This window comes from Solenopsis invicta, chromosome 16, assembly GCF_016802725.1.
Source record: "Solenopsis invicta isolate M01_SB chromosome 16, UNIL_Sinv_3.0, whole genome shotgun sequence".
Lineage (NCBI taxonomy): Eukaryota > Metazoa > Arthropoda > Insecta > Hymenoptera > Formicidae > Solenopsis > Solenopsis invicta.
The window spans coordinates 16,667,939-17,602,121 of NC_052679.1; the positions used below are offsets into that span (position 1 = coordinate 16,667,939).

Genomic DNA, 934,183 nt, shown 5'->3' on the forward strand with positions numbered 1-934,183 from the left:
GACCGACCGTTACCGTACTGCGTGTTACCGCGTGGCACTGCGTAGCAGCGGCGGCGCTGCGGCGCAGGCGCGGCTCGCGCCGCCGCCGGCCGCCGCTGCTAGCTAACTACGCAGTGCCGCGCAGTAACACGCAGTACGGTAACGGTCGGTCAGTCCGATAGGTCAGGTAGGACGACGCGATGTCGCTACGCGTCGCGGCGCGTTTCAACTCGCATCTTCGTCGTCCCGTACGAGTTTTTGACACGAGCGAGTGTTTCGAAAGTGTACGTACCATGGAGTGTCGGGCGTTCGTATCCAACATCCGTCGTGTCGGATATACGATGCGTGGTGCAAAGTCGTGTCGCGTTTAATCGTGCTTCTTCGCATCTTTTCCGTTGCCTCGTATCCCGAGTTTCGGACTCGTCGAGAATCATCGCGAGGAGGATCATGGATCCTCCGTGATCTTCAGACTGTAACGGTTGCAGTCTGAAGATGTCGGGATGTCGCGTCGCGCATTCCATCGCGTTTTCTCCGTTGCTCCGTATCCCGTATCTCGAGTTTTCGACGGGCGTGAGTACGCGGGAATGTTGAAAGCGAAGTATCGCGCGTTTGTACCAAGTGTGAATCAAGAAGAGGATTGTCATGAGGATGAGGATCTTGGATCAGAGGAATGTTCGAGAGCTTGCGGCCGAGACGGAACTAGACGGAGTCACCAACGGCGAATGGTGAGTCAATTTATACTTGTATTTGCATCTACAATTCGGTATTTGCGCCTCATCCCCATTGCATTCGTGTAAGTTCGTCTAGAAGACGAGTCAGTCACGCGAAAGCTGTTAGAGCACAAACGAAGTTTGTTGTACTAACTACTAGCGACCACTAGCGGCGACGATGGGTCTACGATCGTTACCGAGCGACAGTAAAGTTACCCGACCGGCTCAGACGATGCGATATCTTTTCTACGTAAAGAGAGGGAGATGCTAGAGCGACCTAGACGGTGCGGCGCCTGTACATACACTAGGAGTAGGAAGTAGGAATGGTAGGAAGGTGACTGTCCGAGCTGCCGAGCCAGCGTGACGCAGGTTAGCTATTTAAATGACCTAGCGCGCGCGGTCAACAACCCGTCGATTAATACCGGGCGCCAGCGTGCGCCGTACACGTAGTGTCGGGTGACGCGGTCGACGATCTTCACGCTGTTAGTAAGACTTGCTTGCTTCGCGTAGTATTACAAACTCTTCTATCATTCGTTATATCTATTTACGTGTGATTATTGATGATTGGAAATTAAATTTTATTAAATTTTATAATCTTTTCTCAATCGTTGCTCTGAGGCAACAATCTTCAGATTCAGATGTCAAACTAATCGATATTTAAACATTTTTATTTCTCTTAAAACGGGAGAAATAAATTTTTATTTAATAGGAAAATTATGAAAAAAATTAAGTATCATCTCTACATTATTAGGAAAATAGATTAATACATTCTTTATCGAAATAGTTTATAATTCAGCGATATAAAATATCTTTGAAAAGGACATTCGATACATCAAATTATATCTACTTCAGGTTCTCTGCTGATAACCATAGACAGGTAGAAACACAGAAGAATTATTACCATTAAAAAATATAATGTTAAAAAACAATCATAGTAAACTATAAAGTGATACTGAAACTGAACAAATTACTTAAAATCGTATACGGTAATTGTGTACGATAATACAAAATTTGCTAAATTAGTACGTTTAATAAATTCTTACAATTTTCGTAATTTTTCAAATATTCTGCAATTTTTATTCTTTATTTATAATTTTGATTTTCATCAAACATTTGATATAATGTGAATAATTAAGTAGTAAATTGGAGTATTATTGCACGTGTAATATTAATTTTGGATGCCTTTGTGCAATCTGGCAACAGTAAAATATTTAAAATGTATTAAGGTATTCATTTGTAATTGTTTTGTAATGTAATTATTTTGTTTGTATTTTTAGCAACAAATTTTTCACTTTTTTGGGATGGGAAAATTTTAGAGATGCAAGTTAACATTTTATTAAATTAATTTTCATTTTAATTATATTTTATTAAAGTAATTAGTAACAAATATATAAGTGCAGCAGGATCGGCAAAATTAAATACATAAAAATAATACAAAAGTATACAAATGTGCACGCATCACTCGCAGCACGCTCGAGTGCAAAATATGTTATATGTAAGTATACAATATAAACATAAAAAGATTAATGAGAAAAAATGATAAATATTGCATTATATGAAGCGTACGTATATTTGCTAGCAAACTGTTCATTTCTTCGGTGTAAAATGTATGAGCACTTCTTCGTTTGGTCGCAAAATCAGAGAGCCACCGTATTTTATATCGTCGAGCGTTTTTACGCTTTTTACCCTCCACTTTCTGAGGATGGCAGTTAACACGATTTTCTCTTCGAGTAGAGCAAATCTTTGGCCTATACAGTTTCTCGGTCCAGCACTGAACGGAACGTAGGCATACGGATTCCTACCCTTCGAATTTTCCGGAAGAAAACGATCCGGATCGAACTTCATGGGTTCTGGCCAAACCTCTGGGTTCCGATGTGTCGAAATAATTGGCAATACGATAGTGATATCTTTCGGAATAATATATTTATCTAAAATATTATAAAAGGAATTAATTATGAATTTGCCTATATAAAAAATTGACTATCAATCGATATAAATGTTTCTATTATGTGGAAATTAAAACTTTTATATGAGATTATATAATATTAAGTTACATTGTTTGTGCAAGACAAAAAAGAACCTCGAACCAGATTATTCAATTATTGTAGATTTTTTATCACTTAAAACGACGAACATGCAAACGAAATTGCAGTATTACGACACATTTTTTTTTTTAATCAGACTTAAAGTTAACAAAAATTAAATTTTCGGGTACATTGAAACTAAAATAGCTATACAAAAAATGTGACGTGATACAATACTTTCGTTTATGAATTTCTTTTTAACGATCAAAAACATATAAAAATCATCTATTGTAGTCACAGCTTTATAAAAAATTTATTTTAGTTATAGATTTAAAAAAAGATGAAATAGGCTTGTGAAATCTAAATAATTACCTGCGCATAACAACTCATTGATTATAAATATATATTCAACATTGTCAAATATAAAAAGTTTAAATTTATCGAACAGTATTATCAATTTTTAGCATAAGTTTAATTATTAATCATCTAGTAAATTATCTATCTTTATAACAAAAATGCATTTATTTAGTTAATTATAAATAAAAAGAATATAAATTTCTTAAATACTAAACATTAAAAATACTTTCAAAAATATTTCTCACGTTATTACACTAAAGTTTACAATTTAATACAATTTATAAAGTTTCTTTACGATTATTTTTTTAAATCAAATCAAGTTATGTCTTACCTAATTTTACATCTTCTGTAAATATCCTCGTGATCAAAGGTACACTCGGAAATATTCGGAGCGTTTCTTTTATGATTCTGTCGAGATACTTTAATTGCGTAATTTCTTTTACACTGGCTGGTGTCTCCGAACTTCCGAAAATCTCTTCGAGCTCATCGTGAACTTTTTCCTGATGTTCGAGATTATTACCCAAAAGAAAGAGTGCCCAAGTTATCGCAACTGCAGTTGTATCGTGCCCCTATTATCATTTTTATATTATTTTACACTTACGTATATAAATACATTATTCCATTAAATATTAATAGAGAAAATTTTAAGTTGAGAAGAATAATTTTAATTTTAATTTTTGACATCTCACCTCAAACATAAACGTGTCTACTTGAGCTCTTAACTCATCATCGGTCAAAGGAGCATCGTCTTTCGCATTCTGATCTAATAATAGATCTAGGAACGCTTTTCTCTTCCGTTTACCTAACACAACAAATTTTATTAAATAAGGAAAAAAAGAAACAAAATGTGTAAAATATATGTTACATAATTGCAATGATACCTATATTAAATTCATTGTCCTCATTTTCAAGTTCTGTAAAGTCGTTTTGTGATTGCCGTTCAGCCTTTCGTGTACTTATCACCTGGAATTTATCGTGTTTGTAAATTCTTAAATAAATTATTTAAACGAAGTAGTGTGAGAAATTAAGTGAAACTCTGATACTGTTTTAAGTCTTATCTTTTTTCTACCTGTTTCGTAAATCTATGCAATACATGTAGTACTGATTTAAACTGCTTTCCTGAAGGCACTAAATTGTACGACCAGTCAACCCAATACCATGGTCGAAATAGTCGACGCATTACTAACTTGGATGCTCTGAAAGTATCAAAGTACGATTAGTATTTAATCTACTAATTTGTGTATGTAATTAATATATAATCAATATAATATATAAGTATATAAATGATAATTAAGATTTTTAATTAGCTCTTAACACAATTGAGTAATAAAATATTGTTGTTTCATTAGCAATAATTGTATAAAAACTTAAAAAAACTGACTGATGTACTGTTGACGTATATTTGGTTTCGACTTCTTGAGCGCGTACATCTACACCCATTGCCGTTTCTGCAAGATAATATTTGATATTGATAACAGTTACTAATTAGTTTGTTATATTGTTGATATTAGTTGCCAAAATGTTAAACGAAATAGTGCTAATTTAATAATATTCGAGTAGGATAATCAAAAATAATTTTAATTTTTTAAATATTTAGTAAATAATACTAAAAAATTGATAATATTAGCTCCTTATCCAAATTTCTACCAAAGATTGTACCAATTTAATTAATATTATTTCAACCTTATATCAATATTTGATAATTATTAATAAACTCTTTTTTAGCGCAAAATTAAAATAAATACTAAATTCTATAGTAAATATAATATTATAACAAGATCTATTAATAAAAAACTTGCTAAATAAATTTGTCCGTGAAAATACGAAGTTATTATTAAAATACAATAGTCTATTCTCGATATGCTATTGTGATTTGAGAACATAATAAGAGTCTTTATTATTATATTAAAATAATTTCTAAATTTAACAAAATTAATAAATTATTAGTGAATTAGTGAATTTAGATGAAAATATTTACAATGTTTATATTTTTCTCATTTTGCATAAAATAACTAGTAAAATTAGTAAAAGTAGCAATACTTAAAATATATTGTTTTCTAAAATAAATGTTTTCTTTCTCATAAAAAATGCTGCAATTATATAATATATATCATAAATTACAAGATATGATATATTACCGCAAATAATATCAAGAGCAGCATTGACAATAAATGGGAAAATGTCAAAGGCTTTCCCTGAATCTTTCTCTATTTTTTTTTCCAGACATTTTGTTAGGATCTCTGCTTTTTCAGATATGACTACAGCAAATTGGTCTAATATACTGAAATGAAACGTTGGCCCGATGAGTTTTCTATCATGAAACCATTGTGGACCTAAAACAACATTAAACTGTGATATATTTAGATTGTAAGTATATGACAAAGACAAAGAAAGCTACAAAGTTGTGTGTGTGAAGCTGACATATCATGTGGTAGAAACTCACTAAACATTGATAGTACTGCGTTTATTTTCAATAGTTCTACAGTTCCTGATAGATAAAACAAATAGTTCTGGCCTCTAAAGCGAAAAAAATGCATAGGACAAAGTGAGACGCCAGGTTCACGCAGCTCAGTTGTCCTGCGTCAATTTTCAAACCCAATTCTTGTAGGATTTTAAAAGATCTATAGTTCTAGATGAGTTTTAGAAAAAGTTCTAACGTTTAACATAGTTTATTTAATTTTAAAAAAATTACGATAAAATATTTATTTTATAATATTACATAATAGAGTTCCGTGTACAAAAAAATATTTTTACTCCAGTTCTGAACGTATCTAAACGCTTTCCAAAGAGTTCCGGTCGATTCAATTATTTCTTAATTAGAAAAAAATTGTTATTTTCCGCGAAAGTCGTATATTCGCGCATATGGGCCAGGCGATGGTGTATATTCGAGAGATCCGTGTACCAAAAAATAATTTTCTAATAGATTTTAACGTATTAAAACAACTTCCAAAGATTTCCGGTCGATTCCGATATTAGTTAATCAGCAAAAAATTAATAACTTCCGAAAAAGTCGATTTTTCGCATATATAGGTGAGATGCTGATCTTTTTCGAAGAGTTCTAAGTACGAAAAAATATTTTTCCTATAATTCTCAACATATTAAAGCGTCTTCCGAAGAGTTGCGGTCGATTCCGATTTTTGTTAATCAACAAAAAATTAATAACTTCCGAAAAAGTCGATTTTCGCATATATAGGTGAGATGCTGATCTTTTTCGAAGAGTTCTAAGTACGAAAAAATGTTTTTTCTACAGTTCTCAACATATTAAAGCGTCTTCCGAAGAGTTGCGGTCGATTCCTATATTAGTTAATCAGCAAAAAATTAATAACTTCTGAAAAAATCAATTTTCCGCATATGTAAGTGAGATGTTGGTTTTTTTCAAAGAGTCCTGTGTACGAAAAAATATTTTTCCTATAGTTCTTAACATATTAAAGCACCTTCCGAAGAGTTGCGATTTATTCAATTATTTATTAATTAGAAAAAAATTATTATTTTCCTCGAAAGACGTATATTTGCGTATATGGGTGAGACGTTGATTGGTTGTTTAGAGTTCTGTGCATAAAAGAATATTTTTTCTGTAGGTCTGAACTTTTTTAACAATTTCTAATTGAGATCGGCGTCATTATTAATTATTTTTTAAATAATTTTTATTTTTTGATATAGTTGCATTTATTTTTATATGTATACTGGCAAATGTATTGTTATATGAACACCGGCTTTTCTCATTCTCAGCGTAACCCGAAACCAATGACGTGGACGTGACAAGATTATGGTTCCTTTTTTTGCTTTTTTTGTGGTTTTTGTTTTTTTTTTAATTTTTTTGTTATATTTTTAGAATTTTTAAAATATACGAATATACGACTATCACGGAAAATAATTATTTTTTTTGTAATTAATAAATAATTGAATCAATTGGAACTTTTTGGAAGGCTCTTAATTACTTTCAAAACTACAGGAAAAGTATTTTTTCGTACGCAGAATTGTCGAATATAGACCAGCGTCTCATCCATATATAATTAAATACGTGTTTTGCGGAAGTTAATAGTTTATTATTAACTAATTAATAATGGAATTGCCCGGAACATTTCAGAAATCGCTTTAATACGTTAAGAACTATTAGAAAAATATTTTTTGTTATACAGAACTCTCGAATATACACCAGCGTCTCACCCATATGCACGAATATACGATTTTCGTGGAAGATAACAATTTTTTTTTACTTAATAAATAATTGAATCGACCGAAACTCTTTGGAAGGCGTTTAGATACGCTCAGAACTGGAGAAAATATATTTTTTTGTACACGGAACTCTTTTACGTAATATTATAAAATAAAATATTTTATAATAATTTTTTTTTAAATAAATTATGTCAAACGCTAGAACTCTTTCTATAACTCATCTAGAACTGTAGATCTTTTAAAATCCTACAAGAATTGTGTCTGTAATATGACGCAAGACAAACTGAGACGCTGCGTGAACCTGGGGTCTCATTTTGTTTTATGCGTTTTTGTCGCTTTAAGCGGCCAGAACTATTTGTTTTATCTATCAGGAACTGTAGAACTATTAAATATAAATCCAGAACTGTCAATGTTTAGTGAGTTTCCACCAAATGATATGCCAGCTTCACATACACTACAAAGTTGATTAAAAGAATACATGGTTTTGTTTTTTTATTTTTTATGCTATATTCTATTTGGTTGTATATTGTTAATGGATTAGCAAGAAAAATTGAACAGAGTTTCAAGAAAAACAATTTTCCATCACTCAAACGACATGAATAATCAGTATAAATATACGCTCACTAAAATATTTAGACAAACCACGAGGACTAATATTAATCACGTCCTGTGTTATGTTATAAGATGAATACTCATATATCTGTCTTAGACGTAAAATAAGTAAATATTTTTTTTTACCGTTTATTTAAACATTTTTACAAGTGATTACAGTTATTAAAGCATAGTAAATAAGCTACATTTAGTATTTGTAATAAAATTTTAAATTGTGAGACATATGGACAATAGACAAGTGGATATTATTTTATTACGCGTTTACCTGTAGATGTTAGAAGTCCGTTCTCTAACCATGGTGTTAGCATATTATATGGCATCCCTTTTGTAATATTTACGGTGCTGGGAAAAACTTTCTGTAAAAGTTTAAAAGAGTTATATTAATAACCACACAAACTTAATAAGATAATCATTTCGTTAAGAAAAAATATAACATATTTTTTACTGACTTAATGTATTTTATGCTATTGCAAAAATTATCAGTTATGAACACAAAAAGGATTTATTATGTTGTGAATACTAATATTAATATTTATCAAAAATCTATTTACAAAAAATTTTTTAACTATTTCGCTATAACAACAACAAATTTTTTATTCAATTTCTAAGCAATGATTTTATTATGTATCTAAGCAATGATTTTCCGTATTGTTAAACTTGATAAAAATATTGTTTTAGAAAAAATTTTTTAATTTCTTCAAATTCCCACAAAACTGCCAGCATTTCTTTTTTTTTGTACCAATATAATAATCGATAAAAAACATATATAAAACTATATACGATAATAGCTGCATTCTGAAATTCACTGCCAGTACTGAAAAGCTACAATATACGTAACGTAAATTACAGTAAATTTTCAGTACTTGCAGTGAATTTTGGAACACAGTCATAGTATACAGAATGTTTTTTTAATTAGTTTTTTTATTAATTTTAATCTTTTTCTTTTATTTATTTTGTTCTTTTGTTTTTTTATTTTATAATAGATATAACCTGTTTTTCTAAACACATAATTAGAAAACGACAAAGTAAAACAACACGGTAAAATTGGAGATTAAAAAAAATGCGACAAATATAATTAGTTACTTCTCCGTCATATTTACAGTTGTCTAGTAATTCTAAGTGAGAAAATAGAACTACTTATTTTTGATCCATAAAATTAGGTTTTGAGGTCGGGCAGCATCATTGAACTGCGCATTAGATAAAACATTTTGCAAACACGAGATTATCTCGCGGTCACGTAGATAATGCCTAATGACACTTGATTTATGCCCTGACGCTCGTGATATAGTCTTTACAATCTTAAATTAAGTTGATGCAGTAATTAAACATCAGATTTTAATAAGTAGGTGCAAAAGAAGAGCAGCTTCTGATGATCTTAACTTTGACATAAATTAGTAATTAAGGAAATAATCCTGGATGACACAAAGGATTTTAAGTTAGAGCTGTTCAGAATTTGTACTTTGAGCTTGAAATGTGTAGGTGCCTATTCCTCACTTCATTGCTGTTTTGTCATAGCGCGCGACTACATTATAAGATGCTATTGACCTAATATTATTCATAATACATTTAACTATAAAAAATATTATCCATGAATTATATATATGTCACAAATCAAGAAAAAGGTCTAATGCGAGTCAAATGCTGTTAAATTTAGAATAATCAAGGCCCCCTTATATAGTGTGTTCATATGTGCTGTTTCTATCCGTCACTTACTTCCGTTTGGATGGTAATTCGTGAAAATATCTTGGTTTTCTAAGATGTAACGAACAAACGTTAATATGCCTTCAATACAAAGAATTAGCATTTAGCAGCGTTTTTTTTTCATTCACCATATAAAGCGAGGTAAGGGTTCACAAAAGCACGCGAGACATGGATTAAAAAAACGTTGTCACAAATATAATTAAATTAACGATAACACCATTATTTCAGATTTTTCTCAAATTAGAGCGTTGTAACAGCTAGTATTATTTGTCAATATCACGATCATCAAAGCTGTAATGTTCTCAGGCGTTAGCTGATAAGCGGTACAGGTGGTGGAATCGAACGAAGATGGAAACGTTTACAAATAATAGGTCGAGAATTAAAATCTTTCAAGGATACGAGTATAGGCATGAAAGCTATCTAATAAACACGGAATTTTTTATACGCTCTAACAACAGCGCTTGACTCGCATTATCCCTTTTTCTTAATTTGTTAAATCTCATGAGTCCTCTAAATTTTCTTCTCTTCTTATATATATATATATATATATATATATTATATATATATATATATATATATATATATATATATATATATATGTAGGGCCTGTAATTAGCACGGCCCTGTCGCGTTCTGTAAAGACTGTAATTTCTAGTCACCGCAGCGCTGGTAGCGAGAGGTCCGCGTGGCAATAACGGCGAGCTTGCGAGCGCGAGATAGATCAAGATCAACCGTGATCCGTGCAGGTGTTTCTCGCAATGTGTACGTGCGGTTAGAGTCTCGTTCTGGCGAGTCGTTAGCCGTGAAACTGTCTCTTAATAAATAGCTCTTATTTTCTCGGCCAGTTAAATAGCGTGAGTGTTCGATCGTTAGCCCTCGATACTATCGAAAATTATCCTACATATATATATATATTAAAGATATAAATGTATATTTATGTAATTGGTATTATATTGATGCATAATTTTATTATGTAACAAAAAGGAATATATAATTAATATTGTTATTTTTATCATGTTAATTTCCCGCATTACCTGTGAGGTATTATTGCAGATGCGTCTTTTTTAAAATAGTTTTCCTGGGAAGCCTATTCCACTTAACAATCGCACTTTTTTTTAAATGTGAAGTATACGTACAAAATTGTACTTTTATATATACATACAGGGTGATTCTTAATGGTTGTATCCATTTTTTATCACAGGAGCATTTGAAATTTCTAATATAATAATATGTTAGAAACACATATTCGTCCGTAAATCATGCTCCTATGGTAAAAAGTGGGTACAACCATTAAGAATCACCTTGTATATATTATTACGACCGGAAAAATCGGCATCACACTCACACACGCGTATGAACATAACAATATTAATACATAATTCATGAACGCAAGTGACGATTTAATAGATGAACATTTATCATTGAAATCACATTGATGCATTTATTCGTAAATATTTTTTTAACGAGGAGTGAACATTACTTGAAAACTTTTGCAAGTCATTGTAAGAATATTATTTTCACATTTGAAGGATTTGCATTTATTCGTAAATATTTTTTTTAACGAGGAATGAACATTACTTGAAAACTTTTGCAAGTCATTGTAAGAATATTATTTTCGCATTTGAAGGATTTGTTTTAGCTGCTTTTACACAGAAATAAGCCACGGAGAACATAAAAATTATGAATTTTTTAATATAATTCTCTAATTATCTAATCAAATCATGTTAATTTTTATTAGTAATAAGGTATAATATTTACTTTACGAAAAGCAAGGAAATGATGCTTTAAGAGATATCGGTATTAATGACTTTTCTCTAATTATTGCAGAAAAAAATAAAGAATGCTATTTTTTTGTTAGCAAATTGATTTTAATGTTTTACCTCTAAATATTCTGGTTTAAACAAATAAATGAAAGGCGTAGGTCCAATCCATTGTACGAATAATCCTTCTTTGCGGTTCTTCATCATGGACGTCAAAAACCATTGCATACGCTCTGGCAAATATATTTATTAATTTTTATATCATTTTAATTATTATATAAATTTAAATAGCAAAATTTTTATTTTATACGAATATACGAATGACGCATGTACAAAAGAACAATGATATAATCTTATGTATACAGTTCTTTACCATGTTCCGATTTCTTTATCATCTCAAATATGTTGCCAAAAAGAGAATATCCGCTGATCTGGGGCATGTTTTTAAGTTTTTGTTTAATATTATATTGAATATATACTATTGACAGAATTGCAGTAATCACAATAATGCAAAGAGTCAATATTGCCAAGGAAATGAAATCCATTCTTGTAATCTGTGAACAGTTGAAAAATAATTTAAGTTATCAAATAAATAAATAAATAATTATTTGATGAAGTAGGGTTACATTAATATCATACCAAAAAAACTGCGCAGTCATTGTTTGCACCGTTATTGATCTCTAATACTGATTTAAAATATTTCTCGAAAATAGTTTTGATTACAATAAAATTGATGGCGAATATGTTAATATATATTCTATGTCAATAAAAAAACTTGTGAATAGTTAAACAGCTGTCAATAAATATAATGAAAAATTTTTATCGATTATCTCAACATGTTTATTGATAAATTTATGAATCAAATGATTTAATAGAAACGTAAAATATTTTTTTAAATGTTAAATAACTGTTTTTAAATCATATTACACAATAGAGATTTCGACTAATATGTGAAAATATAATGCAAACAATACCTAATCGGTCACAGCTATAGCTTAGTTTTGATATATATATATATATATATATATATATATATATATATATATATATATATATATATATATATATATATATATTTATTATGTGATTTTATACACTTTTTTAAATTTACAAAACTGTGCGCTGAATAAAGTTTCTTAAAACAGTTTTCAAACACAGTTCTAAGTTGACCAAAAAAAAATATAATAATATTATGTTATTAAATTGAAAGTCAGTTTAATAATAAATGATGCTAATAAGCATTTAATGTGGCAATATATCAATAAGGTCATTTTTTTCTTAAAATATTGTAAAAAAATTATTGCAAAAACTGTTTCTAACATGTTAAAGACTAATTATATTGTATAATATTGTCGTGTATATTCTGGAATGTGATAAAAATCAATAAAATTAATTTTAACCATATAATTATTTTTAAAAATGTTAAAAACATTGTATATTAAAAAGTATTTTTTACAAAGTAAACATTTTTCAAATGTTAAATAATGTTTTTATAAATTTTAAAATAAACATAAATGAAAAGAAAACTTAATCCATATTATTTTAACGCTTTTAAAATTGTACTCGAATGTTTCTCAAACTAAAAAAAAATATTTTAAAATATATTTTTTAGTGATTAGTGTTGTCATATGCATTGCAAAATATGTATGATGCAATAAGTGAAAAAAGATGTCAATTTTAGTTCCACATGTAACTTATCAGCTTTCATGCTTGTTTAGTAAAATCTTCACAAATGCAATATCAGTAAATTTCCCCTTTTTTATATTTTAACCTTTGGATCTCAAGAATTATTAGATTAGATATAAAAATGGAGATGTATGCGTGGACGATGGAACAAAGTACTCGAAAATTACCACTCAAATGAGTCGCCAGAATTGTTAATGTTCGCGTATCTACAATAATTGAATTCTCTTTTCTATTCTGACACGAATTATAAATTGTTTAAAGATGATTTGCAAGCCCACTGATTATCATTGTCTTGTTTAATTTGGCAATTAACGTTTTAATAATATTTAAAAAGTATGAAATTGCAATACTTACTCTCTGTTACGCGTCAAAGGAGTCAATCAAATATTTCTCTATGATACTCTGATATTTTATTAGCATTTTCGACACACGATTAAATTGCACCTTTGATTCTTATTATGATTTATTACTTGTATTGAAAGTTTACTTTGTTTAATAAGATTAATTACAATATGGGAGACACAAAAATATTACCGATAATTCTTGTAAAGAAAAAATATTTTTAAAATGTTATATTAAAAGAAAATATTATAAAAATTTAAAGGAAGATTATAGAATTTACTACCGCCTCTCTTGGACTTAATTACAGAGTAGAATTGCAAGAATCACGATATTTATATTTTCTATATGTCTTCTTCACTTAATCTCACAATCATAAATAACGCAACGTTTAGGTAACTGGTATCGAACACTTACTTTTGTTTGAGTTATTCACTGTCACATTGGAAATGATGCGTTGCTGAACGAGTGCATGCTTTTATTAGCAAACGAAGATACGAGTAACTGTTTGTTGTATTAGGAAATACTATAATACGCATGCGTCGGATACTAGATGTGATGACAACTCTTTTTATCTTAAACATGTCAAGGTATATCTGCATCACGTCATTAGATGTAATCATGAAGTAACAGTAAAATAGATAAAAAAAAGTACAATAGATACAATAAAAGTCAAAGTAATAATAAAAAAAATAAAAAAAGTAAAAGTAATAGCAAAATAAAAGTAACGGTAAAATAGATACGCGTTAAATTGCGTATTACTTTTATATTTATTGTTAAATGTTTTTTAAGCTGACCTTTGTCGTTTGATTGTGTTAATTTCTTCACGAATTTTAATTGCATATGTTGTAAACTATTACACGTTGAAAAGAGTCAGGTGAGCCCGAAACGTAGATGGTGGAATGTAAATATTTAGCCATAATTATATATCTCAATTTAACTATGATTGCTCTTTATTGACCATTTTAATATTCTGACACTACATATAAACTATAAATTGTGATAAATAAATTGTGAGGTAATATGTTACTTATAGGTTTCAGGATTATTATTTTTAAGAGAAAACTAAGAAAGCTCTACGTAGTAAATAATTTACATATCATTTCCCGCCTCTGGTTTTATATAAATAATATTGCACCGCGAGAGAAATAAACCTTAAACAATAATAATAATAATAATAATAATAATAATAATAATAATAATGACACATAAAATCATAATACACTGATAAATATCGATATGTTTATTTGATTTTTGTGATTTTTTTTTAATAGATATATTACAATACATAATAACAATCTTTGTTGTAATATACAAGAATAACATATTAGAAAACAAACAATTGTAACAGTAGAATTAGAAAGTGTGTGAAAATACATACAATTGAGACACTAGCAAGTTGCTGCTACACGAAAAATAATTACGTTGGATCATTTAAAAATGTATACTGGGCGTTTAAGATAGTTATTAGACTGTCAACATTTTTTTCAGTATCATCCTGCTTGAACATTTTATATAATTATTTTGATAGTCAAACATAAAATTATTTTCTGATCTGTATCTAGTTAAACTTTTAGATATTATAATACAATTGTTTTTTCCGTGTATACTTATGCCTCTGCTAGTAACAAAAATTAAGTGCAATAAGATTGACAAAATTAAATACATAAAAACAAGAGCATACAAATGAGCTTCACACGCACATTATACATACTCGGGTGCTTATATATACGCACAACTAAAATCGTATATAAATAGCACACAGACAAACATATACTCTTTCGAGCAAAACTGTCACATAAAAGCAATGTAAATAATAAAGTAAAATAATAATGACATTAAAACAAGATGAAATGCATATGTATGCAAAAATATATGCGTTATGCGAGTATACAATATAGAATACAATATATGAAAGTATACAAAGTATACAATATATGAAAAGATTAATGAGAAAAAATGATAAATATTGCATTATATGAAGCGTACGTATATTTGCTAGCAAACTGTTCATTTCTTCGGTGTAAAATGTATGAGCACTTCTTCGCTTGGTCGCAAAATCAGAGAGCCACCGTATTTTATATTGTCGAGCGTTTTTACGCTTTTTACCCTCCATTTTCTGAGGATGGCAGTCAACACGATTTTCTCTTCGAGTTGAGCGAATCTTTGGCCTATACAATTTCTCGGTCCAGCGCTGAACGGAACGTAGGCATACGGATTCCTACCCTTCGAATTTTCCGGAAGAAAACGATCCGGATCGAACTTCATGGGTTCTGGCCAAACCTCTGGGTTCCGATGTGTCAATATAAGTGACAACATGACTTCAGTATCTTTCGGAAAAGTATACTTATCTAAAATAGAAGAAATTAATTATAAATTTGCCTATATAAAAATTAATCATCTTTGTCGATATAAAATAAATGTTTTTATGATCTGGAAATTAAACTTTATAGATTATAATATTAAAATACACTGTTTGCGCGAAACAAAAAATGAACTACGAACCAGGTTATTCAATTATTACAATGCATTAAAAAAAAATTAGGTTTAAAGCTGCCCAAAATAAAATTTTTGGATATACTGAAACTAAAATAGCTAAAAAATGTGACGTGTTAGAACAATTTTGTTGTCGGATTTATTTTGAACGATCAAAAAGATATAAAAATTATCTATTATATTAACCCAGATAACATTTTTTGCTGGCAAGTTTTGCGCGCGATGTGCATGCGAACTTTGTAACAGATTTGCATGCGTTTTGTTCGTAGAATGTGTTACATCGTGTATATTGCTTACAAGTGGCTAGCTCATCTATTGTCCAATACACCAGCATATCACATGCAAATGGATACCATTTTGCATGTGATTTGCTGATGTATTGGATAATTATATTTGCTCATAAGTTGCTTGCACCCAGATAACATCTTTTGCGCGCAAAGTTTGCGCGTCTTATGCATGTAAACTGTGTACGCGATTTGCGTGACTTTTACCAGCAAGTTGAAATTCTGTAATTTCAGATTGAAATGGGTTTAACAAGTGAGTGCTAACGCCACCGCTAGGCGGCCACGCCGCAGGAGATTTTCTCGTGAGTTGAGTGCGGCCACAGGCGTTATATCTAGGCGCCACCGCCGCTAACTCGTCAGCTCATATACTTTAGTGACACTTTGAGGAGCTGCTTTTTGTAACCTCGAGACGAACATTCGCTCTCATTCTTTTCAAACATAGCGTATGTGTGAAAACGCTGTTCCACATAAAATTTTATATTTTTACAAGTAAATAACAATTTGTATTGTTATTTAATCTTGTACATAAATTAAATGTTTAATTCAAATTTAATCTTTTTTTAAATCTTTTTTAACAAAAAGAATACAAGAAATATTTTTTTTGTAAACTAAACATTTATTACGTTTACATTAATGTATTCTGTTTTAATAAATCTATCTGGGTTTGGATCTTATTTTTCAATCGGTCTTAATACCATATTTTCGGTGCGGAAATTCCGATCAATTCAAATTAACTTTTTTTAAATTGGTTTTAATAGCACATTTTCGGCAGGGTATAGCTTATTGAGATCGCGCGCAAAATGTGCTAGCGTTTTGCGTGCATATCGCTTATTGAGATCGCGCGCAAAGTGTGCTAGCGTTTTGCGTGCATATCGCTTATTGAAATTGCGCACAAAGTGTGCTAGTGTTTTGCTAGCGCTATGACGACGCAGTTGGATAAGGTTTTGCTTGCGTTGTAGGAATCCCTTTTGCGCGTGATTTGCTGAACGTTTACCCGCAAAATGTTTTCTGGGAACAGCTTTATGCAAAATTTAATTTAGTTATAGATTAAAAGGAAGAGAGACGAATGGCTTTATGCGATATAAATAATCAGCTGCATATAACGATTCGTCAATCATAAACATATAGTCAAAATTGTCAAATATTAAAAGGTTAAAGTTATCGAAGAGTATGATCAATCTTTAGCTTAAGTTTAATTATTAATCTGATAAATTATTTATTTTTAAAGAAATTGCATTTATTTAGCTTTTGATAAATAATGTACGAACATAATTCTTTAAATAGTTAACCTAAAAAATTATCTTCAAAAATATTTCTCACATGTTTACATTAAAGTTCACAATTTAATATATGTTTACACAGTTTTTTAAATAATATTTTCTTAATTCAAATCAAGTTATGTCTTACCTAATTTTACATCTTCCGTTAATTTCCTCAAGATTATAGGTACACTAGGAAATAGTCGGAGCGTCTCTTTTATGACTCTGTCGAGATACTTTAGTTGCGTGATTTCCTTTACACTGGCTGGTGTCTCCGAATTTCCAAAAATCTCCTCGAGTTCTTCGTGAACTTTTTCCTGATGCTCGAGATTATTGCCCAAAAGAAAGAGTGTCCAGGTTATCGCAACTGCAGTTGTGTCGTGTCCCTATCATTATTTTTATATTATTTTACACGTACTTGTATAAATACATTGTTTCATTAAATATTAATAAGAGAAAATTTTATGTTGAGAAGAATTGAAGAATTTTAATTTTAATTTTGGACATCTCACCTCAAACATAAACGTGTCAACTTGAGCTCTCAATTCATCATCGGTCAAGGGAGCGTCGTCTTTCTCATTCTGATCTAACAATAGATCTAGGAACGCTTTTCTTTTCCGTTTACCTAACACAACAAATTTTATTAAAAATGGAAAAGAAGAAACAAAATATGTAAAATGTATGTTATATAATTGCAATGATACCTATATTAAATTCATTGTCCTCATTTTCAATTTTTATAAAGCCGTTTTGTGATTTCCGTTCAGCTTTTCGTTTACGTATCACCTGAAATTTATCGTGTTTATAGATTCTTAAGTAAATTATTTAAACGAAGTAATGTAAGAAATTAAGTGAGACTCTGATACTGTTTTAAGCCTCTTTCTTTTATCTACCTGTTTCGTAAATCCGTGCAATATATGTACTGCTGATTTAAACTGCTTTCCTGAAGACACTGAATAGTATAACCAGTCAATCCAATACCATGGTCGAAGAAGTCGTTGCATTACTAACTTGGATGCTCTGAAAGTATCAAAGTACGATTAGTATTTAATCTACTAATTTGTGTATGTAATTAATATATAATCAATATAATATATAAGTATATAAATGATAATTAAGATTTTAAATTAGCTTTTAACACAATTGAGTGATAAAATATTGTTGTTTTATTAGCAATAATTGTATAAAAACTTTGAAAACTAACTGATGTACTGTTGATGTGTATTCGGTTTCGACTTCTTGAGCGCGTATATCCACACCCATTGCCGTTTCTGCAAGATAACATTTGTTATTGGTAACAATAATCAGTTTGTTATATTGCTTATAATGCTACGCTGAAAAGAGGAGTTGATATTAGTTGCCAAAATGTTAAATACAATAGTGCTGATTTAATATTTGATTAATATAATCAATAATAGTTTTAATTTTCTAAATATTTAGTAAATATTACGAAAGGTTGGTAATATTATTATATTTAGTAATATTTATTAAATATTTAAAATAAAAAATTATTTTACGTTGTATTAACTTAATACTTTATTAACATTATTTCAATCTTATATCAATATTTGATAATTGTTAATAAATTCTTTTCTCAGTGCAAAATTAAAATAAATACTAATTTCTATAGTAAATACAATATTATAACAAGATCTATTAATAAAAATCTTGCTAAATAAAGTTGTTTGTGAAAATACGAATTTATTATTAAATCACAATAGTCTATTTTCGATATTGCTTATAATTTGATAACATAATAAAAATCTTTGTTATTATATTAAAATAATTTACAAATTTGATAAAATTAATAAATTATTAGTAAATTAGTGAATTTAGATGAAAATGTTTATAATGTTTACATCTTTCTTATTTTGCATAAAACAACTAGTAAAATTAGTTGCAACACTTAAAATATACAGTGTTAATAAATGTTTTTTTCTTTTATAAACAATACTAAAGTTATATAATATATATCGTAAATTGAAAAACATGATACATTACCACAGATAATATCAAGAGCAGCATTGACAATGAATGGGAAAATGTCAAAAGCTTTTCCTGAATCTTTCTCTATTTTTTTTTCCAGACATTTTGTTAGGATCTCTGCTTTTTCAGATTGGACCACAGCAAATTGGTCTAATATGCTGAAATGGAACGTTGGCCCAATGAGTTTTCTATCATGAAACCATTGTTTACCTAAAACAACATTAAAATGTAATTTATTTAGGTTGTAAATATATGACAAAGATAAAAAGAGTTACAAAATTGGTTAAAAAAATACATGGTTTTGTTATCTTTTATTTTTGAAGAGATATTCTGTTTTCTTGTTTATCTGTAATGGATATTAGCACGTAAATTGAACAATAAAGTTTAAAAAAAAAACACAATTTTCTAGCACGCATATATGAATAATCAGTATGAATATACGCTTACTAGAATGTTAAGATAAACCACGAGAACTAACAAATTCATTTCTACTTTTGTGTTACGTTATAATACAAATATACATATTTCTGTATTGAATGGAAAATAAGTAAACACTTTTTTTTTACAGATTATCTAAACATACCCATAAATAATTACACTTATTAAAGCGTAGTAAATAAGCTACATTTAGTATTTTTAATAAATTTCTAAATGCATAAGAAATACGTATAATAGACAAGTGGATATGATTTTTATATGCGTTTACCTGTAGATGTTAGAAGTCCGTTTCCTAACCATGGTGCTAGCATTCTATAAGGCAATCCCTTTGTGATATTTACGGTGCTAGGAAAAATATGCTGTAAATATTTGAAAAAGATATAATAATATCCATACAAACTCAATAAGATAATCATTCCGATAAGATATTCCGATAAAAAAATTATTATGTAACGTGTTTTTTACTGACATAATATATTTTATGATATTTCAAGATAAGTCAGTTATGAACTGACTTATCTTTAAATATCATAAAAAAGATTTATTATGTTGTGATTACTAATATTAATTATCAAAAATAGTTTCACTGAATTTTTAAACTATTTCGCTATAACAATAAATAAATTTCTTTTTATTTATGTTTTCCGTAGTAGACAGTTAAACTTTCTAAAAATATTGCGTTTTAAAAGAAATTTTTTTACCTTAAACAGTAAACCTTCCACTTTTTATCCTTTTTTTAGCATTAAAACAAATATATTTTTAATATACCAAATAATTAGTTACGCAATAATAAAATTTGATTAGTACGCTTTACATACATAGTTAGCAATAAAAATGTCTTAAATTGAAGATCAATTTCTAGCTGCAATTTTCCTTCTCCTTCTAATTTTTATTATTAAATTTAAATCTCATATAAGAATAAATTGAACGTTTAAGTACACTTTGAATGCTTAAGAATGCTTTACATTATTAATCTAAAAAAATATTATTTTATCGCGAAAATCACGAAAATCACTGCGTATAATTAATGGAAAGTCGTCGATATAGACATATCACCTTTTTTTGTATTTTTTAAAAAAAGATTAAAAATAATATACATAAATACTTTGAGAATGAATAAAAATTAGAAAGAGTTTCATATTACATAATATAGTTTTCTTGTAATATTATTTCAAGTTTTGAGATAATTATGTTTTTTGCAAGAAAAACAAAAATAAGCGTCTGAAAGTGAGCTTCAAAACCGACATGTAGGTAGACTGACGTAGTAGTAATTTCCTTTTTCTTTTTCTTTTATATGAATTATCTGTACAAGTTAATGAATAAAAAGAATTAAGAAGATTTTAATGTAAAACGATTTGTTTGTCGATTTTATATTTAAAATCATATTATAAAAAATAAGATATAGACGACAAATATGAATAAAATAATTTTAAGACATTACAAACGTGTTGAATGGTCTAACACCAATAATATTCTCACTATTGTTTAAATTACGTAATTTGAAAAAGTAATTGTAAGAATATTTTCGCGTTTGAAGAATTTGTTTTAGCTGCTTTTATATATAAACAAGCCATGGTAGTGATACATAGAAATGATGAATTTTGTTATATAATTCTTTAATTATCGAATCAGATCATGTTTCCATCAGTATTAATAAAGTGTAATATTTACTTTACGAAAAGTAAGAAGATGTTGCTTTAGGAGATGTGTCGGTATTGACGACTTTTCTCTAATTATTGCAGAAAAAATGAAAAACGATATTTTTGTTAACAAATTGATTTGTTTTACCTCTAAATGTTCTGGTTTAAACACACTAATAAAAGGCTTAGCTCCAACCCATTGTACAAATGCTCCTTCTTTGCAGTTCTTCAACATGAACTTTGTAAACCATTTCATACGCTCTGCCAATTATATTTAAATTAATTTTTATATTATTTTAATTATATAAATTTAAATAGAAAACTTTTTATTTTAAGCCGCATACGAATATACGAATGACACATGTACAAAAGAATAATGATAAAATCTTATAATATATACAGTTCTTTACCATAGTCCGACAGATTCATTAACTTAAATGTCGTGCCAAAAATTGGATGTCCCTCGACCTGGGGCACGTCTTTAAATTTCTGTCGAATAGTATACTGATTATATATTGTCGACAGAATTTCAAAAATTACAATAATGCAAAGAGTCAATATTGCCAAAGAAATGAAATCCATTCTTGTAATCTGTAAACAGTTAAAAATTAATTTAAGTTATTAAATAAATAAATAAATATATTATTATTTGGTGAAGTGGGACTACATTAATATTATAAATATTAAGAAAACTGCAGAGTCAATGTTTGCGCCGTTACTGATCTTTGATACTGATTTCGTTTCCTAAGTCTATGAATTTAACACAGTGCCATCGCGAAGATCGCGAACTTTTACAGTTTTGTATATCAAACGAGTTATATAATGGTGTAATATTTATTATTACAAATAGATTTATTTACTCAAAAAATGGTTCTACTTTATTGTTGTTAGCTATTTGGCTCTCGCTTGTTATGTCTAGTATTTAACAAACTAAAAGTCAAACGCCGATCCGTGGAAACCGGCGCGGCGTAAACAAAAAGTCTAGTGCCTAGTTTTTATGGAGCGGCGTGGCACTTAACGTGTTAAAATATTTTTCGAAGCCACTTTCGATTACAATAAAATTGATGGCGAATATGTTAAGTGTATATTCTATGTCAATAGAAGAAGCTTATCAATAGTTGAGCAGTTGCCAATACATATAACAGAAAATTTTTATCGATTATTTCAACATAATGTTTATTGATAGATTTACGAATCAAATGATTTAATAGAAACTTTAATGTTTGTAAAAAGAATAAATTTTTTTTTTAATATTATGTAAATGTTTTTAAAACATATTTGTTAGAAAATTTTGACCCTTTTTTTATATCTTGATCTTTGTTTACTGTAAGAATTATTAGATTATATTTAAAAATAAAGATACATGGAACAGCGTACTCGAAAGTTGTCACTCAAATGAGCCGCCAGAATAGTTACTGTTTGCATATCTAGAATTCTCTTTTCTATTCTTATACGAATTATAAATTGTCTAAAGTTGATTTAAGCACACTAATTATTATTGTCTTGTTTAATGTGGCAATTAACGTTTTAATAATATTTAGAAAATATGAAATTTCGGTACTTACCTCTGTTACGCGCCAAAAGAGTCAATCAAATATTTCTATGATACTCTGATAATTTATTAACACCTCCGACACTCGATTAAAATTATTGCACCTTTGATTACTTATTGTAATTTATGTTTTATTAATTGCATTTAAAGTTTACTTTGTTTAATAATATTAAATGCAGTATGAGAGACACAAGCGTTACCGATAATTCCTCTAAAGAAAAGATTATATCTCTTAAAAATTATATTAAAAGATAATATTATAAAAGTTCAAGGTAAGATTATAGAATTTACTGTCACCTCTCTGACTCAATTGTGAAATGGAATTGCAAGAATCGCGGTATTTATATTTTCCATATTTCTTCTTTATTTCTCTCTCGGTTCCCTCAATCCCGCAATCATAAATAACGTAACGCTTGGATAATGAAACACTTAATTTTATTTGTATTATTCAGTGTCTCTCCCATTTGTAAAATGCTACGCTGCGAACGAGCGTGCTTTTATAACTGGCGAATATGATGCAGACAACTGTTTGCATTAGAAAATGCTATAATGCGCATGCTTAAGATACTATGTAGGTGTGATTCATAATGACTTTTTTTGTCTCAGACATACAAAGGTTGATAATTACATCACGTTATTGGGTGTAATATTAAATGTGTATATAATCTCTGCGATTATCGTCATCTCAACCACCTTTATCATACAAGTAATTATGAATTTCCTGTAGGACCAGTTCCGGCAGTATTACGTAAACACTCTTATCTTTCGTCTCTTGCTTTATTCTCGTCAAAAGCACAATTTTGTTTGCAGTAATTAGATTGCAATCATTAATTTCCTGGTGATATATGGTTATTTGATAGTAAATTAATTTAGAAATCTCTCTGATCAAATCATCGTTTTGTTGAAATTAATGTACACCGAAAAAAATGCAGTTAATTTGACTAAATTTTCCAACTAGAATTTTTTCAGTTCAACTATTTATGTATTTGACTTAGATATATAAAGTACTTGAATTTTAGTTTAAGTATTCCTACGTTTAACTTAATTTAGAGATAAGAAATGCGCTTAGTGTTATGACTGCACATGACATATATGCATATGACTTTTATTTAATAAATCGCAATGTATTGCGACTATCATAACGCGTTCTGATAAATATGAAAATTGTATTTTTTTCCGATAATAAAGGAATATGCAAATCATCTCAAGCAGCAAACAGAAAATCGGGACTAACATGTGGCGAACGAAACACTTGTCTTATGTAAAAAATTTGAAGGGGTGTATAAATTTCTCTATTTATATAAATTTCTCTGTTATATATTTTAATTCATTCACTATTGATGATGATTACACGCCATTATACATATTCCTGTTAAATTCATATTAGTATATAATATTAAATACCACTCTTTAAATCGAAATCAGTGTATTGAATGACAATAAATAACCTGATTGTTTGATTAATTACACTTATAACTACATTAATCAGAGCCGGTTGTCTCCGGATAAACTATGTGATACATTATCTAATGGATAAATGTCTGTGTCTGTGATAAAAATATTTATTATACGTTTGTTTACAGACATATAGACATTTATCCATTAGATGAGTTGAATGATATATAAACTTTTTCAATGATAGTACAATAATTCTAATCAGTGAAAGTAACTCTTAATCGGACTCCACTTTTTAATCGGAATCGCTGAAGAAAAGTGAATAGTCATTGATTATCATAGTTATACGTATAACATTGCAATTCAATAAGATTTTACTGATTCAGATTTAGAGAGCATTAATTATTATTTTATTATATTTTATATGTCGTAGAAGAAATACTTTTTGATTACTGAGGGGTGTATTTTTTCTTTTGCCCCGGGCGCCAAAATGTCTAGTTTCGGCAAGGAAATATGGAAGAGCAGATATGAAGAAATTTCACAATTTATCTGATTAATTATATCGAAAGAACAAAATTTTATCACGTAACATCATTTATAATTGTATCTTGGAGTAAGAGATGATTTTTTTATTGATTATTCACACGTTCAATCATAATTGTAATTTCATAGAGTGACGTCGGGTACATTGTTGGAATATTACCTTCGATAATATAAGTTGACCGTGAGGATTAATCGCGCACATTAAAATTTTTTTAAAGCTCAAATGAATTTGAAGTTGTGAGAAACTCTCCTCTCGAGTGTGAGTCGCACACTTCTCGTGAGTAAAAATAAATATTCAACGCGATTTAGAGGATAAAACGAGTCTCCGAATGAAATAATTTGATCTTTATTGAAGAACGTACAGTGTTTTTATTACATTATAACGGATGTCTGTGTGGACGTGACTAAACGATTCATCCGTAACTCAATTATTATCGTACCAACGTGGCTCGATGATATTGCATTTCACAGGCGGCAGAGAAATTGGCATAGTCGGCGGTAGAGATGTGGGTAAGAATTCACCAGGCCACAGATGAAGAGAGTCCACGAACAACAGTCCGACTAGAACGCCACGCAACAGGGGTGCAAGAACGTTCGAGAGGCGACTCCTGCTGGCTTTTTGCGGCCAGACGAACACGAGACGAGAATCGCCTATAAAAAGCGCGTTTTCGATTTTGTTTCATTCGTTCACGATCCATGAGAAAAATATCTGTCTACTCCATTGGTTATTTACATCATTATCAGCATGCAAAACGGCTAACATGACGGCTCAATATGAGATGTATCTTGTCATTTCAAACGCGTCATGCATTCACACTTTTACTGATTTGCAATTCAATTTTTTCGAAGTAAAAATCTTACACAGAAAGTACAGTAAAAGTATCTAAAAATTCAATTAGGTGAAGATCTGAAAATAATTTTGTTAAACCATTAAAATAATTACGTAGAATGCACGATGAACAAAGCTGCAAAAATTATCAGATTCGGACGGACGAACTGAGAGTCTTATATAATTTATTTTCATGTGTGGTCTAACAAATTTATTTTTAGATTTAGCTATCGAGATAGCAAAACGTGATAACTCAATCTGAAGCAAATCATCGCGCAGATTAAATTGCTTGTTAATCGTTATTACGTTACCTTTTATTTAATGCGACGAAAATGTTTTAGTCAATTTAGTATCAATATGCTGAGTTTTATTATCGAGCAAATGTAGAAAAATTAGTAAAGTCAATCTGCGTTATTATATTGCCGTAAGTTGTGTTTAGAACTTGCCATTACTGTATTTTGAAAATTGTTTATAGCAATCTGCGAGCAACATGACAGCAACATGTGAGCAACAATTCCCATTTATAACTTGTAATAAATATAATGCTGATAAGTTGTTGGGAACTTGCCGGTATTATATTTTAAAAACTATTGCTGGCAAGAACGTAAGAGGATACCCCCTTCTGTTGCTTTGCTGACAACTAATAAAAAATATTTGTGACAAGTTGTCGACAACTTGCAATTATTTGGCTATCTGGGTAGCTAACTTTTTAGATATTTTTCAACAAAACCGTTTTGTTTTGTCTGTGTAACGGTTGCGTTGAATGACATTTGACCTGTATTACGGCGAATGACCGACGAGGTGACGTGACGTGGACAGACGCCAACGGGCGCGCTGAAGATCCCATCGCCGAAGCGAGTCCTCCTCTTTCGATAGCTGAAGACGCGGCCTCGACCCTGTAGCGCGCGACACGCGAACTTTTCCTCCCAGTTCGTGTATACGGACCCGGTGAAGGTGCTGCAGGTGCTCTCCTGAAGGGAAGCGCTCGTTACGGTTACCAACGAGAAGTCGTCGTCGTCGTCTCGCCGCGTTGTCAGCTCCTCCAGTTTGCTATGCGAACGTTAATCTTTTAAAAAAATTTTCCCGCCGTTTACGCTTTCAGAGAAAACAAGTCACGCAGAATGTCCCATGTAATCATTCAGGAGTAATGGGCATTTTAGTGTGTCTCGCCAAAACGTAGTACATACGTTTAAGGTAAAGCGATGCAATCTTGTTTACACGAAATGTTACGTAAATTATGTTATTATTAAGTTGTGCGTCCGGCTGTTATCAATTATCACGACAATTCTTAAATATTTGATATAATCTCGCACTCTTAAAAAAACCGTATAGCAACATTTTAGCCGGATGTGTAATACAAATTTCAGATACCCCGACGGACTTTATCCTCGACTTTCGCACAATAACCGAACGTTCGATAAACATGTATCATTCTACATATCGCTCGAAAAAACTGTCATAATGCTTAAAAACGCGAGAGGCGGGGTTTGTAAGTGAAAACGCCAGAGGGAATTTGCCGAGAGTACGGACGCGTGTCAAAATTTTCTTTTGTTTCTCACGCATCCGATCTCGATGCATAAAGGTCGATCCACATTTAATTCGCGGCTATTAAAATACATGAAATTTCGACAGCATTTTCTATCGTTTACCGCACTGATGTTGTCGGCAAAAGCTATGCGCACAATCTCATCTCCCTCCGAAACTCCCACAAGTCCCACATCAACGCCGTTCTTCGGCGGAAGCAAAGCTCTATTTCCATTCTTTCGCAATCCAAAATTCATAAGTTTCAAGTAGAAAACACTCCGTGAATCGCAGACGTTCGTGCGATCAAATTCACTCTCGCATCTCTCGATCGTGAGCAGAATGTCGGCCAAGGCCGGTGAGTAACCTTGTTCGTTGATTCATCGTGAATCGGTTACGAAAGATGAATAGAAAGCGTCCCATATATGCGACGCACAAAAATTCACCTCATTTCGATTGAATTAGTTCAAAATATTCTGGCCAAGATAAAAATCATTTCCCTTTTACGAAAGCGCTTGACTCGCCGTTGGCGAACGTCGCGTCCGAGATCGAGGAGCGTCGATGCGACCTGATCGGCCGGCACCGGGAGCTCAGGAACAAAGTCTCTACGATGGAACGCTCCATCCCGATTCTGATGGCATACAACATGTGGACGGCAGAGCGAGACTGTCGCGACGGGCCGTACGACAAAGTACGAGAGATCGTGAATAGGTTTTCGTCGCAACCAGACCCCGCCGACAAACTCCTCGCCGAATTGAAGAGTACGGTCGACGGCCTGCACCAGGAAACGGCACAGTTGCATGTACGGCACGATTGAAATTCGACGATAAGAGTTCGGGTAAATCTTGCCAGTTTGCTTTTTTTAACACGAAAGATTAGCTAAATTTCGCAAAATCGTAAATATTGTAATTGAAAGTTATAAATCTTTATGAGAAATGTAATACGATTTCGGCAACTATTTTTTTAATATATATTATAGTTCACGTATTTAAAACTTGTATTTAAGATAAAAATATGTAAAAGTACAATTTCATCAATCCTACGTTTTCATCGTGTGCTCCTTGAAAAATCGAAAATTAAAGGCACGCGAGGGTTACAGATTAATAATTCGTGCGGCAGGAACTCTCATTGTCAATCAACTTTGCATTGACGCAGGACAGGATCATAGACGCGGATGTAAAGCTGGAGGAGACTGGTATGGAGTTAGAGTCCTTGGAGCAGGCTAACAAGGAGATGGAGGAGAAATTAATAGGATTGCGTAATGACATACAGAGATACAGTACACCTAGCTTACACTCCATCCATTCCGAAGACCTCGTATGTCTGAAAAAGATCCGTCAGCTCGCTGAGGAAGAATTGAAGCTGAAAAATTACAATAGAGAATTGGAATGCAAAGAAATCATGTACAGACGGCAAATGAGCAAGCTACTGTCCTGTAAGAAATTTCAGCGTAACAGCGGAAAAATGACGGAACGCGGGCAGGAATCGAGGAGAATTGGTAAAAAGTTGTTCGATCCAGCAGATTACACACTTAATAAATATTCGACGAAAAAAAAATATAATCTTGAAGATAAGAATCGAGTAAGTGGAAAAACGGGAGCTTAGATAACACACTCGTCTGTTTCTTATCCTGTATCTCGTAATTTAGCAGGCTTGCTGCTCATGTGCGACGTCGATAACGTTAACTCCTTGCGAGATGGCATCAAAAAACCCTTGTGCAAAATTGCATCCACCGCTTCCGTGCTGCGTCCCATTGGAACGTCCCGCATCACGTGCAATCGCGAATAAATCGCGCGATTGTATCTGTTGCAAATCTTGCCGACGGGTTTCTTCCGCCGTATTCAAATCCAAGTCTCCGTGTTCGAGGAAACCACCTTGCGAGTCTCTATTCAGCGTCGCTTCGAAAACAGGCATATTTTCGCAAACCGACCCATATTTTTTCAAATCTTATCATGAATATTCTTATCTCAAACAGCATATTCAGAATCAAAAAGTCAGATATTTTGAAAATATTTTTAAACCACATTATGCTGAAAGACATCATTAAGATAGTTATCTTGTGTCGCGATTTTAAACTTGCGCGCTGTTTGAAATTTAACGAGAACTTATGGAATTGTAAATGCTGTATTGTATTAAAATTAATATGCAAACGAATAATTATATAAATTTCCAGGTGTATCGCGATCACCTAAACAATTAACGCAATTTTCGGTACCGTGTGATCCCAATAAAACGTGCGACGAGTGCACGACTCCTGGCGCATGCAAGCAAATTAATAACTGCAGGTACGATTGCGAAGATAAAATGTAAACGCAAATTATTGTTCACGCAGTTCACGTGATTGCAGTGTTAGATCGGACGAGACTTATCAAACATCTTCAGGAACGGAAACAGATAACAGCAACAGTGACGACGAAGAATTTTGCGAGTGCTGTTCTTGTGGTTGCGAAGTCGATGATAACTTCTAGTGGCATACTTGACATTGAAATACTTATCATTTCGATAAAATTGATTGGTTTTATTGTCCTCTCAGATAGCATTTAAATTTCTTTATTTCAACGTATGTACAGTGTTTCGATACAATTAAATTTTATACGAGCAGATTGATATTTGAAAAACACAGTAATGAGAATATTCTTATTTCTAATGTTCAAAAAAATATTATTATAAAGAAATGTTATAATTTGAAGTATTATAAGTAGGGGATAATATTATTTATGTATCCTCAAATTAATAGTTATTTAAAAATATGTTTTAATACAAAAAAAGTTAATTAGAAGACACGTAGATACATTATACACTGTTAAAAATGTGAAAATTTAATGTATTTTCAAGTTGCACAAGTACACTAAATTTAATGTACATATTACTGAAAAATACGTGCATGAAATTTAGTGCACTTTTGATAACATTAAATTTTTTTTACGTACCCGCTTGACATTTGCTTCCGTTGCATTACATTAAATTTTGCTGCGTATTTTTAACAGTGTAGATGTGTTTGCTCACTTAATTACTTAGAATGGAATATTGAACGGATAATAGGGACTAGCTTTTGCCCTGAAAAATAACAAAAAAAGAAATATTAATGTACAACTTAATACAATTATAAAAATAATATAAAAATTGTCTTAATAAATGACAATGATAACTAGTTAATTCTTACCAAGATGCTGGACACAATCTTCCATTGCAATTAAAGCTGTCAATATAAGCAACGTCTTCTGGTGAAAGTTTAAAGTCAAATATCTCCATGTTCTGAGCAATTCGTGACTTGGTAGCCGATTTGGGAATTACTATATGGCCGCAATCTACCTGCAAACAATTATTAAAATTTTGATTTAATGCATTATCAATATCAAGCCATTAATTGGCATAAATGTTGTGAATCTTCAATTATAACTTGAGAATTTTTTATTACATTTAACACATCTAATTTATCAGAAAAAACACACTTGAGATATCAATATTTCAATAACGTACTTGATAACGAATCAGTATTTGTGCAGAAGTCTTGTTGTACTTTTGTCCAAGTTTAATTAATTTCTTATCGTCCAACAATTTTGGATCGTCTGGCTTAGCCCATGGCCTCTGTGGTGATCCGAGTGGACTGTACGCTGTAATAAGAATGTCTCTTTCCTTGCAAAATTTCGACAATTTTTTTTGAGTTAAGTATGGATGGCATTCAATCTAAAAATAACATAAAAATGATAGATGTCAGTGAGAAAGGTAACTCGATTCCTTTACATTTCTTCACATTTCTTATTATATAAATATTTTTTTACGTAAAATGTATAAATGAAAAACTGTTAATGAATATAAAGAAAAGGATTTTTTATGTTTCATTAAATTTCTGATTTTCTAAATTGAAGTCTTATTTTTAAATAATTTGTAAATTAACATAACATTAACGCAATTATATGGAACTAAAAAGTAATTATCAGCAAATCTCTTTCAACTATTAACATTTACCTGATTTGTAACAGGTTTAATTATTGCATTCTCAAGTAATCTGGTAATCTGTTCAGAATTGAAGTTACTGACGCCGATACTTTTTGTCAGGCCTTTGGATAATACACGCTCCATAGCTTTCCAAGTATCGACGTAATCTACGTCACTCAATACAACAGTATTATCAGAATGTGTAGGGTGAAGATCTTCACCCTCTTTGTATGCAAACGGCCAGTGCATTAAATAGAGATCTACGTAATCGAGAGCAAGATCAGCTAGCGTTTGTTTGATGATTGGCTCAACCAGATCAGGCTTGTGAAAGGTATTCCACAACTTGCTGGTGATAAATAAATCTTCTCTTTTCACAACGCCCTCCGCTATTTTCTCCTGAATAGCGGCACCGATTTGCTTCTCATTACCGTAAAGGTGAGCACAATCGAAATGTCTATAGCCGATATCAATAGCATCTTTTATCGTTTGTGTAATTTCTCCTTCTTCAGGCTATAAAATTACATCGAATTAAATTTAAATGAACAACTCAATACAATTATTATTTCGTGATTAATACTGATAATATATCTTGATTAATACTGATACTTTGTGTATTAAGGAAGCTAGAACTATAAAAATAAACAAATAAAAAGAAAACGAGTAAAGAAACAAAATAATTGTATAATAAATAAAATGTAAAACAAAATACAAGTCGTATGTGTAAGATTCTTTATTAAATTATTTTTGTTTGTCAATGTAAATATATATAGTTTTTCTAGTTTTTCTAATTTTATTTTAAATTTCATCTTCCTTGAATATGTAAACACATGATATACGATGCCATATATGATGTAGATACATTTGCAAAGCATGGAATTAATTACACATTTTTAACTATTGCACCGCACGTGATCGTGCATTAACCAGTTCTAAAAACTAATGCTGGAAAATTATAGCCTTTGCGATAGCATTATTGTTTAGCGAGCTCAAAATACTTTAACATAGGAATACCTCACTAATTTAAAAGATAAGCGATAGTTTGATGAAATTTAATTACATCTTATATTATTTCGTTGGACAAAAATAATTTAATTTAATAAATTTTGTTGATGAAAGCGCTGCATTTAAATAAAAAACAAATTATCGTTTACGTGGCGACTGCACAAAATACCTAGCAAAAACACAAATAAGTATGACTACTGTGTTAAAATTTAAAATACATACGTCAATGCAATGATTTTCATATCTGTATTATATGGCACTTGTTTCATAATTTGAGGCATAGCATTTGTATGTACATTTGTAGAAGGAAGTGGATGGTGAAATATCATTCTTTTTTGAAATAACTCAATAAATATTAATGCGACGCAGTTCTTATCAATACTAATTTGTTAGTCATAGAGTTTTACCAATTACCCTATAGATAGAAGTTCATCGAGGTACATAGAACGAAATAATTTACTGAAGAAGAAAAAAAATATGTTTGTAAGATAGCAGGGAGGGAGGTCGTGGAATACCAACAACTAATGTTGTAAAAAGCACTTTCTACAAAAAAACTCATGTAAAAACATCATATTAATGATTCTTCGTAGATCTTACATACTAATATATGATATAACTTTATGTGCCGAATTCATACACATATTAAGGCATACATTAAATTCAGTTACATTACTTGAAACATTCAAGATCTTCACAAGTCAGACTAAAGTTAAAAAATTAATATCTAACATACTTCTCGAAATTATACATAGAAAATATATACCTGTAAAAATCGTTGCAAAACTGAAATTTAGTTTTTATAAAAAATATTTCCAAAATATGACTTGGTGACAAAAATATACCATAATCAAAGATGTCTGGATCAAACGATAGGTTGAAGAAATGTGACAGAAGAAACTTGCCTTCCATGTGCCCAAGCCGAGGATTGGCACTTCGTTGCCATTGTAAAACTTTATTTTTCGTGCGTGCATCTTTTCGACGTCAATAATTACACAAAAAACGCAATACGAAATGTTGTCACAAAGAAATCACTGATACGACTAACAATATTTCGCCTCCTCTTCTTCTTTTTGTAATCTACCGCTTGGGTACAGGGGAACCAAAGATGTCAAACTTTCCGTTCTTCGAGGAAGACCGAGGAGGTTCTAGTTATCAGCGAACGTCATTAACTTTTTCCACTAAAACTGTACTACTTTATACGAGCAAGTTGTTGCGCCGTACCGAGGTCAGTCGTCACAAAACTAAGAGTGGGGATTTATTTTCTCGATAACTACATTTGGTTTTTTTACTCAAAATGGAAAAAAAATATCGACAGAAATTCAAACGATATGATAGATGACAATGTTTGTAGACTATGATGATCTAGCGAATACATTGTGTAGATAGACTCAAAGATCTTCAATAATCCGATACACTAAAATATCACTATAAAAGTTTTACACGAATTTATCATAGCATACCTATAATTAATATCGAAACGTTTATCGATTAATAACAATGAGCGTTAATGGCATTTTGTACTGTATAAAAATTCTTTTATTTTAACACACGTATACAAATTTTGATATAATTGAATTTTATATGTAAAAATTGATATTTGAATGAACATTTATAAAAATTATTAGTATATACTTCTCATTTATAAAATATAATAAAATAAAGAAATATTATAAAAACGATATATATTATTATTTATAAATGCACACAAATTTGTGTTATTCTAGATTGCTGATTCTAATGCATGGAAAACAATGTTAAGATATGTTATCAGTTTCAGCCATTTTTCCATAATCAACATTCATGATTTTAGTCATGAATATGATTACGCATTAGTGCTGTTGTCATTGTTTTCTTGAATTACTTTTACAAGCGTTTTTTAAAAATAGCTAAAATTGATTAACAAACTCGATTACTAAAACTTATTGACCACTGTTAGCGATCTAATGTAATATTGAAATCTATGTGTATGCACAAATTAATCAGTAATTAAAAAATATATTTCAATGCAAAAAGTTTAGTAAATGACGAACGTAGATATATCGTAATCTTACTCTTTCATTTTGATTAGAATGGAATATTAAACGGGTAATAGGGACTGGAACGCCCACTGAAAATGAAAAAAGAAATATTAATATAAAACAATTAATATAAAACTCTTCTTAAAACAATTATTATATTGCTATTTGTTATATAATTCGTATTCAGAATGTGCTTATAAAAATGTTAGCGCGCCATTAATTAAGTCTGTTGTCTGTGCCAAAAATCTAGGTTCAAATTTATTTAAAACATTTTCTTTTTTCATTGAATACTGCGGAAGGCAATGGCAAATTACCTTTTCTAAAATAATCATTATGGAGCATGCATAAGCGTGTATATAAGTGATGATCATGATTCTCAATCATACTAAGATCTTCAAATATACTGAAGGATCATTACATCTCTAATAAAAGATTAAGGACTGAGATGTACAACTTTATAAACGCGTTCGAAATACGGACCTATATCTTCTTTATAATTTGTATGAAATATCACTTTTACAAATGACAGCAACGAATTAGTAATAAACCTTACCCTTCTACTGGACAAATTCTTCCGTTGCAATCAAAGGTGTCAATATAAGCAATGTCTTCAGGTGAAAGTTTAAAGTCAAATACCTCCATGTTCTGAGCGATTCGTGACTTGGTAACTGACTTGGGGATCACTATATGGCCACGATCTATCTGCAAATAGTTATTAAATTTTCGATTTAATGTATTATAAATACATCAAATTATTAGTTGGCATAAATGTTATAAATTTTTAAATTATATTTAATTTAAAATTAAATTATGTTTAATACATTTAATTTACCAAAAAAAGCACGCTTGAGATATCAATATTTTAATAACATACTTGATAACGAATCAGTATTTGTGCAGGAGTCTTCTTGTACTTCTGTCCAAGTTCAATTAATTTCTTGTCATCCAATAATTTTGGATCGTCTGGCTTGGCCCACGGCCTGTCTGGTGATCCAAGTGGACTGTACGCTGTAATAAGGATGTCCTTTTCCTTACAGAAATCTGACAGTTTTTTTTGTGTCAAGTATGGATGACATTCAACCTGAAATAATATAGAAATGATATAATGTCAATAAGAGTAATTCTTTGAATGAGTGTATATGCGTGCGTGAATGTGTGTGTGTGTGTGTGTGTGTGTGTGTGTGTGTGTGTGTGTGTGTGTGTGTGTGTGTGTGTGTGTGTGTGTGTGTGTGTGTGTGTGTGTGTGTGTGTGTGTGTGTGCGTGTGTCTGTGTGCCCAAATAGTACAATTTGTATAAAATGAATAAAAATGTGTAGATAAACACAAAATAAAAAAGATTTCTTAGAAAGAACACACACACACATACACACAATGATATTTTATCAAATACTTCTTTTTTCAAAGTAATTTCTAAATTAACACATCATAATTATAAATTAATATAATATAGCATAATCAAATTAATTTCCACGTAGTGATTGAGACATAAAATTTACGCGTTTGCTTTCTCTGCTAAAGATCCAGGTTCAAATCCACTTAGATATCAGATTTTTAATTAATCATTACCTCTCAAAAGGCAATGACAAATCACAGAGAGCGCTTTTGCCGACATAGATCACCATGTAGTATGCATGAACATGCATAAAATAAAAATTACAATCTTCAGTCATGAAAGATCGATTTGGAAGAGCAAATTAGAGTAAACTAAAAATTAATTATGAGAAAGTTTTTTTCAATTATTACTTTTCTTGATTTACCTGATTTGTAACAGGTTTAACCGTTGCATTTTTGAGTAACCTGGTAATCTGCTCGGAATTAAAATTACTGACACCAATATTTTTCGTCAGACCTTTGGCCAATACATTTTCCATTGCTTTCCAAGTATCAAGATAATCTACGTCGCTGAGTGCCGTGCTACCGTCGGGATTTGTAGGGAAAAGCTCTGTGCCCTCTTTGTATCCAAATGGCCAGTGAATTAAATAAAGATCTACGTAATCAAGGCCAAGATCAGCTAGCGTTTGTTTTAGGGCTGGCTCAACTAGATCAGGCTTGTGAAAAGTATTCCACAGCTTGCTAGTGACGAACAGATCTTCTCTCTTCACAACGCCCTCCGCTATTTTGTCCTTAATGGCGACGCCGACTTCCTTCTCATTACCATACACATGAGCACCATCGATGTGTCTGTAGCCAATGTCAATGGCATCTTTTACAGCTTGCGTAACTTCTCCTGGTTTAGACTGAAATCAAAATCGAATTAAAATTAAATCTCTAATTATTTTAAAGGCGATTCTTTTTCTTAAGAAAGATCTACAATGATCTTTTGCAGGAATATTTAATATTCAATACTTAATATTATCTTTGCATATTACATTTTAGAGAACAAATAGATAAGACTCTAATTATATCAAATTATAAAAATATTTATACAGCTATTTTACAACCAACCGTTAATAATCGTAGAATAACATCTCAATGACCGTTTTAAAGTTTACTTATAAACATTAATAGTTTTCATATTATAAAAGACTAAATAAAGAATAAATAAATATATACAAAAATTAACCATGTCTATATACAACTCTATTGGGAGGAAATGGTAATTGAAACTGTAAAATAAGTTATTATTATTAATTATTTTCTCCTATTAGACAATTTAATCAGTTTTATTTTAAACTAATATTTCACATATATTTCGCTTCTCACGCACGCTTCATATATACCTATCGCAATATTATACAATTATCCCGATGGCCAAGCCTGCAAAAACAGATTTCGCCCAGAACATGCTATCAACTTTTAGAGGTAGAACAATGGCAACAATTTACATACAATGTATATATTATCTGATACTGTCGACAAACTGCTGTTAAAAATAAGACGAAGTCTGCTGAACAGGCTATGTCAGCAGACTGGCAGAAATCGAGCAGACTGCAGCTCGTACTTGTTTTCTGCTATTAGTCTATCGTTTGCTTGCACAGATCAGCACGGATTCTGTTCAATTTTGGCCGTCAATCTGCTGACATAACATGTTAAAAACTGAGCACTTACGAAAAACGATAAAAGATTGACCATTTAGATAATTTTCTAGTAAAAATATACAAATGTTTCACGAAATTGTGAAAACTTTTTTATAATCTTGTACTCCTTAGGGTATAAGCTTGCAAAATATTTATCTGGAAATTATTTCTCAGGTTTCATAAATAATTTTATAATTAAAATTTATAAATATTACTTCAATTATTTTAAATATGGATGGATACATATGTAACGGCGGTTAGTGTTTAAATTAGAATCTGCTTCGTAATCAGTCTTTGTGTCGTTGATTACATAACATATTTGCACTTAAATTGATAATGAAAATATGCAGTAGGAGTGATAATGTAAAGTGATACACAAGCGTCACTCAGGAATTGCAAATTTTTCCGCTGAAAGGAGAACTTTGAAAAAGAAAACTTGATGTATTTTAAGACAAAATTATAAAATTAAGAAATAATAAAAAATGAGCAAAGAAACGAAATATTGGAATAAAAAATTCTGTATCAAAGATTATTAATTAAATCTTTTTGCTCCTGCTTTTTTGAATGTATGAGAATTTTTGACATATCACTTGGGTTAAAATATGAAGACTTCAATGAGAAGATATAAGAATACTATTATTTGGATATTATTTGTCAAAAATAGCACAGCAATTATATATTTCAAAAAACAATATATTCTCCATGTAACTAGAGCGATTTAAAGATTTAATACATTTTTTATAAAAAAAATTATATACTTCAGAAAACAATATATAATCTTTGTAATTGGAGCAATTTAAACATTTCATACAGTTTTTGAAAAAAATACAAGTCATTTAGATTAAATTAGATTATATAATTTTGCGATGTCATTACTTTTTTTAAGATTTGTATATATCACTTTGTTTTGTACTGATAATACATACAGTATCTGCATACATATTACTGTTTAAAGTACATGTTTCTTTCATATTTATGCGTAATTAAGAACTGGCCTTCAGCCAATCAGTTCTAATGCTACAGGAAAATTCTAGAAATATTCAGGATAAAAATCTTGTTTTACAACCTAAAAGTAGTTCCAATTAAAATTATACTTTCAAATTAGAATATAACGACAGTAGCGTTAATATGACGTATCTGTTTCATGCATATGATGTCTTACCATGTTACTGTAATTTATGTGACTAATTCCGTAATCTAATCTAAATCATATCATAAACCCCTAAATCAAATTGTGTAAACTGATAAAATAATTTCTCAGTATGAGTTTATGTACATACATCAGAGATTGACATGCAATATGCAATATATATCGAAGTTTCGAATAAACTTGTTGACTCGATCATAAGAATTTTGATGACCTTTTACAGAAAATCTTATCTCAGAATTGGCTTTAATGTCAGAATCTTCCATTTCGTAAAAATCTTGACATAAATTAAACGGGTCTTGTTACACTGTCGCATATATCTCGATAAAAATCTAACGTTATCTTGTTTGGCAGAAATCAACAATGATTTAATTAAATAAATGTGCCGATTCATCAGAGCTTCAGATAAAAAGTAAATTCTCGTTTCAGTGATGGAAGTATATATAAAATAATATCTGTACACACACGCGTATCCGTTCTTCCCAAAATATAACCCGACGATGAAATTACATGCGTATGTATTTGCATACCGGTATCAAAGATGTCTAGTCTCAAACGACTTATTAAGGTAAATGCGGAAGAAGAAACTTGCCTTCCACGTTCCCAGGCCGAAGATTGGCACTTCGTTGCCGTTGTAAAATTTTACTTTCGGAGAGCTCAGGACCATTCTGATCATGTGTCACCGGCGTGGACGATTACAGAAAAATATTGGAGTCTACGCTGCCACGTGGAATCACCCAGTCTAACCAACGGTGCAATGTAGTGCAATACTAGTGGCTTCGCATCAGCCAGTTCCTTTTATAAACGTCCCCACCTAAGAGAACCGGATTCTCAACGGAAAAATCGATTTGGCGCTCCGACTACAGACTTGCGCATCTGTGTTGACGATTTGATCGCTACGTATCGCTCCAAAATTCATAACAATCTACCAAAGCAATATTCAGTTTGCTGAATATTAAATTGTCTGCATGTTCGAATTGTTTGAATTTTTAGCACGGTTATTAATTTTTAGTACAATTTTGATTTTGTTGTTGGAACAATTGTCATTTTTATTGCTTTTCAACATAATTAATATATGTATCAGAGTTTCATGGTGCTGCAAGTGCAGTTTAATTGTCGTTATTTTAACTGTGATAAATTATTTGATGGATGTATGTCTGCATACAGCATTACAAAATGAAGACATAGACATGGGTATAGGCAAAGACACTTATCCGTTAAATAATTTAACATATCATTTATCCAGAGATAGAGTAGCCGGCCTTAAATTTTTATTAAAAAAGAAACAACTACTTCAGAAAATTTGACCTTCGTGTAACTACGCGCCAATCGTGATTTGTGCATAATAACGATCTCGCTGATGCGCAATACTCACACAACATGTCGTCAGTAGCCTGCGACAATACTGATACAAAATAACTGCGTGGTAGTGGCTGAATTCGCCTATCCGGCACCATGGAAAGTTCCAGCGACCGTTTAGAATATTTGGAGCAATGAATCGGGCCCTTGACGGCTCCTTGGAGGACGGAAGAACAAGGTTTCATTCACGGTAATATAGCATTTAATAAAACCATTGAACGAATCAGTTGATGACACAGTGGACATACGGTGAAACTTCCAAAATTAAATTATTTTTTGTTTTCAATTACTGCGATAGCTATTTTTATATTTTCAATATATATATTTTAAGCATGATTACTTAAAAATACGTAGCATAGAACCTGTAGTTTTTGGATAATTTTCCTGAAAAAATCTTGCTGGAAGAAAATGGTAAATGCTTAATTTGATCAAATTTTTTACTCTCAGAGTTTATAATACAAGTTTATAAAATATTTAATTTGAATATAATAATAAAGTAATAGAATGACAAAAGATTTTCATTAAAGAAAACATACATATGATAACATGTGAAAAAATTATATAAATAAAATTATTTTTAATAAAATTATTATTATCTTCGTAATTTAAATAATGATTAAATATCGATTCTGTCTAGTAGAAGATCGTAATTGCAGAAACAAAAATAAAGTTATTCTGAACCCTTTTTTTCTACTTGTTGAAAATAACTGAACTATTTGCAATTATTCATTGTCTTTCTCTTGATACCAACCGATACTACTTTATGTCGATAATTAATAGCAAACATATTTTAAAGATAAATCAATAAAAATTTGACGCAGAGGATAAGACATCTTGCATAAAACAGTTAACAAAACGCTACATAAATCTTGTTAAATTTGAAGAATTTTCGAGTACAGCGATACGAATAATAACCGATGTTCATCCGTAAAAACGGCGTAAGTAATTTTATAAATACGATGCTCGATATAAGTAACCGAAACAAAAGATTTCAAGACTTTGGGATTTTCCACTAACTTTTAAAACTTCAAACTCAATTTAAATTACAATTGTTGCAGTGCGTGAGATTTTCGAGTATATGGATTAAAACGTGCTTTACACGATTTCAAATCTTATATTGCGTGTCGTACGGAGCGGACGAAAAATTCGTTCGTGTAAGTGGTCTTAACCCAGACCTTGAAATTTTTCGCGACGGTCCAATAGCTGTAATTGGCTAGACCAAGGGTCGAGCGAGTTTCAACCATCGTCGTGAGAACGCACTTTTAAAGGGGATACTAACACAATTATCCATACGAGTTATTTCCTGCTGTCTTCTACGTTCAATAAACTTATGATGTTACCTGTTTGTAAATTTAAAAAAAAAAAAACGTCGTACTGAGCCATACGGTGTGTAAATAATATATTTCTTAATCATTATTTTATTTTATACGGCTTATCAGAAAACGAAGAAATAACTATTAGAATTAGTACTGTAAAGATAGAAAACTATTAGAAAGTACTATAAAGTTTATATTTCAGGTAGAAAGCAGTTTTTTTTTACAAATAACAAAAATCTATTAAAATATTGTATATGTGTACAGATTTGTTGAACGCTTTTTCTTTTATTTTTCATAGATGTAAAATTATCTTTTCTCTTTCTTCCTCTCCCCGTTGTATTAACATGTACTTAAAACGGAATGTTGAAGGGATAGTATTTGAAATGCTTGATACTGCAACATAAAAACAAAAAAATTATTAGAAGAAAATACTTCTGCATTAAATACAGAAAAACTTTCTGTATTTAAAATAAAAGTGTATGTTTGAAATTAAGCGAAGGCGTGAAGAGAAATTCTAGTGCAATCTAATACACTGCAGTAATAAAAAAATACAAACTCGACGAAGCCTGCTACTCTGGCTCCAGTGCCGAGTTTACGGATAGAGCTCATCTCATCGGATGTTAAGGTGAAATCAAAAATTTCCATGTTTTCCTTAATTCGACTTTTAGTTACAGACTTGGGTATCGGCGCAGTTCCAGTCTGATACTGTAAAAATGAAATGCGATTATACATTTTTCTTAATCACACAAAGGAAATGGTTCGGTCTCGTTACGTACCACGTATCGAAGTGCTATTTGCGCCGGCGTCTTCTTGTATTTTTTTGCAATTTGCAATATTAAGGGATTGTCTAATTGATTGTCGATGCCGGACAAATTTCCAGGTTGTCCCAAAGGACAATAAGCAGTTACCGTAATGTGATGCTTCTTGCAAAAATCTACTAATTTCTCCTGGTTTACATTTATATTAACTTCAACCTATAACAAAATTTCATATTGAAATTGGGCCTTTAAAAATCTTTTTAAAATATTCAAAAATCTTTTAGAAATAAATATGCAAGAGGTAGAAAGCTGATTTATCGCGGAAACATGTTACTTAAATTATTTGAAAATATAATGCTGATAAGAAATGATGAGCGATGGCTGTGAAATAATTTAGAATAATGTTGCATACCTGATTATTGACTGGCGCGATTGTAGCCGATTTAAGTAAACGAGTAATTTGCTCGGAATTGAAGTTACTGATTCCGATGCTGCGTGTTAAACCTTGGCGTACGCATTCTTCCATTCCTCTCCAAGTTTCCACGTAATCAACATCCGATTCGAGAAAATTTCCGGCAGCATCTAGAGGCAGCAAATCATCCCCCTCCTAGAAAACAACCCCCCGAGATCAATATCATAATTTAAAAAATCATTGAACGATATTCATAGTTGTCCTCTCGTGAATAAGAATTCATTTTTTCTTAATCATATTCACTGAAAAAAAAACAGCTATAAATACTATTCATAACTGCACGCTTCACTTTGCATAAATTAAAAGCACTCGAACATTTTTTTTTCCTTAACTCCTTTTACAACAAATTTTTATCTTTATCATTAAATACATATGTATATGTGGAAACGCATTGTCGTGCAACTTTTCGCACAAGTTATTTGTACAGTCAAAATTACAAAGTTACACTTTTCTAATTACTTCTTCGCGTCTATGTCAATAATGTCCTTACCTTGAAAGCGAATGGCCAGTGAACTAAATAGAGATCAATATAATCTAAACCCAAATTGGCCAGTGACTTTTTACAGGCCGGGACAACGAGCTCTTCTTTGTGGGAAGTATTCCATAGCTACGAACAAACGAATAACACAATTAAATTTACGAAACAAAATATTATATTTAATTTAAATTCTTTACATTTATTGAATTTCTCGTAAAGAATGAATTATTCCGCGTTTAACAGCACTATTTGAAATGAATATTTATATCACATTGATTTTACCTTTGTAGTAATAAATAGGTCTTCCCTAGTGACTTTGCCATCTTTGATTAATTCGCGAACGGCTTCCCCGATCTCTTTCTCGTTATCATAAAATAATGCTGTGTCGATATGACGATATCCAAGCTCTATTGCGTCCTTAACGGCCCTCTTCACATTCCCCATCTGGGACTGCATTTTACCAAAAATGAAAAAGAAGAATGTATAAATTACACTCGATGCAGTGAGTTTGACAAACAAAAATAAAATCCCCGGTAAAAATATGGAATGCAATTTGTTGTTGCGTTATGAAATAAATAGGATTGATGTAAATTATCGTAAATTATTGCAATGCAGAATTGATAGCTCGATTTCCATTTTGATCGCGGATGGAGCGGCACGTTTGAGATTCAAACGGAACCGCGGGTAAGCAGCGCAATCCATGATGATGATGTAACTCGCACGCACACTTCTATCGCTCATTACGAAACACACGTACCTTGTAAGTTCCGAGGCCCAACATCGGCATTTTAAAGCCATTCGAGAATGTAATTGTCGGAATGCTATCCATTGTTATCTCGCAAACACAGATACAGGTGTAATTACAGCAGGTAGTACGTGACGGACAGACGGAAGGTCGTCGCAGAAAGTGATCAGCTGCAACAGAAACTGCCTTGATTATCACAGAACACTCCGAATTATTCGTTTATACGCGAATCGATAGACACTGAATGCTGCGTGTTGCGGCGCGAGAATTATAGTCTAAAAATAAAAATACTGAGTGAACTCTCTGACTGATTGGCTTCTATCTCGGAACACTCGTCGCCAGAAGATAGCGTTGTCGAGGCCAATAAATAGCGACTGAATTTACACGTACAATGTAGGAACACCAAGATATTGCGTGTCATGCCAAGTATATAAATATTATGAGTGAGCGAGCGAGTGAGTGAGTGAATGAGAGAGAGAAGGAGAAAGTTGTACAATGTATTCGTGAGAAAATCAATAGAATATGTATGAGTATGTCTTAAGCTATAGTTACATGTATTTCGCACAGTTGGGAAACTGTTTGACTTCTGAGAAGCTGGAAAATATTATATACCACAGTTCTTAAATTAATGTAGTTTTCACTTAAATTATAATTTGGTATAAAAAATTTTAAATCCATGCTGATATGTGAAAAAAATTATTATAATCGCTTGTAAATAAGAATATCGAAATGTCGATTTAAAAGATTGCAGGAAGCTATATTATCTGTTGAAATTATCTGATGCTGTATGAATTTAAATCGCAGTACTCTGTACATTATATTTACTTTTCGTCAATAGAAAAGGAAAATTACGGAAAATTAGTATATAAAGACAATTTTAAAAAATGTATCTCTGCAATAAATTTCAGAATTTTTTTCTAAAATTGGAGTTATTAGAGTTATTAAAAATATATTTCGAGCTGTTTAGAAATCATGTGTGACACATCGTTATATAGAAATTCTACTTACCAGCACGTTATTAGCATTCACTCTCAACTGTCTCCACACATTACACGTACGTGGCAATAACTGTTTCTGATGAACTGTTCACGTACTATTTATTCAATAAGCATTGCACAATTGGGTCTACAGTTTTTATCTATTTCTCATATTTTTATCGATTGTAAAAAGGAGAGTCACGCTTGTCAGAGTCAAATCCGATAACTACATTACTTGCTATTTTCTACATATCTAATAATTTGCTGACATATATATATATATTTAAAGATTAGATAATAATACTGAAGAAATACTTTGTAATATTATCTAATATACCGCAATGATATATACTTGCTACTGAAATGTACAAGATATAACATTATCTTTATACTTATTTCGTAATCAATGATAACAAAAGTCATTACGGTGTATCATGAAATGTATTAGTTTATAAACAGTGTTAGAAATATTAAAATGCAAAAATTAATGTGCACTCCTCTAATTCGTTAAGCCAACATTTAATCATTAACTTTCTTTTTAAGTATATATTTCTCTCTCTCTCTCTCTCTCTCTCTCTCTCTCTCTCTCTCGTGCGTATTCTGATATTACTTACGAAGGATAGAAATATTTCACATCCAAGTAGACGATAGAAAACTGTCGTCGTTGTTCATGTATCACGTAATACTGTCCAGTCATTTTCAACCATTTTCTACGCGTATGTACTCAAGTAGGAAGTGAAAAGTAGTGGGAAAAGAGGAGAAACAACTTATAGAATCTCAGTTATTCGAGGATAAATAATGGACGAGATTAAACAAATTTTGTACGACTGCAATGTGAGATTTAATTTATAATGCAATAAAAAATTCATTTTATAATTATGTGTGTCATCATATACATATGTATATTGCTGATATCACAATCGTGTATTCGACCGGATTACACCAAGAATGACGTTTACATTAGACGTTCATCATCAAAACTCTAAGTGGAAAGGATAATCCTTATGTGCTTTATATCTGAAAAACAGATAATTTTTTAATCATTCGAAATCTGTTAATGAGATTTAAAAAAAAAAGCAATAATAACGTACTCTTCAAAATGCACCATACGCATACCGCAATCGAGTTTGTCGATTGCAGCAATTTCCTCCGGAGTTAACTTGAAATCAAAGATGTTAATGTTTTCTTCGATACGCTTCTTCGAACTGGATTTTGGGATTGGTATGGTACCAATATCAACCTGTAAACGAGAAATTATTAGTCAATTATTCGTCTAGATTGTCTCAAAATCACCCGAAATCCTTTCAATGGCAGATTTTCTTTGACCAATTAAAAGTTAATTTTTCTTTCAAAAAGAAATATTAGGAAAAATAATAAAAAAGGTATAAAATTATTTATTAGAACTTTTTAATTTTTTGCATAATGCATTTTTTAATTACACTTCTATTTAAGATTTCCTAAAGTAAACTTCATCTGAAATTAATTGAAGAACGCTATTTTGTTATTTAATTCTCCAAAATTTAATTCACGAAAATGTCTTCTTTTTCAATAGTTTATAAGTAAAAAATGATTGATAATCGAGAAAATTTTCTGAGAAAAGATTGTTTCTAATTGTAAGTCGGCCAAGGATTATGTCATTAAAGAGACGTCTGACCGTTGCGTGCAGCTATTAATGAATAATGTCTCTTACCAAATATCTCAAAATAACTTGACCAGGAGTTTTGTCGTACTTGGCTCCGATATTTACAATTTCCGACGCATCGAGGACAACTTTCGGATCGCCGGGTTTAGCCCAAGTTCGTAGAGGCGAACCGAATGGGCTGTAAGCTGTAATAGCTATGTCACGGCTCGCACAAAAGTCTCTCAATTTTCTCTGATTCAGATACGGATGGCACTCCACCTGATTCATTACCGGCTTTATTTGGGCGATCGACAGCACGCGATCGATCTGTTCGGAATTGAAATTGCTGAGGCCAATACTCTTCGTCAAACCCAATCTCACGCATTCCTCCATGCCGCGCCACGTATCCAGGAAATCCTCATGACCGAACATCGGGTCGCCGTTCTTGTCCATTGGTATTATTCCTTCGGCATTTTCCTAAAACAATCATGTTGATGTGAGCATATAGGAAACGGTGACGCTCGCGATTTTAATTTTCATCGTCGTGCAACCGTAACATGCTTTTGCAATGCACAGCGACATTTATTACTTTCTTCTTTTTTTTCGCGTCGTATCAATAACGACGGTAATATCGAATTTATCTAATACCTACGATTATGTAACAATTTCTAAAAATAATTAGAAGCCTAGACAACATGTATATATGTTTAAAAGACATGTTTATATGTTTTTAGATACGCGTCCTGGCTTCTAATGATTTTCGAAAGATTTCGAAAGTAAATGCAGTCGCTAGATAAGAATCGAAACTATCATATTATTTAAATGTGAATAAGTGTGAAGAAAATATCTTTTAGATATACTTTGTAGTACTATCTAGCATTCCAATATTAAATTTACCGCAAAAGATAGGGGCCAATGTATCAGATACAAATCCACGTAGTCAAGCCCAAAGTTCTCCAAGGATCTTCGGCAAGCCGGCACCACGGCGTCTCGTTTATGGAATGTGTTCCACAACTGAATACAATTGATTTAATTCATTAATACATTGGAATTCGGACGAGGAAACAATGCGAATATACCTTGGTAGTAATGAAGAGATCTTCTCTTTTCACGATCCCTTTCGCGATCTTCTCGCGTAAGACTTTGCCGATTTCCCTTTCATTCTGATATAAATAAGCGCAATCGAAATGCCGATATCCAGCATCAACAGCATCGTACACAGCCCGTTCAACGATCTTTGGATCGTCCTAAGACAACATTAAATTCAAATTTCAGGCGATACTGTGTTCAAGGATTTTTTCAAGCAAACCCAATAAGTATAAAATCATTATATTATTACAATTTTTAATAACATGTAACAAGTATGTTGTATTTAACGTTGTATACAGTAACAATATAAATCAACTTTAATCTTTTAACTTGGAGATAATGTTTTTAAAAACTTCGAAGAACATTTTTCGAAGAAAGTTATGTATCAATTTTTTTTAAATGTTTATACAGTATTATTTTAAAACGATTAAAAGTACTCATGAAATTAACTTTTTAAATGTTGCTTTCTTGTTTACTGAGAAGTATGTTATAAGATAATGAAAAAAATATTCATAAAAGATTAAGAAATCATAAATTCTAATTCACTGATTCCGGTCAATAAAAGCACTCTCCTCTTAATGAGAATTACTGAAAGATAAAATATAGCTGGATAATCAGTTATAAATATAGCATTGCAAATTAGTAAACTTCTTGAATAATAACGTTTAATTATAAAAAATGATAAAATAGTTTGAGTTACAAGAGTTAATCCATCGCAAGTTATTTATGTATATAATTAAAAGTTGTTTATGCATATATGGATTCATTAATACCTTGAACTTTGCTTATCATTGACATTACGAGAAAGATATCCCCTTTCCGATCGTTTACTTTCAAATGATATCGTTGATCAATTCGAACGAATAAGTTAAATTTCTTCGAAAAAGTATAATCCATTATAAAATTTTATTGTAACTTACGCCTGCCTGCCAGGTACCAAGTCCGAGTACGGGAATTTTCATGCCGTTATTCAAAATCATAGTCTGCGCTGCCATATTTTGTCAAATGTGTATTAAACGTTTATCTTTCGTGTAGTAGTACTGATGATATTTAAATCGAAATCAGTAATGCACTAACTTTCAGTGATAATACACTGATTCCGGTCAATAAAAGCACTTCCCTCTTAATGAGAATTACTGAAAGACAAAGTATAGTTACTGGATAATCAGTTATAAATATAGCACTGCAAATTAGTAAGAGTATACACTAAGTCAGATTTAGAGGCAAATGAATGGTACGATGGTAAGAAACAACTGTCTACTAACAACAGATTCATTTCTGCAGCAAGGATAGTCATTTTACATTTTATCACGCGTTGCATAATCATTCAGCTTATACATCACACATCACGTATTATCAGAAGTTCTAATCGGTTATGTTCTCATACGGACATAAAAACGATTTAAGAGGTCCAATCTCTCTCCCTCTCCCACCCATGAAATTTTAAAAATCATTTACTCAACACAGAAGATTGTCTCAATGGACCTTATGTCGATTTACAGAGACATTACTGTAAGTCTTGAAGGTACACTATTAAAATTTCAACTTTGAATGAATTGACATTAAATAAAAAAATATATGTATTTTTTTAAATATTATGTTCTGGTTAATAAATAAAAATATGTACATTTTATGTAATCCTATTTTTAGATGTTTTTGATGCTAAGATTTCATGTTATAATGATGTTATTACAATGGATGTAAAATAATATGAAAATATACACAATGACAGTATTTGTAAAAAAAATATTTTATTATAAGACACATTACTTGCAACCATATGAAAGTTTTCTTATAAACTTATAACAATATGCAGTAACGTACAAATATACAGGATATGACTCGCATATTTCTGTCAAATGTTATTTTTTTCCCTGATTGTCAAAATATAAATAATTTTATAAAGGCTGTTCGTTATGATTTTTCTATCTTCGATCTGCTAATTCAGGATAACTGTTCAAGGTATCAAAAAACATCAGATATACGTATCATGGGGTACAGTTTGCGTTCATTCTATCTATCTGTTGTTCCACCACAGTAGATTTCTTCTTACTGTTTTTATTTTGATTTCTAACTTTTTTCGAATCTTCCGCCTTATTTTCGAGATCAACCCTAGTTCTCGAACGAACGCCGGGTCCCCAATTTACAGTAGGGTTCTGTTGGAAGCGGGACAAATGTTTCTTCCGGGAAATCGGATTGGCGAGAGGATGCATAGCGAATGAGATATCCGTCGTGGACGATGCGTTAAGTAGCCGCGCGGCTGGGCTATTTTCAGCCAGCTTCTCTCGTTTTACAGGATGCTCCTTCTCCCAGGCGCGGACGATATCCCATATAACGTCGTTCGGCGCGTCCGTCTTGAAGGAGATCTTACTCGCGTGCGAGTATGATACCTTGTAACCCGCGTTTAGTAATGCTGATCTAAACGTCAACATCGGTGGAACATGACATTTAACTATAGACATCAAGCGATCTAGAGTATAATACAAAGGAATGTCCAGTTCCTCGTGTATCACGGTCAGCACGCCCTCCATTCTTTTTAATGTACCCAACTCCATGCTGTCCAAGTTAGACAACAATCGTGACACAAATCCATGATCGTGCAAAGGGCCTAGCCATATTGGACCACCCATGTGCTGCCGGTGTTGGCAATGCTTGCACAGTTGATCTATCGCTGGTGCACTCGGTAACTTGTAATTATTGGAAGCCTTTCTCGTCACCAACGGTTGAAAATTCATACTTTCGCATCCGTTACATTGATAGAGCATTCCTATCTTATTGGAGTTCTCCTTACACTTGTCGTAGCTCGTGAAGACTTTGACAAATACTCTTATATAAAAGTCGACGCTTACGGATAGCAATGGTACTATGTACCGTCCGTAACGTCCTGCGTAGGACGCGATACATTGCAATAATATCCTCAATGCAATTTCATGACAAGATTTCGACTTAATGGATATCGCTCCGTATTTGTAGTAGCAAGTTTCCGGAACGTTGCCGGCCAGAACAGCCATATCGGTGGCGGTAACCAGAAGTATGCCGCCATCGGATACGCATTGCACCGCGCCGTCCAGATACATCGAGGGACAACCATATGGATCCAAGTCAACTGCGTCGAAACGATTCCGCCTGCGCTGATACATCAGCAACGTCGCGTCCTCGTGATGAGGAGTCACCAAATTCTCGACTCCGTTATGTAAAACGTTCTGCCTGATGCTGTCCACCGCCTTCGCGGAGATGTCGTTTGCGACAATCTGCCGGACATACTCCACTTCCTTGGCATATCTTATACTACGCAAACCGGTTGCTGATAAAGCTTCCAGTATAGTGATTCCCTTCTGGCCTTCCGCAGCAGGCAACGCATTGACTTTATCATCTTTCCCCAACTTGTTTTTCCTTAGCACTTCTTCACTGAACCTGTCTTTCGAAAATATTGTTAGCACCGCTATACTGAGGTCCCTATTGAATTCTTGGACTGGATTATAAAACACCCTTTCATTTGTGATCAATATCTGTGCCTTTCCCTCGCTCACAGTAGGTACCTCAAGTTTTGGCTTCTTTGTACATTGTTCGCTATCCATACTTGCACATGGAACACTAAAATACATGTACATGATATATAACAAATGTATAATAAGATATACTACGAATATTAAAACGTGTATATAAAGAGATAAATACAGAGCAAGTCTTAAGTATGTTTTAATATTTAAAGAGTGTGTTCCTGAATAAAGGATGAAAACAATAAATCCTATGAACATTAGACCAAAAAGGTTTCATTATTAAAATAATGCACACAATTAAATTTGAAAATAGAACTAAATATTAAATCAGATTGTTTATTTATAGGGTTTATTTAAAGACTATTGTTTATGAAATAGAGAACCTATGGAAACATTGTCATTTACATGAAGTCATTATTCAATACTACAGTATTTTTGTTAATTATTTCGACAATAAAGCATTTTGAGCCTAATGCTCAAAAAAACATTTGCTCTTCCTTTATCCAGAAACATGAAATTTTTAAATATACTTCTGACATCCTGTATGATTTACATAAAGATGTAATAATATAAAGTTATAACTTAATTTATATACCGTTATTTTCATAAAGTCATATTAAAACTTATAGCACTTGAAAATAGCCGATGCTGTATTTGCACGTTCTTTTTGCCTCAATCATACAAACATCTATTTCAATCTATTTGTAACGATGAAATTATGTCTTTTCAATGACGAGATAACCTAACCTATATTCATAAAGCTTAAAACACCGGTGCTTCCTCGACAGATAGAGGAAGCTGTAAGTCGGACACGTGGCAAACATTATCAAATGTCGATAAAATCGTCATGCCAATTAGATTGTTTTCATGTGCATTGATCCATCAAAAATGAATTTACATATGGTATTGTCACAACAAAAGAAGATGGATTTAAAAAAAAAGTACAAGCAAATAAAAAAAAGCAATGCTTCAACATTTATTTACGTGATATTCGTACACAAACAATCACTTAATCTTATTTGAATTCTTATATCTACATTTCAAAACAGTACTGTTTGTCTGCCGCTATTTAGCTAAACTAAAATAAATATATCATAATATATCCTGGAGTCTATTGTGAAACCATGCCAGTTGGGCAAATGCGCGAGTTTTTGTCTGTCTCCTTGAGCTACAAGTTTACCGATGTTGTACGACGAAGATAAATGGTATCTTCTCGAGTTATAAAAAAAATCTGACGCAAAGACGCATGTTCAGAGTCAACTGTCCGCTCGCACAAGATTCTCTAATCGTTTTGAACGCTGCCCAAATGTCCAGAGTAGATTAACTAATCTAATCAGAAACCTCTCGTATAGTTGCACAATAATTTCCCTGATGTCTTAAAATCAAAGAATATGTTCGCACGCACACACCATTCTCAAGAATTCAGCAGCGGCAAACCGATTATCATTGAATAAAACGCAATATATAAAAAAAAAGTTTTTCCCCTCTCTTTAACGTACAAACGTATTTGCTGGAGTATAAATCCAAACGATATATTAAACGGCTGTATCTCTATAAAACTGAAAACAAAAAATCAACTTCAACTTTTCCTTTTCGCGAAAATTAGATAGGATCTTATGATCAAGCGTACGCTGAATATTTTTAAATTATGTCGAGTTTTAATTCGTAAGTTTTAAAAAATTTTATAGAGCTTCAAGCTCTTCTAATATTGAACGAGTTACGGGGATTTAACATATTTCGATGCAACAGGATTCATCTAAATTGTGAGTATATGAGATATATCTATTTAATATAAGATAAAAATTGTTATTAGACATATTCTTTGAAATTTTTTATTATCGAATCTTAATTAAAATTTTAGATAATTTAGATGATATTTTAAAGACACCTTTTTAAACTTTATTATTATTTTTATTATTACTCATTCTTTTAAATATTATTGAAGCTAATTGCTATTTTAGTCAAAACTATTCCATACAATTATTACCATAACCTAAGAGAATTTAAGTAAAGATCAAAGAATATGAATATTAACTTTTGACAAATTCTGACGTTTATTTAAACTAGGAATGTTAAGAATGCTTGATTGATCTTCATCAGAAAACAACATTTTCTACAACAATAAATATTTTCCATTACCAAGAAAAATATTTGATATTTTTCTTGATAATACGCTAAAAACTGCAGTTATAATTCTGCCTCGTTTATATCATGAGGCGATTTTATATGACAAATTTAAACGTATGTATTTGTGATTCTGGAGGTTTAAAGATTATTTCTAATGATATCTACATTGGAAATAAATTCACTGACTGGCAGACTGTCACTTCTGTAGAAAATACTAAGTTTTTATACATCAGCAAATACTTCTATATTATCGAGAAAAATATCAACATTTCTTAATTTTACCAGAGTTCAGATTAGTTTGATCATCATGAAAAACAAATACTCGCACTTTTCACGCCACGTCTTTTTCCTGCGTTGGTTTCTTGCTAAGAGAGGCGGTCTCCTCGTCGTCTTCCGCTTTACGCTTTTTCCTTACTAGATGCGAGATATCACTAGCAGGTTTGGACATACTACTACCACTTCCAGAAGCCTCATTCGCCTCACCATCACTAGTGCACCCGTTCAATCTCTCCTCCTTAATTTCTTTAAGTACATTGGCTTCTTTCTTCAGGTCCTTGATGTCTGTGATTTTTTCCTGAATTTCCGGAAGAAGTTCCTGCAACTCCTTGATCTCGCCTTCAACAGTGTAGAAGGGATCATCGGATTGGGGTGGATTATCTTGCAAAGTCTTCAGATGCTCAATCTTCGCTTCTAGCAGTGCGGACGCCTGATTGAATTGTTCAATGCTGATATCAAAGTTGTTTGCCATCGCGTGCGCCAATCCAAGCTGATAATGGATCTCGGCGATTGCACGATGGTCACGTGGAGTCAACTTCTCCAGCAGGTTCAAGCAAGCCTTGAAGTCGATTAATGCGCTCTCGTGGTTGCTACCCTCCATCGCGACTTCGCCCAGAAGGCGATAGGCCTCAGCCAAGAATTTCCAACCTGGAGGTCCGCGTTTCACTAGCACCAGTTTTGCCAGTTCCAAAACTTCCCAAGCGATCTAAAAATGTAAATTAAATGTCGGAATATTTATTATTGAGTCAATATTTAAATATTTAAACATCAGGTCAAATTAAATTAACAAAAATAACAATGTAACAAACAAAAATAATTAATATAACTTAATTCGATGAGATCTTCTAAATCATAATCAGCCAAAATAAATTACCTGTAAATTGTTGATTTCGTCCTCATCATTTTCCTTCTCAACGTCCTCTTCATCTGCTTCCCCATCTTCGTCTATCTCTTTCCTATTCATGCCACTACCAGAAGCTTCACCGTTGTGTAGATCAAAATCTCGACTACATCCAGGAATTTCTTCTCTTGGCTTATTCTTCTCTTGAATTTTAGTATCGACCGTTTTATCGGATTCTTCTGTTTTTTCTGTTTTATCAGAGTCTTCTGCTTTTTCTGTTTTATCAGATTCTTCTGCTTTTTCTGTTTTATGAGATTCTTCCGCCTTTTCCGTTTTATCGGAGTTTTCTGCCTTTTCCGTTTTATCGGAGTCTTCTGCCTTTTCCGTTTTATCGGAGTCTTCTGCCTTTTCCGTTTTATCGGAGTCTTCCGTTTTTTCATCCTTTTCAGTCTTCGTATCCTTCAAATCCTTCGAATCTTCATCCTCTTTCACCGTTGTCTTTTGCTTATCATCTTCCTTGTCCTTTGATGTGCAAGAGCTACTTTCCGCGACATGATTGCTTTCTGTTACCCCCTCCTCATTTTCTTCTTCTTCCTCCTCTTCACCTTGCTCGTCCTGACTGACTTCCTCGGATCCAGGTACTCCACCTCCCAACACTCCTGCCTCTTCGCGTGCCAGACCTAAAAGGGCTCGTCCATAAAGTAGATAGAGTTCACCCATCTCATCGCCGGTTTCTCCATGCTCCTGAGCGAGAAGTTCGCAGGCACGAGCTAGGACGGTTACTGCAAGCTGGTAATCGCGTACCAGGAGGTGGCGTTTGCCCTGAGAGATTGCCGTCGCGCCATCCTTGATCGGCACTTCCTCCGATACATCGGCCATCTAAAGAACAAAGGTAGAAAAATTCTTACATAGTATCAGTTACATATATTTTGAGAATAAGAACGACAAAATCTCAACGATGTAAGTGGGCTGTATCAAAAGGTAAGATCAAGCAGCGATCATAGAAAACTTGGAAAAGTAAATAAGCAAAAAATTTCTATTATATTATATCTCTTTCTGTAAATCATCTTTCAACACCGTCACAAGACAGTGATTTTTACAAGTTTCTATATTGATGTAATCGCAGTTTCGAAAGAATAATGGACGTATATGTACAGTATTGTACAGTCTACATCAGACTTTATATAAATATTTTTGGACCAAATATATCAAGAAAATATTTTAATATAAAGCTAACAAGAAATATTATTTCGGAAAAAAAATAATATTAATTAAGGCAAATTAAAAATCATAATTTTGTCTACAAATATAATTACTATCAAACGACGACTATTAAAGAAATCTTAATCTCCAATGTTTAATGCGACGCGAGCTTTATCGGAACAATTCAATTGTTTCGGAAGATGCAGAAGGAATGTGTGGGTGACAAGACGGACATCCGCAGCATCCGCGGGTGGGGAAGGAGAGAACCGGGTGGTCGTCCGCGTGGGTCGATTCATCGTGGCATTTCGACGCGGAAGGGTGGAGGGCGTCTGCATCGCGAGGATGCCGGGGAGAGAAAGCGAGAAAGAGATTCCAAGGGCGAACATCGGCCAGTAACGAGTCGAGGGACGCGGGCGTCGCGTTGCAGGCGTCGCCCTGGGCGCCGCCGCCGCCGTCCAAGAGCAGATGGAGTCGACCCGCGTGCCCCGGGGCCCCGCTTCGCGCCTCGTCTTCCTCTTCGTCACCCTCGTGCTGACCGTCGCAGGTAAAGAGACGTGAAGACCGGCGCCGCGTCCCAGAAGAGACTGACGTTCGTCTCAAACCGTGAAAAGTGTAAAGATCAACGCAGTCTCTTCATCGACATACATTTTGAGAAAGCTGGTGCGGAAGACATATCTCACCAGAAAGTTGAGAACAAAATTATACGGTCCCAAACTGTTTGGTTTTGACGCTGTTCCGAAGAAACTTTCCAATCCTCCCGCCTTCTTCTTTTCGAAGAGAAAACTTTATTATGAACCGGGACTTAACAGAAAAATGAGCAATTCAAATAACTGTGTCTTTCTTTGTCATTTCTCAGCAACGGGGCTCCTGTGCGCCGCGATAATGTCCGACCACTGGGAAGAGATCTACTGGGACAAGAAAGATCTCATTCACGTGAACGTCAACCTCACGTGGTATCTGAATGATCAGGTGGCGAGGCTAGAGTCTTCCGTTAATCATCGAAATAAACATCGTGTCGCCAAAAGTTCGTCCTTCCTAGTTTCCATGCACGGCGGGATTTGGATTATGTGTGTTTCATTGTCAGGTACGTACAATTTTTACAACGTTAAACCTAGAACACATATCTTTTGTACACGCTTTGAGATTTAAATAGATACATTACTCACGATTGAGAATGCAGAATGTCCCACGATTATTACAACTTATAAAATTCATTACAAATATTTTCAGTTCTGAAAATTTTAATTGTCATAATTATTCTAAATGCTGTTATTATTAAAAATATCAACAATAATGAGCAGACGATTGATAAATAGGAACGCAAATCAAAAGATTTTTTTTTTTTTTTTTTTTTTTTTTTTTACGAAGACAGATAAAAATTATTTATTCGTACGCATCAGACCGTGCTGTTCTCTCTAATATCCAAATCTTATAGGGATGTGGATACGATCAACGTTTCGTGTTTTTTCGCTTGTGCCAATAGAAACATTATCGTTCTTATAAATTGGCATACAAACGCGATTTGAATTTAATAGAATGGTGTTGCTCCAATCCACGAAAAAAGCAAGGATCACGGTCACGCGATCATACGAATACTCTCCGTGCTTAAATTGTACGATTCGACGGTTCGATATCTTCGGCCAGAGTCAAGGTGGCATCTAAATATAGTCAATGTGTGCGTGCAATATAGACGAAGTAATATCTCCTGACAAAATTTCAGCAAACATATATTACATTTCTACGAAACACGATAAACATCGTTTTTCATCAAGTTTTTTTCAAAGATATCATTAAACTTTTTTTTAGATATTATCGTTTGCTTTAAAACGCAACGATTTCTCGAAGTTTTATATGATAAAACTAATTTCAAATAGATAATAAAATTTGTGAATAAACCACGACAGTAGAGCTAAAAAAAAACACTTAATATTTAGAGACATATTTAATAGAATAATGTATCTAATCTAACGTTCAAATGTTTATGATATCTAGCACAGTAAGTGATGCGCTTTTCAGTTAATCGAACTCTTCAAGGGTGCAACCTTGAAGAGTACTTGAATTCGTAATTGTTTCATTTAGTTATTTTTGCCGGAATTACGTTCATAGAGTTTAAACACGCTAAGCAGTGCCTAGCACTGCCAGCACCACCTTCGCGCGTGACATTTAAATCACGAGTGTTAAATTTTCCTACAGATATATCAACCAAAATGAGATACATATATCAGAAGTGTGATAATCCACGTGGCCTTTGTTATTCGGCAATTTCTCTAAAACGAAGCACAAGCGTTGTTCCCTTCCATTGTAACTATTTTCTGTTTTCTCAATTGAAATATATTTAAAAATGAAATTTGCTGTGAACACCTTATAATTTTATCTATTTAAATATAATCTATCGAATTAAGAGAAAATCTATGTATCTATTCCATTAAAAGAAATGCAACGGTTAAATTAGTGGCAAATGCTTTTTCTAGAGGAAGAGATACAGCTGTTAAGTCAGGTGGGTTTCCCACAAAAAAGATGCGTCAATTACTTGAGGCCGAGTGAGGCACACGAGGAGACGCGCGGAGCTTGGCAAAATCGTAAGTAAATATTGCAATAAATAATATTTAATTGATGTACGCAGCATTACCTTTAGTCTCTAACAAACCATTTTATTCTTCGATAGAATAAATCACTATACTTCCTACGAATATTTATAAAGAATCTCGTTGGTTAATCGTTCCAACATTCTGTTCCAGGAATGCAAAATCTGAGTATCTCGTGCTCCCTAGTGTGCCTAATCATTTTAGGATGCGCTGCACTAATAGGATTTTTCGGGTTGTGTAGGCATCAATTATCGGCCGTGCTCGTGACAGGAGTGATGTACCTCCTTGCAGGTAAAATTATTTATTATTTTATCTTTTAAATCAAATTTAAATATCAAATAGAGAAGAGTATGACCTTTACAATGAGATAAACACGACTTCTCTATCTCTTTCTGTTTTCCCATAAAAAATTCACAAAATCAACTCTTGTTTTGATCTGTCAGGGTGGACAAAACACGAGAAAAGTAATTATTCAATTTACTTTTTTTTCTTCTAGTAAATAACGGTTATCTTTAACAAAGAATATCATCTTGATAAGTGTCTTGAAACTTTAGAAGAACTCATATAAAAAAAAGAATTTACTTTTTCGAAGAATATATGAAATTGTATCAAAGAATAAACAAATGGAATTTTTAACTTTGTATTCTTGATTGAAAAATTCAATTACTAGGATTCAGAATATATTTTGAATAAATTTAATGTTTATAATAAACCTATGATAGATTCGCAAACTTGAACACATGAACTTATGAAACATTTCAAATAAATAATATATAAATAATACAAATAAATAAATAATACTTTTTTTTGTGTGTATACAGAAGTTTATTTTAAACAAATATTACTTGTTTTAAGTTAATGACAAATGTATTAAGACCATTCAATTTAAGACTATCAAGAAAATCTAAAGATAACCGTTACTTAAAAGAAGTAAACATACCAGGAATTGAATCACTTTTCTTAGTACAAGAATGATATGTCTTCTGCATGTGTATATGCCCCCTTATAAACGGACAGTCATATGATCTTATTCCATTCAATTCCAGCAACATTCGCGCTGTTCACGCTCACGATCATCTACTTCAAGAGAGTCCAGGATCGCGGGACCAAATCAATAACGGATGGGCTTGAGGACGGCGTGATCGGTATGCCCGTTCCCCACAGTGTTCTCAAGGCCAGGAGAGTCACCACCGCGTGGAGCATGGATCTGGGATGGGGCGGGGTCACCCTCTGTGCCCTCGCATCGGTAACCTGGCTCGTCCTTAGTAAAATCATGCGCTTCAGTCCGATCGCTGCCATGATAGCGTAGCAATGGGACGCCTTCGAGGTCTAAGGTCGTTTCTGAGAGTCACGACGTTTCAATTGTTCTGCGCTCCTTTCGGGTAACGTCGAAACACTTTCCTGATCGATCAAATTGGCGCAAGAGATTTGTTTCACAATCAAGTTGTGCTGTAATCCCCTATATATTTTTAAACGTATTTCGAAACCGCGCGGTTTCTTTTCTAACTTTACTTAGACAATACGACAAACTGTTTGCACCAACTTAATAAATCTCGAGTGTTTATCTCCTGCTAGAATATCACTAGATTCCAAGAGTATGAATCTCCGAGATTTAGGATATTCTATGCCTACAGGAACTGAAACGGATCCTTGAAAAGGAGTGTAAACTGTAACAGTTACAGGTGATTATTGAGGAAGTAGAGTCCAGAAATGACCATCTCGAAGGCGATCTCGAAGGTACCTATTTTATAATTTATCTCGTTTGTATAAATATTCTAAATGAGGGAACGTGAGTTTGTCAAAAAGACAAAAAGCTTTCGATTGAAGCTTAAAACTGATCAATTGATCGTAGAATTGCTTGATGCCAGTTTGACAATTTACATTTTTCTGTATTCATTTTATTTACAGCAACTAAACAAGCTCGCTACCGAGAAACATAAAACGAACATGTCCATAATAACGAGAACAAGAGCGAAAAAGTGTAATAATTCTCTGATACGTAGATGCCTATAACATAATCCAAACGCCTTATGAGTAGAACAATAAGCATGTTTGTAAAATAAAAATGTTAGTGGTACAGGAACGAGGCATATACAAGAGAGCATAACAAACTTTCCATATATATATATATATATATATATATATATATATATATATATATATATAATATAAATTTTGTAATATTCTTCTTGAGAATTATGCGATTGTTAGTTTATACAATTTACTTGTACAATTTTGATGCTCTAAAAAATCAATCTGCATCACGCCTTAAATATCTCGATCTATATGCGGCATAAACTTTTCTTTAGCCGAAGAGAAGCTTGCTTTTGCTACAACTTGTTCTAGCGATTAGGGGATGTATTTATGCACAGTGAATATTCTGCATGAGAGGATCACGAAATGCCTTTCGTCCAATAAAAGCTATAAGAATCTTCCAGCCTGTTCTTTTCAACTGAACAATTCGCATTTGAAATGAGGCAATCAATAGCTTGGAAAGAGGAAGAATGAATGACCAGTGTAGACTAGGTACAGCTAAGAAAAAGAAAAAGAAAAAAAAACAAGTCTTTTGTCACTCGATGTGCCTTTGTGAGAGGCGTAGCATTTTTCTAACGACGCATTCTCCATTATTCATATTTTTTTAAGTGATTTTTGCTGTTTGTTGCTTATTGAAATTGATCGCAATAAAAATACTGCAAGAAATTCTTGGTTAAAAATCATTTGTATTCCATATTCATTGTTTGCAAGATTTAAGATTGTATTCTTTCTATTGTGGTATTTAAATATAATTTTGCAAAAATTCAAACTTCGTTATTATATTAGAAAACTAATCAAATGTTTTATATGCCTATTTTTATACTTTTATTAACAATTAATTTGACTATCAAAATTAATAAACTTATATAAAATTAAATGTTTATTTTTAATTAAAATAATAGATATTATAGATATATTACATATAATAATAAATAAGAATAAATGTAAAAAATGAAAAATATAAATATTTCAATGTTTAAAAATCTCTAAAAAGGTATCTATCCCAGGTATATATTCCAGGTAGCAAGCTGGCGTTATTTAATGCCCTTTGGCATCAAAAAGTCAAAGACGTTATGCTGATGTTAAAGTGACAACAAATAATGTCAGCTTGCTATCTGGAACGTTAGTCCTTTACATTTCAATCTTATACAGAAATTATTTTAGCAGAGTGAAAAATTTTATATCTTCAAAGTACCACCTCTCCTCCCCTTCTCCACCGTTATAAAAGAAACTCTCGCAACTATAATGAATTGAGTCAGATAAATAACTGAACACAATTATGCAAGAAACGTCCATATGAAATTCGTTTCGATAAAAATGCAAAATATACTTAATGATTTAAAAATGTGGGTAAATTGTTTTTTTATTAATTTTAGGCTTGGATCTTTTTTAATGTATACTAGAAGTAGAAAAATGTACAGACTATCCACTAATTACAGTAATTCAAAAATTATAATTTTGTCGGTTAGACGTTTTTTGCGAACTATGGCCAATTGTTTGAATGTGCCGGAAGCACGAACAATTCCGCGCGCTTCTTCTGTCGATACGGCAGGTCTCCTAAATTTAACCTCAAAAAGCGTCCCTCTCAACGGCTCACTTCACCATCGAAAAGACGATATTCATCATCATCTTTCCTGTGGATGAAAGCCTCGTTTTTCTATACGAATACCAAAGAATACGCGTTCATCGAGCCCACATCTCCTACTCTTTCTCAGAATCCTTCTTTTTTTTTATCATGAGCTACTTCCACGCAGAGAGAAACAAGGCATCCTCGATTTGCTTCTATTTATCAGTATCGTTATCTAAAACGTACTACAAAGACATAAATTACATTATTGCAAGCGAAAATCACACATCCTCTCCCCTCACCCTCTTTAATAAGCCATCAAGTTTGCGAACCTCGTGGAGAAACCGTTTAAATTATCGAAGAAAAAAAAAAGAGAACAATTTGGACGCCAGCGGATTCGGTCGATGCCGACAAGGCGCATTTTTTTTTAGCAAGACGTTAACCACATTGTGTGCGCGCACGTACCTCAATCGATTTTCCAAAATGATACTGCTACCTCCGCAAATTGACGTTCTCGAGCTCACGGTCTTTGAGGCGCACGCAAAGCACGGACGGGACTACACAGATGATTTCGGTTTCGTTATACACGCGTGAACTGCGTAACCGGTACGCGGGCAAACTTTACGAGGATTCGGTGTACGGTCATCGACCACGAAAGGCACGCAGAGATGACTGACTTGAAACAGAAGGATTGAACGTGGAATTTATCAATTTATCGTTATAGCTGTAGCGCTACTATCGCGATTAAAAAAAGGGATCTTCCAAATTGGACAGTGCGTTCAGAAATATCAGAGATATCATTGGCCGCATTCAGCGGACTCGACAGTTAAGACGACTGCTGTTATTGGTGTTGTCTTTTAGGGCTACTTTCACCAACGCCGATTAACTTAATCGCTGATTAGTCTATCGGAATTGACCAATCGTATTTGTCGTTAAGTAAAAACGACAAATGCGATTGGTCAATTCCGATAGACTAATCAGCGATTAAATTTAATCGGCGTTGGTGCAAGTGGCCCTTAGATCATCCAATCAGACTTTTAGACAATTTGTATTCGAGATCACTTCCTGATTGGTGATCCAACGCGTATCTGCGCACATGCGCGTTACCGTCTAACCTTCGTGTCACATGTGTTCTCGTTCTACATGGTCCTTTTTACCCGTGACCGGACGACTCGTACAACCGCGGTCCGGTTAGGATCTTCGTCTCATGCGTGTAAAATAATAGGAAGAACGCGAAATGGTAAGAAACTCGATCTCTCGCGTGCAAGCGCACGTCGTGACTTTTCCTCTTGCTGATTTCGCGCGATCGACCCGCTTAATTTCGTCGCGATGGCTCGCGTTCGTCCGCGCCGTGCCCCGCCGATTGCCAATCGCACCTCTGGCACACCATCTGCAACATCCTCCTTACAAATGTATTCGGACGATTCGACTTATTCATCATTTCCCGGTGACAGGTGAAACCAAATTTACTGCGATATCACGATAACAGCTGTGAGAATGCAAAGATCCCAAGTTTGTCAGCACGTGTCTGCGGTAGCGTGTGCACGTGTCGAACCAACACGTTTCCGGTATTGTCCGCCATTGCGATGGATTTCTCGAGAGCACGAGCACGCGGTATTAGTGACTCGTTGAACAATGACCCGATAAATAAAAGTCGGATTTTTATAGATAAACGTAATTCTGGCGAAGAGGAAGTCCGATGTTGCGAACAAATACGATCTTTTTTCTTCTAATCTCGGCAGCTGGCAACGTTCTGTGGCGTATGCTATACTACATGTAGCAACTGAAAATTGCTAAAAATCTTGTTTTTAGATATTTAATTTTGTAAATAATATCCAGTTATCAAGTGACAAGAAGTGATATGAGTCACGTTTGTAGCAAATTATAATTATCCATTTCATTGCAACACGAGTTGTTTTTTTTTCAGTCGTTATCAACGGCGCGACCGCTTATTACGGTGTACACCGAGAAGAGTGAGCCTTCGGGTGACACGATTTCCCTGCCGTCTGTCTTCAAGGCACCGATTCGTCCCGACATCGTGAATGTCGTCCATCAGCTGATTTCTACGAACATCAGACAGCCGTACTGCGTTTCTAAAGAGGCTGGTAAGTACTGATGCCCTCATTCTATGAATTCCATAACTATTAGCAAGTATATTTGAATAGCACAATAAATGAACACATAAAGATTGAATGTCTTTTTGTTTCTGACAGGTCATCAGACCTCTGCGGAATCATGGGGTACTGGACGTGCTGTGGCTCGTATACCTCGTGTACGTGGCGGCGGTACTCACCGTTCTGGCCAGGGTGCCTTCGGTAATATGTGCCGAGGTGGACGCATGTTTGCGCCTACTAAGCCATGGCGACGTTGGCATCATCGCGTCAACGTCAATCAGAAACGTTACGCTCTCGTTTCGGCTATTGCTGCTTCTGGTGTTCCTGCACTCGTGCAGTCTAAAGGTATGTGTTTTTTGTGTGCAGGTAACATTTTTCATGAAAAGAAATTTTATACAAAAATTTTTTACAAGAAAAACATTTAATTTTACATTGTATTTTATCAATAATTCAAAAAAATAAAAAAATTTATAGTTTTGTATATGTTTGTTTGATTTTATGATATATTTGTTTTAAAAGTAATTTAGATATTAACTAGCAAATAGATTATAATTGTATTTTTTTACTTGTGCATAGGACACTTGATCCAGGAAGTCCCGGAATTTCCGCTGGTCGTTTCCGATAAGATTCAAGAATACACGAAAACTAAACAGGCCGTCATCTTTTTGAGACGTATCAAGGCTTGGAATGATATCCAAAAGGTTTTAATTCTATCTTAATTTAATCTAAATATTACTCTTAAAGATTTGTGTTATATTTATATGCACCGATAAATGTCCGTATCTTTGCTAAGCAAAATTTAGCTGAGATGCTACCTAATAGGTGCTAGAGAGATATGGTATTCTGGCGTTCTTTACTAGTTTATACTTACTAGCAAGGGGTATGAATCACCAAACAATTTCCTTCACATTTTTATAAGCAATTTTTACTTGAATGGACTATGTTAAACATATTAGAATTTTTTATATAAAAGATGCAATTAGTTAATCATGCTAGTGCTCATGATTAAAATTATAGATCTTTAAAATTTTGAATTATCTTAAATTATATTTTATTTATTTTTTATTAGGTGTATAAGTCTCAACGTTTTCGTGCCGGCAAAGGTAAAATGCGTAATCGCCGACGCATTCAACGACGTGGGCCTTTGATCGTATATGGCCATGATCAGGTAAGCAGTTTTTTTTATACTATATTGTTTACTAATTTGTTCTATAAACATATGAGTTATATTCAAATTAAAATTGCTTTTATTCACACTCGCAGAGTGAAGCTTGCAGAGATTACAAAAGATTTTTATATGAATCACAATGATTTCTAGGGTATCCGTAAAGCATTCCGCAACATCCCTGGCGTCTCTCTTATGAACATCAACAAGATGAACCTGCTGAAATTGGCACCTGGTGGCCACGTCGGACGCTTCGTAATCTGGACAAAATCCGCTTTCGAGCAATTGGATGCTCTTTATGGAACCTGGCGTAAAGAATCACAGCTTAAAAAAGGATATAACTTGCCGTTCCCTAAAATGGCCAATACGGATCTGTCCCGACTTCTGAAGTCCGAGGAAATTCGTAAAGTCTTGAGAGCTCCTAGGTAATTATAAGCGAAGAAATGATCTTGTATATATCCCGATAAAACTTGTAGCCATCTTTTATTTAATGATAGCACACTGAAGCATTTCTTCTATCTCATTATTTTTATGATAATACATTTTATTCAATACAATTACAGGAAGAAGGTGGTGCGTAGAGTGAAGAAACTGAATCCATTGGCTAACACTCGAGCTATGCTGCGTCTCAACCCGTATGCTGCAGTTCTGAAACGTGCTGCCATCCTGACTGCGCAAAAGAGCCAGCGTGAGAAGAATCTTCTTCTCGCCAAGAAAGAAGGCGTAAGTATAAATTTTATCCTTTAATTTATTATACCCATCTTAGAATTATGCAATAGCATTGAAGCAAACTTTTAAGATACACACACGTAAAATATATAATAAATCTTTATAAGAATATCTTAAATAATAAGGTATTCTTATTATAAGATTTTGAGTTAAATATATATTATCGAAAAAATTAATTACAAGTATATTTTTTATTATAAAAAATGATGTAAATGGATTGATCAATATCATAAGAAAAATGTATTTGATTATGAAGTTAAAATATAATTTACTAAAATCCGAGATATATTATACATTTTCATATTTACTTATATTGCTTTTAATAAATTATTAATATACTAATATAAAAGTTTTCTATATACTTTCTTACAATTAGAGTAAATCCGATATATATCATTTATAAGGACCAATGAAAAATTACTTTATTACCTATTATTTGATGAGTATATGAAAGATCAATTCTTCTATTACTTCTCATAAAAACTAACAAAAACTTCTATTGCTATAAAAAAAATTAGAAATATAAAATACTTATTTTCTTATATTTGAAAAAGAATTTAAAAAATTTTTGAATTTTTGCCATATATAAAAGTATCAGAAGTGGTGAGATTTATGGCTACACTCATGAATGGAAGAATCAAATTTGACAAAGAATACAAAAGCTAAGCACATGCATTTTCATGTATTCCATCTTTTACTATCTCTTTACACTTATATAATATATCATAAAATAATAAAAAAAACTTTTTACACTTTATACAAAGAGAGTAATCATTTTATATAAATTGTAATTTATAAATACATTGCTGCACCTCTCCATAATATTGACATATTGGTTGCATTTGTTGAACGCAACGGTCATCTCAACTCATGGTTTTGTTAATATTAAAAATAAAATTACAGCACAATACTAATATAACATAAAGTCATATAACAGAGTGATTGTCTACTCTTTTTTTTTGCAGTGTAAATACCAAGGTTATCCTATAAGAAAAAAAGCTATATAATTTTATTTGCAACGACATATTTAAACACTATTGTAATTTATCTTCAGAAGAGGAATTATAAAATATAATGACCTTTTGCATTTGATATTATAACTTATCGATCATATATTGCAGGTGAACTTATCAAAAAGATCGGCAACATCCAAGACCGTTGCACTTTTAGAAAGGAGAAAAAAGCAACTTGCTGAATACAAGAAGACGGTGAAAAAGACTCCGAAACCTAAAGCTGAGAAAAAAGTATCTACTACGAAAGATACTACGAAAACTAAGAAGCCTGCTCCTGCTAAGCAGTCAGCTAAAAAGTGAACATCATACAAATATCAACTTATAAACTTGTAATTTTTATTTCTGTCTTGAAATAAAAGGCAGAAAATTACAATTGATTGTTGTATATGTGTTTTTAAAAATCTTAATTTTTTTATACTTTGTTAATTCTATGAAAAATCTGTTTATCTGCATGCTATACTTAACCCTTAAACGCACTTCCAGCGTCAACCATAAACACAGCATGTAAATCTAGGACCGGTACTCAGGAGACTCCTTTGAAAGAAATCTACTATTGGTTCCAATCAATACTTTTGAACAAATTTTTTTAAATGAAAGTTCAGAGTCTCAGAAATAATAGTATAAATGGTATTATAAATACCGAAAAATAATCTATTGTGAAGTTATTAAGAAAAAAATCATTACGTGAAAATAAAGATTTGTATATTCATTTTAAAGTTAAAGAGTGGTACTTTTAAGAAAAAAATTATAGTATTGTCATTTCTTTTAAAAAATGAAATTATGTAAAAAGGAGAATATAACTGAAGAACTTTTGTGCTGTTTGAATTCTAGTTGAGCTCTAAAGCTGATCAATGTTGTAATCGATAGTGGACACTTAACTCTCTCTCTCTCTCTCCCTCCCCCCCCCCTTCGCCTCTAATGCGAATGTTTCATCCCATTGTTCACACAGCAAACTTAAAAATATCGGTCTGCCAGACCCAATAATGTGTTTAAGGGTTAATCTATGCATATTGCATGTTACCAATGATATAAGACGCGTTCAATACCTGCTTCTATAACATTTAAAATAATGTTGAATATTTAATCAACATTAAAACTCAACTGAAATTTTATTTGATATCATTTTCCTTTATATTTATGTAGAATTTTTTATACTACAGGCTGTAACTTGCTCAAGATTTCCAGCGATAATTTGACTCGCGTATCGGCGAAAACATTTTTTTAAAGGTCATTTATTTCTATTGTAAAATTATCGCGGTATCCGTTGTAATTTTACTGACTTTTTTTTTTTTTTTTAAGTTTACATTCAGTGCTTTCCAGCTACGACACAAATCGACACTGTGTAACACAGTGTCCATTAGTGTAAGAGAGAAAATTTTAGTTGTTTCACTCACACTAATGGACACTGTGTTGCACAGTGTCGACTTGTGTCGTAGCTGGAAAGCACCCATTGTGATCAATTAAATCTCGTGCCTTCTCAGGCTTATGAAAGGCGTAAAGATCGACCGAGTCACTCACGCGCAGTTGGGCGCGATTTGTCAGATCACGTGACGCCGGAGCGCTGGATACATTCCCACCACGATTCCAACGATTCACTTTTTTAATCCTCAGCTTCAACGGTTTGATTATGGCAATGATCAGATATTATTAAAGACGGTCGGTCATGGGTAAATTTTCGTGACTGCCAAGTGGACTAAAGTGGACCTGGTGATAATTGAAGAGCGGTGACTATCGATTATACATAAAAATTTGCAATTGTTAACACATTTGAATAATACATTATTAAGGTTTTTTTATTATACGATTGCTTCATAAATTATGTATATATATTTACAATGCTGTAATATACATATATTGCTGCAATTTTTTTTTTTTTTTTTTAGTTATCATCTCTATAGATAATTAATTGAATTTCTATCATCTCTATAGATAATTAAATTTGGATGATAACATTGCAGTTTTTAATAAAAATCGAGTACATTAAAACGAGTTCTAAATACATAAATTTAATCTAAGAAACATCAGGATAATAATAAATTATAAAATTAGTATTATATTATCAATTTTTTACTTCAATCATTTAACGGTCACTCCCGTAAGACTAGCCGGTATAGTATCTCGCCGGTGCCAACAAACTCGGTGATGGGAGATGGAAAGATCTTTCTCGCGCACGCGCATTCGAGCAATGCTACATAGGCTGTGTTCCGATATTAACTGCCAGTACTGAAAATGTATAGTATATGTGACGTGAACTATAAATTTTCAGTACTGCCAGTAAAAACGGAACACAGCCAAAGCCTCATCGACGCATAGTTTTGGTACTATAAGGGCCCTTATATTGGTTAAAGAAAGAAATGTTAAGGAAATTGTAAGGGAAAAGTTTCTATTAAATTTTTCTATTTAAATAGAATGCTGCTTAGAAAAAATAATGTGTATAAATACAATACATAATATAAATATATTGCAATAATTTTTTTTACGGAGGAGAACAAACTCTTCGCAAGGTCTCTTTAAAAGTGATAATCTTCCGATTCTCTCTCAAAAAGGGATAAGACGCCCTTAAGCCCATACTTTAGGCTTCAAGATGTGCAAGATTCAATGGGAGAAAACTCATAAACATCGTAGTGAGCGGTCTTGCGCGCAGAAACATCTCATGGTTGCACCAAAATCCGTCACTGAAACTTGCTAACTACGTCATATCACGCATGCGCACAAAAATCCCCTTTATGGGGAATATCTTTCCATCTCCCATCACTGAACAAACTCAAGGGGAGTCAAAAAAGTTTTTAACTACGCATCTCTAGATCTACCAGAGTGCGCCACTATCATGGGAAACGCCCATCGACATACAGAGGCTGCGTTCCGAAATTCACTGCCAGTACTGAAAATCTATAGTATACGTAACATGAACTATAGATTTTCAGTACTTGCAGTGTATATCGGAACGCAGACCAGAGGCTGCGTTCCGAAATTCACTGCCAGTACTGAAAATCTATAGTATACGTAACATGAACTATAGATTTTCAGTACTTGCAGTGTATATCGGAACGCAGCCAGAATGGACTGCTGATGACCGTGGTGGGGGTAGAAAGACACATAGAGTGAGAGGCAGACAATACGAAGAACGTTCGTTCTCTGTCTACTAAGTTTGATTGGTGTTGTGGCCCCAGCAACCAATCAGACTTAGTAGACAGAGAACGACGTTCTTCGTATTGTCTGCCTCTCACTCTATGTGTCTTTTTACCCCCACCACGGTCATCAGCAGTCCATTCTGGGCTGCGTTCAGATTCCCCACCAAGGTGCACCCAGACATCATTCTATCCTTGTTTAACATTTGGTAAACAACAAAGATAAAACGACATCACGGTGCACCCGGGTGAGGAATCTGAACGCAGCCCTGTATGTCGATGGAAACGCCTGACCGAAACATTTTAAGAACGTTTTAGAATTGAAAAATCTATGCCCTTACCGCCAGACGCCAATTTTGCTGTTTCATGTTTACCGAGTTTTGACAAACTTCCGTTTCCGTTTGTTGCGTTAGCTGTGTTTGGACCGTTTGGACACGTGGCGTCATACATTCGTATCATTCGCATCCTTTTCTGTTCAGAAGAATAAAAAGAAACTGCGTACATTGAGTAAGATTATTGATAAGATTATTAAAATAATTACTTTTTAAAATCAGAGATACCGCGAATATCTTAAAAAAAAATCCACGCATTTTCTACTTACATTTCCGTTTACAGATTAAGCACTCTTAAATTTCGAAATTTGGCATGTTAACTATTTAAAATTTAGGTAAGCAATAAGTCTACGTCGCGATATTCGTGTTTTCCTTCTGATATACTGCGCCTTAAAATATTTTACAAGTATGTATTTTCCATTCTATTCACAATATTTTCACAGTATTCAGGATGATGAGAGTTCTTGTAAAAGAAATTATTTAATTCATTAAAACAAAGTGTATTTGCATAAAACAAAAAATATTATTGATTCTATTTATTTCATTACAAAATCATAATGCTATATGGATATATGTTATTGTTTGTAGCAATAATAATGGATTCCATTCAAGAGCTATCAGCATTGGAAGAGGAAGCTAGACAGCTAGAGAAAAAGCTAGAGAAAGATAGATTAATATTGATAAAAAAGAAATGGCACATCGAACAAGAGAAGGAAAAGCAGCACAATGAACGAAAGTTAAAAATGATTGAAGAATATGAAAAACAGCGAGCTAAAAAACGAAGAATTGAAAACAAAAGGGAATACAGAAACAGTAGTCCACAAAGTATGCGATACAGAAGCAGTGATTCACGACAAAGTATGCGATACAGAAGGAGTAATTCACGAGAAAGTATGCGATACAGAAGAAGTAATTCACGAGAAAGTATGCGATACAGAAGGAGTAATTCACAAGAACGTACGCGATACAAAAGGAATAATTCACAAGAAAGTACACAACACAGAAGCAGTAGTTTACAACAAATTATGCAATACGGAAGCAGTAGTTCACAAAGTAATTTTTCAAGAAATCAGTATATATCAAGAGAAAAAGTATATATAGATCCAAATGATAGAATTTTTTCTAAAAGTTCAAGTAAAGTATTTTAATATTGTTACAATACTTATAATTCTAAAATTTAGAATAAAAAGTTTGTTCATATAATATTATTATTAATGGGAGATGTGACAATGGTTCCCATATGTCATTTAAATCGGAGTTTCTTTGTGACTTCCACTAAAGATTACGAATTTAAACATCTATGTATGTGGAATGTATAGGCTGAAATTTGCGACATATTATGAGTTTGCTCTTGCATGAAGCCATACAACATCCTGATATCATATGTTGATATAATTAAATTAAATATTTTCAACATAATGAAGAGTTGCAATTTCAACATTATGAAGAATTGCAATTTCAACATTATGAAGAATTGCAATTTCGTCGTAATGAAGACGTATGTATTACAATAATCTATACAATGAAATAATAAAAAAAAATGTTTGATTATAGACGAAGATTTTTGCCCAATATTCAAAGGAAATAAAATAAGTCCAACTCGAGAGACACGAACAATCACATTTTCGCAAGATAAATTGGGTACTTATATATTTAGTTTAAAAAATAAGTAATAATTTTTGTGCATTAATTATTTCGTATTATTAATTATAATATTGATTTTGTACGTATCTTTAAAACAATATTTATCATTTTATTTTATTTCTGCAATATAAAATAAAATCATATATCTAATATTTATCTTAATTTGCTGCTTACAATGAAAGGCAAATTAAATGCAACAACTGAGAAAATATTAAAAGAATTCTTACGGGCTATCTCAATTTCAGAGAAGCAGTTGTCAAATAAGAAGACTACTTATGGAGGAGATACTTCTACTTATGGAGGAGATACTTCTACTTATGGAGGAGATATTTCTACTTATGGAGGAGATACTTCTACTTATGGAAGAGATCCCATATACACATATAGAAGAGTTGATAAAAATTATTGGTGCGTATGGAATGAAACACACACATAAATGTGTGAAAGTCTTTACAGAAAAATTTTTTCCATAAGGGAACAATACTCAATATTTACATATTTTACAAATAATAAAAAAAACTGCAGTTTTTCAATAGTATATCAGTAATTTTTTTTGTGTTTTTGTGGTTTTTTCCGTAAAGGTTTCCATGCATTTATCTGGACAGAGAAAAACCTGAAAAGCGACATGATAGCTTTTTTCGGAAATGCTCAAAATTTCTGATGCACTAAGAAGGACCTTGTTTATTTCGGCTGGAATGTGAAAAGTCACTTTTGCGATCGGCTGTTAAAAACTGTTTTGTAAAATATATGACTTTATTTCACATTCCGACCGAAATAGATGAGGTCCTTAGTGTGCAGAGAGTTTTGAGCGTTCTCGAAAAAAGGCCATGTCGTCTCAGGTTCCTCTCTGGTCTGGATCTCGGTGGCATTTTTCTCCATTCCGGGCGCCGCGAGAAGCAGGGTCACGGTAATATGCCGTTTGTAACGCTACATCGCTATCGACATAGTTGACCTTGCTTCTCGCGGCGCGCAGCGCACGAAATGAGGGAAAAACGCCACCGAGATCCGGACTGTCTTTCAACAATCTTTGTTTAGTTAATTAACCGGTTAATCCATTGGAATTGACCAATCGCATTTATTATTTCACATAACAGGCAATACGATTGATCAATTCCAATGGACTACCTGGTTGGTTTTAACAAAGATTGGTGAAAGAAGTTTTATAGCCGGTATTCATAATCGATTCTTATTTCAAGATTGTCTTAAATAATATTTTAAGATGCTACTACGGTTTTCTGATTGGTTAATGACATCTTAAGATGATACTTGAAACGATCTTAAATATAAGAATCGAGTATGAATACCGGCTTATATTGAGTATTGCTACAGGGTGTCTCAGAATTAGCAAAGGTTTTTTTATGAGGGAATTCTTCGGGATATTCTAAGTCGAAAATTCTAATACGAAAATGTCGAGGTTGTAATACTTTTCAAATTGTAAATTATTAAAGTTATCCAATTGTAGCGTCTAGAATTCGCGTGTTCAGGCATGGCACATAGCACAGTAGTGAGGATGCCCTTGAACATTGGCTGACTTTCTACATATTAACTTAATTTTTCATATAATAATGAGACACTTTTAAACTTTATCTTGTTTATCAATGATTATTTAATTTAAGTTATTCATAAAGATTAATGTCAACCTAATGTTATGAAATGTAGCATTATCAAGCTATACATAAATTGAACTGTCAAAACTGAAATGAAGTCAACATACATTTGACAGTTTATTACGATGCTAAGTGCCATCCTTAAGCGTGCGAATTCTAGGTGCTACAATTGGACGACTAATAATTTATAATTGGAAAAGTATTATGTCCGCAACATTTTCGACTTAAAATATTTCAAAGAATTCTGAAATACCCTGTTATACATACATATATTGAATATTGTTTATACATACTTATGCGTGTACCTTATATAAATAAGATATTTTATGGCTGGTATCATAGTCGATTCTTATTTCAGGATCGTCTTAAATAATATTTTAAGCTAATACGGCTTTCTGATATTGGTTAATGACATCTTAAGATGACATTTAGGATGATCTTAAATATAAGAATAAACTATGAATACCATCTATATTGAGTATTGCTTTTATACATATACGTATACCCTGCTTAAAAAGTCGAATAAGAAATGATAGAAACATAGAAATTTGATATAAACCTATAAGTTAGATAAAATTATATAAGATTTTGATTAAATTTTTATATGTTTCTGTTATTTCTTATCCGGTTTTTTACTTTTTAAGCAGGGTTGAGTATTACTTATACGCATTTCCCAAGCAGAACAGGGAGTTATCACGATGTCAAAATAATGTCAAAGTCATTGCAAAATAATCATAAAAAGTTACTTTTTGATCAATCACAATTCACTTTGATGTCATTTTGACATTTATTGTGACTCGTTGTTCTGCTTGGGTTATGCGTGTACCTTATATCTTATATAAATAAGATTAAAAAAATGGGTATAAAAAATCTATATAAAAAAAATTATGAAAAAATATTTCAAATAAGAGTCTATTGCTTAGAAGGCGAATATATATATGGCATTAATTTATATTAATTTATATTAACATGATCTTTTATATTTTTATAGCATTTTTTAGAATATTGCAATCAATGTTTTTTTGAAATCAAATTAAATATGATTTTTGAAAAATACTTTTTTAAATTTCTCTCTAAAAAGGAAAAGAATAATTTTACACATGAAAATGTTAACGCAAAATATCAAAAAATTAAGGAGATGCTGGAGTGACGACCGAACTCACTCGACGTCGGTATTACAGATTTTTCTTCAACGGAAAATCAAGCGGTACGCGGTCGCGCGTGGGGCGTAGGATAAGAGAAATAGACCAGGCGAGCAGCCTAGCCTTTTTTGACAAGCGCACTCGTGAATACGTAGTGTTGCGCTTAGATAACTTAAAATTTATCTAAAAATAAGATAAATTACGTGTAAATGTATCTTAAATAAGATAAATTACGTATCTTAGATAAGATAAATTATGTGTAAATGTATCTTAGATAGGACAAAGATGATTTAATTTTAATTTATCTAGGTAAAAGATAAAAATTATATAGTTTTATCTAAAAAAACAATTTAGGATAGGAAATATGGTCATATTTTTATTTCTAAATTAATATTTTTAAAAACAAAAGTTCTTTAAATTATATTGACAAATTATACTATGAAATCATTGGTGTGGAATTATAGGGGAGAGTGGGGTAAATCGGACCTAGCTGCAGTTTTTGCTTTCTATAAGACGCAAATAAAATCCGATTGTAAAACTGAAGGTGCCAATAGAAAGATAATTTAATTTCCTTCATTTTTGCTTTAGACCATTTTGACGTATCTCTCATCTGTGTTGAATTATAACGGAAAATGTAAAAACGTTTTTTCCGATCCGATTTGGAACTACTGGTTTCAAATCGGACCACCCCCTGGTCCAAATCGGACACTTCCATTTTTATCAGCTTTTAAATAAAATTTCAAAAGATTATAATGTATTTTTGTTAGTATTGAATAAAAACGAACAATTTGACAGTACAAAATAAAAATTTTATTAAAAAAAGAACAAATTAGTAACAGTTTATATAGTTAAACTTTTCTTGGTCATATTATGATATTGTTATTATATAATTAAAGTTGAAATCAATAAAATTCAATTATTCTGAGTCTGATGACTCATAATATTTTACTAATTTAACATTTCTAGGACCAGATTTGGTCGGCTGATTACCAGTGCTACGATCAGGTTGCAAACGACGTAAAAGTCCGATTTAGACAAAAGTCTTCAAACTTTGGAACAATTTTTACAATAAACCGCAAAAGAGATCACAAAATAATTTATATTTTTTAATTCTACACTTTTTAATTATCTTAAATCAATTATTTTTCAAATTTTTAACACCTTTTAAATAATGATTTACAAGAATTTTCTTTTTTAAAAAAATTTTCACACGATGGCTGAAAATACATATTCGCGTCTATTCTGTGAATGATAGACAGAGAACAGAGAACTACCAAACTGCTGTCACATGTTCGGTGTCTTATAAGGACTTTACATTATAAATGATAAGCAAATCGGCTTAACCATATTCATTTAAATTAAAAAGGTCCGATTTGGAACACGGTCCGATTTACCCCACTCTCCCCTACTAAATTAATTATACTAACAAAATTAATTATATTAATAAAAAATATTTCTTTGTAAATCTGAGGGTGAGCGATGCTCGCTCTTCCTATCTGAAAAAATGCATTACATTGATACTCGAATTCTCGAAGTTGATTGTTGTCGCTTTTCTGATGTGCTGATTGGTTCTCATTCAGCGCTTACTTCGTGAATGGTTGTCATCACGGAGATCGCGTATTTTGATTTTTTTTTTTTTTTTTTTTTTTTCCTGGTTGGAGAGCTGGTGCCTTCAGCCAAATTTTTCGGCTATATGGCAGTCACTTTTTCTATGAAATTTTTCTCTTGGCCTATATAATTTTTTCAATCTTAATAAATTTATAAATACAGTCCAATGTTTTCCATCTTCCTTTTTTGACTATGTGTATTGAAGGGTTGACAGTATAATATTAAATTTGTAATTTATATAAAATTATATAATATCAAAAATTCTGTAGCGCGTGTTTGTTTTGTCTAATATATGTAAAAAAATCTAAAACCTCTGTGTTGCTCTGTGTACAGCAAATGTTGTCACGAGTCGATTGCAGAAACTAATAAACTATAATTTCATATATTTTTTTTCGTTTTTTTTTTATATAAAATTGTTGCCTCCATCCTCCGTTATTGTCTATACTTTAATTCTGGAGAAGGATTTTTTAATTTGTTTCTTCAGTAAAAAGATCTGTATCTGTGAAAATATTCGCATGTAGGAATCGGTCCAGCATCCCCTTAATAGATTATGAAATGTATAATATATTAGATTATACTAACCTATCTTCTTTAACAATATTTGTGTACGTTTGATATTATTTACGTGCTTTGTTTCCTTTTTTTTTTCTTCGAAACGTTAATTATGTAAACATATTTCCTTGATAGCTCTATGACTTTAATATTTTTTAATATCTCCTACGAAGATTTGTGAAAGCTGATCAACGGTCTTTAAGGGCGACTAGATGGTTCAAAATCGAAAATGAAACTTGTATAGATTCTTGGAATTACTTGATTATTTTTGCTTCTTTTTTTTAGAAATTGATTTGATTTTTGTGTAACGACTCTATATAAGGAGCATTTTTCTCAGGTAGACATTTCATTCATTAATGTTTTATGTGTTTAATTTTTATTTACTAAATTTTGTAGCATTTATACAGTTTATCCAATATATCAAAAAATGTTCTCATAAATGAATAAATAAGTGAATAATTTTGCATAGACCAAATATAGCATCAAATTTTTTGAAAAACTGTTATCAGATTGAAGAATTTACTTTTAACTTTTGAAAATTACGAGAAAATAAAACTTTCAACATTGACAAGAGAAAAAAATTTATAATTAAATTTAAATATGAATATACATATATTTCTTGCACACATTTATGTGTGCATCTTATGTAAATAAGAAACTGAAAAAAATAACGTAAATATATTAATTTTAAAAAAAGTAAAGAGTATTGTAGCTTTCTTCTGTGTATATTATCTGTAATGTTTTAAATTTATTTTGTTATTCAAGTTTTTTACAATCTTTTAAATGTTATTTAAAATGTAAAAATACACTGTTTAAAACAATTAGAACATTTTTTTTAAATGTATATATGCTGTAGTAGATTTAATTATTACATTTGGTTAATATGAATTGCAACTATTACATATTAGAAATTATATTTTAAATAAATAATTTAAAGACATGTATAAAGAAAAATCCTTAGTGAATAGATTAGACTATGTATTAATATTTTGATATAATAATATACATTTTTTTACTAAACTTATAATATCTTCATTACAACATTTACAGTGCGAAGATGTTCATGATTCAAGTAGAAAGTCATTTGGTGAAAAATTTATAGGAAATCAGGTAAACTTTGTGTAACAGGTAAGAAAATATGTATTATAAATTTATTAATAATTTTATATATTTTCAGTTTAATAAAAATATTATGTATATGTATATTGAATATCATGTGTGGTTACTGTTAAACGAAAGAATCTTCTATTTTATTTTATTAAATACTTATTAAACATAAATTTATCTATTGTTAATATCTAAAAATTTTGAAAATTACAGAACTTTTTTATAAATTTGACATTTAAAATTATGATTAATGAAATACTTATTTGAATCTGAATAATTTATCTATCCTATATTTGTATTATGGATAAATGGATTAAAGTTGTTTGTTTTAATTTACATTTTTGAATGTAATTTTTAAGAAATTACACGTACATGAACAAAACAATGAAATATTTATTCATGGATAAATATTTCATTGTTCTGTTTATGTGTAACTTTAAAAATCACATTTAAAAATGTAAATTATATGGATATAAAGTTGTATTATATGGATATAAAATTGTATATGTGCATCCACTGGCAAAATGTTACACGACGTTCGTAATCAGCTTCCAAAAGTTCTCGAGTTAAAATCAAATAATATGGATGAAGTTTTTGTTCTTTCAGAATCTGCTGTATTGAAGACCATACAACTCCAGACGTGTTTGCTAATTCGCGTTGACTGACACGTGGATTTACTTCAACTCCCGCGAGAATATTAACACTATTATCATAATTAACCACTGGTTTTACTTTTTGTTTTTCAATTGTATTTAATTGATTATGTATACGTAAACGATTTTCTAAAAGATGAGATGCCATATGCGATTTTTGAATACCATAATGTTCTAAAAATAATTGCGCTGCACGTTGATAATTTTTTTTGCAATCTTTCAGAATTAACGTATTAACTTCCACGTCAAAACGAGCCATAATTATCGAACGTGATAGTATGAAAACCAGCTCGAAACTAAATAAATACTATGTATTTAGTTAGTTTTGAGCTGGTTTTCATGCTATCAAGCCGATAATCATGGCTCGTTTTAACATGGAAGTTAATATCTTGTTTTATATATAATTATTTAAATATTTAAGAAATAAATAAGCAAAAATGTGTTAATTTTTTTAATTATTGAATTTAAATCTGGTAGTATTTGAAAATTTTATAGTTTTATATTTTTAAAAATTTATTTGCGTATTTGTACTAAATAATTGTTAAATCTAATTTTGTAAATCTTGTTTTAATTACAAATATATTATAACAATCTTAGTTAAATTATTTAGATATTTTTTTAAATATTTAAACAATTGCAGTTAGATTTTAAGTAAGTTATTAATAATATATTAACAGTTATTCTAGTTCATACAAGTCAATCGTGCATCGAGATGATCGAAGAGACAATGATGACAATAGATACAGTCACGACAGGTTAATCACAATTTTATTATTAAATAAGAAAATTAATAGGAATTAATAAATTGCATAATAATATGTTTCCAAAATTTTATAATAAATATTTATATTAAATCTTACTCTTTTTTTTCTTAAACTTCTCTTAATTTTTAGGAAAAACTGAGAAAAATTTGTTATAAAAAGTTTAATCTTAACAGTTTTAATAAATCTTGATTTTATATGATATATTTGTGTTTTATACGTAAATAATACAAGAGATTTTTATTATGTTTCAGAAGACGAGGTAAGTTAGCAAAAAAAGAGATAAAGATAGAAGACAGCATAAAGGATAAAAACAGCATAAAGGAAGATAAAGATACAAACGAAAGCAGAGGTACAAATTCATTGCATGAAAGTAGCTGCAGTACATCTGTTCAAAATCATTCAAGATCTCATCACAGGTAAAAATAAAACTCAATTATTGAGCTTAAAAGAAAAATTATTAAAGAAATGAGAATATATATATATATATGAAAAACTGAAAAAATTTAGAACTCGAAAAATAGTTCAAATAAATATATATTCTGAAATGTTTAGAGTTAAGCAAATGATTGTAGAACCGTTCATGGAACCTGTACATTGTATACAATGGAATAAAAATTTTTTTGGGATTTATAATCAAGATATAATTTAAATATAATAAGTAAAATATAACAGGAATATAAAAAGGTATCTTCTTTATATTTAAGAAGTAGAAGTCATTTGACGACCAGTGAAGTTGGAGGAAGAATCGACGACGGCAAAAAAAAATTTTCATCTGGAAGAAATTATAATCCACCACGCGAAGAGTATCGCGCATCTTCAAGATCATCCATGAAGTATTCGATTTCTAATCCTGTAATCTTCTACAATCCCAGCATGGTAAGTAAGTCAATTTTGATATTCAGAAAAGAAAATTGATTAAATTTTGTTGTAGTCACACAATGTTGAAAAGAATACAAAATGTAAAGGATTGGACAGTAAATGACATAATATCAAGTAATTTATCAATTATTTAAAGTAATAGTAATGAGAGCGAATGGGACTAGTCTATATACGTTTCTTAGATGATAAAGAATGCTCTGCAATTTCTGCTACAAATTACGTGTATACGGAATATGGATTCACGACCTGTCACGAGTCCATTGCTCTTACCCGACATCTCAAATATTTAAATAAATAAATAAATTTTTTATAATAAATTATAGTAATTATAATAAATTTTAATAGGAATTAAAATATCTAAAAACGATCAAAAAGGTCTGTGAAAGTTAACGCGGTTTTCAGTACATAATAACTGTGTGTCCTTCATTGATAATGACATCAACTGTGTTTACTTCATCAAGGTTTGGAACTTAAGGAACTTATTGAAGAAAGCTCAAATTTGAACTGAAATTGTTATAACATCTTGTGTTTTTTTTTTTTTTTTTTTTTTTTTGTATAAAAGTTTTGAATTAGTTAATACCTTAATGGCCTTTTTAATGATCGTTTTTTAAATAACTACTACTATTTCTACAAACTGATGTTTGTTTCAGGATTTACTCAGACCGATGCATGTACCGATGCCGATGCCGATGCCGATGCCGATGCCGATGCAGATGCAGATGCCGATGCAGATGCCAATGCCGGAGCCCGGAAGACAGGCACCCATACTTATGCCCATCTATCCAAGATTTTTATCTGCGCCATTTGCACCGCTGAATATGTATCGATGTAGACAACCTTCTCCTAGTAAGCTTGTATTATATAATTAACATATGTTCAAATTAATACAAATCAAATAAAATTTTACAGGATTTAACAATGTCAGAGGAACTAGGACCAGTACTAATCAAAACTATAAGAAGAATACATTTTAATTTTAATAACACTCTTAATATGGATGAATATTATACAATTGTTTATCGTTTATCACAACAATTATATGTTTTATCTAAATTTTTGTAATTTCTACAATATATAGCGTACATCCGGAATTTTATTAATAAGTTTCTATATCTATTCTTCAGGAGGAATAGAGTTAATATTTAATAATTAATATTTAATAATACGAGATATTACTTAATCTTGTTTAATTTAGAATTGTGTTATGACTGAAAATTAATTTGGCGCGCAGTTCATTGAACTTGAGAAAAGTATATAAAATCACACAGACAATACAAGCATGAAGACCTAGCTACGACTGTAGAAGGCATTCTTGTTCAATTTGTATTGATACAGCAACGGTCAAAATATCTCTATTACTTTTAAGTTTTCATATGTTTAAATAATTGGAAACAATTTTTACTTACAATAATAATATAGACGTAATTAAGAACTTTATAATGATTGACTAAAAATACTCATTTTTATATGTATATGTAGCACAATTGTAATAAAGTACAAATGAAAAAAAGATTTTATGAACTCGCCTTATATTTTTTTATTCAAGGTCTCTTATCTATTCATGAAATTGAAGATTGGAATCAAATTTGAAACTTAATGGTAAATTTGCTTTCGATCATAAACATCCCATTATAAATGTATAATAATATAATTTTCAAGATTTTATATTGTCTCTGAATCCTTATAGTTGAAATTCTACGAAATTATGATTTTATAATTCATGAAATTTAAATTAATGTCACTGTCACCGATATATTAATTCTCTTGATATTTTAATCGATCGTTAAGTGTTCAAATTTTTATAATTCGTGAATTTGACGTTTTGCAGTTTGAAGTATCGATGGTCGGTAAATTTTTCTACGTCGATGGCGATGTCGACAATTGTCAACGTCAAAACACTCCAGTGTTTTAAAGCAAGTGAGGTAAACATTAAGCAATAATTAGCATCTGCATGCTCAATAGAGACACGATCCAACGGAAACGGAGTTTTGCTTACATGCTCAAAATACACGTGACAGTCACACGTTAAATCGCAAAAACAAGATGAGAGCTATATTAATATTCGACCATCTAAATGATGTGTTGTTTGTAAAATGCAATAAAAAATTTGCCAGCCACATTCTAAAGTTGGCGAGGCTGCAGGGACTGCTTAGTGACGATAAGGTAATTTTTTTGTTTCAAATTCTTCATTAGATGATGAAATTTTAGATGCTTTCAACCTGTCCTTCCAGGTTATGCGATGTTCACTGGATTTTTATTTCTGTTATAGATGTTATATAAATGTTTGATAACAATAACATAATAATTAATCTTAAAATTCACACTCTCTTAAAGTTGTATAGTTATTCTCATGAATATTTGAAGAAGTAAGAATGGAAAGATTATTTAAAAATCACATTAATATAACATTAAACTTTTTGTTCAATAAAGTAATGTTAATTTACAGAGTCATAATAAGCACTTTTTGTAGGATGCCACGGACTTGGAAAATTCTGTACCAAGTCCCAATATCATAATGCAGTTGTTTTCACCCATAGTTACCTCGCAACATGTGATGGCTTCACAGTTCAGAAACTCCTATACTTCCATGAAGTTCCAAGATGGAACTAATATGGTGTTTGATGAGTACATTGGCTATACTTTTATGTATATTGCTGCAAAAGAGGTAGAGCTTATGAGACGTACACTGGGAGTTTGCGTATCCATTGTACGACATGTTTGTGGTCCAGACATTGCAATGTTAGTATGCAACTAATAGATTAGTTGATATAATACAATAGATTAAATAATGAAGCAAATGTAAAAAAATGTTTATAATTATGTAGAACATATTTAGTACAATAGATTATAATGATAATTTTCTTATATTTCTTTAAGAAGACTATGAATTTAACAGATAATTTTTATTATCTTTTATTATCTCTTTAATAAAAACTCTACAGTATTTAATTTGCACTATGCATTGTAGACAGTGATTGTTAATAAAATAATTACGATTAGAGCTGGATAATCATTTTGTTCTAATTTTCTTTGTAGATTGAAGACTAACTGGCAGAAGATGTGTCTAGTGTCTTCGCTACTAGATGCGTGGTCTAATCTAAGAAACAGTGAACAGAGCATGTTGACAGAGGCAGTGGAGCAATTGTCCGTGAACGCGGAAGTGGCATCTTCGGTTCTTAAAGTGCTGCATGATGCCTGTGACAAACTGAAGAATTCACAGCCTGAATTCAGCAACCTGCACTTGCTGCTCCTAGTGGGCTCCAAGTTTCTGTCACTGTACTCCAGCAAGAATGCTCATGATTTATGCGCTTCGGACATTCTGTTGATGATCCTGCTGTGCTGGGTGGTGAATAAAAAGCGAAAACACGATCAATCAGAAAGCAGTGATGATTGCTATGATAGTGACATCTTGTTACCAGAGAACAATGCTTCGAGAAGTGATGAAACAAAATTGAACTTTGGAGCTAAGCTGGCCACTCCTACTTCAGAAGATATTACGGATCTCTTTAGTAGGTTTATGCAGTATAGTCGTTTTTGAGAGTGGAATATGTCTTTGATATAACTGAAAATTTTTACTGAGCCAAGGATAAATTTGTAATCAAAATAGATTATAAATAATCATTCTACTTTCGTTGTAGGAGGTTCCAGGGAATCTTCTGTAAACGAAGGTCTCTCATCCTTAAGCGATGATGACCTCTACAGCCAATCACTCCTTCTTGGCTGCCAGCATAACTACACGGCTAATGCAGTTCACATCTTTGAGTTATCAGATTCCATTAATTTGATAACAATCGTTGAAGCTACGAATCTTTCCATTTCCTCAGGATTATGCGATAGTTTTCATTATTTAAATCTAATAAATCTGCAGTTTCAACGGGATATCGATGAATTAAAAGCACCCTTCGAGAATCTCGATATGGCAATTAAAAAGGTGTTGGAGGGAATTAAAAAGAATCGTTTTAATGTCGGAAACGATGTGGATATGTGTCAAAAAAGGTTGCAAACAAAATGGGACTTTGTCCGAAAAAAGTACAGCGATCTTTTGCGTTTGAGAGAGACCGAAGTGGTCCTGCAGATTGAAGCCAATACTTCTGGCTTCATAGAAACTCTGAAAGAATTATTGCGTTTGACCTGTTTTGACAGAAACTTTCTGAAACAAGGAGTTGATGTTCTAACAACAGTTGGCAAACTAGTCAGGCAAAAGTTAAATGATTTCAGTGATTTTCTGAAAGTCAAAGCCCTAAAAAACTTCACGCTAGGATCATATCCTTTTCTAAAGAACTTGAAGAAATATGATTTTGTGCTTCTTTTCCTATTTGAATAATTTTTAAAATGTTTTGTAAAGTTTGTATTCTTTAAATCTATTATTTTCAAGATTGTTATAAAAATTCTTTGTTTATAGAATTTATCTAAATTCTTTTTAATTAGCACATTACACATGCAACTTTTTTATTTAATATGCCTCCTTAATGTTATTTGTTTTTCCACAAGAACTTCCCTAACTATCAACAAGTATCTTGAGGAGTTTCCAGGTCTAGTGCACTTCATCTACATCGATAGAAGTACTCACAGACTTGTGGCGCCCACACTGGACTTCACGAGTACAGAAACGCTCGCTCTCACGATGAAAAAAGTGAGTCTACCAAGACAATTATTAATCATCTTAAAATTATTTTATTATTAAATTCAATCATTGAATTTAATCATACAGCATATAACTCATGCACTGGTTCGTGATAATTAGATATGTAATTAGAATAAATTTATATAAAAATATTTCTTTGTTTTTATATATAGATTTGGAACATGGTCAAGCAAAGCAGAATGCATTTACAAGAAGGTCATCTATCAGTTATGTGGAAGGATACAACATTCAACTATTCCTACTTTTTGTGGTTTGAGGACAATTCGGTATATGCAGTTTTATTTATATTTAAAAACATAAACATACGAGTATATTAAAAGATTTTATCTATTTTTCCATGACTATTTTACATTTTAATAGAAAACTAAATTTTCCATTACAAGATACTTTACTTTATGTCAAAGCAACATATAAAATGTATAAGGAATAGGTATATGTATACACAGATATACAATAGATTATAATCATCTATTTTCATATTTGTAGGGATGTTCACCACCAAAATGCAAAGTCTATCTTAATTACGTCATGAAAAATTTCCCAGTACCGGGCATTCTTTGTGGAGACTATTACAGGTTATACTTTAAATTACAATTTTTAAATATTTTTCGTTTATATTTTCCTATTATTAAAAATATAAAAATAATTTTATTATCAAAAGGATAGTGTATTAATAAACATATAAAATATAGAACAAAGTTTATATGTCACAAAATCTTTTTTTTTTTTTAGAAAATTGACCGAAACATGCTTCCCAAAACTCTCACCAAATAAAGTACGAATCTATGAATTATACTGCGTACACTTGGGGCTGACTACGTCGACCTGCGTTTTGGAACATTCCCGCAGACTGGCAGCTACCATCTGGGAGGTCACCGGGGTGCCGAACAATCTTGCTGATATATTCTAAAGTTACATTCTCTCAAAAATTTACAATTTTAATTTGATTCTCTAAATTTCTTAATGTCATTGTTGGACTTCTATATACATCCTCAATTTTAAATTTTCTAAGAGTATCTTTTAAGATATTCGAATTTCTGTGATATTTAGAGATACCTAAACTCTCTTACACGTTTCCACAATTTTTGGATTTCTTCACTTTTTGATATTTTTTTTCTCTTTGGCTGTAAATTATAAACTTTTTTTAAATTCCCAAAAAATGAAATAGAAATCCATAATTGTAATTGTAACATTTTCATATTAATATAAAATGTCATATCGATAATAGATTAACAACGTAAACTTTTATTTATTTAAAATTTTATATTTGTTTTTATCACAACGCTAGATACATCCTGTTTGCAGTTTAAAAATGAATTAGGATATTATTAATTATATAATTATTATCAATTGTTTATTTATACAACACAAAATGAAATAACAATCATTTTGCGCTCTTTATTTACAAAATATCTTTAATAATTAGTGCATATTAACTACAAGCTTACAGATTTTGTAATACAACATGTTCAACTCTTCATACAAATATTTAATGGCACAATAAACATTATAAAACGAATGACAAACATGAAATAAGAAATAAAATGTAGGTAATTGATATTCTTCCAAATCTTTAATTAAGTTTTCTTGAATTTTTTCGCAAAATTTAAGGCACCTATAAAGAGAATAATTGAAAATCGCATCTAATCGCCGAGTAAACGTATTCTCTCAAGAAATTCAAGCGCATCTTCTATTTAGATTTCTCTTAAGCCTTTTAAAGTTAGTAACTTTCGTCTTCTTTCTCAATGTTTAGATTTTCTTTATTTTCCTTCTTGCACTTTTCATAATACTAGAATCTCTCTTTTTCCCTTGTTCTTTCAGATTCTTTCAAACATTCGAATTTTTAAATGTCTAAAGTTTGACAAAGTCTGAAAGCGTGATTTTTCCAGGATTGGTTTCTTCACTCAAATATCCAATGACGCCATTGCTTTGTTGCATTTCTCCAGATTTGTCTTTTTTGTTACCTGGCTGATAGACCTGGGATAAAATTAAGTACTATTGAAATAAACAATTTTACTCTATTTACATCAATAAAATTTTATTTGTTATCCATTTATTTGAAACTTGAAAAAAAATTTTTTGTTTACGTCGAAGAAACAATTAATTTTCTCATGGAAATTGTTTTCTTTAAAACTTCTAATTCTTTCAATCTAATTAAATAAAAAAAATTATGAATTTTTCTCTTTGTTTTTAAACTATTTTCATTTTTCAAGGATAAAATGATACTTTTTAACGTTATTCTTGTCTTTTCTTCCTATTAATTTTCTTTGCCCCTAGCCCCTCACCTGACAACGGGGGAGCTAAGGGGTACGGCAGCAGAACTGTCGGCATCGGAGAAATCCTGTTCTGGAGTGACGCTTCTCTCCCGGGAGGAATGCACCTGAGATGTGCCTAAGTTACGACGTACTTTCTTCATTCCCGGTGTGAATTCGTGGTTACCTCGGCCGCTACCTCTGCCTCTACCTACGCTTGTCTCGCTACCTTCTTGACAAATTGATTCAGTAACGATTTCCGGAATGGGACGCCTGCTATTGGTAAACGAGAGATCTTGCGTATTTTGCTGCTGATTGCTATCTTCCTGCGGAAGATTGCCACGTCCTGAGCGACGAGATTTTTCCTGGTTGACGCTTTTAGCGATACAAACGGCGGTATTGCGGCACGATGGTCGGCTGTTAGAGGTAAGTGACTGGGCCTAGGATAATATTTTGTGTTAAGCTTAACATCTGTTTTAGAGTCTACTTGCAATATTGAAACATTAATTTACTTAAGAGATTTACTGAAATAGCTAACAATGAAATATTAAAATATTGTGGAGAAAATTGCGCCTGCATTAAATTTTCGATATAAAAGAAATTAATTTAATATTGATTAAAGAGTCCGTAGACCAAAAGAATGTGCGATTGATCTAGGATCTAATCCAAATTTAATTCAAATTTTTAAGATGACATACGCAGGACGAGTGATCCCTTTGGAGACGCATGTCATCGCTGATTTTCATTTCGTCTTTCGTTGAAGAATCGATTTTCTCTGATAAGCAATTCTCCCTGTTTGCTTTAGAGGTCCTCTCGTAGCTCTCACCGTTCACCTTCGTTTTCCTTGTTAATCGCTGCGCTGCGATCTTGTCTTTCAGTTCACGCACTTGCCTCTCCAATTCGGTCACTTCCAGATCGGACTCGCACACTTTCGGGATCAGTGACATCAGGTGTCGTTCGGCGGCCTTCTGGATCATCATAGCAGAATCTAATCCACTTAGCCTTGTCATGTCCAACCTAAAGAATACATATCTAATTACTAATATGATTACATTATTTTACAATATTGAAATATTAGATTTAGAAATTTTAGTTTTACACACACAATATTTTTATAAAAATATTAATATATAAAATATCTTTAGAATTAAACATTTTTAGATAATATATTTATTTCCATACATTACGTTTGCAAATAAAAATTGTAAAAATTAATTTTTTGTTTATTCTAAGAAACGCACAAAAATACAATATAATTATTTAATAGTTGTTCATAAATGCAATACTCACTTCAATGATTCTATCAGTTCAGTGAAGCCATCAGGTGCGTGTGCAGATTTTCTAACAGGTGTTGGCTTATAATCTGAACCATCATGTCGAGATGCATCATCGCCCAAATTGTTTATTCTCAAAGGAATCGGCTCAAACAATCTAAAAGTATAAGTCAAGGTATAATGTAAAGAAATTTTCATGCTCATTTATTTCTTTTCGCGATATATACAAATATTTGCGCGCTCATTTATTTCATTAAATATTATTTGTTAATAGTGTTAAATAGTTATGTATTTGTATAAAAAGCATTAAGCTAATTTTATATTAATATTAAAAATAAAAGTTAAAATTAAAGTTAATTTATAAATAAAAAACGTTTAATTTTAGGTCAGATTATTGGTATAAAATATTTACCCTCGCTTATGCCTTAGAAATACGTGTCGGAACTTGTGGGTGCCGCGTGTCTCGGAAGTAGAGGCGTTCAGGAGGCAGGCAAGGAAAAAATCTTCCCTGCAGTTGTTTCCGCCAGAGAAATGCGAGGCAAATTGCTTATGCAATAACTTGTCCCTCATTGTTGGGATCAAGCTACTGCTATTTCTGCGAAAGCGGAACCAGCCAATCACCTGTTTACTTTTATCACGCACAAAATCTTTCAATTTCTCTTTATTAATCCGGCCAGTGGAATCATGTAGAAGATCAATCAAAGGACATGTCACGATGGTCTCCACGTCTAAAAGTGTTTATAGCATTTTTAACAATACAATCAATTACAACAATACAATCAATTACAAAAATAACAATAGAAGTAATAACAACAATAATAGTGATAGTAATAATAGCAAAAGTCCTAATCAAGGTGTGGAAGTTGATAAAGTTTTATCAGTTATCTTATTCCGGATGTTGGTTTATATTTTTAGATTAGTCTTCCTGACAGTGCAGATAATAGAAGATATAACGTTTGAATTTCATTGAAGTTATGACACATAATTTCAAGTATTGAAAAAAATTCAATATATTGGTATATGGTCTGAACTCAACATATCTTAATATAAAGTTTCTTTGAAGACTCATTATGAAATAATATTATCCATCAATTATAAATATTATTTTAATTTACATATATTCTCCATTTATGCAATAATGCCTATTGAACTAATATTCCTCTTCTTATGTTAAATTACCTTTTTTAAATAAAAATATATATATGGATCTTCTATTTTAATTGTAATAAACTTGTTTTAGCAAAGTTAAAGATTTTTATAATTTCAAAGTATGATTTTTTTATACTTGTAATTAATTTGCTGAAATGAATCATTAATTGATGTAACAACATGATAATTATATTACAGTGCATATTTAAGTCTACAGACCATGCATTAAAGATTAGAATTCAGCCAATCACAAAGAGGACACAAAGTGGACTGAGAGATTAAAATTATCTGATTGCTGGAGTCTTTCAATTCTCAATCTTCAAAGCATCTGATACAAATTTCATTCACTGATAGATTTCTTAACTCTAAAATATATCATCTTTAAATATTTCATTGTTCATTCTGTAAAACAATGCAATTTAAAATTTTATTAAATCTAACATACAAAAATATAGCAGAATGCTTTTTCACTGATTCTTGAAAGAGAAATAGTATCTTTAAACAATTAGTAATTCACTCTTTTTATCTGCACTTTCTGTAATTTAAAATAAAGTCGTGTCCCCGTTCAAAGTGTACTTTCTGCACCCGATCGCTCTTTTTCTCTTTCGTTGTTTACACGAAGGATGCAGATTATTGAAGTGACTATACTCACTAATATGAATCTTGACGGTCTCCACTTGATTGTCAGAGTCAGTGTAGGTCTTGACGATGAATTCGAGTGCTTCTCCGAGAAGAAAGCCCATCTGTGAAAATTATAAAACGTTATTTCTCGCCGTTGGCAAGCCGTAGAGGTTATACAACAATAGAAATGAATCTGCCTTTCTCGGACGGAATTCTCGCGCGACGACGGAAAGTCGTGAAAATTTATAGACAAATAGATACGCTATTCGCTTTACCTGTTCGCCGACACTGCGCACATTTTCGTAGAACAGCAGCGAAAGCGCCGCGCCCGAAATAGTGACGAGCAAGTCGCCGTCCGCCATGTTGACGACGATCGCCCGCTCTCTCTGAGTTCTCTGACGTGCTCTGAGGTTAGCTATGTATACGCCAGCTGCAGAATGCAATCGGGAAACGCTGCGTTCAGAAAACCTGAAAATATATGCCTATGTAAATTCAAAATAAATATAATTTATATTACTTTACGTAATGTATTTATTTAAATATAAATCTAATTAAATCATTGTGTTATAATTTTTCAGATAAAAAAAAATTGTCAGAAGTGGGATTCGAACCCACGCCCACATAAGTGGACTGCGACCTGAACGCAGCGCCTTAGACCGCTCGGCCATCCTGACTTCAGTTCGGAGTGGTGATCAGGGCTCAGTCAGACTGAGAGTCGAACAGATTGCGCAGTCAAATTATTACAAATAAAAGCAAGTTTTTGTTATTTGGCAGATTTAACGAATGAGACAAGTTTCACCTGAGATTTCAAATGACAAAAGATTCCTAAAAGTTAAAAAGTAGCCTCAAGAAAATTTGATTAATTATTAATTTTGATTTAAACACAATTGAAAGTACGCAAAAATTGATAAAGCTTCTAAGCAAACTTGAACACAATTGGAGAAGCGAAAGCGATGCCTCGAATAAAATCGTACTTATTTTTTTTTTAAATGTATTACTTTTAAAAAAAGTATCTGCAGACCAATAATCTTTTTTGTTAAAATAAAGTTGCAACATTCTCAATGAGATTAGCTTTTCAGAATTGTTTTTATTAATTCATATAAGTGTAATGATGAAACATTTAAAAAAGTTGTTAATATAAACAATAAATAATATTGTTATTTTTTCAAGTAAAAAAAACATCTCATAAACATTTTTGTGATCTTGGATTACAAAACAGATCAAAGATTTTCTATATAAATATTACATAAAAATGTTTATAAAATACGTTTATAATGTATAAAATAATACTATAATTAATCTTTTTACTCATAAATACTGTAAAAAATACGTAGTCTAATTTTAATAACATTTTGAATAAGATTTTATGATTTTTATACTTTAGGTATTAAAATATTTATAAAATTTTTATATATAACATAAAAGAATAGATAGTAATAAATACTTATAAATATTTATTATAAATATTGTGTGCTGTCTGGGATAATAACTGATTATGAATTTTAAAAAAATATTTAAAAACGATTATGTACAAGGTCTAATTTTTTTATGGATTGACATAATTAAATGTATATTAATATATGTTAATATTCGTTTTTCATATATGTCGTTGTATGTTTAGTATACTAAATATAATCTACTGAGAATATTATAATTTCAAGGAATTGTTAAAAAAGTATTTATAGACCTTATTAGAGATATTATTAAAAGTAATTCTGATTTTTTTTTAAGTATCAGCAATGATTGCTAAGTATCAATGAATTTTATTGATACATGTCTGTGAAACATTTAATTTTGCAAATTTGACTTATAATTGGAACCATCAGTTTTTCACTTGTGAGAAATTCCATTCTTCCTAAAGTCAAAATATGCATAAGAATGTGTATTTTTAACACTGTAGCATTCAACTTGAAATTCAAAGCAGCTCGTTTAGATCAATCGCAAGTTTTTTTTAGTATGAGCAGTTCTCGAAACTTCACGAAACCCATATCAGAATTAATTCGGAATATTCATGAATATTAAAGATAAGCTTCCATTCTCTCCATTCACTCTAACCTTCGATCCACGGATGATCTCTCGAATTGTTGCATCCTTGAACTAAGATCTTTGTTCCTGTTGCGGCTGTTGCACACTTGAGTTTTGGAATGTATGAATCATGACGCGCGATCTTCGAACCGGTAATAGAGATATCGGCATCATAATGATGCGAACCACGTCATAATAGTCCGGATCGGATTTATTTTTCATCTCAATATTTATTAATCTCCTATTAATATTCATTTTGCAATATCGTTCTCGCGTTTCAAAGTGGTCGTGAGGAGATCGGAACAAATCCTATTAGAGAGTAGGGTAGGTGCACAGAAAAAAATTAGTATCAAATCAACAATTCATTGTTTCATACATAAGCAAGAATATAAAGTCTTCTTGAAAGAATTTGTTAATTTTAAACAGACATAATTTGCTTACATGAAGAAACAAAATTTCTTTCAAGAAAATTTTTAATTCTTGCTTCTATTATGAAACAATGAATTGTTTTCATACTAATTTTTTCTGTGTGCGAATCTGCCATGTGAGATACATAGTCTACACATTCGCTCGCCCAAAATACTCCGCGTAAATCGCGCACGTAGTCAAGGCGTACCTACAGAACCACGCACGCAAATGAGGAGCACACATACATTCGAAGATTGGCTATATTTGCATCGACGCAAATGATGTAAGCCCACAGTGATCTCGAGAGTGTCGTGATTGCTTGTCGCTAATCACGACCTCCATCGACATTTATCGTATCTCGTTCTCTCGCGCTCTTCCCGTTTCTTCTTCATCTTTTTTTCCCGCGGACAATGACCGAACAAGTCTGGGACTATGTCGGGGAAAAATGGGAGCACATTGACCAATCGGTGAGTCGATGATCCCTCCCCCTCCTTTCACGGCACCCTTGACCCTCGTTGCGTAAGTACCACAAGATTTTGTGTAAAACTACTCATTTATTCTTAACAATGTTCCGCGAAGCAGTACCGAATAATGTTCTATACAGCGAAAAGCAGGTAAACCTATCATGATTTATCACCCAACATGATTTACAATGTGGAATACCCGACGTCTCATAATGCAAAACGAGATCTATCTTTCAAGCAGCTTGCGATAAACAACATTGCGACTTCCGTTGTGCTCCGAAAAATTGATTGCCGGAAAGGAGATCATCGAAATTGATTTATCTGATATTCGACCCGTGAAAATAAGATCGAACTCAGTGATACTACTTTCATTTGAACTATCGATAAAATTTAATCCTCGCGTTTTCAAGTATTTTACATAACATTTTTATTTTTATTACTCGCAATATATAGACTGTCAGACAGCGGCTCGTCATTGTGCGAGTAACAATGAAAATGCGTAGGATGGAAAAGAATCAAGTTGTGCAATGAATGAACAGATCAAATCCTTCCTTAAAATCCATCCGCAAATTGTCTTACAGCTTTATTTGTACATAACAAAAAAAACTTAGAGCGCTAATACCTAAGCTAACGCTTCCTATTTTTAAACATATTTTATTGTACCATAAAGATATACGACCAGTTTATACGACCAAGTTTATTGGACTGTTAAAAGATATGTTTTATTGGATAGTTTGTCTACAATATGTGGCGTAATGCATGTAGAAAAATCCATATATTTCCTCTTGCAGACCGAGAAACAGTTTGTTCTATCTCTAATTTTTCTGCTGCAAGGCCGTTCTTTCCGTAAACAACAGAGACTCTCTTGATAATCTTTTCCTATCTTTAATATCTCGAATATTATTGTATATGATAAGAGAAAAATGTATCTAAATTTATTCTTAAAATAATAATGCGAAATCTCGCAAGATGTTTGAATTTCGTGCCAGGAAGTTTAATGACAAGGCACAACGTCCGCTCACGCGTAGAATAATCCTGTAGGAAGCAAAATGGCGGGATATTTGAATTTTCCTTCTGAATATGTTTCAAGGTCAGATACTTGGAGATGTTAAATTGCTTTTAATAATTAAAAACTAGAGACTGCTAGTATCTAACATCAAATTCATCATAATTCGTTCTACTTGTCCAAGGGCGATCAATTCCAGCAGCAAATGTTGCAGATACCGGCGACTTTCTGAGAAAGCCAATTCTGCAGAACTTTCGCTACTAGGAACGCAACGTAATCCCCATCTCATCTTACTTTCCTCTGAAGTTCATTTCTCTATTATACGAATGCGATATTGCATTTTGTTTTCTTTTCGCGCGATCAGAAACGTTAAAAGTCTTGACGGTACAGGTGATTTTGTCTATCATTGATTTCCAATCTTCATGCGCATTTCGAAAGATGAACACCTTCAGATGGCGCCAATAACGCATCGGATAAAATTTCGCGAAGTGTTTGTTCAGGGTCAGATGTACTCCTGATATTATTCTCGGACAGTTAATAATTGGCCAGCAGTTGTTCGCAAGAACCAGTCGCGGAATTGCCGTTTTACTAGGAAAGTGTAAGAGAGAGAGATAGAGATCAAGGTCAAAATCAGGGTCACGTTCAAGGTCAAGGTCGAGAGTAACGTCAAGGTGAGCTGACGAAATGAAGACAAAGAACAAGTCGTTATTCAGCAGGCTATGTAAGTGTTACAACAAGAAGGAAATGTCAGATGTGCGGATATATGAGAACAGAGATCCGGGACCGTCTTTTCGTGATCCAGAGGGGTGCCTAAATCCAACAGACGAGGTAATTTGCACGTTTCTTTTGCACAGGCTCACACACGAGGAAAATGCATCGTCATTCGTACGTTATTATCTCAGCGATTCTTAGATAATTTTAATTTCCCTCGCACAAGTAATTTTTATTACATTCATATTACATTATAATGTAAGTAGTGTTGATTTATAAAAGGAAAATTAACTTGAAGTATTTTCTTAAGAAAAGATTTGCTCAACTCTATCTTCTTGTTAGCTCATACACATTTTGTTTTTAAAGGTATTTTAATCAAGTATTGAAAATTCTGGATGTATTTTTAAAAAATCTCAATGAAAAATGCGATAAAGTAAAGAATAGAGAAATGTAAATTATTCACCTCTTCTCTTTTCGTCTTGACTATCGATTTCCACGAGAATAGCACGTTTATTTTGAAAATAACCGTACGTTCTTCGCGCATGTCATACGATGTCCGGATGTCATCACATACATATGATGTTTCATTTCTAACCTTCCTTAAGAATTAGTTATATTTTTAAAGAAAGTATTCGTTGTTCGTAAATATGGAACAAGGATATGTACCCGGAGCAAATTTGGTAATTTCCATATTATTACTAATCAACAATAATAATCATATCAGGTTGGGAAGGACACGTTCATACATTTTGACTAAATACATGAATTAAAAATATGTTGCATAAAATAATTGAAATAAAAGAAAAAAAAGTTACGATATTGAAGACACGTAATTGAAATTATAATAAAAAAATAATTAAAAATTCCGTAATTGCAAATAATTAGAAATTTTTTATCTGAGATACATTTGCTTACGTAAGAAATTGTATCAACCAGCTAGCACAATCTTGGCACAATGATTCCAGCCAGTTACGATACTCATTCGAAGACCTTGTTGCAAGATCAATGAAGCAGAAATGTGCACCCCGGAAGTGTCTAAACAGGCAATCTTTTTATATTATTCTAAATTAATTAAGTCGAATAATACAGAATCAGAAGGTATAAAATTATACAATATAGAGAAAAATTAAAAAAGAGAACATAAGGCGTAACAGAAAATATAAAAAAAATAATAAATATTGAAGATGATCTTTCTATGATCTAAAATACATTTTTCTATTTTTTTCTACATGTTTGCAATTTCCCGTAGTAAGTTAGATTTATACTATTCACAAAATTAATTCTGTATTTTTATACAATGTGACAAAGACAGCACAATTCTTCTTAATATCTTGTTCACTTGGGAAAAATCACATTAATATGAAAAAATATTAGAAAGATATTAGAATACTTTCTTATTTTGATAATTTAATATAAAAAAAAACATTAAATTATATCAATGCATATTTTATTTCTTCAAAAATTGTCTGAATTATTGCTTGATATGAGTATCAATATAAAATCCAGAAATGAGATAAGGACAAATTTAAAAGTGATGCATTCATACTTGAAATCGGTCTCACATATTATATTATACTGTGTATAAAAAATATTTTGAACACAACAAGGCAGTGTTGATTTAAAACTCTAATTAAAATATCTAAATTCATATTTTTCAAGAAATACAATGTACGACAGTGACTCATTAAGAAAAAATTTGTGCTGATAGCATGAAAAAAGAACTCTGTGCGAGTAAGCTATTCATTTCTTCCTGTTTTTGTCACCGGGCGCATTTCAATAAATGAATACTATTGACATTAGTTCAATACAAAACATATTTTTACGTTTACATAATATTTAATACAACGCGTAATTTTCAATAAAAAAAAATGCTACTGATGAGTAATCAATACGTTGTAAATAATAATAGCGCGTGTGACGTACTCGCGTGACGTCACGCGACGTTGAATGTTAATAACGCATTACGAATGTTATCTCATTTCGTTCCTCAAAGAGGTTCTTAAAGCGTGAAAGAGTTCTCAGTTTATCGTATTGCGATACTACTGCACAATTTTTTCTCTTCGCCTTGGAGAAAAATTCTGTTTTCAGAATGTTTTCAAAAATTTTATATTCTTAAATATCTACCTTTTTTTTTACTTTGCTGTTTTTTCATAAATTATAGCGCTCAACTCTCCTTTTTCCTCAATTTTTTTTAAATTGTCTGTTTTATTATTAAGGATAAACCTTTTTCAAGAAATAATTCGAACGTCGAATTCGTTTCGTAATTAACATTGTAAATTAGCAGTCGTATGTATATTTTTCAATTTTGTTTTAACTTAATTGATCGGAATTTTTTTTCCAAGATTTTTCACGTGGCATGTGTACGTTTTGCTAAGTGCCTGTACTTTTTTTTCTCAATCATGAATGTAAAAATATAAAATTAAAAAAAAAAAAAAGAAATCATTACGCATTCATATGGCAATCAAGACACTTCAGTTCGACGCTGTTATTAGCTGCATCGACCGCTGCTCGCCATATATTACGTATTATATTACTGTGCACAGCGCACATAAAAGTAATTATTGTAACAACAATCGTGCATTGCTATTACGTAACACCGCGACGATCCAGTTTCACGCGACGTTCGAAGAGTTCGCTGAATTCTTCTCTATCTGTGCCTCCACTTTACTTCGATCATACACAATTATAAAACAGTAATCTTGTATTATGCACAGCCCGTTCAACTACAAGGCTACATAACTCGTGACGCTGTTATCTAAAGTATTGGGTCGTTGCATATAAAGCGTTGGATTTCAAAAGTTTTGCGCTACACTCTCACAAATGTTTCGCGATAACCAGGTATTGCGTCTTATGATAATTCTCTCACAAAATAAATATTTTTTTTTTTTTTTAATGATAATTTTACGATTCTGCGAAAATTTTGCGAGTTATAATAAATTTGTGGAGGCATAAAAAATATTACAAATTTATACTCAACATTTCTCCTTATGACTTTAGAGTGAGTTATGACGTCAGAAAAACACACGATAAGAAAATGTGTTTTCTTATTTTTAAAAGAAACTGCCGGAAAGCTCTTAAAATTGTTATGATCTTCAGAGCCAACAGACTAGAGAAGTCTGAAACTCGATCTCTCAAAGACGCGGAATCGCGCACGTGAGTTCGAAGTGCGTACGTGGACGTTCGAACGTACGCACTTTTCTCTACAGTCGAGTTCTCTATAGAGAGAAGGAAAAAGGAAAGGAGAGAGAAAGAGAGACATGCTTAAAATATATGCCAGGTCTACTGAATATCCTTTCAAAACGGTTCCTGCTATGGATAGCAGACGGTATAGCGAACGACAACCGCAATTTCTCTTCGCTCAATTTAGAGACGATGTTTCTACGACAAAATTATCGAGGCTGCGATTACCATTTATTACTTCTCTTACGTTACAGAAACGAATGCATTATGTCGCGCAGTCAAAGAACGTATCGTTACGATAACCTTATAACGAAATATCGGAGGCCTAAGACAATCTTATCTGAACATACGGACTTTGATCGTCGTCAGTGATTAAATGCGGAAAAAAATAAGGCATTTTTATGCGCGAAGCTCGTCGCGCACACGAACAACACATTTCGGCTTATCGAGACGCAAAAATCCGTTGAGATACGCAAATCCGCCGGATGAACGATATAATCGGAACTGTTATTCGGTTTAATGCGCAAAGCCGATAAGACCGATTATCAATTATAGGTCTCTGACAAGGTTATCAACATCAGACATGCTTTAAATTTATTAAAAAATCCGGTCTCGCTGTCTCGCTCAATATTTATATTTTCGCCGCAACGTTGCGGCGATTTGAAAAATATTTACTTTCTATCAGAATACTAATGATTCATTGGTTTTCTCACGAGCATAACGTAAATATACACAACGTATTACGTAAGGCGGAATATTATTCCTGTTAGAAAGGAAATCGTCATCAAATGGAAAAAAATGTCGGGAGAAACTCAGAAAAGATAAGAAAATAACTGTTAGAATTAAATGATTTACCAAATAATAATACAATTGAAAAATTTCCTTTTCGTTTACAAAACAGAAATTAAAAATTCTAGGCTAAGAATCAATAACAAAAAAAAACTACTTTTATACATATACGAGTATAAAAGTACATCCAGAGGAAAGTTATGTTATAAATTAATAAAATCATTTCTTTAATTTACAATTAGTTTTTTAATTATAATAATATAATTATAATAAAAGGAATAATCAAAAAATTTATTCAAATCAAAAAAACTTTTTTCTGGATGTGATTGAATTGTGATTATAAAAATAATTAATTGATTATAATATTCCTTCCTACAAATATCCGCATATTTATTTATATGCAAAGGGAAATATCTTATATTAATTGTATTTATTTTCTGTTTAATGTATGCGTCTCTAATCAGATAAGCGCAAGAAAATATTGAAACTAAATTGTCCTAATAATTGGCAAGTAATCAGATGCTATCTTGTCAATCTAACATCCGTTTATTGACAACTCAGAGAGACGCGAAGTTTAACAAGAATCAATGTATCAGTATGAAGCAATATCTCTATTACAGAATCATAGATAACGTAACACTACCTTTAAATTGCAGCACATTGCAGATTTCTAACAACTGAATCACACGATGATTGTTAATGATCGCTAGAATTCAGAAACTTTTGTATTAAAAGTTACAAAATGCAATTAAGTATTACGTAATTTCATCGTTTATTATCTAATTTATATTCACGTGGCATATAATAATTATAAAAATCAGATCATAAAAATTGTTACATTAGTAACGTACTGAAAAGGAGAAAGAAATAAATTCTACAAAAGAAAGTATAGAAATTCGAGCTCAGATGAACGAAACAATTCATATGGTAGGAGCATATTTTCGTCTCTTTAAGAAGGGACTGACGTCACCACCGAGGGATCGAACGGGCGAGCCCCCGGGGTCGACCAATCGCGACCCGACTTTCGCTCCCACATGTTCCAGCCCACTGGAACGTTGCATCACCCTTTAAAAAGTTCCATCTGGAACGATGGATTTCATCATTATAATCACGCAATCAATAAGTTTTTCTACCATTATTTAATTAATTACGATCAATATACAAGCTCTGCCATCTGATGCTACTAAATAGAAATATTGTTTCGTAAATATTGTTTCATTCATAAGAATTATGTGAATTACTACGAAAAGAAATGATGGCTGTACAATTATTGTGTAAATCGCTATAACAACAAATTTTACAGAGATTTAAATAGACAAAAATATTAAATTTCAATAAAAAGAAACTTCGATTTGAACTAGATATTACTACCATTAAATTTAATCATAATATCCCATTGCATTACTATTAAAGTCAACAATTAAAATTAGTAATATAATTTTATACAGTTATTAGTAATATAATTTTCAACATAATTAAAATTATTTTATTTACCGCGGAGCGGAAATAATCTTGAAAGCTAAAAATGATGCAAAATAATATACTTTATCACATATTTAAAGACCAGCGAAAATATACAGATGATGAGCGTCGGTTCGTCAATCAATTTAGATAAATGATAACTATGGGAAATACCCCATAGTTTCAGAAAATGTTTTATCCATTTGCCCTTGAGGACGAGCCTCCACCTTAACAGCGAATAACATGTAAGGGGAAAGTCACCCCTCTTTCTCTGCTATTGCCACCCCACACCTTCTACCACCACTAACCGATTGGCCACAGTGCCGGCTCATTATATCATAAACTGGACGGCTTTCATTTTGTGATAATCAACCAAAAATTTTCATGCATCTATATTGAAATATAAATAAAAATAATTTTTTAAATTAATTTATAATCAAATATTTTGATTTTAAACTTGTTTACAATAACATTTCAAGTTTATTATTTTGAAAAGAGAAAATATTTAATGCAATACTATCATTAAGTTTTTATTATTCAATTTTTTCTTAAATAAAATGTTTAAATTCAATGTTGTACGCGTTAAAAGGAGAATTATTAAATCAACCCAAATCTTCTCGCTTTTTAAAGTTTAAAGTAACTTGAAAAGAAACGTTATCTCGCAATTTTAATTCCGACAGAATGTTCATATATAAACAGCTTTCTCTAAAAATTATAATTCTTCACAAATATTTGTACACAAAAAATTCCGATGACAATCAACACATAAATCTTTAACATATATAAAATGTTTGAAAACACTTAGTTGCCTCAATAATCACATTAATCGTACAACTGTCATTTATGTTTATATTATTCATGCAATCTCCTATAAAGTGTGCTCAAAAGCGATGTAAAATAAAACACAATATCTCTGAATATAACCAAAATCGAAACGAACAAGAAAATACAATCCAAATCAAAAAGTAATTAAACAAGAGCTTACACACTTTGTGAATGTTGTATAAAATGAAATTTTTAGAAATCCAATTTTTCACATATAATAATCCAATCTAATATTAGAACATTTCATTAAATTTCTTTGTAGAAAAAAAATTTTTTGCCCTAACTGGTGAAATCGCGGGTGAATCGAGGAAACGAGTGCATCACTGATACCATTACCTCCTCCATGGCCTCCTTTTGCCCCACTATGAACGCAGTTCCATTCCCTCTATCAGAATCGCGCTTGTGGGGAATGGACGAGAACAGGCGCCGTCGTTCTAGCCAGTCGCGATACAAAGTTCAAGGAGCCAGCTTGCAACTCGTATATTTATCAGAAATCGAAAATTCGCACTTCCTAGTCGAGCTAAGCTAGTCATTCGACGACACCGACGGCGAGATCGAACACGTAGAGAAAAAAAATCGACACGCGTTCGATTTACGATTTTTCCTCCTGTCGCTGGTCGTTCAAGTCAGCAACCACGAAGCTGCTCGAGGGCTGCACTACCGAGTGCGAGGTTGGGAGGGCCATGAAGACGTCCACGTTATCATGCAGTGACTTGATCAAGCAGGAGGTGAGCGAGTGGTCGAAAAGTGAATAATTAGAAGGAGCTTAAAGGGCAAAATGTGTATCCATGTTGCCAAATGTGTATATCTGTTGTGTGACATTGTGTACACTTGGATTAGAAGATACTTTAGGAAAGCTCGATAAATGAGGAGTAAGACCTACCAATAAAACCTCGGTAAATCAGGAGTAAGACCGGTTAAGAAAAATTCTTTTAAAAAACTTGAACGCAGTATATATATAGTTTCATCGTATAAACAATCAGTGTAATATTTATTTACTTGTTAGTGTTCGTATACAAACTAGATTAGATTAAAAGTAAATTTTTATCAGATTAGATTAAAATTGAATTGCATTTCTTTGAAATGCAACTTCCTGCACTTGGAATGTATCGAGAGAAGATTAGAAATATCGAGGACAGACTTGATAGATTGACTGTAAAATTGGAGCCAAGGTTAGAAAGCAAGGTCGAAGAGAACATTAAAAGGTGGAAACGAGAGGAAAAAAAGAAGCGATATTTATGATTATAAGAATACCAAAGTATTTCTTTGATCTATATTTAAAAATAGACAACGAGGCAAGAAATCGAAATCAAAAGAGTGGGTCACTGACCCGGAGGATGCAAAAAATTCAAACTCACTCATCTTGAGGGAAAGAAATTTTTTAAATATAAAACACGAGATTAGCGAGATCAACAGCGTAATAATTTACGATTTTGTCATGTAAAAAATTATCAAATTTTTTTTTAAATTATAATTAAAAGCGTGGTAGCAAAGTGCAAATATTAGAAGTATTTAAACATTAAGTAGAAGGAATATTCAAAGCATCACCGAATAAAAATTTATTTCAAATGAATGTAAGAAACTTATGATTACTGATAAATCAATTTTAAAAAATTTTAATTACGTATTTTATGAAGTGTATTCAGCAAAGAAGCGATATTAAAAACAAGATAAGTGAATATCTATTGATTTCATTTGAAAAAAAGTAAAAACAAAAAGTAATACACAGAAAAGAAAAGCTTGAGAGCAAAAAACAGTTGTAAAAAATTCAAATAATAAACAAATAGTTTTGATATCATAAACGACTGAAGAGGGTATATTTAATTAAGGTAACTAAAAATTGAGCAATATTAATTAAACTGCGTGATGTTAAAAGAATATTAAAAGAACTTCAAAATTTTCCATTTTTTTTTTTTTTAATTTGTATTGGAATAATTATTGTATTGCTGACTCATTGTATTTTATAATTTTCTATAAAAGCAGAAATAAATGTGAAAATAATAAGATAATAATAATAAAACAATAAAAGTTTCAAGAGAACAAAAATTCATAAACTGACAATTAACTTATGTGCGCGAAGGGATGCTGCGTGATAGAATTGGTCTCGCGTAAGAAACGCACGTCAATTAAATGTCAACGATGACGATGTCAACAGTATAATAATGGAATCATTTAATTATATTCGCTGATTATCTCAGAACTTATTCTGTAATGTGTCTGCGAATAATAAGGAAAATATTCAGATAATTTAATGACTGCTGCAATAAAATATAAAATAGACAGAGTTCTATTAATTGAAAGACCGAAGAAGATGATGATATTACACGGAAATTAGTTGCCAAATGATCCAATTAAACTAGACAGTATAATTTAATTGGAATGTGCTGGGTAAAAGAAAAAATTAACTGATATATTGTTTCTTTCTATATCAGGAACTATCGCTGTTTGTTTGGAAAGGAAAAGTGACAAGTAAAAAAAAAATTACATAACGCATGCATTATGAAGTGGAAAATAATTGGCAGAATCAGGCTAAAGGATAAGAATGGAATGCAGTTAAGGGTTAATGTACGTGTATTAGTGGTGTCCGACGAGCTCATAGTCACAAGACAACCCACAATGCGCGGTTCACAATATCGCTTTTCTGCGTTTTTTGCAAACAACTTTGAAAGTAGTTGAATCATGCAATTAGCTACGTAAACGAGACTAAACGTAAAAATGAGAATATAAATAACTATTATCGAGAGAAACTCTGACCGTTGAGCGCAGGTGCATCGGACACCATTGAGACGCGTGATTGCACTTTATTCTCTAATTATAAGATGTCTTCAATACTTAATTTGATACAATGTAATTAAATTTTATAATAAATTTTGCTTTTTATAATAACTTTTATAAATAATAATAGAATAATATATGATTATATTTAATATATGTTTCTTATTAATTTATAAATATATATGTATATAAATATATTTATAAATTAATAAAATATAAAAGAGTTAATTTATAAATTAATTTATGAGTCCTATTTGGCATGTTATCTAATTTGAATTCCTATTTTCCGCGATTAATTACAAATTTGTTAATTTAATAATTATTTAATTGTTTAATAATATAAATTAATGAAATATATGTCAAATATATTTATATATTATCTCTATTTATTATTATAAAATTTACAAATATATATTTATACGTATTTCTATAATTTATCATAAATTATCAAATACCTTATTAATTTTACAATTGCAATCACAAATTTCACCTCTGTTCAAAATCTATAATACACTGTACATCGTATAAGTTGTAAATAAAGTAGTTAATGATTAAAAAAAAAGCTATAAACCCAAGGTTCCGACACGTTCTGCCACGTGCATTAACCCACGTACTTTTGCGTGCAATATACGCGCTATTATATATATTCTACTATGCTATCCATTCATTCTATTGGTTGGCGGGCGGGTGTGTCAGTGACGTCACAAATCGATGTTTCATTACGCTCTCGGTGGGAGAAAGAACGTAACAAATTGGCGGGAAATATGATACCTTTCAATCGTTTCAAGTGTCCCTCTTCCATTCAATTAAGTATATTTTCTATTTTTACTGGATATTAGTTATATTACTGAATTACAAAGTAGTATGCAAAGAGAACTCGTATTATCTAGATGTTACTTTTCATTTCTATCTTTCTCTTTTTTTTATGTTTAAAACCTATGTTTAATGCATCTTTCACATTTGCTATATATCTTGTTTCTATTTATGTTAATTGCTAATTATACTGAAACTTTCCATGCCTCAGGCTTCCTCATTTTCCTTTCAATCGTTCTTCGAGCGTTAAAATGTAGAATTTTTAAGAAACTATCAGTAGTTTATAAAAAAAATTATCGAAAAAATTCAACATATGAAAATTTTTTCTATCTATATGGACTGAAAATTCGTCATTTCCCTTATAAAAGGTTAAGGCGCAGTTTAGTGTAATTGATGAGAAGAAAAATTTGTGGAATTGCTGTTAGAATTTAAACTAAAAGCAATTCGAGTGGATCTGGAAATTGAACTTGTCGCCAGCACTTAACGTCAGAACACCAATAAGGAAAAAATCGCTTCTTGCGTTCAAAGTTATTGTTGCGTTGGTGTTATATGCGCATCAGTAAGAACAAGAACGTTATGCAATGCACTGGCGTTCGGTGGTCGCGTTGCGCGATGCGCGTAGTGCCTAAGGACGATTCAAGGTCACCCAATAACACCGCCGCACGGATCGATAAACGAGTCTCATCGTTTCTCGCTTTTCTATCCTCAGATAAGAGATGCCTGCAAGGATCTGGTCCTATCCGATGACCAGCTGCGGCAGGTCATGCTGACGCTCACCAACGAGATTAAGAAGGGCCTGGCAAAGGAGACTCACGACGATGCGATCGTCAAGTGCTTCACTACATACGTGCAAGATCTACCAAACGGCACCGGTAAATAATAAAGCACAGCAACGGCCGTAAATCATATTTCAATCCAATATTCATGAAATTACGTACAAAGTCCAAAGTAAAATATGTAAAATTCATATACAAAAGATAACGCATACTTCATACTGCCCGAGAGCTTCTTCATGTAAGAATCGAATGTAGACATTCATCAAGCGTACACGTAATTGTATTTTGATAAAAAAAATTTATTTACACACTGTTAGAAAAGCTTTTGTAACGGAAGGTTGTCAAATAACTGAAAAATAATGACTAATATGACTGAAATTAAATTACAGTAGTCTTAAATGTAATAAAAACGTGTAAATTTAATTTAATAAACATAGTATTACAAAAATTAATTCACGCGTTAATAAAATGTAAGAGGTTTGTGAAACAGACATACACAGTTTATAATAAATAGTTAAAATTATATATAAGTTATTAATAATTATTTTAATTATTATTAATTAAAATGTCATTTATATTCGTAAATGAAAAGTATATTAAATTTGGATACATTTAATTTTTAAATTACTACAAATTTAAATTCTATTAGCATGTGTATTAATAATCGTTTCAGAGAATTTAAATTTTATTCTCCAGTGTACGTTAGAAATTAATGAAATTTAAGAACATTTCTAACAGTGTAATAATTTTTTAAAAATCTTTATATTTGTTGAAATCGCGGTACAAAAAAATTATTCCAGAGACACATACTTATTTCTATAAAATCGAAAAAATTATATTCCGAAGAAAAAAAAGATAAAGTATAAAAAGATAGAATTCATCAAACAATGAATTAATTTAAGATTTATTTAGACTTATTGAGATACTTAATACGAAAATTAAAGAAGCTATCGGTCGGTGCTATATTAAATACCTATAAAAAAAAATTAAATCAAAATTGTTCAGGTTTTGATAGGAAATGCAATTCATTCGAGATATGAGAAAACTTGTAACGATTCGATGGTAGTTGTACGAAATTAATAAGATCTGTTAATCTTTCTTTTTAGAGAAAGGCAACTTCCTGGCGCTGGATTTGGGTGGTACGAACTTTAGAGTATTGCTAATCACCCTGAACGGTCAGAATTTCGACATGAAAAGCAAGATCTATGCGATACCTCAAAGTTTAATGCTTGGAACCGGTACCCAGCTGTTCGATCACATCGCTCAGTGTTTGGCGTTGTTCGTAAAAGACCTGAACTTACAGAACGAGGTACTACCATTAGGCTTCACGTTCAGCTTCCCCCTGACCCAATTCGGATTGACAGAGGGCCACCTAGTGAGGTGGACCAAGGGCTTCGATTGTAGCGGCGTGATCGGACAGGATGTCGTTGCCCTTCTCGAAGATGCAATTAGTAGAAGAAAAGTAAGTGCTAGATTACATGAGTAAATACGATAGATATTATAATAAGAAGATATGTATACTCTGAGAAAAAGTTTACTGAGAAAAAGAATTTTTCAAATGCACTTACAGCCGTTTGCAAATGCATGATTTACTAAGATTAAGAAAAACTTTCTTGTTTTAGTAAATTTTCCTTATTTTTAGTAAACCATGCGTTTATATATGACTGTGAACGCATTTTTTTAAATTATCGTGAATTTTTTTTCTCAGTGTAAAAAGAATATTGAATTTTTCAATTTAATCCTTTGTTATTCTAGCAGTTATTATAAGATACTTGAAAATCTTAATATTTATGTTAAAGATTAAAAAAAAATTGATACAAATATAATCATTCTATATTTTCCATAGGACGTTAAAATTGATGTGTGCGCAATCCTAAATGACACTACCGGCACTTTAATGTCATGTGCTTGGAAGAATCAAAACTGTCGAATCGGTTTAATTGTCGGTATGTATTTATCTTAAGAAGTATTATATATAATAAATTATTATTGTAACTATATATGCTGCAGGCCAAAAGTTTGGAAATGTTTGTGATTTTTTTATATCTGACAAACAGTTAAATATTTCAGTATAAAATATTGTAAAAAAGTTTTTGAACACACATTTTAAAGAACAAAAGTAGAGCTTTATATAATTACATGTTTTAATTATATCTCTATACATTTTGTTTTTGGATTACATAAAATTTATCCTGCAGTGTAAATATCAATTAATTTAGATGAATAAATTGTATTCGAACGCAAAAACAAGTTTGCCAAATTACGAAATAAAGTAATAACATTTCTAAATTAAATTCTCAGCAGATATCATAAATTTTACCATTAACTCATTTCTCAAATAAATTAAATATATAAATTAACTTATCTCTTTGTAAATATGAAATACATAAAGTTCTCTTGCAATTACAGGTACTGGATCCAATGCCTGCTATGTTGAAAAGACGAAGAACGTAGAATGTGCAATTCCAGGCAACTATCACCAGCACAAGCCCTATATGCTCATCAACACGGAATGGGGAGCATTTGGCGAAAATGGCGCGCTAGATTTTGTGATGACTGAATTCGATCGTGCCATAGATGAAAATTCTATCAACCCTACCAAGCAGCTGTTTGAGAAGATGATCTCGGGAATGTATATGGGTGAACTGACGAGGCTGGTTCTCGAGAAATTAGTGAACGCTGGCCTTCTCTTCGGCGGCAAATGCCCTCCCGATCTCAAAAAACGCGGCAAATTCTTCACGAAATATGTATCCGAGATTGAGAAGTAAGTATTAACTGATTTTTAATCATATACAGACATTTCTCCAAATTCGTTATGAAAACTATATGTTGGGTTACATGATAAAGTCATAGTCTTTAATCGTTTTCGATTTATCTGGCAAAATTTAATCGCATAGAAATATCACTAATTGATGATTAATGATTATAAAACACATAGATATATAATGGATGTGGACACATACATATTTATCGATTAGATAATTTGCCATGTAAAGTTTATCCAAACGTGGAATAATCAGTCTTCACTTTTTAAATAATCACATAGGGCGAGTAACTTTGATCGACGTTTTATAATTATCTAATGGATCAATACATATGTCTACACATAGACATAGATATTTATTAATTACACATTAGATAATTTATTATCTAGTTTATCAGGAGATGAAACAACCGGCTCTAAGCCATGAAAAAAGAGGAGTGAATTGAAAATATCGTATCTCTGTGTTTCAGCGATCCAAAAGGAAGGTACACAAATTGCCGGGAAGTATTGGCCGAGTTGGGGATACAGAATGTTAGGGATGTAAGCGATCAGGATTGTGAGAATGTAAGATATGTGTGCTCAGTGATATCGAGAAGAGCAGCGCATCTCTCGAGCGCAGGAATAGCGACGTTGCTGAATAAAATGGGGGAGAACAATGTCACAGTGGGCATCGACGGATCGGTATATCGATTCCACCCGCATTTTCACGATCTCATGACGGAGAAGATCAATCAATTGCAGAACTACAAGGTGAAAAATGAAGAACTATGATTACAAGCAATGCTGTATATGGAAAGAAAGGTTTTGCTGAAGCATCCAAAAATTTAGCTGAACAATCTTATTAGGTTATCAAAATAATTATGTTGGATTTTCAAACTAATTGCTGAGAACGTCAAAATTTTTTTGCAACATTGCTCATCATGCTTGAACATCCGTCATAATTACTTAGAATAAAATTATCTTCAGATCCATTATTTTCATATCCAACCAAATGTCTAGATACTTCCGCAAAATCGCTCTTTTCGTGTATAAACATTCGTTCCAAATATGAAACAAAATAAAATTATAACAAGAGATTTTTGTATAAAAGCTAAGGAGCATATAATAAACGGAAATTGCGTTTGTTCAAAAGAACAAACTCTTTCAGATGAGATAACTAATGAAACAACGCTATATGACAAAATAATGTTTATATACTAATTTAATTAAATTCTTTGCAGTTTGACTTGATGCTCTCGGAAGACGGTAGCGGTCGTGGAGCCGCTCTGGTCGCGGCGGTGGCGTCGCAGAGGCGGTGAAGACGCGGTTGTTGGTAGCGAGCTAGCTGCAATTCAATTATATATGTATAAAATCGAATGGTATGAGAGATCGGAGCGAATGACGAACGAGTGAGAGCGAACGAGTGGGAAAGAAATTGGGGAACTTTTTTCTTGCGTTTCTTTCAGCCGCACTTTTTACACTCTGTCTTCTTCCTTCATTTAAAATCATTTTAGATCATTCTTCTAAGGCTTCTATGAAGCCTGAATAGGTTTCCGATTAGGAAAAGGGCCCATAGCTAGATTGAAGTGTTCGAGAACTAGAATACGTTTATGCGGGTCTGCTTTTGATAAAAAAAAATTTTTTTAAAGTAACACGCATTGCTACGCGTGTTACCTGCTTTGTTTTGAGTGTGAAAAGATGCAAGAAAGCGTTTAAAAGAAATGAACGGAATCTGAAAATTGCGCGATGAATACTTCTTGTACATAGAGCACAAACAATAACTTAGCGGATTACAAAGACGGTGACTACTTAGTTAATGTTCTTGCGAGAGAAAAATCAGAGAAAATCAAGAATATAAATATACTTCCTGCGGCGGTCTAGTACAACGATCGCTAATTAGCGTGATTCGCATATCCACTCGTTAGCGTAATCTTGCAATTCTGCAAGACAAAATTAGCGAAAAGCGTTAAATATATTTGAATAAAACAAAACAAAAAAAAATAAATAAAACTGCCGGATGTATTAAACCGGTGAGAAAAAATGTCGAGTGGCCGTGTCAATTGTTGATTGTTAATAAAAATGTTGTGATGAGTGTAAACAAATTAAATCAACGATAAATAGATCATAGCGATTGTCAGATGAATTTGACAAATTCGAGAATAAACACAGTTTTCCATCAATATTCGTATGTTTTAGTTGACCCTTTTTATGTATTTCATTATACGTATGTTCTCAAATTACCGAATTTCTTTTTTTGCTTCAAATTTTTCATCGATTTAAAAGTGATTTTTTCGCGAGGAAAATACATATTAAGCTGCTTTTATCAATTGAAGACATAATACTTCATAGAAAATTCAATTTCCAGGAAAAAAAAGAATATTGTAGAGCATATTTCTCAATTAATTTCAAACATATTAAAATAAAATTTTGTCTTGAAGCTTAGCTACAAAAATACAAAAAATAAATAAATAAATAAAAAATTCAATATTATTAAAAATTTCCAGTTTTTAAGAATTATTAAAAAAATAGATTTATTTTCGATCCCATATTAACTGTTTTTAATAAATTACACCTTGTATATAATTATATTATTATGTTATTAGATTGCATGCGAGATAAGACATTCGAGGAATTTTGCCACAATTGATTGTTGAGCGCGTCTCCTTATCGCGATAAGGCCTAATGAGATAAAATGATAAGGTTCGCGAGTGACATTGGTTTTTTAGTGCACTTGTTTTCAACGACACCATGTACATATCGGGAAATATTTAAATCTAAAAATTACATAATTCTTACATATTTCGTGAGTTTTTTTCGTCGTCATGCTGCGACGACTGAGATTCAAATCGGTGAGTACTCATATATACCGGAAAATAATTAAAATCATGATGTATATATGATGTGATACGAGTTGAAATGCGAACGAATAAATCTCTTATTTAATATTTTCAATTTTCAATTTTTCTCTTTCTTAGTTTTAATCAGAATAAAACTGTACTAACCATCAATTTTAGACAATATTACTATAAGCAAAAAAAAAAGAAGAAATTATTCTACTATCCACATAATTATATATAACTTTTTAGAGAGGTTATTTAAAAAATATTTTTTTTTCTTAAAAAAAAATATTGAAATGTTGATAGAAAGTAAAATGTAAAATGTGAAACAACAATATTTTGAGAAAACATTTCTGTGATACGTCACTGGAAATTATAATATTGACGGAACCGGAAAAACGGAAGAGAAAAGGAAAATGAATAATAACAAAAGTGAATGAGCGAGTACAGATAAATATCACTCTCGAAAGTGATAACTTTTTTTACCTTTAGAATGTTACTAATACTGTTATGTATACATGTTGATGTTGAGAATAAATAATCGTACAAATAATGAGATATTTCTGTTTACTACCGTTGAATTACTGAGTATAAAAAGTTGCAGTCGGAAAACAATTGTACAATCGAGAAGATACTTTTTATTGAACTAGAAGAAGACTTTAATCTCACTGAATAAGAAAAAAAATGTACTATTGAGGATGTATCGAACATACAGTCCCTGCAAAATAAAATTTAGAGATGTGTTTAATATTAACACTTCAAATAAACTATATACATATGAAAGTTGTGTGAATGATTATATTTTTATTCAATAACATATTTTTATAACTTATTTATTATATTTGTTATTAAAAATTAAATTATTTTTTTATAACACTGAAAAATCTCAATTTTTTTGTATAAAAGTATTCAAGATGATTTATTTAAAGTTTTATTGTGATTGTCTGTTCAGTTATTTTGTAAATAAATTTTGTTTATTTTATTTGATCTCTGCATCACAATAAAACTATATAAATTATCTTGAATATTTAAAGTACGTAAATAAAAAAATTCAGATTTTTTTTCCTTATTTCTTATTTCATTATTAATTCATTATATTTTCAGCAGAGCACATCAGTCTACCTCATTGAAATAATTTTTTATCCACATAAATCGCCGCCAAATTTTTTTCTACTACTCTCAAATGCAATATAAAACAATCTGTAACTTTTTCATAATTTTCCTAATGTTTTGAGAAATGTTCCATACATCCTAAGCCGTCGTTCAATCTATATACCGTCCGTCGTCGTCGTCACGAATTTTCCGCGTGTTCTGGTTACGACGCCGGGTGTACCTCTCGCACAGGCGCGCACGTGAGCCCCCGGTGTCGCCACCTGGTGCACCTTTGATCGTCCAGCGCCTCGTCGTGGGGGAATACGTCAAAGTCGTGGAAAGCCGTCGTCGGGAAAAATCCGTTCTGCCACACGATGAGGCGCGACTGGACGGCACTACGCGGGAACGTCTCGCGAGTCGGCGGATGAGATCGAAGGATTGATTGTGCGCGAGTGTGGAACCCCGCGAACGAATTAACATGATCAGCGGCATTCAGATCGCCCTGAAGAATGCCATTGACGTGGTGAGTGATAATCAGTCGGTGGCGACGACGACGGCGACAATAGCGTCTGCTGCGAATCGCGCAGCTGCGCCCCGTCCTTGCCTTGCACTCCGATAACGAATATTAATTTCCTCTTCGCGACAACGAGCCTACGACGGAGTGCGGTGTCTGACGAATCTCCATCGTGTCGAATACTGCAGTCTCTTCGAAAAACTCATCGAATATAATATAAGTGATGGAAAAGAGTATTTACAAAAGGGCCATTTGTTTCATAATGTTTTTCTATAGCTCGAATAGCATTATCAAGATAGCATATGCGGATTGACAGTTAAGCCTGCAGGCAATATTTAATTAAATTCGAAAACTTGCACAGCAAGTGAATCTTTATCTGTTTTTAAACAGCATTTATTTATTTATTTCCGTATTGTTTTCACAGTTGGAGATGCTCGAAAAATTCTCCAGTTCAGAGAATCGGTGACACCTTTTCCAACGCCATTAGTGATCCGTAAAATCGTTCTCATAATAATAAAAATAAATAATAAACATACGAAAAAAATATCAGAAAATAAGAGAATAAATGTGAAATAAAGCTTACAAAATTCTTTGTTTCCTATTTGAACGGAACAAGGGTACTCGCCAATTGTCGGGCTGGGTCGCGTAAATTGACAAATCGAGAAATTATTACTGATAACTCTTATCGCAGGCATAATTTAAGTTTAAAATGCTTTTTTTTACGTAAGACTAAACTACTGAAGCTATCGACTTCAACTTTTGCAAAATATAGTCGCGTGAACTACGGAAATGATATAACAAAACATTGTGTTATCTAACTCAAGTAATATTTTTCAAAAAAATGTATGAAATTTTTCAATTTCGTCAGTTATAAAGAGAGCACATATATTTCCTCGAAATATAACTTACAAAATTACTTTAATGAAATATAAAATTTAATCATAAATTAAATATGTAAAATACAACTGTGAATTAGGATTACTGTGATATGTATATATTAATTATTTTTCATACTCATTCAGGTTTTTTTATAAGATTGATTTTTGTTTTTTAAAATCGTGTTATTTTTATAATTTGCAATATTTTTTCATTTAACCTAGTTTATGCAATAACGAGTTATGTATTTTACATGTATGCAAAAGTTAAAGTCAACAGCTTCAGTAGTTCTGAGAAATTGTGTAAGTTGACATAAAAAATGTCTATTTTAAAATTTATGTAACTAAAAATCTAATAAGCATACCAAAAGTAATACATATTTACTAAATAAGTACAAGCAGTTGTGCAAAAGCATAGAAAAACATTATAACAATTTTCTTTAAAAATAATTACCAAAAGTAGGTCATTTTTCGCACTTTAAATTAGATTTTATATATAATTTACCTTTTGTGACTTTACATTACACTAAGAAAACAAATTGTTAACTTGACTAAATTTTTCAACTTGATTATATTTCTTCAGTTCAAATATTTATATATTTAAGTTAAATATGTGTAAATATTTAAACTGAAGTTCAAGTATTTTATATATTTAAGTCAAATAATTGAAGTGAAGATATATAATCAAGTGAAAAATTAAGTCAACAACTTGAAAAATTAAGTCAACAACTTTTTTTCTCACTGTACGAATCTTAACATCAATTCATAGGATTTTGCCTCGACTTTCTCTTTAATTCATCTTGAAAATCTCATCAAATTGTACAGAAAAAATTAATATCGAGTCAACAATCATTTTCTTATACATATGCAAGAACATAAAATTTTCAAAGAATTTAATAATCTTAAACAAATAATAATTTGCTTATATAAAGAAATTTTTTTCATATAAGCAAGTTATGTCTGCTTAAGATTCAAATTCTTTCAAGATTTTATATTCTTACATATATACGAGACAATGATTGTTAATTGATACTAAAAATTTTTTTTCTGTTTACTTTTGAGAATAAATTATACTTTTCGCTATCTGGTTTGAAAACATCTGTCCCTATATTTGCAGATAGCCCCACCAGCGACACCATTGCAAGATTTCACCTATCATTGGAAACAATTGATGAACTTCTATGTGAGTCACCTGACTGATTGCAAGGTGCCTGTACAAAACACCAGCATACCCCGGCATCTAGATGTATTACTGGATATCTTGTTGCAAGAGGAGAAAGAGGAGAATGAGCCAGGACCATGCCTGGAATATCTATTACAGCATAAACTCTTGGATCTTCTGGCGACCTTGGCTAGCGCAGAGACGCCACCTGGCATGCGAACAGTTTGCCTTGCTTTTCTGAGAAAATTTTTGGGCAGATCAAAATATCCCTTACTGCACCATGCATCTATCTATGCTCCAATACAACGGCTAGTGGCACTCTGCAATGGTAATCCACCATCACCAATTGAGGCTGAAGAGGTATTATTAGCAGAATTAATTTACTGCGATTTATTGTGAAAAGAAATTTAAAGAATTTACTCCAAACTCTTCAACAAAATAGAAATTTATAATTTCAAAGAATCAATTATTTGAAGAAACCATTGTTTCGAATAATTAATAATTTTACATATATCATAAAGGAATCATCAATTGCGAATTATATTTGAATTTTAAATAAATTTTTAATTGTTTTGTTTCAACTAAATCAAGCTGAAAAAATAGAAATAAAGAAATTTTATTTTTCTTTGCTTGATAACTTAAAAAATATTTCCTTACGACCATTCTCTCTCTTTTTCTATTTCCTATTTGCTATTTGCTATTTGTCAGTATAGACCGGTGTTTTTTTTCTTTCGCCGCGCTCAACATTAATTTACAACTGCCTTGAAAAATGTATACATCTGCTTACATAACCTGAGCAGCAAGTGGCTCACTGAATCCGCGGCATCTCGTTTCAGCCTCGTTAGCGCTGTCTCCTCTGTCTGTCGTGGAAAAATTATCCTCGTCGCTCCGTAGAATCGAGAGAAAGATGCGGTAAAGCGAACGCACACGACACGCACTTTCCAGGATATTCAGAAACATTCGCGGCACTCCTCAAGATTTTCATGTGTGTACATTCGATGAACATGAAACGACAGGTTTCGAAAACTCGGGTCCTCAGCAAACTTCACTCTATTTTCAATCGCGTTCAACTTCACGTCACTGACCTGTGGCGAAACTAACCCAGCGATACGTCGAAGCGTTCGCGATGTGTGACTCGTCAAATATACGACTTGTTTCGATATCCCGATAATGCCCAGCGACAGAAAGTGACCCCGGAACCGATCTCGGGTCGGATTATCTTCCGATTTCTTTTCCTCTGCACACAGAAAATCGCGAACCTCGCAACGACACCACCCACGTCCACCGGCGCGAAACGATGTACTTCGAATGTACCTTCGGCTAGTCTCGAGTCTCCTCGGTCGCGCTCGGTTTCGCGCCACCGATCGTCGCGCATCGCGATTTCAAGATGCCTGGACACCTTTGTGTCCTTACGTCCGTCTCTACCAAGTGAATTAATTTCATCTTGGGCTAAATGACCTTTTATCTTTTTCTCATTCGAAGTATCAGCAAAAAAAGAGCAAGTTAAAGTACCGAGATGAAAGTTAACATTGATAGAAATGAATATCAATCACCTTCCAGAGGACGCGATTCGCTGATACTTCCTGATTCACGGTTTCACGATTACTCTCCACAAACCATCGAGTCATTAGACGCACTGATGCGCAACGAAATATATCCTGATGACCGAATACATTTAGTATTTTCGCTTGATTTCCTTCTCTCTGTTTCGCGCCATGCGTAACGCCACTGACTGTGTGTGGCACTCCGAGATGTCTCGACATACTCACGTAACTTCTGTTATTCGCACTCCTCGACGTTCTACGAACTAAATGTCTTGGTAATCGAACGACGATTATATCCTTGGCAATTATATCCTTCTGAGGGAAAATCGCGAATTACATGAGGAACGTGCGTGCTGCGAATGTCAACCGGCGCTCCGAATAAACTCTCGATCTTTTTCGGTTCGCTTCGGTCGTGTTCGGTATCACGCCACCGAGTCGTATTTAAGCGCGATTTCAAAATTTATACTTACTTATGCAGAAGAAATTTTCGCTGTTGCAGCAAAACCGTGAAAGTGCTGCTGCTGTATATCTTACATAATCATGCCCAAGCTTTATTGTCGCAATCAATTGTTTGCAGGATTGGGTAGTAACTAAAAAGTTAAAAAGTTAAAAGTTAAATAATAAAGTTTAAGAGTTAATAATTTTTAATTTTGTTAATTTTGAATAAGTTAATTTTTAACTTTAACTAGTTATTTTTGGAACACAAACTTTAATTTATAAACTTTTTTCTGGGTTAAAAATGTATTTATGTAAAAGAAAAAGTAAATTTCTAAATAAAAAAAAACAATATTTCTTTGTTATTTCGTATATAAACTTGACTTACAAATAAAATAGTAAAAATTTTTTTGATGAACCATATTATGAGTAATTGTTTTTAATCTAACTTTAAAAACTATGAATTGCAAAATATTGTATTAATATTCACTGAAGGACTATCTTTTCTGTTTGTAGGTGCAGTTCCTGTTAACAATCTGTTTTCTGGTATGCAAATACCCTCATGTTACTAACATTATCAATGATGCGCCAGTTGTACAGGCAGTCAACAATCCTGCCAAGAAAGATAATGAGAGGACAGAGATACAGAGGGTGACGTATGTCCCAATTAGAAAAAGGAATAATTCCAATCCCCTGTTCGAGCCTTTAGATACCCAAGCAATCACATTGATCAACCCGAATCTCTTTCACAAGGAATGCCGAAGATTGCCACGTTCGAATCATGCTTTCAAGACCGCGTCAGATCCTGGACATTTGTCCAGAAGATCGAACGAGTCAGTATCCTCGAGGGAAGAGAGCATATCGTCGAGTCCCCTGGCCCAAAAATCCATTTGCGATTCGCCCTCGATGGATACAAAAAGCAGCGAACAGTGGGAAGAAAAAAGTGGGAGCGACCCTTCAGGGAGTAAAATCGATGAACATTTACAAAACTTACGAGACTTGCGATTGGATACCGATTGTAATGTTTACGATGACGCGAGTTACGTGGCAAATGATAGTCAGAGTTTAAAATCGCCGAAGAAATCGGAGAAGTCAAAGTGTCTCTTACTGGACTCCTTGATGAGCTATTTAAATAGCGCGGTAAAGAAACGTATTCTTTTTGCTACCAATTAACTAATTTATTGGAATATATACATACCAATAGTCAATCGCGCTTTCCTCATTTCCAGGACAATACTGTGAGAATACGAGCATGCGAGGGAATAATGGTTCTAGCGTCCCTGGATGATCCTTCGTTCGCGCAAACGGTGACCAGGAGTAAGCTTCCATCGATAGTCTCGACTCGTCTGGAGAATCTGTTCAATACCATTCCAGCGCACGTGGACCACTTGGATATCTACAACGTGGACGTCACGTGGGGCCTGGACTCACCGTTGTGGACCCAGGAAAAGAAGTTTCCCGGTTGCCGGCAAGTGGCGGCGTTCTTCATGTGGTACGACTACTGTGATCAATTGATTAGAGAGGCCCAGATGGAACTTGCCGAAATGTTGGCGAGGACCATTCGAGTGATGTTCTTCGAGAGGATAGTGACGCCTGCTCTGGCCGATCATCACGTCGTTCTTATTACGGCTCTTGTCGCCAAGTGCTTAAAGGAGACGACCTCTTCCATATTGTGCACAGGTATACATGCACAATAATCCTAAAACCATTTCACAAACAAAATAATAAAATGTACCTCTCTCTTTTTCTTTCTCGCTTTTTTTCTAGAGAAACTAAATAAAAGATTCAATATATCAGAGAGCAGTTTATAACATAATTCTTAGCTCAAGTTTTTTTGTTTATTTTAAGTTTCTAATTTATCGAAGTTTTCGAAAATGTATATTATTGATTCATCTTATATCTAAAATTTTAACGATTTTTCAGAGGTGAGTTACTGGCTGGTCGGGCAAGACAGAGATCCGGAAATGCTAAATGTATGGACATCTCCGGTACTGCATAGATTAATAGAGAACTGCTTCACGGACAGTAACGATCTTACTGTAGAAACATTGAAATTATTTGACGAAGCAATAGATAAAAGAAACGAGCATGTACTACACTGTCTCTTACTGATTTATCTGTCAACGCGAGCGTATTATGATAACACAGCTGCCGATAGTGCTATCGCTTCCTGGAGTGATGAGGAAGACGAAAGAGAGAAGGAGAAGAAAGGATCTCTGGACCTTTCCTATGAACAAAATCACAGCCGTACTTTAGCACCAAGCAATATTCATCGAGTTATTAATTGGTAAGGTGTGAAGAACATTTATAATAAACAGAACTTTTTTTAATAAATAAGGATGTGTTAGGCTCCAAGTATTGCTCCAAATGCTCTTTTTTTATCTGCAAAAAATTAAATGAACAAAGAGTAGGAAAATTACACAAATATTACAATGAAGTAATCTTCATTTCAGTTTCCTGTCGTTGATACCACGTTACTTGCAAACGGACCCGGACGTAAATAACTATGAAAAATATATGCCAGCTTGGGGACATCAATACACCTCGGTATTGGCCGACTGCGCTCTGATGGCGTGGCCGTTGGAAGCGGTGATGGTAGACGATTCCGCGAGTTCCGACTCGCGGCCGGAAGCCGATCATTGCTCGGGTCGATTCTATATGGGACCATTCCTGAGCATGCTCTTTGATAAAATCAGCAACATGCCGAAACAGACGTACGAGGTCAACTTAGAGATCACAGGGTTGATCTCCAGATTGGCGCTACTCCCGCACCCGTACCTGCACGAGTTTCTATTGAATCCTCTGCTACCTCTGATACCTGGCACGAAGAGTTTATTCTCGTGCTTACAGAAGGTTGTCAAACAGCTTGTTAGCGAAATACCAAAGACACCAGAGAATAAGATAATGCTGGCGGAGACGAGACAGAGATTGCTGAGTAATTGTTCTCAAGAAGAGTGAGTGGAATCCCATTTCATTGATGTTTTTATTTTGTTTTATTCTCCTATGTAATTAGTCAGGTTAAAATTCTGTTGAAGTTAACTATTAAAATTAAAGTATGTTTTTATCTAATTCACGCCCATCTCAGATAGTACAAAATATTTATAAATACTCTGATACATTTTTAAAACACATAATAAAGTTTTTATAAAAACTTTTTAATAAAGATTTGGAATAATACAAAAAACTATAATTTATTAATAAAAATAAATATACAAATTTTATTACAAAATATAAAATATATTTTAGAAATGTATTAAAAAATATATTTTTTTATATATATAAAAATAATCTTTTTAATACTTACATTTTCTGGTCATGTGTACAAAATATTTATGCATATATATTTAAAATACTTTAATTTTTTTTTACAAATATTGTGAAAATATTTTGTAAATCTTTTGTGTTTGGAATCAAACTTAATATCCAGGAAAGTTATTTTTTTAATAATATGTAATTATATATAATTATGTCTTTTCTATATATTTTATATATATATATATAAATTATGTATTAATTGTTTATTTATATTTTCATATTTGGTGTTTTAGGGAGAAGGAAAACATTCTATATGAAAGCGCTATAGTAACAGAGGAATTTTGCAAGGATCTCGCAGCCATAGCATATGTTAAGTATCATCATTCTGTTTAACAAATTTCTACATATATGAGATATCTGTTAAACAGAATGGCAGTACTTTAGTGTAATTTATATAAATATTAATATCAAAATCATGTAACTATCTATACTTTAAGTAGCAAATACCTTTTGTGATGACTTTGTAAGATACATAAATCTATAATTAAGTATGACGCAAAATATGTTCAATTAAACTATTATTATCAAGAATTACATTTTGACTATTTTATTTAAATCCTCTGACGGATAGTTTTAAAGTATCCCATTATTTGAAGAGAAATATGTTAAGAAATACAAAAACTGAACACAAAAAGGCACTGTCTTCTCGCATGGAATTTTCAAATGAAAAAAGAAAAATAATTACTCTTTATTGTGCGTTTCTCTTTTTTTTTTGTTCTACAAAAGTTGTGTCCCAAAATTTACTGCCAGCATTAAAAATATGTAGTGAATGAAACATAAATTATAGATTTTTAGGGAATTTGTAACATAACCATACCACAAGTATGAACATAACCTATTTTACTCCAAACATAGAAAGTGCAGATAAAACAAACAGATCTCAGGACTGCTTGTTTTATTGATGTTTTCAGCTCTCTTATCGTCCTCTTCGTATTTTTCTTTTAGTACTTGAATATATTTTGTTTGAAGTACACAAAGTGCAAGATAGTACAGATAAAAACATCTAACATATAACGGCAATACATTCTTGGCAGTTGCACTTTTCATCCTTTCTCTTTTTCTCTCTAATGCTTAATTATATAATTATCTTATTTTGAGCGCAGAAAGTGCAATGTAATGTAGCAACGAAGAATAGCGTACAGAACAGTATAGAACCTCATGACCTCATATGATAGCACGTGTCACCGTGCCACTTGCTGCCGATCAGCATATATCGGCGTCGCAGTACTCAATGGAAACCTGGACTGGTTTCTGCATCAGATCTGTCATCAACGATATCGTTTTCCACCTTACTGGTGATACTCATAAAAATTCTTCGCTAATCAAATTGAATAGCGAAAACCTGCTGGCAAATGGAGAGTTATATTTCCTGTGCAATTTCAAAGCATGGAGAAATTTTCTGGTCTGTTCCACGAGTTGTACAAGTATTCTGCAACATTTTGCACACACACATGGTGCGATGAAAGGCGACACAGACGCGGATGTGGCTGAAGAGGTGAATAATATTGATTAGGATCATCACACAATCACCAATAAATGGTTAAGAATGTTTGAGGAAAATAGGACTTGAAAATAATAAATTGCTAATTAATTGATATTTTTGAGATATTTTTTCTAATTTTCATATAGATTTGATAAAACTATCATTTTTTTTATAGAAAATTATTTTTATTTGTTCTGACTGATGTGGTAACCCTAGCTGATTCTAACAATTCTAGCATAATAGATTTATGTTACTTTCATACATTTTCTGTATTTAAAATGCAATACATATGTCACTATGTATAAAACATTGAATTAAAAAAAAAATCTGTCTTTTATAGAATGCTCTGACAAACATTCATGCTTACAAAATTTCTATATTTTGGCAGATTTTTGAACAATTAATAACAAAGAGTAGCAGCTGGCCAATAAGGATACAAAGATGTATGTTGCAAAAAGAAAGAGTCTGTTTGTTCCTAAATCAAGGAGATATTATTGCAAACAGTATAAGGATGGCCATTGAATGTGGGGCGACATTTGGAAAGGCTGAATCGACTGGTAAAGCATTTATATTAAAGTACCAGCCTGATGGACAATCGGATCTTACTACTCAAAGATTGCGTCTAATGAAGAACATTGCTGCAAAGGCATTGTATCTACATGGACATACATTATCAGCTGGTGAAAATTGTACCAGCAAATATATGTTCACCAGCAAATCAGAGGGATTGGTTGATGAAGGATACAAGAAGTATGTCTGTGGGGTTGTGAAAAACTCCCAATCAAATTCAAAAGAAACATGTTTAACATGGGAGCTATATGTTAAATACAAAATGGATCAATTAGCCGAATTGAGTGAGCATAAATTTATTGAAGGCGAGAAGAACAATGTAAAAGATTTTTTCTTGCGCAACTTAGCCAATGCCATTGTTATTTTCGAATTAATGGCTGTGAAACCAAGTCGATCAGTTATTATTAGGACTAATGATTTTGAAACTGACAGAAGCATTACAAATACCAGAGGTACATTTTATTATCAGTAAATTATTAATCGTTATTAAACTGTACTAATCTTTTTACACATAATTCTATTATTTACTTTAAATTATTTTAACTTGTTTGATTATAAATGATTTTGCTATATATAATTATTCCAAAAATCTTAACGTCAGCTTTATTTAATAAATACACACGACACATAGAACAAATAAGAAATTTGTATTAAGTAAAAAAATGTAACTATTGTAGGTGCATCATTTGCATTGTACAACACTGCCAGGATAGCAACAATTTTAACAAAACACAATGAAAAGGTATTGCGTGGGGATTATCCTAAATTGCCAGATATAAAAAATGTAGATTTCTCGCAGTTACAAGAAGAAGTAAGCGTAGTTTTTTTTTAAATTTTTACTCTATATTTTCTCATTTTTGTATGTTTTATACTTCAAAGAAGAAGCATATTTTTAGTGGTTTAATTCGACATATTCATACATTTATAAAAAATTTTAGTAGCCAAATTTATCAATTGATCAAAGCTTGTCATTTTATTAAAGAAATTAATTTTACTATAGGAAGAATGGGAACTCATATATAATTTTATCTTCGGATATCCGGAAATGATAAATAATTGCCTGAAGTATGAACCAAGTTTTCATATTCATCCTCAAGTTGTATGTCTGTTTTTATCACGATTATGCCAAAAATTTAGTGTCTACTACCGAAAAATCAGAATTTTAACAGTAAGAGAAAACTTTATACTTATACTTTATGTATGTTTATGTCAAATTGTGTCAATATAAAATTTTATAATTTTAGGAAGGAGGTGATCACTTGATTCCTAAGATGGTCGCAAGATTGTACATGTTGCGTGCACTGCAAGTTGTGATTGAGAATGCATTGGATATTTTGGGCATCAAGCCAGTGTCGCGAATGTAAACTGATTTCACAAAAAAGAATTTGAATTTATATTTATCTTAATAAAAAGAAATAAAGTTGTTACGTTTCTATGTTTAAAACTATCTTTTTGTCTTTACATCTGAAAATATTTTCTCAAATCACAGTAATATTTTCATATTTATCTCTTACATTATTTTCTCGAATAATTTCGTAGTTACTTCAAATATTTTTTGCCTGAAACGACGATTGAATATACTTATAAAGATTTTGCAATTTCTAAAATATTTTTAGTTAAGCTCTCACTTCATGAAACCTTTTTCAGAGTTTACGAGTCTTGAATCATCAATATCACTGAAAAAAATGCAGGCAAAATAAATAAAATTTTAAATTCATTTAAGAAATCCTACAAATTTTTTTAGTTTTTGTTTCTATTATACGATAAAAGTAATTGAAAAATTTGACTTAAAGTATGTTCATGCATATATCGGATCAGACACGTATTTTCTGAAGTTATTTTCATAAAAGCTTAAATTGTATCATGTACAATGTAAGACATTAATGAATCTTTTCAATTTCTTTTCGGATTATATAGAATCTCGATAATGTTTTAATCTGTTATAATTTCCACGTATTCGTATTCCTTTGTATTTCAATGCTCAATTTTAGCGCGTTGAAAAAACGAAGTCGGGCACGTTCGGTTCTACTCGGCTCTCGGCTCAGCTCGGCCCGCTGGAAGACGACGAGACGACGACGGCGACAGCGGCGACGCTGGGCGGCCAGCGCCAGCTGTTTGTTTTGTTTTCGGGCATGAGATTCACGTGACAGCCGGCGGGTGTTGGTGGCGGCACGCGACTGCCGCGGCGTCGGTTGTTACGACGACGGCGATTGGACAGACGCGGCGGCAAGCGCATCGCGGCGGCCAATCGGTGCGCCCGTAAGCGCGCGCATCGCCGCCACAAGTCAGAGCGCTGCTGCCGCCGAGGTGAGCGTTTGACATCGATAAATGCGTGCGAGTGCTCGCGAAGCGCGGAGGTGTCAAGCTGTCGCTCGCCCGCTCGTTCGGTCGTTCGTACGTCCGTTCATACGTTTGTCGTCGTTCCGCGTAACGTCCGCGAATCCGTGCCGTCGCAGTCAAGCCATTCGAACCATCGTCGCGTCGCACGGTCGCCTGTTTCTCTCGTCGCCGTGGCCGCTCGCTCGTTCTCCATTCGCGTTCGGTATTGTTCGTTGTCCGATCAGCCCGCTCCCACCCCGCCGTCGCCACCGTGCCCCTCCGCCCCTGTGGAAACCTGTGTATGTGTGAGAAAGAGAGAGAGAGAAAGAGAGCAAGCAAGTAAGCAAGCTAGCAAGCTTAGGTAGTGCTGAACGTCCACACAACGTAGTGAAAACAAGCACCGTTGTCAATCTTTTTCCCTTCCTCCTCCTGGTCTACCTCCTCTTCTCTCACCTATCTACCTCGCGCACTCCTTTATCACCGCGACCCGTGCCAAATGTCATCGGGCGGATGTTAGGCATATATATATACACGGGCGTGTGCGTGCGTATGCATACGTAAATATACACACAGGGGTGTGAATGTATGCATATATACGTATGTCGTACATTTCGTGCGTGTCCTGTGAAGAGAGAGAGAGAGAGAGAGAAACGTACGCGTACGAGCGAGGCGCCCCGTAACGCGCTTCGGGACGAGGGGACGACGGGATTCTCAGCTGGCGCATTCTAGTGGACGGTTCGGGTAGAAAGTGCTGTTGCGCGGCGAAGCCTGGCCCCTTTGTTTGTGAGTTATCAGCTGGCGCGCGTCGCCTCGCCACAGGCCTCGTAACGATAGCGGCCACGGTCCGCGCGGCGAACAATAGCTGCTGCGGGCCCCACGACGAGCCCAAATCGAGAGTCCGGCGCCCCCTCCCCCTCTCCCCTTCCCTTTTTCTCCTCGTCCTCTTCCTCCTCCTCCATCTCCACCTCCTCCTCCTCATCCTCCCGTTCCCCGTCCGTTCGTGACTCGCGCGAGAAAACAGTCTTGCTCGGAATCGCCTGGTACCCGAGGCAATCCCGCTTCCCCTTCTTTCTCCCCCTTTTGTCCCCCCACTGCGTGCACTCGTCCCGTTCGGTCGTGATGACAGATGGCTTTTCGGTTAACTTCAAGTGTCGATCTTTATTCGGACACGGGAGATCTCGCTTCTCCGATCGCAGTCGCGAGAGGTTTGCCCGACAGGATCCGTGGATGCGGGGTATCCTTCAACCCGGACGTTACTCGTGATTCCGCTCCGATTCAGAGTTTGTCAGGAAGCGCGCGCGCCGTGAAAAGAAAAAAAAATTGTCGCGGCGAGGACGGCACGAGTTTCTCGGCGTGGTGCACACGGAGTACACCATTACACCGGATATTGTAAATACTTTTGTTTTAACGTTTGCTTGATCGACTGGTGCGCACGTCGAGTTCGCCGGATCTCGGACAAGTCCATAATGATTTGAGAGAAAGAAAGAAAAGATTTCGGCCCTAATATCTTGTCATTGGGAATTGGAGTAAACGGGAAAGACATCTGTTTGTATGTTGCGTGCTGCGCTCATATCGTGCGAAAGGTTGCTTACTAGATGAACTTAACCTCTAATTCTTGTGTGGCAATTGCTTTGTATTAACATTTAACACACCTTTGTTTTCCTTCCACATCGTGAGTTCCAAGTATATGAAAATTATTAATTATTTAAAGAGATAAAAATTATTAATTATTGTTTTACATGTATTTTAATATTTTCAGAAATGATGGTAGGGTATAAAAAAAATTATATATAAATGTCATAATTAATTGTAGTCGACAAGATATTTTAAGGATTGATTCTCGTCACTTTTTCCAAGTATATCAATTAAGTATTTGAAGTAATTGAAATTATTAATTATTGTCTCACATATACTTTAACATTTTCAGAAAGGATGGTTATGTATTTAAAAAAACATTGGATATAAATGGTATAATTAGTCGACAAAATATTTCAAAGCAAAGAAATGTGCAGGACATAAATGTCTCTCAAGGTGTATATTAAGTGTCTTATCATTAATCACGCATCTTCATGTATCATATTAACCAATTCTGTTTCCCATTTGCTCTTTTTTTATTTTAAGGTCTGCTTCATTTAATTGCATTTTTGTGTGCTTCTCTTGTTCTGCTCTCAATAGGTCATGCGCACCTATTTCATTTTTAATGTAGATACTGCCAAGCTGGAATTAGCTGAGTTTTTTGTGAATAAATTTTTTTTTATGTATGTGTGTTTTGTATTTAGTTATTAACTCAATTTTCTGAATTAATATACCTATCTTTAATCCTTGTATCGGCTAAACTTTCTATTTTTATTTTTTAGTAATTGTATGGCTCATTTGCTACAACAGCACAACTAAAAAAAATGTCTTTTTTTTTTAAAGAAATCTGATGGAAATTCAATATACTGAGTGAACTAATATTTATTCTTTACGATATATTATACTAAAATCACATTTAAAAATTTACAAAATTATGATTTAAAACATTCAAAGCTACAAAACTTTGTTTTTTTTAAATTTTTTATGTTATTGTAGCAAATGAGCGATATATCTTTAGAATTTGTAGACGCACGTTTTCAAACGATCCCTTTCTTCTTCCATGTAAACTTAAAGATAATTATTTAATTTGCGATTGTGTAAACAAACATTTCTCTAATATGTCAATAGATTTTATTTAATGACTTTCAAGGATACATATATATTAACATTTAAAGTTTTTGTTTTATTTTTAATAACACAAAGTTCAATTTTTTTTTTAGTTTTTCAATTTTTCAAAGTTAAAATGAGGCGAGTTTTTTTAATTTATCGGTTTTCCTAAATTCATCAATCGCATTATGCACGAATGCAACTTCACTCCGTAAAAGCCGCATTTGTGCATAATACGATTGATCGGTCGAAAGAATTAAAAAAAACTCGCCTGTATTAAAAAACCACGCGTCTCTTTTGTAATTGTCACGTGTGTGACGTATGTGTGCACGCATAGAGGAATAAATAACTTGGTGTTCTCGTTCTTCTTACATAAAATTACACGCAAGCCCTTTCCGCCGATCCCCGTCGGAAGCGTAGGTACGCGACAAAGGATTAAATTCCTACCTCTCGTCTCCTAACTCATAAGTAAATCTCATTTTGTGGCGCATAATAAATATCGCTTTATCGCTCTTTTCTATATTTATCCATCTCTCTCTCTCTCTCTCTCTCTCTCTCGCGTGCGCGCGCGCTGTGTTTCCGTTTTACTCGCTGTTTATTTTTCTCGCGTTACGCGACCGCGCGTAGGCGTATTCTCTCTTTCACTCCGTCGTCTCTCGCTCTTTCACTCGTGCGTTGTTTTCCTCCCTCTCCCCACCCTTTCTCTACGATGTGTGTGTGACGTGTATGTGTGCGCGAGCGCGTACCCGCGCGCGCGTGCGTGTGCGTCGCTCGCGCGATCGGCTTCTCTCGGCGGCGTTTCGAAGCGCAGTTACCTCACGCGGCACTTTCGTATCGGTGGTGTATCGCGACGGTTGTGTATTATTGCCGTTTATTTGTGTCCGGAATCGTACACACGGGAGTCACGAGGCGCGAGTAGTGTTTCGCGAATATTCGGCAGACGCGACGGTGGTGATAATCGTCTTCCCTTTGTGATTCACAGTGGTAATCGCGGAGTAAATGTGGTGAAACGCAGTGAGAGAAGGGAGTAGTAGCGGGAGAGCAAAAGGAGAAGAGCACGGTCGCGGCAACAGGAGGAGGAGCAAATTAACGACGACCGGACAATCGCGATCGAAGTGATAGAGACGTGTATCGTGAAAAAGGAGAAGAAAAAAAAAACAAAACACGGGCTCCGACGTTTAAAAGGACGCTGGACACTAAAACGGAGCATTCGCAGTCAAGTTCGCGCGTTTGGTCGCTGGAGAAGACCGATCGACGGTGATCGATAGGGAGATACAACGCGAGTCGCACACGGTAGGAGGGGGACATTTCGGGAGAGACAGAGGCCGAGGAGCCCGCGTTAAAAGCTGGATCTACTTCGTGGCTTCGTCACGAATTCGCGCGTTAACCCATCGAGAGAAACGGCGCTCGACGAGGGAGCAGAGAGGAGAGGATCAGCAGACTCCGGGACAGTCATTGATTTCAGTCGTTGATTCGCGACGCTGGGTCGCGCGAAGGAGAGGAGATCGTTCGAGGATCAAACAACGGGAGGCCGCAGTGTAGAAAGAAAATTTTCCGCGTAATATCCGTCTCCTCGGCCTCGGTTGCCGCCGCCGCCGCCGCCGCCGCCGTCGCCGCCGCCGCCGCCGCCGCCGTCGTCGTCGTCGTCGTCGTCGTCGCTGTGTCGCCGTCCGCGGATTGGCCGCGCGCACCGCTCGCACACGCTCCTCTCCGTTCGCCGCGGCGGCGTGCGTCGGTGTCGTCATCGTTGTTACTTGCGCGCGCGCACACACGCGTTCGTGCGCGCAGTTACACGCGCGGCCGAAGGTAGCCGACGTGCGGCGGAGTCGCCCGAGGCGGCGCGGCGCGGCGCGGCGGCTGAAGGCATCACACGATTACGTATCTCGCCGGCTCCCGCTCCCCCTCTCCCCTCCCGCCGCCCGCCCGCCCGCGTTTTTCCGTCTCTCTGCGCGCCGCTCGTCGTATGCGCACGTGCACGCGCGCGTCCTGCGTGTGAGGCTGTGTGGTGGTGCACCCTGCGCGTGTGTGCGTGTTGTCCCCGGCACGTGTGTTGTGTTGGCGCGGCAGCGTGCGGCAGAAGAAGGGGGAACGAGCACGAACGGAAGCAGCCAGGATTACTCCAAACCAAGGAAATATGAGCATTGCTGCCCTATTACAAGCCGCTGAGTACATTGAACGAAGGGAAAGAGGTGAGTGGTTGTTTCTCCTTCTCTCGCTCTGTCCCTTTTCTTTTTCTCAATCACAATTTTACTTCTCAACGTCGCGGAACAAACGCGCGAACGTACGTACAAAGAATTCCCGGGAAAATTTCCCATGTCACTACCGAATTACATTACTACGAGCAAAATTGTTGATTTCTTTTGAATCATTGAGTATAGAAAAATTTGGAATAGTTCGATGTTGTTCATACCTGTATTGAAAGATTGCAAAATTTGTTCATTGTGAGATTGCTGCAAAATGTTGCTTTTTATTGTGAGACGTAATAATTTCTGGCGTATTTTTTTAAGTAAAAATCCAGTTAATTTACATGCATCGATGATAAACACGTTTGTTTCAAATTTTTATTCGCGCGACAGTCGGATCGCGCCGGACATCAGCTGCTTGTCTGAACGCTTCGACAGCTTGTGAGAATTCGATTTTCCCTGCGATCATAGATAATGGAGGTCCCCGCGCGTAACGGACGCATGGCGTTCTTTCCAATAGTGCGCAGTAGTTCCGCCGATCGAAGCTTGAATGCGATGAATGTCCGATCGCCCCGCGATATCTTTGTTTTCGTTGGATCGTGTACACCGCCGCGTCGCGATGATGATGATGATGATGATGATCATCATCTCATTTTATCACTTGTGATGCCGCTGCGTCACACCAGAGCGACGTCCTCCGCGTCCTCGCCGCGTGCATGCGGTAACGCACGTCGTTCGCTCGCGCGAGCGGTTCGTGCGTACGTGCGTGCGTGCAAGCGCGCCAGCGCGGCGTCCGTGCGTGCGTGCGTGCGTGCGTGCGTGCGTGCGTGCGTGCGTGCGTGCGTGCGTGCGTGCGTGCGTGCGTGCGTGCGTGCGTGCGTGCGTGCGTGCGTGCGTGCGTGCATGTATGCATGCTCTATTCGTTCGTGCGTCGTACCACGTTGGGAGCTTTCCGACGGAGAGTCATGGTGCACACGTGGGATCGTGAAGGGCCCCTCTGCACAACAGGGACGCGAGAGAACGCTCGCCGCGCGCGCGGCAAGAGGCGACGCTTGGCGGCCGATCAACTCACCGCTTTCCCGTAGAAGAGCGGAAGATCGATTTGGCCGTAGCGTCGTCGTCGCCTCTTGTCCTACGCGCGGCAAAGCGTCTTCGCGCTTTGTGCGCGTAGGAAACGAAAGCGCGTCGTCGCGTGAAATCGCGTAACGGATCGTACATACTTCGGCGGCTGTCTAAATATTCACGCATGACCGTCACTTATTCGACAACAAACGGCAACGCGGAGCCGGCCGGACGTGACACTTCGCTGTCGGCTGCATCTGTATTTGTACGATGAATAAAAATAATGTATACATGATAATGATAATTAAAAAATTAATTTTGCTGCTCTATTCGCGCGGGGTCCAGGACATTCCTTAGAATTCGTCTTATAATTTTGCATTTATCTCTGTCTAAAGATTGTATAAACTGAGAAAAAAAAGTCAACCCTTAAACACATTATTGAAATTCTCCTAAAATTTCGATCGTTTACTGTGTGAAAACCGAATGAGAAAGAAGATTTGGGCTAGGTGGAGAAAAGTTTGAAGTCTCCTCTATCGACCGCTATGATTCAACTTCATTGTTTAACTAAAATAAAATGGCACGGAAGTAAAGTTTTTTTTAGAAAGGTCTCTCAGACCCACTTGTGTGTTTAAGGGTTAACTTGACTAAAATTTTCAACTCGATTAAATTTCTTCGAGTATTTATGTATTTAAGTTTTACGTATTTAAGTTGTGTACTTGGTTCAATATATAAATGCTTAAATTAAAGTTCAAGTATTTTATGTAGTCGAGTTAAATATATAAATACTTGAACGGAGGAAATTTAATCAAGTTAAAAAATTTAGTCAATTTAACAATTTTTTTTCTCAGTGTAGAATAGTATCAATCTTTATTTAATTGTGACCATAGTTATGCAAGAAACGTCCAACAAAATTATAATTTTTGAATTATTGAAATCAGTAAAAATCCAAACCTAATATGCTACATTTTTAAATCACATAAAATATTATTCACATTGTTCTTGAAACAGACTTCGTGTGGATTGAACGATTGTTGCATAACTGGCCAATTGTAAATAAAAAAATAATGAAAATTAATGTATATATGAATATATAATTTTGAATATGAATGTACAATTTGTTCGATAATTAAGCGCTATCGCGTTAAATTAAATATACTACGTGCTTATCTCAGAAACTTACGTTCCGTTATTTTTTTGTGATTTTTTTTTAAGTAAAGTAAAACGAAAAGAAAATCGAAAAGTACGTGTAATAACTTCGATACCGCGTGTGTCGATAGAAATACAGAAACAGTTTGTTCTGCATTTTGTAACGATTATGTGATTATGTTAGCGAAATTTTCACGCTACACTTTCTACGTATGCAATCGCATATGTAGAATCTTAAGTAGGTATTCGTAGTCAGGACTGAGCGAAAAGTATTTCAAATACAAAATGTTACAAATCTTAGTATTTGAAATACAAAAGACAACTTATATTTCGTATTTTAAATCGAAATTGCCAGTATTTTGTATTAGAAAAAATACTTTTCGCCCATCCCTGTTCACAGATTCTTATATTTCAGATCGTCTCAAGTACTGTTTTAAGATGTTATCAACCAATCACGGGGCTGTATTTAGCATCTTAAGATGTTACTCAAGGACGATCTTGAAATAAGATTCGATTATGAATACCGTTTTTAATCAAAATATTTACGTATCATTATCAAGATATTTACCGAGAAATTTTCGCGGACCGATGAAAGTAAATTTGAGAAAATACATATCGATCTGAGATTTGTCTTAATTTAACCGCGACCTCCTTATGGAAATTTATTCTAAAAGTCTCCATCTATTTTTATCTGATTTGGAGTGTCTGTCAGTCTTAATTTAATCCCGGGCTCTATTTATACAAATTTATTCCGATGCGCCTATTTCGATTCGTCCCGAAGCATTCGGTTATCTCGATTTAATTTGACGTCTATTTTTAGAAACATAACCTGTTGTGTTTACGTTTCTACAATGTTGAGTAATGATAAAAATTGAATTGGGCTAATTTAATGGCACGTACTTTACTCGCGGTTTGTTTGCTCAAAGAATCACAAAACATTTTTACGTGACACATTTTTACTTCGATCAAAACGTGACATTTTCCTAAAACAGTAATAAAATGTAGAAAGACTTGAGAAAATAAAACGTGACCTACCGTCAATGCGGTGTCTGTCATCGCTTTGATCTCTAACGAACCTAACAAGCCTCGAAAACTCCTTATTTTCTTGCGAGCCACGTCGCGAGCTTCTTTCGCATATCTTACTTTTAAAGACGCAAAAATATCGTCAAAGATAGGGTCGTATGTTACGAGTGTTATTTGCAATTAAAAATGACCGATGCGTAATTAGAGGAAACGCCTTACGATTTGGAGACGAGTGATTTCGGGCCCGTATTTGTTAACGCTTATTTTCAGCGTCGAACGCGTACAAAATTTAGGCCATCGGTTTTAGAAAGCTTTATATAATAAAATCGTATTACGTGTAAATACATAATTATGCTCTACTTATTGATTTATCGCTCTCTGATTACAGAAGCTGAACATGGCTATGCTTCAACGATGCCAATACCCGATGATATGCGGACGATTACAAAGAGGCCAAAGACGAAGAAGTCCCAAGGCAGCAGGTTCGTGTTTGCTCAATTACTTTTTTTTACCAACGGCGTACAGAAATTTAGATAAAATTCTAATAGTTAAAATCTTTTTGTTCTTAAATTCCGAACAGTTTCATGTTGATGGTCTGCTTGCAATAAACTCTGTCGTATGTCTAAAATCAGTAATTTTACAGGAGGAACACAACCGTTTTGAAATCACATTATATTATGTTACACTTATTGCAATCACTGCTGGAGCGAGTCACAATTGTCTATAATATTAATATGTCTAAGGGGTCCGGGACTGAATACGATGATATTAAAAATTCGATTTGAGAAATTTTAGACTTACGACGTTTTGCAAGTAGATCATCGATATGTGACTTTAAAGTCTCGGAGAAATGTTACACGAATTTTTCAATTTTTTTTTTACTTCTGCTGTAATTCGAAAAATTGCAAATATTTCCCAAAAATTTCAATAGAAGCGTCATGTTACTTTGATGCGATTTGATCATAAAGAGACAATTCTATAAAAATGTTTCGTGAAACTGGAACTTTCCGGAATTCAGCGGATGCAATAATATAAAATATTTTCAATCGGCAGATTAATTACGCGTGATTTAGAATCGAATGCGATTATTATTGATATACGTAAGTTTCAATTGCAATTCTGAATTATTTGTAGCTGAAATATTTGCAATATTTTTTATGCGATAAATCTCTATTTTTTTTTCGATTTTACGTTTATATTGTTTGGAAAGACAGATACTATTGTAGTTCGATTTCCGTTTTTTTTCCCCGTACATTTCGTTCTTACAAAATGTAACGTTTTTATTTTTTGTTTACTTCCAGAACGACTCATAATGAATTGGAGAAAAATAGGTGAGTGTTTTATCTAATAAATAGTTTTGTTAGATTTAAATTTGATTAGTTAACATTAAGTTAGTAAAATTATAAATTAATAATTGTATATTTTATAAAATCGGAAAAGTTATATTTTTAAAAACAAATTAGTATTTTATTAATTCGATTATTAGAAACATATTAATCATGCAATTTCTGTTTTGGACGCTAAATATTCGTCAGAAATAAACAATGTCGAAGACAAAGGCTCGTATGATTTACGTATGTGTGAATTCGTTTTCATACACTACATTTCACAAATAAATTTACAAATTAAAATTATGAAAATAATTTGCTACGCGTAAATAACATTAAAATCGGATTTTATTGGATATATAAATTGGAGTAAGATTAAAATCTGTCGCAAATAAACTGGAATGAATACATAAAACATGTAGCGTGATATTGTAACCTTTTGAAATTCTTTTAAAAATAAAATAAATATACCAGCGGCGACCAACACATTTTGCGTGGGTAGGAGAGACGTGGGCGGAGAGATAATTACACTGGACACTTAGCAGTATAACGTTTATAATTCGAAGAATCAAAAGTACAAAAAGAAATTATACTTCGAAAGTACGCGTTATGCAACGTAAATACGAGATGTAACAGAGAAACAGTGGGGTTTTTACATTGGCCATTTCTGTGTCACGCCAGCCCTTGTGTAACTTTCTCTCCCCCTCCGATTCCTCTCCCCATCGTGACCACTATTCGCACATAGGCTGCTTGGGTGTAAAAAAAAATCGATAGTCCGCCTGCGACCATCTCGCTTTCTCTCTTATTCTCTAGAGCACCCCTGCTACCTTCTCTTTCTCTCTTTATGCACCGCTGACTAGCGAATTTCAACCCCTCTTTCCCCAAATGCTTATAGTAGCCAATGTTTTCCTAAAAGTTTTCGGAATCTTTTTGTGAGTAATGTAGAATGAATGAGAGAGTTTAGAAAATATCATATTACAACACGTGATTAAAATATCTTATATAAAGTATATAGAATATAAAAATAGTATTTTTCTCTTCTCTGATATATCGTATAAAATGCTTTTTTTGCCAATCGATCCTTGGATCAATTTTAACTTGATTGTGTATTGCTCATTAAATTTTGTATCTTTTGTATCTTCAGTTCTCTTAAGATAATATGACTTTTTAAATTTGAAATTTATACTACGAACTGTTCGGAAATAACGTCATATTCTTCGTTAAAAGGATAACATACGAATTTTCCAATTTTCTACATTGTCACGAATTTACCGTTGCGTGAAAGAACATGGAGAGAAATTACATTATTTTGTGAAAGAATCGCGTTACTTCACGCGATGTAAAATACTTGATTATCAAGGGACATTTTTTTCAGCAAAATTCTTTATAAATTCAATACTTACAACGTACTAGCTTGTGGGAATGTCCGGGCAAAGCTCATATTATTTCAACTAATATTCTTTTTTACGATCAAAATAGTTTAGAATTACAGTTTATTTTCGTGTTGTTTCCCTTGGCGATTTGAAGATAAAATTAAATTTCGTCGGCCGGCGTTGTTTACGCGTCCGTATCAATGGCGGTTGATGCAAACGCTGCGTAAGTATGCAGCGCGTGTGACAAGCATACTTACGCAGCATACAAAACGCGGAAGCCAATGGCATACTGTCCTAAATTTGGCGCGCGTCGCGCGGTGGAAATAAATCCATGGCGGCCCAAATCGTACTGCGCATTAAAGAAACGTCGCAGTTAAGATTATATTACGATCGATGATCGACGAACTATCAGTCACGATTCGCGATCCAGTTTCTCGTAATGTTTCGCTTTTTTTTTTTTTTTATTTCTGTTAATACACAACGGCAAAACATCTTGAAAAGTGTTTTTTTTTTTTTTTTTTTTTTATAGGTGAAACAAACTTAAATAAGAGTTTGAACTTCATTCGAAATTTAAGATAAGACGCTTTTTCCGTCTGTTTACCGCAATTATCTTCTGTTTATCGTTACATATGATACGAGTAGGTCATTGACCGATTTCGTGAACAAAAATAGGAAAAATGGAATATAAAAAAAAATCACATGTTTCATACTATTTAGATACGTGACGTCTGAAAAATAGACGTATATTGAAAATTAATATAAATTTTGAATTAATATTAATATTAAATAAATTAACATTATTTGAAATTAATATAAAAAGTGAAAATTCGAAAGAGTTAAAGTAACTTTGGCGTGAAATTAATTTCAAAGATTGGCATTTTATTATAACAGTGTTTGTTATCTGTCAGTGTTATCGATCCGTTTGGCAAACAAAAGTAATGAGCGATCGCTCGGTTGTACGCATCGATACGAGTTATACGGAACAGCGGGCTTTTCCCGTACGTGTAGGGAGAGGACATAGGGTCAGCCAAAAAACGAAAACTCGACAAATGGCTGCGCCAACATGAGCGAAAATGGCGCCGTTCGCGGCGCCTGAGGACGGATCCCTGGCCCATTTGAAATGCATTGAATTTTTAAGTGCCATCCTTTGTGCCGCCGCGAGATAGCCAACTTCCGATTTGGCTCCCCGCGAGTCTTCCTACGGTTTTTGTTAATTTTCACCTGAACCTTTCTCGACTAGTTAGCTTAACCCCTTTATGATCTCTGTATAGATTACGAGGATGCGGAAGGAGGGACTGTATATATTTCCTTGTTTTTTAATTAATGAATTTATTAATAATAATACAAATTTATAAATATGTATTTATTTAATCGCGCGCGTATATTAATAACATATATAAATGAAAAGTCGATAAAATTTTATAAATTGATAAAATTATAGTTATAGACAAATTATTGACTATTAGTATAATTATCAGTGAATTATTTAAAACTATATAATTGATATAATTAAAATTAAAAGATAATACATTAAGATTATTGATTTCAAATGGTTTTTCATTTTTAAAAAATTTACGCGCTTTTTCATAATATCGATTAAAAATTAATATCTTAATTTAAAAACGGATAAAAACAGCTACTTACGTAAATTGTGAACATTTAAAGATATGTATAAAGCACTTAAATAAATTTGCATTATTTTTCATGCGAAGCTCGAGGAAGGGGAGAAGAGATGAGAAAGGATGTTAAATAAAGACCTCGATGCACAAATAGGCGGGTCGATTGTTTAAAGAAATTCTATCGTATCGGATGCTGCTCAGTTGCAAGTTGTTGCAGGGCAAAGGTTCAAGTCGATAAACGTTCGCGTTATTTATGTGCGTTGGGTTTAAAGTGCTAAAAAATTCAACACAGTTAACATGTGCAAGTTTATTGATTATCTCCGAAGCCGGTAGTGTCAAGCGAATAGCCAACGTCTCATCTTTCGAGGGACAAGGAGGGGGGGGGGGTGGTAGAGATTTCGTTAGGGACCGAGCATACGCTTTCGAGAATAAAAGGGGGATGGAAGCAGAATAATTTAATCAAAATTGATACGCAGATGCGGGATATATCCTTCGCGAGATGCACGGAGCAGGATGCGGGTTGACTTCGGGGTCAAGGACGACTCGGCGGAGCGTGCACCCTGTGCACCTCCTTTCATTCTCTAGCGTTAGGGAGACCGGGAGAGATGCTCGACGTTGTTTAGAGCATCGACCGACCTTGGTTACAAGCGTCGAATCGTTGCATATGGAACGTCAGATTCCGATAGTTTCGCGATACGCTCTCGTAAAATAAACGTCACCAAGTGTCGTATACAAATCACCTTAAAGCGACGTGATTCTTTCGCGTAAAATGTACCTCAGTTTCTATGAGATTTTTACGACTTTCTAAATTTATAACAAACCTATACAAAATTTGTATAAATGCACTCTGCAATTTCGACAAATTGACGTGTAAAAATAAATATTGACGTACTAGTGTACGGTTCCTTCATCCGGATTATAAAATTGAATTTATTTCTTGATTTTACTTCTCACATTGAAAATTTTTGTCTCTGACTGTGTGTTTTATCGTATACATTGTTTCCTTGGAACTTTGATTTATCATAAACTCCTACGCAAATAAGTTTGACTCGACCTCGGTGTAGCCGAGGTAGTAAGGAAAATTGAGAGTGTAGAAGTGTTTCACGTGCTATTCATGTAAGAACGACGCGAGAGCATTAGGGCCCACGGACCCTTCGCTTGTCTCGACGTCTCTCCGCAGTTCACCATTGCCACTTCGAAGCTCGTTCACCTTGAGCCCTGAACAGTGATTCTCATTCCTGCTTACTCATTCCTGTTCATATTTTACTTGTGTACGATATAATAACATTACAATTACACGTGTAAATATTCGGCTGGTGCTGTATATTGACGGTGGACAGTCGCGCGAATTAAAAATTTGACAATCTTGATTAGCGATGCGAGATGCTCTCAAGTTCAATCGACGTTTCGATGTAGTGTTTTTGCGCATTAAACAGTAACGCATATTGGAAAGAATAATCGTTTACTACGTGTTGTTTATCGAAACGTTTCTTTCAAGCGTTTGTCGTATCTAGATTTTTAGATCGATATTGAGAAATCAGGTTGTTTATCTTCGTTTCTCTCTCTCTCTCTCTCTCTCTCTCTCTCTCTCTCTTCTTCTTCTGTTTTGATAGATTAAAGTTTAAAGTTTCATACGTCTATACAAAGTACATGAATCCAATAAGACATTTTTTTATTTCTGTTACAATATTTAGATATAAAGAATATTAGGAATAAGATGTGTTATATAATGAAAACTATTTTAATGCGATTTAAAAATGTCGATTTTCTTTTTTTTTTTTTGAGATTTCTCTGAACAGTTAAAGCCGTTGATTATCTCGCTGAAAATCAAATTCGCTCGGTTCTTACGTCCGTACGACTTAATGTTGGTATCGTGTCTGGACTAGCTGTAAGTAGATACGCGAGGCGAGAACTGGCGTGTAGTGCACGTATTTTAATTACCCATTTTTTATTTCACTCCAACTACTTCGACAACTTCCTGCTGTACTCGGAAGAGATCGCTTCCTGTCACGACCGGAGAGTTCTCGCATCGCGTTGAATTTTCGTCATGTGCACCTTGCCGTCTTGTACGCTTTCCCTCGGCGCGACTTCAAATTTATAGAGAAATGTACGAGTTTTTCAATATTTTGCCTTTCCACAAATTTACCGTAACTGAAACGTTTTGTCAAAATTGAAAGCGTATAATTTTTTTTTTTTTAACGGAAATATTACTTCGACATGATATTTGATATTTTATTGTATACAAAAGATATTTATGAAGCATGATATGAAACTGAAATTTTCGAAATATATTGTTTCATATACGGTACATCTGTAACTCTTGTTTGCAGAAGTTTATGCAAGTTTAATGGGGGAGTCAGATTTGCCAGATTTTTGCTTCTGAAAAAGGTCGATCCCCGTGAAAGCAAGACAATTATGACAGCAATTATACTACTCAGGTGCATACCTGTTGGACGTAATTCAAATTGAATTGAGGGAAAGTCTGCGAGGGACCGCGAAAATCGACGGGAGTACATTTCCACGCTGATTGGTTTCCCGTAATTTTCGAGGAACCCGGAGTTACATTGTGACGGTTTGGAGGGTGATTGGAGGTCGGTTTAGTGGTCGAGCAGAGGGAAGGGGAGGAATGTGAGGGTTACAAGAAAGAAAGGCATTGGTAAAATGGCTAGATTACAATATAACGTTAATTATACCTTAAGAACTGGATGAGGTGTCCCGAATCGATTCGTTTTTCATGTACGAATTCTTGTAATTTTACCAATTTAAAATACTTTTTGATATAAACCCAAGATGTAATCTTTTTTTTTTAAGATTTTTTGCTTTTTAAATTACAATTTTAACACATTAATTTAACAAAAATCAACAATTTCTAATGATTAGCAACTATAAAAAAGTTTTTATGAATTAGATGTCAAGATAAAAAAATAGACGAAAAAATGATATTATTTAATTCCGTGTGGACTTTAACAAAAATCGATTTAAAGCTTGTTTATAAAAAAAATTCAAGGTTAAAAATTGCATAGTAGTCATGTATGATAACCAACTAATTTTCTAGCACCGGTTCTTTAAACTGGTTACAAATGGAGAATCGTGAAAAATTACAATTGCAAGTTGGGCAGCGTACTCTGTGCATTTTGCACTTAATATCCATGCTAATTTTACATATAAATTACTTGAAGTATTGTACGCTCAAAATATCAGCAACACTTTAGCAACACCTCACGCCGCCCCATGTTCACCCCAGCTTTAGCAAAGTTTCCGTTGAATATTTATAATGATCCTGTAATTCTGCTTGCTCGTTGTTTACCGAGTTATATCTTACTTTAATTTTCCGTTTTATCTTCCTGGACACAGTGAGCAAACTGTAAGATACAAACAATGTATCTTTTATTATTTCAATCGAACTTGGGGTAAACAGAAGCGACAAATAAGATATCGTTTCAAGCAGTCATCACGATGTTCTGGTGCAATTATCGTATAATTCAGCGCTTATCATCGATCAGACGCAGCCAAGATCCGATAAGCGAATCGCGCCTCTGATTTCAAGGTGGAGGTCGTCCGAGCCGTGCGCGATTCCGGAATAGTTCCTCGTACTGATTCCCTGCACGAGAACCAATTCGATCGACCTCGCTTCCATTTCCATCCGGAAGTGAGGACACGATGAAGGGAAATCGAACATTCGCTTGCCGTGCATACCGGGTGTCCCGCCCCGAGGAGGCACGACCCACGAATTTTTCCAATATACATGAGTCATTCTGAACGAGGAAAAAAACGATAAAAATTATATTTGTTATGAATCTGTTATCCAGATGCGTCGAAAAGGAGAGATAAGGCGATGCACGGTCGTGCAACGAAAGAACGGTCTTTTTCTTTTATGCATTTGACGTTTCTTTTTCGTTGCTCTGTTTTGCTTTTAGCGCGTTGACTTTCTCACTCACTCACTCATTCACTCAGTTTCTCAGATTGAGAGAGATGCCATATGATACGAAATACTTTTTTTTTATGCCCAGTCAATCCGATACTTAAATAATCGTATTTCAGACGAGACGATCGGATCATATAACTCGTTTTGCGCACTTTTTATTGCGGATGAATAGCTTTCAAGAGGTGCGAGAGTCGAGTCAGCGAAAGCTTGCGCAATACCTGACCTATTGTGCTCGTTAGGGACATTCGGGATCAGCTATTGGGAGATCCCTTTTCCCCTTATCCTCCATCTTCTCCTTATCATCCCGCTCCCTCTTCACCGCAATGCGAACAACGTTGTCCTCGGGGATATACCCCTATCGCTGAAAGGGATTGGACCTTCAGGAAGGAAACCCAGCTTCTACCGTGTTGAAGGACCTCCACCTAATTCTATGGGGCAGGAGTCTCAGGATTTAGAGCGGAGGTGCACTTTAGGGATTCCTCCTTCCTTCCTCCCCTGCTGTCCTGCTCTCTTCCTTTAACGATCAAGTCCTGCGAAGCCAGCAGGAACGTTGAGATCACGACTTGTCCGTGGATTCGCTTTAGAAAGGGGTTCTTATGGAAGAAATACAGGGGGGAAATTGGAAGGAAACACGTTACGGTGTGAATCGCATCCTTAAGAAACAGTCTCTTGTAAATAATTTTAGTAGCTTCTCTAAGAAATTCTAGTAATGTGCACTGATTGCAATAATTAGGAAATTATTTGTTAGCATATATTTAAGCTAACCCAAGTATATATTTAATTTATATTTTATCTTTTTTTCTATAATTATAAATTTAGAATTAATTTGATTTATAAATTTTTATAAACTTATATTTTAGTGAAGATATTGTATAAATCTTTCTGTTTTTCAGTGAAGATATTGTATAAATCTTTCTGTTTTTTTCCTAAAATATCTAAAATTAACTGGATACAGATTTGAAAATAATTTTGTTAGACCATCACTATAATTGTATATTCAAACTGATCGTTAGAATGTCAAAAACTTTGTGCAGCATTGCGCATTATGTTCTTCACAATTATTTTAATTTCAATAAAATTATTTAATAGTCTTGTATTTAATTAAATTTTTAGATACTTTAGTAAAACCATTCTTTTCGCGTAGATTAAACGATAACATTTTAAAATTTAATGCAGCAGTTTTTTTTTTAATTTTTATTTCTAAAAATTTAAAAAAAACTATGAAGTTTCCGATATGAATTTAGTTCATTTATTTAAAGACGTTTCCAATTCCAAAAATAAATTTGAGACGTTACAAATGCTGTTACGTTATGAAAAGGTCAACGTCCGCGGATCTTCTATTTGTTTTCGTCCTTGTTCCGGTGTGGATTCTCGGCATTTGGGATGGCAATTCTTTTTCTTCTTTTTTTCTCCTCGGCGCGCGGCGATTGTGTAGGTCGTGTCTAGCAAAGATCGCTTCTAATAGATTGTGCCAACTGGTATCCGAGCGGAGTGTCGGCCTCTACCACTTCTTTTTTCCTTTTCTTCTTTCTTTCCTTTCCGCGAGATCGTGCCGCACGTCGTAACCTTTCGTGATGCCCTCCCTCCCTTTTTTTTCTCTCCTCTGTCCCCAGATTTCACGACGTCCGTCAAACCTTCGCTCGGAATTTTCCGGTGTTTAAACAATGCGAACTTCAAGATCGAATCTGGTAACGGTGGAACAATTCTTTATTTAATTTGTGGCTCAAGTTTGTCCGATTGCGCGCTGATAATTCACATTTTTTTTTTTTATCATAAAATATTGATTTGACCTATTAATTTGAAATTCAAATTTGAAGGAAACCGCAAAGATATACAAATCAAAGTGTAGTCGAATGGTTCCTCGTGAAAGGATAAATAAATATCACAAAATTTGACTACTAGAATTAATTACAACAGTGTTCAATGTACAATATAGGATAAGATTTTGAATATAAATGGTATACTTTACACGTACAAAATTTGTTTATTTGGATCCAAATTATTTTTCTCTGAAACTTTGCGATCAATAAGAATATTCTTCTTTTTTTTACTCATTTTTTTTTCGATCGATAAAAATATTCTGTATTTTTTACTCTTTTTTTCGTCGTCGGTAATCTGATTTATACGACACGTAATCTGCGCATATTTGAAAGGGGTTTTTTTTTTGGAGACGATCGTACAATTCCAATTTCTATTCCGTCGGACGTAACTCAACGTGATGTGTATATCGTGCCATTGCAATTGCGTCGCGAGTGCATCGAACCCGCGCAGGTGAAAGTGAACCAAAGCGGTGTTCTCGCACATTCGTGTTTGTTAGACGGTTGGGACCCCCTCGATTTGTGAAATCGTCAGCAACCCAAAGGTTAAGCCGCGTGTCGATTCGACATTATTCGCTTTCTGTATCTTATAATTCGCCTTGCGATGGTCTGACTTCGAACTAATGCTAAAATTATTTTTGGAATCGAAGGGAAATTTTCGAAAGGTAACGGCGCGCGTTCTGTCTACGTCTGTGCGTAGGAATTTTAAGAAACTGAGATAACAGAACGTCATAGAGCGACGCTATAAATAGCTCTTTTTTTCCTTATAATTACGTCATTTCTAGGCACGCGAAGATGCTTTCGCGTGGCGAAGAAAAATCCCTTAAAAATTGTACAACGGAAGAATGAAAGAAGGGTGAAACGGTCGAAATGTTCGTCGTAGTGATTTTTCAACTGCAACGAATGCTACATTCGACCTGCTTCGACCTATAGACTACAGGCTACACGCGATTATCGGAGCCTGGCTAACGGTCGGACGTGCTCTAGCGAGTAACTGTATCGTTCCAGAAAAGAGCACAGTACGTGCTCGGTGAGAGGTTAACTTAGGTTACGGGTGTTTATCCAGAAGCGCGTACGCGCAAAAGCGGGAGAAAAAAAAATGCAAGGTGTGACAAATTCGTTGTCGCCGAGCAATTTCGCAGCAACGATGCACTCGGCTTCTAATGCCTCCATTAGCTTTCGTACCATACCGTTCTTTCCGTCTGCTTTCGGACATCGGTACTCGTATGCTTAGAAACAAATTTACACTGAAGAGAAAAAATGTCGTCCAATAAAAAACTTGATACAAAAGAATTAATAACCTACTTGCAGTCAAGTTAAAAATTTCTTAATTGAAATATTTATGTAAATAAAATGAAATAATTTTTATTCGAGTAATTTTTTTCTTGCAATTCTGTAGAAAATATTTACTGTATAGACTATTTTTATATTCAAGATAGTCAGATTTTTTTTTAATCTAAGAAAACAATTAAGTTTATTTATTTATTGGTAAAAATCATCATTTAAATGTAAAAAAATGTAAAAATGTAAAATTATATATTCAAGATAATATGTCTATTTACTTAAATATTTTTACTTAAACAGAACAAATGCTTGCATCGAAATGTACGGTTTTAAGAAAACGTATATTTTTTTTATTTAAAAAAATTTTTTCTCTCAGTTTAAGAAGCGCTAAGAGAGAAATCGAGAAAGCGATATGAAGCCCTCTCTTTGTGTCTATAATAACAGATAATATTCTCGACGTTCTAATCGGTCTAATCGCGGCGTACAGTATCGTAATCGTAACTCGTGGTCGTGCACTTTTGTCCCTCTTACCTGACCTGACTCAAGCCGGCAGAAAATTGTCCATAGATATGAGTCATACTTTTTATTGAGCTTTTCATTACGATTTTATCACTGCGGTTTATATGTTCTATTGTTAAACTTTTATAAAATATTTCTTGTTAAGCTGACGCAAATTGTTTAACGTTCCTTTTTTTTTTTAAATCAGTTTTGTTTTAAATATTTACTTTACTTTCGAATAGTTCCGTCTTCAAAAACAGAAATTGCTTCCTACTTTGGAAAATTCGCGCGTGTAAAACCTGAAGGTGATATTTTCGACGGATAGGAATTATTTTAAAGCAGCGTTGACTTCCTTCTCCACTCCTGGACTAATCTAATGCGAAGACATTCCGGGATTTACGTGTATTTCTGTCACCACTTATTCTGCGCCGTATTAAGGAGAGAAAGATCTTGGATCGAGGGTACGGGAATACGAGAATGGTTACATCGGCGGGGTGGGAGACGGGAAAAGCTTTACGCTCGAGTCATGCGTTGAATAAGTCATGAAGGATCCCGGTGATAACCGCGCGATTTTATCATCGGCGAGAAATCGTGTGACTGCGCAACGAATGTGAATAAAGCGGATGAGCGTTGTCGTTCGTTTCAAAATTCGGATACTTCTCGTTACACAAACACACACGCTTCTCTCATAGAATGGCGCACATTGCGAACCGCCAAGTTAATTCTTGCTTTTCAAAAAAGTGTCATATTATTTTTTTTTTTAAACTGCGCGCTTGTGCTCGCCTTTACGGCGTTTGAAATTTTAAAGAAATGTATTACGAAGGTCAAAGGGTTGAACTATATTTGGAATATGTCGCCGAGAGAAAGATGGCCGTGAAGTTTTCCGGTTTGCCGTCCCTTCGACGGAACCTAAACGGGACTTTAAAGCACGATGAAAGTTTTATTGAGATAGCGCGAGGGCGAAGGGAGAAGAGGAGAACTTCCTGAGCGAGACTCTCCAAAATTTTATGATCAACGAAGGTTTAACCTCGCTCTCGAAAAAAGGGAAACGACTCGTCAGCCAATGCTCGGTTTTTTTTTTTCTCAATTCGAAGCTTTCCGGAGGCGGAAAACTTAAAAAGCAGGAATATGAATATGTAATGCATGAGAAATTAAATTGAAATTTTTACAGCACGGAAAAGTACCGTTAGGGTCAGCAGAATAATTCTGGCGGAAAATTAATTCTGCTTACATTCCGAGTAACTTTTACATAGAGATGAAGAAGATATAAAACAAAGTAGCGAAGCAAACAAATGTAGGGAAGAAGAAGAAGAAGAAGGGGACGAGAAAGAAAACATGAGGGAGAGAAGAGGTACGCGAGGAGAAATAGCTAGCGTAATCACGTGCGGGTTCGAAAGGTCAAGATCAAGTTGCCGGGGGGAGATGTGATCTGGAACCGCGGATACAGAGAGAAAGGGGATGCTACGAGCGTGGGAGGGAGCAGAAGAATATCGCTCTTCTGTGCCATCGACTTTAAAAATAAGATGGCAATCGGCCAGCGCTTCTGTTTGAGTATAAGTGATTTTTTTTTAATTCTCTTTTTTTTATCCTTGTTCCGTAGGCGTAATGCTGCCTAGTGCGGAATTAGCTCAATGTAGCAGAACTAGAGAGTGTTCTACACAATCACGCGTGAATTTTTAGTATCGGATTTTTTTTTGCAAATGCACAGCAAACGGATAAAGCACGTTTCCCAATACCGAGGAGAGGACACGCATTTACCTCTAAATCCCTCGGGCACACGATCGAGCTGGTCTCAGGATTTGCTACTCCGAATTGGGGAGAAGTCCTAATGATAGCACGTGCGGACTCGCCTTTGTCGTTCACTAAGGATTTCGACATAACTCGAAACAGCTTAATTAAGCGAAACAGCATTACACAGCTGTCTGTATGCATCTACACGTGCCGATGAATACTCGCGTGAGCGCGTATTCAACTGTACCGGGTGTTCCATACAATTTATAATAAGATATAATTTTTCACACCGAAATTGTGTACGCTAATTCGTTTTTCTCACTTTCTAATGTCATCTTGGTATGAAACTTATACATGCATTATGAAATATTTTTGTAACATATATAGTAATGTTCCGATTAATGAAATGGTAAAATCTCAATTTTCTTCACATAAAAAAAAAATTATTTTAAAAAATGGCAAATGTTTTGTGAAAGTTGAAATATTTTTGTAAAAAGATCATGTCGCTTTATGATATGTACACAGAAAAATCAAATATTAGAGTATCAAGTTAAAACTAACAATTAAATTATATTCTATTTAACTATCATATGTTTCATATACATATTAACAAAAAATGATATTCTTGCTTATTATATGAAACCACGATAATCTTATACTATTATATAATTGAATCTTCTTTAAAGAATTTGATAACTTCAAATTTCAGCATAATGTATTTTTATTTCAATATTTTATAATAGCCGTCTAAAGAGCACAATACGATTGTTTTGATAATAACAGTTACAAAATTTTGCTTTTTCTAGTTTGAAAATGTTGTTATTTTCTGTCTGATATTTTTTCCTCTCAACTCCTGAAAATTATTATTGAATAATAAAAATATTTTTTTATAAATATACAAAATTCCTTCGTGTAAACAAAGTTATCTGTTTAACATTTCGAAAATAAAGAAACAGATATATTTGCGTACACGAAGAAATTTGGTACAGTTTTATCGAAAAATTTATCCTCTAAAAATACTTTTAAAATACTTTATTATCCATATAATTTTTGTCTGTGTAACATTCTGATTATCAGACGACTCTATAAGAGTGTGTTGAAACCGAGATTATATTTTATATAATAATAATCTATTTTATTGAGCACGTTTTTCATGCAGCATTAAAATGAACAGAAATTATCATTTTGTTACAAACATTCCTATTTATCTTGCGTTAAGTTTAGTACGTTTGGAATTATTATAGTCCCGCGCGATTGACTGAGGGTCAAAGATGAGAGATGGGAAAAGGCCTCTTTCGCGAAAAGGAGCTTGTGGAGATCTGAAGCAGAGCTCAACTTTAAATGGAATCCCGTTTTGGGAGCTGCATACAGTTTAATTAAGCCAGACCCATTTCGCTTGTGTCTACAAACGGTATTTTGCAGTAATGCCTCTACTCTCCTCTCTCTCTTTCTTTCCCTCCCCCTCCCTCACCCATATCTCTCGCTCTATGTCCGATCTCTCCATAGAGCGAACGCCAGTTGAAGGAAGTCCAAGTTCGCCTAAGTCTCGACTCTCGAGTGTCCGTCCTAATGAATTGCTAAACTATCCCGAATCCGCCCCCCCTCCTCCCTCCTCTCAAACGAAAGCTCGATCTCCCTGAATGGCCGCCCCTTTCTTCGGGCTTAATGCCCGATTAATCAAGGATACTGATTTTACCAAAAAAGAAAGTTTAAATTGAGAAAATTCCGTCGATTAATAGTTATTGAATAAATAACCGTTCGGAATTAACCGATTGATGTAAAGTCTATCGGAAATTGGAGTTAATGGAGAAATTGGAAATTTGGCTTTAATTCGTCCCTACAGTAACGGGTAATGAATAATGGAGCACAATTAATTGTATTTTACAATTTGCTTGTACAGCGTTGCTTGCGCGTTGGGAAACGTTTTTGGATACTTTTTAATTTTATTTTGCGAACAATAAATTCGCGTTTGCTTTATTTAAAAAAAAAATAATTAATTTTGATTGTTTCAGTATATCCAAAATTATTGAGTATTTTCGATATCTTTTTGCAGTATCTTAGATCGGTTAAAAAGCTTTTCATTTTTGATCTTCTGTTTGGAATCGATACATTTTTTAAATACAAAACTAGTGGCAAGTTATTATCTTCAGTTTAAGCCGCTATATTAATTATGTACCATGTAGGATCAATAAATGTGCCATTATAGATGAGAAGATTAAATTAGAGAATTAAAAATTAATTAGCATGTAATTATACGACAAATAAAAACAAATTGATTGTTAATACGATGAAGCCGCTTGGGTTAATAAAGATTAGTAAATTATACAAGAGTCCTAGAGTAATAGATACGTTCACACGATTCAATGTCGCAATAAATGGTATTGTGTAGATACAATGTAATTTAAATCAACACGGTAGCATAATTATACAGAAATTCTAGCATTGATAATTAATTGTGCAATAGAGCAAGGTGGAGATAAAAATAGAATGGAAAAGAGAAAGAGAGAGGAGGGGGAGAGAAGAGAGAGAGAGAGAGAGAGAGAGAGAGAGAGAGAGAGAGAGAGAGAGAGAGAGAGAGAGAGAGAGAGAGAGAGAGAGAGAGAGAGAAAGAGAACGAGGATAAAGAGTGATAGAAGACGAGAGACGAATATGCAATAAGGGGGTGGTGATGCAGCAGATGCAATGTAGTGGGATGGACGGATAGACAGAGGAAAGGCCACGGGGGAGGTGGGGAGAGAAAGATATCGGAGCGGGAGGAGAAGTAAAGTTACGAGGCTGTTTACAGGCGGCTGTTAAAGCGATCTAACTCATGGCCGGCCATTGCTCCCGCCAGGCTTGGCTACGCAACGTCGTTCGCGCTTTATACAAGTCGCATCAAGCGCAGCCGGTTCCATTTCGCCGCTAGATAGGGCGCAATTGTTTAAATTTCGCCGTATACCGAAATCCTCGTTAATTTATTAAAAGAGGAGAATATCAGATGTCTTGTAATCGCGTGGAATGGAAAATGAGAGACAAACGGAGGGACGAATCGCTGTGCGTTCTCCGGCCTCCCTTTTCGCTCGACGACTCCGCGAGCGAATTATCGACTAATATTCGACTGTTGCCGCTCGTTGCGTCCCAAAGCATTCTCCCTTTGAGGGCAATCTCCCGCGTACGTACCCCCGATCCGCGGGGACTGCCGATGTAACCGCGTCTTTGCCGAACTACCCCAATGACTCTGACGCGCGGGAATTCCGCGCGAAGTATTTATTCATCAGGGTAACCCTCACCGGTAAAGGAATTTCATAATGCCGCTGTCACACGCTGCCATTGATTGAAGGATCGTTCCTCTCCGCTTCTCTCCTCGGTTTCTCTGTCGCGACAAAAATGTTGCTGCCGATCCGGAACGATATAGGAACCGCGCATTGTTCTTGGAGAATCATTTTGCGGGCTAAAATATTCTTTTGTATTTTAATTTCTTAGATTCTCCCAATGAAAGTGCAAGATCGAGAACTACTCATTTGTTTTAGAATTCAAATGTGTTTAATTTTAAATTTTTATTTTAATTACAAGAATAAGCTTCATTGTCATTGATCTGAAAATATTTTAACCGAATTTTAATGATAATTGATCTTAATATTTTCATCGAAGGCAAATTGACTAAAAAACGATGATGATGATGATGAAAGTATAATTGACGTTACAGATATACTCCGTACAGTTTGTACATACGTCGAGTATATACCTAGACGGAACATAGACATAAGGGCATGTAGACAGAAACGCGTCTATTTACGGCTGAAACACGTCCACTCCGCAGCTCGCGGGACATAATACCGTTTGATGACGTCATTAAGCCAGAGCGGGCTTATTGTTTCTCGTAAAATGTACGTGCAAACGCGTCATCCTGTTTCTGGAAGGGTTCAGTTAAGCTCTGTTCACATAAATCACGAGAAGAAAATCTTTTCCCGACGAGATATCCCAGATGTGGCGACAAAAAAAAAATTGACTCAACTATCCGTTTTCGGAAGTGACAAATTTTCCCCTTCGTCATTTTCTAAATTTTCCTTTATCTTCTTCCCCTGTTTTGACACGTCAGTCTCGTGTGAAATCCACTTTAATTCAAAATTTCTACGATCTCGTTCTTCCATTATCTCCGTTCTCTTTATTATCCAGGATAGTGACTATAAAGTGGCCGTAAACTTATAATTAAATGCCACTAATGACACGTGTTCGGCACATGCAGTATGCACGCATCATCACGACTATGCGTGTCGCCGAAAATAGACATTTCTTCAGGCCACTTTTACGTGATAATTAAAATATCGTTTTAAGGGAATTATTTTTATATAATGTAATGATTGGCTGATAGGATAATGTACGATAGTACAGTTCAATCTTAGCGTCAATAAGAGTAATCTTTTAATACGCAAAAAGCAATAAGAGATGTTACAATTGGTCACGATAGCGCTCCCTTTTTTTTTTGTTGCAGGAGAGCTCACCTTAGAACTTGTCTCGAAAAGCTGAAGCTGCTAGTGCCACTTGGGCCTGAAACCTCGAGGCACACCACGTTGGGCCTTCTGACCAAGGCCAAGCGTTTTATCAAGGTGAGTAGATTAATCAAATAAAAAACCGAAGGCGAATAATTAGGAGAACAACATTAGAAAACATTCTGGTATCTATAATGTATCTCTGATATCAAAGTATTGTATGTGAAAAATGTGTTTCAAAAGAAAATATTAAGATATGCGCACATATTTATAATTTTGCTAACGTTACTTTACATTATATAAAGTATATGAACATTAACTTGAATAAACTAAAATAATATAAGTGCAATTCACTATTGCAAATTAAATCTTAACAAAAAAGAGAAATTAAATAAAATTTCTTTATATCTTTTTTAAAACTTTTTTAAAACCTTGATCTTTATCTTTACTTTATCTTTATTCTACCTTTTTCAAGGTACACTACATTCTCTCTCTTTAATTATATAAATTATAGGTTATTATTTAAGATTGGCCGCGTTAAATTTTTAACAATTTTTTTTAGATAACTACTTAACAATATAGACAATTCAAGAATATATGTGCAATACTTTATGAGACTAAGAAAACTCTTAACACTACTTTGTATATATTCAAACAATGAATGATTTTCTTTCATAGCAGCACAGTTCTCTTTGTTATTAAAATTGTAAGCTATAAAGCACTTTGGTAGTCAAATTGCAAATTATATTTTAATAAATATTTAATAGATAATTTTACATGGATAACACAAAGATACAATAGATCAAAGGGGTACCACTTTCATATGATAAATATAATTATTATAAGAGACGAGAGAAAATTCTCAAAGAAGACGGATTATTCCTTTGCCTTTTTCGGCAGCTAGTAATCATCTATTCTGAGATTTAAAGCTTGTCGTACAAGAGCTTGTCATCTGTGAATACATATTACTCTGAAGAAGTAAAGAGAGAAAGAGAGGTAGAACTTGGAATTTGTGATATAAGCAGGAAGCGCATTAGAAACATTGTTTCCCGGTTGGAATAGGCTCAGAAGGGACAAATGGGCGGAGGAAAGGGCTGCACGGTGTAGAGAAAGGCAGAGCAAGGTGTTGCAGCAAACGGAGTGGCGATGCACAATAGATGCGTAGTTAGTAAATTACAGACTGCCAGGGACAATGGCGTGCGTACTGAGCAAGCGTGCGCGTGTATGCGTGTCTGAGTTTTCCACGCAGTCTACTGGGTGACGCGAATAGAAGCGCAGCGATTCGAACAGGTGACGAAGTCGCGTGCTCTTTGTTACCGTCAACAAATTGTCCTGGTGAAAAGTACTTAAAATATTCAACCATTCTCGCGCTTTATGTCTCGGATATGCATTCTCGTGGTGTACTTAAACTCGGAGCATAACTTCCTCACCATTTGTTTTGTCACTTTTCTCGAGACATATAATCTTCTCTTTGAAATTTTTTCTTGGTATATAAAAGAAAAAAAAATATGACGCGAAAGTATTTTTATAATAGATACAAATTTTTTTCAAGTCTTAAAATTCTTTCAGGTTGAAAAGTATCTTGACAGCAAATGAACGCGAGAATTATTTTAAATTAAAATATTTTTCGCTAATTATGCGATAAATCCAACAAGAATAAAGGTTAAAGAGATATGAGAAAGAAATAATCTAAAGATTATCTAAAAGTATCGAAAAAAAAAATGATGAGAATCGTTTCGTAATAAATATGTAATCAAGACGTATTGTTTTATTAATGTAATTTCTTCATTAAGATCCAAACGCTTGTTCTCGGGGCACCCTATAGAATGGCAAGCAGCAGTGCGTATCCACCGTTCATTCGTGTATACATAGTCCGCGTGGGAGACTCAACGTGTACATCAATCTGACCTGCGGGCACCTGTGTATATTATGTGCCTGCGTTAGGTAGGAGAAAAATGTTCGTCCGTCCGCCATTTGACGAGGAAAGCTGCTACGCGTAGTTTAAGAGGGCATCTGCAAGCGCAATAAAGATCATATACCGGGAAATAGTGAGGCGCCACTGTAAAAGAATGATTTTAATGCGATATACGTTTTGATTATCATTTATATATTTACTTTACATCAGTCGTCTCTACAAATCTGAATGAAACCTTTTCTCTCTCTCTTTCTTGATATTCAACAATTTATTATTTTACACGCAACTTTTTAATTGATTCGGCAACGACAATAGGGTTGATTAATTACGACGGCGGAGTCAGGAAATTCCATAAAGCGAAAGGTGAAGTATGAAAGAGTAAAGAGAGCGGGTTGAAAAGAGGATAGATGGTAGTTAAGAGAAGGTGGCGGAGAGACCGAGAGACATGAAAGTGTCGTTTCTATAGTGGTGGTTTACACCCCCTCGAGAAAGTAAGATGTGGAGGAAGGAATGAGACAGAGGTGGAGGGTCGAAACGATTCGTATTTTGCGAGGTTGGCGGCGTGTAAGTCTTCATTTGTCCGCCTTTGAACTTCTTCCTTTCTGTTTCGCCTGGCCTTCGTGATTCTTTTCACACTTCGGTAGACCTTTCCGTCGCTAATTATTCTACGCTTTTTTTTTCTCGCCCTATCCCCTTACATTTGCCTATGTACGTGATAATAAAAAGCTATGAAGAACAGGCCGACTTGAAACTTTTTTTTATTTATGATCAAAAGTACAAGTTGTCCTGGCAGTTTTTAAATTTTTACTGGATATAACTGTTTACTTATTTAAGCTCAAGTGTAAAAAATATTTAAAATAAGTATTTTCAACTTTTGTAGAAAAATTGTTGGAAGTAATATTGAATCGAGAGAACTCGCTTGGCTTACATTATTGTAAAGTAATATGTTATCTTAGACATTTTTCTTACTGTAACATTTTTCACGACTTTGACATTGGTTTTTTTTTATGTCGCTACAGTACCTTTTTTATCTATATGTTTTATCACTATGTATACAAAAACCGTTTTACGTTAAAGAATTTTATGTCGAGATTGAAAATGTTGTCCATCAACATTAATACGCGACGCAAAACGTCGCAATTTTTATGCCGATTATATTGCGAGCCAGCATCGACCGGCAATGTAAATGGTAAGAGTGAACCGAGTCTCACTTCTGAAGTCGGTCGATTGGCTTTACGGCGAGGTACGCTTCGCCTGACGCTTTTCTTAGCCCCGTTTTATCTCCGTTGTAAATTCATATCGAGTAAAATGGAAAGCACGAAACCAGGAAATTTTCTACGAGCGCGATGTCAGCCACGCTGACATAAACACGCACACGCAAACATATCGCCTGTCGCGTGGGTCCCTAATCCGTGATCAGGTGATTTCGTCGCCAAGCTACTTCTACCCCAGTGTGCCATCCACCCTATACCTAAAGTTGATTTTCAGCTATCTTACCGCCCCAAATTTTTCACTACGGCAACGCACATAACCGTCGTCAAAGCTGCCAATCTCTGCTTTTATATTAACTTTTTTTTTTAACTACCAATCCAAAAAATTTCAAAGTAACATACTCAAAAATCTTAATTTAAACTCAAGATTCAAAAAGGCAAAAATTGGTATTTTTTAATTTTTTAAATAAAATTGAAAAATAAGAAATTAAAAAAATATATATACTGATTTAGAATTGAAAATATTCAGAATTTTCCATTTTAAACTTACGCAATAAAAAAAATTCGTGCAGCCACTAAATCGACGCATATCAAATACTACGCAGTAGAGAACGCATTTAGTTGCATTCGATTATTTCCTGTTCGGTGATTTGCACCGGAATTGGTCGGCCTCTTCTTGGTAAGCGCTCGCTGTTGCGTTACGAAATAGCATGCCGAATACAATACAAAGGAAACCGATTATCGGCCGACGTCGATGTTGGCAGCTCTCAGAACAAAGTGTAACGGAGAGATATTTGATGATATGTAGTTAATCAAATAGTTAAATATATATATTTTTTAACGAATGCATTTTCCGACTTTTCATCATTAAAACGATAAATTATTAACGAATATAAATAACAACACATTCATTGTTTATTTATGATACTAAAAATATACATTATCAATTTTGTTTATTGTTTTAAATATTATATGTATTATTATACTATTGCATGCTACATTTTATCAATATATATTATTATAAAATAAATAATAAATTTTTTTACACACAAGAAATACATTTTTCAACATTCCAACATCAAAACGATAAATCATTAATGATTCCAAATAACAGCACTTTCGTCATTGTTTATTTACGATACTAAAAATATATATATATTAATTTCGTTTGTTTGCAATTAATATTATATTCATTATACCGTTATATGCTACACTATATTATCATTACGCTGTACACTATAATCGTGTGTGATGTCATATCGTTTGGGTTATAGAGCCTGGAGGACCGCGAGCGTAAGCACGCCATACACAAGGAGCAGCTGTCGCGCGAGCATAGGTTCCTGAGACGGCGACTCGAGCAGCTGACGAACCAGACCGGCCTGCACGGCCTTCATGCGCTTCATGGCCTCCACGGGCTCAGCACGAGCGCGCCAACCGGCTCCGTCGCCGCCGCCGCTTCCGCGGCGATGTTGTCCAAGCGGCGCAGTATTTCCGAGTGCTCCCTGGGCACGGCGTCCACCAGCTCGACCGGAAGTTCCAGCAACTCGGACAGGTCTGCAGGTAGCCCATCCATCTCGGAGTCCGGTGAGTATCGCAATGAGATTACCTGTTATGTTGTCATTAAGCTTAAAAGGGTGCGTTCCTTCCGAGATGGAACGTCTTTACATTTCCTCGCAGTCTTCTTCTTTACCTTGCTCTCGTAACAGTTAGAAGTGTCTCTCACAGCGTGCGAGTGCAAAAATCTACCGATTCCATGTTTTACTAATGAATTTTAACCTTTCGTAAATCACGTGAGGTTTTCTGAATCCCAGGTGCAATTAAAAGCGCAAAATTTTTTTCAAAAAAAAAAGCAGTGGTAGTGTTGTGTTCCTGACAATAATAAAAAGAGAAAAAAATACTATTGCACTTCTGAATCTGGAGGGTTTTTATTTCAGCATCTCGTGGATCCCACGTGACTGAACTTTTGACTTTTATCCACGTGTCTTGTTAAAAGGTTAACAAAAAAATTTTCTACTGTTTGAACTCGGAACAATGAGATCTTATGCTAACAGAACGTTATAATAGAGTCGATAAACGACCACGTATATTCTGCTGTATAAATAAAACATGTTTATAATAAAATTATTAGCCACTTTTATATGTTAATTTTCATCATTAATATTCTTTTTCATGTAAACGTGAAAATGTACTTTGTATGCAATTTAATAATCGTGATCTTTGAGATTAAATCGGACGTAGCAATTAATCATAATAATTTATAACATAATTCTCTCATTTTTCCGTGTAAAATTTTCGTGTAGTTCACCATGTTTTTAATACATAATTTTCAACGTACAAAGAGAGAAACAGAGGGGATTTTTACCAGTAACGCTATCTTCTTTTTTAACTAGCTTGATTCCGTCGATTAAATCTTAATCGTCACGAGTCGGAATTAAGATGGAAAGCAGCGAGCGCGATAAAAGTCACGCGGGTTACTTTACCTACGTCGTAAAGTCGAACGGGTGAATGTATTTAATTTCCCGAAGCGTTGTTATTTAAACATGGCGTACAGCAAAATGTACACAACAAACACATACACAAGGATACAAGAGTCGTATATCGATAATTGTGTCACACAATAGTGTGATATAATTATCTATATTGATTTTTCGAAATCCTGCAACTTTTTAATTTATTTCAGAAGATAAAAAGAAATTGTACAAAGCTCTCGCATACGTTCTTTCGTTTTTTAGCATAATTTTTAAAATGTTTTTGTTTTTATTTCCGGTATAAAATCAAACAGGTAAGAAGATAACACGGCATATCTCAACTTAATGTAATTTTTTAAATTATCTGACAACTTGAGATTATATCGTATTTCTAGATAAAGTTTTCAAAATTTAGATTTTGTCTACATTGGGGGTACACCACTACGATGTGCATCGCAAAAATGCATTCGCCACCGCATGAAATATTGCGGCTTGCGGGGGTGGATGAGTTTTCCAAAGGAGTTTCTGGAGTAAAAAAGAGGTCGAGCTAGCGGAAGGCGAAGGAAATCGGAAAACGTCGGGGGTGTGCGCGCGGGGGTTGGACGTTGAAATTGATGATCCCGCGGGAATATCTCTGGCGAAGCACTTATCATAAGTCACGTGTGCCACGCCGGCGATTTTTCGAAAGCCACCCCGAATTTGCCGCGCTTTCTGCCGCGAAACAGCGAAATTTATCGTAACGATTTTTTATTTCCACCTAATTATTTTAAATATTAAATACATGACTGTTAATCTCGTAAAAAAAAAATACGTTTTATTTTGCTTTTCTTTTAGTTGTGCCTTATATTAATATTCTCGATGTATTATAGTATCGTGCATTTAGACGTCTACCGCTATGATTGCGAAGTAATCATGTCTCCATTATGAGATATGCTCGCTCTGGTGAATCCGGCTTTACATTTATGGACTCAAATAGAATGTGTATTTTGCGTTGCAGCAATCTGGATAAGGTACTCTCCTCCACATAAACACAAACACACGTATACACATACTCGCGGAATTATTTCAGGACGATTTCCTCCGTGCACCTTAATGTCGTGAGATTGTTGCGCTTAGCTAAATTACCAAACGTGATAAGATCCCTCTTTAAGATTTGCTGTCCCAGCCATTAGTAACGGATCCTCGTCGTCTGCACGATGTGCTAAACATTGCAGTTACGTATTAGTCACACAAGACATATTGAAGCTTAAAATTTGTTCTCCCTCGAAATTTGCATTTACGATGATGGATTATTTAAGAATTTTCCGTAATTCTTTAAATGTGGATTAAAAAAGTGTTAAGAATAGAAAAAGGTTGATAGATCGAGGCAGAGTCAAAAGTTTCGCTTAAAGATACAGAATCTAGAGAAAAGAAACAAGAGAGAAGATTCGTATTACAAAATTCAACGTGAAACAGAAACGAGAAGTATCTCCAAACAAAGAGCGAGAAATGGGAAAGGGGAGAATGACTCTTTGACAAGTTAAACATACCTGACGTTCCCGTAGAGATAATCATTTCTAACATGGCCGATGTAGTGCAGACTCTTCAGCTCGAAGTGATCCTTCAGACGAACCCTTTCGTTCTTGTCCTATAATTTCTCTCGAACAAAATGAACACATATATAAGATGCAATATAACGTAATTGCAAATATAAGTTATATATTAACTAATATTTATGTTGCTAATTAATCAAAGCTTCTTTTAACAATTAAAAAAAAAAATATTTTAAGAATAATAGTAATATTTTAAATACTAACAATTTTTACATTGTCCGATGCTTTGAAAAACTGCAAGAAAAGTAGTACGATATCTAGAAATATTTATGGTTATCTGTTTAATTTATTTGGGGAAGAAAAAAAAGAATTGTCAGAAGTGGGATTCGAACCCACGCCCACAGAAGTGGACTGCGACCTGAACGCAGCGCCTTAGACCGCTCGGCCATCCTGACGATGCGTAGCAAGTCTGTACTAAGGTTGAGACATAATAGAATATTGAAAGAAAAGTTTGTTTTTGGTATCTAACAAGTGTGATAATAAATGGAAAATTTTTATCCAAGACTTTAAGCAAGAAAGTTGCGGTGAACTCGTACGAGAGAAAAGTCGTACGAGACTTTGGTCAGTTTGGGAAATATATTGGGGGAAATAACGAAGGAAAGATATTCCAGTTGAACGAATCACTTATTTATTTGTTGAATGATTTTTGCACCCACTCGAATTCTCGTTCGACATATGTAGAAGAAGGTGGTAAAATTATAAAACATTGTCGATTATTTGCGCATATACGTACTCACGACGGTCGTCGGTAGATCGTCGGTAAATCGCACAAGCGCAGAAATATTGACCGCAAAATTTTCTCTTTGGGGTCCGAAATCTTTCCCGTGCAGCTTCGTGCCGCGCGCGGCGATTGCATATCTCTCACGCACGTCGCATGGTAGAAGAAATACTGACCGGTGACCATACCACGCGCCGCGCGACGCGCGTTACGAACTTGTTGTCGCAGCTGGGTTGGGACGCGCGATCGAGACTTAATCGGGACCGACGTCGCGTATAAATAGACTCGGATAATCCGTCCGCCGAGCGAAGCCGGAAGTTGGCGATTTAGGACCGAGATGTACAGTTCGTAGCGGTTTACCTGTCCCGCTTTATCTTTTACAACAAGACGTCATCTCGGTTGCCATATAAATGCGATTCCCCTAACAACACGTGATATCATACGGATATACGTACGATATCACGTACGAATATTCGTAGAATATTTGTATCTAGAATATTCTAGAATATTCATACGGTATCTTGTGCTGTTAAGATCGAAACTGATAGATGCAAATTCGAATCGATTTGATTTGTAATTGATATTTGCGGCGTCCGATATTGGGTTCCGCGCGAGATGTCCGCGTCTTCGCTTGAAACTTTCGTTCGAGCGAGCTAAGAGTTAATTATTGCGCTCGTGACGGATATTATTGTTATCTGCCACCTTCCTCTCTCTGTCCCCGCCCTTCTTTTTTTCCACTTGTTTCCTGATAAAGGCGCGGACACGCAACAGGGCTGCACCGTACTGTTTGTTGTTACCGTGTGATAATGAGGAATGATTAACTAGCAGGAAAATGTGACGCACGACTTATTTTTACTCGCTGCATTCAAAATATTGAAATCCATCCCCGCGGCGGCGGCGATGGCGGGGGGAGGGGGGAGAGATGGGTCGTGTTCAAAACGCATTAAACGTCTCGCGTGTTTTTTATGCGCTGCATTTGGACGTGGGTGGCCTCCACGAGAGGTGACGAATTCAGGGATGCCAAGGGTGCGCACGTCGTTGGTTTTAATGAACTCTTTCTCTCGCCACTCGTGCTTGCCACCCTTAAAACCGCCGCTTTAATCAGTGCCTCTCAAATCGCGCCACTCCCGTGCTCACCGCCCACGCTTCCAGCAATCAATATCCGTGGTCAATAAAAAATGAATTTGTAATATGTTGTATTTCATATCTTCTTATTTCATATTTCAAATACTAAATTTTGTATCAAATTTTAAATCTTAACATACATTTCATGTTTCCATTCTATATCCTGTATTTTAAAAATTTATTTGATTTATTTTATATTACAATTCCAGACAAGTTTGTCATTCCGTATGTGGACTGCACTCCTGTTTTGAGCGCCACTGTCACCTGGACAGGTTAGCGATGTCGAGGACGCAAAGGTGGGGGGGGGGGGGGCGAGAAAGGGAGAGGCGGGTGGTGACGAGGGCAGATCTGGTTCGCTTAGTGTGACGAGAATAGAGGCATGTTATTGATTATGGAAAAATACCCCCGGCTCACAGAGCGCCGCGGATGGGGCGAAGGGGAGGGAGGATAGCTAGCAAGTGTGGTCGACACCCCCTCGTCTTCTTCAAGCCGTGCCTTCCAGCGGGTGTCATGGCTACTGTACACCCCGCAGTCTCTCTATCGTGTTCTTCGTTTGCCCACCTTCTCCCTCTCCCCCTCCCCCTTCCCCTTCCTTCGTTCCGTTGTTGCCCATCATCTCTTCGTCTGACGGTATGACGTCATAATAACGGCGCGTCCTTGCTGGCACTCGTCTCTCGCGAGTATTGGCCAGACAGTGCGTGCGGTTGATGCGTCGGTGCGTCTTCTTACGTCATGAGAGAGGGAGCGCTTTCGATATACGGCGCTATTTAAAATGCTCCACGCGGGATGTCTCGTTGTTCGCACGAGCTTTCAGCGTGCCACTGAAGATTGTCACATTACTAAGTCTATGACCAACAGATCAATAAAGTTTAGCTTAGAATGGCCGGTAGCCTATGGCAGGCTTTTTATCTAATCAATCATTTATTTTCTTTGAACCCCCTCGCGGATTCTTCAAATACTTCTTTGGGTAAATTCTTAGGGAATCGACTTCGAAACGGTCTTGGCGAGTCGCTCGGAAACGAAACGAAACGAAACTTCGGCAGATTTATGAAGGGATAGCAAATACGGTGGAAACGCTCAGAATTTAACCGGAAAGGCGAAGAGGGAAGGTGGGATTTCTCTCGTGGAAGACGATCTTCTCGCTGCCATTAATTAATCTCGCGTGATAAATGTTAAGCTGGCTGCCATCTTGGAAGATGCTAGACGCGCCGCCAGCCAGCTGCGCGCCATAATAGTGGTAGACGCCGATGCATAAATTTCCACTAATTTTTCGTAACAGTCTCGCCTATTGTATATTAATCAGTATAAGTCCAAAAAAATTAACCTCTCGGAGCTAAAATCGATTTTCGATTTTGCCGGCACAAGTGATTACTTATTCATTTTTGTTCGTTGCACTCGATGCGTAAACGCGTCGAGGATTATTTTGTGTCATCGACCTCTCTTCCAGATTATAATAGCGCGGTATCCGCTCTTTCTGTTGCAGATGAAGTGGACGTGATTGGTTATACGAGCAATCAATCGGACACCGACGATCATAGTAGCGTACAGAGTAGTAGCGACAGCGGTGTTGCGATGTCCACCTCCAGACTGACTCTTTCCGAGATGATGGACAATCTTTAGGTGCGTATACAGATTAATTAGTTTACAGCGAATTCTATCGCTTACACTATCCTGCATTGGTGCACACACCTCTAAAAACCGTACCAATATGGAATAGCGCAGGTAACCGAGTTCGCTCTTTAAAACAAAAATGTAGAGGAATCCTATTTTAAGAAAGATAATGTCAATTTAGATAAACAAGTCACGAATGTTGGAATTAAAATAGATTTTGCTTACAAACTTGATTGTTGAATTACATCAAAATAGAAAGTAGTAGTTGATCACTGTGATGAATAAAACACCGTATGCTAAGTACGGGAAATCCGTTACGAGTGTAGGAGGTAAATCACCAAAGGGATAAAAAGCGGAAGATAGGAGTGGATGACAAGAGTGGAGGAGGAGGACAAGGGTGGTGGATGTTGGGCAAATAAATTCTCACATTGCTTCCTCTGCGCTATTTGCAGACAAAGAGGCGGTGCGATGGCGGCGAAAGGAGAAGCGGTTGAAGAAGGAAAAGAGAGAAGGATAAGGGAGGGGAGATAGAGGAAAGGAAGAAGATCCATCGGGGCGTACGAAAATTGACGGCGCGCGAGATGTCGACTCATACACACATTACATATATACACATAAAGTGCACATTTAAATTCATACTCAATGCAACTTCGTCCTTCCAAAATGGCCTGACCGGCAAAGCAACGTTGAAGAAGAAGAAGGAGTCCTTTAGATGTCACTCGACTTTGCGAAGATCTTCGAAGAACAGAATAGATTTCACAAAAATTAGAATTGATGGATACGAGAGGAATTTGAACAAGATTGCCATAGCTTGAAGAACATCAATAGCGAAGAAAAAAAAATTGAAGAAACGAAGTTATCTTTGACATCTTGACTCTTTCGGTTCTAGCCTACGATAAAAGAAAAGGAAGTCTTCAATACTTTTGTTGAATATTGCAGAGAGGAGACAATTGAACCGAAGAAAAAGTACCGATTAAAGAATCCGTAAGAAGATAGAAAATAAAAGATGAATTAAAAACAGAAAGAACGGTTCACCATAAGTTTATCCCATAAAAACGCAGAAATGAGAAACAGCTTAAAGAAACAGATTAAAAAGAAAGGATGTAAAGTATAGATTTTATCACCAATTCTAAAAAAAACAACATTTGAAATATTGATTGCTGGAGAAATCAATAAGAAAACATTCTACCATTTTTCAAAAGCTGCATACACACTTAAAAAGATTTGAAGCATTTTTTTGAAAATTGTAGTAATATCTGACGTATATGATGCATCCAAAGAAAGATAAACAAAAAGAGATGAGAGAAATGGAATAAAAGAAAAAAGTTAACCTGGATTAAAAGGCACATTAGGAATAAAACAGGAGAATTTAAAAAAAGAAATAACTAAAAAATAGGAAATTTTGATGAAGAAGAAATCCAGGCACTTTTTCGAAGACTGATCTCGATGAAAAAAAGGAATGGAAATGGAAAAATAAGAAAAATGTGAGCAGAAAGCAGAGAAAAGAAGGTAACAAGAAGGTAACAGCTGGAAGAATGTGAAAAATGAAGATTATTGTAAATTATCGAGCATTGACGAAATCATAGCAGCATTGTATATATTTTTAAGAACGCGAACAGATTTATTAAGACAGCGTAGATATGCAAGAGGGAGGAAGAAAGAGTGTGTGTGTGCGCGTGCGTGTATGTGTATGTTTGTGTGTGTGTGTTTGTGTGTGTGTGTGTGTGTGTGTGTGTGTGTGTGTGTGTGTGTGTGTGTGTGTGTGTGTGTGTGTGTGTGTGTGTGTGTGTTATGTACGTGTGTGTGTGCGTGTATGAGCGCGTGTGCGTGTATGTGTAAGATAGAGAGAAAGCAAAAAAAGCTAAATAAAAAGTGAAAGCTATGGTTAAGCAAAAGCTATGATTAAATTCTTCGTTTCGTTGCAGTCTTAATCCTAAATTTTTGAAAAAAAAGAGAAGGCTTTGATTGACCATTTCGAGACTCAACCATTAAAATGCACGCCTATTTGGTTTAGCTTTGCATTAATTGATAAAACTAAAAATTTATTCTTAGAAATTTATTTTAATTAAGTAATTTTTAATAGGCTAATAATTTTCTATTTTTTAATTAATTTCATAATTTTTGAAATAAAATTCTATTTCAGTTTTTACTAAAAGGATTGAACAGAGCATAAAACAGAAGTTAAAAGTGAAAATATATTTTTATAATAGCAGTTACATTCAGTTTATAATATTTTAATGTAATTTTAAAATAATTTTATGAAGTAAATTTATAATTAATTTCTCTAAGACAAATTTATAGTTTTATCAAAATTTAACCAAGAAAAGTTTATCTTATAAAGAGTTATTACCAAATTAGTCAACAAATTCGGAAGTATTTATCCGGAGCAATCTACTTAGTTTAAAATGACGAAATTATTAAAGTAATTTGTAATATATATACATATATATATATCAAATAAATTATAATAAAAATATTTCACAAATTTATTCATAAAATTGTTTATTTAATTCAAAACTTAAAGATTATATGCAATATTCGGAATTAACTGTAATACGTTAAGATTATAAAATATGAAATTATTTTTGTAGTATAAAATTATGTAAAAAAATTAGAATTACTTAAAATGATTATGCAAATTATTTCAATAACATACAAAATCATTTCCGATACTAAATCGCGGATTACTTCCATCAAATGTTATTTAAATAATCATACAAACAGTAAACAAACAAATTAAGCTTGTTAAATAAACCAAGTAAACAAACCCTGCGCCGTCGTCATATTTGCAAAAAGATATAAATCTTCATAAAGTTCGACACCGCGTAATGTAGAAGAATATGAGAAGGGACAATGTTTAGAGAATGAAGGAGATGGACAAAGATAGACAAACGGCTAATTTCTTGATGAATAATGAATTGCGATTAATTAATAGATAACGCAAACTCACACAGACACAAAAGAACAGATAAACACATCATATGTACACATATATAGTTAAGTAATTATTATTCTGTAATTAAGCGAGCAAACAAAGTATAAAAAACAAAGTATAAAAAGCAAAAAAAGTAAATTGATAATTATAATACGGCGTAAGTGATGTTTCATTATAAATATATATAAATATATATATATATATATACACATAAATATAGAGTGTCCCTTATTTATAAATATAGATATAGAAATAGATAAGGAATCTTGTGCGATTTCTGCTCTCCAAAAAATTTGTTCATAACGGATTTTCTTAATCAATTTACTATGAAGAGAAAAATAAAAAGGAAAATAAAGATGTTATGACCAAAAGGAGACAATTTAAGGAAAAATTACAAAATAAATAAAATAATAAAAGTTGAAAAATTATGACGAGGTAATGAAGGCAAAGAAGAAATTTCAAAATCTAAGAGATTAAAAAAAATTTATTGTAAAGGAAATTATAGGCTGCCGAATGTGCAATAGAATAACTAAAGAAAAAAAATTAAAGAAATATGGGACACTCTAATACATACACACACATTCGAAGAGTACAAATTCCACAAATCCCTCATTGGGTATTCTCGGGGCTGTTATCATCTTTTTATGTGACGCGTTTTTGTTTCACGATCTTGGACTATTTCTAGATCATTTGTGAATGATCTACGAAGCGAACAATCTAAAGTATAGGTTGAAACCGATACAATTTCGCCAAGTTCGCAATTTGACACTAAAATAATTTTATTTTGATGTGAAACAGTATTATGACATTTTTCTCAATTTTAACAAGATAATATCAATGTTTGAGAATGTTATACTATTTCAATCTAAATATAATGTATAATAGATACAAAATATTATGAGACATGAGTTTAACGAAATTATAGCGGTTTCAATTTCTGAAATGGTATCGAAAATCGGAGATGTTATCGACTTAAAGGACAAAAATGAAAAAGTCCTTTTGTAAAATTGGCATTGGACGATAGTTTAAAGAATAGACTGATTACCAAATATAACGAATGATCTCTCTGAAGACCGACGTTAATTGTAAGTTGAAAGTGAATGTTTTTGATGTGCATATTGTGAAAAATAATTCGTTACAGAATACGTGCCGTCGGTTAACCCTTTAACTTTTACTTGTATATGGGATACGCAAAATCGGAAGGTCGGAAAGTCTGTCGTTGAAAAGCAGGAGATAGATCAGCTTAGGCGAAGTGTTTCTTTTATCACATTACTTATTAATGAAAGATTTCTTTATAAAGCTAAAAATAGTAAACTTAATTATTTCAACTATTTTTAGACTAGGCGATAATTGATATTGATAAAATGTATCAAAATTGCTACAATTCGTAAAATAAGTTAAAATTTTGCAAACAGTAAACATTTACATTTATCAAATGTAACATAATTGTGATCTGTTTGAGATATCGATTTTGTGATTTTGTAAAAAAATCTATAATACGAAATTAGATTGATATTAGATTTTTGTATATACAAAAAGCGTATATATTCTTTATATTTTATTTTTATTATTTTCTTCTTTAATTCATTTTTTGATTATTTTTTATACATTTCTATACGTTTCTTTTTCGTTTTATATTTAGTTTAACATTTATTATACTATAAACATTTATTCACTTTATATTATTGACACAGTATTATACTAGTAATATTAATTTAACGTGGTAAAATCGATCGACAGAATAAAGATTCTAGTGATATTTATTAAAGTATTATATAATGAAATCTTCAACGAGGCAGTGTTGAAAGTTTAAAACCTATTTTTTAATCTGAAATTTAAAAAAATGAAATTATTTGGACAAAATTTAAAAATTTTATTATACTTAAATTTAAAAAAATTTTAAATATAATGATTATTTCTTCATTTATTATCTTTCTTTATTCTACACAGTATTATATATGTATAATGATGTTGGTTCAACTCGGTATCAATACATATGACATTAATTATTTCATAACGATTTAGAAAACTTTCATTGCCTTATACAAGGCAGTGAAATTTAAAATGTCAGAAAATTTAGAATGGAAAAACCACCGTATTATATATGTATAATATCTTAAAATGTAATAATATAAACTAATTAAAGAGAATTGAGCACACGTATTCTAAAGTTATAAAGATTCCACTATTTTAGAATCAAAGGTTTAAAATCGATTTCATCGGATATTATGGAATTCAGGGATCTATAAAAGGATAAACAATCTCAGATATAATAAAGATATAAGCTACGGAAGTTTTTTATTATATTATTAATATTAGATTCTTGACATCTTAAATTCATTAATTATAATTTTAATTTCTGATTTTTAATTTGTAAATTTTTGAAATTTTGATGAAATTGAACATAAATATTAAGCATTAAATCGAATATTAAAACTTCATTAAGTATTAACAACTAAAATTGATTTAATCGAATATTATGGAAACACTTAAAATATTTCCAAAGATTCCAAACAAGATAATGCGTAGATGTTTGATTTTCAAGCTGAATATAAGTTAAAGGGTTAACTGGGGATAATAGTTGGATTATAGACGAAGGACATAAGAGAGAAATACACAAATACACCTTGACAAAAAAAAAAGAAAATGAAACAGCAGCCAACGAAAGAAAGATAGATGTCAGGTAATAAAATTGTGAGGATCAAGATTTACAAGGTCAAATCCTGCCGTAAAAGCGACCAAGCCGAGTGAAATATTTTCAGCGAGGCACACCGCGATTTTTAATAATGAATCGAATATTGATTGTTGTATCAACAATCGCATATAGCTATATTGCAATCATATTGGTTGTTGCATAAATCTATCGCGGTGAATACATCACAATTACAAATGGCAGGCTTTGATCGTGTATGATCCTGGGGCTATCTTTCGGTAAGTTTACAATTTTAATTTCTATTTTCTTCAGAGTGCAAACACATATTTTTATGTCAAAATTCTTTATGCAGTATCTACTTTTATAAGATTTGAAAAAATTTTTTTTTTAATTCAATTTTTTATTATTAGGTTTAACTTCTGAATAATGAAAATTTGTATGTAGTAATATTAATCAACATAAGATAATTAATTATCTTTATTAATTATTTGTATATGTTACTTTGCTAAAAAATAAATAGCGTTGGCTGTCGTTTATCTTATCACTGATTATCAATTAAATACACGAAAATAACTCAAAATAGAACTGACACCGTTGATCTTCGTACGCCAGAACAACATTAAGTCTTTGAATAAAATGGTAAAAACGCGCGCAGGACAAACGAGGGAACCACTAAGAACCAATAAAATCTAACAACTACAAAGAACTACAAGAAAACAAAAAAAAAATTGAAAAGAAATAATAAACAAGTAAGCACAAAAGTAAGCGAGACCTCTGCGTAGAGATCTAAATGAGCAAACTTTATCAATTAATTATAACTACGGAATTTTTTAAAGAATCTTCCATTTCTGAAATGCACAATATATGAATCGCTTTTTTTTAACCTTTTTAATGGCCAATGGAATAAAAATTTTATTGAAATTAAAAGGATTTTACAATAATTTTTTTTTAATTTTTTGAACCTTAAATTATTAATTTCTTAAAATTTCTTAAATTAATTTTATTATTACACTATTAACATTGAGTAATTTATTCATCAATTAGTGAAATCTTTTGTTTTATGAATTTAATAAGTTTTCAATATCTATAATTGCTTTTTAAATATATTTTATAATTTTCAAACATAACTTAGCCTGTTTAGATGATTCTGGTATTAATCCAGAATTTATACCATAATAAAAACAATCATAACTTTATACTGAAACTTTTACATTAATGATGGCCTTTTGGGTTAAAAGAATCAAATTGTATTTATTATAAATTATATGATTTTGTGAGAAAACTCTTAAATGAGAAGAAAATATAAGTATTGTCCACCGAAAATAGAAGTACATACATTTATGAGTAACTTTTTCACGATATGAAATTGTAAAAGAAATATAATCGTAAATTGAATCGCGTTAAATTACATAACATTCTTTGAATTTGGCAACAGATTGTCTGATATTATATGAAGTAACTGAAAATAACAAAAGAATCTGTTTCCTAGAATGATAACAATTGTAATCGTAACAATTCGTGACTATTTATTTTAGGACGATTGATTAATAAGCTAATCTAAAAATAAAAAATGTTATAGAAATAAATAGACTCAACGTTTTTAATTTTTAAAAAACACAGAATCATCTTAGGATCATATATATAGATATATGAAGTTGATGCAAAAAGGGGAATTAGATTAGAGTCATCATACTTATCAAAAGATAAAAATAAAATTACGCAGGTTATAATAATTTTTTATAAATAGAAGCTATCATCATGATTAGTTTCGACACAGTTTCCATAAAAAGTTTTTATCGCTGTTAAAAAAAAAAAGAATCGGTACTGCTAAACAAAACGTAAGAGGAAAATGTTTCTTTGCATCAACTGAATAAATGTTAACGTCAGTTTCGAAAAATAAATTTTTTGCAAGGTTTTAAAATTAACAACAAAAGTTTCTAAAGCAGAGTCGAGTTTCTTTTTGTTGCTTCGTTTCTTCACAGTACCGCCTTTTTATACTAGATGTTTTGACACAATTGCATAGTTTAGCTTCACGTAATTCAAGATAATTATTTTCGTTATACTTATTTTCACGTCTATTATCATTTCTGAAGATAAACTGTTCTAGTTATTTCTTTCCGCGCATAGGATGGATACTCTGTATATATATTTTATTAAAAATTACAAGGAAGATACATATTAGTCTAATAATAATACTTCTTCAAATTATCAACGCAAGCGGGTGTACCATAAATTATAATCCTGATTAAAAATAAGCGAAAATAGATATGGTAATAGAATATTGAAACATTTTGAAACCAACTCGTAACCAGAAAAATTAAGAACTTGATTTTGATATACTAAATTCACCTTTTCTTAAATCGTATATTTATTATTAAAACAAAAAATATTCCCCTATTGTGATTATTTGCTGATCTACAATCTCATTTATTTAAACTTACTTTTCAATCATATTTAAATCATATATTTAATTAGACACATACATGAAGTCTTCTATATTATGAGTATGAAGGAAAGGTGCGTAAAAGAGAAAAAAGGAAAAGAGAGAACGTAGAAAGAAAAAAGAGAAGGAAGGATGAAAAAAGAGAAAGAAGGAAAAAGGGAAGAAAGAGAGAAAGAAAGAAAAGTGAATAAATTACTTAGGAAAGGGAAATATATATAGAGGTATATATATTCGTTACGAGAAAGGTTCACTTTTCTTTCTTCCATCTGTCTTTCTCTTCCGTTGAAAAAATTCACCAATACTAAAAGTGAAAGGAAAAAAAGAGGAAAGCGGAAGAGTGACAGGCGTAAGAGAGAAAGGAGGAAAAGAAAATGTGGAAAAACGGAAAGAAGGAAAGAGAGAGGAAAAAATTGGATGAGCGCATGAACGGTCGAAGAAAGATCACTAGGCAATAAAACTTGACACGGTATTGAAGTTGACAAAACGAACGACGAAAATGCGTTAATTTAAGTCATTAGGTTAAAACCGTATTTATATGATGAAAAAATTACGTATATTATTATTGATACAATATGTTCGAATATTAAATTTATATTAACCCTCAGCTAACACACTATCTTGATAGAGATATACGCAATTGAAAATGATCGGGTGACGTACACCCGTGTGTGGCAAAATATCGAATCCAATATAGTGTGTCAGTTGAGGGTTAATCACTAAAAACTTTGCATTAATTGATGACTAGGTTAAAATTTAATTGTATAATTCGATGGTTGCGCTGGTTTACTCAAGAAATTAAATTCGTGAAAATCACGAATACAAACAATAAAATACAAACAATATAAGTGACAGATAAAGAAGTAATTCGACTGACAATAACAACGTTTATTTATATTCATTAATATTAAAATGTATCATCAAAGCTTATTATTATTAGTAAAAATTAAAAATTGTAATGGAAATAGTAATTGACAGATAAAGAAATAATTCGACCGGTTTAATCGACAATAACAATGTTTAATTATATTAATTAATATTAAAATCTATTATCAAAACTGCAGTAAACATTATTTTATAATATCGAAATTGTCTATTAATCAATATTAATTAATACCGGTACTATTTTGCAATATTATTAACTAATGATGTTGCATGTGTACGTATGTGATTAATAGTTAATTAATAATCGACTCCGATGTTGTAATATATTGTTAAATTCGGATTTAATATTAATTAATATTATAGCCGATTACTGATCATTAATCAATACAATACTAATTATTATCAATATCAGTCAATAGTGGAACATTCGTATTGTATGTTACCTGCTATTTCTGATGATTGTTGAATCTTTCTGGGGAAATTTTATTTTTTTCTTTTAGTAATGACGTTAATATCGAGGAGGTCTTCGGGCGCAGGATAAAATTTATAAAGGAGTCCCTTAAGTAACGCTTGCTTGAGATTGAAGAAAACAGAGAAGAGAGACCGAGAATAAAAATACAAATAGTAATGAAAAAACAAAAAATGGGTGTTATTTTTAGATGTCTGTTAGATTATCAGAAATCAGAAAACCTAAAGGATTAAAAAAAAAGATGCTTAAGCAGAAAAAGGAATAAAAAAAGGAGACACTACTATTAATACTACTATTATTACTACTACTACTATAACTATTACTACTATCGCTGCTATTACTACAACTACTACTATACTACTACTACAGTACTCGTAATAAGGATTTAAAGGACGTAGATAAAACTTAGTTGATGCAATTTTTAGCGGGAAGTGAATTAGATTTAAATTTAATTTTCGATTAATCGAGTAAGATTTTATTAATTTAATTTTAACTCGACAGTTTAATTAGGATTTAATCCCGATTAACGCGGTCTCGAGTTGAATATGGATTTAATTCCGATAACGTACGAATTAAATTCGAATTTAATCTCGATTAATGAGATCTCGTATTAAATTCCAATTTTGCTTCGAGATTGTGGGAATTTCATTTGAATTTAATTTTGATTAGAAGATCCTTTTGGAGTGTCACTTGGGGACACCTTTTTCATCGTTCGACGTTTTGTCGCTTTACTCGTTTAAATGATTAAAGAAAGACGGAGGGTACACACTGAAGAAGAGAGTGTGACGGCAGATCTTTTTTTATAAGTCCTGTAGGCCGAGATCGGCCAGTCGTATCTCGAAGATCGTCCTCCTCTAAAAGGTGTTCCCCCGTTTTTGGACACCCTTCAAAGAAAGAGCTATCAACAGTAGAAACTCCGCAAAGTTTCATCATTTATTAGCACCTTTAAAGTTGAGTATCCGAAAAGCTCATTTTCAGTCACTTATAACGATAGGCTATTGGTGTCTCAACTTTTTCGAGCGATGGTCATATAATACTTATATAATTGAGTGTTTATACATGTAATACCCTGTACATCTGAAAGCGATGTACTCGTAAAAGATGGACTAAAAAATTATGTATAAGTTAGAGAGAATTAAAGAGAGCTATCGGTGTATCAACATTTTTGGGCGCAATAGTTGTGCTCTGTATGTTGAAGCGATGTCTTTATAAAAAAAAACAAAAAAAAAATGGTAACGAATACAAAGTAAGTTAGAAGTTACTTAAAGAGAGTAAGGCGTGAAGACAGTGAAAATAGGGAAAGGAAAAGTGTGAAAGGAAGAGGACGAGAGAGTGGGATGAGGAACGCGAAGGCATTTTGCGTGGCGAGACTCCTTCAGACGAAAAGTGCGGTCCTTTTCTCGGTCGTTGTTGAGCCACGTGAGTCTTACGCGTGAAGATGAGGGTCCTCACTCAATCTCTCATTCTCTCTATATACAATATTATAATATACAATACGAGATGACGGGAGGATGATCTTCGAGCAAATAGGCGCGATAAAGAAGTAAGACGTAGGAGGAGAGGGAGTAATAGAGTAAGAAGGCGTTGATAATAAAGGAGGGTGATAAACGAAAAGAAGAGCAGATAATAATGATGGCGAAATGTGTCCTCGCTAGAGCGAGAGACTCGATGTTGCAAAGTCTCGTCAATTTTTGCGTAGCAACTTCTCGGAATTCAAAGGTTTTCAGACTTTGATGAAGAATCCAAGGATCTCCAGCGAGGCAGAAGATATTTAAAGAACGAAGATACGAGAGCTTTATCATCTTCGTGTAGAGACTAATGATTACTTCCTCGCAAAGTTTACTATTTCATCCAGGATCCAGGATTCTCTTTTTAATCAAGGATTAAGAAATCCATTCTTTACGATCGTATGAAAAATTGAGAATCTTGGACCTAAAGATTTCATGACTCGGTAATTGAGAAACTTAACGTTCCAGGTAATTCGAAAGAAACCTCCAGAGGCTTCGATTTCGATTCCTCTTTGGAACCTTCAAGAACTCAAAAACCGCGACTATAGAATAGGATGATAGAAGTGTTGTCAGAGATTTAAAGAAACTCGGAGATCCATGGGTAGCTTATAAGGAAATTCTTAAAGCTTCAAGGCTTCTCAAGAATCCAAAAGTATTGGATTTCGAGTAGAAAGAGTGTCGCGGTACTCCAAGGAGTAGTTCAAAAGAATCATGATTATAGGATAGCCATGGATTTAGAGTATAAAAAAGACGGAGATATCTCAGGACTTGGAGATCCAGGACCTTCATAGTTATACGCAAAAATCGGCGGGCATATTGTTAATATACACGATCCAAAACAGAGAAGTAAATAAATCGACGACGAAATCACTTTAATAAACAAGCTAGCAACCAAGCAAAAGTTAAAAAACAAAAATAAAAAATAAAAAGAGGAGACGAATTGTAATAAGTAGGAAGTGAAGTAACTGAAGTAACTGTGGTTTGGGCTAACTATATACTCGTCGGTTATTTTCCTTAGCTCGGATTAATGACAGTTTAACAGTGTCATGTCGTCCAGTGATACTTGTCGAGTGCTTGTCTAAAAATCTAAAGTTTGCATCTCAAAGTGTGTCCACCAGTTGTTCGAAGTAAGGTGAAGTGGGATAATTGTGCAATCGATGCCGAATTAAAAAAGTATTTTTTTATTTTTTATGACAGGAAGATCGATGATTAGTAGTCGATCGAAGAATTTTCTAATTTTTTCGAATCATAAAAAAAATGGTCTCACAATTGCGTTTGATAATAATAGAAAAATAAAATTGTTTTTATCGAGAAAATGAAATAAAAATGGCTGGATAGAAGATCATTGCAAAATGATGATATTGAAGGTAACAATTCCGTACTTAAATGTATAATATTCCGTAATGAAGGTCAATGGAGCATTTTGAACAACTCGTACAGATACCTGTATCATTTTATAATAGTTTACTTTAATCACACAAATTCAAGTAACTTAATTGATCTTAATCTTATTATAAGTATAAGAAAGCAAAATTCTGAATATTCGAGAGAGATGCACATGGCCCATTTCACCTTACATAAATTGCGAACAATCGAAGTCGATTGGAAGAGTGAATGAAAGAATGAAAGTGGGAGAGGCGTAAAGAGATACTAAGAGAGAGATTTGAAAGAAACAGAGATGAATATAACGTTATAAAGTACTATTTAAACGAATGTGAGTGTGTGAATGTACGGTAATGAGATATATCTAAGACCTGCGACAGAGAAAAAAAAGAGAGAGAGAAAGAAAGACATTTTGAATTTTACGAAAAAAAAAACGGCTGAAGGGAAGCGAAGTAAAATCATCAAGTGCAACACAATGGTCGCAATAAGTTAAAGATGAGACGAATATTGAGAGCGATGCAAAATGTTTGCATTCTCACTAGTTTAAGATCACAAAAATTTAAAAGACAAAAGAAAAAAAAATGAAATCTTTGAAAAGAGAGGAAAGAGAACAAGAGATGTTCTCTTATAGACTTAGACGAATGCTTGAACATCTTGCATCGCGATTAAAATTGATTATGCGAGTTTTGCGCGATGATTCCGAAATGAGAAGAGTCCGGTTGGTGATTTGTGAAAGCTGATGGTTTGAATTAGAAAAGCATTTCTGTCAATTCGTCGATACTGTCGCGATATTCGATGATCGATAGTAATTATGCTTAGGGATGGATGTATGGGAAGGATTAGATTGAATCTTGCGCGATTTATTACGGTTAAAATACTGATTGGTTGATTGTCGTTGAGCGAAGTGAGACGACTGTTGAAGAAGAAGAAAAGGAAGGGCAACCATCACTTATATATTATTGTACATATTTACCTGTAATTGCTATTCGTATCGCAGAGGTTTCTGTTCTCTCAAGATCATTTTCTCGATGATTCAGCGGAAAAAAATGACAAAAAAATGTGAGAATAAAGTTAAATTTGTGTATTATTGAATCAACCCCTCTTATCATCACTGTAGGATAAGAAAAAGATTCGGATGTCACATACAAAAAAGATCGAAAAAGGTTAATTGTTAATCGTATGAAATACAAGCGGAAAAAGTTCAAGTTTTATGAAACTTTTATAGGAATATCAGTTTAGAATGTATTAACCATTTTTTTTTTTTTTTTTTTTTTTTTTACAAAATTACACTATTTCGATCGGAAATATTCGAGTGATGTGATTTCTGTGTAGAAGCATATTTCAGTTGTTACGATTAAGTTTCAATAATTTTTTAAAAAATTATGAGATTGATATTGCATTACATTACGTTATTGAAGGTTCCTTTATTTCGTTCCAGTGCAATCATTAATCATATATTACGGGAATCAGTATAGAGAATGGGATATGCACTTGGCAAAGTAAAAAGTAAATAAAAAATGAAATACGGATAGATTCATACATCAAATAATTATGAAATCACAATATAATATTAAAGGTAGTGAACTAAAAAGTTAAACGAATGCGAAAGCTTTTTTGCAAGACGTGCAGGCGAGTTTTTAAATTATTTTAATCGTGCAACTTTGTGGATCCGTAAAAACTGCAATCGCGCATAACATGATTGATCAATCGATACATTAAAAAATAAAAAGACTTGTTTTTACACATTAAAAAAAAATGTGAATTATTTAAAACAAAACCATATCACCTGTCTCGAAACATCAGTAGATGACGAAGGAATTGATGAAGTTCACAATGCTAATCATTCAAGACAGGAATGACTTTAAATACCAGGTAAGATTAATATCAATTCTTTAACGTGTTGATCATTCGTAGAAGCAAGTAAATTAAAAGAGAAGTCGACAATGTTCCATTGTGAAATAAATTCATTTAACCTGTAAACTGCAATGTTTATAAAAACCAAATGACATTTTAAAATGTCAATAAATAATTTTGTGTTAAAATGCAATTTATACCTACTTTTGATCTTATTTTGTATTGTTATATATATCTTTTAAAGAGAATTTAGAGATGAAATTACAATTCTGGATCGTTTTTTCTAATATTAATCTGAAAAATTAATGTAAATATATTATTTAGGGTACTAGAAAAGCATATTACATTCCAAATTAATATTTAATTTTAATATATCTCAAATATATATCAATTACGTCAGCTGTAGCGTTAAATTCGGGGTAATAGTCATATTGCGCATTATCCAGATACGTTTCATTTGACAAAGAAGCTCTCGTGGTGGGGGTAGGAGGTATTGACGCCAATTGGATCATCTCCCGATCGAGTACCGGAAAACAAATTAGATATCTGCGTTCCGAAAGTAGTCGAAATGAAACGTTACGACTTTTTCCACCCGTAAGTAAACGCATTTCGGTATCCAATAGAGCAACGTTTTCTAGGATCTCTAGCGGCTTACATTTTTGTCCCTAGGAATCGAGTCCTCCTATTGGACATTAAATGCCGTGCGCGGTGTGAATTCCGCATAATGCAACGCGCTAGCTGATTCACGCCAGGTGGCGCGACCGAGGGAAGTTTCCATTGGTCGGTGATGCTCGAGATAACATGGCGGCGATCGGCGCGCGATTCGTTCCTAAACGCGGTCAGTAGGTTACGCAACCTCGCGACACGCGCGTCGTCGTCGTCGTCGTTGTCGTTATCGTTATTCAGCGGCAGCACCTCGGGTCGATTTGACGGTGACGGAGGTGCGGTCGGCCGTGGATGCGGCGACGAGTGGCGAGCGCGCAAAATGGCGCCTACGCGTGTAATTTTGATGTCATGCGGCAGCTATAACCCACCGACAAATATGCACCTGCGGATGTTTGGTACGTACATAATCGATTTGTCGCCACCCCTTCGCCCAAGTAGTGCCGATCTTGCGGAGCGGCACATATTGCTGCGTCACGTATCGTTGTCACGCATGATGTCACATCGCTGCCATGCGTGCAACTTGTTTATCACGTTTGCACGATAGGGGATCCGTTTCTGCTCAACTGCACCTTGTATATTTTCTCTCATTTCCTCACTCCTCTGTGCTTCAATGCTTCATAGTATGTCGTCCAATCGTTAACATATAATCAATATGATGTATCTAAGTCAATGAATTTTTTATAACTCTCCTGAACATGTATAATTTAGTAAATCTTGAATAGTGATCAGCAATTATTAATTTTGGATGAATAATTCTGCAGAAATTGCTCGAGACCATTTGCATCGATTGGGAACCCATGTCGTCGTCGGCGGAGTGATTTCTCCGGTTCACGACATGTACGACAAAAAGGAACTGGCCAGTGCTACTCACAGATGTGCCATGCTGCGACTGGCGTTGCAGAACAGCGACTGGATCAAGCTGAGTACATGGGAAACCAGACAGAATTGTTGGACCAAGACCCGCATGAGTTTGCAGCACCATCAAAATCTGCTCAACTCCATGCTGTCTGATTCCAATGACATCAAGCATCATCTGCAGATAGAAGATACTGAATGGATTCCTGAGAATGTGAAAAACAGTGTGGACAATACACCGATACAGATTAAACTACTATGTGGCGCTGACCTTCTGGAGAGCTTTGGCGTTCGTGGACTTTGGCTGGAGGACGATGTGAGTTACATATGCAAAACGCATTACAAACTTAAGATTTTTAAAATAGGAATGTTTTTTAATAGAATATATATTTTTATGAGACGTTATCCTCTAGTCAGACTTTGAATGATTTTTGCTTTTTTTTTTATTCAACTTTTGAAATGAGATCTTGTGTTTTATAATTAGAAACTATGATGATAATATATGATTACAAAATGAAAAAATGGCAAAATAAAAGATAATTGATTTTATATGTCACAGATTGATGCAATTGTTGGCGAGCATGGACTTGTAGTCATCACCAGGGAAGGTTCCAATCCTAATAGGTTCATTTATGATTCGGATATCCTCTCCAGGCACATGGTGAGTAATAAAATTCTACTGAATTTCTTTATCTTATTGAATTATATTTATTTAAGTTAAGCAATATGTGCTTATTAAATGTTCTCTTACTGCATTGAAAAATCATTTTTGTTAAATACTTATGCACGAGGCAACTTATGCACGTTTGCAGTGCAAGCATGTGGGCTTTATATTGTGTTTGCATTTCACATTCAAAGATATAAAAACATGAAAATATTAAATAATTTATATTTTAAATTTTAATCCAATATAAATTGATTGATTTAATTAATTTTTATCGGATTTAATTTTAATTTTACTAGTGAATTTAATTTTACTAGACAATTGATGATTCTTTAAGCCGTCGAAAAAACACTAATTGTTTATCATTAATGGTGTAGCTACAATTTTTGGACGCAATTACAAAATTTGGTTTTCCTTTTCTCTCATTTCCAGAATAATATCTGTATTGTGACTGAATGGATCCCGAACGAAGTTAGCTCGACGAGAATCAGAAGGGCTCTGAAGCGCGGCGAGAGCGTTCGATACTTGCTGCAGGACTCCGTCATCGATTACATCTACAAGCACGAGATCTACGACGCGAGAATGCCAGACACGACAATGTGAGTTTCGAATATTCTGACGCATTCTTTATGACGATAATCGTGAGCTTTTTGTGTCGTTTAGTCTGCTAGCTCATTAATCCTCTGTTGCTTAAATTTGTGAATTTAAAAGGCGTTTAATTTGTAAATAATATAAATCAAAAATCTGCACTATACTGAGTAAGGTACAAAGTTTCGAGATGAAATGCTTAATTGACATGCAAGATAAAAAAAAAAATAAAAAACAATATACAATTTTGAAGCTATGTTGAGCAGCAGAGGATTGACCAAGGCAACTAAGGCTGCGTTGGGAAATATTATCCGAGTGTCCCCATGTATTATTTTATTCTTGTTTAATATTTGATAAAGAATAAGGATAAAATGATAAATGGGGACATTTGAAACATGTTTCCGAACGCAGCTTAAGATGTGTCTGGAATCATGTAGATTTAAGTTTAAAATTTGTAAATTCCATGCGAGAAATTGCGGCAATCGTTACTGAATCAGACAAATAGAAAATCGAGAAGTCAAGTAACGTGCAATCAGTCGTGTATATTTTTTAGTTGCTTTACTTATTTCGCTGTTGTATGTTACTTCTCTTCTTGCGTCGCTTTCCGATTACCTCATGTTTAAGAATTTTGCTTTTTTTATGCACTATACATAATCATGTATATCAAATATATTATGAGAACGACGCAAGAGAGAACTGATAAGCAATAAGGAGTTGAGAATAAGCAATACAGAAATTCAATCATGCGCATAATGAGAAACGATAGAATCATCTTGCAAATTGTTCATAATAAAATTTATCGTTGCTTGATTGCCCGAGTAACACAGTGCGAGTACTCGCCCGCGATTGCTACTATATTGGATTATATGTGCAAAAAAAAATTGTTTTAAATTTTTATATATTATAAATGTACAAAAAAAACATATATATATATATATATATATATATATATATAATAAATATTTTATATATTGTGAATTAATTATTAAACAAGTCTGAGAGGGAAAACTAAACTAATTCAATAGAGATCGTAAAAAAGATCTTGTTTTTGTACCATAATTCAATATAGTTGCAATCAGATAATATTTTGAATGGAAGAAATTTAAAAAATTGATTTTAACGTTTTTGTGATATTTTAATGAAAAATAGACTTTTTGTAGATATCGTATCAATTTTATAGAATTTATACAGGAGATAATATACTTTATTTTTATAATAATAACTTATTTATTATGAATGATTTCGTTGAATATAATGAAAAACTGGAATTGCAGACGCGAAATGAGAGAAAATACAAATTTAATGAGATATATAATAAAATAATTAAGTTTGTAAGAATATGGAAAAAAAATATATAAAATCATGATAAAACAATATTCCAAAGTACATATAATTTTCAGTGAATACCGAATCGAACTGTTGAAAAACTTATTTCCAATCTATCAATTGATTATTGATGTAAACGCATGTTTTTATTTGATATTCCTGATTAATTATTGATCGTACATCTATAAAAACATTTTTACCTTCTTATATAGTATTATATATACATATAAATATATACATATATTTCGTGAATATTGTATGTAGAAAAATGGGATACTTAAAAAAAAATGCATTGCGATCATTGCTACGTGTAATATTTCGACGGAATTTTTACAATGTATGATATTCTTTACTCTAGTCTTCCTGACTGTCTTCCGTTGATAATATTTATATAGACGTATATCAAAATATCTTCCTTCAATTTTTATGAGCTCTAGACATATACAAAATCAATATAAAAAAAGATACATATTTTTTATAGGCATTTAATCGTACATTGTAATGTACGATTGAGTACTTAAAAAAATACAAGTTTTTTTTATATCTTTGTTTAAACTGCATACGCATCTTCAAAATTTTAATGTCCGGAAAATACCCAAGTCATTATATGTCTTTGTCAATTAAAGGAATTACGTTCTATTTATTGTACTGTTTTTATTCACTATTTAATTATTTTAAATGTACAATATTTTATAAAGAATTATCTTCTGTAAATTATAATTAATTTAAGAACATATAAATGTGCATTTGATAAGATATATCACCTTTTTATTTGAATTGATGTGTAATAAATGTTACAGACTATTTTAACTATTGTATTTTATTTATTGTTTTCTTAACACTTTTTTTAAGTATTGTTAAATAATACTTAACATATACACAGGATTATTCTTTGTATATTTTAAGCATTAGAAAAATAGATTTAATTCTCAGCAAATACAAAAAATTTCTAATAGCATTAAAAAAATAAAACTTATATATAAATTGTTAATATAAATTGTTAATATTATAAAGATATTAATAAAGTATTTAAAAAAAAAAAGAAATTTGAAGTTTGCTGAGAGTTTACAAAATATCACAATTAGATTTAAGATTTACTTGCACTTCAAATAATTTTATTCACTGACATGGACAATGATAATACAATTATTGTGATTGTAATTATCTAAGTACTATTTAATTTGATATCTCATTATTAACAATAAATACGAGAGTTAATAAAATTGCTCGATTAATTTCAGAGTAAGTTTTCAATAATAATAAATAATATCGTCAGTGAATTGAATTTTGGTGACACCTTTGTCATTATTATTCTCTTTTGTAGTCGCGTGGGATCATTGCAGTCATTTATTCCGATGTATCTTTATCGTATAAAGGATGCTGAGTAAAATTGCAAATATATAAGTGAAACTAGAGTCGAAATTAAATTGAAACTCACATATATAATAATTAGCGTCGTTTAAACCCTTGCATATAGAACTGGATGCTAAAAAGGTTCTCTCAGTTAAATACCACCGAATTTTTCAGTCGCATATATACATATATATTTTATTTCCGCGGAAATTGAAAACCAGATATTTTCTATGCAGTCACCTAATAATTTTTAATTGCGAATGGAACGAGCCCACGCGACTAAATCATGTTGACGAGAATGTGAGACGTAATGAGCGAAAGTGATATTCTATAAAAGAATCGTCATGTGTTTTTCACGCTGCCGCTGCCGATTGGACACAGAAGTAAGTTGGAATTGCCGTCGCCGAATGCGAACAATTACCTGCACATAGATCCCCGATACCTAACCGCATTGTTAACGCCATCGCCCAGCGATGTAACCATGGGCTCGCCGAGCCCGTCTATCGATATGCCGGACGCGGTGGTGCTACGCAAAAACCTACAGAATGCTACGGGCGGTGGTGGCGGGCTCGACGAGATTCGCGAGCATTTCGTTAGCGCGATCAGCAACAACGCCGACAACGGCAACGTCAAGCACGTATCTAGAGCCGCGTATCCCGGTCAAGCGAAACAGATCATCGCCAGTGCGACCGGCGTCGCGCGAATTGTAGACGAGGTAGGTGCGCTTGACGAGTCCAAGTCCCAGCCTGGCCCCTCGTCGGAAGAGGGCCGTAGATCGATAGATAGTACAGCTAGTGTTGGACAGAGAGAGGTCTCGGATTTTAGATCCAAGACGGAAATCATTGATGTGGACTTAGGTTCAAACGATGGTCACGAGATAATAGTAAAAATTTCTTCGAGTTCTAGCGAATTGGCGTCAAATGAGGATCGTAGGTTGATAGACGGTATTGCGAGGGATAAAGACGAATCAAATCTGAGATCTAAGGCGGAAATTGTTGATGTAGATTTGGGTTCTGGTGAGCTCATCTCAAAAGAATGTTCCAAGTCAATAATAAAAAGTGCAGCAAAGGATAAAGATACTTTCGATTTGAGATCTAAGATGGAAATTGCTGATGTAGGTTTAGATTCGACTGACGGTCGCGAATTAATGATGAATGTTCAACCTAGCGAGTCGAGTTCGACCGGCGAACTTCGATTAGGAGAATGTTGCTGGCCGAAAAGAGAAGACGATGCTCGCGATAGAAAAGTCATTTCTGAGAAGAAAAGAATCGATATAGAGTTAGGTTTAGATGATAAAAACGCGCTGAAAGAAACACGTAGGTCTATGGTAGAAACGATCGATGACGAAGCAAGTTTGGATCGGTCTAGCAAAATTGGATCGGAGAAAAGTCCTAGACCGGTGGTAAAAAGCGTCGTAGACGGAAAAGTTGATGTTAGCAACAAAGAAATAGTCGACGTAGAGGTAGAGTTTCCTGATGTTGTTAAGGTTCAGCCTGTTCATTCCAGTCATGGTATACCGCCGTTAAAGGAGGATCGTAGGTTAATGATAGAGAAACTTACGAATGAACTTAAAATTAAGCTTGACGAGGAAAAGAGTAAATCTAAAGAAAACTTACAGATAGATAAGACAGGTAAAAATGATACGAAGCCAACTAAAATTAGCGCAAAAGACTGTATGTACGTCGAACTCGACGACAATGTAGAAATTGACTCCCAAAAAGAGATAGACGATTTCGAATCGGATAGAGCTAAATATCTAGAAGCCAAGACGACTTCATCGTTGAATGTTTCAATGACGTCACTGGACGGCCGCTACGAGTGCGCTCTTTCCGATTTTAGCGTAGACAAAGAAGATTATCGCTTTAGCCAATATGGTTCCGAGGAGGATGAAGAAGAAAAGAAGAAACCTGTATATACTGCCAGACTGAATTTGACGAAATACGCTGACGGTCAAATAGAAGACGTGACAAATAACCTAGCTGACTCTGCAAATGATTATGAAAGTAGCGTCAGAAAGAGCGATATTCAATCGTATGGTCATGTATTGAGCGGTGCGATGATTCCTAAGAGCCAGAAAGAAGAATTTTTCACTGAAGAGATCGATAATCGCACAAAGTCTTCCGAAGAAACAGATCAGTTGAAATATGTGGAAGAATCATTTTCAGTGGCAGACGATAAGGATTGTCTTGAAGGCGGGGAACGTACGGAAGAAATATTCATAACGTCGCGAGAGGTTGACAAGAACAGGGCGGAGAAAAGATCAGAATTAGATACTCATCCCTCAGAAAAACGGATAACGCCTTGCGAGTCTAGTCTCGAGATAGACGGCAAGTATCGAAAATCGATTGTAAACTCTCGCAAGAGTCCGAGGAAGATCAGAGAAGGTCAAGTCCGCGACGTTGAGTTCAAGGAGCAGTATCGATTACCTGACGATCCGCAGGCGCTTCAATCTGAAGCGTTTCAAAGTTCCTCTATGAAGATGAAGAATTCTGAAAAGGTCAAGCAAGAACGGACTTACATAGAAATAGTTGATATCGAGGAGGAAGGTCAAAGTGCTAAGGACCGAGAGGTTTCTCGTGCAGAGAAAAATTCTTCGAGATCGTCCTCCGTGAAAAAGAAGAGTTCCAGAAAACTCGAGGTGCAAACAGACGAAAGTGAGCGCGAAATGAGGGATCCTGATAGATCCTTCCATAGTGATCAAGAGACGTCTCGATCCAGAAAGTCGTCTCACAAATCTTCAAAAGTATCTACAAGAGCAAAAAGCCCCAAAAAGAAAGGTCAAGTCTTTTATAGAAGCGAAGATACGAAAGATTACGCTCGATCTGTCAACGATCGAGTGATTTCTCAATTGGAGGCAGTCTTTCTAGATTCTCCGAAAAAATCTTCAATGAAAAGAGATTCCGAGAGCGAATTGAAGAAGCAAAGTCGATATGCTGAGGAGGCGTCGCGAACTGAAGAACTCTCTCAGCGTTCTTCGAGAACGTCTTCCATGAAGAGTCCGAAGAAGACTCATCAAACTCAGAAGGCTGTGAAAATGAAAGATAATCAAGGACAAGAAGCAATAAAAACGGCAAAAAACACTGATAATAAAACAAAGTGCGACTTCAAAGAGATTAAGGACGTATATACGAGGAAAGTGCGACGTTATAACGTGCCTCTTCAGGGCAGCTTGGACTCGATGATCGTGTCCGATGAAAAATCTGCGCAGCAACCCAAGAAAGACGACACGTTCTCGAAGAAATCAAAGAGCTATGAATCGATCAAGCGCATCCAGGAGGTGTTTTTGGGAGTTCCGCCGACGAAGGCGAACAGTAGCGGCTCGCAACTCGACATTCCGGATGAATTCTGCTCGATCTGCTGTTACATGAATGAAATCACCTTCCGAACGGAGGAGGAAGTGAGCAGCCCGAATCAAGAGACATTTTACACTCTTAGATCGACCTGCAGCTCAATAGCCGACGACGATTCCATCGAGTGCGACATTTGTCTTCAGGAGTCCGCCAACGAGCTTGAAGGCAAGATTCAGGAGATTCCCTGCGAGATCTGTACAATTTGTGGCGAGGTGGACGGCAGTTTTGATCACGATTCTACAATACCGGCGGATAGGTATACTTACAAAATGATCGAGCCGCACCGAGATGACGACGACAGCTTTGAAATTGAAAACTGCGGTTTTCAGAGCGGTACGGAATCGGCTGATGATCGAAGCAGGGTCTCTGATAAAGAGAAAGAGAAAGTCAAGGATTCTGAAAAATCCAAGTTACAGTCCCTGTTCCATCACGGTTCTTCGAGAAACAGGGATCAGCCACGGGAATTGTATTTTATACCCAAAGACGAGATTGCGATTTTAACGAGCGGATCCAAAAAGGTAAATCGCAAAGGCTCCTTATTTAGAAAAAAGGAGGACAGCGGAAGTGGACGAGAAAAGAGACGATACTCTTCAGTGGATAGTCTCCAACTAGCAAAGATAGCCTCGAAGGCGGGCGATAAGATGCGCAAGGTTGCGAAGAATGCTGCAACGCTGATTGGATCTACTGATAATCTGCGAATATCGAGAGATTCGAGAAGGTCGAAATCCCTGTCGAGATCGGCCGATGATGCCGGACCGAAGAAGTCGGACCGTCTGAATAAGTCCACCGACAATCTCAACTCTCAGACGCAAAGTTTGGGAAAGGAAAATGAAGCTGGAGGCTCAACCCAGCAACTAAACATCCGAGATAAAGAGGAAGTGAAGATGATTCTCACGCAGCACGGAATTAAGATCATCAGCGAGAAGGAGACTGCCTTATAATCGGAATTGGCCGGGTATTTATAAGTGATTCGATTATGCAAAAGAAGAAAAATGGGATATTGAAGTATTTTATGCAGTTGAAATTATATGAAAGGAGAATACGATGTGCGACTCAAAAGAGACGTCTCGCGCCGATTATGTATATGTGACAGCAATAGAAAGAGGAAATTTTTTTCTGGATATTATGTAAACCAAGTAAATAACCGAGAAAAACGTGCGAAATTTTTCTGTAGTGGCTTAGAAGATATATACAGAGCGCCCACGCGCGCATGCGCTCAGCATAGAAATATATTAAATTTAGAAATATATTAAATGAAGGATTTAATTGTTGCGAAAGCTTCATCGGTTTTTAGACAAGTATTTTCGCGCACGTATAATTGCTTTGATAAAAGCCGATAAATCTTTTATAACCAGATAGTACATAGTTATATTTAAACATGTTGTACAGGCTATTACTTAGTGAGAAATGACTTATCGAATTGATGTCAAAACGATAACTGTTTGATAATTTTGACGTTGAATCAATGTCGAATCGACATCGATTCCGTTATCATTTCTCACTGGGTACAGTTAATAGAATTCATAAAATTATCAAGACTTTTTTCATGAATTCTGTTAATTAGTTAAGTTTAAACGTACAATTATGAAGGATCCTGTATAATTGATTAAATATAACTCTTGGAATATATGCGTTTGCGTGATACATTACACAAAACTGCGAAACAAACATTGATATTGATTGATTGATATATTGTTAATTAACGATTAACAAGAAAGATTTAACAATTAATATAGGAATATATATATATTTAATAATTAATTTAACGGAAAGATAAATGTCAGATTAAAATACTATAAAAATTATAGGCAAAGCGTAATTTTGCTATTAAGTCGGCATCTCGGCTTTACATAAACACTTACGCCGTTACAGTATTACATAATTATTGTGATAGAGTTGTGTTATTATTATTAAATACGACTTTAAACCGATAGCTCGGTATCGATAGGAAGGACCAACGGAAGAAATTGTTATTCTCGATGAACGATCGGGAAATTGTTGGATGATTTACGCAAGAGTTGCATATGGTATACAACAAGACAATCCTAGTATTATCACAGTCAATATTGCACAGAACAATTATAGCTGTAAGTGACAAAGCGATACATCGATTTAAGGATAGCGCTTCACTCTGAATTTATACAGAGCGTCCCGAAAAATGTGAGGAAATTTATCATTTTTTGGATACATTGCTTCTCTCAGGTAAACTCCCCCAGATGTTCTTCCCGGATGTTCTTCCAGGTGTTCTTCTAGATGTAGGAATGTAATCACAAATCCAAGTTCCATGCTGTATTTAATGAGCGTGATACTATTAATTATAGTTTAATAATTTAATGGACATGTTTTAAATGGTTAATGATAATAACTGAAAGTTACGAAGATATTTCAGCGTCGACAGCGTTTTTGCCAAGAAACGAATTTCAAACTCAACCAAATATTTCTTAAATCGATTTTCACGTTTCTTCGGGACATCTTATATGCAAAAAAGTGACGAGAGACGTGCCAAAGAAGATTGCGAAAGAATTTGTATTACGCTATAATTATTAATAAGCTCCTGTGCATTTTTTTATAACTTTTTACTCGTGTCTGTATGTCTATTTATTTGTGCATGCAAATGCTAAGTACCATTACGAAACCGTAACGAAGAAATATTTCGCGTGTGTTTGGGAGCATATTTTAGCATACTTTTTTAATTGCGTATAGGTCGTCGTTATTACAGCGCTATTGGCTCCCTTCTTCCGTGGCTCGCTTGATGTTAGACTCTTTCATGTTAGACGATGTTTCGTAACTTTGTTTTTTAGACCCAACTATGTTAACATCAAGCATTTGGAATGCTAACGTTTATCCAATTTGTACTCGGTGATTTTGTCAAAACAAAACAAAACAAAAAAAAACCCTTTAAGCTTTGTTTCCCTTTACTGCATGTGATGTTGCGCATCTTTATTGCTTGAGAAATACGTTCAACGAGTCCAACGATAAGTAATCTCCGGTTTAATTAGCACACCAAGAATGCCTTTAAATATTAAAGTGGAATCACCGACAAGGAGTACCTCTAATCCTTTCGGACCCTGATTTCGATTCCCGTAACAACACCTTTGAAGAAAGATTTCCAAGTAAAGGCTAAAGTGAAGTCTACAATGAATCTCTTTGATTCTTTGGACCTATCAAATCCCTTTTTGGGTCCGATCTCATTTCGATTAGCGTATCAGGTATTCTTAGGGAACCGAGTTGATAAAAGCGAAACTATAAGTTCTTCCGATTTTTTTTTTTTTTTTTTTAGATTTTTATCTTTATTACCGCTAGAAATATTAAGATTATAATCAAACTGTCGCCAATAAAAAGTTCTAACAAAGCGCACGATTGTGTTAAAATTAGCAGTGTCTGTTGGCAACGATTAGAAAGGATAAACTTTCTTCTATTACTTTGATTCGTAAACTTTTCATCATTCTTTTTTTTTCGTAGTTTCCGATTTTATGACTTCTCCCTGTCCGCTATATTTCTGCGTTGTGTTAGCCCTTTTGCTCGTGACTTAAGAATGCATGCTATATACGAGTAACTTTAATTCTCTTCGTTTTTCCCACACATTTACTACATCCAAGTTTAGAATGATCGTCTGTGCGTGTTGTTGTAACAATCAGATGTACATCTGTCTTTTTGGGTTGTGTGCATATAAAGTGTTTCATAAATTTTCGTTTAATGTTCTCAGTTCCGAAACGCTTTAATTTTCTCATGTTTTGTCATTTTCCAAGTTGTGCGCGATTATTAAAATGAGAATTGGAAAATACGTACAGAATTAAAAAATAATTTTGTATAATATTAGCCCATAATTTAAAAGTCAAATATCGTTGCATTTGTGTGCGTTAATATCATATAAAATATCATATAAAATTTTATCTTGAATTTTTTACCTAATTTCTTGAGATATAAATTACGAATATCGTTTATGAATATTAATGTCTTAAATTTGAAGCTCGAGACCCAAGACGACATGATGGCAGCCGGTAGGCATTTTTTCAGTTCTGATCTGAGCATGTGACATGTTATTTTCCAGGATTCGACAAAACCTGCATGCCTACTATAAGACAGATAGTTGACTATCTCGTTGCTACTCATCCAATCCGAGCCTGTGGTCCCCGGCTTCTTCTTTCTGCTATAAACCCTAATCAAGCTACTAATGATTTTAATCAGGACGCTAGCATGGCCGCTAGCAACAGCAACAACAACAACAACAACGACGAGAGCGCTGAAAGTTACGAGAATACGCGGAATCCATATCACGATCATTCTTATATCTAATTCCGCTATTAAACTATTTTTATAACTATGTGAACATCAGCTTTCCAAAATAGAAGAGATTTAAAGTATTGAGCTTATTAAAGTATTACTCCACTACTAATAAATTATTATTCTATTATATAGACTGGCTATATATATTTTTTTATAGATTTCTGGAAGCAAGCTATTAGAGAAGCTATTAATAAATTTAATAGTAATTAATATATCGCTATTAGACTAATCATCTCTTCCTAGATTTCCAAACGCAAACTTTTCAAAATAAAAATGGTCAAAATTTCAAAGAGATTTAAAAGTAAAAAATAAAGAAAGAAAAGAAATTAAAGATAGAAAATGTAAAAGGGATTACAGATTTAAACAAAAGAAAGAATTATTAATAATCAATTATAAATAATAAATAACTGAAGATTAATCGTCATGCGTTGCCGCAATTATGTATTATAATTAAAAATATGACATAACTATAATAGCTGTAAAATTAATAATAACAGAATTGTGTATTATGACTGTGTAGCTCAATTATGATGACAAATTTGTGATGTAAGCATTTAATCATAATTATTATATTTATATCGATAATAGTTGTCAAAATTATGCATCACGATTATGTTATCATATAAAATTATATAATGATATAATTACAATAAGTAATGTATTATTAAGGATGTAAACCAGGTATAGTGAAATGTATGGCATGCTGTATATGTTTGTATATAGGAAACACTGTGTATATTTCTACATGTAAAATTAATATGTTGTCAACGAAGAAACATATTTAACGAACTGCATGTGTTTTTTATTTAGTTCCTTTTTCCTATATTCAACTTCATTTTCCTTGTCTTTTGCCCAGATCTTTTGAATTAATTACTATAATATCGTCTTTCGTCAATTTTAGAATAAAATATATAATTAAAAATATATAAAAATTGATCATTTTATTTTTTATAAAAACAATTTTTCATTGACGATATCATTATTAATACAATTAAGTACTATAACAAAACTAATATATTATTTATTTATCATTATTTATTGGAAACATTTCGAAACTATACTAATCACACAGAAATAATTAATTAGTTATATATTATTTTTGTACTGTACGTATAATAAAATAAAAACAATTATTAATTTAAGCTAGAATAAAAAAATTGAATTTACAATTACCACTAATTAAATAAAAGAAATTATAGCTATTCCATCTTTCGAAACAATTAATTTCTCACAAAGAGTTATTTAAATAAATATAAAATAATTTTATATCTTCTTATATATTAGTAGACATAAGTTAAAATATATACATATACTATATTTTAATTCATTGAAATACTCTGCATATTTGTCTAATTGAACTCACAACTAGTAGACTATACGAAACTGTTTCTGTTTTCATTCAAAAGAATTTTCTTTTCTAAATATAATAACATCATGAAGTTTTCTGTCTTAAACTTAATATAATTACAAGAAAAAAAAATGATATCCATCCTAAATTTATAAAGAAACCAATTAAAATTTGCCACTCAAATATAGAAGAACCTTTGTAAATGAGTCCTCTCATGGATATGGAGGGCAAGGTAGTTGGCACTACGTAACAAAACCAGCGAAGTAATTTTGGCATTCCCTCTAACGGCCACATACTTCCTATGATTTTATATAAATTATGTGTATTAATAAAAACTTGGTTAACGTGACGCAATTCTTCACTAGATACTTTTAATATTAATTTTTATTAACGTTTGCCAAAACTTTTTATATTGCTATTAACAATATAATATATTGCTACGTGATAAAACATTTAAATTCAAAAATAATCAATACCATTTAACCACACTAAATTGAAGTAAAAAAGTATTTTTCACGAAACAGATGGAATTATGACTTACCACTAAGTATTACTAGCAGAAAAAAGCTTCCGGCCGAAGCGTAATATGCCATAGTGTGATTTTTGCACGTAACGGAGATGACAAAACCTAGAAACGTATTAAAATGAATAATTAATGTAAGCAGTTTATAAATTGCTGCTGTACGTTTCTCTTAATACATCGTGTAAAACATCTACTCACCGAACATCAATCCACACAAGCCATTGAGAAATAGAAAGAAGTATATGACGAATATCGATCCTTTATAATCCACACTCCATACAACAAAGCACATGAGCATTATGATGATGCAGTGAATAACTATGATGACGCTCTGAATAAGAATGTGAGATAGTAGGATTTCTTCTGTCTTGACTCCTATTACACGTTTACATTTGTATTATTACGATGAAAAATAAAGAGATGAAAAAATAATTGTAAAATTGATTTTAGATTAGAGACTAAATTTACCTTGGACCACGCTTCGATCCCAGACACCTTCCAACCGATCTGTGATTATCAAGCTGGTAGAGACTGTAACGGCCAAAAAGAAGGCGAATCTGCAAAGGTATAAGTAGTTTAAGAAGAGCAATTGACTTTATTTTTTATCTTAGCTTGATTTTTGCTTACGACGTTATGCATCCTGGTAACATGAAATCTGTATAATCGAGATTATTCGTACCATAAATGGGATCTTCAAACTGAAAATAATTGGAATTTTATTTGTTTATTTTACGCAATAGACAGAGTTTTACGTAATATATAAAGAGACCTTAATTATAATAAAATAATTATAATAAAATTGTTATAATAAAATATACTCGAATGGGCGAATAGACGAATTTTGCCATATAGTTGCAATCTCTCATAATATCTTCATAAATATCCATAAAACGATCGAATAGCTTTTTCTGAATAAAAAGCCCAATTTCTCTATCTGTAACAAGAAATTTTAATTTAAAATATATAATTTAAATATACTTTTACACACACACACACATACACACACACATGCGCGCGCGCGACTTTTAAATTCGTCGTGGGATATATGCTTTGCATTTATAAATAACGTACCACCCATATCGAGGAAAACTTGAATCTGACTGGCGTAAAGATCGGAATCCTCCGTCAAAGAAGCATATTCTAATCGCCTTTGCAGACCTTTGGAAAAGTTTTGACTAAAATACATTATACCGCAGAGTTTTCCATTCTGTACATCACGCTTTGCCTCGAAAAAGTCTTCATAATATTCCTGAAAGCAAAGTATTAATAAGAATCTTTATGATTTGATTATTAATGTCATTCTTTCTTAACTCCGGAATTCTACTCTGGGTGAATTTTCGCTCTGGTGCTACAAGGTTCAATACAGTTTTTACTAAAATTTTATACATGCGGACTATGTTAATCTTTAAGGTATAACCTTAATCGCGATTGAATCGTCAAAATTGTGTAGAAATCTACAGCTGAGATTGCCAAAGTGACAGATGCTTTCGTCACTCCAAACATTGCCAAAATTGTTGCCGAAATCGCAGTTGCCAGCTTCTTTGTTCATAATTCCAATTTTGATGCCTTTCGGATCGTTACCAATGGCCACAAGGAACATACCGGATTGAACTATCGGGAAGAACACTGCGAAAACTAAGCCTCTGAAAGAATATAATATTTATGAAATGTGCAACGATTAATAAATATGTGATTTTTTTGAAATGTAATATTTCGTATATACCTATACAGCACATGTAACGTTTTTCCATCCGAGGGATGTTGCATAAAAATGTATTATGATGGATAAAATGTATTACGTGGGTATGGTTCAGTGAGGTGCAAAAAGTGGAAAAAATGGCAAAACTTGAAATTGAACCAATTGAAATTTTATTTTGTGAAAGTGTCTCTCCTGTAGAGAAATTAATGACTGATAAATACTTACGTGTAATAACGCAAAAATTGAATACCGTTCTTTGCTAGTAGAGCTTTAAATATTTTCAGTCGCGAAACTTGACGTCTCGAAATTGTTTTGCACTCCGAGATTTCCTTAACAATTTGATTTATTTGTGTTATAAAACAATATAAATTTATATAATTTTTAGAAACAATCGGGAGTCGTCCATAAAGGTCGTTCGAAGATTTAACGAGAAGATATTTGCAAAATCTGATAATTTGTAATCAGGCGGGACGGGGAAGTCCCGAAGATTGTGACGTCCATTGATAAAATAATTTTATATTTTACAAAAATGATTTATTATTTCTGAGTACGTAGAATTGTACTAGGGCTCAAGGGAGGTCTAAAAATGGCAAAAATTCGCGGACGGTTTCTCTTTATGGACGGCTCCTGAGGACACGATATATTATTTTTACATATACTTTTGTTTCCCTGTATTTATCTTGATATAAAACGTCGCTATTAGTATCCCCTTTGGATCCTCGAGACCTTTTATTCAAAGTGATGGCATTATCCTGTACATCGCACAGATTCAAGAAAACCTCATCTAAGGATGAGGATTGAAATTGTTCCAGCAATTCATGTGGTGCCGATTCCGCCAGTAATTTACCACGTCTCATTAAACCGATCTGTGAAACATTGAATGTAAACAATTTTAATTTACCACGACCGAATTTTTTATCACAGGATAAAATGTTTTTTTTTAACTTTCCGCATGTTTTCTAGAAATTTCTTTATATGAATATTTTTAGGATTAATTTAAACATATTAATGTAACGGAGACTTACTTTATCAGCATTTTTAGGTTCTTCGATATAATGCGTTGTAATCAGCACAGTGACACCTTCCTCCTGCGTAATTTTTGTCAGGTAAGCCCAAATACTGCGAAGAAAAAGTACATTTGAACATTTTTTACTCTTCCTCTTCTCTGTTTATTGCATCTAAAAAGAAAACAAAATCTACTTACTTTTCCCTTAAAATTGGATCCAATCCCACAGTAGGTTCATCCAAAATTAGAAGCTCGGGGCTGTGGATCAACGCGGCGGCAAAGGAAAGCCTTCTTTGTTGACCTCCACTCATGTTCCTCACCAGGCGATCCAACGGGGGTAATTGAAGAAACTCCGAAAAGAAAACCTGTTTTGCCTCTTAAAAATAATATGAAGAAGTTGTGGCGAGTTGGAACTTTAATTGAAATATTTCGCGAACGAATAATTTGAAACATAAATGGGAACCGTTTGAAAGACGTTTCCTCAATAATATTTTGTAAAATTGAAACTACTACTCGGCGTACGCCACGTGTAACGACTACCAATACTCTTTCCCTATCCATCTAATCTGTACCCTACCGATCTCTTTATCATCGAGTCCGTTGATCCTGCCGAAGTAATAAAAGGCATCTCTCACGGTAAATTCTCCTACCAAGGAGATATCTTGCGGCATGTAACCCACTCGAGGCCCAGGAATTCCGGATCCTTTGCTACCCGGAGTACCCCCCAAGACCCACACCTCTCCGCTGTCGAAATACCGAATCCCAACGACGCAGCACAACAGGGTAGTCTTGCCGCATCCGCTGGCTCCCAACAATCCATATCTACATAAAGAAAAGACTCCTCTTACATATCTCATTTTATTTTAGATGACGTTCGAACAGATGGGGAAGCATAAAATCGTGAACATTCTTTAATTTCGCAATAAACGGTTCATATAATTGTCCTTCAGGAATTCGTTTTGAAATTTCTTGACAAGTGCCTTGGCGTTGAATAAAATTCTTGAGGTAGTGGATGAAGTCTTATCAACGGACGTGCCAGTGTAAATATTGTTAAAATAGGATAAAAACAATATTTTAATTTCAGAAAAGAGAATAATTAGAAGAGAATGTAATGATAGTTAGAAGAGAAAATTAATGGAACTTTACTGAGCCTTATTATATTGAAATAAATGCAGATATAGCTTAGGAAAAGTACGACGAGCAATTATATTGCATTTGTAGAAGTCATGTAAGTCATGAATCATTCGGAATTATTATTAAAATACGATGATTAAAATGAGGATAAGAGTTCCACTGCTGTTGAAGTTTCATTCAGTTCAAAAAACGTGTCCATCAATAATAATTCTAGCATTAATATTACATTCTTCTCTAAACCAAAAATACTTCGAGATGAAGATCTTATAAAAAATAAAATTTCCTTGAAATCGAAAAGAATCACAAGTATTTTACAACCAGCATATGAAAAACACATCGTGAAAAAGTGTTCGACCAATTAAAAAACGTTTTGCCAAGAGAGAATATTACAAACGTACTTTGCAAAAGACTGATCATCCGAAAAGTATCGAAACGTTACATCGCATCGCTTCGAAAAACGTAACAGACATACGGAAGATTCCGTACCGAAGAATACTTCAAGTTCTCGTTTCTTCAAATAAAGATAAAGAAGCAAACCAAACAAACAGGAAATAATGAGAGGATGGAGATAAAATCAACAAGTGCTGTAATGAAACGAAAACCACAGTCGTGCACGACATACACATTGCATGTGCGCGCACATACACAAGCCTGAAAAAAAATGCAGACGCATCAGCCACTCTAACACTGCATACAAGAAAGACGCCTTACAGTTATAAAAATCAAGATCGACACGGATCAAAGCTCACGAAAGCGTCCGTTCTTTTTTTGGAGACACGAAGTCGCAACATGTTTGTCCATCCACGACGATCTTATGAACTTACAATAAGTCGTATCAATAAGAGTTTATAGAGGATGGCAGCGAGAAGCATGACCATGCGCGCGAGTATCGATGACCGATTTTTCTTTCCTTCAGCGACAGCATCAACATTTGAATGGTCAATAAGCACTCAAGGAGTGGCCGAATTATCGTGTGTTAATTAGAATTGATTCAAGAAGAGTGATTAAGAACCTCTAAGCGTTATTAAAATATCGCATATTAAAGTAATTAAATTGATTCAAACGCAAAATTTTCAGTGTATGCATTAACGTTACTAGGGTGACCAACTCTTCATCGGAAAATTTCAGAATACCGAAGTTAAAAAATTGAGATACAATTTAAAAATTCGGAACTATTTCACGATACATTGAATTAGAATTTCTTATAATATTAATATGTATATTATACATGTCCGTTCTTGATTATTTTTATATACTTACAATTCTGTTTAGATGTATCTAAATATATTAATATTAAAAGTATGTTAAATAAATTGGATAGGTGAACAATATTTATTTGTTAGTAAAATTCATTAAAATTATTAAAAAAACATACAATTAATGGTGCACATTTTTAAGCTTAGATTTATATTTTTAATGTAATTAAGTAATTCAACGAAATAGAATTAAGAGTACGTAAAATATTAAAAAAATTAAAATACATATTTAATAAAATAAAATAAACATCAACTAAACATAAAAGTAAATATTTAAAAATTACATATCTTTTAACTTTAAATTATATATTTCTTTTTGCGATTTTACACATCTTTATTCTTTAATACATAATCGTGAAAAAATCGGGAAGATCGACGCCCCGTCTAGAGTTTTTTCGGGACTCCTTTGTAAAGACCTAAAATCGGGAAGGTCCCGCAAAATTCGGGACGGTTGGTCACCCTAAGCGTTACCCACATTGAACTCAAGATAAGTGCCTTAGCGATGAATAAGATTCTAAAGGCAATGAATAAAGTCTTATCGACGGACATGCCATTGAAAATATTGTGAATAGGATAAAAAACGATATTTTAATTTCAGACAAGAGGATGATTAGAAGAGAATACGACGAGAACTTCGAAATTGTTCTTTTACAAAATATTGACAAGCGAAATATTTTACGAAATATTTGTCAGAAAATTATACGATTAATAAATACACGACGGTGTATGTAAATTACTTACATGGAGCCCCTTGAAACGGTCATATTCAGACCGTTGAACACCAATTTCTCTTTTCCATAACGCTTTACAGCATTCCTTACGATCACCGCCTCTTCCTGCACCATTTTGCAAAATGGTGATGAGTGTACGATCAGCTACCGAACTAAAATAGGACGAGAACTTGCAAGCTAAAGATTCACTGATACTCCATCAATTTTTAATAGCGAGACATTTTACAGAATATTTTATTTTATCTTTGTGACAGCAATTTTCATAATTGGTAATTAATAAAAAATAATTTATTGCAATTAATATATTAATTTCTAAGATGCACATCAGAGCTTGTCGTTAAAAGCGCGGCGTCCTTAGTATGATACAAATTTAAGGGAAGAAAAGGAGAAGTCTTGGCAATTTAAGGAGACAGAAAGAAAAAAATTCGTAAAGTTTAAACAGCACATTTGCGGCTATTGTAATAAAAATGTAAAAAAAAAGAAATAATAATAACTGCGTTTTATTTTTTGAAGAATTTGTACTCTTACGTTTTCTATAGTTTTTATGTTTTTGCTTTCTTAGAAATATATTATTCTCTATACTTTAAGCTTTAAGTCACGCGACAATAAGACGCTAAGAAATCTCTCACTCTCAGGAGATAAAGCTAAAAAAATGCCTCAACATTATTTACAATATTTACAACATTTTACAAATTTAAATGTCATTACTTGAATTATAAATTCAAATATTCCCTTCTTTTGCTCATTGTCATGTGTTAGATTATATATAAGTTATGTAATCAAATTAATTTGCTTGAAAATGAATCTCATCCTAATATTATAATTTATGGTCTTGATAACCAATTTTCTGTATTAGCGATCGCGGCATACGTCATGCTGTCAGGACAATACAGAATCTAAAATCTGATTTTATTTTATCTTTAAAACGTCGTGCGGCTCTATTTTACATAGTTTGAATTTTAATATAATTTTAGAAATAGAAAAATGAAAATTAGATTATTATACATGAATAACACCAATGTTACTGGCAATTAATATAAAACTTATTGTAATTAATATATTTATTTCTAAGATGTACATTAGAGTTTGCCACTAATAGTGTCACATCCGCGAGCTTATAATTTTTCTTTTGCGCAGTTAGGTATTTAACCAGAATCCTCACGGCTTCACAAATTTTTTAAAATTTATAACTCGGAAACAAAGTCGCATATTGATAAACGCTGTGACACGTATATCTTTTTTTTTCTCAAGAATTATCAAAAAGTTGGAATCGAAAAGCAAGGGTATCATTTCTGATGTTCTCCTTGTGAGTTATTTAAAAAAAAAAGATAATTGTATATCACCACTTTTTACCATCTTTTATATAAATTATTGAATAAAGAATTTTAAAATTTATTTAATAGATTAATCGTATTCATTAATTAAAGAATATTTATACGTTTTTTAATTTGATTTTATTAATTTATGTATAAATCTAAAAAGTATTATGAGTAATAATTTCATTATATTTTAACTTACCAATTTAACTTTGTTAGGAAGCACTTTTCATGTTCCGTTCGCTACATTTTTAAATTGATATGAAATGAAAAGACACATATTGTTTCTTTTTATATTATCCTTATTATTTAATTTTATATTGTTTAGAAAGTCATGCAATACATACCGCTAATCAAATTAAAACATCTTCTTCTTTGGAAAATTTGACAATTATGATTTTTGCAATTTATTGATGAAATATTTTTCTCAGTTTTTTAACCGACTCAACTAATTACGAGAATATAATGAAAGAATAAAACAATATCTTGTTTTACTATATTATATTGAAATATTTTAAATTCTACTGTCGATATCGCACTTTTTATAATTTATGGAAAATGACGAAACTTATGTGTATATTAGATGTTACGTGCCACAAATCTAAAAACTTTGAAATATAATACACATATTTTATAAACTTTATCAAGAATTATTAAAAGATATATTTAATATTCTCCAGGACTACGCGATGATCACTGAGTGTCACTAGCACGATTTTACATGTAACGGCTTTAAATGTACCTTATTATCTTCTCCCCACTTATTTAGTCTCTAGATTGTATCTAAGGTAATTATTTCCTATATGACATCATCCAAGTCAAGAAACATAATATTTTTTTTTGCATATAGTTTATTTAAATAAAATACAAAAATGCAAATTTTAAAAGAGTTTTATTTTTATTTTTTTATATTCAGTTTCTTTTCTAAGAAGAAACATATTCAACGAACTATATATATTTGTTATTTAATTTCATTTTCCTACATTTATCTTCATTTTCCTTGATTTTTGTCTAGATCTTTTGAATTAATTGTTACAATATTTTCTTTTGTTATTTTTAAACAAAAATGTATAATTTTAAATATAAAAATTTTATTTTTTATACAATACTATCTTTTATTGACGATATCATTATTAATACAATTAAGTACTTTAGTGAAAAAATATATATAGCTATTTTTTTTATCTAAATTATTTATAATTATTCTTCGAAAACATTTAATAATGCTATATTAATCACACAAGTGTAATTAATTAGTTTTGTGTTATTTTTGTACTGTATGCATAACAGAATTAAAAAAATTGTGTGATAATTTAAACTAGAATAAAAAAATTTAATTTACAAGAAAGAATTAAATTAAAGGAATTATAACTATTTTATGCTTTGAAGCAATTAATTCTTCGCAGAGAGTAATTTAAATAGATAAAATAACTATATATATTTTTTATATTACACATAAGTTAAAATATATAATAATACTTTAGTTGAAGCACAATGTATATCTGTCTAACTGAACTCGTTAGATTACGGAAAACTGTTTCTGCATTTATTCAAAAGAATTTGCTCTTTAAATAATATTACGAGTTTTTCCGCCTTACAATTAAACACACAATCACAAGGAAGTAAAACAATATCCATCCTAAAGTTACAAAGAAGCCAATTAAAACTTGCCACTCAAATATAGAAGAACCTTTGTAAATGAGTTCTCTCATGGATACAGAGGCCAAGGTAGTTGGCATAGCGTAGCTAATCCAACGAAATAATTTTGGCATTCCTTCCACCGGCCATAGAGTTCCTATGATTTTATATAAATTATGAACATTATATAAATTATATTATATTGGTGCAAATGAAATGGCCGTTTTCAGTTTTTTGAATTTCTCACTTCTATAGATCACTTTTCTTCCATATAGAGGATAATATTTGTATATTGTGTCAAAAGTACATGGTTTACATGTGATTTAGTGTACGTAATCTTATTTATATATTATATTATTAGTCATAGAAATTTGTATTAACGTCATGATGAAAAATAAAAAAATTTGTATAATTTACTTGTACGAGTTTAAACTTGATAATATTGCAGTCGAGGCAACACGTAACATTAAACTGCATTTAGTAAAGGTACTGTAAGTAAAAGAACGACGAGGCGTCAGTTTGAAAAATTTTGTCCTGGGGATGTAAACCTCGATAATTTACCTCGTCGGTATCCATCCTCCATCATTAATAACGTCATTAATTTCTTTATGTAAAGCATTGATGCACTTGTACGACACAGGGCAAAAGTCCATTGAAGTAGATGGACACTATTTTCATTAGTAAAGCAAGTTTTAAATTTGTCTAAAATTTAAATTTAAAAAAGGCCATTTTATCTGCACCGACCTAATATAAATTATATATTTATGTATATTATGTATTTATATAAATTATGTACATTAATAAAAACTTGGTAAAAACTTGACACAAATTCTTTGCTAGATACTTTTAAAATTAATTTTAACTAACATTTGCCAAAACTTTTATGTTGCCATTAATAATATAATATATCGCTAGGTAATAAAAATATTTAAATGTAGAAATAACTAATATCATTGAGCAATATTAAATTAAAACAGAAAAGTAAATTTTGCGAAAAAAATTGAATAATGACACACCGTTAAGTGTTAATGTAGGGACAAAGCTTCCAGTCGCAACGTAATGCGCCAAAGTGTGATTGTTGCACACAAAGGAGATAACAAAACCTATAAACGCATTAAAATGAATAATCAATGTAATCTCCAGCAATCTATAAATTGCTACTGTGCGTTTGCCTTGATACATCGTGCAGAGTATACCTACTTACCAAACATCAATCCGCACAAGCCATTGAGAAATAGAAAGAAGCATATGACGAATATCGATCCTTTATAATCCACACCCCATACAACAAAGAATATGAGCATCATCATAGTGATTTGAATAACTACGATGACAAGCTGAATAAGAATATGAGATAGTACGATTTCTTCCGTCCTGACCCCTATTGCATGTTTACGTTTGCATTATTACGATGATAAATAGATAGATGAAAAAATAGCCGTAAAACTGATCTTAGATTAGAGTCTTACCTTGAACCATGCTTCGATTCCAGACACCTTCCAACCGATCTGTGATTATCAAACTGTATGAGTTCGGGACAGCCAAAAAGAAAGAGAGTCTATAAAAGTAAAAGTAATTTAAGATGAGTAATTGATTTTATTTATTATCTTGATTTTTATTTTGCTTACGTTAATATGAATGATGGTATTACGTAATCTAGATAAGTGAGGTCATTCGTACCAAAAATGGGATTTTCAAACTGAAAGTGATTGAAATTTTATTATTTTATTTTAATTCTACACAATAGACAGAGGTATATTAATCATAGTAAATAATTATAAAAAGAGTATACTCTAATGTGTGGATGGGCCAATTTTATCAAATATTTACAATCTTTCATAATATCCTCAAAAATCTCTATGAAACGCTTGTATAGATTTTTCTGCACGAAAAGCCCAATTTGCATATCTGTAACAAAAGTTATTTCGAATTAAAAAATATAATTTAAATAGACTTTTTTTACGTACACACATACAACTTTTAAATTCGGTATGGAATGCATATATGCTGTGCTTATGTAAATAACGCACCACCCATATCGAGGAAAACTTGAATCTGACTGGCGTAAAGATCGGAATCATCCGCAAAATTAGTATCTTCCAATCGAGTTTGCAAACCTTGCGAAAAGTTTTGACTAAAATACATTATACCGCAGAGTTTCCCATCCTGTACATCACTTTTTGCCTCAGAAAAATCCTCATAATATTCCTGAAAGTGAAGTTCTATGAGAATTTTTAAGATTTGATTATTACTGTCATCCTCTCTTAACCCTGGAGTTCTGTGGGTGAACTTTTACCCAGGCGCTAAAAAGTTTAATACAATTTTTATTAAAAGTTTGATGCCTTAAAATAACGTTTAATAAGATTTTAGTATAAACTTTTGATAACGGTGTATCTTCGATTTCGATGAAACTTTGTGAAAAGCTTTATTTAGGATTAAAGTAAAAGCCCTTAAAAAGATTTTTAATGATTCCTATGATAAAACTATTTTTTAACGTAAAATGATAAAAAAGTTGATAAGGTTTCCTTTAATACAGTTAGCCTTATTAGCTATTATTATTTAAAATGATTTTAAATTGACCGTAATGCTGATCTTGTCTTTAGAAAATCTCAAAGTCATTAACCTTTTTAATCGTTTGTTGTTTATTAAAAAATTATTAACAAAATAATTTTCATAAAAGAAACTTAATAATAGGAACAATTTTATTCAACAAAATCTATGTAAAACAGTAAAATTATACTTGCGTGAAAATTATTTCGCGTGAAAAATCGGAAACCCATGTGGACCAGTACAAATACAGACCTCTACAAGGTATTTATGACAACTATTTTGTTAATAACTTTTTAATAAACAAATGATGGAAAACGTCAATAATCTTGTTCATTTAGAAGGTCAACATTAGAGTCAATTTGAAGTCATTTGACGCTAACTGTATGACAGAAAATTTTTACACACATTTTTATCATTTCATATTAAAAATTTTATAATACAACTCGACAAAATTCCTTTAAGAACTTTTATTTCAACCGTACACAAAACTTTTCACCAAGTTTTATTGAAACCGAAAGTTAACCGTCTTTCAAAGTCCGTCCAAATTTTGTTTATATTAAAATAGTGTTTAGTGTATTAACATCTTATAACCTATAAAATAAACAAAAAGTATAAAAAATTTAATTCTGAGTAAATTTTTACTCAATTGTAAGAAAAATATAAATAACACACTCTAGTGCTACATTAAAACAAAACATCTCGGTTTATTTAGGAATAAATTCATGGGAGCAACATTAAGAAGACAAAACTATTTTTAATTATATATATATATATGTATATGCCGATTACATTAATCTTGAAGTAACCTGTTTTGCAATGGAGTCGCCAAAATTGTGTAGAAATCTACAGCTGAGGTTGCGAAAGTGGCAAGTGCTTTCGTCATTCCAAACATTGCCAAAATTGCTGCCGAAATCGCAGTTGCCAGCTTCTTCGTTTATAATCCCAATCTTGATGCCTTTTGGATCACCACCAACTGTCGCAAGGAACAAGCTGGCTTGAACTATCGGGAAGATAGTTGCAAAACATAAGCCTCTGAAAGAATACATTACTTATTATTATTATGAAATGTATAAAGCAATTAATAATGAACGTCAAATTTTTGATATATAATATTTTGCATGTATGTTTCAATTGGGGTACAATTGGGATGAGGTACAAAAAGTGGAAAAAATGGCTAAATTCGAAATTGAAACAATTAAAATTTAATTTTGACGAAGTGTCTCTCTTATAGAGAAATTAATGATTGATAAATACTTACGTGTAATAACGCAAAAATTGGATACCGTTCTTTACGAGTAAAGCTTTAAACCTTTTCAATCGCGGAACTTGATGTCCCGAAATAGCTTTGTACTCCGAGATTACCTTAACAATTTGATTTATTTATGTATTAAAAGATAATATAAAACATAATTTTTTTTAAAACAATTACTAATCGTTCATAAAGGATGTTCGAAGATTGAGAGAGAAAGATGTTCGCAAAATGTGACCAGGGAAAGTGAGGGAGTCTTAAAGATTGTGACGTTTATTGATAAATTGAATTTACATTTATATTCTACACAAATGATTTATTATTTTTGTATTAACCGAGTACGCAGAATGGCTTACCGACGATGATGTATGTGACAATCACGTCATTAATACTTCAAATAAAAAAAATATGCATAATTGATTCTTTGTTAACTTAACAACTTAATTTCTTAAACCGAAGAGACATAAAAAAATATTTGATTAATTTTTAAAAATATGGCAAAGTTCTTAGCTATAATATGTATCCAAAAGAACAATTTTAATTATATGTTTTTATTTCATTATATAAAAATATCTCAGTTATATTACAATTAAAAATTGTACAGCATAAAAACCTTTTGGCAAAACCATCAAAAGTGTATTTTCAAATAAAGTGTTCTATTAATTACTCTTTTCAGATTAAACGTTATTTTTATCTAGAATATCCGTAACTTTTAAGTGCCATACAAGAATAAATAAGTACGTCTTGCAGTTTTTTATTTTTGTATTTAATAACTTATATAAATTAATTTTTTATTGACATAAGAGACCGGTGTCATCTACTAAAGGGGACAATAAAATTACTTTTGACCTGGTGAGTATTATAGAGGGAGAGTGAGAGGGCGTCTAAAAAGGATCAAATTCTACGGACCCTCTTTATGGACGGCTTCTAAGGACAAGATATATTATTTCCATTTATACTTTTGTATGCCTGTGTTTATCTTCATGCAAGACGTCGCTGCTGGTATTCTCGTTAGATTCCCAAGATCTTTCATTTAATGTGACTGCATTATCCTGTGCTTCGCATAATTTCAAGAAAGCTTCTTCTAAGAACAAACATTGAAAATGCTCCAGCAATTTATCTGATGTCGATTCTGCTAACAATTTACCATGTCTCATTAAACCGATCTGCGGAACATTGAAGACACACAATTTTTAAATTCTTTACGATTCAATTTACGTTATTTAATAAAAAGTTTTTAATTTTCAGGGCGTTTTTTAACACTCTTTATATGTATATTTGTAAGACTAATTTAAATAAGGTAATGAAACATAGACTTACTTTATTAGCATCTTTAGTCTCTTCGATATAATGCGTCGTCATCAATACGGTGACACCTTCTTCCTGCGTTATTTTCATCAGGTAAATCCAAATACTGCAAAAGAAAGGCACGTTTAAACGTTTTTCTATTACTCTCTATTTCCCTCTTTCTACTTATTGCGTCTAAAAAGAAAATCTACTTACTTTTCCCTTAAAATTGGATCCAATCCCACAGTAGGTTCATCCAAAATTAGAAGCTCGGGCCTGTGAATCAATGTGACAGCAAAGGAAACTCTTCTTTGCTGACCTCCACTCATGTTCTTCACCAAGTGATCCAACGGAGGTAATTGGAGAAAATCCGAAAAGAAGGTTTCTTTTTCATCTTAAAAATAACACGAAAAAATTATAGAGAGTTGAAATTTTAACTGAAATATTTCGCGAACGAATAATTCGAAACACAAACGGGAACTGTTTGAAAGATGTTTTCCCAAAAGTATTTTGTAAAATTGAAACTCTTTTCGGATACACAACACATACAACGACTACCAGTACTCCTTCCTTATCCATCCATCCTATGTACCCTACCGATCTCTTCATCATTGAGTCCATTGATCCTGCCAAAGTAGTAGAAGGCATCTCTCACGGTAAACTCTCCTGCCAAGGAGATATCTTGCGGCATGTAACCCACTCGAGGTCCAGGAATTCCGGAACCTTTGCTATCCGGAGTACCCCCCAAGACCCACACCTCTCCGCTGTCGAAATTCTGAATCCCAACGATACAGGATAACAAGGTAGTTTTGCCGCATCCGCTGGCTCCCAACAATCCGTATCTGGGTAAAGGGTAGATTTCGCTTAAGTACTTTTTATTTTTGAAGAAGATAAACAAATAGAAAAATATAGAAAGAATAGAGATAAAATCAAACAGTGCCTTGGTGATGTATGAGATTCTAGAGGCAGTGGATGATGTCTTACTAACGGATATATTAGTAGAAATATTGTGAATGGGATAAAACAATAATTTAATTTTAGTCAAGAGGATAATTAAAAGAGAATATGACAAGAACTTCAAAATTTATTTTTTAGAAAATATCAACAACATGTCATCGTCACACACATTACTAAAGTCATTAATGGTTATAAAACTTAAATTTTAATTAACCATATCAAACTTTTAGCCTACTCGTGCAATAAATATTTTGTTTGTTTTGTTGCAGAAAAGGTTAAGTTGGAAAGTGGAGCAATGGACGAAGTGAAGCACGTGCATCGAATGACATTCAAAAAGAATGTTAGGCAAAAAAAAACCTGAAAGAAATTAAATAAACTCAGATAGGAGTTATCAACCTCATTCAGAGGTTCACTGAGAGGATTGATTGGAGAAAGAGCTCAGAAAAGAAGTTACCAGTACATTTGGGGACGAATATATAAGGCTGGCGAAAATTTAATTAGTTATAAAAAATTTTTTTAAATTATAAGGTCCTTAGGTGTTTAAAGACGACCAGAATTATTCTGAAATAGTCTGAAAGCAATGGAATTTTAGTAGTGTAGCAATGAGAGTGCTAGTTGTTGGAAAGAAGGATCCCGAGTTTAAACACTGGTTTCTTAATTTTTCCATCACTTACACGTGTAAATTTTTATCGTATTTAAAGAATAATAAAAATAATAAAAATCGTGCGAGTAATAAATATTAATCAACGCTTTATCGTATTGTTTTCTCTCTTCGAGATTGTCTTTTCAATAATTTCCCCCGGAAGTCAGATTTGTTCGTTTACAACATTACTATTTGTATTAATAAAAAGACGATTAAACAAAAACGATTAACCTGTTGTATTGATATACATATACACTTACACATGTATATGTAAGTAAGTACATTATATATGAAATTACTTACATGGAACCTTTTGAAATGGTCATGTTCAGACCGTTGAGCACCAATTGTTCTTTCCCATATCGCTTTATAGCATTCCTTACGATCACCGCTTTTTCCTGCACCATTTTGCGAAATGGTGATGAGTGTTCAAGCAGTTACCGAACTGTAAATAGAACAAGAACTTGTAAGCTAAAGATTCACTGACATTCCATAAATTTTTATTAACGAGAAATTTTTTACAATATTTTATTTTATCTTTGTGACAGTAATTTTTACGAGTTTTGGTTTTCTTTTTTTTATTATTCTATCATTGCATTTTTTTACAAATATTTTATTGTAAGAAATATTTATTAAAATTTTTAAAAACAATATAGTTTCAAAGATTCTAATTAGTAATTTAAACTTGCATGCTAATTATTATAAAATTTAAACTTGTTATTCTTATTATGAATGATATAAACATAATCTGATAATTTATAAATACAAACAATGTGTTCAAAATACATGTAATGGTTTCTTAAATTTTTTTAGATATGCGTATTATCTGAAAAATCCCTCATTATATTTATAAAAAATAATGAAATAACATTAAAATTTCCGTGAATGTTTATATGATTTGATTGATGTTCAAAGATTTATGTTAGACTTGGTACTGAGGCGCGACCACGCCTGTTGACTCAGCAAATTTAATTGTAAGTTTATTAATAAGTTGTTATATAAGCAACACAGTTTATATAATCTACATCTAATATGCAAAATAGGAATACATTGACTTAACTCATCTAATTGCTTGGCAGAAATTACATGTGAAGATTTTTTGTTTGTTAGATAAAGATTTACTTGGAATTTTGATCCAATTAACTTAAATTAAAATAATGCTTTAATTTGAAGCATGATAAGTTTCGAGTATTATTAGAGTTTTATTTTGTTTCCTGCAATTAAATTTTAAATCTGATGTAATCTATAAGTGTAATTTTTTTTACAAAATGCAAAAAAACTTGTAAAAAATATTGGAAAAAAGATATGCTATATTTGTGCGTGGAGATTGCATATTTCTCGATAAAAGCAACATCAATAGAAGAAGGTAGAACAAAACAAGGTAATTAATGTTTGGTGATGAATAAAAACTAGGTTTTTATAATCAAATTATCTTTATTTCTTAAATATTCTTTAGATATCAATTTTTTTATATAACTATCATTATATAAGATCTTCAGAGAATTATAAACTTTACTTAAAAGAAAAAAAAAAATAAATAGAAAAAGCAACTCTCCCCAACAGTCTCACGGGTGGAGTAGAACGGGGTATCTCCGTAAACAAAATCGGTATAATTTTAATGTCACAAATAAAAAAATAAGATAAAATTGTAATAAAATTGCAAAAAATAATAAATTTTGTTTTTATTCGATAACGCAACTGCTTATTACTCTGGCTCATGGATAACATTCAATGACTCCGAGAGGCCACATTTAACGCGTATGCTTAATTGCGATTCCTCGAACCACACAATACTCCGTTTTATCTCACCACTCTATCTTGATCCATCGTTCCCTAGGATTATTTTCACTATAAAATATACGTATATACGCGAAATTTTATATTTTATAATTTAAATTATAGAGGAAAAATGGGCGGTGTGAGATACGTGTGAAATATTCTTATATCTCGTATAATTCACGTTGAATTCTAAGAGCAACTGTTAAAATTACTTCTTTAGACATTGTAGAATAAATACTGATCATTAACAATAATTATGTTTTTTACAAAGCAGAATTTCTGTTTTAACAACGATTTTTATAATAATTTTTTAACTTTAGTTTAGCTAAACGGCTTGCATGTGACTTTCAAATAATACAATTGAATTTAATGTTTGCTGTAATGTGCGTGTGAATTTGGCATATATTAGTTATATAATGAAGTGAGAAAAGTTATAAGATGGTCATGCGTAATCAATGGAAGCTCTTGCAATTTTACAACCTCATGGTGGATATTGCTTACAAGTAGCAAAGAAATTATTTTTGAATTCAAAAAAATTATTTTAAAATGTATTTTTTTAAAATAAAATATATTTCACAAAATGTTCATAAAACCTTGTTTTTTGTACTAATTAATGAGTAAAATCAGCAAACAGTATTGATTTATAATTTTGTGTAATTAAAAAAGTTTTTTATAATATTAATTGTTAGTATTTTTACAATCTTCTATGAATGTATCCTTTTTCCTTCTCCAAATTGTAAATTACGTTTGCTCTATAAACATGATGAATTTATACCTATAAGATTATTGACAGAAATCTGTGACTTACAAACTAGTGATGATCAAAATTACGTTGAGTTAATATTTATTAAATTATTTAAAAAAAAATTAAATTGTATATTCCACCATTTTTTCCCATCCTTTATATAAATTATTGAATACAGGATCTTGAAATTTATTTAATAAATAAAGCATATTGTACGTTCATCAACTAAAGAATGTTTACGTTTTTTAATTTGATTTTATTAATTTATGTATAAATCTAGATTAAAAAGAATTATGTGAATAGTTTAATTATGTTGCAACTTAACGATTTAATTTTGTTTGAAAGCATTTTTTACGTTTTGTTTGCTGCATTTTTTAATTGATATGAAGTGAAATACATTGTTCCAATTTATATCATCCTTATTTGTTTATCATTTAATTTTACATTATTTCGAAACTTATACAATACATACCGCTAATCAAAATTGTAAGTAAAACAATTTCTTTTTTGAAAAAAACGACAATTATAATTTATGTAATTTATTTACGAAATATTTTTCTCAGTTTTTCAACCAATTTAATTAATTACAAAAATATATAATAAAAGACTGAAACAATATCTTGTTTTAATATATTATATGGAGATATTTTAAATCCTCTTGTCGATCTTGCACTTTTTATAATTTATGGAACATAATGAAACTAATGTGTATATCAGATAATACGTGTTAGAAATCCTAAAACTTTAATTACATATATTTCATGAACTTTGTCGACAATTATTAAAAGTTACATCAAATGTTCTTTTGGTCATGTGTTAAGTTGTGTTTAAGTTAGATAATTAAATTAATTTCCTTGAAAAAAAATGGATCTCATCTTAAATGATATTATAACTAATGGCTTTTCATTCTCCACTATCATTAGTTTACTTACTGCCCAAGTTTTATTGCTTGAGTTTTATTGTTTGCCATAGTTTTTATATTGATCCACGTACGTGCGCACATAATAAATAGATATAACATTAAAAAAATATTAAATAAATTGAATTTTATAAATTGAAAAATAGCTAATAAATAGTGAAAAATAGTTGAAAAAAAATACAAAAATTTTTTTTTAATAATCATTCTTTTATACTAGCATATCGAGATAATTTTCAGGTAAATTAGTAAAAGACAGAGATAGATACAAAAAGGTAGAAAATTTTCTACTACGTTTGTTTCCACGTTGATATGTAAAACAGTACACGTGGCTGAAAAGCCACATGTACGGCAAATAAACGTATCTGTAACAGCAATTGTGGCATACGTTATGTTACCAACGCAGAATCTAAAATTAGATCAGATTTTATTTCATCTTTAAAACGTTTTGTTGCTTTATTTTATATTGTGTGAGTTTTAACATAATTTTAGAAATAGAAAAATGGAAATTACATTATAATATATGAATAATATCAATAAAATAACTGTCAATTAGTATAAAACTTATTAAAATTAATATATTAATTTTAAGATGTACATTAGAATTTGTCACTAATAGTGTTACATCAGCGAGCTTATAATTCTCTCGCGCGGTTATTTAATCATAAATTTCACAAATTTAAAAAAAATTTTTAACTCGAAAACAAAGTCGCATATTGATAAACGCCGTGACACGTATATCTTTTTTTTTATTCAAAAATAATCAAAAGAATTAGCTTCGAAAAACATGAGTATCACTTCAGATGTTTCCTTTGTAAGTTATTTTATTTTAAAAAAAGGCAATGGTATTTCTTTACCTACTGCCATTCTTTATATAAATTATTGACTAATAATAATAATGTAACTGAGGGGGCGGTCTTCATAGCTGAAGATCCGCCTGTAGCACGCAGACTACAGTCCATGGTGCCTCAAATTATTGACTAAAGAATCTTAAATTTATTTAATAAATTGATTATATTGTACGTTTGTTAATTAAAGAATATTTATATGTTCTTTAGGTTGATTTTATTAAATTATATATAAGTCTAGATTAAAAATATTATGTGTAATAATTTAATTATGTTTTAACTTACCGATTTAATTATGTTAGAAAGCACTCTTCAAGTTTTATTCGTTGCACTTTAAATTGATATGAAATGAAAAGACATATATTGTTTCTTTTTATATTATTCTTATTTATTTATCATTTAATTTTACATTGTTTAGAAATTTATGCAACACATACCACTAATAAAAGTAAAACGTCTACTTCTTTGGAAAATTTGATAATCATGATTTGTTCAATTTATTAATGAAATATTTTTCTCAGTTTTTCAACCGACTCAATTAATTACAAGAATATAATAAAAGAATAAAACAATATCTTGTTTTACTATATTATATTGAGATATTTTAAATTCTACTGTCGATATCGCACTTTTTATAATTTACGAAACATGATAAAACTTATGTTTATAGCAGTTATTATGTGTCACAAATTCAAAAACATTGAATTATTACAAACATATTTTATGAATTTTATTATGAGAATTTATGAGACATATTAACATATTTATGAGAATTATTAAGAGGTACGTCTAACATTCTTCAAGACCACGCGATGATCACTGGCATAGTTTTATCTGTAGCTGCTTTAAATGTACTGTTATTATTTCCCCACTCATTAATCTCTGGATTGTAGCTAAGGTAATTATTTCCTACATGGCATTATCCAAGTCAAGAAATATATTTTTCCGCATATAGGTTATATAAATAAAATACAAAAATGCAAGTTTTGAAAGAGTGTTATTTTTATTTCTTTATATACAGTTTCTTCTCAATAAAAAAATGTATTTAACAAATTGCATATCTTAGTTATTTAGTTCCATTTCTCTACATTTACCTTCATTTTCCTTGATATTTGTTAAGATCTATTGAATTAATTGTTACAATATTTCCTTTCGTTAATTTTAAACAAAAATGTATAATTTTATATATATAAAAAAATAAATTTTATTTTTTATACAATACAATCTTTTATGAACGATATCATTATTAATACAATTAAGTACTTTAATAAAACTAAATACACCAGGCAACAAAATTATCGCAACACGCATTTATACTAAAATTTTGCAGAACTTCAAATTATCATAAATTTTTAAAAATAATCGTACTTGAAAATTTTTTTTATTTTCAAGCTTAAAGACTCTACTTTAAGGTACATTTGGCCAATTTTGAATTTCTGCTTTTCTCTTTCCGCCGTTTCTTTAAAAGTAAAAACGTATTTTGTTTCCAAACATTTGCATAGTTTGACGCACTCCACGGGGTAGAATAAATTTTTTTTGCAAATGTCACGATAGCCATCGTAAATTTTGGAATATTTTTTGCAAATAAAAAAAATCAACTGTACGATTTTTTTTTCAAGGATTTAGAATATATCAATTATTGCATGATTCGGAGAAACGCTATGAAATGTAGTGATTTACATTGATTCCCATAAAAACTGTGAACACCAAAACTCTATATAAGCGTAAACTTATTCTTTACTGTATCACTCAAGAAGCAAACGATAAAGTCGAAACAATGCTTTGTTTGAACAAAATATAATGTGCGCAAATCGTTTCTCTTTTGGAAGAATTGAATCAAAATTATGTTGCAAGGAAAATTAGATGTTCATCGATCCTCTTTTTATCTCTCAAGTTTGGGCTTGTTATCAAGAAACAGGCGAAATGCGTCGAATTTCGTATAACATCAGCTGGAGAAGATCGCTTCATCATCAATGAGACAAATCGAAATCCGGGTAATGCTGACGGTAACTGACAAAAATGCATACATAACTTTGATACATCTTAAATCCTCGAAAAGAAATCGGACAAACTTGATTTTTTTTTCTTTGCAGGGAAGACTCTAAATCTTACGATGGCTATCGTGACACTTGCGAACAAAATTTATTCTACCCCGTAGAGTGCGTCAAACTATGCAAATGTTTAAAAACAAAACACGTCTTTACTTTAAAGAAACGGCGGAAGGAGGAAAGCAGAAATTCAAAATTGGCCAAATGCACTTTAAAGTAGAGACTTTAAGCTTTAAAATAAAAAATTTTCCAAGTATGATAATTTTTTACAAAGTTATGATAATTTGAAGTTGTGCGAAATTTTGGTATAAATGAGTGTTGCGACAGTTTTGTTGCTTAGTGTATATACCTATTCTTTGTTATCTAAATTACTTATAATTATTCTTCGAAAACGTTTAACACTGCTATACTAATCATACAAGTGTAATTAATTAGTTTTGTATTATTCTTGTACTGAATGCATAATAGAACTAAAACAATTGTGTGATAATTTAAGCTAGAACAAAAAAATTTGATTTACAAAAAGATTAAGGAATTATTGCTATTCCATCCTTTAAAGCAATTAATTTTTCACAGAGAGTAATTTAAACCGATAAATTAATTATATATCTTTTTTTTATGTAGCACATAAGCTAAAATATATAATAATACATTTTAGTTAGTTGAAACACCCTGTATATTTGTTTAAATGAACTCGTTAGATTATGCAAAACTGTTTTTGCATTCATTCAAAAGAATTTGCACTTTCTAAATAATATTACGAGGTTTTCCGTTTTACACATAATACAATCACAAGGAAGAAAAATGTCCATCCTAAAGTTATAAAGAAACCAATCAAAACTTGCCACTCAAATATAGAAGAACCTTTGTAAATGAGTGCTCTCATGGATATGGAGGGCAAGGTACTTGGTATAGCGTAGCTAAACCAGCGAAGTAATTTTGGCATTCCTTCTATCGGCCATACAGTTCCTATGATTTTATATAAATTATGAGCATCATATAAATTATATAAATTGTATATTTATGTATATTATGTATTTATATAATCTATGTACATTAATAAAAACTTAGTGAAAACTTGACACAAATCATTCGCTAGATATTTTTACTATTAGTTTTCACTAATATTTGCCAAAACTTTTATGTTGCTATTAACACTATAATATATTGCTACGTGATAAAAAAATTTAAATTTGGAAATAATCATTTAATAATTAATTTCACAATACTATGAACAATAGTATTGAACAATACTAAATTAAAATAAAATGTTATTTTGGCGAAAAAAATAAAATAATGACATACCGTTAAGAACTAATGTAGGAAAAAAGCTTCCAGTCGAAATGTAATTTGCCAAAGTGTGATTGTTGCACACAACGGAGATGGCGAAACCTAGGAATACATTAAAATGTGTAATCAATGTAATCTCCAGCAGATTATAAATTGCTACTTTCGCGTTTTTCTTGATACATCGTGTAGAGTATACCTCACCGAACATCAATCCGCACAAGCCATTGAGAAATAGAAAGAAGCATATGACGAATATCGATCCTTTATAATCCATACCCCATACAACAAAGCTTATGAGCATCAGCACAGTGGTTTGGATAACTACGATGACAAGCTGACTAAGAATGTGAGATAGTATAATTTCTTCCATCCTGACACCTATTGCATGTTTACATTTGCATTATTACGATAAAAAATAGATAGATGAAAAAATAACCGTAAGACCAATTTTAGATTAGAATATAAATTACCTTGAACCAAGCTTCGATCCCAGACACCTTCCAATCGATCTGTGATTATCAAGTTGGAAGAAACTGAGACGGCCATAAAGAAGGCGATTCTATAAAAGTAAATGTAGTTTAGGGAGAGCAATTGATATAACTTATTATCTTGATTTGATTTTTGCTTACAGTAACATGAATGATGGCAATATGCAATCTCGATAAGTAAGATTATTCGTACCATAAATGGGATCTTCAAACTGAAAGCAATTGAAATCTTATTTTTTAATCTTAATTCTACACGATAGACAGAGATATATTAATCATAATAAAATAATTATAATAAAATATACTCTAATGGGTGGATCGGTCAATTTTGTCAAATATTTGCAGTCTTGCATAATACCCTTGGAAGTCTCTATGAAACTATCGTATAGCTTTTTCTGCACAACAAGCCCAATTTGCATATCTGTATAAAAAATATTTTAAATTTAAAAATATAATTTAAATAAACTTTTTCTACGTACACGCATACAAGAATTAAATTCGGTATAAAATATATATACTGCATATATCAATAACACACCACCCATATCGAGAAAAACTTGAATTTGACTGGCGTAAAGGTCAGAATCATCCGTATAGATCGCATGTTCCAATCGAGTTTGAAAACCTTCAGAAAAATTTTGACTAAAATACATTATACCGCAGAGTTTTCCATTCTGTACATCACGCTTTGCCTCGAAAAAGTCTTCATAATATTCCTGAAAGCAAAGTATTAATAAGAATCTTTATGATTTGATTATTACTGTCATCCCTTCTTAACCCTGGAGTTCTATTGTGGATCTAACTTTCACCCAGACGTTAAAAAGTTTAGTACAGTTTTTAATCAAAGTTTGATGTTTTAAAATAAGATTTAATAAGATATTAGTATAAACTTTCGATAACGATGTACCTCCGATTTCGATGAAAAGACTTTATGAAAAGAAATTTAGGATTAAAATAAAAGCCTTTGAAAAAATTTTTGACGAACCTTATGATAAAGTCATTTTTTAACATGAAATAATAAAAATGTGGATAACGTTTCTTTTAATACAGCCAGCTTCAAATGACCTCAAATTAACTCTAATGTTAATCGAACGTATAACACACTCTAGTGCTATATTAAAACGAAACTTTTTAGTTATATATGTATATGCCGATTACATTAATCTTGAAGTAACCTGTTTTGCAATGGAGTCGCCAAAATTGTGTAGAAATCTACAGCTGAGGTTGCGAAAGTGGCAGGTGCTTTCGTCATTCCAAACATTGCCAAAATTGTTGCCGAAATTGCAGTTGCCAGCTTCTTCGTTTATAATCCCAATCTTGATGCCTTTTGGATCACCTCCTATTGATACAAAAAACGCGCTGATTGCAATTATCGGTAAGATCACCGCGTAACATAAGCCTCTGAAAGAACATATTATTTATTATTATTATGAAATGTACAGCGATTAATAATGAACGTAACATTTTTGAAATATATTTTGCATATATGTGTCAATTGAAGTATAAAGTGAAAAAAATGAGAAAATTTAAAATTGAAACAATTAAAATTTAATTTTGTGAAAGTTTTTCTCCTATAAAGAAATTAATGATTAATAAATACTTACATGTAATAACGCAAAAATTGGATACCGTTCTTTACGAGTAAAGCTTTAAACCTTTTCAATCGCGAAACTTGATGTCCCGAAATCGCCTTGCACTCCGAGATTTCCTTAATAATTTTATTTATTTGTATTATAAGTTTATATAAAACATAATTTTTTAAAAAATAATCACTAGTCGTCCATGAAGGATTCAAAGATTGAGAGGAAAAAATGTCCGCAAAATGTGACAATTTGTGACCAGGGAGAGTGAGGGAGTCGTGAAGATTATGACGTCCATTGATTAATTGAATTTACGTTTGTATTCTCAAATGATTTATTATTTCTGTATTAACTGAGTACGTAGAATGGCTTACTGACGATGTTGTATGTGACACTCAAGTCATCAATACTTTGAATGAAGAAAATATGCATAATTGATTTCTTGTTAACTTAACAATCCTTTAAACGGAAGAAACATAAAAAAATATTTGATTAATTTTTAAAAATATGGCAAAGTTCTTAGCTAAAATATGTATCCAAAAGAACAATTTTAATTATACGTTCTTATTTTATTATATAAAAATATCTTAGTTAAAATTTAAAATTGTGCAGTATAAAAACGTTTGGCAAAGACATCAAAAATGTATTTTCAAATAAAGTGTTGTATTAATTACTCTTTTCACATTAAACATTATTTTTATTTAGAATATTCGTAATTTCTCGTGCCATACAAGAATAAATAAGAATGTCTTATAATTTTTTTCTCTTTGCTTTTAATAACATATTTAATTTAATTTTTTGATCAAAAAAAGAGACTGATAACATCTACAAAGGGGGGTGGTTTGGACAATGTAACTAGTTTTGACCAGGTGAGTATAATAGAGGAGGGGAAGGGGCGGCTAAAAACGGCCAAATTCTACGGACGCTCTTCATGAACGGCTTCTAAGGACAATATATTATTTATACTTTTGTACGCCTGTATTTATCTTCATGCAAAACGTCGCTGCTAGTATCTTCGTTAGATTCCCGAGAGCTTTCATTCAAAATGACTGCATTATCCTGTGTTTCGCACAATTTCAAGAAAGCTTCTTCTAAGAACGAACATTGAAACTGCTCCAGCAATTTATCTTTTGTCGATTCCGCCAACAATTTACCACATCTCATTAAACTGATCTGCGGAATATTGAAGATACACCATTTTAATTCTTTTCAACCCAATTTACGTTATTTAATAAAAAGTTTATAATTTTCAGGACGTTTTCTAACAGTCTTTTTATATGTATATTTTTAAAACTAACTTAAATAAATTAATGAAATCAAGACTTACTTTATTAGCATCTTTAGTCTCTTCGATATAATGCGTCGTCATCAATACAGTCACACCTTCCTCTTGCGTTATTTTCTTCAGGTAAGTCCAAATTCTGCAAAGAAAAAGCACATTCAAACGTCTTTTTATTACTCTCTATCTCTCTCTCTTATTGCGTCTAAGAAGAAATCAAAATCTACTTACTGTTCCCTTAAAATTGGATCCAATCCCACAGTAGGTTCATCCAAAATTAGAAGCTCGGGCCTGTGAATCAATGTGACAGCAAAGGAAACTCTTCTTTGCTGACCTCCACTCATGTTCTTCACCAGGTGATCCGACGGGGGTAATTGGAAAAAATCCGAAAAGAAGGTTTCTTTTGCATCTTAAAAATAAAACAAAAAAATTATAGAAAGTTGAAATTTTAACTGAAATATTTCGCGAACGAATAATTCGAAACACAAACGAGAACTGTTTGAAAGATGTTTTCTCAAAAGTATTTTGTAAAATTGAAACTCTTCTCGGATACACGCCACATGCAACAAGTACCAATACTCCTTCCCTATCCATCCATCCTATGTACCCTACCGATCTCTTCATCATCGAGTCCGTTGATCCTGCCGAAATAATAGAAGGCATCTCTCACGGTAAACTCTCCTGCCAAGGAGGTATCTTGCGGCATGTAACCTACTCGAGGTCCAGGAATTCCGGAACCTTTGCTACCCGGAGTACCTCCCAAGACCCATAACTCTCCGCTGTCGAAATTCCGAATCCCGACGATGCAGGATAACAAGGTGGTTTTGCCGCATCCGCTGGCTCCCAACAGTCCGTATCTGGATAAAGGGTAGATTTCGCTTAAGTACTTCATATTTTTGAAGAAGATAAGTATTGAGTATTAAGTATTGAGAGAATGGAGATAAAATTAAACCGTGCCTTGGTGATGTATGAGATTTTAGAGGCAGTGGATAATGTCGTACCAACGAATATGTTAGTAGAAATATTGTGAATAGAACGAAACAATCTGATTTCAAACAAGAGGATAATTAAAAGAGAATATGATGAGAACTTTGAAATTTATCTTTAGAAAATAACGACAACATATTATTGTCATACACTACTAAAGACATTAATGGTTATAAAACTTAAATTTTAATTAGCCGCATTAAATTTTCAACCTACAAATCCAATAAATATTTTGTTTTTTTTTGTTGCAGAAAAAGGAAAGCTCAAGATAGAAAGTAGAGCAATGGACCAAGTAAAGCACGTGCATTGGATAACATTTAAAAAGAATGTTAGGCAAAGAAAGTCTGAAGGAGCATGATTGAACTCACAATCAGATAGGAACTATTAATCACATTCAGAGGTTTATCGAGTGGGTTGATTGGAGAAAGAGCTTAGAAAAGAAGTCACAAACATATTCAGAAATGAATATATAGGCAGACTGGCAAACATTTAAGAAGTTATTAAAAATTTTTAAGGAATTATAAGGCCCTTAGATGTTTAAAGGCGATCAGAATTACTCTAAAAGCAATAAAATGTCACTAGCAATTATAGTGATAGCTGTTGGAACGATGGATCCTGAGTTCAAACTCCGGCTTCTTACTTTTTACACTTGTAAGTTTTTATCGTATTTAAAAAATAATAAAATAATAAAATTTGTGCGAGTAATAAATATTAATCAACGTTTTATCGTATTGCTTTCTTTCTTCGAGATTGTGTTTTCAATGATTTCCCCCGGAAGTCAGATTCATTCATTTACAACATTACTATTCGTATTAATAAAAAGACGATTAAACAAAAACGATTAATTTGTTGTATTGATATACATATATACTTACACATGTATGTGTAAGTAATTATATTATATATAAAATTACTTACATGTAACCTTTTGAAATGGTCATATTTAGACCGTTGAGCACCAATTGCTCTTTCCCATAACGCTTTGTGGCATTCCTTATGATCACCGCCTTTTGCTGTACCATTTTGCGAAATGGTGATGAGTGTTCAATCAACTACCAAACTGTAAATAAAACACGAACTTGTAAACTAAAGATTCACTGACATTTCATAAATTTTTATTAACGAGAAATTTTTTACAATATTTTAATTTATCTTTGTTACAGTAATTTTTACGAGTTTTGTTTTTGATTTTTTATTATTCTATCATTGCATTTTCTTACAAATACTTTATTGTAAGAAACATTTACTAAAATTTTTAAACAATTTTTAGACAATACAATTTCAAGGATTCCTGCAATTAGTGATTCAAAATTGTATGCTTATTATTATTAGAGGAAGGTGGGGTAAGACAGGGTAGTTAAGCTTTGAGTATTATTAAAAACTAGGTTTTCATAATTAACGAGTCATCTTTATTTTTATAATAGTTTTTGGACATTTGTCTTTCAATATATTGATCATTAAAATAAAATTTTTATGTATTATAAATTTTATTTCATAAATAAAAACCAAAAAGAGATATTTCTCCCCATCTTGCCAGATGGGGTAAGATGGGTATTCCCGCGCGTAAGGTAGAATATTTATGCGTTTTGAGATCAATTTTTTTCTCATACGTTTAATATAATTTTATTTTATACTTTTTTGCTCTCTTCTTTTCTTTTTTCGCCTCCGTTTATTTCCTTGCTGTTATATCTTCTTGCAGTTATAAGAAAATCGTAAAGAAGTATGAATTATGGTCTATCTCAATAACGCAGCTGTCTATTTCGCTGACTCGTATGTAACTTTTAATGATCAAAGAACCGCATTAAATACGAATGCTTGATTGTGATTTCGGAATTAAAATCGCGCGATACAGGCGATACCCTATCTTACCTCCTTACCCTTTCTTGCCCCATTTTCCTCTAAATTTAAACTTGTTATTCTTATCTTCTGATGAATAATGAAAATTTAATTTAATGATTTATAATAAATCCAAACAATATGTTTAAAACACATGTGATGGCTTTTTAGATTTTTAAGACATGCGTATCATGTGAAGAATCCATTATTATATTTGTGATAAATAAAGAAATAACATTAACGTTTCCGTAAATGTTCATATGATCTGATTGATTTTCAAAGAACTGCGCTGAACTTTGTATCAAGGCGCGATCGCATTTCTTGATTAAACAAATTTAAATATAAGTTTATATATAGGTTATTATATAAGCAACGCAATGCATATAATCTATATCTAATATGCAAAATAGGAATACATTGTCTTAACTTATCTACCTAATTGCTTAGCACATTATTGCACGCGTAAAGATTTTTTGTTTGTTATGCAAAGATGTATGTGGAATTATAATTCAATTAACATAAATTGAAATAATGATTTATCTTCAAACGTGATAAATTTCGAGTATTATTAGATTTTTTATTTTGTTTTCTGCAATTAAATTTTTAATTTGATGTGATCTGCAAGTATAATTTTTTTCAAAAAATGCAAAGAAACGTAAAAAATATTGAAAAAAAGTCTGCTGTATTTTTGCGTGAAGATTCCATATTTCTTACTAAAACCAACATCAATAAAGGAAAGTAGAGCAAAACAAAGTAATTAATAAATAATAAAATGAGGTAAATAAGAGTTCGACACGGCTAATGTTGCACAAAAACAAATATATTTATTAACCTTAACATTTTCTACATTTGATTCGATTTGTAAGTTTCAACTTTACTTTAAAGTCATCTTCATAAAATTAACAATAATAACGCCTTTTACATTCCGATCGTTTGGCCATCATCGTCCAAACGTGCAGATGAATCACTACCGGTTCGTAGTTCCGAAATGAAATCCTCTCCACTGCTTGTATTGTCGAAGGAGATAGTTTTAATTTTTTTACAATACAATGTTCACCGTGAAATGAACTGATATATTGAGCAATTGTCTAGTGACACCCCAAGTAGCCGACAATGACCAGTGATGCAATGGACAACATCAGTTTTAAATTACTTGGATAAATTAATAATTCGCCTCGCTGTCTTGTGATGTTTCCACATCACCGATATTTAAGTCACCGAGCGTTCAACGTCAGATCGGTTCGGTTACAAATACAGACAAGCAACTCAAAACAATGAGTCAGAAATAAACATAAGTAATTCCACCGCAAAAAATAAATACATGTAGAGCTAGGTAGTTGAATAAGTTATAAATATAAATAAATTAAAATAAAAATAAGTTACATAAGCTGTCGGCTGTTAAAAACTGAATACATAAATAATTAAATAAATGAATAATTAAATAACAAACGCATTACAAATTCTCGTTTTGAATGCACAATCTCATTAGCAAAGAGGAATACGCATGATGTAAGAATTCAGTGCGATTTCAATCCGATTGCAAATTCAGGCCATTCTCTTGCATCTGAATGTACATCATTTGCGACGCTAACCGCCTGCTCAGGAAACGTTTCGAATCAAGAACCCGGATATTCTCCCAATCGAACTCATGATTAAATTTTATTCGGTGTTCAGTAATTATCGAGTGGTTCTTATTGTTTCAATTAATGTTATTGCGATGCGTTTGTTTGATGCGTTATTCTTGTTTTTTTAGTTTTCTGCCAGTTTGGCCTACGTATGAGGCATCGCATTCTTTGCATGCAATTTTATATACCACGTTTTTCTTAAAGTTTATTGAAAGAGCGTCCTTCTGTTTTTTAATAATTCTGTTCAATTTGTTGAGACTAAAAAAAGTCGGTTTTACATTTAAATTCTTCGTGATGGATACGAATTTCTCAGAGATGTTGGGAATGTATAGTAATATAAACCAAGGAATTTTTTCCTCGGCCGTGTCGTCAGTATCAGAATTGTTCACTGTTTGTAATATCACTTATTTTTGTGTTTTAAATGTAGTTGGAATATGTTTATCTGTTTATCACAAAATGACTCACAAATGTAAGTAGGTACGTGCCGCGAGATCTGTCTTCAAAGATGATAAATCCGTTTGGGAATGATTGACAACTCTAAAGGCGTCATTTAGTCCAAATTTTAAAATTCTAAAAATAAATTGATTATTGGAATATTCCCACTTATGTTTAGATCGAAAATGAAAGAAATTGAGCTTTAATTATGTATATTGAATTTTATCGTCTGACTTACAATTACTTATTTATCCAACACTTACCGACTGACTCACAATTATTTATTTATTTAATTATTTATGTATTTAATTTTTAACGGTCGACAACTTATGTAATTTAGTTTTGTTTTAATATATTTATATTTATAACTTATTCAACTGTCCAACTCTACATGTATTTATTTCTTGCGGTGGAATTACTTATGTTTATTTCTGACTTATACTTATTGTTTTGAGTTGCTTGTCTGTATTTGTAATAGGACCGATCTGACGCTGAACGCTCAATGACTTAAATATCGGCGAAGTAGAAACATCACAAGACAGTGAGGCGGATTATTAATTTATCCAAGTAATTTAAAACTGATGTTATTGCATCACTGGTCATCGTCGGCTACTTGGGGTGAGTCACTAGACAATTGCTCAATATATCAATTTATTTCACGGTGAATATCGTATTGTAGGAAGATCAAACCATCTCCTTCGGCAATACAAGCAGTGGAGAGGGTTTCATTTCGGAATTACGAATCGGTAGTGATTCACCTGCACATTTGGACGACGCTAGCCAAACAATTGGAATGTAAAAGGCGTTATTATTGTTAATTTTATTGCTGAAGATGGCTAAAGTAGAGTTGAAACGTCAGAATTGAATCGAATGTAGAAAACGTTACGGTTAATAAATATATTTGTTTTTAAGCAACACTAATCGCGCCAGACTCTCATTTGCCTTTATTTATTATTTGTTAAATCTTGAGAGTCGTTTACTAAACTGTTTTAAGGTAATTAATGTTTGATGATGAATGAAAGCTAGTTTATAATCAAATTATCTTTACTTTTTAAATATTCTATAGATATCAATCTTTCCATATAACTATCATTAAATAAGATTTTTAGAGAAATATAAACTTTACTTAAAAAAGAAAAAAAGAAAAAAGGCAACTCTCCCCAACAGCCTCAAGGGTGGCGTAAGACAAGGTATCTCCGTAAGCAGAATTGGATACACTTAAAACGTATACTATAATCCTAATGTCACAAATGGAAAAATGAGATAAAATCGTAGGAAAATTGCAAAAAAAAATATAAATTTTGGTCTAACTCGATAATGCAACTGCTCATTCCGCTGGTTCATGGATAACATTCAATAACCGAAAGGCCACATTTAACGTGTATCGTGTATGCTTAATTGCGATTTCTCGAACCACACTACGTTTTATCTCACGGCTTTATCTTGCTCCATCAATCCCTAATATTATTTTTGTTCACTATGAAATATACATATATACGCGAAATTTTACACTTTATAATTTAATAAATTATAGAGGAAAGGTGGGCGGTGTGAGATACGTGTGAGATATTCTTACATCTCGTATAATTTGCGTTGAATTCTAAGAGTAACTGTTAAAATTACTTCTTTAGACATTGTAGAATAGATATTGGTTATTAATGTTAATTGTATTTTTTACAAAAGCAGAATTGGTCTTGCGTAATCAATGGAAGCTCTTGCAATTTTGCAACCTCATGATGGATGTTGCTTACAAGCAGCAAAGAAATTATTTGAAAACTTATTTTTTTTAAATAAAATATATTTCACAAAATGTTTATAAAACCTTGTTTTTGCACTTATTAGTGAGTAGAACTAGAAAAGCATTAATGATTTATGATTTTATATAATTAAAAATGTTTTTTATAATATTATAATTATTAGTATTCTTACAATCTTTTACAAACACATCCTTTTTTCTTCTTCAAATTGTAAATTACGTTTGCTCTATAAACTTAATAAATTTCTACCTATAGGATGATTGATAGAAATCTATGTCTAATAAACTAGTGATGATCAAAATTATGTCGCGTTAATATTCATTGAATTATTTACAAAAAAAAATAAAATGGCATATTCCACCACTTTTTCCCATCCTTTATATAAATTATTGAATAAAAGATCTTAAAATTTATTTAATAGATTAAGTATATTGTACGTTCATTAACTAAAAAGAAATTTATACGTTTTTTAATTTAATTTTATTAATTTATGTACAAATCTAAACTAAAAAGAAATATATGAATAGTTTAATTATGTTGCAACTTATCAATTTAAATTTGTTTGAAAGTACCATTCACGTTTTGTTTGCTGCATTTTTTACTTGATATGAAATGAAAAAGAAAACACATTGTTCCAATTTATATCTTATTGGTTTATCATTTAATTTTACATTATCTAGAAACTTATACAATACATACCGCTAATCAAAATCGTAAATGAAACAATTTCTTCTTTAAAAAAATCGCCAATTATAATTTATGTAATTTATTTACGAGATATTTTTCTCAGTTATTCCACCAATTTAATTAATCACGAAGATATATAATAAAAGACAATATCTTATTTTAATATATTACATTGAGACATTTTAAATTCTTTTGTCAATCGCGCACTTTTTATAATTTATGGAACATGACAAAACTAATGTGTATATCAGATATTACGTGTCATAAATACACATATTTCATGAACTTTATTGACAATTATTAAAAAATACATCAAACATTTTCCACGACTACACGTTGGCTACTAGCCTTGTTTTATGTATAGCAGCTTTAAATATTGTTTCCTTCTTCCCACTTCTTTAGATTCTGAATAGACTTATTTAAGATAATTAACTCCTATATTTGTAATTTAAATGAAGAAACAGTATGCCTTTCCGCATTATAAATTTTTTAAGCAAGATACAAAAATGCACTTTGACTGCTATTAGAATTATCAAACTTTTCAGTCGTTTTGCTTTAATTTTTTTATATTCAGTTATATAGATTATACAGGTGTTGCATTAAAAAAAAAAAAAAAAATATCTAAATATCTAAGAAAATCAAGCATTAAGAAAAACGTTCCAAATAAAAGTTATATAATCAAGAAATAATAATATAATATAGAATATTAAAATTTAACCTTTAAACACACCGATCCCGCTAGATACGTAAACACATTTTCGGGTTTGAGACTTTTTCAAATTTGAGAAATTATAATTTTGATTCCAATCAACATTTCTCAACAATTTTTTTTTACATGAAAGTACAGAATCTCAGAAATGTGACTGCATAATCGGCGAAAAATGATTTATTGTTAAGTTATAAAAGAAAAACCAAGCAAAAATTAGAAATTGTTAAAAAATCCACTTTTCCTTTAAAAAATCATATCTTCGTAACAAAAAGCTTTTAAATCCTTTCAAATATGGCGTTGTAAAGCTAAGGAATTATGCTTTCAACAAAAAACAAAAAAAAAATTATAGTGTTGTCATTTCTTTTAAAAAGTATAATTACATAACAAGAAGAATATAAGGTATTTTTGGGTGTCTAAAACTCCACTTTAAAAAAAAAATCATATCTTTGCAACCAAAAACTTTTAAAGACTTTGCAATACGACGTTTTAAAGCTAAAGAGTCATACTTAAAAAAAATGATGTCATTGCCATTTCTATTAAAAAATATATTTACGTAACAAAACAAATGTGAAGTATTTTTGATAAATTCAAGGCGTCTAAAATTAAAAATTGATATGTTTTATAATATATTCTGAACCTTACGCAAGTCCTCTTTTTCACGCTACTATAGTATTTTAACTGTAGACAGAGTAACATATGCAAACGTACCGCTTTGAACGTGTTTTGTCCACTTTTTTTACATAAAATTACTTAAAAAAGTTTCATTCATTCATTATATGGGTCGCATTGACCATAACAAAAATTTTGCTGCCGTGCCGAATTCTAAATGACCAAAAAAACTTGATCAACCATATTAATCGAAAGAGAAGATTTCAAACGTTTTTTACGCCCTGGTCCGAACTTTTTATCTCATTTCATCTTCACGTAGCAAGCGTTCAAAACTTCATATGGGGTCTCTCAGACCTACTTATGTATTTGAGGATTAAATAAAAAAATAACACAACCCTAATAAAGATTTAAACGCATCTGAAAGAGCACAATTTACAATAATTAATAGTCTTTATTTTTCAATTATCCATAATTTTTAATAAACAAATCTGTATGTTAACTATAAGACAGATAGTTGTTGATTCTTTTGGTGCTACTAGTCCAATCCGAACATGTGGTCCTCAGCTTTTTTCTGCTATAAACCCTAATCAATCTAATAATAATTTTAATCAGGACACTAGCAGGACCGCTAACAACAGTAGCAACAGCAACAACAAGAACGCTGAAAGTTACGAAAATACGCGGAATCCATAGCACAGTTATTCTTACATCTAATTCCGTTACTAAATCAAAAAGGTTTATAGCAGAAAGAAGCTGGGGACCACATGCTCGGATTGGACGAGTAGCACAAAGAAAGTCAACAACTATCTGTTTTATGTTGACATGCAGATTTTTAAATAGAAAAGATTTAACATTTACGGAAGTATTAATCGACTAATAAATTGATTTTCTGTTATTTTCTTTTATATAGACAAGTTATATATTTTTTATAGACTTTTGGATGCAAACTATTAGTGAAGATATTACAAAATTTAATAGTAATTAATATATAATATATTAGACTAATCATCTTTTTCCAGATTTCTAAACGTAAATTTTTCAAAATGAAAATGGTCAAAACAAAGAAATTTAAAAAATAAAAAGAAATACGATTAAAGTTTGAAAATATAAAATGGATTACAGATTTAATTTAAAAAAAAGATTAATAGTCATTTATAAATAATAACAAATTAAAGATTGAGATGGTCACTCATTGTCGTAATTGTGTATCATTAAATATATATAATTAAAAATATGGCATAAATTGTATAATAACTGTAAAATTAATAACATAATTATGTGTTATGCCTGTATAGCTGAATTATGATAACAAATTTGTGATTTAAACATTTAATTATAGTCATTATATTTCAATACGTATTACATATAATACATACGGCATATATTTAAGTATTAACAGTATAATACAAAATATCAAAATTTAAATAAAAATATGACACAATACTAATAAGGGTCTAAAACGCGATTGGAAGAGCACAATTTACAATAATTAATAAGTTTTTATTTTTTATGTATCCATAATTTTCAGTGAATAAATCTGCATACCAACCATAAGACAGATGTAGATCTCGATGCTCGAGATCTACTCGTCCAATTCGAGCCTGTGATTTTCAGCTTCTTCTTTATGCTTTAAACCCTAATCAGTCTAATAATTTTAATCAGGACACTAATAGGATCGCTAACAACAACGGTAGTAACAGCAACAATAAGAACCTTGAAAGTTACAAAAATACGTGGATCTATAGCACGATCTTACATCTGATTCCGTTATTCAACCATTTTTGTAACTGTGAACATAAACTTTTCAAATAGAAAAGAATTAACACTTATTGAAGTTAATTGACTAATAAATTGATTTTCTGATATTTCCTTTCGTATAGATTGGCTATTTTTTTATAGATTTTTAGTTGTAAGCTATTAGTGAAGTTACTAATAAATTTAACAGTAATTATGTATCGCTGTTAGACTAATTACTTTTTTCTAGATTTCCAAACGCAAACTTTTCAAAATAAAAATGGTAAAAATTTTAAAGAAATTTAAAAATAAAACAAAAGAAATGAGATTGAAGATGGAAAATATAAGAGAAATAACAGATTTAAATAAAAGAAAGAATTATTAGTAATAAATTATAAATAATAACTAATTGAAAATTTAGATGGTCATGCATTGCCACAATTATGTATCATTAAATATATAATTAAAAATATAACATAAATATAATAGCTGTACAATTAGTAACAGAATTGTGTATTATGACATTTATGACTGTATAATCAGTTATGATAACTAAGTGATATAAACATTTAATTATAATTATTACATTATAATACGTGTTACATACATACGACGTGCCAAACATTACAACATATGGCATGACGTAACATGTATTTGTAAATAAGCAACACTGTATTTATAAGTGTAAAATTAATATGTTGTCAACGAAGAAAAATATTTTGATGAACTGCATATTTTTTTCATTTAGTTGTCTTTTCCTATATTTGTCTTTATTTTCCTTGTATTTTTTTTCATGATCTTTTGAATTAGTTGTTACAATATAATATTGCTTCCTTCAATTTTAAACAAAAACGTATAACTTATAAATATATAAAAATCGACGATTTTAATTTTTATATAATTAAACATTTTATTGACAATATTATTACTAATACAATTAAGTACTTTAGTAAAACTAAATATATACCGATTCTTTTTTATCTAAATTAGTTATCATTATTTTTCGAAAACAATTAATACTGCTACATTAATCACACAAAAGTAATTAATTAGTTATGTTTTATTCTTGTACTGTATATATAAAATAAAAAAATTATCAATTTAAACCAGAATAAAAAAGATTAATTTACAATAACAATTAATTAAATAAAAGGAATTATAGCTATTTTATCCTTCAAAGAAATTAATTTCTTACAGAGAGTAATTTAAATAGATAAAATAATTATATATATTTTGTATATTACACATAAGTTAAAATATTAATAATTCATTTTAGTTAGTTGAAACACCCTGCATATTTGTCTAACTCAAACTTATTAGATTATGCAAAACTGTTTCTGCATTCATTCAAAAGAATTTGCTTTTCTAAATAACATCACGAAGTTTTCCGTCTTAAACATAGTACAGTCACAAGAAAGTAAAACGATATCCATCCTAAACTTACAAAGAAACCAATCAAAACTTGCCACTCAAATACAGAAGAACCTTTGTAAATGAGTCCTCTCATGGATATGGAGGGCAAGGTAGTTGGCATAGCGTAGCTAAACCAGCGAAGAAATTTTGGCATTCCCTCCACCGGCCACAAAGTTCCTATGATTTTATATATATTATGTCTTAATAAAAACTTAATTAACATAACACAATTTATCGCTGAATGTTGTTAACGTTAATATTCACTAACATTCACCAAATTTTTTATGACAATTATTAAACTATTACAATATATAGCTAAGTGATAAAAAAATTTTAATTCAGAAATAATTTATAGAAAATAATAATAGATACTATTTATAAACATTAACTTGAAGTAAAAAGTAATTTTTGCAAAACAAATACAAAATAATAACTTACCGTTCAACATTATTAACGGGAAAAAGCTTCCAGCCGAAGTGTAGTGCGCCATAGTATGATTTTTGGCCAAAACAGAAATAACAAAACCTAAAAATGCATTAAAATGTATTATTAATATAATCTCCAGCAATTTCTAAATTATTGCTGCGCACTTCTCTTGACACATTGTGCAGAGTACTCACCGAACATCAATCCGATAAAGCCGCCGAGAAATTGGAGTAAGGATGCGACTAATATCGATCCTTTACAATCGAAACCCCATACAACAAAGCATACAAACATTATTATGATGGTATGGATAATTATGATGACGCTCTGAATAAGAATGTGAGATAGTAGAATTTCTTCTGATCTGACTCCTGTTACATATTTACATTCGCATTATTATAATAAAAATAGACATAAAAAGTAATTGCAAAACTAATTTTGTGGTTAGAGACTAAATTACCTTGGACCACGCTTCGATCCCAGACACCTTCCAACCGATCTGTGATTATCAAACTGGTAGAGATTGTTACAGCCATAAAGAAGGCGAGTCTAAAGAAGTAAAAGTACTTTAGAAACAGCAACTGATATTATTTATTATTTTTGCTTAAATTTTGCTTACGATAACATGTATGATGGTAACACGTAATCCACATAATTGGGATCATTTGTACCATAAATGGGATCTTCAAACTGAAAGTGATTGCAATTTTATTTTTGTATTTTAATTCTACACAATAGACAAAGATTGTATTAATTATAATAGATAGAGATGTATTAATTATAATAAAATAATTATAATAAATTATACTTTAATAGGCGGATGAGCCAATTTTATCAAATATTTGCAGTCTTGCATAATACCCTCGGAAATCTCTATGAAACTATCGTATAGCTTTTTCTGCACGAAAAACCCAATTTGCATATCTGTACAAAAAATATTTTAAATTTAAAAATATAATTTAAATAAACTTTTTCTACGTACATACATATAACTTTTAAATTTGGTATAGAATACAATATGCTCTGCTTATACAAACAACGTACCACCCATATCGAGGAAAACTTGAATCTGACTGGCGTAAAGATCAGAATCATCTGCGAAAGTAGCCTCTTCCAATCGAATTTGCAAACCTTGCGAAAAGTTTTGACTAAAATATATTATACCGCAGAGTTTTCCATCTTCTACATCACGTTTCGCCTCAGAAAAGTCATCATAATATTTCTGAAAGCAAAGTACTAATAAGAATTTTTGTGCTTTGATTTTTACTATCATCCTCTGTTAACTCTGGAATTTTATAATGGATGTATTTTTACTCTGGTGCTAAAAAGTTTAAAAAGTACAAAAAACTTAATTTTGTGAACGAATTTTCACCCAGCGTAATGTAAAAATAATATGAATAGTACACTCTAGCGTTAACTTATATTAAAACAAGACTTCTCGAATTATTAGCAATAAATCCGCCAAAGAAATGTTAAGAAAACAAAAGCCTTTTTTTATTTTATACTTTCTACTATGTTAATCTTTAAGTAACCTTTTTCGCTATCGAATCGTCAAAATTATGTAGAAATCTGCAGCTGAGGTTGCCAAAGTGGCAGCTGCTTCCGTCGTTCCAAACATTGCCAATATTGCTGCCGAAATCACAATTCCCAGCTTCATTGTTAATAATCCCAATCTTGATGTCTTTTGGATCACCACCAACTGCCACAAGGAACACGCTAACTTGAACAATCGGGAAGAAAACTGCGAAAATTAAGCCTCTGAAAGAATATGTTATTTATTTTTACTATGAAATGTGCAACAATTAATGTGAATTTTTTTGAAACATAATGTTTTTTATTATATATAAGTATGATTTAATGAGATATGTGCAAAAAATGAAAAGAATAGCAAAATTTAAAATTCAAACAATTAAGATTTTATTTTGACAAAGTGTCTCTCCTATAGGAAAATTAATGACTAATAAATACTTACGTGTAATAACGCAAAAATTGGACTCCGTTCTTTGCGACTAGAGCTTTAAACCTTTTGAATCGCGAAACTTGACGTCCCGTTTTGTACTTCGAGATTTCCTTAACAATTTGATTTATTTATATTATAAAATAATACCAATTTACTTGGTTTTTAAAAACAGCATATAGCATAATAAGAACAGCATATGTAGTATTTACCTTTGTTTGTATAAATTTATCTTGATACAAGACATCGCTGGTTTCCTCTTGGGAATCCCTTTCATTCACAGAATTCGCATTATCCTGTGCATCGCACAGTTTCAAAAAAGCCTCTTCTAAGGACGAACATTGAAATTGCTCCAGCAATTCATGCGGTGCCGATTCTGTCAGCAATTTACCACGTCTCATCAAACCGATCTGCGGAACAATAAAGTTATACAATTTTAATTTACCACTACCGAATTTTTGTCACTAGAATACAACGTTTGTTTTTTCTAATTTGAATAAATTCATGAAAGCGAGACTTACTTTGTTAGCATCTTTAGTCTCATCGATGTAATGCGTCGTGATTAACACTGTGACACCTTCCTCCTGCGTAATTTTCATCAGGTAATCCCAAATACTGCGTAGAAAGAGTACATTTAAACATTTTCCTGTTATTCTCTTTCTCTTCTGCTTATCACGTCTAAAAAGGAAACAAAATCTTCTTACCTCTCTCTTAAAATTGGATCCAATCCCACAGTAGGTTCATCCAAAATTAGAAGCTCGGGCCTATGTATCAACGCTGTGGCAAAGGAAACCCTTCTTTGTTGTCCTCCACTCATGTTCTTCACCAAACGATTCGACGGGGGTAATTGGAGAAACTCCGAGAAGAAGGTCCGTTTTGTCTCTTAAAAATAACATAAAGAAGTTTTGGCTAATTAAACCTTCATGAAATATTTCACGAACAAATATTTCGAAACACTAGCGGAAATCGTTTAAAAGACGTTTCTTCAATAATATTTTGTAAAATTGACGCTACTCGACGTACATACACGCTACGTGCAATGGCTACCAATACTCTTTTTTTATCTATCTATTTTGTACCCTACCGATCTCCTCATCATCGAGTCCGTTGATTCTGCCGAAGTAGTAGAAGGCGTCTCTCACGGTGAACTCTCCTACCAAAGAGATATCTTGCGGCATGTAACCCACTCGAGGCCCAGGAATCCCAGAACCTTTGCTTCCCGGAGTTCCTCCCAAGACCCATAACTCTCCGGTGTCGAAATACCGAACCCCGACGATGCAGGATAACAAGGTGGTCTTGCCGCACCCGCTGGCCCCCAACAGTCCGTATCTGGGAAAAAGGAAAGATTTCGCTTATGTACTTTATCATTATATTTAACGACGTTCGATCGAATGGAGGACATATAAAATCGTGAACATTTCCTTTAATCTCGCAATAAACAGCTCTATAATTGTTCTCTAGTATAGATTCTCTTTTGAAATTCCGACTTATCTGCTAATCTATCTAGCCACATTTATACTTCATCGAAGAACAATGCGTTTATGATTTCGTCCGAGATATTGTAATTAGCCTTAGAACGGGTGGCAAACTCGATCTGTTAATAAAGTGTTGGTCACAATCTCATAGCTTTGATCATTAAATTCGTGCCGATATAACGATCACTCGTTGGCAAAATCAATTAGCACTTGTCTACTAACCATACACAGTGGTGCGTAGGTCAAAACCTGAATTTTTTAAATTTTGTACTAAGAAGACATCCAAATATATTTACGATACTTAAATGTTCATTTAATGCAACTACGTAGTACAAAAATCTAGAATGTTGAGAGAAGTTAGAAAATATTTTTATATCCATACAGTCTGGTTGTAATGTATTCTAAATATCTATATCACCACTCATAAGTGTTTGTTCACTCTGAGTTTTGTACATATCTCATTTCTATGCCTAATTCTGTTCAAATTCTTTTGTTTCTTCTTTATATATATATATAGAACGTTTTCAGACATCAGGGATAATTAAGCTCGAAACATCTAGAAAATTATAAAGAACGATTGAAGTTCACTCTTCTTAAAAATTCCCAAATACTTTTGATCGATAATGTGTTTGTTTTAAATTTCGAATGCATTTAAGACAAATAAATTATTCCAGTCTTCGGAATAATTAAAAAAACTGCAAAAACCTTTTTGGGCACCACTGTGCAATTCTGGCGAGATCGTAATAAAAAGTGTGAAAGAGGATATCGTCATTCGGCAACCCGATAAAATCATCAAGCTAACTCACGACTCGCTTCAGTCTCGCCGCGACATGATGATTATTAGTATCATCGTGATCTTGTTACTCACAGGAGGAGTATTCTCCTCCCTGCCAGTCCAAGGATCGATATCGATGATACATGACGATACGATATCGATTGATTTGCGTGCGAGCGAATCAAACGTTGATCTTGGTGTGTTTATCGAGGGATTACGTGCAATAAAGAAACCACGGATTCATTTAATAATTGATCTGGGAAAAGAAGTTATCGAGATTGATGGCGAAACTAATCTTGAACAGGATTATTCCAGTGAGTTAATTTATTTCTAATGTCTAGGTGCAGTAGTCATTAGTTATCCTCTTAATAAGAAATTCTTCAGTTCTTCAATTCGTCAATTCTCCTCATAAGTTTTTTCTTAACAACATTAACAAGAACGTAATTATTAATTGATGTATTAATCATTTTTGAGATAAAAGAAATCAAAAAGACGTTTTCGATTTTTTAATTTTTATTTTTAGCAATTTTTATTTAAAGCGTAGTATCATAAAAATTATAATGTAAAAAGATAAAAATTTATATTTTTGTTAAAAAATAATTGACTTTTAATCTTTAAAAATTTGTCATTAGAAAAATTTTCAATGGTTTTCAATGGTTTTCAATGGTTTTCAATGGTTATGTAATGTCGTTATATGTGATATAAATATAAAATTTATAAATTTATAGAAATTTATAACATGTTACATTTATGTATTAAAAAAAGAGATTATTAATTCATGATATTAGATTTTAATTACAATTTGAATTTTTATATTTTTAAATTCTTGTAATAAATAATTAATAACGTAAATTTTTAATATCACGTAAGAAATTAATAATAATTAATACAAAAATGATAAACCTACAATTAATAAATTACATACCTAAAACAAAAGTTTGTATTATTTCGTATACTTAATACAATTAACAAATTTAATCTTTTTCAGAGGTAAATTTTGATAAAGTAATTTCGAAGCTAACATGACAAATAAACCTCTAAACACAAGAAAATCTTTACCAAAGGAAACATTTTCCAAAAACCTTGTGTATAATTGTTTCAAGCTTCATAAAGGATATCACAAAGGAGATCACAAAATGCTTCATAAACAAATTAATATATTTATTAATGCAAATTTAACTTTTCATGACGTAACGAACTATTAAGCGAAGAATTGAATTACTATGTTAACTAATTTTTTAACCTTTTAAATAATTAATTTTTACATTTTTTGCACAGGTTGGAAGTTACGTGCAAGACATCTTGAGACGCATAACATCGTTGATGCAAGAACATAATGATCATGAGATTCTTATTCAGAATACAATAAAACATAAAATTCTGCATGCCATTATGCCTCAAGAAAATCAAGATACAACTGATCTTGATAAAGACTATTTTGTATCCTCTTGGATTCTTTCTAATTCCGAGTTTGTATTGGAAATTGAGAAATTAATTTTGAGAAATGAGCTATCTCTTGAGTACATCAAGTCGGTTCAAAATGTTTTATTATGGTTAATCAAATTATTTGATACAAAATGGCACCAACTGCACGTTGATCTCGATTACATTTCGAGATGGAGACTTCTGAATTTACAAAAACAAATAGAATTTCTGTTAAAAAGTTTAATTGTAAATAATCAACAACATGAGAAACCAAATGACTATAAATATATTCTAGAAGATGGGAGCGACGATATTTCAAGCATTGAAAATGTTAAGGTTGAAGAAGTAATTTTAACTGAGAAGGAAAAAGGTAAAGTTTCACTTATTCCAAAATTTAATATATCCATCGACGATAATTTTAGCATTAATAATGCATTCTTCTCTAAACTAGAAACACTTCAAAACGAAGATCTTATAAAAAATGAGACTTCCTCAAAATCGAAAAAAATCACAAGTAGTTTTCACGACAAACACAAGAAACATCATGGAAAAGTGTTTGATCAAACGAAAAACGTTTTGCCAAGCGAGAATATTACAAACACTTTGCAAAAAACCGATCAACCGAAAAGTATCGAAACGGGTGCTACATCGCACGGATCTTCGAAAAACGTAATGGATATCCGAAAGACTCCTTTCCAAAGAATACTTCAAGTTCTTGATCTTTCGAATAAAGACAACGAACAGAAACATAAAGGGAAACAAAGGGAAAATAATGAGAGGATGGAGATAAAATCAAACAGTGCCTCGGCGATGGATGAGATTCTAGAGGCAGTGGATGACGTCTTACCCAGGGATATGTCAGTAGAAATATTGTGAAGAGGATAAAAAGATAACTTTTTAATTTTAGACAAGAGGATAATTAGAAGAGAATGCGTCATAAACTTCGAAATTTATCTTTTAGGAAATATCGACAACGTATAAATGTTTTCCACACTACTGAAGCCACCAATGGTTATAAAACTATTAAATTTTAGTCATTGAGTTGTCAGCTTACTCATGCATTTCAATAAGAATTTTGTTTCGGCATGGAAATAATGAATACAAGAGTCAAGTACGTTTATTAACTTTCTAGTGCGCCTTCAGATTTATGCGTATGTGTGTGCGCATACGTGTCTAACGTTGCACAACGCTAAATACATGCCTTACACATTTTTATTTTCTTACCGAAACCCTAATCCTACTAAATCGAACGAGTATTTGATCACGAGTGGGACACGATAAGCGTTATAACTATAATAGGAATACAATCAATTTTTTTAGAAATCAATAGACTAGATGCAAATCCTAAATAGAATTGTAATAATTCTTATAGTTCCCGAAAGATTTTCTTATCTGAATATTCGTTAGAAAGTTATGCGATTATCCTGTCGTGTATTTTGCAAGCGGCGGCAATTTAAGCAATCGGTGAATGTACGCGGAAAAGTGCGTGACGACAGTTTCAAGCAATTTCCAACATATCGAAAGATGAAGAAATTAGTATCAGGTTGGCGCAAAAGATATACTGTGTATAAGTTTTTATCGTGTTTGAAGAATAATATTAAAAATTGCGCGGTTAATCGTAAATATTAATCAATGGTGGCTTTATTACATTGCCTTCTCTCTTTGAGATTGCCTTCTCAATGACTTCTCTCGGAAAATGTCACATTTGTTCGTTTATAATTTTACTATTCAAGAAATACGATTAAACAAAGACAATTAAGCTTTTCTACTAATATGATACATATGTATGTAAATAATGTCATCATATATATGAAAATTACTTACATGGAGCCTCTTGAAACGGTCATATTTAGACCGTTGAGCACCAATTGCCCTTTCCCATAACGCTTTGTGGCATTCCTTACGATCACCGCCTCTTGCTGCACCATTTTGCGAAATGGTGATGAGTGTTCGATCAACGACCGAACTGTAAATATAAAACAAGAACTTGTAAGATAAGAATTCACTGAAAATTCCACCTTTTTTTTTTAATAGCGAGAAAGTTTTTGGAATATTTTATTTTATCTTTATATTTATCATTGGTAATTAGTGTAAATTAATTGCAATAAAATAATCTATTGCAATTAATATATTAATTTCTAAGATGTCCCCATCAGAGTTTGTCACTAATAGCGTTATATCCGCGAGTTTATAATTCTTCCTTCGCGCAGCTTTTTAACCGGCAACTGTACGAATCTCTTTTTTTCTGTCTGCCTTCTTAAATTCCAATATCTTTTCCTTTTTTCCCTTAAGATTGTATCATTTTAATGACATCTGCGTTTTTTCTTCAAAGGATTTTTACTCTTGCATTTTCTTACAAATATATTGTCTTCTCTATTTTAAATTACCATAATTAGGTGCTAAGAAATTTCATTCCCAGGCGATAAAGCATTAACACTATTCACAGTATTCACAGAATCTTTCAAATTCAAATATCATTACTTGAGTTATAGACTTAAGTATTCTCTTGCTTTGCTCATGATCATGTGTTAATTTATATATGTTATGTAATTAAATAATTTTCTTTCAAAACGGATCTCATCCTAAACAACATTATTGCATATGCTTATTTTCTAACTATATCCCGATGAGAATAGGTACGTGGATTCCACGTTCTATCTACGTGTATTATGTAAAATTCATCGATAGGACTTCATCGACTTGATATCCACATAAATTTTATGTGGACATTTCCACGTAGATTTTAATACATTTCATCCACGTAGAATTACTGATGAAATTTGACGGAGATTAAGATAGGTGACAGCAATGTGGATTTCACGAGAATAAATTTACATCGACTTATCCTGTACAATTCACGCAGAATTATTAGTTGAATTTAAAGTAGATAAAAATAGGAGATAGCAACATAGAATTCACGTGAGTAATTTTTGCATTTTAATTTTGAAGTTCAAGATTTTTTTCTTGTACACAGTACTGTTGAAAAACATAAATATTATCTATAGATGAAAGAGATCTACAAATAAAGAATCGATCTACATCCCAATAAGCAGACAATATTTTTTAAAAGTTTTTAAAATGTTTTCTCTATAAAAATTTTTTTATATTTAATTTAATTAGTGTATTATATTGACATATATTTTCTAGTTGCATTCTTATTTCTTATTTAATCAAATAACAGAAAAGTTATTCCAGATACTATTCCGTATTTATAAAAATCAGTAAAAAAATTATAATTATATATATATATATATATATATATATATATATATATACTTATATACTTATATTTATATAAATAATATAGTTTAATTATACATGGTTTATTTTTTTGATAATATGTATTCATCTAATCTATCAGTTATATACATATATTAGCACAAAGTGTTCACGGGGGATTCCCTTCGTAGCAATCTTGGAAGACAAGCATCCTCTATCACGGTTACAACTTGGATAGAGGTGGCCGCTCGGGAATTTTCGAGAGAAAATTTTTGTTGCGAAAAATATTTTTTTAAATGTTACAAAAATATTGTTTTGCTCATTGGAATTATGTGATGTAATGATACAATATTTATACGAATATTTTGAAGAAATTCATAAAAGAGTTCGAAACATTGATTAGATTTTGCCGTGGATTCTAATACCGTTCTTGGGTGGACCATCCACTTGATTGATTACGTAGATTCCATTTACTATTAGATGATTTATGTGAAAAGAACATGGATTCTACCTGTTGTCATCGGATAGACTTTAGACATTGCGCTAAGCAATTAATTTTTATTTTTTTTCCCTGCAATCGTACATCTACAGTATGTAACATTGCAATATCTATTGAGGAATACTATTGGGTGCATTTTATTTTACAGTTAATGCGCACAGTTTATCTTGTTTGTTGTTCAGCGAATGTTAAATAAGGATGCATCGTGTGAATTACGCGTCAAACGGAACTCACCTATGACATTTCGAATTTGTAAAGGACACTCAACAAACGACGGCTCACGGTGACATAAAAAAAATGTATTCTTACATCGATCCATGAGTGCGCATATAACAAATAGATTTAATAATTACAAGGCATAAAGTAAATTGATTTTTATAAAAAATACAAATAGCAAAATAATTTTTTTAATAAACAATTTTTTGTTAATATCGAAATAACTGTGTCACGTAAGTGAGTAAAAAAATATATACCTAAAGAACATTTTTACTTTTTTTAGCTTTATTAGATAATTCTTCATTTCCGCGTTGGCATGTAAAGCAGTACACGTGGCTAAAAAGCCATATAAAAAAAAATATATATAACTTATCTCCGATTATAAGGTTGGTTTGCATCGCATGGTTCAACATGCAACTTCTATTTATTCCATTCGAACGCGCTCCAAAACGTTTACCGCGTTAGAATGAGTAAGAGTATTTTGAAGCATGCAACACGAACAAAGACAAGTCTTATTATCGGATTAGATTTGATATGATGTTTAAGACATCTTGTGGCTCAATTAAAAATTTTGTATTACATGAGTATTAATATACTCTTGATAATTTTAAAAGTAGAAAAATGCAAATTAGATTATTATACATGAACAACATGAATGAAATAATTGGTAATTACTATAAATGATTGCAATTAATATATTAATTTCTAAGATGCGCATATTAGAATTTGTCACTAACAGAGTCATATTCGTAAGGTTATCATTTTTCTCTTGCGCGATTATTTAACCAAAAACCTTATAAATTTTTTTCTTTTTCTCTCCTTAAATTCCTTTTTTAATTTCCTTGAAATTTTATTATTCTAATAATATATTTTTTATTTTATTTTTACTACTTGGCTTTGTCTAGATTTTGATTTATTAAATTTTATTTTTGGAGGAATTTCACTCTTGATTTTTTATCGTTTTTATTTTTGCATTTTTTAGAAATATTTTATTGTAAAAAATATTTATTAAAAGTAATTAAATAATTCTTAAAAGCCATATAATTCCAAAAATGTTTCTTATAAGTAGTACAAAATCTCAGACTAATTATTATTAAAGTTAAACTCGCAATTATCATGATGTAATCATTAAATAATGTAATCATGAATAACAAAGACCTGACCATTTAAAAATCAATACAATGGCTAAAACACACCTGTAAAATAGATTTTTAGATTTTTTAGGTATACATGTTATTTGGAAAATCTATCACTACATTTATAAAAAATGAAAAAATAACGTCTTTGTTAATGTGTATACAATATGATGCTCAAGGAAGTAAACAAATTTATAATGTTAAATTATTTTTTATTTTATAAGTTATTATATAAGTAACACATTTAATGTAATCTAATATTAGAAATAGAAACACATTAATTTCACTTATATAATTGCTTGAAAAAATTAAAAGAAAAAATATGTAAAGGGTTTTGTTTGTTACATTAAGATTCATGATTTGAAATTACAATCTAATTACAATAAATTTAAATATTGATTTAATTTCAAACACGATAAGTTTCCAACATTATTCATTTCAACTTTTTATTTTTGCTTACTGCAATAAAATTTAAAAACTGATGTAATTTACAAGCATACATTTTTCTCAGAAAATACAAAAAATCACGTAAAATATATATTACGCAAAGAAAGACGTTTTGCTGCACAGAAAAAAAATTAATATTAAATCAACAAATTTTGTTTCATATATAAATCAGAATATAAAATCTTCTTGGAAGAATTTATAATCTTAAGCAGACGTAAGTTGCTTATATGAAAAAAATTTGTCTCTTCATGTAAGCAAATTATGTCTGTTTAAGGCTATAAATTCTTCCAAGAAGATTTTATATTCTTGCTTATGAAACAACGATTGTTGATTTGATACTAAATTTTTTTCTGTGTGCGCGCACTTTGCGCTTGAACTTAGCGCCTAGGAGTGACCGCGCGCCTCTTGATATTGAAGAAAAGTTTGTTATATTTTTGTGTAGAAATTACTATATTTTTCAATAAATCACATCAATAGTATTTTGTCTTCAATAAATTTTATATATACGCGCGCGTGGTTTTACATTTTATAATTTAAATTATAGAGAAAAGATGGAGGTTGTGAGATACATGTGAGAATGATGAGATAGCATGATATCTCGTATAATTCGCATTGAATTTTAAAAACAATTATTAAAATTACTTCTCAATAATTTATTTAGATATTGTAGAATTATTACTGGTCATTAGTGTTCACTGCGTTTTTATAAAAGTTGATTTTCAATTTTGTAGATACTAGCGATTTTTATAACTGTATATTCTCTACGTAATTTTGAGAAGTAATAATACTAGATATTAATTTTTAAACTTTAGTTTGGAGGCATTGAATGTGACTATTAAATAACACAATTGAATTTAATGTATGCATGTATTCTACATATAATAGTGTTACATATTGAGAAAAGTCACATAGTCATGAGCCATTTGTATTATGAGCATAAAACTGTTTTTGCGTTTGTATAATCTTATTGTAAACGCTGCATAATGTTTACTAAAAGTTATTTATGAAGTTATTTTTTATTCAAAGAAATTATTTTTAAAAAGATATTTCTTTTTGAAATAAAATATACAATACAAATAATTCTAATATAACTGGGAATTGTAATATCAAATTGAAATAATGAATACGGCATTACTGGTCGAAGGCACAGTTCTTAGGATTCAATAATTTTTTTTTTATTTGAATTTTATGAACATTTACAAGATTTTGTCTAAACTGCGAAGGTTATATCACAAAATTAAATTGCCAATTAATTTAATTATTTATTTAATACTTGTACACTTTCTACTTCCACCTAATTCCGAAAAATTGTAAAAAAATTATTGCAAAGAATATTATCTCAAGTAGCAATTTAATTTTTTGATATGATATTTTAAATTCTTCTTTATAGCTGTGTTTTATGTCCAACAAAATTGCGGCGCGCAGGGAATCTTATAAAATTCACCTAGAAAAACAATTATTGAGCACTAAGAACTGCTTTTAACCGATAATACCGTATTCACTATTTCAATTTCTTATTGAAATAAAATATATTTTATAAAATATTCATAAAGCTTTGTTTTGGCACTTATTAGCGTATAAGATTTACAAAGGATTATTAATTTATATAATTTTTCACAATTAAAAATGTTTTTCGTGATATTAATTGTTAGTATTCCACGATCTCTTGCAAATGTATCCTTTTTTCCTTCTTTAGTAAATTCTAAATTAGGTTCGTTCTATAAACTTGATGAATTTCTAACTATGAGATAATAGATAGAACTCTATGACTCACGAACTAATGTTGATGAGAATTATTGAACGCATTAATATTTACTGAGTTTCTTTAAAGAAACGAAATGGTATTTCACCACCTCCTTCCATCCTCTATATAAATTATTGAATAAAGGATCTTAAAATTTATTTAACAGATTAAGCATATTGTACGTGCATTGATTAAAGAATATTTATCCGTGGTTTAATTTGATTTTGTTAATTTATGTATAAATCTAAATTAAAAAGTATTATGTGTAATAGTTTTATGTTTTAACTTACCGATTTAACTTTGTTAGAAAGCACTTTTCACGTTTTGTTCGCTGCGTTTTTAAATTGATATGAAATAAAGAAGTATTGTTCCTTTTTATGTAATCTTTATTTGTTTATCATTTAACTTTACATTTGTCTAGAAACTTATCAGTACATACCGCTAATCAGAGTCGCAAGTAAAACATCTTCTTCTTTGAAAAATTCGAACAATTAAAATTTGTTCAATTTATTAATGAAATATTTTTCTCAGTTTTTCAACTAACTTAATTAATCACGAGAATTTAATAAAATAATAAAACAATATCCCGTTTTACTATATTATATTGAAATATTTTTAATTCTCCCGACGATCTTGTATTTTTTATAATTTATGACGAAACGTATGTGTATATCAGATATTATGTGTTAAATATTTAAAAACTTTATATTATTATACATATGTATTTTATGAACTTTAATGAAAATTAAAAAGAAAGAATTTGATAGACGTCTAACATTCTCCGAGACTACGCGATGACTGGCACGGTTTTACCTGTAGCGGCTGTAAATGTATCATTATCTTCTCCCCACTCATTTAGACACTGGGTTCTAAGGTTATTAACTCCTATATTTTGTAATCCAAACCAAGAAACATTATGCCTTTCTGCATCTAATTCATTCAAATGAGATACAAATACGCGAATACTGATTTTTTTTTAACTACTATCAGAATTAATTTTTTCAACGGTTCTGCTTTTATTTCTTTTATAGTCAGTTATGCGAATTATACAGGTGTCTCATTTTAAAAAATACACCTAAATAATTATGAAAACCAAGCGTTAGAAAAGATGTTCCAAACAAAATTATATAATCAAAAATGGTTGCCAAAAGCTTTATTTTGCGGATTTCAGGGATATCACTTTACGATTTTTTATTTATGTCTCGCTATTAATTTTTATATTTTTGCAGTTTATCAACGTTTTAAACTTTTATTGTTTTATTTTTTTTTTTAAGTAATATAGTCTAAAAGGCTAAGACAAATAGTTCAAACTATTTTCAAAAAAATTATGTTAAAAAGTCATATAAATATTATTATTGTTTTTAAAAATGGAATTATATGATTTTTTTTACAATTGATTTACCTCATTATTCTGTGCATAAATTATTAAAGAGAGAAGAGAGATTCACTTTCGCCAAGTTAAAAAAAATTGATCTTACTCTTTTTTATTAATTCTTATTTCCATATGTGTGTAAAATATACTTATAAAAGGATTTTTTAAATGTGCAATATAAATCGAGTTACAAGATCAAATACAAAATTTTTGTTATATGTAATTAATGTGAAACTGAAACTTTAAACTCGTTTTTTTTAAAACTGTAATTTTTTATTTGATAAAAATTATAATTAAAAAACTAACAGATAACCTAATCTCTCGGTTTTTTTTTTAATGCATTATTATTATACAAAGTCTTAAAACTTCTTAATGACGTCTCCAACGTCAATCAGACGTTACTGAAACGTTATTTGAAGTCATTTTATTTGAATTTTATATAGTTACAAAGAATTCAAGTATTATATTTCGAGACAAAGTAACATAATTTGCTTTTATAAAATTTATACATCATCTTTTAACGAAATGTTAATGCAGTTTAAAAATCAAAACAGACTCTTTCTCATACTTTTAATTACGGCTATTTTATTTCCCCGATGACATAAGAGAAATTATTGATGTGAAACCGGTATTGATGTGAGAAGTAGTGGGGATTCTAGTATGTAGATCGTCGACCGTTAGAAGATTCTTACAAAGATTGCATCCGTTCACTATGCCTCGTATAATACCAGAGATTATTCTGAGTCAATGCTCTTGCAGTGTAAAAGGAAACTGCTATGTTTTAGTACACTGTTTCCTTACTACTACATGAGATAAAATTTAATTATGACAGCAATAAATATAATTATAATATTGTAATATCTAATAAAAATTTTAATAAAATGGCAAATAAAAATTTTTTAATAAATCTTCAGTGAAAAACAATAACATTTCATTTCACATATAATAAAATTCATTTGAACAAAACTGCAACATTTGCAGTTCCTGAATAATTTGCGTAAAATTAATTCTTCTTTTGTGCAATAATGTTGATACAGCAAATGTTTGCAACATTTTCGTTTCGTCATAAAAGAAATCTTATATTTTTGCAAATCAGAAGTAGTTTAGTTGAAAGACACTCGAGAGGTATTACAATATTATAATTAACATAAAATAAAGGGAACCGACAATCCAAAATAATTGTGATAATTTATTTTAATTATAACAATAATATTACTTATATATAAAAGAGGGCAGTTTTGAAAGATGAGTTAATCACTAAGACATAAAACATTCTTGTTGGTATATTTTGTATCTTTCTACACTTACTTTTTCGATTTTTACCCATTTTTGTAGGTCACAGGTTTATCAGAATGTTGATTTTGATGAATGTAGAGTGACACTGACATTCAAAAATGTTTGATTAGAAGATGTATTAATATAAACGTCATCTTCGCCTCACAAATGCAAATTTGTTTCACCATTTATAGAGATTTTATGATTTTCCAACTTAATGAAACATTTTGAAAATTTAAACACTTTCACATTACAAAATTATTCTCACTGCCGTTCGTTGCTTTCGATTTAATAAGCGAGCGTGTTGATTATTATTTTTCTTTTGACGACTTTCTCGTCGTTCTTTCCTCTCGTTATTATTTATCTATGGCTGCACATTTCACTGTATGAAATACGATACGTATTACATTACTTTCTTACTCGCATTTCTGTTAACTTCACTACAATCGTTAATGTGACTAAAGCTTTAAATATATCGATCTGATATATTTAAAGTAGCATAAGCAAATTACAATTGAAAGTAAGAAGAGAAACCTTTAATACAAAATTATATATTTATATATTGCAATTTGTTTTTAGTTGATTAATCATACAGCATTTTTGACTATAGCATCATTTAATGACTAAAAATCCTTTGACTAAAGGACGTCGTATGAATATATTATGTTTTATACAACTTCTAATATTTAAAGAAATTTCAATAAATTTTAATTTTAGGAAAAAGATCACAGACCAAAAATTTAGTTGTAAAAATAATTTTATCAAATTTTTATTTTCATATTTTACTCTTACAAAATTTAAAATAATTTTGATAATTAACGAACAGCACACATTTTTAAAACAGTTTTGTCAACAAATTTCACAAAATTAAAAGTAATTTTGTTAATAATGTCGCATTTTTTAATAATTTTGTATTTTTTAATTGAGCATAACAAAAGAAACACTACATAAAATATACTTCGTAATACAACGAACTTGGCCAAGCGTTCCGTTCACATCACAGACCCGGCAAAGACTGCATTTGACCTCAATTCTGTAAAGTATACTACATTTACTTGAAGTAGTGACAGTGGGTAAAGGTGGGGATCTATAGATCGGTCACAGATCCCTCAAGTGTCTAATCGTAAATAGTTCCTTCGCAAATTACGATTTTATGATATTGAGATTACGTACAAAAAAAGTTATTTTTATATAAACAATTTTTAAATAATGTACAAAAAGACACAATGCGTAACTGAATTTTGAACTAAAAACTACTAACTGATATAAGAAATTAATGTTTCTCAAATATACTTTTTATATATCAAATAACCTGAAGATCGAGGTAAGTTCATTATAGCATTGTTAAATTAAAAAATAATATAGTTAAATTATATTATTAATACATTTTTATTAATTTTCATATAATTTATCAAGAACTGAAATAAATTTATTTATATTAAATTAATGTTTAGCTACAATATAAATTTTTAAAACCGTTTAATTGTTGGTAACCGTTACCAAAAATTACTTATAAATTAGGTATATCTAAAAAAAAAAAAGAAAGAATATTATGAAATTTATTTCTGTAAGGACTAATTAGCACAACGTGTATCTCTAACCACAGATTAAGATTGGTATATTTGCTCTACTAGTCCATTTTTGAAAAAAAATTGTGGTATGCAAATAATAAAATAGAAATAAATTAAACAGAAATAAATGACAAAGATATATTAACCCAATAGTCTAAAGAATGCAAGTGTACCTCAAAAGAATTTTCAAACTACGCTACTGTGCTAGTAGACAACATTTTCGGCTTCTAATTAACCTTAATTCACTTTCACTTTTTAAGGTCAGGCAGTTGTACTAGTGCATCGCTAGCTGCCGTATTATATGCATTAAAATTCCGCTTGGGGAGCATTTGCACCCCATTCTACCATTTATGTTAGCATTTTGCAGGTAAGTCATTCTGCTTTATTAAAATCAGAGATGAGCAATTTTTTGAATAAAGAATAATGAATAACAAATAAAGTTTTATTTATAAATAATAAATAATTTTCTTTTCGAATAGATATTTATTGATGTAAAAAGTATTCGTCTATCTCGAATAAAAATATTTTTAAATAAAATTTTATTTATGATTAAAAGATAATTTTTTATTCAAATAAAAATTTATTCGTCTATTGCAAATAAAATATTTTTGAATAAAATTTTTAGTCGAATAAAATTTTATTTATTATTTGTAAATAAAATTTTATTTTTATTATTTGTTATTTACATAATACAAATAAAAGTTGTTAAAAAAATTATGTAAACAAAATTTTATTTAAATTAGCAATTTAAATTATTGTTTTCTATTTATTTTATTACTTATTCTATTTACTATTTAATTTTATTACTTAATTTATTTTTTTACTTATTTTATTATGTTTTTAATAATTATAACCATAAATGTATCTCTAAAAGTGAAAATACACGTGACGTTTCTATAAATTTACAGAATTTCGCATTCTTTAGCCGTATAAAGCCGGTAAAAATGAGGTTAGAATATGAAGCTATTATCAAAATTTTATTCCTTTAGTTTTTTATTGGATATAATGTAACAATGAGAAAAGAAATTAATGTATAGATAATGATAAAAGAAAGAATAATGCAAATAAAAAATAATAGAAATAAAAATAATGCGATAATGAATAACGCGAATAATGAATAATAGTCAATAATATAAATAATAAAAAATGCAAATAATGAATAATGCAAATAATGAATAATGTAAATAATGAATAACGTAAATAATAAGTAATGCAAATAACGAATAATACAAATACCGTATAAAATTTTATGTAAATAATCATCTAAATAAAAATTATTCAAAAATAATGTATAATATCCAACTCTGATTAAAATTAATATTTTACGTAATTTAAAAGTTTCAAGTATTATAAATTTGTAAATGTTATTTTTAATTTTATAAGTAAAATCAATCAAACATTATTTTAAAGGATCAAAAACCATTTATTCCATTCTCTTCTTTATTAAAAATTAAAAAGATTCACCTTAGACAGCTGCGTAGTAATTTGAAAACAAAAAATTAAAAATATATATATATATAATTTTTTGATAATGCTTGACAGTTCTTGAACAATATACGTTTGTGCCAAAATAATTCAGGTAATTGAGCAGCAATATTTACTGCGTGTACACATATGATTATAGCTATTTTCAGCGTGTATGTTTTATTTAGGATCAGTCAATTCCAATTACCCTTAATCGACAATTAACTTAATCGGCAGAACCGCTGTGAAAGACACACATTTTGACATCTTTGATTCTCACCACGGGATAATATTTTTCACGGTTCCGTGATCACTAAAAAGTTTTTAAATTTTATAAAAATTTGAAAAAAATTCTAATATTCTCTTTTAATATTTAGGAAAGCGATTGCACAATTATATGATCAAAAATAATTTTTATTTTTATTTTGTTCAAATTTGAGTCAAAATTGATAAAGTGAGAAAAATCATCTGAGTCAATTATGATCCAGATTATTAGTCTGCAAAGAGTTAAGAAGATGCTAAAGTAACACAAGAACTTTCTCGACGTTGGTACTGCAGATCACTGTAGATTATGTTTTGAGTGAGACCACTGGATACATATCGCTCTTTGTCCATCGCATTTTTCGATTATTCCGCCATCTGCGAAAAGACCGATTAACTACTGTTGAGGACCATATTGCACAGTTTAGTTTTGCTGATTGTGAGCAAAATATGCATGTGATAAAATCACTTTATTTAATATTTTTTGTTAGGTGTTTATTCGTAATATTAAACCGTCAGTATTATTCGTGCATGTTTTCTGAAGAGCGTTCTACTATCATTTTCTACGTACGAGCTACACAATTTCGATATTAAGGTAATGTTAACCTCAGGTAACGGCTATACAAGTGAATTTTTAATGATTTATTAAATTTTTGTTCGATTTTCTTGTAAAATTGACCTGAGCACCTCTACTTTTTATGCGTATTTCAATTAATTCTAAAAAAATTTTTGTGATTCTGTAACGCCAATTCAAAGATATCCCAGATAACAAAATGCTCGCATAGTGAGTTCACGGAGCGCGCATGCCGTGCGGATTATCCGAACGGTGTGAACTCACGGTATCTGACAGATGCGTCATGAGTGCTTTCCAACAAGAGACACAGGCGACACTGTGTAACACAGTGTCTACATTGGTGCTTTCCAACTATGACACAGAGAGACACAGAGCGACACTGCAAAACACAGCTCAATCTTAAGTTTGGCCGTGTCAGCCATCAATAGTGCCAACACATCGGGCAAATAAATTATTTTTTCAAGTGTGGTACTGGTACATTTTAGTCATGTTCAGTCATGTTTTGTCGCCTTAACATACAAAATTAAAATTATAGTTTAAACCTTTCGTTTCTTTACATGCTACATCTTTAAATTAGCACAATGGACTTATATTTTTACTAAAAATGTTTTCGTGTTCGAAAATAACGTACCGGACTCAGAATTCTTAGATAGTAATCAATATTCATTATTTTTATTTAAAGAATTGTATAAGCCTAAGAAACAATGCATTCGTTGATTATTCATTATTCATACGTATTTTATCGGATTAATTTGCAAGTTTATTCTTTTGTCGGCATTGTAAAGAAGTTATTCCTACATTGGATAATGTAAAATTTCTTCTTTAACGGGTCTGGATTTTCTACGGATAGATTTCTGATTCAATTCGAATCTGTGTTTTTTTACTAAATCAGTCATTTACGCACTCTAGTGACCGTGTTTGGTAACTTATCTGTTCCATTTAGACTACACAACTGTGTTACACTGTGTCTCTCTGTGTGACACTGTGTCACACTGTGGCACTCTTGTTGGAAAGCACCCCATATGAGACTCATATTAGTCGCACGCATGCGGTACTCATGCGGGCGATATGAGCCTCAAATGCGTTCTTCAAATGAGACTCATATTGCTCGCATGCATGCATACGGCACTCAAAAATCCTAATCATTGCCCATTTTTTTCACGTACTTTTAATGCATTATATATCAATATTTTTATTCATTTTTTTTATTTACAATTAAAAATTAATATTATTATATAGAATCTTTAAATTAGCATTAAAAATATTAAAAGCATAAAAAGTACTTGAAAAAAATGCGCAGTGATTGGAAGTTTATATAATATTTTGTAAATTTGTTAATATATGGGAGGATCCTGTTTTATCACGTTGCAATTGACTGCATCCATTCACAGCAAACGGTGTCTAGAATTTTTTTACTATTCAAGCACTGTAGTGAATGGCTGGTGGTCAATCGCAACGTGGTTAAAAGAAAAATTAACAGGTACACAATTAATATTTTGATATTATTTTCAAGTAGAATTTTACTTTAATGAAATTCCAATTCAAAATTTAGTTACAAAGATATTTGAAGTTAGAAATACATACATTTTTGTAGAATTAAGTCTATAATAATTAGAGATTGTATATTCTAAAATTTTAATTTAAATGTAAGTAAATGATAGTTTGTTCAATTAGCAATATCTGCAAATATCTAACATATTTTATATATGTTCATTAAACGAACCGTCCATACACCTCTTCGAGAGAACTTATAAAATAAAATATGCGAGGTCGGTCAACAATAAAATATGAAATGCTTGCTCTCGTATTGTTTTCAATGTTTGGCAATATTATTCCACAATTTCCTAGAAACAAAGAAAAGAATAATATATAAAAATTAAAACATTTACAAAATATGAAAACCGAGTTTGATAATTTTACAAGTATTCTATAAATATTATTTCGTTATAGTCAACGTTGCAAATACACTGTACTACGAAATTAAATTCTATCTTCATACTTGAATCATATGAATAATCAGTCAATATAAAATTTAGAAAAAATTAACAAATTGAAATTGTTTTATCGGTTTTATTACAATTGCTCTTGTAATATTATAGAAAATATAAATACTTTTAATTATTTATCTTTATACTCTACGATTTTGGTAGTAGCCGTTAAATCAGAAGTTCTAATTTACCAATGGCAATATTATTCCACAATTTCCTAGAAACAAAGAAAAGAATAATATATAAAAATTAAAACATTTACAAAGTATGAAAATCAAGTTTGATAATTCTACAAGTATTATACGCTTTATCATTAAATCGTTATAGAAAATTAATTTGCCCTTACAATAATTTAATAAAGTTTGTTAATAATAATATAATAGTAATCATAATAATAAGTAAAAATTTTGTAATAATAAAAAATTAGTTCTTATAAGCTATTTTAAGAAGAAAGCGTTTAAAAATTATTGAAATAGAAATGCAAATTAAAAAAGTTAAGTTATGTAAAATATATTATACTTATACCAAGTAATAAATATACTACACATAAAAGCAAATTTAAGACCCAGACTTTAATTAATTACCCTAGTCTCATATACAATATATTTTAAATTTTTTCAGATTTTTTATTTGCTTATAAAAAACTTGTCATTTAAAAAAAATTAAGAAAAAATTAATTTTTCTACAATTTTTCCTCTATTTTTCAGATTTTTTCCTTTTACATATTATACTTAAATCTTGTTTTTTCATACATAGCATTTTTATGTCTTATACAATTTATTTCCTCACATTTTTATTTTTGCTTACAAAAAAGATTAAATTCTTTCATCCAGTTTTGTGATTTCACGATTCTTAAGATTTGCAAATCTTAAAAATTCCGTGAAATTACGGTAAGTTATAGATGAAGATTTAAAAAGATATAATTTGGAAAATTAAAATGAGAAAACCAGAAAACACGGTATAAAATTGTTATCTTATACTTATTTTTCAAACTATTTTTTAATTTTCATCTATAATTTATCGTAATTTTATAAGATTTTAAATCTGAAAACTTTGTAATAAAATTACAATTGGACAAAAAAAATTACAGTTTTTTTTATAAACGAATAAAAAAATTCGAGGATTGTGAAATAAATTTTATGAGATATTCTAAGAAAGTATAATACTAATGCTGTGTATGATAAAATATGAAAAAATACTATATATTTGAAAGCAAAAAATCTAAAAATAAGGGAGAGAAACTTATATATATTTTCTTCATTTATTTTTATAAAAAAATGATCATTTAATGAGTAAATATGGTATATTATTTAAGAAATTACAAGATATTTTTAAATAAAATATAAGATATTTTTGAAAAATTATAAAAAGTTTTTTTATCAGAGTTACGCGTGCCCCCATCACATCGTGAGGGCGGCGTGATACGTTCTTGTGCGCACGGCGGGATTATCATGTTATCCTCACGCCGTGAAATGTTCACTTCACGGCGTGATTGCACTATGCGAGCTTTTACGCGTACACGCGTACGCTCATCACATTGTGAGGGCACTGTGATGCACTTTTGCACGCACAACGTGATTATTACGTCGTGAGGATAACGTGAACTCACGAATTGTTATCTGGGATTTTATGCACTGTAAATGTCGGTAATTCGCGGTACTTTATTAGCATACTCTTAATAACTCTCATCACAAACAGCCAAGGATCGCTTTTCTTACGTCAGTAATTAATTTTTTCGGTCAGTTAGTTTGATCAATAAATTGGACGCAAGGGACCAGGTTCTCAAAACTGTCTTATATTTTAGATTTTTAGATGATTACTGTAGTTTATTGCGTCTTCAAAACAAGCAAACAATAAAGTATATGGATGAATGACCCCTTAGGAACATATGCATATAATTTGCAGCGATCACAGAGGTCAAGCAACGTTCACCAAAGTCGTGACTTGGATGGGATGACCGCTTAAAAATTTTCGAAAAAAAATTCCTAAAAAATGAATTTTTTTTTGCAAAAATTGTTTTTGAAAATATGACAAAAGTATTGTTTTGCCCACGTAGATTCCATTTGAATGATCTACGTGAAAAAATACAATAAATTATATTTAATTAGAAATATAGGAAACGGATTCAATGTGTTCAGTTTCTATAAAATTCAATACGTTTTTCGCGGATTCAGAAACTTGATTCATATGAATTTATCTAATTCAATCGTTTACTGGGATACTATAATTAGTTCCACTTTCTTGAGTGATTTACATCTGAAGACATAACAAACAGTGGTCATATAAAATAGATGACAATTTGAAAGCCCTGCAAGGGACTTAATGATATGCAACGCTGCCTCTCGCCTTTTGTAAGTTACCATCACGCACCAAAGCAAGGCTCTCCTTCCAGTTGCATTCCTTCCAGTTTCTTGTTGTCGACTTCTTTGTTTACATTCCTTCTCTTTATTACTACAGGTTTCCAACTGCTTCTTCTTCAAACCTACGTTGACTCCACTGGATTTTCCCTGTCCCAAAATTTGCATTTAGATCCGCTTGCGCATTCGCGAGCTCACGCGACCGTCGCAAAACACTTTCAAAACATATTACTTTATTATTTAATATTCAGAAATTGCAGAAGCGATGCTCAGCGCATTTATTAGCAGCACTGACACGAATCTCTTCATTCCTTATGTATGAAGAACAATCAGAATCCGCTCTCTCAAGAAAAACTGCTTAATAAAAATGCATTCTGCTTAATGTTTGGAATATATGTTTTTAATGAGTGTTTATAAAGTCAATCCTTTATTTTTGAAAAGCGGTTTAGAATTATAAAAAAACCGTAATTCTACATTTCGAGGAGCTACTTTTGTTTAAAGGAGTTGGGGGTAGAGTATAAAACTGTATAGATATAATTGTTACACGTAATAATTACATATATGTAACAAATATATAGATATTATATATAATGTAAATGAATAAATGTCTAATATTTTAGGAACGTTTTCTGATATAGTAGAAATTTTATTATGAAACAATATCTTGAAGACAAAAAAATTGATTTTTTATTAAAATATCTCAGAATAAAATGAAAATAAACTATTAATTTTTCTCATAGAGCTACTTTATTTATTTTATGTGCAGAATAATTGTACGAATTATACAATTTCACTTAAAAAAGTGGAATCTTTATTTTAATTTTGAAAAATTCAGTTTTTTGAAAGTTAAATTTACTATTAATTTTTTAACGTTCGTATAAATAAACAATTGAATAATATAACGCCGAGAACGAGCTGGTTTTTGGTTTTTTGAATTACAATTTATTTTAATCTTAATAACCAAGATACATTCAGCGAAACGTTTTGGACGTACTTGTCTTTTTTCAGCCGCATTAATTTACATTACTAATGTCGAATTACTGTACTCAAATATAAATTTCTACATGAGTACATAACTATGCTGATTTTTGTTCGTTATATGAAAATCAGCATAGTTTTATTCTTTGATGCAACGCGAGAACAATCTGAATCCATGGCCCACTGTGAGACAACGTCTCGATGTTCCGAATCTCTCTATTAAAATGTAATAATTTAAATGAATAATCATAGGAACTATTATTAGATTACATAAACATTTTTAGATTACGTTTACGATTATGTTTACGTGAATAAACTTTTTTTAATGTGTTTACTCGATGAGAATAAGTTCCTAAAATATTTGATACCTGTTCTTTTATATACTCTGTATGTATATCCTAAAATACATGTATGTATATCCTTTTGTATGTAGAGGCAAGGTCGACCAGATTTGAAAGCCAGGTTTCATTTCAAATCAAATAAGGAAAGTCTTTTTTTCTTATTTGATTTGGCTGAAAATAATTTTAAAAATTCGGAAAAATTATTTTGCGGATTTTATTTTATGTACATACACTATAAATATAATACACTAAAGACATTTTTTGTTAAATAAATTAAGGTAATTATTTACTATGGAAAACTACTTTTGATCACTCTAACCTTGACGTATTGTCAAAATTCTGAGTGGCCTCCAGGAGATTTTAATTATTCGTTATTCGTTAAAAAGTTATTAACAAAATAAATTTGACAATATAAATATATGTTTAATGCTATAATTTTATTCATTATCACTATTTGTTATAAAATTATAAAATTATTAACAGGAGAACTTTTTGTTAGCCATTATTTAAAAAATTTATTTATACGATCGTGATATTTAAATTACTGTTTAAATATAAATTCGGCACAGTAATAATCACAGTGATATTTTCTCTTTCAATATCATAAAATTCTGCTTCAAATATCACACCGAAGATGTTCGATGTTTTGTGTGTATACTCCTATTTGAGATTCCACAAAGTTTTTACTATAATTTACTATCTTGTATATATAAATGTAATTTTTTAATTGGCTGTAAGAGTAATTATAAAAAAATAATATTCGATAAAAATAGGAGCCGGATTCTAAAGATCACTCACGGTTTAGATGATCGGAGCTAGTTCCTACAGTAAATAATTACTGTAAAATATATAGATGGTTAATAGAAGCATTTGTAAATAAGTTAATTGCTCCAGTACATTGGCAACCCGCAGGCTTCCATTGAAATGTAAGCATCCTACAGATTTTATTATCTTTACCTTCCGAGTAGTTGTAATGTTTGAATGCGCCTATTAATAAGCAACCAGATATACTTTTCTGCATTAAATAATGCAAAGATATGTATGTGCAAAAAGTAGGTTACTCAATAAGTTTTATGTTTGAGAAGTTATTCGATTAATTTAATAATTGAGTAATCTTTTAATCAATATTCATAATACAATTAAAGCCCTTACATATATAAAGCTGTTATTTAGTAAAATAGATCTTCTTAGTTCTTTGTAATAACATTACAATTTTTCAGGATGGCTTTTGCACGAAAGTGTAATCTTCCTCGCCGTTTGGAAATAGCTGGCGGCTCGAAACGTTATTTGGATTGCGTAGAAGCTGGTTGACCTTGTCTCTGTTTGGAAATATGTGTCAGTACTTTTATTTAAAAATAACTCGCGGATTACGTTGTGGAATAAATGCACGTTGTATTTTGTATAAGATTATCAGTTGCATAGGACTTTCCATAAGGTGTGTAATGGGGAAAACCGCTTGTTGGCTGAGTAAGAGGGCGCCTACTAGTTCGCGCGATTCAAGAGCGATTATGTGACTACTTGAGTATATGAGACAATTCTAGTAGCGCAGGCGTCACCGAGAGAAAATGAAAGTGTGTGATCGGTGCTTCAAGATGATTTCAGACTCTCGAGCACTCTCTTTGTGCGTCGTTTCCGCCATACAAAAGAAAGTCATAAGTATTGAGTTACATAACGATTGCTGAGAGAAATGCAGATCATACGCGGTAATTTCAACACCGAATGATGTTTAAACCTGTCTATTTGTTCGTTTTCTGAATCTTTTGATATCTCAGTAACTATTTAATTTAATTTACTGGGTATTCCGAAATACAGCCGAATTATATGCCGTATGACGGAAGTAATAACAATCCTGAGAGCGACAACGACGATGAAAATGACGATGAGAATAGGATTTCTTAACATGTAAAACGTAGAGATTTGGTCTTTGCATCGCGATATCTCCGCTCATAGGGCACGGAGAGAAAAAAATAAAAACACTTTTATATATGCAATTTGCCCCAAGCTATCGATTGAGACAACTTTGAACTTGATCGGTTCAGCCGTTGCTGAGTTCTGATAATCTCGTTATGCTTGAACTCGCTGACTCGCGTATAAGAGGCTCGGTCTCTCTCGTTTCGTTCGTTCAGAGAAATTCAAAGATGAGAAAAAAAAGAAAAAAAAATAAGTGCTAGTCGCGACCGCGCCTCTTGATCTCGCAATACACGAAAGATAAAGCGTCAGCATTACTGCTGCTTCAAGACCCACCCAAAAATATACAAAATATATAAAAATAATAAATGCAAGAAGACAATAAAAATATATTAAAATTTCCGTATTGGAAAATTTTCATAATAATTAATAAAATAAATGCATACTTGAAAAAAATTTTATTATATACAGAAGCTAATATATATTATATCATTGGATTACAAAATTTTAAGGGCGTAAAGCTGAAACCGTTTTTAATTTTCTTATAGCCAATTAAAAAAATTTTTTTGTATTTAATTAAAATAAAATTATAAAAATAGCCTACTTTAAAAAATTCTACTTTGAAAACATTAATAAATATTTCTAAACACTGTATTTCCTTAAAAAGAGTGTTTGCAAATCTTTGAGCATTGCACTTTATATTTAACGATATTCTACAAGCAATTTATATTTCTTAGATTTTTGTGCTAATCATTTCAGTAATTGTATTCTGAACAATCCTTTCTTTAACCCGGTATTTATGACACTAGTAAATATTCTTTTTGCTACAAAAACCACAAGGTGAGTCTTTCAAATTATTGACAACTATCATTCTCGGTATTATACGTCATAATGACGGGATAATATCTAGAATTAGTGCAATGCATAATTACTATGACAGAGCTGCGATTAGTAATGTATTGTGAGACAAAATAAAAGACCTACATACATATTTTATACAAATCTTTTTTTTTTTATTTTTTTGGTTTAAACTGTGTTAACTAAATCGCATACAGTTAGAACATTATGTTCTAGTTTTCATTTTTTAGAGTTTTTTATTAAATAAATCTATGTGTATGTATATGTATATAAAATATCTTTTAGTTAAAGTACAAAAGATCCTGTTATAAATTTAAAATGTTTAAAAAAATAAAAATTAATTTTTCTAATTGTAATTTCTTATCGTAATTATTTATTGTAATTGTCTTATAAATTTTACGCATTCCCATTTATAAACACGAAAGACGAATCGAATTTGCGATAAATTGTGTATTAATATCGCGAACACCGTGTATATTTTCTGTCCACGTCCAAGTATATAGGCGTATAATCAAATATTGAACGAAGCTATACGCCGCCGCATGTACTTGAAATATCGACGCACAGTTGGTTCGAAGTACACCACGTGTGCTTTTTATTGTGCCACATTTCCTATGTAGACTGATTTAATCTTTAGCAGATACCATCGGGGTTTTTTTAAATCTCAACGGATAATGAAAAAGATCTAAAAATATATAAAATGACACTAAGGGATATAATTAAAATCATTTTCTTACAAATCAATGAATATTATTTAAGCCTTATAAAGTCAAGACCAATAAATTAATATTTCTTAAATTATATTTTTAAAACATTTACATGTGATACAGCATTTATAATTATGTAACTTTTATAATTTATTTTAGTTTTAATAATTTAAAAGTACATGTAAATGAAAATGATTTTAAAAATGTATATGAAAAATATGAAGCAAAATCCATCTGCGACACTATTACTGTCATTACTCGCTGGAAAAAGTGATCGACAAATAAGAAAATTATAAAAAAGAAGATCACCTTGACGTATGTCAGCAGTGCTCACGGCGCACCTATTTTATCTGCAGTAAATATAAATTCTGAAAATCCAATTTAAATTGCCCCAATCAGTTTCCTGTGTAATATAATGAATGAAATCATCTATATCCATTTATTATATTTTGTACAAATTTATTTATTCATTTATACTTAATTAAACATTTAAACAATTTAAACATTTAAACAATGTCAATAAATATTAAAAACATCACATTCACATACGTTCTACATACAGCACAAACGGACGACCAGAAAACATCTTAAGGATATTTCAACGTCCTAAGAATGTGTTTAGAACATCCTCAAATAAAATGTTGTATAGATAATATTTTAATTTGTTACTTATTATCTATTATTCATCACTTTTATTATTTAACGTTTATCTTATTCTATTTACTGTTTATGTTAACAGTTTGTATTATTATTCTATTTTTAGCTTCTCTATATTTTTTCTTTTCTGTTTTTGTGGGGATATTTCTTTACAAATTTTACACTTTCGTTGAGTACTTTTTATTTCATTTTATAAATCTACACTAAAAATATACACTATTTTTTAAGTACGTACAACTATATATGTTTATAGTTTAGCATTGTCGTATCGCGCTTATATCGCAAGAAAGATTGCCAGAGCACCGTTCCGGTTTCTACTCGAATTTCACCCGCATAATATTGCGAAAAGAGCATGGAGCGTTACATTTCTCGTTTCGCTAACAATTAACTAATTAAAATTTTATTGTAAACTTCTTCCGTTCTAAAGTTTATGAAAAGTCTCATTTTCTTTATCATTCAAAATAAGATTGGGAAATAAAATAAAATTTATTTGTAATAAAAGCTTCTATAGATTCATTAATATTCCATTAAGAAAATAAAATAAAAGTCTGCTTCATTATCTTTTTTAGCACGCTTAAGTGATTACCAAGAAATAATTATTGACCAATGTTTTATTACTGTCTCATATCATATTATTCTCTCTTTCATTTTTTTTTAACAAAAAAGAGAATAATAGCAAAAATAATACCTTTAATACAAACAAAAATATTATATCTAAGGATGTCATACTTCCCTCTGGATAGACCGGTTCCGGACCGGTTTCGTTTCAACCTTGAACCAAATATAGGACGATTCATACGCATACGTGAGATATAACATACAAAATGTCATTTTGCATTCCATTGTCAGAGTGAGAAACTCAACGTCGTAATACTCGGTCGCCTTGTTTGAAGAAATATTATCTGAAGGAATATTTCTTTGAGCCATCTTATGTCACGATTTTGAATATGCATGCTGTCTGGGATTACTTCAAACATGCGATGCGCCTTAAGAAGTTTCCCAAGATTAAAAATTTTAATCTTTAATGTTCTTAAAGGATAAGTAAATTTTCTTCATTGAGAAAAGTATATGATATTTGTAACTAAAATTGCATGGTAAAATAATTATTGTTAAAAGTTCCTTTTTATAGTTATTACTGTGTATGTGTGCTATAATGTTAGTAATTATAACTATGTGTTTATAGATTTACCAATTATAACAAAATTTTCTTATATTATTATGATAATTTTAAACATTAATGTAAAAACATTAATGTAAGATATAAATGATAAAAATAAAATAAACATTTTTATGTAGTAAATGCAATCATAGTGTGAATATTTTTTAATATTCGCTTATTATTTACTTAGTAATAATAATTAATAACTATAATTTGCATAGTTAAAACTACTATAAATATATAATTAATACCAAAAATGAATTATATAGTTAAATTACGGTAATTCAACCTTTTTTCAACAACAAATTTCAGGATCATGATAAATAATATGCAGACGCGTTTACGTCTTTGATACGTGTATGACTTTTTTTAAACCTCTGCTTAATTAGACCGTATTATACTAGAGATGTCAAACGTGTAAACGCATCTACATGTTATTTCAAATATTTCCCACGATCCTGACATTTGTTTAAACGCCATTGGAGAAGCGCAAAGCTGCCCCCTCTAGGCGAGACTGTTTTGCTCAAAACGAATGATTGCACAAGCAGGTGTTTGATTATCCGCGGGGTCTTGCTGGCTCAAGCAGAGCCAGTTCTCGCTGAGCCTCGTCGCGGTCAGGCGGCCACTCTTACTCTCGCACGGCTTTTCGGTTTCCTGGTCGCACTCTCGGTTTCAATCTTCCGTTGGTTTCTGCGCGAGATAAATACGCGAAACGGAATCTCGTAATCGTGATTGGTACATAGTGTCTTCATGTAGTTCTGACGTTCTATCTTAAAATTACATTAAATCCTTTAAGAACATCAAAGATTAAAATTTTTAATTTTGGAAAACTCTTTTAAGACGCTCACAATATCGCATCTTTGAAATAATCTCAGACAGCACGCATATTCAAAATCGTGACAGAGGATGACTTAAAGACATCTTAAAAATGTTTTTCAGCATGTCATAATGTTAAAAACATCTTTAAATCGTTCTTAAGATGTCAAATATTTCGATTTTGAACATGGGCATGTCTGGAATATTGCAATGAAATCATAAATCAGTTTGTAAATCAAAATTTCAATTTTTAAATTGACAATTCTATTTACAAAATTTTATTACAAACAACTACAAGTTGTCTTAAACAATGCTATATCAGTGTGCTATATCAAATGCAAATTTGAAGAAAGCTTATTTAATTCCAAAAGTAATTCTATAAAAGTTTTATACTTAAATATGAATTTCTGTTATATTTTATATTTGTCTGTTTAATATCATTTCAAAGTTAAGCTTTAATGAGATTGTTCAAGATAATTATAAATTTCATAAACAGACTGCTACCAATTTATAATCTTAAAATAAAAAGTAAAATTTTGTGTAACAATATTCTCGGTTTTCATTGCAATATACTTTTAGTTTCGATTATGAGAATTTTTCAAAGTTAAAAATTTCAAAATTTGATCTTTAAACATCCGTAGAATCTTTTGGGATTTCAAATAATTTAATATTAAAGAAAAAAAATAATAGAATTTTTTAATTTTTGAATGGTAATGTTTATCTTAACACTACTATAACTCAAAATTTAATTTTTGCAGTAAGAAATCTTAAAGTATTACTAAGCGCACACTGAATTTTTTAGATTTTTTAATTTTAATTAATTCAATTACGCATTAATTTAAAAGTAATAAATACAGTAAACTTTTATTTAACTTTACATTTTGTCTTACACTTTGTCTTTGCTCCATTTCTTAGTAATACTATTATGAAAGTCAATTTTTTTGAAATAAAAAAATTTCTTGACACATAATATTAAGCATTTTCATTAATTTTGTATTACAAAACAGTAATAAAATATGACTGTTTTTTCTTTTTTTTTTAAAGAGAACTTATTAAATTGAAGGACTTAGACTTTGAATAGTATGTATATATGAACAAATAAGCAATGTTTTATATATGTATATGTATGCGCATTTAATATTATTGAAAGTTTATGCAAAAAAAGATGCAAGGTTATATTTAATCTTCTTTTTATATTTTATATTTAATCTTCAATTTTTTTATATTAAAATTGTGTTAAGGTAAAATAAACAATATATATTTTGTATTACAAATGTTTTTTTCAAAAATAAATTTTTAAATTACATTTCTGAAAATTTATACTTTGATATTTAGTTTTTATATAATATTCATATAATATGAAAAACTAAATATCATAGTATAAAGTTTTAAAAAATTGATTTTAATTCTATTTAATGTGCAGAAAGACAGAAAAAAAGAAAGAAAAATGTTTTTTATCTAATTAACTTTACATTTAAGAATAAATTTTTTACTTGCAATACTAAGTTTTTGGATATATGTTCTAATATAAAATTAGTCCAAATCCTAAATAAAAATCTCAAAAGATTCCATAGCTATCAAACCAAAGATAGTAAATAGTTTTATTTTCTAAATTTGAAGCTTTCGTTCCCAGATCTTTGTCAAAAGTAAAGAAACTTCCACTCCTTTTTCAAATAGTCTGTAAATATCAAAATTGTTTCATCAACTGTTTCATCATTATCTACAATTTAAAATAGTGATCGTGTTGAGATGTGTTACGTCAGAAGCACATGCAATTTCTGAGAAGAAATAAGTCCTCTTGAAGATATAATGCCACGAGCAGTTATTGTTACAATTCAAAATTGATCGTATCGTTGATCAATCAATGATTAATGATTCACGTTTTTTAGTGTATATCAAAACGCATAATTATTTTTTGCTAGTTGTCTTTATAATTATTGTTTACCAGTTGGTTTTGTGAAATAATCGAACGCGTAAGATAATTAATAAAAGATAAACTATAAAAGAAACGAGAAAAAGCGCTTAAAAGATTTATTTAAAACATATCTTTAAACTCAAAAAAAATAAAAGTGTTGCTTAAAAATATATACTTAAAAATTTATAATAACTAAAACATTTATAACAACTTTTGTAAAGAAAGTGTCTACTAAGAAAGTATTTTCTGACATTTAAACAGGCAATAGACTATTAATTAAAAATAGAACATTTAAAAACGTATTCTGAAGGATCTTTACTGCTAAAAGTTGTCGAGGGAATATTTCAGTATCTTGTAGAAGGACATGCACGAATACAGTTGGACAAGATATACGAAGATATGAGCAATGTAAACAAGGAAATGACTTAAGCAAAGGAGAATCACGCAAAAGTGTTCGCCATTTAACCTCACGTCAACCGAGCTCAATCTCCAAGAAGATTTTGTTCGAAAAAATCAGTCAGCAAAACCGTAATCAACAAATTCATCAATAAAATTGTGCAGGTTAAGTCTTTTATTATTAATTATTAATCTTATCCAATCGTTATATATGCGGAAACTCGGCAAATGAAATCATAGTCATTAAATAACATATCGATGTAATATATAATGTAACATGTTAATTCTGTATATAAAAATTTCGGTGGTTAAGTGTAACTTTAATTTTTTTTTTTTGTTTTAAAAGATCTTATTAAGTTGGAGGATATATGTGGAGGATATATGATTTTTTGTTTTAAAAGATCTTATTAACTTGGTTTTTTACTTTTAAATGTGATAAATATAACTCCGATCATTTATTTAAAATTATTCGAAGTTTTTATTAAAAGTTTAGACGCGCAATATGAGTTCTACGTAGTAATATCAATTTATGTTACTTCGAAATAAGATACAATTATTAAGTTATCTTTTGATCGGCTATTCTATAATGACCTAACAATTTCAAATGACGTTCATGCCAGCGTCATTGGCAATTTTTTTTCCAATAATAATGTAAGAAAGTTGACCGAATGGAAAATTACTAACGTAATAAAAAACAGTTCCGTAACGTCGCGACATTAAATGCTTCAAGTTCAGAGAGAAAATTTTTATTCTTCTTATTAAGTGGAATATTTTTAACGCAATCTTTAGTTATCATACAAAAAACTTATTAGAGCAGTTTAATTTGAATGATTATTGTGATGTTTAAATTTGTTCACACCTAAGCACGCAAACATAATTAAATTAAAATTAGTGTTAAAGAAGGCTCTGAAGAAATAAATCACAATAATAATAGGTGCCGATAGAGCCAACGTAATTAAATTAGGTTTCATTTAGAAATTTATAAACTGAAGATTTTTAATTAAATTTCTAATAGTGTAAAATAAAAATATTAAATTAGTAACAAATAAATAAAAATATTTAAACAATAATTAGGAAACGCTTCAAAATAAAATTTAAATTTGCATTGTTAGGTGATGATAATTTTTACATTTTATCACATAATTATCATCATAGTCCAAATTAATTCGAATGAGAGTACATCTACAGCAATAGTGACGAACTTGCTCGATAAATGGATTGCGTCTGACAGCGACGTAAGCAAGTTCATCAGGAAGAAACGACAACGGGGAGAGTCGAAAGAAAGGAAAGCGATCGGACGTAACCTTAGGCGGTCTTTCTTCGTCGGCCTCCTCTTTCGTAATACACCTCTCTTTCTCGCGTAAAGAAATGAGCAAATTACGTGAAAGCAGCGGTGTTGCGTAGCACGTAGCTTACTCATCGCTCACATTTTTCGGTTACATGTTTGATGTAATAACACGTTAACGCAGATTTTGTAACAAAGGTCGCTTCCTTTTCAATTATTTATCGATGTAATATGTTAACACGCACTTCATAATATATCTTCAAATTAATCTTGAATAGGTATTGCAAGATCTCTTGAATCTCGTTAAATTCCATTGTCCATATCTCATGTGTTTTCACTTAATTATTTATTTTCATTTTTCGCGCAATCAAAATTTTAGATAGTGTATCATTTCATCTGCTTAATCGCTAAAAACGTGACATTAGCATAAATAAGAAATTAAATGAAACACTTTGGAATTAATTTAGTATGAGAAAGTTTAATTAATTATCTAATTATTAACAAAATTTGAAAAATAAAATTCAACTCAAAGAAGAAAACTTAAGAAGGAAACTTAATGCGTTTGAAAAATTGTCGAATACAGTACGTACCGGAAATATAATAAAGATAATTGCTACGTGAGGAAACTGGTAAAACTCTTGGTAACTTGACCTAATTAATTAGCGACATGAAGCGATGATTTCTCAACCAAATCAAGGACCTTACAATTTAGAAATATAAATGAGTCATCAAATTTGCAAATTTTCAAAAAATGGCAAATAAACAAGCGCAAGAGATTGAACATTGGCACCAACAAATTTTATAAAACAGAAAAAAGAGGCTACTAAACCATTAATTATTTTGACTTTTGAAATAAAATGTTTCCGGTAATATTAAAACTGCTTGATTAGCGCAAATTGTAAAATATTAAATAGCGATTGCGTTTTCAATATAATTCAAACAAAGGCCTGTCATAACTGTAAATAATTTTCAATCTTTGAAAGAAAAATATAAATGAATGTATGAATAAATTTTTATAATTAATTACGATTTTTAATCTAAAATTAAAAATTATTTACAACTATGAATATCAACCAAAGACACTCAATTATTTTTAAAAATGATATCTCAATTATTTTTCAAATGTAAATATTGGAATAATATATTATTGAAAAACTGTGATAAATAAATAACGTACTATATTTTTAAATAACACACTTATTTTTAAATACGTTATTGAATTAATCGTTTGTTATTTGTGTATAACATAGAATCAGCGTATATTGGTGTCTCGTAAATTGTGATGTAACGCCGTAACAAGGCACTCTCACTTATCTGACCGGTCCTGTACCGGAGCAAGAGACTTCTAAACTCTCGCGAATAAGTTCCGGAGTGGATCGCATAAAACTATAATTTCTCATTTGGCAATTCAAAAGAAATTGCGAAGTTATGCAATCACTGCGTCTTGCCGAAGAAAGTCAGGTCTATTATAATTCTGTGTTAAAGATGAGAATAGGAAAAAAACTGGTAATATATGACTGTTTATACACATGGGAGTATACGATTCCACCTTTCTGTCAAATGTAGAGATGGAGAGTGCGAGCATACCGAGTGCGCCGATGGAGATGAAAACACGAAGACTTCAGACGCAACCATCGACCTTGGACACGAGAAAGAGGCACGCAGTTTGCGTAAGGAGGGCTTTCAAAAAATATGGATCCAAAAAGAATCCCCATGTCGTCCTGGATGGTCTCAATATGACTGTGCCAAAAGGCGTAATGCAAGTGTTTTTTTTTGTTTTTTATTAACATCTTAATTATAAATCATGAGACAATCAGTAATTTATTATTAATAAATTTTTTATACGTATTTTCTAGAAAGAATTTAAGTTTCACGCATACAGAAGAGTCTAAATATTTCAGTGGCATATAAGTAATAGAATAAAGAGTTTTAAAGATAACAGAGTTTTAAATAAGGAATTTTGATGTCATTAATACCATCACATAATATAAATATAATTTATAAAAATGTCTTCTTTACCTCTGGTCCATTTCGTATTTAACGAACGTCGCATTACGACAGTTATGGGTTGCTTGGTGCGAGCGGTTGCGGAAAGACCACTTTACTGTCGTGCATTGTTGGTCGGAGACGCTTAAACTCCGGCGAAATATGGGTACTGGGCGGCCGACCGGGTTCCAAGGGGTCTGGCGTGCCCGGTCCTCGAGTCGGCTACATGCCGCAGGAAATCGCACTCTACGGCGAGTTTTCCATTCGGGAAACGTTCATCTACTTCGGCTGGTGTGCCGGTATGACAACAGAACAAGTGGATGAGAAACTGATTTTTTTGCTCAAGGTGAGAAAATTTCCGAATTACGAAACATCGAAACTGTCAACTAATTCTGAAGAACTTTCTAAACTTTCACTTTCTAAACTTCCACAATATTTTATGTCTTTTTCTCCACAAAATTTCGAAAAAAAAGAAACAATATTCTAGCCAAAGGATTTCATTCCCACCTTTTTTCTTCTAAATATCTTTGCCACCGAATATCGGAGCTCAGCATTGTCTACGTTCTTTGATTACAGTTTTTGGAGTTACCGTCAGAAAATCGTTTCGTTAAAAATCTGTCAGGTGGTCAGCAAAGAAGAGTATCCCTAGCGGCTGCCATTTTAGCCGATCCAGAACTCTTGATTCTGGATGAACCGACAGTCGGAGTGGACCCCATTCTGCGTCAGAACATCTGGGATTACCTGGTGCAGATGACTAAGGATGGCAACAAGACCATCATTATTACTACTCATTACATCGAAGAAACAAGGCAAGTATGCCACATATTTATAATATTTAGTATTCTAACATCACATTTTATACATTCCTTACTTTCACTTTGTGACTTTCACTTTATAAACTAAATCGAACCTTGTTTTATTAGTTCGGCAGGAAGCGCTATGAATTAAATCAATGAATTTCTTTAGAAGAATCTCTAAAAAGAAAAAGAAAATTAAAAAAAAGAACGTAATTGGCATCATGCTCTGAGGCAATCATCTATCGAGCGTTCGATCGTTAAAGTCACTCTCTAATCTATTTTAATTTTAATTGCAATGTTATCGTCCAAGTTACATAATATAGACGTCTTTTTTAAATAAGTGATTAAAGAAATGACTGAAAAACATGAATTGCCAGGCAAGCCAACACCATTGGTCTCATGAGAAACGGCAAATTTTTGGCGGAAGAGTCGCCATCGAAGCTGATGCAGATGCATCGATTGGATACTTTAGAAGACGTCTTCTTGAAGCTAAGCAAGAGACAAAATCTAGGATTAAGAAGAAGAAGTAGTATTCTGAGTAGTTTACCGGGCGTTTCGCCCATTGCTCCTGAAGATGTGAGTATAAAAATTTTGCGACAAGATTTTGATATAGCTTAAAGAAGAAGATATACATATATATATATATATATATATATATATATATGTGTGTGTGTGTGTGTGTGTGTGTGTGTGTGTGTGTGTGTGTGTGTGTGTGTGTGTGTGTATGTATGTATGTGTGTGTGTGTGTGTGTTTTCGTATTATTAAAATTTTTTCTAACTCTTTGTTTTGTAGGACTTGGACGAGATGAGTGGCGAATTCGGCGATAACGTAAGCATATCTAGTCGACGGAAAAGCGCAGTCATTGTGGATGAGGGCAATGTAATAATAATTTCTTATATACGTATAGTACTCTAGTCATTATTTAAAATTATTCATAAAGTATTTAAGTTTTATTTAATGATTATTTTAACATAATTATGTATCGATCTAATTTTTACATAATTCACTCAAAAAGTAAAATGTTTAATTTTAAAAAGTTTAAAATATTGAAATGTGTTTTATTTTCTGTCTTTTATATTTTAAAAAAAAACAGAGACAGAAATAAAACATTTTAATGTCTTAAAATTTAATATCTTAAACATTTCTTTTTTTTTAGTGTTGTTAAACTATATTTCATTTATTCATGCATAACTTTTAACAGGTGCCGGCATTGCCACCGGAAGAAGAAGGCGATTCTTCCAAGTACACTGTGATCAATCCGATGCACATGAAGGCTCTTATCTGGAAGAACTTCCTGTGGATGTGGCGAAACGTCGGGTAATCCGTTTAGTCACGTTTCTGTGCAAAACCTTTCATTTCATCTCTAATCGCATTTTGTCTTCACATATATCTTACAGCATAATGATGTTCGTCATTGGTCTGCCGGTCGGCCAAATAATCCTCTTCTGCCTTTCCATTGGTAAGGATCCCATAGGATTAAAATTAGCCGTTGTCAACCACGAGCTCAACAACAGCATGCAACAGTGCATTCCTACAACCGGATGCAATTGGTCGCAACTGAGCTGCCGATATCTTGAGCATTTGCAGAAAAGAACCATACGACTGTTACCCTACGACATTGAGGATGACGCCACGCATGCCGTGAAGAAGGGATGGGCATGGGGCGCTATAACATTTCCGTCCAACTATTCCGAATCTCTTGTGGCGAGAATAGATTATGGCAGAGATGCCGCGGACTGGGACCTTAATTTCTCGGAGATGAAAATCGTTTTGGATATGTCCAGTAAGTCTTTGAACGCGGAGTAGAGCAAAATAATTTTTCACGCTATCGCATATAAAGTTATAAAAGTTCCAGTCTTGTTGAGCGCTTTTATAAAGTAAGATATAAAATAAGCATCTTCCGATAATCGATAACGGTTACGTAAGGGTTTTATCTGAGAACCTTGACGTACACGCCTTACTTTAAATATTATCCTTTAATTATATTGACCTTCGCAGATCAACAGATAGGACAGCTGTTGCAAAGGGATCTATTTTATGCCTTTGAAGATTTCGCGCGGGAGCTCATTGTGGCCTGCAATTATAGCGAAAAGGTTTCAAGTATACCCATAAACGTAAGTAAATAGTTGTGCTAATGTAACACAGAGATAAAATTTCAAACTCTTATTACTACGACGTTCCAACATGATTATCTTTGTCACATTATTGCAAATTACTATTTACCACAATTTATTTTTGTTGTTAATTGTCACGTCAGTTCAAAAAGCCAATCTACGGGCCTCAGAATCCTAACTTCACGGATTTCGCAGCGCCTGGAGTAATCCTAACGTAAGTTATCTACATTAATGTCAACATATGATGTAGTGGCAGATTAAAATTGATTGCAGTTTAAAAAAAAAAAAAAATTCACAATAATCATAGAGATTGAAGGACTTTGTGTTTCTTTTTTTTCAGAATACTTTTCTTTCTCTCAGTCGCATTGACGTCAGGCTCCTTGCTACTGGAAAGAAACGAGGGTCTGCTGGAAAGAACTCTCGTATCGGGTTTGTAATAAATAAAAAGAAATTATTAAGAAACAAGTTTGAAATTTGAACTAACAAAAATTTCAAATACATAGATGAAAAGGTCTATTATCGATCTTAACCGATCTTAATGCTGAATAATAATTTTTACAATCTCCAGCCTACGCAAACTGCGCACCATTCGACGTATTCGACGGACTGAAAACACAAACATTGCGTGTCTAAAAATGGATACGTAATATCAATAAATTAAATTGAGGAACGATGTTCAAATTGATTTTTTTGTGCAATAAATTCTTTACAATTTTTTAGGCAAGAAAAAGAATCTTATAGATGAATCAATGCTATTAAATTGGTTGTCAATTTAATTTACGATGTTTACGTCTTTCGGTTTCATGCAATGACTGTGTTTCAAGTCCGAAACGAATAGGCAACGCGCACTTTCTGTAGGCTAAAGAGAGAGATTGTAAAAATTAATATTCAACACTAAGAGCCGCTGAGACCAATATAGATCATCTCACCTTTATGTTTAAAAATATTCAGAATCGCAGTATAAAAATAAAAGGAGTATTCCATTCGTAAATAAAACAAATCTTGGGATATATATGTATCTCTTAAAATTAAAATTTATTTATTAAATCTTAGAATTAGTAAATGATTAAGTTTATAATCGTATTCTCAGGTCTAACTGGCACGGAGATTCTCTTCGGTCAAGTGATTACGCAATTCGTGGTGGTGCTTGGGCAATGTTTGATGGTCCTCGTAGTCTCATTCGCGATCTTCAAGGTTACTTGCGAAGGCGATATTGTCTGGATTTCTTTATTGAGCATTCTCACGGGTGTCTGCGGCATGACCTTTGGTAATCTATTCATTTTTTCTCAATATGCATGAAATCGTTGCCTGAAATAGATTCCGATAACTAAATGTCTGACTAATTAAATGTCAGTTTAACCCATTGAAATCCTGATGCGCTTTTCTGTTTTTTAAATTTTTATAACTTTTTTAAACTTTTGTAACTAATCCCAATCAAAATTTTTAATTCATAATGGGTATTTAGAAGTAATCAGAATTGCTCTTTCTGAAAATGTAATCGATGTTAAAATAAAATATCTGGAAAAAAGATATTAAAGGTAAAAAGTAGAGATAAAAAAACAAGTCTTTTTTTTCATCTCACTAAATTTTCAGAAAAAAATTCTTTTTATCTCTAAATATCCATTGATGTCTAAAAATTTTGATTAGAACACAAATTGTATAGATTTAAAACAGAAAAGTACTTTTACCTGGATTAAATGATACAATGCACGCTTTAATTTTAACGTGAAAAAAAAGAAATTAAAACTTTTGCGCAAGGGATTATGAAAGAAGTTTTTTCTAAAAAAAAAAAGCAAAAAAACATTGCTACATATTTTCAGAAATTGCTCGAAAACACGAATTTTAACTTTCAGGATTTGTAATCGCCTGCTTTGTTGACACTGAAAGGACCGCTATGTATGTAGCCATGGGCTCTTTTCTTCCAATTGTAATGTTGTGCGGTATTATCTGGCCCACAGAGGGCATGCATCCCTTGGTAAAATATATTAGTTTGGTACTACCGCTAACGAAGAGCACGGAATCGTTGAGGTCGATGCTGGCCAGAGGCTGGTCGATAACAGAACCGGCAGTTTATTACGGCTTTATCTCCACTTTTATCTGGATCAGCATCTTTATGATATTGGCGATATTGTTACTTAAATTTAAGAAGGGTTAATTTAACGAAAAATAATTTTATAAATATACAAAGAAATTTATCAGATCTTTTCATAAATTGTAGTATAATAAAATTAAATAAAGTATTCCTAATTGTTAAATATATTTAGATATTAGGTATAATCTAATACATATAAGATTAAATTAAGTTAAAAATTAATAAAATAAAAATCTTAACTTTTTCAATGTTTTGTTACAATTTTTATACATTAATTTTATATGCATAAGAAAATTACGATATAAAAAGATTTTACAATCTTGAAATGAATCATAAGAAATAGGTCAAACAATGTATTGAAATTTTGTGATTAAATTTGCAAAACACATCAAAATTTCATTAATATCCACATAATTTTAATTTATATTAATTTTCTATTTGAAAGAAGTGTAGAGACAGATATCTTTAAGAAATCTGAATTAACTTAAACTTTTAAACCCAAATTTATATAAATATATTTCTATAAAAAAATATTACATTATTCTTAATTCGTGGAGTATAATTTTAAATGAATATAAATGTATAATAATTTAATATTAAAAAAAACAAAGATTTTTAAATGGCTCGTCGTGCCTGCTGGTGAAAGAGGCAGAAAACTTGTAACCAATTGAACAAGGTAAATATTGCTTGTAATATTTCGTTGCGTTTAACGTGCAAACCATCTAAGAAAAATCTTACGAAGAAGACGACGGTCTCGACAATGATGACACAGAGTTGCATGAGCAACCATGGAGCGTGCAACATGGGATATTCCTGCCAAAGCGAAGCTATATATAGAATTTATTTATTTAGAAGTAATTTTTGATTTTAGAAGTTTTATGAATAAATTTATACAATACCACAATTTTTATTATATTTTTAAATAAACGTTACTTTCTTTAAATACTTCTTTACTCACTGTGATAGCGCCTAACATAATTAAAGTATAATGCTCGATTGCTAAGATTGACGTCATTAATTTCAAATCCCTTTCGACGGTAAAGGGCACTGCAATTATTATTTAGAATATTTAGTAGTTCACAATTCATTAATCTATCGGCACCGTTATGCATAATTTAAAAAATTGTCAATTATTTTATAATATTATCTAATGATGTAATAATTATTATACCTTCTTGATTGTTCCTGTGGCGTGACGATGTCCTAGGAATTTTGTAATTTATTGTGCGTATTATCTCAAAAGCTGTGACTACCTGACAAAATTTTACATTAATAGTGCATGGCGATTAAATATTTATTTCTCTCCTATTTGGCATATTTAAATACTAAAATTGGCAAGATGGGAGTATTACGATAGACTAACGGTCCCAATGAGGCCTAAAACGATCACGTAAATTGAGCTACCCATTACGTAATGATTACACAAGGAACAGGCCATTCGTCCAATCCTCTGCAAAATAAAACTAATATTATTACAAAATATGACTGTTTCGAAAACCTACAAAAAAGCATTTAATTACAAAGTGTCCACCATGGGCTCTAAAGTTTTGTCGGTTGTGAAAGATCATAATTCACTTAGTATTCTTTGATCTGGAAAAATCAAAGTCTCTTCTTCAATTGTGTAAAATGAGAATGCAGAAATGCAAATACGTTAAACAGTCCAATATAAACGAATAACCTGTGTCAATAAACTTTATTGTAAATGCACGTCTACTTCTCGCTAATTTTTGAGGTTTGCTTTTTTGTCTAATGCATTTTCGATAGATCGCAATTTGATTATAGCATCGATTGATCGATGTATAAATCAATTTAATTTAATTTAATTAGGCATTAAATATGATTATTTATAAAAGGACAGGTTTTGACACACTTATTTCATGTAAGATATTTCATATAAATGCATAAATTGCTTAAATATGTAATAAACATGAATCGCAATAAGACAAAATTGCTGATATACATGATTTTAATGGCTCTACTGTATAACAGATGTATTATATAATGATTTTATAGTGCGACGAATTTATTTGCAACATGGATTCCAACAAGGACTCGCTTATATCAGCATGGCTTTTTTTTAAAAAAAAAGGCACAAACATCGTTAATCACGTTGAATCGATGACGTTATCTCATGATTACGCCAGGACCCAATGACCAGCATAATCGATGTTCCATGAAAATAGTGTCTGGTTTTTAAAATCGATTTGCATCACAAATCGAAGTCAATAACGCGAAGTTTTGCTATCAATAGAATGTATTTACGCAATTCTGTTTATTCTTTATATCATTATATATTACACTTATTAATCGGTTTTCTCTTCATTCAATACAATATTTTTTTCCATTCTATATTTTATCTATAATCTTTATTGCAACGCATCTAAATTTGAGTTTTTCGAATAATTTTTTATTTTTGCTACATATGATGTTGTATATTTTTATCATTCATACTTTAAAAAGTAATATGCAACAATGATTAATATATGTACATTTTAAAGTATATATGTACATGGTGAAATGTACTTTGACACGTTTGCCTAATAAAAAGTTTATTGTGGCATTTTAAATACGATGAATCATCGACCAAGTCGCGTTCGAAGCAATCATGAAGGTTATCCAGAAAGTATGAAAACTTGCAAAACACGCCGAGCAAAAACGGTATATATTTGCATATTAAATTACTTTACATTCCTAAGAGAATACGAATTTAATATATTTTCGTATTATCTAATTTTTTTGAAAAATAAATTTTTGTACGTTTTTTCCTTTTGCAGCTAATTGATGTTAAAATATTATCCCGTCCATTTAAGAATCATTCTGATAATTCTCAAACTGAGAAAGTTGAGAAATCGCTGGAAAAGAAAACGTTCTTCGACAATGAAGGTTTCGGGATAGTCAGAGCAATGTCGTTGGCATTATCGATATTGACCTTGTGCTATTACGGATCAACGGAATACAATGTTGTGCAGAATGGGCAGATCCTTCGCGGTTTTCCCACGAGAAAGACCATCGTGTCATTTAACTTTGGCTATTCCGTCTCGCACTCTATAATGTCCGCTATTACAGCTAGCATGCTTGTTTATTCCATTATCATGGTAAGCAGGATGATTATTAAATGGTACACATAATTTAATATCCTTTTCTATGCTCTAGTTTCATATTTTCTTCATTCATCTCAATTACTATTTGTTTTAGAAACGGTCCCAATTTAGTTTGCCTTTCATAGGCTTATTTTTGGCCGAGCTGGTGTGCGATTTCTGCAACGTGATTATAACGATTTGGTATCTCTTCGAATATCTGCGAATGCAAACCGCCTTAATTTATGCAGCAGGACTCCTTCTACTGATCCGTAAATCTCTCTTTTTATCTCGTTTCTCTCTTTTATTTTTTACGGAGAAATGTAACATGAAATTATTACATACAAAAAAATAGGATATATATATGTGCCTCTTCTATTCAAAATCAAATAATCAACCCGTTTTCAATATTATTCAAAGTGTCTGCAAAAATTCATTTCTGTTAAAATAAAATTTTTTAAAATCTTCATATTTAAAACTGTTTTAAATGTAAAAGATTTTATATATTTCATTGAAAATATTTTTGTCATAATTTTTTTCATCTTGTTTATTTATTATATTTATTTCATGTAATTGATTATCATTTTTTTATTTGCTTATAATAAATGCTTATATAACATTGAATTTTTTATATTTAGTGGCGGAAATATGGACGTGGCTGGGTGTTGTGTGGCTCTATGAGCACCGAAACTTCAAAGTACACTAGATGACAACGATAAACATCACAACAATAAAAATTTGTATATAAATTTCTGATTATTTTCGATTTTCGTATTTCTATATTATGTACACATTTTTCGCATAAATTTTTTCACAAATCATATCCATATTGCTTCTTTATTTATTTAAAAAAACTTAAAAAAAGTTTCATTACTGTATATTTTTCTATTAATTTTTTATTTTTTATTTTTATATTTTTAATCAGATTAAATTTTTTGAAAGAGAAATCTGAAGTAGTTTCTTGTGTAAGTGGCTTTATAAATAAATTTTTGGATCATATCGTAAACTCCCAAGATTTTCCAGATGTATACACAGTAGGACAATCAAAAGCGTTGACCGAACAGCGCGGTTTTAAGTCAAGTAATCGTACTTCAGGACAACGATCAATCCTAAAAAAGTAAAAGTTTAAAAATAGATATGACATTCTATATACGTAATTTGTATGCGTATACCTCGGGCAAAATTTGTCCAGTGCATCCTTCAAACTATAAATTCGCGTTGCATTCTTGGATATTTCCCGCAGTAAAAATCCTAAAAAAGCTTGACAGTGCACATCTGTCGCTTGCAGATCGATCGTTGGGTCAATCGTAATTAATTTGTCGGGCGTGCAATCTCGTTTTCCCATTTTACTGCAGAATTAAAATAGAAACTTTTTTCACTTATTTTGTAATGTTATTTAATGATGCAGAAAATCATATAGAATTACAAAAAAATGTATTAAATATCTGTCTTTTTTCGTTTGTCTTCACTTACTTCCACCGAGATTTATTGATAATCGACAAATTGCAATATGCGCTAGGATGCATTGCAACTCCAGGAAAGTTCCAAAGAAGATACGCTTTCGCCGCCATTATCAGCAATTCATTACTCAAACTTTTTGCAATACTCGACAATTCCGTTCTAACAGATATAATTATGTTATTAGAATATAATTTTATTAGAAATATAAAAAAAAAGATTTTAAATGAATCAAACGTATGTTTAAAAAAAAATATTTTTTCATGATTTGCTAGATTTTTATCAACATTCTTATAGTTATTACTTGCTGAAAAATTTATCAATCGGTAAGTTCGCAAAGTGAATATTGGCATTTTGGGTGGCCAGTGCCATTATGAGATGAATTTCCGAGCTATTCGGTGCAGCGGAAGTACGCATCAAATTGATTAAGTGTATCTACAAAAAATTAACTGCAATTATGATTATAATCATATTTTACTTAAATAAAATATCAACAAAATTTTGATATATTATACACTTAGATTGGGTTGTTCTCTTGCCGCAGCCTCGACATAACAAAATTCTTTTCCAGACCAGACCTGCGCAGCTTCCTTCACGAAATATACATTAAAGGAACATTCGTCGTCGGAAATTTTCAAATCGCTAAATTGTTTTGAAGATAAATAAATTATAATAATTTATATAATTTTTAAATTAAAAATTAAATTATTTTGTTATTAAATATATTTTTACATAATAAAAATTTTTATATAAAATAAAAAATGAATTAATTAAATATTAAAAATAAATGTGAATTGTAAAGATTAATTAATTATGTATTAGAAACATTAATTAAATTATTGTTATTTACTTTATATTTATTTTATTAAAGTTAGAGTTCTATTTCTTTATTCAGTAACGCTAATCTTCATTTTTATTTATTTTGTTTATTTTTGGAAAGCATTAATTCATTAAATTATTAATGATTAATACCAGCAGTTATCATCGCTCGCTATGGGTGAACAAAAGATCACCGTGACAAAGACAAGAAGAACAAAACTGCTAATGACGAGGCACGCTGCCATGAAGGAGCCAAAAAGATCGTTAGGCCACTTTCTTAATTGATTCGCTGTGCCTTTAAGCATCAAACTGTGATATTGAACACTCTGAAACGGATCTTTGACGTACACATACGGAAGATCAACAATCTTATTTTCGCCTTCGTCCAAGAAGGGAAGTCTGTCGTCATTAAAATCTAAAAAATTTTTAATCTTTTATCAGAAATACTGTCAAAATTACTTCACAAATAATATTTTATTTCACAAACACTATTTTTATCGTAAATATTATTTCGCTATTATAAAAATTATTTTATCATAAATCTTTATAATTATATTGAGCAAAGAAAATTTTTGTGAGAAAGTTGCTTATCTTTAATATGATACGTAAAGTTTGTTCACAAAAATATTTCCTAAAATTAAAAACTTTTGGAATGTCCCTATAAGCACACTTCTAGAAATACGAATGTTATTAAAAATTAAAATAATATTACTATCAATATTCCAAGAATATTATAAAAATGTTCTACAAATATTATTGTGATTAAAAATTAATGCAAATTATTAAATATTCATAAACTTTATAATTATTTTTTTATAATTATATTTAAAAGTTACAATATTCCGGATAATTTAAAATATTGAACAAATAATATTATTTACTTCTTCATATAATATTCGTGTAAGTAATATTATCAGAAGTAGACGTAATCATTATTATTAAAATTTTAGGAATATTATTTAATATTAAATAATATTACGCGCTTATATATTTGTCAGTACATACATTTATGGATACTTACGTTCAGTTATCCACATTCCACCAGTTTTGTATCGCACTGCACCTCTGACTCGATTAAAGACGCTTCAAAGTTCCGGTGTAATTTGCCGAGTAGACACTTCGGAGTAAATCGGGTGGACTCAAATCGAGCCGCGGCGGCGACGTTGAGAAATCGTTGAGGTGTTCATATTGCACAATTAAAACGTGTGACACTTTCGCAAATTAAATACGAATTGACTTGACAGATGTCATTTATGTATCACGAATATACTTAGCACTCTCGTTTATTTTATCGAATCTGTTTGCCGGGACAAAACTGTTTCTCTCTTTTCACATTAGATTAACTAGATCGCATGCTATTTAACATATTACAACAAACGTCCGATTATTTTATTGGATCTTTTAGGTGTAAAATTTATTTTAAGACAATGTAACAAATTTCCTGACTGAGATGCAATTCAAATCCTATCAAAGAGCGCCATCGCGATTCTCGAGGTATCGAAACGATCATTGCGATTTTTTGAATCGACTAAGCGACTATCTGCTGCATGTCTCCTTCTCTCTCGAGCATTCTCTTTTGAGAGAAGAGAACAATCGCAAATAGTTGCTTCGTCGATTCGATCGCTCGAGACAGGTCGAAGAGTGGAAGGCGAAGGCTGTCAACCATTTCCACGTGCAGTAGTAACATACAACAAAAAACTTTCAAACAATTTAGGACAACAAATCTGTGAAACATTTTTCTCTGCTAGTATTTTTGTTGGTACAATATATAAATATATTGCAAAATAAATTTCATACATTTGTTATCCTATTATAAAAAATTATATATCACTCACCGACCCGATGCGCAACGAGCGGAGTTATTCAGCCACTGCGACGATACTGTAACATACGAACACGAAATTTAAAAGTTAAAACCTTACAATATGAAAGAGAACAAGACTATTAATTTTATGTAAATAAGAAGACATATTTATTTCAAGTTTGCTCCGCTGAAGCTCGATACCTCTCCTAGACCTCCTCCTCCTCTCAGATCCTGCATGGTTGTCTTCTCTTCCCGTTACACTCGCGGAGCACTCGCGCATAATATATCACAATCGCGCGTGGACTAATTAATTAGAAAAATTTTAGTCCGATCACTTGAACGGCACTCCCGAAATAAAACGCGCGACGCGACGAACAGGCTGCGGTTCGTTTATGTCACAAGAATTCGACGACGATGGACGTTGGCTTCCTCTCATAAGTTCTTACTTCGAAAAATATTTGTAACATTCGATTGAAATATCCATTGATTGAGCTAGATAGATGTTATACACCTTGTAAACGTTGCAAATATTATTCACCCCAAGCTTGTCTCTCAGGCCTCTTCCTCTTCTTTTCAGATCATCAGGAATCGTGTTGCACTCACTCGCGAAAATTGCAGTTACAACCGCGCGCGATTGGGTATTTGCTTTTCTCTTAAAATTAAAGGCATAAATTGTTTAAGTTTACTAAAAAACAGAGTTTAGTAATAACTATCAAATCAACATTCGGTAGCTATTACCAAACTCTTTTTTTCAGTGTCCTTTTCCTTGATCCTGCACAGAACATTTACACAGCATTGAAATAATAAAATAAGAATTGTTTTCTAACTCACTGATCCGATGCGCAACGAGCGGAGTTACTCATCAGCCACGAAGCTGCGATGACACTGTAATACACAACATAAGATCTAAAAAAATAAAACTGCGCTTAAAGTAATAAGAAAAAGGAAGGGGAAAAAGAATATCAATTTATGCAAATAAGAAGAAAGTATAGTTACCCCAAGGTTGCTCCGCTGAGGTTTGATGCCTCGCCCAGGCCTTTTCCTTCTCTCAGAGTATTTAGCTTGCTAGTTTAATTGTCAAATATGGTAATACTGTAACATAAATCACAAGATTCAAATTAAGATAGTCTTCAAAATAAATAATTTAAAAAAAATACTAATTCTTATGCACATATCAAAGTTTTAATTCCACTTTTAAAATGATATATTTTCTAATATAGTTATATCCGAAACAAAATTCTACGAGAATAAACTTTTATAAAATTTTAAATTATATATCTTAACACCATAAAAATTTAAATTTTATATTATGTCCTGAAGTAATTATCTATTATTCACGGAATTATTATTATATCACGACATAATTTTAATTTATAGAATTATTTTATATTGCTATATCATTTTAATTTATTCAATTAAAATTATGTCACTACATAATACTAGTACTACTAATACTAATACTAATTTAAAATTATTATTATTATGTCCAATCATAATTTTAATTCATGGAATTATTATTATGTCACGACATAATTTTAATAAATGAAATCATTATTATATTATAACATAATTTTAACTCTAATTAAAGTTATGTTTCAACAGAATTATTTTTATGGCCACAATAAAAATTACAAATTCTTATTGTCTGGACATATAATAATTCTACAAATTAAAATAGATACGACATAATAAAAATATAGAATTATTTTTACGTTGATTTAAATTCATATAATTATTATTACGCGCCATAATTTTAATTTGTCAAATTATTATTGTGCCTTATCATAATTTTCATTCGTCGAATTATTATTATGTCGTAGTATAATAAAAGTGAATTAAAATTATGCAGCGACGTAATAATAAAATAAATCCATGAATTAAAATTATAATAATATATTGACATAGAAATAATTTTGTATTTTTATTATATTGCAAAAAAATATTTAAATAGAAACAAAAATAAATATATAGGAAAATTATTTTTGTATGCAAGTATTGTTTTTTATTTATAATTTTAATGGATATGTAACAAAGTATAAAGTTTTAATGAAAATAAATTACTAAAATACACGAATCGCACGCTATATCGCAAACGAATATCAAATCTATGTTTTATGCGACAATTAAGTGTTGTATAAAAATAAATGTATGCTTAATGTAAACTTTGCTTACTAATAAATAAATCGTAACGCCATTGATTTTAGAGTTGGTCCTTTCTGCGTACGCTGCGTTCTGCAAATAAAAAGTAAATGCAATTAAGAAAACAAAACGATTTTATTTACCGCGCGGACAACTTCATAGCGACGCCGCACTTATGACATAGTGACGCTACACATCCTGCTTTCAACTTCACATTCATGTACTAATCCGCGTCTCAAGCAACAAATGTACGTTGTCTTTTATGACGATTATTACGTTAGAAGTATATTAATATTATAAAGCTTGACACTCGCGCGCACATAACTGCAATCTAATTATATATATATATATATATATATATATATATATATATATATATATATATATATATCATATATATATATACACCATCGTTGTTAGGCGCGATATACACATTCGACCAAGTAATTAGCGCGAAACACGCATTTGTATAAATCACCGGAATGACTAAAGAATTTGTATTACGCAATGGTTAAACTAGCAATATTGATACGATCGAGATTGAGATTGATTTCGCTTACCTGTTAAACGAGTCGCGACGCTGCTCGCTCCGGCTTCAATCCACATCGAGTCCGCGCCGTGTTCTGCAATTAAACGAAAATGCACGTCAAAATGGCGAGCCGATTTTGTTTCGGCGCGCGCGATCAACTTTACGCGTCAAAATCGACACCGCACTGCGCGTCGCGAACGGCTATTAAATCTACATGATACAATGATCGAATTGACAATAAATATCAATGCAAGTTAAATTTTGCTCACCTGTTAAAGGATTCGCGATGTTACTCGTTCCAAAACCGGTTCGCCGCGTTCTGAAAAAAATACGCGTGAATGCAGTGTCACCGACGAGAGACTAATAAAGACCGTCAACCCTAGGTAAATTTTTGGGGCCGTCACTGGGACCCCAAAGGCCCGGCGGTAATTGAAGAGCGATGACGTTATTGACTATATATGATTGTTAATACAAATATTTGAGTAATACATTATTAAATCTTGATTTTTTTATTATACAAATACTTCATAAGCAAGTATGCATACTTATATTTAATAACATCATTGTATATTGCTTTAAAATTGTAGGGGAAAGTAGGATTATTGTACGCACTGGGTAATTGTACGCTTCGTGGTTTGGCATCTTTCCGATGAATAAAAATTATATCACGACGATATTTGTAGGTTAAAGGTATTTTTTTAATATATAACCATACGTTATATCATTTAAAAACGTAGTTAATTGAAAAAATAAGAAAAAGTAAAATCATGATTTTTGTTGCGATTTCGGCGTTCAAAAAATAAGGCAATACCCATACAGCACAGAGGACTGCAGAAATATTGTTGCAACATTGCTGCAACGTTGTAATATTGCTGCAACATTGCAACAATATTGTTGCAAGTTTTGTGCTGTATGGGTAAGTCCGTATTTTTACTTTATTCATTTAATTTTGTTATACCTAACAAAAGTACGTTTTTTCCTGCATTCTTTGAGCTATTGTTTATTAAAATTACTTAAATAGTCATCAAGTAATTGTTTTTTTATCAAATCAAGTTTGCCGTGGACAATTTTACGCATCCATCTTGAAAGGCGTGAGACCAACTATAGGCCGGTATTCATAGTCGATTCTTATATTTAAGATCGTCTTAAATATCACCTTAAGATGCCATCAACCAATCAAAGAACCGTATTAGCATCTTAAGACGTTACTTAAGACAATCTTGAAATAAGAATTAACTATCATTACCGGTCATAGTCCCACTAATACAGTGTAGTGTAGTATAGTGCAGCTAAAAGAATGGACTATAACCTCCGCGTACATTTATCCAACTGCGCGTACAATTACCCAAGGCGCGAGAAATTGTTTCGTTTATCCACTTGCCTCTTTTTGCTGAATATAGCATTACCAAATGAAAAATTGTTTAATATGACAATACATAATGATAAAAAAATGTTTAAAGTTTCTATTTCTGTACTCGTATCGATTTCAACTTCAAAAATCACTTTACTGCGATAAATTTCCTTTAGGTGCGTGCAGTTTACCTACTTTCCCCTAATTCTTTTTGATCAGTTATTATCTCTGTCGATAATCAAACTTGGATGTTAACATCAAAACTGCATTTTTTTATAAAAATCGAGAATTTTTAGGTTACAAATACATAAGCATATCTATGAAACTTCAGGATAACAATCAATTATAAAATTAGTACTGTATTGTCAGTTTATCATTAAAAATTTAACAGTCACACAAACTCCCGTAAGGTTAGCGGTCTTTAATAGTCTCTTGTCGGTGGCAGCGTGAAGTGGCTTTATTTCTCTCGCGCGGTTAACTTCACGCGCCAAAAGTGACGCTTTGTTGCGGCGCGGCGGTGCGCATGCGCAGCAGTAGGCAGTTTGGAGTCGACATGCATCCTAGTTTCGAGGTTATGTCATCTTGCTTTGAATTCGGAACAGATTAACGCGCGAAATTAAGGCGCGATCTTCAAGGAGAGAATAATGTCTGCTGCGAAGCCCGAGTCAAAGAACTGGCGAGAGTACAATCATAAACGAAAGGAGCTTCGGAAGCAATGGAAGGAGGAGAAATTGGCGAAGAAGGCGAGGAATGCAGAACTCGAGAGGGAGTCGAGGAACGAGGCGCAAGACCACGTGGAGACAGGTGATGTGAAGAACGAACGGAGAGACGTCTGCACCATAAGTATAGCGGTACCCGGCTCGATCCTCGATAACGCGCAGTCCCCGGAATTGCGTACCTACCTAGCGGGACAAATCGCGCGAGCCGCGTGCATCTACAGGGTGGACGAGATTGTGGTGTTTGACGATAGGGGCGAGGTCACGGAGGATGAGAAGCGGAAGGTCAGGAAGGATGACGTCCTGGGCGAGGGCAGAGTCGGATGTCTACAGCTGGCCAGGATACTACAGTATCTCGAGTGCCCGCAGTACCTGAGGAAGTACTTCTTTCCGATCCACAAGGACCTACAGTATGCAGGTCTACTGAACCCACTGGATGCGCCACATCATCTGAGACAGGAGGACGAGTCTTTATATCGAGAAGGTATAGTCACCAATAAGCCCATAAAGGTGGGCAAAGGTTCTCAAGTGAATGTAGGACTGTTGAATGAGATTCATGTGGATAAAGTGTTAATGCCTGGGATAAGGGTAACAGTAAAGATACCGGCAGGACAGCCAAATCCGAAGAAACTGAAAGGTATTGTTGTACCGCCTAACGTGCCACGCGCGGAAACTGGTATTTATTGGGGCTACACTGTCAAACTGGTAAAAAATCTGACTGAGGTGCTGACGAATTGTCAGTACAAAGGAGGATATGATCTAACAATTGGAACGTCCGATAAAGGAACGTTGATCGATGAAATAGAAGCCAGAAGCTTGAAGTACCGCCATTGTCTCATAGTGTTTGGAGGCCTCCGGGGATTGGAAGCTGCCGTGGATGTGGATCCGCATTTAAACATTGACGATCCATCTCTAGTCTTTCATAAATATGTGAATATGTGCCCACAGCAAGGATCACGGACAATCAGGACAGAAGAAGCTATTCTCCTAACTCTAGCCGAACTAAGGACTAAATTAGTGGCTAAGGAAATAACCTAGAAAAATAACTGTGTAACAGAGGAAATAACTAAATGCATCATATCTCCTCTCAAGTAATGTTGAATTTTATCACATCACTGTATAAAAAATACAGATCTTAATATATTTATATATTTTTGCATATATATATATAAAAAACTCCAAGTTTATCCCAAAAATAGTTTGTACATTTTATGGTATTCTCGTTGTTATCACTATGTTGAATGACTGTGCTCCAAATAACAATTTACTGTGTCTCTAAGAGTCGTTATTACTTTAGCTTGATCAGCAGAACCTATAATAGCTGTGCCAGACACGATCATATTAGCACCAGCCTGAAAAATAATGTCAAACATGAAAACTATTGATTTAATTTAATTTCGCACGAGTCAACTTTTAATAAAATTTATTTATAATAGGGAGACCAAAAAGTGAGTTTTTTTTATAAATCTAAATAGTAGTTTTGTTATAATTTATTATTTATTTAATAATATAATCCTAATCATTTTCTATAATAGTCATTTATTAATTTTCTAATCTTTTTTCTTAAAGAAGTTAATTGGCTTTGATTCTGTAACATGGCATAATACTCAATATAATACCCTAAATTATATCAATAAAATATAACATTTATAAAAATAATATTACTTTTTGATTCTCCTAATATATTTATAGTAATTTTCACCAAGTTGTACCTTTGCGCAAGCTTCAATTGTAGCTGGTCCAACTCCGCCGTCGACTTCGATGTCCAGTTCAGGATAGTTCTCTCTTAACCACGCCACTTTTTTTAACATTGATTCCATAAACTTCTGCCCACCAAAACCAGGTTCCACAGTCATTACTAAGATCATGTCTGCTAAGTCCGCATAGTCCGTCACCACATCTACAGGTGTTCCTGGCTTGAGCGCTACGCCAACCTGATTTTTGAAATTAATTCCATTAATTATAAATTAATAAATAGCAATCTTTGTAAAAAGTGTGCCCACCTTCATTCCAGCTTCTCTCACTTTCCTACAAACTAGAGGAACATCCTCTACAGGCTCCACGTGGAATGTATACTGGTCTACACCAGCATCGGCCATGGGTTCAATCCACTGTAATTTATTTCCTTCAATTAAATTAATTTAATTTCAATTTACAAATGTTAAATTATAACATTTATATGGAATTTCTCTAATAAAAATTTTTATATGAACGAGAGCACTAGAAATATTCTATAGTTTTCTTTTCAAATTAAAAAATTTTTTTTACTCTTATAAGATTTTATCGGAATAACATTACAAAATAAGAAAGGTTACTTCAGAAATCACATATAAGTAAAATTTTAAAAGAAGATTTAGACTCAGTATTTTTTAAGTGTTCCAATTCGTATAAAAAATCTGAGAAAATTTTCCAAAAAATTATGAAATTATATACAAAATTTCTGAAAAATTTTTACCATAATTCAATTATTAATGCATGACATTAAAACTTCTATTGTGCTGTCTCCAGAAAATAACTGCAACTTGCATATATTTTACCTGCTCGGGTTTGGACACCATCATGTGCGTCTCAAAGAAGGCTTCTTTTATTTTATTGCGAAGACACTTGACGATCGGGTGGCCGAACGTGAGATTGGGCACAAAGTGACCATCCATCACATCCAAGTGCAGGTAATCGGCGCCGTTGTTGAGCAACTGTTGCGACTCCTCGTAAAGCTCCGCCAGGTCGGCGTTCAAGATCGACGGGCCGATTTTCGCGTTCAAACCCTTCGCAGTCCTCGCCATGTCGTCTGGAATGTATCAATGGGTGAGCACGTTTCACAAAACTACAAAAAAGTATACGCTTAAACACGTGTGTCGTTCTGTACAACGCAGATTAAAACATTCAGCGTATTGTATTGCGCAAATAAGACTTTTGTATCTGGCGTGATAACCTACATTGCTCAACGTGAGCACTGAGCGACTAACTCAGGTTAGGTTAGGTTAGGTTCGCCTTCTGCTTGTAGCACGTGGAAATCGACGGAGCAAGGACAAGATCGATTATGCGATGCATGAGCGATTATTTGAAATGAGAGAGACACGAAATTTCGAGTGTCAACGTAGGACTATGATTTCAAGGCTTGAAATGGCGAAGCTGGCTCTCCAAGGCTGAACACTTGTTTCGCGATATAAAAGAGAACTACGTTGGGCGTATGAGGAAAAATGGATCTTCCCGTCGAAGCACGAAAATCGAAGATTGGCCTTTTTTTTATCGCAGCTACAGGTTCTTATTGTATTGTTTTTATTATATCGAATTAAAATGAGTAGCCCCAACGATATTAACAAGCCGGTCTCCCTCTGTGCTGATTGCAGGTGGAATTGCGACAGCGATCAGCGTCGTCTGTTTTCCATTCGTGAGCCCGGCGTTTCGCAAGATATGCTTGCCATACGTGCCGGCCACGCATCAGCAAATAAAGAATGTCATTCGAGCGTTAAACGGCCGCTCCGGCTCCCTGATCGACCTCGGCAGCGGCGACGGGCGTATTGTGAGTATGAGCGATAAATATTATGACGAGTCATGCAACTCGTCGGAAAATGCGCCGTGAATGCAAACACACGGGGTGCGTGTCAAACTTTTCCACTCTCCCCCGACGACGGCGGCGAATGAGATAATTTATAAATAGGTTCTCGCGACGGCAAAACGCGGCTTTAAGGCCCACGGTATCGAGCTGAACACCTGGCTGGTGTGGTATTCGAGACTCCAGGCGCTGATTAACGGTCTGTCGAGCGACACCGCGTTTCTCAAGCGAGATCTGTGGAAACACCATCTGGGAAAATATGACAACGTCGTTATATTTGGCGTAGATCAAATGGTATGTTTTCTTTGATATTTGTCATGATATTCTTGAGAGGTAGGATAACTGTCCTGATTATTGCCAGTGTCCCAACTACTGCCAATTTTTCCATTGTATTGTGTTGTCAGAATAAAAAAATATGTTATATATTGAAAATGCTTTAATGTTAAACTATCATATACATAAATAAAACAAAAATGTGTGACTGAATAAATAAAAGGGCAATATCAGATGTGTGTAGCGATATTTAAAACATTGACATCACTTGGATTAATAGTCAAAAGACTGGCAGAACTGATAGTAATAAATTCACACCTTGTATTTTTATTTTTTTATTTAAATCCATCAATTTTTGAGCTCTTATTGCTTTTATTTTGTGTATATTAAAGTGTTGAATAATGAGAAAGAATATTTATATTTATATTTATATATTTAAAAACTACAAAATAAGCTATTAACTGCCACTATGTGCTTAAGACATCATTAATTGGGACAATTACTCTAGCAAGATATATATTAAGTAACTGTTGACTTTTACAGATGGAAGATATCGAAAAGAAATTCAATAGTGAGTTGGGCAAGGACTCCCTTGTGATTGCATGTAGATTTCCTCTTCCTAACACATGTCCTATTACGACGATCGGACATGGAGTTGATACTGTTTGGGTTTACAAAATGCCCTAGAGCTGAATTTGAGGTAACAAAGAGATACAGATTGAATAAATGAATTTTTTATTTCCTATAAATTATAATTTATAAGAAATACAAAAATAATTATACTTTTAATACTATGTATGTTTATTGAAATACAAAAGACATACAACATTAAAGGTCTTCATAGTTACAATAAGAAAATAAGTCTATTTTTTCAAAATATTATTCTAAATTATATTGTATCACGTAATTAAATAAATTATGTTATTGCGTTTACAAAACAGCTGCCTTACATAATCTCTATTATGCTGTTTTAAATTTTAAATACACTTTTTGTTTCGTGTAAAATTTTCTTCTTATAACTCCATGCAATAAATTGCATTTTGCAATAATTTGCCTAACGCTTCTCAATCGCTGTTGTATTTAAATCTACTTTAGTAATGTAATTGTTGAACACTATAGGATTCTCTTAAAATGCATAACGATGCACATTCAATTGTATTCACAAAATACTAAGTATCATATAAATGCACAGTCTACACGAGTTTAATTATACGATTAACGATCCGTGATAAAGAACTGAGCAATGAGATTTAAAAGCCCAATAATAGGTATACTTAAATGGAATAATATCGAACACACGTTTAATTTTCCTTCCTTCTTCAAAATGGATAAATGCAATAAATTTGGGAAAGTGAAAACGTAGATGAGTCCGCTTAAAGCGCCGGTGTACCTAACGATAGTCCCGATATGAGGAACAAACGTCGCGAAAATGATACATATAGAGACTAATATGAGATTAATGAAGAGCACCAAGCATGTATTGGATACTCCTTTGCATATCCATGAGAACAACTGGATACGCAGCATGTATGCGAGTAAAGGATAGACAGTTAGCAGTTGGAAGAGTAGCACTATACGAGCGCTTAGCGTCAGGCCATCCCACTTTTGAAAATTATTCAATAGATTCTGCAATGAAACAAGATCCAAATTAAAAAACATTTTGTCGAAAAACTCTTGGAGTCAGTGCGCCAATCAATAAACAAATAAGAAATTGAACTAGTCAATGAACAAATCTACTTAATATCACTACATTTTCAAATAAAAAATGATATTTTAATTAAATCTGTATGAAAATTAAATCTGAAAATTATCAATTAATTTGCAATTAATTTTGTAGTCTTATTATTTTAATCTTTCTTAAAATGTTTTATTCAGCGACTAAACAGGTTGTAGGTCAATAACCCTATATCATATTAAATATATTTTTCTATACAAAAATATATTGCGTACTTACATCTTCTATGCACGATTTGGGCAATGGGAAGCACATGAAAAACGATACTCCAACGATGATATAAGTAAATGTGACGAGAATATATGCTATGGTTAAATCTCTTCCCTAAAAATAAAATCGTTTCTGTTTAATTTTCGCAAGCGATTCGTATATGGTGTAAGAAAATGCAATTTGAAGTAACTAACGTTATTTTCTTGGTAACGATTATTCTGCATTATGTTGACTACGATATTGTGGATGAAAAATGACATTGCCAGCAACCCGGAAAGCGCTGGAAATGTGGGCCGTATCACCCAACTCGTTTCCCATTCGACTTGGTCCATGTTGATGCCCCATGACGCTGATTTTATCACAACGAAGATAATCAAGTACATAACTGACACCGTTCCTGTAAGATATATTAAAAACTCGTGTCTCATAACGGCAGATTTTTAATCAAAGTCGTATACTCGACAAAATTATTGAGAAAAAATACTCATATGGTATATTAAATATAAAAGTGATTAATAACGTGTACATGAACATCAAAATAAAATAAATAAGGCTGTTGCGTATGGTAAATATTACCACATGCCACATCGATAGCCATATTAGCTAACAATAAGCCCGCAGGGAATGTAGAGAGGTTCAAATCCTGACTGAGATAATATTTTTTGCAACAAATCTTTGTAGTATTTCGGAGCGGAAAGAGGAGGGTGGGGGGGGGGTTCTTATAGATCTTCTTAACATTAATGTTATTGAATTGATTATCAATTTCATATTATGATTTTATTATTCTGAGTTATTTTAAGAGCTGTGTTTCAAAATCAAAAATAATGACGTGCAGTTCAAAACTAAAAAATGGTATTTAGAATCATAAAGAAATTATTATCAGAGCACTAAGATCCACTTTGATCGTTATTGGTAATTTCTTAATGTAAATGTAAAATAAGTAAGGCTGTAAAAGCAAATCAAATAACATAAGAAAAATTTAGAAAGCTGACGCAAATGACGATACGTAAAGTTTAAATATTTATTGGCGATGACATTTGTATCCAGACGATTTCGTAATACTTTAATATTATGATATCGTCTGGACGCAAATGTCTCAATCATAAATTTAAGTAATCCTCAGTGCGATAAGAATACAAAAAAGTGTTAATTATGTTTACCTAATATGTACTTTTACGTTCAAACTTTATGACCGTTTATCTATTTGTATCTTCTAATATTCTGTTCTCGTATATTTGTAACTATTACAACTAATTTAATCAATGTTTTACACTTAATTAACTTCTTTCTTATCATTCTTATCGCACTGAGGAGGGCCTAAATTACAGTCGAACATTTGCGCAACTTTTGTAATATTTTATCGATAAATATTTAAACTTTACTCACCATTACGCATGTTGGCGTATCTGTTTCGACTTTTTTATTTATTCTTAGAGCATTATTTATTTTATTGGTTTTTTCTTGTGTTAACACGTGCATACTCACCGAGGGAATTAAACTTCGTGAAAAATGTCGTACTGTTAAAATTTAAGAAGGGAAATATAAGTAGAGCCAAAAACATGGGCACTGTGTTGCGCTGATCCCACGCTGGTCCCAACGCATCGAACGTTTTCTCATAGGTCACAATGGTATTATTGTCTCGGATCTCTTTCGGACACAGAACTGTAATGAAAGCGATAAAACTGTAACGGGGACACGTTACTTTCGAGGAATAAACTCTGTATCTATCTATCTATCTATCTATCTATCTACATCTATATATATATATATATATCTACCTTCTTTATATGAAATGTTCTCAGATACAGGATGCACCGACCAGCCACCTATGTTATCTGCAAAATGAATATGATATTCCGAGATCCGGAAGGACTTGTATTTACAGCAAAAAGAATATTTACCATAAATAAAATTGACGCTATTGTAAAGGAAGTTGGCCATTAATATCCAGTAAGCTATAGTTGCACCCAGCAATACGGCAATACTAAAAATTCTAGCAATATGTTCCGCCCATTTGCCGAGATATATCCGGCACAAGTCTAAGACTTCTACGTTTGCTCCACCACCTAATTAAACATAGCATTATTAATTACGTCACGTGTCACGAGAAGAAGCTTCATGGTAGAAGATTCTTTTACCATGATATGCGTGTGCAACTACGAGACGATAAGCAGTGTACAAGCATAAACCGCTCATCAGCAGATTGAGGATGATCCCAGGAAAGAATCCGGCCATCACAATTCCCCACGGCATCGTTAGTAACGACGAGCCTAGTATTGTATTCCATATTGAAAATCTAAAATATAAGAATTAATTAAATTGGGTAATATCCTCATAGTAAGTAAATGGTAATATTACAGAAAATGTATCTTTAGGTAGATTTATTGTAATATAATTTTTAATATATTTATATGTCGAAAAAAATTTATATCTTTAAAAATTCTGATCTTCGAATAAAAATTATATTAGAATAAATTAATATAAATATAATATATATATATATATATAGATAACTCGAATATATTCAATATATGTAATTCCATGTCAAATATCTTTTATAACTCCGATTCTCGAATTTACGTGATATCAGAGAAGGAAAATAGCGATTAAAGTTGTTGAAGATTTTCTAGTTGTTTATAAAAATTAATTAAAATGCGATTAAGCTCGGATATCCTATATCCCATTTATCAGCAATTGCCTCTTGAATAATATGCACATTACGTTACGTTCATGTCACGCAAACATTTCTTCGATAATCAACACTTCGCATATCACGAAGTTTGAGCTCATAAAAATGATATCTCTATCTTCTTAGCAAGCCCAGTTGCGCATCAGAATGCGCATTATCATCATGTTTCTATCATCCGGTTATCTAATACGAATTCCCTATGGTTGTATCATAGACAGGCCGTATGTAGTATACGGATGGTATAGGTATGTGGATCAAGGACGATGGGTGTAGATTTAAACTACTGCATGAACTTGATTTGTGATTGTAAAGGCCATACCGTAGTCCGAAATCGTGCGTAATTATGCGTCATCTACGCGACCACGAGATAATCCCATGTTTTCAGAGTATTTTTGACTGAGACGCACTTTCGGACGTAGGTAAATAACTCTCCGATTTCACAAACGTGTCTATCTTTTCGTTCTAATTTTTCTGTTTATCTGCCGGATGCTGCCGGACCGAGACCTAATTTCATAGATCATAAAAGTAAGCGGTTCCATTTTCTTACTTAGAATTAATAGACAAATGTAAATATGTCGGGGAAGTAACGAATACTTGTCCCATTTTTTTTTATCTATAATTTCACCGCGTTGTTTTACTGTATCGTTTTCTCGTTATGTGTTCCTTATCTTTTTATAGGGAAAACAGGTCATATCCTACTTATCATGAAATAAAAAACAGAAGAAGGAAATAAATAAAAGGAAGAGATAAAAATTAATTAGAAAAACATTCTGCATACTATATCGTAGTTTTATATATTACATGCGATTTATATATGATTAGGTGGGCTAATATATATATTTTTTTAACTAAATTAAGTCAATGGCTTATCAAATTTACTTATATTAAAAGTTACATGAACAAAAAATTAAATAATTAAAAGTTACGTTAAGATTAAATTAACTTAAGTTAAATTGGAATTGAATTTTGAGATGCATTATTCATATTAAATTAGACATTGTAAGATTTTAAAATTAGATTACTGAAAACAATTATATATATGTATATAATAATATGCATCATTGAATAAATTTAATATTTTATTTGTAAATTAAGTTTATATAAAATAACAAAGTTTCTGTTTTTTTTTCTTTTATACTCTCTTTGTTTTACGTCAATTTTTAATTTAGGAAAAACGTTAATAAAGTTTGCGTTTTAAAATAATAATTAGTTGTAAACGTAAAAACTAAATTATTTAAAATTAACTAAATTAAGTTAAAAGTTATTGACTTTACTATTTAACTTTTTAACTAATTACTACTCGACGCTGTATTATAGTATGATATATATACATATATATATTTGAGCATGTATAACAAAATCGTGATCTACGTGACTTTATTTCAAGCATACATATCTTTTCCCATCTTAATTATTCTGTTTATCCGTCGGACGAACCAGATTGAGACTCAATTTCAACGCAAAATAAATATATAAAATATATATCGTAAAGTAGGTCGCATGCACGACAGTATACACAAAAGGTATCTGTGCTAGCAAAGTTTAAAGGAGTAGGTAAAAAATTCGTTTAAACCCCGAGCGCGATCTCGTCGCTCGCCGTTCTAATTCCGAGCATGATCTCGTTGCGCGATTCCGAGTATTGTTAACGAGGGTCCGCTGCTTCGCGTGCGAATCGACGCTGATCGACGCCGGAATCCGAGAATTCCCGACGTCGCCGTCGCGCGCCGCGGTGGCGGGCGTTTCGCGGTGCCCGCGCTCGTGAGCTCGTGACGTGTGCGCAGCTCCGGTGCGCGCGCCCGACGGCGGCAACGGCGGATTGCCGGCTAAGGGCATTCACCTTCTCGGGGCGGTCGTCTGTTGCCCGGGCAACAGACAGAGCGGTAACCCCTTCGGGGCGTCCCGTCGCGTCTCGCGCTCTAGACGCCCCGCTCCGCGAATACCGTCGCGCGGAGCAGAGCGGCGCGGCGCGCCGCGGCACCGTGCACCTAGCTTCGTTCCCGCGTCTCGGAAACGAGCGGCCGTGTTTCGCGCTCGAGTTTCTCTCTGCCCTTTTTGTCGGCGAGGTGAAAGACCAGGCGTCTCTCGCGCGGATAATCGCTCGCTCGTTTTCCAGACGCGGGAACGGGCGATCGCAGCTTCGTGCGCGCGCGCGTGTGTGCGTGTGTGTGTGTGTATGTATGTGATCGACACCAGGATGCAGCACGACGATCTCGTCCGCGGGAAAGCCCGCGAGGTCGCGGCGCATGCAACGGTGAGTCGTCTTTCCCAATCGGTCTTCTCCGAAGACAATTGCGTTAGCGCTTTGGTCGGTTAAAAGAGCCTCGACGCCACGCATTTAGGTTATATCAGTCACATGTAGGCACTCGCGGTGTGCGAGAGTATACAGGCCGCGCCTCTCTCTCTCTCTCTCTCTCTCTCTCACTTGCGCGCGCGGATTCAATCGGGCGGCGCGCGGCGTGACTGATCCGCTAATTTCGCGCTGATTTCGCGAGCCGCGAGAACGTCGCGCGATTTGTTTACGTTGATTGATAATCGGCGAGAGAAAGAAAACAAAGCTGTTACGACACTATCGATCGACTCCCCCCTTTATTCCTGGCTATTATAAAAAGAAGAGAGAGAGAGACGGATGCATCTCTCTCTTGATCCTCATCATCGCGGAGAGGGAAACCCTTTTCGCATTACTTCTGTTCCCTCTCCCCGACGCAGAGGAAAAAACCTGCGCGGAGTGTCACGTATAATAACAATAATTATTCTTTTTTTCTTCATAGATTTCACGTTATTTTCCAGCGTGACAGCGCCGTTCATCGGAATTAATTGTCATGACACTCGTGCAACTATTCGTTAACCGCCGTTTTATCTTAAACGGCGCTCTTTTTCGTGCGCAACGCAGAGAGAGAGAGATTACGCGCGATAGCGCGTCGGCTCTGAAATATAGCGCTGTCGATTTCGCCCCTATACCCCGCGCGCGCGCGCGTATATGCACGCACGCACGCCGTATCGGTCGCGATGAAGAAAGAATCAATTGAAGATGCGCTGATGCAAGTTTCGGGCCGGTTGCCATCAGCCATCTGCGGGAGATAAACGAGCGATACGAGCGTACGAAGATTCACCCCGTGCCGTTTCGCCAGGACGTGTGGAAACACGCGATAAACAGCATATTTCATCGGTTGATAAATATACGTCGCTATCGATTCTCGCTTTTTTACTTCATTGCGCATCCCCCTCTTCCCCCCCCCCCCCGTTCTCCCTTCGTGTGCAGCGTCCGCTGTAGGGTCAGCTGCGACCGAGCCAGACGGGGAAACGACCCCTCGAATCACCCTGTCACCCCACAAAATATTTTGTCTCTCTTTTGTCGTAAAATGCAGGGATGAACGAAATATATGCAGGGAAACTTGTTGCACAGTGAGGAAAAAAGTCTAAATATTAGCAAGCAAATGTTATTTACTTGTGACGATATCTATATTGATTTGTAAAAACATTCGATTGTAATAACGAAATATGCATTTCTGTGAAATGTATCTCATTTTTCTTACCAATTGATTCATTTGCTAGGAATAAAATTTTATTTTGCCGTATTTAAATAATGATTTATTTCGGTGAAATAAATTTATATCTCTCCAAATTTTTTTTCTCAGTGCAGAAATTACAGCGATAAATTTGTTAAATTGTGCGATCTAATGGAATAACTCCAGATTCTAGATTCAATAGAATAATCGTTATAACTTCTGCACTGAGAAAGAAATAATTAAAAAACTCATTTGTAGGATATAAATTTATTTTACTGAAATAATTCTTGATTTAAATATGGTGAAATAAAATTTTATTCCTAGTAAATGAATCAATGAAAAAAAAATTATATAAATTTCACAGAAAAATATATATGCATCACGGTACAATCTTTTTTATAACCAATAATAAATATTGAAGAATACGTCACAAGTAACATTTGCTTTTAAGTATTTTTATTTTTTTCTCAGTATGTGTTATGATTGGGAAATGTGCCTCATGCCGACGAGATAACGTTACGAAAATAACGCACCGATGATACAAAGATTAATTACGCTTCTAGTATTCTAATCTGAGGGGGAGGGGGAAGGAGCCACACGATCATTAGACAAATTCCATTTTATCGCTTCTATAATCCGTTGCATTGTCGACTGTCGAGAATGTACGCTATCTCTGCTCGGTGTAGGAAAGGGTAGGTACTTAGGGCAAACTTAGGACGAGGTATTGATCGGTGACTCATTGATTTTGAGTGAAGTGACCGTGCATTAAAAGCGCATTGTCCGTATAAGCGTAATTTTAAAAAATTATAATGCCTGAGAGGGCAATGCCACGCATTATAATTTTCCTCTATCATAGATCTTATATTTCAAAGCACTCACATGGTAACCAGCGAGCTCTGCTTCGGCTTGAGATCCTTGCACGAAGCCTGCACCATCTCGGATTGAAATGGCAGGGGTCCAGGCTTAAAGTCTATCTCGTGCGTTTTTGCGTTGAAATTTTCGTTCGTTAATATCTGACAATAAGAACGTAAGAAGAGTTATTCACAAGATTGAAAAGTACAAACTTATCTGCATTGGCACATTTATCATTTAAACATGTATAATATTAATATTTTTGTTGTATTCGTTCGACATAAATTGACTGTCGATAAATTTTTAAGGTCTTTTTCTTTTAGGTTTTCCCACTAAAATTGGGCTGACCGATTTTCACAATTCAAATTTCTTTACACAAAGAAGAGAACACTTCAAACACACATTTATATTATTCTTACCAAATCCACGTTGCACGGCTCGTAATTTTTTCCGTGATCGAAATTTACTATGCAAGACGGGGTCACCATTGTGGAAACGAGTAACTCTTTATCCAACTTTGAGGAGAATGACTTCTTTGGTACAGCTAGAATCGTTTTATAACCGGCGTTGTCTACGCTCCCATATCTAGACAGAATAACAGATATATAAAGAATTACGCATCTAGATAACGTTAATCTAGATAATGTAAATAAGAAAGAACAATTTAGCTGAAATACCAAAAAAAAAAACATCTGCTTGGAAAATCATTATGTTGAACTATTTATAAAATTGTATCAGATATTCAACTTAATTGCTAGAATGTTAAAACGGTTTGCAACAACATTATCACGATTGCACATTCTACACTACATAATTATTTTGATGATTCAACATAAAACTATTTTCTGATTTATATCTTAGCTATATTTTTAGACACTGCAATAAAATTATTCTTCCCATTCAATCTTGATATTTTAATTATTATTATTTGAAATATATTTAATATTTACTATATATAAATAGTTGAAATATTCATATTTTAGTGTAAAATTTTTTTTCATAACTGGTAGAACTATAAACAAAGTTATTATTATTATAAATATAGCAATCTTAATTATTTGAATAAAAATATGGCACTCCTAATTATTTTGTCACAAATACCAAACACTTTTCTTTCAGTATATGTTATTATAAATTACACCCAGAGAAAAGTTTCTTCGAGCTCAAAAAAATTTGAGTCAAAGAAATTTGCGCATTGCTATACGGTGAAAAAAAAAAGTTTCTTTAATTTGAAGACATTTTTTTTATTGTTCCTTTTATTAGAATTAAAGAAATAGTCTGGTTATGCAACACAAATTTTTTTAAAATGAAAGTAATATATTTTTAAAATCAGAACAACTAAATAATTTCTTACATTTTTGTCAGCACTTCCTTCGAATTAAAAGAATTATTTATTTAAATTAAACAAATAGTTTGAATAAAAAATTTAATTATTTTAAAAAGAAAGCTAACAATGTCATTTCTTGAGATCGAATAAATTTTTATTTTTCAAAAACCCAAGTTAAAGAAACGATTTTATCAATTTAAAACACAACTATTCTCTGGGTGTATATGAAAATACGATTTATCTCCGTCGCAGATGCATCTCATGCATACATCTTACATGATAGGGCAGCCGGCCGGGCTCGGGTAATCTAAGTCACTCGTTTCCGAATTGTCGAATATCGTCGGTTCCGGGCTCGTGCGGGATTCCGAGGAGAGTAACGGCGTGCTCTCGGATCCGCTGTCTCGTGTCAGCGAGGAGTCGCTGCCTGGGTAAACACGGGACTTATACATAATGTCTCTGAAGCTGACAAAAAAAAAGAGATTTTCGTTGTAAGGAGGAAGAGTCTCTTTCGTTTAACACCTCGAGGGAGGCCTCCTCAAACGCAGCAGCTTCTCGGATCAGCGGCGGCGGATCGAGAGCGGATGAGACACGAGGGACATGCGAACACTTAACTTCGAAAGGAAGCACGAGGCTAAACGACGAAGCGATCTACGTTGCATTAAACTGTACACTCATGTTGAATGAGATTTCTTCTCACGTCATCGCCTTCTTTCCCTCCTATCTTTTTTTCCCCTCTCTTTTTGACGCAAAATTTTATTAAGTGCGAGCGCGTATCACCCCTCGAGGTGCGAGCGCCAGATAGCCGCGGATTCAATAAATGCCCCTCATGACACGTACCACGGTCTTATCGGTAACGATAAACGTATAATCTTTTTTCGTACCAAATTAAACGATTAGCCGGTCCAGATTAACTGGTCGTGTGAAAAGCTGTCGGCTGGAGTCTTTATTAGAGCGGCACGATAATCCGCGGTATCAGCGTGCCACCCGCGGCCGCGGTGAAACTGAAAGAAATTCCAACTCACTGTCTTCTTCTTCGCTTGTTTGTTTTTCCCTCTAACACGATCGATCACGACCTGATGTCCCCCTGACGATGCGGACGACTGGGTACCATCGGCACAGAGTGGGACGCTTCTCGCTCCCGCGGAACGCGGCTGATGCCAACCGATCGCGCGCCCTCGTCCGCGTCGGAAAACTGGGTTTTGGAGTAGGTACGTCCCCGTTTTATAAACTCGCGGACTTTGTATCGGCGGTACCATACCCTTGACTTGAACACACTCCTCCCTCCAAGCGACGTTTTTCAACGATTCGCGATCACGCGCCGCGCGCATCCGTCGAGTATACGAGCGCGGCTAAAAACCGCTGGCCGACCCGATCGGTCGCGACGATCGCATGACTTTCGCGCGGATGCTCTCTTTTTCCGGCTCTTACTCTTTCCCTTCGGTAACGACGATCTCTCGCGGCGCCAGGACACCCGTGCTTTTTCCACGTGGAGGACCGCACTCCTTCCCTCGATCTCGCCGTTCTCTACTTACGATTTGAAACTTCTTCGATTCTCTCGGGGCGAAAATTGCATTGACACCTGCGTCAATACGCACTATTTATCTTTTCTTTTCTTTTTTTAATTTGTATTATAGAGACGAAATTTTATTCTACATTTCTACACTGAGAAAAGAAGTCAAAGTATTAGCACACTCTCTTTTTAAACGAAAGAAGTATATTCTTAAAATCAGAACAGCCAAATCGTATCTTACATTTTTGTCAGTACTTCGTGTTGAAAATAATTATGTTGGATCAGTGAAAAATTGTATCATATTTAACTTGATTGCTGGAATGACAAAACTATTTGCAGCAACCACGCCTCCTGAGCGTTCTACACAAATTATTTTGATGATCCAACGTAAAATTATTTTCTGATTCTAACTAAATTTTTAGATGCCGCGGTAAAATTGTTCTTTCCGCGCAAGCGAATGCTACTTGAGATGTTTCCTTCGATATTTATTAGTTATAAAAAAATTAATTATAACGAAATATACATTTCTGTAAAATATGTATATCTCATTTTTTAATTAATTGATTTATTTGTTAGAAATGAAATTTTGTTTCGTCATATTTAAATATTTATTTCAATAAAATTTATATTTCATAAATAAATTTTTAAGTATTCTTTTCTGAATGTAAAAGGAAATAGGAATCATCAATCGATCGTCAAAGTATTATCAACGCGAATCACAGCGGTGTTTACGAACCTAATTGTGCTCGCTTGCAAAATTATTTTCGCGATGATTGTGTGAAATAATTCCGTGAATGAATTTCCATTTTATTTGCCACCACGTTTTTACCGCGGGAATTTCCCGAGGTCTTGGGGGGAGCAAAGCTTTTAGAAGAGATTTTTATCATTAGAAATTGATAATAATATATTTTCCTAATATATTTTTTTTAATAATGCTCGCGAAACACAGGCTTCCCTTTCCCAGCAATTGACGTGATCTTCCTTTTATTATTAGCAAACGTCGAACTCGCGACCCTATCCACTTATCTCTTAGCGGCGCGTACATAAGACGTCCGACAGACAGACGCTCTGTACATTTGCTATCTTAATTTATAGCAATGTAAAGTATGCTGACGTCAAACACACGAATTAAATTCGTGATTTGTTTTTTTATTTTTTTTATTTTTATCAACTTCTTAAACGGCTTTCAGCTTGGAGCAGCCAATTGTCACGCAAACCATCTATTCTCTCTCGTTTATCGAACGCAGTGACAATAATCCCACGATTCATGCGATATATTTGGACCGAAAGAAATCTCGCCTATTTCTATCTTCCCAATTAGCTTCCGCGTTGTTAATCAACACGTCATTTATCTACAAAACTGTTATCTATGTATTACGTACACGCGATTACGCGAACGTTCATTCTCGCTTCGTCGTTCTGCCTGCTCATTCGCTCGAAAAGCGTCTGCTGTTTCATGCAAATTCGATTTTGTAATAAAAAAAAATGCAAAATGCGAAAAAGCAGAAAGCTAATCAACGAGCAACACGAACTCGTAAATTATATTTTATTTTGTATTACATCTAGAGAAAGTTTTCCTCCAGTCAAACAATATTTCTTTGAATCAAAGAAATTTGTAAATTGTTATACGGTTAAAGAAAAGTTTCTTTAATCTGAAAAAATTTTTTGGTTGTTCATTAGAATTAAAGAAACAGTTTGATTGTGCAACGCAAATTTTTTTTTTTAATAAAAGAAATGTATTTTTAATACCAGAATAACTAAATTATTTCTTACATTTCTGTCCGTACTGAATTAAATCATTAATGAACAATCATTTAAACTGATAATTTGTTTGCTTTTAATAAGGCTAACGCCATTTTCTAAAATCAAATAAATTTTTATTTTTTGCAGAGATATTTTCACTTTAAAAAAGAATCAAGTTGAAGAAATGATTTCATCAATTTAAACATAATTTTTGGATGTACAAGTATTATTCTCTTTTTAAGAATAATTCTTGGCTTTCTTATATCGACTTTTATATATGTACAATACACATAGAGGATAGACAAAATAATGCGATTACTTGAGAAATACAGTACTTATTTTATTATTAAGAAATAATCTTATTGTTTATCTTTAATACAGATTTTATCCTTGTTTAGAATAAGAAACAATGCTTTACATAAAGTTACATCATTTTTCTAGCAGAATACTTTTTAATGATATTGGATGCTTAAAAGATATTGAGGATAAAATCTGTTTTCCTCTTTACCTTCCAAAACTGCTCATTATGACTCAATAATATTTAAATCAAATAGCTACGTTGGTCGAGAAAAAAGTTTTGAACAACGGGCTAACAATTTTGGACAATAGTGCAAGAGAAACAAAATTTCTTACTCTAACATCACTTACATAATTAGTGTAAAGATGTTTTGCCAAAAGAATAATATAACATTTTATTGACGCAACAATTCCAGCATTGTTTGACCTTTTATTCCAAACAAGGATAATATATAACAAAATAAATTATGGATTAATTCTTTATTAACAAAAAAGTAGCGTATTTTCTAAGTGTTATCATTTATTTTATTCTCTGCATACATATATACTATTAATTTAATATATATTTGTATCGATTTTTTCTTATTTAATTTTTTAAGCAGGGTTATTAATATAAAGACAATTAAGGAAAAGTTTTTTCATTTAAAATCGGATACCTATAATAAAAATGTGCATGTTTTCTGCCAAAGAAAAAAAAAGAGACTGTCGAGTTTGAAATAAGCTTTAGCATAGCCAGAATTTTATATTTTCAGTCTCTTTTTTTTCACGATTAAATTATTTAAAATTATAATTACAGTAAATCATTTAAATTACCTTTGCAACATCGTGACGATTGTGAAACTGGAATTACCCATATTACCGATATTTAATTACCAAAATGATCATCCGTCTTTTTCGTGGGTCTCCGCCCCTCTACTTCGACATGTGGAGTGCCAATGATAACCGAGGTGTCAACGACAGCTCCGTCGACCCATATGATTTCGGTCGTGGCGTGCACGTGCGCGCGAGCTACCGCCATTGTTTCGGTGCCGTCCTCGCCGCAACAGCTGGCGCGCGCGATCTTCCAAAATGGCGGCGACCGGGCACTCGTGCCCTTGCGTGTCATTGACAGGCAAAGTTCAGCTCGCCAACAGTTATCGGGCGACTGTCGCAAGTGCTTGGTCCCCGTTCAGCCTGCCTCCTCGCTGGTCGCGATCAACGGACTAACCTCAATTTCCGACTCCCCGTCTCATCGTTTCCTCCCTTTGCTGTCGGTTGCAGCACGCCCACGAAATCAACGTGCGAGCATGACCACGATGGTAGAGTCGCCGGTTTCGAGCCTGACGGTGAACACCCGGGTGTACGAGGGCCAGAAGCCGGGCACCTCGGGTCTGCGGAAGGCTGTCAAGGTCTTCGAGCAGGAGCACTACACGGAGAATTTCGTGCAGGCGATCTTGCAAGCCGATCAGGTAACCTCGAGTCCTGGTTACACCCTGGTCGTCGGCGGCGACGGGCGATATTATGGGAGGGAAGCGGTGGCGAAGATCATCCGGATCGCCGCGGCAAATGCGGTAAGTACTTGTCTGCTGTATCACGGATTGACATGGACCACGAGCACCGGAAAAACAGGATAGCCATCTCAATTATTTTTATAGTATCAGAATAAAAAAGTATGACAAGCATCATGCAAATTATTAAAAATGTTTTCATGTTAAACTATCATATTAACATGTGGTAGAGTGTTGAATACACGAGCAAAAAATATGGAGACAATATTAGATACTGCAATAGTCGGGGAAGCAATATTCAGGAGACTGGTGATAAGTTTATATCCATTATCTGTCAATCAGTCCAATATCTTATATTTTTATTTTTTTTGTTATGTTTAAACAATTTTTTTATCAATTTTCAAACTTGTTGTTTTGTTTTGTGTATATTAAATTTTTTATTTAAATAATAATGAAAAAGAATATTATGTATTTTAAAAAATTACAAAATAAGCATATCAACTGTGCTTAAAGCGCCAATAATTTACTGTATTTAGTGCTGTGTGACTAAGAAATACAAAAATGATTGATGACAACAATTATGTTTCACAGTTTTGACAAACTTAAGATTTGATGTCAGAAAATGTAGGAGTCCATGGTTTTTTTATGTAATACATGTGTATTATATTTATTTGATGACTTAATATTGACAATTTTATTTCAAGAAAAGTAATATAGTGTATAATTCTCTTGCAAGAGATTATTTGTAGACAATGACAAAAGAGCTTATGATATGTAAAAATATCAAATAGAATATATTACAAATTATAATTATTTACAAATTTTTTTTTTAGGTAAGCAAGTTAATAGTTGGTCAACATGGCATTCTCTCGACACCAGCAGTGTCAACTATAATACGAAAGTATAAAACGCAAGGTGGGATTGTCTTAACTGCGTCGCACAATCCCGGTGGTCCCGATGCCGACTTTGGCATTAAATTTAATTGCTCCAACGGCGGACCCGCTCCGGATAGTGTAACAAATAAAATCTACGAGATCACTAAAACGCTGCAGTGTTATAAAATTATTCCCGACATTGGTGTAGATATTGACAAAGTGCAGAGTATCTCTTTCCGAGTAGATGACAGACCCTTCACCGTTGATATAATTGATTCCGTGAACGATTATGTGGAGCTTATGAAGGAGATTTTTGATTTTGAGAGTATCAAGAAATTGTTGCAGGGTAGCGCAGATAGGCCAGCGTTTAAGATTCTCATCAATTCAATGAATGGAGGTTAGTTATTATGTAATTTTGTATTTAGCTTCTGTTTTTGTTGTCCGTAATATATCATTGTAATAAGAGCTTTCTCGATAATTTCCAGTTACGGGGCCGTACGTAAAGCGAATATTTAGTACCGAATTAGGCGTCGATGACACTAGTTTAGTGAATATAGAGCCGTTAGAAAATTTCGGTGGTTTACACCCCGATCCAAATTTAACTTATGCCAAAGATTTAGTGAATGCTATGAAGGAAGGACCGTACGACTTTGGTGCAGCTTTTGATGGAGACGGAGACAGAAATATGGTAAGCAAAATTCATAAAGAAAGTGGTTCAAAAAGATTGTTAGAAGAAATTATCTCACTAAATTGCACTTGTACTTACAGATCTTGGGCAAGAAAGCTTTTTTCGTTACTCCTTCCGATTCCTTAGCGGTGTTAGCTGCTAATCTAAAATTAATTCCATATTTCCAAAAGACTGGCGTTAAAGGATATGCTAGATCAATGCCAACGGCTGCGGCTGTCGATAGAGTCGCCGCTAAAGACGGGGTAAAGTTTTTCGAAGTTCCAACTGGATGGAAATACTTCGGTACGGCAGAATTTTTATCTTACGAGAGTAAAAAGTCAACAATTTTACAATATCTATTTAACACAACTTTTATAGGAAACTTAATGGATGCTGGGGATCTGTCGCTATGCGGGGAGGAAAGTTTCGGTACCGGTTCCGATCATATTCGCGAGAAAGATGGAATATGGGCATGCTTAGCATGGCTCAATGTAATCGCAAAACTAGGAAAATCCGTCGAAAACATTTTATTGGATCACTGGAAGGTTTATGGAAGAAATTTCTTTACTAGGTACGTACACATACATACTCTATTATTTTTGAATACGTTTGTAGACGATGTTTACTATACTGGAAAAAATCAGAAAAATCATGGATTTTCATGAGATTTTATTGATTATTCAGGAAAATTTTTGGAATTTTACTTAAATTCTATTTTTTAATAAAATTCTTTGAACATTTTTTCTCAATAATGCAAAATCGTTTAGCAATAAGTCTGGCATATGTATACATTCATATACTTTCACGTATATTCCGACTCGGTAGTTTTTGTAAAACATTAGTGACAGTAGAAAACAATACATTATTCTAAAAAAAATCTTTAATCAGGAATTTAAAAAAAAAACAGGGAATTCTCTGGATATCGGTTTATCAAATTTGAGTAAACACCCTGATTTTAAATACTTTTTAATTCAACATTTTCAAATTTTTGGATGCTAATTACAGGTATGATTATGAAAATTGTGATTCCGCGTGTGCGGATAAAATGATGCAAAACATCGAGGCTCTGATTCAGAAGCCGGATTTTATCGGCAAAAAGCTGCAGTGCGAAGGTAAAGAGTATATTGTTAAGCAGGCGGACAATTACTCCTACACGGATCCTGTTGATAGTAGCAAAGCTACGAAACAGGTATGTTACACGATTGTATTAGTATAATCCTAAATTTTCAAGCTGGCTATAATATATTTTGTACATTAGGGGTTACGGATATTATTTGCGGATGGCTCTCGCATAATATTCCGCTTATCCGGAACGGGAAGTTCTGGTGCCACTATCCGTATGTATATCGATAGTTACGAGAATGATCCGGCTACTTTCGAGAAAGACGCACAACTGGTCTTGAAACCTTTGATTAATATCGCATTAGAATTAAGCGAACTTCGTCAGCACACCGGTCGCGATGCGCCTACTGTGATTACATAAGAGTTCGCTCGTTACGTTCGCGTGCTCCTCCGTCGCAAGATTCCCTTATCTCTCATTCAACCTTATCTCTCATTTATCCAAAGAAGTTTATAAAGCAAAGGTCTGATTAGGGATATAAATTCATTTGGATTGTCAGAGGTTCGTCCGATTTCATTATCAAAATCATGGAAGCAATAGCATAATAATCGTTACTGGCGTCAATGAAGAAATTTTCCATTTTTATAAACTGTTACCGTTTTACGATTCCATCCGTTACGATATACATACTGTGCGTATTGGACGAGAACTATTCAATATGCATATCCAAGTAGCGATTGTAAAACAAGTGTTTTAGGATCTATTAGGATCTCTACCTAGATATTTAACATAGATGTTATTGCTTAAATCCTTCTTACATCTCTCCATTTTAAGTCAAATGTAAGAGGATGCGATTTAAACTTAAATCTTCAATTTTTGAATGTGAATATTGGTATTGCCTCTCGAGCATTAAAAAAGATGACTTTGTAATCATCTCTGATTATTCGGTAAAATTAATTTTATTGATTATTTATAATACATTACTCATATAATTACATGAGTTTTAATAAATATTAAAAATTTTGCTTATTTGTATATTACAATATGGATCTGGTACATGTAGACATTCTACTTATGCTAGAAGATTCTCTTTGGGAAAATATTTCGGGACGTAACATTATGTTATAACAATGATATTGTTGATATGCAATAATATATCAGCTCGTTACCACAGCATATAATAAAAAAAAAAAAACGCAATTCATTATATCCAGTAGATACTGCGAAAGAAACTGAGCATAAAAACCATCTTGTACTTATCATATCGTCTAAAAATTTATGCGTTATTCCGGCGATGAGATATGTGCATCTTTTTATTAATAGCTGACACTAAAGTCGATAAGAAGCTTTCGTTACTTACTCGAATTTATACTCGTATTTTGCAGCCACAAAATTGCAGTTATGTAATGAATGTCACCACGTGCATTTCGGTATGTAAAAATATAATTTGTAAAAATCACGATTTTGAATGGACAAAATGGGTAACATTGTCAATCTTCCAAAGCTTATGCCTATCCGCGATTTGCATCTGATATTCGTTATTCTATAAATTATCATTCATTTTCATCCATGAGTTTTACAGACTTTTACAGTGAAAATACTATCTAACGCTTTTGATTTGGTGCTCCAGAGAAATTTAATTCACACAAAGCGATCAGAATAAAATAATGATGGGGGGGGGGGAGAATTATTTAGTTACCAATGATGATTTATTAACTGCATATATGTCAAGGGTATAAAGACGAATTCAATATCAGATAGCATAATATTGGAGGATTAACAAAAGCGTAAATTTGATATTGTCTTGAAGGGCCAGTCTTTCCAACATTCACCAAACTAATCTTATCATTCTATCTGCATTGTAGCTAATGCTATAATCCAGGCAGAGACATAAGAGATTTATTTGCCAAATAAATCACTAGATTTTTTATCCGAGGATGGAATGACTGGCCCTGTGAATTGAATATAGCATAATGGATAATAATAAGCGGCTTTAATTTCTGTTGCTTTATAAGTAAACATTTTATTAATAAATTAAGTCATTTTAAATAAAACGTCACCGCAATCCGGGTGATAGCGTGACGTTACTTTCAAATTTTAACAACATATTCAGAATTCTTTTCCAGTGTCAGATTATTACATGAAAATTATATTTGAGTCTAACGCTATAGATTTATTTATGTCGATAAATTTACATTTAAATTGGAGTGAAAAAGCTATAAGTCTTTTGCACTTCGTCTTGTACAGTAGCATACGTAAAACTGCCTATGTAAAATTTATACTATTTATTGCAACACGAGCATAATATGAAGAGAATCTTAAAATTAAAAAAAAAACCATTTAAGTTTTTGTAGATAGTAGTGTACGACTGTAAGAATCTTTCTTTTTTCCATCGAAGCAGTCATCCATTTGTCTTTCTGGAACTATCGTACATTCATTAATACCACACACAAAGCTGGCCATTACATTGTGATTCACAAATCCCTTCACTGTGGCAAATGCATTCAAACGCATACAGTTTTTCCAAATCGCTTTTTACTTATTCTCGTTACGTCATTCCTCAATCACGCGATCTTTTTTCAAAATTTACTTTGTTACTTTGCCTTTTATAAACAGCACTCGGTTCTGACATTCGAATATCGGAAAAAAGCATGGATGCTTAAATTGGTGAACTCACCAAAATCTGAAAAATAGCCAGCGGGATCTTGTCACAATTTTTCAGAATTTGGGCGACCCCAGCGATATAGCGATGTAGGTTTGCAAATTCGGAATTTAGCGCGATACTCAGCGTCTTATAGTCTTCAAATAAGTCGTAACCTTCATGGAATGATACAATTGTTACGAAAAGCCATACGTCTGCATTTTGTTGCGCGATATGTTTGTTTTAAGGCCAACATAGGGACAACGTAATTCACTGAGTATCTCGTTAAAAGATTAATCGATAGAATAGAATACGTTAACGAACTTGTACAAAGAACAGTAGGATGATTCAAAAAAGAAAGAATTGAATTTCTTTCGGAGAACAGAAGAGGGAACAAAGTCACGAATAGCCAGTCGATGCGAAATTCTGTATGTAACAGTATATTTCCACGTATTATAAGAAGAAATGAACAATACATAGTAATATGAAACACTTTTGATAGAGAGAGGCACGTTATTGTATCTTACGAGTGTCAGTAGGTGTCTCGGCTCTATCGGATAATTAATAACAGCCGTGTAATAAATGTATTATATTACTTGTTTCCTTTTCGTTTCTTTTCGCTTCGTCTTTGCTCTTTTTTTTGTACGATATTTCATTACGAGCCTTTATATCAGAAATATATCACGCAAGCGCGTTTGTACCACGAAAAAAAACGCGCGGTATCACGACTCACGTTTCATTTCTGACAAATTGTATAAAAAAATTTCGAAGCGCCGGTATGGCGATACGTCGCGGAGATAGATAAGAATCCGGGACAAAAGCAACGAGTAAACGTTTTTTTTCTCCCTTCCGTGAATAAATGCAGCGTGTTACGGAGAGATTTCGCAAGGCAATTATGTAAATAGTTGACGGTGAAGGAGGAGAAGGAGAAGGAGGAGGAGATACTTAGGGACCTGAGCCGACACACGCCCCCGTTTGATCTATCAATTACGTTCTATAGAAGTAGCGAGGGAGAAATAGAAGAGAAAGAGAAAAAAAAACATGGAGTACTCAGAGCGTTCTGTAGAACGTAATAAAGATTATATAACGCGGCGGCGATGTCACAGAGACCAGCACAGAGACTGCCGATTACTATAAAGATATTAACATGTAACATTTGTATCATAATCATAATAAATACTAATTATCATTATAAGTATATGAATGAGTGGCTGCTCGGAATGCACGTAGTATGATTCATCGCTGCTCCACTACCGTTTTTCTTTGTCGCGTTTCACGTTTTCTAATGTTGATTCTATTAAGTGTTCTTCCTATATATAAGTTCCGAAATATATATACTGGTCAATTGATTGAATCTTATAGTGTCAGCGAATTGTACAAAGATGCATATTATTGTATTTTTGCTCTTTGTTTGTCGACTAGCACCAAATGCGACCACGATTCTGATTTTCCAATTTTGAATGCAATCTTTGTAGAAACTTGATACCAAAATAAAACTATTAAATAGTAAAACTGAATACACTGTAAATGTTTAATTGATTCGATCGATTTTTGTTATATGAAAAAAAAACTGGTTGATACTTAATAAACCATTTATAATTCCTGATTGTAAAAATCGGATGTGTCGCATCCGCGCTAAGCCGAAATAACAAGAGCTTCCATATTTATGACAATTACGTTAATGCGTTTTTCGTGCGCTTATATTTAAGCGATTATTATGTTTAAGCAACTTTCATATAATTTCAAAGTGGTGACGACTTTTAATAAACTTTATCTCATTACAACGAATCTATACGTACTTTATTATTTCGACATATATATTTTATAAAAATCTTGATAATTAAAACAACCTTTGTCCATATAACAGTAGCAAAACTTTGTCAAGAAGACAGTGCTGTTACTAGAAATTATGCCAATTCCTCTAGCTCGCTAGCAATATTCCTCAAAATATGTATGTCTATATACAATTAATATGTATAATATAATACGAACAAAAAATGAAAAGTAAATGGTTAGTATCTTCATTAATAGATTTTTATATATAAATACAATTGTTGACATAAATAAATACTTTTTTTTTTCATATAAAAAATAATTTTATGAGCAAAAGTTGATGTGTTGTACATTACACTATATCAAAGTCATCCCTCTGTAAGATAAAAATACGTTTATATTTTATATGTATATAAAAATATAATTTAATTGCAATAATGTAGGAAAAGAAAAACTAAAGAAATTCTCACCTCGTTGTTGTATTCCAGTACGTGTTTCTTGATAGCAGATGTGTCTACCCATGTTACAAAGTCCTCCAAATTCCTGTAAAATATACAATTGCCATTGTTTCATTCATTTCTCCAATATTTGTGATAATGAGTACGATATGAGTGAGGTACAAAATGTGTTACCTCGTTACTAGAAATGCAGGGTCTTTTATGACTTCTACTCCGACTCGGACATGACCCTGTTCTATCAATTTCGTTGCCATTGGTATTGTCTGGCTCATTTTATTGCGCACCATAACAACTGGAAGTCTCCGTCTGCAGAAGCAACTGGCTGTTACTTTCTGGGTTTGTGACAAGTCCCATTTTGTGGAGATCAGACCCATCATGTACAGCTTCTCTAGCAGCAGAGCACTATGCTCGATACGAAAAGGATGGTCAGGCTCAACTTCCTTGATCTTCTTACCCAACTCTCGTATATCACGTGATAGTTTATTGTACCTACAATCATGTTGATAAATATTAATATACTTACATTGTACATTTATTTTCAGTTCTCTAATATTTTATTGTAAAGTATATATTGTATTACATTTATTGTATTTTTTTAGAATTTAGATTTTTGTTATAATACATTAATCCGGGAGACATCCGATATGTTTTTTACCTCCTATCAGCGAGAAAAAGAAATTTTTTCTCATGTTTTTTTTTTAAATGTTGAATATAAATTTATATAATGGACTCAATTAATAAAATGGATAATTGTTTACAAGAAAATTAGGTAATTATTCTCAGGTTGATTTAATAATCCCACTTACACTGTGTAGTCTGATCTTCTCTGAATGCAATAGCGTTTTAAGACCTTAACCTCATGGAGATTGTTGTCTGCCTGCCACGAGAAAAAATCCACTTTCTTCAATAACTTTTGCTCATGATACTTGAGTTTTCGCACCATTGTGATTGATCACTGCGGAAATCTCTTCACAGAACGATTTTCCAGCTTGAGCTTTGTTTAAAAGAAATGAAAAGAAATTTCCAAATATCAGGATCGAAGTCACAGCCAGTCACAGCTGATGGCGCGATACTTGTTTTTCCAGACACGTGCAAAGTGCATTACGTGCAGTCAGTGCCAGTCAGTGCAGTAATCGATTAGCCGACACGAGTCTGCTCATATTATGATTGGAGCTCCCTTTCCTCTTTTCATACACGCGATCGGAGCGCGCTGTCTGCATCTCGTCTGCACTATCCACGTCCTTGGTTTGTGGCGATGGCGATCTGCCAACATATAGCGATGTAGTTTGTGACGCGCGTGTCTGTCACGATCTGTCATAGACTCGCAGGTCGCAGGTAGGAAGCAGCAGAATGTCGTTCACCAGCTGCACGGTTATTTGAGGCGGCTCCTCCCGAAGAAGCCGGTGAAAGTCCACTCTCAGGCTCCGACATGGCTCAGCTGAACGGCGTGCTAAAGGCCGTGGAGACGTTGAACGCGTTACGGGAGTCGGACACTCCGTCAGATTCTGGAGCAAGGTATGTGCGGTAAACATCTCTTTAACAGCGAGAGAAGATTGTTCCTCAGTAAACGCGAATTTCCACACTTGAATAGCAAAAAGGAGAAGGTGTCGTGCTGCGCGATCATCGTCGAGGGGATATGCTCACCGACCGTCAGACAGAACCCCAAGTTTCCACAGATTCTCAGTGCCACCATCGAAACACTACTGGCACTCTGTAACGATGATGAGTCCGACGTCAGGATGGTCGCGGACGAATCTCTCAACAAAATCATAAGGGTAGAATTATATTTTTCTGTTTATCGTTAGACCACAGGTTATAGATATTTCATGAAAGCGAGCATAAATCGAGAAACTAAACACTTGAGGATGTATATATTGTAAAATACCTTTTAAGGCAATCCATTGGACTAATAGATATATTATTATCATTCTTTACCAGGCGATGGTCGACAGTAACATTGTTAAGATTCAGATAGAACTTTACAATGAAATAAAGAGAAACGGACCTGCGCGCATTCTGAGGGCTGCACTCTGGAGATTTGGCTTGCTGAGTCACATGATACGTCCTTCGAGGGGTAAAGCTTATGTGTCAAATTTGATCCCATGTATAGTGATCATTGCCCATCGGTCAGAGGATACTGTAATAGAAACGTTATCGCAATCGTTACCATTAATTTTTAAAGTATTAGGACCATTTATGACAGACAAGGACGTTAAGGTAAGCGTCTCGATATTATCATGATTGTATAGAACTATTGTATTTCCACAAGTTTGGACAAAATTAAATCTTGTTCCAGAATTTGCTGAAAGCATTCTTTGAAAATATCTCTTCCTCTCAAGCAGTTTTTCGTAGAACAGCAGCTAACATGATTCTGGTAACTTGTATAAATTGCAGAAAACCACAGTTCTTTTTAAATTATGTGTTGGATTATATGTTAGGTACGTGCGTTAAATAATTATGACACGCATAGTACAAAAATATTCATATATTAATGGCGTTTATCTTGTCAGATATAATAACGTTGGGAAGAAACGCCGAGGATCATTCCTCTACCGTTATTGGCGTTTTTGGATGCCTGAGACTGATTTTACCTTACATATGTAAACCTTCGGAGTCCCAAGACGTCGAGACACAACGGATAGATAGCCTCTTACACATTTACGAGTTGTGTTTGCACTACACAAAATGGCATTCCGATCACAATGTTATAAATGCAGCTTTAGAGACCTTGGCACAACTTTTAAAAATGCCCCCAAAGCCACTCGTGTCCGTTTTATTGTCTTTGGAAGGTATAACACAAAGCAGAATAATATCAAATCAAAATGCATTTGTTCCCTCGCTGGGTCACTTGAGTATTTCTAGCGCGAGTACCACTCACGGTGGAAATTCGGATTCTATTTTGAATTTGCATGAACCTGATATTCCGGAGATTACTCCAAACACGGAGTGGATCACAGATACGGAAACGACAGTGCCAGTTGCGTGTAATCCACAAACACAGAATGAATGCACGAGTGACTTGACGGAGACGAAAGAGAAGACATTAGAGAGTTATTGCGAGTTGAAAATTGAAACCACTGACAGTAAGAACGAGCATGTAAACTCGTAACTCGCGTAATAATTTTGCATTTTATTAACTTTTGATGTTTTTTAGTTGAAGTCGCGGAAGAAGGCAGCGATGTTGAAAGTGAGATTGAAAGGTCCGAGAGAGTACCATATCCAAGTCTGCAAAATGAACACTTAAGGGAAGACGATTATTCCGAGGAGATCACTCTCTCGTGCGCTACTCCTAAGAAATCCTCTTTGGAGTTTGCATTATATGAAGCGGATGTTGGAAGTTACACGGACTCTGATATGCCCGTCAAGTTTTGCTGTCGTTACCTGGTGTCATCCTTTTTGTTAGCTGGCAAGCCCGGGCAATTGATATCGGATAAATTGTTTCGCGTTAGCGTAAAGTCTCTTGCTCTGACATGCGTGGGTTACATTCTCAAACTTTATCCGCACTTGTTTACAATGACCGTTGCCAGAGAGTCAAGCTGCAATGAGACGAACCAATTGATTGCAGACATCTTGCTATTTGCCAATCACTCAGATCCTCAGATCAGGGGTAATGTAGCGGTGGTTATTGGAATCTTTTTAAAGTCTATATTTGTTCAATACGGCGGCTCCTTCCAGAACTTTGAAACGGAGTGTTTAACTCGGCAAGAACATGGAAATATATCATTGGAGAACATGATAAAGTTACTTTTAAAAGTAAGTTTATATAATCTTTATAAAGGACGACAGTCTTTAACATATCCGTCTTGAGAGTTTTTAACTTACGTATGTTTTTTGTCTAATGTACAGGGCCTGAATAACGATTCCGCAACAACTTGTCGCCAAACGTTAGACGCGTTGAACCTCTGCTTGCCAGAGTTACTAGATTCCATCGACAATGAATACGGTCTTACCATCTTGACTGCGTTGCCAAAACTTATGAAAAATCCATATTTTCTTGTGAAAGTAAAATTAGCTGATTTATTGAGCAGATTATCGTATATTACAATAGAACACATAACAGGACAATCATTATTTCAAGAGCACTTTATCGATGTTATAATAGCGTTACTAGGTGATCAAGACCAAAGGGTGAGACACGCTGCGTCAGATGCGATTGTTAAGTAAGATATATTTTGTAGTTATGCAATTAATTGCATTTACTCGAATTATAATATTATTTGATTTTTTTTTATTATTTCAGGAGTATTCCGTGTTTATATTTTCGACAACCTCAAGAGGATACTGTTACAAAGAAGGCTACGCAATACACTCGACAGTTTTTAAGCGCAGTAACATCGAGTATCTCGGAATTGTCATCGTGCCAAGATAAATACAAACCGTTCGTCAACACGTCCATCAAGCCCTTTGTATTTCTGAATCATTACAATGGGACGAATTACGATTCTAGTCTAGAATATTCTTTATCTCGCATAGTTAATATCCTAACAGAAATACTGACGGTGCATTCTTCAAAATATTTAATATACGGGTGTTGCGAGACCCTCTTCTGTTTGAGCGAGGCTTATCCTACTACAGTTTATGTTAGAGGATGGGATTGCATTCTACCAAAGACATTGCTAAAAAAATCCAAGAAGAACAATGATCGATCAGATACTAGTGATATTAGTTTCGTGAATGAAATGATTTCTTCTCCAGTATGCAGTAGTCTGTTGTCATTGGCGTTGCCGTTGTTAACGTCGTCAACTATAAGCTTAGATTTATCTACGCATAGACACTTAGTCCTCCTCACCGGCAATCTAGCTTCCGGATTAGCTGTCTGCAACTTCAAAACTGGCGGTGATCCGCTGAAACTTTGGAGTACGTGTAAGGACAAATACATGGAATTATTGTTGACGCACATTATGAGAGTCCTCAATATTTTCGTTCACGTCATCGATGAGGTGCAATTAGTGCAGGTGAGCTCCAAGCCCGTATTGCCGTCTTTGTCCACGCAAACGTTGTCGCCTAGGAAGAAGATCATACCAGAGCAAAAATCAAAGGAGAAAGGAGAAAAGATTAGTGGCTTGAAGAGTGGAAAGGATCAAATGGGAACGTTTATTGGTAAACCGCACTACATGAAAATATACGACATCCTGAAGGCGGCGCATTCTAATTATTCAGTCACCCTGCAGCATGAAGCCAGCGAGATGTACGTTTCTCTGCTGAACGCGATGCTGGACGTTCTTTCGCAGATTCTTGAAATTGCATCGGTCAATGAAGCAGGTAGAATAGCGGAAGAAGTATTATGTTACCTAAAAACCACCGTCGTATTGTCACCAACGGCAACGGTTCAATGTGTGCAACAATTGCTGAAGTGCTTATTCAGTACGAACGTATGTGCGCAGTGGAGCGAGCTGGACGTGCAAAAAAATGTAGATCGATGCGGTACTCTGCAAGATGAAATCAAAGGTTTTTATAACCAGTGTTTTCAACAACCCGCGAGACAAATGGCGAACACGATTAAATGCATTGGAAATAATTGCAGGGGCGAAAACGAGCCGGATAATGGGTAAGTATTATTCCAATATTTCAATAGTATGTTGTGTCGCATTCAGGTTTACTGATATCTTCTCTTTTGCTTCCAGATGGATAGGATTGCTGCGCAGAAAAAGCGATCGTAAATTTTCGTCGGTATTTAAGACTTTGGCGCGATCTTCAGATCAGAAAACATCTGTCGCGTCCTTCATCCGGCTCTTTGAACCGATGGTTATAAAATCTCTGAAGCAGTACACTGTCACGAGTAATATCGCGTTGCAGTGCCAGGTTCTGATGCTGCTAAGTCAACTGGTTCAATTGAAGGTCAATTATTGTCTGCTGGACTCCGACAAGATATTCATTGGATTTGTGTTAAAGCAGTTTGAATTCATTGAGGAGGGCCATGTGCAACAAACTGAGGATCTCTTGCCGAGAATGTTCAATTTCTTAGTGCACCTGTCGTATGAGAAAAATCACTCGAAGGTGATAATAGGCATACCGAAGATAATTCAATTATGCGACGGTCTGATGGCGAGCGGGCAGCCGGCGATCTCGCACTGTATACCTGCGCTCGCGCCTGTCATCGAGGATATATTTCTTATTCGTAATGGAAGCTCGAGCGTGGTTGAGCAGCGGGAGTTGGAAACTACGAGGGACGTGCTAATAGCTATGCTGCTGCGTTTGGTGGAGTATCACGAGGTTGTCGAACTTTTGGCGCTGTGTCTGGCCGAGTCCAGATTTAGCGGAGATGGTAACGGCGAGGAGAAATGGCGGAGATGGTCCAGACTGACGATGGACACTGTGCTTCCGATCCTGGCCGCCGGGAAACTCAGAATAGAATCCGAGACGGCTCACGTCGCGTTGGTAAAACTATTCGCGGCGATCTCGCCCACAGTCTTCCGACCGGTGGATCCGCTTCTGAAGATTCTATTCACCGCGTCGATACCCGCGACCGCTCCGATTCTCAAGCTGAAGCGCTGGCTAGGCATGATCAACGTCGTATTGCTGTCGCTGATCTCCTGCGCAAAGGAGGAAGCAATGCTGGCACGTCTCTCGGATCTCAGCGTATGCGTGTCAGATGTGTCGCAACTGTGTTCGCCACTTCGGAGCTTCTCTTCCCGTGAATATGCGGATCCGTTGAACGCCTCGAGCGTCCAATCACGCCAAATGTTGCCCGAGCAAGTATTAGCCAGATTCATATTTAAGGTGATCAATCTTGTGAGCACAAAGGTATTTGGTCTGCTCGGTTTGATAAATCATAAGTCCGCAGATCCCTTCGTCGATTTCTCCGATTACACGGCGGACGACAATTACCTCGTTCATCAGTTCGCGTTCTTCCTACAATTGTGCATTCATATGTTCGAGTCTGGCAGTCATTGTAAAGTAGCGAACGCGACGATGCAGATGATTCAAGGACGCAATGTGTCCGATGAGGAGAAGTTACTCATCGACGATTTGAATTACTTAATGCTCAGCATCGGGAACGTGTGCCCGACGGTGACGTGCCAATGGGCGTATCTGATGATTCTATTGGGATACAACGAGATGTCCTTCTGGTCAAGAGTGTTAGGTACCGGCAAATCCGATCATGTCCGATCGAGTGAGAGGAGAATACGCGATTGCGTTAACAGTAATACGAATATCCAAATTATTAGGAGAGGTGGGATTATATTATTCTGTGACTACATATGCGAAAATCTGAACGACGTGGAGCCGCTAACGTGGCTCTTGGTAAATCATATAGAGGAGGCAATAAACGTCGCCACCGAGTCTCCGGTGAGGGATCTGTTGACCACGGCGATACATAGGAATCCAGCGGCCAGCGGACTATTGGTACAGGCCGTCGCGACGAAGTGCACGGATTTGACGCAGCCCAGTTTTATAAAGCGTCTGCTGCAGTGTATCGAGGGCGCGCATCATTCGCAAAGCGGCGCGGTTATAATGACTTTGATACCACGGTTATTGTCCACCAAGTATCTCGCTCTATCGAGGATGGCATCAAAGATCGCCAGCCGCCGGGTAGAGATACTGTTGACCACCAGCGCGGAAGATGCGAAGGACCAATTGTCAAAGGACGATATCATAAAGATCATGGATGTCCTGCAGACCACCAAGCTGGCGAGGAAACACGGCGGCTTGGTCAGCTTGCTAAACAAGCTGGCTGTACAATATTACGATCTGTCACCGCTGGAACTCGATCAATGCAGACCGTTCAATCCGTCTACCGTGAAGAGCGTTCAATTAGATCGGAATTGGTTTCTCTCTCAGGTGAGAATACGTTGCTGCCACGCAAGCGCTGGTAACAATCCCATGGAATTGGCGCAGTTGTTGAAGGACCTGGACTTTGACGATTGTCTGAGCATCCTCTCTTGTAAAGAGTTCAATCTGAAGATTTTGAAGCACTGTGTGATATTAGGAGCTCGACTCACCATCGAGAAGTGCCAAAAGTTAGAATTTGGAAAAGCGCAGAGCGAGAAAGATTTTGATTTTGATGCTAGTCCTTTATATGTCGCTGCCAAGCAGTGCTTATTAGAGCATATTCATTATATCTGCGAGCTCGTACCGAAACCACATCAGATCTATTATCCGGAGGCGGATAATAACAGCGGGAAGGAACTGAAGTACGCTACTAGATTCTCCGAGCTATTGAGCGACGCTCTATATTGGGAGATTCTTTTCACGATAATCCCAACTGTCAAAATTTACATGAAGACATTACCGAAACTAGCTAAGTACAACGTAGCGAAGATCGATATGAAATTCGAGGAGGATATTGCCAAGTTCTCTATGCTGTGTCTCGAGTTGGCACATTGGATGATCTATTCGGATAGGAAGGGTGTCCATAGATTAAAGCCGCATGACATGGACATCGCGCTAAGTTGCGCGGCCGAAATCTTGAGACACGCCGCTCCGAATAAGATTTTTGGTGATAATGCACGTCACACCTGGGTCTGTTCCGCGGCGATCTCTCTGACAAAAATCGTGGAGAGTGTACTGACGACGGTAGATTCCTTGCCGACTATGGATTGCCAAGCGCTGGAACCGGCTCTTCAGGACGAGGACACGAAAGACTACGCCCGGGCGTGCATTCAAATGGCGTCGATAGTGGCCTGGCTCGAGAAGTGTCAGGTGGATAACAGCACGAGGAATATTCCACCGTACCTATTTAACACGATAAAGTCGTTGGTCATCAGCATCAGTCGTCAGCCGTTAGTAAATTCTTACATCTTGACGCCTCCATTAGTGTGGAAACACGGTTGTCACGTCGTCGGCTCAGGCCCCACCAAGTGCTATTTTCCATTGATGTCGTCCGAATCCAATCTTCTGCAGGAGATGGACATCCTGGAGCAATTTATTTATCGGGTAAACCTACTGGGTTGGACGTCCAGATCGCAGTTCGAAGAGATCTGGATGGCATTCCTGAGCGTTCTCAACTTCCTGCAAAACGAGAACACGCCCTCGGACGAAATCGCGACTTTGATCCAAACGAGTAGCCTGGCGATTCAAGCAATAACGAGATTACTCTTGCAAACTCTGTTGCTACCGTGTCCTGGCAATCCCGGTGCCAGCACTCTAATCCATCATCCGAGAGATCCCCAACTTTCCGTGCATAAGACCAGCTCCCAGAAGCTGTTTGCGATACAAGAGCTGCTCCTGTGGAAGTACGAATACATGAACGACGCGGAAAATAAAAACGGCTTGAGATTGGATCATATATTCCATCGAGGCAATGTAGAGAGAACCGCAGTTTTCGACAGATATATGTACAGCCAATTATCGGTCTCTTACTTATGGTCGCTTTGCAATCTGTACGAGGACAAGTTAAACGCTTCTGTTCTTGATTTGAAGAACAGGCGGAACGATGCGCTGATGTCCGCCTCTCTCGATCTAGACTCCTGTCTGCGTTTTCTAATTGAGCATTACACCATCTGGACGTCACCGCAGGTTAACACGCCCGTACAATTGCTGACGGAAATCATGAAGTCGATTCTGGCGATCTCGGAACTCTTTCTCGAGAGATCGCAGTACCAGTGGATGTTAGACGTGTGCTTGGAAGTTTCGAGGGTACATCCAATGGAAAATGCTATCTTGCATCAGTATCTGACTGTTTCTGTGTGTAAAGCCGCCGCCGTTTTAACGCCTTTGGTACGCCCTAGGAATTTCATATAACAAAGAAACGAAGATCTTTCTTCTTGTTTTTAACCAACATCACTTCGTAGGATTTGGAAACGTTGGATAAGGTGAAGCGCATAGTAGACGTTAATTTAAAGTCGGTATTCCTGGCTTCCAGAGTATCCGCGCTTCATGGCTCTCTGTACTTGTTACAAAGCGCAGTACTGGCCAAATGCGAGGAGACGATGAATATTATACATCCCCTGGCCATTGAGTATATACAGAAGCACATTGATTCACAGGATTTAAATAGGTAATTCTAAACGAGTTTTAATTTAATTGTATTTAATAAAGTCTCGAAAACATCTATTAATTTCTATACTATTGTTGTGGCTGTTGTGTAATTCGTTGTTGCTTTGGTACAGCGTTTTAAGTCAGAGTGAAGAGCATCAAGGAATAATGTGGGCTCTAGTGTTCTTTTTGCTGGAGCATGCAGAAGACACTCCGCCGGACACGGAAGCGCCGGCCGTGTTAGAATTAGTCCTTTCTCTAGTCACGTCTCAGAATATTTCATATGGTTTACATCAAACATTGTTGCAGGTATGTCATGGCATCCTTTTTCTTTAATTGATACGAATACAATGATTGCCAATTTTTCTTGATAGGGTCTTGAGAGGCTCGTGGCGACGAAGAGCGTCGTCGGTAAAGTCGCTGAGCAGATCGTTAAAGTCGCAATAGATCGGCTGAAGCAACCCAGTCCGCTACTCGCGTTACCAGCGCTGCAACTTTTATTGACGTGCATGTATACAGAGGCAGCTGATCGATTGAATCAACCTGGTGTCGAGGAACCATTGCCGGATGTGGAGCCGGAAACGCTGGTCCGATCCATCGAACGCACCTCCGCGATATTCGACAAGATCCGCAAGGGACATTCTATGGAAGTAGAAGTGCTGTGCACAGTTCTGTCATGTCTCCTCGGGGATTTCTTCCCACCGTCAGAAATTCTTACCAAAGTTATTGGGGAATTTTTGTCCCCACAGCAACCGCATCCGAGATTACTCTCCGCTGTTGTTTTCAAAGTTCGTACATTGATTGAAGTTCTCAAATTGTAACGCAGTCGAACTATGTAAAATAAAATGCGAATGTATGCTTTTGCGCCAGGTCTGTGAGAAAGCATGTACCTGCACGGAAATGGAGCTCCTTCAAGACTGGGTGGTTTTCAGTTTACCGAATTTCATTCAAAGCTTGCCGATGGCGATGTCAACTTGGTGTTTGTCTTGTTTCTTCATAAGCGCATCGACAAATCATTGGTTGAGAGCTTTGTATCCTTTTCTTGCTAACATAACTTTATAATTTTTATGAAGAAAATAATAAGATTCCTTAGCTATAACATGGTAGATTTCCGTATGTTCAGTCGAGGATAGGAAAGTACGAATATGAAGACAAGAAAATATTGTGTATAGCAGCTTCGGATTTTTATCACAAGGTAGGTCAACGTTAATTCTTAGCTTTTAACGTCTATTTTATTTATCAATTTATCGATTTCAGCTATCCAAAGAATCTCAAAAGAAGGCATTTGTCGAGAGTTTCGAAGCTGCCGCGAAGGAACCTGGAACTCCATTTAGTGATATTTTAGCCTCCTTTTAGATAATGTTGACCATAGTCAGGAAATCTCAAAAGAGAAACTATCCTATAAAATATTAAACTCAGACTGTAAAAAAAATCGATGTACAATCACTGGTGCGCTGGCGCGTTACGTTATGCCTGTACATTTGTATGTATGATGATATTTATTTTACATTATGTCCCGTCAAAAGAGAGATATGCAACTTGTTTTGCAATAAACAATATTTTTTAAATAAAAATTGTGTAGCGTAAATGTTTACATAATATTCCTTTTCGACGATCATCCACAGCAGTGTCGCATATCGTCGAATTAAAAAGAGCCTAAATCTAAAAATCTTTATTCATATATTAATTTCATATAATTAAAAGTAGAATAAACAACTTTCTGTAAATTGTAAAATTTTCTTAAAATGTTTTGACTATATATAATAATACTTTTTTTCTTCGTCTCAGATTGCCATTATTAGTCATGAATTCTTGTCAAAATTAATTTCGTAAAATTTCAAGTTATCTATTATGTAACTGAGAGTACACGAGTGGATCAATAGATATACATATGTAGTTATATTATTTCAAAATTTTTATATTTGATTTCTTTTAATTTTATGTCTGCATTTTGATTGTATTAATGTACAGTCACTATGACAGCTAATACAACCGAAGTGCAGCTATTTTGGATTTCCAACATTGAATTTTCTCCTGATTGTTCCTGCATCGAATTTTGCAACTACTCGAATCGAAACACGTTCGCATCGAGCTTGGACGAGCCTTATCCGTCAAAGTTCCTCGAGTTTCTTTTTTTCTGTACAGCGCGTGTATACAATCTTTCATATCAATTATATACTTTTTTAAATATTTCTTTGGGCATACAATTTTAAACTCGTGAGGATATTAATAATCAAGAGAAGGAAATTTATTGTATGCTCTTTGAGAGAAATGCAAGTTATGTACTGGTAACGATATCATGAAATTCAATCTTCCTCGGTAGAATTTCAGTGTTGTCAGAGAATCCTTGGCTGAGCTCTGATTATGCAGCTGGATACGGTAAATTTTAAGGGGATTAAATTTCCAACGCTGTCGACGCTTCGTCCTGGCTACAACTTATTTCAGGAAACTATGGAGTTGTATAAGAGAATGCCCACGTACAGGGATGCCGGATTACATCGTCGCCGTGAGTTCTGCTCTAATTGCGAACAAAACGAGCACGAGGATGTACCGCACGGCGTCGCGATGCATAGAAGGAGAACGAGAAATTATGAGAAGCATTGTCCCTCGTGCCATTGCCCACCCGAGAGGCGAAGATTTTCTTCGCCCGGTAGACCAAGGTGAAGACATGCCCTTAACTAATTAATAAAGGACAATTATAAACGAATGATTACCTAGTAAAAAATTCTTGTATAATTTTATACCTTTCTCAGATTTTGTACACGTATTGAAACACTTTTCAGAAATGTTCTCAGAAGAAATCTTTTTTCAGAGAATTTTTCATATGTATTATTATTGAAATATCTTGAAATTTCTAAGATTTTTTTGGTTCCGATTTTTTGATTCCGATGAAATATTATAAAATCTAAAAGAGTTAAAAGTATTTTTTTAGAAATTATGGGATGAGAAATTTCAGAATATTTCAGAATTCACATGTATAAAAAATTATCAGAGAAGATATGGACTTTCTGAGTATTTCTAAAAAATGTTCCAATTCATATAAAAATTATGAGAATACTTTTCACCAGGGTAACTATAAATTTAACGATATTTTATAAAGTCCATTTATATATCTAAAGCGCGGATGTATGTGTGCGATAAAACTTTATTTTTCTTCCCTTATATTTCAGTGCAATTTAATTTTTCACACATGCAATAGATTTTATCTGGTGTTCTCAATATCGATTTCTTGATTCAATTTTTCCCAATTGTTAATCTTCAATGAGAGAATGAATAATCGAGTGTAATCGAGTCAGGATTGCTTTTAAGGACTTCGGAAAACGTCGAAGCGATGATAAATCGATGCGAACGCGTCTTCACGGATCCGATGAGTTCGGTTATCAAGAAGTCGCAGAGCAGTCCTTTGTCGCAGAAACTGTGCTGGTACGAGTGTCAAACGGATCCTCATTCTCGTTGCCCGAGAAGATCGTTACACACCCGTCGGCGGAGACTGGAACAGGATAGATATCTGCTCAGGATGAAGGGAGACGCCGCGAACTTGGAATTGACCAATGAAGATATCGCGGCTTGCTCCAGGTACGAGCGAGCGGTACCCGTCAAGAGCTCGCTGAAGAAACACGGTCATTACAGGCAGGCTGAGGTACTAAGGCACATCCTTCGACGTGTAAAAGATTATACATACGATTCTAGAAAAAAAAGAGATGTGTAATTTATATCATAAAAAAATCATTCATCGAAGGGAATTTTTCGTCATCCCGATCGTCATTCCGACTTTAGCTGATATCTTTTAGAGATCGCCAGACGAGCGGGAATGTTCCGACGCAGAGAGCGAGGTGTCATTGAAGTATACTCCACGCGTTCTCCAATCGAGGAAGTCTCGCGTGCTGAATCCTGGGCCGAGGCGCCGCTACGCCGGCATCGGAGACGGTGAAGACGTCGCGGAGACGAGAAACGACAGCGACGTCGAGTCTCAGGAGATGAGGAAACTCGTTCTGGGATTCGAGGACATGGAGAGGCTGAAGCGAGGCGACGGCGAGGCGACGGTGACGATCAGCGAGGATGACAAGAGGTTCGAGAGACGGAGACCCGACGTTGCGAGAACGACGAAATTGAAAAAATCTGGGGATGTTGCCTCTCGTTACGTAGCGAGCAAGTCGTCCACGCTGATCGGTCAGTCAATAAACAAACCCACGAAGGAACTCGTACTCAACAAATCCGCGGATCTAAGCACGAACCTGGATCTTCACGCCGCGAAGACTTGCATCTTGGAATCGATCGATCGTATGCTCGGTACCATGGACAACACGAAAGTACGTATAATATTTAACGACAGTGTTAGTTTCTCCGTTGCTTTCACACACACACACGCACGCACGCACACACACGCACACGCACGTATACAATATTGATTTTTTTATTTCATTATCTAGATTCATTCCTTAAATTTTTCTCCCATCTGTTGCTAAATTAACCCCCTGCATATTTAAAATCCCTTGGTCTTCTCCTCACCTTTTGCATATCTTTTTCTATATATTTTCTATATAATTTTACAAAGAAAATATTATTACGATCGAATATTTCCCTGCATCGCTGTGATAAATATTTTCTATAATATTGTCAGAACAATACGCCTGCGCAACAGGAGCAAACGGAGGAAGAGACTCTTGAGAAGATAACTCGCGAACTCCAGGAGAGCGGCTGGCAATTATTATTCAACGGTTTAACGATCCATAAAGACTCGGCAGACACTAGCAAGCGAATCGTCCGCCTGGAATGTTTGCATCATATTCGGCAGCAACTTGATAAGCTCTATGCTCTCGAATCGACTCTGGACAATTGCCCGCCCAAGCTGCAGCTTCCGTCAAGCCGCGATATGCCGCGTAACGAGGAACGTCAACAGTCGCAGCATCAATTGGAGCAGAAAACTACGGAGTCTTGAGCATGCTGGAAGTCCGTTCGCATTTTTTTTAAGTCTATTTAAGCACCATCGTAAATTTCGAAGATCCATGATGCGCTGATATACAAACATGTATATGGAGAAAATATTTTTCTTATTACCCTCAAAATCATGATAGTCGTAGGAGAGCATAGACTCCGAAAAATTTTGTTATATTTTCAATAAAATTCAATAAAATTTTAATAAAAATTTGATTGAATTTTACTAAAGTTATAGTAAAAGTCCATGTTCTCTCATGACTACCATGATTTTGAGAGAATAAATTCTAACGGAACTTTTCTTTATGTATACATAAAAAATATATTATATTGAAAAAAAAATATATATATATGCAATATGCATCGTGGATGTTTGAAATGCTAGGACGAATTGCAAACGTAAGTATCATCATGCGTTAAGAGCGAATGAGCATTATATATGAAAATGTCTACGCGCTCATACGAATAACTTAAACGTATGAAATTTTATAAAATAAATGTAAATGTAATTTGTAAAATCTGGCGTGGTCCTGCTCACTTACGATTTTCGGCGAGGCGGGGATGCGTTCTTTCGAGATTTAATTGGTAGCAATAGCTTTATTGTTGAAACGTTTTAAGTACATTAGAGTACATAACTAGTCTACCTTCTTTCCGCTTTCAAGCTAAACAAGGTATGTGTAATATTAAATTGTTTCCACTCGGTACGTAGCTCTCCTTGCAATGAAAGGTGGCGCATAAATTTATTATGTATAATGTATATATATATAGATATATATGTACTTTATAGGCTTTCTCTATTCTCTCTCTCTGCATTCACTACGTATACTCTTAATATACATACATATATATGTATATATATTTGCCAAATGTGTGTATATATATAATATATATATTTAAATCTATAAATATATATATAATGCTTATATATATATATACTATATTTATATATTTATGCGACATTGGTAGAACAATTATTTACATAACGTCGTAATAAGCTATGACTAGATATATTGACGCGTTAGGATATAGTTCTGGAAACTTGAATAACGATGGAAAGAGTCGTAGGTCGGAGAGATCCCGATACTTCTTTTTTTTTGGACTTTGTACGACATCACATGAATGGCGCGAAGAGGGAGAAAAAAAATCAGGGAACTTTGCACAATAGGGGGAGTGGGCTGAAAGCGGTACGGGTAAAGAATAGGCGACTGGCTATCACAGCGGCAGCCGATATCGTTGTATTCGTTGTACATCTCTACTTTCTTCATGTTGTATACAGTTCTTTTCTTTTTAAGTATGTCTTATATGTTTATATAAGTGTATCTCATTATAATTATGATACTTTCGAAGCTGCCATCAACCGGCTGCGTCCGCCACTGCGTCCTGATTGCAAAGAGAAGAGCGGAATCGAAGTGCGAAGCGAGGCATTGGGGGAGATCCCGGAAAGAGAGAAGAGACTCATTAAGAAAAACTCAACGTACGACGACAAAAGGAAAAAGGGGGACTCTCTCCTTCGCGATTTAACAGGTGCGAACGTATTCGAACGTATAATACGCGACGAAGACTGGGATAATACTGCAGGCAGAGGAGAGACCGCTGTATAAACTTAATTAATCAGGTAATATGTATATATCGGTAATATATATATAATCTAAGTACACAATGTCGTGATATAAAATCTACGTATTATACCCCAGTAGATCAACAACACGATTACGTCTGATCCCCGCTACGCCCGACGGCCGTCCGGCACACACATTCTACCTTCGATATTTTACGTATCATTAGCGTTATCAGAGTAACGTCGCCTCACATTATCCTGCCTGCTGCGTTTTGTACAAGTGTTCTCGGTGTATGTGTATACATGTAATAGGATATATTTATATATATAATATCGTCGTCGGCCTCCCCGTGCGATCCTCTGGGAACCGCTGGAGGTAAATGGGAACATCATAAAGGACGGGCGATTCATGGAATTACAATTATGAGAGAGACGTCTAAAAAGGTACGTTATTGACTTCGATTACACGCTATTAAGGACACCCTCGAATTGATCGACGTTCGGACAGCGTCCCGGGAAGCGGGGGATGAGGGGACGCGCGCGCACGTCTCTTCCTCCCCGGTTCCTCCCAGTCGCCCGGCGCTCTTCTAATTACTACTAATAATTGCCACAGGTGAATTGACTCTAAACGACACCGACGGTTCCCCGAGCGATCGTCGACGTTCGGCCGACGGTTTCGGGCTGCGCGGTAAAAAAAGAAATGTCGCCGGAAATTAGATCGCTAAGAAACTCTAAGATCGGTATTCATAGTCGATTCTTATATTTAAGACCATCTTAAGTATCATCTTAAGATGACATTAACCAATCGGAGAGCCGTATCTTAAGACATTATTCAACGCGCTCTTGAAATAAGAATTGAATATCGACTATGAATACCGACCTAAGCCCTTAATGTTCCATTCGTTGATACTCGAGATCGCGGGGGTCCTCGCACGACTATTTTCGTCAGGGGCGGTCATCAAGTTCTCAGAACGTCGGAATCTCTAATCGCGTTTCTGCCCTGCTTAAAAAATCTATATAATTCTACCATGTGCTTGCTTTAAATAAATATCAGATTTGTTATATTTTTTTTATATTATTTAGTAATCATTTTTAATCAATGTCTATTTGACTGTGTTTTGTCAAAACCGACATTATCTTATCATGTTTTTAGTTTATTTATCGTGTGTAATACTTTAATTTCAGTGTAATATTTGGTGTTTTTATATATAAATAAATAATTTTAATATTTCTTATACATATGTATAAATTATATACTACGCATAAAGTCATAATTTTCAGATTAGATTAGATAACTCGACAAGTTCTATAGAAAAATATACACGTTCAGATTAATATTTAACTGTTTAAGTAAAAAAAAACTATAACTTAAATGTAGATCCGATTGAAACGGATAAAATTAGATAAAATTTCAATGATGTTAAAATCTGTTTCTATCATTTTCTATTGCTTTTTCCTTTTTTTAAACAGGGTGTAAATTTTCTAGGTGTTTCCTAAAGCCTAAAGATGACTAGTTCGAAGACCGAAGAAATCCCTACACGCACCCCTGACGATCCTCCCCTCGCTTCTCCGTGTACGCGAACGAAGCTCGTTCACCAGGTACAATGTACCTCCTTGAATTATGCGACCGACGCCGCGGTACGGAGCCTGCGAAATCGACGGCGAGACTGGTCCGCTTTTAATGAAAGATCTAAGGCGCCTGTTTACTGTCGATCGGCGCTTCCTAAATTCTGGAAGCTGTGCGTCGATGCGTCCGACGCCAAGACGCTCAACATCCAGCTGCACTTCCGGTCTCGTTTCGGCCGCAGATCGAATAAGTCGACCTCGAGGCTCATCCCAGCTATCGGCACCGAACGCATCGCAACGCGAATATATATATGTATATATAATAATAATAATATAATATTCATATGCATAAATCGCTCTAACGCACTAACAATAACGGACAAACGTAGTGAACAAACACGTTGAACGATCAATAGTTATCACGATCTAAGCCTCTTCGCATTATATTATATATATGTACGCTAAATTTATATAATCACACTAAAGCGTCTGCGCGATCCTTGCGATTTCTCACAGATCGACTCGTCCAATTAAGGAAACAGCCGAATTATTAAAAATACAGCTCAACGAGCTGTACCGACGGAATGCTCACAAAATTCTCAAATATACATAGTATATAAGAGAAAAATTGTTTAGAAAATTTTATTAATTATATTGTATTAATGCAAATTATTCATTTTTTATCATTTCAATGAATTTTACCTGGATTTCTCTTAGGCAATATTTTCACCTTTTAATATCTCCACCGTGTGTTTAAACATTGTTAAAACCTTAATTTATATACCGTTTTCTTATCGCTTTCCAAATTAAGAATATGAAGTACGCGGGGTAAATCGAATCTTTTTTCTCATAATTTCGACGCAGCCCATCTCTTACGATTCCGGGAATTCCGCGGCTCGTCATCGATACCAATTTCGGCGCGCTCGAAAGATCAAAGGATCCCGGAAGCGGAGATACGTCGATTATACCGTGGATAGAGGTTCCTGTTGCCCCGTCTACCGATTTACAAGTGACCTCTTTCGCGAATCGGTCTCAAGGAACGCGCAGTATAATAGTGCTGGTTGTAGATACTTTCATCAGATAAGGCTGCGTTAATTATTGTCACTTTCAGCGCTCGTTCGCCCTCGTGGAGAACCAATTCTCCCTCTCCCTCTCCCGCTCCCTCCCCCTTCCTTCCTCCGTCTTCTTTGGTCACGAATTGAAATTTCGCTTGCTCCATCGTTCTCGCGAATTTTCCGCGCGTTATTGACGTCGAAGAATTGACAAATTTGCTCTCGATCACTCGAAAATAATTTGCTCGATTCGTTCTTCGCGTGGCGCTTCAAGGCATTTTCTTTACTTTTATTTTTTGAGAAAAAAAATTAATTTACGTTTTACACTCACGCTAACGAGGGATCTCCTTTGATCTCGCGAAGTTTCGTTTTTTTTTTTTTTCCGGTCACTTGGATGGCGGTAGAAGCACACAACGAAATCAGAATTAAACTATAATCACTTTTCGCGTCTCGAAAAACACGCAAAGACATTTTCTCTTATTTCACATTTCACGCAGTATCTCGCGTTCCGTGTCGCGATAGAAAATATATTTTAAAAAATATAAAAGTATGTATTATATTTCAAAATCGTCTAATCACGTCGAACAATATAAGGATCGCGCTTAACGTTGCGACGACAATTCCAGAGAGAATTTCTCTTGCCCATTCTCTTATCGAATATTTCAGTTCCGTCAGTGATATCGACTTTTGATTCGTACAGCACCGTGAACAGTCTTAACATTTAGCCGCAGATATGACGCTCCTAAGATCTATTCTAACAAGCCGTAACCTCTACTGGATCCTTTTACTCTAATGTTAGGATATAAAACGATTAATTGTCAAGACGCATTCCCCTTCCATGGTACTCAGGCATTTGCGCGATATGGCTGATATAAAACGTATCACATCTTCTTTTCTATATTGATTCGAACAACATCTTGCGCGAGGTCTGTGGCTAAGAGTTAAGATTGAAGAAGTTTGAAACTTTGCGACGATCGATTTGATGCCGATTTCCGATTCTAGCGAACAACTGTCATTACCGCCGATACGTCAGCAAATAGTAATTATAACTTATTACTGGTAGTCGCGTATTGTCTGTCCGAAAACTTAGGTTATTGAGAAAATTTATAAACTTTTCGTATTTTCACTCGAATATGAAAAATCGATTGGGACTCGTTAGTCGAACGGAAGCAAGCAAAATACTCTTTTGTTACTTTCGATAGCACCATCAGGATACAATGCCTGTGTACTCACGCGCGAGCACATATTGTCTAGATTTTCTACAACAGCCTAGAAAGAAAGAAAGCTCAATGACAAGCCCTTTGCTCTTATCTAAAATCTCGAACGGTCTCTTCAACAATTTCACAGCAAGCTAAAAATCGTACTTCTTTTCAACATGCAGCTATCTTCTAAGTTCCTTCTGTTTTTCGCTGTCTTCGTTATCAAGTAGGAAGAAGAAGAGGAGGAAAGGGACGTTCGAACGAGGTCGCTGAGCGTTTACGACGATCTACGACCGTGCGTGCGTCATCGTTCGCGGGCCAATCGGCCGGGACGACGACTCTTGCTCCGGACGATCGTTCCGCGTTTGAGCAAAGCAAAGGTCGGAAACGGACGAGGCGTCATTGCATTAGTAACTGCTGGGACATACTGGCGGATTCATCTCTCCGAAGACGTTGAGCTCGTAGAGCGACGCGAACACGATGAATATTAAGTACCAAACCATTAAGACCATGCCATATCGTCGATCCAGTTTCCAGCCGTTCAGATGCGTCGCCACTACTAGGAATACCACCGTGGATAGCAGAGAAACGGTGGAATATGTCAAACCTAATAGAAACGAGATGTACGAACAATATAGAATACAAATATGTACGTTTTGCAGATAATAGAGATTAAAAAAATAGATAAATTCGCGTACCTCTGCTAGTGACGTTCACGTGCGAGCCCGGCTGTATCATAGCGGTCTGAATGAACCACGGAAGACCGAGGCATACTAGAATGTCAAAGACATTGCTGCCTACGGCGTTGCTAACCGCCATGTCGCCGAGACCCTCCTTGATGACCGCCAGCGAGGAAAGAGCGTCCGGCACGCTCACACCAGCGGCAACAAAAGTCAACCCCATCACAGTATCGGGAATGCCTAGAGTACTGCCTGTAAAGTCGAATATCATTTCACTAAAAATAGCTCTACTCAAAGAAAAGTGATCGCTCACGATTTGAATAATAATATTACCTATGATCGTGATCATCCACACCATTATGTAACTGTAGAAACTGATCCAGATCATCGATATACAAAAAGTGAAGGGGTACCAGCTCCGCCATTTTTCCTGCCGGCAGTCCGGCATCGTCGCCCGGCACATGAAGTGAATAGGGTACACGAGGCCCCAGGTGAACAAGTTCCACTTGCTGCCGTCTGTCGGCTTTACGAGAGGCGACACTTCGTTGGGATTGGGCTCCTTCGCTTTGTAATACTCGGGCTGCCTTGATGCCGGCGGCTGCTGTTGCTGCTGCTGTTGCTGCTGTTGCTCGGTCGTTTCTTGAATACCATTACCTGAAAGAAGATGAAGGATGTATTCAAATCTGCAAAGAACAGGAAGATATAAACAGATAGGATTATTCAGTTACCTTCTTGATTCTTCATTTGGTCGGTGACTGGCGAGTTGGGACCAGTGTAGGACAATCGATCCTCCTGTAAGGATCTGTAGCTCACCAAGGCGCTCTCTTCGGCGGGTTCGTCGTCTTTCGGCAGGAATGGAATGTTGTACGATTTCGCCCAACGTTCCAATTTAACATTGAACGAGAGCGCCACGCAATAGACCCCGTACATAATTAACATGAAGAGAGATTCCATCCTAAAAAGCATTTTTTTTATTTTTATTTCGACTGTAAGACTCCACGCGATCGGACGCAATTAGATACGCGGCGATGCTTACCAAGATATGATCTCGTTGGAAATTGTTCCGAGCATCACGAGGATCGAGATGGCGTAGAAAAAACAATCTCGACAGAGAGGCCACCAGTTCAATTTGGAGGCCGTCGCAGAACATAGGCCGCAGATCGATATAACGAACATTATATTGAAAACGGCGCTGCCGATAACGCCGCTGACCTGAAACGCGAGAAGGGAGAATTTCATCACCGAATTCTGCGCTATTAATTAACGAGGCATCCGTCTCGCTGTCGAGCGTCAACCAGATTCACGTGGCGCGATAACGAAAATAGTCCTCCTCACAGCGGGAAATTAAATAAATAATTTGCTCGGGTACCAAGTTATATATCATATTATTTATGGTTCACGATTATTCGTATTTGATTTCACAAACGAAGCATACGAAGCGCGATTAAGCGACCGTGATACTCACTCCGATGTCATCCTTAGCGAAAAAGACACCGATGATGACCGTCGCCAATTCGGGCGCGGAAGAGCCGGCTGCCATGAAGGTGGCACCGGCGACGTCGGGAGACAGTCTCAGTTCTAAGAAAAAAAGAAGATAGTACAATAAATTTGTAATATTTAAATATAAATAAATATATAATATATAAATACATTTAAAATAAAATAGATCGTGTCTTTTTTGTTTCGAAATCGCGTATCAGGAATCCCAAAGCAACCTCCATTTTCAGTAAAAAGAAAATGGAATCGAGTCTCTTAATAAAAAATTTCACGACAGATCTGCGTGATGAAATACAATTCTCTTGTGCAAAATTATCTACTAGTAACGCTGTAACTTAACGCGAGTCACGGGATTATTGATTTCAACGTAATCACCGGAGGAGACAACTTTCACTCGGCTCACCTTCGCAGATCCTGTCCAAACTCGAGACGAAGTAATCGTCGCAGACGATCGCGAGACCCAGGAACGTGTAGATAGCGGCCAGAATGTGTATTATGAGTCCGCCGTGTTTTCTGGCTTCGGGGCCCATCAACGGCTGAGGAAACTGCTCTATGGCGGGCGCCGAACAGTTAAACCTTCGCGGTCTTCTCGTGGAGTATGGCGACCACGTAGTTATCTGGGTGGCCGGGGTGACCTGAGTCATTTATAAAAAAAGATTAAGGATGTATCGGACATACAATCCCTGTAAGGTAAATAACATTTGGGGAAATGTGTTTGATACTAATGTTAACACTTTAAATAAACTATATAAAAGTTGTGCGAATAAAATTCTATTTTTACTTAATGACCTATTTTTTATAATTTATTTGCTCTATTTGTTATTCAAAATTAAACTGTTTTTTACAACATTAAGAAAAATCTCAGCTCTGATCGAATAAACTTATTTTCGCTTAGCTGTGTATCAACAGTCAATGTTCACCTTAAGGATTATTTAAGGGAAAAAAAAAACGTTTGTCATTAATGTTCAACGTTCAAAGTGTTCATTGTTAATGAACGTTCATGATCATCACTTTCTGATCATGCGTTTATAATTTTTTCAATCGAGCTCTATCTTCGTGCAAAATCACGTATATATAAAGCCGTCATAATATCGGTATGTTAATCCGCAATGGTATCCGATGCACTACACTTAAAGCAGGTATTATGCAACCGTGTGTCACGCATCGTGTATCGCGTATCTCAATTCTGATCCGGATGACAACCTCTAATCTTGTTTCCTCGAGACGCTATCGTCCATCTGCGCCGCAAGATACGCAGGGTGTGCAAACCGCCAACAAACGGAACTGTCGGCGATCTGTCGACGGAATCGAATGAAAATCACAGCAGATTAGCATAGATTGCGCTCGAGCTAAACAGAGCTTGCGAGCGTAACATGACGTCATATCGGCGGCAGGTGTGAAGTAGAATTCGTCGGAAGACGTAGATCTTCGTTTGATATCTGCCGATACCCAGCAAACGAAAATGAATAGAAATGGACAGAAATGAATTGATATCGACATTTTCGCGCTTCAGATTTCTTGAATTTATTTAAATTACAAAAATAATATAATACGGAATTGAATACATTTAAATTCAACGTGATAAACAGCTCAATTCGTACTTGAATTCATTTGGATTCAAAATTAATATAATGGGGACATGCATCCATCCGAATTCAAAATAATGAATAACGCATTTCGTATTTCAATCTATTTGAGTCAATTTGAATTCAGAAATACTCCAGGAGCCTAAAGCGTAAACTCAGATAAATTAAAACGCAATTGTTAATTTATTTAAATTTATTTTCGTTTGCTGAGTAACTGTTATATTTATCATTGCGTTTTGCTAATAGATTTTACATTTCTGTCGACAGAACATAGATAAATTCTGTCGATAGAAACACAACAGAGTGCACTGTATATTGCACCCAATATTCTACATCATATTTGCAAGTTTTTCTTTCTACTAGATCTGTAATCGCGCGCTTCGCAGAATCCATGTTCTCCACTTGGTTGTATATATCACGACGGAGGTCTGCGGCACTCACCGTGCTGACGGTGGTGTTTCGATCGTGCATCAACGATGACGTCTCGATCCTGTTCGTAGTCTGTTCCTGGTCTTTTTTTCTGGTTCCGTTAGTCTGATCTCGCATGTCCGGCTTGATCTTGGTCGATCCCTTTGTTTTCTCTGTTTCCTCTGTTTCCATCTGTTTCATCCCGGTTTCGTCTCCCGGATTGAACGGAGACGGCGATGTTGATGAAGGCTCCGTCGTATTCGCCATCTCGGCCGACGGAGTTGTCGTAGAGGAGACATACTGCACGAGGATGTAGATCAAGAAGAGGCCCAGTCGCAGAGGCCACCTCCTGCGACGTGCCTGCAGATTACGCGGCCTGCATCTCATCGTCTGAAACTGGAACGGATTACCATCGTAGATTAGCGTCCCTGTCCTTGCTTTTTCTTTTCATCGATCGCATACTTGAACAAGTGATTTAAATCAGAGTAATCCGAGCACGCGTCTCGACTATTATCGCTCCGGTAATAAATTCTACTTCTTTTCCTTATTTCTTAATTGCAGAAATTACTACTAGTATTTACAAAAAATCCACACAACTGATCATTTTGTATACTCATTCTTAAATGCAATAAAAGACTTGACAATAAAATTGCAAGCTTGACGAATCGAAAGATGTGCACAAACGTGCACAAATATTTATACATAAGATCTCAGCAATTTATCTTCACGTAATGTTTAAAATATTACTGCAACATTATTAAAATCATATTACATAAATATATATATATATATATTTTTTTTTTTCAACAATGTTTCTGAAACATCGCATTGCAATATGAAAGACTTGCAACGCAGCTGAGCAAGATTCTGTGCCCGTGCGGATTCTTTCTCTTTCGTTTCTCGTGCGCTTATAGGTATAGGGGCCGAGATATCCGCAGCCAATTAGAGAAAAAACAAGCCCTGTATAAACGTGAATATGGGAGCAATTTGGAGATCGCATCGGTCGTAAGTTTTATTCCAAGTCACATCGCGTTAAGCTCGCACCGGTTACGAGAGCACGAACGACCTTCGGCGACGTGATAGAAACGACAGACCCTCTCGCGAGAGTGTCCATCGTCTTTATCTCGCGTCGTTTCATGCCACGCCAAAGGGGCTCTTTATATACACCGGCCCCGGCGCGGCTTATCGACGTCCCTCTTAAGTGGCATGTTCCTCAAAGCCCGATCTGTGACGCGGCCGTGTTTAGAAACAGTTCCACCTGTGCCGCATTCATTATACGATTATCGATGTCGCGTGCCCCCAGCTCGACGGAGGACGGAAGGGGAGGAATGGGAATCGCGGCGTGGCGCGGCGTGGGCGTCACACTCGCGCATACGTGGGTGACATATGACACGGCAGTCCCGCTGTTTGGACACGTATGGGTGTATACCGCTGTGTGTATCCACGTATCCACACACGACCGCATAAGGTAACAAAACTACCGTCCGTGTGCCTCGCACTGTCATCAAATACAACGCGGCTAGGTAAATCGATGATACTCGTCTCTCTCGCATGCGTACAGCTATACCCCTTAATTCGTCATTTCTTGTGTAAGAAAATGAATTTAAGAAGAAACTCGAGTTTTCGCGTAAAATATTAAAGATATTAATTTCGTGTTCTTACATATGTAACGCAATTTTCAATTATAACTCGAATCCCTTCACTCTTCAATTTATGTCTACTAACGTTTAGCTAACGATTAACTTCAATCTCAATTTAATTTACTTTTTCTGAAAGAAGAGTTAATTAAACCGAAGTTAATAATGCATGTTTCATTGAAAGGACCGAATGAACTTACGTAACAACCCAATGTATCAGATAACTCTTTCAGGATGGAATTTCTTTAAAACACATTTTTATTCAAAATGATGATTTTAGTAAATAACAATGCACTGAAGGTAAATTAAATTCATCATTTCGAATTAAATTGCTTAAACGATCATTTTACACAATTTATAATTTGCGACAGAATTTGATTTGTAATTTTATATAGAGAATGAGAGAATGCAAACAAACAAGACACTTGAAATATTCGCAATGTATAAATATCAGTAAGCTGTAAATGTGATAAACTACAACTCAACCTACTGCCATATGAAAGCGTGTAATATCATTTAATATTAAATAACATTCTAGGTACGTTCGCAGAATATTAAATGTAATTAAGAGAAACGAAGTTTATGTAAAAAATAAACGTACTATTTACACGTGCTATTTATTAATTACTTTGTAGTACACTTGAAGAAATGTTTATTCTTTCAAATTTTAAAATTGAATGAATATTTTTGTAATATTCCACGGATATTAAAGTAATACGCCAAAAATATTATGTGAAGCAAACATGTAATATTAACAAAATATTTCCACAGTGTCGAAAAATATTAAATAACATTCTTGGAATTTGATAGTAATATTATTTTAATTTTTAATAATATTCGTATACTTTAAGAATATTGTGTGCTTATAGGGATCTGATAATACCGTCATCTACATAATAATGTCTCGATTTTAGGAACAAGTGGCTTATGTATTAAATAAGACGTTGCTATAATTGTGGATATTATTGAAATGATCAAATTCTTTCAAGAAGATTCGATATTCGTGCTTATACATTAATATATGAAACAATAAATTGTTGATTGATACTAATTTTTTTCTGTTATCTATGTAATCATATTTTTTAATAGCCCAACCATGTCAAAGAAGCAACTGAATGTTCTATACATAATTCGATACAAATAGAATTCTATTTTGAATTTTGTCGCAAATTATGGATCATGTAAAACGTGTATATACCTTTTATTTCGATCGTGTGCTCAAGTAAATTCCCGATACTGCGATACAATCTCGCTCATCTTCCGATCGTATTTATCGCGAGAAAATTAATTCTCCAAATTGCACGAATTACATTCCCCGGTTTTTCGCATCCCGATTTTATCGCAAACTTGGAATTTTCGACGTAATTAACAAGCACGTACGCCACGCGAGATTAATTACGCGAGATATACGTGTAATGAAATACGCCGATAAAATAACTCGTAACGTTTTCCGCGGGCGTAATTAAAGCCGCCCCTCGGAGCCCGGCGGGGAATTCGAGGGTCCTCGGGATGATTCTCATCGGCGTGCCGCCGGAACACAGGGATAATTCGCTGCATTACGCAATCGCAACGGGTACGATTCATTAATTAGCGATCAAAGACATATCCGGCCGGATGCGAGTCGAAATGAAAAGTCGGACACGGCACGTGTAATCCCGTAAATGCGTATATATGCAATGCAGGGTAAAAGTGACAAGCGCACTCAACGAGCTGCACCGATATCGGATTGTCTAATTGCCGTTGGCAAAATTAATACACGCCCACATGTATGCAACGGGGTGTCCGGCCGCGGAATCGAAGGAGCGAACTCTCGTCGCGAGGCGAGAAGGGCAGGGGTGATTCACGATTTTCATCTCACTTCGCGATCGATCCTGGGCAACGAATTTCTATCGCAGTAAAAAGAAAAAAAAAACGTCGACGAGCTCTATACGTTTTTTTGGCCCGCCATTTATCCATCGCTCTTAAGAGCCTCATCGCTTGAAAGCTCTCGACCCTTCGTATCTTTGCCCTTTCGACATACGCCGTATATACATAGGTTGCTGGGAATAATGAACAATTTCCGAAATGCGAGCCGCGCAATCGAACGCGCTCGCTGTAAACACAATCTTCGAAATCAGATTAACGTGAAAGCTGCATTACATCGGCTTTCCTCTTGAAAATATGCGAAAGAATAAGCCGTTAAATTAATCCCTTTTCCTCGACGGGCGCCGCCGCTTACACGATTAACATTTTGCGCCGATTATTAAATTTATCGCGAAAGTTCACGTTGGCGGAAATAGGTGCATGCGGAATTTATTGCAACGCGCTCCGCAAATAATTGTAACCACAATAGAGCGTTCGTATACCGTGTTCCGACAGCTGTGTCAATAGCATTACAGCATCCGTCAATGGAAAATCCAACAAAGTTACTATTGATATTAATTACGACAGACCGGCACGTTCAATTTCTATTTCGAGCGATTCTTTTTTTTCTACACCGAGAGGCAACTTTTTGTTCGCGATAAAAAATCTCCGCTAAAAGAAAAAATCTCCTGCGCGAGAGAACTCTCTGATACGTTTTAATGAAATAATAACTCCCACGCACGAAATGTACGAGAGAAGAAAACGGTTGCAATTACCATAATTTAACTATAATTCACAGTCATTTTCGATGCCAACTATATATTTATTTTAATGCAAATTATAGCTATTAGTTATTATTACTGCGTGAATAGTAAACGAATGTTTAAATTATATTCACTACAATTACACAAACGTAATATTGATCTTTTTTTTATTACAAGCGTGTGACCAGTCATTTCTAGTCATTTCCAACGTATTCATGTTTACTAAATACGAATTCATCGTCCAAAGTTAGCTATCACATCACAATTTTGAAAAAAATAATATCAAAGATAGAAAAACGACAATTTTCAGGGTTTCAAAAATGTTATAGCGTACGAAATTTAATACTGGTGCTACAATTCCTTGAAAATCCTAGAAATTATTTTTGATATCTTTTTACTCCAATATTTTCCCCGAATTGTGTGACGTGATAGCCAAATTTATACGACGAGTTTTGCAGATGAAAATATATTAGAAATGAGAATGCACAATCTTGTAACAAACTTTTATAGGACTGTGTTACGATTGCATTTACTATATAAAAATATAGATTATTTTATTTTTACGGTCCATATATTTATATTTTACTATACATTAAATCTCCAGAGAACCGGAAACCGATATATCGACTTTGGTTAGATTTAAGAAAACTTTATTGCTTATTTTGTATTCATATACACTTAAACATTTATTACGAAGTAAATTGCTGTGACTTCGTATGTTTTTTTTTTTTTTACTTTATTACATCCTAACTTTTGATATAATTTTATAATTCTTTTTATAAAACTTTTTTACGGCAAATTTTATTAAATAATAATGCTTAAAATATTACATAATAAAGTTCAAATACAGAAAAAAACTAATATAAAGCTCAAATACAGAAAAAAAATTTTACCAGTTTTATTATCTTTTCGGTCCGGAAGTCGATACGAGGTGTGTTCAAAAAGTATCGCGAATTTTGTGTTTTTTCAAAAATTATTTATTTATTCATGAATATCTATTTTGTCCTCTTCAAAGTAATCCCCATGAGATATTATACACTTGTGCCAACGGTTTTTCCAATCTTCGAAGCACTTCAAAAAATCATTTTTTTTTATCTTGTTCAGCTCCTCCTTCGATGCCGTCTTTATCTCGTCAAGCGTAGCGTAACGTCGTCCTTTCATGGGCCTCTTCAGTTTAGGGAACAAGAAAAAGTCACAGGGGGCCAGATCTGGGGAATACGGTGGCTGCGGCATCATTAGTGTGTTGTTTTTGGCCAAAAAGTCGCGCACAAGCAACGATGTGTGAGCAGGGGCGTTTGGTACGAATTTCGCGGCGACCCGTCTCATGCCCAAATCATTGATAAAAATCGAATGGCACGAGCCAATCGATATGTTTAGGTCCTCAGCAACTTCTCTAACGGTGATTCGACGATTGGTCAATACCATTTTCTCCACTTCATTAATTTTTTCGTCTGTTGTTGAAGTGCTCGGGCGTCCGGCACGCTCTTCGTCGTTCACATCTTCTCGGCCTTCTAAGAACATTTTGTACCACCGATAAACGTTGCTTCGGTCCAAGGTAGCTTCTCCGTATGCCACAGTCAACATTCGGAATGCATCCGCGCACTTAATTTCGTTTTTCACACAAAATTTGATACAGGTTCTTTGATCCATTTTTTTGAATAGGTAAAAATCGAAGACGATCCAAAACACGTGCAAGCAAAGCAGCTGTCAACAATTAAGTGAACATTCAAAATGGCCGAGCTTGTCGGCATAAGTGAGAGACATGAGTACCAACATAACGCCACAAAAAGATCGAAATTCGAATATACGTAACCCGCGAAAATTCAAAATTCGCGATACTTTTTGAACACACCTCGTATATCGATTCTGGACGCCATTTTTTTCGTAGATCGATGCAGTGACATAGTCAACAAAATTCTAAAATTGTAAAAGTCGTCCAAAAACTTACTGGTGTTCTCAGAAGATTAATATTTAAAATCATCATCATTTATAATAAACATGTTTTCATAATTGATAGACCTATAAACATTGGATTATTACTAACACAGCAAAAATAACTAAAAAAATGGAGCTCCTAACAATAATTATTTTAAGCATATAATTATAACTACAAATATCAACCATTTTTCCCTTACAGTGTGCAAAAATCCAATAATTTCCCTCCCTTCCCTCTTTCTCTCTCTTTCTCTCTGCATATAAAAATTTCACTTTTATAAGCATCTGGTCGAGGTAAAAGGGTGCGACGCTACCTCTCTCGTGTAAAGCCATGCACGTGTACGATCCGCGGAATCGATACGCTTATAGACGAAACTTCCCGAATGGGGAAACGCGTTAATTAACGACGTTTTCACGGCACACGATATCTCTTTACAGAATCCTAATTGGACGCGATATATAGAGATCACCGCGCCGAGATGTACGATGTTGACCCAGCGCCGGATGTCTTCGCTTTTGCTGGCCGCTCTTTCGCGCAGAAGTTGCGCTGTCGGGCCCATTACCAGATGTTTGTACGCGCTTGTATTTGCGAGCGGTTCGCACGCTATACAGCCATTACGTTCTACCTCGCGGAAATTTTCACGATCGTCAAACGGCGATGGAAAGCTCTGAACGTTCATTGTGACTCGGGACCTCCTTCTCTCGCCTTTATTATCGCCGTATAGAAGTGTGTCATAGAGTTTAGCGATTCCTCGAAATCTCGTTCGTATAAATTTCGCCCGGAGAACCGGAAATTAAATTTCCCCTCTCTGTTTTTCTAGCGAATTCAAAAATTTCGTCGTAATCTTCAGTGTCCGGGCTTAATCTCATCGCTGAACAAATAGAGCTAGTCCTCTACCCTGCGCTAAAATAAATAAATAAAATTAAAATTTCATGTATCACCTGTCTTGGAAAAAAAAAAACTAATAAACTGATTACTGTATCAGCGACCGACGATATTGCATACAGTATCAGTGACTGATGAAATATCATTAGTTATTACTAGATATAGTAATCAGTTTATTGAAACACTTTATCAGTCTTCTTTTTTTTTCCAAGGACTTATCGCTTTATTGCACGTTCTGTCGAACAGAGAGAACGTTGAGGAAAAATCCACGAGGGATCTTCTGTTCCGGTTACGTTTTACGCGTGCCGCTTATCTCTTTAGTGCATTCACTCTCAGTGCAAACATTTATGCGTGCTTGCGCCTGCAAAATGCGACCGACCCGCTTTAGAGAAGGCGTCGGGGAATGCAACCGAAACCGAAGCGCAATCGAAGGGCGGCATTTCCAACAGTCCAAAGGAGAGAAAGAGAAAGAGAGAGAGACAGAGGAGGGGGGGGGGGAGAACCTTCGTTCGCCAAGGGACCTTTCTCGCGTCTCCAATTCTTTTCGGAGCTCTTGGTCTCGCGATCGCGATGCCGACGGGACGAGACGAGGAGCCAAGGCTGTCACTCGAAGGGCGACCGGTAACGAACCGGTGACCCGATTCCCCTTGCCCCGACGCGGAGAGTCCGCGCGCAACCGTCGTTCCGGCTTACCCCTTTGTCGCCGTGCATCTCGTCGCCGTTCGCACCGCTCCACACCAGCCGGAAGACCCCGAGGGTGTACCGCCGGTGTTACCAGCGGATATAGGTAGCGACGGTGTGCCCGCTCCCGTCGCGAGCTCCTCTTATCACTATCGTCGCGTATCCCACGTAAAGAAAAGGTGGAGTAGGCGATGGAGGAAGAGGCGCGAGAGAGGGTGGGCCCCGCGTCTTGCTCGTCCGCGAGACTCGTTCAAAGTCCTTCTTGTTTGGGGGAATCTCTCGTCCGCCACGCTGCCCACGATCGCGTTCGAATTATCGATTCGAAAAGCCGCTCGCCGCCACCACCGTCTTCGTCGCCGTCTTCGCTTTTCTCGTCGTCACGGCGACGTTCCGCCGATCCCTCGTGTCGATCGCGCGCGTTCCACCGGGATCAACCGGGCACCCCGGTGCCGCGCACACGTATTCACGCCCCGCGGCTGTGACTCGGCCCCGTCCGTCCCCCTTACTGTCGCCGTCGCGGCCTGGCCTCGCCGTCTCGGCGCACAGCCATCGTGCGTGTGTATCACGTACGTATCTCTCTCCTCGTCTGTCTGACGTGCGCCGCGAGCCCTTTCTCTCTCTCTCTCTCTCTCCCTCCCTCTTCTTCCTGCCTTTGCACCCCCTCCTCACTCCCACGACGCGGCGCCGCGTTCTCGCGTCCCCTCCTCGTCTAACTCCGCACCCCTTGCAATATCAGCGCTAGCCGCCCGGGGTGGCCGCTCACCGCCCCCGCGCGATTAAATGTCACGATTCCATCGATTCCGTTCTTTTATCGATATTTCCAGGCGCGAGTCAAACGAGCCGACACTCGCATTTTTACGCTCTTCGATTAGTTGAATATAATATAAACTACGTTCACTCCTGCATATCATAATGACACGACGACCACCGTATTATCCGGGTGCAATTCATCGGCGCCCAGAGGAAGATTTCAGGGAATCGCGCCCCGCGGCACCGCGCGACGGCCTTGCACGCCTACGCGCACGCTTTCGTTCGCTTCCTCTCCCTCCATCCGCCCCGACCTCGACGATGCACCGGCGCTTCCGTGCAGTGACGTTGAGACGCTTGCGCGTGATACGTCACCGGCCCATCCCTCCGCACCCTCTCGATCGTTCGTTGCACTTGCTCACTCGAGGGAGGGAGCAGGGAAGAAACAAATACTACTTTTTTAATAACACAGTTCAATGAAAAAAAAAACATCGGAACGAGACTAGTTGTTTCACATTTTTTTTTTTTAGATGTGAATACAAATCCAGTTTCAAAATTGCTCCATCGTGTTACAACGTTGATCCTTCGCAAACTTTATTGCAGATTTCTTAAAAATTATAATGCGATAGAGCAATTTCAAAACCAGATTTATATTCAGCATCCAAAGAGTTAAGAAACTACTAACATCATTCTGGCGTTTAAAAAAAAATTATTTCTTGTTGAGCTGTGTTATCAATAAATAAAAATTGCTGTGATTTCAATTACAAAATAAATTGTTCTTATAATTAAGACGTCTATCTAATATCTCGTTCAAAAAGAAATCTAAAATATCGCGATCGGGTGATATTTTTACCTTCAACATTTTAATTCCGATATTGTTATAATTAGACAATATCTCACATTTAATCTTACATTTTTGAATTTCCAATTGGCATCGATTGGTAATGAATCCTATAATCTGCGACCGAGGTCGTTCATTGCCCTCCACCCCCCACCCCCCGCCCATCAAGATGGAACAAAGTCATTCAACCTCTACGTGATGGTAGGAGCCACGGTTAAAATTATCGAGCAATATAGCTCGGTATTATTGAACCATAGACTATATCCGGTCTAGCATCGGCGCCAAATATAGCGGGATACCCGACATTGTGACTTGGAATATACATATATTGTTCGTTGAACGAAGAAATTATTTTGAGTCCGGCGGCTGTGAGAACGATAACGAATTATCGAGTAGCTTCAAACGCAGAGTCATTAATGGAATTTCGCAGTTTGGGTAACTTTGACTTTATCCTGTCAATATTTCGTTAATATTTATATTTAATTGTATAGCTAGGAATAAAATTCATAATGGGATTCGTGTAGAATATATAAATATATCTTAATATCTTACAGATAAAGAGGACACTTTTATCCAGTTTTTTTTTTATGAATAAGAAACATATAACTAGCTTGTTACATGGGGTTCTGATGAAACTTTACGGAATAGCCACCACTGTTGGGATCCTTCTCCAGTTCAAAGTTATTCGTGGAAAGACCAAAAGGTTTCAAAACCATGTTCCCTAGATCCTTCAGTTTACCCAACATTTCCGTTTTCAGCTTTTCGTTTCTTTCGTTGATTAACGGAGGTAGCCTCTGAAAAACGAGCAATTGTAATGTTAATAAATTTTAAAAAAATATAATCCTGTTGTTTAATCGTCTATAGCAGAGCTTTTTTGAAGAAACATAGCTTGTGATAAAATTTTTGAGTTTTTAGATTTGGCAATTTTTTAATATCCACAATCTAGATTTATCACTAAAATTGCTGTTTCTAAAATTGAAGTAAAAATCCAACTTTAGAGAAAAAAATTCACATCTTGAATTTTTCAAGATAAAGAGATAAATTTATTTTCCTTAAAGCAAAGATAAATTAAATCAAAAGTGGCGCTCATTATTTGTTATGAAACAAAAATATAGTAAAGAAAACGGCCAAGTACAAGTAAATAAGGATGGATGTAATTTTATAAAAATGGATTCATTCTTCTTTAAGAAAAATGTACAGAAGGTCTTTAGTAATTTCCTTTATTAGAAATTAAATCACTTATTATGTGTCAAATACTGTAATTGCTTCTTTTTTAAATAAATGTGTTCTTTATTCTCAAGAAGTTGATCTTTGACAAGACAAGTTTCTGAGGAAAAAGTTAAATTTTGAATAAGCAACAGTTATACATTACCCTGACAGCATGATTAGCTTCTATGTGACTAGAGTCAAATGTCAATACTTTCTTGAAATCTTCTAATGCCTCATCTAATTTTTCCGTCTCCTCATATAACTGCGCTCTTCTTATATATGCCTTTACATAACTTGAATTTAATTCAATAGCTTTGGAACAATCGGATATCGCCGAATCCTTCTCTGTCTAAAAACAATAACTTTTTAATAACAAGCTATGAGATAAACACATATTTTGTCAATCAGCATAATTGATTAATCACCTGACACTTTGCTTTTGCTGCTGCCCTATTCGCATACAATATAGCTCTTTCTTTGCTATATACCAAAGGACAAGTTTGCAGTCCCTGCGTGTACTGCGATATTGCCTGTACGTATTCGCCGCTCTTAAAAAGATCATTGCCCACCTGCTTCAGATTCTCTGCTTCACATTTCAACACCTACAAAAGTAGACAGATTGCAATGCATAGTTGTACAAAATAGTTGTACAAAATATATATCCTAAGCAGAAATGCACAAAAAATAAATGTACCTCCTGCTCGCTTTCCGTAAGCGACAGATCTCTGTCCTTAAGGAGCACCTCGTCCACGTCCTCCAGTGGTTCTGTATTTTGTGCGTTGTCATCGCTATCCTCGTTGCGTTCCTTATCTAGAACGTCCCAGGAATCCCCGTCGAGTCTCGCGTCCTTCGATCGCGTGACAGAGGAGCCGTCCTCTTTTTGATCACCGCCTTCTCGGACGCAGGAACTTTCCAGATCTTTGGTGAGCTCCTCGATAACCTCCTCGTTGGATTGGAGCCTCTCCGATTTGTCATTCGCACTCGCCATCGTTCGGTGTAGCGTTAAGCGAACGTCATAAAGAATTCTCGACGACGAGTCGACGTGACGATGCGCGTGTGTACACGCACATCAGCTGTGCGACGAAAACAATCTGGAATCTGTCTCAAAAAGAGAAAATAAACGTACACACACGCGCGCTTCGCAATTTAACCCTGACGTCACCTGACGTTTCTTCCTGAAGTGTCACGATCGTCACGAGAGTCTCGTTGTGTACGATAGATCGCGCTTGTCGTTCGATTTCCAGCCAACTTCGCCCAGAGCTGCCCGCCGAGCTGCCCTCGCGCTGTCTCACAGCTGCACTTTCTGCACTCAAAGTGCAGGATAAATATGAAACAAGATCGAAAAGATGAAAGATACAAACAGTTCAGTAAAAATTCAGTTATGTAGCACGGAGCTCAAGTTCATGGAAAAATTTTGAAGCGGTAGCTTGCAAAAAGCGTTCCGAAAATCATTCGCAGAGAAACACAGCGACATGAGAATTCAATAACAAATTCAATTCTTCGACTATTTTGAGATTGTTACGTAAGGTTAAGCGAGTTATTCAAGTCATTGATTGAGATTAGCATTATATGCAAAAGTTTTTACAGCGCAAAATTGCATTTGTGCATAATGCGATTGATCAGTCCATGAATTAATTAATTATGAAAGACTCCCACTTAAATCGGTATTCGTAGTCGATTCTTATATTTAAGATCGTTTTAAGTACAGCGATTTTAAGTCAACTCAAATCCATACAGCATAGAAGCTTAATTAAGTTGCAATGCGTTGTAACAATATTGCTGCAAGTTCTGTATTGTGTATATATAATGGAGTATGTCATTAATCAACAAAAAAAATAACAACTAGACTGTGATTTTAATGACAAGATATATATTTTTTATAATGTAATATATATATAATTTTTTTTCTTTTTTTTTAAAAAAACATCAATACTCGCATCTCTCAAAGTGTGTATTGTCTATTTTCTGCAATGTTAATTCGACTTTATCGTTATGCGCGCGTACTTCATTCGAGAAGCTATCATCACGGAATTATATAGTAAATATAGTAATTCTTAGATATAGAAGGTTTCCATATAGCACAGAACAACCTGTTTGCGTATTTATTTTTTAATTTAATTAGTCTTATAACATTAAAAAAAATCAAAATTCTAAAACATTAAATAAAACTGTGAAATCTTTCTGAGCTAATATTAGATTTAATCCAAGTTAAAAAATCCAGAGAATCTTGATAAAAATTCTGTTAGAAACAGAACGTGTATTTTCTTTCTAAATTTTTTTTAGGACAAAACGTCCAAACGTCTAACCTGATAACAATTTTTTTTTTAATTATAATAGATCTAAGAAAAAGTTTAATTTTTAATTCAGGTGTCTTGTTTATTATTATGTTAGGAAAAATTAATTGTAAACTTAACTCAAGAAACAATAATGATGTGAAATTTAAAAGTAGGTCAAATACGTAAACATATTGTACTTATGTGAGTGAAATAAACAAAAATATTCATTTATTGATGCAATATGCTAAGATATGCATTTTTGTGTAGAATATGCAAAGATTGCTATAACATGTAGAGTTCGAAGTACATAATTTCCTACAAAACAAATTTATATCTAGTTCATTTTTTTTATTAGTTAAATAAAAAAATTAAAATTATTTAAATAAAAAAATGCCTTCAGCATATTTTGGTTGGCCTAGTAATATAATTATTTTAATTTTATCATAATTCTTAATTATTTTATTATTTTATTATAACATAGATATATATATGTATAATAATTTTATAATGTATTTTATTTTAACTGACAAAATTGTCAGTCTTACCTTCACATCTTGTTGTTGAAAACGTAAGTGTTTATCAGTTAGAAGTATTTTTAAAATCATTAAGCGGTCAAAACATTTACCTATATTATGTTTCTGCACTTAACATCTTAATATATGCACAACTATTATTAGCAGCTCTATTCATTACCATTCTTCATTTTTTCTTTTTTTTTCTGTAATGCCTGTAAGAATATATTTCATTTTAAACGTAAACAACCTGATAAAAAGTAGCAAAAAAAATAGATATCTCTCGTAAACATATTTTGAAAGAGTTTAGATCTAACGATATGAAATTCTGTTGGTCGGTTTCACGAGAAAAAAGATATTTATCTAAAACTGCATTTGTGAGATATAAATTTATTTTGCTAAAATAATCTTTATTCAAATTACAGCAAGAAAAAATTATTCTTATCAAATTAATAAAAAAAGATACGGAAAGAACTTCAAAAAAATTGTATATTTTGTTATGACAATGAAACTTTTTTATGGCTAATAAACTGTGAATGCAACGTCACAAGTAACATTTACTTCCAAGTATTTCAGCTGTGTTTTGATACAGAACGTTCCAGAGAGTACAAAAGGAAAAGAGGAAATGAAGAAGATATTCAAACAAGATTGTTGTTAATTAAAAAAGATAAAATCTGAAGATTTCTTTTTATCTTCCGCTTATCTTTATTTTGATTTCTGATTAGTTCTTATCTCTTATTCTACAACATAATTTCTACACCGTGTATCTAACTGTACATTATACCGTGTGTTAAAGAATATCTAAAAAAGAAATCCTCTCGGTTGACCTAAATTTAAATAATCCAATTTTTATTAGTTTCTCTGGTCCTCTTGGTTCGCTCCTGCGTAATTCCACTTGGAGTCTTTAAGTTCGAGAATAGATCAATTATCACGGACTGGGAAGTGCATGTGTGAGAATGCAAGTTGCCAGGAACGACATGTTGTTTTTCCAATTGGCGGGCTAAAAGAAAAATCGCGAGCGCGTAGGCAGGAATCGCGCTCAATTTGCAACGAGCCTCGCAGAGAGTTGCACTCGTACATGTCCGTCGTAACCGTATAAATTAAAACTGATTAGTGATAATATGATGAGTGATATCGGTCGAAGGTATCTTCGTCGGACAAGGCCGTCGATGAATTACAAATATGCCGATAAATCGCGCGCGCGCTGAAGATATTGCGCGCGGGCAAGAAGCGAGGACGCGGGGAAAGGAATTCATCCTATTTTATCGGACGAATATCCGCGGAGGACGAAATTTTCAGGCGCCCGCCCGCCCGCGGCAACGTGGCGCCGAAGTTATTCGCGCGAGTAAATATTTCAGCGCGATGAGGAATGATTGATCGATCGCGTGCGCGACGTCGATGGCGCGAATTAGAAGACGAGCGAGAAGAAAGAGAGAGAAAAGGAGAGACGGAAGATAGAACGGAATTTTAATCGCTCCTCTGAAGTCACGGGAAGAAAAAGATATGAACTTCAATATTGAAGTTTCACACCCAGGATAACTGAGTCACTAAGAATAGCAATCAATAAAACGACGAGGAACGGAGGAAGACAGAAGAAATCGGTGCCAGCGTACGGAAAACGGAGAGAGAGAGAGAGAGAGAGAGAGAGAGAGAGAGAGAGAGAGAGACGGAAAGAGAGAGGAGCGCTAGATAAGGATGGAGCGAGAGGGAGGGGATGCGGGTATATAAACGTAACGTCCGACGCGCCACGTCGTTCCCATTTCTGTCGCGCGAACTAGAGGCGCGAAGATCACGAAGACGGTCCGTGTTGTGCCAGTGCCCGATGCGGTGCGACGCGCGCTGAACACTTTCCGATGCGTCGCGCGAGACCGAGTCATCTAACGCGGTGGTGGTGTTCCCCGTTGACGCAGTAGCCCGGCTCGTGGACTTCCACGGCGTGTCCGGTGATCGTAAAGTGCCTTTTCTGTCATTAGCCCGTTCGCTAAGATGGTGAGTCTTTCCTGGGTCGCCCCGAGTTCCAAACTTATTTTCTTTCATTTTTCTCTCTTTTCTTTTTCCCTCCTTCCCCCCTCGTGTTCTCGATCCGTCGAGAAAATTCGTGGAACGCATTGCGCGTCCGTTAAAGCCATTCTACAACAGTGTAAGCGTGGTCGTTTGTCTATTTTTGTTAATGTAAATTAGCTTATTGTTTTATCCTGGTTTTGCCTATTCATGGAATTAAAACGTAGAGACATTTAAGCTGAGATAAAGCTAATTAGCATTACTAGAATGTGCATATATAACTGCGGCTTGCAATCACCTACGATTGCGCGACTCGTAGAACGGCTTTTTCTGCACGTGTTATGCAAACATCGCAATGTGATTACCATGTTTTAGTTTCAGAAAGACGGAGTGAGACTGAGACAGCACACGACGAAAAGAACGTCGGCTGAGCTACCTTATGATAACAAGATCTCTTCGAGGAAGCAAGATGTACTGCCAAACGACACCCAGCATCTCCTCTTCGTCTTCACGTATTTTCTTTTCGTGTCCTTCATTATAATCGTCCTGGAGAGAAATCTGCCGAACCCGGTTACCATCGATACCGAGGGCCTGCACCCGGGTAGATTCGTCGCCGAGCGAGCTCGCAATCACATCGTCAATCTTACGTCAATCGGGCCCCGTATCGCCGGCAGCTACGAGAACGAGGTCTTAACTGTCAACTTTCTAACGACAACGATCAACAATGTGATGAAAACGGCGCACGAGAATCACAAGATTCTTTTTAACATTACGAAGCACAGCGGTGCGTTTCCGCTCAAGTTTCTCGACGGCATGACTAATGTTTACAGAAATGTACAGAACGTTATTGTCAAAGTTGGACCACACAGGCCTACGATGCACAGCTTGCTGCTTAACTGTCATTTTGATTCGTTTTTGGAGAGCCCAGGTAAGAAACGTTACCATGAGCACACGTTAAACAATGTATTTCATCTGTATGTGCAAAGTGATTATGTGAAAAATTTCAGGTGGTTCCGACGACGGTGCTGGTTGCGCTGTAATGCTAGAGATTTTGCGGCTGATAACCCAAAGCCCAAAAATATTGAAGCACAGTGTTATTTTTTTATTCAATGGTGCAGAGGAAAATCTATTGCAGGTATATTGATAAAAATTAATATTATATACTTAGGCTTGTCCCTCTTCACTCTTAACAATTATCTGAGATTTTTATTTATCTTCATAAAATTAAAAAATCTTTATTCAAATTTTTGTCTCTTAGATTTTCTTTTTGAATTTACAATTGTACTAGCTTGTATCTTATCTTATATTGCTTTTTGTTTGATATCTAATCTCGATGGTTCTCTGGCTTATTGATTAGTTTTACAGCCATGATAACATAATTTCAATCGATGTAACTTACAGGCGTCTCATGGCTTTATAACGCAGCATCCGTGGGGAAAAGATATAAGAACTTTTATAAATCTGGAAGCATGTGGTGCAGGTGGTCGCGAATTATTGTTCCAAGCCGGGCCTCACAATCCTTGGATTCTTGAGGTATATTATCGCATAGTCATTGGCTGTGTCAGCAGACAAAGCAGCTTTGTAACTATTCCCAAGTAACACATTCATATAAATTGTATGTTTCTTGAATGTATCTAATGTTCATAAACTTTTAGAAAACAGTAAATAAAATCAGTGTAAAATTCTTTAATATGATTGATTATTATACATTTAAATCTGACAGGAATATCAAAGAATTTTACAACTTTCACAATGTTGCTTTTTTTGTTGAACGCAACCATTATCTTTAGTGCTAACAACTAAAGCATTAAAATCAACTTCTTCTCGTGCATTTTTGTTAGATTTACGCCAAATCAGTTCCATATCCTTATGCGTCATCGTTGGCTCAGGAAATATTTGAGAGTGGTATAGTACCTGGTGACACAGACTTTCGGATATTTAGAGACTTTGGAAAAGTTTCTGGTACGTAAAGAAAATTTACCGATATAGTTGTGTCCTGATAATTTATTGCTACAGAAAATCTTTACTAAATTTATATCTGTAACATTTTTTACACAGGTTTGGACTTTGCATGGTCGAAAAATGGTTACGTTTACCACACTAGATTCGATAATGTTGATCAGATACCGTTGGGAGCTCTGCAAAGAACCGGCGATAATATTCTCGCATTGACCCAGGGAATAATATTCGGAGACTATTTATCGGATGCGGCAGAGACACAGGGTAGTCTCGTATTTTTCGACTTCTTGGGCGCATTCGTTATCAGATGGCCACAGTACATTGCCAGTACAGTTAATATCGCCAGTATAATTATAGCTGGATACTCTATCTATTTGAATATGCAGAGTGCACGTAGAAGTAAGAATATATAATTATTATTTAGATCCGGCTGCGCCAGTAGACATCAAAAAAATCGGTTCTCGTTTTCTCAAACAAATCTGAGTAATACAATCGAATTCTGCGTTATCGGATACAGATATTAAGAACTGGATGTACATGAGACATGTGCTGATGTGCGTTGGGGTGATCATGATTTCGTGGTTGGCGTCTATGTTTTCTTGTACTTTTATCGCCCTGTTCCTCACCAAGCTGGGAAAAGTGATGAGTTGGTATGCAAGACCGGCGTGGCTGTTTTTCTTGTACGTTTGTCCAACTATTTTTATATCGATGATCGTGTTCTTGCAAATGGCATCGAGGCAAAAAAAGGCAAGTAATAAAAATATTGCCTTGCAGCAATCCCAATCTTTAAATACTTTCGTTTTCGGGTTAAATTAAAAAAAAAATTAATTAACGGATTTGCTTGAAAGCTTATTGCAGCGTACACAAGTAATAGTAATTTATGATTGTAGGAAGTTGGTTCTGCATGGATTTTATATCACATGTACTGCGATGCGTATTCTCTAATGTGGATGTGCATTCTCTTCGTATGCGTACTACTTAGAATACGATCAGGCTTCATACCGCTCCATTGGGTCTTATTTCCGGCAGTTGGAAATATCGCGCGACACAGTTTCTTTAACAAATGGAGAGGTGAGAATACTCGTGACATTGTTCTTAATATTTTTTTATATGTTAACACTGGTAACCTTCCGTGTCGACTACTTTTGAAAATATTCTAATATGCGACTGAATGTAATTTTATGAATTTTGTAGACTGGAAGTGGCTTTGTTATCAATTGGGGTCGTTGAGTTTGTCTTACATACAGTCATTTTATTTATCGCTCGGTGCTCTCTATCTCTTCATCCCTATAATGGGACGATCCGGTGGCAGTATTAATTCCGAAGTTGTAATAGCTAACATGCTGTCGATCTTATTCTGCCAACTGTTGTGCTTCACGGTAAAATATTAATAGCTTCACGATTTCATTCGCACGATGTGTAATTTTATACACTTTTAATTTACAATCTTCTTTCAATGTCTGTTACAAAAATATAACTCACAATATTTTCAGTTGCCAATAGTGCTCCTAATAAAGAATGCAGAACGAATTATAAGTGTACTTATTGGAATTTTCTTAATCGCTATTGCTGTGTTAATTCTAACACCACTTGGATTCCCTTACAGTGGTGATCCATTGTCGCCCGCTCCACAACGATTTATGATCGCGGTAACATACTTGTCTTTCCTGAAAATTTTTGCTTGATAGACGATAATACAAGTTTCATGCATTGTTAAATTGTATCTTTGATTTACAGCATAGTCAACGCCAGTATTACAGTGCAGATGGTAATGAAAGGTATTCCGGTACGGGATACTGGTTAGTGGATTTAGATATGAATAGTCCTCAGAGCATAGAATCAATAGTACCTGAAGTAGACGCCGCGACGCCGACAGTCAAGGACTGCGAGAATGAATTATACTGCGGTTTTCCATATTTAATGCCGGTCACAACTTTCTTGTGGTACATATCATAATCCGTGGCACGTTATTCGAATATGAACACAGGGATTGAAAAGATACTTTTTCCAGGAAAACTACCTGGATACCCGGACCCGCTCCGCTCATAAGCATTCCTACAAATCTTGAAATAATTTCGAAGACTGCGAAACAGAACATCGTTAATTTCACTTTTAACGTTACAGGTGAGACATTAACAAGTTTAACTAATTGTACTATATTCGCAGAATAAAAATCCAGGTATTACCTTCGGAATTGTTTATAGGTCCCGACCATATAGGTATAATGTTATCTCCGTACAAAGGTGTTCATCTAGAAAAATGGTCTATACTCCCTGAAAAACCATTGAAAGGTCCAATGTGGAATGATAGGGAGACTTACTTTGTTTATTACGCGTGTGCCTCAGACTGCGTGCCATATACATTTTCTATCGAACTGAATGTAAGCTTGCGAGACAAAGACGTGCTTCTACCATGTTAAATACATACCTTACTCTCATGGAGAATTATGAATTTTTGTGTCCAGGTGTCTGCGGTGCCGAAAGGACCATGTTTATCCATCGCATTAGCCGGACACTTTTTACACGGCGAACACCAAAGATCTCTGAGATTTAAGAAGTTTCTGACACAGTTCCCGTCGTGGACTGTCATCGCTCCTTGGACGGCATCGTACAAGTCGTGGGAGTTGTAACAAGAACAGAGTAGGACAATTGAAACGGTAAACGTAATTAGAATATAAGCAATATTGTCCTAAGGCGGAGATCATCTCCCGCAAATTAAACGAAGCAGCCTAATAAAACGGCACTATGCTTTTGGCATACGAAACCTAATACCATGGCGATGTAATATCGCTTCAATACTTAGACTTAGCCTTCGACACTTCCTAAAATATTACAACTTGAGAGATATCGAGAAATGCGATAGAGAATGGAACGCGGAGAAAGACGTTTATATATGAATTTTTTACTTGCATATTATCGTTAATAGAGACGATGTCGAAACTAGACTAAGATGTTGATTCAGATTTAAATCATATAAAGAGATATCTTATCTAAAAATCATAGAGATAATATATGAAATATATTTGCCTGAACGCTTTCAAAAAAGTGATAACTACGATTATTTTTTCGTAGAAGCGTACGATAATATTGCATATCATAAGCTTTAGACTGATTCCATGCATTATCTTTCGATTTTATAATTTTCACGAAGAACAAATATCGATAAGAGAGAATGTTTCGTCATACAAAGTCTAAAACTTAAGTTAAACTTATGATATATAGAAACTGTGATTGCATGACGTACGTTCTCTTCAAATTAGTACGCTTCAAATTTACTGATCGAAATATCAGTACTAGTTCAAATTGTCATCTCAAGCGAGATGGCTACTAGATCAATAATCGCATGATTAGTGCACACATACAAATACATATTAGTATATATTGAACACATTTTACAAAAGTTATGCAAATGCAGTTTAAAACATTTGTGGACTATTCTATGCTTTAATACCTTAAAGCTTGCATAAATGCAAGAGACCATGATTTAATAGCCTGTTATTCGGTACAAAGTGCAGATTCGATGCTGTCATCTATGAACACGCTCGCTACACGACAGTATAAACAGACAGTATAATTAGACAGTATAAATGATAGCATGCACGCGAATAGTAATACTTTACATTTACATCGCGACATATTAGATATCGTGACGAACAAAAATCGCTCGAGGTACAAGATAATCAAATACGCGTTTTAAAGAAAATTTATATTTCGAATAGTATAATAGAAAAGAACGAATTTCAAATATGCACAAAGACACGCACACACACAGGATATTTTAATACGTTGCATTCTATTTTTAAGTTTGAACATTTTATTACACCTTGCATGCAATGAATGAATTTGAGTAGTCCCAATAAATATCAGTAGGAGAATTCGCTATGTGCTCTCTAAATCTGAATCAATGAAACCTTACTGCAAATCTTAGTGATGTGTAGTGTTATACTTATAACTGTGATAATCGGTGATTATTCACTGTTTCTCAGTGATTCCAATTAAGAAGAGGGTATTCTCACTGATCGAAATCAGTTTATTGTCACTGAAAAACAGTATATATCACCGATTGCTATAGTTACAAGTACTCCACTGAAATCAGATTATTCATTGTCTCTCAGACTAATACACTGATTCGATTTAAAGAGCGTTTTATTCGTCGTCACAATCTATAAACCATTCCTCTTTTTTCTAGTTTTAAGAAAAAAAAATCATTTTAATAGCATATTAAAGAAATTGACTATTGTAGATATTCCTGATACAAATTAATGATTTTTAATGGCTCACATTCAAGTGCCATTTCTTTTTTACTATCTCTTTATTGTAGCAAAAAAAATCAAACCTTTTAAATCCTCTACTTCTTCACTTTTCTCTCTGCAGCTTCCTTCTTTCTAATTTCAATAAAAAATTTTTTCTTTCACCCACGTCAAAAATATTTTTGATAAGTACATATCCGTTGATGTATGAAATATTTCTATTTCGCGATAACGCACCAACCGATATTTTGCATGAAGGCATCTATCACGCATGACACTTGAGAGTAACGTGTTATTCCGATTCTTCTAACATGATCTTAAGGTAGTTCCTCTTTACCAACTCTTTTACAAATCGCAATTGATATCAACTTTTTCCAACGAACAACCGAGCACCTTCGTTATTAAGTGAACGTAAAAAGTTATCTTGAACAAAAATTGATTAACAGAACGTATAACGTCTATTCAAAAAAAATAGAAAATATCGCTTACGTAATGGAGTTTTTTTCTACGAGTATCCATAGACATATCGCTAATAACTTAATAAACGCCTATGTCGCAAGTTACTTCGCGTAACTTACCGAATTGTTCACTTTACAATGCTTGAAAAAAAAATAGTGTATGAATATAATGCGAGATCGAAATCTTTTACGGGTAGAAAGTTATAAGAGTATTAGTAATAAATAGTACAACGTGATCCGTTATAAAAATTAATAGTTTTATATATAATATAGTAGTGCAAAGAAAGGCAGTGGTCGAATATACAATTTTAACGAAAATTAAACATTTTTCTATTATAAAGCGTATTGGAAAAGTTTACGAAAGCTTAAGATATTTTTGTATGCAGTTCAAGTTGTTTTTCTTATTATGTTTTTACGTTTAATTTATATAATTATTATCTAATTAATTGTTCATATTAGACTGGCTGTTTTATCTAATTATTCGTTAATTTGCTTGCAGCACAAGTGTTTTAACGTTAGCCAATAATAACGTTAATCCCCATTGCACAAATTTACGATCGCGATTCTACTTAATGCACAAAGTTATAAATGATTACTTGATCATTTTTAGCATCTCCGTCATTTATTACAGTCTGAAAATAACCGAATTACGACTCGCTTTGTTTTGTTCTCCTTTTTTAATGTTTTCACATTATTTCTTTATAAAAATACTTTTATATGTTGTCCGTGGATTTCTTAGACGTATCGTGCTGCGGTAATTGCTATTGTGACGTTACCGTAACGCGAAAGAGACATAGTGCGCTTGTTAACAGGGTCTTTATTTTATTGTTAGGAGTAAAACGAAGTTTCTTGCCTCGCTCTTCGAAACGGCGAACAGCGAGGATTTTAGATTGTACAATCGCGTTTCCGATGTGAAAAGGCGTTTTCTCTTTGCGTCCGTATCCTGAGTCATACAGACATCTGTACTTCGGTAACTTCGTTTTACGCTGAGTACCGGCCAAAGGAAAAAGTATCCATCCATTGCGTGACAAGTGTACAATTGTAGCTGCCTAACAATTCGTTTCCGTTATACTGCGTGCAGGGCAGTACACTTTGGTGATAAAATGTACCATGAATGACCCGCGTATCGCGGGATTTAATTCGCGGAATTTAACGTTCGATAAGAGGTGGTGCATATATTGATAGTGTAATATATATTGTTTTTTTTTCCTTCCCTGCCAATTTATTTATACACAGGCGTATGTTCCTGCTTGCGTTGTATTAAATTAACGATATACGTTTATATTGCGATATTGTTACTTGGCAGTTGTTGTTACATGATTAAGAGACTATATGAAAAAAGAAATAAAAAATTAACATTACGCGCCGTTTTCTTCATCATTCTTTCCTTAATTTGATTTTTAGATTTTTTTCTAGCAACGCCAATAGATCCAATTAATCCATGGAGGTCCAGATCGGCAAGATTAGCTAAAAAATAACAATTACTATTATTCCATTTATCACTGCCTTTTTACACAGCAATAAAAAGATATCAGTGTATTTTTAAATTCCTCAAGAAATCATTGTTATTTTTTGGTTAATCTTGCTGGTATACATAATCATGGGGCTTAATGAGTTAAGAGGTATTAAATATTAATAAATTAATGCATTAATTGTACGAGCTAAAACCGTTGATACCGACGTATCGATATTTGTTTTTCCTTCTCTCTATTTTATTACACAAACCGAGTGTTATCGATGTTCGTTGCTATTACGCGACTTTTTGCGTTTAATCAATACGGAATTGTCTTCGTTATCCAACGAATCTTTTGTTCACCGAATCAATTTCCTGTTTCCTGATACAGTACACCTTTTCCACGTTTGTTACATTATTTAAGTTTCACTTGCGTAACACGTGGATCACATAGAGGCAATCGCAACGATTGTACAGGAGGCGACATGTAAGTCATTTTTCTAGTCATCCGAAAGAAAGAAGATACTGAGTATGGCTTAACAACTGACATTAATTAATACGTATGCGATGTCAATGATTAATGTTACGTTATTAATATTAGATTAATAAAGTACGTTATTATTTAACGTGATTAAACATTATTTAAATGCATGTAACATTATGTATACCTATTAAACGCGCGTACCTAATTATAATTAATTTACATATATATTGTATTTAATTATAAGTATTAATATACATTCGACGTACCTCATCGAAGAATTGTGAGAGACTAATTTACTCGCCGGGAATCTGTGCGCGAGGTTTTTCGACAATCGCCAGATAGAGGAGGCCCGGAGATAGAGGAGACGAAAGCCCGGTTCTCTCGCGCGTTTCGTAAGAAATGTGTCAATATTGACGCACCGGCATCCTGTAAGGCGAGAACGATTTCCTAGTTAAAACGATCCGCGGCCGCCGTGCCGTCGCACTGATCTCCGCGTCGTGCTCGGAATACGATTGTGATTGCGCGCTGCGATTGTGACGGCTCGTGCGTGCCAGGCGCGAGACGTGAGTTCTCCCGAAAACGATGGAGCGTTAGAGAAACATCATTACAAGAACATTATTCGCAAAGGAGCAAGAACGACAAATTAACTCGGGGGACTGTTGAGCGACTATCATGTGCTTAAAAAAAAAAACTCCGAGTCTGCAATCCCTTCGGGTAAGTAAAATAAATAATCGTTCTATGTGAGAGCCGCCTTTCTCTCTTTCTCTTTCAAAATAATCAGAATGTATTTGTACTCAGACTCGGAACGCATTTGTAGCCCTAAATGCTTCCACTTGGAACCATTATCGTCGCCGCTGTTCTCTCGGACCGCCATGCTTAAAAAAAAAATCCGATAGAATTACATAAGAAAAAATATATAATTCTTTCGTGTTTTTGGTTGGTAAACATCAGATTTGTTATCTATTTTTATGATATTTAAAGTATAATTTAGTAATTATCTTCAATGTCCATTCGACCGAGTTTTGTCGAAATTGATATTATTCTATCATGTTTTCACTTTAATTAAATTACCAAAACAATGAAACTAAACAAGTTAACTATAAAAATGTTAAACTTGACTAAAATTTAATTTATTATTTACTGGTGCATACGTTAATACGGACACTTTGAAACAGAGCAATTTTATCACAGAAGTGAGTTGATTAGATAAGTTTGTTATTGTTTCTTTAACTATACATATTTTGTGTTAAAATAATTTTGATACACAGAAGTTAAAAATAATGTTATTTAACTCAAGGAATTGGGTTATTAAAATTTGATTCTTTAATATTTAAATAGTGTAAATAGATATAGTTTTTCTAGAGAAACCAAAAAGGTGTGAGTCCGATTGAAGCGATAATTTGTCACAAAATTGAATAAAATTTCAATAAAGTTGAAATCCGTTTCTATTATTTTCTATCAATTTTTTACATAGCGCGGCCGTTCTCGATTGACTTTCAGCACATTTCTCGTATCGGACATAAGTCAGAACTCGGGGAGTGTCGGGCGGATTTACAAACATGTCGACAGTGTGTTATTGCAGTATCACGAGACACGTTTGATTTCCCCACGTAAATGCCCGATCGCGATAAGACGTGCGTGGGGCCTCGGGCGTGGTATCGTCACGATAAAGAAGTTTTTTTTTTTTCAATACCGAGGCAACGCGAGCCTCTCGCGCGAGTTAAAAGGAGAAAAAAAGCCACCGAAGAAACGTTCCCGATAGCGACACTGAGGCCGGACGTAAAAAGAATTTCGCCTTGAGACACGCGAACGAGCTCTTTTTCCATCTTCCGCGACAGTTTTTCTTAATTGTAACACCTTGATTTTCCACGCGATCGCAGAATAGGCTCGAATAGTCGTCGAGAATTGCCCGACGAGAGAGGCGATTCCCGATCTCTAATAGCTAGAGACGGTCCCCGCGGAGAGGCGGCAAGCTGTCGCGAAGACTGTTTTGAATGTTTCGACGAAAAACGATAAAAATGTTATATAAGCGTTACTCGCGCCTGGTGCGTCTTGCCTCGCAAGACCAATCGGGTCGGCTTATCACGGCCGTGCGTACGCGAATTAAGCGCGAGGTGTCAATTGTACCGCGTTGCGACCGATGCACTCGGGGTGTGGTGCCCAAGGCGCGGCTGACCCGGGCTGCTAATTCGAAATCGAGTGATTTAAATTTCCCGATAATCATTTTTGTTGATCTATACCAGTTTGGTAGCGTCGCAGCTGCGCTTCTGAACCTCCATAAGGTGACTCGCGTAAATCGCGAAGTGACTTCGCGAATCTTTCGCTTTTCTGAACTGCTGTGCTGTGTCTTGATGGCGTTCTTTCCTCGGACCTTAATTCAACCTTTTGCATTCGTCGTAACAGAGTAAGACTTTTAGATTCTATTCTAATACTAGGATAGCTCCGGTATTCATGCCGCGGTAACTAGAAAAAATAGGAGTGAAGGTAAATTGCAATCTTTGTGTTATATTAATATTAGTAATTACAATTTTTTACTGTTAACATTACATCATTGTGAGCTGCATCAGTTTGCCAATCTTAATGTTGCGAGTAACACAGCAATGTATTACAAATTCTTACAGTGTATTACTTACTCTCTCCTTCCTTCCGTAAGGAATGTAAAAAGGTTTAGACTTTGATATATGAGTGTAACATACATACAAGAGAGAGAGGATGGAGTATACGAAAATACAAGCGTTTAGCTCTTGTATTCTTTGTTCGGTTCCATTGTGCTTCACTCATCACTCATGAGCGATCATATATTCCACCTCCTATTGAGATACAGCTAAAATGCAAATGTTTTTCCAAGTTTTTTTTTTAATATAAGAAAATAAATATTTTATTACAAAATTTTTGTTATAACAGTGGACATTATAAAATTTTCATTGGTTTATTTCTTTTAAACGTAGTAAGAGCTGCTTGGTAAATTTTAAGTTTTCGATAAGTGCGGCATGAATCCCGGAATCATAGATCTCTCAAAGGAAACACAGAGACGTGATTAGACGCTGATGAGCCGATCGAGCCGGCCTGGAAGTTTTTCCATCAGCGTTTCGCTAATTAGAGACACCGCGCAATTATGAGCGTCCTGTAAAACGACTTGTTGACCGCAGGTGCGCCGTGTTATCACTTGAGTCTCAACTGGAGTTAATTACCGCCCTCCCCTTAATTATTAGCGCGCTAATAACGGACGGGTAAAGGACGTACCTTTCCGCCCGAGCGAGGATCGACGTCGAGATCTCGGGAGAAAAATCTTTCACGTCTCGTTTCGACGTTCTCGTTCCCGATCATTATCGAGATCTCCCTCCGTCATCCTACGTTTCCTCGTTCGAGTCGAACCTTCGCTTCTCGACGAGATACGTCCGTCGCGCCCTACAAAACTGTAGCCGCTTGTTCTGCAATTAACACGCGCGACTCGGTTGCCTCGGTTATAGTAAACGCGTTCCACAGAGTCCACCTCATTTGCACGGCCTACTTCTACCCGAGATCTCTGCCCTGCGCCATTCCTCCTCGCTGTCATCAATGTTGCGCATTGTTCCGCTGTGGGAAATGACGATTCTGGAAATAACAGTGAATCCACCTTTTTTCGCTATTAATATCGATTATAACACCGATAGTAGCGTTCCAGGATAGATATTTTTTACGTCCATTTCCACCATGATGTAGATTAATTTTAATCTCAGTTTAACTCACTCTTGATCCTTTTTTTTTATTTCTTAAAACTAGATAGAGATAAAAAGTAAATTGAGATCAAAGTTAATCTGCATACATCGATTATGCGGAAACGAATATCAGAACTATGTGCCTTTAGGACGTCTTACGTCCCTATTTTGAATCTGATGTTAATTGCCTGGGTACGGTGACTCTGGGTCTGGGCATTGCTCGCGCCGCCGTTTACAATGGAAACAACCTGTTCCGATTATTTCCGCTTAATCTTTATCGTTTCCCGCGGCGCGGGCGCGCCGTGTCTACGAGAGCGATAAAGATTTAACGACGCGAGTAGTGCGCGCGCGAAATGATCGCGCGAAACGCCTTCCGCAGCCTAAAAATACGCCGGAAGGGAGCCGTGCGCCGTCCTTTCCCCGTTCATCTCGCCCCCGCGGGGGGTTCGCCGGAAATCTCGTGAAAATCTATCGACGAATTTTTACTAATTAAAAATTCGTCGGCACTCCCGGCCGACACGCAGCCCGGACGGAGTACCCGGCATGTATTTATATCCGCGCGCGCCCGTGGCCGCTGCGATTGGCAGCCGAATATTCCGTGTACCGGATGGAGAGAAGGTGGAGAACGCGCGCGTAAGGCGCGTTCCATCGCGACGCGCGGGGCCGTGTGCGTGTCCGCGCGTACGTGTTCCGCGTACGAATTAATTGTTCCTCCTGTGGCGCGTTTTTTCCCTTCTTTTCTTCGCCTCGTCTCCTCGCCCCGGTGCCGATGAATACAACAGCGAACGACGACAACGACGGCGAGGACGGTGGTGGTGATGGGTTGGCGATGGTGGTGGCGGCAACGATGGCAGCCGTTGTCATTGTTGCCGGCGATGACTTTCTCCGCGACGGAACACCGCGACGTGCTCCTCGGCGTGCCTGCTAATCGTCTGCCGAACGACGAAGTCACCTCGATCCACGGTCGAAGAGCTTGTTTCCGAAGTACATTTGTAGTTTTCTCCTTTTTGAATTTTGTGTCGCGAGGCGTTCCTCCTCGAAGCTAGATCTCTCGAGGCAGTTCACGTTCCGCTGACGTAAGTCCCGCGAGGTGAGTCTTCTAGTTTCTCGTTACCTGGATTGCGAAAAGAGGAAGCGATATTAAGGAAAAGTAGATTCAACTAAGGTAAAAAAAGACTCGCAGGAAATTTGTGACGATTCGGAAAGAATTTATATGAAGCTACTCGACGCAGAGAGAAGGATGTTGAGTTTTGGCCATTTTTTTCAATTTATATACATATTTCGAATCTTCTTTACGTTAGCCGGTTCCGAAATGTACAATTTGTACATCTCAAAACTTCTTTGGTATCAACTGAAAAATAGCGAAAACTTAACATCCCCTTTTATCATTTTCAGTCTTGATCAATCTCGATATCATTAGATTTCTTCTTGCGACAGCATATTTATCCCAATTGACGAAAATAGATTTACATCGACAATTTAATTTATATATTTCAAATCCACAAAATTCGCTTCAGTGTAGAATTTTTACGCGCGAATGATCGATTGCGATGGCCGATCGCGCAATTATTGCCGTTTTGAAATAATCTTCGCTGACCGGAAGACAGAATATGAGCGCACCTCCACCCAGACCCGCGATGTCTCGTCACGCGTCGATAAAACGTGTCTCTCTTAAGCGCGATTAAAGCTGCGTGTGTATGCTTCGTGCGGCTGTAGCGCGCGCGCGCCAAACCTAAACCTTCTGCAACGCAGGACGCCAAGTTTATACAGCTGTTCGATAACATCGAGTACCTTTGCTACCTGAGACGTTTGGCCGAACGTATATCTGCCGCTGGAAGGCGTTATGAAGCTTTTTATTTCCCATGAAAACGTTTTTCTCGCGTCGTCTCGCTGTCAGGAAGTCGTACGAAAAACTCTCATCGCGGAGTAACTCGAGCCGCGGTCAAATCTTAGAAAATATAATAATTTTCTTCTCCCCCCCCCCTCTCTTTTCATTTCCTTTGGGTACACTTACGGGGATCGCGACCAAGTTGTTTTCCATTCTGCAATACCCAAAGGATCAACGCAAATGGAAATTTCGGATATTCCAAGTTGTCGTTACGTCAAAAGCGGTTCCGCGAGAGATACGTTGTACATTCGCGCGATGTAAATTCGTCGCATTCCTAATCGCGATGCGCAGGGAATAATCAATGCGCAATGACTCGATAGCGCCGCCGATGTCAGAGACGAGGAATTTTCCTCTCTATTGCCGTTCAAAGGACCGAAAGGAACTACCCGAGGTAGAGAGGCTTACTTCTCGCCTTCGCTAGGATAAGTGAAAGAAATTAACAAAATTTACAATACTTTTTGATTTCTATCAGTATCGACATTGTTCTCATCCGGTCAATTTTGCGCTATATTCGTGGAAAATCGAAACTTCTTTCGGCAAATACTCTCTAAATCGAAATCAGCAAAATCTCATGTGCTGTACTTATATTCGAGTCTACGAATAAATTAAAATGAATTAAAACGAATTAAAATGAATTAAAGTGAATCACAATTTTTCAGTTCATTTAAAAATTTGCGAATTTTTATGACTCGATGCGAGCTGAATTTGATAAAGAAAATGGAGTCTACGCGCCGGCCAGCTCGTCGCGACCGAGTAATCGTACGGCTTTCGCGTGCCCGAACCGTCGAAATCCGAAACCATACCGGTTTCAATATCCCCGTTCTCGTGATGCCACCATGATGGAATGATAATGACGGACGGCCTAGGCGAAGATGCGCGGCAAAATAAGTTGCGAACGCGAACGCTCGCTTATGTACACAATGGGTATGATGTCACCGGCCGGTGCTCGGTATTTGGTACACGGGTTACGCGTGATTCGCATATGAGGAGAGACGCCGTGCCGAGCCGAGCTAAGCCAAGCCAAGCCGATTTGGCCGTCCGTTTCTTCGCCATATCCGGTCACCGACAGCGACACGTGACTCCTTCGGTGGCGCGCGAGTTCGCTTCGGTACCGGAAGTCACGAAGAGCATTAGGATCCCGCGAACGTGAGCGGCGTTTTACGCGTGCGAGATTCTCGTTCCCCGTCGAAAAGCGCGTTTTGGACGGGCTTCCGGTTGGAGGTGCGATCGACATCGAAATTATCGCGTTGTCGGAAGTTTTGCACTACGCACGGGACCATCCTCTAACGGTTTTAATCGATGAATGACTTTATATCGCTAAGCGAGTCCTTTCTTTTCTGTTACTAAACCTGTTACTAAGATTATAATTATTATTATGGGATCCTTACTTCGATTCTATTTTGCAAAGCTTAAAGTATATCTTTGATCATTTACTCCTCATCTATCCTTCGGAAAAAAAAGAATCGGCGATAGTATAGCGATTAACTACGCTCTTAGCTACTCGAACGATAGCGTCAATCGCGAGGAATGTCGCGGGTGTATGAGGTGCACGAGAATGCAACGGGCTTCATTAACGCCTTCTGGCCCCCGACGGGACAGAACGGAAAGCGATGATCCGCGATGGAGAGCGGCGTGAAAAGAAGCCGGCCCGTAAACACCTCGGACACCCAGCCAATGGAGTTGGGACGGCGGAAGACTTCGAACCCCCTCCTTAAAGGCCGCTCCTGGTGTAGACAGGTACACGCCACGTCCTTACGTCCACGTCTCCTCGAAGGTATCGACGCCCACGCTACCAGTTCTTCGGTGAATCTCCGGCCTCGTGCAGGTGCAAGTGCCTTCGGCGTTTGTGTGTCCGAGTAGATCCCCGGATGATCCACCGTTGTCACCACCGAATTCACGCACTGAGAAAAGTGTTCGATATTTGTAACTGCAATTGTATGGTAAAATAATTATAGGCTAGGAGTTCCATTTTTAGTGATCAAAAAGATCAGGAAAAGAATTTCGAAAAAATAAACATAAAGTTATTATTGCTGTAACATTAGAAAACATCAAGGTGGATATTTAAAAGATATCCACACACATAGGATGTTTGGGTCATATCTCTAAGCATTAGCAAAAATATAAATTCGTGTATTGTATAGCTATACCTTAAAGATAGCTTCAAAATATTTCTAGAAGATATTTCTGAAAAACAGCTTAAAATATAGTTTTAAGATATTTGTCACAAAAGATGTCTTTTAGATTTCCAAAAAATATCTTCAAGACATCTTCACAGATATCTCAAGATGTTGTATAAGATACCCAAATATATAAGATACCCTTTTGTATCCAAAAGGTATACTTTTTAAATCACTGTCTCTTACAGTAATATACAGAAATCTAAAAGATATCTTACCCTGTCTTGAGATGTCTTGCATTTTTTTTTAAAGATATCTTTTTATTTATGTTTATGGTTCAAAATTCTTTTCCTGATCTTTTCGGAATTTTAAGAAAATGTTAAGTATTTATAAAACATCCACGCCTAAAATGAAACGGTATATCGACCGCCAAATTCAATAAATAAAATTAAAAGAATCAACGACGAACAAACAAACAGACCTCCGATTTTTCAGAAACTCAATATTTTTCTCAATTTTATAAACTAACGACTGCGTTCTCCATTCGTCGAGGATTTCTTGGAAACTCGGACTCATAAATTCAGGAGCACGGAGCCGCGTGGATCTTATTAAAAATTTGCAATACCAGCGATCAAGTATTGCTTGTAGCAAAATTTGAATGGCAATTTCTTCCTTTTTTGCAGTATTTTGACCTTGCGTTGATTTATCTTGTGAATTTTTGAACCGTCCTAAAAAATGTCGAGACAATAATTTGTGAAATTCACTCTTGTCACTTTTTATTGTGAATTTAGAATTACTTGTGAATGTGCATCAATTTTGCACGCTATCAATTTTAACTCTCAATTTTTTCACATGTTTTCTACGCGCGATCCTATTTCCTTTTTATCAAACAATAAGATTGATGAGTAGTCAATGGAGCATCCAAGTCATAATCAATCAAGTAAGTACAAGTATGAGTTATTAAGAATATCCAGAATTCTGTTAGACTCTAGCTTATTACTCTTCTTTTTCTTAAATACTTGATTTTTAAAGACAAAAATTTTTTAAGATAATGCGATAATTGCGCTTTGTAAATATGTAAACATCTTTTCTTTATATTTTTTGAACTGCTTTTTAATTACGTGAAAATACACGCGGCATGTAAAATTATAAATGCAATTTGGCATAAATTATAGATCGCTTAAGGCTCTTCACACGATTATAATTTTAATATATTTACCTGATTATTCTCCTTCAACTGGACGTCTAGAAGGCAAGATGTCGGCATAGCTGATGTTGTTTGAAATTCGGCTGTGTCACATCCAGCCAACCAAACTTCCAGACGACGGCGCGTGACGTTTACGCAAATACTTGAATCTAATGTAAAGTGTAAAAAAATTCAATATATTGCAAAAATTTTTTCAACGTTGAAAAATTGAAGGCAGAATAAAGGAATTTCCTTGTCGCCAATCTAATTCTTTAAACATTCCTTTTCTTCTTTGTATTTTTTATTTTTATTTTTGGAGTACGTATGTGTTTCTAACCAACGAAAATAAATTCAAATGAATTGAAAATTGCAACTTATTTTAATTTATCCGAGTTTACGCTTTAGAGTCCTGGCGTATTTTTGGATTCAAATGGATTCAAAAAATCTCAAGTGCGAATTCGAAAATGTTAAAATTCATTTCTGTCCATTTTAATTCATTTATTTTCGTTTGCTATAGATTATATCTTCTGCACTTGTAAAAGGAAACTAAGGTGTAAAAGATATATTAAAGAGAAGAGATAAAAAAAAAGAAAAATGATACAAAAAATTCAGCCTACAAAGGCAAAATCTTTTAGGATTATTTTGTAAATTTCGATATATCTACTGTTAACAACCAAGATTCCCAGACTTGATAGTCTGACAGGATAATTCTTCTAACAGATGTCACTCAAAGCGAAAAAGTGCTAAAAGTGCAGTCGAGCATATCGCTTCTCTTTTCAGCTGTGGTTGCGTTGTCTGCGTTACACTCACTGTATCAAAAAGAAAGAGGGTATAATATGTTCTATGGTATAAAGATCTGTCGTTGAAGAGAGGGAGAAAGTAAAGAAGATAGAGCGAAAATAAGAGAGAAAGACAGAGAGGGGGAGGTAAGAAAAGAGAAGAATTGAAGAAGAGTGCAGAAAGTGTGCGTAAAAGGAACAGATTCGTCTCATAGGTTATGTTGTGACAAATGCGAGTGCGTGGGTTGCGTCTCGTTTCGTTCTGGCTCGCAACATACATGTGGAATTAGGCATGTAAAACTTTCACCGAAATAGCCCAATTGAAATCGGACAGCTCAGCTGTTGGGTAAGAGAAAGAGAGGACTTTATCGCGGCGTCCAACAAAAAATCACGGGGGTTATGTCGCTACGTTGCGATCGGCCACGGCCGTCCAACGGTCTCGGGTACTCGTGACATGCGGTGCACGCTGCCGACGAGGATGGATAAGACGAATCCGAAGGAGACCATCAACCTTCTCGATCTGCTGTCGGAGAGCGATTCCGACAGCACCGACCTGATCCTCGCGCCCCAGAAGAAAAAGAAAGTCAAACGGTAGATTAATTTTTCTTTAACCAATTTTTTAACGTTTCTAACAATGTACATTAATTTTAATCTCTTGAAGTTAAGAGATTCTTAGCATTAACGAAAAATATAAGGTAAACTGAGATTGAAGTTAATCAAATTAAAGTACTGAGAAGTTTGTATGTAAATAAACTGAAGAGATAAAGACCAAAATAATGAGCAAAACAATGTAGATGGCAATTTTGTAGAAATAGACATTAACGTAAGGATGACTTAACTACAGTGTCGTGACGGATGGTAGTTTTCAATTGCAGACGGCACAGATCGCGGATGTCCAGGAGTCAACATGGCAATTCCTGTGGATGCAACAAGTCGGACATGAGGATCATATCCTTGTGGTTAGCGGCGGTGTTGATCATGTTCTGGCTGATCGCTTTGTCCTGGCTGGCGGCTATACTATACGGCGAGATTAAGAAGATGGACATGTCTATAAAATCAGGTAAATGCTATCTTTGTTTGCTTAGAAGAAGCACTATTTTTATTTACCTTTTGATAAGTAGCAACTAGCTGCCAAAATTAAAGCAGGAAAGGTTCTAATTCAATCTATTTGTACTTATACACGTACATATGCTATGTATCCTATCCCTTTTATCATCTTCTCTTCTCTTGGAAACTTTAAGAATTGTTCTGGATATCGTTGTTTACCTATTAAAATAAAATTTATACATTGATTAATGCAAATATTACATTTGTATTTGTTTTAAAAATTGTAATAAGCAAATATTTTTATGATTTTGTTACTTGAATTAAGAGAGAGTAACTTGATAAAATATTCGTTATTATATCATGTAATCATCATATATTTGTGTTACACACTCGAAAAAAAATTTTATCGAAAGACTAAAATATTTATTCTGATAAGGAATTGGTTTAGTTAATTCTTGATTAGAAAATTTGAATTTTAACGTACGAATGAACTATATCTTTTTGTGCAATTAAATAATTGTTAAAACAGTCCGAACAGATCGGATTTAACATTTTAGTTTTGCTACAAATTTTTTTCTCGGTGCACGTACTTATTTTCTATACCTAATAAATCTGATTGGAGAATTTAATTTATTATGTATCTATTATCTCTCCGACAAATATAGAATTCGTTATTATTACGTTTCACCCCCATTGTGTATCAATTTTATTTTTTATATAGAAATTCACATAATCGTTACTATAATTCGTGATCTTTTTTTTAACTACCTCGAGTGTGGAACTATCCCAGAGCATGCATATAAATACGGACATGATAAGAATAATCAAACCCAATTCGCGGCCTTATCAAATTCGTGCTCGGCGTATAGCTCGGTGTTGCCGTTCGAAATTCCCTATGTGCCGTTACGGTTCTTATCAAGGAAACCCCTCCAGCGGGGCTTCAGTCGCCCACCAACCCTCGGCGAGTCGATATCGGACGACGGCGCAGCTGTCGGCGAGAAAGAGAGAGAAAGAGAGAGTGCCGCGTCGCGACGCCGCGCTACCGCGTTCCACGACACCGCGGAGTTTCGTCGAGGGGTCTTCGTGAGTGTATCATTCGGGGCTCCGTGTTTCCCCTCGTCATCCGATCCGCGAAACCTTCCTTCGAGGATCCTCGTCAGAAAAAAAACAAAAAAACAAGACAACAACGACGACGACGACGACGACGACGACGCCGCCGTCGCCGCTCGTGCCGTCCGCCCGTTTCCGTTCGTCGTGCGGTAATCGATTAGAATCGCTTCTATAATTCATCCTCCTCGTAGGTCAAGTTCTGCATGTTCTGTGTGAAAGCTCGCCACCCACTCTCTACCTGTTTCTCCTCTTCTTCTCGGTCTCGTCTTCCTCTTGTCCTCGTTCAATTATTAAATGTGAAATCGCGAATGCGGTGGAATGTGAATGCCGGAAGGATAGTTTCACGTAGATTGGAAACAGAACGATTGAAGGTATTTAAATATAAATAAAATTATAACGTGAGATATATATATATTAATCTAGAAGATTAATTTTCACGTTAATTTAATGATTAAGTTAATGTGCAAACATTAATGGATTAATCTTCTGGATTAATTTTCTGGATTATTATCTCACATTTTACATCAATTTTATTGCTTATTTAAATATCTTAGCAATAAAGCATTAATATCTTAGTCAAATATCCCAATTGGAACATTAATAATGAAGAAAATGTCTCGATAAAAAATGAAGAACAATCGCGACAATATTTTTAATATCTCAATAAAGTTTCATTTTTAGAATATTGATTTCTAGGTAAGGGGAAAAAAAGACAGATAAAAAACAGAGAACACAATTAAGGACAGGATGCGCGAATGCATATAAATACGGAGGCAACAAATTAGATAATACCGAAAACGAGTGACGATAAAAAGTTGATTTGCACGCTGCGAGGAGTCTACGAGGAGCGTGAAATCGTCCCTGGCATTTACATAAATTTGCATTTAAAATTTACCAAGAGGCGGCCTTTTCCTACTCTCGTTATTCGTCGCGCATTCAGTGTTAACGCGATCAGGATCAAATGCAACATTGACCCTTTTCGACCACGGGAAAATTCGATTTTTTCCCCCCTTTTTTTTTTTATTCACGTGACGAGAGATATTTTTTCTGCGGAATTTTAACGCGGAAGGAAAGGCGTGTCGTACGAGTCCGCACGCGAATCTACCTCCCCCACTGACGCAAATGCAATAAATATTTCAGCAGACACGCGCGTGCGGGAACCCGGCATCGAGTCGACGTATCGCCGATACTCCCCTCCGCAGCTCCTCTCTCTTCGGAATTTAACGAACGTAGTGCTGTGTCAGCTGTTTCGTTTTCATTTAACAATCGACTCGTATTCTTGTTCATTCAAAGATGAAAGAATCGTGGCGTACGTGTCAGAATGCTCAGTACGTACGCGGAAAGAACAATTTAATTGAATTATCTAAAAATTAACTAGCTACAGATTTGAAGATAATTTCGTTGGACGTCAAAATGATTATGTAGGATGCTCCGAGTATTATGATCAAGGTTGTATACTGAGAGAATATTGATCAAATGTTTAGCTAATTAGTGATCGAATGAATTTTGTAGTTATTAGTACCGAAAACTTAATTACGTTCGACGAACCATTTGGTTATAAGTTGTATAAGAACAATTGTTTGATTAAGTCTACAGATTGTTTGGTCGACAACTATATATTTAGTAATTATAATAATAAACTTCATTTGATCACTATTTAACTATAAACATTTGTCTACCATCAAATATTTCTCTCGGTGCGAGAAGCATTCTAGCAGCCAGTTCGATTGTCTTACATAATTATTTTGAACTGCCCGACAAAATTATTTTCAGATCTGCATCCAATTAAATTTTTAGACACTTTAGCAAAATTATTCTATTCAGTATTTTCAAATATCTCGAATATTTTCTTAAAGTACAGTTTTTTCGAGTGCGAATAATCCTATGAAGTGCATCCGTAAGAAGTCCAACTCTCGACATGCTATTAAATATTAATTAATCGACAGGATTAGTAAGCTACTACGCACGACGAAAGTTCCGCGTATGTCCGCGCAAGGACGGATGGCTAAATAACATCCGCTTAATTAGCGAGGTCTCTAACGTTTGCCGTTAACGCCGCCGATATACGCAGCTGCTTCCTCTCCTTCGACGCAGTGCGTTATCGCATCCTCGTGGAGAAACGCACGTTCTTCGTGCGACACGCAACGCCCCGCAATGAGGATTTGAAGATCATGATTCTGCGGAAGATAACGTCCGAGATAATGTAATCACGCAATTTAATTGGATATCGGCGAGAGGGAAATTCAATCGTAGCGATAAAGTGGAGTTGACTACTATTACAGTAATCAGATTGTCTCTCGGTTATCGTTACACACGAGAAATTGCGCTGGTTTGGTCGTCGGGATGTGCATAATCAGCATATTTGCCTTTCTGTACAGACAGAAAATATCAGTATTTACTTTTTTTTTCGTTTAGCAAGTAACGGTTATCTTTAGCATGATATCTTTAAAAAAGAAAGTTTTTTTGCTAATTGTCTTAAAATACACTTATCAATACAAATTTTTGAAAAACTCATTGTCATATATTTGGAAATAGAATTTGAGGTCTTTTGAGGTCAGATTACTAAATAAATCGAATTTTTGTTTTAATTTCGTTTTTGATTGAAGTAATAAATTATTAGGACTTAGAATAAATTTGTTATTTATGATGAACTACTTATGATAGATTCGCGGATATATGAACTTATAAAATATTTGAAATAATATTTACTTGATTCAAGTAATTTTCAATATATGTATTTTGTACAAACACAGAAGTTTATTTTAAATATTACTTATCAAATAAACGACGAGTGTATTATCAAGAAAATATTTTTATCTTGTAAAGATAACCGTTACTTACAAGAAGAAAACTAAAAATTTTCTTGGCACAAGAATGTTTTCCTGCGTGTATTTATCGTTGAAACTCCGAGGCTGCCGTGCATTTAAATTTTGTACGTTCATGTAGCTGCAATCAATTTTCGAGACTTTTCTATATTACTTTGCATAACGATCGCCCTCGATATTTCTTATCTTCCTTCTTGGAAGTATCCTTAATAATTTGATGGAGAATTGAAACTTTTCCAATCTGGAAAATTTAATTTCATCGATAGCCTAGTGAATAATGAACACTGTTAAAAATTGTTTCAGTTATAGATACGTTAAATTCGATGTACTTAAAATTTCATGTTTAACTTGAAAACACATTGAGTTTCATAACATTTTTAACAGTGTGCACAGCGACCTCGAAACTTTAAATGCGAATGGCAAAATTGCTTTTTTTACCTCGTATATCGGTATCTTATCGAGTTCAGGGCCGTAAGCGTAATTATGTCGCGACGTATTTCCATCCAGACGAAAGAGTCGCGTCGCGTCGCGTCGGATTAACGTCACGCCAGAAACCCCTTCAAATTGAATTTTATATATCGCGTTCAAATAAAGACCGACATTTAAAAAGCTCCAAACGATAGAATTTTCGATGCTACGCTCCACAGCCGTAATAGTTTCATCGTCCAATAATAACATTATATCAACCGAGTTGTCGAAGGATTAAATGTCACGATAATAGTTATCGTCACGGATTTTATGTAGTTAAATAATCCATTCAGTTGCGCATCAAAAACAAAAAGTCCAATTACGGCTGAGACATCACGATTTTACCTTTCGCTCTTCGCTTACGCAAGACTACCCGCTATAATTAACTGGAATTTTCTCTTGTCTAATCGATTTCGTTATCCAAAATTAATTTCGAAACTATACATTCCTTCTTCTCTTCCGTGTTGATCCACTTCTGAACGGACCAATGATCCACTTCGTTATCGCGTTTATCGAACGATTCTATGGTAGTAAATGTAAAGAGAAGCCTTGGAGAGATTAACGCTGAGGCAACGATTGCTCTTATCTGTCGGCTCGCCGCCTTTTTCTTTGTTCGTCGAGCAATTTCAACCGCGATCGCTCTTTTCACTCGAGACGTAAGTCACCGCGCGTCTTTGCGTGTCACGTGCGCTCAATTCAGAGTCTACCTTCGATCGGTACGTATTGTACGTGCGTACGTGTATGTACGTGCAACGCAAACGTGGCTGGCCAGGTACCGACCGGCTGATAAGAGCCTCTTTCCTCAGTAACGAATGCGTCATGACGATGTTAGGCACGCGAAGGTCTGCTGTCCACTTGGTTTTTCGAAACCCGGAATGATCGCGACGATCTTCTCATTTCCGTGACGCAATTACGGGGGTTCCTTTTTTCTCGCACCTCCGCTTATGAGCCTCGCCTCATCGGGACTGCACCCGGCTTCGGTCCCTATTTCGAACCGGTTCCTCTCCCTTTTTTTGTGAAATTGTGACATAAGAGCGATTGTCTGGTTGTGCAGTTGGTTGTTTGCAGTTTGATTTGTTCGTATCGTGACATGTGTTATTTATCGTGTGCTGCGATCACCGTCTCACTGCGATAGCAGGCTGTTAATTAAACTTTAATCGTTTTAAATCCAGCTCTGTAAATAGACAACTATCGTAAACGCGATACAGCGAGGTAATATCTCGCTGGATACTTGGGTTTATAAGAATTACACGATAAAAAAAAAGTCCGACGTCTGAATTAAAAAATTTTGAAATGAAAAGATTGTGTTACTGTTGTCGAGGAATGTTAATTAAGATTACATTAATCGTCCAATTTTTCACGATTCATCAGCGTGCGGCGGTTTCATGTACTCACGTGCTTTTACATATTACATATTGAAACGTCGCTTACAATCCTATATTTATTCAGTAATTTGCTTTGCAGAGCATTCAACGTTAATTCAAAATTAATTTCTTTATCAGAGGAAGTTACTCGGGAAATCTTGTGAAAGCATTTATTGACAAACTCGTTTACGTTAATGTACTTTATATTGACTATCTTTTAATAATTATTGGTAATTGATCTCGAAATTACTCGGCATCCTGAAACTTTGACGCTGATCGCAACACTTCAATTTCGGCCGCGAGCTCGTTCGATTTAGAGATGTGCGAATTTTACTCGAATCGATTTGAATCGGAATTATTCGAAAATTTCAAATATAAGAGGTTCGAATACGAGTCACGTATATCAACAATTTTATAAAATTACATTTAAAATGACTTTATAACATGTAATAAATATTTTTCTTACTTATAAAAATCTTTTGTTATAATCTATATATTAATATTCAACTTAACACACACACAATAATTATGTTGTTAATTAAAAATTAGATTTCAGCGTTTGGATTCAAACCGGTGTCAAAAACCCTGGTTCGCACGTTTCTAGTTTGATTGCATAATTAATCGCAATACAAATCACTTATCCGCGAAGTGTAATCAATTTTAGGAACAGCCGCGAATTAATGAATGTGCGATACGAGATATGTTTGATGTTTGAACAAGAACCGCGATCTGATTAAAGTGCACCAGCTAGACGACTGCGAGTCCTGAAAGCGCAGCGACAAAGCGCCGGATATTTTCACGGACGAAGATGTAGACCTTTCCGATTAATTTTCGAGCAGCCGCAACTGTTCGGGATCGCGCATCGAGTAATCGCGCAAGAAATGATCGCGGGACGATCCTCCGAGCTCGCGGCGATCGTGCGGTGTACGTCAGAGGACGTCGGCAAGTGAAGTGCATTAATCGGAGGGGGTGGTCCCCGCCGAGGATACCTAAAAAATAGGCGGCGCGGTCCTGCTTGAGATGGACTCGGTGGCGGTGACGGTGCCGCTTCGTCAGCCGACGAAGAAGATGAAGAAGCGGAAGGAGCTCGACGCCCTGGCGCCGGCGCACGCCATCTCCCGCCGGAGTTCCGGAAAACGCAGCTCGCAGGTGATTAAGATAATTAATTTTGTCGTCGGGGTGACTCTCGAGTCTATTAAACAGTAAAAAATAAATGGTAGACAAGTAGAACTCTTAACATAGATATTTTATCAGCACATGCGAAAACAATATTAGCCTTTGAAGTCCATTTGCGTCAATGTTTGCATTGTTTCCCGAAAAATGAGAGTGAGTCATAAATATGGATAACAGCAGACTCGTCGACTGGAAATATTCCGGCTTGAAAGAGACAAAACAAAATTGTTGTCGAGAAAGAAGATAAAAAAATGATTTATAAGTTATAAAGAAAAATTATGACTGTAGTATGAGCAAAGATAACGTTATTTTTTTTCAACGCTGATTAATTGGGAGTATTATATATTTGTTTCTCTTACATTTTTGTAGGAATTGTTGACGGACAGCAGCGACGATCGTTCGGAATATTGGAACGTTTCCACCAGAAATGGGCGCAAGTGCAGGGGCAGAAGGGGTCGCGTTTGTCCTGGATTCCTTAAGGCTTGCAACGCCTTTTTGGCGTGTGCTTCCGTATTAGCGACCGCCAGTCTGATATGGTTATTCATCGACGTTCGTCAACAGCTTGCCGCTCTGCGAACCGAGTTAGACCAAGGTATTGGTCTAACATCCGGAAAGTCTGGCATTAAATCAAGTCGATAGTTAGAAAAGAAAGTTATTTGTACCTAAATGCGAACAAATAAATGCAAACCCAAATATCATTATTGATACACGATATGATTGTTTTTTTTATGTTTACAAGTTTTATGTTAAAATATCTAAAGAATGGAAAAAAACCAATTCTACAAATATTTTTAATTAGAACCTTTCAGAGCTTAGAATTGTTATAACAATAATAATATTGAATGTATTGGTTTAATATCGCGTAATTTTTTTTTTTTTTTTGTACTTTTATGCCTAATCTCTTGTGCGTTACAGTGATAGCGGGCAGCGAGGGTGTTCCGGACGCTCTGCAAAAATGTCACTCGTTGTCGAGAGATCTCCAGAATAACCAAACAATAATTTTCTCCAGGCTGTCCGATCTCAAGCAGCAGATAAATAATTTTACGGTACAGGTAAAACCGCACAAGTAACATCGATAATTCATCGGTATTGCGATACTGTTCCGGGATGACTCACACCCTTCCGGATCGATATCTTTGCAGCTGGCGCATATTCAACAAGATCTGCATAAAGTACAGGAGTACTTTCAAGCCGCGCCCGAGATGGCCAATTTGCCGAAACGTCTGGACGAGTTGTCAACCAGCGTTGCAACGTTTGGCAGTCAAATAAGGGATCTCGGGGCTACGGTGAACACCCTGAAAGAGACGAACATGAAGGTACAGGATACACAGACCATCATGCAACAAAACATCAGCAGTATTAAGGTAAATATAATCTATCGACGAAATGAAAAATAGTTAATTTTTTCAACGTTTACTTGGGTGTGTTTCTAAACATTTTCATCGCTGTACTTTTACAGCACACTATGTTGGAATTGTCAAACATCACTCAAAAACCTCAAATACTGAGCACCGATGAAACGCAAGTTAAGACTGATAAACTAAACCTCACAATATTGCATTTAATGAACAATTTAACGCACGTCAACGAGACCTTGTCGAGCAAATTACAATGGGTCGCCGATGATCAGGACAAGGATCGCGTAAGTGTCACGTAACATATAATTTTTAATAGTAAATACATACTGGAGTATCAATTGCATTTACGTCTCGCTTCTTATCGTTGCAGAAAAAGTTGGTTTCGCTTCAAGAGGCAACAGCGGCCATTAACACAACAATGATGTCCTTGCAAGGGGAATGCGTTAAAATGACTGAGCAGACTTCCGTTCTAGCATCGATTCAGCAATTAACAGAGAAAGTGTGTATCACAAATACAGAACTCTATCGAGGGTAGCTTTAATGATCGTTAATATTTCTATTTAACAGATGAATGAGATACGTGCAACGGACATGGAACTAATTGGCAAGTTCAAGCAATTGGAACAATCTTATACTGGACTAAAGAACTCCACCAGCATAATGTTCGCGACTATGACCGATATGCAAAATCAACAACAAGTCAACAAGAACAAGCTATCGGAATCGTTGAATGGGGATATGACAACGGAGATGAATCGCGGTGCGACAGGTGCGATAGAGTAACATACGTAACATCTCTCGACGAATGTAAAATTTTCTGCAGATTTTCGTAACCATGCCGTTTCTATATCACTTACAGATGTAATTGACATTGCTCAGAGAAGGAATGACAGAATGTGGCGGGAGCGTAGTTTCAACGAGGTATAAAGGAGCTTGGAAGAAACTTTTGCATTTAAGAAGAGACTTTTGTTTGGCTGAAAGTCGCAATCTGAGAAGCTGTGTATTTGTAAATACTAATAAATTAAGCACACGTTACGCATGTACAGAGCAAAATACTATTAATGATATCGCGATAGAGCGATAATCGCGCAACTGACATGTGGATTGCGCTGAGAAGAGAGACTATCGTGAGCGTGCCGTGGCCTGAAAGAAGCTATTTATGCCGAGCAATAATTTAAAGCGTATAAAGATTATTGTTAGTGAGACGAATGTTCTGTATTCGACCTAGACTAGACACGTCAATTCCTAACAATATTAAACGCGATTATAACGAGAAGAATATTTCGGGAATACTATATGGAAAGTACAAAGTCGACAGCCGTCTCGAAACGCATTCTCGGTTGTACAATGTCTAGGAAAACGATTATATTTAAGTAACGGCAGCGTATACTGAAAGTTTTCTACTCTTCTACATTTTGTAGCGTTAATACGCTATATTGTACATTTCTCCGAGTTTTCTGATGTGAAACAGTAGAATTCTTCAGAACCACAGGGAAAACTACATATAAATAACGTGATTCAGGATATGTAAATACAATACAATATTGTTTAACGACTAACAGGCAGTGTGATAAAACAATAAAGGAGTAACGATCGCACATTCTAACTGCAAAGTCGATTAAGTTTGGTTTGCGCAGTTGAGAAACCAAGACATTGGCCGTATGTTCCAACTTTTAGCAACACGTGCACCATCGTTGAATGTACAGGTTAAATGTGATGGTTACAAAGGATGTTAATCTTTCTCTGCAGGAAATAACTTTCCGTTGCAGATTATAGTATTGTAGTAGCTTGATCAAATTTTTTCAACAAAGAACGAGCGTTATTTTTGTATGCATCGAGGGTGGCGTTTGAGAAAAGGGCGAATCGAAGTAATCGGAGCTTTTCGCGCGAATAAATTTGTTTTCCATCAAACCCTTACATAACAGTAGACAGCGAATGTACACGAGAATTAGCCGGTATTCGCACGTAATTATTTCGTACGACCACACAGCAAAATTTCAACGAATGCGTACCGACATCTCGTTACGACGTAGCGTGCGAGAAAATCATCGAATAAAGATCAATTTTTCGAAATATATTGTGAAATACATTTTTCAAATATATTTTGAAATATATTTGGCTGTACATTCGTGGAACTTAGGAGGGATAATCACGTGCGAGTATGCGATATAAATCAGCTACAACAATACCAAAGTGATTAATAAAAAAAGGAAGGTATTTAAAAAGAAAGTTAATGTTATTTCTTGTGCCTTCAGCGTTGTCGAGCACGCGAATCTTACGAGTCATTGTTTACTCCGGTATGTCCAGTCGAGTCGCGAGGAAGGAATTTATGCAAATTTATCTCGCGATCTTGCGAGTTTCCAATGCTCCATATGAAAATGGAAAATTACATATTTTTCCTTTGTTATTTTTCATTTCTTTAAGCGACGCCGTCAATTTATGAATGAAAGAGATATTAATATTTTTTTCTTCGAGAGAACACGCGAACTCCTTTTCGCTGATTCACGTCCGTTTCTCCGAGAAGCGTAGTTTTCCCGACGCCCTTGTGCTGCTGCCCGCCGCGTTCATCTCGGCGTGCCCCGCTCAGCGTGCCTCGTGAGCCTCGCGCGATTGGTCGGTCCTCGTAATTCTGTACGGTGCATCTGGTGCAGCAGATGCGGCGCGTCCCCATCATAGTTCAAGTCTTGTCTCACGCGCGGACGATTCGGTCGCGTTCTTCTTCGTCCGTTCCGATCGCGCAAAATCACTGTTGACCGTAGCCGCGCAAAATTTCACGGAAAATTCGGCGCATACGCCCGCATACCCAGCGTGCCCACGTGTAAGTACGCAGATTACGTCCAGCTAACATTCGATACGCATTACATCGCGACGCAATTTCATTCGGTGCACCCAACGCGAGCCTCCGACTTCCTCCCTGTTGACTCGATTTTACGTACGTACACTTTTACGTCTTTTTTTTTTAATTTTGTACAACGTTTTTATATACAATTTTTTTTTAAGATAATTATAAGTCCAGAATTCTTTATGCATTTCCAACTTTACGGTGCAAATGCAAATCGTTTCTAGCGATAAATTTTATATTAATCACGCGTCTCTCACGCGGGCATCTAGCAGTCGCTTTGTTCCGTCCCAACTACGCATCACTATATTATCCGGAAAGTCGAGCTCGAAGGTCATGTTGTTGAATGATAGAGGATGCGAAATAACTGCGCTGTTCGTCGGCAGAATTTTGCCAGGATCCGCGAGTGATCGCTCTGCTCTGTTATTTCGCTGGAACGTCAACGCGTGTTCGGACATACTAAAACAAAAGTTACGGACGAAAATGATGAGTCACGGTTGGCAAGGACCGTCGTTATCGTTCGCTAGTGAGCGAGTAACCACGTGAAATTGCGATATCGCCGTATTCTCACGCGGAGATTAGGCACGAGCCAATGTTGAACCAACGACGCGCTGAGATCGGGAAGGGGATTATTCGTCGCGGAGAGCGTGCACGGAGGCGCGTCTCTCGATCGACGTAAACAAAGCGTCCGCTCGATCACTGACCCCGCTGATCACGCTTTCGATAGCCCCGAGCGATCGATCCGACGACGAGGATACGTGATTTTATTATTGCGCGATTGACAGCGGGACTCCATTCGCGAAATCTAATATAGATTTGCCGTCTTGGAGAATAAGACGCATTTTGCGTGTGTATATGTTGCGATCGCACTCCAACTTCTTGGTTTACCTTCGTTTCCTGTCCGGGGGATCTCCTGCGGAGAGGGGGGAAGGGTTGCTGTAGCCTGTAGCTATCTTGCCTATGTTCCTTTCGAAAATCGTTCCTTTGTTTTCCGAAGCGCGAACTGAAAATTAATTATCGAATAGAGTACGTGAAGTATATATCTTTTACAGTGTAATAAATATAAATAGACATGAATGTGTCTATTTATTTATTATTATTAATTGTTAGTAATTAAATAATTATTTATTAATTGTAAAAAATTAATAGATTATAACACAGAGTAATTATGGTAATATAATCAAAAAAATCGGAAAGTAATTCTACGTTTAAAAAAAATTAATTGAAAGCGTTGTACGAAGTGTTGTGTATATATTTTTGAGCTACATCCCAAAACATCCTCTCCGAGGAAAATTTTACTCGATATAATCAAGTACAGTATACGTTACGCGTACTATATAAACTTCGAGTAAAATTTTCCTCGAAAAAAAAAAACGTTTTGGAACCTAACCTTAATTCGTTTTATACAAATACATGGGTTCATACGTTTATTTTATTGGATCGTTTAACGTGCTTGGATTATAAAAAAAAAAAAGTTTTCGGTTTTTGGAGCCCTCTCGCCGTCAGTTACCGTTTTTAAATCCCGTCTTTAAATCCCACGGCGCGCATAAACAAAGCGGCGTGGCGTGCTCGATCACTGACCCCCGCCAACGTATGTACACCCCGCTTCCGCCAGTCAGAGAGCCCGCGCCGTCCACCTTGTTCGCTCGCGATTGATCGATCCCCAGCCGCGGATTCGTCGTCGGTTTGCATCGTTCCCGTCGTTCTGCAGTGTCAATTTTTCTCTCTCTCTCTCTCTCTCTCCCCCCCCCTGTGCGCGACCGTTGCCGCATTTCCCCGCGCCATGTCCCGCTACTCCCGTTCGCCGTTGATTACCGCGACGCTCGATCGATCGATCGACTCTCCTCCCGACGACTGAGAATCGATTATTCTCCTTCCTCGCGCCGCCGTCGACCGCTTTCACCGATCGACGTTGATCGACGCTCGCCGAACTTCACGCCTTTTCTCGCCTTCTCGGTCGCGGAGCGGCCGCGCGCGACATAACCTCATTCGGAAGATCCCCACGAAAATTATGCGAACGTGTGGAACGTGCGTGTAAGAGCACAGCTGGAAAGTGTGCGGAAGGGAGACCAAGGTTCACGACATCTTTTAGATCTGCGACTTGCTAAGTTAAATTAGTCTGGACGTTATCTATACGTATACCATATATATATTTGCACATGCCGAGTGTTTATATGTTACGAGGTTACCCGCACTTATGTCAGGGTTACCCCGAAAATTATTAGTTTCCGGCGCGGCACGGTCAGCATCCGACTCAGCGGCGCGCTAGAGAGCTCCGGGCGCCGCGAGTGTGCAATCCAAAAGGGTGAGTGGAGAGGAGAAAAAAGGGCTGAGAAAGGGCGAGCGAAGGTGGAGGCCCGCGCGAGGGGAGCACTCTAGTGCGCGCGTTGCATTACGTCAGGTCAGGGCGAGCGACGGCACGCGTGTGAGTGAGAGAGAGAGAGAGAGAGAAAGAGAGAACGAGCGGGAAAGAGAGGGAGAGGTGGAGGAACGGCGTCTCTTTACATCTGCGCATTTCTCGCGTTCGCTCAGGGGAAAACTCCAAAACAAGCAACATGGCGGACCCGAGCAACGAGCCCGCATCGTCGAGCGGCGTCGTGGAGCAGGTAGCCGCGACGGCGGCGGCTCCCGCCGTCGCGGTGCCGTTGCGCGAGGAGCACGACAAGCCTGAGGACTTCCACGAGCCCGACAAGAAGCGGCGCAAGACGATGCGCGCCGAGGACGCCGCGAAAACCGAGCAGAAGTTGGAGCACCGCCTGGGCGGCATCCTCTGCTGCGCAGTATGCCTCGATCTGCCTCGCGCGGCCGTCTATCAGGTAGGTCGGCCCACCTACTCCTCCTCCTCCCCCTTCTCCTTCTTCTCCACCTACTCCACGGGAGGCCTGGCGTAACGAGCAGCAGCCTCGTGTCGTTATCGGCAAGATAAATGAAATCTGCTCTTGTCCTCTCAAAATTCATGACGTCCGGGATACGTGAGTCAAGACGCGGCCCCGCGACCCCCTTCCCCCCTCGCTCCCGCTCCCGCTGCCTGCGACGGCCTACTCGTCGCGGCACTCGCGGCAGTCCATCGACCCGTTCGCTCAGAGGTCGATTTTTAGAGCGACGATGCGTATATAGAGACGGTCGCGCGCGAGCCTCATGTCCCCGCGGAAGATGAGGACGATCAATCGGTTTGTCTCGTGGCTGCGATATCTCTTTCCGCGAGATTCTCCTCCCTAGGTACAAGCCTGTGACCAGAAGTCTCCGTCTCTTTGCCGAAAGAATTAGAGTCTGCAGATACCTCGTGTATTATAGAAACTATGTGCTGTTAATTCTGGGAGAAAATTTTTTTTACGCTATGTGTAAAAACAGAAATGTCTCGTCGCGCTATCGCTACCTCCCTCGTTGTTCCCAGCGGCCCTCTCTCCTCCTTCGAACTTTATCCTTCTGCTAAAAATTCTTTTTTTTTTCTCTCTCTCTCTCCGTTTCCATCTTTTGCTTCTCCTTTTCTTTTACGCTGTGACAGCAAGTCGCTTGCGCGCTAGGTGTGGAACTAACGAACCTCTGTCGAATAGTTGCCATTTTTTTTTCTATTTTTGTACTACCGGCAATTCGAATGTTAATCGTGATGTAACATGAATCACTGTTCCCTTGTTGTTTCTCATTTCAGCCTAATGTCAATAATATTAAACGATAATGCTATACGTCGAAAAAAAAACCCCAAAAATAGTGATAGTATAATAGTAATCGTATAGTCTCCCCCCCCCCACACCCCTCTGTTTTTTCATAAACTGAGCTTTATACACAGGTCGAATAATGAGTTTGTCCATTGAGACAAGACAAGGCATATTAAGTTTTCCGCAGGTAGGTGATTTTATATTTTTTTCTTTATATTAGAGAGAAAATGATATGCCCCGTTGATATGTCTATCGGTGAGTCTCTGTGTGGCAAGCCTGTGTGATATACGAACACGATTTTTTTTTCCTTTGCAATATTCATAGATCGACTCGATTTACATTTAAAACTGTAAGATACGCGTGCGCATATCTTTGCCTTGTAACGCCAAATATTTGAAACTTGCTTGAAAGAGAATTTCTTGATACATAAAAAAGTTACATAGAATTTCTTATGTGCGCGCATTCGCTATATTTTCGCAGTTATTTATATATCCGCCCTCCCCTCACCACAACTATGCCCGCGTATAAACGCGGCGTTCGTATAATTTCAATTGCTGAAGAGATGATATAGGTGGTACCTTGGAAGTCCCTGAGCAGAGGTACCGTAGAGAGAATGTCAAGCAGCATTCTCGACTTGTTGTGTGTATGCATGCAGCTAATCATACGGTGAAAACTGTAGATATTCCCCAGAATACCCGTTAATTTTTTTCATCTCGATTCTCTTTAGAATACTGAAGACGCGAGAGAGAGACGTAGGCGGCGTGAAGGGATTTATAATAATTACTAATTGTAACGCAGTACGAGAGAGGCTGTATCACCTATTTTGATATTCTTAGCGTTAAACGGAACATACGTGCGTGAACTCATAGTATAAAGTCCCCTATGCAAACGTAGACGCTTTCATTTGTGACACGAAGACTTATCCATTGTATTCTTTCAGTTTTGTAAATTTCTGCAAACGTCCCCGCACACCCTGCCCACCCCCTTTCTTTTACATGAAACCCATCGCATTTTATAAAGAACGATGTTTGTTTCTGTCGTTCTCACGGAATAGCGGGGGGTTGAAGAAGCCCCGTGTTCACTAGTGTCTCTAATTAAATCGGTTAGATAAAATAGTGAAGTACTTAAGATTCTAGATCTCTGTAGTTGTTTAGTATATAATATATAATAATATTTTGGATGATTTTCTTATACGAAAGATGCTATGTTTACTATAAGAGACTATCTATCGAGTGACAGGGACATTCGGAGAATACAGTGAGAATACAAAGGCCTATTGTTAGATTAATGCGACACCGATGCCCATCAGTTATAGTCAACGGCGAGAGAGTGAGAGTGAGGGAGAGAAAGCGAAAACAGAAACAAAGAAAGATCTGTACAAACTGTATAGTGCAAAAACAAAAATAAATATTCTTAAAGGTTATTAGTTAGTTATTTCGCATAAAACACCCCTTTTCACTTGTCCTACGTTGTCATCATCCTCGTTTCTTCCCTTCTGTATCATCGATATTATCGGTTAAAAGTATAATTCCTTAGAGAGTACTCGCGATAATTTAAACAGACAATCTCGATGAGTACACTTGTGATTAATGAGTATCCGTACGATTTTGTGTTTCAGGTTTAAACATCAAAGTGATGGTAATATACATGGCATTAATTTTTTTGGTTCTATTTGGGTTGATTCCGGGGGGGTTTTGTAGTATATCATAAATAAGAGTCAGAGAGTGAACACTATCCGTAACAAAACGTTGGTAAAAAAAAAAGTAAAAATAAAAAAAACGACTTATTAATTGAATCAGTAATCGACTGTACATTTCTCACAAAAAGTCGTTAAAATTTGCAATTTAAAGAGATAATAAATTTTTTCTAGATATATATGAGAACTAGGTGTTTAGCCTTTTTATATATACATATATATATATAAAAAAAAAGAAAAGTTTAACGAAACCCTCAAGAACGCTAATAATACATGCTGCAATGATGTTCACAGTGTGCTAATGGACATTTGATGTGTGCGGGTTGCTTCACTCATGTCCTCGCAGATGCCAGGCTGCGGGACGAGATGGCAACATGCCCCAATTGCAGAATCGAAATCAGCAAAACCACGGCGTCACGAAATCTGGCGGTTGAAAAAGCTGTGTCCGAGTTACCCGCCGAATGTCAATATTGTGCGAAGGAGTTTCCACGAAATTCCTTAGAGCATCATGAGGAGGCTATGTGCGAGGAAAGGTAAATTCGTAAGGCAAAATTTACGATCTTATCACGCGTCCGGGGGAGATTTCTCATTGACATCTCTAATTGTGCAACTGATCTCATTACAATATACTTACAGGTGGATCGCTCAAATACGTAGTAGTAGAAGGCAATTACTTATGTGTACAAACATAACTTTCTTAAATTTTAATATGTATCGCAGATTAGAAATGTGTAGGTCCCAAAACCCTCCATAAAGTTTTCTCACAGCTTACCCTTGCTCTCTCCTTGATGTACAACGTATCTTATGTATGCGTGTGCTCAATCAATATCTAATTACTTGTACAGGATATCTAGTTGCAAATATAGTAGAATCGGTTGTCCTTGGCGAGGTCCGAATCACGAGATCCCGGAGCACGAGGGTCACTGCGCTCATCCTCATCGTACGGGTGCGGACGTGATGGAGGCTTTGCGCGAGATCGATGCCCGTACATTGGAAGAACGTAGGCTCTATGACAATGTCTTTGATCTTTTGTCCTACGAGAAAATCACGTTCAACGGTCTGTATCAATTGTTAAGAATTATTATAACATATTAGGCAGATAGATTAAAATAATTTGTAGATTACCAGAAAGAAAACGTATATCGTATAATTTTTTTTTTCTTAGAAGCAACGGGAATTTAACTAGACTGTTTCTGTTATGACGTTAATTTTAACGCTGTCTCGACTTGCCTTTTTGTTGTACCTTGTCTCTCTTTCATAGCTACAGACGATTCTCGAAGGATTTAACAGTTATCTGTAAAATTTTATCATTTGTAGATTTACAGATGAAGCCGTATCGTACTGACGAATTTATTCATAAACTATTTTATGAGACCTCACGATTCGGCGCTTTCAACAATCAGTGGGTAGTGAAGGCCAGGATCAACAGTAATCAGCGCGATCCTACGCAAAGTTCAGAGCGAGACATAACTTACCAAGTACGAAAAACCGCATGTCTTTATAAATTTCAGAGAGAGCTTTAAGTATCGCATCACACGTTATTCATTATATGTGCGCGTTGTACGTGAGCTAAAAGTAAAGGAGATCATTGAAATATAAATTCGATATACGATGTACACTGTGCGATCTAAGTATGAAAATATGTTTCGTAGCTGATACTAAAGACAAAAACCACTTATCCGCTACCAGTTTATTACTTGATCTTGAAAGGCCCGTTTGGTGATATGAAAGTCCATCCGAGAATTCACAGATTCGAGTTTACCGAGCAAGAAAATGAGAGCCCGTATTTCACGTTGCCGCTACCAGACACGGCCGAGTGCAATAGACTTCTCGCCGCAAAAGCCATCAGTTTTAGGTAAAAGATCGATTCTAGAAACGCGGTAGAGTTACTGCAGTTACTTTATTACAATATAATACACGATGGAAGTGCAACTCATATGTACAACGTGTAATTTTTCGTTTTGCAGACTAATAATGTTCCTGGCGTCTAAGTAGTTTTACAACGATAATATCTATTGTCAAGATTTTGTCACAAATGGAATCGATCGACGAGATCTGCTAGACGTAATGACAAATAAGAATATAGAGATCACAGAGATTTATAATCGTTTTACAGTAGCGATATTGATCATGATAACGATAACGATAATAACAAGAGAAGGAGACTCAGAGACGCTAATATCATTGTAATATTTAAATATATGTTGACGAAGATAAATATTGTATAAAATTAATATACGAATATGATGAAAAGCACAGTAATACATAAGTATTGAGGAAAATTAGGTTCAATTGCTTTATATTCCCCTTTTACATCTGAACTTTTACATTAAAAAGAAAAAGAAGAAACTAAAGACTAGAGAGTAGTTTATTGTAGATTATTGTTAGATGATAAATTATTGTATTATTGTACGTACCAATTGTGCAATGTGCTTGTACCCTAAGGTAAAGCTAAATGATCAGTATCGCTTTAGCTAATATTAATTTAATACACATACCCCTGTCCACAAAGAGCCTATGGTTTGTTCTTCGTTTTATTTAAATAAATAAGATGCTATTGATGTAAAATTCCGAATAAAAGTTGTAATTGCAATAAGACTACCACTACTTTATTACATCCAATTCACATTGATGTAGCGTTAAGTCGGTTTTACACATCGAAGAACGGAAAACCAAAAAAACGAAAAAGAAAATAGCGCCTCTACGACCATTCTTACGGATTCCTAATTTTTGCACATATGTTTATACCTTAAGTGTGGCACATTAGAAATTCCTCTCTTCTCTACACTTCCAAATTACAACCTCCTCGTCGTACTCTAACGAGCTAACTACATTTATAATTCCGCCAAGTTGATGAAGGTGTTGTTGCTGGTTTTCGGGCCGTTCGTGTTATTGGGCGGAAAGATTAGTGGATTCAAATTATTTTCAGGTAGACTGCTGCTGAGCCTGCGATACCTCGGCACGGCCAACCTGGAGTCAGGCTCCGAGCAACCGGTCAACCAGTAAGATATCACCCTACCCTTTCCCTTCAGTTCCACCTCCCCTCTGAGCTCGAGGTCGAACGTCCCGAACTTGTCTAGGATATTCTTCGCCGCCTCGGAGACGTGTATTCTCAAAGCTGCCAGACACATATTGCAATTAATTTTTACCTTCCTACGCCGAATTCAAACGAAAAAAAATCTTTTATTTTAAAGGTTCTAATTTTTCGCGTCTTTTCTATTGCTTCGCTCTAATGCAGAATTTGTCTTACGAAGGCCGGAGGATTCCATTCGAGACGCCGTGTTCACGGTGTCGCCAAACAGGCAATAGTGCGGCATCCTCTGACCCACCACCCCGGCGCAAACCGGACCGCTGTGCACGCCGATCCGCACGCTCAATTGAGTGTTCTGCTTGTGCATTATGGTGAACGATCTGACGGCGTCCAATATCGCTAGAGCCATCAGTCCAATCTCCCTCGCGTGTTCATCACCGTTTCTCTCCGGAAGACCCGACGCCACCATATACGCGTCTCCTATAGTCTCCACCTGCGAATCAGTCTCAATGATTTCAAGATAATTTCCTTCCTCGAAGTTATTTCCCGGAATTTGTCAACAAAATTAAAGTTTGGAGCTTGACTGAGTTTTAATGTAAATGTGCCTCTCCTTTCCAGAATTAATAATTTACTGTGCGTTTATTTCCTCTAATTTGTTCCATGTTTACCTTGTAAACGTCGTAGAATCCGATAATACTGTCGAAGGTACTGTACAAATCGTTCAGAAAGTCCACGACTTCCATCGGCGTGCTCTGTGCGCATAACGCCGTGAAACCGACGATATCGCTGAAGTAGATGGTGACGCATTCGAACTGCTCCGGTTGCACCATCTCCCCAGCCATTAGCTGACCGGCGACTTGCCTTTAAAAATTCGATCTGTTAAAAAAGAGCAAAGATTCGAAGACCTCGATTAAGCGACGATTAATGATTCCGGTACCTCGGGAGCACTTGATACAGCAGTTCCTCGCTGCGACGTTTCTCTAAGCTCAACTGTTCGGTTTTCTCTTCAACGAGGGCCTCCAAGTTGTTGGCGTACTGCTCCATCCGTCGTAGCAGATCGTCCATCAAATTCTCGCAATATCCCCTGAAATTTGCACGCGATTCTTTATTGTAGCATAGTTATATTTTATAGCTTAAGAGCAATGACGACATGACGATTCGTCGTCAGGATATCAAGATATAATATATAAAAAGTCGAATCGATGCAACTGAATCGTCTGTGTGCCATAGCGGTTCATTTTTAATGAAAGTACTTCATGATTCCTCGTATCGTGCCGCGAATCGCGTGGAAACTGGGCCGTTCGTCGGGGACTTCGTGCCAGCACCTCTCCATCAACGACAGTATATCCGGCGGACAGTCCTTTGGCGCGACTTCCGGTCTCAAGGGGGGATTCTCCGATGCCGATACCCTGTTCACGATCTTCGCAGCAAAGACATCGGCATGATAAAGAAATCAAGGTAAAATCAGAATTAAAAAGACTGGAATGAAACGGATCGCACCTCTTGCGCCGTCATAAAGGTTCTGGCTACCTCGTACGGACCACCGCGGACCACTATCTCTTCCAGGATAATCGCGAAGCTGTAAACATCGCCCTTCTGCGTCGCGGCGCTTCCGGGTGTTACCGTCAATGGCACAAGTTCCGGGGCAATCCAAAGTAATTCTGCAAATAAAGACTAACAATTATATTGATGTGCACTTTTAATGTATCAATATATTCATGTTGCATTTTTTTTCTCACTGGTGTAATAGCTCTCGTCCATAATCAAGTCGGAGGGCGTGGTGAGAGTTTTGAGGCCAAAGTCCGAGATTTTTAATACGAAGCGACCGTCGATCAGGCAATTGCACGATCGTAATTTTCCATGAGCTGAAACCTCGCTGGCGTGAAGATACGACATTCCCTGTGAGGAAACATTCTCTTTATCGCTTTCGCCCGCTTAAATACATGATATACCAATTAATCAAAATTATAGGCTCAGTTAAGCTCACCCAAAGAAATGTTTCTTCGAGTAGAAAAATATTTCTTTGAATCAAAGAAATTGATGTTAAATGTTGAGATATATATTAAAAAACTTAACAAGAGACAACTTTTTTTACACAGTAAACAATAAAATTTAACACTTTTTGTATGTCTCAGAAAATCCACTCTAAATTTTAAATTAAAATAACTCAAAAGTTAAGTTAAAATAACTCTTATTTTAACTTAATAACTTAAAATAAGAGTTATTTTAACTTAAAATTTAGAGTGGACTTTCTGGATTTTGGATTAGAGTGGATTTTATTTTTTACTGTGTACGTCCGCCCCTACCTTAGCGATATCGTGAATTAGGGACATCCGAAAATTCCAATCCAGCTTAATCGCCTCGTTTTCTAAAACGTCCTTCAACGATCCTCGGGGGCAGTATTCGGTAAGGATCAAGACAGTCGGTGACGGCGAGCAGAGGCAAGCCCCGATAAATCTAACGAGCAACACAATTTATTAATAAATGGCAAGAGACTGACACGTTGAAGTTACGACGTCATATCATTGAAAAAATACTCTCGAAAAAATACTAACAAAGAAATTTTGCGAACGATCATGCTCTCGGCGTGAGTGAAATCGGTTCGCGCGCGTCTGAAACCGCGTGACTATCCTCTTGATTATTTATGAAATAAAATACGGAAGAAGATTTTCTACTGTTGAAAGATATATATATACCTCACTGTGTTCTCCGATGCCACGTCTCTGACCTGCTTGATTTCCCAGAGCAACTTCTTTGTTACGTCGACCACTTTCTTCTTCGTGATTTTCTTTATAGCCACTCTCTCGCCCTTGTATATCCCGATAGTAGTGAAGACCGTCGTAGGCGGCAGAGACTCGCAACTGATCTGCGAACCGCGACGTATCCTCTGTTCCAGTCCGTAATTCTACGATTAAGTAACAAATCAGTTTTGAGTCTTACGATTAAATAATAAATAAAATTAAATGATCTCTTGTCGCTTCGTGCAATTTATCGCTCACGTTTGCGTCGGACATCGCTTGATGCAGATTTATCTTCGACGAGAACTGTTTCCCGACTTCCAGAAGCAACTCCTCGGGTCTTACACGCCAGGACATGTTATTGAGATCGGCGGACAATCGCAAATGCCTATGCAAAAAAAGTGTTTTTGACATTGGCATCTCTTCTACTTTTATCTCTTTAACTTTACGTTTGTATTATACAAAATTTGAACCGATCAGATTAAATCGTCGAGCGTACCTGTATAAAAGACACGCGGCTGTAATCGCAGCGAGCAGAAACACGGCGAGCGCTATGCCCGTGTAAGCTACAAACGTGTAAGCGTCTCTCCTCGATGTGCAATCCGGATCATTTCCTAGAAAACCGCACTCCGGAATATCTGGCGGGGGTCCTTCCCTTCCTCCCGGCCAGTGGATCCTCTTGCCAGGCACAGGATTGTATTCTCGATTTAATCCCAAATAATGAGAGACCACTTCAAACCTGTAAGACGCCACTGTCTTATCCTCGATGATTTATGTGTGATATTTTAAATATTAACACGCAGCGTTAATGATATTTCAAAATCGGCTCAATTGTGGCCCTTATCTCGTATCGTGTTTTTCTAGAATTTCTTTTATTTTCTTTAACGTTGCAAAGAGCTACTCTTCCTCGATGCATTAAGATAATCTACGGCATCTTTATTTTATTGAGAAAAAAATCCAATTTCCGTGACGTTTAATCGTGAATTCATAAATTGCGAAACACCCTTGATCGCCAACGATAAAGCCGTGTCGAGCAGATTGCATGGACGTTCAATGACCTTCCGGTAATGGGATCTAAATCAAGGATGCTGTAATCCGCGTCACGATCCCCATTGTCGTCTATCCTGACGTGACCCGTAATACCCATGAAGTTTCGATCCCACATTCTCCTCGTTATAGATATGCCGTCCCTGATATCGCCGCCCTTGGCCAGAGTCTCGTTCAGCGCGATTCCTAACAAGTAAACCCCGTCGTAAAATGCTCCGACGAAGAAGTTCACCTGCGGAGAAAGCGAGAATTTTATTTTCACACCCTTCGATCGATTTTCTTCATTGATAATTGTCCTTGAATCCTTTTCGCCTTCGAAAAGTTGCAATTTTCTTTTGCGAAAAATCTCGTTGCGTTCTTTAGATTCAATTACAGAAATATTATTTCAAGCGGCTCACTTCTTCACCCTCCAGAAACGTGTAATTGTAATCGGTTTGCGCGCGATGCCTGACTCTGTCGGCGAAACCCTGGAATCGCGGGCTGGTCGGCTGGAGAAGAGACACCCTCAGCAGTGCCTCGTAGGCCTTCCTGGCATTAGCGTCGTCCTCGTCCCCGACCTCCCAGTCGTGATCACCCCAGTAGGAACCCTTCAAAAATTGTTTGATCGCTTTAACATTGACGGAGAGGTGTCATCCGTGGATGTAGTTTCGCCGTCACGATCATGTATAACGGGGGATTATAGTATATTTTTTTTTTCTCACTTTCTATGACACCTTACGTGAAATATCTCGACGTCGAGGAAAGCCCAGTCCCCTCTCGTCATGCCTAATTCGTGGGCGGCCAGCATAAATTTCCTGACTAGTGTTCCGCGAACGCTGAGTATCACGACTGTCAAAAGATGATCTGTTTTTTAAATCGCCGTCAAGAGCGCGCAGCATGATTTTCATTCGCCGCGCGGATAGAACAGAGATTTATCTCTCCTAATAAATTCAATTCTCCTTCATTTATCTTTCGAGCGAATTCAAGTTAGGACACCCCGCAAACATAAGACAAGGAGCGATCACTCACTTCTGGCGTACATACTCGCGTCGCGCAGATAGAGGTGATACGACTCGTCCTCGGAGTTCCCGTCCAACTCCCTCACGAACTTCAGGAGTCCGTCCTTACGCAGGCCGTACTCCAGATTCTTTCCTACCGTCAGCGAGAACAGATCCGACCTGTCCAGTATCAGCGCGACGTGGGACCAGCCGAACTCCTTGAACACGCTGGCGAAGACGAGTCGCAATCGGCACTGGCAGTACGACATCCTCGTTAAAGTGGGATACTTGCTTTTGTCTTTAAAAATTCCCTTCGAGAAGAAAGTGAAAGATGTGTTAAGACGAAAGCTCCGTTCCCGTCGCGAGAAGATCGATCGCTACGAAAAAAAATTTCTAGAAAAATCTACTTTTTCGCGAGATTTTATCTCTTGTCGAAACAATATGCTAAAGAATGTCAATATAATTGATGTATTATAAATAAAATATGTAAGTAAGACGGAATATGGTGATAATTATTATGAAACACTGCGAAAACTCGTGGCGTTTAGCATTATTATAATCCCGGGCTTATTAACTTTTATACGAAGGGATAAGGTAACATTATACATACATTTATCTTTCCCAGACTGTCGTCTAATTAGTGCACAACTAATTAAGATATAATAATACTATGTTTATAAAACAAACTGTTGGACAAGACGCAGTTATCACAAGTGCTTAACAACGTTCAACTTGCGGTAATTAAGGAAAAGAAAAGAAAAAAAAAGATTTTACAAGATTTTCGTGACTCCTTACCGTTTCGTTCTTCCATTTATGGATCCTTCCAAGAATGCCAGATGTGACTGACAGTTCGCCCTGCGAGGGAGGCTTGGTTCGCAAGAAAGCGATAATCACGTTTCACATAATTTGATATTAACGTTGGTAGTACAGCGATTTGTTTTAATATCAAAGCGTACGGTGCGACATTAAAATGGGACAGGAAAAATGAGAGGGATGCGAAATGGCAGATTAATATTTATAATTTAACGCAATTTCACGAATTTACAGTTATTATTGCGCAACGGTAGCCCTCTGCATACTCGGACTCTGTATACTCTTGAGGGAATCATCGATACAAGATTAATAATAATGTTAAATGTGCCGGATTACGCAAATGCAAGGTCTATTACGGGAAATGAATCGCGCGAATAAAATACGTAGGCTGGGAATAATATTGTTGATAATCGGATGGTGGTACGTGTATGTCTATAGCGCGAAAGTAAGTACGACCTACTTGATCACCCATGCCAGTGATAATTGGAGTATTCCAGTAGGCCGCGAGACGTGCCACCGGTTCCAGGGCGAAGGCGCAGGCCGGCCCGATGAATGCGATCACGTTGTCCCGGAAGTGCATGTCCGCCGCTAAACCGGGTGCTCTCGCCCCGCTGCAGGACGGATAACTGAGAAATTCGAACATTCGTCGTTGATCTCCGGCAAAGACTCGCGATTGGGTTAAAATTAACGTCGCAATTAATCTCGACTTATTGTCACGTGTGCGATATGATATAGAAAATTTTTCAACGAGCTTTTTAGCATGGTCACATAGTTATTTAAATTGAGAACAAATCCTGATTGTGTTTCAAGAAATTGGATCATTGTAAAAATGTGAAAAAACAGAATTTTTCCGATAACATATGTACCCACTTATTTTCAAGACTATTGTTATATTAGAAATTGTAAATAGGAAATAAATTAACGAGTAATCTGTAATCGCGTGTTTTTCTCAAGATGCGGCGATCCTGATAATTAATAATGATAATTAATAAATTTTTCAAATTTGATAAGATATTCTCTATTTGGTCATAAAGTCGATTTTCGAGAACATTTTCCTTTTTTATTATATAAGATAAAAAAAGATTGTTCTTTCTATAAAATTTTAATCTCATAAGCTTGGAAAGTTTATTCATTATGTATTTTGAAATACTTTGCTACACAAACAGTGAGAAAAAAAAGAAAAAAAGATTTGATACTCTTCTCTATTTCAAACTGCTACTCAGAGCTGTATTAAAAGTTTCCTTTTATTTTTAAAAATCAATAACTGTAATATATTTCTCGTATCTTTCTTCGAGCTGCGTGAGATGTCGAAAGTAGTCAATAATACAGTTTTCTTATATTAACACATAAAAATGTTCACGTTTTTATCCAATCGTCAAATAAGAAGTCTGTGATGACTTTTCGACTCCACGGAAAAAACAATTTTATTGTACTATTTGAAAATTTAGCTGGATACAAAAAATAACTTTATGTTGGATCATCAAAATAATTTGATAGTTTAAATGTAAGATAGATAATTTAAATGTAAGATGTTCAAGCATGATGATACATGATACTGCTGCAAAAAGTTTTGACGTTCCAACAACCAATTCTTAAAGGGCCAATATAAATTTTCTAATGGTTCAACATAATTATTTCCAGATCTGTATTCCAGCGAAACTTCCGTCCTTTCCGTGCAATCTTTCTTTTTTCGTGAATCGTTATACCCGTATCAGTACAGAGATTGAGACTAAGATCGGATAGGAATTTAATCAATCAGAAAAAAGGAAAAACCAATCTCAGAGTTTAGTGGACTTTGCTTTGATCGGTCAAATTCCAATTCAATCTCAATCTTTAGTCTGATCACGGCTTTACGAAAACGATCCAACTCTTGCGTTAATGCTAAACTGTACAACTCTGTCTCGATGTGGAAATATATGTATACACGATTAATATCAATCTGCGAAGACGCACAAAGTGGACTTGCGTGATCGATCGCACGATGTATTATGTATTAAATCTCAAACATAATACGATTGGATTACTGGGGGAGGGGGAGGGGTGTGGATGTCAGAGAAATACGCGCTCTCCCTCTCTCATGTGCAGTTGCGCATGTGACGCACGTACGACAGCCGTGTCCTTGAGGGGCGAAATGCGCGTTTTGGATGCGTATATTACGCGTACGCGCAATTAGCGACGAATGGCAACAATAATCACGGTGCATTCGGCACGTGGGGATAGGGGCCGCGTCGCACGGGCAACAGCTCGGGATAATGGCGCATTAATTGTACCCGATGAATGGCCAATGATTGGACATTCTCATTGATCTGCGCTAATTGAAAATGTTGCGAATGCGGCCCGGCGCGCAGAAATGCCGCGCCCCGGCCGTGTCTCCCGCGAATGTTTACAATGACAATGCGGAATGGTCGGTGAAGCCCCCGGCGCTTGCGATAGAAAAGAAATTTAATTGCCATGTCGCTCGCCGCCCGCACGAAGTGCAATCGTCAATAAATCAAAATGCACGTCGGAATTCTCGTCGCTGGTTAATTCATTACTGAAATAGCAATTACAGTATTAATTTCCGTGCGACAGATGATATGCAATTGTCATTGAATCGTTGGACTCGCGTCGGGGACGAGTTCGTTAGAAGAGAGGTCGTTTTATATAATTGCAGTTAATTAAATACGTTATAAGGACGCGACATTTCGGTGCCGTTAGCCGAGACGATAATTATAACGTGTAATTCCCACGAGCAACAGATGACATGTAATTGTCAATAAATCGTTGGAACTTTCGTAGATTAATTCATTAGGGAAACGGCTGTTTTACATGACACTTAATTAAACGCCGTTATGAGGACGCGACATTTCGGTCTCGTTAATGAAATGGTGATTATAATCTAATTATAACGCGTAATTTACGCGGCAACGTGTAATTGTCAACGAAAGGTTGGAATTTTCGTCTAATTCATTAGAAGAATAGCAGTCGTTTTATATTACACAGTTAATTAAAAAAAAAAAAAAAAACGTTATGAAGACGCGACATTTTCGTGTTATTACTAAAATAATGATTGCAACAACATGTAATTCAATATATAATATGTAATTATCAATGAATTGTTGGAATCTTCGTCGAGGACTAATTCATTACAAGAACAGTCGTTTCACATCGCATTTGCTTGAATGTCGTTATAAAGGCGCGACATTTTGACGCCCTACTGAAATGATGATTACACCGTTCAGTTTGTAGTGTCGAATTCCACCCAATTTGAGTTATCTTTAATCATTCTTTCTTACAGGTCGCCATTGCTTCTACTTAATATATCGTCAATTTAAACTAAAACAATGAATTACTGTTGAACAAGTTAACTATAAAAATATTAAATTTTACTGAAATTTAATTCATTATAGTTTAATAATAAAATATTTATTACTTACTTATTTATTACTTAGTAATAAATATTTTATTATTAAACTATAATGAATTAAATTTCAGTAAAATTTAATATTTTTATAATTAACTTGTTCAACTGTAATTTATTGTTTTAGTTTAAATTGACAATATATTAAGTAAGAGCAATGGCGACTGTAAGAAAAAATGATTAAAGATAACTTAAATTGGGGTACTAACGTACAGACACTATTTACTTTGAAACTAAGCAATTTAATTACAGAAATAGGTTGATTGGATGAGGTTGTGTTCTTTTAATTACATATTTTGTGTTAAAATCATAAATTTCAAAACCCACAAAAGTTCAAAATAACAAAATGTTATTTCACTCGAGGAATTGATTTAAATTTGATTTTTTTTATATTTAACAATATATAATCCAGGAGCAACAGACGATACGTTAATAAATCGTTGGAATTTTCGTGAAAATTAGAAGAATTCATTAGAAAGAACGGCTATTTCACGTGACGCTTAACTAAATGCCATTATAAAGACGCGGCATTTCGGTGCCGCTGCAGAAATAGTGATTGCAACCACGTGTAATCCCCGCGCAACAGATGATATTACACCGCGTAACGTAGACATAGGCGCGGCGGTACATACTCCGTGTATGCATACGAATACATTTCTCATACGACGTGTATACGGAGAGAGAAATGGATGATCAATATATAGCGCGTGTCGCACGTAAAAATAATTTTCACTCGCGGATAACCCGCCGTTTTTCATTCTCGCCGACCTCGAGAGAGAGAGTTTCGAGGGTTGTAGCGGCTTATACCGCGAGATCGTCTTTCCGTGCAAACGCCTGCTCAATTGTATCAATGTAATGACGCAAAAGGGGCGCACGTGAGCGGCGAAACGAATTATAATGCCGGACGTAAAATATATTATATAACGCGGCAACTGAAACGAGATATAAGATTTGCGATGCAGAAAATAAAATAATGACGTTTCACATTTATCCGGTGCAAAGGATTTATCCTTATGAACGCTGACGCATCGCGTCGCTGTATATCTTCGGATGTGACTATCTCCAGACCGCGATCTCGAATATTTTTATAACGTAATATTTTTCCTTTCTTCTCCCTCGAGACCGCATTTCTTACCCCAAAGTCAACGACCAAAACAGCAAGAAATAAAACAAAAAATAGCTAAGAATGGCAGGAGCACGTATTACGAACGGCCGGACCATTAAAGGGACGCTTCTTGAGAAGGGAGAACTATGCGGGGGCGAGGCACCCTTATGCGTCCTTCATTCGATGTACGTATTCTTTCGTTACCGTGCACATTGGAGATCAGACGTCGCGATTGTTAAGTTGATTCGACGGATGAGTTTGACAGATGAATTCGATTGTTTTCGTCAATTCTTTCGGTTTTGATTGATGTAGCGTCTAAAAAAAAATGATGAACGATTCTTCTCCCTTTGTTTCCCGACGAATAATATTGGGCACAAAGTTACCATATACCTTCCTTGAACTTTGCGCAGCTGTACGCTGTGAACCTTCAGGAACTCATTCACTTCTTCCAGAGCCAGATCGACCGCTGGGCCACATCGTTCAAGATCAAACGGGCTGTCGAGATGGGATGCCATAAGAACGCCCACGTTATACGTCCGCAGGGGATTTCCGTAATCCACTGCGAAGTGGATCAAAGGACGTGAGTCCGTCGTGTCGCGAATGCGAATATCGACAAGCACTCGAACGCTTAATCAAAAGTAATGCTGTTTGAACGAACGCGGTCTTGAAACTGAGGACGAACGTAACCGAGAATAATAACGATTATCTCCGCGGTATTTTTACGAGGGGATTACTTTCAAAATCCCTGCGATCGTTTCAAGGGACGCGCTCGTAGACGTCCCTTGAAACAAAATGCTAACAATGCAAAATGTATCGAGCGCACTTTTACATGCACTTTAAATCGCAATTTAAATATTTCATAATAAATCAAGCAGTGGAGCTTCGTAATAAAAAAGTTGCGATTGCTGGAACATAATAATCTTCGATCTTTTTCTACGAATTGAAACAATGCCAGGGCATTAATTTGTGCGACTACGCAGAAGAAATGCCATTGACGTGTCGCTATTCGTTGGAGAAATCACACGGAAAATACAATCGTTTTATTCATACGCGCGATTACACATCAGAAAAGCGAGAGAAAACGTAGAATACTGAACTACAAGCCATGCATACCCAATGAGCTTATATTTCCGCCATCGGGATAGAAATTTCAAAAGAGCAGATCGATAAAATCGCAAAACATGGTTAACAATAGTATTTATTAAATGACAAAAAATAAGATATTAATATGTAAATTGCATATTAAAATCTTTTAATTTATTTTTGTTTATATTGAATATTATGTCGGTAAACTTTTAATAACAAAAAAAAAATCAATAAACGTAAGCGTGCTTTGAGAAATAATAAAATCTAATTAATGCGTATTGAAGGGTGAATTATTTGAATACAATGAGGGATATTATAATTTAATTAGAGTTATAAAAAATATATTTTAATTGTCATTTGAATAATTCTCTTTAATAAAACATTATTCAATAAAATGTAAATGCTGATATTTCTTGTGTGATCTTACAACACATTTTCAAGTTTACCAAACTGTGCCGACAAATTTTTTGGTCTTGAAACACAGTTATTAAATTAAACAAGAATAATAATATTAAATCGCAATAATAAATAATAATAACTCTAACAAGCACTTAATGTAGCAATGATGCTAATAAAAAAATTCCTCCCCTTAAAAACTGTAAAGAATTATCCGTTTCTTTTCTTTTGCGCATCAGTCATAGTACATTATATGTTGTAACAATAAATAGGAAGCAGTGCGTGTCCGTATTTAACGGAAAAAAAAAAAAAAAAAATAAAATTAATAAAAAAAAGATCAATTAATATACGCGCGTCGGCAACTTCTCTAAATTAAATAAAATAAATTTAATTTGAATTTAATTTTTAATTAAACAAAAAATTAGTTCAATCCCGTTTGAAAAAATTGCGGGGCACTTTGCGCAGCAACAAAGTACACAATGAAAAACATCTTTGTGAATGAGCAAACATCTTACCGCGCGGTACACTCACGAGCCACGACACTTGCGAAGCAACAACGACCGATAGCACGATCAACCTCGTCTCCGCGAACATAACGACGAAGAAGTTCCCTTGGATCGCAGGGAGAGAAAGAGGTGATCCGCACACGCGGGCGGTTGGTGCGTGTGTCTCGTTGAAAACAAAAAAAGAAAACGGAAAAAGAGAACGATCACACGTCGGACCGCCCGCCGAGCCACGTCTAAACTTTCGCGGGGAAGGATTCAGCCTTATATAGGGGTTGATACAGTCCCACGGAGAGAGTGCCGTGGCGATGCGCAATCCAACGCGCCCCTCGGTGGTATTACCTGCGAGTGGAAAATAGAAGGAAAAAAAAAAGAAAGAAGATATCGGCGTGCGTTAATTATTGCCCCGTGTACGCGCAGATGCGAATTTGCGCGCAAAAATGAGTAAATTCTCGCGATCCTCGAATTTGATTTCCCCCGACGTTTTTCGCTTCGCGCGCGATTATACGGCGAACGAGACTCGGATGAGAGCCCGATCTGCTCACGGGACAAAAGAAATATTCCTTCGAATTTTTCACGGGTTTTTCGTTTTCCGATGAACACGTGCAAGTGAAAGACGATCGCGTGCCAATTCTCGCGTGAAAATGAAATATGCGGCGAATCCGAATGAAGCTCGAGTTTCCAATTTCTCACGGCAATTGTGGGCACGTGGTATACGAGGTGTCGCGGATCATAACGGAATTCATAACGGAATGCCCCTTTATAGATTCCTCGAGTCGACGGCGCGATTTTTCCCTAGCGCAATCGCAGCAATCGCATATGCGATCCAAGGTACGCCACGGGCGGCTCGATGGGTCTGTAGCACCCTGATACACGCGAGCACGCATGCCTGGGAAATCCAAGACGTGAGAATCCACGCGTCTCGGAAGTGCATCGATTCGAGCGCGGAGCGCGACTCCGGACAAATCCTTTCAGCAGAATGAAGTGCATTGTAACGCGCTGCGTTAAACCCCGAGGGATTTTCAGGACGTAGTGGTGATTCCGCCGGGTGTATATAGCGAGCACGCGAGGTTCTCACAGCGTAACAGGTAGCGAGGGTAACGTAAAGTTACGACCGGATTGATTTAAGGAATGTACACGGTCCTCTCGACCTCTTTCGTTGCCACGAGAAAATTAATAGAACCGTGCGTTCATAGGAACATAAAGCGTTAGACGATAACGCAGAGACGCGCCAAATATTAAATTACGATTTTACAATTTTACGATCGTACACTTTTTACACCGCAGAATCTTTTTTTAATTGTAGAATATTAAACTCACCGTTTAGAATTATATAATAATTTTATATTAAATTATGCATATACGTATGCTTCTATATAAAGTAGAATTTAATGAAAAAGTGTAAGTACTTTAATATAAAATTATTATCTGTGTTTTTATATGGAAAGAACGGTTTTACTAAAGCGAGGAGTAATTTACGCTTCAAGAAGCATCCTATTTTTACCAGAAGTATACAATAAACTTATTATTATTATTAATCTCTTTATTATCTCATAATAATTACCGTTTGTATGTTTCCTGAACTAAAGTGTCTCGAAATGCGAATCGAAAGTGTCGATATCGACGATTCGACACGCAATTGCGCATTTGGGAAATTCTGTTTTCCTCGTTTTAGGTGAATGCGTAATCTATAAATGACGTAGCATTAGCGATAATTGGCGCGATATGACGAGCCTCCGCGATTCAGCAAACTAGCAAGGCCATCTGGACGCGAGCCAATCAGACAAGCTTCTTTTGATGCGAGCCTTCTCGATTTACGGTTTGACGTCGTAACATCAGCCGATCCACGTGCGAGCCAATCATAGTTTTTCAACACATGTTTTTTTGTTTTGAAAAATGACGTATGCTTAAATGTTTATCGAAGCGAGCGACCGATTTATATTAGTCAAAAACACGTGGTAAACAATCATTTAATTTTATATACTATATATACTTATTTGTTGTTTTTTGGAAACGCACACTTACGCAATTGTTATTTTAGTACGATAACACTTTCTCTCAAGAATTTTGGCAGCTGTTAAGCCATGCTCACATATTTTGGCATTACCTATTCCTTCTTAAACGTCTTCAAGATTAAGAGAATGCATCTCGGTATTCGTAAAACGTTTTTCGTTTTTACTAAATAAATAAAAAAAAATAAAATAAAATCCTGTAATTATTTTGTTGCCGATATTCTAATATCGCAGTATTTTCAAAAAAGTCTTACGCATTGTGACATTGCATATAATAATGCTAATACGAATGGTAAAGCAAATTTAGAAAAATGGAAAAAATTGTTTTCGTTCATGTAAAATTATTTTTTCCAATGAAGATAGTGCGAATTTAATTGTTGTGGACGCCACTTTACAGGCAAAATTTTATTTCCTAACATTTTGTTTGCTAATAATTACAATTATCCATTTAAGAGGAAAATTGCTTGCTTACATGTTTTGCTATTAGTATCATCATTGATATATTATCATGTTATTGTGATATAATCTGAAATGAATTATCAGTCAAAAAACAATAGAAAAGAAGCTAGCACGCACATATCGATGAGCAAATAATACGTAATTATATAATAATAATTATGATATAGTAATCAGCATAATAATTATAATATAATAATTTAATTGTTTTTCTTAAACGTTTTAATCCAAATTCGGACTTTTTTCGATAAAAACAAGATTAATAAGAAACTAGAACATCTATATTCTAATTATAATTTTTATTATCAGTCTGACAAACGAACATTAATTATAATAAAAGTTGGGTAAGTTAATATATTTTTTTAATTAACTAAGTTAAGTTAAAATTAATAGAATTAAATAAAATTAATTTAGTTACATTAAATGTTACATTAACAAAAAAACAAACTAGTTTAAAATTATGGTAAGATTATACTAACTTAAATTAAAATAGATTTTAAAAAGTATTTTATTTATATTAAATTAGAAATGCATCAGTTTTTAAAGTTAGATTGCTCAAAACGATTATAATATGAATTATATCAAACATATGTAATATTTTATTTGTAAATCAAGTTTATGAAATAACAAAGAAATATTGTTTTTTTATCAGGAAATGTATTTCTTCTTTTACACAGATAAATTTTTAACTTGGGAAAAAGTTAATAAATTAAATTATATGTTAATTTATATGTTTCAAAAATTAAAATTACAAATAAAATTATGTATTTAAAATGAACTAAGTTAAGTTAAAAATTACTAACTTTTCAACTTTATTATTTAACACAAATTGAATAAACCGTGCCTTCTATGGTCGTAGCTAGATCTTCGTACTATTTATGTTTGTGTGAATTTATAAACACATCAGAAACAATTAGCGCGCAGTTTCGTTAAGTTTGAATGTGTTTATAAATTCACACAAACACAAATAGCACGAAGATCTAACTACGACTGTAAAAAGGCCTGATTTAATCAATTCGTATTATATATTATCTGTCCAATTCTTTACCTTAATTCGTTTATTATTTAACTTTTGAACTAATTACTATTCCAACCCTGATTACAATGGAATTCTGATAGGAGGGTCATCGAGGAACTGAAATAATCGAAACGCACTTGACGGCAGATGCACGTGCCTCCAATGTTTACACGCGCTCGGTCATTTTGCGTGAGAGGAGCGCGTGTCGCGGGATTACGGGAAGGCCGGACGTAAACAAACAACGTGTGATCGTATAGTGATGAGACAGTCCCTCGATACTGGGAACCTAATCGGCTCCTCGCCCTCGGCCCACCTTATCGTCCCCCCATGTCGTTGCCACCAAATTCTCGCGCAAATACCTCCGGTTGGTTCGTCGGTGTCGTACGATTCTTATTTACGTGGCGAGTCAGCCAACTCACCGAGAAGTCACGTGTTGCTCTCTCGTATAAGAATCGCGACCGCGTCGAGCCACACTTAGTATCAACGAAGATTCGAGCAGATTCGAGACACTACCGGCAATACGATTGTGCATAACACATATATTTTTCTCTTTCTTCATCTCTTTCTCTTTCTTCAGCAGAGACTGATTAGATTCGATTTGAATCTGCCGACTCTCTCGCTCACGTGATCAAACGATTCGAGATTAGATAATCGAACTTTTCAATTTTGATCTCTCGTTGAACATTTACAAGGAGAGGAACGGATTGATTTATTTCTCGTGGCGTTTGATTTAAACATCGCTGAGGAAGAGGAGGTAGAGAGTGGTGTGTATCTATATATTACGTGATCTTATCTCCACGATGTCTTTTAATAGACACGCGATGCACTGCCAAAAGTGCATTCTGTTAACCAGGTAAGAGTGAAGTGTGAAATCATGTATTTGCATGCGCTTTGATTTGTATAAAACGTTACTGGCGGAAAAAAAATTCTACAAGAAAAATTCTACGCTAAAATTATAGAATTGAGACACTTGTTAATTTTAGTAGTTAAATATATGCACGGGTTTCTTTGTGTCTAAAGTTGTGTAATGATATCATAACAACATTGTTAAGGTTGCCAAACAGGATCTTAATCCTCTGTCGTTAAAATTAACTTTGTTGAAGCGATTCTGAGATGACTTTGCCAATTGCTGCAATTAATTTATCCAACCATACCTAAATTGTTTTTTTTTTTTAACATTCTTAGGTAGCAAACTGTCGTTATTTATCGTCGGAATAACGTCTTTGATTATTATAACGTTAATAATGACTGCACATAACATCAGCTTGCTGTCTGGTTTAATTTTTGTTTGACATTTAAAAAAAAACTTTGAGTAAGAAAGCAATTCGAAATTTTACTGTAAATAAGTCTATTTATTTAAATTAATCGTCGATTAAGCTAATCGAGGCTTGATCGAAGTTGGTTTAAACTATTCTTCGCGTGCGTCATCGCCAGCTGCAATTGCGTCATTTAGCTTACATTAGCGGAGAGCCGTTGTACGGAAACACATTGGCGACTAAAATACTACCACTGGTTTCATTTACGCTGTGTTCCGTCAATGATGAGCCTCAATAACTTTACTGAGATATCGATAATTGAATTATGTCAATATAGATTAACTTTAATCCTCGGTTTAACTTTACTTTCCATTTTTTTTCCAAGCTGTAGGAATTAAAAAAAAAAAGATAAAGAAGAAGTTAAGCCGACACTAAAGTTAATCTACATTGGTAGAAATAAACGCGCGTCAGCAGATAATCTTTTGAAAAGAAAAAGAACATTATGTAGATATACTTCAATTGAAGCCTGTGGTAAAGACCCACAGGTCAGGTTAGGCTCGAGAGAAGGACAGACGGTTCGCGTTACCAGCTGACTTTGACAGATGTGTAAAGCACGTCAGCGACGGCATATCGAGCGGTGACGAAAGTCTGTTTTTTTTTATTAGTCATTCTTTATCGAAGTGATTAGAATTCGAATCGTCAGATACTCTGTCCCGTAGAAAAACTATGCGTACGTAACAATTTGGCGATCACAAAATGGAAGGAGACGAGGAACACGCGCGTTAGGTGCACATTCTCCGATAATAAAGAGGTTATCTTCGATTTTGATGCCACTTTGTTTCCAAGAGTGACCTCAATCAACTTCAATTGACTTAATCGGGTGATTAATTTGTGTCAAACCATACCTGTACTGTTTTCTTAGTCGTAAACGTGGACAGAATTATCATTAATGTTTCGTTGTTTGACATATGGAGCAAAAGATTATATTAGGAACAACGAATCATGCTATTAGATACTTTGCTTTGAGCGATTCTGAGTCGGGTAAATTGATGAGAGCTCGATCGAAGTCACTCTAAGATTATTGCTACAAGTTCGCAACAATTTTTACGTTCGCGTAAAAATGTGTAGAAAGACAAAATTAGTAGGAATGCAATCTCATACTTAGAAGTGCAGAGAAAAAGTGTGTCTTGTAATTGCAGGCAATTTACGGATAGTGCAGCTGGTAAGGACGCCAGTGGAAATGTAACGAGAATCACGAACAAACTTCTGCGCTATATAGGGGATCTGAAGGAAAACAAAATGTCTATGCAGAATCAGTGGAAGCTTCTGTCACAAATAAAGGATTATCTGAACAAGGCCAATTACGACAAGAATCAGCAGATTATTGTCACCAAGGATTGGCTGGACAATCTGCAGAAATTAACGTATTCACAGCTCGAGACTATACGAAAACTGTCATCGTCGGGATTTAAGACCACTAATACAGAAAAGAGTACGACTACGAAGCATAAGGATGGCAACGATTTGGAGAATACGTTAATGCCTGAACATGCAGAAACACTCGCCAATCCTGATTCAGCAATTGTGCAACCGAAAACGCAGCAGGTAATATAAACTAAATAAGACCAAAATGGTATTTATGTGAATGAACAAAAGAAATTTAAAACACAGTCGAGATACACCAAGTCAGGCATGTCATATACTATTTATAATAAACAACAATACATACAATCAAACACCTAATGACTTAATAAGGATGAAAATGTTTGATTGTATGTATTGCTGAGTTTTATAAATATTATTTAGCACGCATACCCAGCTTGGCTTACACGCTCCTTATATCTCGACTTTGTTGTTTAGTATTTATGTGCTTTTTGTGTGAAAAGTTGATTTGTTTGTGCAGCAAATTCGTGAGCAAGGTACGCCCGACAGTAAGATAGACTCGAAAGACGGTTTAACTATGCCGCAAATTCTTTTCACGCTGCTCCACAAGTTATCTCCCAGAGTTACGCAAAGCGCCGTTGTTGTACCAAAGTGGAAAGTGAACATCCACAGCAATATTTCGAAGCACAGTGTCGTCTCTCGCACGCGTCACGTCTTAAACAGTATCGTGTCGGCCGAGTCAAATGGTTCGAAGTTGCGAAGACTGGAGGATCTGTTATTGCACATCGATCAGTATCCAGAGGCAAGGCATTACGCAATTAAAGATGGAGCGATTAGAATCTTATTGCGGACTCGTCAACAGACAAAAGATGAACAAATTAAAGGTATATAAGAGGAAAATTTTGAATGACGATATGTCGTCTTCTCTCATTGTTACTTATGATTTTAATGTGTTTCTTGCAGCATCTATCAGAGAAGCTCTGGCTGTAATGGGTTACATCGATCCTCTGCCCGGTCGGGGTATCAGAATTCTATCGATTGACGGCGGTGGCATTCGCGGAGTGCTGGTCATAGAGATGCTGAAGAAATTGGAGGAACTCACGGGAAAGAAGACGTACGAAATGTTCGATTACATATGCGGCGTGAGCACAGGAGCCATTCTAGCTGCTGTCTTAGGTAATTGTCTAATGGAGCTTAGAAATATTCGTTAATTATCAATATCTATTAATAATTATTATAAGATAACATTAGAAAGGGTTATACTAATTTTTTGTTTGTAACACGTGTGCGTCCAAATTAATTTATGTCATCTACATGCAGTATTGCCTAAGGATATTATAGAAGGTAAACTTTTAAGTGGATCTACACGGCATGTTCTGCATGCAATTTCTTCCATCAGTAAAGAGAATGTCTCATGAAATTTTCGTTTATTGCGAGCTTTATCGTTCACTCGCTATTGCAGGGGGACATAAGAGAAAGTCATTGGATGAAGTTTTGAAATTGTACAAAGAACTGAGTACCAGAGTATTCACGCAGAGTGCTATAAAGGGCACAAGCAGTCTAGTGTGGAGCCATGCATATTACGACACCGCGTTGTGGGAAAAATTATTAGCGGAGCACTTGGGCGATAAAATTCTTATCAAAACCACGCGCGATCCAATGGCACCGAAGGTGCGTAGATTTTAATGTCACCGTGCGAAACTTGAAATAAAATGTATAATGCATGACTTGCAAGTGGGTAATTTAAATACAAAGAAGCGTTCAACTGAGTCTATTTTTAGTTTTCAGCAATATCCGCCGTGGTAAATCACGAGCGCGTAATGGCTTACGTGTTTAGAAATTACACATTACCGCACAGAGTGGAGAGCCAGTATATGGGGTCTCACAAGCATAAATTGTGGGAAGCTGTGAGAGCGTCAGCTGCTGCACCGAGTTACTTTGAGGAATTTAAATATGGCGATTATCTTCATCAGGACGGTGGTAAGCTACACTGCATTCGCGCATAATCTTTACAAAAACCGAATAAAAATTTTCGCAATATGACTAAGAACAATTGTAATGATATTTTAGGTATTTTGGTAAATAACCCATGTGCTGTAGCGATACACGAAGCCAAACAGCTGTGGCCGAATAATCCAATCCAATGTGTCGTATCATTCGGAACAGGCCGAATTCCACATCACATCATTGAAAACAAATCTTTGGAGTTAGAGATCTCAAGTTGGAAAGAGAAGTTTTATAAAATTTTGGATAGCGCCACCGATACGGAAGGTAAAAACTATATAACTGCATAATTACATTGCAGATGTTTGGAAACAAAGATGTAATTGGTAAAATTGATTTGTTAATTTTGCTTTTTCAGCTGTACATACAATGCTCAACGATCTGCTACCTGATCACATTTACTTCAGATTTAATCCTTATTTAACGGAAATGTTATCGATGGTGGAAATTCGACCTGAGAAGATCAGTCTAATGGAACAAGACGCAAGAATGTACGTACGTCGAAACGAAGAGAAATTTGAAAAGGCTGCTACAGCTTTATTGGAGAAACGACAAATTCAACAGAAAGTTATAGATTGGATTACGTTGCAAAGACAACTATACGGCTTATAAAGAGCAACACTTCAAACATTGACGTGCATTCCACAGTGCGTTTGCAAGTCACATATTTATAGTACAACTTTTTTACCACATAATGTGGTCACCACACAATCTGAAATTTTTCAAATAACACTTTCTCAGTAATACTTTTTAAATAATGTAATAAGAAAAAATAGTGTATAATAGGTATATATTTTTTAAATGTCTTGTTACACTTTTTTTCGTTTATATTAATATATTTTTTATAACTTATTAACTTTAATAACTTTTTGTTTAAAGTAATTTTAGTTACTACAGTAATTAAAATAATAACTAAATCTAAGATATAAATGAATCTGAAAAATTTATTTTAGATTAATGTGGGATCATTGTTGGTATAGCATTGGCTGTGATATTTGTAGTGATACTTTGTAGTACTCTCTTCGTGCAGATAAAAATAAATTCAGTTTAGACCAATGAAAAGTATTTAAGATTAATTAGTACAGTTCTACATTTTATTATCATGTACATTAATCTGAGATAAAAGTATATAAAATAGAGAATTTTAAGTTGAGTAAAATGTATCATCATATTGTGCATAATGAATAATTATGAATAAGTCTAAGTGTTTCATATATATTTTTCTTCACTGTGTGAAAAATTAAATAAAAATTGTGAAAAATGTGTGAAAAATTAAATAAAAATTGAACTGCTTGTACTTCATGTGATGCTTTTAATTTTCTTCAAAAATATCTTTACCGTTTTAATCTTTTTAAATGTTCTAAACGTTATATCTTTGTTATTTTTACACAATTTATTCTAGTGGTTATTTAGATATCTGTGTTATTTTAACAACATACATATTTATAAGGGTGCGCTCACATGGGATGCGGAATGGCGGAACTGCGGAACGTTCGTGATTGGTAGCGGCTTCATTCCGCTGATTCTGCTCCGCTAATTGTAAGGTGTATTTTCCTATGTCCCATTGAGCGGAAATTATGGAATGCGCAATTAGCGCTGATCAATTGCAAGAGCCTTTCCGTAGATCACTTATATGAGATCTGCCGGAATAGTGTTTGTCATTGGCTTGTATTGATTGCGCATTTACAAGTTCCGCTCCATGGGACATAGGACAAACTGATGATCGGAAATCACAATACATACCCTATAACACAATATTATTTAATATTAAATAATATTCCTGAAATATTAGATTTAATATTAAAAAATATTATATTCTCGGAATATTATTTTAATATTATTTTAATTTTTAATAATAATCGTATAATATTCTAAGAATATTGTAGCTCTTATAAGGACGACTGTGTATGTCTACCGATTTTGATTTACATTTTCGCTCTTGCTTCAAAAAGACAGACAGATACATTACAACATAACAGCACGATTACTTATCTGCATTGCAGTAATGAAATCTGATAATTTATTTATTGTTATTTGTGGGCTTTTAAAAAAATTAAAACAAAATCATAGTGCATTTGATCAACGCGAAGACTGCGTCAGAAGATTGTAAAATAAATTGCAAAAAAAAAAGAGAAAATCGCAATCCTTCTGTAGAATAAAAATATGCATAAAAAAAACTTGGATAGGATAGATTTTACGAGAAAATCGAAAGGAAGAAGAGAAGAAAAAGCCTGAGAATGGCCATGTCCACGATTTAGCTGAAACGATTTTTCGAGACGTCATACGCCATCTCTACAACGTGGACATACACTACGATGCCAATGTATATACATACAGTCGGTTAATACCTCGGAAAGCACATCAATCGCGTCTGTTGGCATACCTGGCGAAGGAATGAGTGCCGAGCGCGCGTACACAAACTTTGAATTTTTTCTATCCTAACGGTTTATATGCGCGATTTATTGAGTCGCAATTTATACGAGCGCAATCAGGACGAGACACAAATACTGAAATGTGGGGGCGAATAAACAGTAGATACTCGTACAAATAAATTGACTCACCGTTCGCTGCTCGCTCCGTCTAGCTCCGTCTCGTAGTCTCAGCCGCCGCTTTCGAAGTTCCAAGATCCTCCTCCTCTCGATTCATACTTGGCACAAACGCGCGACACTTGGTTCGTTTTCGGCACCCCCGGTACTCACGCCTGTCGAAAACTCGAGATACGAGATACGGAGCAACAGAGAAGACGCGATTTCGTACGTGCCATCGCGACCGATCATTGTCGTCTGAGCGACACGAAGGATCCAAGATTCTCCTCACGATGATTCGTACTTGATTCATACTTGGCACGAACGCGAGCCTTCGTTTTCGGAACTCTCGAAACTCTCCTGATGCTCACGCGTGTCGGAAACTCGAAATAAGAAGCAACGGAGAATTAGCTGCGAAACACGATTGAACGCGACACGACTTCGCACCATGCATTCGACACGACAGATATCGGTACGAAGGCCGTCACTTCACTTTCGGCAGTCTCGAAGCATTCGCTCGCATCAAACACTCGTACGGGATGACGAAGATGCGAGTTGAAATGCGCTGCGTTGCACCGCGACCTTCCTCCATGCTCCCTAACCGACCGACTGCTGGCACTGCGTACTGTGTAGCGGCGTGACTGGCGCGTGGCTACGTCATGCGCCTGCGCGCTGCTACCGCCGCTGCTACGCAGTGCGGGCAGCCGGTCGGTATGTACGTCGGTTAGGGGGGACGGGGGAAGGTCGCGGCGCGTCGCGGCGCATTTCAACTAGCATCCTCGTCGTTCCGTATGAAGTTTTTGACGCGAGCATTTCGAGAGTTTTGTAGAGTGTCGGAAGTAAAGTAAATTGTCGGGCGTTCGTGCCAACACTGCCAACATTCGTCGTCAGTCGGATGCGATGTATTGTGCGAAGTTGTATCGTGTTTTGCATCTTTAATCGTGTTTTGCATCTTCTCCGCTGCCTCATCCCGAGTTTCTGACGCAGAAAGAAGATTTTTGCAAGGAGCAAGTGCAAATCTTGCGAAGGAAATGCAGGTTCAAGCTGAAGAAAAATATATTGATTATTTTAGATTGCCACCTCAATTATTTGATGAATTATTAAAATTAATCGGACCTGTTATTACCGAAGAACAATTAAGTAATTCGTGATCCCATTTCGCCTGAAACTCGACTACATATAACACTGCGGTTTTTAGCATTAGGAGCTTAAAATCGATATCGTAATGACAATTATTTAATGAATTAGTAAAATTAATAAATAAATTATTTATTAATTAACTAAGTCTTTCATTTTTCTTCGTGACAACACGTGAAAGACGAATACATGCACAAAAGTTATTCCGCTGAAAACGAAAAAAGAAAACGGCGGAATCGGCGGAATGAAGCCGCTACCAACGTTCCGCAGTTCCGCCATTCCGCATCCCATGTGAGTGCACCCTAAGTGTTTCGTATATATTTTTCTTCACTGTAAAAATGTGTGAAAAATTAAATAAAAATTGAACTGCTTAAACTTCATATATATGATGCTTTTAATCTTCTTCAAAAATATCTTTACCGTTTGAATTCTTTTAAACATCTTTGTTATTTTAAACAATTTATTCTAATGGTTATTTTTTAACAACATACATATTTATAAGAGTGAAATTATTTCATCCTTATTATTTATCAAATATTAAACAAGGATAAATGATGCTCTTGTGAGAGTGGAATGCACCTCGAAGAGTATTTGGCGCTGGTGTCGCTACATGGTTCGTTTTCATTACGTTCGACCACGCTTCCAACGCTTCTTCCCGTTTCCGTTTCCGAAGGTTCGTGTACGGTTCTTCGAAATCATTATGATTTTTTCTCTAAAAATCCATACAATCTGCTAAAATCGAGACATGATTAAAGAATCGCAACATTTTTCAATCTATTGCTATACAAACTCGCTATGTTTTCTCATGAATATTATTGATAAAAGTTCCGCGAGATGATAGTTTCCTTCACGATTCACCTAACCTCAATAACTATGTGTATATAACTGTTTTGAAATAATTAAATATTATTACAGATAATAGGATAGATAAGCCTAGAAGATGGCCAAGTCCAAGAACCACACAAATCATAACCAAAGTAAGTATATTTTACAATAAATTAGTTTAAAAAATTTAGCAAGTTATATTTTTAAATATAGATATTTTACATAAATTTTAAATGTTTTTTGGGGTTGGGATTATAAAAACAATAAAGTATTTAATCTAAAATCTCTGTAAATATGTAATTTGTTGCTGCTGAACTTGATTTTTGTGTTCTTTTTTCAGACAGAAAGGCCCATCGAAATGGCATTAAAAAGCCTAAGAGATACAGGCATGAGAGCACACTCGGAGTAAGTTTTATCAACATATTTTATTCCATTTTTATTTGTTCCAGTATTTTATTACTTGTAGCTTTTAATGAAACAAGAGAAAATGCTATCAAAATATTATGCATGATGAAACATTGTTTAGTAGATGATCAATACGTGTTTGTAGATATGTTTCACATAATTTAAAAAACTTTTGTGTGATTCTACAAAGTCGTTCAGAAGTCCTACATGTATCTTTTACATGCATTTTTCAGATGGATCTCAAATTCTTGAGAAACCAGCGCTTTGCTAAGAAACATAACCTGAAACCGAAGGCCCAGAAGAAGAGGGCAGAGCAAAGAAAGGCGCTTCGTGAAGCTAAAAATAAATAAATTCAGTTTAGACCAATGACTCTATTAAAATAAATCGAAAAAACATATTTGTGGTCAAAAGTCTGTTTTACCCCCCCTCCATCTTTAGTTTTATAATTTTGTATGTATATATATGTAGATTTATAAATATATATGTAACTATATGCAGTTTTATAGACATTAATTGTTTCATGAGAAATACGTGTGGTAAGAATTAACTCTAAACGGACTCTATATTTCATCGTTTCGCGCGTTAGGTGCCTCTTATTCACGATTTACGACACTAACACGGCATGCACAGTTATCTGTCAATATGGCCACAGAACGAGCGCTGGAGACGCGCGACGTCACAAAAATCGCGGATAATTCGACGAAACCGGAGAGAATTTTGTTGTTTAGCGGTAAGAGGAAATCTGGAAAGGATTATATCACCGAGATCCTGTACAAAAGGTACCGCATCAATATTTTTTAATTACTTATAGATAAGAAAATATGCTGACTTGCATTAGTCAGCAGAAAACTGACATAAAATTACCATAAAAAATTGGGATAAGATGAAACTAAAATAAAAGTCATATTTCTATGCTTAACAATTAAAAAATTGATTATTATTTGCTTGAATTTTACAACTAACGCTTTCTTAAGTAATAATTTAATAAATTAAATTTTTTATTAGCTTTTAATTTTTCTTTTTTATTTTCTTTAAGTAATGATACATATTAATATAATCTTTTTTATTTTAAGAGATATATATTTGTTTACATGATTTTTCAGAATTGGTTCGCAAAGGGGCACAATTATACGTTTATCAGGACCTATAAAAACATACTGGGCGAAATCTCTCGGTCTCGATATTGATCAATTACTGGGACATGGGGAATACAAAGAGAAGTATCGGCTCGAAATGGCCAAATGGGGTGAGGATATGAGAAAGAAGGACTATGGCTATTTCTGCCATGCTGCTATCGACATGTATAATGGTACAGCAATCCAAAGAACTCTTTATTAAAGATTATAAATGTAAAAGTGCGAACTTAAGATATTAATTTCTATGCAAGTATGCCTAAATACACATATTTTTCAGGATGGGAGAAACCAGTGTGGATAATAAGCGATGCCAGGAGGAAAACTGATCTCAAATGGTTCAGAGAAAATTTTGGAGCTACATGTAGAACTGTACGTATAGTTTGCTCTGAGGAAGTTAGACGAAAACGTGGCTGGGTTTACACACCAGGTAATGACTGCGATATCATGATTTTGATGAATGAATTGCAAAATTTCTTTGAAGAAAATTTGACATTTTCGGGCATGTATATAAACCATAATTTAATCAACTGCAGGTATAGATGACTCAGAAACAGAGTGCGACTTGGATGATGTGAGCAATTGGGACATTGTACTGGAGAATAACGATGATAGCGACGTAGAAATGATACTACAACAATTGTTAGGCCTTATTAGTTAGCAAAAATCTTTCTATCATGTTAAATACATAATAAATGATGTTGCAATGTTTCTAACTTTGTATCTTTTTTGTTCATTCTTTGAAAAAAGAAAAAAGAAATACTAGATTTTTAAAATATTTCTTGCATCACATATCACGATATAATGAAAATCTTTATGCAATAACATTGGAAGTGATTGGAATGTGTATAAAGTCTTACTTGGTAAGATTTTGGGTACTTTCCATTTCACACATAACGCGTGCATTATTTAGCCTTATTGTTCAATTAATGTTAAACAAGAATATATGATGCATTATACGCACCATGCATAAAACGGAACGCACCTTTTGCATTATTTGGACAAAAAATAAAACTACACGTGCAAAAGTTCTTGTGATGTTTCCAAGAGCAGTATGGCCTGTGCGTACACTGTGGTGGTTTCGATAGGTTAGTCCCTGAGGTTGATTTCTGTTTTTGAGGTTAATTAAGCTATAAATATATTATATAACTAGTATTTAACGATCTTGCAGAATGATTTTGAATCCGATGCATACGTCGCGTCGTTCGCTTTAAAGTAAATTTCAATCCAAACGAAATACATCCACGAACGTGCCACCTGGCTTTTGAGGTTATGTAAGTAAAGGAGAATTTTTTAATTCCTCGATTGATCAAACACATGTTATACACAAATGCAGCTTTTACTAAGCAAAGTTGCAGTTGCATACAATGCGATTGATCAATCGATGAATTAAAGTGCTTCAATTATCACCGCTGTTTTTGCGTATGTACAAATTTACATTTTAACTAATTTCACCAATTTTTATTTTTCATGTGGAGTCAGTTTTTATATAGTGTATTTTTTGCTGCCATCCCTCAACAATATTCAAGGGGGATCGGTGGAATATCATCTAATGACATAATGGAGCATAAAATTCCATCTGGTATTCTTGACGATCTCAGCAGGTCAGTTGTTATCAAATACTAAATATATAAATACAAATAATATATTTTTAGTATGACTTGCGTTTACCTTGTTAGCATCGCTTTCGTTATTTTCACATAACGACTTACTTGCCATTATGTAAAATCTAATTTTATATTATATTATTTTTTAGTCGATTCATCATCAATGTGCCTGAGGAAGAGAGGAAAGATTTGGTGCGAATTTGTTTTCAAATCGAATTGGCACACTGGTTTTATCTTGACTTCTACTGCACAGAGGAGTACCCTAAGCTGAGGTCATGCAGTATGAAGGAGTTTGCTACTCATATATTTCAACATATACCATTCTTGAATCCACACGTGCAGCATATTGATGCTGTGCTCGATCAATGGAAAGAGTACAAGCAGAATGTGCCGACGTATGGGGCCATTGTGCTAAACGAGGACATGACAAAAGTGCTTTTGGTGCAGAGCTACTGGGCAAAGAATAGTTGGGGCTTTCCTAAAGGAAAAGTGAACGAGGACGAAGAACCGTTTCATTGTGCCATTCGCGAAGTGTTGGAAGAGACTGGTTTTGATATATCGAATTTGATAGACAAAAACGAGTACATAGAATCCTTAATAAACGATCAAACAGTGAGATTGTACATTATTTCGGGTGTGCAAAAGGACACGAAGTTTCAACCAAAGACGCGGAAAGAAATAAAGAACGTCGAGTGGTTTGCTGTGACAGATTTGCCCAATACGAAGAAAGATATGACACCCAAAGTAAAAATCGGTGTTGGGCCAAATTCATTTTTCATGGTGGTACCATTCATCAAGTAATTATTCAAATTATTTTTTTTTTATAAAATCCATATATTTAATGAAAAATTGTATTACATGCGTGTCGACGTCGCTCTTTTTGTCCAGGCGGCTAAAGCGGTGGATTCAAGACAAACAGCAACGTGAGAAAAACGCCATTGCGGCTGTACGAAGACAAAGGCATAAATCGTTGGGAGATGTCGAGACGGTTTCGAAGAATAAACGGCAACAACAGCAGTCGCTTTTTCACCACTTTTCTACTTGCCCGCCCCAAGTAAGTATCGCATCTTGTATTGTTATTTTTTCTTACATTATAATCTAAACTTTCATATACATTGTCACATGCTCCATTTATAGAGCGAAGTTCCTGATTTTAAGATTGGCCGTCAATCAAACACTTCTCCGGCTCGCAATCGCCGTGTTGTAAATGATAAGAAAGATGTGCCGAAAACAGCATTTAAACGAAATCTATTCGGAGATCAGGAAGAGAGCCAATCACCTCATGTTAAAAAGTTGATGGACAGCCCTGCTCAACCGTTTTTAATTGATCCTGCGATTCAATCCATCAAATATAATGATTTCAGTTACAAGGCGCAACCGTCGGAAAAAGAAGCAAAAGGTACGCTACATTTGCTTATAATCTAAATCTTACTTCTATTCAATTTGAGATCCTGCTTAAAATCACAAATAATACATTTAGCGAGATATCTAAATTATATAAATAATATTTATCTTTTAATATATTTCAACAATAATCTGATACTATATTAGAATTGTTTTCTTTTAGATTCTCGCAAAAAAAGCCTGCCAGAGGGAAATATTAAGTCGCTGCTGTTCGGAGAAGCCGCGCGCAAATTGCAAAAAGATTTTAAAATTCCGCCGCCTCCCTTCGTAAGTCTAGAACACGACAGTCCGGTTTTAACTAATTACATGCCTAAACCAAATTATCCTACCTTCGAATTTCGCGCAAAATGTTGGGATAATTTCAGTTTTGATATCCAGGCGATACTAAAAGCTCTAAAGTAGCTACGTGTACGTAACAATTCGGAAGAATGGATTACTAAAGTAGGAGAAGTGCAGATTTAGATTTGAGTTAATCTATTTTTTTATCTTTGCTGGTCAGTTATGAGCATCCATAACATGTATCTATATATCTTCTATCCTTATTTTATTATTATAAAGGCGGGTCTCACTATCTCCAATTAGCATAATCGGCTGATTAAATTTAAGAATTCTCTTAAAATCGATCGTATTATTTTGTTTTTTTTAATCCATTTTATAAGGAATACAAAATAATACGATCAGTTTCAAGTTTTGCAATTTCTAAATCTAAATCGGCCGGTTAAGCTAATAAAAAATGGTGAGATCAGCCCATATTATCCAATATGATTTATCTAATAAATCGACATTAGATAATATCGAATAATTTAAGTTTGAATTAATTTTATTTTAGTAATCTCGAACTATACGTTTCTTTATTTATATATATATATTCTATATCAAGGCTCAGCATGAATTGCATATTTCAGCCGATTTTCAGTTGGCGCTATTCCACTTACCTTACAACCCGCGTGCAATTCGTGTCAATTAGCATTTGAAATACGCGCGGAATAGTGAGGGAAAGACGTCAAGCTGAAAATCAACAGAAATGTGAAATTCGTGCCGAGTCCTATGTTATCTGATACAAGTCTAATGTATATGATGATAATGACAAACCCAATGCAACTTCAATTCTTTGAATTTGCTGTTACGGAAGAAAATTATGTTGATTATAGAGGAAGATCTATTAGAGAGAGATATTAAATTGCTCATTTTCGTGGAAGCTGTAGGCAATAGATTTTAAAAACATTCTAAGTTCTTTGCAGATCTGAAACACAATAGTGAATAGACAAGATTTGTCAATCTTCAGACCGGTCTTACTATCTTTGATTAGCTTGATCGGCTAATTAAATTTAAGAATAGTCAACAATAAAACTAATAATTTTTAAAAATAATTTTTTAAAATAAAAAATTAGATTATGCATCAGTTTTAAGTTTTGTAGTTGACTATTCTTAAATTTAAATGGCCGATCAAGCTAATCGAAGATGATGAGACTGGTCTTTACCAAATTTGGTAACCCAATAGATATTCAATATGACGATAAACTGTATGAAACAGGATGTCCTTAATTCATATACAAATAATAGTGATAATTCATATTTATAACTATAGACAGGCGAGATTACAGCGCACAAGTAACATGGTATTATACATTTCGATTTTGATATCAGCATTTTTCGGCTGCACGAAAGTCTATTGTATCTTTTTTTAAATAAATTGTTGTTAATTTAGCATTAATTAAATTATCATTTATTAACGTATAATATATTTATAGAGGATATTGAGGACGATTATTAGGACAAAGAGAACCAATAAAACTGGGCCAATAAAATAGAATATTTTTTCAAAAATATGACCGCCCGTCTGTACACTTTTGATAATTTCGTTATTCAATTCAAAAACTATTTTACTTTCTTCGATAAGTTTATTTTTCGTGTCCTCGTCCAACGTCTCCGCGATTCTGTTCATCGAGTCACGCAAATCGCGCTTCAACTGAAACATACTGTTCTGTCCAAAGTCTGTGACATTAGTACCGTCGCTCGACGGTTGCGCTTTGAAAGGCGAGATCTTTTGTACGATCTGCCGCTTTTTGCGTAAGATAATACCACCGCTGAGAAGTCCCATATAAAGATGATAGATATACGCCATTAGTAGAGTGGGGTCCGTGTCTTCCACTTCTCTCAAGCGCATCAAATATTTGGTGACACTATCCCTGAAGTTTGTAAAGCACTTATTAGGATTAAGATTTCTTTTTGGTAATAGCCACTGTTACCAAGTTAATATTATAAAAGACTGAGTTCCGTATACATATATGTACTCATTGTAAACGAAAGAAAATAAAATAATTTTATTTTTACAACACACAACAGCATGTACCTAGGACTGTAATTTTTTCTCCATTCTTTTCCCAAGTAGTGATCAAGATCACGCTCGAATGCCTCTGTACGTTGAAGCTCGCTAAGTGGAAGCAATCCAATTTTGGTGTTCCTTAATCTAATCATTGCACCTTCCAGGTAACGAAAGACCTCGTAGAAAACCAGAAGTCCATCAGCCCATACGGAATCATCGAGAAATCCTAGTTTTAGCGCAAAGATTACACGATACAGGATTAACTATTACAGACATATTGTAGCAATCAGTGAACCAGATTCTTTGTCGTGAGAGATGCATCAACAATATTCTATATAGCATTTAAATACACTTGATGAAATACACTCGACTCATGATTTATTATTCATACGTTATTAATATACTTGCCAACAGCAAATTGACAATGACAAAGCACAAACAATGGCCGTTAAAAAGCATGAAAGGTAGAATGAAATAATGCTTATCAATATTTTGTTATCTCACGAAAAAATCTTGCTTTTGCTACGGTATGTAATCAAGTACGCAGTTTGTATCCAAATGAAACCCCCAGATATCTGCGGTGTCACGAGAGATCCCCGCGGTGTCTCGCGGTCCTTACCGAATGCCAGTTTCGCGTTCACCAGGGTATCGCTGATCGCGTGTATTCGCGTGGTGGCTTTTGCCATTTTCTTGCAAAAGTTCTCCTCCTCCTTATCCGGCATTTCGACGGGGAGCGAGAGAACGGAGCGTCGAAGAATGTGCGTTTACCGTGCGTCGAGACGTGCGTGGTGCCGCGGATCTCACACCGTCATACCGCCGGGTTCCCGCGCACTTCTGCGGGCTGTCACGTGAAAATTATCGGTCGTGAAAACACTGCGCCCGCAACGTCGACGATCATCCCCGGTCGCCCCTGCGCACTGGCGCGATCACGTGTCCGCATCGAAGTCGCCGCCGCGAGATGTCGATTTTGTCCATCGGCGCGAAACAGCACTCTCGTTCGAGCTACTTGGAATTCGGACTAATTAATGGTATCACGTTTTTTTTTTACAAATTTCAGCACCAACGCACATGGATTACTTAATAATTTCTTTGATTTATCCTACTTCTTTTTATTTTACGGGGTTGATCGGTTTGGCTGAGAAACTGGTTTAAGGCGCGGATAAAAGATCCGAAAAATTACGAGATCGAACTACTTATTGTTAGTTACAAGTAGAAAAACTCAAATTTCAAATTCGGATGGAACTAATACAATAGATTTCTTCAATCGAATGGAAAACTCGATTCAATAATTTGGACCAAGGAAAATACGAACAAAACTATTTGTTTATTTGTGTGAAACACAAAATAAAAAAGTCAAATAAAAAATAAATAGCTTATTATTTTATATATACCGGAAATTAGATTTAATCAATTAAATAATTCGATATCGAAAGAGAACATCCCAAAATACATTCCGAATATATTTGGCGTTTCGAAAAAATTAAAAGCTTCTCTTTAAATAAAAAAAACTCACTAACATTTATATCAGTTATTTACAAAATATGAAATAAATTGCAAAACTTTGAATCTTAGCGAAGATTTCTACATAAAAATGCACTATTTAACTATTTTACTTTTACTTTTTTTAAAATTACGTGAATTAATTAATGAAAAATGCGTGAGGAAAATATTCGAACAAAAAATGTAAAATTTAAATTTAAATTATATATATTATGATACAATTATATTATAATATATTTCAAAATAAATACTGTATTAAAATTTTAGCCAAATTGATCGAACAGTTTTTAAAATATCACGCAACCACTGATTTTGAAAACATTGTTAAAAAAAAAAAACACGTGTTTAAAATTTTAACTGTAAATATTTCAAAGAACAAAAGCAAATTAAAAATTCCATAACTACGTTAATTTTGATTGTATTTGAATCTAAATTTGACATACATATTTTAGACAATTTTTAAAAAAAGCAAAAAAATCGATTTTCCAAAATTCACTATTACCTCTTCTTAAATGGAATATTTATTGTCGAAAAAATAGCTCATGTGATTCATAATTTATGTAATTTTAAAAAATTGATTCACTGAATTAATAAGATAATTAAATAATACATAAATTGACATAAAAGAAGAATAGCCATCTTTCAAACTCAATTCTTGCTACAACACTTCGCTTTTTAGATTAGCTATTAATTAATTTTTTGCTAGTTATTCTTTGTAACTTTAATATATTTTATAACTAGACGACCTAGATTTTAGTCGATCTTTGATCAATTAATTTTACTCGTTGATCGGGAACGAGCGATAAAAGATTTATCCCTTTTGAGATTCTTCTGCAAATTTTTGTTTTCTCTTTCTCTCTCTCTTTCTTTTCTCGCTCCGTGTCGGGGCGATTGATTTTATTTGACGTGCGGAAGAGCATAAGGAAGTGCGGTCCGATAGCCGATAGATATGGTAAATCGCTTTAACGTGGAGAACGGACAGCTTCCGAGATGCATCCCGTCGATGCACTCGCCGCGGTGCATTTCGTATTCGGGACGAGTGTGCGCGCGTGCATTCCGCGGTGTCGCGATGTGTCGCGATCGCCTCGTCGACGCGCGGCAAGGAATCCGCGCGGACCGCAAGATGTCGAGCTGCCGCGCAACATAGCAGGGGAGCATGACTGGCGCGTTGGTCGGCATCCCCCTCGAAGCGCGTTGTTCTCCCGCAATGACGTGGGTCATGTCGATATCGGGCGTACTCGTGAACGCGAACGCGAACACGGACGCCGCGCCGCCGTCCAGCTGTCAGACGACCACGACGACGACGACGACGACGACGACGGCGACGACGGCAGCGGCGGGCGGGCGGACGCACTCACGCACGCACGCACGCTCGTACGTACGCACGTGTGCACGCCCACGCATGCCCCGCGGACGGCGCAGTGGAGCAACGGAGAAGTCCGTTGACCTTCGCCGAGGACGTGCCCATGTCCCCAGGCCGGGTCACACTCGAGTCTTGCGTTCGCAGGGGAACATGCTCGAGTGGGATCAGACCGCGGGCACGTGGCGACCGCGCTCGATGGGCGCTCCTCGGTGGAAAGGAAGTGGGCCGTGCACACTCCTTCTCCATTCGCTGCCTCCTCAGTAGCGGCTCGTCGCGTCTCGTTTCCCCTTATAAATGATATCATTTTGATACTTGAGAAAATATTGGAATTAAGTTTGATAAACCTTGACAATATTACGCTTGACAAATTATTAATTAAATAATTCTAATAAATCTTTGATGTAAAGACGATTTCACTGAATTTTCGAGATTCGAATTTTATGTACTCGGAGACGTAGAATCTGCTCGAAAAATTGTCTCTGGTGACATTTTTTATTACGTTTGGAAATTAATATATATTTTTTAAAAATGTGTTAATATATTTTTATACACTCAAAAAAATGGTCTTGCAAGTACAACCATAATTTTTGGCTGCAAAAAATTAATTGAGGTAAATAAATAATTAGCAAATATTGTGATATGTTTAGTACTTAATTAATTTAAATAATAGAAAATTTATATCTAAATTGTTTGTGAAAAGAAAGAAAATTTTTCTGTGGTGCCTATTCATTTTAAGGCCCTTTTACACTCGTTATAAAATTTGATTGTATGATTGGCAATGAGACCTAAATTTTCTAGAAAACATTGTTAAAATATTGCCGCTATAAATTTTATATATGACAAACAATATTTTAGCAAATACAAAAAATAGCGAATAAATTTTTGTGACACCTAAAAATCTACCTACATTAGCAAAATATTGTTACCTATTATTCACTCTATTGTTATCTATTATTCACTCAATCGGAAATGAAAAATTATTTTATAAATTTTAAAGAATAATGTGGCTTGCAAATGTTGAAGAGCAAATTAATTGTAGTCTCTAGTGTCATTTTTTATGCAATCACATTTGGACATTAAAATTTAAAAGAAAAATTGCATAAAAAATAACATCAGACACAAAAATCAATCACCGCTTCATCGTACGCAAGATACATTATTCTTCTCTTCAGAATTTACAAAATAATTTTTCATTCCTGATTGAGTTAATAATAGATGTGAGATGTATTATACATAACAGCATACTAAAAAATAAAACTGAGAGCTAAGCTAAATATACACAGAAAAAATTAGTATCAAACAATTTATTTCATATATAAACAAAAATATAAAATTTTACAAAAATTTTATTCCTTTATGTAAGCAAATTATGTCTGTTTAGGATTATCAATTTCTATCAAGAAAATTGTATATTCCTGCTTACATATGAAACAATGAACTGTTAATTCGATACTAACTTTTTTTGTGTAATTTCGTATTTTAATACGCGATCTAATTAAACCTATACAGTACAAATTAAATTTATAACTTTAATTTAAATTTATAAATTAAAACTTTTACAACTTTGAATAATAGATCCAGGAACTTCAGCAAAATTTGAGATTCAGATCATTATCTTTGATACACGCTAATTATATCGAGGCTCCGCAATCCGTCACTGAGTGATACCACGCTTCCTAACGACGTTTCACCCTCTCTCTTTGCCAGGCTCTGCTCCTGCTACCCTGTTTCCAAGTATTTGTCAAAGGCGGTACAACGCCGTGGGAAACTCCACCCAGACCGGTACGCGGTTTCGCGGCGGTCGCTTCCTCCTTACGAGTAACGAGGTGCGCGCGAAATCCATTGCGGTTCGGCCGCATTCTTTGGTAGCGCCGATCTTTCTGGACACTCCTACGTTACGCCCTTTCGGAATCGCCAACCGTCACGAGCTAGCCCACGAGAGCGTGAAGGCGCATTATTCATCTTGATTTAAGCCGAACCCCAATGACACTGAAATAGCGAAATTCCAATTGCGCTCTGGAATCAGTGGAAAGATCATCGTACAACACGAAAACGCTGCATTTCTCTCGCGAAATCGCGGAGTCGCATTTTTCCCAGCGAGAGTATCGAGGGAGCTCACGCCGCCTTTACAGAGATTCAAACGAGCTACGAGAGTAATTAAGCCTGAAATTAAGATTCTGCTAGCTATCTTCCTCATCTTGAAGCCAAACTACTTTCGTATCACTATTATTTTGCCCTTAATTTATCATCACAATTACCTTTCATGCGAAGCGTTTCGCGAGACTTGCCCGTCGGACCTGCCGCCGGTCCTCACCGAGTTCTCGTTGCGCCTCCGTGACGCGCGATAAATTATATTACACGGCGGGAGGGGAGATATATTCCATCGCGCGAAAGTGGGAGTCGGCGGCGGTCGGCCAGGGCGGGAGGCCGCGCTTTTATGCTATCCTACTACCTCGTAGCTCCGAAGTTGTGCCGACTGCTGCGAATCCCTCGGCGGCCGCCTCGCGGTCGATGGAGCTCCGTCGACGGCATGCCGGCCTGGTCGCCGACGAAATGTATTGTCACTTGATTGTCAATCGGCTTTTTACCGAGCCCGTTATTAACACCCGCGTTACTCTTATTATAGCCGTTGTGCGCCGTAGAAAAGAGGCACACGCGGATCTAGGCGCGACCGCCGTGGAAATAATCGTCAATTTGCGCCACGCGGCGTGTGATACCTCCGAGGAGGGACCCACCGACGCTCATCTTCGCGAATTTACCGCGGCGCATCGCAAAAAGTCGCCGTGCAAATCGCAACGGAGGCCATTTGTCTGAAATATTATTTGTTACAATATTTACGCATCGGGATATTATTCCGTGATTCGAACGCCGCGCACAGAACGTTAGGCGTGCGGATGCTTATTAAACTCGCTTTAGCATGTGGGGGGCGTTAACCAAGTGCGAATCTAAATTAGCGCATTAGCCGTGTGTCTATTTGCCTTTGTCTATTTCTTTTTTTTTTATTTTTTAAGTTTGTTAAATCACGGCGGTTTGCGACGATCGGAGAAGAGATATAAATTCGGACAATATTTATAATCATGGAATTCTGTCCCCCCTTTTTTTTTTAACGGGAAGGTCGCAACCGCGAAATTATTTGGATCGATGTCACGCGACTTTAGTGAGTTTCTGTTCTCCTGCTTCGATATATAAAATTTTTCAGGGAAAAGCTTGTAATTTTGGTAGATTTAACGAAATGTGCAGAGAGACATAATGTAAAAAAAACAGTAAATCGAATTATAGAATTCTAGTCTTTCATGAAATTACTATAATAAAATTATTTTGCAGGACACTACATACGCAACGTGCCTATGTGTGTGCGTGGGCGATAAAATAAGAGCGGAAAGCTTTATTTTAGCTATAAAAACTCATTGTTGAATTAAATTTATAGATAAATATATATTATATAATATTTCGCGTACCCCCTCCCCCCACACACACACACACACATATACACACGCACACACATATATGTACATACATGCAACGTACTGTATTTATTAAATATATATCGGATTACACATGCAGAAAACGAAACCATCGACTTGCGACTTTGCGACACATCGAGAAACGTTACTGCATATTTTCTTTTCTTTTACATAATTACATTAAAACTTGTGCGTTAATTATAGACGGAAACAACTTACGTAGCGCTTGCAAGACGTCGTTCTGTCTTGCGAGATAAATGGTCGCGAGTTTGCCGAGCGACGATTGCTCGGCAAATGCATTTTGCAAATTGCAGTCGTCGCGGAGTGTCGCATTCGATGTCGCGTAACTTTGCAGCTTTACACGATGTAAAGCCGCCTGGAGATTCGCGAAATGGCATAAGAATGGCTCGCGCCTCCGATGGTCCGCGCGGGGCGTTTCTAAGCGACGCGTTACGTAAGATGGTCACACTTGACTGAAGTTACCCAGTCGACGTCACTAGGAGATCAGATTCACCGAGAAGTCGTCGTATTGCGAAAACAGGGCCAGAGATCGGCGTTAACAAAAGTACACCTTCGTTATCAAAACGTCCCAATAAATCCCGGGATTGTCTCGCCGGACGGAAGGGCGATGCTGCACGGCGAGACGGAATTTTTCGCGCCTCGCACAACGCCGGCTATTTCGCAGTCCTCAAAATTGTAATATCTCCTCATCACATTTAGGAATATAATTTAATGTTAGTACGATAAAAGTTAAGTAATTACGCAGAATATTTAATTTCTCAGGAACTGCATTATTTCGCATAGGATGTATGCATTTTTGTTGCTATGAGAAAATAATCACTTCTCGAATAAGAAATAAATGTGTAAACGTATTAGTGTGTTACGTTTGAAAAGAATAGAAGAACAACAGCGAGAGGTATGTGATTAGAAATATTATATATAACCAAATATCTCAGATACTATACTGAGAGAACAAAATTTTTTTTAAAGAAAAAAAATATTTTTTTTTTGTTAAAATCATATATTTGCATACATTTATTTTGTCTGTCTAAATAAAAATATTAACTTTTAGGTAAATAAACACACATCATCTTAAATGTATAATTTTGTACTTTTACATTTTTTACATTTAAATAATAATTTTTATAAATAAGCTAATAATATTATTAAATTTAATTAAATTGCTTTCTTAGATTAAAAAAATTTGATTGTCTTAAATATAAAAATCTGATAGTAAATATTTTGTAGAACTGCAAAAAAATTACTCGATTAAAAATTATTTCTCCATTTTATTTACATAAATATTTTAATTAAGAAATTTTTAACTTGACTGCTGCAAGCAAATGGAACTATTAGGACTTACCGAGTAAATAATTTTTTTTATGTTGAATAAAATCTTTTTGTTTTAATCGTAAGATATTTTTCCTCTCAATGTAGGATTGAGTTTCCCTTGTTACAAAAATTACCGTATTTTATTTCCACAAGTTTCGTCCTTGTCAGTCAAATTTTGTTTATATAATACAGGTGACCTTTCGCAATTGTTTTTCTGAACAATAGTGATTCATGAAAGGGAATACGTCATTATTACGCCCTTGGTGGTTATCTAACAGCCGTGAGGGAGGGAAGGGGAGGGGAGGGAGAGAGTGAACGATAAGGCAACCGCCGCCTCCAAGTCCTCCGCGCGAATCTGCTCTCCTGATGCGCGAACTTACCGTGCGCGTCGCGTGACACCACGTTCGCAACTGACGCGCTGCATCACACACGTCCCACGTTGTCATTAGCGACGCACGCCCGCTAATTAGTCGCGCGCAACTTGAACTCGGCGTCTCGCACGTTGCGTATTACACGGACGTTTAAAGCGTTTGAATTGATAACATCTTCGCAGATCCATTCTCGCGTAGTAAAATTATATGCGAAAATAATATCCATACAGCGTATTAAATAAATATGTGTTTCTTTTCTTTCTTTTCTCTTTTTAGAAACAGAAATCTTACACCGAAAAAATTATATCCGCAAAATAAGACTACATACTTTACAAGCCCAACACATATTCTTACTGAATAAGAATGTATTTTTATAGAATATTCTTTGAAATTACATTTAAAAAAAACTGTCTTAAAAAATTCTTATTTAACACAAAAAATTATTTACTCGGTAGATCTTATTTACTTGCAATCAAGTTAAAAATTTCTTAATTAAAATATTTATGTAAATAAATGAAAAAATGATGTTTAATCAAGTATTTTTTTTCTTTCAGCTCTAGAAAATATTTAATGTTAGATTATTTTTATATTAAAAATAATTGGATTTTAAAATTCAATATTTTATAATTACATTTCCTTTTACATTATCAAAATCATGCAAAGCTATAATAAAAGTCTTGTAATCTCATTTTACTTCTATAAACTTACACAAAAAATTGAAAAATATCTGTTATTAATCTTACACAAGAAATTCCTCTAAAATTAAAAAAACCTCACGGAGTTTATTTTAGAAGGGACCACTATAAAAATGAAAGGAATTCTTCTGTGAGTACAATTTTTCCGTATACTTCAACATTTCAAAATTTTTATTTGTTATATAGAAATTATTATTGCTGATAACAAAAGACAGAATTTACGCGGATGTAAACGTGTAAAGGTCAAGTAAAAACTGTTCTATTCTTGTGCTGACTATAGGTGTAACGTAATAATGAGACGAAGGCGCCAGACGGTGCGAGCCGTGTCTCGCGCGGAGGAAGCTCTGGGCCGTGTCTGATCCGGTCGACCGACGCGTATGCACCCACGCAACTTCCTCGCTTTCTCGTACGTGCATACACGCGCCAGACTGTAACCATTTCTTTACCCACTAACCGGACCCAAAGCGGCAAAGCGCGACCGTCCACGTTGTCGTCGACGTTTCTTTGCGATCGCGATGAGATAGCGGTGCGGTAACGTCAACGTGTTACACGCGACATTCGTGTATGCACGCGAACGACTGTACGAAGGAAGGGCACGGGAATACCGTCAGGCCTTCGAATTGGCGAACCGCGTAGCAAGGCAGCATCTTCGGCAAGGAAGTGATTCGCAAATTCGCATTAATGCACTCCTTCTTACGGCGATGCGAAGCGCATTGTTCGCCTACACGCGCTGCATGTACAGTCAACGTTAAAGTGTCTTTCGTTTAATCGATAACAAATCCGCTCACGTAGAACCGAAAGCGGAAATAACACATTGAGAGAGAGAGAGAGAGAGAGAAATAGTTGCGATTTTCATAATAAATATAATTCAGAATTTTCGGAGTTAACTATAAATTTATAGTTCTTTAACTATAAAAATTATATTTTTTTTAGTTATTATTAATACGTAAATAGTAAGCAAGTGCTAAAAAAATAAGTCATCTTAAGATAGTTAAAACAAAATGAACTTTTAATTACTACATATTTGTACTTTATAGGCTGATGAAGGCTAAGTAAAGCCGAAACGTCGTCCCTAATTAATTGTATTACCTAATTAATTGTATTATTGTAACTCAAATTTTAAAATTACTTATTTAATTGTGCTCGTTGATTTGACCGTTCTAATATTATACTCTGTGTTTATTCACAATACGAGCGTTCTCCTAAGATTTTTATTATTTAAAAAAATAATTGTTTTCACATTTGTATTTGTTATTGCATTTGCTACACAGAAACGTTTATTTTATTTTTACCATCAATATCTTTTGACATTGACAATTGGAAGAACTATAAACATAAGATTACTGTTACGAACTTTTCTCAGTGCATTTATCGAGCATACATTAAATATGTCCTTTTCCTTTGTAGTTAAAGATAGAATTCTCGAAGCCAACGTTTCTATATTTGCTATCGTTATGTAGACTATATATAGTTATTACTTTTATAGCTGATAACAAAAGACAGAATTTTATTTATGAGCAAGTAAAGTTTTAAAGGTCAACTACATTGTTACATTTATAATCGAATTATATCCAATTTGAGTTCTTTTTATTCGTTTTTATAGGTCACCATTGCTAATCAATATATCGCTAATAAACTAAAACAACAAAGTTAAACAGTTTAACTTTAAAAACGTTAAATTCAACTCAAATCTAATTTATTATTTACTAGGTGTATGCATTAAAAATGTTACTTACTTCAAAACTAAGCAATTTAATTACATAGAAATATTAGATGAGGTTGTTCTTTTAACTACATAACTTTGTGTAAAATAATAAATTCCAAAACACATGGAAATTAAAAATGAAATGCTTTTTTTAACTCTAGAAATTTTTTAGTTTAAATTTGACTCTTTAATATTTAAAAGCGTAAACAGTGAAAACTGTTCTACTCTGATATCGAGCATGCACTCAATAACGAGAGATAAGAGCGCCCGCCAGCATGCGAGCCGTGTCTCGCGCGGAGGAAGTTAGTTCTTGGCCCCGTGTCTGATCGACGCGACCCCGTGGAACGCCTCCTTCCTTTCTCTCGCTTTATACTCGCACGCATGTCGGCACGTACAATGCGAAATCATTTCTATCCCTTAATCGGTGGTCGCGCAATCGTCTCCGCGTCATCGTCGCCGTTGTCCTCGCGCGATACGAGACACCGGCGCGGCATCTGCGCGCCGACGACGTGCGAAGGAAAGGCTCGGGAATACCGTCAGGCCTTCGAATTGGCGAACCGTGTAGCAAGGCAGCATCTCCGGCTAGGAAGTGATTCGCAAATTCACGATGCTGAGCGTCGTCTTTCCATGACGAGACGCGCCGGCGCGCGCCGCTCACTCGCATACACGCCCGTATACACGCGTATCGAATCTCGATGGAATATACCGTACGTTAAAATCCCGTTGGTCGACCTGATTTAGAGTAGAGTCATTTCGAACGAATCTCCGACGCGGAGACATTACCGCGGGATCTCATCCTTCTGAGCAGCAGCTGCTCGTCCGCAGATTACTCTAATTGGCCAATTCGCGGTTTGCGGATGATTGGGTGCATCGAACTGCTGCAACGTTCGCGAAAGCTCCGAAAAACAAGGAGAATTCATTCGGTTCGCTCGTTGCCCTTACGCTTATCGAGGTCGCAAATACGAAAAGCATGGATTTATATAGATCTTAATATCAAATTTATGTGTTTGCTAATTATCCCCATCGTTCTCCGAACTGGGAGCGGGAACAGTTGAACACTTTCATCCCTTCGACGGCTATTAATAACACGATTGATTTCTCGTTATAAAAATTTCGGCCGCGTCCCGGACGGTCGCGCTGCTGGTGTCTCCGACAGTCGCAGTGCAGTAGATTCAGAAAGATTGTGGTCAGACGCGAGGCGAGGAGTTTCTACGTGATCTGCGCGCGCGGATGAATCCGAGGGATGTGCGCAATGTTCGACAACGCCGAGATATTATTAGGCGAGCATAAATGGGCATTTTACTGTCGCAGTACTTCTCATGCGCCTCGTCTTTGCGGATTAACGAAGATTCTCAGGAATCGCGAGATATTAAGAGATACAGCGGGAAGAAAGCGACGCGAGGGGGACAATGCAGAGCGGGGACACGATGCACGCGTGATCCGGGAGAAACTGCGCATTCGAGAAGACAACAGACTCCGCCGATCGAATCTGTCCTGTCGACGTGGGTGAGCTCGCGAGGAGGTGCTGCAGCTTGAGAACCGTCGTGGTAACTAGATAAATGACGTCAACGACGCGGCGCGTTTAGAAAGTCACGTAGGGAATAACCTGTTGAGCAATATCAGCTTGCTCGGGATCCGGCGGTCAGAAGAACGAGTTGGCGTGCGCCAACTGATTCCGCTTATTACTGGCAGTGGTTCCCCGATTACGTTGGCGTCCCACGGCAACGACAGATCCGGGCGCATCGCCGACTCGCGAATCGTCCTATTACGCGCACGCCAACTCGTTCCCTATGCAGAAGTCGCCGTAATAGCGCATTCTCGTGCAAGTGTATTTATGGGAAGAAAGAATCGAGATATGTACAGAACGCAATTGCACATTGCGTGATGAGATTGAAACGCGTATTTCTCGCGGCTCACCCACGTATTCCTCCACGGCTTTCATTAGACGACATAATCTTGAATTACGCGTGAAAACGATCGGTATAATTAAATCCTTCGCAGTGAAGTCATAGCTTCAGCACGGGGTGGATTAACGAGATTACTATTATCGAAATTACGGCACTTCACGATCTGGCGATTAGATAAGTGCTATTATGAGTCTCGTGTTAAGATCGCTGCGATAAGAGCGAACGTATAGCAACGTTATCGCCGTAATGCGATCGAAAGAAAAAGAAGGGAACAAATTTGCTCGACACATTATAATTTGGCGGGCCATATGCCAACCACTGCGCTTTGGAGAACGCGGGGAATAAGTTTTTCCAGCGGAATAAGTGATCCACACGAAATGCTCCGTGCCATTTGGCACACGCCGAACCGGTCGGGCAGCCCAGATGGCGGATCTCCCAATTAAATCAGAGGAACAAGGCGCGGGACAAAGAGGAGGCGCGTTGGTTTCCTCGGCGGGGGATCATGGAGAGTGCCCAAGTTTTCATCAAGTAAAGCAATCTACCAGGAGAACGTAAACGGGCGTTGGTGGAACTTCAGCCGGGTATCCTTCAGCCGTCTGAGCTGAGCTGAGCTGCGGTTCTCATACCGAACTCGCGAGCACCACTTTCGCGACGTTGGAAACTTGGAAAGTCGCCTACAAATGTGCGAATAAAAAAATGTCTTCACGTTATAAGATAACTTTCGATAGCGCAGACAATTCCAATTTGTATTTATAAATTATTATCCGACATTAATCTTTGAAGATACACGGAAAGAATAGTTTCGCTGAGCGTCTAAAAATTTATTATACTGTTATACACTGAAAAACAATTTTTTATGTTAAAGTAAATATTATATATTTCTTCTAACATCATTTCCTGATTAAAAAAATTTTTCTCAAGTTTAAAAATAAATTATTTTATATTAGCTAGTATTGATTTAAATCAAAGAATGATGTTAAAATAAATATATTTACTCGAACATAAAATTTTTTTCATTGTAGATACAGTTCTGACAATGATTTTGTTGGGTCTTTAAAATAATTATGTAGGACATTCAAGTATGAGCAGGACTGCAAAATGTTTTAATATTTTACACTAAAAGAACATTTTTTTTTTTAACAAAAAGATGCATTTTTTTTTAATCATATATTTTTATACATACCTTAGTATATAATTTTGTATTTTAACATATTTTGCATTTAAATAATGATTTTACAAATAAACTAATAATATTACTAATAATATTACTTGATTAAATTGTTTTTTTGGTCTAAATTAAAAAATCTGATTATCTTGAATATAAAAATAGTAAATATTTTCTGTAAGAAAAATTCATTTTATATACTGAAATATTTCAATTAAAATTTTGTAACTAGATTGCAAATAAATAACCTATTAAGATCCACCGAGTAAATAATTTTTGGTTGTAAAATGTTTTTTCTCTCAGTGTAGCTTATTTAACTGTTCTACATTATTACGAGTATTTTGAAAGCTTGACAAATTTATTTTTAGATCTGTATTCAGCTAGATTTTTAGACACTTCAGCAAAATCGTTTTTTTCCATATACTTAAAATAATTTAATGTTGCATTATGTATGAACAAATATTAAATTTATGTCTTATTTTCAGGCAACTTATATAAATGTAAATCTTATCAGGATTAATTTATTTTAGCTACAAGGATTAGGAAAATATATTTTATCCTGACTTTTTTTTATGCCACAATTCCTGGGTCTCTCATTATAATGTGCTTATCGCGTCCAGATTTTTTTCCGTAATGCTATGCGAATCACGCGAGTGCCATTTTTCATCGAACGTCCTAATGAAACACGCGATTGTGGCTGCATGGCACTCTCGATGCATTTCGGCTCACCGGACAAGGGCGATCGATATATCAGCTTAGCCGATACCACGTGTCAGTTTTCATGTTTAAAAATGACATCCTTTTACTTCGCCAGACGGTGGGTGCGATTCAAGCATACAGGACGTTACTGAAGCGCTCCTCGGAGTTTAATAAATAATACGAATTTAACAAGATAATAAAGTGAATAATAAACGTGATAATACCTGTCACGCGATGCAGTACGTAATCGCGTTTTACATCTGTTTTCAAAAGTAAAGAGTAGCCGAAGGGTCTGCTCGACCATTTTATAATTATCCGCATGAAAGTGATATGCGAGACGACGACGCGACGAGCACCGTTTGTCCTCGCCATTTAACGATTGACAGACCGATCTTTCAGGGCTTAAAGGATTTAACCGCGTTCGGATATCAAAACGCACGCGTCGCAGGGGGTCTCGTGTGCGGTACGTTTTCAGCGATAACGACTGGCAGTTCGTTCTCTTTCTCTCTCATTCCCTCTGCGGATATGTAGATCCTCTGTGACGGCACACAGTCGGTGTATATCGTAAGTGGCTGCGGTATTCGGTTGGTCAGATCGATGAGACGCCGTCGTCGTGGCGCCTCGTAAACGCCCAGCCTCTGCCCTCTTCGATAAATCCTCGTCCCCGCACCCGTTTTGTTTCTGGCAGTTGTCTTGCGTTACGATATTTCTCCCGACTCATTGTCCGATGCCCCAATCATTTCGCGATTATTATTTTTTGAAACCTCACGGTGATCGATCGACAATATTTTTCGAGAGTCCGAGGAAAACTGCTGCGCTTATGATTTACCTCGCGACCTGTTATTTGTGTAACGCAAGCGTTGAAGTGTCTGTGAGAAATTTATGATATTCGTGATGAATCGGTCAGCAATTTTTTTTTTTTTTATAAATTCCCCAGCAAGCCTGTTATTTTTTATTTTCATGCCTCGGCGCGCGAATTTTTGCCAGGTCGGCGGCGGCGGTGTAATTTAACGGCGGGACGTTATTTTTTATTGCCGGCCTTGTCAACGTTGTCTGAATATTTTATATCCTATGTGGGGAAATATGAATGTTCGATTCTCTACCTTATTTACTCCAAATCGCTCGAATCGTCCCTATCGGTAGTCGATTCACGTCTCGCGCTTAACGTCCCAAACACACCCGTTTCATTCCACATGAATTTCCACTCGCAAATCTATTAGCGCCAAATATACGTGTGTAACACGTAGGATTGAAACTCGGATGAATAGCCACATTTAACACTGAATTCGGTGGCGTAGACCGATAATTTTATATATATACTGCCATATATACACATTTCAATCAGCAAAATAGAAGTTTCTATTTTCCAGCTGAAAATATTAGATAAGCAGCTGCGGAAGTTTTTAAGCTAATTATCGCAGTTTAAGAAGCTCGAGGGACGAAAAATAAACGAGATGATAAGAAAGCGAGAAGCGTTTAAATGCTAATTTGCTAATTAGTCAATAATTATGTATTTAAGTCGCGATGTTTAAACTCTAATTTTGGTATTTTGATAAGTGCATTCGCTCTGGAGCTCAGGTTAGTGTTGGTACGCGGTAAGAACGGTTTAGTTAAAATAAGTAAAAATTTAGTTGTATACAAATCTGCACTGAGAAAAAAATGGTTAATTTGACAAAATTTTTCAATTTGGTTAAATTTCTTCAGTTTAATAATTCATTTATTTATATTTAAGTTATGTAAATGTGTAAAGGCTCAGAGAAATTTAATCAAGTTGAAAAATTTAATCAAGTTTACAATATTTTCTCGGTGCGAAAATAATTTTGTTAGACCATTAAATTAATTACGTAGAGCGCTCAAGCTGGCTGCTGAAATGTCAAAAATTTTTGTTAGCATTGCTTGTTATAATTGAACGCTTTACATAATTTTGACAGTCCAATCAAATTATTTTCAAATTCGTATTCAGCTAAATTTTTAAATATTCGAGCAAAATCGTTCCTTTTCTTATACATTTGTTTTCGAATATTCCATCAATATTCATACACACTTTCTCAAATGATCTGCGATATCCATGAAATTTTCTTGATGCCATTGTTAACGCCACGCTGATGGGAAACATCTTATACACGATGCATTCGATTGCAAACCAAACCGATCGCGAATTGTTCGAGGTATAATCGGCTTGAGCACGGCGCACCTGCGAACCCGTCTTCTCGCAAATCGAGTTAAATAGATACAGAGTTGTGGAAGCGTGAGGAAGGAATAAAGGTGAAAAGGAAGGGTGTGGGTCGCGCGACTAATGGAGGTATCGCGTCGCCCGGTGACTCCGTGCTACCGGTGACGCGTGACGTGAAGACGGAGGAGGATTCAAGCTGCACGATAATGACCTCGCCATGCAAATATAATACCTCTCCGTTGTGCTCTCAATAAGCGTATACATACATACGTATTACCGAACGGTGAACTGTCGAACGGTGAAGTGGTTCTCGTGTCTCGCCACGCCTCGCCAGGCGACCACGAGTCCATCACGAACTCCTTTAATTGGGAGTTTAATTGCGTCTCTCTCTCTCTCTTTCTCTTCCGGTCTCTGTGTCTCGAGTAAAGCCACGTGCGGAAGAAAGCCAGGAGGAACACAAAGTCATAAGAATTAGCATTATAATAACGTCATCGTAATTTTATTTGTCACTTATAAGTCGATAAATGTTATTCTTATGGCATCATTACGATGAGCAGGAGGTCAGTAAAATAATGACTTATTTAAAATAAAAGATATGAAATAGATTTCAGAAACTTATTTAAAATAAAAAATAAGAAATATGTAAGAACAAAAATTTCAAATACAAAATAATTGTTTAGGATTTTACTCATTTGAATTTGAACATTAATATTTTCATTAAGCTATAACTGTATTATATATCAAATTATAGTTGTATTATATATTATGTATGAAACTCTTGTACAGAATCTTTCATCTTTAATTAAAACTAGCATCTCAAAATTGGCATCCTTCAGTTCGGTCTCATGATAAAGTCGCTATAGGAAAATAATATTTCCATCAATACAAACGACGATAAAGGCATGCTAAGCACTGTTAAAAAATGTCATAAAATTTAACGTATTTTTAAGTTACACATTACATTTAATATACATTAAATTTAATGCAACAAGTAAAAATCTTATGCATGAAATTAGTACACTTTTACTGCACTTTTGACAACATTAAATTTACATTGAATAATGTACATTAAATGTTTTTTAATGTACGTATCTGCTTAAAATTTGCTGCCGTTACTTTTCATTAAATTCTGCTGCCGATTTTTAACAGTGAACTCAAACATCTGTTTTAACTAAATACTAAACAATAAATAAATTTTAATTTTTTTTAGTTTAAAATATATACTTTAGATAATATCATTTTACATACGATCCCTACAAATAAGTGACTTTTGATAATATAATTTCTATGTTTTATCTGAGAAGTCTCGAAACGACGCGTCCGACTCGTGCGTCCGATTACACCGGCCAGTGGGATTCTATCGATTCTTCTTCGCGGAATTTTCTAAGCGACTCGACGTCTGAAATAACGTCAGTACGCGGTGAATTGCGTGCGCAGGTGCGTTCTGCGACTTCGCAGAGTCGCCATAAGCATATCGTGGCGATTAATTAATGCCGGAAGTGCCCTATTTTCCGTTTCTTGATAACATAACTCGGGTAGACACCCGTATCGCACGAATGCAGCACAGCCTACAGCGCTTAATGCGGCCTTTGTCTGACAACCGAGCCCGTCCTACTGCCCCTGACAGCGGTCATCAGCAGTGCCGCGATCGTGTGGCAATTAGCACCGAGATTAGCGAAGCCAACGCCCGGCTCTTTCGAGAGCGATAACTCTCCTAGAGATTGTCCTCGCAGATACTTATCCGCGTTACGTTGAAAATTATTAAACGTCGCAGGTAGAAATTTATAAGATCAAAATTACAAACGAAATAGAGAAACGGGTATCTTCCGCAATTTACGCAGATTTCGATCTGTTTTCGATTAGCCGCGAGGACGATGGAAGTTGATGGAAGTTAATTGCTAAACTTTCACGTCCATTATTCAAATCCGCATCAAATCCGACGGCAATCTTGAATAGCCGCGCGAGCCCTCGCGGATTATCGGCGAAATTCCATATTCGATTGGACGAAGCGCTGCGAGTAATCTCCTTAATAATAAGAGCCACGGGATTATGCGAGAGATCGCGCGCACGTTGCAAATGAATCTACCCCGGAGATACATACCGGTAACGGTTGCCGCCAGGTGTAAGCGATAATTATTGAGCGGACTCGCTCGGGCGGTTACGCTAATCCGCGAATTAATTCACCCAGAAGTTGCGCATGTGTAAGTTGCGCGCGATGCGAGCTCGTCGTTGTTCCTAAGTAACTCGGAGAAGGAGCGCCCTGTTCGGATCCGCACGAGTGGGAAATCGCGACAGCGAGCGGTACACGCGATCGTACGTAGGAAATTACGAGGACGGCGAATCCTCCCGGCCGATTGTACGAAACGCCGAGAGGCGAGTGAAAAATATAGCATGTATGACACGGGAAGAAATAAATCGCGGCATCGAGCGCAAGCACGCGAGAACGTTGCACCCGATGCGCGCGAATCGATACGCTCGTTTTTCCTCGAAGAATCGGGTTGATCCTTTTCTCTCTCTCTCTCTCTTTCTTTTTTTTTCCACGTAACGCCTGACGTGACGCAGCTCTTTCATCGGTGAACTGGAAATTACGGGATATTCGGTGTACGCAATTAACGCCGCCCTGTGATCACGCGATCGCGATAAATTTCGGTGCGCAACGAGCGCGCCGATTCGTTTTCCGCTTTCCGTGCGCTCCCCGTGCAAGAAGACGAAACGCTTACCCGCGTATGCAGATGTCCCGCGGGAGGAATTTCGTTCGTTATCGCGCATTAATTAAAATCATCTGCTCTGATTATCTCGCTAAGTCGATGTCGTTAACGGCGCCGTTTGCTACTTAGACGGAGAAAGAAAGTCCGCTTACTGACCGCAATCAATTTTGCGCGGATGCGCCACGCGGATGCAGCGGTCCCGCTGCCATAGTATTTTTCCCTGCCGTGTGATATGCAGGTGCGACCAACTAGCCGATGTCACAATAATTAATGATACAGACCGTTGCCTCGCTATTTCCAGCGGAGAATCGAAATACCATTTTCCCGGAGCGAGATTTTTGCCGCGGCGTCGTATCTTCGTTCTCGCGAATTTTTAATTTTCATCGCTGGATATCGGAGTAATTCGATTCCGAATTGAAATTCAATTAAAGCTACGACCGCTCGCGAGTTCATTGTTTCTAAAGAGAAAAAACTTTAGAATTTCTCGTTCTCCCGAGGAATTACGATTCAATGATTACTGAGTGCCTCGATAATTTCATTAAGCGAAATAATTCCAATTTTTAATGTAATATCGATGAAAAGGAGGGGAGAAGAGAAAAGAGAAGGGGGTCCAATACTTTCTGATGTTTCCATATCGACTAATCGCAAGATGCTCCGTTAAGCCAAAGCACCGGATTGCAGTTGGAGAACGCAGGTGCGTGGATGCAGACATTGGACGTACGAGTTAAGAGGATGCGGTGCGAAGCAAGATCGAGCTTCCCTGGAAAGCGGAGAAAGGCGCAAAGGGGGTTGCTATACTTCGGTTTCTGATGTTCTCAACACGGTTAGTAAGGGGCGCCGGTCAATACTAGCACCGCGCAGTATAACCAGGGCTGTAAAAAGCGCGTCCCACGCCCGGACTACTACTTCATCTAGCGGCCGTTACTGCGGAAATTTTCAAGAAGCATGATATCGCGGAGCTACGCTTAAAGCCGAGAATCTCATTTGTAAAGTGAGATTGCTTGAAACATGCTTGGAGAAATTCAAGGGATGAATTTCTGCATTCCTATTTTAATGGACGACATGACAAATATTCTCTGAACATGTTCTCGTATATCTGCACAGAAAAAAAATTAATATCAAAAAATAACAATTGTTTCACAAGTAAACAAGAATATAAAAACATTCTCAAAGAATTTGATAATCTTAAACAAACATAATTTGCTGACGATAAAAATAAAAAAACAAAATTTCTTCGTGTTAGCAAATTATGTCTGCTTAAGATTATAAATTTTTTCAAAAAGATTTCATACTTTTGCTTATATATAAAACAATGAATTGTTGATTTGATACTAATTTTTTCTCTATGCACAGTACATCAGTGAAATTTATGTGTATATATGTACGAGTATACACAATTATTTTTAAAAAATTTTGTAAGAGCTTTACGAGTTACACTTTAAAAGATATGAGAAGACAAAACTATTTTATTATTGATATACCTACACTGAAAGAAAAGTTACCAAAATAAAAATAAATATGTTATTAGTACTATTCGAATAACTTATTTATTTCAAACAAATCAAAATTATTTGTTTGTAGTAAATATTATTAATTTGATACAAAAGTTATTTGAATAGCAATAATAACATATTTATTTAAATTTATTTAAATTTGGTTTAAATAAGTTTATTTAAATTTATAAGTCTAATGAGTTTAAATAAGTTTATTTAAATTTAGTTTATGTAAATTTATGTAAATTTAGTAATTTTTTCTCTCAGTGTGTAAATGTGAATTGCATATTATCATTTGTTACTGCTTCTGCTGTCACATTAAAAAGTAATATAAAAACAACTGACCAAAAAGAGATTTATTAGAGAATCCACTTTGGAACGAATGCAACATCCTACAAATGGGTACAGCCGCAGGGCAATAAATTTTAAGCAAAAACTATGACTAAATATCGATTGATTTGGATTTGCAAAGGGCAATTCAAATGTTACGCCATTGGAAATCGTGAGATGCATTGCGGCAATCGAAACTATTCGGGAGATCGATAAATCGGCGACCGCGATCACGAGGAACCTCTTAATCGTGAGTCGCGTCACATCAGTGTCAGAGCAGCGCGATGCGATGTGACGCTATGTAAATGTATCGCGTTGGGATTTAGAGGAAGAGAATACGGAAGGGAAGGAGGAAAGAAGAGAGAGAGAGAGAGAGAGAGAGAGAGAGAGAGAGAGAGAGAGAGAGAGAGAGAGAGAGAGAAAGAGATAGCAGGAAAGCAGATGCAAACTGCATTCGTTCCGGAGATCTCCTTTCGTCTCTCGTTGCAGAATTGCAATCTCTTGCAATTCGCAATCGCAAATACCATGCTGGTACCGCCCGAAAGTACAGTTAACCGGGTAGCACAGTATGTAATTAGTAACGCATAGATTGCGCATACGTGAACGTCCACCGTTTACTCGTTTATCACTTCTCGTCCAATATCGTTCATGCCGAGACACTCGTCTTTTCCAATTCATAGTTTTTCGTCTAAACAAAAGAGTGCAACTTTGAGAAATTGTAGTAAGAAATAAATTAATAAGTCGGTAGATTCAAAATTACGAAGAAATTACGAATACGTATTCCATGTATTCTCCTTTCAACTCCGTTTCCAATTATTTTAGTTTCGAGGAACTTGGGAGAGCTGGGTAAACTTCCGCAATGCGTGCATAGATTATGTAAACTCATCGCAAGGCTTGAGAAACGAGCCTTATTAAAGTATAACTACGCTTAGAGGATCTCCAAATTTGGAGCTAACTCAATCTCGTTCGCGTTCTCGATCTCGCGCGACATAAATGCGACTTACCAAATCATATTTCTGGGAAAAAAATTAAAAGCATATCTCCGCCGTAGTTTTATCTATAGCATAGAGTGAAAGCATGCTACCGATCGTACGACCCAATAAAAAATGTATCAATCCCCCTTTAAAAGCGAGACACGTGCTCAAGCAACTACGGGCGTCGCGCGTATCACTTGAAACTTAAATGCTAAAGAGGAGTTTAATGGACGGCTTTAAAGTCGACCATTCTCGGAAAGCGTAAATTCAACTTTGTCTACGCGTTTTAGCAAAGAGGCGGCGCAAACGAGTTTTCCAATAAGCACGGGCGCGGCGACGCGTCGGAAAAGATACGATTGTCTCCATTTTCTCTGGCGTATAAATTTTCCGCCAACCGTCGGTCTTTAATATTATATTTTTCTTTTTCTTTGCGAAGATGTCGAGCTTATGAAATGCGATCTATATAATTATAAGATAAACGGACTAAAGATTATTGCTTTTTCTCAGAAACGCTCAGGAAAAATTGAAATAACTTCAACGGAAATATTTATTTAAAGAATGTATCAATAACAAAATACTGTTTAAAATAAGTATTATATTTTACGTAACAAAAAAGCAAATAGTAATATTTTAACATTTGTACGTTTACTTGAAACAGCTACTTGATAACCATTGACAAGTGAATTTATTTTGAAAGATGCTTATAGGAAAATGAGTTACACCAATATATCCATGAAATATGTGCTGAATTTTATTTTCACCTTACTATTTTTTATTTTATATGTTAAAGAAACGAAAAATATGATTAGAAAATAGAAAACACATTTATCCATGATACACTGAAATGTAACATAAATATTTTATTTCAAATAAATATATAAACGTTGAGTACTATCTGCTCTTTTTATATTTATTACACAAAATTATTTATTTCAAAATAGCATTTTTTATAGATGCATCTCTTAAATAAATATTTATCTATTGCTATTTCCTATTTCAATTTTTTCCAGCACTGTTTCCTGTGACACAAAATAGACAAAAATTTTATTCTTTGCATAACGTTTTTATACATTTTTTAATTACGCCCTAATTTATTTTGCTTTATTTGTGCTCTGCATATCTTTCATTTTTAATTTCCGTCGTTGTGTAATCTCGTGCAGTCACGGTTCCATGCAACTTTAAATTAAACGTCGCTACACGGTTACATTTCGTACACGACAATTGCGTTGAAGAAGAACGTAACGCCGCAGATGATTGAAAAGTTATTAGAGTCAATTATACGCGGTGGCTTCATTACGATCTCGTTCAGATGTTGTCGTCACGTTAGAATACCTTCAGTTAGAGAATCGTACGAAAGACGTTGTCTCGCTCGCGTCGGAAAGTATTATGAACGTTTCTGAATGAATAGACGCATTGGTAGCGTGGTCACGTTTTCGTCCCTGCGAAGCTGCATGGAAGTTCCTGCGAGGCACTTAGACATTCAGTTTTGCTCGCACATCACGTCAGAAAAAATTTTCAGTTAGTAAATTATAAGTTATTCCTGCGCTAGCGAGCGTAGATCAAACAAAAGAAATCCTTTTACGAAAATTGCACAAAATTGAAAATATATCAGATATGTAAACACCGAGATCATAAGGAAACCGTAAAGTGCATAATGTTAGAAACTATTCGAGAAATTCAAATTAACTGGTGGAATCTTTGAGATAATTAAACGGCAAGAGAGAGAGAGAGAGAGAGAGAGAGAGAGAGAGAGAGAGACTTTCTGCACGTAAAATTCTCGTTGTTTAGTCGCTAACGTGTTATTACGGGCAATATTGCGGTATTATGTTTCTTTTTTTACAAATATAATAATGACGCGATCGTTTTGTTTTACCGCATACTCTTTTCAAAGCTTTTCAAACCGTTGAAGTTGACGTGCGTGCCTGTTCGTTAAGAGATTCCGCCAAGGCGTCTTCAGCGCGAGAGCCCGAAGGATCGCACAATGTACGTTCCTCACTGCAATGCGACAAATGAGCATGACTGCGATAAATCGCTTCTTATAACAGACTTATATCTCGCGCTCTCGTACCGTTATCGAACCTTGATATTTAACTACCGTCGTTTCTGCGCACCCATGATCGCCGGAGTTGCTCACATAAACAACCATCGTTGCGCATTAGGGCTGGGGCATTAAACTTGCATCGGACGAGAAACTTGCCTCCGCGTTCTTTCGAAATCGATAGCGTCGCGTGGAATTATGGACTCCCTGTCGATGTTACACCTTATAATACGCTACTTAGCGAGCCCGATGTACCGCGAAATGTTTCATTAGTCAACCAACCCGAGCGTGCAATTAATTATCGCACGTTATAAGTCGCTTTTGCTCATCGTTCATCTACGTCGACCTGCTTCGACTCGAGTCGACACATTTACGACATGCTACCCAAAGGATGTTTATCGAGGAGGGATGCAAAATCTCGAATTCGGCACACGCGGCGCTCATCGGATGAAAGGAGATCAGGGGACCAGAGGCGTGTACGTGAACGCAATAATTTTTAAATTTAATATTATAACGCGAGAGAAACGGTATGAAGTTTGACAAGCGCGACGCTTCCGACGTTTCTCTTCTTCGCATGAAGCTCCCATTGACGTCCGACTTTAGGGCGGTGTGAGTCTCGCTCTCACTGGAAAACGGAACTCGCGAATCCGTTTTCCGAAGTTACGCCCGGGCGACAGCAACACCTTCCAGATACATTATTCTGGCTGTCGTACGGAGAATCAAGTCGGAAGGAAATTCTTGGGATAGGGAGAATGGCAACCCCCCGACTCACCCTTTCCGCCGATATTCTACTTTTCCCGAATGCCGACAGTCACCATCTTGTCACCCGGCACGTAGACACAAAGAATATCGACTTTCCACTACGTTTCTGTCTGAGAGAAAGAAAGAAAAAGAAAGAGAACAAGAAAAAGAGATTTTTCAAAGAAGTATATAGATACAAATGAGTTTCAACTTTCGTTATCCTGTTTCCATAATATGTAAAATACTAAGTGCATTTTATTCTTTCTTTTTATTTAGATTGTATGTTTGTTTTACCTAAAATGTTAATAAAATTGTTGCCTATGAAAATACATGTTTAAATGTATATAAACGTAAAAAACAATATGTGTAAATGCACGAGAGTATCCGCAGTGTACTGGGCTCGGGTTTGCTAAGCTCGTAGCGGCGGATCAGTCATCCCTACGGAAAAAGATATTTCTTCCAGAACCGATAAATTCGTGACATTTAACCAGCATCGGGCAGGCGAACGAGCAAAAATAAGTCGGAAAATAAGAGTCGTAAATGTCTTATAAAATTGTTGGTATCTTGTATTATTGATGTTGTAAAAAATTTTCGAAAGAAATTTATTAACCAAGATTCAAAAATGGCGATCAAAAAAATTGATTCATTAATATGACCGTTCATATTGGACGACAGGACGTATCAATTTATTTATTTAACAAAAAAATATGAGTAGGTTTTAAGAATAGATCATCCTATAATATTTCATCCTTTATAATAGGTTTTTACATTTCCCGTTGTTGCTGTATGTTGCATTTAGTCATACTTCATGTTCGCCCCGTTGAGCAGTTCGCAAAAGGTGCCACGTTGATTGATAAATTACTAGTCTTATGAAAACACAAAATTGCTGAAAACAAAAACCAGTTTTTGTCGAGTAACCCATTGGAGTAATACATCAGTCAATCTCCACTTGTCGTTATTGCCGTTCTCTGCTCAAATCAAGCGAGATCACTCAGTTTGGCCATTTACTTAATTATTTCAGCTAATTCGTAACTAATAGAATCGCATTCAGGAATACGAATATCCGATATTAGACGCAATAATTCAGTTTTGTCAGAGCCCTGTGAATCCTGCGAAATCTGTAGCAGGGGGATAATCGTGGGATAATCCCCAGCCGCGTTCTAATCATGAGAACCAAAAGGACGACCGCTAATTACCCCTATCTATCACTTGCCCGAACTGCATTACCATTACGCGCATAAGTCAACTTCCAAGATGTTACAATATCCATGAATATTGCAATCCCGGGCACGCCCGTTCGCCGATTGATCTTCGCCGTCATCCCCAACGTGTGCAAGCCGGCCGATTCCGTGCGCGTGTGTACAAAGCGCACGTAGATCCCGATCCTCATTAACTCTGCCCTTCTCGACAGCGATCTCCGTCAAGGGAGGGGAGGAGGTTCAGCCCTTGATCACTCGGGGGATTCTCCGATCTGACGGGCGTTACGTCATTTCCGTTTCGTCTGGTCGTCTTTTCGCCTTTTCGCCGGTTCCTACTACGTCGGCGAGTCTGATGCCTTCCCTCCCGTCGTGTGCCTCCCCTGCGACAGCCTCCTCTCCTCGGTTCGCGCGACACCCAGACAGACTCCGGTCACGTACAATATACCCAGAAGCGTTCTATACGTGGTGATCGTCCCTGACGGTGTATAGACCGGCGCGACGACGACAGCGGCGGCGGTGGCGGTGGCAGCAGTGGCGGCGGTAGGCTCGGCTGCGCGGACGACCAATCGCGCCGCACGACTAGTGGGGGTGCCGGTAGGTGCGTCGCGACAGGGGGGTGAGAGAGGGTTCTCCACCGCCACCACCGCCGCCGTCGTCGCCGCCGCCGCTGCCGCCGCCGACGCAGGGGGCCGCAGCGCCGCGAGTTCTCCCGTCAGAGAGCCGGCAGCCCGCAACGCGAGTGTTGCTGCCGAGCTTAGATAACCGAGAGGCCGCAACAAGCACTGTGAAAATCGTCGCCGTCGCCCTCGCTCTCGCCGCCGCCGCCGCCGCCGCCGCCGCCGCCGCCGTCGCCGTCTCGACAGCAGAGGGAACAGAGTCCGTCGAAGAGAGGAGGATTTTTCGCGTCCGTACGTTTCCGACGTGCATTCGACGGAGAGGCTTCCGCATCGGACAACGAAACGTCGTTCGCCGTCGGAGGCCGTCCGTCGATCTCCCTACGTCGGTCCCCGCGTAGTTCTCTGTCTCTCTCTCTTGTTCTCTCTTCCTTTCGATCTCTCCTCTCTCTCGTTCGGTCTCTCGTTCGCTCGTTCGCTCGCAACCCCCGTGGCCTTCGGGACGCCCGGTGTTGTAGCATCGCTCCGGGTGCTTGCTCCGATACACAGAGACACGTATAACGTTAAACGTACGTCACGGTGCTGCACACGAGTTCTGTCGTTCCTCACTCTTCTTTCCTCTCTTCTACCTATGAACGTCTCTTTTTCCCGTCCTATCTCTATCTACCGTCCCGTACTCCCTTGTCCGCTCGCTTTGATCTCACCCGTTCTGAATCGCTCCGATCTCTGCGTCTGGTACAGTACTTTTCACGGTGCGCGAAGGGAACGAGAGAGGTGTGACCCCCCATCGGCGCTCCATCTCCCATTGGGTCTCGAGAAAGCGGACGAAGGGACGAACGGCTCGGAGACGGACAGTCTCCGACGTACGCGCGACTCTCCCCTTTCCTCCGAGGGACATCCCGTTAGTCAAGGGCGACATCATCGTTCGCCCATTACCGCGGCGGTAGCAGCCCTGAAAAGGATACCTCCGGCGGAATCTGGAAACCCGGTCGTCGAGGCTACTATCCCGGCTCGTGGTACCCAGAAATATTGCTGGAGGGAGTAACGAGTAACCAGGTGAGTGCGCTACCACTATTGAAAACTTGGCCGAGGGCTCGAACCGATCGAAATCCGCTACGTGTCGGTGACCTACCAGTTAATCAGGTCACGTCGGCAATGACGGATAAACGGACGGACGGATGGACGGATAGACGGACGGACGGGGTTGCAGCGTATGCAACTCTGACGAAATTTTTGCTGACGATTTCCCCGCTTGTCGTATGACGTATAGATTTTATCGGTCGGCATACGGTCCGCCGCCACTGCCGCCGTCGCCGGGCACCTCGCGAGAGGGGGCGATCTGTTACTAAGGGGTTGCACTGCAGTGCACGGTACGTGGTGGGGTGGTCTCGTCCTGAAAGTTTCAACGGGATACCGTCGACTTTGCCGTCGCCGGTCATCTCTGTTATCTTCAGTACTGAATCATAAAACCCTATCTTCCCGATCGTTTCGTTAGAGGTAAGCGAGCAGAAAGATAGAGAGCTTATCAAAAGCAATGTCCACGTCAGTGACCAACAGCGAATACCGGTATCGTTCCCTCGTGACCGGATGTCGAACACGCGTTCGATCGATCGCGCGAGACTTTCGGCTGTTCCCCTCGTCGAATTTGGATCAATGATCTAAAGACTATGTGCGGGCCACCCGGCATCGTGGCCGTCTTGCGCATTGCGCCCAACACGGGACGTGGTAGCGCCGCACGGAAGGCTCGTGTAAATCCTGCGCAATGCCGGCTTCGCCGATGTGCGTGCGTGCGGTACGACCACGGCGCCGACTCGTCGAGGAGGCAAGCAATCTCCTCTTGGGGATCGGGGTTTCCCCAACGATCCTCCACGGCGATCCGCCGCAAAGTTGGAAATTCCGCGAATTCCACGGTGGACGTGTGAAGCTTCTCAGACTCCTCTTTCCCAGAAAACTGATTTCCCTTTCGACGAAAAAAAGCTCGGTCTCTCGTAGGGTTTCGACGGAAATCTCATCGACGTTCGGCTTAGCTGCAGAAAACTGCGCAGGGCCGCCGCCGGTGCAGTCTTCGCCTTGAGAGCTTCGATTTGCCGACCGGCTAGTAGCACTCGATTTTCCCTTGAACTCTCGTACGTATAGATATCCCCGAATCTGAACACACGCATGTACGCACGCACGCACGCACGCACACACACACACACACACACACACACACACACACACACACATGGTATAAATTCCTACACTGAGAAAAAATTTTGTTGAAAAATTAAAATACTTAATCCGATACGTGCAACTAAATATCGAGTTGGTTTAATAAAGTCTTGGTTATAAAATTTGAATGGTTGAATGAAATTATTTCTTTTAATGCAACCGAATAACTGTTGAGTCAACTCAGAGTTTAATCGATCGTACCGGACTACATATTTTAGTTTTTTCAACAATTTTTTTTCTCACTGCATCAGAGAGTCATTGTAGATGTTAGAAGAACCGAGAAGACTAGTCTCGAGAAATAACCTCCGAGAACTATTCTTGTCGTACAATTGTCAAAAGTTCTATTATCATCGTGCAAATTTCTCGGGATTGACTCGAGTGGAAGTGTCTCCTCAAATTTGTAAACCCAGATTTGTATAAAAGGAATGGTATCGCTCGTTAATTTCCCATTGTTTCGTCGCAACTTCCACCGGAGAAGTTCGTCGAGAGTTTTCTACGATTGATCGTACGTCATAAAGTTTCGTGCTCGGGGCATACGTTCACCGACCGAATAAAGCGAGTATTAAAGGGTGATATCGAGACTGTGCCGTCTGTACGAAGAAGGAATTACGACCGCGTTTTGACTCGAGGAAGAGGAACGAGGCAGGAGGCAGAGCGGCGCTTTGTGTACCGCCAACCCCCGTCGGCGTTACGCCTCTCCTCGACCCTTGCCACTTCTATTTCGGCCGCGAGTCCGTTTCATCTTCCATCTTTCGTACGCGGTGCAGATGGAACGCACGAAGCTATTTGTCGGACAGAAACGGTACGACGATGCCGCGACGGAGGTAAATTCAACGAATAATTCGTACAACAGTGGAACACGAATCGTTTGCCTGGCGTTTTCATTCTTTGTCTCGGCTGACCGCGTTGCACGCGTTAATTGCAATTAGCACCATGCGTGCAACACATTACGTACACTAATAAAGAGCTGTGGTAACCGTGATAACGTTAAGCCGGCGTTCTGCCTTAACGGGATATGAAAATTTGCTCTCGTGAAGATGTTGGAGTACTTTTTTTTATTTTATATTTCTTTCACGCAGCGCGCGCTCGTCGGTGTGATAAAAAAATGCAATTTTCGTTTCGCTTACACTAAAAGTATTACGAGCTCGGCTATTTAAGATTTAAAAAGCCGAGTACCTCGCGTCAATGATTGAACACTTGATGGGCCGGCCGCTATGAAAGGAAGATTAAGTAGCGCCGCTTAAAAGACCGATTAGTTTCAAATGAAAAAGTAGTGAGACAGTTTAATAGCGGAATAACTACTCTCAGCGAGTATAATCAGCGATTAGTGGACAGCAATCGATAAGCAGACTATTAATGCTTTTACCGCACGTTCACGAATTTAATCGAAATTGTCATTATATCTGAATCGGATATTTCTGCGGACTCGAGAGCGAGAGAATTCAAGAATAACTCCTCTCATAATCAATAAATTTATGCCTAGGAGATATGTCGCTTAACAAATGGTACGCAGAAAATTTTAATAAAGAAAAAGAATTACATATAGGAATATAGATTTTTCAAGGATTTTTCTCTATACGATGATATAATGTTGCAGCAATGAGTACCACGGACCCTACCGGGGAGGGCGGAGGAGGAGGAGGGGGTGGAGGAGGAGAGGGAGGAGGGGAGGGAGCCACGACGACAAATGTCGAGCAGACTGCATCCCCGAGCACGCCGATCACCGGCACCGCCGTGCCGGTGCAGGCGACCGCTCAGCAGCAACAGCCACCGCAGCAACATCCACCGCCGTCGCCCCTCAGCGGCTGTTACCTTCTCGTGGTGCTTCCTGAGCCTCATACCGCACAACACAAGGACCTCATTCTGAATCGCCTCGCGAAGGGTGAGCCGTCTTGCTTTATGCGATTGTAAACTGGGTTTCGCAACCGTAAATGCTTTTCTATTCTACGATCGTTCTTAGTTTTAATGGGAAAAGATATGGGCCACACATAATGGAAAAGATCCTGGTTTCTGCGCGTAAAAAGACGACGAGTTTCTCGGTACGTGTTATCAGTCCAACGGCACGCATTAATGCACATTGTATGCGTACGATTACAGCTGATACACGTGTTTACCGTTATAATTATTGTATATCCGCGTAAGAATATTGGGATCCAACCAAGTATCGGATGCAATAATCTGTTGTCGATGGGCATGCTGAGTTTGGTTTGGAGAGTTTGCACTTTGAGAAGCCGCGCGCACCGGTTCGCGATCGTAATCTTCTTCCGTTTCGCCGGTCGTATCGCGGTCGTCGCAATTCCGGATTAAGTTCGCGCATATCCGTCGCATCGTTTGCTTCCTGGACGCGTGTGTACGACTGTACCTGTCTAACGGTGCTCGTCCTCATCCGATTACATTCTTTCCGAGTTATCGGACAGACTCGAGCCGACGGACGACGAGTGGTTGCTAGGCGGATGGTAAAACGGACACACACGCATTCTCTCTCTCTCTTTCTTTCTTTTTGAGAAGAAAATTGCGCGTACCTCGTTATTACTAATCGTCTGCCCATTAGATACTCGATATCGCATTTGTACGTACGTTTCCCCCATAGGCATGCATGAATGAGGGCCGGCGGCGCCGATAAAGCCCCTCTCAATCGCGCGAGAAAGGCGTGTACTTGTAAGTGGCACTATGATATTAATTGGCTTTTATGGCGAACATTTATTCGCTTATGGATCGCCGTAATCATATGACAGTAATGCAGAATGATCGATACGATAGAATTTTTCTTACACTCGCATGACCCAACTGAATATATCTCTTGTAAAAACGCATACAATTTAATGAGAGCTTATATTAAACAAATTCTTAAACTTGCACAACCTTTGAAGCAAAAATACATTTTTTATAATTTTTAATAATTCTTTACATGTATCGATTCTTTTGGCAATGAAGAGGATATGTGTCTATTATATCGCTTCATCAATATTGTCATTATCGTCACGAAATTGTCGTTACAATCGCTATATACGAATATGTGCTTGGGGTTCATAATTAGAGACGTCAACGTGGTCTACATATTTAACAGAAGCGATAAAAAGCTTGCAAGCATAAAAGGACCAATAAAAAGAAATATATCCATATTCTATGATCTCACGATAAAGATGAGTGAAGGATGCTCTGGAATTTTAATGACGGCAGAAGCATTTTCCAGTTAATCAAAGGATTGGTTAATAAAAAGTTTATGTCGATATACAGAAGAGAGCTGCTGAATGTGAAACATTTATGTTATTACACTTCCCCTTTAGTGCTCTAATTTGCACGCAAACAAACCTTGGAAATTGTATCTTAATGCTTCAAATGCTTCAAGTATTTATTTACTACTTATATTTACTTTGCCAATAACAAGTTAATTTAATATAAACTTTTTTTGCAATATACTGCAAAAGGCGCGATTTTGGTAACTAATTGCTTAAATCGTATTACCTTTGAAAGTATCAAATTTATCAATTGAATAATTACAGATATAATAAATTATTAAGTAATATTTATTTCATTAATAATTTACAAAAAAAGGATCATATATTTAATAATGAATAAATAACAGTAATGAAAAGGTAAAAATATCGAAATTAAACCAGCTTGAATTTATTTGTGGTATTTTTTTCATATCAGTTATTAGTTATCAGTTATCAGTATTACATTAGTATCATTTATTGTAATAAAATTTGATAGGTTTTGTAAAAGTTTTATAAAATTTTATATAATATAGATTTAATCTCTATAATAATTCCAAATATGCATAATAAATGTAATATATAATACATAATGAATGTAAAATATTCTACAATAAATGGTCCTTTATGAAAATATAAAAGTTCAGTATGAAACTGTATTGTATCTTTATTAGTTATATAAATTGATCAAAAATTAATATCAGTTATCTGATTGTTTAAAGTGTTCTAAAATGCCCACGCAAAACAAGATGTAATTTATTAATTTTTTGTCTATATTACTCTTTTTTTCATTTTTTATATTTTTTTTCATATTTTTGTCACTAATTGTTGCTTATATTAAATAAAAAGATAAAATATCAATGAAGCGACCGGTACGCATTCGGCAACTTTCCCCTAAGTCTTTCATCGCGTACGATTAACTTGTTAATTAAAATCTTCAGTTCTCTGAGACATCCCATATGTATCTCACACGTTTCTAACGTGTTGGTGTAACACATTCCACAGTTGGGTTAACGGAATTCTATAATATATTGCTTTTCCAGAGGGAAGACAAAATTAATATACCAACACTACGTTTTTCAAAGAGAGAAGAAGGGGGGGGGAGAGACAGAGGGAGGGGGAAGCCGACGCACGGAACCCGTATTCCTGTTTTCCGCATTGCGCCAGCGATGATTTTTAACCGCGCGCGCTCGTCGACTTCTCGTTTAACGTTTATCTGATGATTTTTCATTCCTTTCGCGCGCAAATTCTATAGTCCGCCTCACCGCGGTCGTTTGCATTTGCGACGATGATTTTGCGAAATGCCTCATGATAATAACGCGTCTCTGTGTGTACGTACGCGAATATACGTGTGCTTGCCGTAACTTTGATGTTAACAGCGAACCATTTTCATGCATCGCGTACATGGAATTTAACTTATTGCGATTAAATATTACATACTCTAATTAAGTATTAAAATGTCCCATAAACGTGCAGCAAGCATCTACCGTCGTTCTCTAAATATAGCGAACGTGCGGTTTAACTTTATTTCACTCGCGACGATTAATATATAACTAGACTTACTCACTTCTATTCTAAAAATTATTTTTATTATTCCTATAATAATGATCACACATGTGTATTTTATATTTAGGAAATCTATTTCTGTTCCTTTCTTCTTCTCACATCTTTCCGATTTCTTCATATTTCGGAGTCGGTATTAAGGTAAACGTTCTAGTCACCGGACATGCACGTATATCCAAACACATACACGCAAACTTATAATATTATATAAATTGAAAAAAATTTGTGGACTAAAATATTTAGTCCAATACGTTCAACTAAATAATTGGTTTATTTAAGTTTTGATTAAAAAATGTTATTTACATATAAAATAACTAAGCGTACAATCAATTTAAATAAAGCTCTGTATACATTATCTTAAATACTTTAATGTATTTGCACAAAAAAATTAAAATTTTTTAAATGTACCAAAAGTAAATAAATAATTTAACTTTTAATAACAAATAGAGCAAAATTATAATCACAAGTTATTAAATAAAAATATAGACTTATTCATACAACTTTCAACTACATCTATACAATATGTTTATTTCTGAAGTGTTAATATTAAACGCATTTCTAAATTTTATTTACTTTGCAAGGACTGTGTATTCGACACATTCTTGATTACAATTAAATTTTAATATTATAATAAAACATTTGAGATTAATAAAGTTTTTGTGTAAGTATCCAGAGGGTCGAGACTTAGGTACATGTCTAGTCATTAGAACGGTTTACTTTACAGATCTTCGGGATTACTGTGCGGTTGCGGACGATCATCAAGATTCGCTTTACTTTGGACTTACGTGGGAAAATAGTCGCGCAAAAACATTCCCCGCGCTTCGAGCTTCGGCATGGTTTGCTCTTTTCTTCGTCACGAAGTGTAGAAGCTCTCTTCGCGATTTAGTTCTCTTCGCGCGGACCTCCGTGCGGGCCTCCTCTCCTCCTTCGCGTAAATTTAGCGGTAGATTTCGAGAGCCTGCGAGACATTTGCCGCGCCATTTGCCGCATGTTGCGGGCGTTACCGCGTGCTCGCGGCTTCGCGGCGAGTCCTTAAATACACTCAAAAAACGCGCGCGCTGCACGCTTTTACGGATCCTCCAGTTCGAGCTCGTTGAGCCCTCGTCACGCGCGAGCATATTTCTAATTTGTTTTCTTACTGCTCACGCTTATCCGCCACGAGTCTTTCGCGATACTCTTCGGCGAGATTCTAATTGCACGTTGCAAGGAGCACGAATTTTTACGCAAGATCGAACTTTTATCTTTACGGATTTATCCTGGTTTACTAAACGCGACTAACGACTTGGAGTAACATAGCGTGAAACAAGGCTTTTGCAGTCGCTTACGATGTCCTTACGGATTGTACCAATTTCTTCGCAAAGGCCGAACGGTCCCGAGGTACCCGGATAGTTTTCGACGGAGAAGAAATTTCGTATGCCCCAGCGAGCCTTTCAAAGGCAAATTGCGACCGCTTTTGCGCGCTCACAAAGTTCGCGGATCGTGGAATATATCGCGGGATACACGGCACGACGTAACACGGTATTAGATCGCGAGGGGGGAAACGGTGTGGCTTTTTGAAAGGGATATTTTCAGCCCGGTATTATCCTTTGCGAGACGCATATTCCATTTAGTCCTGGTCGCCATTGAGCGCGAATCGCCAGGCCCACGTGTCGTGCATGCGGAAATAATAATAGCAATTTATTTTCGACGAACAATAAACGGGTTCGCCCTTCTAAAAGGACCTCTGCGTTTATCCGATGATTCAGGCGTGCGCTCGTATGAAAAAAGTTTCACGAATACGAATAATAAAGAAGCAGCGTGTCCTATGCAAAGTACTCCTTTCCATCGTCCTTCGTTAATTAAATTTATATGAAATATCTCTTTGCGATATCAAGGATTAAAGGTAATATGTTTACGTCGTATCCGCTGCGTGTGCGTCTCGCTGATATTTTTACTTTGCGATAGCGTGATGCTATACACATTCATTCTATTTATAGCTGATAAATGGCCACGTTTATGAAGCTGTCTATCGGAAAGGTATCGATAGATTTTGACAAGTATATCTACATTAATTTCACTGCAGCATATCGTCGTGATTTAAAAGATGTTACCATCGATTTGATATACATATCTAGTCAGATTTTTGGACAATGTTTTCTTAAATCAAAAGAATATTTATTTAAATATAGATTTATGCTCCTCTAGCTATAATAATAAATAATTAGTATTACGAGTATTTTATGATATATATTTGCAGGTCGTCTCGGAATCTTCAAAGATTTTTTTATGAAAGACATTTTTCTCTAGTTTATCCAGTAATTTTGTTACAAATGGCCAATAGTACTATATTTTCTTAGTTCATACAACTTGTTATTGTTTTTACTACAGCTTTGTAATACATAGCTGAGACGCTGTTCGTTCACAAATTTATAGGTACTGGTACGATTTTGTTTCTCCGAGCGTGCGGATACAGAATATCTGTATCTCTCGCAATATCGCATTCGCGGAATCTAGTCGATCGATCCTTGTTCATACGAGCGCGTAAAAATGTGCACACGTGTGCATACCACCTCGCGACATACGTCTATTCTCTGCTCCACGGACAGGGGGGGTTACAGGCCTTAAATGTCCGTTTGTATTTATAGACCTACGACATGCATTTCGGGGAACCTCTCCTTTCGCCGATCTTCGAGGACGATATGCGCCCCTGATGTCGCGTTGCCTGTTAGTCAGCCTCTTATTTCTTCGCGAGCAAGAATTCGTTCTGTGAACAAATCAAAGGACGCCACGGCGTTCCCTTATATTCTTTCTTATCGCTCCTCAGATCGGCATTAGTCACGGTGGATAGCAAAAATAGATATCACTGTGCTCAAAATAAAGCGATGAAACGCACTTTTATCTTGTTGAGATACACTCGATAGTTAGAATAGTAGTTTTAATGCATTTTTCTTCTTACAATTCCAACATTTTTATTGAAAGGAGAAATACAATTATTTCTTTTTACGTCTTTTGGTATAAGAAGTCATCCTGCACAATTTGTCCGGAACAATTTGTTGTAGTATCTAAAAATTTAGCTAGATACCAATCAGAAAAATTATTTTATGTTGGATTATCAAGTTATGTAAAATGTTCAAGCATGTTGATATTGCTGAAAACGATTTTGACAATTTCTAGTAACAATGTTAAACGTCCAACATAAATTTTTCAATGATTCAACATAATTATTTTTAGATCTGTACTTCAACAAAATTATTCTTTCCATGTGTGCTTATATAAATTTTAAGAATTACTTCGATGGCAATTTTACGTATGGATACATATGAGTACCTAATGAGCACAATATAAGTACATATATTAATGATCATTATTGCTAATCACAATCTAAATATAGACTGCCTTGAATTTGTTGACACTGAAAATGGACAAGAACGTGTCCATTGACCATATCGTTACGAAGGCTTGGCGCTGTGTGCGCGATTTCTTTTAGCAACGGCTTTTTCTCTGGCCTGATGTAGTTTTATATATAACCGCATATTAACCTGGGAAATATCAATCACGAAAAAAAAACCATGTCTGTTATCAAAGCGACCGTGAAGATTATGCAAATTAATATTAAATTTTTTATATGAGCATCTCGTTTTGATAAAAAATTACAAATTTATCATATAAAAGACAAGGAGCAATTTCATGCATTACTTTCTTTGTCTTTTACAGATTTGTAATTTTGTAACATAAATATATATTGAAAAGATTATTCTTCCTCGCGATTGAAGCCTTCCTGGAGTCCTTCGTCGGCCAGGCGCGCGGGCGCTGAATTCAATTATAATTTCGCCAATCGATAGCGATTCGTTATTTATGAAGATAATAATGCGAATTGTGGGGGTCCGAATATTTCGTGGAACGCCGATTGTGTGTCATGCGAAACTTCGCGTACACGCAACCCGTCTGTATATCGTGCGTGACGCACCTCACGCGCCACTGAGGTGCATATTTTATTAGGGAGTAGAATCTATTATGAACGTGTGTTAAGTGAATAGAGATGGTGATGGCTCGCCGTAAATAATACGGTCAATGCAAAGTCTACCATCGATAAAATTTCGATAGTAGACTCGCACAGATGAGCTCCGCATTTGGAAGACACGCGAGATACGCGAGATATGTTATCCTTTTTTTTTTGTTTTCAAAATTGAGCGTTCGGAATTGGGTTCACGGAAAGCAGCTTCGCTCGCCGATACTGAATTTAAAGCCGAGGTCAATATACGGAGCATCTTTTTTGTACGTATACCCGATCAATCGTCGCGTATTTTCGTCGTAGATATAGATTCGGGTCGCCGTGTTCAAATATTCGCGTAATTATCATGGTATACCGAAAGTTCGCACATCGAATGATCGCGTGTACGGTGATGAGCAAACAAGTATCCCGGCACGCATGACTCTTGTATGTATTGCATGACACTCGACAGTGTTTGGATTATCGGCTTTTCGAAATACTCATCGGCCAAACTGTATCTATAGCGCATCGCGATTGCATTGTTCGCCGCTGCAATTCGGTAAATATCCTTTTAACCTCTCGCTTACCGTACGTATTTTTACTTCCGTCATTACCGCACGAGAATAGCACCCAGAGAAAAGTTTCTTCGCGTAAAAAAACATTTGTTTGAATCAAAGAAATTTGTGCATTAATGCTGCACGGTTAAAAAAAAGTTTATTTTGATTTGAAGAAATTTTTTGGTAGTTCTCTTTATTAGAATTAAAGAAATAGTTTGATTGTGAAATGCAAATCTTTTTTTTTTAACGATTAAACGAATATTTTTAAAACCAGAACAACTAAATTGTTGCTTACATTTTTGTCAGTGCTTTCTTTAAATTGAACAAATTAAACAAATAATTTGAACAAATAAGTTACTTTAAAAAAAGTTAATAATATAATTTCTTGAAATCAATGTTCATTTTTCTTAAAAGATATTTTTACTTTAACTTAAAAAACCAAATTGAAGAAACGATTTCATCAATCAAAACATAACTTTTCTTTAGGTGATATAGTGTAATTACCCCGTCGATGTTCAGGTGTTCCTAATTTTCGGTAAAATGCATCGATTAAAATAACTGCGTAAAATTTTAGTTCTGAAGGGTTATTCTAAAGAAGAGTCCCCGTACAAGTAAAGTTGTAGAAAATGGTAAATTGCAAAAAATTTTTTACAATAAACAAAAGTGAATTTTTTGAAATATTATGAAAAACACATTTTCTCAAAAAAGTATTATACTGAATATAGAGATAAAAATAAAAGAACTAAAGGAATATGTAGGGACAGGTGAAGGTGTACATTTTATCCCCGTACGGTAAATAAGGATTAAATGTTCCGAACTAAATCAGAATTCGTGGCAGGCTGTGGCAGCAAACGTTTTAGTTAAAGGCTCGTGAAGTTCAGTAAATATTAGCATTTGCGACGATTTATCTGGAAATCACATGCGTACGTGTACAAGATATCGATCTGGAGGGTGCTCGAGACGTACATAGATAGGGAACAATGCAAAATTAGTTTCAGCTGTGTACTGTTCTCCGTTAAATTGCTCGGTTTACATATAGTATATTGTGTAAGTAGTTCCCGTAATAATAATAATTTCTGCACTTAAAGCATGTACTACGCACAATGTGCACGAATAAGTTGCATGATGTTACTCTTCTGGGTAAAATTAATGGATAAAATTAATTTTCCTGTAATTATGGAATTACGAGGTAAAATTAATAAAACGAAGTAAACTTAATCAAATAATGAATTATCCGTATTACGATATACTGAAAAGAGTTACAACCGCTATTACATGTTAAGTGAAATAATACCGATTAAATATTTTGTTGATACAATCAAAAATAATTTTGTTTTTTCTAAATATTTTGTAAATATTACTAAATTTGATTATACTTGCTAAATATTGAGAAGAGTAAAATTATTTTTTCTTATATTAATCAAGGATTTAATTGACATCATTTCACTCTACATTTGATACCTATTACCAAACTCTTTCTTCACTGCATAGAAACGAGATGATTTTTATATATTATGTCGAAAATTTTACACACTGAGGAAAAAAAATTTTTTGAAAAACTAAAATATTTAATCCGATATGATCAACTAAACATTGAATTGATTAAACAATTATTTGATAGTTATAGTTTCATTTACCATTCAATCAACCATTCAATTTTTTTAAATCGAAAGATTAACCAACTCAATATTTAATTGAACGTAGCGAAAATATTAAACATGTTAGTTTTTCGACAAATATTTTTTCAGTGCATACGTATTCAGTGAAAAATTATGATGAGCACGTCTAATCATTCGAAAACCTTTTTCTCCTCTACTGTATAAAATATTCAATCGCTGCTACAATTATTAAATTTCTACTTCCTGCTTTATAAATATTTCCGTGTACTTCCAAATGTAATTCCCGACAGTAAAAAGTTACTATCGTTCGAAAAATCGATGCCGCTTCTGCGCCATAAATGTGTTGAATCATGTATACTAATCAACGTAATCGAACGTAATTTGCTCACGCTGTCATTTCGTTAAGATAAACTGGACATTCGCGTTCGCGAAATTACAGGAATTTTTAATGACGTTCACAAATAGCGCATGCAAAGTTCCCCCTTTATTAAAGAGATCATTTTAAATGCAATTATTCCAAACGATATTTGCAATATCAAAGTTAAAGTATGAAGGCCTGTACCAGAGAAAGAAATTCAATTTGAACTGTACCTCTCGCCATTATCGATACTCGCAGAATTAACGTGCCAGATACTTAAATTTCAGCACCAATTGGAATTTCTCACCAAGTTTGCGCGCCCTAATGGGCAGAGCGCGTGCAATTAGCGAATGCGGAACAGCGCGTCGTCGCGTCAGCACATTTCATTAAATGCGAACTTATTTTTGCGCTCCGCGTCTGTCACCGCATGCAAAGAAGAAGGATCGTAGGTTTGTAACATAATGAAATTTCTATCTGCAGCTAATGAAACAATCTCGACAGGTATTTAAAATGTGACATTTTATTCTCTCGCCCGAAGGAACGGCGTTATTAAAGTTTCGTAAAAAAAGAAGGATATGAAAAGGCACAATGCGGCATATATCGTATGTGAGGAAATGAAGAAATATGATGATCCTGGGCCGAAGAAAAAGTGAACAATGGTCGAGGAAAGGAGGCAGAAGGAAGAAAAGATGCGAGGCAGCTAAGAAAGGGAGCAGATATAAATGGACGATATGGATTGAACGACTTTTTTTTGTCCGGAACAAATGCGCCACTGCGGCAATGACATAATTACTGTCGCGCCGTATATATATATATATATATATATATATATATATATATATATATATATATATATAAAGATAATGAAAGTACGTGGAGGAAAAACCGACGGAAAAAAATCAGAAAAAAATAGATTCTCAATATTAAAAAATAGAAAAGTTGAGATCAGGAGTGAAGATGTGAGATGAGAAAAGAAGATGAGGTTTGAGAAAAAAAGGGAGGAAGAAAGAGGAGGGTGTAACAAACAGAAAGAAAGAGAAAGACAGACGAAAGGTGGTTTAATGATGGGATGCAGGGTTGCGAAGGGAAAAAAAGGGGGAACATGCGAGAGGAGGGCAGGAAAGGAAACGAGTGAAAGGACGTGAGGGTAAGAAGGTTACAAGAAGGAATAGGGCAACGGCAACGGTGAGGGTGAACGAGAGAGGGCGAGAGTGTAGCTGTAGGTTGATGCGGCATGCGCATGTTGGTACCTGCCTACGGCCACATCCCCGCAGTCCCAGAAGTTCGATCAATAATCCATCCACTCTGGTTCTGAGTGAAAACTGTCGCTAAGCCGAAATAACGATGTCATTTTATCTTCTTCGCCACGTGCGATCCAAGTCAGCGAGCGTCAACGTTCGTTCATGAAAGCGAGAGAACGAGGGAGGGAGAACAAAGAAAAGTGCATCGTACGAGCGTGCCAAGGAAACTCGAAGAAATGAAGGAACGGGAGGGATGAGCGAGCGAGAAAGATCGGCGAATCGACGCAAAGTGGATCGTGGATCGCGGATCGCACGCGATAAAGTTACAATTAGAGAAAGAAGTTACACAGAGTTGCATCTAAAAAAAGATAAGGCAACCTTAAATTTTTAGCGAAGAAATAATACGAGAAGTATCATTACCGCAACTTTCAGCGCAAGAAAACTTGCAAATTTCACTTTGATGAATGGCCTTTGTTAAATTATCGGGAGATTCGGAATGGAAAATAACCGTTGTACAATACACACAAGGTATAATTTATACTGACACACTGCTAGAGCCGGAGAACGATGAGATGAGATGAGATGAGATGAGATGAGATAAAAGCATCGTGCATTCAATGAGCAGCGGCAGCAAGGTCGTCGTTCACGGGTCAAAGGATAATTGGAGTGAAGGGTGTGTATCCTGTCTCGGGTTCCTAATGAGGATTAAAAGTTTTAATTTCGCATCCTGCGAGGGCGAACGCGTCACGCTCGCCAACGTCACGAGCAAACCACGAGAAGCTGCGCTCTCGTGAAAAACGACAGGGGAGATGTCTAATTCATTTAGTGACGATTTAATATTGTTTGACAAATTGCATTCGACGGAGAGATCCTTTTGTTGTCTCTTTTGTCTTCGAAATAAGTTTGTAAAACAAGGTGAACGTGAGTCATCTGAATGACGAAATGTTCGCGCGAGTACGTGGTGTACAGAAAATATATAGCCGACGACGAAGTTTGTCTTTCACGGATCATTGGGCAATTATACTACTAACCTGGATTTCGCGTCGGAACAATTTCGTGAGGCGTTAATAGAGTCATCGTCGTCAAGTAATTACCACTGTCGGCTGTCAGATGCAGTTACCTTTTATTAGCGGACCGCGCCTGGGGAAATGAATTCGTCTTACGAAATTTACGGGATGCCTTTTGTCCAATGAAAATTTCAACGCCGCTTTTATTTTAAAAGGGTATTCTCTTGATAATGAAGTCTTAATTGAGTAAAAAGAAGCGAGATAAAGTTTTTATGTCAAGAGAGAGAGAAGAACACCTGATATAATGTCATTACGTATGAGGTGTATTTTTAGTATACGTCGGTAAAGCTAACGTTATAGAAAAAATTCTCAATGCTGCATTATGTATTACATTATGTACCGTCTAATATTACTTAACAGATTACTATACAGAGTGAGCAAAAAGTATCGAGCAAAATATCTCGAAAACAAGACATTCGAGAAAAAAATGTTTCACATAAAAGTTGTATAGGGAAGGTCTAGAAAGGAACAAATAATGATAAAATTAATTTAAAAAAAAAAAAATTTTTTTTTCAAGGTCATCAACTTTTTTTTAATTATACAATTTTTTAAATATAACTCTTTCAATTATTTTGCACCGTTAAAAATATCATAAAATTCAATGTATTTTTTAAACACCGTAAGTTAAACATTAGATTTAAAGTATATTAAATTTAATGTATTTATAATTGAAAAGTACGTGCATGAAATTTAATGTTTATTTTTAACAAATTAAATGTTTTTAATATATCTGCTTGAAATTTGCTTCCGTTATATTAAATTAAATTCTGCTGTTTATTTTTAACAGTGTGCATATAAAAGTCCAATCAGCAGACAATGTTTTTTTAAATGTTTTTTAAATATTATATAATTAATTAAGACTATAGTTATCGAAAAATCAATAATTTACGAGATATTTTATACTTTATTTTGACACCTTATTTTTTTTAAAGCAAAGTGTAAAATATCTCGTAAACTGTTGATCTTTCGATAACTCTATCTTAATACTTTTATATCCGGAATAATTAGATAAATCGTATTATGTAAAAAAATTCGAAAATTCGAATATCTTGTTTTTGAGATGATTTATCCAATACTTTTTGTTCACCTATATAACACTATATATATTTATTTTTCACCTGATATTATCTAACATTGTGTAGTAATATTGTACGATGCTACTGTATACTGTATTATGTTGTATAATGCGTTATGTTTACGTTTATATTAGTTTCACAAAATAAATACGTAGATAAAATCCTTCCTATATGTTCGATTAGATACATGACGTGAATGCACTCATGTCGATTGGGCGGGCGATTCTCATGGCTGGGCGAGCATTCAGGAAATACAAAAAAAAAAAAAAAATCAGAAAAATCCATTTCATATTCGATTTGTGCTTGCCGTCACGGAAAATTTCGAAATACTGATATATGAAAATTTATTCAATTGCAAAGTCGATTCCGAGCTTGTAGAGGAAGAAATCATTCTGGAAATGTCTTCTCGCTTACATATTGATTTCGCGTGATATCGAATGACATAGTATGGAATGTATCGCTTTTTTTCGATATCATCTGCGAGGGATTTAAATGGAAAAAGCCACACTAATCTTCTGTACAGTCGAAAAATCGAGCAACACGAGAAGCTTTAGACATCGATGCCTACATTTCTATCACACTAATAGCTGTATCAGAGAAAGCCAGAGAAAAAATCCATTGTCATGTTATTAAAACTTTGTATTAGTTATATCATTGTAATAACTTTGCTTGATTTAAGATAGAAGTTTCGTGTAAACTACGGTGACTGTACGTCCTTTATTGTATATAAAGAACAGCCCATTAATAGCTGTCTTTTGATTTGTATATTTTGTCGAAACTCAATTTTGTCTTTTATCTTAATATAATATTACGAGAAATTTTTTTCAATTGTTATTATCTCAGATTTATAAATGAAGGATTTGTTCCAGCCGAGCAAACCCTTGATTTATAATTACAGTCGAACCAGTTTCAAACTATCTAGAAAATTGCTCAGTATCTCATTCTGATATATTGCCCAAAAAAATAATGCGCAAATTCCCGACAGTTTCAAACTGGTTTGGAAGCATGCGGGTGTAATAAAGCCTTAAAATTTTCAGATTTTCTTCTTTATTTCCTTCGAGAAAATATAGCCACCGCAGATTAAACGTAACGAGTTAATAAAGAATCCCCACGCAGACTCGTCGTTGGCGTTTCCACCAAGATTCTATCATAATCGCTTTCCACTTTGTTCACACTTTACGACACGCGAACGGCGTGTACCGCCAAGAGTTCCTCGCTCCTTCCGCCCACCCTCGACACCTCGTATACTCCGCGTGATTTTATCTCGAGGTGAATATCGCGCTACAGGAGAACGACGAGGTAACAATGGCAGTGCAATACACCGACGACGATCGCGTTTCGCAGTGCGCGAGAGATACGTTTCGCCCGAGTGCATTCGCGATGCACGTCGTCCGGCATTAGCCGACTTTGTACGGAGGATGACTCGCCGCCGTGTCGTGTCGGCGATGAATAATGCATCTAATATCGCGATAACACAGAGCGATACCTATTGAACTTTTGCCCAATTCTATAAATTCCGCCGACGCGCGAGTTCGAACAGTGACAATCCACCTCGCCGCACAAACGGCACGGTGGAATGACAACTGTTCGTAATTCGATTTCGGATGCGTGGGCGCTTAACGACCGAGCGACCGTTCGTTCCCGCGTGCACGTGCGCCGCGCCGTGCGGGCTCCTCGTCGGAGATTTCCGCGCGTGCATCGGTGGTACTCCACGTTCGTTCATTCGTTCGTTCGTTCATTTGTTTGTTTGTTTATTCGCGTGTGTAAGTCGCTTGTTATGCCATGGGCACAATGCAAACGTGCTGACTAGCTGGCAGATTCTGTTTGACTCATGGGGCACCCACCACATCGGCTAGGTTTGGTCAAGCGGAAAGAAGGCGAGACGCGAATTCATTCATGCGTTTATTTCGAGCTCGACAGCTCACTTTCGCGTCACCTCGGCGATGCCCTTCTGGCCTTCCCTTTTCCCTCCCCCGTCTGTCTGTTCATCTGTGTCTCTCTCTCCCTCATTTGTAAATAAGTAGCAAAACCGAAGTAGGAATATCGTCTCGTCTCGGACACGCCTGTTTCTACTTCGTCTCGCGACAGTAAAATTATTCCTGCACGCGTGCCGACCGCTTCATTTCACATACGCCGAAATCATCATTGTTTTTATTAGTGAGAAACGGCTCCATTTTGCTTGCGTAAATAATGTTATAAATAGTAAAAAATTATTACCGCATCAACCAAGCATATTTTCAATATATAAGCAAGAGTGTAAAATGTTCGTGAAAAAATTTAATAATCTTAAATAGACGTAGTAACTTGCTTACATGAATGAGACAAAATTTCTTCGTGTAAGCAAACTGTCCTCAAATTTTTTTCAAGATCTTATACTTTTGCTTACATACAAGAACATTAATTGCTGATTCTATTTTAATTTTTTTGTGTAAAAGAAATATATATATATATATAAAATGTTGAACGCAAAATTAACATACAACGACTGTTATAATCCCGCAGATATTTTTAAATTAAAAGTTTTTAAACGAGAAAGCGAGTATTAGCGTGTTCTCGGAATGTTAATTAAATACCGACGAAAATCATTGACCCCGACGTTAAGTTCCACGTAAGCTCACGTAAAATAATTACATCGGCGAGGAGAGAGCCTTGATCGATCGTATCTCCCGATTCTAGACGGTTGAACATGTGCACGCTCGGGATAGCGAAAGGGTTAACGCGCACTCTACGCCGTCTCATCGATTGCGAGAGCGTGGCATATACGCGCGGAGAGAGCAAGTGACATAATATTCGCGCGAATAAGTAGAGTTTTCCTGTGAGCGCGCGGGTTGCGATCATTTCCTCTCGCGCACTCGGATAAAAGCGAGCAGACGCGACGCGGCGAAATATCGCGAATGCCCGAATCAATATCCCGCGCGTCGCATTCTCGCGTCGCGAAGGTGCATTTTGCGCTTTTTTTTATTATTAAACGTGGCCCGGAGGAAGTGTGCGAACGTGCACATAACAGAGTGCGAAAACACGCATGTGATGAACGCACACGCGAAGGATCGGCGTATGAACGTTTTATGCGTTCCGACACGGCAATAGGTATATGTATTCATGCGTATATACGCATATTATATGCGTGTAGGCACGATAGGGAGTTGTCGACATGAATTATGATTGAGGACGTGGGGAGCATCGAGAAAGTTGGAACACGATAGTACTGTGCTCGGGCGGATTGATTTTGGAAATTTTAGTATAAATTATACATTGAATAAAGTGTTTTGATTATGTTAACAAAACTTGTACGCTTGAGTGTTTCTGGTAAAACAAACCAAGCAGAATTTCTAGTTATTGTAATCAGAACGTTTGATAAAGTTTACTAAAATCTAGTAATTTCTACAAGAGATTTCGTCCGTTTTTGAACACACGTATTAATTAAATCCACCAAATTTCTAAATGATGCAACACGACTCCTTTTTTCAGTGTATATGTAAAAAAATAATATTCAACACACTCACCGGTACGATGCGGCGGAGTTGTAGTTTGCGAACGTTGTCACGTTGATCTAAAAAAAAAGAACATTTAAATTATAGCAGCGCAGCGGCAAGAAATGATTGAATATATATATCATAAAATCAATGAAAAATTAATTAAGTAAATGGATCCAAGAATAAATAAATAAAAAAATAACACAAAAGCTGATATAAACCAAACGCAGGTGCTCGAGCGGATTATAACATTAACTTGCTGTCGTTAAAAAAAAGTATACGTGTTAAGATTAACAACTATCTTTTCATTATAATCCGTTCGAACACCTGCGTTTGACTTATATTGGCATTTGTGTTATAATTTTATTATCGGATGTATCTAATTTATTATTTGTCTCTCAGGTAAACGTTTAATCCTCAATATATCTCTGAAAAGTTATCCTAATCCATATCTATTTTAAAGAGGCACATTTTCATTTTTCCTCGGTTTAAGACATAAATTCGCTGCGCATTTTAAACAGACCATCTCTTTGTGAGAATAGACAATAACTACGAGAAATCGTCAACTACGACATTGACAAATATTTCATGAATTTTTCACATTTTCTTTTAGTATCTTAAAGTAGAAAAGAAAACCTGAGAAATCCTCTACTAAAAGGTGTCGAAAAACCGTATAAAATGAAAGAATTCAATTTTAGCCTTTTAATTCCATAAACTTTGTTGTTTACATAAACATATATTTTATCACTTAGTTTATCAATTTATTTTATAATTAATTCGTAAAAACTATGTCATTTGATAAAAGATACAGTTTAGTTTGTATTTTTAATTATTTTATTTTGCTTAAAAAATATTATTTCAAAATCAAATGGGGTGCTATTATTGGCAACTTCCTTCTAAAAGTAAAGAATCTCTAATTATTCTTAAAAATAATTAAAATCTAAATTCAGATAATAAGATTCTCAGAGTTGGATAAGTTAATAATTTTTTTTAAACTAAATTAAATTAAAGTTAATGTTTTATAAAATTAATTCAATTACGTTAAAAATTACACGAACAAAAACTGTCAAAGAACCAACTAGTTAAAAGTTAAGATTAAATTAAGTTAAAATTAATTTTGAAAAGCATTTATTCATATTAAATTGGAAATTCGTAAGTTTGCAAAGTTAAATTATTTAAAACGATTATAATTTGAATTATCAAACAAATATTTTATTTGTTAATTAAATTTATATGAAATAATAAAGAAATATTGTTTTCTATGTGGAAATATATTTTTTCTTCTATAATTTTTTTTCTTTTACACACAGATAAATTTTTAATTTAGAAAAAAAGTTAATAAAGTTTCTGCATTTCAAAAACAACTAAAATTAAACATTAAATCAGTTAAAATTAAGTAAAAATTATTAACATTTTAATTTTACTATTTAACTCTTAACTACCTAACCCTGAAGATCCTATAAAAATTAATGGAAGCTGTAATGAGCGCAGTAAACAACGCACAAAATTAAATACAGAACGAAATTCAATATTTAACTGCACGTATCAAACATTAAAGTGCAAACATTTCGAAAAGTAAAGAAAAATAAGAATCTCACCCTGCGGTTGCTCCGCCGTCGCTTGATGCCTCCTGGGCCTGCTCCTCCTCTCACGCTCCTTCCTGGTAGTTCCCTCATGGTAGAGTGGCTCAATCCTCACACTAACACACACTCGCGACTTGGTTAAATTGCGATCACGTTCGCGTGTACTCATTAGTGGAATATGACGATCGGCGCGGCACTTTGCACAGCTCTCTTGACATTAATCGCGCACTTTGCACGGCACTGCCGACGCTAATCGCGCACTTTAATACCCCGAGACGAGAGAGCAACGCGAAAAATCATACGATCGACGTTACGATGCGTTGACGTACTTGCCGTACTTGCGGCAGCGCTTGGGAATTCGAAGATCGCACGGTCACGCACCACCCGCCTCGCCGCAGCGATGCATCGTCGCTCCGTTCTAACCTATACTCTTGTCCGCTTTCCACGCTTCGGATAAGAAACGAGATGTGCCGACGGCCGACGGCCGACGGTCGACGACGGTCGACGATCGCGTTGCCGTCGCTTCGCCGGGTTGAGTTTTGACCGAGCGAATCTCCTGCATGCGGTACATGTGTTTATGTTTATGTTTACAGCGAGTCGCCGCCGCGCCGCGCCGCGCCGCGCCGATGCGAACAATGGACCTCCGTTACGCGCGCTCGACTAATGCTATGATACGAGGCTACTCACAATCGCACTCGCCATGCAATTGAAGTCGCGTCGCGACGTAGCCCGGCACAACGGCGACGATCCGATCTGCTCTCCGCTTTATTACACAGAGACGAGGGAGCAACACGAAGAGTCATACGATCGACGTTACGGCCCGTTCGATACTTGCGGCGGCGTCGAGAATTCGTATCGCGCGACCAACTTCATGCACCACCCGCCGTCGCGGCGATGCATCATTACTCCGTACCTTCTAACCTGTACTTTTGTCTGCTTTTCGCGCCTCGGATAAGAAACGAGACATGTCGACGACCGACGGTCATGTTGCCGTCGCTTCGTCGGGCTGGGTTCTGACCGAGTGAATCTCCCGTATGCGGTATATGTGTTTATGTTTACAGCGAGCCGCCGCGCCGCGCCGATGCGAACGATGAACCTCCGGTCGAACAATGTTATGATACGAAGCATTACGAGGCTACTCACAATCGCACTCACCAATTAAGCTGCGTCGCGACGTCGCCCGGCGAAACGACGACGATCTGATCCGCTCTCCGTTTTATTACACCGAGACGAGGGAACAACGCGAAGAGTCGTATGATCCACGTTCCGGCCCGTTCGATACTTGCGGCGGCGTTGAAAATTCGGATTGCGCGACCAACTTCGTGTACCACTCGCCGCCCCGCCGCGCCGCGGCGATGCATCGTTACTCCGTTCTAACCTGTACCTTGGTCCGCTTTCCCATTTCGTATGAGAAACGAGATGTGCTCGTGTTTTAGAGTGATCAACGTCTCGTGCCGTGGCGTATGTAAATAAGCATGCCGGTTAAGATTATAGGTTAAGACAACCGCGACGCAATCAACGGCCGAGACAGTCGCATTGCAGTCGCTTCGCCGGGTTGTGTTTTGACCAAGCAAATCTCCTGCGATATGTGTTTACCTACAGCGAGCCGCCGACGCGGATGACAAACCTCCGTTACGTGCGGTCGACTAATGTTATGATACGAGGCTAATCGCGACCGCACTCACCGATTAAAGCTGCGTCGCGACGTCGCCCGACGCGACGACGACGATCCGATGCGCTCTCCGCTCGCGACGCGATTTGTCTGTTGGCAGCCGGAAAATTCGAATATATACATGTATGAGCAACTTCACGTTGGTGCCCCGCGCGGCTAATTGAAATTTAAAGTCGCGCACAATACATTTCTATTGCACATAAATCGAGTTATTTTATATACCCCTTGATATATCCCTTGACTTTTCATTACGCGAATTCTCCGATCCGACGTGTATTATTCGCGCTTGAAACTTGAAAACGGAGAACATCGCATTTGAACCGAAGAACAAGGTTCAGGGCGAAGAGACAAAAGTGTCGCAAATAAAACGATTCATAATATTCCATCCTACAGCAATTTCTATTTTGTACGATTAAATCACGCGAGGTATCGAGGCAGTCGTTTTGACAGAAATCGGGAAACTAATCGAATTCGCAGATTGATAACACAATAATAGCAACAATAAAATTTATTACTGTAAAAAAGTAACGATCGTAACAGAAAAAGAAACGATAATGGTAACGGCGTTGAGCAGTTCCACAATCCATTGATAACCGGTTGATAACAATTGATAGTGATTCGTAAGGACAATTTTGATAAATAATAGAGAAAAAAGCACGGAGCGGCTCGCGCCACTACCTGTCGCCTCGAGTCTCGCCGCGCGAATGACAGCACGACGCGCGACACGACCTTCTCGCGTGACGGTAAAACAAACACCAAGGTTGAACTCCAGCTGCGGTTTTGTCAAAAGATTTTAAACCATAAAATGAGTTTAACGTGTCAGCGAAATGAATGCTGAACATTCCATACCTTACAAATGAATTAATCTCTGTAATGCGGTCTGTCGTTACGCGAATACCTCGATTGAACGATTCGTGTATTATCTCGTATTATCAATCTCGACGTACAAGTTCATTTAAAACGAAAAATTAACGCGCGATATTTGAGTCGAAGCGCTAGTATCGTAAATAAGGATTATTAAAATAACCGAGATATAATTTATTTTATTTTTTTTATAAAGTAAAAGAGAACAGATTTTAGAAATTTATTTAAAATTTAAATTGCAATGCGTGATATTTAAATTGAAGTGTTGCTTTTGTAAATATGAATAGGGGTTACTAAAGTAACTGATACGACTTATTTAAAATAAAAAAATGTAAAATAGATTCTAGAAACTTATTTAAAATATGAAATGAGAAATAAATTTCAAAAAGTTATTAAAAATAATAAATACTAAATAACTATTATATTTTAATTTAAATAATGTTATTTCAAATACGACCAATCTCTCTGAATGTGAAACAATCATTTATTTCTCCAGCGTTCTGATTTTTACGTCAAGAAAATAAATAGAAATATTTGTTCCAATTCAAATTTTTCGAATTAGATTTGATGGAATTTGATTTCTTTTAGCGTTTGTCGCGATAGCGAATATTTCACCTAAACTAATTTTAATAAATAAACTGTTATTGCGTATTTTGTATTGTGTTTTATGCTGCTTGAAATAATTTTGTTTGAATGAAATTATTTTCAAGCTTCAATAGAAACTTCGTTATTTTAAAACGTTTACTTTAAAAAATAAAATTATTTGTGTTTTTAATAGTAAAGAATTGGATTAAATTGCTGCAAAAAATGTTGCGCAATTTAAAACTTACTTTAATTACAATATTACTGTATCTTCAAGTTGTAAATAGTTAAAAGAAAAAAATAATGATAACAAATTATTATTTTTCTCATCGAAAACGATGATAAAACTTTATTTCTCGTGTATACGAATCTTTTCCAAGAATTAATTAGTGAAGTACGAGAGCTAGACTCAAACTGTGTGCCGAGACAAGCTTCATCTGAGTTTTTCAATCAATATTAGTAATGTATGTAGACATTATTAATATCAAAATTAATTGATTAGTTAGCTATATCGTGTGTGTTCTGTACGTTTATCATCAGAATGTAAGCAAGAAATTAAATTTCTTAGTGACGTAGGTTTTACGTCAATGCAAAACCAGGCATGAAATTTACCGAAATTTATGATACACGGTAAATGGGTTAAGGGTATGCGGGAAAGGACTGGTATTTAAAGGTACACCAACTACTCCGTAAAGCGGGAATACAAACGAGGTTTTCCAGCTAGATTCTCGAAGAATTGAGTGCCCGGATGCATCAGGGCTACATAATTTACGGAGTGGCTCGTACGATGATAATTATCCGCGGCCGTAATACATGACCGTGTTAATTAACGTTTACGGAGAAGCCAGAGGTGTAGGTCGGAAAACTGCCATGTGATATAATCTAACGCGCCCAGACAAAATTATTACGACGTCTATCTCTGTTTCGCATATTCATTAATTTCCGCGAGTTCGAAATTACGTTAAAGAAATATATACATAATAAATTATGAATCTCCACGACGTCCATTAAAACGCAATCAGCCGGCTCGCGAAGGGTTGGTTCGAGCAAATTTAAATTTCGTTATCCTACTTCTATTTCGAACTCTCCCTTCCCGATTCGCGTTTTTGTCGGGTTTGATTTTTATTCCGCGTGTCATATGAAGTACCTACCCGGTCGTTATTTCGCGAGGCGCATTTGGCCGACAACGACCGTTTTACACTTTCGGCATGTATGTGTGTGTGTGTGTGTGTGTGTGTGTGTGTGCATGTAACCGAATATAGTGTATCTAATTTTAACGTGGCATTCGCCACGGCAGTTCGCTCTCTTACTATCGCGCTCCACGTCGAGTCAGCCGCGAGACTTCGCTTCTCAACTACCTCGTTCTTGAACCTGACCCCGAGACCAATACGCGTACAGCCGGTGTCAATAAGTGCCGGAAAGGTGGCAGGAAGACGCTTTCGATTGATTTATGATCTCTTAATTGTACCCGAGTATAGGACAATTTCCAATCGCAAATTGCGATGTCAATTATGTCCTGATAATGGAGCTAATCAAATATGGAAATTTATTTCTCCAAACTTTTTTAAATTTAGATTAATTATTTAAACTCTTTTTTTCTTGTTACTTTACTTTCAGTACTACTTTCGTACCAAATTATTTTATTAAAAATGTTTACGTTCTATAAATATCTAGCAATAAATACTATAAATAAATAAATCTTCTCTAATGCGTTGATCCATTATATCATTAGCAATCTCTCTCTAAAGCTTTTACTTGATGATTCTCCTTTAAATTTACAAACTACAAGAACGCCTACAAACTTTGATATCTATATTTCCCCGGATATTTGGGTGGACCTTCCAAAACTAACACAGAAGCGCTCTTAAATGTGCTTGCTAACTCTCCAGAAAGGCAGGAAGTTCGTCAGATTTCAATTTGATTATCTGATCAAAACTTTAACAATAGTTACTCGTATCAACAGACAACAGATTAGGAAAACAACCGAATTACATTTATATAATACCCTCTGAGATTATCAAATGTGTTTTTCGTACAGCAATGAAACGTTGAACTGTGAGCGAAATTACGTTTTATTAGAGTTCTAATTTCTGATTGCGGCGAGGCGATTGCGTAAAGTTTAATCGCGAGCAACAGTGCATGCGTGCATGCATACATAAGCGATCAACATAACGTGTTTGTGCCCTAAGTGCGGACAAGTGCAGGCCTCGAGTGAAGCCAAAGCAATTCAGACACGCTTGAACTACATGCAAACGGGTCACGTTACCTGGGAATCACGGTTCATCGCATATTCATCTTTCTCTTCGCCCCTGTTGCCTCTTCGGCATCCTGACAGCGTTGACTTCGCGCGAAATGAACTCGGCATACATCACCGAGCAAATCTGAAGGCGATGCCGCGGCGAGAAAGACACGCTCGTGTTTCCACCAAGACAACCTCCGTTATGGTTGCCTGCATCCGTCCAGACTCCGGCAAACTCAATGGATTCGACGCGAACGACTCGTCGATCAGAGAATGTCTTCATCGTAAAAATTCGTATTGTCCTAAAACTCGCGTCGAACGACTGAGAGGAAGTCCTAATCGCGGAGTGACGATGCGTTCTCGCGTTCATACTCGGTGCAGACATGTTTCCGGCTGTTCCTAGCGGTCGCAATAAATGCACATGATCCCCGCGTTCTCTGGCACGCTCGTTGCAAGAAAATACCAACGCCAACGCGCTTCGCTTTCTTCCGCTTCCTTCATTAATCATCCCGGCGGGACTGGGATTTTTTGTGTCTCTCGAGTCCGTCGTTAAGTAGGTATACAGTTTGCTTAATAAGAACTAACTTTTGCTTGGAAAATGTTAAACGGAAAATTCCGGTGGCAGAGCAAATAGCAATGCATTTATTATATTCGACTTTTAAGAAAAAGACACATTTATCCAGTCTGAAAAACGATTTAAAATCTGTGTTTCTTTGTGCATACTTGGAAGGACTAAAAACGTTGCACAGAAACAAATTCTATGTAAATATGAGCATGCATAAAACTAAAGTTTCCTAAAAGAAAAATATGAAAAAGTTGGTTCAATAGATTCGTTCTATATATATTACAGAGATCTTCGTTTCAATAATGCTACATTGAGAAAAAGAATTTGAATAAAATTTTCAGTTTAATTAAATTTCTTTAGTTCAAGTATTTATGTATTTAACTTAAATATATAAATGTTTAAGCTAAAGCTCAAGAATTTTTATGTATTTAAAGTTATATTGGACACACAGTGCTTGCAAAGTAAATAAAATTTGGAAATGTGTTTCATATTATCACTTCAATTAAATTATATACATATGAAAGTTATATGAATAAAATTATACTTTTATAGTTTATTTATTTTATTTGTCATTAAAAATTAAATTACTTTTTATAATATTGAAAAAAATCTCAATTTTTTTGTGTAAGTACTGTAAGCATTCAAAATAATTTATTATACAAAATTTTATTGTGATTGTCTGTTTAGTTATTTGGTAAATAAATAAATATTGTTTATTTCACAAAATTGATCTCTGTATCGCAATGAAACTTTACATAAATTATCTTAAATATTTAAAGTACTTAAATAAAAAAAATGCAATTTTTTTTTATTATTGATTATATTTTCATTAAAACATGTTTACTTCTTATTAAAATAATTTTTTATTCAGATAGAAAATCGCCGCCAAATTTTTTCTACTCCTTTCAAATACAATACAAAACAATCTGTAATTTTTTTATATTTTTAAGTTAAATACATAAATACTTGCACTGAAGAAATTTAATCAAGTTAAAAATTTAATGAAGTTAACAACTTTTTTCTCAGTGTTTCAATTTAGTAAAGAACAGGTTTCGGAGATGTGTCGTACTAAAATCAGCTAGTATACGTATTTTTTTCTTATATTTCTTACTATAATAAATGGTTTCAAAGTCAGTCACGTTATTATTAGACGGACTGTATCTGAAAGATAGATTGTGCAAAAAAAAGGAATCGAGTGGCACTCGCGGACAAGTTCCGCGATGAGAGGCGCATAATCCAAACGGTGGGCGAGTCTCCCTTTTATAACTTTTTTTTTTGCATAATGATGTACATCATACTATAATACTTGGTGCATTATGAAAATCCGTACTTTGACCTCGTTCGTGAGTCACCGCATTCAATTTTTAAAGACACGTTGGCCGGCAAAGAAGTGACGGTCGATGTTGGCAATGCGATGTAATCGGCGCTCACGTTAAATAGTCAACGCTAAGTACACGCTTTATCAGTTTGGCTTATGCCAGTCCGATTGGCGTATACCGGTGCATTTGCGACCTAACCGTTTATCCCGACGGCAATTCGTGTTGAATAATGTAACGCGGGATAAATCGGTGTCACAACGCAAATGCGGCGCGATCACTATAATTTGAAGTTATTAATGCAATGACGCGCTTCGAGTTGTCCAAATTTGCGTTTCATGAATAGATATTTCCTCGCGCATAATGTTATCCATTTCATCCGGCACACAAATAATTTCGATACATCACAATTTCGCCTTTCGCCTTTTCCGATTGTTAATTAAAATGTATTTTTGTACGCAGAATGCTGGATGGGAGATATTTATAGTTAGCATTGAAACTGTAGGTAATACTAAAGGTTAATACAATGAAAATGTTTCCTCTCTGACAATGAGTAATCAAGTACGATTTTAAAATATTTCATATATCGCGTGCGCACGATACTGCGTAAAATATTGACCGAGATGAAGGAAATAGTGCAGTGATATCGCAATTTTTCATACTGCGTACTCGTCGTACATATCCACGCTACATTTAGCTCGTTTGTTATTTCAATTCTACCGACTGCTTTATTTCCGTCTGCGCTACGTTCGGAAAATATACGGGATATGTAGCGAAAAACGTGTCATAAATAATTGCAACTTACATTCCTAACGTTTCATACTGAGAAATAGAGTAGAGAAAAGTGGAAGAAGGTTTGACAAAAATAAAATATCCTTCACTTAAAAATCTGACAGTATTTCGTAATTCTAAACGAATATAATCCCTTTCGATAAGATGTCTCTTCCATTACGTCTCCAGTTTTACGATGACCTTTCAGAGCAAAAAAACCCGCCCCTGTCACTTCCACTCTCAATCCTTGATCCAGGTCTTCGCCCTTGTCTTGGAAATATAAATAGCAACGAGTGTGTGAGCTAGGTCGATCTCTATGCTCCCTCTGCCGAGGTCGTGCACTGCATTTCTGAATATCCGCTACTATTTTCCTCTCTTCTTCTCCTCCGCCTCCTCCGCCCGGATCTACTTTCGGCCTGTCAAACTCCGCACTCGATCAAAGACCCTCGCAGCACACGGAACTTACGCTCATAGATGGATGATGAAATCAACACGTACCGCGTTATTTTATCGTAAAAAAAGCCTCATATTATTCAAATAAAAATAAAAAATTATTGCAGGGAAAAGTTGACAATTTTTATTTTTATTTTTTCTTTTAAGCAATTATTTGTCTGTGAAATTACGTGCATGTAATATCCGCATAATAAAACGTGTACGAATTACTTAGCTATGTATGTTGAAACACGCGAGCCAAAATAACGGGTCATCATCGACCTCCTCTTTGACATTTCTTCTCGGGAGATTAATCGAGAACAACGTCAGCGTCATAGCGATTTTCCTATGAAACTTTTTGACCCTCTTACATTACAAAGGCTTACGTCCGCTTATATTTCAGTTTAGCCGATATTCGCGATATTCTCAAGATATTGGACCGCCGGAGCACCGGTCTATATTTATAGTGGATGTGTAATATTTCATTGCAATTACGTTGCGGTTGAACGCGTATATCCTCCTTTCTCCATCTCAGATTCTCACAAAACAATCGTAGAGAGAAAAAGAAATGTTTTGATCGAACGACATGTATGCGTAATGATCCTTTTATCCCGGCTGTACTAAAGCGATACTTTATGTCGCACGTGTACATACTCACTACACGCATCGTGACACGTAGGCGCGTTGCAGGCAGGACAACGAGAAACCATTTCTAAACATAGTCGGGACAAACCCAGCATTCCCGGCATCCGTCGTCGACCAAAGAAAGAAAAGAAGAAAAGAACAAAAAAAAGAGAAACCAACAAGGAAAGTCAAATGTGCAAATCGAGAAACGCGAGTGCTCTGTAAGGGATGCGCGAGGCGGGAGCTACCGCGTGGAAACCGCGCAGTTTTGTCTATACTTAGCTTAAGCCGCTAATCCATAGGAACATCGAGTGTCAAATATTTCTTCTACGTGTCGCGAGGGATTACGGGGACGGGAGCAAGTTGGAAATTTCTCGAACGATAATTACGTCGAATTGCACCTAACAGTGACGTTCGCACATTTTTATTTTTGCGACGCCAAGTTCGAAAGGAAAAAAAAAAAACAATATCGCTCGGCTCAGAAATATTATAGGTCAGGGAGGATCGAGTTTATCCGTACGGAGAGAGAACCTTGTAGGATAAAGCTGCCCTTGGATTTTTTCCCCTTTTTGTAAATGTAATATATTGCAACGCGCGCCGTACGTATTACCGCGGTCGATCGTGAATAGTCCTCCTACACTTTTCACACGACGATCGCCTATTTAGATAGATCCCCATTGTGCGTATGATACAAACGACGTGTCAGAACGACGTTACGCTCTAAAGCAGGAAACCGCGGAATACGTCGACGTCCGCGGTCTGTTCTATGAAAATGTGTGAGCGCGCTCACGCGTATTCACGTACTTGTGGCGCACTGACAGCGCGATCGCGATTATAAAGCCCGGGGATTTTCGGGAGAAAGAACAAGCGCGCGCTCTTTAGTATTTGCAAGATAAATCGTTGATGGATTATCCAACGCTATTTTTCGTCCACTCGATGACACATATCATTTTATTCGAGCGACATTTTAACGTCGCAACGTTTTCCCGCTCTATTTATTAAATCGCTCGCGTTCAAATTTTTCTTGTTTTTTTTTCTTCTTTTTTTTTTACGCGCGATTTACTTGTTCCCCGAGTTTCGAATTCCGCGCGGTTCTTTTGATTGACGCGATGAGTCATTTCGTCGAACGGAAATTCGCTGTACGTACAGCCCACGGATAATTTAATTGAAACATCTGTTTTAATTAATGGTCAGACTGCCTTTAACTGCAATTGCAAACCGTATATACCTTCGGTGTTAATAAAATAAATTACTGATCCACAAAAGCGAACGTTCACACAGAGCATTTAACTGGAAACGAGTCCGAAAAATTTTTTGAAACGCCCGCAATACTCGAGAATTAATTTGTTCGATGTTCGTATTCTTCTCTCTGCTGCTAATTCTGTTTCTGTTAATCAGTACTTGGCGAATCGTTAAGCAATCAATTCACGCGGGCCGAATACTCTCGTAAAAGCCGCGCGGTTTAATTAATGATATTTTGGTCTCGTTAATTGACTAGATGATTACCACGACTAGACATGGTAATTATCGAGAGGTCAACACTATCCGTTTCGAGCGATCAAGTTCATTAAATTAGTAAATCAGCAGCAAATGCGGTAGTACGATAATGAGTCACAGAGCAACATTGATACCAGTTAGAAGTTTTATTCTGACAATAAATAGAAAGAAAGAGGTACTTACCTTGCTTCGCGTAAGAACATTATTTACCCAAATAAGTGGGATTTGCAAACGTGAGTAAATCATGAAACATGCTTCAGATGAAGATGCGATTTAAGTTTTCTTTCATTAATCCGTCAATGATTGAAAGATCCAAAGCTGCGCTCTATGAATCATGGCTCATGAATTAAAATCATAATTTTGATAGATTTATTCACCCTAATGAATGAAAAGAATATTTTTGCGTGTTTGTAGAATCGAAATCTGCATTTAAAGGGCTATTCTCGAATCTTGTCGATTCATGTTTTTCATGTGTTGAAGGCGAGTTGAAAGCGAAGTAAACGTATCGCCCAAGGGGACTTTTCTTATGCAAATTTTCGGGCTTGGTCACGATGTTTCTGATACTGATATTGCAGTCAAAACCTGTAGGGGTCGATGAGAATTAAGTAACGCTACCCTGCTGTGAGCATTAAGAAACGGCTTCTCTCGTATCAGCTTTGGGGCTTCCGATCAGTTTGACAACGTCAAGCACGCTCGGTGTGTTCCGCTGACATGGCAATGTGACTTTTCGCTGTCAGATAAGGCTTGATATAAATGGTCACGCAATCGCCTCAATTTATTGCATAAACCGTTTTTTTTATCATTAATCTACTTAATCGATTGAAAATTGACTGTACAAGAGCTGCGTAACAGCAAAAATACACAGAAAATTTAATGGAATGCGACCGATCAATCAATTAACGAGTACGGTTCATTTTGATAATCAGTACACATTTGCATAATTTATATTCCGCATATTCGCGGTTTTGAGTGTAATTTCGCGAAATGCAATATACATTTCGTCAGTCGAGTGGCTAATAATAACGTCCACGTTTACTGGAAAGTATGCAACACGTATTTACTTATTGCGGGATAAAATTGGAGGCAGCGAGGAAGCCGCGCGGAATTCGTTGCACCGACTAACGCCTTCTTCTCGTATCCTCTTTTTCTTCTTTTTCGTTAATTTTCTCCTCTCTATCCTCGGCATTGATTGATACTACGACGTTGCCAGGCAACGTCTCGAACCAGACTTGTCTGTGTACACGTCAGTATAGAATTACGCGAGAGCGAGTCCGAAGCCGAACCTCCCTTGGCAACGAGTTACGTTCCATTGTGCTGCATCATCAATCCTTTAAGTCCATACAAAATGCCGATGAATTTTTTTTCAAACGCTTCCGCCTGCGGAAGGAGGCCTACGGCGGTCTAAGAAAAGCCTTGCACTTGGATTGAATGAAATATTGAGCGATGAAGATCAATTCACAGAAATTGCCGAGAATTGATCCTAGAAATGTGCATACTACCGTCAATATCTTATAATAGATCAGCAATTTTTTGATGTTATTCACAAACGTAAAAGGGTGTCTGATACAGATTAAAATATTATGAAAAATAATGTAATACATCTTTATTTATTTATTTATTTATAATGTTTGCGTGATAATTTAATAAACATGTTTGATGCATTTCATATATATTTTTCATTAAGCATAATAATACAATATATTATAATAGTTATATTAAGAACATTTTCTCATCTCCAATTTTTAATTTTTAAAATTGTTTCTTGTTTGTGGTTATGGTAATTATTTTAAAATTTATCTAGAAGTGGTTATTGAGAGTATCGGATATTTTTTGCACAATGTCAAAAGTGAAGTATCTCTGCGTTAAAGTTGGCAATAGAGGGTAAGTAGAGGATGTGCGACGATCGATTGCCAGCTGGTAAGGAACCACGTGACGGGGTGCGGTGTTGGTGACGTCATAAAACGACCGCCTCCAAGCAACCCTCATGACAGACTGCTGATTCATTCATCTAATTATTCAATTAAGTTTTGGAATGCACTTTCTCTTTTCTTCTCTTACATTAATTATACATAATACAATTTGTATTTAATCTTTCATATGGTAATTTTAAAAATTTCAACGAAAACATGTTATTAACATTTTAGTATACTGAAAATCATAAATAAACAATTGCAACCTAATATAAATATACATAAATATATAAATATCTGTTATCATATTAAGCATTTTTTATAATACAATATTTTTCTTCTTTAAATAAAATAATTAATTTGATACAAAAAACATTTATTTAATTTTAATTAAAAGTTACATAGACTCAATTAAAATTAAAATTAAAATTAAAATTATAAATTAGCGCAAACATTTTAAATTAAAATATATTATTTTATAATATCTACGTAATGATGCTACATCAGACACGTTTTGTTTGTAGATAAATAGCTGAGAAAATTGCGGTGTGTTTATAATGTGATACCTAATTTACTTTTCTCATCAATCAACCTATAACTGGTCTCGACGTCTCCAACATCTTAACCTTAACCTTACACTTGACGGCTAAACTACCCTTATTCTATGAAGCCAAACCGCTGCAAGTCTTGTACATTTATACGCAGTTATAACCTACTGCTCCAATCACCTATAAACGTCTTACACTCGGATAATATTTAACCTCCGTCTGCAATTTTTACTCCCTTTGTCTGCAATCTAAATCTGTTTTGTTCAGTCTAAGTTTTTTTTTACCATTCTAAGTTTGTAAAAAATCTGAGAAAAAGATTATTTTTCAACACTTCTATTATTAAAATTTTTAATTTAAATGTTGAACCTTCAAATTTAATAAAAATTTGAAAAAATTTGAGAGTGAAATATTGTTTATGCCAAAAAAGATCCAGATTATAGAGGGAAGGTTAAAATAGCTTTAAGCAATATTTAACATATCTTCCTTGAGCAATATTTAAAGAGTTTTTTTTTTTTTTAAAGTTGTAGAGAGTTGAATGAAAATTGTTATCCCCAGATTATACAGTTTCTCCGTCGTTTGTTTTATGATACATAGACATCCGCTTAGAACGAAATTTGAAAAGTTAAAACTCTTCTAGCTTAACGTGGCCGAGCATATACAGATCATATATGATCTAAAATGAGAACAACCTACTTTCTATTCAAAATATCAGGGCCAGGCTCGGAAAAGCTTGGCCAAGTTCATGAGAGAGAGCATATCTAAAGTTACACTCAATCTTGAAGAAGAGCAGTGATTTATATGCAGATTTCATTTTATGAGTTTTCCTATATCGGTATCTACTTAACATGTATGAAGAAGATTCCGTTTGAAAGTTCAGCTATACTTAGCGATCGCCGTTTTTCTCTTGGATTGTTGCAGGTTTTCTATCATGGGACAAGGACAGTTGTCACGTAGATCTGGAGAAAGAATTATTGGCCTTAGTAGCGCAAGCTCCCGAAGGGGAGGAAGCTAGAAATGGTAATCAATGTTGTTAAAACATGTTGATTTAATCCGTTTTATGTTATATTACATGTAGCTACTCATTGTTATGCCATATAATTTATTAATGGATGTTGAAATAAAATTTTCAGGCGAAAGATTGATCCAATATGCCACCGAGAACCTCGTAACGGAAGTTCTCATTCACCCACAGACGAATACGTTATTACAGTGTATTCGCAATCTCCTTGCAAGTTTTACGAAACATCGGCACATCATACACGCTGGATACACATTCGGTGGCAATGGTTCCTGGATACTGCAGGTATTCTCATTTTTAAATAGCTACGTTCGATTGTCGATTGCCATGAAAACGAGACGATTAATTAATAATTGTGTGAAATATTGGCAAATAATTGTTTTCAGTTAGAAATTAACAATCAATTTTTGTTATTCAGGATGGAACTTTTAGCCTCGCGGATTTTCTGGATGCATTCAGTGAACATGAAGTGCAAAGAGTCCTTCGTGCCTACGAGAATAGTGTTACCGTAGATATTCATTGCGCGGGTGTTGGCGATTGGACGACAAGTCGATTATCGAAGGAAGCTTGTTGCAGGTGTGTATTTTTGTCATACATTCTTCTACGTGAACAACACCGTTTTGCGTCGCATAGCTGAAGTTCAATAATAACAAATTCTCAGATCATTATACGCAAAAAACGGAAATTAAAATTAAAAATTTAGATAATAAATTGCACGATATTTTTTTCTTGGATTGCATAATATTTTTTTCTATTTTATTTCTATTTCTATGTCGTTCGTATTCGCAGATATTGCAGAGTCAGAGTGAACCCCGACGATGTTCTCACAGCCGGCGTACCGGCTATCACAAGTTTTACGAATTACATCGGACAGTACCTTGTGCCGCAAACACTGGACCAGCTTATGGAACCGTCCGACGTCGTTGGAAACATTAGATTTAGCCATCCGACCTTATACGTCTTCCCCGGTGGGCAAGGTGACGCCGCACTTTTCGGTATAAATGGCTTCAATATGCTCGTCGACGGCGGCTTTGCCAGGAAAGCATGTTTCTGGGACTTTACCAGGCATCTCGACCGATTGGATGCTGTTCTAGTCACTAGGATAAATAATAGTAATATTGGCGGCATGTTTAGCGTTCTTCGTAAGAAGAAGGAGATGCACGTTTACCCTCAAATCGGCCATTTCTTCTGTAACTTAGTCGTAAGTAATTATTGTTCTAACACTTCTCTTTAAAAAAAAAAATTCTTCAATATATTTGCAATAAAAATTGTTCTTAAAAACCGCTAACACTATATTTTCTCATTAACAAAATTATATATGATACAGGAAAGAAGACAATCAAATTCACCTGACGGCGATAAGGACATAGATCCGCTTGTTCTCAACCTCACTGACATTGGTCAAGAGATGGTAGTGAATCTGCGACACATTAATCTTCGTGCTCATCCTTGCTACAGAGATCCCAATCCGATCAATCTCTATCACAAGGTAGGCCACGGCACTCTGGACATGTACGTGCTCAGTCCGAGCAAAGATAGTCGCGAGGTGCGCGAGTTCCTGGCAAAGTGGCACGCATCGGACTCAAAGATGTTCGCAGGTTCTCACAAGAAGGATTCAAACAATCTCACATTCCCGATCCAGAATCTTGTGTCGATATGCGCGCTTCTGGTTTGGCAGCCGGCCAATCCCGAGGACAATATTACTCGAATTCTTTTTCCTGGCAGCACGCCGCAGCATAAGATTTTTGCAGGTTTCGAAAGATTGAAGCATCTAGACTTTTTAAAACATCCGGTATGTTCAGCAAAGTCACTGTCACCGTCAGTATCTCTAGCGACACTCAGAGATAAACCGGCCAAACAGAAACTCAGTCTTATCGAGAAGGAACCCAAGAAAATTTTGGAGTCAAAGAGAGAAAAAAGGGAACCGTCGGAACCCAAGTCCATCAAGACCGCGGAGGAGAGTGCCCCCAAGAGTACTCCTCAACCGACGCCGATTATACCCACGAGTAAACCTAAAACTGAGATAAAAACGAAAAAAGTTGTAGAGAACAAGAAAATCGAGACTGAAGCGAAGGAGAGTAAGAAAATTGAAAAGGAACTAAAAGAAGTGAAAAAAGAGCCGAAGAAAGAACCAGTTAAAGCGGAGAAACGAGAAGATGATGTGAAAAAGACTGATTTAATCAAACCAGAGCCCGAGAAGACGAAGGAATTGAAGGAATCTAAGGAATCAAAACCTAAGCCCGAGTCGAAAAAGAAAGAACCGAAAGAAAGCAAGGTAAAAGTCGAATTGAAGAAGAGCGAAGTAACCCCGAAACCGAAGTTAAGCGAGAAAAGAGTTAAACCTTCAGGCTCGGAGAAAAGAGACTCCGTGAAATCCTCCCCTACTACCCCGAAGAAAACTTTGAACGGCGCTGCAACAAAGACGGAAATATCAAAGGCTGTGCTTAAACCGAAACCAGCGGCTAAGATCGCTCCAAGTCTTCCGGCTAAGAGTGCCAAAGAAGCTAATAACAGGAAAGTGGTGGAACAGAAAAAATCTGAAGTTGAGAAATCTACCGTGAAAGATACCGCAGCGCCTGTCACCAAGGCATCCGCGAAACCTAAGCCGATAGACAGGAAACCGATCAGTCGTCGTGCAAAACCGGTCAGTCCCAATAAAATACGTACGTCGAGTAGTCCGGCAAAATCTACTCGTAGTACTCCAACCGCCTCTGTAAAATCAGACAAAGATGGCGTTATTCGCAAAGTGAAGGGCGACAAAGGCACCACCGATTCGTCCACTGTCTCCACTCCGTCTGGCATTGAACCAGAAGCTATAAAACCGATCGATAAGAGCTTAGTCGAACAATCTGAAGATATATCACTAGATTCTATAGAAAGCAAAGTGCTGGCAGATCTCAAAGAAGAGCGAGAAGTAGTCGAAGAAATAGAGGCAGTTTTACAGAAAGCGGAAAGAGTTGTTGAGACTCAAAAGGAAGAACGTTTCGAGGGTGATGATGAGATCACGGCTGAGGCTACTGATAAGAAGGAGGAGGATGTCACGGAGGAAGATGTCACTGCCGAAATTGAGGACGTCCCTAAGAAGGAAAGTTCTAGAAAGGAGAGTCAGGAATTGACTGAAGAGGATGAATACCTTATTGTGGAGAAGGAAGAAGTTTATACTGAGGATTCCGCTCAGAGTGGTGAGGGCGAACAAAAACACGTTCTCGACGAAGCTCAGTCGGAAAAGGCGAAGGTATTAAAAGATGTAGAGGCAATGAAAGAAAAGGGCGAGAAGGAAGAACCTGAAGAGAAAGGGAAAGATGACAGTCCGGAAAAGAAAGTAGAGAAAACTGAAGATAAAGGGAAGAAAGAAATTGTTGAGTTATCTTCGGAACACAAGGAACAGTTACAGGAAGAAGTAAAGGAGATAATAGCTTCTGCAGCCGAAATCGTACAGAAAACTGAAGAGAAGGACGACTCCGGTAAGAAAGATAGTGAAGATCTGACGAAGGAGCCATCTAGCCTAAGTCCGGACAAATTGGATTCATCAGAGAAAAAGACAACCGATACAGACGTTAAACCGGACGCCGATCAAAAGGAGAATATTCTCGAAAAAATGGAAGAGTCCCAAGAGCGAATTTCGACGATAGAATCGGGGGCCACTACAACCGCCCCGACTTTGCCTGAAGACGAGCGAATACCATTGGATGAAATCAAAGAAGATATTGATGAAAAACATGTTATTGAAGAGGTAAAGGAGAAAGATGTTTCTATGAAGAAGGAAGAAAGTTTTGTTCCGGAAACTGTTCCCGAGACTGTTAAACCAGAAGTTAAAGTATTCGATGTTCGCCAAGTAATGCAGAATTTGCAAAGAGATATCGTTAAAACACCCGATGAAGTCGCCGATCTTCCGGTTCATGAAGAAGTGGATCCAAAGCTCTACAAGATGGAAGATTTCGAGAAGGGAAAAGAGGAGAAACCATCGCCGACTGCGCCGGAAGGTAAAGAATCGCCCACTTCAAAAGAACAGAAGGGCGTCTTCAGTTTCTTTGGCAAGGTAGCAGATAAGTTTGAAAAAGGTATTGATAAATTGACTAAGAAGACAAAGAAAGATTCTGAGAAAGATTCCGACGAAAAATCTTCCTCAAAATCGAGTTCTCCGAAAGAACCGAAAGAGCCAGTAAAAATGCTCTTGGAAGAAGTTGATGTGGAAAAAATGTTTCCCAAAATCGGCAAATCCGTTGACAAACCCGAAACGTTTGAAGAAATAAAACCTACAATTGCTGATGTGAAAGTAGCTACCATCAAGGAAACTGCAGCGTTTATACAGGAGGAGATAGTGGACGCGCAGAGGCAAAGTGTACCGGATATCGAAGAAAAGATTTCAACTGATAAGTTAGATGAAGTTAAGAAGGTAGAGGCTCAAACCGAAGAATTGTTCCTCGCGAAGGACGTATTGCCAGCCGCCGATTTGTCGACGAAACCAACTGAAGACAAGGACATTGCGAAAGAGATTGAACTTCTAAAAGAAGAAGATATCGGAGAAGATGTAGAAGAGGTAAAGGCACTTTTGGAGGAGGCTTCGAAAAAATTTAAAACTGTGAAAGATAGTTTAAGAGATTCATTAGAATCTTTGGAGGATAAAATTAAGGAAGAGATAGTTGACGTACATGAAATACCATCCATGTTGAAGGATGCAGTAGAGGATACCTTGGCAGGAGTAGCCGAGAAATTGGAAGAGATGAAGCCACATATCGATAGCCATTTGACCGACATAAAAGAACCAGAGAAAGTCAAATTTGATATACCAAAGGATGAAGAATTTGAAGAGGAATACGAAGAGGAGATAGAGGGGCCATACAAAGACATGAAAGAAGCTGTCAAGGATATCGGAGAAGTCCTTGCCGGCAGTGCCGGCATTGAACTCGAAGAAAAACCCAAAGATGTCATAGAAATAGTGAAGAAAGTCGCCGAAGTTCTCAGAGAAGATGATTTTTTTTCTGACAAAACGTTATTTGATCAAGACTCTAAGAAAGGAGAGATCTCACCGATTTCGACGGATAGAAAACCGTCGAAAGAAGAAATTTCCCCAAAGATGCAAGAGGATGTTGTGATACCGGATAAAGTTGATATTGCCGAAATTGCAATGCCTGGCTTTAGTTCAAAGGGACTTGAGGAACCTGTCGAGAAGCTCAGCAGCCTCCCGCTCGAAAAACCTGGCGCTCTCGAGATAAAAGAAGAACCTTGTGTAAAAATAGTGAAAGAAAAAGACGATATAATGTCGCCTGTGAAGGACGTAATAAAGGATATGCGGGATGCCCAAAAGATTTGTGCGGAAATGTTAAAAGAGGATCAACATATTTGTGATCAACATAAGAAACCAGAACACGATGATACGTGTCGGGTAGATGTGATGAAAGCTGGTATCGAGTGTGTATGCGTGAAAAAGGAAGTGAAACGAGCATCTTCCGAGGAGAAGCTGGACGAGGAGGTAGAGGAATCCGTGATCGGTTTCGAACAAAAGATTTCACCGGCAAAGGCGGAGATAGTGATGGTGACTCCTGGTTCTACGCCGACCTCACCGAAATTTGTTACGGACAAGATGTACGAAGGATTGGAAATTGGCCTTCAGAAACCTTCCAAGTTGCCGGAGGATATCAAGCAAGTTCTCGACAGGGAAGCACCCGTTGAAGAAGTAATTGAGGAATTTATTATCACGAAAAAGAAGAAAGTCACTGTCGAAGTGATCGAATATATCACTGTAGTGAAGCGCATTCCGAGGGAACGCGTAATTTATATTATCGAAGAGATTATTATAAAGAAGGGACTTCCAAAAGAGAGCGTGGTAGACGATCCCGAGATTTTAAAGTTGAAGGAATCTATTACGCCTGAGAAAAGATTGGAGATCGAGGAATATATCACTAATGAATATATTGTTAAAGGAAAGCGAATTACTATAGAAGTCATTGAGGAAATCTCAATTAAGAAAATTGTGCCTAAGAAAATTCTCATTGAAATTATTGAAGAAATCATTGTGAAGAGAAAAATCGCCAGGCATATGATACTAGATGTTCCTGAAGATGTATTATTGGAAACAGTTAAAGAAGAATTGCCAGAAGAATCGTTAGAACAATCGGCAGAGGAGCAGATAACACCAAAAATAGATATAACTGCGAAACGAGAATCAGTTGCTAAAGTTTCTGCTGCTCCAACTGGAGAGAAAGAAGAATCAATTACTGAGGCGTCTGGTATGGAAATTCCAGAAACGGAAGAATTGATAACTTCGCAAAAAAGAGCAGAAGTTGAAGAATATATTATTAACGAATACGTTACCAAGGGGGATAACATTAACATTAAAAAACTTGAAGAAATCTGTGGTAAAAAGAAGGTGCCTAAGAGAACCATTATTGAGATTATCGAAGAAATTATCATTAAGAGAAAAATACCGAGGCATGCAGTGCTTGCTGTAACCGAAGAAGAATTATCACGTATTATCGAGGAAGAAGCGATTCCAGAATCGCAAACATTAGTTGAGAAAAAAGAATCGGTTTCTGAAGAGAAAAAAACTCTAATTAAGTTGGAAGAAGACAAAAAAGAGGATGTGCTCAAGCGAGAAATGAGTAGTGACGAGGAGTTATCGCCCATGTCTGAAGAGGAGGACGTTGAGAAGGAAGTAGATGGATTTGTCAGTGTACCTAGAAGGATTTCCGATACGGCTGACGCTAAGAAGAAAGCAATCCCAGACGTTTCGCCTACGGTTGCGAAGGAGCACGAAAAAGATGTGATTGATGACTTCGAAGCAGTCGAGCAAGAATATAAAGTACGTGATGTACCAATTACGTCTCCCGAGAAAGCCGATGAAATGAAAGAGAAAGAAGACGTTGAAGAAGCTCTAGAAGATACCACGAGTGAAGTGATCGAAGCGGACGAGAAGTTCGTGCAAGAAACTAAAGGAAAGGTGGGAAAAGAAGAGCTTCCAAAGGATATTAAACCAGCTGATAAGAAAGGACGGGAAGAGTCCGAGATATCGGAAATTGTCGATACTACTGAGAAATATTTGGACGAGGCTAAAGAAAAGACGGATGACATTCTTTTGAAAGACACTACTGCGAAATTGATGCCATCAGTCTCTGACAAAGCAGAGAAAACTTTCATCGACGAATTAAGTAAGGAAATATTTAAAGAAAAAGCCGAGGAGCCGCAATTTGAAACAAAAGACGATAAAGCAAAACCAACAAGTCCAATTAAAGATGAAATATTAAAAGATATTGTACATTCTATTGAACAAGTTCCTGAAAAAATTACTGAAGATGTGAAGCCAGAAACAAAACTCACAGATGCGACAGGCTTTGCACAAGAGCCGAAAGTAGAACTACTTGAAGACGATAAGAAATCTAAACTATCAGAGACCATGGAAAGTAAAGAAACTCTAGTAATTGAAGAAGAGAAGAGCCCTCAAATTGACGATGGCATTGTCAAAAGAATGCTGGTTACAGCATGTAGCGAGGATGGCAGAGAAGTAATTGAGATTTGTCCAACTGGCAGTATAACTTTTACAAAGACTGTCACTCCGGACGATTCTCTTAAGGATATATCTGCTAAATCCACACCAGATAAAGATTCTTTAATTTTAGATAAGGACTCGCACTCGGGCGTGAGTACTCCTGAGAAGGATAGCATTTCCGAAAAATCTGCACCAAAAGGTAAGGATAAGATTTCTCCGGACGATAGCTTGGAAAAATCACCCGCTGGTCCTCGTGATTCGCAGGATCTTGAAGACAGTTTGGAAAAATCGGAATCGCGTAAGCCACCAGAACAATTGGAAGATATTACAAAGCCGAAATCTCCTGCTAAGGATACAGGAGAAATTGAAGAAAAAATCGAGAAATCAAGAACTCCCTCACCGCTCGAAATAAAACACGAAGATGTACAAAAACCAGAATCACCTCTTGATATGAAGAAATCTCCGATAGAATCAGCCGAAAAACCAAAACTTCCAATCGAGAAGGTGCTTCCAGAATCAAAGAAAGAAGGAACGATTGGTTTTCCGAAGACACCCGAATCTCTCCATTCAGAGGATGTCTCACCAGCTGAAACAATTTTCTCAAAATCACCAACAGACAAATCTGAAATGTATTTTGCGAAAGCACCTATTACCGAAGAAGACGTCGAAAAATCGAAGCAGGATATTATATCTCTCGATAAGTCCTCTAGTGTTTTAAGTGGTAAAATTGATGAGAAGGAAACTGATAAGCCACAATCGCCTAGTATCATCGAAAAAGAAACGATAAGTGAGAAGTTGCCTATTTTTGAAAGTGAACATGACGATGAAAAGGGACCAATTGACGAAGCTAGATCTCCAAGTGCAATCAGCGATAAATCTGATGAGAGAAAGGAGGCCGAACGTTCGAAGTCACCGAGCATAGTTGCGGATAAGCCGGATCTTCAAGATGTGATGGAGCGTTATTTAGAGAAACCAAAATCCCCTATTTTTGATAGGCCAGATTCGCCTAAAGCTATTGATAAGACTGAAGAACATGATAAAGATAGATCTCCCAGTATAGCTAGTGATAAATCAGATAGCAAGAAAGTAAGTGACCGTTCTAGATCACCAAGCATTTCTGTAGAAAAAATAGATTTCAAAGATACAGACTTATCAATCGAGAGAACCCGATCGCCTAGCGTTAAGGACGACAAACTGGAACAGTTTCCAGTAGCAAAATCAATCGATGACAAAACCGAAATATCAAAGGACGCGTTAAAATCTCCAAAGCTTGAACATAAATCAGATTTAAAAGATATAATGCAACTTCCAGACAAATCACGATCATCGAGTGTGACGAGCGAACCTAAAGAACCAGATCGTTCAAAGTCACCGAGTATCGCTGGCGAAAAACCGGATATGAAGGATGTGTTGGAAACATCGAGGGAGAAGTCGAGATCTCCGAGTGTCTCCAGCGTAACAAGCGAACACAAAGAACCAATTGATCGTTCCAAGTCTCCGAGCATTGCAGGAGAAAAAATAGATCTGAAAGACGTTGCGGAACCCACAGATCGCTCAAAATCGCCAAGTGTAACGGGAGAAAAACCAGATATGAAAGAAGTCACTGCAGACAAATCAAGATCTTCTAGCATTACAGGAGAACAGAAGGAATTGCCTGATCGTTCCAAGTCTCCGAGTATTGTTGGAGAAAAAATAGATTTAAAGGATGTTGCGGAGCCCACAGATCGCTCAAAATCGCCAAGTGTAATGGAAGAAAAACCAGACTTGAAAGAAGTCACTGCAGACAAATCAAGATCTAGCATTACAGGAGAACAAAAGGAATTGCCTGATCGTTCCAAGTCTCCGAGTATTGTTGGAGAAAAAATAGATTTGAAAGACGTTGCGGAGCCCACAGATCGCTCAAAATCGCCAAGTGTAATGGAAGAAGAACCAGATTTGAAAGAAGTCACTGCAGACAAATCAAAATCTTCTAGCGTTACAGGAGAACAGAAGGAATTGCCTGATCGTTCCAAGTCTCCGAGTATTGTTGGAGAAAAAATAGATTTGAAAGACGTTGCGGAGCCCATAGATCGCACAAAATCGCCAAGTGTAATGGAAGAAAAACCAGACTTGAAAGAAGTCACTGCAGACAAATCAAGATCTTCTAGCATTACAGAAGAACAGAAGGAATTGCCTGATCGTTCCAAGTCTCCGAGCATTGCAGGAGAAAAAATAGATCTGAAAGACGTTGCGGAACCCACAGATCGCTCAAAATCGCCAAGTGTAATGGAAGAAAAACCAGACTTGAAAGAAGTCACTGCAGACAAATCAAGATCTAGCATTACAGGAGAACAGAAGGAATTGCCTGATCGTTCCAAGTCACCGAGTGTTGTTGGAGAAAAAATAGATTTGAAAGACGTTGCGGAGCCCACAGATCGCTCAAAATCGCCAAGTGTAATGGAAGAAAAACCAGACTTGAAAGAAGTCACTGCAGACAAATCAAGATCTAGCATTACAGGAGAACAGAAGGAATTGCCTGATCGTTCCAAGTCACCGAGTGTTGTTGGAGAAAAAATAGATTTGAAAGACGTTGCGGAGCCCACAGATCGCTCAAAATCGCCAAGTATAATGGAAGAAGAACCAGACTTGAAAGAAGTCACTGCAGACAAATCAAGATCTTCTAGCATTACAGAAGAACAAAAGGAATTGCCTGATCGTTCCAAGTCTCCGAGTATTGCAGGAGAAAAAATAGATTTGAAAGACGTTGCGGAACCCACAGATCGTTCAAAATCGCCAAGTGTAATGGAAGAAAAACCAGACTTGAAAGAAGTCACTGCAGACAAATCAAGATCTAGCATTACAGGAGAACAGAAGGAATTGCCTGATCGTTCCAAGTCACCGAGTGTTGTTGGAGAAAAAATAGATTTGAAAGACGTTGCGGAGCCCATAGATCGCTCAAAATCACCAAGTGTAATGGAAGAAAAACCAGACTTGAAAGAAGTCACTGCAGACAAATCAAAATCTTCTAGCATTACAGAAGAACAGAAGGAATTGCCTGATCGTTCCAAGTCTCCGAGCATTGCAGGAGAAAAAATAGATCTGAAAGACGTTGCGGAACCCACAGATCGCTCAAAATCGTCAAGTGTAATGGAAGAAAAACCAGACTTGAAAGAAGTCACTGCAGACAAATCAAGATCTAGCATTACAGGAGAACAGAAGGAATTGCCTGATCGTTCCAAGTCTCCGAGCATTGCAGGAGAAAAAATAGATTTGAAAGACGTTGCGGAGCCCACAGATCGCTCAAAATCACCAGGTGTAATGGAAGAAAAACCAGACTTGAAAGAAGTCACTGCAGACAAATCAAAATCTTCTAGCATTACAGGAGAACAGAAGGAATTGCCTGATCGTTCCAAGTCTCCGAGTATTGTTGAAGAAAAAATAGATTTGAAAGACGTTGCGGAGCCCACAGATCGTTCAAAATCGCCAAGTGTAATGGAAAAAAAACCAGACTTGAAAGAAGTCACTGCAGACAAATCAAGATCTTCTAGCATTACAGAAGAACAGAAGGAATTGCCTGATCATTCCAAGTCTCCGAGTATTGTTGGAGAAAAAATAGATTTGAAAGACGTTGCGGAGCCCACAGATCGCTCAAAATCGCCAAGTGTAACTGGAGAAAAATCAGACTTGAAAGAAATTACTGCAGACAAATCAAGATCTTCTAGCATTACAGGAGAACAGAAAGAATTGCCTGATCGTTCTAAGTCTCCAAGTATTGTTGGAGAAAAAATAGATTTGAAAGACGTTGCGGAACCCACAGATCGCTCAAAATCGCCAAGTGTAACGGGAGAAAAACCAGACTTGAAAGAAGTCACTGCAGACAAATCAAGATCTTCTAGCATTATAGGAGAACAGAAGGAATTGCCTGATCGTTCCAAGTCTCCGAGTATTGTTGGAGAAAAAATAGATTTGAAAGACGTTGCGGAGCCCACAGATCGCTCAAAATCGCCAAGTGTAATGGAAGAAAAACCAGACTTGAAAGAAGTCACTGCAGACAAATCAAGATCTTCTAGCATTATAGGAGAACAAAAGGAATTGCCTGATCGTTCCAAGTCACCGAGTGTTGTTGGAGAAAAAATAGATTTAAAAGACGTTGCGGAACCCACAGATCGCTCAAAATCGCCAAGTGTAACGGGAGAAAAACCAGACTTGAAAGAAGTTACTGCAGACAAATTTAGATCTTCTAGCATTACAGGAGAACAGAAGGAATTGTCTGATCATTCCAAGTCTCCGAGTATTGTTGGAGAGAAACCAGATATGAAGGATGTTACGGAGCAACCTGATGAAAAATTAAAGTCACCCACTGTGATGAGTGCTATGAGTGATCTGCAGGGATTCGAAGATCGATCAAAATCGCCGAGCAGTACTGATCTAACAGACATTACAGAACGATCGTCATTGGAAAAATCTAAATCACCTAGTATTGCAAGTATCACGTCTGATCAGAAGGAACCAGTGGATAAAGCAAAATCGCCTACACTCTTGGATAAAAAAGAAGAACCTGACAGGAGCAAATCTCCAAGCATGGCAAGTGAAAAGTCTGACGGAAAGAAATCTGCTGATGGTTCGAGAGCAACCAGTGTTACGGAGGAAAAACCAGATCTTAAAGACGTGATAGAACCACCAGCCGACAAATCTAGATCATCAAGTGTTGCGAGTGAGAAAGCGGATTTATTTGGAAAATCGACATCGCCTACTGTTTCTGACAAATTAGAACCACCTGTTGATCGAAGCAAATCTCCCAGTAGTACTGACGATAAATCTCCGAGTCTGGACGATATGAAAATAACACACGATAAACCGATATCCTCAAGTATTGTTTTAGATAAGCCGGACGATAAACAACCAATAGAAAAAATAGATATTGAGGGTAAGCTGTTAGAAAAGCAATTGCCTCAAGAGGAAAAGTATGCTTTTGTCTCGCATTTTGACATAGAAAAACCCCTTGACGAGAAAGACGAATGTAAAGAAGATAGCAAGAGTCCTATAAGTTCTTCCGAGACAATTGAGAAAAAAATGCAGAAGATTCGTGAAAAACGATTTGCTGATTTTAAAGAGCCAGACATTGGACAGTCGAGTAAGATAGAAAAATCAGATGACGAAGACGAAGACATCGTTAAAGTGACAGTTGAAAAGAAGGCGGAGATTGAGAAGTATATTTTAAATGAATTCATCACGAAGAAAAGAAAGATCAGCCTGACAGTGATCGAAAGATTGGTTATGATGTATTCAGTGCCGCAATTTATAGTGATGGAGATAATAGAAGATATCATCAGCCGCCAAAATATGCCCAAGGGTGCTGTCTTCGATTTCGTAGACGACGAAGTCTCGTTTAAACCTCAATCTGAAAAAGGACCAGAAGCGAAACTGCTGACATCGCAAGAAAGAGCGGAGGATTTCGGAAGAATTGGTATTACTCCGGAGTACATTCAGGGTCATGAAAAGCCAGGCGACACTATGAGGGGCGAAAGCCCAGATGGCAAAATATCTCCCGTAGGGAGTGATCGATATGGCAGGGACTTAAAAGCGGCGCTTTCTGTCAGTCCCAGTTTGAGTCCGGAGCTTATTCCATCCGATAAATCGACCCAGGATAGTCCAGCTCGATCGGAGCCGCATATAGACGAGGAGATCTTAATATCGGAACAGAAGCGTATGGAAATCGAGAAACTTTTAGAAGAGGAATACATAAAAAAAGGAAAAAAAATTACGGAGGTAATACTCGAAGAGATAATCGTCAAGACTTCTCTACCCAGATACATTATCTTAGAGATTGTGGAGGAGATCGTACTGAAGAAGAAGATTCCGAGAGAATCTGTGATCGATGTTGAAATTTATCATGAGGAAGAACCAGAAGAGGATTACGATAAGGCGATGTATCGTTATGAAGCAGCAGCGGATGTAGATTACGAGTTGCCGCACGATGCTAGGAAATCTTCGGTTGAATACAGAATGGGGATGTATCCGGAATCAAGTGAGCGACAGATGGACAAATCTGATTATCCGACAGAATACGAGAGCCAGTTCCATAAAGCTTTCGTCGGCGGTATGACGGAGATGAGGACGACACATATAACTACGCTGTCAGGAAAATCGACTCCGGAATTTACACATGATGCGAAGGCTATGCAACCCACGCAAACTGTCACGATATTGAGAGAAAGTAAGATCGCGGAAACTATTGATAAAGACGAATTTGATAAAACTGCGGGGATTTCGGCAACAGTTTCCGATGATCATGCAGTCGAACCACAAGAAATAGCTAAAGAAGTTAAACGGCCGAGTATTCAGCAAGATGAGCCAGAGGCAATTACCAAGCGAGAGATTGTGGAACACGACGAACCAGAAGTGATCACTAAAGTCATTACACGCGAAATTATTGAACAAGACAAGCCTGAAATTATCACAAAAGTGATCAGACGTGAGATTATCGTACCGGATGAAGAGACAGGCGACTCGAAGGAAGATTCCGGTGAATGTACGAAGACAATTACAACAAGAACAACGCGAACAATCGTGACAGAGGAATTGCCAGAAGCTGAATTAGCGCAAACCGATCCTTCGAAAATTTACACAGATCTTACCTCAAGTACAAGCTACAGAACTGTGAGTGACAAAGATGCGCCTGATACGACTAGCGTTGACGTGAAGCAAATCGTGACAACGGTAACTACTGTCACTGGTCCGGATAGCAAAGTTACCACGCAGAAAGACGTCAAGGAGAGCGTGGATACCTTGGCCAGCAAGGAATTATTGGAAAAATTGACGGAAACTGCTAGTCCTGCGGAACAAATTATCAAGGAAACTATCACAACCGTGACATCGGGCATTACAACACCGGACGTAAAAGCTTTCTACGATTCCGGTAAATCGACACCCGATCTTAAAGAAGAGACTAAACTCGAGTCCACAGAAAAAGAATGCTTAGACGCAGACAAGTTTGAACATCCAGTGTCTCCTTTGATACGAGATCTTATATCTGAAGACAAGAGTTATTCGGGCAAGTCCTCACCAGATATATCGTTGCCTAAAGACATTGTCTTCAGCGGCAAGTCTACGCCGGAGATTCCTATGTCACCTTTGATTAGAGATGGTGCCGTGGTTCAACCTCACGTATCGGGTAGATCAACGCCTGACAAGAGATCCGAAGGTCGATCATCGACGAGTACACCGGAAGGATTTAGATCAGTCGAGATGCTTCGAACTATCGTGACAACCACGAAGACGGTATCTGACGAAGGTGAAATAGTGACGACTACCAGGGAGGTCACGGAGACGACAAATGAGAAGGGCGAGACGGTTGTGTTGACGGAGAAGACTGACGTGAAGGTGGACGAACGTCTGCCAAGCAAAAACGCCGCAGAGAGTGCAATAAGCAGCATCATTGGTAGCATTAAATCCTCGGAATTGCAACGTACTGGCAGTCCAGGGCCTGATGATATAATTAGCGAAAAGGATCCGGTCGATCCATCAAGTGAGCACAGCAGTGTGCATAGCAAAACCACAACACAGCTATGGGGTAGCAGCGAGGAGCGACATTATTCTGACGATGAGCCACCCAGTTCACCTTTTTCTTTGACCTCGCAAGTCGAATATTCACCTCAAGCGACACGTCATTACGAGTCAGCTTCCGACACGCAAGAGGAAGAGAAGGTTGAATTTTCAGCAGTCGCGATGAGTAGCAGCTTCTATGGCGAGCTACCAGCAGTACCGCCCCAGATCTCTGCTATGAAAACTTTCCACGGTGAGACTGGTATGCAGAAAGATAGTGATCCTGTTCACAGCCGATTTACAGTAGAAAAGGAGCCTGTCGGCGAATATGGTGAGAAATCAGACGCGAAGAGATATGTCGACGAGGCCGACCTCGATTTTGAGAAGGCTTTGATGGATCGCAAGGACATGAAGGAGGCCGGAGGGGCTTTCAGCAGCGGCATATCGCCCATATATACGAATGGTAGTCTTCGACATGAAGCGACCGACGAAAAAGATCACCCGTCGTCTTCATTCCAGGACGACACTAAGGATGATTCAAAGAAAGATCCTTTAGAGGGATGGGGAACTCCTCTCGGTTTGCCATCTCCTAAACCACCTAGGAAATTTAATCTGAAGAACTCTGCTCAATCTCCATCGTGCTCAAGTGAGACGACTTCCGATACTCTAAATTTCGACGTTATAAAAAATTGGGGAGAACCTCTTAGGCTGCCCTCGCCCGCACCCGTGACCAACGAAGTATCGAATAAGGGAACACCCAGTACACCAAAAAAAGAACGGAAGCAAACAAAGAAAGTCCAATCGGAGAACATCAAGAACAAGAAACGTTCAGAAAGCCCTGGTAAGAATGAGAAGAAGGTAAAGGATTCGAAGAATAAGTTTCAACCAGTTTACATGGACTTGGCGTACGTGCCCCATCACGGAAATTCGTACTATACTTCCTTAGAATTCTTCAAGAGAGTGCGGGCGAGATATTACGTCTTTAGTGGCACCGAGCCCAGTCGGGAGGTCTACGATGCTTTGCTGGAAGCTAAAAAGACTTGGGAGGACAAAAATCTCGGTAGGTTTATTAAGATAGCATTAAGTATATAGCAGATCCATAGTTTATATATTCAAAATTAAAGAATACTTTACGGAATTCAAATTTTACGACTGCAATTAATATTTTTTTTATCAATTATTTTATTATATTTTTTTATTGGTTTAATCTCTAAAATTAATTTAATCTTAAACAGCATTATAAATTATTTACTTTATAATTATTTACAGTATAAATTATTTACTTTTTCTTTCATCATTCAATATGTTTCAAACATACATATTTTTGATGTAACTGTCACCTCTTTTTTTTCAGAGGTAACCATGATTCCAACCTACGACACCGACACTTTAGGCTATTGGGTCGCCGATAATGAGGAGGCACTCGCGGCAAACCACATAGACCTGTCACCGTCCGCATCCCGGTGCACTATTAATCTCCAAGATCATGAGACTAGTTGCAGCGCCTACAGGCTCGAGTTCTAGGGATTAGCAGCCTGCTCAGCCGTAATAGTCGAGTTCTGAGCGGCGTCCGGAATGCATTACCATTCCGCATTTTCGGACCCATTTCTGCAGAAGAAAAAACCAAAAAAAGAAGAAAAAGAGTCGAGCACTCAGGCCGACCTACCGTCCCGTCAGGTGATTCCTGATCCCTCTTCTAGAAGACCCGAAGAAGAACAGCATTTCGAATTTTCGAGATTCCCTCGCGGTCGTAGCTCCGCGGCCTAGAAGAATCGTAGAAATTCTGTCGAACGATGTAGAGGCAGTCCCGAGGAAGCGAGACCTTTTGATCGCGCTCAGGTCTTAAATTGGGATTGTTAATCCCAATTTAATCTAAGTTAGGACGTTCTCCTTATTCCTTCGTGAAGAGACGATGCGGGCGACGAGAAAAACAGAAAAAGAGAGAGGAAAAAGAGAGAGAGATCGCGAGGGTTTCTTCTCTTGCACGGGGATACAAGGTATAAATTATCTACTTTTAAGAAGTCGATTGTTGATAGGAAGAATTCCATTTTGATTAAGATTTATTCTGCGCTAAGAACAGCGGCGCTCATCGACGGATGTTTATATTTCCACGTTTTGCACCGTTCGCAGCCCGTAGTGCGCTGATACCGCCTGCAATATCTTATCGATCACTATTCAAGTCGAGGGTGTTCTTGCGAAGATTTTGCGCTGACGCTAAAGCAAAGAGGAACGATGATCGTAACGTTGCACGAGAGACGATCGATCGCGAATCGACGAAGATCCGTAAGCGCCGCGGTCTTGTGACAATCTGTGCGCTAGTCAACCGAAAAATATAAATTGATTTTTTTTTAGGATATTCCAATTTTTGATTCACTGAACGCGGATCGAAAAATCGATCTCCTTCGCCCGCATCCTCTCCTCGTTCAGCAAATCAAAGTAAAACTTTTAATCTTTGACACAGCTGTCGCTTCAAAAGCACCGCGTAGTATTTAGTGCATCAGTTGAAAGAGAAAAAGAAATAATGAGAGAGAAGTATCGCGATTCAACTTACGTAGGGAGGAGGCATACATTTGAAAACGGGGTTTGATGGAATGCGCATTTGATGGACGCGCACATGTCAAGGGAGACTCATCATTCGTGTCGTTGATGAATCGCGTATGGTCCTTCAATGGGACATGTAAGGACATGAGGCACGAGGAGAACGATCCACGTTTCACCTACGGTAACATTATCCTTCGTTGTTACAAGACTAACGGTCCCCTTTCTCGTCGTAAATGTCTATTCATGCATAGGTAAAACGGAGCTAAATTCCACCGAGAAGTACTAGGGTAGGAGTTATCTGTGTGTCGTGTTTCTATATCGTAGAGAATAGAGATACGCTGAGGAATGGTGGTCGCGGGCTTGACAGATTCCGTCGCCGCGTGCAAACGACGCGGCCAAAGCCAGCCGAGGAGTCCGATGAGGTTGTTGCCAGAAGAAATACATAAAGGAGAATGCAGAGCGACGATAACATGTCTCAAAACGTCCATCCAAGGGACGAACAGTCCGTCTCTTCGATCGTTTCTTTAAGTTGCCTCCGATCGTGGGAACCTTCGTTTTCCGAGGCTGCGTACTCCGAGGAGTATAAACAGTACTTTAGAAAACAGCGATCGTAGCATCGAGAACCTTTTACACTCATCGATATTATGCGAGACTTGCGTGGTGGACGATGACATACACAGAGAAATAAAATCGTCCTGTTCAAGTGGCCACACATCGCATCGCTATTCCGATGAAGACGAGTGTCGGATACGTCGAAAGCGATAGTGAAAGGTACCATATAATGATCAAACTGTTGCGCCGTATAAACAATTTTACAGCAACTCGTCCATCTCATGGTCAAAGGTTATAAAAAATATCTGAAGACCCCTAAAGACTCCTAGGATAAAGGAGGAATTATCGGGTGAAGAATAATCTGTCCAAAGCAATTCTTCAAAAGAAGAATGATTATGACAGTAAAAACTCGATTGACCAACGGTGTGAAAGAAGAGTTGTTGGACACTTATACCATGACGTAGTGTCAAAAGAATGGTTCAAAAGAGAGAGAACACTAAAAGAAGCTTGAATTGGATCACCGCTGTAAGAAATTACGTCATTGTCCTCGTAATGACAGATCGAACAAAGTTCTATCTGATCAAGCGGCGTGAGAAGCGTTTAGCCGATCGCTGTTTTCTCAAGTATCGACAATGTCCAAAGAAAACCGATCGTTGATCATTGAATAAATATCCGTTCCCAGATAGATTTCGTGGTTCGTCGCTGGCTTGATCTTGAAATCAGCTAGAGTGCATTCGAGAGAGTTGATTGAGAGATCGATGAAACTTTTTGTACTTAACTTTTTCTTAGCTAAGGTGTTTTAAACCAAAGCATGACGAACTGACAAAGCGATGGCGATGTCTACAACGACGGACAACGATCTGATAACACGAAGAAGGAACGTGCCGAGGGAACATCGCGCTTATTCGAGACTTTACGTGGGACATGATTGTTTTCAGCAATGACAAGTCTCCCATTCATTTTTATCTTACGGCAGGATGGTAACAGCGTTCCATTCGTGAAAAGCTGTTTGTCGTGATTTCCTGATGCAGGGGTATGCGTTTATCAAAGGTTATTCGTGAGAAAGTCGATGGCGTGGTACGTTAAGTTCTGCTTAAACAGCACAAAGGTCTAAAATATATGTACAAGATGTACTACGTAAAGTACTTTCGGAAAACGAAGTCCTTTCGGACGTTTTTTACGATTTCAGACATTTATGCTGTATGAGGATACTCCATCTTGTCTAAGAGACCGAAAGAGAGAATATCTTGATCCTTAACGTTCTTATAATTGTATCTTAGAAACCCATCTAGTGCCGAATCCGCGTGCGTACCCCTAGATCGTAATTGTCGCATGCCGACAACGTCATGTCAAGTCGATTGTCTTGAATTAATTAAATTCTAATCGAAATCAAAACGTGTCGGTTTCGACTTGGTGCGTGTATGACCGCAGCTGCGATTTGAAGATGTACTAAAACGCGTACATAAATGTTGATCATTACACGAAATTACGGAAAAAAAAACGAGTTTTAGGCCAGAAGGGGAATATACGACAGGTAACAGAGAGACGAAGTGCGATTAAGCGCAATATCGAACTGTAACTTATAGAGGACACCTTTACTCACCATTTTCGCGAGATCCACAGACGGAAGTAATATTTTAACGAAATTAATATTGCAAAGATGGTGGACCTTTGTGTTTACCATCGACATTCTATGATTTTATGACGAAGATCAAGAGACTTTTAAGTAAAAAAATGAGAACGCCTAAAAAATCAGGACGTTTTTCGTACGTTGTATTGAAGTATGACACTAATGACTACAAGCGGATTTCGCCGAAAGTCGGAGAAAGCTTTCCTCTATATGAGACACATTCGTGCCTACACGAGAATGATGGTGCTCGATTAGACCGATCATTGATGACGATACTGAGATACGGTGATATTGGGAGGAGGGGGGAAAGACGACGATGAAAGCGATTTGTCTTGTCGCTGCAAACGAGAAGCGATAGAGTGGCCCTCGGGCCCGGTTTCTATAGATTAGTGCGTAAGTTTTTTACCGCCTGTAAGTTACACACAATTTTCGGTTCCGATCGCGAGACTTACTTTCCCACACGCATACATATATCGTATATCGCCCACGAGCTCATTTGTCATTCGTCTGATTATTTATTGTTCATTCTTCGTTTGCGTTCATAATTACTTTTTTTATCACATTCGCACTGAGGCGCGCTCATTCGAGTTAATTAGTCAAAGAAACGTGAGATTAGTAATATCGTTTTACCTTTCGACAAAGAGTTTGTTTTGCAGATCAGCGAAAGAGAGGACGAGTGTGCGAGGGACTTTTGTAATAGGAAGTAACGTAAGAGAGAGAAAGTGTGGAGTGGCGTAAATGACATCGAGAAAAAAAAGAAAAACGATAACGATCAATATTGTTATAAATACGATTATTATCATACCAATTACTTTTAACGACTATTGTGCTTGTTATCATTGCGATTAATATTATTGTGCTACTACTATTATTATTATTGCGATTACTATTAATATTATTGATATTACGTTCACAAGAGAGAAGGTCATTATCCTCATCATCATCATCGTTCTCTTTCTATCACACATATACATGAATAGAGAATTTTTATATTTATCGATACCTTCATACGTATGCTGGCGAGTTGACGTGCAAGAGAAAAGTATTTAAGACAGAAGTAGAAGGAGAGGAAAAGGAAAGAAAGACAGAAAGAAAGAGAGGGAGAAGGATGATGACGATGAAATATGTGTACCTATGTATTTACATATTATTTATTGACAAGTAATATAATGACCAGTTATCTAGGTAGGATGTTAAAATTATGAAATTCAATTTAACGAAAACAAAATAAATTAATAAACTATTAAAATGAGAAGCTATTGTCGATCGATGATGATGCGCGCAGGATAGATTAAATAAACGATGAATTTATTGGAGTAATTTAAATAAAAATTATAAAAATAACAAAAAAAAAAGAATAAATAAATGATTAGGAACGAGCTTCACTGACACAGATTAGCGGGAAATATGAAGGAAGAAAAAATATATATATTATATATATATAGATATCTATATAATATATGAATAAAGTACGTAAAAAAGGAAGTGTAAAAGAGCGTGAGAAAGAGACAGAGCGAGAGAGATAGAGAGATGAAAGAAAGAGAGAGAAAGTAGGAGAGAGCGAGAGAGAGAGAGAGCAATTAAGATGTGAAAAACGTGAGCCTCAACACCTGTACGAACCCCCAAAAATCGCGGTGCTCGACGGATGCGAGAACGGTGATATCGATGATTTCTCGGTAGAACAATCAATAATAATTATTAATTAAATGAGAAAAATTGTCGATCGTTCCAGGCAACGGAGGAAAGTGGCTACTTTTCGCTCTCGATGTTCCTCGATTCACTCGCGCTTCTTTTCCTCGATCGCTTCTTATTTTCACGGGCCGGACAGACGGCACGAATCGACAAAATCAAAAGATGCGCCTTTCCTCCGTCGCAAAAAAATTGTCTCGGATATTCTACGAGAAACTCTAGTCAGAAATCTTATTTCCTGATGCGAGGAAATAAAAAGGAAAGCAACTCCTACTCGCGGAGTCACGTTGTTACGCGAAACTTCGCGTTTCCGGACAGCGCGAGATTGGAGAGACGTCCAAGAAACGTTCCGAGGATGCTGGGGATGCACTGTGGACGTAGCTCGAATATTCTCTGATATTTTGATGTTATTCGAGTTCCTCATACGATTACACGATTACGCGGTTCTCACCCGTCGCAGCGCATCCGCGCGTCGCATTCTTTTCGAATAACGAATTAAAAGAAAAAAAAAATAGAAAAAAAAACTTACTGTGGAGTGTTCATGGTGCTATGATTATTATTATTATAGAAATAACGATGTTACGCTATATGATAAAAATGATAATATAATAAATATATACTATACCTTAGAATTTGTCGCCTGTGTGCCTCACGCGTCTTGATTTTCTCCTCGTCGATCGACCGTAGATCAGCCGCCTGTTCGAGATGTTTTTGCACAAGGATCAAGACCGGGCGTGATCCTGCTGCATTCAGAATTGGATGCTGTGCAGACACGCGAAAATGATCTCTACGTTCGACTCACGACGATCGTGACGCGAGATACAACTTTTCGTGGCTTCCAGCGTCGTAAGTTAGATCAATCAGGAATCGCACCGGTTTCGTGATCCCGCTTCTGCATGTTCACGTGTTTTGTTTTACATGTCGTGTAAGTTTGTAATGAACAAAAGAAGGAAAAAATAAATAGCCCCGTACGCCCTGCAAAACTGCGTTCAAGTGCATTTTTAACTGTGTACTCACGTTTTTATTTTTTCATATCACTAAAAAAAAAAAATGTAAAAAGTAATTTAAATCAATTTCACTAATAAATTACTAAAGAATTAATTGGTACAGGTGTAAAATCACATTTTTTGTTAGATAAAATAAATATAATTGACAGCTCGAGTTAAATCTACAATTGTGGTTTTTGTTTTTTCAAAATGTATCGATATTTGATCTATGATATGCATTGTAATATGACACTAGTACTGATGATACAATCTCATATTCTTAGAATATAGTAACATTGGATATCTTTATTGTAATATATCAAAATCATTTTGATATATTCATTGAATATTGAATAGCACGCTCGATTAATGCACGTGTGAATCATGGCTTTACATGGCCGTTAAGTATTTATTCCTAACAATCCTGCTGCACTCTGTCAAGGATGTTCATCACAATGTTGGATATATTTAAATATTGTAATCGCAGCTTTTTTTATAGATACATTCATTTAATACATTGAATATTGCGTTTGCAAAATTCTCGCCATTTCAAACGCAGTGATATGTATTTGCTAATGCACGATTATTTTTCTGCACTTTTGGATTTGTTCAAGGAGGAACAAGTTCATCTTGCGTATTATTGAAGAATCAAGGTTGTATCAATAAAAATATGTAGCTAAGCAGTCGATATTCGTATAGTATTGATTGTACGACACGTTTGACACGTTCGTCGCACGAAGCGATCACATCCAAATGATCGTCCGTTTCAGCTATTGATCTTGAGATTCTCTAGCAAGACTTTGGCACAACGCGTGACGTAAAACGGCGAAGCAATATCGCATCCCTCAGAATCTCGTGTTGTCCGGCATCTTGACGAAATATGCGACCTTGTCCTCGGCTACCCTGTAATTGTGAATCCATCTCGAGCCTTTCCTCAGGCTCCCGTCGATACCGTCCCTCCAGACCCCAGCCGGCAGGTAGACTTCCCTCTGTCTGCTACCAGAATAGAGTACCGGCGCCACGATCAACTCCTCGCCCACGGAAAATTCATCGACCACTACGTGACATGCTGGATCAGCCGGATCCAACATCCAGAGTGGCCTGATAATGGGCAGACCGGTATTCAGAGTCTCGTTCGCGTACTTCTTCAGTAACGGCGTAACCGTCTTCTGTCGCAGGGTAGTCAACCTCTTAGCGATCTCCAGGACTGACTCATCTGAGTATTTGCTTGGCAGATGGGTGAAGCGGATCACGGGCAAAAAGGTAGACAGCTGCAGCCAGCGGGTGTAGAGCTCCTTGTCTGGAAGATCTACCTCGAAGTCGTTATCTGGATTGTTGTCAGACATTGGAAGCGCCACATCGCCGCCCACCGCTCCTGGCATGATGAACGGGTAGCCGATCATGCCATAAGTGAGGACGGTGGGAATGACGGTCGTGATGGCCTTCCAAGACGATGGGAAGGGAGGCAGGGACACAAAGACAGGCGCCCGTGGCCTGGAAATGGCGCTCGAAACGCCGATCACGGGTATGGTGCCTAATATCGAGCGAGTGAAGATGGTCTTGTAATGATCGGGATTGGTCAGAGGCTCCTCGCACTTGTAATAATGCGGCATATCCTGGGCGGTACCTAGGTCGAGGTAGAACGAGTCCACGTGATATTTCATAATTAAACTCTCGAGCTTTGTCTGCAACCAGGGCAAGGTTTTGTTGTTTGTGATGTCGAGCACGCCGGCACTGTTACTTTGCTTGTATCTAAAATTAAATATAAATTTCTTTAAAAAATATTTTTTACGATCAGATTATAGTACGCGTTATAAGATATGATATGCTAGAAAAATCGTATATTGAAAATCTTAACAACCTTGTCAATGCCGGAATTCTAGGATCGCTTCCTCTCTCGGAAATTAGTAATCTATTAGCCACAGCGTCCTTAAAGTTGATGGATTCCGTAGAGATGAACGGCTGGATGCTGAAGACTATTCTAAATCCTCTGCGATGAATGATATTGATAGTTTCTTCCATAGAAGGGAATCGTTCCTCATCTAGGACGAAATCACCTGGACTAGGCTGCCATTCTTCGCTCAGTAGGACGTGTCCTTGGCGCAGGAATCCTAGCGCGATCACATCCTCCGTGTAATTATAAATGGCAGCTTCGTTAATAGGTGAAATTTGCCAGACCGGTTCGGACAGTAAAGAATGAACGGCGTGCAGTTCTTCAGGCTTCAGACCATCCCACAGAGACTTCTCCGCCATCGAGGAGTGCAAACTCTTCATGTTGTCGGTTGCGCAGATAGTGTAATTAAGCTGAGGTAGCGGCGTCAAGTGATTGATATAAGCGAAAGCATCGTGTTTAGCTTGCAGGCAGAAATCAGTGGTACGATTGGCGTTGATGGAGACATAAAGCGGCGTCTCAGGGTCTACTAGAATCGTAGCTCCCTTCGAATTCAGGAAGTATCTCTTCAGCACGTTGCCGAAAGAATGTTTTCTTACGTCGCCAGTGATAAAGGGACTCAGCTCCAGGCGGCCGCGTTCCAGGGGATATGCCATGTTCTGAATCTGACCGGCGCCGTACCAATGGCCTCTCTTCGAGGACCAGTCGAAGCAATCTTTAGGATTGTAATAGGGACTCAAGCTCTGCCAAGTAACATGGTAACAATGCATACCTTCGCGCTTCGTCTCCGCGAGGTAAAGCCGCGTCTGCTGCAGCCATTCGAGGCAGACCGAGTCCTGCCGCAGATGATGAGGAAGGCAAGGGTACACCCCCGTGTTCGGTGGAATACCCTCGCCGAGTCGAGCGGCGACGATTTCCGCCCCGGTGCTGCTGTAGACTCTCATTACCCTTTCATTTTTATTGAATCTGCAAAAAAAAAATTTGACGCGCGATAAATAATTGTTAGAAAGGAATCTCTTACGAGAAATAATAAAGCGAAAATTAGAGGAAGTATTTATCAAGCTGGATGTGTGTGCGATGATGAAGAAAAATTTGTTGTATAAAATATTGGATAATTGGTACTGACATCTCCCTCCCTTCTAAGATAATGTAGCCTCTGAAAAGCTAAGCGTGCACGTTGGGTTGCCAATTGAATACGCATTTTGAGACTGGCACGAGATCAGCACGATAAACGAGCCTTAATGTATTCCATTAGGTGCTTCCTGGCAGAGGCAAATGACCGAAAGTTATTTCAGAGTAGACGACAAGCGATGTCGCCGACTATTGAAATACCACTCCTCACAGTATTGGCACAGCGTAATGTCAATAAAATACTAAACAATTTTGATGCGTTATCGATTTTAATAGCAGGTACTTACCTAAATTTATCAAAATAAGCTCGTTGTAGAACGTGTTGAGTGTAATAAATGTGAGCGAATCCCACGAGAAAGACGATGCAGAGAAATAGGATACCGACAAATGCTTTGAGCCTGAAGAAAATTGGTTTTTTTAGAAAATTATTACATGCCTTTAAAAAATTACTGTAATATAATAACAATCGACGTATAATCCCTATTAAATTTAGCACGTCTATCACTAAAATTTTATAAAATCCATCTTTCAATCGCTCTACCTGTAATCAGCATTTTGACGTCTCGCACTGCTACGCAACGCCTGCGGTAACGATAATTGCAACTTCTCCTTCAGAAGACTGCTGATGCTGTTCACGCTGGTTATCGTAGAAGTCGCGCTTTGCACGCCCGAAAGTTCCGTAGCATCATTTCCCATTTTTTCACTGACCGAAGACGACACGATTCTGCCTTTTCTTCGTGGTGGAGCTTGCAGCGGTACTCTAAAAAACAATTTCGACATCATCATTAATTATATAAAGCTCATCTTAGACGATTCAATTTGTGTCAAAATTCTATCAATAATTTTGTATTGTGTAATACAAAAAATTTTAAAGAACTAAAAGATATATAAAAATACGTAAATAAATATATATCTATCAATATAAAATGTATATCAAAATATACGACGTATAAAATTGTAAACAGAATTTTACCTCAAAACGTCTTATCTGATACAAATATTATAGATTATCTAAAGTGGACTTGAATAAATACACAGTGAGTTTTTCTGTTTCAAGTTTCACTGGAAGATATATGTCATTGTACCTTTGCAATGATACAGCGCTACCGATATCATATCTCGGGATCATCTTGTTGTCTTAGCAAAGGTACTGATGTTTTAATTGTTAAACTAATAAACCCATAACTAATATTTCAACAAATTGATAGAATGAGATTTTATTTAACGTTTTAATTAGTTTTAAATCTACAGTTAAATCTTTAAATTTATTCATTTCTCAATACGAAAATCACAAACACATAAGCATAAACCTATTTTAAAAGATCTACGTGCACTCATATTTGATGCGAAAGAAGTCAGGAGACAAGACAAAAAATTGTGAACAATTATGCGTGTACGAAAAAGCGAAGAAACCGTAATTACGATCGAGCGGAGACTGTTGGCCAAAAGCGGCGATTATGGAAATAAACTCTTAGAGCGCGATAACCCTGAAGCGATATCAAGGAAGGTCGGACCTGACGATGACGATGCTTACGATGACCGTGAACACGGTCAGATAGGTACGCTTGTTTCATCTGCTCAGTCGGAACGCGACCGCAAGTGAGAACGATAAACAGTACCTCGTATGCGTCTAGTGGGGTGTTACAATGCAAATTGCGCATTTAGAGCGCATATCGCCGAGAGAAAATTGCAGGCGAGATATTCATCTCCTGCGAGTAAGTTACACAGAGCTGTTTCTTTAGTCTTAAGCTCGGTGGCATCGGCATTTATAGATTTATTAAGCGGTTGAAACGGGTTAAAACAGGTGCGAACCAGATCCGGTATTGGAATGGCAAATATGACAACGGCATAACGTGTAATACGTTGTGCTACGCTATTATCATACGCTTGAGTCAAGCCTTGCCATAAAAGTTTATAGAAAAGAATCGCTTGTATTGTATTTCACTTGAATCTACATCTGCGAGAAATCGACTGAAGCCAACTGTTCGGACTGGCAAAATTTCAATCATCGTTAAACAAACTGAAACTCTCTGATATTAAATCAGAACTATAAAGTATATACTATTTCTGATTCGTACAAATTTAGAAATCGTAAACTAAAACGATGCAAAATCTGGCTGTTAATTCTTCTGTTCTCTTCTTTTTCGATTTATTTCTTAATTTTAATTGAACACCGAGTCTGACACTCACTTGGCTAACTCTTCGTCATTCGCTTCCTCCTCAGTTTCGGATCCTAGAGGACTTCCATTTGGCGTTGAGCCGCTGTTGCTGAAAGTTACGCTGCTGCTGGTTTCGCTCTCCTCTCTCGTAAATTTCGAGGCGGTACCCTGAAACATCACAATCCGGAGTTCAGGTGCAAATAAGCGCGCGTAAACTGCGTCAGCACCTGTGCAATGAAACAAATCAAATCGTCGATCAATCGTCGATCATGGTTGTAAATTATTTTTGACGATCGTATAGCAAGGCTCATCTGTACCTTATCTAAATATATTAATCAATGATGTATCGAGAGCAACGCTGCGCTTCGACACGCTCAATTTAAGCGTTTCGTGTTTACGTTATTTTTTATTGACATTTGATCTGCGAGGAAATACAAGGAGGTATTGCTAAAATAATTTTATTAATATTTTTTTTAGATTATATATTTTTCTAGATTCATAAAACTTTGCGGAAATTTTCGCAAAGGCTTCTCGCCTGAAACAATAGGTACAACGACCGTATTAAGAAATGCACTTCTTATCAGCAACGTTTATTACTCGTCGTATATCAAGTGGAAAATTTAGCGAGCGTGAAACGGAATATTTTAGGCAGTATTACCGGTTCTCTGCAGTAAAACGTCACTCAGGCACGTTCTCGACCTTCGCTTTAAAAACATTAGCGTTACGCTAATTACTTCGTATGGCAATATTCCTTGAACACAAGTCTTCATATATTATAGAGTTTGATTAAAAATTGGTGACACGCCTTAATAATTAGTATAATGCGTCGCTTGATTATCTTTATTGTGATCTAAAGTATATCTTATCTCTCAAAGTATATATATCTTTTATATTAAATTTACTAAATTATTAAAAAGCCTCATGAATATGAAAGATTTTTTGTTTTTATCTGCAGCTATTTAAATTTTAAATATCTCAAATATAAAAATGTATAATTAGACCGCTTTGAGGAATCTGACGTTATCACGCAACTTTGTTATGCAAATTACAATACTTTCACTCGCACCTTCTGAACGACGTTCAGCTTGCGTTTTTTAACGTCAGTCAAGGCATTCTTTAAAGAATATATCAAACTGCGTCTGTGGTCCTTGACATCTATCTCGTACCATTCATACCAGTCCATACCACTCAACGGTCACTTCTCTGGCACTTTCGTGCCTATCCGCACTCTTTCACGCTATATATAACACGATGTAAAACACTTCATCCGACATTAACGTAAGACTTGTATGAGGTCTTCCAAAGATAACTCAAAGATACAAATCAGATTGAAGTATTTCTTTAGTGGAAATTTTTTGAAGCATATCATCCAAAATCAAATTAATCACGATGAAGTTTCTTTTCATAAACGCGCAAAAGCGAAGAGAGATACGATATGACGTTATCCTCGTCATGCGAGAGACTGACATTGATTACGTTCAATGGATGAGAACTATGTTGAATGTTATTTTGTTTGACTTTTGAAACTTTTTTTTCACAGTATCGACGAATGTGTATAATTCTTCTTTTTTTTTCGACGCTTGAAGAACATTTCTGTCATCGTCAGTATATTTTGCGTCAGCCTCTTCTAATATTTACATAAGTTTATATACGAGTGAAGGACTTCTCTGTTCTAATAATAGATTGCTCAGATATTTGTGACATGCATTCTAACATAGGAATTTTCGCATGGGAATTAATTGTATCACCAATGCAGTTACGTTTATTAAAATAAATTTAACTTACGTTTTGCCTGTCTATCCGAAGATCGTCCATCTCGTTGAGTTTGCTGGGCATAGATATGCTGGTCTTACGTATGTTCGTCGCGCGTAGCGCTGTTACTTCCGGCAATACTTTCACCGTCTTCGTGTCGTTGTCGGTTTCTTGATTATTCTCTTGCTTGGTTGCGTTAACAACGACGTTGACATTATCACTCGGTTTGCCTGGAAAGTCTGAAAGCCAATCGAGAGGAATAATTGGATAAAAGTTACAAGTATTTGAGCACGCCTTAAAGCAAGTTGTGACAATTAATTTTGCGGAAATAACGTTAAACAATCAACAATAGTATAATCTCTAAATTTGCGTAATTCAAACTCGTTATCGCTGTATAAATATTCGCACGATATTAGCGAATTAAAAACGAATGCACCTACGCAAGTGGTATGTTCCTATATGCTAACTTATCGCAGTGCAAACTCTCGTAAGAAAACATCGCGATAATTGAAACGGCGGCGCCGATCAAGAGAGAGATCAAGAAGATTTCATTGGAGTAATTAAAAAAAGTTAATGCTTTTTACTATGACGGTGGCAGAACAAATAAATATCGAGCAATCTGATATAACCTTTCACAATCTTCTCAAACATATAAATGACATAAATAAGTGGAAAAATTAGATTGATTGTGTGACAATCGAGTCTTTCTTTCTGAACGCAAACGAATAAGATAACGTAATAAAAATAATTTTAAAAAAGTGTTCGGTCTGTGTGCGAGATAAAAATGTGTGACTGTTCGCAAAAGCGAGACGACAAGACCGTTGAGAAAGTCGGTCTGGAAACTGTGACTCTTTTTTCGAAGTGTCCTGCACCGTATCGTCCTGGAAGAGATATCCTTGAGCATACAGTTTCCATTGGCTCCGATCGGATGCCGATTGATTCCATTCAATTCACCAGCAATGCCACAACAAGCGATTCAACAAAAACTTCGTTGACAGATGTGGAATCGTCTAGCGAATCTAGCAGGACGGTAAATTATCGATTAAAAATGTTCTCTTTGCGTTAATAGAGATTATTTGTCGCAAATAATTAATTACATCGATAATTACAGTACAAGTTTGTTTATCCCACAAAAGACAATTATTCTGGTGAAGAAGAAAGCTTTAAATTATCACGGGTCTGCGTGGAGACTGACAAAATTAAGGAGATCGTGGAAGAGGAACTAGATATCGAATATACATTGGCCATAATAAAGCCGGAAGCGGTGGTCTACAGAAAGGAAATCGAGCGTCAAATATATGCGGAGGGATTCGAGATTTGTCAGACTCGTTGGCTACAGTTGACACCCGAACAAGTTGCCGAGTTCTACAACAACCGCTTCGGCGAACTGTGTTTTCCTCATCTGGTGGCATACATGTCCTCGGGACCCATCATAGTGTTTGTATTAGCAAAGGAGAACGCCATTGATGAATGGAAGAGGCTCATGGGACCGACCACGGTATTATATACGTATTAGAACAATATTTTAAAAATCCGAATTTCTCAATACCCCAATACTAATTTCAGGTGACCGAAGCGCGTTTATATTTTCCTGACAGCATCCGAGCGAGATATGGTCGCAAAGGAGATGACTTAAAGAACGCTGTCCATGGCAGCTGCGGTCGCGAACAGGCTGAGAAAGAAATCCACTTTTTCTTCCCTGATTGTAGAAAATTACTTCTTGCTTTATTTCTACTTAATTTCTTTAATATTTAATAGCTATTCAATTATTTTGACGTTAATCCAGAAATCTCTCCTTGTTTCTTTCTTCAGTCATAATTGAACCCTGGCTAAGAGACGAAAGGGCTGAAGACTATTTGTGGGAGACTGTCAATCCGGTTCTCGTCGAAGGCCTGACATTGGTAAAACAATTTTTGCCAAAAAAATTTACGATTTATTTTGCGGACCATTTTTTTATTATCCTTCGATTGATTTTACAGTGTTGCAAACACAGACCGGCCGATCCTGTATTGTGGTTGGCGCATTGGCTGATCCTGAACAACCCTAATAAGCCTAAACTACCGGAAGATCTCGCCTTAATTCCTACATAATTCTCTTCAAATTATCTCGTTAACCTGTTTTACACTTTAACACGGAACACCCGCCGTCTTACCCACTAGATCTATTTCCTTCGAAGTTTCGTGACGACATGATGGCATCCTTTTCTCTTTCTTCTCCTTTTTAGTATCTGTCGCGGTCTGCGGAATGTACCTCGAAACATAAAACAGAATTTTGCAAAGTTTTGCCGTGTAAAATAAAACTTGCGCTGCTGAGTTTTCATTTTTTCATCTCATCTTTCATTTGTAATCAGATTTGAAAGGATATCTTCAATATTCATGAAAGTTATTTAACGCTAGTCTATAATTTTTAAAAATTTTCTGTTTGTTTAATTTTTAATTAATTTTATTCCGTCTGTCCCTCGATTCAGTCAAAACATTGAGAGAATAGAAGTGAAGACAATAAAGTGTACTACTCGCACAGCGCACATTAACATCAGTATATAGTTACCTGGACTTCACCAAGCACTGAACGATGTCGACGATCGCTGGCTTCTCTCCGATTATCCGAGAATAGCCTTGTTCGTCATTCGCATCTTTCTCGTTCCTACTGACTTCCACACCACGGTATGTTTGCCGCGGAGGACTCTCCCGCCTCTTCACCGCATTCACTCCGTTCTCGCGATTCTGCTTCGCGATCGGCCGCCGTTCGCGTCGTTCGAGCCTCGAATTATCGTTCGCGCTTTGATTTTTCGTCAACACTCGCGGCGCACCGTTGATATCCCGCGCGTTCTCACATCGCACTCCATTCCGCTTCGGCTCCGCTCCGTCGATCTCGAAACGCACTCGCACCGCCGCTGTACCGTCCACATCATCATCGAAACCGTCGCGGCTAATTTCCTGCGGAGCCTTGATTAATCCATTGTCGACCTCGCCCGCCTCGTCGTCGTGCCTTGTCTCGCCGGTTCTCTGCTTGTTACTTCGTAATTTTTCCTTGGACGGATTCGGCGACGGAGGAGCCCTGCTAACGGGTGATTTTTGAAAAGCAATGAGCAACGTCATTAAGAAATCAATATGTGTAATAGTGACGTTGATTGTTAATTAATTATTCATATACTATATTTTTATCGCGTTTACGATTATTTTAACAAATTTGCGCATTCAATAAATACTAATGTGTGTTTAAAGATTAGATAGAATTTAATTTAAGAACATACAAAATTTAGAAACACAATAAGAAAAAGAAAAAAATTATTTTATTTACCAAATGATTTTCATGTTACACAAAATCTTATTTGTATCATAAACAAACGACAATATATAATAATTTATATAGGCATAGAAATTTTATATTGCAAATGTTTAATTAAAAAGCTTATCGATGGGAAATTGAAGATACCTTCGCGGCGAGTACCAAGGATCCAACCAGATTGGATCTATTAATGTCGATTCCTCGGATTTGGTAGAATTAACGTGATCGAAAGAGCCGGTACCAGGTTTGTACCAGGGTGACGGTATCTTGAGGGATCTGCTTAAGGTCGGCCACTCCTGGCTGGCACCCTCGTCCTGATTAGAGGGTAAGACGGTCAGGGAGACGCCCCGTCGTTCGGCCAGTCCGATCGGATCGACACTGGCCACCTTCACGTCCCAAGGATCGACGATGGATAGCAGCACTTTCTGCGTCGTAGAACAGAGACGGGATGATGATCACAGAGATCTGGGCAGCGTGGGAGGGGCGAAACGCGAGAACGATCGCTGGAGCTGCCTGTGTGAGTGGGCTCGTTAAGTCTTGTTAAAGTTATCCGCGGTGGTCGCGCTCTTTTTCTCTCTTTCTCTCTCTCGTTACGTCTGATTCCGATCAGGACGAAACTGTCTCTCAATTATAATAGCGCACTCGTGGGAAAGATACGTCGACTTGAGAGAAAATCGAAAATTTTTTTTTCCGATCTTTTCTTTGCGAGACAAAACGGATCTGATTCTTCAGTAAATAATTGATTGAAAGCAAGTTTGGCAAGATTTGGACATGGTAAGAACATAGCAAAATAAAAAACTATGAATTTGTGCATCTAAGGGATTTTCTTGAATGAGACACAATGTAGAAGAAATTTCTTATAGCTAAATCTACTTTTAATTCGTCCGATGAAATTGATGGATAATGCATAATATCTTGTTTGACGTCTCCATAACTTTGAATTAATGACGGCGCGTGCTCATCCTAGCGCAATAATAGTTAGGATAATATAACACAATAATAGCGCATCGGTCTTTTGTTACTGAACGTGTATTATTTGCTAGGAACATATATTAGTTCTAGCTTCTCGAACAAGTTTAACGCCTTTAGTCATCGGCATTTAGCAATTTGCGGTATAGACTAAAAAGATGAATCACGTGGAACGGTTTGACAGATCCGATTTATTTCTGCTAGTTCCATTACGTAATGACGCGTAAATCCATAACGAGTGATTGTTTATGCGACTGTTATGTCACGACTAATAAGAAGAGTTGTTTGAGGCATGAAATATTATCCTCCAGAGCGTTACGGAATAAAAAAAAGTCTTTGCAGCGTCGATCCACTTTAACGCAAATTCATGCACATTCAAATTGTTGCAATTCGCTTCGAGTTTCATGAGTAAAACTTGTTTTTGGATGCAAATATTGGAGGGAATAATACAGTTTACGATACGTAATGCATTTTCCTTGATTATCAGAGTTTTTAATTAGATACAGACTTTTTCCTTGTTACCTCGCCATATTAGAACGACGATAAAATTGCGTTGGTGATCTTAGTAAAATATTGGAATTGTGTCCGAAGAATTGCGATATTTCTTAAGAATTTAGGTCAGCGTAATCAGATAATGACGCGCACAAAATATTTTGCAATAGACGAAGTTTTTATCAAGTGTATTGGCAAATTATTTATTGAATTATTTTTGTTTTGCATCTCACTTTGCGATAAGAAAGTAATAAATCTTTATATTTTGACAGCAAACCTAAAAAGCATTGAATTAAAGAAAGACTTGTTGATATTAAACCAAATATTGAAAATAAACAGCTATAAAGTAATTTACTATAAAGCTACTATTATTACAATGTTTTTTTATACTGAGATAAATGTTAAATAAAAATGTAATAAAAATTATATAATAATTAAGTAAAATCACATTCTGGCAGTTATAAATATGAAAAATCTATTGTAATTGTGAAATAATTAATCTATCTGTTTAAAATTGTAATGGAAATTATATTGCTTTATATAATTGAATTTCTTTAAACTATAATAATTAGATTTACACCTTAATATTAGTTAGAAGGTGATTTAACATTGTGACTGTCGATTTCCTTCAGCTGTTATCTTAACAAATGTCATCGATAAGACGATTAGTTTTAAAGTCAGAAGAAAGATTTTAATCTTTGTAACCGTCCTACTCTTGTTAAGATAACAGCGCACGTAAATATTATAATACTTTAATGTCTTTAATTTATTATAACTTTATAAATTCCTTAAGAATTAAATTGTTAATTATTTCCTACATAAAGAAAAAGATTTATCGCGGAGAAATTATAAAAATTATTATAATGACAAATACAAACTTTGACAGCTTTTGGAATGTACGCACTATGTCACTAATTAGAATATAATTATATGAATTACAATAGCGTAAAAGAAAAAATATATGTATAAAGTTATAAAAAATAATTTGAATTTTAATATTTAAAATATTAATTTGATTTTTAAAGAAAAAATCAATTCATTTATTCGCACTCAAGGTTCGATTTAAACGGCTACCTTTTCACCGCCTGTCTTCTTCCTCTTTTTTTTAACACGATCCATTTTTTTTGTCAGGCTACAACAATCCTCTCGGCTGTTCTCAGCGCGCCAAGCCAGGCGATCGAATTAAATCCGCGATCACCGTTGAGCGATTTTCTCTACGAAGAAGTTCCACCTTCCGGGGCAGGTGGTCTTAAACTGATCTGTCGTTCCGTATATCGGCGGCCACTTAGCGATATCTTCTCAGACCGCCTTGCATGTATCGGTATCGCGTATACAAGGTCGCGTGCACACGCGAGCCTGCATACACCAGTTACAAAGGTATATTACGTAGACTGTGTACATCCACTTTGTACACGAGCGCGTGAACAAGAGCGCGTAATCTTGCGTAGTCGTGAGTACACCATCCGTTTCGAATTTATATTTGTGCTTACATATTTTACGACCGGGGCAGAACTTTAATCCGAGATAGTACTACAGGAATTATAATGGGAAATGTGCTGGTATTCTCTTATGTTGGGCAGCGCGCGACCACATTTCCCTGGAATATTACCAACGCGAATTTTAATCCCTCCGCGTGGAATGCTTGAGCTATGTCAATTTGCTCGCGAATCACGATTATTTGATTTTACGTATGAGAACACGGCGAATTAATGAAGAGAAAAGACGACACGGCGATCTCCCGAGTATTCTTTCTATTTTGCGATGAAAAATTTCGACGCTTCCACTTGGACGTTTTTTTTCTTTTTTGCAGGACAAATACGAGTACATTGCAACGCTTGAGAAAGCAGTCTCGCTATTTCATTTCGATATTATTTGCTTGTTTGTACGACCCTGCTTTACGTCATCAGGTACATTTGAAATTACTTGCGTTTACGTAATAACAATTGTATTGCACGAATTGTGCCTATCGTGTTATTTTATCTATGATAATTATAATAATAATAGGCAGGATACTTCGTAAAAAGAAGGCATGATAGAGGCATTCTATTTCTTCTGTTTTTATTATACGCTTCTCAATAAGATGGCTCATAAAGAAATCGAATAATACTTCTCTCGCTAATTCGAAATACTAGTTTTACAGCAAACGTTTCGCGAACTGATGTTACACGGTAAATTGGAGCATTTGTTATTACGTACTATGATTATACAGAATAGTTTAATTAACGCCTAAAGAGTTAACTGTAATGATATGGTCTTGTAATAACAATAATTAAATTATACTATCTAATTCGTCATTCTGTGTTTGACAAGCTCGTTAGCACGCTAATTAACGAGATAACAAACGATAAACGAATTAATTGATTTCCTAGTAAGAAACGTTTTTCTTGCAAAACGACAAACGCAAAATGAACGAAATTTCCTTCTTTTTTATCGAACAGCTTCGTGAAATGAAAGACAGCTTTCGTTTAACTTACGACACTAGCACTGTCATAAGGCAATGATCGAATTATAATAAAAATACTGCAAGATAAAGATAATTTTACAAAACTGTACAAAATATCATTAATCCGACTATTTTCAGATCTTACGCATCAGAAGTCTCAAATTCAACTTGGACGTATCTCGGCGATCACCCCGCACGATTTTCTCGAAAAATATTCGCTACCAATTAACTACCAATTAACACACGCAGTTTCTTTATAAATATTATTGCCATTCTCCAAACGCACGTGGCGGATACGATGCCACTGACTTTATTTTCTTCCGGTCCAAAAATTGTTCGTCCGATTACTTCACCGATCAATGAAACCGCGAAAGGTCCCGTGTATTTAGAGGCGTGTATTTTGAGAGAATCTTTCTGTCGCCAGTAATATAATAATCAAAGAGACCCCTCGGGTTGTTGCTCGTATCTCAGTGATATCGTCTGACCAAACAGATCGTGCGGAAGTATTACTAGACGCATTATTCAACAAAGTTGTATCGCTAATTCTCTCGTTTGCGGATCCTAAATTATACAGAATGTTAGGTGATCACCTGAAGGTTCATACGGTTTATCTATCACCAGTAATAACAATGCCGGACGCACGTATTACTAACTACAATTCACAGATCACTTTGCACCGTTTTCTCGCAAAACCTACCTCTTTCCTTTCTCTCTCTTTCTCTCTCTCTCTCTTTCTCTATCAACAAAATAATAGAAACCATTATTGTAACTGCCTTGTTCGTTTGACCAAATATCTAAGTGCACGCGCGATATATCACAACGTACATCGATCGTCTTGTATGCGTGTTCACTCGGATTCTCGCGCGTTTGGTTATAATTACACTATATTATGCACTCTATATTTCTATTATCATTAACAGTATCATAACTATGCTCTTTCGCGAGTATATATATATATATATATATATATATATATATTCTTTTTCTTTTCTCATTTAGATTTTACATTGCCACATACATTTCTCATTTGTCGCACGCGCTCGATACTCCATGAATAAAGTTTAAAAACGTTAACGGTAATAATATATTTATTTTTCTATTTATTATCTGCTGAAATTGCTCGCAGTCAAGTAAGCGACAGATTTAGAACGAGTGGATTTTAAGCGCTGCGAGAAGGCAGGATGCATAATAACGTAACGGAGAAAAGTAGAAGAAAAGAAGAAAGGTAAAAGAAAAACAGATGTCAGATCATGAGCATGGCGTGCAAGAGAACTCGCTCCAAATATTCGCTTTCTACTGTGGATATCTATGCCAACACGCGTATTACGGCCTTTTGCAAAATCCCGCAATGCGCAAAGTAGTGCTAAGTATTATCCTTATATGTTTCTTACTTGCTGTTATTATCAATATCTCTTTTAACATTATTAATGAGTATTATTCTTCTTTCGTATAAGGTAATCGGTTACTACTCGACCTTAATACATTATTGTTTCGAAATTTTACGCTTTTTCCTCTCTCACTAAATCCGTTATACGCTTATATAATCAAGAGGTGAGCATTAACGCCGCATTTCCTATTGTACAGTACCTTTATAAATTCATTAGGGGGGAGTAGTCCGAGATAAAGTTTCTTAATCGAGATTTATTTTCAAACGTCGATTTGAAAATAATCCTCGACTTTCGTTACAATCCTCCCCGATTCACTTGCGTTAATTATCAGACGGTCGCTTCATTTTTTTTTTACGCGCCACCAGCGTAATAACCTTGCGTTCGAGTCGTTACTGATCTTATTAAAACGCACACACGCATACACACACACGTACACAACTGAATTTCTTCTCAAAAAAGTATATATTTGTAATGTTAATATGTACAGTTTGTTCTACTTTTAATGCTAATGCTCTATACATACTAATGAATTAACAAAATGTGTAGAGGACTGATCGATACGTTACATATCGATTGCGGGACACGTGGTACCAGCCGTAGCCACATGTGCATTAGGAATCTGTTTGTTACACAGGATAGTTTAAAAAGAAAAAGAAAAAAGAACAAATCCGTTCCTGCTTATTGTGAAGTCGTCGATGAACGTGATATGTATCTATTTTTTTTTCCTTTTTTTCTCAGACGTTTCCAGGCCTCTCAGCTCACAAGCTTTTACTCGGAAACAATAATGAGTGAAACCTACCACAGCGATAAATTGGACGCGCTGTCGATATTACCATTGAGATCCCTTACAAACATGCGAAAGCGATGCTTCTCATTTTAAAATATCCTGCGTAACGAATTGACAAATTATTATTGATTTATAAAATATTGCACATTAGAAAATGCACAGGGTGCCACTTCTATCGTTTGGATGCACGATCGATACGCAGATCCAACGAGCATGAGTTTCGGGTCTATTAGGCGAACAAGGAGGAACGTTTTACGTAAGACGATCGATTCTCCCGTCGGAAAACGAGTTGCGTGCTGTATAATAATTCATAGGCCAGAAGGATAGGTGGTTTCTAGGCGGATAACCGCGCGTATCCCCGTAGTATAATAATAGTTTACGTATCCGTACACTAACGTTATTCTCGCTTATGTCATCGCGTGCACGATTTTGTTTATCGTAATGAAGGGAAAAACGGCACGTGTGTTTCATCGACGAAACAAAAGTCCCCGCTATATCGATAACGTAAAAACCAAATTTATTTTCTTGGTCGCTGACTGCAAGTTGCGCCAAGATTCCCTCACCAGGTCATGGACGAGCACGTGATGTACAGTATAAATCCGGATTTAAATCTGTACATCACGTGCCGTTTTCAATCGGATGACTCGCGAGCGTCGCAGTAATCCAATCGAATTTCGTTTCTCTGGCAGAAGTATTTGTTTTTCACTGGGATGTATCCTACATTCGCACGCGCGAATCTAACTCTTCTGCTAATAACGGTGGGCAAACGCTCTCTCGGTGCACAGCATCAATATAATGTTCGGCGAAGCCAACAGATCGGAAAATTTGATATGCTGAAGGTGCTACGCTAACTCGGTATCGCTTCTAAAAACTGTCCTAACTCTAATAAGAAAAGATTTCGACTACGAAGAGACCAAGTGCCGAGATATCCCGTGAGAAAGAGCCTTCGACGTTATACGCCGGATACCTCTTAGCGTCGTACGTTACGTCATTCTCCTGGATCGTCCCACTTTGCTTCCTCGGCTATTCGATCGAAGCAATCCGAGAGGAACGTATACTGCAAGAATATCACCAGGATAATGGATGGCGAGCTTGCGTGAAAAATTACGCGTGTCGCGGTTGCGAATCGTTTCGCGATAGGTTCTTCGCTGAGTATACTCACGTAAGGGGTGAAGACTTTGAGCCAACGGGGCGGACGATTGTCCTGGCGCGTGTATTGGAAGCAGAACGCCATCCCGTCTTCGTCCACTTCCCACCGGACGATGGTGTTCCATTGGAACTCGACCACCTGTGACTCCAGGGTACCGTCCTCCTTCGCGGCGTGCAACTTGAAGGTCGCCATGCCCACAGCCGGTACCACATGGCCCTCCTTTCTCGAGTCGCACGCGCAATGCGGAAATACGATGTCGCCATACCCGTTGAGTTCCCTCGCTAATTTTAGATACTGTGGAAACACAAAGGTTCGATTAAGCGCGGAGTTATCGCGCCGCTGAAAATCTGTAAGACCTGTATAATTTCCTTCATTCAGTACGAACCTCGTGCTTTCTCGACGCATCCTGAAGAGCCTTCAACTGATACAATCGTTCCCCCGCAGTAATGTGACCCCTGTTCACCTCGTCGATCGTTTGCCAAAATATCCATGTCAACGCCTGTTCGCTCAAAGGCCTATTTACATTGAAAAGCCACCTCCTTATCGCCAGGCACGTCGCACTGGCGGTCGAATAATTTTGAATGTATAAAGTATGCGGGTGCTCGTGAGGTTGCAATTTCCTCTCTACAATACGACAGTTGTGTTACGTCACAAATAAGCGAACAGTAAATTTATTCAGAATTTATAAGAGATTGCAAGTACGAATTTTGTATACCGAAATTGTACTCGACGATCTCGAACAGGTAGAAGTACTTGGCGGTTTCCGCGTCCAAGCCGACCCTGCAGCAAACCGCGTCGTAGACGTCCTTCACCGACGCCGCCTTAGGAACGGTGACAGTGACGACTTCGCGATCAGGTAGCAGAACCTTGAGATCAACCGCCGGACCCTGATCGCCATCCTCCTCCAGTCGATCCGTCAAAAATTCCTGCATGGCGTCGCTCTCCGCTATTACGCGCACCGCGCAGACCTTTTCCAAATACTGTTCCAGACCGCGTCTTCTCGCGTCAAGCTGCTGCTCGCTCAATCTGCAACGCGAATAAAGGAATTCTTATTCCCCGCGCAAGAGATTTATCTCGTTTTTCGCGCAAGAAAGAAACGTGTAACACGCGAGGATCGTAGCAAATGTTCTGAGATCCATAAGACTCGATTATGAAGCGCGCCACGATACTGAATGGGCTCCATTCATTCCGCGGCTGGACGTGATCTACGTGGGCGTGTGAAATTAAGCGTAAGGACGTTACTGGAATGGCCATTTTCCCGGTAGCTTCGGAAAATTGAAGCCTATGAACTCCTTCTTCAGCGCCATATGCAACGCCGCGAATTCCCGATATCGGCGCGAGCACAAGTGCCTGCCGGCCATGTGGACGTTGAAGACTACGTAACGCTCGTGCTTCCTCTCGCGGACGTGATAATCCGGCACGCTGATGGGCAAAGACCGCTTCTCGCTGTAGTCCACCGAGGCGTAGCTGTAAAAACAAAAATACAACGCACTTAATGGACGTATACGTGCATGCGCATGTGTGCGCTTTAATCGATCAATCTAGATAGATTGCGAGATTGCCAGTTATTAGAATCACCAAGGTTGCTACTGTTTCAAATACGTCTTTTATCAGCGAGATAATTGCGACGATATCAGGAGTGCGTCGCAAATGCGTTATATCGAAAAATGCATTTCGAGATTTCTCGACTCACGTCGAAGCAGCGTGACGTTCGAGTGTTGCACGTACCTCAGATCCTCGCAGGGCTCCAGCCTCTCCGCTTCCTGCGGCGTCACGGAGATGACGGTCAAGGTGAGGACGTCGCCGCCCGATTTGATCAGATCCACCACCTGTTTGTGAGTAGCGCCCTCGACGTTGACGTTGTTCCTGCAAACGGAGGCATCGTTATTTTAGCCCTCGCGATACAGCCGCTCAACTGTAGCCGCGATTCGTAAATTTCGACCGACCTCAATTGCGATTGCGGAGCACCGGCGTAATTCCACCGCTTGCGATTTTCGATCCACTCGCATTGCAGCGCAGTCATGTAACACGTCAACATATTTCACGAAGATTGCCGCGCCGTTATCGGCGCGATAGCGTGCTAATCGCAAGCTAAACAGCGACACGTTCGCGGGATCGTGACCGATTCGCGGGTGAGCGACAATTTGCGATTTTCTGCGACTAGCACGGCGCTCATCCGGTCTTCAGGTCGAAAGGAGCAACGCACAGGCCTTCGACGAGGTCACGATCCGGCCAATCTCGCTCGCGCACGTTGTCGGCGCGGTGGCTCTCGACCGTCAGTTGCAGCCAGTCGAAAGGGAATAGGATACCGGTAATCGGCCTTTTTAGCACGAGTTTCGAATTCCAACCGGTGAAAGGATTGGATCGTCGCGATTGGTCCACGCACGGAGGCACGGCTCTCCCCGGAGGTCGACGAATGTCGTCGCACACGGATTTCCACGTCTGAATGCGAGGAAAGGCGAGTCGTGTGCACTTTATACGTTTCGTTATCGCGAATGTACCGAGTGGGATTCGTTGTAAGACATTATCTATCTTCTGGACCTCCGGCCCGTGATTGACGAACGCCTGGCTTATCGCATCACGATTCTGTCAATTCATTTCATGAAATTTCAAGACGTACGTTCTATTTAACATAGGCGTAATATATAATTCGTCGAAAGGGAGGAATCTTTCTCGAATTTGATCGCGCGAGCGCGTTATATTGAGTGCTGAAGTCGGAATTACGAAGCGCTCGCCAAATGCAAGCTCCTCCTTTTCGGCAGCGCGCGAATTCAAGCGTCGAATATAACATAGAAAAATACGATATCTCTCGCCAGCTGACGAAATTAGGTTGGGCGATCGGTCAATAACGACACTACGTATATAAATACTAATCTCCATTAGGAGATAATGCGCTTCGGTGTATGGGCGAGTGTGTGGGCTCTCGCGAGCACACAGATGCACGATATTTATAAGCATCGTGGCCGCGTGTTGTTGTCTGGCGAGGCATCGCTTCCTTTCTCCGCGACCGTGCGAGCGGATTGCAAATGCACCGTGACCGTGCGTTGCTATCTTCGCGTTCGCGAAGCAAACGCGGCTTGGGCCCCGCTAATTACGACCGATCGAGATATAATAAAGCGTGCGAGACGCGTAATGATTCGCGCCTAAGTAAATGGGACCCCTAATGGAGCTTAATGATTGACGCAATTCCGAATGAATGACTGTACGTCTCATCGGACGCATGCAGCGAGAGCGGCTCCTTTTATATAATATTCACTTATCGTCGCTCGTTAAAACGAGCGTCATCGTCGAATCTTCGAGATCAGCGATCTCGGCTAACACCATGATGCTATCCATTGTTTAATTTATAACTTTCGATTGAGACGGCCGCTTTTGTTGCCGAGTTATGGCTTTCTCGACGATCGAGTACATCTTCAGCGGAGAAGCTACGCGACGGAGAAGCGCGTGAAACAACTTTGTGGAAACCATACGAGAAGCAAAGCTTTCAAGGACATTAACATGAGAGTTTAACGTAAGAAGTCATATAGAATATGAATGAATAACGAGACAGCGCGTAACTAGCGCGGTTGTCGTTAGAGCTCTCTTATGCAAGCGCCGCTTGAAATAAAATCGTTAGAAAATCATCGAAGGATAAAAATAATATGAAAAAAATAAAAATAATAATGAAGGTAAAAATAATCGGCCGAAAGTCTCGAAACGCGTTGTTTCAATATTTCAAATATCCTTTGAGATTCGATTACGTTGCGACGAACGCCGTAGTGTCCGACCGCGGAGCGCAGACGGCAGAAACCGCGAAATTGGACGAGTGAAAGCAAAAGTCAGTTTCACGCGATGATATACACCGTGATTAACGAGAGGAGAGTGACGCGAGGAAGAACGTGACGGGGAGAGAATCTCGGCGGGACGTCAATTCGTCTCCTTCAGACGTCGGCGAGAGAAGCAGAAGAAAAGCTTTCGATTTCGCGGCACGAGAAACTGCGCAAAATAAAGTTGCTGAAATCGACGGGGGTCTCTCGCGAGACGCGCGTCCTTGAACCGAGCGAAGTTTGCGGGAACCTTAGATCTGCGTGGGTCACACGCAGACTTCGTCGCGGCTGACAGTACGAAAACGTCGTGATAAATAAACTGGTGAATTTATCGCGGCTCATTATAAATGCAAAATGCTCGCGATATGCCGATAGTATCGCGAGGCAATATTTCTCTATCTTTCTCCCTCCCAGTTTCTATAACCGTAACTCCGATCCAGTTGTTATCGAAATAAGGAGCATTGTATACGCGCGCGCGCAGCCCTTTATTTAATCTGACTGGACATCTGCGTCACATTTAAAACGAGCGTCGCGGGAGAAGTTTACTTCTCGAGAGAAATTGATACCGATGTATCATCGACTTTCAATTCTACGTATGGCTTTATCTCCGAGTTCTACGTGTAACGTAACAATCGAATCTACCAAGGACGAGCCGTTGCTAGGTATACAAGTGCGCGTCATCAAATAAAACTCTATGCAAATAAGTCCGACAAAGCGGAACAGAGAGCGGTAATGTTTTAAGCAAATTAGCTTTTAATTAAACGGAACATGATTACCCGCTCATATAGAGTGGCTAATGATCGGGTATGCAAATTCAATGGCGCTGACTATCCCGCCGACGGAAATTGTAACTGCATCTAGCGAGTTTAGACGGACGGTTAACTAACTTAATTCGCGACGATAAAGGTGTTTGCTTGTCGCGTTTATCATAATTAAGTATCCCGATCTTTCAACGTTAAGGCGAGCCAAGGAAGTGGGAATAACTTCGAGGCACGCGTATTTATTATTCGTGTTAAACCGAGGTAAAACTGGCGAGATGAGACTCGAAGGTATTCCTCGCACATTCTCTTTTCCTAAGATTGGTTCATCGGTAAGAGCTAACCGGTTAACGAGCAGCGAGAAATTCGTTGAAATAATCAATTGACCAGTCTAAGATGGAAACCGGTCTGAGGCTCGCAAGCTTCGACAGATTTTGCAACTGTCGCGTTTGTTAATGCTCGCAAATGAGACGTCAAACAGATTGAATTTACTCCGTCACGGGAATCGTGCACGTTTCCTTTTATCATCGTTACATCAGAATTTGAAAAGTGGATAGCTCACGTGCATGTGTACCATGCACTCGCACCAGCGAGTCAGTTAGCGCGTTCAGTCTTCTGATTATTCCGTCTAAAAGTTACGCGCAGTGTGTGTAATTTTGTATCTTTGCGACGCCCCTGTATTTTCTGATAAGCTCCGCGATAAAGCGAAAATTTCGAACAGTTTCGATATTCCTGACTCAGAGGCGCGATAAAATTTCTCAGCGCCAGTTAGTCATGCTAATCCTGTTTCTGGAAAAAGATACAGGAGATAATTTACGTTAAAATGCTTTCTCTAACGTAAGCGAGATCCATGGTACGAGACCTACAGGATTTCTAAGCGCATCGGAAGATTATCTAATCTGCCTTTTACGTTCACGCGTGTTAGCTAGAGCTGTAATCCTTGAGGAGTCACGAACGATGGCAGGGGTAGTTGCTAAGCAAGATATGTATAAGTGACTTATCCTCGATGAATATGCATATAGCTAGCGATTAATGTATCTCCATGTACCTTAAATAAATGTTGGACTTTGGAAGTACATAGCTTTTAGCATTGATCGCGTGAGCGAAACGCGAAATTCAGGCGGGTCTGTCAAGCGAGAAGACAAAGATCCAGATCCATTCGTAATAGTGTTTCACAAGTCAAAGGACATTTAGATATCTTTAAAAGGGCATGCGTAGATTGCAGATACATTTATTCAGATTTTCGAGAGGAAAATGTTCAATCTGTATAATATTAACTGCTGTTTGCAAATCTGAGATTTTTTTCTATTTGAACATTTACGTAAAGACTCGTGATATTAACGTTAGTTTCGGGTTTAATTTGATATACACTTGCATCTCTCTTTTTTTTAGAGGGATAATCAGAAGACTAAACGCGCTAATTGACTCGCTGGTGCGAGTGAACGGTACACACGTAGTCAGCTACCAACAACAAGCAAAATTAAAACAACATTTTCCAATGAAGAAAATACAGATAAATCTTTCCTCGATAAGGAAGATAAACGTTATACGTTGTAAGAAATACTGAATAACTTGGAAACATTAAATAGCATGTAGACATTCCGACTCGAGTTATTATCAATGAGTCTATCAAAACACTTTTATATTCAATAAGATTAACTTGTATATCTTAAAATGTGATGCTTTTTTTAGAAAAAAAGAATGTGTCACATTTCTAGTATGTGCATCTTCTATTATTACTGCGATAACAAGTACATGCTGTACAAAAAACAGAAACGCATCACAAATACTGAATATCAAAAATAACAGTTGAAAATCTTCAATAATGTAACTGGCGACGGACTACAGAAATCAAATTGGCTTGATTTCAGAGTATCAAAGTATGTTGATGTGTACGTTCTCGTTTCCTACGTCATTCATTCTTCAAATATTTCATTCAACAGTCTCGGAATTAGATTCTAAACATTCACGCATAAATACATCCAACGTCGCGTCTTTACTCGAGTGCTGCGAAACGCGCCAAGACCGAAACGCGGCCGATTCGCGCGTTTGATTCTTCAGGCTCCAGTTGTGAATTACTCCAGTTGGAATTCCAACGCAATTCGGCGTAGAACGTTTTCGTGAACCGGAGCCGCGCTGGTCGTCGAGGCGGCGGCTGTCGAAGGTCGGAGTCGATAACGCTCCCGATGGTTCCACCGAGAGGCGAGCGCGGATCGGGAACGCGGGTGGAAGGGACGACTCCTTCTACTCACACTTCCAGGATACGATCGCCCTTGCGGACGCCGGCCTTCTCGGCGGCACCTCGCGGTAGCACCGCGCTGACGTGCTGAAGCGGCGCGTACAACTCGCCGTTGATGCTCCGCAGTTGTCCACCCTCGCTGACCTGGCCGCGTACGTTGAACCCGAAGCCCGTCTCCGTCTTGTAAATCGTTACGCACCGCGGTCCCTGGCCGACCGGATCCTTGTCCGGTCCGGCGGCCGGTGGATGCTGCGGTACGCGCGCGTTGTTGTTCACCATTGTCACGGCCGCCGCGTTTCTCGTACTGCCGTCCTGATTCACGGCTGGCAAGCGGTGCACCTCCGACTCGCAGTCCGCCATGTTGCACTCTGGCCGCCCATTCACGGCGGCTGCTACCAGTCACTATCACTCGCTCTCGTTGTCACTTGGACGATAGGACCTAGGGATGATAGTCGAAGTGGAAACGGTACAATCGATGTTGGTGCGGCGATGCGTCGAAGTCGGTATCGATGCCCAGACAAAACGGCCAGTGAACGATACTCAAATTGCGAGAACGATACTCAAATTGTCGATACTTTTCGCTATCGATTCTAGAGACGTTTTGTGTTAACGTTATAATAATAAAAAAAAGACCTATTATCAAAATTAAGAGAACACGTTGTAGCAACAATCATTTTATTTTTTTGGATTGTCGCGAAAAAATTGACGTAATCATTGATTTTTGTGAAATAACAAAGTCTAGTGACAAATCTGTTACGGTAAGGTTTCGGAATTTTGGAAAATAAACAGAAATAACTTGTTCTTAACGAAAAGTGGAGAAGAAATCTTCTGTTTTTTAAGTAACTAATTAGACTCCTCTTATGCTTTTCAATAAAAAAAAGATATTCCTTGAATTTTCTAATAATATTGTGACAATTGTTGAGCAGGTGGACCTAGGTGTCGTCACTTATACCGAGCTGCTACGAAACCTGTAAATGTCGGCGTGCCGCCTTTCATCTTTTATGTAGTCATTGATCTTCACCGCCTCTGTCGGTAGCACAGCCGAAGCCGACAGAGGGAGTCTGTTTGGTCTGCTGCGACAGTAAGCTGGTTGCTGAAGATCAAGACTGTGCTGCCATCAACTTCAAGTCTCTTACTTGCAAGTAGTCAGACTCGATTAATGACATCGTTAATTTATTTTTTTATTTCTAACTTTGTGTGATATTTGTAAATAGCAGATGTACGATGATAATAAAATTAATTTACAATAAATACAATGATTGTCGTTTGCATTTTTTAAAGTAAAATACAAGCATCATTAAAAAGTCTTCTGCAATCTCCTACAGTACAGAATAACAAAAGCATTGCCAAATATTGCTATAATATTTTAGCAATATTGCAGTAACGATAAAATGTTGGCTTCAGAAATGTTGATACGTAATGTTGCAGCAGCGTTAATACAATATTATATGTGTTGCTGCAATGTTACTGCAATATTACGTATCAATATTTCTGAAGCGGACATTTTGTCATTACTGCATTGCTTTTGCAGCAATATTTTGCAATGTTTTTCTGCGGTATGTTGTATGGGATCAAGTGTGCTTTGCTTTTTTATTTATTAACAATAAAATATTCTTTTTATTTAAGATTTAATTTTTTTTTTATGACACATACAGTGTCATGAATAGTAGATGTTGGACAATGATTCGTTATCGAATCATTGTCGAATTGTGATATGTTGAGCCTCTTTCATTGATCGCCTTCCGCTAGATATTAGAGACTTAATATTCCGATGAAGTAACATCATGACTCACAAAGTAAAAAGCGCATGTTGTTCTTTTGAACGGATGTGAGATCGTTTATATATGTTGCTCGGCTGCATCAAATATCCATTTACGAGCTAAATAACGTACCAACAATTTTACTGCGTATTAAACATGTAAATATTTCGCAGAACAATATGAAGCTTAAAAACCGTGAAAAGTGCTTTAATTTCATCATGTATTAAATTCTGTGAATATACGTATATATTCACAGAATTTAATTCCCGTTACATCATGCACACAAAAAATTTTATATACAGTACACTAAAATAAGGATTTAAGAAGAGATGGCAAGTTAAAAAATAAAAAAAATCAATTTCTTTTTAAATCTTTAATTTGATTCATAATTTTTTTTAATTTCTGAAAACTATTTTTAGCTTTTTTAAATTACTATTTCTCCATAACTCCGCGTTATGTATGAATATTTCTTTTTCATTTACATCTACTCTATATGTAATTATCTCACGTAGGTGCGAAATTACGGAGAAATTATTGCACGACACATATTCAGGGCGCGTTTCGCGTATTAAAGATGACATGTTTTCATCTCTTGCAATACTTAACGTACATATAAAATATGCTATTATAAAATCCCAAAAAGTATTTTTTTTAAATCTCGTTTAAAAATAGCATTACTTAGCATTGCTTCTGGCAACTTTATGTAAAAATATTGCATTATTGCATTAATTCGAGTTATCCGAGGTGTTTAATGAGAAAATATAATGAGAAAATAGAGTACAGTAATTTTTGTTACTGATCGAGAATCCGTATCCATTGTTTTTATTTTTCTTTATTTAAAAAAAACATTGAGTATTTTATATAAATGATTTAAAATAAATTATAGAGCAGGTAATTATTTAATAAGAAGAAACTAAGTAATTATTTTAGAGTTAAATAAATTACTTAAAAATAGAAAGCATTCTCTTTCATATTTTTCAGTTGGAGTTCATATATCCTTGTTCATTGCCTATTTTGCATTTTATCCACGGATGCAGAGTGCGTCGTTAACCGTCGCCCACTGCAGTTAATATTAATTAGTAATTAAGGGAGAACTAGCCTTTATTGCTGTTTTAGTTTCGCAGTTTTAGAGAGGTAACTAGGAGATAAGCTAAATCGCCCGTAGAATTTTAGAAAATAAAAAATATTTAGTAAAACGATATTAATAAAACAGTAATATATTTTTTACAATAAAAATTATACATTTTGTGCGTGCAATTAAAATAACATTATGTCAAAGGTGACACAAACATTTGCATTTTTGCATTTTATTTTCTGCGTACATAAATAATGTATAATATTATAAAAATTATATACATCCATTGTTTAAACATATTTTTACAGCCTAAAAGAAGCTAATCTCTCTCCATCATTAATAATAAGATTTAATAGAATAATTTCTTGGCGGAGGGGCACAACATTTTATTTATATAAACTTTCCACGATTTTTAATAAATCATAAATGTTCTCTTATTAAAAATTTTTTATTCTTCTCCCACAAATATATACCGTATCTGAATAAAAATTCAATTTCTCCTTCTTGTTATTTCCGTTATACCTGCCATTTTCTATTTCCATTTTTTTCAAGACCCAAAACCTGCCAAAATTTTGATAGGAATGATCGAATCTGGAAAACAACAGGCGAGAGGTAAAGGAGAGGGAGAGAAGGGGGAAGGGGTGTGAATTCGCCCAGTGGGAACTGACTGGCCTTTCACCTGCAGGAAATCCTATGATTGATGCCACATGGCACTATGTTGCTGCCGCATTATATGCACGCGCACACATTGTATACACTCCCCTGATAACTATGGCGCGAATACATACTGCAATAACTCGATATGTAAACCGGCGTACGCGCTGCAGTGCGTGATGGAGAACACGAAACGCATTTACAGCTTCGTCGAAGGACAGCGGACGAAACGTCCTCTCGCACTGAAGACAATATATAATTTAGCCAAAAAGTCGTTTCCTGGTTTTTTCCCTCCACCGACGTTTTTCTTCATTTCACATCATAATATTCATGTATGTGTTATTTTGAACGAGTAAAAATCTCTTACGTCTTTACAGTTTTCTTTGAAAACAGAAATGAATGTTGAAGATTTCTTTTCTGCGAAATGAATGTTTCTCTTAATTAAGAACTGTTTATTGTACCTTAATAAATAAATTTTTTAATTACATAACAATTGCAAATTTTAATTGTTATTGTCGCCACAAAAGTAACAAAGAATCGTTTCATTGAAATGGATAATTTTTGTTCCAGAGCAAGCAATGGTGATCATTATTTTGATAAATCGTAGCAGAATATCATAGCAGATATAGATCACTACAATGTTAAACTTTTATTATTTGATTGATAGGAATTTCTTTGTTGAAAGATATACATTCTCTGATTTCTAAATTTTTAGGCTTTTACGTTTTGACAGTTCTAATGCAAATCATTTATTTTTATTTTTTTCACTAAAACTAGTCCGAGTTTCGAGGTCGCTGTTTTTTAAATTGAGATAGAAATCGAGAGAAAGCGAGAGAGAGAGAGAGAGAGAGAGAGAGAGAGTGAATTTAAAAAAAAAAGTTATTTTATATTATTTTCTCTTATAAATCTCTTTCAAATAATATTTTTCTTACTTAATATTTCTATTTTGAAGAGATAAAAAAGAAAGAAAGTTAAGCTTCAAAGTTATCATAAAACAAAGTTATTATAAGTACGAAGTTAAATTGAACCGCATATACCGCATTTAATGTTTCCAGCTTCTTGAATTAAAGTCTGACCAATAAATACAAAGCATTACCGCTGAAGTTTAAATCGCGTCTGTCTCGAAAAGTTGATTTTCGTTATTAGTAGGATTTCTTCGGTGAGACTCACGCTTTCATTGATTACTGAAAAAATAAAACAATTTGGTACAAAAAAATAAAACAAAATTAAACACTTCATCTCTTTACAGTATTACAGTACATCTTTACAGTACATCTCTTTACAGTACGAACCGTTATAAGTTGAAATAAACACAAATCGCGCTTTTACGCGAAAGAGATCTTGCACCACGACAAGTTCAAAAGCACAATCTGAGTGACTTCATGTAGTCATTTTATCCCTGTTCTTTTGGATTATTTGGATTATTTGGTGAACAAGGATGCATAAGGGGCACTTGGGTGGTGTTTCCAAACTCAGAGATACCCAAGTTGTAGGGAAGAATCTTACAACACCGGACATCTTACAGTATCAGACAATTGCTTTTAACACTAGATAGCAGCAGATTACTGCCATGTCTGCTATCTCCCTTTGTGCAACATCATTGTATCTCCCTTTATGCAACATAGTTGGGGAACTTCTATTTCTGTTTGTGTAGTAAAGAATACATACATGAGAGCCATATTTTCGTAACGATGTCGAATGTTTTTACTTATTTTTCAATTTTAATTCCTTTTTTCTTCCTCTTTCTCTTTTATGTATTTTTACATTGCAAAAATGACATTGATATATAGTTTAATAGTTCAAGTATTTACTGTAATTTTAATTGTCAGCAGATTTTAAGTTTGAAAAATTTTATTAAAAACAAATTTGTCCGGCATTAAAAGACGGTTTCTAAATTTTATGAAAATTAAACATTTTTATTTTTCTAAATAACTTACATTTTCGCGGATATTTTTAACTGCAGATTCTCTAGCCCAATAAAGGATGTTTTAGAGTAACATTGCATTTAATGAAAATCAATTATTCTGAACCATTTAAAAATTACAGCAAAAAAAGCTTATCACGTCCGGTACTACAAGATTCCCCTACACTGACAGATTCTAATGTTTTAGAAATTAAACATCGATAAATAAAGAATGATGCATCGTTCTCCTTGATGTAAATTCCTGTAATAAAAAAAAAAAAAGAAAGAAAAAACGGATCGTGCATCGCATCGGGCTGGCTCCCTGAACGTTGCTCAGTTTCGCCGGAGGCCCGCGGGCGCGTCTTTCGGTTTCCTCGCGCACGGCTCGGCGTCAGCGGCCCGCTGCATCCGGAGCACGCCCACGGCGCACACGTGACGCGGGATATACCCGCGCGACGACGCGGTCCGGCGCGGAACGGCGCGCCGCCACTGCTGCAGAGCGGCCGTAACGTAGAGAAAGTCAGTTCGACGTTGGCGCCGCAACAGACGTACGGTGGTAGGACGCGCCTCCCTGTAAAAAGCCACCCCACCTGCCCTCACCCACCGAATTGGGGTACCACCCGCGAACGCTCTCTGACGATTAATCGCGCGGGGGGTATATGTACGAGAGCGCGGGGGGCGAAAAACAAAGGAAAAGTAAGCGCAAATGTGCCGCGTCGATCACTCGCGAAGGTAACATTGTTAAGGAATATCCTGAAAGAAGAAGAAGAAGAAAAGGAAAATTGTTCGTGTCCCAGATCCGCACCCGGTGGGGGATCGAGATCGATCCTCGGTGTTAGTCGAGGGTGTGGACCACGTATTCGTGGGGGTTACCAGTGATCGAGGAGCGCGGGTCGCGGTGCACGCAGTGCCTTTTTCCTTTCGTTCTCCGTTTTTCGCGCGGGTCACCGTCTTTCGGGTCCCGCCCCTTCCGGTTGGCACCCTCAGTTCGACCTCCGGTCCCGCGTGGACGCTGCAAAGCGACTGAGTGACTCTCCGTCTCCGCCGTGCGTGCTTATCCCTCGACCCATTCTCGCTGAGATTCCGGCCACAGCATGCTTTCGTCCTCGAGGGCTTTCCCGCCGATTCTCGCCGTGGCGCTCGTCGTCTGTATCGGTGAGTGTTCTGCCTCAGAGTCAAATCGAAGCGTTTTCAAACAAGAGGTATTGTCAGGGAGAAATTCATCTCGACGAAGAGTTCCGCGAATCTACGTTACATCAAAATAATGCGCGGTTGGAATAATGTGTAGATTTGAAAACGTGTTACACCTACGTTTACGAGATCTGGGGTGGGGAAGATGTACTCGAAAGTTTGTCCGAAATTGCGTGCCGAAACTTAAGCAGCGCAATGAGTCTCAATAACATCAAAATGACATTAAAGTGAATCGTGATTGATTAAAAAGTGACCTTGTCCAATTTTTTTCACCTCCAGATAACTTTATCTATAAGATATCTCTCAGAGAATATTGTGGTTTTTATTAAAAGTCTAGTACATTTTGTGTCGAAAGTTAGTAGCATGAAGAATAGCTATCCGTTAGACACGTAACCAAAATTTTTGGTAAAAAAAAAGAAAACAAATTTTTAGCTAATTGACGAATATCTTTATCTGGAAGATGTAGCTATCGGAAAGTATGAAGAAGGGTATTAATAATCTTTTGCAATTATTTTGACGTCATTTTGATGTCGTGATGACCTTTAGTTCTGCTTGGAAAATCTCTTTAGGGATCGTGATGTACATGGGATTAGATACCCACAGCAGGAAACGCCATAAGGAGTTAGTTTTATCTCCCCTCGAATTGCCGACACAGGTCATTGATGTCTTAACTAATGACCAACAATTTTGCAACGTGTACCCATCAGTTTTACGGAGTGAGTTTATAAGCAATATAAACGAAAATATTCTCGAGAGTAACATCTTGAGAGTTTATATCTCGCGCAATTATCGTTACAACTGTTAATTACTCGATAAAGTTAAAAAAAATATTGCGCGTCATGTCAATAGCAATTAGTCGTAGTCGCCATTTCGCAGAACCGTCAAGATTGATTAATTAAGTGCCGGTAAATATATTATACAATTAACGCGGTTTTATGTATTGTAATTTACATGTATCACGCACACATACATTTTGTTCATCGAAAATAGTTACACTCAACGTGACACATTTAATTACTTGTTACAAAATTACGTTTTTTTTATGGAAGTGCAGTATTGCGCTGACGCAATAAAGAGATTGATAGAACGACTCTTTGGGAAGCATTAATTACCAGGAAAGATATAAAAATATTAGGCGGACTGTCTCATGAATAAATTCAGTTGCCTTCAATACAATTAAGAGCTTTTTCTCCTCTTTTCTTAATAAATTTCCAATAAATAATTAAAATTGTTTTAGTTAATAACACAAGCAAAACACGTTTTCTGTTTAACAATAATAAATATAATTTCATTGAACAATTCTGTTCACTTGAATAGTTGTGAGTTAAAAGAGTCGGGGGTTACACGGTTTCTCGTTACATAACATTTTTAAAGAAGAATGGCGACGATTTGTTAAAAAAAAGAAGAGGAATCCAGAGAACGGATTGATCACTTATCGGCATTTCGGCTTCCTCGATAACGACCGATATTATTCCGTGAAATATTCGCGCTTTAACGAAATCAACGCACGATTGAACGCCGGAGATCGCGGTTAATTAAATTTTCGACTGCCCCACGTAAGTGATACGCCATGGATGGAGAACGCGAATCGAATTGCGATGATGCCATTTGTGAGCGGAAGATAAACTGTGCCATGTAGATACGTTTGGTTATTACATAATGTAAGGCACAAAAGTTTTTATATAATCCGGGTATAAGAAGTTTTTACATAAATGTTCTCGCATCGGACTACGAAATTTGTTTTACACCTCAGCAATCGCGAAAAATAGGTGAAGCTGCCTGTCAGTCGAGAGAATGACGCGATGAGAAGGTTAGCATGTTTGTAAAAATATTTCCGATAAATGGTCAATGGTATTTTTCGAGCTGCTGCAGAAATGTAAGGACTATTTCGAAATGGGTTTATGTTCCTTGACACAGATATATTCGAATACATAATTCTCACGTTCCCTTGTCGTCGATCCGCTTCGTACCGGACGATTATGCATACATCTAGTTACATGCATATCGATGGGTGTTTTGCGCACGGCGAATTATAGGCCACTTTCCCTTCTCTCCGCCCCATGAAATTGGCATTTCGAGAAGGACGTTCAACGCTTATATACATACATACATATATACATACATACACACACACATACATATATATATATATATATATGTGCGTATGTATGTATGTATGTATGTATGTATGTATGTATGTATATGTATCCGGTATCTAGCGGCCCAATTCCACAGTAATAGTGTAATCTTGCTGATGAATTGACTTTTCCGAAGTATTACATCTGCTTGCGGCATGTGAGATCCAGCTGTAAAATCTATCCCAAAGGTCAACATAATTACGCCGCTGGATCGCAGTGCGAGGAAAGTTGGATCTCACAAAATGCTGCGTTGTAATTTCTTCGCGCCTGATAAAGGTCAGCGTGGATCACAATGCGTTTACACGCAGAATATTTAATGAAGAGGCGCGCGATATCACAAATTGAAAATTTTCTGGATTTTATGACTCCGACTGACGGACACGACGCAACGTTAAGATTATTATATCGCGATGAAGAAAATTAATTGAAGTTAGCTATGATTTAGATAACTCGTCTAATTTCCTGATCGGTCAAGAAGGTCTCTTTAAGTTAATCGTATTTTGAGATTACATAATCAGGAAGAAATGTAACCGATTGCGTAAGACAGTCGGGCTGTTAATCACGTCTGGACGAATCGAGACTCTTCTTCCCATGGAAGCAATTACGTAATGGAGATTCGTTTTTGCACATCATTTAATAGAGCGATGAATATGGAGTCGCTGCACTCTCTCTCTCTTTCTCGCGCGCGCTCGAACCTCTTGTCCCTGGAAGCTGGTAATCCGAACGTAGTGTCATCTTGGAGTTCCCTATTCATTGAGAATAGTAACGCGATATGGCGCCGTAAGTACACAAGATGCGCAACTGCCGCTTTATTACTTTGCGCGAACGAGTCCCGTCTGTGTGTTGAGGGATTACAAAGGGACCCGGGTAAATCTGATCCTAATCCTCCCCGGCGCTCGCAATCGCCGTCCTGGGAGGCACTCATCCCGCCGTAGCAATTGTTTATTTCCTCTGAGTTTTGTATTCAGATAGGATAATTCGCACCAGTACTTTCTCGCCCTTCCCCGGGATGAAGCAGTTGAATATCAATATAGCTATTTTTCGTCCGTGAGTCGCTCGAATCCTTTCTGTGTTATTACATAGCCGCCGATAGATCTCGAATACGCGCTCGATCGAGCGTGCAGCTTTTTCGAGTACCAGAAAGGCGGCGCATATACATACAGATAAACACGACAAAACTGGGATACGTTTGTATCTGATAAAATGTCGATGTGGGCTGGGGTTTCATTCGCGATGTTTACCATTGCGCGCCTTTGGAAACTTTGTCGCTCCCTTCGGTATCGCGCACATCGTTGCAAGCAATCGAAATGTCCACGCGGACATTCGCGTTTATCTCGAAGTCAAAAATATGAGCCTTGGAAAAAAAAATGGGTCGGGAAAAATACGTTTGACCGAAATGCCACGACCCGTTTTCTTTGTGCCGCTATCGCGCACAATTATCGACCTTGTTAATTCCTACAAGAAGGCACACGATGCATCGAAAGTCGGTACGATAAAAAACCAGGTAAAAAATAATAAAAAGGTGAGAAAGAAAAAAACCTACGTTGACGACAATTCCAATTTGTAAGACGACAGGCCTTGACTTATGGGCCGAAATTTCGACTGTGACCAGCCTCACTCGCATGCTCCGATATCGCGATGTCCACGACGTTTCTCCTACGTCGAGAATTAATCGCGGAAGTCATGAAATTATAATTTATAGCGATTTACGTTAATGCCTATCACGCTATACATTACCCTTATCGGGTCCGAGCAGTAAGCAGCTGCATAATCTGACTCATTGCCGTTGCATATCGCGCGCGTCGTGATTCCTCATGGTCCATGCATCCTCCGCGCTATCCTCGCGTCCATCCGTTCGATAACGATTTCAAGGTCGGCCTTGAACGATTACCGTGCCGCGTTGAAATTCCAATTTCGAGGAAATAACGTTTTTAACCGAGCGTATCATTCTTGAGGCCGATAAAACTGACAGTTTATTGGACGTTATATCGTTTGAGATCACTAAAGAAATATATTCTCGACTTGACGAGTAATAAATATCGACTCGTATTGTATCCACATTTATTAAACTCTTTGTATACAACGTGAGCGGCCGGATGAAACGTTGTTTCCTGTTGTAAACGTTAACACCGTTACTAACACCATCTCGTCGGATGTCTCCAGATGCAGCGAAAGCGAAGACAAAGGAGAAGAAGCAGCTGTCTCCTTGTTGAAGGCATTCCTCTGTTAATGTTTGTAGCCTTCTTTTTTTCTTCCTCATAATTCTTACAATTCCTTTATGTTCACGGCGCTTTGTACGTACCGGCCTCTTATTTTCAAGAACGTCAGCTCTACAATCACTCGTTCATCAGTATCGACGTCGCCGAAGGAAAAACAGGAAAGGGAAAATCGGTAATGCGACGCGTCCACCGAGATCACCATTCGAAATAAACGCAGATTGTTTTTCACTTTCTTTTACCCTTTACGATGTTTTCCCGACGTGGACAAGCACTTTTCCCTCCTAAAGTGTCCGCTCCGCATTACCTCGTAGATTTGACTTTAACTGGCGAGCGCCATCGTGTCCTTCCATCTCTCGAAGCTATTTGCGTTTTACGACTCGCAGAGTTCTAACCGATAGAATCCAACCGCGAATCCTCCGACCTCTTCCCGAAGAAGATCAACGGTTGAACCGCGACGTGTCGGATCTGTGACGGCCGTTAATCCTCCGGCAACTGGAATGTCACCCTCGTCGTTGGCGAGAGAAATCGGACCACTGTTCGGTGAAATTAGAACATCATCGCCATGCATAGCTACTATCCGGCGGTTGGCTATCGGACAGTCGACGACATGACTTATCATCGCCGCGAGTCTCGAAGTTGCATCATAATTTAGCCGCGATAAGTCAGTTATCTGTCCGTGAATGCAAACAGTCTAAATGGGAGAAATGTAGACTTGACTACTGATGCATGGAATTTACTTGGGAGAAGATGTCTCCCGGCATTTCCATCGCTCGTTCTCTTGAGCATCGAATAATAAATTGCCGTCACTTCCGTTCACCAAACAAACGCTCGCTCAGCTTGCACGGCTGCTGCCGTTTATCTGAAAAAGCGAGCTATCCTTCTTCTTCTTCTTCTTCTTCTTCTTCACTTCAAGCAACTCAAAAGAAGCAGCGTCAATCTCGCGGAATACTCTCTTGTTAATAGAAGAAATAAATAAATTGCGAAACTGGGCTGTGTCTACAAATGCACAATGTCACCGTGCACAACGCAAAACGATGTATCAGTTTCGAATCGACTCGAAGATCGTGGAAGTCAAGCGAATGCGAAAAGAGGGAGAGGCGACAGTTTGCGTGATGGAATGTTCCTTTAGTCTTTCCATTCGCGAGTTAGAAACGCAGTCATTTTCCGTACACAGAGTGAGCGAAAACGTGATGGCTTTTAGGGAAGCATTTAGATGAGCTTATCCAGGTTGGCGAGTATAAATTTAGCTTGACTATTTGGCGGATGGGAAAGGCCCGGCGCTTCCAAAGGTCTTCCATAATCATGAGTTTGTCAAGCCCTCGATATTCATATATCGACATCTATTTTCGTGACACTTTGTTGGCTCACGTAGAATAACAGGTTCGATCGTGGTTATATATGCATTCTCTCATCGTACGTGTTTGCTATTGTAATCCTGTCGGTGACGTCGTCGATTGTTGATGACGTAAGAACCTGTATCCATATAGCCCCGGCATAGCGAGCTTATAATAGTAATCGGCTAATTTAACGGCCATGTGGTAGTATCTTTGTTGTAAAAAATAAATCAAAAGATAATATCAGCATTATCTTTTCATATATCTAGAAATGAAAATGACAGTAAATTATCTGGTAATTTTGAAAAGCTGGTCAAGGCTGGTGTAATTAAAAAATTCATGTAATCAATAATAAGTTCATTGAAGAGACGTAATGCTTTATTTTTAGCCTCATTATTTTTTCAATATACGTCACAATTATATTATTATACGTATATTGTACGTGAGCCTGTAGAATATTTAGTTTTCCAATAGGCGCATTAGAAATTGCTATATTTATGAAATATAATAAAATAAAAAATCAGTTGTTACTTAAAATTTCTCAACTTATATTAATTTTTGTAGCCGCTGCTGCGGCAAATATTTCGTATGAAAGATCAACCGCGCGTTAAAAAGTACAGCTCGCGCTGACGTATCGACAAATCGTGTACATGGCTTAAAACTTCACGGCAAGCCGGAAGTAATGCATCGAGACGAAGAGTTCAATTCCGACTGGAACGCCCGCGACCTAGTTCAAATGTAGACCGCTGTCATAGAGTGTGTTCCTCACAATACCGCTCTCCGCACGCGGACCTCTCCAGTTGTGAATTTTTTAAGTACATCTTTTAGAGTAATGCCAAATGTATATACCGAGAGCATACCACTCACGGATACGAAAAATATCAAAAGGCGAACTTTTCTCACTTGTTTTGCATTTACCTCAGAGTGGCGTTCTTTAAAATCCTCTTAACCAAACAGCACAGCAGCTGTTGATGAAATAACTTACATTACGTTGGAAGCGCGATCGTACTGCGCCGGAACGAGCCCGCGATTAAATTTCTCCCAACTCTCGGAACGATTTGAAGACGTTTTCCCGCAAGCGGAACGGCTAAATAGACGAAACTGGAAAATCAAGCACGTAGTTTCAGCTTTACGTCACGGTGGTGGTTCGATACTGACCTATTAGCGTAAAGTAATTTCCGTTTAATTTTGGTGCTCACGAGCTCCGAGACTCCGATGTGCGTACGCGCTACGAAAGTCCTGATAAAGCTTTCAACCTCTACGTTTGCCGTTTTCGCACCTTTTATCCCATCATCCCCCTCCTTTTCTCTCCCCCCCCCTCTCTCTCTCTCTCGAGCTGTCCCTTTCGTGGCCATATGCCGCTTAATGAGTCTTTAATATCCTGCAGTTAAATCTAGTAATGCTTGGATAATGAGTCATATTTTGCCAATGTCTCAGTGATAGCGATCGCAAGAGTGTTGAACACACTTTGATTTAGTTTAGAGAATCTTGAAAAGAACTTTAGCAGCTCTGATTTAAAATATATCGATTTTATAAAAACGTAACAGTTCGTAGTCAGCTGTCCGCTTTTCTTTACGACGCTAATAATGTCAAATGTAATAGTAATTGAAATACAATATGTAAATCAAAAGAACATTGAGAGTACATTTAAGGAATTATAGGACTCTAACTAAAAAAATAAGATTGTATTTTTTAATAGTATGTAAAACTTTTGTTTAAAAAGATAAATTGTTTAAAAAAATATATTATGTGTTTCTGTTTTGAAAATGTGTATATTTGAAAAAGTAAGATGCAAAATTGAGAGTGATGTTAAATTTTGCATTTTTCTCAAAACATCATTTTTCGAAGCGGTAACGATAATTGAAAATATGATTTATCCAATCAATTTGAAATTTGAAAGCAACATTTTTAAAAACTTTCAGTATTGAATCATGGAGGCTTTTTCCAATTTTTAATGCTTTTTTAAATTAAAAAATGAAAGAAATTTTTCGGAAAACGCATTTTTAAATTCAAATATATGCAAAAAATAAAATTTTATGATTAAAAAATGACAATTGTTTAAAGTTTAATTTATTACGAGATTGAATCGTAGCTATTATGTAGGTATATGTACATTTATTTAAATAACCAAATAATTTCTGCTTTAAAAATATGTATTCTAAACAAATATTATTATTTATTGGTTTCATTTATATATTTTTTTAATTTTAATTTCTCATTTTTTTAATAAAAATACATAATTTCAAAGCAGAAGCGCATTATTTATCTATCTATTTGAATAAAAGTTTTACAAGGTGTTGAAAAATACCCCACTTTTCCATTTACTAGAGTCCTACAACCCCTTACAAAGCGTAATAAATCAAGAGTAGTACATTAAGGAAATTAAATGTTAGGAACTTGGCATTTCTTTCACGGTACAAATAGCATAAATGGCGAGAAGATTAGATATTTACGATGTAAAGCGTAATGAGAGAAGTGTATCACCGAGAAATTTAAATTTTAAGATAAATCTAACATTCTCCGGACTCTTGGCATTTGACTTTCATTCGTCCCTCTTATCTCAAATGCAAAAGCTATTTACAATGACACGTAATATCTTGAGACTCCGCGAAATTATTGCAGAGATATCCCGGGACGTGACCCCTTAGCGATAGGAGATCCGGGAGTCGCGCAGAAGGTGGACGACAATAATTCATCGCGTTGCTCGCAGCGCACGTAACGAAGGCATGGCGGAGCCCGCGATGCGTTCGAAGGGAGAGAGAGTTTGCGATGAAAGAGCTGCATTCTCCGTGGCGACCCTTCTCAACCTCGATCACATCGCCCCGGCTTCGCCCCGGCACTCCGCCACCCGGCCCGCGAACCCACTTCCATCAGGTCGAAAACTTGATAAAACTTCCGGACGAGAATTTCAGATACTTCTCGCCGTCGTCGCGGTACCACACGGCGCGATCTTTTTGTTGTCGCGTCTTCTCCCGGGGCAGCCCATTTTTACCCACAACAACGCCGTCGTCCTACTTGTCAACACCGTAAGACGCTGTTTTGCACGTCGAAGTGGCGTAAAATTGGAAAATAATGGCACCCACCGTCGCTTCCTGACGTCGCACAACAGATTTTCAGATTAAAGGCACGAGTTTCTCTCAATAGGGCTTATTTCTCGTTTCGCGGTCTCTCGGCTTCTGACAATAGGATACCTATCTGAGACTGTAAACCTCGGGCGCTAATTGTCCATTAAGCGCCTAATAGCTTCTACTGCATTCAACTCTAATGATTTCAAATACATTAAGACTCGAAATAGAAACCTTTGAGTATTTTAAGATAGAAGTTTGCCACTAATACTTGCCACGTTAAACTCCAATTGAATTTTATTGGCGGAACTTTGGCGTGAAAATCGAAAAAACACTTTTATAAATTTTTTCTAAATATAAATATTTATGAGCATGAACAGACGCTTACTAGGAGAGACCGGAGTCGGTTGTCATAGTTCTTGAATAGTAACTTTCAGAGAAAACTGAATGGAAAATTCTTAAACATTATACGCATTGTAATACACCTTTATTATCCCTCAAGTATTAAAGAAGAAATATTACTCTTTTAGTAATTATAAAATATTATTATGCTAATAATAAAATATTACTCTGATATATCATCGTACAAAGAAGTTATTTAATTTTAAATAAAGCTGTGAAAATTTGACAATTAGCAGAGTGCTCGAGGTTGATTGTCACGTAGAGTTTTCTTACCGTAATGACGTTAATTTATATTAAATTTTAAAGCGACTTGTTGAATAGATAAGTTATGTAATTTCACTGCTTCAACAGCTTTAAAATTAATATCAGGTAAAGCTTTACCTCTATCCATCTTCCTTTTTAGTGCCATAGTTTTTGTACCATAATTTCTACGAAAAAAAGAAGAAAAATAAATAATTGTATAAAATATTTTCGTAAACACAATCTTCAAACAACTGTTCAAGATGTATCGATTCAAAGAGATTAAAATTAACAGTCAGTTGCCACCGATTCTGATGTGTTTCAAAGAAATACATATTTCTTTTTAAATTAGCGCAATTTATAAATTTCTCATACTTTTTCCAAAACTTGTTTTATCTTGAGCCTTTTGACAACCAATCCCGTATGACAAGCGACTCCGGTGTCCCATAGGCCTAATGCAATGATTTAACTTTAATTAGGCATAAGCGTTAGTGCACGTCATGTTTGCTGAAAAATTTGATATTTTCGTGATGCCAGTGTCAAGTGAACAACGCGCGCCAGCATATTTACTGGTGATTATAGGTGAATAAGCTTCGCAAAAGCGTACATGCACTTCGTGAAGGATAAAGCCTTAATTTAGAGCCCGCGGGGGCGCAATAAGTTACGACGTTCCTCGTCTTTCGTGCCGCAAATTCTTGTAAGTTAATTTCTACCGCGCCACCGTCAACTTGGTCTGTTTGACGTTCATTTTATATTGGTTTTCTGTCTTGCGCGAAGCGTAGAATGTTGCGTGACTCACGTAATAATTCGATCAAGCGGCATCGTTAGTTGTACGTTGCCTCGGCTGCATATTGCGCGCGTCGCGCGGCTGCGAGCGTTTAACGTTTGTTTATTTATCAATCCCGCGAGATTCATTTGCAGAATTAATTTCCGCCTGCTATTTTGGACACATATAGATATGTATATATAAGTGGATTTTGATGAGTATCGCTTTTTTTCTCCGGGATTGAACTCGCGTGGGTTGCGGCTCGAGAATATTCAGCAGAGAAAATTTACATAATATATATTTCATATAATTTTGTGATTTATTCATAAATTAATGCAACTTATAAATAATACAGATAATTAAAACACAAAAGTGTATTCGATGTATACGAGCGTTATTTCTCCCCGAAGCTCTTATTCAGCAACGGAAGTGAGAGGCGTGACGGGAGGGGAAAAAAACAACGGATAACGAATATAATATCATATGACTCATATGATATCCACCCCTCGCGTATCACACTGCTCCGAAAACTCATTTTCGGCCGGGGGCTATTCCCACTTCGGGAAACTCCATTTTCTTCGCGCCTCTTCCTTCCGCCCGTGTATTCCGCGTATCCGCCGCCTAATCCTTTCTTCCGCTCGTTTCGCGGATTAAAAATTCCCCCCGCGCGATTTATCGTCGGTGATTCGCGCATTTGTCAAAATGATTTACGAGCCGTGTTCGCCCGTGAATGTTAACGATCCGCCGGCTTCATTTGATTTCTTACGTGTCGAACTTCGCGTCGCGACGTGGTGGGAAAAAAGAAAAGAGTTTGCTTCTACGGTCGTCGTCGACGTGACGACACGAATGATCTTTCCGAATCTACGCGGTCACGATGCGGCGTAATTTTGCGGAAGAGATGTCAATGTGTGGAGAAGATGCGCGCATCGCTCTCGGTCGCTTCACTTCTTCCAGATTTATCTCGGGCAGCCACCGATGCATGGAAGCTTCAGTATAAATATTGATAGAAGCGGCCGTCTCCCTAAATCGTGTCTTGAGTCTTCGAAGTCTCGTTTATGATATTTTTACTGTAAATCGAACCTCGCGGAGAATCTACGAAAATTTCTTACACGAGGGAACGAACAAGCGCGCGCCCGCCTGCAGATATACTCGCGGCACGAACGGGGAATTAGATAAAACGCAAAAGATTATTTTGCGCTTGATTCACTTGACGTGAATAAAACGCTTAGACGCCGGACAATATTTTCTCCGAATGACTTTGTTCCGTGCGTGAGGGCACCGGAATGACTTGTCAAAACGGCGCTGAGAGAATTCTCATGAAGCGTTCTCATGAAATGTCAGCGTAGATTACCCCCGTCATTCTCCAGATAAAAATGCACCTGCAATCGCGACTGGGCAATCGAGCAGCCGTAGTTCTCGCTCGTGGCCTTTGCGAGCCACCGAGATCTCTGATTCCGAGAGACCCCCTCTACACGACTATACGTTCTACTACGTCTAATTAATTAAAATGTCAGCCACGCGAATCTGTTAGAACATTTCAATCTGCGTTTGATATTCGCTCTTCCATGAAGATTGCTGGCTGTTCATGCAAATAAACGTGCAAGCATAAACAGAACATGTGAATTATAAATCGAAATGCTAAACAGGAGGAAACCTGCTTAGATAAATCATACCTGTACCTAAATCGTGCGTGTAATTTTGATTTAAAAATATTTACGAGATAAAATTTACAATGCCCTTGGCGATAAACATGTAAATAGTAATCGTATTATTTTTTTTTACCTTCCAGTTAAATTTATACTTTTATCTTTTGAGTTTATGAGACTGTTGGATTATTAGATAAAAATTTAATTATCTCATATTTTGTTTTATTATTTGTCATGCGTTTTTTAATATAAACATAATTTTTTTCAAGTGGTTTTAAGTAAATTTAATCTATGCATTACTCAAATTCTCTTCATCTCGCGCTATATCAATAGTATGAAACGCATTCGTGAGGACTATTTTAATGTACTTTTATTATTTCGTCTGGATTTCGTTACGTTTAACTTAAAATGCGCGGGCCACTAGCTGCAAATTAATACGAGATCAAGTTTCGTTAATAATTTTTAAGTTCGTCATGAGACACGATTTGACATTGGATACTTATTTGGAAGACGCGACTGTGCTATGCGGAATGGGGAAGGTCGGGGCTCCGAGTAATTTCCAGTTGGATCACATGGCTGCGCTTGCGAGCTCGTATTAATAACGTCTTTGTGGCCGGTGGTTTCTTCCAGCTCTTTTCTCACCCTAGCATCATCTGGAGCGTTGGGGTTTGACCCGCTTGCTCATAAATCCACGATGCGCGCCGCGCCGTGAACCACGTTCTCCACGGTTGAAATTTCAATGAATACTAAAGTTAAACAAAACGATACCTGTGTGATACACGTGTACGCGCGATAGATCGGGGCGCTTTACGTGCACGAATATCGCCTCTTTCCGTTTTTTTTTCCTCTCCTCTTTTTCGGATGTGCCGAATAAAATGGATATTCGTATGTAAGCTGAATTAAATTCCTAACATTTTCCATCAACTCCGGCTCTCCGCTTCGCTATTCTCATCGTCGCTATTCTCCGACGATGAAAACCGTTCAGAAACCGTTCGAGAAACCGCGCGCTCATCGATATCGGTCATCGATATTGTCCATGCAGATGCTCTTCCTACGCGTAAGAACCGAGAGACAGGGTACCCCTTGCGCTCCCACATCTCCGTCGCAATTTCCAGCGAGCTTACGAACACATGTCAATAATATCCTTTGTGCGGGAGCGATTTCTTTCGCGGCCTTCTCTCGTCAATGATCCCGCCGATGTGCCCGCGAGTCTCATTGAAAGCGACAACAGGGCCAATTTTCTTTTTGTACGTAGTCCCCTAAGGGATATCATCCCCTCGATCAAATGACTGATGTATATATTTTATTTGCGTTTTCCTTATTCGGCATATTCAATTGTTCCCTGTTCTTCATTCTCTGTTTCCTGTTTCATTTATTGTGCGCAGCTCCTAATGCTTCGCGAAGGTGAACCTTGACATCTTCGTGGCCTCGAGGACGTGACGCGAGAGAATTTCGCCCCGTGATGAAAACTGCGCGAAGTCGCGTCGTCCAGCCGGACAACTTGGAACTCGGAAGCTCTATCGCCGTGAAATAGACAAAGAAAGAGAGAAAGAGAGAGAGAGAGGCCAGAGAAAACCTGAATCGATTAATCGATGCAACCGCGACTATTTATGGCACGGCAAGATCGGGATAAGAAGCGTCCGTGCATTACCGATGGCATTGGTGTTTTTTTATTGCGCGCTAGATGCTCCGTACGATAGCGTCGTAAACACGCGACATAACGTAGACGAATTCGCACAGATTGATCTTCTCTCGGGCTGTTAATTTAAATTTTACAACGTATTATTGCATAAAACAGTTTTTTTCTTTCGTCAAGAGAGAGAGAGAGAGAGAGAGAGAGTATTTTTGTTCGGAAGGACTGCGGGTTCGATGCGCGATCAATCACGGCGAAATCTTTCAGTGGAGTAACGTTTCACGCGGCCAGAAACGTAAAACTATCTGACAAATCGTTCCGCGTCTGTAATCTCGCGTGGCGGTCCGTGACATTTTTCTCTGATGGCTTTAGCCGGGATCGTCGCAGTTCGTTCACGATCTACCGGCGAAGAAATCTGCAATTCAAAAGCCGCACTTTCGTTATATTCGGATGGGAGGCCTCATTAATGATTCCACGATTGTCTCTCTCCCTTCTCCCTTCTCCCTCCCTTCCCTCGTTCACTTTGGCACCGCATGTTTTGATAGAGCGGAAATTAAACGGCGGTGACGGTCTTTAATCCCCGGCCAGTGCGGACTTCCTTCTGTCAACGGTATCTCGTCGCGAGACAAAACTCGTCGATCCCGCGATCGCGTTCGCCCGCTGAAAGTTCGACGAGAGAAAGTTTTATTCACCCGCGATTGGAAGGGACGAACAATCAAACAGGACGTCGAATCGATAGCGCGTATGGATTCTATATTTTTCTTTTTTTTTGTATCGCGGTTATTACATCAACCGATAATTCCAAGAAAAATGAAATTTTGTTTGAGTTAAGCGAGTGGAAAAGACTCGCGATCACCATTTCCGTCAATTGATGTGCAACCACGACAGAGTGGCCTTAAGATGAACGGCTTAAAAATCTCTACAAGGTGTGTGACACTCGAGAAGAAGATAGCACAAAAAATATTAAATGAATTAATTGTGTGAAGAATCGTAATCGGAGCTGAATCAAATGAGATGGTGAACTTTTTCATAACTGTGGTACAACTTACCTCGCGCGGATCGCGAATCCCGTCTTTTACGTGCGGAGAATAGAAGAGCGCCCTTTCTTCCGGTGGATTCAAAGTTTTCGCGTTCAATTGTAGAAAGAAAGGTGAACCGTGAATTAATGAAGCCCGAAGAATTTCTGCGGCGAATCAATGTTAAACGGATCACTAAAGAGCAGTTATTGCTTACAAAACCGTTGAAATAATAAATCCAAATTTAAAGTTGTTATTCGAAAGAGAGTGGATTATTTTGTGTTGGTTTTATAAATTTAAAGTTATTATTCGAAAGAAAGTGGATTACTTCGCGTTGGTCTCATATAAAAATTATGTCGCAACACTCGTTAAAGAAGTATTCCGATCTAGAAATTAAAAAATTATCACTTTCTTTATTGATTTAATTGGACATTAATCTGAACAAAAAAAAATAAAAAAATAAAAAAGATTAAGTACGTTTAATACAAATGTGATTACGTTCATGAATTACAGAAAAGAAAAACTATTGAAAATTTTCAAGAAAAAAATTGAAATTTTACCGAAAAGAAAACAATCCATTTTTTGCTGATAACAAAAAATTTTGCATATATTGGTTGTAGTTTGTTTGATAAAGAAATACTTTATATGTGTACCAAGTTTGATGAAGATTGCTTTACCAGTAATAAAGATTTTAGGGACGTTAAAATACTAATTTCGAGAAAAACAACATCTTAAAGTTTTACTCTTTTACTTTTTGTACGTATATAAAAAACGTTATTTTCATCTAATATATCAGTTATATTTTTAAAAGCTCAACTTTTAAAAAATGCAAAAAAAATTAAAAAATAAAAAATTTCAAAGTTCTAATCCCTTAAACAACGAATAGTCGAATATCGGAGAATTTTTTTTATTTCTCGTTCGATTGACATAGTACGATTTTTAACGTTCTTGTCAATATCTACGCGTAAGTTCTCTTACCGTTATAATTGATTGTGTATCGACGTAAGAATTTCTGGATTTCGTCGCGTTATCCGCGAGTGTCATCTTCAAACGCGACAATGTGTGCGCAGCTACGTTTTCGTACTCTGTCAACGGGAAAGGCTCAGTTATCACGTATTCCATTTCCCGATACAACCGGAATGCCTCGAGGCGATTCGCACCCCCACGCAGCAACCCCCGCAGACGTCGCCGTTCTTCCCATCGTTTTTCATCGCGACCAACTTTTCCCGTCCCAGTCCGTGAAAAGTCTGTTTCTTCATCGTGCATTCGCACATCCGCCTAGCGCGTCTACACAGAAACCCACTTCTCATCCTGTTAATTAACCACTCCTACGTGCGCCTTTTCTCTCACTGTTGTTGACAACGCGAGAGATATAAGCCATCCATCACCGTGTCCTTTTGAATCTAACAAAAAGCTCCAAGGTACGTGTACGATATAAAGTATAACGTTGACGGATGAAAAGATTCTAATGATATCAAAAATGCTAAGAGGTTTACGAGTTGTCCCCGTGTCTTGATCCAATGTTAATATTAACGTTTTGTGAACATTCCGATAATTCCAAATGATATCGAAACAAATCCTATGCTACGGATGCTGCAAGTTGTAGAATTTGTTAAAATTATATTATCTCAGACTGATCAATGACACGAAACGATAATCCGTCATCACGCATTCGAGATCCGGGATTGCGGGTGCGGTTGATTTCGGATTCAGGGTTCGTGCTTGAGGAACTTCTGGCGGCCAGACGTCGCGGGAAGACGGCGGAATTTTTTTGCGACCGTCCTCGCTGATGAAAAAGGGATGCACGGTCGAGCCCGGAATAAGTCTTATTACGTCGTGGACAGGCACACAGCGGGGGTACGCCCCGGATTAACGTCAGCCGCTCGAATACTCGAAGAGACAAAAGCAATTATATCCGCTGACCTAGATGGTCGTAGCGAACGAGTTCTTGCGATGGAGATTTTACGTGCCGCGACAAATACGTGTCAAGCTTTATGCGGGACGTGCACGTAAATCCCGAGCAAAGTTAATCAAAAGCAATTTAACTTATTATTCGTTTCGACTGTATGGCTGTCGTAGTCAAAGATTTATTAATACTACACCGGTGAGAACAGGGACTCCATTTATTCCACTTACAATTAGTATTAGAAATTCAGTTCCAGCGGATCATTAAGGGCGACAAAGAAATAATTAACTTGAGAAAGAATTAAATGCCTTTGTCTACAAAAGAAATCGACGTTGCTGTTTATTTTAAAAATAAATAAATGTTTATGCGATAAAAGTAACTTCTCTAATTTTCTCAAGAATTAAATGCGATTTCCCCCGGAGTGCGGAAATCATTCGTCTATCCGTTATTGTTTTGAACCGAGTCTTTCAGTATCCTCGGGAGGTAATGAAAGCTCTACTCGACAGCTTGTTCTTTAGATTTTCCAAGTAGTCAGACATAGTAGTTAGGCTAACTACCGACGCTCGAGTGCCTCAGCACTCAAATGATCCGAGAAAAGCGCGTAAATCTGTAAAGTGAAACCATCCGCCTGTCTCTCTCTCTCTCTCTCTCTCTCATTTTTCTCTCTGTAGAATGTGAAAATCCGTGTAACCACTCTTGCCCCGTTTTTCCTCTGCTTTACCCTCGACAGCTTCCGCGTTACCTGATATCCATCCTGTAAAGTTTTCCCGAAAAGGTTATTGGCCTGCCGTATCGTGTTTCTTATAAAACAACAAAAATTAATCTCTAATTTTAAATAATTTATTTTCAACAAAGCGGTATTATTTGTGTGAAACTCAAGAAGAGATATATCGCTCTGCACGCATGCAAAATACAAAACTAGATAACGAGTCATGACCTTTAACTGTGAGAACTTTTTTCCAGTCACATTGATTATTATATACACTTTTTTACCAGATATTTTAGCCATGAAGAAACAGCGATAAGTCTTATGCGATACAGAATTTTTCTCGACGCTCTTCTGACTCTCAAGTTCGCGCGATGAGACAAGCGACGTATCACGTCGCGGCACGTCAGTCCGATTGCCGTCTCGCAAGATTGGCTCATTAAATTGGCGTAATTATATTCGAACACGGCTGTCAGGTGCAATGACATCTGGCACGGAACCCGCCCTGAAATTTCCGGCAAGCAACGTCGACAATCCGGTCCACTTCCCGGCTATTCCATTTATCTCGCTCCAAGTTTCCCTCTTTGTTCACCGAAAATTAGCGAAGTTAGCCCACTCGATGGATGAACTTATCTGCCTGCTCATGCTCATCGTCGTTAAATACGAAACCTCGTCAAAATTTTGCGGATATCTTCGCGGAAACTTTAAGACGAGAGAATTGCGGAACCGAGCGTTACTTAGAAAAATAATTAATTCTCGCAGAAATGTGAAACATTTTACACTACTTCTTACATTACGTATAAACAGGTGTACCTTTACTTATGACATGACTATCTCGACTTACAAATTTACGACTTATGACCAGCATATTGATTAAAAGTAATAACTACGCCGAGAAATAAGCACTTAAAAATTTATGGAATATAAATTTATTTCACTGAAATAAATCTTTATTTAAATACGGCGAGATAAAATTTTATTTCCAGCAATTATGAAGAAAAATGAGATATATTTTACAGAGATGTGTATTTCATAATCAAGATTAAATTTTTTTTATAACCAATAAATATCAAAGAACATTTCACAGCAACATTTGCATAGATATTTCAATTTTTGTTCTTCAGTAAAATAGATTATAATAAAGCTAATTAAGCATTTATTAACCATTGTTCCAATTTAAATATTAATTAATTGTAATTTTATAACGTTAAATATTGTATTAAGAGATAATATTATAAAATATTATTTTTAAGACAAAAAATAGTATTGTTTTTAATCACTTCTTAAAGTTAATCGAAAGATAAAAACATATAAAATATAACGCATGTACAAGACACAACATAACTCATTGTTCCACAGTGTCCATTGAAAAAATTGCAATTTTAAAATTCGAGTTCCTGTTTCCAATATTTAATATTCCTCAGCCTTTACTTGCAGGGCGCCTTTAGTTATAAACGTAGAGACCTATTATCTTTTCGTCTTTACAAAGTGCCTTGTTTGGCGAGGTCGAAGTTCGACGATGAGGGAGAAGAAAAAACACCGCGCCCATAATTTTCGCGGCGCAACGAGTTGAATGCGACGGTGACTTCGTAGCAACCGGCAATTATAGCGCAATTAGAAGCGACGAGGAGTGAAATTCAACGATGAGGTCGACGATGAAGTGCTTTCTTGTACGACACGCCGCCGGTCGTCGTCGTTGTGTGCGGCGTGATTCACGGTCGTGCTTGCGCACGGGGTGCCGCGGGCTTGTAAAGCGCCGCTATAAATGTGTGGCACGAGGGTAGTCGCGAAGTTTTGCCCCGATTAATCTATTTATGCCTCCCCCCTCGCGCGCGTGCGCTTGTTAATAATCTCGGGGGTGCATCAGTGGGCTTTATGCGATCGTGTTTAAAAGTTGATCCGCGCACCCGGGACCATCCTTAACGATCCTCGCGAAATATAGCGTGCGGGTTTTCGCGCGAGAATTGGGTGAAGTTTGAGCGAGATGATAAATGCGCCGACTTTATATACGGGGCTCAACCTCCAGACATTTTAATGGTCTTTTGCTACGTATATACATATAGGTAACCTTAAATATCTCTTTGAAAACTCCCGGTACTATTGCGGGCTTATTTGTTAATTTCAGAAAAGTTGAGCAATAATTCATCCGAGCGGCAACCGAACGTGTATGTATTTATGAAAATTTTTTATGTTATACGCATTGGCGTTTCTATAAGTCGCCTTGTGTTCAAAAATCTGCTGAGAACTTTTGGCAAAAGTCTGGTAAAGGTAGAAAAATTTATCGCGATGAGTTTCACGATGTCCCGCGTATCTCGTAACTCGAGAGAGTGATCGGTGTCTCGTCACTATAGTCGAGCAAATATCAATCTGGCGACAGGATTCACGTGATGTGCGCGAATAGATAGGGAAATCTGAGATATTCTGTGTGTTATTATTCGAACGATGCAAACGGGTAATACATGCGAGTAGGATACCGTCGAGAAGGATACCGAAGATTTAAATATTTTGCTCTCTTGCGATGGAAGCGAGCTGGCGCGAATTTGACCGCGCGAGCGCAAACATGTATGTAAGCCGAAACCGTGTCGACGTTCCCTTTTATCGCAAATGCGATACCCTCTCGTCTTTACGACGGTATCGGCAAGATAGCGTGTCTCCGAATTTTCCAGCGCAGTCGCCGAGGAAAGCCACACGGTTGTTACCTTACTTTTATTGCCCCGAGTGCCGTTGACGACGGCAACGATAGCAGAAATACGCGCTGGAAGCGTTAAACAACGCTAAGGGAAATACCATGAGAGGTTCGCAACAAAAGTGTATAAAAGAGGTAGAAAAAGCGCGCAGATGAGTGCTTTCGGTAATTTGGACTTGGCTGCGACATCGGTTGAGATATTAGAATAGCGGACACACATTTGGTCCCTTATCAACTCGGCTTGTAGAATTCAAAACTGTGGAACGCCTCGTAATAATTTTTTCTTTTTCCTTACTCGTGCTACGCGTATCGCAAATGTAGCGGAAACCCGAGAGCTCGTTGGCATAAGAGTTATTACGTTCTGTTTATGGTAAAGGAAATAATAAAAAAGTTATTACAAGATATCTCATTTATAACACAAGTGCTATTTTCAAAGTTGTATTTAAATCACACAAATAGTACAATAAAAAAAAAAAGAAAAATGTAATTCAAGAGGACACAATTTTTAGACGTTTTAAAATTTCGTATTAATGTTCGTTAGCTTGAGAGAGTAAATCCAAGTGACACATTATTAATTAAAAAAAAATTTCCGTATAACGTGTTATTTTCAATAATAATAGTAATTTGTTATAATAAAACGATTAAGGTCAAACGTGTATAGAGGTGAAGAATGTTCACTCATATTTGAGCAAGTTTAATTCGTCTATAAGTAAGAAGTATGTGAGTTCTCAATTACAATTTAACTCTGACAAATATTTTTATATTGAAGCACGCTATATTTAAGACAGTTTACGTTTGCTTTTCTGTAACAGCAATTTGCTATTAGAGAAAGAACATCACAAAGTAACTTTAAAAAATACAATTGTTACCAGGAAATATACAATTGTGACCTGTTTTTTACTTCTATTACGTTTTCATTAATTTAATATGGAATTTATATAAGCAACTTATTAGGTTTGAGTAGTAACTAGTTAAAAAGTTAAAAGTTAAGCAAAAAATTAAAAAAAGATTAAAAAAGTTAAAAAGTTAATAACTTTTGACTTAATTTAGTTAATTTTAAATGTGTTAATTTTTAACTTTAACTAAACAAATGTTTAATGCAGGTAGTTTGCTATTTAATTTATGAGAAAAGTTAATTGATCGTTATTTTGAAATGACGCTCTTATTAAAATTTAACAATTATTTTAATAATAATAAATAATAGGATTATATTTTATCAATATATCTTATGTAAAGTTAAATTTTACATTTTAATTTTACATTTTACATTTTAATTTTACATTTTACATTTTAATTTTACATTTTACATTTTAATTTTGCATTTTTTAATTTACATTATAATTGTTTTGTTATTTAGAATAATGCAATTTTTAAAAATTACGATATTCTAATTTTATATAAATAACAATTTAAAAAATTAACTTTTATTTTAACTTGCGTTAATTTAATTTTAACGTAACTTTAATATGAGTAAATTTTTCATTCATATAACTTTTAACGTAACTAAATTAATTTTGTGCCATCAACTTTAACTTAATTTAGCTAAAAAATTTATTAACTTACCCAACCCTGCAACTTATACAGTAATATGTGCCCATGTGAGGTAAACTGGCTATGCGATATATTCGTTAAAATTATTTCATTTATTATAAAGAAACTAAGAAACAGCACTATATATCGTTTTCAGCACAAAAATGTAGAAAAAGCTTCTCTATCATATTACTACAATTTAATCGTGATAATCATAATAATTATATAAAATGCCGAAATTGTGAAATTTGTGCCAACGAGCCTCGGTCTCATCTGCGAATGCGCATACATATTCATCCGTATAGGATATGCGAAAACGCAAACTTTGCCGTATGTATTCTCTCTCGCGCTTTTGTAACAAAAACACGGAATTTTTTGTTGCAGAATTTTCAGTGCCTCTTCTCCCGCTTTCGGAGCTCGTTATTACACATTTGCTCGTATTTCATATTTCGTTCAAGTGCATGCGTCGTGCGGAAGCTACGAAGGGAGTGTGCTACGAGAATATTTGAAGTGACAGTTTCGAATGGAGTATCTCCTCCAGGAGGATCCACCACGAAGAAGAACATTCTCAATGCGGCGCGAGAAGTATATCGTAGGTGTTAGGCGAATAGCTTTCTAAGTGCTGTCTCGGTGTGCGCTCCACGCGGTATCTCGCTCGTACATCATTACGGAAATATTCGAGCACGACGCGATACACTGGGAACCCTGCCTCGCTATCAAATATAGGGTGTCCCGATGCCATCCCCCTCCGTACATTCCGCTGGATGCTGAATAGCTGCGTGCCGGCATTCTGCATATCTCAGACGCGACATCCAAAGCTCCTTCCGTCGACGATACTTCTACGTTTCACGGGAACAAACGACGTCTTCTAAATTCGGGATGCGACGCGGAGATGCGCGAAGGGACCGGCGAGTCCCTTTGCTCGATAGAAACTCGGCGGGAAGCACTCGTACGTGTCAACCGCAAGGTGTCACGACTCCTTCGATAATCGCATTCCTTTCTGCAGCACAGAAGACGGGGGCGCTACAGTCAGACCTGCAGTTTACTACAATGTGCATTTAGAAAACGCTGTTTATGAATACTTCCGTCGCGAATGCAGGAAACGTAGTGGACGCTGCCTGACGATGATAGGGGCCCCGTTCATTTTCTCGCCACGTCGTAAATGAAGAAATCCAATTAATTCAAGATACGGCCGAGAGTCGGACCGGGCATTCGCGAGAACCGCTTTACGGCCGTCCCAGCGTAATAAGACAATCTCGAAATAATCCCTTCGCTTGACCCGCCCCGCTTGTTCGGTGTCCCATCCGCCGCGCGCCAGGAAATTAATCCGCGGCAGCCTCAAACAAAGGCCGGAACGTAAATAGCCGGCAGGAAAATGACGACGCTACGTGGAGGATATGCGGTGTATTTTACGTTGCGTCAAATGCGAATGAAAGGGCGGATTGTCGTCACGATGAAAAGGTGTGTGCGTCTATCCGTTTGACGCTCCAAGTGGAAACGGTTATGATATTTCGCCGATTGTCAACCGCACGACTAGATATCGCACGACGTTCTCTCTCCCCGTCTCTAACACCCTTTCTTCCGTATTTCTACGTCTGTCTGTGTATTCAAGCAAACGGGACGCTTCTCTGGCTTTTAAGGTAATGAATGTATCGCGATATCAAGACCATCGATCATTTCATTTCGGTACATACACCGAGCTCATAAAGATTTATGTGCATGTATTAAGTGTAGCTTCTCTTTCTTTTCAAAGTTGCGAGTTCGATGAAGCGTATCCTTAACGAGATCCACGTCGGAACAGGAAACGGTGACTCTTTCTCGATTCTACATCAATCTTACTGGGTCTGTGATTGATTGTCTTGATTCGCGCAATGCGATCTAATTCTGTCATTTTCAAGCTACCGTGCCGCATTGGCAATGTTGATCACATTGAGGAGATCTGTACTAATGATCGATCCGATCGAGTCGCAAAAAATTCATCGCATAATACTTGGGCGTGACATTGCAGCCAGTCGTCATTAGCCACACAGTGCACATTTGATGGCTGCGAATGTCAGAATCCGACGTGCATTCAGTATTGTTACCTACCTACGCCGCTGACAATGCTCGTGAGAGACACTGGCGGCTTGCTGGGAATACTTGGCGGCAACCTATCCACTAGGTCATACCGGGCAACTTCCGTACGCAAGTACTCGGGTGCAAACAGACTTACTGGCACAATACCGACGATGACTGTGTCGACGCCTCGCGCTACGAGACGTGCCGTGACATTGCAATATACTGACGACGGTTCTATTTCTCCAACTTTCGGATTCAGCGAGCACGAACGAAAGTTAACTTGGAGTGCCTCAATTATTGAAATTGCTCTTGAAATTGTTTATTATATAAATAATATATTAGAATAAAATATTTCGAATGCATATACAGAATGTCTCGTAAAATATTAACTTTTTCGATGATTTTATCTTGATATTTTTAACCGCAGGTATTGTACGTAAATTTTACAACCCTCATATTTTCCAGTCATTCAAGCCAACCCATTTTATACAAAAAAAAAACAATTTTGCTGAAACACAGATCTGAAAATAGTTATATTGAACTATTTAAAAAAATTGTATCGGATATTTAATTTAGTTGCTAAAATGTCAAAACTGCTTTGCAGCAACATTATTGTTCTTAGACGTTTTATAAATTATTTTGCTGGCCCAACATAAAATTATTTTCTAATCTGTGTCTAGTTGAATTTTTAAATCCTGCAGTAAAATTATTTTGTCCGTATAGCGAGTTCTATTTCTGAGCGCTAAACCATGTCCACCTATGTCATTGATCAGCAGAGAATCCTACCGTGTTAATAATTAGATTATATTTGTGTTTGTGAAGGTCTCGATTGCAAATATTTTGTCAATAAGAGTGTAAAATGTATGAAAATTTTATTACATTAGTTAAAGGTGACATATTTTCTCGAACGTAACATTTACGCATCAATATTACATCTAATTCAATAGCGATATTATTCTAGAACAAAAGATTATGAAAAAGATAGACGTATAATTCCAAGCAAATCACTGAGAATTGATTTTTCGATCAAAATGCTTACTAAATACTTTTTATTCAACTTATCTATCTATAAATTTATTGTTTATATTCTGTATACTATAAAAAGAATAAGAATATATGAAAAAAAAATTTCTTCATACGACAGTAATTTCATAGTATATGAGAAATCTTGAAAATTTTTTGCTTCATACGGTGTACAGCACTTGACGCGATAAAAGATACGGAACGGAAATGGTACAAGTAACGGAAATATGTTCGGCGAGTTACTCTGGCGAATATCTGAAGTGGAAAGAGACGATCGCGATGGCACACAATGCAATTTGCTATTATAGATCGATCGGAAATTTAATTAATGATTTATATCTGCAGCAGAAATAGACTATCATCGTCACGTTCAGGCATCCTCACGTGTCTGACAGCTATTTCTCTTCCGAGACACGATGCCCGAAACACATATCGCTCCTTTCTGCAACGCTACCAATATTCGTGGACAATCCTTCATGGTTCGCGCTGTCAGTACGAAGTTCGCTTGATCGATCGCGTTTGGCTTGGAGCAGACTAATTACAAGTCTCTGCTCACGGCAACGGAGATTCACCGTGATTCGGACAGTGGATTCGTAAGGAGAGTATAGGCTTTTCCGGTATTTTCCGAGCCGATCTATCAGTAACTTGGCATTCCTCGTAGCGTCCCTCTTCCGCGAAACGTGACCCGGGTGCCCAAGACGCCTTCAAAACCACCGATATTACCGGCTACGATACCTCTGCTGGTTCCGACCATGACAAACACGCCGTATTCGCTCGCCAATTAGTCAAAAGCGAAAAAGCTCGGTTGGACTTTATCCTTTCTGGACAAACTCGATTACGGTTCTTTTCTAGTTACAAAAGTGTCGATCAATTAAGCTGTCCGCTTCTTCGCATCATTCTTCAACTCCTCGCATCATTTCGCATTGTCAATCTTCATTTTTATTATCGCTCTCATTTTGCGGTATTCGTGGCAATTCGAGCGGTAGAACGCGACTACGTCGAGTAACGAAGCGGAACGGCTGTTTTCATTACGACAGTCGCTCGCGACTTCGAGACGTCGTAATTGATTGCGCGGACGTTATATCGCGACGTCACACGCGCGTCGGAAAAACCGTCGCCGAATCATCGATCTTCGCTCAGTCGTTTACCAGTGATACTTTCGCGATACTCGCGGATGCAGCAGCAATAGACGGGGCTGGGGTCGCGAGAAGAATGGACACGATTTTCCCCGAGACTGTTCGACTCATTTTTCATTAGTCTCGGGAATTCTCTTCCGACGTTATGCGAGCGCAACCGTGGAGCCCGATTCCCCGTCGAGCGTGCAGACAATGTCAACTTCGATCTCGCTCGCTTCACTGCTTCTCCGTCGACAGACGATGCAACTTCGACCTCGTCTTCAAAGACCAGCCAATCTATCTTTTGCGCGCGTCACATGCTGGGGAGGGAAGTCTTTCCCCGTCTTCACGCGCATCTTACCCTCTTGGCAGAAAAATGTTATTTATAACTCTTTCTTTATAATTGTGTATGCATATTCTATCGAGCTATATATAGAACGGAAAATATTGCGATATAAATACTTTTGTGATTGCGATATATATATTTCGATTTTCTAATTATATTATTATTGAAAGTAAATGCAGGAAAAAAATACAAATGCGCGGGAAAAACGATTTTGTGTGAAATACAGATCTGAAAATAATTATGTTGGCCCATTAAAAAAGTTACATCGGACGTTCAAGTTGATTGCTAAAATGTCAAAAACTTTTTGTAGCAATTTTATCATGCTCGAGCGTACCGCATAATTATTTTAATGGGCCGTTAACATTATTATCTGATCTGTATCCAGCTAAATGTTTTCCTGCGGTAAAATTGTTCTCTACGTGCGGGAAAAGAAAAAAAAATAGAAAGAACACACAGTGGATACAGAACACGAACCATTTTAATAACTCGCAAATATGGACGACAGCGAGTTATCGTTGCTATATAAAATAATTTTGGATGGCAGAAAAGTTATATGTATGTTCTCATGCGAGGTTCGCGCGGCGTTTTGTGTCACCACGCAATAAATGTAACGGAAGGGTCGTATTATTTTCTTTATAAAAGAGAGAAAAGAAACAGGGAGATGGTTTAATATTTTCGGAACACTTCTCACTGCATTACCCTCGAAATACGCATCTTTTATCAGAAAGTAGAAGAATCGAGAGTTTGTTAATATTGCAAACTGGACCGCCATCTCCAACATTCGTCTCCTTTCACGAATAATGCATAATCGACGTTACTACGAAACTAGAAATCACTGTGAGCAATTTCTCAAGTCTTGAAGCGTTTGGGCAAATGCGCGTCGTCCCGAGGATTATTTGTGCCGCAGCTATCGCGTGATCTAAAACCTAACGTGTCTACTTTCTCGATACCAATCATTCTGCGAAAAGGCAAGGAGAATCGTTCATATTAAACGGCTCGTTTCCCGATGTTCCCAAAAATGATTCGTTGAGAGGTGAACTTTCAAAACGGAGGTTTGCACGTCGTAGCTCCGCCGCAGGAATTGTGCAAAGGGTCCGAGAAGAGGAGGAAGAGAAGAGAGACTAAAGGGGCGAGAACGGTAGGACCGAGGTAGAAGAGGATTTTGGAGGGCGGTTTTGAGAGGCCTGCGGCGAGCAGAGATTAAATCGTGCCGCAGTAAAGAGCTAATCTGTCTATCCCTGTCTATCCCTTCTCTTTTGCTGTCTTTCTCTACAGCTCGCCCTTTCCGTTTTCGCGTACTCCAGGAAAAGTGGAAAAATGGTAATGCTCGCGACGCGCGCAACCGCCGCGTTCTCTCGGACGCCGTATATCGACGATACAACGATCTCTATAGTGAAAATCGTGCGGTTAAAGATCGACCGTATCTCTGGGATTTCCTTTTTGTATAGTGTTCAAGTGAATTTCTCAGATTTCGACGTATTACGCATTAAACATTCCATCGTTTTCGTGACGAATCCTTCTTGACGTCGGTGGCAGGAAGATGCTTTCTTCTTCTAGAATTCGATCTTCCTGAAAATACTTTTTCGTACCTTCGAGAAACGACTTCCTTTAGTAGCGCATCTTCTAGTTGGCTTCGCCAACTGGAAGATTCTTTTCTTCGGAATTTCGTCTTCCTTGGGACGAGCCTTAGTCTCGCCAATGGAAGGTTTTCCTCGGGATACTACTTTCCACCGGAAAAACTCCGGATTTCCGTCAATTTCCAAGGGAGTATTATATAAAGAACTTGAAGTTTATCAAATCGAGGAACTTACGCGTCTGATTCCTGGCAATAGAGATTTTCGATATCCACTGTATATCGCGCATTAAATCGCGATACAGTTAAATACTTGAGAACAATGAATATTTTATAAAAAAATTCTTGCGCTTGAATAATTCGAAAATTAAATTCTTTTAATAATTTTTTTTTTTTAAATTAATTCAATATTAATATTTATTCGAGTATTTCGAAAATTTATGCATAGACTTTAATTTTTATGACAATACAGAATTTATTTCTGCTAGCGGAATTCCGTGTTACAGATCTTTTTATGAGAGAGAGAGAGAGAGAGGGGGGGAGTTTCTTTTCACCCTTTTTAAAACGGAATGAGTAGTTACATGTACATATATGGAGCACTCGCTTCACTGAATTATGTATACTGACCAAGCTTTTTACATTGCAGTAATGGGCATCTCGTGCATTTTAGAAGTAACTGTAATTCTAATTAGTTAATTTCATGCAGCATATTTCTGCTGAATAATACTTCAAATTCATTTTTAAAACACTTAGTGTTATATATGTACACACACACACACACACACACACACACATGTTTTTTTTAACGCACACCCTATATACGTTGTATAAATCAATAATTACACAGGTTTAATATTAAATTTAGCTATGAGTAAAATTTTAAATGAAACGTATATGTTAAAAATATGTATGTTGGAAAAAAATAGGCGAGCGAAACAATCTTGTTCTGCAATTTTCATTGAATAAACATTACGGTCTTTTTTTCAGGCCGGAATTGCCTGACAAACGGAATTTTTCCGAATGTGACGCAAATGCTTTTACGAAGTGCGTGCACGCGCGAAATGGATTTCGCACTGGCTTCCGCATCTCTGTGCACTCTGTCATTCCGTTTCTCGACCACCGCTCACGCGAAGACGCTAACTTTTCATTAATAACGTAAACGCGCAAGCTGAGCTTGCGTCTCGCATCGCGAGGCAAAGTTGTCCCTCTAATGCCATTAATAAATTCCGTTGAGAATGCAACGAAGCGCAGCGGAGGGAACGAGAAAACCCGTCGTATCTTGAAATACACGGTACAAATTACCTCAACTGAAAAACTAGTTAATCCTACAAACTGATTATCTTTCCCTCACCGTTTCGTCGCAGCGGCTTAGTCGGCATGTGCATATTGTCGACGTAATAGTTCAAATATTTTCGAGACCGTAAGGAATGTCATATCTTATGATTAATACAAGATGTTCATTAATTTAACTTGTCGACGATCAAAATCTTTTCTTAGCTAAAATATTAATATTCCTAGTTTAATCAAAGAAGAGTTGCTGAACGCGTATCGATAGCATTTGTATTTTATATTTTTATTTACATATAATGTTTAATGAAAAATATAAAATAAAAAAAAATGAAAAATAAAAAATGAGTAATACAGATAAAAATTTACAAGTTACGTGTCTTGTTTTATACATTTTAACACTTTAAAAAATCAAGTACAATTTATGTCAATTTGATCAAATTATGTAGCTGATAATAATATAATTATATATGCAATTTTGTACTGAATTTTTACATTTTTATAAAAGATTTATATAAAATATTTTACATGCATTGTATATACATATATATATAATTGTTAAAAAAATTGAATCAATATTGTTGAAATTTATAAAATTTATCAAGTTTCTAAAATTGTATCATCAAAATTTTTATTATAATAAATAATATGCAATATTGATAATAGTAAAACTAATTAGTGACACGAATAAAAATATACCAATTGAAATTGGTTAAACTAAATTCCAATTTTATTTTGACGTCCTCATCTTTCTATTATTGTTATTTATTAATCATTAAATATTTGATTATTTTATCGATAAATTATTCATGAAATACGTATTAGTGATTTCTTATATTTTCAATTATTTTAATTCATATATTCGATACTTTCAAAGATGACACGATTTAGAAGACTTAAGATGATCAATTGTTTAAATTGTATCTTTATAGCATGTTGCATAAAAACTTTATAATAAATTAATTTGTAATGGCAAAAGATTAAATAATGTAGTAATAGTTTTGAAACACCAAGCTATATTTTTCAACGTTTATTTGCGTTCAAATCCAAATGAGAAGTAATATTAAAAGTATTTAAGGTAGTACGCGTTTAGCAACTCTCCCTTACACTTTTATAATTACATTTTATATAATATTTGCAATATATATTTTGTAATTCATATAAAATAGATTATATAATATTATAATTATAGATAATTAATTATTTAATGAATAAAATATTAAATTTATGTAGACAGAGCAAACAGATTTTTTGCAGACCTTAGAATAATGTTAAATAATTGTCATACATATGTACGTGACGGTTCTTGCCTCGTCAAGTACATAGAGTAAAAAGATTACTCAATTTAAATAATTAATATTGGTGGGTGAATCGCGATTAATTAACTAAACGAGAGTTAATCGAGGAAGAGATGGACCTCTCTCAAAGGATTTCCAGCGAAGGGCGGCTCTAATGAGCGCGGTACTTTGGAATTGCTTCCAGCCGCATCGCTCCTTCTCGTGCGTGAAAGATCCCCGACGGGAGTTACTCCGGTTAATTATCAACTTAATTGCCCGCGGTAGTTAGCAGAAGCACCGGTTAGCCGCGGATGTCCGAGCAAAGTTCTTTTTCTCGGTTTACAAGAAACGTAAAGTATATCCTTATATATCACTCTTTTGCCTAATTAACGCTCTCAAGTGAGTCTGATGTTTCAATTTCTACAAAATATCGTTTGTGACAACGTTGGGCGTGGTAGTAAATGTCGTGATTGAAATTCACGTCACGCTACCCTAGAAATAAACGACCAGAAGATAGTTTCTCCTGCGTGGCTTATGACAAATCGTGTAAGGAGGGCGTAATTTTCCCGTTTGCGGTCGTCCCTGTTAGACGTGCCGACAGCGGGCGGGTTAAATATTTTTCATGGATCCTCTCTCCGAATATCTCGGGCCGCGAGGAGGGTCAAGCCACACCAAGGGAGATTCAATACATTTCTCTAAAGACTCTCTCCACCATGGAAGATGATACTATGCAATAAGGCGCGCGAGACAAGCTGACGCGGAAGATAAACGTCAAGTCGCGATTTGTTTCTTTGCCGTCTCGTGTCGGAGAAGTTGCGCCAGTTTTCTCTCGTACTTTATTGCGCCTCGTATCCACGATATCCTCCCATCTGACACTTTGAATCTCGGACACTGGGAAAGAGGGAGAAAGGGGAGAGGGAGAGAGCCCGGCGAAACTTGCTCCGACTCTCCGAATGTTCGCGAGATGCAACCAACCAGATTTGATTATGCCAACCCGAACCAGAGTTTCGGCTCACGCTTTCTCGGGGATTTGCGATCTGCAGCGATCCCACTCGTGAATGCGCGCCGGGAGCATCTCGCCGGGATCGGAAATCAAACGGATTTCGCCACCGATCGCGCTTCGCAACCATCCCCCCCGCCCCCTGGGCGCCGCGGAGCCACGGAGATCTTGCCAGACCCGTACAATCGAAATTGCTGTGAGTGAAATGTTTTAAAGCGAGGAATACGAGCGATTCTCGCGTACAAGCTCGCGAAAGTAGGGAGCTTTTTACGGGTTTGGCTGTCGGTAATTTTAGCGAGCGTACAAACTGTATTTCGTTAGGTACGGACGAGCGTTGCAGCGCGCATCGCCATAAAACATTTAAACGATTCTTTTGCGAGTCCGGGATCGGACCGAGTTTATTGCCTCGGGAAATTCGAACACATATGTGTGAGAGAATTGTTTAATCGTCTGATAAAACGTGATTCGGGATTTGATTGAAGCAACGTCATTTGCCGTAATTGAAAAACGTGGCGCGCGCGCGCGCATTCTTCGAGGATGTGTTATTAAGTCCGTCGCGCTTCATCGACGTGCATCTTTTTATCGCGCGTTTTCAATTGTACTTCTATTCCGCATGATAAATCTTTCCCATTCGAGCCGTTCAGTAGTTTATCTCTCTCCCGGGGTTACCTCGCACCATTTATCTTTTCCAGCCGTGCTTAATTTACCGTCGCTGACTGAATCTCGGCAAGATTATCTTGGCCGTCCGCGATCGCCGCGATTTTCAACGTGTCCATTTCCATTCATCGCGAGGAAGACCGCCCGACAGCCGAAGCTTCCAACCATCGTATTTCATTCGCTGAAGTGTTCTTAAACAAATCACGGCGTTCATTCGTAACGTTCGGTCAAGGGCGCGATCACACACCGCGTTAAGTCTACGCATATATCACAGTGATAAGTCTGTCATTATAATAAAAATCATTGGAATAATTAAAATTTTTAATTACTCGTATCGATGCTTTGGAATTTAGGTCTCTCGCCCTCGTCAGTTCTTCAACGCGCAATTTTTCACCTCACGCCGCGCCGCCACATGCGCATTGAACGATCGTGTGCCAACGACTCGTACTCCGAAATCACATTATCCTTCTGCGAGCCGATGGCAGAAGGCGCGAGAGAGGGCATTTTGGCACAGGGAGTACATGCAGCACGGAGTCTAGAAGCGCGCCTGGTGCGCCGAGTGCATTCACTATTCACTTATCTAGGTCGGTTTGCCCAACCCAGTCGAGGCCTCGACCCACCCCGAAATCCACCTCGGCTTCGTCAAACTCTCTCTCTCTCTCTCTCTCTCTCTCTCTCTCTCTCTCTCTCTGTTCCCCTTCCGACTAGGCGAGATCCACCCAGCGCAATCCGTAACGTCTCGTTAGTTATCTTAACGATGCTTTTATTTGGCGGGGATTTCCAGCCCCGAGATCAGAATCTTCGCGAGAGATCGTGTACGATTCGATTCAATCCTCGATCTCCCTTTGGGTCTCCGTTATAATCGTCCGAGCGAAATAATTGCTGTCGATGAGGACTGGTATTGATGTGCCACCGGCCGTGAATAGTTTCAATGTAATATCATCGGGGGACAGATGTTATTTGCGTCGATTCTATTTTCGCGATGGAAAAAAGTAATGTGAGAGAGACTAAGAGTGAAAAAGTTGTAGCGATGACGCGCCACAAAACCGCGAGTCGGCGAGAGATATAGAGATGACAAGTGATACTTAAACTCTGTGCAAAAAAGAAAACTATTATTCCTCACGTGTTTGCCTTATGAATATTTTACGACGTGCCCGCACGAATCTATAATAAACACGATTATCTGTCATTTCGATTAAACGAGTTTCGCAACAATTTCCATATGCGGTGGCATTTTCCCATGCGGAACTGTGATTTGGTGTAACATTTCATGAATACAGAATTTAGTTTAGATATTAGTTATAAATTCGAAACAAATAAAACGCATCGACACTACGAAACATTTGCCGATCGTCAAATTCTTAAGAGCTTCTAGAAACGTCCGTGCACGCGGATGCACGCGAATAAATTGTTTCCCCCCGTTTATAACGAACGGCAGTCTCGGTCACGAGAGAGATGCCGAAAAAGAAGATTGATTGGATTATTGCTAATACGGAATTCAATGAAGGAAGCGTTAGAATAAACGACTGCGATGCACGCAAGGGGCGTTGTCACGAAGTATAATAATGCCGATAACCCGGGGCTGTTAAACATATTTCTCTTCTCGCGTGGAATTCCACGTGAGAAGAGGACAGAATGTGTCCGCGTGCATCGTCGCATTGCACGCGCACGCGAGTGCATCCCGATCCTCGGCGGCGCGGAGGGGAGGGTCGCATAGCACCCCTGCATAGTGGTCATTGCGGTATCACGGTGTTATGCGAACGGTACGAGCGCAAACGGGACAAAGACGTGTACGAGAATCGTTTTGCACTCGGAGCGATTCGTATCGCGGTACGACAGCGTCACGCGACAAGCGTTCGTGTTCCGCAAACGGATGCGAAATGTAATACGTGTTATCCAGGGTTAAACGCGTCTACAGAGATACATCCGGTGATTTCCGCCGCGCGAAAGTGTCGTTACGCGAGAAATTTTAATAGCCCTTGTCTGCGCGTTGTAAAGATTGCGTTATGGTGCGAAGTGGTGCAAGTCAAATATGGTCAAACGTTAAATCAGTGGATCATTACCGATTACAGTCGGACAAGTGCCGAAGTGAATATTAGTGGATACGTATTAATAACGACTGAAAAGAGTTGTGTTACACACACACACACACACACACACACACACACTCTCTCTCTCTCTCTCTCTCTCTCTTTCTCTCTCGTGGAAATGGTGTAATTTTGAGATTTTCTGAAAGCATGGTCCACTGCTCGACTGTTTTCTTGCAACGTCATCCGGAAACCTTGTTGCTTTATGCATGGGTGCTCTTGCCTTCCCCCAACGTCTGGTGGAGCTTACGGCGCCTCGGACGCTGCTAATCTTATATCGCTTGGATGCTAACTTGATACTGCTTGAGTGCATCGCATTCAACATTTACAGATTTAAACATACCGTTTACTCGGCGCGTTTGTTGAGGTAACGCGGACGGACTTTACAAGTTCTTGAAAATAGAACTGAAAATGCTGTACCTTACCTTGGAAAGATGTCAATAAATGCGTCTCAACATTATTATGTTCTGTGAAATCCTCTTAAATAATAAGCAAATTAAATTGGCAATAAAAAGAAGATCTCCTCTCTCCTCTTCGCGATTTATTCCGTGATATTTTTCTATTCCTCACGGGAAGTATTTATTAATGTTCATTTTACATTTTGCTAAAATTCTGAAAAAGTTATTCAAGAAAATATTGAGTATTACCTGATATATAATTTCTCTCCCAATTTGAAGACAAGACTGACTTTTTTTTTTGCTGATTCATCAAACTCGCGCTACCCTTTCACGCGGTTCCCGTATACAAATGACAAATTAATGCTACGAGAGAACAGTATATCTCCGTCGGTTATTAACCACGGCTATTCAGACGTGATATACGAGAGTGTAGGAAAAATGAGAGACGATTGCGCGAGGCGCTCTTGGTGAGAAGGACAGTAGGAGGTTGCCTTGACAAGCCCGCGGTATATTGAAGTGGCTACTGCGCGCATTCATATACGGCTCCGAGGGTGAGTTCCAGAGATTCGGCTTAGTCACGAATCTACCTCGGTCGGAACACTCCCTCCCTCCCCCAGCCCCCGAACTTTTTCGTTCCACTTCAACTCCGTTGCTGCTACGCTCCTCAGAGAGCTTCTTCGTGGCGAGTGCTTAGTCAGCTAATTATCCATTTTAGTTTGCAAAATTACCTGTTTCCTTCTTCTCGACAAAGATGAGAGCAGCTAGACGTTGGTACATCTTGAGAATCAGCGGCGCAACGACGCGAGAAATCCTCGGAGCACGAATTCGACGAAGGGGATGACTCTTGACATGATTGGTTGATATTGGGGTCAGGTTAGACGTCGTCGTGTAAAAGCTTTAGGGCCACCAAGAATCACTTCATCGACTTGCTTGAGCATATAAGAGCCGATCGACATCTCGCCGATCGACGTCTCGATCAGTTTTGATCGAAAGGTCACTGCCTTCGAGATTATTGCCGCGACAACACTATTGTAAAGTTGTGGATTTTGAATACTGAAATATATTTAGTTTTGATGATATCTCGTATAAATTTTAGAATGTGTAACATGAGGCCTTTGTCATTATTTATTAGGGATGCCATAAAAAAAATTTTCTTATTTTTATCTATAATGAGAAAAAGCGCGGTTATAATTAATAATTTTTAAACTAATTTGCACGCCATTACGTTTTTTTTTACACAATCTTGTAAAACTTTTAAAACTGACAACAAATTTTGTTACCGGACCAACGTAAGCGAGATCAGATTGATGTAATTGCGATTAAAGTGTAAACCCACAAACGTGATAGGAGGATCCTTCCAATAGATTTCTGATAGCCGCATACCGTGATTCATCTGCGGATCCAAAGCGATTTCTATCGATAGGAATACGTCTGCCAACGACGAGCATATCTGGCGGGTATCTCTCCTCGTTTCTGCTAACGTCGAATCGAGGCGCCTCTGAATGTCCGATTGGCTCAACTGCCCGTGAAATGATGTCGTTTCTCCGCTCGCAGATCATTTACGTCTCGCTTTGTGGAGCCTCGTCGCGTCCGTGAATCACGTTGTCACATGAGTTACGCGGCCAACTATGTCTTGTCTACTGGTCTACCGAATTTGAAAATAATACCGCGCCTGGAGATATAAAATGTATTTTTATCAGACTGTATCTTTATTCTCAGTTTAAAGTATTTATCTCTTGCAGAAGCACTTGCAAACGTATGGAGTATTATTGTTTTTACAATTACAAAAAAAAACCGTATTATAAACTTTACGTTTCAAACTTTTTTTTACAAAATTCTGAATTTGCAAATGCTCTCGATTTAATTGTTACATTCAATCTGAAATTTTATAATTAAATTGATATATATTTTATGAATCTATTAATGCAACTATTATGGCTAGAGCGTTGATCAGTAACGGAAACTGAATGCTATAAATCCTCAATTGATCGATAAAAAGAGGAAATTCTATTATGTCGAGATACAAGCGGAATGCCTAAAGCGTCACACCACGCCAATGTCTGAGACAGGCTTTTGCTCTCCGTAAGGAAATTCCAAGAGTCGGGAGTACTCGGATGCCTCGCTCGGAGTCCGACAATTTCGAAATTCTTTGGACTTCCTTACGATAGAGGATAAGCCGCGGGCGCAACTAACTCGACGGGCGTACTTGTAATGGAGAAACAACAGCAGTTCGTCTTCATTAAAGGCACATCGCTCGTTCACTTTCGAATGAAAATTTCGAATGTAATTATCATTCCTCGCGTCATTAATTTTAAATGTCGTTAATTATATAAATGTCCACTTACAATAACTTTTCACTTAAAAATCCGATAGTCTCGAGAGTCACTTGTAAAATCACGGGATTACTCTCAAGAGTTGACGAGCGCTTACTATCCCATCTCTCTGCATTTCCATAGATACCTCTATATTATAACGGGCGCGAATATTTCCGTGAGAAACGTCGCATCCCGAAACTTACTTCTGAAAATTACTTTCATTCTTCAGTCCGGGTAATAATCCAGGCTTCATTCCGCGCGTTGATACACCAGCGGCTTTCGCGGCCAAGAAAAAGGCTAACTTTTCTCTCAAGCGTACTTTACGTGATGGTATCGTTCGATGCAAGTTGCCCGCCACAAAGCCGATTGCGGCATCGAGATCGGCATTTCCGTTTGAATACCTTTGCGACGACGACAAAATCTTTCCGCTCGCGTAATGACGTTATACCCTCAGCTAGTTTCGATCCTTCGTGAATTACGAATTTCCTCTCCCGCAGAGAATCTCGTCCGCGAGTTTTCTTCTTTGAAGTTGCCATCTCAGTGGCATCGTCCACGAAACCACGTCACATTTTTATTGTACCAGCGAGGAATGTAACATGGAAAATAATTTCGTCAGTAGAGTTCATCTACTCTACAGAAGTCGCGTTGCAAGTTAAAATTACTTAACTAACTGTGTAACTTTTTATGTAAGATAAAAACTTTATGTAAGATTAAAATATATTTTCTTAATATTTAACATTAGAACTTTGTATTTGTGGGGGTTTGGAAACAACAAAAGTTTTCAAGAAATTTTTCATAAAAAGAAATTCCTAATTTGCATTATATAGATGAAAAGAATTTTCATATAATGTGCAATCAATTATTTGAAAGATTGCTGTAAGAGTTTCAGAACATTTCACGGACGATTACAATAATCTACTACAGAAAAAAATTATTAATTTTTATCTTCACTTTCGGAACCGCAATGCGCTTGTTTCGTATCGACAGGCACAGCGATTAACTCATTCGTCGTTAACGAACGAAACCCTCGCGTACTTCGTCAGAGACTTTGCTCTCGTCGGTTCGAGTTCTTCCTCGATGGTCGCTTGAGCTTACTCGGGGAGACAAAGTTTAAATTGTTTTCGAAACAACGGCTGTAGTCGCAAATTCCATTGTCAGCGATTGCCGAAGCGAATATTTAAGAAAATCATCAACGTAGAACAATTTATCTTGCAGTTGTAATCGCTATATTACTTTTATCTTAATCAATGTAAATCATAATCGATATGACCAAATTTTTAAGCTCAAATATCACAAATATTAAAATACACTTAATGTTTTCGTTAGAATTTACGGCTGAATCTTCAGAAATTGGATGAATTTATGAAATTTGCGAAATTATTCATTGCATACACATTCCACAAAATGAAGCTGCACGTTGGTACAAACTCCATTATGCCTGATCGAAGGCAAATGTTCGCGGGAGGATATTAAAGTTGAAGAGCAGAGGAACATGGATAGTTTATCTTATCGCATCGTTGCACATAAACTATCCTTTAGTTCGCATAATAAAGTCAGATTGGCGTAAACCATCCCTGACGTTCTACCATAGTTAATGACGGTTAATGACAAAGTGACGTTGCGACACGTTGCATGAAAATTACGCTGCTACATGTAGCTGCGATGTTGTAACTTTTGACATTGACTCAATTGATATACATGCATATCGCCAGTGTCACATGCAAAGAGCACTATATATTTTCCAACATACATGTCCAAAAATGATAAAATTAATTTTCGTCTACTTTTTGCTTGCGTCCAAATTACTCTCATTCACTTCTTTCTTCATCTCTTTGCTCTTTCAGTTAATTAGTACAAATACAATACTATTAGTACAAATACAATAATACAAATATTTTTTTGAAAAAAAAACCACAAATATGACGACAATTAATTGTTCGAAGTCTGTGAAATTGCATAGGACGACCAATTTCAATCTCCAGAGTATCGAACGCGGTTTCGGCAACTGGTCGATCGCGTTGGCCGCACGTACATACCTCTCTCGCCCTTTTGCCCCTTGAAATAATGACAACAGGGGAAATACATCTCTCGACACGTTGGCCACGCTATCAATACCGCGCGCCGTATCCGGCGAGAATGCGGGTTCTATCGCGCGTCGCGCGCGCGTTGCATCGCCGAAAAAATGAGCGGCGAGATAAATCATCCGGATTGCGCGAGCGAGCAAGCAAGTGGAAGATACAGGAGCGGCACGTCCGTCTCGGTGAAATTTACTACCAATATTTTTCTTCCTGCGCCCCGAAAACGGGGTCGAATTTACGTGTCGCGTCTCCGTCGCCGAACACGCGCCTCGCGGCCGCGAAGCGGATGGGACGCGGCTATATCTCTATGCCACACACGCCCGCGTGTCCGCAATATTGAGCGAAACAACTCCCGGAGTCCTCGCCCGCGAAGCAGATTCCGTTTCAGGATTCTATCCAGTCGCGCGCGCATTGCGAGGAGAAATCCGCCAATCTCCCACGAGCGAAACTCCACCGGAAAACGGGTTTATTCAGGTTTATATCGTCGTTGTAATTTCGGCTCTGTTGAACGTTGACCGCGCAATATGGGATGAAGAGATCGAGCGTGTATTTTCGCATCAAGTTGTTATTCCAGTTGCTCCGTAATGCCGTTGAATCGCGGCGAATTACGCAGGCATTATTAATAGGCGAGTTATGTCGTGAATGTTCATTGTCTACTGATGTGGATACGGATGTATCCTGGTGGAGCGATTTCCGGGAGATTAGAGGAACGCGGTTGGCGTATAATCGAGCTAAGGATTTGCTAGATTGGTGTATCGAATTCCGAACGGTCGTTTCGTAGAAGATTGGAAAAGTTACCTCTTTATTGAGTCAATTCCGACGCAGAGGGCGGATGCTCAGTCAAGATACGGCAAAAATATTTTATTGGAGATAGAAAAACAGTACGGAGAGCAAAAAGGTCTTTGATATGGGCGCTGATCCGTTCTCCCTTCGCTCTAGAGACTCTCGCGAGTGCGCTAGGCAACACCATCGTCGCGGATCGAGCTCGCTTTGCTTCTTGTTATCGGATTATTTTTGCGGCCTACCTTATGCGATTTGATTTCGAAACCTACGCTCCACCAGGGTCCGTGTATTGTATACTTTACTTCGTCGTGACGTTGCTGCGGCGGACCAATAAAGAAATAGGGTCGCGAGACAGAAACGCAATTTTCTTTTTACGTTTGCACGAGTTTCCTGTTTACAAGTCGAGACGTTTGATATAAAATCCCGTTATTCTTATAGATACGCGACTCCGCGATGAGATGATGCAGCACAGATGATGAGATTTATCTGAGTTTTATCTGTCTCTCTACCTGTGCGACTGTCTGACATTTTCCCGTTTATCTTACAGTTTCAATTTAATGCAGCGCAACGTATAAATGAATGTGTGCAAACGGACGATCTTAATACTTTGTCGAGGACCGAGTCAACAGCGCGCGCGGCGAAACATCGGTCCGGATGAGCTCGCGAGTTCATAAAGTTCTAACGAGGTTCCAACGGTGGTTCACCTCTCAAGGGAACCATGCGCCGGGCGAGAGTCCTCGGTCCTTCACAGAACTGCGTTAGGAGCCGTGTTAAAGTTCGGGGCAAAAGACACACCGCGAATCTGCGCCGGGGACGCTTAAAACGCTTTATTACCCTTATTAATTACCGACCTCGCTTTTCCGCCTTTTATAAAAACGCTCAATGCGAAAACCGCCGCAAGTTGTATTTCCTGAGCGTGGAAATAATTAAGCCAGCTCCGCCGCAAGTTTCATCGAGTGGGTTTATCGAAAAAGTATTCTCATTAGTAGTAGCGCGCGACATCAAAGTTTTATACGCGTTAATCATTTTAAATAATAAATAAATGTACGGTGTACATAAAATTTTTTAACTAGTTTAAAAACTGAGGCAAATTTGCAATTTACAAGAGGAAAATTTGCAATTTTCGAAGCAGTTCGGTGAACGGTATTTAAGAGATGCGCACTTAAAATCTCGCGCACTCAAAGTCTCGTCGTGGGTTCTTTTTTCTCTTTTTTTTTCTCCCCGCTTCTCATCGCGAGAGGAGGGAGCGCGTGAGTTTAATCTAGCGAGCGGCGAATCTTCCGCGACCTCCTGCCAGCGCGTCTCATCTGGAATCGACGGCGGCGCTTAGCGCCGCCTCATAAATCCCCGATTTTACGGACGTGCATTATACTCACCGGCGAAAAAGAGGTTCGATCGGTCCGGCCGGCGCGCGCGGCGCGGCGCGGCGTGAAAAAGCACGGTAAAACTTTCTCTCGCGCTCGCATTATGAAACTCGACCAACTTCGCGAAAAGCGAAGCCCGGGCCCGCGCTATTACTCGCGCGGGGACGGAATATGTGCCGGGCAGAACGCCCGAGTTTTCGCATTTACGAGGCGCGATTAAGCGTTTTATGGATACCATCAATTTTCGAATCCTATATAGCGCGCTCGCGCGCCGGATTAAGAATCGGATCGTGAGTGTCGCGTCAAGCGGCCAATTACGAATCTCCCTACCCGAACTCGGCCCTCCTCCCATTGCCGTCGCGAATTATTTTCGTCCCGAAAACGGCGCGAATATGGAGAGGCGAGAAAATGGATTTTCGTGCCTCGCGCGATTTGTATTGTAGATTGCTTCCCTCTCGTTCGGTTCTCTATTCCGGATTATTCTTGCGGCAGCAGCGCGCTTCCCATGCGGTCTCACTTGACGATTAAATGTTATATGTGTGTCGCAGGTGTCGCGCACGGTATTAGATGTTACAAATGTGGACAGTACAACGAGGGAGTTGGCAGCATTACACCGTGCATTAATTACACCGCACACATGCTGATAGAGTGCCCACCTTCAAACGAATGGTGCATCGTAAGTACAATATACATATTATTTTCCATTCAATTTGCCGAATGAAACGACGCGAAACAATCCGGTGAAATGTGATTGCCGAGGCGATCTTGCGGAACGCTGCCAAGTACCGGGCAAGAAAATAAAAATCATATTCTACGGCCCGATACGTTCAAAATTGCAGCGTCGTCGAAACATTCGCGCAGCTGGAAACGGAACGGACTCGAATTCGAGTGTAATCCGCCAAAAAGATAAATATTTCTTTCACAAAAATAGGCGTCGATGCGGCGCCAACGATCACTTGACACTCTTCCAGAGTCGCCTATAACGACGTTATTTACCTCTCGGCGGACTCACCGATGTCGGATTTATGAGATGAGTCCGCGCAAATTGGCTCGGGAGTCTTCTGCAAGCTTGCACGTCTGTTCGCCAGAAAGAAAAGCTTCCGGCTTCCACGGCTATCGCGAAGAAGTTCGGTATACATCGTCATCTCGCTCTACCCAGGGAATTTCTAAAATTTAGAAAAGTAACTTTTGTTCCATGGGAAAGTACTTGGGACACGATTATAAATATTCCAAGAGTTGTATATCACTTGATACGACTAACAGTAAATTTCAGTGCGAAATCATCAATTGGTAATATCGAAATATTTTAAAGATTCGATTATTGAATTTAATATTGCATATCAGAGTTTCCCAAACTTGTATCGCGATTTATTCTTTGAAACGGCATCCATCTATGAATCATGAAAAAACAGGGAGAGGGAGGACAAAATTGATTGTTTATAATACTTTAATTCTTCTACTTTTTAATTATTTATAAAATATAAATTTATAAATTCATTTTTTAAAGTACAAGGTACGAAGATATGATGAACTTATTTCCTATTTTTATTGATAATATTTATGACGTTGCACCGAAGAGAATCATTTTTGTGTATAAGGAATTCAATAGCTGTTTGTTTGAAAATTTGGTTTCGATTCCTACCACAGTTGAAAAAATGTTTGCAACCAAAAATCGATTCGCGATTCTCACCAGTAAGATCGCGAATCGTACTTTGGGAATCCCTGTTATATTTATGTACTGTTTGTTTATTCAAACGCACATGTCCGTAGAGTGGATACGCTTTAGTGCTTGTCTAGTGTAAGGCGATGCAATTTTAATTCGTTAATTAGAATCTAGGTGTGTACGTATTAAGATACGTAAATGATTCGTGTAGCGATCCTTTTTCTGCATTAACCATACATTGCGAATGTTTATGCCTTTCTCTCAGTACAATGAAATAATTTATGAAATCACCAAGCTCCGTATTACCGAGAACGTATCTGCCCCCAGTGATGCATGGTCGAGTTCTTCTCTCTCCTCGAAATAAACCGCATTATTAAATCTTTCGATCCTTCCCATTCATCACGCAACACAGAGAACGATTTTGGCTTCAAATAGAAAGGAAGTTAAAGCCTGCGCTCGATACATAATTTAGCGTGGTAATTTACTCCGCGGCTTCTATTCCTGATTGGTGCTCGCTCATCCCTGTTGCCTTCAACGTTTTATTACGTTTTTGAAACAGAATGTGACGAGGGGAAGACGTCTGCGTCACGTCGAAAGGTGGATCTCGGTTAGGCCAAAAATGAGGAGTAAACTAGAGGAATTTATTGAAACGAGGGCGACCGATATTACCTCGCGATTCGAATAAGGGGATCAATGGCCTATGTACGTACGTTTGGGACGCAAATGAGATTTCTGTGCATAAGAAAATCTCACGAAATCTCCTGGAATTTGCTACGAACGAATTCTACGGAATCGGGAAGCGAGGTGGAATAGATGTAGGCGATGGTCCGTCTGTGTCTGCGACAATGGAAAACGATTGGAAAACCCCGCCTCGTCTCAGGGTTAAACTGCACGGAAGTCGTTTTCTCGCGGCTCCATGAATCTCGAGGTTTACATTCGCCGTCTTAATAAAACGGTACGATCTAATCAGCATAACGACAAAGAATCTTCCCGTTGCTTTGTCGAGCTAAGTGAAGCGGCGGCGCTCATCCACGATGAATCCCTTCTTCCCGACTTTTCTCCATCGTCTTCGCTTTTCAGCTTCGTCCCTTTCTACCCCCTTACTTATTTCATTTTCCGTGTTGCGGGCATGAAAGCTCGCACACTGAACCCAAATGGAGTAACACGGAGCTCAAAGAAATCAGCCGGTAACGACTCGAATCATCCTTCACGGTCCCGTTTCAAAGGCATGAAAATGAAAGGGTCATTAGTTAGTTAACAAGGCAGACGAGATTTGACGTCCATTCGCAAAATATTACACTGATGCAAAAATAATCGCAATTTTTGTTACGTTAAACTTTGATGTTTTGGAATAAACTTTTTATTTAACTATGTCACGTCCACATGTTATATACATTTTAAAGCTCGAAATTCTCTCTATTGATTTATGTGTTAATGGTTTTTTTTCACTTTATTCTTCTTTATTTTAAGCTGCCAAATTAGAGATGGAAGAAAAGTCGTCTTTTCTTATTTTCAAAGCTCTCTTCTTCATTACGAACACATTTTTACAACCAATGTTGAGTTTTACATTCATTAATAGTTCTCTGACTCAAATACCTAATTGATATTGCAAGCAGTTTGTTTTACCTCCCATTAATTTGCTCTCTCTTCGTCTTCTAATTTGACAGCTTAAAACAAACTTAAAATAAACAGTAAAAACGTATCATAAATCAGTAGAGCGATTCTTGCTTTTTAAAATAATATATTACATATAAATAAAAGTCAATAAAGATTTATTCCAAAATAAACACCAAAGTATAAAAGAGCAATAGACCGCAATTATTTTATTGTACAAAAATTTGTATGATTTTTTTTGAGATACTAATTATGCTAATTAAGATACTAATTTGAGATACTAATAAAGACCTCAAATTATCGCGAGACGTTACAATTATCATGTTTAATTGATCTTAGGTTCTTGCTTTTCGGTTCTGTTATGTAAGTTTTTGATCTTCGCGAAGGAACAACGAGACAACGGAGAAACGTAAAGAAAAAAAAAAAGAACTAACCCATGCCGTCGTCGCGTTCGACAAGCTTGTAATCCGTCGGTTATTTTCGTCGGCGAAATTGAATCCGAGAATCTCGCAAGTGCGGGGAAGCGATCATCTGTAATTAAATGCTCTCCGTGCACGCGATAGCGAGCGCTAGTCTCTGAAGTCTCGTCGTTTTCGAGGTAGCCGACAATTCCGGAACGGCCGAGAGGAGTTCGATGCCTCCGGGCCGCCGGAGGTGCATTCACTGCAGGCACTGCATTATTACGCGCGCGCTCGCGCCGCTTCCCCTTAGCGCACCACCGGACATTCTGATTTGGCCTTCAAATTAGTGCCAGTTGCATATGCCACGTCGTATTAATTAACATTTAGCTATGTTATCGGCTGTGGCAGTCCTACATGTATACGCCTCTCTCGTGAAAGCGTCCCCCACCCCCTACTTATCGCTTGTTCATTTTTTCTCTCTCGAAAATTTGCAGTATCGATAACAATTTGATGCACGAAACTTTTGGCACGTTTAATGTTTTGAATTCCATCCAATTATTTGATCCATCACGTCGTAAAAACCGATCGCCCATCACCCAGCGTTCCATTAATGCGCAATGAACGTGTAATTATTTTGAATCGAGTTAAAGCGAGAGTACACGGGATAAAATTCGAAATTTGTGTTGCAAAAGCAAAGCATCAGAATAATTCTCATATTTAAACAACAGCTTTTCTGTTGATTGTCTAATAAAATAAACAGAGGCTACTCTGAAGCGAATTCAATTTGCACAACGCATTTGTTTAAAAACGGAGATGTTCAGAACTTACAATTATTCAGAATATAATTCGTTATTTACAAGAGTTATTTTTTATCGATTTAGCGGACCGCCGTAGTCTCCAGTGTGTCCAACGTTCCTAGTGAAAATTTTAATAATATTTGAGTTGATATTTCTTCTTAAAATTACGACATTCTTTTGTTAATAAAAATTGTTACTTCGAACAAAAAGTATTCGAGGATTTAAAAAAATTCCATTTGCGCAGTTTTATGATGAAGAAGCTGCGTCAGTTATTAACTCCCGTTAACTCTCCCGAGCTCTTGTCACTGATACCATTTTCGTCGTAAAAATAATCTTCTTTTAAATAACGAATGTTCGTTTGCACAGCCGTCGTTACTTATTAACGCCGGATACACCTCTCAGATTTCAGAGGTTTGTACTAATATGAGATTATTTATATTACACAAGGAGCCTTGATACGGAATATCTGAGTGTTATGATCGTTTTCATGATCAATTTGATATCGTGACCGTCTATATAATATATTCAAGTCAAATAGATATATCCCGAGATTAAGATTATTTCTGTCAGGCTTGCTTGGTAACGAAATCGTCCTAATTTTATGATTATAAATACAGACGTCTCATTTGTAATAGAACAATCTACAGCAGTCAGCAGTTTCCACGTTATATCTTGACGATCGCGCGACGAATTTTCTTTCACCGCCAGAGAGTTCGCAACAATATTTCTATTTTCTTCGGATTTTTCTGTTTCAAAGGCACTCACGCCCCAGAGCGCTGACGAAAGGATAAATTTGAGGGTACCGTGGATAAATTTGGGGATACCGAAAAACGCGAGGTGGAATACGGGAATCCACTGTGAGTCAGGTTGGCTTTGCCACTAAAATCGGATGGCTGCTCTCTTTATCTGCCGTTCAACGGCACACTTTTTTTCACCCTCGCGCACGATCGCGACGTGTTCGTCTCGCATCTGCATAGAGATTGGATAGCGGCGGTATATATTTCGGTTTGAGGGCGTGAAAGCTTAATATTCGTCCATCGGTGAAAATCGCGCGAGATCGAATGAAACGAGCGATACGAGAAAGCTTGCGCGACTTTTCGTTCCTAACAACGACGTAAAAGCGTTATCTTTATTCTCTTTGATTAAAAAAGACAAGGGAAAAAACTTCAGGGCACAAAAAGATTTCATAGCATTTACGATCCGCTGATCTCTCGCTGACTTGAACGTCACGATCGTTCACTCTTCAATTTTCTTTATCGCAGTGCACTCTTTTTCATAATTGTTGTATTTTTACACCGGCGTGATACGAGACTCGGGTTAAAAATGTATCAGACATACCTTGGGAAATAAAATTTGGAAATGTGTTTAATATTAACACTTCAAATAAGCTGTATACATGTGAAAGTTGTGTAAATAAGATTATATTTTTATTTAATAACATATTTTTATAGTTTATTTATTCTATTTGTTGTTAAAAGTTACACTATTTTTTACAACAGTAAGAAAAATCTCAATTTTTTTGTGTAAGTATTCAAGATGATACAAAGTTTTATTGTATTGTCTGTCTAATTATTATGCAAATAAATAAACAAATTTTATTTTATTTACAAAACTGATCTCTGCATCGCAATAAAACTTTACATAAATTATCTTGAATATTTTTCATTATTTCATTATTAATTATATTTTCATGTCACAACACACATGTCTACTTATTATTGAAATAACTTTTTATCCAAAAAATTGTCGCAAAATTTTTTCTATTACTTTTAAATGCAATATAAAACAATCTCAAATTTTTTCATAATTTTCTTAAATATTTTAAGAAATATCCTATATATCCTTAAACGTCGGACGTTTATTTCTTCTTGATGGACGCAAATTTTTATGACTGTTCAAAATTTATAAAAGCGATATCCTATTATTATTATTATTATTATAATATTTTTGTTTATAAGAGTCCGTGCAAAAAAATGTGAGAAATTTTCTACCAATGCCCATGCGATTCGCGCACGTGCCGAATCAATAATCTTGTATCTTCAATTAAGTCGCCGAATAATGTCACTACCGAAATGCTATCTCCGATCTAAACGACCGCCGAGATTTCCGCAATTTCCGCTCGAGAATAATTTCGATTCTTCGCGAGGAGAGAATCAACCCCGCTATTCTTGAATACAAGCAACCATTTTCAGGATACTCTCAAACATTCAAAGCTTCACCGCTGATTACTAATTAGCTCTTATTTCTGGATTTCAGCGAGTGGTTTGCGCGTCGACTATTTTTATTAAAGAGAATTAAAGAGAAAGAAAACAGTGATTATCACGTTTCTTTGTGCTTTTTCTTCAAAAACGTGAAATTTTAATTGATATCAAAGACTTGATCAATATCAAAGGCACTGACAATGACTCATTAGATTTCCTACTTTAATGTTTTATACTGCAAAAGCAAATTAGATAATCCTCGTTAATAGAATTAAATTTGACTCTGCTTTAATCGACTTCAAAGTAACAGATAATCAGTTACCGTAATCTAAATTTTTAAACGGCGCTGAATTAAACGATTAAAAACGGACGGAATCTGAAAGTACTATATTTCCAATATTTCCGAGTCACAACGTCGCCGTTCAATCACGTCGAGCAGGTAAGCGGAAATGCCTTTCCAAAATCATCTTTCGTTTATAGGGTGTTCCTATAGGTACTACGTAAAATCCCGACGAAGGTCAGAGTGATAAATCGGCGAACGTTCGGTACATGGCACGCACAGCTGACGCGCACGATCAGGAGTTCCGCGAGATCGGGCGCGGGCCGGTTTTTTCGGAGTCGCGCGATCCCGCCGGAAAATGGAGCACGTTTTTTCCTCCACCGTCGCCGTTTCGGCCGCGATTCATCATCTCGCGCGGTCGTTTCCTCACGGGTCTCTCGACTCGATGGCCTCGACTCGATCGCCGAGTGCCGCTGATTTTCGCAGTAATCTCGGCACATTTCCCACGGCGAACTTTACTCGAACACGAAAAGTAGAAACGTGTTTGCGTGTGTGTCCAGTTGTTGTAAGTAAATTGTTGAAAATGACGGCAATGGCCTCGCAAAATCTTAGCGGATTCTTCAAGAAGCAAGTCGCAGCGTCGGAATTCAATTTCAACCTCACAAATAATGGAAGCGTGACTCTTAATTGCTACACCATTAATACTAAATTACCGCTTTTATGCCTCGTACGGCCTTTCGCGGTTTTTTTTTTGCTCGCTTCATTAAACGCGATTCACTCGCTATGACGCTATGGCTCGCTGCCCACAATTTTGTGCATCGTCCTCGAGTAATATAATCGACACGCGAAGTAAGCTTTGAGAAGCAAATTGGAAATAATTACGACATATTACACGTGAGCGTAATTATATCCTGCTTTATGTCAAATATGACTAAAAGCGTCATATCTCTTTCTGCTGAAAGAGAAAATGTAATCGAAAGTGTTGATTATTATTATACACGATTAAATTATATTAAAATACTCTTGCCTTTGATACAGCGTTGCAGTCCCAGCTATTATTCTCAATTTTGTTATTACAACATAACGTAATGGGAGAACGTCCGATTTGGCTAACATTTCTGACGCAAAGGGTTGAAACTTTCCCGCGATAATTGAGCGACGACCACCGCAGCGTTTGCCGCATCGGATTTTCATAACGCGCCTCTGCGCTGGCGTTTTTATCGCAAAAAAAAGAGTGGAAAAAAACAAAGAAAACAATTCGGCCGTTTTCGAACCAATAAATCGTTGCGCGGAAGTATGTAACAGTTTGCGCGCTTAAACTGCATCGAACGTGACCACGTGCGCGGCGAGATGACAGGCGAAATTGCACACGAACGCACGCACACGCACGCGTACATCTATAATTCAACCTCTGTCGATTTAATTGCGATCCATGCCCGATGCAATCGATTTTCATTTTTTGCCCACGCCGCGCGATGATATGCCCCCGATACGTTGCCTCGAAGAGAAGGAAGAGAAGGGTGATAATAAATCATTTGCGACAAAAAAAAAAAGAAAAGTAGAAAGATAGAATGAAACTCGAAAGTGCGAGCAACTTGCTTGCATAAAATTTCGATGCAACGCGTTTCCGTGTACCTTTGCATTCCTACAAAGTGGCAGCGAGCTATCGCGCGAGGATGGACCGCGCAAACGAAAATATTATTACAAGCCATAAATCTAATCTATCCATTTTACTTGCGCGAAAGAGAATTGATTCGGAAGTCTTCCGCGGCGTGTCGAATCTCTCGAACGGGCGGTTCTCCTCTTCCGTCGACAAATACAGAAGAAACTCGTTTGCGCGATATTTTTGGCCTCCGCGCCGTTACTCGCAGCGAACGCCTTCGATTTTTTGCCCCTCTATCCATTCTCGCTTTCGACTTTATTTTTCCTCCGCCCGACATTACCGGCGCGCACTTTGTTTGATTTTCCCCGCGGTAGTTCGCAGCTCTCGTTTTTTCGCCCGGCTCGTTTGCACCGCGAGCGAAACGGGCGGTACTTCTTCCACGTCGTCGCTGGCCGTATACGGCGAAGGAAAAAGAACTGGCGTGGCATCGATCCCTCTCGACTCCTCGTGATATATCGTCCACTCGTTGGCGGCCTCTCGATCGGCAGCGACGGCGGCCAGAATTTATGATTTTCGAATCGGCCGAAATTGTCGTTTGTTCGGAAAAATCACTGCCGTGAGGGAACAGATAGCCCGGCATTTTTGCGCCCGTGTACGACACGTTATAGGATGAACGGTACAGGATGCAGCGTCATGTTGGATGAAAACGATCGAATTCGCCCGCGTCGGGCAAATCCATTGTCTGAATCACAACTGTTACCGATCACACCGGCGTAAGTGGCCATAGGTCAACGTTATTCGAGTGCCAATGGCTGTGGAGGTGCGTACAACGCGGTCGTTTGTTTGTAAAAGCTTTTTCAGATTGCACGTAAATCACCGCCCGCAAAACTTCGCGGCGCGCGGCTTCTTTAATGCCGTAGAAATATATCGCGGATTATGAGATGTCACGCGCACCACATAGGAATTTATTTCGTTTCGTTAACTCGAAACCTTTAACCGATTCCCGATTTCGTTTTCCGAATTGAAGCTAAAATTAACTGGTTTCCTGTTCGCGGAACCGGCACTTTTCAGGCCCGCAACTTTTCTTCGTGGTTGCAGGCAGCAACAAATAAAATTCCGTCTAGAATAAATAGAACTTTGGCAGAGGCATCCTTTCCGTTCGCATACGCGCGTCCAATGGCGTCATTAATCTAGTAACTCGGCCAGAACCTTCGTCGTTGCCGGCGGTATTCCTCGCTAAATTGAATGCTTGCTCGCTCATTATTCAGCTTCCTAAGAAATTGCCGGGATAGAACAGCCGGAAGAAAGAAGCCCCGGAAAACGCACGGCGTTTGTACAAGCACCGCAAATGTGGCAGAGAGATAAAATTTGCACACGCGGTCGGACAGCGCAGCTGCTGTTCGCGAAAACTCGTCAGCAGGGCAAAAGAGTCTTGCACCTAGAGAGGTGCGATTTTGCCATTTATATCGCCAACACTACGATTTTTGTTTTTTTCAATCGGAACTAGTGGTCGGCAACAAATAAAATTTTAATGTACAATTGGATTTATATTTTCGAATGCGATTTAAAATATGCAACAAATGCAGTTCTAAACCGAATTTTCATAAAGTATTCAAATATTTGTTCATAAAGTATTCAAGTATTCATTCATTCAATATTTATACAGAAGAAACAGTTGTCTTTATCTCATATTTAAACATTGATCTTGATTAATAAATGCTTATTTTTAATATTAAACGTAATTTGCGCTTGCAAAATTTGTTTCTTTTTAATAATCAATAAAAATTCTGTAAAATGTGGTAACAGAATAGAAAATATAATATATAAAATGAAAAATTATTTTGAACATAAACAAATTTTTATTTAGAAAAACATGGAAGTAATGTATGCATTTTTTTCGTATTGAATAAACATTTATAAATAATTTAACTTTTCTTTCTTCTAATTTTACTTAATAATTTCAAATGTATTAATTGTTACAGTTATTCAATATTCATGTAATATATTTTATGCAAAATATTTTATACAATTTTTTTAATGTCGTGCAAGCGGTTCGATTAACGTGCAATAAAGCCATCGATACAATTTTCCATTTCATAAAATTATACGTAGCTCAAAATGGTGTTTGCGATATAAAATGGCACGTGATTCAAAATTGCGTTTATGATACAAAATTACACACAATTCAAAATACAATGTGAGAATCGCGATAAACGCGACACATATTCACATTCATTGCGATTCTCGGGAAAGATCGTAATTACGATGCACAATTTTGTATAAATCGCACATCTCTACTTACACCTGTCGCGATAAATATCGTTCGCGTGTGCGAGAATGCATGTAAGCCGGACGTAAAAAAAAACGACAGTTCATACGGGGACTGTAATGCGCTTAGATATAATGCACGGACTTAATGCCCGCTCTTGATTACTCTCTGCCGACAATAAACGCAGTCCTCGCTGCATACGATGCCCACGACCGTAGATATTAAGCTGTAAATCACGCGCGCGACCGGGTTGTTCGGCCGCGCCGGTCCGCGGCCGAAACGTACCCGGGTAACAACCGTGACAGAAATTGAAATGACGCGCGGCTGCATAACAGCCGTGAAATATCGCGGGTTGGCGAACCCGCTGGTATTAGGAAAAGGACGGGGGAGGGGGAGGGGAGAAAAATCCTTTGCGCCCACCCGTTCGCGACATGAAATATGGGGGACGATACGCGAAACATAAATTATGCGCGTTGCACTTTGGCCAAAACTGCAGGTTGAAGTCGAAATTGGTTTTAAATTTGTAAAATTTTCTAAAAAAGAGGGATAACATTTTTCTGCATATGTTTTGCGATTCACAAAAATAGATAAAAGTAATATTCAAAAATATTAACTGTAGATTATTTGAAGTAAATATCGAAGATTCAGTGTCTTATAAATATTTCTACGAAAACGTGAAGAATAACTGAATGTTAAAGTATATCTCTTACAAAATAAGAATATTCAAAAATATCGATACGTTTCCGTATATCAATATTTTACTTTACTTAAGATTATTGGCTGGCATAAGATGTATACTTTTTGAAGACAGAATTCCTTCAGATATTGTGAAGAGGTAAAAGTGCTTTTTTTCATTCTCAACACGTCGAATTCCTACTTACGAAATAAGAGAAATATCTGCAGTCTACATCCGCGTTCGAACGGCAGATTACAACATTCGCGAATGTTTCGTTTAAACATTCGTTTTTCTGTTTTCAATTATTTAATAGGAAAGATAGCTAGTGCTCTCTGGAAACCAACGCGGCGAAAGTGAGGTAAAGTAGAATACGTTGGGTAGAAACATGTAGAAGAATTCTTATTTTAACCTTAAGATTCAAAAGGTAATATCAAAGGCAAAGAATTTCTCTCTCTCTCTCTCTCTCTCTCTCCATTTTCAGAATTAATATTTTTTAAGCGAACCTTTTAATATTTTACACTATAATGCGGTAGCACTAGTTTTATAATAGATTTTATAACGATAAATGAATAAATTTTTTCGAAGTTTTTGTTTCCTCCCTCTCTCTCTCTCTCTCTCTCTCTATGTTAATCTTGTTTAATAACCACTTATCTATTTTTATATTTAAAAAAAATTAAATTGAATTAAATGTATGTTAAAAATAAATATAATTGACTGTATGATTGATTAAAAGTACTCTATCTCACGATCACATCGTTACCCTGAGAAGAGAAAGGCTGCATCCACATCTATTCTGCACAACTCGCCGACATCCGACAATCCCATCCGACTTGCTTCCGCTTTTTCGCGGCTTCGCGCTCCGTCGAGTTCGTTTTCCTCGGACGCGGTGCCGCTTTCTCGGCTTCTGTTGCGCTTCCTTCCTTCCGTGATGCTTCGCCTTTCACCCCGGACGACATCTTATACATAAAACATCCCCTTTATCCCGCTACGGACGTGCCGTCTACTTTTCCACGTGCATAAAGACGCACGCATTCGCACGTATCTATGCAATTCAAAATAATATCTGCGCACAATATCTGCATGTAACACCTCGCGTCTCGCGAAGTGGACATTCTGAAAGGGCGCGTTGCTTATCGGCGATGCGCTTCGATGCATTTTAACCGTCTCGCCGTCGCAGAAACGATACAGCAGCAGAAAGGCTGCCGCCGCGCGGCGACAATATGACCCCAGAAGCGACGAGACACCTTCGACATTTTAATGCGGCTTCCTATTCCACGCTTCCTACACCAACAACGAAAACAATTTCACCCGGGCAAGGAAATGCCGCGACGTGACGTCTTAAAATGAGCAAATTATTTTATCGGCCGGCTTTGGTTGCTCCTGGGCTTCGCTAACTTGCCGTACGCGATTTAACGAATTCTGTCGCGAACAATGAAGTAGAACGCTAAAATATATTGTTTTCCCAAAAACAGAAAGTTCTCCGGACTGAAATATGTATAAGCTGATATATATCATCGATTTTGTCCTGAAAGATATAGGAAGACAGGATTTATATCCCAGTTCGTGCAGTATTTTATTTCAGTGTAATAGCTTTTTTTCTTTAAATCGAGATTCGATTTTTCCCCCAATCACGTTGCTGGACGTGCAGACAGAAAATAAAATTAGTGACGGTATAATCCATATCCAAAGACGTTTTCGTGTCGGCGCGAGTCCCTGCATAGTTGGAGGGATAAAAACTTTACGCTGAAAGGGTTAATAAAAGTGCGGTGGGTTTACACATGAAGTGATGGGAGTCGGGCGCGCACTTTATCAGATGCCGGTTCCGCATCATAAAACGAAAGGTCTGCATGCACGCGCGAACGCCCGTGTAGTTCGCTGAGTAATGTGTTTGTCTGTCAGTTGCAAAAACAGACGATAAGTCCAAACGGAAAGAGAGTGAAAGAGGTAGAGACTTTCGAACTTACAAGCGACCGTTCGCTGTTAGAGTCAATGTTGCCGCATCAAGGAAAAACCGTGTAACTTGAGGCGAAATCCATTCGTCACTCACGGACTTACTGCGTAGCTCTTTCTGTCATCAAAGTGCTCGTATCGTTTACGATATTATTGAACGCTGCAAACAAAATGGTTTCTGCCAAATAATGTTGCTGAGTTAGCGAAATTAAGAAAAAGTACTCGAGGATATTTCAATCTATTGTTCAGTACGCGACTGCACGGGCTTCCTTCATTTTGTGAATAAAAATGTACGATATTGGATACGAAGGCACTCTTACTGACACAATATCTTGAAAAGGAAGCGCGTCGATTCTGTCTTTGAAGAGCATATGTCTTATGTCAGCCGTGATATTTCTGAGCGAAGTAAAATATTGATACTTCGAAATGCATCGACATTTTCGAATGCTCTTGTTTATGGGAGAATAGGAGCGCGATTTTAAAATTCAATTATTATTTTTGTCTCGTGTTTACAAAAGAATATATAAGGCGCAGCATTTTCGATATCCACAAACGGTTAAGCTAGAATGCGTTTACTCAAGGTCTATCTAATTTTTCGAAAATTTATTGCGCACGTTAAATTTATCCCTATTTTGGAAAATATACGTAATATAAAATGTAAAAAATATCTTTCATTTAAAAACTGAATCCATATTAAATTGCGTATGGTTCAGACTTTGTTATTAATTATGTGGAGTTAATGATAATTATAATGAAAATTGTAACGGGAATTGTAAGTTTTCCAGATCGTGGAAGTACCTGTAAACTAAAATTTCGAGATCCATCCTTTAGTCTAAATGAAGATTACTTTCTTGCCAAGAGGGAACGTCGTTTTCACGACGCGGAAAAAGTCACGAGACAAACGTGTGACGGAGTTAAAGTTAATAACCTCGTTTTTCTCGACCCGCAAATTGCGAAATAAGCCATAAAATAAACCAAACGTATATATCGTTAGTGCTTCTAATTAACGGAAGTAATTGAAATGGGAGGTTGGCAGGATAATTTAAATCACGTTTTCTTTTGGCGTTACGCGCCAAGCACACGAAACCATCAATCTCGATTTAACGTAAATTAATCCGACAGCGGTAACGTTCGCCGAACCGACGTGCCCGATCGAGATGTCGCGGTGTATTCGATGGGATAGGCAAACGGAACGAACGTACTCGATTCGACTCACGCTCCTAGTCGTTTGATTGTAAATCCGCTGATCAAACATTTAATTAAAACGGTGTGGCCTATTTAACACTTCGCGCCGGGGGCACGAGGTTGCATTGTAAAACAACGAGGGTGCTCCTGTTCCATAACAATTGATCGCTCATAATTGCCGCTGTCACGGCATTAAGCGTCCGCTTAATTTGTCAAAATGCAATTTTACCTCCGGAGCTTAGCTACCGCCTCATCGGCAACTAGAGCCTGAGGTTTTGAATATTTATGCCGGCTTTACGATCGAGACAACTCGGCTCCCGCGAACGTTCCCTCCATGGCTGTAATTATCGGTTAAGTTGATTCATTACGCGTCTGGCACTCCTATTATCAATCAAGTAACTAGGCTGTGTGCGATATCGGCGAGACAGAGGACTCTTCCCGTTAGACTGTTCGTTACACTCTGAATAAAGTCGTTCGCGTATTTCGGCGATGAGATATTCTATATATATATTTCTATGTTTATATTTTTGGACATTTTTTTTACCGTATACGTTAGATTGATATGCATATTACATATTTAATTTTGTTTATTCTTTTATGCATTTTTTATATCACTTCTCGCGCATGCTTAAGACGAAGTGGTAACAATAAAAATTACGCAATAATGATTGTTCGTTCGGAGGAAAAATTCTACTGTGCAATTAGCAGCAAATCGTCATGAGCACCATGGTTGGCGCGGTATCAAAGCATACTTGAAGATCCGCAGATGCATTACTGGATACCAGAGTCAGAATGAAATATCAAGGAACGTGAGTCGGTATCTCGCGATGATATTTCAAAAGATCTTCACTGTGCATTATTCCTTTGCTGTCTGCGCCGAATATCGCGTTCTCTCTCTCCGCCGAAAACTCTCTGCCCGAGCCATTAATAATTGATATAACAATTGCGGTAAGATGCAAAATAATAATTTACGAAATTCGATCAGGATCTTCAATCAACGCGAGAAACTTAATCTGTAGATAATGCAGGATCTACAAACCTAATGGTGGAGAATGGGATGAATATATTATGCAAAACGTTGAGAAATGTATTCAATTATATATGATTAACTATGTAATACATAGTTACAGAAACAAGAAGATATTTAAATAAAATACAATGCCTCAAAATACGAAAGTAAGAAAATCGGATTTATTTTGTACTGTTAATTATCAGCCGCGGAGCAGCGTCGTTCATTAAGAAGAAACGAAGAGAATTAAACGTCTACGTTTCGTAGCTCTTTGATAAGGGAGTTCTCGTCAATAGCTTGTTGTCTTAATGAGTTTAAAGCACGACGAAGCAAAGTACGGCGCGGAGCGTGTTTTCTGGCGAATGCTATACGAAAGGTCACTGAATGCAGAAAGGATGTTGGAAGTCCTTTTAGAAAGAAAACTTCGAAGAAAAGGGAAAGAAGTCAAATGGAGCGATGGGTGTTCGAGGGAGAAGCTGCAGCTGTCGAGAGGATCCGTAGGTCAAAGATGTGTCTCTCGACGAAACTTTACAGTGCTATATCTTTTATCGTGTGACCTAGCTCGCGCGAGTCGGTTGGGAAAATTAATAGCTCGCTAGTTAAGTGTGCCATTATGCTAAACGTAGGGAAAGCTTTTCATTCTGTAATGTAAGGAAGTGATATATGAAACGCGGAGAATGATACAGACTTAAAACGCACTTACAACTGAATCCGTTTCAATTGCAATTGTCTACGTAAACTTGACGTTTGTTGATAATCGTTCGTTATCAAGAAAAGTGCATCGCTCTGATTTTTTTCAAAAATTTCAGATAAATTGGTATCGTGAGTTTGCGATAATCACAAGCTTCTTTCGATACCGTGTTTCTTCGTTCTTGCTTGTCTTCTCTTCTCGGGAGGGAGAGATCTACGTCGAGCAACGTTGCTAAGTATCATAAGGGAATGTGGTTAATGTAGGGTGAGAAACGGATACGGCAGGAAGTTAGCAGGGTCACGACAATATTAATAGCTGTTTCAGACAGCACTCCTAGGGTATCGTTTCTGCGTAAAAACTCTGTTTCTATCCCGTCGCACGGTACTGTTGTTTCATAAGAATAGTGAGAGGATATCAGTTTATTGTGTTAGAGTGGAGAATAATGTGGAAGGCTGGTTATATCAATTTTATTCCGTTTTGATGAAAACTCCCTTCCCATCTCGTTTTTGCATACTAACGACAAGTTATTTCTCCGAAGATCGATCGTTCACGGCTTGAAAATCCTAACTAACCTTTAACTACGATTTAACTGTCAGCTATTTTTTTTTCCAATTTACACGATAATGAGAAAGAAATATTATAATTACCATTTTTTTTTTCGTTAAAATTACTATTTCTTTTTAAAATTTGGATTTAATCATTCCTTTTCAAATTATTACTAAATCACACTAAAATTTTCATTACGAAATTTCACCTAAATTATTTGTATGTGTAACAGTTAAAATTTAATGAATTAAAATATAACAAGGGTCAAACGGACAAAATGCAAAATTAAAATTTGTAATGAGTTATTAATTTGCGAGCATTAAGTGATAAAGAGATTAAAGGTAAAATCAATGTTATCTGTACTATGAAAAATTAATAATAGATGACAAATGTGTCAAGCATAAAGATCTTCATCCTTCTATCAAGATGATTTTACTCTTAATTATACAGAGTTATTTTTCCCACAGCCGTCAAACGATATGTCATTCTCGTTTTTTATGTCGGCAGAATTATTTCTATCTCACATAGAAGGAATTCCGTTTGTCATGAAACAGAATGACATTCTTCAAGATGACTCCTGAATATTTAAATGCCTTTGTCTTCCGTCGGTGGCAATTTTTCTTTCCTCCCGTCTCTACGGCAACGAAATTATACGTCCATTAGCAAGTGTCCCGATGGATGTCCCATTTCAAGCGAAATACGGATAAAAATAAAATTCGTTTGCCAACCGGCGTTTCACGATAACGGTCCGTTTAACAAGAATCACGTCTGCATCTCGTTAATTAATTGTACATCGTACTAATAATTTCGTAAACGCCTGTCAGTACCATGTTCATTTTAAAATATAATTGTATGATAAAATTGAATGTTCTGTCAAGGCTCATTGAATTTATATGAAATCAAACACCCACTACTGTTCAGTCTGCCTGCAGTGTCATAATCATGTAACAATCATGTAATAATGTCTTAGCATATGCATATTATTATAAATTCACGCGTTGATAATAATGTGAACAAGTATAAGCTTCGAAAATGTGATAGATGTACAAAATGATTATCTAAATATTTAACTCCTTTTTATCGTAAAACTAAAAAAATTATTTTTTACAAAAAAATTCTAATAACATTATATAAATAGGTGAGACTGGAGTTTAAAGTAATACTGGTTAAAAAATGTCACGAACAAGAGATAAAAGCGTAAAAAAAAAAATACAAGTTTATTGTGGCGGACATTACGAATTTCTATTCCTTTCTTATACTCTTATCTTGTTTATATTTTTTTATACAAATGTTACAACTTTTACCCATATGTTACTTTTAACTCTACAGTCTCTCCTAAGCATAAATGGTGCATTCGACTTTATGTCAAAAGCGATCTATGTGAAAAGTTTGACGTACAGCATGAGCGATCTGATGATATTAAATTTGATGCACTCTTCAGAAAACTTCTCGACCGACTTTATAGACTGTGCATATCTGACTTGAAAGACGCAGGCACTAACAAATGATTTTTGTGCGATACAATTTGCGAATGGCATTCTCCAATGGAGCAATGTTGGCGGGGAATTTACATGCGTTCATAAAACTCGAAGTCCCGGAGGAAATCGGCGACAAAGTGCGACCGTCAACTTCCCGGAAATGGAAAATGCGAAAAACTTGCGAAAAACTGGGGAAGACTTAACTGTTTCAACCGAATAAATGCTATCGCATTTTTGTGATTTTCGACGATGCGACTTTCGTCGTTCTTGTCAAAAACAGAATGCTATTTAGTTGTCTCGTACATCGAGAAGAAAAGTAGCCGCGAAAGGACTTCATACTTTGTATTATTTCAAAGGGGACACGTACCAGTTTGCTATTCTATCGAGAAGAACGATTCGATTTCACTGGTTTTGATCGAATAAAGATTATATTTCTACACCTTTAAGTTAAATAACTGCATTGCGTCATCGTTCGCCTTTTTTTTACGGGCTTATTTATTAAGAATTTGTTGCAATCACCCTGCGAGATATTGTACATTCAAAGTGACGCGATACCGCGCAATCATGCGCATGCACGCATCGATATTACGAACGCAAATCCTCGCAACAATGCTCCGCGAGCCACTTTAAAATTGCTTATCATATACCGCCAGGCATATCGTGCCTTTGCCCTATTGAGTTTCTCGATAGTACTTTGCATACATTAAGATACACGCAATTGCAATACGTGTCTTCTATGTATAAGTCACTATAAATTGCTGAATCTAGAGCGGCTTTCGTGCGTATTTTGAAATAATGTAATTCACATATAAAAGCATTATGTTTATATTAATTCTGCGCAGGACATTTGCACGGCATTAAAATATGAAAATTGATTTCTGACTCACCGATCCAATGCGCAACGAGCGGAGTTAATCAGCCATGTAGCTACGGTGATTACTGTAACACACAAACAAAAGATTTAAAAATAAAAACTGCGCTCAAAATAATCAATATTTCAAAAATTAATTCTTATACACCCAGAGAAAGATTTCTTTAAATCAAAAAATATTTGTTTGACTCAAAGAAATTCGTGCATTGCTATGCGGTTAAAGAAAAGCTTCTTTGACTTGAAGAACTTTTTTTGATTGTTTCTTTTATTAGAATTAAAGAAACAGCTCGGTTGAACAACGCAAATTTTATTTAAATGAAAGAAATATATTTTTAAAATCAAAACAACTAAATTATTTTTTACATTTCTAACAATACTGTTTTTGAATTAAATAAATAATTTATTTACTTTAAATTAAACAAATAATTTATTTACTTTAAAAAAGATTGATAACGTTATTTCTTGAAATTAAATAAATTTTTATATTCCTCAAAGGTATTTTCACTTCGATTTAAAAAAATCAAGTTAAAGACATGATTTCATTAATTTAAACGCAACTTTTCTCTGTGTACATAAAATTTGATATAAATTTCCTTTCTTTAAGTATCTTTTTTTTTTAATTTATTGCAATAAGATGGAATAAAAAAGAAAAAGATTATTAAATTTATATAAATAAAAAATGATATTTACCCCAAGGTTGCTCCGCTGGAGCCCGATGCCTCTCCCAGGCCTCCTCCTCCTCTCAGATCCTGTAAATCTGTAACATACAAGTATAACAAAAATTATGGCAGCAATCAAAATAATTAATATTTTAAAGAATAATTATATAGCTTGTTAAATTTATTTATACTTTATTTATACTTTAAATAGATATTAATAAAATATAATTTTTTTTAAATCTCTTCATACAATTGCCCGTTTTGTTTAGTCTTCCATATATAATTCAATGTGAAATATTATTTGAGCACTAAGATTCGATTGTTGGCCTTTCCTCGATTTTAATTATCATACACTAGCTGCTTTATAAATATATTAATTATTATATATTATATTCCACTATTATAAATTCATGTTCTAAATTTTGCATTGAAATAAAATGTCAAACGTTACGCACATGCGTGAGTTTCTTCGCGGATTTTATCAATTACTCAATTCTCGAAATAAATATTATAATGTTATTAAATAAGTTTATAATTATTTTAAACCACTTTTTAATGCGTATGAATTTTATTACAATTTACAGTTATTGTAGTAATTTTTAATTACAATTTTTCCCTTTAATGCACAATTTTCAAAGAGTCTTTGTTTAAAATAAAACATTTTTGTTTTAACTTACACGTATAAAAAATAATGGACGAAAAGAATTGATTCGGACAAGTGGAGCGCGGCGCAGTGGTTTAGCGACAGTCGGGTCAGCCGGCGAACAGTAGAAGCGCCCGCGATTAAATCAGCCGCTAGTAGTTGCGGACGTCAACGCTCCGACGCGGTGGCCGTATCTCAACGTAATATCGTAAATTCATTAATATCGTTCTATTGCGCTATTGTCCGACTTGCCATACTCGATAGTCACGTACAAAAAGATCGAACGAATAGTTTTATCTGCAGGAAACTCTTCAGCTCCGCTATATCTGACAATATTGCAACGTATCGAACGAATTCGAAAAAAATTATCACATTTTCCCCCGATTTTCTCTGACACAATGTCACTTGCTTCATACAACGTGCTTCTAATAATAAATGTATAATCTGAGAGAAATGTGCACATAATTAAATTCTATTGTCTTATCCGAGACACAATTTTTTTTTATAATTAAGTTCATTCATGAATTTATAGTTTTTATAAAATTAAATTGAATTGATAAACAAGGTACTTGGAATTAGGTGTGTATATGGCAAGCTTAAATAATTCTGTTCTTGACGTGGATCGTATTATCGGCGTGATAAACCTGGCCAGTTAGCGCGTCAATTATAACCGCCTTTCTTCGCGCGTCAGAATTGCTATTTCACAGTTCAGCGCGCTCCTTTTAAGAAAATTTGCTCGCGTCTTGTCGCCTGTAAAGAAAATACGGCGACCAAGGGAGAGAAGCGAGAGGGATAAGGTGGTTAACGACTTGCTGCTATTACGGCAACGATATTATCTATATATAAACATAAGCAAACCTCCAAGTGCTAGGCTGTTATTAGCTGAAGAGCGCCGTCGAGCGCGTTGTAACGCTTTATCATTGTGTTGCCACGAGGGGACGATGCGTTAATGTATCACTTAATGTCGCTGGAATGCAAGCCCAACTTGGCAGCAACATTACCGATCTCGAAACTCTGATATCGTCGCGTCTCGCGATGACTCGTGACCCGCGACATCATCGTTCGCCGCAATTGCTCCCAATGCTGCAAAGCTCACGCCATAATTGCCCCCAAGAGAGCCGTACGCCGTACGTTACTTCTCGCGTCGAGGTTGCGCTCGAATTCACCGAATGAGATCGATTCAAGTCGTAAAATCGGTTCCGTGTTACACGTACGTGTGATTTAGCGAACGAGATTCGGGCGTACCGCGATGCGAGAAAGCACGGGAGTCAAAAACGAGAGTCGCGATGACGAATCGCTGAACGCCGTTGTTTAGCCAGGCATTCATCGTCGAGCACACACTTCTCCCTGCTTTATGGTGTGTCTCACACGCAAAAACGAGATAAACGATCCCCAGAGGGGACGTAGCGAGGCTCGTCGAGCTGCGTGCATTTCCGACGTGGTCGCACACTATCGTCCGTCGCGGTGGGAAAAAAAATATATAAAAAAAAAATAGAAAGCGGCGCGTAAAAAAGGATCGACCAGCTTGCGCCAGATTGATATCGCCGCACGCGTTTTCACCGCGCCGTACCGCCCGAACGGGGTTCGATTGCCGTCTCGCTACCCAACGGGTCGCCGATTGATTTTATTTACCCGCCTTTTTTTTTCTCGCCAGTTAGTTATTCGCGTCGTTAACGCTGCGCGCGTGCCCGTTCGCAGGCGATATCTCCGCTGATAGCCGATGGGCGGTGCGCGGCCGGTGGAGAATATGGATAGAATACGCTACACGCATTCGCGATTTATGAGATATATAAAAGCGTGATGAGCGACGCGCCTCGCGATTTTTCGTTCTTTCAAAATTAGCCGGAAGCGGCCGCGTTGAAATTTCACAAGGGACTGATGACGATGTCTCCCAAATTGTCTCTAATTGAACAATGCAGATTTATCGATTTAATATAAATTTTATGGAAACTATAAATCCGCGAGTGCATTTAATCATTGAATAAATAATGAATGGGGAAGGAACTCGGGAATTCAACGACGCGCTTTTATGTCTGCGAGATTATACTTTTATTTATTAGTGGCACATTATGTGCTGCTCGCGACGTCATGTCAGAGAAAATTGGAAGTCTGCCGCGACAAGCTGTATACTCTTATCCATCTCTTTCTTTCTGTCTCTCTCTCTCTCTCTCTCTCAAGCCTTCTCTCCCGCATTTCTTTGCATGTCAGATAAAACGGCGCTTCTCTTCTTACTTAGAGCGCTGTTTCCAACGCAACACCCATTTACCGGGTTTTTCCCCCGGGTTTATTCGACTTTCTTTACGATCGCGTTTCCACTTCACAATCGCAGCGCTTTTTATGAAATCCGAAAACAACGGCTGCTTCGATCCGAGGCTACTAAAAGGCACGCCCACTGTGATATATGTACATACTTTATATCATTCCTTTTAAATATCTCTATTCGCATTATTACACATTTTCTTGCTGTCTTCGACAATTGGATATTCACGCGGAATTATGCCAATCAATTCACCTCGATAATTTTACCCGAAATGTATCCTAATACCGTTATTAACATGCCGATTCACATAACTGACAAGTACGAGGGATTTGTTGAATACGCCGTATTATGCCGTATTATGTCGTACAACATATGAAGGTTTCAGCACAACTAAACTGCTTAAGCATTGAACATCATGAACTCCCGTCGTCGTCTAGCTGTCTGCCAAGCTGTCTTAAACTCCTATTACGTCTTTCACGCTAGATAATTCTATTCTCGATTTCTCTGCTCCTCCATTCCCAATTATTATATCTGACTCGCGAGACACGGTGTTTCATTAGTCCTCGTTACTTGATAATTCAAGACCCAATGCTTTTAATCGTTAGTGATGACTTGGAGGAGAAAATTAACTGCATGAAACAGTTAGTATGCTTTTTATGCGTACACACGTTAAAAGAAAAATATTCTTTCATTCATCTCGTCAAAGTCAAAAATGAAAAAAAAATGCGTATCTTCGTTACGCCTCGAGATTTGCGCGAAATTAAAAGAGTTAATGGTAGTCCGTTATTAGTCGATTTATTTTTCTTTCATTACTCCACGCGTGCATCCCTCGCATAAATCCGCTCGGAGAATCCGATCGTTTACACGGTAATTTTGGATCGTTACAGCTGCCGTAACTCGCCGTTTATGTCGCGTCGTCGTGATGGCGACGATACTAATAACAACGGCGATGATAAACCACCTTTATCGCTTTGGCATGCCCGCAAAAGGAAGTACTCCGTTTGTGGCTGGCGGCATCATCATTCTCCCGAAGTGTCATATATAACGCGCGTAACTGAATATAATTTATTATTTGGGAGTTATGCCACGTAATCCCCGACGCTAACCCGGGTGAAAGAACGCAATATCCGTGGCAATATAACGCAACAATGTGGTTGCATCGTTATGGTCGCGTCATTAGGCGGAGCGATGATTTTCTAACGAATAGTTCCGAAAGTAGGTCGAGTCTCTCGCGTTACGGATGCGTCTGTTTGCTTTTGATACTGATTAACAAGCATTGAAACAGAATGTTGTCGCAAATATCATCAAGGAAGGGAATTTGATATAGGATGGAAGATATACTAATTGCGAATGTGTCAAAAGTAAATATCATTTTGCGAGAATAATCCCCGAAATGTAAAATTAATTTTGCTGCCGCGTAATAGGAGGAGGGGATATTTTCAAAATGTGTAAACTTATGCATATGTAACGCGTACATTTACAGGTATGTAAAGACTTAAAAGTAGAAAGATTTAAACAATTCGTTGTGTAAATCTGATTTGTTATTCTGGACATGTTAATGCATGTTGCTCGAAAATAATGAATAATTAAACCTATAACTTCGCGTTTATTGGTTCGCAAATATTGACGGCGCGCTTAAAAAAAAACCCGGATCGATGATGCGAGGCTAATTAAAGCACCGAGTAAACACCGTCGTAAATAATGTAAATTTAATTATGTCGTGGAAAAAAAGGAACGTTCTATCGTTTATTTCGCTAAACAGTGACGATAGCGCGCGCGGCAAGAAAGTCACCTGATGCATGATGGCTCGGATCGATGAAGCCGATAAATTCGCCCCGGCGAGCACTCAGCTCGTTACCCAAGACACAAATGCGCCGCTACTTATCGCCTTATCCCATAAGTAAATTTCCAACAGCTCGCACTTACCCCGCGCGAAGTAGTTCGCACTCTTGTCGCGTGTCGTTAGCCTCGCCCGTTATTCGGTTACTCCGCACTTTCAGGATGAGCGAAATTCGTAGGAATTACGCGGATACTTGAGAGACGTCAGCATCGTCGATTCACTCCGACCGTCAAAGGCACTCATTGTCGAATAGCAATGAGCGCCTTTGACGTTACGAAGCCACATGCGAAAAAAATGAGCTTTTTCGAGAAAAACGCGTTCAAAATTTATTAGCTTTAAATAAGAATTTAAAATTAACTACGGTTTTTCATGTAACAGTGTTCTAGTCTCAATTCAGTTTTGTATTTATTTTACAATAAATTTAAACTCAATTCTTTTCCCTCATCTCTTCCGAGAAAAATATATTATAATACGGTTCCTTTTCTTGAAATGTCTATCCCAATTTTAAAAATAGCCTTGGGCCATGCAGTTTTAATGAAAAAAAAAGAGCTTTACTTTAGAGATATTAAAAATGTCAAAATCTAGTCAAAAAATAATCCGCGCTTCTTCGGCGTGTGTTCCTTACACCTAATCTGTTATTCCTAAGTCTTACTGAATATCTGAAACTCGCGAGAAGCTGGTGAAGAAAGATATACGAAAAATTTGTTACACGTATAATCTTAATTCGTTATATAACCCTGCCTTTTTCATCTGGCAATTTTCTCTTAAACGAAAATTCAATGCGAACTGTGGTTCAGAGTGCTTTCAAGAAATTCGATTCCCGTTCTCATTGAATTTCTCCATTTCGTCAAACGACGCGTCGGTATTACGTTGGTAGGGTGCTCGTTCGCGAGGTGAGCGCGAGAGATAAGCAGGAAAACAATTCTCGTTCACCCCTCTCGCGCACCGGATGCTCCGGGGCGAACTTTTCCAGCTACATCCTCTCCGTTCTCTGGCGGGCCGTCGATGCGATTGCCGATTCTCAATTTCCGGTGCCAAGTAGCGGCCGTCGACGCGGAGGCGAAGCGGGCGCGATCGCCTTTCAAGCCGGAGAAGCACTTAAAGCTGCGACTTGAAGCCGGCAGGAAGAGATAAGGAATAGTGATAGGCAACGTTCCGGGGCTCTCGGGTATCGATACCTGCGTTTTTACTCGAGACTTAAGGATTGCGTCGTTTCAAATGTACGAGAGTACGGATAGTTAGGCGTCAACAGTCACACGCTCGATGCAACACATTGTTGTCTTGTCTGTATTGATCTATTTTTTATGCCGAATAATAATGCTGATAATGCTGGTATATTGATGAATACTCAACATGAATTTTTTTATTCGTTCCTTCTATCTCTCGTTCTTAGTCTCCGCTCTCAAGCTTGATACAAAATAAAGGATCCGGATAGCAAAGACGGATTAAATCCGTAAAAGCGCTTTTTATGAAGATATTTTAAAGCGAATGATTTTAAAGAGGAACTTGTGGCTTATAGATTTAATTTATTCCTGCTCTTCGCATCTCTCGAACAAAAGATATGCTATTATTGTTAACGAACAAAGAAAATCAACCGATAACTTTCATTTTTCAGAATCGGAAGTTGCGACAGATATCTCCCGTAACGAGCATTTTGCCGCGGGAGGTTGCAATCTGTGCTGTAAAGTGTAAACTCGCGGCTCGATAAAGCTTATCGCGTAAAGATATAAAAACGCAGTAAAAATTTATATCGCGCAGTCAATCCGGTTGTGTTTCGCCACCGAGTGTATGTACCTCCATGCAATTGCGTAGAGGAAGAAAAAAACCGACAGAATCTTGCGAAATACTTTGCAAATTTTTTCTTTTTGAAGACCAACATTTCGTCTCGACTTAACGCCGCCTACTTCCGTCGTTTAGCATTTTTTTCGCTTCTCTCTCTCTCTCTCTCTCTCTCTCTCTCTCTCTTTCTTCCTTTCTCGTCTTTTTTCCTCTCCGCTTGCATCTCCAGATTAAATATTCACGAGGGAAGAAATGAAGATTCTTCCGACGTAGAGACCAACTTATTCCGTAAATTTCACTTGGTAAGCCATGAAGGTGTTACTGAACGAGGTATAATGTGAGGAAAACTCTATTTAAAGAACATGTTTATATTAGCTTATACGTAAATATGTAGTTGAGGGAAAAAATAGAAAAAAATCGATTGCGATGCAAGCCATTCATCCATTTCATCGTCACCGTTTTGACGCCATTAAAATTTCTCGGGGCTGTCGCGAACTCTTAAACGTGTCAAACGGAGTGTGAACGTAATCTTTCGTGTTAAAATAAGATTCTCCTCGTTAATCGTATGTCCCGTTTAATTATGCATCCCGGTGGTAATCCCGGCTAAGGGCAAGGAATCGTCAGATGAAGCTTAGGGGTAAATCCGTCCCTCGGGAATAATACATGCATTTCTTATGGGAGACAGACTGGTTAAAAGCTAAATTAATTCTACGCGTTGACTACGGGTCTTTTCGACGAGGGGTCTTTCGCTTCAGGAGCGGAATTTGCGTGATAAACATCGATCAACGAGCGAGCTTTCCAGCCATGCGAGTTCGCTCGCGACGGGACGAATGTGCGAAATGATTTTCTGCTCATCCCTGCTTGAAAATTGCCGCAATTAAACGCTCGTGACTAAACACAGTTTCGTGATTTTAACATTTATTACCGCGGCTCTCACCCCCGTCCTTCGTACGGTCCTTGTGTAAACACCGCTCATTATTTCATCATTACGATTCATGATGTCGCCTATTTCAACCGCAATTATGCGAGGATATTCATTTCTTTTTATTTTGTTATCTCAAAAATATTTCGTTCCCGGATTTACTTACTACTCGTCGCGTTGTCGGAGATTGCAAAACAAAGAAGGTCGTTATTTCGAGGCACAGCTTCGTAAATTTCTTCGCGGAATTTTCTCTACGAACGACTTCATTACAGATTCGTTCGTTGGATTTAGTTTACAAGAATTTGCGCCAGATTAACCAGCGTCAGATTTTCCGTGGCGCTAAAAATCTACATTTTACACAAATAAGTGAACACACGTACAACACACGCTCTCCGAAAGATCGTTCACAAAGTGAAATTGTAATCGGCGAGTTTTTTTCAATCTCGCTTCGTCGTGCATTCCCCGAGCGTATAACGTAATAAAGCGAGAAATGCCGACCGATTTTGTGGATGCGCGTTCAGAGGAACGAACGGAAGATAAAGGAATACTGAAAGCTTTGGAAAGAAGCGTATCGGATAATCAATGTTTTCGTTTCTCACCGCTATTTTGACGGTCGCGCCAGGCAGCTTCAATAACGAGTATCGTCAATGCGAAATTCTTAATCTGCAAAGAGAGTTTAATAGAAGGCGGGCAGATATACAGTCCGCGACCAAAAAGTAGCACACCCAATGTTCTTGTTTATTATTATTTTATAAATTACAAAAATGTAATCTCACGTATACATAGATATTGCATGTTAACTTCTACAATATATACGAGTAGATGAAAATCATAAGAAATAAAAAAATATATATCTTATTAGAATGGGAAAAAATTAATCAAAAACAAATTAAAAAACTTTAAAGTCACCTCCTAAGCGAATGATTTCAATTATACAAAAGCCTGGAGGTTCTACGAAATATTAAATATCGATTTTTCTTGGTAAATATCAACAGATTTTGATTACTTAAAATACTGTGCTATTTGTCGCAGCCATTTTTAAGGATTCTTTTGCTTTTACCGATAAAATAAATACTGTGTTATAATTTTCGTACATATGTTGTAAAACCTGACATACAATACCTATATATACGTGAAATTATATTTTCGTAATTTATAAAATAATCATTAACAAAAACATTGGGTGTGCTATTTTTTGTTGCGGACTGTATGTGCGTGTATAAGTGTATGTGTGTGAGAGAGAGAGAGAGAGGGGAGAAGAAACAGAATCGGAGAGTTTAATATGTACGTCCTCGGGGCGTTATAATCGTCGAGTATCGATCATCCCGCGCTACATGACGTGCTCCGCTTCGAGGGACTTCCCGTTTGACCAATCAGAACCTGCTGAAGGATCACAGCCGCGCGTACTTGTCGTTCCTGATCGTCCTGCATCTCCGCCTCGCATGTGGTGGTCGCTGTGTCGCAACGCGCGGTGCAGAAATCAGAATATTCCGCATCGGAGCGCGCAGGAATTTTCGAAATCTGGTTTCACGATCGGGTGCTGCGCGAAATCGCTCGAAGAACCACCCTGCGATACATTTCGCGCATTTATGGTATAACATGCAATCGTACTACCGGCCGTTTCCTCTCCCGTTGGGCGTCGACGCGCGAGCATCATATTTCACTCCTTTTAAAAAAAAATTTCGAATTGTGCGCGGCACGTCCTTTTTTCCCTCCCCCCCTTCTCCCCCCCCCCCACGCTAGCGCGTGACTACGGGGAGTCGCTGATGGGATCGCGCAAAACAATATTGACAGATGAATCGTTCGCCCTGATTCTCACTCGATAACTCGCGCAGATTTATTGGCCGTGTGCGCGTGGACGCGCGTATCATTTCGCCACGGATAAAATATTCGCCGTCCCACGCTGGCGGGTCGCGCGAGAGAAAAGCCGCAAATTGCACGATGACATTTATCATTACCCGTCGCTTTTCCGTTGTTACATATTACCCGCGCTCAACCATAGAATTTCACGTCGATCTAACGATGTTTCTCGTTTGTTTTTTTTTTCAGAAATACGTCAGCGAAGGATCGACGGTGCGAGACTGCGTGCCCCACTGCACGGAGAAAGGTGAGTGCACGGCGACGATGCATCGCCGCATCGCATACGGACCATATTCCGTAGTCGTAAAAAAAAAAAAAGAAAACGTTACGATCCATTTTCGCAAAGTCGCTCCGCATGTTTTTCGCGCGGTATCTGCGGCACTAAATCCATGCGCCCGCTCATAAATTCCTTGGCACCGCTCGGTCGCCCGATGGGGCATGCCGGTCGGTCGGTATTCCGTAGTCACCCGGCCCCATCGACGAAATTTACAGTGGATAAAACGGCGGCTCCTAAAAAATTTGTGAAACCGCGTGTTATCGGTTGCTTCGGGCCAACATTTGTTATCCGAAAGGCGGTGGAGTAACGCCGCAACTGTGTTGGATGGCGACATCCGGGACATGGCGTCGGATGCAAGCTACGTAGAACCTCTCTCTCTCTCTCTCTCTCTCTCTCTCTCTCTCTCTCTCTCTTTCGGACGAGAATCAACCGAGTTGCGTCATCGATTTCGGATTTCGTCGTGGCGTGTGGCCCGCATCGCACACATCATCCGCGCTCTTTTTCTATCCGCCTTATCCGTCGCACGAGAGAGAGAGAGAGAGAGAGAGAGAGAGAGAGAGAGAGAGAGAGAGAGAGAGAGGACCTGCCGAGAGGATGGAGAACGAATCGCACGCGCTTATAGCCCCATGCCCATGGACGAAGTGGCGAGTGGCTGTGTTATCGGGCCGCGTGACGTTTTATTATCCCGCTGCGGATGAAGGCCTCATACTTTTCCTTTTCTCGCTCGTCGTACTTCTCCGCCACTCGTCCTTCGACAGCGTCCTCCCTGATATCTCCTCCCTCCCCTTTTTTCGTCATATCGCGAAACGGAAGCGCCACGATTAATCTCTGCCCGACGGCACGCTTTGCTGTTTTTCTTTCTCCCTCTTTTTGTTTCTCGATATTAAAACCAGCTGGGAAAATTCCGAGTCCATGATTCTCTTAAGGATTATTATTGTTCCACGAGATTTATCGTACGTTATGTAATACGTTATGAAAATATCGTACATTATTAAAAGCACTTTTATCTTCGAGTTACGATGACAGGATCACTCTTTTTTTTACGCGATTGTAGCCAAGTGTAACACAAGGCAAATATCGAAATAAAAAAAATGTTCATTATAAGATTTGGACGCGTGAGGGAATATCTTTGGTAGCCAGATAAAACTTTCTGAATGACAAATTGGCTGTTTCAGAGCACTGGAGCACGAAAACGTATTGCTGTCAGCAGGATGGCTGCAATTCCGGCCTGTCGTTGACAGCGTCGAGCAGCACGTACTTCGTCCTAGCGATCTCGCTGGCGGTCCTCATGGTGTGCCGAAGCCTTCGTGGCTAATACGTGTCGTCCTGCAAGACGACGAGCCCGCGCCGCGGGCGTCACACGGAACTGCATCCTTCACAAAACTTCAATCACAAAAACTTGCACTGGGTGGAAGGTGGGAGGGGAACGTTGCACCTTGCATTTCAGACGTTCGCACCGAACGCTCGGGGCTTTCTACGTGCGGATATCGCCGCAGAGACGTCAATAGTCGTCCTTTGGTCCTTCAATCCTTTTGTCAGAAAGCTGAATGAAACCTCATGTTAACGTTTGTAATCGAACATATCCTCCTTTTCGTGACGATCAACGTGCTTTCTGCTTTTTTTATATCGGTTTCTCCGGACGCGCTTAACCGAAATGAAGTTGAAACTCGCGATAATCAGCGAACGTTGCATGCCAGGGAATAATGCTCCTTGAAAAAATTCCATTCACTTTATCAACTGCACGACAGGTCACTGTGTGGAAATTAGCACTGATGTACGTTATTTCTGTTGCTTCATCAACCGATAGATTCATCGATTTATCAGTAAACGTGCTGAGGAAATATTTCTTAAAATGATCTCGTAAAGTACAATATATTTCAAACGATCAATCTTTAAGATTCTCCTAACACATCTTTCAGATGCGTCATTTCTTTTTTTTTTTTAGGTTTTCTTTCTTTTGTCGGAATACCGAAAGATAAATCCAACATCGAAGGGTATAACTATTCCGTTTACAAAGATTCTAGTTTGCGGGTAAATCTTACGGACGATGCTTAAAAAATTGTAAAAAGTTTACGTGTGATGCACACATTAGAAATGTTTGTATCTCACAGTTACTCGTGAGCATTTACTTTGATTAAATGTCGCGTCTAACACCGCTACCGTCGCCTTCCACTTGCCGTGACGTATCCACGTTGTGCAATCACGGCCGACTCAATTCAGCGAAGGCTGAATGCACTTGCTAAACTCGGCCGAGTTAAGTGACGCGGAGAAATCGGCTCGTTAAATCCGATGCGTTATCGCGCCAACTTCCCCCTTCGCTCGCTCTATTAAATTCGCACGCTTCCGCATACTTTCACGGATCGACTGCCCTCGATCTGCTAAGTTCTCTCGATCGGATTTGATTGAAACTTCGTTTGGCAAGTCCCGCTTCGAATTGAGATCTCTACTACGGCAGATGAGGCGACATTTCACTCAAAATCATTATCAGTGACAAGCTCGTTGTGAATTTTCTTTGATTGTCCAAATGGCAACAAGAGGATCGTGTGCGGAATTTTTCAAACTATATCTGGCCCAATGCCCGGAAGGTTCCGTAGATATGTGCTTCGCACGCGACAATGAAGTAATCGGGACGGTAGAGATATTTAACACTCGTGCAACACGCGATTTGAGGACGACAAAGAGCCGAGAAAATAGTCGCCATCATCATCATCGTGCCGCGCTTATCCGCTTTCACGGTAGCTTTCGTGCGATACGACTTTGCAGACGCACGTTTGCGCGAGACTTTCCTCGCGGAACGCGTGATCAGCTTTTTCTCCGCTTTACCAGACTTTAATTTTTTTTTTTGTTTTGCCGCAGTGTAATTTTTCCGCAGCTACCACGAACTAATCGGTTTATAATTCACAAAATCGTGTTTGAAAAAGGGACTCTCAAACGAGAGAATGATATCACGTTGGATTTATCTTTGAAACTCTCGTCACCTTAATTTGAAAGAAATATATTAAGAACGTTAAAAATGCGCAATTTTAAAAATGTTTTCTTCATAAAAAAAATAGCATACGCGCGGACGAAATCTACCTTCTGAAAGAGAAAAAAATCCGAACAAAAAAAAGGCGTATTACAAGGTATCCTTGTGTATCGTTCTCGGCATCATGATTTTTTTCTCCTTTGAGCTTTCGCCGGTCAGCTTTTTGTCGAGGGACGGCATTCTGTCGGCCTTCGACGGCGGATTGAATTTATTCAAAAAGTTTCGGCGCCCCATTTTTCGTTGGGCGTTTTATCGACGCTTCTTCCGTCGCTTCTTCCGTCCATCCACCGTTGCTCCGGCCTCGTACATGCGAGTTTAATAACGTCGGGACGACTGGTGGATTGGCGGGCCGAAAAAGCGACGATCGAAGAGTGCAAGAGCCGATATATCAATATTTCGTACAAACGTCGCGCGATGTGTTGGAGCTTTATAAATATTTCGGTGTGTCTCATGCGCCTTTTTATTACATCACACTTTTCTAAGTCGCGTCGCACGGAGAATGCCCGTCTTGCAATTGTTATTAACCCGTTAAAGCGTTAAAGTTAACTCTCTGAGACTTCGCAAACTTGAAATTGTCGATTAAATAACGATCAGCTCGGAAAAAGATTTGAAAAATTTTAAATATGCCGGTGAAACGATTCCAAATAGATAAAAAAATAATCCGATAAAAGAGGGAAGAGATCAATCATATTTATATTAAAGAGTTTCTAACAAGCTAAGTTCATAATTCGCCTCATAGTACATTTTTTAAAAATTTCTTGAATGTTTGAAGAATAAAGCTAAAAGTGGCGTTACGAAAAGAGCCGAGACAACTAATGTTGCCAGTGCGCGCTTTAATGAGTTATTGATGCACGAAGGTGTCAGCATGCCAATATCGTTCAGGAACATTGCTTTTTCATGGGAATTCTTTTAAAATAGTGAAATCCTCATGATCCTTTTTGTTGCTGCGGCGGTGTTATCGATTGTATTGCGATCGTATCAATATGAAGCCCCGCGTCGTCCATTATGAAGAAAAATTCGCTACGGTAATAGAAACAGTTTGACCTTTCGCGATCGCATTTTTTTGCCTTTTATTCCCCGCAAAGCCGATTATCGTTTGAATGATGAATTTTATTACATCAGAAAAAAAAGAGAACACGCACAATAAGAAATTCAAGCTCGTCTGCATCGTTCGTGCGAACACATTTTGCAAATCTCATGCACATAAAAGATATTTCTCGGAAGTACAAGGAAGAGACGCCAGTCTCTCGAGAGACGTAAAAAAAAAAATAAAATAAGTTATTGCTACAAATAAATCAGATACCAAATGTGTTATCTACAGAGAAAACGCATTAAGCTCTTTCATTCAATAAAACGAGCATATGTCAGAAGTTAATTCTTTTTCCTTGTACAGCATTGAACGTTTGTAATATATTTTGAAAGAATTAGAGAAATAACTTTTTTGCATATTTAACGAACATCAAACGCTTCTTTCCACAAGAAACAGTTCACAAGTAAATTTCGTCCATTGTCTTTACGACAAAATCAATATAGTGGAGAGAGAAAGAGAGAGAGAGAGAGAGAGAGAGAGAGAGAGAGAGAGAGAGAGAGAAGAGAGTCACATGCGCAACTGAGTCATCTCAATCCAAATTTCAACTTGATCGAGTCAATTCACGCAAGGGAATACAACGTCCTGACATATCCTGTTTCTTTAAGACGACTTGGGACGGACGTTTAGCATCTTACCGATTTGCGCCGGGAGAGAGCACCGACAAGTTCGAGCGCGAGGAAACGACGCGACGTGGCGACGTTCTCCGCGCGAAAATCGGTATCGATACATTGGACCATAATCGTTGTCAACGACATCGACGTTACCGTAAAGACCGAGCACTTAGGAGAGCTGATGTAGCAACGGAGCCAGCGGCAGCGAACAACGCGAACAAAAATGTTGCTTCTGTCGCTCGGCAGACACTTCCTAGCCGTAAGACACACAAAAAGAGGGAAAGGAAATAAAAGAAGAGAAGAGGATCGAACAAACAAATAATGTGGATAACCTACATACAGATAACGTTTAACAGAGGAACAGTGAGGATAACAATAATGATGTTACTACTATTACTACTATTATTATTACTACTATTGCTACTAATTACCATTACTATTATGAACTACTGTGCATCTCACCGAGTATACATATAGTAGTTACGATCGATTAGGCGAACGCGAGCAAGCGGAGTTGTCGATTATTATGTAACCGCTTTAAGTAGCCTTATAAAATTGTAATTAAAGCGCGGATAATCTACGTCTACACCGGGTGGCGCGAAGGGACGCGACCCTGTCCTCGTCTTATCCCAATTTTTATATTGGCCAAAGTTATTTAATTAATCGAATATCAAAGAATCACTTGTAATTTTTAACCGAACACCTGGATTGTCCCGTTTCTCTTGATTCACACCCTCCCATCGAAATTGATGATATTCAAAATGTCATTTACGAGGATCAGTTCTTCTGTTTCGGAAACGAAGAAACCTCGTTCCTGTTCCTCTCGCGTCACTCGGTACATACATCAACGTAATGGATCACGAGCAGATAGACAAGAAACTAAAAAAAAAAAAAAATTCCTAAAAAGTAGCGAGATTCGTATTAGCGGGTAAGCAGCGAGGGCGATCACGAGTAGTGCATAATCTGTTGTCTGTTCGCAAGAGGAAGGATTTAACGATCGCACCCTGGCAACGCGAACATCCGAAAGACGTGAAATTTAAAAATTAATAGGCAGACGGAGACGGCCGAAAAATATCCAAAATAATAGAGTCCTCAAGGCGAATAGCGGAGTAACGCGAGTAGTCATTGTTCGTCGCGCGCAAACGAATATTAAATATTTTTATTCGCGTATATATAACGAATAATGAATAATCCAATTCGCTATTCGAATAACGAAGGAGGACTGCGTCTCTCGGGTCTCATCTCTGCGTCTTCTGGACGTTCGCGTTGCGGGAACGAACTATCTGTTCTCGCAATTTAGAGGCAGACGATTTATCTAAAGTTAGATCAACAAGAGTCTCTAGGATAACCGTTAAAGCTAATCTATTTCCCGTCTCGAACGTTGGCCGATCTAAACGTCGATTGTTATTGTTGGAGGTGTGCATTGAGGTAGCCGTCGGCGGCTGCGGTGCGAGATTAATCGTTGACAGAGCGCCGGCCCGCATCGACTTAGTATAATTAGCGTAGGATCGATAATCGCCCTTCTCGACGACGATTAATACTCCGATCGCGGAATCGCGCGAACCTCGCGCGATTAGGCGCCTCGGCGAGGAGGATTACGTCAGGTACGCGTCGCTGGATTACATCAAGAGACTTTAAGTCGTTCAAATTCAACTCATTAGCCGCGCTGATCGAGAATCTATTTAACGCCGATACGTCTTGCTTAAGCCTCGTCTATATTTTTATAAACTAATGTAGCACCAGATCGATCACTATCACACCCGCGGACCGCCTCTCAACTATTATTCTTAAAACTACGAATTGAATTTTCACCACGGCTTCATTCAACAAAATATTTTGCGATACGAGCGCTACATTATTCCATTGCAGCTGCAGCCAGCAAATTTAAACTGTATACAGAATATCTGTACACGTGGAATTTTTTTTAATTAATGTTTATAATTGATCGAAATTTCGAGGCGAGAGCCCGTTTCAGGTGAAAGATATTTTGACAAGTGCCAGAAATTACGGGGTTATCTGAAATTGGCTGGTAATTGCCAGAGCATCTTCCTCTTTTTTTTCTTTTTCTTCAGAAAAAGAAGCTCTCGTATTTCGAATCTCGTTTCGAATCTCATGTTGCTCTAAAACTCCGTAGGGATAGAGAAACGTATCACACCGAGAAAAAAGAGCTATGCACACACACACACACATACATACACACACAGTTCACAGACGCGCACTGACAGGATACACGTAACCTCTCGGACCGTTCACACCGTAACGATTCATAGGTGATTTCTTAGCGTTTAAGGTTTTACTATATCGCGAAGGGAATGCTGGATAATAACTCTTCAATCGTTGCGAGTTCTATCAGCTTCTGCCGGCAGCAAGATGGTGAGAAAATATCGCTGTCAGATCACTCGGCCCTCTCAACTCGCGATCTCTCCATTTAAAGATAAATACACATTTTGCAGTTAATTGCGTTTACGTATTGCCGAACATCTACGCTAGTTTAATCGAGTTGATAAAAAGGTTTCTGCTGCAATCATTACTTATATAATTCAGTACAAATGGAACGGTATATCTGCATCAATTTTGATCGTGACGGTATCGAAAGGAGAACAACCACAAAATGGACACACGAAAGCGCATCGCCATAAATATAAAATTGTAATTAACGATAATTGTTAAGCCGAGTGATTTGCGCGATAATTATTATAGAGTTATATAGACGCATATATATATACATATATGTATACATACATACGTATGTTATATATATGTATATTATATGGTATATTATATAAAAACTACGTCACACATATTGCATTACATTATATATATATATATTATATTACATTATATTATTTAGTTACGTAAGCAAAATCATATGTATGACGAGTTGTACATTTATATTAGACACACACAGCAATAATAAAAACTATACTCCGAATATGCGCGTGTTCCGAATATGCTCTTTCATTAGCCTTGAATAATGACACGACACTCGTACCGTCGCGTCGGAGGAGACGCGACTACGTGGGCAAGCACAAATTTATCGCATATATGTATATCGCGATGGTTGGGGGCAATCAATTTGACGCTCGTTCAATGAATATCTGTATATCTTCCCGCACCCTCCTCGATCGATGTCTGCGTCCGCGTCGCGATCGCAGAGGCGATGCCTTAATGCAATTTCCATTTGACTTCCCTTTCTCGACACAAGCAACCGCGTGCCCACGGTTAACACGGATTGCCGTGCCGCGGTCGTATTTTCCCATTCCATCGGTGCGACGATTATTTACGATCGACGTCGTGTTACATTTTTCAAGCGCGGCAAAGTGCTCGACGAAAGCACGACGTCGCTCGGACATGATTGATCGTCCATTCGTGAAACCAGCAATTTATTTAGGGGAGGACGGGGGCTTTGAACAATTACGGCCTTCCTACCGCGTGAGAGTTACGCATGCCGGCAGTCAAGTAGCGAGAAGGTTATGCTTTCCCGCAACAAGAGACGTGTATGACACGTGCTTCCCTTTTGAGTGCGTATAATGTGTGTGTGGACGCTGTAAAATATCACTTTCTACCTTCTCAAAAAACCGTTTCGCCGATTGCCGGAATGATTTCTCACGCTGAAAATCATTTGCACTCAACGACCATCGTGAATACTGAGGTAGGAAAATTTTGGAAAATTCACAATTTGCTGGTATTCGCATCTGACCCTTTCTATCTGTGATTCTTGTGAATCTTTTTCAGCGGAGACCAGCGGATCGCACAACGGATAACAGTCATTAAATCAAGAGCAGTTACGTTATTTATTTTAGAATTTGTACGCTCTGTTGTCATGAACGATTTCACAGAGCGTACCGATTCTTTAATAAGTGTCGTCAACAATTGACAACGAAACACACCGTCCGTCTTGGTAAGTCCGCAAACGCAACGATATAATGAACAAAATCTTAATCGCTGTAATTAAAGATAAAGCGTATTTAAATGCGATTTTCATCCCGATGCAGCTATGCGGATGCAATATTCATTATTAATAGCTTTAGAGAATTAACTTCCATTTTCTTCATTATCATTCTATTTGCGTAACGAAGACATTCAGTTCTGCACTCTCCCTTAAACCGGATTTGTCATCGCCACCCTCATTAAGTATGCTACGCTAACTCAACACGTATCTCTCCATTACCGCAGTAGCGACTTAACCGAGATTAATCGATGTCCTAGTCAAATACACTTAACTATGACGCTAAGAATTACTCGAGGGGGAGAGGATAAACCATTCGCCGTATTACCACGCCGATCTCCCGACCTCTTCGGTTTCCCCAGCGAATTAATCATTTCCTCGAAGAGTGCTTGCGAAAGCTTTTTGGCCTGGACTAACTTCTGGGATCAGAAAATAAAGATCGTAAATATTGCAGCAATTACGTGGCGCGGATATTTCTCCCCCGTTTCCATTATTTTGTGAACGATTAATTAAAGAAATTATAGTTAACAATTACAATCAATCCTGCGTGTTAATTTTAGATTCATTGCAACGTTATCGTCACCAAACAGCCGCCGCGGAGCACGGTAAAAATTATTTCCGTATACTAAAAGAGCATGAAAAAATGAATTCGATTCAGCTATTCGCGCGTATACTCATTAAAAACTTACTTCGTCGTAGATCAAATGCAAATTTGTTAATTAAAAACTTCGCCAAAAGATAAAAAAAATGTCATTTCTAATTACTCATCATTCTTCCTGTCTCTCTTTCATATTTCTTTTTTTTTCAGTTTTTATCAGTGTCGCTTATGAAAATGTACTTAAAGTAAGCGTTTCCCTCAGTTGACGTGCATACCAACAAGTGCGTTCTAAAGATTACATTTAAATTGGAAATGTTTGCAGATCGTCTGAATGTGTACGCCGCGAATCGGCGTCTTTTTCAATTTCTGTAATGCACCGTTAACGAGTCAAATTTAATGAAACACACCAAAGATTTTTCGATGCTGAAACCTAAAGCCAACAAAATTGAAAATTTGCATACAGACTGTTTGAAACTCAATTTTAAAGTTTCAGAATTCTCGCTAAAACCAATGCTCCATATTAACGTCCCCCACCCCCCTCTTCGATGTTTACAGTTTCAAAACTAAACTTATATCACTTTCGAAATAAGCGGCTCATATTAATGATATAGCACTACATCGCTATGTTCGCGCTCCTTTTTGTGACTACAAAATCGCTAAAGCGATTTGATGAAGATTCCTTTGTACATCAAGATTGTGAAATTTTAGTAAAATCTACCGACGAGAAGATACATTAAAAATGTAGCGCACATGTACGAGTTACGTAACGCTTACAGATCAAAGACGCTCCACGGCCGAAGGTATAGCACGGAAATACGCAAATGTCGAAGAAGAAGTTTCAAGAGACGAACTATCGAGTTTCTTCATTGAAATAATAATCATTTATGAAGAGTGGGGCAATTTCCTCTTTGTTCCTTTCCTATATGAAAGACATATCGTCGAATAAAGCTACGAGCAAAATACAGAAAAAAAGATTAATAAATGACGGTCGATAAAGAGATTTCTGCGATTTCCCAATATATTTTTGATCAACCGAGAGAGTAAAGATTAGCAATCGTGATCAGTAGAGAAGATAATCGTATCTTGCAGTAGCCAAAAATGTCAGTTCTCGAGGAATTGTTTCCAAGAATAATTCCGTTAAGCGGTTTAAGAGCCAGGCAGAGCAAAGTGACGGATCGCCTTTCAACGCAGAGAGACTGAGATTTTCCTTCAGAACTGCTAAAATAATTATGTTAGGTTCCTTACGGAGCGTGTTCTGTCGAAGGAAAATCGTCGCGCGACCCATCAGAGTCGAAAACCGAAATCCCGAGGATGACGACTGACGTTCAATAAATATGCTAATATTTCCGCTCTCTATCGGCGGAAATTACGTGTCTTTCCGTGGCACTTTGCCCAATCCGAGTAAAATGACGGTTGATCCTAAGCCGCGGAAATTTATTGCGATCAGAGGATCCTGCGGTCAGCCTGTCGCGCGGTAAGAGACTCGAGATTTCGCGTCTTCGCAGTCATAAATCATCATTCCCGGTAGATCTCGAAAGAACCTGAGCATATTTAGCTTGTCGCCTAATCTTACACGTTTACTGTTATTGGGATAATTTATTTGGGACCTCTGACACTCTCTGCACGTCCTCCCGCGCTACTCGTTCGCCATGTATGAATAATAGCGACATAAAGTGCAGGTCGTTAGCTAAAATAACAGTCGCACCATATCTGCGGTATCGCACGTACATACCCAGCTGTACGTCGTACATAGCTGCAGCGTAACGGGTAACAAAGGAGAATTGCGAAGACATTGGGGGAAACAGCGAGGATACGAGGACACACCTCCCCGGGAATGCGGTACGTCATCGCGTTGTAAAACAATGTTATTTAGTCAGCGTCGGTAGTGCAATTATTTTGCGCGCCCTTCGTTCTGGAGCCCTCCATTTTCGCGACGAATGACGACGGCCGCGTTAGCGAAAACCGCTCGCGTAAAAGCAGACACTTGAAAAATCTCGTAAACGCCCCGGGACAAAGTGCAAGAATCAGCTCTTTGACTTTTCAGCAGTATAAAACAAATAAACATTTGTGCACATACGTCGCGGCCCGACGTTTCACGTTGCGCGCATCACCGGTAAATGTCAAAATGCTGACGAGAAGGCAAAAACTGACAAGGCGTGCCTTTGTACAGCGGGCCGATGTACCAGCACCGTAAGCGTTATTTTTTCACGTCGAGAGCAGCTTGACGCGGGAGGCTTTTTGCAAGCGTCTCTCCCGCATTATCAAGGACAAAAAGAGATTAATTAATTTCGCGGCACGCGAGGGGAGAGGGGCTTACGAAAAACTCGTCGCCGATTAATAATCGCGAAGAACGTCGAATAATTCGTGGTATCCATATGCAACGCGTCACCGACATTCAAATTAGTTTACCCCGACGCAGCTACGCTGTCGTCGTCTGTCGACGGCTAATTAATTAATGACGGTCGCCCCCGGCTAAATGATGAATGTCAGTTACGATTGAACGCCGATCGTTCGGATTTAACGTTTTGGCACGCATAAAGGAGGGATGGAAAACGGTTTATCGAAATCCGTGCGTTTTGCCGGAAGCAGATTTTGTCGAGGGACCGTTTTTGCCCGCTTGGAATTCTCAGCGCGGCGACGGGACCCGCATTGAAAATCCGTCGCTCGGTAAAACTATCGAATTCTCATTGGCTTCGATCCGTCAATCGCGCCGTTATAAAAGTGCGATCGCATCGCGCGTCGGTAGAGAGTAAAGCGCGCGACTCGTGTGAATTCTATCAAATTCGATCAACCATGATAACGATTACCTTTAGAGCCCGTTTAACTCTAATTCAAAAATCACGTTAACGCGTCACAATCTGCCATTGAAAATATATTGGATCAATCAAAGAGTAGCAATGAGGTGTCAATCGTTATAAAAAAAAAAAAGAAGTAACATGTAGAATCAGTTTTATCGCAATGGGAAAGCTCCAAGCTTTCACACTGAAATATTTGGTGAGATAGACCAAACGTTTAGTTAGTGATCAAACGAATTTTATAATTGTAACTATCGAAAGTTGTTTTTGACCAAACAATTATTTTTATTCAACTATAACCAAATAGTTCCGTAAATATAACTAAGCTTTTGGTACTAGTAGCTACAAAATTCACTTAATCATCATTTGGTTACAACTAAACGTTTGATTGATGCTTCTCTCACTGCGGGAGGATAATTCGATCTGTCAATCGGTTACTGATATTCCCGATCTGTATATACAATTCCGGCGTGTCCGAAATCTTTCCCACATGTATTTCACGCTTTCGCGCCGCCGCGTTGCAGTACTATTATATGCCGGGATTGTATCCCAGTGGCGCGTGTGCATTTCCTGCAGTGCGTTCCGCAGCATATCGCGACTCCTTTATTACTTTATGGACCGGTGCCGCGTGCATCCGATCCGCAACTGCACTCCGTTGGAGGTTGTCAAGAGGGTGCGAGCACGAGCGCGCGGGCGCGCCCGCCCTCCCGTTTATGTACTCACCCCGGTACTGCCGTCGGTGTACGTTCACTTTGGCATCCGCAGAATGGACGCTTCGCCTCGGCGAGTTCGATCCAGGAATTCCAGACGGTCCGTTCGACAGCGAGAGACGTCGGTCCTTCCGCTACAGTAATTATTCCACGGACGATATATGACGCGCGCCACGACAACGGCCGATCCACCGTGAAATTGCGCCGTTGTTATTTCGATTTGTCGTACTTGCATTCCTACATCCGATGGGAATATCAGCTGCAACGGGGAATGTCCCTCGGCTTAACAGTTTTAAGGACGGATGCTGCAACGTTACGATCAAAAGCGACGTGATACTCGAGAGAAAAATAAATAATTAAATAAACGCAACTTTCTATTAACATTTAAAAACCTTTTCTATTTAAAAAAAAATATAAATCTCTGGAAATAAATATAAAAAGATAAAGCGCAAATGGAGAATATTTTTTTCAAGGTTCGAATCTTAGCTGAAGTGTTATTTTTTGCAACAAATTCTTTACAGTTTTTGTTTAACAAAAAAAAGTTCTCCTAACAGTTCTCACATTTAGATGCTCGTTAGCATAAGTTGTTATTAAATTAATTTTCAATTTAATATCGTACACTGCAAAACATCTGCTCTAAATATGATGGAAAAAGTAACTTTTTTTTTCACTTTGTAAGTGTGAAATTAAAATGGAATTAGCAACAATCGATGATCGACGAGTCGAGTCGCCATATTGCGAGTTGGTTAAGTTAGGTTGTCCGCTTTAAACAAATGATTATTTGTTTAAAGCGGACAACCTCGCAATATGGCGACTCGACTCGTCGATCGTCGATAATTCTGCTTTAATTTCACACTTACTTAAAGTGGAAAAAAAGTCACTTTTTTCCGTCATATTTAGAGCGGATATGTTTTGCAGTGTAATATTACTAATTCTTGTTCAAATTGGAAAAGTATAATATATAAATAAAATCACATAACAAATATTTATATCAGCACTTAGATCTAACTGCGAGGCTTCTCGTTTATCATTATTTGATTTTTTTCAATAGATTATTTTCTGTTTATGGTACCGCGCGATTATTACTGATTAGGTCACGCGTAATAAACGTTCAGGATATATAATTGTCGTTTCGACAGCTTCACACGAAACAGCGGTACACATTTTGGCATTTTCCGACCGTGACGAAGCATGCTATCGGTTCGAAACAATCGTTGCAGCTGGCATTACAGGAGTCACCGGGCGAATCTCTAATTCGGACTGGATCGACGTCAACCAGTTATGAATGTCAATGCAATTGTTGTCGACGACGACGACGACGACAACGACAACGATAGGTGGTTTGGGAGCATCCAACGCGGATTAAACCCGCGTCGGACCCGAGTATTACGAGCGTGGCCGTTACCGTAAGCACCCGGATGGCAAATTGATTTTAAAGCAATGTCGATACGTCAATGATGGCGCGATGTTCACCCTAATCTCGCAGATCAAGAGACAACAAGCGCGTCACCCGAACATGAAGCGATCGTGCCGTCTCGAACCGATCTCCAGTACGCAGAACGAAAAAGAAAAAGAGCAGAAAAAAAAAGATCCTGCAATGTCTAGCTGCAACCACGTAGAAATAATTTATCGATCGCTCTCGGCTCTTTGCCGTAATAAATCGTCTATATATACTCGCTTCCGGCAAATTTATTCATATCCACGAAATGTCATTGATTTTGAATCGTAGAACTTTCTGTCCGAGGGCGTTTTATTGAACGAAGTTCGGTGCGATTACGCGAATCCATGTAAATCACGGCTCTGTGCGCCGAATTAATTTTTTTTTCTGCGACGTAAAAAGCGCAGCATCTTTAATTGAGCCGCTTTGTCGCGCGGTGAAATGTCCGCATTCGACCGCGCCGCTTTGCGGGCATAAACTTTTTCCGCGGTTGCGACAGATTGGCGTTGCCCGAGGGACAAGCAGGATGATTATCCTTTACAGAGGACTCCCGTTATTAGATTAAAATGGAGCACCGGCCGCGAGTGTCATTAACGTCGCCAATTAGCGCAGCCCCTCGCCGTCTTTGCGCGCGCCGCAGTATTTTATCCGACCCCTCGGGATCTTTATTTGCCCCGGCAAAACAACGCAAAGCGATGTTTTACACGAAAATACATGTCGCTAGCGGTGGCTCCATTATTCCGTAGGGATAGACACGGGGCCCCAAAGGCACAAGGATCCTTCTAAATTCGCGTATAATACTCCAACGCGCAAATAACATTTGTAAGCTGCAGATTTTTATGCATCCGCAAGAGAGAGAAAGAAGAAACAGACGTGTAAAATTTTTATTATACGACGCACAGAGGAGAGACCGTGCGATTTTATTAACGTGTCTTTCTTCTCGTTTGTTTACGTTTGTAATTTCTATTAATAAACATTTCTATTCCAACATAAATTTAAATTTAGATTAAAATGCGACTCTTGAAAAATATTAAATACAAATTAGCTCCGCTGATTTTCTTTTTGCGCGCTCACTATGTATTCAGAGCGCGCATACACCTGACCCCGTATAATAGTTTCCGCCTTGCTTCACCCCGACATATTGTAACCCCTCGAGTTTCCGAGTGTTCTTCCGCGTGTTCCATTAGCATCGTTAGTTAATGCAATTAACTGTGCTCATTCGGTCGCCGATCTCTTCCTAGAATTATTTAACGTGCAAAACATTACACCGCAAAGATGCAAAATACTTCGTGATGATGTAAATACACGACGACTCGTGCCTCGCGAAATCCTTATTCTGAGCGACAAGAATATTATTACCGTTAATTAAGGGTGTTCTCCTCGGCAACTAACTGCTAATTAAGCATATTGCCAAAGAAAATTATATATACATATATACAATTATGTATGCACTCGCGTATATGAAATTATATAAGTATATATACCTACCTGTAAATAATTATTGTTGACAATGCTGGCGCTCGATCCAAATTACTAACTAAAATAAATTATTTTATTATAAGCTAATATACCGTAATTAATCAAAAAGTCATATATATTAATTTTCCAGCAAACAAATACGAATTTGAAACTCTACATCGAGGCATGATTTGTAACGTGGCTGAAAAAAATAAAGGAAATAAATTTTATTATTTACCTTCTCAACATTATTATTGAGCAAAAAAATTGAATGATTGTAAAGAGAAAATTGTCTATTATTTTCCGATACATTTCTGATTTCAAAAAGATATTTCCACGAACCAGCGCAATGATGACCTATGATTACAGAATGCCAGACAACTAATTAATAGTGGTCAATGACATTGCCACATTAGTAAATGACGTAGTAGTTGTTTCAAGACTTGCCACGAATTCCATTCACGCCTTTCCACGAGTTGTGCATTGTCCAAGATCAAACGTTCGATGGATCCATTTTTTATTCTTATATCCGCATTTGCTATTTAAAAAGAATAATATCGTCGCTTTTCATGGGAAAGAATTCAAGGAATCTGTTTCAAAATTTAATTAAAACACTTTTAAAATAAATATTTAAAATGTTTTTTAAAATACACGAGACACTCCGTACATGCTTTTCTGAAAATACGATAATAAGTCATTTTGAAAGGTCAAAAGGATAAAACGTCGCCTTGGGAAATCTTGTAAGTCTTTATAAATTCACCTAGAAAATTATTGAGCACTAAAATCAGCTTTCGACCGACATTGCCAGTTATTTAAATGTGTTGATACATTTTTGGGTCATATTAGAAATTGTTTGCATTGTGTAATCCAAAGAATAGAATATTGAGTTCTCGTTTGATCAATTAATACGACACGTTTCGTCACGAAAAACAATTTTATTTCCAATTTTTACAATGATATCTAGCACGCTTCCCCGTCCCGTTCGAAATAGCGAAGAGGTCTCAAGTGAGAGGCGAAAGACGAGGTAACGGCACGCGACACGCGCGGCGATCGATGCGGTACGAGCGACGAGAGTACGGCGCGCGGGAGAGAGTAATATCCGGTTCTAAAGTAAAAGGTACTCAACTCAGGATGGATGGATGGATGGATAGGTAGATGGATGGGTGGATAGATGGATCAGGACGAGGAGAGTACGCCGAATGCACGCGCATCGGGTGATCGTCGAAAATGCAAGCGCGACAAAACGGCGAGATCAATGCGTGCGAGACGCGTGCGAGATGTGACTGGCCGCGCGTCGCACAATCGCAAATAATAATTTAAATATTCGTGCGTACGCGTTGCGATAAATGTGGGATAAACGCGCTTGAACGCTTTTTTTTCATACCGCCGTCCTTAAAGTAAGAATGCATTCGGTATTTACACTGCGTCCGGTAATCGCTTTCTACTCCATCGCGATTCGTTACTTGAAGCCGTTGCGCGGAATAGCGATGAATGAAAATGAATGTTTGACACATGTCGACTTTTGCGCGCGATGACTACTTTGATAATAATAGAAGCAAATTTTGTCAGATAACATGTTTATTTAATTAAAAACGATTATCAGACAAAGTATTCCACGTTAAATTTCGTATCACTGTTCCGCTCAACGGCACACTCGAAATCTATCCGAGTTATTTAAAACTCCCTCTTCGCGTGTGTCCCACTGAAAAATTTAAATCGAGCCCCGAAGGCGGCATCTCAACGCGCGTGGAAGTATATTTGCGTGCAAACGATAGGAAAAAGAAAAGCGTCTCACTGTGTATTCGCCTCTCCCGGCACACGATATTTCTATTTTTTTAATTGCTAGAAAAGATAATGTTGACTATACAAGACTGGCAGCGATATCTCCGTGTTCTTCGTGCCTTCACTGTTTTCTTCACTGTCTCTCTCCCTGTTTTCCCTCCGTCACCCCCGCCCCGTTCTTCTATGGACGCCCCCGTCTCGTGGTTCGGGACAATTTTCTACGCTCCGCCCGCCTTACTTCTGCTGGAACAATTCGGACAACACCGAAAGGAAAATGAAGAGACGCTCGCAAATCCACGTCCAATTACTGTAAACACTTATAGTACATCGAAAAACACTACATCGATAATTGAAATGCCTTTTTCATACATGCGTATCAAGAGAGAAGCGATAACATCAAGTAAATTAATCAATTGTACATTATAATCAATACGTAATAAACAATGCTTTCTGCAAAATTAATAAATATTTAGCTGAAAAAAAAGATACTCTGTAAATTGTAACTGTTACAACGATGCAATAAAGTTCTCGATGACAAATAAATATAATTAATCTTATCATGTGCTGTGACTGCTATCAAAGAAAAGCTGTGCAAAACCTGTATTACGTGAAAATATCAGTTAAACGTTTAACGAGCGAACTATCGTTGGTACGGAGAGAGAGATGCAGCTGGCTATTAATTACTGTAAACATTCAACAAGCATTTCTCAGCTGGACCATCGTGAGAGCGTATTTAATCGCGCTGCTTGTGTAAGAGATTGTAACTTGGTACACTGACCTTGGCGGGATCACCGGCGCCGAGATATACGAGACCGGTTGCACCTGCGTACGCCAGCAGGGTGTCGATTGCCTGCTGCGTCTCCAATAGGATCCTAGTCTCGTTCATCCAGTCGCTGGCGACGCTTCTGGGCGCACCCTTCAGCAGATTCATGTACCTCAGGGTCATTTTAAAGTTGCCGCGATCCAACCAATATCTGAAACAATCGATTAGAGGCGATATGTTTAAAGACGTCAGACAGATCCATTTGTATAATATTTTCATTTGCTCGGCGCAGCTTAATAAATTGTAATAACGTCTCTGGGCAAATATTGATTTGTTAATTTGATGTAATCGAACGTTTCGCAAATAACGAATGGCGGCGGTCCGCAATTTGCGGGAAGCAATCAACGTGGAAGATTTGTGGCCGATTTCTCTATGGTTATTCAAGAGTACAACCGGTTGCTGGCCACTTCACTCCACAGTCTCGAGACACACGAAAACCCACTCTCCTTCTCCTTTTCCTTCCTGGTCATTCTCTCACGTTTTCGGTGAAATATCGGACTGAGCGAGTTTGGCGAAAGGCTGAATAGTTGGCGACATCCTGGAACCGGAAGCCGCACTATCGAACACGATCTTCCAGGAAGCGTCAATTTTGAGAGAACAAGAGAGAGAGAGAGAGAGAGAGAGAGAGAGAGAGAAAGAGAGAGAAAAGCCGAGGTTTGCTGAAAACTTTATCCCTAGCCAAAAGTTCGAACAGACATCTCCCACGAGTCGTTTGTTCGTTCGTTTGGAGGACGAAATGTTTATTCATCAGCTTAGGATTAAGTTGGTGATATCCAGCGGATGTAGCTTTTCTCTTGGCGCAGAAACGCCGAGCCTCCAAGAGAAAACCACATGCAGGACAGAACATCGGCCGGGAACTTTACACAGAGTACATCGGGTCGCTTCCGATACGGTAAAGTGAGATTAATGTTGCAGCCCGGCTTACCGGGGTAGATTAGGAAGGGAAGAAAAAACGCCAGTGTTTTTAAAGCAGCGCGAGAGAATTTCTAAACGAGCGGACGGTACAATTGAAAGTCATCCTTTCTTTCGCTGCTCCGCGATACCTAAATCCAAGTCCAACCTAGTTACCCAGTACGTTCTGTTTGGGATTTATTGCAAAATAATAGAAACTATTGGTATTTAATATTATTGATATAATCAATTTAATATTATTGATGCTAGTATTATATTGTCAATTTAAAAATTAACTGATCATTACCGGATTTTGTTCGACCGTATCTGGTCTGCTGCAGAAATTGCAACTTGCAAAAAACAACTCGAGGATCAACTGATATCACGGACAATCCGGTGTACGTCGGAGACTACATTGCCTATATTCTCACACACATATACACACACATTATGACAGATCCTGCAGAAGGGTTACGTGAAATGGGACGCGGCGCGATGTGGAACGTTTATCCGTCCCTTCGGTATCTTGAGATCGACTCTCCTAGGTAGTCCACATGGCCTAATTCGGGGCACGGACGCGCAACGATCGTGGATACTGAAGTTTCTTGCTGCTTTCGGATTTCATATTCGGCGATATCGCTCCGCGGAAACTTTCCCGCTTGGCCTTCACGAACGATTCTCCGGGTCTATTTAGAAAATCCTTCGTTTTTTTTGGGGGGTATGTTCCTTTGCTGTAGATCGTGGATAAGCTCAGTCAGTTTTCTTTACGTCGAGCGATTGTCTCGGTGCACGATATGGATTTCTCATAATAATTTTAATTGAATTATCGTGTAAAACAAAGAATCCGCCAGTATACTTCCTCTTATCTATAAATTTTTTGGTCTATCTAAAGCTCATTTCTTTTTATTTTTAGTAAAGAAATCTCTCTTGTGCGAGAATTTACAGTTTTTATTAATTTAAGAAACTTTATATTTCAAAGTATCGAGAAAAATCTTTTAGCTTCCACTTTAATTTTAATCAATAGATAATCAAGAGATAATTCAAGAGATAATTCAGTTTCGACGAACACAGTTCATTGCTTGTAATATCCATTTAGAAATTTCGTTGCTCGAAATAAAATGCGGATAATTATAAAACAGACCTACTTACGTTGCATAATGCACGTACGGTCGTTCGTGTTTCAAACTAATCGAACAAAAGATGGAACCTGAATTTTAAAACGTGTTCCTTAAATATTCATTTGCAAAAGCTAGGACAATGGTGCTTCTTTCAAGTCCGTAAAATTTTTTACGGGATGTAGTTTCGTGATATATCGATCGTACGTTGCGATAGTACACCTCTCGGGAGCTTAGAAGTTTTACCCGCGGGCGCTGAAAGAATGTGTGCATATCGCAGTGTACCCCAAAATTAAAAATTTAACAGATTCACGTTCGCGTTTTGGTGCATTCGTTCATGGATGACGAAGACGCGTTACGCAGATGTACGTCGCACATATCGGCAATTCTAAAGGCATAACTTATATCGGCGTGACTTATTTTTAACTCGGAACTGATCCGGGAAACCTGGCGATTTCATCACCGATTTCAATAAAGTTTTGATGGTATGTAATATTCATTCATACTGATATAATGATAAAATCGTAAAATCCAATATTCAGACATTCTCGAGAAAATGGTGATAAAAGTTTTCCTATCAACATTAATCTCTTGAAGCTATCATTAGATCAGCAAAAATAGCAAAAAATAACCATTAAAAAAGAACCGGGTATAGAAAAAAAACATTGTAAAATCAGTTTTGTAACAAATTGTTAAAAAATTACTGTAAAAAAAACTAACTACATCAATCGATTCTATTAAAAAAGTTATTAAAAGGATAGATATAACCTTTTCAATCATTTATCGCTTACGCAAAAAAAATGGACAATGTTGGTACACAGAAAAAAAATTAATATCAAATCAACAATGTGTTTTATATATAAGCAAGAATATAAATCTTCGAAAAATTTATAATCTTAAACAGACACAATTTGCTTACATGAAGAGAAAAATTTTCTTGATGTAAGAAAATTATGTCTGTTAAAAATTATAAATTCTTCCAAGATTTTATATTCTTGCTTATATATAAAACAAAGATTGTTGATTTGATACTAAACTTTTTTTCTGTATAAAAAAGTTTTTATCATCATTTCTCAAGAATACCTGAATATTGGGGTTATGGCTTTACCATAGTATAAGCGAATGCTATACGTCCGCGAAACTTTATTGAAATTGGCGATGACTACTAAATTCTCTTTGTCAGTCCGCTGATAAAGCGTGCCATTCGTATCAGCAATATGTTACTTATTTACGTCGCCGAGTGCCATTCGTTACGTCTGCTGCGATATATCGGTTTGTTTTGCATGAGGTTCCGCGCGTTGAAAGAAAACAAAAAGTATTCTTGATAGAATAATTAAGTATTCATCAGGACACCGCTCACGCCTTCTACGAGCGGCGAGGGAAGAATACAACTCAAATTGCATCGCGGAATAGCTCTGATTAAAAGAGCACGTATCGCTGCAAGCTCTACTCTGCAAAATTACGTATGAAATTACAAAATGTCACAAGTCAATTCGCTCAAAGCCATTCAGCTGCTAAATCAAGAAATTACGTTAAATTTCGCAGATCACGATCGTATATTATCTCGAGAAATTACGAGTTTTTTCCCACGCCATTCGTTTGTAAGATGTAAAACTCTTGTTGAAACTTTTACTTTCTTTACAAGCTACACGGTCAATCGGTTTGAAATTTTAATTATAATATTATAGTATTAGTTTTAATATAATATTAGCTTTAATTAATGTAATTCTATGTACCCATACAGCACTTGCAGCAACATTGTTACAATGTTGCAACAATATTTCTGCAATCTTCTGTTTGCAGAAATATTGTTGGAACATTGCTGCGACGTTGTAACAATGTTGCTGCAATTTCTGTGCTGTATGGGGTAGTTTTTAAACAGATTGAAGCATTTTAATTTTTCGATTCTATCTCCTTGAGTACAGGTGCCCCTTCGTGACGCGTGAGAGACGCCGGCTGATTGTATCTTCCAGCATCCCGTATCGCGGCCGTTAAAGTCTCGCTCTCCTCAAACATTTGCAATTTTTCCGCCGCAGTTAAGACACGATCGAGCGATGAATTTTTCGTGCGGACGAAAACACGCGCCGCTGTTCTCGCGGATTTGCGTACGTGAGATCGTTCGAATATCGGATAGAACGTCATTACGTGCCAATACGGATTTTCTCACAGCTGTACAAGACATTCTATCGTCAAAATGAAACTTTAACGACGGATTCTCTCACAAATTTACAGTCGAGCGCTTTCGCACGCTCCATTTTTCGCGCCGATATTTTATTTACGCTGTGGGCTTTAATAAAACATGATTGTAATGTTTTGATGGGACACGACAATAATTTTCGTTGAAAAAATAAATTGATGGGAGCTACAACATATGCGTCGCGAGATATGGTTATCTTTATTTAGTGTTACCCAGGATAAATCGAGGGCACCTTCCATAAGGGCCGGAAAACCAAAGGGCCGCTGACACGAGAAAAACGAAGGGATAAGTTGGTAAAACGGCCAGCGGATTTTGCCGAGGATAACCTGACGAGTAGTAAATGGCGGTGTTCTTTGTCAAAGTGTACGTGGCGGGTATTACGGCAGGTGTTTTCGTCTTTCCCGCCTCGTTGATGGTCGGCTGGATATATTGCGCTCTACTCAGTCCTTAGGGTCTCGTAAGGATAATTTATAGGGTCAACTCGAGACCGGAGCGATCAAGAGAAAGGGTGACGGAGGGCCTTGCGTGACGAGGAAATTGCCGCTCGAGTTACGAGTACAATAAAAGTGCATTTAATCGGCGACACGATAAATTCTATCGGTGCTCAGCATCGACAATTTTGCACCCGCCGTTGTTTACTTTCTCATCCCGTGTGCCGTTTTCGTATCGTAAACTTCGCAAGATGACGGATTTTAAAAGACTTACAAGACCCAGTGTGAATATAATGTGCGATAAAATAGATACTGGGGAAGGTATTCCGCCTCGATTACAATCCGGTCGCGAGTTCCTTTGCGCACAATAAATTCATTCGATCCTTTCATCTACGAAGACGGGAATCTTTGACAATTTACGAGAATTCTTACCTGGCACGTTGGAGTATGTCGTACGTATTCAGCGAGTCTACGTCGATTGGCTCGTCTTCGAGCTCCCTTTTCGGAATTGAATTGGCCGTTTTGATGATCAAGAAACTTTGAAGATAGCTAAGAAGATATATAGGCAGAGCTGCACCGCCTTCAGGCACCATGGCTAATCTTCTTGCCACGCTCTCTACCTAGTAATGTACGAGCAAGCCACTTTAAAAAATTGATATTATCATTTACATAAACGAATTCCGCGAGCTAATGCCGTAAAAAAGAAACTTGGTAAATGAAAAGGGAAACTTTAGAAAATTATCATGCTGTTGTATAAAAATTTATTAAAGTTAAAGGAAAAATTTATTACATTTACCACGTATAAATTGAACTGAACTCGATACATAACAAAAATACCTATATTAAATAATCAAATTTAATGTATAATGTAATAAATTGCACAAAGTAGAATTTATTATATTGTGCAATATTAAATTTGCAGTCAAATTGTACGCAATTTGAGTTATTTTTAATTATTCAAATCACCATTGTTCCTATTCAATTTGTCGTCAATTTAACTAAAATAGAGGTAAACAATTCAACTCAAGAAATGTTTAGTAACTAAATTTGAAATTCAGTTACTAAATGCAAACGTTAATATAAACGCTGTTCACTTTGACACTGAACGATTTAATCACAGAAATAGGTTGATGAGAGAATTCTGACATACAGGAAAGTTAAAATTAACAAAAAACAACTCATCATTAACTCAAGGATTAATTTAATTTGATTCTGTAATATTTAATAGTGTAAAATGCTATATAAAACGTTTATTTGTTCAATTTAAATTGTTAATAGCAATCGGCAATCTCAAAGATCGTTTCGCGAGGGACACGTCTGATTTTAAAGAATGTGATAATTACCTTCAGGAACCTCTCACGGAGGGTATCCTCCGGGAACACGCCTCTCTTGGCCGCCTCCTCGGGAATGCTTTGAATTGCGGCGCACACCAGGGGATCCTCCTTCGCTGGAATCAAAGGAAAACTGAACTGATGCGAATGTACAACTCAACCCATCTGTTTAATTAATTAAAGTACCAATTGACGTCCATTTTTCATCCGCTCGTTCGTTCGGCCAACATTTCGAGAATTCCGAGTGAAAATTAATCAGCGTACGTATGTTATTCGCAATAACCGAATTTCCGCTGTAGCCCAATTTGCTTTGTGGCCACCGTATCCGCAACATTCTGGCTATGTTTTTCTCTCGTTAAACGTATTGCTTACACTGCAGCTACAACGCGCTATGGATACACGTTTCAACTTGCGGTTCTCGTTCAGTTATCGCAAATAACAGGTGTACCATAATAAGTGTACGGTGAGAAGGCTGTTTTTATCGGGTAATCGCAAATTTACGTCAATGGTTGAAACATCGATTGAACCTCCCGGGAATACGCGTCCGTTGCGCTAATTGTCGATTGGAAAGTATCAGCGAAAATTAAAATTACGAAGGCGACTTTGCGGCGAGAAAGAGAGAGAGAGAGAGAAAGAGAGAGAGAGAGATTAAAACGGCGAAAACGCTCGGGGAAAAGAATTTATAGACACTTGGCGCAATTAAGGCCGAACGTTCGTAGGGACATAATTAATGAACACGTACGCGACGCTCCATCAGGCTAACACGGGCTCTTTTGAAATGCCCACCGTACAGCCTTTATGAAGGTTACGCTCGCTTCCGATTAAACGGTAAATCTTCGACGGTGCTCTTTGCCTTTTGCTCCGCTCTTAACCGTTCGGTGTAACCCACATACACACACCGAATTTAAGCGAGAGACCCCGCGCCGTCGTCTCTATTGTTCCAACCTTTCATACCTTGGCTCGGAACGAAAGCCGCCCTTGAAATAGAGCGCGAATTGCTGGGACGCGGCGGCGGGACCGAGCAATTAAAAGCGCGTACGGAACTCATTCTCGAGCGGAGAAAAAGCTACTATAATACTGTGAAAGCTGGAGCAAAACTCTTTCCGCGCGTTTGCTGCTTCAAATTAGACTCTGATTGACAGAGAACAGATCAACGTCGAGAAAAATCAACATCACCGAACTTGATAGCGCTCTCGTATTTCAAATTGACAATTGCAAACATCGAGAGACTGTGAGTGGCAAGGCACGAAGATATATGTATGACAAATTATATTTACGGAAAAAGTCGCGAAAAAAAGGTGAATCAGATGAAATATGTGAATCTCGGCTTTTATACGTTCGAATGCTATTGTTGTGCAGCAAAGTGCTGTTGAAAGCGTGTTCCAACGCGCTGGAAACGGCGCTATGTCACGCCGAAAAAATTCAAAGGATGAAACAATAACACATCCCGTGTAAAAATAATATTTTTTGATATCACAGCGTAGAATAATAACGGAGATACATAAATAAACATTAAGCTGGAAATTTAGATAAATTGTTCGTCTGTTGTGGAAAAGAGACGCTACACGAGGAGAGGGGGGGGGGGCAGAGAGGGCGTTAGGTTTTTAGTCATTTAAATATTTAACTGCGTTCTGTAAATATGCACGTGTACGTATTTAATGTTTCAGAGACCATAATAGCGCGCATGAGATCCTGCGCAATACTCCGCCGAGTTAATTAACTTAGCCCGATGTTGATGTTAACAAAGTTCATATGCGAAAAAAAATGTGCGGCAATCATAACAATCATTGCGAGCAATAATAATTACGGCTGCAGTAGCAGCGAAATGCGACGACTCCCCAGCTACAACTGCAAAGTCTTCGCTTCGCGTTTCCACACTCTAAGTTTCTCGCGTTACTTTAGAAGTTATTCGCCATATTTTGTATCAGCCGCAAACTGCAGCCCACCGTAATATGAAATTACTTTAGAAGCCCATCGCATTATTTCTTCGTTTGAAAGGCAAGTGTGTCCAAATGCACGTAAGTTAGCATATATGCGCATGGCTAAAATATTTCGAATAAATTATCATCTATGAGAAACAGCAGGGCGCATAGATTTTAATAAATTTATATTATTTATGTATTAAAATTTGTAAATTAAAATTTGGACAGCATCCTTAATTTCTTCAATTTTTTAATTACTTATTTGATTCTTAATATATCCTTAATATCAAACTAAATTTTCTTATGCCTTTAATGTAATAAATTAAATCAAGACACTTACGTGCTGCCTTCGAGACGGCCTTAATTTCGGGTTCCAGCGGTTTAATTGCTTTATCCTTTGGTGCACCCAGTGGCGCGATTTTTACTGTCCTAGCCAAGGCTTGACAGGCCGCCCAAAGAATTTGTACATTCGACGCACCCTTCTCCTCTTCCAAGCGTGCTGAAACAAAAATATTTCATTTAAATTATTTGATAAAAATTCCTTGCGGCCAAGAGAAACTTACGCTACGTTTTCGTCACCATTAAAAATTTAAATAGTCTGTTAATAGGCCGGGACGCGAAAGTTCATGTGGTGTTGATAAAGCCCGAAAATCGCGCTCGTTTCTCTTCCTCTAACATAATTTTGCATTTTTTACGGACGTAAATTACCGAAAGAGATAACTACCAGAATTTATATCCGAAAGTTATTACACGTTAGATATTTAAATATTGCAAAAAAACTAGACAAAAATGCAATTTAGCAACGTGTTGTACATGTTACGTAAAATTTAATACGTATATTGTTATTAAGTCTCTAACATCGAATTACGATTCATTAGTCTACAACGCCCTATCATGAAATCATCAAAAAAGGAGATCAACGATCGTCGTGAGAGATCGATTCGTAAAATTCGCTTATTTAATTTGTGCCCATGTGTTCGCTGTGGTTCTCCGATCGTTCAGAAATCCTCGGAGAATATCGCCGTTGTGTTACAGTAACAAACATTTCGCGCGCTTCCATATTAACAATGGCGAAATTTTTGGACAACAACGCTCGTCGTGAGAAAATCCTGACGCGCACGTGAATTATGAAAGCTCGAACTATGCTCATCCAACACGTGTCCTGAAAGGTTGCGCAAAATTAGCGTTGTGCACAATTCCGCATACGGTTCGTAAACAAAGATAAGACTGCGGCGCCGACAAACGTGTAATTCACAAGCATTCGTTGAAACATTAAAATGTTGTGATATACGCGCGAAAATAAAACTCGCGGCGATTTATTTATGTCTCGCACCGAATAAAAGTCGCTTGGGCTATATAGCACGTACTGTCACGTTCCGCCGACACGTATCGGCATCGACATAGCTGTAAAACATGCGTTTTAATGAATCCACACCAACCGCGGCAACGGTACGTGTCGATGTCGGCCAAAATTCTCGCAAAGAATGTTTTGCCGTTACATGTCGTTGGTGATCTGAATCGGTAAACGGCAGAGAATGGATGAAGAGATAAATCAAGAAAAATTAATTAAAATTACCTCACGAAACGATGTATTCTGTTTTTGTAACGTAAGTTTAATCAATTTTAACAAGTAATAAAATTTGCATCGCGGCATCCTAAAATATTCATCAAACTCGTCGTATTTTAATAAGTTCTTGAATAATGTTTAATGCTCTCCTTCAAGTTCTAATTTTATTTTATCTTTTAATATTGCATGTACCCATTTTCGATTTCGTTTCTTTATTTTCTTGACTTCTCGGCTTCGTTTTCGTCTAGAAATAAGCCTATCAGGACCAATTCTTCGCCCGCTGGATGAGCCATCCATTATGATCGCCAAACGTCAATTGTCGAACGGTTGTCGCAACAGTCTGAACATGTGCTAATTTTATCGTGCCGGTGCCAGTACGTGTCGTTTGCCGGAACGTGACGGTCCATGCCGAATAGCATGAATCGACCTTAATAATGCATTTTACAGGCACATCCGTCCGGCACAGATTCGCGAGAAAAAAATTGGCAACGACGGGGAAATAAACAGCCGCATGATAAACGGATTTCATCGTCAATATGGTCGAACTGAAAATGTGTTCGAATACAGTTTATATCGTAGTAAATACCTCCATACGAGTCGAGTGGCGCGAACGTGAAAACATTATTTTTGAAACATACGTACCCTCGGCGGGTCAATTAAATGGTAATATAATCACGGTATTTGCGATTTCGTATTTGTTAACTTCACCGCGACTAATTGAATCATCGTTAAATTATCCTATCGACATAATTGGCATTTAATCGACGGGCATGACGAGCATCCACCTGTCGACCGGCGATTGATGAACTGTAAATCGGCCAGAAAGATGTTCGGCACGACCGTTAAAGCCGCCAAGGCGGGCGCGAGAGGTGCGGGATTCAGCTGGATCTCCCGGTGCTTCCAGCTCGTGATTTATTACGCGTATCAATCCGGAGAGGGTTTACGAAGCGATCTCTTGTCTCGAGAAAATTACTCCGCTCGGTTAGAGATTTTTCGTGCGATCCTCGCCTGTTTTCTCAGATCAGGATGATCTGGTGTACACACACTTCCGATCGTTTTGTCTGACGACACGTGCAAACATCGCATTACGCGAATTAACGTCAATTTAAACGAGGCTCGGTGAACTTTAATTCTCGGACTCGTGACATATAATTTTCTCATTTTAGTACCAACGTTTATCTAATTCAACATTATCGTGATCCGCCCGAAATTACCAAAGCAATTACAGTCGGTCCACGCTCGGGCTTTAAAGAGTAGCGCGAAAGCAAATTACGGTCTGTAATAAGTGCAATATCATTCTTTATAACGACAATCGCTCTAAAAGCACGAACGTTTCCAGGACACAAGCGCGCGCGCGCGTGATTAATCTGCTGCGATAGAGGGGTTCCGTCCTTCTTCGTAATTTTATCGTCGCGGCGAGTTACGGGCCGCACTTTTGTCGTCCAAATATCATTATCGTGCTTTTTCATAAAATATCCATAATACATTCAGCAAGGGAGGGGGGGGGAGGGGAGAGAAAAAAAGGAAATCCTTGCACTTGGCTTAGTCAGCGCAAACCGCCGGTTATCTCCCGTTTTTAAATTACTCGGGCTCGAATAACCGAATCCGCGATTCGCGGTCGCGGCAATATCATTTCTCACAATGGCAATAAAATTCCGGTGCTCTTTAAGCTAATCCTACGCGGGGAGGAGAGAGGGCGCATTTTTATTGCGCGACGCCTCGCAGGACACCGGGGTTGGACCGTATTATCAATTTCGCCGCATAAGCAAAGCAACCTCGCGAATTTGCAACTGCAAACCAGCCCCGGCCCGTACCCTGGGTGAATTACCGAATCCGTCGTGCCATTTCAGCTTTATTGCCCGGTCGGCCCCGCCGCTTTATTGGTGTATTACACACAGGTCGCGACTGCCTGTCGCTATTTCCTTTTATGAGTGAGAGTCGAGCGCGATAGGTAATTCTAACGAAAAATCGAACACAAGTCGTATCGACTTGTCGGCCACGGCGAAATTCCTTTCGTGAAACTGTGTGTGCACTGTATATTCGCCACGCCCTAGAAACTAATTATTCGATAACATTCGGGCAGTTATTAAGTCCGCGGTTTTATATTCGCTTGCCAGTCATCGTCCGATTTTATTGGCAATATCGTTGGATCTGCTATAATGCCACGTAGGTCCAGCCATCCTACTCTTTCATCGCCTATCGAAATACATGTATAGAAAAAAAAAAAAAAAAAAAAAAAAAACAATTTAACTTTCAAATTTTTCAATTCCTTGAATATAATCCTCAAGATAAATATGCAAATATATAATGAAGTACACGTTTTCAATATTTGATTTCATAATGCTTAAATCCTGCTTAGCTGGCAAAGTACACATCGCATACATAATCGATCAATTTTCATTAACTTTATCGCTACTAAATTGCAAAGTACTTAAAAGTCATAAATGATATAAAGATAAATGATCGTAAAAGACGCGGTATTTTAGAGTCTTTTTCGGAGATACGTACGTTTTCCGCATGTAAACGACCGATCGTAAATTAAGGTCCTGCAAGTGCTCTTCTCTCACGCAACATCGGGTCCCAAATTGTATCGGCGAAACGCATCGACTTCGATGACAGCTTAACACGATCGTAAAACCAAAATGACAGACCGATTGCCCGACGTGCGATATATATCCCGGAGTATCTGTTTTCCTACGCTCTCCCTTTTTCCCTCGAGCTTATATTGCCGCGCGATAGACTTTCAGCGAACGATTCTCACGCTCGAGCGGACCGGTGAGCATCGACGCGGAAAACGGAGAAGGTCGAAGGGCTCAGGACGGTTTCAAGCCGGATTCACTCCATCTCGCGTGTCGGTCTTCCACCCTATCATCCCCTTGCGAAGACGAAATCGCGTTATTACGCGGGCGAAGCCGTCCGCGGCTAAACCGGACGTCGTCGCCGCAAAAAGTATCCCGAGCCCCGCTAAATCCGCCGCGTATCCGTGGGAATTATCAAACTCCCGAATGAACGCGTCCAATTATTCCGGATAATTACTAGTTCGCCCGAGCGTATGCCAGCGGCGGCGTATCATCGCTCGGACGAACGAAGTTCCGCTCTACGGTCTGTCAGAATTAATTGTCTCCACTGGCACTCGCGAAAATCGTAATTACCAGACCACGGACATTTTTCCCGCGTTTATCGCACCGCGTGTGAAGGTAAAAAAAAAATAATAATAAAAAAAACAATGACCCAGAAACATTTAAAAATGTGTTTCGGACCCTTTATTTTATAAATTGCTGTTTCAACAACCTAACAAGTGATACAATTCGACCATCGATGTTCTAAATTTCATCCCCGGCAAATATTGGTTACCGTATATATGTAGAGAGATTTCAGTAAACTGTTTGTTTATCTTGTAACTTCGGTACGTGTGTGTCAATTTTCGTACTTCGTTACTAGCTTTATCTGTGATTGTCATGTACTTCATAAGAGCGAAGTAAAGCGGACGTTACTACTGCTGAGTGTTGATTAACGCGAATGAAATTAAATTTAATTATAATAAAACGGTGTATATACGTAGAGCGCTTTTCTCTCCGTACAGTAACACGCTACTTTTGCCTTTAGCAATCGTGTTCCGCGCTTTGTTTCACATATTTTCAATCCAATAATCGTTTATACGCTTGCCACCGTTCATCGCAAAAAATTCCGTACGTTATCAGATGGCACTGCGCCAGGTCACACACCGCTGCTGTCTGTTCTTTTATGCTCTCTCTCTCTCTCTCCCTTTCTCATAATTTTAAATTCCAGTTAATCGATAAGAAGAACATTCAAATGCTGGCATTATTGTTGTAAAAATTTGTGGCCAAATAATACCTATCGGTTCACTTTGATAAATCTGAAATGAAACAGTCTTTCCTCTCTGCGCTCTCTGTCGTTTCCGGCTCATCGGCCTGTCTTTCGCGAGACGAAGTACTAGTTAAATCCGTTCGGAGTGAGTTAAGCGGCGCTAGGCTATGTGACATTTTATGCTCCGGGAGCTATGTGAATTTCGAGAGCTGCTCGATGTTCTGCTTTCATCACCGTACGAAACGTCCCACGTACACTATCTCCCTCTCTGTTGCTCTTTGTCCTTTCTGTGACCCTGTTTTCCAAACGCTCCTGGATTGACGAGCGCGGCGTAACGATGCGGTCGACGCACGACAAAAGGATGGATTGCACAATCCCCCGTGTCGTGCCGACACGCCAAACACTTTTCCCCTGTCCGGCACACATTGCGTCACGATGCCTGTGCGCACCCGCACACCGGGGCACATCGGAGCACTAAACATCGCGTAAAACGCGCAACCAACTTTTCCTCCCATGGGGAGATACCGGCCGCCAGATCACAGCTAAGCGGATACGCGCTCGAGCTTAATCGCGAAATAAGATCGTCCGCAACAGCAACTTTCTAATGAGGACAACCCGATTGCACTGGGCGTGATACACACGGTGACATCGGTTTAAAGTATTTACGATGTGTGGCTGCTGTCTCCTATCTCCGCGCGTGACCTCCGGAAATTTCATTAGTTAAGCAAATTATTTTAAGCGGCTTTTTCGGGTAGAAGACGTATCAAACCGCTACCCGGGATGTTATCAGAATGCTAACTCGGCCACCAAGATAAAAGCGATAAAACAAATCGATATAAGCATCCGCAAACTCTGCCAAAATTATATTCCCAGGCCGCAACGGTGCGGTTAACGCAAAGAATTTAATGTAAAAAAAAAATAGCGGCTTATTAGACTACAGCAACTTTGTCGTACATGAATTTCGTATAATTCTTGCGCTTGTCAAGTTGTCTTTTCTCCCCAATTCACACACTAAGAAAAAAATTGTTAACTTTATTTTTTTCAACTTGATTAACTTTTTTTCAGCTCAAATATATTTATGTGCTTAAGTGAAATAAATGTTGAAACAAAATATATAAATATTTAAATTAAAGTTCAAATATTTTATGTATTTGAGTTAAATATGTAAATACTTTAAATTGAAGAAATTTAATCGAGTTGAAAAATTTCGTCAATTTAACAACTTTTTTTTTCTCGGTGTACGTAAATTCAACTTGTTCAATTGAAATGTATGGAATTTACGTTTGCGATGGCGACTAATTGAAATTTAAGCAATATGTACTTCCACCAAGAGTTTATTTTTTAACGTTTTAATCTAATTTCCATGCTACCTAACAAGTTTACGCATAAAATAACTTTAATGTATCTAGAGCGTATTATTTTAAAATTGAATCCTCTTAAATGAGATTTCGCGGAAAATATGAAAAAAGTTGTATGAAAAAAAATGTGTGCTTTGAAGAATATCACGGTACCGCGAGGAAGAATAGATTGAAATGGTACAGACGTTGACGTGGAAACGCGAAAATCCCGTCATCGGTGGTCTCAGGATAATTGATTGCTTTTCGTTCGAAGCTCTATAAAAACGAACAAAAAAATCTATAGCTCGAGGATCAGGCAATCGAGGGCTCTAGCAGGTAGAAAAATTCGCACATCGGCGACGAGGATAATTAATCGACGCTGCAAATGCTATCCGCCAGCTAGGTTTATTGTCCCGTTCATAAATTAGTCTAGTGGTTAGAGAGCAAATGTATAGCGACCGTCCGACTAAAAACAATATTAATAAATCTATCGCGCCAAGAGTCAGCGAGTGACGAGCCTTTTTCATCGGTCGCATTAAAATAGAGTCTCTGCCGCTTCACTCAATTTCGTGTTTAAGCATACATTAATAAAATTCTAATTTTGTGAGCTTAATCACATATTTCAACGAAATTATGAAAATTCAAATACGAATTAAATTCTAAGGTGAAATTATCTGAAAAGCTCGACAGAGTCTCTTTTTTTCTTTTATTGTGGATTTTTTTGGAATCTTTTACGTACAACTAACGAATACGATTGCAATTAACTATCTCAAACTGACGAGATATCAATCCGGATATTCTAAATCTAACTGGAAATGGATACGTGCGAACGGGTGTTTATTGTATGAAATACAATTCGATCTGTAAACAATTTATAACGTTACGTCAACGTCGCGAAATCAGACGCCACGTCCGGCACGTATGTTTGTACTTTGACAAAACGTGGGGATTTTGACGTAATGTGGGGAGTGCGATGAAGGCTGTAGCATTGTTACGGTTTATCGTATAAACAAATCGAGGGAGAACTAACAGCATGCAAAAAATCTACAAAAAAAAGTTATATCCGTATATTTTCGATTTTAAAAGTAAAAATGTGCATCTAGCATTTATTGTATCTTTAATCAGAATTCAATAGTATCGTCAATTGTCAATTGCATCCTTCATCTCGGTGCAATTTCCCTTTCCGCAAAATTCTAAGGGCAATGCTCCGCGATACCGATCTTCCGAAAAACACTTTCATAAATGTCATTCCGAACACTTGCGCGCCAGTCGAAAGAACGAAACAAGCTCTGCCGATAGAGGACGATCAATTTGGCACTGCAGCATTGCGGATAGTTTTTGATTTCGTTTCGTCGACAGGCGGCCTGTTACTCCCGTGGCTGACCAGATTATTTAAAGCGTCTGTAAAAATGCCGGCGAACGAGAGAGCAGTAAGAACTCGGGATTTCAGTTTTAATTTTAAGCGGTAATTATCCTTACCCGGCGTTAAATTGATATCAAATCTTGTCACGCGATTAACATTTATATTTGTAAATAAACACGTTATCGTATATATTTATTTTAGGCATAATGCAGGCACATATACACACATATACTTGCAATTAGAAATGATAATTGAATTATTAAACAGAACATCAAGCAATAAGAGATTTTTAAAAGCTATTCGCGAAACACGATATCTGTGCGAATATTGCGAATAATTAACATTTAATCAAAGGAAATAACGCACAATTATCCAAATTCTACTAAAACCAAATTTGTTTTATAATAATAATCTTTAGTGAAATATTTTAATTAAATGTTTAAAATTAATACAACCAAAAAATATTTAATAATATTACTACACGATTACTAAATATCATATCACTAAATATTTGATTATATTGATCGAACAGTTATTTGAAACATCACCAAAGTTTAATAAATATCTCTAGGCTTGATTGTTATTACCAAACTCTTTTTTTTAGTGTATCCGCGATTTCTAAATGTAACAGATGGAATTCCATTTTTAATTTCGTTATTAATTAGCCGCTGTCGTCTTTTTAATTTTTTTCCACTGTTCCGCCACAAAGGCAACTATATCAATTAAGACAATCCTGAAAACTTTTAATTGCCGCAGTGCTAAGGCACTAGAAGCGTTCGTCCTTTCTGTGTGTCGGCGTTCAACAAAATTCGCCAACTTCGAGCAACTAGGCGACTCGATACTAGCGCGACAGTCAATACAAGCATCCATTTAATCGGTACCTATCCCAAGACTTCTCTCATTAACAGCGTTGTTTTTCTTTTTTATCGCGGGGAAAAAAAACACCGATATCGCCGGTCTGGTGACGTGCGCCACCGGTGAACATTATTTGTGGCCGTTACGGAGAAACTCCACCAGGACTTTATTTCTACTGTCGTGCAGTTTCCTGGCACGAGCCGGTACCAGCGGAGCACCGCGGGCCGTTGAAATACGAGCCGAGAGCCCTAGTATTCGAGTACCGGCTGGGAGAGAACGCGGCTGGCTTTTCTTTTTGCTCCCGTCTTCTGACGCTAAAACCACACGGCGCGAGGGAGAAATAAGGGAGGAACGTTCTCCTCTTTCTCTCTCTCTCTCTCACTCTCTCGGGAGAAAGTTGCCCCGTTGCATTTCGAACGGCGACGTAAGAACACGGTTAAGCCGCATTCCGACGGCACGGTATCTCGACAGTAATGCGCAGAAAAAGCACAGAATAGAAACCAGGAAAAGCGAGGATCCACGATCATTGTGCGCCGGAAGATCACGACGGGCAAACGAGCGCCTTTCTACCCTTTTGGTATCTGCAATTTTCACCGCAGCACTGACGTAGGATGGAAATTTACGCCAAAATATATTCGACACAAAAAGTAGCAATAAAGTTGAACCTTGGGAAAAAGACGTAGTATATGTTCTGTACATTTAATTCGTAAAATACTTTCAAAGATTTTTGTATTATTTCATTTTCTTTTTTGCCCCTCTTTCGAGGAAAATTGAAGTCAGATTAACTACGTACACCGAGAGAGAGAAAAATGACTGCAATTATCATAATTTAGCTATAATTCATAGTCACTTTGGCGTTAACTGTATTTATAATTTTAACTATGCAAATTATAGCTAATACTTATTATTACTGTAATATTATGTAAGTAGTAAGCGTAATATTTACTATAATTGTGATTTATCATTTATATAAAAATTTATCATCCATATTTTGATATTTTACTACGTTAATATTTGAAATTATCACAATTTATAGTCAAATTTGTTCACAGTTGTAGAACTACACAAACACAAGATTACTATTATTAACATTAGCAGTGGTAATTGTAAAAAAAAATTCTTGGAACTCTTAATCATAATTATTTTACCATAAAATTATAGAAATTCAAACGCTTTTCTCTCAGTACATGCAACGCAATATTATTGAATGATTCGGAATGACGGCTGCTTTGAGATTCGACGTGTGACTCTTTGTCCAACGTAATACTTCCTCTCGACCGCGGGCGATTTTTCTTAGATATTACACGTATTAGTTCCGAGCCTCACGTAAACGAGTGCCTTTCTTCTCGCGGAGTGTTTTCGCGCAGGGGGGTTGCAGCCACGAGCGAAGGGCCGGAAGAAAGGGCCAATGTGGGAACCCACCAGCTCGGCGACCTACTTTCTTCGCTTTTTTTTCCCCCTACCCCTTCCGATTTCGTCAAACCATTTTCGTCGGAACGAAAATCGTGCGGGATAAAGCGTGCAACGTTGTATAAAAAAAAAAAACGCATTTTAAACGCGCATTTAATTAAAACACGCGTGGGGGGCACGATCGGTATGCATCTCGATCAAATACATATTTACGACGGGCGTCAATTTTATGAGAAGAAAATCAATATTTATAGCAAAATATACAAAAAAATGTTAAAGAAGCAAATTTATCCATTATTCACCGGCTTAGCTTTTGATGGGCTAAAATATTCTTTCAATGTTTGATGTCCCGCACCAATATATGCATGTACAGTTTCAATAATATTTTTCATATTATATTTTTACTTAGCAAGCGTTTAGGCTTCGTTAAATATGTATCAACGATTTGGAGCATACAGACTCTCTTCTTCTATTTTATATGTACTATCAATATTCTACCTTTATCTTCATCCCGCGTCGCGTCCCAAACTTTTACGCGTTTCCACGTTTATGCGTCCCACTTCCAGCTGTCACGCCAATAATTTTGAGACGTTCGGCACTGAGGAACACGTACTGTCTGATTTACGGGAGAATTACGACTCTCGTAGGGTTGTCGCGCCGTTCACGCGCGACCGAGGAAATATTGAATCGTAAATGCTCGTGGACATGCAATTAAACGTCCGATTTCTACGTTTCGCCGACATAAAAAAAAGTCGACTCTCGCGGATATTAAGATGCCTCTTTGCAGAATCACGTGGAGCCACGCTCCTTTTTGAAGCACGATATACCGAACGTATAAATTATTCACGTTCGATATCCTTAAATTCACGTTTGCGAATAACATGAATCTTTACAAAGAACAGCTATATCTGAAATACTGTGCATGCGATAAAAGTTAATTCGCCGCGCAAACAATCGCGAGTGATTCAGTAATAAAAACACGAGCCGTAAATTTCGACGGAATATGACTCTCGTAGCCGATCAAAAGATTTATTATCCTGGATTTAAATTTTTCAGTTTCCGTGGGAACGATAACAAACGATGTCCTCTAATCGAACCAATTGATTTGGACGAGAAAACCCGACGCTTCTTTTGTCCTTTCATCTAGTTCCTCAGCGACGCGAAAGTAATTTATTCAGCAACTCATACTAATATAATTATCACAATGTGCAGTAGCTAATTAATTAAAATTGTAAAATTATTTTATCGTTATTTATAAAAAATTACTAATTTTTATATTAATTCAGTTATGAAATTTATATTATGAGATGATTAAATTTTTTATCATACTGCTACAACATATGTATAAAAAATTATTTGCAAAAACAGACTGTTATATTATTTTTATGAAATCATTATATGAAACATTTATCCTATGTAATTAAATACAATATATATGATGTATTTTAGAATCATTATCATAAAATAAGAGTGAATTTAAACTGTTTCTCTTATTACTGCATAAAGTAAGATAATTTTAGATAAACAAATGTCGATTTTGATGGACAGAATCTTCGTTCTATGCTGAATAAAAAAATAGACGTTACAAACGCGTTTTTATTTTCCAATAAATACCTTTTTAAATAAATTCTGCTAACCTTATTCATTTTATTTACATTCCTACTTTGTTGTTCTATTTCATAACCATGACTGTTATCTCTAGCACTCATAAAAGGCGCAATCCTTTTGCATTAACATAAAGTAAAGCTATAGTCAAATTTATGTACTTTAGTCTATCTGGGAAGAGAAAGAAATGCTATACATGCTTCGTCTCAAAGTCGCATTTCAATTCGCGTAACATCGGTTTCTCACTGCGAAGTATATCGCCAAATAAAAAAAGGAGACGGAGAAAGAGGCTTTATCGCGCGCATCGTAAACCCCGTAATAATGCACCTTGTGTAAACCGTGTTAAGCGCATGTATATAAACCTCGAATTCGAAAACGTCCTCGCGCTTTGCGTCGTAAAGGACAAATCCCCGTCGTCGCTGTTTGCGAGATTTCGTCGAGTAGTTGTCGGCTTCAGAACCGGATGTGAGAGGCGATTCGAAACGGTAACCGTCAAACGCAGCTTCCTCTCGTGGAGCTTTCTCACGTAGCCGACGACGCGGATGAATTTAACGCGACGTAATTGCGGTAGAAATATTCGACGATGGCGGTGATCTATCTCGCATTTCGCGGGTGTGGAAATTTGCCAAGGCAGGAAAAGCGTAAACCGCATCGACGTCGAGCGGGATAACGTCGGGAACCCTGCTCTACGATCCCGAAGGATTCACGTCCGACTCGAGTGAACGGCAATCTCGCGTGCGTCGAGTAGGTCGACGTTGCATTAGTTAAGTCTCGCCGAGCGCATGAATATGCACCGCGTATCGCGGTGCTAGCTCGTTACGGGCTTCCTCGATGAATCGCGAGTCAATTTTGTCTCCCGGCGACAATGAGATCAGACATCGCTCTCTCGCATTTACGAAAATCCTCGACACGCGTTGCTATCCAAAAGAGAAATTAGGCACTCCGTCGCAGTTTCTCCCTTCGAAGGAAAACAATTCCGCTCGCCTTCGCGTTGTAGCAAATTACGACGTTTATTGTTTATTTCTTCATTGCCGCGCGAGAGAGAGAGAAAGAAAACTCGTCGCGAGCGCGAAAGCAATAAACGCCTACGGAAATGCAGAGCCACGTTTTTCCACTTCCCGCGAAGGGCCGTGTCGCGACCGTCCCGCTTTTTCCCTTCGCTAGCCTGGCACTCGACATCGCAGTCGTGTACTGACCCTTAATAGCGCCCACGAGAGACGTATGGCGGAAGTTATAATTGGAGCACACGCCGCATATGTTAGTCGGTTTGTCGAGCTGATAAAACCGCGACCTACGATCTCACTCGGTTTCCGCCCTCGTCCGTCCGTTTTATTGCCCCTTTAGCCATCCTGCGCGATTGCCTCTCTTCAAAATATTTAAGTTCTATGATAAAGCAGCATAGCTACATTAAATTCACACTTTTATTACATAATTATTACGGGTTACTTGATAATCACGTTGCCATAAGATTTTATAGCCAAAGAGCAGACTGCTCGAAAAAAACATGCATCCATCTCTCTCTCTCTCTCCCTCTCTCTCGTTGATTGTATCACATGTGAGAGTAGTAACTTTTACGCGGATAAACGGGATCATAAAATGCCGTTGAGTGCTCAAGATTCGCCACGACCGGGAACGTAAACAAACTCGTGAGATCTATGCAAAGTTTATCGCTATCATTTCACTTGTGGTACAACTGCTATCTCTCGAACTTCCAAAACCGTAATCGAAAATAGCCACTTTTATGAAGCTCCGAGAATCTCTTCTACTGCCGAAGATACCAAACGTTATCCACCCACCGTCGCAACATCGCCCACGTTGAAATCTAGAAGTTTACACCTCGACGCCTCCATCCTCATCTCTTTTCATGCCATCTTTTTATTACTAATTTCTATTCATGAAATACATTCCCGCGCCACCGTTGTCGCAGAAGCGATCGTCGAAAAAATGAGAAAGAGAAGAGAGAGAGAGAGAGAGAGAAAGTGAGAGAGATCGGCTGTGTCTTTTTCTCTCTCGTCTCTGCCACTTTGCTTTTTTTTCTCGTGAGATGCTTACGAAAAGTCAATAACGTCTTTATCTTCGTCGCACCCTCGCAACACGGTCTTATGAATCATCGTGGGAGTTGGCGCTTTTCCTCTCGTCTCTATCTTGAGACCCTTCGAGGAACCTGCATTTTATTAACTTCTGGCAGTTTCTCTTCGCGCGGCCCACCCGCCGGAGTCTCCAGTAGCAAACGCGTTGGTAAAGCGACGTAATTCACCAAATTAAACGCAGAACTCCTCGCCGGATAATGGATATTATGCAGCGCTGAGCACCGTATTCCACGCGTTTCTTTCTCCGTCCTTCTCGTCCCGGACACCTCCATCCACACTTCCGTCCGCTTGTTGGGCAAAGTTAATTAACGAGCGAAAAGCGTCTCGCGCGAGAAACAGCCGTGCTCTCTCAGCCAACCGGAAATATCCCGGTCGGCCGATTTCGGTGACACTACTTCGAGAGACAATCCGCAATTAGGACAATAATTATAAGCACCGGTAGACCACCGGGAAATTAGGACATTTTAATCGAGAAACTCGATGAGAAACGGTCCTATGAAAATGTCACAATAGTTTGCGGGGAAGCGTACCGTTATTCTCGCGTCGAAGTAAACCGCAATGAATTCCGGCGAAATTCGTTCTATCGCGGTATTCGCCGTTCGCCGAATACGAGAAATAAAAGCTATTTAAAAAAATCTTTCCTCAATTTAAAAGCTTTCCCTCTCTCTTTTGTTTTCTCTTTGCCGCGACAATTAATACAAACGCGCGGAATAAAATAAACATGAGACACCGTGCCAGCGAGAAATGCGCTGGAATTAAACAATAATCGATAATGCTCGGATAGTAAACACATTGGTCCTTTCGGGGAGAACGGTCCATTAAAAATGAACAAAAAAAAAAAAAAAAAAAACCACCTCCGCGAGTGGACAACGATTTTCAATAATATAACGCCTACGAGTCGTGTCGAGGACGCGAGCACCGAGTATCGATAACGTGTCGCGTTCGTAATCTGTCCAGTGACCGGAAAATTACTCGAACGGAAACTAATTAAAGATAGTTATCGGCCAACGCGTTGCGCAATGAGTGCATATACGAGATTTGTTAATCGAGAATTAATCTCAACTGGTCGGATATAGGAGTGCGGGCAGCGGTGATAAGGGGACTGTTGGGTGCCATCGCTGGCTGTGTTAAACTCGAACAGGGTTAATCCGGATTAAACTCCGGTAGCCCCTCTGCTACCAGTAAAACTAGAAAGGGCAAACACGGCCCGCGATATCTTCGGCCAGGCGCATCTCAGAATGTCGTACGCCTCGTACGCGGATTACAAAGTTACCGCGCAATAATACAGCTGTATGCCGCATATACATACGTTAAAACTCCGTTCGCTGAACTTCGTTTAGCGAATGTTCAATTTTCGATAAACATCGCCGGCGTAACTTTCAACGGCGCCTTCACAAGTAATTTTCAGAAACTCTCGACGGTATCTTACAAAATATGCAGATCTTTTTTACATTTCTTCGTAAACATTTTTAAAACGCGTGCGTGATATATCGAAAATGTATCTAATATATTATTTATATATCCGACACCCAAAAAATATATAGATATAATTTTTGTCAAATTTTTACGTATTCTTTTTTTCTTTTTGTCAGACGCGATAACCTTAGATCGGTTTGACAGCTTTAAGACCACGCTGTTGGGTATTATCCTTCTTTCGCGAACAATTATAGGATCGTATCTTTCCCCCTTTGTAAACATCCGTGGCTAAGTTACATGTCCGGTTCGGTGAAAGGCAGGGGGTGCAAGGCGCAAACAATACTGATCGCGCGAACGCTACACATTCGACGGTGAAACTCGACCCGACCTCGGTCCGACTCGGGACCATGAGAGGTCCATTATCGTCGAAAGGACAAAGAGATTGGGAGAAGGCAAACAGTGGAGATCAAGCGTCTCAAAATGTCGCCGACACTTTCTCGACGTGGACGCGAGCGCGCACGGCCTTTTACAGAGACCCAGGTCCGTGTTTTTTGTCCCCGTAATTAAACGCCAGAACACGACAGAAGGGCAAAGACGACAGAGGCAAAAGCATCTCCCCGAAAGACGATTTGTCTACTAAATGGCACAATATATACGAACATTGAACATTTATTTACTAAACTAACGATCGTTTTTATCGTGGTCTATGACAATTTCTATGAGACTTATCGAGGTAGTTTACCCCCGGGAGAATGATTAGAAAAATCAATTTTATTGAATTGAATAGTGAATTTTGAATCGTTTTCTGATTCGCATAAACTTTAATCAGACTCGAGATTTCTTTTAACGCAATTGCGATCGTGCAATTACACCCTCCTTGCGGAAAAGGAGATGTTGTCTTCTCTCTGGTTCGAAGAAAAAAATACATAAAAAGATGATACATACTTTTAAGAGCCACCGTGATGGCACGTGATCTTCCAACTACCTCCGCGAGCTGTGTCTTATGCTTTATGGAGTTGGCGTCGGCTTGCTCGTTGAGCGCGCGCTGCAGCATCCTTTGCGCTTCCTGCTCTTTGACCGAAAGTGCCTCCCGAAGATGATCGGCGTGTATCTCTGACTGCAATTTCAGCTGCCGCCGCATCTCGTCGTCGAACTTCTTCTGCTCCGTCAGCAGCTGAAGCACGAAGATGGATACTCGTAAACTTGTATGCATGAATAACATATTACTTCGTTCGTTTTATGATTTTTTCCCTACTACATAAATAATTAAGGAGAGAAAACCGCACGGTTTTATATCACACATATAAAATACTGCCTTGGCCAAAAGCGTTACTCTCGATTTACGAGGTGCATTCAAGTGCAATTTTTTTTTCTCGGGCACGGTAACAGATAAAAAAAAACACTAGACGCGTTTTAAAAGACGCAGGCGTTTGTTGAGGATGAATGAAAAACATTGGCAGCATCGCGCGGCTTAAAGAACATTTGTAGCACCGCTTCTCGAGAGCATGAATTTTGACATTTTCAGTGAGCAACTTCAAGTGACACAACTGTTATATAAGTCGGACGATGCTGCCAATTCTTCTTACTCATCCTCAATGAATGCCTACATCTTTTAAGACGCGTCGAATGTTTTTATATTTGCTCCCATTCCCAAGAAAAAAAAATTGCACTTAAATTGCACCTCGCAAATTGAAAGTGCTTAACACTTTTGGTCAAGGCGTTTCACTACGAAAATGTCATGTGCTCCTTTCAGTATTTTTTTTTTTCTTTTGTGATATTAATGTATGTCGGCTTATATCTTAAAATAAACTTTTTACATTTTACTAAATACGAATGCATTGCGGAGTTATAACATCGCGCGTTTCTCAGCCTTTTCCAATCTCTTAGCCACAGGATAAGAGAAAATGAACGTCACGTGAGAGATAAGCCGAAGTTTCAGGAAACTAGATAAGACGTTGCATGCCAGTGCTTTAAAGTCTAGAACAAACAGCGCCTCTCGACAGCTCAGAGACGTTGTTGCGAGGTTACAGAAAGACGAGAACATCGTTGGCTCGATTCTCGATTCTCGAGAAACAACAAAAAAAAATCTCGCGATCTGGACCACTTAACGTCCTTTATTTGGAGAAATAGACTAGGTATATAAAGCTAGATTAGATGTATAAAGAAATACGTTAAGAAAAAAATTTCTAATCAAATTTAACGACAACTAGCTTATCATCTTTCTTCAATATATTCTTTTTGTATTAAAAAAAAAAAAAAATTAGAATTCCCGAGAAGCTCGTGTGTCCTACAATCCTGCGGCAATCACTACCCTCGGCGTGATAATGCCGTTCAAGATACACGTCCCGAGGCATTAGCCTAATGAGACTTTGATGAATTATCCCCACTTAAGGCATGGCCAAGACCGCCCTCATTGGGCAGCGACCCAAGCCTCGAAAGTCTGGTAGATCCTCTATCTCCTGTCCGCCGTCTGTCGTCCCACCCGATTCACCCCCTTACTCCCTGACCAATGTCGTGTTTTGTACGGGCCAACGTCTACGGATCCGTGTTTCAGGGACGATCCGCGGACATGCACCGACCCGCCATTGCCTGGAACTCCATGTACCGAGAGCCCGTGTCAATAATTAACGCCCGGCTGACCCGACAACTTTGCCGGCCCGTTTGAGTCAAGGATACGAGCGAGGATCTCTATCGACACTACAGGATGCAGGCGTTCTCGAGCGTTACTCGCGAATGGCTGCGTTCAGTGAAAAAAGCAACTTTGAAACTGTTGTAAGATACTTTAATACGATTGGTTTACAATCAGATCCGGCGGAAACTAAAGGCACGAATCGTATTAAAGTATCTTACAACAGTTTGCAAAGCTGCTTTTTCTACTGAACGCAGCTATGATTAAATTCCGCGATCTACAGGATGGGAGATAAATCGATCCAAGTTCTCGAGACAGGCAATAATATGCCAAGAATGCGGTTGTCTTTACGCGATGCAAAATGCGGTGGAATCGGGGACAAATGGAAATGAGCCGTAATCTTAAAATTGGCCATTTTTCACGTTGCAGATACTGCGACGATCTGAGCGTTAAAAGAAGATACTGCGCTCGGCAACGGCCCTTAATTTTTATAAACATGGGAAGTTATACAATCTTTCTTGATTATGATTTTATTTATAGAATTTAACTAAAGTTATTTTCCCCACATAAATTATCTGAAATTAATTGAAAATAAAATTGATATTTTATACGCAACGATAAAAAAAAAACGAACAGGAAGCAACGCTTTTCCACTCGGCTGAGCTAAGCTGGCTCGAGCGTAACGTTCTATAATCTGTTTCGGCAAATCCAAAACACTTCACTAACACCGGTCGCATGCCGCAATTGCGCCAAGCCGGATTAATTAAATACGGTAGAGGAAAAACGCGAGCCGTTTATATTCACGCAAAGTCACGCGAAAATTGTTACGCCTGCAGCAAATACTGCGACAGATGTTTCTGCTTCGTATCGTCGATTATGGGTACTGCAGTATTTACTTTGTCATTCTGTTATAATTGTATCAACATTTTTCTCTTAGATTAAGAGTCGAGAATGTTACAGATCGTATGCCGTTATTGATACATGCACTTAATCGAGCGTCCGGCAAAAGAAAACGATAATAATATTCGCATATTTCTCTTGCGATTTAAATTGCAAAAAGGTCCTTTCATTACAGTTAGACGAATGCGGATATTTGTCTCGTGCCCCTCGGTATATAACGTTTATCCTTCTCCCTCTTTCCCTCACTCTCGTATGCTGACGATAACGAATTCCGCTCGGTTCTCGCGTTTATCTCCCGCGAAGACGGATTTCGAACGAACGAAATCGCGCGGCGGTTTTTCCCGGCGCGTAACTAATTTAATGACGACGATTTGTACGGCAATCTACCTGGGGATCGGGCGACGGATGCGGCGCGGCGAGATTCTCCGCGGAAGAAAGGAAAACGGATTTGGAGCTATTAACTTGCGCGGGTCGCGTCTCGCCAACTTCGCTGGCCGATCGAAAGTTTGCCGATGGAAAAACTCGAAGCTCCTTCCAGATATCGCGGACGGATATCCGCGCAATTCGCGTCCCCTCACTTGATGATCGATGGAGGAAAAAAAAACAGCGACGCTCTCCCCCTCCGTTTTTTTTTTCTTAACTTAACGAAATCGAGATTGATTCTCTCCTTCCCGTACTTAAAAGTAAAACGGCCGTAACAAAGGACCGTCAGGAGTTAAGTGTATCGTAAATCTCAATGTAACTTTGGCGAAGCGAAAGAATTTTATTCGCGTCCCTTTTTAAGATCTATAAAAATCCTCTGGACCGGGGAACAGTTCATCCTTATCCAGGGAACAGTTATCCTTATCTTCCATATCTTCGTTTTGCGTTGATGGCAAGTAATACATACGAGAAAAGGTTCGCGCGGCATTTATTTATTAGGTTGCGCATATTCCCGGGTCACGAAATAGAGTAGACTTTACGACGATGATCCTGCCAACCCGCCCGGCACTCCAAATATTCTTTCCGTTTTGCAACGCAAGTTGATCATCCCATTCGATTTGTTTTCGTATAAAAAAAAATAAATAAATAAACAAATAAAAAAAGAATGTCAAGTGTCAACCAGCAATTATGAAATCCGCGCGATAGTTTCCTATCAAAAATAAAAGGCTTTTCGTGAAAGAAACTTTTGAAATGCAATTAAACGAGAAAGAATAAATCTTATTGTCGGTATTGAATCGAACATTACTTCTTCGGCAGAATTTCAATTCGTGATTTGATTACTATGATTTTAACGCTGAACTGAAAATTTCCAATAGATGAAACCTCAACATCTCCCTTAAGTAAAAGTTCCCGAAGAATTGGTCGTTGAAGTAAAGAATCAAACGTCTCTGGATGCTCTTCGTATTATTAAATTAAAGACTCAATGAAAATTCAAGAACATTGACGACGTCACCTTTAAATTATTCCACAATCTTGGTGTTGCAAAATGAGAGCTATCTGCGATTCATGGGAAGAGGCGCGAGGAAAAGGAAAATCGATCTTCGGGATAGAGGAAAACATTTGGTGAAGGTACCACGCGATTCAGTGCAGCACGTACGACCGCACTAGCGTTAACGTAGGAATTTCTCGATTTACAAGACGGGAAGAAACGCTTAAACGCCCGCTCTTTCGCGCGGCTGGTTAGTCGTCCTATACACGTCGAGTAATATTTTTCCTACCGGCGATGGCAGAGGGGGAAAAGGGGGCTTCCGTCGTAAAGCGAAAATACGATCAGCGCTACGTCGCACACGTGCGCTAAGGATCGTTTCTCTAGGACAAGTGCATCGTTTCGCGCCCAAAGAGTGCCCAAACGACTCTCGAAGATATAAACGTGAATGCACGTTAAAGGAAGACGTTCGAATTAAAGTAAGAAACTAATTAACGTTGCTTAAAGTAGATCTTCTAAGCAGTTCGATGTATTTTTTTTCTTTTTCTAGAAGATAAAATACAAGCTTTATGGGAAGGAGTGTGGGATTTTCGCAAACCTTATTACTGTGGAATTTATCAACTTCTATAAAAATTTCAGTTCATCGTAAATTTCAGTTGCACGATGGTTGCTTAATTGTTCGCGCAGGGGCGCGAATTAAAATTATCGGCGATACTTTGCCGAATATCGTGCGGCGGATGCGCTCCGAAAGCTATACGGAAAACGGAATTCGGACGAGTTTCACGGCTCGCATTTTGTTTCTAGGCGATGGTAAGGTAAGCTCCACCCGCGTGCGCACGCGGATAAAACAAATCGCGACAAAGTTTCATCGATAATTCACGTCCGTCGCGGTAAATAACTTTCAGGTGTACCGCCATAAAGATATCCCGTGACCGGGCCACGGACTGAAATCCCAAACGGCGGAGGCAGATAAGGAACTATGAATTTTTCAAGCTTTCTACGATCTTGGGACGTATCCTTACAGCTCGTACTGGGCTTCGCGGAAAACTTTACTTGCTGGTTGTAAATATACGAAACAATAAGCCATTTAACGAACAGATAATCTTTGGATTGGTTTATTTTATATTTATTTATAACATGTATATAAAGTATATATTATAAAATTATATATATATATATATATATATATATATATATATATATATATATATATACATAATAGGAAGATTAAATTGTATGTACTCTTAAAAAATAAAAGATAATTTTAAATTGCATCAACGACTGTATTAATGCAATATGCATGCAAATAGATATTTTGAATAGAAAAATGCACTTTTTCAAAGAACCAATAATTTTCTGGTCGTATACTAATTGCGAGAGAAAAAATATCTTACGATAAAAAATTTACTTAACACAAAAAAATTATTTACTCGATGGGTCCTTAAATAGCTTATTTGTTTGCAGTCAAGTTAAAAATTTATTAATTGAAATATTTATGTGTAAATAAAATGAAGAAATTACTTTTGATCAACTAATTTTTTCTTACAGTTCTGCAATATTTATTGTTCGACTATTTTTATATTCAAGGTAAGCAGATTTTTTAATCCAAGAAAACAATTTAATGAAGTTTAATAATATTAATAATATTTGTAAAATCATTATTTAATTGTAAAAAAATGTAAAAATACAAAATTATATACTTAAGGTAATGTCTATTTATTTAATATCCTATTTCAATAAAAATATTTTTATTTAAATGGAACAAACAATTGATACTTGCATCAAAATATATGGTTTAAAATGTTCTCTTTTTTCATTGTAAAAAATTTTTCTCTCAGTGTTCCAACTTGTTCCAAGATATTTTTCTAACGCTGACATAGCTATCAACACACGTGCGCCCGAAGCATATGTATATATAAAAAAAAATTAATTAACTTCTCTGACTCATGCAAAAAAATTTGACTCTTTTACAATGACCGTTTCATTTGGCGATGAGTTATGGCATGACTTTGCCTCCGTTCTCGCGATATTGGGACGAAAACATTCGGAGCCGCTCGCGTTGACGAAGACGACGACAACGACGACGACGAGTTGTTTTTCCGAGGCGAAACTACGTTAATTAAATGACGCGAGAGAGAGAGCCCTCTTTGCACGACGAGGAACAGCGCAAACGCACCGTAAAGTTCGCGTCTACAATGACGACATGACACACTTTCATTGCATTTGCCCCGACAGCTCGCATCGACTATCGTAAAATGGAGAATCGTTTGTCAACGGTAACTTATGAACAAATTATGCAATGATTACCATTTAATTAATTCCGCTGTCTCTTTCTCATACATATATGTGATTTAATGGATGATTCAGGGATATCGCTCGGCGATACGTCCGCCCGTCCGCGATGCATTAACGGTAAAATATCCGACCGGACGTTAACGAGCGGTACCGGAAGCTCGTAGACAAATAGCAATTAGAGGACACCGCTGTTCCCGTCCCGAAACGAGAACAAAAGGTCGTGCGAGCCCGCCGCGCGGATCGATTCGACAAGATTTATATTCGACGACGCGGTCCCGAGAGATAGAGACCGAGAGATCGGGGATATAAAGACAGGAGGAGCCAGGAAAGAGCTGTCGGACAACTATGAGGACAGTGAGTCACAATGGTTCCTCAGCGGATACCTCGCGGTGGTACGTACGGGCTACGGCATACAAACGCCGTACACTCCAAGGGAATAATATCGCCCGTTGCTGTTGAAATATTGGCGTTCGGCCAAATGGAAATAAATAAAAGGACCAAGGGGGATTGGCGCTGCCGGAGCCAGCCTCCGACGCGCGATTCGTTCGGACGTATCACGTATGTGACGTTGCACTCGGTGCCGCCGATTTAAATTCGTCATATACGAACAAAACACCGATGCACCTGTGCCCCCCGATCTGAATGCAACTCGGCTTTACCGTGTGCGGAAAGCGATTCGGTTTCGATTTGACTCTCAAAATTGCCACGCTCTTACTAAAGATATTTGATAAAGGATTATTAAAGTTGAAAAAACGCCTTATTGGTATAGTATAGAGTCTTGTAAAACGTAATTTTACGAAGCAATGCTGCCGGGATATTATTTTACGTGCCATTCGACATCCTGAGAAAAGAGCAGTAAAGCGTCTATGACTCAAGTGACCCGTTGTTACTTTCTTATTCCGTTATTTCCAACGTTCTTTAATGAAGGTTCGCTTTATCACCGTGATCTCTCTATTCGTTCGCCTTACAACTTAAGCACCACCATTTCCATCGCTCGGTTTTTAACTGCCCTCCCCCTCCCTCTTTCTCCCGTCATTTTTCTCTTTCGCCGCGTAATAGATTTTCTTAGAAATCTCAGAAATTTTTCGCGCCTCATACGATTATCATAAAGGAGCAATTTAATGAAAGAATCTCATTTTATGCCATCTCTCTTTAATTCGCACGACTATATATCTGCGTTCCCTGCAACGACAGTAAACGATTTCACGTGTGACTGTGCATAGTCGTTTGAATGACTAGGGCAACATTAATAATGGCGCTAAAGCTCGCATCTGTATTTGTATACTAAGAGAACAGATCTGAAGCGTATAAAAGCATGCAACATCGCGCGGCCAGTGCACGATTCACACACCAAGCAAGGCGCTTTGAAGCCATTTGAATCGCGCTTGGATATATTGCTTCTCTCGTCACGGACGTGTATACACGTATTATAGAATTAGCACTTCTCTAAAGCGTAATGCATGAACGAAGAAACATAAATGCGATAACGTATAATGGAATAATACGCGTGACGTTTGCACATTACGATTAATAAATTAAAAATTCTGTACCTCATTCAAAGAAATTTTAAATTAATTTTCTAAAGATGAACATCTGAATGTACTCGCGATTCATGTTTCAAGTTGGAAATATATTAAAAGAATTCTTACCTGTTTTGAGTGCTTTTCTTCAAGTTCCAGTCTCTCCTGGTTAGTCGCGAGGTTAATCAGCGCATCCAGCTTTTCTTGAGTTGTGTCCTCACCCGTCGTCCTCAATGCCGCTTTCACTTTAACTTCACTGACTGTCTATAATTAAATAATTTTTCTCTAAAGATCCTGATGATATTGTCAATGCAATATTATCAATCTCGTTAAAAATGACAATGTTGCAGCACAAAAGAGTTTCTGAGATGTAAATCAGGAGGCTATAAGAATTATGTCAAATAAATAATACTAACAACTTACTCTTAATTTCTCCAACTCCTTTTGTAGATTGTTAACTTTGTGATACATATGCAGGACGAATAAATCGAAGGCTTCTTCACTGACAGACAACTTCTTATCATGAATATTTATATTGGGAAATAGAATTTGCAATTCTTCGTTGAAGTTCTCCCGCGCTGTCTGAACCTGCTTCCAGTAGCGCTCTGAGACGTTACTGTTCTGCAGCTCTTCAGTATATTTTTTCTTGGCTTCGTCCACATCATCCATAATTTTTCTAATGTTCCGCCTCGCGGCTGTTTTCATGTGAGCGGCTGCTTCAAGCCCAGGTTCATCGATTCGATTGTACATGCTCTTAAGCGAATCTAACGCATCTTTCGCATGTTCTTCTGCCTGTTGTATGGTTTGTTTCCTCTTTTCTGTTGCTTCCTTTAACCTACAAATGTGACAAATCTGATTACATAATCAATATTCACTGCGAGTGAAGCGTGAACTGATTACGTAAATATAACGAAAATTACCTCTGCCAGACGACTCCACTTATCGTAGTGCCAGCACTTTCAACTACTTTGACAACATCGCGATTGTATTCCTGAAGCGCGTGCACGGCATTGTGATAAGCCGCAATAGCTTTAGCAGCAGCTTCGCCACAATACGTTTCCAACTCGATGAGATTTTGGGGTACCAATTCATCGCGTACAGGTTTAGGAGGCGGTGCTGGCTTCTCAATCACTATAAAATAAGAATTATTTAATTATGTTCCACGTAGACTTCATGTGAAATAATTACAAGAGCTAAAACAAACATACCAACATCTACTTTCTCACGCTTCTCTTTACTAACACGAATGTCGGCAGAATTCTTGTTAATAGGTGCTTCTTTCTGTTCAACCAACGGTTTAAAAGCTGACTTGGGCGCTGTAGTCCACACACATGAAAGTTAGTTGTTAAAAGTTAGTGGGAGCCTTATTTGTTATAATTATGTAATATATATATAATCTTAAGAAAATGTTTCACTCAAGGAAGATCACAGAAGATATGAGAAAAAGAATGACATGAGTAGGAGTTAAGGAATTAGGCATGGATTGGGACTCACGTATGTATTCTGTGTACTGTATTCTTGCCTGACCTGATTCTGATTCTGATGTCTCCTTGATGAACATGTCCAATATCCTGTAAAAAAAAAACATTTACAATTCACTAATAAAATAAATAATTATCACAATAATTATTAACGTTGTACATAATTTTTCTTTTCTTACGTTTGCTTCAACGTTCCAAAAAATGTAAGTACAACGTCGAAGTAACTGGAATCTTCCTGGAAGATAATCCGGATAGCTTTGTCTGTGCCAGGAATCCATCCTTCGAGGGTAGCTCGAACCTCTGGATCGTTTTTGGCGTACGTTAATATTCCTAAGGTACCTATTGTTACAGCCCCTAGAGTTATCAATGTGCCCGAGCCCCCTTTCTTGTCACTGTTAGAGAAAGACACAAGTAATTAAAATAAATCTGTTTGAAACAGTTCTTTTTCTTTTTTTTGTGACGCCCAAATTACATGAATAGCTAACAAATATAAAATCACAAGAAAAATAACAAGAACATGCATTAATTTAATAAATAATGTTCTGTACCTTTTTGATGGTGTTGTGGAATATTTGGGGCCAGTAATCCTGGATATAAACCTGACATCCCTGGATAGCCTAAAAAAAAAACATGTATAAAACTACATTTTGTGTACATATAAATATATGCACGATATGTAATGTCAAAAAAGTCTTAAGTAAAATTGTAACATTAATCAAAGGTTGACCCTTTCGCAATATTAATGACAGCTCAACGCTCGACAAATTTGTCAAATTCAACGCTGATATAATGCACGTGGCAGGTGTCATTTATAAAATTACTTATCCTTACATTAGGAAAACACATGACCGGACATAACCTCACCGCGCATTAATTTCACCGCACGAAATCGCTCGTAAACAGAGCGTAAACGTAATGTCAATCGCGTTTTGGACTGACAAGGCACGAGGACGATTTCCGTCGAGCAATGACACGTCTGATAAGTGGCGAGATCTGTCGAAACATGGACTTTGACCGTAGGGCTCACCTTCCATCCGACTCGTACTTGAAGCGTGCCCACGACTCGTAGTACCTGGCAGTCAGATGTAGCCTGGAACAGTCCTGTTTTTTGACCTGCAAGGGTAAACGGCGATGGGATCAGAGCTCCTGAACTTGCGGAGTTATGTAAGCTCTCGCGAAAACATGCCATCTTTGTCACGCGCGCGCGGACCGGGAAAAGTTCGTCCGCGATCGCGGACAACTCGCCAGGGATTCCTCAGGGATCGTCGTCGTCGTCGTCGTCGCTGCTCGTCCGACTCCACGACGCTCGTCCGTCGACCCCGTGCGGTGACGCACGACGGCCGACGACGGTGGTGGAGTCGGTCGGCGCGGGCTCGTCGCGCGGCACTGTCGCGAGGACACGACGTCACGGCGGATCGTGTCATCGTACGGTAGTTTCACGGCGATCCCCGTGGTATTCCAACGCGGACGATCTCACCCGGATGGTCGCGCGCCGTCTGCCCACGATTCTCTCGCACGCGGCTACGTACCCGATTCAGACCGTTGCACGGAAATTTTAATCCAATTCGGAACATCTTTCGAGCGGCCGGTCAGGCAGCCAGCGGGAAAAGGGGAACGACGGCACGGAGCAAAACAGCTGGGCCACCGGGACCGGGCGGAACTGCCCGAAGAGCAAGAGCGGCGAAAAGAAGGATGTTGCTGCGTGCCGTGGGCGCAGCGCTGCGAGGTGGGTGTGCGTGTGGTCCACGGCTGATCCCGCGATCGGCAGCCGTGTCGCGAGGTACCGTCACGCGTCGACAGTTCGTCGCACCATGATACGCCGACGATTTCGCGTCTGGTTGCGTCGTGTATAATGGGACGTGCGACGTTTGGAGGTTAGGTACGCTGCGCCGCCATGACACGCGACTGACGAAGGGAACGCCGCGGAATCGGAACGCGGGCGCGCGTTTGAACGTGCGTTTGCAGGGATTCTCGTCTTGAACGCAGATTCGCGTCTTTTTCATTGTATCATTGTAGATTTCCGATCCACATGATCACAATGCTTCGTCCATTTTTTTCTAATTGAATTCGGTATAAATTAATGCGCATCAGTCTCCTAAATATTCTATACGTTCCAACTCGCAAAAATCAAGTGAGAGCAATCCATAAAGCAAGTTCGACATTCTGTTTGGGCGGTTGTATGTACGTGCTCGAAGTATGATTCGTACGTACATACTCGAAGTCGTGCATGATTAAACGATACTTGATCGCGTATATCGCGTTAGGACACAAGACATTTTATCCCGAATTTGTAATTCTTTTATCTTGCAAGTACTTACTGAATTTAGTATTCCTTCAGGAATCGCAGCGAGAACGACGAGTACAAGTGCAGCAAGTTTCGTTGCTTCGAGATGCGACTCCGCTTTGAATTTCGTACAACATAGAGGATTTGGGGCACTGTCAATCGCTATCCAGAAATGGGCAGCTACTGGACCTACGCAGCACAAGACATTATTAAAGTAATGTAGAATTGTTGCAAAAGTAATTTGTGAAATGTATTAATTTCTGAGTAATAAGGTGTTGAGTCGTTACGTAAAAGTTAATGTTATCCTTTCAGTCATGCGGCGACGGAAAATCGTCTAGCATTGCCAGCAGAACCTATTAACGTGCCAGTGCGAACATTAATCAAGTTTACCATGTCAAAAGGAAAGCGGCGGACCGTGAAGACAGTCGTAAAACGTTTCTACCGACTGCACTGGTAATATTTCAAGGATATAATCAGACGCGTTTTAGCAATCTTGAAAATTATAGATTGCATCAAATATTCTTGAACGATTCGGTATTATAAAAGCCCAAGTTTGAGCAATGAACAATATTTTTACAGGGGTATCTGGATCAGAACATATGCAGGTCGACATAACAAGCTGTGGACGAAATCAAATTCCAGGAGGAAGAGACTGCGGGAACACGTATTCTGCAATTCCCAGCAGTCGACGTTGCTCGACAAGATGACGTCCAAGTACTGGAAGAGACGACACTACTACGTCGACGATCCATACGAGCCGTATCACAATCGTGAAGAATTTTGGATCACCAGGAGACAACCATTACCATAATCATTACCTAATTGTTAATTGCTAGATGATTGAAGAGGTATTAAAGATGATTCTATTCAAAACCATGTTCTCTTACTTAACTACTAATTACATTTATTACGTAATCAAACGCTCTATCTATAGTGATACTATCTTTCTGGATGCGTTACATAAAATATTCTGTGTGCTTTAGATAGGATAAGTTAATGTTTTTTTTTAAACTAAATAAAAGTTAATGACTTATAATTTAATAACTTCTAAAATTTAGTTACGTTATAAAAGTTTGAACAAAAAGCTCAGTTAAGAGTTGCATCAAGAATAAATTAAAAGTTAATTTTGAAAAGCAATTTTATTTATATTAAATTAGAATGTTACAATATTTTAAATAAAACAATTACAATATGGGTCACCAAATAAATATTTTATTTGAAAATTAAATTTATATAAAATAACAAAGAAATACTGTTTTTTAAACATGGAAATGTATTTTTCTTTTACATAGGTAAATTTGTAACTTAAAAAAAAAGGTTAATAAGGTAATGTTTATGTATTTCAAAACTAATTAGTCAAAGTTAAAATTTAATTCATTTTAAATGAACTAAATTAAAAACTTTTTAACTAGTTACTACTCTGATTTTAGATTTATGTTCATCTTTATATCGAGGTTATTTTAGTAGTCCCTCTCTCCACCCAAATATTAAATAATACTACTGCCTATTAATATTGTATACATATAAACAACAAAATAGTGATTATCACCGAGACACATGAAATATCTTCACAGATTCTCCCCCCCCCCTCTTTCATTACGATAAGAGTTTAAATACTCGTAATTGACAGAATTGATGTGTACAATTCACATTTCTAGGCGCAAATGTCGGAATTATTTATTGGCACGATCGATAATGTTTTCGAGACTATAAGATAATATTACGCAACATTGTATTTTATGTTTTACAAGTTTACAGATATATTCAGTGATAACCAACGTTTTGCCCCTCTCCCTTTTTCATCGATCTGTCAAAAATTACATCGATCGACCTGTTCGCATTTTTTTCTTACGAGGTCACGTGGTCGGACCCCCTACGTGCCGCGCGACACTCGAGGGAGCGTGTGCCTCTCGGTCTCAGTTGCGTCTCGTCTTTCACGGCGTTCATCCGAATTGCGTCGGCTTCTCTCATCACTACCTCCCTCTCTTCTCCGCCGGCGATAAACGTCCGTCAGAAAAATGCCGTATCGCGGAAAATTACGACTTCTCGGCAGAGCGTGCCTCGCGTTTGGGAAGAGCGAGGGCATTCAGTGTCTCGCCGTCGCCAGCATTGCCGGCAGCAGAAACTTCTCCGTGAGCAGCACGCTCGATATGAGGTGAGCATGTAATCCCCAGGGCCGCAGCACGCGGCGGGTGCGCGGAATCCCTCGCGTCTCGGGGACGATCGAGCCCCTGAACATCGCTCCACCGTCTCAGGATAGTATTCACAATTCGACTTACACCCAGGTCCGTCTTAAGGATCTCGAAGAGCTGTACGGTCCTTTCATTGATTATAGATTCATTCTCGAATTCTCTAAGGTCAAATTTAATAGCTCAGGTATAAAGACTATCCTAGGACCTTAATTGCCACGCTTGCTCGTGATAGTCGGTTCAATTCCACGGTTCGGCTGTTCGTCCACGTCTACCTGACAGTCACGCGTGCTGCGTTGTCTGCCTCTCTTAAAAGAGAACACGCCTCCGGACCTGCGTCTTTGGGATCTGCCAGGAATTTTCTCGCAATATAAAGACCGCGGATCTCAAGATCATAATCGCTAAATATGAGCAGAATAAATGAAGAAAAAAAATACTAATATTATATTATTCACAAATAATTGAAGGCGCCTCAGAAGCGATATGAAAACAGCAATTTCACATGGGAAAAATTTATCTCATCGGTTCTGTTTGGTTTCCAAAATATTTTGCGATAACAGAAATTACAGAGTCTTACCAGAGGGCTCGGTTGTCGAAACGTTACGAAACGTTTGAACTGCAAAAGTCGCGCAACATATTATTTAATTTTCCCATTTAGATAAATTATATCGCAATAATAATCACATTAGTCGTCGCAAATAAGTGTGTTTCGACATCACTAAACGTACGTTCTTACTTTAATGTAGATCATAACTTTTATTTCGGTTTAACTCACTTGTTATTTTTTTTAATTCTAAAAATGAGAAAAAAAAAGATAGAAGAGATACAATAAGTTGAATACCACTAATATAGATTAAAATGAATCTACATTGATGAAAATGGACATAATTGCTACAAATTGGAAGATTTCTCCTACGCGAGGAGCACACGCGAGTGCGCGTACGCACATGCGTGCATAAATTTGATAGACACAAACGCTGAAGATATGCTAATAGGAAACGTTTTTATTTCCATATGCATGTGCATACGTTTATTTCGAAACTGACTTAACCGCTACATTGTCTATTCTTTTCATCAAGGGTATTTACAAAAAAATAAAACAAAGAATGGCGAAAATTATTTCTCACGTACGCCGATATTCACAGTCATAAATAATTTTCAATCTTCAATTGAAAGGAAGAAATGTACGTATACATAAATCTGTAATTAATTACGCTTTCAATAAAACATTGAAAATTATTTAAGACTATGAATACCGGTCTTAGGGAGCAACATTTAACTCGGTTCTTTTCTTTTTGTTTGTTCTGATCGTCGTACGCAATTATTGGATTTTCAGCAGCGTGTGCATTAACTTATCGGTTTTCTCGTGCTGTTTTGTCGCGATTCCGTAGCGACGAATTGATAAAAGACGTTGCGCTACATTTAGAAAGTCAGGTCACACGTGACGTAACGAAGCACGATGATTAAATCGACCGGCTATCATGACTTTCCTGGTTCGACTAACGCGGCACCAAACACAATGTATTTTCGTAGGTTTGTCCAATTCACAAGTAAGAGCGGGGGCCCGCAGCATCTCGGGGTCCAGCTGAAGCAGGGAGGTGATATCATCGCCGTGTCCGCGGTCGACTCGCGGATACCCAACACATTGAAAAAGTTTCTGGAGGGCGGCGACGATCTTCTCAAGAAGGCCAAGAGGTAGGGAAAGCGATCTAAACATTTAGACGCGGAGTGTCTCGGAAATGTTTTCATATTAAATAATTTTTGCTCGAGAGATAATAATCGTGTACATAATATTTATTGCACATAATCTATAATCGTTTAACGTGATACGCAATTATTTCTAAAATGCGCCATAAATGTAATCAGATTACAACTTGAAAGTGGTTTGCAGTAGATAAGCAACAAGGCCACAATAATACTAGATAATAATAATAATTTTGATTTGTAATTATTCTCAATTACGTTTTCTGTCATGACAAATTCTAATCAGAAATTTTGAAAATTAAATACATCTTCTGATTGGAGTAGTACGATTAAAAGTTCTCGGAATTATTATGTAATGTTAATGAGTAATACGAAAAAAACAGTTAGTGACCTTATTCTTTTTTTTAATTCAAGAAAAAATTAAAACTTTCAATTGTATTTTCCTTTGTAACAAATTCTTTGCCCTTGGGAATTAAATGCGTTTTTTAATGAGATAATTAAAAAGCTTAATCTCGCGATTTTTCTCCCCCCTTTTTTTTAATTTATGGGACATACATTTTGGAATATTTAATATACTAACGGGTGATACAAGAAAAAAAAAGTATCGATCTCAACGTGAACATTTGTTTCGCCAGGGACGACGATTTCGACCTAAGGAAGGCAGTAGAGAGGTTGGTGCTTTCGGCATTCGATTCGTGTGATAAAGTAGTTATTGACCCTTTTTTTCTTCCCTTTCGACTTATAGTTATCTGTACTTGTTCTTCGCCTACGCACATATGTATACGACAGCCGTTGAGCCTCATTTAGCTAGAGTACATCGAGTCACACCTTTGTCAATCGAATTGCTTTTTTCGATGTTATCAATAGCCTTATCAAATTTATTGATTTTATATTTAATTTTATATTTTTCTCTCTCATAACTTTCCACTCGTTCTTAACAGGTATTCAATTAAATTCCGAGTTGTTATGCATTCCCGGCGAAGAAAGTTAAAAATAAAGTATATGCAAAGCATTCGAACAATTGGTCACAGTATTGTCGAAGTAATTTTTTTCTTTCGTCGAACAAAGGAAAAAAAATTCGCCAACCTTCGGCGCGATATCGTACCGAAATAGAAGACGCGAGAGTGACTTTTTAAAACACGAGAGCAGTACACATCCTTATCCTTATAATGTAATTAATCATACGACGATTGCGAAACGGCGGAATTTTAATCACAGACAAGGTAGTTATCTCCTTATCAATAATTCGACAACGGACATCCTGTTCGTATCGCGATAAAATTCGGGAATGGGTATTTCCAAGCAAACGGCTTTCCAAATCGGACGATCAGCTTTTGAAGCTATATCAAAACGAAACAGTCATTTCAATATATTGAAGAACTTACTTCCGATCTGTGTATCGTCCCTGAGCATAATTGACAAAAAAAACCGGATGTGTCGCGTGACGAATATATAATTATATATAAGTGCCCTCGCGGATTTTTTTCGATCATCAGTGTAAATTGCTCTGTGTCACGTAACCACGTGGCTGGCATTTATAAATCGTGCATTGCATGTTTCCTGTTGTTCGGCTTATCGATTTCGGTTAAGTCTTGGCAAACGTATCGCCTTTATCGATTCGCATCCGTAATCACGCTTCGCTATTGTTGAGAGAGAGTGAGAGAGAGAGAAAGAGAGAGCTTTTGAGCTTTCGCATAGCGCGCCACGTCGCATTTGCGTCGCGCGACATTCAACAATTGAGTCTTATCATTGCAACTAACTCTCGATCAGACACAGCTGTTAATACTAACTCAAGGCGGCGTCTTGTGCCTGCTGCCAATTGGCAGATTCTCAAGCTTCTTTGGGACAGTTGAAATTTTTTTAAGTGAAAGCAGCACGCTGTTGTAAATAAAGGGGCGTTTATTTATCTGCGATTCCAAAATATATTTACATTTATTTTTCAATTTAATTTATCGATCGCATCAGATGACGCTTAGCTATCAAACTGGGACATGTGATAAAAATGGTAATCGATTCGCTATTAGAGCATTCATTTATGCGATATCTCCTTCGTTCATTGTCATATTTCGTGCATGTCAGATAAACAAACATGATTTTCCACGCAGCAACCTTATTTTATATACAGAAGAGATAAAATCTTTTCCCGATGTTTTTTTACATTTTCATATTATGCCATAACAAGGTAATAAACATTGTAATAAATTACTGCTTGCAGTCGCTTAAAATTGAAATATTTCCGTTGTGTAGGATGTTTATTAATAAATTGTAAGAACAGTAGTGCAAATTATACTTATCAATTATTCAATTTCTATCTTCTTTTACTATCAATTAATCAATAACCAGTTGCTTAAAATTGTATAATATTTCTGTTGTGTAGGTTGTTTATTAATAAATTGTAAGAACAATAGTGCAAATTATATTTATCAATTATTCACTTTTTATCTTTTTTTATCAATCAATAACCATTTTGTTAATCAATAACCAGCGAAGCTTTTCTTCTCAATTTTTGTAAGAGCGATATTCCTTTGATAATAATGTAGGAACAAAGCAATCATCGTTAGAACTTATCAGAGTAGCATTAGAATGAGCTAAATTACAAAAGTTATCTGAATGAGCATGTATTCAATTTTTTATTATTCAATTAAATGTCTTGTATTTTCATAAAAATCCGCGAAGGTAATTGACGCATAAAGACGCAATAATTTAAAAAGATTTCAGTTAAACAATTTATATTACACGTCATATTTCACGTGAATTTGATGTTTTGCACGCAATATTTCTGTTATGTAATCTTATCTCCGACGAGACGTAAATCGATGAGGGAAACATTTGCAAAAACTACGACGCATAACATATTTGCGGTGCAATTAATCGGAAACGGTGGCACAGCGAACACAATAGAAATGTAAATCTCGGTTTACCCAAATCGATTAGCAATACGGAATTATTGGCGAGATATTGGACGCAGGGAGTAATTGATGAGATTTAGACGTAGGAATAATTGATGACGTTATTACACACTCGTTGCCGCAAGTTGGATTTCCCATGAAAGCCCGTTTATCGTTTACAGAACCGTATGTCGCTCATCGACAGCGATTATCATAATTAACAGGATTGTGCATGGAACGGGAAATGCAGGACGCATTTCTGCATGCGAGTATAATTAAAGTTCTCTTTTTTTCTTTTTACTCTTTGCTGTCTGTTTCCTCCTGCCTGTTTTAATACACCGCAAAGCTTTTCTATATATACTTAGTAAAGGCTTACGCGATGGTTAAAAAAAAAAGAAAAAAAAAACATTCTCCAGGTTTTTCCTCGCGTGCGAGTTGATTAACTTTGATCGAGTGATTCCGGAGTCTATCCAAGACGCTGAATTAAGCGCGATTGCTTACAGAATAGTCGCCGAGGGACGGAGCATCATGCCCGAGGCCGACGTGAACCTCCTGGCGCCGGTCACGCGCATGGACAAGCTCGCCTGTATCGGCCTCAACTACAGCGGACATTGCCAGGAGCAAGGTATACCGACGCCGGAGAGTCCGATAGTCTTTAGCAAATTTCCCAGCAACATCATCGGGCCGCACGACAACATCCTGCTGCCGCAGATCTCGGACGTAAGTCAACGGCGAGGCAGAGAGGAGGAAGAGCAAAAATTGATTGCCGAAGCGCGGGGATGCCCCCGGGGACCGTGTGTTGATTCCGTGGTGTTTGGAAACCGCGTATTTTTAGTACGCCGGGATTACGTCACGATCCCTCTTTCATTTTCGTTCTATTCGTTTCGAGCCGCGGGCATAGCGGCTCTATTGCGATAGTTGCCTCTTTATGAGCGGTTTCTCGCTGAGTCCGCAGCTCCAATGCCGATCGAGTTGCGCTCGCGTATCTGGTCGCTCCATAGAATCGTCATTGATTCATTATGCAGTTTGTCCTTGACACTTGACTTCGAAAAAGTAGAATGCGGCACGTGTTGTTTGTACAGGGCGTTCCGGAAGTCGCGTGAGCTCGGTCGTAGCCCGATTAAAAGTCAATTGATTTTTTGAATTTACAGAAAATCGACTGGGAGGCCGAGCTGGCGATCGTGATCGGCAAAACTTGCAAAGGCCTTAGTAACGACGACGTAGAGGACTGTATCTTTGGTTACACAGTGGCGCAGGACATAACGGCACGCGATTGGCAGAAACATAAGCGGAACGGCGGTCAATTCCTGCTTGGCAAAGCGATGGACACGTTTTGTCCCCTCGGCCCGGCCGTAATTACTAAGGAGGCGGTATGCGACATCAACAATCTGTCCGTGAGGACATGGGTGAACGGCAAAATGAAGCAAGACGGCAACACCAGCGAGCTCATCTTCAAACCTTACGAAATAGTCGCTTATATTTCGCAGTTCGTATTTTTCACGATGATATGTATATCGCGCGATAGTGCAATTCTGAATACGCGCAATAATTAAGTTAAAATTTCAGATTTATGACGTTGTTACCAGGCGACGTGATCCTTACCGGCACGCCAGCCGGTGTCGGGTACACGCGTAATCCACCCGAATATTTGCAGGTACGTTTAACGCTTAATTAAATTAATTAAACTATAATACTCTCTCATCATATGATGCATTGACGACATATTCGATGCTCGATCGCGATGTTTCAGCGTGGCGATGTACTTGAAACCGAGATCGAGAGTATAGGACGTCTGAGAAACAAAGTGATCTGATCTGAGAAATAGAATACACCTTTGGAAAGCGTTAACAGAATTTCGTGATCCTCATAAGACTGGACCTGCGTTCCCTCAGGAATCGACATCCGCAGTGACGTTGAACTAACCCAGGAATCGCAAACGGAATCTGATTCCCGAAACATATACAAGAATAGGTACTCTAACAATGCCAATAACTTCAGCGCAATTGCGAATATTCATGCCAGAGGTAGTATTGCCCCTTTTGAGGGACGCAAACAAGGGCGCCTAGTATCATCAATAACGCAAGAACACCGATTTTTTTTATGTGTCACATATTTTACGTACTTGTATAATTAAAGCAAGATTGTTTCTATTGTGTCTTTATCTCATCCCATCCCATCTAAGTTTAATAGTAAAAATTTTACATGATTTATTGAATTATTTGAAACTAAAGAATCTTTTATTTCGATCATGATGCACTTGTGAATGCGTGAATTTTTAGATTTATGCAATTTATATTACTAAATCGTCAGTCTAAAATAAAATTTTATTGGCACAAACAGTGCACATCGAAGTACAGCAAAACATGTATTTGTCATAGTATCCATTTTTGTGACGCATCCATTTTCAAATACATATTCTACTACACGAAATGCATCAGTATATACTTATATATAGTGACATAATTACAAATATACAAGAGAATCAAAAACCAAAGGCAATTTTTAAATTACGTGATAACTGGAGCAGACTATGTAGAAAAGTAATATGTTCAATTGCTCACAGTTGCTTTCATTAAAACTGTTAAATATATTTTGCCTGTACCTTTTGATTTTCTTTCTTATATTTGAAATTATTTTTTCATTTGCCAATACATTTTGTTACACATAACAAAATATGCCTATAACTTTTATCACGATATAATTCATTATTTTTGATATTTTTATCAAATTGGCATGAACTGTAGTATATGTTTGCTTAATTTAACTTATACATTAATTTCACTGTGAAAATATAAATAAAATTCTTGTTTATTTATATTATATTAGGAACTACAGTCTAATTGCCTACCGCTATTTCTAATAAATTTGTTATACTGTTCCGGAATTCCCTGAAACATTTTCACCTTGGCTCGTATTTGCTTCCAGGTTAATTGATCGTGATTTTTCTTATCTCTCGACATCGCCTGTACAGAGAACACGCAGATAATCAGCTGCTACTTGGGAATAAACGTCGACTTTATAGGCAGAAAGTCTCACCTTGTAATCTTCACCATATTTCTGTATTAAATAAGTGAGAAACTGCGCTTGTCCGTTTGGTAATCTAAAACGTCGTTCTCTAGGAGCTTTCGCCTCTGCTTCCAACTTCTCCGCCACGTGACCCTTCGTCGCGGTCATCCCTTCGTTCTCGTGATCCGACTCGCGATCCTCGTTTCCCGCAACTTTCCTTTTGGCCTCCTTCACCATCTCTTGTTTGACATTAGGAATTTGCAACGCCTCGTTCGCGTCGTACGCTAAACCCATATTTTTCAAATTGACACGAGTAGATTTCGCGTTCGCCCATTCCTTCTTTATCTGTTCACTAAAAGTCAGACATAATAGAACCAGCAGATAACGATTAACGGTACGCTTTACAAACTTTTACACGCGGCACATTGGAGCCGTTCAACAATAGCGTAAACGTAATCGTAAGTGGTCGTAAGACTGCAGTTGTACGTTTATTTCTGTCAATGTAAATAAACTGTAATCTTGGTTTAACTTCCTTTTTATCTTTTTTTAATTCTAAGAATAGAAAGAACCGAGATTAAAGTTAATTTATGTTGATGGAAATGGACGTGTATCTGCGCCTCGCAAGACTTTACTAACAATTACGTTTACGTTACTGTAGAATGGCCTGCGGGCGCAGGTTAGACGTGGTTTTTGGTTAAAAAATTTACCATGGGATATTCGGTAGTTTCCGTAACTTGTTTCGCATCCTCTTTCGATTTACGTTCGGATTGTACTTCTTCTTGCGTTTTAACTTTCTGACTCTTTTAATTTTCATTTTACTCGAGGTGTCTTTTCAACGCACGTGTGTATCTTGACAATTAAAGCAATTCGACCATCGACAACACGTTCCTAAAAGCATTCCACATAGCGTTCAGTGAACTGTGATTATACTGAGATGAGATGGAGAAGTCGAGCATGGTTTGATTAGTTCCAAAAACCGACACTGTACCGCATAGAATGCAGACTCAACGGTTGAGTAAGCTCTCGCTGTTATTGGTGCATTCTTCTAAATCTAAAGATCTGATTGGATGATGTAGAAGAATAACTCAACATGTTGAGTTTGCTGAACGCGACCAATCGGTGTAATCGATCCATGCATTTGCAATTGTATGAAGGCATTGTCATTTAAAACTGTATCTAATGTTTCGACGTTCACATGTGTGAAGAATTAAATATAAATTGATTTAAACAAGAATTTATTTTAAATTAAGCGATAAAAAATATAGTTGATTAAGCAGCACTGAATTAAGTGATAAAAATAAGTTTTAAATTAAATTGCTAATTATTTTAATAATTTTGACATTTACAAGCATCTCTATGATTCCTGCCAACGCGAAAAAACTGTAAATATAATATATTAATGGCTTTACCGTTAATATATTTGCTACACTTGCTAAATTAATTGCTAATAATTGTAAGTTTGTTGCAATATTTCACAATAAATTTAAAATTATTAATTTAGCAAGTGTAGTGAATAGAAAATGCCGAATTATCATCGTACGTAAAAAAAAACAATTTAAAAAACGTTTATAAATCGTTTATAACCAAAATAACACGAGTCCTTATTCAATGTTTATTTCATTTTTAATTAAAAAAAAATTTAAATTTAAATAAAGAACTCGTGTTATTTTTGTAATAAAAGGAGGCGATTTATAAACGTCTTTTGAATTTTTTTTAATACGACGATGATTCGGCATTTTCTATGCACTAAACTTGTTAAATTAATAATAATTTCAAGTTTATTGCAAAATATTAAAATACTAGAAAAAAATTTGTTGCATAAGGAAATAAGTGATTTCCGAATAAATATTTCTTATTTCTCTCTCGTTGTATCAATGATTTTATTTATGCTGAAAAATAATTGAACTAATTTGTTTTTCATTCTTTATAATAATAGCTGTAAAGAAATGCAGAAAAAAACACATTTTACTTTTTACTATATATGTTTAGAAAAAAAAACACCAATTTTTGCATAAAATATTAAACCGCAAATATAAACAGACAATCTTATCATTTCAAACAATAATGTAGACAGACAGTTATCAAATTGAATGACAAATTTAATTCGGGACGGGAGGGGGGAGGGGGACAAACGAGAAAATACAGAAATGTCCAATGGAGGAAGAAGAAACCTCCAGCGGGAAAATGATAGAGAGAGAGAGCAATGACAAGACCAACCACTGGAAACCATCCCCCGAGTGAGATCACCGCTCGACGTGGCCGAGAGAAGAAACCCTCGTGGAAACTCGATCCCTCGAGATGAAATGAAACGGCAACCCCCTGAAGGACTCGAGTGGGTGGGGGCAGTCAAGTGTGAGTGTGCATATCGGAGTTTTCGATAACTACTATCAATTGACGTGAGATATCCATGATAAAAGGCGTGCGCGCGTGTGTAAGTGCTCGCTCTTGTCAGCGGGACAAGGCGGGCGCGTGATCAGTCGAGGTGTCAGTGTATTTCCGGCGATCCTGATGTGAATTAATCGCGATGCCTGTCTCTCTCTCCCGCTCTCTGTCTGATCCTATCTCTCGCGCGTTCGGACACTTCCGAAATCGGAATCGACAAATGCCGATTTCGCGCGAGCAACTTTTTTCATTAGTCAGCCGCTACTCCTAATTGTGTTCTTAATTTCAAACGCTGATCGTGGTCGAGCATTCGCGTACGGATTGTGCTCGACGAAGCTCGAGGGAGGACAAAGAAACGTGGATGAGTTAAATTCGACATAATGCTCGCACAGTAGCTCGCACGTAAATATTTTCCTCGACGCTCGCGTATTGTACGTAGGATCGTGCTGATAGAATTCCTGAAGTGCTCGGCGGATGTCGCGTACGATACCCGCTTTAAAAATATATCCGCGATATGGAATCTAAATAGTTTTATAAAACTAATACGTTACGTCTTCGATAAACGCTGCGGCTCGATTATAATTACTCGATAGCTCGATTATAATCTTCAATGATCTTCTGCGTCTCTCAAAATAACAGATAACGGCAAAGTCACGTTACACAAATACGCTATTTACGAGATCTGCAAAAAGTAAGTAAATCGGAAGCCCGTTGAATCGGACGCCCGTTTGGTGAAGATTTAATTTTTGAAATTAAAAATTCGAGAAGTCTCTCCTTTTACTCAAGTTCAATTTAAAGTTTTTATTTTTATTCCCGATTTCAAGGATGAGAAAGATAAGCGTTTTAAAAACAGATTCTTTTCATTAAGCTCACTTACTCTTATCTGCATTGTTCGTAGTTCCATTGTAATAAAGCCAATCGTGACAAAGTAACACAGTGGCACGATGTAATTCGCGTAAATCATTAAAAGATAATTCGCTTGGTGAAGCGATACTCCCCGGTGAACCGGAAGGAAGCGGTAAGTGAAATAGCGGCCGATACAGTCGGACAAACCGAAAGGAACTCGAGAGTGCAACGAAAACGTGTCGCGTAAATGAATCGCAAAGACCGGGAGTGCGGCTGCAAAGACGGCGAAATAGTGATCTTATGAATCAGGATTCTGCACATGGTGGGGAGCAATGATAAAAGATGTTTATCGGTTGATCGTGATCGTCAGTGACGCCGGGACGACAATGTTTCGTGATTTCCAATTCGGCGCGACGGAGGATGCGATCTGATCCGAGGTTCGCTCCTTTGGGTCCACTCATGGGTTCTCGCAGGATCGTCATCCTGACGATCTTATGGCTGATGTATCGGACAGAGGGTAAAGTTACGTGCCGCGATGCCGAGGTGCAATTGCACCACGACTGCGAGGCGTTGTGCACCAACGCGAGCCGCGACGGCCTTGATTCTTGCGAGCTGAGGGTTGCCGTTCTCCTACCGGCGGATCCGAGATACGACATTTCTCTATCTAAAGTTCTCCCGGTTCTCGGTAAGAGTTACTCGGGACATCTTCTCAAACAAGCTGAAATCAACCACCGCGGAATTGAACAAACTCAAGCTTCGCACACGTATACCATCGCAAATTCAGCTTCAAATTGTGCAAGAGAGCATATTTTTCTCTTTTACAGAATTAGCGGAGTACGAAGCGAGATCGCGGGATCTGCTACCGTACTGGCTGAAACTAAAGTTCCTGCCGAAGGACGATCGTTGCGACGCTACGTACGCGCAAATCGGCGCGATCGACAGCTACACCCAGTGTGCGCACTTGTTTCTAGGGCCGGCGTGCGATTATTGTGTCGGTACGTCATTTAAAATCCTTTTATTGATTTTTGCGGAATTCCATTTAAAATATAATTGCCACAGAAAATTAATGATTCTGTAAATAAATGATTCTAAATCCTTGTTCTTGATCGCTTATGCTTTAATCCAACACATAAATTACTGCAATTAACTGAGAATGCTGTTTCGTTATATAAGATTTGTTGTAATATATTACATTAAAATTTCCATAATTTTGCGCATAAAGATTTCTGCATTAAAATAATTTGATTGCAGTTACAATACAACAGCAAATTTTAGAGTGTATTTTATGTTAAATATTTTTTTCTTACAATTTTTTTTTACTTTTCGTACGTTTTTTAAGTCTAAATATATTACTGTGTTTCACGTTTTATAGTTTTTTGTTTTTAATATTAAAACAAATTTTTTTTTCCGTATAAACGTATGACATATATTCTTTTTTTATATTTCCACGTTGATTCATTACCGTGACATTAACGAAGAGTTTTTTTTTTTCAGCGGTCGTCGGCAGATTGGTAAAATTTCTTGGAGCACCATTAATTACCACGGGAGGCTTTACTTTTGACTTTACCGAGAAAAAGATCGAATGTAAGGACGAATATTTTATGACCACAAGAATCGGAAATTTAGCCTTCAGAGACATCGCCAAATTTTTTGTGGCCATAATGGATCGGTACGTTCAAAGTTTACGTACATACAACGACTTATCGATTACATTAATGAATAACACTTTTATCGCGGTGCGTTTCCGCGAGAGAGATTATCGACAATTATAATATGAATAATGATTGTTTGAAACGATTATTTGATAAATGATAAGTGGGGATAGAAAAGTAAAGGATGATGAAGTAACGGGTAATAAAATTTCCTTTTACTGTACTTTTGGTTTTTTCATGAATTAGCTACGAGTGGCGTAAGGTGCATTTGATTTATGAGACGAATGGGCAAAGTCAAGTCGGTGGTAGACATACATGTCAGCTTATGATGAAATCAATGGTTGAATTCATCAAGAAGGAACATAACATTACTTACGGCACTTACGACATTGAAACTACGATTACCAGTGATTATCCAGAGGTCTTAAAGGATCACGTTAGCAATTCGTACGGCGGTGAGTAATTTTCCTTTTAATTAGTTATTAGAGCATTTAGTTAAGAGACTTAAAATTATATTAGAAGGATGTCTCGTTAAGATTTAAAAGTGCTCCAAATAAATTCAAAATAAATATTTATCCAATCGAGTTGTACGCCTGCGTGTACAAATATTTTAAGAGAAATAACATAAAGGAAATAAATTCTATATAAAATTTCTTTATACAGCAAAAAAAAGCGTATAAAATTGCAAATAAAAAATTAAAATAAATTTTATGAAAAATGTGAATTTTTCCACTGATCAAATAGAAGAAAAAAGCAGAAAAATTGCTTGTTTTGTTTTTCGCGAGACTTGACGTTATACAATCAATTAGCAAACAAATGAATTTGTTGTCAACAACAATAAGCTTATGAATAAGACTGTAATAAAAAAAGAACTTTTCGAAATGATTTCGTTAATATATCTAAAGAGTTAATTACCGATACATATCATACGTTTAATGATAATTATGTTCTACTGTAATTCTTCCTCGTATGAAATACCATACTATCGAATTTAGATTAAAGAGATATTAATCATCGTTTCGTGTTTATCCATATTTATCGCCGGGCTTTAATTGATTGAACGGTAGACAACGATGCTCCAAGTGTTGTAAACAAGTATTTAAATATAAATTGTCTTGAAATGACAAAACTGTGATAAAAATATCATTTCCATGGATTTTTCCAAAAAAAAACATATGGTTGCATATGGTTGCATCCAATCGCATAAAGTTTGATATACAGACATTATTTGATAATTAAAAAATTGATAATTATAAAATTATAATTGGTTCAACAGTCAATTTACCGTCAACATACTTTGATCAGATAAACCTAAAATATATACGGATCTTATCTGCGACTTTATATTGGCGACAAAAAGAAATTGCTTTTAATCTCGAGACTTTCTAAATGTGTACTGCATATTATATTTGCAGTTTTTATTGCATATTAATTGACAATTAGTAATGAATAATTTGATAAAAATACAGTATATTGTGTATTCTCAAATGAATTATTTTGTAATATTAACGGAAATGCTTTAGTGGTTGCTATAAAATTGGCAATGATCAATACATTTTGAATAATATGAAAGAAAGATGATACATTTCGCACATTAATCATTTCAAGGGGTTTCATCGTAGTTTTCTCATTTCGAGGATGTAATTGTTTCTTCTCTTAATACTGAATATCATGATGCTATAAAAAGATTTTGTTTGAAGGGGAAAAAAGGTGTATGTATAATTCAATATTAAAATACAATTAATATTAAAATACAACTCTTAATAATTATTAAATAGTAATTAATAATTATTATATTGTGACAAACAGCCTGGTAAAAAGATTATATAGTAAATAAAATACGTAATAAGTAAACAGATTATAAATAACATTAATTATATTTTTCTATAATTACACTACTGAATAACGTCATTACATTATAAGAATTTTATCGATGCCAACTTCCATTGATAAGGAAATCCAATTACCAGATGCGGAAAATATAATCTATTAATAAGTCTCAGTTAAATTATTGCTCGTTTATAATATCTTTAACGGATAAGTATTTGCGTAATTTTTTGTTTAACTCTTTTTAATCATTAGGCGAATCATACCTTATCATATCTCATTTTGCACGTTATCGCATAACTTATCATGCTTGGACATTTCTATTATTGATATCTTCTCACACGGCTTTATACGTCACTACGTCTATATTTAAACATTTCCTTAATGAACTTACGAGATTATCGTTATCTATTTAAAGTGTTACAAGGATTTTCACCCGGGAGATTATCCCTTTATATATTCGAAGATAATATCTATCGTGCGTCAACATCAAATAAGTATGTGACACCATTACATAATAAAATAATGTAAAAATAAATTATTAAGCTGAGCTATAAGAATAGCTGAAATAATAAATACTTTCACATACGTTGCAACGTGATGGATATAATATATTTTACTAAGGCATTCTGTAAATAAAATGAAGAGAGAAAAATACGATAGAAGTTAGCAGCGTTGGTGAATATTAATCGATATATTTCGAGTACCGAAGCGTTTTATCAACTGTCGAAAGTATCGCTTTACCGCATAGAACTCGTCAGGTTCGTGAAAACAATCTTATGTCGGTAAAAATTGTTGGCAATAAAGACCGATGACAAGCAAAAAGAAGGTATACGTTTTTAATTAAAACTTATTTTTGTTTAATTATTAAATAAACTAAACGTTTCGACTTACTTAGTCTTCCTCTCAACAGTATTAATAACTTATAACATTATAAATAAATAAATCGGGAGACTCGTACATTCAAATAAATATAAATAGATAGATATAACATTATAATATTATATTCATATTTATTTGACTGTACGCTTCCTGCTTTATTTATTCATAACGTTATAAGTTATTAATGCTGCTGAAGAAGACTAAATGAGTCGAAACCTTCAGTTTATTTAATAATTAAACTGAAATAAATTTTAATTTAAAATGTTTCGTCTTCCTTTTGCTCGTTATTGGCTTTTCACTCAATTATTGGAAAATACAAGCGATTGACTTATTAATGTTGATAATGACTTATACGGCTTTGCAAAGCGAAACATAATTTTTTTTTAGATCTGAGCGTTAAATATAATAACATGTAATCAGAAGTACACACATCACGTGCACGCGGTAATTACGCATATTCATAAAATCTTTTACATCTAAAATTATTACATTTTATAAAATTCATGCAACCTTTTCGCTAAAAAAACAGTTCCGTTCGCTTTTTACGTTACGCGAGAAACGTGCTCATTGAACAAGTTATAATGTAATTTTGTTATCTGTAATTATTTTTAACGTCCTATTGAATCGCGAGAAAAGTTGTATAAGAGAGAAGAGTATATAAACGCATGAAAATTGAAGAACTTTACATTTGTGTCATTCGCATGTCATCCACCAAATGCAGAACAGAGAGACATTTGTCGATGTTATGTTGTCGACATGTTATGCATAAAACGCATTGGTCATAAGTGCTTATTTGCATATGCTCTTAATGCACATATCGTGGTGACACATGTGCACTGAGAAAATATGCAAATGGGCACTTACGACACTTTTCCGGATATTACATAAATATTGCATTTTTTTTACGGTACATGCAACAAGGTTGAATGACATTAATGCTCGGCAGCAACCATCGTCGAAAGCGACATCTCTTATAATAAAAACATTATCAAAAGAATACAATTAAAGTTTTCAACTTGAAAGAAAACCAAAATAAATAGTATTAAATCTCAAGACAAACTTTTAATAACTGTCAAATATAACGCGCGCGCGCGCGCGCGCGTATGTGTGTGTGTCTGTATCATTTTTATTCGGAGTACAGATTATTTTCCATTATTCACGATTTTTTCGATTGATATGGAAACCACTTTTTTTTTAATAAAAATTTATTTGGATGTTCATCATATTCTTTTTCGATATTCCTTTTTTATATTTTTTTTATTTACATTTTTTGTAAATGCATTTTTACAGTTTGGTTTTAAATTAAGAAGATAAAATAAAATGCATGCAAATATAAATCCAAATCGTGAATACCTAATTGTATATTCATGAGCAAGATAATTCAAACTAAATATTAAATTAAATTTTACATATATTAAAAAATTTGTTTGCATAAAAAATGTATTTTTTTTTTTTATTTAAATCTGTATCTTTGAATAAATAGTTCTTGATATTGCTGTATTGATTTAATGTTATTCAAATGTGTTCTAAAATTGTGATATCCTGAAAGTTTCTCTCCTTTTTCTCTCTCTCTCTCTCTCTCTCTCTCTCTCTCACTTATGCTTTCAGAGATTTATTTTTAAATGATAAAAGAATCACGGGGCAACTCTTGCATAAATGACACGATCGATAGTCCTTTCATTTTGAAAAATCTAAAAATTGACCTTGACAGAGGATTTATGATAAATGGCAAGAATATGTGCTCGAAACGATGATGACGAAAGAGTCTAGAATCAAAAATAATTTAGAATAAAAAATTTATACGTATGTTTTTAAAATGTATGATACAAGCATGTTGCTATATTTTTTTATATGCTATATTTTTGTATTTAATAGCATTTTTATTATGTATTTTTATTATGCTCCTACATTCTCTTATTTTTTCGATAATGTTACATATGTATATATGTTCTAAAATAAATTAGTAATGAGGAATGGATTCATACATATTTAGAAAAGGGGGACAGATAGTTAATGATTGCAATCTCCGATTTATCGATAATTTCTACTCATAATTTCCTCTCACGTTTGTGATTTTAGATACTGTGAAATCTATTTCTCTAATATTTGCAGGCACGAGTGCAATAGTGCATTATCGATAAAAGAATGCGATAGAAAGATGTTCTATTATATTTTTTTCGAGATATTTCCATTTAATAAGACAAATTTATTTGTCTTATTAAAATTTTGTCTTATTAAGAAACTAAATTTATATTTATAAGATAAAATTTGCATGCCTTCTTTTTAATAATCATGACATTTTTAACACAAGAATAAATTTGTAGCATAACACACTGTATTAATTTTACATAAGACAGATATAATAAAATCTAAAAGAGTAGTTCGTTATATCGGACTGACGACATTAAAACACGAGATTAGAAGGTCAGTGTCAGTCATAGTGGTTCTTGGTGCAGAATAATAATTTTTTAAATTTTTACTACATTCAACTCAAACTGAGCACCACATTCGTCGAATCCTGGCTGAGATGTTGTTTCTTCGCAATAAAATAATTTACAGTTTTTTTTATTATATATGCTTCTTATATCATTAATACAACTATTCCGGCTTCATGATTGTGTTTGAAGTCCGACGAATATGCGGCGCTCAGTTTGAGTTGAAAATTCTAAAACCTAAAAATAAAAAAAAAAAAGAAATTATTATTCGGCACCAAGAACCATTATGACTAATACAGGCCTACTAGTCGCGTGTTGAAATCTAAAAGAATTTATAGTAAAATATTCTCTGCTACGCCTCTTAAAAATACTTCACAGTTTACATCATAAATTTGGAATTGATTTCCTTTTTCTCTTTTCTTAATAAAAATATTTAACGAGCGTATTTATTCATTGTCTGACTTATCTATTTTTAATTTCAAAACTTCTCAAGGTTTTACAACAAGCAATTTCCGTTAAGCTTAAAGTTAAACAGAAATTAACCACCCAATAAAGTTGTGTTCGAATCTATTTACACTCCCGGAGTTTAAACACTCGCACAGATCTTTTTATTTGTCATGTAAAGAATCGCCGTGATATGCGTGAGTTTCTGATAGTAAAATCTCCGCAAATTTCGTATAACGCTTAGCACGAGGCTTCCGTTCAGAAAGACAGCCCTAAATTTATCAAGGAACGTCTGTTCTCTGAGATACCTCTTCGCGAATCTCTTTCTACAAGATGCTTCACATAATTGCAGGCGCATGCTGCTTTTCGAAAGAAAAAGAAAGAAAAGTCAAAGTCGCAGAAATCACTTTTAATTTGAGGTCCTTTAAACACTGCCTTCGTGCCCCGTGGCGATTCGATGCGGAATGAAAGGTGTGGTGTACAGAGAGGGTACGCGAAAGGATCGACGCATGCGTTCCACATCCTCCTCGTTGTGCTTCCTTCGTGGAAGCGCACAGCAATGTCCACCTACACGATCTCGGAGTGGCGGCGTGCTCGTGCTCGCCTAGAGCGAGCTGGGCGCGCGATGTGGGGGTGATAAAGAGGGAGGACCGGCGGCAAAGATAGACCGATAGACAGATTGGGAGATGGATAAGGAGAGAAGAGTAGCGCGAGAGGGCGGCGGAGAGACCGAAGGGAGGAAGGGAGAGAGAGCCGGAGGCAGGAAGAGTGCGGCAGAGAGTGAGGGGAGATGAGAACGCAGAGGAGGAGGAGCGATCGTCGACTTCGGTGGGCGATCCGGAGTACCGTGCTTTCCTTCGGTTCGCTCTCAGTTTCAATCGCGCGTTCCGAGCTTGCTCCGGATGAGCGTAAACCGGGGAAATCGGAGAGATCGGTGGACCGGGGACCGCGAAATCTAAAATCATCCGTGCAAAAAAAAAAAAAAAACAATGAAGCACCTCGAAATATGAGTGACGAGGGATGGGGGATCACGATCAGCCCGATCGCTCGCCGATCGATCTCGATCGCGAACACCGGCTCATCCTCGTGACTGGCTGTTTTCAAGAGATGCCACACGCGTGCGACACGTGTTCCGTGATGCAATCGAATGATCCGTGAGACGGTGGAGCTAATTGAGTTCACTTGCGAATACAGTTGGAATACAGTGAGAAAGTTGATCTATCAGTGAAGGAGCTGCTGGAGAACGGTCCTGTCGCGTTTCCTACCGATATATCACGACCGCGTCGTCGACGATACGGTCCAGGACGCGCGTGTCGTTCGCCGTTAAAAAGAACATCGGCAAGGCTTTTTTTTTCTCTATCTACGGTAAAGAGGGCCGAGACATCTCGAGTTCGAAATTGTTCGTTCGTGCGTGCAGCTGTCTCTCTGCCGGCTCTCTCGACCGGAAAGCACGTGACATTGTCCCACTGGGTGTTCCAGACACTCCTTTCCTATATAGGAAAGGATCGGAACATGATCTTTGTACGAATTGACTGGTCTACTCACGTTTACGGTTGGCAAACTTCGTGAAATGCAAAGAAAACTTCATGTTAAATCTAATACAATGCTGAATTTTTCACCATGCGATTTCGAATTTCGTGGAAAAGATACATCTGATGTTATTAAAAAATTCGATTTTGCCCTCTTTCTGTGTACGTGATAATTGAAGGTTTGAATTATAACCAATGTATTATGACGGATAAAATAATGGACACCGAATCCACACTATTCGTTTTAAATAGCTATAGCGATTTCTATATCCGAAATTAAAATTATAAATTAGAGAGTTTTACTTTTGGTTTGTGTGTCTTAAATCCTTATAATTAAAATTTCATGAAGAATACAAAGTTTTAATCCCTAGGTGAAAACCTCACTAAAGTTTTAATCCCTAGGTAAAAACGTTACTAAATAATAAGACTAGAAAATACGAGTTCGCGCGATCCGTCATTATTAAAATTATTGCAATTTAATCCAAGATTTTTTGGTGCGTTTTGCAAAAAAAAAAAAAGTTGTCATAACGCGACATCGACTTTGACCGTCGCACTGTTAGCTGCTTTCACGTGTTACCGTCCTTGATCGTCGTACAGCGAGCATCGCGACAGCGCGAAGTTCGGTACAAATCGTTCCGTTTTTTTTTTTTTTTCTTTTGAGGAACATTAATCGTCAACGCGAAAACGAACGAGACGATTGAGCGTGATGTGAGTCATAAAGAATCATGCTAACGTTCCTTTCGCGCAAACTGATTGAAGAACAGCTGGTAATAAGTTCTCGCATTTTTTCACTTTTTGCTTTTTCGATCGTTAGTTCATATTGGCGACGGAAGCAAATATATTCGTGTACACACAACACACACGGCTGATGGTCTTTACTCCGCTCCGAAATATCTCTTTTCCGCCGGGCGGCGTCGCCGTGGCAATGAAGCGCGGGAATCTTTCCGATGCGGATATGCCGAAGTCATTCGTTATGCGAATTTTATGTGACCCCACCTCATCATAAAAAACGAGGCTTTAGGATAGTTTGATCTCGCCTAGCGGATGAAACAGTTCGTGACTTTCATAAATAAAATGAGATTGCATAATTCAAAACTGATATTAAACGCCAGGCTCTGCACGCAGTATATGTTAAATATATGAGAGCGAATGCAAATATGAATCGGCGAACGCTAGCATCGATTAACACTAAAATCGAAACTATTTTGATTCAATTAATTATTCAATTTTTTAATAGTTTTTTTTTATTATATACGGTATAAAATATTTTTAACGTATGCGAACATATGAATAATGTAAAGAATTCTAATAATACAACAGTATTAAAATAACCTTCAAAAAACACGAATAGATAATCGTCAAGTTAACACCTTCCGCGGTTCTAATATTAACACATTATCACATTCTGATTAACGCCTGACTTTTTAATGGTGTGATACTTTTGTAAAAAATAAATGTCATCTAATACCAATGTAATGAAGTTCTGAATAATATAAATAGCTACATGATAATGTAAAAGACAAAGTGCGCTACCCGTGAGGATACAATTTTATTTAATCATGTTACACATAATATACTTTTATTATTATATGCTTATAAATATGAAAATTCTATCATAACATGCATAGTAAGACATAAAAGACATACTGGATAGACAATGTGCCGAGAGAAGTTGTTGAATAATTTACTTCTTTATCCGTCAACCAAGAAAAACTTAAAATTAAAATTTTCAAATTGTGTTATTTAAAATTAATAATGGAAGCAGAACGTTTGATTTTTGAGGGAAAACACCAACAATGAATACTAAATATAGCAATTTTGTTTTAGCTTACATAATTACATAGTAATCAGAAAGTAATAAATTATCATATTATTATATACATCACTTTATGCAACAAAGGTCAAACAAGTTTAAAAAAAATTTGACTAATTTATTCGATTTAAAAATGTTTTCCAGATTGTTAAGAATCGCATTAATTTAGTTTGGAATTCGATTTTTAGGGATATTTGTATGCACATTATTTATATCTTGCATGAGAAATAGTTTTCTTAATTACGATGAATCGTGAATGAGAACGATACCCTCAATATTTTCTCATATTTTACTAATTCTACTATGTAATTTTACATACAACGGCGCCGTGAAGGTTACTAGCAAGTTAGGTTTATTTTGCGAAGTAATTGATCCGAATGTGTGTGTTTCATAAATTAAGTATGATTAAGTAATTTGAAGTTCCTATTTGTGATAAACGCCGCGCTTTGAGCGCAAACTGTCGAACGTTAAATACTCTTGGGTGTGTTCCAAATGTGACACGCAATTCAATTAATTAAGTCGGTAGCTCTGTCAGCCATGAGGAGACGCGATTAAATATTGCGCGATACACCGATACTTTTTCATCTTCCGCGTTAAATCCCAAGTAAACCAGATCTCGCTCGCGTTAATCCGAAAATTCTAAGGATTCTCTTATACGTGCCGATTATACAGTAAATCTCATTAAATACATCTGAAGATAATTTTATAGGAACTGTATACAAAGTTGACCATAATATCGCAAAGTTCGTACAAGCAATTAAATGTTCTGATTAAATTCCGGTTTATATGAGCATGACGTCAATGGTTCCTGACGGCAGAATTGAGATAACGCGAAAACATTTCTTTAATTAACAGTCGCTTTTTGCAGTACAGGATATGGTCGCAACTTTCGTTTTTCTACCTTGCGCGCGTAAAAAAACGAGAATGCCACGAAAACGAGAATGGCAAAATGTTAGAATTACATCCATTTTGTTATATGTATTCCATCTCATCACCGAGCAACCGAGCTACGTATGGTTATTGAAGAAATCCCGGATTGCATTCATTGCGTATCGTATAGTAAACGCGGACACGTGTAAACGTCGCGTCGCTGATGCGATTTCTCGTTTGAAAGTACGTGTACCGAATGAAAATGCACACGTACGGGGTACGAAAAAGGAGCGATGGCAGACGTTTATATACTTTGTGCATTTGACAAACTTGGGGAACGAGGGACACGAGTGAAAATGGCAATCACGCTGAATAAAGGAGAGAAAAATGAGAAAACTTCTAGCCGCTTGGCTTTCTTGTTTTTTTACTGCATTCTCAGAGAAAGTTTGCAAAAAATATATTTTTACTCTGACACAAAAATAATATTTTAATTAGTATACATCTTTCTTTGAGTGAGATACATTCGCAGTAAATGCGGCTGCCGAATGTGTTTGTCTTTCGGAAGAATTCCGAGAGAACCGTGCCTATATGTATACATATACTTCCCGAGAACCCTCGCTTTATTTGATTTAGTATCTGAAGGATCGTATTTTTTTTTGTTTGCTACATTTACGAAGCATTTATATTCCATATTTTTAACGACGCGGAGCAGATAAAAATATTAAAATTTATTCATTCCAAATTTTCCATAATGTTTTTACTTTCTGTTCGATATCGGCAAGTATTTCTCTTATTTTCACGTACAAAACTTTTTCATTCATGTATTATCACTAACGAAAGCAATGAAATGATGGACACATTGTGGACACGTTGAGAAAAACGATTTTTAGCATTCTTATTTTATCCTTTGTTTTGAATAAAAAAGCAACTGCAATTTTTATATTAGCACATTGTTATCTCGAATAAAAGTCCATTTTTTCATTTGTTTAGTCTAACCAAAGTAATTTTTTATTTGTTTCAATATTTTACAAACTAAATGAAAGAGATATGTGAAAACTAAAAAAAGCGTTTTTCATTTCCGGTTATTTTTTGCATCATGCTTAATCTGTCTGTGTTTCTCTTCTCCATACTCGCGATTTCCATATTCATGACATTTTACAGGATGTGAATTTTCGTGAATACAGTGCTTTGACTGTATACGCCCTAATTTTCTATTAATCTTTTCCCACTGCAACGTTTATTAGATAATCTTGTGCTACATACCTAGCGTTGCAGTTCGCGTTTGCATATTCTCTTTTCCCTAAAGCCATTTTCTACTGAATTTGATTTTAGAAAATGTAGGTATACAGCATTGTATCGAGCTTGTAGTCACGGAGAGACAGTATGCTATTCCAGTCAATCCTTTATACCTGTTTGCATGGATGCAATTTTTAAATGATGGCAAAAATCTCTTGTTTCCTAGAACATTTTTACTTTATATTTAACCTTTAACTAATAAAAAATTTATATATAACCGAATTAATAAGAAAGTATCAGACAAGCTACTGCATATGTAAGTAAGAAAAACTATGATAGAAATCTCTAATTTCATCAAACTATCAAGTAAATAGAAAAGTAGGAAATGTGTGTCGGAAGAAATGAGAATATGTATAAAACACGTAATAAATACTAGGCTATCGTGTTTCAGTGAAGGAAAACAGAGGAGTTCACAGAAGCAAATATTCCCTATTCCGAACTTTCTCTATATTATACAGTAGCGGCGAGAACACGCACTTACAAAAGTTTCCCCGAGTTTACTTGCGTGACATTGCTGTCTGCCTCGCGTAACAACACGTCGAGATGAAAGATGATGGTATGCTCGCGGGGGGTGGTTCAACAGAATTCCGCCGCCGAGATCCAAACGCGACAGATACGAGCCACAAAGTTGACGAATACGGAATAAAGTCGTCGTCGCCGCCGCGCGCAAAAATTTTTTTTACGACATCGTAACTTGAGCGCCAAGCACTTTTCGAGAAATTTTTTGTTGCGCTTTATGATGCGGTCCACGCTAAAAGCTACCAGCAGCTTTTGACATATTTCACAATTATGTCTCGTCTGAGCATTAAGTTGCGCTAAATTGCGTCACAGTTAATGGCTCGGTGTAGGATTAAATATATCGCGAGTAATATTGAGGTGTGCTTGTACGAGTACTTGAAAAAAGTGATCGCATCACTTACGTGCGAGTGCAACAAAATTTTTTTTATTTTTTTGCGATATCCGTATCAATTAATTAAACTCGTGCAATCATAATTAAACATATAAAATCAATAAATTGAGGTATAGAGATCGAATCAATTTCTCGGTATTATATAATTCAGATTGAGAAATATAACTAATTGAATCACTTTAGATTTCCGAGTAAGTTTTCCATCAAATCTATGTCTATAAATATTTGCGGATGGTGATTAACGAAGGAGAGTCTTGTAAAATAAAATTAACGGTGATAAGCTCTTCGAACGCCGCGTGCATATCGTATAAATTACATACACGCTGTTTTTGTATAAATGATGCGCATTCCGAGTGAATGCCAAACGTGTAAAACATGCTGTTCGGGGAACAAAGCTTTTGACGATTTGCACATTTGATATCCACACACGGTGCGGATAAAGTTCACGCGAGCGAATGTGTGAAGCAAGGTAGCGTCACACAAGCGTCACAATGGAACAGTCTTCACGCCGCGCAACGTGGCTCGCGTTTCGTTATGCGGCTCGCAATTAATTTCACATCAGCATCGACGCGATACGATGCCTCGATTGCGTTTTCGCTTAAACGCATTTGACAGATCACGTTCCTTTGCGGACGATGGCGGTTTGATTAAATTCATCAACGGTAAATACCGGCGGGCGTTTTCATCGGCCTGATTGTCATTACGATTCCTCGATGATCGTAATATTTATTTGGATATAATGTCCGTACCGGAGGGAGGGACGGTTCTGCCGATGGTCTTTAATAAGTCCTGTCGAGCGTGATTTAATTAAATAACGCGTTGCTCGGCAGTTGCTGATTAACTCGTCCGTATGTAAATTTCCGATGACTGTTAATCCGCCCTTTCTGCTCGCTTAAACTTTGACAAAGCCAGCTGCGGCAATTTGCGCCCGGGAATGCGAAAGTGGTGCTCCTCTGCGAAAATCGCAAGTGCCATTTGAAAACTAGGATTACTCCCGAAGTAAATTCGAAACCTGAAAATTGTCTCGCAGCACAATATCACCTCTACTGACGACGGCATTTCGTGGCGCCGTCAGTAACGAGAATAATTGCAGTCTTCCACGACATGTAATTGCCGTGCAGATCCTTTTTGTTTTGATATGCTCTCTCTCTCTCTCTCTCTCTCTCTCTCTCGCGTATAACGCGATTGTTATCGATTTCTATCGCAATGGTACCTTGTAAATTGAATGATTTGCAATCCGAATTGTACGATGTAAATTATACAAAGCTGTTTATATTAATTACATTGTTCGCTGCACATTAATTAACTTGATAAATGTGTAAGAGAATTATTGATAGGATAGGCTGATGTACGTTTGTAATAATATTTATTATAATTGATGCGCGCAATTGCGCATTTACCGTATCAAAAACCTGATCTGTATACGTATCGTTTATGGATCGACACGTTTCACTCTGTTAATGAGTTTCAAATTCCGACAACTGAAATTTTATTGAAGATAATAATTGCTTCGAAATGCTAAATGCGTTTTCTTCTTGCCGTGAAAATTCTGTATTTGTTATTAATTCGAAACGTTTGTCCTTTGCCCAACAATAACGTGTTTTTTTTTTTTTTAATAGAAGTATCCTTATTCCTGCCGACAAATATTTGATCTTATTCGCAAAGAAGCTTATCTTTTTTGCCTCGTGGATTTAACTCACTTATTTCTCTTGCCGCTGCTTAGTTAATGTTCCTTATCCAATACGCTTTCTACCTCGAATCTTCTAACTTTTTTTTTCTTTAAAACTACTTGCAGTAAAGAATATATTTCGAGGGTTAATTATAAGTCTCTTTAATTGTGGAAGTTTCTCGCTGGAACGATAATATTTTATAAATCGATGAAACCTCAAAGAACAGGATTTGATAAAACTCGTTGAGAGTACCACTTGTTGCAGCATCATCCTTTCGCATAAGTTTATGAATATTCAGTTAACTATTGCGAATTGAGGTACACGCTTCCATCTCTTTGATGATTTTTCAATAAGGCAAAAATAATACGAAACACAAAGGATCCGTTTCAAAGAGTTCATTTAACTTTCATTGAAGATTCATTTATCTTTAGGGAATACTTCTTATTTAACTACTTGTTGATCAAATTAGTTTTTAATTAATCAAAAAAGTTTTAACGTATATTTAGAGGTAGATTAAGTAAAATAAATAGTAAATTTACATTTCTTTAAAGAGGGATTTTATATTTCTTTCTCGCATTTTTTTTTTAAGAAGAATTTCCTCTAAAATATGCAAATGGCAGTGTTTTGCATATTGTTTCCAAATCTCCCTTTATCATTTCGAAGTGACTCAATTTAGAAATCAGTTCTCAGGCACCCTTCGTGAACGAATGCCATCGTTACAATCGAATACGAATGAAGTTGGGTTGCCCGTTTCGTGACTCCGAGAATCCGGGTCAAATCCAAGTTTTTGTCTGCAGTGATAAATTTTCATTTTCGGGGACGATCGACGTAATGAAGCTATTATTGGCCGTACCAAAAGTTTTGTGAGCACTATTTCAACTAGCAATACGATTCTGCGGTCTTAACGTTGATCACGGACTGATATGGATTGAGTGAAAGTTTATGTACGTTCTATGTAATCTTTGAGATCGATCAATGCCAATGGTAATCAAAATTGTAACGAAATGCGCAATTGCGAAAGCTACGAACCTTCATTGAAAGTGCAACGATTGTTTTATCGCGACATAAAATTGTGCAGCGGCGCAAACTGTAACGTATTATCTGGACTAAATTGCGTTGTCAATATTGCGACACGTTGCTCGCGTTAAGCTGTAACGACGGCGTGTTACGGATAATTACGAGAATTTTTCTTGTAACTTATTGGCACGTAATCGCGTAATCCGCGTCATCCGAGATGTCTCCCGGCTGTTAGCGTCCCTAGTGAGCACTCGTATATTTTTATCGCGCGGAATCTATGCATAAAATATGTGCAGATTCCGCGCGTGCACGTTGGGATCGAATACGTGCCGGGAAGCAATGAATCAAGCATTAATTCTCGCAGTAGCATGGATACGAGAACTCGTAGCTGAACTATACGGGACATAAATCCGTTTTCTTACTGCCTCCTTGCGTTATGCGATTAAAGCAGCAGCATGATCTTGTGATTTATCTCGCACTCGTGTTTAATATACACGGAGAGAATTTTTCATTACGTTTAACTGCAAATTCGCGGCAAAGTTTACCATGTGTGAGGCAATCTGTCAAATGTTGTAAATAACGATAGCAATTTTTGAAATATACAAGAGACATTTTTTTATAAACTAATAAAAATTATCATGCATTGTAAAATGTTCCAAAAAAAAATTTTTACACTTCGAGACAAAATTGTTTTTTTCTATAATAATATTTATAATTAGGTTTGAAATTTGTCTTTATGTGACTATGTATGTAATGATATATATATTGTTTATCGAAAAATACGTTGATTTTAACAGAATTCGAATCCGGACTTCTGAATTATAAATCTCTTGCCTTATGTACTACGCCATTTCTTTCATTAATGACGTTATATTGTCTGTTAATGGCATAAACAGTGCCAATTAATTTATCACGCTGCATCGTAAAATTATCACGAGCGATTAAGTCAGATTGAAAATATCATGCTGTACTGCCAATAAAATTTATATAAAATATTGTATATGCTTATCGCTACTTGACCTATTCTATTTAAAACAATAAAGAATTATAAAACATTTAACATTTTAAATTCATTGAAATTAATAAATCAAAAAATTATATAAAACTATTCGAAATTACAATGTTATCCTGCGGCAATCATAATTTTGAGGGTAAATTTCATGAGAAAATTCTCTGAGTATATCTAAAGCGAATAGCTTTAATTAACAATTGTTGTGACAGAATAATGTGACTTGGACTTGACGATAAATGCTGCTACAGTGTTCATTAATCAACGAGCGAGAAACTTCCAACTTTCGTACGAGCGTAATTGTTTAAAATTGTGCAGAGTCATCACAAGATAAAAGAATAACAATTTAAGCGCGTGTTGTTCGCTTCATACTGCATCCGCGCTAAAGTTAGATTAGATCTCGCCGTTGCGAGTTAAAAGTTACATGACGCGCGTCTATCGCGACTCGAAGAAATTTTGACGTGCTCGGTCACGTACGTCCCGTTTGCCCGGCTCTGTCTGCCTCGTGTAATAACATCATTCTTCCATCCCTAATTCAGAGGGTGCGTTCCATTCCGCATTTCTTTCCTCTTTCGTGCGCGCGGACTCTAAAGCTAGGCGCGAAAACCAAGAGACGCAAACAGAGAAGACGCTACCTATCCCCATTACTTTTCCGCGTAGTAAAAGATTTGTCGACGGCTTTCAGGTCATATGTCCCGGCTCTAAAATAAGAAAGCCCGACTACTTGAGGCATCGGAATAAATTGCTACATTAGACTTTGATGAAACGATCCGTTTCATATGTCATATAATTTAGCTACTTGTATCGCATCGGGTTTCTTCACAACACATCACTAAGGATTGGTTTACTAAATAATTCAAAGATAAATTTGATCGGACAGGCAGGCATAAAATATATTAGCTCAGTTTTACTTATAAGATATCCGGCATAACTCAATGAGTTCATGTGGAAAATCTTGTGATTAATCTTGAAAGGATCACAAAAAAAATACAGAACCTTTAGATTTCTACCAAATCGATCTATTCTAATATTATTTTTATCTTGAAAAAACAGACAACGTATTCTCCGTTTATTTCATTCATCACACAATGAAAATATATTTTTCTCAAGAAGTTAAATATTAAAAGTCACTAGAACAACGGATTAAAAATGAAATAAATATTCTGTGACGCAAGTACGATACATTGTATGTTAATTAATTTAATTAGGAAGTAAAATACATATATAATAATATAAATTTATACTAACTTTGAAAACTGCTCTTATTCAAGCTCATCATAATAAATCATCTAAAATTTGCGTCAAAGTTTTCAGAATAGAATTCCATTAATAATTTCATATACCCCATGTATTTTAATGTACATATATTGTATATTTTAATACATATTTTCTATATTGTTATGCATGGAAATTATTCATTATTGACATTGTGCATGTTAAATGAATTACAAATCAAGACACGTTAATTAGATCTCTTTTTAAACTTGATGTCTTGTGGTCACAAAAAATCGATTTTCAAGAATCAAAGTTCTAGTGTGTATTAATTTTTTAATTCAGATTTTAGAGCATTGACTTGATTCTACGCAACTGATTAACGTATTATACATGCGATACATAACATTATCAGTAGAATTGTATGCCAAATTCTGACACAAATCATAAATTGTTTAAAGTGATCTTAAGATCATCGGGACACAACACAATTTCTTATTTTTATGAAAAATCGTAGGTGCAATCTCTCTTATGTGTTCCGCAAAAAACTAAGAAAATATTAGGATTGTAGTAGGCGATGATATGTTATCATTGAGGGGGAGGGAGCTTATTTTTATCGTGCGTTGTTCAAACGCATCTTTCTAACATTGCTAAATCGTTCTTGCATATTTCAGATAAAAAACGAGCAATTTTCGGTATAAACTTACACAATTTAAAAAAAGTGGTGACATTTTACAATTATTTGTAGACTTAAAATGTAGAAGTAAACATGCAGAACAAATACGATTATGCGTGCAGTGTAACGAGATTAATCAAGACGTTTCCCACTTTCTAATTTCGGTACCCGTTTCGCAACCGAGCTCCTAAAGAGCACGTATGCCTCGTAATTAGTGAAGTCATGATGGTCGGGACGTCTAATGATTATCGTTTCATCGAAGTTAAATTGGACCGCGCCAGGAAATGCAGCGAAGCTCTCAAGCGAAGATCTAACGCTTTACAGGAGAAGCGAGATTATTCACAGCAATTATCTTACGAGGACACTAATGTAAAATTAAAAAAATTCTTCCGTGCGTAAATGCAAGACGTGTTCTTACGCGCATTATGAGAATGGCGAAGAACGAAGACGAACGAAAACACAGCGCACGCCCGTCAAAATCACGGAGGACAATCAACGTATTGTCTCTCCGGAGGGAATAAAGGATGTATATCACTATATATGGAAATGTGTTTAACAATACGTGGCAAAAGAAATGCGAAATTATGAGTCGCTGATCTTTTTATCCTTTTCATCCACGTATCGCGTTGGATGCAAATTCAACAAGATATGAATCACGCCAAGCGCGTTATTATATGTACGCTTAATAACGAACGCTTAAACCACGCGAGATACATTGCGCTCGGGATGCTCCACATGAGACTCGATGTAATACTAAAATGCGAGGGGAACGGCTACCCGAACCCTACGAGCAGCCGAGAGTGACTCGTTCTTCCTCTCGCGTAACCGACCGCAATGCGGAAAATGCTTCGCAACGCGTAATAATTAGACAGACAGCCCCGTCGAGATAAAGGTGTAACGCGTGTCAGGGGAGACGCGATGGCATCGCGGACGAGAAAGCGGTGGTGCGCGAATGGTGTTTTAGTACGATTGACGCTGACTCTGTCTAGTTTGTGCGCGAGTCATTGTGCGAATATCGGCCTGATGACGACGACGACGGCGACTACGGGGACAACGGGAATGACGACGGCTACGACGATGACTACGACGGCTGGTGACCTTACGGAATGCATCGGGGGTATCCAGATAGTGAGATCCAAGAAAGAGGTGAGACTAGCTGTGATCGTGCCAGGTGATCCTCGCCACGAGCAGAGTTTGCAGAGGGTGTTACCGGCGATATTGCTGGCTGTGAAATACGTCAGCTCACCCAGGGGACCTCTACCAGGATGGGACATCAAGGTGGACTCTCGTGACTCAAACTGCTCCAGCATTAAGGGACCGCTGTACGCGTTCGAGTTCTACACCAACAAGACAGCAGGTCGCACAATACGTTTATATCTTCCGTATCTTCTTTTCCCACTGTTCTTCTCTCGATTTCCTTAGTCTTCGCCTTCACTTTTCTCTATCCTTATCGACCGTCATTCTTCATCTCCGGCGTAATCGAGAGACACGGCGTTTCGACAGACTACACGGAGTTTGAAATTTTATATTGAAGAGTTCCAAGTTCTTTTGTTCGTCGAAATTCGATATCTCCTCGACTACTACGGCAATTATTTGAAAGAGTTCACAGACGCGCGGTCTTCGCATAATTGACACGACAATTTTTGTAAATTTTTTGAAAGTTGAAACAATTGGTAGTAATTCACGCATTAAAATTTTTGAACAGGTGAATAGTACAAATGATATTTCAAACACGCTGGGATTCTCGATTACGTTCAGCAGGTACTTAATGTCAAATGTGTTAAGCTTTAAATATCGGATTTCACTAACATCGTTTGCTGTCTCTAATTTAATATGTTACTAAATGCAAAGATTTTTTAATATTTACGATGCGATATTTATCACTTGCTGTGTTTATAATTACGCATTTTTACTTTTCTTAATTCATTGAGCTTCAACGTAAAATATTTTAGTTTTTACATTAAATATTTTTAATCAATTGTATATGTTTAAGGGATTAAACCATTGCAAAGGTTAAAAAAAAATCAGTTGTTTTGCATTTTCTGAAAATTACATAGATATGTTTTTACATTTTGTTCATTGTTGTATTTAATATTGAGTTTAAAAACCAGATGTAACACATAAATTTTATTCACTCAAAATATATATTTTTTCAATTTTTTAATCTTTCTTTTTTATTTTTATTCACTCGAGTATTTTTCGTCTTTATTGTCAACAGAAGAATTTTTCGTTATCGCCATTTGAAAAATCGTTTAATCCCTTAAAAAATAAAGTAAAAAATTTGAAGATAAATTGAAGTTCAAGAATTTATGGAAAGACTGACTCCGGTAAAGAAGTATAGCATGCGACGTGTACGATAAATCGCGCGTGAAGTCGGGAGGCCCATACATCAAGAAAAGTGATTCGTAAAGTAGTTTGTACTTGCCGTATGTATAGCTCGGCGCGAAACATGTGGAAACAACCATTAAACAGCTCAGGTGGCTATTCTATGCCAGATGGCGTGTACAGTGATTTTATATTACTTATCGCTAAACTTCCGAAATATGAATATACGAAGTTTACGTCGGTGTGGATCGCTAGCGATTCAAGTTTCCAATGCCGCTTCTTGACCGTCAGATATTTGTTACAAAGACTTAGGTGCATTCAATTGAATGTAACGATCGAAAGTGCGAGCAAGAAAGGGGGGGGGAGAGAGAGAGAGAGAAAGAGAAGAACGCGGAAAGCACCCTCGAACACGCAGCACAGTTTAATTTTCACAGTGGGAACGTCGATAAATCGCTCGCCTAGACTTCCGTTTCTACTTGCGCGCCTTGAGGACCACTTTTCCTTTTCTCCAACCTCAAAAAACGTATTACACGGTGGTTGTAATTAATCTACCTGTTGGCCGCCAACGCGATTCACGAATATTCTCTGCGCCGAAAGCATCCCCAGATTTGTGTAACGGATTTTACTCCAATCGCCCTTAAGCTGATTTCGCATTTAAATGGAAACGAATGTAAGGGGATGACGCGGGATAACGTAACGTAATATACGTACGCAAAGACGGTCTCCGTTATTTATGTTGAATAATATGCATGCAAAAGGACATCCCTTTAAAGATGATAAAGTGGATTGTATCATTTATTAATAACCTACGGAATCTCGATAAAATCTCTTTGTATGCAGCGTCAGTGAAAGCTTTGAAACATTTTTTTTAAATACATTGCACACTATTCACCTGTAGATTCTGTAAAACTTTTTAAATATTTCAGAATATTCCGCTGGGAATATTAAATCGATGATATACGAGAGAGAGAGAGAGAGAGAGGGAGGTAAGAAACCTCTGGTGACTGTGAAATAAATTTATAGCGTTGGAAATTGCAAAAATATGTTTTGAAAATAGGCGGAGAGAGAGAAGTCCGTAAATTTTTTCTTCTTTCCACGAATCGACTTCCTTTTTCATGGAAGACTGACGTTATGAGCTTGCTATAAACTCAGACGAACGGGGAATTGAATGCATTAAACGACGCGCTAATTAGACGTAGGAGTGCACTAGGATCGTGATCGCGTCGTGGAGAAGGCGCATCGACCTCGCGGTGCATCGTCGCCGCGGATTCCGAGGATCGTCTCTTAGAGCACGCGTTATTGTACCAATTAATCAGAGACGATATTCCTCTAAGGGCCCGATGCTGTAGGTTTTAATTGGGCCCCGTAGTTAGAGCCATGCGCCACTGCAGCAGCAAACGCCTCGGCAGAACGGGCCTATTTTTATGAGGGGGTGACGTCAGCTTGTGTCAACTTGCAGCTGCAAACTGTCGAATGAGCTGCCAGCCGCAACAATACGACGGGAACGGATGACGGCGACGAAACGCCTCTCCTCTTGTCGGTCAGTCAACCAAAGCCGCATCTTTTTTACGTCGACCCTCTGCCTCGCGCGCGTTCAGACTCCCGTTAAATACCGCTTTAATTCGGCTTAATTAGTCCCGTCGTGCCGGTGGCTCGCTCTTCTCTTCGGATTAATTGACCTCGCGCCCTCCTTTGTAAGCGAATCATTTACTTTCTCAGGAGTGCGTGCGGACCGCCGATGAAAAAATGTCTCATCTCTGTTTGCGAGATGAATTTACGCGTTAATAAAATAGAATCGTACACGCGCGATCGAAAATAGCCGGGTAAAGTACGCCGATCTCTCTCTCTCTCTCTCTCTCTCTCTCTCTCTCTCTCTCGTGGAAGAACAATTCGAGCGAGAGCGAGATAATTCGTTTGCTTGAAGGAGAGGAGCAACTTGGTCAGAAGAATTACCTTCGCGAAAGATGTTTTGAGTAGGAGAACTCTATAATTACTTGCGCCGCCGGCAATGAGAGAATTCATTATGAGTGTTGACGAAGAGAGTGTGTATTTTCCGCCGGTTCTGTTCGATATTCGATTGACAGTCCGTTACAGCTTTAATTTCGCGATACTTATGGAAGCCTAATGCAATTCCATTCCCTTCTCTTATCGTATCTTCTCGGCTTGAAATTAATGAAAACACTTATAATTGACCTTCCTTACCGATCAACGAAATTAATCAGAAAACTCATTTTAAATTTTGCACGGAACTAATGTTAGCCATGATTCTTTCCTCGTTTTCAATTATACGAATTTTATCAAGGGGTAGATTCAAGCAAATTAACTCTCAATCCGCCTGACGGAAGCTAAATTGATGAATAAATCTATCTTTATCAATCCCGATTAAATCAACTCAAATGCGAGTTTTTTTCTGGCAAAAAATGCTGTCGCTGAAGATTTTGAAAAACGTGGAAAGGCGATTTTTGCAGAAAAGAGCATATCCTTCTTCCCTTTCCTTTCCTCAAGTTGGATAAACCAAGAAGTGGACCATCAAACATAGCATTCAGAGCATCCTTACTCTTTTATAAGTTTAATTCAATGTTTAATTATCGAGACCATTAAGTCTGAATATAAAATAGTCGTGAAGAATAATGGCCTTTCTGGAAGTCCTCCCGCCCTCCTGCCCCTCCAACGAGAAGTTGACTCCAACTTGTCAAAACTTCTGCCATTAACATTAAAAGTGAGGGTTCTTTGCGGTACTACTTGTAATAACAAATGGGATACTTTAAAACCCGATGTGATTAAATACTACAATATCGTGTAAACTTTAGTGTTTACGTTAATATAAATGTAGATTAGGGATTAGGAAAACTTCCTCTCCTTATGGACCGTGTTACCTTCTTGAACGAGTTTGTTTAAATAAAATACCGGCACGGTCTACAAACAGCTATTAAACAAACGACGCTAAATGACACGCGTTGTCGATTTTGCGCTCCAGATCACCCGAAGCGCGAAACGACAGCGGTTGATTACGGTGATCCATTAATGAAGAAAAACAAGTTAATTTCATCGGGCATCAATTCGCGGACTTCTAAATCGTGGCGCGAAGAATTTAATCTTTCAGTCCTTCCACTTCTTTTTGGATAGTTACTTATATTTCACCGCGCAGTCGAATCGTAATCTCAATCGTAAAAAGTTACGTGGATGCAAATTTATTTTTTTCTGGATATTTCAAAGATGGGAAGAATGTAACAGAGCGGAACCTCCTCGAACGAAATTGCCGATTCAAAATATATTCCGTTTATATTGTAATTCGCTTATATCCTGCGAATAAAATTGCGAAGTCGCGACGTCGACGAAACGACATGCGATTGTAAATGATGCAAATCGAGCCTGCGAATGCGCCATAAAACGTCTGCCCGCGGCGACGATACCGATAAAAGACTAAATTCTTCAGCTGTCATTCACCTGTTGATCACGTCGTCGAGAATGACTAGTTTCGCATTTAATGCGCTCGGAGGCACTTATAGACATTTCGTTTAAAACTTCGTTTTTAAAAGAGAGCCGAAACGAAAGTTTCTCGTCTCCGATGCCAAATCGCTGCGTCCGCAGTTTGCTAAAAATTCGTTTCTATGATGAATTCATGATGATTATTCATGATATCACTTCGCCGGAACAATCCGCGCAGAATTTTTCGCTGAGAGGGAAAGAAAGATCGAAAAAATTGCTTGTGTCGCATATGGGGTAATGCATGTGTGTGTGTGTGTGTGTGTGTGTGTGTGTGCAGATAGATTTTGCATAAAGCATGCGATAAAAGGTCGTGTGTGAAATGTGGTAAGCGCATCTTCCCTCTTCTTACGACGACGCCCGCCGGAGCTTACCTCGCCTTGCGCCGTAACAGCCGCAAAAATGGCGTCGCTTCGTCGTAAATTGCTCTCGGAAACGTATTTTTTTTTCCTCTCTTTTTTCCCCCCCACTCTTACCTATCTTATTCCTCCTACGGTGGAGATGTCGATTATCGCGAAAATAGCGAGATTTTGCGTCGGCGTCGTTCGTCAAATTGGCGAAAGAAATCTTCCGCTGAGTAAATCGACGCGCACATTCAATATTCATTTTTTTTTCCTTTCTGCGAATTAGCGCGATCCGGCCGAGACGCGCGAGCATCACTTTTTCCTCTATATAAATATTCATGTCGCGCTATTTGACGATGTCACGGTTAACACCGATCTATAAATATGTGTCTATAAATACGGGAATACAGGTTCACGTTTATTACCAGTCTATTTTCATTTTATTAAAACGAAAGTAAAACGTTGTGCTATCGACGCGAAATGTTTCGCACTCTTAAAATAAACCCTGATAAGATTCGCCGCGTTACGCTCTGCACTGACACAAAAGCAGTGTCTGTTAATGTTAGTTAATACGAAACTGTATTACATGGTTATTGGATTACAAGTTCCAGTACTTTTTGACCGCTTTTTCCTCTCCGCGCGCGGCAAACTCTTGCAACAGAGGTAACGGAGCTCGGCCGGGCTCTCTCATTCCGCATAAGGGTTATCCCGTGTACTTCCTTTTTTAATCCGCGCGATTGCCGGTTTAAATGGGGGAAAAAAACGAACGATTGGAACGATCAATCGGCGCGGTGGTAAGTGGGTCATGGTAAAAGCGGAATGAGAAGGGAAAAAAAAGGATGAAGTAGGAATGGTTTAATAGGCAAACTCAACGGGTGACGACGTGTATGCGTTCCCCGATGAAATTACTTCCTTGGCGTTTTATTCCACGTAGACGCGCTCTCCACTGTCGAACGTTCCTCTGCACAGACTCCGGCACACGTCCGCATCGTTTATTAACTCGATTTGCCTTATTTTTACCGCCGGGTAGACTCCGATTTGTCTCTACAATCGCGTGTGTATCTGGCCGTCGTTTTTACGCGACGACACGTTAAACGCGCGCGTATGGACGGAAAATATATGACTTTGGTTACACGTGTTACTTGAATATACATCGATATTCAATGTACGTTTTAAACCGTTTTACCGTTTTAAATCGGCCTCGAATCAGTAAATTTCGGATTCGCTACTGTTGAATCATGATATTTTATTGCTTCTATTACCTCGCTTTACGCGAGGAAATATGTATTTTCCCCGGAAATGTTTGAAATTTATTCAGCTGAGGGGAACTCGCGTTCTCCGCAAAATTTCCGCTTTTAAACTTCTTAATGTCGAATAAACGGGTGTTATCTACTATGCTATTATGCTGGGACCGTTCATTTAAATAGAATTGAACAAACAATTCCCTTTTGCAAATGTAGGCGATACGCGACTCATGACTTTTATTTTATTTTATTAATAACTAAAAAGAAATTTTCTACTTTTCCGATTAAAACGTAAAATTTTACATTTCAAACGTGAAATAAATTGCTGAGATTAGTTTTTAAAATCAACTGTACTCAAACGTTACCACTCGAAACTTTTGCGGATTGTCGCGGTTCTCTCACTAAATCACTAGCATGACGCGACTTTCTTTTTGGCCGTAGTAAATATTTTACGCTGCAATAAATTCTTCTGGGTTTATCACACATCCCGATGTAATTGACTGCATCGCTGAAAATAATTTTCCTACACGGTAGGTGAATTCGTGTCATTTCATCCAAGTTATTCCAGGCGTTTGCTGCGACTGCAGTCGCAATGCACTACTATGTTTATGCGCCGCGCGGCAATAAATCCGATCTAATCGAAACAGGCGGAAGTCATTAGGCTTTCTTGATGCTTCGGATTGATGTCCATCTGATGATGGACTCGATCTCGAAGAAGCTTCAGAGGTGGCCTACTTTTTCTAACGAGATCCAAACGACTTGATATAAAAATATTTAACATAAACTTGTGTGTATAACTTTTAAATGATTCAATCAATAAAACTGTAGCCTCTTTCTCGTTTTCTGCTATCAAATGTGTTCTGAATTTTCTATCAATTGAGATGCTTACAATTTATACTTGCATTTTAATATAAATGCTTACATTACACTGAGATAAAAAATGATTAAATTTTGATAAATATTTAAATAATTGTAATGAAATATTTAGTCATGTTACATAAATATTTGCTTTTAAGAGGCGCGGTAAATAATTACGTTACACAGAGAGAAAAAATTGTTAAATTTTAATAAATATTTAAATAGTTGCAGTGATATATTTACTTACAATACATAAATATTTAAACTAAACAAAAAAAAACTGATAGCTAAATTAAAATAATGATTTTTGTACTAAATAAATATTTATTTACATTTATTAAATATTTTATTCCAACCATTCAAAAAATTATTTATTAAAATTTAGTAATTTTTTTCTCTCAATGTAGAAGCGTTACAAATTATTTAAGAAATAATTATTAATTTTTTTATTCTAATCATTGAAGTTGAATATGTCATTAAAATGTCGAATGTCTATAATAATAGACATTAAGATTTTATGAAGTTTTTAGAGTTATTCTAGATTCGCTGGTACAGTTTGCAAAATTAGGCGCGGAAAGAAAAAAGACAGGATATAAACACCATTTACATCTGGTAAATGGCAGAAAAATGACAGTGATAATAATTCTTGGAACAAATTCTTCCATTTTTCATGTTGAACGCACTTATTTTCTATTTGTAAAGTACATTTCATTTTTCATTGAATTTAAAGATGAGCGCGGTTTTCTTCATAATGCAAGTTCAAGTATACGTATGTAGGTCGCATCGATGAAAGTAGATGAGTTTAAAAGCAAGAAATTGAAATGTGACTGAATAAAAGTATTTGGCTATGCATACGTGTTTCGTAGCCAAGGCTATTTTATTTCTTCGTTACGCAAGCAATAATCCTGACGTCGCGATGCATACAAGCGTGCTCGAGGATTCTTTTGTACCGGAAATTTTTGTCGACGAGTGTCGACAATGTTCTACATTTTTGTTATTATTTGAGATCATCATGATCGCATGAATTTCGAGAAATCCTGATATTAAAACATAAAATAATATTCATATTTTGTGCTTAACTAAAATGCATTTTGTTTATTATTGCTTTTATTTCGCTACAAACTTAAAAATGTTTGTATTTCAAATGTGATTAATGCAGTTGTATTGAAAATAATGTTGTTGAAAAGTTTGCTTTTTTATTTGTTTTATATTTCTATGTTTTTAAAAAATTCTTTTTTAAATTTTAAATACTATCATTTACACCAAAAAACTGTATTTGGCAATTTAAAAATTTCCCTGTTGGTTTTATTTTATAATAGTAATCTCTTCTAAAAAAGGTATCATGAAAATTTTTTTAACAGAGAGAATTCTTTTAAAGGATAGATTAGTAGCAGATATTCTTAATTTTTATAAATCTATATAAGTAAAATGACATTATATGATTTATTCTAGGATTGATTTTCCACAAATATGAAAGAAAATGTACTTTTTTAAAATATTGAAATACGCTCTGTTTTTTGCCGAGCATGAAAATTAAATATGAAAACAGAAATAAAATTATAATAATGATCGTTAAAACACATGTTGTCTGAAACGAGTTTAGATGTTTGACTCACTTTTTATTACCATCCCATTCATTATTTAAATATTACGATGTTTGAAACTTTGACACTGAACACTATACTACGCTACACTGATCAAATTAAAACTAAATTATATATGTTTTAAATAAAAAATAAAATATGATCTGCATAGAATGACATTGATTAAAAACAATATATTCCTACTTTCAAAAGATATTCTACAAAAAAAGAATATATTTTCATTTATTAAGAATATGTGTTAAGAAAGTAAAGTACACAGTCCTCCTTTTACTAGAACACAATTTTTTTGGTATGTGTTCACGAAAAAGTTATGTACACTTCAAAGATATGTTTCTCAAAAGCAAAAATATTTAACATAGTTTTTATTATGAATAATATATACACGTCTATTATTATGCAAAGATAACAGTCGCTGTTTTTGCAACATCCTAAAACGATAAATTTATTTTGCTCATGAGGATGCAGACTCGCGTTCGTCGGAGGGAGCGAAACGAATTTATTTTTCTTCCTTATTTGAGTCCACCAATATGAAGTTATATGTGAAGCATATAGGAAGGAAAATGCCAGAAATGTTTTTATTGGTTTTAAAAGATATAATGCTTTGTTTTGAATATACATCAAAAACTAGAATGCAACTGTAGTTGCACTGTACATTCCATTTTTGGTCAGTACTAGATGTATTATCGAATACCTTGTGTATTATGTAGATGTCCATTAGTGAGCAGGCCATTTATGTGCGTTATGCATGCTCATTTCCATCGAATATGAAAATTCGGTTAATAAAGATAAAAAAGCATTTTTTTTATTACAGCTCTTCGCTCCTGTTCGATGGAATTATTAAATTATTATAAAGGATGATTGATAAATATGGACATTGCTTGGTTTACTGTGACGAGTGAATTTTCATACAGTCGATACATTTCCATTTCCATTTCTTTTCGAAACTTTCGCTACTGAAATCGTGAAACATTTTCTCTCTTTGTTTGAAGTAGTATCCCCCGTCCAAATAGTAAAACAACCAAACTGCAGTTTCTGTTGTTTTAAGCAGAACTGCAATTTGTTTGAAAGTACTGGCGGGATGAGTGGATTAGTTCGTATTTTCGACAGACGTCTGAACGCGAAGACTCAACGAAATTTTTTTTCCTGATCTATTCGCATCTCGAGATTCCAACTAGATGCATCTAGAGCTTCTTTTCACATCAGTCAAGGTTTTCCATGTCAAATAAGATTGCAAAAATTTCTAATGCTAATTCCGTTTCGAATGTGACTTCGGATACGTCGCGTATATTTTGTAACTCATTTTATCTCTCCTGAATATTAACTCGGAAGCGAAGGTGCAAAAATTGTGTTATGAAGAAAAACAGAATGTCGCAAAAATTTAACATATAACTTTTCATCTCGGCACTGAAAGGTAAATACATTTATGATCTTATTCTGCCGCGATTGCGGAAGATCGTGTATAATATCTGAATGGCATGCAGCATCGCAGGTATATTTTTCTTGCCACCGAGAGCGAAGAAACATCGTGAACCGAAACGAGGCAGCCGCGGGAGACGTAGTTTAGTTTTTAATGAGACGCCGCACGTTCTCACGGCGTTTACTATTCACCGCAAGAACTTCGCCTTTCATTCCCTTTGACTGTTTTCTTCGGAAAAAGTGTGAGCTATTCGTTGTTTCTTTTTTTTTTTCAGTTTACCACATTTTTCTCTAGGTGCACCTCTAGTTCTGTAGGACATTATTAGTGTGATATTTGCTGCTTTTTTTTTTAACAGAGAAAAATAGCGAGGTAAAAGAAATTTTCTAAAGTCATGAATTACAAATACTTATTAGTCCTGCTTACGTATTGGCACGATATAAAAGTTGCGACTGTTTATTCGTTTTAATTTAATTCGCGACAGTCGTGGCATAAAGTAATTAGTTTCCCTTTGCGACTGCAGGTATCTTCATAACAGAGGTGGCTGCATTCTTTTGTAATATTATTCGCGGTATAGATAAAAAAAAAACGTGAATGTTCTGTCTGTGCTTTGAAGAGCAGTAAGATAATGCCGCGCGAGGGCATAGTTATTATCCGCAGTTAGGGAAACGTTCTTTCATTAGTCACGAGATTTAAATCGAGATAATCAAAATCACGATAATAATTTTCGGAATTCTCTTCAGTTTCACTTGAAAGAAAACAAGATTTAAACCAAGATACTCGAAATCGCGAAAATAATTTTTAGAATTTCTTCAGTTTCACTTGAAAAAATATCTTGATATATATCGATTTTACGTATATATAATTGATATACCAAAATATAATAGAAAAATTCAATATTTACGGAAGAAAAGAGAAGAAAAAATATAAATATATATACGATAGAACCATGAAAGTACAGTAACTATAACAAAACGTATATTCGTGGTATTTCTCTACCAAGCCACGATAAAACGATGACATACGGACGTAACGAGTTAGATAAAATTTCATTTGTTGAAACATTTTTCGTACGTAAACAATGAAAAGATTGTTTTGTCAGCGCGCTAATCCAGAATCGCACAAATGTCACGAGAGAAACCCTCATACGCTGCTACGTTTTTTTAAATTACGCCGCGGGCAGTCACAAAAGGATATACCTATAATAACTCTGCGACTGCATTGCGGTAGCCGGCGGTAATTACAAAGTGATGATCCGCGACATTATCTCTCATTCGACAAAAATCACGTAGACGTCGAGCGAGCAATAATGAAAATTGAGTTTTCGCTAAGCCAGCAGGAACGTGACAAGAATAGCCCTTATCCTAAAAGCCGTTAGGATTTTCGTAGACGAAACGAGTCTTCAGTTATCCCTGGTCCAGAGAATTCACTCTCCTAGGACGCATATCTACGCATTTAGGGGACAGGTAACCCTCGCATACGTAATATAACACTTGTTGCTCCATTCGAATCTAAAGGACTGGGAAAAAAACTTACGGGGAAAAATAAGTCTGTCTATAATAGTATCGACAGTCTATGCAGAGCTTGGAATACCTAAACCGGCTCTCGAGAATACTGTGAGTCGTATTTTTCTTTTATCTTGAAAAATAAGAATTTATAAAAATACTCAATCTTAATATAATTCTATCGCTCTATGGCAACTTTTCATGACTGCTAAAAGCACATTAACAATTTTATATTATACGTAATAAATTAATTTGATAGGTGAACACGTATAAATGATTTTAGGCAATATCAAACATTTTTATATTTCACGTAAAATGTTTTTCTATTATGGTATATCGCCGATTTGTATCGCTACACCGCTTAATTCGCGCGCTATGAACTGAGCGGTTTTAAACATCAATTTAGAATTATTCATGATTTTATCTTGCCTCTTCAAATCACCATAAATAAATCATACTCGTAAAATACTCTTTTTACTCGTTGTAGGAGCTGTATTAAACGTGTTTCCGTCGTAAAATCCACAGAATCCTGGTCTATTTGTGCATCTGTATAATCTCTACGTGAAAATATTGCGGTATACCGGAATATGGGATGCGACTGCAATAATTCATCGCCCCGTTGAGAATGCACTTCGTCATCTGCGGCTTAATTTTCGACCGAATTTACGAGTCACGTTTTCACGCTCTCACATTTTAGAGCCTCGTGCGGGACGAGTTTTTATTCACCTGACGAAAGGAAAGTTTCAACGGGGTATGCTTCTAAAAAATGCGTTCTGAACACTGAACACAATGGGATACACAGAAATATACTTCGCTTTTGTATACCACATTTTTTTACATTATCGCGATTGCAACGTATCGATAAAAATGACAAAGTATGAGTGCATTATGTAATCAGTAATAAGCCTTCACATTCAGGATAGGTAATTGTTCATCGCAAATTTCTCGCTTAATTTTACATAATTTTCGACAGTTCTAATCTCGAAAAAACTTGATTCATTAAAAAATTCTATTATTAGATGTCGTGTAATTTCATACTTACATTAAATCCCTTCGGAATTAAGTCTTTAATTAAATTACATAAGATCCAATTAAAAATTGATTGTGAAAAGAATTGTGTGAGGAAGTGAGTTAAGATTACGTGAAGATAGCGCTATTAAAAGCAGGGTATTAAAAAAAAAAGTACGCGGGACTTAATGTAAGGATCCGTTGATGATACGCCGAGGCTTATAAGTTTCCCACGAGAATCTTCGTATACACTTGCCATAAACTCCGGTAACTTTGGCAGTTTCGCCGGATAAAAGCGACCACATGCAGAGCCGCAGCGACATGCATGCGGCGTTAATCGGACGTAACCGCTTTACGCTGGAATTTGCAGCCACAATGACGCTAGGCAACCTGACGCAGTTATTATCATATTACATAGCTTCGATCGATGAAGATTGAAAGCCCTAAATTGGGCGCACCGCGGGGATCGGTAGCTGTCAGTGCGAATTAATGCATTTTAAACGCGGAGCGCGTGTCGTTCGGACCGATTATTCCGTGGTAATGTTTGCCTTTATGCGGCATTGGATATCGACGCAATATCACCCGTAATTGCTAATTAGAACCGCGGCTCCATGGAGGCGCATTGCTTGCGGGTAAATGCGCGGGAGTCGAGAATCGGGGATTTAGCGAGTTTCAGGTCGCGCGGATTTAGCGGGTACACGTAAACGAAGCGAGGGCAATTGGAAGCCTGTTGCTCGTAAAAGCTGATACGCCTTTAATTTCGAACGGTGAACGAGACGCACCGACGCGACATGCCTCTTTATTTCTGGCCTCTCGTGCTATTTGTTTCGCAAATAAACTTTTGTACGAGATCATTTAAAAAAGGACATTTGTGCGCCCAATTTTTCGTCCGCGCGGCATTTCGCGCGAAATGAATGTCACCGCTAATTGCAACGAGCATTGTGTAGAAAATAATAGAATTTTGATTCACTTTTGATTCAAAATCCCATGAATAATAATGCGTTTCTTGCGCAGCGGGAGAGTAACAATCCATTTAATTAGTTGAATATTCTATTGTGCTCGCGTACATGCTCGCGTTGCCGGGTTCTTCCTTCGCTAACCGTGAACTCATGATACCACCTCGGTCGGCGAGATTTTAATTGCATCCGGAAAAACATATTGCACGTGTATCAGGTGTACGTGGATGCGTATACACACACACAAGTGATAAAACGTACCCTTATTAAATTAGGTCAAACAATTGTAGGCTCCACGTGCTACGCGGACGATACAACAAGTATTTTTCCGGATGTTTATATTCCGCGGGAATATTTTTGTCACGTATCATCAGCCGCGACCAAGACATTCGATATTAATAGTCGTTAAAAGCGCATCCTCGAACATGCAATGCATCGACATTTCCGTAACCGGTTGCGGTCTGATCTAAGTGTACCCTCCGCAAGTAAGCCATGTGGGCGAACGCGAAATGTACCGGCTTAATTTAATTGCGCCCACCAATCGATACGTTTAATCAACTGTGTAATCCACGAGTGCACATCTTGCAACCGAAGTCTCCTCGATAAACAATGTACTTGTTATCGACGTATCGGCTCATATAGGCGGCAGTGATAGGATTATAACGTGGAGCAAATATTTGAATTCATAAATTCAGATTCGTGTTATCTATTTCGTGCACGTGGAGCTCTACCTTGTTACGTTTTCTACGTTTCCATCGAGTGGACTCGCTCCAACGTATATACGCGAAACTGTGTACAGTTACACACATACGAATCGCACAGGTTTATATATGTGCCACGGCGATAAATCATAAATAATCGCTCGTAAAGCTGGCTTTCAGGATTATGAGATTTGTCTCAATCAAAGCATCTTTCAGTAATTTTTTAGATTTTTCCGTTTCTTCAGCGACAGAAGAAAACAGATCGCGATTTATTCGTGAAAGAAATTTAACGTTAAATAATCATAAAAGATTGAATTTCGCATTAATCTCGATGCTAAACGAGGCATCGAGCTTATCGTAACGTTTCACACTCTCAATGGGCCTCCCGACTAACCTCAGCGAAAAAATGGCGTAAAATGCGATAAATCAATTTTCCGAATCTTCTCCTTCCAACGCAACAGACGCTTTCCTGGGTCCCGTGTGCGAATACGTGATCGCGCCCGTGGCTAGATACGCGGGTGTATGGGGCATACCCGTGCTGACGGCAGGCGCGCAGGCGGAAGCGTTCCGTTTCAAGGGTGATTTTCCCACGTTGACCAGGATGATGGGCTCTCACCAATTGGTGAGCGAGGCGCTCAGACATATTCTATGGCGTTTCGGATGGAAAATCTGCGGCCTGCTGTTACACAATTACAACAAGGCCAACAAGGACAAAAAAGGCAATTCCGAGTGCTACTTCAGACTCAGCGCCGTCTTCGGGGCGATCGAATCCAAGCTCAATTACAAGCCGGAAGTCAAGGCGTTCGACCAGGAGACGACCACCGCCGAGGAGTACAGAGACTTGCTCACCCATATCTCGAAAACTGCACGGAGTAAGTCCGCTCGATTCAGTCAAGTCCGATGATTCCTCGAGCTCTTCCATTGATCCATTCGCTCTCTTAATTGCAAAAGTCTTCTTATTCTTCAAAAGAACTGTATAGTATATAATCCGTATATAAAAGAACTGTACATCAAATAGCAACAAAAGTATCAGAAGTTCAATATCTGTGACGTGTTTTTGTTGCACAAAAATGAGACACGAGTTTATCATGCAGCTCAAAAGCGCATGAAAAGTTATAACGAACTAATCTATTTTTGAACTGCATAAAATAAGGATCGTGTAACGTATTTCTACTTACAAAAATAAAAATGTGGAACTTTTCTTACACGCATAAATTATTAAAGTGTACATATGATCTAAAAATATATTCAGAGCATATTACACTCTTATAAAAAAAACATATGTTTATCAGAAAAGATTCGAAAAAGATATTAATATTTTTTTGTAAATTACAGGATACAAAGTCAAAGGGGAAAAAAGTTGATGCAAAGTTTTAATGGAATAAATCCTATAAAAAATTAAAAACTTGTTATACGTATAATAGGATTTTTTCAGATTTCTCTTTGGAAGGAGATTATCTTTTCAGGCGATTTTTTTCCCCTTTTTACTATTTTGAAATTTTTAAAGCAGAGACTGTTCGGATTGTCTGTAATACTAATGCTAGTTTATTAAAAAAAATTTTTTTAGTCGTATAAGTAATTAAGCGTACGCCAAATAGTTGTGTGCCGTGCTTTCTACTTCGAACGGAAACTTTACATAAACAAATCAATTTTCGTCGATGTCGATGTGATATGTAATATTTAGCGTTTAACACCGCTAAAGGACATCGCGTTGTAAAATCGGGCTTAATAGTCCACGAACAGTGAACTTCGACACTGTCATTTAATTGATATCGTTTACGAAGTTTGACTCTACGAGTGTGCCCCCTGCCTTTCACTCATTGACGGCGTTTAACACTTCAAACATGTCAACTAAGTTTAACGCGCGTTATCCGAACATTAAATTAATTTCCATTAACAACTTTATCAATGTGGGTAAAGCACAATTAACGCAAGTCCGAGGAGCTTTCATCGGAATTACGCCTGAATAGGAGGACGCATTTGCATCGCGCGTGTTTCTCATGATTACGGTGTAATCGATCATTCTGCAAACATTACGAAAATTGAATATGTCGTAAGGGTAACCAAACGGAAAATTCTTCTTCGCGTGCAATTAATTAATTTAATGTACCCGAGTGAGACGTTGCAGTGATCGAGTTGTGTCGTAAATTCCGAGGCACTTATCAAAACGTCGTGTTTCGCGAGAAATTTTCTCTCACGATACCGCACAGGTGATTCGTACGAGCTGCATCTTGAAAATTTCTCCGCGCTCGTTTCTTACTGCTCCTGATGCGGTCGATTCGTTAAATCGCATTACAAAAAGTAAATTTCACGGTGGATTTACTCTCAATAGAAGTGAAACAAGCCGCAAAGTATATATCTTCGATTTGATGCTCTCTGAATGTGTGGCATTTGCAATTTTCAACGAGATGGCATAAATATTTCAACCCAAATATCGGATAATACTTGGAATTTATTAATCATAATATAAAGAATGAAAAAGATTATTTCTTCTTACACTTTTCACAATTGAAATTTTTCTATGAAGAGCGTTTTTTCTAAGAGAGATATAACAGCATTTCAAGAGAGATAAATTAAGGGATTAAAATCTCGCATTTTTTAAAATAAGACTCTTAGAAGCAAATGCACATGAAGAATAACTTTTTAAAGAAAAAAATAAAACAAAAGCGAAGAAACCAAATCTTATATTTAAATAATATATTTTATTATTTTCTGAAAATGCTATTTGAATTTCCAAATAAATTTGCTACTACCAATAATTAATTATTATTTAATTCGTTCCGAATCATTATTATTACTATCGTAATTGGATATGTAACGCCATCAAATTACTTTAAGTTTGTGGATTCCAGTCGCGTGTCAGATTCTTGAAACAACGCTCCGGAGGAATTCGTGGTCTATCGGGAGGTCGACACCATCCGATTTCCGAGACGTCGACATTAACTCGAGAACGTGGTGCATTGCATCGTCACGGATCTCTATGTTAAATTACTATCAAATGCCATAAATCGTCGATTAATTAGAATTTTCAAACTTTCTGTGTACGTGTCAAAAAAAAATGAGGATTTAAATTCTTATCGAATCTTTGTCGCTCTCCGTTTCGCGAAAGGAACGAATGATTCAGTCCTGTGTTGTCTTGTCGAGTTCTCACGACTGTGCTAAAAATAATGCGCCAAACAATAATGCGGTCTGATAATGGGATATCTGCTTCATGCTTAATGTAGGTTGGATATTAATTAATCTCGATATAATGTGCAGAGTCAACGTTTAGTCTTGGCGTTATTTATCCAAGATACTTTCTGTTATGACTTATTGTGAAGTAAAAATACTTATTTTCTGAGTATCTGTGTTATCAATTTCATATCGTCTTTAAATGGAACATTTATCAAACGTTTTACGCTGGCACATGCAATCATATGCACGACACAATTTTTCTGAATGTATGTCTGGTTCAGTTATACATATTTTCAAAATATTTTATCATAAATTTTGTACATATATTTGAATTATTATGATTAGAATATACATGGTCATTGATATATGATACTTAGTATATTTAAATATAAAAAAATATGTATTCCATGATAATTGTATTTTATCTTTCTAATATATTGTATTATATTAACACAAAATATTTTCTATCTTTATATAATCTTGTTTCATGTCGTAATGTCTTTTGCGATAATTAATAAATTATTTGCAATTTCATTTTTCTTTTTTCTTTTATACTAACAAAAAGATTCTCTAAAATTATATCAGGTTTAAATTAAAATCAAATTTCTAAAACGTTATGATTTTAAAGCTTCCGATTATAACTGTTATCGAGTTTCGTTGAAAGAGGTGTTGCAAAGCAAGTGTCTGTTGTCAGTATTATTACATTATCGTGTCCGGGGAAACAAAATTACACGACAAGTTTACGTTTAACTCTATTCGAATGACTGCCTTAGATACCGTGTGTCTACAGAGTAGCGAAGGCGAAAGACGAGCTATAAAAGAGAAGTAAGAAGATTCGATCTATGTGATAATGAGGCTATTCCCGGTATACAGACGTATAACATCGATCTACCCATTTTACTCGCATGGGCGGCTGATTCGTCTTTTCGTTTTACGCCTCGACTGCTTTTTACTGCCGTTCAAATTCTCAATCAACGGAAGGTGTGACGCTCTCGATGGAATCGAACCGATCGTTTATCACGCTACTCTGCGTGCCCTCTGTATATGACTTTGAAATCGTTTTCCATTCCGATCGACTTAACGATTGTTTAATCAAATTTCCTTGCTTGCGTTAAAGACGATGCCCTTTCCATATCTACTATCGATTCAGATCTCGAAGAGCTAAGAGAAAAGACGCAAGTCTTTCACGCTATAGTTTTTTACGAGTATGCTCACGAAATGCTTTCATACTTGCAACTTCTACACAAAAACTAAGTAAAAACACCTCAATTTATCAACAAGGAAAGCGTCTTAGGAAAATTATATGAGCTTAGAAAAAGTACCAGCGATGCCAATAATTAATTTTCGAAAGTGTGAGAAAGAAAGGTAAAAATTTCTGCAGTTAACTTGCACTAAAACTCTAAATCTCTAAATATACTAAAGAATGCACTGCAAAATGCCAAATTATGATTAATATTCATCACGTATTCTATCGTATAATTTTATATTATACACATTTATCGAAGTAAAAGACATTAAAAGTACGTTAGGGTACTTTAGTATTTGCAGTGTCTCAATCTACTGTAAATTGCTGTGCGAATAGTTCGAATTCCAATCGAATCTAATGAAATCACAGGGGATTAGATTTATTTTCGAATCTGAAAAGTTTGAATTCGAATAGCTCCGAGACATTGTAATCATTGTAATTATTCGATTTCAGATCGATCGTCTATTTTAATTATTTCATTTATATTTTCTGCGACCAGTCTTGTATCAGTGCGTACTAATTCTTGCATGATTGTTTGTCGACTGAAAAAATTTTTTTTACATTTCTAAATCTTATAAGTCATTTAAAAATTTATACACAATAGATAATAATCTTCGTAAATTTGTATCAATATTTCATAGGTTTGTCTCATAATTTTATAGGATGTACAACAAAACTGCTGTATTATTTTTTTCCTAACGTGCACTAAACTATCGTACTATCATTTCGATAGGAACATTATAATTTGTACAATATGTAGTCTCAATGCGCATTTATTAATATAATATTCTCATCTTTATTATCTATCATCCACTATAACTTTTTACTTAGCATATCACTTTTGTGATTACTTTCTAAAATTCTTACGATTAATTTTCTCGTCCATTAAAAAGAATCTGCAACGTCATTGAAAATTCTTTATTACGTATAAATTAGCATGTAATGTAAATCCGGGAATTTAAGAGAAATTCGTGAATCAGAGAGATTCGATTCGATTCGACGTGAAAGTTTCAGACAGATTCAATTCAATTCAATTTCGAACATGATATCAAAGATTCGATTCGATTCGATCTTACAAATGTTCGATTCGCACACCTCTAGTGTATCCCCATTCTAATGCATTCTCTAACCGTATCTGTTTAATCAAACCGCCTTAAACGTCACGGATAAAGAATCAGGGCTGAAACGGCGCGTAAACTTTAGCCGATATCGATGCCTTTACGTCACGTCCACAGGATGCCTGCGCTCACATAATGAAGCGAACTTTAGCTGACTTAATATCGTATGACTCTTGTTAGTTGTCGTCATCGGCGGTAACTACAGCGACATTAAATGAAGAGCATCTCTAATGAGAAACTGAGTGGGGATAAGCCCATAATAACGCAACGACGACGACGTTTCGCATCTTATTGCATCTTACCGGCGTTATGAGACAATACGTCTCGTTCGTTCGCTTTGTTTCGAGAACAATGTATTATTAAGCAAAGTGCGATGCTCTACAATATCGATTCATTTGAAGTAAATAGCATCGATTCGTACGCAAATAAATTGCACAAATTATATTTGATAATGTCAAATTTAAAAAAAGTGTTTCATCGTGTATCAATAAATTGGAATAGAATAGATGAAGTGCTAGATTTAAGAATGTATAAATCATATCTCAAAATATTACAAAAAATTTAAAAATTTCATATATTATTCTGTTATCATGTTCAAGTATATGTGTAAAAGTTGAACATAATTCTCTTACTGGTTTAAAAATTTTTTTTAGTTTATTGTTTTTAAACTCACGTTTTGTAATACTCATTTGCAAGTTTGTTAAGGGAGCAGCATTATACATTAAATTATTTTTTTATATATATACTAATAAAACTAATAAGTATTTGTGCAAATGTTCATCTGGATTCACTTACCCGTTTAAAAATTATTTACCTAAAACAGCAAAATATAATTTTTTTCGCTGCATAAGTCATTATAAGCCAAATTTTTCATTGTTTCTTGATTTCAACTAATTTCAGGATTAAAATTCGCGTATCCATAACCAACATTTTTTATCATTGAATAGGAACAAAAAAGGAATAAACTTAAAATGGTTGTAGTATTTAAATTTCAATAACTTTTAACTAATATTGTAGAGCCAAAACATGATTAAAATGAAAACAATCCTCATTTAGTTTAGCCTCTTGTAACAAATTAGGCTTTTAAATTATTTTAAAAGCATCTTTTTTTTATGAAATATCTATTAATTTTAAAATATTAATCAAATAATAAGCATTCAGATAAAAAAAATTAATATTGCGATCTCAACGTATCAGTTACTAAATCTTACAGAATTTCTTGGTGTCTCTCAAAATGTTAATGTTCCAAATTGTGCCCTGATCCAAAGTTAGTTAGAAACGTATGCGAGACTTGTACCGATTAATGGCGCATGTTTGACTTGTCGTAAAAGGGATTATGACTTTGCTTGGATAAACATTTATATCTGGCTCCATGTTGCGGTGCAACGATGTGAGCAGCCACGAATTATTTTATGAAATCGAATTTTGCTTAAATATGTTTCGTGAGAATCAAATCGGCGAAATAATTTTGCAGGATTAATTTTATTAATAACGTGCCTAAATCTTATGTGATTGTAACTCTACGCTTAAAGAGGAACTGAAACGTTCATTACCAATGTATTTACAAATTGTATTTGCAATTTTTAATTAAAAAAATACTTCGTACTAAAGAATTCGCACATTAACTGCGTTCATCTCTCATAACCATTACAGTTTTATTTAGTTATTTTATAACCTCTAAGAACAATTACGTACAGCTTTTATTAGCGAGTACAAACAGCTATCTTTTCAAGATACATTAAAATGTGTATGTGTGCATGTATGGATAGAAACATTGCACATACAACGTATAATAACTATATAGTGTTGTGAATTGCGTAACAATTTCACAGATATTTTTCTAGAATATTAGACATTTATGTGAAGTCAATTCCTGAGAGTGCCGTAACTGAACAGTTTTCTTTCTCTGAAATTTCTGACGATCAATAAAACTCGAGCGTAGATTTTATTTAGATTTTTGCCGAGGAATAATAAAAATGCTCTTTGAAATGGCAAAGCGAAAAAAATAATTATTCCGAATTTATATATCCACGCAATTTCTGCAATATTTGATTTCAGAAAGACTTGCTAAACAATTCAGCATCTAATAAAATTTGCATACTTTTAATACAAGTTTTCTTCACGCACGCAATATTCTTGGTTTATGAAATTCGAGCAACTTTATGCGTTCGTTATCTATGTATGAGAAAAAGTAAAATGCTTGACGAATATTACAGAAAATTTTCTGGATTCACGCGAGATTTCATATCCCTCGTTGTAACACGGAGAATATTCGTCTATCCGTGATAACTTAAGCACGTATAAAGTTCAACTTGACAAGATGATGCGCGTTTTGATGGAGAGGACTTGTATGCGGAAGCGTTCGCGCATCAAACAACGATGTAGGAGTAAAACTGTGTAAAATGTCGGCGTGTACGGTTTTCCACTTTAAAAGAAAACGGTAATCGAAATTTCTTTGTCTTCTTCGTCCCTATATATATATATATATACATACATAACTATCGAAATTTCTTTGTCTTCTTCGTCCCTATATATATATATATATACATACATACATCTTTCTGAATTCCGCGTTGAATCCGCTGAGCTTAAGCTGGATTGAGTTGGGATAAAGATGTCGAAACACAATATACGACGATTATATAGATCGCCGACGTTGAGCCTTACAGACAGTATTGTTTGTCATCTTACTGCCATACTCTGATAGTGTGTTGTAATTTTAGAACGTACGAAACATATATGAAAAGATTTCCCACACGTAATTAATAATAAATTACTAATAAATCTATACTATAATAATTTCTACATTTATATAAAATTATATATAATTGAAGAACATATCTCTCTATAAACCGTTTTCAATCTATTTAAAAAATGGAGATGAAAACCTCATTACAAAAATATAATTTTTATTTTTTCAAATTAATTTAAAAATAATCCTAACAATTATATATATTTTTATATAAAATACAAGATAAAAGCAGTAATTTTATTTGCTAGCAAATAAAGTGAATGCAAAAATATTTTTTAATCGATCATTTATTGCATTCATTCTTTAAAATATTCACGATACTTGCGGATATGTTAGCACACATAGAACTGTATATCTTCACATAAAATTAAGTAGATACACACTTGTGCTACATGCCGTATGCAGCAAGCTGTAAATGCGATTGGATCGAGCGCATATCGCAAAGTGGTTCGACCACGATAACATTATTTATTTAGATCTCACCGTGTCTCCCATCTTCAATCGTTTTTCCTCGTTTCAGTCATAGTGATGTGCGCTAATTCAACGACCATCCGAGAAATATTGCTGGCTGCCGAGGAACTCGGGATGGTGGACTCAGGGGAGTACGTTTTCTTCTCCATAGAGCTCTACTCCAGGTGAGTAAAATAAACTCGCAATTTTACCGCTAAGAATAATTGCACGTGTTAGTCGTTGCAGCGTGAATAGCATGTTATTGCGGAAGTTCCGTGCGGAATGGGAAATAGTAATGAACCTTGCGCGTGATCATATAAATATAACACATCACGTATCAGTATAGCGTTTTAAATAAGACAGAATGTAAGATGATTCTCGTAAACTTTAAAAGAAAAAGAATTGCAATAAAATTGTGCTTATCTGACGGAAGATTAATTTAACCGTATAATGTACTAAAAACAAAATTAAGTTAGAGTTTCAAAGTACTGTTTAATTTGCGTGTAACACTTTTTTTCTTTTTTTAAATTTACTTTTTAATACATATACGAGATATCTCATTTAAATAATCCACGTATAAATATTAAAATTCCGCGGATTAATGACGCAAGTGTGAAATATCATTTGAGATAGCCTGTGCTCTAAATCAGCTTACGAAATTTATACGAATACGGGTCGTGTATTAAAAAAACTAGGGCATAACAGGAGTGCTTGTATGTACAATGACGCGTGTCTCGCGGACACTAAAGTCTTATAATTGAAACGAATGTGGAGTCGTAGCCAGTACATACGACTTGGTTCCAAATAAGAAGAAAATTGGCATGAAATACGTCTCGAGTTTGTCTTCAGTATTCGCGGAAGGACGAGGAACAAATAAAAAGAAATTAAAATGGGCTCTGACGACGTTGTCTTCGTAGTAGATTGAAGTACAACCTATATACGCGCCCCTTCTACATAGAGAAAAAAATGTATGCAAGCAAATGAAGAATACAATTTTTTTATAGAAATTTATATAAACATCTTCCATTGTTAATGGAATATCATCAAATATTATTCAGTATATTTCGATATTAACTAGAAGCAATTTCTACGGTTATCTGAAACAACATGTTAATATTAGTTTAGTTATCTAACGTAATATTGTTAAGATGAGACAAGATTTGCTTTGTTCGTTTCGCTTACTGAAAGCTTATTTTAAGCTATTGAGGGTTTCAGAGTACTGTTTAATCTAATTTATCCTTTGCCACACTGTCGACGCCATTGTTTCGCGTGGGATCGTTAAAGCAGTTTGCTCGCTTAGATAAACTTGCGTTTACGTATGCGTCTACTATGTATAGTTCAGAGCATTAATGCCGTCCGGTGCGTTCTCATTCACAAAGAGATTGCCGGTGCCTGATATGCGACTCACCGATCTGATTCTTTCTATCGCAGGATAAAGCAATCGAACTACTCACGCGGTTGACTTCGAAGAGGCGTTTCTTAAATGTCAGAGTGATAATGATAATGATAAACCGTGTCGGGCAACATTAAATTTTCTGTTTGCGCAAAGTGCAGGTATATCGCACAATCGCGCTGTTAACGAGGCCTCGAAGAGCTTCGTCCCGGAAAATTACTAATCCCGGTACATCGTAAACGTAAGTCATAACGTGATTCTTTGCGATCGTAAGGGACTTACGATCACATTCGCGGACATTATTTTGTCTTCTTGATGGTCTTGTTTGGGCAACGGTCACGTGACTGCGGACGAAATCAAAGTGAAAAGCGGAACTTCAGTTTTAACGATACCGAAAGTAAATGCGGATGTTACGATTGTCCGCTTACATTAAGGAAGTTTATATCTTTGGGAAACTAAAACATTCGATATCTCCCATTGCATTTCGCTTTCTCTATTTCACTATAGCTTTGATTAATAAAGGTTACCGCGCAATTTTGGGTCAAGTGGAATTCAATCCGTTGTATCGGAAACCTCAAACCACAGCCCTTCATTTAGATTATAGCTGAGTCAGAATAGACACAGTCGTTGATCCATTGCAAACTGCATAAAACCATTAAACTGTTAAGCTATATAAACTCCGTCAGTAACAAGGAAACTATGGAAACAGCTTTCGAAAGAGAAAATACAGAGACGACAATTTTCGCATGAATTTAACGAAATCGCGTTCTCGTGAATTTTTTTTCCAAAGCGAAAAACGAGGAAAATCTGATTTAACGAGATTCATGTGAGATTTAAAATGAAGCACGGGAATGAAAAGCAGCTTGATTATCTCGCGGTTTGAGCTACGATTGGCGTTGACTTTAACAGTATTTGCAATTTTTATTCATCAGGTAAAAATTAATTAATTCGGCAGCCTTCCTACAACAGCCAGCTCATCGTAAATGACAAAAAAAATACCACGCGTCTTTTAGATTTACGTTCGTTAGGAAGAGAATGTATCCGGCAATTTTTTTCTTTGGATAATCGAGCATTATCCAATATTCCTGTCCGTTAGATTAGAAAGTCGAGGAATTTCCAGAATGCCGGGGCGGAAAAAACTTCCCGTGACTTGAGATTGCTTTCGAACTATGCCGATTCATTCGCTCACCTTAAACCCGGGAAAGATGCAAAAATAAAAAATGAATAAGCGAATCGTCGATGCGAACGCCCACGGTGACACGGTGTTATTCTCGACGCCATCACTTTATTTAATCATGCGACCTGCATTCGTTTGCTGCCGACTGCATCACATTTTTTTTCTACGTGAGAATTTTCGCACCTTGTAATTCGAGTGTTACACGCGTTACGAATGGTAGATATTTGTGGCTTTATATCCAATTATAATGTAACGATCAAGTATCATAAAATGAAAGTTATGATCTCTGGTAATGGTATGAAGGCGAAAAGCTGGTCGGTCACGGTATAGTTAAATGATGTTTCACCGAAACATAAATTAATTGGGTCGCATATAATGTGTGGTTCTATTATAAGCGACTTCGGATAATGTGCGAGAACATAAAATACGTGATTGTAAAAATTCAATGCTTGTAATGACTCTCAATATGAAAAACTATTTTTTATAAACTCATTTCAATTAAATGAAAGCTTAAAAGCAAAAAAAAATTTTTTTAAATAAGAAAATAATGTTAACTTTGCAATGACATAGATGCTAAATTTGACACGTACATATTTTTTAATAATATCTTATACAATATCTTTTCTCAATCCTTTTTTAATCGAATTTAAGCTACGCGCGAGTTTTACTTGTGCAACGTCATAACTTTAATATCGTAATATAAGTGACATCTTTTAATACTTTTATGAAATAATAAAAATATTCTTTCTAAAACTTTTAAACGTGCTACATAATACTTTCTTATCAAAAGAAAACTTACTTTGTAAAAGCAATTTTTATAATATTAGAATTTTCGTGAAATAAAAGTTTTCGAAATCTGATCACTCAACGATTCGAACGCGTGAATCTTTTTATCTAATAAAACACGTTTGTGGGAAAACTTATATGTAGAGTATCAAGTGAGTGAATGTATTCTAGCGATAACAACTCCAAGGAACCATGGAGGATCGAGGGCGACACCGACGAGAGGAATGAGAAGGCCCGAAAGGCTTATCAAGCGTTGCTAACGGTGACGACGCGCACCCCCGACAACCAAGAGTATCAGAATTTTTCGCGCGAAGTTAAATCCTTGGCTCAAAGCAAATACAACTTCACCTTTGGCAATAGTTCGGTCTCCACCTTCGTGACGGCGTTTTACGACGCCGTACTGCTTTATGCCCTCGCCCTTAAAGAGAGCCTGCAGGAAAAGCCGGGTGAGGTCATTCCAGATGGCGGTAATTTGACCCGCAGAATGTGGGGAAAGAGTTTCAAGGGTAAGCTTCAGCTTCTCTCGTTTATTGTTGCTTACATTTATAGCGAAAGTCAATCGGGCGCGACTTTAGCAAAAATGACGCTGGATAAGTCGATCCGATCGTAGAGGAATCTCTCGCGTAGAATTTTTTTTAGAAGTTCAAGAGTTTGTTTTATCTTTAATGATAAAAAATCGTGTTTCGCATTATCGGTTTTTGTTGCATCGCGTCGCTTGTTATCACAATCAACAAAGCTACAGAACAAATCTATACAGAGAACGCAACACTGCTTCGAATAAAGTGAGAAAAGTGAAATAATTTCATGAAACTTTCATCAAAACAGATGAGAACTATTATTACTTAAAGATAATGCGATGCAACAGAGATATTTTGATAAGATTAATTGTCCCAGTGAATCGTCACTCAAATCTGTCATTGATATCGTTATGGCTTTCCATAAATTTTTATGACTAATGGAATCGATTTATGCATTTTATTAATAATTTTTTTCTTTCTTTCTCTTTTTAATTCCCTCAAACGTTATATAAATGTTTAACATTTTCATTTTTGCTTTATGCATACACGTTTCAGATCTTTATATACTTTCTTTAATTATAATATAAATTCTTCGATCTATTTAGAACCTTTCAGAAAATGATTGCGCCTGTACACATAAATAAATTTATATTATTCAAATATTTGTCAGTCTGAGTTTACGTTATTTTATCTTGCAATATGAAAATGCAAACAATTGCTCTTTTGATCTGACTTTAAATCTCATCTACGACGAGATCTTTGAAGTATAACTATCTTTTATTCCCTTTTACACGCTATTTCTCTACGACCTTCGATTCTTGAGTCTTCTAAGAATTTTATAGCTGACGTAGCTAACGTCGAACAAAATGCAAGATGGCCAGTTTGCTTTGTGTCTTAATATGTCCGTGTCTCACTATATTCTCCTACATTCAAATTCTTACAGAGCATCACTGTATTTCTGTATCAGCTATCTCGAATTGCAGTAGTCGTCCATGCGAGATTTTAGTATCGTGTGCAATGAAATGCATTTTCGAGAATTAACAATTCCGCAACTGCTTGCCGCTGTAATTCCACTTTGATTAACCCCCATTGAGTGTCATAAATATGTAATGTCGTTTTGTTTTTGCATAATTATGACTAATTCCAGGAATAACTGGCGATGTAAACATCGACGAAAATGGCGACAGAATTGTGGATTATTCTTTGCTGGACATGAACCCAGAAACATCCAGATTTGAAGTAAGACATTTCATTAATAGCTATTTATGCCCAATTTTATCCAAAATCCTGCAATTAAAATAATTTAATTTATAATATTGCATCGTGATAGCGAATTTAATACATCGAGCTAACAATAAGACTATGTAAAACCTAACTGTAGTTGTCTCTAACACGCATATTTCTTTTACTATAATACATTCGTTCTAACAGCAAATTTAGCGCCGGTCTTAAAACACATAGCTAAAGCTAGATTTTATGTTTGACATTTTCATCGATATTAAGTTCACTATTTAACGTTCATACTTTCTCGGCGCTTATCATCTTATTCGTGAAATAATTTCTCGCAGATTGTGGCCAATTATAATGGTGTGAATAAAACATTGGAATATATTCCCGGGAAGCAAATTCACTGGGCCGGTGGTCGTTTGGAACCACCTCCGGATACTCCTGCTTGCGGATTCGATGGGTCGTTGTGTCCCGATAATTGTGAGTGGATAATGCTTTTTTTTAATCTAAATGTAATAACAAATGATTAATACACGATACAAAAATTGTGAACTACACAAGTATTACAGAAATGTGTGAAATCGCGTATGGAGAAATAAAAAGATTTTTACATTTGCATTTTTAATCACATTTGGTTACTAACGAAACATTCTAACGAAATAAAACGCAGAATTTTTTCTCTTCATAATTGTCTTGGTATATTACAATTCTGGTTTTTCTAGTATATAAAGCCATTTGACTTTCTCTCTCTTTCTCTCTCTCTCTCTCTCTTAAAAAAAATATTTTTTCATTTAAATTATTAATGTTCGACACAGCTCTTCCGGGATACGCTATTCTCTCCATGGTATTGAGTTCCATCGTAGTTGTTCTCGTCGTTGGTTCAATACTTATTTATCGGTAAGTCAAGCTTACTTTTAAACTGCAACTTTATGTATTTCTTTTATGCGAGTTTATGCAGCATCAACAACGATGCATACCATTGCGTATTATTTTGGATGAACTGAGATTTAGATATCGAGAAACAAAACGGATGCGATGAAACAAAATACAATATTCCAACCAAACGAACGTGCTTATTCATGAAGGGAAAAAGATATTTGTAAAATGGTTATAGTGTGTGTGTAATAAAAACTAATAAACAATAATTTCAGTTATCATCGATGGTATGTTCCCGTTTTAAATTATACAACGATTTAGTTGCCGCCCTCTTTTTCACTTCTACTTTAATTAGAGAAAAGCAAAACTATTTTCCACTGGAAATTGTGTTTCCTATTGCGTTTATCACATGCCTTCCTATTAAAGTATATCAATCTACAATAATCCATACACACACATACACACACCGAAATATTCCAGAATAATAAAAAATTTTTTCAATGACTCACTTCAGCACATTAAATCAATAACTAAAATTGCCAAAAGAGCTATTGCAAATAACTTGTGCTTTTAAAATGTATTTCTTCAATACTCAAAAATAATCGCCAATATTTGCACTGATGTTGCATTAGTTATAGCAGAAACTTGTTATTAGAAATTTAAAACATCGTTCACTTCGTCTCTGTGAAGAGGTAATGTCGACAACCTTCCCTCCCCCCTCCCCCTCCTCAAGTAGTACACACTAAGTGCAAATATATATACTTCAAGTTCATAGCAGAGAAGCTTCTTTGAAGCATGACACAGTTAAAGGGAAATAAGGTATGGAGAAGACGAAGAAACGAGTGATGCAAAGCGAGACACTTATCCGCACTGAAACTTCTCAGATGCTGCGAGTTAATCGATTTAATACCATCTGTCCGACTATACGTTACTTGGCTCCCCAAGTGTCTTTGTTTCCCTGCTTTGACAGTCACGGAAATATTTCCAAGAGCTTAAACAAATTATTTTCTTTTCTCTCCTACAGTAATTCTAAGTACTGAAATAATTTGGAGAAGGATACTTGCAATTTGGTAGTAGCAGAAACACGAATGCAAAAATTTCACGAGCGAAATGTTAATGATAGTTCATAGTCGGACCAACAGTAAATCGTCATACTTATTCAAGTATCCTATAAACACAAAATATTGCAGCAATATACAGCAATATTGCAGAATGTTGCAAATATTGCTGCTATCTTTATGTATAGTGTTGCAATAATCTGCGCCATACGGGTATTGCAAACCATAGAAAATGGCAATATTATTCTGAATACCGAATTTTGAATTACAAATTCTCTGCATTTGTGACGACTCTCTGATAATAAAAATGCTAAACGAAAAGTGTCCCCTTTTTTAGAGATCTTAGAAAAAGAATACTATTATTTAACATCAGTATTCCTTCGGCTTTAATATTGTGTCAACATTTTCAATGTTACATGTTATAATTTCATCTAATTGTTTCAGTATAATTAAGTATAATTGCATTTGGCAATTTTAGTATTATGTAATTAATGTTGCGTACTTATAGTACATTAAACAGGCGTTAGATCTATAAAGCGTGTTAGAATTTATGACAAAATTTTACGATAGTATTTCTAATTACTTGTTTTATTATTATAAAATATAAAGTATAAAAGACAGATATAATAAAATTCATTACACCAGACATCGAGCAATTGCAAATACATTGGGAAAAACGATTAATTATGTGTGAAATACGACATGACATTCGAAATTTATTGGTAACGATATCAGATTTTCCATTTAACAAAATTGTGATTAATAACAAACGATAATCTCGAACCCTGAATTTCGCAAAAATAGTGTAAACATATTTGCAAGTAATATCAATACACAATTCCCATTTGATTGTTGGTTCCAGCATTTAGACTTTCAAGTTTTAAAATTTAATAAAACGTTTATTAATAATAATCAGCGATTATGTTGGAACGCGGAATTTTAAATTAAGAAGCAAAATTATTAAATGTTATAAAAACTTTCAAAACGGATATTTTCGTTAAGTAATTAATTTAGTAAATTTTATTTTTTCGTATACGTTCCGTCGTGCAATAAATCTGGCATTATTAGATATCATATAATTTTAATATTATTATAAAAATATACATTTTTAATTTATTGCATAACTAATTGTATTTTTAAATTATAATAATCCCTTCGTATCCTTCTCGACTTATAATCTTATTATTATTTTTTACTTATCCGTATTTCTACCTCGTATTTCTACATATCTATTCATATTATATTCGTATTCCTAGTTACCTATTTGTACTTTTACCTTATTTATTTTATTTTACGTGATTCTAATCCGTAGTTGTGATCACCCGAATGGAGATGGAATTTTAATTAAGACTTATTACACAATCATTTGTACGTGACATTTAATTCGAGACGATATCTTTTCTCCATTTATGTGCAATCAAACATGTGTGAGCAAAATTAATTACTTGACGTTGAATCAACTCATTAAATACAAATTTCCATAGATTGATATAAATAAAAACGTTTTACTCCAATTTTCGGAATTTAATTAATGGGGAGTGGAGGCAAAATTTTTATAAAATATAATGTATTTAAATCAATTAGACTCATTCTAACGTTGCTCTGCCAGCGCCCAAAGTCTTCCCTACGCTTTTCCCTTCTCTCAAATTGCCTGGGTTGTCAGCTTCGCAGAGTCTCCCCTCGACGTGATATTCTCCAGATTGTTATTTTCTGAATTACACAATTCAATTAAAGGGGAGCAAAGAACGACACTTATAATTTACATATTATATATATATATATATATATATATAAATTATATTCCACCCTAATTAATGTATTCAGTACCTTTTGGTACTTGCCGCAATTATATTTAGAGAGATAATGCGTAACGATACACGGAGCGGTTATGTAATGTTACTTGTTTGTTCGATAACCTTATGTTCGCATACTATACGCTGTAAAAACAAACACTAAGGTCAAAACCTTTATCAACATGTTGACACGACGGAATGTTTAACGTTTCATGTAACAAAGTAATTTAAAATATCTTGTTTACTTTACGTTAATTTAAATAGGTTACCGATGTCGGATTAAATAAATCATTTAATTTAAATGTTTAAGCGTTAATAACAGTCTTGAATAGGAGTGCTATGCTTGGCTTGACGTTAAGCTTAGTATATTTAACGACTATCTGCTTTCGGTAATTATTATCGTCGTCCTTTTAGTTCTCCGGCTCTTCTTCCGGGTTTATTACATATCGTCTTGCATTATAACTGGGCTTTACACACGTCGTATATTTCAGTAGGATTTTAATCAAGAATGCGGTAGTGCAGTTGCACAGTTGTACAACTTGTTTATAAGGACCATTACGATTTTCCTGTTCAATAGAGTGTACTATTATCGATATTACGGAACCGACGTTCCAATTATCGGTAATATCAAATTTACCAATATCTTTAGAAAGCTTTATCAAAGTTTGTTGGAAGTATTTCAAATTATTGTAACAAATTAAAGAAATTAAAATAAGTAATATTATTCGTAATTTTCATTGAAAACAATTTAATTTACGCAATATTTTACTAGAAAGTGCTGACATAATTTCATAATTCACAAGATGTAAATGCCGAGACGGCGCGAACGAAGTACAAAAAGCCATTAGTCACATTATGCAGTTCGTGTTTGTCTTCTGTTTCTCGTGAAAGATGCCTTTTCAACAAGCAACCGCACACGCGTTTCGCCTCGAAAATTTACCTCGAAAGCCAAACAGCGTATCTATAATACTACACATTCGTGAAACGTAGACGAAATTGTTTCGCGTAAAAAGCGAACATAACTCGACGCGCTCAAACGATGAGTATGCCGGCTTGATAATTCGTTGAAGGAATAAACATGTAAGGGAATTTCATCAAAAGCCACAGAAATGAGGAGACTGACAATAATATTTTTTTTAGCGATGTATCACGTATAAGATATCTGTGAGGATTAAAACCGATACATAGACACGTACGCAAAAATACAGACAGCACGCAAAATATCGAATTTCAATGCGGGTATGCAATTCGATGCTATGGATACACAAAATCCATGCGTTCATTCGCGAGAATTTGTAGTGAGTTATATAGTGCCAAATCTATCGAATCGATCAAGTTCAGCAAAACTAGACATATCCGTGTCGTGTTCTACAACCCTGGGAAACACGTAGGGTTGTAGGATTGCACTTTCGTCATTCAGAATTCATCTCGCGGACGTTTGACGGTGAATTTTCGATGAATATATCAAACTCATTTACTTTGAGAAATTCCGGACACATGAAACCTTTATGCGCGGAATAATATCCCACCTAGGACAGATAGGCGTGTGGTTATGAGATACGCCGGCACGTAATTACCTCTTGCGCTGTTCAGCGTGTACATACATACGCGCCCGCCGCGATGGTTGCGAACTTGTTAGTCATATGTTCTCGCAGATTCGCGTGCATTCTCGCAGATATCAGCTACCGGACGAATAGGATTCACGTACATGCAGGCAGTACACACACGCACGTGCGAGTTTACCGAGGTGACAAATTGCATCTTTGTAGGACGGATATATCGCAAGAATATTTCCGTTATATATACGCGACATGATAATTGCCGTTGATAAAAGGCATCTCTTTAATCAGCGAAGGAAAAACGCGCGATACGCTTTGTCGTGGGAAAGAAAGATAATGCGATTGTGACCGGAATTTATCCACGACACGTACGCTTAAGCGCGCGGTTTATCACGCGGCCATAAAATATTGCGTAAACCTCTTTTTCTCTTAACGCACCTCGCCCGTGACTCGCCCTCCGCGAGAGTCGCCCGCCGATAATATTGTCGTTTGTATTGCAGGCGCTTCAAACTGGAAGCGGAAATTGCCTCCATGACGTGGAAAGTGAATTGGAACGACGTACACATGGTGCCTAACGCGAGACTAAGGGGCTCCATGAACTCCCTAATCGCGACTAACAGACAGTTGCACAGCAGTGAACTGGTAAATATGACGGAAAGTGCAATTCTTGCGTAATCTTTGTGTAGGATTCATAACGTGATTCGCCCCGTTCGCGGAGGTACGACACGATTCGATTATCTGGGATCGCGAAAAGTAATTCGAGCGGATCAGCGCAAATGTTTGTCGCGGCAAGCAACACTGGATAAAATAAACATCGCGATGGTAATCGAATTTTCATTTGAACGCTCATTCCGCGGTAGCGTTTATTTATTCCGATAATTTTATTCCTGTGAAAACGACGTTCGCATCTTAGGCGAAGAAAGGAAAGAGGACAATAGTAGACAGTACTAGGTCGCGAGAGTAGTGCTCACCTTACTTCCGGAGCATCCGAAGTAGCAACCATAAAGAAGACTTTATTCCATTGTACGTTATTCTGTTGACGCGTTCCTTATCACTTCTTTGCGGTAGCGTTACGGTGCAGAAAGCAAAAGAGAAAGCAATCGTTTTTAAATTTCGTGCTCGTACTTCTTTCTTCGCTGTATACAGTGAATGGAAGAAAGCATAGGAGAAAAATATAAGTTCTACTTAGCCTTAATTTTTTTTCATTTATTTGCACAAGCAAACAGAGCACCGTGCTCCGTCGTTCTTAGACAGAATCTTTGACTAATTTGCAATAAACTGTAATTCAATTGAAATGTCGAGACTTCAATAGCATTTTTCTGGATTTTATTGAAAGTAAAGGAATTTTCTCAAATAAATTTTCGATACTAAATGTAATAGTGAGAATTTACTCTATTTAACTCTTACTCAAACTTTACCTTTAATTAAAAGTTTGATCAGTAGACATTTAATATTCGAAGATTCCTTCACTTCAGCAAAGGACAATTCCGAATTTGTCAAAGAATCTGTCACTAAAATATTTTTAGTGATGTCTTTCCCTTTCTTTCTACTAATTCATTATTATTTAAGAAACGCTTTCTGTTTCAGACGATATATTCTGTAGATAACGCGAGTATGGCAGGTGGTGCTGATAGACATGTGTATTTTCCGACTGGAATTTATAAGGTTAGACTACGTGTTTCATTCATATTTTATTTTTAAGTAATAGAATCTAGAAAAAATGAATCGTTATATATCTGCATAATAAAAACGTATTTTCTTATTTGAAAGTTTTTTTTTCCGAGTCGCACTAATAAAATTAAACGCCAACGTATATTATCTACAATTGAAAAAAAAAATATATATATATATATATATATATAATCTGACGTCGAATACAGGCTTGTGTTGTTCGCGTCTGCCAATCAATATTCATTCTACTCTTTTTCTGGAATAGAAGTATTGCTGCAATAGAACGCTAAACAATCGTGCGACGAATATGTCCGAATGGAAAAGGTAGAACGAGTGATTTATTAACATTGCGACGCGAACGTACTGTTGTAACTTTAAAAATATTTTTTCATAAAATTTGTTTTGTTTCAATCTTTTTTTTTGTAGCCTGAGTTATTTCTCGTAAAGTTTATTTGTTACTGAAGAATAAAAAGACTCAAAATTCAATGATGTTATTCAACGATGATCCAATTTATATTTCCGCACATCGCGTTTTGCAAGACACCGGACGATATTTGATATATATATATATATATATATATATATATATATATATATATATATATATATAGTTATGCCCAGGCATCACTCTTGAGCTTTTCCGACTCACACTGGAAAAAAAAGATTAGTAATAATCAAGCTTTGGTGAAATAATTTCAATGTTTAATTAAGATAACCAAATATTTAGTAATATTTAATAATTATATTTTAATGATAACCCAACATAATAGTAATCAAACGGTTACTAAATCGTGACCAAACAGTTATTAAATATTATTAAATATTAAATATTATATTAATTAATATTTAAATGAAATTATTTCACAGAAGCTTAATAACATCATCTTAGGCTTAATTATTATTACCTCTTTTTTCAGTGTATCCTCATTTAAAATAAAAGGAGCACTCTTTGGTAAAAAAATTTAATAACACACAGAGAACGTAAATAATTGTTAAAAATAAGAAAGAGTAAATCAAAGTTCGTTCAGATCGACAGCTCGTCTTCAAATCTGCATGGCGTTTAACAACCGAATTTCTCGCGAGAAGTCTCGAGTCAGCTCGCTCAAGTACAATAGTAGAACGAGCGTAACGATATATTTTTTTTTTTTCATGGCCATATGAGTTTCACGAAGCAGCAAAGAATTGTCAGTCAATATTTCCATCGACCGTGAAATCGCAATTTGTTTCAGAATTCGAAAGTCGCTATAAAATTTATACCGAGGGACAAAGTGGAGATCTCAAGACCTTTGCTACTGGAGTTAAAGCGGGTGAGTAGCTGACTTCACAAACGCACGTCGAGCTTCACAAGTTATTGCTTGTCAACTTTAATCTATGAAATACAATTCCTCAGCACACAATTCGGGACGCAATTTCCTCAATAAATTCTGTCTCTCTTTCTCTCTTCGCATAAGTCCACCTTCAGTAAACGGTATTGCATGTAACAGGCTTTAATTCATATGAGTGGTGATGTTGGTGACTTTCACAGATGAAGGATCTCCAGCACGATCATCTTGTACGATTTTACGGTGCCTGTGTCGACTCGCCGTATTGTTGCCTCCTAACCGAATACTGCCCCAAAGGATCTCTCCAGGTGAATTGCATTCTGTGTTCCGATTTAAAGTTTTGATGAACAACCAAGGAAATAATTAAGTCCCGCAAATTAAAGCGAGATAATCATGCAATTGCTACAGAATGTACCATAACTTACAAGACTGATTTTAATGACCTTCTTTCATTTAATTAAAAAACAACTAATGCTAAAATAATTGTGAATTTATAACCGACTGTTTCAGTTAATTTCGAATTAACTTTAAGATACTTTGATACTCAGTCACAATATTAAAAATAAATAAATGGCAATAAAAAAATAATTCCTGCTTAGATATTTTCATTAAGAAAAATTACAATTTGGTAGTATTTATGAGCAAAGCATTGTTATGGCTATATAAGATATGAAATATTTTATAACGTAGTCATATCTTATGTAGCAATATCGTACAATATTGGGAATGATGCAACACATATATACGGCTACGTTAATGCTCGAGAGGCAAATGTGTGTGCGACGAGCAAGCGTACGTTGACTATTAATGCACTCATCTATAAGCGTCGCAGATACATGAAACAAAAGACGCTCTGATTTTATTGAATACCTGTTTTGCTTTATCATGCTTTTAATACTCTATTAAATTATTAGTTTGGCTTGCTCGAATTGCAATTTTAAATATGAATGAAACTTATGCAGTTGGTCAAAGAAACAGTACGTCAAAGAAGCCGCGTGAAGCGTGAAACGTAGAATATTCTGTATACATATTGAGCATTGAAATACGTATGTATATGTAATAGTACTATTGAAGCGTACGATATATTCGAATATTTGACTGGGATGTAAAGTTGCATAACAATTGATTCTGTGAACTACACCGGTATTTCAACCCTTTGTTGTTGGACAGGACATACTAGAGAACGAGCAGATAAAGCTCGATCGCGTATTCAGAGGATCCCTGATACACGACATCGTGCGCGGCATGGTGTATCTTCATACGTCGGAAGTGAAGAGTCACGGTAATCTCAAGTCTTCGAACTGCGTCGTCGATTCGCGATTCGTCCTGAAAATCGCCGACTTCGGCTTGCACGAGCTGAGGAGGAGCGCGGACGAGGACGCGGACGATGAGAAAAACAGCTACGCCTATTGGAGGAGTACGTGTTTGCATACGGTTATGCGCCCATATAAAGCTTCCTCCCGCGGAGGAATACCCCATATTATTCCAACGATCGTAGTTGTAACGCCAAATATTTTGCAAGCGCGCGGAAACGCGGCTAGATATAAAGATAATAGTCAGAGTAAACGCGCGAAACTTCTGTTTTGCGATTTAACTATTTGGACAAATTCTTTTACCGTACACACACGTTTATCAACAGTAATACGTGGAAAAAAAACGTTTATTTAATCAATAATTTTTATCATATATATCAAAAGTTTCAAATAAAATAAATATTTTCTATCTCGACGATGTTTTTGTTTTAAATATTTGCATTTGCAATAACGATCGAACATATGGAAAACAAAGGACAAGCTGCGTTAAATTGTTCGACCCGTTCCAATTTTTTTTTTTTTTTAGAACAGAAAATTTGGTGTTTGTAGAACAACTGTGGACAGCACCGGAGTTGCTGAGGACGGAGAGACGACCGCCCGAGGGCACTCAGAAAGGTGACGTGTACAGCTTCGCTATAATCGTTCACGAGATCGTGGTGCGCCAAGGGCCATTCTACTTGGGAGACAATAACGAACTCTCTCCAAAGGGTGAGTCTTTAACGTCACTCGAGATAATCGTGGATACTAAGCAATTACTTCTCGTCACGTTTCAAAATTGCACGAACAAAAATGAGTGCCCTAGTCAGCATAGAACTAGAAGCAATAAGATCAGTTGATTGCAACTACGTATCATTTGGAAAATGATGAGATAACAGAATAATTTCGATAAGCAAATTTTCCGTACTACAGATATGAGAAAAATATGTATAGAAAATGTATGAATATATAAAAATGTGTGTATATAAAAAATATATATATTAAAAATATAGAGTCTACAGCAGGGATTCCCAAAGAATAAGTCTCGATAATTTTTGGTGGGCAAAAAATTTTTCAATGATAATAAGAATCAAACTAAAGAACTACACAATTATTAAACTCTTTGTACATGAAAATAATTCACGATGTCAAGATCAAAGCTGTAATCAATAAAAATAGAAAATAATCACATTTTTCATGTCTTCAAAACTCATTACATGTTTAAAGAGAGAAAGAGAGAGAGAGAGAGAAATTTATAAAATTATATTCAATAAAAATTAAAAAGTAAAAAAAGTGATATAAATAAATAATCAATATACTCTTTCATTTTTTTCCTGCTTTTTCAGATCTCCTAAAATTAGATGGATCACGAATATTTGTTTTAAAAAATGGGTCGTGGTCTAGATAAGTTTGGGAAACCCTGATCTATAAAGTTTATGTATGTCAACGAAATAGTGATGAAGAGAGAAATAATAATAAAAAATTCATTCTTCATTTTATGTAAATGTTACTTTACAATGACAATGCAGAAAGTGTTGCTATCGATAAATAACGTTAATGTATTTGTTAATCATGGACACGGAAAATCAGACGATGTACAAATGATGTACTATGCGAATGACTATACAGAATAAACTGCAGAATATTATTTTGTCTAATACAAGTTGCACAGCATTTTTTTATTTATTTTTTTTTTTGAGAAAAAAAAATGTACTTTAGGCATTTCAAGAATGATCAACGAGAACTTGAATCCCATACGTATTAACTATATATGTTCATTTCATTCCACACAATATTGACTTTTTGCGGCCTTATTTCTGGATGCATGCAGCATGCACATTCTGGAATATAATCACGAACATTACCATCGCGTGACGCGATTTGTGATGGCTCACATGTTGCGATTAACTGATGACGGTAATTTATAGATTTTTACAAAAAACGACGTGATCTCGATTCATAATTAACACGACGCGCATGACGTATACAGAAATTACAGTGTCTTTCAATATAAAATTACAGGTATATTGTATATTGTGTGTGCAAGGGTATTTCAGTAACTTGTTACTTTTACAATTTGTTAAAAGGATATCAATAATGAATGTTTATATAGATTTTAATTGAGAAAAGTCGAGCAAAATGTCATTGCTAAAAAGCTTTTAATTTAATATGGCGTTCAATTTTATCTAATATAATTTTTATGAGGACGAAAATGTAATACTGAATTATTTATACAGTTCGTCATATTTTTTCATTAGCTTCATTTTTTAAAGGAACTTTTTACCTGTTGATAAATGAAATTTCGCTCGCCGTTTTATCGGCGGCCGGATATCGTTACTTGCTAAAAGCTCGCCAAGAAATCTGATTCTGGCAAGCTTGCAAGCTTCCGTTGAAGTCTAGATAACCTGTTATCATCAGTCGCTGCAGAGCACTGTATGTTATTTAAATTATGCTAAAACAAAACAAACGTCAATCGTTTCGTGGATTACAATTTTTTATATCGTTACAAATTTTAAATGTAAAATTATTTATTATTCTATAACTAATCAATTTTTTTGTATTTTTGACTATTTAAAATTAAAAACAAATTCTTACGTTCGCAAGAAATCGTCAATGAATCTTAATATACAAAATAAAAATAATTCCAACCCGTAAAACAGATATAATCAAACACCAATGTGTATTTTCATTGATGTCGATATCTTATCAAATATTGGTGATCAAGGAAACGAAGCTCGATAACGCAGCTTGCAACAACTTGATCCGATTGATGATTTCAAAAATCAGTTTAAAATCACGAGATAAACGTGTATATCCGAGATATACGCATATCTATATTGAAGTTATAGTTATAATCAGCCGGTAATACTCTTGGAGTAAAGTAATTCGAGCTTTATCGTCAAAGCTCGTCATTCGTATACCGGGGAAAGATTTAATGGTTGGTCGGTAATAGAGTTTTCGCACAAGCTCGCAAGCTCCGGTGACCGACCACAAGATCGATCGCGAAAGGGAATGTGTCGCGAGTTCCGTAGGAGCATGTCGAAGCGAGGCGTCCGCAAGCTCAGTCGAAGCTCTCACGCGTCCTAGAACGCACGCGGCTCTCGCGCGCGATCCGCCGAGATTCCTCTCGTTATCGCTCTCATTCTCTTCATCCATCTATTTTTCTCTCCGGCACAAAGAAATACGTATTCTCGGCGGCGATACGTGAAATCATCGGGCATCACTTATGCCCGAATTCACGGCCTAATAACGGATTCGTAGGTGTTGTTCTGAAACGAAAGAAAGAGCGGCATACCCGACAACGTGCGTGCACAACACGCTGTGTTCTTTCTCTTTTTCTCTTTCTCTATTCTTTTTTTTTTGCAAGTTACGCACTATCGTACGAACGTAGATTGCGTGAAATCGGAATCTATCGGATTGTACGCAAAATTGATTGCATTGCGTGATTACTCGCCGTTTAATCGCCGGTTAATCGGCATCAGTATCGATTCCCTGAGCGAAAAGACCGCCGCACCGGGTCGACGCACCTCCGTAATATCCGCGTTACAACCGCGCGGAAGCAATTACCGTTGCGTCACGGAGCGTGAGGAAAAACAGCGCGCGGAAATAAATCTCGGTGACCGTGTTAAAGGGAAAGAGGCCACTGACCATGTTAGAGGCCTCCCAGTAGACGGAACGGAGTTCCGCCTGTGTTCAAGTTCTCTCGCTAGAGAAGGAAAACCTATTAAAGAAAATACATAGTCATAAATTTTTTTAAAAGATCTTTCATTAAATAAAAAGTATCCAGCCGTGATAGATTAACTCTTTGTCGATGTCGAGAGAAAATTTCTAATAATGTGACAAAGTAATGTGGTTCTCGCCGTCATGAAGCACAAAGAGCGGCTGCTGACAGTGTAAATTCGCGGATCAAAGATTTATCAACAGTGTTTTCAGCGTCAGCTTATTGCGAGTCAGTTTAGCGCGAGGCGGATCAATCGTTTACTTGAATCACTGGCGAATTCAGCTTCACACCTATACGAGCTATGCGGTTTGATCTGTTAAAGTGAACACGATTTGCTGACAGACCGAGGAGAGAAACTCGACGAGAGGTAGCGCGCGTGGTAATCCGACAAGTGATAGATCGCATAACCGATCAGACGGCGACATAAAGATCCGTTTCGCGTTCTGCTGCACTTCCAGCGCAAGTTCACCGGCCGTTCGCTGCACCACGCAGCCTTTTCATTTCCGTATCTATTTTTCTTATTGCCGCACGAAAGGAACTTTTATTTTTCACTCTGTACATTTCGTCCCAGAGTGTTTTTGTCACGATAGACGAATCGTTTTATTGCCCTGTTGCTGCATGTTTGCAACAATGCGAAATTGCAATGTTCAATGTCTCTTTTTGTCGCCCTACGCTCTTGCTTTTCTTCTTACTGTTGAAGTTTTCTCTTCGCAGTTCTTGTTTATGCGCCTGTGATGGAAACGTATTTTTCAGGATTTCCCTGAGGAAAATACATTTTTTATTTTCGAAGAGGCGTTAGCTTCAGATTTAGAAATAAACGGAACAATGGCTTTTATGATTTGTGAAAAATTTTTTCTATTGAAAATAGCCAAGAATCTTAATTTCGAATTTTACCATTTGCACTAAATTTTAATACATAGCAATATTATGTTAATATACAAGTTTTCTGTTGCGTAAAGTCGAGTGAGAGATCGAGAGATAAGTACGTTTTTTTATATACTTATATAAAATCTCCATTATATAACGACTGTACCCAATATCGATATCCACGTTAATGTCAAGCTCCTTGTCATATTGTGAATACTTCGCTCGCGAAACGTTCCAACTTTACTTTCTGGAGAATAACGGTGAAAAGCTAATTTACTCGGCGATGAAATCGAGGTTACGAGCTCGCGGCTCGCGGTCATTAATTCCGCAAGGCATTTTTCGGTGGCCGGCGAAATGGCGACACGAACCAAACAATTTCATCGTTCCATAACATTCCATCGATTCGCGCGTCCTATAGGAGATACAACGTGTCGTGTAGTGATAATGGTGTTGGAAAGTAAAAATCGGCGTACGCAATACGACAAAGTTTAACGGGGTCGATGGAAGTGGAAGCGAAGACCCGGGGTGGACCCGACCATCGGGATGAGGCGACATATAAGCGCAAGTGTTTCTCTAATGCGGCGAAATCTCGCTAAGACGAGGGAGGGATTGCGGGTTATCACTTAGACCTTAAAACGGATCGGATGACTCGTCCGAGTGATTCAAGGGAAGTTTTTTTTTTGCGCGTGACGATGATAAATATTTGTGTTTGAAGATTCAATAAAGCGGTTCGTTACTTTTCGAGTTTGTTCCCAGTTCTCTTTTTTTTTATTGATTTTCAATTACTCTGAGTAACCTTCGGTAACTCGGTCGTACTTTTTTACTTAAGCGATAATGTTAGGAATCAATTCCTTTTTTGTTTAGTTTTAAATATATCTCGAGATGCGAGGAATTATTAAACCAAGAGATTACGTGGTAATTTAATCTAACGACCGCGACTACTCACGGAAATTGTCTCTCGGCTAAATATGGCAAACAATGAACTCGTGAACTCGAACGAAAACAGGGTCGTTGGTCGTAAAATGATCAGATAAAGATGTCGGAAGAGGGCTGAACCGGGGGAAAGAAATCAAAGTCAAGCGCGACGTACCAAGGCCACCGAGACATAACTTTTCAACGAAATTCCATCGAATAAATCGACCGTAATATCGTTACACGCGAATTAAACTTCAAGACGCTCATCGCGCTCGTTTCAACGTCGAACGTTCCGAGAGCGGATAATAACTTCGTTCATTAGGACCCGTAATGTAGCTTTCACAAATCGATTTAATACAAAATTAGCATTCTATTTAGAAATATACGTTTTATGATAGTTTCTGTTAAAAATTAAATTATTAGATATATATTTTAGCAAAATATACTTTTTTATAAAAATGTGAAATTGATCCTTCAATGAAATTCCGTCTGCTCAATTATTCGATTAACATTGTTACGCCAATTATTATTTGCACAAACCAATCACCGCGGGAATAACAATGAATAACTATAAACAATTTTAATAACAACATTTGAAGTGGTGCTTTTGAAAAAATAAAGCGTGTATAATACGTGCATGCCTGTTTGATAAATATTATTTTAGTTAGTTGCAAAATACCCGTGTTTTTAAACGAAATAAGATAAATACACACTTGAAAGAAGAATGGCAAATGTTTTAATAGCTTGCAGAGATATTGTTTACACAATACGTCGAGTGCTCTCCACTTTCTCTTGCATGCCAAACAGCGAATAAAAATTAATTCTGTATAAAACGCTAGTTGCACCACATCAAAGATAAATACAATAAAATACACGTTTCTTACGCGTTCTACGGTGCATACTTAATTAATTATATTTGCGAGAAACATACACGGTATAAATTTATGTGTCAGTGTTTCGCCGACTCGAGCTCTAGCGTTAGATTTTATACCTAAAATTTAGGTATCTTAAACTATATATGCAATTACGTGATTTAAATAATATTTATACAAATTGTTGGTGCAGAATAATCGTAAAAACGTGATATATAAATCACGAAGATGCATGACTTGTATCTCTATCTGCATTTTCTACATTTGCCCTCGAAAACGTGCTCGAAAGAGTAAAATAAATGTCTCTGTTCTATCCGCATTTAAATATCGCTTTTTCAACGGACCTCGCAGTGATCGGGAAACGCTTTCCAACAATTTCCATCCGTCAAAAAGCGGCATACGATATTCACGAGCGAACTTTCCGCATGATGTACCACAACCGACGCGGCGGGCGATCTTGAATTTGGAAACGCATTCGTGAGGTACAAAATTCCAACTAGCGTATAAATTTTTATCGGGTATGCCGACTCGGCGGGAGTATAATATATTCACGTCGTGCGTGTCTGCATGCACACGCGCATGCACGCGTACGTACGCGAAGTAAAGAAGGGAAGAGAGGACGAGAACGAGAGATTCGATATCGCGACGGTAAATTTTCAAGGACTGTCCGGCGAGGCAGTTTGCCTCTCCCTTGATCAACGGCCAGACTCTTCGAGGAGGAAGACGGAATGGCGGAGAGAAGTAACGCCTCCAGTACAAGCAGCCTGACTCTGCCGCAGATGCTGGGAACGAGTCCCGACGGCGGGGCCAGTCCTAGTCCCAGGAGGGCAGTCAGTCCACTCCTCGAGGTCCGCAGGCCTCACTGTACCCTCAACTGCGAGTCCTGCAACCTGTTTCTTGAGGACATTTACAGACACAGTACGTGTCCGTTGTCCTTGGTGGGCGACAGAGAATTCCGGTTTCCTGTAGCCGCGGTCGTATTCGACACCTAATCAATTATACCATAAACGTACTTACACGGTCATTTTCCCGGGAAGAAAACCCGCTGGAATCTAACACCTCAGACATAATTAAACTTTGTGATGTTTTTGCAAATTTTGGGATATGTAGAGAATTCCGTTACAAGTTAATATTTCAGACAGTACGAGCTATAAATTGATGTTGATTGTTGTCAGAGAGAACTTTTATAAAATATTCAACGCCATGTTAGATAGTAATTGAAATAGAATAACTAAAAAGTGCCTCGCATTTTTGCCTCGAGTTTTTTCGCTGAATTTCATTGAACTTTTATATTTTTTTCTACTGAATGTTCTATCTATTTTAATTTGTTAATACTTTTCGAAACCCATATACACGTGTACGCACACACACATACATCCAGAGAAAATTTATGTTTAAATTGATAAAATCGTTTCTTTAACTTGGTTTTTTTTTAATAGAAATAAAAATATTTTTAAGAAAAATAAAAATTTATTTGATTTCAAAAAATAATGTTATTAATCTTCTTTAAAGTAAATACATAATTTGTTTAAATTATTTATTTTATTTAAACAAATGATTTGTTAATTCAAAGAAATAACAGAAATGTAAAAAATAATTTAATTGTTTTGGTTTTAGAAATATATTTCATTATAATTAAAAAAAGATTGCATAATCAAACTATTTTTTTAATTCTGATAAAAAATAGAACCAAAAAATTTTTTTCAAATCAAAGACTTTTGTTTAATTATATAGCAACGAATAAATTTCTTTGATTCAAACAGATATATTTTAACTCAAAGAAATTTTTCTCTAGGTGTATACAGATAAATTATAAGACTTTTAATAATTGAGATATGCATTATCATTATTATAATTTTAGCTACTTGTATGTATGTAACTTATACTTTTTATGTATTTTTTACGTTACATAATTGTTGGTCTATTAAAAACATTCTATTTGTTTTATTCATTTTCAATTTCCTTGTTTACTCCTTTTTTAAATAAAAATTGTGTTAAAGAAAAATTTAATTCAAAAATTCATGGAGCACAATGATGCACGGAAATCGAACTAGAACCTATTTGGAGATTCTATATTTGAAATAGTGTTTGCAAATAGTTCCTTTTTCACGCGTGGGCTATAAAGTATCATCCAAATCGAGATTCTTCGTATAATTTCCATTCGGTTCTATTGCTTGCCATATTATTTAAGTTTTACTTACATAACACGTATCAATATTTCAAATAAATTATAAATACGACAAAAAAAAATAAGAATGAAGAACATATACTAATTAAAGCAGAAAGAAGCAAAAATATAAATTGAACGTTATTATAAATAAAAGTAAATAAAAACAGGAAATTTATTTAACACAACTTATTTAATTAAAATTTACATTTTAATTCTATTCTTCAAATTTTTTTAGAATATTATGCGTTTATTAAGATCTTTTTCATTTTACAAAAATATAATTAAAAACGAGTATTCAGGACATTAAAAACAAACATTTTGGATTGTCCAGATACTAGTTCAGATGCTTTAAAAGTTTTTATTTTTTTAATAAATTACAATTTTTTCGTATTTATGTCTATTAATAATAACATTTTACATTTCATCTTTTAATTAGTAAATAAATATTATTCCATTAAATCCTTTTACATTACAAATCCTTACAAAAATACAACAACTCTGCCTCTTCATTTATTGCATGTTTACTGGGATATTTATTTTAACAAAAGAATATAGACCAAATGTGTAAACATAATTAATTAACTTCGCCCAGTTGAATATTTTTGTGCTAATATTTTTCATATTCAAGTTTACTGAACTGCGCACCGAATAAATTATCGGTCTAAAAACACAATCGTAAAATAAATAAGTATAGTAATATCACGATATTAAATTGATAATCAATTTAATAATAATGTTACTAACAAGCATCTGCTATCCCCTTTTCCCTCAAATACTGTAAAAATTTATTGCGACAAAAGAACACCTCAATTGGAGATCGAACATGGGATTTTTATTTCAATTGTGCAAACCATGCAGCTTGCATTACACAATCTACTATTTACGTAACAAGAATAATTTTATTTAAAGAGAAGTAACTGCAATGGTTACGATAAAACTCCGTTTCCGCTTCTTTGTACGTATACTTTATAAAAGAGAACTAAATTCTGTTATTGATACATTTTACCTCCCTTTGTCGATTTACCTCTATTCGTTTCACGTATTGACGTTTATACCAGAAAACCGTTTAACTAATCCCGTCATTTTATGGAACGGATATATCAGCGTTAGACCAGGGCGGAGTTCCGGCATGAACGTAAATGTGTGGATGCGTTATTGTAAGCTGATCTCCATTCTGTTCCGGCATGATTTCTACCTGCGATAAAATTGGCGTATACTACACACGTGACCGGAAATATAAATCGCATTATCTCAATGATTACGTGGCCTCAAACGCCCGCAAATGTCATTACTTTTCACAATTTTAACCTAGTTAACGATTCTGTTAGATCCCCCACTTATTATATTCGATAGCATACACACCCATCCGCACATTGTATAATGTCTTCGTAAAAAGAAATCTTATATCGCAAGATAAAATAAATTGTGCCTTATATAAGCAAAATAGGAGACATTTAAATATATAATAGAATCACACAGAACCGGTCTGCTCCTCCTTAGCTCTTTCATCTTTGACAGAAATAAAAATTGTTCTCGATGAAAAAGACCGTAGAGTATCACAGTTTCACGATTCACCAATGTCCCGAAATGTCCATGTCAGTCTGTAAATACATCTTATTGAAAAATCTTCATACGAATTGGATGATGCGCTACAATAAATCGATACGGGCGACATTGTACTCGAGAAGATCAAACGGTCAACGGAAAATTTGTAGCCGGCTGCTTTGCGAAATGATACGAGGACAGTAGTGAAGCATGCTGGTAGGCGGACGAAGGAGAAAGTTCTTTGCGCGAGGCAAACGTCGCCGTCTGACGTAAGCGCGGACTACTCCACTGGTGGATAAAAGTAGTTTCGCGCGATTGCATGCGGACGCTCCAATTCTGAGTAATTGCAACATCACGGAACACCTCGCGAGCGTTACGTCTTTTTACACGTCATCACGTCCTATAGCAGTCGTGCGTTGCAATCGATATTTTTACGCCCAACGAGCGGATTATTTTCCGCGCGCTTTACTTTCTTTTTCTTTCACGAAGAGTTTCTTTTACATTGCCCTGTGAACTTTGATACCACGCCACACGCTTCGTCTCTCTGTTGCAGAAATAGTAGAAGGTGTCAGAAGAGGTGGCGGTTCACCCTTAAGGCCTGTAATCGACGATGCTTCCGTTGAAGAAGAGGTAAACACCATTAGCAAATATTTTAAATGTATTTGCACATTCACGTTTATACTTGCGCAAGATTTATCTGTACGCATGATAATCAGTGCGTCGTTCATTTGCATTATCAATCGCTCATTACCATAAAATATTCACATTATTCCACGTACATGTATTATTAACACGTGTATTATTAGTTCGTTTATTTAAAATTAATTTTCACACAGAAGAGGAGCATAAATGTACGAGATGAATTACGCTTTACAGGTAGCTACATTAATGAGGAAATGCTGGGCGCAAGATTCCGCGGACCGACCGGACTTTCCCGCATTGAAGCAAACGATTCGTAAAATTAATAAGTGAGTAATTTCTCTCTATGAATTTTAGCGCTGTTTGCGTATTCACCTGCGATTCACAGATCGCGCGTTTCTAATTACGAATTAAGTTCACGTCGGAAATGTCATACACGTAATTTGACGGCGACCTTAAAGCAGGACCTCGAGCAAATTTTAATCACCTATTCTCTCATTAAGCTAAAAGCCCGCGTTGGAACGCGTATAGCGCGGATATCGAGATTATACGGTAGAAAAAAAGTGCATATATATCGTCGTCTCAAATACCGATAAACCTCGAGCCGGGGATGTGTAATGCGAACGCGGAGCTATAAAACTCGAAAGTAACGTTCGAACGACCAGAAGAATGCATTAGTTACGTCATCGAGGTATTGTCCTCGTCTAACGCTATCTCCATCTCGTCAGATTTCCACCGAATTCGCAGTTACGTTTACACGTCGGGATATATCGACGTGTCGGAAATGTCGATAATGACGACGGATTTCCCTCGACGGACATCGGAATCAACGATCGTATTACATATAATTGAGCGGACAGTAATACGGCCGTGTCTTTGGCACGAAGAGACGTGAGATTCAGGTCGAACGCGCGAATCGAGAAATGGCTGACTGCGATCTCCAGTAGTATATGGTGCGGAACAGTGGCGTTCGTATTCAGTACGGCAAATTGTACGGGCCATTGTAGAAGCCGATATAAAGCGTCGCCGAGAACAGAACTTCGTGATATCTCACTACTATTTCTTTTTCTTCTATCGTGAAAGCGGGCAGTCACCTCCACTTTTTCCCTCCCTTTTTCCCTCCATCCCTCTCTCTCTCCGGTTAGATATTGGCATAGTTGTCGGCCTTCCGGGCGTTGTGCATCATCTCATACCCGAGAAAGAGTACATCGTCGAGCCGGGGCACACGGTAATTCAGTAGGTCAATAACTGCGCGTGAAAGAGAATGGCTTCCGGACGGTTGAGCGCGTTCCGTAGAGGAACAGAAAACCGAGAAATAAGCGGAAAAGACGGTGATGAGAGGCTAGGAGGCAGAACGAGCCGGAAAAAAAAAACCGAAAGAACCGTGTCACCGGCAATCGATCATCGAAGCAATCGCTCGCTCGACCTTTTCTCCAGGGAAAATTGTGCTAGCTTTGCAAAGAACGCCGCTGGCTTTTCTCGGAAATACAAATTTGCGACTGAATCATCCGCGAGATTATTTTTTTGAGAAAAAGTGCAAATTGAAAACGAACGATCGTCTATAGAAGATGATAAGATTTACATTTGTGCTCGTTTCACGAAAATCAGCTAAAAAAATGTGAATTGAGGATAAAGAAAACGAGAGAAAAGGGGGGGAGGGGAAAGCTTGACATAAGAAAATGAGATCGCTGCTTTGCATAATTTCTATAGGCATAATTTTTTCTCATCACGCTTCCATACTACACGCGTTGGAATCTATGTCAAATAAGAATTCTCTAATCTCACAGGAAAGCGATTCAATCGACATTCGTTCAATATCCTCGACAGACGGCTGTTTCGATTGACGGCTCGTCGCCGCGTTTGATTGAGAGTTTCCGATCTCATTTAACTTTGAGTAGTTTTATCAAAGCACTCAACAATTTTTATTTTCATTTTCGACGACAACATATGACTCGTGAATTGGACCGACGTGGCGCTCAATGATTGACTTTCGTGAGAATTTTGCGGATTCGAGAGCCATACACCCAAAAATTGTTATTAAAGCTGTTGAGTTTCAATGTACAGATAAATCCTTGCATATAAATGTTACAAAATATAATACAATGTATATAACCTTTATTCGCATTTTTCAAGAAAATAATTGTTACGAATAATTTTATTTTAAAGAGTGAACGTATCTATGACATCAAGCACCTTTGCATTTCATATTTAACTCTTTTACTGTACACGTGACGTACTTTATGTTGAAAGTAATATTCAATATTCATTACTCATCACAATATTCAAATTTAATTCAAATATTTATTATTTATTTCAAATATTTTATTAAAAATAACTTAAAATATCGCGTCAGTCAGAATTTCTAGATAGCATGAAGCATTGCAACAATATTGTAACGTTGTTGCTGTAATATTGATGAAATGCTGTCTGGGTTACATCTGAATATTCTATTTGACATAATACTAAACTATTGTTCTGGAACTAAAGTTCTGAAACTATAACAACATCACGGAGTCTCAGAGATACGTACAACTAACACTGCATTACATTGACAATCCCTTTAAATTTCCTAAAGCTTGTTTACTAAGACTGGGGTATAGGACGTAAAAGCAAACAAATTTCAAAGCCTAAGAGCATTTTTTGAATCTGAAATATTGTTACTGAATTCAAAAGCGGACATTTTTATCAATCTTTTCTTTAAAAAAATCTCAATTTTATTATTATACATTTTTTAATTCATTATTGACGTATTTAAAGATAAGCAACTTAATGACTGGTTATGTCCATTGAGACGAAAGTTTTATATTGCGTCACATATTCATTAAACTTACAACTTTTACTTTTAATACAACTTCACAAAAACACGCCTGCACTTTTTGTTAATTAACGTCAGAGTTATTTACAGACAAATATTGCACTTACGCAAATATACGTGGTATATAATCTATAAATAAATCCACATTGTTGTTCATAATCATACATTATAATTTATGATTATAATCATACATTTAACGTGTCGAGTGTTGCAAAGTTAAACAATTTAAATAAATGAAACGTAGTAATAGGATTTTATAGTGAGATTAGCACAATTTCGTATCCTTCAATTTTCCCAACCCAAATTAATGCCAACGAATGAGAACGTTAGATATTGGAATGATATCGCAAAATGTTTCAATGTACGATAAAATCTTATTTACTCCGTCGATCGATGAATGCATTGTTTTGCATACAATACACGCGCAGAATATTAAGCAACGATTTAGAACCATTCGCAACACATACGAGAATACGATCCGTAAACTTACTTCAAACGAAGTCTGCTGGGAAATAAGATGACTACGTTATTTGGAATTATTAACTGAAAAACAAATTGTAAATATTTTTTAATATTCAACGTGGAAATATTTTTTAATATTAATATTTTTTAGATCAAAAACGTTTCGTGTCTTTTTTTTACACGCGCACATTTTCCTGCAGAGTTTTCTACCACGTACACACCGCGTGCTTACGTGATATTACGAGAATTCCCATTTCGCGATGGTCTTGCATTTGAAACGCATAAAAACGAGCCCTACGTATTCGACTAAAGTACGTCATTGCCTACCGCAAATGAATACCGGTGTAAAGGCGATCGTGCATGTAGCACGTGGGAGGCATTGAGCAGCTTTGGTGCTCAATGCTGCAACGAATAGTAGTGATTGCCAGCGACAGATTTAAACGGACGACGACGATAACATCGAGATTCGCACATTCATTAGCGCATGGGATGCTGAATTCGCGAAGATAACATCGTAGTTGTAGAAATTTTTACTGCCGGACGATTCTCTCGGGACCGTCGTTGCTCTGAAATAAAATTGATTAGGTACCTTTTCTGTCTGACCAAAAAAGGATTGAAATATGAAAAAAAATTCTGTATTAAATAAGAAATCTAGCAACGAAACGTTTCCTTTGATGAACACGTCGAAAATCACCAAAGCTAGACAAGGATCTCTCGTGACAGCGGTGATTCAATATGTGCGCATACTCTATATACTTCTTTGATTATATTTTTTGCTCGTATCTATCTTCCAGTGCGGAGTACATTCGTGTCTCTTTGCTTTCATTTACACGAGTTATTAAATTACTAGTGCGACAGAAAGGACCAAAGGCCCGAAAGATGGAACAAGAGACGAAATATGATCTTGAAAAAATAAAGTTAACACAGAAAGATAAAGATAATATAAAAAAGAAAAAAAGAAGGAAAAATGACGTATTAAAAAAATATATAACGATGAAAATAAGAGAGTAGTTGTGGTTAAAGAAAATAAAATAATGTTTGTAATAAAAAAATAGAAGGAAATACGTAAAATAAAAACAGCACCATTTATCACGCATGTAAATGGAATTTTTTGCTATTATAAAAATAACTAAAGTATATCAAATTATGTAAAGTAATTTAGTTTAGAGTTTCCGTGAGGATATGAAGCAGGTGCAGTTACAAAGAGCCACTTGATATCGTTTCAGAGAAAAGCCACGCGCGTTTTTAATAACTTTCGTTAAGGACTTAAATCTCTAAAATACAACGAGAGTCCTTTAAGACGAAGATTTACTCCCGAGCAAGAAGTCTCGGACTTTTATGCATAACTCGTGCCAATATTACATTATAAATCACACCCTATTCTGTAGAGGCAACGTGCGCGCGGGGAATATCTAATATCTTTCACAAAGAAGACCCGATATAAACTCGCCTCTATTATTTCCCGGGCTATAAAATCGATCTCGAAGATATTTCATAACGTCATCATGGAATATTGAGCAGTGTGCGATTAGTTAGAAAACTAAATCTTTTTCTTTTTAATTTTTTATCGAGTGCCACGCACTAGGTATGCGGGGCAATATGAATTTTTTTCTCAAATAACTAGTATATCTAAAGACTAAATTGTGTATCCGACAAAACATGAAATTGATTTTTCTTTGACAAAGAATTTCATTGAACCACCAATATTACCATAATATTTTACCTCGAAAAAGTCTTCTGAATTATTAAATTTGTGATATAAATATATAACAATGAATTTTTATTCTTTAGGTAATAAAAAGTTATTGGATTATTTTTTACTAGAACTTTAATCAAGGCTGAAAAAGTTGATATTAAATAATAACCTTTTCGTAATAAATTTCTTAAAAAAATTATTTACAAAAGAATTTATCATTTACAAAATATTCTTAAGTTTCTGCATGGAACACTTACTTTATACACAATTCTAACATTTTACTAATGGAGTAACACACTGGTGGTCACTGCAAAAAACGAGTTCATCGATTTCGTTATAGAAATCGAAATAGATGTGCTTAAAGAGGAACGATTGATTACTTAGCAGATGTCCGTGTGTGTTCAGTTTATTAGATCCTTCTCTAATTGGAATGTATATTTTTAGCCTAATAAAGAGAAAGGAGATTTGATTACGTTTCAGAAAATCGATAAACTTCGCTTTTTATAATTTATTCCATCGTTCGAAAACAATGACAATGTAATTTCATGGTCTGAACGAATAAAGTCATCGCGTAAGACAGAGATCTTGATTATGTTATGATGCATGCATTTTATTATATGTCAAATGTCACTCTGTTCTCTCCAATATATCGCGTAACACATATTGTTCGCGCTAACTTCATCGACTTACAACTTCGAAAACATCACGACTGACAATCGGATTTGCTTTTTACAGAAATAGTGTGTCATTTGAATCTTCAAAGTTTATTTAATTATTTTTATATGCATTTTAAGAATTGCTTTTTAATATTTTAGCATCGATAGAAAACTTTAACGCCACGTTGAAGAGAATCGTTATCATAAAATTATTTTAGAATAAGGGCATCTGTTTTCCATTTTGAAGCACGGTGTCAATCTCTTCTCCAGCGTTAACAAAGTTACAGCATCTCTTTGAAAGACGATTATGTGGCACGACTCTCTATACAACTATGTACACGTGCGTTTTACTATATGCTCGAAGGCCCCGCGCTGATGCTAGCGCACGTGCGCTATGCGCTGCAAGTCAGGAACTAGATCGAGCGAGATAATTACATTCGATATTTCGTAAGGGAATTACGCAAACAGGCTCGCGGAAGCTTCGCTGGTAAGGTCACAAAGTGAAACGCAAGTTCTCCAGACCTTCCAAGAATGTACAATATAGCTATATGGGAAAATCATTGTATATCACATTTATGATAAAACAATGATATGAGAAGGAAAATTATAAAACGTTAGCCTATAAGTTACAATATCGCGTTCAATTTTGTAATTGTTTATAAAATTATAAACTCTCGAATTTTTCACGTTTCAGTCTCGTTATCATCCTTCCAGTATTCGAAATATTTGCATTGTAATTTACAGTTAATTGAAAAATTTTATGTAAAGCTCGGATCGTTTCATAAAAAGGAATATTCTTTGCAAAATTTTTTGTTTAAATATTCGCTATAGATAACGGCTGTATACACGGCAGTGGTAGAGAAATTCGCTTATCATTTTAGTCACGAATTGCGAGCGGAGCAAGTAAAAGGTTTCCTCGCTCTGTTTAGATTCTACTCGCGTAGAAATTCGCATTAATAAATTTTTTATTAATTCACACAAAAAAACGATACTTTTAGTCTTATAAACTATAAAATATTCCATTTAATTTTAAATAATAATTTAATTATAGCTCAGATGCATATTACCTGCCATCTTTTACTATTTAATGGTACTATTTATATCAGTATCTCCAATAATATCGCGTACACACACACATCATTGAATTAAAAATAATACATTATTTTTGTGAGAAATTAATTATTTTTGATAATAGTGATATAAATGCCAAACAGTTACAAATGTCAATTTCGGTAAACGAAGTATAGAACAAATCGTTTATAAATTTTTGTAAAATCAAATATTAATGTTTTGATCAAGAGAAGTGATTCACTGTCATTCCAAAAATAAAAGAAAGATAAAGAAAAATCAGATTAGAAGAGAAATATTTTGCACACAATTACTCTGGAAATACTGTTAAAAAATATTCGTGAATTTAAGCAAAATCGCAAAAAAGTTCTGTACGGCCGAATTTCGCCGCTTGTGTGAAGTCGAGCAAACAGCTCGTTAATGCGGTGCACTCAGTAATATGAATAATTAATTCAACAACAAATTAACCCATTTAAATCCTCTACATACTTTTGTAATGATTAATAAAGCAGATACATTTTATGTGCCATAAATTTTATACTGACCTAAATAAACATGAGCTCACTTAAATAAGATATACTAACAATTACATCGTTTCGGCAGAGATTTCTAATAATAAAGAATTTATCAGATATTTACAAACTAAAAAATTCACTATTGTTTAAAAGTGTTTTGCTTTTTAATGAAACAACAATGTGTAATATAAATAACAATTACTCTCTTTACATGAATTTACTATTAGTCGAATTAATCACATGTTCGTAAGAAATATTGTCTTTTGTTCATTATCAAAATTGAATAAAACCGCGAAAGCATAGGTATCTGTTATCAATTTTCATTCTTTTCATAGGTATTCTTCGACCTTCCGATATTGGATGAACTGCTAATTTTCAGTAAATGGTGCGCACGTTATTGTGCAGATAGAAAGCCGATTTATACATCCCTTTGAAAGTTTTCACAATAAAGTTAAAAGCTATAAAACGGACATGGTCTCTCTGTGGCGTATCTTCGCTTTCAGTTTCATGATAAGCTTATCTTCCAAATGATGTAAAATGAGATCTAAAGTATCATGAATTTCAGTGAACTGTGAATATAAAGTAATATAACGTGTTGATTTTGCTTAACAATAAGACAGAAGTTCTCCAAAATGGAGTTTATTCTTTGAAAATGAATGATTAATGATCACATATGTAATAATATATTTATTACTACAAAAATTAATTAAATAGTGAATAATTATTATAGTTATCAAAAATATCTATTCAAGAAACAATTGCATTCATTGATTCGGTATTCTCATCTGTTTTACATATATGATTTTTTAGCACCGATAAAATTGTACTCGCATGCAAACTTATCGCGAATGATAGGGAACATTTCTATCAAAGAGAGATGCCATTGCTTTATCTGGCGAAATTCGGCCGAAATGTCGACGCCGACTAAGTGGTACTCTGGCAAATGTCGATATTTTTCGCGTCCCTTTCTATTATCCTTGGAATGCGTGTTGTGTTATATTAGTCTTCCCTGATAACCCTGAGAACCCATGCCATCGGAAGCCATTCCGTTCATTCTTCTACGAAAGTAAACGAGGAAGTCTTAGCATGTCAGCTTGACACGGGTCTCTAATAGTATATTTTTATTGCTGAAACTGTATAGTGAATCATCTCCTATCATTAAGTAATTTTATATCGCGGAAATCTTTTTTTTACATTTCACGAAAGAAATAATTTTCATGTTTATCACTATCACGGTTTTTTTCTGTCAAGATTATGTTAAAATAATTACTTTTTACAAATCGTATCTGCTATTACTTCATTTTTATTTTATTATTGTTTACTGTCCTGAGTATAAATCTTTTATAATTTTTAAACTTGTTTCAGTATTTTATGTTTTTGTTATGCAATCTATCTAAATTCCCTTATTGTATATCTTACAATTTTCTCTTCACCTAAAGGACTTTGTTTGTTTGATTTCCTGAGTACTAAGCGATGTTTTAGTGTCAAAGAGAATACGGAACTTAAAAGCAACCCCCATTAATTCTGCGTGAAGCTGCATACACACCTCAGTTGAGACGTTATTTCTAAAATGCAGGCGGTCACGGGTATTTCTTTCCTCGCAATACTTTTCATTCCGCAATGGAATGCAAAATTTTCTCGAATGAGATGAATTTTTTGTCGCATTGTAAGTTACATCGAAATAAATAAGAATATTATATAGAGAAAACCGATTGCGATACATAAAGATTTAAAGAACAATTTTTTTTTCGTTATTTAAATAAAGTAATTTTTTATTATATTTTTTTCTATTACTTAAAGAAAATAAGTCTGATCTTCATTTCATATGCTTGTACGCACAACACCCTCTCCCTCCCTCCACTCCGTTTACTTTTTTATGAATCGAATTAGTGAAGGATCACACTGAAAAAAAGTTGTTAGATTAACAACATTTTTCAAATTAATTAAATTTCTTTGATTCAAGTATTTAACTCAAATATATAAAATACTCGAATTTTAATTTAAGCATTTATATATTTATAATTTAAACATCTATATATTTAGCTTAAATATATAAATATTAGAAACAAAAAAATTTGTCAAGTTGAAAATTATAGTCAAGTTAAAAACTTTTTCTCAGTGTGTAATTAAAGGAAAACTTGATTTTCAATGTCATCTTCAGCGAAGTAGTTATCATAGTTACGGCTTTCACGAGAGTCGATTATCACTATCACAAACAATTCTCAATATCGATCTCTCGTACCTGCGCGATGTGGATATTACGTTTGACCGACCACAATCGCAGAGATTGGATTAATTGTCCTTTGCAAAGGCTCGCTGTCTCGATTATGGTTTATCCTACCCTCTACGCATCCGACCTATAGACGCTTCTCGCAGCTTCCCGTTTGATTGAACAATATTGATATAGCTCGCGGCGCGGATTAAATTGAAGAATTCCTTCTCATTGTTCGCGATTGAAATCCGGCTATTGGTATCTGATTGTGCGACACATCCAATTTCATGTTTTATTCCGTCATGATTCTAGCGCGAGATCCGTTTTCCCTCCCCTCCCTCCAATCTACATTGTTATGTACATCGAAGTTAATAAATACGAAATTAGACATAAGCCGTATTTTCTCTCTGTTTCAGGGACTATGAGAGCAGCAATATCTTGGACAATTTATTATCCCGCATGGAGCAATACGCCACGAATTTAGAAACGCTGGTGGAGGAACGCACGGCTGACTACCTCGAGGAGAAACGTAAATGCGAGGAACTTCTTTACCAGTTACTACCAAAGTAAGTTTCCGCGAAGCGCGAATAAAAGCGGGTTTTTCTTAGAAAGAACGGGACATTACATTTGCCGCGAGTTTTCACAGAGAATTCGTCCGAAGTATCCTTCGCGTTTCGCAAAGGGCTATAAATTATTAAATAATCAAGTTATTTAGACACGGATAAATCTGAAGTACGAGATATTAACTCGAAGTAACACGACGTAAAAACTATTACATCTCCCATGTTTTATGTACATTAAATTACCGATTCAAAGTACATTTAAATTTGTCGGAATTAAATTTGTGCTATTTATTAATAATATTTATCATATTTAATAATATTTATTTAAAGGAATATTTCTACTAATTTGATTCTACAATTTATATAGCATATCAAATTTATAAATTTACAACTGGCTCTAATTAACTTTTTGCTTGCTCTTGATATCAGAAAATACTGTTTTTCCATCTGAATTATTACCTAAATTATTAGCAGAGGTTACTGCTAATTTAATTGAATATATATATCAGTAGAATATATATGAATTTATGCAAGAATTCTTCCTGTCAAACATTAATTAATTTGAATGTAAGTAACAGTAATAATTAAGAATAAATGCCTTTAATATTAAAGTGCGGCAATACGCTATGATATAAATTAATGGTTGGAAGAATTCTTTCGCGTTACAGATAGCGTGAAATTGAATGGTGTGACAGGGAAATAGAAATCAGTCAAATCAAACGAGTTGCTCACGCGACGAGCGGCAATCGGAAGATTATCGAAAATTGGTCAACCGGAAAATTGAAATAGATCTAAAAAAAAACCCGAAAGATCAATAGTATATAACAGTGAGATGATAAAAAATTGGAACAGAACAATTACAACGCTATTGGAAAGCATAATCTGTGGAGTAGCTGCAATATAATTATCTAGCAGAAACCGAGTCATTTTTATTTAAGTTCGCGTACAAACTGCATGCGATGCAAAATGTTTTTAAATAATCTATTTACCTAAGCAAATTCGTTGCACGTGGCTCATTAATGTAATTATTATATTTTCAGTGCGGCATGATAAAACAAAATTTTCCAAAAATTTGCTTGAAAATACGTAATACGTATAACGTGATTTGATAGATGGAAAACAGGGATTTAAACGCGGCAATATCAAAATAATTTCATTTAATTAAGATCTCGGTAAAAAAAACAAGAGAAATGTATACCTATTGTATACACACAAAAAATGCTTGTTCAAAACGAAACTACTTCATTACAGTGTGCGCAGTTAACATATCTCGTATAACTTTTAGCAAGCAAGTAAGTAGGTGAACCTTAATGAACTTTACGAAGATGAAAGAGAGCAAGATACGAGGGAAATTTGTTGAGAGCTTCGAAAACTTTATCACTGCTCGTCCCTAGTGAGTGATAATTCTTTTGTCGGGCGTCAGTGATGTAGTTAGTGTCACCATGTCACGCTTAATCGATATTACATCACTCTACATGACACGATGACATGAAATTCGAATCCGAAACTTCGATCTTTGCGAGTTGATACAATTTCTACGCGTAATAACATTTTATTATTTATTCCTTTGCAACGATTTTCGCAAAATTTAATTAAAAAATTAGCTCTTTTAAGCGTAACATTTCATAGAAAATTATTTGTAAAAATTGTTTGTATAAATGTTATACTATATCCACATAATGATTTTTCAATCTTGCAAAAGAAGCATATAAATAAATTTAAAATTCCATTTACTATGTTTCAAATTTAGAGACTAAGAAATTCCGAGAACGCGCACAGTGTTTCTCTTTAGCTAACTTCTGGAAATTCAATTTCAAAATTTATCAAACGTTCTTGACACTCACAAAAAAGTTAAAATCAATTCTATTCATAAAGGTTTATCAAAGAAGATATTTATCTTTCCTCCATACTTGTCTTTCAATGAGAAATGTACAAATTTACACAATCTCATCAAAGAAAATGTAAAAGTCAAAAATTTTCAAGAAAATTTTCTGTACTTAGGGATCGTACCACGTCATCTCTCCCTCGAAACTGTTCATTGATCCTTTTTTTTTTTAATCAAGACATATAAATAAAAAGCTGTAATTGCCGTTACTCTGCTCCATCAAAACAGATGCATAAAACACATCTTTTTGCATTATCATCCTGTTTCCTGTTAAATTAAGTTATAGCTTGCTTTTCATTGCTCCTCCAATGTTTATTGCACTAAACACGTACATGACGCATAAACGTGTGTAATTGTTTGCAATAAATTAATCTCGAGTCCGTAGGTTCATTAAACTTAAATGACGGTGCAAATCTCTCTTTTCTTACGGAACTAGTATTCCTTGAACTTAGTTTTCCCTTTATCGCCGTGTCTATAAAAAAATACGTGTTTGTTTGTTCCCGCGAGCAGATCGGTGGCGTCGCAGTTGATCCTCGGCCAAAGCGTAATCGCCGAGACGTACGATCAAGTGACAATTTACTTCAGCGACATCGTGGGTTTCACCAGCCTGTCGGCCGAGAGCACGCCTATGCAGGTGGTCGATCTGCTGAACGACCTCTACACGTGTTTCGACTCCATTATCGAGAACTTCGACGTTTACAAGGTAAGTATCGACCCGTGGATGTAATATGGAGATGATTTAAAACCCCGGACGAAAAGGGTGAATATTTTAACCGAGAAAGAGTCACGCTGCTGGCTCATAAAATAGCGATAAACTTTCGCTCGCCATCCGCGTTCGATGGCGTCACATTCGCAATATCCAAGTTCTCCCGGTGCAGTTTTATCGAAGCTGAACGAACAAAGCGTTCATCGTTTCGAGTTTTTCTGTTTGCGAGAACTTGACTTTCTTCTATTAAGAAACTTCGCCCTTCATCACCCACTCCGTCTCTCTCTTCCTCGCATTTTTCCAGCAATTTTGTCTCCGGATTAAACGATCATCCGGCATAACGTATTGCTCCGCCAACACGCTGTATTTCTCATTGAATCAAGCTCAAGATCCCTCGATTCTATATTTGCAAAGCGTTCCACGTGCCGTTATTTGGAGCCTATCGCGACATGTTCGACCTGTTAAGACCACCGCGAGAAAGAGAAGACGAAGAGAAAAAGAGGGCGAGAGAAACACGGTAATTCCGGAGAACAAATAGCTCTTGATTTCTTAGAAGAGCGATTTTCCATGAAAATAACACGATTACCGCGCGTGGACTTGAATCTGAATTATTATGTAATATTCGCGTACAGAAAACGCGCCTACGGAAAATTATAGATATAGACAAAACGGATGCAACAATCACATAATATATAAATTTACGTTAATTTATAATTAACGTAAAAAATATATATACACACAAACACACACATATAAATACATATATGTATATGTACACAACACACTTTCATATATGTATATAAAGTGTGTTAGGTATATAGTGGCACGAGTTGCGTGAAATAAATTCGCGATGAATATCTTGCCGTGCAAAAGACAAAATATATAATATTATATATTTTCACAAGATTATTTAATTAATACAATAAATAGGAATAAGATTAAGCCAGTAGGTATTAAACGAGCATGAAACCGCATGGCATCGATAAAACGCCAGCATTTTACTTTCAAAAGCCTTTATAACTTTATAATCCAAAAAGCATCCCTCGCTACAGTACGATAGCCATATGATTACTCTGACTATATCCATCTATCTCCCTGCAACAGTTTCACTGAACTCTATTACTTTACTCTAATTACAAATTAAACTTTCTCTTTCTCCCTCGAACATCCTTTCCTTCCCTTCCATGTTCGCTTTTTAGAATATTAAATTAAATATAATCCATCGCTTTACTATTCATAATACTCTTTTACACGTTTTAAAGCGATCGCTACCATAATTTATGTAAACGGGTTCGTATTATCAGAATTTATTGAAAAATAAATTTTATCGGAAATTAATTGATTTTCCTTTAATATCACATCGCTTATAATTGATAATTCGTCACTCAATAGCTGTCTTTTAATTTTTTTACAACTGTATCGACAATAATTATCAGAGCTCTTCAAGCTAGTGCTTCGAGGAACAAAACGGTTTTCGTTCATCATATCTGCAGCACTTTTGCTCGTGTTCTCTGTTCCGCGTTACTTCTACATTAAATATATCTCACTTTTAATCCGTTTACTTCACTCCGGTGTTACGGACATTTTAAGATCCGAGTATCCTTGTTAAATATAATGGCATCATTTCCGTAGACTTCTCTTTTTACTCGCCACCTTTTTCTCGTAATTAATCCATTTAACCCGAACGAAAAATGTAATATAACGGCGATGGAAATAATAAATTTAATATGAAAATATTCTACGCGAAAATTTTACGTAAAATCCCTCTTCCACTTCTTAAGTGAATAGTAATAAATTTAAATAGATAAATGGGGCGCTACGATACGTAACGTAATAGAAATAAATTTTACACAGAATGTCTTCTTACATCGCTATCGAATGCGCTCTTATTATTTCATCAGCAATGCATTCGGCACAGTTTCTCTCGATTCTTTCAGGTGGAAACGATAGGGGATGCTTATATGGTCGTATCGGGATTACCGGTGAGAAATGGCATGAATCACGCTAGAGAAATTGCGAGGATGAGTTTAGCCCTCAGGGATACAGTAATGACATTCAGCATTCGCCATAGACCAACCGAGCAATTAAAACTTCGTATCGGCATGCATTCTGGTGAGTCAACACTTTATTCGCTTTATACCTTTTTCCGCACGTGTAAAATGAAACAAGATTAGTCCTAACATGATTCTGGGCTTCGTGCCAGGATCGTATATTATGTATGGTCTACAATGTATCTCGGAATTTCCAATTTCAATTTCCATAGCTAGATTATGCATCATCTTGTTATTGTAGTCACGTTACAATTATTATAATAATGCGTGTTATTACATCTATCATTTGTTCTTTGCTAAGGAAAAGTTTTTTTACATCTTGTTTTATAGATTTTTCGCTGTTTGATTAAAGAGAATAGTACATTCGACATGTTAAAAAACGGCGCTGTAAATCAAGTTTATCTTTTGTGTTACGAATCGATTGCACGTAGTAAAAGGTCGACTATGCAAGCTGTGAATTGATATTGCAAATTAAATAATAAAAAAGAAAAATACACAGGACAATATTTTAAAATAATTCCTAGCGGAAATTTTTTTCTCGAGTTTGCTTTTATAGAACATCATTTATTGAAAACGATATTCGATGCGAATGGAACTGATCCAGAAACGGTATTGTGAGAAAATCAACAGTTACCCGCCGTTACAAAAGAATGAATGATTGTATTTCTCAATTGAAATCGTCATCGTTTTCAGTTTCCATTAATTTTTAAATTCACGACACGATGGCACTTAAATCATTACGTGACGAGAATCTCTATTTCCTAGAGGGCACTAACTCATCCCATTTCTATCTCTCGCTAAAATTTTTCTCGTTGACACCAGGTGTCACGCGTATCCGAAGTGACATCCTTCAAGATCGCGCACAACTTAGATTACACCAGTCCCGCGAGAAGAAACGGCTTAGGGTGATATATAGTCGAGTGGTTAGCTATAATTAGTAAAGTTAATTGGTTTTTAAATGGACTCGGAGTACAACGTCATTTCGTCCGACAAGAATGATTAACGTATTCGCGAACATAATTGCTTGTCAAATTTTTTTTATAATTGTTAACAGTGAAAAACTGAATTAAATTGATTTTTTGACCTTTCAATTAAGCATCACCAAACGATGTTGAGGAAAAAAAGTAAAAATGTTTTCACAAAATTATCCCAAAGACAAAGATGATATCTAAACAAATATCTCTTTTATATAGAATCTTCTTGAAACTAATAGAATATACGAAAAATTGAATTCTGTTTTATATATTTTAAAGATGTTTGAAAAACTGTACGCGCGCGCGGCAAATTAGACGTTTTTTACAACTTATTAAAACATTTCTGACATCTTTCGGAAAAAGAGGATGATAAAAATAACCTCGGTGTATACACAGCTAATAGTGCTAGGCCATACACGTGTTTGCTTGCAGGACCATGCGTGGCCGGCGTAGTAGGTCTCAAGATGCCCAGATACTGCCTGTTCGGCGATACGGTCAACACAGCATCCAGGATGGAGAGCAATGGAGAAGGTAATTAACAGCTCAGTCACTCTCGGAAACGAAACGTTTCGCGTCGAGGATGTAATAGGGAAAATGTGATGGTGAAAGTTATAGACACGAACGGCAATTAAAGGGGAGAAGTAAAAGCGCGGAGACGCGAGAGCAAGGTCGCCGTTTAAGAGAATATCGACCTGCTTCAATAGAGTGTTTCCATAGAGACCATGGTGTTCGCTCATTTTCAATCGTGAGCGCAATCATAACTGTTGAATGGCCTTAACAACATGCTAACTTTTCCGGCAACGATTTCTGCGATCGTTAACAACGCACCTCGCGTGTTCACGGGTTATTAATCCATTCTATATCAAACATCGCGAACAATCGCACGACGCTAGAGGACACAATTTTGAATTCAACTGTCGATAATTTCCGATTTCGTTGATATCTCATAGGTTTAATGGCGATATGACAATCAGTGCGCTTTCAACATTTCGCCTAGCTTTTATAATTAACGTACCGTACCGCAGGGCATTTTCGAGAGAGATTGTGTCACGAATGACAATTCGATCTCGATCGCGGCTGGGCAAAACGGCATGCACGGTGAAATTGATTGCGCACTGGATCTCGTTTACTGACACGCTTACAAGTGGCACGCACGAGTGTGTGCGGTGTATGTATCGCTTAATGTTGCGTGGGTGGTTTTTCCCTCGCAAGGACTTGGGTGCCCGGCGTCGTTTGCGCGAGGCAAGGACGCACCGCAAGGCGCCACGCGGCTGTTTATCAAGTTTCTTCGTAACTCGTTTTGTGCGTCCCGAGAATTATATCACGCACATTAAAGTTTCCGGGTGATAGATTACGCTGAAAGGTTTCACGAATTTTCCTCTGTTTTCTGGTTCTCTCGACACGTCACCCGCGTCGACTGCTGGATACACGTTTGAGAATGAAATTATGATACTTTATATATATATAATGCTTCTTCGTGAATTGAATTATTATACGGGCTGTCAAATTACAACTACAAACGAAGCTCAGATTTTGATGTCGGTGCTAACGATCGATCAATTTTTTTGTGATCAAAATATTAAGCTGGCGAGGAACCTTCGAGGTATAAAAGAATAAAGACAAAAGACCTTCTAAAGACCATGGTTTCGGAAAGCAATTAAATAATACTTTGCTCGCTAATCTTCTGTTAACTTTACTTCAAAGACAGAATAAAAAGCTTTCTAAAGATTAATGTTTGAAAAAAAAAATCTAAATATTATTTAATTTGTAATTTGCTTTAGAAAAAATCTTACTTTCGATATTTAAATAAGCTTTATATTTCAGAATTTTAATAACATGTTTAATTGAGATATTCAATGTTGAATGTTTAAATATAACCACTATGCTGAACATATTACTTTCATATAAATTCAGTTGAAATTAAAATTTAAAAGACCACACGTAAAATGCTTCCTACGTCTTTCTCTTTATATATACACCGAAAGTTGACATAAAACTGTAAATGCCACATTTGTAGAAATTATTTTTGGAACACTTTATAAATCCTCGATTGTTTCAATCCTATATTAAAAACGTATCCGATGCTTAGCGAATCAAATGAGAATAAACTTTCACATTTTGAGACGCGGACGTTTTAATAATTTTTCTTTAATTAAAAATCCATCGCTAACTGAGAAACGGAAAGACTGACGTAATATTTATATAAAGCTTGACACAATTCAAACACTGCGCAAATATCGCAAAGCATATAAGATTGCATACTTTATTATTTACGTATGCACAATAAAATTGCTTATATATCAAAGAGAGATTTTCATTTCTATGCTTTTATCGCATCTTTCAAAATAAATTCATAAGCATGTTAAAACAGAAAAAAAATTAAGAGCAAGTGTTCTCTACTGCGTGAACAGATTATTATAAGTTATTAATTCTTTATAATTAATTCTGAAACCTAAAATTGTTATATAGCGCATCGAGAATTTTTAATGTGTATGAATTTAACAAAAGAATGTAGAAATTGTCGACAGGTATCGACGAAGAATGGTGTAAAATCCAAAAAACGTAATAAGCCATTTGCGCGATCATTTCTGTCAAAATAAATTTTTTATGTTCCCGATATGTTCTTATAAATTTTTATGTCGATATAAATATCTCGTTTCTTTTTTATACCGTTAATATGCTACAAACTTGTATATCTTAATAGAATTTGTAAAGAACATATCCCCCCCCCCAATATTAAACATTTTAATAAACATTTTAATAAAATTGAGATATATATATAATTGGAAAATAATTATATCAACTGGAAAATAATTTGTACAAAGATTTTTGCAATATAAAATATTCATTAGATCTCATGCTACTTTGATTATTCAAATTAAATTACAGCAACTATTTTTCTTTTACTTTATCACTTTTTTTTCATATTTTTCCAAATGTACTTTAATATTGAAACGTCTCTCACTTGTTCTTTATTTTCGTGTAATCGCGCGCGAAATTAAATTTCTTATAAATTTCAAATAACATTCGCACAATTAATATTCTGTTGCAGAATAAGATACTAAAATGTGTTAATATAATGTTAATCAAAATGACCATTAATGCATTAGTAATGAGCTCTATTTTATGAATTTTGTACATATGTGTCGCAAGCACAATTATTCCACGGAAATGGTTATACATATTTCTGAATCAAACACCAAATAGATATTAATTTATCAAAGCCTATCTATTTCAAGGCAATAAATCCACATATGAGAAAGATACTGTATAATTTCTCTTTCCTTGTTATAAAATAAAAAATAATTTAACACTCACCGATGCGATGCGAGACAGCGGAGATATATCTAATGCTGATCTGCAAAATACAATTAAATCCCAATTATAACGTTTCAAACTAACATTTAAAGAAATAATATTAAAAAGAAACAAATTTTGCGCGTAATTAAACTTTTTCTTCGTTTTTTCAAAAGATATTTAACAAAATTAAATACACACATATATATATATATATATTTATAAAAAAATTCTTCTTTTAGATATTAATTTTCATATTTCGTAACATAAACAAATTTTTCTTTGATGTTTTTTTTTACTAAAATCACTCAGATACAAACGATTTAAATATTTAACATTCAATTGCCAACTGATCAATTCTGTAAATAATACAGACATATTGATACAAGTAAACCAATAATTATACTCACCCCTTGGCTGCTCCGCCGATGCCTGATGCCTCCCAGGCCTCCTCCTCCTCTCAGTTGTCGTTCCCTCATGGCACTCACACACACATTCACTCGCGGAAGCACGATTAATTAGGCGCGAACTAATTTTCAGAACACGACGATCGCGCAAGACTTTATGCGCCACTCCCGGCCGCGTCGCTCACACGCAACGCGTGTTTTATGGAGAGAATAACTCTGTTTCCATGGACGCGTTATCACGCGTTATAGGTTATAGCAAACATGCACCGAACACGCAGCTCGACAGGTTACTCGAATCATGCGCGTCCCGTTTTTCAAGCACGCTCGTCCGACGCACGAACCACCCGGGATAACCCAAAAACGCATCCTCCTTCCGTTTTTGGCCAGCCTTCGATTGGCAATCGATCGTAAAAAGGTTTTACACTACGCACGAAGAATCTACGATACGCTCCATGCACTCTCGAGATTCGCGATGTCTCGCGACATAGCGTCGCGTCGTGGACGAAGCTCGTAATCGCGGCTAACTTAACGCGTCACCCGCCAACCAACGACGTTCGCTCCATACTTCAGCGTGCACTCGCGAATAACAAACTGCATACACCTGCGATACACCTGCAATGCAAAATGCACGTGTTATTTACGGACGAGCGATATCCCGGCTTTCCATCATCCAAATTAGCTCGTGTATTATTCTTACGCTCTCGATCCGAAAACAAATTTCAGAAATCGACGAAATAATCCTCGTCCCGATAAAATTTGCAAATCTCAATTTTCATCGTTTCAAATTCCATCCCGAATAATTGAACGCGCCTTCCGATACGTAGCCGTCGCTCCGATACGTTCTCGAGAACGTTCGCGGTAATTAATTGCTCACGCTGAAAATTATTAACAGTTCGTAGGGGAGAACGGGAGGGGAGGCAGGAGAAGAGGAATGCTCGCGTACCTTTCAAGTACCCGGCCACGATATCGTGTGTCGAGAATAATATTACGACGCGACGGAGCGCTGCCCACCGACCCGAGTCTCGCCGGGCGAATGACAACACGCGACGACCCGGCGTAAACACAACGCGCGCCGGCCGTTGCGTCGCAGGAAGGTTGTGCGTCGTGTAATTCGCTACTACGAAATATCCGATGCCTCTCCCCCGTCCGTCCCTCGTATCTCGAGCACGGATGCCACGGTTTTTTCGGCCGGCTTTTCGGCTTTTCGAACGATTCTCTCTCTGATAGACCGGGGTAAAAAAATGTCCCGCTAACCTCTTTACGAGAGCACTGTAGGGAAGCGGACAATTCGGATAGCGGTTGATTGATTCTCGACAGGGCGACCATCGATTTCCGAGCGAGGCACTAATCAAAATCTGCCAGCCGTGTTCTCGAGTCAGTTATTAACTAAAACGATCGATGTACATACGTTACTCTCAAGTAAAAAGGCACGAACGCACGGAGAACTTACTCTCGCGGGTCATGAGCGAAGCTAGCTGCGACAAAAATTCTATCCGCTACATGCTTCAGAGCGTACTTTTACGTCGATCTTTCGCGCTTCGAATAACAAATCGTCATACCTTGGTCAGATTTGCACTCAAACCGCTATTGACTTCATTCCGTTCATGTTTATGCCTACTGAACAATAAAGATAGAGTAATGCCAATAAGGCTTCGAACGTGAATCCGACCGCGGGTCTCTCTTTGCGATGTACATATCTCGAACATTAACCTTACTCTACTCGGCGATTCGCGTGTCACTCCGTATTCTCAAATCCTAGCGACCGTTCGGGGAATAGCTGTCGTCGCATAAATATCGCGGTGACCATTAGTTACGAAGAGAATGATCGCGTTTTCCGATGGGCTTCCGATCGCGCTTCGAAAAGCCAGGCGACAACACAGCGCACGTCCCACCGTCGCGAGACTCGGCGCGCGAATGAGCAGCTAGCGCGGCGCGTTGTTCGCAGCGTTGCGCGCCGCGAAATATAAACATAACGCGTCGAGGTTCGTCCTTCGGTCAGCCTGTTAAAATATTCACCTTATGAAATATAGTCGAGATTTTCTCATCGGTCGATCAATCACTTTATGTACAAATGCGACTTTCTTATGTAAAAGCTGCATTTGCGCAAAATGCGTTTGATTAATCGATTAATTAAAAAACTCGCCCTATGCGTCTAATCTCTTATTTCTTTATATTTCAAATTGATTGGGTTACTATCATATATTTTGTGCTTTGTTTTGTGAATCGCTTAGAATTTAGAATGACGATGGATTCCATTGGATTGAAAACTTAATACAAGTGCAAATATTATTATTTGAATATTAATTCGATGGAGATATATATGCCGTAATAAATATGCAAAATATAACACGTGTACGTTACTACTGTAATAACAAACTTTAATTGTTACACACTAATTAAATAAATAACTAAATCCTTCTTTATAATGAAAGGGTGAATTGGACAATTTAAAAAGAATTATTGCAATAAATTAAATGTTTATTTGCAAATTGGGATTTATTCTCGTTTAAGTTCAGAAAAAAATATATAAAAAAATCAAAACGTTTATTTAATCAAGAACACTTTTTACTTTAACTTTTCTAATTAAATGAATTAAATAAATTCTGTAAGTTTTGACCGTTTCTCTTTCTTTTCATTCTGTTTATTTTTGTTCAGTTTAAAATTTTGTTGATACCATTGAAGGCTCTGCACAAGCAAAATGCTCGATGAAATTAATTTAGAAATCACTATCTTTTTAAAGATTTTTTTATTTCTCAACGAATATTTTAATAAATTACTATTTGAATTTAAAATCTTATTTGCGCACGTTATTTAATCTTGATTGATATTATTTACGTGAATTACTATTACGAGCTTGGTAGTCCATTAATATTAAATGAAGCTTATTTATATTTCAGAAAATTCCGATTTCCGACGCTTCCAATATTTTATGTGTCAAATCTTTGGATTTTATCAGACGTTAAATTTAATTAATTATAGAGCGATACATCCATTATCCAAGATCAATATATCGTTACTGAATGTTGCAGAATACGTAAACTTAATTAACGTTCCATCAACGCGATAGGGTGCTGGAGAGATATTTATTATAATAATTGGCGTATTGTATAGCGTAATTAATCGTTTACGATGATGTTATGTAACTGATTTAAAATGAAGGACTCGCTATTGATTTTCACGCAGTCTCGCTGCACTCCTTTTCCCACAGGAGAAACGCAATCAAGTCGCTCTAGAAACAGGGCAGATCATACGAAAATTGCGTATATTGGATTAGCATATTTGAGCGATCGCTCGCTCTGGCCGTCGGCCGTGCTATAATCGAACTTGCACATCCAGTCGACGACGACGAAGTTCCGATCGGCGAGCGGTAACTTTATTATCGGTTTAAATTCCATTAAAAGTTTTCCCGTACTACCGGTTCGAGAGAAGATGTGATAGCACCGATTTGTTCGTGTTTAGTTTAGGTCACGCGAATTCTCGGTACAGCCTAAGTCAATTTGTTCCTCACGTTTCTCATTACATCTTTCAACGGCATTTCACAATCTTCCAACGTTGGAAAAAGTTTTGCCATGCTTCTTACGCTTGCTTCTCTTTCGTTATAAATGATACAATTATTTGAAGAATTATATAAGTCGTTCGACTTCTCGGAAGGAACAAACAGTTAGTTTAGCACTGAGCAATTTACTGGCTGTCTTTAACTGTCAAATTAAATCATTTTTCAAAGCTTATATAAAAATTTATAAAAAAATAAAACAGTTTAATTTATTATTTTCAAACCAATTATTAAAGAAAATAAATTATACTTAAATACAGTGAGTTCAGCTTCTATATTTTTCTAAATGGCTTACAAATGTGCTACGTATCTTCTGATGTCTCGAGAAGAAAATTGACAATGTCGAGTTACGCGTGCCAAGGTCTCCAATCCATCTTCCCCGACATAAAAAAGGTCGCGAACGGTTCACCGAACTGGTTGCAAACTTCATTGAGTCCACGTCAAAATGTCGCGTGGCTGCGGTGACAGCGAGGGGTTAATTGGTAGTCAAGATACGGGGTTTACGTGTCAAAGGGCTTTAAATTGTGTCTTCCTTATGCGTCGCCTTGACGCTCGTTGGAGCGTCAAAATAAATCGAGCCACTGTAAAGGTCACGTCAGATCGCGAATTAATGAGAACCGTAAGACAACAACTCCTGTTCTGTCATTTAGGGAGGTGACATTTCGCGCCTTTCGTTACACAGTGTAATATTAACGAATTTTCTAAGCAAATAATTTATTACGTTTCTCTCGCGTAATGACGAAAAAAAAAATGTTTTTATCCGTCGAAGCGATTAATCGATTTTTTGCGTAGGTATCGCAAAATTGCAATGTTCTTTCTATATGTCAACACAAGTTCAAACAGAAAATAATAAGAGTACATCAAGAGTTAAAAGGGAGCTTTTTTACGTCCATAATTATTTTTTAAAACTTTTGTATTCGAAGAAAGCTTCTTTTTCTGAATCTTTTATAACACGGAGATCATCGATCTTTCTTAACTTTTTGTATGTAATAAAGAAAAATCTCGGAGAATATCAGGCGCTAAAATAACTTTTATACTTTTTAAATGCCCTGTAGTTGTAATTTAATAGCATGGAAAAACGTAGAGAAAAACAAGGGTGCAATCACGCGAATAACAAAGATACATACAATTCGTGGACACATTGTACGCCGCGGCACACACAGAATGTGTTAAAACTACATTCAGTTTATAAAGTTGCCATCAGAAGCGACCGGTTCAAAGCGAGCGTGTTCGTGTGAAGCGCAGTTACTTTGAAAATCTCTTCTACGTGAATTTCAGTTTAACCATTTTTTTTTTTAATTTTTTTTGTCATATTCCCGCCGGTCGTTAAATGTCACATTTCAATATTTGAAGCAGTTTACGAGAAAGGGCACGTCATGGAATTAGTTTTATATTTATGAAATTGAAATAATATCGAGTACAATATTATTTTTAAAGTATGCAAAATATTCAAAATAAAATATATTCGATCAATAAAAAATGCAGACTATAAACTTTAAAGAGTATATAGTCACTCGTGATTTAAATTTTCTATACACTCTGCGTGGGATGAGAGACATTTAAAGAAATTAAAATCTCTTGATAATTACGTGGAAGCTAATGTGCAACGTAATGGTAACGTTTAGCAAAGCAGCCGTTTGTCTGCTCCATGTAATACTCTTTAACCAGTCATTCCGCGTAATAACTATCTTTGTATCAAAGAAACATCGCTCCAAATTAACGTTATGAGAGGATTACAGGACGTGCGTAAAACAAGTCGTTTTCCGTTTTCTGCGACAGCTCTGAAGATCCATGTCAGCCCGAAGACGAAGGAAATACTGGATACCTTTGGTACATTCGAACTCATCTGCAGGGGAGAAGTGATATTAAAGGTAAGCTCTTGATACGTGGTTTTTTTCCTCAATTTCGCCGAGATCGAGTCACGCTCTTGTCTACCACGCCTTTTATCTCGCGAATTTAGCTGTCGCTTTTTTCTCTCCCCGAGAACGAGCGAGAGGGAAAGAACGTTCGCGAGTCGTATCGAGCGAGACCGTCAAGTGATCTCTTACGTAGCGGAGATGGTAGCAAGGAGAATGATCATTGCACGAGCTCTCGTTCTAGCTACGATCTCGTCTTGCAGATTGCGACATATAACGCGAATCTTTTTGTTTCCATTCGTTCTACAGTCCTTTGCAAGTTAATCTTCTTATTTGCAATTTAACGAAGGATTCTTGTACCCGCGCTATAAAACGTCCCATTGCCATGACGAGATAACTCGAAGTTGTTTGTCATATCAATTATTTCAAATATCTGTAATTTATACAAGCTAAATTTATTTAATATAATTTTATCTTTATCTATATATTATCTTAATAATTGTATCTATAATTTTATCTGTAACGTATTGATGTCGCCATTTTTGCTGGATTATCGTCAAGGGATGAGATTTTTTTTTTCCAACTTGTGATGTATCCGGCTCTAAAGTTTCATTTCAACGTGTAACGCATAAGCAACGGTCCTTCGGCTAGGGATTCAGCTTTCCCAACTTCAACCAATCGCATTTACAGTTCCGGAGAGCCGTGGGTTGCAGATTGCAGTCGTGTCCGGTGGTTAGATTCCATATGCGCACTTCTCTCGTTACATATTCAAGGGTGTTCTACCATAACCGAGCGCGTTATCTACTGTCTTGCTTAATACACGTGCACCACGTGCATCGCGACTGCCGGCCAATTGTCCGCAGGTGCAATCTGTCACCGTTTTCCCGGAAGTGAGCAATTCCCGCTGGCGGCAGTCAATTTCGGCGTCGCCGAAATTACAGTCATTCGTCTCGTGCGTCACCGTTTGCCCGTGTGATAAAGCGAATCACACAACAGGGACGCGTCGTGGCCTCTGGACCACGGCGACATCATGGAGCAATCGTCGAATAATACCCCGTGCGAACGGCGGTAATAAGCGACTGTTATTTAGATCCGCGATTATTTACGATCCGATCCGTTTGCATTATCCGCAAACGTACACGGTCGTAAACGTCGTCGAGTCGTCGATCGATTAAGTACACCTTCTCGAATGATGGACGAAGGCGTCCGCGAAGTGATTGGATCGTTTACCGTACAACAATTCGGGTCAAAGTTCAGCGATCGCGAGCGAGCTCGAGACGCGCGGGCGCATTCGCGTAGCTCTGCGGCGGCGGTATGCTGTTAATTAGTAAGAGAGCGCCGGATGGAAATACGCTCGGCAATTCGCGCGTAGTAGTACGCGGGGCTTTAACAACCGGGGATTAAAATTCAGGTGCTTCGTATATTCGCTGGGCTATTGTAACGCACACGCCGCCGGCCGTGAATATTCCACAAACGTGTCTGAGTTAAACGCGTACACGCTGATCGCTATCACGTAACGGAGCGATACAATAGTTTCACCTTTGCTATTGAATTTCACCGCGGGACGACCTTAATTAAATCTCTGGAATTACGCGTACTGCGTTTGCTATGATTCTTAATCTCCTCCTACCGTTGCTAATTACGGATAATGTAGCTTTGTCGTTATAGTTAATCACGTTTTTTGTCTCTATGAATAAAGTATCTTGTGCTTTGTTCGTAGCAGATATCTGAGAGCTGTATTAATACACTTTTTTACCTGTACACTCAGAGAAATGTTATGTTTAAATTAGTAAAATTATTTCTTTAATTTGGTTTCTTTAAGTTGAAGTGAGAAGACTTTTGAGCAAAAAAAAAAACTTTTATTTTGATTTCAAGAAATGACGTTATTAGCTTTTTTTAAAATAAATAATTTGTTCAAATTATTTGTTTAACTTAAACAAATAATTTTTTCGTTCCAAGAAAGTGATTGACAAAAACTAGAAATGTAAGAAATAATTTAGTTGTTTTAGTTTTAAAAATATATTTCTTTCATTTAAAAAGAAAATGTACGTTTCACAACTAAACTATTTCTTTAATTCTAATAAAAGGAACAACCAAAAGTTTCTTTCAAATAAAAAAAAACTTTTCTTTTATTAAAAAATATTTTTATAGCGATGCACAAATTTCTTCGTTTAAAACAAACTTTTTTCCCCTTGAAGAAACTTTTCTCTGGATATACAGAAAAGAAATCAGGAATGATGTATTATAAGAACATGTACTTCATAAGAAAATTTTATAAAACATTTATGAAAGAGATTCTGTCAGATATTACAGCGCGTAACGTCAGATCATTTTAACTCAAAATAATTTCTCGTTTTCATTAATATTCATAGGGTAAAGGTCCAATGACCACTTATTGGTTGATGGGCGAAAAACCGACGAACAACAACGTGCAACAAGCAAATCTCACGACGACGATGAGCCAAATATCGATTCTACAGGATCAACATCCCGTCGCCACTCAAATTCAGACGGCGCAACCGAAGCAACAGGAGCAACGGGCGCTCACATCCGCTAGCCAGCAGCACAAATTTTACGGTCAGTCGGATCAGCCTTACCCGACCCAACAATCGATTCAGTCGAGGAGTCAGGAGCCGCGGCAGCAGGGACATCCAGGTCAACAGAGACCGCAGGAGTCGCAGCATCAGAGTTTAATGACCGCCCAACCGCGGTGTCAAGCGGTCCCGACTAATTCGTCGTCGGCCACGAATCAGATTCAGGGTCAGAAATCCGTTGCGATTAATCTCTCCTGCGGCCTCGCTGGCGTGACTGGAAACGGTGCGCCCAAATCGGTGGTCGCGTCGCGCACCGGCGTCGCGACGCCGATCGGTAACTCCTCACCATCCCGCAATCGCACGAGCGGATCGCCGAGCGCAAACAACTCCGTACATCAGGTATACCCGACAGCCGAGAGCATGCCCAATCACACCGAGAGTGGTCCCAACGCGCCGCTCCTGCTACCTGCGGGCGCAGTCCCTAGAGTCTAGCTCTCCTAAGATACCTTTTCGACGATATCCATCTTGTTGAACCTCTGAAGAATTATATCGTGGGGCAACCGAGTCGATCGATAATCGGGTTTGTTGGTGAGAAAGCGGAATACATTTGTGGTCGAAACTGAAGCGAGAGAGGGTGAATCGAGGGCGATGAGACTTGTAACGAAAGCGAAGGATTTGCCCATCATCCTGATCTGCTAAAGCTTTCAAAATTCAGATTCTTCGTTTTGGAAGTAATCAAAGTGATTTGTGAACATATCGTGGTCTTCTATAAAATTTACGACGAGGGTGCTTATCTTGAATTAATTAACGTTTCACAATTTGTTTTTTTTTTAATTTCTAGAAAGTGTTTATTAAATTAGAATTCTACGTAATCAATTAGCGGAAAATTGGCTCTTGGTACTATAAATCTCCTAACTATGTTATTGCGATAGATATAGCTGACAAAGCGGGACCGACTCCAAGTTCGCTAAAAGTGTGATCTCTTCCTACAAGGTATTATGGAACCAATGTTTACTGATTAATGCAATTTAGAATAAATACAAGTATCGCGCGAGAATCGTGCGATAAGAGTGAATAATGGGAATTACTGGGTCGGATAAATATCCGAATCCAGAAAAAGAGAGGAAGGAACAATTAATTATAGAGAAATACACGATTGACGTACTTTTGCCAAGGGTACTTATAGTCTTCTATATGGACACAGTATTATATCGGTCGTGTGCGTGTATGCATGTTTTAATTAACCGTACTAAAGCGAGAACATTCGCGTTTCTCGTTTACGCGCACATGTCCCCGTGAGATTCGTTTGCGACGTAAATGCAACGGGCTTATTAATTAACTTAGCGGCAAGTTTTCCAAAGTTAGCAGCGGCCAGTACTTGACTTCCACCGAGCCTTGCGCGCCGAGTTACCGAATTAATTAAAATCCGATAGCAAATGCAGCAGGCAAATTCAGATCTTCTCTCTTTACGAGGATCTTAGGCTCTATTTTACAAAAAAAAAAAAAAAATGATTGTGATTGACTGAATCGTCTGTCTATATTACTATTCAAGATCTCGAGAGAAAGAGAGAGCGAGAGAGAAATACTTAAAGTTAAACTTTATCAAAATCGATTAAATTGACTTAAAATTAATCGTAAGAAAAATAACGGTTTTCTCTGACCAAAATGGTATACGTTCTATAGAAATATTTTTGCGTAAGCTTCTTCCAATACAACGTTTTTATTTACTGTAAAATATTTTTCGCATCCTTCCGAACTCATCTGCGAAATCATCGGATCACGAGCAAAGCATCATGAAAGACATAGCTCGGCCACAGTGTTTATCGTCGCATGCCGACACGACAAATATTACCGTTCGCAACGCGTCGCGAGACCCACGCAAACACAGAGATTCCGTACCTATATGTGTAAGGATGTTATATATAAATATACAAAAGAGAAAAAAAAGAGATATATATGTATACGCAAGTACATGTATATGTTACGAGATTAGATTATATATAAATATATGTATATGGCTGCAAAAGCAAAAGTTACCGTAGCTAACATCGATGTTTAGGGCCATTCGTGGCAAACGGAGGCTGGGCCTCTCGCAAAACAATTATATGACGTGTCTGAGAAATTAATACCGATTGCTGGTGCATATGTCTGCGAAGGACAAGCCATACACAAGCATATACACACACACACACATACATATATACATACATTTATACGTACATAAGGCAGATATGCGCACGTGCAGTCGCGATTGCATACCCGTGTTTAATGTATGAACGAACGGTGCAGGTGGCTGATGATACTCCGCGGTCGCCTTGCTGTAAACGTGGTGTGGTGGCACGAGGAGTGTGACGCATCGTAAAGAGTGAAATTCTGTCTGTGTCAATCTCTCTTTCAACGATGTACCAATGAATATTCCGAAAATAAAGTTTAATCGTTTTCAAGACCGTCTAACAGTTAAATCGGCGTCCGATTGAGTATATCCATATTTAATAAACTTATTTTTGCATCATTGATTACAGCAGGAAAGAAATGGCTTTATCAAATAGATGTCTTAAGTAAGGTGCGAGAAATTCTAGATGTATAAAAAAAAAATAATAAAATCTTTGGCACGTGAGAGTGACGGCTGGTGCTACGTGACTCTGTCAAAACACGGCATTCGCAAATATCCAATCGAGGTAAGAGCTAACGCGGGTATATATCCCCGGATATCCGGGTTCACCGCAGCGAATCCCCCAGGATACTATCCCGATGTTGACCCACCTGCCGTTGGCGAGTTGATGCAGCAACGGACCGCCCGAGTCACCCTGAAAGAAGAGGAGATGATTCATCGGACCTGATAACTAAAGTAAGTCTGTGCTTCTCTCTACGCCACCTCAGGCTGCTATTTTAAAATATTAACGGAGTTTAGCTAGGAAGACGGCATCCATTAAAGATGAACCTCTTAGCTAGTTCACGCGTATTTAACATTTCATCACATGTCACGTCACGGCATTTCTCCAGAATAAATAGTCTTACTTGACAGGCGTCACGGCCTCCCTCGTAAGCGCCGGCGCACAGAGTAGTAGTCGGGATTAGCTGCGTGAAGCTGCGAATGCATTTTTCTTGGGGCCATACCGGCACCGCAGCTTCCAGCAACACTGTACTAGCTGGTCCTCCGTAGTATTGCGTGCCCCAGCCTACAGTAAAAATATTTCTGTTCAATTCTTAAACTGTAATATGTAACTTTTTTTTTATTTCTTTTGCATATTCCACCATGTAGCAGAGATGAGTCAAGAGAAACTATCGTAATTGCTTCACGGTAAGTTTACGCTCGCTACATGAAAAGGATGGTTTTATTGAAGTTTCTAAAAATTGACCAAGATACAAATCGAAAAATGTTTTTTTTTGTTGGCCCATTAAAATGATTATATAGGACACTACAATGTCAAAACATATCACAACATTGTTTCTCACGCTTGAGTGTCCAAGATAATTATGTTGATGATTCGACAAAATTATTTTTAGATCTGTATCTAGATATTAAAGTTTTCAGATACTTCGGAGAAACCTTTAAATTCTCTTCGTGTATAAAAAAAATATTTCCAGCCATAACAGTGACAACACATAAAGATATAAATAAATTTCGCTTATTGAATATTGAAGAAATAAATGAATGTGAAATTCCACATGAAATACGCTACACGTTTTCAATAATTTTACAGCAATTACACCGAGGGAAAAATTATTAAATTCTAACAAATATTTATTCGAATTGTGTATGAAATATTTACTAATTGTAAATATACATATATTTATTTAGTACAAGAATCACTGATTTAAGTATCATTTTCTCTTATAGAGTAAGTATTTATATATCGTAAGTTAATACGTTATTCATTAGTACTCTGCAAATAAATATTTATCAAAGTTTGAGAATTTTTTCTCTCGGTGTAGAGAATGGTCTACAAGTGTGCGAATAATATGAATAGATATTAATTAATTGTAGATATACTTATATAACATATAACATAGCATTTATTTGCAATGACCGGTAACGATGGCGTTCTTATTCTCGAACGTTTGCTGAATGGGCGGAAGGCAGATGGGCCAGATGTAGCTGTTAAACACGGTGGGTCGATTGATCTTAATAATAGCAATGTCGTGTTCGTAGGTGTTCAATTGGAAGTCCCTGTGTATCCGTATCTCCGACACCGCGAAATCTAACGCTCGCGTCTCCTCGGATGTAGTAAAATCGTACTCGCCGAGTCTCACGGTGATGTCGCTTAGTTTGAATCTATAAGAATACAACGTTGCCGGGATAACTGTAACGCATTCCCATAGTCTAACTGTTCATTTCGTGGTTACGACAAACGGACTAAAACGAGCGTGTATCGCGCGTTAGAGTCTATGACAAAGATACGAAGAAATATGCCGGCGCGCCGAAAACATTATAAAGTCTAAGCGCGATTGCCGTCAACCATGATGACCGCAAGAATATGAATGCGTCTGAAATGCCGTCCAAATCATAACCTTTGCTCGTAAACTTTGAAGTATGAGGACGTACAACATGTACGTCCCGAAAGGAATATAACATGTATATTTCTTTCTTTATTGTAACCACTTGTCACAGTTTTTCTTCTTTAATGCAGTCCGCAATCGCTATATTTGAGTTTACATTAAAACAAAGGACAACCTGAATTTACATAACGTTCGAAAAAAATGATTATGATAAAATGAGAAGAATTTTTGCTTAATATTTTATAATAACAAAAATAGTTTGAAACCATTAACTATTAAGCACTTAACATCGAGGCATTAATCTGTATATATTATAAGAATTGTCAAAACTTTAATGAATATTTATGCACGGTAATTTACCTGTAAACGCAGTGTGCGGCGGTAAGCACGTGCCTGTCAGTGATCAATACGCCTCCGCAATATTGAACCGTGTTTCCTCTAAGAAGAGCCGCCATCCACGGCCACTCTTTAGGATCAGCTGGCTGGCCACCCGCGATTCTGGTCTTCATTCTCGTGGTTGTACCGCACCCTCTGGGTCTTCGTGGTTTTCTCGCGTCTAGCTTGACCTGCATCGTATCTTTCGATAAATTCACATTGTCAGTCTTGTTGACAGGTGGTCTGTTCTCGTCCTTGTTTCCGTGGGTTTCGTCCCACTCTTCCGCATCGTCGTCGAGATCTACGAGAGAAGAATTTGAAGTACATATACTCTCGCTCGGTAAACGGACACTTGATACCGCAAGTACCGCGATAGACATCGATGTTTGTCATGAGAGCGCACGTGTATAGCACTCTCATCGCGTTAAGTTAGCTGATAAAAACATTTATGTGCATACTTACTGTTAGAAATATGTAAAAATATATGTAAAAATATATGACAATTTATTTAATAAAAAAAAAAAATTAATTTGCAATCTTTACTATCACATAAAGATAATCTGATGACAACAAAATAATTTAATTAAAATTATAATATGTTAAACAAAATTCTATTATTTTTAAATAAATAATTAAAATTTATACAAACTCGCTATTGTCGGTAATTTGTTGGCTAAATCGTCGTAGAATGATTTTTTCGATCGAATTGTTTGCCCAGTACCATCCTGGCTATCCGGACAGCATAAACCGATAGACCTACAACGAGGAAAATAATAGGAACGATCGATGCACAAAACACAATATGAGCTTACGTCTCCTCAATTATGCACATATAGTCCACAAGATTCAATCCAAAGTTCTTCGATGATCGAGATACATTGAGATTCACACATCCATCTTGGAAATGCTTGCAGTGGCCGTTTCGGTTACCTGGTGCAATACAAGTTTGATATTTTTGCTAAAAAGAAAAAAAGCAAAATATGTTCTATAAAAGAAAATTAACACATTTTTGCTATTAAGATAGTCTTATTTTAAATATTGTCTGTAGATAAATTAAATAGATATAACGCCTACGATGACACACCATTGAATCGCGTTTGTCACGAAGGTACGAATGGGAAATATTTTCCGGAAATCGAAACAGTTCCGTATATTGAAGACGTGTTCGCCATTCCTGACTCCCAACCGTTGCTGGATCTGAGAAATATAGGATGTATCACATGCATCAGCGAACAATGTATGTTTGTGCTTGAATATATATGTGTGACACATAACGAAATTTAGTGAGGGCCATTGTAAGATACAGCGTGTGGGTGATACATTATCAGCGTAACATGATTTGGTTATTTCCGTTGAAAGAAATGTTTTAGGACTTGCAAAATCAAAAATAGACCGCAATCTGCTTTCTAACAATTTATTATACTTCTTTCATGCGTTTGAATTTAAAGTACGTATCAAGTATAAATTAACATTTAACGTATTCATGCTCTAAAAAATATTGCAGTCAAGAGAAACGCACATCTTTATATGACAGATTTTCTAAGTATTTATCAAAAACAATCTCACCATGTTACAGTTTATAAAAAAGATATAGTGTGAATATATTTGTCAGATATATAAAAAAACCTTAATCATAATATAAAAAACATTTTTAGCAAAAATTTATTCCAAGTATAAATCAATATTTTTTCAGCAATTTGCATCGTTATTATTTATATCACAGGAAAAATGCAATCAAGTTAGTTCAAAGTTCGAAATCGAGTTTACAATGCATGTAAATTGTTCGCAGCATACAAATCTAAAATTATTTAATGTAAAATAATGCTCACCTGTGGTGCTTTGAAAATCGGCGGGAAGGCATCTGCAATACTGAAGGATGTACAATAAAGGAAATAACACAAATCGATAGATATTAATGTGCGTCATTGAAATTATCATCGGCACCAGTTCTCGTTATATGAAAGACACGATAACGCGACGGCGGCTTTTTAGTAAAAACAACCTCGACAACTAGAGAACGCAGAATGACTTCGAAATATGGAAAACCGTCACTTATATACACACGCCTGTACTATACGGGACCATGTAAACTCTCCTTCAAGCTGGAAATCTTCCGCTAGGCGCTCGCATAACACGCATGTGAAAATATAATAATGCATCAACACATTTTATATTAAATTATTCTTGTACGTGCATAAGAATAATTTGGGATAAAAATGTGTTAATTATATTTTCACTGTTACCATTCGACGCAAGCTAATTATCCAATATTGCACTAACATTAGAATTAAAATAATTAGAAGTAAAATAATTTTCTATTTAAAGAAATGGAATATATACGTATAAATATTTTGGAAAGTATGGAAACTTCAATAAAGTTCTTATTATAATTTGAGCAATGGATATTTTGTTAAAATAGTATGCTATTGTTGAGCGACGTCCACTCTAACATTTACAGTGTTAAATTACTAAAGTAATTTATGCATGCTGCATTGTGCCGATTCAACGCGGTAACTCGACGTCGGTCCCCCCCGATCATTCAATGAACCTATTAACGCCGCATAATTGACGCAAAGGCTAAGGCCGCGAATCAGGAGCCATTTCGTGGAAGTGAAGAAACAAGGTGGGAGAATTACGCGCGACCTGTCCAGACAAAGGTTAATTCATGCGAATACTCGGCGCATACGCTTGTCGAAGCGACGAGTAATGGACGGCCGGTAACTTGAGAAATATTCGATTCCGTTCGACGTTTCATTAAACCGCACGACGCCGCAGTCTCCGCAACGCGACGGCATCTCGCCGCTGGACCGGGAGCCGGAGAAGGATAGCGGGATCGCGAGTCCATCCCGCGAGAAGAGCGGAGAGAGGCGGGAATGTGACGTGGATGAACAGAGGAGGGGAAGAGAACGCGGGAGAGAACGAGGGAAAGAGGCTCTCTCTTTATCGAGTACCCGGCAGACAAATCCAGGCGGTCTTTCATCTCCGTCTCTAAATGCGATACTCGAGAAAACGGACATCACCCACATACCTGTCCAGGCCATTGGCTCCGCCGTGCCAACGCGAACGTACGCATGCACGCAGCAAGCAATCACGTACGCACGTACGAGACGCGCACACGTAAACGTCGCGCGTGAGAAGCGAACGATTTGTGTACCTTGGAGTATTAGGCAAACGGTTAGATTATTTTCATATCATGAATTTAGCGGTAAACGTAGATATTTATATCTATCTAAATAATGTGATGACCTCATGCGAAATATAAATGCGAGATAAGAAACGTAAAGTACCCAGATATAAGACTTGGATGTCTCCTGTTTAATGTAGCATTCTAATTGTAGATACGGACCACTTAAGGATTTCTTAACCAATAGCCATAGCATTTCGCCAAAGGGGACACTCGATCAGCTGCGACTGAGAGAGAAGCGCGCTCCAACATGTCGGCTACCTATTTATGCACGCATCATTAATCGCTCCAAATAAAACGTAACTCGAAGTCGATCATGCCGATAACGGATCATGCTCGTTCTATGCTTTTCCTTTTCTGTATAAAATCCGCGAAACTCTTGCTCAATGAAACGGATACAAAAAAAAAAAAAATTGTGGTACTAAGCTATGATTGAAAATGTACGTTGGAAAATTCAATTATTCTAGCCCGCGAAAAATTTAATTCTCTCTTCTCGGAAAAAAAAATAAATTCAGCTACATCATAGCGATAAATTAACGACACAAAACTCGGACAAAACGTTTCATCCGAGAATCTGCAAATGAGAGAAAAACATAATTAAATTCCTAATTCCCTCAGAGAAACGTCCACATTTCTCACTTAAATAATAAAGCGACCGGTAATATAGTTTTTCAATGCAGAGAAAACGTTAAAAGCTGCTCTCTGGGTTCGTTGCATGTTCAACTACACAGAAGAAACGTACGAGTAATATATATTCGAGTAATATATATTCTACATGTTCTCAAATTTCCGGATGCTTAAACACATTGTACGCGTTTAACAGTAAATTCGTCACTCGCGTGCCAGAATCCATCTTCGAAGCTGCACCAAAAAGAGCACTATTGTTCGAATATACTCCTTTATGGCAGAAATACCACATTTCGCGAGGCATCTTGCACGTAGGGTTCGCATGCAAGAAAATTGACTCACCGCAAAAAGATGGAAAAGAGGACACCGTAAACTTTTCAGGACGTCCATTAAGCAACGAGCATGAAACTAAATATTTTGTAAAAAGAATGTACGTTTGCATAACGAAAAATTGAAGAAAGAAAGTTTTATCCCGTGATCATTAGTATAAAATCAAGAGCAACGAGATCAACATCCTGCTCGTAAGTAAGATTAATTTAATGTCATGTTGACAAGTTTTTGTGTTCACAGTTTTAGAAGAAGATAAATGTGTTGTGTGCATAAAATAATGCTCCTAGTACGATTCAACTGAGAATTCTTATATCGCACATGCGCGTTATTATTTTCGAATGTTTTCGTGAAAGAGAACAGTGACAATGAAAAGATCGAGACAATGATTTTTATACGAGGAATGGTATTACGTTCGAATTCAGGCAGGTGCCAATGGACATGTTTAAAATAACACACGGGGAAGTTAGCGCGATGACAATCCAATTCCTTGGCGTCACGTATCAACTTCACGATCTTTCTTCAAAGATATTTGATCGTGAGATACGTTTACGTTGCTTGATGGCGTATCGTGGAAGAAACGAGAGACGCAAAGTGCGCACGTGTCTTTGGCAGAAAGTGACGGAAGAGTGAAGAGAGGGAGAGAAAAGAGGGAGAAAGATGAAATTTGGAGATATCGCAATTTGGGGGCAAAAGCCCAGAGCATTACCATTTAAGGTACCTCGTACATATCCTTTTTCTGCTCCACGTATCAATTTCCGCACGCATAATCATGAGATATTTTGAACGCCCGCGCTTATCTACTTACTAAAAAACATCTTTTCCATGCGATACATTTTCCGCGTAGAAAAAAATCTCGATTCAAACTAAGCGAGTAGAACTGATAAGGTTTCGCATCGCTCTGTCATTTTATTTTATGCGCGAATTAATATAATAGTACATTATTATAATATTACGCTACTACGTTAAAATGTTATACGCACATAAGAAAATATGTATTTACTTGTTAGACTGTCGAGAGATAGTTGCAAATGTTATTTTTACATATGCGCAATCATATCTCATGTTGCATCTTATTCCCTTGCAATTTGATATACTTTAGAGATCAAATTGCTGATGATTGCGAAACACAATCCATAAATGAAAAGTATACGTACAATATTTTTTTATTCATAAATTGCGTTTCGAAATCATTAGCAATTTCATCTTCTCGTACAAAATTTACAAGAAAATTTATCAGAAATAGTCTATCTTCGTTAATACGAAAGATAAGTGATCAAAGAGAGTTTCTAGGAACCATCGCACGCATTCGGAGATTAAAGGGCAGAACGGAAGATGGAATAATAAACGAGAGAAGGGAAGCACGCGCGCTAACGAGATTTGGGTTTCTACCTGTCACGTCCTTTCGATTCTAACTAAAGTCGAACTAAAAACCGACGGTTAACAAGGCGATACAACGTTCAAAGTTATCCAAAAAGAAACGCTGTCACGCATTTTGAAATGATAATTATTTGAGATTGCTGTAATTATTTGAGACGCCTGTAACTGCTCAACTTTAATTAAAAAAATATCTTGAGTGTTCACAAAGTGCAAAAAAATTGTTTAATCTAGGAGGATAAATAATTTACCATAATATTTTAATTAAATGGTACGAGGTAAAATTACGTAAAATTTGTTCAAAGGAAGTTAAATTTGTAATATTTTTACCTTGAGATTATCTGTTAATATAGATAATAAAACATGTAATTAAAATTTTGTACCAGAAGGCGAATATATTTCGTATATAAATCCAAAAAAATTAATTATGTAAACAAAAAGAAATATACATATGTATACATGTAAAATTACTCAGTTAACTACTCTGTTTTATTCTAAATTTACACTCCTGAAAAGTCGAATTTTAAATAACTGTTAGCACACTCGTTTATAGCCGTGAACTATTTTCGTCAGTAGACTTCGCCTGCTGCTTATAAAACGAATGATACGGAGAGAATAGGTAAATGCACTGTAAGTATAAAATGTCGCTTAAATGTAGAATGTTCCTCGGAAATAAGAGGTCATAAAGAAGTAAAGTCGTAAGCCATAAAATCGGTGCCGTCCAGCGAATGTTCTACAATCGTGTAAGTTTATAACTTCATTGTGCCATCGTAGATAAGAGAATACCTTAGTAGAAAGTGACGATGCCCTCGCGATTGTCGCGATTGTCGTTCGCTAGAAAAATAACGTTTCTCCCCGCGCAGATTCCATTTCCGTACAGGATATCGCAGAAATTTAACAATTTCTCTTGCGTTATTTTTGCTTTCCGATACTCGGAAATGCTGCGGTATGCCGTTTTAATATCTTTTCATGCTTTAGAAAGTCCTACATTTTACGTTCACTCTGGAATAAAATATGCCAGAATGCACGGCTTGAAGTGCGTAATACCAGATTAAATTCTCCAAAAAAATGTTAGAAAGGATCTTTCTCTAATTCTCCGAGTTTATTGGCTGTGCATTTACTAGCGAAGCGCGATCAACATAATGCTACGCGGAGAGAAAAAGTTACTCAATGAATATTCGCTCGAATAGTTACAATGAAATACTTACTAAATGCAAATAAATATTTATAATATTTAGTAGAAGAACTATTAATTTAATTTAACTATTGTTTTTTTATTGAATAAATATTTATGTACCGTAAGCAAACGTTTCATTGCAATTATACTCAAACAAATATTTATTAAAATTTAATAATTTTTTCTCTCAGTGTACACTTCTTAAACGTCTGACAATAATTGTGAACTGTAAAATTACGGACAGTAATTATAAATGTAATGGAGTATTTATTTTTTTTTTAAATTTAGCTTTAAAGTTTTTTATATGTCGAGGCTGTAAGGTGAATGTTATTATCGCTTTCTAAGTTGAAGACCAAACCCGCCCGTGGCAGTACGTTTATTACTGCGTAATGACCAAAACCATCTTGGTCACGCTTCAAAACGGTAAACGAAACGGCCGCCGGCGAATCGGGAAAGTGTGATTGGAATTGACCAGGGAGGGCAGAGGACTCGCTGCCTCGTAAACTAACGAGACGTCGAAGCGGTAATGCCGGCCATAATTCGCGACGAGTTACGGAGCAAACGGCCGCGTCGTCGCGTAGTCGTGCGCTTTGAGATGGCATAATTGGTATATAAAGTAGAAATTAAGTTGGCAACTGCGGAGTGAAACTCCGTGCAAGGGAGCATCGTTCGAGATTTCGTTCGGCAATCGCGTTTGATTATTGCCTTGTATTTTTGTCGGTGCGCACGTGTATTTCCCGCGGACGGCGCTTAATTTACTATAAAGAAGCGCGCGGTGATAAACTCGCGAAAAATATGACCAAGTGCGCGCGCGCCTTCGATAACGGCGACAGTATTAATAAGCGCTGGAAGAAATATCGGTAGCGAGATTATGTCACCCGTATGTCGCGACTAATAAGCAGATCTGCAGCAATAAACGATATTTGAGAAATCATTTGTCAAAAGAAAAATCATTTTACTTCTCATGGACAAAGAAGAAGTTAAGATGCCATAAAACTTTTAATCTTTTACATCAGTATATCAATAAATACAAATTTTGACACATAAAAATTATAATAAAAATATACGGAAAGAACAATTTTATTGCAATATCTAAAAATTTAACTAGATACAGATCAGAAAATAGTTTTATGTTGTCCTATCAAAATTATTACGTAAGACATTTAAGCACGATGACATTGCTGCAAAAAATTTTGACATTCTAGCCATCAACTTAAATGTCTAAGTTAAACCTTTTAATGATTCAACAATATTTATTTTCAGATCTGTATTTCAGCAAAATTGTTCTTTCCGTGTATGACACGCGTATTGGAAATTGTATTTTGCTTGAAATTCTACGTGTTTCGATAAAGCCCATCCAATCTTTTTCCTGGCAATCCATTTGTGGATGATCTGAAAAGCGCAACATGAAAAGAAGGGAGTGAGATGGGTAGAGGGGAGAGAGAAAGAGAGACGAAGAGAAACACCGAGATTGCACCCTCGTAAAGTAACGAAACGTCGAAGTGTTACCGAGCTGCATAATTTCGGATGAGTTACGAGGCACGCGCTCATGCCGCGGTACGTAGCTCGTTGCATTCGGCATATAAAGTAGAAATTAATGTGACGCGAATCTCGATGAGAAATTTCAAAGAAAAATTCGCATCCGGACCGAAGGAAGACGTGAAGGAAAGGAGGGCCGAAAAAAGGGGGACGACCGCGCGTTGTTATTACCTCCGGGACCAGATCACCTTGCACTCATAACGGCAAATACATACGTCTCTGCTGTGTGCGTGCGGGTGAAAAAGGGAGGAGACACATAAATATCTTCGCCGTATCTCCGTAGTAATTAGCACCGCTATCGCTGCATTTCGATGTAAAAAGTGGAATAAAGACGTCGAGCGGGTCATTATCGCACACGTCGCGTAATCGTAGCAAGAGTGGTGTTCGAGTCGACGCAAATATAGATTATTTTACCAATAAGTAGATCACTTTGCTATTGAGATCTTCGTCATGCAACGCAATTTATCAAATTTTATTTAAAAATGCGATGCTATTTTATCAAATAAAATATCTGCACTAATCAGTGTGTGTGAAGCTGGCGTATCATTTGGTGGAAACTCACTAAACATTGACAGTTCTGGGTTTATTTTCAATAGTTCTACAGTTCCAAAAATCATACCAGCAAGTATAAATTTATGAATAAATAGCACTTCAACTAGGCGTTACAAAGTTGCAGTAAAAACAATAACAAGTTGTAACTAAGAAAATATAATAATATTAACCATTTGTAGTAAAATTATTGGATTAATTATAGGAAAATAGTAATATGCGCAGGTAACAAAAAAATTAAACTCGAGATCCCTTGTCCTCCTTCCTAGTATATGAAACCCTGCATCACTACTCCATTATTATCAAGTTATTCCGGTTGTATACTTAATCTGCCGTACGTATAAATTATAACTATGTTATTGTCATAATTTATTTAGTAAAGCCTGCATAACTACGTAATTATAGTTGAAGACTCCACTGCTGCGCGTCGTAATGTTGGTGAGAGAGAAATTAACTTTTAATTTTTTGCTAAACGATTTAAGCCCCTATTTTCAAATTTTAGTACTTAATTTTAAAATATTTTAGAATTAATTTTGCGCTGGTAGGAGAGTTAATTTAATAGAGATGCTGAATCCAGCTCTTCCTCCCATCTAGACTTTTCCGCTATACACACCGAAAGGACCTTTCCTGCGTCCTTCCGACAACGATTACCATTTGTAACGACATATTTCGGGATCCCCGTCACCGTTCCTGACAAATTAGCGTCCTTAACGAAACACTCCCGTCGTAGAGATCTCATCTCGCCGCGGAGCTTCCCGTTTCGCGAGAGTCATGCATTTTAATGACTTACTGGGAAGAACTTCAACTTTGCGAACACGATAAAAAAAGGAAGGTATGAAATCAAGCCATGCATATCCCGCGAGCTTTACTCGAGGAACAACCTCCGCGGCCCACGCAATTCTCATTTTATTTGTCCGCCAGTTATTCGAGAGCACTCAGTTCGATTGAAAAAACAGAGATTTCACTTTAGAAAACGCGCATCTTGCTCGCAGCAAGAACGTATCTCCAAGGCACAAGGATAATTATGTTGTGCCTCTGGATATACGCGCCTGATCGTCTGCGAGAAAATTATTCGAATGCACCATTGATTGAATAAAACGCTCTGATTGCATGATTTATTATTTATTTACATTTTCAGAGGTGCAGCATATCAATTATTTAAAGTAGAAGAAAAATCATATTTGGTATTTTAAAATAGTGTGTTCCAGAAATCTTCACTTAGATTTAAATTTCTTATAAAAAGTAAGCAAATTCTGTAACAAGATTGTAACGTGTTTTATTCAACATTCTATTTCAGAGGTGTGCGAAGTTGGCACCCCTATGGTATATACAAAATTGTAGTGTATATTTACGTGCAATAAATTATTGGATGGAAATCCTTTCCGGCATTTAATATTGATATTAATCTAGCGTAGCGCATCCATTTTAAATAGATCTCTATCAATATCTGGAGCAATGAATCTCTATCGATATATTCAACAGAGATTCATTACTAGATTAAAATATAAATTGTCACTCACCGACACACGATGCGCAGCAGCGGAGTTTTCAACATCGACCTGTAAAACACAGATAAATATAATTCACGTAGCGTCCGCATTTATTAACATGATTACAAAAAACTGATTACGTTACACGCACATTTAATTTTTATTCATGTTTTTCAAGCACAAATTATTACCTTGTGGTTGCTCCGCCGTTGCCTGGTGCCCCCCAGGTCCTCCTCCTCCTCTCTTGTACCTGCTCGTTGCTTTCTTATGGCACTCACTTACGAAAACACTACTACATAGTTTTAGCAATAATCACCTCGACGATTGCGCGACATTCTCGACGACACTTCTGTTGGTGCACCACGTTCGCGCGACATCCTGGACGGCATTCCCGTATACGACGCGTAGTTCATTACATCGCGACAACGGGAAATTAATGCGAAACAACGAAAGTATTATCTGCTTCCATCCGTCACCCGCGACGCCGTCGGAGAAGTCAACGCGGTAGACGACGAATCTCGAGCGCCAGGGAGTCACGCGGACACCTTCGCGTCACGCCACGCGACGAAACATAACCTTTCTATCAGTATGCCGCGGCCGTTGCTAACACATGTGTTGTTCACAACACGCACGTCTCCGCACGATTATTGTGTCCGCGTTCATCACGTGCGCTGATAAACATACGAATTGAGACCGAAAACAAACAGTTGCGGAGTGAAAAATGCGATCGACCGACGACCGACGGATCACTGACGCCGTCGCTCGCACGACGAATTTCGGTTGAACGGACTCTCACGAGACTCGCGGTCTAGCAATAGATTACCAGTATGTTAATGAGTATGACAGTAATCACCTTCACATCAAGATCGCGCGGGATCTTGCTTCCGACGTCGACGCGCGGTTTATTAGCGCCATTATCAATCAGTGTGGTCATCTTCACGCGACTAGCGCGACCCTCCGCTAAGAAGACGCCTAGTTACTAAGGCTATGTTCCGATATTAACTGCCAGTACTGAAAATGTATAGTATATGTGACGTGAACTATAAATTTTCAGTACTGCCAGTAAAAACGGAACACAGCCTGTGGGATCGCGCTAGTCGCGTGAAGATGACAACACTGATTGCTAATGGCGCTAAGGCGCTAATGAACCGCGCGTCGGTCGACATCGGCAGCATCGTGCAAGATGCCGTGCGATCTTGATATTAAGGTGATTACCGTCGTACTCATCAGTATACTGACAATCTATTGTTAGATCGCGAGTCTCGTGAGAGTCCGTTCGGTTGAAATTCGTCGTGCTAGCGACGGCGTCAGTGATCCGTCGGCCGTCGGCCGGTCGCGTTTTTTAATCCGCGGTTGTTTGTTTTCAGTCTCAATTCTCATGTTCATCAGCGCACGTGATAAACACGGACAAATAATCGCCCGGAGACGCGAGTGTGGTATGCGTTAGCAACGATTGCGGTCAACCAGTCCAACGGCTCAACGGTTGTGTATCGCATGAAGGTGTCCGCGCGTCCCCGTCGCTCGAGAGCCATCCGTCGGCCAACTTCATTGCCGTCAGGTGCCGAGACTGCCGAGTGACGCAAATCGCAGCTCGCTTGCCGTTTCGCGTTGCTGCGACGTAATAAATTGAGCATCGCGCACATCGGAAATGTCGTGCAAGTGCAAGGTGCCGCGCGATCTTCGTATCAGGTGTTTAGGTTACCGCCGTACTCACGAGCACCAGCCGAGCACTTGTTAGATTGCGACCGAAGCTCGTCGCGCTAGCAACGGCGTCAGTGATCCGTCGCCCGTCGGTCGATCGTGTTCTTCAATCCGCGGCTGTTTGTTGTCGGTCTTAATTCGTATGTTTGTCAGTGCACGTGATGAACGCGGATACAATAATCGTCCGGAGACGCGCGTGTTGTGAACAACACATGTGTTAGCGACGGCCGCGGCCAACCGGTCGAAAGGTTATGGTACGCTGCGCGATGCGACGCGAAGGTGTCCGCGCGATCACCTGGCGCCCGAGATTCGTCGTCTGCCGCGTTGACTTCCCCGACGACGCGGCGACGTCGCGAGTGACGGATGGGTGCAGATAACACTTTCGTCGTTTCGCATTAATTTCCCGTTGTCGCGATGTAATGAGCTGCACGTTGTGCACGGAAATGCCGTCTAGGATGTTGCGCGATCGTGGTGCACCGTCAACAGAAGTGTCGTCGAGGATGTCGCGCGATCGTCGAGGTGATTATTGCTAAAACTATGTAGTAGTGTTTTCGTAAGTGAGTGCTGTAAGAAAGCAACGAGCAGTTACAAGAGAAGAGGAGGAGAACTTGGGAGGCACCAGACAACGACGCGGCGGAGCAACCACGAGGTAATAATTTGTGCTTGAAAAACATGAATAAAAATTCAATGTGCATGTAACGTAATCAGTTTTTGCAATATTAATTAGTGCGGATGCTACTATAATGTGAATGAAATTTATTTATATTTTATAGGTCGACGTGGAAAACTCCGCTGCTGCGCATCGTGTGTCGGTGAGTGACAAATTAGATTTTAATCTAGTAATGAATCTCTGTTGAGTATACCGATAAAGATCCATTGCTCTACATATTGATAGAGATCTATTTAAAATGTATGCGCTACGCTAGATTAATATCAATATTTAATCCCGGAAGGTATTTCCATCCAACAATTTATTGCACGTAAATATATACTTCAGTAAGTAAAATGAGACTTGTTATATTAATCTGACAGCGCGTATTTTGATAAACGTTACGGGAAAATATACAGTTCTTTCGAATAGCTAATTTGATATTTTTTAACAAGTACTAGAGTTATCGATATAAAAAAACTTTTTTTAATAAAAGAAAAAAATGTCTATTAAACCCGAATAGCATACGATTCCTTTCGACGAGTTCTATGGTTCTCGATACATTTTAGAAACATTTCTGCCCGAAAATGTAAAAAAATCGAGATTGAATTGTCAAAAGTGATATATAAAAAATAATTAAAGTTTCAAAAATATCGGTTTTACGTAATTTTCTGATTAAGATGTTTGATAGAATTTTGCGGCTTCTATTCAGAACATTCAACAGCAACTCTTAAAAAATTTTTTTACACTTTAAAACTACAAGGTCGACATAGTGAAAAATTTTTTAAGAGTTTTGGAAGTTGTGTTGAGTGTTCCAAATAGCCGCCGCGCAATTCTATCTAAAATCTTAATGAAAAAATTACGTAAAATTGGTATTTTTGAAGTTTCGATTATTTTTTGATACCACTTTTAAAAACTCAATTCCGATATATTCAACAGAGAGTTTTTTACTTTTTCGGATAGAACTATTTCTAAAATGTATCGAGAACTCTAGAACTTGCCGAAAGTAATCGTAAATGCTGTTTAGAACTTTTTTCGCCGTGACGAAAGTGGCATCACTTCCTGTTTCCGGCAAAAAAAAACGCCACGTCTTGTTTCGGCGAAAAAATTTTACTCGAATTTGACATACATTTAAAATATTTTTTTTCTTTTAATTAAAAAGTTTTTTTTATATCGAAAAATCTAGTACTCGTTAAAAGACATCAAATTAGCTATTCGGAACTATTCGGTGTTAGTGTTTGGTGTGAAGTTAGCACCCAGCTATTTTTCAAAATTTATTTTGTTATAATAAGAATTTGTAAAAACTATCGGAAACTCTTTCTTTTTTTGTGAATAATCCAGAACATTGATTTTATACCATAGGCGTGCCAATTTCACCCACTCCTATTTCAGAATATTTAATAACTTAATATTCTCTATAGAACACGTAACAAGAACGCAGTTGCATCATTTCAAAACTTTTATTTTGCATTTTTATATTATAATACATTATTAACATTTTTATTTATATAAATCCGTAGACTTTTATTCTCTCTACTTTCTAGTTTTAATTTGTGTTTTTCAAATTTTTATTTTTTGTTGTTTACTTGTATATTTTCTTTATGTTTATATCGTTTCTGTTGCAGTGATCATCTTTTGTTTCTTTCTTCCCGAATTGTTTGCTTATATACTTTTTTATTTTTCTGTATTTCTTTTCTTTATTTCAGTCATTTTTGCGCTACTATATTCTCTCGCTCTTTCTCTCTCTCTCTCTCTTTATTCTTATATTTTATTCTTAACAATAAAATATATTTTATTTACAATAAAATATATTTTATTAACAATAAAATATATTTTATTGTTAAGTAACATCTATTTTCCAGAAAGTGTTAAAGAAGTCGTTTAAATATATACATCTTTATCAATGCACATTTACAATTTCGCCGAATTTTGTATAGTACTATAGGGCAATAAAATTTCAAGGGCCGAAACTGATGTTCGACGGTTCTTACCCGTTTACGCCCACATGTTTCATCGTCATGGTCACGCGTAGACAATGATCCCACAGCCATTAAAAAAAAAGACCTAAACCGACTGAGCGATCTCGCATGCAAAACTCATGTGGGAGTATCCCTTTCCGAAGCGCGTAGGGAGTCTCGTATTACGTATCCCTTTGTATGCGTATGTAAATCTATCAGCAAAGGCGTAGAACGGGAAGAAAGTAGGAAGAAAGCGCGTATCACTTCGAAAGTACGCTCGTAAAACACTGCAACTTTCGTCTTTATTCGTATGTTCGAATAATCCCAATATTTACGAGTAAAACTTTTCTTTGCAATGTACTTCTCTCTGAAGTGTACTTCTCTCCCTCTGTAGACTGGCATAATTTCGTTTTTTCAATTTTCTGCTTTTATAATAATTCATCGCAATTTATATATATTTTTTGTTCACTTAGGAAACTAATTCAACGCTAAATTCGTTTACAAGAGAATAAAGTCATGAAAATTGCGTTGTGATGAGTGTTACTTTATAACGAAACGTAAAAGGGAATGATGCGCATGTTTTTGCGGCCTTTAGCGACGTTTACGAGCACGTTAAAAAATTCTATAAATATGATAATGAATGCTGTAGTTACGCCGAAATAAAACACATTCTCGCCAGGCGACTGTAGAAATATTAAAAAAACATAAATATGGGACAAATATGGTACATGTGTATTATATTTTTATATATACCTCTTCTGATAATATACAAATACAATTACGCGTTGGGTAATATTTTATTATTTTCTGATACATCCTCGACGCCCTTGCGTAAAAAAAAATATGTACGTATGTCACATACGTGTAGTAAACATTCGATATGTACGTTCGAAATGCGAACAGTACCCCACCCATATCCCCGGTCTGAAAATTTCGTAGTCGTATATCGTCACAAATGATTCTTTATTGGTCAAACCTCTTTCTCGTGCAAATTTATGCTCGTTTTTTATTCATCGCTTTTCTTCGTCTTGCTCAATTGAAATGGCCTTCTTGGTATTTTATTATGGTTAAATGATAGGTTTCCTGCATATTAAAGGACACACACAACGATTCCGTTCTTTAACACACTTTGCAGTGCATTCATAGAAACGTAAAATGCATGAAAGTATTCAGTAACATTACTGTCACGCGACTAACATAACTGCGTTTATTTATTGAATATCCCTTTTTTTAACGTAAAACGCTCAGCAGCAAATTGTAAAAAAAAATCGGAAATCATTTTAATTTTATATGGAAATTATTTTTCACGATATTAATATTAAGAAATAAAGGCAAAAGAATAGTATGTTGAAATCAGTTTTATTAGTGGCACATAATCAATTTTAACTAAAAAGCATATAAAAACGTTAGTAAGAGTTTTTATCGAGTTTTTGATCGAGAGCGGCTTTTTGTTCGCAATGTCGTCAAAGTACACAAGTGAGAGAATTCTTTGTCACAACGAGTGCTTATTCAGCTGAACATACATAGGAAACAAGGAACGGACATCGATATTAGTACTGCAATGTCGATAATGTCAACGCATATTTTAATTGAAATTTGTTATTCTGAATCCCCTCTTACAAAATCATTAAAAAAAAAGTTACCATATTCATTCCGTCGCTTTTGCGCAACTCGATAATTGTGTGACTTTCCCCACCGCATAATTCACGATTTTACTGTCGCACTTTATGATCGGTTTGCGTTCTTGCCTCCGACAGATAAGGATATTCAGAGAAGCGTGCAAAACTACATAATTATCAAACGTATTTCGTCGTAAGTGTGTCTTCTTAATATCAAAGTGAATGAAGAAAACACATTTTTCAGATTTTACACCGAATTTCATGAATAAAAATTCAATATACATATTCCGCGTTTATCGTGATTTGTAATAATATAATATTTTTATCTTATTATTTATTTTGTTGAAGACTTCGTAGCTTCATCTTCTTCTTTTTCATTTTTAATCAGATATGTACTTAGCTGAATTTTTTTACATAAAATGTCAATCACAACGCAAATTATATATATCTTAATACAAGACTTAAAAAATAAGAACGGAATTTTTTTTTATTATTCTGTGATAATCTCAGGCTTAGCACCTGGAGTATTGAGGTCCAGCTTCCAACGAATACTCTCGGTGACGTTAGTTTTCGGATTGGTTGAAGTCTCGTTGTGATAAAGGTAGTTTCCATCCCTCCGTTCCTCGATAATGCGGATGTATGGTTCTCCATCTTTTGTACGCCCGGACGTGATCATTTTTGATATACCGTTATTGACAGTTAAAGAGTTGATCATACTTGTACCGTCATTGATAATTAAAGAGTGGCCATCACTTGTTATTATACGACCTTGTGCATCTGTAAACAAATTTCCATTATACTATATACTACTTTTTCTTGTCACTTACATTAGTGCGCGCAATCAGTTGCATAATGATTAATAATAAGTAAAATAAAACGATAATTGCTTAAATGTAACTTTAAAATATTTTATATCTACAAAACACGGAATTCTCGAAAAGTGATATCGAATTGTTGTTGTTATGTGATATAGAACCACCCGTCATTTTTTAATTTCGCCGGTTATTTTTGATGTGAAAATTGGAAGAAACTTGATGCTTTTTATTTGGGAAGAGAAATTATTTTAAACAAATTGTAATTTAATTAACTATCAGCGGTAACATAATAGAATTTTGTCGGAGCCAGCAAGTTCAGCTGTACCACACTCTGTATAATTCTTGACTAATTGCTTTTAAATTACGATGTCATCAATCGTCAGCGCTTGATTCCGAGTGCGTATTACAATTAAATTTTTATCGATATTAATCGCCGATAACGCTATTCGATTCGATACGCTCGTGAGTATAGCTGCGTACTAATTGCATAGATAAACGTTTCGCGAGGAATTAAACGTCAGTAACGAATTAACAGGCCGAACGGAAAAAGGATACCGGCCGCCTTGAGATCTAGCGGAGAATGCCGAGTGTCTGTTCCGTATCATGGCCGATAGTGAAAGGAACGTCGACTACGCGGCGAGCAAGATGCGATTTTGGAATCTCCATCTCTCTATCTCTCGCAACGATAACGAACATTGCTAAGCGCAAACTATTATGCAAACGTATCGACCTCTTTCTTCCGCTTGTAGCGTAAAAGATACATTTTTACGTATTATATTGAGATATCGATGCTCCGGGATTTTCCGTTCGAAAAACGACAGAAAAATAACTGCTATCGGAAATATTTACACAAATGCTCGGAAAAAATCATATAAAAATTATATTAAGTGATATTAACTTAAACAAAAAGTATCAGTGACGGTAAAGAAAATATTGCGCAGTGATTTATTTAAATTCGTGAGGTATTTCAGTGCATATGGATATCGCTGTGATTTCTATAAGTTTTAATGTTTATTACTAAACAAAACAGGTGCAAGGTACAGAGCTTTTCATATTGCGTAATTTACTATTAAAAAGAATTCACGATACATTACTTTTTGTCACTCAACTGTCAATGTAACAGTCAAAATTCAATCAACGCGAAGACAGCTACTCTCGCAACACGAAGTAAGCCGAACAAAAGAATCAATTAGTATCGCGGAAAACCATCAACAGTAAAATTGTTTACATGGCTTTTTTATGAGAGGAAAAATTACATAAACCACGCAAAAGTTTAATTATTTTTAAAAATGTTTTCAATTTTTTGAAGTATTTATTTATATCAAATATAACTAAATGCGTAAAAAACGCGTTAAATGTGACCGTTCAATTTTTCTCACATCGATGTTTTGGACGCGATATATATTAACTAAATGCCAGTCACACTGTAAAATATTTTTAAAATCAATTTGCAATCGATTACCTTTCGGTAGGTTCTCAATTTCTCTACGAACTTGCTCGAGCTGCCATTGCACTGAACTGTTTATTTCCCGCTGCAAATTTTGGGTATAAGACTGCACCTCTCTTTGAATATTCTCATTCATCGCACTGAGCTCTTGTCTCAAATTGGTCACCCAGTCTGGGGCGGCCGCTCCCAGTTGAGCACTGAAACATAAAATAATTATGAAAACTATCGGAGATCAATCACGGATTATACGCTTTACTTGCTCGGATACGCAACTGCAGTGCGAACTATAGTTCGCGCATCTATACAACGCAATGATTCATACGCCCTGACCATGAACACAAATGCGCACATGATACGACAATGTGACTATTAAGTCCAATTAAGTTCTGTTATTATTGGTCCGAATACTAAACAGTCGCTCATTCAAAGTGGTAAGAGTTTATCGGTTTCTAATTCTAGTATCTAAATCTGTGGCTCCAGACTAAACAAACAAATGAGCGAGCAAACACAAACAATTTGCTCCAATGAGTACTCGTGATAAGTTATTCATGTTTGATCGCGCCTGTTTGATCGGTCTAGATTTAATTTGCGAGCTCTCGAGACAGGCACCAGACTCTAATCATCACTCAGCGATTGCATAACCAGCATCTTCACTGTATGTCTGGGAAAAAAAATAATAGGCTCTTTCTATGGAGGAGAACTGACCTAGCCAATAGTGCAACGATCAGCATGACGTGGCAAGCTTTCGTAATCATTTTGAGATTCTTCTCTGGATCTTTGCCGGTTGTTAAACAAACGTAGACGTGAAAGTGAAGCCGCGTGCTCTCTTTCCTCCGCGAGCGTAAGCGTGTAAAAGAGGTCCGGTTAGATCGCGTTGTACACAAGCGGATATCGCACAAACGTCTTATTTCGCGTACACGACGATCGACGATTAGACAATATTACAACTAGCGCTGCTAACGTTCTGTCGCGCCCCGCCGTTTCTCAGCACTTATATACACAGACGGACATTCCCGGATAACGATGTTATCGTTACGCCGTGACCATGGACAATACGTGGTTTGCACGTAGCATTAAGCCTAGTGCAGACTGTACGCAGTAAGCGCCAAGCAGCACACTTCGTTGATTGGCTGATGCTTACCTAAAATGCAACACTAGTGGATTTTGAGTGAGCAGCAAGCTTCACCGATTGATTGCTGCTCGACGCTTGCCGCCTGCTGCATGCAATCTGCACTAGGCTTTATAGTCGGCGACCGAAGAAACCTGAAGTCCTTAGAGAAAAGAGAATTCTTGTGAAATCATTAGATGATGTCATAGACGAGATGCTGCTAATAACAGAGGAAACCATACGAAAAAAAAAAATATATAAAAGAAAGCCGTTTTAGAACATTACTAATAGCTGAAAGAGTTAAAAAATAAAAAGTTTGGACAGTTTATCAGTTATTGGGGAATTAAAAATAATTTTTAAAATTTATATATGTATATTTTTTTATTTTTGCCGGGTTATTAAGGATGTTATTACATATTTTATGTGTTTTAAGGATGTATCGGACATACGGATCCTGCAAAGTAAATAAAATTTGGAAATGTGTTAATATTAATACTTCAAATAAACTGTGTATATAAAAGTTGTATGAATAATATTATATTTTTATTTAATAATATATTTGTATAATTTATTTACTTGTTATTAAAAATTAAATTATTTTTTAACATAAAGTAAATCTCAATTTTTTGTGTACATTTTAAGTGTTTAAAATGGTTTATACAAAGTTTTATTGGAATTGTCTGTTTGTAAGTTATCTTATTTATTTTATAGAACTTACCTCTGCATCGCAATGAAACTTTACATAAATCATCTTGAATATTTAAAGTACATAAATAAAAACATTTAGTTTTTTTTCATTGTTTCTTATTTTATTATTTCATTATTAATTATATTTTCATTAAAGCACATGTCTACTTCTTATTGAAATAATATTTTATTCTGATAGAAAATTGCCGCCAAATTTTTTCTACTACTTTTAAATGCAATATAAAACACTCTCATTTTTGCATTATTTTCTCAATGTTTTCAGAAATGTCCTGTACATCCGTAATAGGTATTATATACATTATTAACACTATATTTTATTAATGTAATGTAATTAATTGTACAACACGCAGCTTTTTATATGATAAATATGTTAACAGATAATGCATGTACTTTCTTTTAATGTAAAATATCTTTAAAATGATATTTTGCAAGTTAATATTACATCGTATATAATAAATGCGTATCATTTTTAAGTTGATATCGTTCTTCCATTAGAGAACAACAGTAACCTTCATTTTTTATACAAAGTTCTTTAATCGTTCCGATGCCCCGCATCGATCATCTCTCCGATCAGACACGGATGCTAAAAGGATAACGCGAGGTGTCGAGTCGAGATAAATCGCACGTATCAAATTTCTCCCGAATTTCGCGGCCCTCGGCGACTATGGCGCGGAAGACCGAGACGTGTCGGTGAGATGAGAGATTTATGCGCGATGCCTTTTTGGACCACTGTAATTTCACAAAGCGATCATCGGCGCGACCGCTTGATATATCGGGCTCTCGTTACATTTCTCGCAACAAGAATAACTTTTCCACGATGGCAGTCAACGAATCGCACGCGAGCACGTATCTCGCGCGTGCTGAACGATTACGTAGCCAATGTGTTATTGTTTCGTGAATTTAAACAATTAAAGATAAAAACTTGTACAAAACAATAAGGTAAAAAATGTATTTAATTCAAATTAAAATTTCCGAGAATTATTTAATTAGAGAAATTGTAGTTAAATTCTGTTGCTTTCATTTTGCTCTAAATAAGCATTTTATTCAATAATATTTTTAAAATAAAGAATAATTAAACAATTAGTCAAACTTTTATTATAAAAAAAGATTGAATAACATTCAACAATTTACTATTAGCAATACACACACGCACACACACACACATTTATAAATATTAATTGAATTTATTTATTTAATAAAATTCCAAATAACAATGCTTATATTAAACTTCCAAAAGCTCTCAATGTAACGAAATTAATTATCTTTAAATGAACGAAACGAAGAGCAAAATATTGCGGTAATGAAATTCAATAAAATCAATTTGAAATACAAATAATAAAAACTAGGTCTGATGTAAGTGTATCTTGTAATACGTTTAATATTTCAAATAGCTAACTGATGATGCACAATTCTCGGTGTTCGGTGTTTATTTTTTGTGATGATGCTGGCTACGTAAACAAAGTCGTCGCGCTATCATTCGCACATTGAGATGCGAATAGATAGGAAGGACGCGTGCCGTTCGCTGTGTCGTCGTACTACTTTCCGAGACATAATTCCGACGAATGCGTATCGGAAGACGAAATCACTCTCTATAAATTACTGCAATTAGCGATTATTTGCTCAACTCAACTCTCTTGAGATTAAAAACGCGTAAGCCTATCGTGGCTGTTGCGTATTGACCCAGGTGTTCTGCGCAATACATTCGTTAACCTTTCGATATTTCCATGCTAGTTTCCCAGATGTAAGTTCCCAGGTGAGGTAACCTCAAAAAAAGTTTCCATATAACATTTATAATGTTAAAAATTTTATTAAGTGTTCTAGACTAAGCGGCGCACAACAACCGATGGTATCAGGCTACTACGCGATGAGGAAGTAAAATTGTTGTAAAGCATTTTCGCAATACAGGCATTTGGAAAGACCCGGAAGACTGACCCCGGCCATTGTCCAAATCATTGCGAAAATGTTAGCTTTGCGGAAGTAGCAATTGCGTTTTACGCAATTGTTGCGTATAATATATACCTCCGTCTAAGACTCGAGCGGCGGAGAGCATCAAAGCATTAATTCTGAGATAATCTCGGAACAATCGTAAAACCGTGCGTTTGACGTACAACACAAGATAAACATATAGTAAATAAGCATTTCAATTTTTATGTATAATACATGTTATCTATTTTTATTTATATCGATACAGAATCTTTAGAACTATAATTACAATGACTAACGCGCGAAACAATTATACACTTGAAAAAATAAAACTTAATGGGACGAACTAATGAGAGTTTACGCGCTTTGGTTCATAATCCATGGTTTAAGAGGGAAAAGTTAAGATAAGTCGATTACTTGCTTAATGGATTCTTAGCGAAAATAGTTCTTTCAGCATCAAGATCCCGCTAAGACTATATTATAGGCTTATCTCATTTTTAATTGAATTATTATATTTCTTGTACTTTTCACTTATGTGATGAACTGCTCGCTCCGCTTGGGAATCGAAGGGTTAAAGGTACGAGTCAGGTCAACCGGGAATTACAAGTTTATTATTTAATCGCGATATTTACTCGGTAGCTTCCTTTTGAACGGATACTTGGGCTCGAGTGACACGCGATTCGCCGGGTAAAATTATTTAAGAGCAGTATATCGATCGCTTCGATTAACATTTAATTAACTGGAGATACGAGGAACGGAGCGTTCGCGGTGTACAGTTACTTTATTATCATGCGTCAGATATTTCGTAGCGGTAACGAATTGATACGCCGCGCACGGTCTTCGGATTCTTGCGTAGCTGTTGTGTTTACGCAAGGTCGCCGTGTGTTGTCATTCGTCCGGCGAGACACTCGGGTTGGTACAGGCAACGTGCGCTCCGCGTATAGTGTTATTACTTCTCGAAACGCGCTGGCGACTGGTGCGGGAGACAGTGCGCGGACGCTCCACCGCGTACACTGAACGATTCTTAACGAGCGCGTTTAATTAATTACCGCAATTAGCGTCTCGGGAAAACGGTATCGAGGCAATGGCTATTTATCAACGCGCGTACCTCTCGCGCGATTCAATCATTTAGAGATAGAATTCGATACCGGAGAAATTATACATCGCTTCATCGCGATATTCACGGCTGAATGATTATTTGGTCGATTTTAAATGTCATTGTTTTCGGATCGGAAGCGTAAGAATAATGCACGAACCCGGCGCGTAATTTGGATAATGGAAGGCCGGGATACATCGCACGTTCATAAATAACCCGTGCATTTCGCGGAAATTTGAAATGTTCGAGATGCATCGCGAGCGTATGCGATTTGTTATTCAAAGCACGGAGGATTACGCGCGAGGACATACGCGCTGAAGTACGGAGCGAATGTAACCGCGCGCCGCGGCGGCGGGTGGCGCGTTAAGTTAGCCGCGATTGCGATCTTCGTTTGGCGACGCCATGTTGCGAAACGTCGCGTGTCCCGAGCGGATCGTGGATTCGTGCGTTTGTGCCCTTTTCGGGTTATACCCGGTCTCTGATCTCTATGCAATCTGTCGTTGTAACGCGCGTCGACGCGCGCGTTTGTAAAAAGCACGCACCTGATTGAAGCAACCCGCAGAGACGCGTGTTTGACGCACGTCAACGCGCCCGTGGAAACGAAAGGTTATTTTCTCGTCTCAATAAAGCGCGCGTTGCATGCGACCGGCGCGATCTGACGGGAGCGGCATATAAAGTGTCGCGCGATCGTCATATTCTGAAAATTAGTTCGCGCGTAATTAATCGTGCTTCCGCGAGTGAATGTGTGTGAGTGCCGTAAGGGAACTGCAACAGAGAGGACGGGGACGGAGGCCCGGGTATCGCCGGAGCAGCCAAGGAGTGAGTGTAATTTGTTAATTTATATAATATTTCTACATCATTTGTACAGAATAGTAATCGATTATTGATTAATGCCAGATTGAAACGACGACAATGGAACAAGAGAAAGCAGGATGAGATGGCTTGGATGGCATTGGATATCGGCGAAGCAACGATGGGGTGAGTGATTACTTACTATTTATATGTTGCACGCCATTTGCGGGATTAACAATTAATTCGAATTGCGTGCGTTTTACATTCGGATAATTTATGTAAGGATTGAAGAGGAATATTTTGAGGATTAGGTGTAAATAGCTGTTATCAAGCAAATTTTCCTCTCACTGACAGAAAATATTTAGAGTATATTTATATTTAAAACATATACTTGAAACTTGGATTAGTCTATTTATTTATTTTACATATTTAAAATAAATACTTATTCAATAGTCTATTATTATTAAAAATTAAATTTTAGCTTAATAGAAATATTTTACCTACATTAAGATTTTTGAAAATATTTAAAAAAGTTAGATATAAAAATTTTAAATTAATTAAAAGCTAAATAACTATAACTATAAAAATTTTTTATGAATAAAAAGATAAAAATGGAATAAATGCATATATTCATTAATAATTGGTATTTGTAACTGCAATTGCATAAGAAAATAATTATGATCTTTCATTAGAACTTTCATTTTTCTAATTATTAAAGTGTTAAATATTAGTAATATAATAATGATGATATGTTTATTGATATAATTAAATTATTGAAATATGGATGATAAAAATAAAATAATTTTTTGTTAGAAATGCTATTTTTTAAACATTTGCTTATTTATGTGTGTAGTAACAATAACTAGTAGCTCTTGAATTTACATATTTAAAACAATTATATACAAACATTACAAATAAGTTGGTACCAAAAATAACTTATAATTAAATTATAGTAAATGCAATAATTTTTTCTCTCAGTGTGTCTATGAATCAAGGTTCACTATCAATAATTAAAAAAGGAGGTAGAAAAAATTATGTAACGTAAATTATGTAAATTTATGTTAAATTTATTTTGAAAGATGTAAAATGAGAACGCGAAGGAGAAAGTCTCTCTGCGCGATGTATATTAATGCGCGCGATTAAACGGAATCTGCAAGTGTAAGAGTTAAATGTTTCTATCAGCTTGTCAGCATCAGCTAATTGATATGACGCATGTGGCACATAAAAGATCAAGAAGGTAATATTGGTCGTGCAATGAAGATTTCACCTAAACTGCAAAAATCTCTGCACGACAGATCGCGCAAAATTCAATACGATTCGTCAACTTGCCCTGAAAACTGTTGCAATTCCGTTTTTCGTATCACGAGATTTTTTTCCACAATTAATCCGCGCTTGTTAAAATCCCCTCATATATTAAAATGTAGCACGGTGATCGAGCACTCTCTATACGATTGCACGCAACTTTGCCGCGACCCAGTTGTCACTGGCCCGATCGATGCGAACGAGAGATCACTCCCGCGCGTCTGTACCCGTCGGAATCTGCGATCACCGAGGCTACACGAGTTCCAATCCCCGGCCTGTGTGTGGCAGACTGTCGCGTCTTCTTCTTTTTTAATCATGTCGCAAGCGCTCGCTGCACCCTAATCGTTCCTAAACGTCGTGGGTCGTACGGAGTAACGAGATGCGCGTCGCGAAGCCGATTAAGATTGAGCGTAAGAGGATCTGACCGAGGCGGTCGTATATAAGAAAAAGCACGGGCGATTTATTTCGGACGGACGTCAGCCTTTTCGCTCGCCGCGGTCGGGCACGTGCGTTTATTTCTTTTTTCCTCTTTATTTTTTTTCTCCAAGTCATAAAATTGCAATATACTGGATGCTCCGGGAGCATTACTGCCCGTAGAGCCCCTTCCATTTTCTCTTTAAAGAGTTAATGTGTCAGGTAATTGAACTTCATCTAATTTTACGTGCTCGCTGTAATTACACTGTTTGCGCATTTATTCGCGATCAATTGGTAATTGATAAGCGATCGTGGTGATCTGATTAGTGCGATAATTTTGCTAGATGGATGCCCTGTAAAAATAGGTAACAAAAAATGAAGGTGAGATCGGTCTCGAAGAGATAAACCAAGATTAATGACGTAAAAGGATAATCTGTTTATGCAACGCGCATTAACGATATTGAGGAAGTTCCGTCATCGATTCATTGAATTTGCAAGGACTTCGATGCAAAGTGCACGTTTAAATCATCACTCTTGAAGAGTGATGCGCCTCTGATGCATTCTTCCAATATACTTTTTGCACGTACATTTATTACGCTCTTTTGTATATATATGCACGCGCATATGATGCCGCAAGATGATGACTCGCGAGATTGCGGTCGGATCAATCTACAACAGTACGAAATTCGTCCTCACCCTCGCTCGAACGTGCAAAACGAATTTCTAAGAAAATTACTTCCAATGACGGGGACTCTAATCACTTACCCATCCATCACTATCAATATTTTTACTTTACTGCCTCGTTAAATGAGGCCCACAAATGCGAGCTGCATCATCCTGCCAACACGTGCGCATTCTCATTTTATGCTGCTTGTATTACGTCAAGATAAAAAATATTTCAACGAACTCTATGGGTATCCGATTCGTTGAATTAATCAGTCTCACTGTAGAAAAATTTATATCTATAAATGATTCATCAGAAATATAAATACATTTAAGGATGTATAGGACATTTCTCAAAACATTAAGAAAATTATAAAAAAAATTACAGATTGTTTTTCATTGTATTTGAAAGTAATAGAAAAAAATTTGGCGACGATTTTCTACCTAGATAAAAAGTTATTTTAATAAGAAGTAGACATCTGCTCTAATAAAAACATAATTAATAATGAAATAATTAAATAAATTTGAAATTTTTTTTAAGTACTTTAAATATTCAAGATAATTTATATAAAGTTTTATTGCAATGCACATTTTATTTATAAAATAACTAAACAGACAATCACAATAAAACTTTGTATAAATTATCTTAAATACTTAAAGTACTTACGTAAAAAGTTGAGATTTTTCTTAATGCTGCGAAAAAAATAATTTATTTTTTAATAAGAAATAAAGTAAACTATAAAAAATGTTATTGAATAAAAATGTAAGCTTACGCACACAACTTTTATATGTAAATAATTTATTTGAATTGTTAATATTAACACATTTTTAAATTTTATTTACTTTGCAAGGACCGTGTATGTCCGGATACATCCTTAAAACACATATATCCTCTACGTTTAATATATTTGATATTTAATGCTGGTGTAAAATAAATATTGTGACATAAGATGTGTTCGACTGTGTAATTTTGATTAAATTAGCTTTAATTCTTTTCTGAGAAGAGGCTTTTTTTATCTCGAATCAGATAAAATCAGAGAAAATCTTAACATGAAAAAAAATGTCACGCAAAATTTATTTACATTTATGTATGACATATATAGAGAAACTTTCTTCTCCCCGCTCTTTTCTTAACTTTTAAAATGAATTCGATGTATATAAGTGTTGCGTGTTTTCGAAATTTTGTCGAGTTGGTGAGGCTCAGACGGACCTTTGTTCGGGGATTACAAGTCGGCGCCTCAACTGTGCTGATTCGATTTCACGTTCGGGCTACTTTCGCCGAAGTACCGAAAACGTTGTTATTCCTTTTTCTACCGTGTTCGTCCTTGCGGACGCGGCCTTCCCTGTAATTATTTCTTTCTCCCCTCCCCTTGTGGTCTCTTTCTTCTTTTCTTTTTTTTTTTATTGCTTCCCCGACATGTATCTTCAACGGAAGACACTATCCACGTCCCGCGGCGGCTAATAGATTCGAGGATATCCCGCGCTGTAGCTCTTAGCGGATATTAATCTTCATTACAGAGTTGTCTCCGACACATGCGCGATATTCCTGAATCGGCTGCAAGATTAATCTAATCACTTTGCAGTACTGCCTAGCTATTACCTTCAATCAAATTTGAGTGCCCTGTTGCACACTAATATGACACCGCTCTGTCTGCATTCAATCACTTCGGCTTACCAGAATTAGCCAAGAACGAGGATGACGCGATCGTTTATTACAGCGATATCTCATGCAGCGTTTATGCTGTCCGTTATCTTCATCCGGGACTTCTCGTTTTCCGATTTTCCGCGTCGCCACGCCGTTTTGCTCCTGTGCACAGTAGGTTGTTGTTATTATTGGACTTGGAATTATTAACGGGAACCAGCAGAGTTAGAAATCAGAATCTCTGTGAAATCATCACCGTCAATGTTGTGAGGTGAAATCGTCGTCGTCAAAAGTCATCAGTAAAGTTTATCTGTATGTTGGACCGTCGGCAGCGTGATTTCATGTGTACGCTCGTCGACGTTCGTTACGTGCCTCTGTCAGGACAGAGTACGGTCTGCCGATAAGAGGCCGTAAGGTCATCTTTCACAGCGAGACGCTTAATACGGGAAGCGCAATAATAACCGGCCGGCTTTCGAGACGTACATACACCGGTGCAATGGCATGAACGAGGACTTTGAGATAATCGCACACTCGCAGTGTGCTCCATTTCACGTGCTAATTTAGTCTCGGCTCTTTATTCGCATGACAATTACGTAACAGGATCTATGTACATCGAGCGAGTATAATTAAGAGGTATTAACTCTTAAGGACATAGCCCATTGTACGTTGTAATCTACCATCATATGAACTTTTGCTTGTCATTGTGACATTTCTATGAGGGGAAATTTACATTGTGCGTGCAGTATAATAGATTATAGGATTTGGAAACTTTTTGAATAAAAACATAAGAGACAGTGTTGCCGAATACATACCACTTATCGTTAGTGTGGTACGATACTGATTCGCGAATTCCCACGAGTTATTAATTATTTCTTTAAAAATAATTAAATATTATTTCATATTTAAAAATATTTAATTTTATTTGATAGTAATGTTGTTTACAAAATAATTGTGCAATTTTAGTTTAATGGTAACTCACGTAATAAAGGGTTTCTCACGACTATCATCGCTTGCAAATTACAAGTATGATCAACGCGAACAATGACCCGCATTATTTGAATGACACTCGATGAAACATTTAAACCGTTGCTTTATTCTTTGTGTCATCTCTCTAAAATATTGCCGTGCTGTAACGAGCATTTTTTTAAACAAAATCGAAGCTACATACCCGAACCTCTTACCTTTAACTGTCAAAGAGCAATTTTCCATCAAAAAGCCTCTCAGAGTTTGTATTCTCAGATGCCAAGAATTGAATGAAATTACAAAGAGGTCGAACGAGCGACGACTTGCAAGGAAATGCATAAAAAGAATATTCCCCAATCGATTCCAGTCGGCAATCAACGCGTATTATGCGGATGCAAAAAAATGCGCGCCATTATAGAGCCGCAATAAAGCGATCTAGTGTAGCCCGTTTTAACACCGTATATTAGATTGAACATTTATCCGCCGCGGAAATTACATTGCCTCCTGCGAAGCGTTATACAGACAAGGCTGTCGAATGCCGTGGCGCGGAGTTTCCTTTGGTATCCGAATAATTACGTGCGAGGAAGCTCTTAATTGATTCGTCGCGCAACAAGCCACCGGCATGGAGAAGGCGTATAAGGCGCATCCCACGGGACATGATTGCAATTTACGCCTGGAGAGAAAGTAGACCAATAGCGTTGCGTTCAATGTGCACTTTTCAGCCTCGCGGGAATCCGACCGCAGTATGTGTTGTGTACGCATGTTTCCTCTCCTCTCGGTTTAAAGTCGTCTAGAAGGTGCGTTTTTCCACCGTTCTTTTTGTCGGCATTAAAAACCGAGTGACTTTCGCAAAAATGCTGCGCCTTTCAACGCGTAACTTCGAGAAGAGCAATACGGAAGAAAAAATATCTTCAGAAGCTGTTTCTTTCTTTTTTTTTCTTTTTGTTAAACGTAGGTAGGAATCCATCCCGGCCAAATTATAGCATACTGGATGCTCTTAGCCGGTGCAAATGTATCTGCAAGTCATGCATTCGCAGCTCCCTGCAACGTTTCTCGCGCGAGTTGGAGTTCGAGGTGCTTCCGACCAGCGGGATAGAGCCATAAAACCCTGGAAAAAATAACGTAACCACCGGCCGAGCACTTGACACCAGGGGTTTATACGCGTTACTCCCGATGGAAGTGACTCGTGCATCTGGTCGGGGCCCGATCGAGGGAAGGGCGGCTCGAGGGGGTCTCGCGGGGCAAAGGGGCAGGATGTAGGAGGATGTTGTTGTTGACCCATGGGGCAGGAACAGGTTTCGAATTCGGATTATGCCGAGCCGAAACCGCTCCTCCGTACAACACAACCGTTCTCCTTACGATACGTTCGCCGTATAAGCCGCACCGAGGTGTGTGCGCGCGCGCATCGACCCCCCACGCAATCCTATAGTAAAAGCGTTCCTCCGGCTCCGATTCTCCTTCTTCGTCCTTGAAACCTCCTCTCTTCCGTCGCTGTTCCCCCTCGAGGTAGCTCACGCGAGAGCGGCTACGTTGAAGTGCCTCCACAGAGAGAGCTTCTCCCGATAATATATATTCACCTTCGACTCCGCCAGAGCGGGAGCAGGTAGCGGGGAACCTAGATCGTAAACGCGTAATCATCCTGTTCTCGAAATAAGACGCATAAGGGCAAGATCCGAGAAAAGGACGAAGAAAGATGTAAAGAGGAAAAGAGAAGTCCTTTCTCTCTTGCTCTCTCTCTCTCTCTCTCTCTCCCCTCCCTTCTTACCTTGGTCTCTTGATCGGGTCCAGTTTGAACCGAGTTCGCGGAGGGTTATCGTCCTTGAGGCGAGCCTTGGGACGGGACGTACTCCGTCACGGATGACAGGTCCCTTATTCCTTGGTTGCTTATCTTGCTCCTGTTTACCGACGGCAAGAAGACAGTAGAGGAAGGGTGCCACGATTTCTTGAACGCGGAGTTCAGCTAAGAAATTTTCCGCGTGACGGGCACAAGAATAAAAAAAGAGTAATAGCATCTATATTCTTTTTCGAGACGTTTCCTCTTATCGTACAATATAATTTCGGAAGAATTTATATTGCAAAACTGATGTCACCTTAATTGGTAATTTTTAGAATTCAACCGCACGTTATAATAGCAAAAAGAGAAGAGACTTTTTATTATCACATTTACTTTTACATCACTTTTTCATCACAGTCACACATATTTTTTATTTTAATCTGCGCATCTTTTCATTCTATTTTTTTTATTTTTAAAAGGAAGCATTTTATTTTCGCCAAATTAGCACTTTTGTATAATCTTATTCCGTGTTACTTAGTATACATTAGTATCTTAAGAGCTCTTACTATGCAGTTGCATAATGTATGAAATTTGTTCTCCCGAGGAGTTCCCGCGTTTAATTATCCAGCATTTGTCGCGTAATAGTGCACGAGAAACCGTTTCGTTTTATGAGAATATGCAATTCGTGACTTCAATTGATATTCGGATGCAGGTGTCGCTTTCTCAAATGTACTCGGAGTATTTCGACATTTCTCATGAGATATTTCTGCGAACGTGCTTTCAGTAACCCAAACAATACAAAGTATTTAATATCGGTCCATTTCGTAACGAGAGCGCGATATATTTCTTACCGGAGTAAAAATCATCAAGCGTCACTCTCTGTCGAAGTTTTGTTGCACAAATACATTCCACGATTTTCATTATGTTTGATGTTTGAATATGAAGTATATCGAGATGATTGAACGTTAGATATATGCAAGAATGCCTTGTATAATCGCGCGAGAAACGCGTAATCGTGATTTCAACGCAGCGATTGAAGCAAAGCCGCGGACTTCTACGTTCAAGTAACGAGCAGATGTCAATTCCTAGTGTCGTTAATAAAGCGAGGCTCACTTAATACGGACTATGGACGACTACGAGAGCACGCATAGAGGAGAGCTGGTTCTCAGCCCGTACTCTTGAATCGCGTTTCAAGAAGGGTCTTTCGTTCCGTTGCTCGACGGTGACATTACTTTTACGGCGCGTACGCACTTCAGGTATAGACGTCCGTACCCGCGGCGTGTTTCTAACGGTGCCCCCGCGTATGTACACATTAGAAATTGTTTACGATTATTACGCGCAAGGATCTCCCGCGGTGCAAATGTAACTTCGAACGAACGGAAATTTTTTAACTGATAAAAGACGTGCGAATGCGCGCCGCTTTCTCGGTCTCTGGAAATCGCATCGTCGATAGTATTCCAGTATTATAACTCTGAAATTAATGTATTATTTAATACATTAGGTATGTAGACGACATTTATAATGAATTCTCTTAAAAAAAAGAACTGGTAAAGTGTTTCAATAAACTGATTACTATGTTAGTATATAGTAATAGTTTATTGGAACGCTTTATCAATTCTTTTTTTCAAGGATTCGTAAAGACTGAGGGAAAAATTACAAAAATTTAATAAATTATCCAAATAGTTCTAATGAAATATTTTCTAAATGTGAATATAGTTTTATTTAGTATAAGAATTATTAATTTAATTACTAATTTTTTATATTTAAATTATGATTATACAAATAATGTAATAATATTATTAAACTTAATTAAATCGTTTTCAGATTAAAAATCTGCTTGTCTGAAATACAAAAATAATCTAACAGTAAATATAGTTTAGAACTGCAAGAAAAAAATATTTGATTAAAAATAATTTATTTTATTTACATAAATATTTCAAATATTAAAAAGTTTTTAACTTGACAGCAAGTAAATAAGTTATTAGGATTCATTGAATAAATAACCTTTTTTATATTAAGGTATTTGTAATTAATTGTAAAGGAAACAAAGGTAAAAAAAAATTTACCAAAGTTTTTTTTAATTATTATTTTTTGCTACTTCTGTTGCAAGGGATTTATTTAAATCTGCAATTCATAATGTTTCATTTTTTATCGCGAAATCATTATATTTCCCATTTATTTTTTTCAACCGCATAATTATCTACCTTTAATTCATCATCAACCGCATATTTATTTACATTTAATTTTCTTATATTCTTTTATTCATGTATTCTCTAGCTCCTGTCATTCTAAGACAGCGGAGATGAGAGGCGTGATGTGCTATCCCGTCATTTTCCTACAGATTCATTCCAACGCGAATAGCACAACAACGTTGCTTTTTTTATTGTCCAATTATCTCGGTTCCTTCTCTCTTGTTCTTCTCGTTTTTCTTCCTCTTTTTGATTACGGATTTTCGACCACCAGAGTCGCGGTACCACAATTCAGAACGGAAGCGCCTATTCCACGTTTTAGCTACATGCACGAACGTTTCTTTTTCTATTTAGCGCATTGTTACTCTGTTACGTTCTTTGGGTTATATTGCTCTTTCTCATGCTCTTCTCTTTGCCTCACGCCTCTCTTTTCTCTCGCAGTCCAAGAAGAGTTCAATTCCCGCAACAACGTTCAGCAAGCGTCTCAATCTCAAGTACCGCCACGTCGACTGGCGCCAACTTAGCGGCGGCTGCGTGAACTTACAAACTGGTGGCTTCCACCACCCGCTTGCCGTCACCCCTGCCGCGCGAGATAAAGAGAGAGAGAGAGAAAGAGAGATAGATAGTAAGAGAGGGAAAAAGAGAGAGAGAGAGAGGTGACCGACGCGTGGAGCCGATGCCAAGTCGCGTCGTACGGGTCTCGCGCGTTCAGTCGGCGTTTAGCTGCCAAGGCTTCGCTCAACGGCGATTCGTTTTGTTTCTCGTCGTCGTCGTTGTACGATCGTAACGTAAACAAAAAATCGCGGACGGCGTTGCGTCGCGTTTCTTTAGTGTGCAATTCGTCCGCGCGTATCGCAGGTCCTTCGATCGCTGTCAAGCGTGTCTGTGAATATCCGGATGCGCGTTTCGGGGCAGTGACTTCATGGTGCGGCGCGAATATCATTCACGCGGCTTCGACACGGGACATTTAATTGTACATCGAGTACAGGAAATTGGCGCTGCCATGGAGCCGCGGGATTGCTGATTGACCGGATCTCTCTCAATTTCGGCGCCGGTGAGTAAAATCCTACGGTGTCATTTCGATTCGCAACGCTCAACCCTCGATCGTCTCGATTATTAGCGCGGCTATCATTGCAGGCTGCTCGTTACTCGTTGTATTTTTTTCTTTTTCTTATTTTGCGCGGCTGGAACGACGCTAATTTCGATTGAGATTAATGGGACGAAGTGGACGTCCGTCGCGCACGTGCGATTCACGACGGGTGTCAGTGCCTCATGCTCCAATTTCGCGCGCATCCCCCGGGCGGCCATGATTTGTCGTTTGTTTTGGAGCCGGCGCGAATTTAGGCGTGCAACCATAAATCGCACATAAATCGGGATTCGGAATGGCAGCTTTTCTTTTTTGGACTGTAAATTTACACGGGATTTATTAGGGATATATGGGACATTTCTCAGAACATTAAAAAAGTTATGAAAAAAAATTACAGATTGTTTTACATTGCATTTGGAAGTAGAAGAAAAAGATTGGCGACCGGATAAGAAGTTATTTCAATAAAAAGTAGACATGTGCTCTAGTGAAAATGTAATTAATAATGAATTAATGAAATAAGAAATAATGGAAATCTGAATTTTTTTATTTAAGTACTTTAAATATTCGAGATGATTTATGTATAAAGTTTTACTGAGATATAGAGATCAGTTTTGTTAAATAAACAAAATTTATTTATTTATTTATTATTAATAAAACTTATCTCTAAATCCGAAACAGTGGATAATCACTAATTATCAATAGCATTCTTGAGTTCAGAATTATTCTGGTGATCAGAATTAATTATTGGTAATCAGTGATTATCCACTGTTTAAGATTTGGAGAGTTTGTGAATCATCTTGAACTTAAAGTATCTACACGAATAAATTGAGATTTTTCCTAATATTGTAAAAAAACAATTTAATTTGAACTTTAAAAATATGTTATTAAAAATAAAAAATTTAATGTATTCACACAATTTTCGTATATGTATAGTTTATTTGATGCGTTAATATTAACATATTTCCGAATTTTATTTACTTTGCAGGAACCATATGTCCGATATATCCTTAAGTATATCGATTATTGCGGCAGTTAACACCTTTTTCTACAAATAACGTGTTACACTTCGCGCAGTCCATATACAATCGACAGTTTTATTCATGAACGCGAGTCAAATTTGCATTGTAAATCGAGTTTATGATAAGCAATTGATATTCCTACTAAAGCAACAGAATGTTTTTTGTTGTTCCTGGAGAATGCTGTCACAAATGCGGGTGTTAATAACATAATTAATATTAATATTTAACTCCAAAATCGCGTTGACGTTCTTATCATTAATATTAATTTTATCGACATTACACAACGCAAGTCTTAGACCCGGTTGCACATAGCTTAACTTTAAACTCGCTTTAACTCGCTACCTTTTTTTAATTTTTAGAACTAGAAAAAGGTAAATTCAACTCGAGCTTGGAATTGAGCTGCATTGGTGCAATGCGTGCCTTAGCACTATTTAACGGTTCTCAGAATTGCAATAGCATGAATCTCATTAAAATATTCACGTAAATACATATTCAGTGTGGACGAATGTTACATCGAGAGACGAAAAAGAAAAGTATCGTTCCCATTTCTCATCGCTCGAACACGAGACGTTTGTATTCTTTCGTCAACGCCGTTTCTTGAGTAAACATTCAAGACGAGGGATAGACCGTTTTTACAAGCGTCGTATCTTTCATTAGCGCTTTTACATCCTTCGACGCGTCACCGCGCACATCTCGCGCGGGAGATTCCATCGTATACCGGGTGTCCGCGTTGTTGCCGCGAGAGAGAGAAAGATTGAAAGAAAGAGAGAGAGAGAGAGAGAGAGAAATTTAATGGTAACGACGATTCTGACGTTTAACGATCCAGTTAGTCCGATTCTCTCCTTCGGTTACTTTGTTTATGCCGGCGTATTAGAATCGCTCGTTCCATGCCTCTTTTTCTTTCTCTTTCTCTCTTGTCTCTTCCCATGTCTTTCTTGCTTCGAACGTCGAGACTGACCGCCTCCGGAGCCGTACAAATCACGGACGGCGACAGAGGTCGTAATCCCGAGTGCGGGAGGAGTCCGGAGAGAGAAAGAGAGAGAGAGAGAGGAGAAAAAGGGAACGATATATACATTTTCTCTATGTGGTGATTAGCGTGACAGTAATAATTTCGACGCATAGAGTAAGGCATACTTGATGTCGTTGTGGTCTTTGTGTCTTATCCGTACATGTTTACAAGGCACGCGGTATATGCTCGCGCTATCCCTGCTTAGCACGATCGTATTGTTTGATCGAAAAGAACTGAATAAATAGTAGCGCTATATGACGTTTTATCTTTCTTTTTTTCTAAAGATTCTCTGCATATCTTACTCGTTATCGTTAAGTGTGTGATGTGTCAAGGAGGTGTGCGGATAAGGAGGTGCGTCACGTTGTTACGAAAGTTAAATTATCCCCGAGATAAATTCTCATTGTAGTAAATCTAACAGTAGGAAGACAGATGATTCTTACGCCACTACGATGGTCAAGTGAACTTTCGAGTGGTAATGATTTAAAAAACACCTCAGAGCTACATTGAAATATTAATAATAAGTACGCAGTATTGATTTGCTTCTCACTTGATTTTACCAATCATCATATTATCGTCAACGGGATTCTCTCTAAAAATAATTTGATTATCGCGGAATTAATATTTAATTGTAAAATTAATGAGCTCTAATTTTATCGTTATCAAATTTCTACGAATATTTATTAATGTTTGTATCATTAACGCTAATCACTTTGGAAATATTTATTGATACATATCGATAGATTTTATCGATTTCTCGTGTTTGTTTTTAAAAGAAAATTAGAGACCAGGAAAAAATTTTTTATATGTAATTAAAATAGATGAACATATTTGACATATAATTATACATAATTTATATATGAAAAATTTTTTGCTTCGAGATTACAATTCTATTTATTCTTTAATATATGTTTGTTATTTAACCTAAAGGCTATACGTGATTTTTTTTAGAAATAATATGCATCGAATACCTATTGATATTAAAATCCTTCGTAGCGCATAGGTCATTAAAAATCTGATGACCTATGAAAAACGTGGTCATAAATATTGTTAGATATGAATAATATCGCGCGTTAGACACGCGCGCACGTACGCTTTGTTTTCTTCTAATTGTTATTAATAGAATTTCGCATATATCACGCACAAATGTTGATCGATCGATACCAGGAAACCGCGCGTCTTTCCCGGAGACGTAACCATTTTGCCTTTGTACGACCTATAAAAATTTATATAAAAGTATCCCGGGCGTAGCACGACTCGTCGTGAGGACATGAATAATTTATTGAAGCGTGTCCCCTTCGTTTCGTGCCTCCTGAGACGTAGAGAAAGAGAGAAGGAGAAGAGAGAAAGAGAAAAACGTTGTGTCGTTTACGATCAGAGGCTTGAATATGGTTCCCTCGTGGTTTGGTCGGCCCTTCGTGCCGTTGAGTAACAATAACAGACGCGAATTCACGCAATCGTTAATTGATGTCACGGATTATAAAACATATCATAATCAACGCACGTGCAACGCACAATTTACACGACATTCTGCGGAACGAACGTAATAAACTCAAGTCGTAAAAACGTAAGCAAATATTTCACTGTTCTAATAAAGAACGGAGGCGCGCGTGAGTTGCGTCTTCCGTGAGAATATAAACAAAACATATTTAATCGCATTTACGATATTTCATCCGTAGCGATATCACGTCACTGACGTCGATTATTGACGTTGACGTTAATTATTGAAAAGGAGCAACGCGATCTAATCGATTAATTAATTGCGATTGAAACTCGTTTTTCTTTATCGTAGACCTTTCAAAGGCTTTACAATGATGTGCGCGATTCCGCGCGCACATCATTTACGTGCCGTTAATCGGAACATTTACGTGTTAATCTCCGAAGTATCTTGCGAGTGCACACGTCGCGAGTGGACACGTGAGGCAGATACAATGTGAAACGATCCAACGTGAAAACCGCAGATCGAGATACCGCGCGCAATTCGCGTGCAGCGTGTTCCGAACCCGCTGCACGTCGTGTCGCACTCGGTCTGCATGTTGTTGCGCCTGCTCTCGTATACCCGGCTGTCTAGATGTAATGGCCTGTCCGACTGATGAGTACATGTAACGGCATGGCGGCCGCGCGAGATAAAAAAAAAGGGACCGTAATTTATACGATTTGCTTTACACATCCGTTTATTAACGCGCGAGCGTATTTCTGCCAGCGATGAATTTGAGCGAGGAGCGATTTCATACGATCGTTCGAATGGACGTGAAGATGAGGACAATGGGGAGCTCCTTTCCGAATCTTGCGGTTAACTGAGGAGCAGAATAGTTATTTTATTCGGGCGCGTGTGTGTACGCGCGCGCGTGTGTGTGTGCCGTGAAAGGTGTGCCGTGAGATGTTTTCAAATTTAAGGTTTACGGTATAAACACAATACTTGGACCCCTCCATACGGCGGATTCGGACAGATATTCATGGAGGTATTCAGGGCAAGATCTGGCTTCAGGCAGACCTGAAATCTTGAATTTACCCAAAGTTATAAGATATTTATATAGATATTTATAAAACACGACGCCGGAAGGCTTGTACGTGCCAATCATCATAGCGGTTCTTACCGAATAACAATTTTTGAATTTTTAATTTTTACAATTTCCAATTTAAACTGCGTCGCATATTTATCAGAGTTGAATTACAATTATGAAGCCGAAGTAATAATATTTATATTTATAAATATCTAAATGTTTATATGTATCGCTTATTAGTGTTTATTATATTATATGTTTTTTTATATTAATTCTTCTCTCTTATATTATGAATATAATTTATTTTATTTAATTTACGATCCTCATTTTATTCGCATATTCATACATTTTCTATATTACAATATATATAGTTATTATATTGTATACATTATATACTTATAATACGAATATTATTAACCAGATTTAATAGACAGCGCGATCTTAATGTAAGTAACTTTATGGTGGGATTCGACGATAGTCTCTCCGAGACGTGTCCATAAGTTCCCATCGATGATGAGCGCGCTAATCGAACGGTGCACTTATCGCGGAAAAAGTAACGGTACGAGAGCGACGCGCGATGAGAGGAGAGGCCAGGCGTGTCCGAAGTTATCGCCGGCTCCGAAGAAAGACTTTCGCAACGTGCCGTTCTCACGACATAAATTAAAATCCGGCACGAGTCGCGGCTTGTCTGCCTACCGAGTTTTATGGTCGCAAACGCCGCCGATTCTCATGACTCGCGTCGATCTAATCTCCGCCGGATAGACATTATAGGAGCATTTCGGTATCGTAATAGGATTATACAGGGTATTAAGACCGAGCACGCCGCGGGGACACTGTCTGCTGAACATTTCCTGCCCCGTAGCTTTCCCGTCATCCCGACCACTATGGCATTACATGACCTACATTTACACGCACGCCACGTACACGGAGAAAGGGTTTTATTAAAGTTATATTATGCAATTTTTATTCTGACTTGATCCTCTTATTTAATAATCTGCCGATAGAAATCTCTAGATAAATTTGCTCTTAAATTTATATTTTTAAAGATATAATCTTTCAGGATTAGACTTAAAAAAAGAATATTTAAAAAAAACGCGTAACACTGCACTGAAAATGTTTCTTGTGTTTAAGTAAATATATTTTATATTTATTTTATATAATATATTTATTTTAACATCATTTTCTTGATTTGAATAAACATTAAATAATTTATTTTTAAACTTAAGAAATATTTTTTTAAATCAAAATAATGATTAAATATAGTGTATATTTATTTGAACATAAAACATTTTTTCAATTATATTTAATGAATGGCCTTGATCTTACTTTAAATACGAATGTTTTTCACTCATAAAGAATAAATGATATTATATCTTACGATTATCTAGTTTGTAATATTTTAATTTTTTTTTTCATTTTTCACGTTAAATCTTTTTAAATTTCGTATCTCAAAATAGTGTGATTAAAAATTTTAACTATATAGAATTATACTCGGTGTAGCGCCTTAATTCTCGGCCGAGCCTAATTCGGATCGCTGAATGGTCGTAATTACAACCCGCTGGGTTTCCTCGAGGTCGAGGAAAATATCTGGTTTCTCGAAATCCCCGGAGCAGAGCACGACGAGCTCTCTGTGCTCTCTTGCGTAAAGCTTTATCTACCCCGTTCAGATTAGACACACGCGTCCGCGTTGACGGAACAACGAATTCGAGACGATCAAAGGGAAGCCGGTGAAGAGTAGGTATTATATTCCCCGGGGTGGCGACGAATTCCATATTTGAGCGCTGGCTCAAAAACCGTGTCATGTAAATTTAAAACTGACGCTCTCCCTCGTTTCGATGTTTAATCCCGCCGACCAACGCGATACTAATATATTTGTCCGTGGAAAAGATATCTGCAAAGGTGTCTCAAGCGATAATTACGTTACGCCTGCAAATTTTATTCTCGATTTTTGAAAAGTTTGAAAACTTGGAAAACGACATTTCCTTGATGCATATCTCGATGTCTTGGGATCAGAACTAACAGTAGCAATTTATGATACGCGAAAAGATAAATTTATAACGGTATTAATATAACATTCTTTCTAGGTAACGGTATGTCAGTATCTAACTAGTATCTACTGCTTCCAAGATATGGAGCGATTATTTATGAAATACTATAAAACTCGAACGTTTCACCTATAAGTTTTTCATATTTCGACGCTCGGTCGTCAGATCGAGAAGAATCCAATATCTCTTAACCATACGGCAAAGGATTAGCGTATAAGAAAAACATAAAGACATGATTCGAGAGAGGGCTATAAACTGTTGTCCGAAATCGCTTTCGGACAGTATCGATATCGACCGGCTGTTACGATGTGATTTAGTGTTCGTGACCTTTTGAGGTGTCTACGCCACTGCGGTCTCGGTCCGCAAGACGATATCCAGACCTTACCGAAGGGCCGCTTTTTGTCGAAGAGGAGGACTCAAGCGGCGCGAAATCTCCTCGCCGTTCAGGAACCCCACGGTCAACCATTGTCGAGGGTTGTCGGATGCAGATCGAAATTTTAAAAACGCTGCTTAACTATCTTCGCCGCGTGATTCCTGACGCGAGGGAGAAAGGGGGATCGTAAAACGCTGTGCAGATTCCGAAATGTGCACCTTCCGAAAATCGCGTGTTGATGAAACAAAGAGGGTGAGTTCAACGAGAGAAACTCGTTGGAAAAAAAAATTGCATCGTCTCGGAGCACACTAACCAGCGAATATAATCACTATAATTTTATCTTCGCTTGATTTTTGTGCATTTTGCGGCTTTTGTCTATATTTATTTCCACTCCCGTCGATGTGTCAATTTTGCTGTAGCACGAGTATCCTAACGACCACTGTCAGTTCTTGTGGCACAACCGATCTTTCTTCTTTGAGAAAAACAAAAAATTTTCTAGAACAGAAAAGATAAATAAGATTTTATTATTTTAACTCGAATTTGAATACAAAAAGTAATAAAAAATTACATTCTGTGAGGTTGCTTTTATTAAAATTATGTATCTAAATAATCAAGGTAATTTCGAATTTTGTAGAAGTTTTTTGCGTCTGTAACAATATTTAAGAATACCTTACAAGTAAAAGCGTTTCAGTGTTAGGAAGAACCATTCTCTTACAAATAGCATCCTGAGGATTGAAAAGGCTACCACGGTCTCATTGAAATTCGGTAACAATAGCGAACGGAAAACCATCGGAGGATCGTCAGGCCATCAGGATCGTCAGGTTGTTTGTGTAGTGCAAACACTAACGTAAAAGTTTCGATTAGCATTCGACCTCTCTAGAAAATTTTCTCCATTTTCGCTCTTCGAAGCAGTCGAAGCAAGCTAGATCGTACTCAGATCATTAACAAGAAGCATAAATTTTATCTCTAAAATCATTTTTCCACGCAGTAGTACTGTAAATCCTTAAAAACCCGCCATGCGATGACTTTCAACAATATCGCCGGCGCCAGTTGCGTCTGAGGCGAAGCCGAAAATACCGCTTATCGTTTGCTAGACGAGTGCACCCAGTCTCCTCGAGGAGGAGATGGATGCTGTGAACGCTGCGTTATGTCGGTTTAACGGGCAACGACGCAGCCCCGGACCCCTGAACACACGAGGCAGCCTGAGAGATTATTGCGAGAAACGCTATTTTTCGCCGGAGTTTTTCACGCACGCGAACGCGTAGCGGAATCTATTATCGGATTTCCCGCCCGAACGTCACCCGCAGCATGTTTATGCGCGACGAAATCGTCGTTGTTCGGTCACGCTTCCCTCCGAATGCTCATAAATCGCTTCCCGCAGCCGCACGGAACTCGAAACTCTTTCTCGCAGAATGCTCGTTTGTCGCGGCTCCGATTACTCATACGGATTTAGATCCTTTCAGATCTATCTCATGCTCGACGCTGAATGTTTTATATTACGGTGTGACTTAAGTTTCGTAAATCTCACGGCTACATATACTAGTTTCTCACACGTAGAAACCGATGTGTTAATGAAACGCAGATAATAGCTTAGAATCGCGTCATGTTAATTTTGTCCGACATAATTGAATGTTAGAATCTAATTAACATTTTATTTAAATAAAAAACATATTTTCTACTTACCACATCCGTATTAGTTTTCGCGAGACACGTTATGTAATTACATCAAGAGCTATATTTGTATCGGGTATAATAAAGTTTTTCGATGAAGGAGTTTATAGAACGTCGAGATAATCATCGTCGAGATCTTCTCGGAATAATATCTTTCGTAGTATCTTATCTTAGGTTGCGAGACTTTGCTCGTTATCATTCGCTACGACAGAACGTTAGTAATGACGTCCCGATTCCGGTTCGCCTCCTTTCGATTTGTGAGGCGTGAAGAAGGGTCAGAAACCAGTTTTCGGGGTTCACCCACACCCTCAAGCGCGTCCAGCGCTACGGATATGTACGCGCGCGAGGGAGTCCGTGATTTAAATTTTCGAAGGTCGAACGTGCGGACCACAGAGGAAGAAAAGGAAGGGCACGAAGAAGAAGATGAGGGAACCGGTAAACGGGATACACGTGGTTTGCATCTGGCAGAGTTTCACGCACGCGCTGATAGGAACGAAAATAAAATAGGAAATCTTGCACGTGGAGCGTTTTCACCATGTTTTTTGGTTCATCCTCGTCACGTCAATTTGGAATTAGTGCTGTCCCGATTAATTCTCGTTTGTATCTGACGATTTCGATCAATAAGATGCGTGATATGAAGCATAATAACTCCAAAGTAACTCAACACATCTTACTATCTTGGGCAAGGCTGTTATTAAATCGATAAACGTTGCTCTTTTATCAATCTTTTCTCAGAGAGAGAGAGAGAGAGAGAGAGAGAGAGGGGGGGGGGACAGTGTTAATAAGATAAATTGGCATTTGATATTGTGATTGTTGAGCTTGTGATTACGTCTTAATTATCATTATTATTACATCATTTATTATCATTATTTATTATTAAATCATTATTATATTGTTTATATTTATTATACTCATCTTGTTTATTCTTTGTATAATATTTCCAATCTAGCTTAACGCGCTAATGAGCGTATTAAAAATTATTCCGTTTGCTACGATCGGCGCGTTGTTCAGTGAGAAAATTAAAAAATTCGAAAGTCTCACAATTTCTGATTTTCAAAGGAGGTTGCTCCTTATAGGCTGATATCGCTCGCATATAGGACACCACGAACGTCGCACGACCGAACGTGGCAAACGCGTATACCTGTACCGGTCCTCGCTTTTCTCTCTTTTGGCCTGAGCAATGGCCAGAGCAGCCTCTCCTCTCTGCGGTCCACGGTACGAAGGATCCGTATATGGTGCTGGCCTACTACCTCTGCGGCACGCACACTGACGTATTCGTGTACATGCGGATCGCTATATGGGTATAACCCCGCAAAGTTATCGGCGACAGGAGCTTCTCTCGAACACGACCGGATCAATCATTTGAGCAATAATACTCTCGTCAAGTAGACCAAACATGTCACGAATAGCCTTATTTTGAGATAAATTTCCTGAGGCTAAATATGTAGAATGCGAAAGAAAAATCGCTACCAATTTTTGCTAATATGACATGTAACTGGAAATGACAATTACTAATACTACAGTTGAACTATTAAAAGTTTTCTGCTTATATCCTAGCAGATGACGCTAGATTATGATACAAAGGTTTCTTCTATACGGCTGGATAATGTCGTTTATACACGCTCTTATGGTGCATGTGAAAAACGTGCATTCCGCGGCATTTGTATGCACGAAGGAGTTGAGCCATCGTCGACTCACGGCGCAAGCAATATCGTTCGATAAACGGTCGCCGGCAATGTCGCGTAATGGAGTTTATAGGAGAGAACCCATGTGTGCTAGCCGCGTATGCATTCGGGTTCATCCCAGGCTCTTTGGCGCTCGGTCCATAAATTGGAAGGTTTAGGGTTTCGCGTTCGCACGCGCTCGCTTATTGGCTACATCAGGCTTCTTCGCCTGATTCGCGCCGAAGATATATTGCTCGCTGTATATGACATTAGACGTTTATGCACGATGCAACGGTGCGAAAATCTACGGCTCGCTCGTATTACAGATTATCATATTCGTTATTGCTTTATCGCTAATGTATCAGCGAGGATGTTAACAACTATACGCAGAGTTTTGTGTGTGAAAATCTATGGGATACAATCGACGCGCGTAATTCTCTATACGACGTTCCATTACACGCATCACTTAACATTCCATTACTTTATTCTGTCGTTATATTGTATGCGTAAGAATTGTGCGCGCTGTAAATGTATTACATACGCGGATTAAAATAAATCATTTTCTCTTCAATGCTACGAAAACAAACTGATATGATTTGCATCTTGGTTAAATATAATTCTTCATTATTTGATCTTTAGCTCGCAACACTGGTACGTAATATGTAATCGTTTGAATTTATTTGTATACTTTATATTTATGTTTTACAATTTTTGCAACTTACGTGACATTAGACAAGTGTAATCTAGAGTATATTTTTAACATCAGAAATTGACATTTTTAATCTTCTCGTTGGTTTTTTTTGTCTTCTCATTATCTTCCGTTTTGTAGAACTTTAATTTTACCCGGGGAGGGAGGCAAGTTTCTTCTCCCTGGTGTATTCTAAGAATGTGGAAACGCCGATTAAATTCTTATTAAGTCCTTAACATTATTAACAATCAATTTTCTAGATTGTGAGGTTAAAACAAGCACTAACGCGCCTCATCAAATCACAGTGAAAGTACGTTTTAATTTTGAAGAACTAAATAGTAAATTAAGTGAAAACACTTAATGGCTCCGTAATGTCTTAGAGTGAAGAGGTTAAAGGGGCAAAGATTAAAATACGCGGCTCGTGCATGTATATATAGAACGTGGAGGTCTCACCACATCCTCATGGCGTGCGTGCACTACATGCAGCCTCGATGCATGCATGCTACACGTGCAGGCAGCAGGATACTTTCTCGCCTACGGCAAGGCAACCACCTTGGCGTAGCTATGCCTATGCGAGCTCTACGGAATCTCGGCACTTTTCGCACTGAATCCCTCTCGATCGCGACAAAATCGTTAGCGTAATCCAACAATAATGATTCTCACAGCATCGGTGGCTACAGCACTTCTTAATTAATTATACGCTGTTTATTTTCCAAGCATTCGCGCGAGTCTGCGGTAGTGACGAACGCAAGTCGCATTGAGAAACAAACACACCGTTCGCACACCTTGTGTATTTTAATGCATCTACGCAAACAGGGAGTATCTTTTCACAGATATTCTTGGTTACTTAAGATAAAGGTATTAACGATAAGGGTGTTACGATTGATAAGCCGTTTTATTCGAATTTAACTCAATAAGTCGAGTTTCTATCGATCCATGTCAGTTTGATTTATTGACACTCAGCAATCTTAAAATGAGGACTCGAGACAAAAATCGTCTTCCTCTTGGTAAAATATTACACGTTTATATGTTTGTCACGGTAGTTTCTGTTCCCGGCCTCTCAGCCCGGAGAGCTTGCCTTACGTTACAGTTACATCGCCACGTCAATTATCCCATTAACTCGTCGACTTCGAACAGGTTCCGGCTTGATCCGGCGAGAGTCGAGTCTCTTCCACGTTACGTACATCGGGCTTATCTTCGGTACGCTTTTCTACAGGCGTACCGCGTTACGCCTAATGTGAGCTCGCTGACAGGAAATGCAGGCGAGATCCTAATTTGTTGGCATTCGGTTTCTCCCGGCTGAGCGATTCACGGCCTCGGCGCTCGGGAAACAGTGGTTAGCTTATTACACTTTACGGGGGAACGGTCGCATGAATACGCCCTTTATGCCAGCCCGAACCGCCAGCGTATAAACCGGCAATGAGCGTAGGAAATGGCGTGTACCTTTTGCAAGGTTATTTTTCCTTTCCGTACATCGGACAAACGAAACGTTTAGCGCCTCTTACCGAGACTGCATTATAACAGCTTAAGCGATTAGGTAACGACTTGCGAAGTATATGCACAGTTCGACGAGTTTGCTCGAGTCGTGAAGAAGTTACTCTGAAGTTTCGTGTATATTTTTATAGTCTGCGCAACCCTTATCCTAGATAGAGATTCTCTATCTTAAACACACTGAGAAAAAAATTGCTAACTTGACTGAATTTTTCAACTCGATTAAATTTTTTCAGGTCAAGTTTTTTTATCCTTTTGACTTAAATACAAAAAAAATTTTTCAACTAAAATAATTTTATGAAGTTGAAAAATTTAGTCAAGTTAACAATTTTTTTTCCTCAGTGCAGACATTATTTTGTTTTAGATAAGTTTGTGTACAATATATTCCTATAATTAAAGATTGATTAATTTTAATTTCTTTTTCATAATTAAAGATTGAATAATTTTGATACACAAAGTTGAAGAAAATCTTTTTAACCAGGATTTTTGCTTTAAATTTTATAAAACTAATGGATTTCACTTAAGCAAGAACTATATTTTAGAAATGAGCTATATTATATAGTTAGATAAACGATCAACCTCGGAAAAAAAATCGATCTTATCAGTTTGTCGCTATCGTAGAGTATCTGATAACGGATCATTAGAGACTTAGAGATTGCGTGGCTCTATGTAACAGATGCCGATAGAAAAAAATTAATGCTGATAATTGATAAGAAGAGTATCGCAAATTTAATAGCGACTACGCACTTAAGTATGATAATCGTAAGCAGAAATGACGATTATCTTACGTTACACTCTATACCGTTATTTTGCTTCGTGTTGAAATTGCATATCGCATGACCTCTTGTCATCAATTCATTGATCATATTCAGCCGACTCAGCCGACGAATCGCACGACTCACGGTTATTTTGCCATTTGGCGATGTATCGAATATTCGTTGGCAACGGGCATCGTTTTGGGAGAGGGGGACTATTATTTGTTTTAACTTTCCAATATAATTCCCCAATATATTCAGAGATGTAACGTGGGTATTGTCATCTCGTCATATCGATCACATCGCTAGTTTGCTGTTATTGCGACATTATTAACGCGCAACATGAAATTTCGTTAGTTTATTTCGATAAATTGAAAGAGAATTTGAAAGTATATATGTTGCGAACGTATCAATTTATCTTCCATTCCTCATTATTGAATTATTATGCCAACTACTCTTTGAGATATGATAATTCGCTAATAAACACAGGTGTGCTTGTCCGTTAACGATTCTCCACGCCCTTCTGATTCGTATCGGCTTGAAATATCATCGCGATTTACCGTAAACTTTCCCATCCGTTCACCGATGTTTTACACGCGAACGCGTCATTTTCCGCTCTTTGCCGCGGCTGTGGGGAGATGACTTTTTGCGATGTGCGGCGCGCACTTCGTTGTACTCTCTCTCTCTCTCTTTCTTTCTCTCTGGCATCTCTGCAGATCTTACGACGCTGCGGTATTGTCGGAAAGCGCGCGTGATTCCCGCCGATCCGTGACGTGCGGCGCGAGACCGCGCGACGCCACTTTTGTTATCTGGATTTCGCGCTCTTCGCTCAGGTCGGCCTTGCACATATGTGCTGTTACGCGCATACTACATATGTCCGGCGGCTTACCGCAAGCACGTACGTATATTGTACACGTATCGGGAATATTTGCACGCGCACGTGACGTGCCGTACGCAGAAGCGTGGGGTGTTCTCTATAAATTCAGCCATCATAAAAATAGGTTGGATCAACGCTATCGATACAGCTCAATTGCCACCGTGCGTATTTTTAAGCACGTCGAGTACCGATACAATATCCGTTCGCAATGTGCTCATCGTGTTGTACGCGACAGTTGTTTGCGAAACACCTCATCTGGAGAGAGCTAGGTAAGCGTTGGAGAAACGAGGTCGGAATTACGGAATTGAAATTATCCCAACAAGAATAACTTATTCGCGGTAAATTCATAGCATTCCATTCATAAATTATCTAATAACTATTGAATTACATTGTTACAGTATACGTGATCAAACTTAAAAAATCTTCTTTATTTTTTGATCAATTTTCTTGGAGATAAATATTTTATTGTCCACTGAAAGAAAAAAATATCGTAAAACAAAAAAAATTTACTTAACGTAAAATATTATTTACTCAGTAAATAATAGCTTATTTATTTGCGGTCAAGTTAAAAATTTTCCTCGAAATTTCTTAATTGTAATATTTATGTAAATAAAATGAAGAAATAATTTTTAATCGAGTAATTTTTTCTTGCAGTTTAGAAAATACTTAAGGCAATACGTCTATTTACTTAAAATACTTTTACTTAAACTGAGCAGAAAAAACTTGCAAAATATATGGTTTTAAGAAACTGTGTTTTTTTCATTTAAAAAAATTTTCTCTCGGTGCATGTATAACTTTTTTTAGTTTTATTTTGTTGGCTAATATGGCTACCGTGTATTTCATAAGGATTACTTTTATCTAAACTGTTTGGCATCCACTGTGAAAATATTCATCGGTTGTTACCACTATTTTTGGCGCTCTCTTAGGGGAATTTGTATGTTGTGTTTAAATTTATCAGCCCTCGTGGTGACTTTTCAACGCCACGGAATCCTATACACGTCACGGCACACGCGTAAAGCTGTTAAGTGCCCGTTTTGTATTCATCGTAAAGCATTCCGTATGCACTCTGTGCAATAAACGATGGTAAAATAAGCCGTGTTTGGACGCATATCCGGTGTTTGGATAATCCGGCTCCACTTCAAACAAGCATATCATTACACGTTCAGCGTTAATTGATTACACGCTACGCATTCGCTGATTATTTCGTGGAACATGATCTGCAAACATGGGGAAAGCCAGTAATATAATAATCTAGAGAATTTTATCATCACTATGCCTTTTTGTATATTATACACTCCGTCGTGATTTAGTAGCTTTTGAAATATCATATTTTGTTAGTAAGTAGGCCAGTTTAATTTAATTCGATGCCGTAGTTTAACTGAAACGAAAAGAGATAAGTGAAAACGAAAAAGATTTTAATATAATTTCGCAACGTTCTGGCAAGTATCTCGGCGAGTTGTCTTTTTGCTGAGGCTGCGCACGAGCAGGTCGAGTTTCATCAGCGATAGCAAGCCGGTGAAGACACACGAGAAGGAAGCCGTGCGCACGCACAGCCTCGCAAACGCGCGATGTTATTAATTAGCACAAACAATCTTGACCATATGTCGGGATACGCAACGTTACGCTGAGAGACTGTAATTTATTTACGGTGATATAGCGGCGGTTGGTGATATAGCGGCACACACCGCTCGTCTATGATCCTTTCTTGATACACGATTGCCCACGAATAAATCATTTATGTTTCGCCAGCGAGAAGATAGTGGTACAGTGGCAGAGATCAATAAGGTCGGTTTTGCACTCCTTCACGATCTCCATTCAACAATTTTTTTCACTTTTTGTTAGCTTTAGTGAACAAAAAATATAATGCACATCTGAATGAAGTTCCATTCATAAATATAAAGCTTTGAATGTATCGATATGAGCTACTGATTGAAAAAATGTTTTTAACCGATTTTTTTTTAACAATATTAAAAATCTATTGTTTTTTTATTTTTGTATTTTTTATTTTATTTAATCATATTAGTCGCCAACTAAAAAATTATGGCCTGCCCTGGTCCATGACTGGGGGGCTCCGGGAACGCGTGCAGCATACTTCCGGAGCAGATCAGGCATTCTAGTCTCGTGTTTTTATTTTATCAGTCCGATATAACGAATTATTGTTTTTTTTTTATTCTTACTTCCACAGCTTAATTTCCACATAGAAAGTATTAAAAAATTTTTTTTCTCTCTTCTAATTAAATTTTTATAAAAATAGAGTTTATTCAAATCCAGTTAAGCATTTTGTGGCTTTACTTATTTGTCATCTCATAAAATTCAATTTACGTAAAATCTTCAAATTTTAATTGCTAGTCGACAAAGAGTTTCTTTTAATCAGCACGTTAATTTTTACTCAACCACCGCTTTGGTGAGCAAAAGAACCGCATTTTCTTTTGAAGCGGTCGGTTTCTCGGTCCACTTCGTCCGCATGTACAACACTTGTGTGCTCATTACCGTGGCCGCCACCGAGATCGCCCGTGTCGAGAATTTAGAGATAGGATCCAAACAGATGTCCGTTTCACCCGTGACTCGCACGCTCGAGTTATTACCGCCATAAATCAGGAGTCATTCTTCTTTTTTACACTCACCGCGCTCTTGTAGAAGACTCCTCGTCGCTCGATATCGGCGTTTACACGCGAAGAAGTAATCATATCAGATCGAATATGCGGTGGTCGACGAAATTCGCGTGGGCGAAACGCGTGTCAGTGCGATGCGTGACAAAAAAACACCTCAATGGTCACCCCTTTTTTTCTACAAGTTATAGATTTGCAAATCTGTGTAGATACCATCAGCTACATCTCATTTTAATTTGACGTAATTTCGATGTGTATCTCTGAATTTACGAAGAATATTGTTGAGAATAACATTACGCCGTAACGATAGGATAAGGATCGATGTCGCGTTTAATTCTTTTTAATTAAAAAAGATTGTGTTATTCATAAAATGTTCGTACCGTGACTTTGAAACTTTTTTTTTTATTCTCTCTTCTCGCGCAGAGTAGTTTTCTCGTCTCAGTGTAACCGTACTTTACAAGTGCATACATTTTCCGCAAACATTTCAAAATTTCTTATATAACCTCAATCAGAATATAGCGTCGCTATAAATCGAAACGATGGAACTTATTCCGCTCATAAATTGAGAAAAGGAATATGCACTTCTACTATACTTCATAATGTATAAACGCGGAAGAAACTTCTTAAAGTTGGGTCGAGCTTTCGCATAACATGTATCGATCCGTGTAGTATACGATATAAGCTCTCGGTGGATTGAGTGAGAGAAACTGTGCTTTTCTTGCATCCACCGGGATCGTTTCCAGTTCATCTCTAGCTCAAGATGTCGTTTCCACGGAATTCCGACATTATCGCTCGTCGAAGTTCTAAGTACACGTAAAAGTCATATCTCTCCATTCGTTGGCCGTTGCTCTTCCACTTTCGTGGTTCGCGCGCACGCGTTTTATTCGAGATCAAAACTTCGACCCCGCGCGTAATGGTGCAATCGTTGCCGCGAGATTCCCGAGGCGGAGGTCAAGTCGGGCGATAGCCCGGTTATCAGCGAGGGTTGAGAGGAGGGAAGAACAAATGACCGATCCGCCAACCACCTGTTTTCCCTATCCATCGAACGTCCGTGCAATCTGACGTTTTTATCGCATTCCGACGCGGAACTTCGGCCGGACCCGCAAATACATCGCGCATCTTTCAACGGCCTCGGCGATGATTTCTCATGCAAAACCGCCGACGGAGTTATTTTAATATTCGCGATGCCTGTGGCCTGCGGCGGTAAATTGCGCACCGTCTCGTTGGCCATCCGCGATTACACGCGCTTTACTCCTAAGCCGTACGCAAATTAATAACAGTAATTATGAATGCGAAATGCATGGCTCGAAGGCACGAGACCGATTTAGAGTGAGGCCAACGTTTTTTTCTTCCTCCTGATCCGTTTTCATCAGACGAGCATTTCTTATCCCGTCCTACTTTAGCTTCCCCCCTCCTCCTCCTTCTCAACCGTAATTCTCACCTCTATTTCACGAGACATACATAAATTACCACTGAACATTCGTAGTTTGCCATTTTCTGGCCGTGTTCTCCCTCGAAGAAAGTTTTCTATGCTGACGCTAAGAGCTAAAGTGCTTGGGCACGAGTCCGGCTTCCCACTTGTTTACTTGAGACAAATTAGGAACATTCTCTGCATACCACAGAGGTTTCCAGGCTACCTTCACAAACTTTCTGCCTAATCCTACAGAAAAACTCGAGCATCGTTATCTAACTTTCATGCGAGAACTTAAGAATGTTTCGAGGTTCTATAATACCTGCTAAAAGTAATCAGAATTTAAAAACTGAAGACTTTTTTTTAGATTTATTCTTTTTTTTCTTAACCAACAAAATATTTTTGGTCGCGTGCAAAATTTGGAAATGTGTTCAATTTAAATAAACTATCTATATATAAATGTGAAAATTGTATGAATAAAATTATATTTTTTTTTAATAATATATTTTCATAATTTATTTACTCCGTTATTGAAAATTAAATTTTTTTACAACATTAGGAAAAGTGTCAATTTTTTCGTATAAGTACTTTAAGTAAGGTAACTGTACTCTATATAGGTTATCTAAATTTTGCGATTCTTTTCCAATTTTTTGCTGAGTCCAACATAAAAAATTGATAGCCAGATTCAAAGTAGGAAACATTTCTGAACATAAATTTAAAATATAGGACAGTTTGAAATATTTAATGCAATTGTGGATGCAGTAAAAATTTCTAGAAAAAGTATCATTTAAGTTGTATTGGGTACATATGTTACTCAATATGGCCTAATTATATTATTTCACAAAAAGTATTAGAAAAATAAATAACAAAATGATCTAATGTTATATTTATAAGTTTATAAATTTATTAACATATTTATTAACATATTAACATACATAAGTACACAAAGAACTTTTTTCATTAATATTACATTAAATAAATAGTGGACTTATCTTAACTTTTTTTTTACTTATCTTTTGACTTATCTTTTTCCCTCTTAAAGTCATAACTTATGAACCAGAGTTTAGTAGGTGGATTAAAATTTATGATATGTGATGAAGCAATAAAAGTCCTGAAAATCTTGAAAAAACATTACAGTCGATGTGTATGTACACAATATTGATCTAGGCCATATTGGTTCTACCTTACAGAGCTTTTTTTCTATGACTGAATAGGATGCTATGAATAGGATGTTGACAAAAATGTAATCGAAAAAACGGCGTTGTAAAGCATAAATATAGAGCTACAATAACATGAACTGCGGAGATAAATAACTACTCTATAAGGTTATAGAAAGCAGTGACTTTCCTACAAAATATTAGATCATGAAAAACACAATTAAAATTTTACTTTTGACTTGAATAATAAAATACATAAACTTTACATAAATTAATCTAATCTGCATATTATAAATAGAATATACGCGAATCAAATTAAACTATAATAAAAATAAAAATAATAAGATCTGCAAGGAAACTAAAAAAAAATTTTTTATGATAATAATTGTGTTATTAATATGTCAATAAATTGTGTATGCATTTGCAGACAGAAACCGATAGATTGTGAACACATTCATCTGCATCTGTCCATAATTACGGATGAAGAAACGCATGGTAAAGCAGACACAAACGGATAGGATATGTTTTCTGTTCGTTTCTATCCGTAATTTTTACCGGAGTACCGCATAAATAAGTTGCATTTTAGCAACCGCGGAAGCCTCGTCGATGTCGTCTTCTGGTCTATAGTCGTCGTACAGATACGCGCGCGTTTCTCTCAAGAACGAGCCGAAGGGAGATTCTGCCTCTGCGAGAGGTGAGTCGCGGGCATGTTACCATGTTTGGCGACTCGCTCCCATAAAACTTCCCCGCACACGCTCCAGCGCGTGTGCACGTGTATGGCGCACGCACACCGCATAACGCGGCTCTCTCGCCGTATTTCCAGCCTACTCGCCGTGGGTAAGATAAATCGCGTCGAAGTTAACGCAAACGAAGCGTTCGCCGAGCTGGGCGCAACCGCGACTGCCACACCCCGCGAGGAGAGCGCTAGAAGGGGGAATCTATTTATTAAAATATGGACGAGCGAAGCTTGGAACAACCAGAATATACTATGTTAAAAAATGTATGACAAACGTACTGTTCCATCGCTATTTTTTTTTGCGAAGAAAAAAATCGATTGGAAATTAACCAACCTACTTAAACGGAGTATTTCAATCTTATGACATTCTTATAATTTGGTAGCAAAAATTTAATTTATTTAAGAAGAAAACACCATCATTCATTTCTTGTTTATCAATTATCACTTTATTAAAATTGCTGCATTATGATTAATGCGCTTCAGACATGTAATACAGATTTCAATTCGAGATCGATTGTAAAATATCGGCTTAAATATATGTTATGATGTTGTGTAACGCACGTTACAATCGATTGTAACAGGCGGCACAAATCATAACCGAGAAAAAGGTGGTCGCGGCAAGATAAACAGGTTCTTAATAGCAATTCGCGAATTATCCGAAGTCCATCAGGCATCATCCTCCCAGGGGTACGTGAGAGATTGGTTCGTATACCTCTCCCCTGTATAACTTACGTCACGGCTAATACCACGCGGTCGCGATCGCGAATCAATTACACGCCGTCGTCAGGCGTGTTCAATATAACGCACGGTAAGTTTTCAGCGAAGTTTAATCAGCTACGCGGCAGCGAGGATTGATTATCTGTCGGCTTATCCGCGGGGTGGAACCGGCCGGCGAGATACCGATACCGAGGGGCCTTACGCGAGAGATTTAAGAGTGGACATCTCTCGGCGGTGGTAACTTAAATATAAAGAAACGACTGGACACAATCGTAGAGATTTATGACCCTCCGCGTAGCCGTTCTATGCCGTTCTACGCGTGTATCTAGCTGCATGTTTCGCTCGCTCCGTGGTGGCGAGCTGTAACCGCGAGAACGTTCGAAGATCGCGACGATTCCATGTCGAAGGCGAGAGAGAAGTAAGTCGAGTTGGTCCGACGTTGGGACAACTGAATGGATAAATTTATTCGCCGATGCGTCCGCGCCGTTCGATGCCGATCTATCCGTCCGCGTGAATCGAGCATGCGACCGAAGGTGGACAAGGAGAAACGGATGACAAAGGAAACGGACGATAAAATGCTACACAGCGGCATACCATCGGAGACACGGAAATCGTAAACTGTAGCTCTACCCTCAAAGAGAACGCTATGATACACGATGGATTTTTATTACGGTTTCCCGTGGGGATGACTGATCCGTACAGTCATGTGGGTTTAGTGAATCCGTCGACCAGAGCTCAATATACTGCGGACATACGTATATTTTATACATCCATATGCATGCATGTACGCACATTTCTATGACTGATATAAATGTAATACGTTTGAGGAAACTTTGAAGCGAGGCGCAATTTAACTTGACAATAACAAAAAAAAAGGAAGAACGAGATAAATGTATAAATAGAACAGAATAATAAAAACTAAGCTTATTTTTTTATTTATATTCTTTAATGTCACAAAGTTAACATATCTTTTCCTCAGCGACGCTAAAGTTAAATCGTAAAGTTTACTTTGAAAAGGTGCCAAGAACGTTTAGAACACTTCAATATTATCGGACCGTTGATATTTATATCTTCCCATATCTTTGATATATATTTTATCTTTAATGGGTATTTGAAAAACAGTATAGAACGGAAACTGTTAATAGAATTATAACTCTTCCTATTATTTTGGTAACGTCTCGTAGATTGAAAATTTTTTTATTGAAAATCTGTTATACACTCTTTTTATGTAGATTAATTATTTAATATTTGCCGTTAATTTGTGATTACTGATTTTTTTTCGAGGAGTTTTTATTTCAGCTAAGAAATATATATATTTAAGTATTTATAAGCTGAAAAAAAATTTTGTTAAAAAAGTAAAATATTTAATCTGATACAATCAACTAAACATTGGGTTCATTTATTTAGTTGCACAAAAAGGTATGTTCTTGGGTATGTTTATTTATATCAACCTTTTAAATTTTTTAATCAAGACTTAATTAAATCAATTCAATATTTAGTTGCACGTATTGGGTTAAATATTTTAGTTTTTCAACCAATTTTTTTCTTAGGGTATTTTAGATTTTATCACGGAAAAATTTTTAAGTATTTTATAGCCAAAAATGATAGATATTTTGTCATGTCTAGACGCGATTATTTCACTTAAAAGAAAAAAAAAAAGGTTTTATAAGCTTCTTAATCGAACGAAGAATCTTTTTCCAGTTAAGAAGGGTGTTAAGATGAATTATTCGGTATCGTGACATCTTGACACGTTTTTTCTGTAGAGTCGAAGAATAAATACGTTTTTAGAGTACCTGGAATAAGGGTTCGTGCAAAAAGATGCAAGCAAAAAGGCGATCTCGGGAATATGCCAACGACATCGTCCCCTCCCCTGATATTTATACTTTTGCGCTATGCCAAGAATAAATTCTGCCCTCCACGAAAGTGGTGATGAGCGCCGAACGCGTGAACTTGTTCGGAGCGTAAATCCCTCTTAGACATTACAATTCATGTCTTTAGATTTTCGATCGATACAACGCTCTTTCATTTTCACGATGATACCTTCGTCTTATCTAAAGTTAAGTCAGTCCTCGATTATGAAACATGTTTAATCAGATGGTCCGACTACCAGAAATAGAATAAAAGTAACACCTCTCTGTTTCTGTTTTTTCTTCTTTTTTATTTCTATTTTTTACAACAAGAGACACTTTGAGATCTCTTTAACTTGATTTTAAAACAGAGAAAAACACCTTTCATGTTACAAAAAAAGAAATTATGCGGTCGAAAAATGAGAATTTTTATTTATGGCGTAGAAATTATTTTGACAATACTAAAATTCGAATACATTATCCCGCCTCTTGGGAAGTTTATTAATCTCCTAAAGAAAGGTCTTATTTACTCAATCGTTCGTAGCGGTCACGTTGTGCATACACTTGGCGCACGTACTCGCAAATTCGCGCGGTTCCATCGCCTCTCGCGTCGACGCTGAAATTAATCGAGCGCGTGATTACAGCCTGACACAATCTTACACGCCTACGGGGCCCAGTCAAAATATTATGCCCACGGGGTGTAGGGTTAACAATTCGGTCCGCGAATAAAACGGCGAGAAATCAACGAACCGGCGAACGGGCGAAAGACCTTCTTCCCGCGCGCGCGATCAAGGTCGCCTGCCCTCCTTGGCCTTGTTGTCAATTATCGGTTTACCTAATTATGCGTGTGTATGCACATCGCGCTGCGTGCGTAGATCGAAGCCGACGATACAGCGAACGCGATTAATCATGCGCTCGCCGCCGCCGCGGCCTACGAGCATATTCATTATATCTATGCGTTTTCGAAAGCTATGATGGGAAGACGTCGCCGTGCTTTCGTGCCGTCTTGTCGTCTAGCTACTGATTAATGACAAATTGCTTGATGAATTGACGGCATACCGTTCCTATTTATCATCCAGCAACTTTGAAAAGTTGACGTTGAAATTTTATAATTAGGCCCATTTCGACGCTATCTCCCGATCAAATTTCTCGTGAGACACACGCTAAACGTACGTAAAAAAAAAGACATAATTAGGCACTGATATAGAATCGCGTATTGTTTCATAAATCTTTGCGTGTTTCTTTAATTTAAAATTCAGCTTTCCTTTTTTCGTTTAAAATGCTTCCTTTTAGTGGATACTTGGACAAAAATTCAAATAAAGAAGAATAAGACAGCGGAGTTGATGGACTATTTCGTTAACCTCGAGAAGTTGTCCTTTTTATTCTGCTTTTGCCATAACGCGCGTGAACTTTCATTCTTTTTCTCTGTGTGTTATTTCAGACGGTCGCGAATTTGGCGCGTTCCGGCTTGGCAGGCCTGGTTTATAGCTGTGCCCGGTTTATAGTCGGCCCTTTGTTCGGCGGTTAACGCGCTGGCTGGTGGTCATAATACGCAATGTATATACCAGCTCGACCAACGACTCATTTTACGTAGCTTTTTTTGCGCCTTCGGCGTATAGAACTCTCGCTATAATTAATCTCCTGTTTACTTCAGATGATACCCACGGATTCTGTTTTGACGTAGCGAAATACCTTCGACAGGAGCAGGATTAATGCAGCGTTTGCTTCATTGAATATCGAGATTGAATTTTTAATTCGTATTGGTAGGATAATTTTCTGATTATTTATGATAGTATTGTACGCTTGGACGTGTCCAGGCGCTTTTACCGTGGAATAGAAGATTGGTCTGTCGTCGCGCGTATCGGCACATGGAAAGTAATTCCGATAAAGCCAACAGCGTCCACGAGTCTCGGGTTTCTTTCGCGCGCGCGTGCGATCCGGGAAAAGACGGCGGATAATTTTCACCCTTATCTCGGCGTTCATTCAATTACGTAATAAGCACGGAGCTCATGGTCCTTGTAATACCATCGTCCCTTGTCGTCTTGTTTCCATCCTCTCTAGAAGCTTTAAGCTTCTCGATCGTGCCCAAGTAACGGTCACGGCGGATCGCTTATGCGTTCGTGTTCACGCGTAACTATGAAACTGCTTGTATTTTCTCTTAAGAGTCAGTTTCCCTCGGATATTAAACTTAACGACTGTGACATGCACACGTTTATACATACTCGGCGTAACGCAATTAATTTTCAGTATGAATGTTGTTGAAAAATCATTTTTCTTACAGTGAACGTTTCTTTAGCTTGATTATGTTCAATAAACTTTTTTTTTCAGAATTTGTTTAGTTTAAAAGAAAACACTGGTAATTTGTCTGGTAAAGAATCAACTTGACTTTACGTTACTTCCTTATAAGTACTAATTATTACAATATTATTTTATATTAACAAAAAATGGTTATTATATGTCCATTCCTGATAATATATTATATGAATGTTATATAAAAAGTAAATAATATTATTTTAAATTATTGGGAAGGCTGTAACTTTTAAATGTAATAATTATGAGATTTATAAATATTTTATGCATAATAATTTACATTAATTTTTGAACAAAAATAATATTCGTAGAACATTTTCATAATATTTTAGGGATGTTATAAGGGGACGTATAATATTAATACAATATTCCTATAATATATATTAAAAAATATATTCTCAAAATAATATTCTCGGAATATTATTTTAACATTATTTTAATTTGTAATAATATTGTAGCGCTTATTAGGGTTTGCTTCGTTAATTTTGATTTAAAATCTTCGACCTTTAAAAAATAGCGTTAAATTACGTAATATAGCGCTGGACCTCATTTTGATAGTGTTTACAGATTTCTTTCCAGTCACGTGTGATGAGATAGTCTCTGTCTGCCGTATCCCCGTAACGACTTCCGGTCGTCGCGAAGAAACTACTACCAGTTCATATTAATTGTCCTCCATCCGTTGTTCTTTTCGCCAGTCTCGCACCGTTTTTTCTACATTTTGTAAATGAATGACTTTCCTCTCGACACAAATTCAAAACGATCACCACTCGAAAATCCTCTCTTCTCGCTAACAATTTTTTACATCGCGAAATATCAATGTGATTTATTTTTCCCACAGTAATTTCCTGTTCGTCGATACTCCGATTCGGTAACGAGTAACGTGTACCGCCGCACGATGAAATTCCGATTCGTGCAGTTTTGACATTAATGCGCGTTCGCGTTCTGACAGAATTGGTCTCGCGGCGAGTGAAAGCGGCGGTACGTCGCACTGCGAACGGATTATCCTTTTAAACCCTGTAAAGTCGCTACAATCATTTAGAAATCTTAATTCGCCACGGCGATTTTTGTTTTGTTTTATGAATCATTTCTCGTCACGTAAATACACGCGAAATTATCTCTCTAAGTGAAAAGTTCGTAACGCGAGACGCCCGTATATCTATCCTTCCCCTTTCGTTCTCCGAGTAATTCCCGGCGCGATTTGCGTGAACTATCGGCGCGGTATTACACATCTACCTCTCCGTAATTCGCGGACGCGTGGGCGAGCGTACGCGTGTGTCTCGCGTGTAAACTCGCCCCACCGCTCGCTCATCCTTTCTCGGAATCTGCGCATGTCCCTTCCCCATTCTTTTCCATATTCCTCTCGCGTATGCGTCGCCAGTGTTTTTCGCCGATGGAGCTTGCTTCTGAAAGGCAGCAGCGCAGCCTTTCAGAAGCATCCGCCAAAGACGCGGACAGTACCGCACGCGCGGGATTTCTCTCTTCGTTGCGAAAACCGGCTTGTTTCGCGGCGTCCGCCGTCGCGGACAGTGCCACCCACCGCCTCGAGAGCTCGTCGTTGCTTTATCCTTTCCCGTCGTTCATCACTCTTTGCGAAAACACCTCTCTCGAGTATATTACGAACGATAAAGCGTTTCGTGCCGATGCAATGTGCCCACACCACCGCGCACCGACGCGGCGCGCGAGACGCGCGACACCGGACACCCACATGATCGCGCGATCGACCGCCACTTCGCTTACCGCAACTTATATTACCGCGGGCGTTAACTGAAGAAACGTAAACCCCTCCGTGAAACACCGTAATTTTTTGAATCGTTAATATTTTAATTAAAGGAGGACCGTCCCTTGAATCGATCGGAGTACTTTTCATTAAAATTAAGATTGAAGCATCCGGAATACCCAATAACGTAGCTACCCGCAAATTAATGCAGGCGGCGGAAGTTCGTAATTCCCGTCGTGATCGAACGGGCACGCGTGATATAGTATTGGTAGCATTAATGCGGCCCGACCGCCAAATTATCTGCCACGGGAGCGAGAATTACGAGCGTCTCTAACAGCAGATCCTCTCGAGGCTGAGCGGTGTAATTATTATGTCGCGGCTGTCACGAGGAGAGGAATTCGTTCGAGAGAATCAAGCTCTCTCTCTCTCTCTCTCTCTCTTCTCTCGAGAAAAAGAGAAAGAACGACCAATCGTCGATTGCAGCTTGCTTGGGAAACCGGCGCGGCGGTGCAAACGAACACTGCGTAAAAAAAAGAGAAGAAAAACGCGTCCTTTAACGCGCGCTCACGTCATTAACGCAATCGCACTTAACACTCGCGCTGTGAGATCGACTGTCGACTCTCATGAACGATTGCGAGCTTTCGTCTCTGTCGACACTCCGCTCTCAATGATACACGTCTGTATTTAATGCGTCTCGCATTGCGCGGTATGACTGCAATTGCAATTTTCTTCCCTCTCTCCCTCTCTTTCTCTTTTTTTTCTAAACGTCGAAACTTGACGCGTGGTTGAATTTTATCACATAAATTTTCCGCTTCGCTAATTAATCTGATTGTCAGATCGATTGCCTTCCGTCGGCATCGGATAATTGGCACGCCGCGTATAAATTGTAATTTCTCCGTCATTGACAGACGTCGTTCGTAAAGACTGTCGAGGCAAATTAGAGATAAATGATAATGCTGCTTACGTTAACCTCAGGGGTCTAACGGGCAGCGTATTTATACACGAGACGTAGCCGTAGCATTTTTCATCCAAGCTAATTCCCGTGGCCGGATCGAGGGATTTTTTTTATTTTTCTAATCTCCGATATCCGTCCTCCGGGAACTTGTACCCGGCTAATTTATCCTCCTGGATTTATCCTGTCGTTAGAGAGATGCGTAAACATATCAATGCACCGTACCCGAGCGTGCAGAAGCTGATATTACAGTTTGCACGCCTATCTATGTCGGATGTTAAATATTATCTTACGTTATTATGTAGAAATCGTATGCCGCGCGAATTGCTGTCGAATGCGGTGCTCACTCTCTCGATCGAGAAAAAAAGCAGAGCAGATCTCCGCGAAGGAGCGGCATTAGATCCTATCTGGAGGCTCTCGTCGATGAGGCACTTCATTTTTTGGATCAACAGACGCGTTACGAGTCCGCAGCACTTGAGTTATTGATACCCGGGTGCTCAAACCGTCAGATACATTCTGGATTGAATGCGAGATCTCGGGCAAAGCTAGGATCAACCGTGATAAATATAGACTCGATTTGGCCACATTTTATAAAGCGGGGCATAATGTTGCGTGCGAAATCGTGGAACACGTTGCATTATAAAGCACTGTGATAAAATAAACATTTTGAATAATTGCACAGAAATTTATTTCGATACTTGTTAGATGTATTAGAATATGAAAAAAATATCTTAATAATGTTAAACAAAATGAAAATATTGAAATTTTCATGCACGAAATTTTCTCTCACAGCTTTCTGTGATACTATTTTCGATCACGATTACATTAAAGTGTATTCCCACAAAACGTGATAAGATGAAATAAACCGCATGTAACGCAACGTGTTCACAGAAAGATTTTTGGCTTTAATCAAAAGCCCTTCTCACACAGATGCCTTTGACAAGAGTGGATGCGAAGCACGAGATATTAATATTCGAAGGGGCGGCGTCCCTTTAAATGCTCGGGACCACTGTAGCGCTCGTGTATTATTGCACGAGTCTTTTAAAAGGTTCATCCTACGGTGGACCACCGCGACGTTGTCCGGAATATCTTACGTAGGAAGGAAGGACGTATAAGAAAAACACGGAATTCCGTCGGCTCCCTTCGTCTTGCGAAAAAGCGACTTGATTCCCGCCTTTCGTTTTGTCAACCACAGACATCCATTAAAACATTTTACTTGCGTTTTTATTTGCGTGTTATATATCTGAAGATCACAAAGTTTCTTGGTTACACTTACACGTTCGATCTTAGTTTTTATCATACAAATTTATTTTCTAATTAATTTTACAATAGGTGAGCATTTTTCAAGAGATCTATTTCTCACAATAAAAAAATTTTATTATTTAGTCAAGTCACAACAATATTTAAGAGAAAAAAAAATTATAATATAACTACTTAACTATATAAATTTGATATAAAATTGCAACTTAATCGCCACACGTCCGTTAAAATGGCTGGAATATTTAATATCATTAAATATTTTCACTTACCCTGAGACATTGATTTAACGAACATCGAATATCGATTTGGAACTACTGATGGATTCGTTGATACGTCTACGTGTAAACAAACGTAAAGGTATTGAAAGGTTTTCTCCCTCACGCGTTGCACTCGGAATAGGTAGATACACACGTGTATATGATCGCTTTAACCACGTGGGTCCGTTTGTTCCCTCTTGTCTCATGTCCTCTTTTATGCCGCTATCTATTCATAGACGAGAAAGCAAACTGTCACGATGACGGACGTCGAAAGACAAAAGAAATGCAGAGACAGAAAGAGAGGAACGCGCTAGCGTGTGTCGTGTAGTTGCATTTTTGATGATTATGCCGTTTCTCTATTTGTTATACAACGTATCCCGGAACCTATTGAGAAAACTTACGAGATCAGAGTCTCTTGTAGATCGAAAAGCAGTTTTTGTTTTTCAATTCTGTTGCAATTTTTTAATTTATTCAAATCTGATACAAATTAGTGCATGGATAATTTTTTCGAGATCCTTTATAATATTCGTAACTTTTCTATATTAAATTGAAGAATGAATGTGTTGTTCGGTAAGAAAAAGAAATATTATCAATGTTAAAACAATGTTATCAGTGAAGATATCGATTTTATATTTTTTAAAATTGGAATCGATTCTTTCCCGTTATAAGTGTTACATACGCTTTTTCCGCATTCGAGTACACGCATTCTTATCATGGCGCCTGGCACGGTGCATGTCGCGGAGGGAAAGCGGAGAGGATAAATCGATCATTCGCGACACTATCGCGATCGTATTTGCAACGTCACAGTACCGGAGCCTCGATCCTGGCGTATAGGAGCAGCTGCTGGTTGGTACTACCGAGTCGTAGGCGAGGTCGTCGACCTTGCCGGTCTCTACCGTTCGCCGTCGTCTGGTGCCGACTGTCTCGCGTGGTCCACGACGGACGTATAGCGCAGCGCCTTGCGTCCACGTCTACCGCATTTGTACACTTGGATCACCGTGCACTGGGTGTCCATGACCAACCGCACTCTCCTCTGACCGTAGATCTCGTACGAGCAAATGAGGACGTTTGTTTGAACAAATGTGACGGCTGGTTGAATGGGAAATAATTACGGCCGAACAGTCACGATGAATTATTTCGACGCGCGCGATCAGGAATGTATTATTAGGCAATATTATCATTCAATATACGGACATGCTGCGGCTCTCTTTTCACAGTATAATATGCGAGTGTAATATAGTCGATTTAGTCAGCAGTCATATCACGCTGCGATATACCGGTTCTTGCCCGAATATCGATTTAGTGTATCCGCACCGCGTGACGCGCCAAAATATGTTACGATCTCTGTAAGAGATCGTATCGCTCTTTTATGGAGACAATCGTTAATCCTTAAGATATTGTAAGCGAAAATATCACTTTACCATTTGCATAATAATTTACATAAATGATTACGCCGTTATCTACCTGGGAGGGCCGCACGAGTGTACAAACTATAGCTGCGACATATTGGTTATCTATTCTTTATAAAGGAGAATATCTACAGTGAGGAACGACCGATGATAAAATAAAATCGTGGCTGTAAACAGTCTGATAAATTCGCCGATCGAAATCGAAGATATGACAAAATGTGCTTTTACAAAATTCTCTCGGCAAAACACAAATAATCACAAAAATATTCATGAAAAACGATAGCTTTTAGGGATTACTAAAAAAAAAAAGATATTTTAAATCAAAGATATCCATAAAACTCGGACGTTACGAGTAGAGACCGATGTGTTGCTGCATAATGAGAAGCGGCACGGGCAACGACATCCATTCTAACTCCTTTACACGCTCCATTCTCCGTCGAATGGTTTATACCGAGCGTCCATTGTGTTACCTCGTGTACACCCTGACTTTCGGATCGCGTCGAATCGCTCTGTGTGGTCCACACGCGCGCGACTCACGAGTTTAAGTTTTACGTGTTTATTTCGCGGTAAACGCGGGATGAGACGCGTCGTTATTTTATTCCGCTTATTTCGCGCCGGAATAAAATGAGCCGCGGTCTCTCTCGCAGTCTCTCTCCCTCCCTCTTTCTGGGATATACATACATATAAATAGGTCGCCGCGGATAAATAGGCGCAGTCGAGCGGGACGCGAGTCCGAGCACAAAATAGCGATAGATCTCGCCACGTCGCGGGACGCCGGGGTATAAAGACTAATGGTGCAGTCATAAATGTCCGCGTTGCTACGGTCCGCGACGAGTAAAGTAACGTCGCGCATTTCTCAGATAGGCGAATAGAAACGCGGACGGATAGATACGTGTATTCTGCTACTCGAACCCGAGATCCGACCGCGATAGAGGCCACGGATGCAAGCGAAATAATGGATGAGCTTGAGCTCGAGCTTGACGTGTCGTAAGATACGGAGAATACGGAGGATAGTCGAGAATTCATAAACATCGACACGTGAGCCCGCAAACAGACGATAGAGGAACGATTATAGCGAGACGATAGCGAAAATGAAGCCGCGATTAGATTGCCAGAAGAAAGAATACGATTGGCTCTAACCGACGTGCTTTGATGGGTTATCGCTCGGTCAAGTTCTGGGAATACGTAATAACGATGTCCATTGAATATAAATGGAATCTAAGGAAGTTCGAAATGATGTAAGGAGTTGATTAATAATACAATATTCAAGAATCGCGAATTAATGGAGATTAGAAATCGATTCTCTGTGAGCAACATATAATAATTAAAAAATTTATTCTTCAATTTAAAATGTCAATATGTAAATTTGTCTTAATTATACAGATGAAATAAAAAACTTAATTTGTGTCGGAGAGTAAGGGGTGGAGAGGTGAAATAAGAAAAATTATTAATCCATTTTTAACGAATAAATGTTATCTTTTTCTCACGGGCAGGATATTATTATTATTATTATTATTTTAGAAAATGTATGAGAGAAAATATCGAAACCGTTGCATTCTATGACAGGGTTAAATAAATCACAAATATGAATAGTCGTGTGCACTTTTACTTTGTAGTACTCGCTCGTATCGATTTGCGAACTTCACGTGATGGACAAACCCAAAGGGGAGAGAACCGCGTACTTTCCACTTGACATTACATCTGAAGCGATGAGCACACAGTCTAACAAATTACCGCGGGTACGCATGCTACATGCATTTATCAGCTTAATTAGCTAGATATTTCTTATTCGCTGTGTAGGCGCTCTTCGATAATAACGACATCTCCCCTTCAGATATTTCGTTGATCCATTCATCATTGGCGTGCATGTACATAAATCCACAGATGCACTTTCGATAATGTATAAACTTACGCGGCCGTCTCCGTCGTCCGTAACGATTGAACGTTCATTCGGTTTGCGAGAACCGCTAAATCTGTGTCTTCGACATGAGATATCGTTCAATCACTCTCTATCCTGATTTGTTATCACGAAAACAAGCATACTATCCCCATAAAAGTTTATCAATATTGCTCAATATCAATATACTCTATACTCTATTTGACTTAGCATTAGTAGCAGACTGATGATACTTAAATAAATACAGATACGGTACGTTTTCCTTCTTTTTTTCTTTTTTTTTTTTAATATATCGGGTCGGCTAAAATTCCGTCGTTGCCTCGTTAAGGCGGCTTTGCCTCTGTATATCTAATCCTCTAAGTCGTCGCGATCGAGCAAGTATAATGTAACGTCACGAAAGGTAAGACGTAAGGTCAATATGTCAGAATCACGCGGGTCAACTATGACATTTATGAATATCGATGCGTGACGTACAACACCGGGATTTCGCCATAGAATATTCTCCCGCGTCACAGGCGGATCTCACGGCGCGGCGCCAAGGCGAATAAATCATCGTGCGGGAGATGCGGCGCGTACTCGCATCTGCATTCCTCGGGAGCCTCGCGTGCATTAAGGTCGTTCCGATCGCTGCCGGGGTGTGAATACGCACGTACAGATACCCTGTCCGCTACCTCTTTTTTTTTCTTCTTCCTCATCGCCGCCAGGCCTGAAACGAATTGGGACGCGATAATCGCGGCTGACCGTTGTAAAATAAGCGCAAAAGGAGAGATCGACCGAATTAGTGTATAATCCGAGACCGTTTTTACGCGATCATCGTCGCGGAACGGGGCAAATAGAATCACGTTTGAAACTTCAAGGTTGATAATTGCTTTGTTTTCAACGAAGTCTTACGGAAATTATTTGCGATCTATTTTTCACAGATCTAGGCCACGCCATTACTGTGACAAGTGAGAAGGAAATAATTTTATGAGAAAAAAAAACTTTTTATTTCTATTTGTACTATACATTTATTAAAACAACACGAAGTACGGTTCAGTAAATTATTAATATATTTATATGTATATTTAGGATATATACATACATATTTGTTTATACTAAATATATAAAACTATAAAAGTTTTATCATTTCACAAAAAATAACAGAAATATGTTGATCTTACTTTAAAAAATTATCCTACCCAATCTACGTCTTCTGCCGATGTAGTGCGGCAAAATTTTTTTATTGCAAGGTTCTTTTTTTTCAATGTACTTTTGTGCACAAAGAAAGCCGTACATTTAATCGAATATATGTTCGTTCATCAGATAGTCACGACAGTTTTTTGTGAGCGGACTGGAGTGAGTAACAAAAGTGGACGTTAATTGACAAGACAGAAGCGTCGTTGTTGAACCGAGTGCTCCGGGTCGCATAATTAATTACCGTCCATCAAGGAGCGGACGGTAGCTCGGCCGAGATATAAATTCTCTGGGGATTCCAGTCGGTGTGTCCGGTCCGGTCGCGATTTTTGTCCGATCTCAAGGCGATCCGGTAATTATTCAACGTAATAGTACTGCGTCTCGTAAAGAAGCCGATTCTACAACTAGCGCTCCAACTCGATTAGCCTTTAAATAGTCGCGCGATAATTGGTGGGCTACGCCAGTCTTTGCTCCGTTACGTCTTGTGTTGTCGATTAACTTTAGGTAGTTTTTTTTTTTTTTTTTTAAATACATTGCTAAAAATAACGATTTTCAACTGCGATAAAAGAACTGCAGCAAAAAGAAGGAACTTTGACATATTGCTATTATCTTTCAGTTATAAATGCACGCAATAATTTTGCGTGGAAGAGAGACGAGGGGCAATAATAGTTATTTATCAACAAACATTGAGTGAAGCCATTGCGAGACAAATTGTGTCATCTACAATCGGAAACTCTCGCGCAATTCTCTCACATTGTGCACAGTTAGTGCAGTTCCCAGTTTTATTTCCTATGTATAATAGTTAACTTAGTTTTTGGAATTAACGACTTTATTAACTTATCGAACCAGTTACTTAAATCACTACACGTCGCAGCTTAATCGCCGCACGCGGCCAACGGATTTAATTGTCACGATACGATTCGCATTAACGGCTAACAGGCTAGTGAAAATGATCTCGGAGCTCCTTCCCGATCGACTAGACGAGCCGTCGGCGAGTTAATTGGTGGACATTACGTGACGCACACGTGAGCCGTGACTAGCCACGTTGCCAGGAGTCGTCGAAGCGATCGTTGGTGGAGGAATCGCGTCATCCGTCGCGGACGGATTGCTCAGAAATTGTCCGATGATCGATCTTAATCGCACCGTTGATAACCGCGCGCAATTTTATCCGTGCAATTAATTGCAGCGCGCCCGCCTCCTCGTAGAAAAACGTCCAAGGCCGTTTTGTTGGACGCGACCTAACGGCACGCAAATGTCAGAGAAATGAACGAAGGATGGAGAGTCTACTGCTCTCTCTTGCACCGATTTGTCTCTTCCTTTTCTCTCTCATATCTCTCTCTCTCTCTCTCTCTCTCTCTCTCTCTCTCTCTCTCGTCTATAACTCTGACCATTTCGCTCTTTTCCCAATATCCCGTCGTTAGTCAAGCTTTCTCGACCTCGGTAGTAGTGCGTGCTACCCGAGATACCTCGCGTCCCAATTAAAAGCTTGATTTGATTCCGGCTCCGCTCCCACATGACCTGCAAAAGAACGTGTCAGAATTAAAAAAAAAAATTGATCTTTCGCATTGCAGAAGCGGAGATCGCGCGCGGCCAAGATGGAGCGGTGGACCGTGTACGCGATGACGCTGCAGCTCCTCGCCGCCATCGCTTGTGCTACCGAGGATTTTCGCCACATCTCGTATGAAGGTAAGAAGCTACTTTCCTATAAGCATAATATTCCTAGAATTTAATATGAATGTTATTCCGAGAATGTAATATTTTTTAATATTATAGGAATATTGTATTAATATTATATGTCCGCTTTATTAATTTTTATGGTATATTATTTCAATATTTGTGGAATGTCATGAAAATATTCTATAAATAATTTTTTTTTTTTCAAAAATTAATATGAATTATCATGTACAAAATATTCATAAATTTTATAATTATTTACTTAAAAGCTCTAATATTCCCGATAATTAAGAATATTGAAGTCAATAATGTTCATATAATATTATCAGAAGTGGACATATAATCACTTTTTATTAATATTAAATAATATTGTAACGCATATAAAGTTGAATCGACAAGGATATTATTTATAGCGACGTCCGTTTCGATATCGGCGTGCTACCGCAGAGGATCTTGTTTACTATTTGTTATCTTTGAATTATACCTCTTTCTGTAATCACGTACGCAGGAGGAATTTCTTATCTCTCAGATTTAATAGGTCCAATTGGTAACCGCGTATATAAATTGGTAGCCGATCCCTACGACAGCTCATCGAGCTTTCATGATTTATGGACGATTCGCGGAAATCGCGATCGAATCTCAAGTCGCGCCCCGGTCGTACGATAACCGCGAGCATCGATAATCTCTTCCGCGATCCCGTTAATTGCTTTATCGCTCAAGTTAATTCGGAGTAACCGCAAGTTGATTATGCGTGCATCCGATAATTCGTTCGCACGTTATCGATAAAAGGCGACGTACACGTGTGCATCTCGACGACGATCGCTCTCGGCGCGGCGCGGCGCGGCGATTCGCCGTCTAGTTTCGCCCGGCTCGTGAACAGGATCGGCGAGTTTCTCGCCGCGATTATCTCGAAAAACGGGAGCACTCCCACGGATCGCGACAGAAATACACTTCATTCATCAAGGCGCGCATTATTGCGCCAGGTGCGCTATCGGTGCCATTAAAAATGCCACGCGCGCCGGTCTCGCGCCGGCGGATCCGCGAAAGCTCGATCGATCGTGCGTTACCGCACGTAGCCGTTACAAGACGGAGTTGAGACCTTCGATCGCGAGGAGATTTTGCACTGGAGCTTTGACGTCAATCCGTCTGTCAAAACACTTGAAATCTTTCAATCCATTTAATCGATCTATTCGGCCGCTTCGACGAATTCGATAAACTTCAATTACTCATTTTTCGTTCGCTTATTTGACAGCCCAAGAGTTCGACAACTGTTAATCCTTTACTGCAGCATTGCAATTTTCCGCACTGAATTATTACGCTTAATGAGCTGAGGAAAGTTATTCGTCCGAAATGAACTGGAAAGCAATGTTTCTGCCTGCTCCAAATTCTTTCGGCTTCACTCGGCGAGAGAGTTTAATTTCCGGCAGTAACTTTGTAATTACGTGTCTGACGGAGTTCGAAGGAAAAGCCCGATTCGTCAAAGTGACGTTAACGGGAAAGCGTAAAAGGGGAAGAATATTCCACGTATCTCAATAATGATGGACCGGCGACGAGAGGAGTCGCCGCATGAAATCGCGCATAATCGTGAAAAGTAGGTGAATTTCCTTTGAGAGAATGACTACCTTCTAGTCGCACGATTTCCGTCCCGGAAGACAGACATAAATCCGTGGCGAGCGAGCGGGTCGAGCCGACCTGGAACGTTTATGCAAATTTAATTTTCGCTCATAACCGCTTCTCTACGACACGTCGACGTGTCGGGTAGGCATGGCTAATCGATAAAAGAAAATATAGCCCCGCACGCGGTGTGCATGTGTCGCGCGCGCCACGGTGTCCAAGATCGGTGCCCATTAACATCTCGCAAAAATGTCGGACATTCAGGGCACTTATCGCAAGCAATGACCCACAATGTACAGTTACCACGTAGGCGAGCTCGCGGCTCGATTATCGCGCACTCGCGGCCCCGCATAGAGAAAACGCAGATCGTGTTGAAGATGTGGGACGTGTGGTCGCCTATATGGATGGAGAACAGACGCCACGCCCGTCAGACGGAAATCGCATGGAAAACCTTGTACCGACCCCGGATTTAGATCTCCCTAACGAGCCTAATGGATCGTTCCTAGCTCCCGATGGCGCGCGGTAGCCCGTCTTTTTCTCTCCGCCTCCCTTTTTTTCACCTAGTAAGCACTCCAGTGTCGGAAGGAAGGCGAGGAGGAAGACCAAGCTTGGGAAGATAGCTCGGCGCGCCGCAACCCGTCATTTCCATTTGCACGTAAAATACTTGCCGCGGGTCGCTCTCGACGATGCGATGCCCGGCTTCGATGCCCGACGGCCACGGACGCGATGCGACAGTCTCTCTCGCAATAATCGTGAGACCTGTATTAAGCCTGGATCACGATTTCGTTACGGTTTCTCGCGCGGCTCTCTCGCGCTCGTCGTCACGTTTCCAGCCGCACGCGGAATGCGGAATGTGGCTGCAATTAAAAAGCAGCGGCTTCGTGTATCACCTTCCGATTAAAACGCAATTATCATCTGGAAATTACTGGCTGTCGGAATTTAGATATGCATCGCGCGATGTAATAGAAAATGAAATTAGCATCATTTTTCTTCGAATTCTCTTTGCTCAATGAAAAACAAAGAATGTCACATTTTATATTACGAGTTTACTTCGCGTTGTGTAACTCTGATTAAAATGGCGTGTAATGTCCATGAAAATTACGTCGGCGTGAAATCAAAGGTTGCGCGTTTTGTTTTTTTCTTTATTGAAAAATAAAACTATCATCGCGCTCGGTTCGTTCACGCGAACGTACGGCATTGACGATAGCCTCGGAATGTCGTTATGATAATTTGTGATTCTGCGGCAAACCATTCCGCCTCTCGCGGAGAGACAGAACAATCGCCGACAAAACAACGGCACGTACACGCGCGCGCTGATAATACGCGCGCGTAATGTATGAGATATTTCTCTTTCCGTGAATTCGCAATTACTTTCCGCGCAATTTGCATTCTTGGGGATTTAAATCTTGCTTAATAACGGCGGCCATCGGCCGATGTCGATATTTATTTGCGAAAGCGGCATTTGTTGCGGTTGTTGGCCAACAAAATGAAGTCGGGGGAATCGTCTTTTAATACAAATTATTATTCAATTTAATTCGAGGTTTATTGATCGGTCGTGGAAAATATGTCCTTTCCCGTGCAGCAAGTGTGGGAACTGCAACAGCGTGTGTCGAAGCATTAAAGTGACACACGGTTTTTTAGAAGAAATAATGAAGCGAGGTATACATAGTGCGAGGCTTAGAAAATATTAGCTTAATCAATTTTCACATCTAATAAGCAAATATCGCTGGTACAGAGTATCATTTATTCTCCGCTATATCTCTTTGTCTCTCTGTTGTGAAATTCAATGGTACTGACTCATGCACTTTTCAAAACAAACGATCCGATTGTTAAGAGTTCCCCGCGCGAGTTTTTAAATCCTGGACTATGATAAATTCTCCCACTCGTTCCGATCGGGTGCGCGAATAATAGCCGCGATACCCCGCTACGATCTCTCTCGCCGATGAACCTTCTTTTTGTCATTGTGTGGGTATCGTTGTACGCGACTAGGCGTTGTAATTGACCACATTGTTAACGTTTACGAAAGAGACCAACGTTATTTATAACGGTATTGGGTTGCTAATGTGAGGTGAGCGTCAACGGGTCAATATTAGATCTCGGGGAATGTACCTTACGCAAGAACGGTCGCGCGAAAGAAATTTGCAGGCAGAAGTTCGCTCGTTAAAACACCTCGCACGATTGGCGTCAGGAGGCAACGACATCAGGTGTACACGATATGCCTGTACAGGACGTCGTGTTCCTGTAACGGTATTATTTGCACACTGTCCGGATAGCGTACGGCGATATAACTAAGTAAGGTGGAATATGCATTGAGTAACTGAACACGCTTCGCTTCGTAGCCGACAAAAGAATATTAAGTGCGAAAGAACGCGGTACTCGATTTATGTCCATTATTTCAATATCATTAATGTGCCACTGCGATTTTTAATGGGAATTATTTTCTTTTTCTTTACGATATAGACTGATGCATCGCATAAAAATCAACTCTATTAGAATTAACTCTTGTGGGATGGTTTTATTGGACCCACATTGAATTTTTCAACACTATTTATTTAATAGAAAGTTTATTACGTACAACAGCTTTGACCAAAATTGTAAAACACTTATATTTTTCATTTATCTATATTAATTTTTTTATCTATATTATTTCAAATTGATTATTATCATTATTCATAAATTTAAAGGATTCTTAAAACAATAGATAATTCACACTTGAATTTCCGTTTAAATCCTTTCAATTAAAAGTGTTTAAAAAATATAAGGTGCCTTGTAATTTTGGCCAAGGCTGTACTTTAAATAAGAATAATGCAAGACTTAAGTTTGATTAAAAATAGATAAATTAGGGTCCAAACATCAAAGAGATATAATATAAACGCTTTTAGGATTAATGAGTTTCATTTTATTAAGCCTTGAAAAATAAGGGACCCACGACATTAGAAGCCTCTAACTTTTTTTTTTATCTCGTAAATTAAGGGTAATCCGCTATTTTTCCTAGTATAAAATATTTTGTAACATTTTAAAAAGCCAGAGAGTTTTTCTCGAAGAATGCGGAAGTGAAGACAAATTGCGTTAAATTTCTCAGTGTAAGGTACAATTATTTCGCAGAATGAGGAGAAATGTCTATCGTAGGGGAGGAGAACCGCTACTCGAATCTAATTAAATTCCGAATACACAGGGGCAAAGATCGCGCGCAGATTGCGAACGAGCTTGTTAGGCTTGTGCCCTATTGCACGTCGAAAATGACAAAGCAATTCTCTTCTAATTATCCCGATATAAGGCTCGTCGAGGGTACATTGTATCCGAGCTGGAAGGTTTGCTTTCGTTCCGCTCCTGAGAACTCGCGGCGATTGTTTGCGGTATGTCCGTTCGATCGCACGAGGGAAACAGTCATCAACCGACCGTGGAAGTCCCCCGGGTACCGACCGCAATGTCTCGATTACGAAAAGCGATCCGCTTAAGTCGCGGTTACGCAATCGTACCTTTCGTAACGAGTATCCGTTCGTGCGAAAGCGCATAAAAAATTTTACGAGAGTAGAAGACGCGCTCAATGCGACGTATGTACGTAATAACAAAAACCGCGAGGATAATTTTAACGGAGCTCCGAAGGTTCATTTTTCTCAACTAAAATTATCATCGGAAACGTCAATCGAGATTTCTCGGTTACTCTCGTGCCCTTTTACTGCGTTTCGCTGTCGCGCCACGTTGCCCCGGGCTTTATGGCGCATAAATTTATACTAGCTGTGCTCTGTGTCGCGTGGCGTGGCACGGCGTGGCGGCGGCGCGCGAGCTGGCGCCACCGATAATTACTATTTTGCCGTTTACAGCAATTACAAACGCGTTTCGCGCTGGACCACCAGAAGGCTCGTACCAATTTCCGCTGCTGCGCCCCTCGCGGCGACGCGAGCCGCGAATTGCAAGCGAGCCCGTAATTATTTTTACCAACGTAAAGGCCGGACGTCATCGATATTGGAAGCAGCTTAGCTTGCAGCCATGTTTCGATCCCGATTTTCTCGCTCGCTTTTCTCTCCCTTAATTGCCGCGCGATATCGAGGCTATCGGATCGACGCCTACGATACAAGATGAAATCCCCCGCTCTCTCCGTTTCCTTTATTTTCATTTCGTGACGACTCGAAAGCGCGGAGATGTCCCGTTGATTACCGAGGCGTGAATAAAAAGTCGTTTTATATACCGCCCCCGTAGACGGCCGAAGGCTGCTGAAAATAAAGTAGGAAGTGTGTTTCTGTGTGTTTCTCATTACGTCGACGTCGAAAGCAGAATTCCATTTTGGCCGACGGCGCCTTAAGAACGCAATCGTGTGTACTGATTTACTAACTACGCTGTTTCTATATCATTCTCTTCACATAATATATGCGTATTTAAAATAACAGATTTTACATAATAGATTTAAAAGAGAAACTCTCCTTTTATCTACGTTGTCAACATTTAAGATTGTATCGGACATACAGTTACTGTAAAGTAAATAAAATTTGAAAATATATTCATTAATATTAACATCTCAAATAAATTATAATATATATGAAAGTTATACGAATAAGATTATACTTTTATTTAATAACGTATTTTTAGTTTATTTGCCCTATTTGTTATTAAAATTTAAATTATTTTTTTACGACATTAAGAAAAATATTCAATTTTTTTGTGTACTTTAAATATTTAAGATGTTCGCGAATTTAATTTTTAAGTGTATAGTTATTTTTTTTTACTTTTTTTAGTCTTTTTCTTATTTGTTTTTATTTTTTATTCTCATGTTTTACTTGGTTTATATATTTCGCTACGAATTTATTCCTTTAAAGATTGAGATATAAGCATGCAAACTAGCTGTCAAACTTCAGAGACGCGCAGACACTCTGAAATTTATGGCGAAAAATCGTGCGCCATTCGTCCAAAAAATACAAATGTACGTGCACGAAACTCTCTTGTCGGCAAAACACTCGTCGTGACATAGATATTCACGAAGGCCTCGTGTTAAAGAGAAAAAGAAAGAAGCGATTTGCAAGGTGCCAAAACATCACGTAGACGGCGCAAACTTGGAATACGTTTTTATCTACAAGCACGCAGAAAGCGTATTGACACGTTTTAATTTTGTTTAGTTATTTCTGATAATTAAATATGGTAAAGCGCAAAAGTGTGCAACACGATATCAGCAAACTTTATTATATTTATGTAATTATTTAATTATTATAATAGCTTTATATTTACCATCAATTATCATAATTAGTTTTGAAGCGCGAATAAATTCTTTGCGGTATTTTTCTTTTTAATTACGCAATTAAAAATCAGCAGCAGAATTTAATATAATGTAACGGAAGCAAATTTTAAACGTTTAATGTACATTTAATGTAAATTTGTCAAATGTAAATGTTGTTAAAAGTACATTAATTTTCATGCACATGCTTTTCGGTTACAAATATATTAAATTTAATTAATATAATAATGAATTTAATTTACATTAAATTTTATAAATTTAAAATAATTTACGGTTTTTTTCGGGGAAGAGGGATATTGTGTTTTATAACATTAATATTACTGTTCCGGCTTTATAATTGTGGTTCAAGTCCAGCGAATATGCGGTACACAGTTTGAATAAGAACTTGTAAAAATTAAAAATTAAAAAATTATTATTTGGGACCAAGAATCGCTATGACCGCTATGACCAGTCTCGTGTTTAAATTTAATGTGTAACTTAAAAGTACATTGAATTCTATGACATTTTTAACAGTGCATTCAATCGTTCGCCTCGTTTTCCGCGGATATTCTATACGATCGTAACGCAATCATACTCTTTCTTGCGATGCGATTGTAAATCCACCTTCCGGCGTAATTCTGCACCAGGTTAAGGGGGGTTAACATAGACGCTTCTTTAACAGCCTCATATTTTAAATATAACCCGCAGTTTAGTTTAATCACGGCTTCGCATCGCGCGCTCGTATACATTCTCTAGGAGCGAACTATGTGAGTCGCAATTATCTCTCCATCTACGGTCACGTACTTTCTTCGTTTATGCTTTCTTCGTTTATGCTGAATATTTCCACGCGAGATTTCGTACGCTGAGGAAATGAAAGTTAAGAAAGTTAAAACCGAACGGCTGCCGCTAATGTGGCTATACTCCTGTTCTCTTCACTTCCGAGGAAGGGAGTGGCTAACGCACGGACGGATCGTACGGGCGGGAGCAAGTGCCGTAAATCTCGGTGCGGCGTGGTAAATCACGTATTTATTTCCCGCTCGGCGTCTTGTGGAAGCTCGCGAGGTTTTCCACTGGAGACCGTTGTACATACGAGCCTCATTATGCGACGCAGCAGTGGCCGCGCGGCGATCACCGATGTTCTCCAATTCGCCGAGCTTCTCGAGCCGTAGAAATGTAAATTGTTCAAGAAAACAATTTATCGAATGAGAATTTACGTTCTTCTCGTGAACAATTGCATTGACACATTCTCATCGTACACCGAAATCAAATATTTTATTGTATTTTCAAGGAAATAGGAATTTATTTTAACGTTGTTTTCTCCATTAAGAAAAATATTTTTTCCGAGTTTAAAAATAAATTATTTTATACCAGTTGATATTTATTTAAATCAAGGAAATGATTTGAGCATAGAAAACTTTTTTTTTTCAATTATCCAAGATATCGTTTATTTACTTCGTTATGTAGTTATATCCGCCTTGTAATCGTTGCAGCTGGACGATATTATAATATGTTAATATTAATTGATGAAAGATTATTCCTATGCTATTTATATGAGGCATAAAAAACATGTTACTGTCTCTCTTAATATAGAAAAGCACCAAACAATTAATGTAACGGTTACGTGTCGGCTACATCTTGTTTTTTTGTCGTTATCGGCGATAGGGGCAACTTCTCGTGGTATTTACCTTGTAAGTGCGCGAGAGAAAATTGCGACAATTATTTGCTTTCGAGAACGGGTTTCTCAAGCGGGCCCGACATCGTTACGTTTATTTTGCATTAACTCTTAAGTACGCTCATCCCGCGATCGCGATATGCCTTTTATAAACCGGCCGAGGCTTATTTAATATAATTCCTCGTTAACGATGCGCTTATTTACATATCAGCGGCGCGGTGTGCGTTGCAAAAGAGACGAAAATTACGAGTCACCATATATACAGTGCACTTTGATCAATTAGAGGTCCATCCTCTGGTCGAGCGAACGAGAGCGTTCGCGATCTATGTTTTTAATGTGCGTAAAAGAAACAGCAAAGTGAAGTGTTACGCGGTTCGAGAAGAAATACGAAACTGCATCGAATATGAACTGCGTTTCGTAATAGAGGCTAGCATTACCGATAAATTATGATATGCATATCGGGTGGAAACTGTTGCAAAAAAAATATACGATCAAATATCATATAGATTTCAATCCTGAACTCGAACATAAAAATTCCGTTTAGCTTGCGCGCGTAGGCAGGAAGTTCAGCACGCGCCGTAAGCGTGCTGCCGATCCAGAGCCGATTTGCGCTAACTGCATCACTGTCTGTCAATTCGAACCGTGCGGAATTCCCGCTTCGATCTTTCGTGGAATGCACAAAATGCCTACGCGCTCACCATGACGCAGTTGCCGACGTGGGCACCCAGCGCGTTTGCACCAGAAATTGCGTTCTCTGTTTTATGAATTAAATAATATAATTTGGATACATTTCTCTCTTAAATTGATATGTCTAAATCAAATAAAATAGAGTGAAGTATCTAATACCAAGAAATCTACATGCACGGAAAATAATTAGTATCAAATCAACGTTCATTGTTTTATGAAGAAATTTTATTTCTTCATGTTACCAAATTATGTCTGTTTAAGATTATCAAATTTTTTCAAGATTTTATATTTTTGCTAATATTTGAAACAGTGAATTTGATACTAATTTTTTTCAGTGTGGTAAAAAAATTTTAATTGTCTTGAGCAAATGCTGTCTTAACATATACAGCGAAAATAATTTCTTGTTTCGAGTAAATATTACATTTTCTTAAATTATGATTCATTATTTCGAAGAAATAATTACTTGTAACAATGCTTTTCTGTCGTTTCTATGAAACATTACCTTTATCAAGACAATATTTCATCGGAACAAAAAAATATTGTTACAAATAACTATTTCTTTGAATTAATGAATTGTAATTCAAGAAAATGTACTTACTCGAGACAAGAAATTTTTTCGCTGCATATGCTGAGGCAGTTAAACGTAGAACTTTTGCATCGAGACCGCCGCAATTTTTCAGACGGGCACCACACACACTCGTAACCTTTGTTTTCCCAACGAGAGAAAAATGAGAAGGAAACAAAAGAGAGAGACGTAGCCAACGCCGAAGATAGAAAATCCTTTGCGCGCGTGTCACGCGTGGGCGACGCTTATGGCACGCGCCGACGTGTGCGCGTATGCGAGTTTCTTCCTCACCCCGCGTCCCTCCACCGAATGTGTGTTGCACCAGGGAAAGGTATTCCTCTCCTCGGGTTCCTCGGCTCCGTATCATGCGCCGTGATCGTTCTCGCACCCGCTTTGCCGCCGTAATCGTGACGCCGTCTCCGTCGTAGCCGCTTTCTAGAATGCCGCACGCTCGTAACGGCGCTGAATTTTCTCGTTGCGCGGTCCCTTCTTTCCTCTTTGCTGTTCCGCGGAGATCAAGTAAGACGGGAATGCATCACGGGCTTAGACAGGTTTATAAGAGCAATTTATATCTCGGCGTAGAAGGGGACAAGAAGGAAATGAAAATCTTTCGCTGTAACTTGATTAACTCTCGTTGCCGCTGGTCTTTCACGAATTTTATGATTTTAATCGTGCCCCCCCATGGAAAGAGAATTACGTATTTGTCTCCAGCGCGCACGGAGTACTCATTGTTTAACTCCTTTCTCTCAAATGAGAGAATTTATACGTTCTATGAATAACTTTTCGCGGAGAATAAATTACCTGTGTCCGAGAAAGGCGCGAGCTTTTCATTTCTTTTTTCACCGTCTTCTTTTATTCCGAGCGGTCTGCTTACTATAATAGCCTCTACCAATGTCCTGCGTCTGAGCGTAAGCTCGAAGGCGTGCGCTTCCTTTCAGTGGGTGGATTTATAATCTCCACGGGTGGCGCGGTAGGAAACCGAGTTGATAAATTTGTTGCAGAGCCAGACGTTCGTGGCTCGTCAGCGAGGGATACTGTACCAGGAACGAAAGAAAAATCTCCAGCCTCTTTTTCGATCCGTATTATTGTCAGAGGGATATCGTTTCAATAATTGCAACTTGATATCGTTTAATCGTGATGGTGTCTGTCTGTCAGCAACTTGATTATTTATTTTCACGACGTTTGCGCGACTAAGATACGAATATCTCTGCAGGAGACAACGCTTACAATATTATACATACAGCTTTAGAGCAACGGAAGCATTTTAAATAATTAACGGACATTTACGTACGACAAATAAAGTATATTCAATTTCTGTTATATTAACGTGCTTATAAATTCTGTCTGTTGGAAACCTGAAAAGGCGAAAGTTACGATGGAAATTACAAAGACGTGAACGCCGTAGCGTACATCCCATAATTTAATTTCGCCGAGCGTTTTCGCCGGGCCCCGGTGATCACGGAGCATCAACGACCTAATGAAAGTAACGAACACACCGCGCGGGGGCGACCCGCGGGTTAAAAGAATGTTTGTAACGCAATAATGGCGCAAGCAACCAGTCTTCGTCAGGCGAGCCGTCGATGATCCTTTGTTTGGCACGCCTCGTTACTGATTACGATCGTACCTTTCTATCGTCTAGGATAAAGCTAAGAGTCAAAAGTGGCCTTCGCGGCCTTCGGAATTCCACCTACGTCACTCGCGTACAAAAGCGTCTAATTACGTTTTAATCGCGTTACGTCAGTTTTCGATGGTTATCGGCGAAGTTTTTGCCGACGTGTGCGGCGGCCTCAACTGCGGGCTCAGATGCTCATGTGTTTCGCGAAAGGGAACTTAGTTAACACCTTCCAGCGTTCCCCGAAAGGAACACGAGTCCGGGATGACTGGAAACCGAAGAAACCGTTATTCTGTGAACGATGTGATTATCCATTATCCCATATGACAGAATCGATATCGCTCGATTGCCCGAGGTAATTTTCTTAAAAGCGTTCTTCCGTGTCTTCGAAATCCACTAGCCCCTCCATCTTCCTCCCGATTTTTTGAAATATTACATAAGCGATGCACAAGTGGGATATACGTAATCTTCCTTATTTCTGTCCTTAAAAGGTTCAAATAAGTGGATATTATGTACTACAGAATCAATTTATTGAAGTTGTTATTTCAATTTTCCAAGTTATCATTATTTAACAGCTTTTCATGAATATTTCATAAAGAATGCATTTGCAAAAGTGCGCAAGATCCTCTCCCATTCCTCTTTTTGAGATTTTTAAAAGGCTATAAATCTTCCATGAAGACTGCACATCTTCCAATGGCAGGTTACGCCAGAACCACTTCACGTCAACTTGTAACGCGCTTCGTCGACACCTTGAAAGCAATCCTCGAAATGGATTCGAACCGGAAGCAGCGGGACGAAGCTAAAAGGAACCGCTGTCCCCTGCACAAGGACAGTAGTTATCTGTTATTGCGTGACACGGCACGAATCGATATCGTACGATCGCCCGAAGCGAATTCCGTCGGATGCGTTACTGCTATATCGCGCGCATTGAGCCATCACATAACTCGCTGACGACGCCTTCGCACGCAAGTCTCGCGACTCTAGCCTCGAATTCTTTATGTATATACGTACAACGTGTAACGTGGACAAACGTCGATCATCGTTGCCGCAAGCAACACCTTCGCGACTTGATTAAACCACTCGGCGCGAGATACCGAGGTCGCATCTATTAATATCTGGGTTTTACGAAACGCAATAGCGCGAAATTCATTTTCGGAGTAGCAAACGACAAGCAGCACTGGAGTGAGGAAAATCATTCAGCGCTATTTACACATGTAAAGGCAAATAAGGATAAAAAAGTCTCTTCTCAAACCTCGCTCTCTCGTCAGGAGAGTCGTCGGCGAGGTAACAGCTGAAAACGATTTCTCAATTCTAGAAACTTATACGTGCTTAAAAATTGAATTACCTTTCGACAATAATTTGTGGCTTTGTGGATCAAGTAATAAAGATCTTCAATTGATAGTTGGGGAGAGTTGTCGAATACGTACCACTTAAGCTACTTCTCATTTAATACTGATTTGTACACAAATAAACGTTAGAGATCGTAGCTTGATGTTTCGAGTACCTATTACAACAATCTTTAATCTTTCACTGTAATAACAGATTAGTTTGCTATAAGCCTTTTTATAATATGCTGATGAAAACTGGGCGCAAATCGTTGAAAGTATTCAATTTATAAATTAAAATAATTAAAAATATAAGAAATCACATTAACTGATACTTATTTTATTAATAATTCATTGAGAAAAGGATCAAATATTTAATAATTATTAAATAACGACATTAAAGAGTTAAAGATGTTAAAATAAAACTAGCTCTATTTTTGCAATTGGCATATTTTTCTTATATCAGTTATTTGTTTCATTACTTATTAGTCTTATATTAATATTATTTATTGCAATAAAATTTATGATACGATTTAGGAAACTTGATAGATTTTATAAAAATATCGATATAATCTTTATAATAAATTGCAAATATATTTACATACAATGAATGTAAAATGTTCTACAATGAACTTTTAATGAAAATATAAAAATTTAGTATAAAATTGCTTAATTACATTTTTATCATAAATTGATCAAAAATTAACGTCAGTTGTAGCTGATTTATTAAAGTATTGTTAGCACGCACAAAACAGAACGCTGTCTGTTGAATTTTTGTTTATATTACTTATTTTTTATTTACTTCATACTTTTGTTACTAAATGTTCCTCATGTTAAATAAAAATTGAAGAGATACGCTTTAGGAAACGAATACGTATTCAGAGCAACTCTCACCTACATAATTTACTCTTAATACAATTATTATTAACCTTATTACGTATTGAAGACAGAAAATAAATAAATAAGTAGTGTGCGTGCGTATTTCATAGCTCCATGACATATTGTAAAGTCGTCGTGTCCATAAAGGCGATCTCGCGAGCGTTTTTTACTACGTCGGATATTCTCGCGGTATCATCTGTCCCTCATCGCGAGGCGTGCCCACGTCCGACATGGACGTCCGTCTGCCTTCATGCGACTTACGAGAATGATCCGCCTACGCGATTTAATTTCGTCTTAAGGCGCGCAAGAGCAACGTCTCGGCTGCGATAAATCGTTCCCGGGCGCAGCCGTTTTTGCATGGTGAGTGCAATAGGAGGCTCCTGCGCGTGGCACCCCACGATCGTTTCCTCCTGCGTTCGCGGCCGACCACAAGTGGAGCCGGGGTCTCTCTGGAGAGAGCTGGCTACCGCTCTTCCTCTATCGCCCTCGTCCATTTTCCCATCTATTTTCCCGCGCGCGTGCATACACGCGTGTGTTGTAGCACCACTCATTTATTCTTTTACATCGGTACTCTTTTATGTAACCCTTTTTTGTAGCCAGTTTAATAGTCTGGACTATACGGTCTTCGTGTTAGCAAGCTGCGTCCTGTTAAGGAAAAAAAAGCGTCGTGTACTTGAGAGTACCTAATTAATTACATTGTATTTTGAAGCAAGCGCGGTACTCCGCTTTTAACCGGCGGCTCTTTAATACTCTTGTAAAAGCGCACTCTCCTTTAGTCCTCTCCTTCTTTTGCTCCGCATTGACGTTTTCTAGATTATATTCTAGACTTTTAAATTAGCAGCTGGTGCTTTATTAAAATGCATCGGGCAACTTGTTATCCTAGTTTTAAACGTGACTCAGTTTGAACTTATAAGTTTTTAACTCCTTAATAAGTTTATTAGAAAAACGCTCGTTATCCATCGGGATGAAGAAACTGTCGTACACCTACTATTAATTCATTTAAAAACTTGCGTTTTAGACGAAAACCACCGTTGATCGTCGCGATCGAATTTACGATGTATACTCGTTCGAACTGTAAATATCTTCATACGAGGTAGCGTTACGCCACGTGCGAATCACGGAGAAAGTTTGAACGCGCCGATCGAGAGAGCCGTGGACACATCCGAAAACTTTTACGGCCGAGAGGGCTCGATTAACGCGCGTCGCTAATAATAAGGTGCAATCGTGGACGCAGACTCCGTCGTAAAACCGTAATGATCGCCGGACGAGTATCTGACCGTTAACGATCTCATAAATGACGGCCGTCAAGGTCGCGAAATCTGCAACAAGGTGCGCTGAATATCCGAAGCGTCAACCGCCGCCGATTTCTCTCACGGTGGCAGAATGAGGTGACGGAGTGTAGTACATATGTAATACTTGACACTTCTCGCATTCTCTCCCCTCGCGATCACTCGAAGGGAAGGAAGATTTACGTCTGAGCCGACGAAATGGACAGGGGCAAATGGAGTGAAGGAGATACGGGACCCCATTCTTATGAAAATCAACACATTTCCATGAATATGTTCTTTTATATTCCGTCAACTAGCAAATACGACGATGAGAGTTATATTTCATATCGCGCGAAATGGAATATCTTCGCCGAGCCCCGCCGAGTCTCTTTTTTTCCCGTCTTATCTTCCTGTTTGTTCAATGTGTAATCGGTTTAGATCACTTCGAAACACCTTGACCATCTGCAAACCTCTATGCCAATTCAACTTTCATAGACATACGTATATCCTTCTGGATCACTTTCGTACACTGTTTAAAGCAAAGTGTATGAAACTTCTCAACAGAGTTAGCTTCCAGATGAAACGATCTAAATAGACTCGGCCATATCGTTCCGCTCGTAAATTGAATTTCAAAACTTGGCGAATATTACCAAGCGCCTTTCATCTACCTGAGCGTTCAACCGTCATTAAATTTCCAATAGCGAGGTCGACGGCAACTCGCCCGCGGTTAACGAGACCCGATCTTATTCTCCGCGTAAGGGATCCCCGGACTGGAAGTCGCTTGCCTGCACGATCACCGAGAGACTTCGGTGGGGCTGAGTTGCATCTTAGTGCACGACCGTTCTTCTCGCTCGTGCTCGACTATCGTTTCGTGATTACGCTCGTCCTCCCTGCTCCCCTTTGCACTCCTCGGTTTCCTTCTGCTCAGTTGATACCGCTCCTCTATTCTCGTTCCCAGAAGCTCGCAGTGGTTCTCGGCACGCGGAGCGTTAACGCGCCGTGGCAATTAACCTATTCAATTACGTCGTCGACGCGACGGAAATGTTGCTTTGTCGCAGGGCGTCGTGGTAAATGCGCTACGGAGATTGTACGCGCAATAATGGGGTACGTGCGCTGTGGGATTTACACTCTGTGCACGTATAATCGTGCGCACTATTTTTTAGGGATTCCCTCAGAGTGGCTCCTGTTATACATCGCGATTAATCATTCTCAACTGTCTACACTCGTGACCAAGACGGATTATCGAGGCACTTTTTTAAAGAGATCTCCGTGTCTAATAATATTGATCGAATAAAAACAGTCACAAGTTTAGCAGTCGGAATAAATTAACGAGCAGATTGCATGCCGGAGCACAGATTGCTAATTATCCTTCCTTAACTAATAAATTATCTCTTGAATTTTGCGATATTGTCTTCCGCGTGTGAAGTTAATTATCCTACAATAATAATGTTTTAACAAGTTTTCTACTGTTAAGATAACTTTTTTTTTAGTCACGCGATTTTAGAGAAACGTGGCAGAATAGGCAACTTTCCTTCCTGAAATTACACAGGCATGATTTTACACAGATTTCTCCATAAAAATCTTTACCACTGATGTTTTAATTGCTCATTCAAATGTAAACGTCACGTTCGCAGTGGTTCAAATTTAAAACAAAAATTAAAATATAAAGCAAACGAGCAATGAATGCGAATGAATTTCGCTGTTAAACTCGAGAAGACGACGTGCATGTAGTAGTGAGCAATGGGCCAAAGACTGATTGCCTGATCCGATCAATGAATGTTAGTATTGAATTTTTTAGTAACCATAAAGAATGCCAGCTACCGATCCGCCCAGAGATTTTACTTTACCTCTTCAATTTTTAATAGTTACGTGTTCGAAGGTGATCAGATACCACCGCCCTAGTTCGAACTGTAAACAACGTTGTGAGAGATTGCTATATGAAATATTGTAACAACTAGCGATCCGCTCAGAGGTTCCTCTTTACCTCTTCAATTTTTAGTATAGCTTAAGAAAAACTGTAAGAGAGTCTAAACGAATTAACAATAATTGAGACAATTAAATTGGTTATTGAAAAAAGATACTTATTTTTGTTATGTTATTGTGTATCTTAATTACAAGTACATTTTGGAAGAGAACCATCGTGGGCGAAAGAACCGGTTTTAGACTGCGAGCCGCGGTTCCATGGAGATTTTCAATATTTTGTTACATTTGATTAGCGTTCGATTCGCATCTGATTTTCTTTGACCGCGTACTCCGGAGAGAAAGTTTTAAACAAATTCAATTTTGCCATTCGTTTATTTGCACGACGTATATGCTTGGCCTTAACGAATAATACTTTGATCCGCTTAAACATAGCCCACGCAAGTTTAGAGCTCACGCTCTGTGATATTACAATATCGCGATCGGGATCATTGAAGCGTCGATCGCCACAAGTAAAACGGACCTAGATCGCAATTGTTGCGATACGTGACCGCGATGCACGGTTGCGAGGAGAGAGATAAGCGCGTGGGGCGTGTTTATCTCTGCGTAATTACGCGAGCAGAATGTCAACGTGACATAGAACACGCACGCACGCACGCACGTACGATGCATCTGCGATTGAACTTTTCGGTCTCAGCTCACGAATCGGTGGACTGCGCGCGCATCGAGAAAATCAACGTACGCGTCAATTAAGACACACCGATAATCGACGCTTCTGTGTGATCGGCGGCTACAGTTCGCGAATGCGAATCAAGAGGAAAGTCAGGTCTTTGCTTAATGTAAGGGGATATCGGAGAAGGTCGTGACTGTACTCCTTTTCTTTTTGCTTCGCTCAGACGAGAAATTGCGGATTATGTTGTGGCGCTTTTATAATGGATTTATGTATTTTATAATGTATATATTTAGAGATACGTGTACTTGCATAAACGCATACACACGTTATAGACGGGACGCGCATCGTTGCGCCGACGCCGACGGCATGTGATTTGCTCTCCACTGTCTCTAAGTCATCCGATTAAGAAGCGACACAACAGCATCGGCGGCGAATTGCGGGTAAACAGGCCCGCAACGCCGATAGAACGTTTATCCATGCTTCTCCTATTAAATCGTGGGAATCGAAAGCATCGCTCGTACGGCATCGATACGACGTATGCAAGAAAGGCGCGACAAGCAAGCGCGCACGCAAAAGCGGGTATAATATATTAACCAGGTTTTTATTTAATTACCGGGCTGTCATGCCATCATTACGCTCCTTAATAACTTTATCTCCAACGGGTTCCGAGTTAATACCAGACGCGCGATTGCAGCCGCGCTTCCTCGCTAATTTGGAAAAAAACGGCGAGACGAAGAGGGGCACGTAACAGAATGCTGCATTAGCTTATCTCGCGCGTTATTATAAAAATTTCCGCATATTAAACGCTCGATCTGTTGATTTTAAGCTCATGCTGCTCTTCAAACGTCTGAAATCAAATATCAGATTTTTTCTATCTCAATATTTTTATATAAGAGAAAACATGGATTAATTTTTCCAACGTATATTGGCGATGGAAAAACGGCGGATAGAAAAAACCGTACGGTCAACAAAGACAGAAATATTTTACGAATGATTTTTATAAATAGCAAGCTGTGGTCCAATTTGCTTAGAAAACGGAGGATATGGGAGGTACAATTTATTTCCAGAAAAGTGAATTCGTCCATACCTCACCGTTTGGTTTTCACCCCGTTTCATCATCTTTCCCACTCGGTATACGCAACGCTGAACGGAATTGTACACAGTAATGCAAACTCGAAGAATCGAGAGGCAGTCCTTCCGCTTTTCTTTTCTGTCCATTTTTAGCCGGCCAGCGAACCGATCCATTCCGCCAGAATATTCCCGTCATAAATTTCTCCCTCGTATTGATAGCGTCACAATCATTGCAAACCTGCGCGCTCGTAAAATTAACGAGCGTCCCATTTACAGTTTTATGCACGCGAGCACATGTGTATATATATGCTGCAACGATTTTTCGTTCGCTTTCGCCGGTATACGGACGTCTTGCTCCTGTTCCTCTTCGTGGATTTTTCTGCGGCATCCGTTATGATCAACTCGCGCGCGTATATTTTCTAGCAATAGCAAAAAAAATAAATAGCAGAAAAGGGGATGCACCGCGTTGGAAGCGAGACTGTCGTTGCACTGGGATATAGTGTACAGTTTCTTTTTTCTTTCCATGAAACATAAACGTTAATTACAATAGCGGTTTCTTCATTTTTTTTTTTTTTTTTTTTAAGTAATGGAGAATATGATTATAAATAAATCTTGAGACCATATAAATACGACTATAACGTTAATCGTTTATCATCGTTGCAACTGTTACAAATCTCACGAGTAACGACAAAGGAGTTAATAAGTATACTAAAAAGTTATAGTAAAGAGATTTTCATCTTTTCATTTTTAATATACATGCAAGACGATATACGTTTTTCTCGCTAATCTTCGTCGCTTTCTCCCCATAAACGATTTGCTGCCGGCAAGTATAAAGCCGTTGCAATGGACTGCAGTCGTCCCAACCTTCGGCGGTATTATTCAATTGATCGATTCGACAAGCGATTGATCGTAGTATAACATATCGACCGAACAGTTATTATTTGTATTATTAAATTTATTAAATAATAATCTTAATAAATCTCATGACGATTCGACGATCGTGAGCTCAACAAAGGATCACAATTGCGATTCTTGGTTTCTCCGATTGGCCTAACGAGCCTCAAAGTGAAAACGCCGCTAACGAACGGCCACGCGCACGCTCGTGAGAGGAAAAAAAGGGCAGAAATGCCGAGACTCGCCGACGCATGAAAACATTCATCACGCTTTCTTGGGAGAACCGGCGCGGCGCGGCGCGGCGCACACTGCCAACAACCTCAGCGTTTATCTGCCGATCGAGGCGTCGAGCGTAAACCAGTAGACAGAATCTGTCCATGCTTTGGTACTACATAAATTTCTGACTCTATTTTCAGCCAAGCGCGATCTATCTTTAGATTGATTCCCGATCAGCGCTGACCCGTGCCGAACGACAGCGCTATTTATACATGCTCGCAAATATTCATGCACGACCGAAGTGGCGCCTGGCGAGCAGCGATTTTTTTTCCAGCACTACCGGTAACCTGCTACGATATTAAATTACGGACCGTGTCAACGTTTATCGGTGTCTCTAATTACCGTGAAACGTCATTTGCCATAACCGCGGCACTGAGTTAGTGAAATCCTATGTACAAAATAAATTATTTGTTTTTATTTTTTTTTTATCAGTTGTCTTGTTGAAACGAAAACTGTTAAATAAATTTTCTGACTTTAAACGTCTGCGCGCGTATGTAGGAAAACAAAAAAAGTCATAATTTTACACAACTTTATTTTTAACAATAAGGATTTTCTTGGGTTAAATTTCGTAAATTATTAAAAAAAAGTTCAAGTAAACCCGTTTGTTATTCACGTGGAAAACTTAGCCAAAGACTCGCTGTTCTCGAGTAACGTTTGCCTTCGAAGATCGACTTACGATTGAAGACGTCATAGAACTTTGAAGCGGCCGACGACCGATAGAGAAAAAACGCCGCGTATCGCGAACGTCTGTGCTGCAACCAATTACGCCACTTAATTAATTGCTGTGCGTAATCTGGTTCCCGGCTTGTCTACTCGACGGAAGTAAGCTGAAACGTGTTAAGCGCTCGTATATTCGTTTTCATACTGGATTTCTTGGACAGATAAGGTGGCAAATTTGCGAGCGGTCGTAGATAATAATGTTCGCTAATAAATCTCGTGCATGTATATTAATTCGCAATTACTGAACCTCACGTGTCATGCTATAATAACGCGACATAAAATATATTGGTCCAGATCAGAGATCGCGCGCGTAAAAATCCTTTGATTAGTCGCAAGCGGCGAGGCGTACAAACGCTAATAATTCTCGACTCCGGCGTTAATTTGCAATTAGCGTACTTTCAATGCGGTTTGATAAAGCGCCTGGCGCTTTTTTTCCTATATTTAATAACACAAAAGATAACGTTAGAGAAGACAGGCTGCGCGGTATCGTATGACAATTTCTACATTTATGGATCGCGATGACGGGCTTCCTTTTGTGTCGCGAGGAGGAAGGCACGTTTCTCCCTTCGTTCTGATACTCGTCTACCGTCGTCGTGTCGTAATGTTTTCCGCGTCAACGGAACGGGGCAACGTTCGAATGGTCCAGTAGGTTTACGAGTTGGCAACCGGCGGTTTTCTAGTAAGGAGCCGCGTGTGCTACCTACGCGCAAGAACAAGCCGCGTACGTGCGATGCATTCTTCGAGTGCGCGCGCGAAGGGAGGTCGAAGACCCTTGTGGTTTCTGGCAGACGTTACACCATGCGTCGCATTTGCGTTTCGACTGTTTGAAACGTCGAGCGTAGCGTTGAGTCACGTGTTTCAAATCAGCCGTTCATTGATTAAAAGAATCGAAAAGTAAAGAAGGCATATAAAAAAAAGTTGTAATTCGGCAGACGATTTTCTACTGCATAAAAAAGTTAAGCGTTATAGAATAGAAATCGAAGTTAGGACAACATGAGATGCTTTTAGAACTTTTGCATTGGAAGAAAGGCTCTGTTTTAGTATTTAAAATTTTTTTTATGCTAGAGTGAGACAAAGTTAATGATAGTTTTATTACATCGAAACAATGCTGCAATATGAATTAAAACGTAGTTTGATTCAATTAAATATCGAATCACGGGCTATCACTAATATATGCAATTAATTTAACTTTAAATTTTATTCATCCAGCAAGGTTTGTTATTGTTTTTACTTTTAATCCTTTCATTTCATTAATACGGATATTGAATTAATAAGACATTTTCAATTAAAATGATGTTGTTGATTCAACGGCATTTTTTTCTCTGTGTACACTGAGAGAAACAAAATTACTAAATTTTAATAAATACTTGTTTAAACAGTTGCAATGAAATATTTACCAAATATAAATAAATATTTAGTACAAGGACTACTAATTTTACTATCATTTTTCTTATTGAGTAAATATTTATTAAAACCTAGTAATTTTTTTCTCTCAGTGTATCATAAATTTATTACGTTTAATGAATTTTATCTCCTCGTTCCGAATCAATAATGAAGAGAAATTGAAACTCAATCCGTATTATCCAAAAAAATATTTATACACGATCGACGCGAGGGCCGTAACTCGCGACTGCGCCTTAGCAGCGCGCTATTAAAAGACTCCTCAATTAAGTTCACGACGTGAATTATTGATTTAAACGCGCTCTCCGGCTCGTATCTCAGAAATGTCAGCTGCGTTTTCAGAGTAGGACGCGCACCCCGCAGTGCAGAGAGAGTTCGACGTGTGGAACGAAAAGCGATATATCCGCGGACAATGCGCTGACGAGGTATCGTCCTTGTACGAATCGGCGAGGACTCGACTTGAATCTGACAGAACGGAATGCCGATGCGTTCGAGTCCGCGTAGACACGATCACTAGGGGGAAATCTCCCCGCGCTTCGCTTTGATCGAACTGCGAAAAAGATGGACTGCCAATTATCGCGCGATTGTAAAGGCGCGTTCGAATGCTCGAATCGATCGGCGGCGATGTTTAATAGCGTCGCGCGAGAAAAGACCCTAATTGATGACTAATCGAGGACGTATTCGTTCGCGCTCGAGGTCCGCTCGATACGAACGGCTTGAAGGAGAGGCTTTTCATTCTATAAATTGTGTATCGCGCGTTATATGAATACGGAAGAAATATTTAATGTAAAACCCACGTTCATATTGCAACCGGATCATGCGAGTCGAATGTCTCCGGGTTCTCCGTATCGAATTAATGGCGTGTAGATTTCCTCTAATCGCTTCTCAATCTCGATTTCTTCGCTTCTTCATTCGCTTCCTCCGATCAGAGGCTACCCGATAAAATCTCCTCTCCGTGAACGGATTCGCCACCTGTTCCGATAGGAATTACGATGCAGGATTCTGTCTCGTTAAGCCGAGAAATTAAGACCGAGGTGATTCGACCTGATCCGCCTCTGGATTAGCACTCTTGGTGGATGCTCGCAGAAAAACATAAAGCCAGGGAGACCGAGATCGATCGAGCGCTCGCCGCCGCGGTTACTTTTGCCGCTTCTGGCGATCCGAACGCGGACAAAAAACATTCCGCGGTTTAATCCCGAGAATTATATGGGAAACCCTTGACCGCGCCAAGTCCCATGAGAACGTATGACCATAAAAGCGCTTATTACCGTCACGAATCGTCGGAGAACAACGGAAAAGTTTGAAGGCGAAGAGGTGTGTCGCAAACAATTTCGCTCATTAAATTCACCGAACGAAATTTACAGCGATTTACCGGGCTGCCTGCGTACGATCGCCCTGTAATTTCGCGACGGACGTCTCATGGCATAAATGACCGATTTAATATTCGTATCTCTGCCACCGAGGATAAGCAAACGGCGGAAAACGTTTATGGGCGTACCGCGGTTGGATTAACGTGGCTCGCGAAGCAATAAGGAGCGGCACGGCGGTGGCGTCCCTTTCCCACGTCGCGTTCCGCGGAATCTTTCCTCACTGCCGGGAAGACTTTACCCGCTTGCGCGCGTTATTTGTGAAAAGATTGCGGCACAGCGAGAAATTATTTCTCGCGAACCGCGATCGCGGGTGACGCTGGATCCGTGGAAGGCATCCATTAGCGTCACGCATCCGTATAATGGAGGAAGGAGGAGAGAAGAAGAGCGCGCGGCGGCGGTGGCCACCGAGCGTAGCATCGCGCTTACACAAAGTACACAAGCGTCACGCAATGCGTAGCGGCGCGCTGAATGAAGAAAAAGAAAAAGGAAAGAAGAGAAGAAAAAAAGGAAGAGTAATCGAGAAGAGAGAGAGAGCGGGGCGACCGGAGGTGGTAGATTTCGCCCATAATTACAATCCTGCGAGTGAGATCTTGCAATTCACCGACGTCGCGAGGGTATCGCGGCACAATGATCATGATAGCGATGAGGCTCGCTTTATGAATATGCGAATACGCCTTGTCTTCATCCTGGGAGGTACGTTTTGTTCAGCCGCATGTACGTACGTTACATCCGTCGCGATGTGATCCTCTATCGCGGTGCGCGGTGCGACCTTCCATCGAGGATGCAGATCGGGAAAACGACGGCGGTATAAAGATGAATGAAATTATAATGACGATATCTCCCGCTTCCACGAAGTCTATTAGAATCTTAGATTAATGAAGGAAGCATCGCAAATACATTGCGTGATCTCTAGGGAATTAATTCTCTCTGTTCCGCGAGCGAGCTTAAATTGATGCAAATTCTCGTCTCTTTCCTAAAGTATCGCAAAGGGCATCGCATGCCGAAATTTGGAAGTTTCTTTTCGTTTCATTCTAGGATTGTGGAGCTACGAAATAACGAATCAATCGGCCAATGATCTCCGGAGCGATCGACGAGAGCGCGTTACTCCACGTACATACTTCTTATCTAACTCGCTATTGCGCGGACGAGTTCTCTGCGCTCACCGGCTCTCCGCTTTTTCTCTTTGCGTCTTTCTACCCCCTTTCTCGTTTCTCCTCTCGTCCGTTCTTCACGTCCTCGTCGTCATCCTCATCCTCATTCTCGGTCTCCTCCTCTCTCCTCTTTTCTTTCACGAGCTCTCCGTGCATCGCGGCCGCAGTTATTGCAGTCGTCGTCGTTGCCGCTGTCGCTGCCTCTTCTTCTTATTCTCGGCAATGCCACCGCACTCACGTTCCGAGAAACCGGACGGTATTTTCATCTGTGGCCTGGCGCACAATGAGACCCCCGTCGTTTCCCCGCGTGGATCGAAGATCGCCGATCGACGATTCCGATCGTAAAGTCGACGAGGACTCTGGATTTCTTTTCTTTTGCCTCGGCTTGGCCGAAGCGCTTCATTACTTTTGCAGTTGCGTGGAAAAATGTCGACTAGATGTCCAGTCTTCCCTCTCGACGAGAAAGAAAAGTTGTGAAAATCACGTGAAATGCGACATAAGCAGCATGCTCCATCACACACAAGAAAGATGACGACGATGTTCAGGATTGCGAAGTAAATTGGATATAAGATTCAAGTTTTTCCCTTACAAAGCATTGCACGCTCGTTTACCGATGCAGCTATACATGTTGACGAATTTATTTCAATCATTACTTTAAAGAAATAGCTTTCAAAATTTTCTTAGAAAATGAAAGTGAGAAACAATCGTTGCTTTTAATTTTAACACGATTTCTTCGTACTAGAATTTGAGGAACGAAGAAAGAAAGAAAGATACAGTTCTAGATATAATAATTCAATTATAATTAGTTGGTTTGGATGATAACGTGTGTCAATTATACTTCCCGTTACGGATTATGTGTGAGGAAAGGCGCGTAAACAGTGTTTATTCAGTCCAACACCGCTCGCTCGTATTCTTTGTACGGAAAACCGGAAACAAGCCATTTACGCGGCACGCACACTTTACGCCGGTGCGGTACGTTTTTTCTTCTCGCAATTATATGCGAGCGTAGCCGGGGACTCGTTAATTCAGAACACCGTCTTGCGCAGGCCGACTACCGATGGGCCGTTTCTCTAGCCCGTGCCTCGTCCGATTCTTTTTGCAAAAATGAGCGAATAGTAGCTCCATTACCCGGCCATCAATCTCTTACCTCTGATCCCCCCCCCCTTTCCTCCCCTCGTGTTTCGTCTTCGATTATCTCTCTTTGCTCAGACCGCAGGACGAACGGAATATAAGAGATGAGTCGTGGAAGAAGAGGAACGGGACGGAAGATAGGCCGGAGGGGCCTTCGAGATCAGGTTATGCTAACTGGGGCTCTCCCTCGTCCCATACGTATTCGCTTGTAAAAGCATATAGGTCCCCCTTCGTTGAACGTGTGTGCGCATCTTTCCTCGTACGCACACGCATACGCGTACATCTCGTACGTCAGTATGTGGAAATGCGTGGAGTCGCTTTTGCGAAATCGACTCTCCGCGAAAAGAAGACGAAGAAGAAGGAATGGAAGGACGGCGATGCACGAGCGGCTTCTCGCGATCATCGCGAGCGTATAAGGGTGTCTCTCCGTTTCTCTCTCCTCCCGTTCACGCGCGTACGATGGGAAAAGGAGCTCGGTTGAGGCGAGTTATCGAGAGACGCGAGGGCTAATGCACCGATGCGATTCTACGATGCGCCAGGTCGCCGGGACGGCCTTGCCGCTTCTGAATCGCGGATCGCGATATCGGGCAATCTCGAAGGCTGCGCGAGATAATTGAAGTCCATCGAGGAAAGCGACGCGGGAAGAATATCTGAAACGCGCCGCGCCGAGATACATGGCCTGACCAGAGAGTTACGCGGACAGGATCACCATGCATGTATATAACGGCTTGCAAGTATAATGATAATGGATTCAGCGGAAATTTATTAAACGTTGCGATGGTATGCGAGATCCCGAGCGAACGTTGATATATCGATATCCGTTGAAGATCGACTAATCTAAGTTTCTTAAAATGTTTAAAAATTCGAAAAAAAGTTTGCGCTCGAAAAAAGAGCATTGAAGAGAAAGTATTTTTAGAGACAGTTCGCTTGAATACGTATGCCATGTGTATCGCAAGTACATTAGACGGCGATAAACCAAGTAACGGTACGAGAATAGATGAACGGAAAGAGGAACGGAAGTACGCATCTTTCCTTCTTCATCGTGGAATCGGGAAACGCAAAAAGATGACATGGCAGCGAAGATCATTACTGAGGATCGTACGAGATAAGAAGTAGCCATTAGTTATTCATTAATTCGAGGCGAACTTTTATGAATGTATATTGGTCTGATTTATGGATTTGCATTTTATATGTATAATATAACGCGAGATTAGGTTCGAGTCTTTAAAGACTCCATTCACGCGGTTAATAAACTTGACTATTTTTAATGCGGTAAGCGTCTTTTACGACTTTTCAAAACGGATTACCTACGTCATAATACGGCATTCGATTTCGTCGTGCAAAAAGAGAACCGAAGCGCTTCGTTCACCACTCGTGGTGCTTAGAATTTCAAGAAGGTTTTAGACAGTCGGAAGACCAAATGTTCAACGGTTTCCGCCGTACTTAGGTAGGTGGACACCACATCACAAGCGAGACCGACCGGCACAACTCACCCATCGCTTTAGAAAAGAGATTAAAGGGGGATAACAGGCGTGTTTCCTACACGCGTTATTCGCACTTTCAAGCAAAACGCGACGCGACCTTGAGTCGTCTCGAGCAAGAACCGGCGGGCTTAATATTATAAATCGCCATGAGAATAATCTCAACAGAAGCGTTCAAGCATCTACTGCAGCCTTCATTCATGCCGTGTTGTTTTCTTGCTGTGTTGCTTTCTTTTATAAATATTTTATAAACAAATGAAGAGAGAAAATGGAGAAATTTATTATTAAATATTTTACGTTATAAGTGTCAAAATAAAGTTTAAAAATTTGAAAAAGTACTTTTTTTTTATTACTCGAAGATACTTAAAAAATATAATTTTGAGTATTTTCAAACAATTACAATTTTTTTTGTATTGTTAACGAAAATAGTTATTTCTTTTATATCTCATCGGCGAGAAAAGCTCATTAGTATAATTGTTTTCGTTACTCATCAAGAATTCGTACTTATTTTTACGTTCTCCTTACTTGTTAAAAAATATTGTATATAAATTTACATACTGAGAGACAAAATTACCAAACTTTAATAGATATTTGTTTGAATTATTGCAATAAAATATTTACTAAACGTAAATAAATATTTAGTACAAGAACCACTAATTAAATTTAACTATTATTTTTTATTGAATAAATATTTATTAAAGTTTAGTAATTTTTTCTCTCAGTGTATTCATAGTGATTTCAAATTGATTACAAAATGGCTAATTATTTATACGAAAAAACTAGATGACTATTCTCGGGTTAAAAATTCTAACTCTGTCTGTAAAACGAAAAAACTCCAGAAGAAGAATAAGGGCATTTATCGCATTATTATTAGAAATAAAAGTATAAACAGTTTTATATTTGATATATTAACTTGGAAAGATATTCTCTTTTGATAATACAACTATTGGCACGACTTCGGTGTCGTGTTGCAGATTAAGACTTCTTTTATTAAGGCTAAAGTTTACGGCAAATTCTTGGCAGATGTTGCAGAAGACGTGACGAGATCGTTTAGGCCTAGAATAGGGATATTGAAGAAATTACCGTTTGAGGATGATTTTATTGGGCCGCTTCTCGAATATGCGGAAGCGATCGTTTAGAAAGTATCTGCTGGCGTGTCGAGAAGATGATGCTCTCTCTCCCTCTCTGTCTCTCTTTTAGAGGACGATCTTACGATTTGCTTTCCTCCGCTGCCAGAGATTGAGTCGTATTGGACAGACGGGAAATTCAGACGTGATACGATTATCCGGAAATTGGATGCAGTGAAACCTGTACTCTGCATGCACACGTGACGCATAGAGAGAATTTCAGACTTGCAGCGTGGAGTTTCTTTTTCGTTATAGGGCCAATCGCGATGCTCGCATCTCACAACTCTTGCGCCAAATCTCACACGTCTTCCGCCGTATCTTGATGAATACCGCGGAGATCGCGAATCCGAGGATCGCACGTTGGGAGGTTGCGGGAGATAAAAATCGGACGACCCGCTCAACGCTTAATTTTGCGAAAAATGAAACCCCAACTCAGCAAATTCAAAGAATTCATTACTGGCATTACAGGGATATGCTATTCGACTGCATCGAGATTAACTCGCGGTGTGCACGGCCTGTAATCCGTTCGTCACTCTTTCGAGAAGCGGAGATAATAAGTCACAACGAGACGAGTCTCTCTCGTGGAAAGCTCGTCGCGCCGTAAACGGCAGAGACGTAAGGAGCCAACGCTCGAGTAAACACTGTCGCGCCTTATCTGCGCGCGATTAAGGCGGACGTTTATCTCTCGGCGGAGATAAGCGCGCGGGACATGCGTATGTACGTTGCGTTGAATACACGTACGCGTACATCGGCGTACGATGGCCTTTTCTTGCGCGGCCTTCTCGTCGTCGTTCCGCACGTAGAATCGGCGCAGATCGATTAGAGCAGACGCAATATCACCCGAGGTCGTATCCGCCCTCGTAGTCAGGCTAGGTAAATCGGATACCTGCATCTGAATCGACGGACTAACGCCGCCGGCGATTTTCTTGGTTGTCGGCGCGCGATCTGACGGCGGTGGCGCGGTATCGGCCAATTTTTACGAGCGCGACTGCCGCTCGTAAATTTCACCACCTCGCTTCGTTAATCATCTAATTTATTGCAGATGATCATAAAACCGCTCGCAGCTTGTTCGCGGCTAAATGGAGTGTACGCGCGGCCGCCGGACTTCGCACTCGCTCGCACGCTTGTGTAGTCGGAATTTCTATATCGACAGCGTGATATTACAGCCGCATTGCAAATTAAAACAGATTTCGATGAGAAAATTTTTTTTTCTTTTGCTGCTGAGAGAAAGTAATCGAGAAACGTCTCTTTCATTTCTTCCTACCTTTCTCCTTTTTTTTGCCTCTGGTTATTGTTCCGTTTTTTGCTGCGACACGCTTTACTCGCAAAATTGCCCGAGCTTACAGCTACGACGACTTCACACGCGCGATTTCGCATATCGCCGCCTCCTCGCGGCCAATTTCGAAAATTATCGGTTGCCCGTGAACCACCCACGTGTTCCTTCATCGGCGTGAACGCGAGGGTCAAATAAAAAAAAAAAGGAGTCCGCGAGGTAGAAGAGAAGTCTGACGGCGAATGAAGGCGAAGAGCCAGAGCTCGAGGTGTACAGTTGCACACGCGAAAGTATTATGCAAGAGCGGGTGAGACCGGACCATTGACGCGTCCTTATTTGCAGAGGGCAATTTCGCGGATGTCCGAGAAGAAAAAGCGCGACGACGGAGGGTGAGAAGGAAGGCCGCGAAGGGGGGAAATTGACGCGGATTATCGCCAAGACGAAGTCGAGCCACCCACGTGGCTGCAGCCAAGTGCGGCTAAACGGTTATCGTTCACGCACGTGGACAATGGGGAAACGCACGGCACCGTGCTCACGTTGCGTAGCGATCTGATAATGCGCACGCGATGATGATTCTTCGCAACGCGATCATGATCCACCTATGCTTGCATCTAGATTGACCGACTTAGAGAAGAAATTCGGTGGACCGGGACGGGAGCGGCTGATTAACCCCTTTAGGACGCTATAAATTTTCGTGAAGCTTCCTGGCATAGCGTAGCCCACATGATCTTATTTAAGAAGATACATTAAAATTGCAAGATTTATTATAAGGGAGCGACCCTTCGCGACGCGATCCATCCTGCACGTCGACCAAATTGTCCCACGCGCAGGGGATTTAGCGGACCGGTGTATGACTGGCGTGTTAATCCTACCTGTACCATAAATATTGTTAAGCTTTCGGCGCGACAAGGGGATCCCGATATGCACAATCCGATTTAAAAGAATTCGTTGAAACTAATGAGATTTTCAAGGGAATGCTTTTAATCGTACCGCTTTGTGCGCTAGGTTTTATTTTGTATATTTTAATATTAATCAATTTTTTTCCGTGTTTCTCTCGCTTTGTATCGGAAATAAAACATCACGTTTCCTATATAAAGATGCATATATCACGACTTTTCTTAATAGAATAAATAAAAGTAAAAATTATTAATTTGTTTATATTATTCTTTCTTGAATATGTAATGAACGTTAAACTGTTAAAATTTTACCTACATGAGTCAGTAAGTAATCACAAAAGTGGTACAATCTGTGAACGAAACCAGTTGATTACTTAAACAGATAAGCTGGACACTTTCTTAATGAATAAACAACATACAAGTATACTGAGAAAACTGTCCAATCGAATTATCTTTTCAAAAAATAACAAAAGGTTATTTACAAATATAAAAATTATTTATATCTTGATTATTTATTGAGAAAAAGTACAATTTATTTGTTTAATATTTAAAGTAATTAACTGGTTTTGTTCTCAAATTATATATACTGGAAAAAAAAATATCTTTAAACAAAATATTTTATTTTATATAAAAAGAATTATTCATTTGGTGTGTCTTAATAGCTTATTTACTTGCAATTAAATGAAAGACTTTTTAATTGAAATATTTATGTAAATAAAATGGAGAAATAATGTTCAATCAAGTAACTTTTTATTACAGTCGTAGAAAATATGTACTTATTCTGTAAATTATTTTTATATTCAAGATAATATTTTTTATATAAGAAAACAATTTTAATAATATTATTAGGTTATTTGTACAATTATTATTTAAATGTAAAAAATGTAAAAATACAAAATATATGCTTGAGGCAATATATCTACATGTTTATTTAAAAATAAATATTTTTACTTAAAGAAAACAAACAAATGCTTACATGAAAATATATGGTTTTAAGAAAATTTATTTTTTTATAAAAAATTTGTTTTTTAGTGCATATGTCACTTTTGCGATTACTGGCATGTATTTTCTTCAATACTAACATCTTTTCCAACTGTCAACAGTTCGCAATGAAAAAAAGACGTGACAATCCATAGATAAAGAATCAGCACTAATAATATTCAATGTGTGCTATTTTTATTGTACAGCGTTAAATATAGCGTGTCGCTTTGCATTGTTGCTCTCACGAGCGGCGGCCTTCTTCTTTTATCTAATCTTCCCCGGTCGTTACGCGGCAGGCATAATCGATTTGTCCGGAACCGTGCATCATCACGCTTTATAAAAAGGTCAGCTCGCTGACGCAAACTGTGTATCGGAACTAAATAACGGCTTAAACGTTCAGACAGACAACCGAGCGAGCGACTGCAAGCGCAATTAAGAGATCGCTTTTCGATAACGACTGTAAAAAGATCAATTAATATTTAACATTCTATCGATCAACGAATTTTCTCGATGTTTTAACGGCTGTGCACTTATTTCCCAGGTTGCTCTTATCGTCGCGACCACCCAATGTGAATTCGATTCAATTTAGATATAAAACGGACGAGCTTGTATGCACTATTACGCTATTGAAAGCATTACAGAATTGACAGACTGTTATTACAAAGTGGCGAGTAGGAAACTCGAAGAGAAACCATGAAACTTTAAAGTAGAGCGCGATACGTGTAGCTTCTTGTACGACGAGCTTCCCGGAGAACTATTATCTCGTCCTTTGAATAGTCGACGTTAACGTGTACGCTAATACACGCGTGACTCGTCTTTGATCTCTGACCGTGTGAGTAATTAGATGCACTGAGCATGCACAAAATTGCTTACGTACGCAAACCGGCACACTTGGAAAAGCTATGTGCATAAAGGCTCCACAATGTTCGCGAGCATGTGTGCGTGCGGACACGCATCTTCTCGTTCCTATAGCGAGAATGAGCCTTATCAGATCCACGCGATTTATCGCCACGGTCCTGCCGCTTTACGGCAACTCGTATCTTTCGCGTGATCTCGCCGTCATCGTCCGTGATCTTTCGCGGATCTGGAATTAGCGCTTCGGAACAGCACGTGCTCTACGACGAGCACACGAGCACATCGAACGCCGTCGTTTAAAATCCGCCCCGGAGGCATGGATAAAGTGAATCGTGTAGACGTGACGACCGGCGCAATTAGTTTTTACGGCCTTCATTAGTGATGCGTAAGTTTTAATTATTATTCACAGAAAGGTATTCCGGGAGTAGAATATTCAATGCGTCCTTAATCTTTATTGGTTATAAAGCCCGAGTGCATTAATCTCATTCTTCAGACTCGCTTCGTTTTGTTAATAATAAAGCTCGTTCTCCCGCTTTTTTTTTATTTTCGTATTGCTTAATGTGAACGATTGAAAAATTTATACGTTAAATATGCATTTTTGTTCATCTCGTCAATACTGGGTTTCATAATCACGATTAAACATTTGGCTCTTTCTGCTACATAAATTTTTGTTTTTTACGCAACGCGATGCGTTTTACCATTTACAAGTGCCATAAATATTAAAAGGATGAAAATTATTTTTCACAGGAAATATTTCCCACTTTATACGTTCGTGCAATGAATAATAATTTCACATTCATTATCGCCTTTTAATCATCTTTAATCTTTTTTATTTACATATTAATAATTTTACATCGATTACCCCGCTTTTGAATCGCCCTTAATTTTTTTTATTACATATTCATAATAATTAAAGGTGGCAGTTTTACTGGCACGTTGCCACGAAACGAAACGGTATATGACGAATTGCGTCCATGCCCGCACACGTGGTCCTCGATTGCGGTGGCGAAGGAGGCAGGAAACGAGGGGGGGAGGAGGGCGGCTCGCGTAACGCAATTATCCGTATTAACATAGCCGGCCCGGTGGTCCGCATCCGCGGTAGCGTGGCGGGACGTACGCAGGATCACTTTAAGGTAGTATGCGGTATCTCGAGAGGGGCAGCACAAGGTAAACGCGGCACGGCACGACCACGCTCCGTCCTCGCAACGATGCAATTTCGTCTCGAAGCGTATTATCCCCGCCAGCGCGCGACGGAAAATTGATAAAGCGGAGTGAGCGCGCTACCTGCGCCGGCCAGCGCGGCTCGGGGGTCGTGGAAGTCACTCCTGAAAGATTGAGTGCCCCGGTGTGCCCGTCGCAAATGATGCGCGTCCAGCAATTGATATCTCCCAACGCTCGTTGTCCCGCGATGCGACGCGACATCGATCGGAAAATTGTTTTATTTGTGTAATTGCTGAATATGATACGGCGCAAAATTATGACGTCTCGAATAGCACAGTGCTGATATTGATTTATCTTAGGAATTATCCTTAGTCGAAGATATTTTTAAAATGTTAAATTTCAAGCTCTTTCTATCATAAAATGGAGCGAGAAACTTTTGTTAGAAGTAAGACTGATTAGATCGATTTAATACTCCGAAAAATTGCCGATAGAATTAGAATGAAGTTTCCCCGTAAAGTCTATTACATTTCACGTTACACACATCAATTTCGAAAGGTCGGTTACAAAATCGCTCTCGTGAGGAATATGTAAGGCGTGGTTAGCATGAACGTCAAATAACGTGAGCGGAGAACTAAAGACATAGGAGAGGGCAAGGAGGATACGGAGACGCTAAGAAAACAAGGAAGCAAACTTGGCGAAAGGTAAAATCCTTCGGGATCGTTAAGCAAAGGAAGAACGCCCGGTATGTTCTTCGCGCGGCTCTTCCTTCTCTCAGCATCCTACATATTTTTGCCTTGCCCTTTGCTTCTCCTCTCTTCGGCATGAGGATCGAAGCCTGCTTTACGAGGCAGTCTTGTAAGTCAATCGTTATACCTCGATAGCGCACATACTCGAGTGTACGTGCGCGTATTTGCGTGCGTGTGTGCGTGCGCGTATGTGTGAGGTGTGTATAGAATATTATGGCGTGACATCCTTGGACGTAAAATCGCCTCGTCCCCACCCGACTCGAACGGTGCCGAAAAAAAATATGTATATAAAGATGAATCGCGGTAAATCTCTACGAGCTGCCAGTTGTCGTCGCGCAGGGTGGTCCCCGTTTCGAGGATTTCTCTTTGCACACGTGCTCGACAGTGTCCAGAACTTTTTAAAAAAGTATAAGTCTTCTGTTAGCCCGCTTTCACGCGATGCATTCGTTAGCTCTGCTATTGTAGTCGGAATAATAGAGAAAAAAAATAATACGTCCATTTCTATTATAATGACCCTTATTTTGATATATAATATTATTAAACATTTATTACATTTTAATTGAATTTATTATATACATAAGATATAAAATTGCCACGAGATATAAAATTGGTATCCATTGCAGAAAATAAAAAAAAACTGTTTAAAAATAGTCTACAAGTAATTAAATAGTAACTTTACGAAGTAAAATACAGTGACCGCAATCATTTGCCATCACGCGATTCCTCGAAGTGCCTAATCATTAATAATTTATGCTGTCGAATCGAAATATCGTAAAAACCATGCTGAATTTTGCGGACGCCTGGAGAGACTTCTAAGAAAAATTTCGGCGGCACTCGTGTCTAGGTCGTGTTGGCCTAGGTTGAATTACGAGTTGCTACCGATAAACGTATAAGAGGAAAAAGAAAGTGCCGCTTTCGACACGCTCGATTCGGTAATTATGACACCTCACGCCGACTTTTCGCACCTGCCGCGTACCGGTTTCTCGCCTCCCAGGTTGAGAGGATCGAAAGTCCGTAGCTATATAGACTATTATAGTTCCTCATAATTCTTATCCTCCCCATTTCTCGACTTTTACCTGGAAGAAAGAATGGAAGGAAATGGGACGTTATAAATTAACAACATTGATATCGAAGAACTTTTCAGGAAACGTTTGTGCACCGAGCGTAAAGTTGAGACGTTTCTAATATAGCCTTCACAACAATTTTCCGCAGTGTTCTCGAGCTCTTGGATAACTCATGTCTCGTTATGTGTTGCAGATTTAGCGGAGACCAGTATGTTTCGGCAAGAGGGGGTCACGACTTATTCTCAGCTGCTTTTCGACGTGGCGCGACAGCAAGTCGTTGTCGGAGCACGGTACGTATTTTTGCGCTGCAAGCTTGTCTTCAATTACTGAGTTAATCCTCTCGTTTCCAGGACAACTGTTGATATATATATATATATATATATATATATATATATATATATTAATGTCACTTGATTTAAAAAATTACAAAAATATTTGCGCAAAGTTACTCCCCGGTTATCTTAATTAAATGTAAACAATACGAGTGTCCACGTAACGAAGTTACACAGAATTAAAGATTAAACAGATAAAATATTATTAGAAGTATTCGACAAAAGTAGAGTAAAGAACGTTCAGTTTTTTTTTTATTTAACGTTCAAATAAATTAAAATAATTGGAATACAAGATCAAAATAATTTGTAAAGTGCACGCTCTTGAAATTGCACGTTTAAATTTCGATAATTTCTCTTCCTCTCTCTCACGCTCAATTTGCTAACGAGCTCGCTGGAAGGCCAGCTTTTCGTATTAAAATTGAAACTGCTACGAGCATTGCCGATGTTGGAACAACGATGAAGTCCTTGATCCGATAGTAGTATCTATTTCGCTAATAGTCTTCTCGATAAGTTTTAGAAAGCGTTTCGTTTTGAGATCAGAATTTAATGAGAAAATATTCTCGACCTACTCACTTCGATAAATATTATCTCTCAATCCCGATAAAAAAAAGTTTGATCACGCGTGAGTGTCACATTTGGGCGCAATAATCGCGATTTTACGCTTCGAACTGGCGTATCAGAAACTAATGAAGCCTGTCGATTTCTACGCATGTTGTTCGAGATGGATTTGAAACTTGTAACAACAACGATCGAATCTTACAGTCGCCTTCTAATGATCAGAACATTCTAATTACTTCAGTTTATCTACTCCACTTAGGATCACTTTCATCAATATTTTATAAGGATACAGTTGTTCCTCCTTGAAATCAAAATAATTAGCAAGAAGTAATATGATCTAAAAACAAAAGACAAAAATTAGATTTATTAGATTCGCAAGGGCACATTTTGCAAAATGTGTTCGAAGATTTGAATTTCCTTTGGGACAGCAGTAAAAAAAAACGCGACTAAAGTTGAGAAACTTTTTGATCCGACCTTTTCGCGTAAAGTCTGAAAATAAACCCGGAGCATACGGCGAGTGTAAATAAACGCGGAGGGGCGAACGATTTCGCGAGTCGCTTTATAGGACGACGACTCGCTCTCTTTGGCGACGTCACAGACGCAACGTGCGACCCGTGGAAGGCGATAAACCCGCCGGCTCCTTCGTTCACGCGGCGATTTCCAGCGAGATGTCCTGGCGACCCGCCAAATTGGCTGACATACGGCGGTCTCCCCGTAGGCGCCGATCCATTTTCACGACCCGTGTGCCAGACGAGTCGGCTCGGTTTATCCCTTCGTCTCGACGTGCGCGCGACGTGATTCACGAAGAACAAACAAGAGGAAAAAACATAACGCGTCTCTCGTCGACGCTCTTCACGTCGGCGAGCGGTCGAGCTTCATAACGAAGTCGGATGCTCGCCTACGTGACGCTCATTAACCGCGGATCGCACCAAAAAAGCCGAATCGCCGACTCACGCGCGTAAGCATCGCAAGTCCGACCCAAGTGGTGGCAGTGCCTTGCCGCAATGCCACTTAAATTGCCAGGACTAATTGCCGCGACGAATTTCGCAATCTTCCTATTTAACTGCGTTCTCGCACCTTTTTACTATTTGATGACCTTACGCTTATCTCGGGACATGCAGCAGTCTTCCGCGAGCGATTGAAACTGTCCGCGCGACAGTTATTTAAAATAATTATGCAACGCTGTCTTCGCTGCATGTGCTTATCTACGAAACATGCTACTCGTTTGATCCTTTGACTTATGTTGATTAACGAAATATCCATGGGGCGACATATCGAGAAATAGCAGGTGCACCTCGTAAACTCCGATACGATTTTGCGATGCGGTTTATTTACATCTAATTACGCGTCGTGTGGAATATCAGATTTACAGCGGAGCGACGAGGGAATTTCGTCGGCGAAATTGCTTCTGAAAATCATTACCGGTGCGGTACGTGCTCGCGCTTAAGTAAATCGCGTTTCGCGCGATTCATTTGCTCGCGGCGCGATCGAAACGTGCCCGCCGGTCGCGCTCACGCTTGTTACGAGTTATTGCGGATCGTTCTTGCGCGCGAGACTATGTTTGGAACGACTTACATGTGATGACGAATTATAAGACTCTCTCGCGAAACCAGCGACTCTTCCAGGGCCAGTGAGAAAATTTTTTTGCGACGGCTTTCTCTAACCGATAAGCACCGTCTCATTATGAGCAGGAAGTGACGCTCGACGAGAGAGAGAGAGAGAGAGAGAGAGAGAGAGAGAGAGAGAAAAGAAAAGGGAAAACGGGAGAAAAAGGGGAAGGGGCGTCATATCAAGTAGGCGATTACCTGTCCCACGAAATCGCGTCCTAACGCGCCTGTCATTAATAATATTTGTATATACGGCGTTTTAACGAGCGACGAGTGGCCCGATATCGGGACCGGAAAACGGCGACGACGTAATTTCGCCGTCTCGCGAGCGATCGGGAACCAGTTTACGTAGGAGCTCTAGTTAGCGAAATAGCGTGACGGGCGTCAATTATCGACTATCTCGACAGATTAGCTTTGTCTAAGAAGACGCGTTAGGGCGTTAGGGAGATCATTTCTGAGATTGCGCTTTTGATCTTCGAAGCACGCCACTTTCACGGATCTATGCCCTCGAGCTTAATTGCGAGATATCGAGAAGAAGTATCGAAAGGATACTTGGACGACTGGTTCCTCCGGACTGGTCCGACCTTATCTATATCACGCGATTGACAATAAGTTAAGTGGTTAATGTAAGTTAAGTGGCCAATATGTGGTCATTTCTAGCAACAAAAACAATGGAACTTAAAAACTCGAAGTGCCCTGCCTTCATTCTTAATTGAGGACGTTGTTTCTTTTTCTCTTAATTGGCCGCCTATTTTTAGCGTAATGCGCAAGGTATGTAACATGATTTAATTGCATGTAAGTGGAACGTTATTCCGAATTTTTTAATTTGAAATTTAAATGTCAAGCTTAAAGTATTGAAAATTAATGCTGTGACCCAACTGAGAACATAAATTTAAGATAATCAGCAATTTACCGCGATCGGATTGCAAGATGACATTTGAGCTGATCGATGAAGTTAAAATTAGCGTTATCGGTGCTGTTAACGTTGTGTATGTACGACGCTCAGCCGATGCTGGCCGCGAAAAATGCGGTCCACCCACGCGAAGTAAATACGATCGCATGCATACGTGCACGTACGACATGAGTGTCGCGGAATTAGAGTTGGGCTGGACCAAACGATCGATCGATCGCTCGGTCGATCGATCCGTAGAAAAGGGAGTTCGCCCCCATGCGCTTTCTATTAATAGAACGTCAGTTATTAGCCGCTGCCCACGTTTGTAGTCACGTTCGTGCGGTTTTCAGCAAAGTGCCGGCCACGAAAAAAATGTACTGCTCATAATTTTGTAGACATCATGGCATCCTAATGTTCCCACTAATTTTTGTAATTAATTAGCTTCGTACTTTACTTCTCCAGAATTAAGAAGAAAATTTAAAATTTACCTGTAAGTGTATATGTATAGTTTCTAGTATTAGAAACTTGAAACTTGAAGAAATGGTAGGTATTGGCACTTTTATTTTTGCTGAAATCGCGCGGAATATATTACTGCTCTTACACATCACGTTCATATTTCAATCGAACTTTCTAAATAGCATATGCTTCGATCTCTACACACAGTCTATTTATTTATTTATTTATTTGGCTTTAGCTTTTTCGTCTTGAAACTGATGAGGTGATACACGAGCGTCTCGCGCGGATGTCATCGTGGCTCACACGACGCAATGGTTTCTCTCGCTGGGAAATTTCTCATGGAGAGAAATTATTTTTGCCACGTGGTACTTCTTGTTTTGTCTAGATGGAACGACGGCGACGGGAAGTATGACGCGACCCGAATAAAAGTTTTTGGATTTACGTGCATGAGATTACTCGCGACAGTTGGCCGCAGGTGTTGGGAATTTCATATGTTGCCGCCAACGTGATCGTATCGTATTTACGATGTTGCTCGAAGTGTGCGAGGCACGCGAAACCTATCCCGACTCTCCGTATCGCCGCGCCGGTTCTCTCTCTATCTGTCGTTTTCATTTTCATATCGACACTCTGCGGAGAGAAACATTTTCTCGAACATTTTTTTTCTCACGACTTGGCAAATTCCTTCCTCTTACTAACAAGTACTGCAAAGTACGCTTATCTCTAGATTAGCTCTTTATATTTAACGTCATTTAATTTTATTTTCACGCACGTTAAATACGTTGACTATGCAAGTTTCTAGGCCGTTCTTTTGCCTACATTTGTTTTTATTTTTTAACGAAGAAAATTTTTTATACTCCACATGTGCAAAGAGATATAATAATTAATGTGTCTCTTTTCTCTTTAGCGCGCTTTAGCTTTAATTAAATTTTGTACCTCCGTACCTCTTAAATTAAAAATCTCGGTCAATAAATTATCGAAGGAAAAATAATTACGCAAACAAAAATTATCGGTACATTAAACGTCTCTGGATCGATCAATTAATTTTCATCATCGGTTCGGGCTTGTCGTCGAGATCGTCCCGGCAAGAGTTGACAAAACGATTTCACCACGGCCGGCCGACGCGAGGCGCGTCACACCGATTCGGAAAGTCGTGCGAAAGATTTTTCGTGCGTATCGCAGCCACGCGCGTCGCGCCGTGACAAATCGTTACCGGGAGATTTATCTTGTAGCAAATAAGCGGCCTTATTTATAGGGCCGTGTCGATCGACGTGTCCGCCGGTGCAGGTTGTCGCGAGAGATCGAGCGCAGCGGCCTACCGTTACGCCTACGGAACCTGATTTTGGTGCGCCGCGCGCCGCGTCGCCGTCGTCGTCGGCAGCCTCGGCGTTTTTGCATGCCGCTGCACATGTCGTCCTCTTATTATTCGACACGTACGCGAACATTACTACACTTGGAGACGTAGAAATCTCCGATAAACGGGCTGCGCACTTTCAAATATGCGTGTCGCAGAGGTTGTGAATAAACGATGATATGAGGACTGAATATTTATAAGGTAACCGATGACGACCGTAGCGGTTGATACCGTGTCTCTTACTTCAATAAAATCGAGATATATGATATTTTCCATCTCTAGACACTCGCGTAAAATTTATACTGCCGGAATTTGCGCGCGCTTGTCTACAGCTAAAGCGCGTTTTTGTGATGCACTCTTCAAATTTGTGTAAATCACACATTTACATGTCTCATTACAACTTCTCTTTATTTTTTTTTATACATTATAAAAAAATAACACTGAGAAAGAGAGAGAGAGAGAGATCGCATATTTTTGAGTTTTGCAACATTTAAAAAATCTTGTTGTGTCTTTTAAAAGTCGACTGTGACGTTTGGACTCTTTTTTTTTCTTCGGCCGAGTTGCTAAATTTAGGGCGAGGTAAAAGCGGCAGTTTCTACCCATTTGCGAGAAAAACACACAGGCGCAACGGAATAAACAGAGACGTTACTCCGTCACGACTCGAGCATAATAATTACACGTTGCGATTTTTCGAGCACGCCGTTTCCGAGGTGGTCTGGGAAGGTTAAGTGGAAAAGGAAGGTGAAGGGAGAACCGGGGCGGGGGAGACACGGCACAGGGATGGAAAGTGGAGAATGTCACAGACGGCGCCAGCGTGTCCTGAGCGTATACGCAATAGCTCTCGCTTGTCCGCCGACAGCCCCGTCGGTCGTATATCTCCACTTACACGCGCAGAATGCGCGTATATATTTATGTAATGCACGCAACGCGACGCGACGGAGAAACGGGCGTCAAGTATTACGATTTAGCTCGATCGCGCTGATCAATTGTTCTACTCTGCTATCGCGATATTGTCCGCTCCGTGGAATCGCAGCTGGAAGCTATAGACTCAATGAGCGCGGCGAGTCGGGCAAAGAGCTGCGTCACCTGAAGCATCGGATAAAAGTGTTGGCCTCAACTGCATAATAAATGGGTCTGTAGTTTCCGCGCGAGTCAATTCTGTATTAAAGAAATTATATGTATATATAGAACGATGCTCTTGAACGGCAACTTTCTCAGCGAGATTGAGATATTCTTGCCACTTTGCAAACTTGTAATTTGAGAACGTGTTCTGTGCGAAAGTATATTTATGTCCGCGATATCAAACATTTTTATTAAAAATGACAAACGCTTGAGATTCTTGAGATAAGACGTTTGCGAAATTTCATTTTTTCCAGTTCGATAAAGCACCTTTTGTTAAACTGGATACACTCTTTATTATTAACAAAGTATACGTATTTGCTTTCACCTGGCATTCCGATTTTTCACTCTGTAATCCCAACGTTCGTTTTACTGCAACTCTCGCTCGGAATCGATACGTAACGGCATACCGAACTTAATTATCCTTTTGTTAGTCACGAAGAAGTATATTGCGGACTACTACCGCACTGTAAAAAAAATAAGAAGAAAAGAAAATAAAACTTTATTGTTCGAAGGAGCGGCGACGACCGACCTCGTTTAGCGATAAATGGTTACATCCGCGTTTGAGAGATATTCTACTCATTAAAGCGGAGAAGAGCACGTGTCCTTTAGCTTTTTTCCCCCGTTGTCTTTTCGGTGCTCCGAAGGTGGAAGACGTTGTCCCGTTCTTTATCCCACTTTTTCCTCATCGGGGAAAAACGGCCTGCCCTGCAACGTCAGTATGTCACGCCGAACGATTTCCAAAGAGGCTTCCACTAGAAGGAGTACAAGCTACAGGAGGGCACTGAGGACAAAGAGGATAGATAACGACGGTCCGGTCGTTGCGACGCCGTTCACGTTTACGACGCGACGAAATAATAGATTCGGGATCACGAGCGACGGAGCGCGAACGGACGGCGCGCGAGTCATCCCGTCTCTACGTATAAAAAAATATGACGATAGAATTTATTATTCCACGCGGCGTATGCCGGCCGGCCGGCGACGCGTCACGATCCACGAAGAAACTCGTCGAGCGCGCCGCGCCGCGCCGCGTCGCGCCGGGTGCACCTTCGTGTTTCGCCGACGTGTTTCGCATCGCGAGAGATCTCGTTTCGGATGCTGTTGTTAACTCCTCCACGAGGAAAAGAAGGAGGAGGAGGAGCACGACCTCCTGTCCGCGGGCCCTGGGCAAACATTGAACGTCTGTGATTGGTAGGATTACCGTACCGTAGAAGCCTGAACCCCGCGAGCGAGTTCTTCAGCCGAGCCGGACGTCCAATTTTGTACTTGTCCTTCGGGCCGAAGAGAAGCGGACTTGCGTAAGAACGAGAGCAGCTCGATATTATACCGCACATTACCTTCCCCCGAGCTTCTTCGGAATAAGCAAGATAATGGAAAAGGGCAATAATCCTTTTTCTCATCAAGAAGAAAATAACGACGCTCTAGATAAGCGGATCGCTATGTGTCGTTTCGTTCACATGTCTTTTGGATTTGCAATATTTTTAAAATAATAAATTTTGAAATTGGTATTATTTAAACTCATATGTTCCTTATAATAACTGTACCGCATAGTTGGGTAGTAACTAGTTAAAGAGTTAAAAGTTACTAACTCCTAACTCGGTTAATTTTTAGTGATTTAATTTTTAACTTTAACTAGTTATTTTTGAAACACATTAACTTTTTTCTCAAGTTAAAAGTGTATCTATATATAAGAAAAAATTGTAAGAGAAAAAATACATTCCCATATGAGAAATAAGATCTCTTTGTTATATTATACAAACTCAATTTACAAATAAAATATTAAGTTTGTTTGTCGATCGATATTAGAATTGTTTTGACTAATTTAACTTTAAAAAATTACGATTTTGTAATTTAATATGAATGATGTTTTTCAAAATTAATTTCTAATTTAACTCAAGTTAATTTACTCTTAACGTAACTTTTAACATAACTAAATTAATTTTATAAATTATTAACTTTAACTTAATTTAGTTAAAAAAAAATATATTAAAACTTATTCAGCCCTGCTGTACCGTATAACACATGACGCTAAATCGCTGTCAGCGGTGTGTAATTTAAAAATAATGTTTAATAAAATATTATAAGGTTACCTTTATGTGAAATCTTGTGAAATATCGCGTGGATTATACTCGAAAGTTATATTCAACGCGTATATGCGTCCCTCGTGGACATGATTAAATGTCCCTGTACACTTATGAAATATTTCCCGGTAGCATAATATATCGCCGAATATTTCACGGAATTTTAATGCGTGCAATCTCTCGCGCGGGCGGCATCCCAAGAGTGCGGTGAACTAGTGCTCGCTATATAGGTGCTGTTGATAACGTTCGCCCGATTTAATAGCTGAAACTGGCGTTCGCGCTCGGCTCGTTCAATCAGTGAGAATATCACGCTCTATCCGCATATATGCGAGGCTGAGCGGCATGTGTAATCGTGGGCCGTAATGCGCGCCGGCCCACGGATTTCGCGGTCCAGTTAGATACCGAGGTGCATAGCGGCGCGAGGCCCTCCTTCTTCAAAGACTACAGAATTCTACGAAAAAATAAAAAAAAAAGAAGAAAAGAAAAAGGGACGCATCGAATCGACATAACGCGAGCGTGAGAAAACCAACACGAGACTCTTTCCCAAGCTGATCTCGAGGCGACGAATCGAAGGATGAAACGAGAAGATTAAACGTTACTATAAGTTGAGTGATTCAACTAGTTATTAAAATTGTACGCTTGCGTAAGAAAGTGACCGTAACAGGAGGCTCGAGCGAAATTTAGACGGGCAAGAAAAGTTATTCCACGCTTCGAATACAGAATTTAACTCGCCCTTCAATCCCATTCACTCGACGTAGCTGCTGTGCGCACGTTTCTAGCTCGTTCCCTCCGGCACGTTCCCTTCGCGCTCGCTGTGAGCATATATACCAAGTGAATACAAGTGCACGTGCGGGCGTGCAATGCGTGCGTGCGTGCGTGCATGCGTGCACTCGCTTTTGCAGCGGTCATTTGTCCTGAGCGTGGCGCGGCGCGACTCCGCTCGCTCGTTCGCTCACTCGGCGCCACGATTTGCATTCCTACTTAATTCCCGTGTGCACCAACCATGACGTCACTCGATCCCGAAGCTTATCGAGCGGTCTCTCGGCTGCTGACAGGTAATAGAGAGGCGTATCGATGGATCGGCGGGCGTGCCGTCGGTGGTCGTCGGGAGGGCTTTCCTCTCCCGGGGATCGAGCGCGATAAAAAGAAAGGAGATTTACACGCGCGGACGCGTGCGGCAACGAGGGCGTCTGCCCCCGTCGTAAATAATTACGTTTATCTCTGGGTCGTCTCTCCGGCATTGTCCTGGAACGAACTGTTTCCGCGCTGAACGTTAGTTAACTTTGCGACGTCGACAATCGCGATTTCTCATTTTTCACGGTTCGCAGAAATCCCGTAGAATGAGAGTGCATTGGGACTTGCTTCCTTCCTGGTATGTACGAGACAAGTTGCCGACGTGCAACTTCGATACAATGAACGCTCTCGATCAACAGCTTCAGTAATTTGCGCGCTTGAGTTGAAGTTTAATCTTATCCAAAGTGTCTTAGTCGAGATTGTATCGATCTTTAATAACGAACCTTTGAACCTTGACTGCAGTGCTGCAGTTTTACATACAGTATATAATAGTTACATATTGCCTTTTTTTCCTCTCTATATTTTCACGCATTAATCACATAATTTTCATTCGTCACACGTATAACTCTGTTAATATTAATTGGCAATTATCTCGTATAAGTAATTATTTCACAATGCAACATTACGTGAGAGAGATTAAAAGGTAATTAGACTGATCGTAGATTAACTTCAGAAAACACGCGGGTCAGGTTGCCATCTTTTCGTCATGGTGCACCGTTTTATCGATCGTCTCAACGGTTTGAGGAATATTGCGCGAAACGCGAATAGAGTGAAAGTATCTTGCGTTAATTAACGCGGAGTGTAATGTAAATTAAGTGAGCCTGAGACGAAATCGTTCTATCGGAGATGGGGTTGACACTACTAGGCTCGAGTTGTGCGTCGATATTTTACGAACGGGCTAAAAGTGGAAACCGCTTTACTATCCGGTTATTTATCGCATAATATTTCGAGCGTTTCGCGCACTTACAGGTTCGCAGGCGATTTTATCGCGAACGGTGTATACGCCGGCAATTAGCATTTCGTCGAATCGAGTTGAGATTTATGCGGCAGACAGACTGGTCCACAGCATCCTTAACTTGTATCGCGTGTGTACACGTTGGAAAGTACACAAGTTAAATTAACCCGATTTCGATTCGTCGCTTATACGCACGCCGATCGGGCAGCGGTCTACACAAGCGTCGCACGTGAATGAATATAGATATTAATTATGAAATAAGTAGAACAAAATACGGTGGCCAATATGTACGTCATTAAAATCGGCGAAACGAAAATTACGTACACACGCGCGTGCGTTTCACATTAATAGATTCTTCTCGTCCGCGTCCTACAATTTATAATTCACATTGCGCGACGACTCTCATAAAGCCCCTGTGCATTAGCAAATACAAAATTCATTCGCTTCAATTTGTTTATTATATGATTCAAATTGCATGGCATAAATTTAAATATTTGACGGTGCGGAACGAGATTTTTTTTTTTTTTCATTGCGCGAGTTACCACAAACCCGCGACGCGGAATTGACGGGAGGAACGAAACGAGGGCACGGGAAAATCGATTCGGCAAGCGCGCTAGAAGTTAATCGTCGCGGGAGCGCGCATGTCCATCCTCGAGCCGCGTAATGAGGCAATTACGACGAGACAACGAGCTGCAACTGTCGCTCATAGTTTTTCTCAAGGCGCGAGGCGCGAATTACGGTCGCGCAACAAGAAGGATCCGCGTAGAGTGCGCGACACAATGGCACAGTCATCGCAGTCGTCATTACGCTCTCTCGTCCACACGACGAGAAGAAGAGGAGGAGGAACCAAAGGGGTATTTGTCCACTGAGCAGGAAGTAATCTGTTTCAATGTGGTCATTCGGCCAATAAGCAACGTCGTACAGCGCGCACCTACTTACGACTCACTTATCCGTGGGATTGGATCGACTACGAAACTCCTTTTTCCAACTAAGCGGATCAAGTTGGAAAAATGTGCCAATTAAATGCGAAATGAGTGTTCGCATTTTGCAATCTTGGGAGTGTCACCTGAAATTGTACACATCTTATCGGTTTTAGATTTTTTTTTCTCTTCTCGCGAGAAGAAAGTTTTATTCTGTTACGGAGGAAGATACAAAGAATCGAACTTTATATATATTTTTAGAGTTTTGTCGCTTCTTCTTTCTTGACGAAAATACTGCTTCGTACGTCGACCGATGCGCGAGTCATTTATTTTGCGAGCGGTGCAAATCAAACTTTGCCAATCTCGACGAGATAGGAGAGGGACGGAGGATCGATTATTGTAATATACCTGCGTCGCATTTAAATGCATTTATATTTCAAAACTCGACGTGCGCCAGTCTCGGAATAAACGGCGCGTATGACAATACCCGCTCGTATCTCGTTACGTTCCCGCGATCGAGGTGTTTCAACGTGTCACGCGACGACAGTAACATCGGGTTCGCTTTACTGCCCGCCTACTTCGCGCGCGAGCCCATGTTCTAACAAGAAAATATATATGAAAGACGTTGATTGACGCCCGTAAAACTCTGGCGCGATATCCAGCCGTGCCGTTACCGTAAAATTGGGTCTCTCGCGCGAGTCCCGTTGCACGTGATACAGCAGCGAGATACAAAATCGATCGCGATCTACCGCATTCCCGATAAAAATCGCGGAGGAAAAGCCACGCGGCCAGTTAGGCGCGCAAGAAATTCCGTTGGGAGAATTCCATTCTTATATAGAAGTGAAAGAGAATTATTCTAAATCGAATGGCGAATAGCGACGGTGCAGTGGCCGCGCGTCGTATCTTCAATAGGCAAATCAATCATGCTTATGATGTAACGCCCCTCCGCTGTAATGAAAATTCTTCTGCGATCGAACGATCTCGCGGTTTTGCAGGCGTGACTTTGTTTTATCGCCGCGACTCTTATCTCCCTCCTGGCCCCGGTTCGACGACTTTGAAAGAGACTCCGGCTTCTTTTCCTCTGCACGTGGTATAATTCACCCGTGTCGCGCCCGACGGCCTTGTGGTGTCGTGTCTCACTTGAGACGCACGAGAAATAGCGATATCCCTTCGGCGGAGTCGACTCGAGCGCGCTTGGGGCCATACATACGCGATTAGGCTCTATGCACGTAGGTTGCCAATACAAATAGATCGGCGATCTGGCGGGATACGTGCCGTGTTGGCTTATTAATTGGCATTCGCGACCAGCGTCCTGCCCGCGCTCGTGTATCCCACTTAAATAATAATTACCTGTTCGAACTATCACGAGGTGCCGCGACGCAGACGCCCACGTAGGCGCCGTTCATGCTTCGTTGCGAGTTTCGTCGTCGCAGCCGCCGCCGCCGCCGCCGCTCTCGTGCAGCTGGTGCAAGGTAGAAAAGGGTTTCGCGCCGCGGAATATGGATCGGTATGCCGAGTCCTTCTCAAGCGCAAATGAAGCCGTCGTTAACGAAAATTGCAGGCTACCGGTGATTTCCAAGTTCGACGATCGAAGGTTACGAGTTTTCAAGAATGTAGTCTTTACAAGAATGCAATCAGATAGAAAATGTAAATTTACTTAATTTTTACTTATCTTTAAATCAATTTTTTTAATAATGTCTTGGCTCGGGTATGTATGAGATTTCGAATATATTTTACATATAAAATATATGTATAAATGTATAATATTCAAAGTTGAATATCAAATGGACGATATTGAATCAAATTTCCGAGGAACCTCTCGGTGAAAGGAAGTGCGGGACAACTCCGTATTGCAGGCGCGGTACGGCAGATCGAGACTATTAACCCAGCGGCTGTGAATGGGATTGATAGAGAAGTCCAATGAATGCCGCGGGACCGCGCAGTCCCCCGGAGCATCGAGCAGAATGCAGCACGGGCGACATTTATGCATGTATGTCGGGTGCGCGGCGCAGTGGATTGCAAGTTGCGGCGCGGCAATCATGAATAAATTGAGTTTATCGATTTGACAAAAGGTCTATGCAGAGCATCGAGCGTGCAATTATCGAGCAGTCTAATGAAGAAGTGTGCGAGCGTTTGTATTCGTGCGAGATATATGCGTGCGAAAGCGGTGTCCCTTGAAAGAACGAGCACCTTTTCAAGCTTTGCACGCAATGTTAGAAGGCGAGAAGGCCGTTGAAAGTGAGCGAACAGATTTTTAGAAAAAGAAACAATCAAATTACAAAGGGATTCTCGAAAATTAAAAATTACGGTATTTGAAGAAGGCTAATGAGAGTCAAGCGCAGCCCTTGACGCGCGGTTACAATTTATTTGAAAATTAGCAAATTTTATTGAATATAAATCAACCTAGAATACGAACGTTTCGATTCACTTTGGATTGAATTAAAATTAATGCTCAGCTTTCAATTAAACTGTTGTAATCAACAATAAATGAATAATTTTGTAAATATACGCGAGATTTTGAAATCCTCGTATTAAAATTCTGCAAAAATCGTCGATGTTATCGTCGATCATCCTACGATTGAAATCAATTTTCGATACCTAATTCACGGCGATATCTAATTCACACGCGTCGATAGTTCCTGCTACTTTGAAGGCCTGTCCTTTTTTTGTTACGGTGCAGCGGAATCGCTGTTACGATCGCGCGCTGCTCTCATTTACATGTATCGCGATCGTCACCGGAGCGGAGGAAAAAAAAGGCATGGAACCGCCTGCGTCGCTACTTAAAGGGACATAGGCGAGTATCGAGTTATCCACTGGTTATCTGCAACCGCTTCGATCACCGTCTGTACTTCCCGTTCGACCGTCGTGGTCGTCGTTCTTTTTGCCGAGAAGAGACAAGCGGACGATCGCGAGCGGACTATATCTCCGCGCGTTATTTATAAGCCGATGATAATTTATTTACCGAGCTTCTCGAGGCGATTGCTGATCGCTGTCTTCCGACGGTTTTCACGCACCAGGTTTACTAATGCCGTTCGTTTGCGTTTTACTTCCTCTTTTGTCGTGTAAATAAAAATCACAGTGTACATACCTATAGTAGTCGTGTCAATTGCATTATAATACTGAAGATTGATTGCACTGCAATAAAGTTGAATAATATTTGAAGACATAATTTAAGTAATGATAAGAGAATATAAATTGATATGCGAAAACACAATTAATTAAAAGATGAACCCTGTTCGGTCACAACTGAATCTTCATGCTAATATTTCTTACGTGGTTTTATAATCTACATATATTATACAACTTTGGCCAAAATTATTAGGCACGTATATTTTTTTTTATTTATCTCAAATTCTTTTATCTATATTATTTCATATTGATTATTTGCATTATATATAAATTTTAACGGTTTTTTAAGCAAAAAATAATTCCCACTTTAATTTCTGTTTAAATTCTTCTAGTTAAAAATATTTAAAAAAAATATATAAGGTGTCTCTCTAATATTATTAGTCAAAGTTGAATACATTTTCAAGTTTATCAAATTGCATATTGAATAAATTTTTCGAAAAACTTCAGCCAGGAATTTATTTTTCGAAGCTGGACCTGGAGAGGTGTTTTAGCTAATTCGAAATAATTTATGCTTAAAAAATTTTTACGTAAATCAAGCTTTTTACAAGTGCAACACTTCAAATAATAATAACGTATCGATGTTCCCCGAGCGGAAGAAAATTCTACATACTCTCGTCGAACATTACGTCTACCCAAAATTTCGTAGATCGAGAATCTCCGATAAAACGTAAGGAATGTTCAACCTACTGATTACGTTAGAGGAGAACGATCGCTCGATCTCTCGATCTCCCGCGTACTCGGTGGCGAAGCGCCGTACGCACTCGCGTACGTATGCGTGAGTACACGTCGCATTGAAGTCAAGTGGGCTGCCGTGGAATGTCGTCCGAGGAGTTTTCGAGGGCTCCTCGAAGCCGCTGTCAAACCCGAGTACGCCTTCGTGACTGCCACGAGTGCCTCATGCGAACGCCTTGAGATCGGCCGCCAGAGACGCGCTGCCGTAACGCTCCGCGGAATGAAGCGCGGGGCGAATGACGCTCCACTCAAGGCTTTTTATCTCGAGATACCGGGCACCTCGTCACGTCACCTTTCGCAAGCGGTCGCATTCCTCGGAAGGTAGCCGCGCGCGTTTGTTTCACGGGAAACCATCAGCTTTCCGATCGGTTCTCTGTAGGACGTCCTCGTCAGACCTCGACCGTCCGCTCATAAATCATTAATTCTGCAGGTCTCGTGTCAGTTATAACTTGACTTACGCGGGCAATTTTTCTCTTCGTTTGCATCTATTTTTATAAAGAAGTTTCCAAGGTCTGCTCTCACATACGATTAATATGTAATTAATACTACTTATTAATATGTAATTTTCTATTTTTTGCAAATACTTGGACGTTAAAGACTAAACTGAAGAGGATTATTTTGATTCATTTCACAAGGAATTTTCTTCAGCAATCTAACTGATTGCGCCGACAGTAACAAGGGCCGATTGTTCTTCGGATAAGCTATGTGGTAAATTTATCTAATGGATCAATGTCTATGTCTATACACAAACATGTAACGGAGATAGCAAAACCGACCCTTAATAGTCAATTTCATCGATCAATGTATCGCTGACACACTTAACATAGAAAACTTTTCTCAAGTCGTAATAACATGAGAGACAATTTCCAGCTATAACTAATAGCTCGTAAACATTCATTTAAACGCGTAGAAACATGTTCATTAGCGGCTAATTGGAGTAGCATAATCAATTCTCCGCGTTGTTGAGAAATTCATGAATACCGGCGATCGCGCAGATATTTGAAGGGAAACGATAAGCAAGACCGCTCAGTGAGTTACTTCTAAGTGGCTTATGGCGACCTCGTTGAATGCGATATGTGTGTCGTATAAAGGAAGCTATCGTCGTTACTCCGTCACTGTCACTCGTCACGGTTATTCTTCCTTGATTTAAAATTGAGATACGCGTTATATGTATATCGTCAGCGATATTCCCGATTATCGGTTGCTACGCGACTCTCAATGAGACGTTCCAGTAACTCTTTAATGAAATCCATCTAAGGTTGCGCGAACGTTGATTCTGCAGGTCGCAATAGCCAGGTTTACGAGCCCAGTGAAACTCAATTTCCTCTGAGATCTACGAATTTGAGAAACTGCAATTCCAAGAGTTTTCAAAGAGAAACGAAGTTAAGTTATTTAATTGATCCTAAAATGTTAAAGAGTATCCACTTCGGAAAATATTACTGGCAAAGAACGTCGCTGAAGCGACGAGCGAAGACAGTCGCGGCAACGACAGTGGACTTTAATGGGTTAATAGCGTCCGGCATTCATGCGGGACACACACGCTTGATGACACGTGAAGAGCACGCCGACGAAAATGTAAATAAAGCGTGTCTTTTCAGGGATAATTTGTACCGCTTGACGCTGACGTCGCTGACGGACCTGGAGCACGCCTCCTGGTCCGCGCCGGAGGACAAGGTCAACACCTGCCAGAATAAGGGCCAGAGCGTCGAGGATTGTCGTAATTACGTCAAGGTCCTGCTCAGCAACGGCAAGAGCCTCTTCACCTGCGGCACTTACGCATTCAGCCCGTGGTGCGCGTGGCGAGAGGTACGTTTTCCAAAAATAATCTTTCTAGCGAAATCTCCTCTACAATTACAGATCCTAATGCCTTCCCCCCCCCCCCCCGTGATTTGTCTCGGCTTGTTAATTCAACCAGTCGATGCGCTGATTGTCGTTGTCACTAGCCTTGTAACGTTTGATTCGAAACGGCAACGAGAGGCCGTGCCGCTTGAACACAGTAGTCTCTATACTGGTGGTAATTATAATCGCAGATCGAGAATATAACGAGCGTGACCAGCGAGATGTCGGGCGTGGCCATGTGCCCGTACTCGCCGCATGCGAACGTCACGGCACTTCTCTCGAGGGGTCCTTCCGGCGGACTCTTCGCCGGCGCACCGACCGATTTCTCCGGAGCCGATCCTGCGATCTACAGAACTCTGGCCTCCCCGAATCTCAGAACGCGACAATACGATTCCAAGTACGTTCAAGTATACGCAAGAAGAGACAAGCACGATCGACGCTGTCGCAGCTGATCGCAGTCTCGAAAAGTGTCATTAATTCAACTTGTTTCAATCCGTTTTATTTCTCTTTCCATGAAATTCTTGCGAAACTCTCTTTTTACAGCTATATTGAAAAAACTAACGAGATTAATTTTATCGTAATAACCGCGTTGCAAGATTGTCGGTCTTGCTTATCGCCTCGCGATATTTATCGCGCCGGAGTCCCGTTCTCTCTCTCTAAGTTTGCGCTTTCCTTTTAGGTGGCTGAACGACCCGCAGTTCGTCGGCAGCTTCGAGACGGAGGATCACGTGTACTTTCTATTTCGCGAATCCGCCGTAGAATACATCAACTGCGGCAAGGTAAGATCGATGCAGCGGGGTAATCCGGCGTGACGCGCGCGAGTGCGCGCGTCTTCCATCATACACGCGAGAGAAGCCATTCGTGCGATTAGCGATCTCGTCTCTCTTCTGACTTGCGTCAGCCGTATAATTAGCCGTTTACGGTGTTGGTCGAAACGAGCGACGCGCGTCGCGGGATCTTCCTCTCTCACGCGGCAGAAAAATCATCATCTCCGACATGATCTTAGTTCGCGCGATGTTTATCATTTTCTCAACCTATCGCCGCTCAAATTGCCGCCTAGGGATGCCTCTAATGAAACACTCTGCATCCGGCTGCGCGCGATCGTACCTCACAATCGAGCGCGAGAACTGAACTTTGCTTCTCAACGTGGTTAAGATTAATTCACTCGACGCCACGCCGCCAATATCAAAAGTCTACCTACGAAGTCAGATATTTAAACCATTGTTCATTCATTTTTCGAATCTTTGAATTGATTTTCGAATTGTTTCATCGAACAAGTAAAATGCGATAGCGCGTTGTCTTTTATTATGCTGAAACTTGTATCTGCTAAATCGTACGTTGCGTGTGTGTGGCTGCAGAAAATATATTCGAGGATAGCGAGGGTCTGCAAAAACGATCGAGGTGGGCAGATCATGATGAAAGACGTGTGGACGACTTTTAGCAAGGCCCGCTTGAACTGTTCGCTCCCCGGCGAGTTCCCATTCTATTACGATGAGATCCAAGGCGCGGCCTATCATCCAGAAGAGGGAATCATTTACGCGACCTTCACGACTCCCATGTGAGTACCGTTTAGCGATCCGATTAATTCGAAGGCGCATTAATTATCATCTGTTTATGTCTATGCACTATCCCAGATGGACGCAAGATACGGTAAATGAGAAATTGATTATGCGATAAGCGGACGCAGATTTTACTTGATTAGCTTATTGCTGAATTGATTTTTAACTTTGTTTATTATTTATCATACGAAAGGAAGATTTAAAACAATATTGATCACTCTTGATTAAGCAATGAAATATTTAAGGAAATCGACATTAATATTATTTATGTTTTACGTGACTCGTTTCCTGTGAATTAGCATGCATATTTATGTAGAAATTTACACAGTTGAATCGTTTATCTTTAAAATTCAGAGTCATCGTTCATTAAAGTGCCATACACGATCGCTAATTCCTTCGTCTTGACGTTCTTTATCGCTCGATTACAACGGAATACTTTCTCGCATGCGGAAGCTACGATTTCTCGAAGAAGAAACCGGCATTAAATGGAATTCTTTTTTTCCCTTTACGTCGCAGTAACGGCATCGCAGGCTCGGCTATCTGCGCGTTCAACATGTCGGCCGTCTTCGCCAGTTTTAACGGGCCTTTCAAGTATCAGGAAAACGCGGGCGCCGCCTGGGAAAGACGACCAGTCGCCCATCATAATCGCCAACGCTGCGGATCTCCGTCCAGCACCGCGCCGCACCAAATCATGGACAATCAGCGGTACCAGCTGATGGACGAGGCGGTGCAAAGCACGATGCTAGAGCCGCTGCACACCGCGACCCTCGAGCGATTCATCCACATCGCGGTGGACGTTACCCCGACCAAGCTGCATCGCAGCGTAACCGTTCTTTATGTCTCCACGGCCACTGGTCTCATTAAGAAGATCTCGGTCTTGCCTAGGACCCAGGAGACTTGCATCGTCGAAATTTGGGGATCCTTGCCCTCACCGCCGATGACGTTGCAGTTCCTTAAGGACACTCAGAGTCTCTATGTCGGCATGGAGATTGGCCTCTTGCGGTAAGACGACTCCCATCGTGGCCGTCAAATTTTATCAGTTTCATAAACAGCGTTATACTGTCAAAAATAAAAATAAGTCAATATCATCTAAATGTAAATCATGTCACCACAAATAGATACGTCGTTCAATAGTAAATATGCGCATTATTGTAAACAGCAAATACTATTTGTGCTAAATGCTTCGCTAAACCGCACCGTAATGCCTTCCGTCGTTTAGCATACCTGCCGTTCAGTGTTACCGTCACCGGAGCCGTCAAGCGTGCTTGAACGCTCAGGAACCGTATTGCGGGTGGAACGAGCATCTCATGAAGTGCGCGCAGGCACCAAAGCAGAATTACCTGGCGAATCATTGGCATCAAGAGGTCACCAAGTGTCCGGTGCTTACCGATCCTGTTGACGGAGGCTGGAGCGCGTGGAGTCCTTGGTCGACCTGCCAACACGGCACGGGAGAACAATCGTCCGGACACGGTCATCCTCACTCGCACTCGCACAGCGAACACGCGGAGGTTCGTAGACATATGTATTTATTACGCTTATCGTAGAGTTAAGAATATTTTCCTTTTTCTTTGCTGATCATAGAATCGATCGTAAGTGATGAAATTCAAGGATTTAGCGTATTTAAATGAACAGCTTCTTTATCAAAAAATAGATAAAATAAAACTTTGGGGTGTTTGATAAATGGCTTGATCATAAGCATCTTTTCTATCGCGTAAAGTCGCGAAATTGATAGGTAACGCTGGAAATTCGATCCACAGAAAATCGATACGTGTCAGTGTCAGACCAGAGAATGTAATAATCCCCCGCCGCAGCACGGTGGCGAGAGTTGCACGGGTACGCGTGTCAGAGTGACAAATTGTACTGTTCACGGCGGTTGGACCGCTTGGTCAGCTTGGTCAGCGTGCTCTCAGACCTGCGGTTTCGCGATGAAGACCCGCCGGCGAACCTGCACGAATCCGGCGCCTGCATTCGGCGGGCGCGTTTGCGTCGGGCATGATCACGATGATATCATGTGCATCGATCTACCTCCTTGTCCCGCCCCTGCTAAAGCTACCCCGCCGCCTCAGATTGGTCAGTGGTCGACGTGGGGTCCTTGGCATGCGTGTTCGAAGCCGTGCAACGGCGGTGAGTGTCCCTCCAAGTCTTATAAACATGATAACATCTCAGACAATGCAAAACCCAAAGAACATTTGAAGAATACCTTCAATTATCAAGGATTTGCAATTTTATATGCTTATATTGCCTGAAATAATATGAAAATCGTGATGATGTTGCATCTATCTTGGCATAAGATTAGCGATTTCCGTTTTACAGGAATACGTGTTAGAAAGAGAACCTGCGACAGCCCGTCGTCGAAGAAGGGCGGTGCCGAGTGTCCAGGATGTGATCAACAGGCAAGTATTGAGTCTCTCGTGTGAGAATGATTTTTCCTTTTTTTCAAATTTTTTCTCGATAGCCGGAAATTGCAGAATTACTTGATGAGACCGAACGTATTTTAGATAGAGGAATGTAACGCTCATGAGTGCACCGAGACGAAAAGATACTCTGGATGGACCCCTTGGTTGACCGTGAACGCCAGTTTACAAAACGGCAATACGGTTTATCTGGAAAAGCGTTTCCGATTCAGTTGCCGAGCGCAGACGGACGATCCGTCAAGCGTACGAGTACAGCTCGCGAAGGAGGAAGAACGTTATTGTAGGAACGATGGGTCCTGTCTGCGAGGGAAGGAAGCGTACGCGGAATTTATCAACGAGAATGGCTGGGGCGAATGGTCCTCTTGGGGCATATGCGACCGTCCCTGTGGAAGGGGTAGCCAGCATAGAGTAAATATTTCTCACAATTTTATTTCGATACGTTATTATTCAAAATAAAATTATTTTGCAAAATATTTCGGAAATCGGATATTTTATTTCAATATATCACTTAAAAGTGAAATAAATTTATTGAAAAATAAAAAATAAAATTTATTTTATGCAATGAAACATTATAGCTGAGAAGAATTGTTTATTGTCCTTTGAATTGGAAGATCAATAATTTATTTTAAAGTTATTTAAATTTGTTAATAATGTGACGATTAATATGCAATACAAAAGAAAATGCAAGTTTCACGTTTTTACAGGTGAGACAATGCGAATCTCCACCATGTGAAAATGGTCTCACCAAGCAGAGCAGAGTCTGCAATCCGCATCCATGTCGCGTGAATCCTAGTAGCAATACGGCGGAAGGTCAATGGTCATGCTGGACGGACTGGTCCGAATGTTCAGCGAGTTGTGGCATTGGAGTGCGTACGAGGACGAGAGAGTGCCTCGGTCCGGAGAGTTGCAGCGGTCCGAGATCGATCAGGGAGACCTGCGAAATGCCCAGTTGCGAATCGCTGGCCGGTTGGGACACGTGGTCTCTTTGGACCCCCTGCGACGGTGACCATCAACAGCACCGAAAACGAATATGCCTTGAGCATGGCTCAGGCATGTGTCAAGGAAAAGATCGCGAGATACGCGATTGTCTTCCGGACTGCATGGATAATGGTGAGTTTGTTGGAACACTTTTAAGTACAATATCTGCAAATGACAGATTTATAAATACGATATTTTTTACAATTAAACAATAATTGTAAAAATTGGTTGAAAATTAACATTGTTGAGGAATGCACTTTTTTTTCAGATGTAAATGCTTTGCCTTCGAGCGTGGAGAATTCAGGCGTCACGGTGGGCGCAGTGGTGGTCAGCTGTGTAATTAGTTTCATTATCGGCTTGGCCTTAACCGCGGTATTGTGCTTCTGCTACTTGAAGCGACGCAAGCCAAGCATTCCAGGAAGTCCGCATTATATCAGCAAACAGAATTCTTACGTCATCGTACCATTGAAGGAGGTAAGGCTCGAAGAAACATACTTACTATTAGCTATTAGCCGCATCCTCGGTACGGAATACTTCAAAAAAAAAGTTAATTGTTACAGGTGAACGCTAAGCGACAGCCGAGTTTTTCGGGCAGCACCAACGGAAACGGTACTTTACGTGGCAAAAACAATCCCAACGTCAACGGCCTCGGCAGCCCTAAGTTATATCCAAAGAGTCTCGATTACGAATCTGCTACTCTAAAGCGTAACAGTCACGGTCAACACATCCGTGCTGATCTTGATCAGGACAAGTACTATTGAACAAACTACGCGTTGGGAATCGTGTATCAGTGTCGTTTAGATGGTGATCTGTGTTCTGGTCTTCTCAGGCACGTGATTTTTCGTGTGATTTATTTCTACAAGTGAGTCGCGGGTAACGTTGCCAACGACGAACGCGAACTCATTTCATTTGGCAGCTGTATGTGAACTTTATTGATCGATTAGATTTCGATCAACATTAAAGTGGCAAATGTGAGGACTGACTTCCTATTAAAGGAAGAATGTATTTACTTAATTAAGGTAAGGCGACATCTTCGACGTAAAAATGACATACATACGATCAAGTAAGCGCCTGTCAATAAGACTATACGTTTTTAGTATTAAATAAGTGATGTATGTATTCTTCGACGCGTTTGAGAGTTAATGACGCTGTGATTAATGACGCAAATTAGTTGACGAAATTGTTCAATGTTGAGCGATGAAAATTCGAAAGATACATAGTGATATTCTTTCTTCAATTGCAGTGTTTTAAGATATATATATGAGATATTTGTAAGTGCGTCATTCGTCGCGCGATGCGATAACTCATCGGACTCCGAGGAAAAAACCGTTGTTTCGAAAAAAAGTTTATAAGAGTTTATTTTTGTTTCTGTACATATTCGTGAAAAAGAGAGACAGAGAATGCGAACGGATGAAATCGAGAATCAATCCCGCTCACACTTGGGCATTCAACTTTGACTCATCTGTATAAAGTTTCATGATTTCTCATGGGAATGAATTTTTATATATTTCATGTATTTGTAAGATTATATTCATACAAAGTAACAAAAGGCAGAGAAGCCGCATTTATTGAGCTTGCGCTTGGTCTGCCAAGGATTGATGGATTGATTTAGATATATATTTACAGTTGTTGTACAAATACAAAATGTATTATGTAGGTTTGCCTGAGGATATATTTGGAAGAGTCTTTTTTTGTTTTTATTCGAAAAGAATATTGAATTTTATATCGAGTAACGTAGTGCCATGTTATGGAGTTGTACATAAAATGCATCTTCTTAAGTGTAATTTTACGAATGAAGCGAATGCATATATTATGTAAGAAATGAACACCACCTCGCGCGACGATTGCATATATATTGGCTCACATTGAGTCGCGCCCGCGATTTACGTTTATGCATGCGACCGCTGAAATAATTCACCTTTCCTCCTTGTCCGGCCCAAGGAGAGAAGCAAATCTCTCGTTTGAAACTTGGAAGAACCGCTGCCTTCTAGAACTTAAAAGTTTAATCGCGTTAATTGCTTCCCGCAAGTTTATGTAATCTGTCACGGGAAGAGAATGTGAGATAATGACATGTGAGGTAAGGTCACGAAATTTGATGACTTAAGGCGATGCTGGACCAGTTTCTATACGTGCATATTTTTGGACAGGCATTTCTCGTAACTGGCTTTACAGATCGCAAAATCCTTTTCCGCAATTAAAGTAGTAACAAAAACATACACGGGAAACTATAATTTAGTACGAAAAACAAAAGTAAATTAAAAAATTATAGTTTAATTATCGGCTTCTGCAGCCGACTCGTGACAACATGTGCCCTATATAAAAGTTTTAGACTTTGTATGTATGAAATAAGCAGTTTACTGCGTATGAATTAAATAAAAGAACAATACGACGCTTGCAGAATGGTCCTAGAAGCTCTAGTATGAGAGAAATGGATGTCTGAAAATTGTTTATGTAATTTGCACGTGTATTGGTGCAAAGAGCAGAAATTGGGTTCATTGTAGTTCAGAGATCTTGCATTAGAGGCGCTAAAATAAAAAAAACAAGGACAGATGAGTGCGTTTGACAAAGTGCGCTAGTCTATTCCCCTTAATCTTCGCCTCACGCGCGACCCACAGTTCGCCGAAAAAAAATCTACAGCAATCTGCAGTATCGACGTTAAGTGAGTTCCACCGTCAGTTCAGCATCGCCTTAACAATGTTTGACATTACTGAGCATCAGATAAATTATTATTATTCAAGGTCACATGTATGCGCGAGTAATGAATACTGTATCCGATGCATTTATCCCGCGCACTTGTTTGTAATAAAGACAAGATTCTTTTTTTTTACGGTTCGTAAGTACTTTAAATACAATCTTCACGAAAGAACCTTCATACATTTTGCTCGCGAACGGAGAGGATTAAGAATTCTTTCCTACAAATCGGCCGCGAATTTTTCTATCTGATTGATGGCGAAATCCATGGACAATTTCGTAGGTGGCGGTTGGCAATTCACGATCATACGAAAGAAATTGCCAAGCCCCTTCTGCGGTAACGGCGTGTAACCAATCATGAGAGTTCCGTCCAGAGTCATGCGCTTTTTTATCTCCGTTGTAACCTCGGACAACTTCTTCCACCAAGCTGGAGTTTCTTTCTGATTGCGCATAGTCGGTGGTACGTACCTAGAAAGATTCATCGCCTTACAATTGCATATTTTGTGATAAATCGCGAAGATGTCTTACCAAAAGCAGACGTTGCAACACTGATAGTGAGATTGCACCAACCGGAATCCGGTGGTCTCCTTGATTCGCTTCAGAAAGTATTCCGCGCAGGATATCGCTTGTTCCACCGATCGCGCAAGTCCGATTTTGCCACGGGCTTTCCACATTAACCAAAATTTCACTGCGTCGACCTTGAGAGGTATTTCAAATATTTAAGCAATAATGAATGACAACTTTTTGATAAAAATTTTAAAACGTCTGTTATATTTGTTTCTCAGAGAAAAAAAGACCTTTCTATAATTTAAAAGTTACTGTGAATAAGATTCGATTCGGTACGTATCTTGTAAAGATTACAAAGATCCGTTACCTTTCTGCCGCATTGCACACTCTTGTCGCCCGTGTCCCAGCTGACATCGTAAAATTTGTCTTGCTGGAAAAGGTACCTGGCCTGGGCGGAATTCGCCTCATGCAGTACGTTTTTACCCTTGACCAAAAATAAGGAGCACTGCAACGGCGCACCGAGCATCTTATGTGGATTCCAGGAAACTGAGTCCGATCTGCGCCAGCCATGAAGAATCGTAAAACAGAGAATCGATCAGAAAAACTGCCAATCTGTCAGAAAATCGGGTTTTCTTAAACGTCGCAGAAAGGAAAGGATCTTAAAATCTCTATTTTTTTTTTTTCAGATTTGTAGACTTTAACGTTTTGTCTAAACAACCTAACAGGATTCGATTGCTTCGAAATAAATATGCAGACAACAGTTACTCAAAACGGCAATGGTTTGCAGACCAGACGACTTTACATTTTAGGAGAGTCGCCGCTTTCCTTTTGCGACGACGCTGTCAGAATAAATAATTACATACAATTCGATGCCTCTCAGCCTGAAGCGGTACTTTTCCGAGAACAGCAGGGTTCCACCGAGACAAGCCTGTAACGAATCTCTAGTCAGATTACATTGGTTTCCTGAGCTATATCGTCTTTCATACGTATACGAACGTCTACGTGCAGCCAGAGTGATTCATTCCGACATATCGCAGCGATTTCCGGTAATGGATCGATAGCACCGAGCACCGTGGTTCCGGCGGTGGCGTTCACAAAGAACGGTAGTTTTCCATCGCTCTTTGCCTGTATCAGAAGTCTCTTCAAGTCACTTACTTTCATGCGACCAAACTCGTCCGTTTTGACCTTTTTGACAGAAAGACGTGCTCTCATGCAATTAATGATTATTAAACATTTTAATGATTCTTTAGAAATCCAATTGTTTTCAAAGCCAAAATTAAAAAAATATTTTTTAATTTTTATGATCTATTTAAAATGGTTCAAAAAATTGTTTAAAATGTCATGTATCTTCCAAGTTTCTGGAACCAATTTTTATACTTCTCTTTTAGAAAAAAATAAAATGTAGTGTAATTTATTTTTTAAAATTCAATACACACTCAATATCCATTAAGGGACGTCTTAAGAATTAATGTTTAATAAACAAAATATAAGAAATCTTATTATACTACGCAGATAACAGTCGATAAGGCTTGCTGCAATAATAAAAGAAAAATAAGGCAAAATTCTTGTGTCCTTTGACTCAGCGTTATTTAATCAATTGCATAATGATGAAAGATATGAAATCTGCTTACAAAAAATTCCAACAACCGTAATTACTAATGACTTTCAATTTTAATATGAGTTAATCACAATTCTGCGTTTTCGTACCTTATAAACTTGGTCGGTGCCAAGGCCCAACCAATTGGCAGCTTTCAGGATTGAATAATGGCTATCTTCGCTAGTGAAACACGCTAGGGGTGTTTTCAAGGAGCAGAGTCCCGATTTCTTGACGTACGGTAACTTCTTGTGCCTGGCCAACAACATCCCGTACATATTCGATATGCTACCACCTGGGCACATCATACCGTCAGCATCTGGTATCGACGGATAGCCAACCAACTCCAGTGACTTTTGTATCACTTCTCGCTCCATCAGAGTAAATACGGGCGCGACCTCGTAGGTATACCTAAAAAAAAAAACAAAATATTCTCAAGCGCAGTTAGCAATTAGCTGCTTGTATGTCGATTCATCTAAACGCGAACAGCATCATTTATAACTATGAAAAGCATTCTAAAGACAGTGATTGCAGAGAAATTATCTAACTTTTTATTTTTCTAACGAAATTAAAATTTTCTTGACTATGATAAGGATACTGCAACACATCATTAATTAGAATCATTATAGGTCATACGGCATGAGATGCTAACTGGGTTAGCATCATTGTCTGGTGCTCACGAGACGATAACGAAATAGCTTCGGATTTACTCATCGTGTTTTGTAGAGAAAGACAGATAGAATATTCCGCGAACACGGAGAATACGTTGTTCATCATTTTCGTTTTGTAGAATTTTTAGAAATTATTCTTACTGGCTGGTGTTCAGTGCTTCCGTCAACCAGGCACCAATTAATCCATACTCGTCAACTCCAGCGTAGAGTTGATTATGAAAATGCGGACTGGACGTTTTCACGGAGTATCGTATAGTCTGCCGTAACACCGTTTCTATTTCCATGCTACTCGCTGGATTGTCGTCCAAAGAGAGTTTCAGCTTTTTCTATATAAAGATAACATAAAAAAAAGAAATTATTACAAACATTGAATAAGAAGATAATTATTTCCTATTAAATTTAACGCTGCTAAGCTTTAGACGAATTTTAATTTACAATTCATGTTTGTTTGCGTTTACTCTAGGTTTGAATTTGAATTTATTAAGAAACATAAAAAAACAAAATAAAAATGTAAAATATATATTAAAAATATATTAAAATACACAGCATAAAATTATAAATAGAATTCTATTCTGAAATTGACATGAATTATAGATTATCTAAAGCAAGTTTTAATGGACATCATAATTTGTATAGCCACAGATGTTCTTTGCATCAAACTGTAAACAACTATATAATTTAACGTTTACGTTATTCCCGAAATAATTATTTATGGGATAATTTAAATCGGAATTTGTAAATTTGTAATTTGCAAATATTCCTTTCAAAATGAATTTCGAAAAGTTTTATACTCTAATCTATTGTATAAGGGAATATAACTTCCTGAAAAAATAATATATTATCGCGGCATGTCAAAGTTCCTCGAAATAAGTGACAATCCGTCTGGCGAACTTTCCGATTACGCGTTAACGCTGCAACCATTGACCCATACCTATATCGCAAACTTCTGCGTATCATATTAGTAAATATTCCACGCAACAAGTATTCCATTATGGAATATTTTTCCCCTCCAGAATCCATTATCGCCTATGCGCTCTACATCGGATATCGTTGAAACATTCAAATTAGGTAAGTGTGATAAGAACGAAAAACAAACATATTTACTAATGTCCGTGATAGATGTAGTAATTTCACTTACGGGAAAGTTATTTCTTTTAACGCGTTGTTAATGATTTCTGTTATGTGCTTAACCATAACTGACATATTAATCTTGTTCCGAAGTACATAAGAATAATCTTCAAGCAAAATAGCACTTCGTTCAAGAGCGAAAAGAGGAGTGTAAATTTAAAAGGAGTGTTTCAAAGAAAAATGTTTTTAAAAGAAACTTTAACGGTTAAAGGAGCGAATAATCGAATTTTCTTTCTTTTGACTAGTATACATTAATTTCCGTGTTGTTCACTGCTACAGCAACAAAAATATTATTAAGCTCGTTAAACATACGCTATGTTGAATTTTATTCAATGTTAATAAAACAATTTTAAGATGTCCAACACTATTCAAAAGATATTCAACGTTAGATCTAAATACTTGGTTGTCATGTAATTCTTAACTTTATATTTTGTTTACTCATAAAACAAAAGAAAAAATAAACTGATATCTTATCACTTAACTGATGTGGTAATCAGTTAATTAAAACTTTATCAGTTTTGTTTTCAAGGTTAATATCAATTTTCGATCATTTCTTAATTAATTATTTAATTGGGACGTAGTTTGTTATTTATTATTAACTTAGGACGTAGTCATTTGACTTAAAACTATAAAGAGATTTATACAGATAAATTTATTGTTTTTAAATAGAATGGATACGTCCTATAAATAATATAAATAATATTATTAATCCTTATTTAATTTAATCACAAGAAAAAAATAATAGAAATGTGTTATAAGAGAAAGTATAATGTAAGCCAGAAATGATAATGAAATCGACATCAATTTAATGTCGAAGTTATTAAATCGATATTGAATCGATGTCGAATCAATATCGAATTATCGAATCGACGTTGATTCTATTATCATTTCTAACGAGAAGAGTTATACGAGCAATACAAGAAACATAGTATAATATTGCCGTCGAGGTAAATTAAACGTAAAATAGTTTTAAGACAGTTTGCACTTTAATACATTTGAGACTTTTGGCATTAAAAAAATTAAATTATTAATTACCTGTAAATATGCGGGATAACGGAATCGTACGACAGGTTGATCGTCAGATCGATCGAATACATGTTCCTCTTTGAGGACCTTCAGAAGCTTCTCCAATAGATCGATGACGCCGTTGGTACTTGATGCAGCCATCGCTAAGAGTACACTGACCGGCCAGCCAACAAATCCATCGCCCCTTCCATTTCGACTTGCCACTAGCGAACCGCTCTTTGTCACAGTCATTGAAAACACGTCGTACGTACGTGAATCTCGGCGATTCGAGCGTGCCAATTACGTATAGAGTTCATCTCTTCGTTACGCCCGAGTTACGCTTGCACTTTGCCTTTCCGCAAGTCACATAAAAATACATCAAATGTGGAGTTACTCTTTGACATACTCTAGATATCAGTACTTTAGATATTTAGAATGGTTTAAACGCGATTAAAATTGCTTACAAACATATTGCATGTTTGAGTCTCGATATCGAATAATTCTTGCATTATTCACAGTTTTTAATTGCGATCTTAAATCGCACTCTTGTATGAATGCTATGAAAAATTATAAAAAAATTAGTTTTGAAAAAGAAACATAATTAATACGCTGTTTCGTTATAATTTCTGAAAAATAATAAGGTTTTTTTAAAAATGATGTTAAGTACAGTGCAGTTTAAAAATACAAAAACTGATCTTTTTGAAAAGCGATGAAAAAAAATCTGTTCTCGAAGTAAAGAATTCTTACATTTGAATGTTTTCAGTGGATGTTACTGTGGATTTATTGAACAATTCTTTTTCTTTCATGCCACACATTTTACGTCATGATTGCAAGTATTGTAAGTTGCATTATCATACAGACATAATGCGCAGTTGTAAAGAAATGTGAAATTATCTCTTTCTCTTTTGCGATAACGTATAGAAACAATATAATCAACAGTAAAGTATATAAAAAGATCTTTTACGACTCGCGCGTGTATTTTTATTACAAGAATATTAACTATTATTAACAAGAAATACTCATATCTAATGTTTCACTGACATTGCGTAATATTGCATCTTCTACGAGAAACTTTAAAGCAATCCAATGATTCAGATTGGAAAAATCTATTTTAAGATGTCAGAAGAAATAATTCTTTAAAAAGTTTTATTTACGTTAAACTCATCAACGGAAAAAATTGTCAACATTTCATCTACAAGTCGGCCCTGGGTTTTTCTATTTGATCGAGAACGTAATAGATGATTCCGTGGGTGGTGGATGACACTTCATGATGATGCGAAAGAAATAGCCATGCTTTAGCTACGGTAAAGACGTATAAGTGATCATGAGAGATCCCTCCAGAATCAAACGTTTCTTTATCTCGACTGTAACGGCATACAGTCTCTCCCACCAAGCTGGAGTCTCTTTCAGATTAGGTATACTCGGAGGTATGTACCTAAGAGGATCTGTCATGTAAAATCGCAAATTTTACTACAATATAGAATTGCTCCTCTGCAAAAGCAAACTATAGTTCTATCATAATGTTATGCACCGATCGGAAACCAACGGTTTACTTAATCTGTTCTAGGAAATATTTCGCGCGGAACATGGCTTGGGCCATCGATTGTCCTAAACCTCTCGTGCCGCGAGCTTTTCACATTAAATAAAAAAAAATTTTATTGCGTCAAACTTGATGCTGATATTATCAAACGTTAAAGCAGAAATAATAGTTGTTTGTTCAACGTTATAAATATTAAATAAAATCTGAATTCTTCAGGTATCCGAATTAAAAATCTGGTGAGCGTTTTTTGGATGCTTTTTTAATTTTTTTTAAAAATAGTCTTAAATTGTCATAAATAAAATATAACGTTTTGTATATCATAAAAATCACGAGTTGCAATTACCTTTCTAGTAGGTACATTGTACGCTCTTAACATTCGTGTCCAAGTTGGTTTTGTAAACACTGAGTATCCATTTGATAGAGTCTTTCAATCTACTGCACGACAACATCCTTCTTCACATATTTTGTAACCCCATTAGAACAGAGTGTGAAAATACCAACACCTCGATAAAATTCTAATGTATTCGGCTGTTTAAGAATAACATACGGATTAACAAACCAATGATACAGGACTGGCTCACACCACATATATGGCGAGTTTCAGTGTATACAATCACGAACGATATAACTTTACCACTAGTAGGCGAATATCACACAGACCTCGTAACCAACAAGCACACAGCTATTAAACTAGTGTAACAGACATATCCTGCCAAGGTGCTCAACTATAACACTTCCTAAATTCTAAATCGTCTTAAAATATCATATTTGAAAAGCAAAAAGGACACGAGTTCAAAAGCATCCAATACATATTTCTAAGACTGGAGTTTTTATATTATAGCACAATAGCGTGCGAGATGTAAAAATACACAGAAAACAAATGAATACAAACGGTACATAAGAGCAGTCACTTACTCGCTGCCATGGACTATATATTTACATGTGAACCGATTTGCTAGCAGATAACTTAATATATACCATTTACTTATACCATTTTTCACATCTTTTTAAATTCGAAGTATATTATTTCGTCTTGATAGATGACCACTTCGTATCAAGTAATCGAATATGTAATAAAGACGGAGCTAATCACATAGAAGAAGACATTCTTTGTAGAATACTCTTTACTTAAATCAATTAAAATAATTTTATGTACAAACTAACTAAAGAAACTTGAGTAGTTGAAATAACATGTAACGTTATAATTTAGAGAAGTACAAATTTCAACACGATAAACAATGATTTATTATGTAAAATTTTTATGATGATAGTATAGTCTTATTAATATTCTTGATTGAGTTGTATAGTTAAATCGCAATTATCACTAGATGACCAAATGAGTGATTATTAGTATATAAATTCACTCTTTGTAACATAAGTTTATTATCAATTCGAAACGATAGTTATGTAATCTCTTATATAGTGATCATCAATCACAGATTCAATATGACAATACACAAAAAAATCCTCTTTTGAATATAGTTTATGTCATGTTACGTTTATTCCTTCCGTGGAAACTAAAGAGATGATTAAACTAAGTTCTTATAGATTCAATATATTTGATTGCAATTTATATACAAGCAAGATACATATGTTGTATGTTATTTTAATGGTTTAGTTTTTATACATTCTATTAATTTAATTTATAGATGCTAAATTTTGGTCTATACAACGTGTACCATATTTATCTCGAACTATAGAACCATCTAAGCAGATATCCGATTTTAGAACGATTTTTTACACTCTTGTTAAACAATATTTCAACGACTTAAGAAACAAAATTATATAGAAAATAGATAATTAACACACACTGTAAATACGTATTGCTTTCACATATTTCTCAGTGATATTTCTATTGCGACTTATTTTTTCTAATAATTAAGTTTGCTAACCGTATTCTTATAGTATGTGTATAAGTTCAGCCAATTCAAATGGTTATAATGTTATAGGTTTATTGTGCTCACATTAGAAAATAAATTGACCTCTTATGTGATATAGAACTAATCCTGTGTACTTCTGAGTTCTGATAATGAATCCCTTCGATCGAAACGAATCTGATTCCTTCTTGTCTTTCGGGGGCTGGATCTATTTACGCTGAACGTGTAGCCTGAAGACCGAGCACAAACATCATATCAGAATCTGCTCCTGTGAAAAAATGCTGTCACCACTATCAAGTATGTGTGATTTGCTGTTTTGTAATGGAGACTCTCACGGAGAAGGCCCAATTGACCCTTCCGCAGAGGTTTCGATGCCACGAACGGTCAAACTTAGCAGCGACTGAGCCGCCGTACACAAAGGATTAGCCTGCCTCGGCTGCACAGATGTTGAATGCGACCCACGCTATCGTACACACAATGAGATTCCCATGACACTTCCCACTAAATGTGCCACTGGATCGGCGCGAAAATATAAAAACCGAGTTGTTTGTGAATCTCGCTAATAACGACAATTCGTTTCAGCGAGTTCGCCGCAAAAGCACGTGGCTTAACACGACGTTATGCTCACAGACAAGATAACTAGTCGCCAATGAACAGCAAGTCGCCTCCAAGTCGCCCGAAATGCCAAGGATTTTTGATCTCTAAGACGTACACTTTAACAAGACTATCGTACGAAGTGTTATTGCAACTGCACCACTAGTGAGATATATCCAGCTGGCTTAAGAAAAATTAAGTGAACAGTCCACTTACGACCGCCAGTACCCTCATGTTACAATCACGACTGCCACACGAGAGAGTGTAAACATGACCAATGACTTTTTTATTTGAAATAAATATAAGATATATGATCCGCCATTCGCTGTCACAAAATTTGATAATCTGTAAAACACATAAAGACATGCCTCACGTCAATAATCAAATTAAGAACCATACAACTTTTTTATGCAATATTTTGAATGAACGAGAGAGACACTATGATCATTCTTATTAGTAAACAGACTATAGTACATAACTATATCTTGGCAATCACGATAATATAGTAAGAAAGTGTCACACATGCTTCGGCATCGTATTCGGAAACACCAGCTGATAATGCTTCATCAATTATGAAAAAATGCGAAATTATCCAAAATATCCGCACTATATCACAACTTCCGTAAGTTCAGGTGTCCGTTATGAAAGACTGCACTGATTGTGTGGCAGTAATCCGACAATACGATAGCTCTGTCTTGAATTGCCAGAAGAAAAAGTGATAGATACAGCTGATACAGCCGCGAGCAAGAACACCTCTTTTAGCGATTAGATTTTTATATGACACCGACTGACCGTTCCAAGGATACAGACATGGTGAATATCCAGTGACACTGTTTTATATGATCTAACGTGAATCTTAGCTCTAAGTTACATAGAATCCACAACATGTCGCTACCGATACTAAAAAGCTATGGATCTGCGTCAAATCTGCTCAAAGATTCAGAGATTGTCTATAAGAAAGTAGGATATAATATTAATCTAAATTTTAAAGAGAAATAAAGTCGATATTTTATAAACGTTTCATAGTGCTCACCTAATTACCTGATCGCTTCGTAAGCAAATAAATACTAGATATAGACGATCATATTAGAAAGACGATAAATATTTATTAATACAATATACACATTGTCACTCGTTGTTAGAATTTTGTTTAAGAATTCTAAAGAGTGATAAAAATGAGTAGAGGCGAAATACATTTCGCTACTATTACACGAGATTATTTTATGCTTTGTATATTCATAGAAATTTCTCAAGTATCGAACAGTTTGTCAGACAAAGCGTAATCTAGATGTTCATATTTCCTATGCACAATCTACACATCTCACACACACTCGAGAATATTTACCGGCATTCGTGGAAACATCGTAAAACGCTTACGTGCGAGGCTAAACTCAGAATATTTCTAGACATATTATATTCCGATATAGCTAGGTTCTTATCTCAAAACTAGTTCACACACATGACCAGGCGATAGCTGTATTTTTTTATGGGTGTCCGCAAAAAATAATATCGCACGGCCCCGTGTGTGAGGTAATTGAACGAGAGCATTATAGAACTATACGCACACACACCAGCTTCCATCACGTACAATTCTCAAGACCTAGCAAATGCACAGGCAAGTAACTGTCGAAGCAAGATTGCTTCAGCGCCATATATAATAAATTGCGATTCTGTTAAAGAACGAAATATCCTAACAAGGTAGGACCAAGTGACTCAGTGTAACTGCACGATGAAAGAAGAAAAATCCATTAATCAGTAAGCACGAAAAATGACAATCAATATGTGCAATAATAGTGCTGATGACGAGATCAGACTAAGATAAGCTCGAATAGATAAATATAATCTATGTTTAGCGCAGATAAGCAAATAATAAACGAACAGACACAAACAGAGAGGCAAACATCAAAAATGTTTTTACAAATATAGATTTTAACATTTATAAAAGTATAAAAAAAACTGCAAATTAATAAATTATTTGGTTTAGTAATTTAGAAAAATAAATAGACAAGAACTTGTTGTATGGGTACTTGGTGGATAGAGCTAAAAGTGAGATCAAGAAACGAATTACAGGTATTGACTATAGAATCCATAATCCGAAAAAAGCTGATTGGTAGTGTGTATTTAAACTCAAGAAGGATGAGTGATAGCATAACAAAAGGCTGAGCAAATATGTGACGATACCAGATCACACAGCACGATAAGAAAATCTATCTCAATGCACAGCAACACCATATGACGAATGTTTCGATAGATTGCGTAGCTCAGTCTCTGTAAAATACAGTTATGCTTCAGTTGAGCACGATGAATTATACGATATGCATACCCGTCAACTCTGAATAACGACTACCTCTGATATGCAAAACGGCGGTCCAATTTTAAAAACTTCTCCTATGCAGGCGCTGAGCCGAAGATATCTCGAGGATCACTCATCTGAAAGACACACATGCGAAGAAGGATAATTCTTTCATATTTCGTACAGATGCACACACTAAGAAGTTAAACACACACGTCACTGAAGTTATGAATGAAAAGAAGTCCAATATAATAGAAAAAAGTATTTCAAACACGTAATTATAGAAAGATGACAATATATAATAGATATATAATTAATATATTTATGATAAATAGACGATAATAAAGGATTAAAAATTCCTATGGTGATAGATAGCAATTAGTTGTAAGTCATCGCAGAATTCTTTACGACGCCAATAAACTTAAGAAACATTTCCACTAATATCCTACCATAAATCATATAATCTTTTTCGCGTGCAGAATAAATTCATAAATTTATCATTGTGAATAAAATTTGGTTGAGGAGTGATAAGCGAAAAACTAGATTTTGATCGGATGCATTTAATTATCCTACGGGAAAGAAGTGATTAAAGTACAAAACAATTTAAAAGTTTCGGCTGGAACTTTCGGAAGTAAAGCAGGAATGGCGAACTAGGTACCATCATACCACGAACGATTATTATCTTTCAAAATGCTTATCAGCACCGCAGCACAGATCGCGACAGCCAATTGCCACAGACACACAGAGATGATGAAGTGAATCCAGCAGATGTATCTCCAAGAACAGAACTACGATAGTCTATCTCCACACGATACTCAAATTTCTTATGCGCGAGCAAACAGAAGGTACGCTGCACAAGGTTACGCACTATCTCCCAATTCCTTCATAACTAATATCAACCACGAGCTGTGACAAAACTGACATGCACCAAGTAACAAATTTGTCTTAAAGACTACGAGTGATTCATTGTGCACAAAGACAAATAGCACATGAAGAGATTATTCTAGAATTCTAATACCCAAGTTAGAAGGACAGCCTACGATTACAGACTTGCAAATCTGCTGTTCCAGAAGCCTTCGGATAGTAGTCTGTGCTTCTCCCTCTCACTACGAATTATTCGACATCTGGAATTGCTGTCCGAGGTTTCGAACGTCTTTTCTGATTGAGATTAAATCTGCTGTGAACTGCACCTGTGTACACATAGTAGTAGATATCACAACCATGATATCAAGAGTTCAATATCTCAGAAATACAACTATCTTTCCATAGCCCCTAGATAATTGGAACACGAGACAGACCTTCTTACATCAAGATCAAGCAAAAGATCACAATAGAAGTCAACAATACAAGAGTATATGAATTTAGCATATTGAAAGGATCCTAGTAACATGATATTAGTATATATAGTCATTGCAGCTCAAATGTCTACAGTGCACAGAAATACTACTCCTTGGCTGATTTCCCCTATCTTCCCTGTAGGCCACGGGTAAAAAAATTCAAAAAATTAGTATCACAGATTAAGGCTGTTATTGATTTATCAAGAGAGTCATCTCAAGTATATCACCGTGTAAATATAGCCAATCACCACCACAAATAAAGGAAGAATACCTGCTCCCTATCTATGCATCCCAGGACGTTAATTAAAGACTTAATTCTATTGAGAACATAAATTAACTCCATTTAGACAAAGACATATAAGATACCGTTAGCTCTTAGTCTAAAATTTTTAAAAAGTCAGAGTATAAATTTGTATTCTCAAACTTAGTATAAGAGATATCACTGAACATATAACATTAAACAAATGTACAATATATATATCAAAATTCTCAGATATTGCGACTTAATATAACACATTATAAAGTATTAACACCTTATATTCTTCATCACTAAAGTGATTACACCGATACTAGTAGTTCAACAGAGATACGTAAATTTCTTCATTTTATTCGCGTCTAATAATGTTTATGCTCGGCTTTAATATAAATCAATTGGCGCCCCCGAAGAGTTACGATTTTAGTTTAATAAAAGTTCGTTTCCATAAAAACCTGAATGAACACATATTTTGCTGTTCTCAGACCAGGATAAACATGTATGCGGATTACGCAGTCAATATACACTTCTGATGAGTTGTGTCTATTGTCATCAAATGTACCACAAGAAAGGACAAGAAAAATGCATCAATGTACATAATATATATCACACATATTATTTAATAAAGTCACACACGGTCTACTCGACACGACAAGCCATCTGATAGCAAAATTTAATAAAGAACATTAGGAAGTTCCTAAAACACTCAGGGATAGTACTTATTCTTTGAAAGAGGTAGGCGACTGGACTGGAGATAACAATCAGTATAGTGCTACTGCAGCCACCGTCGCGTTTTTCACAGCATGTAGCTCGCAGACGCGGTATCGCAAACATCCTCACATCACTTAGATAGTACAATTAGTACTGTTTCGGGAAGAGGAAGCTTTTACCACAACAAAATATTACTCGCACCCAAATAGAGATGCACGATAGCACAGATGCGAGACAGGATTCTAGCACACATCGTGCACCTTATCAACGCACATGCGTAGTCGAATAAGCCTGAGAAAGAAGCAGCGCTCCGCGACAACAAATATCCATACGTTCTTATCAAGTCATAGAAACTTGTTAATAAAGCAAGATATAAATTTATCCATATTTGTTGAGTATGTGCTCGCTGTCAAAAAAATACCTATCAAAACACATATGCTATTAACTAATTACAGCATAAAATTATTATATTACCATAAACAGATAGCGTCGTGCTTCCATTCGCTCCAATACATAATCAATTAATAATTATATGGTAATTTTTATTTCTATGAAATGAGAATTGGACCTGTAGAGCTGATAATAAGAAATATGTCCACGCTTACCGAATAACGTAGTATATGAAGTTAACACATTTCTGAAAACACATAACACAAAACAGGAAAGGCATATGAAGAAATATGATCTTATCTTCAATTTCGCTTTACCCCTCTATAATTAACATGCCTTTAATGTTAGCCATCTAGAAAATTGACCTATCAAAAGGCATTCATACATCGATAATGATTTATCACATTACACAGATAATATAGATTAAAGCTTTCCACAGACCGTGAGCGTGGTCGAACATCATTGCGTACGACTGTTCACAGCTCCTGAAGAAAGCGATCGTGCAAAATGTAAATTATATAAATGCGAATTTATAACAGCTGAACTCATGAGTAGTTTATTCTGTACAGTCGATTAGAGACGAAACTATATCTTAGAACAAGTCATATACTGCAGGATTACAATATCTCTGTGCACAATTCCTCTATTTAGGCATAAAAATGAAGCACTCAAGTAGTGATAAATAACCTCCACCGAGTTGAGATAAGTTGTCTACGTCGATTTGCAAGTATTTAAAATTTGAAACAATAATTTTTCTGATCACTACACACAATAAGAAAGTGTTCGTGTACACCAATATTATACCTATATGTCACGAGGGAATAAAAAATAAAGCGCAGGATGCCACTAATTTTTCGTTCTTGTCGAAAAGGTAATGCCGTATCATAAGTAACGGATATCACTTTCTCTATAGTCTCATCTAAGTATAGTAGTTTCGAGCACATGTACATTTCGAATCAAAACTATATTGAGATAGAGTTGAATTTCGCGACAGAAAGCATACAATGGAAAAATAGTAGATGGATGAACAGTAAGTATTGACAATCTAGAAGAGAGACTATAATTCAAAATACATTTGGACAGCGAACCGAGAGTGAAACATATTCATATTTCAGCCGCGCACCGCAGTGATCTTACATAAAATACAAAGCATAAACGAACGAGAATGCACTTATGTACTGAAGACGGAAGTGATGCGACGACAAGAATGCTACTAGTTTGCTCATCAATTAATATTTATTAGATAAATACACTTTGCGCATGATTATCATTTCTTGAATATACTTAGCACAGCGCTTATGCTCTGAGACCGGACCAATATTTTCATTCGCACAAACCTTCAGTCTATTGTACAATCGTATTAATCATCTATGGTCCATAGCTATCGCTTGCAATGCACCACTCGTCTTCATATCTAATCAATCTTTCAGTATATACACAAAAGAACACGAATTTCTTTCAAGAAAGCAATAACAGCAAATTCATTCACCATTAGAATCTGGTACGATCAGTCAAAAGCACTAGTATGAGTCGATAAGCAATCCTGTTACTAAAATAAATCCACAATGATTAAAATCTAAACAGTTTCAATTCGACGGTTCAGCGTGTAAAAGCTCCACGATCTTTCTACTTGCATGCCTACTTTCCAGGAAGTCGATGTCTGAAATAAGGCCATGGAATTACAGCTACTAGCATCCACCCCAGATGCAGTCCGAGGGACAGTCACACGTCCAAACTTGCACCTACGAGCAAAGAACCAATCTAAGATACCACCAAAAGTACATACTGTGTTTATCAAATGCGCTTGTACTATACACAATTATAGAAAGATGGAGAATAAATTAGACTGACAAATAACATTGGTAAAATATTATAAGATGAGTTCATAATGCCGTGTGAGCTTATTGCTGTGCTTACTCGTGCCCATGTTCGCAGTTGTGAATATCCATATGTGCAGTCGCCACGCGATGCCAAAGGTCTCGCTTAAAGCTTGGCGCCATGACAGTAGGATCATGAGCGCAAACAGGATTCATAATCGGTTCCGCCAACCCGCGCGCATATCTTTTTTATTCTTCTTCTGCTCCAATGTCCAATAGCGGCTGCCTCCGCGTTAAAATAGGTGCGACCAGATCCCCCTTTACACATGTTACGTCCTTTAAACAGCACAAAACGTGGGTCGAGGCCGCTCATCTCTTTTATTGATATGATTCTATACAGCACGTCCTTTATATCCTTTTGTGTCGAAATTTTGATATAATCTCTTCGGGGACACTAACTTCGTACGCCTTCCTCTTACGTCTTCCTTATAAAGAACAATAAGGTACTTCTGACCTATGTTCTTATCGTGATTAGGTAACGCCGAAGTAAAGCTAGGAAAGTAGGTAGGAAGAGAGCTGTGGATAAGAAGAAAAATAAAAAGAAACTATATAAAATTAAAGCATCATTCCACGACTATTATTTATCAGTATGATCGCGATTACTACTCATACGTGATTTTTCTCATTCTTATCTCAAATATGTATGAATTGCAATTGAGAGCGAGTTGTCTGTGAGAGATCACTCTTACTTTTTCAAGAGTGTGCACTATCGAGTACTATTATTGTATATTACATAGATGATAAATCTTCACTAAATAAATTCATATATGTGTGTATATTAGAGATTAAATCGAAAACAGATACAGTTAAGACATCTTGAACACTAATCACGCGTCGTTTAATTCATTCTCTCTCATAGCAATCTAGTCGCACTTCTATTATGACATCGAAAAAATTTGGCTGAGACTGATCTGAGTATTACTGTAGAAACACTCGAACATATCGATCAAGAATCTCTAGATCACTTCTCGCGTTATTGAGTAATAAATAGCTGTCTTGATTCCCGAGAATTTCTAAAACGGCAAGATCTTCTTAGGTTGAATCCATTTGATCTGCGCTCTATAATTTGAAATCAGTGTGTATTCATTTATAATCGCTAGATCCAGAATACGTGCTGTCATGTCGCGAGACCTGATTGCGATCGTTCTTCGCTTCACTAAGTCCCAGCGTTTACGCCCCACGCTTGCCATTCAAGAATATTTTATAGACCTCTCTTTATACATTTCCTGGTGAGGCTTCTTTTCGAAAATTCCTCAATTATCGAGAAAGATTTCCTACTATCGCGGAAATTATACTACATATTTGCAGATTGCTTTAGAAAGGAAAAAAATTTTTATGCTTTCATAAAAAACTTCAATTACGAAAAGAAAACGCTTCCATTGCAAAATAACTACAGAAGCCGCATTGTCAGGGCTGATGTCAAGTTGAACTGGATTTTAATAATTGAACGTATTTTTGAAAGGAAATGCAATATACAAGCATACATATCAATCATCCAGAGTAAAACATAACACAAATTTATCTCATAATGTTTTTATTATTTAAGTAATAATATCGTCCGTAAGGCAAATAATATCTAGCAAAATAATGCTGCACACACCATAACAATTTGATTTTCTGTTTCCTGTTTAAAAAATCGGAATATAAAAAACAAGCATCTCAAAAAAGAGTACAGATAATAAAAATCTTTATATCCAAAAGGTATGAGCAAACAACTAAGTCCTATAGTAATAAAAAAAACAAAAAAATATCGGAGCTTAAGAACATTACATTGCAATTTTAATATGACATAAACTCTTTCGTAACTCTTTTTTAGATCCTATCACCAGTAGTCACACTGAATAAGTGACAAATTATCAACATCAGCATATGAGTACAATACACTAATCTGAACATATTAGTTATCACCATGTATTCAAAACTGCGAATATCATAATGGTAGCCAGCTTGGTAAAAAGATTTAGTTCACATTTGCAAAGATTAAAGAACAATCTATGATTCCAGATGAAATCAAAATCAATAATCATCAGCGCAGTACTCTGTACGCATACACGTATCACTAGAGACTAGCTACCAATCTGCTACCACATACTAGCTATACTGTAGTATACACACGTTGTACGGGACGACGCTTCGGTTGCCAAAGTCAATGCATTTTAATCGTCAGTTTCTGGGCCAGGCCGAATGGCTGTCACGAGAACGACTGCTCATGTGAAGATATCATCATTGCAGATCGTTATGAGCATAAACCACAAGATGTGATCTGGTCTTAAAACTGAAACACCCCACCATGAAGAGATCAGACAAATTATATGTTTGCGAGAGAGGATACAGAGACATGCTCGCATCTTACTACCCATAGAGATTAGACAGTCAGACATTACCCCATGCTTTCGGCAGCGACGTTTCAAGTTCAGAATTAAATCATCTCAGCTGAGTCTCACATTCGCTAATGAAAAATTGTAACTAAACGTTTGATTGAAATCAAACGTTTTTACAAACTGCAGAGTATGCCGTATGAAGATCCAAAGGAATTTTATAAATAATATAATACTGTCAAATTGAAGATCTTTTCTTCTGCATTTTGAATTAAATAACATCATATTTTATATTACAAGTTTATTATTTTTTAAGCAAAAATACTTCACTGTCTCACATCAATAAGACATTAAACACCGTGTAACATGCCATGCCTAATGCAAAAATAGAATATAAAAAAATAATTTATTAAAATATAGTTTTATTTTCCAGCGTATTTCTCTACTTGGCACATGATGGCACCGAATAATCATAGTATCATAGTACTCAAAGGAAAGACCATTCTTGTAATCTTCTCTAATCATGTCGTTCCGACGTTGATTACGAGATAGGTTTGACAGCGCTCTATGCTCGCAATGATTTTTGACTGATTTTTATATATATATATATATAAACAAAAACTTTTTTGACTTGAAGGTCTGAAGAATAAATACAGAATTTTATATGATGGAATAAAAATTTTTATAATAAGTTTTATAAATATATGAATAAGTGTATAATGTAAATAAATAATTACAAATGTAGAAAGAGATGACGCGACGATAAAGCTCGATGATAATCTCTCACTGCTCTTTTCGTTCTGTGAACTGCCTCTCTTCCTCTACGTAACTTCTGAATAAATTTAAGTAATCGTGCCAAGATTCATGAAATGTAAATGCCTCGGCGAGTATAAAATTAGACAAAAGTAATAAATTAGACAAAAAAGATCAATATTCCGAAATTTTGTATTTGATAGCGATCATTATCTGTCTTGTCAAATCTTGAATTGAGTTGTGAACAGTTTTTCTATTAACAATTACATCACATTTACATAATAATTCTCAATTTATATAAATACAAAACTATTTAAGGATTTTTTCTAATTTAAATTACTCTGGGACATATATATATTATGGTTTGTGTTTGATAAAGTTTTTAAGTAATTAGCGTTTTAAGAAAATTTTTTTTGCTGTAAAAAAATTCTTTACGCTTTGATTTCTCAAACACGGGCTGAAAAATATTCGTCTTTTTTTTTGCAAAGAGACCATTTCTGATACCTGAAAAAGAAACGATTGGATAATTGAGGGAGAAAGTACGGAAAAAGCAGGGAAAGTTTCGGACAAAGCGATGAGCAAAAGGCGCTAAAATTCTCAATTACATTAACTCGATTCCGGTCGTCCCTGCGTCACGCTGGAGGAAGGGATTAGTTAGAGAACCGCTATTGGATTAGCGAATCAGTCGACTCATCCGGTTTACCGTGCCGAATCGTCCTAGCCAACTGTCTTTAGTCGTTTTCGCATCGTTCAAATTCTATAAGTGATATTGTAATGTAGAAATACACACGCCACAATGGTAGGGCTGATTATTTATTCTTTAAACGTAGTTATACATCAATTTAGCACGCATGATTAAAAATGTAAAGAGAAAATTTGTTTTTGTAGAAAGAAAGATATATTATAATAGAATAGGCAAAGAACGATTAGTATTGTTAGCAGTTGCCTTTTGTGAAACGTAATAATGATTTTAACGATATTAAATTAACCTAAAGTGACTTGGACTATAAATTGTCATGTTCTGTGACAAAACATGTGACATTTCTTAAACAGTATAAAAAGAAAAGAAAATACTCTTTAGATTATTGTTACGAATTGCTTGTCCCTTTTATCGGTGATCACAATGACTTACTTTTTAAATAAATTTATAACTTGCATATTTATGTGGAATTGATTTTTCTTACGCATCCACTCTTCTGTCCATAATACTAAAAAATTCTACATTTCTAATGAATATGATTCGATTAACGTTGTTACGCAGGGATGCAGCTCTCCGTGCGATCCGACGGCAAATACTATGGCAGTAAAACGAACGTATTTCTACAATTTATATTAAAGGCAAATATATCCTTGCATTTTAAAGTTATCACGTTGCTCGTATGTATAATTGATTACTTGATTAAGTTAAAAATTTAACATCATGCTTGATAATTTTATTTTACAAGAGTATATTCTAGAAATACTTTATTTTTCATTCAATAAGCAACTAACGAAATGATGATACGTATAATGTGATTTTAATAATAAGTTTATACAATTTTAAAATAAATGTCACGTGTCAGTGAGAAAATTTTGCCACACAATTGTAAATATATTTTTCGTCGATTAACAGAAATAAAATTATTCAAATTGATTTCTCTTTTGTAATTCTTTTCAAGTCATTTTTCATTGCATAGATAAATTGACATGTCACAGTACGCTGTATGCACATTTTAAAGTTATAATGGTGTAAAAAAATGGCTCAATTTTCTCAGACGTATCGCACCACGTAAAATTTTCTTGCAACAACATGACAGCAAATATATCTCAACAAAATGAAATTGATCATCATAAGTGGTGGATAAAATGGAATAGAATGATTATTAAAAGAAGATATATTCTTCCGACAACATATATCAATTTTATCTAGTATATTATCTGACGATAGATATAATCTCGTATCTCGAGAACAATTTGTTTTTTATGAAAGGTTACGGCATTTTTATGTACTCACGCTCCGTTATCGGCGAGCGCGAGCTGCGGCCAAGCACGTGACACAGGTTCCTCCTTCAGTATTTGCCTCATATCTTGAGGCGCCCGCGGATGACGATGAGACGGCGGGGGTGGTGGTGCCACACTCGCGCTGTACAGCTTACGTCCCCAGTGGCCCTCGAGCTCGACGGGACTTCCGCCCCCCGTGGTAGCCCCGGTACCACCCCCTCCGAGTCCGAGCCATGGCGACCCCCCAGCACCCACGATTGTGGAGCTGGGCAGGAGACTGCTCCACTCGTCGGACCGCGTGGTGAGGCCGTACGGACTCTCTTGGGGCAACAGGCTTTCTCCTTCGCGTTGCCAATCTTTACAGAAACCTTCGTCGCCCCTTCGCGTCTCCGCGGGAGACTCCACTGGTTGTCTCTCCGTCAGAACGGGTACGCCCGGTGCCACATTTCTTTATAAACGCGCATGAATCATTATCACTGGAACGTTAGCGGCCGGCAACCCGTGGCGGTGCATGAACGTCCGCTCACCACTGATGGTGTCGCGTCTTTCCGGACGCACCGACCGTGTGCCGGTGCACATGCGTCCGAATGTGCGTGCCACGAGTTCGCGATACGAGCGCGCACTAAGGGCCACGTTGCTGTCTCACAATGCACATTGTTTTCACTTGCTCGCGCAGAATCGTGTCCCTTGTCCTCTGTCGGTCCGCGGATCTTTATCACCGACGTATCACTCTGTACGACATATGCGGCATATGTTCGTAGATCTTGTGAGGGATGTCATCGGCTGACTCCTGAATGCTTTCCCAAAGGTGCCCTTCTTCTATCAAATTGTTCTATGATCCCTGTACCAGATGAGGTTTGAGACACAAACGTAATGTACGATGGTAATCTGAGCACTTGCCGGCAGCACCCTGGTGCGTAGTATCGTTGCCACCAAAATGTTGCAAACGTGTCTCGTGACCAGCGGAGAGGTCTTTCGAGGTCCCCAATCGCACGTTGCTTCCTGTTACGGTGCCGCTTGTCGAATGTGTCAGTTACGACACTATCGTGTACCTTCATAGATTAATTTTTATGTCATGGATAAAAATCTTACTAACAATAATCATTATTACAATGAGAAAAAAAATTTTCGTGATTCATGTAAATATGTTATTAGGACCATTCAAGCAAATAGTTTACTTCACACAAATAAATATTACTTCAAAAAAATAAATAATACTTTAAAGAAATAATATTTTCTACAAACAAGTAATATTTATTTATGTAAAGTAAATAATTTGCTTGAATGGCCCTAATAACATATTTACTTAAACCACGAAAATTTTTTTCACAGTGTACATACATAGAATAACTTGCTTTTATACAATGATTTCTCGTTAATTAGATTAATTAGAATTAGTATTAAAAACATATCGTTTGTTTGAGACAAACTTTATATTGAAGTGTAATTATCCATTAAACTACTTTAATATCAACTTCAATAAATCTTATTTAAAGGTATAGTTCGCCGTTATCTCGATGAAACTTTCCCCCAATGGTTCGGAAGAGGTTCGATAACTCCGTGGCCTGCTCAATCTCCGGATTACAATCTGTGTGATTTTTTTCTTTGAAAAGCAATAAAAGAAAAAATATTTATGCACACCAACATCGAGACAGCTGACGATATGATGGAATTAGTATTCCGCACTATTGAGAGAATTAGTAATGTTCAAGCTCGAAGAGCTACGCAAAATGTACAGAAAAGAGCAAGAACGTGTATCGAAGTAGGAAGAGCATATTTCAAACATTTATTATAATTATAAAGAATTAAATAATTAATTCACGTTGAATTGATAAATTACAATACACCGAAACGTTTATTTTAGTTATGCATTTTAGGATCTTTAAAGTTTTTTTTAAACAAGGTGGAGAGAGGGGAGAGAGAGAGAGAGAGAGAGAGAGAGAGAGAGAGAGAGAGAGTGTGTGTGTGTGTGTGTGTGTGTGTGTGTGTGTGTGTGTGTGTGTGTGTGTGTTTGATTACAGCCGTTTCGCTACTCATCGTTCTCCCGCCGCGTAGTTTGTCAGCTCCGCTCCACCCGTCTATTGTTCGTCACTGCTTTCTTTCTATAGACAGGCGCTTATTCTCTAACTTTAACATCATATAGCATGGAACAGAAGGCTCAGATCAAAAAATGACTCAGGACTTTTCGACTTGGATTCGTGTTCTCTAACTCATGGCATATTCCAGGTCCCTTTGTTTTGTTACACGCTGTATATCATGAACTATAAATAAATATATTTATAATTAATTTACACTTTCTTTTTTCTTTAAAATAATCCAATAAAGTGTGACATTTTTGTCAATATTGGAATTCTAGTAATTCAATAGATTACTTTCTAAACCCTCTACAGAAAACATAACTGTCAATATTACTTAAATGTTTATTAGAATTTGTTTATTGGGGTTCAAAAAATATATTTATCTTAGTTTTATATCATTTGAGTACTATTATATATTAATAAATATATATAACATTCGATAGATGAAAAAAATTCTTTCTTCAATATTTAAAAATGAATAAAGTTTTTGGAATGGGATGGAATGAGATGAATTTTATACTATTTGATAGAGCAAAGTATCTAGTTTCTTTACTTGTTTGGTTAATATCCCCATTCGTCCCCCTTTCATGGAAAAATGGACATCAAAGTTCACTCAATTTGGTCGAACATCTTCCACTTAGCCATTCTCTCAGCCATATTCCAATAATTCATTTTCACGAATCAGTAATTTGTGAACTAACACATATAATACTATGAATACACACACACGAACACGAACACGCACACGCGCATCCATACGCTCACGCATACGCACACGCACATGCGTATGCACATGCCCATACGTACGCACACGCAGGCGCGCGCGCACACACGCATCAATGAAATGTTAACTTTGTGAAGCTTCTCCAAAACAAATGAATGATTTAAATTCAATGAAAAAAAATATTGTAAAAGATGAATACTTATCGTTCGGACTTTCCTCATTACATTGCTGGATTCGCTGTTTCGAATGTTTATTACACATTTCGTACAGACTTAATGTCAAATGTTGGGCAGTAAGGAATGAGAGTGATAAACGAGAAGTCGAGCAAAGAAAACGCGAGATACAAACTGCCTTCAGAACGAGAACAGGTCTTTTAGTAGACATTGTTAAACAAGGAACAGGTACATCCAATGATAGTAATACTGCTCGAAAATTTTTTGCTGATCCAAAATTATCAGCTGCCATTACAGATTTAGATGAGAATTTGATTACTCGATTTGGAGTCTTGTTGCAAGCAATCGCTAGTGGTAAAAGAATTAATCTATCAGAGTTCGAATCTTACAGTTTTAAAACGGCCGAAATATTTGTATCGTTATACCCTTGGTATTACATGCCAGTATCAATTCATAAATTATTAATTCATGGTAAAGATATTATAAAAAATGCTATTGTACCAATAGGACAATTGTCTGAAGAAGCTCAGAAAGCCAATCATAAATATTTTCAAAAATATAGAGAAAATCATTCTCGAAAAATGTCGCGGATACAAAATAATGAAGATATTTTTAATAATTTGATGATTGCTTCAGATCCAATAATATCAAGTTCGCGAAAATTGATGGAACGTAAAAAGAAAGAATTAACTGATGATGCAAAATGTTTATTATATTTCAGCGATGATAATGAAAATTATGATGACTAAATTAAAAAAAATTAATGTGAGATGCAAGGGGACTCACAAAAATCAAGCACCCCGAGGGATCAAATATCTGCCACGTCCACGTCGTTGATCCTGGGTAGCGCTGAGAGCAGATAAAATAATAAATATTCGTTTGTTAAATCAAATTGTTAATATCACTATACTTTGATGGGTTCGCGTGTTACGTTTTTTCTCGTCCATCACTATATCACTTATATCACAAACAATATAAAATTTAAATTTAATCAAATTCTAGACTCATTTATGTGTTATATTAGCTTAAGGTCATCACTAAAAATTAAATTAACCTCGATTTTTTTTTTTTTTTTTTAAATGTTATATATTTATCATTGCTCATTTTTAAATACTCAATTGATTTCACACACATACGTTACAGTTGTGGAATAATCATCTATATATTTTATCGATAACAATAAGTTGCAGGTAATCTTAATTTCATACACTGAAAATATACGAATCTTACATCATTTATATTAAATTTCAAGTAATTCCATTGCAAAATGTAGAATTTATAAGCAAATGACGCATTCGCCCCAGTGGGCGCCGGCCCGAAGGTTTACTTTTGACACCGGATCTCTCTACTAACGGAATCCCCCCCTGACCAGGCACAACTTCTCGTAAACAACCGGTTCCGAAAAAACGCCGTCGGACCATCTACGCGACGCCTCGGCGAGGTAAACGCCCCGCGAAGAATTAGCCGAGCGCAACCAAAATAGGGATACCGCGCCGCTAGCGCGTATCGAGCCTCGTATATAGCCGCCTATGTAAACATCACAAATGAAGTAGTCTGTAATTAATAAATACGCTCTAAATAAAGCTTCCTGTTTTTTCTTACAATCTCCGGATTAATCTTTTCGCCCCCTAATTTCGAGCTCTGGCGATACCACGAGTGATCCGTGTTCAGATAATACGGGATGCTACAACCTAATTGTTAAAACTTTAATTGGCCACAAAATTTTCGTGCCTTTTCGGAAAATAATAAAATCACCGGAAGAATTCCAATAAGGCGTGCCACTGGATCAAAGTACTGTGGGAGATTTAAAAGATAGTGACAACGTTATAGACTGCATCGTCTAGCAGATAATAATGGCTCATTATATAATTTTTTAATTACTTTACTGCAAATAGTAACATTAAAACTTTATTTTATTATTAAAATATGCAAAAAATAAATGTGTTTAGATTAATAAAAAATCGTTTACTGCGTATATTTTTAATTTTTAATATTATAATAATCAGAAAAAAATTTTTATAACAAAAATTTTAATTTTTGACTTTGAAAAGTATAGACCATATCACATTCGTGTTGTAATTTAATCAATAATTGCATAATAATTATTGCGTTTACTCCTATTAATCTATTTACATTAGTTGCAATTTTTGGAGAATCCATTTATTTTTTATAATTTTAAAAAATGAATAATGAAATCATTTCGGTCTGTTTCATGGCGGACCTAGCAATTGTGCAGAATGTATCAAATGGGCACGGTGGAATAATAACCCAATAACGTGAATCTCTTGCCCCTTCCAAACGAATATAGAATCGCATATACTTAAGCAATTCGAAGGCTTTATATTCCCGAGCGTTAATCGACGTGTTTCAGTCAGCAAGAATGTTTTGTGAGCTCATCATTCGTTAAAATAGTTCTGCAGGTTTCTGGTTTTGATGCAGGGTTGCTTATTCTTAAGTGCACAGATTTATAGATAAGAGACAGAAACTAGAACCCCAGAGACTAAGGAGCTAAATTTATTGAAGCCCACGTTATTGGAAGTGAAAAATCATTTTTAACTGAAAATGATATACGTATGTATATTCATTATTTATATTAATTTTGTGGCTTACTTATTTTAATAAATCGTGAACATAAATTGATATAAAAAGATTGATTTGATTTTAATAGAAAAATTACATAATTAATAAATAAATATAAAAAATATAATTTCCGTGTAAAAAAAATATGATTAATATTTTCTTATAAAATTTGAATTATTTTTGATATATAAATTCTTCAGTAACAACTTAAAAAGTTACGGTAAAATTTTTATCTAAAAATTAATTATTAAACTTTTCTAATTTAAATGTTGTATATAGTTTCTTTTTTCAAAAATTATATTTTTTATTAAAATAATATTATCGTACAATCATAAACTTAATAATTTGCTGTTATTTTGTAGTTGTATTTTAAGCTTATTTTGTAAATACTAATAAATTAAAATAACAATTCAAATAGTGATATAATAATTCAATTATATAACAAGAATATATTGTAAAGCTGTAAACTGTAGCTGTTCTACTGTTTTTCACGTTTGCACTCTTATGAATTAAGGTCATTGTTGAAATGATTTTGCTAAAAAAGGGGCGAAGACCGCTATATGTTTCGTGAAGGCGTTTCGTGATGCTTGTTTGTACTACTTGCTATCTCTTTCTTCCTAATTAAAATTGATTTAAAGGATTGCTTTTAGAATCTGTAACAAGTCTATTCACTGCGCGTTATTTATTCACTCCCGTATTACGTATTTAACGAGAGTTTAAGATGTATAAAGAACTGTTAATTATAAACTTTTAATTTTCTAATCTGTATCTTAAAAACTTATTAATGCATAAAAAACAATAAAAATGTATTTGTTATTAAAGCTGTTAACTAAAATTATTAAAGCGCATCGAATCGTCCGTCGTTGAGACGTCAAATATTTAACTGGTTAGGGAAGGCAGTGGATATAAAAATATTTAGTATAAGTTGCATTTTATAGTTTATTTTATTTACCAATTATTTTCGTTTTCAGGTTGCAGATCATATTTCTCCGAAGAAACTTATTATGAAATTGTTCCATTATCAAACACGAAATCATCGACTCACAATCAGCTGGAGTTTGAAAGTCCTTCTTCTCTATCTTGCCTTGGTCTCATCCCACGAATCTGTGCCCTCGAATTATCAGGATACATCAGATGTATTGACATTAAAAATAAAGGCAGGAGAATCCGAGGCATCAATAACTCTAGGAAAGGATCTGGTTCTCGGTCCCCCTTTGTCGACCAAAGCATCGATCGTCGCCGATTCCAACGATATCACTTCTACAAAAATTGCTCCTCTCGTATCTTCCACGATCGTCAACCGACACTCGTCTTTCGGAGAGCATGCCATTTCCCGAAAACCCGTCTCGAAAGATACGGATCCTCGTGATTCTTACGTCGATAGTCGTAAGTCTTGGGTCAGCAAGAATCCGAAGATTGCTTGGAAAAGGGATAGTTATCTTCAGGCACTGATGCATTCTCATAACAGCGAGGATTCGCGAGAAGGAATCGTGCAAACGGACTCAAAGACAAAGGCAAACAGGAGGGAGTACGTGCAGGGGTCCGTTTACAAGCCGCAAGTAGAATACGGTTAGCCCGATTCGACATACGCATCGAAGAGCCCGCGAATCATCTACGGCGAGTCCAACATTCCCTCATCCGGCAATTCTTATTCTCAACCTCAACCCTTCAGGCCGTCGATGGACTACAATGATCGGTATAACGTACCGCAGAATTCTTATGGCCCGCCACAGAATTCGTGTGGACCGCCGAATGGTGGTCCTTCCTTTTATTCTCAGACTACTTCGTATGGACCACCTGGAAACTATCTATCTCCTCAACAAGGTGAGACGAGAGGTATCGTCGGCCACTAAGGTTGAACTATTCGATGTACTTGTATTATAATTATTAATATGATCAAAATTTAACGTTACAACGAAGTTTCATAAGTTATAGTAGAGAGAAACATTTGATTCTATATTTATCTATATATACTTTTTATTTATTAGATTTGAATAAAAATTGATGAAGTCTTTTAAAATTTTAAACGTTCACGTTACACGTTTAAAATAATTTAAGTTTTACATGCACGTTATTTGATTAATTTGTCTTTAATTTATCAACTTTAATGAATTTTTATTGCATTGATTTTTCTTCGGCAAAAATATGTTTTCTTGAATTGAGTTTTATATTTTTAATGCTCCTCAATCACTTGAATTATTATTTCGTGCTTCATTTCTTTACAGGATACGGTCCTTCTATACATACTTCCGTTCCAACTCCCATTTACGGTGCGCCCTATTCGCTTCCGAAAGTGACGCACTTTTCTCTTCTGCCCAGTATCAATCTAGGATTGCCGCTCGCTCTCAAACTAAACGCATTCACCATCGCGAAAATCATATTGAAGTTGGTGATCTTTAAGATGATTGTAAAATTCATCGCGGTAATCTGCTTGTTACTCTTCATACCTAAACTTAAGATCATCAAAAAGAAGGTCTCTGGTAATAACGACGAAGAAGACGACGAGGAACGAAATTTCTCATCGCGTAAGTTCTCAAATTGAATCCCTAAACTTTCAACTTTAATAATAATTTTGTGTAATAAATGAAATTGTAATGAGACTTTTTAAATGAAAATTTTGCTAATTAAGATTATTATTTTTTTAACTCATTTATCGTATTTTGCTAATGACGTTTCATATTTTTCAGCTCATTCCATAGTGTTTGAAAACACTAAACGCTCTCGAAGATACAGTAAAAAGTTCACGACGTAAGAATCACGAGGATCAGTATCCTGCGAGACGGGTTTTTGGGAAATGGCATGCTCTCCGAAAGACGAGTGTCGGCTGACGATCGTGGGAAATACAAGAGGAGCAATTTTTGTAGAAGCGATATCGTTGGAATCGGCGACAATCGATGCTTTGGTCGACAAAGGGGGATCGAGGACCAGATTCTTCCCTAGAGTTATTGATGCCTCGGATTCTCCTGCCTTTATTTTTAACGTCAATACACCTGATGTATCCTGATAATTCGAGAGCACAGATTTGTAGGATGAGACCAAGGCAAGATAGAGAATAAAGACTTTCAGAATCCAGCTGATTGTTAGTCGATGATTCCATGTTTGATAATGGAACAATTTTTCTATTAAAATCAAATCAATCTTTTTATATCAAAATATGTTCACAATTTATTAAAATAAGTAAGCCACAAAATGAATATAAATAATGAATATACATACGTACATCATTTTCACTTAAAAATGATTTTTCACTTCCAATAACGTGGGCTTTTAGCTCCTTAGTCTCTGGGGTTCTAGTTTTTGTCTCTTATCTATAAATCTGTGCACTTGAGAATAAGCAACCCTGCATCAAACACAGAAACCTGCAGAACTACTTTAACGAATGATGAGCTCACCAAACATTCTTGCTGATTGAAACACGTCGATTAACGCTTGTCAATAAAGTCATCGCCTTTATATAGGCGATTCTATATTCTATATATTTCATATAATAGTTTTTACTTTATTATTTCCTTTAAATAAATCATATACACCGTTATCAGGCGACTCAAAAACTAGGATATGTAGGTAGTTTTCTTACAGTTTTTTTTCTAAATAATCAGAGAAAAACTTTTAAAAGAAATATACATTTTAGTTTTTTAACTCGCTTTTCTATCTTAAAAAAAAAGTTACTTCAGTTTAAAATTATTTTTTAAAAAGGGATTACAGTATACTATGATTTATGTGGAGACATTACTGATACAAGAACTCTTTAATAATAATTAATATCCGTTTTTCAATCATCGTCTCAGAGATGTCCAGGAAATATTGATATTAGATCTGGCAACCCTAGTGAACACTGGGTGACTGTCGAGACCTCTCAACCGAGGCAGAGTTCCCTCGACCCCGTATGTGTGTCAGCCCAGGGAAAGGACCAGAGCGCTGATCGAGATCTCTCGATCGTGGCGGAGTTCCCTCTACCACGTTGGCGGGCTCTAGGAAAGATCGAAGTAAACCTTCGGAAAAGCGGCTTCCTCGCAAAAATGAATAAAAATATTCAATTCCTATGTATTTTTGCCTCCTGAATACGAATATGACACTTACAAATGGCGGTCGAAACCGGAAATACCACAAAATCACAAAAAACTCACATTTTCACAGTGTATCTCCGAAAATATTGATTTTTGAAACAAATATTTCAGACAAAAAATGAAGAACTTAAAAAATATACAAAAAAGGTTATATACATTATTTACGTAAACTCTTTTATTTTGTCGTTATGTAAAAAAATATGATTTTTAACACATTTAATACAATTCAGTACACTGTATAAGGTATGCTGTGTGTGTGTGTGTGTGTGTGTGTGTGTGTTGTGTATATCGCAAATAGAGATCAGGACTCCGTGATTCGTCACTTCCACAATATTTTAAGGCGATGCTGGACTGACGGTGGAACTCACTTAACGTCGATACTGCAGATTGCTGTAGATTTTTTTTCGGCGAACTGTGGATCGCGCGTGAGGCGAAGAGTAAGGGGAATAAACTAGCGCACTTTGTCAAACGCACTTATCTGTCCTTGTTTTTTTTTACTTCAGCGCCTCTAATGCAAGATCTCTGAACTACAATGAACCCAATTTCTGAAGGAGCTAAAGGCCATTCCTGAAATCGATTATTACAACTGTTTCGAAGATTGGAAAATCCGTTGGAATAAGTGTATTATATCAGGGGGGGATTACTTTGAAGGGGACGAAATTGATTTGCAAGAATAAATAAAGAATTTTCGAAATAAATGCAATGTCACCTTACTTTTTGGACACAGTAGTACATTGAAGGAGGCCAATTTAAATCGACTTTCAGTCGATTATTGTATCGTAATAATTTTCTTTTAGAGCATCGTAAATAAATATTAAAAAGTATATTCAAAGTTGTGAAAAATTTCAAATTAATCCATACATATATAAAATTAATGTTATTAAAGATAGAATACTTTAGAAAATATATATATTTTTCTGAATAAAGTTAAAATTATAAGTCAACCATTCTGCTTAGGCTCTTAATTCTTTATGTATGATTTATTGCGTAACTCACATGCTTTATCCGTGTAATGTGTATTGTTGGAAGTGCATCTGGTTTGAGGCGTGTTATATTTATTGACGTTTTATCAAAGCAATCTTCGGAGAAGTGTCTTGAACATAAAACATGGCTTTTTTTTGGTTTCCAATTATTTTTTCCAACAAAATTGACCCATATTTGAGCATGCCGCACAACTAACCATTGTTATGCTAATATTTTTTAATTAATATTTTATTAATTGTGCTAATCACGAATGACCGAAAAACAAACTTGGCGGCATGTCATGACGGAATGGAAAAGCGCGATGGCTTAAGATGGATTAAAAAAAGGAATTTGTTGTACATCGACTGCAGCGCTACTTACGGTAAAAATTGCGTTATAGGCGGTCTCCCATAACGCACTTCCGATTACAAAATTATCCTCACCACCGCAATGCTCTCTCCAGTCCTCCATGGACGGAGCTTATACTGTTAGATAGGACAGGGGTGGCGCTGAGATTAGCGGTAAGGAGCGACTACCGGTTTGATTCAATTATACACTTTCGTGCTTCTTTGAATATTTTACAATAATAATAATAGTAAGAAAGCCTTCATCGGTCGTATCTAGGTCTTAGTGCTTTTATTTTTATTTATGTGATTTTATATACTTCTCCGAACTCAACCAGAATGTGCGTCGAATTAATTTTTGGTTATAACACAGCAAGTCGAGTAAGAATTAGTAATATCACTATTTATATTAAATTAATTAATTTAATTTAAATTAATTTAAATTAATTCTGGTTGAGTTCGGAGAAGTATATAAAATCACATAAATAAAAATAAAAACACTAACAAAAGACCTAGCTACGACCGATGAAGGCTTTCTTACTATTATTGTGTTGTTACACTATCGGTCCAATAACATATTTGTAATTTTACAATAAGTTATTGCATTGTATCTGGGTTCAGTAATCGGAAT

General features: G+C 36.8%; 61 protein-coding genes, 3 long non-coding RNA genes, 2 other non-coding genes and 1 pseudogene across 156 annotated transcripts; 35 read left to right on the forward strand and 32 right to left on the reverse strand.

Annotated features, from left to right (window-relative positions):
• Positions 1-216: 216 nt before the first annotated feature.
• Positions 217-60,457, forward strand: LOC105203030. 3 transcript variants are annotated; one of them, XM_026133714.2, is made up of 5 exons: positions 217-704; positions 56,029-56,256; positions 57,644-57,751; positions 57,911-58,048; positions 58,804-60,457. In XM_026133714.2, exons 2-5 carry the CDS (start codon positions 56,055-56,057, stop codon positions 59,064-59,066), a joined length of 711 nt encoding a protein of 236 aa, XP_025989499.1. In that variant the 5' UTR covers positions 217-704; positions 56,029-56,054; the 3' UTR covers positions 59,067-60,457. The 3 variants fall into 3 exon arrangements, with proteins under 3 accessions (XP_025989499.1, XP_011170043.1, XP_039315062.1); XM_011171741.3 differs by lacking the exon at positions 217-704 and adding an exon at positions 54,848-55,716; XM_039459128.1 differs by lacking the exon at positions 217-704 and adding an exon at positions 55,814-55,832.
• LOC105203086 (cytochrome P450 4C1) lies at positions 2,031-13,883 on the reverse strand. Of its 4 annotated transcripts, none has more exons than XM_039459123.1 (11): positions 13,762-13,883; positions 11,693-11,873; positions 11,440-11,552; positions 8,124-8,214; positions 5,209-5,403; positions 4,452-4,518; positions 4,140-4,266; positions 3,952-4,033; positions 3,760-3,872; positions 3,402-3,639; positions 2,277-2,617 (listed from the first exon to the last, which is right to left on the reverse strand). In XM_039459123.1, exons 2-11 carry the CDS (start codon positions 11,862-11,864, stop codon positions 2,277-2,279), a joined length of 1,539 nt encoding a protein of 512 aa, XP_039315057.1. In that variant the 5' UTR covers positions 11,865-11,873; positions 13,762-13,883. The 4 variants fall into 4 exon arrangements, with proteins under 4 accessions (XP_039315059.1, XP_039315060.1, XP_039315057.1 ...); XM_039459124.1 differs by having other exon boundaries at positions 13,360-13,794; XM_039459125.1 differs by lacking the exon at positions 13,762-13,883 and having other exon boundaries at positions 2,031-2,617.
• LOC105203087 (cytochrome P450 4C1) lies at positions 14,565-23,499 on the reverse strand. The gene is made up of 12 exons (XM_026133711.2): positions 23,297-23,499; positions 23,013-23,210; positions 21,858-22,038; positions 21,596-21,708; positions 20,076-20,166; positions 19,385-19,579; positions 18,588-18,654; positions 18,277-18,403; positions 18,088-18,169; positions 17,896-18,008; positions 17,532-17,769; positions 14,565-15,695 (listed from the first exon to the last, which is right to left on the reverse strand). The coding sequence occupies exons 3-12, from the start codon at positions 22,027-22,029 to the stop codon at positions 15,355-15,357; spliced, it is 1,539 nt and encodes a 512-aa protein (XP_025989496.1). The 5' UTR covers positions 22,030-22,038; positions 23,013-23,210; positions 23,297-23,499; the 3' UTR covers positions 14,565-15,354.
• Positions 24,818-27,597, reverse strand: LOC105203088. Its single transcript, XR_003268588.2, has 3 exons — positions 26,954-27,597; positions 26,542-26,816; positions 24,818-25,588 (listed from the first exon to the last, which is right to left on the reverse strand). It is a non-coding gene; the product is annotated as an uncharacterized LOC105203088 (long non-coding RNA).
• Positions 27,630-30,055, forward strand: LOC113003601. The gene is made up of 4 exons (XM_039458763.1): positions 27,630-27,649; positions 27,753-28,089; positions 28,443-28,868; positions 28,936-30,055. Exons 1-4 carry the CDS (start codon positions 27,630-27,632, stop codon positions 29,332-29,334), a joined length of 1,182 nt encoding a protein of 393 aa, XP_039314697.1. The 3' UTR covers positions 29,335-30,055.
• On the reverse strand, positions 29,822-33,756 carry LOC105203029 (aldo-keto reductase family 1 member B1). Its single transcript, XM_011171740.3, has 5 exons — positions 33,131-33,756; positions 31,257-31,736; positions 30,768-30,974; positions 30,451-30,599; positions 29,822-30,344 (listed from the first exon to the last, which is right to left on the reverse strand). The coding sequence occupies exons 1-5, from the start codon at positions 33,197-33,199 to the stop codon at positions 30,302-30,304; spliced, it is 948 nt and encodes a 315-aa protein (XP_011170042.2). The 5' UTR covers positions 33,200-33,756; the 3' UTR covers positions 29,822-30,301.
• LOC105203090 (aldo-keto reductase family 1 member B1) lies at positions 34,073-39,194 on the reverse strand. The gene is made up of 5 exons (XM_026133713.2): positions 39,003-39,194; positions 36,004-36,483; positions 35,121-35,327; positions 34,800-34,948; positions 34,073-34,335 (listed from the first exon to the last, which is right to left on the reverse strand). The coding sequence occupies exons 1-5, from the start codon at positions 39,084-39,086 to the stop codon at positions 34,293-34,295; spliced, it is 963 nt and encodes a 320-aa protein (XP_025989498.1). The 5' UTR covers positions 39,087-39,194; the 3' UTR covers positions 34,073-34,292.
• LOC105203033 lies at positions 41,299-48,678 on the reverse strand. Its single transcript, XM_039458764.1, has 13 exons — positions 48,146-48,678; positions 47,216-47,383; positions 47,034-47,150; positions 46,206-46,613; positions 45,607-45,755; positions 43,830-44,143; positions 43,551-43,708; positions 43,076-43,243; positions 42,806-42,922; positions 42,256-42,450; positions 41,862-42,059; positions 41,642-41,790; positions 41,299-41,478 (listed from the first exon to the last, which is right to left on the reverse strand). Exons 1-13 carry the CDS (start codon positions 48,218-48,220, stop codon positions 41,436-41,438), a joined length of 2,259 nt encoding a protein of 752 aa, XP_039314698.1. The 5' UTR covers positions 48,221-48,678; the 3' UTR covers positions 41,299-41,435.
• LOC105206510 (nuclear autoantigenic sperm protein) lies at positions 48,958-62,069 on the reverse strand. Its single transcript, XM_026133717.2, is given in 5 exon segments — positions 48,958-50,804; positions 52,304-52,314; positions 53,181-53,834; positions 54,003-54,848; positions 61,824-62,069. Coding segments are annotated over 4 exon segments (3,102 nt in total). The 5' UTR covers positions 61,824-62,069; the 3' UTR covers positions 48,958-49,213.
• A 377-nt stretch (positions 62,070-62,446) lies between these two features.
• Positions 62,447-66,756, forward strand: LOC105203034 (60S ribosomal protein L4). The gene is made up of 8 exons (XM_011171753.3): positions 62,447-62,598; positions 63,286-63,463; positions 63,572-63,817; positions 64,049-64,173; positions 64,542-64,640; positions 64,791-65,062; positions 65,201-65,360; positions 66,488-66,756. Exons 1-8 carry the CDS (start codon positions 62,596-62,598, stop codon positions 66,677-66,679), a joined length of 1,275 nt encoding a protein of 424 aa, XP_011170055.1. The 5' UTR covers positions 62,447-62,595; the 3' UTR covers positions 66,680-66,756.
• Positions 66,757-69,706: 2,950 nt separating this feature from the next.
• Positions 69,707-81,781, forward strand: LOC105203035 (PH domain-containing protein DDB_G0287875). 5 transcript variants are annotated; one of them, XM_026133692.2, is made up of 10 exons: positions 69,722-70,014; positions 70,123-70,245; positions 70,428-70,892; positions 71,394-71,480; positions 71,729-71,891; positions 78,830-78,907; positions 79,168-79,332; positions 79,621-79,792; positions 80,446-80,641; positions 80,705-80,891. In XM_026133692.2, exons 3-10 carry the CDS (start codon positions 70,436-70,438, stop codon positions 80,767-80,769), a joined length of 1,383 nt encoding a protein of 460 aa, XP_025989477.1. In that variant the 5' UTR covers positions 69,722-70,014; positions 70,123-70,245; positions 70,428-70,435; the 3' UTR covers positions 80,770-80,891. The 5 variants fall into 5 exon arrangements, with proteins under 5 accessions (XP_039314451.1, XP_025989478.1, XP_025989476.1 ...); XM_039458515.1 differs by having other exon boundaries at positions 69,727-70,014; positions 70,123-70,174; XM_039458517.1 differs by lacking the exons at positions 70,123-70,245; positions 80,705-80,891 and adding an exon at positions 81,624-81,781 and having other exon boundaries at positions 69,707-70,014.
• Positions 81,723-85,959, forward strand: LOC105203039 (Hermansky-Pudlak syndrome 1 protein homolog). Of its 2 annotated transcripts, none has more exons than XM_011171768.3 (8): positions 81,723-81,958; positions 82,266-82,534; positions 82,832-83,304; positions 83,434-84,058; positions 84,284-84,428; positions 84,593-84,706; positions 84,927-85,015; positions 85,173-85,959. In XM_011171768.3, exons 1-8 carry the CDS (start codon positions 81,839-81,841, stop codon positions 85,348-85,350), a joined length of 2,013 nt encoding a protein of 670 aa, XP_011170070.1. In that variant the 5' UTR covers positions 81,723-81,838; the 3' UTR covers positions 85,351-85,959. The 2 variants fall into 2 exon arrangements, with proteins under 2 accessions (XP_011170070.1, XP_011170071.1); XM_011171769.3 differs by having other exon boundaries at positions 84,308-84,428.
• Positions 85,781-116,080, reverse strand: LOC105203038 (BRISC complex subunit FAM175B). Its single transcript, XM_011171765.3, has 8 exons — positions 114,980-116,080; positions 90,012-90,204; positions 89,768-89,858; positions 88,379-88,694; positions 87,983-88,123; positions 87,391-87,709; positions 86,726-87,132; positions 85,781-86,417 (listed from the first exon to the last, which is right to left on the reverse strand). The coding sequence occupies exons 1-8, from the start codon at positions 115,150-115,152 to the stop codon at positions 86,345-86,347; spliced, it is 1,713 nt and encodes a 570-aa protein (XP_011170067.1). The 5' UTR covers positions 115,153-116,080; the 3' UTR covers positions 85,781-86,344.
• Trnal-cag lies at positions 90,327-90,410 on the reverse strand. The gene has a single exon. It is a non-coding gene; the product is annotated as a tRNA-Leu (tRNA).
• LOC105203037 (hexokinase type 2) lies at positions 92,474-109,892 on the forward strand. 4 transcript variants are annotated; one of them, XM_011171759.3, is made up of 7 exons: positions 92,474-92,636; positions 104,903-105,065; positions 106,076-106,431; positions 106,816-106,915; positions 107,379-107,733; positions 108,204-108,483; positions 108,954-109,892. In XM_011171759.3, the coding sequence occupies exons 1-7, from the start codon at positions 92,580-92,582 to the stop codon at positions 109,029-109,031; spliced, it is 1,389 nt and encodes a 462-aa protein (XP_011170061.1). In that variant the 5' UTR covers positions 92,474-92,579; the 3' UTR covers positions 109,032-109,892. The 4 variants fall into 4 exon arrangements, with proteins under 4 accessions (XP_011170061.1, XP_011170060.1, XP_011170063.1 ...); XM_011171758.3 differs by lacking the exon at positions 92,474-92,636 and adding an exon at positions 94,128-94,467; XM_011171761.3 differs by lacking the exon at positions 92,474-92,636 and adding an exon at positions 94,132-94,310.
• Positions 110,214-120,020, forward strand: LOC105203036 (protein FAM160B1). Of its 3 annotated transcripts, none has more exons than XM_039458509.1 (7): positions 110,214-110,561; positions 114,148-114,552; positions 116,688-117,311; positions 117,401-117,851; positions 118,095-118,458; positions 118,625-119,125; positions 119,720-120,020. In XM_039458509.1, the coding sequence occupies exons 1-7, from the start codon at positions 110,535-110,537 to the stop codon at positions 119,817-119,819; spliced, it is 2,472 nt and encodes an 823-aa protein (XP_039314443.1). In that variant the 5' UTR covers positions 110,214-110,534; the 3' UTR covers positions 119,820-120,020. The 3 variants fall into 3 exon arrangements, with proteins under 3 accessions (XP_039314443.1, XP_011170059.1, XP_039314444.1); XM_011171757.3 differs by lacking the exon at positions 110,214-110,561 and adding an exon at positions 111,927-112,164; XM_039458510.1 differs by lacking the exon at positions 110,214-110,561 and adding an exon at positions 112,182-112,375.
• A 140-nt stretch (positions 120,021-120,160) lies between these two features.
• Positions 120,161-122,983, forward strand: LOC105203040. Of its 2 annotated transcripts, none has more exons than XM_011171770.3 (5): positions 120,161-120,981; positions 121,358-121,991; positions 122,217-122,350; positions 122,540-122,707; positions 122,784-122,983. In XM_011171770.3, the coding sequence occupies exons 1-5, from the start codon at positions 120,655-120,657 to the stop codon at positions 122,901-122,903; spliced, it is 1,383 nt and encodes a 460-aa protein (XP_011170072.2). In that variant the 5' UTR covers positions 120,161-120,654; the 3' UTR covers positions 122,904-122,983. The 2 variants fall into 2 exon arrangements, with proteins under 2 accessions (XP_011170072.2, XP_039314452.1); XM_039458518.1 differs by having other exon boundaries at positions 122,217-122,347.
• Positions 122,984-123,845: 862 nt separating this feature from the next.
• Positions 123,846-173,987, forward strand: LOC105203041 (max dimerization protein 1). Of its 8 annotated transcripts, none has more exons than XM_026133699.2 (8): positions 123,846-123,933; positions 127,523-128,729; positions 132,343-132,436; positions 133,256-133,285; positions 150,001-150,115; positions 154,399-154,708; positions 160,511-160,647; positions 161,091-173,987. In XM_026133699.2, exons 2-7 carry the CDS (start codon positions 128,675-128,677, stop codon positions 160,645-160,647), a joined length of 741 nt encoding a protein of 246 aa, XP_025989484.1. In that variant the 5' UTR covers positions 123,846-123,933; positions 127,523-128,674; the 3' UTR covers positions 161,091-173,987. The 8 variants fall into 8 exon arrangements, with proteins under 8 accessions (XP_025989484.1, XP_025989481.1, XP_025989479.1 ...); XM_026133696.2 differs by having other exon boundaries at positions 123,854-124,219; XM_026133694.2 differs by having other exon boundaries at positions 123,854-124,197.
• Positions 157,496-157,579, reverse strand: Trnal-cag. Its single transcript has one exon. It is a non-coding gene; the product is annotated as a tRNA-Leu (tRNA).
• Positions 173,988-175,537: 1,550 nt separating the features above from the next.
• LOC105203092 (nicotinamide/nicotinic acid mononucleotide adenylyltransferase 1) lies at positions 175,538-188,643 on the forward strand. 5 transcript variants are annotated; one of them, XM_039458519.1, is made up of 6 exons: positions 175,538-175,826; positions 176,193-176,602; positions 176,846-176,947; positions 177,383-177,549; positions 180,602-180,932; positions 187,619-188,643. In XM_039458519.1, the coding sequence occupies exons 1-6, from the start codon at positions 175,553-175,555 to the stop codon at positions 187,646-187,648; spliced, it is 1,314 nt and encodes a 437-aa protein (XP_039314453.1). In that variant the 5' UTR covers positions 175,538-175,552; the 3' UTR covers positions 187,649-188,643. The 5 variants fall into 5 exon arrangements, with proteins under 5 accessions (XP_039314453.1, XP_039314456.1, XP_025989489.2 ...); XM_039458522.1 differs by lacking the exon at positions 187,619-188,643 and adding an exon at positions 182,314-186,804 and having other exon boundaries at positions 180,602-182,220; XM_026133704.2 differs by having other exon boundaries at positions 175,588-175,826; positions 180,599-180,932.
• Positions 188,644-189,286: 643 nt separating this feature from the next.
• Positions 189,287-197,582, reverse strand: LOC105203093 (ABC transporter G family member 20). 2 transcript variants are annotated; one of them, XM_039458513.1, is made up of 16 exons: positions 197,215-197,582; positions 197,070-197,110; positions 195,562-195,703; positions 193,008-193,252; positions 192,629-192,806; positions 192,450-192,543; positions 192,084-192,290; positions 191,650-191,753; positions 191,143-191,368; positions 190,797-190,974; positions 190,544-190,659; positions 190,353-190,423; positions 190,194-190,282; positions 189,924-190,100; positions 189,744-189,830; positions 189,287-189,501 (listed from the first exon to the last, which is right to left on the reverse strand). In XM_039458513.1, the coding sequence occupies exons 3-16, from the start codon at positions 195,663-195,665 to the stop codon at positions 189,287-189,289; spliced, it is 2,091 nt and encodes a 696-aa protein (XP_039314447.1). In that variant the 5' UTR covers positions 195,666-195,703; positions 197,070-197,110; positions 197,215-197,582. The 2 variants fall into 2 exon arrangements, with proteins under 2 accessions (XP_039314447.1, XP_025989492.2); XM_026133707.2 differs by lacking the exons at positions 197,070-197,110; positions 197,215-197,582 and having other exon boundaries at positions 195,562-196,205.
• A 164-nt stretch (positions 197,583-197,746) lies between these two features.
• LOC105203094 (ABC transporter G family member 20) lies at positions 197,747-210,955 on the reverse strand. Of its 2 annotated transcripts, XM_039458512.1 has the most exons (16): positions 209,917-210,955; positions 209,765-209,810; positions 205,495-205,636; positions 204,189-204,433; positions 203,808-203,985; positions 203,625-203,718; positions 203,264-203,470; positions 202,314-202,417; positions 201,862-202,087; positions 200,536-200,713; positions 200,298-200,413; positions 200,134-200,204; positions 199,975-200,063; positions 199,710-199,886; positions 199,522-199,608; positions 197,747-198,662 (listed from the first exon to the last, which is right to left on the reverse strand). In XM_039458512.1, the coding sequence occupies exons 3-16, from the start codon at positions 205,596-205,598 to the stop codon at positions 198,445-198,447; spliced, it is 2,094 nt and encodes a 697-aa protein (XP_039314446.1). In that variant the 5' UTR covers positions 205,599-205,636; positions 209,765-209,810; positions 209,917-210,955; the 3' UTR covers positions 197,747-198,444. The 2 variants fall into 2 exon arrangements, with proteins under 2 accessions (XP_039314446.1, XP_025989491.1); XM_026133706.2 differs by having other exon boundaries at positions 209,765-210,955.
• Positions 210,956-212,124: 1,169 nt separating this feature from the next.
• LOC105203042 (ABC transporter G family member 20) lies at positions 212,125-224,100 on the reverse strand. Of its 2 annotated transcripts, none has more exons than XM_011171773.3 (15): positions 223,504-224,100; positions 218,070-218,211; positions 216,777-217,021; positions 216,396-216,573; positions 216,213-216,306; positions 215,852-216,058; positions 214,910-215,013; positions 214,481-214,706; positions 213,844-214,021; positions 213,611-213,726; positions 213,447-213,517; positions 213,288-213,376; positions 213,019-213,195; positions 212,833-212,919; positions 212,125-212,496 (listed from the first exon to the last, which is right to left on the reverse strand). In XM_011171773.3, exons 2-15 carry the CDS (start codon positions 218,171-218,173, stop codon positions 212,285-212,287), a joined length of 2,088 nt encoding a protein of 695 aa, XP_011170075.1. In that variant the 5' UTR covers positions 218,174-218,211; positions 223,504-224,100; the 3' UTR covers positions 212,125-212,284. The 2 variants fall into 2 exon arrangements, with proteins under 2 accessions (XP_011170075.1, XP_011170076.1); XM_011171774.3 differs by having other exon boundaries at positions 212,280-212,496; positions 213,014-213,195.
• A 3,327-nt stretch (positions 224,101-227,427) lies between these two features.
• LOC105203044 (ABC transporter G family member 20) lies at positions 227,428-244,922 on the reverse strand. 4 transcript variants are annotated; one of them, XM_039458511.1, is made up of 16 exons: positions 244,898-244,922; positions 243,956-244,304; positions 235,839-235,980; positions 231,424-231,668; positions 231,044-231,221; positions 230,861-230,954; positions 230,552-230,749; positions 230,355-230,452; positions 229,915-230,140; positions 229,427-229,604; positions 229,191-229,306; positions 229,002-229,072; positions 228,843-228,931; positions 228,577-228,753; positions 228,395-228,481; positions 227,844-228,133 (listed from the first exon to the last, which is right to left on the reverse strand). In XM_039458511.1, the coding sequence occupies exons 2-16, from the start codon at positions 243,972-243,974 to the stop codon at positions 227,919-227,921; spliced, it is 2,133 nt and encodes a 710-aa protein (XP_039314445.1). In that variant the 5' UTR covers positions 243,975-244,304; positions 244,898-244,922; the 3' UTR covers positions 227,844-227,918. The 4 variants fall into 4 exon arrangements, with proteins under 4 accessions (XP_011170078.1, XP_039314445.1, XP_011170079.1 ...); XM_011171777.3 differs by lacking the exons at positions 243,956-244,304; positions 244,898-244,922 and adding exons at positions 241,566-241,606; positions 241,715-242,285; XM_011171776.3 differs by lacking the exon at positions 244,898-244,922 and having other exon boundaries at positions 227,428-228,133; positions 243,956-244,528.
• Positions 232,632-236,133, forward strand: LOC120359728. 2 transcript variants are annotated; one of them, XM_039458525.1, is made up of 3 exons: positions 232,632-232,903; positions 233,866-234,384; positions 234,466-236,133. In XM_039458525.1, the coding sequence occupies exons 1-3, from the start codon at positions 232,645-232,647 to the stop codon at positions 234,888-234,890; spliced, it is 1,203 nt and encodes a 400-aa protein (XP_039314459.1). In that variant the 5' UTR covers positions 232,632-232,644; the 3' UTR covers positions 234,891-236,133. The 2 variants fall into 2 exon arrangements, with proteins under 2 accessions (XP_039314459.1, XP_039314458.1); XM_039458524.1 differs by having other exon boundaries at positions 233,866-236,133.
• A 14,399-nt stretch (positions 244,923-259,321) lies between the features above and the next one.
• Positions 259,322-270,535, forward strand: LOC105203095 (ABC transporter G family member 20). 7 transcript variants are annotated; one of them, XM_039458495.1, is made up of 15 exons: positions 259,322-259,497; positions 261,298-261,534; positions 261,738-262,037; positions 264,685-264,916; positions 265,219-265,489; positions 265,720-265,952; positions 266,318-266,516; positions 266,734-266,820; positions 267,143-267,258; positions 267,339-267,724; positions 267,940-268,055; positions 268,199-268,269; positions 268,396-268,484; positions 269,146-269,322; positions 269,909-270,535. In XM_039458495.1, exons 4-15 carry the CDS (start codon positions 264,687-264,689, stop codon positions 270,208-270,210), a joined length of 2,277 nt encoding a protein of 758 aa, XP_039314429.1. In that variant the 5' UTR covers positions 259,322-259,497; positions 261,298-261,534; positions 261,738-262,037; positions 264,685-264,686; the 3' UTR covers positions 270,211-270,535. The 7 variants fall into 7 exon arrangements, with proteins under 7 accessions (XP_039314429.1, XP_039314430.1, XP_039314428.1 ...); XM_039458494.1 differs by having other exon boundaries at positions 259,323-259,480; XM_039458496.1 differs by lacking the exon at positions 261,298-261,534.
• Positions 270,536-270,706: 171 nt separating this feature from the next.
• Positions 270,707-271,585, reverse strand: LOC105203045. Its single transcript, XM_039458766.1, has 4 exons — positions 271,559-271,585; positions 271,500-271,505; positions 271,319-271,400; positions 270,707-271,194 (listed from the first exon to the last, which is right to left on the reverse strand). The coding sequence occupies exons 1-4, from the start codon at positions 271,583-271,585 to the stop codon at positions 271,058-271,060; spliced, it is 252 nt and encodes an 83-aa protein (XP_039314700.1). The 3' UTR covers positions 270,707-271,057.
• Positions 271,586-272,718: 1,133 nt separating this feature from the next.
• Positions 272,719-273,930, forward strand: LOC105203046. The gene is made up of 4 exons (XM_011171782.3): positions 272,719-272,805; positions 272,922-273,242; positions 273,343-273,496; positions 273,863-273,930. The coding sequence occupies exons 1-4, from the start codon at positions 272,719-272,721 to the stop codon at positions 273,928-273,930; spliced, it is 630 nt and encodes a 209-aa protein (XP_011170084.2).
• Positions 273,931-274,116: 186 nt separating this feature from the next.
• On the reverse strand, positions 274,117-278,180 carry LOC105203047. Its single transcript, XM_026133766.2, has 7 exons — positions 276,523-278,180; positions 275,655-275,916; positions 275,198-275,324; positions 274,987-275,117; positions 274,698-274,844; positions 274,397-274,573; positions 274,117-274,333 (listed from the first exon to the last, which is right to left on the reverse strand). Exons 1-7 carry the CDS (start codon positions 276,536-276,538, stop codon positions 274,219-274,221), a joined length of 975 nt encoding a protein of 324 aa, XP_025989551.2. The 5' UTR covers positions 276,539-278,180; the 3' UTR covers positions 274,117-274,218.
• Positions 278,181-278,301: 121 nt separating this feature from the next.
• On the reverse strand, positions 278,302-280,387 carry LOC120359727. The gene is made up of 4 exons (XR_005576503.1): positions 280,243-280,387; positions 280,005-280,067; positions 279,478-279,537; positions 278,302-278,397 (listed from the first exon to the last, which is right to left on the reverse strand). It is a non-coding gene; the product is annotated as an uncharacterized LOC120359727 (long non-coding RNA).
• Positions 280,388-281,846: 1,459 nt separating this feature from the next.
• On the forward strand, positions 281,847-283,319 carry LOC105203051 (putative methyltransferase C9orf114 homolog). The gene has a single exon (XM_011171789.3). The coding sequence runs from the start codon at positions 281,969-281,971 to the stop codon at positions 283,076-283,078; it is 1,110 nt and encodes a 369-aa protein (XP_011170091.1). The 5' UTR covers positions 281,847-281,968; the 3' UTR covers positions 283,079-283,319.
• LOC105203050 (ribulose-phosphate 3-epimerase) lies at positions 283,123-285,111 on the reverse strand. Of its 2 annotated transcripts, none has more exons than XM_011171788.3 (5): positions 284,977-285,111; positions 284,578-284,828; positions 284,044-284,151; positions 283,753-283,974; positions 283,123-283,392 (listed from the first exon to the last, which is right to left on the reverse strand). In XM_011171788.3, the coding sequence occupies exons 2-5, from the start codon at positions 284,821-284,823 to the stop codon at positions 283,273-283,275; spliced, it is 696 nt and encodes a 231-aa protein (XP_011170090.1). In that variant the 5' UTR covers positions 284,824-284,828; positions 284,977-285,111; the 3' UTR covers positions 283,123-283,272. The 2 variants fall into 2 exon arrangements, with proteins under 2 accessions (XP_011170090.1, XP_011170088.1); XM_011171786.3 differs by having other exon boundaries at positions 284,578-284,864.
• LOC105203049 (ATP synthase subunit C lysine N-methyltransferase) lies at positions 285,045-286,807 on the forward strand. Its single transcript, XM_011171785.3, has 4 exons — positions 285,045-285,301; positions 285,391-285,563; positions 285,702-285,890; positions 286,413-286,807. The coding sequence occupies exons 1-4, from the start codon at positions 285,241-285,243 to the stop codon at positions 286,554-286,556; spliced, it is 567 nt and encodes a 188-aa protein (XP_011170087.1). The 5' UTR covers positions 285,045-285,240; the 3' UTR covers positions 286,557-286,807.
• LOC105203096 (sodium-coupled neutral amino acid transporter 9) lies at positions 286,650-300,664 on the reverse strand. Of its 7 annotated transcripts, none has more exons than XM_039459107.1 (11): positions 300,552-300,664; positions 296,465-296,650; positions 295,281-295,446; positions 294,889-295,022; positions 289,953-290,110; positions 289,716-289,880; positions 289,593-289,649; positions 289,300-289,476; positions 288,009-288,211; positions 287,824-287,928; positions 286,650-287,495 (listed from the first exon to the last, which is right to left on the reverse strand). In XM_039459107.1, exons 1-11 carry the CDS (start codon positions 300,590-300,592, stop codon positions 287,085-287,087), a joined length of 1,803 nt encoding a protein of 600 aa, XP_039315041.1. In that variant the 5' UTR covers positions 300,593-300,664; the 3' UTR covers positions 286,650-287,084. The 7 variants fall into 7 exon arrangements, with proteins under 7 accessions (XP_039315041.1, XP_039315042.1, XP_039315044.1 ...); XM_039459108.1 differs by lacking the exon at positions 300,552-300,664 and adding an exon at positions 297,211-297,406 and having other exon boundaries at positions 287,085-287,495; XM_039459110.1 differs by lacking the exon at positions 300,552-300,664 and adding an exon at positions 297,211-297,404 and having other exon boundaries at positions 287,085-287,495; positions 296,465-296,612.
• On the forward strand, positions 292,331-308,256 carry LOC105203048 (phosphoglucomutase). 2 transcript variants are annotated; one of them, XM_026133746.2, is made up of 8 exons: positions 292,331-292,754; positions 300,999-301,288; positions 302,059-302,497; positions 302,586-302,788; positions 302,869-303,070; positions 303,146-303,338; positions 303,773-303,956; positions 304,026-307,663. In XM_026133746.2, exons 2-8 carry the CDS (start codon positions 301,025-301,027, stop codon positions 304,248-304,250), a joined length of 1,710 nt encoding a protein of 569 aa, XP_025989531.1. In that variant the 5' UTR covers positions 292,331-292,754; positions 300,999-301,024; the 3' UTR covers positions 304,251-307,663. The 2 variants fall into 2 exon arrangements, with proteins under 2 accessions (XP_025989531.1, XP_011170086.1); XM_011171784.3 differs by lacking the exon at positions 292,331-292,754 and having other exon boundaries at positions 300,659-301,288; positions 304,026-308,256.
• Positions 307,103-309,642, reverse strand: LOC105203052 (U3 small nucleolar ribonucleoprotein protein IMP3). Its single transcript, XM_011171790.3, has 4 exons — positions 309,506-309,642; positions 308,874-309,188; positions 308,712-308,784; positions 307,103-308,617 (listed from the first exon to the last, which is right to left on the reverse strand). Exons 1-4 carry the CDS (start codon positions 309,640-309,642, stop codon positions 308,594-308,596), a joined length of 549 nt encoding a protein of 182 aa, XP_011170092.1. The 3' UTR covers positions 307,103-308,593.
• Positions 309,643-309,912: 270 nt separating this feature from the next.
• On the forward strand, positions 309,913-320,191 carry LOC105203053 (huntingtin). 2 transcript variants are annotated; one of them, XM_011171791.3, is made up of 15 exons: positions 309,913-310,214; positions 310,291-310,474; positions 310,638-310,916; positions 310,996-311,137; positions 311,210-311,782; positions 311,854-312,452; positions 312,546-312,859; positions 312,940-314,247; positions 314,324-318,359; positions 318,434-318,639; positions 318,752-318,926; positions 318,992-319,405; positions 319,488-319,648; positions 319,725-319,812; positions 319,875-320,191. In XM_011171791.3, exons 1-15 carry the CDS (start codon positions 310,129-310,131, stop codon positions 319,971-319,973), a joined length of 8,664 nt encoding a protein of 2,887 aa, XP_011170093.1. In that variant the 5' UTR covers positions 309,913-310,128; the 3' UTR covers positions 319,974-320,191. The 2 variants fall into 2 exon arrangements, with proteins under 2 accessions (XP_011170093.1, XP_025989530.1); XM_026133745.2 differs by lacking the exons at positions 309,913-310,214; positions 310,291-310,474; positions 310,638-310,916; positions 310,996-311,137; positions 311,210-311,782 and having other exon boundaries at positions 312,031-312,173; positions 312,265-312,452.
• A 205-nt stretch (positions 320,192-320,396) lies between these two features.
• Positions 320,397-324,065, forward strand: LOC105203054. Its single transcript, XM_011171792.3, has 4 exons — positions 320,397-321,277; positions 321,927-322,257; positions 322,409-322,927; positions 323,239-324,065. Exons 1-4 carry the CDS (start codon positions 320,982-320,984, stop codon positions 323,554-323,556), a joined length of 1,464 nt encoding a protein of 487 aa, XP_011170094.3. The 5' UTR covers positions 320,397-320,981; the 3' UTR covers positions 323,557-324,065.
• Positions 324,066-324,134: 69 nt separating this feature from the next.
• Positions 324,135-341,468, reverse strand: LOC105203055 (probable sodium/potassium/calcium exchanger CG1090). Its single transcript, XM_011171793.3, has 9 exons — positions 340,856-341,468; positions 333,132-333,494; positions 331,508-331,739; positions 331,073-331,185; positions 330,644-330,819; positions 330,336-330,562; positions 329,941-330,261; positions 329,626-329,859; positions 324,135-329,534 (listed from the first exon to the last, which is right to left on the reverse strand). Exons 1-9 carry the CDS (start codon positions 340,871-340,873, stop codon positions 329,335-329,337), a joined length of 1,884 nt encoding a protein of 627 aa, XP_011170095.1. The 5' UTR covers positions 340,874-341,468; the 3' UTR covers positions 324,135-329,334.
• Positions 341,469-342,892: 1,424 nt separating this feature from the next.
• LOC105203056 (tetratricopeptide repeat protein 1) lies at positions 342,893-344,856 on the reverse strand. Its single transcript, XM_011171794.3, has 4 exons — positions 344,335-344,856; positions 344,066-344,242; positions 343,804-343,989; positions 342,893-343,225 (listed from the first exon to the last, which is right to left on the reverse strand). The coding sequence occupies exons 1-4, from the start codon at positions 344,626-344,628 to the stop codon at positions 343,046-343,048; spliced, it is 837 nt and encodes a 278-aa protein (XP_011170096.2). The 5' UTR covers positions 344,629-344,856; the 3' UTR covers positions 342,893-343,045.
• Positions 344,857-348,170: 3,314 nt separating this feature from the next.
• LOC105203057 (endoplasmic reticulum metallopeptidase 1) lies at positions 348,171-356,456 on the forward strand. Of its 2 annotated transcripts, none has more exons than XM_011171798.3 (14): positions 348,171-348,417; positions 348,811-349,357; positions 349,437-349,564; positions 349,831-349,962; positions 350,271-350,391; positions 350,488-350,787; positions 350,906-351,135; positions 351,279-351,459; positions 351,583-351,767; positions 351,882-352,037; positions 352,126-352,331; positions 352,400-352,512; positions 352,593-352,768; positions 352,853-356,456. In XM_011171798.3, exons 1-14 carry the CDS (start codon positions 348,415-348,417, stop codon positions 353,015-353,017), a joined length of 2,643 nt encoding a protein of 880 aa, XP_011170100.1. In that variant the 5' UTR covers positions 348,171-348,414; the 3' UTR covers positions 353,018-356,456. The 2 variants fall into 2 exon arrangements, with proteins under 2 accessions (XP_011170100.1, XP_011170099.1); XM_011171797.3 differs by having other exon boundaries at positions 348,172-348,417; positions 348,805-349,357.
• Positions 355,754-380,690, reverse strand: LOC105203058. Of its 6 annotated transcripts, none has more exons than XR_005576478.1 (7): positions 380,395-380,535; positions 379,773-379,887; positions 375,047-375,303; positions 367,808-367,966; positions 365,955-367,717; positions 364,375-364,519; positions 355,754-361,844 (listed from the first exon to the last, which is right to left on the reverse strand). XR_005576478.1 is itself a non-coding variant. In XM_039458339.1 (3 exons), the coding sequence occupies exons 1-3, from the start codon at positions 380,654-380,656 to the stop codon at positions 375,242-375,244; spliced, it is 423 nt and encodes a 140-aa protein (XP_039314273.1). In that variant the 5' UTR covers positions 380,657-380,690; the 3' UTR covers positions 375,194-375,241. The 6 variants fall into 6 exon arrangements, 1 of the variants encoding a protein (XP_039314273.1); XR_005576476.1 differs by having other exon boundaries at positions 364,277-364,519; XR_005576475.1 differs by having other exon boundaries at positions 355,754-364,519.
• Positions 366,912-378,270, forward strand: LOC105203069. Of its 8 annotated transcripts, none has more exons than XM_039458335.1 (9): positions 368,679-369,044; positions 374,254-374,663; positions 375,057-375,279; positions 375,603-375,739; positions 375,830-376,051; positions 376,147-376,329; positions 376,416-376,544; positions 376,613-376,814; positions 376,905-378,270. In XM_039458335.1, exons 2-9 carry the CDS (start codon positions 374,535-374,537, stop codon positions 376,970-376,972), a joined length of 1,293 nt encoding a protein of 430 aa, XP_039314269.1. In that variant the 5' UTR covers positions 368,679-369,044; positions 374,254-374,534; the 3' UTR covers positions 376,973-378,270. The 8 variants fall into 8 exon arrangements, with proteins under 8 accessions (XP_011170120.2, XP_039314270.1, XP_039314269.1 ...); XM_039458334.1 differs by having other exon boundaries at positions 368,679-369,006; positions 374,064-374,663; XM_011171814.3 differs by having other exon boundaries at positions 368,679-369,006; positions 374,179-374,663.
• LOC105203067 (cysteine and histidine-rich protein 1 homolog) lies at positions 378,738-386,829 on the forward strand. 2 transcript variants are annotated; one of them, XM_026133737.2, is made up of 7 exons: positions 378,738-378,863; positions 381,417-381,700; positions 384,531-384,769; positions 385,082-385,293; positions 385,554-385,714; positions 385,889-386,091; positions 386,204-386,829. In XM_026133737.2, exons 2-7 carry the CDS (start codon positions 381,440-381,442, stop codon positions 386,229-386,231), a joined length of 1,104 nt encoding a protein of 367 aa, XP_025989522.1. In that variant the 5' UTR covers positions 378,738-378,863; positions 381,417-381,439; the 3' UTR covers positions 386,232-386,829. The 2 variants fall into 2 exon arrangements, with proteins under 2 accessions (XP_025989522.1, XP_025989523.1); XM_026133738.2 differs by lacking the exon at positions 378,738-378,863 and adding an exon at positions 381,054-381,189.
• LOC105203066 (atrial natriuretic peptide receptor 1) lies at positions 386,118-468,972 on the reverse strand. 4 transcript variants are annotated; one of them, XM_039458333.1, is made up of 19 exons: positions 467,243-468,972; positions 465,675-465,721; positions 393,303-393,468; positions 392,825-392,896; positions 392,061-392,340; positions 391,771-391,880; positions 391,451-391,639; positions 391,064-391,284; positions 390,505-390,744; positions 390,267-390,393; positions 389,964-390,172; positions 389,574-389,724; positions 389,007-389,166; positions 388,768-388,928; positions 388,521-388,687; positions 388,205-388,351; positions 387,936-388,128; positions 387,487-387,760; positions 386,118-387,354 (listed from the first exon to the last, which is right to left on the reverse strand). In XM_039458333.1, exons 1-19 carry the CDS (start codon positions 467,318-467,320, stop codon positions 387,071-387,073), a joined length of 3,276 nt encoding a protein of 1,091 aa, XP_039314267.1. In that variant the 5' UTR covers positions 467,321-468,972; the 3' UTR covers positions 386,118-387,070. The 4 variants fall into 4 exon arrangements, with proteins under 4 accessions (XP_039314267.1, XP_025989515.1, XP_025989516.1 ...); XM_026133730.2 differs by lacking the exons at positions 465,675-465,721; positions 467,243-468,972 and adding exons at positions 397,738-397,906; positions 399,345-399,423; XM_026133731.2 differs by lacking the exons at positions 465,675-465,721; positions 467,243-468,972 and adding an exon at positions 410,023-410,599.
• Positions 403,285-408,620, forward strand: LOC105203065 (calcium-independent phospholipase A2-gamma). Of its 3 annotated transcripts, none has more exons than XM_026133732.2 (9): positions 403,285-403,671; positions 405,274-405,679; positions 405,978-406,341; positions 406,421-406,633; positions 406,778-406,801; positions 406,920-407,128; positions 407,239-407,437; positions 407,528-407,728; positions 407,820-408,620. In XM_026133732.2, the coding sequence occupies exons 1-9, from the start codon at positions 403,619-403,621 to the stop codon at positions 408,071-408,073; spliced, it is 1,923 nt and encodes a 640-aa protein (XP_025989517.1). In that variant the 5' UTR covers positions 403,285-403,618; the 3' UTR covers positions 408,074-408,620. The 3 variants fall into 3 exon arrangements, with proteins under 3 accessions (XP_025989517.1, XP_011170109.1, XP_025989518.1); XM_026133733.2 differs by lacking the exon at positions 403,285-403,671 and adding an exon at positions 403,702-404,885; XM_011171807.3 differs by lacking the exon at positions 406,778-406,801 and having other exon boundaries at positions 403,286-403,671.
• On the forward strand, positions 411,699-412,750 carry LOC105203064 (60S ribosomal protein L29-1). Its single transcript, XM_011171806.3, has 4 exons — positions 411,699-411,796; positions 412,039-412,100; positions 412,289-412,353; positions 412,587-412,750. Exons 2-4 carry the CDS (start codon positions 412,064-412,066, stop codon positions 412,701-412,703), a joined length of 219 nt encoding a protein of 72 aa, XP_011170108.1. The 5' UTR covers positions 411,699-411,796; positions 412,039-412,063; the 3' UTR covers positions 412,704-412,750.
• LOC105203063 (phosphomevalonate kinase) lies at positions 412,940-414,201 on the forward strand. Its single transcript, XM_011171805.3, has 4 exons — positions 412,940-413,132; positions 413,457-413,662; positions 413,767-413,916; positions 414,023-414,201. The coding sequence occupies exons 1-4, from the start codon at positions 412,996-412,998 to the stop codon at positions 414,145-414,147; spliced, it is 618 nt and encodes a 205-aa protein (XP_011170107.1). The 5' UTR covers positions 412,940-412,995; the 3' UTR covers positions 414,148-414,201.
• LOC105203061 (m7GpppN-mRNA hydrolase) lies at positions 414,557-417,341 on the forward strand. Of its 2 annotated transcripts, XM_011171802.3 has the most exons (7): positions 414,557-414,574; positions 414,658-414,760; positions 414,969-415,090; positions 415,243-415,890; positions 415,982-416,147; positions 416,231-416,492; positions 416,661-417,341. In XM_011171802.3, exons 3-7 carry the CDS (start codon positions 415,047-415,049, stop codon positions 416,897-416,899), a joined length of 1,359 nt encoding a protein of 452 aa, XP_011170104.1. In that variant the 5' UTR covers positions 414,557-414,574; positions 414,658-414,760; positions 414,969-415,046; the 3' UTR covers positions 416,900-417,341. The 2 variants fall into 2 exon arrangements, with proteins under 2 accessions (XP_011170104.1, XP_025989519.1); XM_026133734.2 differs by lacking the exon at positions 414,557-414,574 and having other exon boundaries at positions 414,611-414,760; positions 414,965-415,090.
• LOC105203060 lies at positions 418,058-419,772 on the reverse strand. Its single transcript, XM_011171801.3, has 3 exons — positions 419,443-419,772; positions 418,851-419,049; positions 418,058-418,686 (listed from the first exon to the last, which is right to left on the reverse strand). The coding sequence occupies exons 1-3, from the start codon at positions 419,543-419,545 to the stop codon at positions 418,227-418,229; spliced, it is 762 nt and encodes a 253-aa protein (XP_011170103.1). The 5' UTR covers positions 419,546-419,772; the 3' UTR covers positions 418,058-418,226.
• LOC105203059 (microtubule-associated protein futsch) lies at positions 445,921-502,353 on the forward strand. 3 transcript variants are annotated; one of them, XM_039458330.1, is made up of 9 exons: positions 445,921-446,350; positions 449,103-449,387; positions 481,166-481,264; positions 481,378-481,550; positions 481,684-481,841; positions 482,055-482,466; positions 482,593-490,273; positions 490,967-497,335; positions 497,630-502,353. In XM_039458330.1, exons 2-9 carry the CDS (start codon positions 449,105-449,107, stop codon positions 497,797-497,799), a joined length of 15,345 nt encoding a protein of 5,114 aa, XP_039314264.1. In that variant the 5' UTR covers positions 445,921-446,350; positions 449,103-449,104; the 3' UTR covers positions 497,800-502,353. The 3 variants fall into 3 exon arrangements, with proteins under 3 accessions (XP_039314264.1, XP_039314262.1, XP_039314263.1); XM_039458328.1 differs by having other exon boundaries at positions 482,593-497,335; XM_039458329.1 differs by lacking the exon at positions 445,921-446,350 and adding an exon at positions 446,691-447,420 and having other exon boundaries at positions 482,593-497,335.
• A 1,457-nt stretch (positions 502,354-503,810) lies between these two features.
• On the reverse strand, positions 503,811-516,611 carry LOC105203071 (myogenesis-regulating glycosidase). Of its 5 annotated transcripts, XM_011171823.3 has the most exons (11): positions 516,430-516,611; positions 514,042-514,319; positions 513,154-513,666; positions 512,759-512,856; positions 510,640-510,845; positions 508,886-509,022; positions 507,237-507,455; positions 506,983-507,093; positions 506,337-506,530; positions 505,535-506,279; positions 503,811-505,425 (listed from the first exon to the last, which is right to left on the reverse strand). In XM_011171823.3, exons 1-11 carry the CDS (start codon positions 516,472-516,474, stop codon positions 504,519-504,521), a joined length of 3,453 nt encoding a protein of 1,150 aa, XP_011170125.1. In that variant the 5' UTR covers positions 516,475-516,611; the 3' UTR covers positions 503,811-504,518. The 5 variants fall into 5 exon arrangements, with proteins under 5 accessions (XP_011170125.1, XP_039314265.1, XP_011170123.1 ...); XM_039458331.1 differs by having other exon boundaries at positions 505,535-506,530; positions 513,154-513,663; XM_011171821.3 differs by having other exon boundaries at positions 505,535-506,530.
• Positions 508,276-513,136, forward strand: LOC105203070 (nucleoside diphosphate kinase homolog 5). 4 transcript variants are annotated; one of them, XM_039458337.1, is made up of 5 exons: positions 508,276-508,410; positions 511,469-511,636; positions 511,718-512,104; positions 512,173-512,311; positions 512,419-513,136. In XM_039458337.1, exons 1-5 carry the CDS (start codon positions 508,342-508,344, stop codon positions 512,694-512,696), a joined length of 1,041 nt encoding a protein of 346 aa, XP_039314271.1. In that variant the 5' UTR covers positions 508,276-508,341; the 3' UTR covers positions 512,697-513,136. The 4 variants fall into 4 exon arrangements, with proteins under 4 accessions (XP_039314271.1, XP_039314272.1, XP_011170121.2 ...); XM_039458338.1 differs by lacking the exon at positions 508,276-508,410 and adding an exon at positions 508,922-509,048; XM_011171819.3 differs by lacking the exon at positions 508,276-508,410 and having other exon boundaries at positions 510,845-511,636; positions 512,419-512,507; positions 512,586-513,136.
• On the forward strand, positions 514,315-519,015 carry LOC113003604. 2 transcript variants are annotated; one of them, XM_026133741.2, is made up of 3 exons: positions 514,315-514,668; positions 516,487-516,732; positions 517,166-519,015. In XM_026133741.2, the coding sequence occupies exons 1-3, from the start codon at positions 514,666-514,668 to the stop codon at positions 517,373-517,375; spliced, it is 459 nt and encodes a 152-aa protein (XP_025989526.2). In that variant the 5' UTR covers positions 514,315-514,665; the 3' UTR covers positions 517,376-519,015. The 2 variants fall into 2 exon arrangements, 1 of the variants encoding a protein (XP_025989526.2); XR_005576474.1 differs by lacking the exon at positions 516,487-516,732.
• Positions 517,397-528,323, reverse strand: LOC105203072 (sorting nexin-27). Its single transcript, XM_011171825.3, has 7 exons — positions 527,940-528,323; positions 522,852-522,989; positions 522,366-522,590; positions 521,839-522,149; positions 521,509-521,747; positions 521,136-521,417; positions 517,397-521,030 (listed from the first exon to the last, which is right to left on the reverse strand). The coding sequence occupies exons 1-7, from the start codon at positions 528,284-528,286 to the stop codon at positions 520,962-520,964; spliced, it is 1,611 nt and encodes a 536-aa protein (XP_011170127.1). The 5' UTR covers positions 528,287-528,323; the 3' UTR covers positions 517,397-520,961.
• A 5,466-nt stretch (positions 528,324-533,789) lies between these two features.
• On the forward strand, positions 533,790-612,289 carry LOC105203073. Of its 2 annotated transcripts, none has more exons than XM_011171827.3 (4): positions 533,790-534,473; positions 575,706-575,833; positions 604,544-604,601; positions 605,807-612,289. In XM_011171827.3, the coding sequence occupies exons 1-4, from the start codon at positions 534,413-534,415 to the stop codon at positions 605,944-605,946; spliced, it is 387 nt and encodes a 128-aa protein (XP_011170129.1). In that variant the 5' UTR covers positions 533,790-534,412; the 3' UTR covers positions 605,947-612,289. The 2 variants fall into 2 exon arrangements, with proteins under 2 accessions (XP_011170129.1, XP_039315103.1); XM_039459169.1 differs by lacking the exon at positions 533,790-534,473 and adding an exon at positions 555,753-556,388.
• An 8,931-nt stretch (positions 612,290-621,220) lies between these two features.
• Positions 621,221-658,259, reverse strand: LOC105196433 (MICOS complex subunit Mic60). Of its 3 annotated transcripts, none has more exons than XM_026133761.2 (15): positions 658,031-658,259; positions 657,529-657,614; positions 657,050-657,118; positions 656,681-656,893; positions 656,548-656,591; positions 656,229-656,336; positions 655,941-656,151; positions 655,444-655,855; positions 655,150-655,284; positions 647,214-647,442; positions 631,138-631,296; positions 628,888-628,991; positions 627,977-628,164; positions 622,866-623,061; positions 621,221-622,327 (listed from the first exon to the last, which is right to left on the reverse strand). In XM_026133761.2, the coding sequence occupies exons 1-15, from the start codon at positions 658,073-658,075 to the stop codon at positions 622,322-622,324; spliced, it is 2,205 nt and encodes a 734-aa protein (XP_025989546.2). In that variant the 5' UTR covers positions 658,076-658,259; the 3' UTR covers positions 621,221-622,321. The 3 variants fall into 3 exon arrangements, with proteins under 3 accessions (XP_025989546.2, XP_025989547.2, XP_025989548.2); XM_026133762.2 differs by lacking the exon at positions 658,031-658,259 and adding an exon at positions 657,688-657,820; XM_026133763.2 differs by lacking the exon at positions 656,229-656,336.
• On the forward strand, positions 658,052-659,658 carry LOC105203074 (39S ribosomal protein L35, mitochondrial). The gene is made up of 4 exons (XM_011171828.3): positions 658,052-658,227; positions 658,840-658,999; positions 659,098-659,238; positions 659,365-659,658. The coding sequence occupies exons 1-4, from the start codon at positions 658,194-658,196 to the stop codon at positions 659,594-659,596; spliced, it is 567 nt and encodes a 188-aa protein (XP_011170130.1). The 5' UTR covers positions 658,052-658,193; the 3' UTR covers positions 659,597-659,658.
• A 1,028-nt stretch (positions 659,659-660,686) lies between these two features.
• Positions 660,687-667,716, forward strand: LOC105203075 (fumarylacetoacetate hydrolase domain-containing protein 2A). Of its 2 annotated transcripts, XM_011171829.3 has the most exons (7): positions 660,687-660,940; positions 662,508-662,669; positions 663,314-663,349; positions 666,070-666,286; positions 666,718-667,052; positions 667,133-667,220; positions 667,317-667,716. In XM_011171829.3, the coding sequence occupies exons 1-7, from the start codon at positions 660,804-660,806 to the stop codon at positions 667,377-667,379; spliced, it is 1,038 nt and encodes a 345-aa protein (XP_011170131.1). In that variant the 5' UTR covers positions 660,687-660,803; the 3' UTR covers positions 667,380-667,716. The 2 variants fall into 2 exon arrangements, with proteins under 2 accessions (XP_011170131.1, XP_011170132.1); XM_011171830.3 differs by lacking the exon at positions 663,314-663,349 and having other exon boundaries at positions 660,688-660,940.
• A 304-nt stretch (positions 667,717-668,020) lies between these two features.
• LOC105203076 (nucleolar protein 16) lies at positions 668,021-669,513 on the reverse strand. The gene is made up of 3 exons (XM_011171831.3): positions 669,280-669,513; positions 668,603-668,924; positions 668,021-668,529 (listed from the first exon to the last, which is right to left on the reverse strand). Exons 1-3 carry the CDS (start codon positions 669,384-669,386, stop codon positions 668,389-668,391), a joined length of 570 nt encoding a protein of 189 aa, XP_011170133.1. The 5' UTR covers positions 669,387-669,513; the 3' UTR covers positions 668,021-668,388.
• A 1,461-nt stretch (positions 669,514-670,974) lies between these two features.
• LOC105203079 (atrial natriuretic peptide receptor 1) lies at positions 670,975-770,319 on the forward strand. Of its 5 annotated transcripts, XM_039459071.1 has the most exons (24): positions 670,975-671,645; positions 671,853-672,485; positions 672,625-672,795; positions 673,295-673,469; positions 673,699-673,907; positions 715,298-715,412; positions 718,755-719,089; positions 720,249-720,340; positions 720,670-720,808; positions 721,144-721,225; positions 726,115-726,256; positions 727,202-727,279; positions 728,515-728,592; positions 728,811-728,915; positions 729,778-730,024; positions 730,470-730,628; positions 740,540-740,616; positions 740,863-740,954; positions 750,466-750,615; positions 753,008-753,200; positions 755,141-755,315; positions 756,661-756,759; positions 765,265-765,356; positions 767,714-768,367. In XM_039459071.1, exons 2-24 carry the CDS (start codon positions 672,221-672,223, stop codon positions 768,365-768,367), a joined length of 3,924 nt encoding a protein of 1,307 aa, XP_039315005.1. In that variant the 5' UTR covers positions 670,975-671,645; positions 671,853-672,220. The 5 variants fall into 5 exon arrangements, with proteins under 5 accessions (XP_039315005.1, XP_025989465.2, XP_025989466.2 ...); XM_026133680.2 differs by lacking the exons at positions 670,975-671,645; positions 671,853-672,485; positions 672,625-672,795; positions 673,295-673,469; positions 673,699-673,907 and adding exons at positions 679,779-680,748; positions 691,041-692,399; positions 706,949-707,359 and having other exon boundaries at positions 767,714-770,319; XM_026133681.2 differs by lacking the exons at positions 670,975-671,645; positions 671,853-672,485; positions 672,625-672,795; positions 673,295-673,469; positions 673,699-673,907 and adding exons at positions 679,779-680,592; positions 691,041-692,399; positions 706,949-707,359 and having other exon boundaries at positions 767,714-770,319.
• Positions 769,492-774,813, reverse strand: LOC105203077 (proclotting enzyme). The gene is made up of 8 exons (XM_011171832.3): positions 774,580-774,813; positions 773,835-773,947; positions 773,563-773,708; positions 773,400-773,506; positions 772,736-773,051; positions 771,907-772,151; positions 770,894-771,054; positions 769,492-770,682 (listed from the first exon to the last, which is right to left on the reverse strand). Exons 1-8 carry the CDS (start codon positions 774,686-774,688, stop codon positions 770,521-770,523), a joined length of 1,359 nt encoding a protein of 452 aa, XP_011170134.2. The 5' UTR covers positions 774,689-774,813; the 3' UTR covers positions 769,492-770,520.
• A 186-nt stretch (positions 774,814-774,999) lies between these two features.
• On the forward strand, positions 775,000-780,089 carry LOC113003610. The gene is made up of 3 exons (XR_003268593.2): positions 775,000-775,924; positions 776,089-777,605; positions 778,182-780,089. It is a non-coding gene; the product is annotated as an uncharacterized LOC113003610 (long non-coding RNA).
• A 4,199-nt stretch (positions 780,090-784,288) lies between these two features.
• LOC105203081 (semaphorin-5B) lies at positions 784,289-901,936 on the forward strand. Of its 4 annotated transcripts, XM_039459074.1 has the most exons (16): positions 784,289-785,370; positions 785,495-785,533; positions 841,987-842,101; positions 877,302-877,398; positions 893,913-894,120; positions 894,345-894,550; positions 894,833-894,932; positions 895,512-895,711; positions 896,229-896,714; positions 896,932-897,220; positions 897,470-897,836; positions 898,026-898,105; positions 898,211-898,534; positions 898,831-899,236; positions 899,373-899,578; positions 899,665-901,936. In XM_039459074.1, the coding sequence occupies exons 3-16, from the start codon at positions 842,011-842,013 to the stop codon at positions 899,863-899,865; spliced, it is 3,261 nt and encodes a 1,086-aa protein (XP_039315008.1). In that variant the 5' UTR covers positions 784,289-785,370; positions 785,495-785,533; positions 841,987-842,010; the 3' UTR covers positions 899,866-901,936. The 4 variants fall into 4 exon arrangements, with proteins under 4 accessions (XP_039315008.1, XP_039315009.1, XP_011170138.2 ...); XM_039459075.1 differs by lacking the exons at positions 784,289-785,370; positions 785,495-785,533 and adding an exon at positions 796,697-797,022; XM_011171836.3 differs by lacking the exons at positions 784,289-785,370; positions 785,495-785,533 and adding an exon at positions 806,480-806,837.
• Positions 788,669-792,283, reverse strand: LOC105203080. The gene is made up of 3 exons (XM_011171835.3): positions 791,915-792,283; positions 791,225-791,406; positions 788,669-789,724 (listed from the first exon to the last, which is right to left on the reverse strand). The coding sequence occupies exons 1-3, from the start codon at positions 791,962-791,964 to the stop codon at positions 789,438-789,440; spliced, it is 519 nt and encodes a 172-aa protein (XP_011170137.1). The 5' UTR covers positions 791,965-792,283; the 3' UTR covers positions 788,669-789,437.
• Positions 900,598-907,006, reverse strand: LOC105203082 (cysteine sulfinic acid decarboxylase). The gene is made up of 8 exons (XM_039459076.1): positions 906,731-907,006; positions 904,709-904,893; positions 904,010-904,307; positions 903,299-903,487; positions 903,166-903,230; positions 902,670-902,859; positions 902,324-902,493; positions 900,598-902,263 (listed from the first exon to the last, which is right to left on the reverse strand). Exons 1-8 carry the CDS (start codon positions 906,950-906,952, stop codon positions 902,017-902,019), a joined length of 1,566 nt encoding a protein of 521 aa, XP_039315010.1. The 5' UTR covers positions 906,953-907,006; the 3' UTR covers positions 900,598-902,016.
• A 20,942-nt stretch (positions 907,007-927,948) lies between these two features.
• LOC105207526 lies at positions 927,949-931,661 on the forward strand (annotated as a pseudogene).
• Positions 931,662-934,183: the final 2,522 nt, after the last annotated feature.

Bases quoted from the DNA above. Each gene is read 5' to 3' on its own strand.
- LOC105203086 (XM_039459125.1), bottom strand. From the start codon at position 11,864: ATGGATTTCATTTCCTTGGCAATATTGACTCTTTGCATTATTGTGATT. The intron at 11,553-11,692 runs GTAAAGAACTGT...TATATTTGCCAG, and splicing joins GATAAAGAAATCGGAACATG to AGCGTATGCAATGGTTTTTG. The intron at 2,618-3,401 runs GTAAGACATAAC...ATAATATTTTAG, and splicing joins TACAGAAGATGTAAAATTAG to ATAAATATATTATTCCGAAA.
- LOC105203087 (XM_026133711.2), bottom strand. From the start codon at position 22,029: ATGGATTTCATTTCTTTGGCAATATTGACTCTTTGCATTATTGTAATT. The intron at 18,655-19,384 runs GTAATGTATCAT...GTTATCTTGCAG, and splicing joins TGCTCTTGATATTATCTGTG to AAACGGCAATGGGTGTGGAT. The intron at 18,404-18,587 runs GTTAGTTTTCAA...TGATACTTTCAG, and splicing joins TACACATCAACAGTACATCA to AGCATCCAAGTTAGTAATGC.
- LOC113003601 (XM_039458763.1), top strand. From the start codon at position 27,630: ATGTCGGCCAAGGCCGGTGA. The intron at 28,090-28,442 runs GTACGGCACGAT...GCATTGACGCAG, and splicing joins AGGAAACGGCACAGTTGCAT to GACAGGATCATAGACGCGGA. The intron at 28,869-28,935 runs GTAAGTGGAAAA...CTCGTAATTTAG, and splicing joins ATCTTGAAGATAAGAATCGA to CAGGCTTGCTGCTCATGTGC.
- LOC105203029 (XM_011171740.3), bottom strand. From the start codon at position 33,199: ATGCACGCACGAAAAATAAAGTTTTACAATGGCAACGAAGTGCCAATC. The intron at 30,975-31,256 runs GTAAATGTTAAT...TGTTATTTTTAG, and splicing joins TTAAACCTGTTACAAATCAG to ATTGAATGCCATCCATACTT. The intron at 30,345-30,450 runs GTAAGAATTAAC...GTTATTTTTCAG, and splicing joins AGATTGTGTCCAGCATCTTG to GGCAAAAGCTAGTCCCTATT.
- LOC105203090 (XM_026133713.2), bottom strand. From the start codon at position 39,086: ATGATCAGAATGGTCCTGAGCTCTCCGAAAGTAAAATTTTACAACGGC. The intron at 36,484-39,002 runs GCAAGTTTCTTC...TTTTGATTTCAG, and splicing joins TCGGCCTGGGAACGTGGAAG to TCTAAACCAGGAGAAGTTAC. The intron at 35,328-36,003 runs GTAAATCAAGAA...ATATTATTTCAG, and splicing joins TTAAACCTGTTACAAATCAG to GTTGAATGTCATCCATACTT.
- LOC105203033 (XM_039458764.1), bottom strand. From the start codon at position 48,220: ATGGCAGCGCAGACTATGATTTTGAATAACGGCATGAAAATTCCCGTA. The intron at 47,384-48,145 runs GTAAGTTACAAT...ATGTTGTCTTAG, and splicing joins TTGGTACCTGGCAGGCAGGC to GACGATCCAAAGATCGTTGA. The intron at 42,923-43,075 runs GTAAAATCAATG...GTTTGTTCGTAG, and splicing joins ACCTATTTATTACTACAAAG to CTATGGAATACTTCCCACAA.
- LOC105203030 (XM_011171741.3), top strand. From the start codon at position 55,638: ATGGAGTCGACCCGCGTGCCCCGGGGCCCCGCTTCGCGCCTCGTCTTC. The intron at 55,717-56,028 runs GTAAAGAGACGT...GTCATTTCTCAG, and splicing joins CCTCGTGCTGACCGTCGCAG to CAACGGGGCTCCTGTGCGCC. The intron at 56,257-57,643 runs GTACGTACAATT...TGCTTTTTCTAG, and splicing joins TATGTGTGTTTCATTGTCAG to AGGAAGAGATACAGCTGTTA.
- LOC105203034 (XM_011171753.3), top strand. The intron at 63,464-63,571 runs GTAAGTACTGAT...TGTTTCTGACAG, and splicing joins CTGCGTTTCTAAAGAGGCTG to GTCATCAGACCTCTGCGGAA. The intron at 64,174-64,541 runs GTTTTAATTCTA...ATTTTTTATTAG, and splicing joins CTTGGAATGATATCCAAAAG to GTGTATAAGTCTCAACGTTT.
- LOC105203035 (XM_026133691.2), top strand. From the start codon at position 70,436: ATGGATTCCATTCAAGAGCTATCAGCATTGGAAGAGGAAGCTAGACAG. The intron at 71,481-71,728 runs GTACTTATATAT...TCTCAATTTCAG, and splicing joins ATTTTCGCAAGATAAATTGG to AGAAGCAGTTGTCAAATAAG. The intron at 71,892-78,829 runs GTGCGTATGGAA...ATATATTAACAG, and splicing joins AGAGTTGATAAAAATTATTG to TTATTCTAGTTCATACAAGT.
- LOC105203039 (XM_011171768.3), top strand. From the start codon at position 81,839: ATGAGAGCTATATTAATATTCGACCATCTAAATGATGTGTTGTTTGTA. The intron at 81,959-82,265 runs GTAATTTTTTTG...CACTTTTTGTAG, and splicing joins GACTGCTTAGTGACGATAAG to GATGCCACGGACTTGGAAAA. The intron at 84,429-84,592 runs GTGAGTCTACCA...TTTTATATATAG, and splicing joins TCGCTCTCACGATGAAAAAA to ATTTGGAACATGGTCAAGCA.
- LOC105203037 (XM_011171758.3), top strand. From the start codon at position 94,324: ATGAAGACAAAGAACAAGTCGTTATTCAGCAGGCTATGTAAGTGTTAC. The intron at 107,734-108,203 runs GTAAGTATTAAC...TCTGTGTTTCAG, and splicing joins TATGTATCCGAGATTGAGAA to CGATCCAAAAGGAAGGTACA. The intron at 108,484-108,953 runs GTGAAAAATGAA...AATTCTTTGCAG, and splicing joins ATCAATTGCAGAACTACAAG to TTTGACTTGATGCTCTCGGA.
- LOC105203036 (XM_011171757.3), top strand. From the start codon at position 112,120: ATGATCAGCGGCATTCAGATCGCCCTGAAGAATGCCATTGACGTG. The intron at 117,312-117,400 runs GTAAAGAAACGT...CCTCATTTCCAG, and splicing joins TGAGCTATTTAAATAGCGCG to GACAATACTGTGAGAATACG. The intron at 118,459-118,624 runs GTAAGGTGTGAA...TCTTCATTTCAG, and splicing joins ATTCATCGAGTTATTAATTG to TTTCCTGTCGTTGATACCAC.
- LOC105203038 (XM_011171765.3), bottom strand. From the start codon at position 115,152: ATGTTTCTGAATATCCTGGAAAGTGCGTGTCGTGTGCGTTCGCTTTAC. The intron at 88,124-88,378 runs GTAAATATTTTA...TTATACTTTTAG, and splicing joins TTTCTAAGGCATAAGCGAGG to ATTGTTTGAGCCGATTCCTT. The intron at 87,710-87,982 runs GTGAGTATTGCA...TGTATTCTTTAG, and splicing joins GAACTGATAGAATCATTGAA to GTTGGACATGACAAGGCTAA.
- LOC105203040 (XM_011171770.3), top strand. From the start codon at position 120,655: ATGATAGCACGTGTCACCGTGCCACTTGCTGCCGATCAGCATATATCG. The intron at 120,982-121,357 runs GTGAATAATATT...ATATTTTGGCAG, and splicing joins ACGCGGATGTGGCTGAAGAG to ATTTTTGAACAATTAATAAC. The intron at 122,351-122,539 runs GTAAGCGTAGTT...ATTTTACTATAG, and splicing joins TCTCGCAGTTACAAGAAGAA to GAAGAATGGGAACTCATATA.
- LOC105203041 (XM_026133699.2), top strand. From the start codon at position 128,675: ATGAGCATTGCTGCCCTATTACAAGCCGCTGAGTACATTGAACGAAGG. The intron at 128,730-132,342 runs GTGAGTGGTTGT...CTCTGATTACAG, and splicing joins CATTGAACGAAGGGAAAGAG to AAGCTGAACATGGCTATGCT. The intron at 133,286-150,000 runs GTGAGTGTTTTA...TTTTTGTTGCAG, and splicing joins AATGAATTGGAGAAAAATAG to GAGAGCTCACCTTAGAACTT.
- LOC105203092 (XM_039458522.1), top strand. From the start codon at position 175,553: ATGCTCGAGATAACATGGCGGCGATCGGCGCGCGATTCGTTCCTAAAC. The intron at 176,603-176,845 runs GTGAGTTACATA...TATATGTCACAG, and splicing joins GACTTTGGCTGGAGGACGAT to ATTGATGCAATTGTTGGCGA. The intron at 177,550-180,601 runs GTGAGTTTCGAA...TGGACACAGAAG, and splicing joins AGAATGCCAGACACGACAAT to TAAGTTGGAATTGCCGTCGC.
- LOC105203093 (XM_039458513.1), bottom strand. From the start codon at position 195,665: ATGGTGCAGGAAGAGGCGGTGATCGTAAGGAATGCTGTAAAGCGTTAT. The intron at 192,291-192,449 runs GTAAGTCTCCGT...AATGTTTCACAG, and splicing joins AACCTAAAAATGCTGATAAA to ATCGGTTTAATGAGACGTGG. The intron at 191,369-191,649 runs GTAAGTATTTAT...ATATTCTTTCAG, and splicing joins CAATTTTTGCGTTATTACAC to AGGCTTAGTTTTCGCAGTGT.
- LOC105203094 (XM_039458512.1), bottom strand. From the start codon at position 205,598: ATGGTGCAGGAAAAAGCGGTGATCGTAAGGAATGCTATAAAGCGATAT. The intron at 204,434-205,494 runs GTAAGTAATTTC...CCCTTTACCCAG, and splicing joins ACCATTTCAAAAGGTTCCAT to ATACGGATTGTTGGGAGCCA. The intron at 200,714-201,861 runs GTTACTTCAAGA...CTTCACTTTCAG, and splicing joins GCGACTCCATTGCAAAACAG to GAATATTATGAGGATTTTTC.
- LOC105203042 (XM_011171773.3), bottom strand. From the start codon at position 218,173: ATGGTACAGCAAAAGGCGGTGATCATAAGGAATGCCACAAAGCGTTAT. The intron at 214,707-214,909 runs GTAAGTATTTAT...ATGTTCTTTCAG, and splicing joins CAATTTTTGCGTTATTACAT to AGGCTTATGTTACGCGGTGA. The intron at 212,497-212,832 runs GTATGTCATTAT...ATAAAATCATAG, and splicing joins TCCTACATTAGTTCTTAACG to GAACTGTATGGCCGATAGAA.
- LOC120359728 (XM_039458524.1), top strand. From the start codon at position 232,645: ATGATGATTATTAGTATCATCGTGATCTTGTTACTCACAGGAGGAGTA. The intron at 232,904-233,865 runs GTGAGTTAATTT...CATTTTTTGCAC, and splicing joins TCTTGAACAGGATTATTCCA to AGGTTGGAAGTTACGTGCAA.
- LOC105203044 (XM_011171776.3), bottom strand. The intron at 228,754-228,842 runs GTAATTTAGTCT...AATATGTAACAG, and splicing joins GGATCGAAGCGTGGTCCAAG to GAGTCAGATCAGAAGAAATT. The intron at 228,482-228,576 runs GTGAGTACTCTG...ATGCATTTTTAG, and splicing joins CTTTATCGGATTGATGTTCG to GTTTTGTTATTTCTGTTTTG.
- LOC105203095 (XM_039458495.1), top strand. From the start codon at position 264,687: ATGGGAGTATACGATTCCACCTTTCTGTCAAATGTAGAGATGGAGAGT. The intron at 265,490-265,719 runs GTGAGAAAATTT...CTTTGATTACAG, and splicing joins AACTGATTTTTTTGCTCAAG to TTTTTGGAGTTACCGTCAGA. The intron at 268,270-268,395 runs GTAAGTTATCTA...CTTTTTTTTCAG, and splicing joins GCGCCTGGAGTAATCCTAAC to AATACTTTTCTTTCTCTCAG.
- LOC105203045 (XM_039458766.1), bottom strand. From the start codon at position 271,585: ATGGCCTGTTCCTTGTGTAATCATTAC. The intron at 271,195-271,318 runs GTATAATAATTA...TAATAATTGCAG, and splicing joins CCACAGGAACAATCAAGAAG to TGCCCTTTACCGTCGAAAGG.
- LOC105203046 (XM_011171782.3), top strand. From the start codon at position 272,719: ATGAATCATCGACCAAGTCGCGTTCGAAGCAATCATGAAGGTTATCCA. The intron at 272,806-272,921 runs GTATATATTTGC...TTCCTTTTGCAG, and splicing joins AAACACGCCGAGCAAAAACG to CTAATTGATGTTAAAATATT. The intron at 273,243-273,342 runs GTAAGCAGGATG...TATTTGTTTTAG, and splicing joins TTGTTTATTCCATTATCATG to AAACGGTCCCAATTTAGTTT.
- LOC105203047 (XM_026133766.2), bottom strand. The intron at 275,325-275,654 runs GTATTAATCATT...AAAACAATTTAG, and splicing joins GCGAGCGATGATAACTGCTG to CGATTTGAAAATTTCCGACG. The intron at 274,845-274,986 runs GTAATAACTATA...TATATCTGTTAG, and splicing joins ATTGATAAATTTTTCAGCAA to AACGGAATTGTCGAGTATTG.
- LOC105203051 (XM_011171789.3), top strand. From the start codon at position 281,969: ATGTCTGCTGCGAAGCCCGAGTCAAAGAACTGGCGAGAGTACAATCAT.
- LOC105203050 (XM_011171788.3), bottom strand. From the start codon at position 284,823: ATGGCGAGGACTGCGAAGGGTTTGAACGCGAAAATCGGCCCGTCGATC. The intron at 284,152-284,577 runs GTAAAATATATG...AATAAATTACAG, and splicing joins TGGTGTCCAAACCCGAGCAG to TGGATTGAACCCATGGCCGA. The intron at 283,393-283,752 runs GTACAACTTGGT...ATTATTTTTCAG, and splicing joins CAATTGAAGCTTGCGCAAAG to GCTGGTGCTAATATGATCGT.
- LOC105203049 (XM_011171785.3), top strand. From the start codon at position 285,241: ATGGATCTTCCCGTCGAAGCACGAAAATCGAAGATTGGCCTTTTTTTT. The intron at 285,302-285,390 runs GTTCTTATTGTA...TGCTGATTGCAG, and splicing joins TTTTTTTATCGCAGCTACAG to GTGGAATTGCGACAGCGATC. The intron at 285,564-285,701 runs GTGAGTATGAGC...ATTTATAAATAG, and splicing joins GCAGCGGCGACGGGCGTATT to GTTCTCGCGACGGCAAAACG.
- LOC105203096 (XM_039459107.1), bottom strand. From the start codon at position 300,592: ATGGGTAATTCCAGTTTCACAATCGTCACGATGTTGCAAAG. The intron at 295,447-296,464 runs GTAAGATGTATG...TATTCTGTCTAG, and splicing joins CCGGCCGGCTGCCCTATCAT to ATATGGGAGCGTAGACAACG. The intron at 289,881-289,952 runs GTAAAAGAATCT...ATGTTTAATTAG, and splicing joins AGTTGCACACGCATATCATG to GTGGTGGAGCAAACGTAGAA.
- LOC105203048 (XM_011171784.3), top strand. From the start codon at position 300,674: ATGATAACCGAGGTGTCAACGACAGCTCCGTCGACCCATATGATTTCG. The intron at 302,498-302,585 runs GTTAGTTATTAT...GATAATTTCCAG, and splicing joins CATCAATTCAATGAATGGAG to TTACGGGGCCGTACGTAAAG. The intron at 303,071-303,145 runs GTACGGCAGAAT...CAACTTTTATAG, and splicing joins AACTGGATGGAAATACTTCG to GAAACTTAATGGATGCTGGG.
- LOC105203052 (XM_011171790.3), bottom strand. From the start codon at position 309,642: ATGGTGCGAAAACTCAAGTATCATGAGCAAAAGTTATTGAAGAAAGTG. The intron at 309,189-309,505 runs GTAAGTGGGATT...ACATGATTGTAG, and splicing joins AGAAGATCAGACTACACAGT to GTACAATAAACTATCACGTG. The intron at 308,785-308,873 runs GTAACACATTTT...TATATTTTACAG, and splicing joins CCTGCATTTCTAGTAACGAG to GAATTTGGAGGACTTTGTAA.
- LOC105203053 (XM_011171791.3), top strand. From the start codon at position 310,129: ATGGCTCAGCTGAACGGCGTGCTAAAGGCCGTGGAGACGTTGAACGCG. The intron at 318,927-318,991 runs GTATGTCATGGC...TTTTCTTGATAG, and splicing joins TACATCAAACATTGTTGCAG to GGTCTTGAGAGGCTCGTGGC. The intron at 319,406-319,487 runs GTTCGTACATTG...CTTTTGCGCCAG, and splicing joins TCTCCGCTGTTGTTTTCAAA to GTCTGTGAGAAAGCATGTAC.
- LOC105203054 (XM_011171792.3), top strand. From the start codon at position 320,982: ATGCAGCTGGATACGGTAAATTTTAAGGGGATTAAATTTCCAACGCTG. The intron at 321,278-321,926 runs GTGAAGACATGC...ATTGCTTTTAAG, and splicing joins TCTTCGCCCGGTAGACCAAG to GACTTCGGAAAACGTCGAAG. The intron at 322,258-322,408 runs GTACTAAGGCAC...GATATCTTTTAG, and splicing joins GTCATTACAGGCAGGCTGAG to AGATCGCCAGACGAGCGGGA.
- LOC105203055 (XM_011171793.3), bottom strand. The intron at 330,563-330,643 runs GTAAGCATCGCC...AATGCTTTTTAG, and splicing joins TCCAACGAGATCATATCTTG to GATGGAATCTCTCTTCATGT. The intron at 329,535-329,625 runs GTACGCGAATTT...CGTTTCTATTAG, and splicing joins CGTGAACGTCACTAGCAGAG to GTTTGACATATTCCACCGTT.
- LOC105203056 (XM_011171794.3), bottom strand. From the start codon at position 344,628: ATGGCGAGTGCGAATGACAAATCGGAGAGGCTCCAATCCAACGAGGAG. The intron at 343,990-344,065 runs GTGATTAATCAA...TATTGTTTTTAG, and splicing joins CAGCAAAAGCAAAGTGTCAG to ACAGAGAAGGATTCGGCGAT. The intron at 343,226-343,803 runs GTAATGTATAAC...CTCGTTTTTCAG, and splicing joins AAGCTAATCATGCTGTCAGG to AGGCTACCTCCGTTAATCAA.
- LOC105203057 (XM_011171797.3), top strand. The intron at 349,963-350,270 runs GTATATTATCGC...CATTTTTGTTAG, and splicing joins ACAATCCTTGGATTCTTGAG to ATTTACGCCAAATCAGTTCC. The intron at 351,768-351,881 runs GTAAAATATTAA...CAATATTTTCAG, and splicing joins GCCAACTGTTGTGCTTCACG to TTGCCAATAGTGCTCCTAAT.
- LOC105203069 (XM_039458335.1), top strand. From the start codon at position 374,535: ATGGACTCGGTGGCGGTGACGGTGCCGCTTCGTCAGCCGACGAAGAAG. The intron at 374,664-375,056 runs GTGATTAAGATA...ACATTTTTGTAG, and splicing joins CCGGAAAACGCAGCTCGCAG to GAATTGTTGACGGACAGCAG. The intron at 376,330-376,415 runs GTAAGTGTCACG...TTATCGTTGCAG, and splicing joins ATGATCAGGACAAGGATCGC to AAAAAGTTGGTTTCGCTTCA.
- LOC105203058 (XM_039458339.1), bottom strand. From the start codon at position 380,656: ATGCGGCAACGGTCGCGCACAGGGGGGGGGAGAGAGAGAGAGAGAGAG. The intron at 379,888-380,394 runs GTAACTGACGGC...ATTAATTTTCAG, and splicing joins AAAGACGGGATTTAAAAACG to TTCGCGCTTCGGAAAACAAA. The intron at 375,288-379,772 runs GTAAACCAAGAA...TCCGGATGTTAG, and splicing joins CCCCCGGACAGGAAACGAAG to ACCAATACCTTGGTCTAACT.
- LOC105203067 (XM_026133737.2), top strand. From the start codon at position 381,440: ATGGCGGACCCGAGCAACGAGCCCGCATCGTCGAGCGGCGTCGTGGAG. The intron at 381,701-384,530 runs GTAGGTCGGCCC...TGATGTTCACAG, and splicing joins CTCGCGCGGCCGTCTATCAG to TGTGCTAATGGACATTTGAT. The intron at 385,715-385,888 runs GTACGAAAAACC...TATGTTTCGTAG, and splicing joins AGCGAGACATAACTTACCAA to CTGATACTAAAGACAAAAAC.
- LOC105203066 (XM_026133730.2), bottom strand. From the start codon at position 399,423: ATGTTCGCGGAGACGAGGTTGATCGTGCTATCGGTCGTTGTTGCTTCG. The intron at 391,640-391,770 runs GTAAGGTGTCAT...CAATTTTTGAAG, and splicing joins TCGACGTCGAGATATTTCAC to GGTTCCTACTGGGGTGATCA. The intron at 388,929-389,006 runs GTGAGAAAAAAA...CTTTATTTGCAG, and splicing joins GGACGAGAGCTATTACACCA to AATTACTTTGGATTGCCCCG.
- LOC105203065 (XM_026133732.2), top strand. From the start codon at position 403,619: ATGTCTTTTAATAGACACGCGATGCACTGCCAAAAGTGCATTCTGTTA. The intron at 405,680-405,977 runs GTAATATAAACT...TTGTTTGTGCAG, and splicing joins TGCAACCGAAAACGCAGCAG to CAAATTCGTGAGCAAGGTAC. The intron at 407,729-407,819 runs GTAAAAACTATA...TTGCTTTTTCAG, and splicing joins TAGCGCCACCGATACGGAAG to CTGTACATACAATGCTCAAC.
- LOC105203064 (XM_011171806.3), top strand. From the start codon at position 412,064: ATGGCCAAGTCCAAGAACCACACAAATCATAACCAAA. The intron at 412,101-412,288 runs GTAAGTATATTT...TTCTTTTTTCAG, and splicing joins CCACACAAATCATAACCAAA to ACAGAAAGGCCCATCGAAAT. The intron at 412,354-412,586 runs GTAAGTTTTATC...TGCATTTTTCAG, and splicing joins GGCATGAGAGCACACTCGGA to ATGGATCTCAAATTCTTGAG.
- LOC105203063 (XM_011171805.3), top strand. From the start codon at position 412,996: ATGGCCACAGAACGAGCGCTGGAGACGCGCGACGTCACAAAAATCGCG. The intron at 413,133-413,456 runs GTACCGCATCAA...ATGATTTTTCAG, and splicing joins ACCGAGATCCTGTACAAAAG to AATTGGTTCGCAAAGGGGCA. The intron at 413,663-413,766 runs GTACAGCAATCC...CATATTTTTCAG, and splicing joins TGCTATCGACATGTATAATG to GATGGGAGAAACCAGTGTGG.
- LOC105203061 (XM_011171802.3), top strand. From the start codon at position 415,047: ATGGAGCATAAAATTCCATCTGGTATTCTTGACGATCTCAGCAG. The intron at 415,891-415,981 runs GTAATTATTCAA...CTTTTTGTCCAG, and splicing joins ATGGTGGTACCATTCATCAA to GCGGCTAAAGCGGTGGATTC. The intron at 416,493-416,660 runs GTACGCTACATT...GTTTTCTTTTAG, and splicing joins GTCGGAAAAAGAAGCAAAAG to ATTCTCGCAAAAAAAGCCTG.
- LOC105203060 (XM_011171801.3), bottom strand. From the start codon at position 419,545: ATGCCGGATAAGGAGGAGGAGAACTTTTGCAAGAAAATGGCAAAAGCC. The intron at 419,050-419,442 runs GTAAGGACCGCG...CGCTAAAACTAG, and splicing joins GAACGCGAAACTGGCATTCG to GATTTCTCGATGATTCCGTA. The intron at 418,687-418,850 runs GTACATGCTGTT...TACAAACTTCAG, and splicing joins AGAAAAAATTACAGTCCTAG to GGATAGTGTCACCAAATATT.
- LOC105203059 (XM_039458328.1), top strand. From the start codon at position 449,105: ATGAGTACCACGGACCCTACCGGGGAGGGCGGAGGAGGAGGAGGGGGT. The intron at 481,265-481,377 runs GTAATCAATGTT...TAAAATTTTCAG, and splicing joins AGGGGAGGAAGCTAGAAATG to GCGAAAGATTGATCCAATAT. The intron at 481,842-482,054 runs GTGTGTATTTTT...TCGTATTCGCAG, and splicing joins TCGAAGGAAGCTTGTTGCAG to ATATTGCAGAGTCAGAGTGA.
- LOC105203070 (XM_026133740.2), top strand. From the start codon at position 511,391: ATGTGTGACTGTTCGCAAAAGCGAGACGACAAGACCGTTGAGAAAGTC. The intron at 511,637-511,717 runs GTAAATTATCGA...CGATAATTACAG, and splicing joins CTAGCGAATCTAGCAGGACG to TACAAGTTTGTTTATCCCAC. The intron at 512,105-512,172 runs GTATTATATACG...TACTAATTTCAG, and splicing joins GGCTCATGGGACCGACCACG to GTGACCGAAGCGCGTTTATA.
- LOC113003604 (XM_026133741.2), top strand. The intron at 516,733-517,165 runs GTATATTACGTA...TCTTTTTTGCAG, and splicing joins TGCATACACCAGTTACAAAG to GACAAATACGAGTACATTGC.
- LOC105203071 (XM_011171821.3), bottom strand. From the start codon at position 516,474: ATGGATCGTGTTAAAAAAAAGAGGAAGAAGACAGGCGGTGAAAAG. The intron at 513,667-514,041 runs GTATCTTCAATT...ATCACCCGTTAG, and splicing joins CCTTGGTACTCGCCGCGAAG to CAGGGCTCCTCCGTCGCCGA. The intron at 506,531-506,982 runs GTAAGTACCTGC...TTTTTTTTGCAG, and splicing joins GCTTATTTTGATAAATTTAG to ATTCAATAAAAATGAAAGGG.
- LOC105203072 (XM_011171825.3), bottom strand. From the start codon at position 528,286: ATGGCGGACTGCGAGTCGGAGGTGCACCGCTTGCCAGCCGTGAATCAG. The intron at 522,990-527,939 runs GTGAGTAGAAGG...CTCCGTTTGCAG, and splicing joins GGCGATCGTATCCTGGAAGT to GAACAACGTCAACGTCGAGG. The intron at 521,031-521,135 runs GTGAGTATACTC...ATATTCTTGCAG, and splicing joins TCAAAGTCTTCACCCCTTAC to TATACGTTCCTCTCGGATTG.
- LOC105203073 (XM_039459169.1), top strand. From the start codon at position 556,076: ATGCGCATACATATTCATCCGTATAGGATATGCGAAAACGCAAACTTT. The intron at 556,389-575,705 runs GTAGGTGTTAGG...TGTGTGTCGCAG, and splicing joins TGCGGCGCGAGAAGTATATC to GTGTCGCGCACGGTATTAGA. The intron at 604,602-605,806 runs GTGAGTGCACGG...TGGCTGTTTCAG, and splicing joins GCCCCACTGCACGGAGAAAG to AGCACTGGAGCACGAAAACG.
- LOC105196433 (XM_026133761.2), bottom strand. From the start codon at position 658,075: ATGTTCCGAATTGGATTAAAATTTCCGTGCAACGGTCTGAATCGG. The intron at 656,152-656,228 runs GTATGTTTGTTT...CTTATTTTATAG, and splicing joins GCGTGAGAAAGTAGATGTTG to TGATTGAGAAGCCAGCACCG. The intron at 623,062-627,976 runs GTAAGAATTCTC...CGATTGTTTCAG, and splicing joins GACATACTCCAACGTGCCAG to ATATTGGTTGGATCGCGGCA.
- LOC105203074 (XM_011171828.3), top strand. From the start codon at position 658,194: ATGTTGCTGCGTGCCGTGGGCGCAGCGCTGCGAG. The intron at 658,228-658,839 runs GTGGGTGTGCGT...GTATTCCTTCAG, and splicing joins CGTGGGCGCAGCGCTGCGAG to GAATCGCAGCGAGAACGACG. The intron at 659,239-659,364 runs GTAATATTTCAA...ATATTTTTACAG, and splicing joins CGTTTCTACCGACTGCACTG to GGGTATCTGGATCAGAACAT.
- LOC105203075 (XM_011171829.3), top strand. From the start codon at position 660,804: ATGCCGTATCGCGGAAAATTACGACTTCTCGGCAGAGCGTGCCTCGCG. The intron at 662,670-663,313 runs GTAGGGAAAGCG...TTGTTTCGCCAG, and splicing joins CTTCTCAAGAAGGCCAAGAG to GGACGACGATTTCGACCTAA. The intron at 667,053-667,132 runs GTTCGTATTTTT...TTAAAATTTCAG, and splicing joins ATAGTCGCTTATATTTCGCA to ATTTATGACGTTGTTACCAG.
- LOC105203076 (XM_011171831.3), bottom strand. From the start codon at position 669,386: ATGAAAATTAAAAGAGTCAGAAAGTTAAAACGCAAGAAGAAGTACAAT. The intron at 668,925-669,279 runs GTAAATTTTTTA...TCTGACTTTTAG, and splicing joins AAACTACCGAATATCCCATG to TGAACAGATAAAGAAGGAAT. The intron at 668,530-668,602 runs GTGAGACTTTCT...TTCTCTGTACAG, and splicing joins AATATGGTGAAGATTACAAG to GCGATGTCGAGAGATAAGAA.
- LOC105203079 (XM_026133680.2), top strand. From the start codon at position 691,961: ATGGCATCGCGGACGAGAAAGCGGTGGTGCGCGAATGGTGTTTTAGTA. The intron at 707,360-715,297 runs GTAAGTCCGCTC...TCCTCGTTTCAG, and splicing joins TATCTCGAAAACTGCACGGA to TCATAGTGATGTGCGCTAAT. The intron at 765,357-767,713 runs GTAAGCTCTTGA...TAATATTCATAG, and splicing joins GGGGAGAAGTGATATTAAAG to GGTAAAGGTCCAATGACCAC.
- LOC105203077 (XM_011171832.3), bottom strand. From the start codon at position 774,688: ATGATAATTTCAATGACGCACATTAATATCTATCGATTTGTGTTATTT. The intron at 773,948-774,579 runs GTGAGCATTATT...TATATTTCTCAG, and splicing joins CGATTTTCAAAGCACCACAG to ATCCAGCAACGGTTGGGAGT. The intron at 770,683-770,893 runs GTAAGACTATTT...CTCTTCTTTCAG, and splicing joins GAGGCCGTGACGCCTGTCAA to GGTGACTCGGGCGGTCCGTT.
- LOC105203080 (XM_011171835.3), bottom strand. From the start codon at position 791,964: ATGATTACGAAAGCTTGCCACGTCATGCTGATCGTTGCACTATTGGCT. The intron at 791,407-791,914 runs GTCAGTTCTCCT...TTTATGTTTCAG, and splicing joins ATCGTTGCACTATTGGCTAG to TGCTCAACTGGGAGCGGCCG. The intron at 789,725-791,224 runs GTAATCGATTGC...ATTTGTTTACAG, and splicing joins AATTGAGAACCTACCGAAAG to ATGCACAAGGTCGTATAATA.
- LOC105203081 (XM_039459073.1), top strand. From the start codon at position 888,197: ATGAGGCAATTACGACGAGACAACGAGCTGCAACTGTCGCTCATAGTT. The intron at 894,933-895,511 runs GTAAGATCGATG...GTGTGGCTGCAG, and splicing joins AATACATCAACTGCGGCAAG to AAAATATATTCGAGGATAGC. The intron at 899,237-899,372 runs GTGAGTTTGTTG...CTTTTTTTTCAG, and splicing joins TCCGGACTGCATGGATAATG to ATGTAAATGCTTTGCCTTCG.
- LOC105203082 (XM_039459076.1), bottom strand. From the start codon at position 906,952: ATGACTGTGACAAAGAGCGGTTCGCTAGTGGCAAGTCGAAATGGAAGG. The intron at 902,860-903,165 runs GTATGTAATTAT...TGGCTGGCGCAG, and splicing joins AGGCTGAGAGGCATCGAATT to ATCGGACTCAGTTTCCTGGA. The intron at 902,494-902,669 runs GTAACGGATCTT...ATACCTCTCAAG, and splicing joins GTGTGCAATGCGGCAGAAAG to GTCGACGCAGTGAAATTTTG.